The sequence below is a fragment of the Schistocerca americana genome, chromosome 4, assembly GCF_021461395.2.
Source record: "Schistocerca americana isolate TAMUIC-IGC-003095 chromosome 4, iqSchAmer2.1, whole genome shotgun sequence".
NCBI classification, from domain to species: Eukaryota; Metazoa; Arthropoda; class Insecta; order Orthoptera; family Acrididae; genus Schistocerca; species Schistocerca americana.
Genome location: NC_060122.1, coordinates 806,462,711 through 807,616,143, shown reverse-complemented (window position 1 = coordinate 807,616,143; position 1,153,433 = coordinate 806,462,711). Strand labels below are relative to the sequence as shown.

Genomic DNA, 1,153,433 nt, shown 5'->3' with positions numbered 1-1,153,433 from the left:
GCATAAGGGAACAATTGACAGGAATGGGGGAAAGAAATACAGTAGAAGAAGAATTGGTGGCTTTGAGGGATGAGTAGCGAAGGCAGCAGAGGATCAAGTAGGTAAAAAGACGAGGGCTGGTAGAAATCCTTGGGTAACAGAACAAATATTGAATTTAATTGATGAAAGGAGAAAATATAAAAATGCAGTAAATGAAGCAGCCAAAAAGGAATACAAACGTCTCAAAAATGAGATCGACAGGAAGTGCAAAATGGCTAAGTAGGGATGGCTAGAGGACAAATGTAAGAATGTAGAGGCCTATCTCACTAGGGGTAAGATAGATACTGCCTACAGGAAAATTAAAGACACCTTTGGAGATAAGAGAACGACTTGTATGAATATCAAGAGCTGAGATGGAAACCCAGTTCTAAGCAAAGAAGGGAAAGCAGAAAGATGGAAGGAGTATATAGAGGGTCTATACAAGGGCGATGTACTTGAGGACAATATTATGGAAATGGAAGAGGATGTAGATGAAGATGAAATGGGAGATACGATACTGCGTGAAGAGTTTGACAGAGCACTGAAAGACCTGAGTCGAAACAAGACAACATTCCATTGGAACTACTGACGGCCTTGGGAGAGCCAGTCCTGACAAAACTCTACCATCTGGTGAGCAAGATGTATGAAACAGGCGAAATACCCTCAGACTTCAAGAAGAATATAATAATTCCAATCCCAAAGCAAGCAGGTGTTGACAGATGTGAAAATTACCGAACTATCAGTTTAATAAGTCACAGCTGTAAAATACTAACACGAATTCTTTACAAACGAATGGAAAAACTAGTAGAAAGCAACCTCGGGGAAGATCAGTTTGGATTCCGTAGAAACACTGGAACACGTGAGGCAATACTGACCTTACGACTTATCTTAGAAGAAAGATTAAGGAAAGGCAAACCTACGTTTCTAGCATTTGTAGACTTAGAGAAAGCTTTTGACAATGTTGACTGGAATACTCTCTTTCAAATTCTAAAGGTGGCAGGGGTAAAATACAGGGAGCGAAAGGCTATTTACAATTTGTACAGAAACCAGATGGCAGTTATAAGAGCCGAGGGACATGAAAGGGAGGCAGTGGTTGGGAAGGGAGTAAGACAGGATTGTAGCCTCTCCCCGATGTTGTTCAATCTGTATATTGAGCAAGCAGTAAAGGAAACAAAAGAAAAATTCGGAGTAGGTATTAAAATTCATGGAGAAGAAATAAAAACTTTGAGGTTTGCCGATGACATTGTAATTCTGTCAGAGACAGCAAAGGACTTGGAAGAGCAGTTGAATGGAATGGACAGTGCCTTGAAAGGAGGATATAAGATGAAAACCAACAAAAGCAAAACAAGGATAATGGAATGTAGTCTAATTAAGTCGGGTGATGCTGAGGGTATTAGATTAGGAACTGAGACACTAAAAGTAGTAAAGGAGTTTTGCTATTTGGGGAGCAAAATTACAGATGTTGGTCGAAATAGAGAGGATATAAAATGTAGACTGGCATTGGCAAGGAAAGCCTTACTGAAGAAGAGAAATTTGTTAACATCGAGTATAGGTTTAAGTGTCAGGAAGTCGTTTCTGAAAGTATTTGTATGGAGTGTAGCCATGTATGGAAGTGAAACGTGGACGATAAATAGTTTAGACCAGAAGAGAATAGAAGCTTTCGAAATGTGGTGCTACAGAAGAATGCTGAAGATTAGATGGGTAGATCACATAACTAATGAGGAAGTATTGAATAGGATTGCGGAGAAGAGGAGCTTGTGGCACAACTTGACAAGAAGAAGGGATCGGTTGGTAGGACATGTTCTGAGGCATCAAGGGGTCACCAATTTAGTATTGGATGGCAGCGTTGAGGGTAAAAATCGTAGAGGGAGACCAAGAGATGAATACACTAAGCAGATTCAGAAGAATGTAGGTTGCAGTAGGTACTGGGAGATGAAGAAGCTTGCACAGGGTACAGTTGCATGGAGAGCTGCATCAAACCAGTCTCAGGACTGAAGACCACAACAACAACAACAACATCCTACCCAGATCCGAACTTATATTTTGTGGCTGAAAAGTGAATATTTGTAGCTGATGCATTATTATGGGACAAAATAAGACTAAAACACTAAATTTAAGAAAGTGGTGAGATTTAGCAAAATATTAGGCATGTAGTGTACAGGGCGAGTCACTAACTATTGCCACCAAGAATAAATCCGAAAGTATGATAGGAGCAGAAACGCTTGTGGGACAAAAGTTGCATGGGACAACCGGGGCTATAATATGACCTTTGTTTTTTGTTGGTAGGTGGGGTCGCACCAGAGATACATAAGTCAACTTTTTTTGTGGGATGCTGTAGTTTGGTACATATTTTCTGATAGCGGCTACCGAGACGAATCCAATGATGTGTAACGGTAAGGTCTTTGGAGGTAAACGAAGGTCAAAGAGGTAGTATGAACGTCCATTTACGAGCGGTGTTCGAAGTGATGACCATTGGTATCAATGCAGTGCTGCAATCTTCTAATCATGCATTCAGTGGTATTCCTTATCGCTTCGGCACAAGCACATGCTCTGACAATTCTCTCTCGTGTATCTACATCTACACATGACTAGCAGAGCATTCATCGAACGACCTGCGCAATTCTCTATTATTCCAATTTCGTACAGCGTGTGGAAAGAACGAACACCTATATCTTTCTGTACGAGCTCTGACTTCCCTTATTTTATCTTGGTGGTCGTTTCTTCCTATGTATGTCGGTGTCAGCAAAATATTTTCGCATTCGGAGGAGAAAGTTGGTGATTGGAATTTCGTAAGAAGATTCCTTCACAACGAAAATCACCTTTTTTTTAAATGATGTCCACCCCAAATCATCCATCCCATTTCAGTGAGAATCTCTCACATATTTCGCGATAATACAAACGTGCTGTCCTTCATTGAACTTATTCGATGTACTCCGTCAGTCCTATCTGGTTATGAACCCACACCGCGCAGCAGTATTCTAAAAGAGGACGGACAAGCATAGTGTAGGCAGTCACCTTAGTAGATCTGTTACATTTTCTAAGTGTCCTGCTAATAAAACACAGTCTTTGGTTAGCCTTTCCCACACCATTTTCTATGTGTTCCTTCCAATTTAAGTTGTTCGTAATTGTAATTCCTACGTATTTAGTTGAATTTACCGCCTTTAGATACGACTGATTTATCGTGTAACCGAAGTTTAACGAATTCCTTTTAACACTCATGTGGATGACCTCACACTTGTCGTCATTTAGGGTCAACTGCCAATTTTCGCGCCATTCAGACATCTTTTCTAAATCGTTTTGCAATTTGTTTTGATCTTCTGATGACCACTACCTTGGGGAACGCCAGAAATCACTTCTGCTTTAGTCGATGATTTTCCGTCAATTACTACCTCTCTGACAGGAACCCACAAATCCAGTTACATAACTGAGACGATATTCCGTAAGTACGCATTTTCACTACTAGCCGCTTGTGTGGTACAGTGTCAAAAGCCTTCCGGAAATACGGAAATAATGGAATAGATCTGAAATTGCTTGTCAATAGCACTCAACACTTCATGCGAATAAAGAGCTAGTTGTGTTTCACAAGAACGATGTTTTCTAAACCCAAGTGTTTCAATAAACCATTTTCTTCGAGGTAATTCATAATGTTCGAACACAATATATGTTCCAGAATCCTGCTGCATATCGACGCTAATGATATGGGCCTGTAATTAGGTGGATTACTCTTACTATCTTGAATATTGGTGTGACCTGGGCAACTTTCCAGTCTTTCGGTACGGACGTTTCGTTGAGCGAATGGTTGTATGCGATTGTTAAGTATGGAACTAATGCATCAGCATACTCTGAAAGGAACCTCATCGGTATACAGTCTGGACCAGAAGACTTGCTTTTATTAAGTGACTTAAGTTGCTTCACTACTCCGAGGATATTTACTTCTACGTTACAATGTTAGTAGCTGCTCTTGATTCGAATTCTGGAATATTTACTTCGTCTTCTTTTGTGAAGGCACTTCGGAAGGCTGTATTTAGTAACTCTGCTATGGCAGCACTGTCTTCGATAGTATCTCCATTGTAATCGCGCAGAGAAGGCATTGACTGTTTTTTGCCGCTAACATACTTCACATACGGCCAGATTTTCTGCCCGGTTTCAAGAGAAAGTTTCGTTGTGGAAACTGTTACAAGCATATCGCATCGAAGTTCGTGCTAAATTTCGAGCTTCTGCAAAAGATCGCCAATCTTGGGGATTTTGCGTCTGTTTAAATTTGGCATGTTTGTTTCGTTGTTTCTGCAACAGTATTCTGACCCTTTTTGTGTACCAAGGAGGATAAAATCCGTCGTTTGTTAATTTATTTGGTACAAATCTCTCAATTGCTGCCGATGATATTTCTTTGAATTCAAGCCACACATGGTCTACACGTATATTATTGATTTGGAAGGAGTAGAGATTGTCTCTCAGGAAGGCGTCAAGTGAATTTTTATCTGCTTTTTGGAATAGGTATATTTTTCGTTTACTTTTGGAAGATTTGGGGGTACAATTTTCAGTCTCGCTACGACGACCCTGTGTTCACTAATCCCTGTATCAGTTTTTATGCTCGTTATTAACTCAGGATTATTTGTTGCTAAAGTGGTCAAGTGTGTTTTCACAACCGTTTATCATACGCGTAGGCTCATGAACTAACTGCTCGAAATAATTTTCAGAGAATGCGCTTAGCACAATTTCGCGCAAATAGTAAATATTCGCCGAATACGGTGTATCCATCTAATGTGGACATGTAAACACAATTCGATGGTTTCGCAATACAACACTAATAGGAACGGTAAGTCTAGTATCGTCGAATCAAGCGAATGTGAATGATGTATTCCTTCGAAGAACAAGTCGATATGTTTCTCATTCACGGAGAACGCCATCGAAATTCAGTGAGAGCTAGAGACTTATACCCTGAAAGATATCCTCGGCGTACTCACCCTACGTGTCGTATATTTAAATAAGTGTATGATAAATTGAGAACAACTGGATCTTTAACGCATCCGAAACATATCCGGCAAACGAAAGTCACTAACGAGGAAACGGAAATTGGTACTCTTGCCACTGTGGTTCGAGATCCTTGTGTTAGTTCGCGTCAAATCGCAAGGGAATCTGGCATGAGCCAGAGTAGTGTTGTTTGTGTTCTGCATCGCAGTAAATATCATCCTTAGCATATCAGTCTCCACCAAGAATTAACTGGTATGGATTGCATGCGTCGCATTGAATTCTGCCGATGGGCTCAACTTCAGATTCAGAGGGATGACCCATTAATTAATTTGTTTCTTATTTACTGACGAGGCTACATTCACGAACCATGGAAATGTTAATTTGCATGACACGCATTATTGGGCAACCGAAAATCCATGATGGCTGCGGCAAGTTGCACACCAAAAACCGTGGGCAGTGAATGTATGATGTGGGATTCTGGAGGTCAGAATTATAGGCCCCTATTTCATCGAAGGAAATCATTTTTCGCTGATGGCTAGAAATGAGTTGCAGAGACAATTCCCAGATCATTGGATTGGACGTGGAGGAAATGTGTCGTGGGCAGTTCGTTCGCCAGACTTGATGCCTCTGGATTTTTTCTTGGGGGGATTCGTAAAAGACATTTTTTATAAAGACGTTCCAAATACATCTGAAGATATGCGAGAGAGAATTGTCAGAGCATGTGCTTCGATAAGTGGTAAGGAATACGACTCAATCCATGATAAGAAGATTGCAGCACTGCATTGATAACAGTGGTCATCATTTCGAAGACCGCCTGTAAATGACCGTTCATGCCAACTTTGTGACCTTCGTTGACCTTCAAAGACTTTACTGTTAAACATCACTGGATTTGTCTCGATGGCCGCTATTAGTAAATAAGTACCAAACTATAGCATCCCTTTTAAAAAAACGAAGTTGCCTTCATATCTCTGAGACGACCCCACTTAGCAACAAAAAACCAACGTCATACTACGACCCCCGTTGTCCCATGCTACTTATGTCCCACAAACTTAGCAGCTCTTATCATACTTTCGGTGTTATTCTTGGTGGCAATAGTTAGTGACTCGTCCTGTATATACAGTACCAGAACTCAGATACGTTTCTTATCCTAATAACAATATATTTTCAGAGATTATAAACTGACGACTGGAATATATAAATATATTTACGTCAGTACCAAAAAATGCTGTTTTATTATTGCAAGTAGAATTATCATAAGACTTTTTTCAAAATTCTGCTATTTTTATGGAATTGCAAATAAGCAGATCCTTTCTCACGTGAAACAGAGATATATTTTGCTGTTAGCAGACTGAACAAATGTGAAACCCTTATATCCTGACAACCTGAAGCAATTTCTCTAGGACAGAACTTCTTTGCTGTTGGTGATGGAACAGACTGTTGTGTTCTGGGGCGATTCCTGCTTGGAACTTCATCGCGTTTGTCATCAAATTCCTCCTCTTCTTATTCTTCACTCCCTTCTTCCTCTTTCGATTGTGGAAGTGTATGTCGTTGGCGAATGTAAACCCAGGGCAACTTCGTAAAATACATCGCCCTATTGTTGTGATGAAATCGATCAGTAGATGGCCATGTATGTGTCAGAATAGTTGTTGTGGTGGTCTTCAGTCCAGAGACTGGTTTGGTGCATCTCTCCATGCTACTCTATCCCGTGCAAGAGTCTTCATCTCCCAGTACCTACTGCAAGCTACATCCTTCTGAATCTGCTTAGCGTATTCATCTCTTGGTCTCCCTCTACGATTTTTACCCTCGATGCTGCCCTCCAATACTAAATTGGTGATCCCTTGATGCCTCAGAACATGTCCTACCAACCGATACCTTCTTCTAGTCAAATTGTGCCACAAATTTCTCTTCTCCCCAATTGTAATAAATACCTCCTCATTAGTTATGTGATTTACCCATCTAGTCTTCAGCTTTCTTCTGTAGCACCACATTCCGAAAGCGTCTAGTCTCTTCTTATATAAACTATTTATCGCCCATGTTTCACTTCCATACATGGCTACACTTGTAACCTCCCCTTACTAATCGGCCTAACCTGCTTGCAATATAAAATACGACCGTGGATCGCGTGTATGCCTTATGGATTTTTACTCATTGGATAAGGTTAGCTTTCCCGAAGAACTAACACCGATAAGTAGTAGGGAGGTGTACAACAGACCCTTCCGATGTAAAAGTCTACTAAAAATAAAAAGTAATTGAACCGAACAGTGTTATAATTTGAAAAAAATGAAAGTTATTTTGTGCATTCACTCACGAACAACACTGGACAGAAAAGGGGTACCACTGACCATGAATCCAAAAATTACAGCCGGCCGGAGTGGCTGAGCGGTTCTAGGCACTACAGTCTGGTACCGCCTGACCGCTACGGTCGCAGGTTCGAATCCTGCCTCGGGCATGGATGTGTGTGCTGTCCTTAGGTTAGTTAGGTTTAAGTAGTTCTAAGTTCTAGGGGACTGATGGCCTTAGAAGTTAAGTCCCATAGTGCTCAGAGCCATTCGAACAAAAAATTACGCTAATGAACGAAAAGGAAATAATTAACAGCCGCCAGCCCACTAGGGCAATTTACATCCAAAATCCTGTACAATATGATGGGAAAGAAAAACATGTATTATTAAACACTGACGTGGTAACTGAAGGTTGTCACGTTTTTTGATACTAATTTTAAGTGAGTTTGTAATGATAAAAAAAACTGAGAAGTCACTCTTACGTTATGTTTGCCATTACATTTTGAAAAAACAATCAAGTAATGATTTGAAAATACGCAGTTAAACTGTGTGTTAGTATTGAACCTCGTTACGTGAACAATGACTTTCAGTGACCTCAACGTAACGTCATCAAAGAATTTTAGAAAAAAAGCAAGCACTTTTTACTTTGCAATTACTTATTTTTACAACGCACAAGCATTGCTGTTTTCGTTGCTAGTCGATGCAAATAACAATTCTTTTGGCTTTTCGCCAGAGCTTATAAGTTTCACAGTAAGACACAGATAAATGCAATGAAATGTCAACAGACTTCTACCTAAATTTACACATACAGTGAAGCAATGTCCTTACTTATTAAAAGAAAGCATTTAAATTACAAATATTTACATACAATTCAGCAAAATAATTTTATCTATCGGTGGGGTGATGATGGCATTGAAACAGAGGATGACACGCGTAAAGCTGAAATACTAAACACCTTTTTCCAAAGCTGTTTCACAGAGAAAAACCGCACTGCAGTTCCTTCTCTAAATCCTCGCACGAATGAAAAAATGGCTGACTTCGAAATAAGTGTCCAAGGAATAGAAAAGCAACTGAAATCACTCAACAGAGGAAAGTCCACTGGACCTGACGGGATACCAATTCGATTCTACACAGAGTACGCGAAAGAACTTGCCCCCTTCTAACAGCCGTGTACCGCAAGTCTCTAGAGGAACGGAAGGTTCCAAATGATTGGAAAAGAGCACAGGTAGTCCCAGTTTTCAAGAAGGGTCGTCGAGCAGATGCGCAAAACTATAGGCCTATATCTCTGACATCGATCTGTTGTAGAATTTTGGAACATGTTTTTTGCTCGCGTACCATATCATTTCTGGAAACCCAGAATCTACTCTGTAGGAATCAACATGGATTCCGGAAACAGCGATCGTGTGAGACCCAACTCGCTTTATTTGTTCATGAGACCCAGAAAATATTAGATATAGGCTCCCAGGTAGATGCTGTTTTCCTTGACTTCCGGAAGGCGTTCGATACAGTTCCGCACTGTCTCCTGATAAACAAAGTAAGAGCGCACGGAATATCAGACCAGCTGTGTGGCTGGATTGAAGAGCTTTTAGCAAGCAGAACACAGCATGTTGTTCTCAATGGAGAGAAGTCTACAGACGTTAAAGTAACCTCTGGCGTGCCACAGGGGAGTGTTATGGGACCATTGCTTTTCACAATATATATAAATGACCTAGTAGATAGTGTCGGAAGTTCCATGCGACTTTTGGCGGATGATGCTGTAGTATACATAGAAGTTGCAGCATTAGAAAATTGCAGCGAAATGCAGGAAGATCAGCAGCGGATAGGCACTTGATGCAGGGAATGGCAACTGACCCTTAACATAGACAAATGTAATGTATTGCGAATACATAGAAAGAAGGATCCTTTATTGTATGATTATATGATAGCGGAACAAACACTGGTAGCAGTTACTTCTGTAAAATATCTGGGAGTATGCGTGCGGAACGATTTGAAGTGGAATAGTCATATAAAATCAGTTGTTGATAAGGCGAGTGCCAGGTTGAGAATCATTGGGAGAGTCCTTAGAAAATGTAGTCCATCAACAAAGGAGGTGGCTTACAGAACACTCGTTCGACCTATACTTGAGTATTGCCCATCAGTGTGGGATCCGTACCAGGTCGGGTTGACAGAGGAGATAGAGAAGATCTAAAGAAGAGTGGCGCGTTTCGTCACAGGGTTATTTGGTAACCGTGATAGCGTTACGGAGATGTTTAGCAAACTCAAGTGGCAGACTCTGCAAGAGGGGCGCTCTGCATCGCGGTGTAGCTCTTGCTGTCCAGGTTTCGAGAAGGTGCGTTTCTGGATTAGGTATCGAATATATTGCTTCCCCCTGCTTATGCCTCCCGAGGAGATCACGAATGTGAAATTAGAGAGTTTCGAACGCGCATGGAGTATTTCCGGCAGTCGTTCTTCCCGTGAACCATACACGACTGGAACAAGAAAGGGAGGTAATGTCAGTGGCACGTCAAGTGCCCTCCGCCACACACCACTGGGTGGCTTGCGGAGTATAAATGTAGATGTAGATGTAGCAGGTGCCATGCATCCTGCATTTTCGGTGTTACACACTCCATACAAATGCTTTCAGAAACGACTTCCTGACACTTAAGTCTATACTCGACGTTAACAGATTTCTTCTGAAACGCTTTCCTTGCTATTGCCAGTCTACATTTTATATCCTCTCTACTTCGACCATCATCAGTTAATTTGCCCCCCAAATAGCAAAACTCCTTTACTACTATAAGTGTCTCATTTCCTAATCTAATTCCCTCAGCATCACCCGATTTAATTCGACTACATTCCATTATCCTCGTTTTGCTTTTGTTGATGTTCATCTTATATCCTCCTTTAAAGACTCTGTCCATTCGGTTCAACTGCTCTTCCAGGTCCTTTGCTGTCTCTCACAAAATTACGATGTCATCGGCGAACTTCAAAGTTCTTATTCCATCTCCATGAATTTTAATTCCTACTCCGAATTTTTCTTTTGTGTCCTTTACTGCTTGCTCAATATACAGATTGAATAACATCGGGCCGGCCGGTGTGGCCGTGCGGTTCTAGGCGCTTCCGTCCGGAACCGCGTGACCGCTACGGTCGCAGGTTCGAATCCTGCCTCGGGCATGGATTTGTGTGACGTCCTTAGGTTAGTTAGGTTTAAGTATTTCTAAGTTCTAGGGGACTGATGACCACAGATGTTAAGTCCCATAGTGCTCAGAGCCATTTTTAAGATCTTCCCGAGGTCGGCTTGTACCAGTTTTTCTATTCGTCTGTAAAGAATTCTTGTTAGTATTTTGTAGCCGTGATTTATTAGACTGATAGTTCGGTAATTTTCACATCTGTCAACTCCTGCTTTCTTTCGGATTAGAACTGTTATATTCTTTTTGAAGTCTGAGGGTATTTCGCCTGTCTCATACACCTTGCTCACCAGATGCTAGAGTTTTGTCAGGGGTGGCTCTCCCAAGGCTATCAGTAGTTCTAATGGAATGTTGTACACTCTCAGGGTCTTGTTTCGACTTAGGTTTTTCAGTGCTCTGTCAAACTCTTCACGCAGTATCATATCTCTCATTCGTCTTCATCTACATCCTCTTCCATTTTCATAATATTTCCGTTTCCATTTCCATAATATTGTGTCAGAATACGTAAATGAAAACACCTGTCATGCGCATGACCCACTGAAGTTAGTATAAACACGCCAGGTACACAGCTTTTCCCCCTTTCGCGTCTGCGACGTCCGCCATGACTGTGTCAATACAGGATCGCGCACTGCTTGTAAAGCAGTATTACAAAAATGATGACAGTGGCCACGCCACTCTGCAGAAATTCCGGACACTGAAGGGTTTGAAAACAGGCGTTGGTCCGATGACTGCCGTGGGTCTGGAGAAAGTGATTCGGAAATTCGAAAAGATGGGCTCTTTTGGTGTGCAGCCTGGTAGAGGGAGGAAACGAATTGATTGGACGTCAGTGGAAGCAGTGGCCACAGCAATGCAGGAGGAGACGAGTGGTGGTATGCAAACGTGTAGTGCACGGCGAATTGCCCGAATATTTGACCTACCCTTGAGCATGGTGCGTAAAATCCTACGAAACATCGTTCATTGCTTTTCATTCAAAATTACCCACTTCCCATGTGCGTGAATTGCTTCCTATTAACCTACCAGCAAGAAAGACCTTTGCTTTAGAATTTCTTGCTCGCATGGAAGCGGACAAGTATTGACCGTGGAAAATTTTGCGGACTCAACACACAGAATTGTCGAATATGGGCAACGAAAAATCCACACGCAAATCAACCAGCACCACTTCATCCTGAAAAGGCTAACTATGTGGTGCGGGTTTACGGCAACATTTATCAGAGGGCCATATTTTTCGGAGAGACAGGTGCTTCCGGTCCTGCTACCTGTTCCGTCACTGGTAAGCGTTATGAGCGTCTTTTGCGCAATCACGTCATTCCAGCTCTCCAACAGCGTGGATGTGTGGATGGGATAATTTTTATGCAAGATGGCGCACCTCCGCACATTGCAAATCCAGTTAAACAGCTGCTGAAGCGCCATTTCGGAAATGCTAGAATTACTAGCCGCCACTTCCCTATAGCCTGGCCGTCCCGATCACCTGATCTTAATCCGAGTGACTTCTGACTGTGGGACTATCTGAAACATATGTTAATTGTTCTGATTGCAAACTTAAGATGCATTGAAAGCACGCGTTGCGCTATACATTCTGAACGTGATCCCGAAAACACTTCGATCAGTTGTGAAACATGCTGTTTCTCGATTTCAGCTTGTTGCGGAAAACGATGGACAGCATATTGAACATGTTTCGCACCAGTTACACGGAAATTAATAATACGATTTGATTTTGACTGATGCTTTTTATGCAGTTTATGACCTCAGGACAATTAAAAACCGATCTCTCCCATCCGATGAGATATGACTTTGCCGTGGTGGATGGGCTTACGTAACTAACAAAATGGCTCTGAGCACTATGGGACTTAACTTCTAAGGTCATCAGTCCCCTAGAACTTAGAACTACTTAAACCTAACTAACCTAAGGACATCACACACATCCATGCCCGAGGCAGGATTCGAACCTGCGACCGTAGCGGTCACGCGGTTCCAGACTGTAGCGCCCTTAACCGCTTGGCCACACCGGCCGGCACGTAACTAACAGTATCACACCTGTTCACACATGCACACTGAGCAGTACAGTTTGTTTAACATCAAACGTACGCCTTAGGCATTGTTGTATGATTCATTTGTCATTTGTGGTTGACCACTATTAAATTATGATGCTTACAGCACCATCTATTGCTACATTTTGCAACTATTTATTTTTCTTCTGCCATACGCTTTCCCTCTTCTCCGATAATATTCCTTTGCGATTTGATGTCATTTTGACCAGTGGTGTTAAATCTGTAACGGTTTGAAAGTTTAAATTTAATTATAATCACCATGTATATTAGCATATTAGAGGGTATGGTAAATACAATCTAGTTGAACATTATGGCAGAAACAGTTCGACAGGGCTGCACTAATTGCTTGTGAGCAAATTAACTTTTGCAACCGGATGGAAACACGTCTGTTCAAATCTGCACTTTGAATGCAGAGTGCGCGAGGAGCCATAGCTGTGTTCTGCCGCATCACGACGGAATACAGAACTAATAGTCCACCAGGCTGTTCTCTTCCACTGTTGTCCTTGCTCAAAAGTAGCTCGTAGGTCGTGGAGTTCGGATCTCTTGTTGTGAGGCTCCAATGAAAGGTACAGGCGAGTGGACTATGAGTCTCAATGCTACTAAATAAAAGATCCATTTTGAATTCAGGGATCCCCGTGGCATTTTAACAAGCGAAAGGACAACGTGGCGGCTAACATCACAAACTGTTAACAAGTAATAGAATAAATATGTTGGGCTACTATGTCACATATAACACTGTTCAAAAATTTAACAATGCTCATTGTTCATATGACACTTCACATAAATCACATAACAAAATGACCTCCTACTTACACATTCTAGTCTGCACTGCAGGTACAGTCGTGGTACATATACTTACAAGTTCGATGAGTAGCTAAGATATTATACTTCGGCATTGTCTACAACGAACCGTTCAGCCACAGTAAGCACCGATTTCCCACCTCGTTTGTCCTCCAACTCAGCCCGAAGCACTGCGCTCCGCTCTCATTGTTGGCACGAAGTACATCTGCATTACACTATAACGCCGAAGTTATCACTATAAAACTGTTAACAAAAGAATATGAATAAAATGTATGCCCTCGTACTATTGACGGTATCTGTTATAAATTTCAGTAGAATATGAATGCGGATACGAAAAATGTAAATAATTAAAAAAAATGTGTCATCCTCTCATTCCACATCTCACACCATACAACAGTAAACAGTTTCTTTTCTTTTTTTAGGTCATCAATCTTCTGACTGTGCAATAGTACTTTCGCGTTCTCGTCAATACGGTATCAGAACATTTAAGTTCTACCACTGTAAAGGCGGAAGATCCGCGATTCGGAATGTCAGAACTGTGTAGTAAGTAGCGGCAGGAAGACCACCACAAAATTACGTAGCAGTAACACTTCAAACCATCGACTCTTGGAGAGAGATTTTAATCGTGTTCAATTCTAATGGTAAAGTATCGAACTATTTTTCTCCGAATCATACAGTTTGTGGGAAAAGCAGTGAGAATGATTACTTTTGGAAACCTTTTGTCAGACAAAGCCTGTTATAACAATAAAATGTTTCGCTTAATAAAACGGCCGCCAGCCCAAATCGGGCACAGTGTCTACACAAAAAGATGAAGTCAATTTTCGACACTGAATAAGTAACTACTTTCACTTACTACGTAATTTAAACACAACCACTTAACTTCCATTTACTACGGTCACTTGGCAGTAAGTACTATTAATCCCACTTTCTGTTATTTATGTAATTTATCACTATATTTCAGTAATTATTTAAAGAAGACACACATGTTTCAACAAGGATACAAAAAATATTAAACTTATAGCTATGACCTAAACTATTATTTAACACGACTAAATTTCATTTCTTTAGGACTGTTATTTGTTAACGTTTTACTTTCACTAATATTTGTCTGGCTTTCTTTGATATGGAGAAGCAACACGAACAATTACTGTTAAGATTGTTGCAGTTAAACAATTATGTTACTTTACTTTCAGAAATGCTATTGAAAACTTTTCCTCATGGTCACGCAAAGCGGTGGCCCTTAAACTGATACGTGCAAACTTTATTATTTAATAATGATTTTCAGAATTTACTACCAAAACAGTACTATTGTCAGTAACTTACTATTATTCAAGCTTCAATAAACATCAGGATACTCGGAATAAATTCGTTTAGGTAAGGACCCTACTGAGGTAAATGAAACAGGAAAATTACGGTTAAACACAAAAGTACATTTAGCACTTATATTCCACTGATTGAAGACGGTTGGTCCGTACTGTGATACACTTCTAAATAAAGTACTTTGCCTGTTACTGATGTCAAAGGTGGCGTGGGGCGGTGCTGCGTAGTAACATTGCGCAGGTACGGCTCTTGATGTACATAGCTCTGTCTTCCCCTTGGTGGCGACGATAAAATTGCAAATTTCTGAGCTATTAATTTATTGCCATATAAGTCCCATAGTGCTCAGAGCCATTTTTGAAGCGTGGAGGGTAAAAATCGTAGACCGAGACTAAGAGGCGAATACACTAAGCAGATTCAGAACGATGTAGGTTGCAGTAGTTATTCGGAGATGAAGAAGCTTGCACAGGGTACAGTAGCTGCATCAAACCAGACTCTGGACTGAAGACCACAACAACAACAACCAGCTATTCTGAAGATATGGACGCATATGGATTATATGCACGGAAAAGAAACTATGTAGTGTTACGATCTGACTCTCGTGATTAAACCGAAAGATCTTACATGTTTACTACAAAATAAAAGCACGCTCTAATATAACGGAAAGATGAAGGTTACTGGCGGGAATACACATGGAAAGAGAATTTATGAAACAGGAACACGTGCCTAATAAGTATCAGTTGTACTTCACGGAGGTTAACCATTTAATAACATATAAATGAGTAGGTTGATAACACAGTATATTAATAGTTAGAGGAAAAGATGTTAGAGGATTGAAAAGGCACCTCTTTATAATATTATTTATGTTATACACTGATTAAAATGATGAAATTATCGACTCAATGACACTGTTTACGCAAATATGTACAGCAGATAGTTAGAAATTTCTTATCGTTTTCAGTAATTGTGGAGGAAACCAATGGTGAGCTTCCTAGTCATCCCTGGATACCATTGGCTAAGTTAAGAATCTCACATTGCACACAGTGGTGCTCCAAATATTTGTGCTGGGAATATAAATAACTAACAATAAGAAATTCAAAAAAGAAATGAGTTCTGTTGTCTTACGATGCTTATTTTCCCTGATAGCCAAGCGTATTAACATACTTGCGTCTGGCTGCTCTGGAAGCATATATGCAATGCTTACTAATGTGTGTCATTCACACACTAAATAAAAAAATAATGTCTGAAACAACTGTGATAAATGTGGAGAAATGATTGTAAAATATGTAAGATATTAAATGCTAATGAACAAATAACCTTTATACTCGTGAACGAGGACCAGTCCTATGTGAAATGTTAGGAAGATAATCTGGAAGGTTATGTAAACTGAGTGAATGTGTTTGAGCTGTGTAAACATGTTAAGTGAAGACGACAGTCTATTATTTTTAACGGAAATGAGAGTGATAGAAAAATAGCAAGAGCGACCACTCGTAAAAAATGAGACAGCTACGTGTAAGTTAAGCCGACAGGGAGAAGTGTGTTATTTAGCAACAAGGAAGGTAGCTCGGAAAGGGACACTGAGCTCTTGAAGGTCCTCGCTACTCCTCCTTGGCTGTATACTGACTTCCGTGCACTTTAAATGCGCCATGAACACAGGGTCGACAAGCACAATGCTACACACCACACCGGGCAAGTGTAATATGTAAGGAGGCTGGTGGTCGATCTGTCTTTTTCGTATTTATAAAGCTCCACACAATTCACCTTGTACTTAAACTGGGACAGTTAAGATGCAACACCATCTGTGAGACGACTTTGTCAACTTGAACTTGTTGACATAAATGAAACTGACGTTGCATTTACATTTTGCGCCAAGAGATGGCATTACTTTGGCACTTGAGCCAAGTTCGTAACAGTAATTTGAAAAATCGGGAAAAAATTGGGTCTTGTCAGAATGTCGGGACAATAAAGTTATAAAGGTAACACCGACCACCTTAAACGGCAATCGATGCTAACGCTAAACCTTTGCGATCAATTTTTTGGGAAAGTTGGGACTATGAGATAACCTAATGGGAATAGAACAATCAGATTGGGATTCGTTTCCGAAACACTTCAGCACAGTATCACCAACAGTAAACAGGTGGGTCAGGAAGAGACATTCTCCCAGCACAAAAGCAAGTTGTAATATTACGTATTAATATCGGTCTCCAGCTAATTACGCGCCCCACAAACCAAATATCATCATCATCAGCCTAATTAGGCATTCTTGTGTCAAGCCGCATAATAAAACAGAAGGCAGTGCTAAGACTAACCTAACCTTCCTTGACACCCACGCGGAACTCTTTATTTATATCGGTTCACACTACAACACAGTAACCTAACCTTACAGATAAATGTACTACTAACTTGGAAGTCAGACAAACAAGTGACCAGTGAGAAGGCAAACAGTAACATATGTCTCTCAACAACACGTACCTTACAGGAAATAAATGCAGCAGTTTATAGGACCAATCATCAATACTCAAGGAATAGCAATACTAGAGAGGGAAGACCATGAAATGATTCTGACTCAAATCAGGGAATCTATTAATGATCATATTCTACAACATCATTGCTTAGTACAGGGTATCAATGCCTGTGCATTAACCAACTTGGAATAGAATAGACAGTAAATATTTCTTTCTTAAGCTCAGTTTGAAGCAGTTAAACAGAATGCAAATCTACTACACGGGCTCTGAAGGAGCCTTTGCTTTGCTTCATTAACTAACTAGCCTAGCACATGAGGGCCCTTAGACTTTCATGATTTGAAGAACCATGCTCATTAACAAAAATACACAAATAAGAAATGACAAGTATTCTCATCAATAATTATTAATTAAGTAAATCTCAACAAACTATAATGCTTTAAATAACAAATGTATTTTAATAAGCAGTTTTTAACCTACTAAAAATATAGTTGGCTGTGCAAATGCCAACACAACATTAAATTCGGGTTCAAACACTTTCTCATGAAATGAACGCTGTTAGAACTCTGTAATTCTGATCAAAGTACATAAAAGCAAAATTAATAATGTTTTTCACTTCATATCACTATTATTGTTCTTTTAACTAATAACTTTACTCTTTCCAGGCAGCTTTTCAAGTAAGGCAAATTATTTGAGAAAATGTCTGCAGAGTGATTTAAAAATGCGCTGGAAGTGCAGTATTTCTCCAACTACAAAACTGAACTTTAAACACCATAACTCCACACATTAGAAAGCAATCACACTTATTTTTACAGTCTTTCTGTAATAAATTAGGACACTCGGAATTAAATTCACAAGGATGGGATTCCTGTCCAGGTTTGTGATTTGGGATGATCACGGGTGTAAGATAGAGCTTTTAGTGACACCACGATCATTATTAAAATAAACCAAATTTCACAAATACATGGTCCATTTACAGAGTGCCAGATATAAACAATTTAGTGGAAGGCTGGTGGCGTAATTTGCAGTGGCTGTTAACATGATGGCGATGCAGTAATGTTGGCCTCTTTCTGTTACAGATATTCTTGGCGTCGGAATTATATTTTTACAACGCCAAAAACCATACCGTGACAATAGTATCAACAAATGCTACATCCGAGGGCAATAAATACTGCTGCTAAGTTCCTCTGGCCTCAAAACTCCAAGAATATGAGTCACAATGATCCGCTACTGCTAGCGAGAGGTTAATCACTGCACTGCTCAACCCAGACTCCTTACCCGTCACAAAGGACGAGTTGCCACTTGCGCGCCAACCACATCTTTTCCACTCCGCCAGGCTACTTCCGTACCTGTGGGGCTTCTCCACATCTTTTACATTCAACCCTACGTTCCCTAGCTATGGAGCAAGTCATTTACACTACATTATATACCGCAACAGTCATTCCAGTAGTTATTTAGATAATTTCCAAGAATGATTGCCTCTCGAAGTCGATGGGTCCAAACGATACATATCGAGCGTGCGATCCTAAATCGATCACGCGACTCTGGTGGCGGGCGTTATGATCAATTATTTGTGATCGTCATTTTTACCTGTTTTCCGTCGTTCCCTTAGTTGCTCTAAGCTAAAAAACCCCGCGAATTAATAGCAAAAAAGGAATTGTTCCCGTAGCGTACACATCGCATGGACTTTCACATGACGACAACACCGACAATGTGTAAGGAAAGTCGTCTCCTTTGTAGTTACAAGTATTTTTGTAACGCTCTTGTTTTGACGTTGCTATAGTGACCACTGTACGCGTACTCATAACGCTCGCCACCAGAGTCGCGTGATCGATTTAGGATCGCACGTTCGATATGTATCGTTTGGACCCCGCGACTTTGAGAGGCAATCAGTCTTAGAAATTACCGTTATTTAAATGCACAATCACAGTTTAAACAACACCGTTCAAGAAGTTCACGCAACTGAAATGTGTATACATAGTCAAAGGATTTCTATGACAAATACAACACCCTACATAAGCAACACTACAAATTGACATAGAAATATCGATAAAAGTACAAAATAGGTCGAAAATAAGTTTTACAAGGTTCATAACGGTGATGGTCCCGATATACCGGAATGGAGGGCAACCTTGGCCGGGGAAATGACCTGATTGTTGCGCGTGCTGTTGTGCACGAGTCGGTATTCTTGTTACGTCAATGGACACAATGAAGTATTGCAACTAAAAAAATAAATAAAAATGCTCGGTTCACAGAGGCAGTGATAAAAGTGCCTGTGGCAAAGTCTACTGAAACTGTAAACAAACTACTAAAGACCGAGGCAGAAATAAGTTGTAGTGAACTATATCCATTCAGTACAAGCGATGGAATGCACTGTCGTATAATACCAAAATACATGTCCTCAAATAAGCTCATGAGTGCGTTAAATGAACATTTCACTCATGTAATAAAATGAAAATATCCCTTAGCGCACGCACATCCATGTTATGTGAAAAATTTATCTAATTCATGTGAATACGTCATTTCGTTGAATCCAGTGCTAGTGGACGTTATTTTAGCCTCCGGGTATCCTGTCCTGAGCTTCACAGCAACATATCCTTGGTCCTGTGGATTCCCCCTAGGTGGATAAGCAGATGGTGTCGGCCCCAGCGTCATCCCATACTTACACGACCACTCCATGTTTATGTAGCTGACGGGAGAACCACCAATTCGAAGAGCCTTTGTAACTACTGTTATGAAAAGGTAATGTAAACGTGTATAAAGGAAGTACTAAAAGCGAATACTGAGTTAAAAACAGAAACATGTATGAAAGATATGGAAAAATAATTTTTCTTTAATTACATCGAAGTATAGTGGAAATGAAAAGAAGAAGAATGTAAACAGTGTTTTGTAATAGTGTTAACTACGAGCAACAATCGTAAATGAAATAACAATAATAATAAACATGAAAGTGACAAACAGTTTCTTATTCGTGTGTTACTTTGCAATTGAACAAACCAGACCAATACATACTATTAACCTTGTAGAAGAAAATCCAATTTAGCTAAAAGAAGGAATATAATTTAACGCATATTATGTAATGTTGTAGTGTCTGCAAGGAAATAAATTGCCGGACTGCAAAACTTGCTCTTGAGCTTGTGACTGTAAACGTTCAAAGGCCTCGCCCAAGAGGGCAGCTAAATGACTCAATAATATTTTTGAAATTTTTACGCAGTTGACACCAAAGTGGTATTATGCCGGTGTTTTATTCAGCAGTAGAATCTCTGTAACAAAAAGCGAATGAGCCGTCGATTTTCTGTTGTTACTGCTACTCTCCCCTGATCGGTCTTGTAACGTAAGCAAAGACTAGCGCTTTACTTGGATTATAATTACTTACAGTGAAATCGTATGTTCTGGATTTTCTGAAAAAAGCATTACATTCTATCCTTTATCAGAAATCTACATCTACGTCTACATGGATACTCTGCAAACGATATTAAAGTGCCTGGCAGAGGGTTCATCGAACCACCTTCACAATCCCCTATTATTCCAATCTCGTACAGCCGCGAAAAGAAAGAACACATATATCTTTCAGTACAAGCTCTGATTACCCTTATTTTATCATGGTGATCGTCTCTCCCTATGTAGGTCGGCGTCAACAAAATATTTTCGCATACGGAGGAGAAAGTTGGTGATTGGAATTTCGTGTAGAAGATCCCTCCGCAACGAAAAACGCCTTTGTTTCAATGATGTACATTCCAAATCATTTCAGTGACATTCTCTCCCCTATTTCGCGATAATTCAAAACTTGCTGCCCTTCTTTGAACTATTTTGATGTACTCCGTCAACCCTATCTGCTAAGGATCCTACACCGCACAGTAGTATTCTAAAAAAGGACGGATAAGCGTAGTGGAGGCAGTCTTGTTAGTAGATATGTTACATTTTTTGTTAAGTGTGCAGCCAATAAAACGCAGTCTTTGGTTAGCTTCCCCACAACATTTTCTGTGCGTTCCTTCCAATTTAAGCTGTTTTTAATTGTAATTCATAGGTCTTTAGTTGAATTTACGGCCTTAAGATTTGACTGATTTATCGTGTAACCGAAGTTTAGCGGTTTTCTTTTAGCGCTCGTGTGGATGACCTCACACTTTTCGTTATTTGGCGTCAATTGCCAATTTTCACACCATACATATATCTTTTCTAAATCTTTTAGCAATTTGTTTTGATCTTCTGAAGACTTTACTAGTCGATAAACGACAGTGTCACCTGCAAAGATCCTAACACGGCTGCGCAGATTGTCTCCCAAATCGTTTATATAAGGAACAGCAAAGGGTCTATAGCACTACCTTGGGGAACGCCAGAAATCACTTCTGTTTTACTCGATGACTTTCCGTCAAAATTAACGAGAGAAGTTACGATCGTGGCATCTGTACCAGGTTGTGAGTTAAAACGTAATTATTGAGACTAGCTGACTTGGTATGCGATCAAATGGCTGCCATTATAACGCAGCAGAACACATTCTTAGCAACAAAATAACTTGAGGAAAATTTTTCATGCAAGTCCGTCAAGTCCTAATACGAACTGCCTGCGGTGTACAGAAAGGAAGAGACAAAATACTTAAGTGGAAAATATGTAAACAAAACGGTAAGATATGAGGAAAGGTGTATTCTCTCCCTAGCTAATGTAACCTGCTTTTATGTCATCTGAAAGAACAATTCGTAGTAGAATAAGTCCAACATCAGACATTCTTTTCAAGCAAGCACAATTATTTGCATTATTCATTTTCTCACAGACCACGCGAATGTAGCGTTAGAAGCTACAAGACAAACACACAGTTGATTATTGTGATACATGTCTGATCGTGTTAAACTTAACATAAGATTGTACCTCTTAACAAGCAGATCACGATAGCATTTTAAATTTTTGAATTCGGACGAAAAGTACGCAAAATATTAAAAAAATTGTTGCCTTTCGTATTCTGCAAATGGAACGAGTAAAGGCACGCACGACGCGGGTGTCGCAATAGTCGTTTTTAACGATATGTGTCAGTGGACCTCATCATCCGTAACATTTTGAAACGAAACCTGTAAATTAGGATGATATGATCGCAAGGAGGAACTTTCCTGTTTATGTGCTCTTTTAGTCAAAGAAAGAACGTTTTCTATACGGAGATATTTGACTGATTTACTGCAAATATTATTCAGACTAATGAAGGAACGGAAGTAATTATGTCACAACGACAATTAATTTAAAATACATTTGCGAGAAATCGATGAAAACAACTGAAATTTTCCGGAAAATCTTGTTTGCCTTGGAGACCGTTTGGAGCCCTTCTGGAAATGGCGCCCAGGGCATGATAGAATCGCGTGCCTCCCCCCTCCACCCCCCCCACCTTTCCTCACCCCTCACCCCCTCTCAACGTCACTGCATAAATGACTCTTCTTAGATCAGAAAGCTGAAAACCAGAAAAGTTTTTCTAAAAAATTAATGGGACGAGCTTCCTCTAATAAATTCTTTTATAACAGTGATGGTATATATCTAAACTAAACAAAGGAAGTCCCAGGTCGGAATATCAACATTGTAGGAAAAAGAGTGCTACTTACCGTAAAGTTGCAGACAGGCTCAATTAAAAGACATTTAAATGAAGCTTTCGGCCCCAGCCTTCATTCACACAGACTGGCAAGCATACATCAGGCATACACGATTGCCAATTCCCCCATTTCGGGCCTTATCTAAACTACACTTGAGAGCCAAAGAAACTGGTACACCAGGGCCCCGGCGAGCACGCAAAAGTGCCGCCACGCGACGGGGGCATGGACTCGACTGATGTCTGAAGTAATACTGCAGGGCTGCCCATAAATCCGTAAGAGGACGAGCTCCTGCTGACAAGCAGGGTCCATGGATTCATGAAGTTGTCTACATACCCATACACGTACATCAGCTTGATACAATGTGAAACGACACTCGTCCGACCAGGCAACATGTTTTCAGTCATCAACAGTCTAATGTCAATGTTGACAGGCTCAGGCGGGGCGTAAAACTTCGTGTCGTGCAGTCATCAAGCGTACATGAATTGGCCTGTAACTCCGAAAGCCCGTATCGATGATGTTTCGTTCAGTGGTTTCCGTGCTGAAATCTGCAAAAATTTGCGGAAGGGTTGCACTTCTGTCGCGCCTTCAGTCGTCGTTGGTGCCGTTGTTGCAGGATCTTTTTCCGGCCGCAGCGATGTGTGAGATTTGATGTTCTGCCGGATTCCTGATGTTCACGGTACACTCATGAAATAGTCGTACGGGAAAATCCACACTCCAACGGTACCTCGGAGATGCTGTGTCCCATCGCTCGAGCGCCGACAATAACACCGCGTTCAAACTCACTTAAATCTTGATAACCTGCCATTGTAGTAGCAGTAACCGATCTGACAACTTCGAACAGACACTTGTTGTCTTATATAGGCGTTCCGATCGCAGCGCCGTATTCTGCCTGTTTACATATCTCTGTATTTGAGTACGCATGCCTGTACCGGTTTCTTTGGCGCTTCAGTGTAGTTCGACCACTTCTCTGCAGGCAGGAGCATTGTTCAGGTGAAAAAGTATGCAGTGAGCCACCTTTCCCGCCCTGGTCGCTTAACCTCACCTCCTCTACTATACGCTACAGCAAGTATCTGGGAGGAATTGATTTAATTTCTATCCTGCGGTAATTGACATTATATGTTTCTCAATCAACGCAGTCAAGCATTCTGACTTCGGATTCTTGTCTAATCTGTTTATGCAGCTCAAGCACCTAAGGATCGAAAATACCTCATGAGAAAAGAATGCATATTTCATCCTGTGACTCTATGCACCCCAGTGAAGTCCACAGATTAAGTTGCTTGTTCGTGGTTTTAACAATTGTCTGTGCATCATATCACGACAGAGTCTTGTTTCGGTATTGCGTAGCGATAACTGAGTTGCAACGGATCCCGAATGAAACATTTTTCGTGAACAAATTCGCAAGAAACTATTTGAAGCTTTACCCTATGAACATACAAAGACACATATTTAATGAGAACAAAACAGAAGGCCGACTCCAGCTTGCTGCAGTTGTCAGTTGATGGCGCACTACAAGACTGGCATTGGGATTGGATTTCTGATATGATTGTTTCCGGCTTTTATGCAGCAGCTTACCGCTATGTCACTCAGCACCGAAATTGCGTGGTTACAAAGCATCCACTTGTGTCAGTGAAAGCGAAATTGCACTTAGCCAAACGCGGTCGCGTGCGTGATTGGAATTGCTTGTCAAAAAACCAATTGTCCAGCTCACCACCACTGCCACATTATCTTTCCACAAAAGTATCACGCATTGGGAATATTGTGAGAGGATAGCATAGGTCTTTTTAGTCCTTTAAGTGAGCTGATTATAACATTTCATCTATAGAAGTGCTTCGAAATGATATTGTGGAGGAGTTCAGGTGTATGAATGCCGTGAGCTAATGTTTGCCACATGGTAATTAAACATTTATTTGCACTATATAGCGCGGTAGCGAGATTGCGTGCTTTCAAAGCATCCATTTGCATTACAGAAGGCGAAATTACGCGCACCCACGCGCATTCGCGGGTGGGACTCTGTGGTATCGTCACGACCACCGTCATATGTAGTCACACGCAGAATGAGCTGATAACAAATACATTTTAAATTCTTCATTGTCGTCCCAGCCGGCTAACTGCGACTGATGTTATTGTTATAACACCGTATCCAACGAACTTAATACTCTCTTTTTCAGACGCTGATGTTCGCAACGGTTCGCTTAATATTACATGTACTAGCAGTCCCTCTTTTTATGGATATGGCTCCTATCCGTTCGAAGTATCGGGACCGTGACCCTTATGGACTTTCTTGTGCCGAAATCCCAACAAGCCCCAATTTTGACCCTTTTTTGCTAAATATTGTTATGAGCTTGGCACAAGTACTGAAGTAACGCCATCTGTTAGCGCAACATTGAAATGTAACCTCAGTTAGTTCCACATATAACAAGTTTATGTTTGTTGACAACGTCGTCTCACAATTTTTTTACGCTGAAGACAGGTCACCTAAAGTAATTTCGGATTTTTTCTGCATTCCGATCAGTGTTCCGGCAGTCAAACATCGCTCTGCTTGGAAAAAAAAGAATATAAAAGTTGTAGAGAAGAATAAAGTCTCGACAACTGAAATAAGAAATATATTAATCAACATTCAAAGGTGTCTGAATGAAAGGAAGACTGCTAATTTTATTGGCATACAAACCAGATGAATTTGAACAAATTAAAGAATGAGAACCCTGACCAAGAAATGATTAATTTGATTCCGAAATTTGAGGTAGAGACAATGGATATTTGCTCCATAGCATTTGATTAGTTAGAGAAATGGGCTACTTCTTTTAATAAAGACGACAATTGTTTTCAAGAATATATGTATCTAAAGAGCTTTTTAGAAACTAAGCGTGACTCGGAAGAATAACGTCCAAACACTCCTTGGAAGAAAGGTGAATTTATTTCTTTAAGGAAACCGAAAATTTTGAACGCAAATACCAACTGCTAAAATTATGCGACTATTTGTTTTCTGTTACAGCACACAACGCCACTGTGGAGAGAGTATTTTCACTGATGTCGGCCCAGAGGACACATGAAAGAAATCGACTGCTGTCAGGGACTGTGGATCAATCTTACAGTGCCAGTTTAATTAAAAACTGACGTGCATGGAGTTTTATAAATGCTTAAAAAGGAGAGAGGGCTTGCTGGAAAAGGTGAGATCTTCCGAAAAATATAGTATACCAATTACTCTTGCCGCAAAAAGTTCCATGTAATTGTGTTCTAAATAAAAAGTAATTATACTAAATGAAACGTTTACTTCATTTCTACACCCCCATCGCAGTGTGTCCCGACGAGGTCCCAGCTAGGTATGGCAAGCTTGTTCCTGGTGCGAAATACCTAGGAGACCATGAGAAGTAAGTCTGGTATCACGGAAAGTCGATTTATTCTGTATCTCATTTCATCGAAACCGGCACCCATAATATATCAAAGATTGTTTTCCTAACGTCGAGATCGTTCTCATGATGTGTCTGTCCACTGTGGTCTCAAACAAAAGTGAGAAAGGGAATTGAAATAGATTGCAAACGGGCATCGAGCCTCTGTGTTAGAAGATAGGCTCAATGTTCTGACTTCGCTTAGTGTTGAAACTGGTACTTTAAGAGAACGAAGATGTGACGATGTTATAAGTAGTTTCTTTAATGTCAAGTGTAGCTACCAACCATTTGGCCAGCAAGACCATTTAAAACTGTCTGATACCCATACATGTTACATATTTCAGCATCTTTGTTTCATCGCGAGGAGCTCTTCTGTTCATAACCAAATAATGATTATTGAAGAACTGAATTCATCAATGATGAGTAACAATTTTCTTTTTTTTTTAAGGCCTAGTTGTTCATAGCGATGTCAATAAATCGTTTTGAATACCTGTACGTCTTCAATTTTTTATCTCATCAATTCATTAAATTTTAGGTTTTATAGTAGGACTGTAAGTAAATAATAAACGTTAAATGCTACGTTATACGCTTTTAATTCGAAAACTATTTTAGAACGCTGTATTTGCTGTTAATTATCATAAAATATCCCGTGGTGCGACCCACCCCAAAGGTTCAGCCTAAGGAACAGCAAACAATAAATCCTAAATACTGTATGACAGTGCACCTTGAAGGCCAAAGAATATCAAACCGAGGATTTTTACTGTTATTATATTACGAATAAATTTCATGAAAATGTTAGAAAATTTTTGCGAGACTCTACGCCAAGACCAGAAGAATTGAAAATGAAATGTACAACATCGTGATCTCCTACAGTAGCGATACTCAACGTGAGCTCCGCGGAGCCCTGGTGCTCTGCAAGGCCTCCGTATGGACTGCGTCAAAATGTTATCAAGCTAAAGAGCAAAGCACACCAAGTCATGTCACACTCTGAGAAAAACAACTCTTATAAATACCATAGCAATGTTGTTTTATAAAAGTTTTTTTCTCTCAGTGCGTAATAACCGGCAATGAGGCGACATGCAGCAAAATAAAACTGCAATAATGCTACGATCAAAAACTACATACAAAACAGTTTAGCTTACACGAGTGGATATTTGGCGACTCGATACTATTCACTACACACGCAAGCAACGGGCGTGCTGAAGCTTTCTCCCCCTCTCTCTATATCTCTGGTTGCACACTGTCTCACGTACACACGGCGCGAACATTCCACTACGCTTTCCCCATCTCTCTCTCGTCCGCGAACACCCTAAGGGGTTTCGTCGCTTTGCTGTCTATGATTCGCCGCCCACAGCTACTATAAACCCATGCCGCGCTGCGCCGAGTGCAATTCCTAATCGAGTCGATTGCAGCAAGCAGTCCAAACCGGCATGACGAATCCGTGAATCGTTTTCAGATCGTAGTGAATTCGTCTCGGATTTGTTATTGACTACAGCCGTAAAATTCAATATCTTTTGGCGGTATTATTCCATGTGTGTGATATTGTAAATTTAAACTGTTGATTTAAAAAAAAAAACTGAATGTATCGTTCGCTGAAGGTGTTGCAACAAAATCTGGCGTCGTAAGATCAAAGTTGATTCGCCTAGAAGATGCGACATCAATCTTGAAGATTTCCGGTCAAGACGACGACATTCAAGAAGGTGATGCAACGACTTCAAGCTCCATCGTTTCAGACAATAAGATATCTGTTGTTGTTGTTGTGGTCTTCAGTCCTGAGACTGGTTTGATGCAGCTCTCCACGCTACTCTATCCTGTGCAAGCTTCTTCATCTCCCAGTACATACTGCAACCTACATCCTTCTGAATCTGCTTAGTGTATTCATCTCTTGGTCTCGCTCTACGATTTTTACCCTCCACGCTGCCCTCCAATGCTAAATTTGTGATCCCTTGATGCCTCAAAACATGTCCTACCAACCGATCCCTTCTTCTAGTCAAGTTGTGCCACAAACTTCTCTTCTCCCCAATCCTATTCAATATCTCCTCATTAGTTACGTGATCTACCCACCTTATCTTCAGCATTCGTCTGTAGCAACACATTTCGAAAGCTTCTATTCTCTTCTTGTCCAAACTGGTTATCGTCCATATTTCACTTCCATACATGGCTACACTCCATACAAATACTTTCAGAAACGACTTCCTGACACTTAAATCTATACTCGATGTTAACAAATTTCTCTTCTTCAGAAACGCTTTCCTTGCCATTGCCAGTCTACATTTTATATCCTCTCTACTTCGACCATCATCAGTTATTTTACTCCCTAAATAGCAAAACTCCTTTACTACTTTAAGTGTCTCATTTCCTAATCTAATCCCCTCAGCATCACCCGATTTAATTTGACTACATTCCATTATCCTCGTTTTGCTTTTGTTGATGTTCATCTTATATCCTCTTTTCAAGACACTGTCCATTCCGTTCAACTGCTCTTCCAAGTCCTTTGCTGTCTCTGACAGAATTACAATGTCATCGGCGAACCTCAAGGTTTTTACTTCTTCTCCATGAATTTTAATACCTACTCCGAATTTTTCTTTTGTTTCCATTACTGCTTGCTCAATATACAGATTGAATAACATCAGGGAGAGGCTACAACCCTGTCTCACTCCTCACCCAATGACTGCTTCCCTTACATGCCCCTCGACTCTTATAACTGCCATCTGGTTTCTGTACAAATTGTAAATAGCCTTTCGCTCCCTGTGTTTTACCCCTGCCACCTTCATAATTTGAAAGAGAGTATTCCAGTTAACGTTGTCAAAAGCTTTCTCTAAGTCTACAAATGCTAGAAACGTAGGTTTGCCTTTCCTTAATCTTTCTTCTAAGATAAGTCGTAAGGTCAGTATTGCCTCACGTGTTCCGACATTTCTACAGAATCCAAACTGATCTTCCCCAAGGTCGGCTTCTACCAGTTTTTCCATTCGTCTGTAAAGAATTCGCGTTAGTATTTTGCAGCTGTGACTTATTAAACTGATAGTTCGGTAATTTTCACATCTGTCAACGCCTGCTTTCTTTGGGATTGGAATTATTATACTCTTCTTGAAGTCTGAGGGTATTTCGCCTGTCTCATACATCTTGCTCACCAGATGGTAGAGTTTTGTCATGACTGGCTCTCCCAAGGCCATCAGTAGTTCTAATGGAATGTTGTCTACTCCCGGGGCCTTGTTTCGACTCAGGTTTTTCAGTGCTCTGTCAAACTCTTCACGCAGTATCTTATCTCCCATTTCTTCTTCATCTACATCCTCTTCCATTTCCATAATATTGTCCTCAAGTACATCGCCCTTGTATAAACCCTCTATATACTCCTTCCACCTTTCTGCCTTCCCTTCTTTGCTTAGAACTGGGTTGCCATCTGAGCTCTTGATATTCATACAAGTGGTTCTCTTCTCTCCAAAGGTCTCTTTAATTTTCTTGTAGGCAGTATCTATCTTACCCCTAGTGAGACAAGCCTCTACATCCTTACATTTGTCCTCTAGCCATCCCTGCTTAGCCATTTTGCACTTCCTGTCGATCTCATTTTTGAGACGTTTGTATTCCTTTTTGCCTGCTTCATTTACTGCATTTTTATATTTTCTCCTTTCGTCAATTAAATTCAATATTTCTTCTGTTACCCAAGGATTTCTATTAGCCCTCGTCTTTTTACCTACTTGATCCTCTGCTGCCTTCACTACTTCATCCCTCAAAGCTACCCATTCTTCTTGTACTGTATTTCTTTCCCCCATTCCTGCCATTTGTTCCCTTACGCTTTCCCTGAAACTCTGTACAACCTCTGGTTTAGTGAGTTTATCCAGGTCCCATCTCCTTAAATTCCCACGTTTTTGCAGTTTCTTCAGTTTTAATCTACAGTTCATAACCAATAGATTGTGGTCAGAGTCCACATCTGCCCCTGGAAATGTCTTACAATTTAAAACCTGGTTCCTAAATCTCTGTCTTACCATTATGTAATCTATCTGATACCTTTTAGTATCTCCAGGATTCTTCCAGGTACACAACCTTCTTTCATGATTCTTGAACGAAGTGTTAGCTAGATTAAGTTATGCTCTGTGCAAAATTCTACAAGGCGGCTTCCTCTTTCATTTCTTCCCCCCAATCCATATTCACCTACTATGTTTCCTTCTCTCCCTTTTCCTACTGACGAATTCCAGTCACCCATGACTATTAAATTTTCGTCTCCCTTCACTACCTGAATAATTTCTTTTATCTCGTCATACATTTCATCAATTTCTTCATCATCTGCAGAGCTAGTTGGCATATAAACTTGTACTACTGTAGTAGGCATGGGCTTTGTGTCTATCTTGGCCACAATAATGCGTTCACTATGCTGTTTGTAGTAGCTAACCCGCACTCCTATTTTTTTATTCATTATTAAACCTACTCCTGCATTACCCCTATTTGATTTTGTATTTATAACCCTGTAATCACCTGACCAAAAGTCTTGTTCCTCCTGCCACCGAACTTCACTAATTCCCACTATATCTTACTTTAACCTATCCATTTCCCTTTTTAAATTTTCTAACCTACCTGCCCGATTAAGGGATCTGACATTCCACGCTCCGATCCGTAGAATGCCAATATTCTTTCTCCTGATAACGACGTCCTCTTGAGTAGTCCCCGGCCGGAGATCCGAATGGGGGACTACTTTACCTCCGGAATATTTTACCCAAGAGGATGCCATCATCATTTAATCATACAGTAAAGCTGCATGTCCTCGGGAAAAATTACGGCTGTAGTTTCCCCTTGCTTTCAGCCGTTCGCAGTACCAGCACAGCAAGGCCGTTTTGGTTAATGTTACAAGGCCAGATCAGTCAATCATCCAGACTGTTGCCCCTGCAACTACTGAAAAGGCTGCTGCCCCTCTTCAGGAACCACATGTTTGTCTGGCCTCTCAACAGATACCCCTCCGTTGTGGTTGCACCTACGGTACGGCCATCTGTATCGCTGAGGCACGCAAGCCTCCCCACCAACGGCAAGGTCCATGGTTCATGGGGGGATAAGATATCTAATGACACATTAAAGCTGAAAGAAAGAAACTATGACGAATCTTACATGAGTCTCAGATTTGTTGATGCTAACGGCTATGCAAGTTATGTGGCAAGCTAGTTTCGAATAGTTCAATGGTACCTGCTAAATTGTGCCGATATTTAGAAACAACACACCTCAAATGCAAACACAAGAATGAAGAATTTCTCAGACGTAAGAAATAACAACTATAAAAAAAGTCAATAACTACAAAGATGTGACCCAAACTGTGATTGAAAAACCACAGAGGCATCGTATCGGCTCAGATATTACAGTTCACAGGTGGGCGAAACGCGCACTATCGCTGAGAATATAATGAAACCATGTGTGGTAGACATAACACAACGTACACCTGATGAAAAATATGCAAAGCTTCTTTGTACAGCGGAACTTTCGAACGACACTGTATGATGTCAATTATAGATCTCACAGTCTGTACCAAACAGGAACTAGCTGGTCACCCACCTACAATACTACAAATTCGTCTCGGAAATGGATGAGTTGACTGATCTTGATGGACTGACCATTTTGCTGGTAATTCTACGGTATCCATATAAACATTCAGTCGAAGGAAACTTGGTTATGTGCACATTGCTGCCGACTAATACTAGCGGAAAAGATACTTTTAACTCGCTTGAATGAGCGTGTGGCATTGTTAGCCGGGAGGCCCCATCTGGGGAAGTTCGGCCGCCGAGTGCAAGTCTTATTTCAGTCGGCGCCACTTGGCCGGGAATCGAACCCGGGCCCGCTGCATGAGAGGCAAGCACGTTACCACTCAGCTAAGCAGGCGGATTTTAACACGGTTAACAACTCGTTTGAAATAAACCATCTCGAGTGCAATGACTGTAATGATACCAGAATGAGATTTTCACTCTGCAGCGGAGTGTGCGCTGATATGAAACTTCATGGCAGATTAAAACTGTGTGCCGGACAGGTTCGCAGGAGAACTTCTGTAAAGTTTGGAAGGTAGGAGACGAGGTACTGGCAGAAGTAAAGCTGTGAGGACGGGGCGTGAGTCGCGCTTGGGTAGCTCAGCTGGTAGAGCACTTGCCCGCGAAAGGCAAAGGTCCCGAGTTCGGGTCTCGGTCCGGCACACAGTTTTAATCTGCCAGGAAGTTTCACTGTAATGATAGTTGTACAGATGGGGCCAAGACAATGTCGTAAAACGCCAGGAGCGTCATTACTCGTAAACGTAAAGCGCGGAACTGTAGTTGCAGCCATTGTTTTCTTCACAGACAAGCACTCACGATAAAGACGATGCTGCCAAATATAAAACTGTTCTTGATAGCGCAGTAAAAGGCGTTTATTACGTTAAATCATGCCCTCTTCATTGCCGACACTACTACTCTACACCGAGGTTAGATGGTTATCTCGAGGTTAAGACTATAATAAGACTATTCGTTCTATGTCCTGAATTATGACTGACATTTCTTTTAAATTAAAAGACCGTTTGAGCTATGTGACTTGGTTGTTTGGACAGACTGTTTTGGCATATATATTTGGAGAAATATTTGAGTGAAATTTTCCTTTACAAGGAAAAGATACAGTTTTCAATTCTAGCAACAAAATAACTACCTTAAAACAATTAGATTTTTGGGTTGTTTGTGTTGACAAGAGAGAACTATAAAGCTTTTGAACACTGAATGTGCTCATTGGTGAGAAAGCAAAATTACCAAATGAAATATTTGAAGAATAATGTGTGCGCATCTTTTGAGACGTGCTTTCCTGAAGAGTAAAATGAATTCAGCGGTTCAGAATCCATTCGTACAGAATCTTCAGAAACAAGAAAATATGTTGAACGAAACCTATGAATCTTTTTCAGAAATGACATCAGACTAAAGCATGGAATTGTTGTTCAAAACAATGTCACTCGATAATTTTTGGTGTAAGGCTCGTGACGAATATCCAAACTTGCTACACAGGCTACGACTGTTTTTCTTTTGTTCCCAATAACATAACTGTATAGAACGGGAATCACAGCGTAAGCAGCTACAAAGACAAAATGTCGCCAACACGCTGGATGCTGATCCTCTTTTATCAAGGCTGACATTAAGTAGCTGGTCAAAGACAAAAAAAATTATTTGTCTCCTTAAAGGGAAACAATTTTATCAAATTTCAGGGGAATCAGTACATTGCTATGGCTCAAATGGCTCTGAGCACTATGGGACTTAACTTCTGAGGTCATCAGTCCCCTAGAAATTAGAACTACTTAAACCTAACTAACCTAAGGACATCACACACATCCGTGCCCCAGGCAGGATTCGAACCTGCGACCGTAGCGGTCGCGCGGTTCCAGACTGTAGCGCCTAGAACCGCTTGGCCACTCCGACCGGCAATACATTGTTATTTTGTGTACTGTATTATTGCGTTGTTTTAAATATTGTTGTGGAAATCAATTATGTGTAACGTACCCGTTTTTGTATTATTTTCATTAAACGATTATAACTAAAGAAGAAACATAAAACCAGGTTTTGCGCATTTTAAGGCTCCGTCAAATATTTAGTATTTCAAAAGGATTCTGCCACCAAAAACGAGTGAGACTGTTGTACTGTATTTCTTTATTTCACTAAACCGTTTCTTCTTGGTTTGTAGAAGACATTTATTTTTTCAAACTACGCAGCAGTCGACTCACGCGAACGATTCATACGGAATGAGAGCCACATTTCCTCTGTGCATCGTTTATCCGGGTATCACGGCCGTGCAACCACGATTCGTCTTATCGTCCATGACATACTTCTTTACTTGTGTTAGAAATCACGAAATGCCGCGTAAGACAGCAAATCGGTTTGCCGTTCAAATCTAGCAGATCGTGAGTTTAAAATATTATAATTGTTCCGAAACTACTAATTGGATTTTGAAGAGTGAAACGCTGTTGAATTTTTCTCTTTTAGGACTACGATACTAGCAACAGAAATTACTGCAGTTCTATTTGAAACATAGATGTCACGTCTATAGGTATGCAGTTAATGAAACTGAATGAAAAATACTCCTATCATAACACGAAGACAGGCACGTATGCCCTGGTCAGACTTAGGAATGTAAAAGAAGGTTACTAGCTTTCCGACTTACCTGTCAGATTCAAAGACAATTAATTCAAGACATCTTGTGATATGTGCGCTTTTTACTTGTTATATTAGTACCCATTACATGACACTATAATTCAGTTATCTAAATTTATAAAAAAAATTGCATTTAAAATTTGTCGTATTGTAACTTCGATAGGCAAAGACTATTTGAAAAGTGTCATATATGTGATATTAGAGTGTTTTGCTAATGTTGGTTTGTATCTTGTGTAAAGAAATATGTGAAATTTATAATTTCTAAATAATATTTTGTCGTAGATTAATGAAATGAAAATGTTTGTGTGTGTACGTTTATATATTTGTGCAAGCTGTCATTTGTATAAAATGATACACGATTAGGAACAATGTATAGAATACGTTATGTAAAACATGGAGTGCTTTTGTAATGTATGGAAGGGTAAAAGGTGGCTTGGATTTTTGGCGCACTGCCTGTAGAGCGAGTGGGAACGAGAAGACACAGTCTGCAGGTAACAGTTAGAGAGGCATTACTAGGACACAACAGGCGATGCCTTGCCTGGAAATTGTAATACAATGGTACCGGACGACGACTGCCGTGTCATTATGGCTTTGGTACAAGTTGTTGGGTTACGTTATGGGCGTTAAAATGATGCCAAGAAGAATTAATTAGTCCATACTTAAAGAAAATTATACGCCGTTCAATGGGTCTTGGGTAGTGTAACCGCCATTACTACCCATCACACCTAACGTCTACTGTCAACAGTTTGTTGTTGATGTGGTCTTCAGTCAGAGGCTAGTTTGATGCAACCTTCCCATGCTACTCTATCCTGTGCAAGCTTCTACATCTCCGAGTAACTACTGCAACCTACATCCTTCTGAATCTGTTTAGTGTATTCATCTCTTGGTCTCCCTCTACGTTTTTTACCCTCCACTCTTCCCTCCAGTACTGAATTGATGATCCCTTTACGCCTCAGAGCGTGACCCTTCTTCTAGTCAAGTTGTGCCACAAATTCCTCTTCTCCCCAATTCTATTCGGTATCTTCTAATCAGTTATGTGATCTACCCATCTAACCTTCAGCATTATTCTGTAGTACCACATTTGAAAAGCTTCTATTCTCTTCTTGTCTAAACTGTTTATTGTCCATGTTTCACTTAAATACAGGGCTACACTCCGTACAAATACTTTCAGAAAAGACTTCCTGACACTAAAATCTACACTCGATCTTAACAAATTTCTCTTCTTCAGAAATGCTTTCCTTGCCATTGCCAGTCTACATTTTATATGCTCTTCATCATTTTCGGAGCTAATTGGCTTATAAACTTGTACTACTGTTGTAGGCGTGGGCTTCTTGTCTATCATGGCTTCAATAATGCAGTCACTTTGCTGTTCGTAGTACCTTATCCGGGTTCCTATTTTTTATTCACTGCTAAACCTACTCCTTCATTATCCCTATTTGATTTTGTATTTAAAGCCCTGTATTCACCTGACCAGAAATCTAGTTCCTCCTGCCCGATTAAGGGATCTAACTTTCCACCCGATTAAGGGATCTAACATTCCACGCTCCGATCCATAGAACGGCAGTTTTATTTCTCTTGATAACGACGTCCTCATGAGTAGTCCCCGCCCGGAGATCCGAATGGTGGACTCTTTTAAGTCGGGAATGTTTTACCGAAGAGCACGACATCATCATTCAAACCATACAGTAAAGCTGAATGTCCTCGGGACATTACGGCTGTAGTTTCCCCTCGCTTTCAGTCATTCGTAGTACAGGGCACAGCAATGCTGTTTTTGTTAATGTCACAAGGCCAGTTCAGTCAATCATCCAGACTGTTGCCCATGTAACGACTGAAAACGACTGCTGCCCCTCTTCAGGAACCATACATTTGTCTGGCTTCTCAACAGATACCCCTCTTTTGTGGTTGCAACTATGGTGCGGCTATCTGTATCGCTGAGGCAGGCAGGCCCTCCCCACCAACAGCAAGGTCCTTGGTTCCCGGAGGAGGGGGGGGGGGGGGATATTCTAGATTCAGTATTATTCCTTTTAATGCGTTTCTTTCTAACAGCTAGAAAACTCTTAGGAAAAGGAACTAATAGTCTGATCTCCATATCCATTAGTCATACATAACGGTCAAATCCTGTAAAAGGGGTAAGACTATACTATATGCATAATTCTCCGTATAATAGTGATATACGTGGCTTTTCCATTAGCGGGACTATTTGTTCTGTGGAAGTATAGCGTTACACCATGTCATGTAATATAATGCATCATGTCAAGTACAACATGATACATGATATCATGTCGTATAAAATGACACACGCCATAATGTAATCCAACATGGCATTGTAATGTCGCGCAGTATGACATGACATGACGTTTCATTTAAGTGTTGCATGGACGCATGCCCACTATGGAATAGTCCCCATTATAGACGCACCCACACTCTCGGGTACTTCCTAGTGTAGTCATTCACTCTCTAGAACCTCACAAATTCGTGTCTGTTTGTTCCTACACCCCTTACCACATACGTAACAGCTGACAGAGGTCATTGTGCTGAGAAATTAAGGTTAACTCGCACTAAAGTGGAATATGTCAAGGTGTCTTGATTTAAATGTCTTTGAAGATGCTAGATAAGACGAAAACCTTCTTTTCAATCACTCTCTCTGTCCTCGACATATTCACCCTTTTTGTGCTACTACAGGAGCAGTTTTCATTCTGGTTCGCAACTATTACTCTACCATAATTTTCACATTACACCCTAGTAGCTAGGCAATCGATGTAGCTTTTTGTTGACTCTGGCGACGACTGATGCGGTATAAATCTTTTTATTGCCTTTCGAAAAATGTTGCTTATATCGTGGCAACGGATAACGCTTTCATAAAGCAACAGGACGACCAGTAACTGCATGTATTTGTCTACCTTCTCACAAAATTTGAACCGATTGACACAAATCTGAAACACAGAAGTGACGCGCAGAAGAAAAAATCACAAAAAAAACGTGTGTTTTGCACGCATAATCAGAATGGAGGTAACTCTTTGAATGGGTGTTTCAATTCTATCTTAAGAATGCATTTTTTTATTTGATTCACTTTAAACCGTTTCCGCTCATTAAATTACGTTCAAGAACGGATTTTATGTGCTACATTTAGCTCGACTTTAGACCATCGTATTCCGACAACGGATAAAGATTACTGGATAAAAAGATTTGATTTGACATTATCCGTTTACCTACCTTCGTGCATAGTTTGAAACGGTTAGTGGATGTTTAAAGTATAGAAGGGTGCGCTCCAAAAACCTCTCAACAAAACATGTTTTTTGCGCTTAAAATACAAGCAAAGCAAGATTTTTGAAACGGTTAAATCTTCGACTAAGAACCGATTCACCGGTGGACCGAATTTTAGTGATCAGACTCATTCCAGTCCGGAGTTATATAAGAGTGACTGATTTTGCAAGTAAACTCCGAACTAGGGTGACTGTTTCTGCTCGTAAAATCCCAACGGTCGACATATAAACGGTGCCATTAGCAGAGCGTTAATTTCGGCCCAATTAAAATATTTTGTCTGGGTGTCAGCTCCGGTTCGTTGTTAAAAGCTTACTTAATATACCGTAACATAGCCACAGCAAGACAGATGTTCGAATGCCTGTACAAATGGCTTCTGGTCCAGGGTGAACCAGAAACTTTGTCCTCCATGTTCCTAGCCCAAATAAGAACAGAGCACCAAGACACCCCTCTCTCCAAATCGCGATTCTGCGGGCGGCCTTTTGAGACATAGTTTCCATAGGGAGGAGGAGGAGATTAGTGTTTAACGTCCCGTCGACAACGAGGTCATTAGAGACGGAGCGCAAGCTCGGGTGAGGGAAGGATGTGGAAGGAAATCGGCCGTGCCCTTTCAAAGGAACCATCCCGGCATTTGCCTGAAGCGATTTAGGGAAATCACGGAAAACCTAGATCAGGATGGCCGGAGACGGGATTGAACCGTCGTCCTCCCGAATGCGAGTCCAGTGTGCTAGCCACTGCGCCACCTCGCTCGGTTTTCCATAGGGGTCCCGCGCCAAAACGACAACTGTGAAAAGAGACTATACGTCGATTAGTGAGGACTTTCCCACAATTCATCCGCTTGATAATAGAATTACCGTGTTTTAAACTTTACAGGAAGTATTTGAGGTGAACAGCTTAGCTGAATCACCCTGTGCTCATGATGTTTCTAAACTTAGCTGTGTTTCGCACACTCTGTGTGTGTGTGTAGCGTAGAAATTCTAATAATACGTTTAATAAGCACCGACCTAAGTTTTAGAGTGTCACATACATCATCAACATTCATAAATTTGGCCCCCTTTCACGTGGGTGGCGAAAACGAAAAACATTGGTCGTAAGGATGCTAAACTAGTAAAGACAATAAGTTACAGACACTGTGGAAGGTACATGCGCATAATAAAATTTGTTATCGCAAAAGTTACTTTACATACAATAAATACTAATACGACATTATGCGGTCTCTCGGGTTTTCTCACCACGATTGATTAATGATGAACTTCCGGCTATTCCGACAAGTTGTTATTTCCATTTTATGCACAACATTTCGATAACCGACGCAGTTTTTCTCTTCAGGTGGCGCGAGTTTTGCTGTTTTGTATATTCTCTGCCTTCCCTCCTATCAGATTGTGAACTATTGTTTGTCTCACGCCGCTATTTATAGCCGACTTCGATTCATGACGCCCACTGCGCCCTTTGATGCTCGTTTGTTTTTCAGAGCTCGCACTCATATTCTGTGACACGCAAATTCTCTCTACGTTTTCCACTTGTGGTGGAAATGATGGGTGGTGAGTGCCAGACCCCAAGCATTATTTCCATTGAAACTTCCGTTCATGTTTATTAGAGCATCAAAGGGCGTAGTGAGCATCAGAAATCGTACCCAGCTGCAAATAGCGGAGTGACAGCAACAGCAGTCCACAGTAGTGTGAGAGTCCAGGCAACGTGAATCCCCAAAAGCGAAAGTTGCTGCACCTGAAGAAGACGACTGGATCGTTCATCGAAATATTCGTGTTGTGCAGAAAATGTATAACATTCTTTACAAAATTTTAACGTCCTTTAAAAATTTATGTGTTTGCTTACCAATGAATATGAATTGCGTAATGCTTTTGTTATGCAAATTTACTGTGTGATGTGTTGTTCAGGAAATGGAGTGCTTAATAAGTTTTACTGTAACCCAAAAAAATTAAAGAACTTAGTCTGGAAAACCAATTCGCAATGCCCATAACTAAATCAATCCCTCTGAAAGTTAACCAGGCTCGTGAGTACGAAGTGCTATGACCCTGTAGAATAAACTGACAAAATTCTCTATGCAAACAAATAATGAAATAAATTTTCCTTAGCTCTAGAGTCGCAACGGATGTAATCTTGGTAGTCTGTTGTCTCCACAGTAGGCATAGAAAATATTCAATCTTGGCATAGCGAAGTGCAGTACCGGCCGTAAAATAGCTTCAGACAAATAATGTCAGTAGATAGATTGATAAATGAATAACCTTGCAAATGTTCAGTAAAAATACTGGATATTGGCTCACTCTGCAACCCTGCCCGCATTGAAACTGTTACAAACATTAACACTTTTCTGATTCTAGTATATTAATATTGTTTTGATTCTGACTGAAAAAATGATTTATATTAGAAAAAATTTCATTGGCTTTAAATAAACAAGACATGAAAGAGGATGAGGTATTTATAAGTGGAGATGCTAAAACCGAATGCTTCAGTTTGAAAATTGTATTCGAAATAAAGTTTAACCTTCACAAAATCTGATGTGAAACGCTTTAAATTAATTTCAAAATCAGTGAACTTCTCACCTGTTCTACAATTCTCATTTATTGTCGTAATAAAAAACACTTGGATTGTTGCATGAGAAAAAGTCTGACATCGTTTGACAAAATAGATTCCAAAATTTAACTTCTCTGTATCGGGATTACAAAAAACACAAAATATTACAAATCGGATACCTCTGATCAATCTATACATTAAATCTGATGGTAAATACTTGGTTCCTACTTACAAGGGCCAGTAGCCAAATCCACATATGGCGTTGCTGCTTACTTGAAACCAAGAGCACAAAATTTCATTACCTTACAACCTCGTTCCAGTTGCTTTCCCTTTGAGTTACAGTATAAATTCGTTACTCTTAAATGACTGCCATGGACAGTGGTCTATATTTGTTCAGGATTGGTATTATTCCAGTTCTTGATAATCTTATAGCCTTACAAATTAATAATACACGCTTTACACTTTTATAGAAATAACTACGACCTAACACTTACTGGCTCTGTGTAAGCATAAACAATATCACTCATCACTTCATTTTATTATGTATTATGCTGCGTCGATAGACCAATAACTAAATTCTCAAAGCTAGCCACTAGCTTTAAGGGTATACAGAACGCCCTATGCTTACAATGTTAAATTGAGCTAAAAGTTAGGAACATTTTCTCATTTGTTATTTGGACAATACTCTTGATTTTTTCACAGAACGCAGAGATATGTTCTGCTTTTATGCTGAATTATTAATTTTGAAAAAATTATATATAGTTTTTCAGATATTTTATTTTTTGTAAACGTTAAAGAAGTTATACATTTTAACAAGTATTTTAAAATTTACATCCATTAATACAAAATAATTCCAAATATCTTTTAATTCAGATATATTAGAAGGTCTTAAGGAACAACTACAGAAAATTTCATCTTTCTACTATAAATAGGCCCTGAGTAAATGTACCTTATACACAAAAAAACTAAAGTTACAGGAAATTAGCTTCAAAGTTTTTACTTCAGTACAAACCTGCTCCATATCTTGTATCATCAGAATCGTCCAACAGCTTCCTCTTGATGGGTCTGCTATGCTGTCTAGCCATCTTTGAATATACTTTTATGGCATTATCTGAAGACCTGAGCCATTCCTTGTCCAAACAAAGCATAGCTGCGGCAGTTCGTAGTCCTACACAGAGCCCCAACTTCTGCAGAACTTTGCACTTTGTTATATTGCCCTGATTTAATGATGAAACAGCATCATAAACGCCAAAGTGAAGAGTGTTTATACCCACAAACACAGTTTTAGGTAGTCTATTCCATATTACATGGTTCACACACTCATTTGGATTTTGAGTCCGGCCATGAAGACATTTTTTTAGTAGACTAATATCTGCCAGGTCTCCGAATATTGGTTTTATTTCATCCATTATGGCAGGTGGCAGGTGATGAGGGTAATTGTATTGTTTCTTAGTTACCTTGCCTCTGTTGTACTTGCACCAACTATCGTCTCCTTTTGGACATAGCCCATGTTGGGGATTCTCATTGTTTGAAGCTGTATGAAAAAACAGAGCCCAGACTGCTCTTCTCATTAATTCTGCATCTGCTGTATTCTATCTTATTGCTAGACCATAGCACTTCTGAATATGATCTATTGTAGCATCTGTCAGTCTATTTTTCCCATCTAAAGTTTTTCCATCGCTCAATTTCTTGCCTTTCATGCTAGCCTTGAGCCGTCGAAGTCTTGATCCCATCCTTTTCTGAACATGGCCAACACACTCCAGTTTGGAAATTTTCACATCGTTACCAAAGGGTCTCAGTTCCTCAATTTCTTTGAAAGCCTTTGAGTCACCATCTTCAAGATAATTTATGTATCTAACTTTGTACCATTTTACTGAGCGTTGATAAATACTTCTTACACCAGCAACTTCCATACCACCACTTGACCCATAGTAATTAGCCATGCACTCCTCTTCATGTTTAGTTTTCATTTTCTCCTTGCATCTGCAATGCTTGGAAAGTATTGCCACATCAACTACCTTACCAGTGTCCACACTTGCAGCTGTTACTACACCATTCAGAGATGTGTGGCCTCTCTTCTGCCAGCTTCCATCGAAAGCTATGGACAAGTCTCTGCTATTATTATTTTCAACAACTGCTTCCTCAACAGCATCTTTCATGTTTTCCTGTGCCACATCTTATACAGCAGAGCCTATTGCAATTATGTGTTTGTTAAATTTTGAAGGTGGAGGAGGGAGGTTCATCACACCACACAACATGGCAGCTGCAGCCCTGCCCTTTCCTATACACCGTAATCCATAAACCAGTCTAATGTTTATATCGTATAGTTTACCTGTATCTGCAGTAACATGTGAGGAATTGAAGAAAGTAACACTGTGTTTGCAATAACTGCACATCAACCCTAATTCACAAGCAAGTCCTACATGTAAGTTTGTTTTCAATGAAACACCACATTTCCACATTGTTTGCAGCACACATTGTTCTCCAAAACGTCTGATAATAAAGAGACGTTAATTACCTCATATTTTGTAGTCCCAGCATTTAGTTTCTTGTATTCTTCTTCAATTCCAGCTAGTTTTCTTCTTGAAGCACTTTCCGGTGTAGTGGCAGCAGCATCACTCAATGTATCACTACCAGTGTTGAGGTTAGTCGCTACTGGGACATCAGCTACTGATGAAGATGAATCAGACGAATTTTTAGTACACTTTACTTTCTTGCGCCAATGTACACGCTTTCTAAATACCTTCAGACTAGGTCTTGGCATGTTGAAGGAAAGAAAACTCAATGACTTCTCCACATACGACTTTCACAACAATGACATGGATGTACTCACAAAGGAAACAATACAAATAGTGCAGAATCTATTGTCAACTGTCTAGCAGTGTAGCCAATAGAAAAGCTAACTCTCTTGTGCTCAATTATATCTCTGGCAAGGCTGTCTATATCAGGTATATTTCGCGTCTCATATACAAGGTGCGGAACATCGTGTGTCGAAATTATTGTAAATAATTATTTAAAATAGTTCTACTCACGTCATCCAAATTTTTTATACATAGTATTAAACGGGAGAGTCTAAATTTTTCGAAAATGCATTTACCCAAAAATCGATTTTTTTCATCGAAAAACTCATTCCGTATACCCTTAAGGTTTACATTCTACCTACAACAGACTACAACGGCAAATGCTACTGCGCTCCGTGCGCTCCTACTTAACAATCGATTCTCCCACTCAGGCAACATCTTTGGTTCAGTGGTGTCAAAGATACAACCTCTTCTGCATATGACAACCGCTTCATATCATTTTTCATGAATTATATTACAAAATCGGGCTCCACGTACAAGTGGACTCTTCACAAATGGAAACAACGAGCCGGCAGACACTCGGAAGCTCACTGTTAGTGATACAGTATTTTCAGTTGAATAGCTGAAGGCAAAGGTAGTTTCGGGCCCGACCGACCACCACGTCATACTCGGCCAGTGGCATCATCGAATGCGGAGGGGTGGGGGCAACACACCACTCTCCTGGTCTTTTCGGGTTTCTTGAACCGCTACTATTTGGTCAAGTAGGTCCTCAGTAGGCTTCAATGGGCCAAGTGCACATCCTACAGTCTTCTCACGAAGGAAAACTTAATGGCAGTACTGGGAATAGAACTAATCTATTATGGCAGTCAGTCACAATGAGCACTCAGCTAAGAGTGGATATTGAATGACTAAGATATACTGTATAGTAGTGTAATCCGGCGAGGCGAAGGCAGGTAGGATTGTAGTCGTAAGAAGGCCACTTGCAGCAATATGCTGGTGCAGCATTACGCCATGGGTCTCAATTAAGCACACTGCTCGCCTGTCAGTCAGTGATGGGCTCCTTAATGAAACTGGGGACTCGGTGATACACGCCATACTTGACATTTGCTGCAGCTGCACTGTTTTGGTGAGTATAAATACTGGCGGTCTGGCCAGGCTGGTCGTCGGTTTGGTGACCCATTGAGCTGACATCTACTGTAGTTTGTTCGCTTCTGCTAGGAGGTTGCTACCGCTCTACTGTCATCATGTCAAGGCTGTTTATCAAGGGGTCATGCAGCAGCATTGATGGACCGATGGTCGAACTGAGGTCCATCTCGCCATCGAGACACAGGGCATCCGCCAATACCAAGACACTGGACTCTGCTTCGTGCTCCAAATGGCTACTCCTCTGTCCACCACCACATCGGCACATGTCCTGGCCATGTATCTAGAAGTCCAACAACCACCGACTGTTGCGCCAGCACCTGACGCAGCACTGCCGAGATACGCTGGCCAGGCAAGGCCACCTCACTGCTGGGCCGTGGTGGTCGTAGCAGCTAGAGGGAACTTCACGACAATGCTCGCCTCCAAGGACTGTGTGTTCGACGCTCACACCCAGTACTTGCCAGTTGTGGGTATGAGCAACTAATACGAAGTGTAGCAAAGTGCTATGGGGATTTTTCTGTAGCCGCGAGGAATTAGCCGAGCGGTCTAAGGCACTGCAGTCATGGACTGTGCGGCTGGTCCCGGCGGAGGTTCGAGTCTTCCCTCGGGCATGGGTGTGTGTGTTTGTCCTTAGGATAATTTAGGTTAAGTAGTGTGTAAGCTTAGGGACTGATGACCTTATCAGTTAAGTCCCATACGATTTCACGCACATTTGAACATTTTTTGATTTTTCTGTCGTCAAATGGTTTTGCCTCTTCTCAACCCACCATCCTCTACCACAGAACACCCTCAACCATTGTTGTTGTTGTGGTCTTCAGTCCAGAGACTGGTTTGATGCAGCTCTCCATCCTACTCTGTGCTTCATCTCCAAGTACCCCAACAGATACCATTAAGTTGTGGTTGCATCTATGGTATGGCTATCTGTATCACTGAGGCACGCATGCCTCCCCACCAGTGGCAAGGTCCATGGTTGATGGAGGGGGGGGGGGAGGAGGAGGCTACAACCGTTACAGCAGTAATAAGCTGTAATGATGCTTAATGCCCCATCCAATGGATGCTCGCAATTCATGAGACTTTGCAGAGAGGTTGGAATCTGATCCAGGACTTTGGCGAATAGTCTGGTGGACATGAAGTGTACGCGACCAACTCTCCTCTTCTTTCTGGAAAAAATAGTGATGATGAAAGTGTTTTCACAACTAGGATTCGAACCGACCACCTTCCAGTCAGGCGACACTGCTGTAGCATACGTTGGTGGGTTCAGCAGCGGCAGTGATACTTTCAGAGTAAACTGAAAATGCAGGACAATTAGAGAGTGATCAGGTATGGTGGAGAAGTAATTATTAAAATAAAAATAAGTTTTTAATATATCACTTTTTAAATAGGATTAAAATGTATGAAATAATGATTTTTAGCCCCATAGAGCTTCCCAGCCCCATAGACCTACATATATAAACCTGAAAATCTCAGACTGAGAATTTGGTAGCTATGAAAATATTTGTAATATTTAAAACGAAAAACGTGGGGCACATGCAATAGATAACAGCATGGTAATGAAGTGAACTACTCATGCATCAATTAGTAATGAGATGAGCTATACACGTATGAATTATGTATTGCATGCACCCCACGGTTTTCGTTTTAGATCTAACAAGTATTTTCATAGCTATTAAAAATTCACAATCACCAATTTTCTAGGCTATCTGTATGAGGTAGGGAATCTGAATGGTGCTAGGTGAATTTTTTTAAATACTTTTTAGTCCGATTTAAAAACGCGTTACATTAAAAATCCATTTTTAAATAGATATTCGTCTGCTTTTTAGTTTTGCTTGTGTGAAATGTTTCAATCGATTTCACACATCAAGAAGAGATTACTACAGAGACATGTGATAAATTTCAGGTCGAATCATGTTTTTCGTCACCTGACTCAACCAATATGTTGTTCCACCTACGTAAATCTCGCTAAAAGACCGCGAAGGTAAAAATTGCAGGGATTCAATCTCGGATGCTTATTAACAATCGTTCTTTGCACGATCCATTCGCGACTGGAACAGGAAGAGGAGGAAACAACAGTGGTACACAAAGTGTCCTCCGTCACACACGAGCGAAGAAAGAGTTACTATGTGACTGCCATCCAGTTGTGAGCTGTTTAAAACTTCCAGTCTCTAGCTCTTCGGGGAGGCAGATTGAAACCAGTTGTAAAATTTATATCGGACAGAAAACGAACAAGAAAACAGTTTAGTAAAAATGTGGTAAAATAAGTGAAAATATGAACTTTTCAACAAGCCCCTGAAGCGTTCAAGAATAGAACAGTGTGCTGTCTTCAAAATGGAGAAATCAAATTTCGAGTATCAGTCCGACACACGTCTTTTCCCATATGTTCATACGTGACATTTGCTGTGACAAATTTTGTCAGTATTTTTCTCATTTTACTATCTTATTTACTCCATATATATTGCTCGTTTGATAATAACGTGTTTTTCAAAGAAACCTTTCTTGCAATTTGCGTAGCGAAGGAAAAATTTCAATTACGAATGTGTGAAAGGATTTTTTGAAAGACCGAGGTTTTCACTCTCTCTTCCTACTATTTTCTTAGCATGGTGATATTTCCTTACTGAGCTGGGCAGTTCTAAATTATAAACTGAAAAGCGACCTCCAAGTTCTTTGTGAATATACTATTTCACCTCTATCTCCAGCAGTTGATGATGTATAAAATACTGCATAGAAAGACGGCCAGAGAGAAAAGTGTACCTTCCTGCTATTCTATGCGAATCTTCACTGACGCACATTTCAATGGGCTTTCGCTGCGATTCTGGGTTAAGCGCTACTACGTCGCTACAGCGCACGTTTTCTGCTGTTATTCGAGCTTCGTATTTACCGTGAGGGCGAGTTTCCAGGAAATGCTGTAGCACTCTCTGATTCGCCGAACATCCTCTCATCGTTTCCGCTTAGGTCTTCGAATGTTTTTCTGCTTTAACACTGTATACGCTTGACCTTAGCATATAAATAAGTTTTATGCGTCTCCATTAATTAAAATTAAAAGGCGCAACGTTTCCTCCGCTGTTTATCCTTTTCTTCCACGAGAGATAGCTCCTGTTATAAATAGTCTTTTTTAATACGTAAAACGCTTTGCTAAAAATAGAATGAACTTCCTTCGTGTCTCGTTTCACCGCACGCTCTAATTACACGCTAGAACGCAAGTGAAATGTTGTCGACATAGTCTGAATTATCGACATTTGTAGCAAACGACGCGCGAGCTGTCGACCGCGCTTGACTTTTCATCCGTCGTAGCAATATGGTGAAGACCATTTAATTTTTAATTCTGGACCTCCGTCTCTCTCTATGGCGTATTTCTCTTCCGTCGGTTGGGATTGACGTGAACTTGTTTTTAACTCCTCTCTTTGTCTTCGTGTTCTACGGTTTTGACATGGATGCGTATGACCGTCGTTGATTTTTGGCCCTAAAACAAAACAAACTGACTTGCGTCGTTATCAACAATTTACACTAGTGCATAACAGATAGTGATCGTCTGTTATTTTACCCAATAAGTTAGTGCTGCTGTACAAGGTTCAACTGCTTACTGCGTCAACCCCATCCGCGTCGTACGTTGTCTCGTCAACCAGTTCCACGCGAATATTAAATTGATACCGCTAGGAAGCACTCCGACTTCAGGCCACAAGCGGCCCATGGGGACCATCCGAACGGCGTGTCATGCTGAGTTGAGGATGCGGATAGAAGGGGCGTGTGGTCAGCACACCGCTCTCCCAGTCGTTATGATGGTATTCTTGACCGGAGCCGCTAATATTCGGTCGAGTAGCTCCTCAATTGGCATCACGGGGCTGAGTGCACCCCGAAAAATGGTAACAGTACATGGCCGCCCGCATGGTCACCCATCCAAGTGCCGACTACGCCCGACGCCGCTTAACTTCGGTGATCTCACGGGAACCGATGTATCCACTGCGGCACGGCCGTTGCTGCACCGTGAGGAAGAGTATGGCCTATTTTGCACACTACCGTTCTTCAATCCAATTGTCCACCTTTAACGGCCTCCTCTTAAAATCGCAAAATCTAACGTCGCTTTCATAGTATAGGGTGTTTAAAACATGACCTGATTTCAAAACTCCAAATTTATTGATAAAAACATTCTGAAAACATGGGTTGCATTGCAAAACACTTGCAAAAACTTGAAGCTTTACCTATGATATTACAAATGCCGTAAGTGTCCATCAGCAGCAGCGCGAACAACGTCTAGACGATAGCTAAATTTGTCATAAACTTTACACAATATATCTGCTTTTACAGAGTTATGGAGGCTTTTATTCTGTTCTTCACTTCTTTTATGTCACGAGGTAAAGGGGAGATGAGCATACTTTCCTTCACATGTTGTTGTTGTGGTCTTCAGTCCTGGGACTGGTTTGATGCAGCTCTCCATGCTACTCTATCCTGTGCAAGCTTTTTCATCTCCCAGTACCTACTGCAACCTCCATCTTTCTGAATCTGCTTAGTGTATTCATCTCTTGGTCTCCCTCTACGATTTTTACCCTCCATGCTGCTCTCCAGTACTAAATTTGTGATCCCTTGATGCCTCAGAACATGTCCTGCCAACCGATCCCTTCTTCTGGTCAAGTTGTGCCACAAACTCCTCTTCTCCCCAATAGTATTCAACACCTCCTGATTAGTTATGTGATCTACCCATCTAATCTTCAGCATTCTTCTGTAGCACCACATTTCTAAAGCTTGTATTCTCTTCTTGTCTAAACTATTTATCGTCCATGTTTCACTTCCATACATGGCTACACTCCATACAAATACTTTCAGAAACGACTTCCTGACACTTATATCTATACTCGGTGTTAACAAATTTCTCTTCTGCAGAAACGCTTTCCTTGCCACTGCCAGTCTACATTTTATCCTCTTTACTTCGACCATCATCAGTTATTTTGCTCCCCAAATAGCAAAACTCCTTTACTACTTTGAGAGTCTCATTTCCTAATCTAATTCCCTCAGCATCACCCGACTTAATTCGACTACATTCCATTATCCTTGTTTTGCTTTTGTTGATGTTCATCTTATATTCTCCTTTCAAGACACTGTCCACTCCCTTCAACTGCTCTTCCAAGTCCTTTGCTGTCTCTGACAGAATTACAATGTCATCGGCGAACCTCAAAGTTTTTATTTCTTCTCCATGGATTTTAATACCTACTCCGAACTTTTCTTTTGTTTCCTTTCCTGTTTGCTCAATATACAGATTGAATAACATCGGGGAGAGGCTACAACCCTGTCTCACTCCCTTCTCAACCACTGCTTCCCTATCGTACCCATCGACTCTTATAACTGCCATCTGGTTTCTGTACAAATTGTAATTAGCCTTTCGCTCCCTGTGTTTTACCCCAGCCACCATCTAAATTTGAAATAGAGTATTCCAGTCAACATTGTCAAAAGCTTTCTCTAAGTCTACAAATGCTAGAAACGTAGGATTGCCTTTCCTGAATCTATCTTCTAAGATAAGTCGTAGCGTCAGTATTGCCTCACGTGTTTCAACATTTCTACGGAATCCAAACTGATCTTCCCCGAGGTCGGCTTCTACCAGTTTTTCCACTCGTCTGTAAAGAATTCGCGTTAGTATTTTGCCGCCGTGATTTATTAAACTGATAGTTCGGTAATTTTCGCACCTGTCAGCACCTGCTTTGTTTGGGATTGGGATTATTATATTCTTCTTGAAGTCTGAGGGCATTTCACCTGTCTCATACGTCTTGCTCACCGGATGGTAGAGTTTTGTCAGGGCTTGCTCTCCCAATGCTGTCAGCAGTTCTAATGGAATGTTGTATACTCCCGGGGCCTTGTTTCGTCTTAGGTCTTTCAGTGCTCTGTCTAACTCATCACGCAGTATCATATCTCACATTTCATCTCCATCTACATCCTCTTCCCTTTCCCTAGTATTGTCCTCAAGTACATGGCCCTTGTATAGACCCTCTATATACTCCTTCCACCTTTCCGTTTTCCATCCTTTGCTTAGAACTCGGTACCATCTGAGCTCTTAATATTCATACAAATGGTTCTCTTTTCTCCAAAGGTCTCTTTAATTTTCCTGTAGGCAGTATCTATCTTACCCCTAGTGAGATATGCCTCTACATCCTTACATTTATCCTCTAGCCATCCCTGCTTAGCCATTTTGCGCTTCCTGTCAATCTCATTTTTGAGACGTTTGTATTCCTTTTTGCATGCTTCATTTACTGCATTTTTATATTTTCTCTTTTCATCAATTAAAGTCAATATATCTTCTGTTACCCAAGGATTTCTACTATCCCTCGTCTTTTTACCTACTTGATCCTCTGCTGCCTTCACTGTTTCATCCCTCATAGCTACCCATTCTTCTTCTACTATATTTCATTCCTCCATTACTGTTAATCGTTCCCTAATGCTCTCCCTGAAACTCTCTACAGCGACTCGTTCTGTCAGTTTATCCAGGTCCCATCTCCTTAAATTCTCACCTTTTTGCAGTTTCTTCAGTTTTAATCTGCAGTTCATAACCAATGGATTGTGATCAGAGTGCACATCTGCCCCTTTAAATGTCTTATAATTTAAAACATGGTTCCTAAGTCTCTGTTTTACCATTATATAATCTATCTGATACCTTCTAGTGTCTCCAGCCCTCTTTCATGTATACAATCTTCTTTTATGATTCCTGAACCAAGTGTTAGCTATGATTAAGTTATGTTCTGTGCAAAATTCTATCAGTCGGCTTCCTCTTTCATTTCTTAGTCCCAATCCATATTCACCTACTACGTTTCCTTCTCTCCCTTTTCCTACTACCGAATTCCAGTCACGCATGACTATTAGATTTTCGTCTGCCTTCGCTATCTGAATAATTTCTTTTATTTCATCATACATTCCATCAATTTCTTCGTCATCTGCGAAGCTAGTTGGCATATGAACTTGTACTACTGCGCTAGGTGTGGGCTTCGTGTCTATCTAGGCCACAATAATGCGTTCACTATGCTTTTTATAGTAGATTACCCGCACTGCTATTTGTTTATTCATTATTAAACTTACTCCTGCATTACCCCTATTTGATTTTGTATTTATAACCCTGTATTCACCTGATCAGAAGTCTTGTTCCTCCTGCCACCGAACTTCACTAATTCCCACTATATCTAACTTTAACCTATCCATTTCCCTTTTTGAAATCTCTAAGCTACCTATCCGATTAAGGGATCTGACATTACACGCTCCGATCCGAGGAACGCCAGTTTTCTTTATCCTGATAACATTCCCTGTATGCGGTATAAATCTTCGATATGTCCCCCTTGAAACACCAAACATTTCGGTTTCTATTGTTACGGAAGCGCCCAGCATACCACCTTCATCAGTCTGCACAAGTTCTTCCTTTCGCAACGACATAATTAGTTCTCACCATGCTGCGTATTGAGAACACCACACAGGGGCCGCTCATGGTTAGATACAACAAAGCAGCCTGCAGGATTTGTTAGCATCAGTATTTATGTTCAAGCATGCACTTCTCATGGCGAATTCCATATTTTGCCCAACACTTGTCAGTACCTGTAGATGTAAGTTCAGTAGCAACGGCAGTTTATCACATGGTCTTCAGAACCTCATTTAGTCTTACGGCCCATCTAACTCCGGAGATTAAATATGCCTGTAGTACTGTATTGCTGCGTATTAGCAGGCCAGCATACCTGACAGGCGATCGCGATGTTGGCTTTTCACAGCTTGCCTAAATCACTGAGACGAGTACTTTCGGTTGATGGAGGTACTGTCGATTGCCTTTGCTGAACTTTGTGCTGCCGAAGTAGTGTGATTAATAAAATGTACACACATCAAAAAACGTTTTGCATCACCCCGATTTCCAGGACACCTGAAGACAGGCGTTGACTGTGGATATTGTGTCACAGACACAGTCCCCTTGACTGTTCAGAGGTGTCACTAAATCCACCCACAGATGTAAACAACCATGCATGAGCAGCGCCTACTGGACGGAAGGGGTCTGACAGCCGATAAGTTCCAGTCATTTCACCAGGAAGGAGGTACACGGCTAGTGTTGTCTGTAGTTCAACCATGCCTAGACCGTCAATATCGCGGTTCGATCGCGTCCGCATTGTTACTTTGTGCCAGGAAGGACTCTCAACAACGGAAGTGTCCAGGCGTCTCGGAGTGAACCAAAGCTATATTGTTCGGACATTGGGGAGATACAGAGAGACAGGAACTGTGAAAGACATGCCTCGCTGAGGCCGCCCAAGGCCTACTACGGCAGTGGATGACCGCTACCTACGGATTATGGCTCGGAGGAACCCTGACAACAGCGCCACCATGTTGAATAATGCTCTTCGTGCAGCCACAGTACGTCGTGTTTCGACTCAAACCGTGCGCAATAGACTGCATGATGAGCAACTTCACTCCCGACGTCCATGGCGCGGTCCATCTTTGCAACTACGACATCAAGCGGCGCGCTACAGATGGGCCCAACAACATGCCGAATGGACCGCTCAGGACTGGCATCACATTCTCATCGCCGATGAGTGTCGCATATGCTTTCAACCAGACAATCGTCGGAGACGTGTTTGAAGGCAGTCCTGTCAGAGTGAACGCCTTAGACACACTGTCCGAGTGCAGCAAGATGGAGGTTCCCTGTTGTATTGGGTGGCATTATGTGGGGCCAAAGGACGTCGCTGGTGGTCATGGAAGGCGCCGTAACGGCTGTACGATACGTGAATGCCATCCACCAACAGGTAGTGCATCCATATCGGCAGCATACTGGAGAGGCATTCGTCTTCATGGACGACAAATCGCTCCCACATCGTACACATCTTGTGGATGACTTCCTTTAGGATAACGACATCGCTCGACTAGAGTGGCCAGCATGTTCTCCAGACAGGAATCCAATCGGACACGCCGGGGATACATTGAAATGAGGCTGTTTATGGACGACGTGAGGCACCAACCACTCTGAGGGATATTCGCCGAATCGCCGTTGAGGAGTGGGGCAATCTGGAGCAACAGTGCCTTGATGAACTTGTGGATAGTATGCCACGACGAATACAGTCATGCACCAATGCAAGAGGACATGCTACTGGGTATGAGGTACCGGTGTGTAGAGCAATGTCGACTACCACCTCTGAAGGTCTCGTTGTATGGTGGTACAACATGCAATGTGTGGTTTTTATGCGCAATAAATAGGGCGGAAATGATGTTTATGTTGATCTCTTTTCCAATTTTCCGTAGAGGTTCTGGAACTCTCGAAACCGAGGTGATGCAAAACTTTTTTTCATGTGTGTATATCACAATACACTGACGTGAAAAATATTGCAGCACCAAAAAATAACTAGTGGAGAGTAATGAAATTTCGGGAATACGTTTGTCTTGCTAACATTTTTAGGTGGTTACCATTTCAAGATGTAACGGCGAGATAAGCCATTGTAAATGTGAAATGTTGGTACATTACCGTCCAGTGTAACTGCCAGAATGTTGATTGAGTACAAGCACGCAAGCGTACACGCATTGTGTTGCCCAGGTGCCGGATGTCAGTTTGTGGGATGGAGTTCCATGTCTGTTGCACATGGTCGGTCAATAGGGGACGTCAATGTTGTTTGTGGACGATGTTGTTGTTGTCGTCCGATGACGTTCCACATGTGCTCGATTGGAGACACATTTGGTGATCGAGCAGGCCAAGGCAACATTTCGACTCTCTGTACAGCATGTTGGGTTAAAACAGCGGTATGTGGGTGAGTGCTGTGCTTTTTTAAAACATCTCTTAGAATGCTGTTCATGTATGGAAGCACAACAGGTCGAATCATAAGCCCGATTCACAAATTTGCAGTCAACGTGGGCGGTATAACCACAAGAGTACCCCTGTCGTCATACGAAATCGCACTCCAGATCATAACTCAGGGTGTGGGTCCAGTGTGTCTCGTACGCAGACAGGTTGGCTGCAGGCCCTCAGCTGGCTCCTTCTGGCCGAAACAAGGCCATCGTCGGCGCCGAGGCAAAACTAGTTTTCATCAGAAAACATAACAGATGTTCAACCTACCCTATAATGAGCTTTCGCTTGACTTCACTGAAGTCGCAAATGGTGGTGGTATGGAGTCAGTGGATTGCACACTACAGGGCATCTGGCTCGGAGCCGTCCTTGAAGTAACAGATTCTGTGGTGCCAAATGCTGCTCAAATTGCTGCTCCAGATGCAGTACGATGCGCCAGAGCTATATGCCGAACACGATGGTCTTCCCTCTCAGTAATGCCACATGACAGTCCGGAACCACGACTTCTTGAGTCCGTATATTCTCGTGAGGACCGCTGCCAGCAGTCATGTACAGTGACTCCATTCCTGCCAAGTATTTCTGCAATACCGCAGAAGGAACATACAGCTTCTCAAAGCCCTATTACAAGGCCTCGTGAAGCTCAGTGAGGTGTTAGTAATGTCATCTTCGTCGCCTTATAGCCATTGTTGACTAACATCAACTCACCACGTCCAACTTCAAAGTTAACTGACTCGTACGACCGTTACAGTACGTCTTCAAAGTTTTTCCATCAATGTATTTGTGCTTAACCTCGGCGAAACTATACCCGCAAAAGTCAGCCTATACCTGAGAGCTCCTAAAAACACAATCCTTGGCCTCTTGGGACTTGTGAAATCTCTCACCCAGTGACTTAGTCCGAGTCAGTGCAACTTGACATTTGTTGCTTACGTAAGGAATTGCGGTAGTGAAGGAATACTCGTATATTTGAACATCGAGTCATGAACCTTTGGGTTTGTGATCTGACAGATACCCATTCAAACATCAAGCACAAAATGTTTACCGAAAAGTGACACATAGTTGTTAAAAATTTCTTCAACTTACGCGACAGTATTCCTTATTCGATTTACATCATATTAAACACAGAGGAGCCAGATCAAAATTAATACAGATCAGAGGTGTCACCATGTAGTTTTCAATCTAATGAGAGTATAATACGGAGAAAAAGACACGTTATCTTCATCTGATAAGTGAGCCGCCTCTCAGAGTTGTTTGATAGAGCAGCCAGTGCTGTTTAAAGACTCGAAAGAAGGAATAGCCTCGCAGGACGATAAGTTGAAGATAGACGAACTTACACGTTTCACACTTTCAGAGTTTACGTTTCTTCAATGGTGCGACAAGAGAGCAATTTCACTGGTTCAGAATTACCGAAAACCTGAGTAGAAAACTAGCGTGAAGAAAAATTACACAAATACATAAAACAAAAATCTGTCGAAGGAAACTGCTGAATATGAAAACCAAAGTTGCACAGATCATAAGGCATCTACAGGTACAATTAACTTCATAATTATATATTTGAATTCAATCTAAAGCATAAGAAAATGAGTTAGATGGTATAGTAGATGCTTAAATGTAACAATTAGGTCTGTTACACCGTTTCATTCGTAGCTCAACAAACATTTGTTGGAATGTTCCAGAAAAACACGGGAGAACTGATATCCGGCAGTTCTCCCGTGTTTTTATGGAACAATCAGTACGCCGGGAAAGCTTTAAACATCACATTTGTTGGAATATTTTCGTAACGATGTAAAAAAAACCTACACAAATTTACACACACGCACACACACACACACACACACACACACACACACACACACACACACACACACACACACGCAACTTCATTATGGATTGAGATACGTCGAAAATTTGACCCTGAATTGTATTTTTACCATTCTTACTGCAATGTTTACACAAACAACACTGCATTTAATTTTTACAGCTGCGTGAACGTTTTCTTGTCCCAGCGCAGCGATTAATTTAACTACAAAAAAGATTTCAACTATTAATTCCCATTCATTTTAAACTTTTATTCGTTTGGATACCAGCTGTCTGACAAAAACGTGAGATACGTGGAATGGGAGAAAGAAACAAAATGCAACTTCACAGGTTGAGAGGGTTATTGTAGTAGTTACAAAATCGAGTCACATTTACAAAGAATTTGGAAGTGTCAGTTCACTTATCACTATGAAGATCCACCATCTCTGGCCTAGATGGATGGAGTGATCGTTTGAGAAGGGTGCCATAAGGCCGTTGTAAGACAGTTCGTGGGCACACGTGTCGCGCATCGACGGGCATTGTCCTGCTGGAAAAGAGCATCACGGCACTGCTGCATCAGAGAAAATACATGAGGACGTAGGATGCCCGTTACGCACCGTTGTGACGGTACCAGCAGTGACATAAAGTCACACCCGATGGCTTTCCACACCAAGACGCCAGGAGCTACACTGCGGTGCCTCTTCAAAACAATGGAACTATGGGACCTCTTCCCAGGCCGCAATCATTTCGCCGATGATGGTCATCCAGCGTAAAGCAGAACAGTGAATCATCGCCGAACACAGTACGGTGCAACTCGTGGGCACTCCATGCTTTCGGTCAAGGCATCAGTCAAAACGCAGCCTTTTTTGTTGCTATGTCAGTGGCAACCTACATTTGGGACGATAATTTCCGAGTCTAAACTGTTGCAAGTCTCCGACCAATGCTGCGGGATGACACAGGATATTCCAGGGAGTCTCTAATGGCAGGCGCGAGTGTGAAGGTCTTACTTATGCATGGTGCACGACGTGGCGATCCTCCCTTGGGGTGGTCAGTCGCGGTGGACCGCAACGTTGACGAGTAGCATACCTTCCCTCTCGTTCCAACTCAGTCCAACTTTGGGTCACTGTGACATCCACATTTCCTACCGGTTTGGTTATTGTGCGATTCGACCATCTGGCCAAATGGAGACCCACAATGAGCCACCTTTCAAACTCCGTGTGGTGCTGATAACGCTGTCTCACACGACTGGTCCTTCACAGTGACCAATGAACAGCTGATGCGCAAACCAGGTGACAACACTAACACTAGCAACGACAGTGCACTCTGGTGGCCTTTCTATATGTCACTGATAATTACAACTCCGATCATTTACACAACAACCAATGCTGTGTATTTATACGAAACTACATTGACATCTGGCGATGTCTTCTGGGTGTTTCACTTTATTCTCAGACACTATATTTTCTATAAAATTTTAATTAATACATATGTGTTAATTATACAAAATGTTATTAAAGTATCTGAGAAACGCATGTTAACATTTTTGAGAAATGGTTTATACTTTGAGAGGAACGAACTTAACAAAGTAGGGCGTGGTTAGCAGTTCCATGTATACCCGAGAAGAAAACTTGTGCTCTCTCATTAAACGGAAAATATTGCGATAAATACAGTGAAGACTACTCTAGTCTTTCTAAGGGCGCAGTTTGCCACGAAAGTTTTCGCTCATCTCCATAAAAGGAAGAGTCCAGTCGAAGGCGTGCTTATTATAATCACTAACTCATTTGGACAAAGGATGGAGACTGGAGTCGACAACAACCTACTGCAAGGAATCGTATCAACATAGGGATTTTAAGGGAACCTTAGATAACTTAGATCTAGGTGGCCGGACGGCCACGCAAACGACGATATTTCCGAACAGAGCTCCCGTCACCTTGTTCGGTAAACTGCAAAATACTGCGAATCACAATTCTTTCAGTTATAATGGCGGATAAGGCATCAGATCCGTAGTTACAGAGCCAACCACAGTTAATCTGTACTTTTCCAGATATATGAAAAATTTTGAAGTTTAACAGGGTGTTAATGCAGCAGTTGCTGAGGAGGAAAGAATGTACCATTGTCAGTTGCGTCGACATCGTCTTCGGTAGGGGACGTTATGTCTACCATACAATACACTTCGACGTCTAAGAAAGCACACATGATTTCTGACTTAAGTCAGTCATCGGAGAGTGTTTATCTAATGAGCGAAATACCTTCAGTCTCGAGCCTCATCATTAAACGTTCAAGATGGAATCAGGCTGTCTGAAGCAGCGGTTTACAACACTTGTTGCCCCAATGCAAATCTTGTCGTCGGGGAGTGGTGGTCCAGAATGAGATTTTCACTCTGCAGCGGAGTGTGCGCTGATATGAAACTTCCTGGCAGATAAAACTGTGTGCCGGACCGAGCACTTGCCCGCGAAAGGCAAAAGGTCCCGAGTTCGAGTCTCGGTCCGGCACACAGTTTTAATCTGCCAGGAAGTTTCGGAGAGTAGTGGTATCAGAATTGCCCTTCAGCTACACAAACTCAGGTTGGCTTCTGAGACGTAGATGCAGATGTAGATAAAGCATCAGATGGTACACCAGCCGTAGTCTACACAACAGGGAGACGAGGCGGTAGTTAGTGCTTCGTAGTGCAATCTTCCTATTACGCTCTTTGCAATGGGACGGAAAGCATCCACCCACTTGGTGTCACCTAAAATTCTCGTCCCTATCTTTGGATTACAAAAGTATCAGTTTCGTGACGTATCTGAAAAACCAGCCACTGCAGGGAAGTGTTACTGGCGTGGCAGTTCCAAGAAATAACACATTCACTGGAATTCCAAAGGTTTTTATAGGATTAAACAATTACTATAATGATATCTTGTTTCCACTGATTAAACTTCTAGCGGCTTTGCTATCTCCCTGTCTCTGACGAATATTCAAGATATTGAAAATTGTATGACGTGCTATTTTTAGTGACAACCAACAACTTCTCTCCGTCTAACGTCGTAATATCACAATAACGACAAATATAATGGTCTCACCTCTAACAAATGGTTCAAATGGCACTGAGCACTGTGGGCCTTAACATCTGAGGTCATCAGTCCCCTAGACTTAGAACAAGTTGAACCTAACTAACCGAAGGACATCACACACATCCATGTCCGAGGCGGGATTCGAACCTGCGACCGTAGCAGCCGCGCTGTTCCAGACTGAAGCGCCTAGAACCGCTCGGCCACCGCGGCCGGCTCACCTCTAACAATTCATTAACTAACTCCTCCTTGCGATGACGATAACTACTCAAGACTTCCTAGGCAGTACTGCGCAATTGACTGAACTGACAAAATTACCTTTATTTAATTAAACAAACGATCGCCTTATAAATTTTTTATTATCATTTCCTTAAGCGAAGAAACAAATATTTGCCTTCTATTCCAGTCTTCAAAAAGTAACTAATCTGCTACCCATTGAAACAGTTCCCATGTATCTAAGTAGTGACCAAAGTTAATATTAAAGGCAATCAGAAACTGAACACCGAATAACACACTGAACTACGGTCGTTACTAAACATCACCACCTCGTACCTGCTTATTCTTCTCTAACAACAGTACAGTTTGTCGCAGTGCTGCACCCAATTACGGCGCAAGACAGCACTTACTATTAGACAAGCCACCTGAAAGTTTATCATTTTGAAAATTCTATAAAAGCTTTCGATTGAAAATTTAGTTTTGTCAGAACCTGACTTCTGTTTGTACCTATTAACTTTAAAGTCACAGAGCTGTTCCATTCACTGTCGGCCGAAGTGGCCGAGCGGTTCTAGGCGCCACAGTCTGGAACCACGAGACCGCTACGGTCGCAGGTTCGAATCCTGCCTCGAGCATGGATGTGTGTGATGTCCTTAGGTTAGTTAGGTTTAAGTAGTTCTAAGTTCTAGGGGACTAATGACCTCAGCAGTTAAGTCCCGTAGTGCTCAGAGCCATTTGAACCAATTTGTTCCATTCAGTAACAAAGCTCAAAATTGTGTAAACCAAACTAACGATATTCCTCATGTATTTGTACTCAGAAACTTAAACATAGCATTTATTTGCAATGTTCAAACTGGGTGTAACGTGAGATTCGCTTTACTACAGGAACTTTATGGTGAAAATCAAAACAATTCTGTTATTAATGAAAATAAAACTATAAAGCTATAAAAGCTGACTGTTATAAATGCTAAATTATTTCAGTTGCTGCAATTGTAAAAATATGTTCACGTCAGAACAGTCATCTTTCACTTAGTTTCGAGATAGCAAATCTACAACGTTTCCATTAACAGTTAATCTAAGAAAATGTACACTTTGCATGAACTTTGAAAGAAAGTGAAACACCACATTGACTGTAAACATTAAAAATGCGCGCATTTGAAAATAACATGTTTTAATTGAATTTCCGTTAAGTAAAAGTTACTTCACTTGCTATCAACGCAAGTCATAATCTTGTTAACACAGAATCTTCCTGCTTCAGCAACTTTAAAAAAAGTTTATTAGCACAACTACATAAATTAAGGTGTTTCAGCGTTCAAATCTGTTCTAAAACACGATAGAAGATAGTTTCTTTAATGGTAGACACATGTACTCATACTGTGGAGTAGCGCTGGTAATCAAATCCTTAATGAACCAAATATTCGAAGTACGTTATATACTCACAAATATACACAGTATAAAGGGGTTAACAGTGTATACTTCAACTAAAAAAGGACACATAATGTGTGATTCTCTGTATACTACCTAAAGTTAATCGAAACTTGAATCATCATCGTCTTATACAGGTAATTTTATATACTGAGTTGTCCTTGCTTGTGATGGACGAACATGACGAAGTTTGCACTCATTTGGAGGTGGTCATAAATTTGGTTTCATGTTGTACCAACCACGTCGTAATGGCCAGTTTTCTTTCTCTGGATATGGTGTAGCGTGCAATTATTGTTTTATATGTTGTACGTGATTTTCGGCCGACTGGAGCTGGTAATTGTAGTTTCTAGCAAAACACGTCCACATTTCATCTACTCTAATATTATTCTCTTCTCAGAGCACAGAATAACCACAGCCTTAGGAGAGCACACGACACTGTCCTTTCGACCACTGCTCTTATGCGGTTCGTCACTAGTTACTGCTTTTCAACAATGTTCTTCACATAGGTCACTATTCAGTCTTCCACTGTATGGCTACGACTGACTACTGCCTACTAATGCTGGCCATGAGCATTTTCCACCTCCCCAGACGTGCAGCGATATTAATCCTAAGCACAGTAAGACAATTCATAACGTTGTACAGTCGTAATATCTTTGGTATCATTCTACGCAATTCTACAGTTTTAATTTTTAGTGAAAGGTAACATATTGAGAATACAGCTTTACAAGTATTATAAGATTTTAAAAATTGCTAAACAAGTTCAGAAACAAATTTTATAAAAAAAAAAATACACTGAAGAGCCAAATGAACTGGTACACCCGCCTAATACAGTGCAGGCCTCCGGCGAGCACGCGGAAGTGCCTCGACACCACGTGGCATACGTGGCACAGATTCGACTAATGTCTGAAGTAGTGCTGGAGGGAACTGACACCATGATTCCTGCAGGGCTGTCCTTAAATCTGTAAGAGTACGAGGGGGTGGAGGCCTCTTCTGAACAGCACGTTATAAGGCATCGCAGATATGCTCAATAATGTTGATGTCTCGAGAGTTTCGTGTCCAGCAGATGTGATTAAACTCAAAAGAGTGTTCCTGGAGCCACTCTGTAGCAATTCTGGACGTGTGGGGTGTCGCATTGTCCTGCTGGAATTACCCAAGTCCATCAGAACATACAATGGACGTGAATGGATGCAGGTTATCAAAAAAAGGATTCTTACTTGTCACCTGTCAGAGTCGTACCTAGAGGTTGGGTTCCGTATCACCCGAAATGCACACGCCCCACACCATTACAGGGCCTCCACAAGCTTGAACAGTCCCTTGCTGACATGCAGAATCCGTGGATTAATGAGGTTGTCTTCATACTCGTACACGTCCATCCGCTCGATACAATTTGAAACGAGTCTAGTCCGACCATACAAAGTGTTTCCAGCCATCAACAGTCCACTGTCGATGTTGACGGGCCCAGGTGAAGCGTAAAGCTTTGTGTCATGCAGTCATCAAAAAAATGTTCAAATGTGTGTGAAATCTTATGGGACTTAACTGCTAAGGTCATCAGTCCCTAAGCTTACACATTACATAACCTAAATTATCCTAAGGACAAACACACACACCCATGCTCGAGGGAGGACTCGAACCTCCGCCGGGACCAGCCGCACAGTTCAGGACTGCAGCGCCCTAGACCGCTCGGCTAGTCCCACGCGGCCGCAGTCATCAAGGGTACACGAGTGGGCCTTCGGCTCAGAAAGCCTATATCGATGATGTTTCGTTGAATGGTTCGCACGCTGACACTTGTTGATGGCCCAGCATTGAAATCTGTAGCTATTTGCGGAAGTGTTGCACTTCTGTCACATTGAACGATTCTCTTCAGTCGTCGTTAGTCGCGTTCTTGCACGATCTTTTTCCGGTCGCAGCGATGTCAGAGATTTGTTCTACCGGATTCCGGCTATTCACTGTACGGTCATTAAATGGTCGTGCGGGAAAATCCCCACTTCATCGTTACCTCGGAGATGCTGTGTCCCATCGCTCGTGCACCGACTATAACACCACGTTCAAACTCACTTAAATCTTGATAACCTGCCAGTGTAGCAGCAGTAACCGATATAACAACTGCGCCAGATACTTGTTGTCGTACACAGGCGTTGCCGACCGCAGCGCCGTATTCTGCCTGTTTACATATATCTATGTATTTGAAGCACGCCTATACCAGTTTCATTGGCGCTTCAGTATAACATCACAAACAGGAAATCCTAACTTACTTTTATTGCAGGGATGTATTCAGCATACTGGGACAGTAACAGTGCATCGTGGCCAAGTAACTGGAGAGACTATTCAAACGCGTATGTACATAGAAAACGGTGACGGTGTTAGGTGGGTGTGCCATATTGGCGAGGAGCATTTGGGGTTGTAAATATTGCTTGTGTTTGCGCCTTTCGAGCAATTCTTTCATTGAACTATGAAATGAACCTAGACAGCGTCAGTAGTACCAGTGAACAGTAATTTCAATTCTTCCGTTTAGAAGCATGATTTGTCAGTTTGCGCCAACCTATCATGACGGCTATGGCGTACTGGGTCACGGCTTGGCTTCGCGGAGTAATCTCTCCATTTTATTATTGAGCTTACTGGTATTACTCTGTAACTGTCAGTTAAGAACCTGTGGCCACATTTCCATATCCTACGTATCCCAGTAATTTCACATGTTCCCAAGATACCACCGGTTGGAAAGTCACCAATATAACAGAAAAAAGTGTTTGTTCTATTAATGGAGGTGTGTTTCGTCTATGCTCTAACATTCTGCGTGGTGTCTATTTGTTCTATATCGTGTCTCCCTACCACTTTCGCGCAACGACGCTCTGAGCGTGTTTCTTAGGGAATTGACTAGTTTGAACCTGGGACTTGTTGCTGGTAAGGAGACGTCAGACCACATATGACATGTAGAGTTCAGAAGAGTTCAGTGAGACTAGCGATGATATAACCAAATACTTAATGATTTCAGCATCAGCTCCACTGCACTCCCTGTAAAAGAATCTTAATACTAACTAAATTTAGTGGAAGGGGTTAAGGCTTTCCTATTTTTAGTTAGCTGGTAAAATAACGTCGAAAAAGCAGTCAACTTTACCAGTGGAAATTTTATTCTACTCACAAAACATTGTTTGTAAATTGCACTATTGATAAAAGGGATTGTTTTAATACAGGATGGTAAAAACCAACTGCGTTCAACAAAAATGTGAACGAATATTCCCTGAATGGATTTCCAAGTTCTACAATGGATCGAAGGATGACCTATGCCATATCGCATCTATAATCTAGGTTTAAATTAAGATTCACAAAAGAGAAAACTATCAAAATGGTCTACAGTGACCCTCAATTATCATTAATTACTTATCTAACTTGTCGTAAATTACAGTGGCTGATGTGGCTTCTCAATAATTATATAACAGAAAAATCATCGCGTTTCAGATTTTTACGTCAAGTGGCAAATGTGAACACCATGAGCTTTAATTGACGATCGACACTAGTATTACGCAAAAAGGGGGTGTAACAGATGAGACTTCTGCAGTTCTGAGTGAAGCTTTATGGGCTGTTATGTGGCATCGGGTGCGTTCATTACCTTGTCGGTGTTCGTCAGGGGACGGCGGGCAGCACAGCTCCGCTCACCTCGCCGTCTCAGAAGCAAGTCTCCCCTAACTTCTCCTTACTACAATTTACCGAAGTTGGTTTAAAAAAACTATCTGGCTGTGTTTTCATCTGACCAATCAGGGTCTCAATGTTAACCTTAAGCTCCGCCTACAAAAATTCTGTCTATCCAATGAGAAACGTTATACTTTTCGTGGTGGGGCAATGTTTTTAAAGTTTGCAACGTAACAGAGACGCGAAAAAGTCTCACTCTAAAACTTGCAGCTGGTGTGATCCTTTTAGTGTTATCGTAAGATCTATACTGTTCTTCTGGAGGGCTCTATCTTTTAACATGAGCTGTGGGGTGGTCCTGACGTAACAGAGACGCGAAAAAGTCTCACGCTAAAACTTGCGGTTGTGGTGGCCCTTTTTGTGTTATCGTAAGATCTATACTGTTCTTTTGGAGGGCTCTAGCTTTTAACATGCGCTGGGGGGTGGTCCTAGCGGTTAGCTGGCGACGTGGGTGTCCGTCCCTGACCGTAGGGCCTTCAGCTTAACACGGTTCTGCTCTCGGCTTCTGTTTCGTTTCTCCCCTTGGAACTGCGTCTGTCTCACGGTGGGAAGGTATGACATGCATTTAGGCATTCTTGTGTTAGTCTGTGGTATTCCATTTGCTCACTCGTTACTCGTATTACTTTGGTTAATTTAATGTCACGATTTATTCAGAGCTATGTGACATACTACTGGATTTGCTTATCATGTCAGGGTTTTCATGGAAGGTGTTGGATTTACCTGACACCTTACAATGCAACTAAATGAAAGTCTGTTTTTTTTCCATACGAGTTTCGCTTCTGTTCATGAAGCATCTTCAGTGGTGAGTAATACATGTTTCTTTTTAGACATGTAATAAATGTGTTACGTAAAGTTACGGTACTATGTAACATTTAGCCAAGTTATTCTCTTGTTTTTCAAATCAGAAACAACTTTTGCAGTACAAATTTCGTGATGTTAAATTCTCGTTTGTTGTCACAATTTTCAGTGTTGTTAGTCCATACGTGTGGTCCTAGAGATGTGATCATTCAGTCCCAATGCTCCAGTTGGCCGATTTCCAGTGTTTTTTCACCCACAACGCCGCCGGATATCGGATAGCTGGAGCATGTGGACAGAATGAACTCATCTCCAGGACCACAAGTATGGACTAACGTCACTGGAAATCGTGACACCAAACGAGAATTTAACATTACGAAATTTGTACTACAGAAGTTGTTTCTAACCTGAAAAACAAGACAAAAACATGACAGAATCTTACATAGTAAGGTATTGTAACTACTACATAATACATTTATTTTATGTACAAAAAGACAGGGCACTGAAGATGCTTCATAAGTAGAAGCGAAGCGCGTATGGCAAAACCCGAACTGCCTTTCATTCAGTTGCATAGACGGAACATACCTTCACGAATTTCGAAGCAATTAAGGAACGAAAGAAATCGTAAAAATCGACGTATCTGTTTTAGTCTATAGTCGCACTTTTTCTTTATTTTTACCTACGGCCTACCGGTTTCCGTACATGGTACCATCCTGAAGCCATCCTATGACAAAAATATCACATTATATATTTAAAGTAATAATGTGACAAAAATTTAGATAATATTTTGTCTCTTTTGAAGAATATTGCTTGTTTCGGTGCCAAGCAGTTTCGTTTATGAAGTCCAGCGTAACATCAGTATTATTGTTTGATATCAGACTGGGGTCCTTAGGTAGCAAATTTACGGGTGAATAGTGTTACTATTAATTAGCGGCTACCTTTTAAGATTCGTGAAATGTGGTACGTCGCCTTTTTATCGTTACATTTACATTTTTGGTAATGTACACCCACGTAATAGGATGTAGGACTGTGACTATACAGGGTGAAGCGAAATTCGCGCACTCGGGCTTCCTGTCGCGACTCCTCACATACCAGCGATAAAAAAAATGTCCGTCACAAAATTTCACTGGCGAGTACATCTAGTAGAAGAAGGACGTTAAAGAGTGAATATCGGGCAACACTATACCCACATGTATGATAACTACCTATGTCAGCAAACTGTAGTTGTTCTGTGCAGTTGGTGCAGTAGATTAAGTTTTGAGTTTGCATGCAAGAGGTAGAGGGTTCGACCCTGGGTTATCGCGCATTTTTTTTTAATTTGCTAATTTCATTCTGACATTTCATACTGTAATATACACCGTTTCTTAGGTCACAAGTATCCTTAATTTACAACATTTTGTAACGCTGAACATAATAAATACATGGTTAGACAAATAAGAAATAGCAAGTTGAAACAAATGACCTGTCATAGGCCTGAATAACTACAGAAACAATATCAATTTCGAGATGCTAAAAACAACAGTGCAGTACAATAACACAACATCTACTTTTCATGTATACTACATATAATATGAGCGCTCAGATGTCGCACATTTGAAGCCGGTGACAATAATAATGTCCATATTAATGACAGCATGACCTTCACAACAGAATACGTTGTCCACAGAACAACAGATGCTCAAAGCGACCTTCCTGCACGTCCAAACATTGCGCAGTCCTCCGGATCACACAGCTCAGGACCTTTCGCAGCAAAGCTGCAAAGTAACAAGAGCAGCACGAAAACGCGCTACCAATTCTTCCACATTCGTCGGCGGAGTAGAGCAAATGTGCTCCTTCACGTGTCATCACAGGAAGAAATCCAGGGGATTTAGGTCAGGTGAACGCGATGGCCATACTAATGGACCTCCATGCCCGTGCCATTTCTCTGGAAATGTTCTCTTCAAATACCGTTGCACATTAATTCCATCATGTTGGAACCGTATCCTCTGCTGAACATGTAGTGGAATATCTTCCAGCGCATCAGGCAGATAGTTTGAGAAAATTGCATGATATCTTCGTGCAGTCAACCGGTCAGGCAACATGCAGCGGCCCTAACACCTGTCGCCCAATATTCCGGCCCAGACGTTGATAGCAAAGCGAACTTGATATCGACGGTGGCGGGTGACGTGAGAGTTAACGTCACACCAATGGTGTTGTGCATATTGAAAACACCCTCGCGAGTGAATGCTGCTTCATCCGACCATATTACGGTGTTCATGAAGTCATCGTTGGCTTCCTGTTGTTGTTGGAACCACTGGATTCTGTCATGGACGCGTTACACCGTTCGCAACTAGTCCCTGTCTGGTGTACAGCGCATACAATACACACGCCGTCAGTCCTGCATGATTCAGCCCGACACCGCTAACTGTGAAATGTACGGTTTCGAATTACACTGTTTCCCTAATGGTAACAGACGTAACGTTTCCACAATCCCATCGATAAAAAAAAATAATAATAACAATAACAATAGCAATAATAATAATAATAATACATTGAGATGGGTACTAAACAGCTTGCGGTTACCTGACTCAGTGTTGAAAGGCATAATTAGAGGGGCCATGGTGAAAATACATACAAACAGTAACCAAATTTGGACATTATTAAAAAAAAAATGTTCAAATCTGTGTGAATTCCTATGGACCAAACTGCTGAGGTCACCGGTCCCTAGACTTACACTCTACTTAAACTAACTTATGCTAAGGACAACATACACACCCCCGCCCGAGGGAGGACTCGAACCCCGGCGGGAGACGCCGCGCAGTCAGTGACATGGCGCCTCGAACCGCGCGGCCATCCGCGCGGCGGACATTATTCGCGAAGCACGTTTATTGGTAACATAAGGCCCTAACGAAACGTAATGGACCTGAACGAGGCAAGAATAATAATAGTTGGTACTAATCTATGGCACAATTGGAGGAGGGTACAAAGAAAACAGATTTCGCATCTAGTAGATGAAGTGGTGCGAATAAATTCACGACCACGACGCGGAAAGGGCTTCTTTCAGCGCTGACCAATCTTCCATTTCTAGGATTGTAGCAAGTGCAAATGTTTTCTAGAGGACCCGCTGCAATCGCTGTTTACGATTAAGATGCCAGGTACCGTACCACCTGGACTACATTTACCAAATAGAAACATATCTCTCAACCCAGAATTGAACCATCGACCTCCTACATGCTAACCCAAAACTCTGTCCACTACACCAACTACACAGCGTTTCCAAGTTTTGCGGGCAGAGGTAGTTACCCTACATGTGGTTACAGTGTTGCCAAATTGCCACTCTTTAACGTCCTTTTTCTGCTGGATGTACTCGCTGGACGAAATTTTGTGAGAGACATTTTTTTATCGCTGACATGTGAGGAGTCGCACTGCGAAGCCCTAGTGCGCCAATTTCGCTTCACCTTGAATAGTATGCTTAGCGACTTACTTGTGTTCAAATGTGTGTGGAATCGTATGGGACTTAACTGCTAAGGTCATCAGTCCCTAAGCTTACACACTACTTAACCTAAATTATCCTAAGGACAAACACACACATCCATGCCCGAGGGAGGACTCGAACCTCCGCCGGGACCAGCCGCACAGTCCATGACTGCAGCGCCTCAAACCGCTCGGCTAATCCCGCGCGGCTAGCGGCCTACTTATTTGGCCGTGTATAAACCTCTCCATGAGCTGTCTTTGATAAGACAAGGAGCAGGTCTGCCATTCCAGTTGCAGATGCCACTTGTTGTCTTATATAGGCGTTGCCGACCGCAACGCCATATTCTGTCTGTTCACATGTCTCTGTATTTGAATACGCATGCGTATACCAATTTCTTTGGCGCTTCAGTGTATGTTCTGTATGTGTAGTTAGTCTTGTTACGTTACGAACTGTTGACAAACATAACGGCTATAAGCGATATTATTTTTCTTTCGGAGTACTGAAAAGTGTTCAAATTAGTTAGTTTTAACGTGCCAACACGCTGCGAATAATCTTAACTTCAGCGGTTCCTGTGAACCATTATTCGATACTTCAACTCTAAGATGCAAGCAGTAACACATTTACAACTGTTCACAAGATGCTGCATAACTTTTCAAGCGTCTTTCATAGAGGGAGTCAAAGTGCAGTCGAGCGAAGACGCTGTAAATCTAATCTCTCCGGCAAATACGCGACATCGCGCGGCATCAAAATGTTCAGAAAAGCCGCGCGGGAAAATGCGATTTTTCAGGGTGCCATATCTCCGGTTCTATTGATCACAGAGATAAGGGGAAATTTGTTTTGGATAGCGCGTGGTCTAGGGGTCATTTGTATACCTGTCAGAAGAACGAGCGTAATGTAGCTTTAACAGAGTAAATCGACATTTCTCGTCCATACAGGCTGTCTTGACATGGAAATTGTTGGAGTATTCCACCTGGCGGCACAAGCACTATACAAAGAGTTATTTTGTCATACGAAATTCTCTGTCTCACAAATCAAACACCGAATTTCTTGGTATACTGTAGATGTAGCGTAAAAATATTGTGTATTTTTCTGTAAAGTAGTGAAAGTGAACTTGCGTTTGTTGGAAGACGATTTTGTGTTATCTTACATTATTCATGCTTATTTGTTGTTTATGTGTGTCAAAATATGTACGTGGTGAAGTACATAAAAATTGTCAAAACTTCACTGACCAACAGAATTCGTTTTATATGTATAAGCAGCACACCTTGCAGTACAGGAAAGAGAACCAGCTGAAAAACGCTCGTGGCAGATCAGAAGAAAAGCCGAAAGTGCTCATCTTTTAAAGGACCCAGACAGAGAAGTGGGGAACCAGCGTCCGCAGTACTCATTCTGCCTCCCTCACAAGAAATTTGGCATGTGCTTTTTGTGATGAAAGAGAGTATCAGAGACACGGTGACGGTTCAAGAAGAGAAGACAATGCCAGTGGGAGAGAAACAGAGATAAGGCAGTGATGGTGGGAGAGAGAAAGTGGCAGCGAAAGAGAAAGAGAGATGGCTGCAGAGAGCAGAATTGGGAGCCATAGAGAGAGAGAGAGAGGAAATATTGATGATCAGTGAGAGACAGTAATAGTAAAAAAAGAAATACAGATGGATGGAGATAGTAGCAGTGGGAGGAAAACAGAGGGAAGGCAGTGGAAATGAAAATGAGAGATCAGCAGAGGCCATACAAAGGTTCGGGAGGAGTGAGGGGGAAATTGGAGCCCTGCAGACCGTCGGACTTTAACACGGATTCATTTGCCCACATTACGCTACTTTCTATACCCACGTTTTGAAAGTTTCGAGGTCCAGGGCTCAAAACCCCGAGCAAACCAGCCATAAGGACGTGTGTGGAGAGAAGACAATGGTGACTGGAGAGAAAGACAGGAGTCTGTAAGCGAGAAAGGAAGACTGTGGCAGTGGGAGAGCAAACCAATGGGACAAAGACAATTGCGGTGGTACAGAGAGAGACAGTGGAAGGGGCAGAGAAGAATACAGTGGTAAGGAAGAGCGAGAGAAAGGGATGAAGACAGCGGCAGTGGCGGAGACAGATAGGAGGAAATATCAATGGGAGAAAAAAGAGACAGTGGGAGAGAGACACATATGGCAGAGAAGGATACAGTGGTAATGAAGAGTGAGAGAAAAGGTTGAAGACAGTGGCAGTGGCGGAGACAGACAGGAGAAAATATCTACGGGAGAGAAAGAGACAGTGGGAGAGAAACACACACGGACACTGGCACTGCGAGGGAGATGCTCACTACGAAAGCTTCACTACAAAGAGAGACTGGATAAGAGGATTTAGAATGTTCTGTGTTAAAAGGGCGCGAATATGATCGCACGACAAAATTTTTGGTGAGGAAGATAGAAACAAGACTGAGACAGCTGTTCCCAGTTTTCTATCAGAGTCTTTTAGGAGCATATTCGCCTGTTTTGAGCTGGTGATATTATCTTCGTGTGTGTGTGTGTGTGTGTGTGTGTGTGTGTGTGTGTGTGTGTGTGTGTGTGTTTTCGCGTGTGTGCGTACTGTAATGCACTTGTTTTACCTACTTTTGGTTAGTTAAATAACGTAAACCAATCCTCCTGCGACAACTTCTTGTTATTTACTAACTGGTCACTGACACCGCATTTCCCCTCATTTTTAAGCATATATAACGAATGCGTCTTCACGTTCAGCCAACGAAGCAACATCTGATACATGGTTCATGTCATGTCATATGGCATGTCAGCATCGGCTGGCTCTTGCTTCAATACTGCTTTGCTATATCAAATAAAATATTACAAATGCGTGCTTATTGCTAAGTAACATGGCAGTTTAAGCCAGTGATACTACAAGCTCCTTGTACATCATTCATTAAACAGAACTGTTATTGTAAAAAATTGAGCAAACTTCATCAGTTAATAATAAAATCTTCTCATCTTCATTGGTGTTTGTTGGCTGGACTAAGTACCATGTAAGTGTTGCTAATGCTCAAGGGTGTAGAAACTGACACTGGAATAAATGTGTCTGCTTCGTACAGATCATAGATTTCGGCGGTTTAAGATCATGGATGAATAGTTGATGTCTACCGTAAACCTTCACTGATAACATCTTACCACGCGACAACCGTGCCGACCCTTGCGACATAATGGCTTTCCTTACCTTCTCGACACACACATTGTCCATCTACAGTACAATTTATGCCTCCAGTTAATTGCACCATCAATCTGCTCTTGTGGCAAGTGTCATTGCTGATCTCCGTTACATATGTTTCATCTTGATAACTGCTTGGATGAATATGGAACAAATTTACTAATGCTCTGGATTCTAACTTCTTTCACGGAACAAAGAATGTCAAATTCAGGCTACGAATGATTAGTGTCACCTCTCGTCCAAGTTCGAGGTAATTAATGTTTTTCTGCGATTTTATTTGTGCTTTTACAGTTTGCCGTGTCATTATAAGATACGTACTGTGAATATGATACTGCTTTGTAGTTGATGAGACTAAATAGAACACACATTGTTAATGATCATAAGCGAGAATGTAAAACTATGTAATTCTGCAAGCATGTCCCACGGTGCAAGCTTGTGCAATGTTTCCAGACACGCTGTTTCATAAAAACGCTGCTGGAAGCGGGCACGCCTGCTGGAGCAGTTCCAGTTGACGGTAAAGGCAAGGGCTCTTAAAACTGAAAGCTGCTGCTCCCCAAGAAAAGACGAGGAGCTTTTAGATGAAAGGCGCACTGCAGTGTAGTGGTGGACTCTGAAAGCGAGCTGCTGTACTCTGCGGCTTAGAATTGGAACTACTCTGTAGCTTACAGTTTCCTCAATATTTTGTGGTTTACTGGACCAAGATCCACACTGATCATAATATTCACAAAACTTCAGTTGGCTAGAACTGTTTAGTGATCTCGTTATTGCTCGGAAAAATCGTACTGGTATAATCCGTTCATCATAAGAATAAACCTGATGTACACACTGCACTATGTATTCTTCCGCGTGTGCTGGAACCTCATTGGAATTCCGTTTAAGTGGGACTGCAGCCAAGCTGTCTCGAGTACTGTCCAGTACGATAATAAGGGTACGTTTTGTTCTGTGCGTTACGTGCACATCGACTTACCGGTAATTCAGGATAACAGCTTTACCGACGCATATAGCTTGGACAGCACTGGCCGGTCAGCTGGTACAGCTAGCCTGTAGTGACGTGGGCAGCTCCGGTACACACGTAAAAAAGACGAGCAGAGGAGCAGTACAGCTTCGAATGTCATTTAATTTTTAAGCAGAATGAAATAATACACTGCAAATCTACCACAATACGCTCCTTTGACGACTAGACGAAAACCGCAACACTGTTATCGTTTTTAGTCAACATACTATTGTAATTAAAAACAAGAATGATGAAAATTCCTAACTTAACCACAGGGTAATTTTCCTGTATAATCTGTGTGTAACGTGAGGATTTCACCATATAGTTAAATATTGCAGCCACTGAAGGTATTATTTACGGTCAGTCGTCTGGTAATCTCTTAGCTCCTCCCGTATCCGAATCCGAGAAATACAGGGTGATTCAAAAAGAATACCACAACTTTAGGAATTTAAAACTCTGCAGCGACAAAAGGCAGAGCTAAGCACTATCTGTCGGGGAATTAAGGGAGCTATAAAGTTTCATTTAGTTGTACATTTGTTCGCTTGAGGCGCTGTTGACTAGGCGTCAGCGTCAGTTGATGCTAAGATGGCGACCGCTCAACAGAAAGCTTTTTGTGTTATTGAGTACGGCAGAAGTGAATCGACGACAGTTGTTCAGCGTGCATTTCGAACGAAGTATGGTGTTAAACCTCCTGATAGGTGGTGTATTAAACGTTGGTATAAACAGTTTACAGAGAATGGGTGTTTGTGCAAAGGGAAAAGTTCTGGACGGCCGAGAAAGAGTGATGAAAATGTAGCACGCATCCAGCAAGCATTTGTTCGCAGCCCAGGAAAATCGACTCGCAGACCTAGCAGAGAGCTGCAAATTCCACAGTCAACTGTATGGAGAGTCCTACGAGAAAGGTTAGTTATGGAACCTTATCGTCTGAAATTGGTTCAAGCACTGTCTGCAGCTGCCGTGACAGAGCACTTCATCACTGGCCTCCAAGAACCCCTGATCTTACCCCCTGCGATTTTTTCTTATGGGGTTATGTTAAGGATACGGTGTTTCGGCCACTTCTCCCAGCCACCATTGATGATTTGAAACGAGAAATAACAGCAGCTATCCAAACTGTTACGCCTGATATGCTACAGAGAGTGTGGAACGAGTTGGAGTATCGGGTTGATATTGCTCGAGTGTCTGGAGGGGGCCATATTGAACATCTCTGAACTTGTTTTTGAGTGAAAAAAAACCTTTTTAAATACTCTTTGTAATGATGTACAACAGAAGGTTATATTATGTTTCTTTCATTAAATACACATTTTTAAAGTTGTGGTATTCTTTTTGAATCACCCTGTACATTTGTGTTCTGGAAGTGTCACCTGCTATGTTGATAACGAGCCTATCAACAACAGAATCCACGAAGCCAGCCAGGCGCAGCATTTTCTCTTCTTTTACGACGAGCCGTTCAATATCCCACCAGCGTTCGGCAGTGACGCGTGAAAAAGCTGCGTGCGTTAGTTCCAGTACGACTGGCAGCTTAACAGTCTTCTCACTTCTCAGGCCAAATCCCGCAGCTTGGCTCCAGATTAGTTCAGTTGGGTGCATATTGTAATGGCACAGCAGCAAATGTAAAAATGTAGCGTTTGCACGACATACTCGATGCTGTGAAAATGATTGTTTTTCATGTTTCAACGATACTTACTTACCTCTGTGGTATAAAGCGATGGACATAGTCCAAAGAAAGAGGATTTGGTTTTTCATTTTCGCCTTAAAAATTAAATTGTTATGTTTTCTTAATTTAAGCAACTTTTGTTGACAGTCATAAAACATCGATAATTATGAATCGGCATTTGAAATGGAAACAGGAATTTCGCGTCCAATATGTAATTAGGAAACAAGAAGACGTGCGTTAATGATAACAAAATGATGTGTTTTATAATTAAGAGATGTAAGTATTTCAAATTGAACGAGAAAAAAATGAGAGCCAGGAGATTTCAACGAATGCACAAATAACCAGATGAGGATCACTTTTCCAGTACAATACCGACTGCGCTACACGTGTGTGTGTGTGTGTGTGTGTGTGTGTGTGTGTGTGTGTGTAAATCAACTGCCCGATATTCAACTGTGGAAAAACTTCAAAGCCGATTATCTCCGTAAATTTATGAAAAACATTAAGAACAGCCTATCTCTTGGCAGTTTTTAACCGTGTTCCACGCGCGTATTTCACTGCGGAATAGAAAGCAGCCTCAGCCATTTTCATACTGCGCATTAACAGCGCGACAATCAGAGCACAACGCTACAGAGGCTGTGACTGTACACGGTTTTTGAAATAAAAACTACGTAGCTAAAGCGTGATTAACAAAAACAGTGATGGCTGTTAATGCATTTGTATCTTAATGTTTCATTTAACGTAACTTTACATAAGTAGGACCTACTTCCAAGAGCGTAACATCACCAGTGTAGGTGTGCTACGGCTTCTGACCAATCACCGCGTTTGTGTTTATTCTTAACATGAACGGATTATAGTTATACCTATGTGCGCCAGAAAATCTGCTGAAGACCTTGGATTGGTAAGAATACTTTGCGACGAAATAAAACGCTTAGTTAATAGCTGTATCTAACTGAATGTTCGAACAGGTAACGAGCAAACAACATACTCGGAAATACGTACAAATTTCAGTGGATCATACACTGACGTTTACGGATGTTTCCGCACAAAAGAAGGAATGGCACGAATGAATCCATAGTCGAAGTATGTACAGAACATTGTAAGTGCAATGACGTTAAAGAGACGCGGTTTTGTGTAAGGACTAACAATGAGATGCGCAAGTGTTACAACTGCTGTTTATTGTCGATATAAGAAACAACATAAATACAACATCAGCGGATGAATGTCCAGACAACTTAACCACAAACAGAAAAGCTTCTCCTAGATGATTACCTGGGATATGCCTATGATTTTAAGTCCATGAGTCGATTTGCACAGCTACTGTAAGCGGGTGGGAAGCTTATTCTCAGTATGCTCGTCCTCCATAGTTCCGATAATCTGACCAATGTAGCCATATAAAATCAATGACAAAACAGTCTAGATCACGATGGTACTTTATTCCGGTCTAGGCATAGATCATCTTCAGACAGCACCATCAGCAGAAGTTGGCGGTACTTATAAGAGTCAGTTGACCTCCGTCGCTAAAACTGCTGATCCTTGCGACATGATGGCTCTCCTTACCTTATAGACACACATTGTCTATCTACAGTACAATGTACAGTGTGTAAACTTTTAGATGGCAGACCTCTCCCTAGTCCTGAGTCGGTAGAAGTCGGTAAACGTCGGGAGGCTTCGGTAGGCACGCGCTTTCGACTGCTGCCAACATTACGTAGCTGACTGAGTTGTACAAGGTAACCATTGTCGTCTGCTTAGTCATTGTTTTGCGCTGTACTGTTCCTCGTGTTTTTATTGTGCAGTTGTGCTAAACATTATCAAAATGAGTGAAGAGGCAGTTGCTGGCCCATCTCGGGAGTCGCCAGCAACCCCTACTGGTAGGCCTACGGTTAGAAGGAAAGCAGTATTACGTAGCGATGCTCGCAAAATTATATTGCGTGTGATTGAATGCTGCGAAAGGGAAAGGGAGCAGAAAAAATTGCTTCACCCCATTTACAAATCTTCAGTGAGAGCTGCTACATACACAGGACAAAGCATGCGTAGCATTGGAAGATTCGAACAGTTTTCCAAGAATCATCCTGGCGTGTCACCACAAGCGCCTGGCAAGAAAAGGTGAGTTTCCATTTAAGATATTTTGTTCACGATCACTTTGAAGGAGCCCCCTGTTTCGTCCGAATTACTTTATGTTTCATGTACATAACGATTTCAGTTTCGTTTATGAACAACATTTAAAGCGAATTTTACTTCCAAGTCTTTCGTCTGCTTTCGTGTAAGCATGACGCGCAATTTGTAGTGCCAGCACTGCAACTGGTAGGCGTGCCTTGGCTCCCCCCCCCCTCCCCCCGACGGCTCCACAAACCTCGCCAACCAATGCTTGCTTCCTCCTCTCCCCGCACTCCCCTCACAACTCTGCCGTCTTACAGTTAACACACTGTATGTCTCCAGTTAATCTCACCAGCAATCTGCTCTTGTGGCAAGAATCATTGTTGGGCAGCAGTTTCAGCGACTGAGGCCAACTGATTGTTCTACTGATCATCAGTTTCAGGTGATGGTGCTGTCTGAAGTACCATTGCGATCTAGACCGGTTTTTCACTGATTTCATGTAGATTACATGATCGCTACTTCCCGAAATTGTTACCAAAAATTTTTTTTTACTATATTGAAACATGTACGTTTGAAATATGATTGAAATTACGTAACTCACAGTAGTCAAACACAAATGTTAGAATGGGAATGACATATGAACGTGTATTTTATCTCGTCGCTTAAGCACTTTGCCCTCTACTGAACTATTCTGACTGCGAGAATGTAAATTTAATTTTTCTGTGAGAACGTAAACTGTCAATATCTTTAACCAAACCAAAACCGCTTGAATTTACGTAACAGAAAAACTGAGTCGGATGGAACCCTACTGATTTGAAATTGGCCCTGGTAATAAAAGAAAACTTGATCAGTTTGAAAATAATGGTCAATATGTTAATGGATATTATGCCTGAAACAATGAAATTTCTTACCTTTATCGGTACGATGGTAATGCTCTTGGCACTGCTCTCTGTTAGTACTTTACATTGTATAGCTAGGAACCAGCTATTCTGCCAGGCTGTTGCCTAGCATACATTTTAAATAAATTGAATATAACTGAGACAATAACTTCTTGAGACAAATAGTTAATCAAAAATGACATGGATATGGGTTACGACATGGCACTAACTTTAAAACGTGTTTTTCGACGCTTTGAAAATTAATAATGTTCACCATTGACACACTCAATAAACTAATTATACATTAACAATTATCTTTTCAAAATCATTGGATGTGAGTGCCACACTTTCTCAATCATCACTTATGAATACGCGCATTGCATTAGTAGCAAAACAACTTCCTTTACCTTAATTATTTCCAACTTCTGTTGTAATTCCTTTTACAGTTAGCAAACGTAATAGTATCTTGAAAATAAAAAATCATTACTGCCCCTAGCGAGTAAATATGCATCCAGCACACATCAGACACATCTTTACACTTGAGATACATCTTTACACTTGAGAGTCCTCCATACATTTTTCGATCTAAAGTAACTCTAACACATTATCCATAACACCTTCAATCAGCGATCGCGGTTGAGCAGCGACGCTACTACACAATCGATACTACATTTGACCATCTCTGGTTCAATATAATATTTTCTTACAAATATTGGATTAATTTACCCTGTGTATATACGTTTCAATATGACATACCACAACTGCAAGGAATACGATAGACGATCGCCTTACGCAAACAAAGATTGTCCTTAATGGAACCTAAAAGGACCCTAATCTCAGATGGAAGTCTGAAAAAACACATTTCACATCATATTTCCGCAAAATGCGACAAACATTGTTGGGGGTTGACCTTGGTGCCAACTCGCTATTATCATAACTCAACCGGTTCACGGGTGGTCGATAGCGCAACTCGCATCTGATCTGTTCTTCACTGTACCCATTCTGACTGAAGGTGATGCAAAGATGGATTAACTCAGCTGATAAACTCTCAGAATATGAAATGACGTGGTCGCTGCAAACCAAATACGAAGTACTCCAGTACCCCTTCACGTTGAGCCGGATGGTGACATCTTCCAGTCTGTAGATACAAGTCAGTGTGAGAAGGCTGCCTATAAGCAGCATATGCCAACGTACCATCAAACTTCCTCCTGACCAACACATCAAGGACGGGAAGACATCATTTTCCACCTCCATTGTTAAATGCATGTTCGTGTGAACTGAATTCAAGTGTTCTAAAATGTCTTTCAAACTCTCACTGCGATGAGGGCAAACAACAGAACTACTATCGTCTATATATCCATGAAGGGTTCAAAGCCACTAACCCTCGAAATAGGTTCGTTAATTCAGCAAAAAACCTAACCCCAATTTGTTGTTGTTGTTGTTGTCTTCAGTCCTGAGACTGGTTTGATGCAGCTCTCCATGCTACTCTATCCTGTGCAAGCTTCTTCATCTCCCAGTACTTACTGCAACCTACATTTTTCTGAATCTGCTTAGTGTATTCATCTCTTGGTCTCCCTCTATGATTTTTACCGTCCACGCTGCCCTCCAATGCTAAATTTGTGATCCTTTGATGCCTCAGAACGTGTCCTACCAACCGGTCCCTTCTTCTTGTCAAGTTGTGCCACAAACTCCTCTTCTCCCCAATTCTATTCAATACCTCCTCATTAGTTAAATGATCTACCCATCTAATCTTCAGCATTCTTCTGTAGTACCACTTTTCGAAAGCTTCTATTCGCTTCTTGTCCAAACTATTTATCGTCCACGTTTCACTTCCATACATGGCTACACTCCATACAAATACTTTCAGAAACGACTTCCTGACACTTAAATCTATACTCGACGTTAACAAATTTCTCTTCTTCAGAAACGCTTTCCTTGCCATTGCCAGTCTACATTTTATATCCTCTCTACTTCGACCATCATCAGTTATTTTGCTCCCCAAATAGCAAAATTCCTTTACTACTTTAAGTGTCTCATTTCCTAATCTAATTCCCTCAGCATCACCCGACTTAATTCGACTACATTCCATTATCCTCGTTTTGCTTTTCTTGATGTTCATCTTATATCCTCCTTCCAAGACACCCCAATTAACCGTAACGAATCACACAGAGGGACACGAGTGAAGAGTGTGAACAGAGAGAGAGAGAGAGACCATATCAAAGCCTACAGGAATACCAGAGTCATTCAAATGCATTCCCTGTAATCGGCGTAAAAATATCTGCCGTGTTCTTAATGTGATGCTCACACCGACCAACTAATGGTTCAAATGGTTTGGAGCACTATGGGACTTAACTGCTGAGGTCATCAGTCCCCTAGAACTGAGAACTACTTAAACCTAACTAACCTAAGGACATCACACACATCCATGCCGGAGGCAGGATTCAGACCTGCGACCGTAGCGGTCGCGCGGTTCCAGACTGTAGAGCCTTGAACCGCTCGGCCACTCCGGCCGGCCAACTAATGGTCTCCTCAGAGTAGCAAGGTGATTGTGGTGTACGATGTGTCGGAGCAGCAGTGTTACTTTCAATTGGATGAAGAGCAACCCATTCTCCGTGGGTCTTGGGACGGCTGTGTAAACTAGGGGAACAGCACAACACGAAGTTTTAAGACTCTTGATAAGCTCCTTTTCTTCAGGGAGCTATTAGTCTTTCTTTCAACAACTTTTGTGGGATTAGCGCCGATCCTGCGATACGATGAATCGAATAGTAAACACTGTTTCTGTTGAACTAAAACCTGCTTGTCCAAAACAACAGCAGCATTGTCCTTGTCCTAGTAACATAACAATATCCGGGTGAACTATAAGAGAACACAAAGCAGCCGTCTCTGGTGCTTTTATATTATTGTTGGGTGTACGTGACCCAGCCAACACATGACATGTCTCGTTCCTAGCCTCCTCTGCAGCACCAGTTGGTACTCTGTGGTTATAATTAAAGTGCAGCTACTCTAGAAGGTCCAGTGTGGTCTGTGATTATCGTATGGCGGTGAATAGATAGATATGCTAATGCGTTAATGGGGAACATGTGTACGCTGGAAAAACATTAGATCCAACCGTGATCACCAGTTGCAAATCTGGTGGTGTACACTGTTTATATGCCTATTTGACATCCAGGTTGTCATTCTGAAAGCAGTCTACTGGGGTACACTTATATGTGGTACCAGAATATGATAATAATATTAATGTAAACTAAAATGTGACTATGATTTTATAAACGATGTATGGCTCTGATAGGTTTTATAATGCGGATCGCTGACTGTGCACGACCGCAGAGCCAAAGATACTGCTTCTAGTCTTGAGACTTGAGTGTTGGAGTAGAAGAGCTCTGGGCACACAGTTGTAGGTAGCTGTCTGTGAGCGAAAGAGGATGGAGTTAGCAGTTTTTGTGGTGTTACACTTGGCGATCGTTCTCTAAATTAATTCTTCTTATTTTTAATACATTGGATGAATGTGTGTACATACAAATATAAAGGGTGAGGCACCTTAGTCATAACACACCTTGTATCTCCCCAACCATAGTAGATACAAAGATGCCGTTTGGACAGTGAATTGCAGGGACAGGGTCTACTTGAATATATCACATTTCATGTTTGTGCTGTTTTTATTACAGAGATATGAGGCCATCATTGGTTTTCTAAAATGGAAACCTATGTTAAATTTTAACGTAACATGATGGGCTTAAAAAGGCGGTTTCAAATATGTGTATATCATAATATTTAGGCGAATAGTTTTTGAGACACAGATATGTTCTAGTATCGTGTTCGTCCTTCGAAGCGGCGTTATCCAGTGCGACCTTTCCTGTTGCGTAGAGTACATGGTAAACGTCGCGAGTCCGTCCTTACACAAACACGCCCGTTTACCCGGAAATAGTAACACATTCTGCGATATTTTGCACAAAAATTAACTGATGATGTCGCGCAAATATTGTTTACTTATTTGACAACTGTGATACCAAAATAGTAGACAACATACAGTATTAAAATACTACAAAATATTAATACATTTTAAGTACCAGAAATACAAATGTAAATGAGGAGGCCCTTATTGGTCACAGTTATGTCGTACGTATTTGTTTTTTATATAAAAATATTTACTATTGATCACAATACGAAGCAAATACACACAAAGATGCAAAATTCATACAGTACGTGATACAGAACTTTACTGAAGCATGTGCTCAAAATGCTTCCCCTCTGCTGCAATCCACATTTGTAGTCGTCGTTCGAATGATTTGTGAACGGCTGCGAGGGTGTCACGTGAGATATCAGCGCACGCTTCGATGATAACGTTGCTTCATATCGTCTGGCGTAGTTGGTATTTGAGCATACACTTTATGTTTGATTGCTCCCCACAGAAAAAAAGCAAGAGGGGTCAAATGGCTGGCCACTTCACTTCAGCACGTCGTCCTATCCAACAATCCGGGAACTTTTCATTTAACAGCTCTGTAGCCACACGGGAAGAGTGAGTAGGACAGCCGTCATGTTGGAACCACATTCACTGACGCGTAGTTAGTGGTACCTTTTACAGCAAAATGGGCAGAACGTTTCGCAGGAACTGTGCATGGTTATTGCCATTTAGTATAACCGCAATGACGCACGGCCCCACAATGACATTTCCGACCACACGTTAACACTCCACGGTTGCTGATGCTGTTCTTGTCGAAGCCAATGAGGGCTCTATATTGATCAGTAATACATATTATGCAAATTCACGTGGTTGGTGAAAGTCGTTTCATCAGTAAAAAGCACCTGTTGAAAAAACGTTGGATCATCTTGTAGGCGCTGCAGAGCAAACCGGCAAAATTCCTGGCGCCGTTCGAAATGTAATGAGAGGTGAAACGGGTGAAATCCCTGCCGGTGCCATATGCGTAGAACACTTCTCTGACTTACACCACATTCCGAGGCGATACATCGCGACGAAACAGTAGGGCCATTATGCGCCAACGCTAGAACGCCCTCTTCATGTACCTCGCCAGTTGCAGTTTTCTGCCTTGTCCCCTGCGTGACGTTCCATGATTCTTATTCATGTAGTTTCTTGCAAATACGTGCAAGAACCTGGCGCGTAGGACGCTCACTATCAGGATACAGCTCTCCATATCGCTTTATTCCTCTAATAGCATTTCTTCTGCTTTCACCATACACTGGAAGCATATCTAACTTTTCTTCGTTGGTGCACATGTCTGCTCCAAGAAACTGTGACAGAAATGCGATGTTTCATTTTTTTTCCTTTATTGTGATTTTGATCACCTTACACAAGGTGGGCTGTCAGCAGCACAGTACGCCGCCCTTCAGCCTTGAGTTTCACAATAAGTAATACATATAGGTGGCACAGAGAATACAAGCAAAACGGCGGGCAAAAAATGTAGACACTAAAAAACAAAAAAGCACGGAGCCGTTCACGCTGAACGAGAAACATCACGAACACTAGTTGACACGGCGCACATAACGTGGATGATGGCGACGGCACACGTGAACAGTGGTGGCGTGACAGCGAACAAATACTAAACACAAACGAAGGCACACACACGAGACACTGATGGCGATGATCTCCGGCGCACGAATGTTCACTGAGCGTGTGCGAATCCGGGGACCTGCCAAGAGAGGAGGAGGGGGGTTGGGAGAGGGAGAGGGGAGAGCAGATGCCAAGGGCAGGGGAGATAGGGGGAAGGGAGGAAGGGAGAGGGGAATCCCGGGGGAAGAGGGGAAGAGGGAGGGGACGGGGGAAAAGGAAAGAGAAAAGAAGGGAAGAGAAGGGAGGGAGGGTGCCTAAAGGAAAGGACACCGGAAGTGGGGGGGGGGGAGAATCAAAGTTGATAGTGTTGTGGACTGACAAGACAGCTAGTCCACAGTGACGGGTAACTGAAAGGCACGCGTTTAACTCACGAAGGCTGGCGTGAGGTCTGAAACAGGATACGTAATGAATGCTATAAAGAAAAGTACGTAGCTGCTGGAATACTTAACTTTAATCCACAATTGGTGAACATTGGTCTTGTTACTGTACATGCTTCATTGATACATAGCAAAGGATAAATGGCGCCTTGCTAGGTCGTAGCAATTGACTTAGCTGAAGGCTATGCTAACTATCGTCTCGGCAAATGAGAGCGTAATTCTCAGTAAACCTTTCCTAGCAACGTCGGCTGTACAACTGGGGCGAGTGCTAGTAAGTCTCTCTAGACCTGCCGTGTGGCGGCGCTCGGTCTGCAATGACTGATAGTGGCGACACGCGGGTCCGTCGTATACTAATGGACCGCGGCCGATTTAAAAGCTACCACCTAGCAAGTGTGGCGTCTGGCGGTGACACCACATTCCTCCCCCGCAAATCGGCGGACGGTTGTGTTACAAGGCTTCCGCCCGCCGTGGAGAGGACCCCATGTTGGCGTATGCGACGAGGTGGGGAGCCTAACAACAGGCGAGGCTGTGCCACCCGCACCTGGCCATTCGGTCCGAGGGGAGCTAGGAAACGCCTGAAAACCTAGTCCAGGGTGCACGCCAACATGCGGGTTATGCGCCCTAAGAGAGTCAGGAGGGGCCCAAGGGTCGACCTCCATCGAGGCGGGGCAGCCGACGGGCGAAGACGACATCTGGTCCGGAGCGGGCAAGAGTCCCATGTCGGAGGACAGCTGGTCACGGGAAGCGATCGGCAGCGCGTGACCCAGGGAGGCGCCTGGCGGTTGCAGCGACGCGTCCACTGCGGGCGTCGCCGGCGGGCGAACAGGCGGCGGCGGCGGCGGCGGCGCGTCGCCATGGGGCAAGAAGGCAGCGTCGGTAACACCTGGGGATGAGGCGAGCCAGTAGATGGGTCCCCAGGGCGCTGACCGGACGGCACTGTCGCTGAAAGCGGACGGGGAGCGGCAGAACCCAGGCGACGACAGAGGCGCAGCTGATTGAGATGCCGACGCACCTCACCAGAGGCCCCCAAAACCAGATACATAGCGCGGCCGAGGCAGCGAAGAATGCGCCCTGCGAGCCAACGCTGTGAACCGCGATAGTTGCGATAGTAGACAACGTCGCCTGGAGCAAAAGCAGGCGTCTGCTGCTACACAGGAACCTGATGTGGCGGATGCAACAAAGACATCAAGGTTCGATGAGGACGACCATGGAGCAACTCAGCCGGCGAGCGACCATCTCGGGGCTGAGAGTGATACAAGGACAAAAAGAGCAATAACGCGTCCTCCCGAGAATGCGACTCTTTTAACTTCAACATCTGTGACTTGAAAGTCCGGACCAATCGTTCAGCGGCACCGTTTGACTGAGGCGAAAACGGGGCGGATGTCAGATGTTGAATACCATTGGCCTTGCAGAATGACTGAAATTCTGCGGACATGAATTGTGGGCCATTGTCGGAAACAAGAGTCTGTGGAAGACCGTCAATGCAAAAGATAGCGGATAACGCTTGGATGGTGGCAGATTACGTCGTGGAAGACATCCGGACAACAAAAGGAAAATTACTGAATGAATCGACAACAACCAACCATCGAGCATTCCAGAATGGACCAGCAAAATCGACGTGTAAGCGTTGCCAAGGGGAAGTGGCTTTCGACCATGCAAAGAATTTCCGCGGTGGTGCGGATTGTTGTTCGGCACACGCCATGCAAGAAGAGCACATATTCGTAATTGCAGCATCGATTCAGAACCAAGTACAGAGCTGACGAGCAAGTTGTATCGTTCGCACTATACCCCAATGTCCTTGGTGGAGAAGCCGTAAGACAGAGGACTGTAACGAACGTGGGACCACGACCCTGGACTGATCATTATCAGAACGCAACAGCAAAACACCACGTTGAACATAAAGTCTCTCCTTGTGAGCAAAAAATCGGCGAACCAATGGATCCTCGATCCGTGACTTTGACAAGGGCCATTGCGTAGCAACAAAACACAAAACTGTAGCAAGGACAGGGTCAGCAGCTGTGGCTGTAGCTACACGACGAAAATCAATCGGAAACGATTCGACCACGTCATCAGTTTCCGCATCAATGAACATGCAAGCAAGTTCGGAGGAATCGAATGCTCTATCCTCAGCAACAGGCAAACGGGACAACGCATTGGCGTTTCCGTGCTTAACAGTGGACTGATACAAGATATCGTAGAGGTACTGCGAGAGGAAAATAGACCAGCGAATGAATTTATGCGCTGTACGTGGAGGTACAGGCTTGTTCAGATGAAAAAGCGATGTCAAAGGTTTGTGGTCTGTGATGATGGTAAAGTGACGACCATACAAGAAATCATGAAACTTAGTAACACCAAATACGAGAGCCAAAGCTTCTTTCTCGATCTGTGAATAATTTCTTTGCACAGATGAGAGCAATTTGGACGCAAAGGCAATAGGGCGATCATGCGAACCATGTTTGTGCGCAAGCACAGCACCGATCCCGAAATCCGATGCATCTACCATTAACAAAAGGGGTTTCTGGGGATCGAATGGCGTAAGGCAGGGATTTGAAAGCAACGCCGATTTCAACTGGCGAAAGGCGCGTTCGCATTCCGTCGTCCAGACGAACGGAACACCTTTACGGCGTAACCGATGAAGCGGTGCTGAAATGGAAGAGGCGTGGGGAATATACCGATGGTAGTAATTTATTTTTCCCAGCAAACTCTGTAGCTGCTTCAAATTCTGCGGCAAAGGCAAGTCTTGTATGGCACGGAGGTGCTCTGGACTTGGGTGTATGCCTTGTGCATTGATTACATGTCCCAGATATGGTAAGTCACAAGCAAAAAACACACATTTGTCCTTCCGCAAGCGAAGACCATTTTGTCGCAAGACCTGAAATAATGTTTGGAGGTTGGCTAAATGTTCTTCTTCTGTCTTTCCGGAGATCACAATATCGTCCAGATAGTTTGCTGCAGTAGGGACCGACGCACAAACGGTTTGTAAATATTACTGGAACAATGCAGGGGCGGATGCACACCCGAATGGCAGTCTTTTGAAGCGATACAAACCAAGATGCGTGTTAACCACCAATACGCGCTGGGATTCTTCGTCCACCGGTATTTGCAAGTACGCATCTGCTAGGTCCAACTTAGAAAAATATTTACCCGGGCACAGTTTGTCAAAAAGATCTTCCGGCGGGGTAAAAGAAAAGTTGCAATCACTAGTTGTGGATTCACTGTTGCCTTGAAGTCCACACAAAGTCTCAATTTTCCGGAAGGTTTTGGCAAAATTACTAAGGGTGATGCCCAGAGAGAAGCCTGCACACGTTCAATCACACCTTGCGATTCCAAATCGTGTAATGTTCTTGCGACCTCATCACGCAATGCGTGGGGAACATTGCGCGCTCTGAAAAATTTCGGTTGCGCGTTACTTTCAGTTCCAAATGTGCTTCATAGTTCTTAGCACAACCAAGGCCCGGTGCAAAAACGTCTGCAAATTCTTCACATAGACGAGAAACACTGGCTGAAGGCACAGTCTGGTTCACTGATAGGACCTGCTTTACGATAGACAAGTTAAACAACTGAAATAAATCTAAACCAAACAAGTTCACAGCAGAAGAAGAACGAAGGACGTAAAAAGAAACAAGTTTTGTTTGTCCCTTGTATGTTGCAAGAAGGCTGCTCTGTCCTAACACTGGGATATGCTGTCCTGAATAACTAGTTAGCTTAACATGTGCGGCACGCAAGGGAGGTGTGCCCAGTTGTTTGTACGCGTCTTTATTGAGTAGTGAAACTGCAGCTCCGGTATCGAGCTGGAACGGGATCACGTTGCCATTAATGTCCAAGTCTACAAAAAGTTTATTGTCCTGCTGACAACAAGAGCGACTGTCTCGTGCAACGTGAACAGACACTGGTACAGAATCACTCGCGACTTGACGTGATTTCCGTCGATGTCGACGCACACTTTTTGTGGGACGAACACAGTCACCGTTAGAGAGAGTGGCACTGGGCGGAGTGGAATTAACTACGTGAATTTCCATGGGCGAAGGTTCACGAGCCTGAGAATTCTTGGTTCGATTCCGGCGCGAAGCAAAGGGCCTGGAATGGTTTTTAGTGTCCGTTCTGAGCTTTTTCTGGCAAACACTTTGAACATGTCCTTTTTTATTACAGAAAAAGCAAATAGCTTGGCGTGACGGGCAATTCCCACGCGAATGTCTAGTAGCACACCGCGGGCATGACTTCAGTACTGCATTTGCATGCTGGCGCGGGACACGTGGCTGTGCGGATGTGCGCGAGGGCTGTTTACTGCTCCGTGCAGCTCGCCCGGCGGGCCGGTTAATGTGACACAGAGCTGGCGAAGTTTCAAATGATTCCTGAGCAAAGTCAAGTGTGTCTTGCCTATCCAATATGTCTATCACTTGTTGAAGGGAGGGATTGACTAGCTCCAAAATCTGTTCCCGTATACGAACATCAGAAACGTTCTGTGCAATTGCATCACGCACCATAGTATCGGAATAAGGGAGTCCACATTCACACTCAAAAGCACAATCCCGTGTAAGGCCTTGCAAAGTTGCAACCCACTCCCGGTTAGTTTGACCGGCCGTACGTTTGGCACGAAAGAACGTATACCGTTTTGCAACTACATTGAATGATTCTTTGAAATAGGCATCTAATGCAGACAAAATTTCGTCGTAGGACAGAGTTGCTACGTCGTGTCGGGGAAATAATTTCACTATCACACGGTACGTCTGGACGCCGACACATGACAATAAGTGAGGCTGCCGCTCATTACCTTGAATTCTGTAGGCGGCGAGATGAAATCCAAATTGGCGTGACCACTCCGTCCAGCTTTCCATGGCCGCATCAAAACGCCGAAAAGGTGGTGCAACTGCGTGTTGTGGCTGCGGGAGCGGTGGAGCGGCGGCTGCCGCATCGGTTTGCATTGCACGTTGACCCTGGACGAGCTGTCCAAGGGCATCCAATAACGCCTGCGTCTGCTGATTCCGCAAGCGATAAAATTCGGACAGTACATCTGGAGATTGTGGCGACGCCATGACACAAGTAAAGTACTTATATAGAAAAGAGACCGTTTGTATCCGAGTCGCCAAAAATGTTGTGGACTGACAAGAAAGCCAGTCCACAGTGACGGGTAACTGAAAGGCACGCGTTTAACTCACGAAGGCTGGCGTGAGGTCTGAAACAGGATACGTAATGAATGCTATAAAGAAAAGTACGTAGCTGCTGGAATACTTAACTTTAATCCACAATTGGTGAACATTGGTCTTGTTACTGTACATGCTTCATTGATACATAGCAAAGGATAAATGGCGCCTTGCTAGGTCGTAGCAATTGACTTAGCTGAAGGCTATGCTAACTATCGTCTCGGCAAATGAGAGCGTAATTCTCAGTGAACCTTTCCTAGCAACGTCGGCTGTACAACTGGGGCGAGTGCTAGTAAGTCTCTCTAGACCTGCCGTGTGGCGGCGCTCGGTCTGCAATGACTGATAGTGGCGACACGCGGGTCCGTCGTATACTAATGGACCGCGGCCGATTTAAAAGCTACCACCTAGCAAGTGTGGTGTCTGGCGGTGACACCACAGATAGGAGGGGTAAATGGAGGGGAGGAGGACATCATCAGGGAGGGGGAGCTGGCGGAAGCCACCTTGGGAGAGGGTAAGGAGGGTGGAGAGATGGAGACCGGGTGGGACGTGGGAATACAGGCGCGTCAGCGGGCGGGGGTGGGAGAGGATGGGTGAGACAAGCGGATGAGGAGAATCGAGTCTGCGGGAGGTGTACAGGATCCGGATGTCTCATTACCCCAGCAGCACATTTATACCCTTCTCTCCATCTACCTCGTGCGTCACCTTGCGGCGTTATCGAGAAGCAGGAAAACAACGCCTTCCCTGTTAAGTTCCTCAATGGTCAGCAGGAAAGGTCGCACTGGTCAACGCCGCTTCTACATCTACATCTACATCTACATCTATACTCCGCGAGCCACCTTACGGTGTGTGGCGGAGGGTACTTATTGTACCACTATCTGATCCCCCCTTCCCTGTTCCATTCACGAATTGTGCGTGGGAAGAACGACTGCTTGTAAGTCTCCGTATTTGCTCTAATTTCTCGGATCTTTTCGTTGTGATCATTACGCGAGATATATGTGGGCGGTAGTAATATGTTGCCCATCTCTTCCCGGAATGTGCTCTCTCGTAATTTAGATAATAAACCTCTCCGTATTGCGTAACGCCTTTCTTGAAGTGTCCGCCACTGGAGCTTGTTCAGCATCTCCGTAACGCTCTCGCGCTGACTAAATGTCCCCATGACGAATCGCGCTGCTTTTCGCTGGATCATGTCTATCTCTTCTATTAATCCAACCTGGTAAGGGTCCCATACTGATGAGCAATACTCAAGAATCGGACGAACAAGCGTTTTGTAAGCTACTTCTTTCGTCGATGAGTCACATTTTCTTAGAATTCTTCCTATGAATCTCAACCTGGCGCCTGCTTTTCCCACTATTTGTTTTATGTGATCATTCCACTTCAGATCGCTCCGGATAGTAACTCCTAAGTATTTTACGGTCGTTACCGCTTCCAATGATTTACCACCTATGGCATAATCGTACTGGAATGGATTTCTGCCCCTATGTATGCGCATTATATTACATTTATCTACGTTTAGGGAAAGCTGCCAGCTGTCGCACCATGCATTAATCCTCTGCAGGTCCTCCTGGAGTACGTATGAGTCTTCTGATGTTGCTACTTTCTTGTAGACAACCGTATCATCTGCAAATAGCCTCACGGAGCTACCGATGTTGTCAACTAAGTCATTTATGTATATTGTAAACAATAAAGGTCCTATCACGCTTCCCTGCGGTACTCCCGAAATTACCTCTACATCTGCAGATTTTGAACCGTTAAGAATGACATGTTGTGTTCTTTCTTCTAGGAAATCCTGAATCCAATCACAAACCTGGTCCGATATTCCGTAAGCTCGTATTTTTTTCAGTAAACGTAAGTGCGGAACCGTATCAAATGCCTTCCTGAAGTCCAGGAATACGGCATCAATCTGCTCGCCAGTGTCTACGGCACTGTGAATTTCTTGGGCAAATAGGGCGAGCTGAGTTTCACATGATCTCTGTTTGCGGAATCCATGTTGGTTATGATGAAGGAGATTTGTATTATCTAAGAACGTCATAATACGAGAACACAAAACATGTTCCATTATTCTACAACAGATTGACGTAAGCGAAATAGGCCTATAATTATTCGCATCTGATTTATGACCCTTCTTGAAAATGGGAACGACCTGCGCTTTCTTCCAGTCGCTAGGTACTTTACGTTCTTCCAGCGATCTACGATAAATTGCTGATAGAAAGGGGGCAAGTTCTTTAGCATAATCACTGTAGAATCTTAAGGGTATCTCGTCTGGTCCGGATGCTTTTCCGCTACTAAGTGATAGCAGTTGTTTTTCAATTCCGATATCGTTTATTTCAATATTTTCCATTTTGGCGTCGAAGGACGAATACGATACGGGAACATATCTGTGTCTCAAAGACTATTCGCCTAAATATTATGATATACACATATTTGAAACCGTCTTTTTAAGCCCATCATGTTACGCTAAAATTTAACATAGTGTTCCATTAAAAAAAACAAAGATGGCCTCATATCTCTGTAATAAAAAATAGCACAAACATGAAATGTGATGTATTCAAGTAGCCTTGTCCCTGCAATTCACTGTCCAAACGGCATCTTTGTATCTATTATAGTTGGGGAGATACAAGGGGTGTTATGACTTAGCTACCTCATCCTGTATATGTGTGCCATTGTTTAAATTATTTTTATCGTTTGGGATTCTGAAGTGAGTGCGTGTGCATGTTTTGGCGGTTTGCCTGGCAGTTACTGGTAAATGTGGCTTCATCACTAAACAAGAGACGTTATACATCTGGAGAATCTTGTCTAAATGTCCGAGTACATAAGTTAACACGATTCTCATAATAGTTTTCATGCATCTCTTGATGGAGAGATATGCTATAGGGATGGAACCTTTGTCGAGAGAGAACGTGTAGCACACTTGTCTGATTCATGCCACTTTTGCAATTGCGCAGGAGCTAAAATGCGGATCAACTGCTACTGCAGCATGAACATTAATTTCCTCCTCTTTTGTAGCCACTTGTTTCCTTCTGTTGCATTGTCTAACTGTTACACTACCACCTTCACGTAACTAGCTGAAGAGGTTGATAAATAACTGCCGAGATGGTTGACGTCTATCGGGATATCTTGCCTCATAAACTGTAAAAGAACGAACTGCATTCTTCCTACACTCTCCACGCACCATGAGCAGATTGGCTTTTTCTGCATTGGTAAAGCCCCATCATTCACTCATGACCTAGTGCTTGGACTGCCACACATTAACTGACTAGCAAGACGCAGTGCAGTCAAGGAAGACACAAGCACACTGTAAGCAAACATAAAGACGTCGTACCTAGCAACCACACAGGTAGAATGGCACAAAAAAGTATCGGTGCGGAAAATTTTCAAAATACGATATCTCGTAAACGACTCGCACTATAATCCGTTCATCATAAGAATAAACCTGATGTAAACAAACACAAACGCGATGATTGGTTAGAAGCCATAGCACACGTACACTGGTGTTGTTACGCTCTTCGGAAGCAGGTCTTGCTTATGTACCAGATATATTATTAATAAGTTACGTTAAAAAACTTCAAGATATTCAAACGTATTAACAACCATCAACGTTTTTCTTAATCACACTTTATCTGCGTAGTTTTTATTTCAAACATCGTGTACAGTCACAGCCTCTGCAGCGCTGTCCTTTGATTGTCGGGCTATTAATGCGCAGTATGAAAATGGCCGAAGCTGCTTTCTGTTCCGCAGTGAAATACGCGCGTGGAACACGGTTAAAAATTGCCGAGAAATAGGCTGTTCTTAATGTTTTTCATAAATTTTGGGAGATAATCCGCTTTGAAGTTTGCCCAGTGCTATATATACTGCAGTTGATACACAAACGCCCTGTGTGTAGTGCAGTAGGGAGTGTAATGGATTAAGTAAATGCGGTATGCGTGCATTGGTTCATATCTCCCTACTGTCGCTTTTATTTTCTCATTCACTCTGAAATACCTACATCTCGTAATTATAAAACTCATCATCATGTTTTATGAATAATGCACGTCCCGTTGTTTCTAGATACATATTGGACGCGAAATTCCTATTTCCATTTCAAATACAAATTCTTAATGATCGATGTTTTATGAATCACTGTCCATAAAAGTAGTTTAAATTAAGAAAACAAAACAATTTAATTTTTAAGGTAAACATGAAGAACCAGATCCTCTTCATTTGGACTATGTCCATCGTTTTATACCACAGAGGTATCATTATTAGTATCATAGAAACATGCAAAACAATCATTTTCACAGCATCGAACACATCATACAAATGCTGCATTTTTACATTTGATACTGTACCATTACAATATGAACCAAACAGAACTGATCTGTCCGCAGCTCGTGGTCGTACGGTAGCGTCCGCGCTTCCCACGCCCGGGTTCCCGGGTTCGATTCCCGGCTGGGTCAGTGGTTTTCTTTGCCTCGTGATGACTGGGTGTTGTTTGCTGTCCTTAGGTTAGTTAGGTTTAAGTAGTTCTAAGTTCTAGGGGCCTGATGACCATAGATGTTAAGTCCCATAGTGCTCAGAGCCAGAACTGATTTGGAGCCAAGCTGCGGGATTTGGCCCGAGAAGTAACAAGACTGTTAAGCTGTCAGACGTACTGGAACTAACGCACGGAGCTTTTTCACACGTCACCGCCGAACACTGGCGGGATATAGAACGACTCGTCATAAAAGAAGAAGAGAAAATACTGCGCCTGGCTGGCTTCGTGGATTCTGTTGTTGATAGTCTCGTTATCAACGTAGCAGGTGACACTTCAGAAAAGAAATGTATTTCTCGAATTTGGACAAGGAAGGAGCTAAGAGATTGCCAGATTGTATGTAACACCTTCAGTGGCTTCAATATTTAACTATACGGTGAAATCCTTCAATACTCTCTTACGTTTCACACAGCTTATGCGGAAAAATTACCCTGAGGTTAAGTCAGAATTTTCATCATTCTTGTTTTTAGTTACAATAGTACGTTAGCTAAAAACGATAACGTGTTGCGGTTTTCGTCTAGTCGTCTAAGGAGCGTATTGTGGGAGATTTGCAGTGTATTATGTCATTCTGCTTAAAAATTAAACGACATTCGAAGTTGTATTGCTCCTCTGCTCGTCTCTTTTTACGTGTGAACTGCAGCTGGCCACGTCACTGCAGGCTAGCTGTACTAGCTGACCGGCAAGTGCTGTCCAAGTTCAATGCACCGGTGCAACTGTTGTCCCGTATTATCGATGTGCGCTAATGCACAGCACAAAACGTACCCTTATCATCGAACTCGCGACAGCTTTGCTGCAGTCCCATGTGAAATGGAAATCAAATGAGATTCCAGCAAACGCGGAAGAATACATAGTGCAATGTTTACATCAGGTTTATTCTTATAATGATCGGATTATAGAATCGTGCAACAAACACCACTGACGTTCTAATTTAGACTACTTTTAGTGACATTCTAATGTAGACTACTTTTAGTTTGTTAGTGTCAACAGGCATCGCCCTGTTTAAAAAAGTGTATGTTTACACGTAAATGCATTTTTAAGTATTGCTACAATTTGTTTATTGGCTAATAATACGAGACCCTGACTATCGATCCACTCTGTGAAAGCCAAACACTTATAGCACTTTCCATCCCGCAATATCTGAGGTGCAGGTTTTAGGTGATTGATCCCATGTAAGTATGTGGGGGAAGGATGGATCTTCAGCAAATGGAGTATGCTGCCTGGCGTAAGGAAACGACGCATGGTGTCCACGACTGTGGAGGACAGGTTTATTTTGGACCACGGCGGAACAAAGCGGATACGCACCAGCCGTAACAAGGCCAGTTTGTGTGATTACAGCTGTTACTATATGAAAGGGGCTGAATACTCAGCCATGGGAAGAACGGCGCCTTAGCTCGCTGTCATTGTTTGAAATGAACATCGAGCAGATTTCTTGGTGAACATCAAGCGTTTTTGTGGATTGAAACTCAACCCTGGTTACCTAGTGCCTAGTCGTGCAACAGTAACAAAAATTGTTTCGAGTAGCAAGCGATTTCCCGTATTACAATACAGGGTTTTAATTGTTTATATAGTTTTTTGGTGTGTGATTGACCTGTTCGCTCGGATAATGCGACCTGTCTTTTTTTCATTAAACTTTTGCATTATTTCATTAAGCCATTGATCGCCAACTGTTGCGTGTTATTTGATATAGAAAATATCTAATTAAAGTTTATGAATTAGCTCATTTCTGCTGTGTAAAGCAAAGCATAATTAAATGCGTCCTTCGACTGCTAACACGCAACAGAGAGTTGCGTGAGGTCTTTGAAACCAGAAGCCTTAAAATCCATGTCTTCAAGGTTGATTGGTAAGTTTGAAGGTGTCATGTACTGTGCATGCGCAGCATTCGAATGTTGGTTTATCTTACAGGTTAAAACGTTGTTGTTCTTTCTGTCAATTTATGACAATTCCTTGTTTAAATTAAGGAATTTTTTTCTTTGTTGCATGTGTCTCTTCTCACCCATCGTTTATCGAGTTTATTGTTTGTTAATGCGTTTTTGTTTAATGATTCGTTCGCGCCATCGATCGTGCCCACTGTTGATTCAAATGGCGCCGTGTTTACTGATCTGTCATTCACCCATCTGCTTTCTCTGAGTTAACGCTCGTTTGTATCTTCAGGTCATGAAGTATAAGTGTTACTTGCTTCTTCTGCTGCTTTGAAGTATTTTGTAGATACAAAGTGTGTGACAGTTCATCAAGTCATTTGTTGCCACAGTTCTAGTTCGTGTATTCTTTAAGGTCAAAGTTGACGGTCTCTCACTTCGTCACTGCTGCCTGGTGCAGTTTTTCTCATGTTTATTGCTTTTGTTAAAAGCGGAGTAATAGAGGTGAAGCTATCAGGAAATAATACCAATAATAGCTATTGGTGTGTTTAAATAATTTTTTCGGCGATGGGGTTGGGATGCGGCTAGTTCCACTATTACCAATATCTCAGCGTAAAATTTTTTCTCACTGTTTACGTTAAAGCACTAATTTCATAATTTTATTTTTTGCATATTATTAAATTTTTTTGTAGTTGGTTATTTAAAAAGTTATTTCAGCATTAACAGTTTCCAGTCTGCTTTAAATTTTAATGTGATGGATTACTTTAAAAAGCTGATTTCATTCACTTCAAAAATTTATGGGATCAGCTAAGAAAGATTTTTTTTTTAAATGGGCCCCAGGCAGTTGTAACCAGTTGTCAAAATTTGTTACCTGTCTATTAGGCAGTAGCAGCTGTGACACGCTCTGAATTTATTCAGAACATAGTGTATCTCTTGCAACGTCTATATTATTGGAGATTTGGTTAGTAAATAGTATTGTCTTTTTGGTAAAGGCTTCACCAAATTTCGATATTTATCCCTTGTGCAAACTTACATTTTCAGTTTTTGTAAATGAAGTTTGTTAATCTTAATAAAGATTTTACTGAGGAAGCACCTTACCACAGTCCCCACCGCTTCCTACTGCTTCAGTATGATAAAATGAGAGGATACATTATTGCATTTAAGAAAGTAATCACGTACGATATTTCCTCTGCTTGTTACTACGTAGACCCAAAGTGTTAATTATGTGTTTGAAAATAGTCGAACCTCACACCCGCCAAGAGCTGTCTGCGTTTATGAAGAAGCACGACTTTGTTCAAATGTTACAAGCTTTGGGTACCACGAGGACAAAATATAAACTACCTGTGTTTTGGCAACTGTCCACACAGTGACGTGCAAGTCCCTTAGAAACGTCCAGCTTTCTTGAAATAACGGATCGAATGCAGTGACACAGGAACAGTGACAAAGTGCCAGGTGTACCAACACGCCACACGCAATGGTCTACGAATTCTCCGATGCAGAAGCACTCCGCAAATACGACTAACGCTCGTTTCCTCGAGTTCTTAGCAAACACAATCTGCAGCCGTTGCCATTCAAAAGTATTTATAAACGCGATGTATGGATTGGCGCTGTCTCGATGTAAAACGAAAGTAATAATATTTATAAGGAACTACCCAATAAGAACTGAAACAAAGAGATATGGCAAAATTGTATTGGGGATGTTCATTTGTAATTGTCTTGGGTGTTATATGTCTCCCACATCGTGCTGTAAGGAAAAAGTAAGACGGCGAATGAGAACTTCAATTTCTTTTCTCAAGAATCTTAACCACTGTGCCGGCTCTTGACGCACACTGTGTTACAGTCGACTTCCTCCCGGCCACAACGCATTGTTAATAAATAGAGCCCTCCAGTCCTATGATGTCTTCCGTATGTCACAAACGCCACAATATTGCCTGAGATGAGATTTCGCTGCTCCACGGCTTTATAGGAAACGCCTGGATACGCACTTTTATTCTCCATGTCTCTCTCTCTCTCTTACGCCCACTCACATACACATACACACACACACACACACACACACACATATATATATATATATATATATATATGTGTGTGTGTGTGTGTGTGTGTGTGTGTGTGTGTGTGTGTGTGTGAATGTGTGTGTGTGTTTATGGATCTATGTCGCCTGACAGGCTTTTGAAAGCAGAGAACAGAGGTCAGTTTTATTAGACCGCGAATAGCAAGCGAGTGATAAGATTTTACGTAATGCTTAGTTTGACACACGAATATATATATATATACATACATACATATATATATATATATATATATATATATATATATATATATATATATATATATATATTCCTTACTGTCCCTTCCCCTTAGCCGGCCGGAGTGGCCGAGCGGTTAAAGGCGCTACAGTCTGGAACCGCACGACCGCTACGGTCGCAGGTTCGTATCCTGCCTCGGGCATGGATGTGTGTGATGTCCTTAGGTTAGTTAGGTTTAAGTAGTTCTAAGTTCTAGGGGACTTATGACCACAGCAGTTGAGTCCCATAGTGCTCAGAGCCAACCTTCCCCTTCCCTTTCACTCTCCATCTCTCTCTCTTACACTCACTCTTACTCACTCGTTCTCTCTCTCTCTTTCTCTGACAGAAAATGTATTCTGAGTGGGAGTTTTGAATCTTGTTTTGATTGTAGGCTTTGAGAAGTGCCTCTCTCTCTCTGAGTAAAAGAATAACTGCCATGCAAAAAAACAAAAAGCTGCAGAAAGCACAGCGTTTGAGCATGTTTTAATAAAAACTGAAATTTTATATCCACAGAATAAGAAGCAATTTTTCCGGTTGTTTGACAGAACGCAATTGAAAAGTCCACTGCAGACACTGTAACTTCAGCGGAACATGTTTGCTGCTACTTCGCTACGTCATTACAGGATGTCAAAGGTCGGAGAGCGGGTGTTGAAGAAAATACGCTATTTGACGGAGGGGAAACAGATCTTACACATGTCAAACACTTTCATCTGATTTAACGCCCAATCAGGAAACGTCTTAAATGAAAGGTCGATGTCATTTCTTGAAAACTGTACATCTGATTTCGTACCAAGTATAGCACAGATATTGATAGAGCCGACTAGTTAATGAAACAGCTGCTTCCATGTTTCACTTGAAAGAGATGATACCGCAAAGTAGAATTACAGTAAAAATGTTCTCTGGTAGGAAATAATTTATAATCTCTTAGTTACAGCCCTTTCTGTTTTATTTCTAATTAATAATTTATGCGCTATTAATAATTTATGAGGAACAAGTAGAATCTGTTTTTATTATACATAGTACTAACATAGCCGGTTTAAGGCCCAAAGGACAAAGGCGGCCGCTTGGGGCGCCCTTCTGCTAAGGGTGTCACTGGCGCCCCTAGTACCAAAATTTTGAAGGGCTTACCAATAGTCCAAGGAAATTGCCTAGGAAGCAAAGACTGTTGCACTCTCACTTAAAAAAAAAGAGCGATCAAATGACGACAGGCTAAAGTTAGTAGGAATAACTGCTCCCGTCAAAAATAGTGCGCGAAGCATTCAACAACTGCCACCATCACACGTTGGCAAAAGATTTTGCCGAGAAACCTAGAGAAATATTGTCCTTCCTGAAATCGCTAAGCTGGTCGAAGACTTTTATATTCAGCAGTCGTTGACGAGATTGGTGTGGCAATGGAAAAAAGCATAAGGAAAGCAGAAGTTTTAAATTTCTAGAGACAAAGGAACTAAAGACATTGATTTATGTCAGTGGGGCACGTTGAAAATTTGTGCCACAAGGGGATTCATACTCGGGTGTAATGTTTACTGGGTAGATGCGGGACCACTATGCCACCCAGACGCAATGGCCACCACAAACTCACGGACCACCCATGCCTCCTAGAAGACCCAAATTCTCGACATATGCTGGTGTCGAGCCCCTGCTCATTAGCGGAGTGGCCGCGCGGTTTTAGGCGCCAAGTCACGGATTGTGCGGTCCCTCCCGCCGGAAGTTCGAGTCCTCCCTTGTGCATGGGTGCTATACCGTCCCTAGTAAAATACTAAGAAAAGACTTAAAAACAGTATTTATAAAGAAGATACATTTAAAAATTGAATAATGAGTGGACATTAGACGCTCAGGCGAACACGCATTTTTCTCATGTATCCGTATTATAATAATTTCTCTGAGTGAGTTTCGAGGGCAAAGAAATATGAAGATGCACTCGAAACAAAATGATCTCTTTTGTTAATTTTTTAGTCGTCTTCACTTCTTCTCTTGTCTTGGTTGCGCGTAGACGGGACGTCTTGCGAGTGCTGGCAAATGTCAGCATATTTGTACTAGTTAAGCAGATAATATATTGATTTAATATTATTGTTCACTTTTAATTTGTAAGAGGTGATCCCGATGTCATGTCCGCTTTCCTTGAATTAACCTGCATTCGAGTAATTTACAGTGCAACAATCGTAGCGGCCGATGCAACCAACGACGCAATTACATGGCGATATTAACTTATAAAAATTAGCAGAAGCGAAAAACTCGCCTGCTATTAACATAAGATACATTTTTCTCAACAGCCGCCCGACGCTGCAGAAAATACGTAGCTTTAAGATTCTTATTTTCAGTACAACAGCCGAGAGCCAGAGCCAGGACTCGGACTGCAATGCAAAGGTTAACGGAGGTAAGAAAAAATATTCTCGCGCGTGTGTGGGCCGCAATTGTAATTAATAACTAAAGATTTTTTGCTTTAAAGTGGACTGAATAGCCGAGGAAATTAATATGAAAATTTTATTTCATTGTTCAACTTATATGTTCATGTTTTAAGATTAAGCGAGTCTTACGTCATTAACGTAACAAATAATTACCATTGAAGATTAATATTGTTAAAAAGGAGACAACATCACAAAAGCATTTAATTATAAATCAAAATTGAATAAAATATCATTTTGATTAAGGCCCACCACGTAAGTCGACAACAATCACCATTGCCAATCAATTTCTGTAGTGAATAATAAATTAAATTACGACGGCCGACGGACGCGAGTGTGTGTATCTTGTTCTTAGTATAAGTTAGTTTAAGTAGTGTTTAAGTATAGGGAGCGATGACCCGTGCAATTTAGTCCCTTAGGAATTGACACATACTTGAACATTTGAACATTAGCAGTCTTTACTCGCGGCATTTCGCCGATTTCCGTAAGAGTTCAAGCATGGTGTGCATATGCACTGAAAGCCTCATTGGACGTCATTGCCATAATTATATGGGTGGCGTCTGTTTTTTCTGACGTGATACCTTCAGCGCAGATGCACATCAAGCCCCAACTCATTACGGGGATCGGCGAGATGCCGCGAGTAACGAGACTAATGAGCAGGGTCGCTACATAAGTAGTGTGTGGTGTAATTCGACAATTTGTGGCGACACGGCCGAAAGAACAGACACTACGTACATTCGCTTTAACTCTCTCTTTTAAGAAATCTCTCATACAGGAAGATCGTACAAACCTATCACTGTTTTGCCGTCGTACTAACACTCGTACAGAGGACATGGTAATAGGCATCCGTAGCATAGGCAAGCAACTGAAAGAGCTAAAAACTGAAAGAGCTAAAAACGAATGAGTCGACTGGTTCGGATGGAATCGAAATTCGGCTTTACAGAGAGTACTCTATGGCACTCGCCCCTTACATAGCTTGACTGCGTTTATTGTAAATCTCTTGTCCAGCGCGAAGTCACAAACGAATGGAAAAAAAAACAAACGCAGGTAACTCATCTACATCAGAAGCGTAAAAGAACTGACACGCAAAATTACAGATTAACATCCTAAACATCGAATTGTTGCAGAATTCTTAAACATACTTTCACTTCGAATATAATAAATTTCCTTGATACGGAAAAGTGTTTGCCGGCCGGAGTGGCCGTGCGGTTCTAGGCGCTACAATCTGGCGCCGAGCGACCGCTACGGTCGCAGGTTCGAATCCTGCCTCGGGCATGGATGTGTGTGATGTCCTTAGGTTAGTTAGGTTTAAGTAGTTCTAAGTTCTAGGGGACTGATGACCTCAGAAGTCAAGTCGCATAGTGCTCAGAGCCATTTGAACCATTTGAAAAGTGTCTGACCACAGATCAGGGCGAATTTAGAAAGCATCGCCCTTGCGAAACTCAGCTTACGCTTTTCTCATATGATATACGGCGAACCGTGGATGAAGTGCAACAGGAAGTTTGCATATCATATTCCTAGATTTGCGCAAATTGTTTGACGCAGTCCCGCACTGAAGACTGTTAGCGAAGGTACGAGCATACACATAAGGTTCCCTGATATATGAGTAGCCGGAAGACTTCTTACGTAACAGAACCCAGTACGTTGTCCTCGACGGCGAGTGTTCATCAGAGCCAACGCTATCGTCAGGAGTGGCCCACGAAGTGTGATAGGACCGCTATTATCTATGATCTGGCGGACATAATGAGCAACAATTTACGGCTGTTTGCTGGCGACGCTATGGGGTATGGGAAGGTGTCGTCGTCAAGTGACCATGGGAAGCTGTAGGATGACTTAAGACAAAATGTCTAGCTGTATGAGGAATTACTGGTTGCTGTAGCCTAAATGTAGGAAAATTTAAGTTAACGCGGATGAGAAGGAAAAACAATCCCGTTATATTCGAATACAGCGTTAGTAATGCGCTGCTTGATACAATCACGATGATTGAACATCTAGGCGTAATGTCGCAAAGCAATATGAATGGAACGAGCACGTAACGACGATGGTCGGCTATGCGAGTGGTAGACCGGTTCACTGGGAGACTTTTAAGAAAGTTGGGCTCATCTGTGAAGGAGACTACGTTCAAATGTGTGTGAATTCCTATGCGAACAAACTGCTTAAACTAAATTATGCTAAGAACAACACACACACCCGTGCCCGAGGGAGGACTCGAACCTCCGGCGGGAGGGGCCGCGCAGTACGTTACATGTCGCCTCAAACAGCGCGGCCACTCCGCTCGGCGAAGGAGACTATAAATGAAGCAGACTATGTGCAGAACATATTATTGAGTACTGCTCTAGTGTTTGGGATCCCCGTTAGGTAGGATTAAGGGGACCGAGCAAGGTGGCGCAGTGGTTAGCACACTGGACTCGCATTCGGGTCGTCCTGATTTAGGTTCACCGTGATTTCCATAAATCGCTGCAGGAAATTCCGGGATGGCTCCTTTGAAACGGTACGGCAGACTTCATTCCCCATCCTTCCCTAATCCGATGGGACAGATCAGATGACCTCGCTGTTTGGTCCCCTACCCAAGAATCAACCAACCAACGAATTAAAGGAATACTTCGAAGAAATTCAGAGGCGTGCTGTCAGATTTCTTACCGGTAGGTTCGATCAACACGCGAGTATTACAGGGGGTTACCGGAGAGGGTGGGGGGGGGGAGGGGTAAGGGGCATCAAATCTTCGGTCCATTCACCTTGTCTTACGGTCTAGCACACATGCATTTAATATTTTGTCCCTAGACTTCAAATGACAATAACTACAGGCCCTGAAAGTAGTTTAAGTCCTTTTGTGCAAATGATGTAATTAATTTCTGTGACAGGAGTTCATATTTTCATCTCATGTATGTAATCCCAAATAGCTTTCTTTCCTTTTTAAAAAAAATCTTATGGGACTTAACAGCTAAGGTCATCAGTCCCTAACCTTACCCACTACTTAACCTAAATTATCCTAAGTACAAACACACACACACCCATGCCCGAGGGAGGACTCGAACCTCCGCCGGGACCAGCCGCACAGCCCAAATAGCTTGAAGGTGCAGTGACATGAATCAGTCTGCAGTAACTGACATGAAAACGCCTCATTTAAATACTTGTGCATTTAATCTTCCGTAGAAGCGGTTACGAATTGTTCATAAAGAGAGTACAAAATAAAATGTTTACCACTATACGAATAAATTCGACTGTTATGGGAGAGTATCCTAGGTTCGAAACCAGCGACTCTGCCGCCGCGCACACTTGTTCGTACCTCCCTCTCACACAGCGACGCAATTGCAAACCCTCTGCAACTGTCTCGCTATTCCGCCCTCTCGTAGACCGTTTAAAGCCTTCCCCCACCACTTTCACGTGCTAATGGAGCCCCCCCCCCCATTACTGCATGCCAGTAAAAACGTCAAAGATTACTGAAAGGAAACCAGTAACCGTGATTACAGTGTCATTGGATGCACTGATGTGCTGATGTGCTGATCAGAATCGTATCGAAACTTCCTGGCAGATTAAAACTGAGTGCCGGACCGAGACTCGAACTCGGGACCTTTGCCTTTCGCGGGCAAGTGCTCTACCAACTGAGCTACCCAAGCACGACTCAAGCCCCGTCCTCACAGCTTTACTTCTGCCAGTACCTCGTCTCCTACCTTCCAAACTTTACAGAAGCTCTTCTGCGAACCTAGCAGAACTAGCACTCCTGAAAGAAGGGATATTGCGGAGACATGGCTTAGCCACAGCCGGGGGGTGTTTCCAGAATGAGATTTTCACTCTGCAGCGGAGTGTGCACTGATACGAAAGTTCCTGGCAGGTTAAAACTGTGTGCCCGCGAAAGGCAAAGGTTCCGAGTTCGAGTCTCGGTCCGGCACACAGTTTTAATCCGCCAGGAAGTTTCATATCAGCGCACACTCCGCTGCAAAGTGAAAATCTCATTCCAGATCGTTTGTCCTTACGATTATAAGCACAACGTAAAATCCTTAATTATGAAGCTACAGCTGCAGCACAGAAAGACGGTGCAGGAGTAATATAAAGAATAAGTGTGGCACGTTTTAGAATTATAGTAATTATTTGAATAGTACACTTATATTCAGAAAAACAACAGAACACGCTGAACGACTAGAAATAGAATGTTCATATTCACAGCACTTGTTAGTTGGTTAATTGGTTTTGGTGAAGCGGACCAAACAGCGAAGTCATCTGTCCCATCGGATTAGGGAAGGCTGGGGATGAAAGTCTGCACGCAGGTTCGAATCTTTTCTCAACAACTTATATCACAAACGAAACAGTTTTCAATATTAATTAATTTTTTTTGTTCACTTGAGACATAACATAAATTTTATGTGGTGCAGACTGTTGGAATACATACAGACAGTTTTTAGCAGCGGCTTGCCATATAATCGTGACTTATTTAGTTTCGAAATCGAAAAAAGAGATTCACACACACATATGTTGATTGAAATATTGCCGCACTTTTGCAACGTCATTATAGAGATCTGGGAACTCTACCTGAGGAAAACAGTGCAGATGTCCTGGACAGCTTTAACGTAAAATGATTTGTCTTTAAAACGGGAACCACACTGTAGGTCTATTAGTTACATCTGCAGATGGTTAAGGACATTTTCAACAAAAATTGCGAAGTGCCGAAAACACATGTAAGATTGGCAATGTCCTGAAAACGTTTGGAAACCTGTCCTTGTAATACTTTCAAGACCACAAAGAATTCTTCAAACCTTGCATTTTCTTTAACGCTATTGAGCCTTGGGAACTGGGCTGTGTTTGTCAGAATTTATCCCTCCTGTAGTGTGATTTTCTCTTTAAATGCGTCCCCATCAAATAAATTGTTTCTCGCCTTGCAGTCTCTTACTGTCGGCAGTACGCAGTCAAGTCCACTTAAAATGGCACGTCTGAAATCCTATTCAGATGTTCTTTATTTTGGTTCTTCCATTCTACTTTCTTTCATAAATTCAACAATAGTGGGTTTAAAATCTAAAAAATTGTTCCTGTCATGTCCCCTGACATAACTAACATATTTTGCAGTAATATATAATGTGTCCACACTCTTCGTTCAGTTCCATTAGCGGAATGATATGGGCAACTTCAGAAATTTTACAGTGCATACGACCGATTTTTCAGGTGCTCCAAACCTGCAGATTTGGCAAAACGTTCTCCTTGATGTACGCACTAATGAATCCCGTCCATCGATCGTCGTAATTTTTTGCTCTTTCATTTTCAAATGAATACTAAAATTCTTTCTACATGGTACTGTAATGTCGTTTCCTAGCAAATTTGCCGCATCCATGGATTACGCAATTGCATCATTGATATTGAGGATGCTCTTCCTTCCCTTCTGTGGTTACCATTCACTTTTAAAGGTTTGTGACATTAGATCGCTGGACTGCATCCTTTTGTGCAAACAGGGACTGGACGTGTGAACGACCTTCATGCGAGGGGGTACCCAAAAACAACAGAATTATTTTTTAAAAGTTATATATTTTCAACTTTTTTTTACAAAACAACCTTATTCTCTCCATTACAGCCAATACATTTGTCCCACCGGTGCTTCCACTATTCGAAAACATTTTTGTAGTCATCTTTAGAATTGGCTGACAGCTCCTCCCTTGTTTTTTTTTCCTGGATTCTTCAGTGTTGTCAAATCGGAGTCCTTTCATACCTCTTTTACTGTGCCGAAGTAGGAAAAAGTCGCACGGAGCCAGGTCAGGCGTTTAAGGTGCGTGGGACTGTGGAACCATGCCATTTTTAACCGAAAACTGTCTAACAGAGATGGCTGTGTGTGCTGGTGTGTTGTCATGGTGGAAAGATCAGCCTCCTGTCTGCCACGAATCGGGTCTTTTTTGACTAACAACGATTCCAAGGTAACCCACTAATCCCTGTCAGTTGATCAATTGTCTGTCGACAATCTAGGAGCACAAGTTCTGGAATTTTTTCAATTTTTCGTCGTTTCGGGCAATTGATGGTCGTCCAGAACCAGGTTTTTGTTCAGTCGACATGATGCCATTCTTTAAATTGAGCGCCGGCCGAAGTGGCCGTGCGGTTAAAGGCGCTGCAGTCTGGAACCGCAAGACCGCTACGGTCGCAGGTTCGAATCCTGTCTCGGGCATGGATGTTTGTGATGTCCTTAGGTTAGTTAGGTTTAACTAGTTCTAAGTTCTAGGGGACTAATGACCTCAGCAGTTGAGTCCCATAGTGCTCAGAGCCATTTGAACTATTTAAATTGAGCGAACTACTTGTACACTTGAGTTTCTCCCCTAGTGTCATCTTGGTAAGCTGTTTTAAACATTAAAACAGTTTCAGCAGCATTTTTACTGAGTAAAAAACAACGTTTCACAGCTGGACGTTGTTCACATAAAGTTGCTGTCATAAAAAACGTAACAGGAACATAACAGCGCCAACAAAAGCTATCACTACAGACGAACATAAAGAGCCAGGTCGACAACATCGCTGCCACTGAACTGGCAATGAGTTGTGATAAACACGCCTAGCGGCAGAAATGCGTACTACACTAGCTCCGCCCATAGCAACGTTATTCTCTCTCTCTCTTTTTATTTTGCGTTTATTTATTTATTTTTTTGAGGGTATCCCCTCGTACTGCGAATAAAGAGTGAAGAGTAAGCAGCGCTGTTACCACGATTCAGCCTAACTAAAGAGAATTGTCCCGACCGAAAAATGCAGTGCAATACTGAATGAGATGTCGCGCCTTACCGAGTACTTCCGAGAAGGACCGAGTAAAGCCGAGTGACAGGCCGAGTCTCAGGTCGCAAGCAGTCCGCACATCCGGCTCACATAGGGTTAGGCACGCCTTAGCTGGCCCTGGTCTGCATGTTCTGACTCGCCTGATGCCTAGAGAAATCAAGCATATTACGAATCAAAACTTCGAGAGCTGCTCTTGAAGTGACATTTTTCTTTAGTTTACTGACACTTCAGAGGTATTTATGAACATACCTCTCCATGTACGTAGACCAGAGTATGTGAATCATGAAAGCACAAACAATCTGAACGCGGTTTTATTTAATTTTATTTTATTGTTGTTGGGGGCTTCATGCTCGAAATCCAACAGCGATTTTCTCTCATTACTAATCAACAAATCTGTACCATGGCCAGTTGCACATAGTCCAGTACCATTTTGTGTTTAACCTCCTGCAAAACTGCGTTTTGGCAACCAACTTTTTCACTAACAGAAGAAATACAAATGTGCAAAACTGCATCTGATGCTGAACCCACAGGTTTCATAAAGCATTTTACCTACTAAATTAAGATTTAAGTGTGATTGGAGACGGATGTCTGACTCCACCATTTCTTTTATTCCTAGCTGCAGCACAGGTACCAGCAATAGGTAATTCATTTTATTTTAAATAAAGTTAGTTCCTTTCAAATTTATTAAAGTACACTACTATTCTACTGGATAATACATTGCCGAAAAGAATTAGTACACCCTTTTAGAGAAATACAATTCACTCAAGATTTATTACTGCAACAGTGCATATGAAGTTCATGATATGATTAAATTTAGAGATCAATAGTACAAACGGTTCTGAGGCACCTGGTATCGACCCATGCTGAAACACCCATATATTATGTGATCAAAAGTATCCGGACACCTGGCTGAAAATGACTTACGAGTTCGTGGCACCCTGCATCAGTAGTGCTGGAATTCAGTATGACAGCTTCCACTGTCACAGGTGTACATTCAGTCAGGTGCTGGAAGGTTTTTTGGGGAATGGGAGCCAATTCTTAACGGAGTGCTGCCCTGAGGAGAGGTATCGATGGTATTGAGGCAATGGGGCCCCTCACCCCAAAGTACCGTTATCCAAGATGGCGGCCATTACGTCATTCAAGATGGCGGCTGTGACGTCATCCAAGATAGCGGATTTTGGCGGGAAGTTTGAACTTTGGAGGGAAGATAGGTCAATTGGGCTAACTCCACTAACCTAGCCCCCCTTCCCCTCCCCTTCCCTCTCCCAGAAAAATGGCAGGAAGTTCAAATTCCAACAGGATAATGCATCACACCACAGTTATCTCTACTAACCTAAGAAAATCGTGGGAAGATAGGTCACTTGGACTACCTCCACTAACCTAACTTATCCGACCGCCACCTCTTCCTAGGAACTGGCGGCAAGTTTGAATTTTGGTGGTTAAGAAAGGTCAATTCATGTATCTCTACTAAGCTAAGAAAATGGTGTGAAAGAAAGGACACTTGGACTACCTCCACTAACCAAGTCACCCAACCGCCTCCTCCTCCTAGGGACTGGTAGGATAAGGACTCAGCCTGCTATGGGCTGGTGGAGAGAGGAAGGAGTGTATTTATTTTGGAAAAATTTATTTAGGGATGAAGAATATTTATCACAGTGATACAGAACACATGCTCTGATATGCCACACAGCATACAGACCTGCAAACTACTCCTAAATAACCTGTGGGCTACACATGCACCCGCTAATTGTAAACTGTCAAAATAATGCATTGCACAGCCTACAGACAAACCACTCGTAAATAATGCAATACATTTACTTCCAGAGAGCCAAACAAATCGTAAATTGTGAAAATAATAATCCATCTAAAAGACTCTGCAAACATGCTTGCTAATCGTCAATTGTCAAAATCATGCACCAGTCTTTATTTAAACAATTAGAGACAGCACCACCATCCAGTGTGTTCGCTAGGAGGTCCACACTCCATCCGACCTAGTACACAGTACCACCACCAGAGGGCACTGTCGTTCGTTCCGTGATGTAATCTAAGATGGCAGCCATGACGTCAGCTGATGACGCAAATACCGTTATTCAAGATGGCGGCAAACAGTGTGTTCACCATGAGGTGTGGACCTAGTACACAGTACCACCACCAGAGTGTGCTGTCATCTGTTTTATGATGTAATCCAAGATGGTGGGGGGGGGGGGATGGTGGGAAAACGACTCTGCCTGTGCTGTACATAAGTATTTATTTTGCAGGCAATGTCTCCACCACGAGATCTGGACTCCAACTGAGCTAGTACACAATACTGCCACCAGAGGGTGCAGTCATCCCTCCTGTGATGTAATCCAACATGGTTGTCTGGAGGGGGGAAAATGGCGTGAAAATGACTCAGCCTGCGCTGGGCTGCTGGATGGAGTAAGGAAGGCGTGTACTTTATTTATTTTGGAACAATTTATTAAGGGATGGCGTATATTTATCACACTGGTAAAAAACACATGCTTGGGGTCACACCATACAGCCCACAGTCCTGTAAACTACTCCTAAATAACACTCTGTAGAACACAAACAGCTCCTAATTTACTGAAATAATTTCAGCACAGACATGCAGACTCCTTCTAAATAATGCAGTACACAGATGAGCAGACACGAAATCAACTCGTAAACTGCGCAAATAACACATAGCACAGCCTACAGACCTGCTCACAAAATAATATAACAGATACTCAGTCAATGTACACAGGCACCGTCCACTGCCCACTGTCCAGTAGACCGCACAGGAGGCTACAGGCAGCCCCGCAAAGTGACGCGGTCGTCAGCTGTCAAACCATGCACAGATGCCTGCACACATGAGGTGGTGACATCCCTTTCATACTTGATACCTGAGAAATTCCTCTTGAAATACATGTCCACCTAGGCACCATTGCTGATGCGACTGGGCGGGAGTGCAGACGCTCCAGAGACATGTGCGCCATCACAGCCGCGAGCCACTGCCACACACACGTGAGAGTTGCATCTATTTTCGGGTATACAGTCAGTGTTATACAGATGTCACAGAACTCCAAGGCGCACTCACGCAGCTCTCATATGGGAGACAACTCTGGGAAGCATGTGTCTTTACTGTCGATGACAGAGTATCACAGGGCGCATTGTTCCTAGCACATCATGAGAGACGATTCTAATCGTGCTTAACTGCAAATAGCGCAGAATAACATCGGATGCACTCTTCCCAGCGGTCCTAACGTGATACCTCAGTCCATCACGTCTTACCCTTCCTGCTTTCAACACATCCATATGTTTCCACCGCTATGTAGAGGCTCCTATATCCCAGCACAAAGGATGTGAATGAATCGAGCATTATGACTGGCTCTTATCGAATTTACCCGCCAAATTACTGATGCCATCTGTATCGGAGCACCATCCACCTTTTCTTTCTTTCTGCAGACAGGACTTTCAGCAATAAAATTATTTGCACAGATCACTAAATTGTATCGACAGTTAAACCCACAAAGTTGTCTACAGATCATCAAATACATATGAGACTCACAAGAATATTGGAAGTGAGGAACATATTTACCAGTGCAACTACAATTAAATATTACGATTGCTGCTACAGTCTGACACCAATCGATGCAGAGGTAATTTCTCCTCTTGACGGCCGTGCTTCTGGAATAGATCTCAGTTTCCATAGTGCACATAATTTTCCACACAAAAAATCTCTCTCATACCCTCATGGTTATCAATGTGCTGAATCTATATATCCCTCATGATAGGACACACAGTCATCCTCTCTAGTCATGCCACAACATAAACCATTGTAACTTTACAATGCAATATATACACATTTTACACAAATAGTGTTGTTATCTTTTATATCTGTACAGCACCGGCTATATGTCACGATGCTCCTCAGTCCTAGGGAAGCACCGTCCTTTAAAAGTATGAGGTGCAGTACCACCGAGATTTTATGGTCTTCCTAAAGTTCACAAGATGGGTGAGGATGAGCGTCTAGAGGACCTATAATGAGCACTATTGGTTCACCAACGTATTTTTCTGCCAAATATTTAGCTTCCTTATTAAAACCGTTCTATGGATTTTATTCAGAGACTTAGCAATGTCAGGCTAAACAGTACGGATTTGCTTGTTAGTTTTGACGTGATATCGTTATACACCAAGGTATCTTGAAAGGACTCTTGATCTCTTATCGGCCAACATTTTGGTAAGGACATTACAGCCTTATTTGAACATGTGCTTTTATCATCTTATTTTCAGTTTAATGGTGAATTTTATGAGCAGATTAATGGTGTTGCCATGGGAAGCCCCCTCTCCCCTCTGGTAGCTAATTTATTCATGGAAGACTTCGAGGACAAGGCACTGGACTCAGCAAGTTTTAAACCAACAGCCTTCTGGAGGTACGTGGACGACACATTTGTGGTATGGCCGCATGGGATGGATGAATTACATCGATTTCTTGAGCATTTGCATTCCACACATGCTAGCATCAAATTTACTATGGAAACAGAGAAAGAGGGCTGCCTTCCCTTTTTGGATGTTGTTGTTCGCCGTAAAGTTGACACATGCAACAGATATTTGCAACTTTCCAGTCTGTGGGTACTGATGTTTCGTCGAACGAGCGGTTGTATATGATTGTGAAGTATGGAGGTATTGCATCAGCATACTCTGAAAGGAACCTAATTGGTATACAGTCTGGACCAGAAGACTTGCTTTTATTGATTTAAGTTGCTTGACTACTCCGAGGATATCTGCTTGTAAGTCACTCATGTTGGCCTCTCCCAAAGATATACACTTTCTGAGGGGACTCCTAACTGCGCAACTGCTATAACCTGGGGCTGTGGACAGTGCCTCGCACTTCCGCACAGTACAGCGACGTTCGTCGGCGACGCGGCCACGGCAGCGGGTGGGTTTGCGACACCGGGCGGCGGATCCCCAGCTGGTGGGGCCGGCAGTGACCCACGCAATCCCTGCGCGACGCTTCCGTGACCGCCTCCCACGCCCCGTCCATAATTCATGGCCTCCTGCGGTATCGAGCTGAACCCTGAACCCTGGCTGACCCCTCGCGGCCTCCCGCCGCTCCGCAAAGTGGCCCGTTTAGCTCGTCACCGTCCTCCACCCCACCCTCCTCCACCACCAAACGTCACTATCTCGTTTACCGATCGCTGTCATTGCGTACCACGGCGTTTTGCGGCTGGTGACAGCTCCACAAGACTGTGGTATGTAGGTTTAAACGAAGGCGCATTTGGATCAGCTATCACATATAATCAGGCGGCCACCATATACAAGATATCAGAAGTATCCGGACACCATTACATACACTTTAGGCGAACCCGTCGGTACGAAAGGAGGCGGAGATTACTGTGCTGTCAGCAGAGAAGCGCCAACAGCAGGGTGAGTCGGCCGGAGAGCTCCATGACTTCGTAGACTATTCATCGAACATATCAATCAGGGACATTTGGACGCTTCTAAATCCGATCAAGTTGATTGTCGATGGTATTGAGGCGCAGTGCCTTACATCATGCCTATTGGGGTCGCAATAACAGTGAACAGGCGTGCAGTACGTGTCACGTGCAGGACAGGTGGCATCAGATGTCCGAGTGTATATAGAATGAGATTTTCACTCTGCAGCGGAGTGTGCGCTGATATGAAACTTCCTGACAGTTTAAAACTGTGTGCCGGACCGAGACTCGAACTCGGGACCTTTGCCTTTCGCGGGCAAGTGCTCTACCGACTGAGTTACCCAAGCACGACTCACTACCCGTCCTCACAGCTTTATTTCTGCCAGTACCTCGCCTCCTACCTTCCAAACTTCACAGAAGCTCTTCTGCGAACTTTGCAGAAATAGCACTCCTGGAAGAAAGGATATTGCGGAGACATGGCTTAGCCACGGCCTAGGGAATGTTTCCAGAATGAGATTTTCACTCTGCAGCGGATTGTGCGTTGATATGAAACTTCCTGACAGATTAAAACTGTGTGCCGGACCAAGACTCGAACTCGGGACATCTGCCTTTCGCGGGCAAGTGCTCTACCGACATGCCCGCGAAAGGCAAAGGTCCCGAGTTCGAGTCTCGGTCCGGCACACAGTTTTAATCTGTCAGGAAGTACCGAGTGTATATAGTTTCTATGCGATCTGGTAGCTGACGGACTTTGTTAGAGCTGCAGTCAAAACGTTGTCATTATTTGCTGTTCTGTTTGTTTAATTTTCTAATTGTTTATTAATTACTATTATAATTGCGCTTAGTTATGAGAGCGAATGAAGGTCTGAACTTGAAATAATGCTTTATGTAAAGTGTTTATACCATTCATTGAAATAACTGGTCTCACGAGGAATGTTTGAGAATGACATGTGTGTTACCCATTCGTGCCGGCTAATTTGCTACAAACTGTTGCGTCATTTTATATTTCTGGGGAAATGAGATTATGATTTCGGTGAAGTAGTTCTGTTACGAGGGAGTTAATTTTACATTTGTCGGTTTTCAAAATTTATTTGCGTTAATTTATTGTTCTCACTCAGTGACAAATGTTTCTCTACCAATCAGAAATTAATATATTCGCTCGTTTTTTTGGGGGGAACTAGTAACTTCTTTTGTGTAGAGAGATGAGGAGAGTCGCGGCTCGTATCTCATCGTGATAAGATCTACTGATATGCGCTCCGATGAAAATTATTATTAGGTCTACAACTTTGCTTCCGCCGTTTTGCAACAGACACCAGTAGCGGCAAGTGGGGTTCAGGTGGCAGGTCATAGGTGTAATACAATAAGCTTAGGCATCCCTAAACATAATGCCATAAAAATATTAGTCGATTTGTGATTGCATCCTAAGGTTATTCTCGATTAAGTACGTTAACTTACGTACCCATTTCTCGCCATTTGCGGGAAGTTTTAATTTTCTGCTTTAACATGAAGAAATCTGCGTCTCTGGGTCTTAAAATGCTGGGTAAGACCAATGTTGAAGGAACTATTAGTGGAAGAAAGTGCAGAGACTGTTTTCAACGCCTTAAGAACGGTGATTTTGATGTCGAAGACCGGCGTGGTGGGGGAAGACAGAACGTTTTCGTAGCTACTGAAACAGACGAAGACAATCACAGGACATCATTATCGAAAGCAACTGATGCGTTCGAGCCCAGCACTGAAACACAAACGGCCACATACAGCGATGGAGACGTAAAGGTAATTTTGCAGCAGGTCAGTGCTCGATCTCAAGTCGCAAAACCCGTCAAAATATACATGCAAACGTTGAAATGACAAGTCCTATCCTTTCCGCCGTATATAGTATTTTAATTATTAATTTCAAGAATCAGTTTATGAAGTGCGACTCAGGTAGTTCATTTGAGTGCAGATCTATAACGACAAAAGTATTGTGACGTGAGTTGCCTCTCTTTCGCTCTACTTCGGTGTGGCGTAGCAACACATCACACAGCTACTTCAGCACTGGCGACAAGGTCCTTCTCGAGTAGCGTATCCCACACAAGTGTGTGAGCCAGGGGCTCTTTGTTCACTCGTTTCCATTAACCCTGTGGTGCATGAATTTCACTGCAGTGGACAACTTTTAATGGTCAATTCTCTAGCGTTTTCAATCAGTCATGAGGCTGAAAATGCATGCAGGACACAACACCAGTAGGGAGTGCCCACTGCAGTGAACTGTGGGTATTTGCAGCCTCAGGACATTGAAAATGCCAAAGAAACGACCATTAACAGCTGTCCACTGTAGTGGATGGTGTGTGCCACAGGGTTAAGTCCTTTCCCCGATAACCTAAAATAAACCACTTCCACGCGGCCGCAGAACCAGCTCAGATCGACAGTCATTTGTGTTACTAAGCTACAGCTAACACGTCATCTTTGGCCAACGCAAATGTCAGAGAACGCGCGAGAAATGAAAAACTGTATAAGAGAAACGCAAAGCTCTTTTTCTACACTTCCATGCCAAATATACTTGTGACTTGGTACTGGAATAGATGCGAATATACATTACAAAAATCTGATTACACACTGTTATTGAATCAGCCTCTCATTGCAGTAATGCCGTACGATCAGGCCTGGAACGCCCAACGGCACCGGCCGACCGCCGTGTCATCCTCAGCCGATGGACGTCACTGGATGTGGGTTGGAGGGTTATGTGGTCACCACACCGCTCTCCCGGCTGTTTTCAGTTTTCGTGACGGGGCATTTGCGTCTCAGTCAAATCGCTCCTCAACTGGCCTCCGCCGGCCGGAGTGCCCGTGCGGTTCTAGGCGCTAAAGTCTGGAACCGCGCGACGGCTACGGTCGCAGTTTCGATTCCTGCCTCGGGCGTGGATGAGTGTGATGTCCTGAGGTTAGTTTGGTTTAAGCAGTTCTAACTTTTAGGGGACTCGTGACCTCAGAAGTTAAGTCCCATAGTGCTCAGAGCCATTTGAACCATTTTTGAACTGACCTCACAAGTGCCGGGTGTACCCGCTGGTCATCAGCGCTCGGAAGACGCAGACGGTTACCCATCTGAGTGTAAGCCAAAGCCAGCGGTACTTAATGTCACTGATGTGACGGGAACTGGTGTTACCACTGAAGCATTGCCGGAGCAGTAACCTTCCAATATTTCAAATGAATTCTCAGAATGAACGGTTTCAAGTGTCCGGACAGAGCATACATCTACATCTACATGGATCATCTGCAGATCACATTCAAGTGCCTGGCAGAGCATAGTTGCATACGTGATAACGTTTCTCACCCCTCTGTCTATGTGGTAAAGGTACACCGAACATGGATTACTTTTGAATACATTATGGGAAAGGCAGTGATCAATGTCTTACAAATATTTACTATTAATAACAGTCTTGATCACGATTTATTTGTCAAGGTGACCGGTTTCGACCACTACTGTGGTCATCTTCAGACCATTGAGAAGGAACCGAAAATGGACCCTGGAAACGCATTACTTTTTCAAACGTGTCATTAATAACACTGTTCTACAAAAAAACATTTTTTCTGTTTCTGAAAAAATACATCGTGGTCCTAGTTGTACTACGAGTGCTCAATTCAAAACTGTTTTTGCTTTTTTTCTGTCAGGGGTAGTTTATGAGCAATCACTATTTTATTTCTCTTTTCTGATTCAGATATAGTGCAGCAAAGATGACGTGAAATTCAACAAACAAATTCACGTTTTTATGATGTCACAAGCTCATCACATTAATGGAGGATGATATCTAACATTGTTGTTGTTGTTGTGGTCTTCAGTCCTGAGACTGGTTTGATGCAGCTCTCCATGCTACTCTATCTTGTGCAAGCTTTTCCATCTCCCAGTACCTACTGCAACCTACATCCTTCTGAATCTGCTTAGTGTATTCATCTCTTGGTCTCCCTCTACGATTTTTACCCTCCACGCTGCCCTCCAATACTAAATTGGTGATCCCTTGATGCCTCAGAACATGTCCTACCAACCGATCCCTTCTTCTGGTCAAGTTGTGCCACAAACTTCTCTTCTCCCCAATCCTATTCAATACTTCCTCATTAGTTATGTGATCTACCCATCTAATCTTCAGCATTCTTCTGTAGCACCACATTTCGAAAGCTTCTATTCTCTTCTTGTCCAAACTATTTATTGTCCATGTTTCACTTCCATACATGGCTACACTCCATACAAATACTTTCAGAAATGACTTCCTGACACTTAAATCAATACTCGATGTTAACAAATTTCTCTTCTTCAGAAACGCTTTCCTTGCCATTGCCAGCCTACATTTTATATCCTCTCTACTTCGACCATCATCAGTTATTTTGCTCCCCAAACAGCAAAACTCCTTTACTACTTTAAGTGCCTCATTTCCTAATCTAATTCCCTCAGCATCACCCGACTTAATTAGACTACATTCCATTATCCTTGTTTTGCTTTTGTTGATGTTCAACTTATATCCTCCTTTCAAGACACTGTCCATTCCATTCAACTGCTCTTCCAAGTCCTTTGCTGTCTCTGACAGGATTCTGCTCGCTCAATATACAGATTGAACAACATCGGGGAGAGGCTACAACCCCGTCTTACTCCCTTCCCAACCACTGCTTCCCTTTCATATCTAACATATAACACAGCAACCTTCGTGTATACGCTTTGTAGCATTTATCTGACACGAGAAATTACAGACATCTGACAATAAAATTAGCCACTGTATTGTAATGCACATCACTTCTTCCTCCTGTATTGTGAATCTTTCTTCTCTCGAATGATATTCCACCAATAATCTGCTACCATAGAAGGTACACACTTCCCTTCAAAAATGGTTCAAATGGCTCTGAGCACTATGGGACTTAACTTCAGAGGTCATCAGTCCCCTAGAACTTAGAACTACTTAAACCTAACTAACCTAAGGACATCACAAACACCCATGCCCGAGGCAGGATTCGAACCTGCGACCTTAACGGTCGCACGGTTCCAGACTGTAGCGCCTAGAACCGCCCGGTCACCCCAAACCGTCCACTTCCCTTCATAATCCTTTTCTATGGTAGAAACTTCTTTATGGAATCTTTCACCATGTTCATCAGATACGTCACTACAACTCTCTGTGAAGTATTCCAGATGAGAGTCCATCATGTGTACCTTTAAAGACATATTGCACCCCAGATCTTGATATGCTTTGTGATGTCATTCACCATTGCTTTGTGCTCAGTAGCTCTTCTTCTTCCAAGGAAGTTTTCTGACACCATCTCGAAACAGTCCCATGCTGTCTTTTCTTTGTCAGTTAAACGTGCTTCAAAATTTGCATCTCTCTGCAGCACCTTGATTTTTGCAGCTGAAAGACGGCGAAATCTGGTATCTAGATATGCAAGCTAGATATCCACTGCCAGTTGGATCCATGTCCTTTACGAATTGTTTGATGTGTAGCGGTGGAAGTAGTATATCTTCAGGAGCTACCAGACTTGCACCTTGTACATTGTTTTCGACCACTTTCCATCTCCTCCTAGGCCATTTCTTTTTCACGTAATGAGAGTTGCTGTCTCGATTATCCCACTCGCAAAGAAAACAGGCATACTTTGTGTAGTCTTGTTAATTCCCAGTACCAACCAATCTTTTTATAACCTGCACATATTTTCCATTTGTATTCATTGTATTGTAATGAATTTAGAATCCTTTGTACGAATTCGTAATTATCTTTGGTCAAGCTGGCGTAAGCTACTGTAACAGAGGGTATTTTATTTCGGTTATGGAGCAATAACACCCTAGAGACTTGTTTCCGACGCATATATGAAAAGTCTCCACTACTGTGAAATATAGGTGCACTACGGTACTTTAATTTTGCCACAACGTCACTGCAAAATGTCCATGCTCCATCGGTTGCATAATAGGAAATAAATGCATGATCTTTGTGCCTGAACACACTGATTTTAGTACTTTGGTGGAGTAGATTATACTCTTGTAATCTTGAATCAAGCAGCTGCGACTTTTGTTTACTTAGTCCTAGATCACGTACTAAGTTTGCTTGTGTTAACAAATGTGGCGACGACTCACTTGTGCAGTGATATAAAGGATCCTTATCTGTGATTTCTTCAGTACTACTTACTTCACTGTCACTCCGAATTTGACCTCGAGCTCTTGAGGGTACTGGAAGGCTGTCAGAATGTAGCACTGGCATTCTCACTGAAGGCCTACCTGGGTAAACAAGCCGGCCGGAGTGGCCGTGCGGTTCTAGGCGCTGTAGTCTGGAACCGAGCGACCGCTACGGTCGCAGGTTCGAATCCTGTCTCGGGCTTGGATGTGTGTGATGTCCTTAGGTTAGGTTAAGTTAAGTCGCATAGTACTCAGAGCCATTTGAACCATTTTTGGGTAAACAATGTACCTCTTCGATTTTTTTGTTCATAAAACCCTGAATTTTTGTTGGACAGAAAGAATAATCAGCGACGTGGTCCTTGGGCTCTATCCACACCATGGGCAAAGCGAACAACGCCACATTCTCTTTACCTTTCCACCACTGAATTAGTTTGCAGTAACATGTAGCATAACAGAAATGTGGCGCCCATTCTTTATCTTGGCTCCTACCTCTGCTTCAAAGTAATGTTTATATGCTTTCTTTACGAACTGTTGAAATTTTCTTCCTATTTTTGACAAAGGTGAACTTCCCACAGATATAGCTGAAGTCGTCTGGCTTATATCGACATCCACGACGACGCGGCATTTCTGAAAATTTGAAAATACCTCTTCAGTAATACATCTATACTACATTAATTCTAGGGAATTAGAGTAATGCTGACACGTAAAAACAAGCAGTCAATTTACCTTCAGCACCAGGCTAAATCAGTTTAAACACAGGAACTTACAAGTTCAACTGCGCTCGGAAATATGACAGAAACGGTTGTTACTTGTCAGCCAAAACACCCACTCGTCAAGACTGACACAAATTACGGCAAACTCCACTGTTGTAAACTCGACGCACCTGCCTCTTGGAAGCGTGAATATTTATTGCTGAGGCAACGACCGGCTGTCGCCGTTACAGTTAATGAGCTGTTGCAGGAGGTATTAATGACATAGATGTGGCGGGGGATAACACAATTAAGTCTGATTCTTCTCACCTGCTGTTGAACAAGAAGTTGTCACGTGCCATCACTACTGGATGCAGCAACATACATTTCTTTATAACGTCCCTGTGTTTGCCATGAATACATAGAAAGTATCCTTGACAACGATATTTTGTTTCAATATATGAATTTCCCATCGTAAACTGGTTTCGAAGCACACACTTTAATATCAGAAATAGAGCCCTTATCGAACAGTGTAATCAGTAATGAAGGGACCTATCCGTCATGGAGCTCAGGAAATATGCCAGGAGAATTGTATGCAGCGTGAGGTGCAAACTAAAGGTAAACGATGTACAATGCCGAACAAATTTTTATTGAAACAATAACAGTGCTGTACAAGGTTGAAAGCTAGTATGCAATTCGAAGCAGTCAATCAAATCGCTTCAGAACCGGGAATAAGTATGGCTAACGTGTCGGTACAATACCGACGTAGGCGTCAGCTCCGCGTGGGAATTAAACAGTTAGCTGTGCGAACGAAGCACAAATAGAGTCTATTCGCAATCACAAGAAAGAGCTTTGTTCGGATTGATATAAGACGGCCAGAAACATTAAAAATGTTAATGCAATGAGAAGTGAACACGAATAAGACCGGTTACAGGTGAATCACGAACTTATAAACCCCTTCCTCGGTAAAGTGAATGCTGACGTACGACGACCAGCACTGGCGGATGGCATTGGAATCGCTGTGGCAGTGGAGCCACTGTATGGCGGCTGGTCCCAACAGCTAAATAGAATATACGAATTTAACTCAAAGCAAACATGACTTTTGTACTAAATGTTATGTACCTTGAAGCGAGCGGCCACATTGAGATACTGCCCTCCAAAAAATGGTTCAAATGGCTCTGAGCACTATGGGACTCAACTGGTGAGGTCATTAGTCCCCTAGAACTTAGAACTAGTTAAACCTAACTAACCTAAGGACATCACAAACATCCATGCCCGAGGCAGGATTCGAACCTGCGACCGTAGCGGTCTTGCGGTTCCAGACTGCAGTGCCTTTAACCGCACGGCCACTTCGGCCGGCACTGCCCTCCAGGTTATACCTATTTCTCGTTATCTTTAAAAACATCTAAGCTGTTACAAGCCCTGTTTCTGAAAATGACAGATTTCTCTTCCACTATGCTACAATCGACGGAGCAAGTAGCAGTTGTAGTAATTGAAGTTGAAAAATCAGTCACTTTGGAGTTTAATTATATTCCTTTCATTTTATGTTTCAGTTAACTGTACTTTCAAAATCTTGTCCGCCCCGATAGCTGAGTGGTCATCGCGGCGGTCTGTCACGCCAAGGGGCCCGGATTCGATTCCCGGCTGGGTCGGAGATTTTCTCCGCTCAGGGACTGGGTGTTGTGTTGTCCTCATTATCATTTCATCATCCTGAGTGGAAGGCAACGGGAAACAACCACTGGAATCACTTCCCTAGACGCTCATGCGGTGGACCTCTCTGATGAGGCTTCCCCCATCAGAAAACCTGCCGTAACAGTTAACTGTACTTTCAAAATCTTGTCCGCCCCGATAGCTGAGTGGTCATCGCGGCGGTCTGTCACGCCAAGGGGCCCGGATTCGATTCCCGGCTGGGTCGGAGATTTTCTCCGCTCAGGGACTGGGTGTTGTGTTGTCCTCATTATCATTTCATCATCCTGAGTGGAAGGCAACGGGAAACAACCACTGGAATCACTTCCCTAGACGCTCATGCGGTGGACCTCTCTGATGAGGCTTCCCCCATCAGAAAACCTGCCGTAAGACAGAACACAAAGTTAAGTTCAAAATTTTGGTTTCTTTCTTCATTATATATTGACAATACTTGCCATTAACAAACCTTATGTAATATAAAGCATTGGTTTCTTTCTTCATTATATATTGACAATACTTGCCATTAACAAACCTTATGTAATATAAAGCATTGTATGCTATATGCTTACTGAATATGTACGATAAGTGTTACAGTTTCTGCATAACATGTCCAAAATTTATGGCAATAGAGTGAAAAAAAATTGAAAATAAAAATTTATTCAAAAAATACTGCAAACAAATCTGAGACTTCAATGTGACTGAATTGAGTAAGAAAACAGTAAGGAAGGCACACTGAAGTCTCAGTATTTTCATATTCTCTCGAAGTATTGGTTCTGGAGACCGAAAATCTCCTATGTATAACTCATTATCATGTACATAAATAAGGATCATGTGAATCCCAACTTGCTCTGCTCGTCAACGCAATCCAAAAGGTAATAGAAAGTTCAGGTCGCGTTGTTTGACTTCCAGGAAACGCTCTATATATTTGCACACGGTTGCCCAGTAAATGAAGAACCAGCTTACGAAATACTCATAAAAATAAGCTGACGTGTCAAATATTTCCTAACATACAGAACTCGGCATGTCGTTCTTAAGAAGAAGGCATCACCAGAAGCAGAAGATAGCATACGACGCACCTCAGAGTATTGTGATAGAGCCGCTGCTATTTATGACATGGAATTGATCTGGAAAATTCAATCTAAGAGAAAAAAATAAAATGAAAAAAGAAACCGACACACCACGAAGGAATAATCCAAATCGGTCGGAAATCGGTAGACGTGATGCACGTGTACGAACAATCAAATGATTACAATGTCAGAAAAACTGGATGGTTTATCCAATAGAAAGAAGTTGACAAACTGAGAAAGTGGATAACGCATTGGTCCACCTCTGGCCCTTATGTAAGCAGTTATTTGGCTTGAAGAAATGCAGATGATAAACGGGTATTCATTCGACGAATATATTATACTAGAATTGACGTGTGATTACATTTTCACGCAGTTTGAGTGCATAGATCCTGAGAAATCAGTACCCACAATAACCACCTCTGGCCGTAAGAACGGCCTTGATACGCCTGGGCATTGAATCAAACAGAGCTTGGATGGCGTGTACAGGTACAGCTGCCCATGCAGCTTTAACATGATACCACAGTTCATCAAGAGTAGTGACTGGCGTATTGTGACGAGCCAGTTGCTCGGCCAGCATTGACTACACGACTTCAATTGGTGAGAAATCTGGAGAATGTGCTGGCCAGGGCAGCAGTCGAACATTTTCTGTATACAGAAAGGCCCGTACAGGACCTGCAACATGCGGTTGTGCATTATCCTACTGAAATGTAGGGTTTCGCAGGGATCGCATGAAGGGTACAGCCTCGGGTCGTAACACATCTGAAATGTAACGTCCACTATTCAAAGTGCCGTCAATGCGAACAAGAGGTGACCGAGACGTGTAATCAATGGCACCCCATACCATCACGCAGAGTGATACGCCAGTATGGCGATGACGAATACGCGCATCCAATGTGCGTTCACCGCGATGTCGCCAAACACGGATGCGACCATCATGGTGCCGTAAACAGAACCTGGATTCATCCGAAAAAATGACGTTTTGCCATTCGTGCACCCAGGTTCGTCGTTGAGTACACCATCGCAGGCGCTCCTGTCTGTCATGCAGCGTCAAGGTAACCGCAGCCATGGTCTCCGAGCTGATAGTCCATGCAGCTGTTTACGTCGTCGAACTGTTCGTGCAGATGGTTGTTGTCTTGCAAACGTCCCCATCTGTTGACTCAGGGATCGAGACGTGGCTGCACGATCCGTTAAAGCCATGCGGATAAGGTGCCTGTCATCTCGACTGCTAGTGATACGAGACCGTTGGGATCCAGCACGGCGTTCCGTATTACCCTCCTGAACCCACCGATTCCATATTCTGCTAACAGTCATTGGATCTCGACCAACGCGAGCAGCAATGTCGCGATGCGATAAACCGCACTCGCGATAGGCTACAATCCGACCTTTATCAAAGTCGGAAACGTGATGGTACGCATTTCTCCTCCTTACACGAGGCATCACAACAACGTTTCACCCGGCAACGCCGGTCAACTGTTGTTTGTGTATGAGAAATCGGTTGGAAACTTTCCTCATGTCAGCACGTTGTACGTATCGCCACCGGCGCCGACCTTGTGTGAATGCTCTGAAAAGCTAATCATTTGCATATCACAGCATCTTCTTCCTTTCGGTTAAATTTCGCGTCTGTAGCACGTCATCTTCGTGGTGTAGCAATTTTAATGGCCAGTAGTGTATAACGAGTAGTACAGCTCTTTTTTGCATCTTTTCTATCTCTTCCGTAAATCTTGTTTGGGTTCAGAATGGTGAATGGTAGTCAGGAACTGGGAGAACGACAATTTTTGTAGGCGCTCATTTCATGCAACAAGAAAACGTCCTTAATTTTTTTTCAGTAGCTCATGAGTCCTACCATTATATTTATTTATGGTTACATTCAACTGCCAGCCTTTGCACCAAGCGCTGACCATCTATAAGACACTCTGCATTTTGTAAGAAATTTCTGACTATGTCACCTTCCTGTACAGCGTCTTCTGGAAGCAACCTCACAAGACTAAGATATTATCCGTCAGGTCATCTACATCATAGTAAGCAAATTGACTGTTCTCTGGAAAATATTTCAAGCGCCATAAGGAAGGCAGCCTAACTTACATCTCTCTCATCTGGGGCGATCCTATCTCAATATGGTGACATGTGTCGTATGCTGCCTTTTACTTCTGGTAATGACTTCTCCTTGTGAGCGACGTATCGAATTTCGTATGCGAGGAAGTATTTATCAAGATTGTTTATTTGTGCTGATTTTCCGTTTGTTGATACTTCGTTTACCACGTGACTGTGGTCAAATACACTCTAAGAATGGAAATGAAGTCCCGTGCTTCTTGACAGAGCGTAGGGGAACGATGCGGAAGACTCTCACCGCCGTACTAGGCAAGGTCCTAATGTAGGTGGTTTGCCGTTACCTTCCTCCGACCGTAATGGGGATGAGTGATGAAGACGATATGACAACACCCAGTGATTTCGGGGCAGGTGAAAATTCCTGACCCCGCCCGGAATCGAACCCGGTACCCCACGCTCGGGGAGCGAGAACGCTACCGCGAGACCACGAGTTGTGGACCACAAAAAAAAGAAAAACCGGCACTTCACGAAAGAACTGTCCGAATGGGAAGGAAATTTGTAAATGTAATGTACATGAACAGATGAACAAATATTTATAATTCCAGTAAAATTGGATGGTTTATTCAAGAGAAAGAGCTTCAAAAATTGAGAAAGCCAATAATGCGTTGATCCACCTCCTGCACTAACGCAAGCAATTATTTGAGATGGTTTGAGACCCTACCTATAACACTCCAAACGTTCTCCTTGGGCGCGTGGGGGGTGGGGGAGGTCGGTGGGTTTGTGGGTTTTGGTAGGGTTTGGCGGGCACGGAGACAAACAGCAGAAGCACGCGCCGTGTGCGGGTAGGCGTTACCTTGCTGAAATGTAAGCGCAGGATGGCTTGCCATGGAGGGCAAGAAAACGGGACACAGAATATCATCGGCATACCACTGTGCTGTAACGGTACCACGGGTGACAACCAAAACCAGAGGGGTCCTAGTATGAAAAGAAATGGCACCCCAGACCATCACTCCCGGATGTCGGCCGTATGGCGGGGGACAATCAGGTTCGCATCCCTCAACTATCCAGGACATTTAAAGATACGACTTTGGTGGTCATCGGGGATCAGTTTGAATCAGGACTGATCACTGAAGACAATTTTACTCAATTCAATGATATTTCAGGCTGAAGATGTGCCTGGAGATGCCTCATACCGCGGTGGGATATATATATAATTCTCTAAATATATATTCTAAAACATCACGAATATATATATATATATATATATATATATATATATATATATATATATATATATATATATATTCCTACTTTTTTTTAAAGAATGTTGCAGTTTGGAGAAGTTTTAGGTTCTTTCCTTTGTTTGTCAGCCTGCTGTGGCGTGTCAGTTGTGGATGGAGGATACCCTTAGGATGCACAAAACTAAACTCTGGTGCCCAACGGAATGAGGAACCACCCCAAATGGTCATGCAAATTAGTTGAAAACAAGGATATTGTCGCCGTGACTTATTAAACTGATAGTTCGGTAATTTTCACATCTGTCAACACTTGCTTTCTTTGGGATTGGGATTATTATATTCTTATTGAAGTCTGTGGGTATTTCGCCCGTCTCATACATCTTGCTCACCAGATGGTAGAGTTTTGTCAGAACTGGCTCTCCCAATGTTGTCCGTAGTTCTAATGGAATGTTGTCTACTCCGGGGGCCTTGTTTCGACTCAGGTCTTTCAGTGCTCTGTCAAACTCTTCACGCAATATCACATCTCCCATGTCATCTTCATCTACATCCTCTTCCATTTGCATAATATTGTCCTCAATTACATCGCCCTTGTATAGGCCCTCTATATACTCCTTCCACCTTTCTGCTTTCCCTTCTTTGCTTAGAACTGGGTTTCCATCTGAGCTCTTGATATTCATGCAAGTGGTTCTCCTTTCTCCAAAGGTCTGTTTAATTTTCCTGTACGCAGTATCTATCTTACCACTAGTGAGAAAGCCTCTACATCCTTACATTTGTCCTCTAGCCATCCCTGCTTAGCCATTTTGCACTTCCTGTCGATATCATTCTTGAGACGTTTGTATTCCTTTTTGCCTGCTTCATTTACGGCATTTTTATATATTCTCCTTTCATCAATTAAATTCAATATTTCTTCTTTTGCCCAAGGGTTTCTACTAGCGCTCGTCTTTTTACTTGTTTGATCCTCTGCTGCCTTCACTATTTCATCCCTCAAAGCTACCCATTCTTCTTCTGCTGCATTTCTTTCCCCCTTTCCTGTCAATTGTTCCCTTATGCTCTCCCTGAAACTCTGTACAATCTCTGCTTCTTTCAGTTTATCCAGGTCCCATCTCCTTAAATTCCCACCTTTTTGCAGTTTCTTCAGTTTCAATCCGCAGTTCATAACCAATAGATTGTGGCCAGAGTCCACATCTGCCCCTGGAAATGTCTTACAATTTAAAACCTGGTTCCTAAATCTCTGTCTTACCATTATATAATATATCTGATACCTTTTAATGTCTCCAGGGTTCTTCCATGTATACAACCTTCTTTCATGATTCTTAAACCAAGTATTAGCTATGATTAAGTTATTCTCTGTGCAAAATTCTACCAGGCGGCTTCCTCTTTCATTTCTTAGCCCCAATCCATATTCACCTACTATGTTTCTTTCTCTTCCTTTTCCTACTGACAAATTCCAGTCACCCATGACTATTAAATTTTCGTCTCCCTTCACTATCTGAATAATTTCTTTTATCTCATCATACATTTCATCAATTTCTTCGTCATCTACAGAGCTAGTTGGCATATAAACTTGTACTACTGTAGTACGCGTTGGCTTCGTGTCTATCTTGGCCACAATAATGCGTTCACTGTGCTGTTTGTAGTAGCTTACCCGTACACCTATTTTTTTAATTGATTATTAAACCTACTCCTGCATTACCCCTATTTGATTTTGTATTTATAACCCTGTATTCACCTGACCAGAAGTCTTGTTCGTCCTGCCACCGAACTTCACTAATTCCCACTATATCTAACTTTAACCTATACATTTCCCTTTTTAAATTTTCTAACCTACCTGCTAGATTAAGGGATCTGACATTCCACGCTACGATCCGTAGAACGCCAGTTTTCTTTCTCCTGATAACAATAGGGGTTGCCGCCCAATTAAGCATGAAACAAGTGGGTACCACACCACTCACATAGATATATTAATGGGAGGAGTGATCTTATAGCTATGAATCGAAACAAATGGGCAGTAAAACAAATAGATTTATTGACTCAGAACATGAAAGTTACCCACTGTCGTTTTAAACAAACTATTAATAACCGAATAAGGGAATACAAGTGAAAGCATAACTTTGATACAGGTGGGTAGGCAGGATAAAACTCAGTTTATAACTCTCAGATACGGCCAGTGACTGAGTTGTTAATTAAGGGTAGAAAGTACACGGGAATATAGGAGTGAACACCACTAGATTCCCAAAATACGCTTTGAAACCAACAAAATGGATGTGGGACTTCAAGGTCGCGAACTTGCCTCCTGAGGGGAGAGAGTTAGATTCGGTTCAAAAATGCTTCGGCGGTGCTACGGGTGCCATCTTACTTGTTGATCAGTTAGTATATAAACAGAAACGACTAGAAGATATATCGGCCCTCCTTTAGTACTTAGAGCTGAAGTGCAGACACCTTCCCAGCCGAAGCAAGGCCTGTCCCTCAAGTCGTCTTTTATGACCAAGGCCTAAAGAAGAGTCGTCACTGAAGGAAGAGCTAAAGCGAAATGTTTTCACTAAGAGCCGTCTAAAACTCGTCTGTCTTGCTGCCGAACTGCAAATCACTGCCAAATGAGAGTAGAGTTTCCAAATTCCTACGGACGAAAACTACGTGACAGCGTTAAACAAGCTTCAACTCTTTTCTATCACATTATACCTCAGGCAATCGCCCAGAGGCGGGCAGCTAGAGCCAGGAGATTTTTGCCATTCCATGACGCGATTCTGAAATGGACACATGAGAATCTCTGCACGTAGGCATAGAGCAAAGGTGCGAGGGCTACCGAAAATGCAGCGTGAGCCAATAAGGAGGCTGTATTCTGAAAGTTTAAACTGGATTTTACTACGAGGCATTATAACGAATATTCACCCGGCCTGGCCCGAAGCTACACCGGCCGAGATATCTCTTATTTGGCTAAAAGGACTCTGGTGAAAAATTCGATCTTTCCTTCGATTGAGAAATGTGAGTTCCCTACCCCTTCTGGGGGATGAGAATACAGGCTCGCTATCTGCCGACGGGTTACTGCCCAAAGTGTACACTTTTGTAGCGGCAAATCCGTCTTAATAGGGACTCTAATCCTGCGCATCCATCTTGTGAGCTTCCCACTCGAACCACCACCAACTACGTAAGAAAGGCAGAATTAAAGCGGAGAAACAGCCGCTGGCAATGCTAATCTACCTCTGCAATTACTGTGCAGTGTACCGAACGACTACTTGATCAAGGGAATTTGTATAGCGACCACTGGAATATGTTAGTGGACAGTTTCAGGGAAAAATGGCCACTTTATATTGTTAACACTCAAACTAAAGTCTGACTCAGTAAGCCAAGGAGAAATTCTGTATAATTTATTCAGTATTACCTCACAATCTCGTCCACATGCGATTCCCTCTTGTACACCTCGCCGTTGCCTGCAAACAATTTAAGAACTGTCTGTTTATGTACAGTACATGGAGAACAATATGGGTCATAAGAGGGGCATTCAATAAGTAAAGCAACGCTTCTTTTTTCTCGGCCAGTGCTGGTGGAAAAAAATTGGAAATTATTCTGCAACATCGTGGAATATTCCCGCTTCAGCCCCTATAGTTTCATGTAGTTCCGACAGGTGGCGCCGCTATACGTAGCCACCATTATGCTTTCTGTAACGGGGGTGCGTTTACCATGTAGAGATCTGATACTGAGTTTCTTTTGACGGAAAACAACAGCATTACAGATATTCATAGGTGCTTGCAAACTGTCTACGTAGAAGTGGCACCGAGGTCGCGCAAACCCTTCCGATCTCCCGCGTGCTGACCGGCTGCACACATCTGTGGCTCCTGAAATGTTAGAACGTGCGGACACCCTCATTCGAGGTGATCGCTCGATCACAATCGGACACCTCGCTACTCAACTGGACGTCTCTGTTGGCAGTGCTGACAGTCTCGTCCACCACTTGGGATACTCAAAGGTGTGTGCCAGCTGCGTCCCTCACCGCCTCACAGAATACCATAAATAGCAAAGAAGGAGCGCGTACGGCAAGGAACTAAACATCTATGGTCCATAGAACGCTAACACGACAGCACTGGCAAGCCCCTGCGACACAGCTACTAGAGTCTTGCATGACCGAGTAAGCGAGCACAAAATACGGAATGGGGCGAGCACACCCTAACTGGATAGGCTTCCCGCACTAGTTCTAGTGACCGAGCATAGATGCCGTGACCGAATACGTAGCACGTAACTTCAAACACATTACACGTGTCATTATCCGTGTGGTGTGTCTCTCTCTCTGTAATCATGCAGCGCGAGGAAGCCAGTGCAGTAAGATGTAAGATTGAAACCAATGTTTACACATTGAAGAAACTGGAAGGTCTAAAAAGCCCAGTATGGAGTAAATTTCTGTTGGTTGTAGACGAAAACAGTGCGTCTACTGGGTACGTATCGTGCATAAAATGCTCCACATTATCGTGTTTCCAGTCGGGAACCACTCATTTAAGGAAACACAGTTGCAAGAAACCTCACAAAGATACAGCTCCTTCACGGATATCGGCAGTAATAAAAAATAGTATTACAGCAAAGTGTGTTGCCATGTGTGCTAAAGATATGAGACCTTTTAATGCTGTTTCCGGTGAAGGTTTCAGAGAACTAGGCCAAGAATTAGCACATCTAGGTGCGCATTATGGAGAAGTTAACGTGGCATATGTCATGCCACATCCCTCTACTATAAGCAGACATGTCAAAGAACGAGCTGATGCAATACGAAACAGCATAATGCCTTCTGTCATTGCAGAAGTTATTAATAAAATATGTGCTGCGACAGATGATATGTGGACTGGTTCGCAAAATCTGGTGCACTATTTAACGCTTACAACTCATTACATTAACACAGATTGGTCTGTTGTGAACAATGTTTTATTTACAACAAAATTGCCGGGAGTTAAGAAGACGGGAGTAAATATTATGACAGAAATTGAAGAGAGGATGGGTTATTGGGACATTTCGCCGGACATGTTGCACAGTTTTGTTTTTGTCTCCGACCAGGGTGCCAATGTAATAAAGGCTTTGGAAAATCACGAAAGGATTCCTTGTGCTGCTCATTGTATAAACACACACTTAGCCATAGTCTCAATGAAGATAACTTCTTGCTAAATAATGCCCCGAACATCGCATTAACAATAAATACTGCAAAATGCATTATAAGGTACATTAAGAGAAGTAGGCTCTGCTCGTCTTTGAAATCATCGTTGAAACTAGAGGCCTACACACGCTGGAACAGCTTGTACACTATGCTGGTATCCTTACACACTCTATTATTATAGACCCAGAAAGAGAGTTCGTTTCAAGGAATGGAGGAACAACAGATCATCCGCAGCAGATGAAGTAGATCTCTACATTTTAATGTACCCCGGAGATGATGATGACATCTTAAAGTGGGGGAGCAGACATGAAACGGATCTGCCAGGCCTGGCTGCAGTTGCACGACGTATTTTCTGTATCCCAGCAACAAGCGCGCCTGGTGAAAGATGCTTTAGTAAAGCCGGCATGTTACTAACAAATCGCCGCGACCAATTAAATGCGGAACGCGTAAGTGATTTACTGCTGATAAACAATAACTAAAATTTTGTTTCTGTTGCAAACATGTGAAAAGTACGACAAGTCACGTCTGTAAATGCTTAATGTTCTTTGTATGCTCTCTTTATGAAGATGGTTGTCTTCTAGATTACAGGGACAACACTTATATAATGTTTCCTATTAATAAAAGGAAAAATATATCTTCTGTTTGAAATGAGACTCGTCTTCTATCCACGATTGTATTGAAATATCATTTTACTTCCCAATTGCTTTATGAATTTAGGTGTGTCTCGTACCCGTTCTTGGAAACGTTACTTTTGTATTAAAAGAGAGAGAGACAAATACATTGTGTGTGTGTGTGTGTGAGAGAGAGAGAGAGAGAGAGAGAGAGAGAGAGAGAGAAAGAGAGAGAGAGAGAGAGAGAGAGAGAGAGAGGGAGAGGGAGAGGCGTTGGATTTGCACAGTACGATGCAGCGAGTCGGGGCGAGGCGAGGTGAGACGTCAGCGGTGGCCGGTCATGCTCGGTTATCCGCGTGTCCGGAATCCGGACAATAGACATGGAGCGAGTACGTGACCGAGTCGAGTCGTGTGGGGCCGGACACGAGCGGCTTGGTCCCCCTGTCAACAGGCGAGCAGTGACCGGTCAAACATTGAGCGTTGCAGCACTCTAACAGCTACTACTGGTAACCCCAGGTGCTCGACCGACACCCCCGGGATAACAAGGCCGTCCAGCAATGTTAGTGACGTCACACTAAGCGGTCCATAGCCGACGCAGCAGTCCACGGACACCTCCGTACAGACGCGTCTGATGCTGACGATCTTCTGTCCGTCATACAGAAAGGAGCGAACTATAATTCCAACCAAAGACCAAATTATATGTATTCTTGTAAACAGCATAAAGGTTCATAACGAAATACCGATTACATATACGGGCAGGAATAAGTTTAATCGATTGAGCAACTTTGCCACTATTTTATAATTGTCAGAACACTATTTAGCTTTAAAACTCGCATACAGGTGGTGACAAATGCGAACTGACAGCAGGACTTAACATTTTGAAGCTATTACACTGAAAGTAAATTATCTTAAACACTGTCATACATAGCAAAACCCTCACAACTTTCGATCACAATAAGGTAACAAGAGTTCGCTTTATCTCATAAAACACATGACTATTGTGAATTTACTCATATGTTCATGGTGACAGCTCTTTTCAAGAATTTTTACGAGTGTATCCTCAGTAATAAAGAATGGAAACAAAAGATAGATATCAAATATTCTCCTTTTAACATAGACATCACTGAACACAAGATTCTGTCTTGCACTGTGATACTAAGGGACTGCTCTTTCCTTTAAGAAAAGCCTGACAATTTGAAGTTCACTCTGCTATTGAAGATACACTTCATGAAACAATATTAAAAATGTTATGAAAGGTAAGGAAATGAAAAACAACCAAGTGCATTACATGTAAGAATGTGAGCAAAAGGCTGAGGCTCTCTTTACTTATCATTTTCAGTCTCTCTAAGCTTTTCCACGTAGAAATCACCAACTGCAAGTCTCATTATTGCTGTCTGTTACTAGCAAAGTACTTTTCTATTTAGAAAACCTGACAATTTGATGTTCATTCTGGTACTGAAGATAAACACTTTTCAGAGGAGTTCTAGAACCTATTCCTGCCCGTATATGTAATTTGGTCTTTGGTTCGAATTGTAGTTGGCTCCTTTCTGTATGACGGACAGAAGATCGTTAGCACCAGGCGCGTCTTTACGGAGGTGTCCGTGGACTGCTGCGTCGGCTATGGGCCGCTTAGTGTGACGTCACTAACATTGCTGGACGGCCTTGTTATCCCGGGGGTGTCGGCTCGACCCGCCGTAAAACAGGCAACGGCAGGGAAACCGTACTGTACGCAGCACACAAACCAGCCACACACACCCCATACACTGTGAGCCGACATATGACAGATCGCCCACTAATGTATGTTACAGGGACGCAGCAACTGCAGCGGGCCCCTCAACGAGCTTCCGCAACGACAAAGGTAACGATGCACGATACCTCGCACTAACATAACCACACCTTGCATGCACTGTCGCAGCTAGCAAGCCGCTACTGCCCTTACTACCCGTCCTACCGTCGCAGAGGTTTACTTTTCCCTTGGCGCTGGCCTTGGCACTTTTTTTCCTCTGCCCTTACAACCGCTACCCTCCGACCGCTTTCGTCCACTTTCTATCTCCTGATGGACCATGTTAATGAGTAATCTTACCCAGACACATGGATAACATCACAGCCCGCATCCTGTGACTCCTGATTCAAAAACTAACATGTTATACGGAGGTGACAGTAGAACTTTTGGTTTGGTCACCACGTTGGTCTGGGCGTGGAGGGGCCCCATTCTATGCGTGCGAGGAATTGCTTGCGCGTTACGAAGCTGATCTGAGAATTTTTGGTCGAGCATTGTCACAGACGATTAAACATGCGTTCATCACTTCGAACCGCAAACAAAACGGCAATCCATGGATTAACACCACATCACCTCTCCTCCGAAGGAAATTTTCAAAGCCGCACCCTCAGCTGGTAACACGGCAATGGACTTCTGGGACTCTGAAGGGGTTATTCTGTTTGACGTCCTCCTTCATGGTGCAACCGTTAGCTCTGACGTGTAGTGTGCTACCCTTGGGAAACTGGAGAAATGACTTCAGCGTGTGCGTCGCCACGAAAGTGGAAACCTCCTTCATGACAGTGCAAGGCCTCACACAAGTCTGCGCACCTGAGAAGATCTCGCAAAACTTCACTGGACTGTTCTTCTGCATCCACCCCACAGTCCGCGTCTCGCATCTCCCGACTTCAGTCTATACGGCCCAATGAAGGATGCATTCCGCAGGAAGCTGTATGCACCTGATCCGGAGGTCACTGACACAGCAAGACGTTGGCTCCGGCGTCGACCAGTAGAATGATGCCAAGAGGGCATTCAGCCCGCCCCAGTAATGTGGCTAAGGCCGTCAAATTGAAAGGAGGTTATGTTTAAAACTAACCAGCTAGCCAAACGAGTGGGGAATAAAAAAGTGTCGCATTACTTATTAATAGGGCCCGGATTTGAATGACAAGTCATATTTTTTCTGAACTATAGGGTGAATTCTAGAAAAATTTATACACAACTCTAGGCATTTTAGTGTCGAAAAATGTATTTTGATTGTGCAAATAAAGTCATATTTCAACAAATTTTAGTAATACGTCATATTGCGGCTAACTTTCCGTCAACTTTTGCCAAAAATGCATATACCGTATTTCTCGTATCTTACGGGACACAAAAATAAGAAAATGAATATGTTGCTCACGAGACAATATTTAACGCGCTATTTTGAAAGATAACCAGATAAATTAGTACGCAGCTTTATTTCTCAGGACTGTAGTAGAAAATCGGTGTACCACAACAGTCGTTTTCACGAACATAAAACATTGTTGCGCAGAGTCGACAATACGCTCTTAGAGCCAACAAAGGCGGCTTCTGCCGTAATAATTATCGCAGTCGCACAAGTGTTCCCAGTAACAAGTTTGAATACAGCCTCTGACTTGTTCAACATGCCTAAAGGAAAGTGCTCCGACAGCGTGAAGTTGCGAGCATATGTTCGAGAATTTGGAGAGAAGTTCTTTAGTACTGATGGGAAAATATTATTTTGTAAACTGTGTGAAGTTAAAGCTAGTGCAGAAAAGCTCTTTAATGTGCAACAACACTGTAATACCGCTAAACATAGCAGCTGTGTGAGACGAAGTGCTGAAAATAACAGCAGCCAAACGCTGTTATTTGAACAGACAGGTCTATCGTCAACCGCGCAATCATTCTGCAAGGATTTCTGTGAGATGATGGTGTCCTGCAACATCCCATTGGAAAAGCTGAAGAATCCACGCTTCAGACGGTTCTTGGAGAAGTAAACAACACATCCAGTTCCAGATGAATCTACACTGAGAAAGAACTATTTATCCGTATGCTACAATGATGTGCTCAACACAATACGAATTACTATTGCTGAGCAAAAGACCTGGCTGTCGATAGATGAAACTACGGACATTAGTCGGCGACATATTGCAAATGTTGTTGTCGATGTTCTAAAAGTTGATGGCCCTGGAGATATGTTACTACTAACGTGTGAAGCTCTCGATAGAGTAAACAATTCGACGATTGCCATTTTGTTTGACAACTCTCTGAAGCTACTGTGGCCGGATGGTGTGAAGAGAGACAACGTTTTGCTGCTTGTAACAGATGGTGCTTCATATGTGGCTAAAGCAGCCAAAGGGCTTCAGAATCTCTACCCCAGTTTGGTGTACGCCACTTGCCTTGCACATGTGTTGCACAGAGTTGCCGAAGAGGTGCGATCAAATTACCCTGACGTGGACAAAGTAATTTCCTGTGGCAAGAAAATCTATGTGAAGGCTCCGCTACAGGTGCAGAAATTCAAGGAACAAGTACCTTCAACGCCCCTCCCACCTAAACTTGTTCTTACACGATGTGGTTCTTGGCTTAATGCTGCTGAGTATTGGTGCACCAGCTACACCCAAATAAAGACAATCTTCTGTGAGCTTGATAGCGATGAATCAGGTGCTACCAAAATAGTCAAAAAAGTTTTCACAGACACATTGTCTCGAAACTTGGCATACATCAATGCCAATTTTTCAGTGATATCAAAAGCCATCAAACGACTGGAAGCTGTTGGCACTCAGCTATGTGAGGCCCTGAGTTTTGTGCAAAACGTGCAGAATGAGTTGGGTCGAGCTCGTGGTCATGTGGCTGACAAAGTGAACACCAAATTGCAAAGTGTTCTGCAACGGAATCCTGGATATTCTACATTGTGCAAAATTAGTGACAGTCCTTCAGGGAATGCCGTAACATTTGATGATACTGAAACAAGGCTGAACTCCTGTGACCTGTCCGCCTTCAAATACGCTCCAGTCACGTCTTGTGAAGTGGAGAGGAGCTTTTCCAGGTACAGAACTATCCTCAGCGACAACCGTAGATTTTTGACAATGGAAAACTTGAAAAAGCACCTTGTGATGCAGTGCAACTTTGCAGATACTGAAGATTGACATCTACATCTACATTTATACTCCACAAGCCACCCAACGGTGTGTGGCGGAAGGCACCTTACGTGCCACTGTCATTACCTCCCTTTTCTGTTCCAGTCGCGTATGGTTCGCGGGAAGAACGACTGTCGGAAAGCCTCCGTGCGCGCTCGAATCTCTCTAATTTTACATTCGTGATCTCCTCAGGAGGTATAAGTAGGGGGAAGCAATAGATTCGATACTTCATCCAGAAACGCACCCTCTCGAAACCTGGACAGCAAGCTACACCGCGATGCAGAGCGCCTCTCTTGCAGAGTCTGCCACTTGAGTTTGCTAAACATCTCCGTAACGCTATCACAGTTACCAAATAACCCTGTGACGAAACGCGCCGCTCTTCTTTGGATCTTCTCTATCTCCTCCGTCAACCCGATCTGGTACGGATCCCACACTGATGAGCAATACTCAAGTATAGGTCGAACGAGTGTTTTGTAAGCCTCCTCCTTTGTTGATGGACTACATTTTCTAAGGACTCTCCCAATGAATCTCAACCTGGTACCCGCCTTACCAACAATTAATTTTATATGGTCATTCCACTTCAAATCGTTCCGTACGCATACTCCGAGATATATTACAGAAGTAACTGCTACCAGTGTTTGTTCCGCTATCATATAATCATACAATAAAGGATCCTTCTTTCTATGTATTCGCAATAAATTACATTTGTCTATGTTAAGGGTCAGTTGCCACTCCCTGCACCAAGTGTCTATCCGCTGAAGATATTCCTGCATTTCGCTACAATTTTCTAATGCTGCAACTTCTCTGTATACTACAGCATCATCCGCGAAAGGCCGCATGGAACTTCCGACACTATCTACTAGGTCATTTATATATATTGTGAAAAGCAATGGTCCCATAACACTCCCCTATGGCACGCCAGAGGTTACTTTAACGTCTGTAGACGTCTCTCCATTGATAACAACATGCTGTGTTCTGTTTGCTAAAAACTCTTCAATCCAGCCACACAGCTGGTCTGATATTCCGTAGGCTCTTACTTTGTTTGTCAGGCGACAGTGTGAACTGTATAGAACGCCTTCCGGAAGTCAAGGAAAATAGAATCTACCTGGGAGCCAGTTCCTAATATTTTCTAGGTGTCATGAACAAATAAAGCGAGTTGGGTCTCACACGATCGCTGTTTCCGGAATCCATGTTGATTCCTACAGAGTAGATTCTGGGTTTCCAAAAACGACATGATACGCGAGCAAAAAACATGTTCCAAAATTCTACAGCAGATCGACTTCAGAGATATAGGTCTATAGTTTTGCGCATCTGCTCGACGACCCTTCTTGAAGACTGGGACTACCTGTGCTCTTTTCCAATCATTTGGAACCTTCCGTTCCTCTAGAGACTTGCGGCACACGGCTGTTAGAAGGGGGGCAAGTTCTTTCGCGTACTCTGTGTAGAATCGAATTGGTATCCCGTCAGGTCCAGTGGACTTTCCTCTGTTGAGTGATTCCAGTTGCTTTTCTATTCCTTGGACACCTATTTCGATGTCAGCCATTTTTTCGTTTTTACGAAAATTTGGAGAAGGAACTGCAGTGCGGTCTTCCTCTGTGAAACAGCTTTGGAAAAAGGTGTTTAGTATTTCAGCTTTACGCGTGTCATCCTCTGTTTCAATGCCATCATCATCATACGGTATTAAATAATGTCAAAACGCTTTAAATACTATGTAGAAATAAAAACATCGTTTTACTGTTTCAATAGATTATCTTTTCACTGTACTTTGTGTTTAGAAAATAAAGTAGTCAGACATTCAAAAAATAGGTGCAAATTAGCCACAAACCTTACAGAAAGAAAGAACTATGCTTACAATATTTTGAGAAATGAATTTTGTATTACTTTATGGTGCCGGCCGAAGTGGCCGCGCGGTTCTGGCGCTGCAGTCTGGAACCGTGAGACCGCTACGATCGCAGGTTCGAATCCTGGCTCGGGCATGGATGTGTGTGATGTCCTTAGGTTAGTTAGGTTTAACTAGTTCTACGTTCTAGGGGACTAATGACCTCAGCAGTTGAGTCTCATAGTGCTCAGAGCCATTTGAACCATTTTACTTTATGGTGAATAAAAAATTAAATAAACAAACAAGAATGCTTTAAAGAAACTTCTATTAAGTATATTTTATTTTTTAAGATCATATTTATGTAAGTTTTAGGTCCTAAATGCTAGCATATTTCACTGTTTTTTTAGGTAATTAAAATACGGGCCCTAGTTATGAAACAACCCTCGTACCACTCTTCCTTGGGAATATCTGATACAAGAGGTTTTTTTTTTTATTTCTACGGCTGCCAAGCGTAACTATAGAGCTTGTATGTAGCTCCTGCTAAAACAAAAGTCTAAGAGACGTCACCTAATGATGCCTGACTCACAACGGGAGACCTCTACGACGTGGAGCTGTGTAGAAATCCGGTTAATGAGGCGAAGGACCTACAGATGTGGGATATAAGGCGCCCGAGAATCTGAGCCGGCCACAGAGGAGATCTATAACACTAACGTGGCAAACGAGCCGCCAACCGCCAAGCATACGAGGCCGGCGACTTCTCCTGCAACCGCAGTCCAGCAGGTCTGTCCAGCAGCCTGTAAGGGGTCCGTAGGCCCTTACTATAAGTTTTGCGACAGCACAGGTCGACAGGACAAACAATCGGTAGTGTGTGTCGGGTTGCGAGAGCGAGAGCGAGTGTTGAGTCAGTAGAGTGGGACCCAGGCTGCGGGCCGGGCCGTGGGGCGGCCGGTGGCCGTAATGCAAGGCCGTACCGACAAAGGGGGTGGCCATCGCCGCGGTTTAACCCCTTTTGTGTTAGAAATATACGGGAAAGTGAACAAGTACAATTACTAGTGTGATTCAGTGATATTTCAGTGCCGATATTTGTATTTTCGCGTCTACCGCGCCGGCATTATTTGGATTGCAGTGTTGGATTGCAGTGTTGGATTGTAGTGATTGAAATTGCGTGTGACGATAATGAATAACGAAAGGGCCTGTGCTGAGATTAGCCGTTATTAATTCTGTACGACGAAGGCAGTGGCTGTCTCCTTACTTTGTGTTTTTGTGATGAATAAGGGTTGTTGATTAATGAAGCTGTGTTGTCGTTCTTCTTGCCACCAGACATTTCATTATTACAGCATTCGAAAAGGACAAAATGGAATGTAACAACTCCGTAGCAGTCCAATCCGATTGCCAGCCCCATTAGGTACACGGTCACATTAATTAATATCTATTTGGGCTGCTATCAGATCCCGATCGAGCGGGATAAGTCAGTAGATTAAACCGGAGTGTTACAAGCCCAGAAGCCCGCCACGTACTGTACCTCTCACGTCATGCCTGTGACGCCGCGAACATGAGTGACCTACACATTTTTAATTATATCTTTAATCACATTTTTACTTTGCCAGCCATCATACGGAACAAAGCGGAGGATACGTATTGTATCCTAAATCTGTTGCAATAACGAAATAAATACAATTTTTTAGTTATTTGTTATGTTCCAAGTTCGGAAAGTTACATCTGGTGGTCATAAGTGTTCGTGATTGTAGTTGTTTACGATTTCTGTTCTGCCATCCAATCTGTCATATCAAGATAACAATGGTTCAGTTACATCCGATTTTTTTATTCTCACCTAAGAAAATCGGCCAGATATCCTAAACTAATTTTACTGCGGCGGGCAGCTTAATTTGTTACAGAAAGGGCCGACAGTAAAATTTTTGGTATTAAGTCATCTGAGATACTAGCCACAGATACTGTCAGCGCTTGTTACCATAGTAGCTAACATCCAATGAGTGCTTCGCTGGTTTATCGTGACGATAAAGATTTTTAAAGTGCGTTACGTCACCTTAACACTGGCAACCATCAGGTGTAAATCTCACAGACATAAATCAAAAATGCAACCTGCTGATTAACCGCATCAAAGAGGTCGGGTAATGGGAACCATAGTATTACAAAGACTACTCATATGTTGGGAGCCCGTATGTGTGGAGATTCCGCCACCGATAGACATAACAACGATACCAATGGATTTGACACATACTGAGTCATATTTTCTCTAGTACACAAGTGCTGTAATCTGCACCATATCTTATCTTATGATTTTTTTAACAAATGGCAAAACTTGTCATCTGGAGAAAATATACCGTCAGATAAATTGGAATACTACATGGAGGTATTTACAACATTCTATCATCCAGTATTAAGGCCATATGGCTCATGATTGCCAATAAAAAAATAGCAACCAACGAAAATTGTACAACATTCACCTCAGCACAATTTTCACGTGTGGAACATGTGGTCTCGTCGATACGGTACTTCACAGGTTCAGCTGAGATGCGGTCTTATACCCGAAGCAGATTTGCAGTCGTAGATCGCACAACTCCAGACTGCATTGATGTACTGAAAATGATAAAGGCCGCGAAAGCTGCCATAGACCCGATGCAAAAACAACGCAGCATTTTGGAAAATGTTCAAATGTGTGTGAATCCCTAAGAGACCAAACTGCGCAGGTAATCGGTCACTAGACTTACACACTACTTAAACTAACTTACGCTAAGGACAACGCACACACCCATGCCCGAGGCAGGAGTCGAACCTCCGGCGGGAGGGCCGCGCAATCCGTGACATGGCGCCTCAAACCGCGTGGCCACTCCGTGCGGCAGTATTTTGGATGGTCGTACACACGGCTACTTATGTAATTCATAATCAATCGGCTGGTTTCAACGATTATTACTCACACAAACAATTCGAGCATCAAACAATAAGATTCTGTAAGAACTACGGAGAATTATTTAGCGATTGGGTAAACAGAATAATCACACCATCAGATGGCTCAATTGGCTCTAAGCATTATGGGACATCACACACATCCATGCCCGAGGCAGGATTCGAACCTGCAACCGTAGCAGCAGCGCGGTTCCGGACTGAAGCGCCTAGAACCGCTAGGCCATAGCGGCTCACACCATTATAACTAAGATTAAGAAGATGAAGAGTAAGAAGCAGGGGAACAAAACAGAGGAAGAAGAAGAAGAAGAAGAAGAAGAAGAAAAAAAAGTAGGGTGCAACAATGGACGGTTAAGAGTGATGTGTCTCAAAGTGTCGAGCCTTCATTCACATGATGGGAAAAATCCTAAATACAAAAAAAAATGGTTCAAATGGCTCTGAGCACTATGGGACGTAACAGCTATGGTCATCAGTCCCCTAGAACTTAGAACTACTTAAATCTAACTAACCTAAGGACATCACACAACACCCAGTTCCTAAATACAACACGAGGCAAAATTTGTATTGTACTTCTAAATGTTATTTTAGCTTTCTGTTGCATTATCACTATGCAGAATATTTTGTCAAGTTATTATTAATAAATATCGTTAAAAATCAAGTATCAATTCCAAATGCAAAACTAGGGCCATGTGTCCACTCCCGCAAGTAACTTCTGTAAGCACTTGTTGGGATGTTTAGATTAGAATAAAAACTTTGGCAAGTTTACTTCTGTAAGTCGCTTAGATGAGCTAATTTCAGGAACTTGTTGCAACCACTTGCAGAAATATTTCCACGAGAGTCATGTCGTGAAATAAGCAAGTGAAGTTTATGGTGTCGTGTTTAAAAATCAGAGCAGCTGACACCGTTATTCCATTATTGTTACTGAACACAAATCGTCGCGACACACATAAAGTTTAGAAAAAAGAGATGTTTTTGTGAAAAAGTGGATGCAGAGGCGTACATGTTTAAGTAATCAAGATACACGATTGAATGAGTCAACATCAGAGGACTTCGCTCACTTTAAAAGCTTTAAGAGAATCTCGGTCTATTGTACGCCTACAACAAAACAGTTGAAAACAGGATATAAAAATTTGGCAAATTTGCAATTTTTGCTAATAGTGTTTATTACTACCATTGCAGACGTGATGCATGTACACTACAGGCTATTAAAATTGCTACACCACGAAGATGACGTGCTTCAGACGCGAAATTTAACCGACAGGAAGAAGATGCTGTGATATGCAAATGATTAGCTTGTCAGAGTATTCGCATAAGGTTGGCGCCGGCGGCGACACCTACAACGTGCTGACACGAGGAAAGTTTCCAACCGATTTCTCATACACAAACAGCAGTTGACCGGCGTTGCCTGGTGAAACGTTGTTGTGATGCCTCATGTAAGGAGGAGAAATGCGTACCATCACGTTTCCGACTTTGATAAAGGTCGGATTGTAGCCTATCGCGATTGCGTTTTATCGTATCGCGACATTGCTGCTCGCGTTGGTCGAGATCCAATGACTGTTAGCAGAATATGGAATCGGTAGGTTCAGGAGGGTAATACGGAACGCCGTGCAGGATCCCATCGGCCTCGTATCACTAGCAGTCGAGATGACAGGCATCTTATCCGCATGGCTGTAACGGCTCGTACAGCCACGTCTCAATCCCTGAGTCAACAGATGAGGACGTTTGCAAGACAACAACCATCTGCACGAACAGTTCGACGACGTTTCCAGCAGCATGGACTATCAGCTCGGAGAACATGGCTGCGGTTACCCTTGACGCTGCATCACAGACAGGAGCGCCTGCGAAAGTGTACTCAACGACGAACCTGGGTGCACGAATGGCAAAACATCATTTTTTCGGATGGATCCAGGTTCTGTTTACAGCATCATGATGGTCGCATCCGTGTTTGGCAACATCGCGGTGAACGCACATTGGAAGTGTGTATTCGTCATCGCCATACTGGCGTATTACCCGGAGTGTTGGTATGGGGTGCCATCGGTTACACGTCTCGGTCACCTCTTGTTCGCACTGACGGCACTTTGAACAGTGGACGTTACATTTCAGCTCTACCCTTCATTCGATCCCTGCGAAACCCTACATTTCAGCAGGACAGTGCACGACCGAATGTTGCAGGTCCTGTACGGGCCTTTCTGGATACAGAAAATGTTCGACTGCTGCATTGGCCAGCACGTTCTACAGATGTCTCACCAATTGAAAACGTCTGGTCAATGGTGGCCGAGCAACTGGCTCGTCACAATACGCCAGTCACTACTCTTGATGAACTGTGGTATCGTGCTGAAGGTGCATGGGCAGCTGTACCTGTACACGCCATCCAAGCTCTGTTTGACTCAATGCCCAGGCGTATCAAGGCCGTTATTTCGGCCAGAGGTGGTTGTTCTGGGTACTGATTTTTCAGGATCTATGCACCCAAAAAGCGGGAAAATGTAATCACATGTCAGTTTTAGTATATTTGTCCAATGAATACCCGTTTATCATCTGGATTTCTTCTTGGTGTAGCAATTTTAATGGCCAGTAGTGTGTATTTGCACCAAGATTAAACAAAATTTTAAAGACCTGTGTACAACCATTCTACTTCCCCTACTGGTGCGACAAAGTAATCGGTAAAGTGGCTTCGCACTTCGTTGCCTGACGATGACCAGCTTGATCAGCCACTACAGACCCTATATGGCAGCAGGGTAGCGGGACATGAGGTCGTTAGCACTAGCGCCGCACATCGCTGACGCACGACTCTCCGTTCGCCAGCTTTATATACACAGTGGTTCTGGATCGAAAAATGAATTCCGAGAACATCTTGCGGCGGGAGACGCATTTCCTCCCTAATCCATTCTACTCCATATGCTTTTGGTCGTTCATAAGCCAAAGCAAAAGTGAATTTAATCGTGGCATCGCGGTGAGAAAGCGCCATAACGCTCGCTGAAGTCGGACTCAGACAAGCCGCTACGCAGAAGTAAAGAAAACGCGGTCGCTCACAATCAGCATAACAGGCGAGGCTCAAACAAGACGTTCTCACCTCACCACTACCGAAGGCAGACTACTCGCTCGGCTGCGAACTCCTTGAATACTAGTGACCAAAGTGTACAAACAGCCAAAATTTTCTAAACGTGATTGCACCTGATTTCTCGTAAATGATTAAGAGTTGCGTGTTAACTGTTTCCATATGTTGAAGTCCTAATCGTGTCCTAAATGTCATGTCAACATGAATCAAATCTGTGTGTGTTTGTGGGGAGGGGAGATGGGGGGAGTTCGTACGGTGCCCTACTGGGAGGTCAGCGCGGGATAATGCCCTGCGAGGACCTGGGTTCGATTCCCTTCCAGGTCAGAGATTTTCTCCTCTCGGGGATTCAGTATTATTGGGTTGTCTTAATCATCATATCATCCGCCTCGAAATGCAAGTCGTAGAACTGGCGTCGACTAAAGAGATGTCCACCAGACGGAAGGCCCTGACCACAGCCACATTTCCTTTACGTCTTCCCAAAGCTGTGTAATTATGTTTCTCCCTTCTTCTTAAGTCTCTTTACTGAGAGACTGCAACAGCTAGCTGCAACCTACACGAGCACGGTTTTTAATGAGCGTTTTCTTTCGTCGTTTGCCTCTTCTGATAAAAATGGCACAGCATGTAATCCCACGTGTTTGGTTACGAGGAACTTTCGCTCTATCTGCGGCGGGCGGCAAACGCGGTGCCGTGCTGTATAGCAAAGAGATAGCGGACAGGAATGGAAACGCTCCAAGAGTTCAGGCGGGCTGGCGATAACTAACCGAAGCGACTGCTCCTTCTCAACAAAGGAATGGAGTAGATCTTGTTTCGCTTACGACGAGAGTTCGTTTCCTGCGCCAGTGCCACGTTAGTATGCGCGAGTTATACTCGCTTCAAGTCACAGTTTAACAACTAACGTCAGTGCAGCTCGTATACCTGCTGTGGTAACGCCAAGTAACGAGGCTGGAAACTGCGTTGTCAAAAGAGCAACAGCGGAAGCCGAGAGTGACTACTGTGAAAACTTTGGTTAAAAAAGAAAGTACAGTTATACAGGCTGGGCCAAAGGTCGCGGAGAGCCTATAACTGTGAGTAACATGTTTGTTTATTATTTTTCTCATTCTTTTGTTTCTGATTCCACCAGAACAAAGGATGCAGGTCAACCACACAATATAATATATAATTCCTTCGTGACTGTATGACTTTTGGCTCAGCCTTTACAGTAAAAATGCGGTGACAACCTATCTAACAAGGCAGACAGGTCAGCTACAACAACAATTACATGTCCTTAATAAGACTCTCGGTAGATGAATGAATGTATTACTTTGCCAGGATGAAGCACTCTCGTCTCTCCACTTCTCCTGATGTATATTCAGTTTAAATTCCTGATTTTATTTAAAAGTCATTCCATCTGCCTGTTAGTCAAGCATCTTTTCGTAGTTTTGGGTCACGATTTTTATATTTATTAAAAAAAAGTACAGTTACTTCTTGCTTTCCTGCGATATTCATTGCGCCTTTTATCTTTGAGAGACCTGAAGATGATCATTAGTGTTGAAATTTTCTAATAATAAACTGGAAATACGGAAAGTAACTCCTGTACTGCCTCGGTACCTCGTGTACAAATGCAACGCCGTCGCATTTGTAAAATATTGACTCATACACTCTATGGGTGTGTTGTGGGGGGGGGGGGGGGGGGGACGTGTGCAATGTGGTGAAGTGATGGTGCTGTCACAGTGGAATTATCACAAACCAGGATGAATTAAAGAGAGGTAGTTACAAGAAGTAAGAACTGCCTGATTACGACAGTAAGTGACATTTGACGTGGAGCTTCATTGTCCATCGAGGTGTGTTGTTTCGCAAGAACGTTCGTGCGGCCATTTTCCGCATTAGCTACACTAATATTCGGCTATAAACAAAATAACCTACGCGTGCTGAAATTTTGAAATTTAATATCTTAGATTCGTTTTGCCTTCTGTGTGATGGACATGTCAGCTGTTGTTAGTTATAATGTACTGACGATGTACTTTCTCAGGTTCAAACGCACACTTGCACCATTCGGCATATTCGCGTCGATGTTATTCGTTTCTGATCTTTTTTGTGAGACTTTATTCTGCATACAGTAGGTAATTCAAAGCCTTCTCTGATTATCTGGCTACCAACTGGCGCTCTTAAGGTGTCATAGTATGTCCTGTGCCACCAATGTTAAATTATGGAATTTTGTGAGCTATTATCTCGGAAACTTTAAGACACCAACTTACAATTTTCGATAATTATTGAATGCACCTTTGTAGATACACTGAACTAAAATTATTACTAAAATTGTATTATGGGGCAAGTTTTTATTTTCAAACACTCAATTTTTTGACAGAATTTTGTAAATAAATGAACATAAAAACAAAAAACTCAGGATATTTTAATTATTCTAGTTCCATATGTGTTGAATCTCACACTTGGCATGCTGTGAAAATTTCATGTCTCTACCTTCAGGACTTTTTTAGAAAACGGGACATTTATTGCTAAAAATGTAGTTCAGAGATATTGAGGTTTAAAACTTTTTTTATTACAAATTCTTAAACAGATTTAAATTTCTGCGTCTTTTATACACTAGAATTGCCCTGGCCCATAGTCTGTGTCTTCTTCAGTGTCACAACAGCCCAGTGCTTGCCTCCTTTTCTTTCTTGCTTCTTTTGTCATTTGATGAGCAGTTAACTCTGCTTCACTTACATACAGTTCCTGTAGTCTTTTAGCTGTGTTCTGTCCAAATCTTGTCCCTAACTTTTCTAGAACCTTAAGTCTTTCATAGTTCCCACCATTAAAAGTTATTACAGCATTAGAAACTGCTAACTTTAGAGTTATAAGGCCAACAAATACATTTTTACCCACATGGCACCACACAACATTATTGAAGGACTAATTCACATTCTGGGTCTTCCCATGCAAACACTTGTTTAGTAGCTCCGGATTTGCCAAATCTCTGTAAAGAGGTTTGGTTGCCTTCATTACTACCAAAGGAAGAGAATGTTTATGTGTAAATTCATGCAGGGTGCCAGAAAGTTCAGCTTGCCTGTATTTACATCAAGTGTGTGGTGGTGGTGGACACGAAGCATGATATGGCTTTTCATCGGTTGATATTCGATGAAAGAAAGTGCTCCACACATGTCTTTTCATCTTCTCTAAATTGTCACAGTTTTCTCTAATGGCCTTCCCATAATATTCCTGTTATACATCAATTACTTTGTCCGTTAGTCTTGCAGCACATTTTATTGTCTAGCCATCAGACAGTTTTATGTTACCCTGCTTGGTTTATAGGTTACGCAGTCGTGTTCACATCCTTTTCTTGACATGTCCTACACACTGTAGTTTTTGTATAGGAACATCATATGGCTGATATCTCATTATGTGACTGCTCAACTGTGGCGTTATATGCTTAGCCGCGAAATTTGACAGTCACGTGTCAACATTCAGAATATTATTTGAAGATCTCGCAATTGTCTGATTTTAATGTATTACATACCAAAATTTTCAGGAAAGTCCAAAGTACATTATGGAGTAGAAAGCAGAAAATGTCAAGTTTCAACGAATTTCAGGTACAATGTCCCCTTAACACGAGAACTATCGTAGGTTCGAATGCAAGACGATTTGTGCGTACATAATTCGTTGACTAGTAGAGAAATACGAATATCGTCAGAAAACATTAAATTACGTAACATCCACTGAAAAAAGCTCTCACATAAAAAGTGAATCGTACTTGGGATTATATATTTCAACAATACAACACGTAATACTGTTCTATTTGAACGACTGTTCGTTCGGCATTACGTGACATTGTACGAGTAGTTGCAACTCAGTACCGTTATGTAAACGGGGAAGTGTCCCACACGAAAATTTACCCATACACGAAAGCTCGGAGCAAAACACACGGTACGAACATTGCATATTTTTAGTTAACATAATTATCAAGTTGCTTCGTGTTACTGCTTTTGTTTTCGTGTGACTATAATTTTCGACAGTCGCGAGTTGAAAACTTCTTAAAACAATCATGAGTTTTCTATCACGATCTACTTCAGTGTTGGGAAGTGTTATAAGTCAGATCTTATATTGCCGCAGATAGTACTGCTACAGTGATGCCAGAACTATTCTATTACGAACCGAAGAACATTTAAGAGACCTAACGAGTCATGGAAGATTTAAGCACAAAGTCATAATGAACACTAAATAACCTTAATTAAAGTTGTGTTATCATGACAATCAAGAAGAAAATCAAAGACGTTTATTATTTCATAACTAAAGAGCAGGAGATTCAATACCCGAAAAGTATCAAGAAATATTATATGATATTGTTTTATGTGAATATGCTCGCTACTAGACGTATTTTGTACTAAAAAACAAATGAAATAAACTCTAGGAGACTGACCGTTCAGATTGAGCTTTTGTGGTCCTTTTCGCTTAGTCGCACGACCGAATGGATGAAAGCATTGAAAAACATTGTCAGACCATAGCTAAATATAAATGAATTTCAGACTACCCGGACGCGTCAGTTAAACGCTAAAAACATATTAACCAAAATAACGACCTGTGAATTTACAAAAGAAGTGCAAAACAGAAAATAAAACTTGAGACCAGTTGAAACGAAGGAGCATCATTTTAAGTAATTACTCACAGCTGAATCCTAGAAGTGAGGTCATGTAACTTCGAGGATTCAGGAGACCTGTAAAGCATGTGAAGTGAAATGATACGATATCTTTTTTAAGTTTTATTTTCGCTGTCATAATGAAATATATGTGTAAAATGGAAGATAAAAACTATTATATTCTAACAACAAAGTAGAATCAGTAAGAACCTTTATCATTAAACAATCTTTGAAACTGTATCTGCATGTAAGGAGTAGCTGCTATCATTTGTTAAAACAGGCACATCTGGGGAGAAGAAACTGCTTCAAGTTTTTTATGATTAGACTTTCCGCTTGTTCCTTCTGCTCAGATAGTCGAACGTACATGTAGCAGTCTTGTAATTTAATTTAGACAGAATAATAATTAATTGTTTGCAACCGTGTCTACAATCAATGTAGTCTCCTGTAGATTCCTCACATATATTTTCATGTTACATTTTTCCTGTTCTAGGAACGTGGTTTCAGGAAGGGTAACGTACATTGCTCAAAAGCCATCAGATCGATGACGCGTCGCGACTTCTTGCTGTTTAAGCATTCCATTTCAGATAGAAGCTCATTTTTTAATACGAATCCCGAATCAGTATTACTACCACTACTTACGGTGCAAACTAAATCTACACGTTTCACGATCAATCCACTAATTGAACAATGGGACTTTCAGCAACACCGATGGCTTGATACACTCATCAATTAGCAAAGCGATAGCTACTTTATTTTTCAGGAAAACAAGTCAGTATTTAACAGTGTAATTAATAATTTGATGTATGGATTTAAATTCGGTGCATCACGCCATCACATTTGCAATGTGTCTTTTAGACGGCAGGTCTTCCATTTATGCACTGTATACTGTTGAGCAGATTTGATAACCTCTAACGTTTTCGCTTGCTCTTTGCTGCCAGACAAAGGCTACATTACACGTGGACCATCTCTCGTGGTAGCTACTGTACATCTTACAATACTGATACGGAAACGAGCGAAAAATATTGCGCATATTACCTTCCTTTCCTGATTCTTCTCCCAGTTGTCCTTGAAGACTTGTAACCAACAGGGTGTTCGGAAGCATGAGAGATAAACCTTGAACTGTTGAAGATGAATGTTATATTCATGCCATTAATGAGCGCCGCCCCAGGGAACCTTTCAGCATGTACACGGTGCCCGTATCAATAATGTTTAGTGCCTTGCTTCCTTCATTTAACTTCGCGTGTCTTCGACGAGTCCGCCAACCGTTCGTGTCACGTTTCCGAAGAACGAAATTATAGTGGCGGAGTCCTATCGGTCTTCCGAACAGGAATGACAGCTGCTGCGCCTCATGCGGAATTATAAATGACGGAAGTGTCTCTTTGTGCCGACTGCCACATGCAGGCAGCGGCTATCTGTTTTTTTCCATTCTTTCGTTACAGTACAAGAGCTAGAAAACAATGCTGGAACCCCTTCCAGTTTCGTATTTACGCTTCTGGATATTAAAAACTGCAACACTGTGAAGATGGTATGCAAGAAACGTCCATCTGGCATAAACTGTATTCTTTACTTCAATACGCAAATGATTAGCATTTCACTGTATCTGTGAACAGTACATCGGAGTAACACCATCTACATTCTGTATGTAGAGAAAGATTTCGCTGCGTTTTCTCATTCAGAAATCGCATTTGAATGTTGTTTTGTTTGTGACAACATCGTGTTATGCCTCGTCTAACAAGATGATCTCAGACGTGTTAATCACTGATTTTGGCGAGTCGTAGGTATATTGCAAAGGGACTTTTCCTGTTCAGCTGGCTAGCGCCTTTTCATAAGTTTCCGAGGAAATCGACGTTAAAATTTTATGCGTACCTGCTGTACGTATAAATTTTGTTTCGTTTCGACCAGTTGAACGTAGAGCAGTGACGTAAGTTGACGAGCGCCATGCTGGCGGTATGGGTTCAAATCCTTCCTGCCTACTTCATTTACAAAATGTAGTGCATGGCTGCACGTTCAGAAACCGTGAATAGTTACAAGTGAAAGAAAAACAGCCCTCGGTCGCTATTTTTGACAAATTAACCTGGTTTCAACACTGCTAGGAGTGTCTTCTTCAGAATTTAAAACAAAAACTTCGTTTTGCAACCAACACCACGCAAATAACGAGCAGCCCTTGGTGGCTCGCCATTACAGCTTTCTTTATCTTAAATATCTTTGTGACTAATGCCCTTTTGGCGTATTTATTATTTTATAAATGACATATAAGTACTGTCAGTCTTTTATGATGATTCTGTACTTATACCCTGTCATACGTCTTTAGTCATTATTCTGTGACCAAGTTATAGAATATAGACCATTCTTTGTTTTAAATTCTGAAGAAGACTCTCCTAGCTGTGTTGAAACCAGGTTAATTTGTTAAAAATAGTGACCGAGGGCTGTTTTTCTTTCAATTGTACTTCATTTACTTTTCAATTTCATCGTACAGATTATCATTGAACAGTATGCATCATGCAAAATATGCCAAAAAATCGTCATTTTCGCTGTAGTAGTTCTATCAATAAATGTGTGTCTTACTTTGCATCGCTTATATGGCTTGCTGTTCTACAACACATCAGAATTCCGGGTCGCATTTGCCGTAAAAGCAACCGGAACACAAATTCGTCAATTCGCATGTTTATTGAAAGCCGTTGCCTTGCAGTCACGCACATTATGCAGAAGCGATAGGGCGACGAAGCACAGTTCGATGAAATTAAAAAAAAGACTGTTCTTTATTCGATTGCCGGCCAGGGTGGCCGAGCGGTTGTAGGAGCTACAGTCTGGAACTGCGCGACCTCTGCGGTCGCAGGTTCGAATCCTGCCTCGGGCATGGGTGTGTGTGGTGTCCTTAGGTTAGTTAGGTTTAAGTAGTTCTAAGTTCTAGGGGACTGATGACCTCAGAAGTTAAGTCCCATAGTGCTCAGAGGCATTTTTATTCGATTAACGTCGATACGAACTACGCGTATTTGGTCATTCGAGTGAAAGCAGATCCACTAAACCGATACACAATTAAAAAATGTATGTTTATGGAATCTTGCCTCGAAGCGATTTCTCTATCAGTCTTCAGCACGTCGGGAGGATTCTGAATGTTTTTTGTGAAAATTTTAACCTGTCTATAAACGAGAACATCTCGATGTTGCGCAATTGCAGTACATTTGGGTGGAATAATTTAAAGGTGCATGTGCGTGCTTTACTTTCATCTACAAAGATTTGATCGTAAACTTTCTGATCAATCTGCCCTCCCCACGAATGAACAAGTTGACGAAAATTACTCTTCTCTCACACAGAGAAGAATGACATATTTTAAAAATTATTCGTGCAGCACTTTCGTGAGCTTCCCTGATTTCGTGCGGGTCGCAGCTACATTACTTGAATTATGAGTCAACCCGCCAGCTCTTTTTTGAACAACACGAACAAATCTCCTGGATGCTTCTTGCATAAATGGAATAACGTAAGGGAAAAAAATGGTGCAAATGACTCTGAGCACTATGGGACTTAACTTCTGAGGTCATCAGTCCCCTAGAACGTAGAACTACTTAAACCTAACTAACCTAAGGACATCACACACATCCACGCCCGAGGCAGGATTCGAACCTGCGACCGTAGCGGTCGCGCGGTTCCAGACTGTAGCGCCTCGAACCGCTCGGCCACTCCGGCCGGCTACATAATGGAATATTTGCACTGTGTTGTGCATACAATGCTGTGTATACTGTGCCGTGAAGGAATGACTAACCTTGATTGAAATATTTTTTTCTGCGCGGGGATGGTTTTCACTCCTTGTTCCGAAGGGCTCTACTGTACGCCGAATGGTACTGGCAGCCCGTGTGATCGGGATTAATTACATAATCGACGTTAAAATCGGGGATTGGTAGTTCCGTCTGCATCTGGAATCCTTACTCAGGTGGTAATACCTGGTCCATCGTTGCGAACTCTTTGTTGTCCAAATACTTGGAATTTTAATTACGAACCACTAACGGTTTACACATTTGAATAAAGTGTGCAGTAATTGGGTTGTTGAGGGAGAGGAGACCAGACAGCGAGGTCATCGGTCTCATCGGATTAAGACGGGGAAGGAAGTCAGCCGTGCTCTTTCAAAGGAACCATCCCAGCATTTGCCTCGAGCGATTTAGGGAAATCACGGAAAACCTAAATCAGGATGGCCGCACGCGGGGTTGAACCGTCGTCCCCCCGAATGCGACTCCAGTGTGCTAACCACTGCGCCACCCCGCTCGGTTGTGCAGTAATGTTCGAATTATTAATGAAATTACAACAACGAGAATGACTACTTTTGAATAATTTGGCGTAACGTAGTCTGTACGACGAAACCAAAAAATAAATTAAAATTGAAGCCATACCGCCGCCTGTGTGGTAGCCGCTGCGCTACGCTCGCTTGCTCAAAATGTGTGTGCCATTACAGGTTTGGGAGGTATGCCTAAGACTTCAGTGTCGGTTTTCTCGGAAAATAGGGGCCGTCTCGCGGAATGCCGCTGGCCAGGTATTCAGGAAAGGCCCTTCTACAAGGTAGGCACGGCTCTGTATTCTGTCAAATAAAACTCAAAAGTGCAAAAAACTAGGAAACAGAACAGAAAGGCAATAGCCAACATCAAATTTCGATTAACGATCGAGATACGGCAATACAGCTGCCGCAATCATGTAACCTCACCTGTAAGACATTGACAGCACCAATCGATGTTTAATGGACGTAAAAAGCAGCTACACGTAAGTGCTACTGTACAACCACCCAATACTGTTAATAACTGTACCATACATAAGAATAGAAACAAAAGTTAATGGAATCGTGTATTATTCACAGGCAGCTAGGAAATGGCCGTCAGATCATAGAAGTTAACCACTGTCTGGATGGGCTTGCACATGGATTGGTGACCCTCCTGTCTCCCGAGCGCTGTTAGCAAGCCGGGTGCATTCAGTCCTTGTGAGGCAAACTGAGAATCTACTTGACTGAGAAGTAGCGACTGATGACCATGGATGTTAAGCCCCATAGTGCTCAGAGCCATTTGTGAAGTAGCGGCACCGGTCTCGTAAATTGAGTGGAGTGTTGACCACATGCCCCTCCATGTCTGTATCGAGTGATGGCTATTGACTGTGGATGACACGGCGGCCGGTCCGTACGGTAGGGCCTTCTTGGCCTATTCGAGCGGAGTTCAGTTTACTTTTTCAATTAGAAAATGGCACTGTAGCCGAAATAGGCCTCTCGCGAACCAATCATATACTAAATAATTCAAACAGAGCAGCGATGTGGTTTTCTCTACTTATAAGTGAGACTCGTCAAGAAGCGTGATTGATAGGCCTGATGGTCCGGTTGTAAGAAGGAGGACGTCTGATGGCATACGTGGGATTTGGATAGCGACAGGACCGTGACCTATGGTTCCGCGACATCCTTACTTCCATTGTTCGGGGTCTATCTAAAGTCTCGGGAATTTGGAATCGATAAATTCAGTAGGATCATACTGACGCAATGAAGGATCTTAACGACGCTACGCAAGTAGCACGCAAGAGGACACGCTCGTCGTTTGCTCGAGCGTGCATGGTCACATACACACATAAAAAAAAGTTTTGTATCACCTCCGTTCCAAGATTTCCGGAACATGTAGAGAAAATTGGAACAGATATCAACATAAACCTTTTTATTGGTCATGAAAACCACACATTGCATGTTGTAACACCATACAGCGAGACCTTCAGAGACGGTGATCCAGACTGCTGCGCACACCGCTACCTCTAATACCCAGTAGCACGTCCTCTTGCACTGATGCATGCCTATATTCGTCGTGGCATACTATCCACAAGTTCATCAAGACACTGTTTGTCCAGATTGTCCAACTCCTCAACAGCGATTCGGCGTAGATCGCTCAGAGTGGTTGATGGGTCACGTCGTCCATAAACAGCCCTTTCACCCTTTCCCAGGCATGTTCGATAGGGTTCATGCAATGTCATTATCCTGAAGGAAGTCACTCACAAGATGTGCATGACGTGGGCACGAATTGTCATCCATGCAGACGAACGCCTCGCCAATATGCTGCCGATATGGTTGCACTATCGCGGTCGCAGTATGGCATCCACGTATCTCACAGCCGTTACGGCGTACGTCGACCCACATAATGCCACCCCAGAACAGCAGGGAACCTCCATCTCGCTTCACTCGCTGTACAGTGTGTCTCAGGCGTTCAGCCTGACCGGGTTGCCTCCAAACACGTCTCCGACGATTGTCTGGTTGAACGCATACCGCACCGCAAGGTGTCGTTGTTGCAAAGAGAGACCTCGCCATGGACGTTGGGAGTGAAGCTGATCATCATGCAGCCTATTGCGCACAGTTTGAGTCGTAACACGACGTCTTGTGGCTGCACGAAAAGCTTTATTCAACACGGTGGCGTTTCTGTCAGGGTTCCTCCGAGTCGTAATCCGTAGGTAGCGGTCGTCCACTGCAGCAGTAGCCCTTGGGCGGCCTGAGCGAGGCATGTCATCGACAATTTCTGTCTCTCTGTATCTCCTCCTCGTCTGACCAAAATCGCCTTGGTTCACTCCGAGACACCTGGACACTTCCCTTGGTGAGAGCCCTTCCTGGAATAAAGTAATAACGCGTACGCGATCGAACCGCGGTATTGACCGTCTAGGCATGGTTGAACTACAGACAACACGAGCCGTGTACCTCCTTCCTGGTGCAATGACTGGAACTGATCGGCTGTCGGACCCCCTCCGCCTGATGGGCGCTGCTCATGCATGGTTGTTTACATCTTTGGGCGGATTAAGTGACATCTCTGAAGAGTCAGAGGGATTGTGTCTGTGATACAATATCCACAGTCAACGTCTATCTTCAGGAACTCTAGGAACCGGAGTGATGCAAAACTTTTTTTGATGTGTCTGCTTTGAGTCAGGATGTGGACTTGTTCACAGCAAGATAAGTATACACACGAGAAATGCGAAGACGTAGGCATCATCTGCAGCGACTTTCCGCAGCCCTCTCTTGATTATGGGAACTGCGGACAGTTGTAAACTCGTGTAACCTGGTGATGGAGGTTTAGTCAGCGTTACTCGGGAGACAACACGAGGAGGTTGGCTGATTATCTCCCACATTCGCCACCGAAATTACAACGGAAACATCAATCAACTAACACACCTTGGACAAACATCAAATCGTAAAAAATAAATAGTCCAGTTTCTTTATCGGGGCAGAAACCTGAAGCTAATTCTTTAGACAAAACCGAACCACTCGAAGACTGCTTTCCCCTCAAGTCTGCTTCTTTTCTTTTCTTTTTGGTCGCTTGGCACTGTTCGTACTCCTGATCTTCAAGTATCTGTCTGCTTGCCCCGTAAGAGGGTAGACAGGAGGCCGGGCACAATAATACGAACTGTTCAGTTTAGTTTAGAATGGAACGTTTCACAACTGTTAGTTGGCGGGAACAAGACTTCGAGAGATTTACGAGTGTCGAAAACGTAGCCGGTTTCAGTTTCAACACATGCTCCCCAAAAATGGTTCAAATGGCTCTGGGCACTATGGGACTTAACATCTGAGGTCATCAGTCCCATAGACCTTAGAACTCCTTAAACCTAACTAACCTAAGGACATCACACACAGCCATGCCCGAGGGAGGGTTCGAACCTGGGACCGTAGCAGTCGCACGGTTTCGGACTAAAGCCCGTAGAACGGCTCGGCCACAGCGCCCGGCACGAGCTCCCCGTCTTCCTACAGTATCACGTTTTCTCTGACAGTTTTCTGATGCCGCAAAAGTTTATGCGCATCCACGCAAGTGATATATACAGCTCCAACACGATTGCGAGACAGAGAGAGATTATCTCTGACTCGTGATATAAAAACGCTGTGGGTAATGTGGAACATTTCGTGTACTATGGACTTGCGACTTCTAATTTAGCAGCGGTGGAGAGGAGGATCGCAGCGGAACTAGGATGATGAATCCTGAAATGTAGCGATGAAAATTAGTTATGCAAAAATATGTTTTATTTATTTTTCGTTCCGTGGGACCAAATAAAGGAGAAGTCTCCATGGTCATGGAACGAGTCAATACATGAAATTATAACATGATAGTAGAAACAGATAACATGAAATATAAGAAACATATTCAGACGACAAGTCGTAAGTTTAAATAAAGAAAATCAACAGTGTAACACTGGAATTTGCTTAATTTTTCAGCTCTTCCAGGAGCTCCGCGACAGAATAGAACGAGTGAGCCATGAGGAAACTCTTGAGTATAGACTTAAAAGTGTTTGGGTTACTGCTAAGATTTTTGAGTTCTTGTGGTAGCTTATTGAAAATGGATGCAGCAGAATACTGCACACCTTTCTGCACAAGAGTCAATCAAGGTGGTGCATTCCACATGAAAGCTGGTAACTCTTGGGAATAAGCTAATATTGCTAACAAAAAACGACATTGAAGAAAATATGTACTGTGAGGGCAATGTCAGAATTCCCAGACTATTGAATAGGGGTCGACAAGAGGTTCTCGAACTCACACCACATACAGCTCGATCAGCCCATTTCTGAGCCAAAACTACCCTTTTTGAATCAGAAGAATTACGCCAAAAAATAATACCATACGACATAAGTGTATGGCGGAGGGGGGGGGGTTGTTTTGGGGAAGGAGACCAGACAGCGAGGTCATCGGTCTCATCGGATTAGGGAAGGAGAGGGAAGGATGTCGGCCGTGCCCTTTGAAAGGAACCATCCCGGCATTTGCCTGGAGCGATTTAGGGAAATCACGGAAAACCTAAATCAGGATGGCCCGATGCGGGATTGAACCGTCGTCCTCCCGAATGCGAGTCCAGTGTCTAACCACTGCGCCACCTCGCTCGGTCATAAGCGTATGAAAATATGCGAAGTAGACTACTTTTCGTGTTGACCTGTCACTTATTTAAGATACTGTTCTAATGGTAATTAAAGCAGCATTTAGTTTCTGAACAAGATTCTGAACATGGGCTTTACACAACAGCTTACTATCTATCCGAACGCCTAGGAACTTGAACTGTTCCGTCTCGCTTATAATATGCCCATTCTGTCTGATCAAAATATCGGTTCGTGTTGAATTGTGAACCAGAAACTGTAAAAATGAGTCTTACTGTGATTTAGCATGAAATTATTTTCCACAAGCCACGAACGTATTTCATGAACTACATTATTTGATACTCTTTCAGTATTACACACAAGATCCTTCACTACCAAGCTGGTGTCATCAGCAAACAGAAATATTTTTGAATCACCTGTAATACTAGAAGGCATATCATTTATATAAATAAGAAACAGCAGTGGCCCCAGCACCGACCCTTGGGGAACGCCCCACTTAACAGTGCCCCATTGGGACTGAACATCACTACCACTCTCAATATTGCGGAGAATTACCTTCTGCTTCCTGTTCTTAAGGTAAGATGTGAACCAATTGTAAGCTACTCTCCTTACTTCATAATGGTCCAACTTCTGCAATAATATTTTGTGGACAACACAGTCAAAAGCCTTCGTTAAATTAAAGAAAACACTACCGTTCGCAACCTTTTATTTAATCCGTCCAAAACCTCACAGAGAAAAGAGAATGTAGCATTTTCAGTTGTTAAACCATTTCTAAAACCAAACTGTACATTTGACAGTAAATTATGTGAATTTAAATGCTCCAGTAACCTTGTATATACAGCCTTCTCGATAACTTTAGCAAACAACGATGGCACAGAAATAGGTCTAAAATTGTCAACATTATCTCTGTCTCCCTTTTTATAAAGTGGCTTCACTACCGAGTACTTTAATCGGTCAGGAAACCGACCACTCCTAAAGGAAAAGATACAGATATGGCTACGTACTGGGCTAACATACATAGAACAATACTTCAGTATTCTGCTAGATACCCCGTCATATCCATGAGAGTCCTTGGTCTTTAGTGATTTAATCATTAACTCAATCTCCCTCTTGTCGGTATCATGGAGCAGCATTTGGGGTAACAGTCTCGGAACATTTTCTTCTAAGAGCGCTGTGTGATTCCCTGTTGGGACTAGGTTTCTATTTAGTTCACCTGCTATATTCAGAAAGTGATTATTAAATACTGTACATACATGCGACTTATCAGTAACACGGACATTCCCACCACGCACTGATTCTATATCCTCGACCTGTCTCTGCAGACCAGCCACTTCCTTTACGACTGACCATATGATTTTAATTTTATCCTGAGACTTAGCTATTCTATCTGCATACAACATACTTTTTGCCTTCCTAATAACATTTTTAAGCACCTTACAATACTGTTTGTAATGGGCTGCTGCATTTAGATTTTGACTGTTTCTAACGTTTTGATATAATTGCCACTTTGTTCTACAAGATATTCTTATAATTTGATGAATGGAAAATGTACGTTTAATTCTTTAGTTATTATAACTTCTGCCTTGTCTGTGGCTCAGAACAATATTTGGTGTAACTCGTAGGGAGATTTGTATCCTCGGAAAGCAGTAGAGTCTGCACCACGGTCGTTTATGCTTTATTTTAAGGGATTAAATTCTGGACTTTATCGAAATTATTACACAACTTGGACACTGATTCCCATGCTGCAGAATGAGTACGTCATAACACCCATGACGGCTTCCCCACGGCGCACGATTGTGCCTCTGATTATTTCAAGAATTTTCAGAGTAGATCACCGGAATTCTGTAGAGCCAGAGAAATTTTTTTGTAGGTAGTGACTTCGACATCGAGAGGCAGACAGAGTATGATTACGAACTGTAACTTCTAATCTTTTCTTTTTATAGACTTGAGAGCTAAATTAGGAATTAATTTTATACCTGCAAGTGTGGGTGATAATTGTGTTAAAATATTAGGGTAGCGACCTTTCTCGCCCAAAAGTTTCCACTCGAGCAACTAGATATTATTCAGTCACAATAATTTACCTTCAATTTCATGGGGAGGGAAGTTAAATTCCCACACCCAGTCACCAGGGATAGCTGGCATGAAACCAATAGTGATGCACCCCATCACCTCATCTGTACTCGAGGAAAGCAGCCCGAAGTAGTTTTTCAAGTAATAACTCTCTAGCCTGTTGGAAGCTGCCTTGTACGTTTCCGACAGTCCTAGCTCCTCTATCTTGCGTCACCAAGACTGAACAAGGTGGAACCAGGGGATAACGGTGCTCCTGATAAACTGTCTCTTGGAGCGCGATCAGTGGCATCATATACACTTACTTTGTGGTTCTGTGGTGGCGCTTCCCGCGGAAGCGTCGTACTTCCACGCCCAGCGATTGCGGGGAAGGAGGGGGGGGGGGGGGGGGGACCTAGCCGCTGTGTCTTCCTTTAGCGGCTGACGATGAACTCTTCATCGCCAACTTCTGTAGCTGAATCAATTGCCTCCAATGTGGAATCGATGGACGATGATACCACACATAGGACACCATGAAGCGGAAATGTGAAACACCTACATGAATAGTAAGTAAATAAAAGTAAATGAAACTGAGTGGATGAGCAGAACGACGTGTTTCAGGAACGTGAGTAAATCACAGTCCGCAGTTCACAAAGTTTCGACAGCGAGAGTCGATGAGTGATTATCGGATTAATCGATAAGCCGGAACGTTCCGTAGTCCAGATGGCGACGTAGTGAGGTGGGACCCCTCTGGCCAGCATAGCCAATAACTGGACAGCAGCTATTACATTACTCATGTGCTCCGGGTTTTGTTTTATCTATGCCACCACTTAGCGTCCAAGAAGTGCTCTGAGAAGGAAGCTATTAAGCACGTGAATCCAGGCCCTGCCAGATTGTTTGATCCCAGACACGCCCACTGTTAGGCATCAGAAGAGCAGCTGTTGTTGGTGTACCTAAAATATGTCAGTCAGGAAGAGGGTCCTCCGTTTTACGACAAACAAACAGTCTACTCCCCGTACACAGAAATTTTTTATTACATACAAAGGGCGATTAAAAAGTTTTGCACAATCGTCTCTAATTTTTTATTTTTTGAAGGAGGAGAATGAAATTGTTTGCAAACTTACCAGAAACATTTAGCTGTAAGTTGGTGTATAAAAGTATTTTCTTTTATTTACAGGTGAGCCATAATGTACCGTGAAGTAGATGTAAGGTTACGACAACGGTCGGTGATGGAGTTTCTCTTCAAGACCGGCGATTACTCTGCCACATCGATTCACAGGAAGTTGCTCCCTGTTTATGGGGAGGACACAGTGGATCGCAGCAGTATCCAGCGGTGGTTACAGAGGTTTAAAGAAGGTGATTTCTCTCTACTGGACAATCCACGTAGCGGTAGACCATCGATGGCAGTGAGTAATGTGAATAAGGAGATCATTGATCAAATCATCCAAAATGACAGATGTGTGGCAACACGACAGCTTCCTGAAATGACTCGTTTGTCACTGTGTAGTGCGGTATCACTGGTACAGTCACTATGGTACAGAAAAATCTGTGCACGTTGGGTGCCTAGATTATTGACAAGAGAAATGAAAACGGTGAGGAAGAATGTGTGCGAGGGTCTCATGAAGACCTTTACTGCAGAGTGGAGACACTGTTTTGACGGCGTCATTTCCCAGGATGAAAGATGGTTGTTTTCGTCCGAACCTGAGAGCAAAACCCAGTACATGGAGTAGCCTCATCTGGGTTCCACTCGGAATAATAAACCAAGACATTCACGAACAGCAGGCTGAAAGGTGACAGGCCTCCTTCTTCTGGTATCAGTGTGGTGTCATTTTCATTGACTTCTTGGAAGTTGGCTCCACAAACAAGCTGCGACGTGCCATCAAGACCCACAGACTACAACTTCAGGGTCAGCTCATCAGCCCTTATGACGCAGGAGAAAATCAGGAAAATGGGTTGGAAAATTGTTCCTCATCGTCCTTACAGTCCGGACTTGGCTCCGTCTGATTTTTACCTCTTTGATTGCCTGAAGGCTCATCTGCGCGGTAAAACATTTGATAATGAGGAAGACCTTATTTCCTGCGCCAAGCGATTGTGTGAAAGTTCAAATGGTTCAAATGGCTCTGAGCACTATGGGACTTAACTGCTGAGGTCATCAGTCCCCTAGAACAGAACTACTTAAACCTGACTAACCAAGGACACCACACACATCCATGCCCGAGGCAGGATTCGAACCTGCGACCGTAGCGGTCGCGCGGTTCCAGACTGTAGCGCCTAGAACCGCTCGGCCACCCCGCCCTGCTGCAAAAGTCAATCCCCAGAATTTTACCAACGTGGATTTACATCATGGAAAGAACGTTGGGCCAGATACGTCACAGCTGATGGGGGCTACACTGAGTAGGCTCAATGTATATCTAAATGTTCCAACTACGTTCACAAAAATTTTCATCCTCCTCCGGCAAAAAATAAAAAAAAATTAGAGACGACTGTTCAAAACTTTTTGAAAGCCCTTTGTAAATTACCATACACATTCAGGTTCAGGATGTGAAAATGGTAATCTCAGGAAAATCCTATGCAGTCTAGGAAGATCTCATTTCAAAAATATAAGGCAAGAAAAGTATGTTCATCAAATTTAACAAAACTTAATGCGAAAAAATATGACAAAAGTGCAAGCAGAAATCTCAACTGAAATTTGCGTCAGAAATATTCACTTTGACAATATAAACCAAGCTACTGTAGTTGGGCAACGTTTCGTCACCTCTATGACTTTTCCGAATTTAAACCTCAAGGTGACATGGCTGTCACAAACACGAGGGAACTATCTCCAACATTTAGTGCCTCAGCAATGAGTCATTTACCTTCGAGCGAATGGCGGTGGTGGCCGGCTGCTGTGTTCGACCTGTCTTGTACCTGTCAGCATAATAATTCTGCGTTGACCTCTGACTGAACTTAACCAGTCGAAATCTTCCCTAAGTTTCCGTGAAGGGAAAGACTGTACGTGTCCGTAGGCTAAGACAAAATGACTTTGCGCTCTCGCCAAGGTTGGGTGACGTGCACAAGACTGCCCTCAAAATTCTCACAAGAACGTTAACTAGAACGATTTCATCTGGTTTTCTCCCCTTTGGAGAACTAAAAGGGATTCAGCACAAATATTGCTGAAACAGAGAATAGTGAATCAAAAATGTGCAAAATGAAACCTCACATGGTGAGGAATTAATAAGTAGCGTGGAAACTTCAGAATTCTTAGGAGTCCATATTGATGAGAAAATTGGGAAAAGCACATTTTGAAACTCGAAAAACAACTTAATTCAGAAACATTTGCACTTACAATAATTGTAAATCTTTGGGTGAGACAAATCAGTAAATTGACATGTTTTACATATTTTCATTCATTAATGTCATATGGAATAATGTTCTGGGTAACTCATCTTCAAGAAAGAAAGACTTCATTGCTCAAAAACGTGCTGTAGGAATGACGTGTGGTGGTCATCCACGATCATCTTGTACGGATCTGCTGGATTTGAGCAGTCTGACTGCTGCTTCACTGTATATTTCTACTCTCATGAAGTTCGTTGCAAATAATTCAATGCAACAAGTCCACTAAAGAGACAGCTTACACTACACTCGTTCGTCCTCTGTTAGAATATTGCTGCACGGTGTGGGATCCTTACCAGGTGGGATTGACGGAGGACATCGAAAAGGTGCAAAAAAGGGCAGCTCGTTTTGTATTATCACGTAATAGGGGAGAGAGTGTGGCAGATATGATACGCAAGTTGGGATGGAAGTCATTAAAGCAAAGACGTTTTTCGTCGCGGCGAGATCTATTTACGAAATTTCAGTCACCAACTTTCTCTTCCGAGTGCGAAAATATTTTGTTGAGCCCAACCTACATAGGTAGGAATGATCATCATAATAAAATAAGAGAAATCAGAGCTCGAACAGAAAGGTTTAGGTGTTCATTTTTCCCGCGCGCTGTTCGGGAGTGGAATGGTAGAGAGATAGTATGATTGTGGTTCTATGAACCCTCTGCCAAGCATTTAAATGTGAATTGCAGAGTAGTCATGTAGATGTAGATGTAGAAAGGGAACAATGATGTACATAATTACAATACAAGAACGAAAAATGACATTCATTATTCCACATTAAGGTTGTTTGCAGCACAAAAAGGGGTGCACAATGCTGCAAAAAATATTTTGATCATTTACCCGATGACATAAACGTCTGACAGGCAACAAACTAAAATTTGAAAAGAAACTAAGAAAATTTCTCCTTCACAACTTCTTCTATTCCGTAGAAAAATTTCCTTTATCGTAATGTGCAAAAAGGTCGTGGGTAGATATTACTAAGTCGCATATGTTTATCTTTTTTCTTTTTTTAAAAAAGGAACAAACCTAGAAATGTTCAGAATTTAACCATATGTACTAATTAATGTGCAATGTGAAAATGAAATTGCTCGTTCCATACTAATAGGATCTATGCTGCAAAATGAGACATGTGACATATGACTAACTAACGAAATAACTACCTAACTGTATATTCTGGATATTCGATGCCTGTATAAATACCAGCATTCTGGGATATTCGATGATTATATAAATAGCTGTAGTCGCTGTCCAGGAGGTCAGTTCTCTTCTGGCTGTACGCTCTTGTTCGCAATATACTTGCTTTCAGTGCTAAGTGCTGTATTTCATTGACGATCCTGCTTTTGGATTTGAACTTGACTGTGGTTAGGACGTGAGATTATAATTACTTCTTCTTCAGAACACGACTATGTTGAAAATTCTGACGGCTCTTGCACAGATTTAGCAATAACTGCGATACTGGACAATAAAAAAAATTGTAATTTTTGTCCATTTATTATAATGTTTTTGGGGAAGTTTTCTCTTCAGCTACAGTTAACGTGGGTTATGTGCTGCATTTCCAATTTTACGCGTTTATAAACTAGTTTGCTTCGAGCACACAAAGGTTGAAGTCGTGGTCTAGATATGCGACGTCTTTCTGCAATTTATCATGTCCTCTGCTGCTTTACATCTGTTTCTTTTTCTTAAAAAGAAACGTCACTTTTCATAAACTCTAAGATACAGTAAAATCGTAACTAAACAGTCCTGGAATGTGCTGTTTCATACCTCTTGTCGTCATCAGGCAACATATAGAAGGGCAAGTTGGGTGTCTTCTTTTAGTTACTGTCGCAATTCATTGCGCTATGTACGCTCTCTTTTATGGAAGCTGTGCTACAAATCAGTATAAACTATGGGCGACGGACTAAGCGCGTCGGAGAAACTACATGTGGACCTCTATCTGCTTAGAAAATGATGTATCTGTAATGAATATTTTGTAGAAAATGAATAATATCGGTTCGTGTACGACTGAGCACGACACCAATATATTCCAAAAAGCCACGGACGAAAATTAGATTTATCAATGGGTCATATGTAGGATTCTGTTGATACAGAGCTGGTGGGTCATGAGTTTAGGATACGTCTTGGCCTAGCGACCATTTGTATATCTATTGGAAAAATGGATATACTTTAGCAATCCCATAGTATAGGATTGAAATTTAAACATTACACACTACTTCTGCCCAGGTCAAACTGAGCCAATCGGTTGGTGCTTTTGCATTACATGTGATCTAGTGTGTACCTTAGGCGGCTTACAAAAAGCACCATTTGTTCATGTGCCCCAATAACCCCAAAAGCCATGATTTTTGAGTCTGAAAAGTGCCAGTTGTGCGGATGGCCACTTCTATAATTTATATTCATAGTAAATCGTCGAAAGTGTTACCATATGTTTTTAAATCGATGTTCTCCGGCAGCCTTGGAACTTTTTCCGATATGTGTACCCGTTACCAAGACCCAAAGGTTCAAAGTTACCATACATACGCACCTAAAATGTGCATGTAATATCCCGTGCGAGGCATAAATGCAGTTTAACTGACATAGTGAACACATGACTTGGGTTCTAGTGTCGTCAAAATTCTTTCACCACAACAACTTTATGATGTGCCTATACGTATATAAAGAAAGTGGTACAGCAGTGACAGCAAATGGTCTAAAAAGGATCTTAAAATGCCTAAAAAGAATTTAAAATATCTGCCAAAGTTATATTAAAATGGAAAGACTGCAAATTCGGTAAAATATTTCTAATAACATCTTTACTCTTTTAAGATACAAATCATGAGCTGGGCATTCTTGATAAATTACGATCACTGAGCGAAGTATATAAAAAAGTAATCTGTAGATTTATATAAATGTGTCGAAGTATACAAATAAACTGTCAAAACTTTACTGACATATAGAATTCGTTTTGTATAAGCAGCACTCTACTGTAGCAGGGAGAAGCAGAGAGCCAGCGGAAAACTGCACTTGCCGAATCACAAAAAAGAGGCAAAGTGTTCTTCTTTAAGAGACTGACAGAAGAGTGGGGAACCAGCTCCCTCAGTCTTCATTCCGCTTTCCTCACCAGATATTTCGGTCTGCGAATTTATTCGTGTTTTTTTTCTGCTGAAAGAGAGTAGCAGAGAGGCAGTAAAGGTGAAAGAGAGAGGAGATAGTGCGAGTGAGAGAGAAAGGGAGAGGAGACAGTGATGGTGAGAGAGAGAGAAAGTGGCAATGAAACACAAAGAGAGATGGATAAAGAGAGTATCAGTGGAAGCCAAAGAGAAAGAGGAGATAATGGTCGTCAGTTAGAGAGAGTGGCAGGCAGTGAAAGGGAGACGCTGAATGTGAAGGCTTAACTACAAAGAGAGACTAGGGAAAAGGATTTAGAATGTTTTCTTTCAAAGAATATATTCGTATGTCAAAATATTTGTCGAGCAAGGCGTAGCGAGGACAGAGGCAGCTGGTTCCCCACTAATCTGTCAGAGTCTTTGAAGGAGGAACATATTCGCCTTTTTTTGTGCTCCTACAAGGGCATTTTTAGGTTGGTAGATGTAATGACTAACAAAAAAATAAATAATGTGAGTACTCTACGTTGTTATATCGTGATAAACATATATAAAGATATAGGTGAGAAAACTGGAATACGGATCACCATTTAGCACAGTAATCGACAAGTAGAATGTAAAGAAATAATAAAGAATAGAATTGGAAAATCATCTTTTGTTTTATGTACCTAGAAAGAAAACTTCTACAATTATAATATCAGTCTCGCAGCCTTAGTATGAGACAGTGGTTATTATTTATTTATTATAATATATCATTCAGTACCATTATTTTACTGCGTCGTTGAAAACTATTTCATTTCAAACTTTTCTTTCAGTTGGTATTAAACAACATACTGGATAGTTTTTCTTGATTCATCGTAGAGTGAAGATAACTTTTCATTTGTATCAGTTCAAAAAAATTTCTGTTGCATGATGCGACAGAGAAACAAATGGTCAAGAACTATTGAATTATAAGTGATGTGCTGAGTAATGATTCACTGAAGACGCATTTATTTATAAATTGAAGGTGTTCTTCGGCTGTCCGTCTAGCAGCAACATCCAAATTCGTATCAGCTACACGAAGATACCTACGATAGCTTTCTATTGCTTGCAGCACCTCCTCCTTATCGAACTCACTGCAAATTTCTATCAGATTCTCCAGAGATATAGTTAGAGCGTCATCGGAAGCTTCAAGCATAAATTTTGTTCTGTTGTTTATGCTTCAAGCATAAATTTCGAAAAATTTTGATGATTTTTTTTTTCCATGGCCATGTATCGTTGAAGCAATTCTTGTATAAATCGGTCTATGCAATCAAACATTGGTGGACGAACTTCTTCTTTAATCAATAATTCAGCGTTATGAGCTAGTTCACTCCACATTGTTTTACTTACCTTCCTTATTCCTCGACGGTCAATCTTAATGTACACATCACTGCATTTTTAGTGCCAAAAGCAACAGCACTTTCTGCAATTTTTGGAGACTAGATATTGTTGGAGTAAATCTGCTTCCTCTAGTATGGTGTACCAATAGCTAATGTAGGTTAAAAGGGTATAACCACAATGATCTGCAAAGAACAAGCTTGCTGCGGATTCGGTATCGAGGTTAGCCCTGGATGGATCTTGCGTATCTTCCAAAGTGCTCACAATTGTATCCACGTTTTCTTTTATGACTGTAACGGAATTGTAGTGGGGACTATAGCCGGTACCACAAAATGATTTTAAACTTACTCCTTTTTTCTCTCTAGCGCCCAGGTATTGCATGTTGTCCCTTTTATGAAATAAATCATCACATTGTTTCTCTGTTGCTCGGATCTGTTACTTACGTTTCGCGCCGAAGCCGCCATAGACCGAGAGGGATGCACACCTTTAAGCCGCTGACTGTAATTAGATGAAGATCTTGCCCTACTGGGTGTGCTCAGCAGAAAAAAAAGTTACAAACTTTTCTTGACTGTTAGTTCCAGCCTGTTGGTAAAAAACCATGTATGACTCTACACTAGTTCATGTAGTTGGATGTTCATATTCGTAAAAAAGAACTATTCTGTATAGCCTCTGGCGTTAGGAACTTGCTTATACTGTATAAGAAACAGTAGTAAATAATAATAGCGATGCTATCACTGTTTGTTGGTAATATTTACTGGCAAAATGCAACGTAACACCAATTGCGTACTTACGGCTATCCTGTGTGGCCGTTTTTCAGTACGACTTGAAAAGAGAGAGAGATTATTAATCGATCACCGATGCGTCGGTTCTCTATTGTGTTCAAGATATGTACGGATTGATTACGCGAATAATTGACCTTTTGACCCGGATTGCCTTCACGCAACCAGAATCTTCGATGACAATACCTAAGGGACCTATTTGAATATAAAAATGGAAATGAAAGCAAATTAGTGGAGTTTCGCAAGAGAAAGATTAACAGTCGGAAGTTGAACACACTAGTAGTCTCCCAAATACATTGGAGACACCGCGATAAAGAGCGAACCTGTAACAAAACTCATATACAATTTGAACATCATTTTTGGTTAGTGAAAGAAAAGAATAAGAAAATTACTGCATCGTAAAATATTAATATATTTTGAACAAATTGGCTGTAAACGTCTAGACATTGACAAATACACAATAAATGCATGACTTACATCTGATATTTCTTTTGTACATTGGGCAGTCCAATAATCACTGTTTTGTCAGTCCGTTCCTTCTTAAAAATTAAATGTCTTTGCATGTTCGCAAGTACATTATATCCTCACCCGAGTTACCGGAATGTTTGTTCGTCGTTTCACATAGTTTTTGCACAAAATAAAAATACAACTTGTAGCAATGCTATGTAGTACGTCTTAGCATGTCGGCGACCAACAGTACGAGGAATAATGAAGTCTTTAGAATGTTTCTTAACAAAAGATAGATTGTTCTTTCTTCTGTTTCGCAGCTTCTTGCTATCAAGCGCTGCGGCAATGATTTTACATATCTGCGCACAGATGGTCATAGTGTTTATGTAGAATATTTAAACGATGGCCACGCGTCTTGGTATAGGCGCGCATTAAAAAAAATGTTTCTACTCTTTACTCTCGCGCTGTGATGCTTAGCATTTTTGTGAACTGCAGCTCGTTGGCTCTCCTTTTATATTATGACAAATATCTCATATGCAAAGTATCTGAAATCCAATAATATTACAAGCCTTTGAAAAAGTAATTTTTAGACTGTATTACTTTAGTTAAAAAAATTAGTAAATCACTGGTAAGCTCCTCACCAAACTTACGCACAGATTTTTAAACTGTACACCTACATAGAGCACAGGTATCAAAACACGTTCGATGTAGAATAACTGTGTGTAGCAGACAATTGGCTATCATTCTACAGTTTTTATGTTTCGTGCAAGTTTTACAAAATTGTAAAAATTCTAAACACATCAATTTACAATTTCCATGGCCAGATAATAGGTAAGTAGGTATCTGTGTTTATATTTCGCTTACTATGGGTAACTCCAAATAGCCTCTTATTTACTAAGCATACAGTGTCTCAACATTTGCGATTTGATTAAAAAAGCGAACCCCCCCACTCCCCCTCACCAATTAGTCCACCACTACAAAACATACTATTCGCATTAAATGGATATCGTACTCAACAGAGAGAAGCTTACCATCCCCTTAGTAGAGCGCTGCTGTCGCAGCGTATTAACAAAGTGAGCGGCGGTATGCCATATCCCCCCCTCCCCCCCCCCTTGCCACTGGCTGGTGTTGCAGTGATGCTCCGGACGCCCCCGCCGTTGCCTGGAAACGTGCCGACCACGTTCGTGTCGCGTTTGCGCCCGCCTTTTGCGTCAGACGGCTGGTTCGTAACCTGGCAACGGCGCCGATTTTGGGCGTGACACAGCTAGTGCGTCACACGGGCGCACCGCGGGTAGTTTCGCGGGGCTGCGCACACGGGTAATTAATTAGTCCACCTGATCCGCTGCTGCCACGCAAACACTGCCACCCACACAAAAGCACGTGTCAGTTTCCAAGGAAACCAACAAACACCGTTTGTTGGGATTGTCTCAGCGGATAAACAAAGAGCTTTTAACTGTCTGCCAAAGCCGTTTCGCTTCCGTTATTTGTGAGGCGTCATCAACAGTTATATATACTGAACAGCCAGAACATTATGACCACCAAACGAGTATCGATATAAACCCGTGCAGGTGGAAGCAGCGTCAACTGGCGAGGAATGACTGCTGGTCAGACACACGTGTGGCGCACGTACACTCCTGGAAATGGAAAAAAGAACACATTGACACCGGTGTGTCACACCCACCATACTTGCTCCGGACACTGCGAGAGGGCTGTACAAGCAATGATCACACGCACGGCACAGCGGACACACCAGGAACCGCGGTGTTGGCCGTCGAATGGCGCTAACTGCGCAGCATTTGTGCACCGCCGCCGTCAGTGTCAGCCAGTTTGCCGTGGCATACGGAGCTCCATCGCAGTCTTTAACACTGGTAGCATGCCGCGACAGCGTGGACGTGAACCGTATGTGCAGTTGACGGACTTTGAGCGAGGGCGTATAGTGGGCATGCGGGAGGCCGGGTGGACGTACCGCCGAATTGCTCAACACGTGGGGCGTGAGGTCTCCACAGTACATCGATGTTGTCGCCAGTGGTCGGCGGAAGGTGCACGTGCCCGTCGACCTGGGACCGGACCGCAGCGACGCACGGATGCACACCAAGACCGTAGGATCCTACGCAGTGCCGTAGGGGACCGCACCGCCACTTCCCAGCAAATTAGGGACACTGTTGCTCCTGGGGTATCGGCGAGGACCATTCGCAACCGTCTCCATGAAGCTGGGCTACGGTCCCGCACACCGTTAGGCCGTCTTCCGCTCACGCCCCAACATCGTGCAGCCCGCCTCCAGTGGTGTCGCGACAGGCGTGAATGGAGGGACGAATGGAGACGTGTCGTCTTCAGCGATGAGAGTCGCTTCTGCCTTGGTGCCAATGATGGTAGTATGCGTGTTTGGCGCGGTGCAGATGAGCGCCACAATCAGGACTGCATACGACCAAGGCACACAGGGTCAACACCCGGCATCATGGTGTGGGGAGTGATCTCCTACACTGGCCGTACACCACTGGTGATCGTCGAGGGGACACTGAATAGTGCACGGTACATCCAAACCGTCATCGAACCCATCGTTCTACCATTCCTAGACCGGCAAGGGAACTTGCTGTTCCAACAGGACAATGCACGTCCGCATGTATCCCGTGCCACCCAACGTGCTCTAGAAGGTGTAAGTCAACTACCCTGGCCAGCAAGATCTCCGGATCTGTCCCCCATTGAGCATGTTTGGGACTGGATGAAGCGTCGTCTCACGCGGTCTGCACGTCCAGCACGAACGCTGGTGCAACTGAGGCGCCAGGTGGAAATGGCATGGCAAGCCGTTCCACAGGACTACATCCAGCATCTCTACGATCGTCTCCATGGGAGAATAGCAGCCTGCATTGCTGCGAAAGGTGGATATACACTGTACTAGTGCCGACATTGTGCATGCTCTGTTGCCTGTGTCTATGTGCCTGTGGTTCTGTCAGTGTGATCATGTGATGTATCTGACCCCAGGAATGTGTCAATAAAGTTTCCCCTTCCTGGGACAATGAATTCACGGTGTTCTTATTTCAATTTCCAGGAGTGTAGTATCAGTGAGTGTTCTGCCCGAGTGCAGAATGAAGAAGGCGCGCGATCTGAGTTTGTCAGAGGGCACGTTTTGATGGCCTGGAAGCTTAAACAAGCATTTCGGAAACTGTACAACTTTTCGGGTGTTCGAGGAGTGCTGTTGTGAGTGGCTTCAACACGTGGCGAAACCAAACCGAGGTGTAAAACAGAAGTAATATCCGGCGTTCGCCAAGGAAATGTTATAGGTCCTCTATTGTTCCTGATCTATATTAACGACATAGGAGACAATCTGAGTAGCCGTCTTAGATTGTTTGCAGATGATGCTGTCATTTACCGCCTTGTAAAGTCATCAGATGATCAAAACGACTTGCAAAATGATTTAGATATCTGTATGGGGCGAAAATTGGTAACTGGCCCTGAATGAAGAAAGTGTGAAGTTATTCACAGGAGTACTAAAAGAAATCCGCTGAATTTCGATTACGCGGTAAGTTACACAAAACTGAAGGCTGTAAATTCAACTAAATACTTTGGGATTACAATTACAAATAATCTAAACTAGAACGATCACATAGATGATATTGTGGGTAGAGCAAAGCAAAGACAGCGATTCATTGGCAGTATACTTAGAAGGTGCAACAGGTCTACTAAAGAGACTGCTTACACTACGCTTGGCCGCCCTATTCTGGAGTACTGCTGTGCGGTGTGGGATCCGCATCAGGTGGGACTGACGGATGACATCGAAAAAGTACAAAGAAGGGCAGCTCGTTTTGTATTATCGCGAAATAGGGGAGATAGTGTCACAGACATGATACGTGAATTGCAGTGGCAATCACTGAAACAAAGGGTTTTTCGTTGCGACGGCATCTTCTCATGAAATTTCAATCACCAGTTTTCTCCTCCGATTGCGAATATATTCTGTTGGCACCCACCTACATAGGGAGAAATGATCATCACGATAAAATAAGAGAAATCAGGGCTCGCACAGAAAAATTTTACGTGCTCGTTTTTCCCGCGTGCCGTTCGAGTGTGGAACGGTACAGAGACAGCTTGAAGGTGGTTCATTGAACCCTCTTCCTCGTACTTTATTGTGAATAGCAGAGTAATCACGTAGATGTAGATGTAGCAACCACGTCCAAACGTCGTGGCGCTGGGCTGATAACCCTCATTACAAATGTCGGACGTTGTAGGCTGGGTGCACTGCTAAAACAGGACAGGCGGAGAACTGTGGTGGAAATAACACCAGACTTCAACGCTGGGCAGAGTACAAGCGCATCTGAACACACATCACACCGAACATTTGTAACGATGGGCCTCCACAGCCGACGACTCACGCATGTTCCAATGCACCACGACATCGGGAAGTGGGTAATTTCCGAGAATGATAGCCTATCGAAGTTGGAGGGCTCCAAATGATACATATCGAACGTGCGATAGTAAATCCATTATGGAAGTCTAGTGGCGCGCGTTTTGATAAATTATTTGTAATCGTCGTTTTTATCAGTTTCGCTTGGTTTTTTAAGTTCGTGTACATTACATTCCCGCCGTAATTGTTTGTAATTCCATTGGGAAATCGACACGGTTTCTCTCGATAGCGACTGAAATGTGTGCTGCTTCTCAAGTTTCTTCTGCGGATTGCCTCACATGGAACATTCTAATTCCATGCATATCCAGCATAGACAAATGTTTGACTTTTTGCCGGAAATATGGAGTTCTGCAGGATGACGAAAGGAGGGCCTGTGTTGACTGTGGTGCTGCGAGGTCTGTGAAACTCCGTAAGACAAGTGCGAACACTGAGATTCCGTTGCAATTTCATTGCGGACTCTGCGGAAAGCGAACCATCATCAGGAAAAATACGTGGTTCGAGTCCTCCAAATTATCGATTCAGACGAGCGTAATTGTTGTGTCGTGCTGGATTCGAGATTACACGTTGCAAGCCACAGCATCAGATACTGAGTTATCGGTAAGTACCGTATGTGACTACTTCGGGTTCTGCCTAGAAGTGTGCTACGTGACAATGACAAATGACAGTGTGCCAATTGGTGAACCGAATAAAACAGTAGAAGTAGACGAATCTCATATTGCTATACGAAAGAATCAGAGAGGACGACCTTCTAAAAGTGAAGTAGATCATATTTGGGCTTTTGGTGGGGGAGTCACGCAAGTGTTTCGTTGTGAGGGTATTGTCCCGAGACAAGGTGACTTTAGTGGGTCTCATAAAACATTTCATACTGCCTGGGACAAAAGTCACCACAGACGGGTTTCAGTCGTACCAGACTCTCAAAGCTGACAGGTTCCAGCACGAATTCTTGAACCACTCTGTGGAGTTTGCCTCTTTCGATGACGCCAGTGTCCATACCCAGAATAAAGAACGGCTATGGAAGTCTGTCAAGTCTACCATAAAAAGAGAAGGGCGTCCAGGACAGAAGGACGAACTGTATTTGTTCCATTACCTATACTTTCACAACTTGCGTTTGCAGGGGAAAGTCGACGCATGCGACACTCTGCCGATATTCCTGCGCGATATTGGCAGAGTTTACCCTGGGTACGGGAGAAAAGGAATTGCTCCTGCAGCTTATACATCACGCGGACTGTCACAAGGCGTTAACACCGACGACGAGTAAAGTAAGTCGTCTCCTTTGAATTTACAAGTGCTTCTCCAACGCTTTTCTTTTATCGTTGCTGTAGTGACAACTTAAGGGGGGGTAGGACGTCAAACTGGCCGACTTGGAGCAGGAGAGGCACCACAGGACATTTTAATCTCCACTGTCTATACTTTTACAAACAAATTCATAAAACTTTGTCAGCATGACCAGGAAGGGTTCAGAATTCACGCTCATAGCAGTGGAAGTTCCAAAATATAACAAAATATATTTTTTTTACATGTGAAATGTCATCATTTTTTCACTTACTTTTGGCAGCATACGTTGCTATAGGTACACTTTTCTTCAAAGTAAGGGAGATTCTTCAATGAATTTTGCACAGCATACAAACCATACTTACAGGTGTATGAAACTCTAGAATTTTCCAAGTCTATTAAAACCTGTGCTAGAAATTGAGATAATTAACCATAAAATTTGAGTTTTTTCTAAACATGAAGTTTAAAATGTAACAGCTCATTTATTTTTTCATTAATTAAATAAATTCTAGAGTTTCGTACACCTGTAATTATGGTTTGTATGCTGTGCAAAATTCATCGAAGAATCTCTCTTACTTGTGAAGAAAAGTGTACCTATAGCAATAAATGCAGCCAATAGTAAGTGAAAAAATGATGAAATTTCACACGTAAAAAAATTTATTTTGTTATACTTTTGAACTTACATTGCTATGAGTTTGAATCCTGAATCATTCCTGGTCGTGTTGACAAAGTTTTATGAATTTATTGGTGAAAGTATAGACAGTGGAAATTAAAATGTCGTGTGGTGCCTCTCCTGCTCCAAGTCGGCCCGTTTGACGTCCTACCCCCCTTAAAACATACTCGTAACGCGCGCCATGAGACTTCCATAATCTACTATTGCACGTTCGATATGTATCGTTTGGAGCCCTCCAACTTCGATAGGCAATCATTCTTGGAAATTACTGGGAAGTGGGACTGAAATGAGCACGTGACCATGGGCACTGTAAGTTGGCGTAGCGACAGAGCGTGGCATGAACTGATGAATCCTGATACCTTCTTCATTATGCTGGTGGGTGGCGCGAATCCGTCGTCTTCACCTCCTTGACACCTGTACTGCGGGACGGAGACAAGGTGATGGCGGCTCCATTATTCTCTGTGGAATACTCATGTGCGCATCCATGGGCCAGTAAGGCAACGTGCCGACCGAGAAGTATCGTACACTGGTTGCAGACCACGTACACCGCATCGTGACAATCGTATTTCCCAACGGCAGTGGCATTTTTCAACAAGATAATGCGGCATGTCACAAGGCCTGGAGTTTGGTGGAGTGATTCGAGGAACACAGTGGCGAGTTCCAATGGATGTGCTGGCCCCACAGATTGGCAGGACTGAACCCGAACGAAAACATCTGGGATGTGATTGAACGTGGCGTCTGAGCTCATCACCCACCTCCCCGAAATTTACGGGAATTAGGTGACCTGTACGTGCAGATGTGGTGTCAGCTCTCTCCAGCGATCTACCAAGGCCTCATTGCTTCCCTGCCACGACGTGTCGCGGCTGTTATCCGTGCCAAAGAGGGACGTAGGGCTATACAGGCGGAAAAGAAACGCAACACCAAGAAGAGTTGTGCAACATAAACGAAAGTTGGTAGGCGTGTTTCTACATCTGAAAGATGATGTTTATCTTGAGTCTCTTAAGAGTGGCGCTAGTAGCGTCCCTGTTAGAATCCAGATAAGGTTTGGTTTAAATACACGCTGTAACGCTGGTGAGCCTTCGTTACTTTTGAGACTGGACGTGGTGAGTTGATGTTAGTCAAAAATGCCTTTAAGGCGACAAATACTCCATTATCAACACCTCACTCAGTTTGAACGAGGTCGTGTAATAGGGCTACCAGAAGTCGGGTGTACCTTTTGCGATACCGCAGAAAGACTTGAGAGGAATGTAGCCACTGAGCCACTGCACATGACGGCTAGCAGCACTGGTCACGAGAATCTACGGTCGCAAGAAGACCGGGGTGCGGATAGGCACGTGGCACAAGAAGGAAGGCCACTGTGTTCGGTGCATGGGTGTGGCGCATAGTACTGCATCTGCAGCAGCAATTTGAGCAGCAGTTGGCACAACAGTGACACAATGACCTGTTACGAGTCGGTTACTTCAAGGAAAGGTCCAACCAGTCATCCTGTAGCGTGCATACAATTGACCCCAAACCACCGTGATTTGCAACTTCAGTGGTCTCAAGCTAGAGCTAATTGGAGGACAAAGAGGAGGTATGTCTTGTTTTCTGATGAAATCTCATTCTGTCTTGGTGCCTGTGATGCCCCTATGTTGATTAGAAGGAGGCCAGTTGAGTAGCAACCAACCTTTCTGTGCGCTAAACATACTGTACCTTTACCTGGAGCCGGCCGGAGTGGCCGAGCGGTTCTAGGCGCTTCAGTCTGGAACAGCGCGACCGTTATGGTCGCAGGTTCGAATCCTACCTCGAGCATGGATGTGTGTGATGTCCTTAGGTTAGTTAGGTTTAAGTAGTTCTAAGTTCTAGGGGACTGATGACCATAGATGTTAAGTCCCATAGTGCTCAGAGCCATTTGAACCATTTTTACCTGGAGTTATGGTCTCGGACCCGATTTTGTATGGCAACTGGAGTACTCTCGTGGTTATCCAGCGCACTTTGATTCCATATTTGTCCGTCAGTATGGTGATTCAACCTAGTGTCCTGCCATTCATGAAGAGCATTCCAGGTGGTGTTTTCCAACAGGATAACAGTCGCCTACATACCGCTGTTGTAACCCATCATGTTCTGCAGAATGTCTACATGTTGCCTTGGCAACAGATCTCTCTCCATTCGAGCACATATGGGACACCATCGGATGACGACTCCTGCATGATCCATAAAAGCATTAACCGTCCCCACAAGCGCTCAGGCTTGGAACTCTGTCCCACAAACTGCCATGCGGCACCGGTACAACACAGTGCATGCACGTTTGCATGCTTGTGTTCAACATTCTTGGGATACACCGGTTATTAATGTACCAGCATTTCACATTTGCAATGGCATATCTCGTGCTTACAAATATATTCTAGAAATTTTATTACTCTACATTAGTTATTGTTTAGTGTTCCGATTTTTATCCCTCAGTTTATATATATATATATATATATATATATATATATATATATATATATATATACACTCCTGGAAATTGAAATAAGAACACCGTGAATTCATTGTCCCAGGAAGGGGAAACTTTATTGACACATTCCTGGGGTCTGATACATCATATGATCACACTGACAGAACCACAGGCACATAGACACAGGCAACAGAGCATGCACAATGTCGGCACTAGTACAGTGTATATCCACCTTTCGCAGCAATGCAGGCTGCTATTCTCCCATGGAGACGATCGTAGAGATGCTGGATGTAGTCCTGTGGAACGGCTTGCCATGCCATTTCCACCTGGCGCCTCAGCTGGACCAGCGTTCGTGCTGGACGTGCAGACCGCGTGAGACGACGCTTCATCCAGTCCCAAACATGCTCAATGGGGGACAGATCCGGAGATCTTGCTGGCCAGGGTAGTTGACTTACACCTTCTAGAGCACGTTGGGTGGCACGGGATACATGCGACGTGCATTGTCCTGTTGGAACAGCAAGTTCCCTTGCCGGTCTAGGAATGGTAGAACGATGGGTTCGATGACGGTTTGGATGTACCATGCACTATTCAGTGTCCCCTCGACGATCACCAGTGGTGTACGGCCAGTGTAGGAGATCGCTCCCCACACCATGATGCCGGGTGTTGGCCCTGTGTGCCTCGGTCGTATGCAGTCCTGATTGTGGCGCTCACCTGCACGGCGCCAAACACGCATACGACCATCATTGGCACCAAGGCAGAAGCGTCTCTCATCGCTGAAGACGACACGTCTCCATTCGTCCCTCCATTCACGCCTGTCGTGACACCACTGGAGGCGGGCTGCACGATGTTGGGGCGTGAGCGGAAGACGGCCTAACGGTGTGCGGGACCGTAGCCCAGCTTCATGGAGACGGTTGCGAATGGTCCTCGCCGATACCCCAGGAGCAACAGCGTCCCTAATTTGCTGGGAAGTGGCGGTGCGGTCCCCTACGGCACTGCGTAGGATCCTACGGTCTTGGCGTGCATCCGTGCGTCGCTGCGGTCCGGTCCCAGGTCGACGGGCACGTGCACCTTCCGCCGACCACTGGCGACAACATCGATGTACTGTGGAGACCTCACGCCCCACGTGTTGAGCAATTCGGCGGTACGTCCACCCGGCCTCCCGCATGCCCACTATACGCCCTCGCTCAAAGTCCGTCAACTGCACATACGGTTCACGTCCACGCTGTCGCGGCATGCTACCAGTGTTAAAGACTGCGATGGAGCTCCGTATGCCACGGCAAACTGGCTGACACTGACGGCGGCGGTGCACAAATGCTGCGCAGCTAGCGCCATTCGACGGCCAACACCGCGGTTCCTGGTGTGTCCGCTGTGCCGTGCGTGTAATCATTGCTTGTACAGCCCTCTCACAGTGTCCGGAGCAAGTATGGTGGGTCTGACACACCGGTGTCAATGTGTTCTTTTTTCCATTTCCAGGAGTGTATAATGACAACATACACTCCTGGAAATTGAAATAAGAACACCGTGAATTCATTGTCCCAGGAAGGGGAAACTTTATTGACACATTCCGGGGGTCAGATACATCACATGATCACACTGACAGAACCACAGGCACATAGACACAGGCAACAGAGCATGCACAATGTCGGCACTAGTACAGTGTATATCCACCTTTCGCAGCAATGCAGGCTGCTATTCTCCCATGGAGACGATAGTAGAGATGCTGGATGTAGTCCTGTGGAACGGCTTGCCATGCCATTTCCACCTGGCGCCTCAGTTGGACCAGCGTTCGTGCTGGACGTGCAGACCGCGTGAGACGACGCTTCATCCAGTCCCAAACATGCTCAATGGGGGACAGATCCGGAGATCTTGCTGGCCAGGGTAGTTGACTTACACCTTCTAGAGCGCGTTGGGTGGCACGGGATACATGCGGACGTGCATTGTCCTGTTGGAACAGCAAGTTCCCTTCCCGATCTAGGAATGGTAGAACGATGGGTTCGATGACAGTTTGGATGTACCGTGCACTATTCAGTGTCCCCTCGACGATCACCAGTGGTGTACGGCCAGTGTAGCAGATCGCTCCCCACACCATGATGCCGGGTGTTGGCCCTGTGTGCCTCGGTCGTATGCAGTCCTGATTGTGGCGGTCACCTGCACGGCGCCAAACACGCATACGATCATCATTGGCACCAAGGCAGAAGCGACTCTCATCGCTGAAGACGACACGTCTCCATTCGTCCCTCCATTCACGCCTGTCGCGACACCACTGGAGGTGGGCTGCACGATGTTGGGGCGTGTGCGGAAGATGGCCTAACGGTGTGCGGGACCGTAGCCCAGCTTCATGGAGACGGTTGCAAATGGTCCTCGCCGATACCCCAGGAGGAACAGTGTCCCTAATTTGCTGGGAAGAGGCGGTGCGGTCCCCTACGGCACTGCGTAGGATCCTACGGTCTTGGCGTGCATCCGTGCGTCGCTGCGGTCCGGTCCCAGGTCGACGGGCACGTGCACCTTCCGCCGACCACTGGCGACAACATCGATGTACTGTGGAGACCTCACGCCCCACGTGTTGAGCAATTCGGCGGTACGTCCACCCGGCCTCCCGCATGCCCACTATACGCCCTCGCTCAAAGTCCGTCAACTGCACATACGGTTCACGTCCACGCTGTCGCGGCATGCTACCAGTGTTAAAGACTGCGATGGAGCTCCGTATGCCACGGCAAACTGGCTGACACTGACGGCGGCGGTGCACAAATGCTGCGCAGCTAGCGCCATTCGACGGCCAACACCGCGGTTCCTGGTGTGTCCGCTGTGCCGTGCGTGTGATCATTGCTTGTACAGCCCTCTCGCAGTGTCCGCAGCAAGTATGGTGGGTCTGACACACCGGTGACAATGTGTTCTTTTTTCCATTTCCAGGAGTGTAGATTAAAACGTTTTCACCTTTTATTCAGTAATTCGAAGCCCTCTAGGTTCAGCTTGATCATGTTGTTTCCCCTCTTCACCTCTGTGTACGACTGATCATTTATCGCAGCTTTGGAATATAGAATGGTCTTGATCGGACAATTTTATATTAAGCGTTATGCTTTTCAAAATTTCATCATAAGACTGAAGCTGTGGAATAAAGTGTACAAGAAAATTAACGATAGCGCATTGTTTATGATAACATAAGTATGCATCTAAGTATTCCATATTCAGGAATTCCAATTAGTACCGTACATGCATTAAAATCAAACTTTAGTACAAAACTCACGAAAGTGACCACACAGGCTGAATAAAATATAGATCTCATCTCTTGTAAGCATATTTGACAATGCTGTTGTTTATTTGAATAGAACCAGTGCCAAACAGAGTGTGGCGACTAAGCAATCAAAGAAGTAAACGAAGGCCAGTAGGTGGCAACAACATTAACACATTAACCATAGAAAGCAAGGCAAAAGAGTAACTTAGCAAACAACTATGCGTTACGATGAAATACACGTCAGAACTTCGCTAGCAAATTGACTAAGATACATTATGCTATTTTTATAGAGAAGAAACTCATACTGACAGCGTGAAATGTGCGTTGTGAACAACGTTATGGAGATAGTCATTACTGAATAATCATAACAGAAGACATACAGGGCCATTGCAAATGATTGAAGCGATTTCATAAATTCACTGTAGCTCCATTCATTGACATATGGTCACGACACACTACAGATACGTAGAAAAACTCATAAAGTTTTGTTCGGCTGAAGCCGCACTTCAGGTTTCTGCCGCCAGAGCGCTCGAGAGCGCAGTGGGACAAAATGGCGACAGGAGCCGAGAATGCATATGTCGTGCTTGAAATGCACTCACATCATTCAGTCATAACAGTGCAACGACACTTCAGGACGAAGTTCATCAAAGATCCACCAACTACTAACTCCATTCGGCGATGGTATGCGCAGTTTAAAGCTTCTGGATGCCTCTGTAAGGGGAAATCAACGGGTCGGCCTGCAGTGAGCGAAGAAACCGTTGAACGCGAGCGGGCAAGTTTCACGCGTAGCCCGCAGAAGTCGACGAATAAAGCAAGCAGGGAGCTGAACGTACCACAGCTGACGGTTTGGAAAATCTTACGGAAAAGGCTAAAGCAGAAGCCTTACCGTTTACAATTGCTACAAGCCCTGACACCCGATGACAAAGTCAAACGCTTCGAATTTTCGGCGCGGTTGCAACAGCTCATGGAAGAGGATGCGTTCAGTGCGAAACTTGTTTTCAGTGATGAAGCAACATTTTTTCTTAATGGTGAAGTGAACAGACACAATGTGCGAATCTGGGCGGTAGAGAATCCTCACGCATTCGTGCAGCAAATTCGCAATTCACCAAAAGTTAACGTGTTTTGCGCAATCTCACAGTTTAAAGTTTACGGCCCCTTTTTCTTCTGCGAAAAAAACGTTACAGGACACGTGTAACTATATTCGATGCGAGAGGTGAAATTTACTGTGCCCATAGTGTGGAACGCATGGCGAAGAAGCACACGAGTGTTGCGATAAAATTGTAAAGTAAGTGAAATGAATAGCATGAAGTACTAATGTTGGCGAAATGCAAAGTACCGATGCACTACGTATTGAAATGTCCCCTTTAGAAAAATTATACAGGACTATGCTTAAACTGACACACAATATTTTTAGCGCAACGCAATCTGACTTTCAAAAATCCCTGCAAAAGAATGGCCCTGACTAACATTAACCTATACCTTTCACAAATCACTTACCTCACAAAAATCTTCGTTACTCGAACTACTGCAATACAGCAAGCGCCACTACTGCCAGCTAAATAAAAGATTCAAAGTACGGAAGGCACTAACTACTGATAGGCATAGTTAGCAAATGAAAGATTTTAATAGAGAACAAACAATGTATTTACCTTAATAGTGTTGAAAAATCATAATATACATAGCACTTCATGACATCCAGTCTTGCAAATTTCCAAACTCCGCCATTTCTCTCCCCACATCCACCACTGCTGGCGGCTCACCTCCAACTGTGCAACGCTACGCGCTGTTAACATCCAGCTGCCCAACACTAAAATGGCAGACAACAATGCAAACCAGCCACAGACTGCACACAGCACAGCAAGTGATTTTCATACAGAGCGCTACGTGGCATTATCAATAAGGAAACCTAAATAGCCTACTTACATAGCCCCCATGCTCCCCACAAAAAAATTTACAAATTGTTTTGGGCAGTGGCCAATAATGATTTGAAGAAATTTTTCATAATTACAGTAACAAAGATATCAAATGCACACACTTACTGATACGATGTTGGTCAAAAGCTAAAATTTTCTCGCAGTCCATAAAGACAGTCCTGATCATTCATCACAGCAGATTTTTTTTTTCTCAAAGTCTGAGCAGTAAAAGAAAATGCACACGGAAGTAGTGGATTTCCATGCAGTCTTGAAGAAGTAGTGTTGTCCTTCAACGGAAAGACAGTGCTGACTCTTAACATGCAGACAGGTAATGGGCCACAACAGAGCAAACCCCACAGCAGAGTCATTCGAAGTTTTGAAGAATATTGGTAGGTAGGTCATCACAGACCAGACTCACTGTAGTCCCGGTAGAGATTACGGTATTGGTGAGTCATCAAAGGTGCAGACCCAGTGCAGTCCTTGTAGAAATAATGGTATTGGTGAGTCATCAAAGATGCACACCCACTGTAGTCCTTCTAGAAATAATGGTGTTGGTGAGTCATCAAAGGTGTAGACCCACTGTAGTCCTTGTAGAAATAATGGTGTTGGTGAGTCATCAAAGGTGTAGACCCACTGTAGTCCTTGTAGAGATAGCTAGCAGCCATCTGTTGCGACTGTACAGGTGCACAAGCACCATCAAAGAGTCTTGCAGAGAATATAGCAAGTCCATAAACCACTACTTGTGCACTCACAAAGTTTCTGGAATCGTCCCTAGAACCATCAATGCTGTTATCCAGTCCCTTGCTGAATTATTAACACACGTGCAAACACTAACAGTCTCTACTTCTCACATATTGTCCATATACTATGACCAACAGAAACGTGTGCAGTGAAATGGAACTTACAAGGCAATAATATGATGAGCTGGTGTCAATTACAATGTTATAACATAAGAATACAATTACAAAGGTACAAAATACATCATTAAAGAACATAACAATACAGATAACATTTGTAGTAATACAGGCTTTACAAAAGAATAGAAATAGACATATACATCAGTGTTACAGGAATTATGACATAAGTAAATAAATAAAATAATGAGAATAGTTCTTGAAACATTAATTTCACACATGATCATTAAAACAAAACAGAATAAATAAATGTCTAAACATCTTTACGAAGAAAAAACATAGTATTTGAAAAATTCTACAACATAAATCTTATTAGCTAAACACATAAAGACAGGAAAAACACAAATATACAAGAGTACACAAACACATAGCAGAATAACACAGGGAGAAAGGACAGGGTTTGTTTTCAGTGTAACATTTGGTACTGCAGTATTTTGCAAACAAAACCTTTTTTTTTTCTTGGAGATCTCCCTTCATTCATCATTATTCCCAAAAAGTCCTATCTATACCTGCTTTCTGTACTTTTTTCGTATTACTTCTCAATGTATTTCTTCCAATTCATCGCAACTCATTCTCTTATACAGTCTACCCCCTTTTAAGCTAACTTAAATCTACTGAGCTCAGATGCTAAACTAGGGGACGAGGCAATGCAGCAGCATAAAACAATTAATACAAACAGCAATGAAAAAAAAATGGAAATTGTCAAAGCAAGCTGCAGTAAATCTAAATTACCAAGCAATGCAACATTACAACTAATATGAGCCAATGTGCAGCAACAAGAAAAATAAATCAGTAGTAAAACTAGATTAACAGAGTAATACAAAGTGGAATTTAATAGCACTATGCCTGGCAAGCAGCAGCAGCAAATGCAATAACTTATGTCTAATCATGAAAAAGCTCAAGCAGAAAAAATATTACAGTAAAGATGGCCATGTCTAATACCTATGTCACATCTTAACAATAGAGTGATGCAACTCTGTAACTTGCTCTAGCAGAAAAGTTACCAAGTCACTGACAAAAATTATGTATGCAATTCCTATGAAGTGGAAATGTCTTTTTGTGCTCCCTCATTTTTTTGGAGTACATCCATCATAAAGTTATCTTTTACTGGATCTGTAGGCATAAAATATTTATATTAATACATCTATAAAATTTTATTTTAACCAATGCTGCAGTGCAGCTAGGAACTAGATATTAAACAAAATGGGCAAAGCAAGTCTTGAAACGTCATTCACTAGCCATATGGCATTTCATAATGCAGTAAACAATCTTTCAACTAGCAAGACAATAGACATGAAATGTTTCTCATCATTTCATTTCAGTAAATATCATAAATTAAGAACTCTACAGTGTAATCATGTTTTCAAGTTTGAGGGTGTCGTATTTACGATGCTTTCTACAAAGGAATGTCAATAGCGAGGATAATGGCCTTTTTTTTTCTTCTCCACCTGCGCCTCTGAAAGGCACACACTAATGGCTTTTTTCTAAGCATCTGTTGCGCAGCTGGGTGCCCACGACGCATTACGTGAAGGTGGTCACTTAACTTTCCTACCGAAATATTTACGACAGCAGTTTCCGCTACAGTGACAGTCTCATATAAAAATATTTCACAGGTCAAGAATTTGCGTTACAAATCTGTAGAAACAAAATCCTATTGATATAACAGTGTCCAAAAAATTTTCGGCGGCATTGTAATACATTCACGCATTTACATACATTTCATAACTCTTAAAGTACGATTCTTGGTTTCCAACATCCTTTTTCACAAGTCAGAGTCCCTAACCACTATTCATTACTCCTTACCTTATTACACATGTACATATTCGTCGACACATCAATCTTGCAGCGACACTTCAATATTTCATCATAATAAATACATAGCATAATCAAATTCCTCATATAGCATCAGTTTATTGATCATAAACATGCCTCAACAGCATAATACACATTGGCATAATAATAATAACGTCATTAAAAACTCAGGCAAATCTCAGAAACGTCGTAGCTTTCTGAAATAATTTCAAAATCTAAAAAAAATTCTCTGCTCATATCAATAGTGTCATCTACCTCAAACTTACTTTAAAATCATGATCTGATACCAAATACATCATTCAAAGCTCTCATAGAATCACAATGGTTCTGAAAAAATATGAAGAGTTCACAAAGTACATACAAAATACAATTTCATAAGTGTGAAGTTATCCAACTGTGTAATTACATAAACATCTGTCACTGATGTAGTAAAAAAAATGTTTGTCTCTCTCAGTTAAATGATCAGATAGCTGTGTAATTTGTGTGTTAGAGAAATATGATACCGATGTGTAAAGTTGTATAAGCAAATACCATATTAGCTAGGGCTCCTTGTGCTTGCGAAACACATGGTACACAAAGTAAGCATGTACCCCCCTGAGGATTAATGTAATTATACCCTCAGGTGTTACAGATTACAGCAATGGAATGAAATGTATCACAGAAAACTTTCTTTGTAATTCAAAAATCTTTAAAAATAAATGATTTAAGTACAAAATTAATCACTCAAATACGTATCCTGTAGCGCTAAACTGTGCTTCTTGTTGTAAGATAATCTCTGTGGAGTTGTCTTAGTTATCGTCCTCCAAAAGCTGAGTTCTGCAGAAGCCAATGTACTTACCTCATGATAAACAAAAGTGAAATGCTTTCCGTATAGATATCTTAGTTATTACGCTTATTGCCGTGATGAAGAAAGTACTGTGCTGTAACGTATTGTTGTGCTACGGAAAAGGCTGTCTCCTTGTAGCTATACCACAAAAGTTACTACTAAAACATGTTTTACTTTCCAGAATAATACAGAAAAACTGTGCTGATATAAAACAGAAACACTGAAAGAGCAACACTGTAAATTGTCACTCATTAGTAGCGTCGTGATAAAATCGTGTAGGTGTCACACAAACTAACCACTGTGTCATCTGGTATCTCACAGAAAGTACTTTAAATCCAGAATGTATTTTCAAGTAAACCAAAATGTTGCATTAAAATCTCATTAGCAGTACTGGTAAATGTTCTAAGTATGTGAGCCTTATAGTCGTTACGTAATTGTGCAAGTAACATGCAAGAATGTACACACACAATAACACTGTGTCATCTGTTCACAATAACAATGCATTCGTAATTTCTGTTTAAATAAGTTCTCTAGGTTCTTGACTGGATATTTAACTTCAAACATTGTTGCATATTAACAGATACTAAGTCTGACAATGCATACTAGAAATGTGAAGTGAAAAGTTTTATGGCAAAGACAAAGTTAAAAAGCAGATTATCTTTCAATAAACGGTTTTACATGTGAAATGTTGTGTAAATCTTTACTCTTCCTAGTACGCAGAGTCTCAACCTGAACGCAATTATCATGCGGTATACATCGATAAAGAATATTGGAATTTTTCTCAAGGTAAGCGTCTATGTTATTTTTCTCTGAGCCAGCCGGCGCATGCGGCTGCCTGCGGTGCGAGTCATTGTCTGCTATCTCTTTGTTGGCGTGCGTCGTTATTGGGATTAGGAGACCTAACTTCTACGAATTCACCTTGTCGAGAGTGCCCTGCTCTGTTTGAATCCCGCCAGTTCTGATGGAATTCAGGTCTGTCGTTTTGTCGGTAGTTTACATAGTGGAGAATTTCTCCAGGAATCGTAACTGCGCGCTAAACTGTTGCGTCTGAAGTTATTCGGTCTCCCTTGATAATAATTGTTCTTGTTCCCATATTGTCTCTGTGGTAATCTCTGTCATATTCATTACTACGGAAATGCGATCTTTCTCTGTAACTATTATTACTCTGCCAGTGGTTGTCATACGGGTGGTGTCTGTTTAGGTCACGATTTGCGTTGTAAGAATAGACTTGTCATGTCCAGTTATTGTTTCTGTCGTCACGGAATTGTGACGGATGTGACCTGTAGTGGTTGTTTCCCTGTTTTCGCATCCCGTGACTGTCTGTGTCAATTTCTAATTCTTGTAAGAGTCCCTGAAAAGCTTCAATGTCGTCTTTGCAACGTCCTGCCAAAATAATATTTCTTAAATGTTCAGGGAATTTCATTAAGCAAATGCGGATGAGTTCTGAAGAGCTGTGTGCGTTTGAAAGATATGGTTCTTATGCAACATGTCTTCAAAATATTGCACAAGACTGGAAAATTCGGATTGTTCGAAATGTTTCATCATTATGATGCTATGTTTTACTCGGTCTTGTGTAGCTTGAGACCAATATGCTGAGAGGAAGGCATGATAAAATTCTCCTTCACTGTGACAATCGTGGATGACCGATCGCATTCTTACAGCTGGTTCATTCTCTAAGTAGCCACACATAAATTCTAATCTGTGTTCTAACGACCAGTTGGGAGGAAAACAATGAGAGAATTGATGGAGCCATGCTTATGGATGAATGTCGTTGCCAGAATTCTTAAATGTTTTGAATTTACGTGTAGTAATGAACAGCTTATAGTCAAAATCATCGTGTCGGCGAGTCGCACATCGCTCATTGTTACTTCGTTTCGGCGGTTCCATCTCAAAATTCAATGCGCCTTGCCAATTTCTTTCATAATTTCCGAAGTGTCCTGTGTTATTATTTTGTGGTTGCTCCGTATTTCTATGTCCCTCTTCCCATACTGGAGTGCGAGTGTCCTCTGAAATATGTAAGTCTTGTATTACTTGTGCCAACTGATCTTGTACTTCCCGGATTTCTCTTCTGTACTGTGTATTGATTTGATTTTAATTTTGTTTGAATTTTCTAAGTTGTTCATACTCTTCAGTGTCGGTGAAAGCTACAGGTCTTGTGTCATTCAGATCATCATCTACCTTTGTAGATAAGTTAGTGAATTGATATGAAAGTTTGGCTACTTTATCCAATAGTGAAATTATTTCCTCTGTGTGTTTTTCTGAACCAAGTTTCAGAGTGTCCATTTGTGTTGAAATCGTATCTACTGTGTCCTTTAAATTTTCCTGAGTTTTTGCAAGTTGCGTACCAAATCGGTAGATGCAACTGAGTCAATTTTAGCTTGCAAGGTCTCATGATTTTCATGAACAATAATTTGCAGTTCTTTTATGGCTGCTTCGTGATTCTGTAATGCATTTTCATGCCACGAAAAAATAGGTTGAAAATGCTCACAAATTTGTGGTTTTACGTCATTACAGGCTTTTTGACATTTCGATTCAATGTTATGTAACTCAGTAGTTAAATCTTCACGTGTTTGTTCAAGTGTGATGTCTAACTTTCGAAGCTTTTGCAGTGTTTGTCTCTGATTTTGTTCCATTTGTTGCATTAATTGCAATAATAATGTATTAGTGTCTGGAATGTGTTTCTCTATGCTTTTTGGCAGTGCATTTTCACTGGCAACATTCGCATTTTGAAAAGCAGAATATGTGTCTTGACGTATTTGAGAAAACGGTGAGGACGCAAAACCTGAATCTGCAGTATTTGCAAGATTGTGTCTGTTAATTCATTACACAGTGGTGCTGATAAGCTACGTTCGTCGTCACTATTATTTCTCAGTTTACTTTGGAGCCTAGTGTTACGTTTTTCGCACGCCATTATTGTCAAAATATTTCACACGATAACACAGAAAAGCACAATTTGAAGAGCAAAAATAAGAGAACACATTAACATAGCACTGATTAAAATATCTGGTTAATTGCAAGCGTAGCTGCGAAATACTTGGTGCAAATTTACATGCATACCACAACTGTGTACAACAATGAAAAACTACAACTACAGAGGAAATTCTCTCTATAATTACGTGCTAGCAATAAACAAAAGCTACACTAATTACACAAACTACAAGAAAAAATCAGAAGATTCCAGTGAGGTATCCTCGGCTAAGGGTCGACATATGAAACGTCCCCTTATAACAATTATACATCACTGTCCTTAAACTGATACACAATATTTTTAGCGCAACGCAATCTGACTTCCAAAAATCCATACAAAAGAATGGTCCTGACTAACATTAACCTATACCTTTCACAAATCACTTACCTCACAAAAATCTTCGTTACTCGAACTACTGCAATACAGCGAGCGCCACTACTGCCAGCTAAATAAAAGATTCAAAGCACGGAAGGCACTAACTACTGATAGGCATAGTTAGCAAATGAAAGATTTTAATAGAGAACAAACAATGTATTTACCTTAATAGTGTTGAAAAATCATAATATACATAGCAGTTCATGACATCCAGTGTTGCAAATTTCCAAACTCCTCCATTTCTCTCCCCACATCCACCACTGCTGGCGACTCACCTCCAACTGCGCAACGCTACACGCTGTTAACATCCAGCTGCCCAACACTACAATGGCAGACAACAATGCAAACCAGCCACAGACTGCACACAGCACAGCCAGTGATTTTCATACAGAGCGCTACGTGGCATTACCAATAACAAAACCTAAATAGCCTTCTTACAATATAATTAAAGCAGCTACACATCGAGGCAGTTACATTGTGGTGACAGCCTGCGAAAACAGTGACACCGTCTCTTCCGGTCGAATGATTCTACAGAGGAATCCTGGCAAGACAGCCACATGACGTTGGCCCATGAAAATGGTGCATCATCTAACAGGGCAGAAGGTATTAACAACCATTCAACTATAATTATTGCATTCTATATAAGTCACAAATTATACGTGATTATGGCCAAACTAAGCAACATTAGATCAATTGGGCCAAATACGTGATACATTTCGTATAGTGTCTTCAAATAAATCTAAAAACCAGTTCCCACTGAAAAACTCCTGCTGACTAAGTAACTGACGTATTTCCATGGACGTCCTTGATCCCATTGGTAGTGACGACCTCCCCAATCTTCTCACCATCTCCTCTGCCCATGGCCCCACTCCCGCCCCCCCCCCCCCTCGCCCTGCCACCCCTCCGAAATCCGTCCACGACTACCACCGCGCCGACTGGGATGCCTACCAGGAATCCATAGCATCACAGGTCGAAAGCTACCACCTGCACCTTCCTCTCCCCTCTTTTCCCTCTGGTTAGGCTTCCCGTCCCTCAGCAGGCCCCTACCAGGACATTTTACTCTTTGTGTGTGCTCCGTTGCTTACAGTGGTTTTATAAGTGTCTCTCGCTCTGTTTGTTTTTAAACTGTGGCCGACTTTTAAACTGTGTGTGTGACTCCAGTGTATTTTAAGTGTCCGACAAATCGCCAACTATGTTATTTTAATCTTATGTCGACTTTTTAACTGTCCCCCAATGTACGTCCATTTTCGGTGTTTTTATAACCCCCTTTTCTCTACCCTTTTTATTTATAAGTTTCCACTTTTTATTTTGTAATGCCCCTCAGCTGAAGAGTGGCGGATTGAGTCGCTGCCAGCCCTCCCCTGCCCATATGGGCCAGGGAAATGAAACTATAATGAAGAAAAAATGCAAACAATGTGATTGACAGATTGGATGTGTATATACTTCAAATTCATCCAAAATGTTTAACAGACGACTATGAGGGGCGACATGCAAAACTTCAAGTCTTTCGGCTATCGGCAGCAAGCCGTGCTTCGTTTTTAATGCCGCCACAGAGCCAGGCGTTACTGGGACATGAGTGCTCTCTGTAACTAGTACTGACTTCTCTCCCCATCCCATCATAAAAATTATCGCAATCTCCACATTGTCACTTATATACACCTGATTTGCTAAAAAATACTTCTTGGTTTCTGTCCTACATCATGTCTTAATTTCATGTCTAAATTTCCTCTCGATTTAAACGAATCATTGATATTATCCTTTCTCAAAACTTTCGCAATTTTGTCACAGTGGCGCCCATTACGTGCTAGACTAATAAAACGGCCTTTTGTATCCTCGTTTTTGATTACCTTGGATTTCTTCTCCTGTATAGAATAAAACAATTTACGAATACTTTTAACTTTATATCCGTTTGCTAGATCTACTTGAACAGTCATCTACAATTCATAATACCTTACGTCCTGATTTATAGCCATCCTCAACATTTTGTGTATCATGGACCAAAAATACACCCTTTTGTAGCTGCTCGCATGACATGAATCTTTAATGATTATAACATTGGGGGAAATGGGTTTACAAAAACCTCTGAAAATAAGGTTATTGTCTTTCTTAGTAATTGAGATATCTAAATAATTCAGTGAACTGTTCACTTCAAAATTAGAAATGTCCTCATCATACCCTTCAAACAATAGTAGTGTGTCATCTGCATAACGATCATATGATTTAACTGTTAGTATGGACACTCCGAATATGATTAAAAAAATGTGCATTCCAAGTGATTGACATAAATCTCTTTCAGGTTTCCAGCAAGTGAATTACCCATACCTAAGCTATTTGACTATTTGATCAAGAGTAGAATTTGTCATTGATGGTAAAGGCAGTGAAAGACAAGGATAGTCCTAGTACCTCAATGAATTCCACAGCCTCACCATGGTAAAGCACACTATTGTTGTGTGGTCTTCAGTCCTGAGATTGGGTTGATGCAGCTCTCCATGCTACTCTATCCTGTGCAAGCTTCTTCACCTCCCAGTACCTACTGCAACCTACATCCTTCTGAATCTGCTTAGTGTATTCATCTCTTGGTCTCCCTCTACGAGTTTTACCTTCCATGCTGTCCTCCAATACTAAGTTGGTGATCCCTTGATGCCTCAACACATGTCCTACCAACCGATCCCATCTTCTAGTCAAGTTGTGCCACAAACTTCTCTTCTCCCCAATCCTATTCAATACTTCCTCATTAGTTATGTGATCTACCCATCTAATCTTCAGCATTCCTCTGTAAGCACATTGTGGGTCAATAAATTCTTTTTACTTACATCAAGGGTTGCTTTAACGGTAACATTAGCACATGTTAGCAAAATCCAGTGAAGGTAAGCGGGTACCATCTGGTACTTGAGTTTTGAGTTTGTCCATTAATTCTTAGGAATTTTTTACACTAAACTTCTTTTGAAAGACATTGGCATCATTTAATTTTTTGTTTAAAAATCTGTTAAATTCATATTTGGAGCTCAAACAATAATTAAAAATAGGCCTTATAGGGAAAAGGTTGCTATGTAACTTCACTTGAGATCTAAGATCTGGTGTTTTTGAGTTCATCATAATAACACTTTTCTTTTCGAAATCGGTTTGAAACAAGAAGTTACTGTTTTTGAGAAATACCTTTAGGTCATTATGGAACTTATTCACAATACTCTGTTTGATCTCAACTACTCCTCTGTCCCTGAAGAAATTTTGAATTTTGGTTATGTAATTTGTGTCAGAGCCACAGAGTTACCTTCATCTGATTTTGTAACAACATGCTCGTCATGGAACTTTGTATTAAGCTGTTTAAAAATGCGATTATAGTCCATAGAATTCATTGGTGATGTCATAAAACCTCTGAACACCCTATTTGTTTTTGGCTTGACATTTAGAAAGCTTAGCATACTCACAAACTGCTTTAATCTCCGTGTCTGTATTTTTTACAAGCTATTTATTCATACGAGGCGTGAGGTTGTGTGTGAAATCCTTAGTCAATATTTTTAATTCATAGGGGGAAAATCTAACGTTAGAAAAATTGAAGACACGATCCGCAAATTTATGAACATTCGCTCTATGGCAAGCAGCATATTTGCACTAACCACACACTTTGGACTCTACATTCCTGTTTATGGATCACCTTATCCTTTTCGTACTCAACAGCATCAGATAATAGTTTACCAACATTAGAGTAGTCTGCCCGAGGAGTCAACTGCTCTAGATAACACAGAAGATCGAACACTTTCTGAATCATAATGGCTTTCATCCTATATTCATCACGAAGCTCACTTTGACAAGACATAGGTATTATCTTATGGAAATTTGGAACACTTTTACACTTAATTTTTCCATAGTTAGGTGTAACACTTTAAGATAAACATTTCCTATTAAAACGCCTTTCACTAAGGCCTTCGTCGCCGCCAACCTAAAATGATACCGACACTTCATCTTACATTTATGTTTATCTAGATGATCCTTTTGGCCCACCTGGAACATGTTGTTGTTGTTGTTGTGGTCTTCAGTCCTGAGACTGGTTTGATGCAGCTCTCCATGCTACTCTATCCTGTGCAAGCTTTTTCATCTCCCAGTACCTACTGCAACCTACATCCTTCTGAATCTGCTTAGTGTATTCATCTCCTGGTCTCCCTCTACGATTTTTACCCTCCACGCTGCCCTCCAATACTAAATTGGTGATCCCTTGATGCCTCAGAACATGTCCTACCAACCGATCCCTTCTTCTGGTCAAGTTGTGCCTCAAACTTCTCTTCTCCCCAATCCTATTCAATACTTCCTCATTAGTTATGTGAACTACCCATCTAATCATCAACATTCTTCTGTAGCACCACATTTCAAAAGCTTCTATTCTCTTCTTGTCCAAACTATTTATCGTCCATTTTTCACTTCCATACATGGCTACACTCCATACGAATACTTTCAGAAATGAATTCCTGACACTTAAATCAATACTGGATGTTAACAAATTTCTCTTCTTCAGAAACGCTTTCCTTGCCATTGCCAGTCTACATTTTATATCCTCTCTACTTCGACCATCATCAGTTATTTTGCTCCCCAAATAGCAAAACTCCTTTACTACTTTAAGTGCCTCATTTCCTAATCTAATTCCCTCAGCATCACCCGACTTAATTAGACTACATTCCATTATCGTTGTTTTGCTTTTGTTGATGTTCATCTTATATCCTTCTTTCAAGACACTGTCCATTCCATTCAACTGCTCTTCCAAGTCCTTTGCTGTCTCTGACAGAATTACAGTGTCATCGGCGAACCTCAAAGTTTTTATTTCTTCTCCACGAATTTTAATACCTATTCCGAATTTTTCTTTTGTTTCCTTTACTGCTTGCTCAATATACAGATTGAACAACATCGGGGACAGACTACAACCCTGTCTTACTCCCTTCCCAACCACCGCTTCCCTTTCATGTCCCTCGACTCTTATAACTGCCATCTGGTTTCTGTACAAATTGTAAATAGCCTTTCGCTCCCTGTATTTTACCCCTGCCACCTTTAGAATTTGAAAGAGAGTATTCCAGTCAACATTGTCAAAAGCTTTCTCTAAGTCTACAAATGCTAGAACCTGGAACATACATATCGACATTTCTAAACTGTACACTTCACATCTTACCAGTAAGCCTATAAACGCTTCTTTTCTGCTTACATCAATGTGCTGTGGCAGACGTTGAAACGTATCGAAAGTCTACATGCATTTATTCAGGAAATTTGAAACGTAAGTGTCTGTATACACTATGAATGCTTTAAAATTCCTAATGAACTCATTAACCTACTTTGAGTGTGACGAACACAGAACGTAAAACTAAACTTGGGAACAAAATTACACAGATTATTCATATAATTTCTGAACTGAGAAAGACAGACGGTCTATTATCTCACCTGCGTTATTAAAACCTGGAGTAGTGATATGTACAAAACATTCACCCAAATCTTACAGTTAAAGCTGCAAATACGAACATCTCACACGTGGCATAAACCGACCAAAAGCAAAAATTCCTGGATACAGGAAGAGCCAGAACGAATGCGAGAGGCAGCTTTGGCTTTTTCGTAAATGAATCTTAAAAATAGTACCTCGTCATCAACCTGAACAGAAGGTCGAATACAGTCACTCATAGAGAAAAGACGATCACGTAAAAGGACCCAGGAATTAAGTAACTCATTAATAGCATTCAAAGATGATTCATAATAGACCAATCCAATAATAAACACCACGAATCACTCTTATTGGAGTATAAGTCATGTACGTACGATGAGCAGTCTGTCAAGAAGGTTCAGATTCCTGAATTACACAGCACTGAGCCAACCAGTGGTATTGTACAGACGAAAGACGTTGTCACAACCAAATAATTTTCCACATTCAAACTTAAGCCAAATGTTTACGAACAGACAAATTTATGTTGATGACTAATATTCGTGTATGTTCGACACACTCTGATGCTTATTCTATGGCCAATATTGTGTGAGGGGTCATTATTATACACTCCTGGAAATTGAAATAAGAACACCGTGAATTCATTGTTCCATGAAGGGGAAACTTTATTGACACATTCCTGGGGTCAGATACATCACATGGTCACACTGACAGAACCACAGGCACATAGACACAGGCAACAGAGCATGCACAATGTCGGCACAAGTACAGTGTATATCCACCTTTCGCAGCAATGCAGGCTGCTATTCTCCCATGGAGACGATCGTAGAGATGCTGGATGTAGTCCTGTGGAACGGCTTGCCATGCCATTTCCACCTGGCGCCTCAGTTGGAGCAGCGTTCGTGCTGGACGTGCAGACCGCGTGAGACGACGCTTCATCCAGTCCCAAACATGCTCAATGGGGGAAAGATCCTGAGATCTTGCTGGCCAGGGTAGTTGACTTACACCTTCTAGAGCACGTTGGGTGGCACGGGATACATGCGGACGTGCATTGTCCTGTTGGAACAGCAAGTTCCCTTGCCGGTCTAGGAATGGTAGAACGATGGGTTCGATGACGGTTTGGATGTACCGTGCACTATTCAGTGTCCCCTCGACGATCACCAGTGGTGTACGGCCAGTGTAGGAGATCGCTCGCCACACCATGATGCCGGGTGTTGGCCCTGTGTGCCTCGGTCGTTTGCAGTCCTGATTGTGGCGCTCACCTGCACGGCGCCAAACACGCATACGACCATCATTGGCACCAAGGCAGAAGCGACTCTCATCGCTGAAGACGACACGTCTCCATTCGTCCCTCCATTCACGCCTGTCGCGACACCACTGGAGGCGGGCTGCACGATGTTGGGGCGTGAGCGGAAGACGGCCTAACGGTGTGCGGGACCGTAGCCCAGCTTCATGGAGACGGTTGCGAATGGTCCTCGCCGATACCCCAGGAGCAACAGTGTCCCTAACTTGCTGGGAAGTGGCGGTGCGGTCCCCTACGGCACTGCGTAGGATCCTACGGTCTTGGCGTGCATCCGTGCGTCGCTGCGGTCCGGTCCCAGGTCGACGGGCACGTGCACCTTCCGCCGACCACTGGCGACAACATCGATGTACTGTGGAGACCTCACGCCCCACGTGTTGAGCAATTCGGCGGTACGTCCACCCGGCCTCCCGCATGCCCACTATACGCCCTCGCTCAAAGTCCGTCAACTGCACATACGGTTCACGTCCACGCTGTCGCGGCATGCTACCAGTGTTAAAGACTGCGATGGAGCTCCGTATGCCACGGCAAACTGGCTGACACTGACGGCGGCGGTGCACAAATGCTGCGCAGCTAACGCCATTCGACGGCCAACACCGCGGTTCCTGGTGTGTCCGCTGTGCCGTGCGTGTGATCATTGCTTGTACAGCCCTCTCGCAGTGTCCGGAGCAAGTATGGTGGGTCTGACACACCGGTGTCAATGTGTTCTTTTTTCCATTTCCGGGAGTGTAAATCAAGATCCTATGTAACTTCCCCAAATTACCTAACTCACAATACCACTTAACTGCAGCCATGGTTGTAGCTATTTTCGGATATATAGTGTCTGATTCATGGTTTTGGTTATTTACACAATGTTTTGCAGTCTTGCGAACCTGTGGCTATCTTACAGTTAGTTTAGTATATACTGATATTTTTATAAACTACCAAGGTCAGTAGTGAAAGCTGTTCTAGTCCCACACTGATTTCTGCGATTAATTCACACAGCGTTCCTACCTGGTAGCACTGACAACTCTGCGCAAAAAAAGCTGCTGTCGATCGTTAAGTGAAAGCCGTCGGCCACTTTGTAGTCACCACTTGGTGATGAGACATGGCTCTACAGCTTCTTTGTTGAGACCAATTGTCAATCTTCAAAATGGGTCAGTAAAGGTTCTCCAAGACCAAAAAAAGCTCGCCAGGTGAGGTCAAATTTCAAATCCACACTGATAGTTTTCTTTGACTTTAGAGGGTTAGTTCATTATGAATTCGTGCCACAGAGACAGACTGATAATCGATGGTACCATCAAGCTGTAAGACATCTGCGAGAAAATGTGAGAAGGAAATGGCCTGAGATGAGACAATTCACGGCTATTGCATCACGATAACGCACCTGTTCATTCGTCCCTGTTGCTTCATAACTATTGAAAAAAACATTGTGCTGACTCATCCTCTGTATCCTACAGACCTGTCCCTGCAGACTTTTCATTTCCAAAGTTGAAAACCCCATTGCAAGGACAAGATTTTCAATGACAGACGACATAAAAAAAATTCGCAGACAGCACTTTGCACGATCCATCAAGAGGTGTACCAAGACTGCTTTCAGGAGTGGGAACGGCGTTGGGAACAGTGTATCAGTTGTGGAGCAGAGTATTTTAATGGATACCATGCACAATAAAGAAAAGATAAGTGCAAAAAATTTTCTGAACAGACCTTGTGTACATTGGGATAAACTTGAAGCTACAGGAATAAACTTGAAGCTACAGGGATAAACTTGAAGCTACATGTTACAATGATTAAAATACTATCCACAAAACTAACACTACACAAAAGATGATCAGAGCCAACTGAAATTGTACAAAGATTCTGGGAAACCACTACTGTTATACGCTACAATTGCTCAGTATCTACTATTATTTAACTTTAATGTAATTATTACATTTCATGATATTGTGCTTCGAAGCAAAATACAGCAATCAACTGAAAACTTATATTACACTCAGAGTAATTCCCATACAATTTTAGTTCTGGATCTTTTTTTATATGACCACAATGCTTTTTGATTCTTAATGGATCTTCAAATTACTGGAAAAAGAAAATAATTATTCACTTAGAGCTTGCATGTACTCTTCTCTGTTTATTGCATGGTGCTCTGTTGAGATGGGTGGTGTAAGAGGAAGGTAGGGAGACTTATTATATTTTCAAACATTTCATTTAAAAACTAATAGGGCAAAATGGTAATTATGAATCTATACATAAACCTATTAGCCATGATGACATGAAATTATGAGCAACACCTACAAACATATGAAATTAAATCTTCATTTACTCTTGAGGCCAGTCAAGTCAGAGAGACATATCCCATCAAATACCAAGAAAAAACATTTCCTCACTACCAAGAAGCAACTACTATACGTTACGTGATCGAAAGTATTCGGACATCTGACTGAAAATTCTTACAAGTTCATGGTGCCCTCCATCAGTAATGCAGGAAATCATTATGGGGTTCGCCCATCCTTAGCCTTGATGACAGCTTCCACTCTTACACTCATACGTTCAGTCAGGTGCTGGAAGGTTTCTTGGGGAATGACAGCCCATTCTTGATGGAGTGCTGCACTGAGAAGAGGTGTCGATGTCGGTCAGTAGAGCCTGAAACTTTGTGGCGAGGGGTAATACCTGAAATTTTGTTTTCTTGGCACACTGTTTACACCGTGGATCTTTGAATATTTAAGTGCCTAACCATTTCTGAAATTGAAATATCGCATGCGTCTAGGTCCAACTAGTATTCCGCGTTCAAGGCTGTTAATTTCCGTCCGTGCGGCCATAATCCCGTCGGGAATATTTTCACGTGAATCACTGAGCACAAATGACATCTTCGCCAATGCAATGCTCTTTTACACCTTGTGTGCGCGATACTACCGCCATCTGGAAACGTGCATATCACTATCCCACGATTTTTCTCACCTTAGTGTGTTGCTCATCCAACGTTACGCATTCCTACATCATTACACCTGAACCATCGAAACGATAACGTTTGAGAATGCTGGTTATACACTCATATGGCGAGGGCTGGCAACAATGAGTACCCAGGAGCATTGTCGGATAAGATCGTTTTGGAGATTTACGTGTTATGGTGTGGCCAGGCATAATATTGCACGGGCGGATTGACCTCAAAATCTATGGACACGGTACATTTGCCAGTCAACATCGTTTGGACACTACTTATCTATGTGTATCTTTTCAGGGGGCATTCGATCCTTACTCCAGTTTTGTGATGACAATGCGCGCCCGCATCAAACAGCGCAGCTTGAGGAGTTCTTGGAGCCATAAGATATTTGCCCTTTCCTCCGTCTTAAATTCCACCGAGCACGTGTGTGACGCGATGGGGGATGTTATGTATACACTAACGACCATCCAGTAATTGTCAGCTGCACCGGAGAAGGAATGGAACGGACAGTCGCAGTACTCCTCACCAACTTTGTGGCCAGCATGGGATCACATTGCCTAATAAGCATTGCCATGCGTGGTAATCATACACACTGTTAAGAACCTTGTCCAGCTTTTGTAACGTCCAGGGGAACATCATGAATCGCAGTGAGTTCAGTTTAATTAGAGTGTTTGAATAAAGGTGTCATTTCTGTTCCTCTCTTTCAGTATTTCTTTCAGTTACCCTCTGTACTTCACTACAGCAGCTCTTCCTATGTATGATCCAAGTCTCATCCAGCTATGTTACTTGGTGATGACACATCATGCGAAAGATACTTTCGCTCTTAAGTTTTATACATCAGTGTAGTATTACTGTACTGAGTCAGAGTTTATTTGTCTTATTGGTAGAATGATGCGAAAGCCAAAGGCATGCTGCGAGTACTTACCTATCATGAGAAACTTCACACAGAACCGAAGTATTGTAGTAATTATGCGTGTGGTTGCTACAAACAGGATCAAGAATCATCTGTTGTTGTTGGGCAGATAATGAAAGTATTTTGAACGCTCGTCACACAACTGTTTCGGCCAGAAGCTCGTCAGTGTACTAAATTTTTAATTCCTGCATTAAAGCAGAGAGACCATGTGGTGTCACCGCCAGACACCACACTTGCTAGGTGGTAGCCTTTAAATCGGCCGTGGTCCGTTAGTATACGTCGGACCCGCTTGTCGCCACTATCAGTGATTGCAGACCGAGCGCCGCCACACGGCAGGTCTAGAGATACTTCCTAGCACTCGCCGCAGTTGTACAGCCGACTTTGCTAGCGATGGTTCACTGACAAATTACGCTCTCATTTGCCGAGACGATAGTTAGCATAGCCTTCAGCTACGTCATTTGCTACGACCTAGCAAGGCGCCATTATCATTTGCTATTTATCTTGTGATGCATGTACCGTCAGACTCATGTTCACCAATTATGGATTAAAGTTAAGTATTCCAGAAGCTACGTACTTTTTTTACTAGACTCAACTCCTTTAACTGTTCCAGACCTCCCGCCAGCCTGCGTGAGCTTAAACGCGTGCCTTTCGGCTTCCTCTGCTAGTGGCTTGGCTGTCTTGCCAAGTCACAACAGACCGCACCATTATATGCTGTACGTAGTAATCGCCAAGGATTATGCTATAAGAAAAATGTGACTTTATGCAATAATGCTATCATTTAGGTCCGTAGATGACTTGCAAGGTGACTTGTAACAAGAATTTACACCGAATGAGCTGTACGATAGCATCATGCAGGAGTGTAAACAATATGTCATGAGTCGTAAGTTACGACTCGTCAAAATTTGCTCCAGAGTGGGATCAGAATCCGGAGTATCCGATATTGAGAGAAACGACCTAAACATTTTTTGATTTGATATTTTCCTTAGATTTAATTAATTAATTATAATTTCTAGGTCTTCATCCTCCCTGTGCTGCATTTCATTATACTCCCAACAGTTGCCTTCTTGGCCTTGATTCTTCACCATTGATTTTTGTATAGCAAAGGGAAAGCACTGTACAAACGAATTGGGGGAACATGACTTTGGGTGAGCAATAATTTAGGATTGGTTATGTTATTGTATTATACTTTTATCTTTCACAGCTTATGCCCACAACAACAAATCACTAAATTCCAGTCAATTTGCGTAACAAGAGGTGAAACGTCCGGCAGGGGTCGAAAACGAAGTGGAAATACTGACCAGCCCGCTATCCTGGATGCCCTTCATTGGACTTTCAGACCCTCAGTAACATATACGCCGCTCGTGAGCGTTCATCTCCACCTGACATCTACTACGTGGCATGCTTCATAGAAGCCAATCTTCAGTGAGAGAGACCTTGAGTGTTCTTGGAGAACATGTAGTGGAACAGGATGACCCCGATCACGTCTGTCAAGCAGATTCCACACACACTCGGTGGGGTTTAGGTTAGGACTCACTGGTGGCCATACCCTTACTTGAACGTCCAGTCTTCGCAAAACACTACTGGTGACACCCGGCACATGAGCCATGGCACTGTCATGCATGAAAATAATTCAGGGCCATCACCGTATGCGGCAGGTAAGCTACCACATTTCCCAACAAAATGTGTTCGACATACTGCTTAGCGATAATGCGACCGTGGACAAAGACAAGATCCGTATCTCAGTCAACAATCATGCCTCCCCACACGATCACAGGACCGTAGCCAAATGTGTCAATATCCTGGCCAACATTCGGCACCGCTAACAACAACGTCTGCATACACGAACATGGCCATTAGCTTGCGTCACAGCAAATGTGGACTCATCCGTGAATAACGCATTCTGTCAGTGACGAAGTTGCCATTAAATATGGGGACCACAGAACTGAAGGCGAGCTGCAAGATGTTGTGTCAAGCGGGGTACTCTAACAGGCTGTCTACGTCGTAAGTGTCTCGTCAGACACAACGGCTCCAGTGTTCCTGCTAAGACCGTCTTCTAGAGCTCTGGTGGTATTCGCACGACACTGCAACACAGAGGCGGCCAGATATCGGTTTTCATGTGGGGTTGTAATGCGTCGGCGACCTTGTCTTGTTCACCTTGTGTGTTGATCTGTCTCCCTGTAGCGTCTCCATAACCTACAGATGACAAGTGGAGAGATATTGACATCTCCAGCAACACGACGGAATGTCCATCCTTCATGAATCAGACTGCCTTTACAACCTGCACTGCTTCAAGAGTCGCACTGCATGTCCTTGGCTGAATACAATGTTCACGAATGACAACATACATCTGAGTACCTCAATAGAAAACTCTGGGACACCGGTACTCACTTCCTTGTGAGGGGTCAATGCATACTGTAATGCATATCACAACCAACAAATGACGAATATCTTTAGTTTCCAGTATGAGATTTTCACTATGCAGCGGAGTGTGCGCTGACATGAAACTTCCTGCAGCATAAAACAGTTTTAATCTGCCAGGAAGTTTCATATCAGCGCACACTCCGCTGCAGAGTGAAAAGCCGGCTGGTGTGGTCGTGCGGTTCTAGGCGCTTCAGTCGGGAACCGCGTGACCGCTACGGTCACAGGTTCGAATCCTGCCTTGGGCATGGATGTGTGTGATGTCCTTAGGTTAGTTAGGTTTAATTAGTTCTAAGTTCTAGGCGACTGATGACCTCAGAAGTTAAGTCGCATAATGCTCAGAGCCATTTTTTGCAGAGTGAAAATCTCATTCTGGAAACATTCCCCAGGCTGTGGCTAAGCCATGTCTCCGCAATATCCTTCCTTTCAGGAGTACTGCTTCTGCATGGTTCGCAGGAGAGCTTCTGTAAAGTTTGGAAGGTAGGAGGTGAGGTACTGGCAGAAGTAAAGCTGTGAGGAAGGGGCGTGAGTCGTGCTTGGATAGCTCAGATGGTAGAGCACTTGCCCGCGAGAGGCAAAGTTTCCGAGTTCGAGTCTCGGTCCGGCACACAATTTTAATCTGCCAGGAAGTTTCATCTTTAGTTTTGCGTACACTGAAAGCGGCGATCTGAAGCTGTGCAAAAAGACCATAGGTAATGTCTGTATCAAAATACGTTTAACTTACCGGACGTTGATCTCTGTGTTCCCCTGATTATTGAGAGCAGCGTATTTCTTTCGCTATGAGATTAATTTACACTTCTTCGTTTGTGGGTTCTTCTTTTGAAATAAGACGTCTTCTTCTTCATAAATTAAAATGGTTATTTAGTTATTTTTAAAATGGGAACTCCTAATTTCAGTAAACAATTTAGAATAACAATATTCTTTCTTCGGAGAAAGAGCGAGAGAAGAAATAGGAAGAATCAGGCTTAGAGGCAAGCTCAGGTAACGTAATTATTAAATAGACTTTCATTGTTACTACTGAACAGTCGAAGGTCCTCCATTACGGAATAGGACCACCAAGGAAACGAAGGAAAAAGGGCGGGGATAAAAACCATGCTAAGCTTTGGCAATTTTCGTAGGTACGTTGCAGTCGATCTAGAAACTCCGAATTACGAAGGTGTGTAGTAGCCTGTCTTCCAGTCAGCCTGATTTTTTCTTTCACGTTGGACAATAGGAAAGCACCTACCTGTAAATAATCGATAACACGGAAAACACCGAAGTGCGCATGTACCTTATAGGGTACTGCTGAAAAGGGGTAAATAAATTGAGAAATCAGCTTTACCTTTGAAAAGGCGTACTGAAAACAGAAAGAAGTTACTTACAGTACAAATTGCACGTTGAGAGTAAAAAATGTATTACATAACATTATACACATTATTGAACATAACAACAAGAACATATCATTTTTTCATGAAAGATTTTATGATTACTACCAAGAAAAAGCAAAGTAAAGTGATTCAACAAATTTTAGGCTAGGTTTTCGCGCAAATAGTCATGCTCGTCCTCACCAATAGCCGTGCTGTGTCTTTGGCGTGGCCCCATGTCCTGGACAGTTGACCTTAACTTCATAGTTGGAAATCTTTTCCGGAAACAAGCAATTCTCTCTTTTCCGTTGTCATCTCCTTATTAAAATTATCAGGAAGATTATTCGTCCCAGCCAGATCAAATGCAGCACATCGCATCTAGTTAAGTCTTGAGATGGTAGTAATTTCCATCTCTTATTTTGAAACAGAAACGGACTGCAACCCTCTAAGTAACCTGATCGTCTCAGCAGCACGTAGATGTCTCTTTCTCACTCTTCTCTTCAACGCATTGCTTGGAACTCGTTAGGTGGATGCAGCAATTTTCAGAGCCATGCTGACCTTCGCTGTCTGTATTGTTCACTCCATGTCACATGCATCCCACAATTGACTGACTTCTTAACTCTTTCATGTATACACCGTCGCTGCTGAGAAGAATAAATTATTTTTGTTTTTTATAAATATAATTTATTACTGTGGGGTAATTATTACGTTTATTATTAATCATTATAATTAACATTCATCGTTTTCTCTGTTGTTTGGCCTACCGAGAACAACGTGAAATAACTTACGCCTTTCTGTCCAGTAGTTTTTCATTCTTTACCAATGATCTCTTCTTCCTGCTGCTCATTGTGTCCCTGTCGTTTTCTTTGTTGTCATCTGGAAGCCCTTGAAACTTTTTACTTTTCCTATTAACTTTCCTCTTTTTTCCTATTTCATTTTCAGTTATTTCCATTTCCCTCAGCTCTGCTACACTGACCCACGTCAGTGATGCTCTTGTGTTTCTGTTAATGAAATAAAAAATTCTTTTTGTTGTTCCTATTTCGTGTAGCCTTTATAGGCGTCTACAGAATACAAATTTTCTCTTCCTCATTTTTGCCTAATAATCTTTTTATCCTTTCGTAAATTTCTTTTTGGGTTCCTCGTCACGGTCTGTAAATACGGAATCCTTACAGGATCTCTTTGTTGTCCGTCTGTCTGTTTACCTGTCCGACTGTTAAGGACCCTTTTTTCCAGGAACAGGCAAACGTACCAAGCTCTCATTTACACTGATATGACGAAAGACATGGGTTGCCTCCTAATTTTTTGTCTACCTTCCTTTTAGCCGGCGTAGCGCAGAAACTCGATGTGGCGTGGAGTCAACAAGTAGTTGGGAGCCCCTGCAGAAATATTGAGCCATGCCGCCCCTATAGCCGTGCATAATTTCGAAAGTGTTGCTGGTGCTGGCTATTGCGGATAAATGTTCAGTGGGATTCATGTAGGGCGATATGGGTGGAAAAATGGTACGCTCGAATTGTCCAGAATGTTCTCCAATCCATTTGCGAGCAACTGGTGGTCCTTCGACACGGCGCACTGTCATCCATAAAAATTCCATCTTTGTTTGGGAACATGAAGTCCACGAATGGCTGCAAATGATTTTCATGTTGCCGAACATAACCATCTCCAATCAATGGTCGGTTCAATTGGACCAGAGGATCCAGTCTATTCCATGTAACTCAGCCCACCACCACCAGCTTGCACAGTGCCTTGTTGACAACTTGAGACCATGGTTCCGTGAGGTCTGCGCCACACTCTTACCAACTGAATGTTTGTCTCATCTGACAAGTCCACGGTTTTTTTTTTCTTTCGTCTAGGGTCCAATTGATGTGGTCACGAGCCAAGTAGAGACGCTGCAGGCGATGTAGTGATGTTAGCAAAGGCTCGCGCTCGATCGTTTTCTGTGATAGTCCCTTACAGCCGCACTGTCCTAGTGGATATGTCTATTGTACGTCCCTTATTGTTATTTCATGTAGTGAAATTTCGAGAGAGCACTTTCCGGGAAGAGTCGGGCCCCCACATACGTCTACGTAATGAACACAAGGAGAAAATTCGAGAAATTAGAAAATGGTTCAAATGGCTCTAAGTACTACGGGACCTAACATCTGAAGTCATCAGTCCCCTAGACTTAGAACTACTTGAACCTAATTAACCTAAGGACATCACACACATCCATGCCCGAGGCAGGATTCGAACCTGCGACCGCAGCAGTAGCGCGGTTCCGAACTGAAGCACCTAGAACCAATCGGCCACAGCGGCCGGCCGAGAAATTGGGGGGGGGGGGTTATGCCGAGAAATTGGAGTCAGTACTGAGACTTATCAACAATCAATCCTCCCAAGCACTATTAACGAGTGGAACTGGGTTGGAGGGCTCAGTTAGTTGTACAAAAAGTACACACACAGCTTTAGGTGGCCTGCAGAGAACGATGTAGATGTAGATGTTGCTTGTCTCTCAGCACTCACAACTCTACGCAAATGCTGCTGCTCTCTGTCGTTAAGTGAAGGCAATCGGCCACTGCGTTGTTCGTGGTACGAGGTGCATTCAAGTTCTAAGGCCTCCGATTTTTTTTCTAATTAACTACTCACCCGAAATCGATGAAACTGGCGTTACTTCTCGACGTAATCGCCCTGCAGACGTACACATTTTTCACAACGCTGACGCCATGATTCCATGGCAGCGGCGAAGGCTTCTTTAGGAGTCTGTTTTGACCACTGGAAAATCGCTGAGGCAATAGCAGCACGGCTGGTGAATGTGCGGCCACGGAGAGTGTCTTTCATTGTTGGAAAAAGCCAAAAGTCACTAGGAGCCAGGTCAGGTGAGTAGGGAGCATGAGGAATCACTTCAAAGTTGTTATCACGAAGAAACTGTTGTGTAACGTTAGCTCGATGTCCGGGTGCGTTGTCTTGGTGAAACAGCACACGCGCAGCCCTTCCCGGACGTTTTTGTTTCAGTGCAGGAAGGAATTTGTTCTTCAAAACATTTTCGTAGGATGCACCTGTTACCGTAGTGCCCTTTGGACGCAATGGGTAAGGATTACGCCCTCGCTGTCCCAGAACATGGACACCATCACTTTTTCAGCACTAGCGGTTACCCGAAATTTTTTTTGTGGCGGTGAATCTGTGTGCTTCCATTGAGCTGACTGGCTCTTTGTTTCTGGATTGAAAAATGGCATCCACGTCTCATCCATTGTCACAACCGACGAAAAGAAAGTCCCATTCGTGCTGTCGTTGCGCGTCAACATTGCTTGGCAACATGCCACACGGGCAGCCATGTGGTCGTCTGTCAGCATTCGTGGCACCCACCTGGATGACACTTTTCGCATTTTCAGGTCGTCATGCAGGATTGTGTGCACAGAACCCACAGAAATGCCAACTCTGGAGGCGATCTGTTCAACAGTCATTCGGCGATCCCCCAAAACAATTCTCTCCAATTTCTCGATCATGTCGTCAGACCGGCTTGTGCGAGCCCGAGGTTGTTTCGGTTTGTTGTCACATGATGTTCTGCCTTCATTAAACTGTTGCACCCACGAACACACTTTCGATACATCCATAACTCCATCACCACATGTCTCCTTCAACTGTCGATGAGTTTCAATTGGTTTCACACCACGCAAATTCAGAAAACGAATGATTGCACGCTGTTCAAGTAAGGAAAACGTCGCCATTTTAAGTATTTAAATCAGCTGTCATTCTCGCCGCTGGCGGTAAAATTCCATCCGCCGTACGGTGCTGCCATCTCTGGGACGTATTGACAATGAACGCGGCCTCATTTTAAAACAATGCGCATGTTTCTATCTCTTTCCAGTCCGGAGAAAAAAAATCGGAGGCCTTAGAACTTGAATACACCTCGTAAGACGTAATGCCTGAAATTTGGTGTTCTCGGCACGCTCTTGACACTGTGCAATTTGGAATACCGAATTCCCTGACGATTTCCGAAATGGAATGTTCCATGTGTCTAGCTCCAGCTGTCATTCGCGTCGTGCGGCCATAATCACGTTCGAAACATTTTCACATGGACCACCTGAGTACAAATGACAGCTTCACCAACGCACTGCCCTTTCATGCCTTGTTTACACGATACTACCGCCATCTGTTTATGTGCATACTGCTATACCACGACTTTTCTCACCTCAGTGTAAATCTCCTATTAAGGTCTGTGGTCCTGTGGCGGTCTAAAATTCTAAGCTTCCAAGTCAATTCAGTTACAAGATACTTCCGTTAACGTCAAATATTTTGATACAAGCTCACTCATCAAAATCTGTGGGTTACTATCCGTTGTCTTAGAATCTTGAAATTTCGGCAGAAAAGTTGAAACAGTACAAATAAAGTAAACAATGTGAGCGACGTGTGGGTTGCTATTCTGTCATTCTGCGCAACGGATTAATCTGAGATGTACCCTTTGCCCTGCGGCTCCTGCAAGATGCAATTTCCACCCCCACACTACTACAGAAGTCAGACAGACGCTCCGAACGTTCTAAAGAGAAATGCCTGAAAAACTTCCAGCAATAAATATCATCTGGAGTCGTCCGCTGTAAGGAAATGACACAAAAATTCACAAAATTTCTTACGCAACTGGTGGGTTCAAAAAAATGGCTCGGAGCACTATGGGACTCAACTGCTGAGGTCATTAGTCCCCTAGAACTTAGAACTAGTTAAACCTAACTAACCTAAGGACATCACAAACATCCATGCCCGAGGCAGGATTCGAACCTGCGACCGTAGCGGTCTTGCGGTTCCAGACTGCAGCGCCTTTAACCGCACGGCCACTTCGGCCGGCGCAACTGGTGGGATACTTGCATACTGGAGTAGTGCTAGTTAGTGTAAGAAAAACATGAAACTAACGAAAATTATTATTTATTTTGCAAAAATTCTGAGAAATCCCAATGGTACTTTTAGTTATGAACTGAACAAGTTATTTCCGGATTCTTTTCGGAATGTGAAGTTACCTCTTAAGAATAGGATTCGCTAATGAAATTTCTATACAAAGTTTAAGATGGCTGTTGACTTGGCAGAATGGCTGAGAGGCGCGCCTACTCAACTTGAATAATTATCCTTTAGAATGTTGTTAGATACGGTTGAGGCTGTAGCGTGTGAAATGCAGTGAAGTGTACTGTCGTGGAGGAAATATGGGGCTCGCAAGAGCTGTAGCGCACAATACCGTAACCTGTGATGACTGCTGTCTGCGCCGCTCGCTGCTGACAAATAATAAAACTCTCGTTCTATCTGGATTAACCTTCGCCAATCAAACTCTCCCTACACCTTGATGAAGTCAAGGTCTCCTATTCACCCCTAGTCTAACTATTGGCATGGTACACCGGTCAGATAACCAGTCCACCGCGATGCCACTCAAAAATTCGCTCGCAGGCGTTTAACTATAACTCAGTGAACAACGCTTAAGCGCAAGGACTAAATATAGAGTCGCACTTCTATTTGCTCTCGACAGAGGTGCTCTCACAGCGAAGTACTGAAGAGAGACTTGTTCCTCGCTCTTTGAGTACACATGTGTGTGTGTATGCCAGCCTCGAGTATTTCAACCGCGGTGTGCAGTTGCGATTTACTTGTTATTTGCATATCGTTTACATGAATTCATACAACATTTACTTTAACTTATCGAGTTTGGGTTCGAATGAAGTGTCTTGATGTGCGGAATATGATTGTGAGGGCGGAATATGTAAGCAATGAAGGTCAGGAGACCACGACGTCTTACAACAATCAGAAACTTGTTAAGTTGTACTTATATGATATAAAAATATTTCTTTTGCAGATTGAAGATGCATTGCATTTATTATCCATCAGAAGTATAACAGACGAACATTTCTGCATGCAAACATAAAATGTAAGTTGTAATCATTAAATAAAAAATGTTTTATTAAATCTTCTTTTTCTCTGTATTTAAACTGAAGACCCCTGCTCGCTTCTTTCTGTGTTTCCAGGCTGGTCTGAGGAACTACTGTACAGATCTTAACACTGTTTTGGAATTTCCGGGACAAATATCTAGCCAGTACCGGTATCGAAACCAGGCCAAAATCGTTGAAATCCTCGATTCCTAGGATGGATAAACTATTTTTGTACAGAATCCTATTGCGCGAGAGTTTCTCGCACTTGTCCAATTTTTTACTTACTTTCACTTCGTATTGTCATATTTTAATTCCAAGATTTTCCTGAATGTTTTGCTTCCATTCTTATCTGTTTGACGTAATTGGCTGTATTTAACGAAAAACGTTCCGAAGCATAAAGCGTTCAGGTCTAATGACAGTATAACAGTGCTGGAGTTTTGCTTTTATTGATAAAGATTTCTTATTGTACAGTTGTTTTTGTTAGTTGAAGACCAATTGCCTTGCCAGGTTAGGTTCTTTGTACTAGGTGTGTGGCTGTATTATTCACCTAGATATGTAAATTTTATTGCCATTTTTATTCTTCTACAATCGGTTTCTAAGTAGTTCAGTGCCTGCTACGCATCTGTCATATACTCAGTCTATTTTTTTCTTTTTTTAAAGTTGTCTTTTGTGGGAGATTCTCCTGCATTGTTGCACACTCAATAGATTCACCTAAGATGGCAAGATCGTCTTTAAAAGACAAACAGTCAATTCTCATATTATCCCCTTTTCTCCGACATTTTTTTTTTTTAATTCGTTCTCCTTCTCTTTCTTTCCTCCATTCCCCGATTGCCTTTTCTAGCACACAATTGAGCGACAGTGGGGCCATCCATTTCCTTGTCTAACACCAGTTTTGATCTGAAAGACCTTGGAGGTTTCACCCAAAAATTTTAATTTTACACTTGGTGTTTGTTAGTGAGTCTTCTAGGTTTCACACTGCTTTGTTGCCAGCTCCATGCTCTTTTAAGGCGTTCAACTGCGTTTCCCTGTCGCTCTAAACATTAGCTTTTTTGAAGTCTGCAAATGTTATATACTCGCTTTTGATTCACATTCTCTATACCTGTTTATAAATTACAGTTTTAAAATTTGTTCTACACACGATCGCCTTTTTCGAAATATTCCTTTACTGTAGTTAATTCAACATATTTTCACAAAAGTCAGAGCAACGGGAGGCTATGGTTCTCTCATAGATGGCATTCTACAAAAGTAGTTGTTACTGGGCGATAGCCAGCGATGAGCATTCCTCGAGACGGAAATTTGTCGTTAAGCAACCGCTATTTCAACACAGTTATTTTATAAAAACATAATCTTTTGTGTATATTTGTAATGAATACTTGAATTCAGAATTTACCTTAGAACGGAAGCTCTCAAAACCATACGAAACGTTACTGCGAGATAAGCGATGCCCTGGCTTTTCAAGTGAATATGCGTGACTGAACGGGTTGCGAGAGTCACGTTATTCAATTTCCGTACGGTTGCAGCACTGAAAGGAATCACAAATTCAATTGCCCTTCACGCCTACACTGGCCATTATGCTCGCTCTTCCACCAGCATTTGAATTAAATTCTCTGACATGAAACGGATGGAATCGATGAGGATGAATTGCATCAAATGTAGTGACATGACGTGACATCTGTACGGTACGCGGTAAGTCGCTTTTATCAATAGGCTACGAGCGCGCCTTTTGTTCGATGTGGTTTGCTACGAGATTTTAGCTGGTCCATTCACTGTATTTTATCACTAGTCAACGAACCCCAGCTTAATGTTTTCATCTTATTACGGGATTTTAATTGCAGATTATTTAACCTACGTCAGCTAGTGTTGTTTTAATAATCTGATAAGGAAATATTAAAAATTCGGAGTAGAAATTAAACTACATGGAGAAGAAATAAAAACTTTGAGGTTCGCCGATGACATTGTAATTCTGTCAGAGACAGTAAAGGACTTGGAAGAGCAGTTGAACGGAATGGACAGTGTCTTGAAAGGAGGATATAAGATGAACATCAACAAAAGCAAAACGAGGATAATGGAATGTAGTCGAATTAAATCGGGCGATGCTGAGGGTATTAGATTAGGTAGTGAGACGCTTAAAGTAGTAAATGAGTTTTGCTATTTAGGGAGTAAAATAACTGATGATGGTCTAAGTACAAAGGATATAAAATGTAGACTGGCAATGGCAAGGAAAGAGTTTCTAAAGAAGAGGAATTTGTTAACATCAAGTATAGATTTAAGTGTCAGGAAGTCGTTTATGAAAGTATTTGTATGGAGTGTGGCGAGGTATGGAAGTGAAACGTGAACGATAAATAGTTTGGAGAGAATAGAAGCTTTCGAAATGTGGTGCTACAGAAGAATGCACATAACTAATCAGTAGGTATGGAATAGAACTAGGGATAAGAGAAATTTGTGGAACACCGTGACTAGAAGGACATGTTCTGAGGCATCAAGGGATCACCAATTTAGTATTGGAGGGCAGCGTGGAGGGTAAAAGTCGTAGAGGGAGACCAAGAGATGAATACACTAAGCAGATTCAGAAGAATGTAGGTTGCAGTAGGTACTGGGAGATGAAGAAGCTTGCACAGGATAGATTACACGGAGAGCTGCATCAAACCAGTCTCTGGACTGAAGACCACTACAACAGACAAGGAAATATTTGCGAGTGCTGGTAACTTAGATGCTGAACTCCCCAACTCACAACAGCGACAGCAATGACGATGTATTCCTTACGTTAGAGTCCAGCAGCTCTGAGCATACTTCACGAATATAATTATTCGTCACTGCGTTTTATTCAGTTCACTCGCCCCAATGTCATACATTTCATGCCCGTAGATTTAATACTGCTGACAGATAGAAGAGTAGGGTATGAAGGCCTTACACAAGACACCACACATAGCTGGGAACAATGTTCTGTCGTTTAGACTATACAAACGAGGTAATCAATTAAAGACTAGTGTTTATTTAAGTTCAAACCTCTGGGCTCAGAGACCATGGTCAATGTACAGGGTGTTTCAAAAATGACCGGCATATTTGAAACGGCAATAAAAACTAAACGAGCAGCGATAGAAATACACCGTTTGTTGCAATATGCTTGAGGCAACAGTACATTTTCAGGCAGACAAACTTTCGAAATTACAGTAGTTACAATTTTCAACAACAGATGGCGCTGCGGTCTGGGAAACTCTATAGTACGATATTTTCCACATATCCACCATGCGTAGCAATAATATGGCGTAGTCTATGAATGAAATTACCCGAAACCTTTGACAACGTGTCTGGCGGAATGGCTTCACATACAGATGAGATGTACTGCTTCAGCTGTTCAATTGTTTCTGTATTCTGGCGGCACACCTGGTCTTTCAAGTGTCCCCACAGAAAGAAGTCACAGGGGTTCATGTCTGGCGAATAGGGAAGCCAATCCACGCCGCCTACTGTATGTTTCGGATAGCCCAAAGCAATCACACGATCATCGAAATATTCATTCAGGAAATTAAAGACGTCGGCCGTGCGATGTGGCCGGGCACCATCTTGCATAAACCACGAGGTGTTCGCAGTGTCGTCTAAGGCAGTTTGTACCGCCACAAATTCACGAAGAATGTCCAGATAGCGTGATGCAGTAATCGTTTCGGATCTGAAAAATGGGCCAATGATTCCTTTGGAAGAAATGGCGGCCCAGACCAGTACTTTTTGAGGATGCAGGGACGATGGGACTGCAACATGGGGCTTTTCGGTTCCCCATATGCGCCAGTTCTGTTTATTGACGAAGCCATCCAGGTAAAAATAAGCTTCGTCAGTAAACCAAATGCTGCCCACATGCATATCGCCGTCATCAATCCTGTGCACTATATCGTTAGCGAATGTCTCTCGTGCAGCAATGGTAGCGGCACTGAGGGGTTGCCGCGTTTGAATTTTGTATGGATAGAGGTGTAAACTCTGGCGGATGAGACGATACGTGGACGTTGGCGTCATTTGGACCGCAGCTGCAACACGGAGAACGGAAACCCGAGGCCGCTTTTGGATCACCTGCTGCACTAGCTGCGCGTTGCCCTCAGTGGTTGCCGTACGCGGTCGCCCTACCTTTCCAGCACGTTCATCCGTCACGTTCCCAGTCCGTTGAAATTTTTCAAACAGATCCTTTATTGTATCGCTTTTCGGTCCTTTGGTTACATTAAACCTCCGTTGAAAACTTCGTCTTGTTGCAACAACACTGTGTTCTAGGCGGTGGAATTCCAACACCAGAAAAATCCTCTGTTCTAAGGAATAAACCATGTTGTCTACAGCACACTTGCACGTTGTGAACAGCACACGCTTACAGCAGAAAGACGACGTACAGAATGGCGCACCCACAGACTGCGTTGTCTTCTATATCTTTCACATCACTTGCAGCGCCATCTGTTGTTGAAAATTGTAACTACTGTAATTTCGAAAGTTTGTCCGCCTGAAAATGTACTGTTGTCCCAAGCATATTGCAACAAACGGTGTATTTCTATCGCTGCTCGTTTAGTTTTTATTGCCGTTTCAAATATACCGGTCATTTTTGAAACACCCTGTATTAAATTATTGTGTGACGTTTCGACAACATATGCAGAAGACATCATCACGGACATCGTTATTGGCCGACTTTTCCTTGAAGATGTCTCTCAGAGATGGGGATGAAACATCAGTAAATTGATATAAGTTGTCTCCTAGCGTCTATCTGCATCTTCTTTAGTGATTTTTATCCGATTTTCATTAACAGATCCAATGATCCACAAGGAACAGTTTTGTATATAATTTATAAAAGATTCATACAAATTGTCTGAATTACGATGAATTAAAGTTAATTACTTGGGTTGCCCAGAAAGTAATGCAGCACATTTTGCTATGCTACGAATGTGATCGTTACGTACGTATTACTTGAAGTCTCCTGAGTGAGCGCGCCAAGTTTCAGTCACGTCCGACAGATAGCGTAGCTGCAGGACAGTTTCAAAATGGCGTCTGTAGGTGATGTACGTTACAAGCGATGTGCCGTCATTTAATTTCTCACTGGAGAGAACGAAACTGTGCGGAAAATTCACAAACGCTTGCGCAAAGTCTACCGAGCGTCAGCTGTCGACAGAAGTAGAGATAGTCGCTGGGCACGGAGGGTGAGGTCATCAGAAGGCGGTTCGGCGAAGCTCCACGATTTGCAGCGGTCGGGGAGACCGTCCACGGCTGTCACACCTGACTTGTTGCAGCGAGCTGATGTTGTCATTCGCGAGGACAGGCGCATTGACGCATTACAACTCGGCAGTTGGTGCTGCACCTGTCAATCAGCAAAGGAAGTCCACACAGTGAAGCACTGGCTCCGCCACCAGGACAAGGCTTGGTACCGACAGGGCATACACACCCTTGTTTCGCGCTGGAGAAAGGCCATAGAACGAGATGGAGATTACGTGGAATAATAGGGTGTGTAGATAAAACAACACGCTTTCACGTGTGTAATTCTCAATATGTTCAATAAAGAATTGTCGAAGAAAGAAATGCGGTGCATTACTTTCTGGGCAACCCTTATATATGAATGCATGGTGTCTGTTCTTCCAAAAGAACGGGCATGACGCACTCAAAACTGATACACCTCAATGGGTAACGAATCCATCAGCTTCAATGCGGATGCGCAATTATGCTCGACATCCAGCGGGAATCTAAAATTCTCGAGCATTGAGCACATGGACAGGGACTGCAGATAGGTGGCGCCAGGTGGGAAAGCCGACTGGCTGGGGAGCGTTCCCAGATAGCGCATTTGTGATAAACACTGTGTCCGGATGGCGAAGTGGTTAAAGCAACAATCTAGTAAGCATGAGATCCCGGGTTCGAGTACCTATCCGGCGCTCATGTTCACCCGTCGCTGCAGTTTTCGCGATGCAGCTTGTATCCGTAGTTCCTTTCCTTTCTTTCCCCTCCACCTTCAACTTACATAAAATTAAAGTTGCAAAAACGATGACACTGCCACCTAACGAACAACGACCATAACTCGAGAGACCAGACGTCTCTTAAGTTAGCAGGAAGTGTGGCCAACTTCACACCTGGTTTGATGGCTTAGTGCAGAGGGTTTGGCTAAGAACCGAAACGTTACAGCATCGGATACTAGCTAGTTCACTTCTTTTTATTCTGTCTTTTAACCTAGCAGACGGACATGGTTCAAACGGCTCTGAGCACTATGGGACTCAACTGCTGTGGTTATCAGTCCCTTAGAACTTAGAACTACTTAAACCTAACTAACCTAAGGACATCACACACATCCATGCCCGAGGCAGGATTCGAACCTGCGACCGTAGTAGTCGCACGGCTCCGGACTGCGCGCCTAGAACCGCGAGACCACCGCGGCCGGCAGACGGACATGGAAGTCGTCTAACTGCCATCGAATTTATTAGAATCGTTTCAGAACAACTGTCTAGCTAAGAAACGTGATTTTCAATTATTTATGCATCAGTCAAACGCAACATTGGATGCAGCTTACTTCGTTTATATAAAGAAAGTTTTGTAGCAGAGCAGCAAATGATTCATCTTTCTTTGGGTGAAACATTATCTGCATGGTGGGGCGAAAGATATTATTTGTTTGAACACTTTAAAATTCTGCAGAAGAATGGTGAACGAATCTTCACTGGCGGAAAAGAGATTTAGGCGTTTTGAAAGTCATGAAGTTATGGGCACGATCTACTTTTTTGGAATTTAGAAGTTTCTGCGGATGAATACAGAGGATTTCGAAACACATTTACAGACGGGTCACGGACGCATTTTTAATTTGCTGCTTCCCTGCAGTCGTTTGAGAACAACCGGGCCGGCCGGAGTAGCCGAGCGGTTCTAGGCGCTACAGTCTGGAATCGCGCGACTGCTACGTTCGCAGGTTCGAATCCTGCCTCGGGCATGGATGTGTGTGATGTCCTTAGGTTTTAAGTAGTTCTAAGTTCTAGGGGACTGATTACCACAGCAGTTAAGTCCCATAGTGCTCAGAGCCAACTGGATAGCGAAAAGAACATGCGAATCGAAAATATGTGTTTTATTTTTTATGCTTCAAGTACAACATATTCCGAAAAAGTACTTAGGAACTTCGCTTCCTCTACAAACAATACGTTCTTTCAGCAACACAACAAGTGACTCAACTTCCAGCTTTCTGCTTTCCTTGAATCAAACCTACATTGAACAGGATTCTTTACGTAGCACGTCGAAGAAGTATGCGATGAAGACTCCACGACAAAGAATTGTGGCAGTGAGTCTTAACAATGCATCACAGTGCGCACTAAGCTTCGCAAGAGGAGCGTTGTAACAATGGGTAATCACGCAGATGATACGTGTTTTTTCTTATTTTTGTTGTTTTGTTCGTGCCACGTCAGCGTGCCACTGATACATATTGAATTACTCACGCACACACACATCCAGGGGCGATTCTAGTTGGTCAAGGGGGGGAGGGCGGTAATGGGGGGGGGGTTTGGGGGAATATCGCTTAACAAAAGGAGAGTTGGGCCCCTCTACCAAGAAACTGGTAAAATTTGGTGTTGCTTAAAGTAGTTTTTGGTAACTGTTTTCGAGTTCAGGGTAAAAAAAGGTGTATTAATAAATAATAAGACGCCCATTTTAAGTTTAATAATATTTATTGATTTATATAGTATGTTACATGCCGCTCTTATTCTTTCGTCAAAATGTGTTTGAAATACATTGCAATCTATACTGCTACATAATTACAAAAAAAAAAAAAAAAAGAAAAAGATTGAATCTGTTGGAGTAATACAGGGTGATTCAAAAAGAATACCACAACTTTAAAAATGTGTATTTAATGAAAGAAACATAATATAACCTTCTGTTATACATCATTACAAAGAGTATTTAAAAAGGTTTTTTTTTCACTCAAAAACAAGTTCAGAGATGTTCAATATGGCCCCCTCCAGACACACGAGAATATCAACCCGATACTCCAACTCGTTCCACACTCTGTGTAGCATATCAGGCATAACAGTTTGGATAGCTGCTGTTATTTCTCGTTTCAAATCATCAATGGTGGCTGGGAGAGGTGGCCGAAACACCATATCCTTAACATACCCCCATAAGAAAAAATCGCATGGGGTAAGATCAGGGCTTCGGGTAGTTGACGTTCAGGTAGTTACGGACAGATAAGTGCCAATGTGGTGGCGCTCCATCCTGCTGAAATATGAATTGTTGTGCTTCTTGTTCGAGCTGAGGGAACAGCCAATTCTCTAACATTGCTGGATGCGTGCTACATTTTCATCACTCGTTCTCGGCCGTCCAGAACTTTTCCCTTTGCACAAACACCCATTCTCTGTAAACTGTTTATACCAACGTTTAATACACCACCTATCAGGAGGTTTAACACCATACTTCGTTCGAGATGCACGCTGAACAACTGTTGTCGATTCACTTCTGCCGTACTCAATAACACAAAAAGCTTTCTGTTGAGCGGTCGCCATCTTAGCATCAACTGACGCTGACGCCTAGTCAACAGCGCCTCAAGCGAACAAATGTACAACTAAATGAAACTTTATAGCTCCCTTAATTCGCCGACAGATAGTGCTTAGCTCTGCCTTTTGTCGTTGCAGAGTTTTAAATTCCTAAAGTTGTGGTATTCTTTTTGAATCACCCTGTATGTTCGCTCATTTCTGAAGTCATTTTATCCATTGTAATATGATACTCCATTAGGGGGGGGGGGGGGCAACTTTCCCGACGTTTGCTACTTACGCCACGTAAGTTATGTCAAAATGATGATATTCACATATTTAATGCTACTCTCTCAATATTATTCGCGACCCCAAACAAAACACACTGCGCTAGTCAAGTCGTCTGGCGGTTGATACGTAACGCTACTTGTACAAAGCCGTTACAGGTCACTAAAGCTCCTAAAGAACATTCATCCGCCAAATGCAGATGTAAGCAAATGCGCAGCTCCACTCAGACAGTGCCTCACGGTGCATCGACAGTTAATTCGACGGGATCTACACCGTGTCTCAAAACAGCAGCGGGACTTCTACAGTCGCAGCCCAGAAGAGCACAGCTGGACCTTGCACACGTGTCCCACTCGGAAGAGGCCGCACAAACAAATATTTGCTTAAATTACACTTACAGGCTTTGCGTAAAAATCAGGAAAGGAAAAGAAATGAACAGCTCGTACTTAGGTTCATGGGGAAATAAAGATGAATCACAAAAGGTGCTGAATGTGACCGCCTCGACTTATGAACAGACGCTACAGTTTGCAGATGAGAGCCAAATGAGGCGTTACTCGAAGGGACGGCAAGAATTTAACACTTAACAAAAGGGGCAGTTTTGAACAACAGAACTGCCGCAACATGGAGGGAACCTTCATTGAGAATGGGTAATTATACTGACAATAAGAAGAGCCCCATGTGGTGCGTCAAAGCGAAGTTTCCTGCTTCAGTACAATAATTTGTCTTATTTTGTTGCACCCTCTTTATTTTTATCTGCGTACCTGCGTAACATTATTCCACTGAGTAGGCCGGCAGACGTTGTTCGGAAATGGAAGCAAATCAGACCTGTGCAGTTTTGATTGAAAAATACTGAGTACAGCACGGAGATGATCAGGATAAAATCTCAGGTGGGTTCGGCAGCTTAATCGAAAAGTAATTAACGAAAGGACACTAATTATGTCCGATCGTTCGTGTCCCAACAATCCGCGGCCAAACTCGCCTAATTTTGTCTGTAATATGCAAAGATAACAGCGTAAATGGTTAAAAGAGATGGTAATGACTTGAATTAATAATGGAACTCATACAACAGATAGATTTAAATAACCTTTATCGAACAAATATACGAACATCCACGACACATTCATCCGCACAGATCGAGCTCCACACACGAAAGGTGATAACACAATGAGAAGGTAAAAGAAAAGCGCTCTTCCTTTTATTCAGACTGGCTTCGCCTTCACCACTTTTACACCATCTGGATGTTTCGATTTGTTAAATGCAATCTTTGAACATATATCAGAGTCGTAGCTTCTTTAACATTAAAACATAGTTTCCCTTTCAACACATCGTTACTGCGAGAATAAAAATTTGGACAAACAAAATAATGAAACGTTTTATAGAAGAATTGGGGTGTACCATAATCAAATTCCCATACTTATTAGAAACGTGTGCTTTATATATGACGCTGCAGATTCTCGAATGTTACTGCCAGAACCTCTGGTGTCACTGCCTGGATTTCACGGATGATGTTCTCTGGTAAATCTTCCAGGTTGTTTGGTTCGTTCCTGTAGACCTTGACTCTCAGGTCACCCCAGAGGAAAAAGTCAGATGCTCTTAAATCAGGTGACCTTGGAGGCCACAGTCCTTTCGAAATCACTCTGTCGGGGAAAAATGATTCGACCTCAGCCATGGTCAGTCTAGACGTCTGGCGTGTGGCGCTATCCTGTTTGTACCAGCCGAGGGTGAGTTCTCCATCGTTCAGATGCTTCACAAATTCCCGAAACATTTCAATGTAAACTGCGCTTGTCACAGTAGACTCGAAAAAAATTGGTCCGATGATGCGACGCTGTGATATCGCACAGAACACTCCAGACTTTTGTGATTGGAGAGGTTGCTCGACCAGTGCGTGTGGATTTTCATTACTCCACAAACGTGTATTCTGAATGTTTCCGTAGCCAGAGAGCTGGAACCACGCCTCATCACTGAACCAAGTGCAATATTCCTGGCTTCTGAGCAATAAATTGCTGAAAAAGAATGGCAAAATGTAATACGTTTCCAGAATGAGATTTTCATTCTGCAGCGGAGTGTGCGCTGATATGAAACTTCCTGGCAGATTAAAACTGTGCGCCCGACCGAGACTCGAACTCGGGATCTTTGCCTTTCGCGGGCAAGTTTGTAATACGTTTGTCTTTGTCATTGACATTCAGCTTCTGAACAACTGTAAACCTGTATGAATCATGCCGACTTTCTTCGTAGGCCTGTGACATACGCTCTGTGGCATTCCACATTCCTGAGATAAATGTCCAGACTTTGCAGGAGAGGTCTAGCGTTAAAAGGTTTTGGCTTTTCACATTTAACCAAATATAACATTGATGATGATAATTTATGGCAATGTTTGCCGACAAGATAAAGAATGCAACCTTTAACACTAGATTGCGTACTCACGGCAGTTCTCCTTGGCCGTTTTTTTGGTACAACTTGGAAAGAGAGAAAAATTAATGAATGATCGCCGATGCGTCGGTTCTCGATTGTGTTCAGGAGACGTACAGATTGATTGCGCGAAAATAGTTTCTCAAATGACCTCTTAACCCGGATTGCTTTCACGCAATCAGACTCTTCAATGAAATTACCTAAGGGACCTATTTGAATAATAAAAAGGATTGGAAATGAATGTAAAACAGTGAAATTTTGAAAAAATGTTGTCAGATCGGAAATTGAACACATTAATGGCCTCCCAAATACAATCGAGACACCGCGATAAAGAGCGAACCTGTAACAAAGTTCATTTAAACATAAACATTATTTGTGGTTAATTTAAAGAAAAGAATAAGCATAGATTTTCTGTACAGTGAAGCATCAATATATTCTCAAAGAACAAAGGCATTAAACTATAAACATCAACAAATTTACAATGAATACAAAACTTACATTTTTATGTTTTTCTCATACATGGAGCAGTCCAACAATCGCTGCTTTTGTATGTGTGATATTTTGTAAAAATTAAATGTCCTGGCGTGCGCGTAAGTATTTTTTATCGTCACAAGGTTTACAAAAGCGTTTTTTTTCTTGGTGATAACGTGGTTTTTCACACTAAATGAAATATTACTTGTAGCGCTGCTACACAACACGTCTTAACAAGTCGGCGACCAAACATCAAAGGTAATGAAGTGCATGTTAACATATTGGCGACCAGAAGTACAACTAACTATAAAGACTCTAGAATTTTTTTAACAAATGGTAAATTGTTCTTTCTTCTGTTTCGCAGCTTCTTGCTATCAAGCGCTGCGGCAATGATTTTAAATTTCTGCGCCCAGCGAGTCATAGTGTTTAGAACTACCTTTTAAACGCTGGCCGCGTGTCTTGGTATAAACAGATTTCGTTTCTTTACTCTCGCTTTGTCATGCTTAGTATCATTACAAACTACAGCTCGATGTCTGTCCTTTTCTCATATGCAAAATGTCTGAAATCCAATAATATCACAGAGGCCAACAATCGTTGTTTCACGTCAGTCACTTTCTCTTCCGTTAGTGGCGTCCATCCACAGGGCGTGAAGATCCAACACCGTTCCGCTGCTTCCCATCTTGTCCACTAACTTCTGTATGCAGCATTGAGACGGTATACGATGGTCACCAAACAGTTCAACAAACATTCTCTGACGTGTTTTAACGGAACCAATAATCCAATATTGTTTCACAAGAAATATGCGCTCGGCGACTGATTAGCGATATATTCTCACCAAACACTGAGCTCCAGCCACAGCGATGCGTGCAAACACAATGTTGCCTCAAACGATGTTGCAGAGTGCATTGTTGCGACGTCAAACGTCACAAATAACATGGTGTAGTTTCAGCGAAATTCCTATATGTCTGTTGGGCCTCTTGCGAGTGGGAGATCCTGTATTAGCCACCATTCACTACATCCACGACCATGTGGCCCTCATGCCCCATGGTGAACCATATTTAATTGGATGTCATCACAAAGTGAAGAACGGATTACACTTCTGTATGCCAGCAGGCTGTTGGAATCCGCAGAAATCCCCATCCCCCACGGAGTGTGAGGACGAAGGTTCGGGCAGGAGCCGTGTCATGCTGGAGCACACGGAGGATGCAGTGACCCACACTGGGTGGTTTGGCGGGAAACACACAGTTTTGTTTACTAATATTAACTGTGTAAAAGTGTATATATGATTACTAGTAGTCTGTCGACATTATCCACACTGACAACTTCGTAACTATGTTTTCAGTAACTCCAAAATCTAGCGCACATTTTAGTTAGAATTTTTGTTTAATACGAGCTGTATCCTGCCACCCTTTCCTCTGGCTCAGTCTGCTTAAATGGAAAAGAAAGAAAATATAAAGCACACGTGTCTAATAAGTATGGGAATTCGATATATGGTACACCCCAATTCTTCTACAAAACGTTTCATTATTTTGTTTGCCCAAATTTTTATTCTCGCAGTAACGATGTGTTAAAAGGGAAACTATGTTTTAATGTTAATGAAGCTACGACTTTGATACATGTTCAAAGATTGCATTTAACAAATCGAAACATGCAGATGGTGTAAAAGTGGTGAAGGCGAAGCCAGTTTGAATAAATGAAAGAGCGCTTTTCTTTTACCTGCTCATTGTGTGTGGAGCTCGATCTGAGTGGATGAATGTGTCGCGGATATTCTTATGTTTGTTCGATAAAGGCTATTTAAATCTATCTGTTGTATGAGTTCCACTATTAATTCAAGTCATTACCATGTCTTTTAACCAGTTACGCTGTTATCTTTGCTTGTTACAGACAAAATTAGGTGAGGTTGACCGCGGATTGTTGGCACACGGACGATCGGACGTAATTAGTGTCCTTTCGTTAATTACTTTTCGATTAAGCTGCCGAACCCAACTGAGATTTTATCCTGATCATCTCCGTGCTGTACTCAGTATTTTTCAATCAAAACTGAACAGGTCTGATTTGCGTCCATTTCTGAACAACGTCTGCCGGCCTACTCAGTGGAATAATGTCACGCAGGTACGCAGATGAAAATAAAGAGGGTGCAACTCAATAAGACAAATTGTTGTACTGAAGCAGGGAACTTCGCTTTGACGCACCACATGGGGCTCTCCTTATTGTCACTAAAGTTACCCATTCTCAATTAAGGTTCCCTCCATGTTGCGGCAGTTCTGCTGTTCAAATCTGCCCCTTTTGTAAAGTGTTAAATTCTTGCCGTCCCTTCGAGTAACGCCTCATTTGCCTCTCATCTGCAAACTGTAGCGCGGGGGAGGGGAAGGGGTAAAGATTTATCCCCCCATCTCTGTCCATCGCCTCCTCCCCCTTTCATTGTCCGTTCACTTCTCCTTCGCGTCTCTCTCTCTCTCCACCTCAAATTCAGATTCTGTCGTAGTATTATAATTATAAAGCAATAAGCTATGAAGACAAGTTTTCTACTAGCTAAAGACGTTTCACTGCTGTATATACGAGGGCTGTTCAATAAAGAAAGATCATAATTTTTATGGTCATATTTCTTGCACTAAAATTAAATTATGATATTCTGTTAGCTTAATGTGCAACAAACACGCCGTAGCAGTTTTGTTGTTGGGACTGCTGGTTTCCGCCTGTCAGAGGCCAGACGTCTTCAGTATCGCCTACCGCTGCAATGAAGGCAACACGCGAGGAACAATATGCGGCTTTGAAATTCTGCTTCTCAACAAGGCCCATACAATGTTGCAGGATGCCTATGGAGAGTCTGTTCTTCCCTACAGCATAGCTGGAAGGTGGTTTAAAATGTGTAAGGAGGGAAGGAGGGGAGACAATCAATTTCAAAGGAAGGTAGACTCGGCGCTCCAGTTACTGCTGTTATGGAAGAAAACATCCATACTGCTGCTGTCATTGTGAGAGAGGATCGACGAATTATCTTAAGATCACTTTCTGGTGACAGACAAATTCCATATGACACGTGTTTATGAGCGATAGGTTCCAAGACTGTTGATTACCGAAGAAAAGGACATTCGCGTGCAGGTATGCATGCAGTTAAAGTTGACGTTACAGGAATATCCGGAGTTTCTATCAAATGTAATCATTGCTGATGAAACTTGGCTACATGATTTTGATCCTGAGAGCAAACAGCAAAGTTCAGTGTGGAAATCTGCTTCATCACCAACCCCCAAAAAAGCAAAAATAGTTGCTTCTGCAGGGAAAGTTAAGGTCATCGCATTCTTTGATATTCATGGAATAGTTTATCAGCATATTGTACCTGCATACACATCTGTAACAGGAAAATACTACAGGAATGTAGTGAAAACATTGCAAGTCCATATCAGGCGCAAAAGACCACATTTCCCTGAAGCAGGCTGGATGCTGCACCACGATAATGCGCGGCCGCATATTGCCAATGTTGTTGCTGAATATACTGCAAAAATCAACGTAAAGTGCATCCTTGATCTTCCCTGTAGACCAGATTTAGCTCCATGTGATTTTTTTCTATTCCCTAACATGAAGAAACGCATTCATGGGAGGCATTATCGATCATCAGAATCAGTGGAGAAAGCTGCAGAGACGATTTTGAAGGACCTCTCAAAAAATGGTTTCCAGCATGTATTTGAAGACTGATTATGAGGATAAGTAAAGATATGTTGTCAAAAAAAAAAAGATCATTCTTTATTGATTGTGTGTGTGCACAGTCTATATGTATCTAAATGTTATGTTTATTGCAGTAACGTGTAAAAGTTTGAAGTAAGTCGGACAGGTACACCTTCAAATATTTCGTAACAATGTTTTTCCTACATATATCTAAAAACACGCTCGTATTACAATTCAAGGTCGTGTCAAATTCCTAAGCATTCGGTCAAGAAGTTTCGGAGCTCAACGATTTTGAACAAACCCTTTTAACTACACATATATTACATTATGCCAAATGGCGTTCCAGCACATTTACGTTTTTATTTAGATTGTCAGTCACTGGCCGAGTAACCCAACCAATAAAAACGCACCCTCTGTTGTTAGCTGACTAGGATGTTTTTAACCAGCTTTCAAACGGACAGTATGTGTGCTTTGCAAGTTCTGGTATCATCCAATTCAAAAGTGATTTAGTGATTAAGAGTGCGCCGGAGAACGTTTATATACGATCTCGTGTGTGTACGACTTCGATTAGTCTTTAAAACGGTATGGAGATAATTTTATGAACTTGCAATGGGTGCTCGATATGTGAAGATCATATTATTCGAGTATGCTGTTAGAATGACTCTAAAAATTTTGTTTTCCTTATTCTGCATTAAAATAAGGTGGCGTCCTTTAATGTCGAGACTGTCACAAAAGTAGCGTTGACACTTTTCCATTTACCACTCCTTCATTCACAGTTGATTGTACGCATCTTAGAATCTGCGACCAGCGAAGAAGAAAACCAATTACACCATCGACATGTTAGGGAACCTGCAGGTGTGCTGGACCTTATCGGTACGAGCTCCACATGCGAGGAACGACTTGTGCTGTTAGCATGTCGGACGCAGTAATGTTTCACGGCAGGAACACTGCTTATCTTGTCCTAATTAATTAACTAATTAATTAATCAGGCAGTGGAGTGAAACGTAAGAGGAGCTGCTACGAGTAGACCACTGTTCAGAGATAGACCAGTACAAGTGAACATTTTCCTACGTTGAAACACCTCGTCTTCACTCTCAACATACGTATCATAGAAACTCCTTCAATACATCCCTCTCTCACACACACACACTTTCTCTCTCTCTTCCTCTCCTTCTGCCTCCAGCCCTTCACTCCTGTTTATTAATCCCAATCAAAGAGTGTCATCTATGTATGGTTTTACTGCTGTAGCCATTGCAATTCAAGTCTGTAACATTTCACCCAACTGTTATTAACAAGTATGAAGTTTAAGCCATTTTAACATTTCACCTGATTGTATAAACGAGTACGAATGTTTAGCTGTTTTAACTTGTCAAAATTGGATTTATATACCACCTGAAGTACACAAACATATATTCGACACCTCAAAACAAACACCTCCAAATGCTTTAAACAATTATTCTGTAATAATGTTGTTACGATGTATATTCTTTGCACTTTGCGATTATGTCTTCTCTTCTGCTGATTCCAGACGCCATATTTGTTTACAAATGTGGCAGTATACATGTGATGTGTTACGACAGCAAAAGGAACCTGTGACTACTAAAGGTACTCTAGTTTACTTATTTAATGTTTACCATTAGATATCAGTTTAATTTTTTGTCAAAAGTAATCCTAAACCATATTCTGAAATAGTGTCTTGTTTCTCCACTAGGCAATGCCACAAGTTCCTCCAAAAAATCGTAACACGACACACACACACAAATGTCATACTAACTAATGTAAATCCACCCGATGATGGAGGTTTAAACCTTCGAAACGCGTCGTGGAAATAAATAAAACGGTGACTGGCCACAGTAAACTTGTTGTTTAATTTAATTTCAGTAACAGTCACGGTAAAGCCTAACCTAAAAATGTTCGCATTTAAAATTATTGTAGATTGTCGCTAATTTGTGTTGCCATTGTTTTTGCTGTAGTATGCGTAAAAGTAGAGTGCTCTAAAGGATTAGGAGAACATGACTTTGGGCGTCAACTACACAATAATTGAAGACTGCGTATGTTACCAAATTACGTGTACCCTTCTCTTTGGCAAATTAAGCACACAACGAGATATTACATCCTCGGTCGTTTACATAAAAAGAACTGCAATCCCCGACAGGTGTCAAAAACAGTGTGGAAACAATCATTCATTCAGTCATCCTGGGTGCTTTTCATTGGATTTTGAGGGCTTCAATAACGTGTATGCTCTCCGTAAGCGTTTATCAGTGACTGACACCTACGTTGTATAGTGTAAACTTTCACGGTCTGAATTGTCACAGTTAATAAAATATTCCGAGCTATTATGCCGTGGTCTAAAATATTTCACTTCAGAACCGGACGAAAATGGCTCTGAGCACTATGGGACTCAACTGCTGAGGTCATTAGTCCCCTAGAACTTAGAACTAGTTAAACCTAACTAACCTAAGGACATCACAAACATCCATGCCCGAGGCAGGATTCGAACCTGCGACCGTAGCGGTCTTGCGGTTCCAGACTGCAGCGCCTTTAACCGCACGGCCACTTCGGCCGGCTCAGAACCGGACGCTTCGTCCCCATCTGCGGAGGAAATTTTCAAGGGGGATCGTAGCTTTGCTGAGCGTCCAATTCACATCCTAACTCGCTACTGACTACAGCAAAATTTCGCTTCCGCGAGCTTACGCGCAGTGACGTGACGTCACATGTTCTGAATACTCGAGCGCAACTCAAATGTTCAAATGCGTGTGAGTTCCTAAGGGACCAAACAGCTGAGGTCATCGGTTCCTAGAATTGCACACTGCTTAAAGTAACTTACACTAAGGACAACACACATACCCATGCCCGAGGGAGGACTCGAAGCTCCGGCGGGAGGGGCCGCGCGAGAGCGGAACTGGCCGTTGTCGACTGCCGGCTTCCGCTATCATCCCACGGTGGAAGACTGGTACACATCTTGTTCAGCACTGGAATCTAAATTTCATTCAGTTTCACGCCCTCCTCCTTCCTATTAAAATTTCTGGGTAACCGTTTGCAGCTGCCAGTACCTGAGTCCGGTGAAAATGAATGTGATGGTCTCCTGCCTGTGAAGCGTATTCCGCAACAGCTAATCTGCCAGTCTCCCCTCTTCTGCAATTCCCCTTGTGCTCTTCGAGTCGGTCAGTTTTTGTCAATTTTTTTTGTAGTATCCACGTACACCTTGCCACAGTGTAACAGTTCTGATACTAAATGTAACTGGGTTTTCTCTTTTGATGCTAGCCAATTGTCAGGATGAGCACTACTGCAATGGGCATTTAATTCTAAAGCATTGCGTCAGGATGACAATACAGGGTGATTCAAAAAGAATACCACAACTTTAAAAATGTGTATTTAATGAAAGAAACATAATATAACCTTCTGTTATACATCATTACAAAGAGTATTTAAAAAGGTTTTTTTTCACTCAAAAACAAGTTCAGAGATGCTCAATATGGCCCCCTCCAGACACTCGAGCAATATCAACCCGATACTCCAACTCGTTCCACACTCTCTGTAGCATATCAGGCGTAACAGTTTGGATAGCTGCTGTTATTTCTCGTTTCAAATCATCAATGGTGGCTGGGAGAGGTGGCCGAAACACCATATCCTTAACATACCCCCATAAGAAAAAATCGCAGGGGGTAAGATCAGAGCTTCTTGGAGGCCAGTGATGAAGTGCTCTGTCACGGGCTGCCTGGCGGCCGATCCATCGCCTCGGGTAGTTGACGTTCAGGTAGTTACGGACAGATAAGTGCCAATTTGGTGGCGCTCCATCCTGCTGAAATATGAATTGTTGGGCTTCTTGTTTGAGCTGAGGGAACAGCCAATTCTCTAACATCTCCAGATACTGTAGTCCAGTTACAGTAGCACCTTCGAAGAAAAAGGGACCAAAAACTTTATTGGCTGAAATGGCACAGAAAACGTTCACCTTAGGCGAGTCACGTTCATACTGAGTTGTTTCCCGCGGGTTCTCAGTGCCCCATATACAGACATTGTGACGGTTGACTTTCCCGTTAGTGTGGAAAGTTGCTTCATCACTAAACACAATCTTTGAAACGAAAGATTCATCTGTTTCCATTTGAGCAAGGATAAAATCACAGAAATCGATTCTTTTAATCCTATCAGCTGCAGACAGTGCTTGAACCAATTTCAGACGATAAGGTTTCATAACTAACCTTTTTCGTAGGACTCTCCATACAGTTGATTGTGGAATTTGCAGCTCTCTGCTAGCTCTGCGAGTCGATTTTCCTGGGCTGCGAACAAATGCTTGCTGGATGCGTGCTACATTTTCATCACTCGTTCTCGGCCGTCCAGAACTTTTCCCTTTGCACAAACACCCATTCTCTGTAAACTGTTTATACCAACGTTTAATACACCGCCTATCAGGAGGTTTAACACCATACTACGTTCGAAATGCACGCTGAACAACTGTCGTCGATTCACTTCTGCCGTACTCAATAACACAAAAAGCTTTCTGTTGAGCGGTCGCCATCTTAGCATCAACTGACGCTGACGCCTAGTCAACAGCACCTCAAGCGAACAAATGTACAACTAAATGAAACTTTATAGCTCCCTTAATTCGCCGACAGATAGTGCTTAGCTCTGCCTTTTGTCGTTGCAGAGTTTTAAATTCTTAAAGTTGTGGTATTCTTTTTGAATCACCCTGTACTAAATAAATTAATTTTTCTCTCTTAACAACATGCAGGCAGGGTGGGTTCTTCCTTGGCTCAGGTATGAGGTAAACGTCGGTCATTGGCTCTTGGAATGTAGACGAGGGCCTTTGCTCACATGTGACAACCGAGAAACACTTGAACCGATCGGGCGATGCCCTGACGGCTGAATCGATGGCGTCTGCTTATGTGGAACTTGCTGACTTCACGGTCATTGCCTCTTCTGCTCTGCTGTTCTGCCCGCTGTTTGCCAGTATGTAACTCTCTAAACTAAACCAAGTTTTTCATTTGTATTCTAATTTCTACTTCACTTTGATTTCACTAATTTATTTACTTAAGTACCACTCAACAAAAGCTACACGGAACCCTATAAATGCCAGCTTTTTCCAGTGGTTGGCTGCCATCCTTGGCCGATTTTAGATCATCTTGTATCTTTCGTGTGGGTGTGTAAATTATCGCGATGTTCCACTTTCGCCAAGATTTTTCCTATGCGGCTGTCACGTCCTTAATCAATGGTAGGAACACTTCCGATTTCACAGGCGCTTGAGCATCACGTGGTGGTCTTAACGCTTTTTTCACCTGAGCGAACTAATAAGCATTCTTGACCAATGCAGTGGTGGAGTGTTTTAATTCTGCGTCTAGCAGCTCTGGTTCACTCTAAGAGCACAAGGGGAATTCCAGAAGAGAGGAGATCGACACATCAGCTGTTGCGGAACATGTTTTACAGCCACGTGACCATCACATTCATTTTGACCGGACTCAAGTACTGGCAGCCACAAACAGATGCCACGAAAGGCTAGACAGGGAGGCCATAGAGATTGTGAAACACCACAGGAATATTAATAGAAAGGAGGAGGACGTGACATTGAATAAAATTTGGATTCCGGTGCTGAAAAAGCTGTGTACCAGTCTTCCACCGTGGGATGACAGTAACAGCGGACGACGGCAGTCGACAACGGGCAGTTCCGCTCTCGCGTATTCAAAACATGTGACGTCACGCCAGTGCGCGTGCTCTCGCGCAATCGGAATTTTGCCGTAGTCAGTAGCGAGCCAGGGTGTGAACCCTACGTTCAACAAAGCTACCATCCCCCTTGAAAATTTCCTCCGCAGATGGGATCGGTTTCTGAAGTGAAATCACTTAGACACGGCATAATAGTTAGGAATATTTTATTAATTGTGACACCTACGTTGCATGCTCCGTTTGTGTCTACGGATGTCACCCTTTGGTATCAGTTCCCATTTTTCAATGAGAGCCCACGAAAGTTGTTGGAGGGTCTCTGGTGAAACAGGACGACCGCGGATGCGTCTGCGAAGATCGTCGCACATATGTACAGTGGTACTTAGGTAGGGACTCGCCACTGGTCATTCCATTATTTCAAAGGCCAGTTTCCATAAGACATACCTGGTAAAGCCTGCCACATGGGCCCTGGCATTAGAAGGAATTCAGGGCCACCAACAAATGCAGCAGCCAGTGCGTGGTCCAACGGGATCTGTTCAGCGTACTGTCTGGTGGTAAGCCGAGCGTGGACAACGAATAGATCCGTATGGCTGTCAACTACGAAGCCTCCTCACGATATCACAGAACCTTGGACGTCTATTGATTTCCTGGCCAACATTTGGCAGGTACCGCTCACCACGGGTCTCCGCATACGAACAAGGCCGTCACCTTGTATCAGAGGATATCGGGACTCGTCCGTCAGAACACTGCAGAGTAGAAAGTAAGATATCTAAAACGTACCATAAGAGTGTAAAATTTCATGACTCAATTTTATTAACTTACAGACAACACATTGTCCTTTCTTACAGATACGAAAACGAAGACTTGAAAATTTACAGTTTTAAACTGTCGCATTTCTACCTGCTGCCTTATTTACGACGATGTATTATTGTAAACACGAACGAACTTGAATATGTGGAATGTAGCAGTCGCCCTCAATGATGGCGGACTTTCATCTAGTGACACTGGACGCTATTTTGATTTACTGTTTTATGTCTTTATCTGAAGTGACGAGTTCATCAGTTAGTTTCAAGTGTCTACAGATTTTCTGCTTGGCTGTCCTCAACAGTTTTCATCAGACGCTAACCAGATTGCTGGTGTATGTCTTACTTAGTAAATGTTCACCGAATACGGCATATCCATCTAACGTGCCATTGACATGTATGGGAACGACAGAACTGAACGCGGGCTGCAAGATATTGCCCTGACAAACGGGACACCCTAACAGGACGTCTGGGTCGTAAGGTCCTTTCTCGTAACGTGTTCATTACAATCTGATCGAACACAGCGGCCGCAGCGGCCCTCCAGAGACCGTCTTGCAGTGCTGGGGCGTTATCTGTACGACGCCACAACGTAGAGACTGCCAAATATCGGTCTTCACGTGGGGTTGTAATGTGTCAGCGACTTTGTCCAACTCGCCTTGTGTACTAAGCTGTCTCCCTGTAGCGTGTTCACAACCAGTAGATGACAGATGGAGAGACATTGACATTTGCAGGAGTATAACGTAAAGCCCGTCCTTCTTGGATCAAACAGACCGCCCTTGCAACTTGCACTGCATTAAGATGTCGCGATGTATGTGCTTGGTCGAATGCAACTTCCACAAATGGTTACTGCCGTCTGTGTACCTCACTAGAACATACGGGGACATCGGTATTCACTTCCATTTGAAGGGTCACCTGATACAGTGATGCATACCACAAACAATAGATGGCGAATGATTTTAATTGTTGCGTGCATTGAAAGCGGAGATCTCAAGCCAAGCAATAAGACCACAGCTGCCGCCGGTATCAAAAAAGATTTAACATAGCGGCTTTGCAACGCGTTGTCCTAATACTTTCGAACAGTGTAGTTAGCGCTAATGGCTCTCTTCGTGCTACATTTGTATGTTGGACGCCAAGTGTGTTTGATGAACCCAACGATAAGAAGATAGCGTGACTGTGTTTTGTATATTGGACGCCAAGAGCATTTGATGAATCCAGCGATGAGAAGAAAACGTGACTATGTTATGTGTGCAAGCCACAGTTCGATCTGAAGCTTCAGTGTTGCAGAGAATGGGATAAATTAACCACAAAGCTCTGTAACATTCTTTAATGATGTTTTGTCACAAATGATTTTGAAAGTGAAGTTCTATGTAGTAATCATCTTGTATTATCCGCCGGCCGCGGTGGTCTAGCGGTTCAGGCACTCAGTCCGGAACCGCGCGACTACTACGGTCGCAGGTTCGAATCTTGCCTCGGGCATGGATGGGTGTGATGTCCTTAGGTTAGTTAGGTTTAAGTAGTTCTAAGTTCTAGGGGACTGACGACCACAGATGTTAAGTCCCATAGTGCTCAGAGCCATTTGAACCATTTTTTTTGTATTATCTATTACATTTCATGCCTCTGTTTTGAGTAGACTGTGGGATGTTTTTAATAAGATGAATAAGTAAACGACGTAATAAACTAAACAAAAAACTGCATCCGAAGAGGCTTTTGAGGCAAAACAGTACAGACCGACCGCCGTGTCATCCTCAATTCAAAGGTGTCAGTGGTTGCAGATATGTCTGGGGATGTATTCAATACACCGGTCTCCCTGCCATTATCAGTTTTCGTGCTTCTGCCCCACCAAGTAGCTCCTCAGGTAGCCTCACAAGGACCGAGTGCACCCCGCTTGCCAACAGCGCTCAGCAGACCAGGTGGTCACCCATCCGAGTGCTATCCAAGCCCGACAGCGCTTAACTTCGGTGATCCGACGGGAAAAAGGACATACGAAGGCGTTACATAATGTGTTGCTACACACTGTACGAGGCGACCAGTTTGTTAAAGCTGCTGCAGTCTCGGGCGCTCGCTTATTACGTGCTGCTACAACCGCAGGGCCGCCCGCCGCTGTGCAAGTGGACGGCGAACAAAGGACTGCGTAGCGTCGGGGCGGCGCGGGCCGGCGGCCAAGATGGCGCCGGCGCAGGTGCAGTCGTGACCGGTTACGAAACCGGGAGGCGCGGCTCGCCGCGGCGCGCCACGCCGCCTCGCCGGCGGCGTCGTCAGCGGTGAGGCGTCTCCGGCGCCGCATTCCGCTCGACGCCGACGCCGACGCCCGACGCCGGCCGCCGCTATGCCAGTCGTACGCCGCACCGGCAACACCGTCCTCGCAGTGGACCCTGTGGACGCCAGCGGCGTAAGTCACACCGCAGCTCCTCGCTGTTTTGAGCTTTCTCACCCTGGCTGGCGCTAATTATTATTCACAACGTATGAAAAGTATCGGAACGTTGTGCAGGGCTAGGATACAACGCACGGACAAGTGTCCTCGGAAAGAGTACAATCTCTGTGAGGTAACCAGACAACATCGCACTACAAGACGAGGAACTGACCTTTCAGTGACGTGTCATTTATCGGGTACTAAATTATCTGAGTCGTCAGTTACGTGTAAATTCGTGAATGTTATTGTGGTCATGTTATGTTTTATAAGGTGTCTGTGGAATCTGTTTTGGTAGATTTGCCGACAAACACGTGCACCAATTGCTCATTTTTTTTATCTCCCTCTTTCTCTCCTTTCCGCGTTCGTCTCTCCTCTCCAACTCTCTCTCTCTCTCTCTCTATCTCTTCCCCGCACTCCGTCACTCCCCCCCTCCCCCCCCCCCCACACCCCGCAGACACACGCATACACTCGCACCAAGGGATCCGCGTTTTTTATTGCATACTATACTATAAAAAATAGTAGCACACACATACACAAACACAAGCTCGCACACAGTGAACTGCAGTTTACGTTGATCTGATATTCAGCATCATATACCATATTTTCTTCACACGTTTTTCTGGCTGGAATATCCACAACTGCCGATATCAATCATCAGTGATAAATGCCGGCCGGCCGCGGTGGTCTAGCTCTTCTAGGCGCTCAGTCCGGAATCGCGCGACTGCTACGGTCGCAGGTTCGAATCCTGCCTCGGGCATGGATGTGTGTGATGTCCTTAGGTTAGTTAGGTTTAAGTAGTTCTACGTTCTAGCGGACTGATGACCACAGATGTTAAGTCCCATAGTGCTCAGAGCCAGTTTTGATAAAAACCGCTACAGATGTAAATATTATTCGTTTCTAAAAAGGAAAGCACAACCTGGTTTCAACACTTGTGTTCCATCTTCAGGCATATCTGCAAAATTATAAATCAATAAGAACAATAATACGGACTCACATTTTAAAGTGTGTACAAGGTTTTCTTTTCTAAGAACCTCTGCTTAACTTTTCTTATCTTACCAATGTAGATAGATGCCTTAAATGATTTATAATTTTTCAGAGGGACCTGAAGATGGGACACAGGTTCGAAACAAGTTCTTCTTTCCTTTTCAGAAATATATAGTATTTACAATTGTAGAGCATTTTATCATTGATGATTATAACTTTTTTGCTCTTTCCAATACTTTATGCACACTAGAGGCAAAAAACTTAGGATATCTGTCCGTCATTAGGCACTGTAGTTTAAAAAAGATATATCTTGAAACTTCCTGGCAGATTAAAACTGTGTGCCCGACCGAGACTCGAGCTCGGGACCTTGGCCTTTCGCGGGCAAGTGCTCTACCATCTGAGCTACCGAAGCACGACTCACGCCCGGTACTCACAGCTTTACTTCTGCCAGTATCTCGTCTCCTACCTGCCAAACTTAACAGAAGCTCTCCTGCGAACCTTGCAGAACTAGCACTCCTGAAAGAAAGGATAATGTGAAAACATGGCTTAGCCGCAGCCTGGGGGATGTTTCCAGAATGAGATTTTCACTCTGCAGCGGAGTGTGCGCTGATATGAAACTTCCTGGCAGATTAAAACTGTGTGCCCGACCGAGACTCGAACTCGGTCCCGAGTTCGAGTCTCGGTCGGGCACACAGTTTTAATCTGCCAGGAAGTTTCATATCAGCGCACACTCCGCTGCAGAGTGAAAATCTCATTCTGAAGATATATCTTTTTTACCAGGAGTGCTAGCACTGCAATTTACAATTCCTGTGAAATTTCGAAAATATTAGAGGGTTAGTGGTGGAAACAAAGTCGTGAGGGCGGGTCGTGAGTCTCGTCTGAATAACTCAATCAATACAGCAGTTGTCCTCTTGTTTCGGGTTCGAGTCTTGGTGAGGCATACAGTTTCAATCAGCCAGGAAGAAATCAGCGCAGAATCCACTGCAGAGCTAAAATTCATTCTGTAAGTAATCAAATTAATCAAACAAATTTCCGTTTTTGTTATAAACTCTATTGCAAAAAGCTAAACTCTTTCTCACAGAAGGCAAGTTACTATGGCGTGACAGTGGAAATGATAATCGTGGTATATTTTTCTTCACTTTGTTTGCTCTTCATTGGTTCAAATGCCTCTGAGCACTATGGGACTTAACAGCTATGATACTAAAATGTAAACGTTTGGAAGAGCACAAGGGAAATTGTAGAAGAGGAGAAACGGAACGATCAGCTGTTGCGGAGCATACTTTCCAGCCAGGGAACCACAATATTCGTTTCGAGGAGACGCAAGTACTAGCGGCCACGAGCGGATACTACGAAAGGCTATACAGGGAGGCAATCGAAATCGCTAAACACCCAAATAATTTCAACCGAAAGGAGGAGGGCGTCAAATTAGACGGTATATGGATGCCGGTGTTAAAGAAGATGTGTACCACTCGTCCACTACTGGGTGATGGCAACGGCGATCGACGGCGACGGACAGCGGCCAATTGCACTGACGTTTGCAAAACACGTGACGTCACGCCGCGGCGCGGGGGCGCGCGGTCACGGAATTTAGCGGCAGTCAGTAGCGAGCCAGTGTGTGTGTTGGAGCTTCCATCAAGCTACGGACCCCCTTGAAGATGTCTCCCGCAGTCGGAGACGAAACGTTGGGAATCACCACAGATTTCATCAACCGACCACGGCATAACAGCCCGGATAATTATAATGGACATAATGGACAATTAACAGCTATGGTCATCAGTTCCCTAGAACTTAGAACTACTTAAACCTATCTAACCTAAGGACAGCACACAACACCCAGTCATCACGAGGCAGAGAAATGCTCTTCATTACTTGAACTGATTTAATGTAATAATTTCTTTCTTTCTGACCAAACAGTCCATAGTTGTCACACGTGTTGTAAGTACTTCAGTACCATATTTTCCAATATCTAGGCTTTGCACTACCATATAATTTTTCTTCTACGGTTGACATCATTTCAGTTTTGACCTTGGACGCTTGTTCGTCTAATCTTTCCTTTGCTGCTGCAACCTTGTATGATTCTGTGTCCGACATAATAATATTTTTAAAACGGTTCTTGTTTATTCTTCAGTCTTAGTTGCACAATTTTTAAATACATGACATGTTTCGATCACTCTGGATTATGTCCAGATCGATGCAGTTGTATCAGCAATCCGTCCTGCCTGTGTCAGAACCTCATATCAAGTATCCTGAAGATGATCCAGAATGATCGAAGCATGTCACGTATTTAAAAATGTGCAACTGATAACTAAAAATTAATGAGATCTGTTTTAAATATCAGCACAGTTGTTGCTCTCGCGGCAAATATGTTGGCTGTAGTGATAATAATATTTCTTCTGTTACATCTTCCTCGCTCTGGGTTTACAGTTGTTATCGTTTCTGCTGTTTTTAGTTCCTTTCAATTTCACTTTTTAATCAGTAACTGATATTTATGCTAATTGAGCTATCTGTTTGGTTTAACAGGACTCTGTTTCAGCTAGAAGACAAGTATCATTCACGTGTATTCTGCTTCTGTGCTAGTACCTTCATGTGTAACGCCTCTCCATCTTTGAAATTAAACGATCTGAATGGTAGAGTGTATTGTGACTTTACACCATTTTTTTTTTTAAATCTGTGGTTGCACAATCCATTTTTCTTGTTTTATTTCTCTCAACAGCATCTCTATGTTTTTGTTTCCATCTATATTCTCATCAAAATTTAAATCGTTTTACTCTGATTGGTAAATACAGTGACAGTAACAACAGAATGAAATCGTCTCGTTTGATCGTGTAGCAGACGTGGGATTCAGATTTCAGCGGGAAGTGAATCAACGTCATAGCCAAAGAGTCAAAGGGGCTAATGACACGGGCTCTCCGACCCGGCTGCTTACTACATTACAATGTACTGTTCCCCAACACGACACCCACCTCGCACGCAAGTTCACAATCGATCCAAACCCCCCTGTGGACTTTCCGTGTCATATTTATCGGCTGTCTGCTTTTAAATGTAAGAAACGACAGTGTTTATCCTTAATGTCACTCCTGATAAATTTACTATCGTGTTTTGCAACGGCTCTGACAAGTAGGCTAGTTCCTGAGGTACATCGTCCTAGCTATCGCTAAAGAACGTAAAATCGTGTAGATAACTGGCGAACTACCTTTTGTGTGGCCTAACAGAAACTGTAATTTCACCTTACGCAGTTAGAAAAGTGTGACAGGTACTTTGCACTTACTGTTTGTTGCATAGTAAAAAGTAAAATATCTAATACGAACTATAAGTGTGTAAAATTTCATAACTCAAGTTTCTTAACTTACAGACAACACGTTGTCCTTTCTTACAGATAGGGATACGAAGACTTGAAAACTTACAGTATTAAACTGTCGCATTTCTACCTGCTGCCTTATTTACGACGAACTTGAATATGTGTAATGTAGCAGTCGCCATCAATGATGGCGGACTTTCATCTAGTGGCAATCGACGCTATTTTGATGTACTGTTCTATGTCTTTATATGAAGTGACGAGTTCATCAGTTAGTTTCAAGTGTCTACATTTTTCCTGCTTGGCTGTCCGCAACAGTTTTCATCACATGTTAAACAGACTGCTGGTGTATGTCTTACTTGGTAGTTCGTTTAATTTTTACGGAACAATAAACGTTATTCGTTGCTGAGTTTGAGAATTAATAGCCAAGAGACGTTACTAGTTTCGTCTATTACCTCATATTTTCGGCTTAGTGATCCTGCTTATTATACAGGGTTAGTCACTAACTATTGCCACCTAGAATAACTCCGAAAGTATGATAGTAGATGAAAAGTTTGTGGGACAAATGTTGCATTGGACAACGGGGGCCACAATATGAGGTTGGTTTTTTGTTGCTATGTGGGGTCGTGTCAGAGATATGAAGGTCAACTTTTTTTTATGGGATGCTATATTTGGTTCTTATTTTGTGATAGCGGCTATCGAGACGATTCCAATGATGTGTAACAGTATGGCCTTTGGAGGACAACGCAGGTGAAAAATGTGGCATGAACGTCCATTTACAGAAGCTGTTCGAACTGATGACCATTGGTATCAGTGCAGTGCTGCAATCTTCTTATCATGGATCGAATGGTATCCCTTATCTCATCGGCACTTACCGAAGTACATGCTCTGACGTTTCTCTCTCGTGTGTCGTGCAAACAGTAAATATTCGCAGAATACGGCGAATCCATCTAACGTGACATTGACATGTAAACACCATTCCACGGTTTCGCAGTACAACGCTAATAGGAACGGTAAGACTAGTATCGTCGATTAAGGGAATGTAAATGATGTATTCCTTCGAAGAACAAGTCGATATGCTTCTCATTTACGGAGAATACCAACGAAATTAAGTGAGAGCTAGAAACGTATACGCGGTTGTTCCAGAGACAGCGACTAACTCGACTTCAGATGATGTGGCAGTAAAAACTGCGATAGCCATGGTATTAAGGAGAGGCTGGACATGCACTCGAATTAATACGTGCACCAAGCAAGTTAAAGGGAAAATCAATTGTAACTCAATATTCACTGTAACAATTGTTGAGACCGGAATAGCAAAATAATTGAAATTAAAATTACGAAACAAGACTACGGCTATGACAGGACTTTCACTTGATGACAAGGTTGCTAAAAATCACACGACGCTAACCTCAATTAAATCCTAGCACTAATGCGAGAATACTCACCATTCTGGCTGCCACCTCGGATCTCGGAGACCAACCGCACTCCCTCGGTCTCAGAAACAGGAATTCGCTTTTCACCACCACTCCCCGAATCAGAATCTTCTCTCGACAACTCTCCGGCACTGAAAGATCACTGCACCCCTCTCCAAATCCAAATTCTCTCTGTACTCTTTCCTTTCCCTGTCTCTGACTTCTCAACAAAATAGTTTCGCCATAAGTCTGCACCAGCCAATCAGGACTCGTGCCTACTTGTTTCACCAAATGGAAGAGGGAAAATTATCCAAGATAACGCTCCTTTGGCGGGCCAATAAGAGCTCTAGTCTTGGCGTTAGCCTTTGAGACGTGAACAAATACTCGTTTCTACCCTTATCATCTTGCTCATTTTTCGATAGCATCTTAACTCTTCCCACGGTTTTGGTAAACCTTTGGCGTCGGTACGTGTGTCGGGGGAGAAACTTACTTCCTAATCAGCGGGTTGTCAATATTCGACTGGCTCCAGTGTGTCGACTGGGAGGTGGGGAGTCGGGGGGAAGGATTAGGTGTCTTCAGTTTCTGAGTTGTCGTTTCTGGGTGGAGCCATCTAGTCTGCAAGGGACATGTCTTCACTGTTAATCAGAGAAGTGTCCCGTTCGGTGCATATCGGCGAGAAGGTACCATGATGAACCCCTTCTGGGCTCGTTAAGTGACCGCTCTGGGCAGCGCCTCATCTACATTACTCGCGAAGGTCCTGCACTGTTTGAGAGATATAAAGAGGGCTGCATTGTCGGAAAGGGCTTGTAGCCCTGCCATCCTAACATTACTGCATACCACGAAAAACTGTTATTTCAATAAGATCTAAGTTTCTTATTCCTTGACCTGTTAAGAGAAGCATGAAAATGTCTATCTAATTTCCATTTAAAGGAGCTAATTATGAGTGTGGATGCTATATTGTTAATGGCGATCGATCTTAATCGACTTCTAATCACAGCAGACGAATACCTCGGTCAAAGTTCAAATAGTGAGACACGTGCCAGCATCTTCCCATATTCCTTTTAAAATCTACCTCTTCGTCGTCTGTCGTCAGTTTGGATTTTCATATTAGTTGGATTAGGAAGGAGATGAGGATGGTGGACGCAGATTATTATTTAACAAAAATGTAAACCTAAAGTAAACACTAACACACTTAACTGAATTTTACACGTAATCAGAGCAGTTTATTTATTTATCGTGTCAGAAGCAAACTAAAACAATATTAGATACATTACTACATACATACATACATTATGGTTTATAAATTGAACTAGTCAAGAATGAAATAAATGATTAGACACAGATTGGATTGTCAAACATAAGGTAATTTTAATCTACACAGTGGATGCCCAAAAATTTGCAACGTCCAGTGCACGTTGTGTAGCGCTTACGAGGTCCTCCATGGTGCACACAGTTGGAGGCAATGTGCATTGTAGTATATGTGTTGATGTCTGCACGGCAGCTCCGCAGTCACACTGGAGAGAGTCCACCTGGAAGCCCCACCTCTCCAGATTACTCTTGGATCTTGTGACAGAAGAACGCAGGCGGTTGAGTGATTTCCATGTGGACCATTTCTCTGTGTGGCCTGGGGGAAGAGCTTCTTGTGGGATCAGCCACTCCTCCAGATGCTGGCATCTGACCTGCCATCTCTTCTCCCGGTGTTGATGTCTAGTGTCAGCGAGTGACCTCTGTTACTGTTCCTTTACAGGATGTAGAATAATGACCGATACCAGTCACAACAGAAGGCGGTATTCGGTTTCGGGCTTGTGCCCATCATCATCTGGTTTACACACATGTTTCAACGCTCAATGTTGCAGATCACTGTTTAAATAAAAAATCAGATACTACGTTAATGACTAAGTAGATCCAATTGAGGCACGTGCAAGTTGCTAAGCGACAAGTGTTGTAAGGTATTATAGTATTTACATACAGCTGAAGTATCCAAGTCGTTTTCACATCACATTCATCACAGTTTTGACAAAAATATCTCAATTTTTTACTCATTAAATGTTTTTTAAACTTAAGGGTAAATACTGGTTTTCCTTATTATGTCTTTGATACAGCACACGCTAGTACTGCAGACGCACATACGCTCACAACATATAACGTGTACATATAGGGAAACACACGTTATTGTGAAATACCTTAGATCTAAGAACTTCAGATATATTACATGTACAGTGATGTAACTGATATTACAGATTATGAAAATGAAATTGTTACACTGACTATTTGTCTTGTTGCAGTGACTGAGATGCTGTTGTAGCTTACTGTTAGCGATGAATGATACTTGAATACCATTGTTAGGAAAGAGGTTAGCATTTTCGTAGGAAATTTTTCCGATAAAGGGGATGCAAACAAATGTCTGCATTAGTTCTTGTGAACATGATTTAGGAGGTGTGCCTTGTTTCTTCGCGATTTTGTTGTTACGTTTATTATTTACATCTGGGCCGTATCCATTCCTATGAGCAATTCCTTTGATAGTGTTCTGTACTGGGTGACAGGATGTGTTGCTTATGACAACACCACTGGTGGTGGATTTTCGGTAAATTTGGAATACACGTCTGTTATTTACATTAGAGACTGTAGGATCAAGAAAGTTGAGTTATTTATCTACTTGATGACCTACAGTGAAGTTAATGTCGTTATTCATTCTACTGACAATATTTGCAAGTTTTTCAGTCTCGTCAGTTGTACCATCACACAAGTTAATGGTATCATCCTCATACCTTTTGTAATAAATTACTTTAGCTTTATAAAGATGTAATTGATAACAACAAGATCAAAAAGGAACAACGCACATTTCCTAACCCAGACGCACAAGAACAAATACACACATTTGCTCGCATCCCCTTTAGCAGAGCAATTTCATAATAAATTGCTAACCTCTTTCTTAACAATGGTATTCAAATATCCTTCAGCACTTACAATAATCAACAATAGCACATCATTCATTGCAGAAAGACAGACAGCCAATGTATCAGCAAAGCAGTTATTTACAAACTTTTATGTGACAATTTCGCACAGTTATACATTGGCCAGAGAGGAAGGAGTTTCACTATAAGGCACTGGGAACACATGGACGTCTTAGAGCTATAAAACTTTGATAAATACGCTTTACCGAGAACACATGAATGCTTTAGAGATAAATAACTCTGATAAATACACTTTTGCAACAGATCTGAAAGAACATGGCCACTCAGCCGTAACTATTAAAGACAACCTGCATATAGTACACAGTGGGAGCAAAGGGAAGAAAAAGAATGTTCCTCAAGAGCTTGAAATTTACATTCATACCACGAACTCTCCACACCCCACTGTCACCAAACAAGTAGACCTGGTTACTTACACACATCTTTAATGAAATTTTTAAAAAGTAAAACTGTTGAACATTATCTGCCACAAATAGTAACAACAGTTAATAACTGTGACAAAGTTATATAATTTTCCCTTAGCCATTCTATATATTATATGTCAGCGGGGTTCTATAATCATGTGACAATGTCATTTTCATAATCCGTAACATCTGCTATGTTTTTGTATGTGTAACATCTGTGAACTTCTTAGACCTAAGGACTTTGACCGTTACCCCTGTTTTCCTAGGTAAGAATGGTGTGTAACGTTGCGCTAATGCACACGATACTCCTTAAAGCCTGTACTATGGTAAGTTGACAGGCTTCACCTTAAGAGAAAGGATTTTTGTATAGACATTGACCGCGTGTACCTGAATGGAGGCAAATCAGACTTACACCCACTCAGTAATAAGAATGATACGTCAAGCAAGTCCGAAGTGCAACTACACGTTAGGACGGACAAGAAACAACACAGCAGATGCTACCCATTTGTTAATAATACGGTCGCCAGCCTAATTAGGCATTAACTGAGTTTCTTCCCTGTACAAGTTGATGTACGTTCAAGCATAACAACACGTAGAACACAGCATAATATGGTAAATTTTAGAACCAGATAATCTACTGAACTGATAATTTCACTTTCTGTACCAATATGGCTAACCCATAAATACACAACATTACACTATAATGTTTACCACAAAACTTCGTACTGTCTATTGATCTGATTAAAATCGGGCATAGGTTACCCTAGAAATAGCACTTTCGAAACACACACACAATGTCAATTTTGATAAAGGTAAAACACTGATAACTTTTGGTTTTTATATTGACTTTAACTTTGCTGGTCAAATCAGTTCAGTACACTTCTGAATTCAAATGAATAAGAAAGAGGGGAGGGAGGGGGACCCTGAAACTGTTATGATCACTGTACTGAAAATTTTGATTATTGAAATCATTAAGCACTCAAGACTTCCAATATATGAGTTACTACTCTTTTTATCTTATTTCCTGCTCATTTAACTACCATTATTTTTGTCTCAAATTAATTAAACTTCATTACTAAACCAATTTCAACATTATCTTCCAACTTTGTCAGACCTATATTATTCGTCTATTATTTCATTAACAACAAAGTTCTTTAAACATCATTCTAACATAGCTAGGTCTGCAGGTAATTATTATTAACATAAACTTTAAATCTTCATTTCGGGACACTCGGAATGCACAACATGTGGAAAGGACCCTGTCTAGGTTAGTTGTGAGGATAATTAAATGATAGGACAGTTCTGGTAAAATTTAAGTTGTTATTGAACAGTATGGAACAAAAGTAACACTGGTCCACACGAATACAGTAATAAAAGTTTCAACTTGTTCGTATCGATGAGGCGGTGGGCAGGCGGCGAGATGGCGAGGCACCGAGCACACATACAATCACAGCGATGGCTCTTGATCTATCGGCACTTTGCTTCTTCTTAGCGTCGCTATGCTTTTCCCTTTAGTGCCTATGGAATATTGCCATGCTGTACAGGCTCAACGAAATCACGTTTTCTAGGAGAGCCTCCTCGATCCAGAACGTGTTGCTCAGATCACTGCCCAACTCCGACTACTACTGCTGAGCCCGTTATGCCGTGCAGCGCCCGTGTGCATTTTCCCGCGCTCGCCTGCCATCCACCTTTTACCGCTCCCCTACAGACAGCGTATTCATCAAAGGTTTTGCATTCTACATATCCTAATACATTGCCTACGTATGGACCAGACGCACAATTACAACTTTGACATCTTACAATAGTTTCAACGTTTCTTACATTTCAATTCTGTTACAATATTGTTTGACATTTGACATAAACATTAAGATTCACCTCGAAAATCGTTTACAGTTTCTTTAAAATAATGGCATGAAACAAAAAAGAAATGAAATCAGAACATCGATTACACTAATTTATCGAAAATTCAGAAGAGAAAAAAAAATTATAGGTACAATAGTACAGTGTTGTTGTTGTTACAGGTGGATGCTGTGAATGTATGTACTTCTAAAGTTACTAACATCTACTGTATCAAAGGCATGACATGGAAGGACCAATATTTACCCTGAATGGTAATATACATTTGATGAGTAAAATGCTGAGATATTTTTGTCAAGAATGTGATGAATTTCATGTGTAAACGACATGGATACTCCAGTTGTATGTAAATACTGTAAAACCTTACAACATTGAAACATATAATTGCATGTTGAACACCTGAAGATGGGCACAAGTCAGAAACCGGTCGTGCATTAAGTGAAGTCACCCTATACTGTGACTGGTATTGGTTGTCAACGTCCAGTATGCTGGAATGGGTGTGTGTCAGGAACTTCTGTATGCGCTGTTACTGTTCGTTTGCACGTTTTTGACTAAGTTTTTACATTTTCTGAAGTACCATTTTGACTACCTTATGACGATTTGAAAATGGGTCTCGGCCCGAAACTAGTCATGGAGTGAATAAAAAAGTGAAATTTGCTACTTTGGACTGGTTTTTCGGTGTACTGGTGTCGATTATTACTCTATACCCTAATATCACACTTTTTTCGTGAGGTTTGTAATGTTTACAATCACTTAGGAAGTGGAAAAGCAAAGAACGATTTAGAAAAGGAAAAAGATGTGAGAGAGAACTGACAGATGTCTCACAATGTTGTCACTGACGCCGTGGATGTATTGCCAAAACAGTCAACCATTAATTCAGGGCATTTGTGAAGGCTCTCATCAATCCAACATTCTCGGCCAGACAAAATTCCAAAAGAAATGCTGCTCCAAGAAGCCTACGCACCAGTCTCACAAACACGAGTCAAATATCCTACAGCCAAGACATGGCACCCATGCCTTCCATCTGTTTGAGCCATTTAAGGACTCTCTACGTGGTATACGGTTTAAAGATAATGAGAACGTAATTCATGCACTGTAAACATGGCTAACGAGCACAAGGCAGAAGTTGTTACCAACGGAATACATAGTCTTGCCCAACGTTGGCTTAGGTTCATAGCAGGTGGTGGTGACTATGTAGAAAAGTGATACCTGGAAAAGAAATGTTGACTGACTTTATGACCAAATTCTCTTAAGAATAAATATTTTCCGATATAAATACCGTGAGTAAGTGTTTAGTGAGAGACCTTCGTATAAAGAGACTCAGCTCCATCCTCTCGGCATCGGTGCCTCACCATGATGACAACGATTTAATACACTCTTGTGTCTTCCTTAGATAGCAAACAGACGACAGCAGCTGGTACCTATTGGCCTGATTTTACTAAGAAGGTCTGTACATCTTTTTGGTGACTGTGTGGCCGAGCGGTTCTTGGCGCTTCAGTCTGTAACCGCGCGACCGCTACGGTCGCAGGTTCGAATCCTGCCTCGAGCATGGATGTGTGTGATGTCTTTAGGGTAGTTAGGTTTAAGTAGTTCTATGTTCTAGGTGACTGATAACCTCAGATGTTAAGTCCCATAGTGCTCAGAGCCATTTGAACCATTTGTCTTGGTTCATATCTCCTATTCATTTTTCGTCACAGTCACGACGTGGAGATTCACTTCACTGATTCGATCCAAGTGAATTCCTATGACAGACGTACGGTAGCTCGCCTCAGAGCGCTACCTTGAACTGCTGCAATATTTTCACATAACAGATAGATGCTTAAGTTCTTCCTAAATCCAGAGAATTTCTTCCCTAACTGCCTGTTTATAAATATTGTTAATGAAATAATTATTGACATAACGTTTCTCCTTTGGGATGGATACTCCTTGCCTTATTGCTGTTTTTACTGGATTTTGAGGAACTACATACAGTCATGTACGCGCGCAATAGAGGAAGGAAATGTCTTAAGGTGATACGTGACAGATAAATATTTAATTGCAGTATAATGACATCTGGTACCTAAAGACAGTAAATGTGGCAACAATCCGGTACCAACATTAAATGGATTGCTTTGAGTTTCATGAAGTCTCTATACAGTTAACCGACTGAGATGGAATGTAATGTTCCACATATTAAAATGTTGTTTCATGATGACTGCAGGGACCGAGATTGGTAACTGTTATTTACACGGCTTATGTTGACACCTTGACGTGTCTCGTGTTCTGCCAGATATTAGTATCTCGTTGTCTTCATGAGGTGTTTCCTGAGACTAAGAGTCATGTGCATGGGTCCAATATTCATACCTACTGCCTTCCCCCTTCCTGATTGCCTCAAACTCACCGTCTCAGGTCTGCGACTGTCCACGTACGCTGCCTACTTCTTTCTTACAGACTCTGCATCCTGCACCACATCTCCTTTGTCCTCTTACTTAGATGTATACTATGTCTATAACGATCAGAACTTCACCATGCAAGGGTGTCCTCATGCCATCGCTTGACTGTTGGTGTGATAATAGTTGAACGTTGCCTATACCGACACTACTTTCTCTTGAGAAATTTACACGAGATCAGCTTTCTTATGCTTGCCCTTACCGAAAACTTCGAGCGATTTTTATTCTTTACAGCCTTCTTAATAATGACGATAAACAGTTCCAAATAGGCCTGATGTTTCAAAATTTTGGCTTCAGTATTTTGTATTAACATTTACCGCACCTTCCAGGTTATCATTTTCACCATTTCAAAAATAAATAAATAAAAAAATAAGGGGGGGGGGGACAGATTTTCTTCTATCTTCCACACATGCACTCACAGCTGGTCAGCTCTTTTCCTTATCCTCCCTTTGATGTATCTGTCGCTTACAAAGTTGCTTAAAAAGGATCACATTATGCTACCAACAACTCGCTATATCAGTCACTGTACCATTTTACGTTCACCTCAGTCTATTGCCCGTTTTATTTATAAGCTGCAAACTTTAACACAATTCTTCAACTGGTGCTCTTTCAAAAATGTCCATGCCTCGGTTGTTATCTTTATATCGGTCTGTTCTCTCCAGCTTACCCCGTAAGTTCTTTAAGCCACATCTACAGTCAACAAACTGCAGAAATTCCTTTTTTCCTATAAAAAATTATGTTTGCTTACATAGCGCACAAAACTCGTCTGCCAACCTTATCTTGACACCAGACATACATTCAATAACAAAAACACAAAATAAAAACTCGCCAATTTGTAGATAAAGGAAGAAAACAGAGCAAAGAGCAGAACAGAACAAGGAAAAGAAGAACTGTTCTACACAGCCCAAGTGTGTGCAGTCACCCAATTGTGAAGCTTCCCAAAAGTAAGGTAACCCTCTATCCTTTTCTATTTAATACACCTTTTTAAATCCAACTCACCGCTCATCTGCATTTGACCTCCTTGTCTCTCAATTTTAATACCATACAAATTACTTATTTGTTCTACTTTTCTTCAGTGCAGCGACAACCTTCGCAGTAATGAAGTTCTGAAATGTACAAAAATTGTTCTTTACATCTTACAAAGGGAATCACAAGATGTGTTTAACCTACCTATCCCTTCAGCAGACAAGTGTCGAAAACAAGTTTACAGAAATAATTATATATTAAATCACCACCTACAGTCATATCAACTCTAAGATGTGAATCAATTAAGAATGGATCAGCCATCTCGATGTTATTAAATTACAAAGGAAGCAGCACTTTTTGCTTGATAACTTTGGGCTGTTTTTCGGTCGTTCCAAAAATTTTGATGCCTGACAGTGTCATTAATACCATTCCTCTTTGCTTGGAAATGCATCAGAATATTTAAGTAACACGCTAGCTTTTACTTAACCATTGTGTATTAATATTTTCGAATCGATACAACAGGACTGAAGTTAATACTAGTTGGCACTGGATCATCTTCAGGCAATAAATCTACAATCACTCTTCTGAGATCAAAATCTTGCTTAATGAGAAATTTTCAGTTTGTGACCTCCGCAGGATTCAACACTGAAACCCCTTAAGCTTCCTGTCGGGAAGCTACATGTCCCATATGCACTATGGCTCACACTACTCTTTGTATCTGTCTAAAAGAGGTGCTACGTTATTAACTAGTCTGAAGGGCAGTTCCCATTCGAATTTCATCCCAAATGGAAATCATTGTATATTATCACTTTCCTCTGTAGACACTTCTGTATACTTCAGTTGTTCAAAAATGGTTCAAATGGCTCTAAGCACTATGGGACTTAACATCTGAGGTCATCAGCCCCTTAGACCTCGAACTAATCAAACTTAAGTAACCTAAGAACAACACACACATAAATGCCCGAGGCAGGATTCGAACCTGCGACCGTAGCAGCAGCGCGGTTCCGGACTGAAGCGCCTAGAACCGCTCGGCCACAGCGGCCGGCTTCTATTTTTATATCATATTAAGTTCCAAGGCTGAGCCCTTACGTACAGTCTCGACCATACCTTTTTCCCAAGTCCTTTTTCACTATGCAAAGCTGCCACTGGAAAAATGCTAAATAGGTCACTTACGGGGCTCCGGAAAGGCTCAAATTCATGAAAAGTTCAGTTTTTACTTTTTTGCGTTTTCTGAATCTGCAGACTATTACCTTTTAATAGATATATAATTTATTCAATTCCGAAGACTACAACTATTTTTAAATTTTTTTTGAAATGTGTTCTACATGGGCGTGACCCACTGTGGCGCTGTTAAACTGCTGTCAAATGGTGTTATAATTAACGTCCGTGTTCATCAGGTACATTTTAGTGATGTGAGATAAAGTATGTGTTGTGGCTAACCTGTGAAGGTTCAATATACATCGCTGGTGTGATTGTCGATTGTTTCATGTTTATTTACTCTGTCGTTATCTCGAAAATATTCGTAATTAATTCTGTTTCTTGAGTCTCTGTTTTGTTGAAGTATAATAATGAGTAAAAGTAAAGTTATTAGAAATCCTCTGAAGGCTTTTAAGAAAAGGAGAAATGTTGGAAAGCCAAAGGTATGTGTTATTACTGTAAACAATAAAGACGATAACCAAGTGAGTGAACCTAACCTCTCAAGTACACCTGCCCATAGCAGTCAAAGTGGGAAAGAAAATACTTCACAGAAGAAGCTTGGTTCAATGAGTGAAAACTATGAATGTTTTATGGGCGAATCGGATGTGAATGAAATATTTGATATGTCGGTTCTCAAAGGAATTTTTTCAAACTGTGTAAGATGTATTCATTGTAGTGAAGTTGGTCTGGAACTCTCCATAATAAAGCACGTAGGACTTGCTAGTGAAATACAACTGAAATGTGATAAGTGTTCATACATGACCACCTTTTGGAACAGTGTTGCAGTAACTGCAACTGAAGAAAATGGTAGCAAAATCTACGAACACAACATTAGATTTGTTTATTCCTTGCGTTCAGTTGGTAAGGGTGCTACTGCAGGTGCAATTTTCTGTGGCATCATGAATCTTCCAAATCCCCCAACCAAGTTTACGACCTATAATAAATTAATAGGGTCTAAAGTAGAAGATGTCTGTATAGAATCTATGAAGAACGCTGTGGAAGAGGCAGTAATGGAAAATAATGGTAACTGAGATTTGACTGCAGCGTTCGATGGTACCTGGCATAAACGGGGACACACATCTCTTCATGGTGTAGTATCTGCCACCAGTATGTATACAGGGAAAGTTTTAGATGTAGCAGTAATATCAAAGTATTGTAGATGTCCACAAAAATATAAAGGTACACATGAAAATAATTGCAAAGCTAACTATAGTGGCAGTAGTGGAGGAATGGAAGTGGCTGGTGTTGCCAGTATATTCCAGCGTTCTGAGGCGTGTGATAAAGTGCGATATGTTAATTACCTTGGTGATGGTGATTCTAAAAGTTTCAAACATGTTCAAGGACTGAAGCCCTATGGTGATGATGTTGTAGTGCAGAAATTTGAGTGTATTGGACACGTACAGAAGCGAATGGGAACAAAACTTCGGCGACTGAAAGCTTCGTACAAAAAACAAAAACTCAGTGATGGTAAAGGGTTGGATGGGAAGGGAAGGTTAACTGACAGTGTAATTGACAAAATACAGAACTATTATGGAATGGCTATTAGGCAAAATACACAAAGTGTCGACGAAATGAAGAAGGCTGTTTGGGCTCTTTTTTTCATACTTCTTCAACCGATGAAAATCCCCAACATAGCTTGTGTCCCAAAGAAGAAGACGGTGTAAATATAACAAAGGATTGCTAACTGGTGAAGTGTACACTCATAAGCATAGTCTGCCTCATGCAATAATAGAGGTGATAAAACCTATTTTCAGAGACTTAGCAGCACCTGAACTGTTGCAAAAGTGTATTCACAGAAAAACTCAAAACCCCAATGAAAGTGTAAATAGTGTTATATGGTCGAGAATCCCCAAGACTGTATTTGTTGGAATAGAAACACTTCACTTTGGTGTGTATGATGCTGTTGCGACTTTCAATTATGGCAACATTGTAAGGTGCAAGGTATTTAGAAATATGGGAATGAAGATAGGTTCTAACATGGTACGAGTGATGCTTGCTTTAGACAAGGAACGCCTTCGGGCTGCAGACAGGGCTGTAAAGAGTCTAGAAATACAAGCAAGAGTAAACAGGAGGAGGAACAAGAGGAAGCTGGAGGAGGAGTTTGCAGAGGATGAAGATAATCCATCCTATGGACCTGGAATGCACTAAAAAGTTAATCCAATCTTTGTCGCTCGATTCCCAAAACTTTTATTTTCTCATACTAATTACATGTTTTCTAAGGATCTTGCAAACATATTTGTTTCAAACTTTCAGTAAATGTTACACAGTACCTTCTGCATAATTTAACACAGCCTTTTTCCAAAAAACTGTACATTTTTGAATATATAAATAAAAAATTGCAAAAAAATGTTGTGAATTTTCATTACAATTGAAAAAAATCATCTTTAATAACTGAACTAAAATTTTGTAAAATCCCTGTGTTAAGTTGTAGCCCATATTCCAATAAATAATCTGTAAAAAGTTCAATTTCCTACCTCAAATGCTTTGTGAGGAAAGATGTAATTTATAAGCGTTATTTTAACATTGCAAGTATAGGGCGTTCCGGAGCCCCTTAAACATCACCAGCTAGTGACTGTATAACTTTAATTTTATGTGTTTTGGGAATGTATAAAACTGAAGTCATTCATTTACCAGGTGATGATGATTTATTAAGTGACTTGTTCATCATTTTTGCAGTAGTGTTCCAATTATACAATAAGGTCACACGCTTCCTGAACGACTTTTTGTTGCATCTCCAAGCAAAGCTACCACATTTGGTAACTACGTGCTCTTCCAGTGACGTTCTGTCATACTGTTTTTTTTTCATGTTTGCTGAAAACATTACAGTCCTAAAATATCGTCCACTTTCATTTCGTCAAAAATTGTTTTGTGTCTGGAATTGCTATGAAGGGTGTCATTCTGAACTGCACACACATGTGGAGCTCAAATAATTCATCGCCAACGTCAGTGTTGTCAACATGGGCCATGGGTGGGTCACTCATACCCTTGTAGCCCCGCCACTGGCATCGAAGACAAATCGTGGCGCTAGTTTTCCAGTAGCTTTCAAATCTGAGTTCTCATCTTTTAAATTTGACGTAAATGTTGGTACTCTAGTCGATCCTGTACTGAGACGCTATTTAGTTTAATGGCTCAGGGGAATTATGCTGGTTGCATAATCTCACACCTCAAAGTGAATTGTATTATGTTGCACATTACATGAGTTTGGCCACCCACCTTGTCCATACATTGTATGCACTGGCATACCATTATCTTATCTTCGTTGTACCTTCATGCAGCAGCGTGCACGTGTAGACATTCCATACATTCTAAAAATCTCACATAGTTTTTGTAATTATCTTGCAGTGCTACAGTTAACTCTCAATGAATTTGAAAAGGTAGCATTCGTTCAGTGCCAGATAGTTCTGTGCCCATTCAAGCACCAGTTTATTTAATGTTTTTTCAACAGTACTCCCAAAAAACCTTTCATTGTGCCTTTCTGAATGGTATTTTTCTCCAATCCTAAAATTATGTAATAGATCTCTTGGAATTTCTGGCACTGAAAATCCCTTCGAAATGTTATTGTGAAATTCTTTTAGTTTCATGCAAGTATTTGAAATTTCGTTCACTAAGCGAACTGTATGCCCTTTCAGATGTGCAACTGTAAAAGAAATTTCTTCCTCTGTCAATTAAGGTGCCAGCAGCACCATAAACTGTCCGCAATTCGTGGTCTAGTGGGTAGCGTCGTTGCCTGTGGATCACGGGGTCCCGGGTTCGATTCCCGGCCGGGTTGTGGATTTTCTCTGCCCGGGAACTGGGTGTTTGTGTAGTCCTTATCATTTCATCATCATCATCTTCATTATTTGTGAGAGCATCTAGACTGAATTGTGAAAAAAATGGATTGTGTAAGAATTGGGGCTTTGTACGGACGCTGTTGACTGCGCTGTTGAGCACCCCACAAACCAAACATCATCATCACCATAAACTCCTGCATGTACAACTTTATGGTGCACTTCAACTTGCACGTCAAAGTAAGTGATCATACACCATTTAGTAAATGTTGCATCAGCAGAGGCGGCTGGCGAAAGATGTACTGCATATTGCGACAGCTCTGGAATTTCTTGATCATTTTTGACTAATCTCTTCCCAACAACAGTACTGTGTGCCAGCTGTATGCATTGAAATGACTCGCACGCTTTTCACACAGTGTCCAGTATACGATTTGCTTCTTCTACAAGTTTACTAAAACTAGTACAAACCTCCTGCATAACAGTAGCTCTTCTACACATTGCTTCCTCATCAGCAGGTTGCCGTTGCCGCTACCTGTTGAATGAAGATGTGATAATAGTTTACATTGATTGCAACTTTTTCGCGAGTTGTAACTCGGACCTCTTCGCACATGTTTCACGAAATTTGAACACAGAACTGAGTTCCTTCACTTTCGAATTAACATGTTCACGCTGTTGTATTATGTATGGGAAAAATAATATTCAATGTGTTCCACTTCCAATTTCAAGTTAGAAATTTCAGTAGAAGCGTGTTCTCACCCATTCTTAATCTCCATATTCAGACGTGAATTTAGATTAGCATTGTCCTTCTGCTCTTCAGACTTTAAATTACTTACAGTTTGAAATTAAAGACAATATCAAAACATTTTACCCATTGGGTTTGACCTCCAGAGACAGTTTTCCTGCTGTAAATTCTGTCAATAGGCAAGTGTCAACAGAACCACCAGGTGGTCAAGCAGTCAGCTCGAATACGACCGATTCTCTTGTCACTTGATCTATTGGATATCACACTCGAATATCCTGCAGCAGTTTCATCTTCATACTCAGCACTAGCAGAATACATAATTGGAGTGAACATTTAATTACTCGTCCGCAGCTCGTGGTCTCGCGGTAGCGTTCTCGCTTCCCGAGCACGGGGTTCCGGGTTCGATTCCCGGCGGGGTCAGTGACTTTCTCTGCCTCGTGATGACTGGGTGTTGTGTGTTGTCCTTAGGTTAGTTAGATTTAAGTAGTTCTAAGTTCTAGGGGACTGATGACCATAGCTGTTAAGTCCCATAGTGCTCAAAGCCATTTGAACCATATTTCATTACTGATGACCACCACATGAACATTATCCAGACCAATATTATCTTTCACGTCTCTGGATGCCGAAGAACCTAAAGGATCCTTGGAGTTTTACAACAGTGCCCAGCAGCTGTCGACATATGTTTCGACTTAGCTTTCAGGCTGTCGCTCACCAAGTAGCTTTCCGTAGCACCGACATTAGCTGTGATCGCGTTGGTGAGGTACACCCCCCAATTCCAGAGCGTGGCCCGTGTGCCACATATTCCAGCTGGTCTCACTCTACCGACAGGTTAATGGCCACCCATCGTTCTTATCGACTCTCGGTGAGAGTGAACGGACGGTTGTAAAATGCTCACGCTTTCTGGCATTTAAAAGGACTAGCTACGATCTGAACATGTTATTCTTGGTGTTGTTTTTTAAAACCTCTTCCAGGAGTATGTGGAGAAGAGGGCACAAAAACCTTTTCCCTCGATATTTCTATAGCAGTACTCAGACAGTTTCCTGGTTGATGCACCAACTGGAACCTGTTTCACCTACTACATTTGCATTTGTGCGTCGAATTTTAACAGAGAGGTGAGTCAGTCAAAAATAGACTTCTCTGTCAAGAAAACTCTGTTACTGTAGCTGGCACAATAAATGCACACAAAACTAATATTACTGTGGACTTACCAGACGCTTCCTGCAACTTGGTCCAGATCAGATCCGCCACAGCCTGTTAAATCCTACCTGTCTTACCTGGTCTGCACTGGCACACAAACATCAGGCAGAGATTAAAAGAGAGGCCAGGAATGAGGTCGGAGGACCATCAAATAAGCAAACAACGCGTCTGGTACCAACATCACCATATTGTCGAGACCCTGTGTCCTCTAATCAGATTTGTGAACATCAGCAACCACTTCAAAGCGAGATAAATATTCACTGCTCCGGAATTCACGGAGCCTTAACAGAATCCACCAAGTAGAAAAGCAACTGGAATCACTCAATAGAGGAAAGTCCACTGGACCTGACGGGATACCAATTCGATTCTACACAGATTACGTGAAAGAACTTGCCCCCCTTCTAACAGCCGTGTACCGCAAGTCTCTAGGGGAACGGAGGGTTCCAAATGATTGGAAAAGAGCACAGGTAGTCCCAGTCTTCAAGAAGGGTCGTCGAGCAGATGCGCAAAACTATAGACCTATATCTCTGACGTCGATCTGTTGTAGAATTTTAGAACATGTTTTTTGCTCGAGTATCATGTCGTTTTTGGAAACCCAGAACCTACTATGTAGAAATCAACATGGATTCCGGAAACAGCGATCGTGTGACACCCAACTCGCTTTATTTGTTCATGAGACCCAGAAAATATTAGATACAGGCTCCCAGGTAGATGCTATTTTTCTTGACTTCCGGAAGGCGTTCGATACAGTTCCGCACTGTCGCCTGATAAACAAAGTAAGAGCGTACGGAATATCAGACCAGCTGTGTGGCTGGATTGAAGAGTTTTTAGCAAACAGAACACAGCATGTTGTTATCAATGGAGAGACGTCTACAGACTTTAAAGTAACCTCTGGCGTGCCACAGGGAAGTGTTATGGGACCATTGCTTTTCACAATATATATAAATGACCTAGTAGATAGTGTCGGAAGTTCCATGCGGCTTTTCGCGGATGATGCTGTAGTATACAGAGAAGTTGCAGCATTAGAAAATTGTAGCGAAATGCAGGAAGATCTGCAACGGATAGGCACTTGGTGCAGGGAGTGGCAACTGTCCTTTAACATAGACAAATGTAATGTATTGCGAATACATAGAAAGAAGGATCCTTTATTGTATGATTATATGATAGCGGAACAAACAGTGGTAGCAGTTACTTCTGTAAAATATCTGGGAGTATGCGTGCGGAACGATTTGAAGTGGAATGATCATATAAAATTAATTGTTGGTAAGGCGGGTACCAGGTTGTGATTCATTGGGAGAGTGCTTAGAAAATGTAGTCCATCAACAAAGGAGGTGGCTTACAAAACACTCGTTCGACCTATACTTGAGTATTGCTCATCAGTGTGGGATCCGTACCAGATCGGTTTGACGGAGGAGATAGAGAAGATCCAAAGAAGAGCGGCGCGTTTCGTCACAGGGTTATTTGGTAACCGTGATAGCGTTACGGAGATGTTTAATAAACTCAAGTGGCAGACTCTGCAAGAGAGGCGCTCTGCATCGCGGTGTAGATTGCTCGCCAGGTTTCGAGAGGGTGCGTTTCTGGATGAGGTATCGAATATATTGCTTCCCCCTACTTATACCTCCCGAGGAGATCACTAATGTAAAATTAGAGAGATTAGAGCGCGCACGGAGGCTTTCCTACAGTCGTTCTTCCCGCGAACCATACGCGACTGGAACAGAAAAGGTTGGTAATGACAGTGGCACGTAAAGTGCCCTCCGCCACACACCGTTGGGTGGCTTGCGGAGTATAAATGTAGATGTAGATGTAGATGTAGATGTAGATGTAATCGTCTTACCGATTTAACTTCGGCGAACTAGAGCCCCCAGTGGGATAGCAGCCAAAATATGCTGCCACGCGAGACTTAATAACATAAACACCAGGATAGTGCTGATACTGCTTAGCGGCCCCAACCCAAAAGATACTTCTCTACTACTGAAATTCTACACACAACCACAACCAGAAGGCCCTCTGCGACTATCTACCACAGCAGTGAGTACAGACAGTAAGCGTGGTCCCACTTACCAGTATCGTGAGAGGTGATGTAATAGCCTGACATAAGCTTCCTTCGTCCACTCCAACTAGGTCTAATTCTGTTGTTATTGCCGCAGTCAGAAGTATAGCTTCTAAACACAGGTCAATGTAATTTTCTATGCGACTCTCCATAGTTATACTTCGCCAACGTCACATGAACTAACAAAATGCTCATTGCGCCATTGCGGTTCAGCTGCCATTAGCTGCAAGTCTGTCGTCAGGCAACATCCTGAACGATCTGCCGAGAACAATTGGACGCTGTCCCTTTGTTGAAACCTTTAAGCGAACTGTCACGCTGTCGTTTATTGGGCAGAAAAAGTTTCGGGTTATCTACGTTAGATGTATACGTAAGGTACTGTGAACAGTTTCACATACATTTAGAGTTTTATAGTACTTATTCTTTCAAAATACAGCATGTTACTTGTAAGCAACATTGCCCGTAAAAGGCGCATGGATGCTACAATAGGAAGTACCACAATGTTATTCCAGTAGCTGGAAAAAATGGTTGCATGTTGCTCTATTTCATGTGAAATATCTTGAAACAATTCCTCTTTGGAACAAAACACAAAGCAATTCATATTTTTTCACATTTTGTAGCCGAATATTCCTGATGGCAAAACCGATAGCTCCCCTTTGTCCCTCACTCTGTCCAGTGACCAAGACTTTCATATCGTATGTCATTCACAGGCACAGTATATACTATTTTCGTCTTCTTATGAAATGGCTGTCAGTCCAGCGATGGCGTGCCAGGCTTCGTATTCCCAGAAAAAGTCTGTCCTCGAAACTGCTTCAACGACACTTTACTGTCTTTTGTTTCTCAGCACTATAGAAGACACGTAGAGATACTATCGTTTTCGACTTGTGGTACACTCTTCAGTTCCGTTAGCATTCCTACCAAGTTCGCTCCCCCCATGTGCTATTTATACTGCTGTTCAATGTTGGGACAAGACACGTCGACCTTTTCTTCTCCTTCAAATTCCACCTCTTTACAGCAGTAATAAGATCAATGCCACAGAAGGAGCTTGGTAGACACACAACTTTATTATCTGATCACTATACCATTGTGATTTAAGAATCACTGTCCTTTCGGTAATAAAAACAGCCACGACAGTTCTTCTGGACTGTTTTCTCATCTCCTGAAGGACAGTTCGTCAATGTGATTTTTTTTTCTATTGTGTCGACTGAATATATCTTCATTGCCAAAATATACATTGCAGATCAAATCATTAGGTATAGTTTGTTGGGCGGCAGGTGAAATAATACTGTTATGTTTGTTCTTTAATTTTAGAACATAGCTGTTCTTTGTCTGGTAGTCTTGAGCGATTTATGGTAAGTACAGCCTTTTTTAAGGGCCTGAAGACTATTTGAGCAAACAGCCATAAAGCAAAAGAGAACGTGCTGTTCACGAAATACTTGTCCTATGGTTCTGAGTACTCGAACAGCTTCGATACTCTTTGTTCGTAATTACGTCAATAGTTCGTCTTAAAAGTGAAGAATAATTTCGGACACTGCTACACGGTTTTCTATTATACAGCGAGCGGCACACAAAACATAACATGACAAGCGAAAGGAGGGCTTCTCAGATAAATTCTTAATCCAAATAAGTTCAGTTCTCGAAAGTTTCAAATGATATAAGCGTTATATAACTCGACGGAAAGACACTCAGTCATCATTAAAGCCATCCGAGCTTTAAGCGACCACTGTCATGGATAAAATCACGGTACAACCTGTATCTGAGCGTAGCACCTTGCCTGACAACTGACAACGATCGAATAACGATCGAATAACCTCCCAGGTGCAGACACCTTGTTCTTTATATATGCTCGGTACGGACGGCGAAGGAAACACTTGCACCAAAACTGCTTCCAGCTTTGACAGCCGGCATCTTTTATGACTACAAAATAATTTGTGTCATTGTTAATTGAAGACTAACAACTATCCCAATTTTTCTTTCCGTAAATATGTACTTCATTACACTACATTGCATTAATAAATGTTCCACAGGTCATAAATACGACATTTCATAATGATGTGGAACATGTCAGTTTAATGTAACATTTTTTTACACGATATAATTAATCTTTTTTACATTCATTGCTTCATATTTAAAAATTCATCTGTTGAGTAGAAGGAGCTGTCATTCAGAAATTCTTTTTTTGTTTTCCAATACTGTCTGTCTGTCTGTTAGACTTTTAAGGCTATTTAGCAAATGACCAAAGACCCCCATGGCAGTATAATTCGCTCCTTTTCTCTAGTGTTGTACCTATGCACTTTTTTATTATTTTTGATTAAGGAGACGTTGTTAATAACAAATTTTGTAAGTTTATATACGTATTGTGAAGGTAAAAGGGTTCAAATGGCTCTGAGCACTATAGGACCTAACTTCTGAGGTCATCAGTCCCCTAGAACTTAGAACTATTTAAACCTAACTAACCTAAGGACATCACACACATCCATGCCCAAGGCATGATTCGAACCTACGACCGTAGCGGTCGCGCGCCTCCAGACTGTAGCGCCTAGAACCGCTCGGCCGCTACGGCCGGCTATTGTGAAGATAATGTGAATACCCCTAGTTCCTTATATAAATGACTGCAAGGTGATCTTGGGTGGTCTCCAGCTATTATTCTGATTACATGGTTTTGTGCAATGAATACTTTTTCTCTTAATGATGAATTACCCCAAAATATGATGCTATATAAAAACAGTGAATGAAAATAGGCGTAGTAGGCTAATTTACTGATATATTTATCACCAAAATTTGCAGTAACCCTAACAGAACAAGTAGGTGAACTCAAATGTTTCAGCAGATCATCAATGTATTTCTTCCAATATAAATTCTCATCAATGCACAAACCCAGAAATTTTGAGTGTTCTGCCTTAGCAATAGAGTCTGTTCAAAGTCTTTAGTTCTCAATGGTGTTATGCCATTTCTGTACACAACTGTATATGCTGCATTTTCTAAAAAAATAGTGTGAGTCCATTTGAAGAGTACCTCATAACAATTTTCTGAAAGACATTATTTAAAATTTCCTAAGCTAATTCCTGTTGCTTGAGTATGATTACTATACTTGAATAGCCGGCAAAAAGACCTAAATTTACATCTTCATGAATCCAGAGAGGCAACTCATTAATATATATTAAGAACAGTAAGGGACCCAAGACTGAACTCTGTCAGACACCGTTCTTGATACCTTCTCAGTTGGAGGACTGCTGATTTTTGCAGGCTATCTGTAATGTTAGTTTCAATCTTCTGCTTTCTTCCATTTAAATATGAATTAAACCGTTTATACACTGCCCCAATCATACCACAACACTTAAGCTTATGTAGAAGAATTTCGTGATTCACGCTGTCAAAAGCATCTTAGAGATCGCAAAAAATTCCAAGTGGATAATGTTTGGATATTCAGTGCATTTAATATTTTATCAGTGAAAGCATATATAGTACTTTATGTTGAAAATCCTTCCCGAAAACCAAATTGACATTTTCTTAGTACTTCTTTTTTACAAATATGTAAAGATACTCTCAAATACATTACTATTTCCAAAATTTTGCGTAAACCTGTCAGAAGTGAGATTTGGCAGTAGTTGTTAGCGTCTGACCTATCCCCTTTTTTATGCAATGGTTTAACAATAGCATATCTCAGTGTGTCTGAAAAAATACCCTGTATCAATGAGCTACTTGCTACTTCTATATGATTGACAATCCTACTTAACTGTTGGGAACAAGCTTTTAGTACTCTGTTGGAAATGCTATTAGTTCCATGTGAGCTTTTACTCTTGAATGAATTTATAATTTCCCTAATTTCAGTAGGAGAGCTGGGTTGAATTTCAATTTTATTAAATTGCCTATGTATTGTATCTTACATACAGAGCCTTGCATTTTTTAACGAATATCTGGATCTTATTTTCTCTACAACACCTATAAAATCATTAATAAAATATTTTCCACTTCTGACTTTTTGCAAACAAATTTTTCATTTGATTTCGATAGAAATACAGTCTTCCTGTGCTCTCAGTTGCCCTATTTCTTTTTTAACAGTACTCCAAATTGCATGAATTTTATTGTCAGATGCGCTAATCACAGACATAAAGCACATAATTCTGGACTTTTTAATAATTTTTCTTAATACAGTGCAGTACGTTTTATAATATTGACCCTCTTGACAGAGTTGTTCAGTTGGAGCCGATCATACCGCATGAAAGCAGGATCCAAGTAAGTATTTGCAGGGTTCGTTGCACATGCTGTTTTTACAAATCACACTCAATATTTTATCCCTGGTTCCTATCAATACTGTTTCCTGCTCCACCCACTATCACAAGATGCTGCTGTGTAAAACACTTGCACAACGACCCTAAATTCTCCGTCACTTCGCTAAGACATGCACTTGGCTTGAAAAAACCCGTCATCTGGTACCTGTCACCTAATCTTTCCTGTACGATTTGGCCCAAACCTCTTCTGTAGCTACTGGCTAACAACAGAATTTTCCTCCTACTGTCTACTTTTAAAAAAATGGATGATTTCCTGATAGAAGTCTGTTGTGTATAGACTACAGTTACATCTACTTGAGCCTCTTGCTTAGTTAAATAAGGTAGCAAGGTAAATGTACCAATGATGAAACTGTCAGATACTGTTCTCTTCCTGTGGTCTTTATTCACTGTTACCACCTCACACCTGTCTTCACCCTTCTCCCCCTTAATCGCATCAGTTCCTCCGTAGCTTCCTCTGTTCTATAGCATCCTTAGCTCAATAAATCTTAAATTCTGAACTTCAGAATTTTTCAGACAGAACCGAGGGTAGACGGTGTCCTCTAAGCTGTTTCTGTTTTAATTTCAGTATCTTTTTAAAACTGTTGATGGTGTACAGCAACAAGCCACAGTTGCTTTTAGGCTACTTTATTCAGAAAGTGCCGTTACCAGTATCAAGTTTTTCACCGTTCATCATCAGACAGCTTTTCAGACTTTCAACGAAACAGATAATACGTTGGTTTGCTGGTGAGCTGCCATAGAGTAAACAATAATTGACAATTACATACGTGTAACCAAAATGGCCGCGCTGCAGATTTTTGTTGGAATGCAACATAGGTGAAATATCCATTTGGCGCATTTGTTTTTTTATTTCAGTTTTCTTCCAATGAAGCACATTCTCAAGGATGTTTGTATTTTCGAAACCGATAAGGGTACTTTTTGAGTAATGCAACTTAAAACCAAGTTGTGGCTGGTTGCAGTATACTGTCAACAATTGATTTCATATGACGGCAACAGTCTCCATCCATGTCTTCATTTGACAAAACCGCACTTCGTAAAATTATCATATTATCTCAAAACTTGGTACTGCTTCGTTATTTCATATTAAAAATGTAATGCTATCAACTTGGCTTTGTAGCTTAATAACAAAGACCAATTACTATAATTTTGGGTACTGACTTTGCTTCTGTCTTAATTATTCAAAAACTAAATGAAGTAGCTTGATGAAAACTGCTACCATCTGTTTTTTATTGTAAATGGAACCTAAATCCAAAAGTAGAACTTTCTAGATTTAATATCACGCTTCTCTTAGAATTTTACAAAAAGTGTATTTTCGAAGGCACTAATAAGCTAACCATCATGACATTCACAATATTTAACTTTTTCAAAGTGTTGCATAATCTGACCGAGTTCTGAAGCATTGACCATTGTAAGTATATTGTGCTGCCTCTTTGTCAGCGGATCAGGACATACGCTAGACTCTGCTCTATCGACCTTGGCCAAGCAACGAGGAAAAATCAATACTTACAGTTAGTGCACCTGTCAGTGCTTGCTTGCTTCCCCACGTGTTCTACACAAATTATTACAGCACGCCCATCAATTCCACAGGATCTCTCCTCTTCCGTAACATCTGGCTGCATTCCTTTGCCTGTATAAGGAATAAAATCCTAGACGATGACTGATACACCAGCATGTACATATTTTAAGCCCCATTTTTGGGGTTTACTTTAATTACATAGGTTTCCAGCCCTTGTACCATTAAGAGACATCATCTCATAAATAGACTGTTCAGTTTCTTGTTACTGTTGAGAGCAGTTTTCTACAACACAATCAATAAATGTTTTGATCTTGAATAATTTGTCATTACTGTTTGTTGCTGTCTCATTGTTTGCAAAATATATATAGCTACGAAGTTATTTGAAGCATTTCGAGCTCGAAATGCATGAAATTTTGTCAAGATTGGTTGTCTCTGGTCAGTAACCTGTGTAAGAAGATATATTTATAATACATGTAAATGAGCATACCAATGAACTGCTCTACCATGCTGTACCGAATACGTGTTAGTATCTCGAGTAAATGTGGCCACCAGATCACCTCTAAATAATATCCTGAAACACTGCAGTGAGATATCTGCCGAATCGATGTCACACACAAAAGGAGCATCAGCTACTCATGAATGCAGTGCCTGTCTTCTTGCTGTGTTTGTTGCTTCTGTTGCTGCTGCGTGATGCACTACCAGCATATGAGGTCAGATTTTGTTGTTAGTGCCTGATAAATCCCCACATTAGATTCTGGAATAACCTGTGATACGCTATTCCGAAGAGTCTCTGGATGATATTCCGGATCCTAGTCACTGTTGTAGGTAAGATATCGTCCTATGGATCCCTTTCACATCCAGAATCATAAAAACAAGGGTCTTCAGACGGTAAAATAATGCTGAGTCTTTTATTTCTTTCATAAAATGTGTGTGCCTTCATTTCCAATATCTTGTAAATAAGTATTCATAACAGTATTAGAAACGCTACAGACATATTTTTACAAAGTTCGATATCTTTTCACGCTTCATATTTATAAACATCAAGTAATAATTCGCTAAGAAACTTTTACAACTCATCTTCAAGGTTTCTGAAATGGCAGGAAATTTTGATCTAGGAGTGGTAAGGTGCTAAACACTGAGAAAATGTTCACTTTCGACGTATGATTTGCCACAGACGCCAAATTTAACATAAACAGTGATGAGAATTATTTATTTGCCACACAAGCCAAACTTAGAATAAACAATGACAAGTAATCATACTCAAGGGGACATTACAACAAGTCACCAAACCTTTAAATTTCTGTCCTTTGACTATTCCAGACAACTGCCTTGTTTTAATTTATAACAAAGGAAAATCTTGAACTTGATAAAAATCAAAAAGTCGCCCACAGAAGCACTCAGTGGATTTAACATTTATTTGCCTACTTGAAAATCAATATTACAATAATCGCAGTACTAATAATACTTCAGATATTTCAAAGAATTTTCAAGATAACAGAATATGTCACTTCTATCTTTCTTTTCAAAAAAGGAAGCGAGCTTTGATAAATCAATAAGCATAAGCAACCATTCGTAAGAACAAGCAAGGACAATTTCAAAGCAATAAAGGGCGAGAAACACGTGGGTGAGACAAAGCACCATGGTCGACTGGAGCTTGACCCACGCTCCAAACGGTTGCTCCATTTAGTACAGATTCTAAAACACACACAGAATATACATTAGATTTTGTTTTGAGTCATCAGTCTTCGTACTGGTTTGATGCAGGTCCCGACGAATTCCTCTCCTGTGCCAGGCTCTTCATCTTGCAGTAGCACTTGCTACCTATGTCCTCGCTGGATGTGTTCCAAACTCTGTCTTCCTCTACAGTTTTTGGCTCTGCAGCTCCCTCTTGCACTGTGTAAGTCATTCGCTGATGTCTTGATGTCTTATCATGGTATCCCTTCTCTTGGTCAGTGTTTTCCACATATTCCTTTCCTCTCCGATTCTGTGCAGAACCTCCTCATTCCTAACCTTATCAGTCCACCTGATTTTCAGCTACGCCGTAGCTACACATCTCAAATACTTCGATTCTCTTCTGTCCCGCTTTTTCCACAGTCCATGTTTCGGTACTCCAAACGTACATTCTCAGAAATTTCTTCCTCAAAGTAAGGCCTATGTTTGACACTAATGGACTTCTCTTAGCCAGGAATGCCGTTTTTGCCAGTGGTAGTCTGCTTTTGATGTCCACCTTGCCCCGTCCGTCATTGGTTATTTTGCTGCCTAGGTAGCAGAATTCCTTAACTTCAATTACTTCGCGATCATCAATCCCGATGTTAAGTTTCTCGCTATTCTCATTTCTGCTACTTCTCATTACTTTAGTCTTGTTTCGATTTACTTTCAGTCCACTTGGCTCCATGAGCTGTTAATTCTCGCACTTGTCAGCTCTTGCAGTCTTTGGAGCTGCGCGGATGATATTTTCCCGAAAGTCAGATGGTATGTCGCCAGACTCATAAATTCTACAAGTGAATAGTCGCTTTGTTGCCACATCTCCCAATGATTTTAATAATTCTGATGGAATGTTATCTACCCCTTCTGCTTTATTTGATCTTAAGTCCTCCAAAGCTCCCTTAAATTCTGAATCTATTACTGGATCCCCTATCTCTTCTAAATCGACTCCTGTTTCTTCTGCTACCACATCAGACAAATCTTCCTTCTCATAGAAGCCTTCAATGTGCTCTTTCCATCTATCCACTCTCTCCCCTGGATTAAACAGTGGAACTCCCGTTGTACTCTTGATGTTACCACCCTTGCTTTTAACTTCACCGAAGGTTGTTTTTGACTTTCCTACATGCTGAGTCACTCCTTCAGACAGTGATTTATTTTTCGATTTATTCATATTTTTCATGCAGCCATTTCGTCTTAGTTTAGTTTGCACTTCCTACTTATTTCATTGCTCAGCGACTTGTATTTCTGTGTTCCTGAATTGTCTGAACAGTTTTGTACTTCCTTCCTTCATCGATCACCTGAAGTATTTCTCCTGTTACCCACAGTGTCTTCGCAGTTACCTTCCTTGTACCTATGATTTTCTTTCCAACTTCTGAGACTGTCCTTTTTAGAGAGGTCCATTCTTCTTCAACTGTTCTGTCTACTGAGGTATTCCTTGTTGCTGTATTTATAGTATTACAGAACTTCAAACGTATCTCTTCATTCCTTAGTACTTCTGTATCCTACTTCTTCACGTATTGATTCTTCTTAACTAATCTCTTAAACTTCAGCCTACTCTTCATGACTACTACATAGTAATCTGAGTCTATATCTGTTCCTGGGTACTCCTTACAATCCATGATCTGATTTTGGAACCTCTGCCTGACCATGATGTAATCTGATTGAAATCTTCCCGTATTACACGGTGATTTCCAAGTATACTTCCTCCTCTTGTGATTCTTTAACAGAATACTCGCTATCACAAGCTGTAATTTATTACAGAACTTAATTAATCTTCCTTCACCCTCAATCCTTGTCCCAAACCCACATTCTCTTGTAACCTTTCCTTCTACTCCTTCCCCTACAACTGCGTGCCAGTCCCCCATGACTATTAGATTTTCACCTCCGTTCATGTACTGCATTACCCTTTCAGTATCCTCATATACTTCCTCTATCTCTTCTTCAGCTTACGATGTCGGTATGTATACCTGAAGTATCGTTGTCGGTCTTGGTTTGCTGTCATTTCTGATAAGTACAACCCAATTACTGAACTGATCACAGTGACACACTGTGCTACCTTTCTATTCATAATGAATCCTACGCCGGTTAAACCATTTTCTGCAGCTGGTGATATTACCCTATATTTAGCTGTCCAGAAATCCTTGTCTTCTTTTCATTTCTCTTCACTGATCCCTACCATATCTAGATTGAAACCTTGCATTTGCCTTTTCAGATTTTATAACTTCCCTATCACATTCAAGCTTCTTAAATTGACGCCCCGACTCGTAGAACGTTATTCTTTCATTGGTTATTCAATCTTTTTCTTATGGTCGCCTCCCCCTTGGCAGTCCCCTCCGGGAGATCCGAATGGCAGGCTATTCCGGAATCTTTTGCCTATGGACAGCTCACCATGACACTTTTTCAATTACGGGCCACATGTCCTATGGACACGCGTTAATGCAGTGGTTTCCATTGCCTTCTGCATTCTCATGCCGTTGATCATTGCTGATTTCTCCCCTTTTAGGGGCAGTTTCCCATCCCAAGGGTAAGAGAGTGCCCTGAACCTCTGCGTCCGTTCCTCCGCCCTCCTTGATGAGGCCGGTGGAAGGATGAGGGCGACTTCTTATGGTGGAATATTTACGTAACAGATAAATGCTAAATCGCGCACAAGACTCCAGCCATGACAGGAAAAAAACAGGACAGACAGCGGAGCACACATGACGAGCAGGTACTTACGGAAACCAGAGTAAAATTTAAGTAACAATTTGAATTAGAAGACGTACATGGTCCATTTAAGCCTGACTGAGGAAAAGCAAATATCTAAGCCTTTTTGACGCACAAATACTTATAGTTAACTGACAATGAAAAATATTGGACACCTAAATCTAGAAAATACATGCACCGGTAGTGCAGGTAAAAGAAGATGTTCCTAGAGTAGGTACCCACAAAACAGAACTAGGCCTTCTTACAACTGAATCAACGTCTAACTCGGACACAATCTTCTTGTTGGGATACTGATCGATAATTATTGCAATGGCCAGTACTACACATACCAAAAAAAGTTTTGCATCACCCAATTTCCCAGAACTCCTGTAGGTAGACGTTGACTGTGGATATTGCATCACAGACACAGTCCCTTTGACTTTTCAGAGATGTCTCTTAACCCACCCAAAGATGTAAACAACCATGCATGAGCAGTCCCTATTAGACGGAGAGGGTCCGACAGCCGATCAGTTCCAGTCATTCCATCAGGAAGGACGTACACGGCTCATGTTGTCTGTAGTTCAACCATGCTTAAACGGTCAATACCGCAGTTCGATCGTGTCCGCATTGTTACTTTGTACGAGGAAGGGCTCTCAACAAGAGAAGTGTCCAAGGGCCTCGGAGTGAAGCAAAAGTGATGTTGTTCGGACATGGAGGAGATACAGGGAGGCAGGAACTGTCGATGACATGCCTCGCTCAGACCCCCAAAGGCAACTACTGCAGTGGATGACCGCTACCTATGTATTTTGGCTCGGAGGTACCATGACAGCAACGACACCATGTTGAATGATACTTTTCGTGCAGCCACAGGGCGTCGTGTCACGAGTCAAGCTGTGCGCCATAGGCTGCGTGGTGTGCAGCTTCACTCCCGACCTCTATGGTGAGGTCCATCTTTGCAACCACGACGCCATGCAGCGCGGTACTGATGGGCCCAACAACATGCCGATTTGACCGCTCAGGATTCGCATCACGTTCTCTTCACAGATGATTGTCCCACATGTCTTCAACCAGAAAATCGTCGGAGACGTGTTTGGAGGCAACCTGGTCAGGCTGAACGCCTTAGACACACTGTCCAGCGAGTGCAGTAAGGTGGAGGTTCCCAGCAGTTTTTGGGTGGAATTATGAGGGGGCGACGTACACCGCTGGTGGTCATGGAAGGCGACGTAACGACTGTACAATACGTGAATGGCATCATCCGACTGATAGTGCAACCATATCGGTAGCATATTGGCGAGGCATTCGTCGTGATGGACGACATTTCACGCCCCCATCGAGAACATCTTGTGAGTGACTTCCTTCAGGATAATGACATCGTTCGACTACGGTGGCCAGCATGTTCTCCAGACATGAACCCTGTCGAACATGCCTGGGATAGATTGAAAAGGTCTGTTTATGGACGATGTGATCCACCAACCACTGTGAGGGATCTACCCCGAATCGCCGTTGAGGAGTGGGACAATCTTGACCAACAGTGCCTTGATGAACTTGTGCATAGTATGCCACGATGAATACAGGCATGCACCAATGCAAGAGGACATGCTACTGGGCATTAGAGGTAGCGGTGTGTACAGCAATCTGGACCACCACCTCTGAAGGTCTCGGTGTATGGTGGTACAACATGCAATGTGTGGTTTTCTTGAGTAATAAAATGGGCGGAAATTATGCTTATGTTGATCTCTATTCCAATTTTTTGTACAGATTCCTGAACTCTCCGAACCGAGGTGATGCAAAACTTTCTTTGATGTGTGTATAAGCCACACCAGGTGATAGTGAGAACACCAAACGAATCTCTGTAGCAAAAGTACAAGGATTTTCACGAACTGTAAATTTTAGGCGCACAAGACATGGTCCTTACATTTTATTCCTGCATCGGGCTTTACGAGAATTAAGGAAGGTGTATGTGGCAACGTCCACCAACCAACACAGCAAGAAACAGACCTAGTGACAATCCAAAGCACGACTCGCTACCGCAAAGCAAGAGTGACGTGGCAACTCTCCAGTAGACGTAGGCATGCTCTCCGAAGTAAACATCCTCCATCCAAATACAGCACGCACACCTGCACGGCTAGCAAAGCGCAGCCCGCGATCGAGCCGAACTCCTTCACTGACAGCCAACCACTTAATAGCATGAAATGTGCGCCTAAACACAACCCCAAGGTGCTACAAGGTTGTCACCTATTGAGACGCCAGAGAATCCACACTCAGGTAACGAAATCCAAAGGAATGGAAGAACCGATATGAGCCCACATGCTTGGCTCAGTTCTCCCCCTTAACGAAAACAAGGGATGGGGGGTGGCGAGTGATAGTAACAAGGCCCCATAATCATAGGGACAGTCTGTGGTTCAGCATCCCGATTACCAAGGACATCCTGAGATGTCTATTCGTGGCTCTGTCCTGTGCAGAGAATCTGACTGGGGAGGTCATCCTGATGATGATGTACAGCCCCACAAAGCGAGGGAGCGCCTTAGCATTAATCTTCTGGCCAGCCTCACTCCGACTCTTTAAGAAAACAACATCACCAGCTTTTAGCGAGGCCAGATACCTGCCGCTGTTATGCCGGGCAGCCTCCCCCGTTGTGCGAAAATTTTTCCTAGTAGCGTCCCAATTAACCAGGAACGACAATGTTAGCTTAGAAAGTTTAGTTTTGTTGGTTTCATGCACAGATGTATTAAATGCATAATTAATCCACTTGATGGACTGGTCCCATTTCAGCTGAGAATGGGAATGGAAAATAATCATGACTAATTGCAAGTTACGATTAACTCGTTCCAGAAAGGATGGCCACATGTTACTGGAAATGGTCGCGATGTGAGAAACTGCAACATTAAAACAAAACCTCCTGAATTTTCAGGACAAAAATATCGGTCGCTAAAAGCTGGGGTGCCCCAAAAATCGAAAATATTCTAGCCAGATGCTGAATGGTAACCGCGGTTATCACAAATTTACTCATAATGCGAGCTAACATCCCAAAGATGTTCGGGCTCACATGCGGTTCCCCTTCATCGAAATGTCTTGGCTCAAACTCGTCCTGGGGTTGAACCACACTTGTCGCACTACACGCCCTGAATTAGACACTTGAAACCCTTTGGTTAAATTATCTGGCTGATGCCAAGCTTGCGGATTAGAATAGTAATAAAAATATCAGGAACTAAATTAACGACCCATAAATGATGTAGGCCACACAGTTGCGATTTTATTAGAATAATGTTTATTCAGAAAGCAAATTAATAGCGAAAGTGGTCGTACTTAGAGTTACTGTTACACTCTAGCGCATATCCATTTGACACTGTTTGATCATTCAGAATCTCAACGCGAATTACCAGTCCAATACCTCACCTCGTAAACTATGCGAAAAGTTAGAGTTCGCACCAGGCGCGCGGCTGCTCACTGTTCAGAGACGAAGTCCCGCGATACCATAGAACGCAAAATTTTCTAATTCGTTCACTTCCTAGTTGCCTAATGACCGACCGTCCGCTTTTGTGTCTCCATCTGAACTGACCCCTTTGGTGTCGCGACCAGAACTTTCGCTCTGCCCGTCTCTGGCCACGTTTCCCCGCGCGCCGAACATCCTCACTCAACTGACTAGGGCAGTTCCCTTTCCTGAAGCCGTCCATCTGATTGGCTACAGCTTATTCTTCATTATTTTACATTTTAACGTAATTTAAGGGGCTCCGGAACGCCCTATACTTGCAATGTTAAAATAACGCTTATAAATTACATCTTTCCTCACAAAGTATTTGAGGTAGGAAGTTGAACTTTTTACAGATTATTTATTGGAATATGGGCTACAACTTAACACAGGGATTTTACAAAATTTTAGTTCAGTTATTAAAGATGATTTTTTTTCGATTGTAATGAAAATTCACGACATTTTTTTGCAATTTTTTATATATATATTCAAAAATATATAGTTTTTTGGAAAAAGGCTGTGTTAAATTATGCAGAAGGTACTGTGTAACATTTACTGAAAGTTTGAAACAAATATGTTTGGAAGATCCTTAGAAAACATGTAATTAGTATGAGAAAATAAAAGTCTTGGGAATCGAGCGACAAAGATTGGATTAACTTTTTAGTGCATTCCAGGTCCATAGGATGGATTATCTTCATCCTCTGCAAACTCCTCCTCCAGCTTCCTCTTGTTCCTCCTCCTGTTTACTCTTGCTTGTATTTCTAGACTCTTTACAGCCCTGTTTGCAGCCCGAAGTCGTTCCTTGTCTAAAGCAAGCATCGCTCGTTGTTGTGTTCGTACATTTTGCTACCATTTTCTTCAGTTGCAGTTACTGCAACAGTGTTCCAAAAGGTCGTCATGTATGAACACTTATCACATTTCAGTTGTATTTCACTAGCAACTCCTACGTGCTTTATTATGGAGAGTTCCAGACCAACTTCACTACAATGAATACATCTTACACAGTTTCATTCACATCCGATTCGCCCATAAAACATTCATAGTTTTCACTCATTGAACCAAGCTTCTTCTGTGAAGTATTTTCTTTCCCACTTTGACTGCTATGGGCAGGTGTACTTGAGAGGTTAGGTTCACTCACTTGGTTATCGTCTTTATTGTTTACAGTAATAACACATACCTTTGGCTTTTCAACATTTCTCCTTTTCTTAAAAGCCTTCAGAGGATTTCTAATAACTTTACTTTTACTCATTATAATACTTCAACAAAACAGAGACTCAAGAAACAGAATTAATTACGAATATTTTCGAGATAACGACAGAGTAAATAAACATGAAACAATCGACAATCACACCAGCGATATATATTGAACCATCACAGGTTAGCCACAACACATACTTTATCTCACATCACTAAAATGTACCTGATGAACACGGACGTTAATTATAACACCATTTGACAGCAGTTTAACAGCGCCACAGTGGGTCACGCCCATGTAGAACACATTTCAAAAAAAATTAAAAATAGTTGTAGTCTTCGGAATTGAATAAATTATATATCTATTAAAAGGTAATAGTCTGCAGATTCAGAAAACGCAAAAAAGTAAAAATTGAACTTTTCATGAATTTTAGCCTTTCCGGAGCCCCTTAAATAATCAAACCTTGACCACTTTCACGTTCTAAATAAAGTAACAATAATATTCATTACATAATAAACGTTAAAGTTCTTTACGTAAAACCAGTAAAATTTCCTTCTTAACTTTGAATGTCACTGCCAGTACCCTTGCATCAATGTGCTCTCTGGTAAACAAATACAGAACAAAAGCAATTATGCACTAAACTTTACAACAAATATTCTATTCCAGAATGAGATTTTCACTCTGCAGTGGAGTGTGCGCTGATACGAAACTTCCTGGCAGATATTCTATTACCTAATGATTCAATAAGGTGTCATGCCGTCATCGTTCATTGTGTTTTGTGTGGAGGAAATGATGATCTGATGTTTAACGAAAATACTGATAATTTAAATTTACTATATATTTTAAACAAATAAAGTTACAGAGTTGATATTTACATCATTTGTCATTTTAATGATGCGCTTCTATATGAAATGTCGATCGTTAAGATCGACCAAAGTGTTCAGTATTTAGCATTCAGGTCTTTGTTACAAAACTTCTTAATTTCACTTTAACAGTAAGTCCTAAACTATTATACACATGATCAATATTCATGTTTTATTGGGATCACCATGAAATGTTATGGAGGATAGCTGATTAAAATTACTATGGCTTGATTCTCTGCAACTACAGAATTAAATAGTTTTCATTAATGTTTCCGTTTATGGCCGATCTTAGATCCGCCAAAAAAACTGCTACGTCTCTTTGGCCACAAAAGGCTTCTACTGGGTTTCCCTAAGACGTAGGTTCTCGTCTGTCTGATCGCACACTACATCGCTTACGCCTCAATAGGCAATATACGCCTGTGAGTTCCCCCATCTCGTGGTGAATCTGCGCCTTTTGTGCCACGCGGATCTGGACGACAGGGTTCGTTCCACAAGTCATGCAGGCTGACTCTTTCGGTCATATTTTTAAATGAGAGCGCAATGCTCTTTAACTCACAAGCAGCGACGAAACTAAACGAGTAAATATGTCAACCATCACAAGTATGTCCCAGATAGTTTATAAGCAGCTTATTCATAGGGTTCTCTTCCCGACTGGAAAGAAGAATGCCCCTGGGGCTACTAGAATTAGGTCTAACCATTCTGGATTCTTCACATTGGCTGACTAATTACCTTACGTCAGCATTCAAACGCTACCAAGCTAAGTGTTCTTTAATCCTCATCATGGTCTTGTAAGTACCCAAATGTCCTCCACATACAAACGGGTGAAAGTATTTAAAAACTATTCGAACCAATAATTTGAAATGACAAATTTTCACCTTCCCATCATAGTGGGTATGATAACACAAGAGGCCTTTATTGGTGGAATATCCCGGCCCCTTCTAACAATCCCTAGGCCACTGCTTAGCGTTACTTCATTGAGCATCTATCTCTTGTTTCCCTTTTAAGTCACCGAACAATGCAGGTATCTCGCCCAGGACTGCAGGAACACACACGGATTCCTGGGTTATTTATGGGGCCTCAACGACTTCTGAATCACATTGGAAAATGTGACGACAGCATTAGCAACTTGATTACCTACATCTCTAACTATCTTCACTTGAAAACGGAAGGTGAAATTCTAATCGCTAGCTGACAATCGCATCCATTTTACAGGGCCTATCCAACACCTAGGTCAAAGCCTCGTTATCCATTTCCTACAGCTCGTGCTCAAGGTGGAACTTAAATTTCTCTGGTCGGAACAATACAGGCAACGCTTACAGCCCAAATACAGAGTACTTAACTTCAGCAGATGATAATAGCCTGAAATTGAAGACGACCAGCTTCCGGTCTCCATCACAACTTGCAGTATAGCTGCTCTGCCTGAATGAGACGCGTCAGTTTGTAAGAGAAAATAGCGATCTTAATCAGGGACAGCTAATACAGACATGCTAGCAAAAACCGTTTTCAAGGCTTCGAACGTGGATTTATGACTGTCGGTCCACTGAAAATTTTCACCTGTTTGGAGCAACTCATATAGGGATGCACCCAGTTGGGCAAAATAAGCCATAAATTTCCAGAAAAACTCAACCACTCCTATGAAGCTAGCCATATGCTTCTCATCTTTAGGCAGAGGGAACTGATAGATATTATTACTGTGATCCTGACCGACCCCGATTCCATCAGCCGATATGATGTGTCACAGAAGGGAAATATCCTGGTGGGCCAAATTTACCTTGGAAGGTTTTTTAACAGTCCGACTAGATTCGCACGAAAGACGCAAGACATGGCATAAATGATGAACGTATACAACTAAGGTCTTAATGGTTAACAGAACAGAACCCATCAAATGCAACAACACAACTGCCTTAGTGGCCATCCTAAAAGGGACTCGATTATATTCAGATTCCTGTCGGAGAAATAAACCGATAGTTACCGTCTATTCGTCACGGGGATAGGTGTTGGGTCTGAATCCCAGTGAAGCAAAACTTATACGTCCTGTCATTTCGGATTCAGCCACCTCGATATTGCTGAAAAATTTCGATATCTAATATCTGATTGTGTGTTGTTGTCAATAGTTTATGTGCTGCAATCGAATCTCCGCCCAACACAAAACTTGACATCCTTTCAAGTTTAAAAATGTGTACACCTCATGATCTGTGCATGAAACATCTTTCGTGGTTAGGTAACAGCTGAGTAGGATATCCGGGTACCAGTCCAGTACTAAAATCTTCGTCACGCAATTTCAAGTTGAAACCTACTTTTTTGAAATTTTATTTATTGTACTGGAATGGAATTTACAAGCTTCAAATACTGAGTCATCTCTAATGACATGTTTCTTGATATTTGCATTATAGTGGCACAACTTTGCATCTAGATTGATAGCCATACAAAGCAATTTTCTATAGTGGTCTCTTTGGCTAAGCCAACGAACACCATAAAATATCAAGTGGCCCGGGGGGGGGGGGGGGGGGATGGTGAAGGTGGGAGGGGAATTCGTGTAGTCGCAAGTTTTGGTGCGCTGGCAGAGTATGAGTGTCATGGACAACAGACTAAAAATCCTGACCAGTGGGATATGAGTGTGAGGGTGAGGACGCGTTTATAAGGTCACTTCTAAACTGCATAATATTTCCTACGAAAAGAACCTATCCATTTTTTCTCTAGGGATAGTAGTTCTCACTTTTTAGGGTGTGGACAAAATCGCAGATTTAAAAAAAATTATGTTTTAATGGTATGAAATTTATGTTCATTGTTAAATGAAGTGGGCTAAGAAAAAATATTACATTTGCGTACCTCACGCACGTAACAGGGAGGAGAGGGGGAGGTGGGGGTTAGAAGCACGAGGAAAGGTAGGTCGCCGGGTTGTGGTCACGCACGCCCCCCCCCCCCCTCTCCCCCTACACAGGCCTGCAAACTCGAGAGCGAGCAGGCGATTCCCCATGTCTCTCTGTCCAACATCACAAAATGCAACCTCAGGGTGTTTCACAATGTCATACCGACCCTTCCCTCACTCAGCTTATCAATATTGGCGAAACAGTCTGCAGACTTGCGCAAGGGTTCGTTATCGTCCACAAAGTGTATTAACACTACATAGAATACATATATGAATTTCTAATAACACTAATAAACGCTTAGTAACAGGATATATATAAATTTCATACTGCTAGAGGGAAAACTGATTGTTACTCATCGTGCATGGAAACTGTAGCATTCTTCTGGAAAAGGCACCCTTTCCCCCTCTTCCCACCCCACGAGCGATGTTCGCTGTTGTGTTTACAAACAGATTATTCCTATCCAGCTTTTCCTGTCTCCTACGTTAATAGATAAAATAACTTCCTTGTCCTTGTGTTTATATAGTGGATTTATTTCCAGTTTATTGAGTACTTAGATGCGGTACATCAATTTTATGCCATTAAAATACTATTTTTAAAAATCTGCGATTTCACCATCCACTGCAGCGCGAAAATCATTAATCCTATAGAAAAAACTAAATAGGGTCTTTTTTTAGACTCCTTAATGCTGCTGAATAGTTGCAGGAAAATATTTTCGCTTCCAATTTTCGTGATATTCAAGAATAACATAAAAAGTGAGTTTCAAATACACCCTCCCCCCAACACCAACCCCACGCTCACACACCACTGGCCAGGATTTTTAGTATATTGTTAATTACATTCCCGCCCCCTCCCCGTTGCCACTGTTCACAAATTTGCGACTACACGAGGTTTCCCCCTGATTCTGCTTCGTTGACTAGACTATTTATAGTAACCATTTTGTATAGTCAAACGACTGTACGGAAAAGTCATTACAGGACTTGCTAGAATTTTACGTTATCTGCATTGTATACAAAACATCAGAACACAATACAGGTCGTTTGGATAACTTTGAGCGTGATAGTACGGTAAGAGTAGAATTTCCTCTTCCTTTTCTTCCCTGCACACTGTTATCTTCAGGATGAATTTTCGCTCTGTAGTGTAACGTGCGATGATTCTGCTCCCATTTGCGTTCAAACGTCTGATAGTATTCTATTACGTTGTATGCTCTTCTGATACAGTTTGCAGGTATCCCATCTTAATATTCCTGTAACGACAACGTATACCTCTCTACTCTTCCATTACTTAATTTGAAACTCAGCTGGAAAGCAAATCCATGGTACATCTTTTGTCCTTACTACCACCCATCTAGTATATTAACTCTTTCAGAGCCAACAGCATTCCAAACTCTCTTGTTCTATCACGGATTCATTCTTTTCATTTCCACCATTGTTTTTAAGTGTGTGGCTCATGGGTGCTAGGGTCTTTAATTTCTACCTCGTTTCTCACTCCAGCACCCTTCTAATCCAGTTTCACTATCACCTGTACCGAAACAAAAACTTAACAATTTTAGATTGAACAACAACAACGAACTGTTAATGTTACACTACATTACACTACAATATCTGAGCAAATCAGTGTTATAACACAACTTCTGAGCCCTTCTTACATACGGTTTAGTTAGCAGAAAGCTAAAACTCACCTCGCAGACTGCTTAAATTCCTTAGGTTGTTGTGATCGTGTACTGTAAGCCCATCGGTTCCTATAAAATAGAATTCTTATTTGTGCTTTACGTTCTGAATTCTTGTTTTTAGCTAAAGGTTTTGTTTTGTACCTGCATCTGTCAGTGTAAAATAGTATTTACGTTTATTAGTGTCATTTAGACTTGATACGTTGAATGTAGCAGTTTTTATAGTTTTATTAGACCATTTTCGCGTGTACGTCAACGTTTGTTTACATTATAAATACGAGGGATAATTTGTAGGTGTAGCTTACCGTAGGTTACTGTTTAATTCGTTAATAATATCCACTAGAGAGCCCCTAGCAGTTTACTGTAGGTCACTTTTTTCTTTAGTATTCACTAGATAGCCCCTTGCAGGAAAATAAGCACCAGATCTAGCTTCTACCATACATTTTATTGTTTTTAATTGTTGAGTGTCCTTTCTGCCAACTAAAGTGTAGCTCTTAACCTTGTGTGGCAGTAGCTTTCCTTAAGTTTCTTATGGTAAATCACATATTAGCTAGATGGATAGGGACTGTGTCTGTTGTGTGCGGATACAGGAGGAGTTGGCCCCAGTCCAAAGGCAGCTGGAAGCTATGTTGGCCACAGTCAACAGGCTCCAGAGCGCCACCTAGAGGTGCGGTGGGGATGGGGTGCTCGGGGCAGCCTCTGCTCTATTAGATGTGCAGGGGGCATGACACAGCTCTCTGTCACTGAGCCGACCTCAGGTGCAACTGAGCCGGCTGGCCCACTCTCACCTCCCTGTAAGAGGCGGACTGTGTCGAGGTCTCGAGCCTCAAGGCGAAGGCTGCAGGGGGAAGCAGGCTCCTGCCAAATCCCATGCTCTTTGCAAATAGATTCAGTGTGCTATCTGATGCGGGGGGAGGCTGAACCGGATCAGAATGCACCTTCTACCAGGATAATGGCTGCTCCTTCAGCAAGGTCCGGACAGGCACGTGGGGATAGGGGTTTGTTAGTTATTGGGAGCTCCAATGTTAGGTGGCTCATGGAGACGCTCAGGATCATAGAGGTTAGGGCCGGAGAGAAGACCAACGTTCACTCGGTGTGCTTGCCAGGGGACCTTGTCCGGGACGTGGAGGAGGCTCTTCCGGCGGCTATCGAGGGCGCGGGGTGCAGCCAGCTGCAGGTTGTCGCCCATGTTGGCACCAACGATGTCAGTAGTCGCGGTTCCGAAGAAATCCTTTGGTCCTTTTGACGGCTGGCTAAATTGGCGAAGTCGGCCTCCATCTCTCGAGGAGTGAAAGCCAAGCTGACGATTTGTAGCATCGTACCCAAGGTGGGGTCGTCTGGTTTGCAGTCGAGAGGAGAATCTAAACGAGGGGCTACGTCGACTCTGTGACGACCTACGCTATGTGGTGGAAGGTTGTAGGACGCCCCTCGATACATCAGGGGTGCGCTACACACAGGAAGCAGCTACATGGGTAGCACAGTAATTGGGCGTGCACATGGGGGTTTTTAGATCAGGTTCCTCCCCAAGCGGAAAAAAACCGTTGGCCTGAAAAATTACCAGTTCATGACACTAATGTGGGTGTGCCAACTGTAAAAATAGTTATTTCGCCTAAACAGCTGATTCCAAAGGATATAAATATGCTAAATCTCATGTTAGTAAATTGTCGAAGTGTCTGTAGCAAGATCCCCGAGTTACCCTCCGAAATAAACAGTAGTGATGCCAATATTGTACTAGGTAACGAAAGCGGGTTGAAACCAGACGTAAACAGCAGTGAAATTTTGAACTCGGATTGGACAATGTTTAGGAAGGATAGGACTGATGTTATGGGAGGTGGTGTGTTCATAGCAGTTAAAAGCTGTTTAAACGCAGTTTAGATCGGTACTGGGTCGGACTGTGAAATAGTCTGGATAAAGCTGTCAATCAGACAAGTAGTGACCATTGTACTAGGATGTATTTATAGACCACCAGAATCTGCAACAAACGTCGCAGAACGATTCAGGGAAAGTCTTGAGTACATAGGAAATAAATATGCAAATTATCCATTAGATATAGGTGGAGACTTTAAACTGGTGTCCACTGACTGCGAAAATTACACGTTTATCATACGGGGCAGAAGCAAAGACTCGTGTGAAGTTATTCTAGGAGCGCTCTCAACATACAACCTTGAGCAATTGGTTAGAAAACTAACTCGAGATGGGAACATATTAGATATCTTGGCGACAAACAGACCTGATCTTTATGTGCAAGTTAATCTAGAGGAAGGTATTAGCGACCATAATGTCGTTGTGGCTTCTATGTCAGTGGAAGTTGCAAAAACAATCAAAGAAACAGCGTAGAGTTTTTTTGTTTGGGAAAGCAAATAGAAGTGTCATTAATGAATATAAGCATTCATCTCGGGGCACAAAGATATTGAGCATCTTTGGTGGAAATTTAAAGGTATTGTCCACCACATGCCAGAGAAATATGTGCCTCGCAAAAATATAGGGGAGGAAAGGGATCCACCTTGGTTCAACAAACATGTTACAAAGTTGCTGAGAAATCAGAGAATTTTGCACAGTCGGCATAAACGTAGTCACTGCCCCGCTGACAAACAGAAATAATGCGAAATGAAAGCACCTGTCAAAAGGTCAATGAGAGATTCTCTTAACGAATTTGAAAGCAATATTTTATCTGCAGATTCTAAAAATAACCCCAAAAAATTTTGGTCGTACGTAAAATCTATGAAAGCTACAAATAATTCGATACCTTCTCTTGCTGACAGTATGGGTAATGTAATGGATGATGATAAACAGAAGGCCTAAATTCTAAACCTAGCTTTCAAACACTCGTTTACAGTAGAGAATTGCAGCACCATTCCTCCTTTCAACTGTCGAACAAACGCAAGGATGGCTGAAGTAGTGTTTAGTGTATCTGGGATTGTAAAACAGTTAAGATCCTTAGACACCAGGAAGGCATCTGGCACAGACGGTACCCCCGTAAGATTTTATGTTGACTATACTACAAATATAGCACCCTTCTTATTCATCATCTATCGGAGATCATTAGATCAGCGGAAAGTTCCACGGGACTGGAAGGAGGCCCAGGTCATAGCAATCTATAAGAAGGGTAGAAAATGGGATGCTCATAATTACCGGCCAATGTTACTGACATAGATTTGTTGTAGAGTCATGGAACATATTTTGTGTTCAGACTTAATTACTATTCTAGACTCTGAGAAGTTCATCTGCAGAAACCAGTACGGTTTTAGGTAACAGCGGTCAGGCCCTCTTTGTGCATGATATACACTAGGCTCTAGATATCGGCTTCCAGGTTGATGCCACATTCCTCGACTTTCGAAAGGCGTTCGACTCAGTTCCGCACTGTCGCTTGCTCCAAAAAGTGCGCGCGTTAAGGTCTATCCAATGACATATGCGGTTGGATAGAAAGTTTTCTAACAGACAGACAGCAGTATGTCGTCCTGAATTTGTATAAACGATCTGGTTGATGGTATTGACAGCGGCATTAGTCTGTTTGCCTATGATGCTGTAGTCTGCAGGAAAGTAGTATCACACGGAAGTTGTGAACAAATGAATGAAAATTTGCGGAAAATAAATGCGTGGTGTAATGACTGGCAGTTATCTCTCAAAATTAGTAAGTGTAACCTACTGGGTATAACAAGGCGAAAATTCCCATTAATGTACGGGTACAAAATAAATGCCCAGTCTTTGGAAGCGGTAACATCCGTCAAGTATCTGGGTGTGACTATTCGAAAGATCTCAAATGGAACGATCAGATTAAATAAGTAACGGGTGAGGCCAACTCTAGATTGCGGTTTATTGGTAGAATCCTGAAGCGGTGTAGTCCTTCAGCAAAGGAAATTGCTTACAATACGTTAGTACGTCCAGTCTTAGAGTATTGTTCGTCTATATGGGACCCTTGCCACTTGGGCCTGAGTCAAGACATTGAGAAGGTCCAAAGAAGAGCAGCAAGATTCGTGACTGGTACATTTAGCCATCGCGAGAGCGTTACAAATCTCATTGAAATTTTGAAGTGGGACACACTTGCAGATAGACGAAGCGCTAAACGGAAGGGGCTGCTCACTAAATTCGGAAATCGATCTTCACCGAGGACGTGGATTCTTATAGATCTGTGTACTCTCATATTTGAGAGTTTCTTGAACTGAATTCTTAGCTGCTGCTATTAGGTTTCCCTACGAGTCTAAAGATAATTCCATTAATAATATTTCCAGAGCCTTCTACATTTCATTAGGCTCACCCGATGTCATACTTTTGTTATCCTATTCATTCCATAGAAGTATTCGCTACAGGCAACGTCTTTTATGAGACTGTATTCCAAAAAATAACTTATATTTCGCTGTTAATTGTTTTGTTTTGGATTAAGGAATGTAATTTACAATTTCTTGTAGAATTCCTTCGTTCAGCTGAACTCCATGATTCATTACGAGCGGTGGTAATGAAGTTTTAATTATCATCTCGAAAAAAATAAAATTACATAATAGATATTCGTTTTCAAGTGTCTGTCTGCAATCCTGGTACACGTTGAAATCCTCGCGCCACCGTACCTTAGCATGGCACTAGAAGTGCGAAAACGAGATGGCGCAGATCACTGGTAAAGTTTAATACTGGACAGTGATTCATGTCCTGCATCTGAAGAGAAACCACGCTGTGACTGTCTATACCAGAGCTGGTCACGGTGTGCCAGACTTCACGCGGACTGAGTGTGCAGGCAACGGATGGGCAAAGGCTCCGCGTGTATCAGCTTTATTCGTTATTTCCCAGAAGTACTCGGTACAGTGTGACATTTCATTTAGTATACAAAATGAAGGTGGAGAGAAAAGGTTTTTATTTCTTTATTGTGATTTCATTCCCCTGCCCCATATGGGCAAGGGAAGGCTGTAAGCGGCACAATCTGCCGCTCTTCAGCCGAGTGATATGACAGCTAATACAAGAAGAAAAAGTTACATATAAAGGCGATAAAAAGAGGGACATAAAAGAGAGTAAGGGGAGATAATGGAGGAAAAAATACACTGACATGGAGACGTTCATGGAGGGACAATTAAAAAAGTTGGCATAAAGTTAAAAAACACAGTTGGCGATTCTTAAAACACGAAGAAGACACTGAAGGCACACGCACAGGTTAAAAGTCGGCCACAGTATTAAAAACACTTCAGAACAACACACTTTAAACCCACTTGGAGCACACACGATGAAGAATAAAACTGCCAGGAGGGACCTGCCGAGGGAGAGGTCTGAGAGGATGCAAAAGGAGGTGCAACAGGGGAGGGGGCGGGATGGGAAGAGTAGGGATGTCAGCGGGTGCACCAAGAGGCAGGAGACAAGTGGGGCAGGAGATGAAGAGGGAAGACAAGGCAGGAGGGAGTGCAGAGAGACTGAAAGGGAGCACAGGAGAGGGAGGGGAGTAGGAGGGGAAAGCCTCTCAGGAGAAGGGAGGGGGAGGGGAGGGAGCCCTGAGGAGGAGGCAGGAGGAAGATGGGGTTAGAGTTGGTAGGAAGGGTAGATGTGAGGGTGAAGCTCATCATCTGGGAGGGGTAGACGGTGGAAGTTGCATTGGGAAAGGAGGCGGAGGGTGTGGAGATGGAGAGAGGGTGGGACGCAACAGGCAGGGGGTGGAGAGAAAGGGAGACACCAGGGGGTGAGGGGGATCGAGGCGGTGTTGATGTGTTCAGTGAAATGGACAAGGTGGGGGAAGGGGATGAGGTCCTAGAGGATCCGCGTGGGGGACGGAAGGCGGATGGGGAAGGCGAGGCAGAGGGCATGGCATTCGAGTATTTGGAGGGCTTTATAGATCCTGGGAGGGGCGGAAATTCTAGGCGCTACAGTCTGGAGCCATGCGGCCGCTACGGTCGCAGGTTTTAATCCTGTCTCTGGCATGGATGTGTGTGATGTCCTTAGGTTAGTTAGGTTTAAGTAGTTCTAAGTTCTAGGGGACTGATGACCGCAGAAGTTAAGTCCCATAGTGCTCAGAGCCATTTGAACCATTTGAACCAGGGGCGGAAATCCAAGCAACGCTGGCATAACAAAGGATGGGGTGGATCAAGGATCTGTAGGTGTGGAGAGGAAATGAAAAGGAAAGAACAATATATGTGAGCTGCATTGAGACCTTTTGGAGAATTAGCGGCGACGAGTGAAAATGCGTGCTGGAGTTGGACTCGAATTCTGGATTTTCTGCTTACTAGGCAGTTATGTTATCACCTGCACAACTCTGAAGACGGTGTTTATCCGATCTGTGCGGAATATCTCGGGACGCATCTTTGCCGACTCACATTCCCACCTAGCGCCACCTATAACCAGTCCCTGTCCAAGTGCTCCATGCTCGCTGCTTCGAATTCCCGCAGGAGGTCGGACGTAAAGTGCATCTGCACTGAGGAAGGAGTATTATTGGCCATCGAGGAGAATTAATTATATGAATACATGGTGTCTGTTCTTTTTGACGTGTCCAAAGGAACAGGCGGAATGTGCAACTGCACTGAGGAAGATGGATTCTAGCCTGTCAAGGCGAATTAATTATACGAATGCTAGTTGTCTGCTCTTTCCGACATGTCCGAAAGAGCAGACACCACGCATTCATATAATTAATTCGCCTCGACGGGCAAGAATCCACCTTCCTCAGTGCAGTTGCTCATTACGTCCGGCGTCCTGTGGGAATCTCGAAGTAGAGAGCATGCATGGCATGGACAGTGACTGCAGATAAGTGACGCTAGGTGGGAATGTGGGTCGGCCGAGATGCGTGCCGATATAGTCCACGCAGATGCGATAAACGCTGTGTTCCAGATGGCGCAGTGGTTGCCTAGTATGCAGGAGAACCCGGGTTTGAGTCCCGGCCTTGCACACATTTTAATTCCTCGCTACTGATTTTGTATAAAGTTCCGGACATGTCCGAAAGAACAGACAACACGCATTCATATAATTTCCTTTAGTAATGCGTTGTAGCATTTTTGGGTCGGCACATATCTCTTCCGTTAGACAAGAACTGTGGTACCAGCGCAGTTTACCCTTTACTATTTGTGCATAGGATGAAGGACGTTCGCAGGTCCAGTGGATGTTTGTGGAGAAAGAGGTAGTCTAGCTATCTATCGTCTCAGGCCTTTGTAATGAATGCGAATGACAGTAAAGAGGGATGAGAATTCTCAGTATATGTTATGTAGTCGTATAAGCGACGGGATCTGCAGGTATGGAAGGAACCGATATTACAGTACCACACAGAAAGAATATGAAGATTTAGTTCGCAATGAAAGGGCACCGACTTACAACTATCGACAGATAGGATTCATTGGTCAGTGCATGATGCTAAATTTGCAGGCACGCAGCATGTGGAGATACTGGTGGTATGAATAGCAAAAACTTATGATGTGATACGCATTATTCCACTGTCAAATGCAACTATTTTCGACGGGACTGAACTGAGAATATACAAACTTCATACATGTATTACTGCAAACGTCGCTAGTTAGGTCAAGGAGCAAGCCTGGAGCGATTTTCCGATTTAAAACTCGCTGCTGTTCAATTTATGAAGGAAAAAGGACAGCAGGAACGAAAATTAGAACATCCGGAATGGATTGCAGACCTCGCATTTTAAGTGGACTTGACTGCACACTGCCCACAGTAAGACATTGCAAGGTTAAGAATAACTTCTTTCTCATTTGACGGGGATGCATTTAAAAAGGAAAGCTCGTTGTAGAAGGGACACATTTTGACAAACAGTCCAGTTCCCTAATCTCACTGACTTTTAGGGAAACGCGAGATTTGAAGAATTCATTGTGACATTGAAAGAATTACAAAAATAGTCTCCTAAACGCTTTGAGGTCTCTTTCAATCTTACATCTGTTTCGAGACCGTTTGCAATTTCAACTGAAAGTGCCCCTGTGAATGTGCAGATGTAACTGATTCTTGTGCAAGGTAATTATCGCTTTGATGACAAACCCTATTACGTTAGAACTGTCCTGGATGTCTACATTTCATTCCTCAGGCAGAGTTTCCACGTCTCCATAATGAGGTTGCAGAAGTGCTATAATATTTCAATCGACATTTTTTCTATTACGAAACTCAGTAAGTCACGATCGCGTACAAACTGAGTGCGTAAATCTGTGAAATTGTCTGCGTCTGTCCATATGCCAGCAGTTGGTACTAGATAAAAATCATGTCTTCAGCATGTCAAAAATAAATAGTACTGAAAGTGTGTTTTGTTTGCAATCTACACTCCTGGAAATTGAAATAAGAACACCGTGAATTCATTGTCCCAGGAAGGGGAAACTTTATTGACACATTCCTGGGGTCAGATACATCACATGATCACACTGACAAAACCACAGGCACATAGACACAGGCAACAGAGCATGCACAATGTCGGCACTAGTACAGTGTATATCCAACTTTCGCAGCAATGCAGGCTGCTATTCTACCATGGAGACGATCGTAGAGATGCTGGATGTAGTCCTGTGGAACGGCTTGCCATGCCATTTCCACCTGGCGCCTCAGTTGGACCAGCTTTCGTGCTGGACGTGCAGACCGCGTGAGACGACGCTTCATCCAGTCCCAAACATGCTCAATGGGGGACAGATCCGGAGATCTTGCTGGCCAGGGTAGTTGACTTACACCTTCTAGAGCACGTTGGGTGGCACGGGATACATGCGGACGTGCATTGTCCTGTTGGAACAGCAAGTTCCCTTGCCGGTCTAGGAATGGTAGAACGATGGGTTCGATGACGGTTTGGATGTACCGTGCACTATTCAGTGTCCCCTCGACGATCACCAGTGGTGTACGGCCAGTGTAGGAGACCGCTCCCCACACCATGATGCCGGGTGTTGGCCCTGTGTGCCTCGGTCGTATGCAGTCCTGATTGTGGCGCTCACCTGCACGGCGCCAAACACGCATACGACCATCATTGGCACCAAGGCAGAAGCGACTCCCATCGCTGAGGACGACACGTCTCCATTCGTCCCTCCATTCACGCCTGTCGCGACACCACTGGAGGCGGGCTGCACGATGTTGGGGCGTGAGCGGAAGACGGCCTAACGGTGTGCGGGACCGTAGCCCAGCTTCATGGAGACGGTTGCGAATGGTCCTCGCCGATACCCCAGGAGCAACAGTGTCCCTAATTTGCTGGGAAGTGGCGGTGCGGTCCCCTACGGCACTGCGTAGGATCCTACGGTCTTGGCGTGCATCCGTGCGTCGCTGCGGTCCGGTCCCAGGTCGACGGGCACGTGCACCTACCGCCGACCACTGGCGACAACATCGATGTACTGTGGAGACCTCACGCCCCAAGTGTTGAGCAATTCGGCGGTACGTCCACCCGGCCTCCCGCATGCCCACTATACGCCCTCGCTCAAAGTCCGTCAACTGCACATACGGTTCACGTCCACGCTGTCGCGGCATGCTACCAGTGTTAAAGACTGCGATGGAGCTCCGTATGCCACGGCAAACTGGCTGACACTGACGGCGGCGGTGCACAAATGCTGCGCAGCTAGCGCCATTCGACGGCCAACACCGCGGTTCCTGGTGTGTCCGCTGTGCCGTGCGTGTGATCATTGCTTGTACAGCCCTCTCGCAGTGTCCGGAGCAAGTATGGTGGGTCTGACACACCGGTGTCAATGTGTTCTTATTTCCATTTCCAGGAGTGTATGTTGTTGAGAAATGTAAAATATAAAATCAAGTTGTACGCAGTGCGACTGCACTGCCATTTAAATGCGGTGCGTTCGCAGTTTTCCCCCCTCCTACCTCCTCCCACACAAGACAGCGTGCGGTGGTGGTGGGGGAAATGTGCAGCGAATCAGGGCACTATGGCACTCGTGCCAGGGCGTGGCCCGCGAGACGAAGTCTTAGCTGGCCCTGATCTATCCTGATTTGGTGGAAGTATTCGTATGTACCGTGGGACATAGCAGATACGTGGCGTACACGGTTCTAGTGTGACAAAACAAGTCTGAATGACGAAGAGGGAACTGGCAAACCATCTCTCTGTGATGAAACGGAAATCGCAAGAGAAGTGCAGGGTTCAGTGCTTAAAGGCAGGCGTACAACAAACGAGGTAACAGTGGAAACACTGAAAATCGGTTATGCACCAGTTTACAAGAAGTAGCACGACACGACTAAGGCTGCAGCCTGCTGGGTTAGGCGACTGCTCACACCCTTTCGAAAACTTGCTGGACCAAGGGGGCAGCGGGAATGCTGCAGCTGTGTCAGGCCAGTCCAGATGATTACTTTAGCTGTCTAATCCATCGAAGGTGTAGCACTACAACCTGAGATGAAGGAGAAAATCAGTGGAAACACGTGGATTCACCACCGATGAAAAAGGTGATACTGATGGTTTTTGCGTCTGTCATGGTGTGGTTGTGCTACAGAAGAACGTTGAAGATTAGATGGGTAGATCACATAACTAATGAGGAAGTATTGAATAGGATTGTGGAGAAGAGAAGTTTGTGGCACAACTTGACCAGAAGAAGGGATCGGTTGGTAGGACATGTTCTGAGGCATCAAGGGATCACCAATTGAGTATTGGAGGGCAGCGTGGAGGGTAAAAATCATAGGGGGAAACCAAGAGATGAATACACTAAGCAGATTCAGAAGGATGTAGGTTGCAGTAGGTACTGGGAGATGAAGAAGCTTGCACAGGATAGGGTAGCATGGAGAGCTGCATCAAACCAGTCTCAGGACTGAAGACAACAACAACAACAACATGGTGTGGTTACAGGACCGTGTTACCGAAACCTCCTGATGAGGTTATGGGAGGCTTGCCAGGATGAAGCTAAGGGGATGCTTCTTCTCCTGGACAACACCGCAGCTCACTCTGGCCACAACACAAAACAAAGTACACTTTACTTCTTTGGACTATCAAACTTTGCCTCACTCCTCCCCCCGTGTTTACCTGACTAGACACCCAGTTGCCATTCCTCGAAGGAAGATACCATCGCGTATTACGCATTTCCAGAATGCTGACGAAGTTAGTTTTGAAGTAGAACGTTTCCTTAAGGGGAGCCGAAGGCGCCTATGCTGCCTTTGTTAAAATCACTAAGTTCGAGGAACATTTATGAATAAACTACCAAATAGAAAAATTTGAATTTTATTTTTCATATAGAGTGGTTTAGTATTGCAGTTATGACAGAGGGATTTTGGAGTATCTTTTCTAGTTTCCTTCCAATTATTTTTTTTTTATTAATGACCCAATTTTTTTTACAAATAATTGCTTTATAATTAAACTGAAATGAAACTACTGAACATGGCTGTGTTACAATGTAAGTTTGACCACTAGGAGTGCTGTATAAAAATTTCATCTCTCTAGCTTGAGTGGATTTTGAGAAAATATTCCTTATATTCGAAAAATTCTAATTTATGGGAAATGGCTATCAAAGTTTCTCAATACATTCCTGCACTATAGGATGGATTATCAGGGTCTTCTTCTTCATCCTCCAAAAGCTTCCTCTTCTGTCTTCTTTTCTGGCCTGTTGTTCCATCATACTTCATATGCCCTTCTCTTCTTTCTGCTCCTCTTATCCTTTCTCTGTCAATATTTCTTAGTGCTCGTACAGTGTTCACCCCAGCTGTAAATCCTAATGCCTTCAGAACTTCACACTTCACACTGTTCCCTTGGTTGTAGGTTGCTATTGCATCATAAATGCCAAAGTGCAGTGTTTTTATGCTTACAAACACCCTTTTAGGAATCACTTTCCAAATCAAATTGTTTACACTCTCATTAGGATTCTGCGTCTTTCCGTGTAGACAATTGTGTAACAATTCTGGCTGTGCTAAGTCATGTTCCCTCCTGATTCTTGTACATACTGCTTATTACCCGTTTTACACAAGAAGTATAATACTACCAACAACAGGCGCAACACTGAACTAATTCGAAACGGTAAACAGCAAAGAGACGATGTTCCGCGCTCTTATTCATTGTAGTATCGCAACTTGGTATTAGTGTTAATTTTCTTTTCCCTACGTTCTTCCTCTTCTTACTAAACCGTGGCATCGTAACCAGAACAAAAGTGTACGACAATATTAAATGGAGCAAGATGTTCGAAATTCTGAGGAAAATAGGAGTAAGCTGTAAGGAAATACGGGTAATATTTGTCACAGAAAACAATGTAGCCAACCCTTGCGCACTCGCTGTATGCGTAACATAAGGCGCTGTATGCGTAACAGGCCGAGAAAATCCCAAGCAGTTCGCCAGGAAGTCACGAGAGGGTGTTAGATGCATTCAGCAGCCGCCCATTTCCTCTGCAGGCGTGGGGGAAAATGGTAATAACTCCACTTCTAGGGCGAGTAGAACAATAATTCAAAGTTTACATTAAAGAGGAATGTTCCAATTAATTTTCGGTAGCAAAAAAAAAGCGTAATTTTTTGGATTTGACCACCTCCGGCTCGCCTGAACAGATAAGAAGCAGGCCTCTGGCAGGTTGTTGATTGTTGAGAAAAGTATGTCATATCGAAGGATTAATATGCGGAGCAAGTCTAACACCATCATCAAATTTTACGATACTAGCTTGACATCTGCTAGGCGACAGTTACAATGTATGAATACGCTTCGAATTTGAGTTTCTTTCTACGTAGTTATTTGTTCGATGTACAGAGTTAAGTGATCAGAAGCAAATTTATATACTCTTCAACAGGCAACGCAAGACGGCTTTTCTTGACAGAAAGCAATGGCGCTACTCACGCTGTATCTACAGGGTGACAGTTACTGAACTAGATGAAAAGAAATGTAATTTAGTTGCCAACTAATATGTAAATTCACTAATGATAGTCGCATCTAGGTTACAGCATGTTCGATATACCTACCATCATTGGCGATGATGTGGCGCAGACGAATAGCGAAATTCTGCATGACCCGCTGAAGTGGCGGAACATCAATGCTATCGACGACCTCCTGAATGGCGGTTTTCAGCTCAGCAATGGTTTTGGGGTTATTGCTGTACACCTTATCATTAATATAGTCCCACAAAAAGAAGTCGCATGTGTTCAGATCCGGAGAATATGGCGGCCAATCGAGGCCCATGCTAAGGGCCTCTGGGTACCCCAGAGCCACAATGCAGTCCCCAAAGTGCTCCTCCAGGACATCAGACACTCTCCTGCTTCGATGGGGTCGAGCACTGTCTTTCTTGAAACACATCGTGTCGAAATCAGGGTCACTTTGGATAATGGTGATGAAATCATCTTCCAAACCCTTCACGTACCGTTCGGTAGTCAAGGAATATCGCACCGATTATTCCGTGACTCGAGACTGCGCACACACAGTCACCCGTTGATGGTGCAGAGACTTCTCGATCGCGAAATGATACAGTTTTGCTAATTGACAAACCCATCCAAATGAAAGTGGGTTTTGTCGCCAAACCAATAATAATGCTAATTACCATCATGCCCCGCGGCCAACCTTGCAGTTTCAACGTCCTAAAGCAAACCTTTCAGAAGATATGAAGATTTTATTTCATGGAGTCACCCTGTATATGTGGAAGGCAATAAACTTTCTTTAATCCATACTACACTAAAAGTATCTTTGGCTACATACTGCACAGCGATAAACAGAGTATGTATGTAAATGCTCTTGTTCTTTCCAACTGACCGATTTAGACTATTTAAGTTCCTCCCATATGGGCTTGATATTCCAATACGTCTCTCCTACGTTTTGAACTCCAGAGAATTTGTTCTTCGTATCCAGCATAACTTTGTTTAGTTGTGCTGGTACTGTCCTTACGATCTGAACTGTATCACGTAGTTGCTACCCTGACGAAAACAGAAAGAGTTATACCACGCAGCACCACTCCCAAATGTATTAGACTTTTTGGAGGTGTTCACCACATAATGGGTGTCACATGATTAAACTTTCGTTCTATTCGGAACTGATGCCCATCAGCATCTGTCAGAGACATGATCAGACAGGCACGAATACTCTCTTGTATTCGCTGTGGTATTGTTGCAAACAGCCACCGAATATCATCTGGAGGAGGATTTTCGCATGCCTTAAGCACACGTTATGCCAGTTCACATAGGGTGTTGGCCAGAGGCTGTCATGAAAGTGTACATCTTCCCATCACTTCTAGAGATGCTTTGTAGGCTACAAATCACGGGACTGGGAAGCATTCAAGGATCTGCACAGTCCTCAAGGCTTTGGTGCAACTGCAGTGTGGGGATTTGCATTATCCTGCTGGAATATGCCATGTAGTCAGGCTCCTGGAAATGGCATATTGTAGTGTAAGGCAATATACTGCTGGAATATGCCATATTGTCATCAAGGGTACAGTAATAGGCCACAACAAATTGCTGCTGGAACATGCCCTATGGTCATGAAGGACACGGAAACAGGCTACTGGGTTATGCCATATGGTCATAAAGGGAATGGAAACAAGCTACTGGAATATGCCGTATGATAACGAAGGATACGGCAACAGGCTTTATCATTACTTCCACATGCTGACGAACCCGCAGCATCCGTTCAACAATTACCAAATCAATCCTGTTGCCATACCCAGTAACAGGTCACGTCATGATTACAGGAGCTGGAGAGGCAAGGATCTTGAGAATTGATACCTGCCGGCCGATGTGGTCGAGCGGTTCTAGGCGCTTCAGTCTGGAACCGCGCGAGCGCTACGGTCGCAGGTTCGAATCCTGCCTCGGGCATGGATGTGTGTGATGTCCTTAGGTTAGCTAGGTTTAAGTAGTTCTAAGTTTTAGGTGACTGATGACCTCAGATGTTAAGTCCCTTTGTGCTCAGAGCCATTTGAACCAATTGATACCTTCTGTGGCTTTCACCATGTCGTTCACGACCCGCTGGCTTCGTTTTGTTCGCCACAGACAGAAGTGAGACACACAACTGAAGACCACATAATGCCACCCAGCGTCCCAGTTGACTCTGGCTCCATATAATGCACGTGTCTGCTGTCTGTCGTATGGTGACCGCAATAGACAACTCATTCCAACACACTTCCACAAATCTGTTCTCGACAGTTCGTGGTAATACTCTGCTCGTAGCCTCTCCCTGCATTTCAGCTGTTGTCATCCGTCTATTTGCAAGATCCAGCCGAGCGGTCATACGATCCTCTCGTTGTGTCATCTATCAGCAAAGATCCGTGCCTGGACGCTTGTTGCCACACTGCTGTGCTGAATTCATCTCGCTGCCGCCCTTTCTGTGGTCATTGCACTACATGAAAACTACTTTGCGATCTTTCTGTATGATGCTTTCGGTGCTAATGATTCGACTCCTCTTAAAAGTCCGAAAAATTTGGTAAGTTGCACGTGCACTGTCTCTGGGCGCGATACGTTGCGATCTCAACTCAAAATGTTCCAGAAACATTAGACACATGCAACAACCATCATGTATTCACACTATTCTTCATTTGTGTGATTAGCGTTTTTCTGCACTGAATATCCTGAATATTATTTGCCATATGCATTGTTGTTGTCGTTGTTGTTGTGGTCTTCAATCCAGAGACTGGTTTGATGCAGCTCTCCATGCTACTCTATCTCGTGCAAGCTTCTTCATCTCCCAGTACCTACTGCAGCCTACATCCTTCTGAATCTGCTTAGTGTATTCATCTCTTGGTCTCCCTCTACGATTTTTACCCTCCACGTTGCCCTCCAGTACTAAGTTGGTAATCCCTTGATGCGTTAGAACACGTCCTGCCAACCGATCCTTTCTTCTAGTCAAGTTGTGCCACAAATTCCTCTTCTCCCCTATTATAATCAGTACCTCCTCATTAGTTATATAATCTACCTATCTAATCTTCGACATTCTTCTGTAGCACCACATTTCGAAAGCTTCTATTCTCGTCTTGTCCAAACTACTTATCGTCCACATTTTACATCTATAAATGGCTACACTCCATACAAATACTTTGGGAAAAGACTTCCTGACACTATACTCGACGTTCACAAATTTCTCTTCTTCAGAATCGCTTTCCTTGCCATTGCCAGTCTACATTTTATTTCCTCTCTACTTCGACCGTCATGAGTTATTTTGCTCCCCAAATAGCAAACCTCCTTTACTACTTTAAGCGTCTCATATCCTAATCAAACACCCTCAGCATCACCCGATTTAATTCGACTACATTAGATTATCCTCGTTTTGCTTTTGTTGATGTTCATCTTACATCCTCATTTCAAGACACTGTCCATTCCGCTCAGATGCTCTTCCGGGTCCTTTGCTGTCTCTGACAGAATTACAATGTCATCGGTGCACCTTAAAGTTTTTATTTCTTCTGCATGTTCAAAATTATTGGAAGAGTTAAAAAAATAGATAAATATTGGAGAAAAATCTGCTGTGGAAAACGCAATTATAACTGTAACGGAAATTAAGTGAAGCTATGCAGGACGTACTGCCATGTGATTGGATGATCCGCAATCCATAGAACTATTGAAACTGCCTGGAAGATTGAAACTGTGTGCCAGACAGAGACTCAAACCCTGGACCTTTGCCTTTCGTGGGCAAGTGCTCTGCTGGCTGAGCTACCCAAGCACGACTCAAGGCCCGACCTCACAGCTTTAGTTTCACCAGTGCCTCATCTCCCCCATACTTGGGAAGGTAGGAGATGTTCAAAATGGTTCAAATGGCTCTGAGCACTATGGGACTTAACATATGAGGTCATCAGTCCCCTAGAACTTAGAACTACTTAAACCTAACTAACCTAAGGACATCACACACATCCATGCCCGAGGCAGGATTCGAACCTGCGACCGTAGCGGTCTCGCGGTTCCAGATTGAAGCGCCTAGAACCGCACGGTAGGAGATGTACTGACAGAAGTAAGTACAGCTGTTTGGACGGATCGAGCGTCGCCCGTAGGTAGCTAAGTCGGTAGAGCACTTGCGAGCTTCGGGCAAAGGCCTTCAGTTCGTGTCGCGAGCAAGAACACAGTTTTAACTGTTGAGCTGAAGCATGTTTCTTATCAGCGCACACTCCACTGCGAGTGAAATTTAATTCGTAGAATTATTACTCTGCATTCCAAGACATATGGCAGAGAAAGCGACATTATGTAAAGTGCGTAGATGGCGTTAGAGAACACGCGTAGGGGACTGATGACCATAGATGTTAAGTCCCATAGTGCTCACAGCCAAAACACGCATAGCCGGAAACCCTAATCTATTTAGAAGTCTGGAACAGCGGTATTTCCTATAGCAGATGTCAGGTAGCGTTGAAGATGTCGAAAGTGAATATTACATGTCCAAAAGTACGGTATGTGCTCTATACAGGGTTATTGCAAATGATTGAAGCGATTTCACAGCTCTACAATAACTTTATTATTTGAGATATTTTCACAATGCTTTGCACACACATACAAAAACTCAAAAAGTTTTTTTAGGCATTCACAAATGTTCGATATGTACCCCTTTAGTGATTCGGCAGACATCAAGCCGATAATCAAGTTTCTCCCACACTCGGCGCAGCATGTCCCCATCAATGAGTTCGAAAGCATTGTTGATGAGAATTCGCAGTTCTGGCACGTTTCTTTGTAGAGGAGGTTTAAACACTGAATCTTTCACATCACTATGCCTGAAACTTGCCCGCACGCATTCAACCGTTTCTTCGCTCACTGCAGGCCGACCCGTTGATTTCCCCTTACAGAGGCATCCAGAAGCTTTAAACTGCGCATACCATCGCCGAATGGAGTTAGCAGTTGGTGGATCTTTGTTGAACTTCGTCCTGAAGTGTCGTTGCACTGTTATGACTGACTGATGTGAGTGCATTTCAAACACGACATACGCTTTCTCGGCTCCTGTCGCCATTTTGTCTCACTGCGCTCTTGAGCGCTCTGGTGGCAGAAACCTGAAGTGCGGCTTCAGCCGAACAAAACTTTATGAGTTTTTCTACGTATCTGTAGTGTGTCGTGACCATATGTCAATGAATGGAGCTACAGTGAATTTATGAAATCGCTTCAATCATTTGTAATAGCCCTGTAGATTCACAAGAACATTACTAAAATCAAGAATCAGTAATGTGTCAAATTTGCTTCCTAGTCACTCATTCGATTATTACAGACTGGAAAAAAAATTGCTCAAATGAAGAAGATAGAAGGCTAATTGCCACTGTATAGGGCGATCAAAGTTTTCTTTTGAAAGGCAACTGATCCGTTGCCTACACGGTGGTGGTTATATATCCGCATCGGAGTCGTACTGTCTTGCATATACGTTGCAGCAACGCCCTTAAAGGGCATCTTTTTGGTCGCCCCTCATACCTGGGAAGAAAGCCGGCCGAAGTGGCCATGCGGTTAAAGGCGCTGCAGTCTGGAACCACAACGCCGCTACGGTCGCAGGTTCGAATCCTGCCTCGGGCGTGGATGTTTGTGATGTCCTTAGGTTAGTTAGGTTTAACTAGTTCTAAGTTCTAGGGGACTAATGACCTCAGCAGTTGAGTCCCATAGTGCTCAGAGCCACTTGAACCAACCTGGGAAGAAAACGATGGAGATGAATAGGAAATTATCGTACCTTCCTTTGAAGGAGAAATTGTAAAACTCAGTCAGGAAATTGCTGTTCATATTGCCTTACGATTTTTTAAAACTTAGCAGTCTTTCAACTGGTACGAAGTTGTCTTTCAGCCCTCAGTGTCTTGTGCTAATTTCGTCTTCTCTGCGTAAGTAGGTTACAGTACGCTTGTTCGCCCACTGCTTGAATACTGCTCAGCAGTGTGGGATCCGTACCAGATAGGGTTGATAGAAGAGATAGAGAAGATCCAACGGAGAGGAGCGCGCTTCGTTACAGGATCATTTAGTAATCGCGAAAGCGTTACGGAGATGATAGATAAACTCCAGTGGAAGACTCTGCAGGAGAGACGCTCAGTATCTCGGTACGGGCTTTTGTTAAAGTTTCGAGAACATACCTTCACCGAAGAGTCTAGCAGTATATTGCTCCCTCCTACGTATATCTCGCGAAGAGACCATGAGGATAAAATCAGAGAGATTAGAGCCCACACAGAAGCATATCGACAATCCTTCTTTCCACGAACAATACGAGACTGGAATAGAAGGGAGAACCGATAGAGGTACTAAGGGTACCCTCCGCCACACACCGTCAGGTGGCTTGCGGAGTATGGATGTAGATGTAGATGTAGATTACTTCACACAACATGTTCTGTAAGTCGTTTTGTTTATTCTAGACTCTGTGTGTCTGAAATTTTTCTCTATATTGCTCCATCAGCGATACATTAACTATTTATAAATACCCCATACCGCTTCACTAACCTGTCTCTCCTTTTGGCAGGGATTTTCTCACCTATTCTTTCCAGTACTTTTTCATTTCGTACGTCATCTGTTCATATAATTTGAACATTGTTCGGCAGCATCACATTTCAAATGCTTCCAGCTTTTTCTGCTCCGAATTCCCGACGGCCCACGTTTCACCTCCATACACTTTTTTATTGGTGAACTAGTGGTGCACTCGAGCTCCACATGTGTAGCACTAACAATAAGTATCTGCAGCTAGACGTCCTGTTTATGGACAACTGAGAAGACTTATGATTAAAATTCAGAGAAAGTCAGTTGAAATAAATTACTTTTATATAACTTAAAAGATTTACGCAGCATACACTACGAAAATTCTCGGAGGCATGAAAGTTATCCTTTCCATGTCTAATTGGCGTTTGCAGTGACATCTCGTGGCAAAGATAGGAGCTGCAAGCTAATGCCCTGCCCAGTCTGTGCGACTGCATGAGCTACGGCCGCTTTCTAGCCACCTGACTACAGCGTCAGTACTGTGCGAACCCCTTGACTGCAACAGAGTTTGGTATGAGCTACGGCTGTCTGTCGATCATCCAATTCCAGCGCCATTCTGGTGCAAGCTACATTTTCTGTGTGACATTTTCCTTCAGCTCCCTTAAACATCACGCCAAAAATTCTGTTGTTATCAGCTAAGTATCTGGCATGTACTCAACTGCAGATGAGTCAAGGAGTCGACAGTAGCTTCTTCTGACCTCCCTGTAGTGGTAACTCAGTCCAAACTGGCACTGCGGTCAGGCATCGCTACATATGTCTGCTGTTCACCACTAGATTGCAATGGCATCGTTTCCTCAGTGATGGTGAACTTTAATTCATCTTAGTTCATTAGGTTCGCTTAAATATTCGTAAATTTCGCACTAAAACCTTCCTTACAATCAATGTATCTGTTAGTGGAAAGAGTATCAAAATCGCCGTAGTACATCCTGAGACTATGCCAAACACACAGGCTTAAACTGTAGCACGGGACTTTATCTATGTATTGATTCTTTCTTCATCTGCCTCTCTTTCCCACCTATCCGAGGTCTTCTCCATTCCTGACGATCCCCATTTTGATTACTCCCTCTTCCCCACCGTCCTTGAGCGCACTGTTACCTCAGTCCCACTGCTCGCCTCTAGTGTCCAATACTTGTATCAGTTACCCCCCTCAGACATCAAAACTCCTATCACCACACATGACATCACACTCGTCCTCCACTCCAAACGCAACACCGCCCCTAGTCACGACACTCTCACCTACCACCACCTTATGGAATTCTCTACGTCCTTCCCGGTTGTCCTTGCTACCCTGTACAGCATCCTCCTCTCCACTGGATTTTACCCTTACCCGTGGAAGACGTCCCGTGTTCTACTGTTCCCTAAACCCAACAAACCCCCCTCTGACACCTCTTCCTATCGCCACATCTTCCTCACCTCCGTGTCCAGTAATGTCTTCGAGACCATCCTCTCCTGCCGTATTCACCGCCACCTTAACCAGCACCATTTCCTCCCCTTACCCAGTGTGGCTTTGGGCCCTCCTTCTCAGCCAACGACCAGCACCTTAACCTTACTAATCTTCTTTCCCTCCAACTTAACTCCCGTCACTCTGCTATCTTTGTTTCCCTTGGCCTCCAGACACCTACGACCATGTCTGACATCCTGGGATCCTCTTCAAACTCCAGACCTATACTCTCCCTATCTATTTCGTCCGCTTCGTTGCTTCCTTCCTCTCCCGTCGTCCCTCCTATGTCACTACCCACAATTCGAACTCCTGTATTTTCTATCCCTTCACTGGCGTGCCCCAAGGCTCTGTCCTTTCCCCTCTTATCTCCTGTACACTGCTGATATGCCCAAGCCTTCCCTACCTGTTCATCTCCTCCAATTTGCTGAGGACATCACCTTCTTGGCCTTTATCCTACCCTTCAACAGTCCCAATGTACCCTCCAAACCCACCTTGACCAAATCATCACTTGGTGCAACCAGTGGTTCCTTTGCATCAACCCCTCCAAGAGGCAGGCAATCATTATATGCCACCACCCACTCCTTCCGTCTCCATGATTTCTACCTCACCATTTATGGTCGTCCTATCCACCTCACTCCTAGGCTAAATTACCTTGGTCTCACCCTTGACTACCACCTCATCTGGACTCCCAATCTCCTTACAATCCAACACAAAGCCCACAACAGACTCCACTTCCTGAGACTCATGTCTGGCTGGACATTGGGACTGCATCCTTCCTCCATCCTTCATACATACAAATCCTTGATCCACCCCATCCTTCATTATGCCAGCGTCACCTGGACTTCCACCCCTCCCAGATTCTATAAAGCCCTCAAAATCTTCCAATGCCATGCAATCCACCTCACCTTCCATATCCGCCTTCCGTCCCCCACACGCATCCTCTACAAACTCATCCCATTCCCCCACGTTCTTCTTTTCCTTGAACACATCCGCACCCTGTATATCATCTGCCGACTCGATCCACCCCACCCTGTAGTGTCCCCCTTCGTCTCCACCCCCAGCCCATTGCAGTGCCTTTACTGTTGTGTTCCGCCCTCTCTCCATCTCCACACCCTCCATGTCCTTTCCCACCGCAACTTCCAGCACTTAATCCTCCCGGATGATGAGCTTTGCTCTGACAACTATGCCTCTTACCAACTCTAACCCCACCTTTCTCCCCCCTACTCCTCAGCGCTCCCTCTCCCATCCCCTTCGCTTTCCCTGAGAGGTTTATCCCCCTCCTCCACCCCCTCCCTCTCCTGCACCCCATTCTGTGTCTTTGCACTCCCTCCTGCCTTGTCTTCCCTTTTCATCTGTCGCCCCACTTATTTACTGTGTCTGCCTCTTGGTGCACCTCCTGTTCCCCTTTTTTTCCTCTTCCTCCCGGCCCCCCAGCACCGCCCCCCACCACTGTACCCCCCCACTCTTTTTCACTCCTCTCCAGTCTCCAGTGTCTCAGCAGGTCCTTTCCAGTGTTTTTTTTAAATAGCTCGCTCTGTGTAATTTTTATACTGTGACCGACTTTTAACTTGTGTTTGCCTCCAGTGTTTTTTAAGTGCACTTCGAATTGCCAGCTGTGTTCTTATAATTTTATGTCGACTTTTTAACTGTCTCCCGGTACATTTCCCCGTATTAGTGTACATTTTAACTCCCATCATCTCCATTTACTGTGTTTTTTATGACCCCCTTTTTATCCCCCTTTTTATGTAAGTCCCCCTTTTTGTATTTTTGTAAAACCATTTGGCTGAAGAGCTGTGGACTGTGCCACTGCCAGCCATCCCCTGCCCATATGGGGCAGGGAAATGAAACTACAATAAAGAAAAAAAAAGTCATCTGCCTCTCCTGTCCCTCCCCCTTTACTTTTTCCTCCCTTCTACCCCCCCCCCCCCCTCCGCCTGTCTTTGCACTCCTTCATGGACCTCTCCCTTACCTAACCTCTAAGTCTCCTGTCACTTGGTATGCTACCATCTCTCTGTCCCTTTCTGTCGTGTTCTGGTGCTCGCTGTTTGTGTTACTTAAGTGCTGTGTGTTTCAAGTGTCATCGAACTGTGTAGCTTTTATTACTGTACACTGTTTTATCATGTTTCTGTACAACGTATTCATTGAGTGTGATTTTATTTATACACTAGACTCTCGCTAATCCGTCCCTCAGTAGTCCGGCCTCCCAGTAATCTGGTGCACATCCAAAAACATGTGAACAATGAATTATCCTGCCCAACAATGCTTAGTTAAACAATGTTTTATATACTGTCTCAAATTTTAGCTTTCTTTATAGTTCTGAATCTTGTCTAATAAAGGAAACACGTTACACTAGACCTCAAGCAGAAACTCGAAATTTTAGATAAGTTAAATCGAGGTTCTTGGCAGAAAGCCATTGCTGTTGAGTTCAGTGTTGGACTAGCAACTATTTGTGACATCAAAAAGAGAGAAGATGTTACAGTATTCGACAGTACTCAAGACAAATGGATAGTGAGTTGGAAGGTTATGCGAAAGAGTGAGAATGAAGAACTGGACGTAGCTGTTTATACTACAATGCAGTAAATAAATTCCAGTCAGTGGCCTGATTATAAAGGAAAAAGCAGATGCTTTTAACAACCAGCTTGGCGGTAGTAACTTGTATGAAGTGAGCGAAGGTTGGCTATCAAACATGGCATTCGGCAGCTGACAGTCACCAGGGAAAGTCGCTCAGCTAACGATAAGGATGCTGAGTTTGTAAGCAAGATACGGAAGATAACAGAAGAAGAAGATTTAACTGCTGATGCCTTGTATAATGCTGATAAAACAGGACTCTTTTACAAGATGCTTCCTTCAAAAGCATTAGCTGCCAATAACGAGAAGGAAGCACGTGGCTACAAGCAACAGAAACAGTATGTAACATTAATGGCGTGCTGCTATGCAAATGGGAGTCATAAACTACCGCTTATGGTGATTGTAAAATCCCAACATCCACGTTGTTTTCAACAGGCTGACATAAATACTCTACCAGTGCAGTATTGCGCTCAGATGAAAGGGTGGGTGGACAGACAAACATTCTCTTGGTGGTTCCATGAAACGTCTGTACCACCAGTGAGAAAAGAGATAAAGAAGAAAAAACTTCCACTGAAAGCTATCTTTATAGCTGACAATGCTCCCAGTCATCCTTCAGATGTTTCTCTAAAGTCCGATGGTATACAAATGCTCTTTCTCTCACCAAATGCGACAGCCCTAATTCAGCTCACGGACCAGGGAATTTTGGTGTCAATTAAACGTCGTTATCGACGTTTACTTCTTGTCTCCTTATTGAACAAAACGACTCTATCGAGACTGTGCTTAAGGCGTGGAAAGCAATTAACATACGTGATGTTGTTTTTCAAGCAGCCGAAGCCTGGGATAAAGTGGAGAGCGCTACCATAATGAAGAGCTGGAGAAAATTGTGGCCATCCATTGATGCCGAGTTGGATCCAATAGAGAGTGACCAGTCAATTCTGAATCATCAATTACTTTGTACAATGACATGTTCCACAATCTTCCAGGAGAAGAAGTAATTGATGATGAAGATGTTACTAAGTGGCTGAATGAGGAAAACTGTGATATGGACCAAACTTTAACAGATGAAGAAATAATCAAAAGCGTGCAAGAAAGTAATGATGAAAGTGATGTAGAAGAGGACACAGGAAGAGAGAGCATGATGATTTCTCACACTGCTGGCGCTGAAGCTGCCGAGGTCCTCCTGGAGTACATTATGCAACAACCCAATACGTGCAGTACGGATGTAATGCTTGTAAAGCGGTTGCGTGATAAAGTATGCCATCGTCGCGTATCATCATTGCGACAGTTCAAAATTAGGGACATGGTTCATAGTGAGTGATACAACTGTATAATTATCTACAATATACACTCAAGGAATAAGCTTTCTTTGAAAATTAATGAATTTTTGGATTTAATAAAGCGTATCCTCTATGTTTTAAAATTGTATCCTTCAGTTTAGTGAAGTATAGTACACTATATCCCCTATGTTTTCAAAATAAATAAAAAACAAAATAAACGAATGAAATAAATTTCAGGCACTCAATAATCCGGCACTTCCGCTAATCCGGCACCCATATGTGCCAGGAATGGACGCATTAACGAGAGTCTCGTGTGTGTGGATTTTATGCAAATGTCCCTTGTTAAACTCAACCTTTTTGTATATTTTAACCCCAATTGTTTTCCCCTTCTCATGTGTCAATTTAATCTTTTATCCCTTTATTATTTTTTTTTTTTTTTTTTCTCCTGTCTTAGTTGTACAGTCTCTTGGCTGAAGAGCGGCGAATTGTGCCACTGCCAGCTCGCCCCTGCCCACATGGGGCAGCGCCATGATATTACAATAAAGAAAAAAAAACTTGATGTGTGTGAACCAACTACTGATGTCTCTTGTGTAGTTATTCTTCATAGAAATGAGAATTCGCTTCTTGCACTAAATGTCACTGACATTTTAAAGCTACCCGAGTCTCTGTTACTTATCACCTTTGTCTTCACTCTTTTTATGCTTGACCCAGCGACTTAATTGGAGCAACTGGTCCCTTTCGTTGAGCAGAAAACATTTAAGATATGACTCATAGTGTTCGCCCATGGTCAACAACGCCAGTTAATAACCGCTGAGTGAAAATTATGACCCTGACAAGAAATTCGGAAGAACTCCGCACCGACTTTTGAAAGCAACTGACAGGGCCGTGTCGATTCAGGCATTCCACAACCGTATCCACAGGATCAATATGTTTTGTAGATGACCATTATAAACGGTATCATGGTATGCGTGGAAGGTGGACAGGGAAACATGTAACTGGACTTGGATCAATGGCCATGTGTTCTCTTCGCTGGAGAAAGCAGGATTTGTCTGATACCTGTTGATCGTCGTAGAAGAGTGTGGAGGAATCCAGACATTGCTGCACGTCGCGGCTATGCAGTCGCAAGGATTCATCAGGTAGGGGTTTGTTATACCATGGATTGGTATCGTGCACGTGTGTCGGGTGGACCCCGTCGATACCGAGGGTAATTTGAAGGTTGTGCAGACACGGGACAGGATCGTTCAACCCACTGTCCAAACCTACAGTCAACATACTACCGACGAGTTCGTCCCACAAGCCGACAAAGGACGATACACTGTGTGTTCTCCATAGAAAACTTCCTCCAGAACACGAAAGGAATCGATTGGAATGGAGTGCAGCAAATGCAGACGTGAACCAGTTGAAACGAGCAGTATGGCGTCGAAGGAGCACAATAGGTCCGCCGATGAAGAGTGTAACAGACTTTGTGAAGTTAATCTTTGTCTTCTGTTGCTGCGGCGGTAATACATACACTGTGTCCTGCGGCGGGGACAGATGCAAAACTACTGTTTTCTCATGGCGACGGATGTAAAGCTCCTCATTTCTGTCTTTATTAAATGTCTTCTGTAGTTTTTTTTGTGACTATCGGACTATTAGGCTTCGGTAGAGATCATGCTGCATTACGAAAATAACTGATCATGTGCCTAGAACGAATACTCGTCTCTTATACTTTACAAATATTGAAGTTATTTAATTAAAAGATGACACATGAAAATTTGAAATAATAACAGTACAATTAAATTACTTCAATTCTTGTTACTTATGCACGTAGCAAACTACCCTAACAATGACTACTTTCATGCAGTCTCGTTTAAAAGCTATGTTAGTGTCAGCCGGCCGAAGTGGCCGTGCGGTTAAAGGCGCTGCAGTCTGGAACCGCAAGACCGCTACGGTCGCAGGCTCGAATCCTGCCTCGGGCATGGATGTTTGTGATGTCCTTAGGTTAGTTAGGTTTAACTAGTTCTAAGTTCTAGGGGACTAATGACCTCAGCAGTTGAGTCCCATAGTGCTCAGAGCCATTTATGTTAGTGTCACATTGAAACCGAAGTGAACATTGTTATGTTGCGTTTTCACATTAATTAAACAGGTAATCACTTAACGTGTGAGCCTTTTAATTTCACGTTCTAATCGCAATATGTTACCGACGACAATGACTGATTCTCAAACACGACAATTTATCAACCATATACCTCATAATAAATCCGACGCGCCTTTCCTTAAAATAACTGAAATACGTTTCTTCTTTAAACCGACGTAACACCTTTGATTATTAATTCCATTTTCTATCAAACTGTAGATATCACTTATCCGCAACGCGGCGGCGCGCGGCCGCTCCGTAAGGAAGCTTCACAGCGACCCTCCGTCCCTCCGCCTGCCCCCCCCCCCCCTTCCCCCGCCCACGAGGACGGCACGTGACCACTAGTGTTGAGGCATTGTTGTCGCTATACAGAGAAAAGACACGCTCGACTCCGAAAGTTTCAGAAGCCAGCGAGAAGTAAGGAGTATAATATCGGTACATGATTATATCAAATACGGCCTTACGTACTTCTTACAGCTTAAGCAGCCCCCACGTCGACCGCCCTGCGGACAGCATCACAAGAAGGACCTAAGCACGTTACGATGCACAGGTTGGAGTAACACGGTTCTGAATGTTACTCGCAGGAGACAACCTTCAGAGACGCGGAAAGACATTAACCTCATAAAAAGTGCAATACAATTAGCAAAAGCAATGGCTGTCTGTAGTAGAAAAACAATAAGGACAAAGTGTGAAATTTAAAATTTTCCCGGCGAACTAAGTATTCAAAAAGAGAGAGCACGCCTATTAAAGCTTTAGCTTTTCTTCCCTTTGTTGGCAACATTTCCTTCAAAATTGCAAGAATCCTCCACGGTTTCGAAGTGAAAGTAATTTTACGTCCACCATCGAAGATTTCCGACCTACTGGGATCAGTGAAAGACGATCTGGTATTGCGGAAGGCGGGAATTTATAAAATACTTTGTCAGTGTGACATGCCATATATACAGGGTGTTTCAAAAATGACCGGTATATTTGAAAAGGCAATAAAAACTAAACGAGCAGCGATAGAAATACACCGTTTGTTGCAATATGCTTGGGACAACAGTACATTTTCAGGCGGACAAACTTTCGAAATTACAGTAGTTACAATTTTCAACAACAGATGGCGCTGCAAGTGATGTGAAAGATATAGAAGACAACGCAGTCTGTGGGTGCGCCATTCTGTACGTCGTCTTTCTGCTGTAAGCGTGTGCTGTAGACAACATGGTTTATTCCTTAGAACAGAGGATTTTTCTGGTGTTGGAATTCCACCGCCTAGATCACAGTGTTGTTGCAACAAGACGAAGTTTTCAACGGAGGTTTAATGTAACCAAAGGACCGAAAAGCGATACAATAAAGGATCTGTCTGAAAAATTTCAACGGACTGGGAACGTGACGGATGAACGTGCTGGAAAGGTAGGGCGACCGCGTACGGCAACCACAGAGGGCAACACACAGCTAGTGCAGCAGGTGATCCAACAGCGGCCTTGGGTTTCCGTTCGCTGTGTTGCAGCTGCGGTCCAAATGACGCCAACGTCCACGTATCGTCTCATGCGCCAGAGTTTACACCTCTATCCATACAAAATTCAAACGCGGCAACCCCTCAGCGCCGCTACCATTGCTGCACGAGAGACATTCGCTAACGATATAGTGCACAGGATTGATGACGGCGATATGCATGAGGGCAGCATTTACTGACGAAGCTTATTTTTACCTGGACGGCTTCGTCAATAAACAGAACTGGCGCATATGGGGAACCGAAAAGCCCCATGTTGCAGTCCCATCGTCCCTACATCCTCAAAAAGTACTGGTCTGGGCCGCCATTTCTTCCAAAGGAATCATTGGCCCATTTTTCAGATCCGAAACGATTACTGCATCACGCTATCTGGACATTCTTCGTGAATTTGTGGCGGTACAAACTGCCTTAGACGACACTGCGAACACCTCGTGGTTTATGCAAGATGGTGCCCGGCCACATCGCACGGCCGACGTCTTTAATTTCCTGAATGAATATTTCGATGATCGTGTGATTGCTTTGGGCTATCCGAAACATACAGGAGGCGGCGTGGATTGGCCTCCCTATTCGCCAGACATGAACCCCTGTGACTTCTTTCTGTGGGGACACGTGAAAGACCAGGTGTACCGCCAGAATCCAGAAACAATTGAACAGCTGAAGCAGTACATCTCATCTGCATGTGAAGCCATTCCGCCAGACACGTTGTCAAAGGTTTCGGGTAATTTCATTCAGAGACTACGCCATATTATTGCTACGCATGGTGGATATGTGGAAAATATCGTACTATAGAGTTTCCCAGACCGCAGCGCCATCTGTTGTTGAAAATTGTAACTACTGTAATTTCGAAAGTTTGTCTGCCTGAAAATGTACTGTTGTCCCAAGCGTATTGCAACAAACGGTGTATTTCTATCGCTGCTCGTTTAGTTTTTATTGCCGTTTCAAATATACCGGTCTTTTTGAAACACCCTGTAGGACAAACATTGCGAACAGTAGAAGAACGTTGCACTGAACATCAACGCTGTACTCGCCTTTTGCAACCTAGCGAGTCTGCAATTGCTGAGCACCGCATTTCCAATGGACACTCAATGGAGTATGACGAGACAACAATTTTGGCCACAGCAACATCCTATTGGGACTCCGTCATAAAAGAATCAGTGGAAATTCGCATGACAGACAATCTTATCAACCGTGACAATGGCTACCAGCTAGATAATGCGTGGAACCCCGTCATCTCTAAGATCTGCTCCAGACGAAGACCTCAGAGTACTCCGATGGCCGCGGCAATTGACAACGCCGAAGACAGCTGAGTTCTGCAGTTCCACCAGCGAGGGCGCTACTGGCGGGCGGTGTGGTTCGTCTGTCCATATGATTTTGACGCATGCGCGGAATACTCGCTGCACGCTACATATTACGGAACGGAGGGCGTCTTCGTCAGTCTTCGATGGCTCACCTCAGGATGGCTGGCAGATGTCCACTCCAAATATCGTGGATGGAAGCTAACGATGATCGGCTGCAAGCCCGAAATCTTTTTGAATAAGGATAAAAACAGATATATAAAACAAATAGAGCAAGTAGATAGATTTAAATTTTTAGAGACCATGTTAAAGTACTTAGATCAAAGAGTTCAGTTATCGAAGCAGTACCATCAACAGATATCTCCAAAACAAAGTAAGAACAGAAACTTAATATAAAGTCTATAAAGTTATGTCAGGACCAACATTGCTGTTTGCGAGTGAATCTCAGGTAACGTAAAAACAAGAACACGTAAAATAAGATTACACAACAACGGAATTCCTCAGGAATATAGCAGGATATACAAAGTTAGATTATCAAAGAAATATACATACTAGTAAATAACTTAAAGTATTTGATATAAACAGAAAGGCTGCAGAAAATAGCCGGAAATCGATATTTCATGTGTTGCGAATTCAGGAGTCGATATTACGAATACACTTTTGGCAGTATATTCCGCAAGGTGAAAGACGTATCGGAAGATCAGCAAAAAATGGGAAGACTATATATACATGCAATATGCCCAACAAGGGCTAACGCATGACGGAAGCAATAAGGCATACCCTTCTTCATATGAGAACATACAAAAATATTTCTCAGAAACGGAAAGTATATGACTGACAGTAACCCGCTGCACTGGTTATCATAACTTGGATATCCTTATATTTTGCTTCTGCGCTGGTTTTGGCTGTGCAGCCTTGTGGTGTAACCTCTTAAAATGACATATTTAGCTTACACTCAAAACTTACGTTCTTATACATTGTTCAAAATGCAGCTGTGTTGTCGAACTTAAAAATAAACAACATGACACAGAATGTTTCTTGAACGTAACATATCACTTGGAAGTATAACTGGGTAAGTGAACGTAACATAGCACTTTCTTCAACGTAACGTATAATTTTCAAGTACAACTGGATAAACAAACAACATGACACTGTTTCTTGAACTTTCAAGTATACTTGCAAATGACGGGAATGGTCGACCTAAATTTAAATAATATAAACGGCTGTGTATTTAAGTGGTGACCTAATCTTGGTATGTTGCACTGAATGAACTTAATATTGGTTAGCAGTGATTAATTCTACGTGTAGGATTCTGGGCAAAATGAATGAAATTAAATATACTATGCAACTCAGGCGCAATAAATCTGCATCGATAAACTCGCCATGTACATTTCCCCAAATATGCAAAAACTATAATAAGTAACATGTCCGACACTGAATATAGTTGGCACAAATCAGTGTTATTGAACTATAAGTATGCAATGGGCACAGGCCTGTATTCAATTACTCGAAATACACTGACACGCCCAACCCACACAAATCGTGTGCTCTTGTAGACAAACCACATCCCAAAGATGTGTACGTCACCAGTCAATTTCAAACGCCGGCCGGGGACACTGAGCGGTCCTAGGCGCTACAGTCTGGAACCGCGCGACCGCTACGGTCGCAGGTTCGAATCCTGTCTCGGGCATGGATGTGTGTGATGTCCTTAGGTTAGTTAGGTTTAAGTAGTTCTAAGTTCTAGGGGACTGATGACGTCAGAAGTTAAGTCCTATAGTGCTCAGAGCCATTTGAACCATTTCAGTTTCAAACACCACGTGGGTCGTGGTTCTCGGCCAATCAAAACAAAAGCACATTTGTAATAGCTTGTGCGCACTTCGTACAATGATAGTTTTTCCGTCTGCTACTTCAGAAAAATATATATTTAGTGGGTGAGAAACCGAAGCTGCGAAACGTGGTTAATGTACTGACTGAATGGGAGCACATGTGACTACTGTTTTAAAAATAATATGGAAAATTGTAAGAAGGAGTGTGGAGAAAACACCATATTTACAGGGTGTTTAAAAAATGACCGGTATATTTGAAACTGCAATAAAAACTAAACGAGCAGCGATAGAAATACACCGTTTGTTGCAATATGCTTGGGACAACAGTACATTTTCAGGCGGACAAACTTTCGAAATTACAGTAGTTACAATTTTCACCAACAGATGGCGCTGCAAGTGATGTGAAAGATATAGAAGACAACGCAGTCTGTGGGTGCGCCATTCTGTACGTCGTCTTTCTGCTGTAAGCGTGTGCTGTTCACAACGTGCAAGTGTGCTGTAGACAACATGGTTTATTCCTTAGAACAGAGGATTTTTCTGGTGTTGGAATTCCACCGCCTAGAACACAGTGTTGTTGCAACAAGACGATGTTTTCAACGGAGGTTTAATGTAACCAAAGGACCGAAAAGCGATACAATAAAGGATCTGCTTGAAAAATTTCAACGGACTGGGAACGTGACGGATGAACGTACTGGAAAGGTAGGGCGACCGCGTACGGCAACCACAGAGGGCAACGCGCAGCTAGTGCAGCAGGTGATCCAACAGCGGCCTCGGGTTTCCGTTCGCTGTGTTGCAGCTGCGGTCCAAATGACGCCAACGTCCACATATCGTCTCATGCGCCAGAGTTTACACCTCTATCCGTACAAAATTCAAACGCGGCAACCCCTCAGCGCCACTACCATTGCTGCACGAGAGACATTCGCTAACGATGTAGTGCGCAGGATTGATGACGGCGATATGCATGTGCGCAGCATTTGGTTTACTGACGAAGCTTATTTTTACCTGGACGGCTTCGTCAATAAACAGAACTGGCGCATATGGGGAACCGAAAAGCCCCATGTTGCAGTCCCATCGTCCCTGCATCCTCAAAAAGTACTGGTCTGGGCCGCCATTTCTTCCAAAGGAATCATTGGCCCATTTTTCAGATCCGAAACGATTACTGCATCACGCTATCTGGACATTCTTCGTGAATTTGTGGTGGTACAAACTGCCTTAGACGACACTGCGAACACCTCGTGGTTTATGCAAGATGGTGCCCGGCCACATCGCACGGCCGACGTCTTTAATTTCCTGAATGAATATTTCGATGATCGTGTGATTGCTTTGGGCTATCCGAAACATACAGGAGGCGGCGTGGATTGGCCTCCCTATTCGCCAGACATGAACCCCTGTGACTTCTTTCTGTGGGGACACTTGAAAGACCAGGTGTACCGCCAGAATCTAGAATCAATTGAACAGCTGAAGCAGTACATCTCATCTGCATGTGAAGCCATTCCGCCAGACACGTTGTCAAAGGTTTCGGGTAATTTCATTCAGAGACTACGCCATATTATTGCTACGCATGGTGGATATGTGGAAAATATCGTACTACAGAGTTTCCCAGACCGCAGCGCCATCTGTTGTTGAAAATTGTAACTACTGTAATTTCGAAAGTTTGTCTGCCTGAAAATGTACTGTTGTCCCAAGCATATTGCAACAAACGGTGTATTTCTATCGCTGCTCGTTTAGTTTTTATTGCCGTTTCAAATATACCGGTCATTTTTGAAACACCCTGTATATGTCGGTACTGTTGTAAGGACGATGTTATCTTAGCTCGAGAAATTACAATGTTACGTGTAGAACAACAATATGTTTTAAAGAGAAAGCAGATACTACATAAGTTTTGTTATTGAGAGCCTGATTTTATGTAGATTATATTTCAAAAATCTTTCCTTTGGCTACACCTCATCTCGTAGCAGGATTCCGAGAGGGTGTGGTGCCGATGATACTCAGTGCTGGTATTTCACTATTCTGCGGTGAAAATAACGTCACCATATCCGTTTGATATCGTGGGATTCCACTTCCAGAGTGTGCACAATTTGATGTACGTGGCACTGATTTATTTACGAAGTATATTTCTCTATATAATTCCATATTCCGAGCCATCTACGATACAGTGTTAGTTCAGTGACTGATATGACGAAGTTCAAGGTTTATTTACATCCACGTATAGTCCTCAAAATGTGAAAACCTGACACAGTGAATATATATTGTTTCATACCTGACCCACAGATTGGAGCCCATCGCACATGCGAAAACAGTCTTAGTTTATCCACAGATAAAAGCGCAGTGCACAGGTCACAGTTCAACCCATATTGGGCATCACCTATCTGCAGTTCACATTGATACAGTAGACATACACTGGGGGAAAAAAATTATTACACTCAGAAAGACGACATCGATTTTGATCCGATGACAGTAAATGCCACCTGCAGGTAGTAGATGTAGTGATAATAGTTTCAACGTCGCCCGCCAACATATACCATAGTGATATAGCTACCAGAGCGCCGTCTGTGTCTATCCTTTAACAGGGAATGCTCGCAGCCATATGGCTCAGTGTGGTGCAAACGTGTGAATCAAGCAGACGACCATGCCACCGAGATGGACTCGTGCTTCCTACAGCCAGATGAGCAAGTTTGAAAGGGGTCAAATCGTGGCCTTCCGAGCGGCGGGATGGTCGTTTCGGAGAACTGCCACACAGGTTAGACGTGCTGAGTCAGTTGTGCGTCGATACTGGTGTCAGTGGTCACGTGAACACTCAAACCTGTAAATGAGATTTTGGACGTCCACGCAGTACAGACGCCCGCCAGAATCGCCGTAATGTAAGGGCAGCAGTGGCACATTGTACAGGTACCAAAGCACAGATAAGAGGGCTTGTGAACCCAGACGTGTTAAAATTAACTGTTGACAACCGGTTGTTAGCAGTGGGACTACAGGTATGCACGCCTGTAGCACGTCTTCCACTCACTCCACAGCATCGACTTGTGCGGATCGACTGGTGCGATTAGAGGATCACTTGGAAGATGGAATGACGCCCCTGGTCTTCAGTTATGCAAGCAGATTCTGTCTGCAGGCAAGTAATGGTCGTTCGCGTGTACGACGTAGACCTGTCGAGCGCTGTCTCAGGCCCCAGACCAGGCCTTATGGCTTGAGGTGCGATAAGCTACAATTCTTGCTCACCTCTGGTGTTCCTACAGGGGACGCTAACCAGCACTTGGTACGTGCAGAATGCTGTTAGACCTGTTCTTTTGCCGTTCTTGCAGTGGGAAGGTTATGTGACGTTCCAACAGGACAATGCTCGCCCACACATTGGCCATGAAACACAACGTACGCTACAAAACGCGCAGCAACTTCGCCGGACAGAACGATCTCTGTACTTGTCTCCAACCGAGCACGTGAGGGAAATGATGGGACGAGAAGTGACACGCTCGAATTGTCAACCAACAGCTCTTATAGAATGACGTGAACAGGACGATCAGACGTGAAATAACGTATCCCAGGACAATATTCGCCATCTGCACGATGGACTGGACGCCAGATCAGCGCCTGTTCTCTCTTTTATTTTATTTTAGAAATTTTAATTGTATAGTTCCTTATCTGACATTCTTTACAAGACGCTTGAGGATACCCACTGCCTTCTAACACAATATTTTCATTATTGCAGTTAGCGCCAGGTGATGGAACCTTAAGTATTCAGAAGCAAGTCGTGTATGCGATGAAAGACCGTTGATTCAGCAGCTGTTGCGCTGTTTCTTGAACGTAACGAACTACTTTGTAAAGGTGTAACACTAGAAAACCTGTTTTAGCTGGTGGAGGCTCAACCACTTACTGATATTGGTATTTCAGTATGGATCGATACCTGGTACCTCTGAACCGCTTGTGCTACTGATGTGCAAATGTAATCATTTCCTGTACTCCACATGCTACGTTGCAACGATAAATCTTGAGTGAACTGGAAACCTCTGAAAGGGAGTACTAATTTTTTCTGGTAGTTTATTAATTTAAATGTTCATCCATATATTTGCAAACGAATACATTCACACCAGTTACGCCGTCACCCTCAACAATCAGTGTTTTCCCTGCCAACGCCCTACCACTCGGTTGCACAGTTTTGATAGTGCAAAGCAAGCTCTCTTATACTAAAAATATACACAAATTCATCGAAACATTTATGCTTTGATGGGCGTGTGACTGAATGTGCAGAATTTAGTACTAAATATTATTAATAAAACAAAAGAATTAAGGAAAAATACGAGGGTTATTCGGAAAGTAAGGAGCGATCGGTCGCGAAATGGAAACCACAGTGAAAATCCGATGAAGTTTTGCACAGGTGTGTTGGGCAGTGTCTCTAGTATGACAGTAGATCGTGTTACGTCGTTCTTTTTAGTTCTGAGCACACAGGGAGCACATAAAGATACCTACAAAAATAGTGTCTCCCGCCAAGTACGAGGCCCTGGTGAGAAATTTCGCCTGAAGCTATGCAGCCAACATTACATAACTGTCGTGCGTTTTCTTCTTCAAAACAATTCTCAGTTGCATTCTGCAGGGGCAATGAAGATGCTCCTGCATCGTTTTCAGTTGGAAATGTTTGATACCCACAATACAGTCTTTAATTGTCTCCCTCTGAGTTTCATCTCTGCTCACATGAACCGCTGGCTACTAAGACAACATTTTGGCACAGACAACGAGCTGTAGGCCAGCGTAGAGAATTGGCGGAAAGCAGTGGCGACTACCTTCTATAACGAGGGTATTGGAAAGATTGTACAACGCTACGACAAACGATTAAGTCGGATCGGCGACTATGGAGATAAGTAGCTGGAAGCTGTAGCTAACTGTTGCAAATAAAACAGTTTTGATTTTCACTATCGTTTCCATTTCGCAACCTATCGTTCCTTACTTTCCGAATAGCCTTCGTATTTATACAGGTTTTCTAGTGTTATGCCCTTACAAAGTGGTTCGTTATGTTCAAGAAACACTATATATATCATGCTATTTATTTTAAACTCTCGTAACACTACTACATTTTAACAATGTAAGACCAAAGTAAGTTTTACCTGTTATATTAAATACGTCCATTTATAGTCCAGATAATATGTTAATCTGGTGGGTTATACCATACACTTGGAAACGGATAAATAACTGAAACTGCGCAGTAGTAATTATTACAAACCAAAAGGATAATTCAAGGCAAGTTCCGATAGTCACTGCGCTATTCCACTGTCGCACGAAAATTCACTTCGGCTTTGGATCCCGTTGCAACTGAGATGTGATATGGAACAAAATCTATGAGGGCTTCCTCCGAATTGTTATGTGAAAACTCTTAAAACGTTTTAAATAATTTTGTAAAATGAAGAAACCGCACAACAATTGCTGAATCAACGATTTTCATCGCATACACGACCTGTTTCATATGGTGTAAAGTGTAATAATGAAACTATTGCGTTACAAGACAATGGGTATCCTCAAGCGTCTTGTGATTTTAGTGTCAGCCAAGACCATTGTCATGAGAGACGGGGCGGGGAGGGCGGGGGGGTGGCGGCTTCAGGTGAGGACTTCACGGGAAGAGGTGGGAACTGCGTTGGTAGAACAGGAATAAGTCTCACAACAGACTAAGGATGCTCCTCGGGAACAACATTCTTTTAGCAATTAGAACGCAGCACATTATTTTTAACCGAGAGAAATCTTCAGACGTAAAAGTAACCTCGGATATACCGCAAGTGAGTGTTACAGAACCATTGTTATTTATTATACAATGTGAGTTCGTGATGATGTTACGGACTTTCAGGGATGATGGAGAAGAGTAAATGCATCAACTTGAGGTAAGGGACCCTGGTCAGGAAATGAACGAGTGGAAAGTTATAAGTGAAAATCGTCCTGATACGTCTGACAGAGGAATTCATTGCCGGTAAATTTGCTGCTAAAACTGCAGGGCAGGAAACTGTTAGCGGTGATATGGACCGAAACAACAGAAAAATGTGTAGTAGACATGCGCTCTGAAATGCGTGTCTTAACAGCTGTGAGAGGTTATTCTTCATCGAACACATCTCTTGTAATGAATCTTTGAACACATCTCTTCTGTTGATTTCCATACTTCTAGAAGAAGTAGTAATAACCTAAACAAAAGAAAGTCTAGGAAATATGGGCTCTAAAATGTGCATCTGAAGATCTAAGGGCATTTGTTCAATATAAAAGATGTATTTCACAGTAGTAAAGATAAATGAGTGCTCATAGCTATTAAGATATGCTTATTAGGACCCATATTTACTACATTTTTTATCTTGTTTTCGTCCATACTACCACCTCTGTAACTTGCTTACCCTACAGTCTTTGCAACAACAGTACCGGTAATGTAGTCCATTGTCAGACGTATCAGAACGATCTGCACTTGTAGTTTTCGACTCGGTCGTTTTCCGTCTAGGCTCCCACACCTCCAACTAATACGTTTACCCTCCTCCATATTGCCTGACAGTTTGTAACATCGTCAATGAATCAGAATGTATATGCAAATGACGTAGTGTATAACTTCGAAAGTTCCATGAGGCTGAAACTTCCTGGCAGATTAAAACTGTGTGCCCGACCGAGACTCGAACTCGGGACCTTTGCCTTTCGCGGGCAAGTGCTCTACCAACTGAGCTACCGAAGCACGACTCACGTCCGGTACTCACAGCTTTACTTCTGCCAGTACCTCGTCTCCTACCTTCCAAACTTTACAGAAGCTCTCCTGCGAGAGAGCTTCTGTAAAGTTTGGAAGGTAGGAGACGAGGTACTGGCAGAAGTAAAGCTGTGAGTACCGGACGTGAGTCGTGCTTCGGTAGCTCAGTTGGTAGAGCACTTGCCCGCGAAAGGCAAAGGTCCCGAGTTCGAGTCTCGGTCGGGCACACAGTTTTAATCTGCCAGGAAGTTTCATATCAGCGCACACTCCGCTGCAGAGTGAAAATCTCATTCTGGTTCCATGAGGCTGTTTGTGGATAAAAGTGTTACACAAACGGAGATCTCAAAGTTTTAAAATTGTAGCGAAATGCAGGAGGACTTGCACAGGAGCGATGCTCGGTGCTGGGATTGGAGGTTAGCTCTCGGCATAAACAAATGTGACGAATAAGCAGAAAGTCTCGTTATTTATGATTACCGTATGAGTACGGAGTGATTTAAATTGAAACCGCCACATAAAACTTATAGCAGGTAAAGCAGACGGCAGACAGATTCATTGGAGGAATCTTCAGAAAGTGTGGTCCGCCCACAAAGGTGGTAGCTTAAAAAGTTGTTGTCCGACCGATACGCGAATATTGCTCGTCAGCGTCGTACCTGACTCAGGGTGGACTGACAGAGAAAAGGGGGAAGATCTAAAGAGGATGCCATGTTATGTTACAGGTTCTGGTCATACATAAAGCACACCAGTGGCAAGACGCAGTCAATACCTTCACCGCGCAATAACAACGGTGACCTCACTGCTGATCACACTGCCACTAAATCATAGTTACTAAATGCGGTTTTCCGAAACTCCTTCACCAAAGAAGACGAAGTAAATATTCCTGAACTACAATCAAGAACAACCGCCAAGATGAGAAACATAAGAGTAGATACCCTCGGTGTAGCAAAGCAGCTTAAATCACTTAATAAAGGCAAGGCCTCCGGTCCAGACTGTATACCAATCAGGTTCCTCTCAGAATATGCTGATACAATAGCTCCATATTTAGCAATTATATACAACCGCTCGCTCGCAGAAAGATACGCACGTAAAACCGGAAAATTGCTCAAGTCACATCAATATCCAAAAAGGGCCATAGGAGTAATCCGCTGAATTACAGGCCCATATCGCTAATGTCGATTTGCAGTAGGGTTTTGAAACATATTCTGTGTTCGAACGATATGAATTACCTCGAAGAAAACGATTTATTGACACATTGTCAGCACGGATTCAGAAAATATCGTTGTTGTGTAACACAGCTAGCTCATTATACTCATGAAGTAATGAGTGCTATCGACAGGGGATGTCAAACTGATTTCACATTTTCAGATTTTCAGAAGGCTTTTCGACACCGTCCCTCACAAGCCTCTTCTAACCAAACAGCGTGCTTATGGAACATCGCCTCATTTGTGTGACTGGATTCGTGATATCCTGTCAGAAAGGCCACATTTCGTAGTAATAGACGGAAAGTCATCGAGTAAAACAGAAGTTACATCCGGCGTTCCCCAAGGAAGTGTTATAGGCCTTCTGTTGTTCCTGATCTATATGAATGACATTGGAGACACTCTGAGTAGCCCTATTAGATTGTTTGCAGATGATGCTGTCATTTACCGTCTTGTAAAGTCATCAGATGACCAAAACGAATTGCAAAATGCATTAGATATCCGTATGGTGCGAAAAGTGGCAGTTGACCCTGAATAAAGAAAAGTATGAAGTTATTCACATGAGTGCTAAAAGAAACCCGCTGAATTTCGATTACGTGGTAATTCACACAAATCTGAAGGCTTAAATTCAACTAAATACTTAGGGATTACAATCACAAGTAACGTAAATTTGAACGATCGCATAGCTAATGTTGTGGGAGGAGCAAACCAAAGACTGCGATTTATTGGCAGAAAAAGAATGTGCAACAGGTCTAGTAAAGAGACTGCTTGCCCTACGATTGTCAGCTCAATCCTGGAGTATTGCTGCGCGGTGTGGGATCCCCATCAGGTGGGACTGACGCATGACATCGAAAAAAATTCAGCTAGGGGCAGCTTGTTTTGTAATATGGCGAGATAGGGGAGATAGTGCTACAGACATGATACGTGATTTGGAGTGGCAATCTTTGAAACAAAGGCGGTTTTCGTTGCGACGGGATCTCTTCATGAAATTTCAATCACCAGTTTTCTCCTCTGATTTCGAAAACATTCTGTTGGCACCCATCTACACAAAAATGGTTCAAATGGCTCTGAACACTGTGGGACTAAACATCTATGGTCATCAGTCCCCTAGAACTTAGAACTACTTAAACCTAACTAACCTAAGGACATCACACAACACCCAGCCATCACGAGGCAGAGAAAATACCTGACCCCGCCGGGAATCGAACCCGGGAACCCGAGCGTGGGAAGCGAGAACGCTACCGCACGACCACGAGATGCGGGCCCCATCTACACAGGGAGAAATGATCATCACGATAAAATAAGAGAAATCAGGGCTCGCACACAAAAATTTATGTTCTCGTTTTTCCCGCTCGCCGTTCGAGAGTGGAGCGATAGAGAGACAGCTTGAAGGTGGTCCATTGAACCCTCTGCCAGGCACTTTATTGTGAATAGCAGAGTAATTACTTAGATGTAGATGTAGGTTCATTCAGTAAGTCACCGGTATGCTCAGCCAACTGCAGAGGCAGACTCTGCAAGGAAGGTGTTGTGCACTGAGATCGGTCTATTGTTTATTAAACTAAGACTTCACTAATAATGTAGAATTCTAAATCCACACCTCTAGTGCATATACTTAGAAGATTACAGAACTGTGGCTGGATTTCGTCTAGTCAAAACGTGAAGCCAGTTAGTGATACGTCTTCATCGATGTTTTAAGTAGTGAATAGTAATGAAAACATCGTGTCTGAAGTAAAACTAGTTGTCACCAGAAGCAAGGTATTTGGACTGGCTGCGCGGAATGAAGTATGTCAGTTGGTTCAAAAGAATTTTATAGAAAATTTGAAAATTAAGATGAGGGGCTTGTCATATTAGGCTTTGCTAGATTAGTCGATGTAAGCCACCTTCACATATCCTATTAAGCTGTGGTTCTGACTTACAATACATGTTAGTAGAACTGGGAACAAATTCTGAAAGATATGTACGAAAATTCGAAACACACCAAAAATCGATAAAGCACATAATGTTAACAGGATCAACATGAAAATGGACATGTAACATACAGTAGTTTTGTGTAGTGACCGAAAACATCGCTGTTATGTTACATCGGAACCAGATTTCATTACGTACAAGGATGTCAGGAACAAAGCAGATTTCATTTGAAACACTAAGTTTGGAATAGATCGATTGGTTGCCACAGCTGTCAGGTTTATGAAAAGCGCTGTGAGTTAAACTGAATTATACCTGAATGCCCTGGTGCGGTTTACAGTTATAATTCCTATAATCTACGTTCCTAGAAGAGCCAGCCAATATACTGCTTGTTCCTACATATATCTTGCAAAAGACTGTGATGGTAAAACTAGAGACATTACAACTCGGAGGACAGCTTGTCTTCTCCTCGTCCCTTTGCCCTGCATCGGCGCAGGTTCGGCATGGTTATTAACAGTTTTGGCGTGGTTAGTTTAAAGGTTAGTTTAAAGGGTGTCCAGATACCATTCCTGTCACCACCCCATTACCCTCCAGCACAGAATATGTGTACCCCTACTGTCTCCATGTAGCGTTAATCATGTGAAAGCGAGCAAAAGTTTTGCAAACGTTCTGCAAATCGTGCAACTGATGCCGTGCTTGGGTACCCGCTTGTAGAGATCAGGAACGGACCGAGTACGAATCTGATGTTGCGGGTTGCGTACTTCACAATCTAAGGCGCCGCTGTTACGCCGGTGCTAACCGGCTTCCTTCGTTCCCGCTGAAGGTCCGCGAGTCTGACTGTGGCGCTGCTGTCGCTTCATACCCGTCAATGCGTTCCCTCTTCCTGAAGCAAGCTGGAGTGTAAGGTTAGTCACAACTTATTGTTACTATGGAAGACGAGTACGCGATCTTGCTACTGTAAAGTAGCACTGAGAAGGCGAAATGACCGATTGTCGGGATGAGATGGTGTTTAACGAAACTGTATTTTCCGAGGCTGCGTACGCTGTAAGACGAAAATCAATTGATGGAAAGTACACAAGTGAGGAGTGATATTTGGAATAAGTTTCATGCTGTAGTCCACGCTTAAGACGAAAAACATACAAATTCTGTTCGTCCAATGCAAACAAATGGTTGTATTGTTGTTTATTAAACTTCCAGCATCAGAAAACACATGTGCTGCCCCAAACACAGAACAACGTCATTGATATATCCCTGCGACTAAAAAGCGCGCTATTTCTGTATTCATTTGGTCATGGCAACTTGCGTTTATGGGCTAACGGCAAGGTGGGTCACTTATCGTTCATTTCTGTAATTTTTTTAAATAATTCATCACTATTTACAGACTGCAGTTCATCATCAAGTTATGTTTTCTGTGTACCGTCGTTACAGACTCGATAACAACTCGAAAGTTTGTGTATGTCGACATAATTCTAAGACTATACCTGAACTGAAATTAAATACTGAAATAAATTTACAGCAGTCTCCAAAATTGTTTTATCTATATAAATGCATTCACTTCTAACGGATCAGTCGTTATATCGGTATACAATAATAATCACGCCCAGTTGTTGCTTCTTTCATTTAGTAGGTTAGACATTTTCTGACATTTCTGTTTCCACTTGAGAATGGCTATAAGGCCGAGATCACGAGTGTGTGAAATACTTCAACAGTAATTGGCGGTTCTATGGCAGAAATTTCTTTCAAAACGTTTTCGTATGTAGTGGGAAACCCGCGAGTCCGCGGTTACACTTGCGACCTCGTGCGCTCGCTCTCCTTTCTGAGCGAATCGAGTCCACTTGTACCCGATAACAGACTCGGGTGATGAGTGGGCTGCAGCCGGGCGAATTCGATACAGGGCGGGCGCACCTTGAAAACTACCTCTTTGATTATTTTTATCAAACACTGGCCTACAGAATTTCCCCTGACAAAGACAACTCAAATTTAACCTATTAATTTATTACCCATAATATACAAGCCCAACGCAATCTGACTGCTTTACATTGGCAACATGACTTCCAATAACTAACACAAAATAATGGCCCTGAATTGCCAGAAATCCTAACAATAATACAGATCCAAAAAATTTGAAATTAAAGAAACATGAAACTACCTCCAACTCTGTTAATGGTCTAAACTCATTTCAATATTCATAACACGAACTAGAGAAGTTACAGCAAGTAGCAACTACAGCCAGCTAAATTGAAAGATTCTACTTCAGACTCTAACTACTAGATGACATATGGTTAGCGAAAGAAATATTTTGGTGAAGAGCAAACAATGTATTTAGCAAATTTCACCTTTTTCATGTGACATCCAGTTCCAAATATTGTATAGCTCTCAATAATTCCAGTGCCCAAACATTATCAACCAAACATCCATCGTCATACATTTCCTTCCGTATTATAAACACATCATTTCATCTCACTTAACAATGCATGTCCCACCAACACAGAGTCTCCACTAAGAATATCATGTCCATACACTTCCCTATTCAATCGCTAACTGCTAGTCCGTCCAACCACAGGATCTCTTGCCGAGGGCGCATAGGGCTGTCTGCGATATTAACACGGTCTATAGCGCTGCCAACATACAAACAGGCTACCTACAACATCCCCGTCCCTGTACGCGGCACTTTAACACGCACAGCTATCCGGGCGGGCTACACGGAGGCTTGTCACCAATCATTATTCTCGTAAACCATTCATGACCGGAACAGGAGAGGAGGGGTGGGGGGGGGGGGTTAAGTGGTACAGGAAGTACTCACCGCCATGCGCCGTAGATAGATGAAAAAGTCAGTAGTGTCATACAATGAAGAGCCAAAGAAACTGTTACACCTGCTTAATATCGTGTAGGGTGCCGCAGCATGACATGGCATGGACTCGACTAATGTCTGAAGTAGTGCTGGAGGGAACTGACACCATGAAACCTGCAGGGTTGTCCATAAATCGGTAAGAGTACGAGGGGTTGCAGATGTCTTCTGAACAGCACGTTGCAAGGCATCCCAGATATACTCGATAATGTTCATGTCTGCAGAATTTGGTGGCCAGAGGAAGTGTTTAAACTCAGAAGAGTTCCTGGAGCCAGCCTGTAGCAATTCTGGACGTGTGGCTGTCGCATTGACCTGCTGGAATCGCCCACCTCCGCCGGAATGCAGAATGGACACGAATGGATGCAGGTGATCAGACAGGATGCTTACAGACATGTCCCCTGTCAGAGCCGTATCTAGCCGTATCAGGGGTCCCACATCACTAACGGCAAACGCCCCACACCATTACAGAGCTTCCTCCAGATGGAACAGTCCCCCACTGACATGAAGGGCCCATGGATTAATGAGGTTGTCTCCCTACCCGGACACGTTCATCGTTCATCCGCTCGATACAGTTTGAAACGAGACTTGTCCGACCAGCTATCAAGAGTTCAATGTCGGTGTTGACGGGCCCAGGCGAGGCGTAAAGCTTTATGTCATGCAGTCATAAAGGGTACACGAGTGGGTCTTCGGCTCCGAAAGCCCATATCTATGATGTCTCATTGAATGGCTCGCACGCTGACACTTGTTGATGGCCCAGCATTGAAATCTGCAGCTATTTGAGGAAGTGTTTAACTTCTGTTGTCGTTGGTCGCGTTCTTGCAGGATCTTTTTCCGGTCGCAGCGATACCAGAGATTTGTTTTACCAGATTTCTGCTATTCAGGGTACAGTCATGAAACGGTCGTACAGGAAAATCCCTACTTCGTCACTGCCTCGGAGATGCTGTGTCCAATCGCTCGTGCCCCCACGGTAACACCACGTTCAAACTCACTTAAATCTTGATAACCTGCCTTGTGGCAGCAGTAACCGATCTAACAACTGCGCCAGATACTTGTTGTCTTATACAGGTATTGCCGACCGCAGCGCTGTATTGCTGTATTCTGCTTGTTTACATATCGCTGCGTTTGAATACACATGCCTGTACCAGTTTCTTTGGCACTTCAGTAAAGAATCTGAAAGTTTCAGCACAGGCTAGGATGACGTACAGTAACTTTGGCTCGAGTCTAAAAGAATAGTTGACCACGCACTGGATGGATATGTAGGCAGTAGAACAGTCCATAATGGGAGGGAACCTCTATTGTTTACAGTCACCGTAAAAAAAATCTTGTAAGGAAACAGAGATTACTGTATAACAGATGTAAAACAAAGCATAGGGCTGTATATAGAGAGATGCTGAATGAAACGTGTTTGGCTGTCAAGAGGGCAGTGTGTGTAATGCTTTCACTGACTACCGTAGTAGGATCTCCTCAACTGATTTTTCATAGAATCCAAATAAATTGTAAAGGATGTTAGAGGCGCCAAAGATAGTGTCCATCCCCTACCGAATGAGACTGGAACTGAAATTGAGGGTAGCAAAGAAAAACCCCTTTTTCAGATGTTTCTTTACAAAGGAAAGAGAATTTCCCCAATTTAATCGCTGTACCACTCAAAAGGTGAGTGAAATAAGTTTTTGTGTTAGTGGTACTGAGAAACAGCTGAAATCATCAAAATTGAACAAAGCCCTAGGTTCCATGGAATACCCGCCAGATTCTATAGTAAATTTGCGTCTGAGTTAGCCCGTCTTCTAACTATAATCTGTCGTAGATCACGCGAACAATAAACCGTGCCCAGTTCTTGGAATAAAGCACAGGTCACACCCGTCTACAACAGGGGTAGCAGAAGTGATCCACAAAACTACCGTGCAATACCACTGATATCGATTTGCTCTAGAATCTTAGAACATACTCTGAGCTCAAACATAACGAGGTATCTTGAACGGAGTGACCACCTCAATACCAGCCAGCATGGACTCAAAAAACATCGAACACGTGAAACCCAACTCGCACTTTTCTCACGTGACATACCGAAAGTTTTGTATCAAGGCAGTCAAGTAGGGCAGTATTTCATAAATTCCCAAAAACATTTGAAGCAGTATCACACCTACGCTTATTGTCAAAAGTACCATCGTATAGAGTATCAAGTGAAATTTCTAACTGGACTGGGGACTTTTTAGTACAGAGGACACAGCACATTATCTTGGATGGAGAGCCATCATCAGATGTACAAGTAACTTCGGGTGCGCCCCAGGGAAATGTGTTGGGACCCTTGCTGTCCATGTTATATATTAGTGACCTTGAAGACATCAGGCTTTTTGCAGATGATGTAGTTATCTATAATGAAGTACTATCTGAAAGAAGCTGTATAAATATTCAGTGAGATCTTGATAAGATTTCAAAGTGGTGCAAAGATTGACAACTTGCTTTAAATGTTCAGAAATGTAAAATTGTGCACTTCACAAAACGAAAAAAACGTAATATCCTGTGACTGTAATATCAACGAGTCACCTTTGGAATCGGCCAACTCATACAAATAACGGTGTGTAACAGTTTGAAAGCATATGAAATGGAATGATCACATAGGTTCACTCGTGGGTAAAGTAGGCGGCAGACATCAGTTTTTTGGCTCTAGAATATTGCTCAAGAGGGTGGGACCCATATCAGATAGGACTAATAGGGGATACTGAAAATATACAGAGAAGGGCAGCATGAATGATTACAGGTTTGTTTAATCCGTGGGAGTGTGTCACAGAGATACTGAAGGAACTGGACTGAAAGGCCTCGACCATAGACGTAAACTATACCAAGAAGGACTGTTAACAATGTTTCAAGAACCGGCTTTAGATGATGACTCTAGGAATATACTACAATCCCCTACGTATTGGACACAAAGGGATTGTGAGGATAGGATTAGAATAATTATTGCACGCACAGAGGCCCTCAAACAACCATCCTTCCCGTGCTCCATAAGTAAATGTAATGGGAAGAAATCATAATAACTGGTACAATGGGATGTAGCCTCTGCCATGCACCTCAAGCTGATTTGTATACACTACTGATGATGATGTTGGGGTTGTGGGGCGCTCAACGGCGTGGTTATCAGCGCCCGTACAATTATCCAATCTTTGCTCAGTCCAATTTCGCCACTTTCCTGGATGATGATGAAATGATGAGGACAACACAAACACCCAGTCATCTCGAGGCAGGTGAAAATCCCTGACCCCGCCGGGAATCGAACTCGGGACCCCGTGCTCGGGAAGCGAGAACGCTACCGCGAGACCACGAGCGGCGGACTATACACTACTGACCATTAATATTGCTACACCAAGAAGAAATGCAGATGATAAACGGGTATTCATTGGACAAATATATTATACTAGAACTGACATGTGATCACATTTTTACGCAATTTGGGTGCACAAATCCTGAGAAATCAGTACCCAGAACAGCCACCTCTGGCCGCAATAACGGCCTTGATACGCCTGGGCATTGAGTCAAACAGAGCTTGGATGGTGTGTACAGGTACAGCTGCCCATGAAGCATCAACACGATACTACAGTTCATCAAGAGTAGTGACTGGCGTATTGTGACGAGCCAGTTGCTCGGCCACCATTGACCAGACGTTTTCAGTTGGTGAGAAATCTGGAGAATGTGCTGGCCACGGCAGCAGTCGAACATTTTCTGTATCCAGAAAGGCCCGTACAGGACCTGCCAACAAGCGGTCGTGCATTATCCTGCTGAAATGTAGGGTTTTGCACGGATCGAATGAAGGGTAGAGCCACGGGTCGTAACACATCTGAAATGTAACGTCCAATGTTCAAAGCGCCGTCAATGCGAACAAGAGGTGACCGAGACATGTAACCAATGGCACCCCGTACCATCACGCCGGGTGATACGCCAGTATGGCGATGACGTATACACGCTTCCAATGTGCGTTCATCGCGATGTCGCCAAACACGGATGCGACCCCCATGATGCTTTAAACAGAACCTGGATTCATCCGAAAAAAATGATGTTTTGCCATTCGTGCACCCAGGTTTGTCGTTGAGTACACTTTCGCAGGCGCTCCTGTCTGTGATGCAGCGTCAATGGTACCCGCAGTCATGGTCTCCGAGCTGATAGTGCATGCTGCTGCATACGTCGTCGAACTGTTCGTGCAGATGGTTGTTGTCTTGCAAACGTCCCCATCTGTTGACTCAGGGTTGTCGCTGCACGGCCCATTACAGCCATGCGGATAAATGGCTCTGAGCACTATGGCACTTAACATCTATGATCATCAGTCCCCTAGAACTTAGAACTACTTAAACCTAACTAACCTAAGGACATCACACAACGCCCAGTCATCACGAGGCAGAGAAAATCCCTGACCCCGCCGGGAATCGAACCTGGGAACCCGGGCGTGGGAAGCGAGAACGCTACCGCACAACCACGAGCTGCGGACCAGCCATGCGGATAAGATGGCTGTCATCTCGACTGCTAGTGATACGAGGCCGTTGGGATCCAGCACGGCGTTCCGTATTACCCTCCTGAACCCACCGATTCCATATTCTCCTAACAGTCATTGGGTCACGACCAACTCGAGCAGCAATGTCGCGATACGATAAACCGCAATCGCGATAGGGTACAATGCGACCTTTATCGAAGTCGTAAACGTGATGGTAAGCATTTCTCCTCCTTAAACGAGGCATCACAACTTTCACCAGGCAACGCCGGTCAACTGCTGTTTGTGTATAAGAAATCGGTTGGAAAGTTTCCGGTGTAGATGTCGCCACCGGCGCCAACCTTGTGTGAATACTCTGAAAAACTAATCATTTGCATATCACAGCATCTCCTTCCTGTCGGTTAAATTTCGCGTCTGTAGAACGTCATCTTCGTGGTGTAGCAATTTTAATGGCCACTAGGGTAGATGTGGTAGGTAAAGATGTGGACTTGATCTTCCCCGGAACGCTGTACTCCTCGTGTGTATTATCGCTTTTCTCGTCACGAGGAAATGAGAAGGCAGGTGAAGTTATTGGAGGAGTTCTCGTCAGCCCGCTTCTAGCTCGTGACGGAGGGACAAGTTTGCCGGATGCTGCCAGTAGAAAGAGAGCAGGTCCAGCCGCCCGGCGCGGCGCAGCGCCCGCGCCCCGCAGCTTCTGCGCATGCGCCGCGACTGCCGCGGCCGCAGCCTCCGCCCCTGGCACTACTGTGCTCGCGCCTCTGCCGCCCGAGGTGCGCGCTCCACACGGCGACGCCGCCTCCGCCTGCCCCCAGGTCGTCTCGTCCACGGCCCGCGTGCGGCCCGCCGCCCTCACCGACGCCGGCGCGCCCGCCTCCATCACGTCCGTAACGGCGCTGCCCCCCGTCACGACGGCCGCGGGGAACGGCATCGCAGCCGGCATGTCCGCCGCCGACGGCGGAGAGAGCATCGCGCTCGACAGCTTCCGCCGCCCCGACGAGCGACGCATCGTCATCGGCGGTGAGTAGCCCGGCGCCGCGTCTCTGTTTACCTGCCGCCCCCGCCGCGCCACGCCTTCTCGCTGGCTCGGAGTCACCAGCTCCTAATAATAGAACAGCAAGTGTCTCCGCTCTTCGTACGGATTGCGCTGAACTCACCTGGGCGTATGGCTTTGATATCATCGTGCCTGTGCAGTGGAGATGTATAATAGCTCCTACATCTTGCATACCGTCAATATCTGTGCAATATGTTCACGCTAACAAACTTTTCTGTTTCAATAAAATGCGAGTCGTTAACCTTTTTTTCAGTTCGCCGTATTTTATTGAACGTTAGCTCCGATTACTGTTGTGTCATTTTAGGTAAGACCAACCCAATTTCTAAAATAAAAGGGTCCCTCTATGCCGCTAGCCCAGTTGAATTTGTACCTTCGGTGTGACAAGTACTGCTCCTGATATGTACAGATAGTACAGTTTAACTGCTTGTATTTATAAGTTCACAGGGCTTTAATACTAACACAGATGATGGTCGTACTGTGACTGAAATATATTTGCAACAGTAATAAAGATTTCTACTTCAACGACCAATGCTGACCGTCCCTTTGTTATTAACAGAACGATGCGTTTTGAAATAATAAACTGCGCGCTGCGTGTGTTAATCTCTCAAGTGTCACAATATGATCACAGACTCATTTTCAGACTTAAATTGAGAAATTTGTTAATTAGTTCGACAGTGCACGTCGGACTTCTTGCTTTAGCTCACGTTAATATTTTGTGTTACTGTCCCAGTTACCTTCTTGACGCTCGGTCCATGAATCATCGCTGCACAAAATCTTTCGGAATTGTTTCCTTGTTAATAGTTGGCGGCGTAATTTTAACGTTTTTCATTGAATGACGCGAAGTTCACGGAGTTCTCGAAGCCACCGATGTGCGGTGCTCATAGGACACCACCTGTGCGAACGGAAATAGGCTGCATAGAACACGTCACATCGAGTAGGTGTCGCTGGTAGCCTCACAAGACCAATAATTACAAATGATTCAAAACGCACATGAACACAACTAAATCTTACAAATTTAGCTTGCAAAAAGGTAAGTAAACACTTCCATTAACTCATTTTATTAATTTTCTGGTAATTTTCGCATTTGCTGTGTAATTATAATGTGTACTATTTTGTACAGAACCACAAAATCATTTGAGACTGGCCTAGAAGGCTGAAACTAGCCATCAACAAACAAAATTGTGATTCTTCAATTTCTCCAGGCGTATTTCAAGACGAAATAAATATCGGGTGAACAGGTACATCAGCGCACCTGATTATGGCAACGAGGTCGATTGCCGAAATATTGTGTCCTATGGACAGTCATACCAGGCTGTTCACCCGAGATTTATTTCGTAACAAACGAAATTAACACAGCAAAAGCGGAAAAATGACACGTTCCTTTTATTAAGTTCTACCTTAATAGAGAAGGGAGTTTCTCAGTCATCGATCAGTGGCTGAATCATTTCTGAGAAACGCCTTGAAAGATTGATCTCATTACCATTGTTACGGATATGTCACTGCGTCATATTGCGCTACAAACACTAATGTTGCAACCAACAACAATATCAGCTGAAATATTGGACTTTTCACACCGTGAGTCGATTACTCTTTCAGAAGCGTTGCTGAAACTGATTATTAACTATTATTAACTGAAAGCTGACTGCCACCAGCCATGCTAGCGCTGAGATAAAAAGTAGTAAAGAGACACTGAATTCAACGAAAAGGCGAACGTTGTCTCGTCTCATCATTGCAGCAGCATTTACGACACGTTACATAATCGTTATTAGTCGCCCAATATTATTTTACTAACAGCCGGAAGACGGACTTCCTAGTCAAAAGAATTTGGAATCTTAGCGGACGTCAGGGTGTAGAATGCAACAGAAAACCACCACCTTCCTTCGAACGGAACAAAAGCAGGAAGAATAAGCACGCGGCGAAACAGCTGGTGCAATATGTTACTGTAAGATTTTCGCAGAAGAGCAGAAAATAGTGCAAGAAAAAGTGATGACGGGTAAACCCTATTGTACCATTATTCTGTTAAAAGTAAGGTCACAATCAGGCACGGCAACAGAGAAAAGTCGTTAATTGAGCCGTACAAAGCTGTACTGAGCAGTGGTGCAGCTTCTGAGCTACTAGGATGGGTTGTGATGCCATGTTTTCTTACCATCTGCCTAGTTATTCTTTCCTTCTCTGTGGCAGCCCCTTGCCCTCTCATGCCGATGGTGTTTTGCGAGTCTCGAGTCTCGTGCAACTAATCATTGATTTCAGTGATGGGCACGACACGAATACCGGAAAGACAACTTCTTTTACACCAAACGTAAGTAAAAGGTGTCACCTACTACGCACGCAGGAACCTAATTTTATAGCACGTGGGACTCACGAAACGCTAACGAACTCTCAGTCTAACGGATTTGTGTGTATATGCGCATCAACACAAATGCGCGCGCATCGGCGGGTACTTGGGGTAAGTGCGCGGTGCGTTTGGTCGATCGCAGTACACGGCTGCTGTTACGTTTGGGTAGACCTAAACAGCTGTGCAGGTATTGATCTTGGTCCAGTTGCAAGGGACAAAGGCGGTGAAACTTCTGTTTTCGGTAAGCGATTATCCGAAGTTAACGATTGCGCCTCCAAAGCCGTAATGCGGTTTAAGATTTTTTTACATAAGTTTATTTTTAGTCGCTTTGATATCAGTAATGAGAGGATCTATATATGTTAAAATAAGCTGACTACAAAAAGCTAGGAGTCTAGCAGTCGTTATAAGTGAAAACAGTGTATAAATCTATCAATAGCGTAAAAGAGTAGTTGTTTTGTGATCTGCTGTTCGAAGAAAGTTTTAATACAGTTTTCCGCGCTAATCTTCTTATTGGCCGAGCGGTTCTACGCGCTTCAGTCTGGAACCGCGCGACTGCTACGGTCGCAGGTTCGAATCCTTCCTCGGGCATGGATGTTTGTGAAGTCCTTTGGTTAGTTGGGTTTAAGTAGTTCTAAGTTCTAGGTGACTGATGACCTCACATGTTAAGTCCCATAGTGCTCAGAGCCATTTCAACCAATCTTCTTATGCACCAGCCCGTTCACCTCTACATAACGTAGGCAACCTACATCCATTTGAAATCGCTTACCGACCCCTCATTTCGGTCAAGGTGTGTCGTAAATTTCTGTTTCCGCACATTCCATTCAGTACCTACTCTTTAGTTATTCGATCTATCCATCTAAACTTCCTCATTCTTCTATAGCGGCACATTTCAAACCATTTTGCTTTTCTGTCGTCTGCGTTCACGTCCGTACAAGTGTACACTTCATACAAATACTTCAGAAAAGACTTCTTAACACATCAAACTTATATTTCGTTGTTAACGAATTTCTGTTTGTCAGAAACTCTTTCCTGGCTATTGTCAGTCTGCATTTTACATCATGTCTGCTTCGACCATGGACAGTTACTTTCCTCCCAATTACCAAAACTCATCTATTCCTTCTAGTGTCTCACTTTCTAGTTCACTTCTTGATCAGCATCAACTGCAGTATATTGGTAAACACTATGCTCTTTTTAGTTATACAGGGTGTTACAAAAAGGTACGGTCAAACTTTCAGGAAACATTCCTCACACACAAAGAAAGAAAATATGTTATGTGGACATGTGTCTTGAAACGCTTACTTTCCATGTTAGAGCTCATTTTATTACTTCCCTTCAAATCACATTAATCACGGAATGGAAACACACAGCAACAGAACGTACCAGCGCGACTTCAAACACTTTGTTACAAGAAGTGTTCAAAATGTCGTCCGTTAGCGAGGATACATGCATCCACCCTCCGTCGCATGGAATGCGCTGATGCAGCCCTGGAGAATGGCGTATTGTATCACAGCCGTCCACAATACGAGCACGAAGAGTTTCTACATTTGGTACAGGGGTTGCGTAGACAAGGGCTTTCAAATGCCCCCATAAATTGAAGTCAAGAGGGTTGAGGTCAGGAGAGCGTGGAGGCCATAGTATTGGTCCGCCTCTACCAATGCATCGGTCACCAAATCTGTTATTGAGAAGCGTACGAACACTTCGACTGAAATGTACAGGAGCTCCATCGTGCATGAAACACATGTTGTGTCGTACTTGTAAAGGCACATGTTCTGGCATCACAGGTAGAGTATCCCGTATAAAATCATGGCGGTGAATCGAGGAAGTACAGTACATACTGACGAAACTAAAATGAGCTCTAACATGGAAATTAAGCGTTTCCGGACACATGTCCACATAACATCTTTTCTTTGTTTGTGTGTGAGGAATGTTTCCTGAAAGTTTGGCCGTACCTTTTTGTAACACCCTGTATAGAAAAAAACTCACCAATTGTTTCACTAATTATTGAGACCTATGTTTCAGGTTATTAGCCCATTATCTACCATAGATCACGAAGATTTTTTTTTTTTAAACACGATTGCCTACTAACCCGTTTGTTCACTTACATACACATTAGCGTTAAATGTCATTCTTGCCTCGTACACAATTTGACTATCTTTTCGTCTAGCTGTGACGCGTTACTTCGTACTGCCACGCCTAGTTGCTATACAGTGTTAGAACCTTGTCCAGATATTCAAATTATGTTTTCATGGTTTGCTAAAATCACCTGTGTTAACAGATCTGTATCCTATTCTTGTCGCGATCAGCAAGTGATCTGTAATAGCCACGCCGTCCACTGGCAATTAAGCTCTCGACGTTCTTCCATTTTTCTTCTGCTTATGAAGCACACGAATAGCGTTTCATAAGTGACGGCATCGTGCAAGAGCCACTCTCAGCACCTCATTCACGTCCTCGTTTCCTCGCCAGAAGAGCGAGACAGGCGTGCGTACGGCAGTTTTACACGGCGCTTCCCTCGCCTGCCAGCCTCACGCAGCATTGATTTTCCCATCAGATGGCGCGCCGGGGCGCCAGCGGCGCGCCGTAGAGGGTGCGGTGCTTCGTTAGCTACTTGTTGTTTATTTCTGGTTGTGTGCTCCAGCGCTCTCGCTTCGAGTGCGTCGCGTCGGCCGCAAAAACTCTGTTATTCACTGTACCGAGCTTTCCGCAGTAGTACTAGTCGAGGCGCGACGCAGGGCTGAATATTGCTAGTGGGTTGCATTTGTGACAAAAATTCGCCTTCCCTAGCTCTGCATACCTAATCTCACATACGACAGCAGATGTTGCTGTAATTTACCGTATAGTAAGGTCATCCGAAGACCAGTATCATTTGCAAAGCGATTTGGAAAAGATTACTGTATGGTGTGGCAGGTAGCAGTTGACGCTAAATAACGAAACGTGTGCCGTAATCCACATGACTTCCAAAAGAAATCCGTAGGAATTCGATTACTCGATAAATAGTACAATTCTCAAGGCTGTCGATTCAACTAAGTACCTGGGTGTTAAAATTACGAACAACTTCAGTTGGAAAGACCACATAGATAATAATGTGGGGAAGGCGAGCCAAAGGTTGCGTTTCATTGGCAGGACACTTAGAAGACGCAAGTCCACTAAAGAGACAGCTTACACTACACTCGTTCGTCCTCTGTTAGAATATTGCTGCGCGGTGTGCGATCCTTACCAGGTGGGATTGACGGAGGATATCGAGAGGGTGCAAAGAAGGGCAGCTCGTTTTGTATTATCACGTAACAGGGGAGAGAGTGTGGCAGATATGATACGCGAGTTGGGATGGAAGTCATTAAAGCAAAGACGTTTTTCGTCGCGGCGAGATCAATTTACGAAATTTCAGTCACCAACTTTCTCTTCCGAATGCGAAAATATTTTGTTGAGCCCAACCTACATAGGTAGGAATGATCATCAAAATAAAATAAGAGAAATCAGAGCTCGAACAGAAAGGTTTAGGTGTTCGTTTTTCCCGCTCGCTGTTCGGGAGTGGAATGGTAGAGAGATAGTATGATTATGGTTCGATGAACCCTCTGCCAAGCACTTAAATATGAATTGCAGAGTAATCATGTAGATGTAGATGTAATTAACGTTTCGCTACTTGAGCCAGTGTAGACGCAAAACTATTTACTGTATGGCTACCCAACTTCATAAGAATGATGTCCAGGTTGTGCATTTTTAGTATTATTAGTGTCATAAATAGATGGTGGTGGTGGTTAGTGTTTAACGTCCCGTCGACAACGAGGTCGTTAGAGACGGAGCGCAAGCTCGGGTTAGGGAAGGATTGGGAAGGAAATCGGCCGTGCCCTTTCAAAGGAACCATCCCGGCATTTGCCTGAAACGATTTAGGGAAATCACGGAAAACCTAAATCAGGATGGGCGGAGACGGGATTGAACCGTCGTCCTCCCGAATGTCATGAATAGAGAAAAATATTTACTGTACGGCTACCCAACTTCATAGGAATGATGTCCAGGCTGTGCGTTTTTAGTACTGTCAGTGTCACGACTAGAGACCGGATTATATGCATCATAAAAAAACCTTAAAATAAGCATGCAAAAGTGCATGAAAAATGCTTAAAAACTGCATGAAAAGTGTCGAAATATGCAAGATCAAATAGTAAAAAAACTTGGCACTTACTGCGTGCGTTGTATCTGAAAGCCGAACTTGTGCATATCAGTTATGAGGATCAGCGCCGGCCACACGAAAAATCGGTACATTTATAACGCTGATATTTTTTGAATACTTTCTGTTGGGGGTTAGGAAGGGAACCTCTCTGGGATTGCTTTCTAAAAATGTGCAAAATGGGGACGCATACCGTATTTCAAAAATTGTTCCTTCTTTGCTGTTGTTGTCGGTAACAAGCGGATGCGATACGAATGAGTCGCAGCGAAACAATCGATACGTTAAGTACCAACTTCGAGATATATCGCAAGCAGGGCGGCTCGCTCGAAAACTCCCTAATACTTTATTTAAAAAACAACTCACAATCATGAAGAGTTTTGATCAGCATTAACTTCTAATTAATAGTATTGAACCAAGTATCATTTACAATTTATTTTACATTTTTCTACTATTGTTAACGTAAAGGACCAAGTACTATTCCGAATGTTCGGCAGTAGTAAGATTGTGTTTTCGATCACTCAAAACATTTTATAAGGACAAAAGAACGTTCTACTTCAACTGAGGTAACTGGACAGTATCTGAGTTTGGGTGCTATATTGGCACTTGTTGTTTCTGGTAAAAGTTAACCGCTCATTTAATAAAACTATGAATTTGGTACAAGGGTTCAAAGCCTGGGTTATTGTTTAAATATTTTCAAACTCTTCTTTCAGTTTTCTTGGGAATACTTCTGGCAATGAGGAGAGAGAAACATTTCAGTTTCTACATTAGATAGTAACCTTTGTTAAGTGCGTACCACGTTTGTATTCCAAGTTACAAACGTTCCTCGGTGTGTCGGCCATCTTCATCCACAACAGCCTGGAAGTTTGTTCGAATATCATTTCACAATAGTTCGCAGCACTTTTCGAACGGTGGACCCTGGAATGTCCAGCCGTCGTGACAAAGCTCTTACACTGCTTGAAGATTGCACATTGCGTCCAGCATTCTCAGACATGGCAAGAGTAATTTCTTCAACAATTTGTGGCGCTATTGAACATCGGCCTCTCCCAGGAGCAAATCCCAAATCAGCAGTTAATTTGAACTTCCGAATAATGTTATTTGACCGCTGTCCGGAAAGATGACTTCCCCTTATTCCTTTAATGGGTTGATATTCACGAAGAACAGCAGCGCTATTGCTGTTGTTTTGATAAAATAGCTGCTCACCTTGTCCAGGCCCATGTTGACTGTAAGTTGAAATGTTACAAAAAGTAACAGAATAATCAATAGAATATGCTCCAGTTTTTTAATTAAGGCTAAATTATATTAAGAATTTATTTTTTTCTGTGTAAATAAATCAGTAAAGTAAGGAAAAACGTCATGATTTGATGTAAGGAATGTATTTTTTATTGCTGTTCTGCTAACGAATGTTGCAGAGAAATGTTTATCTATCGGAACTGTAAAGCAAGCTGAAGTCAGTAGTCGTAATTTGTTTTTGGATTATATAAAAACAGGAGCTGTGAACTCTCTCTCTCTCTTTCTCTCTCTCTCTCTCGTTTGTTTTCCGTCGCTGTTTCACAAGTGTAAGTGTCGCTCTGTAAAGTTTGCCAAATAATTACGCTAATTTAATTTCAAAAGCCGTGTTTTAATGAAGACTGTACTTTCCTTCTTTATTAATTTCCACATATCATATTATTATGCTACAATTCAGAAATTTTCCAAGTTGCAGCGAATGATGTGTGCCAACGGATCGTTTGGTGGCCATAGCGAACGCTACTAGTGTTGAAAAGGCTATTACTTTATCAAACTTTTATTTCAGCGTCCCTGAGATATGTTTTACCGGTCTTCTCAATCAGTATCCGGGAAATGTAATTACGCAAACTGCGTAATTTTTTGATCAGTCTAAACAATGCCGTCGGTCAACGTTCTCGTCAGTCTGGTGGGAATCTGATGCTGGTTGGCGGAATATATGATTTCATCATCCACAAGTAAAATTTTTTTATGCACCATTATATCATTTTACGAGCTTGCCGCCAGTAACAGCAATAAATTTAATATTACGTTTTTTTAATATCATTAATATTAAAAAGTGTAACGCACCCTATGTCGCCGAGACGTAAGTCATGACTGGAGACCGGATTATATGCGTTTGCATTTGCATATTAGGTTCATTTTCAACGGTTATCGCATATTTTAACTAAAAACTTGTGACGATGCATATTTTCGCTCTATGTTTACAACATTTTAAAAATTTAGACGGGCGGTCTCTAGCTCAGTCTAGCTTTGATGTCTCACAGATTGACCGCGCCCTAGAACTGCGTGCAATGGCTAACCGAGACGCCACTGCCTAGCGAAATCGTTACAGAACGGAAGAGGAACAGGAACAGGCAGACAGAGTCAATGCTCTAGCGCCCGTGCCCCTGTTAATCCACTCCGCTGTCGTACTGTACACGTCGGCAACAATTAAATTTAATACGCTTCTATTTACTTGTACACAGCTGAACGTGTTTACGACGTGTAGTGTGTAGCGTGTTGTGCGTCATGCCACCCGAAAAAAGAAACGCCGTTTCGTGGATAGCTGACCATCCTGTAACATTTACATATGATGGAATTGTTTATATTGTCGAGTTTGCGAGAAAAACGTTTCGTGCCAAAAAAGAAGTTTCAAATAGGCCAGCATGTCAAGACAGGTCTTAAAATATACCGCAGGATTACCGACGAAAGTACCACGACAACATTTTCTGGCAACAGCAAGTTGCAGTAGCTGGCATTTCTCCAAAGGTAACCAAAAAAGTCAGTTTAACATGGATCTATGTGAAGCAGTCATTGGAAGCAATGCTCCACACACTTACAAATCCTATGCTCATAGGGTTCCTGCGCAAATATTCTTTAAATCAAAATATGCCAGATAAGTCAAAATTGCGTAAAAATTACATATCGACAATTTACGTAAATGTTCTGGAAGAAATACGCAATGAACTCAAGGACAACATTATCTGAATTTCAGTTGACGAAAAAACAGAGACTTGTGGCCGATACATTGCAAGTTTGATTGTTGGTGCTTCAAAAGAAGAGCCTTCTTCTTCCTATTCAGCGGCCTGCAAAGAACTTGAAAAAGAAAATCATTCTACAATCGTCAGATTTGTGAATGAGGGTACTAGAAAAATATTTCCAGAATCTTCTGCAGATGGAAGGGTCTTTGTATTTCAGATGGTGTTCCCTATCTAATCAAAGCAGGAAAAGCCGTCCGACCATTTTATCCTAATTTGATTCATGTGACACGTTTTGCGCATGGAGTACATCGCATTGCTGAAGACGTACGTCCCACCTTTGTGAATGCAAATAAACTGATTTCATCCACAAGGAAAATATTTCTAAAAGCTCCTGCTCTCATCAAGACCTACGAAGAAAAACTACCAAATGTGCCTTTACCTCTCAAACCAGTCGTTGGGGTATGTGGGTGGAAGCTGTGTTGCTTTACAATGAACATATCGAGGCCATTAGAGTGATAGTAAACAGCTTCTACAGTGCAGAGGCTTTGGCAGTTTGCAAGTGCAAGGAAGCTTTTAATGATTCGGGCATTTAAAAAGACATTGCTGTGATTATCACTCGTTTTTCCCATGTGCCTGCAAGTGTAAAAAGCTTGAACTCAAGGTCTGGCGTTGAATGATTCTATTCAGTTAATGAATTTTTAGTGAAACGGTATTCGAACAAACTTCCAGGCTGTTGTGGTTCCAGATGGCCGACAAACTGAGCAACGTTTGTAACCTGGAATACAAACGTGGTACGCAGTTAACAAATGTTACTACCTAATGTGGAAACTCAAAATTTTCTTTCAGTGGTTTGTTCGTTTTCCTCTTCCCAATGCCCCTACAAACGTGCGAGTGCATAACTAAGCGTCTTCCGCCCTCTGCCCTTGCAACCACCACAGGTGCTCTACCCCACTATTCACCCCGATGATCTGTTCTACTTATTTTGATGACTTCCACTCTTCAAGGGTTTGACTTTTGACTACGAACATCGGGAGCGTTTTGGTGCGCTAATGAGGCACTGTTTTCAGTTCAGGATGCTGTTTTCATACAGCGAAACCGCTTGTGACAACAGAGATATTACCAATTACAGCTGTTTCTCAGTTCATTTTATTTCCATTGATTATGAAAATTAACAGTTGTGGCTGCCCACATTACAAAGATCTATGTTTCCAAAATGTTTCCTTTTCCTATGATCCCTCGTTTTTCATGGGGGCCCTCTCGGCTAGCGGAAGTTTCATCTGATGTTCCTTTCCTTGGTCCATCATTTCTATTCTGAATGACAATAGTTTGTCGCGTTCGTTGTCCAGGAGCGGAATTAAGCTGGGCAATGGGCATCCAAAAGAAAGAGATGGAAAAAAATGGAACATTTAAATTCGTTGTTACTTCGTGCTCTTAGTAATACCCAGTCCACCTTCCCACAACTAAGTGTTGTATAGGGCTATGCTTCTTCTGACGGTTCAAAATGGTTCAAGTGGCTCTGAGCACTATGGGACTTAACTTCTGAGGTCATCAGGTCCCTAGAACTTGGAACTACTTAAACCTAACTAACCTAAGGACATCACACACATCCATGCCGGAGGCAGGATTCGAGCATTTAAATTCGTTGTTACTTCGTGCTCTTAGTAATACCCAGTCCACCTTCCCACAACTAAGTGTTGTATACGGCTATGCTTTTTCTGACGGTTCAAAATTGTTCAAATGGCTCTGAGCACTATGGGACTTAGCTTCTGAGGTCATCAGTTCCCTAGAACTTGGAACTACTTAAACCTAACTAACCTAAGGACATCACACACATCCATGCCGGAGGCAGGATTCGAACCTGCGACCGTAGCGGTCGCACGGTTCCAGACTGTAGCGCCTAGAACCGCTCGGCCACCCCGGCCGGCTCTGACGGTTCGTGAGCTATGTAAATTGACCTTTGACGTCCCGATTGCTTACTTGGAAAACGGTGTACGCAATTTGCAAAGCTGGAACAGAGGAGCGTCAAGGCAACTGCCGAGAGAGGAAACAGATAAAACAGTTGTAACGGGACAAGCCACGTAGCGGAGAACCAAAAAATTCTGTCCGGTAAGACTTGGGTCTCGGTAGCCATTAGTGCAGAAGTTCCCAGTCTTTCTTAGACCATTACCTCCGTGCGCAGTCAGGCATTAGCTACTACCCGGCACCCCAATTCCAGCCCCCACATAAAAATTAACGGCTAATTAAACTTTGCAATGAAAACGAATTTTGTTTAAACATTGTTTTTAAAATGACAAAAGGTTAATGATACTTGGTTTTGTTAGGTGTTTCATTAAGCGATGAACTATTTAGTCAATGACACAACTGGTTCTGCTAATTTCTGAGATCATCTTTTTTTCTTGAGTGAGCGACCTGTACTCGGCCTCGCGTTGCGGTGACTCAGTTTGCTTTAAGGGAGCAGAAAGGAGAGAGAAATCACACGTTTCTAATATGTATGGGAATCGGACACACAGCCTAATCTCCTTCCCACCCCTGCCTCCGGCCGTCGCCTCCTCCCCCTCTCTTCGTCCATCTGCTCCTCATTCCCTCTCTCACTTTCCATCACTCTGTCCATCTTTCGCTGTCCAACACCCCTCCCCCTTTCTCTCTCCATCTTCTCCTCACCCCTCTCTCTACAACTCTCTCTCCTTCTCTCTCTGTCCATCTACTCCTTCCCGATTTCTGCGCCCATTTGCTCATACCCCTGTGTCCACCTGCAGTCCTACCCCCCCCCCCTTCCCCCACCATTACTCAGAACTTGAGCCTTGTTTATTGTTATTCCAAATTCCTATTTTGTAACAGTACTTTAATTATAAGCCGATAATTCTTGTATACAACTTTCCTGTCTGCTAACAACGTTTCACTGTTCTATATACACACATCAAAAAAAGTCTTACATCACGTCGGTTCTGAGAGTTTCAAAACCTGTACAAAAAACTGGAATACATATCAACATAAACATCATTTCCGCCCTTTTTATTGCTCATGAAAACCACACATTGCATGTTGTACCACCATACAGCGAGGCCTTCATAAGTGGTGGTCCAGATTGGTGTACACACCGGTACCTCTAATACCCACTAGCACGTCCTCTTGCATTGATGCATGACTGTGTTCGTCGTGGCATACTATCCACAAGTTCATCAAGGTACTGTTTGTCCAGATTGTCCCACTCCTCAACAGCGATTCGGTGTCGGTTCCTCAGATTGGTTGGTGGGTCATGTCGTCCATAAACAGACCTTTTCAATCTATCCCAGACATGCTCGATAGGGTTCATGTCTGGAGAACATGCTAGCCACTCTAATCGAGCGATGTCGTTATCCTGTAGGAAGTCATTCACAAGATGTGCACGATAGGGGCGCGAATTGTCGTCGGTGAAGACGAATGCCTCGCCAGTATGCTGCCAATATGGTTGCACTATCGGTCGGAGGATGGCATTCCTCTATCGTACAGCCATTACGGCGCCTTCATGACCACCAGCGGCGTACGTCAGCTCCACATAATGCCACACCAAAACAGCAGGTAACCTCTACCTTGGTGCACGCGGTGGGCAGTGTGTCTGAGGTGTTCAGCCTGACCGGGTTGCCTCCAAACACGTCTCCGACGATTGTCTGGTTGAAGGCATATGCGGCACTCATCGATGAAGAAAACGTGATGCCATCTCTCACCGGTCCATTAGGCATGTTGTTGGGCCCATCTGTACCGCCCTGCATGGTGTCGTGGTTGCAAAGATGGACCTCGTCATGGACGTCGGGAGTGAAGGTGCCCATCATGGGTCTATTACGCACAGTTTGAGTCGTAACACGACGTCCTGTGGCTGCAATCAAAAGCGTTATTCAACTTGGTGGCATTGCTGTCAGTGTTCCACCGAGCCGTAATCCGTAGGTAGCGGTCATCCACTGCAATAGTAGCCCATGGCTGGCCTGAGCGTGGCATATCATCGACAGTTCCTGTCTCTCTGTATCCCCTCCATGTCCGAAAAACATCGCTTCGGTTAACTCGAGACGCCTGGACCTGTCCTTTGTTGAGAGCCCTTCCTGGCACAAAGCAACGATGCTGAGGCGATCGAACCGCGGTATTGACCGTCTACGCACAGTTGAACTAATGACAACTCGAGCCGTGTACCTCCTTCCTGATGGAATGATTGCAACTGATAGGCTTTTGGACCTCCTTCGTCTAATAGGGGCTGCTCAAGCATGGTTGTTTACATCTATGGGCGGGTTCAGTGAGATCTCTGACAGTCAAAGGGACTGTCTCTGTAGTACAGTATCCATAGTCAACCATAGTCAACGTCTATCTTCAGGATTTCAGGGAATCGGGGTGATGCAAAACCTTTTTTGATGTGTGCATAAAATAAAAATACAGAGCCTATGTTGGTACATACTATTATTGCACTAACGTGTAAAAATTTGAAATAAATCGGTTGAGTACTTTTTGAAATTTTTGGTGAGAATGTTTTCCCTTACATCATACATATATGTTAATACATAATATATATTAAAACATATGGCATATGTCCGTCCGAATGTTCGCCCGAGTATTGTGCGAAATATTGAATTAAATCGATCAAGAACGTTTCGAGATTTTTGGCAATAACATGACATTTTTATAATTTTCATACATATTTTGATATTATAGGTATTTAAAAATTAGGTATACAAAAACAAGCGTGTTTTCGCATGCAACGTTGCGTCAAAATTTCCAAGCATTCAGTGAAAAACTTTCGGAAATTTAAAATTTTCCACAAACGAACTTTTTAATTTTTTGTTACACAGAAGTAAATATTCTTTGTTGTATGTCTTAAATCTCCGAACGTTCTTAACCGGCTCATTTGAAATTGTGACACACTGTCGAATTAGAATCACTTGTGTTTTTTATACCTGTTGGAGATCAACACCGTAAATAAATATGTATCAGGGGATACATTGTAAGCAAATATCGCACGTTAGTTTGTTCAGAATATTAAATTTCCAAAACTTCTCCTCCACCCGTACTCGCATGTTTCTACATGCCATATGGTGCTCCAGTAGTTTACAAGAACACGGAAGTATTCGAATGCAATGTTCAAAGATGGTTCAAATGGCTCTGAGCACTATGGGACTTAACATCTATGGTCATCAATCCCCTAGAACTTAAAACTACTTAAACCTAACTAACCTAAGGACATCACACACCACCCAGTCATCACGAGGCAGAGAAAATCCCTGACCCCGCCGGGAATCGAAGCCGGGAACCCGGGCTAGATGCAATGTTGCGACAAAATTTCAGAGCAGCCGATGATGAACTTTGGGAAGTAGACGATTTTGAACAAACGAACATTCAGATTTTTATTTATAAGCGTGCAGCACTGCCGGGTGCGTTTTGCGTGCTCCCTGAAACTACTGTTCAGAAAAGGAAGCTACGTATGCACACTGAGGGTGGGCACTTCTTACAGGATGTGCTTGTTTTCTACTGCGCCGCTTGCTGCCGACACTTCCGTCTCCTTCGCACTCTGCACCATCATTTACAATCATCCAAGTTAAAATTCGTACTCTATACTTAGGCCTGTTGTTCGTAAGTCACCTGATTTGCTAGGCTCCTTACTTACGTAACGGAAGAAGTTGGAAAGCTTCAGGTTGCCAATGCTTCGTACATGGTCACTGCCTCTTATAATAATGATAATAATAATAATAATAATACTATGTTTGCCCTACAGCAGTGTAGCAGATTTTACATAATTACTGTTGTTCTGTGCCCTCATTTAGTTCGCGTATTGTTATGATCTGAGTAAAGAAGCAATTTTTGGCGGACTACGCAAGCTATCTTGAAGTCGGTGAAGGAATTTTCTTGAAATATTTAACCGTATCTGACATAAGTCTCAGTTTTACTGTCGTAGATGCACAGTACAAGCTATGTCTGTAGCTGCTGGACAATATTAGGAAGATCATGTTCATTCATTTGTTTGAAAATAAAGTAATTAGTTATTGGTAACAATTATTTTATTGATTGCTGATATTTCTTCAGTACCGGTAGTAAATATTTCAGAATAACATTCAGTCATCAGCTACAATTATATTTTCATTTCACTTTACCGGTTTCGACATCTCCAGAAGAGTATAAAGCTAACGATACTGTAAATATTTTGAACTACATGTAAAGTATGAGAACTGTGTTGCAGAAACTTACTTAGTATTGGTTTATCAGATTTCATTACAGCCAAGGCCAAAGGATTTATAATATCCCTAATTTTCTACGTTTCTGAAGATGACAAATTAATCTGTCGAAACGTGTACAGCGAAATAAAGATATATTTGCAACTGATGACTAAATTTTATTCTGGAATTATTGGTAGGTTACGTAATCGGTACTACAGTGTTGCGCAATTGTGATAATCATAATCACTTTCAAGAATAATTTAGTTTCGTGACCGAAACACAAATGAACCCTTTGTTTTTACTCCTGAGAAGAAATACTTTAATCTTCAGGTGGTAATTACTCCCGTCTTGGAAACCATTGAACTAGCCGCTGTTAAGTAGATAATACAGAGAGAGAACAGATTTACTAGACACACAAACAATATTAATCGGAATATTGAACTTCAGTTATATCCACTTTTTGGCTGTGAATGTCGAGAAGTTCTGCAACTGCTTAATGTACCCGTTTGCATTTTGGTGTTAACGGCAGCCTAGGCACGGGACGATAATACTCCGACTGCTTCTAGTCTCCGACTACTGGTGCGAGATGATGTAGAATGTTGGGGGGGGGGGGGGGGGAGGGGGTTGTCAGTTGCTTTTTCTCGGATGGCAGGTGCAGATTTGAAGAGGTTGCAGTGAGCTTGGTATACAGTAGGATGATCCTCCATTCTGGTGGTCAGACGCTGTAGGCGGAAAGTTTGATGAGTATGCCTGCCTTCACTTTCTCATGCAGTCTAACATCGGCCACTGTCCCATCCGGATTTCTCATAAATCTGGATAGCCAAGTGGAGACCCCCAATGACGACCCTTTCAAACTCTTTCGGGTGCTGATAACGCTATCTCAGACGATTATGCGGCACCCCTTTGTCCTTGACAGTGACCGCTCAACAGCTGACATTGTTCACGCCACTTATACGACGTGTAACAGGTACAAGTGCAGATATTTCTATATGTGGTACCTTAATACGTACTCACATCGGTGTAGTGGTTGTTTCTTCCCTGTGTCGAACTGTCTTCACGCACACACGACAAATAATATAATACGTGACGTTGTCCACACGGTCGCAACTGCACCACTTACTGGACTATGCCTGTCAGTATAGACTAACTGTTTTGCATCCATCCGTCCACATTTCAACAGCTGACAAGCTGCCCAGGGGAAAATAAGCCGTGATGGCTTGCTCCTTCTAGCTGTACTTTGAGACACTAACCAACCTAAAAGTATACGACTTGTAATAGCAATAATTATTGGTCTGCAAATGACTCAAGTACTAATTAATGTTGTTCAGTTCATCTTCCTCACTCATCAACAGATATATCTGCGCTTATGCCCGTTACACGCTATATAAACTTCTAGGCCTGGTAACAACACGAACAACACTACCGGATACAGGTGGTATTCCTACCTAACATAGAGGATTGCAACTCCAATGTACTTGTAAGAAGTTACATCGACATCCGACCGGGTCTTCCGGGTGCTTCACTTTTTGTTGTCAGGCTTTATACAAACGAGAACACTCACAAACTTTGCTATCTCGTCCGCGATAACATAGTAAAAAATCTAACCTCGATATGTTTTTAGCTATGAGTATACTTTGGATGTCAGCGGCCTCACCCTGTACGAAATTAATTCGCAAGATTACCTGAGTGAGCAGATTAAGACTAGTCATAACTTGTAGTAAGCATATAGAAGTAGCTAGCTGTGGTCGCTTCTGCCTGTTAATGTATATCTTCACTTGTTCAACATCCGTAGTGGCTTGCCTCCACCAGGAGATTTACGTAACATGGTGTGCGAATGAATGAATGAATGTCACTGCGATGTGGGATATAGATATACGTGAAAAATATCTAGATATGACCCACAATCTTCCGGAGAGAAATGTTAATCCATACTGGACGATCGCCAAGAGTGATAGGCAGGGCGGAGTTGGATACCACGGGCTATCTCGCCCGCTTCAGATTGCTGATATTCTCAGCGACAGAAGATGGTTTACTTCACATGTCCAATACGGTTGGTTGGTTTTTGGGGAAGGAGACCAGACAGCGTGGTCATCGGTCTCATCCGATTAGGGAAGGATGGGGAAGGAAGTCGGCCGTGCCCTTTCAGAGGAACCATCCCGGCATTTGCCTGGAGTGATTTAGGGAAATCACGGAAAACCTAAATCAGGATGGCCGGACGCGGGATTGAACCGTCGTCCTCCCGAATGCGAGTCCAGTGTCTAACCACTGCGCCACCTCGCTCGGTGTCCAATACGTGTGAGTGGTACCGCAATCAGCAAGCAGTTTTGCGCAAGCAAAAGTGAAACACCATTATGTTACTAATATTATGATTATCTTCGCACCAGAAGATGTAAGAGTAATTGCTTACTGGATAACTGTGAACTCACCAAGAGATTGTAATCTGTATGATGGAGTGTCTGTTCCCACGGAGAAGCACACCGCATTGTCCGCTGGATGATAATGCCACGCCGGCCGGTGTAGCCGAGCGGTTCTAGGCACTACAGTCAGGAACCGCGCGACCGCTACGGTCGCAGGTTCGAATCCTGCCTCGGGCATGGATTTGTGTGATGTCCTCAGGTTAGTTAGGTTTAAGTAGTTCTGAGTCTAGGGGACTGATGACCCCAGGTGTTGAGTCCCATAGTGCTCATAGCCATTTGAACCACTTTTTTGATAATGCCACATCTGGGTCGTGAGTCGTGCTTGGGTAGCTCTGTTGGTAAAGCACTTGCCGGCGAAAGGCAAAGGTCCCGAGTTCGAGTCTCGGTGCGGCATACAGTTTTAATCTGCCAGGAAGTTTCATATCAGCGCACACTCCACTGCAGAGTGAAAATCTCATTAAGGGGTCAAGTGTTTTGGAGAGTCCCTGGCATAGCGACCGTTTGTATACCTAACGTAAGAACGCACATACTTCAGCTATCTTAGGGTTAAGGGTCAAAATTTAAACATTACACACATCCTCCTGCCCAGAAAAATCGAGAAATCACGTGGTTCTTTTGCACTGGCTGTGGTCTATGGTGGACCTTATAAAAGCACCATTTGTTCATGCGCGGTTCCTGAGAAAACGCCGAAAAACCATGGTTTTAAGTACCTAAAGGGCAGTTGTGGGAATTACCTATAATTTCTACTCGTGACAAAATTTTTACCATATGTTCTTAAGGTGATGTTCTCGGGGAACCTTGAAACTTCTTGCGATATTATTATCCGTTATTGAAATCTGTGTATTGTTTGATCTTTACCTTTCCGAAACTATAGTACGGCTTGAATACCTTACGGCAGTATCGCTTCAGAATAAATTCATGGATATGTACTGTACTTTATATTATTTTCCTCGACAATGTAAAGTAGTTTTATTTATTGCCTGTTAACATCATCTGCTGCTACGAACTGTGCTCAGATATTAAAGCAAATTCGTTTTCATCACCAGATGGACCACTTACATACTGCATGTAATGTGACGCTGGCTGCAAGCTATGCGCACCAAGCCATATTAAAGCTTGACGTAGCACGATCGTTATGAAGTTGCAAAAAGCATACACGCTTCCAAGTGTTGTTTGGAGAAGAAATGCAATAGTGTAACGATTGTCTGTAATATGCAGTGAATGCTCAAGATTACATCTTTGCACAACAAATACCATTCGTTCCGGGACCTGTCGAATCACCAAACGTGTCTGTCACAGGGCGTCACCCATTTTGCGTTAGTGTCTCACAGGTGAAGCTCATCCGATACTGCTTCCGTTGAATTTTAGGCTATAACAAAAGCGATAAACCCACTCTTAGTAAACGAACTCCTATGTTTAGATGATTCTGCTTCTTGGTACGCAGTTCTCTTTCTCTTCTTTCTGTATTAAAAACGTTTAAAACGGTCACGCAGTCGACGTAAGTTGATCGCAGTTAGTTGCAGTAGGCTGGGCGCGGCAGCTTCGCGTGCCTACGTCAGCCAATAACGCAACATAATTCTGTAAACGTCTCTATGGCAACGCTTCAGTGTTGTCACAGCTCTGTCGATGGCTATTAGTTTCGCATGCAGCCGTTAGCACTTCGCAGTTCAAAGCTGGCAGGCAACAGCGCTGAGAGCTGTCGAGTATCTCCTTACGCTGTAACGACTATATAGCCCAGTTGCAGGTTGCCTGTCGAACGGCTTCGATGGGGAACAAAAATTTGATTACCAGTGTTTCATATAATTGATGACTGAATTTAAAAATTTAAGAGAAATATAATCTTACGTAAAATACACTCCTGGAAATTGAAATAGGAACATCGTGAATTCATTGTCCCAGGAAGGGGAAACTTTATTGACACATTCCTGTGGTCAGATACATCACATGATCACACTGACAGAACCACAGGCACACATAGACACAGGCAACAGAGCATGCACAATGTCAGCACTAGTACAGTGTATATCCACCTTTCGCAGCAATGCAGGCTGCTATTCTCCCATGGAGACGATCGTAGTAGTCCTGTGGAACGGCTTGCCATGCCATTTCCACCTGGCGCCTCAGTTGGACCAGCCTTCGTGCTGGACGTGCAGACCGCGTGAGACGACACTTCATCCAGTCCCAAACATGCTCAATGGGGGACAGATCCGGAGATCTTGCTGGCCAGGGTAGTTGACTTGCACCTTCTAGAGCACGTTGGGTGGCACGGGATACATGCGGACGTGCATTGTCCTGTTGGAACAGCAAGTTCCCTTGCCGGTCTAGGAATGGTAGAACGATGGGTTCGATGACGGTTTGGATGTACCGTGCACTATTCAGTGTCCCCTCGACGATCACCAGTGGTGTACGGCCAGTGAAGGAGATCGCTCCCCACACCATGATGCCGGGTGTTGGCCCTGTGTGCCTCGGTCGTATGCAGTCCTGATTGTGGCGCTCACCTGCACGGCGCCAAACACGCATACGACCATCATTGGCACCAAGGCAGAAGCGACTCTCATCGCTGAAGACGACACGTCTCCATTCGTCCCTCCATTCACGCCTGTCGCGACACCACTGGAGGCGGGCTGCACGATGTTGGGGCGTGAGCGGAAGACGGCCTAACGGTGTGCGGGACCGTAGCCCAGCTTCATGGAGACGGTTGCGAATGGTCCTCGCCGATACCCCAGGAGCAACAGTGTCCCTAATTTGCTGGGAAGTGTCGGTGCGGTCCCCTACGGCACTGCGTAGGATCCTACGGTCTTGGCGTGCATCCGTGCGTCGCTGCGGTCCGGTCCCAGGTCGACGGGCACGTGCACCTTCCGCCGACCACTGGCGACAACATCGATGTACTGTGGAGACCTCACGCCCCACGTGTTGAGCAATTCGGCGGTACGTCCACCCGGCCTCCCGCATGCCTACTATACGCCCTCGCTCAAAGTCCGTCAACTGCACATACGGTTCACGTCCACGCTGTCGCGGCATGCTACCAGTGTTAAAGACTGCGATGGAGCTCCGTATGCCACGGCAAACTGGCTGACACTGACGGCGGCGGTGCACAAATGCTGCGCAGCTAGCGCCATTCGACGGCCAACACCGCGGTTCCTGGTGTGTCCGCTGTGCCGTGCGTGTGATCATTGCTTGTACAGCCCTCTCGCAGTGTCCGGAGCAAGTATGGTGGGTCTGACACACCGGTGTCAATGTGTTCTTTTTTCCATTTCCAGGAGTGTATTTAGCACAATAAAGTAAGTATGGAAGTTCGAATCAGTGTATATGTTACGGTAAAAGTAAGATAACCGGTAAATCCTAGTATTAACCGGTGAAACCTAAGATCTACGATCGCGGTGTGGTAAAAGTCCGAAATTTCAAACTTTTACCAAGAGACATTGGCAAATCTTAGGTTTTACCAATTTTGTGTTAAGATAAGTTGCTTCGTTGGCAATTACGCTTAGTTTCAGTCAGTGTCGAGCATCGTGCGTACAGTCATCTTTGTGACTCGTTTTAGTGGCGTTTCTTCTGCAGCTTTGCATCAGAATGAGTGATGTTATGCCTAACGGATTTTACGAACTTTTAAGCGAATCACTGAATAGGAAGAAGAACAACAATTTTTATGTAACTGCTGAGCAATATAATAATCTGTTAAGTGAAGTGCAAATGCAAAAATCGTTTCCAATAAAACATCTGTTCACTACAGATGTTTGAAGGGATGTGATGTTCTCAATATCGGAGGTGAAGAGTAACACATAGGACCGGTGTTTCCTGGAAAAGAATGAATTCGTTATTATGTTCGTTTTGATGAGCTGTTTAACATACTACACGAAACCCACATTACTATAGGCCGCTGGCCGGCGTGGCCGTGCTGTTCTAGGCGCTACAGTCTGGAACCGCGTGACCGCTATGGTCGCAGGTTCGAATTCTGCCTCGGGCATGGATGTGTGTGATGTCCTTAGGTTAGTTAGGTTTAAGTAGTTCTAAGTGCTAGGGGACTGATGACCTTAGAAGTTAAGCCCCATAGCGCTTAGAGCCATTTGAACCATTTTACTATAGGCCTTGGCGACCGAACACGGATGATTGTGGAACTGAATCGTAAGTACAAGAATGTGACTGTTGAATCAATCGTCACCCATCTGAGATTATGTGAACCGTGTCATAAAAAGCAAAAAACATTGAAAAAGGGGTGAAATGAATTCACGATGCCAAACTGACTTAACCGGCATGCAGGCAAACTCAAACAAGAAGTCGAAGATCATACTTGTATACCGAGATCATTTGAGAAAATTTGTTATCCTCCACGCACTAGCTTTGAAAAGGGTTGGTGAAGTAGCATATCATCTTTTGGACATTTTTACCATCTTTGGTGCCCCAAGTATCCTTCATTCTGATAATGGTAGAGAGTTTTGAAACCAAATCATTCAAAGTTTATGTGGGTTGTGGAGTGATATACAGATAGTCCATGGGCAGCCGAGGCACAGTCAGTCCAAGGGATCGGTCGAAAGAGCAAATCAAGATATCGAAAATATGTTATCAACTTGGATGGAAACTAATGAAACTTGAAAATGGCCTGAAGGGCTGAGGTTTGAGGAAGCAATGAAAAATAGAGCTTATCGTGAAGGGATCAGATGTTCAACATATAAAGCCATGTTTGGGGTTCCAATGAAAATGGGCATTGCGACCACAGTTGTCCCGCATGGTTTATTAAAAAAATTAACACTGAAGAAGACTTCGAAACAATGTAAAACACCACTTCCAAAGACTCACAGGAAATTGAAAATGACGGCCAAGGAATTGATGCAAGTGAGTGAAGTACTGGAACAGAAGGAAAGGAGGTAGGAAGTGCGGCTGCAGCAGGTGAGGAAGCACCAGAGACACAGGATTTGACGACAGTTAACTACGAGTCACCGGCAACAGCTGATGGTTGTGACGAGACGCTGACGACTTCCAAATGTGTTACTAAGGTGAAGCGGATCCGAGAAGCAGCCAAAGAAGGTCTTCAAATGCAGGCAAAGGAAATGAAAGGAGAGTCATGTAACAAAATTCCAAAACTTTCAGTCGGATAGAATGTGCGAATTAAAATGGTTCAAATGGCTCTGAGCTCTATGGGACTCAACTGCTGAGGTCATTAGTCCCCTAGAACTTAGAACTAGTTAAACCTAACTAACCTAAGGACATCACAAATATCCATGCCCGAGGCAGGATTCGAACCTGCGACCGTAGCGGTCTTGCGGTTCCAGACTGCAGCGCCTTTAACCGCACGGCCACTTCGGCCGGCTGCGAATTAAAGTAACGGATGTAGACAGGACAAAAATTGATGCAAAATCTGTAATAGCAGTAGTGATAAATATTCAGGATGAAGAATTTGTCAACTTGGTACCAAAACTGGTAAACTGAAGTCATTGTACAGTAGGAACCAGTTTACATTGTGCAAGGAAAATTTTATCAACGTCGAAGAAGTAGCAAGAGAATAAATTAGTTTACGGGAAGTGGTTGCCAAACAATGTTTTGGTGGATGACAAGGGTTAAAAGTGTGCAATGTCTTAAAAAGTGTGCAACTAAAAAATGCTTGGGTAAATCGTCTTCCATATTATGTAGTTCGAAATGACACAATAGTCAGCCTTATTGTAACAAAAATTAACGTTCACAAGGTAAAATTTTTTACAACATTTTTCACTAATATGGAATGTTGCTCATTATAATTACATTGGGATGCAATAATATTTAAAATACGTAAAGTTACAATAAATACAAACTATTTCAGTAAATTGCTCAACTGATTATTTTTAATGAATACGGTTTTACCAGTTGGTATGGGTACGATTTACCAACGTCTCTTGGCAAAAGTTCGAAATCTATGCATATAATAAGAAATGTCGGACCTTTAACAAACCGTGATGGTAAGTCTTAGGTTTCGCCAGTTAATTCTAGGATTTACCAATCATCTTGCTTTTACAGTAACATATATATCTAGAGGCAACTTAACTCAACAGTCTAATGACAATCACTCGTTGGTTGACACTTCGCACATGAGAGCTGGTCCCCTCCAGTCAGGACACTCAACAAAACGACCGACTTCGAACATTGCCAAACTGCCACGACAGACGGCCAGTTCACTTCCATCTGCTCGTCCGGCTTTCTTTCTTGATGTGTTTGGGAGTCGTGGATCCTGATTCCTGGACCAACCCTCTGTACTTTGCATTTTATCAGGTATGATGGGACACACGAGGATGCTAAGGAAATACAATGACTTAAGGAAACACATAACTAAGAAGGGGATGTGCGGCATAAAAGAAACTTGTTAGGGGTGTATCTACATCTGAAAGATATATGCATTCAAATTTAGAGCCAGTAGCATGACAGTGGCTGTACTAGCACCACTATGAGGATGCAAATCAAGTTTGTTTTAAATATACGCTGTTACGATTCCTGAGCGTTAGTTACCTTTCAGGACGAACGTTATGAGTTTATATTAGTCAAGAAAGCCTTTAAGGCGGGTAGGACGTCAAACGGGCCGACTTGGAGCAGGAGAGTCACTACAGGACATTTTAATTTCTACTGTCTATACTTTTACAAATGAATTCATAAAACTTTGTCACCATGACCAGGAAGGATTGAGGACTCACACTTACTCAGTGGAAGTTCAAAATCGTTGCAAAATACCTTTTTTTACATGTGAAATTTCATCAATTTTTTACTTATTACTGACTGCATTTGTTGCTATAGGAACACTTTTCTTCCCAAGTAAGAGAGATGCTTCGATGAATTTTTCATAGCATACAAACAGTAGTAACAGGTGTATGAAACTCTAGAATTTTCCAAATCTATTACAAAACTGTGGAAAAATTGAGATAATTAACTATAAAACTTGAATTTTTTTCTGAACATGAAGTTTAAAATGTAACAGTTCATTCATTTTTTCATAAATTAAATAACTTCTAGAGTTTCGTACACCTGTAACTATGGTTTGTATGCTGTGCAAAAGTCATCGAAGAATCTTTCTTACTAAGGAAGAAAAGTGTACCTATAGCAACAAATGCAGCCAGTAGTAAGTGCAAAAATGATGAACTTTCACATGTAAAAAATGGGTTTTGTTACGTTTTTGAGCTTCCACTGCTATGAGTATGAATCCTGAATCCTTCCTGGTCACACTGTTAAAGTTTTATGAATTTATTTGTAAAAGCATAGATAGTGGAAATTAAAATGTCCTGTGGTGCCTCTCCGGCTCCAAGTCTGCCCGTTTGACGTCCTACCCCCCTTAAGGCGACAAATACGCCATTATAAACACCTCACTGAGTTTGAACGAGGTCGTGTAATACGGCTACAACAAACTGGATTTTCCGTCTGCGATATTCAGAAAGACTTGGTAAGAATGTAGCCACTGCACATGATTGCGGGCTACGTAGGTCAAGAGAATGTACGGTTGCAAGAAGATATGGCTGCGCATGGATCCATGGCACTACCGAGAGGGAAGTCCATCGTGTTCACCCTGTGGCTCTGGCGCATCGAACTGCATCTGCAGCAGCAATTTGAGCAGCAATGAACACCACAGTGACACAAAAAACTGTTAAAAATCGGTTACTTCAAAGACAGCTTTGAGCTAGACACCCCGTAGCGTGCATTCCACTGACCTCAAACCACAACAACTTGCGAATTCATTGGTGTCAACCGACAGCTCATTGCAAGGCAGGGTAAAGGTCTGTTATGTTTTCTGATGAAACCTGGTTGTGCCTCTCTCGCAGTGATAGCCTCGAGTTGGTTAGGAAAAGGCCATCTGAGGGCCTGCGACCAACCTGTCTGCATGCTAGACACACTGGACGTATACCTGTAGTTGTGGTCTGTGGCGATTTCGTATGACGGCAGGAACACTCTCGCGGTTATCCTAAGGAACCTGACTTCAGATTTTTATGTCCGTCTGGTGATTCGACCTGTTGTCCGGCCATTCACGAACCGCATTTCAGGGGGTGTTTTCCAACAGGATAACGCTCGTCCACAAACCGCTGTTGCAACCCAAAATACTCTACAGAGTGTACTCTACACATGTTGCCTTGGCCCGCTCGACGATCACCAGATCTGTCTCCAATCGAGCACATACGGGACTTCGCCGGACGGCTCCAGCGTCATCTGCAAACAACATTAACCGTCCAAGGTGCTACTCCAGGCGTGTGTAAAATGAATGTACGCAACGGATAATGCTGAACGCGAAAATGAAGATTTGGCCCTGTCTGATTACCCCCTGAAGCAGCTCTTTGGACCTCATAATGGTGATATTATCTCCTCTTTCTTGCTCTTTGAGATATAAATTACAACATAAACATAAATGAATAATTAAGGAAACTACTAACTACAAATGGTAAATGCTGTATCTGCTCATACATTTGTTGTGGATTAAAACCCCTTTATATATTACAAATGTTTATATATCAACATCCAGTTGACCTAAAGAGATACAAATGTATTTCCTAACTAATATGATCGATCAATTGTCCAAATCTGCCTCTTTTTATGGCTACACGATCTAATATAAATAACGCAAGATGACTGACATCATCTACGTACCAAACACTAGAAGACACTACTTTCTAAAATGATCTACAGTGATGTGCAACCTCAGTGGACATAAGATTTACGTAATCGCAGCTGTTTAGCTTTATAGCCCTAATAAACCGAAGCAATTAGCAATATCACTGTATGTACTGCGTCCGGTGTGTGGGAGTAATGGTTTTCGTACACGTCTGTGACGACAGAGAAACTCCAGCCTCAAAAATATATTTAAAAATAACCCTCATTCAAACACTAGGACGGCAGAAGACGGTCATCTGACTAGTATAATCTAATACTGTCTCCACGTCTCTGTGTTCTACACACGTGAAACGCGAACTTCCAGCCACAAGGACGGAGTTCAGATGACGTCTCAACCTGAGTATAGGCAGAAGAAGTGCTCTCAATCACTGAGCGCTGCGCACTCAACGACGACTCCCAACTCCGGCGGCGAAGTCCAGAATCGTATAAATTCGCAACAGTACAGTGTCTAACCGTTCTATCAGATCTCCTGAGAGCAAAGACAGCAAGTCCATCTGTACGAACAAAAGCCGATACTGAGTGACTGTCCAACACGGGCGCTCAAAACGGAAGACCTCTTTCTCAACACTGCTGGCTTTCCAGCAAAGCTCGGCTCCCTTCCCTTGCAACTGCAGAAGGCGAATCATATTCTCGAAACCACGGAATATTCTCCCTCTCTACAGATTCTTCCGAACGCCGACCAACCATATGTAAGAGTTTTGTCGTCCAGCGCGGAAAGTTTGCGAGGAAATAGCTATACCCGTTAATTAGAGACTCATACGCTTCTCAGAGTAAAACTCCTTGGAAATAGCCCAGCCTGCGTGATTTCCGAGATAACGCTTCCTTGTTCCTCTCTGCCGAGTCCAAGATTTTCTGAGTTTCCGGTTGTCCTTCCGGTCTAGTTACAACGGGCCGGCCGGAGTGACCGAACGGTTCTAGGCGCTACAGTCTGGAACCGCGCGACCGCTACGGTCGCAGGTTCGAATCCTGCCCCGGGCATGGATGTGTGAGATGTCCTTCGGTTAGTTAGGTTTAAGTAGTTCTAAGTTCTAGGGGACTGATGATCTCAGAAGTTAAGTCCCATAGTGCTCAGAACCATTTGAACCATTTTTGATTTGCAAGCATTCATTACGCCGTTCTGATAATGCAGATAATCCATCACCTTTCATGCAATAAGCGTTAACAAGTATTCACAGGGTGTACGTGAGAGTGTCAGTCTCCTTTAAATATTGAAATATACGATGTAGAACCTATCAAATGATACCTAATTGCGGTTGTAAATCACGGCAAAGTATGTAGATGAGTGCTTGTAAGGTGAGAAATTAGAGCCACCTTACAACCGTCGTTCCTGTATTGACCAACCGAGTGCAACAGGCACGGAAATCCATCGCACAAGTTGGCATCCGGCACCTGTACAACAGAATGCAAGCTTGCATCGAACATTCTGGTGGTTACACCGGTTCTTAGTGCACCAGCAGTTAACATTTGCAATGGCTTATTTCGCGTTTACTTTAACCTGTGATCTTGCGATGTTAATCACTTAAATGTCTTGCCTATGCAAATTTATTCCAGAAATTTCATTACTCTACATTAATTATATTTTGGTGTTGCGATTTTTTTCCATTAGTGCATGTGCGTCTCGTACATGGCTCTAACCAGACAGTACTGGATCCTTTAGCACAACGCGCGTTCCCGCGTTACATATACAATTATTATCACACGGAGACTGGCCTACATTAGATAACTTTCCTATGTGAGGCAGAGCTTTTTGAAGGCAACAGGCCATCGCTACGGTTGGTTCTGCAATAACACTCTCAATGTAGACAAGTGTAATGTGCTGCGAATACATAGACAGAAAGATCCCTTACCATTTAGCTACAAAATAGCAGGTCAGCAACTGGAAGCAGTTAATTCCATAAATTATCTGGGAGTACGCATTAGGAGTGATTTAAAATGGAATGATCATATAAAGTTGATCGTCGGTAAAGCAGATGCCAGACTGAGATTCATTGGAAGAATCCTAAGGAAATGCAATCCGAAAACCAAGGAAGTAGGTTACAGTACGCTTGTTCGCCCACTGCTTGAATACTGCTCAGCAGTGTGGGATCCGTACCAAATAGGGTTGATAGAAGAGATAGAGAAGATCCAACGGAGAGCAGCGCGCTTCGTTACAGGATCATTTAGTAATCGCGAAAGCGTTACGAAGATGATAGATAAACTCCAGTGGAAGACTCTGCAGGAGAGACGCTCAGTAGCTCGGTACGGGCTTTTGTTGAAGTTTCGAGAACATACCTTCACCGAGGAGTCAAGCAGTATATTGCTCCCTCCAACGTATATCTCGCGAAGAGACCATTAGGATAAAATCAGAGAGATTAGAGCCCACACAGAAGCATACCGACAATCCTTCTTTCCACGAACAATACGAGACTGGAATAGAAGGGAGAACCGACAGAGGTACTCAGGGTACCCTCCGCCACACACCGTCAGGTGGCTTGCGGAGTATGGATGTAGATGTAGATGTAGGGAACAGTGTAAAGCAGGACAGTGGTGTAGCGAAGTGGTTAAGATTTGAAGGGTGGTCACAGGAAAGGTACGAAACAATACTGTGAGTATAACTGAAGTCTCTATTCAAAGGTAATCACCAGAGGCCCGAGCACAATTATCCCACTGTTTCACGAGTCGAAGTATTCGCTGTTCCCAGAATTACCTATTCAAAAACGCAGATAAAAATTCACTTGACGCCTTCTCGAGAGACAATCTCCACTCATACCAAATTAATAATATAAGTGTAAACCAGATGTGGCTTAAATGCAAAGAAATAGCGCCGGCAGCAGCTGAGAGATTTACACCAAATGAATTAACAAACGACGGAGCTGATCATCATTGGTACACAAAACGGGTTAGAACACTGTTGCAGAAACAACGAAACAAACATGCCAAATTTAAACTGACGCAAAATCCCCAAGATTGGCGATCTTTTACAGAAGCTCGAAATTTAGCGCGGACTTCAATGTGAGATGCCTATAACAGTTTCCACAACGGAACTTTGTATCGAAATCTGGCAGAAAATCCAAAGAGATTCTGGTCGTATGTGAAGTATGTTAGCGGAGAGAAACAATCAATGCCTTCTCTGCACAATAGGAATGGAGATACTGTCGAAGACAGTGCTGCCAAAGCAGAGTTACTAAACACAGCCTTCCGAAATGCCTTCACAAAAGAAGACGAAGTAGATATTCCAGAATTCGAATCGATAACAGCTGCCAACATGAGTAACGTAGAAGTAAATACCCTCGGAGTAGTGAAGCAACTTAAATCACTGAATAAAAGCAAGTCTTCTGGTCCAGACTGTAAACCAATTAGGTTCCTTTCAGAGTAAGCTGATACATTAACCCGATACTTAACAATCATATACAACCTTTCGCTCGACGAAACGTCCGTACCCATAGACTAGAAAGTTGCACAGGTCACACCAATATTCAAGAAAGGTAGTAAGACTAATCCACTAAATTACAGGCCCATGTCGTTAACGTCGATATGCAGCAGGATTTTATAACATATAATGTGTTCGAAGATGATGAGTTACCTCGAAAAAAACGGTCTACTGACACACGGTCAACAAGGGCTTAGAAAATATCGTTCCTGTGAAACACAACTATCTCTTTATTCGCATGAAGTGTTGAGTGCTATGGACAAGGGATTTCAGATCGATTCCGTGTTTCTGGAGCAGCTTGTAGTGAAATTGCGTACTTATGGAATATCTTCTCAGTTATGTGACTGGATTTGTGATTTCCTGTCAGGGAGGTCACACACAGTTCGTAGTAATTGACGGAAAGTCATCGAGTAAAACAGAAGTGATTTCTGGTGTTCCCCAAGGTAGTGCCGTAGGCCCTTCGCTGTTCCTTATCTATATACACGATTTTGGAGACAATCTGAGCAGCCGTCTTCGGTTGTTTGCAGATGCTGCTGTCGTTTATGTACTAATAAAGTTATCAGAAGACCAAAACAAACTGCAAAACGATTTAGAAAAGATATCTGAATGGTGTTAAAAGTGGCAGATGAGCCTAAATAACGAAAAGTTTGAGGTCATTCACATGAGTACTAAAAGGAACTCTTTAAACTTCGGTTACACGATAATCTAAAAGCCGTAAATTCAACTAAATACCTAGGTATTACAATAATGAACAACTTAAATTATAAGGAACACAGAAAATGTTGTGGGGAAGGCTAATCAAAGGGTGCGTTTTATTGGCAGGACACTTACAAAATGTGTAAGTAGGCTGTTTAGGTTTTCTTATTGGTAACGCCACGTAGCGCTCTGTATGAAAAATCACTGGCTGTGCTGTGTGCAGTCTGTGGCTAGTTTGCATTGTTGTCTGCCATTGTAGTGTTGGGCAGCTGGATGTGAACAGCACGTAGCGTTGTGCAGTTGGAGGTGAGCCGCCAGCAGTGGTGGATGTGGGGAGAGAGATGGCGGAGTTTTGAAATTTGTAAGACTGGATGTCACGAACTGCTATATATATTATGACTATTAAGGTAAATACATTGTTTGTTCACTATTAAAATCTTTCATTTGCTAACTATGCCTATCAGTAGTTAGTGCCTTCCGTAGTTTGAATCTTTTATTTAGCTGGCAGTAGTGGCGCTCGCTGTATTGCAGTAGTTCGAATAACGAAGATTTTTTGGAGGTAAGTGATTTGTGAAAGGTATAGGTTAATGTTAGTCAGGGCCATTCTTTTGTAGGGATTATTGAAAGTCAGATTGCGTTGCGCTAGAAATATTGTGTGTTAGTTTAAGCACAGTCATGTATAATTGTTGAAAGAGGACGTTTCAAATGTAACAGACCTACTAAGGAGACTGCCTACACTACGCTTGTCGTTCCTCTTTTAGAATACTACTGCACAGTGTGGGATCCTTACCAGATAGGATTGGCAGAGCACATCGAAAAAGTTCAAAGAAAGGCAGCACGTTTTGTATTATCCCGAAATGTGGGAGTGAGTGTCACAGAAATGATACAGGATTTGGGCTGGACATCATTAAAAAGAAAGGTGTTTTTCGTTGAGAGGGAATCTTTTCACGAAATTCCAATCACCAACTTTCTCCTCCGAATGCGAAAATATTTTGTTGACATCGATCTACATAGAGCGGAACGATCACCACGATAAAATAAGGGAAATCAGTCTTGCGGCTCACTCTGAAGATGGCTGAACGTTATACAGCCGAAATATTAGAAGAAGAAGGAGATTTCTTGCGGCTGCACACCCGAAACTTAATGGAACAAGGGAAATCAGAGCTCGTACGGAAAGATATAGGTGTTCATTCTTTCTGCGCGCTATACGAGATTGGAATAGTAGAGAATTGTGAAGGTGGTTCGATGAACCCTCTGCCAAGCACTTAAATGTGATTAGCAGAGTATCCATGTAGATGTATATGAAGTAGATGTAGAATTCCTGCTGCAATGACAGGAGCCAGTCCTGCTCTGTGTCCCTCAGTTGGTCGTCTAAGTTGAAGCGCTTTCCTTTGAGCTGTGTTTTTGACAGACGAAACACATGGAAGTCGCAGGGTGACGTGTCCGGGCTGTAGGGCGGATGTTCCAGCTGCTTCCACTTGAGCTTGGCCGTTACACATCGTGTGACTTCGGAGACGTGTGGACGCACTTTGTCGTGGAACAGAGTCACTCCCTACGTGAGCAGCCCAGGAGGCTGTTTGCTCCTGACGGACTTGCATAGGCTACTGAGTGTCTCACGGTACATGTCGCTGTTAACGGTTTTACCGTCCTCAAGGAATTCGATGAGTATCTGACTTGAAGACTCGAAATAGACGGAGAGCATCACCTCGCCTGCTGAAGGCAAAGCTCTGAATTTTTTAGGTAGAGCTGACGATGCGCACGAAAACGCCGGACACTACACTCGTGTCCCTAGATGCCTCACTGCGTTATCCGAATGCGGCAAATACAAATCTGAACTGATTGGCTTGTTATGACGTTTGGTACCATTTCATTCGAACACTCCTTATGCATTCCAGATACGTAGAAGTTTGCTGGCTCGAATTTTGTCACATGTTTTGAAATTTTTGGTTCTAAATCTTATCAAACTTAGTTTGATTATTATTTTTATTCCATAAGTTGGTTTAATTGTAATTTTTTTTATTTCTAATAGTTTGCTGCGTCATTTCCACTATCATATATTGTAAGTAGGCTGTTTGGGTTTTTATGTTGGTAACGCCACGTAGCGCTCTGTATGAAAATCACTGATTGTGCTGTGTGCAGTCTGTGGCTGGTTGGCATTGTTGGAATATTCACTATTGTGTTGTTGGGCTGTTGGTTGTGAACTGCGCGTAGAGTTGTGCAGTTGGAGGTGAGCCGCCAGCAGTGGTGGATGTGGGGAGAGAGATGGCAGAGTTTTGAAAGCGGACGATCTGGACATGTGTCCGTCAGAAAAACGAAATTTGTAAGACTGGATGTCATGAACACACACACACACACACACACATATATATATATATATATATATATATATATATATATATATATATATATATATATATAACTTTTGAACACTATTAAGGTAAATACATAGTTCTCTATCAAAATCTTTCATTTGCTAACTATGCCTATCAGTAGCTAGTGCCTTCAGTGACTAGAATGTTTTATTTAGCTGGCAGTTTTGGCGCTCGCTGCACTGCAGTAGTTCGAGTAACGAAGATTTTTGTGAGGTAAGTGATTCATGAAAGGTGTAGGTTATTGTTAGTCAGGACCATTCTTTTGTAGGGATTATTGAAAGTCAGATTGCGTTGCGCTAAAAAAAATATTGTGCTTCAGTTTAGTGCTGATCAGAATAAGTAAAGAGAGAAATGTCTGAGTACGTCCAGTGTAGCTCAGCTGTTTGAAAATCAAATAACGTACAGGTTTTCCAGCACTGTCATTTGTTAATTTTTCTAAGGGGATGTTTCAATATATTCTTTTATTTTCTCTAATTTTTTCTTTGTATCATGCCTATAACCTGCAACCGACACTGCTCAACGGTTGATAACGTGGCAGCTCTTGTCGCCAGTGTAAGGACGGTTTCAGGCAGCCAACAAAAGCGAGAAATTACAGTTTCATTTTTACGCTGAAACTGTAACTTTCGTTTCTTGAATTTGCTCTTAGAGGGTATCTTTAACCGCCGAGAACAAAACTAGCCTCTTTAATAGTTCTGTCACAGGTTGTTGGCCGCAGTTTTCTCGGATACATTGCACACGTGAAGTTGTTGTTAGACTAGTCATTGGCCTCTTAGAATCCGCTACACACAGGGCATCTCCCCTTTCTGTCACATCTCATGGTGGGCGCCTCCAACCGACACTGCTCCGCGTCGTTACACGGCACTTGCGAAGTGACCCGGCGTGTATGTGTGCCGCCTATCAGCCGACAGCCAAAATAAATAAATAAATTAATTAATTAATTAAATAAAGGTTCAAATGTGTGTGAAATGTTATGGGACTTAACTGCTATGGTCATCAGTCCCTAAGGTTACACACTACTTAACCTAAATTATCCTAAGGACAAACACACACACCCATGCCCGAGGGAGGATTCGAACCTCCGCCGGGACCAGCCGCACAGTCCATGACTGCAGCGCCTAAGACCGCTCGGCTAATCCCGCGCGGCCAGCCGACAGCCATGCGGCAATACTGTAGACAGACGTCGGCTAACAAGTAATTGCAATCAGATTATACTCAGGTCACAAAGGTCGTGGGGTACCTCCTAATACCATGTCGGACCTCCTTTTGCCCACCATGGACTCACCAAGTCGTTGGAATTTCCTTGCAGAAATATTGAGCTAAATATTGCGGAATTGATGCCTCTGAGGAAGTTTGTGCACGAACTGACCTCTCGGTTACGTCCTATAAATGTCAGATGGGATTCATGTCGGGCTATCTGGATGGACAAACCATTCCCTCTTGCTGTCCAGAAAGTTCTTCAAACAAATGGCGAACAACTGTGGCCCGTAACACGGCACACTTTCATCCATAAAAATTCCAGCGTTGTTTGCGAACCTGCAGTCCGCGAATGGCTGCAAATGGTCTCCAAGCAGCGGTAACAACTTTGCAGCCAAATGCCGGCCACTGTGGCCGAGCGATTCTAGGCGCTTCAGTCCGTGACAGCGCGACTGCTACGGTCTCAGGTTCGAATCCTGCCTCGGGCATGGATGTGTGTGATGTCCTTAGGTTAGTTAGGTTCACGTAGTTCTAGGTTTTAGGGGACTGATGACCTCAGATGTTAAGTCCCATAGTGCTCAGAACCATTTGAACAATTTTTTTCCAGCCAATGATCGGTTCAGTTTGACCAGAGGACCCGACCATTCCATGCAACCAAAGCCTACACCATTAAGTAACCAGCACCAGCTTGCACAGTGCCTTGTAGATAATTTGGGCCCATGGCTTCGTGGGGTTTGCGTCATACTCGAACCCTACCATCAGCTCTAAACAACTGGAAGCATGTGACCAGGCCACGGTTTCCCAGTCGTCAAAGATCCAACCGATATGGTCACGAGCTCTGTACAGACGCTGCAGACGATGTCGTGGTGTTAGCGAAGGCACTCGCGTCGGACGACTGCTGCAATAGCGCATTAATGACAGATTTCACCGCAGTCTCCTAACGGATACATTCGCCATACGTCCCACTCTGATTTCTACGGTTATTTCACGCACTCTTGCTCGTTTATTAGCACTGACAACTTTATGCAAACTCCGCTGCTCTCTATCGACCGTTAAGTGATGGCCATCGGCCACTGCGTTGTCCGTGGTGAGAAATAATGCCTGAAATTTGGTATTTTCGGCAAGCTCTTGACACTGTGGGTCTCTGAATATTGAATTCCCTAACGATTTCCGAAATGAAATGTTCCATGCGTCCATCTACTATTCCGCATTCAGAGTCTGTTAGTTCCAGTCGTGCTGTCATAATCAGGTCGTAAACCTCGTCACATGAATCAACTGAGTACAAATGACAGCTCCGTCAGTGCACTGCCTTTTATACCTTATGTAAGTGATACTGCCGCCATCTCTATATGTGTATATCACCATCCCATGTTTTTTGTCACCTGTATAGACTACATTAACCCAGTACTTGAGAATCAGAGCACTTAGCGACTTCGAACAAACTTTGCAAATAATTTCAGTTCTTTTCGATACTTTTTACTCTTTGGCACCCCCTGCCCCCACCCCCCCCCCCCCCAACCAAGAAACAATGAAAGAAAAAAAGTCTGTCTCTTATTACACTTTAACTATTCATGCAGTCAGACTGCAGCATGAGGCATGACGTTTTAATGTATCAGCTCTTCACTGCTACATCTATTCACAACACAATTTGCAGACAATATCCATATACAGGGTGAAAATGTAAGTGCCATGTGGCTAGGGCCTCACGTCGGGTACACCGTTCGCCTGGTGCAAGTCTTTCAAGTTGACGCCACTTCGGCAACTTGCGTGTCGATGGGGATGAAATGATGATGATAAGGACTGCACAACACCGAGTCCCTAAGCGGTGAAAATCTCCGACCCGGCCGGGAATCGAACCCGGGCCGTTAGGTATGACATTCCGTCACGCTGACCACTCAGCTACCAGGGGTGGATTTTTTTTTTTTTTTTTGTCATCAGTATACTGACTGGTTTGATGCGGCTCGCCACGAATTCCTTTCCTGTGCTAACCTCTTCATCTCAGAGTAGCGCTTGCAACTTACGTCCTCAATTATTTGCTTGACGTATTCCAATCTCTGTCTTCGTCTACAGTTTTTGCCCTCTACAGCTCCCTCTAGTACCATGGAAGTCATTCCCTCATGTCTTAGCAGATGTCCTATCATCCTGTCCCTTCTCCTTATCAGTGTTTTCCACGTATTCCTTTCCTCTCCGATTCTGCGTAGAACCTCCTCATTCCTTACCTTATCAGTCCACCTAATTTTCAACATTCGTCTATAGCACCACATCTCAAATGCTTCGATTCTCTTCTGTTCCGGTTTTCCCACAGTCCATGTTTCACTACCATACAATGCTGTACTCCAGACGTACATCCTCAGAAATTTCTTCCTCAAATTAAGGTCGGTATTTGATATTAGTAAACTTCTCTTGGCCAGAAATGCCTTTTTTGCCATAGCGAGTCTGCTTTTGATGTCCTCCTTGCTCCGTCCGTCATTGGTTATTTTACTGCCTAGGTAGCAGAATTCCTTAACTTCATTGACTCCGTGACCATCAATCCTGATGTTAAGTTTCTCGCTGTTCTCATTTCTACTACTTCTCATTACCTTCGTCATTCTCCGATTTACTCTCAAACCATACTGTGTACTCATTAGACTGTTCATTCCGTTCAGCAGAACATTTAATTCTTCTTCACTTTCACTCAGGATAGCAATGTCATCAGCGAATCGTATCATTGATATCCTTTCACCTTGTATTTTAATTCCACACCTGAACCTTTCTTTTATTTCCATCATTGCTTCCTCGATGTACAGATTGAAGAGTAGGGTCGAAAGGCTACAGCCTTGTCTTACACCCTTCTTAATACGAGCACTTCGTTCTTGATCGTCCACTCTTATTATTCCCTCTTGGTTGTTGTACATATTGTATATGACCCGTCTCACCCTATAGCTTACCCCTACTTTTTTCAGAATCTCGAAGAGCTTGCACCATTTTATATTGCCGAACGCTTTTTCCAGGTCGACAAATCCTATGAAAGTGTCTTGATTTTTCATTAGCCTTGCTTCCATTACTAGCCGTAACGTCAGAATTGCCTCTCTCGTACCTTTACTTTTCCTAAAGCCAAACTGATCGTCACCTAGCGCATTCTCAATTTTCTTTTCCATTCTTCTGTATATTATTCTTGTAAGCAGCTTCGATGCATGAGCTGTTAAGCTGATTGTGCGATAATTCTCGCACTTGTCAGCTCTTGCCGTCTTCGGAATTGTGTGGATGATGCTTTTCCGAAAGTCAGATGGTATATCGACAGACTCATGTATTCTACACAGCAACGTGAATAGTCGTTTTGTTGCCACTTCCCCCAATTATTTTAGAAATTCTGATGGAATGTTATCTATCCATTCTGCCTTATTTGACCGTAAGTCCTCCAAAGCTCTTTTAAATTCCGATTCTAATACTGGATCCCCTATCTCTTCTAAATCGACTCCTGTTTCTTCTTCTATCACATCAGACAAATCTTCACCCTCATAGAGGCTTTCAATGTATTCTTTCCACCTATCTGCTCTCTCCTCTGCATTTGACAGTGGAATTCCCGTTGCACTCTTAATGTTACCACCGTTGCTTTTAATGTCACCAAAGGCTGTTTTGACTTTCCTGTATGCTGAGTCTGTCCTTTCGACTTTCATATCTTTTTCGATGTCTTCACATTTTCCCTGCAGCCATGTCGTCTTAGCTTCCCTGCACTTCTTATTTATTTCATTCCTCAGCGACTTGTATTTCTGTATTCCTGATTTTCCCGGAACATGTGTGTACTTCCTCCTTTCATCAATCAACTGTGGTGGATAGGGTGACAATTATTAAACTCTATTGAATAAAATCGTCATAACTTGTAAACGGTAGCACGTTCAGATGGCACGGTTGGCCGCGGGACATGAAAGGAATTGGTATGCACGTGTATGGTTTGGTTTAGCGACGAAGCCGACTTTCATTTGGATTGGTTCGTCAATGAGCAAAACTGGATCATGTGCGGGAATGAGAATCCGCATTTCGCAATCGAAATGTCTCTGCACCATCAACGGGTGCCAGTGTGGTGTGCAATATCCAGTCACGGAATAAGAGGTGCGATATTCCTTGATGGCACGGTGCCTACCAAACGGTACGTGAAGTTTAGGGAGATTATTTCATCCCTATTATCCAAAGTGACCTTGATTTTGACAAGATGTAGTTCATGCAAGTCGGGGCCTCAGCCCATCGAAGCAGGAGAGTGATGTCCTGGAGGAGCACTTTGGAGACCGCATTATGGCTCTGGGTACCCAGGGGCCACTGGCATGGGCCTCGATTGGCCGCCATATTCTCCGGATCTGAACACATGCGACTCCGTTTTGTGGGGCTACATTAAAGACAAGGTGTACAGCAATAACCCCAAGACCATTGCTGAGCTAAAAACAACCATTCGGGAGGTCATCGACAGCATCGGTGCTCCGACAGTTCAGCGGTTAACGCAGAATTTCGCTATTCATCTCGGCCACCTCATCGCCAATGAAGGTAGGCATATCGAACATGCCAGAATCTAAATCCAAATATCTGTAGTGACATTTACATGTTGAATAAAGTGAGTGCACGTCGTAGTTCGTAACTAATTTGCATTTCTTTCATTTAGTTCAATAATTACCACCCTCTGTATGACTAAATATTCCTGCAAGATTTTATCATTTTACGACGCGTAGTTCAGAATATATGACGTCATAAAAATTGACAGGGGTGAAAAATTAGCTTTTCTTAAAGTGGAGCGCAATTCACCCAGACTACATTCATCCAGTGTCTGAAATTGTTTCGTATATGGGAGCCCGATTCTTTAAAGAATGAGGTTGCAGGGGTTAACTAGTGTCTGTTAAGAGAGGTGGCAGATGTATAGGCAAACCAACTGCTTTAAACTCTTATTATGTTAAAATAACATTTAATGGTACAACATAAAACACCGTTGAGTTGTGTCGAACAGAAATCGATATAGCACAAGCACCACAAAGCTGGGGAGCCCTCCACGGGTCAGTTTCAATTAGGGTACAGTGTAGAGACTCGTTTGATCTCCTTAGCTTATTAGCAGCTACGCCGCTGTCGAGAGGGTGACACACCTGCGAGGCGACTTACAAATATAATAAGAATAGTAGTCTATTTGTGGACCATTACACATGAAGCACTTACGATTCGTTTATTACAAAAGATCTTCTTTGTCATAATGTCATGTTTTCCACCTAGCACCTTTCTCATTTATATACACTACTGGCCATTAAAATTGCTACACCACGAAGATGACGTGCTACAGGCGCGAAATTTAACCGACAGGAAGAAGATGCTGTGATATGCAAATCATTAGCTTTTCAGAGCATTCACACAAGGTTGGCGCCGGAGGCTACACCTAAAACGTGCTGACATGAGGAAAGTTTCCAACCTATTTCTTATACACAAACAGCAGTTGACTGGCGTTGCCTGGCGAAACGTTGATGTGATGCCTCGTGTAAGGAGGAGAAATGCGTACCATCACGTTTCCGACTTTGATAAAGGTCAGATTGTGGTCTATCGCGATTGCTGTTTATCGTATCACGACATTGCTGCTCGCTTTGGTCGAGTTCCAATGACAGTTAGCAGAATATTGAATCGGTGGATTCAGGGGGATAATACGGAACGCCGTGCTGGATCCCAACGGCCTCGTATCACTAGCAGTCGAGATGACAGGCATCTTATCCGCATGGCTGTAACGGATCGTGCAGCCACGTCTCGATCCCTGAGTCAAGAGATGGGGACGTTTGCAAGACAACAACCATCTGCACGAACAGTTCGACGACGTTTGCAGCAGCATGGACTGTCAGCTCGGAGACCACGGCTGCGGTTGCCCTTGAAGCTGCAGCACAGACAGGAGCGCCTGCGATGGTGTACTCTACGACGAACCTCGGTGCACGAATGGCAAAACGTCATTTTTTCGGATGAATCCAGGTTGTGTTTACAGCATCATGATGGTCGCATCCGTGTTTGGCGACATCGCGGTGAACGCACATTGGAAGCGTGTTTCGTCATCGCCATACTGGACGTATCACCCGGCGTGATGGTATGGGGTGCCATTGGTTATACGTCTTGGTCACCTCTTGTTCGCATTGACGGCACTCTGAACAGTAGACGCTACATTTCAGACGTGTTACGACCTGTACGCGCCATTCAAGCTCTGTTTGACTCAATGCCCAGGCGTATCAAGGCCGTTGTTACTGCCGCAGGTGGTTGTTCTGGGTACTGATTTCTCAGGATCTATGCATCCAAATTGCGTGTAAATGTAATCACATGTCAGTTCTTGTATAATATATTTGTCCAATGAGTACCCGTTTATCATCTGCATTTCTTCTTGGTGTAGCAATTTTAATGGCCAGTAGTGTATCAATATCAATATTGCGGTTTACAGGATTCTGTGAGAGTCTGAGTCGATATCAAATAAATTTGTGCCAGCAATGGCTCGTCGGAGAAAGAAAAAAGACCTGCCTAACCAAAAACAGGCTTAACAGATAAAAATATTACGATGAAGCTTCTGGCGGACTATCAACGAGTCAACCCTTAATCTGTCTTCCACTGATGAACTGAATTGTTTCTGTACTGCAGTACTGTGAGAAACTTTTGATTCAGTCTGGCTGATCCCTTCTCTTTATCTGAGACCGCTGGAGCTCATAACCAAGGACGTTAGTCTAGCTGAGGCTTGCATCTGAAATGCCGTCAGTCCCAGTTTGCAGATCCGCACTGCCACCATTCCATATGACTTGAAGAAAGCTGGCGGAACCTTTCTGCAGTTTAGCTGAGGCTGAGTTGACATTTTACCGAAGATGAGCGTAAATTCAATAAGGCAACTAGTTTCACGTGTTAGTGAATGTAGTAAATGTACCTCAGGCAGCGTTATATTCATTCTCTAGTTCGGTACAGTTGCCAAAGTTAGAGAAATGTTTGAGGTGTACAGGTACTATCTCGTGTGCACACGTTTGTTAAATTGAAAAGAGCGAGTAAGAGACGCGATAACACGCTTTACAAAGATCCAGTTTAGTATATCTTTGTTCCACCTTAGAAATTTTATTTTTTATTTCGTTTTATATGTCATGTTCCGTGGGACTAGTCAGTACATGAAATTATAACAGAAGAGTAATAAGAGATAAAATGAAATGTATGTGAATCCTATGCTGACAACAAGTCATAAATTTAGATAAAAACATAATCAACAACGTAACACGGCAATTATTTTAATATTTACTTTCTCCAGGAGTTCCTTCACAGAATTGAACGAGTGAACCATGAGGAAACTTTTCAGTTTAAGTGCGTGGATTAGTGCTAAGATCCTTGAATTCTTGTGGCAGCTTACTGAGAATGGAGCAGCGTAATACTGCACGCTTTTCTGTAAAAGAGTCAAGGACTTGCTTTCCAGATGCAGACTGGATTTCTGCTAAGTATTAACTCAGTGAAAGCTGCTAACTCTTTGGAACAACCTGATATTGTTAACAGCAAATAACATTAAAGAAAATGTGTATTGATAGGTCAATGTCAGAATACCCAGACTATTGAACAGTGGTCAACAAGAGGTTCGCGAACTTACACCACATATGGGTTGAACCTCCCCTTCCGGAACCAAAAAAGCCCTTTTTGAATCAGAAGAGTCACCCAAAAAAATAATACCATACGTCGTAAGAGAATGAAAATAACTGAAGTAAACTACTTTTCCTATTGAAATATCATTTATTTGAGATATTGTTCTAATGGTAAATAAATCAGCATTTAGGTTTTGAACAAGACCCTGGACATGAACTTTCCACGGCAGTTTACTACCTACCTGAACACCTAGCAATTTGAACTGTTCCGTCTCACTAATCGCATGCTCATTCTGTGTAATCAGAATGTCAGTTTTTGCTGAACTGTGTGTTAGAAACTGTAAAAGCAGAGACTCACTGTGATTTAACATGAATTTATTTTCTACAAGCCATGAACTTAGGTCTTGAACTGCATTATTTGATGCTATGTGAATATTTTACATAACATCCTTCACTACCAAGCTGGTGTCATCAGCAAACAGATATATTTTAGAATCGCCTGTGATGCTAGAAGGCATATCATTTATACAAATGAGAAACAGTGGCGGAGCATGACTTTCTGCTGTGTTTTCTTAAAGTAAGAGGTGAACCAATTGTAAGCTACTCCCCATATTCCATAATGGTCTAACTTCTGCTGTAGTATTTTGGGATCAACACAATCAAACGCCTTAGTTAAATAAAACACCTAGCGTTCACAACGTTTTATTTAATCCGTCCAGAGCCTCACAGGAAAAAAAAATAGCATTTTCAATCGTTACATCACTACTAAAACCAAAGTGTACATTTGAGAGCAAATTATGTGAACCGAAATGACCAATTACCCTTGTATATACAGCCTTTTTAAATAAATTTAGCAAACACCGATGGTATATAAATATGTCTAAAATTGTCTGCATTATCCTCTTCTTCTATTTTTTTATAGAGCAGCTTCGCTACTGACTACTTTCTAAGTACTGGGCTAACATATGTAGAACAGTACTTTAGTATTCTGCTAGGTACCCCGTCTCACCCATGAGAGTCCTTAGTCTTCAGTGATTTAATTATTGACTCAATCTCTCGCTCGTCAGTATCATTATATTCAGAAAAGAGTCTTGGTAAGGCATTATCTAAGATAGTTATATGGTTCCTTGGAGGAACTAAGCTTTTATTTAGTTCACCTGCTATATTCAGAAAGTAGTTATTAAATACTGTACATATATCCGACTTACCAGTAACTGAAACATTTCTACTATGCACTAACTTTAGATCCTCAACGTGGTGCTGCTGACCACACACATCCTTCGCGAGTGACCATAGGGTTTTAATTTTATCCTGAAAATTAGCTATTCTATATGCGTACCACATACTTTTTACCTTCCTAATAACATTTTTAAGCTCATTACAATACTATTTTTAATAGTACTGCTTCAGCTCCATTGTGACTGCTTCTAAGATTTTGATATAATTCCCACTTTGTTCTACACGATATTCTTATCTCCCTAGTTAGCCACCCAGGATTCCTGTTAGTGCCAATAGCCTGTTCTAATGGAAAGCCACTTTCGAAGGGCACTATAAATGTGTCGAGGAAAGCATTATTTTTATCGTCTAGGTTTTCAGCACTGCAAACATCCCACTCTTCTTCATAATGAGGAATAGAAAGGTCTCTGTTGCGACTGGATTAGCTTTTCTAAATACTTTATAATAATACTTAACATATGATTGAGCACAAAAACGTTTTAGCTTAAAATTTGTGCATTATGGTCTGAAAGGCCATTCACCTTTTTGCTAACAAAATACTCCTTTAGTAACGAAGAATGAACAAATATATTGTCTATGGTTGTCCTTCTGTTCCCCTGCACTCTCGTTGGAAAGAATACAGTTTGGACCAGATGACATGAATTAAGGTGATCTACCAGCATCGTATTTCTTAGGCACTCACTTACACTATTGATACTGAAATCAGCACATACAACTAATTTTTTGCACTTTCTATGAACTGAAGCAAGATCCCTCTCTAGCTTGAAAAGGGATGTCCTGAAATCAGATTCAGGCGACCTATGAAGAACAGTTAGAAGTTTAGTTCCACTAAATTTAACCGCAATTGCACAACAGTTTGATGAGAGTGACATCGTTGTCCCTTCCGTGAAACAAGATCCGGGTAATGTACAAATTCTTCTCAAGCAGTGGCCTCGGATATCTCGCTGAGGGCACACCCGGAAGCGCCGTGGCGGCTGCTGTTAAGTGAGAGTCGAGTAGCCCCACCAGGCGGCTGCCGATCGTTAAAAAAGTGCGCACGCACGCGCAACCCTGTAGCGCGTGGCCCCATATTAACCTCATTAGTCACCGGCGGGATCGAAGCTAATTGTGACTCCAGGCGCCGACAGTTGGTGTGGGACGTGGTGGCTCGGGTGGAGATGCATGCAGGGAGGGGGGTGGGTGGGGAGGAAGACACTGCGTATGGGACGATGTTTACCGTCCAGTTATGGCGTTTATGCCTCATCTCAGCCCACATTTTATCATACTCTCTACGACAAAAAGAATGGCTCACCTCTAAGTACGAGGGGCGTTTGAAACGTCCGTGCAAAAATAAAAACTACTTACGTGTTTGGGGTAAATCTTTTTTGTTTTTCGACATAATCTCCTTTTAGACTTATACACTGCGTCCAGCGCTGTTCTAATTTGTTGATATCTTTCGAATAATAGGAATTGTCCAAGTCTACAAAATACCTATTAGTTGCTGCACTCGCCGGCCGGAGTGGCCGAGCGGTTAAAGGCGCTACAGTCTGGAACCGCACGACCGCTACGGTCGCAGGTTCGAATCCTGCCTCGGGCATGGATGTGTGTGATGTCCTTAGGTTAGTTAGGTTTAAGTAGTTCTAAGTTCTAGGGGACTTATGACCATAGCAGTTGAGTCCCATAGTGCTCAGAGCCATTTGAACCATTAGTTGCTGCAATCACCTCTTTGTTTGAATAAAATCTTTGTCCTGTCAGCCATTTCTTCAAATTGGAGAACAAATAGTAGTCCGAGGGAGCCAAGTCTGGTGAATAGGGGTGATGTGAAACGAGTTGGAATCCTATTTCCATTAATTTTGCGACCACAACTGCTGAGGTGTGTGCTAGTGCATTGTCGTGTTGGAAAAGGACTTTTTAGCGTTTCAATCGCCTGCATTTTTCTTGCATCACGGTTTTCAAACGGCGCAGTAACGATGAATAATATGCACATGTAATAGTTTTGCCCTTTTCCAGATAGTTGATGAGGATTATCCCTTGCGAATCCCAAAAGACAGTCGCCATAACCTTTCTGGCCGAAGGAATGGTCTTCGCCTTTTTTGGCGCAGATTCCCCCTTAGTAACCCATTGTTTAGATCGTTCTTTGGTCTCAGGAGTATCCATGTTTCATCCACAGTGGCGAAACGACGCTTAAAGTCCTCCGGATTCTTCCTGAACAGCTGCAAACCATCCTTGGAACACTCCGCACGATTCCGTTTTTGTTCAAGTGTGTGCAATCGCAGAACCCAAAGTGTGTGCAATCGCAGAACCCATCTTGCAGATAGCATTCTCATGTCCAAATGTTTATGCAAAATATTATGTGCCCGTTTATTCGAGATGCCCACGGCACTAGCAAGCTCATGCACCTTAACTCTTCTGTCATCCATTACCATGTCAGGGATTTTATCAATGATTTCTGGAGTCCTAACCTCCACAAGGCGTCCAGAACGTTCAGAATCACTTGTGCCAATATGGTCTCTCCGAAAATTTTGAAACCACTTATAAACTGTTCCAATCGAAGGTGCAGAGTCACCGTAATGTTTATCAAGGTTCTCTTTAGTCTCCTGAGGCGTTTTGCCTTTCATAAAGTAATGTTTAATCACCACACGAAACTCTTTTTCGCCCATTTTTGGACAGTCACTCGACTTCCTTGATTCATACGAATGCCAGACACAATAAAATAGACGAATAAGGCTGCAGCTTGGTGTGCGTTCTTTCCAAAGATGCTAATAACTGAACATGACCTCGATATCGCGCCAGTGGTGCCATCTCTCGGACTTTGCATGGACTTTTCAAACGCCCCTCGTAGTTATGCACATTAGTTACACATGGATATTCATGCAAGAATCGACGGAAAATCCAAAATAGTAAACTTTGGCGCCCGATGGATAGCTGTCTGACTCTGCAGCGCAGTTTCACCGCGAATCTGGCAACGACAGTAAACAGCGGACATGTCGACACTAGGACATCAAGTCTTTGCGAATTTCATTCCGTTTACTCAGTTGGTCAGTGACTGTGTCTCCCAGACAGGCGCGTGAACAATGTCTGCGTTTGGGAGAACACGTGTAATGAGGTTCAAAGAAGCCTGTTGGAGTAATGGGCGACTCGCTCGACATTTCAGTAGTAGTGATGCCATTATTCGACGATGTTGGCAGGAATGGCTCAACCATGGCTGAAGACAGCGACAAGGGATCCGTCGACCTAGAGAGGCGACAGAACGTGAGCAATCGTAAGAGAGGCACTCAGAGTCCCGGAGTTATCATTGTCATCGATCCGAAGTGCAACTGGTCCTTCAGTGACCACAAAGACCATTAACAGGCGGCTTACAGAAAGGGGGCTGAGCTCAAGACGCCGACTACCATTGACCTCTGTATACCAACAAACATGTCTGCAGTGCTCTCAGGCACATTCGGCCTGGATTCTCATTGGCAGGAGTAGAATTGTCTCTAGTGATTAGTTCCGCTTCGAACTGAGCTCCAGTGACCAGAGAAGACGTGTCTGGAGGTAACCCCGACAGCGGTGGGACACCAACCTGACTTCCGCCAGCCATATGGCCCGACAACGACGAGTGATGGGCCTGGGGTGCCATTTCTTTTCATACCAGGGACACCTTTGGTGGTCATCAGCGATAACCTTACAGCACAGCAGTATGTTGACGGTATACCACGCCACGTATTGTTTCCCTTCGTGGCAAGCCATCCTGGGCTTGCATTTGCGGACTTTCTAATAACTACACACCCTCCGACTCAGAACTGCAATATTAAAAGTTTTGGCTGGTTTCGTTGTCTAGGGGCTGGGATACGTAGTTGCCGCATTACAGGGCAAATACTGCTGTGTCTACAGTATACGATAAGAATACACATATGAATCGAATCGTCGAAGGTTTCTATCACTCGGCAATTGCGAATTATGAATGTAACATATAAATTTATAAAAGAATGGTTGCAATTAAATAAAATCTGCCGGTGCAATTTTAACGGCATTAAATGGTGAGTACGATAGTAGAAGTACTTTTGAGAATGCGGTATATTTCTGCAAAACACTTGTTGGTGTCGATGGTCCAGCAGTTAAATACAATATAACTCAAATAACAGGACAACAAAATACCGGGTGATCAAAAAGTCAGCATAAATTTGAAAACTGAATAAATCACGGAATAATGTAGATAGAAAGGTACAAATTGACACACATGCTTGGAATGACATCGGGTTTTATTAGAATAAAAAAAATAGAAACGTTCAAAAAATGTCCGACAGATGGCGCTTCATCTGATCAGCATAGCAATAATTGGTATAACAAAGTAAGACAAACCAGAGATGATGTTCTTTACAGGAAATGCTCAATACGTCCACCATCATTCGTCAACAATAGCTGTAGTCGAGGTATAATGTTGTGAACAACACTGTAAAGCATGTCCGGAGTTATGGTGAGACATTGGCGTCGGATATTGTCTTTCAGCATCCCTAGAGATGTCGGTCGATCACGATACACTTGCGACTTCAGGTAACCCCAAAGCCAATAATCGCACGGACTGAGGTCTGGGGACATGGTAGGCCAAGCATGACGAAAGTGGCGGCTGAGCACACGATCATCGTCAAACGACGCGCGCAAGAGATCTTTCACGAGTCTAGCATTATGGGGTGGAGCGCGATCGTGCATAAATATCGTACGTTCCGGCAGGTGTTTATCAACCAGGCTGGGGATGATACGATTCTGTAACATATCGGCGAACCTCTCACCCGTCACGGTAGCAATTTTGCTGTCCTACGCCATCTGTCGGACATTTTGTGAACTTTTTTTTTTTTGTTCTAATAAAACCCCATGTCATTCCAAGCATGTGTGTCAGTTTTACCTGTCTATCTACATTATTCCGTGGTTTATTACGTTTTCAAATTTATACTGACTTTTTGATCACCCTGTATTCCTACTGCACTTAATTACCTGTGAACGACAATATAGTTCGCGAGATATTCACTTCTAAATGCACACTACATCTTCACTGTAGGAGCCACGGAAATCTCACAAGTGCACAAGTCGGCACTCCGAAGTATTTCTATCTGCCGCGACCACGAGCAAACCGCTGAACACTCTCCAAGTCTTTCCGTGCGTCCGACGCGCTTTCGCGTCCAGCACCACTCCTGTCCAGTCCCGTACTCCCCGTGTCCTGTGCGACTCTCCCTCCGCCGGCCGCGGTGGTCTAGCGGTTCTGGCGCTGCAGTCCGGAACCGCGGGACTGCTACGGTCGCAGGTTCGAATCCTGCCTCGGGCATGGGTGTGTGTGATGTCTTTAGGTTAGTTAGGTTTATGTAGTTCTAAGTTCTATGGGACTTATGACCTAAGATGTTGAGTCCCATAGTGCTCAGAGCCATTTGAACCATTTGACTCTCCCTCCCGCCGCACTCCCCCTAACTACTCAGGACTCTGGAATCGATGCTCCTCCCCACTTCCATACAGTCTCTCCACGTGTCCTTTTTGCAACGATTGCTGTGGTTGGACGGTTCAATCCCGCGTCCGGCGATCCTGATTTAGGTTTTCCGTGGTTTCCCTAAATCGCTCCAGGCAAATGGCGGGATGGTTCCATTGAAAGGGCACGGCCGACTTCCTTCACCGTCCTTCCCTAATCCGATGACACCGATGACGTCGCTGTCTGGTCTCCTCCACCCCCAACAACCGAACCCAACCCAACCCGCTATTATTGGCTAGAGAGCTCCCGCCCTGTCTTCAAACCAACGCACTCTCACAAACATAATGACACATATTCGAAATACTGGAGCCTTATTTAAATACTTGAAATTAACTAAATATTCCTACGGCTAGACCATAAACATGCTCTAACAAACATTATTAAATAAATAAAAAATTAAATAAACATTTATCAAAGGAAAAGAAGCAAGAAGGAGGCCAGTAGCCTAATGTCTCTGTGCTTTCTAAAGCACAGTAAATATTTAACCAATTTCTTCATGTATAGTATATATCTGATATAAACAAAGATATAGATGGATAAATATATTTACAAGCATGCTGCTACCGTTTTTTCGTGTAACTGTGGAGTACTTATGGCAGGACGCGATCAATAGTAATCAGCCACTTTGACCTCGAATAACTCATGTACTATTCAAGTTACACGCCTGTAATTCATACCAATTTAGGTTTACACTAATAGCTTTCTAAAGACATGGTGGTCGACAGAATCGGTTGAAGCGTTTGTATTTTGGAAAATTCGTTGCTGCGTGTTACTTGTATAATTTATCGTCAGATACTGAACTTTAAAATAATAAATAAACTGAAGATCTGATCACACCATCAGAACCGTCGTGCAAATAATGGTACTGTACATGTCTCTTTTTGAGGTATAATCATTCATCTGGTTACTATTAATATCTATACGAACTGTGAAATGTCTGCCATGATGGTTTGACAAAGTCCGCCATCTTTGGCACTCCCAGCATAGACATCTCCTTCATCGACACAAAGCACCGCCCTCGTCACAGCTGAATTCCCAGCCACGCGGCTGGACCATGCGCTGGGGCTGCCCCTCTCGTCGCGCTAACGTCCGCTACCACGTGTTTGCTGCCGGGCCCGGGCTGGCTGAGCGGCCTATGCAGCCACGCCAACTTAGAATATTTTCCGGGCGCCACAATCCACCCGTTACCTCACACATTTCAGCAAGATAACGCGCTGTCGCACATGGTGAGATTTTCTACTGCTTGTCTTCGTTCTTGTTAGACCATACCTTGTCCAGCAAGGTCGCAGGATCTCACCCCAACTAAGAACGTCTGAAGCATTATGCACAGCACCCTCCAACCAGCTCGGGAGTTTGACGATCTAACGCGCCACGTGGAGAGAATTTGACACGATAGGACATTCATCCATTTTATCAATCAATGTCAAGCCAAATAACTGCTTGCATAATAGAGGTGGATCAAAGTGGTTTCGACTTGCTCAATTTCTGAATCTCTTTCTCTTGAATAAATCATCATTTTTTTCTGAAATTTTAATTGTTTGTCTATACATATACTCCTATCTACTGATCTCCATCAGACTCAGATACCTGCTTCCTGGTGCGCCCTTTTCTTTCGCACTGTGTGGAGGCTCACGCTGCTGCAGGTTAGCAAGGAGGCAACACCAAGAGAACACACCGCCCCACAAACGACAGATAGCCGAAGAGCGAGAGAACGAAGCCGAAGCCTAGTCGTGCTGAATTAAGCATAGAAATTTGTAATTCACCTTCTAGCAATGGCGCCTAGCGCATGACTTTAATTATTTGTATTTACTGTTCGTACGTTTTTGCAGAGTTCCAGCTGTATTGATGTTGTTATCCAAATTGATGCCTTTCTAATTATGATGTTAATAACTCTAATTTGACACTCTAACTTTCGTTTAACGTTATACGTCGTTGGCGCAGAACCAGTCACGAATGTACCCTCAGCGGGTAGGAGCCGAACAGTCAGGCTACCTCATCATCGCAGTCTAAGTGAAACTTTCCATTCTGCAGCTGATGATTGTTCATATTCGCAATTGCAAACATATTTAATGTATTTCATAATGACTATAGCCGCCGCAGTGTCTGTTCCTTTGAACATCGCCGGCCGTTGTGGCCGAGCGGTTCTAGGCGCTTCAGTCCGGAACCGCGCTGCAGCTACGGTCGCAGGTTCGAATCCTGCCTCGGGCATGGATGTGTGTGATGTCCTTAGGTTAGTTAGGTTTAAGTAGCTCTAAGTTCTAGGGGACTGACGACCTCAGATGTTAAGTCCCATAGTGCTCAGAGCCATTTGAACTATTTGAACCTTTGAACATCCACACATGTCCACAGAAACTTAGCAACATCATTCGATATAACACGGGAACTGCAGTACAGTTAGTCTGAAACTAGTTTTCCAAGACGCAGTATGTGTGTACGGAGGATGTTACGTTGTTTAGCGTAAAAATTAATTTTCCATTCAAAATGATACGCGAAAATTTACGTGTGATGACAGTTGTTACATATTATTGTGGCGTTACATAAGTGATAATCACATTCCGGGATCTTTTATGCAAACTTTAATACTGGGATGGCTCTCAGAAATTTACCCTGATTTTGACACTGAAGTAACAAGAAGTCAAGTGGCATTCGCGTATTCTGAACTTTGAGTGTTGCCATAAACTGCTCCAAATATTCCCTGTTTTATGCGTGCATGATGGGATCTGCGGCCAACGGAGAAGGAATCCAGTGGGAACAACGGGACAGCTACGCGAGATACGGGGTAAGCAAACAAGTGAAGTCATCAGACGATCTGGGGAGAGTGCTGGAGTGTTTTCTTGGGAAGTACTCAACGTAGTCCCCCAAATCCAACATTTCGCAACTTCTGCTGTTAGCAGGTTCCACGCAATAGTGTGTCACGCCGAAAACATGCCATTTTTTCTTTTTTTGTCATCAGTCCTCTGACTGGTTTGATGCAGCTCACCAAGAATTGATCCCCACGTCAGAGTTTTCATCTCAGAGCAGCACTGGCACCATATGTCCTCCAGTTATTTGCTGGATGTATTCCAATCTCTTTCTTCCTCTACAGTTTTTACAGTCTACAGCTGCCTCTAGTACCATGGAAGTCATTTCATGAGATTTTTACAGGTGTCCTACTACCCTGTCCATTCTTTTTATCAGTGTTTACCATGTATTCCATTGCTCGCCAATTCTGCAGAGAACCTGCTCATTCCGTACGTTATCAGTTCACCTAATTTTCAGCATCCTTCTGTTGGACCCAAGTCTCAAATGCTTCGATTCTCTTCTGTTCTGGTTTTCCCACAGCCCATGTTTCACTACCATACGATGCTGCGTTCTACACCCACATTCCCAGAAACGTTTTCCTCAAATTGAGGCCTTTGTTTGACACTAGAAGACTTCGCTTGGCTAGGAATGCCTATTATGCCATTGCTAGTTGGCTTTTTATGTCTTCCACAGTCCGTCACCTTGGGCTATTTTGCTGCCTAGACAGAATTTCTTAACTTCGTCTACTTGGTCATCCTCAATTCTGATATTATGCTTCTCGATGTTCTCATTTCTACTACTTCTCATTTCTTTCGTCTTTCTTCGATTTACTCTCAATCCAGTTCTGTACTCATTAGACGGATCATTCCATTTAAAACATCCTGCAATCCTTCTTCACTTTCACTGTGGATAACAATTTCATCAGAGAATCTCATCGCTAACATCCATTCATCTTCAGTTTTAATTCAACTCTTGAACCTTCCTTTCATTTTCCCATTGCTTCTTCGATGTACAGACAGAATAATAGAGGTGAAAGACGACATCCCTGTCTTACACCCTTTTTAATCTGAGTACTTCATTTTTGGTCGTCCACTCTTATTATTCCTTCTTGGTTCTTGTACATATTATACATATAACCTGCCTTTCCTTGTAGCTTACCCCTATTTTTCTCTGAATTTAGAACATCTTACACCATTTTACATTGCTAAAAGCTTTTTCCACATGTATAAATCCTATGTACGTGTCTTAATTTTTCTTCAGAGTTGCTTTCATAATAAACCTCAATGTCAGAACTACCTGTTTGATAACTTTACCTTCTCTAAAGTCAATCTGATCGTCGTCTTTCCACATATCTTCTTAACATTAATGTACTTGCTTATAATTTCACGTAAGTTTGTTTTGACTTTTCTATATGCTGAGTCAGTCCGTGCGACAATCATTGCTTTTTCGATTTCTTCACATTTTTATGTAGCCGTTTTGCCTTAGGTGACCTGCATTTGATATTTGTTTCACTCCTAAGTGACTTGTATTTCTGTATTCCTGAATTTCAGTGAACATTTTAGTACTTACTTCTTTCGTCGATCAGCTGAAGTATTTCTTATGCTTCCTGTAGTTTCTTCGCAGTTACCTTCCTTGTAACTATGTTTTTGTTTCCAGCTTCTGTGATTGCCCTTTTTAGAGATGTTCATTCCTCTTCAACGAAACTTTTACTACACTATTCGTTCTCATTCTGTCTATAGCCTCAGAGAATTTAAAGTGTTTCTACTCATTCCTTAGCACTTACGTATCTCACTAATATTCTTGACTAGTCTTTTAAACTTCAGCCTACTCTTCGTCATTACTAATTTGCGATCTGAGTCTATATTTGCACCTGAGTACACCTTGCAGTCCAGTATCTGATTTTGGACTCCTTGCCTGACCATGATGTAATTTAACTGGAATCTTTCCGTATCTCCCCCCTGACATTCCTTTCTGACGGCACGCATTCATTAAAAAATCGGGTGATTATAATGAAAATGCAGCAATTCAGATACACTACTGGCCATTAAAATTGCTACACCACGAAGATGACGTACTACAGACGCGAAATTTAACCGACAGGAAGAAGATGCTCTGATATGCAAATGATTAGCTTTTCAGAGCATTCACACAACGTTGGCGCCGGTGGCGACACCTACAACGTGCTGACATGAGGAAAGTTTCCAACCGATTTCTCATACACAAACAGCAGTTGACCGGCGTTGCCTGCTGAAACGTTGCTGTGATGCCTCGTGTAAGGAGGAGAAATGCGTGCCGCCACGTTTCCGACTTTGACATAGGTCGGATTGTAATCTATCGCGATTACCGTTTATCGTATCGCGACATTGTTGCTCGCGTTGGTCGAGATGCAATGACTGTTAGGAGAATATGTAATCGGTGGGTTCATGAGGGTAATACGGAACGCCGTGCAGGATCCCAACGGCCTCGTATCAATAGCAGTCGAGATGAAGGGCATCTTTTCCGCATGGCTGTAACAGATGGTGCAGCCACGTGTAGTTCCCTGAGTCAACAGATGGGAACGTTTGCAAGACAACAACCATCTGCAAGAACAGTTCGACGACGTTTGCAGCAGCATGGACTATCAGCTCGGAGACCGTTGCTGCGGTTACCCTTGACGGTGCATCACAGACAGGAGCGCCTGCGAAAGTGTACTCAACGACGAGCCTGGGTGCACGAATGGCAAAACCTCATTTCTTCGGATAAATCCAGGTTCTGTTTACAGCATCATGATGGTAACATCCGTGTTTGGCAACATCGCAGTGAACGCACATTGGAAGCGTGTATTCGTCATCGCCATACTGGCGTATCACCCGGCGTGATGGTATGGAACGCCATTGGTTACAGGTCTCGGTCACCTCTTGTTCACATTGACGGCACTATGAACAGTGGACGTTACATTTCAGATGTGTTACGACCCGTGGCTCTACCCTTCGTTCGATCCGTGAGAAACCCTACATTTCAGCAGGATAGTGCACGACCGCATGTTGCAGGTCATGTACGGGCCTTCCTGGATACAGAAAATGTTCGACTGCTGCCCTCGCCAGCAATTCTCCAGATCTCTCACCAATTGAAAACGTCTGGTCAATGGTGGCCGAGCAACTGTCTCGTCACAATACGCCAGTCATTACTCTTCATGAACTGTGGTATCGTGTTGAAGCTGCATGGGCAGCTGAACCAGTACACGCCATTCAAGCTCTGTTTGACTCAATGCCCAGGCTTATCAAGGCCGTTATTACGGCCAGAGGTGGTTGTTCTGGGTACTGATTTCTCGGGATTTATGCACCCAAATTGGGTGAAAATGTAATCACATGTCAGTTCTGGTATAATATACTTGTCCAATGAATACCCGTTTATCATCTGCATTTCTTCTTGGTGTAGAAATTTTAATGGCCAGTAGTGTAGGTCCAGTGTGGGCTGTAATTATGGTATGGCAGCGAAACTTGATAGATTCAGTCATGCGTTAATGCGGAAATGATTTACGAGGGAAAAAATTAGTTCCAACTTTGGCCACCAGGTGCTAATCTGGCTCTGTACAGTGTTTGTATGATGCTATGACGTCCACGCTGTCATTTTACAAGCCATAATGTGAGCCGGCCGGTGTGGCCGTGCGGTTCTAAGCGCGTCAGTTTGGAACCGCGTGACCGCTACGGTCGCAGGTTCGAATCCTTTCGGACATTTCCAAACGAACAGACACCACACGAAATCCGCAGCAGCTGTACATATTGTGTAAACTGAAGGTGGAGAGTGGAGAAAGGAGAGTGAAGGAAACTAATGATATCAGCTGCATCAGGACTTTATGCGGAATCAGCTGCGACGGGCGAAAATGAGTGCTGGTCCCGGACCTGAACCCAGGATCTCCTGCTTCCTTGGCAACTGCGTTATCCACTGCACCGTGCGGACACAGGGTTTATGGCAACTGCGCGGACTACCTCTGCACGCTTTTGACCGTCGCACATTTCCACCTAGCGCCACTACTTATACGTAGTCCCCGTCCATATCCTCCATGCCCTACAATTTTAGATTACCATTGAAGTTCTAACGTAAATGTGTACCCGCACTGAAGGATGTGGCTTCATCGCCCATCGAGGTGAATCAATTATATGAATGTGTGGTTCTGTTCTTCTACGCAGCTGTGACTCATATCATGTAAACTGAAGGGGGAGGGGGCAGAAAAGAAAGGTGAAGGAAGGAACTAATGATGTCCGCTGCACCTTTGAAGAACAGACACCACGTATTTACGTAGTTGATTTGCCTCAATTTCAGTGTAGATGCTCATTTACGTTCGACTTCCAGCGGGAATCTGAAACTGGTGAGCATGGAGGACGAACAGACACCACACGAAATCCGCAGCTGTGGTTCGAAATACTAAATGTCTTTTTCCAAAGCTGTTTCACAGAGGAAGACTGCACTGTAGTTCCTTCTCTAGATTGTCGCACAGATGACAAAATGGTAGATATCGAAATAGACGACACACGGATAGAGAAACAATTAAAATCGCTCAAAAGAGGAAAGGCCGCTGGACCTGATGGGATACCAGTTAGATTTTACACAGAGTACGCGAAGGAACTTGCCCCCTTCTTGCAGCGGTGTACCGTAGGTCTCTAGGAGAGCGTAGCGTTCCAAAGGATTGGAAAAGGGCACAGGTCATCCCCGTTTTCAAGAAGGGACGTCGGACAGATCTGCAGAACTATAGACCTATATCTCTAACGTCGATCAACTGTAGAATTTTGGAACACGTATTATGTTCGAGTATAATGACTTTTCTGAAGACTAGAAATGTACTCTGTAGGAATCAGCATGGGTTTCGAAAAAGACGGTCGTGTGAAACCCAGCTCGCGCTATTCGTCCACGAGACTCAGAGGGCCATAGACACCGGTTCACAGGTAGATGCCGTGTTTCTTGACTTCCGCAAGGCGTTCGATACCGTTCCCCACAGTCGTTTAATGAACAAAGTAAGAGCATATGGACTATCAGACCAATTGTGTGATTGGATTGAGGAGTTCCTAGATAACAGAAGGCAACATGTCATTCTCAATGGAGAGAAGTCTTCCGAAGTAAGAGTGATTTCAGGTGTGCTGCAGGGGAGTGTCATGGGACCGTTGCTATTCACAATATGCGTAAATGACTTGGTGGATGACATCGGAAGTTCACTGAGGCTTTTTGCAGATGATGCTGTGGTGTATCGAGAGATTGTAACAATGGAAAATTGTACTGAAATGCAGGAGGATTTGCAGCGAATTGACGCATGGTGCAGGGAATGGCAATTGAATCTCAATGTAGACACGTGTAATGTGCTGCGAATACATAGAAAGATAGGTCCCCTATCATTTAGCTACAAAATAGCAGGTCAACAACTGGAAGCAGTTAGTTCCATAAATTATCTGGGAGTACGCATTAGGAGTGATTTAAAATGGAATGATCATATAAAGTTGATCGTCGGTAAAGCAGATGCCAGATTGAGATTCATTGGAAGAATCCTAAGGAAGTGCAATCGGAAGACAAAGGAAGTAGGTTACAGTACGATTGTTCGCCCACTGCTTGAATACTGCTCAGCAGTGTGGGATCCATATCAGATAGGGTTGATAGAAGAGAGAGAGAAGATCCAACGGAGAGCAGCGCGCTTCGTTACAGGATCATTTAGTAATCGCGAAAGCGTTACGGAGATGATAGATAAACTCCAGTGGAACACTCTGCAGGAGAGACGCTCAGTAGCTCGGTACGGGCTTTTGTTAAAGTTTCGAGAACATACCTTCACCGAGGAGTCAAGCAGTATATTGCTCCCTCCTACTTATATCTCGCGAAGAGACCATGAGGATAAAATCAGAGAGATTAGAGCCCACACAGAAGCAAATCGACAATCCTTCTTTCCACGAACAATACGAGACTGGAATAGAAGGGAGAACCGATAGAGGTACTCAGGGTACCCTCAGCCACACACCGTCAGGTGGCTTGCGGAGTATGGATGTAGATGTAGACATGGATGGAGACTGCAGATAGGGGGTGCTCGGTGGGACTGTGAGTCGGCCGGGGAGTGTGCCAAGAAAGTCTGCTCATTTGCGATAGACACTGTGTCTGGGCGGCACAGCGGTTAACGCAGCTGCGCAGTACACAGCAGATCCCAGGTTAGAATTGTGATCTGACACACATTTTGGTTCACTGCAGCTGTTTCCATACGAAGTCCCGATGCAGCTGATATCATTAGTTCCTTCTCTTCCTTCCTTCCTTCTACGCCCACCTTCAATTTACATAAGTTATGAAAACATTTCTATACACCCTTGTTGCAATCACAGTGCCAGATTTGTACCTGTTCGTTAAAATTCGAACTGATTTTTTGCAGCCTAAATCAGTGCCGTATTAATGCAATAGAACGTATACCAAGTTCCGCCGCCATAGGATAATGATAGCCCACACTGGTCCTATGTGAGCCGCCGCACTTCAATTTTACCACTCGGTATCATCCTTTTGTGAACTTATTTTCAATACTTTTGTTACAGAAGAAGACAATACTACAGATGTAGAATGCTATGAGTGCACGCAGCTTATTGCTACCTTTCAGACTTCAGACCTTAAGAAAGGTTATCGAGCGACATAGCGCAGTGGTTCGCACACTGGATCCGCATTCGGGAGGACGACAGTTCAAACCTCTGTCCGGACCTCCAGAGTTGGCTTTTCCATGATTTCCCTAAATCTGTTACGGCAAACGGTGGATTGGTTCCTTTCTCAGGGCGCGGCCGATTTATTTCTCCGTTCTTCCGTAATCTGAGCTCGTGACCCGTCTCTAATGACCTCATTGTCAAGGGGACGTTAAGCACTAATCTCTTCCCTCCTCCTCTTGAGTAAGGTTGAATACATGGCATAGGGAACTTGCAAGCCTCATACCGACAGGTAGCACAGGCAGTTGGCTGTTGCGCTGTGTGGCAAGAACAAGTGCGCATAATTCCAAGGGGACTACACCACGAGTAGATCATAGCACTGTTCCACTGTCAGTGACTAATATTGAGTAACAGACTCTGAATGTGACATGCAGCTGTCGCAGCTGTCGGAGATCGATCACAACCTCCGGCCCGCACCACCGCTGGCGCCGCATATCTACCAGATGCGTCCACGGGAAGCGCTCTGGGAAGAGGCCACGCCCCCCGGAGCTCACGTAATGTCACGTGACCTGGCGGGAACCCGTGACCGCCGGTCGGCTATAACGTGCTTCTGCAGAGCAGAGGACTGATTCTGTTGTGTTCTCACACGATGATTTGTTCACTGTACCAGTCACTATCTGCTGAGAAATTTTGTCTTGATCTCGGACTACGCATGTACTTTAACATTAGACGGCAGCCTTCTGTTTGAACTAATGCGTTACTGTCTGAACTGTGTGTTTCTACTGTGTCCTTTCAATAAGCCAAATAAACTGCACTCGTAACTGGCGACTTCTGCATAATGGACGTACAACTACTAAAAACCATCAGAGGACACAGGCAGTCCGTAATCACGGACCCTCAGGAACAAAACACTAGGAGCTGGATTGAGATTTCGAGTTAACGTGTGTCGTTTACGACTGACGCACAGCGCAGGCAACAGTCACTTGCATGGTGTAGAGCCCGACTCAACTGAAAACTGGTTGTGGTGTCCGGCGATTAGTCCCACTTCAATTTGTGGTTATGAGTGTCCTTGGACGAAATGGTCAAAGGTCACAGGAAGCAATGATCATAGAAATCTGTAACTCTCTAGCGCGTGGAATCATGGTTTGTTGAGCTACTGAATATGACAATAGGTCCAATTTGTTGCCTGCTGATCTGAAGTTGCATTCTCGTCAGTATCCAGCATGAATGGCGAATCCTATTGCCATTTCCCTCATGACTCCAGTGCGAAAGAATATGTTCCAACCGGATAATATAGGACTCCGTAGAGCAGTTTACATCACAAATGACTTGACGAACGTACGGATCCTTGACGGGATTGGGCTACCAGTTCCTCTGATTTGTCACTGCTACAGCAAGTCTCGAGTATGATGTTAGTTAGTTTGTTGCTAGTTAAGTGTTCCATTGATCAATATCACGGTAACCGTGTAAGTAGGCTGTTTAGGTTTATATGTTGGTAACGCCATGTAAGTAGGCTGTTTAGGTTTTTATGTTGGTAACGTTACATAGCGCTCAATATGAAAATCACTGGCTGTGCTGTGTGCAGTCTGTGGCTGATTGGCATTGTTGGAATATTCGCATGTGTAATGTTGGGCAGTTGGATGTGAACAGCGCGTAGCGTTGTGCAGTTGGAGGTGAGCCGCCAGCAGTGGTGGATGTGGGGAGAAGATGGCAGAGTATATATATATATGACTTTTGAACACTATTAAGGTAAATACATTGTTTGTTCTCTATCAAAATCTTTCATTTCCTAACTATGCCTATCAGTAGTTAGTGCCTTCAGTAGTAATAGTCTTTCATTTAGCTGGCAGTATTGGCGCTCGCTGTATTGCAGTAGTTTGAGTAACGAAGATTTTTGTGAGGTAATGAGGTAAGTGATTCATGAAAGGTATAGGTTATTGTTAGTCAGGGCCATTCTTTTGTAGGGATTATTGAAAGTGAGACTGCGCTGCGCTAAAAAACAAAAAATATTGTGTCAGTTTAGTGATGATCAGAATAAGTAAAGAGAGAAATGTCTGAGTACGTTCAGTTTTACTCAGCTGTCTCTGTATCAAATAACGTAGAAGTTTATCAGCACTGTAATTTACAATTTTTCAAAGGGGACGTATCAACCGTTATGATGTAGAACATGTCAAGTGCATAGGAAATGCACACAAGAATCAAGGGTTTTTTTATTTTAAAAAAAAGCTTAAAATTTTTATCATCTACCTCATTCCCTTAAATGGCACAAAATGCATATATTATACCTATATATTTATTTATTCCTATTCACGAATTCATCTGTGGTGTAGAAGAAGCTGTCAAGGAAGTATAATTTCAATTTAATATTAAAACTGTTGCTGCTGTCTGTCAAACATTGTATTTCATCTGTCAATTTACGGAAAAGTTTTACAGGAGCATATTTTGCCCTTTTCTGTGCCAAAGATAGGTTAAGTAGGGGATAGTCTTTCTTTCTGCTGGTATTACAACCATTAATGTCAGTGTTGTTTGTAAACTGCTGCATGTTGTTGAGGACAAATTTCATTACTGGGTAAATCTATTGTGAGGTTGTTGTAAGAATTCCTAACCTTTTAAAGAGATGCCTACAAGATGTGCGACTATGAGCCCCACACATTATTCTAACCATTTTCTTCTGCGCAGTGAATACTTTTTGCCTAATTGTTAAGTTACCCCAAAATATTATTCCGTATGACATCAGAGAGTGAAACCATGCAAAGTATGTTAGCTTGCTAATTTCTACATACTCAGAATTAGCAATTATTCTGAATGCAAAAGTTGCTTTAGGAGACCCAAAATATGAATTTTTCAATTAAGATTCTCATCTGTATGTACGCCCAAAAACTTAGTATGCTCTACAGTGGCTACTGACTTCCTTTGCTGTGTTAGACTTAATGAAGGAACTGTAATACCTGCAGCATAAAATTGGATGAACTGTGGTTTTTCAAAGTTCAAAGCAAGCCCATTCGCCAATTAATAACTTTTCCATAGACACAGCTTGTATGATTTTCTATTCGAGTTTCTTTTTCTGGACTAATAATAATGCTTCTACCATCAGTTTATTTTTCTGGATTAATAATAACGCTTGTATCATCAGCAGAGAGTGTAAGTTTAGCTTCATATTTCAGATAAGAAGGGAGGTGATTCACAAATATCACAAACAGAATGGAACCGATGATCGAAGCCTCTGGAACACCTAATGTAATTTGACTCGAGTTAGGTGAAGCGGGAAACTTCCTTGAATCACTTAAACTATATAAAGAGACTTTTTGCTTCCTGTTCTATAAATACGATTTAAACCACTCATATGCTGTTCCATTTACACCATACAATTGTAATTTCTGTAACGTAATGTCGTGGTTCACACAATCAAACGCTCTGGATAAATCACAGAAAATTCCTATTGATGACATTTTACTATTTAAAGACTCTATTATGTTGGCAGTGAAACTGTATATTGCCGTCTCAGTGAAACATCATTTTTGAAATCAGAAGACGTTTACTTTCGCACCAACTTTCAGCCAGCCACCGGCACTCCCGAACTGACAAAACATTTTCATGACGGTAAGAAATTCTTCCAGACAATATTCGGACGCTGCTTGCTTCCATTCCACAACCAATACAAAAACGTACACCCTCCCCCTACGTCAGTTCCAAATAGAATGAAAGTTCAATAATTTATTACCTAATATGTGAAGAACACTTCCACAAAGTTTGCTAAATATTGTTGTAGTACTGCAGGGTGTAACAGTTCCCATTTTCGTCAGTCATGGCAGCGCTGTTTGGGGCATGATGTCTCAGACAAAGCAGTAATGTTACGAAGCGTTTCGAAGGTGTGACGCGTCTGTTACGCTATTGCAAGCATTTTTAAATATTTATTTTACATTTTTATATGCAGATTTCGATATGAGCAGAAGCATTTCTTGTTTTAGGGTTCCGTAACTCACTCGGTAAAATAGCAACACACATAGGTTCACTTAGTTGTCCGTCTTTATGTCTGTCCGTCCGACTGTTATGAACGCTTCCTCTCAGGAATGGGCAGACGCATCAACTTGAAATTCATGTCACATATTAAGATGTATAGTCCGTTCTAGATGTAAAAAAGTGTAACATCTAAGTCAAAGCAATCAAAACGTACGGCCATTTGTGTCACATATTTTGATATTCGCAAACTTACTCATTAAAACATATAGGGTAGTTCCCTTTGACGTATAAACATAAAATTGGGCAAGAAGAAAGATTTCACCGCACAAGTAAAGGGAAAATATCTGAAAAGTAATTTTTAATTATATGGCAAGTAAAAATTTTTCTTTTGTGAATTGTTATTTGGCTTCAACATTCTCGCAAGCCTTGGAATCTGTGGGACCGATATCTCGCAAGTATCAATGTGGATAACAGGCAAAAAACGTCGGCATACTCGATTTCCGGAAGGGATGGATTGTCTATATACATAATAAAGTTTCTACGGAACCCTCAGTGCGACAGTCCTACTCGCATCAGGCCATTTTTTTTTAAACTGCAGATTCTGGAAGAACGTTTACTTTTAGGGTAGGCCTACTTAACGTAAGCTATACACTTACCAACGTAAACTTGAGCATAAAATACGGTATATTACACGGCACTGTCACGTTAATCTGAACATCGCCTCTGTTCGACGTCAACGTGAAATACCTACTCACAGACAGCAGGTGGCAGCATTAGCAGTGGAGGGTATGTAAAACATGACTCGGGGCAGCGGAAAACAGAGCAGTCGTTGTCGTAATGCGGAAACGGTGATATTCACCTGACGCACAGAAGGGCATGTTAGTTGACAATTGGAACAAGGTTGGAAGTATTTCCGAAAGAGCTAAGTTAGTAAACCGTTGGTGTGCCGCCGTAGTTACAGCGTACCGTGCATTGCAAAACGGCGCTATCCAAAACTCAACGTCGAAGGAACTGCAGTGCACCACGGGTCATACATTACTGGCCATTAAAATTGCTACACCAAGAAGAAATGCAGATGATAAACGGGTATTAATTGGACAAATATATTATGCTAGAACTGACATGTAATTAGATTTCCACGCTATTAGGGTGCATAGATCCTGAGAAATCAGTACCCAGAACAACCACCTCTGGTCGTAATAACGGCCTCGATACGCTTGGGCATTGAGTCAAACAGAGCTTGGATGGCATGTACAGGTACAGCTGCCCATGCAGATCAACACGATACCACAGTTCATCAAGAGTAGTCACTGGCGTATTGTGACGAGACATTTGCTCGGCCATCATTGACCAGACGTTTTCAATTGGTGAGAGATCTGGAGAATATGCTGGCCAGGGCAGCAGTCGAACATTTTCTGTATCCAGAAAGGCCCGTACAGGACCTGCAACATGCGATCGTGCATTATCCTCCTGAAATGTAGGGTTTCGCAGGGATCGAATGAAGGGTAGAGCCACGGGTCGTAACACATCTGAAATGTAACATCCACTGTTCAAAGTGCCGTCAATGCGAACAAGAGGTGACCGAGACGTGTAACCAATGGCACCCCATACCATCACGCCGGGTGATACGCCAGCATGGTGATGACGAATACACGCTTCCAATGTGGGTTCACCGCGATGTCGCCAAACACTAATGCGACCATCATGATGCTGTAAACAGAACCTGGATCCATCCGAAAAAATGAAGTTTTGCTATTCGTGCACCCAGGTTCGTCGTTGAGTACACCATCGCAGCCTCTCCTGTCTGTGATGCAGCGTCAAGGGTAACCGCAGCCATAGTCTCCGAACTGTTCGTGCAGATGCTTGTTGTCTTGCAATCGTCACCATCTGTTGACTCAGGGATCGAGACGTGGCTGCACGATCCGTTACAGCCATGCGGGTAAGATGCCTGTCATCTCGACTGCTAGTGATACGAGGCCGTTGGCATATTCTGCTAACAGTCATTGGATCTCAACCAACGCGAGCAGCAACGTCGCGATACGATAAACCGAAATCGCGATAGGCTACAATCCGACCTTTATCAAAGCCGGAAACGTGATGGTACGCATTTCTCCTCCTTACACGAGGCATCACAACAACGTTTCACCAGGCAACGCCGGTCAACTGCTGTTTGTGTATGAGAAATCGGTCGGAAACTTTCCTGATGTCAGCACGTTGTAGATGTCGCCACGCGGCCAACCTTGTGTGAATGCTCTGAAAAGCAAATCATTTGCATATCTCAGCATCTTCTTGCTGTCGGTTAAATTTCGCGACTGTAGCACGTCATCTTCGTGGTGTAGCAATTTTAATGGCCAGTAGTGTAAATGACAACGGTGAAAGGCGGCTGCGAAGATGTGTGCTGGAGAATAGACGTGCAACTGTTGAGCAACTGACCGCCCACACGAACCAAGGGGCGACCAACAGTGTCTTCTCAACAACTATCCAGCGAACGTTCCTGCGTATGGGTCTCCGCAGCAGGCGACTGGCTTGTCAATCCATGTCGACTGCTGTTCATCAGCGACGAAGGCTTAATTTGCACGGTAGCACCGCAACTGCACGTCCATTAAGTAGTGACATGTGGTCTTTTCAGATGATTCACGTTTTATGTTCCATCGGTTACATGCCGTTGGCTTGTACGGGCCTATAAGTATCGTCGTAAGGGTCAAGGCCGGAGGGGAGAGGCGTTATAGTGTTGGGAATGTTTCCGTGCCATTTCCTGGGTGACGCGTCATTCTGGATTCCACAATGAATCAACACAAGTGCGTATCTATCCTTAGGGACAATGTCCACTGCTACATGCAGTTTCTTTTTTCATCAGAGGAGGAAGAGGAGATAAGTGTCTAACGTCCCATCGACAACGAGGTCATTAGAGAGGGAGCACAAGCTCGAATTAGGGAGGGATGGGAAAGGAAATCGGGCGTACCCTGTCAAACTAACCATCCCGGAATTTGGCTGAAGCGGTTTAGGGAAATCACGGAAAACATAAATCAGGACGGCTGGACGCGGGTTTGAAACGTTGTCCTTCCGAATGCGAGTCCAGTCTGCTAACCACTGGGCCACCTCGTTCGGTTTTTTCCACGGCATAGTGGTTTCTACCAGCAGGACAATGCAACATGCCACACAACTCGCAGTATACGTACGTGATTCGAAGGGCTCCACCAATCAGCCTCTAGCACTCTCCTAGCCACCAGATTCTCCTGGTTTAACCCCATTCGAGAATCTGTGGGACCACATCGGTCGGGCTGTCCGCCCCACGGATCCTCAGCTGAGACACCTAGTGCAGCTGGACAGGGCACTGGAGTCAGCACGACTCAGCATCCCTGTCGGTGCCTTCCAGAACCTCGCTGACTCACTTCCTGAACGTCCGCACTGCAAAACGTGGTTTTTTCAGGCTTTCGACAGGTTGATCACACTAATGTGACTGGACAGTGTAGTAGTGAACTCATCCACAAACAACATTTACTTTCACTTTAAACAATAATTACGCACCCGATTGCAGAGTTCGACCGGACCTCCAGCAGGGGGTCCTAGCGAGATAGCGGACGGACATTCATAACGGACGCCAATTCGTAGCCCGACTGTGTCAACATGCCCAACCTAACCGGATGGCCAGCTTTATTCAAGGCAAGTCAGATACCGTTGTGGTTGAAATCATATACGTTCCTCACCAACGGCCGTCGAGGAATCTCGAAACGGCGGTTACTGCCCCAGCACCCGGGTCGTAATTTTGGAGCTGGTGGCGCGGCATAAGTGCAGGTGTCAGCACGGTTTGTGATTTCCGTATCGGGCACTGGCTTGTGCTTGAGCTGCTGCATATTCAACGCCTTCGTTGTAGAAGAGAGGAGTGACCGCTTACGACAATTGTAATGTCTCATCCAAGAGATCTGACACATCAAAACATTGTATAGGCGAAATATTTGAAAGTCGTGGAGTGGAGTTTGAATTTTCAAGGAAAATTCGTTATAGACGACTGCATATCCACCAGACCAGACTACGTTTTCCTCTCCACATTAGACGCTGTGCTGGACTCTATTCTCAAGAAAGACATGAGGCTGACTTTCTGTGGGGATTCCGGTATAAGCTTTCTGACTGCTTCTCCAGAGAGAAGAATGTACAGGTACAAAAATTTGTTTTCCAACTACGGTTTAGGCAAAGAAAGGCACGATCACAGACAATAGCTTCGTAGGGTCTCTAGCTGGTGGGCAGAATGCGAGAAATATTAGTAACACACTGTCAGATAACGATGCACAATTGGTAATACTGAAGGGAATGAAAACAGTGTCGTATCCCAAAGTGGTAAACTAAAGATTGAGATATACAAGTTCACTTGCACTGCAGCCAGTCTCCAAGAGCTGACTTGGCAAGAAGTTTATAGTACAGACAACATGAACGACGAATATTGTACATTTCCTCAAATGTCATCACTTTCTTTAGCCGCACGGGGCAGCCGCACGGTCTGGGGCACCCTGCTTCCGTTCGCTCGGCTCACCCCGTCGGAGGTTCGAGTCCTCCCTCGGGCGTGGGTGTATATGTCGTCCATCGCGTAAGTTAGATTAAGTAGTGTCTAAGTGTAGGGACCGATGACCTCAGCAGTTTGGTCCCATAGGAACTTACCACAAGTTACCAAATTTGCACTTTCTTTAATAGCGTAAGTTAGATTAAGTAGTGTCTAAGTGTAGGGACCGATGACATCAGCAGTTTGGTCCCATAGGAGCTTACCACAAGTTAGCAAATTTGCACTTTCTTTAATAGCGTAAGTTAGATTAAGTAGTGTCTAAGTGTAGGGACCGATGACCTCAGCAGTTTGGTCCCATAGGAGCTTACCACAAGTTACCAAATTTGCAGTTTCTTTAATAGCGTAAGTTAGATTAAGTAGTGTCTAAGTGTAGGGACCGATGACCTCAGCAGTTTGGTCCCATAGGAGCTTACCACAAGTTACCAAATTTGCAGTTTCTTTAATAGCGTAAGTTAGATTAAGTAGTGTCTAAGTGTAGGGACCGATGACCTCAGCAGTTTGGTCCCATAGGAGCTTACCACAAGTTACCAAATTTGCAGTTTCTTTAATAGCGTAAGTTAGATTAAGTAGTGTCTAAGTGTAGGGACCGATGACCTCAGCAGTTTGGTCCCATAGGAGCTTACCACAAGTTACCAAATTTGCACTTTCTTTAATAGCGTAAGTTAGAGTAAGTAGTGTCTAAGTGTAGGGACCGATGACCTCAGCAGTTTGGTCCCATAGGAGCTTACCACAAGTTACCAAATTTGCACTTTCTTTAATAGCTCTTTTCAGTAAAGAAATTGTAGGTAGACTTTCAGTATTAAAAACAAACCGATTTCGATAACTAATGACACTGGAATATCATGTTGGACGAAACAGATATGAAAGACAGTCAGAGCCCACTATCACAATTTTAGTACAAACAATGCTGCAAAATGTTGAGAAATGCCATCAGATAGGCTAAGACATAAATTACACCAAGAGAACAGAAAACTCTCGGAACAAAATCAGAACTACATGGTCAATTACTGCGAAAAACTATCATGGAAGAACGTTGGTGCTCAGCGCAATATGCCTCTCTTGTGTCAGAATGAAGCTGTTACTCATACACGTAATTAGTGCAAAGAATTTAATAAGCGCTTCGTTTCAATAGTCTCCAAGTTACATCCAAGTTTCATTAGTACAGGAAAATATGTAGAGCTCTTGGAAGCAATGATTAGGAGCTAGTGGCACATGTCAGTGCACACAGTTTGGTGTTAGACTCTCACTTTGGCTTTAGGAAGGGGGCATCCGCAAATACTACTGTTTATTCTTTTGTGTGTGAGGCGCCAGCCGAGTTAAACGGTGATGACAGTAGACATTGTCTTTGATTTAACAAAAGTACATGTTTCCTTCTACATATGTTGGAAAATTACGGGATTAGGGGAAAAGCTCTACAATGCTTCCCCTCCTGTGTGGATAGAAGGAAGCAGAAGGTTGTCCTCCAGAGTCGGCGAACAGGGAGGATGCTTGAATCTGACTGAGTTCGCGTAAAGTGGCGGGTAGAGGGTAGCTTAGGTTTCTGTTCTGGACCCATTGCTGTCCTTGATGTATATCAATGATCTGCCGCAAAACATGGCAGATGATACAAAAACTGTCCTCTTTGCAGATGACGCAAGTGTCACAGTGAAAGATGTAAAAGGTAGTATAAATGATGTGGACAATAAGGTAATCAGTAACATCACTAAGTGGTTTCTACAGAATAGTTCACGCTTAACAGTGGCAAAAAGCAATGTATACAGTTTCTGACACGAAACTATACCGTCTCAAGGTGGTCCAACATTCAATGAAGTTGACCATTTTAAATTGTTAGTCCTGAGGGTAGGTAGAAGGCTTTCTTGGAATTATGACGTTTAAGATCTTGTACACGAACTGAATACTGTTATTTTTACTAGAAGAATGGTCTCCGCTATTTCTGACATTGAAACACCTAAGTTTATTTACTTCTCTCAGTTCCACTCTACTATCTCGTATGGTGCCAATTTGTGAGAAACTCTGTGGACATTATCAGACCGGGAACGGGCGGTCAGACTGGTCTGCTGCGTCAGTTCACGAATTTCGTGAAAGTCGTTCCTCAGGCGTCTCGGAATACTAACTCTGCCTTCTCTGTACCACATTGCTGACAGTACTGACTCGTTCAGTGAACACCAGACGGAAAAACAATATATCCTTGGATAACACTTCCTTAAGCACTGTATAGGAAGGTGTGCGCTACTTACTTGGTTACATCTTCAATAGGCTTCCAGCCGAAGTAATAAACCGCAAATATTCAAATCCAAGGCCGCGCGGGATTAGCCGAGCGGTCTTAGGCGCTGCAGTCATGGACTGTGCGGCTGGTCCGGGCGGAGGTTCGAGTCCTCCCTCGGGCACGGGTGTGTGTGTTTGTCCTTAGGATAATTTAGGTTAAGTAGTGTGTAAGCTTAGGGACTGATGACCTTAGCAGTTAAGTCCCATAAGATTTCACACACATTTGAAATTTTTTTTTTCAAATCCAAGTTGAAAGGTTTCCTTGTGTTGCACTCCTTTCATTCTATACAGGAGTTCCCCGCAGTAGTTCCGAACTTTTCCTTGTAACGTGTTATTTGTTAGAAGGCAGAGTCTCACGGCGATAGCATTGAATAAAAAGTTCTCAGTCTACCAGCCGTTTCAAGTGATCAAAATTACACGAGCTTTACGGCGAAGCACATCTTGGCATTTCCAAGTAATATGACTACCAGTGGACTGCTGGTACGCCCTTACATACACTAGCTACCGGCAGTGACGACCCTGGTGCCCGTGGAATCGCCACTAGCGCTTTAATCGCATGAAGTGTTGAGTGTTATTGACAAGGGATTTCAGATCGATTCCGTATTTCTGGATTTCCGGGAAGCTTTTGACACTGTACCACACAAGCGGCTTGTAGTGAAATTGCGTGCTTATGGAATATCGTCACAGTTATATGACTGAATTTGTGATTTCCTGTCAGAGAGGTCAGAGTTCGTAGTAATTGACGGAAAGTCATCGAATAAAACAGAAAGGATTTCTGGCGTTCCCAAGGTAGTGTTATAGGCCCTTTGCTGTTCCTTATCTATATGAACGATTTGGGAGACAACCTGAGCAGCCATCTTCGGTTGTTTGCAGATGACGCTGTCATTTATCGACTAAAAAGTCATCAGAAGACCAAAACAAATTGCAAAACGATTTAGAAAAATGCCTCGGACCTTTGGAGGTGACGGAGTCCCACCTCTAATTGACAAACCAGGGACTCCTAAGATACGACTTGGCAAACAAATGGTAATGAGATAGGGAGTTATTAATATCAATGGGGGCTACTCTGGGAAAAAGATAGAGCTGGCAGAGGCTGCAAGCAATATGGGGCTGGACGTTTTAGCTGTTAGTGACGTTCGGGTAAGGGGTGAGAAAGTAGAGGAAGTGGGAGAATACAAGGTCTACCTGTCAGGAGTCAAAGCAGGAATAGCGCAATGGGGTGTAGGGCTTTACATCAGGAAAGAAATGGAACCCAGCGTAGTTGCAATAAGGTATGTAAACGAACGACTGATGTGGATAGATTTGACAGTGTCTAGCAAGAAAATTAGGATTGTGTCAGTATATTCGCATTGTGAAGTGACAGATCAAGATGAGATGGATAGTTTTTATGAGGCACTCAGTGATGTAGTTGTTAGAGTAAAGGACAAGGACAGTGTTCTGCTCATGGGTGATTTTAACGCCAGGATTGGAAATCGAACAGAAGGGTATGAAAAGGTTATGGGTAAGTTTGGAGAGGATATGGAGGCCAACAGGAACGGGAAACAACTCTTGGATTTCTGTGCCAGTATAGGTTTAGTAATCACAAACTCCTTTTTTAAACATAAAAACACTCACCGCTATACTTGGGAAGGCAGGGGAACCAGATCTGTCATTGACTATATAATAACAGATCAGGAATTCAGGAAGGCTGTGAGGAACACACGTGTATTCAGGGGATTCTTTGATGATACTGATCACTATTTAATCTGCAGCGAAATTGGTATTGTGAGGCCGAAAGTGCAGGAGGTCAGGTCCATATGTAGCAGGATAGAAGTGAAGAAACTTCAGGATAAGGAAATCAGGCACAAGTACATAACAGCGATTTCAGAAAGGTACCAGTTGGTTGAATGTAGTCAATTACAGTCATTGGAAAAGGAATGGACAAGGTACAGGGACGCAGTACTAGAAGTGGCTAAAGAATGTCTTGGAACAGTAGAGTGTAAAAGTAGGATGAAGCAAACAGCTTGGTGGAATGACACAGTCAAGGCAGCCTGTAAAAGGAAAAAGAAGGCGTATCAAAAATGGCTACATACTAGAAGTCAGGTAGACAGAGAAAGTTATGTTGAAGAAAGAAACAAAGCCAAACAGATAATTGCAGCATCCAAGAAGAAATCTTGGGAAGACTTTGGAAACAGATTGGAGACCATGGGTCAAGCTGCTGGAAAACCATTCTGGAGCGTAATTAGCACTCTTCGAAAGGGAGGTAAGAAGGAAATGACAAGTATTTTGGACAGGTCAGGAAAACTGCTGGTGAATCCTGTGGATGCCTTGGACAGATGGAGGGAATATTTTGAAGAGTTGCTCAATGTAGGTGAAAATACGATCAGTAATGTTTCAGATTTCGAGGTAGAATGGGATAGGAATGATGATGGAAATAGGATCACATTTGAGGAAGTGGAGAAAATGGTCAATAGATTGCAGTGCAATAAAGCAGCTGGGGTGGATGAAATTAAGTCGGAACTCATCAAATACAGTGGAATGTCAGGTCTTAAATTGCTACACAGGATAATTGAATTAGCCTGGGAGTCGAGACAGGTTCCATCAGACTGGACAAAAGCAGTAATCACACCAATCTTTAAACATGGAAACAGAAAAGATTGTAACAACTACAGAGGTATCTCTTTAATCAGCGTTGTGGGTAAAATCTTCTCAGGTGTTGTTGAAAGGAGAGTGCGAGTATTAGTTGAGGACCAATTGGATGAAAATCAGTGTGGGTTTAGGCCTCTTAGAGGTTACCAGGACCAGATCTTTAGCTTACGGCAAATAATGGAGAAGTGTTATGAGTGGAACAGGGAATTGTATCTATGCTTTATAGATCTAGAAACGGCATATTACCGGGTTCCTAGGAGGAAGTTATTGTCTGTTCTACGAGATTATGGAATAGAAGGCAAACTTTTGCAAGCAATTAAAGGTCTTTACATGGATAGTCAGGCAGCAGTTAGAGTTGACGGTAAATTGAGTTCATGGTTCAGAGTAGTTTCAGGGGTAAGACAAGGCTGCAACCTGTCTCCACTGTTGTTCATATTATTTATGCATCATATGTTGAAAACAATAAACTGGCTGGGTGAGATTAAGATATGTGAACACAAAATAAGCAGTCTTGCATATGCGGATGACTTAGTTGTGATGGCAGATTCGATTGAAAGATTGCAAAGTAATATTTCAGAGCTAGATCAGAAATGTAAGGACTATGGTATGAAGTTTAGCATCTCCAAAACGAAAGTAATGTCAGTGGGAAAGAAATATAAACGGATTGAGTGCCAAATAGGAGGAACAAAGTTAGAATAGGTGGACGGTTTCAAGCACTTAGGATGCATATTCTCACAGGATGGCAACATAGTGAAAGAACTGGAAGCGAGGTGTAGCAAAGCAAATGCAGTGAGCGCTCAGCTACGATCTACTCTCTTCTGCAAGAAGGAAGTCAGTACCAAGACTAAGTTATCTGTGCACCGTTCAATCTTTCGACCAACTTTGTTGTATGGGAGCGAAAGCTGGGTGGATTCAGGTTACCTTATCAACAAGGTTGAGGTTACGGATATGAAAGTAGCTAGGATGATTGCAGGTACTAGTAGATGGGAACAATGGCAGGAGGGTGTCCACAATGAGGAAATCAAAGAAAAACTGGAAATGAACTCTATAGATGTAGCAGTCAGGGCGAACAGGCTTAGATGGTGGGGTCATGTTACACGCATGGGAGAAGCAAGGTTACCCAAGAGACCCATGGGTTCAGCAGTAGAGAGTCGGAGGAGTCGGGGCAGACCAAGGAAAAGGTACCTGGATTCGGTTAAGAATGATTTTGAATTAATAGGTTTAACATCAGAAGAGGCACCAATGTTAGCACTGAATAGGGGATCATGGAGGAATTTTATAAGGGGGGCTATGCTCCAGACTGGACGCTGAAAGGCATAATCAGTCTTAAATGATGATGATGATTTAGAAAAAGTACCTGAATGGTGCGAAAATTGGCATTTGACCCTAAATAACGCAAAGTGTGAGGTCATTCAGATGAGTGCTAAAAGGAATTCGTTAAACTTCGGTTACACGATAAATGAGTGAAATCTAAAGGCCGTAAATTCAAGTAAATACCTAGGAATTATAATTACGAAGAACTTAAAATAGAAGGAACACATAGAAAATGTTGTAGGGAAGGCTAACCAAAGACTGCGTTTTATTGGCAGGACACTTAGAAAATGTAACAGATCTACTAAGGAGACTGCCTACACTACGCTTGTCCGTTCTCTTTTACAATAATGCTGTCCGGTGTGTGATCCTTACCAGATAGCACTGACGGAGTACATCGAAAAAGTACAAAGAAGGGCAGCACGTTTTGTATTATCGCGACATATGCGAGAGAGTGTCACAGAAATGATACAGGATTTGGGTTGGACATCATAAATGAAATGCTTTTTTGTTGCGACGGAATCTTCTCACTAAGTTCCAATCATCAACAAACTCCTCCGAATGCGAAAATATTTTTTTGACGCCGAGCTACATGGGGAGAAAAGATCACCACGATAAAATATGGGAAATCAGACCTCTTACGGAAATATACAGGTGTTCGGTCTTTCCACGAGCTATGCGAGATTGGAATAATAGAGAATTGTGAAGGTGGTTCGATGAACCCTCTGCCAGGCACTTAAATGTGATTTGCAGAGTATCCTTGTAGATGTAGATGTACGTTGACTCGATGTTCGACGTGTTTTCAACCGCGCGATCGCTGGATACCAAGCCGTTCTTAGCTACAGGCCACCGACTCTATTAAGTGTTTTTAGTGATTTCTGTTTCAATGGCTTCTTTGATTACACAATCCGAGAAGCCGTTATTGCTAGCGAAGAAGTGGGTTTTGTCAGATTTTATCTGGTGATCGCCTTATAAAGACTGTTCAACTAAAGAGGATTTCTCGTGATTGTTGTTGTTGTTGTTGTCTTCAGTCCTGAGACTGGTTTGATGCAGCTCTCCATGCTACTCTATCCTGTGCAAGCTTCTTCATCTCCCAGTACCTACTGCAACCTACATCCTTCTGAATCTGCTTAGTGTATTCATCTCTTGGTCTCCCTCTACGATTTTTACCCTCCACGTTGCCCTCCAATGCTAAATTTGTGATCCCTTGATGCCTCAAAACATGTCCTACCAACCGATCCCTTCTTCTAGTCAAGTTGTGCCACAAACTTCTCTTCTCCCCAATCCTATTCAATACCTCCTCATTAGTTACGTGATCTACCCATCTAATCTTCAGCATTCTTCTGCAGCACCACATTTCGAAAGCTTCTATTCTCTTCTTGTCCAAACTGGTTATCGTCCATGTTTCACTTCCATACATGGCTACACTCCATACAAATACTTTCAGAAACGACTTCCTGACACTTAAATCTATACTCGATGTTAACAAATTTCTCTTCTTCAGAAACGATTTCCTTGCCATTGCCAGTCTACATTTTATATCCTCTCTACTTCGACCATCATCAGTTATTTTGCTCCCCAAATAGCAAAACTCCTTTACTACTTTAAATGTCTCATTTCCTAATCTAATTCCATCATTATCGCCCAACTTAATGCGACTACATTCCATTATCCTCGTTTTGCTTTTGTTGATGTTCATCTTATATCCTCCTTTCAAGACACTGTCCATTCCGTTCAACTGCTCCTCCAAGTCCTTTGCTGTCTCTGACAGAATTACAATGTCATCGGCGAACCTCAAGGCTTTTACTTCTTCTCCATGAATTTTAATACCTACTCCGAATTTTTCTTTTGTTTCCTTTACTGCTTGCTCAATATACAGATTGAATAACATCTCGTGATAGCGTAGACGATAAAGCGTGACATGCTTCTTCCTGCGATGTTTCATAGTGCGTACTGTTTGTCCCGCATAAGACTGGCCACACTCGAAAGGTGTCTTGTAGACCACGGGTGTTCTGAGACTTGGTGCGTCTTTAATTTGGTCCAGTAATTCACGGATTTTTGTCGGAGGCCTGAAGACCCATTTTCTCTTGTGTCGTTTCAGCAGGTGGCCTATCTTGCCCGACACAGTGCCACAGAACGACAGGAAAGCAAATTTGTTTTGCTGCTCCCCATCGGTGGTCTTATTGTGATTCTTGCTTGAAATCACTTCATTTATTTGGTGAAAGTTATTATCGTTGCTCCTGAACACCTTGCGTGAGTGGCTCTGATCAAGGGGCAGGTTATTAGCGTCTGGTATCACTCTTCCACGATGCACCAATGTTTGTAACACAATGCCCTTCGGTGCCGGGTGATGACGCCTGATGACGTGCAAGTACAGATCGGTACGGGTAGGTTTCCTATAGACGCTGTGACCAGGGCATTCGTTTCGTCTGCGGCTGACGAGGACGTCGAGGAAGGGCGATCTACTGTGTTCTTCTAGCTCCATAGGGAATTGCATGTTACTGTTACAATCTTTTAGGTGGTCCAAGAACTCGTCACGTTTCTTATGGGTCAAATGATGGATCTGTCGTAAAATATAAATCACCGGTAACACACTTAATAGAGACAGTGGCCTGCCGCTCAACGTGGTGTGGGATCCAACGATTGTGCGGTAGAAGCGGGTACATCGAACGCCGAGTCAACGTTTGCCCTGATGTGGCGATACTGCGAGCACCAGTGACTCCAGAGCCGGCAGCTTCTGTATACGAGGGTTGCCCAGAAAGTAATGCTCCGCATTTTTTTATCTCAGCCGAAAACAATGCTACGAATGTGAAACGTTACGTATGTATTACTTGAAGTCTCCTGAGTCAGCGTGCCAAGTTTCAGTCACTTCCGACAGATACTGTAGCTGCAGGACAGCTTCAAAATGGCGTCTGTGGGTGATGTACGTTACAAGGAACGTGCCGTCATTGAGTTTCTCACTGCAGAGAAAGAAACTGTGGGGAATACTCACAAACGCTTGTGCGAAGTCTATGGAGCACCTGCTGTCGACAGAAGTACAGTTAGCCGCTGGGTACGGAGGTTGAGGTTCGACGGAGGTCCACGATTTGCAGCGGTCGGGGGAGACCATCCACGGCTGTCACACCTGACTTGTTGCAGCGAGCTGATATTGTCTTACGCGAGAACAGACGCATTACGACTCGGCAGCTGCCGCTGGATCTGTCAATCAGCAAACGAAGTGTGGATGCCATTATCCGCACTCTTGGATATTCAAAAGTGTGTGCAAGATGGGTCCTGCGGTGTCTAACGGTGGATCACAAATCGCATAGAAAAAACGTTTGTCTTGCTTTGTTGCAATGATTCGAAGCTGAGGGGGAGGCCTTCTTGCTCCGGACTGTGACAGGTGATGAAACATGGGTTCACCATTTTGAGGCCGAAACAAAACGACAGTCCTTGGAATGGCACCATTCCCACTCTCCACAGAAGAAAAAATTCAAAGCAGCTGCTTCCGCCGGTAAGGCCGTGATCACCGTAAAAAAAATGCAAAGCAGCTGCTTCCGCCGGTGAGGCCGTGATCACCGTATTCTGGGACTGTGAAGGTGTGATTATCATTGATGTGACGCCAAGAGGCGGTACCATTAATTCAGAAGCATATGAGTATATCAACACAAGAAACAAAACTCAAGACGCGCTTCCGGCGACCTCGGCGCCACGGCAACACGATAACGCTCGGCCCACACAAGTCTAAGGACTGATGAACACTACGCAAAACAGCGTTCGACAGTGTTACCCCATCCACTCTACAACCCTGACCTAGCCACCTCGGACTTCCACTTCTTTGGGCCACTAGAGGATGCCATTCGTGGAAGAGATTTTGAGGACGATGATGAGGTGATTCACTCAGTGAAGCACTGGCTCCGCCACCGGACAAGGATTGGTACAGACAGGGCATACACACCCTTGTTTCGCACTGGAGGAAGGCCACAGAACAGGATGGAGATTACGTGGAAAAGCAGGCTGTGTAGATAAAACACCATTCTTTTGTGCGTGTAATACTGATTATGATCAATAAAGAACTGTTGAAAAAAATGCGATGTATTACTCTGAGCAACCCTCGTATAAGGGCGTACCAGCAGCTCTCTGGTGGACATACCACTTGACAACGGCTGAAGAGTGCTTGACTGAAAACTTTTTAATCTCTTGACGCGGCTCGAAACGCGAGAACTTTTTATTCTATGTACTGTTTATTCGTATACCGCACTCTGTTTTGTTGTTCAAAACATGGTTCAAATGGCTCTGAGCACTATGGGACCTAACATCTGAGGTAGAAGTTACAACTAGAGCTGCGATGACCACTGTGTCCGGATGGCGCAGTGGTCAGCGCATCTGCCTAGGAAGCAGGAGACTCGGTTTCGAAACCCGGTCTGACACAGATTTTTCAACATTTAACCAATGTCTATTAGCAGCTAACGTCAGTCATTTCTTTGTGTCTTGAGGAGATGCAGAGGTCGGCGACCACGGACTACCAGGCTGCACATCACTCTTTACTTATTTTATTTATTAGGTTCTGTCTAACACACGAGGCAAAGCTACTTGACCAAAGAATGAATCAGTACACAGTTGACACAACGCCGAATTAAAGAATTTATAAACAAAGATTTAAAAAAATTAGCAAAACACCACAGAACAGCCGGCCGCTGTGACCAAGCGGTTCTAAGCGGTTCAGTCCGGAACCGCGCTGCTGCTACGGTCGCAGGTTCGAATCCTGCCTCGGGCATGGGTGTGTGTGATGTCCTTAGGTTAGTTAGGTTTAAGTACTTCTAAGTCTAGGGGACTGATGACCTCAGAGCTTAGAGCCATTTTTGACTGGGGATAAACAGCGCCGTAACCGGTTTCAAATCGACAGATTCATTATCGGAGGGCTGTTCACATTTAAAGTTACTTTTTATGTACACCTGACGTTAGCTTACTATCGACGAAATTCCTTGAATTGGGTGCCCTACAGCAAGTAAAACGATGTAAGAAAAAATGAATGTTTTGTTATAGATTGACCTAACAATGAATTATGATAGCGTTAACAATTTTCTAAAATTACAAAAATGCCTCTGAGCGCTATGGGACTTAACATCTGAGGTCATCAGTCCCCTAGAACTTAGAACTACTTAAACCTAACTAACCTAAGGACATCACACACATCCATGCCCGAGGCAGGATTCGAACCTGCGACCGTAGCGGTCGCGCAGTTCCAGACTGAAGTGCCTAGAACCGCTCGGCCACAACGGCCGGCCTCTAAAATTACAACTACATTAGTTTTGTGTCACTTACATCGAAAATCCTGCGGTTTTTTTGTTGCGTTATTGACTGCTTCCGAAGAAGAACAATTTCGCCGAATGCCAGGCAAGATTTAAAAATTTCTGAACGTCGAAAACACAGGTGGGGTAAAACACCGCACACACAGTTAAGTATTTCAGCCACCTGGTTGTTGACCATATATGCAAAGACAATGAATTACAGACAAAAACGTGCCAAATACTGCGTCTGTCAGGGAAGACACAATCCATACGTAGATGTTACAACAGGAAATTCATGTTGCAGTAAATGCTATATATATGGAATGAGCGTTGTTTGGAACCGTATATAAATAAGAAAAATCTAATGGAAGTATATGCTCTGTTAAATTACTGAAAGACACAGAACATTAGAAACCTGCCTGCACTAAATACGTTACCGAGGTAGTAACTTGCAGCATGATAATTTCATTATTAACTGTGGTGTGTTGCCGTTTTTACTCTGTCGTAACAAGTAACATGTATTTTCATGCAGCCACAGCTTCATCATGTCAATTTTCGACAAAATTGCAATAAGTATATAACATTTTTAACAAATATAGCAAAATAGGATGTCTCCTTACGACTGCAATGTCGTCCTCCGTAAAATTATCTGCTTAGTTATATATTTCCACTGCTTTGCGCGACGAGATGGACTTAGTAATAGGCTGCACTGATGACAGAAGCTCCCATGAACCGGGTAACGTGACTGTGTATTGACTTTTGTGTTTGTCTAAGCCACTATTGACATACTTCCTGTTACGTACAGTGTAGAACTGTCGATAGTTTTACAGACGCCTGCGTTGTCCACTGACTTCTGTTTATCTTTCTCGGAGGTTGGTAGCTGTTTAGCTTTCGCTGCGGTTTGCACACAGCTGTTATTAAGTGTTTATTCAGAAGTTTCCCAGTGCGGCCCTTCACTGTGTTTGTATATGGCAGAAAAACTGTAGCACTCTGCGGTTCTTATTCACGCCGCCCTTCAAACTATAACGCAGGGTAATTATTCGATGATATTTTTTTTTTGGAATCGCGTCCATTAACTTTAAGAAAACGTTGTGGATTTCTGTTTGTCGTTTATTAGTCATGAAAGACAGATATTTTTCTCTTATTCCCGAAGGTATCAGACTAATAACTCAGGATATGATTATAGTTTTTACATTGATCCATAGTTACCAGTTTTCTACATGCTGGATATTCAGGTTTCATACTGATGGATGTATCTTTTCTATGAGGGTTGATTAATGGTCATAATAAAACAGATCAAAGAATAATTCCTTCGCAAAAAATCGTTATGTGCAAAACTTTTTTAATTGTCTTTGGTTTGAAACTACTTTTAAATACATGTGATGCATACCTATGTAACTGTAAATTCTCTTAGTGTAGTTGACAACATTCTCGAGATCTTGAACTCTTTCATTGATGACGCTTTGTGTTTTTGGGGCACACGATCTCTTTACTGGCTTTAAAAATCCTATTATCTGTATATAACTTGAGTTTATTCTATTTCCAACAGTAATTTCAGTGAGTGTTCAATGACGCATCGATTCATATTTGACGCAAATACATTACCGTCCCAAACTCTCTTTGATTGTACATTTACGTTTGATTCGATTTTTAAAGTAAGGAGTTCGTTACGTTTGCGGATAGTTCTTGGCGCTGCAATTCCTTTCCATCTTGTTCACTTTGAATTGGTTCAAATGGCTCTGAGCACTATGGGACTTAACATCTATGGTCATCAGTCCCCTAGAACATAGAACTACTTAAACCTAACTAACCTAAGGACATCACACAACACCCAGTCATCACGAGGCAGAGAAAATCCCTGACCCCGCCGGGAATCGAACCCGGGAACCCGGTCACTTTGAATTGACAGAAGCATTCCTTTATACACAACAACAACGTTTGTGGCGTTTGTTCAAATGTGTGTGAAATCTTATAGGACTTAACTGCTAAGGTCTTCAGTCCCTAAGCTTCCACACTACTTAACCTAAATTATCCTAAGGACAAACACACACACCCATGCCCGAGGGAGGACTCGAACCTCCGCCGGAACCAGCCGGACAGTCCATGACTGCAGCTTTTGTGGCATTTCAAACGTTTTGTATTCACGGTATCCTGCTGCCAGTATGAAGTTGAAGAATGACATTGTATCTATAGGGATAGGCGAGGCTGCTTGTTCCATTTTTTAATTTTATTTTGGCCGGGTCGCTATGGGGCTACATACCCATCTTTAGCAGTCGTATAATTTATTATTGCGCCCTCATAGCACTTCTGCTAGTATATTTTTCGATATTTTACTTTAACTTCTATTTAGTTTTTGGCGGCACGCGTTATAACTCGACGAGGACATGCTAAATTCCAAATAAAAGCTAAAGTAACATTTCTAAACAAAGATTTTACGGGAGTTCTTTGAGGGCACTAAACTACATTACTCAGTTGCATTAATGTTAAAAACCATTGAGCTTCTGGAAGGTAGCGCCATGCCGACCCCAGTGCCGTGGCGAGCTACACTAGGTTTCTCGGTTGCCGATCCATGGCGCAAAGAGCCCTATCGTGGCGGTCCCAGAGATTCTACGAGGATTGCTCATAAAGCAATGCTCAGCACTTTTTTCGCAGCCGAAAACAATGCTACAAATTCGAAACTTTAAGTATGTATTATTTGAAGTCTCCTGAGTGAGCGCGCCAAGTTTCCGTCACGTCCGACAGATAGCGTAGCTGTAGGACAGTTTCAAATTGGGGTCTGTAGGTGATGTACGTTGCAAGCAACGTGCCGTCGTTGAATTTCCAACTGGACAGAAAGAAACTGTGGGGAATATTCTCAAACGCTTGCGCAAAGTCTGTGGAGTATCTGCTGTGGACAAAAGTACAGTTAATCAAAATATCCAGGGGTATGCTGCCGGTCTATAGTGTCCAACGGGCACAATATGTATCGCAGCATGAAGAAATTTGAAAAGTTGCACCACCGTAGATGTCGTTTGCTAAGTACTCTTGCCTTTCTAAAGAGATGTCGTTCCGAGAATGTTGTTCCAAATTTTGCTAAGGTTATGCATCACATCGATTCTGCAGCAGCTAAGAGAATCAAGAAACGAGCCAGCCTCGCATTGGTACGTGAGAGAGTGCAATTCACCCGCCGGAGCCTTGAGTTCATCTCACAGGAATTACTCAAACTACATTTGCAACTGGCTAGTAAGTTCACTTCTTGTTCCTGGGATTGGATTGATGGTGTCACCTGGGTGTCAGCTGATTCTGCCCACAAGAAGGCTACGGGACGTCAAACAGCTAAGTTCTCACGTCTCCTTGACAAACCATCTCTGCAGGTTCCGTGCAAGACTGTCATCAATTTGAGTGGCATGGTGTTGAGTGAGGATGCGGTCTCGGTTTTGCAGAAAGGTCTCAACTTCGCTCCCACCCCCAAGTTCACTCCGGTCGCAGAAATTGTTAGTGCTGTTGAACAGGTTGCAGCTCGACTTCCGCCAGAATCAGCCGAGGAAATACGTCGTGAAACTTGTCGTGCGTTGACGAAATCCAAGCCGGTGAAGTCAAATATCAGCAGTAAAGAGAGGGCGGCCATTCGTGATCTGAGGGAGCGCTCTGAAATTGTTGTCTTACCGGCTGACAAAGGCAATGCTACAGTTGTTGTCTCCCATAAGGACTACACTGATAAGATGCAGAGCCTGCTAAATGACGATTCCTACCGGAAGATCAGCGTTGACCCCACAAAGAAGGTGGAGAACAAGACGAGGGCGCTTCTCAAGGACGCAGATTTACCGGAGGGTGACGCTAAGAAATTGTTACCCCAAGGTCCGGTACCGCCTAGACTATATGGACTCCCGAAGGTTCACAAAGAGGGGGTACCATTACGCCCCATTGTCAGCAACATCAGGGCACCTACATATTTGTTGGCCAAGTACCTGACGGGAATATTAAGTCCTTATGTGGGTAAACGCCCTCATCACATCCGTAATTCCGTGGATTTTGTTAAACGCCTTGATAGCTTCAGGTTGGATGAGTCAGATATCATGGTGAGTTTTGACGTCGTTTCCTTGTTTACGAGGGTACCCCTGCGAGAGTCACTAGAGTTGATTAGTCAGAAGTTTGACGAGAAGACCACTGAACTTTTTAGGCATGTCTTGACTTCCACGTATTTTCTTTTTAATGGAGAATACTACGAACAAACGGAGGGAGTCGCCATGGGTAGCCCACTCTCACCGGTGGTAGCGAATTTGTACATGGAGAACTTCGAGAGGGAAGCCCTGTCGTCATCCGTATGGAAACCTACTTGCTTTTTCCGTTACGTGGACGACACGTTCGTCATCTGGCCACATGGTATGGATAAACTCCTTGACTTCCTTACACATCTAAACTCCATACACCCCAACATCAAATTCACTATGGAGACTGAAACGGAGGGTAAATTACCTTTCCTTGACGTCTTGGTCAAGGGAAGGGCTGACGGCACCCTAGGTCATGGGGTGTATCGGAAGACAACGCACACTGATCTGTATCTGCACGCAGACAGCTGCCACCACCCTTCACGGAGGAATGGGGTACTTAGAACTCTAGTACATAGTGCGCGCACTATCTCTGACGCAGAGAGTCTACCCCAGGAATTGGAACATCTGAGAACTGTATTTCGAAAAAATGGATACTCAGAGTGGCAGATTCAACGTGCTCTCCGCCCAACCACTGCAGCACAACCTGTTGAGATGGATGAAGTCACGAGGGAGGAGGTAGGCACTGCATTTATTCCATACACAGGCGCACTCTCGGGGAAAATCGCCCGCATTCTGAAGAAACACCGGGTCGGAACTGTGTTTTGTCCTCCAAATAAAACTCGTGCACTGGTGGGGAGCGCCAAAGATGACCTCGGTTTGAGGAAGGCCGGCGTATACCAGATTCCGTGTCAATGTGGCAAGTCGTATATTGGTCAGACGATGCGTACCGTCGAGGATCGATGCCGTGAACACCAGAGGCACACTCGACTGATGTATCCGAGCATGTCGGCGGTCGCTGAACATTGTTTGTCGGAAAATCACGCCATGGAGTATGACCGCACGAGGATTCTGGTACAGACGTCGAGATACTGGGACAGCGTTGTTAGAGAGGCCATCGAAATTCGCACCAATGACGACCTCATAAACCGTGACTGTGGCTATAATCTTAGCAAGGCTTGGGAACCAGCGATCGGGTTAATGAAGAGTAAATCGAGCAAACGTATAGTTGTGACGACCACGGCGGACAGAGCCATCACACCGACGTCATCTCAGACGCCGTCGCAATCTGTTCCACCGCGCGACCGTGGCGCGGGGCGCGGACGGCGGAGGGAGCGCGCCGCGGGCGGAGGGTATTTAAATCGGCCACCGCCGCGACCGAACCCAGTTCCCTCTGAGCAGCCATAGCGTACGGATCTCCGTGCCGGCACGTTCACAGGAGCTCAGTCCGTCAGTTCACCTGATGATGGTGACATGTATGATCGCCGAAATATTGTGCCCGTTGGACACTATAGACCGGCAGCATACCCGTGGATATTTTGATTATCAAATACGCCGGGAGAAACTCAAGAGTCACAAAAGTACAGTTAGTCGCTGGGCACGAAGGGTGAGGTCATCAGAAGACGGTTCGGCGGAGCTCCACGATTTGCAGCGGTCGGGGAGACCACCCACGGCTGTCACACCTGACAGAGCCCCCTCGGACTTCCACGGGCCATTAAGAGATGCCATTCGAGGAAGACACTTTGAGGACGATGAAGAGGTGATTCACACAGTGAAGCACTGGCTCCGCCACCGGGACAAGGATTGGTACAGACAGGACATACACGACGTTGCTTCGCGCTGGGTTAAGGCCATAGAACTGGATGTAGATTACGTGGAAAAACAGGGTATGTAGATAAAGCACCATTCTTTCGTGTGTGTAATTCTCATTATGTTCAATAAAGAACTGCTGAAGAAAAAAAATGCGGTACATTACTTTATGGGCAACCCTAGTAGACTGAGTTTAAATCTGGGGTGACAGGTGGCCAGGGGATTACCGTAAACCTACCCATGTGCTCTTCGAACTACGTACGCACACTGTGAGGAGTTTGACATATTGCATAGCCTTGCTGACAAATACCATCCTGCAGTGGAAAAACAAACCGCACTTAGGGTTGCGCACTGTTCCCAAGGATAGATCGATTGTGTCTTCCAGAATCTTGAGATCATCCAGGGGATGCCACGAAAACATTCCTCACACCATAACGCTACCCCCTCCCGCCCGGACCTTTCCGGCTAATGTTGCAGGATGTTTACTTTCTGACGTTTGAAGCCGTACGCACCAACAGCCATCTGTCCGGTGGAGCATAAAACGTTTTTCATCTGAAGAGACCATGTGTGGCCACTCAGCGGCCATTCAGTTACGGCGCTGGCGTCCAAATTCCAGGCTTCGTGGCCGATGAAAAGCGGTCAGCATGGGGGCATGAACCAGGAGGCCCCTGCTGCGGAGGACCATATGCAGCAACGTCCCCTGAACGGTCGTTGAGGTGTTGGTAGCCTCTTGGTTCATCTGGCTCACCTACTCAACAGCTGTACGTCTATTCACTCGTACACATCTCCGCAGCCGTCGTTCCAACCTTGCCCGAAAACTAATAATCTCTGACTTTCTGACGTCTGATGTAAATGCTGTGTTGCTAGGGGCTCCTGTCGGGTAGACCGTTCGCCTGGTACAAGTCTTTCGAGTTGACGCCTCTTCGGCGACTTGCGTATCGACGGGGATGAAATGATGCTGATAAGGACAAACACAACACCCAGTCCCTGAGCGGAGAAAATCTTCGAGCCAGCCGGGACTCGAACCCGGGCCGTTAGGTATGACATTCCTTCGCGGTGACCAGTCAGCTACCAGGGGCGGACTGACGTCTGATAAATCGCTCCGTTTCCGCATTACGACAACAACTTCACTGTTTTTGCCTCTCTCCCTCTATCGTGCATTGGGAATGCTGCACCTTCCGTTTGTGAGTTGTTATTGCACGTGGACGTCGAACTTAATGTGACTGTACTGAAGACTGAATATTGGAATGTAACCAAGTACTGGACATGTCAAAATAAAAAGAAACAATAAAACAAACTGACTTGCCTATGCATGTAGATACAGTACCATTCTTCAGCGGATACGGTACTTATTATACGGGTTATTCTATAACTGTACTACATGTTTTTTCCTACTAGGGTGTCCAAAACAGCCATTCGAGGGTTCTTTCTGTTCTCAATAAAACATTAAAAGTAACGGTGTACTTGTTCGAAATTACTTTCTTTGCTAGCTCCAGTATGCGGCCAACTGTTACCCGCATACATTCACTGAGCTTTCGGTTTCAGGGCTGTTGTTTCAGAGTTTACACTGTGTAGAAGTTGAGGTTGCTCGCGTGTGTGGCTTGAAATACACCCCACACATACCTCGACTTTTACGCCAAATCGGGTCGTCCGTGAACTCGTTGACTTTCCTCGTATGTAAAGCGGCAGATCGCGACCCGCCAGATCACACTGCACGGCTCCTGTGAGTCACTGGCCACCTTCTGTGCTATTTGGATCACTCAGCACATGCAGTTAATGTACCGCTCTGACCGACTGCCTTTTCGGAGGTACCCGACTGCAAGCGTCCATTTCATGCATCCCTTCGCAATGATCGCTCGGAAACGGGCTATGAAGGTCGTACTTTGACTGGCAGCAGTAACTGGTGTCCAGTTTGAAACTGATGGCCATTGACGAGGCCTGACCTCTGTCTCCGGCCCCGGCGGTTACACCACTGCCGGCCGGAGTGGCCGAGAGGTTCTAGGCGCTTCAGTCCGGATCCACGCGACTGCTACGGTCGCAGGTTCGAATCCTGCCTCGGACATGGATGTGTGTGATGTCTTTAGGTTAGTTAGATTTAAGTAGTTCTAAGTTCTAGTGGACTGAAGACCTCAGATGTTATGTCCCATAGTGCTCAGAGCCATTTGAACCATTTTTGTTATACCACTGCTCCTAAGCCGTACACAGTTGCGTGTAGTACACCATTCCTTGTAGACACGTTGGATGGCCATGTTACGAGACAGAGCAGCTTTGTTCATTGGGCATCCCTAGACGCAATCGGTCTTTTCTTCCACTCAGGTTTCCGCGTCGACCATCTTACAGTGCTGATCCCGTACAAACTAATGGCACACACACACACACACACACACAAACACACACTCAGATGCAAACGCACACCACTTCACTGTTATGATGAAGAACAGTGGCGGAGGATCAGGTGACTGCCTGGCACTAGTTCTACTATAATTACGGCCCTCCAAAGCGACCACTGTGCTCCCTTAAGGATGTGACTAATAATTTGTCCATTGAGCTTAGTTGTTTGCATTATTCATTAAATAAAGATTGTATGGAATTTTAGTGGCGTAGTTTTCAAGATACCCCTCTGCTAAATGTAATCTATCGAAGGCCCTCTAACAGCATACTGTGCCCAGCAGTTGGAAGTCAGTAAACTATCGTCCACTCTCTTCGAACCTATCCTGAGCTCGGACATAATGAGGTGTATATCAATAAGGTGACGATTACCAACGATCATTTCTTAACGTGGATCAGGGACTGCGAGTAAGGGGTTCAGGGATACGTACCACTACACGTCAGTAGCGAATAACAGGCTGAGAATTTGGTTCGGAGCAGAAGCGTGCTCGGATGGCCTAGGTTCTTAATGTGACCGCTCGCCTAAAGCGCGAAATCCTGGTTCGATCCTGTCCGGCACAAATTTTAGCCTGTTCCCATTCATACATTTCAATGCCCAAATGCATAATGACGTATGTCGAACAGAATGACGTCGTCCGTGCCAACTAATAGAGATTTCGGAAACATTAACCATGTAAAACCCAACTCGCACTTTTCTCACGTGAATCCTGAAAACTATGGATCAAGGTAGTTGGCTAGATGCAGTATTTCTCGATTTCCGAAAAGTATTTGACTCACAACCACATATATACTTTTTATCAAAAGTATTATCATGTGCTGTACCAAAAAGTAGATTTGTGTACGGATTAAGGACTTTTTGGTTGGGAGGACACAGCAAGTTATCTTGCACGGAGAGTCACCGACAGATGTATTTTCATATTAATGATCTTTCCGCCAGTATTGATGGTAACCTCAGACTTTTACCAGATTTTAGACAAATTAATTTGTCATATTCATAAGCTTACAAAATTAGGGATATTATAAATCTTCAGACCTTGACTACACGTTTATGTACAGTGTAAGAAGTATATTACAGAAACTTACATATATTACAGAAACTTACTGATGGTTCATCAGATGTCATTATCTTCTTCATAGAAGTATGATGCCATAACATGTCCAAAAATTTACAAACTGAATGTGATTACTGTAAACACATACTGACAGTTTACAGTAAGTGAATCACACCTATGTACATGTCAAGTTGTTGTGCTAGCAGCAAGTAACATATATAAAGGCATATAAAGTCTAGCTAAGGTATAAAAACAAGTTACATAATATAAATTTCAAAACCATTGCTCTTAGTTCTAACATTTAAAAGGAAGGGGCTAATTTTCACATTTTTAGAGATGGTATGTAATCAAAATAATATCTATTTTTAATGCAAGTTGGTCATCAACAAATGTTTTGAATTTTGGAGGGAATGCTTATATATTAGACATTCTTGTGAAAGATTCATTTCGTAGCCCTTGTCAATTGTATGCATGTTAAGCAAGGATAGAGGAGGAAGACTATATTTCGCAGTTTGGAGATGTTCTGCAAAAGTTGACATGTGGAATCTCACCATTTTTGTCGAGCATAACACAAATTCGTCAGTTACAGGCTTCTCATTATTTATAAAGAGCAACTTCTTGGTATTATTGGTAGTAAAGGACACAGTGATGTCATATTTTTAAACAAATTACCTATGTGATTTAAAATGTCACCAAAAACAGTGAGAATTCATAGAAGTCAACCTTTGCAGAACATTTCAAAACTGAGAAACACACTCTTCCTCCTCCATCCTCGCTTAGCTTAGTAGTTTTACATATAGGTGACAAGGGCTACATAATGAAGCTTTTAAAATAATTTCAAATCCAAAGAATTATAGAACAATTAACTTGCCTTAAAAATAGGTACTGTTTTGATTCCATACGGAATGTAGTCGAATTAAGTCGGGTGATGCTGAGGGAATTAGATCAGGAAATGAGACACTTAAAGTTGTAAAGGAGTTTTGCTATTTGGGGAGCAAAATAACTGATGTTGGTCGAAGTAGAGAGGATATAAAACGTAGACTGGCAATGGCAAGGAAAGAGTTTCTGAAGAAGAGAAATTTGTTAACATCGGGTATAAATTTAAGTGTCAGGAAGTCGTTTCTGAAAGTATTTGAATGGAGTGTAGCCATGTATGGAAGTAAAACATGGACAATAAATAGTTTGGACAAGAAGAGAATAGAAGCTTTCGAAATGTGGTGCTACAGAAGAATGCTGAAGATTGGATGGGTAGATCAAATAAATAATGAGGAAGTATTGAATAGAATTGGGGAGAAGAGGAGTTTGTGGCACAACTTGACAAGAAGAAGGAACCGGTTGGTAGGACATGTTCTGAGGCATCAAGGGATCACAAATTTAGCATTGGAGGGCACGTGGAGGGTAAAAATCGTAGAAGGAGACCAAGAGATGAATACACTAAGCAGATTCAGAAGGATGTAGGTTGCAGTGGGTATAGGGAGATGAAGCAGCTTGCACGGGATAGAGTAGCATGGAGAGGTGCATCAAACCAGTCTCGGGACTGAAGACCACAACAACAACAACAACTATCTCTTACAAAAAGCGAAAATTAGTCGATTCCTTTTGTATATTAGAACTATGTGCCATGTTTATTTTTGGAAATGTTTTATATACATCTTCTTTAGATATATAGGCTATATACAGGGTGGTCCATTGATAGTGACTGGGCCAAATATCTCACGAAATAAGCATCAAACGAAAAAACAAAGAACGAAATTCGTCTAGTTTGAAGAAGGAAACCAGATGGCGCTATGGCTGGCCCGCTAGATGGCGCTGCCATAGGTCAAACGGATATCAACTGCGCTTTTTAAAAATAGGAACCCCCATTTTTTATTACATATTCGTGTCGTACGTAAATAAATATGAATGTTTTAGTTGGACGACTTTTTTCGCTTTGAGACGGATGGCGCTGTAATAGTCACAAACGTATAAGTACATGGTATCACGTAACATTCCGCCAGTGCGGACGGTATTTGATTCGTGATACATTACCCGTGTTAAAATGGACCGTTTACCAATTGCGGAAAAGGTCGATATCGTGTTGATGTATGGCTATTGTGATAAAAATGCCCAACGGGCGTGTGCTATGTATGCTGTTCGGTATCCTGGACGACATCATCCAAGTGTCTGGACCGTTCGCCGGATAGTTACGTTATTGAAGGAAACAGAAAGTGTTCAGCCACATGTGAAACGTCAACCACGACCTGCAACAAATGATGGTGCCCAAGTAGGTGTTTTAGCTGCTGTCGCGGCTAATCCGCACATCAGTAGCAGACAAATTGCGCGACCATCGGGAACCTCAAAAACGTCGATGTTGAGAATGCTACATCAACACCGATTACACCTGTACCATATTTTTATGCACCAGGAATTACATGGCTACGACTTTGAACGTTGTGTACAGTTCTGCCACTGGGCACAAGAGAAATTACGGGACGATGACAGATTTTTTGCACTCGTTCTATTTAGCGACGAAGCGTCATTCACCAACAGCGGTAACGCAGACCGGCATAATATGCACTATTGGGCAACGGAAAATTTACGATGGCTGCTACAAGTGGAACATCAGCGACCTTGGCGGGTTAATGTATGGTGCGGCATTATGGGAGGAAGGATAATTGGCCCCCATAATATCGATGGCAATCTGAATGGTGCATTGCATGCTGATTTCCTACGTAATGTTCTACCGATGTCACTACAAGATGTTTCACTGCATGACAGAATGGCGATGTACTTCCAACATGACTGATGTCCGGCACATAGCTCGCGTGCGGTTGAAGCGCAATTGAATAGCATATTTCGTGACAGTAGGATTGGTCGTCGAAGCACCATACCAAGGCCCGCACGTTCACCGGATCTGATGTCCCCGGATTTCTTTCTGTGGGGCAACCTGAAGGATATTTGCTATCGTGATCCACCGACAACGCCTGACAACATGCATCAGCACATTGTCAATGCATGTGCGAACATTACGGAAGGCGAACTGCTCGCTGTTGAGAGGAATGTCGTTACACGTATTGCCAAATGGATTGAGGTTGACGGACACCATTTTGAGCATTTATTGCATTAATGTGGTATTTACAGGTAATCACGCTGTAACAGCATGCGTTCTCAGAAATGATAAGTTCACAAAGGTACATGTATCACATTGCAACAACCTAAATAAAATGTTCAGACGTACCTACGTTCTGTATTTTAATTTAAAAAACCTACCTGTTACCAACTGTTCGTCTAAAATTGTGAGCCATAAGTTTGTGACTATTACAGCGCCATCTATCACAAAGCGAAAAAAATGGTCCAACTAAAACATTCGTATTTCTTCACGTACTACACGAATACGTAATAAAAATGTGGGTTCCTATTTAAAGAAACCCAGCTGATATCCATTTGACCTATGGCAGCGCCATCTAGCTGGCGAACCATAGCGCCATCTGGTTTCCCCCTTCAAGCTAGACAAGTTTCGTTCTTTGTAGTTTTTTGTTTGACGCTTATTTCGTCAGATATTTGGCCCGGTCACGATCAATGGACCACGCTATATATATATATATATATATATTATTGGTGTTTTGCCCTTAAAGAGCGCATTTGGACTAAACTACATGGCCAGTTGCTTTTGCTGACTTTCTTGCTGCCCAAACTTCCCTCATTTGCTCGCTGTGTTTCTGTTTCTGGTCCTCTGTCCATGCTTTTTGTCGGCTTTGTGTCTTCGGCTTCATCTTGATTGCCTTTTTGGCCGCCCATATTTCTTTCATCTTCTGGCTGTGATCTTGCTTGCGTTCTTCGGTCCATTTTATGCCTGTTCGTTTGTCACATTGTATCTCATGTAGTTTACTTTTCTTAATGATGTTTCTGAATTTTATTCTGTCGTTTATTGTGTCTGTTGTTATGTTGAGTTGGTTCAGGTCGTTTTCTACCTCTGCCACCCATTTGTTGTTTCTAGTGGTTACCCAGTCAAAGATCTGTTTGGTCAGCCTGTGTGATGGCATTCTGCATAGGTGTCCATAGAATTGTAGTCTGCGTTTTCTAATCTTTTCTCTGATTGTCTCCGTATGTTTGTACAGTTCCTCTGTAGGTTTCTTGATCCATATTCCAGTGTTGTTAGTTGCGCCAAATATTTTCCTAAGTATTTTCCGTTCTACTTTTTCTAATTGTCTGATACGTGTATGCCCTAGGATTAGTGTGGTCTCTGCTGCATATAGTGCCTCGTGGAGCACCACCGTGTCGTAATGGCGTAATTTGGCTTTTTGTGAGATAGACTTCGTGTTGTAATTATTCCATACTACTTTGTATGCCTTGTCCAGTTTAGTCTTTCTTTCTTCGTTTGAGTCTCTGTTATGTCCACTCATTTGTAGTGTTTCACCGAGGTATTTGAAGTTTGCCGTTTTGTAAATCGTGCCATACTTTGTGTTCAGAGATGAGAGTTTCTTTGTGCTCATAAACTGTGTCTTTTCGTAAGAGCTCTGTAGTCCAGTTGTGGAAGCGATTTCGTGCAGTTTTTCAATAGCGTCTTTTGTTTCCTTTATACCTTTCGTGACAATCGCCAAATCGTCTGCAAAAGCCAGGCATTTAATCTGTAGGTTTCCTAAGGTTATCCCCTGTTGTGATGTTTCCCATTCTTTTATGACCTTATCTAACACCAGATTGAAAAGGAGAGGTGAGAGGCCATCGCCTTGTCGGACACCTGTGCGAATTTCAAAGGGCTCTGATAGTTCCCCACAGAACTTTACTTTGGAGGTCGTGTTGATTAAAGTTTGCTCTATGATAGCCCGTGTTCTGTTGTCTACTTTGCATTCTGCTAGAATTTTGAAGAGAGTTTTCCGGTCGATAGAGTCGTACGCCCTTTTTGAAGTCAACAAAGGTAATGATCAGGTTCTGTTTGTGTTGTAAAATCATTTTCAGGTTCCAAATTTGTTCCGCACAAGACCGCCCTTTACGGAAGCCTGCTTGGTATTCCCCAATCAAGTGGTCGGTCTGGCATTCTAGTCTGTTCAGTAAAGCTTTAGAGAGGATCTTGTATGTGACCGGTAGTAGGGATATTCCTCTGTAGTTGTTCGGGTCAGCCTTGTCACCTTTTTTGTGTAGTGGGTGTATCAGGCCAGTTTTCCAGTCGTCAGGAATTTTCATGGTCTTCCAGATGTCTTCCAAGATCCTGTGGATGTCTTTGGTGAGTTCTGGGTCTTGTAACTTCCAGATTTCCGCGATGATGCCATTTTCTCCTGGTGCTCTACGATTCTTGAGTGACTTGATTATTTCTTTAACTTCTTCTAGAGTTGGAGGTTCACTATCTGGATTGTATGTGCTCCTTTCTGTCATCATTTCTTCCATAGGGGGGTCCATGTTGAGCAGTTTTTCAAAGTACTTTGCCAGAATGTCACAATTGTTTTTGGTATTGGTTTCTAAGGTTACATCCGGTCTTCTGAAGCACAAGTTGGGTGGTTGATATCCAGTCATATTTTCTCTGAACGTTCTGTGAAAGTATCTTGTATTGTTCTTCATGACGCCCGATTCGATCTCTGTCAGTCGCCGTTTGTCATACTGTCGTTTTTCACAGCGAATGATTTTGCTTGATTGCTTCTGTGTTTTCAAGAAGTTCATCCAATTCTCTTGGGATTTATGGCTACAAAATTTTTTCCATGCACTGATTCGTTGGTCAATAGCTTGGTCACATGTGTAGTTCCACCAACGGTGTTTCCGTGTGCGTGGTGCTTTTGCTAGTTTCATGGCCTCTCGGATTCTTCGTGAAAGTTGTGTCCAGTCTGTCGTTTTCTCCATTTTAATTTTGTGTAATATTTGTGTCTGGTTTAAAGTAACGTATTCTGGATCTGGTCTAACAATTTTGTTCTTCTGGAGCTTTTTCTTGGGCAAAAGACGAATCCTGATCTGTAGTAGGTGGTGGTCTGAGTCGAGGTAGCCTTTACGGGTGTCTATGTTCAAAATTTCTTTTTGTGAGTCTTTCTGGACTATTACGTGGTCGATTTGTAGTTCTTGCTTTCCGCTGGGGAATTTCCATGTGGTAAGTGTTCGTGTTGGTTTCTTGAATTTTGTTGACATAGTGGTGAGGTCGTGGCTTTTGCAAAAGTCTGTCAGATGTTTTCCGTTTTTGTTGGTGTCCTTGTGTGGAGTATGTTTTCCTGTGATATGTCTGTATCTCTTTTCTTTTCCGAGTTTACCGTTGAAGTCTCCCAGTATTATTTTGACTCTATGTGCAGGAATTTTTCTGATAGTTTCTTCCATTGTCGTCCAGAAGTCATCAATTTCGTCCGGGTTTTTCCTGTTGTAGTCATTAGTCGGTGCATGTGCGTTGATTATTGTGTAGGATTTATTGGCTGATTTCACTATGATGGTGCTGATTCTTTTGTTTGGTGACGAAAAGTCGATTATGCTGTCCGTGATGGATCTGTGTACTGCAAATCCTGTGCCAAAAAGCCTTAGGTTTTTCAGTTGTCTCGATGGTTTTCCTTTGTGTATTCTGAAATTCTCCGTGTTGAAATGGTCTTCGTCTGTGAATCGTGTTTCTTGCAGTGCACATATTTTGATTTGAAATTTTTCGAGAGTGTCTGTCAGTTGTTTCATCATTCCTGTCTTCATCAGTGTGTTCACGTTGAGTGTGCCGATGTAGTGTTTGCGTTTGGTCTTGAGGGAGTTTGAGAAGCTCCGATTCTTCTCATGATGTCCGTGAGCCCCCGGAATCCGATGCTCACGACGATCCCAGTCTATTGACTGGGGCCCGGGGTAATGAGATTTTTCTCGTTGTACCATCATGACGTTTGGTAGTTGGATGTATGGCATGCTGCCGACTACAACTTCACTTTCCAGATCAAGAGGTTGGTTGAGGCCGCCACTGACATGTGGAGCAGACGCCTTTTGTAGCCGCCCACTGTGGGAACAGACGCTACTAGTAGTTTTGGTCCGCCCCGAGTATTTCATTTCCTCGGTACCACCTGTATCTAGGAGGCAATCCCCTATCCGCCACCTGGGGAGGTGCTCGGTTGCGGGTCTACTAACCGATTTGTGCGCTACAGTAAGTAAGTGGCTACCACTACTGAAATTACTACAGAATCAGACATCACATGTTTCATGTGTGCTCTATTGAGTATACAGAAGTGAATGTTAAATGACAAAACAAATAGTAATCGGTTGAAATAACATAAAAATCTGAATAGTATTTCAATGACAGTATTTCCCAGTAATTAAACTGATCAGAGATTCTCATGTACACGTTAGTAGTGCTCTACAATTAATAACAATTGGCCTTTAATGATCATTAGCTTTCAGTTTTAATATACACATACTAAGTGCTACTGAGAGCCAGTTGTTGACAAAAAGGTTTACTACTTCTGCGTTATTCATGGCAAACCACTGTTGTATTGCTTGTGACCTATAAGCAAAATAGAATTTCAGTATCAAGTAAAGTAAATATCAATATTATTTTATTCATGGCTGTAATTTTCAGAAACTGTAGCATTATTTTTTCAGGATTAAATTCAGTCATCAGTGGCAAATTAATTTTATCATGCTTACCGGTTTCGACAAATGCTAAGCTTCTGAAGACGACAAATTAATTTGTCGAAATTGTTAAAGCATAATAAAATTCATTTGCAACTGCTGACTGAATTTTATCCTGCAAATAAATACTAGTAGTTTACTTTCTTTAAAAACAGTGCACGCACTTTGTACATCTTTGCGTAATTGGGCTCTGCAGTTTATTACTAATAGAACCTTGATCGATTCCCATTTCTTCTGCTATTACTTCTTTCAGTAGATATCTTTAAACAATCAAAACATAGTCCGAGAAATTAACAATTAATACTCAATCAAGGTAAAATTTGAATACTTTCACAGGAATAACGTCATTGGTGTATTGCTAATTAGTGGTAGCTGGTGAAGTTCTTTAAACATCTCTGTGACACTCTTGCACAGGTCCAGTAAATCTGTGACCGTTTGTGCTGCTTTTCTGTATATAGGTTCAGTATCCCCTGTTAGTTCTATTTGGTATGGGTCCCACACACTTGAGCAATATTGTAGGATGGGTGTTAGAAGTGCTTTGTAAGCAATGTCCTTTGTAAACTGATTCCATTTCCCTAGTGCTCTACCAACAAGCCGAAGTGTACCACTTGCTTTACCCACGGCTGAGTCTATGTAATCGTTCCATTTCATATCTCTACGAAATGTTACACCCAGGTGTTAGTATGATTTTTAGAATAAAATTCAGTCGTCAGTTGCAAATATATTTTTATTTAGCTTTAGCAGTTTCGCCAAATAGATCTGACATCTTCAGATGTCTACAAAATCAGGCATATTATACATCTTTAGTCTTTGCCTATACATTTATGTAAAATAGAAGAAATATATTACAGAAACTTACTTAGTATTGGTTTATCTGATATCGAAAGTTTTTTCATTGAACATAATGCCATGATATGTCCAAAAATGTAGGTATTGCATATGATCATTGCAAACACAGATTGAAAATTTGCAGTAACTGAATCACATCTATGTATATGTCAAATTGTTGTGTTAGCAGAAACGAACATATATATATATATATATATATATATGTATATATATATATATATATATATATATATATATGTCAATAAGAATAACATTTACGAAAAGCGCTTCAGGTCTTTTATTGGCAGTTACACATTAGTGAAACCATAACTATCCTGTGAACAATACGGGGAATCGTTCAGCAACAAAACTTACGGGATGGTAAGGTAATCTACTACTCCACAAAAGTTATTAAATGTTGTAGAAATAAATTATTTTTCAATACAGTGAAATAGGATACACGGAAATATCTCAGCATTTGAATGGGACCTTGTATAGGTAAATGACTAATAATAAAATACGAGTGCTCAATACAAAGTTTACAGAACACAAACTTATTGTTGTATTACAAAACACGTAACTGGTCCATGCAGTTATACAGTACTCAACTGATTCTTTGAGGTAAAGGTGGTGGCTGTGGCGATTTCCCACGGCTATTAAAAAAAAAGTACAGAGCTAGCCAATGTATACCATTAATAATGAGCCACATTTCCTCCACGTCAGAGGCTATATTCAATAACCTTCCTGCTGTACTTGCCCCCTTCAGCACACAACATGCGAATACTTCACATGCTATCCACCAACCAATGCTCGTCACAAAGGAGCAGTTTCCCCGCCAAATCCGCTTATTCTGTTTCGTGCTACGCGGGTTTCTTTGCAGAGTAACTTCTCTGCGTGTTTTACATGATTTCAAACCATGTACCCTATGTATGAACTAATATTATTGAAAGGTCTCTGTTGGATTCCTTTCATGTTAATTTCTTAAATCTGTTGTCATTTACGGCATACATTCCTCTTCCAAATTTACTGTGGTGTTTCTGACTATCTGGGAGGAGACTGAGCAGTGGAACGTGTTACTTTTACACATAATCAAGAACGATCTGTCACACTACTATAATTTAAAACACAGTTTATATGTAATTCATGTCACACAGTCTCATACGGAACCTACATCCACTTTCTTTTATATACTGTATACGATAAGACACTGTCATCCCCTTCCCTTCTGCGTGAAAGGATGAATGAGCGAATGTACACTCCTGGAAATTGAAATAAGAACACCGTGAATTCATTGTCCCAGGAAGGGGAAACTTTATTGACACATTCCTGGGGTCAGATACATCACATGATCGCACTGACAGAACCACAGGCACATAGACACAGGCAACAGAGCATGCACAATGTCGGCACTAGTACAGTGTATATCCACCTTTCGCAGCAATGCAGGCTGCTATTCTCCCATGGAGACGATCGTAGAGATGCTGGATGTAGTCCTGTGGAACGGCTTGCCATGCCATTTCCACCTGGCGCCTCAGTTGGACCAGCGTTCGTGCTGGACGTGCAGACCGCGTGAGACGACGCTTCATCCAGTCCCAAACATGCTCAATGGGGGACAGATCTGGAGATCTTGCTGGCCAGGGTAGTTGACTTACACCTTCTAGAGCACGTTGGGTGGCACGGGATACATGCGGACGTGCATTGTCCTGTTGGAACAGCAAGTTCCCTTGCCGGTCTAGGAATGGTAGAACGATGGGTTCGATGACGGTTTGGATGTACCGTGCACTATTCAGTGTCCCCTCGACGATCACCAGTGGTGTACAGCCAGTGTAGGAGATCGCTCCCCACACCATGATGCCGGGTGTTGGCCCTGTGTGCCTCGGTCGTATGCAGTCCTGATTGTGGCGCTCACCTGCACGGCGCCAAACACGCACACGACCATCATTGGCACCAAGGCAGAAGCGACTCTCATCGCTGAAGACGACACGTCTCCATTCGTCCCTCCATTCACGCCTGTCGCGACACCACTGGAGGCGGGCTGCACGATGTTGGGGCGTGAGCGGAAGACGGCCTAAGGGTGTGCGGGACCGTAGCCCAGCTTCATGGAGACGGTTGCGAATGGTCCTCGCCGATACCCCAGGAGCAACAGTGTCCCTAATTTGCTGGGAAGTGGCGGTGCGGTCCCCTACGGCACTGCGTAGGATCCTACGGTCTTGGCGTGCATCCGTGCGTCGCTGCGGTCCGGTCCCAGGTCGACGGGCACGTGCACCTTCCGCCGACCACTGGCGACAACATCGATGTACTGTGGAGACCTCACGCCCCACGTGTTGAGCAATTCGGCGGTACGTCCACCTGGCCTCCCGCATGCCCACTATACGCCCTCGCTCAAAGTCCGTCAACTGCACATACGGTTCACGTCCACGCTGTCGCGGCATGCTACCAGTGTTAAAGACTGCGATGGAGCTCCGTATGCCACGGCAAACTGGCTGACACTGACGGCGGCGGTGCACAAATGCTGCGCAGCTAGCGCCATTCGACGGCCAACACCGCGGTTCCTGGTGTGTCCGCTGTGCCGTGCGTGTGATCATTGCTTGTACAGCCCTCTCGCAGTGTCCGGAGCAAGTATGGTGGGTCTGACACACCGGTGTCAATGTGTTCTTTTTTCCATTTCCAGGAGTGTATTTCTAGTTGCATGCTTGATGGTAGCAGACAAGCCTGTCTGCTAGAGAACAGTAGGACCAAAGTCGGAACAGGTAGCTACGCTTTAGAAAAGCAAAGAGGTTTCCATTCTTAGTATGTTCCTGTCCGTCCCTTGTCATGTGGGTATAGGAAGCTGCCTCTCTGGTCACTTCCGTTTTGTATCTGGAAGCACCCTTGGTAGGAGCGCAGGTCAGTCTGTCCGCGACGAGCGTCTGAAGTGGTAAGATCTCTGGCTAAGCGCGTCTCTGCTAAGTCTGTAGGACAATGGATTTCTTAAGTTCTGCCTAACTGAAAATTTAATCACCTTTATTTCAGGTTTAGCTCTAAAATATCTAATGTTGTCTTAAATTGCAACGCAGTGTAATTCGAGTGTGAAGTTCAGAATATCTTCCAGTACTTGCTTTGTCACTACTTTGTGAGTAAAGCGGAACCACGTGTGGATGATCCGTGACTATAACTAAGATCATCAATCTTAAATGCGAATGCTCGTAAGATTATAACGTCTCGTCTTGACAATATTTTTCAATATAGCAACTTTTCTTTATGTTCAACCCATGTGGGGGTGTACTTTGTGAGACCAGTACCATGTGCTTATACAATTGTTTGACCCATCAGGTTAATAGTAAGACGATAGTAAACAGTTCGAGGTTTTTCTTTTGTAATTTGTGTTTCGATCTAATTTATTTTAATCATCAAAATTATTGTGGAGTTACACTCTTTGTGTAAACCAAGTTGACCACGTGAAGCATGTAGTGTAATCATCAAAGTAGCCCTCAGCTATTCTTTTCAGGAAGATTTCGCAGAGAGTTAGTATGAATTTAGTATACCAGTGTGTGGTAATTTCATGACGGACAGGATTGCGCTACGAACGTAACTTCTTTGGATGAAAACTGAATCGGTTGGTTGTGGTTAATTTCCTCTTGCATTTTTTCAACGTTCTTCGTGTGTTATTTTATGAGTGCAGTGTTGTATGCAGTCTCCCAATCTTGGCTCCATATTTGATGTGTTCCGTAAGATTACAAACTCACATTTTCACAATCCTAAATAAGGCACCAGTTTGGTTATGAATCAAGTTTAATATGCTAAAATTTTAATGGAACAATGATCAATGTTAAAATAAATGCCCAAATATAAATTGATTTATTTCTTTTTATTTAAATTGTCTTTATATATATATATATATATATATATATATATATATATATATCACTGGTTATCGTAAGATGACTACTAAAAGATTATAATTAATGTTAGTCTGGTTGAGAATTTGGTAAGCTAGACTGAATACCTGGTGAAACAGTTGCTCAGTAATGCAAGGTTAACTTCCCCAGATTGCTCACAGCTTTTAACCCGCTTTTATTGTCTTGAATATCAGCACCGCTTTCAGAACAAATTAATGCCTCAGCATTACATTACAAGTAAAGTTTTAACACTTCCATTCTTTTACAGAACATTATTTTTAAAATTACATCCATAGATCAATTATATTTACATAAATGGACATAAAATGAATAAAATATTTACATAGGTGATAAATCAAGACAGGGTTATACAGATGCCATATTAAGTAAAATCAGACAAAGAAGTTACACTGATCAGCCAGAACTTTGTGACCACCTATTCTATAGTCGGTACGTCCAACTTTGGCACGGATAACAGCAGCGACGAGTCGTGGCATGGAAGCAACGAGGCGTTGGAGGAAGTTGGCACCACATCTGCACGCACAGGGTCACCTAATTCCCGTAAATTCCGAGGAGGTTGGCGATGACTTCTGGCTCCACGTTCACTCACGTCCCGGATGCGTTCCGTCATGTTCAGATCTGGTGAGATGAGGGCCATCACATCCACCGGAACTGGCCACTGTTGTCCTCGAACCACTCCATCACACTCCTGGCCTTGTAACATGGCGCATTATCTTGTTGAGAAATGCCACTGCCGTCGGCAAACATGATTACCACGAAGGTGTGAACATGGTCTGCAACCAGTGTACGATACTCCTTGGCCGCCATGGTGCCTTGCTCGAGCTCCACTGGACCCATGGATGCCTACGTGAATGTTCCCCAGAGCATACTGGAGCCCCTCCAGCTTGTCTCCGTCCCGCGGTACAGGTGTCAAGGAGCTGTTGGCCTGCAAGACGACGGATTCAGCCCTCCCAGCGGCATAACGAAGAAGGTGTCAGGTTTCATCATGCAATGAAACGCTAAGCCACTGCTCCAATGTTCAGTGCCTATGGTCACGTGCACATTTCAGTCACAGTTGCTGATGTTGTGGTGTTAACATTGGCACGTGCGTTGATCGTCGGCCGTGGATGCCCATCGCTAGGAGTGTTCGGTGCATTGTGTGTTCAGACACAGTTTTACTTGGCCCAGGATTAAAGTCTGACGTTAGTTCCGCCACAGTTCGCCGCCTGGTCTGTTTTACTAGTCTGCCCAGCCTACGAGTTCGACATCTTTAATGAGGGGTGGCCGCCCAATTCCATGACGTCTGGGCGTGGTTTCACCTTCGTTTCGCCACGTGTTGAACTCACTCATCGCAGCAGTGCTCGAACACCAAATAAGTCGTGCAGTTTCCGAAATGCTCGTGCCGCGCCTCTGGGGCATCAGATTTTGCCCCCTGTCAAACACAGATAGATCTTGCGCCTTCCTCCTTCTAGACACATCAGGGAGCCTATTTCGGTACAAATAGTCATTTTTATGTACCTCATTTAGATAAATAACACGACAGAATATAATTCAGAGAGTGCCAATATCAAATGCCTGTTATCACCTACTACAAGCAAAAAGTTTTATGTTGGGAAATAGTTTTACATTTCATTCATACGCTCCAGTGTCTCCGGTATGAGATCGAGAAGTTGTACTACGAAATTTTTATATAAATTTGGGATCGTCATATTCTTCCATATAATTTGTGTGATGTTCCCGTTTCTTCTCCTTCCCGAATGGGGAACAAACAATCTTTTCATCACTAATTCTGTAACTACTTCTGTCATTTGTCAAAACTTCTACCGCTACCAGAATCACCAGTTCAGTTACACCGCGTTCATTCTCCGTTTAGGCCTTATTACGTGATCGTACAACGCGTTTTTCGCGCTATTCCGAGAATAGAACGTAAAGCGGCTGCTAACCGGGAACTGTACAACTGGCCCTTAGGATTGTAGCGTTCTGGAAAAAATTTTATGTCAAAATTTCATTTTCTTGGATACACCGAGAAGCTAATATGTAACCTTTCTTACGTGTTGTGGGGCGGCGGTTAACTTTGTAAAAATAATTAATTGCTGTATATATGCTTGCATGTTGAATCAGTTTCTGGCTTTTAGAATGTTGTTAATGCTGTCTTTCGCCGTTCTCAACACTGGCTCTCTCTTTACTTTTTAGCACCCAGAAAGTGATTTAACAAAACGTGGAGCCAGTAATTAGAGATCCTAGTGCCCACTTCATCTGAGAATACCATTATAGCTGCAGCTTATAGCTCTGAGGAATTAGGAGATTGTCCGGGATTTCTAATCAAAAACGGTTTTCCAAAATAGTTGAGTATATTCTGAAATTCACTGATAAAAAACACAAGTATCCCTACAACCTAACTAACAGAGCAGTTCAGAGTCTAATGCGCTGATGCAACTATAAATGTCCGAATTAAATGTTAAAAAGAATGCTCGCCATAATTTGATGAAAATATTTCATCAAACGCCACGCTAAATAATTGGTAGAATGTCTGTCCCGCGACGGCGCGTGAATATACGACAATACGCAAACTGAAGCTAGATAATGAAAATCATCCCAGAATTAACACTTCACTTGAAATGTTTTCATGGTTCCGCGTATCTCTAGTAACTTAATACGGCACCCGAGGCTGTTTGTAGCAGTGATACCGATGCGACGCGACTCCCGACACAGATGGCGTGTTATTCAGCGTCTGGAGAGAACTGGGGCCTTACTTCCTCGCGCAGCGTTCTTATATATAAAGCCGCGGTGCGGACGGCTAAGGGAACGCCTGATCAAATCGGCTCTCCCGACTAGCCGCTGGGCTAGTAACGCACCACTTCAAGTTACATAAGAAATTATAGCTTCTTTTGCTGATGGCCGATGAAGCTCTTAATTTAAATGTGCATTCAGCACGCAGGTAAGTATTGACAATAAAATTTTGACGTGGCTAAGTTAAATGTTTTGGGCGAGAGAATTAATTTAATTGCCCTGCACGCAGTAGATGAGCTCTGAACTGGCCCTTTTGAGATCCGCTATCGCTATAATTTTATAGGTATTCAAAAGAAACTTTTCACATCTTCATAGTCATAGCGGACCTCCAACCTATTTAAATCTAAACATCCTAGCCTTATTTATTAGCCTACTTAATCTATCTTGCTTCCTTCAGTTTTGAGATGAAAACCAGAAAATCATGAATTTCCACTAAAATCTTAATTTGTGAAATCCAAAGTACTGTTTTTATTAAATCATTATGAAAGATGAATCTAAATATAAATTTTGAAGTCTCTAGCTCTTTTCTGTTGCGCCAATGATTTTTTCAGAAAAACGTCCAAATTTCGAAAATGACTGAAGTTATCGAACTAATATTTAACACACATTAATTTAGTATTATTCCTGACATGCTAGAAAAGTTTTGGGTCATTTGCTTGATTTTAAAGGGATTGCGCAACATTTATGATGTCAGAGCTAGTTACAGCAGACTGGCTGGCACACAATGGAAGCTGATGCGAATTTACTACAGCGTGAGTAGGCTGCTTCCCTACATCACCCTCTACTTAAATTTTTTTGTTTATGAATGTTAATGAATGAAAAAAAATTTAATTACAAAATGGAAGCAAGAGTACAGTTTAACTCCCTATGAAAAGTCAAAATTGAAATATAAACCTGTAGAAACATTAAAGAAAACTGATTACCTACATTAATTATTTAAATTGTAGGCATGTTCACTGCCTTTTAAACAATGTCATTACTCAAAATTTTGAGCAAGGTCAATGAAGTATTTTGGCATACATATTGCCTTAGACAAACAAACACATACAAACTGAAAAATTATGAAAATCTTAGATCCATTAAATACATTAAATACATTTTTACATACACAAATTCAAAGAAAATAACATGATACATAAACAGATGATAATCTCTTAGCAGTCTTTTCTACACCTGAAAGAAAATTTCACAAATAATTTTTACACACGTGGTTGTAGCCGCTTTGGCTGGCGTCCTACACTTCCATTCACAAGGGTAGAGGAGGGGAAGTTGCTATGGTGTGCGTCCTTCACGTTCTCTCTAAATTACATGGGGAAAGGGGAGGGGTCACTGTGAGTTGTGTCCAAGTCACTCCACGCTTTCACGCAGCTACCAGGCTGCCATTATCTGGTTTGTCCTGTAGAACAAACAAAAAGAGTGCCTCAGACTCTGTTCACTTAATATCTATGGGTGGGTCACAATGAAATGGGGATATATACATTTTATCCTTCAATATTTTGCTGGAACAAAGTTAACAGAGCTTTTTCAGTTTTACTCTCGTGGTTACTTAATTGTCATAAAATCGGTAAACAAATGGCTCAAAACGCCGTTAGTCACGTACTAGAGAAAATCTATGCTCAAGGCATACAATCATGAATCCTATATAACATCAATTTATTATTTCTGGGCCGGAACACTGAACCAATGCTCGGTACATTCCTGACACATTTGTATTTTAAGCACTTAACTGACTCATCTTTGATTACCTTATTCTTGGAGATAGTATGAGTATGATTAGTGGTTGTTTTCTCAGCTTCTTTGTACATGTGAGTAACTTTTGGTAATAGTACAGTTGTGAGTATTCAAAACACACTACGTTTAGTTGACTACTAAATCCACTTATTGGTCCTCTGCTGTTGTCAGTTCCACATCTGCAATTAGGTACTTACTTACTTTGAAGTGTATTTATGCTGAGCTAAAATAATGTTTCACGTCTGTCAGTATGTTATTTATTTATTTTGCTAGTGTATGTACTTATTTAACACTCACTCTATTAATATTTAAAGCATAGGATAGTACATTTATTTCATATTCATAGTGTATTGCAGCTGATTAGTTTGATCACGTGGCAATCCATTTCCACTCGATCGGACGCTGAAACCTCAGGTAGTCTCTCTCAGACCTACCACTAAAGTGCATCAAGTAATTATGGACGAGCGTAATGCTAAATTCCTTAAACCTATAGGACACCATGAGCTGCTCTGTCTCATCTAACATAAGGGTACCTATGGTCGCATTCACGCCTCCAACTCATAACCTCAATACGTGTAGGTGTATCCTGTCACACACTACACTAAAATAATGGCCAGCTCCAACCTTATAAATACTTCAGGGACGTGTCCTTCACGTCTCAACCACAAACACTGCTCAATTCTATTACACTGCCTTTCCTTGCTACACCAGGTGAGTTTAATCTTACAACTTATCTGCATATTTTTCCTAACACTAAGCAATCTCTTTTACTATTTCTTAGTTAGCTCTAATGCATACACTAGGTTTCACTACCACTTCAGATCCTGCTTGTACATGAATTCATATATCCTTTTAAATTACTGTTGGTGGACCATTTCCAATAAAACAACAATAATAAGTTATATTACCAGGGTACTATACATAATTGTTACTCAAATACATTTTATATCTTAATTACGTCATACTTCTCTATTGTTTGTCACTATTAGGTTTGTCACATTAGGTATTTTTCTTCACTAATCGGTAGATAGAATGGTTACATAACTCATGGCTTGGTAGCCATGACAGAAAATTTTCATGTCTGGAAAGAAGAGGTCGAAATTTTTGTGGATTGGAAAGATGAAGAATGAGTGAGATCTGAAATGGGAAAGAAGATCTCACACAGCTGGGACTGCACAGCTGCCACACTGTGTAGAGGTTACAGAACAACCTCCTCCCTACAGCATTCATTGGTTTAATGCTGTATTGATAACCATACCGGAAAATTTAATGTATGAAAGAAGAGGTCGAAATTTTTGAGGGCAGGAAAGAGGAAGAATGAGTGAGATCTGAAATGGGAAAGAAGATCTCACACAGCTGGGACTGCACAGCTGCCACACTGTGTAGAGGTTACAGAACAACCTCCTCCTTACAGCATTCATTCATAACCTTTGACCACGCCACGTCGATCTGAAAATACTTTATGATGCCTTTTTAGAACCTGTCTCAGTTCTTCCTTTTGATTGTCTGAAATCTTATCGATTTCCTGCAATTTAGCTTCTATTTTGTCCACAATAATTGCTTCTTCTTCTGTGTTTAGCTTACTGCTACTAAGATTGACACCTTCGTCCAAATACCTCCTATTTTTCAGAACTCGTATAGGCAGCTCCCAAGTTTCATGATCAGTTACTACATGTTTATCACTAAAAGGTACTATAATTACTCCAGTTATTGGCAAGACCATTTTTAACTGGCTTCTTTCAAAGTCAACAACACTCTGATATTTTGACAAGAAATCTATGCCAATTAAAACCTCAATACTGAGATTGTTTACAATTAAACATGGATGATCCATTAAATTACCATTAATGTTAAAGGGCAGCAAAGCTTCTTGCTTTATCGTTTTGACACCTTGCCAGTAGCACCAATTATTCTTAGTCCTGATACCCTCATTACCGTAAGCTTGTCTTTACCAGGTAGTGCATCAAAGAAGGCCTGAGATATAGCACTCACTTCACTTCCACTGTCTAAGAGACAACGTACACTGATACCCAACATATTCACTATTATTATAGGGTGGCTAATTCTAGGTTGTACAGGTGGTTCCTCAAACTCATCTAGTAGATCCTTTTGGATTTGTCTCCAACTAAAGTGATCGACATCTGTCTTCATTACATTTAGGTCACAGTGTGTAGGGGTTTCCTGAATTACATTTTCAGCTGCCTTTTCCAGTCGGTCTATTAATTTTAAATCGAAACACCGCACGACTTCATTACATTTAGTTTGCTGAACATAACCCAAATTACTGTAGTCTGGGCAATTCTGCGCCTCCAGACCGGGCATAACACTAGTTACAGCTAAACCACTTTCTCTATTATCGTCGGTTTCCTTCTCAAGTGACAACTGGTCACAGCTACTGGGTTCATCGACCCCCAACAGGCTACCCTCTACATTCTCACTTACCTCCTGTCCTAAATCTATTAGTACATTATCAACATCCTGCACAGGCACTTTAGATAAGAGGACATCATCTTCATCGTAAATATAAGCATGAATTTCTTCTGCTTCTTCACCTGACAATTCAGTATTTTGTAGCTCCTCCCTATGGTTACACTGCTGCGCCTTCTCTTTCTCTTCCCACTTAGAAAGCGTCTCTAACACGGTATCTATCAAATACTGTGAGTGATCTAATATTTCTACTGTGTTCTTAGGTGCTACCGACTCTTCATCCACATCTTCGGTTTGAGTATTCTGATCTGTCTTACCAATTCCCTTAACTACTGGCTTAGGAAAAGTTACCGCCTGGTGAGCGCCAGTGTCCTCATAGACGAGAACTAGTTTTCCTGCCTCGGCCTACTGCTGTTTCCTTTAGTGTCATTATAGTTGACTGGCACAGCATTACTTTCCGTACTATTGTTTACATGCATATTTCTGTTTGGAACAAAATTATTATCCCTTGGAGGCCATTGTTGGTTCTGATAATTATTTCCCCAATTCCTACCTCTCTTAGGATGGCGAACACCTACTGTTCTGATGTTTACATTGCCATTTTGCTCGTTCCTAAAATTACTACTATTGTTATTAGCATTTCTGTTATTACGTGCTAGCTCCTCATTGGCAGCAACACGTTCTACACGTTCCAAATACTCAATGATACGATCCAGATTGTCTCTAGGGGCTGATATAATTCTAGTTTGCCAATACCATGGCAGTTTGGCTTCAAGACTTAGTATTATCATTTCAGGTTTCAGCTTTTCGTCCAAATGTGACAAACGTGAAATCCATGACCTAGCAAACTCTTTAATGGACTCCTTGCCTGCATTGAAGCGTTTTCCACTCCAAAATTCTCTCAACACTTCATTTTGCTTATTGCTAGACCAATACTCATTAATGAAAGCTGTTTTAAACTCCGCTAATGTTTTACACTTCAACATAACATCAGCTGACCAACGCATAGCGTCACCTGCTAAATGGCTTCTAACAAATGAGATTTTCTCTCGCTCAGACCAAGTTGGTGGAATCACATCTTCAGAATCGTCCCAGAAATCTAGCGGATGGATATTTTTATCTGGATCGAACCGCAAGAACTGCCGACACCCGATAAAAGCGGCGTTTGCAGCTACAACTTGTTGTATACTACCATTACCAGAAGTTACTGAAGCTACTTTACTCTCAATGTTAGCAATGTTAGTACTGATATTTTCTACTCTCAATTCAACATTATCTACTCTTTGTACAATATGAGTGGTATCAGTTTTGATTGCATCTACGTCTGCTTGACATATGTTTACTTTAATATTAACATCCTTAAATATATCTGAGCACAGTTCAGATTCCGCCTCGATCTTTTCTGTTAACTTGTGCTCCAGCTTCGCATCTTCCATTTGGAAGTCTTTGCGAACCTCAGCAACTTCGGATTTAACTGTTTTATACATTTCAGAAAACTGTTGAGCAACCTTTTTCTTAATATCCTCATGATTGTAATCAATTTTACAATTCAAACTGTCTAGATCCTCTTTCAACTTATTGCAACCAGCCTTGAAGGTATCGTCCATTACCTCCAATCGTTTATTAAAATTAGTTTGACTGGCCACAATCCTGTTATTTATCTCAATTATATTAGATTTTAATTCAGCATTACTGCTTTTGACCTGTTCACTTATTTCAGATTTTAATTCAGCATTATTGGATTCTAATTTATTGTCCATTGCCTCAAACCGCATATTAAAATTTGTTTGACTGGCAGCTATTGCTTGTAATATAACATTTAGATCAACAGCCCCAGCATCTTTGGGTTGCTCACTAGCTGGCTTTTTATCACACTCCGGTGACAAAAAACTAGCTCCAATACCAGAATCATCAAAATTAAATGAAACTTCTGATTGATTAGTCATATCTAACTTCTCTTTCTTAAACTCTACCATCTCTGATGACTGTTTCATTTTTAATTCATCAGAGAAACTATCATCCAATAAATTTACAATTTCTACTTTCCGCTTTACTACAGGGGTCTCTATTATTGAATCATTGCCCCTTCGCACACTACTGTCAGGAGACAATACTTCATTTTTCACTTTAACATTACTACTTTCATGCATGTTTATACTTGAAACGTTGTCTGGATTTACAGTTCCCTCAACAGACATAGGTTCTGATATAAGTTTAACCTCAGTTTCTTTTGGCGGTTCCATCGCTGACAGTCTTTTAGTGCAGGTTAGTAAAATTTTTAACAGCTTTTCACTTAACTTAGTTCCTTCTGCACGACGTATGGCGTTGCCGGCGCGGCGTACCAGGATTCCTGATGCGACGTGGCACGTTGAGCTGCAGACGGCTCTCCGACGGCTGTTGTGTGTTTGCGTGGCCCGCAATTGCAGGCGCTGCGCCGGCTGCTCCAGTGGACGACTGCGGTGCGGCGAGACTGGCTTCTCGCGATGCCGGCAGCACCGCTAGACTCAGTGCCAGCTCCGTCAATCCAAATGTGTTGTTAATCCAATTGCATCGTCCACATGCACACGTAACACTTTCACTGTTCTATTACTCAGCTGCGTGTCGCATTCCACTTGCGAATCCGAATAGTAAAAAAATCACTTTCACTTAGTTGATTTCCCGGCCGATGCACCATATGTGGGGCGGCGGTTAACTTTGTAAAAATAATTAATTGCTGTATATATGCTTGCATGTTGAATCAGTTTCTGGCTTTTAGAATGTTGTTAATGCTGTCTTTCGCCGTTCTCAACACTGGCTCTCTCTTTACTTTCTAGCACCCAGAAAGTGATTTAACAAAACGTGGAGCCAGTAATTAGAGATCCTAGTGCCCACTTCATCTGAGAATACCATTATAGCTGCAGCTTATAGCTCTGAGGAATTAGGAGATTGTCCGGGATTTCTAATCAAAAACGGTTTTCCAAAATAGTTGAGTATATTCTGAAATTCACTGATAAAAAACGCAAGTATCCCTACAACCTAACTAACAGAGCAGTTCAGAGTCTAATGCGCTGATGCAACTATAAATGTCTGAATTAAATGTTAAAAAGAATGCTCGCCATAATTTGATGAAAATATTTCATCAAACGCCATGCTAAATAATTGGTAGAATGTCTGTCCCGCGACGGCACGTGAAAATACGACAATACGCAAACTGAAGCTAGATAATGAAAATCATCCCAGAATTAACACTTCACTTGAAATGTTTTCATGGTTCCGCGTATCTCTAGTAACTTAATACGGCACCCGAGGCTGTTTGTAGCAGTGATACCGATGCGACGCGACTCCCGACACAGATGGCGTGTTATTCAGCGTCTGGAGAGAACTGGGGCCTTACTTCCTCGCGCAGCGTTCTTATATATAAAGCCGCGGTGCGGACGGCTAAGGGAACGCCTGATCAAATCGGCTCTCTCGACTAGCCGCTGGGCTAGTAACGCACAACTTCAAGTTACATAAGAAATTATAGCTTCTTTTGATGATGGCCGAAGACGCTCTTAATTTAAATGTGCATTCAGCACGCAGGTAAGTATTGATAATAAAATTTTGACGTGGCTAAGTTAAATATTTTGGGCGAGAGAATTAATTTAATTGCCCTGCACGCAGTAGATGAGCTCTGAACTGGCCCTTTGAGATCCGCCATCGCTATAATTTTATAGGTATTCAAAAGAAACTTTTCGCATCTTCATAGTCATAGCGGACCTCCAACCTATTTAAATCTAAACATCCTAGCCTTATTAATTAGCCTACTTAATCTATCTTGCTTCCTTCAGTTTTGAGATGAAAGCCAGAAAATCATGAATTTCCACTAAAATCTTAATTTGTGAAATCCAAAGTACTGTTTTTATTAAATCATTATGAAAGATGAATCTAAATATAAATTTTGAAGTCTCTAGCTCTTTTCTGTTGCGCCAATGATTTTTTCAGAAAAACGTCCAAATTTCGAAAATGACTGAAGTTATCGAACTGATATTTAACACACATTAATTTAGTATTATTCCTGACATGCTAGAAAAGTTTTGGGTCATTTGCTTGATTTTTAAGGTATTGCGCAACATTTATGACGTCAGAGCTAGTTACAGCAGACTGGCTGGCACACAATGGAAGCTGATGCGAATTTACTACAGTGTGAGTAGGCTGCTTCCCTACAGTGTTATTCCTGTTAGTCGTTTATTTCCACACTGGTAGTTTGAAACTATGGATTTTGCTAATAATTATAACAACGCTGATCATTTGCACACCCAATCAACCACATAATCAATCAGCGACTGGCACTCACCAGTTCGGGTTTATTCTGCTCAGTTCGTAGAGCCCCATCCAGTTTTGTCTGGGGGGAGGGGGGGGGGAAAGCTTTTTACTTCTAGATGCGACGGGGATTCCCCTGGTAGAAACGTCACGCACACTATGCACACATTCAGAAATCGACTAGTCATTCGTTCAGAAATCAGCTTAGAATGTGTTCGGGAATGTTCAAAAACAAACTGGGATGCGTTTTTTAGTTTGTTATCTGATACATATTCATACACATTGATCTTGCCAAAAGCCGAGAAGCGATTCCTCTTGGTGTTTTAGCTCTCTGGGGCACTCTGGGATGCTCCCTGGGGCACTGTCTTATTATTTCTGTTTCATATATTCATGTTTACAATTCTTTTTATAATTAAAAATGTATTATTTATTTTATTGATCAGTTTCAAGTTGCAAAGCATCCTTATCTATCTCGTGATTTTTTTTTTTTTTGAAAAAGACTATTTCTAGTTTCACTTAAAATTCTTATCTTTTACATCTATTATTTAATTGTTTATTGATCATAATGTATCGATGGGTTGCGGGGGTTCCAACCCCTGGGGAGGTGGGTGGGTATTCATGCATGGCTGTGTTCATTTAGCCGCTGCAGTTACGTAAGGCGCGTGACCTTGAACGGGACTTAGCCGATGCATGAGCCACCTGGTGGACCGCACATGAATAATCGGTAGGCCAACGTGCGCTGAATGCTAGGCGCTTTGTCAAACAAGGTTTTCTTCTTCAAGAATATGAATGAGGCGCTCCCCGAAATTGCCGCCCGGGGCCGATACCACGGGGTGCCCCCCCCCCCCCCCCCCAAGCTGTCGGCACACGGACCGTGCTGTCGAGCGTTAACGTTGAGCGTGCCAAGTTCAACGCGTGCTGCTGAACGCTCAGGAACTAGGAACTATGCGACTTGTGCATACGGTACGTGGACCCCAAGGTGGTATACGCGATCGCAGCGCACGCCAGCTGCAGTTGAGGGATGTTTCTAGTTCATAAATCACACTGTTTACTCAACGGGCGAACGTAAAATTCACACATTAGCTCTATTAAAACGCACATTTCCTCTATCGTCCACGAAAAGGAAAGTACCATCTCCAATCAATAAGGACACAGGCTTATAAAAGTTCCATTACAAATAGTGCTGCAAATTTGGAATACTTCTCCGCATAAGACAAACATTATTTCATCATTCCCACATTTTAGTAAAACCCCAAGGTCAGTCTTACTTGATCACTGTTCCTACCCAGTAGCAGTAGCAGAATTACGAAACGTAAAAGAAAAAAGGGGCAAAATATCTTTATACAAGTAGAGCAAGCTGTCCTGTAGATTAAGCCAATCAGACAGTCACCTCTCAAAAAAAGGTGAACTTATATTTACATAACATCATATATTACAGTATATACCTATATATTAAACTAATAATAAAGTATCAGAACCTAATAAAAACGCGAATGTTAGGAAATAAAATTTGGAAATGTCAAGACGCAACCACCGCCCAACAAACAACTCGTTACAGGACATTGACGCTACTCATTACGCTAATCCAACAACCGAAGCCTCACATCTAATCATAGTATGTTACCCCTTGCTGTAAACCTTAATCGTAGATATTACTAATTGAAATTTAATTATAACAAACTGTACCTGGAAAAATGCGTTTTGGGTGGATCTTCAGTGTGTCGCTGCCATCAAATAGCCCACTCTCATAGTATGCAAGTTACAATAATTATTTTGTCACGAATACGATGTTTCTAATTATTTTATTGGAACGAATTACACAGTTAACAACGGGGTTTTCAGTGATTCTCAATTTGCTGGTGCTCAGAAACGGCATATATACATAAAGACTTGAATTGAATGCCAATATGGCGCCTCACAACTCTGTACTGAAGGGAGACGGCGTGCGTGTGACGTAGGTGGCGTTGTGCCATCTCATTGGTCAACGCTCAGACGCACGCTCAGAATATCTGACATGCCAGATATTGCTCTGCACGTTCGGAAAGACTACCGAACGTGCTATTCCACGCTATGACGTCAGAAACTCGGCACGCTCAAAGCTCAACGTTCGGACGCACGGTCCGTGTGCCGACGGCTTTGGGATCCGAGCTTGAGAGCAGTTGGCCGACCTGGGCGACGAGCATGGCTGTTGGGCTGTTGCCAGTTCGCGACGCCGCTATTTGCGTCTCCCCACTCGCTCTTACGGCCAGCCGGTAGGTGCCTCAACAGGTCACGTTTCAGTCCTCGAGCGCCCTTGTTTACGTCCGGCAGTTCTCGAAGACTACGGGTAACACAAGCGTGCGAAGTTTTAGAGAAACTCCTGCCTGCCGTAACGATGTTATCAGGGTGCCTGTTTAGGTTTACTTTCGAGCGGAAATGAACCACAATAAATGAGTACAAGAAAGAGATCGCGGATCCTTACGTGTTCACCCGAGGTGCCAACAGCAGTCAACGCAGCCATCAGCAATGTCCAAGGAGCTTATTCAATCCGCCGAGCAAGTGTTTCCACATGAAGCAACGGACCTGGAAGCTTGTCGCCAGCCCCGGCGTCATTCTTACGTACAAGAGTCGTGCAGCGCCGAGTGCCAATATCAACAGCAGCGGCTGCATCATCCACAAAAGTCACAAGCATTCGAATTACCACCGAATCAAGAAGGGCCACTATCTTCCCACGATGTTCCCCAAGAATGTCCACCTCATCAGCAAATACAGAAATCTAAACCATCATGGCGAGGTATGCAATATATGTATTACTAATGACAGTGCGGTTCAGTTCATATATTTTTTTAGGTTAGTATTATTACGCAATATTTCACAGTTGTTAAGATACATTTGTTACACCTTTTAAAGAGCACATAGTACTAACCATTACTTAGCTTAAGCGTTCTTTTTCTTCTCAACTTTCATAAACCTCTTCATCCACTATTTGTCTCTTCGTCTTTCTGTCAGTTCCTTGTACGTGAACGTGTTAGAGTCGACCCTCTGTTTGTAAGAAGTCTCTGTAAAGGCAACTGCACCGAGAAGTAAAGCCTTCGCACATACGTCTGATTGTGAGAGATCTGTGACGTCACTTTTCTGCGCGTGAGCAATACGATCTCTGATTAGGCTACGGTTGCAGTGGCACCGACATCGGCAGATCTCGCCGACGACCGACGTCGTCCGAAGATGGCCGATCTTTTCAAATCAATACGTCACAACGTATGCGGTCACAATGTGGCGGATCTCATCGCTCGAACGTACAGATTTCCGGCGACAGTCGTTGAAATTGAAATCAGTTTGTTTTTATCGGTCATAATGGCTGACAACACACGAAACATGGACTGTGAGAAACTGGTAAGTTTAGTCAGAGGTGAAGTTTGTGGCATCCTGAGAATAAAAATATCATAATCCGTTTATAGATCCGAAACTATGAATTTAAATCGCAGGTTTATTGGAAACCATAAGTAGGCAAACTCCTTATAAGAAATTTTAGGCGTGGATTATAAACTCTAAAAATAATTTGTTCAAGAGACAAGGATGGTGTCTCTTATGATTAAAATTACTGCACTGGGTATTTTTGAGTTATGATATGTGGCCATTAGCTGTCTACACACTATTTTTACTACTTACTGGCGCTTGTATGCCAGTAGTTTGGTTATTCTGTTACATGAAGTGGTTTGTAAATGTTATGTACGTACGTGTTTTCACTTTACAGTGCTTTAGGTGTTCAGGTTATCTTACTCCAGACTTTGTGTTCGTTTTTTACACATATGCTGAATGACAGTCATTCAAGGTTAACTGACGTAGTTCTACGCAACTTTCAAACAAATTCAGCAAAACAGATTTGGAATGCTTGTCTAGAGGTGTGATTTGAGCTCTGTTAAGAAATCCGATACTCATATTAAGGATGGAAGGCGCTTCAGTCTGGAACCGCGTGACCGCTACGGTCGCAGGTTCGGATCCTGCCACGGGCATGGATGTGTGTGATGTCCTTAGGTTAGTTAGGTTTAATTAGTTCTAAGTTCTAGGCGACTGATGACCTCAGAAGTTGAGTCGCATAGTGCTCAGAGCCATTTTTTTTCGCTCTTTCACTCCAAATACTACGAAATTTTTAACTTATTCTATACTGAATTTTGGAGCTATGCTACTCGCAAGTGCTCTACAAGACACTGCAATATGATTGATCTCCTTTATTAAAAGCTAAACAGAATTTGAAATAATACTGTCACCAGTAATCTTCGTACGTCCTTCCTCAAATCCAATGGGCAAGTGTTCAAAGAGCAGCGAAGTTAGAATCTGACTATCTGAATATATCTACTGCCAGCAATGCATTAATATTCACTTGTTTCAGAATAAAGTGAGCTGCTCTGAAACCACAAATCTGCTTTTCATTAATTAAATAATACTTATTTACTCACACACAAATTTTATCCATTCACCATATAATAGAAACATCTACTTTCTCTGCATAAATTAACCATTATGTGCTCTTCACCTCACTGGCAAAACCTTTGTGCGCCGACGTTGTCACTGTAGCATAATAAACCGCACTCTCAACAACGTGTTTTGGAGAGATCTTTAGTGCAGTGCGGCATTGAAGCTACATATTTTCGCAATACATGGGTACTTCGTAAAACTTGTCTGGTAATTCCAGTAATTGAAGACGGTGTGTACAGAACCCGAAACGTTCTTTTCGAAACAGGCATAGCTCGTCCATCAATATTTTTAATAGCAGATGCCGCATTGCAGCACAAAAATCTAACCTACTTCATATACAGACTAGATTCTATCCTAACCTAATCTGCTAAACCCCTCCAAAAACAGACAAATGAGATCGAACGCACCGCGACCAGGCCGTCGACCGCTGTCGATGCCGCTGCCAACGCTGCCTTAGAGCTGTCCTTGAACAGGACTCAACCTGTTCAAACAGTTTGCGTCACAGTTCGGGAGATCTCGCGCTCTGTTCGATCTTTTGACCGGCGTATGATCTACTGACTTTTGTTGGTACTATCAAAACGATCTGTCTCAGCGCTTTTAATGCACTATCGGTTTAAAAATAACTTTGAAACACGGACTGAAATATCTTCCAGAGTGGAAGTCATGCGTAACAACAGCAAATAATAAACAAATTAAAGATGGCAATCGTGATTCTGTCCAGTTCTCGAGAATTCGCTCGACACCATCTCCAAGACAGAACTTAATAAAGTAAACTCCCCATTGTGCACCCCCCCCCCCCCCCTCAGATTTAATGGTAAGAGGGCCTAGTGGACAGCCGGTCAAAAACTGAACACAGATCAAGCATGAAAACGGAAAGAAGGGGCACCGGAGGGTGCACCGGCCGGAGTGGCCGAGCGGCTCTAGGCGCTTCAGTTTGGAACCGCGCGACTGCTACGGTCGCAGGTTCGAATCCTGCCTCGGGCATGGACGTGTGTGATGTCCTTAGGTTAGTTAGGTTTAAGTAGTTCTAAGATCTAGGGGACTGATGACCTTAGCTGTTAAGTCCCATAGTGCTCAGAGCCATTTTAACCATTTTTGTTTTTTTTTTTTGTACCGGAGGGTGCAAAAAAAAAAAAAAAAAAAAAAAAAAACAAGAGAGAGAGAGAGAGAGAGAGAAAGGAAAAAAAGAACAGCGGATGGTTCCAAGAACAAAAAGTGAAATATATAGCAGCCGGGTAAAGGAATGGCGTGGTGGTTAAGTGGATACGGTGCTTGACTGTCACACGTGCCGCCCGTGTTCTACTCTCCCTCATACCAATCTTTTTTTTTTTCGCTGTTCCCTTTATTCAAATTTGTTCTATGTCGTGGTGTAACATCCGTTTGCAACAGCGCGGTGTAAGGTAGGGACCTGTAATGAAAGCTGATACTGCCCTACCGTTCTGTTAGCAGCCGAAAGAAAGTGGTTTTCGAGTGGGAGCTGCAAACGTTTGATGACAAGCCGACAAGTGAAGCGAATCCCCCACCGGAAAACACGTCTGGTGGGTCACACACATTATTGGTGACAGTACGTGTGTTATATGATCCGAATCTCTTATCGACGCACCTAATTTGTGAGTCTGGTAAGTCAGTAAGTAATGCCTCCTTGCCCGATATCCTATTGATGTGGAAGTGAATGTGACCACTCTCAAGGAAATGATGAAAACATAATAGTTTGTCACATAAGCTGCAACAAATGAGCGCAAAAATTTCACAATCACACAGTTTCTCTGCGCTCTGTCAAAACATATGTTTTTAACGTTTTTGTAGTTCCGTTTCGTTTTGGAAGATTTGCCTCTTTGAATTCCTTTGTTGTAACATAGTTCACATCCGTTTATTTGTTGTCTTCATTTCTGTGAGACGGCTATGTGGTATGTGGCATACTCTCATTAGTCATCACGTTTACTTGCGACGCTAACGTATTTTTGCTACATGACCCGTATTCTGTAACCACTGAACAGTATAACAACTGTCAAGACTACAGAAAGAGAGCAAACATTTCAATGCCCGGATGAACAGCTCATAATGTTGTGGAAAAAAAATAAACAAATGGCACAAGGGAGAGTAGAACACGAGTCGCCCGCATGGCTGTCCAACACCATGACACCATGACCATTTATTTACGACGCCGATGGTGTTTCAGGCTGCTGTTTATTCCACTATTCGTTCTTGGACCGTTCACTGTTCCTATTTAGCTTTTCTTTCACAGTTCAGTAGATCTTCTTCCTGTTTTCATGCTTCATCCGTGTTCAGTTTTTATCGGGCTATCCACTGGGACATCTTATTACTAAATCTGATGGAGGTGCGATGGGAACTTGTCCGTGTTACACTACCGCTGCATTTAATTCACGCTATAAAAATTACAGTCACATTATTACGGTACATTTCGTTTGGTCGGCATTTAATTCTCGATTAACTGTCATGATTGTTTCACTTGAATTTTGCCGCCTTAGTTTCAAACCGATTAAAATCGTAACGATTTTATATATTATTCTAAAAAAGGTTGGTTGGCTCATTTGGGACCTACTTGGTAAAACATTATCGCCTCTTATAATCATATAAAATATTGTACTGTGTTCAGTCAAGTAATATTTTTTGAAGGACATTTTCGTCTTCGTTACCTTGATTTAAAAATCAACGAAAATGTTTATATAGCCTTACATACCGGTATGAGAACTCGTTTTGTGAATTTGTTCAAACACGATATAAGTTAGTGTACTGGTAGCATTTAATGGTATTTCCTCCAGCGTTTCACGAAATTTTCAAATTTTATGCAGAGCCATAGCATTTTGTTGTTGTTGGGATTCGAACGCGCAAACACTAAGTTGCCGTGGGTCCATGGTAGGCAATTTTATATCTTCTATTAATGACTTTGCTATGAAGGATGCTTGGCTTCCATGCCTAGCACACTCGAGTAAGTTTCTTAGTCCTGTTGGTCCTACGATGCGCACCTGAGCAGTTTGCAAGAAGGTAAAGGTGGGCGTGACGTTGTTCTGTGCTGCTTTCTTACACTTCGTAACTTCGACGCATATCGACTTATGATGTGGTTTTTTACAGCTAGCGCAAAATGCCAGACCCTCCTCCCGAAATCTGACACTTTATGTCCTCTGTTTAGGCAAAGGAAGCATCGGTTAGTACTTTTTAATTTATGTTGTCTTTCAGTGAGGTCAGTAACTATATTACATTCTTGGGCCCAATGGCCACGTTCTTCGCAAAAGACGCAAAATGGATCGTAGTTTTTATTGCCCTTGGGAAACGTTTGTTTGTGACTAGCGCGGACACGAAGGGATGCAGATGTGGAAGTGAAGTCAACGTTCTATTGTCACGGCGGATCTTCTGCGAAGCAAGCGCTGCGTCTATTTCTGTTCCTACAAATTCCATCAAGTGAAGTATGTCCCCTTCTGAAGGACCGGTTTGCTTGACGTGAATGAGCCAGCGTCGGCAGATATCACCGGGAAAATTTCTCAGAATTCTTAGTGTTAGTATGCGACCATAAACATTTACATATTCACCGAGCGCGCGCAAAGCTTGGATGCAGTGGTTGCACTCGATAAATGTAAAAATAAGGAATTCTGCATTCGGAAATTGAATATGCTTAATAGATTCTAAATAAGTCAGGTGAGCTTGTATAATTCTGTTTTTATCGCCATAGCATGCAATGGGCATTCTCTTGGTTTCTTTATATGCGGCTAAATACTTTGGTTCCCCTTCTAACCATAAATATTTGTTTATGAATGGTTGGTATCGTGGAATCTTAAGCAAACGATTGCTGGAATTGTTCTAAAAATGAGCCTAGTTCTCATCATTTACGGAAGACGTCACACGTTTTGCAGTGGGCAATCTGATAATAGATGGTGCAACAGTTTAAGTGACGGTCATAGCAGTTTATTTATCACTGATGGTAGTGTCAGCCATGAAATTCGTAAGTTCCCCTCTCTTCTCCGTGACGTGCGCACAATAGCACACTTGGCTGCGTCTATAGGTATATTCGTCACATTTGAATCCATCAGCAGCATAACCAGCGTCATCAAAAAGATCGTGTATTTAGTTATCAAAATCTGTTTGTGTACTAAATAGTTCCTGCAATCTATCTTTGGAATATTCATAATTTTCAGTGGCAATTGTGTTTCTCGTTCAAAATAGTGTAATATTAGCTCTTGCTCTCGCCCGTACTCTTTTCAGGTGTTGTAACACATGGGTTGCTATTAGCGTTTTCCGTGAAAGACGTCATGAAGTTAGGGCAATTGTCTACGTGGACAAGATAGTACGTAGTATGACAAACAACTAACAGATGACAGGACCAGTCATAAACAATCTACAAGCGTAGCGTAAGATCAGATAATCGGTTAAAGCGCCATTCGATCAGCTACAATAGCAGTACAGAGGGGCAATAATGTAATGAGTAGTAGTTACAAAATATGTGGCGTGATAATTCAATTGAACTTAACTGTGTGTGCAAGCGGTTGTCGTCGGAGAGTTCGCTGCTTGCCTGACAAATTGCTGTAATAAACTCCCTCGTGGTATTGCCACGTGACGTGCGTCCAAAATTCTTGGTTCACAACAGCAATCGTGGAAATCTCTTCCCGGATTTTGACACCAATTCTTATGCCGTGAATCACAGTAGTAAGCAGCGATTTTTATTCAAACACAGCATTTTATGTAAGAGTCACAGAACATACATATAACGAAAGAGTTTACAACATGTTATGTCTTACAAGGAGTATTATTAATCAGAGATATAAATGTCCCGACGATTTTAGTTCCCAACAGTTGTGGCTAGTTCGTAGTTTCTTGCGTACCTCTTGCACTCACGTCGCGAGCCAAATGTCACGTGATCGTTCGACCACGCCCGATATTGTATCGACGCGCGTCGTATCGGAAAGTCTCGAGCCTGTTCGAACGCGAGTATCGTTTGACCAGTCCTGTCTCTGGTACACACGGCAGTTTTAAAGCAACGTGTAGATTTTGTGCGTCACTGTTGAAATACATGTTTGAGTGTAACTTAGTGTCTATTCAAAAGGACGCCAGATTTTAGGGAAAATTATGATAACGGACCGTGGCGGCTCGCAAATATACACTCTGAGTGTTCGTAAATTTTTAGATTTAGATAAATCTGAGAGTGTGAAATTAATTGTTGTATAACACCTATGATTACGAACTATAGTAGTAGTAGTAGCAATCCGTCTTTAGCCCACACGTGGCCCATTGGGACCATCCAACCGCCGTGTCATCCTCAGCTCAGAATGTAGATATGGAGGGGCATGTGGTCAGCACACCGCTCTCCCGGTCGTTATGATGGTTTTCTTTGATCGAAGCCGCTACTATTCGGTGCCCGCATCTCGTGGTCGTGCGGTAGCGTTCTCGCTTCCCACGCCCGGTTGCCGGGTTCGATTCCCGGTGGGGTCAGGGATTTTCTCTGCCTCGTGATGGCTGGGTGTTGTGTGATGTCCTTAGGTTAGTTAGGTTTAAGTAGTTCTAAGTTCTAAGGGGACTGATGACCATAGATGTTAAGTCCCATAGTGCTCAGAGCCATTTTTTACTATTCGGTCGAGTAGCTCCTCAATTGGCGTCACGAGGCTGAGTGCACCCCGAAAAATGGCAACAGCGCATGGCAGCCCGGATGGTCACCCATCCAAGTGCCGGCCACGCCCGACAACGCTTAACTTCGATGGTTATACGGGAATGGGTATATCCACTGCGGCAAGGCCGTTGCCCGTACAACTATAGCCACTGCCAATAATAATAGTAATAGTAAAAATAATATGTATCACTTGTTTGACAGAAGAAAGAATTGTTTTTGTGTAATTTTGTTGTTTTGTGCATAATTAAATACAGTTTAGGACAAGAACGAAATAATCTATATGTTTTCGCTACTCACCGTTTCGCATTTGTGTGGACATTTTGTGCCTTTTTATTTTTTAGACCAACATAGAAGATCCCTAACGCCTGTACTAGCCCACAAATAACTTCTGGGCTGAAAATCAGACATTCTCATGTTGCACTCGCACAACAACTTATGCCTATTGTACACTTCTTTGTTAAATGTTCTCTTGTAGTCGCGCTTATTTGATTACGTCACTTTTTCAATCAACGGACCTGCGCCGAGCGGCCTTAGTTCCTTTGTTACTAAGGTTTGCTGGTAATTTTCTTTTCTGTTTGCACTTAAAATAGATTCAACAGAGTTGCACATGGAAGACGATTCCCATTAGTAAACTACCGTTTTGGAAATGATTTAATTCAAGTAGTTTTTCCTGCCAATATGGTCACTTGACTAGAATACAAATGAGGCGCTGAGAACCATAAGGGCATAAAATAAACCGTAGTCGATCCTACATTTAAGTGAGTGTCAAAGAAACTGAGATTGCTTGTCGTGAACGTCCTTACTCGTGTATGCAATGTCGACCTACAGCACATATAAACCTCACTCACCATAAGATCAACGGAAGTCAAAAAGTATGAATAAATGCTACGATCTCACAGTCGATGATGATGTGCTTTAGACCCTTACGGTTCTCGTCGCCTCAAATAGATTACCGTACGACAAAACGCCAAACTTTATACACTACAGGGCCGGTCGGTGTGGCCGTGCGGTTCTAGGCGCTTCAGTTTGGAACCGCGTGACCGCTACGGTCGCAGGTTCGAATCCTGCCTCGGGTATGGATGTGTGTGATGTCCTTAGCTTAGTTAGGTTTAAGTAGTTCTAAGTTCTAGGGGACTGATGACCACAGATGTTAAGTCCCATAGTGCTCAGAGCCAGTTGAGCCATGTACACTACAGCTAATACAGAAACCCACAAAATACGATATTGCAGTGCCTGTTACTCCGAACTGCGATGTAAAGTTCCTTCGGACATGCAAAACGGACTAACACAGGCACTGCAATATCGTATTTATCTGCCGACACCGAGCAAGCGATTTCCAAGTAAATTGTCTCCCTGTGCAGCAATATACATAATGGATTTGGGAGTATAGCTCGTAGACGTATGGTTGACGACATATGGAAGTCTGGGTCTAGCCATGACTCGTGCACGGATAGCCGAATGGTTGGTAGAGCACTTGCCCGCGAAAGGCAAAGGTCCCGAGAAAAAATTAAAAAAAAGAAAGAAAATAAAAAAAAAAAGTTGGTAGAGCACTTGCCCCAGAGAGGCAAAGGTCCCGTGTTCGCGTCTCGGTCGGGCACACAGTTTTAATCTGCCAGGAAGTTTCAAGACTATGAATGACACGTAGAATATCGATGTAACATAGCGAAAAGCATTTCGTAAATACTACTCGAAATAAAGCGAATCATAACCCAAGCTAATGACAATGAGCTGCAGTGACATGCTAAGGTATTCAGTCCCGTATTATAGCATGAGATATATGTCAATTTATACTACAGGAGTAGTTACATTTTTTACTGTAAGTGTCTCACTCATAATTGCACAATTCATGGCCAATATTAGTAAGACCATGATTGTTTGATAGTTAACTGCGTACAGGAAATCAGCTGTTTGTGGTATTGTGACTACATATGCAAAACTAACAAATAATCTCATGAATACATGGTAGTAGCTATAGCACAGAAGCTTCAGTTATATTATTTATTTAACATGGGACGCTCAGTATTTAATATCGGCGTCCGTTTCTGGACACAAACCTTTATTTCAGATCATTAGGTGAAACAGGCCAGTTCGCTGATACACCTCAAAAAAAAAAAAAAAAAAAAAAAAAAATGGTAAGGCGACCGCTCGCGGTAAGAGGGAAATCCCGGTTCGAGTCCCGGTTCGGCACAAGTTTTCGTGATTGTCATTCTATTATATAGTTGATGATTATCCATATTCGCAACTACGAATACATTTAATGTAACCCACAAAATAGGCTTTGCTATCAGTATAACTGTAACGTATGCTGACGTCCAATCTTATTTTACTATATAGTGAATGAATCGGTATATGTGAGGAATGTACTGCCGCCTAGCGGGATTTATGCGCGAATGAGGATGAAAGTTTGCTGCTGTGTGCTACCACCTGTCGGCATTGAGCTCAACTTGTGCTGGAGTGTTAAGCTGAAGATGGGTTCGAGCCCCTGATGCTACAGTAGAAGTGTACCATAGCGCGGTAGATTCCGTGCCGCATATTTCAGATTACCGCATCTACGTTACGTTTAACAGCATTAAAAAACATAACCAATAAATCCGCAAGGTGTCAACAAATAGTATCATCATGTGCTCTTACGCATCAGCCGCTACTGATAATTGACCTAAATTTAGTGTGTTCACATTCCCACCTGCAAAGACGTAAGACAGAAATGGGTCTCAGCCATTCAGAGGGCCTGCACATTTATCTTGATTAATGTATGGTTACTCCGTTTAATAATTTAATGTTACAAAACTGAAAGCTCTAACCAATATGTTAAGAATAACGAAACATTGTATAACCTCAATTTTTGCAGTCTTGAGTCAGTTTTCCTTTATCTGTTCGCATCCTGTGCCTAGATTAACAGTGAGATGTATGCTTCTTTTGAGGTGTGGAATTGCGTTTGAATGCAGACGACATTTAAAGAAGTACCAGAACTTACGAACAACGTACTAGCAAACTCCTTAGGACACATTTGGACTGTCCACATTTAAAGAAAGGAGGGTGAGATTTTATGTAGTACTTAGCAGAAAATTCTTGTAATCACTTGTTAAAAAAATCTAAATTAAAGTACCAGTTTCTTAAGTTATTCACATGTTCATTGTAGTCCACCACATACAAGTACATAATAACTAATTGCTTTTTTAATGTTGTGTTTATCTCTTTATATCCAGATGCTCACCCGTTAAAATTGTCATGGTATCCTAATTGTATGTCATTCAATCAGGCATTTGCTCTAGATGATTCATATAGTCGTCGAAAACGTTTGGAATACAGTGCCCTCGAGATAACCATGCAGCAGACTGTGAAATAGCATGAAAAATCAATTGGGACGGCTTTTAGCAATTTAGAAGAATTTTAAGCTAAATTACGTGATTGTGAAAACACATGAAAAACAGACCAAACAGTTTGTGTCTCGTGTCAGTTAAGGATAATCCTTACCTAACGGTTGTGTGTTATGTATTTATACTCGTGAATAATAATTTATTTCTGACTTTATTAATGATGTTGACTTAAAGCATGCTGGAAAGCTGCTGCTACTCATGAAAGTAAGTGAGATTCATGCAGCTAGTAACGTTCTGAAAGAAATTTATGTGTTTTTTAATGTAGTTGAGGCTCCTTTTGAGGCGAGTTTGTCCTCCACTGAAAATATTTTGGAAGCTGTTAGGAAAATTACCTGTTACTGGAGATACTAGTAAATCTTTGAAGGAACAGGTTTCATTTACAAGATTAAAAAGTGATTTAATGATTTTGTGGTCATTAAGGTACTTATGACTCCACATACATACACGTTCATGAGAAGTGCTTGCATTTTTTACATTCCGAGACCAAATACTTTATCAATACTTTGTAGTAAGCTTTCAACAAACCCACTCATTGAGTCGCGAAGTGACCAATTTCTTAATGACATAACAAACAAGGCTGGATCTTTATCTGTAAACGACAAAACTCTACTATTGATTGAAGAGATCCAGTTGAAGTCCCAACTTGATTATAAAGGTGGAAATGACGTCTGTAGTGCATTTAACACTGTCAATCTTTTGTGTGCAACTAGTGCCTACGTTTTCATGATCCAGAACATGCATATAGTTTTCAAAGATGTGATGCATATTCTCTCAGTTCACACAATTCAAGCTGACGGTCTTTTTCTTCGCTCATTGAAAACATACTTATGAAACTAGAACCAGCTGGCATTCAGGTGGTGCGAGTGGTAGCTGATAATAGTGCAATTAATAAAAAAGCTATTACATACTTTTCTGACCCACCTAGTGTTAAGATAAAACATATTAACCCCATACAGTCTTCTGCAGGCCGCTCAGTTTTTTATTTTGTGGATACTGTTCACAGTTTAAAAAGGATCCGCAACAACTGGTATAACCAAAAGCACCAAACTCTGTGCTTTCCTGTCTTTAGTGATAACTTGAGGGAAGGTCTTACTTCCGCCACAGCACTGAAGGAACTATATTTAATAGAAAATATGGCTTTATCTGAACATATAAATCCTTACACCCAAATTCAGTGGAACACCAAAGCGTGAAGTTAGAATTGCGTATTTTTAAGAACCTTTTAGTTGTTGCTTTGGACCAGTTAGACTCAAGGAAAAGAAATGAAAACTGGGGGAGTGTTGCCACATTCATAGAAATAGTAAGTCAATAGTTGGATGTTGTAAATGTTAAACCATTCCTTAAAGTTCAGTGGCTAAGGAATGTTTTCCAGGAACATGTAACCGTCTATTTAAAATATATTCAAAATTTTTTGAGAAAATTTCTGCCATTGTTGTGTGTGTGGGAAGATTTCACTGATGTAAGGAAATCGAATAGAGAAACACATTTTGGTCCTTAGCCCACTACTGTAGCCTTGCTTGAATTTAATAATTCCTGGCTGTGTGAGAAAAACAAAATGTATTTGCTTTTTGGGAAAATACAGACAGACAGTTTAGACGACACGTTTGGGAAATATCTCCACCTAAAGGCGGAAATTATCATCTCTCTTTAAGGATAGTATTTGAATCAGAGGGAATATTAAGGGCACGGAGCTTGGTTTCTCTTGTACTAAATCCAAAGCGCTTGGTGATGTCCTTATAAGGCCTCTTCATGCTTATCTGCTGGTTGTGGAATCCCAGATTTGAAAGATTCAGCTGCCGCCACATTTCTGTTTAGTAGTAGATGATTGGCGGCCGAAGACTTCCGGCATAAGAAGTCAGCCTCATTCTGCCAACGGCCTTGTCAAAGAGGGCGGAGGAGCGGATGGAGGTTCAGGGCACTCTCTTGTCTTAGGGGTGGGAAATTGCCCCTAAAGGCGGAAGAATCACCAATGATCAACGACATGAGGATGCAGAAGTCAATGGAAACCACTGTATTAAAGACTCGTAACGTGTATCCACAGGACATGTGGCTTGTAATTGAAGAAGTGTCATGATGATCTCTCCATTGGCAAAAGATTCCGGAATAATCCCCCATTCGGATCTCCGGGAGGGGACTGCCAAGGGGGAGGTTACCATGAGAAAAAGATTGAATAATCAACGAAAGGATAACGTTCTACGAGTCGGGGCGTGGAATGTCAGAAGCTTGAACGTGGTAGGGAAACTAGAAAATCTGAAAAGGGAAATGCAAACGCTCAATCTAGATATAGTAGGGGTCAGTGAAGTGAAGTGGAAGGAAGACAAGGATATCTGGTCAGATGAGTATCGGGTAATATCAACAGCAGCAGAAAATGGTATAACAGGTGTAGGATTCGTTATGAATAGGAAGGTAGGGCAGAGGGTGTGTTACTGTGAACAGTTCAGTGACCGGGTTGTTCTATTCAGAATCGACAGCAGACCAACACCGACAACGATGGTTAAGGTATACATGCCGACGTCGCGAGCTGAAGATGAACAGATAGAGAAAGTTTATGAGGATATTGAAAGGGTAATGCAGTATGTGAAGGGGGACGAAAATCTAATAGTCATGGGCGACTGGAATGCAGTTGTAGGAGAAGGAGTAGAAGAAAAGGTTACAGGAGAATATGGGCTTGGGACAAGGAATAAAAGATCAGAAAGACTAATTGAGTTCTGTAACAAGTTTCAGCTGGTAATAGCGGATACCCTGTTCAAGAATCACAAGAGGAGGAGGTATACTTGGAAAACGCCGGGAGATACGGGAAGATTTAAATTAGATTACATCATGGTCAGACAGAGATTCCGAAATCAGATACTGGATTGTAAGGCGTACCCAGGAGCAGATATAGACTCAGATCACAATATAGTAGTGATGAAGAGTAGGCGGAAGTTCAAGACATTAGTCAGGAAGAATCAATACGCAAAGAAGTGGGATACGGAAGTACTAAGGAATGACGAGATACGTTTGAAGTTCTCTAACGCTATAGATACAGCAATAAGGAATAGCGCAGTAGGCAGTACAGTTGAAGAGGAATGGATATCTCTAAAAAGGGCCATCACAGAAGTTGGGAAGGAAAACATAGGTACAAAGAAGGTAGCTGCGAAGAAACCATGGGTAACAGAAGAAATACTTCAGTTGATTGATGAAAGGAGGAAGTACAAACATGTTCGGGGAAATCAGGAATACAGAAATACAAGTCGCTGAGGAATGAAATAAATAGGAAGTGCAGGGAAGCTAAGACGAAATGGCTGCAGGAAAAATGTGAAGACATCGAAAAAGATATGATTGTCGGAAGGACAGACTCAGCATACAGGAAAGATATATGAGTCTGGCGACATACCGTCTGACTTTCGGAAAAGCATCATCCACACAATTCCGAAGACGGCAAGAGCTGACAAGTGCGAGAATTATCGCACAATCAGCTTAACAGCTCATGCATCGAAACTGCTTTCAAGAATAATATACAGAAGAATGGAAAAGAATATTGAGAATGCGCTAGGTGATGATCAGTTTGGCTTTAGGAAAAGTAAAGGGACGAGAGAGGCGATTCTGACGTTACGGCTAATAATGGAAGCAAGGCAAGGATTTGTCGACCTGGAGAAGGCGTTCGACAATATAAAATGGTGCAAGCTGTTCGAGATTCTGAAAAAAGTAGGGGTAAGCTATAGGGAGGGACGGGTCATATACAATATGTACAACAACCAAGAGGGAATAATAAGAGTGGACGATCAAGAACGAAGTGCTCGTATTAAGAAGGGTGTAAGACAAGGCTGTAGCCTTTCACCCCTACTCTTCAGTCTGTACATCGAGGAAGCAATGATGGAAATAAAAGAAAGGTTCAAGAGTGGAATTAAAATACAAGGTGAAAGGATGATATCAATGATACGATTCGCTGATGACATTGCTATCCTGAGTGAAAGTGAAGAAGAATTAAATGATCTGCTGAACGGAATGAACAGTCTAATGAGTACACAGTATGGTTTGAGAGTAAATCGGAGAAAGACGAAGGTAATGAGAAGTAGTAGAAATGAGAACAGCGAGAAACTTAACATCAGGATTGATGGTCAGGAAGTCAATGAAGTTAAGGAATTCTGCTACCTAGGCAGTAAAATAACCAATGACGGATAGATCAAGGAGGACATCAAAAGCAGATTCGCTATGGCAAAAAAGGCATTTCTGGCCAAGAGAAGTCTACTAATATCAAATATCGGCCTTAATTTGAGGAAGAAATTTGTGAGGATGTACGTCTAAAGTACAGCATTGTATGGTAGTGAAATATGGACTGTGGGAAAACCGGAACAGAAGATAATCGAAGCATTTGAGATGTGGTGCTATAGACGAATATTGAAAATTAGGTGGACTGATAAGGTAAGGAATGAGGAGGTTCTACGCAGAATCGGAGAGGAAAGGAATATGTGGAAAACACTGATAAGGAGAAGGGACAGGATGATAGGACATCTGCTAAGACATGAGGGAATGACCTCCATGGTACTAGAGGGAGCTGTAGAGGGCAAAAACTGTAGAGGAAGACAGAGATTGGAATACGTCAAGCAAATAATTGATGACGTAGGTTGGAAGTGCTACTCTGAGATGAAGAGGTTAGCACAGGAAAGGAATTCGTGGCGGGCCGCTTCAAACCAGTCAGTAGACTGATGACCACAAAAAAAGTAGATGATAATGATGTAGATGAAATAGAGGAAAATACTTGGCCATTACTCCAGTGTGTGTCAGGTTATTGTTCACACCAGCCGCTTAAGAAATTCAATGTATGTATTGCAAAGATTTCCGCAGTCTCAAGAAATGATACAAGCAGACGATTTATGTAGTGATAACAGATGGGGAGCTCTAACATATCCAAGCAATGACCCTTAAGGAAAATGAAACGTTGTTTCTACAGCAAGCAAATCAAAGGGGTGTGCTTGTGAAAGTTGCCCAGACATTAGTTCCTTGGTTTTGTTTGTATAAACGGCCACAAACCTGAATCCATAACAAGTGATGTAATGATTAGATGTTTCGTTGACTACTAAGGTTGGAACTTTAATAGTGGCAACTATTTATTTACAGCTCGTACAAAATAGATACGTTTTTCTAAGTTTTACTGGCCTTCAAAGTAGTCACCAGCATTGTGTATAACCCGTTGCAGCGATGTGGAAGTCGTAGGATACTTTTAGCGGTACCAGTTGTGTTGACAGTTCGAGCGGCGCGGTCTATTGCCAGATGAATTTGTAGCAGTTCTGAAGCAAACGCCGTGAAGTACTCGTATTTTCTTCAGTTTAGAAGTCGAGTTGAACTCACGAAGGCTTAAGTCAGGGGAGTGCAGTAGGTGGTATAGCACTTAGTAGCCCCATTAGTCAAACAAATCAGTAACAACTTGCACTGTATATGCTTGAGCCTTATGCTGCAAAATGATTGTCAAGTCCTGCAGAAAGTGTCATTACTTTTGTCTCTAAGGTGGTGATACGTTGTGTTCCAAAAATGGACAGCATAGGGACAGATGTGATGACATTTCTGCAGGACCTGACCTTCATTTTGCAGGACAACGCTGAAACACATACAGTGCAATTTGTTACTGATTTGTTTGACTGATTGGGCTGCTATGTGCTATACCACCTACTGCACTCCCTTGACTTAAGCCCTAGTAAGTTCAACTCGATTTCTAAATTGAAGGAAACACTTCACGGCATTCGCTTCAGACTGCTACACCTTCGTCAGGGAGTAGACCGAGCCGCTCGAAGTGTCAACACAACTGGCACTGCTAAGAGTATCCTACGACTTCCACATCGCTGGCAACGGGTTACACACGATGCCGGTGACTACTTTGGAGGTCATTAAAACTTTGAAACACTTATCTATTTGGAACGAGCTGTAAATAAATAGTTGCCACTATTAAAGTTCCAACCCTCTTAATTTTGCAAACCGAAAAAAAATATTATAAATGTCACCAAAAATATAACTATTTACTCGTATAAAAGGGTGAATAACTGATTTGTAACTGCGTCTTGTCACACATGAAATTACTAATAAACATTTCGTGAAGATACCTCTGTGCGACTCCCTCCCCGTCTCCTTCTATCACTGCGCGCGCGTGTGTGTATGTGTGCGTGTGTGTGTGTGTGTGTGTGTGTGTGTGTGTGTGTGTGTGTGTGTGCGCGTGTGTGTCTGTGTTTTTATTGGTTATGTTAATTACACTGAATATATTTTTACAATCAGACTGGAGAATTTGTTTATGTTCACACTAAAATGGAACATTCTCAGTACCATATTTGCCGTTTTATTGCGCGCTTCAATGAAAAAAAGTCGATAAAAGCTTTACTTCATCAGTTGTGTACGAATTTGGAAGTGCTGTGTCGTCCGAACAAGACATAGCCAAGACAAAAGCACCACAGCCGCAAAGATGTGAGTTGGTGCCAGTGACATATAGACTCGCAACTTGCGCGAGTTACACCAGCGCTACATGCGGCGCAGAGGATGGAGATATCGACTTCGCCTCTGCCAATTGCCGGCCGAATACAATCGGCCAATGACCGGAAGACAACGGACAGAAGCCTACTCGTAAGATAGCAGCTCTCGCCCACTTGGTTATAGATCATCTTCCAGGACTGACTTAGACATGGAACGTCGTCTAGTGAACTCTTCGGAGTGAACAGACAGTTGTTGTAAATTGCATTTACTTTGTGCTGTGATGTTTACCTACGATTATTTGCACTGATCCATTGAGGGTCTCATTTTTTGTGTTATATTACAAGCAGCGTTGCAGCCTTCTTTATTCAACTAGTCACAAAGACAAGTAAACCTTCTTAACTCATTTGTGTGACTTCGTTACTACTTTGTTGGAGTGTTGTAGAGCCTTCGTTCCCCTATCCTGTAACCTGACCCTGGGGCATAGCTATGTAATAGTGGCAGGGAGAAATTGTCTTAGCGGTGTACTGCACCAGAATCCGTTTCACGAACTCACAGCCGGCCGGGGTGCCCGAGCGGTTCTAGGCGCTACAGTGTGGAACCGCGCGACCGCTTCGGCCGCAGGTTCGAATCCTGCCTCGGACATGGATGTGTGTGATGTCCTTAGGTTAGTTAGGTTTAAGTAGTTCTAAGTTCTAGGGGACTGATGACCTCAGATGTTAAGTCTCATAGTGTTCAGAGCCATTTGAACCATTCTGAACGAACTCACGAACCGTAACAGGGGCAACTCGGCCTTTACAAGACTGGCGATGAGGCTTGACAAAAGGAAGGAAATGTACTGTAATGTCTTACTTTTGATTTGAGCGTTACCTAATAGTAAATTCGAATTTTCGACAAGAAGATGTCAGTGCTCAAAACTAGGCGCTAGATACATCGTCTTTAAATACACAGGCCACTACATTTCTATAGCTCTTTTCACTTTAATTTGTTATGAGACCTTTCATCATTCACAAAGTAGTGCAATAGAGTACGCAGTACTCGCATACATGTAGGAGGTTTTCTTGTTTCCGTTCATGTCTGTCTTGCGTTAAACAGTGAGTGAAACAGCGTCTCCTAGCCTTTGTGCCTAGGGTTGCCTCATCCGCAGAGCATGACGTCACAGCACTCGAATTATGCTTTGTTCGTAGGTGGCGTTCGTATATGCAAGCGTTCGACAAAAGTGTGGAGACACCAAAATCACAACACATTACTAAGCCTATCTTGGTGTGGGAAACCAGTTGCCGTACAGAACAGCTTCCAGTTGTCTCGGAATGGAAGAATAGAGCTCGTGTATGCTTTTCAAGAGAAGGTTCTACCATCCTTCTTACAAAATAGTGGCAAGTGTATGGAACGATGGTGAAAATGAATAGCGCTTACACATCTACATCTACATTTATACTCCGCAAGCCACCCAACGGTGTGTGACGGAGGGCACTTTACGTGCCACTGTCATTACCTCCCTTTCCTGTTCCAGTCGCGTATGGTTCGCGTGAAAGCCTCCGTACGCGCTCGAATCTTTCTAATTTTACATTCGTGATCTTCTCGGGAGGCATAACTAGAGGGAAGCAATATATTCGATACCTCATCCAGAAACGCACCCTCTCGAAACCTGGACAGCAAGCTACACCGCGATGCAGAGCGCCTCTCTTGCAGAGTCTGCCACTTGAGATTGCTAAACATCTCCGTAACGCTATCACGCGTACCAAATAACGCTGTGACGAAACGCGCCACTCTTCTTTGGATCTTCTCTATCTCCTCCGTCAACCCGACCTGGTACGGATCCCACACTGATGAGCAATACTTAAGTATAGGTCGAACGAGTGTTTTGTAAGCCACCTCCTTTGTTGATGGACTACATTTTCTAAGGACTCTCCCAATGAATCTCAACCTGGTACCCGCCTTACCAACAATTAATTTTATATGATCATTCCACTTCAAATGGTTCCGCACGCATACTCCCAGATATTTTACAGAAGTAACTGCTACCAGTATTTGTTCCGCTATCATATAATCGTACAATAAAGGATCCTTCTTTCTATGTATTCGCAAGACATTACGTTTGTCCACGTTAAGGGTCAGTTACCACTCCCTGCACCAAGTGCCTATCCTTCTCTCCAAAGCAGAACACAGAGGATCAGTAGTACTGAGTTATGCTGACTGCCGTGGCCAGGGCAGATGCGACCCTGTGATAACTATTGACAATTATGAGAGTGAAAAAATGGTTCAAATGGCTCTGAGCACTATGAGACTTTACATCTGAGGTCATCAGTCCCCTAGACTTAGAACTACTCAAATCTAACTAACCTAAGGACATCACACACATCCATGCCCGAGGCAGGATTCGAACCTGTGACCGTAGCAGCAACGCGGCTCCGGACTGAAGCGCCTAGAACCACTCGGTCACAGCGGCCGGCTCTAGGAGTTTATCGCAGGAGAAAATTAAAACAAGAGGTCTACAAGCAAACATGGACAATTCCCTATGGCATGAAATGCTACATAACACTGATCTATGCAGCGATATGTCCAGGTGAAATTCGGTAAGGATATGATTTTGTAAACGTCTTGGTCGCAAGTTAATTTGTTCACCGTTAGGCGTTCTGATACATCACGATCAGAGTAAAGCTATGGCGAGACAAAAAAAATACAATGTAAGAAATGTTAATGAATATTATTTCATAGATTAAAGAGCAATACGTACTCGCACTTAACAATAAAATATAAAGCAAAGTTCACTAATGTGAGCATGCAACTAACTGTAAATAGATGGGTGAAAGCGTTGGTATTAGGTGCTAAACTGTCTAAGCACCGATAACGTACCGATCAAAAACCCGGATGGCGTTAACAGCCATTACACAGGATAAACTGAATACCAAAGAATACGATCGCAATGAAAAAATCTAAGCGACTTATCGATTGACTCTTGCAAATGTATGTGTACTACGTTAAAATGCACAGTAATAGACAGTTACAAAAGAATTTGCAACATGTAGATGTTAACAGTATACAGTTTGGTACTAAACTATATGTCAAAAACGTAATGTCTGGTAGAGGGGACCGAAATAAGCAGATGTCGTACAGGATTGCGTGTGTGGTAATGTTTGTTTAAGCTGGTCAGAGCGCTGATGACTGCGGCGTATAAAAACGCTTCGCTAGCTGGATTCATCAATTCCTGCAAGGATATCGAGCAGCATGCATCGACCAATGCGGAGCTAGCCGACATGCATTTCATGTGCGGGGCTGCACAAGGAAATGGCTTTTTTTTTTTTTTTTTTAAATTTCCGACCCAGCCGGGAATCGAACCCGGGCCCATAGGATTCACATTCTGTCGCGCTGATTACTTTTTTTTCCTTTATTTTTTTTTTCGAACCCGGGTTTTCCGATTCCCAGCCACGTACCTGGTCCTTTGTTTTCTTTTTTTTTCCGCGGGCAAGTGCTCTACCAATTTTTTTTTTTTTTTGGGTGTGAGGTGTTGTTATTTATTTATTTTATATGAAGGAAGGTAGGAGAAACAGAAATTTATTATTCACATAATAAACATAGTACGTCCTGACACATGATAACTGTTCTGGAAGGAACCTCGCTGCCGTCCTACCATGCAGCATGAAATAACAACAAAATCAAAGTGGGGCCACCTCCGCCACCCTAAAGAAAAGTATTTTGGATATGAAAACAAAATTTGAAGTACATCCATTTACTAACTGTTCAAGCGTGAGTTTTTCGTAGGTACTAGCATAGTGTTCTTAGTCGATCACATTACTTGGTCGGTTTCACAACGAAAGCACCGCCGCTCATCTTTGCGCACCCGGCACACCCCAAGTATATGGCGGGTCCGCAAACTTGGCTACACAAAGGATGTACACGGAGTGCTTCTCGTAAAGGAATCAGGCGAATCACCGTATATTCGAGCGTCTTCATAGGGAGGTACGCACGAGTGGATCGTTTTATGCAACCAGGCGTGGATCTGGCATTCGAAGATATCGCAAAACTCCTGCGGTGGAAGACAGAATACTACACACAGTTGAGGATAATTCTTCGAGAGCTGTAGGACGTCCTTGGGTGTGAGCCATCAAAGTGTTCTGAAGACGTTACATCAAGACGGAATGCATCCGTATCATTTACAGAGAGTGACCCCTGATGATTATCTTCCACGTCTCAACTTTGCTCTTTGGTATCTACAGCATACTACAGCCAATGAAACGATTACTTTCCACATCTCAACTTTGCTCGTTTATACCTACAGCAGACTGTAGCCAATGAAACCTTTCCTGCAGGTGTTTTATGTACTAATGAGGCTACCTTTACACAGACGGTTACGTTGAACATCAATAATTCTCACCTGTGGGCTCATGGTAACCCACGTGGCACAACAGCACAGGCCTACTGAGAAACGTTTTCCATTAATGTTTGGGCAGCCATTGTGCACAATAACTTAGTGGCACTGTACATTTTGCGTATTCGTTTAACTGGCCATACAGACAACAGCTTCCTACAGGAGGTCTCATCTGAACTTGTGAGCGATATTCCTCTAGCAGTCTAGCTGCTCGCTGACGAATGCGGCTCCAGCAGAATGGAGCCCCAACTCATTTCAGTCGAATCGTCACGAATCACCTGTTGCTGTCTACGGCCAGCAGTGGACAGAACGGGGCGATCCAGTTTCCTGGTCATCGCGTTCTCGCGATTTAACCTGCGTGGAGTTTTTCTAGTGGGGTCAGATGAAAAGCCTGGTGCATGAGAGTCCCATCACATCTGAAGAAGATCTAGTTCCCCGCGTGTCTGTTGCTGCTGGACATATGATCGACATGCCTGATGTCGTTTCTAATCTACACCAGTACATGCACCGTTGCTGTGAATCGTGCATCACTATTGGTGGCCGCTCTTTCGAGCACCTCCTGTAAATTATTAATAAATTTCTGATGTCCTTTGTCTTTACACGCCCTCTCAGATTCTTGTGATTCACACTGCTGCACACGCTAGCACTGTAATGTGTCGTTGACTCACACACATTCCTACAGGAAATCTGCCTATTTAAGTCCCATCTACCTGCCTTTACATTTTTGACCAACCTGTATACATGGATCGCATGACATTTCCTACGTTCAGTGGTCGCTTTCGACTGGGTTCGGCAGAATCCCATTCAAAAAGTCCGACGAACAGGGGGCAGCAGCGGAAATGTTTCAGCTTTGTGAAACCAATCCAGATGACTGCTATAACGACCAAGTTGATGTCTACCTTAGCAAAGTTCTCGTGGAAAGAGGAATTGCTTCGAGTGCCGGTGAAGACAGCAGTTTTGCATCCAAGCAATGGAGGAATGGGTCTAACCGACATCAAGTCTAAAGCGATGGCACTGTATGTCAAACGAACATGGAGCATAATGTGTAATGATCCAGGGTGTATTACAGCAAAACTATACGACACTGTCAGGCCAGAAAGTGTAGAGCCGCCGATAAATATACAAAAAATAAATTTTGAGCTAAAACACATTAGGGAGTATTATCTTGAACGAAGTTATCTCAGCAAAAAACTTTTAAATTCCCAAAATGTTGCAGCAACGGCGATTTTCACTGAAAGACGGAAGCATGAAAAGAAAAATAACATAGTATGTAAATGCGCTGGAATAGCATGGAAAAACATCAGTAGCGATCTTCTTTCGTTTGACGTGAGAACAGCGTGGTGCAAGGTACTCAATAACATCATCGGCACTAATGAGCGTCTCTTTGCCATCGGTTTAAGTGACTAACTTCTGCAGCAAATGCAACCTGTTGATAGTGTGCCTCATCGTTACACATGTGGATATCGCATTATCAACTGCAGGTGGACCAGGGAGAAAATTGCTCAAATAACAAGAACTTCAGCAAACAAAGTACCGACTAACATTTTCTTCAGATCAGAAGAAAGTTACTACCATCAGGCAAAAAATAAGGCAGTGATTTGGTTAATGGCCAAATATACAAGTTATGTTTTTAACAATATTGGGAGCGATGAACATATTGAATACAAGACGTATATGGAAAATGAATTCGAGAAAACACAAGTATCAGAATCACAATAAGAAATATGGTAACATGCACCGAACTGCCTTCAACAGAACGGGTATAGGTTACAAACTGGATTCCTCGTAGAGAGGGGATGGATTGGGTCACGTTCCCGACCCTAACCTCACCTGCAAGTCACACATGAAAAATAAATCAGTAGTACGGCAGATACAAGAATATGGCGACAAGCATCTGGTGCCTGATATAAAGGAAGATCTTGAACTTCCTAAGGATGCGTTTAGAAGGCTGGAACTGACAAAAATTACAAGGCAGTGAAGGACTTTACGATGTCGCTGTTCGGGACTTCTCTTCTGTCCATGTAATTTAACCTGGAAGGAACACATATCAAGGATTTACTGAATGATTAATTTGGGTCTGGGAAATGATGATGAGGAACCTCAGGCTACAGAAGAAGAAAATGTGCGTGCTGAACTGCCACCAGTTGAAGGTGACAGCGGAGGTGCTAAATGTGTGCTGCTGCTAAGGACTGAATATGATTCCTCATTCTTTGGATGCTGTAATTTATGACTGCAATTATCTGTCACCTTATTTATGTCATTTCATTGTAGCCATTTTTGTTACTGTTTTTGTGGAATAAAAAAAAAGTTGATAAGCCACTGTGGTAAATAGTGGTCGAGGGAGATCGTGGTCAGGTTGAAGGGTGGGTTACAGTTCGGTGGTGAGTGGGTGCCTATTATACGCCCGATCAAACGTCACAGAGATAGCACTGGAAAACCAATCATTTATTGCTCAAAATATGTTTGTCGTGTCGTTGCCTCAGGATGGCAGCACCAACGGCACATAAACAGCGTACGTCCAGTTGAGGAAGGCGCTGCAGTCTGCACTCGGAGGTCTGCAGACACTATGGAATGACGAGGCAGCTGTTGGGACAGGAGAAGAGCTCCGCATCAAAAGCGCCCCTTAGAGGCCCTGTCGCAGCCCTGGGCTAGGGCAGACAATGCGGACACGATCATGCCAGTGACCCCGTGCACGTGTGATAGTTCCCAGTAGTAGAGTCTGCTTAGAGCAGAGACGGGCGGCAAGAAATTTGCCTGCACAGGCCTTAGCGGACAAGCGACTGCATGTCCCCAGATGGAAATCAGAGATCCCGTCCCCAGTCTTGAAGGCGGTAGCAGCTGAATTACGCCCTCCGGGAAGCTCGACCGTTGGAGAGCACCAAGTCCACAGCATTCGACTTGGCATCAGTACCTCTTGTATGGTTAGCAACGTCAGAGTCTTGAGTGGGTGACTGTTGTGCCATGTAGCCTCGTACGCTCAAGGGCTCCTGGACCGACGCAGGTCCCTCCACGTCCAGAATTCCTACAGAGTGGCTCCAAGAACACTCTTCTGACTTTAAACGCTTCCGCTGGGCACCGAACTCCCCAGACCTGAACATTATTGAGAATATCTGGAATGACTTGCAACGTGCTGTTAAGAAGAGATTTGCACCCGATTCATGGTGTCAGTTCTTTTCAGCACTACTTCAGACACTATTGAAGTCCATGCCACGTCGTGTTGCGACACTTCTTCGTGCTCGCGGCGACCCTACACGATATTAGGCAGGTGTACCAGTTTCTTTGGGTCTTCAATGCACTGGGTGATCAAAAAGTCAGTATAAATATGAAAACTGAATAAACCACGGAATAATGTAGATAGAGAGGTACAAATTGACACACATGCTTGGAATGACATGGGGTTTTATTAGAACCAAAAAAATGCAAAAGTTCAAAAAATATCCGACAGATGGCGCTTCATCTGATCAGAATAGCAATAATTGGCATAACAAAGTAAGACAAAGCAAAGATGATGTTCTTTACAGGAAATTCTCAATATGTCCACCATCATTCCTCAACAATATCTGCAGTCGAGGAATAATGTTGTGAACAGCACTGTAAAGCATGTCCGGAGTTATGGTGAGGAATTGGCGTCGGATGTTGTCTTTCAGCATCCCTAGAGATGTCGGTCGATCACGATACGATACACTTGCGACTTCAGGTAACACCAAAACCAATAATCGCACGGACTGAGGTCTGGGGACATGGCAGGCTAAGCATGACGGAAGTGGCGGCTGAGCACACGATCATCAACAAACGACGCGCGCAAGAGATCTTTCTCGCGTCTAGCAATATGGGGTGGATCGCCATCCTGCATAAACATCGTACGTTCCAGCAGGTGTTTATCAGCCAGGCTGGGGATGATGCGATTCTGTAACATATCGGCGTACCTCTCACCCGTAACGGTAGCAGTTACAAAACCAAAATCACGCATTTCCACGAAGAAAAAAGGCCCGATAACGGTAGATGTGGTAAATCCAACCCATACCGTGACTATCTCGTCGTGCAATGGAGTTTCCACGACATTTATAGGATTTTCGGTAGCCCAAATTCTGCAGTTGTGGGCGATGACAGACCCTCTGAGCGCGAAATGAGCTTCGCCTTTCCACAACACGTTACTCAACCAATCGTCACCTTCCACCAACTTTTGAAACGCCCACACCGCAAATGCCCTCCGCTTCACTAAATCGCCAGGTAACAGTTCATGATGCCCAACGATTTTGAACGGATAGCATCGGAGAGTACGCCTAAGTGCCAACCAAACAGTATTGTATGGAACGCCGGTGCGGCGTGCGACTGCACGAGCGCTGACTTCCCCGTGCATAGACGAACCCGCTACAGTCTCCAATTCTTCCTGAACTGTCTCAGCAGAATTACGCGTTGTGCTCGGTCGGTCGCTACGGGGTCTATCGTCTAAACAACCCGTGGCTTCGAACTTCGAAATCATTCTCGCCACAGCTGCATTTGTCAACTGATCTTTACCCATTCGACTCCCCTTCCTATGGCGATAGGATCGTAACGGTGAACTAGCGCATTCCCCATTCCGATAATACAGCTTCACTAAAAGCGCCTTTTCAAGTAACGTCAACATGCTGCGACTGCTGGCGCATCTGATTCTCCCTCTCTTTTTTTTTTCTTTATTGTATTTCAATTCCACATCGTTGCGGGCTGGCAGCAGCATATGAACTGCTCTTCAGCCGAAAGACATAGAACAAACAATAGAAGACAGTTAAAAATATACAAAGGAGAAAATATGGTGAACATAGATATAAAAAAAGGGGGAACATCGTGGAAGGCAATAGACAAAAACAAAGGGGCGACTGTAAAATGGAGATAAAAACCGTAAAAAAGTAGCGCACACAAAAAACCACACACTGCGACAATTAAAAGAACACAAGGCACAGTATGATTGGAGCATAAAAGTATTGACGGATGGCGTAGCACATAACAAACACTGACAGCGAACCTCAAGGCAGTACACAATTAAAATCACACCTCTTGACGCATGGGAGAAACAGCACTAAACACAACACTGACGTGGCACAATGACGATGATCAAAACGGAGGATATGCCAGGTGTAAGGAGATGAGGGAGACCGGAAGAAGGGAGGGAGGGGAAGAGAGGGGGGAGATGGGTGGGGGGGGCAGGCTGAAGAGGGCCAGGGAGGGAGGGATGTGGGAAGGAAAGAGTCAAGGAAGGGGTGCAGGGTCTCAGAGGGGGGGGGGGGCAAGGAGGAAAATCTGCTCTGGGAGAAGCAGGGGAGAGGAAAAAGGGGGCCCAGGGGAGGGGGGAGGGGAACAAGGCCAGGTTATAGTTGGAAGGAAGGGTAGATGTCACGGCGAAGTTCATCACCCGGGAGGGGGAGGCGCTGGAAATTGCCCTGATAGAGGACATGCAGGTGGAGAGAGGGAGGGATACATCGATTGAGGCGCGGCAACGGGCGAGGGGTGGAGAGGAAGGAGGAAACCAGAGGGTGGGGGGGATCAAGCCTGCGGACAATGTAAAGGATGCGGAGATGTTGGAGGAACAGGGGGAAGGGGATCAGGTCACACAGGAGCCCTGTGGGGGAAGGAAGGCGGATACGGAAGGCAGGGTGGAGCGCATAGCGTTCGAGGATTTGGAGGGCTTTGTAAAAGCGGGTGGGTGCGGAGATCCAGGCAACGCTGGCATAACAGAGGATAGGATGGATGAGGGATTTGTAGGTGTGGAGGATGGTAGAAGGATGCAATCCCCATGTCCGGCCAGACAGGAGTTTCAGAAGGTGGAGGCAGCAATGGGCTTTCTGCTGGATGGTCTGGAGATGATGGGTCTAGGTGAGGCCAAGGTATCTCAGGGTTGGGGGTGAGCTGGATGGGACGACCATAAAGGGTGAGGTAGAAATCATGGAGACAAAAGGAGTGGGTGATGCGGCCTGTGATGATGCCTGGATTCTCTCTCTCGTTAAATCTCCTTTTATACACGATTTTCAAGCGTAGTCACTAACCTTTTGCTGTCCAACGCCATCTGTCGGACATTTTGTGAACTTTGTTTTCTTTTTTTTTTTCTAATAAAACCCCATGTCATCCTAAGCATGTGTGTCAATTTTTACCTCTCTATCTACATTATTCCGTGGTTTATTAATTTTGAAATTTGTACTGACTTTGTTATCACCCGGTAGATGGTTCTTGGACGACATAGCATCGTGACAGCTGCATGATTTTACAGTCGCGGGCCGACAGAAAAGCTTCTTCTCGTAGAGAGAAGGTGGGAAAACAATAGGCAGCAGAACTTATGTACCTCTCCTGGTTACGTCTTTAACTGTTTCTCCACTTTTGTTTTATGTATAAAATTTTGAGGCCACTCTCTGTGCCTGCACCCATGGCAGCTCCCTCGGTGGCTCCCTGTCTTTAAGCTACCTTGGCGTAGGACATGGCCTGTGTATAGGTGAGGAGGGAGAGGCCGCATTCGTATAGACGGGGCAGGTCGCAGCACAGCTCTACAGAGTTCGCTCGCGGACTAGCACTCGCCGCGGCGACAGTGCGTGCTCGGCCGCACTGTGCAGGGGCGAGCAGCGGCGCGCCGGCTGCATATCGACTGGCGGGCGGCTGCGCGGGCCTGCGCGCTCGCCCCATTCGCGCGGCCGCCGACCGCTGCAGAGCAGGCCCGCCGTCGGCGGCCAGCAGTCGCCATGCCGCGCATCGGCACCAACGACGTCTTCGGCAAGATGGAGGCGGCGCCGGAGCCGCCGTCGCCGCCGCTGCCGCCGCGCGCCGAAAGCTTCTCCGTTATGTATAGCAACGGTGGGTGAGTCGCCGCGCCCGCCTAGTAGCGCTAACCCCCGGCAGGGGGACGCGGCAGCTAATCTGCCCGTCAGCGCCGCAGCGGACGCGCCGCGTACTAAGCGCGCCGCAACACGCACTGCCGTGTCCTAGTCCTCTCTCTCTCACCCCACGATCTCGGCTGAGTTGCATTCCGTACCGTACGCGTGGGCACTTTTGCTTGGAGATAAGCGGTAACTAATAATGGGGCTTCACCCTTTATTAAATGATAAGTAATTCAAACCCTCAGCTGCCGACAGGTGTTGTTGATATACCTCGATAGGGACAGCTGAAAATGTGTGCCCCGACCGGGACTCGAACCCGGGATCTCCTGCTTACGCTCTGTCCATCTGAGCCGCCGAGGACACAGGTGAATAGCGCGACTGCAGGGACTTATCCCCTTGCACGCTCCCCGTGAGACCCACATTCCAAAAAAAAAAAAGTTCAAATGTGTGTGGAATCTTATGGGACTTACAAGGTCATCAGTCCCTAAGCTTACACGCTACTTAACCCGAGGTATTCTAAGGACAAACACTCACACCCATGCGCGAGGGAGGACTCGAACCTCCGCCGGGACCAGCCGCACAGTCCATGACTGCAGCGCCTAAGACCGCACGGCTAATCCCAACTGTCCACAATCTACATACTTAATGTACCTAATCGATATTTGCTCATCCACTCATTACTCGCGCACACTAAGGTGACGAATCCCTTTATAGGCTGAACTATTAAAAACACATCAGTTTTCCAGAATTTTTTAAGAACCATAGCATTAAATGTGAGACGGAAAGCGAAAAGGGACCTTCTCTCGAAATTTTTGATTATGAGTTATTGTAATTTTTACGTTTAGGATTAGAGTCTGAAAAATTGGAAAAAAGTACAACTCTGGCTCTAAATTTGAATCATTTGTGACAGGCTGAATGTATGTGATGAGTTATTTTGAGATAAGGCGTTTTAAAGTTTCACTTTATCACAATTGTTTAATTTGACATATTTAAGAAGCAAATTTTACAAATATATTACCCTTAAAATGACATTCGTCAAATGGGACAAATGGCTCTGAGCACTATGGGACTCAACTGCTGAGGTCATTAGTCCCCTAGAACTTAGAACTAGTTAAACCTAACTAACCTAAGGACATCAGAAACATCCATGCCCGAGGCAGGATTCGAACCTGCGACCTTAGCGGTCTTGCGGTTCCAGACTGCAGCGCCTTTAACCGCACGGCCACTTCGGCCGGCGTCAAATGGGACAGAGTTATTTTAAGTTAACATGACACACTATGTGGTTAATCCCTTCAGACCTACAGCACATTATAGTGTACGTAATTTAAAACCAAGAAAATTGACCACAAAATGAGAGAAATTAGTGAATCCTGCTTCTTTTTTATTTTTTGGTTGGCGGGAGGCAGAATATTGGTGTTTTTATTCTGTCTCATGGCCAACTGCAAATATGTAAAAAGGGATGACGCATCTTGCTTGGCATCATTATAATCACAAATTGGTCTTCTTTTATAGAAAGCTACTCTGACCTCCTTAAAACGCCTCTGAAATTTAGGTGGTGTTGTTTTGCGAAGCATTACATAGACAGCTGGGAGATTATCAAAAGGAGACTCTTGTCGTGCCGGTGTTATTTCCCCATTACAAGTGAGTTTCAGAAGACTGAAGGCTTTCAGTGCTGTTGTTGACTCCTGTTGGATTCAAACAACTTTCAAATCGATGCGAACGTGTTCACAATGACGTAAATTATCATAATACACACACACACACACACACACACACACACACAAACGGATATTTCAGACATTATCGAAAGTTTCTGCTTGTTAAAAATTTTACTTCTCTGGTAAGAGGTCACTTTTCGCTTTCCGTCTCACAAATAGTAAGAGAAAAATAGTGAATTCTTTTCAGGTGTCTGAATTTTTTTTACCATTTGGCAAGGGTGGTACTTTTGAGGTCTGTGTGGCGCTGCAGTTGCTTGCACACCAACGCGTCTCAGCTCAGCAGTTTCCCCTAATAATGAACCGAAATGTGTTAGAATGTGCTTGTGTTAGAAATCAGTCATTTGGAGGGTAATTACGCACTTACTACGTGGAATTCAGCAAAATATTTTTATTTTCATTGCAGCACGGAAATACTCCACACAATAAATATTTTGGATTTGGCGTACACTGATCCTTCCTTTTCCTCCATACACCTCCCCCTGTTTCTTGCAAAAGTGGCAAAATGAACACCCTTACTTCCTTATCTTTCGTCGTTCCGGACTAATTTCTTCGTTTTCTTGCCTGTATTGCTGTCTGTCAGAACTACCGTTGTAGCACTGGGACTGGTAGTTTCTGCATTCGTCTTATCCATCAGTCCCCTGAGCAACATTTCTTCAAAAGTGGAGTTTTCCCATACACCGAACATCTACAAAAACTTTTTGCATTTTTGTCCCCACCCATAAGGAGACCTAAATCTTTCGGAATGATTCACATCTCACACATTACGACTGTAGCCCTCTATTATCACGACGAGGTGAAAGAAGAGGTTCATAACTTTCTGAACAGCTTGGCGGCGAGCTGCTGTGACAGCGGCATACAAAAACTGCCACAGCGTCTACAAAAATGGAGCGACAGAAATGGTGATTATGTGGAAAAAAGCTAAATGTTCAAGCTTTAAACCGATGTAAACCACTGTAGAAATAAACAGGTCTATGTACTTATAAAAAAATAGGAGACCTTACTTTTGGGATTACCATCCTGCTATAATAGATGCACTAATCCATACAACAAAATTAAACCAACCAATCGTTGATGAACTATCCACAAACAGGAATACCATGTTTTTAAGACCGTCTTTCCTAGGGATGACTTCAAACCAAATTGCCAACCTTTTCTAGACGTACAACTTCTCCAACAACAAAATACAGAACAACGTGAAACGTCCCCTTAGGAAAATTATACAAGACTGTGCTTAAACTGACACACAATATTTTTAGCGCAACGCAATCTGACTTTCAAAAATCCCTACAAAAGAATGGCCCTGACTAACATTAACCTATACCTTTCACAAATCACTTACCTCACAAAAATCTTCGTTACTCGAACTACTGCAATAAAGCAAGCGCCACTACTGCCAGCTAAATAAAAGATTCAAACTACGGAAGGCATTAACTACTGATAGGCATAGTTAGCAAAGGAAAGATTTTAATAGAGAACAAACAATGTATTTACCTTAATAGTGTTGAAAAATTATAATATACATAGCAGTTCATGACATCCAGTCTTACAAATTTCAAAACTCCGCCATTTCTCTCCCCACATCCACCACTGCTGGCGGCTCACCTCCAACTGCGCAACGCTATGCGCTGTTAACATCCAGCTGCCCAACACTACAATGGTGAGTATTACAACAATGCAAACTAGCCACAGACTGCACACAGCACAGCCAGTGATTTTCATACAGAGCGCTACGTGGCGTTACCAATATAAGAACCTAAACAGCCTACTTACAAACGTTATTCATAGAACCAAAACCACAGCGCAACAGTATCAAAAATTAGATGTGTAGGAACTCAGTTGCAGCTCATGTCCTACCTTCTGCATTGCACAAACTGGCAGAAGCTTCACAACAAGATTTAAAGAGCTTTTGGATGTCGTCTGTCTCAACAACCTGAACAACTAAATCTTCGCCATACTTCTAGCCCACACACTCACTCTACAAACAGCTCAGAAGAGAACCTCCAAATACTTCAACTTCCCGACAAAGGCATGAAACTTGATCTGCTTTAAGGAAGTGATATCTTTACCAAAACGGACACAGCATTGGACTACCTACTCAGTGAACAGACGGGACTGAGAAACAAACTGTTTCTTCTGAAATTCAAAGACTTACTAGTCCAGAACAGCTAATCAGTCAACCAACTCCCCCATACCACCCTCTCTTTACATCCTATGTGAACTGATTTCAACATGAATAACCTACCACAGAATAAATCCTGCACTATGTTATAAATATGCAAGCCTACTATTAATGAAATAAATTAAGACTCATACACATATTAGCTTTAGCTGCAATAAACGTAATATGGTTTTACTAATATTCAAGACGATGGTAGTATAACAATATAAATAAGACAGCGGTTAATTTGAAGTTTTGTTCACGTTGTTTTCAAAAGTAATGTTCATATACATATGAAGCACTCCGTCTTGAGGCCACGAGTGGCCTACCGGGACCATCTGACCGCCGTGTCATCCTCAGTTGAGGATACGGATAGGAGGGGCGTGTGGTCAGCACACCGCTCTCCCGGTCGTTATGATGGTATTCTTGACCGAAGCCGCTACTAATCGGTCGAGTAGCTCCTCAGTTGGCATCACGAGGCTGAGTGAACCCCGAAAAATGGCAACAGCGCATGGCGGCCTGGATGGTCACCAATCCAAGTGCCGGCCACGCCCAACAGCGCTTAACTTCGGTGATCCCACGGGAACCGGTGTATCCACTGCGGCAAGGCTGTTGCCCATATACATATAAACAGCTGCAATTCTCTGCATATACTACAAATTCATTTTATTTTTGGGAAGTCATGTTAACTCCAGTTTTCATTGAAGCATTTGCCCATACTTCGACTGTGTTAAATACAGAGAAAAACAAATAATTTCTATGAGCAAAGTACGTTATATAGAATATTTCGCTTGGTTCTTTGTAACAAGCACCAGCTGCACAGCTATGTTTCTTAACCTGTGAAAAATGAGCGATGCGTTGCGAACTGTCAATCGCAATGGAAGCTGATAGAGGGACAGTAATAACAAAGCCGCCCATAATGTCACAGGCCAGCATCTAGTATACGCTTTGAAATAGTCACGTAAAATCCTGTTCGTCATCCGAAGATGAGCCTGAAAAGATTCGAAAACTTGTTTAAGCAATTAACAGCATTTCAAAAAAGTGTGGTTCCGAATTCCCGTATTTATATAGTGCAAGAATATGCTGAACTTTGCACAGACCCGCAGCCCATATACGCTACCTCCTTGTACGAGGCGCAGCGGTTAGCACACTGGACTCGCATTCGACAAGACAACGGTTGAAACCCGGGTGCGGCCATCCAGATTTAGGTTTTCCGTGATTCCCCTAAATCGGTCCAGGCAAACGCCGGGATGGTTCCTTTGAAAAGGCACGGCCGGTATATTTCTCCATCCCTGACACAATCCGAGCTTGTACTCCACCTCTAATGACCTCGATGTCACGGGACGTTAAACTCAGTCTTCCTTCCTTTCTTCCTTCGCAGTACGTGTGCCTGCTCCATTTACAGTAAGACGAGGTCGGCTGTATAGAGGGCAGATTTGAAAAGAAAATGCCCTGGCAAATACGAAGAGCTATGTCCACACACAGTGCAAGAAGCCGCCCCAGTCCTGCTGTCCAGGAAAGACAATCAACAGACTTCCGGACACCGAGACAACACCGGACGTCCGGTTTTAGTAGTCCCTGGGACTGCAGGCTGGTATTGTCAGCTGCGAGTCACCGTTGGGCTCCCGAGGTGCCTCTTCAAGTCCGTGTTATTCCGTTGCTTGACAACGCGCTCCCTGACTTTCAAATGACCTTCGGTATTCTCGGCAAGAGTCTGTACACGCAGTCACATTACACGAGAGGGTAGCGTAACCAGCTCAGAATTTACGACAATGAGGAAATTGTTCAAATGAAACGTCGCTTATATTGTGAATTGTAGGACTTTTACAAGTCTATAATCTGTTGCGAGAAATCCCAGAGTCGTCTTTCATGGTATACACAAGATTTTTAATAAGCTCTGAATTGAAATAAAAATCCTGACCGTAAACTTTTCATGAAGATATTCATTTATTCACTTGCAGATTATCTTCTATACACTGCGGTCATACACTTCACAATCGATGATAATGTTAAATAAACAGTTTACTTGACACTTCCTGGCAGATTAAAACTGCGTGCCCGACCGAGGCTCGAACTCGGGACCTTTGCCTTTCGCGGGCAAGTGCTCTACCATCTCGGAGACGATACTGGCAGAAGTAAAGCTGTGAGGACCGGGCGTGAGTCGTGTTTCGGTAGCTCAGATGGTAGAGCACTTGCCCGCGAAAGGCAAAGCTCCCGAGTTCGAGTCTCGGTCGAGCACGCAGTTTTAATCTGCCAGGAAGTTTCATATCAGCGCACACTCCGCTGCAGAGTGAAAATGTCATTCTAGTTTACTTGACAACCACGTCTGTTCATTACCACATCCAGACAGCTTCTATTTTGTTCAGACGAGACTTCACATGATCGAGGGAAACCGCCAGTATCAATTAGCTGCTTACATCTCGACATCCTTACGCAGACAAATTGGGAACTACGATATTTATGATAAAAAGTATCAGATGATGGTACTTTCTATAAAGCAACTGAATATTTATTTAATAGTCGTTTAATGTAGAATAGTTTTTGCCTTTAAAAGTAGAGGTAATCTTGGATTCGTAAGTTGATATGGCAGTTCTCTACCCAAATTTGTCTTAAAATATTTTTTTCTCTGGCAGAGGTTTTTTGAGTGTTTTATATTACTTCACTGTAGCAAAAATTCCAAATGAATGCTGGTGTTAACAGTTTTGCAATTGTAGTGTATTTTGGAGTTAAGAAGTTTGACTCAATTTAAATGTTTCCACTTCAGTATTACGTCAGTCAAGCAAGTTTGACAGAATATGATATTTATTCCGGACCATCTCCAAATCTTCCTCATGAGATACAAATCCTTAAAAAGATTATTATTTTTGTAACAGGCAACTTTGCAAATTATTAATGGTTCATCACTTTACTCTCCATTTGTATTATGTAGTATGGTCATTTACACGTTGTCCTCATTGTTAAACTAGATTGAGTGCTGTTTTATTTTAATTGCTTCGCATATCTTTTTTCTATTATTGCATATTTTCAAAGTTGGTAATAATAATGGTATAATGAAAAAAACTTCGCTGACTGGAAGAATGTAAATTCACTCTTATGACATTAACTAAACGTGCCTATCACGAATAGAAGATTTTCATTTCAATTATAAATATAATTCGCAAAACTAATGCGAAAAGTCGACGGAAGTGATTGACACCCAGCAGCCTGTGTCTTGGTGCTCGACAACTGGCCAGTTTACTTAGTGATCGAACCAACACATGGGCTAGAGCGTTACAGCTTCCAGTCACCAAGACACTAGCGGTTGCCCTAGCCTCCATACCTACAGGCCAGCTAGCTCAGCTTTTCAGCAGCCAGGCATCACTCACGCGTGCTCCGCTGCTGCCTGACCAGCTGATGGACTGCATGATGGATGACACAGGCCGGCCCATCTCCATGCATACTGGGCCGCTCGCCTGTGTTGCCAGGTTGTTAACTGCAGTTCGTCTCCCTAGGCATACACCTCATGACCCGGTGGCGTATTGTGTGTATTATGTATTAAACCTGGGACCTAGAAACTTACATATCTTCATTTTAATTTCTTAAACCCAAGCCACATCTCTAATAGTTCGCAGTTGGTTCAGAGGTTACATTAGGCTGGCAACCTTTACTTATTTGTTGTTACATTCATGTTTTTTTTGGGTTGGGCCCAGTTTGCCTAGTTTGGTACTTGTTGAATCAGAGTACCTTTTCATGCCTCACCCGGACGAGATCTCACATGCTACTTGATAAATATTTGCTGGATTTTTTTACATGACTGGTACGACTTTCTTGTACGCAATAAAGGTATGACCTGCTGTTCAGATTTGTATACGACCTTTTAATGTTAATTAACTTCATGAAGAATCTCTGTTGGTTTACCCCTTTCTTATAGAGCCTTAAAATGAGATTTACGTCCTGAAATCCGGGTCTTGTGTACGATTTCAAACAAATAAAGTGTTGGTCATGTGCAACTGGAGCGTTTTCATTCATCAACAAAAATTTTAGCCACGGTTGTGGCATGTTTCGCGAAGAGTATATTACATCACAATTTAGTCCATAGATAAATGACGTATGTTTCTCCGTAAATCTCGAAGCTCTCTCACCTTATGACCATAACTGTATGGCCTATTAGATGAAATGAAAGTTTTACGCACCACTGTAACTGCGAAGGACCTATAATATACGTACGCTAAAACGTGACCAACATCGTTTTTCAGCTGCCTGGACTGGATTCATGGACACCAGAGTTGGACATTTTGGCAGTCCTTCGAAGAAGAATCCTCAGTGATTGTGGGATTTTCTGGCCTAGCTGGTTTTATTGTAGGATTTTCTAGCCTAACTGGTTTGCTTGATACAAAGAGAGCTGCGTTCATTAAATAGCAACTCAGGAAAGTATGATTCCGAAAATATGTGGTCTATGGTTAAATGGAAGCACCGGAAAAAATAATATTGTTGTTATCATTTTGCCCATGATTCACGCTTCTGAGTTGAGATCCATTGTCTTATTGTTACGCTGTCCACCTGTTCAGGACTTGTGTGGCAATACATTTGCTGTCAGTAGCAAACGTGTTGTAGCGAAGAGCGCAATCGCACACTGACATAGCCGCGGACGTGTACGGGGGTTCGACAAAAAATACGGAAACATCGTCAGAAACGCATGCTTGAACAAAAACGCTACTGCTAGCCGAGCCTGCAAACTGCGCTGTTGTATTTCAAGACGAACAGCACCCGTGAAATGTCGTCAATACGTTGCAAGTGTCAGTCGGAGCTAATTCTAAAGTGGCCGAATTGTTGGTACTTGTATGTTAGGTGCTTCCGTAGCCAAGGGACTCGAAGCGTCTGGTGTTTCAAGAGGCACTGAGTAGAAGTTTTTACCGTATAGAGGGAAGCGGAAAACCTCATCCGTGAAGTCGCAAGGTGGACGAAATGTGCGTTTAGTGATCGCGACAAACAATCATTAAAGAGGATTGTGACGAAGTATAAGTGCACAATAGATGCGGAAAACCCGAATGTCGCACTCCTGAACCCTGCCAGCACCAAAACAACACGAATGGAGCTCCTTAAGCAGAGAACTGTACGTAGGACGAGCTCGACTTCCGAAACACTCATTAGTGCAGCAAATGCCCGTAACAGGGAAAGGTGCTGCCGAAGCCATAAGAACTGGCCTATGGAGCAATGGAAAGATGTCATTTCGTCGCATGAGTATTCTTTCGCACTGTTTCCAAATTCTGACCTAGTTTATGTCCAATAGTAAAACATGGCGAGGGTTCGGTGATGGTTTGGGTAGCTGCATTGGGTATTCCATTGGCCACATGCTTACTCTGCAATGTCACATTACTGCAAAGCCTTATGTGAGCATTTTGAACTGATGAAGAACATTCCATTGTACAATGTTTTCCCCCAATGGTGATGCTGTGTTGAAGACGACAACGCTCCTGTTCACACGTCTTGCATTGTCCAGGACTTGGTTTGTGAGCTCGAGGGTGAATTATCGCATTTCTCCTGGCGACCACAGCCTCCAGATCTCAATATTATTGGACCTCTGCGGTATACTTTGGGAACTACAGTGCGCGATCGCTATTAAGTCTATCTTATTACCTGAAATTGACAGTATTTTGCAGGAATAATGGGATAAGATCCCCCTGGAAGCCAAGCAAGACCAGTTTTCATCCATTCCGAGACGATTGTAAACTGTTCAGAATATCAGTGGGTTTCCTACACCGTACTACATAGTGATGTGTTGTATTTTTTGGTGTTTCGATACAGAAAAACAGGTGCAGCGCAGTGAGCGACTGAAATGGCACAGCAACTGGAAACATACTCCAAAGCTCTACTAAACTAAACACTACGATTATTTAAAGCAAACCATCTAAATTGAACACAGGTTCACTGCGAATCCCTGCGGTACTTGGACCAATTGCATTGTCGCACCCAGCAGTAGTAAATTGGTGCTACGAATTTGATCAAGGCCGCACATACGTGGATGATGCTTATCGGTAGGTCTAGATATTGTACCATGCATTTCCATTTTTTTGGCAAGCTGATAGAACACAGAGCATCTGCGGGGGAAGGCGGAACGTGGGGGAGGGGAGATTTTCCAAGGATGAGGACGTCCACTCAGCAGTTCTCGAATCTTGAATGGCTCGGTGAACAAGGAGAGGATTTTTATGGAACGAATTGTAGGAAGTTTCCACTGTTGTTTTCTGTTTATCACAGACATGGTGACAATGTTGAAAAACAGTGTCATATATCTGTATAACTCTGAAGTGTAGTGCAGCGTTTAATAAAAGTTACTGGGTCTGTAATAATATTGTGTACTTACTTTTTGAAGTTCCCATGTACGTACTCAAAAATGAAAATATACCGATGCAGATAGAGCATATATGGTTACAGTCTACTACAGATATCCGATAAAATAAATATACAGAAGGAAGTTTTTCACTCTGCAGCGGAGCTTGTGCTGATATGAAACTACCTGGCAGATTAAAACTCTGAGCCGGACTGAGACTCGAATTCGGGACCTTTGCCTTTCGCGTGCAAGCGCTCTATCGACTGAGCTACCCAAACGCGACTCACAATCTCTCGCCAGAGCTTTACTTCCGCCAGTACCTCATCTCCAACTTCCCAAACTTAACAGAAGTTCTCCTGCGAAACTTTCAGGACTACCACCCCTGCAAGAAACACGATACTACGAAGACGCGCCTTAGACACAGCCTGGGGGATATGTGCAAAATGAATTTTCATTCGGCGCACAGTTTTAATCAGCAGGGAAGTTTCATATCAGCGCACACTTCGCTGCAGAGTGAAAAATACCTTCTGGAAACATTCCGAAGTCTGTGGCTAAGCTATGTCTCCACTATTCCCTCTCGAGCTTAAGAAGAAACTCGTAGAGTCCCTAATACTCCCAATTCTTGATTACAGTGATCCCATTCTCCAAGGACTTTCCTATGAGAGCTCACATCTGCTGTAAATGGTGATGATGTTTGCGTCCGATACATATGATGTACGCTATTTCGACCATATCACTCCTGACTGTTTTCATGATTACGTGCCGATAAGCGCTGAGATTATCATGTCCTGTGTTTGGTGTATCGTATTCTCAATCATTGCATTATCTTCAACCCTTACACTACAATCTGAACAACACAGCAGAAATATTCGTTCTCAGCAAAGTAAAATCTTCTCTGCGCCGCTCCATAGCATTGCCATGTTCCCTAAATAATTTTCTATATCAAGACCCCGACTTTTTAACTCTTTTTCTCGAAATATTAGAGAAATTAAGGGGAGTTAGAATGTAAAAAAAATTTTTTCGCATTTCGGATTTTTATCTAATTATAAAATTTGTAATTTTCCGAATAAAATGATATGTACATCACTTATAAACTCACATGGGAAGTATTTTATTTTTTTAAAATATAATCTACATTGGTTGAAAATGTTAAAATTTTTACGTGCCTTACTTCAAAATCTAACAAAATCAGTAATTTTTTGTACAGAAGGCTGTAGATTGCTGTGTTACAAAGGTTAACAGTGTTGGTCATGTCCAGGAGAGGATGGGCACTAGGTTGAGGAAGTTGGAACATAGTTTGAGAGACAAGAATCTTTCTGATGGTAAAACCATAAGAGGCAGACAGACAGACCAAATGACTGATGAAATACAGCAGTATTATGGGATGGCCATTACAAACAATACTGAGGATTTGTTGCAAATGAAGCAGGCAGTATGGGCTACTTTCTTCCACAGACTGTCAAGTGATGAAAAACCAGTACACCACCTTTGCCCTCCTGGACCTGATTCATGGTAAAATTACCGCAATGCCCAATACTCAAACAGTTCATACAGCCATAAACATTGCATCCTAGCAGCAGTCGTGGATATCATAAAACCTAATTACAGAGACCTGGCAGATCCTGAGTTACTGAAGAAGTGTCTGCATGGTCAGACTCAAAATCCCAATGAGTCATTCAATAATCTTATATGGACTCGCTTACCAAAACTGTTTTTGTTGGAATGAAGACACCAAAGTAGGCGATCAGTGATGCTGTTATTGCTTTTAATGATGGCAACATTGGTAGGGTGAAAGTCCTACAGCATATGGGAATTAATCCTGGAGCAAACTTCATCAGAGAACTTGAACGGTTACATTTTCTGTTGCATTTTCCCCTAAACCTCAGAAACCACTTCGAGTAGAGTATTCACATTTTCATGGAGTGATACCATACATATCCTGAGTCTACTGAACAAAAAGACTGACATAATGTTATGAATAATTAAAATTTACGATTACGTTCAAGAAAGTACACAAACTTTTAACCGCGTAGTTAAAAAATTGCTTTTCCGAAAGCAGTGGCTAAAATGCAGATATTGTAGTTCAGTAGACTCAGAACATACAGTTTAATGTCCTGTAAAAATTTCATGTCAATGGCTACAGCGGTTCCTGAAATACAGAGAGGGCAATTCGCTAAATTTAACATTGGTGGGGCAGGGCGTTCCAGCTCCCCTTAAAATCCTTCCAAATTTCAAGAGACAGCTGATGACTCACATTCCGTCTTAATAGCTACCTCATCTTGCAGCGCACTCTCATCAACCATCCATCCCCCCAACATTTTCCCTCCCCTTGTCCAAAGAATTCTACAGTGAAATTCTCCTCTCTTCAAGCAGCTATTGTCACTTTCATTTGAATCCTCTCCTCTACCATTGTCCCTTCCACATCTTGTAATACCGAAGAATACTTCAAGAGTGTTAAACTAATCAGTATTGTACTTAACGCCTCCATTATTTTATTATTACATATTATTATTAGTAATAATGTTATAATACAATAATATTATTGTCAAGTATTATTTTTATTAATAATGCTGTTTATTATTATTGTGATTGTTATGTAATATTTTTTTGTGTGTATTATTCCTGGTCAGTTGTAAGAGAGAGCCTGAATGCCCTAATCTGGTCAGACTAAATAAGCAATTATAAATAAATATCCTTTCTTCTAGGACTGCTAGTCCTACAAGTTTCGCAGGAGAACTTCCGTGAAGTTTAGAAGGTAGGAGATGAGCTACTGGCGGATGTAAAGCTGTAAGGGCGAGTCATGAGTTGTGCTCAGGTAGCTCAGTTTGTAGATCACTTCCCTGCGAAAGATGACGGTCTGGGACTCGAGCACCGGTCCGGCATACAGTTTTAATCTGCCAGCAAGTTTCAGTAACGAATATATCCGTCAACTCGATAACAGGAAACAACTGTGTTGTACAATGTTGAAGATAAAAACTTCTTCATAACATAGGACAATTTATTTATTTAGTTAGCATATAGCATCTACAGAGTAAAATTGCACACAAACTACACTCCTGGAAATTGAAATAAGAACACCGTGAATTCATTGTCCCAGGAAGGGGAAACTTTATTGACACATTCCTGGGGTCAGATACATCACATGATAACACTGACAGAACCACAGGCACATAGACACAGGCAACAGAGCATGCACAATGTCGGCACTAGTACAGTGTATATCCACCTTTCGCAGCAATGCAGGCTGCTATTCTCCCATAGAGACGATCGTAGAGATGCTGGATGTAGTCCTGTGGAACGGCTTGCCATGCCATTTCCACCTGGCGCCTCAGTTGGACCAGCGTTCGTGCTGGACGTGCAGACCGCGTGAGACGACGCTTCATCCAGTCCCAAACATGCTCAATGGGGGACAGATCCGGAGATCTTGCTGGCCAGGGTAGCTGACTTACACCTTCTAGAGCACGTTGGGTGGCACGGGATACATGCGGACGTGCATTGTCCTGTTGGAACAGCAAGTTCCCTTGCCGGTCTAGGAATGGTAGAACGATGGGTTCGATGACGGTTTGGATGTACCGTGCACTATTCAGTGTCCCCTCGACGATCACCAGTGGTGTACGGCCAGTGTAGGAGATCGCTCCCCACACCATGATGCCGGGTGTTGGCCCTGTGTGCCTCGATCGTATGCAGTCCTGATTGTGGCGCTCACCTGCACGGCGCCAAACACGCATACGACCATCATTGGCACCAAGGCAGAAGCGACTCTCATCGCTGAAGACGACACGTCTCCATTCGTCCCTCCATTCACGCCTGTCGCGACACCACTGGAGGCGGGCTGCCCGATGTTGGGGCGTGAGCGGAAGACGGCCTAACGGTGTGCGGGACCGTAGCCCAGCTTCATGGAGACGGTTGCGAATGGTCCTCGCCGATACCCCAGGAGCAACAGTGTCCCTAATTTGCTGTGAAGTGGCGGTGCGGTCCCCTACTGCACTGCGTAGGATCCTACGGTCTTGGCGTGCATCCGTGCGTCGCTGCGGTCCGGTCCCAGGTCGACGGGCACGTGCACCTTCCGCCGACCACTGGCGACAACATCGATGTACTGTGGAGACCTCACGCCCCACGTGTTGAGCAATTCGGCGGTACGTCCACCCGGCCTCCCGCATGCCCACTATACGCCCTCACTCAAAGTCCGTCAACTGCACATACGGTTCACGTCCACGCTGTCGCGGCATGCTACCAGTGTTAAAGACTGCGATGGAGCTCCGTATGCCATGGCAAACTGGCTGACACTGACGGCGGCGGTGCACAAATGCTGCGCAGCTAGCGCCATTCGACGGCCAACACCGCGGTTCCTCGTGTGTCCGCTGTGCCGTGCGTGTGATCATTGCTTGTACAGCCCTCTCGCAGTGTCCGGAGCAAGTATGGTGGGTCTGACACACCGGTATCAATGTGGTCTTTTTTCCATTTCCGGGAGTGTATTAATTAATATAATAATCGAATTACAAATATATTGTTAAATGATTGATTGCAAACAACAATACGCGAAAGATTAGGGAGACAGCCGCTGCAACTATTACAAGTTCACATATAAGCAGGTCACCCACTGAACAGCACGTGGAGTAGCATTCATGATATCCCTCCATTCTCCTTCAAACCTCCTCGCAGGACATTCGAAGATCAGGTGAGGGATTGTTTGTTCTTCTGCACCACAGTCACATTGTGACATTGAGAAAGTAATGTATTCAAGAGTAGCTTCACATATCTGTAAAAATGAAGTACTAACAAAATGTCAGTTTGGTTTCCAGAAAGGTTTTTCAACAGAAAATGCCATATATGCTTTCACCAATCAAATTTTGAATGATCACCACCCATTGGGATTTTTTGTGATCTCTCAAAGGCTTTTGATTGTGTAAATCGTGAAATTCTGCTAGACAAGCTCAAGTATTGTGGCATGAGTGGGATAGTGCACAAATGGTTTAATTCATACCTAACTGGAAGAGCACAGAAAGTTGAAATAAGCAGTTCTCCTAATATGCAAAGATCAGCACATTCCTCAAACTGGGGAACTATCAAGAATGGGGTTCCACAAGGGTCAGTCTTGGGTCCTTTGTTGTTCTTAATATATATTTATGACTTGCCATTCTATATTCATGAGGAGGCAAAGTTAGTTCTCTTTGCTGATGATACAAGTATAGTAATCACACCTGACAAACAAGAATTAACTGATGAAATTGTCTATACTGTCTTTCAGAAAATTACTAAGTGGTTCCTTGTAAACGGACTCTCACTGAATTTTGATAAGACACAGTACATACAGTTCCGTACAGTGAATGGTATGACGCCATTAATAAATATAGACCTTAATCAGAAGCATATAGCTAAGGTAGAATATTCCAAATTTTTAGGTGTGTCCATTGATGAGAGATTAAATTGGAAGAAACACGTTGATGATCTGCTGAAACGTTTGAGTTCAGCTACTTATGCAATAAGGGTCATTGTAAATTTTGGTGATAAACATCTTAGTAAATTAGCTTGCTATGCCTATTTTCACTCATTGCTTTCATATGGCATCATATTTTGGGGTGATTCATCACTGAGGAATAAAGTATTTATTGCACAAAAGCGTGTAATCAGAATAATAGCTGGAGTCCACCCAAGATCATCCTGCAGACATTTATTTAAGGATCTAGGAATATTCAAAGTAGCTTCTCAGTATATATACTCTCTTATAAAATTTGTTATCAACAACCAAACCCAATTCAAAAGTAATAGCAGTGTGCATAACTACAATACTAGGAGAAAGGATGATCTTCACTATTCAAGATTAAATCTAACTTTGGCACAGAAAGGGGTGAATTATACTGCCACTAAAGTCTTTGGTCACTTACCAAATAGTATCAAAAGTCTGAAAGATAACCAACAGGTATTTAAGAAGAAATTAAAAGAATTTCTGAATGACAACTCCTTCTACTCCATAGAGGAATTTTTATATATAAATTAAGAAAAAAAGAAAAAAAAACAAAAAAAATATTAAAAAAATAAAAATAAAAAAATAAAAAAACAAAAAACACAAAAAATAAAAAAGTTGCTATATTAACAAGTATGTTGTTAAATTAACTTAATTATGTCATGTATTGGAAAATTTGACTCGTTCCACATCGTTACGAATTATCGTATTCATGATCCATGGAACAGTATTAATCTAATCTAATCTAATTGTGGGTCATCAGTGAGTTTCCATTTGTGGAGAATGGCCTTACACCTGCCGTGGTTGGTCCTCACACGATTAAGTCTCCACCAAGTTCTTCTGGGCATTTGCATTCCTTCCACCGGTATCGAAGGATCAAAATCAGTGATGAGAGGATGGTGATTATGCAGCGACCAGTATTGCCTCCATTCCCTTGCTATGTCGTACCTTTCTGGGAATTTGAGGACTTCGTCTTCCCATATAGGTTTCCTGGATTTTAGGCGGGTAGTTGGTAGATGATCCAATATTTTTCGGATAGGTATATCTTCAGAGACAGAGGGGTCATTAATTTTCTTCCATTCTCGGATAGTAGCTTGTTGCCTTCTGAGGGAGGGAGGAGCTATATTGCAAAGGACATGAAGCCAAGGAAGTGGAGTTGAATGCAGAGTTCCTGAGACAATCCTCTTGGTGGTATTAAGCTGGACATCTATTTTCTTCGTGTGTGTGCTCTTGTACCAGACTGGGGCGCAGTATTCTGCCACCGAGTAAACAAGAGATTGTGCTGCGGTGCGTAGGGTGTTAGCTTGAGCTCTCCAGGAGGTTCCAGGCAGCTTTCTTAATATGTTATTTCGAATTTTTATCTTTTGACTGGTTATTTCTGGGTGATTTTTATAGGTTAGTGACCTGTCAATAGTGATTCCTAGATATTTTGGATGGCTGTTGTGCGTCAATTGCTCATTGCAGAATGTTACTTGTAACTCTCGTCTTGCCTCATGATTGATCAGGTGGAATACGCTTACCTCAGTTTTATTTGGATTTGGGCAGAGCCTCCACAATAGAACTTAAATACACATTTGTAGTGACAAAATACAGTTCTAGGACATGTCTGTAAATTAGGAAATTAGGTGTTACGATTTTTCTTCAGCTATTTTTTTTCGGTAGGGAATGTCAGGTCTTAAATGGCTACACGGGATAATGGAAATGGCGTGGGAGTCGGCACAGGTTCCATCAGACTGGACGAAAGCAGTAATCACACCAATCTTTAAACATGGAAACAGAAAAGATTGTAACAACTACAGAGGTATCTCTTTAACCAGCGTTGTGGGTAAAATCTTCTGAGGTATTGTTGAAAGGAAAGTGCGAGTATTAGTTGAGGACAAATTGGATGAAAATCAGTGTGGGTTTAGGCCTCTTAGAGGTTGTCAGGACCAGATCTTTAGCTTACGGCAAATAATGGAGAAGTGTTATGAGTGGAACAGGGAATTGTATGTATGCTTTATAGATCTAGAAAAGGCATATGACCGGGTTCCTAGAAGAAGTTATTGTCTGTTGTACGAGATTATGGAATAGGAGGCAAACTTTTGCAAGCGATTAAAGGTCTTTACATGGATTGTCAGGCAGCAGTTAGAGTTGACGGTAAATTGAGTTCATGGTTCAGAGTAGTTTCAGGGGTAAGACAAGGCTGCAACCTGTCTCCACTGTTGTTCATATTATTTATGGATCATATGTTGAAAACAATAAACTGGCTGGATGAGATTAAGATACGTGAACACAAAATACTGCATATGCGGATGACTTAGTTGTGATAGCAGATTCGATTGAAAGTTTGCAAAGTAATATTTCAGAGCTATATCAGAAATGTAAGGACTATGGTATGAAGATCAACATTTCCAAAACGAAAGTAATGGCAGTGGGAAAGAGATATAAACGGATTGAGTGCCAAATAGGAGGAACAAAGTTAGAACAGATGGACGGTTTCAAGTACTTAGGATGCATATTCTCACAGGATGGCAACATAGTGAAAGAACTGGAAGCGAGGTGTAGCAAAACTAATGCAGTGAGCGCTCAGCTACGATCTACTCTCTTCTCTCTTCTGTAAGAAGGAAGTCAGTACCAAGACTAAGTTATCTGTGCACCGTTCAATCTTTCGACCAACTTTGTTGTATGGGAGTGAAAGCTGGGTGGATTCAGGTTACCTTATCAATAAGGTTGAGGTTACGGATATGAAAGTAGCTAGGATGATTGCAGGTACTAGTAGATGTGAACAATGGCAGGAGGGTGTCCACAATGAGGAAATCAAAGAAAAACTGGGAATGAACTCTATAGATGTAGCAGTCAGGGCGAACAGGCTTAGATGGTGGGGTCATGTTATACGCATGGGAGAGGCAAGGTTACCCAAGAGACTCATGGGTTCAGCAGTAGAGGGTAGGAGGAGTCGGCGTAGACCAAGGAGAAGGTACCTGGATTCGGTTAAGAATGATTCTGAAGTAATAGGCTTAACATCAGGAGAGGCATCAATGTTAGCACTGAATAGGGGATCATGGAAGGATTTTATAAGGGGACTATGCTCCAGACTGAACGCTGAAAGGCATAATCAGCCTTAAATGATGATGATGATGATGATTTTCGGTAGGGGGAGGCGAGAGAGAGGAAAATTACTTGGCCGCTCTAGAGACGTTACATTTGCGTCAGGTGAGCAGTATGTGTCACCCCACGCGCGTAACGTCACGCACCAGGGCGTTGTCCGTGTGTGCACATGCCCCGCTCGGCCTGCCAGGTAGATAATTAGGCTAACTGCGACGCCGGCCTGTCCGCCGGTCATGCGTGTCCAGCCTCGCGGGCGCAGTCGATGTCCGGTGTCACGCGCCGCACGCGATCCTTGTCCCCTCTACGCGAGGAAGCACTCGTGTTTCCTCTGCCCCAGTTGTGTTCGGACGAGAGGTCACACGGTAGACTTCTGTTCCTTCCGCGTCCTGCCCCTTCCCTCTGCACGCGCTTGACCGCAACCCAAGGTCGTTACGTAACTGTAAGTAACTTCGCAACCATTGCTGTTGTCTACGTCGGTTGAAGACTGACATTAAATATCGCCCCATCGATAATGTAACGGAAGGCATTACGTCGACTTTTACATACCAGTTGGTACTGTGGCATTTCACTGAATATTGACAGCTATATCAAAGCAGTAGTGGCTCATGACTTCCGATTGCTATCTGGGTCACATGAAACATGCTTTTCCCCCTCTTTCTTTCTTTAATACTTACAGCCAGAATTCTTATGCTTTGACTTAAGCAATTTTCGATCATTTTATGTCATTAGAGTAGCTCGGAAATCGCTGAAGTAGAAGGAAACCAGAAGAATATGTTTTGGGAGCTTTCTTTCATTTCCTCGAAAAGGCGTTCGTGAGACCGCCAGGCCATAACGGTATAGACATCGATAAGCATTTTTTACTTCTTAAAAATGGTACTGGTGGAAACAATTCATTCTCTCGGTGGATGAAGTTGAACAAGCGTCATGGGACTTCCGCCTCGAACAAACAGAACAAATAGAACGAACAACAAAAAACAAAATGAGAGCAACAAAAAAAATTAAAAAATTAAAAAATATGGTAGAGCACTTGCTCGCGAAAGGGTCCCGAGTTCGAGTCTCGGTCCGGCACATAGTTTTTATCTACCAGGAAGTTCCAACAAATACTCCTTTAACATTGAAACTTTTCTTCCGAGGGCCTAAAACGAAGAATATTTGTTAGTAAATCCTATCAGTTGTTGCTAAAAACTATTAGGGTAGGAAAATGCTGATTTAAGGTTAAGTCGACTACGAGGTCATTAGAGACAAAGCAGAAGCTCAGACGGGAAGGGTGGGAAAAGTAATCGACCGTGTCGTTTTGAAAAGCATAGCCTCGGCATTCGCCTACGCCATTTAGGTTCACCAAGTAAAACCTAAAGTTTAGCGACCTTCCGAAAGTGCCTACAGTGCCTTATCACTGAGCAATCTCTCTTGGTGCTAGAAAATTCTGCATAATAGTGAACAACTACTGCTCACACTTTAATGTACTTCATAGTAAGTTATAATTAACAACAGAAATGAATTTTTTCGGAAGGATTTGATGTGGTACCGTGTGGTTAAAATTAAAGTGCAACTTTTCAAGGAGGAACACTTATGGTTGTTGTTGTGGTCTTCAGTCCTGAGACTGACTTGATGCAGCTCTCCATGTTACTCTATCCTGTGCAAGCTTCTTCATCTCCCAGTACCTACTGCAACCTACATCCTTCTGAATCTGCTTAGTGTATTCATCTCTTGGTCTCCCTCTACGATTTTTACCCTCCACGCTGCTCTCCAATACTAAATTTGTGATCCCTTGATGCCTCAGAACATGTCCTACCAACCGATCCCTTCTTCTAGTCAAGTTGTGCCCCAAACTCCTCTTCTTCCCAATCCTATTCAGTACCTCCTCATTCGTTATGTGATCTACCCATCTAATCTTCAGCATTCTTCTGTAGCACCACATTTCGAAAGCTTCTATTCTCTTCTTGTCCGAACTATTTATCGTCCATGTTTCACTTCCATACATGGCTATACTCCATACATATACTTTCAGAAACGACTTCCTGACAATTAAATCTATACTCGATGTTAACAAATTTCTCTTCTTCAGAAACGCTTTCCATGCCATTGCCAGTCTACATTTTATACTCTCTCTACTTCGATCATCATCGGCTATTTTGCTCCCCAAATAGCAAAACTCCTTTACTGCTTTAAGTGTCTCATTTCCTAGTCTAATTCCCTCAGCATCACCCAACTTAATTCGACTACATTCCATTACTCTCGTTTTGCTTTTGTTGATGTTCATCTTATATCCTCCTTTCAAGACAATGTCCATTCCATTCAACTGCTCTTCCAAGTCCTTTGCTGTCTCTGACAGAATTACAATGTCATCGGCGAACCTCTAAGTTTTTATTTCTTCTCCATGGATTTTAATACCTACTCCGAATTTTTCTTTTGTTTCCTTTATTGCTTGCTATACAGATTGAATAACATCGGTGAGAGGCTACAACCCTGTCTTACTCCCTTCCCAACCACTGCTTCCCTTTCATGTCTCTCGACTCTTATAACTGCCATCTGGTTTCTGTACAAATTATAAATAGCCTTTCGCTCCCTGTATTTTACTGCTGCCACCTTCAGAATTTGAAAGAGAGTATTCCAGTCAATATTGTCAAAAACTTTCTCTAAGTCTACAAATGCTAGAAACGTAGGTTTGCCTTTTCTTAATCTAGCTTCTAAAATAAGTCGTAGGGTCAGTATTGCCTCACGTGTCCCCATATTTCTACGGAATCCAAACTGATCTTCCCCAAGGTCGGCTTCTACCAGTTTTTCCATTCGTCTGTAATGAATTCGCGTTAGTATTTTGCAGCCGTGACTTATTAAACTGATAGTTCTGTAATGTTCACATCTGTCAACGCCTGCTTTCTTTGGGATTGGAATTATTATATTCTTCTTGACGTCTGAGGGTATTTCGCCTGTCTCATTCATTTTGCTCACCAGATGGTAGAGGTTTGTCAGGACTGGCTCTCCCAAGGCCGTCAGTAGTTGTAATGGAATGTTGTCTACTCCCGGGGCCTTGTTTCGACTCAGGTCTTTCAGTGCTCTGTCAAACTCTTCACGCAGTATCATATTTCCCATTTCATCTTCATCTACATCCTTTTCCATTTCCATAATATTGTCCTCAAGTACATCGCCCTTGTATAGACCCTCTATATACTCCTTCCACCTTTCTGCTTTCCCTCCTTTGATTAGAACTGGGTTTCCATCTGAGGTCTTGATATTCGTACAAGTGGTTCTCTTTTCTCCAAAGGTCTCTTTAATTTACCTGTAGGCAGTGTCTATCTTACCCCTAGTGAGATACGCCTCTATATCCTTACATTTTTCCTCTAGCCATCCTGCTTAGCCATTTTGCACTTCCTGTCGACCTCATTTTTGAGACGTTTGTATTCCTTTTTCCTGCTTCATTTACTGCATTTTTATATTTTCTCCTTTCATCAATTAAATTCAATATTTCTTCTGTTACCCAAGGATTTCTACTAGCCCTCGTATTTTTACCTACTTGATCCTCTGCTGCCTTCACTACTTCATCCCTCAAAGCTACCCATTCTTTTTCTACTGTATTTCTTTCCCCCATTCCTGCCATTTGTTCCCTTACGCTCTCCCTAAACCTCTGGTTTAGTCAGTTTATCCAGGTCCCATCTCCGTAAATTCCCACCTTTTTGCAGTTTCTTCAGTTTTAATCTACAGTTCATAACCAATAGATTGTGGTCAGAGTCCACATCTGTACCTGGAAATGTCTTACAATTTAAAACCTGGTTCCTAAAGCTCTGTCTTACCATTATATAATCTATCTGATACCTTTTAGTATCTCCAGGGTTCTTCCATGTATACAACCTTCTTTCATGATTCTTGAACCAAGTGTTAGCTATGATTAAGTTATGCTCTGCGCAAAATTCTACCAGGCGGCTTCCTCTTTCATTTCTTACCCCCAATCCATATTCACCTACTACGTTTCCTTCTCTTCCTTTTCGTACTACCGAATTCCAGTCGCCCATGACTATTAAATTTTCGTCTCCCTGAGACAAAACAGAGGAACACTGTAGGCTGTAATTATCATATGGCAACGAAACGTGGTACATACGTTAACGCGTTAATGTGGAACCGACTTACACTGGAAAACAGATAGTTCCAATTTTGGCCACAAGCTGCAACTCTGGCGCTGTATACACTGTATGACAAGAAGACAGCCAGGCTGTCATTTGAGAAGCTATAACGGTAATTTTTTTGACCTCTCGCGCCCACATCCCATTCCTTAGCCACTGCATATGGAAACATTTCTATGTGTATTTCTTGCAATCACAGGCCCAGATTTACATCTGGAGGCCAAAATTGGAACTAATTTTTTCCAGCATAGATACGTTTCGCTTTAAAGCATTAGTATACCTACAAAGTTTGGCTGCTAATTAGAGGTCACACCGGACCTCTGTGAGTAGCTGCGTTTCGTACCTCTACATCGACGCTCCGCAAGCCACGGTACGGTGCGTGGCGGAGAGCACCCTGTACCACTACTAGTCATTTCCTTGCTCCACTCGCAAACAGAGCGATGGTAAAATCTACATGCCTCCATAAGAGCCCTAATTTCTGTTATCCTATCTTCGTGGTCCTTGCACGCAATGTGTATTGGAGCAGTAGAAGTATTCGGCAGTCAGCTTAAAATACCGGTCCTCTAAATTATCTCAGTAAGATATAACTCTTCGGTATCTGTGAACTGAGATAAAACAGATTTTTTAAAAGAGTTTATGCAGTAAAGCTATTAATCATCACACAACTGAATTCGCCGAATAGGGTGTAAGGTTTATTGTATATATAATTAAACTGATTACAGCGTAGAATAACAAACAACTAAAAAAATCTGAGACTGATCATTGCATCTTGCGTGCTTTGCCTTGATGGAAGTGGATTGCAGGCGAGAAGTGATATATTTTATGAACAATGATTTATTTAACTTTGGAATCATCATTCTTCCGACTTATTTGATGCGATTCGTCAGTATTCCCTCTCCTCTGCAAACCTCTTGATCTTACGTCAACACTTATAACCAACGTCCTCATTTGTTATTGGGTATATTGCAATATCTGTCTCCCCTTACTGTTTTTGCAATCTATGCCTCGCTCTAGTGCCGTGGAAAATGCATTAATGTGTGTGCTCTCATTCTGTCCCTTCCCATACACAGTGTTTGCTACATATGCTTTTCCTCGCCGATTCTGCAAAGAACCTCTTCATATCTTACCTTATCAGTCATCTTAATTCTTAATTTTCAATACCCTTCTCCCCTCAGACGCTTCTACAGTCCTCTTGCCCACTTTTCGCACTCTCCATTATTCTCTTCCATAAGTGCTGTGATCCAGATGTATATTCTTCGCCTTTCCCGCTGCTAGTTTTACCCCTCCGTCTCAGTATCATAGTGTTACACTCAGCACTCATCCATAGAGATTAGACGGCTAAAAAAGCTGTCTGGACTGGCCTGACGCAGCCACTAATAACTTCATGTGGCTGAGTGGATGGGTGTGAGTCTTTCAATGGAACGCCATTTCGGCGACTTGCGCGTCCCTAATCTACCCCAGTTACCCACACGGGAAAAGGAAACTCATCGTTTTTTGTAGAATCTGAACCAAGTGTCATTCCTAGAGACTGCTCGCATCATACACTTCCACCAACTCAGCGTGGATCAGTGCAGCGTTTTTTCCGCCAAAAATACAGGAAGAGGATTACCGCACGATCCTCCACATTATCAATAGTCTACGCCATTTTGTTTTTGATTTTGTAGCGCCGTGCTGCGGTACTGCCTGTGACTATGGGATTTCATTGTGCACCAGGACTACGAACACATACCTGCTAACAAACGAAACGGAAAATTAATATGTCACTTCATTTTTTCGAGGTGATAATTAGAATTTTGTGACTATTCTTGGAAAAGTTTACTTGATGCCGATTTTGTCTTTTTTTATTTCTGTATAATAAATATCACCGACACAAATGATCCTGAGATCATTATTAATACAATTACTATACACCGTTTTCTTTCTAGTTTCGGTAGGATATTAATTGTTTCACAAAACATTTAATGAAGGGTATCAGCAATCAGTTTAAACATGTTCTAAAGTAGTCCAAATTTTGTAGAAATGAAAACAGTTACGATGTATGTTAATAATGAGTACGAACTGTTTAAGATTCTTTTTAATTCATTCATTATCAGGGGCCCACATGGAGAAAGGATAGTAATACAAATGATATTCTACGTTTATAGCACTTGTAAACTTAGAGATAGCTTCTGCCAATGTTGAATGGAATACTATCTTTCAAATTGTCGAGTTGGCAGGGGTAAAATACAGGGAGCGAAATGCTATTTACAATTTGTACAGAAAACAGAGTGCAGTTAAGGGGCGCGAAAGCAGTGGTTGAGAAGGGAGTGAGAAAAGGTTCGAGCCTATCCCCGATGTTATTCAGAGTGTATATTGAGCAAGCAGTAGAGAGAACAAAAGAAAAATTTGGAGTAGGAACTGAAGCCCAGGGAGAATAAATAAAAACTCTGATGTTTGCCTCTGACAGAGGCAAAGGACTTGGAAGAGCAGTTTAACGAAATGGACAGTGTCTTGGAAGGAGGATATAAGATGAACATCAACAAAAGCAATACGAGAATGATGGAATGTAGTCAAAGTAAATCAGGCAATGCTGAGGGAATTCGGTTAGGAAATGAGAAACTTAAAGTAGTAGATGAGTTTCGCTATTTGGACAGCAAAATAACTGATGATGACTGAAGTAGGAGTATATAAAATGTAGACTACCAAAGGCAAGAATAGCGTTTCTGAAGAAGAGAAATTTGTTAACATCGGGTATATATATTTACGTGTCAGGAAGTCTTTTCTGAAAGTATTTGTATGGAGTGTATTTATGTATGGAAGTGAAATATGTACGATAAATAGTTTAGACAGGGAGGGAACAAAGGATTTTGAAATCTGGTGCTACAGAAGAATGTTGAAGACTGGATGGGTAGATTACGCAATTAATGGTAAGGTACTGAATAGAATTGGGGAGGAAAGAAATTGGTGGCACAACTTTACTAGAAGAAGGGATCGGTTGGTAAGACACATTCTGAGGAATCAAGGGATCATCAGTTTAGTACTGCAGGGAAGTGTGAGGGGTAAAAATGGTAGAAGGAGACCAAGAGATGAAAACAGTAAGCAGATTCAGAAGGATGTAGGTTGCAGTAATTATCGGAGATGAAGAGGCTTTCACAGGATAGCATGGAAAGGAGTATGAATCAATTTTCTCACTGAAGACCACAACAACTACCCTCTGTCAACAATTATTGCTTCATGATATTTTACCATTAAGCTGTTGTACAGCAAACAGTCCCATTACAGAATCCCTCGTAATTTCCTGGCAGATTAAAACTGTGTGCCCGACCGAGACTCGAACTCGGGACCTTTATCTTTCGCGGGCAAGTGCTCTACCATTTTTTTTTTTTTTTTTTTTTTTTTTTTTTTTTTTTTTTTTAGTGGGCCGGTGGGGGCTCGGGGGGCAAAGTGGGCAGGGGTCGAAACCTGAGGCCTGGCCACAGTGTCCCCCTCTCCACCACCGAGCCTGTGGTGCTTAGGGAAGTGGGAGAAACAGGAATCAACAGTAGTGGAAGGCGTTGTTATTTATTTATTTGCATGTGTTTTTGTAATATTCACCAATAGCATGAAATTATGGGAACACATATGCGAAAGAGAAAAGAAATATAAATTCTAGGTAAAGAAAAAGAAAGGGAAAAGGAAAAGCAAAAAGAAATGAAATCCGCGCAATCTGCGACGCGCTCTCCCATCCGCGGAGGTCAGAAGTAGAATAGATCGTAGGCGGTTGAAACTCAGACACCGCCGGGGGAGGAGGGGTGGGTGCCCTCTGTGCCAGGCACCCCCCAACTCAGTGGAGGTCTAACAAAGACCGCTCGAAGATAGTTAGCAAATAATGTTCGGTAACGTGGCGTGTTTTCGAGAGCTGCATGGGCTGTTCGTAAATAGGTCCAGAAGTCGAGGCGGGATTTAGGTCCCTCATTAAAGAGATAAGCGACCGCCCACCCTTTGACCCACGTAATAGCATGACATTTGGCGGCGGGAAAATGTCGGTCCTCCGGGTATAGAAACATTCGAGGCTCGACTGTGTCTGATGGCACCCGGAGATAGCAGGCAATGATTTGCTGCACGAAGCGCCATACCTCTTGCGATGAGGCGCATGTCAGACGGTGTTCATCAGTGTCCAGTTGCTGGCAAAGGAGACAAAGAGGGGATTCTGACAAGCCAATGTTGTGCAGGCGCTGCTTCGTGGCAAATTTCCTATTGACTATGTGATACCACAGCGCCCGGACGTTCGTAGGGAGGAAGGGCTGGTGGACAGTAGTCCACACTATGGGCCACTGGATGGAGGGGTGTTTGGTCTCCATCACATTCCGGGGAACACAGCGCAGCAACAGGCTGTAAAAATCCTTAGGCCTAGGTGGGCGTGTATCTGGGAGACTGGTATGTATGTAACTGTAGTCGACGAAAAAGGTCGAAAGATGGGACAAATGAGGCACGATATGGCCGACAGACACTGGTGGTGAGGTGGAAGCAGGTAGGAGGACCTCAAGCAAGCTGCGTGTTAGAGATGTACCCTGGCCCATCCACTGTTTTCTCATGGTACTCATGTACAAGGCTGCAGCTCGCATACGGACATTGACGAGCCCGACGCCACCATACCGTGTGGGCAGGGTAAGTGTCTCATAACGGACTTTAAACATTGAACCAGCCGTGAGGTAATAGCCAAAAGCCGCCAGAAGGTTGCGCCCAATTGCAGTTGGCAGAGGGAGAACTTGCGCGATGTGAACCAATTTTGATGCCACATAAAGATTAATAAACGCAACCCGTTGAAGTGTGTCCTGGCGGCGCAAGAGGTTCTGGCGGACGTCGTTGCGGATGACGTGTAACAGGCGACGGAAATTCGTTGCCGCCGTGCGTGTGACCGTGGGGGTAAAGGTAATGCCCAGGTACCGGAAAGTCCGCACAAGCGGCAGTGGTGCCACTTCACCCTCCTGGAGGCCTCGTCCAATGTGCATGGCAGAAGATTTGGCGACATTCATGGCACTGCCAGCGGCAGCCCCATAACGGGTAATCAATTCGAGGACATCCCGAATCTCAGAGCCGGAGCGAATGAGGAGGAGGAGGTCATCAGCATATGCCCGACAGCGAAAAGTGTGTTGGCGTAGGGTGAGGCCAGAGAGCTTGGTCGTCAAGCCCCCAACAAGGGGCTCAAGGGCAATAGCATACAGGAGGGTAGAGAGGGGGCACCCCTGCCGTATCGAACGGCAGATAGGTACCGGCCCTGCTATACGTCCATTGACTTGGACATATGAACTGGCACTGTCGTAAAGACGCCGGATGACGTCGAGAAACGGAGGGGGGATGCCCATTCGGGCTGCCACCGAAAACAGGAAACGATGACGCACTTTATCGAAGGCGCTGTCGAAGTCTATAGCGACGACCGCTGCCCGGAGCCTGCAGGCCGCCGCTATCGCAATTAAGTCGCGGCATTCCCCTGTGGCAGTCTGTATGTTAATCTGTCCGCCAGGCGTCGTTTGTTCTGGCGAGAGGATATGAGGGAGTGTAGTTCGGAGCCGCATTGCCAGTAAGCGCGCGAAAATCTTGTAATCGGCATTGAGGAGGGTGAGCGGTCTGTAACTCGTGATCATCGAACCACGGGCTGGTTTGTGGACTGGTATAATGATGCCCTCAGCAAAGGCGGGTGGGATTGCTTGGTCAGATGTTATCAGTTCTTGATACATAGTCGTCCACCGTGGGGCCATGAGGTCCCGAAAGGTACGGTAAACCTCAATCGGTAAGACGTCAATGCCGGGCGATCTGTTGACTGCACCCTTGGCGATTGCGTTGTTGACTTCGTCTAGCGTGACCGCCACTGTCAAAGCATCCGCCTCCGTGTGGGGGAGGGTGCGCGTGACGTAATTCAAAATGGAGTCGTCTGCTGCAGTTTCAGCGTCGTCATCACTATAAGTACGACGGTAGTGCTCGACGAAAGCGCGGACGATGTCATTCTGAGTGGTCACCTGCGTTCCATGAGGCGTTGTCAGAGTGCTGATGATCTGCCGACGACGCCTTCGGTTGTCGGACACTATATCATGCATGGATGGAATTTCTAAATCCGCGTGATCGTGGCGCCGCGTCCGTATCACGACCCCTTGCAATTTCCGGCGTGCCAGCGCAATTATCTTCGCCTTAGTTCTTTGCCGTTCCAACTGGTTGTCCGGGGTTGGCGGTTGAGCATCCAGATATCGGAGAATCGCGTAATAGAAGTCAACAGTGGTGCGATGCCAGTCGGCCATGTCCTTCCCGTATCTCATCAGTGTCCTCCGGATCGCCGGCTTGGCGCAGTCCAACCACCATGTCAATGTCGAGCGGTAGCGGGGAAGGCGTCGTTCGCAGGCTGTCCACGTTTCAGTTACTTGTTGGCGACACGCCAGGTCATGCAAGTGTGAGGTATTGAGTTTCCATGGCGCACGGCTGCGCCATACTGATTGCGGCGGAAGGAGGACCGTACAGATGTAAGCGCAATGGTCGGAAAAGGCCAGCGGCCAGCGTTCGGCGCCCCTTATCGCAGATCTAAGAGTTTGTGAGACATATATCCTGTCTAGGCGGCTTGCGGAATGACTTGTAAGAAAGGTATGGCCAGAAAGGTCGCCGTGTTGTACTTCCCAGGTATCGTGAAGCAGGAGGTCTCGCACCACTATACGTAGCTCCTGGCATGTAGTATAGTGGGGAATCTGATCTTTAGGATGCAGAACGCTGTTAAAGTCACCTCCTAGGAGGCAATGGTCATAAAGCCCTAAAAACAGCGGAGCGATTTCCTCGGAATAAAACTGGGCTCTTTCATGCCGTCGGTCGGTGCCTGAGGGAGCGTAGACATTAACGATGCGTGTCCCCATGGCAGTGAGTGCCATGCCCCGAGCTGATGGAAGGAAGGCGACATCGGTCACAGAAATCCCGTGGCGGACGTAGATGGCCACCCCGCGGCCCATAGGATCACTCGCGGAGGCGTGGGCGGTATAGCCATTAATATCCGGGAGACTAGCCAAGTGAACTTCCTGCAGAAGGGCGAAATCAATATCCGAAGCCCAGAACATCTCCTGCATAAGGCGGATTTTCACCCTGGAACGGATGTTGTTGGTGTTGATGGTTGCTATCCGGTAGGCCTGGTGTCGGATTGCTGGTGGCTGGTCCACTCCGCCGTCCGCGCAAGGGTGTGGGCGTCGCAGCGGAACGTTATCCCGCTGGGCCGCAGGGGAGTCTGGGGAGAGTATGATTAGTGGGGCGGCCGTGACGGCGCAGTGTCCCGTAACGGCTCCTGCTCCGTGACCTCCTCTCGTGCCACGCCGTGGAAGCGGAAACTGGTGTATCGTCCATTTTGTCTTCAGAAGATGTAATTGTGCGTGGTGTCGTGTCGCCTGTGAGACGTTCATGATTTAGGTCAGCGTCAGCACGGGGCGCAGGCACACCGATAGATGTCTCCGCGCTCATTACGTCTTCGTCAGCAGTAGCGGGTTCTGAGGCTTCGTGCTGGTCGACGGGTACGTCCTCCTCGACTTGTAACGTCTCCTCTTGGCCGGAAACGGTGCGACGTCTTCGCTTGCGACGTTTCGGGGAACGTTGTTTCCTTGTGCGACCCTCCGTGTCCGACGACGGAAGGGAGTCACGTCGTTCTGGGAGAAAGGCCGCTGTAGGAACGATGAGCGAGTCGATCTCCATCGTGTTTCCGAGATCAGGGTCAGCGTCTGGTTGCGTCGGCATCTTCGGAGCGGCGTCGATGGCCGGCCGAGGCGGCGGGTCGTCCGAGGCGCTCTCCGTCAGTGTCTGGTCGGGCTCGTTGGTGGCGTCGTTTGTGGTGACCGGGCGACGTTGCAAAGTGGTAGGAGAAGCCAGAGCAGCAGCATAGGTCACCGGTAGCACTGTAGGTTGCGACGTGGGTGGTTTTTCGGCAGCTGGAAGTTGCGTAATACGCCGTTGTAGGCATTCGGATCTAAGGTGGCCTTCTTTGCCGCACCCGGAACAGGTCCGAGGCTGGCCATCGTATATAATTATGGCACGGCATCCGCCGATCTGTAAGTAGGACGGGACATGGCTTCGGAGATCTATGGTGACCTGTCGGACCCCGTTTAGGACAGGATACGTCCGAAACTGTGTCCACTTCTCCGCAGTGTGGCCGTGGACTGTGCCGTATGGGCGTAGTGCCGCGACGACTTCCTCAGCTGGAAGTTCGAATGGCAATTCGAAAATGCGTATCGTTCGCATACCTAAGCCTGCGTGGTCGACGGTTACCTCCCCCACATTGCCATCAGCGTGACAGAAGCGGAGCCCCTGTTTGGTCTCACGTAGTATGCGTTCGCACGCCGCGTCGTTAATGATTTTCACATAGACCGTGCTGCTCACGATGGACAAATGTATGCCTATAATATCGGTCGCCGGGATCTTCACTTCCTCTCGCAGAAAACGCTCCACCTCAAGTGCTTTGGGTCGGGCATAATCGTTGCAGAAAGTAAATCGGAGTGTTGATTTACGGTAACGGTTCGCCATGGATCGTACAAGGTAAGCCGGCACTTAAGCAACGGCCGTCAGAAAGTAAACAAGGCGAGCTCGCGCGCCGCACGAAGTCAACACGTACGCGTCCGCTCTGTTGCCCTGCCGAAGGCAGACTGTAACCTTTCTTGTGGAATAGCTCGGAGCGCCGTGGTCCGCGTTGTTGGATATTCGAGACGTTTTCAAACGATCGTGAACAGTAGGGTCTACACTGTCCCTGATATCTTCAGCTCTTCTGGTCTCATTCTCGAAGACAGTCGACGATCACCAGCACGCTTCCGTCGCATTGGTTGGATCTTCTCTGGCACTGTGCGCGTCGACCCGAACCCGGCTCATCTTAGACTCCGTCGCTTATGTTTAAATCAATCCGACGCACACTTCTGTGGTGTCACCGCCAGACACCACACTTGCTAGGTGGTAGCCTTTAAATCGGCTGCGGTCCATTAGTATACGTCGGACCCGCGTGTCGCCACTGTCAGTGATTGCAGACCGAGCGCCGCCACACGGCAGGTCTAGAGAGACGTCCTAGCACTCGCCCCAGTGGTACAGCCGACTTTGCTAGCGATGCTATGCTGACAAACTACGCTCTCATTTGCCGAGACGATAGTTAGCATAGCCTTCAGCTACATCATTTGCTACGACCTAGCAAGGCGCCATTACTAGTTTATATTGAGATTGTAATTATGTATCATCAAGAGCGATGTTCTCCAATTATGGATTAAAGTTAAGTATTCCAGAAGCTATGTACTATTTTTGGCTACTATAATTCCTTGTCATTTTCCAGACCTCACGCCAGCCTGCGTGAGCTTAAAAGCGTGCATTTCGGCCTCGTCTAGCAACACGGTGTTGGCTCTTCTGCCAACACATCAACTTCTTACTCAATCTATCAACGTCGTACGCTTGCACTAACTTTCCATGACTGTCCGTCGCCTTTTGCCATAACCTGAAGCAGTACTTCATGCTAACCCGTTGCTCCATTTTGAAACGTCGCGACTGTCTGCGGATGATCGGCGACTGACTGTGAAAATGAGAGCAGAAGAGTTCAAGATACCTAAAGACGGTGTAAGCACTATTGTTCACGAACATTCTCAGACGTGTGACTGATAGCCAATAACAACAAGCGGTTGTTGGCAATTACCAACAGCTTTACAACCGATGTCAATTGTATGTCGTAGGTAACGCTGTTTAATTTTAAGACTAGTAAAGGTATTCTGCTCGTAACTCTTGTTTCCTTAATTTAATAAGACCACTTACCGAGCTTTGCAGACGCACCTTGCAGTATTCGAAACGTCTAGCTGAAGGAAATTTTGTAAATCCGCATCGAATTCCTACAGGAACAAATTGCTGAGGTCATCGGTCGCTAGGCTTACACCCCACGTAATCTACCTTAAACTAACTTACGCTAAGGACAAATCGAACTTCCGACGAGGGGAGCTGCGCGAGCCGTGACAAGGCGCCCGAGACCTCGCGGCTACCCCGCGCGGCTAGCTCTAGAGAGGGCGTTAGCGCACTCCACTGGTAACTCAGCTACGGAGGTGAAACGGGACACCCCCAAGAAAATCGAAACAAAGGAAAAAAAAATATAACAAGTAGTACACCGTCACATGTTGGACGGAAAGCTGAAGAGCTAGAAACACAGTAGTTCCAAACGTTGTTGTTGTTGTTGTGGTCTTCAGTCCTGAGACTGGTTTGATGCAGCTCTCCATGCTACTCTATCCTGTGCAAGCTTCTTCATCTCCCAGTACCTACTGCAACCTACATCCTTCTGAATCTGCTTAGTGTATTCATCTCTTGGTCTCCCTCTACGATTTTTACCCTCCACGCAGCCCTCCAATACTAAATTGCTGATCCCTTGATGCCTCAGAACACGTCCTACCAACCGATCCCTTCTTCTGGTCAAGTTGTGCCGCAAACTCCTCTTCTCCCAATTCTATTCAATACCTCCTCATTAGTTATGTGATCTACCCATCTAATCTTCAGCATTCTTCTGTAGCACCGCATTTCGAAAGCTTCTATTCTCTTCTTGTCCAAACTAGTTATCGTCCATGTTTCACTTCCATACATGGCTACACTCCATACAAATACTTTCAGAAACGACTTCCTGACACTTAAATCTATACTCGATGTTAACAAATTTCTCTTCTTCAGAAACGATTTCCTTGCCATTGCCAGTCTACATTTTATATCCTCTCTACTTCGACCATCATTAGTTATTTTGCTCCCCAAATAGCAAAACTCCTTTACTACTTTAAGTGTCTCATTTCCTAATCTAATTCCCTCAGCATCACCCGATTTAATTTGACTACATTCCATTATCCTCGTTTTGCTTTTGTTGATGTTTATCTTATATCCTCCTTTCAAGACACTGTCCATTCCGTTCAACTGCTCTTCCAAGTCCTTTGCTGTCTCAGACAGAATTACAATGTCATCGGCGAACCTCAAAGTTTTTACTTTTTCTCCATAAATTTTAATACCTACTCCGAATTTTTCTTTTGTTTCCTTTACTGCTTGCTCAATATACAGATTGAATAATATCGGGGAGAGGCTACAACCCTGTCTCACTCCTTTCCCAACCACTGCTTCCCTTCCAAACGAATGGTGCATTAAATGTGTAAGCTTCTTCAGGCATTTTATTTCGACCGTGCCATTGTTTAAAGTTGACCTTTAGTTATCCTCAATGTCTCCACTACCATCAGGAGAAATTTCTTTCACTAAAGTAACAGATCTTTATCATAGACGCATTCAGACGCCCACATCGCTACAATCTAACTGCACTGAATGTTCCATAAGAGCGACGTGTCTGTATTCTGAGCTCTAATGTCCGGTGCGTACACTGAAAGCGCTCACATTGATTTTGCAATAACGGAGCTTTGCGTGTCTGAGTTCATCGCTGATGGTTCTCCAACGTCAGAGCTTGTGACAACACTGTCCGTGCCTAATAGTGGACTGAGAGCTATCGATTAACACAACAGGGTTAGAAAACGTTTCGTTTGATTAGAAACATGTGTATTACTGAGCTTAATGTCACCACGTTACAGGCGCAGGTCGCCTATTTAACGGCTGCCAGGGACGACAAAAATTTGATTTGCAGTGTTTCATATACAGACGGAGAAAAATCGCAACACCAAGGAGTTGTGCGACATAAACGAAACTTCGTAGTCGTGTTTATGCAGCTGAATGATAACGTACACACATCAAAAAAAGTTTTGCATCACCACAGTTCCCAGAACTCCTGAAGATAGACGTTGACTGTGGATATAAGATCACAGACACAGCCCCTTTGACTGTTCAGAGCGGTCACAAACCCGCCCAAAGATGTAAACAACCATGCACGAGCAGCGCCTATTAGACGGCGGAGGTCCGACAGCGGATCAGTTCCAGTCATTCCACCAGGAAAGAGGTACACGGTTCGTCATGTCATCCATGCCTAGACGGTCAATATCGCGGTTCGATCGCGTCCGCATTGTTACTTTGTGCCAGGGCTCTAAACAAAGGAAGTGTCCACGCGTCTCGGAGTTAACCAGAGCGATGTTGTTCGGACATGGAGGAGGTACAGAGAGACAGGAACTGTCGATGACATGCATCGCTCAGGCCCCCCAAGGACTACTACTGCAGTGGATGAACGCTACGTACTGATTATGGCTCGGAGGAAGCCTGACAGCAACGCCACCATGTTGAATAATGCTTTTCGTGCAGCCACAGGACGTCGTGTTACGACTCAGACTATGCGCAGTGGGCTGCATGACGCGCAACGTCACTCCCGACGTCCATGGCGAGGTCCATCTTTGCAACCACGACACCATGCAGTGCGGTGCAGATGGGCCCAACAACATACCGAATGGACTGCTCAGGATTGGCATCACGTTCTCTTCACCGTTGAGTGTCGTATATGCCTTCAACCAGACAATCGTTGAAGACGTGTTTGGAGGCAACCCGGTCAGGCTGAACACTTTAGACACACTGTCCAGCGAGAGCAAAATGGTGGAGGTTCCCTGCCGTTTTGGGGTGACATTATGTGGGGCCGACATACGCCGCTGGTGGTAATGGAAGGCGCCGTAACGGCTGTATAATACGTGAATGCCATCCTCCGACGATAGTGCAACCATATTGGCAGCATATTGGCGAGTCATTCGTCTTCATGGACGACAGTTGGCGCCCCCACCGTGCACATCTAGTGAATGACTTCCTTCAGGGTAACGACATCGTGTCCAGCATGTTCTCCAGACATGAACCATATCGAACATGCCTGGGATAGATTGAAAAGGGCTGTTTATGGATGATGTGACCCAGCAATCACTCTTAGGCATCTACGTCGTTAAGGAGTGAAACAATCTGGACCAACAGTACCTTGATGAACTTGTAGATAGTATGCCACAACGAATACAGGCATCCATCAGAGAAAGAGGAAGTGCTACTGTGTATTAGAGGTACCTGTACCGCAGTCTGGACCACCACCTGTTAAGGTCTCGCTTATGATGTAATATGTGGTTTTCATAAGCAATAAAAAGGGCGGAAATGATGTTTATGTTGATCTGTATTCCAATTTTCTGTACAGGTTCCCGAACTCTTGGAACCGAGATGATGCAAAACTTTTTTTTGATGTGTGTACATTTAAATTCCTCGTCAGTCGCGTAGGAGAGACGCTAGTCGCGCCACCATGAGAATGCAAATCACGTTTGCTTCGTTACCTGTGAGACTGAACGTCGTTAGTTGATGTTAGCCAAATACGCCTATAAGGCATCAAAGACGCCATCGTCAACAGCTCACTGAGTTTGAACGAGGTCGTGAAATAGGGCTACGTGAAGTTTCCTTCTCGGATATTGCAGAAAGACTCAGCAGGAATGTAGCCACTGCACATGATTGCTCGCAGCGGTGGTCAGGCCTATGTACAATCACAAGAAGACCGGGCTCCTGTCGACCACGTGGCACTGCCGAGAGGGAATACCATCGTGTTCGACGTATGGCTGTGGCGCATCTTACTGCATCTACAGCAGCAATTTGAGCAGCAGTTGGCACCACAATGACACAGCGAACTGTTTCAAATCTGTTACTTCAAGAGCAGCTCCGAGTCAGGAGCCCTGTAGCGTGCATTCAACTGACCCCAACCACCGCCATTTGTGACTTTGGTAGTGCCAAGCTAGAGCTCATTCGAGGGCAGGATGGAAGTCTGTTGTTTTCTCTGATGAAAGCTGGTTCTGCCTCTGTATCAATGATCACCATGTATTGGTTACAAGGAGGCCAGCTGAGGACCAGCAACCAACCGGTCTGCGTGCTAGACACACTGGACCTTCATCTGGAGTTATGCTCCGAGATGCGATTTCGTATGACAACAGGAGCACTCTTCTGTTTATACCGCCCACGCTGACTGCAAATTTGTACATCAGTCTGGTGATTTCACCTGTTGTACTACCATTCATGAACAGCATTCATATGGTTCAAATGGCTCTTGGCACTATAGGACTTAACATCTGAGGTCATCAGTCCCCTAGACTTAGATCTACTTAAACCTAACTAACCTAAAGACATCACACACATCCATGCCCGAGGCAGGATTCGAACCTACGACCGTAGCGGTCGCGCGGTTCCAGACGGAAGCTCCTAGAACCGCTCGGCCACAGCAGCCTTTTAAACAGCATTCTAGGGGGTTCTTTTCCGCATTTTTACTCCTTCTACCCTCTCGGTAAGATTTGGTGTGATGTGATTGGACCTTCCCACTTCCTCACCTGACGTTTGCACCGTAGGCGAATAACAACCACTAAAAATTAGAAAGTTTTCATTTATTTTGAACATTGATTAAAACATTTTAACAAAAATATGTCTTGTTTAGAACAAGTATTTAACAGTGTTTAGAGCACTTGATTAAAAACACTTTATTTAAAATATGCCAACCACGAGTAGCATTCGAACTGACTAACGGAGGCATTAAAACGCTCCACGAAACTAGTATTAACCATTTTTACCGATCCCTAAAAATTGACGTTTTATTGATATATTACGAGCATGACAACGAAGTTTACTTACTTTGCAGATGAGAGCCATTTTTTGGACATTCTTTGGAACCATACAATTATACAGCTTTTCAGTCTATTGATTTACATGATCACTAAGATAATTCTTGTCGATGAACTATAGCTTAACTTTCTTCCACAAAAGGTTAACTTCTTTCTGGCATGTGTTTTTCGACTTATCGGCGTGCCGCGTAACATAAGCACTTTAAAAATTTCTTACAAAGTAATGTTGATCGCGATAACATCGGATCCTCATGCGTTGCAGAACATCACCACTGGCTCACTCCCCGAATGAAATGTGACATTTGGGAGGAACTTGTTTCAAATCGGGGAATCTAGAGGTACCATAAGGACTGGTGGGAACTTTAATATTGTCTATGCTCGGGATTAACTTTATAAACCAATATGTTATCCTTTATAATAATGTAGGAGGAGCGTTCAATAAGTAATGCAACACATTTTTTCCCGAAAGCAGCTTGGTTTTATTCAGGAATCCAATAGACCATATTATTCCCCACTCTTTCGGCTACAAATTCCTATTTTTAATCATAATCTCTGTCTCAATTGACTTTGTCTGTGCTCGGGATTAATTTTTTAAAACAAAATGTTATTCTTTATAACTGAGACGTCCTTACGCTACTTTACTGGGAGGGTCTGTATACCTCCACATTTGTGGCGAAGAACATGCTGAAGTGGTTTTTAAATTTCCTGACTGTAGCACAAAACACTTTAGAGTTGTTCGTCGCACCATGAGGGAGGACGTCAAACACAAGGGCCCCTTAAGAGTCCTACAAGACCGTCACCATGAATTTGCCGGCTGAGGGCGCGGCTTTGAACTTATTCTTCGGAGGAGAGGTAGTGGGGCGCCACTTCGTGGATTGCCGTTTTGTTTCGGGGATCGAAATGATGAACCCATGTTTCATCGACTTTGACGGTGTTCGACAAAAAAATTTCACGTTTAGCCTCGTAACGCGCAAAAAATTGCGCCCAGATGGCCCTTCGTTGTTCGTCTTCCATTAGGCGACGAGGAACATCTGAGTATCCCAACTGGTAGACGAGTGTGCCAGCACTACCAACAGAGACATCCAGTTGAGCAGCGAGGTGTTTGGTTGTGTTCCGTCCATCACCTCGAATGAGAGTGTCCGCACGTTCCAACAGTGCAGGAGTCACAACTGTGTGCGGCCGGCCGACACGCTGGGGACTGGATGGATTTGAGCGATCTTGTTGCGATGATGACAGACGCCCAAGGACTCACCGTGCTTTTGTTCGCTACCAGGTCTCCGTAGACTCTGAATATCTGCGATGTTCTGTTTTTCCGCCAAAAGAAACTCGACGACAGCTCTCTGCTTGGAACGCACCTCCGTTACGGACATCTTGAAGGCTACCTATAGCATTATGAAACAACAGGGGCTGAAGGGGGTATCTTCCATGATGTTTCACAACAAATTCCGCTTTTTTCAACGAAAATTGGCCGAGAAAAAAATCTGTTGCATTACTGACAGAACTCCCCTGGTATACAGGGTGTTACAAAAAGGTACGGACAAACTTTCAGGAAACATTCCTCACACACAAAGAAAGAAAATATGTTGTGTGGACATGTGTCCGGAAACGCTTACTTTCCATGTTAGAGCCCATTTTATTACGTCTCTTCAAATCACATTAATTATGAAATGGAAACATACAGCAACAGAACGTACCAGCGTGACTTCAAACACTTTGTTACAGGAAATGTTCAAAATGTCCTCCGTTAGCGAGGATACATGCATCCACCCTCCGTCGCATGGAATCCCTGATGCGCTAATGCAGCCCTGGAGAATGGCGTATTGTGTCACAGCCGTCCACAATACGAGCACGAAGAGTCTCTACATTTGGTACCGGGGTTGCGTAGACAAGAGCTTTAAAATGCCCCCATAAATGAAAGTCAAGAGGGTTGAGGTCAGGAGAGCATGGAGGCCATGGAATTGGTCCGCCTCTACAATCCATCGGTCACCGAATCTGCTGTTGAGAAGCGTACGAACACTTCGACTGAAATGTGCAGGAGCTCCATCGTGCATGAACCACATGTTGTGTCGTACTTGTAAAGGCACATGTACTAGCAGCACAGGTAGAGTATCCCGTATGAAATCATGATAACATGCTCCATTGAGCGTAGGTGGAAGAACATGGGGCCCAATCAAGACATCACCAACAATGCCTGCCCAAACGTTCACAGAAAATCTGTGTTGATGACGTGATTGCACAATTGCGTGCGGATTCTCGTCAGCTCACACATGTTGATTGTGAAAATTTACAATTTGATCACATTGGAATGAAGCCTCATCCGTAAAGAGAACATTTGCACTGAAATGAGGATTGACACATTGTTGGATGAACCATTCGCAGAAGTGTAGCCGAGGAGGCCAATCAGCTGCTGATAGTGCCTGCACACGCTGTACATGGTACGGAAACAACTGGTTCTCCCGTAGCACTCTCCATACAGTGACGTGTTCAACGTTACCTTGTACAGCAGCAACTTCTCTGACGCTGACATTAGGGTTATCGTCAACTGCACGAAGAATTGCCTCGTCCATTCCAGGTGTCCTCGTCGTTCTAGGTCTTCCCAGGTCGCGAGTCATAGGCTGGAATGTCCCGTGCTCCCTAAGACGCCGATCAATCGCTTCGAACGTCTTCCTGTCGGGACACCTTCGTTCTGGAAATCTGTCTCGATACAAACGTACCGCGCCACGGCTATTGCCCCGTGTTAATCCATACATCAAATGGGCATCTGCCAACTCCGCATTTGTAAACATTGCAGTGACTGCAAAACCACATTCGTGATCAACACTAACCTGTTGATGCTGCGTACTGATGTGCTTGATGCTAGTACTGTAGTCCAATGAGTCGCATGTCAACAGAAGCTCCGAAGTCAACATTACCTTCCTTCAATTGGGCCAACTGGCGGTGAATCGAGGAAGTACAGTACATACTGAAGAAACTAAAATGAGCTCTAACATGGAAATTAAGCGTTTCCGGACACATGTCCACATAACATCTTTTCTTTACTTGTGTGTGAGGAATGTTTCCTGAAAGTTTGGCCGCACCTTTTTGTAACACCCTGTATACTCTGAAACAAAAATCTGACTTGATATTTTCATTGTCCCCCCTTCCTTCTGCCACTTTGAATATTGGTGATATATTGCCGAACATATCCTCCTCGCGTAGTTACGGGACGTCCCGTTACCAAATTTTACCGCTTATCAATCTTTATCGCCACCCTGTCCTGCCTCCATCGCCCAATCTCTTGACTGGGGATCACAACTGATATTGCAAGCGGTGTAAGTACGATGGTTGTTCGATAAGTAGAAAGTGTCGCAAGTTCCATGCGGCCTTTCGCGGATGATGCTGTAGTATACAGAGAAGTTGCAGCATTAGAAAATTGTAGCGAAATGCAGAAAGATCTGCAGCCGATAGGCACTTGGTGCAGGGAGTGGCAATTGACCCTTAACATAGACAAATGTAAAGTATTGTGAATACATAGAAAGAAGGATCCTTTATTGTATGATTATTTGATAGCGGAACAAACACTGGTAGCAGTACTTCTGTAAAATATCTGGGAGTGCGGAACGATTTGAAGTGGAATGATCATATAAAATTAATTGCTGGTAAGGCGGGTACCAGGTTGGGATTCATTGGGAGAGTCCTTAGAAAATGTTGTCCATCAACAACGGAGTTGGCTTACAAAACACTCGTTCGACCTATACTTGAGTACTGCTCATCAGTGTGGGATCCTTACCAGATCGGGTTGACGGAGGAGATAGAGAAGATCCAAAGAAGAGCGGCGCGTTTCGTCACGGGTTTATTTGGTAGGCGTGATGGGGTTACGGAGATGTTTAGCAAACTTAAGTGGCAGACTCTGCAAGAGAGGCGCTCTGCATCGTGGTGTAGCTTGCTGTCCAGGTTTCGAGAGGGTGCGCTTCTGTATGAGGTATCGAATATATTACTTCCCCCTACTTATACCTTCCGAGGAGATCACGAATGTAAAATTAGAGAGATTCGAGCCCGCCCGGAGGCTTTCCGGCAGTCGCTCTCCCCGCGAACCATACGCGACTGGAACAGCAAAGGGAGGTAATGACAGTGGCACGTAAAGTACCCTCCGCCACACACCGTTCGGTGGCTTGCGGAGTATAAATGTAGATGTAGATGTAGATGAATGCAACATATTATTTTTCTCAGAACATATCTATTGTTAAGAACCAGAATTCGGAGACAATATACGTCAACATGTCCATGTTCTATTTTTTTTCGTAGTCTCCTTCACTTTCTATGGCCGTACGTCAACGTTGTGGAAGAGCATGTATTCCCTGCTGGTAAAAGCTCTTGTCCTGTAGGCGTAACCACGTTTCCACTGCATGACTGACACTTTTGTCATATTCAAAGTGGGTTCCTAGTAGAGAATCTTTAAGCGGCCCAAAGTGATGGAAGTCCGATGGTTCCAGGCCTGGACTGTAGTCTGGATGAGGCAATGATGTCCAACCCAATTTGGCGATGTGTCTCGATCATCGCAGACGCTCTTCTAATGCTGAACAACAACTGTAGAGCCAATTGTCCAGTTGTGATATGCCTGTCGGCACGAATAATGGCATCCACACGATTCAGCATGTCTGGAATAGTGGCTACGACAGGACGTCACGAGCGTGGCTGATCATGGAGCTCTGTTTCTGCATTCTTTGAGGCTGTAACTCTGTTTACCCATCGCCCAACTGTACTCTTATCAACTGTAGAAACGCCATACACTGCACACAAACGTTTATAGATGTTTACCACAGTTCCCTTTCCTGCACACAAGAATTCAATAGCAGCACGCTGCTTCTAACGTGAGTCCTATGTAGATGCCGTTTTGACGTTGTACTACGGCTCTACCAATTGCCAGAACGATTCGAAGCTTCACCGGTGCACAAAACAAACGCCAAATGTTAAGCACTAACAAGGACGTTTGTCTATGTATATTAATGTTTTTTTTTTTAATGTGGACCATTACTTATTGAACGACCCTCGTAAAACTGGTGATCGTCGTTAGGTTAACGAAAATCCAACTATTACGTAAAAGACTGCAGTCCCCAAAACGACAATTTATTATGTTCAAAGCTGTTTTTTAATTTCTTTTTCATCGTCGTAAACTTCAAGTAGTACGAACGGCAATAATGCCGCTTCTACTTTATTTTTTTGGTCTGGAAGTACACTACTGGCCATTAAAATTGCTACACCACGAAGATGACGTACTACAAACGCGAAATTTAACCGACAGCAAGAAGATGCTGTGATATGCAAATGATTAGCTTTTCAGAGCATTCACACAAGGTTGGCGCCCGTGGCGACACCAACAACGTGCTGACTTGAGGAAAGTTTCCAACCGATTTCTAATACACAAACAGCAGTTGACCGGCGTTGCCTGGTCAAACGTTGTTGTGATGCCTCGTGTAAGGAGGAGAAATGCGTACCATCACGTTTCCGACTTTGATAAAGGTCGGATTGTAGCCTATCGAGATTGCGGTTTATAGTATCGCGACATTGCTGCTTGCGTTGCTCGAGATCCAATGACTGTTAGCAGAATATGGAATCGGTGGTTTCAGCAGGGTAACACGGAACGCCATGGTGGATCCCAACGGCCTCGTATCACTAGCAGGCGAGATGACAGGCATCTTATCCGCATGGCTGTAACGGATCGTGCAGCCACGTCTCGGTCCCTGAGTCAACGGATGGGGACGTTTGAAAGACAAGAAGCATCTGCACGAACAGTTCTACCACGTTTGCAGCAGCATCGACTATCAGCGTGGAGACCATGGCTCCGGTTACCCTTGACGCTGAACCACAGACAGCAGCGCGTGCGATGGTGTACTCAACGGCGAACCTGGGTGCACGAAACGTCATTTTTTTCGGATGAATCCAGGTTCTGTTCACAGCATCATGATGGTCGCATCCGTGTTTGGCGACATCGCGGTGAACGCAAATTGGAAGCGTGTATTCGTCATCGCCATAGTGGCGTATCACCCGTCGTGATGATATGGGATGCCATTGGTTACACGTCTCGGTCACCTCTTGTTCGCTTTGACGGTACTTTGAACAGTGGACGTTACATTAGATGTGTTACGGCCCGTGGTTCTACCCTTCATTCTATCCTTGCGAAACTCTACATTTCAGCAGGATAATGCACGACCGCATGTTGCAGGTCCTGTACGGGCCTTTATGGATACAGAAAATGTTCGACTGCTGCCCTGGCCAGCACATTCTCCAGATCTCTCACCAATTGAAAGCGTTTGGTCAATGGTGGCTGAGCAACTGGCTCGTCACAATACGCCGGTCACTACTCTTGATGAACTGTGGTATCATGTTGAAACTGCATGTGCAGCTGTACCTGTAAACGCCATCCTAGCTCTGTTTGACTCAATGCGCAGGCGTATCAAGGCCGTTATTACGGCCAGAGGTGGTTGTTCTGGGTACTGATTTCTCAGGATCTATGCACCCAAATTGGGTGAAAATGTGATCACATGTCAGTTCTAGTGTAATATATTTGTCCCATGAATACCCGTTTATCACCTGCCTTTCTTCTTGGTGTAGCAATTTTAATGGCCAGTAGTGTATATTGCCTTTCGTATTTAAGCAGGAAATCTCCTTCATGCCGTAATCGGAAAGACACTCCTGTTCGTTGACGTTTTTATATCACGAGGGTGCGCCCGAGGGTGCGACACGCGTTGACAGGATGCGGGCAGCGGAGCCGAGGGTGTAACAGCGCGTATCGATCCAGCGGCTGCGGGGCTCCGGGACGCCGGCGCCACCAACACCCTGTGGGACAGGGGAGGCCCCTGGAGGCGCGCCGTATCCCCCCGTGAAGCTGAGGCGCTGTAGTGTAGGCGCCACAAAACCACAAATTCGGCACAGTCTAGTAATACAGCTAATACGCTACATAAAATACAGAACAGTATATTAAAGGCGTTACCAGTCAATCAACGTACAGTGAAGCTGCTGCGTCGGTCCAGTGATGAGAGCCAACGGATAGTTTGGTGCTGACACAGACAGTAACACACACTCACGGAAAAAACAGCAACAACAAGAAGCAATTATGCGGTAAAACGAAAGTTGGTAGGCGTATTTCTGCTCTACTGGCCATTAAAACTGCTACACCAAGAAGAAATGCAGATGATAAACGGGTATTCATTGGACAAATATATTATACTAGAACTGACATGTGATTACATTTTCACGCAATTTGGGTGCATAGACCTTGAGAAATCAGTGCACAGAACAACCACCTCTGGCTGTAATAACGGCCTTGATACGCCTGCGCATTGAGTCAAACAGAGCTAGGATGGCGTGTACAGGTACAGTTGCCCATGCAGCTTCAACACGATACCACAGTTCATCAAGAGTAGTGACTGGCGTATTGTGACGAGCCAGTTGCTCGGCCACCATTGACCAAACGCTTTCAATTGGTGAGAGATCTGGAGAATGTGCTCGTCAGGGCAGCAGTCGAACATTTTCTGTATCCAGAAAGGCCCGTACAGGACCTGCAACATGCGGTCGTGCATTATCCTGCTGAAATGTAGGGTTTCGCAAGGATAGAATGAAGGGTAGAGCCACGGGTAGTAACACATCTGAAATGTAACGTCCACTGTTCAAAGTGCCATCAAAGCGAACAATAGGTGACCGAGACGTGTAACCAATGGCACCCCATATCATCACGCCGGGTGATACGCCACTATGGCGATGACGAATACACGCTTCCAATGTGCGTTCACCGCGATGTCGCCAAACACGGATCTGACCATCATGATGCTGTAAACAGAACCTCGATTCCTCCGAAAAAATGACGTTTTGCCATTCGTGCACCCAGGTTCGTCGTTGAGTACACCATCGCACGCGCTCCTGTCTGTGGTTCAGCGTCAAGGGTAACCGCAGCCATGGTCTCCGAGCTGATGGTCCATGCTGCTGCAAATGTCGTAGAACTTTTCGTGCAGATGGTTGTTGCATTGCAAACGTCCCCATCTGTTGACTCAGGGATCGAGACGTGGCTGCACCATCCGTTACATCCATGCGGATAAGATGCCTGTCATCTCGACTGCTAGTGATACGAGGCCGTTGGGATCCAGCACGGCGTTCCGTATTACCCTCCAGAACCCACCGATTCCATATTCTGCTAACAGTCATTGGATCTCGACCAACGCGAGCAGCAATGTCGCGATACGATAAACCGCAATCGCGATAGGCTACAATCCGACCTTTATCAAAGTCAGGAACGTGATGGTACGCATTTCTCCTCCTTACACGAGGCATCACAACAACGTTTCACCATGCAACGCCGGTCAACTGCTGTTTGTGTACGAGAAATCGGTTGGAAACTTTCCTCATGTTAGCAAGTTGAAGGTGTCGCCACCGTCGCCAACCTTGTGTGAATCTTCTGAAAAGCTAATCATTTGCATATCACAGCATCTCCTTTCTTTCGCGTCTGTATCACGTCATCTTCGAGTTGTAGCAATTTTAATGTCCGGTAGTGTATATTAAAGTCGTTGGTAGTCAATCAGCGTACAATGAAGCTGCTAGGTCGGTCCAGTGGTGAGAGCCAACGTATAGTTTGGTGCTGACACAAACAGCAACACACACTCACGGAAAAAACTGCAACAACAAGTAGGAGCTATGCGATAAAACTAAAGTTGGTAGGCGTATTTCTACATTTGAAAGATAATGTCTATTTAAATTTCGCGCCAGTCGCATAAGACTGGCGCTAGTAGCGACACTATAAGGATGGAAATCAGGTTTGTTTGAAATACTTGCCGTAACGGTTGTGAGTATTTGTTACCCGTCAGACCGGACGTGGTGTGTTAATGTTAGTCAATAATGCCTTTAAGACGACAAAGATGCCACTATCAACACTTCACCGAGTCTGAACGAGGTCGTGTAACAGGACTAAGACAAGCTGGATGTTCCTTCTGCGATACTGCAAAAAGACTTAGTAAGAATGTGGCCACTGTGCACGAGTGCTGGCAGCGGTGATGAGGAGAATGTACGGTCGCAAGAAGACCGGGCTCTCGATGGCCATGTGGCACTGCCGAGAGGGAAGACCAAATTGTTCGACGTCTGGCTGTGGCGCGTCACATTGCTTCTGCAGCTGCAGTTGTCACCACAGTGACACAACGAACTGTTACAATCGATTACTTCAAGGACAAAAAAAAAAAATGGTACAAATGGCTCTGAGCACTATGGGACTTAACATCTGAGGTCATCAGTCCCCTAGAACTTAGAACTACTTAAACCTAACTAACCTAAGGACATCACACACATCCATGCCCGAGGCAGGATTCGAACCTGCGACCGTAGCGGTAGGGCGGTTCCGGACGGAAGCGCCGAGAACCGCTCGGGCACAACGGCCGGCTACTTCAAGGACAGCTCCGAGCCAGACGCCTTGTAGCGTGCATTCCATTGACCACAAGCCACCACTATTTGCGACTTCAGTGGAGGGCAGGGCGGAGGTTTGTTGTATTTTCTGATGAAAGGTGTGATGGTTACTAGGTAAGTAGAAGACCTGCAACCACCCTGTCGACGTGCTAGAGATACTGGACCTACTCCTGGAAATGTGGTCAGGTATGCGAACTCATATGGCAATAGGAACACTATTATGTTTATCCCACGCACCGTAACTGTAAAATTTGTACATCAGTGTGGTGATTCGACCTGTTGTGCTGCCATTCATGAACAGCATTCCAGGAGCTGTTTTCCAACAGGATAAAGCTCGCCCACATACCGCTGTGGCAACCGAACATGGTCTACAGAATGTCGACACGTTGTCTTGGCTTGCTGTCTCCAACTGAGCACATGCGAGATATCATCGGACGATAGCTCACTGTATTAACCGACGAAGAGCAACATGCATGCAACACCATCCCACAAACTGACAACCGGCACCTGTACAACACAATGCATGCACGTTTGCATCTTGCATTCAACATTCATGCTGGTTACACCGGCTATTAGTGTACCAGCATTTCACATTTGCTATGGCTTGCCTCGCGCTTACATTAACTTGTGATCTAGCATTGTTAATCACTTTCATATGTTACCTGGCGAAATGTATTCCCGAAATTTTATTACTCTATATTAATTATTTTTTTTGTGTAGTTGGTCACGTCATACTTATTAAATCATCGATGTCTGAAATTGTGCAGACTTCATAGAGACAATATCATTTTCCTTCGTGAGAATTTGCTACCGTGAAAGTGAACATTTTTGAAAACTTTCCTGTTGCTCTAGCATTGTAGGTATTAATGACTTACTCCTGGAGCGTATGTGACACAGTCATGAGGTGGTGGTAGTCGTGAGTTCCTATAAAACCAAGCTGCTGAGGTCATCGGTCCCTAGGCTGACACACTAGTTAATCTAACTTAAATTAACTTACGCTAAAGACAACACACACACCCATGCCCGAGGTAGGACTCGAACCTCCGACGGCGGGAGCCGAGCGAACCGTGGCAAGGCGCTGTAAACCACGCGGATACTCCGCGCGGCGACTCATTCATGAGACTGAATTTCAGTTTTCACATCAAAATGTTTAAGCTGATATGGTTTCTTGCTCAATGAACAGACTGAGTTAGCCAATTCCGAGTTTTTACAAATTTTCAGTCACCTACTTTCCAGTACGATAAACGGATAGATACGACTCCCTTTGGCAACAACAACATCCAGACGCTAACCCAACATGAAATACCAAACTAAAATGCAGTAGTCTGGTTAGTCATACATTAATACTACAGTTAAATTAATTTAAATTTTGAGCTCGCTATCACATATTAATATAATGCCCACTGTCATAATATTTATTTATGTAGAACTGTTTCTTATCATATATTCTGTTGCTCTTCTATACCACAATATTTACATAATATCTATTTCAGGTATATATACATATGTATATATATTGACTATTTGCTACAATTAAGATAAACAAATAAAGAAAACAATTTTGTTACTGAGATAGATGTTACATATATTGCTACAATTATATATTGTTACAATTACGATAAACAAATGAAGAAAACAGTTTGTTACAAAACAAACTGTTGTAACCACCGCACAATAAAAATGTATATAGTGTAACCTCCCAACAGAAAAATTATATAATAACCTCCCAACAGTAAAAAATATAATTATATAATTCACATTCAGCGTAACCTCCCAATAAATAAATTCCGTAACCTACCAATAATACAATGTGACTAACTTCCTAATAAAAAATCTGACTCATATACAACCTTTCAATAACAGACTGACTGTGAATCTAAAATGGTAAATTTGGATGTCTGCAGTGCTGCTTCATGGCCCTGAATGATCATACTGAATAAATTGAAAATTCTTACCTCAATTAAGTCGCCGGATAACGCGTATATATCTGTTCCTATAAGAAATTTTTCTGGCACAGGCCAGAGAAATGCTGGCCGATATATCTGTCATGTATAAAAAGAACAACTGATTTTTCTTTGCAATAATCGGGGTGACCATGGATTGGAGAAATTAGTAAATTCTTTAAATTGAGATGATTGATTGTCAAAAACTAATTTTTTGTAAGAAAGATTATTATTAAGAGATTTTTTTAAAACATTTACATGGGACTTAATATAACAATGGTACATATGAGCCAGGCTGCTTTTACCTTATACTACACCGCTCAGGCACCCTCATCGCTCCCCATGACCGGCCCAGCCAACTCCATACACACGACTGCTAACTGCTACTTACTGCTACTGCTACACATTTCGTACTGCATACAACACTGCTGTTTGGTCTGAGATTATCTTATAGCTTACATATCGCAGGCAGCGCGTGAGCAATCCATCCAAATTACATCTGCTCGAGTGCGCTAGCAACAAATTCCTTAGTCATGGACCTCTTACACTGTTTTCTTTATTTGTTTACTTTAATTATAATAAATACTCAGTGTAATAGAACAATTATACATTGCAAATTTACTGCTGTCACATCAATGTATACATCGTAACATCTCTGAGGGAGAAACTCTTTGGCATTGTTTTGTATCTGATTTCGCCGTCATTCCATATAATCTCCCATGTGGCAAAAATAATTTGAATTTGGTTTCTATGCAGTGTTCCTAATTATGTGTATATTTATACAGAGCGCTCAGAAACAGTCTTAAAAGCTTTTAAGGATGTTGCAGAGTAGGCTGTACTGAGAAATAACTGCTAAGAAAAAGAATTCTGTACGTGCCACCACTTGCGAGTCAAAATGGTTCAAATGGTTCTAAGCACTATAGGACTTAACATCTGAGGTCATCAGTTCCTTAGACTTAGAACTACTTAAACCTGACTAACCTAAGGACATCACACACATCCATCCCCGAGGCAGTATTCGAACTTGCGACCGCAGCAGCAGCCTTGTTCCAAACTGAAGCGCCTAGAACCGCTCGGCCACAGAGGCCGGCCATTTGCGAGTCAATTAGAACTGAAGTTACGTCACTAAGGCAGGTGCGTGCGGAAATTCAAGCGGCCTACCAGAGACGGTGTCCCAAAGGTGTGCTTCGTTTGTTTGTTTTTCTTGTTTTTTTTTTTTTTTTTTAACCGCATAAAAGAGGGATACAAAAGTTGGACGTCGAACGGCAGTAAGGATCGAAGCCGACCCAAAGGCTGAGCGGTCTTATCTGCCATCATGTACGCTATGGGGACTGCAGACACCGTGTCTGGCGGGCCGCTTGAATTTACGCGCACAACGGCCTCATTGGCTCAATGCTGATTAACTCGGAAACGTATCGATTTTTTTTTAAGAGTTATTTCCAAGCACTACCGTCTGTGCAACACCCTTACAAGCTTTCCAGATAGTTTCTGATCACCGTCTGTATCAAAATAGTGTATTATACTTTTTTAAACTAAAGTGCGTTTAAAATTAGTTGCGACTGTTCACATATGGCTGACCGGAAGGGGACGTGACGCCGTTGTCCGGTTAACACCAATGAGGAGCCGACCTTCCCTACCACACCTCCAGCAGTTCTGCCACATCATGAATAAACAACAACACGTGATGTCACACATTAGGTGCATCTGTGTTCGTCAGCTGTGGTAAAAAGTCGTATTTTCTGTTCTGTAGTCGTCCGGTATTTTGAACAAGTTTTGTGTTGGCGTTGCATTAATAACAAAATTGCAGTACGTTTGCATACACGGTTTGCAATAAAAGTTTCGTCCAAGAACACGTTCACCAGCTGGGAAGATAACGAACGATCTGCTGCAAAACATTCCTCGGTATTTGACAATACTAATGGACGAAACGCCCTATCATTCTGTTGTGATGCCTAAAGCTCCAACAATGCAGTGGAGGAAAACGGATATTTTCCTCTGGGCACAAAGAAATGTTTCACGAGATAAAGCTGAACCTAGCATGTATAAAATGAAGTTAATGGAACTTGTGCTATTATACAAGCCGGAACTTCACGCTGCGGTAAAGGTCGTAGTTTAAGCAGGCTTCCTCCGTATCATGCTTGTTTAAATCCGGCTGAGAATATATGGACCTAGGTGAAAAATAATGTGGCAAAAAACAGCAAAAAATTTACGATCACTGAGGTTGGAATGCCGTCTAAAGTATCCACTGAAAATTTTACACTACAGGACTGGTTTTGAATTGTCACTCATACCAAGAACATAGCTGAGGAGACACTGATTCATGAAGGACTGTGACGAGTTTTGAGGAATATGCAGCATCTTTTGTTGCCATGTTAAAATCGGCTTCTTTTGTTGAAACACAGCAGAGTTTCGAAAACTTCATCTCACTAACATTGTAATCCAGTTGAAATTGCGACAGAATTCTGAAATCGTGTACTATTAAACTAGCAACTGACTGCGAGTCAAGTCAATTGTTTATGGAATGGCCCATTCTCAGTACAAAAACAAACGTGTAACTTCTTCACTTATATCGTTACGAAACCCACAGCTGTTCTCGTTTCACCAGCTATCGATTGTCCTCAACAATTACATTATTCCATTCAAAAAATCTGTAGATGCTTGAATATCTCAGTAGATACGGACGTTTCGCGTATTGATCATATGGCAAAACACCCTCGTCTTTGCTTGCTATCATTTGCCAAAATCATGTTTCGGTATCTTACACCATTTATGAGATACGAGAGGAATGTACGAATATACATCTCATGCTTTTCTTTCTTTTTTTTCTTTTTTTTTCCACTGATAACGAGTTCGTGACGGAGCACTTTACATACCCTCCACTCCCTCGAGATTGGAAACCGACGGTGATATCACTCCAAGTTTAAAGAGTGATTCAATATATACGCAGCAACATGTAACCTAACACGCACCGCCGGCCGGTGTGGCCGTGCGGTTCTAAGCGCGTCAGTTTGGAACCGCGTGACCGCTACGGTCGCAGGTTCGAATCCTGCCTCGGGCATGGATGTGTGTGATGTCCTTAGGTTAGTTAGGTTTAAGTAGTTCTAAGTTCTAGGGGACTGATGACCTCAGAAGTTAAGTCCCATAGTGCTCAGAGACTAACACACACACCAAACACAAATTCATAGCGACACCTATTTTTCACTGCAAAGTATTTCTAGCAGTAGTTACCTACTAACGAAATATCACAATAACTGTGGCCATTAACGAAATGATAGGCTTTTCATCGTGAAGCTGACTGTTATTAAACTTTAAGATGTGCGAGGATGAGAGTTTATTGCCCACTGGTTTCTTTAAAAAGCGTTTGAGAAAGATCGTAGCACGCACTCAAGCGAGCCTGCCATTATACTGTGGTCACATGCTGACGCACCAAGCACACGCTGGCAGCTATCCTTCTCTCCACTCGCTCCGCGCTGAACTGTCAAAAGTCGCAAGTAATTTTAAACGCACTGTAGTTCGTGAACACAAGCAGTAAACAGTGGAACATAATGACTCAGGAATTTTGATGCAAGTAACGTAAAGCTAAGCCAGTTCTAAGTTAAAGCTTTGTCTTCGTCGGTTACTAGGTCTGTCAAGTAAGTCCTTTCTCACATACCTTTTTTTTGCTGCAAGACACCATCACCGCAAAGGACTTACGTCTCAAGCAGGAAAAACAGTCGACAACCAGTGTAAACAACAAATATGATTTAAACTTGAACAGCCGCCAGATGATGAACCTGTCGGTTCGAAATCGGTAACTCCGCTACTTGCGTAAATTACTAGTTGTGGCTGACTCTCGCTTCTGTGCAAGAAACAGTTAGTATTTTGTATCACCACGGTTTCAAGATATCAGCTTTCGAAAACATGTTTTACTGGCCCCTCAAATCTCGACCTAACAGGGCCATTAAACATAGAAACTGACAAAGGTTTACACTGGCATATTCGGGCACTAAAAAAATTTTGTTCGACCATGAATGCAACGATAAAAACGTAGAAACATGCTGAGATTGTACCCCAGACAACATGACTGCAAATGCGAAAGGACTGCTGTGATGCACCAAACCAGTCAGCTACATAGTCTTGTTTGTTTGAACACTTGTTATTGTCGCTTGCCATCATGTTTTTCTAGCAGATACTAAGAGGATCGGTTCAGAAAACATATAAAACTGGTGCGGAGGTGTGGAGACCCTGTAATGTCTCTGGGGAGCAAGGCAAATAAAAATGATTCGGGGACAAAAAGTGTCACTGAGTCAGGCGGTGTTGTGAAAACTCACTGTCCTCATATTCTGGAGGTAGCGATTCAAATCCCTACACGTCCATTCTGAGCTAGGTTTTCCGTGATTTCAGTAAATCGCTTAAACAGAATGCCGGGATGGCTGCTTTGAAAAGCACCCCGCCGAGTTGCTTTGCCTTTCTTCTCCAGTACGGGCTTGTGCCTCGACTCCAATGATCGATAGTTAGTTAAACCCTAATATTTCTTCCTCCTTTCTTCAACAAATGGTGCAGGTGGTTTATTGTGACAGCTGTTCCTCCCCAAAAATTCCGTGGCATTTATTGATTGTGAGAAAAGGAAATAAATCCGGCTCATTGTTACACCGTTACTAGAAGAAAGATTTTGGGCGTTAAGGGAAAGGAGACTTGCTCCAGCACCGATTTCCAGGGATGAATGTTTAACAAGTTTAGAAGGTGTAATCTGATGTTAGAATGAAGTAGGATATGCCTCTTGACAGTATTCCAAACAATTTCATATCCGTATATGGTCTACGTATCGTGTGATACTAAAGGGTTTCAATTTTCGAAAGAAATAAAACCTTCACCGATGAAGCAAAACAAAAAATTGTCACTGGCAGGTTTCGACAACTGAACAGTTTTCATTTGTCCACTGTTAATACAGTGCTTAACCTGCAAAGGGCTGCTTTTTTGAGGAATCACGCATGAAACTGAACATCAAAGATCTCTGCGCGTAACTGAGACAATGTGAAGACGAAATGGTGAAACTGCGTTGCTCGAAACTGGATCTGCTTCAGAAGTCACACAGTTACAACCAGACGTAGCACCTCAAATAACTCGTGTACGCAAAGGTACAGGGGTTCGACAATATGGAAACACCGCTAGAAATGCACGTTTAAACATAAACACAGACGCTAGCTAAGCCTGCAGGTTGTGTTATTGTATTTCAACACGAACGTCAGCTTTGCAATGACCTCAGTACGTTGGAAGTGCCAGTCAAGACCAGAACAACGTTCTGTGTAGTTTTGAGGGCATTACGTCGGAGTGAAGTGAATTCGAACGTGGGCAACTGTTGGTGCTCGTGTTCTGGGCGCTTCCCTAACTAAGATTGCCGAACTTTTTGGTGTTTCAAGAGGAGCCGTACCGAACATTTTTACTGTATACAGCTCAAGCGGAAAAACATCATCTGCTAAGTTACATCGTGGTCTAAGTGTGTGTTGAGTGATCGTTATGGACGGTCACTGAAGAGGACTGTGACGAAAAACTAGAGGACAGTAGCTGCAAACGTCACTGCAGAGCCGAACGCTGCACTGCAGAACCCTGTCAGCAGCAAAATAAAACGAAGAGAGCTCCAGAAGCAACGAATTACAGGGCCAGCTTTAATTCCAAAACCACTCATCCGTGATTCAAATGCCCGTAACTGGAAAACGGATTACAGAAGCCATTAAACCTGGAATACGGAACAAAGGAAAAAAGGCATTTTGTTAGTGAGTCTTTTTTCAAACTTTTTCCAACTTCGAGTTCATGGCCCAAGACTCGCGAAATCTAAATCTATCACAATACGCGAAATATTCACCAGCTCAGGCTGTTTCGCAAAATGACACACGGGATACTAAGAATAGTAACTTACACTCTATCCATCCTCAGCTTCGCTATACAAGCGGAACAAGTTAGTCCTAGACTGCAGCACCTTCAGACCTCTCGAAACATAAAGTCCCTTCAGAAGTTAAAGTATCGTAGCGGCCGTTCACTGCCCAGACTCAAACATCTCCACGATCGAACACCACTGCCTTCTCCCAGATCTGGCGTAAAGGTGTCCCGCATCGCTCCCTTGACCTCCTCACTCGAAACATTCCAGTCTCCACTTGACTCCAATAGTGTTCCGCCACCTTTATTGGCTGAAGGCCATCCCCACCAAAAATACATCGTTCTCAAGCTCTGCATTCGTGATTTGACTCACCTGACCACTTCTCAGACTAAACAAATATATTACAACACTATTTAAATAAAAGAAATGTACAACTTTGAACATGGTTGACGTTGGCAGCAAGCGTATACACAAATTTGAAAAATAAGTAAAAATCTGCCGATGTTACTTATGTTTTAATGTTTGACTTTTTGAAGAACATTATGTCTTATATTTTAATGTATGACTTGAGCAACTCAGCTCTTAAATCACTGTACATCTTTGACGATATGTGCTTCATGTAATTACCTTACCTTCTGATGAAGTCACCCTTAGAGGTGAGGAAACCTGGTCAAGGTATATAGAAGAATCTATGCAACCGGTTGGCAGATTTTTACATATTTTTCAACTAAAAGAAATGTTATAAACATTCCGTTACACTAAGACCACTTACAATAAATGCAGTAATAGTTGGTTCATACGTAAATAAGCCATTATGCACTGCGCAAGCATGCTCACGTTAAATGACAACAAATTGTCATTAAATATAGTTTAAACAGTTATTTAAGCCCGCTTGTCAGAAGTGTCTTTTGGCATTCTTTTATAAATGTGTTGTACGCTAACACACGCGATTGGCCATTTTAAGTTAGCACAGTTTTTAACAGAATTTGCAGTCAGCATTTAAATGAAGTTACTGGCAAATCAATGAACCATTCATTAAATAAAAACGCAAGTATTACAAAATATGAGGTATTCATGATGCACTCAGTTGCTGTGTAAATGTGGAGGATACGATGTTATGACAAACGTCTGCATAAGAAAGAAACGTATAAGACGTCGTAAATGAATAAATAAAAAGATTCAGATCCATAGCTTTCGGGGATGATAGCTATAGTGCAATGCTACTGGAAATTTGTGGTAAGGTCTTATGGGACCAAACTGCTGAGGTCATCGGCCTCTAAGCTTACTCACTACGTAATCTAACTCACGCTAAGGACAACACACACACCCATGCCCGAGGGAGAACTCGAACCTCCGACGGAGGGAACCGCGCGGACCGTGACTAGACGCCTCAGACCGCGAGGCTACCCCGCGCGATGTTATTATCTGAGATAATGTTTGTTGAAATCTCATGAAGCGATTAAAAGTTGTTAATTCTGAGGGTCATTGTGAAAATGTTTAATCGGTGTGAGATATTACCTTCTGTAGTTTTAAAGATACTGATACATGACTGTGTCACTGGATGGGTCTCATTTTTCTGAGATCACAAATGTGTTCAGAGTTGCATTAACATTTGGTGTGAGTTACTGTAGAATCTCAAAGAGCTGTAACTTGGTCATCTTTAAGAATGTGTGATACCCCGCCATTTCCTGGAGCATATTCTGTACAGAGCCAATGCGAGTATCGCGACATCCAATAACTGTTAGCAGAATATGGAATCGGTGGGTTCTGGAGGGTAATGCGGAACTCCGTGCTGGATCTCAACTGCCTCGTATCACTAGCAGCCGAGATGACAGGCATCTTAGCCGCATGGCTGTAACGGATCGTGCAGCCACGTCTCGATCCCTGAGTCAAGAGATGGGGACGTTTGCAAGACAACCACCATCTGCACGAACAGTTCGACGACGTTTGCAGCAGCACGGACTACTAGCTTGGAGACCGTGGCTGCGGTTACCCTTGACGCTGCACCAAAGACAGGAGCGCCTGCGATGGTACACTCGACGACGAATCTGGGTGCACGAATGGCAAAACGTCAATTTTTCGGATTAATCCAGGTTCTGTTTACAGAATCATGATGGTCGCCTTTCTGGACACAGAAAATGTTCGACTGCTGCCCTGGCCAGCGCATTCTCCAGATCTCTCACCAATTGAAAACGTCTGGTCAATGGTGGCTGAGCAACCGGCTCGTCACAATACGCCAGTCACTACTCTTGATGAACTGTGGTATCGTGTTGAAGCTGCATGGGCAACTGTACCTGTACACGCCATCCAAGCTCTGTTTGACTCAATGCCCAGGCATCTCAAGGCCGTTATTATGGCCAGAGGTGGTTGTTCTGGGTACTGATTTCTCAGGATGTATGCACCCAAATTGCGTGAAAATGTAATCACATGTCAGTTCTAGTATAATATATTTGTCTAATGAATACCCGTTTATCATCTGCATTTCTTCTTGGTGTAGCAATTTTAATGGCCAGTAGTGTAATTTCACCGCAAGGCATCATTGTAGGATGGTGAACCATTTAACCACGAAACAGACATCCGTGTCTGACAAGAGCAGAAGTCGACAGAATCATTGTTCGGAGACGAATGACCGAATCATACTCACATCTGTTGCACACAATGAACGCAAAATACATTAATATGATTGGCCTTTAATCTCAGGCACCCTCATTGCTATGAGAAAGTACAAATTAATGACTGACCGCAATATCCCTTCGGTCATTCGGTCTCTACACAACGATCGACTGACGTCACTGGAACCTGTCTAATAGTTTTAAACAGATATCAAATTTGATTGCTCTAAGCCAGGCAAATATATAAGCAAATTGCACTGCATGTCTGTTCGCTACGACAGACAACCGGAGAAAGACAAAGAGAGTAAATGAGCTCCCGTTCTTATACAAAAACAAGAGGAAAATCTTTCCCTACTCTGTTTTGTTTAAGCATCAGGCCACTTCAGTAACGTAGATCATCGATAAATTTCCACTACACCCTCACCACAGACCTCTGTGGGTGTCACAAATACAATTATTACTATACATAGAGACAATTGACGAAGAAGAATATGTGTAGGCGAGTCTGGCTCTTTACAAATATTAACTAAAATACGTACATTGTGAAACGTCCCCTTAGAAAAATAATGAATTACTGTGCTGATAAACCTTTTACGTTATTTGATTTTCAAACAGCTGAGCACAACTGAACGTTCTCAGACATTTCTCTCTTTACGTATTCTGATCAACACTAAACTGACACACAATATTTTTAGCGCAACGCAATCTGACTTTCAAGAATCCCTAGAAAAGAATGGCCCTGACTAACAATAACCTATACCTTTCATGAATTACTTACCTCACAAAAATCTTCGTTACTCGAACTACTGCAATACAGCGAGCGCCACTACTGCCAGCTAAGTAAAAGATTCTAACTACTGAAGGCACTAACTACTGATAGGCATAGTTAGCAAATGACAGATTTTGATCAAGAACAAACAATGTATTTACCTTAATAATGTTCAAATTCATCATATATATATGTATCAGTCCATGACATCCAATAATTCAAATTTACTCTTTCTGATGGACACACGTCCAGATCGTCCGCTCTCAAAATTCTGCCATCTCTCTCCCCACATCCGCCACTGTTGGCGGCTCACCTCCAACTGCACAACGCTACGCGCTATTCACATCCAACTGCCCAACACTACAATAGAGAATATTTCAACGATGTCAACCAGCCACAGACTGCACACAGCACAGCCAGTGATTTTCATACAGAGCGCTACGTGGCGTTACCAATATAAAAACCTAAACAGCCTACTTACAAATTGTTTTGGGCAGTGACCAATACAGATCTGAAAAAAAATTCGTAATTACAATAACAAAGATATCAAATGCACATACTTATTCATACACTGTTGGTCAAAAGCAAATATTGTTCTCATTAAGACAGCCCTGATCATTTATCACAATAGTAATTACATTTTTTTTTCACAAAGTCTCATTAGTAAAAGGAAATGCACACGGAAATATTAGATTTCCATGCAGTCTTGAAGAAGTAGTGTTGTCCTTCCAACGGAAAAATAGTGCTGACTCTTGACAAGCAGACAGGTAATGGACCACAACAGAGCAAACCCACAGCAGAGTCAGTCGAAGTTTTGAAGAATATTGGTAGGTAGGTCCTCACAGAGTAGACCCACTGTAGTCCTGGTAGAGATTATGGTATTGATGGGCCATCAGAGTTCAGACCCACTGCAGTCCTTGTAGAAATAATGGTATTGGTGGGCCATCGAAGGTGCAGACCCACTGCAGTCCTTGTAGAAATAATGGTATTGGTCGGCCATCGAAGGTGCAGACCCACTGAAGTCCTTGTAGAAATAATGGTATTAGTGGGCCATCGAAGGTGTAGACCACTGTAGTCCTTGTAGAGATAGCCAGCAGCCATCTGTTGCGATTGAGCAGGTGCACCATCACCATCGAACAGTCTTGCGGATAATATAGCAAGTCCATGAGCCACCACTTGTGCACTCACAATTTTTTTTAAATGTCCTTAGAACCAGCAATGCTGTTAACTAGCCCCTTGCTGAATTATTAACACACGTGCAAACACTAACAGTCCCAACTTCTCACATATTGTGCGTATACTATGACCAACAGAAGTGTGTGCAGTGAAATGTAACTTAATTATTACAATTATAAATTTACAACATAAGAATACAATTACAAAGGTAAAAAATACATCATTAAAGAACATGATAGTACAGACGACATTTGTAGTAATACAGGCTTTACAATAGAATAGAAATAAACATATACATCAGTGTTACAGGAATTATGACATCAGTAAATACATAAAAGATCAGAATAGCTTTCGAAAATAATGTCTAAACATCTTAACAAAGTAAATAACATATTATTAATGCAAATTATATTTGAGGATAACAGTATTCCTCATCATAGTGAATGTAGCTTAGTATTAGAATAATTCTACAACATAATCCTTACTAGCTAAACATATAAAGACAGGAAAAACACAAATACACATAGCGGAATAACACAAAAGGAAAGGACAGGGTTAGTTTTCAGTGTAACATTTGGTACTGCAGTCCAACGCAAAACTTCATTCCATAGATCTTTCCTCTTATTTCAACATTTGCTCCTGCAAAAAAATATCCTATCTAACACTGTTGTCCCTAAACCCTACTGTTTTGTTCATATCCTCTTTCAAAATAAATATTTTTCGTTGCACAATATTCATTTTTGCCTAAATCTTTATCATATAACTTCTCAATGCATTCTTTCCCTATTCTTCATAATTACTTATGTAGTCTACCCCCCTCTTAAGCTAACTTAAATCTACAGAGCTCAGATATATATACTAAGGGATGAGGCAATGCAGCAACACATAACAGATTAACACAAAAAGCAATGACAAAAAATGCAAATTGGCAAAATAAGCAGCAGTAAATCTAAATTAGCAAAGCAAATGCAATATTACAGCTAATATGATCCAATGTGCAGCAACAAGAAAAATGGATCAATAGTAACACTGGCTTAACAGAGTAATACAAAGTGAAATTCAGTTGCACTATGCCTGGCAAACAGCAGCAGCAAATGCTATAAATTGCACCTAAACATAACAAAGCTCAAGCAGAAAAAATATTACAGTAAAGATGGCCATATCTAATACCTATGTCACATCTTAACACTAGAGTGATGGATCATGATAACGTACTCTAGCAGACAAGTTACCAAATCGTTAAAAAATTATTTATGCCATTCCTGTGAAGGGAAATGTCTATTTGTGTTCCCTTTTTTTTGGGGGAAAGTAGATCATAAAATTATTGTTTAATGCATCCATAGACAGAAAATATTTATATTAGTACACATATTAAATTTTATTTTAATCAAAGCTGCAGTGGAGCTGGAAACTAGATATTAAACAAAATAGGCAAATATATATACAAACCAAAGCACGAAACATCATTCACTAGCCACATGGCATTTCATAAGCCAGTAAAAAAATCTCTCAACTAGAAAGACAGTAGTCATAATCAAGTGTATAGACATAAAATATTTCTCATCATTTCATTAGGCATTTCAGTAAGTAGCACAAAGTATGTGCTCCACAGTATAATCACATATTTCCAAGTAATAGCCTGTCATATTTGCGATGCTTTCTACAAAGGAATGTCAATAGCGAGGATAATGGCCTCTTTTTTTCTCCACCTAATGCCTTTTTCTCCAGGCTTCTGGCGCAGCTGGGTGTCCACAACGCATTACGTCAAGGTCACTTAGCTTTCTTACCGAAATATTTACGAAAGCAGTTTGCGCTACAGTGATATTCTCATATATAAAAAAAAATCACAGGTCGAGAATTTGCGTTACAAATGTGTAGAAACAAAATCCTATAAATATAACAGTGTCCAAAAAATTTTCGCCGGCATTGTGATACATTCACGCATGTACACACTTTTCATAGTTTTTAAAGTACGATTCTTAGTTTCCAACACCCTTTATCACAATCAGAGTCCCTAACCACTACTCATTATTCCTTACGTATTATTCATATACATATTCGTCGACACTTCTTCAATATTTCATCATAATAAATACATAGCATAATCAAATTCTTCATATAGCACCAGCTTATTGATCATACCTCAACAGCATAATACACATCGTCATCGTAAAAATAACATCATAACACCTCAGTCAAATCTCAAAATCGTTGTAGCTTCCTCCAATAATTTCAAAACCTAAAAAAAAATTCTCTGCTCATTTCAATAGTGTCATCTATCTCAAACGTACTTTAAAAATCATGATCCCAAACCAAATACATTATTCAAAGCTCTCATAGTATCACAATGGTTCCGAAAAAATATGAACAGTTCACAAGGTACAGGCAAAATACAATTTCATAAGTGTGAAGTTATCCAACTGTGTAATTACGTAAACATCTGTCGCTGGCGTAGTAAAAAAAAATGTTTGTCTCTCTCAGTTAAATGATCAGATAGCTGTGTAACTCTGTGTGAAATATGGTACCGATGTGTAAAGTTGTATAAGCAAATACCATATTAGCTAGGGCTCCTAGTGCTCGGTACATGCTTAGCACACAAAGTAGGCATGTACCCCCTGAGGATTAAAGTAATTATACCCTCAGGTGTTACAGATTACAGCTATGGAATGAAATGTATCATGGAAAACCTTTGTATCTTTGTAATTCAAAAATCTTTAAAAATAAATGTTTTAAGTACAAAATTAATCACTCAAATACGTGTACTGTAGCTTTAAACTGTGCGTCTTGTTGTAAGATAATCTCTGTCATTACTTAATGGTAAAAAATGTGCCAAGTGTCGTAATTATCGTCGTCCGTAAGCAAAATTCTGTCGAAGTCAATGTACTTACCTCGTAATAAACAAAAGTGAAATGCTATCCATATAGATATCGTAGTTATTACGTACATTACCGTGATCAATACTGTAACGTATTGTTGTGTTACGAAAAAGGCTGTCTCATTGTAGCTATACCACAAAAGTTACTACTAAAACATGTTTTACTTTCCAGAAGAATTCAGAAAAACTGTGCAGATATAAAATAGATACAGCACAAAACCAACAATGTAAATTGTGTCACACATTAGTAGTGTCGTGATATAATCGTGTAGCTTTCAAATAAACTAACCACTGTGCCATCTAGTGTCTCTTAGAAAGGACTTTAATTACAAAATGTATTTTCAAGTAAATCAAAACATTGCATTACAATGTCATTAGCAGTACATGACCTAAGTATGTAAGCCTTTTAGTCGTTACGTAATCGTGCAACTAACAAACAAGAATGTACACACACAATAATACTGTGTCTTCTGTTCACTATAACAATGCATTTGTAATTACTGTCTAAATATGTTCCCTAGGTTCTAGACTGGATAGTTAACTTCAAAACATCGTTGCATGTTAACGGTTTCTAAGTGTGACAAAGCGTACTAGTAGCGTGAAGTGGAAAATTTTGTAGCAAAGACTAAGTTAAAAAGCAGATTATCTCTCAATAAACGGTTTTACATGTGAAATGTGGTACAATCCTTTACTCTTCCTAGCATGCAGAGTTTCAGTTTCAATGCAATTATCATGTGGCATACGTCGGTAAGGTATACTGGAATTTTTCTCAAGGTTAGCTTATGTTATTTTTCTCAAGCCCAGCCGGCGCACGTGGCTACCTGAAGTGCGAGTCATTGTCTGTTTCTTTGTTGGCGCGCGTCATTATTCGGATTTGGAGACCTAACTTCAACAAATTCACCTTGTCGAGAGCGCCCTGCCCTCTTTGAATCCCGCCAGTTCTGATGAAATTCAGGTCTGTCGTTTTGTCGGTAGTTTACATAGTTTCTTGTTTGTCGGTCATGTGGTGGAGAATTTCTCCCGGAATCGTAACTGCGCGGTGGACCGTTGCGTCTGAAGTTATTTATCCTGTCTCCCTTGATAAAAATTATTTTGGTTCCCATATTGTCTGTTTCTCTGATTGTCTCTCATAGTCATTACCGGGGAGAGGTAATCTTTCCCTGTATTATTACTACTCTGCCAACGATTGTCATACAGGTGGTGTCTGTTTTGGTCACGGTTTGCGTTGTAAGAATAGCCTTGTCGTGTCCAGTTATTATTTCTGTCATCGCGGAATTGTGACGGATGTGACCTGTAATTGTTGTGTTCCTGTTTTCGCGTTCCGCGATTGTTAGTGTCAATTTCCAACTCTTGTAACAATCCCTGAAAAGCTTCAATGTCGTCTTTGCGACGTCCTGCCAAAATAATATGTCGTAAACGTTCAAGCAATTTGATTAAGCAAATGCGGATGAGTTCTGAGGGTTCAAAAATGGTTCAAATGGCTCTGAGCACTATGGGACTTAACATCTATGGTCATCAGTCCCCTAGAACTTAGAACTACTTAAACCTAACTAACCTAAGGACATCACACAACACCCAGCCATCACGAGGCAGAGAAAATCCCCCACCCCGCCGGGAATCGAACCCGGGAACCCGGGCGTGGGGAGCAAGAACGCTACCGCACGACCACGAGATGCGGGCAGTTCTGAGGGGCTGCATGGGTTTGACAGGTACATCTACATCTACATCTACATCTACATTGATACTCCGCAAGCCACCCAACGGTGTGTGGCGGAGGGCACTTTACGTGCCACTGTCATTACCTCCCTTTCCTGTTCCAGTCGCGTATGGTTCGCGGGAAGAACGACTGCCTGAAAGCCTCCGTGCGCGCTCTAATCTCTCTAATTTTACATTCGTGATCTCCTCGGGAAGTATAAGTAGGGGGAAGCAATATATTCGATACCTCATCCAGAAACGCACCCTCTCGAAACCTGGCGAGCAAGCTACACCGCGATGCAGAGCGCCTCTCTTGCAGAGTCTGCCACTTGAGTTTATTAAACATCTCCGTAATGCTATCACGGTTACCAAATAACCCGGTGACGAAACGCGCCGTTCTTCTTTGGATCTTCTCTATCTCCTCCGTCAACCCGACCTGGTACTGATTCTTGTGCAACATGTCTTCCAAATATTTCACAAGACTGGAAAATTCAGATTGTTCGAAATGTTTCATCATTAGGTTGCTATGTTTTACTCGGTCTTGTGTAGCTTGAGACCAATATGCTGAGAGGAAGGCATGATAAAATTCTCCTTCACTGTGACAATCGTGAATGACCGATCGCATTTTTACACCTGGTTCATACTCTAAGCAGCCACACATAAATTCTAATCCGTGCTCCAATGATCAGTTGGGAGGAAAACAATGAGAGAATTGATGAAGCCACACTTATGGATGAATGTCGTTGCCAGAATTCTTAAATGTTTTGAATTTACGTGTAGTAATGAACAGCTTATAGTCAAAGTCATCGTGTTGGCGAGTAGCACATCGGTCACTGTTACGTCATGCCGGCGGTTTCATCTCAAAGTTTGGTGCACCTTGCCAATTTCTTTCATAATTTCCGAAATGCCCACTGTTATTATTTTGTGGCTTTTCCGTATTTCTAAGTCCCTCTTCCCGTGTTGGAGCGCGAGTCTCCTGTGAAATATGTAATTCTTGTATTACTTGTGCCAATTAATCTTGTACTTCCCGGATTTCTCTTTTGTGTTGCTTATTAATTTGATTCTGATTTTGTTTGAATTTCCTAACTTGTTCGCATTCTTCTGTGTCATTAAAGACTACCGGTCTTGTGTCATTCAGATTATCATATACCTTCATAGATAAATTATTTAGCTGATCCGAAAGCTCGACTACTTTCTCTGATAATGAACTAATTTCCTCCATGTGTCTTTCTGAACCAATTTTCAGAGTATCTACTGTGTCCTGTAAGTTTTCCCGGGTTTTTGCAAGTTGCGTAACCGAATCGGTAGATGTAACTGAGTCAATTTTAGCCCGCAAGGTCTCGTGATTTTCATGAACAATAGTTTGCACTTCTTTTATGGCTGCTTCGTGATTCTACAATGCATTTTCATGACGCGAAAAAATAGGTTGAAAATGCTCACAAATTTGTGTTTTTACGTCATTACAGACTTTTTGACATTTCGATTCGATTTTAAGTAACTCAGCAGTTAAACCTTCACTTGTTTGTTCAAGCGGTTGTTCCACTGAGTCTAACTTATGTAACTGTTGCTGTGTTTGTTTTTGATTTTGTTCCATTGCATCTAACTGTTGCTGTGTTTGTCTCTGGTGTTGTTCCATTCTGTCTAACTTTTGAAGATTTTGTTCCATTGTGTCTAACTGTTGCTGTGTTTATCTCTGATTTTGTTTCATTTGTTGCATTAATTGCAATAATAATGTATTAGTGTCTGGAATCTGTTCCTTAGCAGTGCATTTGCACCGGCAACATTCACATTTTGGCAAGCTGAAAATGTGTCTTGACTTATTTGAGAAAATAATCTACAGTATTTGCAAGACTGTGTCCTGTCATTTCGGATTCCTGAGGCGGGCAGTTGCCGACCGATCGATCGATAATGCTTCCCTGCTCACTAATTGTTTCACTGTCTACACCATTATCTGCCGCCCGCTCCATTTCCCTATGCACAATTACCAAATTACTACGTTGAACGTCTGTTAATTAATTACACGGTGGTGCTGATAAGCTACAATCGTTGTCACTATCATTTCTCATTTTACTTTGGAGCCTAGTGTTACGTTTTTCACACGCCATAATTATCACGTATTTCACACGATAATAAGAAAAGCACAATTTGAAGAGCAAAAATAAGAACACACATTAACACAGCACTGAAAATAATATCTAGTTAATTGCAAGCGCAGCTCCGAAATACTTGTTGCAAATCTACATGCATTCCACAACTGTTTGACTGTACAACAATGAAAAACTACAACTACAAAGGAAATTCTCTCTATAATTACTCGCTAGCAATAAACAATAGCTACACTAATTACACAAACTACAAGAAACAAGCAGAAGATTCCACTGAGGTATCCTCGGCTAAGGGTCGACATATGGAACGTCCCCTTAGAAAAATTAATGAATTACTGTGCTGATAAACCTCTTACGTTATTTAATTTTCAAACAGCTGAGCAGAACTGAATGTACTCAGACATTTCTCTCTTTACTTGTTCTGATCAACACTAAACTGACACACAATATTTTTAGCGCAACGCAACGCAACGCAATCCCTACAAAAGAATGGCCCTGACTATCAATAACCTATATCTTTCATGAATCACTTACCTCACTAAAATCTTCGTTACTCGAACTACTGCAATACAGCGAGCGCCACTGCTGCCAGCTAAGTAAAAGATTCTAACTACTGAAGGCACTAACTACTGATAGGCATAGTTAGCAAATGAAAGATTTTGATCAAGAACAAACAATGTATTTACCTTAATAATGTTCAAATTCATCATATATATGTATCAGTCCATGACATCCAATAATACAAATTTACTCTTTCTGATGGATACACGTCCAGATCGTCCGCTCTCAAAATTCTGCCATCTCTCCCCCACATCCGCCACTGTTCGCGGCTCACCTCCAACTGCGCAACGCTACGCGCTGTTCACATCCAACTGCCCAACACTACAATAGAGAATATTTCAACAATGTCAACCAGCCACAGACTGCGCACAGCACAGCCAGTGATTTTCATACAGAGCGCTACGTGGCGTTACCAACATAAAAACCTAAACAGCCTACTTACAATTGTTCTTCCAAAAAGTAATACTTTAAATGTGTACATTATTTAACATTCCAGATAAACCACTATAGTCGTCGTCCGCGGCTCGTGGTCTTCTGGTAGCGTTCTCGTTCCCCCGCGCACGGGGTCCCGGGTTCGATTCCCTGAGGATTTTCTCTGCATCTAGATGACTGGGTGTTGTGTGTCTTTGATCATTTCATCCTCATTCACTCGCAAGTCGCCGTAGTGGCGTTAAAGAACTTGTGGAGCGGCGGCCGAACCGCCCCGCGAGGGGTCTCCCGGCCACAAATGCCATACGCACATTATTATTATTATTATTACCATAGTTGTCGATGAAGAGAAAACTGCCACATAGGCGTGACAACAAAATGCCAAGACCCATAAGATGGTCTCCCGACAGAGAAGAAACAAATTCCAGAATTGCTTAAACTTCAGAACTTTAAACAGCGCCATAAACTTCAGTACGTACAACATAGTAAATAAAAATATTTTTGTGCGTCTTAAAATCGAGTGAAATGTAAAATTATCACACGACAAATGGAAAATTATTAGATGACAAGGAAATTGTCTATCATAATAAGAATAGGAAGCAACAAACTTTAGATAAGTCAAATGAAGAAAGACAACCTTTCTTTCAACAAAAATGAGATCCAGCTACTTAAACAGAGCTGAAGCTTTATTTATTTGGTAAGTATTTTATTTTTGTTTCTAGCTTCTTTCTTGCTTGACGGATTATTCGAGCCACTTGTGTTTCTGGTGACTGAGAACGCTATAAAGACATAGAATGATTAATATAATACGTACATTAATATTAACCGCCATGTAAGTTATGTATTATAACAAAACGCATATTATAAAAAAAATTGAATCATATTTCTACCCTTAACCGGAAGAACCTTATAGCCCACAGAATAATGAGACGGAAGTTGTCTTTTTGGCAATGGGCTTGTTAATAACCACAAAATAGAACAAAACGTAAAATCGTGTGTTATTCCTCTTTACTCGTGGAAGTACATAGATATGTTTCTTACGCGTGAAATATTGTGTTTATATTATTATTTTTTTACCAGATGTGATGCAGTTAGCTTAAATCATTTTATTCAAAAGCTTTTGCTCTGTTTACATTTTTACTTTGCAATCATTCATGTTTCTTGATGTTTTACTACTGCTTGCTACTCAAAAGTATACCATCTACAACGTTAGTTACGTGGAAAAACACTTGAAAAAAAGAAAACACATTTCTTACGGTGCATATGACTTTAATAGACGGTAGGCTTTCTTTCCGCTACCTGCTCTAGTATCGCTCCAAATTTCAGACAGTAACAACTTTCAGAGCAGTGAGAATCTCGGCTTTATACGACAATTAGTGTGTCCAGGTGTTAGGAAAATGGTACTGTTAGTTATCTGAGGCATTGGTGTTACTTTTTAAGGCCATGATATGACCCAGTGAACACCATCAAACATTTACCAACAGGAATAATGTTTAAACGAGATTTACGAAGTGTGCAGCATGAAACGTCCTTGGCTTTCTTATAGCGGCAGTTCATCGTGCGTCCGCGCAGTTTCAGATAGAATAATTCTCTTCCCATTTTGTCCGTCAATTCGCAGATTTATTGTACACAAGAGACGCGGTGGAGTTTATGTTCTCCGTCGATGTACAGAAGTCCCTGATCGAAAAGAAGTTCTCCGGAGGATTCGAGAAGTTAGCTACTGAGTCAGCATGAAAGCGACACCTATCTGGCTTAGCTAAAAGTGTTCTTAATGTACAATTATCATCAGTCATTTGACTTCCACTACACCTAGGCTTTTCCATCCATTATGGTCTTCAGCAATAAGCTTCCATGTTGTTCTTACTTTTTTTTATGACGTCATCTAAAAATCCTTCATTAGGTGGTTATCTGTGTGTTTTTTTTATCGCTTCGAATTCTGGAAAGGATTTTTGTGGCGTATCTTCCAGTTAGGTCCCATTCAACTCTGTCGCTTTTGCAATATAGTCTTAATTTAACTTTCTAGCTCATTAAAACTGTATGTCTGACGGGGACTCGAACGCATGAGCTTTACCTTCCGCGGAGAAATGCTCTACCGACTGGGCTACCAAAGCAGCACTCACGACACGTCACCAAAGCTTCATTTCCGCCACTACCTCATCTGGTGCCATCACAGAAGTTCTCCCGCGAAACTTGAAGGACTAGAACTCCCGGAAGAGCGGATATTGCAGATACACGGTTTAGCCGTAGCCTGGGAGATGTTTCCAGAATGAAGTTTCATATCAGCACACAATCCCCTTTAGAGTGGAAAATTTCATTATTGTCATAATTTCTTCCTCCATTCTGATATGTTCCATGATTCACATTTTTGTTTTCTTCATTCTTCTAGTAATTCCCAACCTACATCACTCAGTTATTTCGCGGTGCAATTTGTGAATGCTTTTCGAACTGTAATTCCATGTCAAACTGGTAGTGCACAACAGTCGTAAACTTTCCGTTACAGACGCTATGGATGCTTCGGTTTGAAACCTTTATAAGCTGGATCTTCCGAAATTACGAGGTAACTGAGAGCGTTAGTTGAGCAACATCCAAAATTCCACGAGGATATACATGATAAGCTATGATATTTTGATCAAAATGTAGGAAGATTGGAACAACATGCCCTTCAATGCGCGTCTACAAATAAGCGTTATTACACCAGGAATTGAGCGAGGAAGTAAGTTCAGCAAGTCATCGTTACGCCGACGTCGTGTTATTACATCGATCAGACAATTTTCCAGCTGCGCACCACCGTAATCAAGCAAATCTTTCCGAGCTGCGAGGGTAGTAGTATTATAAAATGTCAAGGAAGATGGCGTGACTGTAAGTGCAACTACGGATCGATGTTATTACGCGCTACGCAGAAAAACTATTTTCTTTTTGCTTCTTCCGCTACAATTCTCTAATTCGGCGGCAAAACTGAACTTCCAGCGCGCGTACACTCAGACTCTCATTCAAAAACACAGCACTAACACTGGTAAATAATAGGAATCTGAATATTTGTGTTGTGTGTTAAGGTGATGTTCGTTATTTGGTCGTATGGTAACAAAGCTTATGGCCCGCATCTCGTGGTCGTGCGGTAGCGTTCTCGCTTCCCACGCCCGGGTTCCCGGGTTCGATTCCCGGCGAGGTCAGGGATTTTCTCTGCCTCGTGATGGCTGGGTGTTGTGTGCTGTCCTTAGGTTAGTTAGGTTTAAGTAGTTCTAAGTTCTAGGGGACTGATGACCATAGATGTTAAGTCCCATAGTGCTCAGAGCCATTTGAACCATTTTTGAACAAAGCTTATGGATTGAGTGTTCACAATCAGCTGCTGCAAATGAAGGTATGAATTCCACACGCGGCTAATGAACCGATTGTTACTTACTGAAAATAAATCGTTAGCTGACGGAATATAATAACTTCGTAGTTTTATGTATTATTGCCCTGTAAACACACAAGTTTTAGAACGACTACGTAGATCAGCCCGTGCACGACAGTACACAGTACTAAAACGCTCCATAGACCTGCGCTCGAAAATGCAATTTTTCAAGGGACTGTATCTCGGATTCTGTTGATCACAGAGATAAGAGGTCAAGTGTTTTGGGCCGGCCGGAGTGGCCGAGCGGTTCTAGGCGCTTCAGTCTGGAATCGCATGACCTCAGATTTTAACTCCCATAGTGCTCAGAGCCATTTGAACCATTTCGAATTCTGCCTCGGGCATGGATGTGTGTGATGTCCTTAGGTTAGTTAGGTTTAAGTAGTTCTAGGGGACTGATGACCACAGCAGTTAAGTGCCATAGTGCTCAGAGCCATTTGGACAAAGTGTTTTGGAGAGTCCCTGGTCTAGCGACCATTTGTATACCTAACGGAAGAACGCACATACTTCAGCTATCTTAGGCTTAAGGGTCAAAATTTAAACATTACTCACATCCTCCAGCCCACACAAATCGAGAAATAACTTGGTTCTTTTGCACTGGCTGTGGTCTATGGTGGGCCTTAGGGGACTTATAAAAGCACCATTTGTTCATGGTCGGTTCCTGAGAAAACCCCGAAAAACCATGATTGTTAAGTACCTAAAGGAGCAGTTGTGGGAATTACCTATACTTTCTACTCGTGACCAAATTTTTACCGTAAGTTCTTAAGAATACGTTATCGGGGAACTTTGAAACTTATTGTGATATTATTATCAAATGGTTCAAATGGCTCTGAGCACTATGGGACTCAACTGCTGTGGTCATTAGTCCCCTAGAACTTAGAACTACTTAAATCTAACTAACCTAAGGACATCACACACATCCATGCCCGAGGCAGGATTCGAACCTGCGACCGTAGCAGTCGCACGGTTCCGGACTGCGCGCCTAGAACCGCGAGACCACCGCGGCCGGCTGATATTATTATCCTTTACCGAAATCCAGAGGTTCAGAGTTACCGCACTTACGCACGTAAAATATACACGCAGTATCCGGTCTTAGGCGCAAATGTAGTGACTTAGTGGAGGCAAGGAAAAGTGTGCTACGGTCATGGAAAGGGTTCTGAGGTCGCCGAACTATATTTATAGCCGGCATTTTTCACTAATAAAACTTTATGACGAGCTGTCTCTGTATAATGGGCTCTTTGGCCCGTATAACTATGCCCAAAGTGGCACAGCAGTGACCAAAAATGGTCTAAGAAGGTTCTTAACATGCTTCAAATAACTTAAAATTACTGTCAACAATTATTTAAAATTGTAAAGACTGCAAATTCAATAATAATACTTTTAAGATACAAATCATAGGCCAGGCGTTTTCGATCAATTGTGAACTATGAGCAAGTCCATAAAAAATGTATATCAAACGATTTTATCTCTACCTTCTATTATGCGCACTTATTTGTTGTTTGTATGTGTCAAGATACGTAAATGTGTCGAAGTACATAAATAAACTGTCAAAATTGTACTAACCTATTCTCAATTCTTTATATATATGCTGTACCAGGGAAAAGAAGGGAACGAGCTGAAAAATGCCGCTATCGGGGCACAAAAAAGGCGAATATGTTCCTCTTTAAAAGACTCTGACAGAAAAGTGTGGAGCCAGCTGGCTCACTCATTCCGCTTTCCTCACGAACACTTTTGGCTTGCATTGTGCAAAAGAGAGTGGCAGAGAGACAGTGTCGGTGGGAAGGAGAGGAGCTGATGCTAGGGCGAGACAAAGAGAGAGAGGAGACATTGATAGTAGGAAAGTGACAGTGAAAGAGAAAGAGGCGTGGATGAAGACCAAGCAGTGGCAGTGGAAGCCAAAGAGAGAGGAGATGTTGAGGTCGGCGACAGATAGTGGCAGTAAAAGACAAAGAGTGGGAGCACAAGAGAAACGAGACAGTGGAAATGCAAAATACACATAAGTGGGGACCGTATATAAGCTTCGGGGTGTCTGGGACCTCCCTGACCGCCGAACTTTAACATGTGAGTATACAGGAGGGTACATTTTGGACTGAAATTTGGAACATGTAGGAACAGAGGAAAAAATGAGTTGGACTTCCAGAATTTTTGAGTTCCATGGTATGGTGGATACAGTGGCAGGGGGAAAGAAACACAAAAGCAGACAGTGTAAGTGAGAGAGGAGACAGTGACGTTGGGGCATACTGTAAACCAATGGGAACTAAAGGTGAGAGTAGGAGAGAGACACATATAGACAGTGGCAGTGAGAGGGAGATGCTGAGTATGAAGGCTTGACTACAGAGAGAGAGAGAGAGAGAGAGAGAGAGAGACTGGGTAAAAGGATTCAAACTGTTCCATATTTAAAGAGCGTGAATATGTTCGCAAGCCAAAATTTCTGGTGAGGAAGGCAAAAATGAGGGTTCAGGCAGCCGGTTCCCCACTTCTCTGCCAGAGTCTTGTAAAGAGGAAAATATTCGCCTTTCTTGTACCCCGACTGTAGCATTTTTACGCTGGTGCCAGGAATGTTCGTTTAATTTCTCCAGGGTTAACGCTTGTAAATAAACAGGATGTCTCGCCAAATCAAGGAAAGAAGTCTTTTTAATGAAATTCAACTCGAAATAGAACTGCTTACTGTACTCCGAACTGCTGTGTTTCACAGAGCATTTTCTTCACAATTCAGTTTTCTGTCATTATTTTCCTGTGAACAGAACTGTATGCATGGATAGTGCTCCCACATGGATTACGATCCGTGATTATCATCCGGAATGGTAGCTGATACTGCAATGTCTGCTCTTGCTGTAGCTTCCTCCAGTACGGTGACGCATCTATCTTGAGTTTCAGGAAAACTTGTCTAGTCATTATTGTCGCAAACTGAATTGCTACTCACCTCGTAGACATTCCCTGCAGAAGAGCCCGGGAGACAGCGATTTTAAACAGGTTTATCCACAGAGCTGCTACTGTGCAGGACCCACCTGGATTCTTACATAAAACTGAAGCACGAGTTTTGAAAAGAAATAAAGTATTAAAAAAAGCACGGTTGTAGAGATCGAAATATTAACGCTCCCCGAGAAACGGAAGGTGTTCAATAATCGCCGCACGATCAGCCTATTACACTGCTCCCTGTATATGGGGCTACACGTAGGAAAATAGGTAGGGTTCTGCATAGATAAGGCAAAGGACCTGTTTTTCGACGACATAAGAAGATAAACAAGATGCTGCTCTCGGTTAAGGAGTCTCAGCCTCAGGATTCGTGAAGTGTACAAAATCCTATAATGAAAAAAAGCCAGTAATACATCAATCATATGGTGCCAGTAGGTACCGATATCTTCTTTTACATGAGGAGAAATTCATATGAAAACTATATTGATAAAAATAAATTATTTTATATTCCAAGTATTTAAAACAATATGGAACCTTTAACATAAAATTTTGGGAATTCATCTTTATTGATTTTGCTGTATATTTACCAGTGTTTGTCTCTGACAAAGATGTCTTCGCTTTGTACAGAATCCGATTTTTCCTCGTTGTGATCAGATCTGGCGGGAAGAGATTCTAAATGGAAGTCGAGTCGTTTTGTGATGATGCAGAAGGCAGGTGTCCTACTTGTCTTGTTTGTTCAAATTATGCCGTCATAATACCTGTTGCAGAATGCAGATTCTTTACTTCCTTCACTATTTCCAGAATTACCCGATTTTGACAGTCCTTTCCTCCTTACTAGTAGAAAATCCGCATATCTGCAGAAAAGATAACGAAGCAGACATGAAGACAGACAGCAGAGCATAACGTCTCTCTTTCATATGTGGACGTCTCTTTCGATACAACTCACTTCAGAACAACAGCTACCGTCCTGCCTGAGGACAAGACATTGGATACGCAGCTCTGGAGAAGCACATTACAATTATCCGTGCGAAATTAACTGTATCTGTTAATCAACCTGCACAGTTTTTTCGAATATCAGCGGCCTTTTAGAAATCATTATACAGAAAAATCAGTGGCTGCTGAGCACAGCGTCAAGAATAAACATAATTTTTTTTTTGGTGATGAAACGAAAAACTTTCCCCTTGTATCAACCTAATGGGAACCTTCCCGAAAAAGGGTCTAGAGTACGGAATGTGCAACAGTAGCTTTAACGGGGGCACCAGTTAGACTTTATACGTGGAAGCAATCACTTGAGGTGCTTAGACTACAGGGAAATTCGCCATGCTGTACACGTCCCGACGGAGGCAACCAGCACTGTAGGAGCTCTGGCAGCGTGATGAAGGTCACTTGTTCCTGACAAAGCCGGCTGAAGTTAGTGTTGAAAGATCGAGTTGTAATTCAGATTTTTGTGTCAATAATATCAAGAACATTTTACAAACCACTGCTCTTTTAACATAATACTGTCCGTATCTTATGTATAATATTCTGTTCTTTGTGGTAAATAAATTTTGATATTTTCCTCTAAAAAATGTGTAGTCAGAATAAAGATGAAATACTAATTGTTCTGAGGTGGGAAAATCATACAGCCTTCAGCAAGACTGAAAACGATATTGTATAGTTTTCAGTTAAAACGTGATTTCAACAAACTCCCACTGCAGCTGATTCTGAGCGTGTTATCATTGTTATTTCCGTGGTGATGACTCCAGGCGCATAAATCGCTGTAGAAGAGTGGTACGTTCTCTCATAGTTGACTGTGTTAAAATGCAGCACAATTCAATGAAATATGTCGCACTACACGGCAAGAGTAATCGGACTTCGAATAACGAACAATTGAAACTGCAGGTTCTAAGATAAAGAATGCAAATACGCGTGTGATAGCGCCTTAATGGAGCGTAATCGTCACATCACCTAAATTTCGATTCCCAGCGGAATTAGGGCGCTGAAACATATAACAAATTTGTACACACAGTTAGTGATATTTAAGGTACTATTCAGTATATAGTAAGCCATTTTAACTCAACATCAAGATTAACAATTCACTTAGGCATAAATGTGGTTCTTACATACATCTAGACAGAAGAAGTATGTGAGCGTACAGGCTGTGGGGGGGGGGGGGGAGGGGGGGGGGGAGATTAGAGCGGCAGTTTCCCGCCGCAGAGCACGTGGCTGGCGGTTGCTACGGGGCCGTGGCGAGTGTAGTGTAAACGACGTAAGTTTTCGTTTAATATATGTATGACCATGTGCAGACTTCGTCACCCACGTCAGTTACAACCCACTTCAAAATGATTCATATTCCTTTTAAATTGTCATAGAATGGTTCTTGAACGAAACTGTAAAACATCAGTTGAGTCGTATGCAAAGAATTACGTCACTTGGGCCAATTGGTTTTTGTAAACTTTTCGATTTAAATTTCGTTTGTTTCTCCTCAGAAATTATATTGACGCACGTTATCTTGATCTAATCGATATCAGAATCACACCTTAAATAAACTTTTGAGATTCAAAGTTTCGGTGAACGACGTAAGAATCATTAATCTTGTCAAATATATTATTAATCCGTTCACACAATTCTTCATAAATAAATCTTCAAGACACGTGTTTCAACTTTAATAGCATACACTATTTTATTAGCTTCCTACACATACAGATGTGAACTTGAGCGTTGAGAGTTAGTGACTGACTTTTCAATAAGATTAAGCTCTATATGACGTCATTGTTGTACAAAAAGAGTATAAAAATTCATTTTTAATTTTTAGAAGCACGACGCAACAACTCGGTTCCAGGATCTTCTGTTGCTCCTTGGCTGTCGACCCGCGACGTATAGCGGCCAGCAATTTCCTCTCTGGTCGCGGCAACGAAGATGCTGTCCCCGTTCGTTGCGCCGCCCTCTCCGTACATGAAACACATAAAAAAAATACAAAACTTTTAGATAATTCACATCTATTACAAATAATAAGAAAAACACATAAACAAAACTAAATTAAACTTATAGTCACCTGCAAACTGGGCTGACTTTGGTGGATGGGTGACGCTTAATTTCGTCCCACTACATACCCCACCCACAAGCTCAGTTTGTCAGGTTTTAACCGAAAATAAAACTTTTCAATATACAATATTTAACTGTTAATACATTTTCCTCACATTTTACGTAACCTAGAGTCCTTGCTCTTAGATAGGTTTAATCCTTTTAATACGATATTGTTGTGACTATTTGTCATTTACTCTTAATTGTGCTATTATGGTAATTCGTAACCGAATATAGGGAGATTGCTCCTCTTCAGTTAATAGTTGCTAATAAATACTAATTTAGTACGTTCTTTAACGTTGTTACGTTAGGACAGAGCGTTCAAATTGTGATAGATTAGTTTCAGTTTCATTTATTTACTAGAGTTATTTTTTTTTCCAAGAATGTATATTACTAATAAGTTTCTCACAATAACTAATAGTACTATTTACTTTACGTCATTCTTTTCCCTAATGCCTTATTTATGCCTGAGGTCAAGAAGAAATCAAGCAAAACTTTCTTTAGAATCTCGGCACGGCTTTCTTTACCTTCGGACACCTTGTTGGGTAATGGCAATTTATTTAGGAGAAACAAGTGAGAGAGCCCCGTTTGGTGTGTTCTATATTAACACTATTACAAACCTCCATTAAAGGCACTCTGCTATGTTCTCGTGAGCCATATAGCTCTGGACGTCCATGGTCCCTAAAACTATTAACCATCCCCTTTGGTTCCTACTATCCGAGTAAATTTAAAATATGCAAAATTCCTTTTGACCTAAGAGCAAAATTTCTTCCATATAAATCCCCCTTTTGGTTATCCTTCTCTTTTTGAAGTAACAGTAGATTATTGTAGAACACTTGTTTAAGCTTTCTGTTTCATTCTTTAAAATAATACGTAACTATCACGAAAACTTCACATGAATAAACTATGAACGCTCTTCCGTGTGTAACATATACTAATTATTAACTTATTTAGGAATGAAGGGTTTCATTTGATCAACACTATATAATCCTTTAATTACACCTGATGAAGGTTCCATAAGAAGTAATGCTTTGGGATGTACAATCTTATGTACAACATATGGACCTTCAAAGGTAAAGAAGAATTTTCTACATTCCTTACAGATCTTAGAACTTTTAGGATGAGATCGTACTAACACAAGATCTCCTACCTGAAATGAGGGTTCTATAGCCTGTTGATTATAACTTTTAATTCTCCGATCGGCATTTTTTACAATCTGTTCGCAAACTTTTTCGTCTGGAATGCATTGTTGGATCTCATTTACTGGTGGCCAAGGTAGAGCAGCTAGTAAAGGCTCACCTATAATTCGTTTGCTTAAAATTTCTATAGGTGATAATCCCGTCGTTAGGTGAGGCAATTCATTTAATATCTTTTCGAATTCAGGCATTAGTTTGGCCCACCGAGTGTGTTTATGTGCACAATAAGTTCTACATAATCGTCCTAATTCTTTCATGACTCTTTCTACTAAATTACTTTGAGGGTGATATTTCGAAATTAAGATATGTTTGATTCCATATTGTTTTATCATATCTTGAAATTTTTTACTAATAAAGGCACTACCGTTGTCAGACATAAGTCGTTTAGGAATGCCCCAGTTAACAAAGTAATTTCGGGTGAGGCAGCGTATAACGCTTGCTGTATTCGCTCGTTTCAAAGTATATAGCTTCACATGTTTGGACCAACATTCCATTACAACAAACACATAAGTTAATCCTTCTCAACTACGAGGCAGAGGGCCGAAAAAAATCTAATGACAGTAGATCCCACAAACCTCGAGGAATTACAGCATATAATTTATAACGCTTAGATTTGTTATTAACTTTAACCTTTTGACAGGTTTCACAAGCCCTAATAATATTTCTCACAATACGGGACATATTTTTGAAATAATAATACTTCATTAGATGTTTAATACATTTATGAATTCCAAAATGCCCGTAACCTTCATGAATATAAGTAATTAACTCGTCCACAACAGTTTTCGGAATGCAGATTTTCCATCTCTGGTGTTCCCTCTGTGCTTTCCAATACAACAAGTCGTTAAAATATAACCACACACCCCGGGTGTTAACTGTTTCGTCCCCATTATTAAGGTTTTGTATAAGGTCCCTATATTGATCGTCATTTCTTTGATTGCATCTAACAGCAGTTACTATCCGTTTAACCTTACGTTCGTTCTCCTTAGTGAAAAGGAAATAAACATGCTAATTTGTTCCTGGTTCTTCTGCAATATTAATATTTTCCATTCCTACGGGAAGCCTCGACAAAGCATCTGAAACTACATTCTGAGATCCTTTTATATACCTAATTTCGTACTGAAATTCTTGCAAGCATAATACCCAACGTAATAGCCTACGGTGAAGTAACCGGCAATTGTTCAAAAAGATTAAAGCCTGATGATCAGTATATACAATTGTTTCTCTTCCCATTAATAATCCTCTAAATCGTTGAAAACCCCATACCACTGCGAGAGCTTCCTTCTCGGATACAAAATAATTTCTTTCATGTTTATTTAAAGTTCGACTAGCGAATCCAATAGGACGATATAATCCCTCTTCATTGGTCAGATCACCTTGGAATATTACACAAGACACACCATAATCAGAGGCATCCGTACACATACAAAAGTCCTGATTGAAATCTGGGTGGTATAACAGTTTGGCTTCGGTTAACGCTCCTTTTATCTTATTAAAAACTTCCTCTTTTTCTTGTCCCCAGAGCCATACTGACTTCTCTTTCAATAAATCTAGTAATTTAGGATTAACAATATCCTGCCCTGGAAGAAATATTCTCAGAAATCCTACCATTCCTAAGAACGATTTCAATTGTTTCCGATTTCTAGGACTCGGGCATCGAGCAATAGCTTCAATACGTGCTCGGTCTGGCCTAATACCTTTACGGTCCACTATATGCCCCAAAAATCTCACTTCTTCCTTTCCGAAGTAAGATTTAGATAATTTTACAGTAATTCCTCTGTCAATTAAACGGTTAAACAATTCCCGTAATATCGTTACGTGTTCTTCCCACGTTTTAGTAGCTACCAAAATATCATCTACATATAAAATAATCTTTTGTAACAATTGCTGACCCAAAGCAGAATCTAATGCCCTAATGAAAGTTGACACTGATATATTAAGTCCAAAAGGTAAAACTTGGAACTGATATGATCTGCCTTCAAAAAGAAAAGCCGTATATTGCCGTGAATCCGGGTGTAATGTTACTTGATGGTAGCCGGCGTTTAGATCCATTGTACTCATATAACGAGAACCAGCAATCTTAAGAAGTACGTCCTCCATAGGAATAGGTCTGTCTCTTTCCATCTCTATAATTTTATTTAATTCCCGGGCATCCAGAACTAGTCGTACCCCACCAGTAGCTTTCTTAACTACCCACAACGGACTGTTAAAAGCGCTACATGATCGTTCGATAATGTTTTGTTCTAGCATCTTACTTATTTCTCTACTAGCCGGTTCTTTGAATTGTACTGGAATGGGATAAGGTTTCTTAAAGAATGGTTTTTTATCTTTAATCTTAAGTTTACAAACGTAATCTTTAATTCTCCCCGGTTCATCTGAGAAGACGGCTCTAAATTCTAACATCAAAGATTCCAACTCTTCCTTTTCTTGTCCGGACAGACAATTCGTAGAATAACATTTTTCTTTCACTTCGGTTTCGATACTATTACTAGCCTGACATTGGTATACTGCATACTCAAGATCACTAAAATCTGTTAATAGGTTCATGGACGGTGCGTACTTAATCTGTAAGGATTCGTAGCAATTTTCAGGTACTTGATTATTAGAAAACCTTACTTTAAAAGCACATGCCTCCTTATGGATAGTTAAGGAAGAGTCTTTAAAATCTAATATAGCTTTATATTTACACAGCCAATCTATACCTAAAATGATGGCCACATTTAAATTGGCTGCGACGAGTACAGAGTGAGCAATTAATTGTTTAGCAATTTCAAAAGTTACATAAACTTCCTCAGTAATATTTTGACTTCTTTTACCAGTAACTCCTATAATTTTCACCCCAGTTACAGGTAAAGTTGGGAAATTCCAATATTTTCTTTTAAGCTGAAATAATTCTTTGGATAAAATACTTACTTCGCTGCCCGAATCAATTATAATATTTACTTCGGTATCTTTAATATAACCTTTAATAACGGGTTTATAAGTTACATTCTGATTGTCTTCCTGAAGTAAATCTTGTTGCCAGTCACCGTCCTTTTGGCAGCTTAATGATAAATTGCAGTTGGGTCTTGTATAATCTTGACTAACAGTTCCCTTTAGTTGACCCGTACTAAAGGACTTTACTAGTTTTCCGAACTTTCTATGATGACGTCACCTACCACTTGACCTTCATTAATTACTTGAGGATGATTTATCTCATGATCGTTATTGTGTAATTTCCGCATTTTCGAGTTATTACCACGATTTTGTTGGCTCTCTTTATCTTTAGATTGACGTTTTATATAACAAAACCGGCTATGATTGTTGTTATTAGCTTTTCGTGGTTCTGAATTATTATTATTATTTCGAGGATTGTCATTTCTACCAAATCTAAACTTCTCGTCTTCCCTTTCTCTATTAAGTATATCTAACTGCTCTAAATATCCTAACAATTCGCACGGCTGTGACCATTCTCTTTCTATCATTCTTTCCTTTACATAATACGGTAACCTACTAATTAGGACTCGTATTAAATGACTTTCAATAATTGGTTCTTCAATTAATTTAGCACGGTTTAAATGCAATTCAAAATAATTCCTATAACCTCCCCACCGTTTAGAATATGGAGGAGGGTCTAACAACTCTAAAGTTAAGTGTTGTTATTTTCCTCTTGACCAATAATTTTGTTTAAACTGCTTAACAAAATCATCCCAGTCCCTAAATTCAGTTCTATGCAGTACTGCCCATTTCGCAGCTTCTGCTTCTAAATGTCCTATTACAAATTGAATGCGTTTTTCATTACTCCATTTAGGAGATAATGATGTTTGAAAAGCTTTTATAAAGATTATAGGGTGAAGTTCGCCTCCTGGTTTGAATACAGGAAATCGACTTGCTACATTTGAATTTGTCGTTATGTCATCCAGACATTCTGCGAGAGAAATAGTCGGATTTTGTTTAGATTGCAGAGACGGAGTTGCATCGGATTGGCTTGCCGTGATTTCTTTATTCATATTGTTGTCGTCCGAGCTAGCAAATTCGATGCGACTGTTGTCTCTGATTATGTTATTACCTCTGCTACCTGAAATGTTTTCATTATTATCTAATTCCGATAACCGTTTAGTAATTTCCTGTATTCGCATTTCTGTATTGGATACGCGATTAGCTAATATCGATTCTTCACTGTGTTCACGATGCGAACGCTCTGTACCTTCGTCAGTGTTATTATCTTTGGCAGTCTCAAGGTTACTGCATATTTCAGTAATTAAAAATTTCATGTTTTCGATTTCGGTATGGTCCTTTTCTACTTGATGAGTTAATGTCTCTAATTCTACATTATCTATTGAAGAAATCTCTACAGGTTTGGTAGAGACCTCTTTAATAGATTTCAATAATTCTCTGCGAACAGTTTCTGTTTGCATAGAAAATTCATCTCGTAACATATCGTTATTTTTCTGTATTTCATTTACAACTAAGATATTGACATATCTAGTCTCTCGGTTAAGTCAGTGATATCGTTTCGCATGCGAGCATTTTCCTCGCGCGATTCCTGGATATGTTCTTCTAACCTTTTACAATTATCAGCAATCTTATTACTAAGTCCTACTAATTTTTCCTGCATTTCAACTTTAGAAGACTCTATTTTATCACTTAATTCTCGACTGGTTTCATTAAGATATTCCTGTAACCTGTCTGTAGATTTTGTTAGCTCCCCTTTAAGTCTAGCAGTAGATTCCTCGTTAAACTGTTTTAACTCCTGTTTTAGTTCCTCTTTCAATCTAGCAGTAGATTCCTCGTGAGACTGTTTTAATCTAGCCATAGATTCTTCGTTAGACTGTTTCAATCTAGCAGTAGATTCTTCGTTAGAGTGTTTTAATTCCTGTTTCAGTTCCTCTTTTAATCTAGCAGCAGATTCTTCGTTAGACTGTTTTAATTCAGCTAGAAAATCCCCGTTAGATTGTTTTAATTTATCGATCGCCCTAAAAAGGGATCTCATGCTCCTATCGGACATAGATTGCTCTTCATCTGACATTTCACTTCCCTACATTATTGTGAGATATTAACTATTTACACACGCAGACTTGTAATCAACAATCCTATGAAAGCACACTCCCTATATACAACACTCCACTTCCAACTTGAAACAAACTCACCGGACACTTAATATTGTAATTTGTAGTTCTCGATGATCAGAGTGCTGCTATGGGGTGCAGAAGTAACAGCTGTCGATGCAGCCGCTGAGATGCTGCGACCCCGCTTCCGCAACCGGCAGGACGCTGAGTCGAACACCGGAAACGTCACTGGCTGCGACCACGCCCGGCACCGCCGTAGACAGGCGAAGCCCTCAGCAACACCTCTAATACCAGCCGGAGGAACACCCCGCAGCTGACGTACTGGGCCTATTAGTTTTAGGGAGAAAAAAGGTTGTCGGGGTTTGCAGCGTTCAGCTGCTGCCCAACAGATGCGCCTTCTCGTGGAACAACTGCGTGACTGTAGTGCTTGGCTGCGCTCCGTCAGATGCCCACACCCGCGAAGTCGCCGCTGGCTGGTGAAGGCTCCACGAAAACTCGCGTCGACTTCCGAAGGACTCTTGATGCTTTGTTTCGTACCTGTGTGCCTTAGTTGCACACAAGTCCTATTTCTAAGGTCGCCACGATGTAGTGTAACTGACGTGGGTGACGAAGTCTGCACATGGTCATACATATATCAAACGAAAAACTTACGTCGTTACACTACACGAGCGGCCAGCGTTTACGCGGTCTTGGAAAAACCCGAGCGCTTGGCCGTGTTTGCACGCTTGGAGAAATTTAAATGCCAGAGAAAAATGGATAAAAGCAGAACTAAGAGTGAATCGGAGGTGCTAGTTGGCACTCAGGGGCAGAAAAATATGTAAAGCTAAATTATCTAGACGCCCCACAAAAATGTACAGTAGTTTAAGAGTTATTGTTGTCTTAAAAATTGTAAATTTATGAAAGTTCAAAAGCTAATGTCTCGGCAATGCTTTGGCCAATTAATATGAACAAAGTGTTTACGGATGCGGCTAGTAGAGCTGCATCGAGTAATCATAGCCGATTTTGCATACTGTGTTCCATTTTTGAATGAGAGGTCGGAATATGAGATTCGGCTGAGAGAAACTGTGATTTTGGTAACAAGAGACGAAACTAGCCGCAGCATTCTAATGTTTAAAGAGTTAGATGAGTAAATAAGTGTGAATTTTTATTTGTTTATTTATGTTTAGTATCAAAAATTCGGGAAAAACAAAATTACGCCATGAGAATATTTGTGAAAAGAAACGGTGGCAGATACACAAAATTGGACTTTAAATTGTTATTGTCCAGAAAATTCCCATATTTTTCAATATGCCATTTGTGATTTTGTGTGTAGTTTTAGAATATTCGTAATTTTTGTCAAAGATTATTTTGAGTTACGCAGTCGTTTCTAGCGGACGTGCCACGCATCTGGGGGGCGGGGTGGGGTGGGGGTGGGGGGTGGGGGGTAGGGGGGTAGTAGCGAGTTGGTATCTACGTTCGAAAGCGATCAACTGGAGCGCAATATAGTGGTTTAGTAAAACAGACAAGAGTGTATTTTGTGAATTGTGAACAGACTGTCGAGTGCTGTGATCGCGACATATGAATTTTATAGTGAAGTGTTGTAGCATCAGTTGTTAGAGGCCGCCCTTACGTAAAAGCCCCTCAGACTGCATTTTAAGTGTTTACTCAAGATACTGAAGACTATTCGTGGAAAAATAGAAACAAACTACTTGTTCAAATTATAAGTCAACGTGAATGACTCAATATTTTTTTTAAATTTCGCCACAATACCTGCCTGCATTGCTTTTTTTTATATTTTATTTTAGCTTTAAAAATCGAGTTCACGACAGGTGTGAGCTGGCACCCTATGACGAAAAACGTAGCCAAACATTGAGACCAGCCCCATCTTTCGGCCGCTCAATTAAGCTGATTGTAACACACACACACACACACACACACACACACACACACACACATATTCATGCCATGCCACTATTTAGGCTGCAATGTGTAGTGCTCAGTACCGTCGTAAGTGGGATGTATGTAGTGCTTCGTTTACTTCATATAAAAAGAGCAGGAAATTAATCCATCAACCCTAATACACAGAGATCAATAATATACATCTGTGCATAGTTCTTGATTAAAAGACATGAATTAATTTATTACAAAATGAAGTAGTATCGTTTACTTTGTAATTAACAGACAGTCCATTTTTAGAGAAGCACTTCCTAATTTATAGATTTCCAGTGGGATGGTTTAATTGGAGGCCAACAACTTATTTATTTTTATTTATTTATTCAAGTTGATCAGATTAGGGCCATGAGGTCCCTCTTACATTGGACCAGGGTTCCACACATGCAGCATTTTACACATCATGGTTACATAATGACAGTAGTTCGAAATAAGAAAAAATAGATTAATCTAGTGACAATATGGATAAACAGTAATGACGAAGACCTAATAAAGTTAATACTGGCAGTATTTTTACAACAGCTGCTAAACATAAAATTATGATAAAAGCAATAATAATAACAGTAAAAGAAAAATGAAATAGTAATGGTAAACATGAGAAAAATTGGCAGTAGGAATGAAGATTTTTGCAGATGTACATTAATATATTGGTGTATAAAGCAGATGTATACTAGTCTAGCGAGTTTGGGGAAGGGAGATTTAAGGAGGCCGTGTCAGTTAAGAAAAAAACTGGGAACTGAGGAAGAGCTCGTATGAAAGGAGGAAGTAATGGGGTGACGTGCACTCATGTACAGATGAAGGCATTAGTGCTGCTTAAGTAGATATGTCATTAACTGTTTTTTGAAGCCGGACATGTTTTTAAGTTCTCTTATATAACAAGGGAGGTTATTATAGAGTCAGATTCCTACTACTATAAAGGACTTCGAGAAGGTGACAGAGGGGATTTTATTGCGGTGGGAACGTGTGCATGTTGTTCATACATGAGCGTTAAGGACGAGGAGAGATACGAGGACAGTGTACATTTATGACAGTAGATGAGACAGAGTGTATGGGTATCTCTGCGTTTGTCTGCACGCATCCAGGACTGTTGTGCATATGCTGGTGAAATGTGCTCAAAAAGTGGAACGGCACAGATATATCGGACGCAGGCATTCATGACCAGTTCCAGACGTCACGAATTTTCCTGAGAGAGACCTTGTAAGATAATATCGCTGTAGTCAACGATTGTGAGTATAAGCGTTTGTACTAATTTCTTTTTCAGGTCAAAAGCGAAGAGTTTTTTATATTTTTGGATGGCATGAAGGGATGCTGATGCTTTTTTGCACACTGCAGTTACGTGCTCTGTCCAATTTAGATTTTCATCTATTATTACTCACAAACTCTTTTCTGAGGGAGAGAAGTTGATATTTGTTCCATTTAGGATTAGAGGTGGTACGGATTCCCTATGTTTTGCGCTAATGAGCTTAGAGTGACCAACAAGTACCGTTTGAGTTTTAGATGGGTTGTGTTTTAGTCCTATGTTCTGTGCCCATTTTGATAGTGCATCGAGGTCAGTATTGAAATTTTCAATATATTACTTAAGATTTATTGGTTTTGCACTTAGATACAACTGAAGGTCATCAGCATACATTTGATGTTTGCAGTAGGTCAGAACCGATGACACATCATTGACATGCAGAGAGAAGAGTGTAGGACCTAATACTGAGCCGTGGGGAACGCCTGACACTACCAGCTGCCATTGTGATTTTATATTCCCGGACAGCACACGTTGATGACGAGACGTCATGTATGAGCGAAACCATTGCACTGCACTTGGCGAGAAATTTAGACCGCTAAGCTTGGCAAGTAAGATGTCGAAGTCGATAGTATCAAATGCTTTGCTGAAATCTAGGAAGTAATTGATAGTCGCTTCTTGTCTATCCACGGCAAGTTTCAGGTCATCAGTCACCTTTATCAGTGCGGATGTTAAGCTTCGATGTCTACGGAAATCTGATCGGTATTCGTCTAGTAGGTCCTTAGTTGTTAGGTAGTTGGTGAGCTGGTAATGGACTATATATTCTAAGGCTTTTGATAGTGCAGGAAGAATGCAGATGGGGCGGTAGTTAGAGGGTGCTGTGGCAATGTCCTTTTTAGGCAGTAGCTTAATTTGGTCCAGTTTACAGGCCTCATGGAAAACACGTGTGGTTAAGGAATCGTTGAAAATGTCTGTTATAGAGGGCAGTAGTGGATCAATAATACGTTTTACCATTTGGATAGGGATGCCATCATGTCCAGTATATGCTGATCTAATCCGCATGATGGTTTTCTTAACATTATTGCAAGTAACGTGTTGTAGATAGAATTTTTCTTTGCTACAGTCGTTAATCCCCATGAAGTAATCAATGATTCTCTTGTTTTTTTTTTTTTTTTTGCGGTTCAATTGTGGTTAACTACACTCATCCTCATAAATTAAGGATAATGCTGATACATGGTGAAACAACGCTCTGGTGGGCGGTTTGCGGGTTTAAATCACCTCGGGGTATGACCATGCGGTGCATTTGACCTGCGGTCGTCGCACGGTGGCGCTGGCAGCAGTCCACATACGCAAAGGTGTGTTGGTGCATATCAGAGTATGGTGCAGCGAGTAAGGGTGCAGACGTTTTCAGACGTGCTAATGGTGACTGTGTGTTGAAAATGGCTCAAAGAACACATATTGACGACGTTATGACGAGTAGAATACTAAGGCGACTGGAGGCTGGTCAAACACAGCATGTCGAAACACGGGACCTCCGTGTGCCACAAAGTGCGATATCGAGATTATGGTAACGACTCCAGCAGACAGGAAACGTGTCCAGGAGCTACAGTACGGGACGTTCACAGTGTACAACACCGCATGAAGACTGATATCTCACCATCAGCGCCCGCAGACGGCCATGGATTACTGCAGGTAGCCTTGCTCGGGACCTTACCGCAGCCACTGGAACAGCTGTCTCCAGACACACAGTCTACAGACGACTTAACAGACATGGTTTATTCACCCGGAGACCTGCATGGTGCATTCCAGTGACCCCTGGTCACAGGAGAGCCCATAAAGCCTTGTGTCAAGAACACAGTACATGGTTTTTGGAACAGTGGTCCCCGGTTACGTTCACGGACGAGTCCAGGTATAGTCTGAACAGTAATTCTCGCCGGGTTTTCATCTGACGTGAACCAGGAACTAGATACCAACCCCTTAATGTCCTTGAAATGGATCTGTATGGAGGTCGTGGTTTGGTGGTGTGGGGTGGAATTATGACTGATGCTCGTACACCGCTGCATGTCTTTGACAGAGGAACTGTAACAGGTGTATCGGGACGTCATTTTGCACCATTTTGTTGGCCTTTTCAGGGGTGCAGTGGGTCCCACCTTCCTCCTGATGAATGATAACGCACGGCCCCACCGAGCTGCCACTGTGGAGGAGAACCTTGAAAGAGAAGATATCAGGCGAATGGAGTGGCCTGCCTGTTCTCCAGACCTAAACACCATCGAGCACGTCTGATATGCTCTCTATCGTCGTACAGCTACACGTCTGCAAACCCCTAGGACACTTCAGGAGCTCCGTCAGGCACTGGTGCAAGAATGGGATACCCAGCAGCTGCTAGACCAACTGATCCAGAGTATGCCAACCCGTTGTGCGGCCTGTGTACGTGTGCGTGGTGATCATATCCCATATTGATGTCGCGGTACATATGCAGGACACAATGGCGTTTTGTAGCACATGTGTTTCGGGACGGTTTTCTCAACTTATCACCAATACCGTGGACTTACAGATCTGTATCGTGTGTGTTCTCTATGTGCCTATGCTATTAGCGCCAGTTTTGTGTAGTGCCACATTGTGTGGCACCACATTCTGCAATTATCCTTAATTTATGAGCATGAGTGTAGTTTGATACAGAAACAACCAAAGCTGCAAGATCAGATTTTTATTTAATTGTTGACTAGTTTCCGCTCATCTGGTCACATTTTCAAATAATTCTGCGGGACAGAAAATTAAAATTACGGTTCACCCAATAAACTGTTACAAAAATTATTGAGTGCGTATAACAAGATACGGAATGTATCGTACTATTACATACCTATCGGACAGACAAAATAGTATTTTCAGAAATAGCATAAAAACCATGTCAAGATAACACGCATCGGCACAACAAAGTCAATTTTAATCACGAACAGTGACTGAGCTAATACATGAGTGATAGCCTACTTCCTCCACTGCCACAGAGAAATCTCAGGTAAGGGCTGCCCTATCAGGATGTAGGGAATCTCTTCGTTACAACTTCTGATCATCAAGGGTAAAACAACTACTGTACACTGAGTTGGACTTCAGTGGGATATGTGGTGGTAATCGATGGCATTGACCCGCGCGGACATTACTGTGGACCACCTGTAATGCTTCATGTTTATTCCCCACCCCCACGACGATGGCATCTTCCAGCAGCAGGTTAAGTGTCCGTGTAGCAACGTTGGAATCGTGCTACAGTGGTTTGAGGAAGCGTTATAGTGAAATCAAATTAATGTTTCTGCCCGTAAACCAACATCCCGTAATTCGTGAGAACTGCTTTCCCTGTGCGTAGACATCAGGATCCACATACTTCTGGAATCATATCAGGGATTTGTAGAATCCATGTGAAGCAGAATCTCTCTCGTACTATGTTTGAAAAGTGGAACATCACGCTATTAAACAATTGATTATAACGTTTTGGTTCATCGGTGTACAAACAGAAGTAGTATGCTGTAGCGACACGTAACTTCATTCATTGCGAACCACAAAATTGTATGGAAAGAAACCAAAATAGTATGACACTGAAAAATCATTAGCACCTTTCGAAATACAACGTACTCGTAAAGTACTTAACCAGAAAAAGACCGAACGGAATATATAGCTGTAAGAACCATTTTAAATGACACTTCATAAGAAAAGACCGAAATTAAAACGCTACGTTGTCTCTTATTTCATAATTCCTTGTAAAGCCCCTGCGGCCGTCTTTGAGGCAACCAGCTTGATTTTTATTTGGGCCCTTTGGCACTACAAGTACTTAGTAAATCTTGTAGCGTTCGATAACAACAAGACAAGGCCCCCCTCTCCACATGTCTCACGCAAGAAATAAGCTCCAGAACACTTTGCGAGTTTCGCATATCTATGCTGTGGCGTACAAACGAGATCTTTGTGGATTCTCTAACATCGTGCTTAGGTATCTCCGCTCTGTTCACGCGTAAATTTGATAATATGATAGTTTAAGGAGCCATTTCTACCTCTCCAAGTTCAAAAGAAGACAATTCTGTGCATATTCCAAGAGGAATGGAAACCTAAAATGTCTTTCTCTTGCCTAACTGTTCGAAAGTGGATAATGAAGTTCAAATGGTTCAAATGGCTCTGAGCACTATGCGACTTAACTTCTGAGGTCATCAGTCGCCTAGAACTTAGAACTAATTAAACCTAACTAACCTAAGGACATCACACACATCCATGCCCGAGGCAGGATTCGAACCTGCGACCGTAGCGGTCACGCGATTCCAGACTGAAGCGCCTTTAACCGCACGGCCACACCGGCCGGCCGGATAATGAAGTGTTTCTGTTCCTCTACACATCATTTAACGAGTACGATCTCTCTTTTGCCATTGTTGGTCGTTTCGCGTCATGTGATATGTGCCATAACATACTGCAACTGGTTACGTAATTATACAAACACTGTTACACAGACGTTCAGTTATTCCGCTTGCTAGCTGACTAATGAGTTACGATACTCAAACGTGTTCAGTGGAGCGTCAGTATCACATCACGCATGTAATACACAATTCCAGAGTATTACTCATTCTCATTTTCTTTTTATAAATTTTTCAAATACATCTTTCTACAAGGACTGTTCGCAAATTTGATTTTGTATTTATTAAGGCTTAGTGCACTGCGTAAATTTTGGTAACATCTGTTCATCAGCGGGAATGGCGTCGTCAAGTTGCCATCTGTTAAAATATGGAAACGTGATGAGTTTAAATTTTCTGCTATTGTGGATTCCAGGGGGACATGCGACTTTCGGTGGGTCATCAACAAAGGTGAGGGCCGATTTGACAGATATCAGTTTTAATCATCGGCCGTCGAATATTGTATACGGCTTATTGCTTCTCTCCGTTATTCACAAGGGAACAAGACGTACTCGTAGAACTGGCGAATTTCGCTGCATCTCACCAAATTACGCAACATGCAATCGAAGTACATCTTGCTTTGATTTGTCAAGCAGTGGCCATTTCTGACGTCAGCGCCGCGTGTGGGATGTGTTCTCTAGCACCGCATTCTTGTATCGCTCTCTTGTTCGGTTTTAGGAAACCAAACGAAGTAAGTATGACGACATCGTCGCTGGCGAGTCGCTTTAATTTGTGTGTGCAACATCCTGATCTACTCAACGTATCGAATTTTTTATTAACTGTAATTTCCCTCCATAACCTACCCTGCAACATCCTTACAAGCTTTTCAGACTTTTTCTCACCACCCTGTATACAGACTATCTCATTAGTGTCGCGACAAACTTCTAGGGGAGGTGGGACACAACATAAGGATTTAGAATTGCATAATACGAGGGTAGGTCAATTATTATCCGAAATTTAGTTATATTTTTGTTTCTTTTGGTGGTACTGTCGTTTTACATTGATGACGCATGTTTTGTTTATTTGTTGTTATATCTTTGAAATTTTCAAGCTGCTGGGGTAGTTATCGCTGCCGTGCTGTTAATCATGGCTGCTCCGCTGTCTATTTCCACCAAAGAAGAGCAACGTTCAGTGATCCGTTTTTGCGGTCGGAGGCGTATCAGGGGCCCAAATTCATCCAAGACTTTCGGTACAGTACGGAAACAGTGTTTTGCCACAATGGAGTGTCTACGAATGGACTGAAATATTCCGAATTGGTTGCTCGAGTGTTACGCACGATGAAGGTGCCAGACGACTGTTTACCGACACAGATTAAGAAATCATTGAGCGTTCACGTGAAATAATTCTTAGACAGATGATTAACAATTGACGAAGTGGCACATCGTCTGTAAATTAGACACGGTTCTGTCTTCGAAACGGCCGGCCGGAGTGGCCGTGCGGTTCTAGGCGCCACTGTCTGGAACCGAGCGACTGCTACGGTCGCAGGTTCGAATCCTGCCTCGGTCATGGATGTGTGTGATGTCCTTAGGTTAGTTAGGTTTAATTAGTTCTAAGTTCTAGGCGACTGATGACTTCAGAAGTTAAGTCGCATAGTGCTCAGAGCCATTTGAACCATTTGTCTTTGAAACCATCCACAACAGACTTGGGTTTCATAAAGTTTGTGCAAGATGGATCCCAAATAAACTCACTCTGTTGCATAAACAAACGCGCTTGGACATCTGCAAAAAACATTTGGATCGCTATGCTAACCAAGGGGACAACTTCTTAGACAGGATCATTACTGGTGACGAAACATGAATCCATCATTACGAGCCGGAGAGTAAACGGCAGAGTACATAATGGAAACATCCAGATTCGCCGTGCAAGAAAAACTTCAAGACCCAACCGTCCGCAGGAGAAATGTGCTTACGGTTTTTTGGGACGCACAAGGTCAAGTGCTGGAACATTATGGGGAAAGCGGCAAAAAAAATGGTTCAAATGGCTCTGAGCGCTATGGGACCAAACATCTGAGGTCATCAGTCCCCTAGAACTTAGAACTACTTGAACCTAACTAACCTAAGGACATCACACACATCCATGCCCGAGGCAGGATTCGAACCTTCGACCGTAGCGGTCGCGTGGTTCCAGACTGTAGCGCCTAGAACAGCTCGGCCACTCCGGCCGGCGGAAAGCGGCACAACAATAAACAGTGTACGTTACAGTGAGATGCTTACTACCAGGCTAAAGCCGGCAATTCGAAGCAGTCGCCGAGAACTGCTGTCCAAAGGTGTTGCTCGACAATGCCCGTCAGCATACTGCTGCCCACACTGCTGAAAAGCTCCAGAAACTTAAATTTGAAGTACTGGAGCATCCTCCATGTAGTCCAGATTTTGCCCCTTGTGACTATCACATGTTTGGCCCACTCAAACAGGCATTAATGGGCCGCCGATTTGCCTCGGACGAGGCAGTGAAAGAAGCGGTCCATTCCTGGCTCGCAGCTCAACCGAGAACCTTCTTTTATGAGTGCATTAGGAAGCTTGTACAACGATGGACCAAGTGCGTTGAAACGCAAGGAGACTACGTCGAAAAATGATGTTCTTGCAAGTTCCCTATTTGATTACAATAAAATTTTATAACTACTTTGCCGATAATAATCGACTTACCCATGGAAGCAAACGTCAGGGGTGAGTGGTACTAGTGGTCGATTATCGGATAAAAAATGAGAGATATTCATTTGAAATATTTAACGGAAACAATGGGTACACATGGTGTGTGATATGAATACAGCTGAAATGTTACAGCAGGTGGGCGAAGTTTGCACCATCAAACGCCATGCATGCCGAACACCGACGGCGCATTGACTGCCGGATACGCTCGAACACATCGGGAGTTTCTTTGATTGTAGGCGCTTCGCAGACGATTCTTGCGACGAGGTCAGTTTGAGTCACCGCAGGATCGCGATATGCAGGGATTTCGTAGCTCCGCATAGAAAGAAATGAAGGCTCGATAAACCCGGTGGGCATGGGAGCCAGTTAGACTATCCACCGCGCTCAATTCATTGATGCGGGGAGTAACTGTTCAAATGCCTACGAACAGCCAGTTAAAATAGAGCATTTGGAGCCACGTGCTGCGCTTCACATTTTCCGGACCATCTTCAAGCAAGCTGCGAAGAATCTGTTCCAGAGAGGTCTAATACTTCGCGCTACACACATACATTAACTGTGAAGCGATGTTGTAGCGCGTAGTGCTACACACCGTGGAACTTTTGCGGTGTCTACAGTACAAATGCTCATTGAGGTGATTGAATACGCCGTACCCAGAGAACGTGAACTCAGCAGTGAACAACACGTAAGCTGAATACACATCTCGGTTACTTTGTTTGCAAAAATCACTGTGCCAAACACACACTTGTTGGATGGTCGCCGGGGTGAAAAAATTTCACCCTTAGGGGATGAAATACGTGTAAACAACAGCGTCTTCACGACATATGCCGAGGAGGAAGCAATATACACTACTGCCCATTAATATTGCTACACCACGAAGATGACGTGCTACAGACGCGAAATTTAACCGACAGGAAGAAGGTGCTGTTATATGCAAATGATTAGCTTTTCAGAGCATTCACACAAGATGGCGCCGGTGGAGACACCTACAGCGTGCTGACACGAGGAAAGTTTCCAACCAATTTCTCATTTGACCGGCGTTGCCTGGTGAAACGTTGTTGTGATGCCTCGTGTAAAGAGGAGAAATGCGTACCATCACGTTTCCGACTTTGACAAAGGTGGGATTGTAGCCTATCACGATTGCGATTTATCGTATCACGACACTGCTGCTCGCGTTGGTCGAGATCTAATGACTGTTAGCAGAATATGGAATCGGTGGGTTCAGGAGGGTAACACGGAACCCCGTGCTGGATCCCTACGGCCTCGTATCATTAGCAGTCGAGATGACAGACATCCGCATGACTATAACGAATCGTGCAGCCATGCCTCAATCCCTGAGTCAACAGATGGGGACATTTGCAAAACAACAACTATCTGCACGAACAGTTCGACGACATGTGCAGCAACATGGACTATCAGCTCGAAAACCACGGCTGCGGTTACCCTTGACGCTGCATCACAGACAGGAGAGCCTGCGATGGTGTACTCAACGACGAACCTGGGTGCACGAATGACAAAACGTCATTTTTTCGGATGAATCCAGGTTCTGTTTACGGCATCATGATGGTCGCATCCGTGTTTGGCGATATCGTGGTGAACGCACATTGAAAGCGTGTATTCGTCATCGCCATACTGGCGTATCACCCGGCCTGATGATATGGGGTGCCATTGGTCCATTGGTTACACGTCTCGGTCACCTCTTGTTCGCATTGACGGCACTTTGACCAGTGAACGTTACATTTCAGATGTGCTACGACCCGTGGCTCTACCCTTCATTCGATCCCTGCGAAACCTTACAGTTGACCAGGATAATCCACGACCGCATGTTGCAGGCCTGTACGGGCATTTCTGGATACAGAAAATGTTCGACTGCTGTCCTGGTCAGCACATTCTCCAGATCTCCTACCAATTGAAAACGTCTGGTCAACGTAGGCCGAGCAACTGTCTCGTCACAATACGCCGGTCACTACTCTTGATGAACTGTGGTATCGTGCTAAAGCTGCATGGGCAGCTGTACCTGTACACGCCATCCAAGCTCTGTTTGACTCAATGCTCAGGCGTATCAAGGCCGTTATTACGGCCGTGGTTGTTTTGGGTACTGATTTCTCAGGATCTATGCACCCAAACTGCGTGGAAATGTAATGACTTGTCAGTTCTAGTATAATATATTTGTCTAATGAATACCCGTTTATCATCTGCATTTCTTCTTGGTGTAGCAATTTTAATGGCCAGTTGTGTACTATTTGACTCTCGTAGGAATATACGCTCTCGGATCTTTAACAATGAACCATCATTTGATGCAGAAAGCCTCTTTTGCGGCGTCTGATGTTGATTCATCATCTGTGTGACGGTTTCGTGCTTACTAAATGAACCTGTAACTAAACGCGTCGCTCTTCTTTGAATTTTGTCTACCTTCTCTATCAATCCTATCTGGTACGATTCCCAGACTGACGAGCAATAATCAAGTACTGGTTGAAAGAGGGTATTGTAAGCTACCTCCTTTTTTGATCGACTATATTTCCTGAAGATTCTTCCAATGAATCTGTCTAGCTTCTGGCTTTCCTGCAGTTAGTTTTATGTGGAACTACCACTTTAAATCGCTCCGTACTCCTAGAAATATTTATGGAAATAACTGCTTCCAGTGACGGTGTAATCAAACAATAAGAATTCTTTCTGTCTACGAACACGCAATATGTTATACTCGTCTATGTTGACGATCGATGACGACTACCTGCACCAAGCGACTATCCTCTGCAGGTCATCCTGCATTTCGCTACAATTTTCTAGCGTTGCAACTTCTCCGTATACAGCAGCATCATCCGCGAAGAGCCTCATTCAACTTCCGATGTTGTGAACCGTGTCATTTACATATAGAGTGAAAAGTAATAGTCCTATGACACCCTCTTGGGGTATGACCGAAATGACTTTTACGCCTGAATACTTCTCTCCACTGAGAATGACATGCTGTGTTCAGTTTGCTAGAAACTCTCCAATCCAATCACGTAGTTAGTCTGATATTCCGCACGCTCCTATTTTTTTTTTTTTTTTCGTTTGGCGGTAATGCTGAACTGTGTCGAGTCCTTAGGGAAATTAAGGAGTGTGGTAACTGTCTGGGCTCTCGTGGACGAACAGAGACAGCTGGGTTTCACACTATCTTTGTTTTCAGAACCTACGTTGGTTACTACAGAGATAATTTTTGGTCTGGAGAAATGTCATAACAAGCGAGCATAAAGCACGTTCCAAAATTCTGCAGCTGACCGATGGAAGAGGTGCAGACCTACAGTTTTGTGTGTCTGTTCGACGACCCTTCATGAAAACGGGAATGAACTGTGCCTTTATCCAATCATCACGAACACTACGCATTTCAAAAGACCTACGGAACACTGATACTGGAAGAGGAGCAAGTTCGTTGATATACTCTGTCAAATCCAGTGGCCTTTCCCTCGCCGAGTGGTTTCCGTTGCTTTTCTATCCTATGGTAAGTTGTTTAGATTTCTGCGAGACGATTTAAAGGTGGCACTAAAGTGTGGTCTTCCTGTGTGAAACACTTCCGGAAAAAGATATTTATATTTCGTCCTTCCTAGCGGTTCTAGGCGCTTCAGTCCGGAACCGCGCTGCTGCTACGTTAGCAGGTTCTAATCCTGCCTCGGGCATGGAGGTGTGTGATGTCCTTAGGTTAGTTAGGTTCAATTAGTTCTACGTCTAGGGGACTGACGACCTCTGATGTTAAGTCCCATAGTGCTTAGAGCCATTTGAACCATATTTTGTCGTTTTCTGTGTCGTCAATTCCTCCTTTAGCGCCATTATGGTCACAGAGTGTCTGATGATGATGTTCGGTTTGTGGGGTGCTCAACTGCGCAGTCATCAGCGCCCTTACAAAGTCACAATTTTTACACAGTTCGATTTTTATGCAATCCAATGTAGCCACTGTCACGAATGATGGTGATGACTACGAAATGATGAGAACAACACCAACACCCAGTCTCCGGGCAGAGAAAATCCCCAACCCTGCCGGAAATCGAACCCGGGATCCCGTGATCCAGAGACTAGACTCCGGGCTGCGGACTCAGAGTGTCTGCACAGATGGCTTCGATCCGTTTACTGATTTATCAAAAGACCAAAACTTCTTAGGGTTTTCTACCAAGTTGGTAGACAAAATTTCAATTTCGTTGAACGCTTCGGCCGGCTTATTCAAAATCCGGCCGGAGTGGCCGAGCGGTTCTAGGCGCTACAGTCTGGAACCGCGCGACCGCTACGGTCGCAGGTTCGAATCCTGCCTCGGGCATGGCTGTGTGTGATGTCCTTAGGTTAGTTAGGTTTAAGTAGTTCTGAGTTCTAGGGGCGTGATGACCTCAGACGTTAAGTCCCATAGTGCTCAGAGCCATTTGAACCCATTTGAACGCTTCACGCAAGACTCTCCGCACAATAATTCCGACTTCGTGCAATTTTTGTTGGTTTGTGAGGCTTTGGCTACGTTTAAATCAGCAGTGTAGCTCTTTTTGTGCGTACGTAGCAGTTCCCTAAGTGGCTGTCGAACCACAGCGGGCCTTTTCCATCTCTCACAACTTTCCTCGGCACATAGCTGTCTAAAACGTATTGTACAATGCTCTTGTACTTTGAAATTTACTCCTGAAGATGAGTTTAGCTATAATAGTTTAATTGAGTGCCTAAGGCGACATATGAGAATTTATGCCGGACCGAGACCCGAACCTTAATTTTCCGCTTATCGCGAGGGATCGTGTTACCACTCAGGCTATCCGAGCACGCTCCCCGAACCGACCCAAACATCTATATGTCACACATATATATTTATCTTTTTACAGATTATTTATTCATTTACCAATACTAACACATCCCGTGATTCCCGTGCATGTTTTAGAATGGAGACAACGGAAAGCCACAGACTATGGTTGTCATTTTTATCACAGGCCCTTCTTCGCCTTATACATGTTAATGTTTGATGAGGAATTAAAGTTTCAAGAACTTAAATTCGTTCCTGAAACTCATTTTAACTGTAATAGGTATAGATTTACTACCTACAGCAACATATGACATTTTGTACCAGACCGGGACTCGAACGGGATTTTCCGCTTATCGCGCGCGGTCTTTTACTTTGTCCACTCGAGATGAAATTTTCGTGCTGACCGCTCAGGCAATCTGCAATCCGTTTCTTGTCGCTGTTACTAAGCAGAGAGATCTTCCTACGTTTCTTTGTATTCTTTTTTACAGCCGTACTCAGAGAAGCACTAACGACCTTACGATGACTGACTCTTTGTTGTAGATTAACTGCCTCGAAAAGTTCGGGTATACTTGCCATCAGCAGGTCTAAGTTGTTACCTTCACGAGTCGGCTCTCTGATTAAATGCTCAAGGTAATTATCGGTTAACGCATTTAAAACAATTTCACGTGATGCATTTTCCCTGCTACCCGCCCTAATCTCTTGAGCTTCCTAGTATACAGCTGGTAAGTTGAAGTCTCCACCTGATAATACAACATGATCGGGAAATTAACGTGAAATTTTCTCCGTCTCTCCCCTGAAATGTGCCGCTTCTGAAGCAGGAGGTCTGTAAAAGCTTCCAAGGACCACGTTTGATTTGCCTATAATCTCGCAGAGAAAGTACAAGGATTAGCAGTTGACCCTGAAAGTACATAATTGCAAGGTACAGTGCATGAAGAGTCGAGCAGATCCACCACTGTATAACACTGTCACTGCATTTTACGTAGCTTGTGCAATCAAATACCAAATTTGGTTTATTACATACTATGCCTAAACAGAACAAATAGTCCTGTCACGGAAAAGCCACGTATAACACTACCGCCTGCCACTGTTATACCACAACCTCAGAGCTGGAGGTAGTTCGTATAAATGAAATCAGTTTTATTAAAGCAATTACAGTATAAAGAAGCAGAGCAGTGTTACCCTCTGAAAGGAATTAAGTTGTGTTGACCGTGATATACCTAACGGAAGTGGCTTATCGAAAGTGAAAGTTAGAATTACGTAAATATTTAAACAGTAACAAACAATAATTTACCTATCCACAGTGTCCAAATGATAATAACAACGGTCGCCAGCCTTATTAGGCATAAGAATATGTAACATTCTTGTTCAAGAAACTGAAAATGGGTAACTTCAATGGGTAAACACAGCCTATACTTTTGTCACACCAAAGTGCAATGAACTAGGTTCACGTTAAGGTTGGATCTGACAGAGCAGAACAAAGTATTTGAATAAATATAACAGATAACAATACATACTATTACCTTCAGGGCTTATTCAAACTGAATGGTGTCAATAACATTACTATTAATATTTACTGTAAAATTATAAATTGGGCATAGGTTACCTAGCAGGAGCACAATAGACAAACTGTGGATCCTGTTACACTGTTAATATGCACTTCCAATACACAAGAGAGACAAACACTTAGCGAACCTGAGTATATAATTTTCCACAAATGCCGTTCACGACTTTTACTGCAGTGAGACACAATGTTGACAAATTTGCAAGAAACTGACTCACCTTTTAAAATTTACTACAGGCAGCACTGTGATCATTAACCAAGCAAAACTTTATAAGCCCCAGTTTTAAGAACTTTTAATTTTTAAAAGTAACAGCAAATTGTCTTTATTACCACAGTCTTCTACTTTTAAGTCAATGATTAAATAGGTAACTTTCAAAGTCCACAAAACTTTTAATTGGACTGTTTCAATTGCTGGGAGGCTTTCACAAAGCTACATTTACTACCTCCCACAATTTCACTAAATCCACAGTAAATCTGAATTCTCCCTTTTTACCAAACATCAAACAACATTATTTAATTAATTGTTTGGCTTTGAGGCTTTCATTTTTTCCACAACAAGGACTCTCGGTAATCATAGTTCAAACGGAGAGGAACCTGAGAGGTGATGCGATAAGGAAAAAATCACGGTAGGTACATAAATTCAGTTATAAGTTACCTTATATTTGAGCACACTAAAACATCCAATGAGCTGATCCTTCACTTAGCATATTTATAATTCCTTGATTCCATTTCAGTGATTGCGCAACGTGGTGGCAAGTGCATGTCGGTGGGTGGATTTGCAGGCGGAAATGCTAGGCTCTGTCATTTCTTCGTGGCGATGATAGGTACCGATTCCAGAATAGTTCCAGCTCTTTATCCGTCCATCCGAGGCATTGGAAAGCGGCACGAGAAACCTCCCTCGGCACCAGCACAATACACAACTTTAACATGAGCAGTTGACCGTTTGGTAGCTCGTCCCCGACTGACTGTTGATTCCACCTTTCTATCCATGCCAACCACATTTTGCGCGCGCTACACAGTTCCGTTCCCGAGGGGAACCACACCACCTTTTACTTACAAAATAACTAATAACCCTACGTGAAGGTCAGCAGTTCACATAACAGCAAACAATCAGTTTAAATAAAACAGAAAACAGAACCTTTGCACCTATTGACATTTCTACAAATAAATTATTTAAACAAAAGTATTCAACCTCAAAGATAACCAAAGAGATTATTTGAGAAAGACAAAACATATCATTTGCTCATTTTATGCATATTACAGAGATTACACTTCATTGCAGTATCGAATTAAACATACACTAATTACAGAAGTTCAACGATGGGATGTTGAACAAAACAGAAAGCTAAATGAATCGACAAAGAGTATGTAGTGTGTAAGCTATAGTGTTACAACTGGTCGACAATGGTTTTTCTTTCTTGAGTCTGCTTTGATGCGTCCCCCGCCCCCCTCCCCCCACGAATTGGTTTCTTGTGCTAACCTATTCATATCAGAGTAGCACTGCCAACTCACGTCTGCAGTTGTTTGTTAGATGTATTCCTGCAGTTTTTACCTTCTACAGCTTCTTCCAATGCCATAGATGTTAACTCCTTGCTGTCTTAACGCATGTCGTTTCGTCCTGTCCCCTCCTTCTGTAGGGGTTTCCCGCATGTCTTTTTTTTTTCGCCGATTCCGCGGAGAAATTTCTCGTTCCCTATGATACATTTCAATTTTCTACAGCATTTTATAGCACATCATCTCGCCGGCCGCGGTGGCCGTGCGGTTCTAGGCGCTCCAGTCCGGAACCGCGCTGCTACTACGGTCGCAGGTTCGAATCCTGCCTCGGGCATGGATGTGTATGATGTCCTTAGGTTAGTTAGGTTTAAGTAGTTCTAAGTTCTATGGGACTGATGACCACAGCAGTTGAGTCCCATAGTGCTCAGACCCACAACATCTCAAACGTTTCTATTCTCTTTTTTCCCGGTGCACCCACAGTCCATATTCGCTGACAAGCAATTCTGTGTTCCAATTTTAGATTCTCAGAAAGATTTTCCTCAAATTGAGACCTATGTTTAACAGTGTAGTCTCCCCTTGACCAGGAATGCCCTCATTGGCTGTCCTAGTCTGCCTTTTATGACGTTCGTGCTTCGTTCGTCATGTACTATTTTGCTTCCAGGACAGCATAATTCCTTAACTTCGTCTACTCCTTGGTCACGAACTTTGATGATAAGTTCATGACTAATTTTATTTCTGCTACTCATAATTACTTTCCTCGTCCTTCGGTTTACTCCCAGTCCTCATTCTGTTCTCATTAATCTGTTCATTCCATTCAGTGTGCCCCGTAATTCTTTTTCACCTTCATTGAGGATAGCAATGTCATCAGCGGATCATACTGCGGCGGCGCGGTTCCTTTTGTCCTTCACCGACCTGTAAACTCGTCGCCAGCAGTTCGCCGGTAGGAAAGCCAGCAGAAACCTGCCCTACTGCGACTCGCACCACGCTGCGTGCAACGTAACTATCCTAAAAATCAGGAAAAGGTATTAATTTTGAATGAAAGGTGGAAATACTGGCAAAACTTCTGTATATTCTGAAGTTAACTGCCAAGTCCGTGTTAATCCTAATACAGTCAAGCACGAACCCTTTCATTCACGTTAGCAAGTTTACGGTAACGTATTTCCCGAAATCTGAACATCTACTAAGCACGGATTCTTCTTAAATGGAAATGCTCACCATACTATTAAGTTTATCAGTATCTAAAGCACTCAAGTTTCTATTCAGCAATCTGCTCAATACGCCACGCGGAATTACCGTCTTTTCTCATTTTAAATAATTTGGTAATTACTTAAACAATCCGTAATTTCTAAAAAACCACACCGGAATAAATATGCATTCACTTTAAAGCACTTTTGAGGCATGTAGCATAACTAAAACCGGCAAACTTCCTTCGGAGCTCATACTGCACACGTCTGTACCATTGAAAGGCTGCGCTCCGACTCCTTTAGACTGCTGTAAGCATTCTCTGTCTCCAAGAGAAAAGACACGGGAAGAATACTCTGTTCTGACTGATTAGTTTTCTTTAAGGCCAATAGAAAAATATTATTCTCCCGCGTTAGTCCGCGCTTTTCATGACTAACCAATCAACAAACAACACTTTTTCGAATTGTACTCTTTTCCGAAATAAATATTTAACAGTCTGATATTTTATTCATAGATTACGTTATTAACTACACTCCTGGAAATTGAAATAAGAACACCGTGAATTCATTGTCCCAGGAAGGGGAAACTTTATTGACACATTCCTGGGGTCAGATACATCACATGATCACACTGACAGAACCACAGGCACATAGACACAGGCAACAGAGCATGCACAATGTCGGCACTAGTACAGTGTATATCCACCTTTCGCAGCAATGCAGGCTGCTATTCTCCCATGGAGACGATCGTAGAGATGCTGCATGTAGTCCTGTGGAACGGCTTGCCATGCCATTTCCACCTGGCGCCTCAGTTGGACCAGCGTTCGTGCTGGACGTGCAGACCGCGTGAGACGACGCTTCATCCAGTCCCAAACATGCTCAATGGGGGACAGATCCGGAGATCTTGCTGGCCAGGGTAGTTGACTTACACCTTCTAGAGCACGTTGGGTGGCACGGGATACATGCGGACGTGCATTGTCCTGTTGGAACAGCAAGTTCCCTTGCCGGTCTAGGAATGGTAGAACGATGGGTTCGATGACGGTTTGGATGTACCGTGCACTATTCAGTGTCCCCTCGACGATCACCAGTGGTGTACGGCCAGTGTAGGAGATCGCTCCCCACACCATGATGCAGGGTGTTGGCCCTGTGTGCCTCGGTCGTATGCAGTCCTGATTGTGGCGCTCACCTGCACGGCGCCAAACACGCATACGACCATCATTGGCACCAAGGCAGAAGCGACTCTCATCGCTGAAGACGACACGTCTCCATTCGTCCCTCCATTCACGCCTGTCGCGACACCACTGGAGGCGGGCTGCACGATGTTGGGGCGTGAGCGGAAGACGGCCTAACGGTGTGCGGGACCGTAGCCCAGCTTCATGGAGACGGTTGCGAATGGTCCTCGCCGATACCCCAGGAGCAACAGTGTCCCTAATTTGCTGGGAAGTGGCGGTGCGGTCCCCTACGGCACTGCGTAGGATCCTACGGTCTTGGCGTGCATCCGTGCATCCGTGCGTCGCTGCGGTCCGGTCCCAGGTCGACGGGCACGTGCACCTTTCGCCGACCACTGGTGACAACATCGATGTACTGTGGAGACCTCACGCCCCACGTGTTGAGCAATTCGGCGGTACGTCCACCCGGCCTCCCGCATGCCCACTATACGCCCTCGCTCAAACTCCGTCAGCTGCACATACGGTTCACTTCCACGCTGTCGCGGCATGCTACCAGTGTTAAAGACTGCGATGGAGCTCCGTCTGCCACGGCAAACTGGCTGACACTGACGGCGGCGGTGCACAAATGCTGCGCAGCTAGCGCCATTCGACGGCCAACACCGCGGTTCCTGGTGTGTCCGCTGTGCCGTGCGTGTGATCATTGCTTGTACAGCCCTCTCGCAGTGTCCGGAGCAAGTATGGTGGGTCTGACACACCGGTGTCAATGTGTTCTTTTTTCCATTTCCAGGAGTGTATTTTCATTTGCACTCTAATTAGCTTTCCTTCTACCATAAACTTACCATATTATGATACGAAATTCCTTGTCGTCTACATTGACACTGACTTAAAAATTTCTCGCGCTAGTTCTCATAGCCCCAGCCACTCGGGGTCTCGCGGTAGCGTTCTCGCTTCGCGAGCACGGGGTCCTGCGTTCGATTCCCGGCGGAGTCAGGGATTTTCATTTGCCCTCAGATGACTAGCGTCGGAGGAAAGCAAAGGCAAGCTACCTCCATTAGGACCTTTCCTAGTACAGAGGTGTGGGTCTCTCGCATCGTTCCCCTACGCTCTGTCAAAAAACATGGGACTTCATTCCATTTTCCAGTTCGTACAGCGTTTGTCAGTATAACAATGATACATATATTTACATTATACCACATTCACGCATCATTCACACTGCTAAAAACATTTACAAAACTGTACAAGCACAAATAAACAAAAAAGCCTTCAAAAAATAAAATGAAAAATTCTTCTTGAAAATGGTTCAAATGGCTCTGTGCACTATGGGGCTTAATATCTATGGTCATCAGTCCCATAGAACTTAGAATTACTTAAACCTAACTAACCTAAGGACATCACACAACACCCAGTCATCACGAAGCAGAGAAAATCCCTGACCCCGCCGGGAATCGAACCCGGGAACCCGGGCGCGGGAGGCGAGAACGCTACCGCACGACCGCGAGCTGCGGACAATTCTTCTTGAATGTCTCTGTCTGCTGCTGTACTCTAGTGGATGAAAATTAGATCTACGTACTCGACTGAACCCGCTTCAGACCATCTGTCACTGTACACGCATGAGTCATTCTCCCGCTACACAGGCTCCAGACATATATAAAGGCGCCACGCCTCAATACCATTGATTGACTTACTGGCGACAGATCGCTGGAAACAGTAACTACCGTAAAATAGCTGGAAGTAACTAATGGAGCAATCCTAATAGGAACGAGCTCAAAAAAATAAATTGTGAAGAATGTGGACGTTAGGCTGAGAATCGCTACAGGAATCTTAAGAAAATTTTATTCACCCACAGAAGATTAGTTTAAGAAGCAACTATAGGCCGTCTCTTGAATATTGGTCATCAGTTTAGTTCTCTTAGCTAGTTTTATTAATGGAAGAGATAGACAAAATTCAACGAAGAGAAGCGCATATAGCCACGGGATCGTTTAGCTGGTGCGAGAGTATTACGACTATAAAATACGGGAGAGTCGGACGCTACAGGATGGGCTTTGTGAGTTTCGGAGAGGTTTACTGTTGACTTTCACAGAACGTAAGCTCCAAGAAAAATCGGGAACCGTGTTACTCAGCCTCACGTACATCTCACGAAACGACCGGAATGAGAAAAATCAAATAAATACCAGAAATCCCCTCCGCCTTAAAGTACAGCGAAATGTGCTTGTAGAGTATAGTTGGAACTGTAGAAGTAACCTGAACCTCTCCATCAAAGTGTTTCTTGCAGAATTCTGTAGAGTTTTTCCAAATGGCATCTTCGCTTTTTATGTATGTCGGCCTGAAACAGCCGGTTGAGGTAAGCGACCATTACTATTACTGTACTCGACTGGATTTTAGAAAAGCTGGGTAGTCGCAAACAAACAAGTACTAGTTGTCTTTTGGTGCATTTATTCCAAACATGTTTCGGTCTCTACCCATCATCTGATTTCCATTTCATAGCAAAAATAACTTGACCGCTTGTTCCTTATTCATAGATCCACGAAGCAAAAGGTGTTACATTTAAATTAAACTTGGAGAATGGAAATGTTGGTCGTCAGAAGTAGTTTTTCGTAATGCTTCTCAAGACCACGTTCCCATTCTCCAAGTTTAATTTACATGTAACACCGCTTAGTTCGTGGATGCATGAGTAAGGAACAAGCTGTCAAAGTTATTTTTGCTATAAAATGAAAATCTGATGATGGGCAGAGCGCGAAACATGTTTGGAATAAATGCACCAAAAGAGAACTAGTACTTGTTTGTTTGCACCTACTCTGCTTTTCTAAAATCGGGTCTATTATATCTTCGCTTTTTGACCGGAGCTTTGGAAACATTTTTCTCGGTCGGTAAACATGTATGCATGCATTACACCTTTGTAATGTGCCTGTCATTGTCCCTGTCCTCAGCTGTTGTCCGGCACGCATTGAAGGCACCATGCCCAGTAGAACTTGTAAGAAAAATCCCATCTGTCAGCAATGGTACACGAAAATGGCTCTGAGCACTATGAGACTTAACTTCTAAGGTCATCAGTTCCCTAGAACTTAGAACTACTTAAACCTAACTAAGCCAAGGACATCACACACATCCTTGCCCGAGGCAGGATTCGAACCTGCGACCGTAGCGGTCGCGCGGTTCGAGACTGTAGCGCCTAGAACCGCTCGGCCACTCGGGCCTTCAAAAAATACACGAATTCTGCGTTTCTCCTAACTTACCTTTTCTACATAACACATGTCCACAAAGCATAATCGAAAACTTCAGGATCACTTTACCTTCTCAATTCGCATTTTTACTTGTTCTGTTAATACGGGTATCAGAGGATGACGTGCATGGTGAATGGGATGGATGTCCCAGGAGCTGACTCTTGAAATCTTTAAGTTCTATCACTGTCGAAGCACGTTTTTACACTTTTTACCTTGCTGAAAAATGACTGCTTTCTTTTCCAAGCTAGATCTCGTCTCGTGTACATTGTCATTCAGATGATCTACAACTCTTGTGTCATGTTAATCAGCTATTATTTTACCTTATGCATCCCAGAAAACACTAGCAGGTTGTATCGACATCATCATTTTTAATCTCTGTTTTGCTTGTGATGTAAAGTAATGTATCTACACTGACATTTTTCTCAGATTAAGCTGTGCATTATCAATGCATTTTTTGCCTCTCTGTTCTGCAGTAACATATGTGGGTAGCGGAAATGTGTACTTTGAGTGCAAGCTTCACGCCTTCCTAGCGGTGCAGGAGGGCAGCGGTACGGTCTCAGCTCTCCTTTGTCGGCAGAGAATAGTCTGTGAATCTCGTTAGCCCAAGCGCACCTCCCTGGGGTGCTAAGTAACTTTAGCAGGAGCCAGGCCGTGACGAGCTACGCTGCCAATGTGTGAATGCTGTTGGCGCCGGTCCCTGTGCTGGACTGTGAACACTATGCCAACCTTGCCATCCATGGAGAATATGAGCACGACATTTTCGCTTTTATGCGTTAACTTCCAAGGCCCAGACACCGTGGAGCTGCTTGGCTTGCGTTCGAGCGTCGGTTGCTTTTCACTCCAGAAATTTAATTTATCCAGTGAGATTACATCGTGCCACCGAGCACATGTTGTTGTTGTGGTCTTCAGTCCTGAGACTGGTTTGATGCAGCTCTCCATGCTACCCTATCCTGTGCAAGCTTTTTCATCTCCCAGTACCTACTGCAACCTACATCCTTCTGAAGCTGCTTAGTGTATTCATCTCTTGGTCTCCCTCTACGATTTTTACCCTCCACGCTGCCCTCCAATACTAAACTGGTGATCCCTTGATGCCTCACAACATGTCCTACCAACCGATCCCTTCTTCTGGTCAAGTTGTGCCACAAACTTCTCTTCTCCCCAATCCTATTCAATACTTCCTCATTAGTTATGTGATCTACCCATCTAATCTTCAGCATTCTTCTGTAGCACCACATTTCGAAAGCTTCTATTCTCTTCTTGTCCAAACTATTTATCGTCCATGTTTCACTTCCATACATGGCTACACTCCATACGAATACTTTCAGAAATGACTTCCTGACACTTAAATCTATACTCGATGTTAACAAATTTCTCTTCTTCAGAAACGCTTTCCTTGCCATTGCCAGCCTACATTTTATATCCTCTCTACTTCGACCATCATCAGTTATTTTGCTCCCCAAATAGCAAAACTCCTTTACTACTTTAACTGCCTCATTTCCTAATCTAATTCCCTCAGCATCACCCGACTTAATTAGACTACATTCCATTATCCTTGTTTCGCTTTTGTTGATGTTCATCTTATATCCTCCATTCAAGACACTGTCCATTCCATTCAACTGCTCTTCCAAGTCCTTTGCTGTCTCTGACAGAATTACAATGTCATCGGCGAACCTCAAAGTTTTTACTGCTTCTCCATGAATTTTAATACCTACTCCGAATTTTTCTTTTGTTTCCTTTACTGCTTGCTCAATATACAGATTGAACAACATCGGGGAGAGGCTACAACCCTGTCTTACTCCCTTCCCAACCACCGCTTCCCTTTCATGTCCCTCGACTCTTATAACTGCCATCTGGTTTCTGTACAAATTGTAAATAGCCTTTCGCTCCCTGTATTTTACCCCTGCCACCTTTAGAATTTGAAAGAGAGTATTCCAGTCAACATTGTCAAAAGCTTTCTCTAAGTCTACAAATGCTAGAAACGTAGGTTTGCCTTTCCTTAATCTTTCTTCTAAGATAAGTCGTAAGGTCAGTATTGCCTCACGTGTTCCAGTGTTTCTACGGAATCCAAACTGATCTTCCCCGAGGTTGGCTTCTACTAGTTTTTCCATTCGTCTGTAAAGAATTCGTGTTAATATTTTGCAGCTGTGACTTATTAAGCTGATAGTTCGGTAATTTTCACATCTGTCAACACCTGCTTTCTTTGGGATTGGAATTATTATATTCTTCTTGAAGTCTGGGGGTATTTCGCCTGTTTCATACATCTTGCTCACCAGATGGTAGAGTTTTGTCAGGACTGGCTCTCCCACTGCCGTCAGTAGTTCCAATGGAACATTGTCTACTCCAGGGGCCTTGTTTCGACTCAGGTCTTTCAGTGCTCTGTCAAACTCTTCACGCAGTATCATATCTCCCATTTCATCTTCATCTACATCCTCTTCCATTTCCATAATATTGTCCTCAAGTACATCGCCCTTGTACAGACCCTCTATATACTCCTTCCACCTTTCTGCTTTCCCTTCTTTGCTTAGAACTGGGTTTCCATCTGAGCTCTTGATATTCATACAAGTCGTTTTCTTATCTCCAAAGGTCTCTTTAACTTTCCTGTAGGCGGTATCTACCTTACCCCTAGTGAGATAGGCCTCTACATCCTTACATTTGTCCTCTAGCCATCCCTGCTTAGCCATTTTGCACTTCCTGTCGATCTCATTTTTGAGACGTTTGTATTCCTTTTTGCCAGTTTCACTTACTGCATTTTTATATTTTCTCCTTTCATCAATTAAATTCAATATTTCTTCTGTTACCCAAGGATTTCTACTAGCCCTCGTCTTTTTACCTACTTGATCCTCTGCTGCCTTCACTACTTCATCCCTAAAAGCTACCCATTCTTCTTCTACTGTATTTATTTCCCCCATTCCTGTCAATTGCTGCCTTATGCTCTCCCTGAATCTCTGTACAACCTCTGGTTCTTTTAGTTTATCCAGGTCCCATCTCCTTAAATTCCCACCTTTTTGCAGTTTCTTCAGTTTTAATCTACAGGTCATAACCAATAGATTGTGGTCAGAGTCCACATCTGCCCCTGGAAATGTCTTACAATTTAAAACCTGGTTCCTAAATCTCTGTCTTACCATTATATAATCTATCTGACACCTTTTAGTATCTCCAGGGTTCTTCCATGTATACAACCTTCTTTCATGATTCTTAAACCAAGTGTTAGTTATGATTATGTTGTGCTCTGTGCAAAATTCTACCAGGCGGCTTCCTCTTTCATTTCTGTCCCCCAATCCATATTCACCTACTATGTCTCCTTCTCTCCCTTTTCCTACACTCGAATTCCAGTCACCCATGACTATTAAATTTTCGTCTCCCTTCACAATCTGAATAATTTCTTTTATTTCATCATACATTTCTTCAATTTCTTCGTCATCTGCAGAGCTAGTTGGCATATAAACTTGTACTACTGTAGTAGGTGTGGGCTTCGTATCTATCTTGGCCACAATAATGCGTTCACTATGCTGTTTGTAGTAGCTTACCCGCATTCCTATTTTCCTATTCATTATTAAACCTACTCCTGTATTACTCCTATTTGATTTTGTGTTTATAACCCTGTAGTCACCTGACCAGAAGTCTTGTTCCTTCTGCCACCGAACTTCACTAATTCCCACTATATCTAACTTCAACCTATCCATTTCCCTTTTTAAATTTTCTAACCTACCTGTCCGATTAAGGGATCTGACATTCCACTCTCCGATCCGTAGAACGCCAGTTTTCTTTCTCCTGATAACGACATCCTCTTGAGTAGTCCCCGCCCGGAGATCCGAATGGGGGACTATTTTCCCTCCGGAATATTTTACCCAAGAGGACGCCATCATCATGTAATCATACAGTAAAGCTGCATGCCCTCGGGAAAAATTACGGCTGTAGTTTCCCCTTGCTTTCAGCCGTTAGCAGTACCAGTACAGCAAGGCCGTTTTGGTTAATGTTACAAGGCCACATCAATCAATCATCCAGACTGTTGCCCTTGCAACTACTGAAAAGGCTGCTGCCCCTGTTCAGGAACCACACGTTTGTCTGGCCTCTCAACAGATACCCCTCCGTTGTGGTTGCACCTACGGTACGGCTATCTGTATCGCTGAGGCACGCAAGCCTCCCCACCAACGGCAAGGTCCATGGTTCATAGCGTGCACAAACTGATCAATCAAAGACCGCTTCTGTCCAGTGACAATCTCATGATTGTAATATGCGGGTCTTTTACGCAAAAAGTTAGAAGTTTGTCGCCCTTTCTACAATTTTTCGTAAAGTTTATTTTGCTCCTCACCCATCACACTGGCAATACTTTGGAATCGTCCTCCCCACGCTGAATTTTTGAAGGACTCGAAATTGGGCAGGAGGGTAGCATTTTTTAAGCAATCGTGGACGAAAGCCGGAGAAGTCGGAAGCTGATGACTACCTGGGGCTGTTCGGCACTCTATGCTGATCTTGAGGTGAGAATTCGTAATTCAGTCAAGCTTGTTTGTTTCATAACTTTTGATTAACTTTTGTGGAACTGAAGAGTAAATAAAATTATGTTAAAAGCAGAATTGACTTCCATTTCAAGATTTTAAGATTCTCCTACATCTTTGCTGGTTAGTTAACCCATTAAAAAATCACTATAATGAGATATGTTACCACGTTGTCCTGTGACATGTCGGCTTTGCCCTTGCACACACTGAAGACATGGCGTATAGAATTTAAGTACAAACATCAAATATTTAATAACCGACCGCTTGACTGACTGACGAGTGTATCAAGCGGTTGGTGATGCTGCACGTACCATTGTTCGATAAGGGCACTCACAGTGAAAAGCGTTAATTTAGTTTCCACCTTTATCACTGGTAGTAATAATGATTCGGACTTCGTTTTAAAAGAAGTCGTAGGTTCTGTTTGAAAAGAAATGCTTACACAGCTAGACGCAATGCGCGACCGGTCTGATGGCTTTTAAACAATGTACGTTACCCTTCCTAAACATCTTTTCTAGAACTGAAAATACATATGGTGGCGCGTCATCCAATGAATCTATATGGCCGGCCGTGGTGACCGAGTTGTTCTAGGAGCTTCAGTGCGGAACCGCGCGAATTCTACGGTCGCAGGTTCGAATCCTGCCTCGGGCATGGATGTGTGTGATGTCCTTAGATTAGTTACGTTTAAGTAGTTCTAAGTTCTAGGGGACTGATGACCTCAGATGTTAAGTCCCAAAGTGCTCAGAGCTATTTGAACCATTTGAATCTATAGGAGGCTACACTGATTGTAGACACGTTTTTAAATATTTCATTATTATTCAGAATTAATCTAATTACAAGATTAGCATACGTACCTACAACTGTTTGAGTCGGAGGAGTAGTCTAAAGTAAGTTAAACAGGATGGAGCCTCTTCCCTTGGTAATCTTTCTACAGTTTTCAACAGCTGATAATAGTTTCGTCTTAGATATCGATACAGTTATCCAAAATTGTTTTAATGACACAGGTCATCGTTGATTTTATTTATTTGTTAGAAGTTAATGTCTTTTACATTTCCGCGGATAGACCTCACTATGACAACAACAACAAAATATTTAAAAACAAATATCGTATCCTTTTACTTCGTATGGTTTCACACTAACAGGATTTATGTATAATGGAATTAGTAACAGTGTTCTTTTAATAGTTACATTATACATCACACATGCCTAAGAAGGGGTCAGAATTTCACTTCTAAAGCCGTTCTTTTTCTCCTCGTGTTAGTACTGGAGAAAATGGGAGAACTGGGTGGTTTAGGGGGTGGTGGGGAAAGGGGGAGAGGGAGTCTTGTGGCTAAGAGAAAGCTGCATATGGTTCCTTCAGCTGCGATTGCATAGATCATTTAACAGAGCGTTTCTTGAGAATGACAGAGAACAGTTTCTTCATTATCAGGAAGAATAACAGTTGGAATGAGAAAATCGTGAATATGCTGCAGAATCGTGGACCAAGACGTGTTACATCGCCCACTGTGGAGCCACACAGACACACTGTTATACAGATGAAAGAGACGACGGCGTTCAACGGGGCTCTTCCTGCTGTTGTTAACCAAACCGGGGAAAAGACGCAAAGGGGGAAAAGCGAACAGACACAGAACTGCACAAAGGTCTTAACGGGCAAAGGACAGCATTTCTGTCAACTGCTAAAAGCCCCGTGGTGACAAACGCGCCCGCTGATCGAAGAGCGAGAGCGGCCACGCTCCGTTTTCCCGCCCCGCCCCGCCCCGCCACCCCCGCACTTCCCGCCCCATCCCTCTCCCCGCCCCGCCCCCGCCGCCGCCACGCTACCCGCTGGCGTGACTCCGCCCCCTTGGGCTGCGCACTTGACTCGTCCAGGCCGTGCCAGCGTCAGTGTAGTGAGAGCCGCCCACCCGACCCAACGCTCCGCCGTCGCAGCCGCAGCCGCCGCCGCCGACCATGCCCAACGAAGGTAGGCAACCAGGCGCTACACACTCGCTTCATCCTCGGCGTAACTCCAAAACAACACAGCCAAAAAAAGAAGATGTTTTCCATTGCATCAAAGAGTACACATTACTTTCTCTTGACAGATCTTTACAGAATAGCTGATTAAATTGGATACTGCCACAGGAATTCCGTACGATTCCGACAGGAGTATGGCGAAAATTTCTCAGCGTTAATATCAACGAATTCAGTACGTACTAAGATTGTACAGATTGCGCAATAAATTAACGTCAGGTATCAATACGATACGCTGAACAGTACTTCTTATGATCATCAGCCATCCGACATCCACTACCAAATAAAAATGCTTTCCATGCATTTATTGACAAACACCCATGTTTAGTTTATTTGGATGTGCCGTGTTTCATATCACATCTCGACATCTTGTAGAACGTGTCAATGGAGTCACAAGTAAGATTTATACTCTCTGTGAAAACATGACTAAAAGCTGGCCTTTTACGTTAATGTCTTTTTTTAAATCTAGATCTTCAACAAAATTTGATAAAAGCAAACAAATCACAAGCATACTATCTATTCAGAAATTTACGTATTAATTAGTAGGAGTTGTTGAGTAGCAATGATTCCAGATTGTGTTTAAAACTTTCATTATCTGCCGGCACATGTAATTCACAAATCCTGTGGACAAAAATTTTTATGGCTGCATACTTTGCTCTTTTATGTGCAAGAGCAACGTTACATTGTGGAAAGTGAAGGATACTTTTGTTCTTGATGTCATATTTATAAGTGTAACTATTAATTTCTAATAATTTCTGTTACTTCACAACATATTTCATATGAAATTAACTGTATGGTGAAGATATTGTTGCCGACCGGGGTGGCCAAGCGGTTCTAGGCGCTACAGTCGGGAACCGCGCGACCGCTACGGTTGCAGGTTCGAATCCTGCCTCGGGCATGGATGAGTGAGATGTCCTTAGGTTAGTTCGGTTTAAGTAGTTCTAAGTTCTAGGGGACTGATGACGTCAGAAGTTAAGTCCCATAGTGCTCAGAGCCATTTTTGAAGATATTGTTAGTAAGCCTAATTTGTTACACACTCGCCTACATATCGTTCCAGGATACTGATCCCGGATGGTTTCTGTTGTCACCTGTCCACGATACAAGAGGTTGTCGTCTTGGTGTTTTCTTATCGTTTGGAATCCAGAAATGAGCTACCTTGAACCATCTATTGCTCTTTCGCTTAAATACTCGCTCGTACAACTGCACTGTAGTTACATTTACGCCTTTCGTTCGAGACTGTTACCTAGTCTGTTTGTTTATTCTCTTTTCTGTCCCAGTAATTTCCGCTGCAAATGGCTCCGTAAATAGCTCTGTAGCTCTCTGGTTTTGAATGGCATGCACCAAAGTCCTCGTCGCACATTGATAAGTCAAAGCTTTGTTATGAAATCACCAGTTTACCAAAAGAACTGCAAGCCAGTTTTACTCAAATAAGGAAATTTTTGTTTATTTTCCTGTTCATCCAGTCGTTGCCTTTAACTATTCGAAATACACTCCTGGAAATTGAAATAAGAACATCGTGAATTCATTGTCCCAGGAAGGGGAAACTTTATTGACACATTCCTGGGGTCAGATACATCACATGATCACACTGACAGAACCACAGGCACATAGACACAGGCAACAGAGCATGCTCAATGTCGGCACTAGTACAGTGTATATCCACCTTTCGCAGCAATGCAGGCTGCTATTCTCCCATGGAGACGATCGTAGAGATGCTGGATGTAGTCCTGTGGAACGGCTTGCCATGCCATTTCCACCTGGCGCCTCAGTTGGACCAGCGTTCGTGCTGGACGTGCAGACCGCGTGAGACGACGCTTCATCCAGTCCCAAACATGCTCAATGGGGGACAGATCCGGAGATCTTGCTGGCCGGGGTAGTTGACTTACACCTTCTAGAGCACGTTGGGTGGCACGGGATACATGCGGACGTGCATTGTCCTGTTGGAACAGCAAGTTCCCTTGCCGGTCTAGGAATGGTAGAACGATGGGTTCGATGACGGTTTGGATGTACCGTGCACTATTCAGTGTCCCCTCGACGATCACCAGTGGTCTACGGCCAGTGTAGGAGATCGCTCCCCACACCATGATGCCGGGTGTTGGCCCTGTGTGCCTCGGTCGTATGCAGTCCTGATTGTGGCGCTCACCTGCATGGCGCCAAACACGCATACGACCATCATTGGCACCAAGGTAGAAGCGACTCTCATCGCTGAAGACGACACGTCTCCATTCGTCCCTCCATTCACGCCTGTCGCGACACCACTGGAGGCGGGCTGCACGATGTTGGGGCGTGAGCGGAAGACGGCCTAACGGTGTGCGGGACCGTAGCCCAGCTTCATGGAGACGGTTGCGAATGGTCCTCGCCGATACCCCAGGAGCAACAGTGTCCCTAATTTGCTGGGAAGTGGCGGTGCGGTCCCCTACGGCACTGCGTAGGATCCTACGGTCTTGGCGTGCATCCGTGCGTCGCTGCGGTCCGGTCCCAGGTCGACGGGCACGTGCACCTTCCGCCGACCACTGGCGACAACATCGATGTACTGTGGAGACCTCACGCCCCACGTGTTGAGCAATTCGGCGGTACGTCCACCCGGCCTCCCGCATGCCCACTATACGCCCTCGCTCAAAGTCCGTCAACTGCACATACGGTTCACGTCCACGCTGTCGCGGCATGCTACCAGTGTTAAAGACTGCGATGGAGCTCCGTCTGCCACGGCAAACTGGCTGACACTGACGGCGGCGGTGCACAAACGCTGCGCAGCTAGCGCCATTCGACGGCCAACACCGCGGTTCCTGGTGTGTCCGCTGCGCCGTGCGTGTGATCATTGCTTGTACAGCCCTCTCGCAGTGTCCGGAGCAAGTATGGTGGGTCTGACACACCGGTGTCAATGTGTTCTTTTTTCCATTTCCAGGAGTGTACAAATAACAGCAAGCGCTATTAGCTTTCATAACTTTCTCTTTGGTGTGTTCGTTGGACATTAATTTAGTCTTACTATCTTCGAATTCAGGCCTACTTTCAAGCGGGCTGTATTCAGTTGTGCCATTCGATGTTCAAATTTAACTGCGCGTTAGACATATAATCAAACGGAATCATCAATACAAAGTGTGTTCAGATACGTTCCATTAACACATGTTCCTTCTTCGTGTTCCTACTTCAAGGATCTGAAAACTGTTTCTGTCAACAATGATAACTGCTTAGATGATACAGAATCTTCTTGTACAACTCCTCAGGAGTGGCTTCTAATCAGATTACATGCCTTTGGAGTATCGTCTCAGTTGTGCTACCGTATTCTAGATTCCCTGTCAAAAATGTCGGAGTTGATAATAATTGAAGGGAAGTCATTTAGTGGAACAGTAAATTTGGCGTTCGCCAAGGAATTTTTAAAGGTCCTTTGCAGCTCTTCATCCACTTTGGAGAAAATATGTGCAGTCTTAAATTATTTCCAGATGATTGTATAGTCTACTTACTAGGATCTGCAAAATGATTTAGTCAAGATATCTGTATTGCACGAAAAATGGCAATTATGATGGGTTTAACGTGGAACCATAAAACAGAAAATGTTGTGGGGAAGACGAACCAAACACTGCGTTTTATTGGCAGAATACAAAGAAGATACAACAAGTCCACTGAACAGACTGTCAACACTGCAGTTGCTCGTCCTGTTCTGGGGTACTATTCTGGAATGCAAAACGTTAGGATGAAAGAAACGTGCTCGATGGAATTTAAGAAGGGAGGGAGTGAGGGGGGGGGGGGGGGGCGGCATGGACTGGCAGGCCAGTCCGCTCGCCGAATATCCTCCCAGTCCACGAGCTCCTCGAAACGTGCAATTCAGTGCGATCGGACATTTTCATCCGCAAAAATGAAGTCAGAGCCAAATGCATTCCTCAAACGACACAAAAGTGTAAGGAGCACAGTGTCACAGTGAACTTGACCGGTGAGTGTATCGACTTAAAAGATGTGGAAATCAGTATGCCGATGCAATATTTTGCCTTCAATTTTTTCTCAGAAACTCAGTTCTTAATTACTTTCGTCCTGGTTTGCTTATTTCGGTATCAGTTTTGTAAACTACGGAAACATTTTAGTATGATTTACACAGAAAGGTAATAATCCTTATATTTATCACGATCCAATTTTATATAAATGAAAAGATTAATATTGTATAAAGTAAAATATGTTGTCAATAACACAGAGAATATTTATTTCACTCAGATACACATATATGACTTGTAGTCTCTTTGGAGCTGACTTTTGCGGCATTACTCCGAGTTAGTTCACAGTTGATTCTGGAAAGTAGAATGGTCGCTCTTGGACTGAAATTCAAAATGGTTCAAATGGCTCTAAGGACTATCTGACTTAACATCTGAGGTCATCAGTCCCCTAGAACTCAAAACTACTTAAACCTAACTGACCTAAGGACATCACACACATCCATGCCCGAGGCGGGATTCGAACCTGCGACCGTAGCAGCAGCGCGGTTCCGGACTGAAGTGCCTATAACCGATCGGCCACAGCTGCCGGCTGGACCGAAATAATTAGACGCTTATTGTCACGAAACTGTGAGAGCACGAACCAGCACTTACGAGAAATGTACCTGAAAGAGTTATTTGTTTTTACTTGTGTCAAGTGTAAAGATTGCACAATAAAACGGCGATTTTAAAATAGAAGTAGTATTTTCAGTCATTAAGATCTGGAGATGCGGGCTGACAGACTTCAATTTCAGGAGAAATTCTAATATCCCCTGAACCACTGTGGCCTTCAAAGAGACAAGAGCAGACATTTACATACAACAGCCACAAAATCATTTAGTTTTTATATTGCAAAAATAGTGTCTGTGCACTTACGAGCAGTCAGTGATTTTTTCCGATTATTGATACAGCCTACACTGTGTGTGCATGTTATAACACGCATTAACGGCCATCCGGCACCTGTCAACCGTGCTGGTGGTACAATGGAACCCCCTACCGTACGAATTCCTTACCCACAATGTAGGCAGTATGGCAGCACGTTACAGAGTATGCAGTGCCGTCTGTGGTGATCACACACCCTATAAACAACCGTGACATGCCTTTTGTAATGTCCAAGGGACTGTCATGAATAGCGGAGACTTCAGTGCAAGTATTGTCTTCTAATAAAAGTGTCATTTCTGTTCGTGACATTGTCTATTTCTTCTTTACGACACTGTAGCAGTTCTTTCTAAGTATGGCCGAAGTTTCATCTAGCTATGTTACTTGGCAGTGACGCATCACGCGAAAGTTACTTTCATCCTGAATCTTCGCATACGAGTGTAAAATTGCCAAATCCTTGGATACAGCGAACCCCATACTAGAGGGGATTGACCCTCGCCAGAAGAAGAAACAGCGGAAGTTCATGGCAGACCAATCGTATTAAAACGTCAGTTTTTGTGACGAAAGCACGTCTTTTGCAGTATTATATGAAGATTTTGAAGAAATTGGTGCCCGTTAAATACATAAACCAAAGAATTTTCTGTGCGGCTGGTCCCGGCGGAGGTTTGATCTCCCTCGGGTATGGGTGTGTGTGTTTGCCTTTAGGATAAATTAGGTTAAGTAGTGTGTAAGCTTAGGGACTGATGACCTTAGCAGTTCAGTCCCATAAGATTCTCTCTCTCTCTCTCTCTCTCTCTCTCTCTCTCTCTCTCTCTCTCTCTCTCTCTCTCTCTCTCTCTCTCACACACACACACACACACACACACACACACACACACACACACACACACACACACACACCAAAGCCCCTTTTTTAGATTATTGTGTGTGCTTTTTAAGTTATCTCTAAACTCGCAACGGTTACTGTAAGAGTGAGCCCTCGTGCAAGTTGACGTCGTTCACCAGCTAGCTGAATTAACAGTACTTTCTCCAGTATCTACTGGAAGATACTTTTCGTCTTCAGGGCTGGAGCTTCGTTTGGGAAGTGCGAAAGCCACTCATCCCATAAACTCTCTTCGAGGAAAAGATTGCGTCCTGCGATAAGCTCTTGCAAGCAGCGTGCGGCTAATTCGACACGTCAGGTGTCAGAGGCGATGGTCGTTATCGAAAGGGGGCGATCGATAGTTTGGTTGACGTCCCTGAAAGCCAAGTCTTTGACAATACATCACTTACCTCAGACAGTCAGGCATTCTACACAGATAGTAAAACAGCAATTGAAATTCTAAGTTATAGGCCCTACTGCACGGAGAACCATGTCTTTAATCTGTTTCCACTGATGTGTGCTGATCTGTGACTTAACGTCTCTTCGGACGCTATGCAATAAAACGACAGATTAAATTACCTTAGAAATTATTCGTTTCACATATCAATTATAGGGAGACCACTGTAAACGCAAGATAAGCCAGAATAATATAACATGAGATATATTCTACACAAAAATTAATAAGCTTAGAGTTAATGTTCACTCAGTAGATTCTTACTAAAGTAGTGGTCAAGGAAGTGGAACAAGTAAAAAAAAAGCCTCTCATTTACAGCTTACTAAAATTTTTGTGGTAGATACGTAAATACGTGCAAAATAAAGAACATAAAATAATATTTAGGCTTTAATGGCAAATCACTTATTAGCTTGTGTGGTCCAAATTACTGTACATGAAATGACTGTGGTTGAGTACAAGATGTTGCCTAAAGGATCCTTTTAGACTGTATTTTTTGTAGCCAAATTTTATGGGGTGTAGAAAGTTACAGAAAAGGAGCGTTTCTTAATAATGTACATCGTTTAGTGTTACAGTAAGTGAACTTAGGTGTATATTCAAATTTATACACCTAGTAATGATTTTATGATCTAAATTACTGGCTTAAAAGTTATTTACAATAAGTATCATATAGAAATAAATACATTAGGAAGTAGTAGTTACTGAAGTTCAATCTTTGAAAGGAAGAAAGCAAAAAAGTGCCATTTACTTTGACCTCTGCATCAGTTAGGTCTTGTAAGCCACACAGCAAATAAATGTTATATGTCATTTCCAGAAATTCTGCAGTGTTTTCTTCCTAATTGTTATTTTCTCATCACGTACTTTATGATTATGCTGCATGGAAAGTATACACACATATAGTTGAACGGCAGTGGTGATTACCTTAAATATTTAATGACAGTGATTTGGCTAAATATGTTTACATTTTCGAAAAAATTTCCTCTTGAATCCAAGTCATGAAAGGTCACTAATAGTTAAATAAAATGGAGTTGTCCTGAGATGAAGCCTCTGGGTACTTCTCACGTAAATACTTTCGATTCGCGTAATTGCTGACAGGTGTATTTGTAAGGTTTTCGCATTGAAAACATTGGTTTCCGTTAGAGACATAACGATTCTGTCGCATTCTCTCATTTGCTGGAAAATTTTTGTAAAGGAATATATGACTTTAGTGTTGGAGGGCAATTAGACGATCGTATTTTCTAATGAGACACATTTTGCGTCATGTCTTTTGATAAAAACATTCAATAGACTTGCGTTATACAGGGCACTTGAACGGTTAATTTTTCGTGTTGTTATATTTATATGACTAGTGCATTTCGTTAATCCTTGAAAATAATTCTGCTTAGTGTTCAACAATCAGCAAAATTGTGATTGGGGGAAGTGTTCAACACTTTCTTATTAACATTCATACACGACTTAAACGTACTGAAGATAGTATGTCAACCGTTTTAGGTGACCAAGTTTCTTTATGTGAACGTTGATTACAAAATAAAAATAATTTTCCAAGGTGATAACACAGCGACTCACTTGTCTGTAAATATATAAAATCATGATCACACGTTTTCCTTGCTGTCCACGATCACATCTGTATTGCACGCTTGAGGGAATACGTTAATGAAAAACGGATATCACACAGCTCAGGCTTTCATGGCTGGTATTTGCGTTTTTTTTTTATAATTTTTGTTTCATAGCCATTGCGCCGTGGTCCAGGGCATATTTCTCTCAGTACCGTCTCATCTTTCAATGCTGGAGACATCATCAGAGGCTCAGCAAACGGAACTGTTCGTACACGTTCACGCAAAGTTGGTTCATGACGTCGTCAGATTGTTGCCTAAGATCGCGGCATCACATCGACGTGTGCTATGGAGCTTGTATTTAGGACGCTTTAACACTAAGGCCCACAGCTTGTCTAATTTTAGTTCTTATTTTCTTTAAAGTTGTTTGTGTGGTTCTGAGTTTATATGTGCTCTATGTACATTCTAGCAGAGAAATGATTGGAACTTGATAAAGGCGTAATATTGGAGAAACGGATTTGGTTGTCACATGGTCCCAGAGCATGATTCGCTACTGGCGATTTATGTTTTGTTAATTAAAGGGAGAGGCGGCCGGTGTGGCCGAGCGCTTCTAGGCACTTCAGTCTGGAATCGGGCGACCGCTACGATCGCAGGTTCGAATCCTGCCTCGGGTATGGATGTGTGTGATGTCCTTAGTTAGGTTTAAGTGGTTCTTAGCTATAGGGGACTGATGACCTCAGATGTTAAGTCCCATAGTGCTCAGAGCCATTTAAACCATTTGAATTTTTGAATTAAGGCGAGTATTAATGCTTCTTTTTCTAGTTTCTACTTCAGATGCACTTGACCGCATGTGCAATGCATTTATATAGTCCTGGCGTCATAGACCGGTGGTTTGCGTGGATACGGTTAAAAAGTTCTGCTCGTTTGAGATTGCGACTGATTTGAATTATTACAGCGTCTTATGAGGTCTCCACCACTGGAAGAGGAAACGTTACGTTGGTAAATATAACTTAGTCCACGACCTAATGCCCACGAAACAAAATTCACTAACGACGTAAAGAGAGATAACTGCTGTGTTGATGGGAGAGAACTTCTGTCACCAAGCGAAATCTCGGGTGTCTAGAAGTCGCTAGACATTTTACTGTTCATCAAAGTAAACACGAGCGCAGTATGGGCAAGGCTTGTGGTCTGAGTGAACATGACTGCATCCTAGTTACGGGTACCCGATACGTGAGACACTACCTCGCAGGGGACATACGGGCTTTGCTCGTCGCAGCGTGCCAAAAGTGTATCGCAAGTGTTGAATCCTCGCTAGCCGCTTTTATGTCGTCTTGTTGTCTCTGTAGAGCTGACCCTGGGAAGCAAGGACAGGATGTTTTGATGGTGGCCGGTGTCCTCGTTCTTTAACACAAACTGTCCGCAATTATTACCAGGGTTCTTTACTACATAAACAAAGAGCTACTTAGGCTTCCGTGAGTTGTGGTACAAGCTCTTCTATATAGTCCATTTCAGCCTCACTGCTGTTGAAGTACGAAGTCCGCTGTGGGCACTATTGTGTTCACCGTGTGCTGCCTGATTCTAAGCTAGAGGCCGTGACTGCGGCTCCATCTCGGTGACACTCTGGAACTCACACTGCTTACAGACTCCAACTAACTCGGCGTAACAGGCTCGAACTAACTGGCCCCCCGGTCCTCGGCTGCGATCCTAAATACTGGCGACTGAGAGGGCGTTGGCGCAAGCTCACGCCAGCACAGCCATTACCTATATTCGAGAAAAATCGTCACCGCCAGAGACAACTGTTTTGATCAGCGACAAAGACCACTGTCCACTACGTGGGACTGTAGCACCAGTGCCGTAATTCGATCACTAGAATAAGAAGAGCTGGGGATTAACCCTGCCAGCACGCGTCGACATGAAATACAGAAGTCATTTGTGTCTCTTCTGACTCCATATCAATTTAGGATTTCGTGGTAAGGAGGAAAAAGCGAGTTTACTTTGATGGAAAGTTCATCGAAAGATATACAGATAACTTCAGGTGCCCCAGGGACGTGTATTGCGACCGTTATTGTTCATGTTGTATATTAATGACCTGGCAGACAAGTGTCTCTCCTAAGAATCATCAGGTGCATTTTCTCTAACGTTATCTGCAATTTAGTCTCTGCAGTATGAAGCTGGAGTCAGCCCCCACCCCTCAAGAAGAAGAAAAAAGAAAAAAACTGCTAATCACGTATCTAAGTGACGCTCATAGTCGACGGAAACCTTCGGTTACTTTCCCATTACTAACAAAATAACTTTAAAGCGGAATTGTACGTGCCCACTCGATATAGCGCTCCCAAATTAGGCTGGTACGATATTCCTTTGTATCGGCAGTAAAACACGAAGAATGACCGGTACTCTAGCAGCGACTGAGCAGCGCTACTGCATGGCGATAGCAGTCAGTGCAGGCCGGGGCGGTGCTGTGGAGCAGTGGGTATCCTTCGTGTTTTACAAGCCCTGTTGCTACAATGCCGATATAACAAAAATCGCACAAAGCTGATCTGAGACGGGTCAGTCGAATGGGCACGTAAAATTCCGCTTTAAAAATCACTTTGTACGTAACAGAAAACATACCGACGCTCTCAGTTGACAACAGGCGCCGCATGAAAGGATAATGAGTAGAATGTGGTTGGGCTGGCTTCAACTAAGCACTACAAAAACGAAATTCCAAAATTCTCCCGAAACATCAGAGAAAATTAGTCTGACGACCCTTAGGAAGGATATCTCGTATTATGAAGTACTACCTAAAATTGGCTGCACAAATATTCATTCAGATCGTAATAATAATAATAATAAAAGTAATCACAGCTCCCTTTAAATGTCCAGAAATGTATAATTGCACACTTCAAGAAATGCAAATACGGAGTGTTCCATGCTACAACATCGATGGGTCATCATCAATAGTGAGGTCACACAAATAAGTCAGTTTGTGGGGATATGAAACTGACTGAGCAGGGTCAGTCGTAGGTAAAGCAAATGGGGGTTCACTTATATGACACTCGGACAATAAAATCTGGCTATAACAGAGATTGTTTACAAAACATTTGTGCGACCCATCCTAGAATGTTGCTCACATGTGTGAGACCTATGCGAAATAGGATTAACAGGAAATGTTGAATGAATACAAAGAATGTCAGCATGAATCCTTACATGTAATTTAGCCCATGGGAGAGCGTTATAGGGATGCAGAAAAACCTGAACTGGCGGAAACTTGAAGGCAGACTACCATCCAGCAAATTCTAACTTTCCAAGTTTCAACAACGGTTACTGAGTGAACAATCTAGGAATGTACGACAACAGCCAAGTATCGCTACCGTAGGTGCCGCGAAGACTGGATTAAATAGAGTGTGCACAGAAGGATTTAAGCAATCATTCTTGCCGCACTCAATACTTGAATAGTGCTGGAAAAATTGTAATACTAGTACAATGCACTTCACAGCGGTTTTCAGAGAGTGGATCTAGATGTTGGATGGACACAAATGAGCATAGATGCAGGAGCGCCTCTATTGGGATGAAGATCATCTGGGCTCACGAGTCGCAGTGTACAAGTATACAAGCCGATGGAAAGGTACAGACAAGTACTTCGGAAACATCATAAGGTATCGCGTCCCTTTTGCCTCCAGAATACCGTTCAACCGGCTGGCGTATCTACTGTGTCGGGACTCATAGCCTTCCAGCGTAACAATGCAGCTTCACGGGTGGCCTATGCAAAAAGCTGTAGGGGCTACAACGGCGAAAACCAAGCGCACGCCTCGCCGACAGGCGGCAGCCCGATCGCTCCGAGAGGGTGCAGACAGCACAGACTTACTTGCTTCAACAGGATAACGTGCTCGAAAACAGATCTCACTGTACCCTGGAGCCTCGACAGTGTTTATGCCAACTCGCAACTACGGCGAGTCAATGCCCCGCGGGCGACCTCTGTGGGCTTCACATAAAACGCTGCCGCTGTTTCTCAATCTGAAGCTCACCTACAATCAGCAGCGAATTTTCGTCCAACGCCAAGTCTTCTTGTATGAGATCTTCATCTCCGATGCTAAGTGGAGCCGCCATCAGTCGTCCGCGAGCTACGCCGAGATATGGCCTCTACACCGCGAAACTCCTGGACGTTGGTATTTTTCGCCAGTTAAACAGTCCCTCGCGAACCAGTACTTTGACTCTAGTAATGGTGATCCAGTTTTCCATAGCTGACAGGTCAACGGACTTAAGTATTTCACTCACTTCGAATGCAGAGACTTAAATGTGAACTATTTCTTTTCTTCTGTAATTACGCTCTAAAGAAGGAGAATTGAAATTCTATGTTCATTTCAATAAGCTTTCTTTTCATTGATTACTGCACATTAGATTATCGGCATCGAACCTGGAGCGAGTCACTTCAGGATGCACTCTTGTGTACTGGAAGCTTAGATAAGAATGAGTGAAGCACCTTTTATGTCTCACATCATGTATCACTTGGGGAAGCCGGCAAGTGTGGCCGACGGTTCTAGGCGCTTCAATCTGGAACCGCGCGACCGCTACGGTCGCAGGTTCGAATCCTGCCTCGGGCATGGATGTGTGTGATGTCCTTAGTTTGGTTAGGTTTAAGTAGTTCTAAGTTCTAGGGGATTGATGACCTCAGATGTTAAGTCCCATAGTGCTCAGAGCCATTTGAACCATCACTTGGGAAGTATAATTAAACCTCATTGTCCAATCACAGGCATTCGTTTGTTGGTCGACAGCACACTGCAGACTGATCCAACGGTGTCACAATGTCCTGTGATATGTAACTGTGTTCTACTGCCCCCCCCCCTCTCACCCCACACTTCGCTGGTCGCCTCATCTCAATCCTACAGGGCACATATAGGACGCCACGATTGACATTTGGAGCCAGTTCCCCCCATTTTCTTCTATTGAGGACAGATGTATAGGGATCATGGACCAGGATAGCTTCCCAAAACTTTCGTCGTCTCCTTATGTTCGCAAGGGCGAAAGGGAATGCTAGGCTCTAATTCAATTGATCATGAGTGTATCATGCCCCCAACTTACAATGTAATTCATTTTTTCGTTAACTACAGTTTCTGTGAATATTTCAAAATATAAGTTCCCAGTTGTTATCCGACTGATAATCCGAAAGTTCAACAATCACTACGTGCTGCCCAATCATTTGTACTAAACATTCTAACTGATATCGGTAGGCTTAGTCGCGAGTGTCAGACTTTTCAGTCTTTCTTTGCAGGAGACGATTTTGATTCTGCATGCCTGACAACCTATGCATAATCAGTCCTTTCCCGCGAATCTCAGTTCCACACGTTATCCTTCTTATCTACTTTCAATCTCCAAGAAAATGTGAAAATCTCCAAGAAAATGTGAAAATGTGCTCTTCTCAGAGAATTTGATTCCGATGCCGGTCTGTTCATTCGAATTTAGGTTTCCTGTGGTTTCCCTTAAAAATCTCAGGTCGAATGCTGCAAAATGCCACCCTTAGTGAAGTGCTCTGCGATGTTATCCAGTGCTCGAATGAATTTCTTGCAAGGCTCCCCTTATTTGGAGGGCATCTTCACCTACAAGCTTCAGATTCGCTACGCACTGAAGCAAAATCTCGTTTCCACAAGCTCCAATGCAGAGATGTGAAGTTATATGTTTTCAAGATTCGAGTGTAATTTGCCGTTGTCGTGTGCTGTCGTCCTGCTATTGCTGTCGCCCTACGGTGAAAGACTGGTGCACATATCTTTCAGCATTGGAAGCCGCACGATATCTGTGTTGTCACACATCTGCGCGGAAGCTATCGAAAACGAAGTTTTACTCCAGTGAATAGCGAACCATCGCCCTTGAAAATATCCTTCGTCGATGTGGACGAAACGCTGCATTTCTCCAAAAACTTCATCCGACCACGGGATGGTAGCCCGGAATATTTTGATAGGTAAGAATGCGGCAATGATTGCTTCGAAACCGTCGTGGGTGATTCCCTCGCTCAAACCTAACTGATCTGTTACCTCGACCCTAATGGTTTCCCACCGGCAGTGACTTCCATGTCGACGAAACATAAAAAATCTATTCCTCGTTGACTTCACTTTAAGCGTCTCGTCATTTTCTTTTAAAGTAGGAAAATGTCACAACGATTTGTTTCTCCTGAAGTTGTATCTGCGGCACAGGATCTTTATCACGAGGCACAGTACTTTACACAGAGGATCCTAGACACTGGAGAAACGATACCGTTTGCGCTTAACGTGGAATAGTTGGTTGCTTAAAACAGCTTACCATAAGCAGCAAGGGCTCAATCAATGTTGCGATAGGTCAGGGTCGGGCCTCTATCGAACGAGAGCGATCAAACCCTCTGGTCGACGGCCGTGAAAGTACGGTAACGATCTGCATCTATAATCAACATGAACTCCTCCGCGCCTACGTTGTTACAGATGGAAAAGCCAAACGGGACAAAAAATTCTGTAGCATTAATATAAACGTGGCAAACTTTTTCACGATGTTTCCTACTTCGTGTGATTAATGCTCCAGTATTGCTTTAATTTCGTCTAAATGAACCAAGAAGGCTTTAGATGTTTTGAAAACTGTAGCATTTTAATAAGTTTTGTAAAAGACTTTGTCCTTTTCCTGACAGAATTACTCGCGTTATTAGTCGTATTGTGATAATACCCCCTTCGTTCTTTTTCATCCTGGCAAGAAGCCATCAAGACATGGAAATTTCCGGAAACATGTCCTGGTGAATTATTATTTCGTCAATAACTACTATTTCCAATAACACAATAGAGAGTTTCTTCAGAGCTATATAGTAACAGTAATGTATATTAACACCCACTTCTGATAAAAAGATACAGATAACACATTCGTTAAGTAGTATCCCGTTCTCACTGGTTGGGAATGGTGTCTTGTTGCCAAGAATTTGTGTACGGAATGTTTCTTGGTGATGAGGAAAACTTTCGGAATTCATAAAAACCTATATAGGCCACGAATCAACAGAAACAAAACTCTGAGCTAACAACGCCCTTTCAAAACAAATAAGAAATAAATTTTTGACACTAATAGGTAACACGACATCTTTCAGCAAGCAGCAGGAGAGAAAACTCTCTCGTTGAACATTCGTCGGCAGGTGACAAAGTGGCTGGTGCACAATTTACTACGTTGAACAGAGATTCTTACAGTTTATTTACTTGGTGGTGCTGAGCTCATAACGTAACAATGCAGTGCGCTTCAAAAGGATTCATTCGATTTCACAAGACTGTACGTTCTACATGCAGGAAGATTGAATTTTAGCTTAAGCATTGCATTCCATAGTTTCTTTTTTTCGAAAGAACCATCCTATTTTACAATAGTACATCATTTACATGTATGCACATACAATTAGGCTATACTTTTTATCATTTCGTTTATTATCAAATCTACATTTCACAAATATTCAACGCCGCCTCCACCGGATCCTCGATGAACGTACAGACAGTAATGAGATTAGTCCCATACTTTAGAGATCACGTGTGGGGTTACTGCATTCATTGCTGTTGTTAGTCCCTGTCGCTGTTCATCCAAAGTTGTTGAAAGGGGAGGCCCATAGCTGGAGTTTCCCCAACCTCCCCATCCCCCCAAAAAATACATAGTGACATATCTTGAGTTATGAAGATTTTGGAGACTAATCGTGCAATTTCAGATTCGTGCATCCATTGCAGACGATCCACCACTAAGGAGGTGCAGTGTCGTACTCTGCCGGAAAATCACTTCACACATTTACAGCTGTATTGCATCTTTTGAAATGGGGAACGCAGAACGTCTTTTCTTGCTGTGTTAGCAGCACTGTTTTACTCTACTCACTACACTCCTCTGCAGAACTTAGAGAGGGGCTCGGAAAAGTAACAAAACATATTAACCACTTGGTGGTCAACAGTCAATGTGCGAGAGCATGTTGCCAGAGGTGTCCCAGACGTAAACGTAAAGTTGGACGTCACATGGAATGAGATCCTCCTTATTGTAACGCCAAATGGGGCTGTACTGGCAGCACGAGGCAGTTGAAAGAACGGGAAAATTCAGTGTTTGTCAGAGGTAATTTACGCTGCGCTGTGGTGGTGTTCTTCACTACAACATGGCCCGGCGACAACATTTTGATGACTTCACATGGGGAAGAATCATCGGGGAACTGGAAGGAGGACGAAGTATGCCGTGTGAAGCCCAGGTGTATGGTACTGCTCACAGCATTGTTGGACGTGCATGCGACCGCTCGCGGCCCTTCGGACTGGGATGGTTGGCAGGGAGGACACTCGAAGTTTGTAGCGTTCAAATGGCTCTGAGCACTATGGGACTCAACTGCTGAGGTCATTAGTCCCCTACAACGTAGAACTAGTTAAACCTAACTAACATAAGGACATCACAAACATCCATGCCCGAGGCAGGATTCGAACCTGCGACCGTAGCGGTCTTGCGGTTCCAGACTGCAGCGCCATTAACCGCACGGCCACTTCGGCCGGCCTTGTAGCGTTCCCTTCTGTTAATGTTGCCAAGCGGAGACCTCATCGGGCACAAACGCTACAGTCTAAACAAACAGCTATAGAGGAACTGTCAGTGTATTTCAGCACACATAAGGAACAAAATTGCCCACGAGAAGCCAAGAGCTCATTTTTCAGTCATCGACATGCCGGATAGTCCACGTACAGCCTCCTTCCTACGGTCTTCCTCTGATTATGGATGGCCTATTATATTCGAGATTCAATAAACTTCCAGAAATATGACGTATTGACACGGATACATGCTCTAAACAGGCGCAGCTCTCCGCCAGTAACATCAGTCTTGTCCAAAGAAAGACCACTGTAATGCGGCCGAAACGTCTGTTTCATAGTTCATAAATATAAAAATATTTTATTTTATACTAGCCGAGAAACCCGGCGATGCCTGGGTATTTATTTGTGGCAGTGCATGTGAGTGCGTACACGTGAAATTTATTTATGACCTATAAACCTTTCTTTAATACAACGTATGAAGTATACTGAAGAGCCAAAGAAACTGATACACCTGCCTAATATCGTGTAGGAACCCGCGAGCCCTCAGACGTGCAGCTGCATGCACTCCATTAATGTCTGAAGTAGTGCTGGAGGGAACTGACACCATGAACGCTGCAGGGCTGTCCATAAACCTGTAAGAGTACGAGGGATGGACATCTCTTCTGAACAGCTCGTTGCAAGGCATCCCAATTATGCTCAATAATGTTCATGTCTGCGGAATTTGGTGGTCTGCGGAAGTGTTTAAACTCAGAAGAGTGTTTCTGGAGCCACTCTGTATCAATTCTGAACGTGTGTGGTGTCGCACTATCCTGCTGGAATTGGCTACGTCCGTCGGAATGCACAATGGACGTGAATGGATGCAGTTGATCAGGCAGGATCCTGACGTACGTGTCACCTGTCAGAGTCGTATCTAGACCTGTAAATGGTCCCATATCACTCCAGCTGCACACGCCCCACACAATTACAGAGTTTCCACCAGCTTGAACAGTCCCTGCTGACATGCAGGGTCCGTGGATTCATGAGGTTGTCTCCATACCCGTACACGTCCATCCGCTCGATATAATTTGAAACGAGACTCGTACGACCAGGTAACATGTTTCCGGTCATGTTTCCAGTCCAATGTCGGTGTTGACGGGTCCAGGCCAGGCGTAAAACTTTGTGTCGTGCAGTCATCAAGGGTGCACGAGTGGGCCTTCGGCTCCGGAAGCCCATACCGATGATGTTTCGTTGAATGGTTCGCACGCTGACGATTATTGATGGTCCAGTATTGAAACCTGCAGCAATTTGTTGAAGGCTTGCACTTCTGCCACACTGAACGATTCTCTTCAGTCGTAGTTGATAGCGTTCTTGCAGGCTCTTTTTCCCGGCCGCTGCGATGTCGGAGATTTTACGATGGCGGTTCAGAAAGTAACCTCCGATTGGTCACAGTGCGGGTTGTGGGGGGAGTAGCGACGCCATCTGTGCGTTCACGCACTCAACAGGTCAGTCGGCATCAAGCCGTGGTCGAGTGAACGTCGTACCTGCGCTAGTTTAGTTTTTGTGGCAGTTTGAAATGTGTGCTGCAATAGAAAACCCCGCCAAATGTGAAGTGCGTGCTGTCATAAGGTTTTTTTACAGCCAAAGGATATTCTGCAGCAGCTATTCATCGTGAGCTTTGTGCCGTGTACGGACCAAGAGTTATGAGTGAAGAAGTTGTCCGTGAATGGGTACGTTTATTTAAAAGTGGACGAGAAAACATTCATGATGAAGAGAGGAGTGGTAGACCATCATTGGTGACTGACGAACTCGTTCAGACAGTTGATGCAAAAGTTCGTGAAAATCGACGTTTCTCAATGTCGGAGTTGTCTACTGGTTTTCCACAGATTTCTAAGACTCTCTTGTACGAGATAGTGACAGCAAGATTGGGTTACCGTAAGTTCTGTGCACGATGGGTGCCCAAAATTCTTACCGACGACCACAAAACTCAAAGAATGGCCTCTGCATTAGACTTTCTGTCACGTTATGAGGACGAAGGAGAACCATTGTTAAACAGAATCGTGACCGGTGACAAAACCTGGATTAAGTACGTGAACCCTGAGACAAAAGTACAATGAAAGATGTGGGCACATTCAAATTCGCCTACCAAACCAAGAAAAGCCTCGCAAGATTTTTGTGCCAGAAAACTGATGGCAACGGTGTTTTGGGATGCCAAAGGGGTGTTGTTGGTTGAATTCATGGAACGTGGTACGACCATTAATCAAGACGTTTACTGTGAAACAATAAAGAAGTTACGACGGGCTATACAGAACAAACGCCGTGGTATGCTGACTTCCGGTATCGTTTTTTTGCACGATAACGCCCGTCCTCACTCTGCTCGCAGAACAACGGCCCTTCTTGAGTCCTTCAAGTGGGATGTTATCAACCATCCACCTTACAGCCCTGACCTGGCGCCAAGTGATTATCACCTCTTCATGCATTTGAAGAAATGGCTCGGGTCACAGCGGTTTGATGACGACGAAGAGCTCAAAGATGCGGTCACAGGCTGGCTCCAGGGACAAGCGGGTGATTTTTATGCAGAAGGAATTTCAAAGCTTGTGAAGAGATACGATAAGTGCCTCAATCGCTATGGAGACTATGTAGAAAAATAGTGCAAAGATGTAGTTGTAAGATGTATATATTTAAATATTTTTGTTTAACTTAGTGTATTTTTTTAAATCAACCGGAGGTTACTTTCTGAACGGCCGTATGTTTTACTGGATTCCTGATATTCACTGTACACTCGTGAAATGGTCGTACCGGAAAATCCCCACTTCATCTCCCCTTCGGAGACTATAACACTTCACCGACTATAACACCACGTTCAAACTTACTTAAATCTAGATAATCTGCCATTGTAGCAGCAGTAACTGATCTGACAATTGCGCCAGATACTTGTTGTCTTATACAGGCGTTGCCGACCACTGGGCAGTATTCTGCCTGTTGACGTATCACTGTTTTTGAATTCGGATGCCTATACCAGTTTCTTTGTCGCTTCAGTGAAGTATTATTCGGGAAGTGAACGAAGAACTTGTTTGCTTCACTAACATGGAAGAGAGCTGGGTGTATGAAAAGCAACTGGCATCCAGTGTCTGGCCTTGTGCTTTGTTTCTGATCATGAGCTAACATAAGATCACCTAGAATTGTGCACATTGAGAGCGAAATGGTAAATTGTCACGAATAAGCGGGAAATTGGTGTATACAAACTGACTCGCCTACGCCACTTTCCGTCAAAATTTCCGCTTCTATGATGTTACGTCGGAGAGAAGTAACGTAAAGCCTCTGCGAGTGATGGGGTCTGAGGAGCGAGATAACGCACGACACTCTCGATCACAGTTATGTCACGCCTCGCTCTTCTAAGCAGGTTCGGAAGTGCAAGTTAAAGCCTGTTGTTGTCGACCGACAAAAAGTTTCATCTCACGATCTTCGTTGAATTCTCAAGACTGTATAGTTCTCAGTCATTTAGCCATACTGATAGAGTCAGAAAGACTCAGTAGTTTCCTAGGCATTTCTACTCGTAAACAAAAGAAATCAAAATGTAGTAAGTGGACATGCAAATCACAAAGCTAACTTAATCTTTCCCATTTCCCTATCAAATAATATAGCTAAAACCTGTTGTGGTGTCACCGCCAGACACCACACTTGCTAGGTGGTAGCCTTTAAATCGGCCGCGGTCCGGTAGTATACGTCGGCCCAGCGTGTCGCCACTATCAGTGATTGCAGACCGAGCGCCGCTACACGGCAGGTCTAGAGAGACTTCCTAGCACTCGCCGCAGTTGTACAGCCGACTTTACTAGCGATGGTTCACTGACAAATTACGCTCTCAATTGCCGAGACGATAGTTAGCATAGCCTTCAGCTACGTCATTTGCTACGACCTAGCAAGGCGCCATTATTATTTGCAATTTATCTTGTGATGCATGTACCGTCAGACAGATGTTCACCAATTATGGATTAAAGTTAAGTATTCCAGAAGCTACGTACTTTATTTGCTAGTCTCCATTACTTGTCCTATTCCAGACCTCACGCCATCCTGCGTGAGCTTTAACGCGTGCTTTTCGGCTACCGGTCATAGTGGATTGGCTGTCCGGCCAGTCCACAACACCTGTCGAATTAAGTAAAGCAATGCCGTAAAGTTTTTAATACACAAATCGAAGTCTGTACATTTTTATATTCTAGCCAAATAAATTGGTTGTTAGTTTGTATTCATAAAGATAAGATTGTGTGGCTTAATTCTGTAATTTAGATGAAGTTTCGAAAATTTATCTGTCACTGGCGTTAAAATGGAACAGCGCTATTTATTGGTTCTTCGATGTACTACGAAACTAACAGCACTATCTATTGGTTCTTTGCTGCACTGCGCTGTGATGATTGAAGATCTGAATTACTAAGCCGAGCAGACGTTTTGAGGCAAACTTTTAAGTTTTGAAATCTTTCTTTCCGTGTTCCAATTATGATGAAATAAAAGCTATACTTTCCCTCAAGCTACGGTTAAGTTATACGTGAAAACCTCATGAAAATTTATCTGGTAGAGGGACTAACGTGTTTAAACAGACTGGAAGACACGATGGTTTTCCTGTTTTATTATTATATTTTGTACAATGACGTGGTATAACACCTAGAAGAATTTTAATTATCTTAATTATCAATAATACCGCTGACTGGTCCGTGTTCCGGAACGTAACAGTTACCATGGCAGCCTCGTCTCGAGATCTACATTGTCGTCGAGGACGTCTACCAGCCTTCATTCTCTATTCATGAAACTGGGCCGGGCTATTGTAGAATTTTGTTCTTTCCAGACAAATATCGCAATAGATTGGGAGTTGGGAAAAGAGATTTTCAATTTAAACAAATTACACCTTTTTTTAGTTTTTACGTAGCGGCCAACGAAAGAAGAAACTACGAATGAAAGAAAAATCAACCATTGAAAAGTTACTCAGCCAACGCAAGTGACCACGAGTTGCGTGCATTCCTGTGCATTAAATTTGTGGCAGCCAGTTCATGTGACACAGCTTTCCATTTTCTGCCATTTGTCACGAAACACGTAATTCACCTGACTGTTGTGTACACACACCTTGACCTTTTCTTGTGTCAAGCGCTGGTTGTTTGCTATTGCCATGAAAAATGACTCACCACGTCTGTTTGTTTTTCTGCTTTGTTCTTCATTCTCTGGTGCGTTGCGCTTGAGTTAGATATTACCAACCTTTGATTTCTTTCTCAGCGTTTACACACGTCAGTCGCGTGTGTCATTTTGTTCCAAGACTAAAGGGTGGTATCTTTTCTCTATTCTCTTGAGGGGTTAGTGCTTTCTTAGTGGCTTCTCTATCTCCTAGAGGCAAGTATTTATTTTTCATGATTTTCGTTGTTGTTCTTGCCACATATCTAGTTGATAATGCAACTTGAGAATGGCGTTTTTGCTTTCTAGGAGTTATCAGTACCATCTGTGGTTTACGTAACTACTATATCTCTACAGAGAATGGTAGAAGTCCAGCCCCATCCTAACGATTACTAAGAAACTTTACACATAGATTTCTTTTTCTTTCTTGCTCAGTAGTTGAAGAGTATTGTGGCGTTAAGGCACTCGTGTTACTACATCTCATCGATATGCTCTGAAATGATGCACTGCTGTCATAGTGTTTCCAACTTCTGCGCTGGATTCTACTTCATAGTAGTCGCGTAATTTATTACCAGTAATATAACAGCATTTTTTTAAGGCGGCAATACCAGTCCATGTCCTCGAACTAAATTCTTGCTAGTTTATGTATGAGTACATGGGAAGCAGAAGAAACTTTGCCTCCTTAATCACGCACCATTACACGTCGTGTCTCTACATTTAAAAATTTCTGGGGCATCCAGGCAATGCTGGGTAGATGGTCTGAAAACAAACAGTTCTCTTGCTACAGGATCAATATGCATTACATTCAATGTCTACTGGATGAAAAAGAAGAAAGGAAGATTAGTGTGCTTAACATCCCGTCGACATCACGGTCTTTAGAGGATTAGGGAAGATTGAGAAAGAAAATCGGCCGTGCCTTCTCAAAGGAAGTATCTCAGCATTTGCGTCAAGGAATTTAGGCAGCTCACGGAAAACCTCAGTCTGGACTTCCGGAAACGGATTTCTAGTGTCGTGCTTCCGAATCCGAGTCCAGTGTGCTAACCACTGGGCTACCTCGTTTGGTCGATGTAAAAGAGTTAATAATTTACTTTTTCTTCGGTCTTTACTACATTTGTAACCAGTTAACAATTGTGCTAACAATGCCTGGTGGTAAGGCAAACATACTATTCGCTTCTCACCTCACGCTTTCCTTTGTTCCCCTCATGGACTACAATGCGGTTAGCAATGGAAATTGTTGCCAAGTCAGTTATTTGTTTCCAGACGTAATAATTATCAGAATGACAGTAAATTAGGTACACTGTTTCACCTTGCACACAGAGGAAAGAAAAACCAGAGAGAGAGAGAGAGAGAGAGAGAGAGAGAGAGAGAGAGAGAGAGAGATGTTACGTCCCGAGGCATAGGTTGCTATTCAGAGCCGCCTGCTGTGGCCGAGCAGTTGTAGGTGCTTCAGTCCGGAACCACGCTGCTGCTACGGTCGCATGTTCGAATCCTGCCTCAGGCATGGATGTGTGTGATGTCCTTAGGTTAGTTAGGTTTAAGTAGTTCTAAGTCTAGGTGACTGGTGACCTCAGATATTAAGTCCCATAGTGCTTAGAGCCATTTCAACGATTTTGCTATTTAGACCACTGTATAATCAACGTGCTACAAACATACATTTAGCGTGAAAATTGTTGGATGTGAGGTCCACCAGTTATTCTAAACACCGTTTTTTCTCAATACCCAAACATGTTTCGACACCACTGTGCCATCATCAGTGGGTTTTCGTTTTTATTTGTTCTACAATGTGAACATTTTTGTTAAGTGATTATAAAATTATGTGCATCTTTAGTTCAAACAACAGTTCGTTTCTTTTTGTAAATATTCTAGAAGATAGGTTAACTCCCAGCAAAAACCTTTCTCATCAAAATCGTTTGGTTGCAGATGACAAGCTAGCTGTATTAATTAACAAACAAGTGATCCAGAAAATTCAAGCACACCAAATGTAAAGGTATTTACAACAAGAAACGATCTGTTGTTTGAACTAAAGATGCACATAATTTTATAATCATTTAAGAAAAATGGCTCTGAGCACTATGGGACTTAACATATTAGGTCATCAGTCCCCTAGAACTTATAACTACTTAAACCTAACTAACCTAAGGACATCACACACATCCATGCCCGAGGCAGGATTCGAACCTGCGACCGTAGCGGTCTCGCGGTTCCAGACTGAAACGCCTAGAACCGCTCGGCCACACCGGCCGACTATAATCACTTAACAAAAATGTTCGCATTGCAGAATAAATAAAACCGAAAACCCACTGATGATGGAACAGTGGTGCCGAAACATGTTTGGATACTGAGAAAAAGCGGTGTTTTACATAACTGGCGGACCTCACATCCAACAGTTTTAATTTAAACACGGTCAATACAAGGAGCTGCAAAACAAAATGACGAATGTTTTAGCTTGAGTTTTCATGAGCAAAAAATTGTGTCATCGAACTACGGGCCATTCCGTATACTTGGAACCTTTCCGTCTGCTTCTTTAGAGAGTCAAAGAAGTATCCTGCAGTATTTCTATTACAGTTTTTCATGGATAATATGACAGTGCTACTACCTTAGGCAGTTCATCAGCACACATTGTCCAAATAGTCAGTGACGATGACACAAATTAGAGTACTGACGAGTCGTAGTGTACAACTATATAAGCCGATGAAAGGGTACAAACAAGTACTTCGTAAACGACACAAGGTGTCGGGTCCCTTTTGCCTCCAGAATACCGTTCAACCGGGTGGCGGATGTACTGTGTCGGGACTCATAGCCTTCCAGCGTAACAGCGCAGCACCACGGGTGGCCTATTCAAAAAGCTGCAGGGGCTACAACGGCGAACACCGCCTCAGCAGTGCCGAGCGCACGCCTCGCCGACAAGCGGCAGCCCGATCGCTCCGAGAGAGTGCAGGCAGCACAGACTTACTTGCTTCCACAAGATAACGTGCTCGAAGATGGGTCTCACTGTACCCTAGAGCCTCGACAGTATTTAGGCCAGCACGCAACTACGGGGAGTCAATTCTCCGCATCCTGCCTCGGGCATGGATGTGTATAATGCCCATAGGTTAGTTAGGTTTAAGTATTTCTAGGTTCTAGAGGACTGATGACCTCAGATATTAAGTCCCATACTGCTAAGAGCCATTCGAACCAGTTTTAACTGTGATTCAGTTTTCCATGGCTGACAGTCAACCAGACTTACCTACTCGCTCACTCTTACGGTGAGACTTATATGTGAACTATTTCTTATGTAACTACGTTCTGAAGAAGGAGAATTGAAACTCTATGTTGATTTCAATACACTTGCTTTTCATTGTCTAGCGGCGCTTCAGATTCTCTACATCGAAACCGGCTTGTGCCACTTCAGAATGTGTTCTTGTGTAGCGGATGTTGGGATCAGAATGAGCGATGGATGCACTTTGTAGATTTCTCATCGTGTATCATCTGGGGACGATAATGGACACCACTGTCCGATCACGGGGATTCGTTTGTTTGTGTACAATTCCAGGCTACTGCATCGGTGTCGGAATGGTCTGATAAATATGTCTGTGTTCTACCACTTCCCCTCTCTCACCCCACCCTTAGCTGGTCGCCTCATCCAAATCCTATAGGGCACATCTAGGACACCATGGATTGACATTTGGGCATGCTGGACCCAGTTTCACCAATTTTCTTCCGTTGAGGACGGGAGTAGAGCGATCATGGACAAGGATAGCTTCCCAAAACTTTCACCGTCTTCAAATGGCTCTGAGCACTATGGGACTTAACATCTGAGGTCATCAGTCCCCTAGAACTTAGAACTACTTAAACCTAACTAACCTAAGGACATCACAAACATCCATGCCCGAGATTGGATTCGAACCTGCGACCGTAGCGGTCGCGCGGTTCCAGACTGAAGCGCCTAGAACCGCTTGGCCACATTGGCCGGCTTTCCATGTCAACTGCCTCCCATCTGTCACAAGGGAAAAAGCGGATGCTAAGCTCTAATTCAATTGATCGTGAGCGTATAATTTTCCCAACTTACGACGTAATTTATTTCTTCGTTAACTACAGTTCCTGCAGATGGATATTCGAATAAATAAATTCCCAGTCCAACAGACAATACGAAAGTTCTACAACCACTACGTGTCGCACAATCATTTGTACTAAACATTCTAATTGAGATCGGCAGGCTTAGTCACGAATGAGAAATGTTTAAGTCTTTGTTTGCAGGAGACACTGTTGATTCTGCGTGCCTGACTACCTATGCGTTGTCAGAATCTTTTTCCGCGAATCTCAGGTTGAGGCTGTTTCACACGTCATCCTTCTCATCTAGTTTCAAAAATGTGTTAAATCTCTAAGAAAATGTCAAAACGTATTGATTCGGATGCCGGTCTGTTCATCCGGATTTAGGTTTCCCGTGGTTTTCCTTAAAAATCTCAGATCGAATGCTGCACTTATTGAAGTACTCCGGGGTATTATGCAGTGCTCGAATGAATTTCTTGCAGGACTCCCAATCTTCGGAGGGTGCCTTCGCCTACTAGCTTCAGACTCGCTACTCACTTAAGTAAAATCTCGTTTCCGCAAGCTCCCATGCAGAGATGTGACTTTATATGTTTTCAAGACTCGAGTGCAATTTGCCGTTGTCGGGTGATGTCGTCCTGCTATTGCTGTCGCCCTACGGTGAAAGACTAGTGCACATATCTTTCATCATCGGGAGCGATATGATATCTGTGATGTCACACTACTGCGCGGAAGCAATCGGAAACGGAGGTTTATTCCACTCAATAACGAACCATCCCCCCCTTGTAAATGTCCTTAGCAGATGAGGACGAAACGTTGGGTTTCTCCAAGAAGTTGATTAAGCCCCGTGGCTTAATCAACTGGAATATTTTAACATGTATGAGTGCGGCAATGATTCCTTCGAAATGGACGTGGGTGATTGCCTTGCCCAAGTCTAACTGATCTATTAGACCGACTCTAATGATTTTCCAAAGGCAGTGACTTGTATGTCGACGAAATATAAAAATCTATCCTTCGTTGACTCCTTTCTTTACGTCACTTATATCCTCGCATCATTTTCTTTTAATGTAGGAGAATGTCACAACGATTTGTTTCTGCTGAAGATGTATCTTCGGCACAGAATCTTCATCATGAGGCACAGTACTTTACACAGAGGAGCCTAAACACTGGAGAAACGATACTTTTTTGTTTAACGTGGAATAGTTGGTAGCTTAAAACAGCTTACTGTGAGCAGCCAGGGCTCAATCAGGGTTGCGATAGGTCAGGGTCGGGCCTCTATCGAACGAGTGCGATCAAACACTCTGGTTGACGGTTGTTAATGTACGGTAACGATCTACATCTATAATCAACATGAACTCCTCCGCACCTAAGTCGTTACAGATGGAAAAGCCAAACGGGACAAAAATGCTCTAGAATTAATATAAAGGTGGCAAATTTTTCGTAACGTTTCCTACTTCGTGTAATTAAGGCTCCAGTATTGCTATAATTTCGTCTAAAAGAACTAAGAATGCTTTAGATCTTTTGAAAACCATAAAAGTTTAGTAAGTTAATTTTGGAAAGTATTTGTCCTTTTACTGACAGAATTGCTCACGTTGTTAGTCATAGCTAGATCCTTAGTTTAATAGATTCCGACATATTGTGGAATTGACCCCGTTCGTTGTTTTTCATCCTGACAAGAGGCGAATCCCGACATAGAAACTGCCCGGAAACATGTTCACGCGAATACCTATTTCTACAATTATTTTCACTAACACGGTAGAGGTATTCTTCAGTGATTTACAGTAACAGTAATGTATATGAACACCAACTTCTGAAAAATGAAACATTGGTTAGGCGTGGTTTCGTGTTGCCACGATTTTGTGTACAGAATATTTCTTGATGATAGGGAAATCTTTCGGAAGTCGTGAAACAACAGAAAAAAGTTCTGAGCCCACAATCGCCGGTCAAAAGGAATAAGAAACTAATTTTTTGACACTAGATTGTAGGTAACAAGACACCTTTAGAAGGCGGTAGGAGAGGAAACTCTCTCGTTAACATTGGTGGGCAGGTGACAAAGTGGCTGAGGCACAAGTTTCTCCATTGACCAGAGATTTGTTTACATGGGGGCCCTGATCTCAGAATATCTCAATCCATTGTGCCTCAAAAGGATTCATTCAGTTTCACAACGTGGACGGAGATAGGATTTTAGCTTAAGCATAGCACTGCATCGTTTCTTTTTTCAAAAGAACCATCCTTACAGGAATATATCTTTTACATGCACGTACAGTTACTTGGTACTTTTTACGAATTCGTTTATTATCAAAGTTTTCACCTACATTTCACAAATATTCAACGCCGCCTCCACCGGATCCTCGATGAACGTCCGGGCAGTAGTGAGACTAGCCCCATTCTTTTGAGAGCACGTGTGGAGTTTCTGCATTCATTGCTGTTGTTAGTCCGTGTCGCTGTTCAACCAAAGTTGTTGAAAGGGGAGTCACACAGCTGGAGTTTCTCCAACCTCCCATCCCCGCCGAAAAATACATAGTCTCATATCTTGAGTTATGAAAACTTTGGACACTAATGGTGCAATTTCAGATTCGTACACCCAAAACGGAAGATCCACCACAGTGCCGTACTCTGCCGGAAAATCACTGCACACATTTATAGCTGTATTGCATCCCTCGAAATGGGGAACGCGAAACGCCTTTTCTTGCTGTGTTAGCGCCACTGTTTTACTCTACTCACTACAGTGCTCTGCAGAACTGAGCGATTAGCTATAAAATATAACATAACATATTAACTACTTGGTGGTCAGCAGTGAAAGTGCGGTACTGGACCGACGTATGACATCGAGAGGGTACAAAGAAGGGCAGCTCGTTTTGTATTATCGCGAAATAGGGGAGACAGTGTCACAGACATGGTACGTGAATTGGAGTGGCAATCATTAAAACAAAGGCGTCTTTCGTTGCGACGGGATCTTCTAATGAAATTTCAATCACCGGTTTTCTCCTCTGATTGCGAAAACATTCTGTTGGCACTCACCTACATACGGAAAAATGATCATCACGATAAAATAAGAGAAATCAGGTTTCTCACGGGAAAAATTATGTGCTCGTTTTTCCCGCGCGCCGTTCGAGAGTGGAACGGTAGAGAGACAGCTTGAAGGTGGTTCACTGAACACTCTGTCAAGGCACTTTATTGTGAGTAGCAGAGTAACCACGTAGATGTAGATGTAACATGTTGCCAGAGGTCTCCCAGGCGTGCACGGAAATCTGACGTCACGTGGAATGAGGTCCTCGTTATTATAACGCCAAATGGGGCTGTACTCGCAGCACGAGGCACCTGAAGGAGCGGAAAAATTCAGAGTTTGTCAGAGGTAATTTACGCTGCACTGTGGTGGTGTTCTTCACTACAACATGGCCCGGCGACAACATTTTGAAGACTTCACATGGGGAAGAATCATCGGGGGACTGGAAGGAGGACGAAGTGTGACGTGTGTGGTACTGCTCACAGCATTGTTGGACGTGCATGCGACCGCTCGCGGCCCTTCAGAGTGGAATGGTTGACAGGGAGGACACTCGAAGTTTGTAGCATTAGCTTCTGTTAATGTTGCCAAGCGGAGAATTCGTCGGGCACGAACGACAGAGTCTAAAGAAACAGCTGTAGAGGGACTGTCAGTGTATTTCAGCGCACAATAGGGAGAAAATTGCCCACGAGAAGCCAAGAGCTCATTTGCCAATCGTCGACAAGCCAGATAGTCCATGTATAGAATCCTTCCTACCGTCTTCCTCTGGTCATGGATGGCCTATTATATTCTAGACTCAATAAACTTCCAGAAAAATGACTTATTGAGACGGATACTTTGCTCTAAACAGGGCCAGTTGCCTGCGTATTTATTTATAGCTGTTCATGAGCGTTCGTACACGGGAAATTTATTTATGACCTACAAACCTTTCTTCAATACAACGGTTGAAGTTCACTGAAGTGCCAAAGAAACTGGTACACACGCCTAATATCGTGTAGGGCGCCCCGCGAGCACGCATAAGTGCCGCAACACGACGTGGCATGGACTCGACTCCATCTGAAGCACTGCTTGAGGGAATTGACACCATGAATCCTGCAGGGCCGTCCATAAATTCGTAAGAGTACGAGAGGGTGCAGATCTCTTCTGAACACCACGTTGCATGGCATCCCATATATGCTCAATAATGTTCATGTCTGGAGAGTTCGTTGGGCAGCGGAAGTGATTAAACTCAAAGTAGTGCTCCTGGAGACAGTCTGTAGCAATTATGAACATGTGGGGTGTCGCATTGCCCTGCTGGAATTGCCCATGTGTGCCAGAATGCACAATGGACATGCATGGATGCAGGTGATCTGACAGGATGCTTACATACGTGTCACCTGTCGTAGTTGTATGTAGCCGTATCAGGTGTCCCATATCACTCCAACTGCAGACGCCCGCACCATTACAGAGCCTCCACCAGCTTGAACAGTCCCCTGATATGCAGGGTCAATTGGTTAATGAGGTTGTCTCCACAACCATACACGACCGTCCGCTCGATACAATTTGAAACGAGATTCGTCCGACCAGGCGACATGTTTCCAGTCATCAACAGTCCATTGTCGGAGATGATGAGCCCACGAGAGCCGTAATGCTTTGTGTCGGGCAGTCATCAAGGGTACACGAGTGGGCCTTCGGTTCCGAAAGCCCATATCGATGTTGTTTCATGGAATGGTTCGCACGCTGACAATTGTTGATGGTCTAGCATTGAAATCTGCAGCAATTTGCGGAAGGGTTGCACTTCCGTCACGGTGAAGGGTTGTCTTCAGTCGTCGTTGGTCCCGTTCCTGCTGTATCTCTTTCCGGCTGCAGCGATGTTTTACCGCATTCCTGATATTCACGGTACAGTCGTGGAATGGTCGTACAGGAAAATCGCCCCTTCATCGCTACCTCGGAGAAGCTGTGTCCCATCGCTCGTGCGCCGACTATGACACCACGTTCAGACTCACTCAAATCTTGATAAGCTGCCATGGTAGCAGCAGTAACCGATCTAACAACTACGCCAGACATTTGTTGTCTTATATAGGCGTTACCGACAGCAGCGCCGTATTGTTCCAGGTTACGTATCTCTGTATTTGAATACGCACGCCTATACCAGTTTCTTTGGCGCTTCAGCGTAGTATGATTCAGTAAGTGAACGAAGAACTTGTTTGCTTCACCAACATGGTAAAGAGCACGTGGAGCTGGCCGTATGAAAAGCAACTGCCACCCAGAGTCTGGCCTTGTGCTTTGCTTCTTCTCGTGGCGTATCACAAGCTCACCGGGAATTGTACAAGTTTAAAAAATGGTTCAAATGGCTCTGAGCACTCTGGGACTTAACATTTATGGTCATCAGTCCCCTAGAACTTAGAACTACTTAAACCTAACTAACCTAAGGACAACACACAACACCCAGCCATCACGAGGCAGAGAAAATCCCTGACCCCGCCGGGAATCGAACCCGGGCGTGGGAAGCGAGAACGCTACCGCACGACCACGAGATGCGGGCTACAAGTTTAAAGTGAAATGGTAAATTGTCATGAATAAGCTGGATTTGGTATATACAAACTGCCTCTCCTACGCCACTTTCCGTCAAAATTTACGCTTCTATGGTGTTACATTGGACAGAAGTAACGTAAAGCATCTGCGAGTGAAGAGATCTGAGGAGCGAGATAATGCATGACGTTCTCTATCACAGTTACGTCACTTCTCGCTCTTGGAAACAATTTCCGAAGAGCAGCTTAAAGCCTGATGTTGTCGAGCCACAGGAAGTTTCGTCTCACGATCTTCGTTGAATTCTTGAGGTGACACAGTCCTCAGTCATTTAGCCATTCTGATGGATTCGGAAAGACTCAATGGCTTCCTATGCATTTCTACTCGTAAACAAAACAAAATCAATATGTAATGAATGGGAATGGAAGTCACAAAGCAAACTCAATCAATCCGTTTTTTCTAGCAAAGAATATAACTAAAAACTATCTGAAGAAGTAAAGCAATGTCGTTACGTTTTTAATTCACAAATCGAAGTCAGTACATCTGTATGTTCTTGTCACGTAAATTCGCTGCTAGTCTGTATTCATAATAAGATTGTGGCCTTAATTCTGTCACTGTCATTAAATTCCAAAAATCCATCTTTCACTGACTTTAAAATGTAACTCGTTCTTTGACATACTACGAAACGATCAGTACCATCTTTGGTTATTTATTGTACTGCGCTGTGAAGATTAAAGATCCGAATTACTAAGCTGAGCAGACGATTTTAGATAAACTTTTAAAGTATGAAATCTTTCTTTCCTGTTCCGATTTTGATGAAATAAAGCTACACTTTCGTTAACCGTAGAAATAGAAATAGAACTGTTGTCATTCCATTCTACAGCTGATGGTATTCCTTATTCGCAGTTGCGGATTCATTTGACGTCTTTCACCTTTCGTTCACTATTCATAAAATCTGGGCGGGCTATTGTAGAATTTTGTTATTTCCAACCAAATATCCCACTAGATTGGGAGTCGGGCAGAGGGATTCTCAGTTTAGAAAAAGATGAGAACTTTTTTCAGTTTTTACATAGCGGCCAATGGAAGAAGATACTACGAGTGAAAGAAAAATCAAACATTAAAAGTTACTAAGCCAACGCAAGTGACCACGAACTGCGGGTATTCTTGTGCATTAAATATATGGCAGCGAGTTGATGTGACGTGCGGCTTTCCATTTTCTGCCATTTGTCGCGAAGCACCTGATTCACCTACCGTTGTGTACTCAACTCTGACGTATTCTTGCCGTGACAAGCGCTGGTTGTTTGCTATGGTCATCAAAAATGAATCGCTACTTCAGTTTGTTTCTTTGCTTTGTCCTTCATTCTCTGGGGCGATGTGGTTGACGTAGATATTACGAACCATTGATTTCCTTTTTCAGTGTTTACACACGTCCGTCACTTGCATCATTTTTTCCTAAGAATAAACGGGCACACTTTGTGCTATTGTTTCCCTATTCTTTTGTGGCATTGGGGCTTTCTTAGTGACTCCTCTGCGCCCGAGAGTCTAGTCTTGATTTTTTCATGCTTTCCGTTGTTCTTGTCACATAACTAGTTGAAAACATAACTTGAGAACAGCGTGTTTGCTTTCTAGAAGTTAACTGAACAGTTTGTGATTTACGTTACCGCTAAATCTCTACAGAGAATTATGGTAGTGCAACCATCTCCCAACGGTTAGGAAACAGGTTTGACATAGATTTTTTTTCTTTCTTTGTCAGTGGTTGAAGAATATTCTGGCGTTAAGGTACGTGTTTCTACAACTCATCGATATGCTTGTGCGCCATACCGCATGCAGTACTTCACAGTAGTCTTCTAAATTTACTGTCAGTAATGTAATAGCATTTTTATGGCGGTAATACCAGTCTATGTACTCGAACTAAATTCTTGCTAGTTTATGTATAAATACAGATAAAGTAGAAGAAAAATCGCCTCCTTAATCGCTCACCATTACACGTCGTTTTTCCAAATTACGCATAAAAATTTCTCGGATAGGTGGACTGAAAAAATACGTTTCTCTTGCTTCTGAATCAATATGCATTACGATTCAACTTCTACTGGATGTAAAAGAACAAAGGAAGATTAGTGTGTTTAACATCCCGTCGGCATCACGGTTGTTAGAAGATTAACGAAGGGCGAGAAAGGATATCGGCCACGCCCTTTCAAAGGAAGCATATCAGCATTTTCGTCGAGAAATTTAGGTGGATCACGGAAAACCTAAATCTGAATAGCTGAAAACGGATTTCTGCTGTCGTCCTTCCTAATGCCAGTCCACAGTGCTAACCACTGGGCTACATCTCTCGGTCGATGTAAGAGGGTTAATAATTTACTTTTACTCCGGTGTTTACTACATTTTCAACCAATCAACTATTGTGTTAACAATGACTAGTGCTAAGTTAGACAGGAAAGCGTGCTATTCACTTCTCACATTATACTAACGTTGGCTCTCGTTCCCTCTTGGACTAAAACTGTCGTTAGCAATGGAAATTGTTACCAAATGAGTCACTTGGTTCCCAATGTAATAATTATTAGACTGACAGTAAATTAGTGACACTGTTTCACCTTGCAGCAGACACTGGAAAGGAAAACCACAGTTAGAGAGAGAGAGAGAGAGAGAGAGAGAGAGAGAGAGAGAGAGAGAGAGAGAGAGACTGCTTTTTTAAAGAGTCAAAGAAGTATCCGGCAGTATTTCTGCAACAATTTTTCACGGAAAATATGAGACTGATACTACTTAAGCAGTTATGCAGCACATGTTGTCTATTCAGTCTCGTCTAGTTAGTCAGTGAGGGTGACAGTCTCAGCTACTGACGACACACCAGTGTAGTCTAAGAATACACGCTACGCTAATTTTCTGCCAGCTCGAGAGGCTAATTTAGAGTCATGGAGACGCTTTCACAACTCTCAGCTGTTAGAAACGGAGGAACAGCTAGCAAATGAGGAAGAGTTACAGCTTGAAGAATTCATGCCGCATGGATGCAACTGCTTTTCGTGTAGCTGCATCCTCACGAGGGGATCACAGACGCCGAGATGAACTATAATCTATCAAGCGATTTCATTTTGTGTCTCCTCATTCCCCCGTAATGCGCTGCTGGCATTGAAGACTGCAGCACCAGAAAGGATAGAAAATACGAAATTTTACTTACTGTCTACGTAAGTGATAAAATTTGTTGGTGATTTACGCCTTTACAGTGGATGAAATTTAGTGATGAGGGCATTTTTCTTTATGTTTATACGCACGTGATGTGTGTATCCTCATTTAGATAAATGAAGCTACAATAAACAACGTTAGTATCTATAGTGTAGAATTGTTAGTTGGAGATGCATTTTTTACGTGCTAAGCGTAAAGGTCACAGTGCCCTCTCCAAGTACGAGTACGTAAGCTAATTAGCTCTAATGCTTCGTTAAAGCGATTTATTTTTGGACAGCCCTCACACTGACACATAGCACGGCACGCTCACATTAATGCACGCGACACTCTTTCACAGGATGAAAAACATCTCAACGAAATGGCACTGCCACAGCCGAAAGTGGTGTCCGGACTGGCAACATTATATGCCGACGACGTTATGAATTGAAACTACACTCTGGCCATTAAAATCGCTACACCAAGAAGAAATACAGATGATAAACGTGGATTCATTGGAAAAATATATTACACTAGAATTGACATGGGATTACGTTTTCACGGAGTTTGAGTGCATAGATCCTGAGAAATCAGTACCCAGAACAACCACCTCTGGCCGTAATAACGGCCTTGATACGCCTGGGCATTGAGTCAAACAGAGCGTGGATGGCTTGCACAGGTACAGCTGCCCATGCAGCTTCAACACGATACCACAGTTCATCAAGAGTAGTGACTGGCGTATTGTGACGAGACAGTTGCTCGGCCACCACAGACCAGATGTTTTCAATTGGTGAGAGATCTGGAGAATGTGCTGGCCAGGGCATCAGTCGAACATTTTCTGTATCTAGAAAGGCCCGTACATGACCTGCTGAAATGGAGCGTTTCGCAGGGATCGAATGAGTCACTGGTCGTAACACAACTGAAATGTAACGTCCACTGTTCAAAGTGCCGTCAATGCGAACAAGAAGTGTCCGAGACGTGTAACCAATGGCACCCTATATCAACACGCCAGGTGAAACGCCAGTATGGCGATGACGGATGCACGCTTCCAACGTGCGTTCACAGCGATGTCGCCAAACACGGATGCGACCATTAGGCTGCTGTAAACAGAACATGGATTCAGCCGAAAAAATGACGTTTTGCCATTCGTGCATCCACGTTCGTCATTGAGTACTCCATCGCATGCGCTCCTGTATATGATGTAGCGTCAAAGGTAACCGCGGCCATGGTCTCCGAGCTGGTAGTCCATGCTGCTGCAAACGTCGTCGAAATGTTCGTGCAGATGGTTATTGTCTTGCAAACGTCCCCATCCGTTGACTCAGGGATCGAGACGTGGCTGCACGATCCGTTACAGCCATGCGGATAAGATGCTTGTCATCTCGACTGCTAGTGACACGAGGCCGTTGGGATCCTGCACGGCGTTCCGTATTACCCTCCTGAACCCACCGATTCCATATTCTCCTAACAGTCATTGCATCTCGACCACTGCGAGCAGAAATGTCGCGATACAATAAACCGCAATCGCGATAGGCTACAATCCGACCTTTATCAAAGTCGGAAACGTGATGGTACGCATTCCTCCTCCTTACACGAGGCATCACAACAACGTTTCACCAGGCAACGCCGGTCAACTGCTGTTTGTGTATGTGAAATCGGCGGCAAACTTTCCTGATGTCAGGACGTTGTAGGTGTCGCCACCGGCGCCAACCTTGTGTGAATGCTCTGAAAAGCTAATCATTTGCAAATCACAGCATCGTCTTCCTGTCGGTTAAATTTCGCATCTATAGCACGTCATCTTCGTGGTGCAGCAATTTTAATGGCCAGTAGTGTAGCAATCAGATGAAATATAAAAACTCTTGCAATCTAAAACTCATACAGATTCTACACTCTGCTGTCACATTATGTGGCCACCTGTCAGAAGGCTGAGTAACCGCATTTTTCAGCACGGGCCGCTGCGAGACGTCCAGGACGAGGGTAAGTGAGGTTCTGGAAGGTACCGACAGGGATTTGCAGCCATTCCGACTCCAGTGCTGTGGTCAGCTGCTCTAGGTTTCCCAGCTGAGAGTCCATGCTGCTAGTGGTCCCGTCCAGTCGGTCCCATAGATCGTAGACTGGGTTTAACCCTGGAGTTCGTTGGCCAAGGGAGTAGGATAAACTCATGCTGGTGCTCTCCGAACCACGCAGTAGACTGCGAGCTGTGCAATACGTTGCACTGTTCTGCTGGTAGATGCCATCTTGCCGAGGAGAAACGAATTGCCTTTATGGATGAACGTGGTCCCCCAGGATAGATGCATTCTGGTGTTGATCCATTGTGCCTTCCAAAATGACGAGATGGTTCAAATGGCTCTGAGCACTATGGGTCATCTGTCCGCTAGACTTAAACCTAACTAACCGAAGGACATCACACACATCCATGCCCGAGGCAGGATTCGAACTTGCGACAGTAGCGTCGCGCGGTTGCAGAGTGAAGCTCCTAGAACCGCTCGGCCACAGCGGCCGGGAAAATGACGAGATCACCCAGTAATTGCTACGACAACATTCCCCAGATCATAACACTCCCTCCTCAGGTCTTGACCCTACCGACGATTTTTGCAAGGTGTTTAGTTTCTGACGTTTCACACTGTACATGCCAACGACCATGCGACCTGGAAAGGCAAACTGTCCCCAAGCAGTCTACGTTCACTTTTGGTATTGGTCTGTAGATTCCAGCCTTCGTCGCCGATGAGCAGCAGTTTTCACTGAGCCGTGGCGGCATTGAATTAGTAGGCTGTTCTGTCTGGGGCCACTGGCTCAGGTGTAGTATCGACTATCCCTCTTGCGGCCCCATTGCCAATATCAATGAGGAAGAGTTGGTATCTGTGGGTTGTGTCCTTACAAGGTCTTTGCTTGCCGATATATATACGGAGTTCGCTGGTTCGAGAAGGAGGCACGAAGTTTGCGGATTGGCGGTAGCGTTGCGATAAGAGGTGGTCACGAGGTCCGAGTGACCGAAGCCACGATCTGCGCAAGGAAAGACTATGCAGAGCAAAGATACCGAAGTACTTCACCGGGGTCAGTGTCGACTACAAGCAGCAGGCCGGCATACCGTCGGTTGGTCGGCAACATTCGTGCCGGACGACCGCTCGTGGCCTAGCTGCCCTCTTCTTCCTGGCTTTCATCGGCAAAACTCAGTAACCGATGCGACGCACAGTGGATCCATGGAACTGCTTGCTGATAAAGGGGAGTAACATTCTGTAATCCTCGTGGTGATTTGTGTCTTTGTCTTCCTGCCCTCATTATTTTGTACCCGACCCTCAGAGTTTTACTCGGTCGGTTCTTTGGTCATACATATAGGCAGTAGTATTGTAGCAAGACACCAGTTGTCGTTTGAAATTTGTCCCGCTCTTATACTGTCTTTCCTTCCCGGATTGTACCCGATCATTAATGTTCTAATTAATCAGCTCTTGGTCGTAAATACAGCCGGAACAGATTTACTAAGGCACAGGTTGCCGTCAAACGAAGGTAGGACCTTCTGGTTAGATTTTGCTGTTAACCGGTTCAGTTCTTTGATTGTAATTGCATTTCTCAGTCATTAGTTATAATCTGAACAGCCTGTTGTACTAAGCTGTTCGCGCCGGCCGAAGTGGCCGTGCGGTTAAAGGCGCTGTAATCTGGAACCGCAAGACCGCTACGGTCGCAGGTTCGAATCCTGCCTCGGGCATGGATGTTTGTGATGTCTTTAGGTTAGTTAGGTTTAACTAGTTCTAAGTTCTAGGGGACTAATGACCTCAGCAGTTGAGTCCCATAGTGCTCAGAGCCATTTGAACTAAGCTGTTCGTTTCCGTGTTTGAAATACCCGGTTATTATTGCTGTACTTTAGCTGAATCTTGTGGATCCGTCGTGTGAGTTTGTAATGGATCTGGGAGATGTGTTATTTTCTACCGGATTTGTCGATACCAAATCTAATGAGGGAGGTTGTAAATGTTTTCTTGTATTTTCGTCAGAATATTTTTTGTGAACTGTAATTTGCCTTATTTTATGCTAATTTGCTTATATGTTCGAGAGTGACAGCATATTGATTAATATTAGCAGATGTGACGAATAATATCAAAGAGACTGGTTACAAGTGGAAGCTTGTGTGTTGTGACAAATGTCTTTGACGCTGGAGTCGTCTTTGACCGTAGTCAGCCGGCAGTGAACACTCGGTGTGTGACGATGGAACAATGTACAGGTCCCCGTTATTTGTAAGTGACCAGAAAAAGTGAGTTATTCTACTACTTTTTTATATAAACATCGAGAAGCACATTCGGAAAAATGGTATTTGAAGAACCAAAAATGAGGCAAACGCATTCAACCAGGACATTTCCGCAGCCGACGAAATAGCATTATGGAATCATACTTTCACTAGACGACTGAAGCCAACACAAAAAAGTCAAATATCATCTTATAAACATCCACGGAAAAGTGACTAGTGTCACGATATATGCTAAATTCAAGTACATAAAAATAGTGAGTATATTTCAAATTCTCTCAAGTTCTCTTGTAATAAGTGTTCACAAGTGATGTTTTAAGACGTTCCTTCAGAGCGGTCTTAATAACTGACAATCAGTTTAACCTTGAAAATATTAACAGCCAACTGTCACCAGTGCTTCAGTCCACTGTCAGAAGGGATGGGTTGGGATCCAGTTGCACCTTGGTTGCCGATTGAAATTAAGAGGTTGGTTGCTTTGAAATAAGCCTTATCATTGTCAAATTGTTTGCTAATCTGTTTAACCTTTAAACACAGGTGCTCATCTTAACCCCGAACCTTTCGACATACAGTTTCCAAAATAAAAGTTAAGTCATCTGTTTTCAGTAATTGAATCACTCTTGTCATCAATGGTGCTTATATAGTATTCATGTGTTGCAGAAGGGCGTTTAATAAGACATACTGTGTCCAGCGCGGTAGTAAACACCGCTGTTTCATCCGATAACGGGCGGGCTGTAGGTCCGGCTGACTTGTAGTCATTGTTATATTGTTTGCTGTTTTGCAATACAGCACTTCAGATGTCTTTTGCAAAGGTTAAAAGCTTCCTCAACTTAAGGTTTAAGGTCAAAAGAATTTTGCAAATTTGTTAAAGAAAATTTTATAGTTAAATGCTTCGATTATCTGTGACACACAGTTTATATGTTGTTCAATAAACAGGTTGTGCGAAAAGAAAGTTACATTGGTGGGTCCCCCCTTCCACGTTTTCCTAAATTCCCGTGAGTACCACGTATCAGTCACGGGAAAACGAACCAGCCGTCTACTGCAGAGGCCCATCGCAGCAACGTTAGCTGAACGGACGTTGACGAGACACTGTTCGTAGCCCCTTGGTTTCGTAGCCCCTTGGTTCAGCTGGACAATCAGTTGCTTGACAGCTGCACATCTGTTCTCCATAGCCGTCGCTCACCCCTGTCGTCTATGCCTTGTGACGCACCGCATATGCCTCGGTAGCAGTTTTCGATGGCGTCATTTTGCAATCCACGATATGCTTTGATTACAGTGGCACGCGAACGGTTTACAAATTTATCCCTTCCGGGGATGCTTCCACGCTTGGCCCGGTAACCAATGATATTGCCGTTTTGGACGTCAGATAAATCGCTCCGTTCCGCATTACGATGACGATTGCACTGTTTGCCGCGTCCCCCCCACATGCTTTTGTACCCTCCACTGCTAGTGCTGCTACCTGCTGTCTGTGAGAGGTTATTTCAGGCTGACGTCGAACATAGGCGGTGGTCACATTAATGTGACTGGGCCTCGTACAAACCATTTGCTCAATGTGACTTTTAGCCTGTTGTTCGCTGCTGTATTGATTCGGCATCGGACTCTTCGTTGACTCCATTACTGGACAACTTACTCCAGAGGTACACATATCACCGCAATAACACGCATAACGGTGCAGCTACGTGACACGTGTTCTCTCAACGTACTGCTACTGTTCAATGAAACTAAGTACGTGAATGTACTACAAGGTTTAGCGTGTATTTACACCTATATAACTTACAGATAACTATTCTACACACATTGCTGTTACTGAAAATCCAAATTATAGTTTATTTCTTGAAAAGGTCACGGGACCAATGGCTTCTATCATTTACGATGCATTACTGAGGACGTTGGCGAAAGCTCATCAATGCGTTAATCATTCATTTCTTGAGGAATTAGCTCTATCTCTTGCCGGACCATGGCTTTCAACGCATCAGTGTTGTGGAGTCGCCGCGAAAGAAACTCTGATGTTGAGATAACCGCACAAAAAAAAAAAAATCAGGAGCTTAAAGCAGAGGTAAACTCGCCGGCCTTGGGAAAGCACCAAATCTTGAGAGTATTCGAGGTGGAAAATAGCGCCTCAGTGCAGAACGCGAATCACGGGTCGTATAGGCTGTAGCCCCATCTTGCTCAAACCGTACTGCATTTAGATGGCACTGCCCCTGCAGATGTGGAATGAAAAATTTGTTAATCATGGCTAAATACCGCTCGGAATTAACACTGAGTCGTCCTGCACTTGACCAGATAGAGACTACGCTAGGAGATTCGTCAAATGACAAATGTCCACGAGAATTGAATAGACTGAATAATAGGCAGGGGCAGTACAAACTTGTATCAGAAAGTGTGGTTAGCTTCGTCGTGCCCGTCGACAGAGATGCAGAGCGTTGGATTTCTACGAATTTACGATCGTAATTTTCATGGTTGCATTGTAGTGAATACTAAACAATACTAAACCCGAGGTGTGAGGTTCATGTCTTCTAAGAACAGCACGCACTACAAGGACTTAGGAATGATGGCAACACCCGCGCTATTGAAGATCACCAGCTGACACCAACCAAGAACTGCAAACGATTGAGGACGAGAGGATCTTTCTCGTTAGTTTTGTTACGAGGACGCTGCACATCATTGCCAGAAAGAGGAGCCCAGGACCACCCTAAACAGGGTGAAAGTTAGAGTTGTTCCGGCGAGTGAGGCGTGGTCTCACGATTCGGATGTTGAGGTTCCGTAGCGGCGGTAGTTCTGGGTAAGACCAGGACGGACCAGTGTCCCAATACCACGAGAAATCCATGGCAAGAAACTTAAAGTAGCTGCTCGACTAGCCTTTGTGGCTACTTACGGTATTCGTTGTCAGTCTTAATCCGAACATCAATGCAATGATCCTGCGGACATGTATGAATATCCGAAGGAACAGACACTGCAGCGACTACAGCTGTTGTGAAAAGCATGAATCGTTTTCGCAGTTCGAATATGGGCAGCCATTAGCTGTACAATGGAAGGACGACTGTGAAATTTTGTTCCTAACCGGGACTCTAACCCTGATTTCCCGCTTATCGTGAGTGATCGCCTTATCATTAGCTTGTTGTTGTGGACTCCAGGCCTGAGACTGGTTTGATGCAGCTCTCCATGCTACCCTATCCTGTGCAGGCTGCTTCATCTCCCAGTACGTACTGCAGCCTACATCCTTCTGAATCTGCTTAGTGTATTCATCTCTTGGTCTCCCTCTACGATTTTTACCAGCCACGCTGCCCTCCAATACTAAATTGGTGATCCCTTGATGCCTTAGAACATGTACTACCAACCGATCACTTCTTCTAGTCAAGTTGTGCCACAAACTCCTCTTCTCCCCAATCTTATTCAATACCTCCTCATTAGTTATGTGGTCTTCCCATCTAATTTTCAGCATTCTTCTGTAACGCCACATTTCAAAAGCATCCATTCTCTTCTTGTCCAAACTATTTATCGTCCATGTTTCACTTCCATACATGGCTACACTCCATACAAATACTTTCAGAAACGACTCCCTGACTCTTAAATCAATACTCGATGTTAACAAATTTCTCTTCTTCAGAAACGCTTTCCTTGCTATTGCCAGTCTACATTTTATATCCTGCTTACTTCGACCATCATCAGTTATTTTGCTCCCCAGATAGCAGAACTCCTTTACTACTTTAAGTGTCTCATTTCCTAATCCAATTCCCTTAGCATCACCCGACTTAATTCGACTACATTCCATTATCCTCGTTCCGCTTTTGTTGATGTTCATCTTATATCCTCCTTTCAGGACACTTTCCATTCCGTTCAACTGCTCTTCCAAGTCCTTTCCTGTCTCTGACAGAATTACAATGTCATCGGCGAACCTTGAAGTTTTTATTTCTTCTCCTTTGATTTTAATACCTACTCCGAATTTTTCTTTTGTTTCCTTTACTGCTTGCTCAATATACAGGTTGAATAACATCGGGGAGAGGCTACAACCCTGTCTCACTCCTTTCCCAACCACTGCTTCCCTTTCATGCCCCTCGACTCTTATAACTGCCATCTGGTTTCTGTACAAATTGTAAATAGCCTTTCGCTCCCTGTATTTTACCCCTGCCACCTTCAGAATTTGAAAGGGAGTATTCCAGTCAACATTGTCAAAAGCTTTCTCTAAGTCTACAAATGCTAGAAACGTAGGTTTGCCTTTTCTTAATCTACCTTCTAAGATAAACCGTAGGGTCAGTATTGCCTCACGTGTTCCAACATTTCTACGGAACCCAAACTGATCTTCTCCGAGGTCGGCCTCTACCAGTTTCTCCATTCGTCTGTAAAAATTCGCGTTAGTATTTTGCATCCGTGGCTTATTAAACCGATACTTCGCTAATTTTCACATCTGTCAACTCCTGCTACCCCTGTACAACTCACGGCCAGATCCAAACTTCCATATGCCATCAACCATGTGTCTACACCCTGTACTAGTACATCCGTTATGTGTATTCCATATACAGGGGAGACATTTAATTTGAAACTCGCTTGCTAATTGCCGGCAGATGCATCCCACCAGCACCACCTCACTGTCCGTTATCCCAAGGAAACGACCATCACAGACAAGATGATAAAAGTCTAGGAAAGACAAAACATTAAAGACGGTAAAAATAAAAGAACAAGAAGAATAAAAAGATGGGAAGGGTAGAAGCCAGGTCAGACTGCCGAGTAAGGGCCACTTTGGAATCCCTGGGCCAGAGCAGGCGAGGGTAGTCCCTCCAACCCACTTCGCGGGTGAAACGTAAAACCAGGTCATCCGCTTTCGCGTCGTCCCCTAGCACCAGAGATAGCGTGTTATAAAGTCAAAGATATCGACGCAAGGCAGCGAAATTTGAGTAGTCTAGTAGGAAGCGAGCCACCGTCAAGCGAGCACCACATCGCCAGTAATGTGGGTCCTTATGTTGGAGAATGTGGTCATGGATCAGCCAAGTGTGGCCAATGCATATTAGACAAAGGACAGTGGATTCCCTGCGACAAGCGCGAAGGGAAGACTGCCACGTCGTTGTGGTCTCATTTATTGACCTCCATTTGTTTGGGGAGCTCAGAGAAAACCATTCTGAGTTCCAGACATCCAACAACTGGTGGTACAGAGTCGACCAAAAGTCCAGATTTGTGATCCCACTTCCAGAATCGGCAGCCTGGTAGCCAACTTTGCTAAGTGGTTGGCATGTTCATTACCTGAGATCCCAACATACCCAGGGGTACAAACAAACACAATCAGATGTCCAGCTTGATGGAGGTCTGGAAGAATATCCCGGAATGTTGTGACTGGAGGGTGACGAAGGTAGTGTCTGCCTATAGCCGGGTTCGAGTTCCGGTCCGGCACAAGTTTTCATTGTCGTCATTCCATTACACAGCTTATGGTTGACCAGATTCGTAACCACAAATACTTTCCATGTATCTATGGCTATTCGTCATCTTGCGAATCGGTATGTATAATTAAACCAAGCCTCTGAAAATTCCTGCGCCCTCTGATTAGGCAAGCCCATGGCGAACTCTAAAAGCCGGGGATATTAGTTTCATACCATTTAATTAATGATTAATTTCATCGACATTTGGAATATTATTCGGAGCGACCCATGATGTATACAGAAGATTCGTTGATTTGCGTACAATCAGAATCCACCACTGGAAATACAAATTATATTTCATTGAGAGACTCTCTTGGTCAGGAAGCCTGAACAGGGCGGCGGTTGTTCCTACTGCATACCTTGAGATGAGCCAGAGAAGTGTGTCTTCTCTACAGGACGATTCCACAGATCATGATTATGGCCGCTTGACAGGAACTAACAAACTTTGGATGGGGAGCGGTAATTGGAGCTACAAACAGGGCACATTCCGTTTCGGAAATCTTTAGGGTACTTAATAAACCGAGATCCACAGTGTCAACCGTGTGCTGAGAATACCAGAGTTCAAGCATTATCTCTCTCCGTAGACAATTCAGTGGTCGACGGCCTTTACTTAACGACCGAGAGCAACGGTGTTTGCGTTAGAGTTGTCGTTGCTAACAGACAAGCAATACTGCGTGAAACAACTGAAATCAATGTGGGACGTAGTGTAACCTCCCCCTTACTAATCGGCCTATCCTGCTTGCGATATAAAATATGACCGTGGATCGTATGTATGCGTAATGGATTTTTACTAACTGGATAAGGCTATCTTTCCCGAAGAAATAATACCGATAAGTAGGGGGAAAGTGTACAACCGATGTTTCTGATAGAAAAGTCTACTAAAAATAAAAAAGTAATTAAACCGAACAGGGCTACAATTTGGAAAAATGACAGTTATTTTGTGCATTCAGTCACGAACAACACTGGACAGAAAAAGGGTACCACTGATCATGAATCCAAAAGTTACACTAATGAAGGAAAAGGAAATAATTACGGTCGCCAGCCCACTAGGGCGATTTACATCCAAAATCCTGTACAAGACGACGAGGAAGAAAAACTATTATTAAATACTGACGTGGCTACTGAAGGTTGTCACGTTTTTTGACACTAATATTAGGTGAGTATGTAATGATAAAGAAAACTGAGAAATCACTTTTGCGTTAAGTTTGTCATTAAATTTTGAGAAAGGCAATCGAGTAATGATTTGAAAATATGTTAGTATTGAACTTCGTTACGTGAACAATGACTTTCAGAGACCTCAACATAACGTCATCAAAGAAATTTAGAGAAAGGCAAACCCTTTTTACTTTGCAGCTACTTAGGTTTCATATTGGATTTCATATTATTGTCTGAACAACTGAGCCTTTTTTTTTAGTAACTTGAACAGAATTAAATACTAGAATATGTACCAAACCAAACAGCCATGTGCTCCAAGCTATATGTAAAATAAATAAAACTTCCGCACTCTTAATTTGTGCATTTTGTTTAGATCTGGATTTTTTCCAATGATAGATTCTCAAACTTCTGTTAGCATATAAGGAAAAAAGGGAACAAGGACCCTGCTTGGTAACAATATCTGGGTGCTATGAGGACACAATCGCACTGAATTTGACTATTATTTAAATAAAGTTCATTAATCAAATCACATTCAGTTGTGCTGCTGGGTTAGCCGTTGATATTTTCTTCCATTGAACGGTCTTACTTCAGTGCTGTGCATACGACAAAACTCGGAAGCGACGACGAATCTGTGTTGCTGGAACTGCTGCTGTCGTTGAAGACGGTGGGGCCACGGCTAATTACAGGAACGGGCAATCGTAATTAATACAGCTTCTTCCGCCCGTCCACTGTCCTTCCTCGCGCTACTAGTCATCTGGCCGGTGCGCGTACATGATGCCGCCGAGATGGTTCTCTACTGCGAGAGCGTTAACACCACCCTTCCGCACACTACAAGCGCTGTAACCCGTCTCTCGCTCTCTTCGCGCGCTCTGCGTAACAGCCCCCTACCCAACGATTTTACAACGCACAAGCGTCGATGCAAATAATTCCTTTGGCTTTTTCCCAGAGCTTAAAAGTTTCACAGTAAAACACAGATAAATACAATGAAACGTCAGACTTCTACCTAAATGTACACAAACAGTGGAGCAATGTCCTTACTTATTAAAAGAAAGCATTTAAATTACAAATATTTACATACAGTTTCAAAAATGATGTATCTGTAGCAGGTGCGTCCTGCATTTTCGATGTTACAGTGGGACTAACGTATCCGCAGAATAGTGCGACGAAATTTGGCGTTAATAGGCTACAGAAGAAGACGACCTACGTGAGTGCCTTTGTTAACAGGCACTACACCGCAGCTCCTGGATTCGTACCATATCGGTTGGACCCTAACTGACTAGAAAACCGTGCTCTCGCCAGATGATTCCAGACTTTATTCGGTAAGAGCTGATGGTAGGGTTCGAGTGTGGCGCAAATCCCACGAAACCATGGACCCATGTTGTCAACAAGACACTGTACAAGCTGCTGGCGGCTCCATAATGGTGTGGGCTCCGTTTACATGGAATGGACTGGGTCCTCTGGTTCAACTGAAACGATCATTGACTAGAAATGTTTATGTCGTTGGCTACTTGGACACCATTTGCAGCCATTCTCATGGACTTTATTTTCCCAGACATGTCTTCAGGCCACAGCTGCTCGCGACTAGTTTCAAGAACATTGTGGACAATTCGAGCGAATGATTTGGCCACCCAGATCGCTCAGCATGAATCCCATCGAAAATTTATGGAACATAGAGACTCCAGTTCGTGTACAAAATTCTGCACCGGCAAACTTTCGCAGTTGTGGACGGCTATACAGGGTGGTCCATTGATAGTGACTGGGCCAAATATCTCACGAAATAAGTACCAAACGAAAAACCAACACAGAGCGAAACTCGTCCAGCTTGAAGGGGGAAACCAGATGGCGCTATGGTTGGTCCGCTAGATGGTGCTGCCATAGATCAAACTGATATCAACTGCGTTTTTTAAAATAAGAGCTCCCATTTTTATTACATATTCGTGTAGTAAGTAAAGAAATATGAATGTTTTAGTTGGACCAATATTTTCGCTTTGTGATAGATGGCGCTGTAATAGTCACAAACGTATAAATAGGTGGTATCACGTAACATTCCGCCAGTGCAGACGGTATTAGCTTCGTGATATATTACCCGTGATTAAATGGACCGTTTACCAATTGCGGAAAATGTCGAAATCGTGTTGATGTATGGCTATTGTGATCAAAATGCACAACGGGCGTGTGCTATGTATGTTGCTCGGTATCCTGGACGACATTATCCAAGTGTCCGGACCGTTCACGGGATAGTTACGTTATTTAAGGAAACAGGATGTGTTCAGCCACATGTGAAACGTCAACCACGACCTGCAACAAATGATGCCCATGTAGGTGTTTTAGGTGTTGTCGCGGCTAATCCGCACATCAATAGCAGACAAATTGCGCGAGAATAGGGAACCTCAAGAACGTCGGTGTTGAGAATGCTACATCAACATCGATTGCACCCGTACCATATTCCTATGCACCAGGAATTGCATGGCGACGACTTTGGGCGTCGTATACAGTTCCGCCACTGGGCACAAGAGAAATTACGGGACTATGATAGAGTTCTTGCACGCGTTCTATTTAGCGACCAAGCGTCATTCACCAACAGCGGTAACTTAAACCGGCATATGTTTCAAATGGCTCTGAGCACTATGGGACTTAACATCTGAGGTCATCAGTCCGCTAGAACTGAGAACCACTTAAACCTAACTAACCTAAGGACATCACACACATCCATGCCCGAGGCAGGATTCGAACCTGCGACTGTATCGGTCGCGCGGTTCCAAACTGAAGTGCCTAGAACCGCTCGGCCACTCCGGCCGGTAAACCGGCATGATCTGCACTATTGGGGGAACAGAAAATCCACGATGGTTGCGACAAGTGGAACACCAGCGACCTTGGCGGGTTAATGTATGGTGCGGCATTATGGGAGGAACGATAATTGGCCCCCATTTTATCGATGGCAATCTAAATGGTGCAGTGTAAGCTGATTTCCTACGTGATGTTCTACCGATGTTACTACAAAATGTTTCACTGCATAACAGAATGGCGATGTACTTCCAACATGATGGATGTCCGGCACATAGCTCGCGTGCTGTTACACCGGTATTCAATAGCATATTTCATGACAGTTGGATTGGTCGTAGAAGCACCATACCATGGCCCTTACGTTCAACGGATCTGACGTCCCCGGTTTTCTTTCTGTGGGGAAAGTTGAAGGATATTTGCTATTGTGATCCACCGACAACGCCTAACAACATTGCCAATGCACGTGCGAACATTACGGAAGGCGAACTACTCGCTGTTGAGAGGAATGTCGTTAGACGTATTGCGAAATGCATTGAGATTGACGGACATCATTTTGAGCATTTATTGCATTTATGTGGTATTTACAGGTAATCACGCTGTAACAGCACGCGTTCTCAGAAATCGTAAGTTCACAAACGAACATATATGACATTGGAACAACCTAAATAAAATGATCAAATGTAGATACGTTCTGTATTTTAATTTTAAAAAATTGTGAGCCATATGTTGACTAGTACAGCGCCATCTATCGCAAAGCGAAAAAGTGATCCAAGTAAAACATTCATATTTCTTTACGTACTACACGAATATATAATACGAAATGGGGGTTCCTATTTAAAAAACGCAGTTGATATCTGTTTGACCTATGGCAGCGCCATCTAGCGTGCCAACCATAGCGCCATCTGGTTTCCCCCTTCAAGCTAGACAAGTTTCGCTCTGTTTTCTTTTTTTCGTTTGACACTTATTTCGTGAGATATTTGGCCCGGTCACGATCAATGGCACTCACTCCGTCTTCAGGCCACAAGTGGCCCATGGGGACCATCCGACCGCCGTGTCATCCTCAGCTGATGGTGCGGATAGGAGGGGCGTGTGGTCAGCACACCGCTCTCCAGGTCGTTATGATGGTTTTCTTTGACCGGAGCCGCTACTGCTCGGTCGAGGAGCTCCTCAGTTGGCATCACAAGGCTGAGTGCACCCCGCAAAATGGCAACAGCGCATGGCGGACCAGATGGTCACCCATCCAAGTGCCGGCCACGCGCGACAGCGCTTAACTTCGGTGGTCTGACGGAAACCGGTGTATCCACTGCGGCAAGGCACCTTGTACATTCAGCATGGCTCAATATGTGAGCAGGTGACACCGATGGGCTTGTTGAGTCCGTGCATTGTCGAGTTGCTGCACTACTCCGGACAAAATCAGGCCCGACACGATATTAGAAGGTAACCCATGACATTTGTCACCTCACTGTATGTCGATCCCGTTTTTTTTTTCCACACGCGGGATGGGTACCCGCTGACACGCTATTTTGGTTTCCGCCAGTTTACAGTCAGTACCAGGTTGCCTATCACATTACGCCCCTGCGGTGGAAGCCCACGGCTGGCAGTTAATTAAAGTCGGCCGCGGCGCGCCAGTCCACTGGTGGCCGGCCGACCCCCTCTGCCCGCGCCGCGATATTAGGGGACGCGTGTAATTACGTCCGGCAGCGGCGCACCGCCTCGCTGCCTCCAGTCTCGTGTAACTAACTGGCAGCCGCCGAAACTTTTCGCGACAACACCGAGCTCAGTCTACATTTCAGGTTCATTCGCATACACTTTTTATGTTAAATACCGTAACATTCAGTAGGCATACCTGATGGGATACCAGTTCGTTTTTACGCAGAGTACGCGAAGGAACTTGCCCCCCTTCTTGCAGCGGTGTACCGTAGGTCTCTAGAAGAGCTTAGCGTTCTAAAGGATTGGAAAGGAGCACAGGTCATCCCCTTTTTCAAGAAGGGACGTCGAACAGATGTGCAGAACTATAGGCCTATATCTCTAACGTCGACCAGTTGTAGAATTTTGGAACACGTATTACGTTCGAGTATAAGGACTTTCCTGGAGACTAGAAATCTACTCTGTAGGAATCAGCATGGGTTTCGAAAAAGACGATCGTGTGAAACCCAGCTCGCGCTATTCGTCCACGAGACTCAGAGAGTAATAGACACTGGTTTCCGGGTAGATGCCGTGGTTCTTGACTCCCGCAAGGCGTTTCATACAGTTCCCCACAGTCGTTTAATGAACAAAGTAAGAGCATATGGACTGTCAGGCCAATTGTGTGATTGGATTGAAGAGTTCCTAGATAACAGAGCGCAGCATGTCATTCTCAATGGAGAGGTCTTCCGAAGTAAGAGTGATTTCAAGTGTGCCGCAGGGGAGTGTCGTGGGACTGTTGCTATTCACAATATACATAAATGACCTTGTGGATACATCGGAAGTTCACCGAGGCTTTTTGCGGGTGATGCTGTAGTATATCGAGAGGTTGTAACAATGGAAAATTCTACTGAAATGCTGTAGGATCTGCAACGAATTGGGACATAGTCCAGGGAATAGCAATTGAATCTCAATGTAGACAAGTGTAATGTGCTGCGAATACATAGAAAGAAAAATCCTTTATCGTATAGCTACAATATAGCAGGTCAGCAACTGGAGGCAGTTAATTCCATAAATTATCTGGGAGTAGGCATTAGGAGTGATTTAAAATGGAACGAACATACAAAATTAATCGTCGGTAAGGCAGATGCCAGACAGATTCATTGGAAGAATCCGAAGGAAATACAATCTGAAAGCAAAGGAAGTGGGTTACAGTACACTTGTTCGTCCACAGCTTGAATACTGCTCACTGGTGTGGGATGTGTACCAGATAGGGTTGATAGAAGAGAGAGAAGATCCAACGGAAAGCAGCGCGTTCGTTACAGGATCATTTAGTAATCGCGAAAGCGTTACGGAGATGATAGATAAACTCCAGTGGAAGACTCTACAGGAGAGACGCTCAGTAGCTCGGTACGGGCTTTTGTTAAAGTTTCGAGAAGATACCTTCACCGAAGAGTCCAGCAGTATATTGCTCCCTCCTGCGTATATCTCGCGAAGAGACCATGAGGATAAAATCAGAGAGATTAGATTCCACACAGAAGCATACCGACAATCTTTCCTTCCACGAACAATACGAGACTGGAATAGAAGGGAGAACCGATAGAGGTACTCAAGGTACCCTCTGCCACACACAGTCAGGTGCTTTGTGGAGTACGGATGTAGATGTAGATGTAACACAGACGCAGTCCAACAAAATCGGTTCTCGTGTAAGACCAAAAGGGTAATTTGCAGTTATAGTCATCGCTTATATCGAACAGGTAATTAGGTGGGTCAGTTTCTCTGTCGTGTGACGGCTCACCACGTGGTGCGAGTCTGTCTTACGTGACGTTGTTTAGGCGACTTGGGTGTCGGTGATGATGAAACGATGATAAGCACAACATAACGCCCACTCCCGTAGCGGAAAAAACCTGCGACCTGGACAGGAATCGAACCAAGGCCCCTTCGGATTGGTATTAGGCCACATTGCCGCTGCAGCTATCATGGCGAACATTGTGAAACGCCCGCTAAGCCCGCAGGGCAGAATAGGTAATTAGGATTGTCGAACGGGCCAAATAACGTTGGGGTCAGTTCAAATGGCTCTGACCACTATGGGACTTAACTTCTGTGGTCATCAGTCCCCTAGAACTTAGATCTACTTGAACCTAACTAACCTAAGGACATCACACACATCCATCCAGGCAGGATTCTAACCTGCGATCGTAGCAGTCCCGCGGTTCCGGACTGAGCGCCTAGAACCGCTTGGCCACCGCGGCCGGCTTGGAGTTAGTTTCAGCTTCTAATTGTAATTTATTATAATTTAATAACACATTTATAACCAAAGCGGCACATTGTCGAACCTTTTCCAAATGCAGCTCTTTCACGGCTGAAGGCCTCCAAACACGAAATCTTAAAAATCAACAAGACAAAAATCCAATTAAAACAGCAATAAAATAATTAAAAAACATCTATCACAGCTGGGTGGAAAGCCTCAAAGCAAAGTAGATAGAACAAAAATAGGCAAGGTGCAATACAAATGGCTGAAGGCCACAATTAAGTTTCAAAATTTTAAAATATATTACCATAATCTTTTAAAGGCAGAAGGCCGCAATGTTTAATCTTGAAAAGTAATTTTAAGAATTAAGCCCACACTGAATTTTTCAAATTTAAAAAAAATATAGCCATAAGCCTTAAAATTTAAATAGCTGAAAACATAACTAAACGCCGGTGGAAAAGACAATGAAGACAACTGCACTCAGAAGCCTCCAGGGATGTCTGTCTGCCCTCGTTCACTTAGGTGATTAGATTAGATTAGATTACTACTAGTTCCATGGATCATCAATACGATATTTCGTAATGATGTGGAACGAGTCAAATTTTCCAATACATGACATAATTAGGTTAATTTAACAACATACTTAAGTTAATATAACAACTTCATTTTTTTGTGTTTTTTTATTTTTATTTTTTTATTTTTTTTTAATATTTTTTTTTTCTTAATTTATATCTAAAAATTCCTCTACGGAGTAGAAGGAGTTGTCATTCAGAAATTCTTTTAATTTCTTCTTAAATACTTGTTGGTTATCTGTCAGACTTTTGATACTATTTGGTAAGTGACCAAAGACTTTAGTGCCAGTATAATTCACCCCTTTCTGTGCCAAAGTTAGATTTAATCTTGAATAGTGAAGATCGTCCTTTCTCCTAGTATTGTAGTTATGCACACTGCTATTACTTTTGAATTGGGTTTGGTTGTTAATAACAAATTTCATAAGAGAGTATATATACTGAGAAGCTACTGTGAATATCCCTAGATCCTTAAATAAATGTCTGCAGGATGATCTTGGGTGGACTCCAGCTATTATTCTGATTACACGCTTCTGTGCAATAAATACTTTATTCCTCAGTGATGAATTACCCCAAAATATGATGCCATATGAAAGCAATGAGTGAAAATAGGCGTAGTAAGCTAATTTACTAAGATGTTTATCACTAAAATTTGCAATGACCCTTATTGCATAAGTAGCTGAACTCAAACGTTTCAGCAGATCATCAATGTGTTTCTTCCAATTTAATCTCTCATCAATGGACATACCTAAAAATTTGGAATATTCTACCTTAGCTATATGCTTCTGATTAAGGTCTATATTTATTAATGGCGTCATACCATTCACTGTACAGAACTGTATGTACTGTGTCTTATGAAAATTCAGTGAGAGTCCGTTTACAAGGAACCACTTAGTAATTTTCTGAAAGACAGTATTGACAATTTCATCAGTTAATTCTTGTTTCTCAGGTGTGATTACTATACTTGTATCATCAGCAAAGAGAACTAACTTTGCCTCTTCATGAATATAGAATGGCAAGTCATTAATATATAATAAGAACAACAAAGGACCCAAGACTGACCCTTGTGGAACCCCATTCTTGATAGTTCCCCAGTTTGAGGAATGTGCTGATCTTTGCATGTTACGAGAACTACTTATTTCAACTTTCTGTACTCTTCCAGTTAGGTACGAATTAAACCATTTGTGCACTGTCCCACTCATGCCACAATACTTGAGCTTGTCTAGCAGAATTTCATGATTTACACAATCAAAAGCCTTTGAGAGATCACAAAAAATCCCAATGGGAGGTGTTCGGTTATTCAGATCATTCAAAATTTGACTGGTGAAAGCATATATGGCATTTTCTGTGAGACAGGTGGTGAGCCCAACTGCACTTGATCCGTCGGAACCCAACCAGTGGACAGCCACGGACCGACCGACACAACGACTTGCTTGCCACCAATCAGTACATGAGAACTCAAACACAAAAGGTTACGAACGTGATAACCCACAATGAAATACGTATTAGCTGTCAAAATTACACACCATGTTGGACAGCGATAACAGCTGAGGAAAGGACGCTGCCCGAAATTACGTTATTGACCAGGGCAGGTAACCAAAACACAAACGGCCGACTGCACCGCACGGAGATACCTTCCCTGGTCCGCAGCAACCGACCGACTCCTGCTGGTCCATCGCGACTGCTCTGCTGGTGCGTCTCCCACTCACTTCCAGACACACGACGGCGAAAATACTGGCTCTGACTCAACTATGCAGAGGAAACACGCCCACTGGCTAATCGACATCCCTGCACCAGGAAAGGACCGACCCAAGTTCCAGAAGATGGTAATAGAAGGGGCCCAGAAGGACTCAGAGAACCAGTTACACGTCGCCGAATGAGACGACCGACCTGAGCCAATACGTCGACAACATTTAAAACAACTTGTCAATCAAATCACACATCTACACCTGACAAACACTTACACGAAGACCTGAACGATACCCAACAGTCACTAGGCACGCACGAAAACAAACCGGGAGTCGATGCACGCACACACAGCCGACTCATGAACAATCGGCGAGCCAAAACGCGTCATCCAGTAGGACGACGGACCGACGATCCAACAAGACCGTGGCCAGGCTCAAGTATTGCGTGGCGGCAATGGTCGGGCGAGCCACGTCGACGCAGAGCTCACAGCTCCAACCCGGCTGCACTAGTGCCGCATTGCAACTCCCCAACTGGCAGGTCCAGACTGCGCTCCAGACGCGTTCCAACTGACTGGCAGACCCGAACTCGCAACCCGAACTCGCTTTTGACAGACAACGACCAGGAAGTCGTAGCAGTCGAGCAAAGATACTACGAGAGGTGATAAATCGATATGCGGTGCTAACGCCGCTCACGGTCAGGCAAAGAAGCAACTCAGTCACAGTAGTAATTTAAATTAAAAAGAGGGTGTAAAATACATGATGGCGGGAACACGACCCATGCACGGCTCACATTGTATGGGTAGTCCTCTTTGAACACATGAAAAATACACTGACGGAAAAAAAATCGCAACACCAAGAAAACTGAAGGAGAGAAGTCAAATTTCGCGACTCCATTTTTCCTCAGTGACGTTTTTGAGTCATTGCAAAATCACAGGTTAACGTAAGCGCGTAATTAGCCACTGCAAATGTGAAATTCTGGTACATCAGTAACCAGTGTAAGCGCCAGAATGTTGAATGCAAGCATGCAGACGTGTGTGCATTGTGTCACAGAGAGCCGGTTGTGGCCGGGCGGTGTGGCCGTGCGGTTTTAGGCGCTTCAGTCTGGAACCGCGTGACCGCTACGGTCGCAGGTTCGAATCCTGCCTCGGGCATGGACGTGTGTGATGTCCTTAGGTTAGTTTGGTTTAACTAGTTCTAAGTTCTAGCTGACTGATGACCTCAGAAGTTAAGTCGCGTAGTGCTCAGAGCCATTTGAACCATTTGAACCAAGAGCCGGTTGTAGGTTTGTGGGATGGAGTTCCATGCCTGTTGCGTATGGTCGGTCAATACATGGAGGGTTAATGCTGTTTGTGAATGACGCTTAACTTGTCGTCCAATGATGTTCCATATGTGCTCGATTGGAAATATATCTGGTGATGAGCAGGCCAATGCAACATGTCGACTCTCTGCGCAGCAACAGCGGTATGTGGGCGGGCGTTATCCTGTTGGAAAACTCCCCATGGAATACTGTTCACGAATGGCAGCATAACAGGTCGAATCATCAGATTTTCAGCCAAGGTACGTGGGACAACCAGAGAGTGCTCTTGCTGTTATTCGGAATCGCGCCCACGGCCATAACTACACATCTAGGTCCAGCGTGTCTAGAACACTGACAGGTAGGTTACAGGCCCTTTTTCTTTCCTTTATTGAATTTAGATTCTCCCCCTCCCGGTGACTTAAATTGTAAAACGGCGGAAAATTGTGGAAAGGTAAAGCAGGAAACAAAGGGTTGGCGATGCTAATAAAATGCACAGGAGGCATACAGGTAACATAGTAGACAGACAATTAAAAAACACGGTGACAGTCTGGTTTCTGTTCACAAGACATATCAAAATCACACCCAGGGACAGTATGATTGCCGTTCGCAACACTTCGGAAAAGACGCACAAAAAATAACACTCACTGGAAACACTGCACTAAAATGTCGGCACAAAGATGACACACCACAGCCAAGGGCAGATGGGTGAGGGAGGGGGGGGGGACCTAGGCCGATGAGGGGTGAAAAGGGGGGAGGAGGGGAGAAACGAAGGGGGGGGGGAACCAACGGAGGCAGAGGACACATAAGGGGGGCAGAGGGGGGCAGAGCAGACGCGAGAGGGAATGGGGAAAGGCAGAGGAGGGAAATGCAAAAGGACTCGTAGGAGAGAATGGAGGCAGAGAGAGGGTAGGTGGGGAAAAAACGGGATGGAAAGGGGGGGGAGAGGGAGTCCAGGAAAAGTACAGAGTAAGGGAGGGGGAGTGAGGATCATAGTTGATAGGAGGGATAAATGGAGGGAGAGAGGGCATCATCCGGGAGGGGGAGTCGACGGAAGCCACCTTGGGAAAGGAGATGGAGGGTGTAGAGATGGAGGGAAGGGGGGACACAGCGGTGAAGGCGCGGCAGAGGGCGGGGGTTGGAGAGGAGAGGAGCAGCCAGGGGATAAGGGGGATCAAGGTAGCGGGACGTGTAGAGTTGCACGTCCTCAACTGGAATCCTTTTAACCAGCACACGGCCATTACTGACACTGAGGCGGAACCAGCTTTCATCAGAAAACACAACCCTGCTCTTCAAAGAACTCTTCCTTGACACCACTCAAATAGCAAATGGCGGTGGTTTGCGGTCAGTGGAATGCACGCTTCTGGGCGCCTGCCTTGGAGCTGTCCTTGAAGTAACCGATTTGTAACAGTTCGTTGTGCAAATATGGTGCCATCTGCCGCCCGAACTGCTGCAGAAGATACAGTACGATGCGCCGAGCCATACGCCGAACACAATGATCTTCTTCCCTGTCGGTAGTGCCACGTGGTCGTCAGAAACCTGGTCTTCTTGCAGCCGTACATTCCCGTGACCGCCGCCGCCAGCAATCATATACAGTGGATAGTTATTCGTAGCCCTATTATATGACCTCGTCAGACTCAGTGATGTGTTGATAATGGCGTCTTTGTCGCCCTAAAGGCATTATTGACTAACAACGACTCACCATGTCCAATCTCAAAGGTAAGTCGCACGACCGTTTCAGCGTGTATTTAAAGCAAAGCGGGTTTCCATCCTCATAGCGGGATTACTAACGCCACTCTTAGGCGACTGGCGCGAAATCTGAACAGACATCTTCTTTCAGATGTTGAAACACGTCTAGCTGGCCGCTGTGGCCGAGCAGTTCTAGGCGCTTCAGTCCGTAACCGCGCTGCTGCTACGGCCACAGGTTCGAACCCCGCATCGGGCATGGATGTGTGTGATGTCCTTAGGTCCTTAGGTTAGTTAGGTTTAAGTAGTTCTAAGTTCTAGGGGACTGATGACCTCAGATTTAAGTCCCATAGTGCTTAGAGCCATTTGAACTTTTACTTTTTATTGTTTTTTTTTTTTTTTTTTTTTTTTTAACACGTCTACAAGCTTTAATTTACGTCGCTTAACTCCTTCTTGCTGTAGCGATTCTTTCTTTCTTGGTCAGCACAGATGAGATTCGTGACTTTTTTCTAAGAAAATAACAAATAATGCTAAATCTGATGATACCGTCTTATTCCTTCACTTCTGTCTTTAATTTTGGTGTCCACATCGGACGCTCCCAGTAAGCGCTGAACCAGGTAGGACGACCCCCCTGCAGCCGGAACATTAGTCATTGACGGAAATTTCCAAAGCCAAAAAAAAAAAATGTTCAAATGTGTGTGAAATCTTATGGGACTTAACTGCTAAGGTCATCAGTTCCTAAGCTTACACACTACTTAACCTAAATTATCTTAAGGACAAACACCATACACCCATGCCCGAGGGAAGATTCGAACCTCCGCCGGGATCAGCCGCACAGTCCATGACTGTAGCGCACCAGACTGCTCGGCTAATCCCGCGCGGCTTTCCAAAGCCCTCTAGTCGACCTGTAACAAAAGAATTTTTTTACGTTTTCAATAATTTTTTATTAACATTGGTAAGGTAATGTAAAAACAGGGATTCTATCAAATTGGTGACGTGTTGAAATAAATGCCATTTTCTTCGCCCTAAAAATCGAAACAACAGCGTACACTGATAGAGAACTCAATGTGGAATACTGGCATTAAATTCCGATCAGAATCATATGTAGGGCTACCGGTCTCAAGTTATGGTTCCCGTCAATTTGAAAAATACGGTTTCGAGAAAAATACGTTTAAAGTTTTGGTTACAATTTTTGTAGTGAAGTTAAACATACCTCTAGTCAGTGATCACATACACTCCGTCTTCCGGCCACAAGTGCCCCAGCGGGGCTGTCCGACCGCCGTGTCATCCTCAGGTGAGGATGCGGATAGGAGGGGCGTGTGGTCAGAATACCGCTCTCCCGGTCGTTACGATGGTTTTCTGTGACCGGAGCCGCTACTGTTCGGTCGAGTAGCTCCTCAATTGGCATCACGAGGCTGAGTGCACCCCGAAAAATGGCAACAGCGCATGGCGGCCCGGATGGTCACCCATCAGCGATCACTGGGCCGTATAGTAATCCTACGAGGTCCAGAAGGAGATCTCCTCCGTGGCGATGGTGGTGGTACTGCGGGCCGCCTTGGCAGCTTCCGTCACCCGCTGCTCTGCTCGCTCGATACGCCTTCCGTCCACTTTCATGTTGAAGTTGCTACAGGTGATCCCATCTCAAGTTCGACCGCTTTTGTAATTTTCATAACGCCTGTCGGGACGTCATTAAAATTGCTGCTGCAATAGTTGCTATATCGACTATTGTTTCCCCGCTGTGAATGAGTTTCTGAGACATTTTTTCACAAACCGCCACGTAACCCGATAACGGAGTTCCTGGCGAGCTTGGGAGGAACGCTGTAGTAAAGTAGACATCGCAGAGAACGTTTAAAGCAAAAAAAAAGTTTTTTAATTTTAGAAGAGGAATACCCCCTTAGTTTCAACGGATAAAATATTTAGTCACCGTGTTCAAGGAACACACGGTTCGTTTCGGAGTTCTGTAGATGGTTTAAAACTAGCTACAGGAAGTCACCTGACCTCCGCTACTGACGTCGGCATGGCAGTGAACTAGTCTGTGCACGACAGTTGGTCATATATAATCACCACAGAAATATAAGTGGATGTAGACATGTGACAATAGCAGAAAGGAGCTGCATCACGCCAAGAGTGCCCATTAGCACACCGTGAACGAAGTTGCCCTGTTAATAGTCTATCAACATAAATTGTCCAGCGTGTCTGAAAGAAATGGCTTACCTTCCACAGCCGTGTAAAACATCGTATGAACAGTGGTCATAAAAATATTCCAACTGACGGTCAGCGGTAAGTCACGCTTTGCCAGCAAGAGGCTATATAATAAAAGGGCTACAGCTGCTGCTGTATGAATATAGCTCGCTCAGTGATACTTCTCCACCCACTTGCTAAAAAACGGAGTTTTGGAGACGTGCTACTGCCAATATCGAGAAGTGGCAAGACATGTGGTCTATATCTTTCATAATTATTCAGTTTCTCAACGAGATTGAAAAGAAATAGCGTACATAGGCGCTGATACGAGATTAATTAAAGGAAAGATTTATTCGTGGTACAGTGCTTGCTCGGACTGATTCTAGTCTTTTCATCGACACCTTACGATAATTTGGTGCTGCTACCCTAATCGTGGTGAAACCTAAAGCTGTCATTTATTTCGCACAGTTCGCTACCAATTTCGGTCAATGATCATAATCAATCTTTGCTGACATAAACGGCAGGAAAGTTATATCATAATTTGGTCAAAAGTGATACGCTCTTTTAAGCCCACTATAGTACGTAAAAAATTTCTCACAATAATAATTGTGTACGATAGCTTTCGTCAGGAGTCAAGTCCACATCGACAACGGGTCTCACACTGCTATCGATGTAGACTTGCATCTTGACGACGATTGTCGTGCAGCAGAAATTTTTTACATGCTATGGTGGGCTTAAAAGAGCAAATTACTTTTGTTAAAATTATGGAATAATTTTCCTGCCGTTAATACCAGCTAAGCTTGATAATCCTCACTGGCCGGAACTAGTAGCCTATTATGCAAAATAAATGACAGCTGAAGTTTCACCAGCCGGCCGAAGTGGCAGTGCGGTTAAAGGCGCTGCAGTCTGGAACCGCAAGACCGCTACGGTCGCAGGTTCGAATCCTGCCTCGGGCATGGATGTTTGTGATGTCCTTAGGTTAGTTAGGTTTAACTAGTTCTAAGTTCTAGGGGACTAATGACCTCAGCAGTTGAGTCCCATAGTGCTCAGAGCCATTTGAACCATTTTTGAAGTTTCACCATGAATTTTAGCCATTATTTGGCGGCTGAATACCCGCACCTACAAACATACATGAGCTGTGTGCCGGTGCTGAGGACGAGTTAACGGTACGGGTTTTGACCCCCAAGAGAGACGCTCTGGAAATTGCAGCCCGGAAAACAGGGCAGTGACCGCTTCCGGACAGACACTGTGTATTGTTAACTCGCGGCCATGTAACAGCTTTCGCATCGGGGAGCAAGCTGTGTGTCAAAGTCGCTCCTGTGATAAAAATCCTGTCAGAGTGTCAGAATTCTTCAGTGAATGGCCATCATAGCGTACGGGTTTGGGAAGAGCTGGGAGTATGAGGAATTAGCCTCTCGTTCAGCCCTTGAGCTTTTTGCGGGTTGCGTAGCGAGGCTACTGGCTCAATGGAAAGCACCTTCTGGTCAATTGCTTTGTTAATGATGAATATAGGAGATTTGTCTAACATACGATTGCCGCCCGTATCTATTGGCGGGAGGTACTGGAAAGGCAGTTGTAGAACAAGCTAGAAAGAACATTGGATTCTGGACTGCCAGGCAGCACAGATCCTCACGAGGCCCGAAACGATGACAGTAAGTGCATAACTTTGTCATGTACAGCGATGGGTCAACTCCCAATGGCCGACTACTTTTCGTGAGTGATTTACGGGGTCACATGCCGTCGATTGTTATGGTGGGCATCAAAGCAACAACGGCATATTTGGGAAATTCGATTACTGAAATGTCATCAGCAGTTAGGGTGCTAATTTTCGGTCTACCAGTGTACGCTGAGATCCAGGACTATCTTTTGTAACTTCTAGCTGACAGTCAACCACTATAATCAATGAATAGGCGAGACGAACAGTCCGTATAGTTTCAGGAACGAACGAGCAGCTGAATTCTATCCTCCTTCAGTAACTTTGCCACTCAATAGCTTCTGAAAGATTGTTATATTCATTATTGTAAAATAACATTTTCAAAGTTACAGTATGTATATTTTTCATTGATTAACGTTCTGCAGATTTTTAACTGTAATAAACCAACTAGTTAATTTGAGTTTCATTCATATTCAACTAGTGACTAATTTCCTCATCGTTATCAATAAATTTAATAGTAAAATTGTGGATCTCCACCTTAAGTTTCGATGCCAGCGTCATGATCTCCTTTGCATTTCAAATCCGACGTGCACATTTTCACCAGTACAGAGTCTCCAGGTCGTATCTGACTAGGTCAGATCCAGCTAACAGTATAAAATTACGCAAACTGGGTTTAGAAATTTGGCAAGCCAGCAGTTGGTGCTTTGAAGCACATCCACTTTCAGGACAAATGTTAAGAGAATCAGGGTCAACGTTTTAAAGCTGTTACTGAGCCTTGCTCACTCTCTGTCGCTCCGCATTATCCCAGTTCTTGGAGATCCATCTACGGTTTCATCTCAATCCATAGTTACGTTCACAGCGAAAGGACACACGAAAATCTAAAATACAACAACGAAAGCTGAATTTAACAACAGAATAAAAGAGTCGGCTGAAGACAGTGCTAATCCTCAAGACGATTTTTTTGAGTTATGGTATTGCAAGTTATAATGTTGGTTAGAATGAGAGACACATTACATTACGCCGAAGTTATATATGTTGTAGATATTACTTTCTAGCGATGAATATGGAAGTACTTGTTATCAGCATTCAACTGAATGTACTCGAAAATCCTTCAGGCAACGTGATCGGACTAATCGTTTGCAAATCGAGGCTTAGCACTTTATTACGTGGACCCCTTCTGTTGAAACAAACATTGCAGTGTAAGAAGTTAGTTGGCTATCAATCAGTATACGGTGGTGCAATACTATCTGTGTAATAGTTTCAACTTGATAACGACAAGGAGTCACGTAGGAATGCAACTACATATATTGTATTTGTCAACGTCACTAAAACTCTCCAACAGCCGTATACTTTAAGATATTATTTTGTTCTGGAAGCAACCAGTTTCGGCATTTCATTATGCCATCCTCAGGCCCCATACACTTATGGCGTATAGTAATGGAATTCACGGTATCCAGTGATTTATAGTGCTATACGGTGAGTTCGTTTATTTGGACAGAAGCGTATAGGGCCTGAAGATGGCATAATGAAATGGCGAAAGTGGTTGCTTTCAGAAAAAAATAATATCTTAAAGTACACAGCTGTTGGTGAATTTTACTGACATTGAAAATTACTTACCAGCCAATGTCCCTTGGCCATGCTGGACCAACAGAGATATATACTCTAGGTTGAGATCATGTGTTTGAAAATGAACAGATATTACTTTATTGGTTATTTAAAAGCTTTCACATAATAATTTGTGATAGTTAAAAAGTATTTAAGCTAGAGGCCACATAAATTAACGTAATAATAATCTTCAATTATATATATATATATATATATATATATATATATATATATATATATATATATATATATATATACTAGCAACGAATCAAAGCAACATATTTAACTAAGATGCACAATGAAGATACGCGAGGAACGTCTGAAACATGCTCATCTTATGCTTCGTTGTAGAACAGGAAACAAGCGTCCAGTTTTCATCTGCAACTGTGTCAAGCATTATAGCCCCAATATCTAAAGCACCGCATCCAAAATTCCAAATCTTGTAATATTGTTATTCAGAATACATTGTTCTTTACAAATATTTGCATCTAATATATGATGGCTTCAGTCGCATCAATCCATACGAACTGGATTTCATCCATCTAAAAGTTCCAGTCACAAAAGCAGCACATGAAAATCGTATTTTTTATTATTTTTTTTTTTACATTTATGGTACGTGAAAGTCACAAGTCAAATATTAATCCCTCAAAATAATTCGATGCAACTCTCACAAATTCTCGAGACAATCGACTTTGAAATTTTCCGACCGTCGTTAATACGCTAAAGAAAAGCCCATTATTCTCGACAGATTGCGTGGCTCTCTGGCAGAATACTCGCCTACTAAGTATGTGCCATGGGTTCGTTTCGCAGCTCTGCCAAAATTTTAAAAAAAGGTGCACGCACCATGAACATTTCCAAGAAGCGAAAATTACTTAAGATTTAAACAATATTTTATAAAAATCATTAATTAATTCAGATAGTGAATGGAGACGAAAATTTAATAGTCATGGGTGACTGGAATTCGGTAGTAGGAAAAGGGAGAGAAGGAAACGTAGTAGGTGAATATGGACTGGGGGTAAGAAATGAAAGAGGAAGCCGCCTGGTAGAATTTTGTGCAGAGCATAACTTAATCATAGCTAACACTTGGTTCAAGAATCATGAAAGAAGGGGCAAATGTGGACTCTGACCACAATCTATTGGTTATGGACTGTAGATTAAAACTCAAAAACTGCAAAAAGGTGGGAATTTAAGGAGATGGGACCTGTGTAAACTGACTAAACCAGAGGTTGTACAGAGTTTCAGGGAGAGCGTAAGGGAACAAATGGCAGGAATGGGGGAAAGAAATACAGTAGAAGAAGAATGGGTAGCTTTGAGTGATGAAGTAGTGAAGGCAGCAGAGGATCAAGTAGGTAAAAAGACGAGGGCTAGTAGAAATCATGGGTAACAGAAGAAATATTGAATTTAATTGATGAAAGGAGAAAATATAAAAATGCAGTAAATGAAGGAGGCAAAAAGGAATACAAACGTCTCAAAAATGAGATCGACAGGAAGTGCAAAATGGCTAAGAAGGGATGGCTAGAGGATAAATGTAAGGATGTAGAGGCTTATCTCACTAGAGGTAAGATAGATACTGCCTACAGGAAATTAAAGAGACCTTTGGAGAAAAGAGAACCACTTGTATGAATATCAAGAGCTCAGATGGAAACCCAGTTATAAGCAAAGAAGGGAAAGCAGAAAGGTGAAAGAAGTATATAGAGGGTCTGTACAACGGCGATGTACTTGAGGACAATATTATGGAAATGGAAGAGGATGAAGATGAAATGATAGATATGATACTGCGTGAAGAGTTCGACAGAGCACTGAAAGACCTGAGTCGAAACAAGGCCCCGGGAGTAGACAACATTCCATTAGAACTACTGACGGCCTTGGGAGAGCCAGTCCTGACAAAACTCTACCATCTGGTGAGCAGGATGTATGAGACAGGCGAAATACCCTCAGACTTCAAGAAGAATATAATAATCCCAATCCCAAAGAAAGCAGGTGTTGACAGATGTGAAAATTACCCAACTATCAGTTTAATAAGTCACGGCTGCAAAATACTAACGCGAATTCCTTACAGACGAATGGAAAAACTAGTAGAAGCCGACCTTGGGGAAGATCAGTTTAGATTTCGTAGAAATATTGGAAAACGTGAAGCAATACTGACCCTACGGCTTATCTTAGAAGCTAGATTAAGGAAAGGCAAACCTACGTTTCTAGCATTTGTAGACTTAGAGAAAGCTTCGGACAATGTTGACTGGAATACTCTCTTTCAAATTCTGAAGGTGGCAGGGGTAAAATACAGGGAGTGAAAGGCTATTTACAATTTGTATAGAAACCAAATGGCAGTTATAAGAGTCGAGGGACATGAAAGGGAAGCAGTGGTTGGGAAGGGAGTGAGACAGGGTTGTAGCCTCTCCCCGATGTTATTCAATCTGTATATTGAGCAAGCAGTGAAGGAAACAAAAGAAAAATTCGGAGTAGGTATTAAAATCCATGGAGAAGAAATAAAAACTTTGAGGTTCGCCGATGACATTGTAATTCTGTCAGAGACAGCAAAGGACTTGGAAGAGCAGTTGAACGGAATGGATGGTGTCTTGAAGGGAGGATATGAGATGAACATCAACAAAATCAAAACGAGGATAATGGAATGTAGTCGAATTAATTCGGGTGATGTTGAGGGTATTAGATTAGGAAATGAGACATTTAAAGTAGTAAAGGAGTTTAGCTATTTGGGGAGCAAAATAACTGATGATGGTCGAAGTAGAGAGAATATAAAATGTAGACTGGCAATGGGAAGGAAAGCGTTTCTGAAGAAGAGAAATTCGTTAGCACAGAGTATTGATTTAAGTGTTAGGAAGTCGTTTCTGAAAGTATTTGTATGGAGTGTAGCTATGTATGGAAGTGAAACATGGAAGATAAATAGTTTAGACAAGAAGAGAATAGAAGCTTTCGAAATGTGGTGCTACAGAAGAATGCTGAAGATTAGATGGGTAGATCACGTAACTAATGAGGAGGTGTTGAATAGGATTGGGGAGAAGAGAAGCTTGTGGCACAACTTGACTAGAAGAAGGGATCGGTTGGTAGGACACGTTCTGAGGTATCAAGGGATCACGAATTTAGTATTGGAGGGCAGCGTGGAGGGTAAAAATCGTAGAGGGAGACCAAGAGACGTGCATTTCTCATATATGTTGATTAGCGTACATCAAATGAATTTCATATTAAAATGACGTAGGTATTCTAACAGCATGGAACAAAATCGGAGCAAAATAATGACCGAAACAATACTCGAACCAGAGATTGTTTGTTTCAAATGCTATTGATTTTTCATTTCCCATCTTCATGCGTTTTAAATGTCACGGAACTGCTAGTGGAACATGCACTTCTGTTTAAAACTTTTCATCAACTGGGAATCGAAGCTAAAATCCCTCGGTGACAAGCAAGCATTCTACCACAAGACACATGGCCTCTCGAGCAAAATCGACCTTGCCTTAGCGTTTTAAAGGTGGTGGGAATACTTCAAAATCGACCTTCTCGAGAATTTTTGTGAGGTGCATCGAATTATTTTGGGGAGTTAATATTCGAGTTTTGAAATTCATGTACCATAAATACCAAAAATTCCAAAAATTCAAATGCCGAGTGGTCACCATGTCAGTATAAATCACTACCATCAATATTGTGTTTGAATAGCGAAACGAACAAGGTGTATCTCAAAGTTTTCAGGCAGCCGGCCGGAGTGGCCGAGCGGTTAAAGGCGCTACAGTCTGGAACCGCACGACCGCTACGGTCGCAGGTTCGAATCCTGCCTCGGGCATGGATGTGTGTGATGTCCTTAGGTTAGTTAGGTTTAAGTAGTTCTAAGTTCTAGGGGAATTATGACCACAGCAGTTGAGTCCCATAGTGCTCAGAGCCATTTGAACCATTTGAAAGCTTTCAGGTCTGTGTCTACATATCACAGTGTTCGAAACAAAAATGGTGTATTTTGCACCTCTAAAGATGAGAATTTAATTGAAAGGAAACGCTCTTCCCAACATGCTTGTTATTAGGTCAACTTGCCTTACCCAAGAGTGTTTTAAGCCCTTAAAAGGAGAAGACAGTTGATCACAAAAAGAAAAACTTTCATTAGCAACGTAATCGCTAACGGAGACTGAAAGGCGAAGGCAGACTGACGAACGCTTCGGGATCAAACGAAACGCGCCAGCATGTCGTAGTAACTACAGGTTAATCTCTATAGCGTATTAGTCGTTACTGGAAATGGGTAGCCATAAAACTTCATATTAAATCAATGAGAAAATGGCTGAAAAGAAATTGTGAATCGTGTTATGTACTTTGTAAATCAATGCCGAGACACAGGTACATGTATACAGGACATGTTCGTGACGATGAGATAGTCATCCAAAGATATTGGGCAAACAGTTAATTTCAGGTAAGCCCAGATGAACAAGAGGAGCAATTACGAATCTCAGTTAATACGTAGAGCACACCTAAATCTAGTGGCAACAGGATCCTCTGATCCAGATATCACTGTTCTTCTTGAGGGCATCATTTATGCAGCCTACTCGTATCAAATGTACAAGGAGAACTTAAATCGCGGAATTCAACATTTAAAAATTATGTGAAATGTCCCCTTTTGAACAATTATACATGACAGTCCTTAAACTGATACACAATATTTTTTTTTAGCGCAACGCAATCTGACTTTCAAAAATCCCTACAAAAAAAATGGCCCTGACTAACATTAACCTATGCGTTTCACAAATCGCTTACCTCACAAAAATGTTGGTTACTCGAACTACTGCAATACAGCGAGCCACTACTGCCAGCTAAATAAAAGATTCACACTATGGAAGGCACTAACTACTGATAGGGATAGTTAGCAAATGAAAGATATTAATAGAGAACAAACAATGTATTTACCTTAATATCATATATATATATATATATATATATATATATATATATATATATATATATATCAGTTCAGGACAAATTTCAAAACTCCGCCATCTCTCTCCCCACATCCACCACTGCTGGCGGCTCACCTCCAACTGCGCAACGCTACACGCTGTTCACATCCAGCTGCCGCTGCCCAACACTACAATGGCAGACAACAATGCAAACTAGACACAGACTGCACACAGCACAGCCAGTGATTTTCATACAGAGCGCTACGTGGCGTTACCAATAAGAAAACCTAAACAGCCTACTTACATATGGATCAAACTAATCATATGTGTAGTCATACTTTGAGTAGTTAGTTAGTTTACAATATTTAAATTTATAGATTCCGCCCTCCCTCCCCCTCCCAAAACACTGGAACCATAGTCATTATTCACCGGAACAGCCAATAAATCCATTAGACCAACGTTACAGAGATGCGCGAACGATCCGAGGGGTGGAATACCAAATGCCTGAGTCCGTCTCGTGCCCTTGTCAATAACACCGCGAGGTGGAATTCGAGGTCGGCTGTTGCATATTTGACGAAACAGATCGAAGCTGTGACCCGAGCATTGCGCGTATGTACTCATCATGGAACCTAATACGACTTCCTAAATAGCAGTACGAACGTACTGGGAAACGTATCACAGATTAATCAGACTTAAGTAGACTGTAATTGAAACACATTGCTGTATAATTGATGGTCATTGAAACAGGTTTCCAATTTTTTCTCTCGCTATATCTCTCTTTTCTTTTGCTTGAAAGTTCTGCAGTGGCAGTGGCACAAAAGTATTCGTTACCATTAACGTACGACTTGGCATGAGTAATATTTTAGAAATTAGAAGAACGACTTATCACACTGCTGTGACTACCAGCACCGCGCGCAAAACTTTAAAATGATGACTGAGAAAGGACTGATGAAACATCCTTGCGTTGGTCACGAAGTACGTGGACGTCGACTTTATAATGTGTTGTATGCAGAATATCCGCGACCATCTGGATTTACACAGCTCAGTGAAGGCGGGACGTTTTCTTCAGTACAGTTCCCGTATCAGCATTTCCATACTTCTCTTACATATCACCATCTCTCTGTCTAATGGTAAGACATCTGTTTTGTAATGGGAACCGATCTACCTTGTCAAGTAGCACTACCCAAATCTTGTGTTAACTGAAACTTCATGGCAAATTAAAACTGTGACCCGGATTTGAGTAGAACCTAGGACCCTGTCAAGTGCTCTACCAACTGAGCTACCCAAACACCACTCACGACCCTATCCTCACGGACTTACTTCCGCCAGTAGCCCATCTCGTGCCTTTCATACTTCAAAGAAGTTCTGCTGCATACCTTGCGGAACCATTACACCTGGAAGAAAGGAAGGCAGGTGGTGACTCGTGCTTAGACTTCTCAGTCGGTAGAACCTTTTTCCGCCAAAGGCAGAGATTTCAGTTTAGACTCCCAGGGCACAGTTTTAATCAGCCAAGAAATTTCAAATCAGCGCACACTCCATTGCAGAGCGAAAATTCGTTCTGGACCGTTTTATTCAATGGCAGCCAAAGTGTAACATTCGCTAATAGCCACTTTAATAGCTAACACGTAAAGTAGTAGAAAATACTGTGAGTTGGACAGCCAGGCTGAAACCACGCTGTAGGCGTAAGGCACCTTACAGCATCTACTTGTTCATTAGGCCATTTCGCACATATATTTACTAGAGTCAACGATAGTTACCAATTTTTTGATCATTTAATGTATGAAATACATACAGGAAATAGATGCGAGAACTATCCCACAATCAACTTAACAAAAATGGCTCAAATGGCTCTGAGCACAATGGGACTTAACATCTGAGGTCATCACTCCCCTATAACTTAGAACTACTTAAACCTAACTAACCTAAGGACATCACACACATCCATGCCCGAGGCAGGATTCGAACCTGCGACCGTAGCGGTCGCGCGTTTCCAGACTGTAGTGCCTAGAACCTCTCGGCCACACGGGCCGGCTCAGCTTAACAACTCATAGGTTTACATCCAAGTTTGTGTCAAGATCAATATGCATAAAAATGAAGAAGCAAATAGAGGAACAAACTGATGACGATCAGTTAGGTTTTAGGAAAGATAAAGGCACCAGAAGGTAATTTCATGTTTCGCTTAATAATATAAGCAAAACCAGATAAATCGAGACACCTCTGTGGTGTCACCGCCAGACACCACACTTGCTAGGTGGTAGCCTTTAAATCGGCCGCGGTCCGGTAGTATACGTCGGACCCGCGTGTCGCCACTATCAGTGATTGCAGACCGAGCGCCGCCACACGGCAGGTCTAGAGACACTTCCTAGCACTCGCCCCAGTTGTACAGCCGACTTTGCTAGCGATGGTTCACTGACAAATTACGCTCTCATTTGCCGAGACGATAGTTAGCATAGCCTTCAGCTACGTCATTTGCTACGACCTAGCAAGGCGCTATTACCAGTTACTATTGATGCTGTAAAACATGTACCGTCAAGAGCGATGTTCACCAATTATAGATTAAAGTTAAGTATTCCAGAAGCTACGTACTTATTGGCTACTATAATTACCTTGTCCTGTTCCAGACCTCACGCCAGCCTGCGTGAGTTTAAACGCGTACCTTTCGGCTTCCTCATAGTGGCTTGGCTGTCTTTCCAAGCCACAACAACCTCCTTGGGATTTGTTGACTCAAAATAACCTTTCGATGATGTAAAATGGTGCAGTATATTTGAAATCTTCACAAAAGTTGGTGTATGCTAAAGAGAAAACCACGTAACTTGCAAATATACAACAAACTGAAAAGCCGCGAGCAATTTCGCATGCCCATTTTCATTTACTATGACAATAACACACTGAGTAGAGGACAATGATGGAGAGGAATACGATATTAATGTTTTATTAAAGTGAACTGGAATACAGTGACTGCGCTTCTAACTTCACATCAAATACACTGAGGAAATAAAAGTTGTAGGATCGTAGTATCATGTACGCAAGTGCATTGGCGGAGCTGTCGTTTCTACTGAAGTGATTCATGTGAAGCGGTTTCCAACCTGATTATGGCCGCATCACAGGAGTTAACAGACTTTGAAGGCGGAGTGATAATTGGAGCTGCACGCGTGGAACGTTCCATTTCGGAAATCGTTAGGGAATTCAATATTCCGAGATCCACAGCGTCAAGAGTGTACCGAGAATATCAGATTTCAAGCATTATCTCTCACCACGAATAATGCAGTGGCCGACGGCCTTCAGTTAACGACTGACAGCAACGGCGTTTGCGTAGAGTTGTCTGTCGTAACAGACAAGCAACAGTGCCTGAAATAACAGCAGAGATCAAGGTGGGACGTATGGCGAACGTCTCCGTTAGGACAGTAGGGCATTAATAGGTTATGGCAGCAGACGACAGATGCAAGTGCCTTTGCTAACAGCACGACATCGCCTGCAACGTCTTTCCTGTGCTCGCAACCCTGCCAGTTGGACGTTAGTCGACTAGAGCCCCGTGCTCTGTCCAGATGACTCCCGATTTCAGTCGGTAAGAGCTGATGGTAGGTTCGAATGTGGCGCAGATCCCACGAACCCAAGGACACAAGTTGTCAACAAGGCACTGTGAGAACTGGCAGTGGCTCCACAATGTTGGCTGTGTTTACGTAGAATGGACTGGGTCCTCTTGTCCAAACGAACCGACGATTGATTGGATACTCGGCTATTTGGAGACCATTCACAGCCGTCCATGGACTTCATATTCCCAAACATGTCACTGGGCTACAAATGTTAGCGAGTGGTTTGAAGAATTATTTGGCCACCTAGATCGCCCGACATAAGTCCAAGGTCAGTCCGTGCACAAAATCCTGCACCGGCAACACTTTCGCAATTATGGACGGCTGCAGAGGCAGGATGGCTCAAAATTTCTGCTGGGGACTCCCAGCGACTTATTGAGTCCATGTCACTTCGAGTTTTGCACTACACCAGGCAAAAGTAGGCCCGACAAGGTATTAGGAGATATCATATGGCTTGTCGTCCCAGCACAAATTTAATTTGGTGCAGGTAGTCCTTGTTTTCCCTATGCTTTCTGTGAGCGCTTGGCAACGGGAAGTACGAGTACGACGGATCTGAGACAGACAAGGCATTTACCGTCATCACTAAAAAAAGCGACCCTGGAGCATCAGCAGAGGCGGGCAGTCTCCATTGTTGTCTTCCTGAAAGTCGCCAAGCTGGACCAGACGCGGGGGTGTCACCTACTGTGCGCTGCTGCCCTGCAGCAGACCCTATAACAGGGAACGGTTTCTGTCAGTGAGAGGCCAGCGCTTTCTAGTTTGCCTTCAGCATATAACAATCCTGCGCTTTCCTAAAGAAACACGGCTTACAGGAGAGTAAGAGCGAAGCTTCAGGCACAGTTTTCGCTTTCAGAGGATTTCTGATGCCAGGCTAGTTACTGGGCGAGCAAATGCGCGATGGATAAAAATGTCTGTGACGTCACGGAGACGGAGAAGAAGCAGCAGATTTTTGCGGCAAGAAGGACGAATCGAAAAGTCATTGGCGTTTTATCGCGGCGCGTTTTCCTCGGCGGGACTTTTGTGCATGAAGGGACGTCGCCTTTGGCCGCCTGAGTGTTCATATTCTGCGATTGCCGGATATGTCCAGTTTGGCGGTGAAAAATATCAGGCTGTACGTTTCAGCTAAAAAAGCTTGAAGCTCTCTGGGAGACAAGGAGGTGCACCCATCTTGTGCACGTTACTAGCGATCGTTCCCTGACAGAGAGCCGTGCTCATTTGGAGCACGGACCAAAGATCGTGCCAACGGAAGCTCGACCCTCGACCTGAACTGCAGAGCCACAGGTATGATGGCAGCCTTCTGCACGTCTCGTGCTGATTAATTACGGTCAGCATAGTCAGCAGTACCGTCGTCGTAGGACAATTCTTGGTCCGCATTTGCTCAAACCATTGCGATCATCAATCTCGGGTTTAGCATAGCTTTAGTGGATACATGAGTTTCTCAGTAACTATCAGGCCAACAGTCGTATTCGTTTAGTTAAATATTCATGACTAGTTTTCAGAATGTCTAAGGGAGATGTCTTTTTCTCGAACTTCCAGCGTGCTGGAGAAACTTGGGTCATCAACTTTTGTTAACCAATAGATAGAAAAAAGTGTCCAAGTTACAAATATTTTATTCTTCATTCCACGACTAGTTTCGGGCCGAGACCCCTTTTTCAAATCAAAGTAACAAAGTCCAAAACGGCATTTCCGACGATGTCAACAAAATATGTAAAGAATAGTGCATACTGTATGCACTGTCAATGTACATTACACGTTTTGTTGACATCTTCGGAAATACCATTTTCGACTTTGTCATGTCGATTTCAAAATGGGTCTAGGCCTGAAACTAGTCATCGAGTGAAAAATTAAAAACTTGCAACTTGAACTGGTTTTTTGCTCTATTGACACGTTGTTGAAGTAACGCTCAAAACCAATAAGTTTACTTGGTAGAATTCACACAAAGGACATTTGTAAAGCCAAGTGATATTCTTTCATATTCAGATCCTTTTAATGCTGTTTCAGTTGTATAAATTAATGCGTTAGTGCAAAGCTTGTTTCTGTTAACATCTTCCATTCATATCAAATTTATTCCTTCGTAACGCTCCACTTTAGGATCCGTAGCTATGGCAGTAAATTCTTTGCGTTATCCATTCAATTGTGCACAGTAATTACAGCGTTGGTCTTAAAAGCATAAATATTTTTGCACTTAAAGGCTTTTGCAAACCAATAATGAACCACGGGGGAAGGGTTCCGATTAAACAGACAATAATACAGGTATTCAGGCTTCCCTCTCTAATGTTCAGTCTATTTATCGAAGTAGCAATGAAGAAAATTAAAAAAAAAAAAAAAAAAAAAAAAAAAAAAAACATTCAGAAGCGGAAACATGATTCAGGGTGAAGCATGCCACAGATGGGATTATCTTATGACATTGTCAGGATGGCCGGTGGTCTAGCGGTATGCTGGAAAGGTAGCTTAGAGTTTTCGGTCAAAGGGTTAGCCGCCCTCTGTAATAAATTAAAAAAAAGCAGAGTAAACGGATCAACGATGAACTTAAATGGATGTCACTGGATGGCCGCCCCGAACAAATTCAATGAGCCATAACGAACAAAATGACATTTAAAAAAGGGGGGGGGGCAGCGTCCTTGATTACTAATCAAACCATCCTCGGTCCCGCATTTGAAACCCGCCACTGCTTAAATTTTGATTAATAATCAGCATTGGCGGCTGAAGACTTCCGGCATAAGAAGTTACCCCCATTATGCCAATGGCCTTGTCAAAGAGGGCGGAGGAGCGGACAGAGGTCCAGGGCACTCTCTTGTACTTGGGGAGGGAAACTGCCCCTAAAGGAGGAAGAATCAGCAATGATCAACGGCATGAGGATGCAGAAGGCAGTGGAAACCACTGCAATGAAAACAATAACGTGTATCAACAGGACATATGGCCTGTAACTGCAAAAGTGTCGTGATGATTTCTACATTGGCAACAAATACTGGAGTAGTCCTCCATTCGGATCTCCGGGAGGGGACTGTCAAGGGGTAGGTGACCATGAGAAAAAGATTGTATAATCAACGAAAGGATAACGTTCTACGAGTCGGAGCTTGGAATGTCAGAAGCTTGAACGTAGTAGGGAAAATAGAAAATCTGAAAAGGAAAATGCATAGAGTCGAGCTAGATATGGTGGCGGTAGTGAGGTGAAATGGAAATAAGACAAGGATTTCTGGTGAGATGACTATAGGGTATATCAACAGCAGTAGAAAATGGCATAACGGGAGTGGGATTCGTTGTGAAAGTTGTTACTGTGAACAGTTCAGTGATAGGTTTGATCTTATCTGAATCGACAGCAAACCAACGTCGACAACGATAATTCAGGTATACATGCCAACGTCGCAAGCTGGAGATGAAGATGAAGAGAGAGAGAAAGTATATGTGGGTAGTGAAAGGGTATACAGTGAGGAAAATCTAATAATCAGGGGGGACTGGAATGCAGGTGTAGGGGAAGGAGTAGAAGAAAAGGTTACAGGAGAATATGGGCTTGGGACAAGGAATGAGAGAGGAGAAAGACTAACTGAGTTCTGTAATAAATTCCAGCTAGTAATAGCGAATACTCTGTACAAGAATCACAATAGGAGGAGGTGTACTTGGAAAATGCCGTGTGATACGGGAAGCTTTCAAAAAAAATGGTTCAAATGGCTCTGAGCACTATGGGACTTAACTACTGTGGTCATCAGTCCCCTACAACTTAGAACTACCTAAACCTAACTAACCTAAGGACATCACACACATCCATGCCCGAGGCAGGATTCGAACCTGCGACCGTAGCTGTCGCGCGGTTCCGGACTGCGCGCTTAGAACCGCTAGACCACCGCGGCCGGCGGGAAGCTTTCAGTTAGATTACGTCATGGTCAGTCAGAGATTCCGAAATCAGATACTGGATTATGAGGCGTATCCAGGAACATGTATAGACTCAGATCACAATTTAGTTGTGATGATCAGACTGAAGTTCAAGAGATAGTCAGGAAGAATCAATACGCAACACACTGAGATACGGAACTACTAAGGAATGACGAGATACGCTTGACGTTCTCTAAGGCTATAGGAACAGCAATAAAGGAATAGCTCAGTAGGCAGTACAGTTAAAGAGGAACGGATATTGCTAAAAACAGTAAACAGAAGTTGGAAGGAAAAACATAGGTACAAAGAATGCAACTGCGAAGAAACTATGGGTAACAGAAAAAATACTTCAGTTTATCGCTGAAAGAAGAAAGTACAAAAACGTTCTGCGAAATTCAGGAACACAGAAATACAAGTCGCTCAGGAATGAAATAAATAGCAAGTGCTGGGAAGCTAAGACGAAATGGCTACTCGCAAGAGAAATGATTGTCGGAAGGACTGATTCAGCATATAGGAAAGTCATAACAACCTTCGATGAAATTAAAAGCAACGATGGTAACATTAAGAGTGCAACCGGAACTCCACTGGTAAATGCAGAGGAGAGGGTGGACAGGTGGGAAGAGTACACCTAAAGCCTCCATGAGGGGGAAGAATTGTCTGATGTGATAGAAGAAGAAACAAGAGGCGATTTAGAGCAGATAAGGAATCCAGTATTAGAATCAGAATTTAAGAGAGCTTTGGAGCACTTAAGAACAAATTAGGCAGAAGGGATAGAAAACAATCCATCAGAATTTCTAAAGTCAATGGGGGAATTGGCAACAAAACGACTTTTCACGCTGGTGTGTAGAATGTATGAGTCTGGCGACATACCGTCTGACTTTCGTAAAAATATCACCCAAAATCCCGAAAACTGCAAGAGCTGACAAGTACGAGAATTATCGAACAATCAGCTTAACAGCTGTTACTGACTAGAATAATATACAGAAGTATGGAAAAGAAAATTGAGGATGTGTTAGATGACGATCAATTTGGCTTTAGGGAAAGTAAAGGCACCAGATAGTGAATTCTGACCTTTCGGTTGATAACGGAAGCAAGGCTAAAGAAATATCAAAACACGTTCATAGGACCTGTCGAACTGCAAAAAGCTTTCGACAGTGTAAAATGGTTGGAAATTCTGAGAAACATAGGGGTAAGCTATAAGGAGAGACGGGTAATATACAATAAGTACAAGAGCAAAGAGGGAATATTAAGAGTGAACGACCAAGAACGAAGTGCTCGGATTAAAAAGGGTGAGAAACAAGGATGTACCAACGGCCTTGCCGCAGTGCTAACACCGGTTTCCGCTGTCGGGCTGAGCTAGCACTTGGATGGGTGACCATCCGGTCTGCCGAGCGCTGTTGATAAGCGGGGTGCACTCAGCCCTTGTCAGGCAAACTGAGGAGCTACTTGACTGAGAAGTAGCGGCTCCGGTCTGGTAAACTGACATACGGCCGGGAGAGCGGTGTGCCCACCACATGCCCCTGCATATCCGGATCCAGTGACGCCTGTGGGCTGAGGGTGACACGGCGGCCGGTCGGTACCGTTGGACCTTCCACGGCCTGTTCGGCTGGAGTTATAATACTCTCTTTATCTCCGGTTTTATGATATTTACAATCACGAGTCGCGACATAGTCACAGGAAAAATCCATACTGATACAGGAATGTTTTTTTTAGATCCTATTTATTCCAGGTACGGATGACAATATATTACACCCCATAGTTAATTTTGGCCTGCGATGACAATCTTCACACCTAAGTACAAACAATTTTTGACTCATATGTCAATCCTAGATGATCCTAGATGACTTAAATTTGTTTGTAGTAATGTCTGAAGTAGGCCATCAAAGCAAAACTAATGACCTAGTATAAAATATTGTCGTTTTAAAACACGTACAGCGAAGATTGTCGTCTGTTAAAACAGTATAAAAAAAGTAGCAAGACTGGAAAGAACGTCGCTTCGACGGCATGCATTAAAGGTTGTTATCAAGTTTGGATTAGAAAAGGATGAGGACGAAAAGTCGCCTTGGGTTAGTTTATGGACCCCTTGTGCCATGCGCGTCAGTCTATTTATGGAATCTACAGGGAATCTAGAGACCGATATTGAGAGTAAAACCTGCTCCACCGTAATGGGAGTCCAGTGTCTCAGCCTTATCACTCCCTGATAGTCACAAGATGTTCCCGAGGAAAGAGGGAGGTTGATGGGGGGGGGGGGGGAGGGAGCGGGTAAGAGGGGATAGTACTGAGCGGTATGCACAGTATTAGCGATAAAAACTGCAATACCATGAGAGTGACATACAACAAATGTCAAAGAGGAATAACACTGTACTATGAGCTTCGATATGTGGCAGATTATCATTTCAGCGCAACCACACTAAGATGGTAGAAGCGACACCATCTACTTTTCTGCATATAAGGAACGATTAAGCAGAGGGTTTTTCATTCAGCAATCGCATTTTGAATATTGGTTGTTTGCGACAAGTTGGCGTTAGCCCTCTTGGAAGGAAAAGGACGGTCGAAATTCAACGGTGGCTGGGTTTTGGATTATTGAGACGGTAGTTTATTGTTCTGCAACATTGCTTCTCGCGATGATCGGGATCCCGTAATTGTCCTTCGAATAGGGAAACGATGAGCTTAGGAGGGGTGTGCTCAACACAGTGTGTGCAGTATCTTCACGACCCCGCCGGCCGGAGTGGCCGAGCGGTTAAAGGCGCTACAGTCTGGAACCGCGCTGCTGCTACGGTCGCAGGTTCGAATCCTGCCTCGGGCATGGATGTGTGTGATGTCCTTAGGTTAGTTAGGTTTAAGTAGTTCTAAGTTCTAGGGGACTTCTGACCACAGCAGTTGAGTCCCATAGTGCTCAGAGCCATTTGAACCATTTTTTCACGACCCCTTCGATTAGAGCCCGAGAGGACAGACGTATTGTTTAGTCTGGTGTGTAAGATATTACAGCCACGTCACGAGCCCTGAGTAAGGTAATGGCCTTCTGTACACTAAGACTAGTATCGACATGGGCTGTGAGACGATTTCAGGGTGACCACTAAGACCAACGAGATGTACAGGCCCCGCGGTGTACGTCACATCACGTGACACTTCAGGTCTTACGAGTTTCGGCGACCGTCTCCCAGCGGGGAGTGAGCTACTGTTTCCGACCAGTTTAATACTTCTTTGCTGCACGTTAAATAGACTTACGTTCCCAATAAAATACGCCAAATTTGACGAGTTTATTGGCTACCTTTTCATTGACATAATGATTTCCCACCTGTCCTCGGGCATAGCCGAGCGTTTCCGATGTACACCACAAGACAAAAGACGCACCACGAAATAATTACTCTAATGGGACGGAAATCGGTAAATGTGATGTACATGTACAGGCAATCAAATGATTACAATTCTTCACAATAATCTTCAATCAAATGATTACAATTCTTCATAATAATCTTCACAAGGATTTAAAGTCAGTTACTCTTGTACAAAACGGTGTGCGTTATTCAGCCTTAAAAAGCTTAACAACCAATGAAATTCAGTTTAAGGTGGCCAACTCCTTCTACTCCATTGATGAATTTCTCAGTAGGACCAACTGCTGCACCATTTCAGTGCATTAGTGTTTGTAAAATGATTCTTTCATATAGTTTTCATTAAAAAATGACGATCATTCCACTTGGGACCTGTGGACGTATTATCGTTTTTCTGACATGTTCCACATCCTGGAGGACCTCCTCACTATGGATCAATTGGAATGAATGTAAATCTAATATAATCTGAAGAGAAACTGGATGATTTATGCAGGAGAAAAAAGCTTCGCAAATTAAAAAAGTCGAAAGCGCGTTGGCCCATCTCTGGTCCTTATGCAAGCAGTTATTCCACTTGCCATTGATAGAAGGATTTCTTCCGGCGGGATATTGTGTCAAACAGTGTCAATTTGGAGCGTGAGATCGTCAAAATCTCGAGCTGGTTGGAGGGCCCTGCCCTTATTGCTCCAAATATTCACAATTAGGAGGAGATCCGACGACCTTGTAGTCCAAGGTAGGAGTTGGCAAGCACAAAGACAAGCAGTGGAACCTTCGTGTGAGCGGCCATTATCTTGCTGAAATGTAAGCCCTGGCTGGCCTGCCATGAAGGGCAACTTGGTTGGGGTTGGGTTGGGTTGTTTGGGGAAGGAGACCAGACAGCGAGGTCATCGGTCTCATCGGATTAGGGAAGGACAGGGAAGGAAGTCGGCCGTGCCCTTTGAAAGGAAGCATCGCGGCATTTGCCTGGAGCGATTTAGGGAAATCACGGAAAACCTAAATCAGGATGGCCGGACGCGGGATTGAACCGTCGTCCTCCCGAATGCGAGTCCAGTGTGCTAACCACGAAGGGCAACTTAACGGGGCGTAGAATATCGTCTACGTGCCGCTGTGTTGTAAGAGTACTGCAGATGACAACCAAAGAGAACCTGATATGAGAAGAAATGGGTACCTCACACCATCACTCCTTGTTTTTGTAAGTCCATCCTTCCGACTAGAGGTCTGGGGGAGTACGGTCGTTCACTGTTGTTCCTTACGATTTAATTTATTGTGTAGCTGCCAGTTTCGGCACTTCGGTGCACAAAGGTCTGAAGATGGTGCACTAAAGCGCCGAAACAATAAATGACATCATCAGGACGGCTGTAGGTGTTCATTTATTTACAATCACTCCCTGTTGTCAGCCGCTGTTCAGGGCGACAACAAACACATCTTCGTCCTGTAATCTCATTGACTGGAGTAGAACTGACTTCAGTGATGAGTCCCGCTTCGAACTGAGCCTTGATGACCATGCGAAGACCCTCAGTTTTCTTTTCCGTTCTTCTGTATATTATTCTTGTCAGCAACTTGGATGCATGAGCTGTTAAACTGATTGTTCTAGCCCCTACAATTTGCGATCTTTGACATAGAGCTGAAGCGGCATAGAATGACGTACCCATGTCTGTCATCCATACTAGGTTCAGCTTTATGCCCGGCTGAGTTGGAGCCATTGCTTCTGTCGAAAGTGGCAGCCTTATTTACTAAATTTCGAAACCTGTACAGCCCAAAATTACCTATAGATTTAATCATGTATTTTCCAAGCTGTACAGAATAGGCACAGTAGGCAAAAATCCGTTATGTCCTATCTTTCACGGTGCCACAGATTTAGCTGCCGGCTGTGTACGTGTGTGACCCAAGTTCTGCGCCGAGAAGTCCTCTCTCCGCCACAGGCTCAGACAGGCGTTGTCTCTTTAATAATCCAATTTGCGTGTTTGTTCTCCGACGTGCGTATCGCAGCCACCATCAACTGGGCGTTTCTGCTCTGGAAGTGTGACGTCAATGGCCGGCGACACTGTTGCGAGTATCGATCGATCTCTCGCGCTGGGTCAACACCGCGTGTCGCCTTCTAAGGAGGGATGTGCCGCGACGCCATCCGCTGAAGATCTCCGCGCTACGTATTTATTTTGGATCCAGGTGGTCATAGTTATTCAACTATACACACTTTGCGATAAGTAACTGGACGTGAGACAGCGTCTTTCGTATTTCATGAGAGCGAAATGCCTCTTCAAGAAGATAGGAATTCGACTCCTCCTTCAGAGTACATTGTTGTTGTGGTCTTCAGTCCAAAGACTGGTTTGATGCAGCGCCCCATGCTACTCTATCCTGCCCAAGCCTCTTCATCTCCGAGTCACTACTGCAGGCTGCATCCTTCTGAATCTGCTTACTGTATTCATCTCTCGGCCTCCCACTACGGTTTTTACCCCCATACTTCCCTCCAGCACTAAACTGATGATCCGTTGATGCCTCAGAATGCGTCCTACCAACTGATGTCTTCTTCTAGTCAGGACGTACCACGAATTTCTCTTCTCCCCAGTTCTATTGACTACCTCCTCATTAGTTACGTGACTTACGCACCTAATCTTTAGCATCCTTCTGTAGCGCCACATCTCAAAATAAGCTGTTCTCTTCTTGTCCATTATAATTATCCGGGCTGTTATGCCGTGGTCGGTTGACGAATTCTGTGTCGATTCCCAACGTTTCGTCTCCGAGTGCGGGAGACATCTTCAAGGGGGTCCGTAGCTCAATGGAAGGTCCAACACACACACTGGCTCGCTACTGACTGCCGCTAAATTCCGTGTCCGCGCGCTCCCACGCCGCGGCGTGACGTCACGTGTTTTGAAAACGTCAGTGCAATTGGTCGCTGTCCGTCGCCGTCGATCGCCGTTGCCATCACCCAGTAGTGGGCGGATGGTACACATCTTCTTTAACACCGGCATCCATATGCCGTTTAATTTCACACCCTCCTCCTTACGGTTGAAATTATTAGGGTGTTTAGCGATTTCGATTGCCTCCCTGTAGAACCTTTCGTAGTATCCGCTCGTGGCCGCTAGTACTTGCGTCTCCTCGAAACGAATATTGTGGTTCCCTGGCTGGAAAGCATGCTCCGCAACAGCTGATCGTTCCGTTTCTCCTCTTCTGCAATTTCCCTTATGCTCTTCCAAACGTTTAGAAACAGTTCTTTTAGTGGTACCCACATAAACATCACCGCCGCTGCATGGGATCCTATACACTCCAGCTTTTTCCAGTGGTTTGCGAGCGTCCTTGGCAGGCTTAAGGTATTCCTGTATCTTCCTGGTGGGCTTGTAAATTACGGTAATATTTCGCTTCGTCAAGATGCTCCCTATTCTTTCCGTTACATTTTTAACAAACGGCAGAAAAACCTTAGATTTTGCAGTAGCCTGTACGTCAGTATGATTTCTGCGTGGGTGCCTCAACGCACGTTTACGAACCCCCTTGAAGATGTCTCCCGCAGTCGGAGACGAAACGTTGGGAATCGACACAGAATTCCTCAACCGACCACGGCATAATAGCCCGGATAATTATAATGGACATGATATTTCCGGCCGTGAAAGTCTACATTTTTGTTCTCTTCTTGTCTAAACTATTTATCGCCCATGTTTCACTCCCTTACATGGCTACACTCCATACAAAAACTTCCAGAAAGCAGTTACTGACGCTTAAATCTATACTCGATCTTAACAAATTTCTCTTCTTCAGAAACGATTTTGATGCCAGTGCTGGTCTACATTTTATATCTTCCCTACTTCGACCATCATTAGTTGTTTTGCTTCCCAAATACCAAATAGCAAAACTCGTCTACTACTTCAAGTATCTCATTTCCTAATCTAATTCCCTTGGCATCACCTGATTTAATTCTACTAAATTCCATTACCCTCATTTTGCTTTTGTTGATGTTCATCTTATATCCTCATTTCAAGACACTGTCCTTTACGTTCAGCAGCTCTTCCAAGTCCTATCTGACCAAAACTATCCGGACACCTATTAACAGTCTTCAGTATGTGGTGTGTCTACTCTCTGCCTTTATGACGAACTCTACTGGGGACACTCTCAATGAGGTGTGTGAATATCTATGGAGGAATGGCAACCCATTCTTCCTCAGTAACCGAAACCGAAGATTGTAATGATGTTGGACGCTCAGGTTTGGAGCAAAATCGAAGTTCAAACTCATCCCAAAAGTGTTTCACTGCGTTCAGATCGGAACTCTGGGCGGGTCAGTCCATCTCAGGAACTTTATCGTCGACAAACTATTCCCTCATGTACACTGCTTTATGACTGGGTGTATTGTCATGCTGATACAAATAATCCTCATCTTCGAACTCTTCCTCTACTGTACGCATTTCATAGCGCTGTAAACTGTCTTCATAGGGTGCTGATAAAGGAAGTGCTACTGTAGTTATGAATATAGAAGATTATCGAAACAAAATTTTGAACTTTTCGACGTCAGGACAGTACAAAAAACTTACGAAAGTCTCTACAGCCAGCGTACTGAGGGAAACAAATAATCTGATTAAGTCATCTATCTGTTCAAAAAGAAGATAAAAGAGAGCTTTGTTGAAGAGTGAAGCTATGTGTCCTAGATGTATAGTTAGTGCCATCAATTCTCACACGTATGAAATAGGAAGATATCTGGCAACACGTTTACAACCATATGTTGGGCAAACTGACTCATATATAAAAGACTCGCGTCATTTTATTGAGAAACTTGAAGGGCTAATCCTAGGCCCTGAAGATATTCTTTTAAGTTTTGACATAGTGTCCTTATTCACTATGGTTCCAGTTAACGAGGTTATGATTTTTATAATGGATATTTTTTCCAGGAGATTTGACTGCTCCTTTTAAAAATTGCCTTACTTCGAGTCAGTTCCATTGGGACAATGAATTTTATGAGCAACTTGATTGTGTACTAATGGGTAACCCATTAGGTCCTGCGATCGCTAATTTCTATATGGAGAAATTCGAACAATCGGCTCTGGACAAAACAAATAAGAAACCATCTTGCTGTTACCGGTTTGTAAATGACGCATTTCTGGTTTGGTCCCATGGTAGAAAGGCTTTGGATGGATTCTTTGAGCATCTAAATAAAACTAATCCAAAAATTCAGTTTACCATGAAACTGGAAAATGATAACGGAAAATCTTTTTCGGATGTTTCAGTTATGAAACAGTCCGATGGAAATTTGGAACATAAAGTTTTTCGGAAAGTAACGCATAGGGACAGATATTTGCATAAAAACTGAAATCACCATCTGCAACAAAGCTAAGTGTCACTAAAAATTTCGTCGATAGAGCCGAACGGATATGCACAGCGGAACTCCTGGACACTGAAATAAAACACCTGAAGCAGGCTTTCGAGAAAAATGGCTACTCAGGGAAAGAGGTAACCAGAATTTTGCGACCAAGGAACAGAAGACCGAAGGACAAGGATGAACCACAACGACCGAAAAATACAGTTTCTCTCCCTTATATTAAAAAAGCAACGGATCAGATCGGTAAGATTTTACAGAAACATGACATCAGACCGGTCTTTAGACCAACAAAGAAACTAAGCACTCTGATCTGTGAAGGACAAACGCCCTCCTCTGTTGACATGTGGTGCATACCAAATTCCGTGTACGTGTGGTAAAGTTTATATTGGAACTACCAAGAGGAGCCTAAATACACGGCTAATAGAGCACAAAAGCCTTTGCCGACTAGGAAAAATAGTGAAAACAGCTGTAGCAGAGCCTTCTCTTCAAGCAGGAACCACGAAGTGACGTTTTCTGAAACAGAAATTTTATCTACAACGTCAAATTTTTATCCACGCTATGTAGAGAAATTACTGATATTTATAAGCATCATGATAATTTTAATAGGAAAGAGGAGGCAATGAAACTTAGCGACATATGGACAGTAGCTCTGCAGAATCGCTGGACAGTTTTATCTTTGACAAGACGAAAATCGATAGTTAAGTTTTATCTCTGACAAGGATTATCTCTGCTCATCATATGTTACTTTGTCCACGCCCCCTTTCCTACAGTACTTTGTCTCCCTCTCGGAGAAGAGCGCCTCTGAGGATGTCCAGCGCAGTCCTGGACGAACGTCAGGAACAGAAGAGTTTCTTGGACCACGACTTCACATCCCGAGAGGTTTAGCAGCAGCCATGTCATCCGGTCGTGAAAGTCTTCATTCTACGTGTTCATATCCTTCCGCATTTAGAATTTTCTTAAGCTCAATAAAGAGACCATACTGTAACCATGAAAGACACCGAGCGACCATAAAACCACCTAGTTCATACTTCATCGTTGGCACGACACCTGGTAGCAGGTAGCGTTATCCATTTTTCCGTCGGATTGCCACAGGGATATGGCGTGATTCTTCACACCGTATCACTCGTTTCCAGTCATGCACTAACTGTCCAGTGGTGCCGCTTCTCACACCACCTCCAGCGTCGCTTAGCATTGACAGCAGAAATGTGTGGCTTATCAGAAGCTGTTCGCCCACTGTATCTCATTCTTTTTTAATTCTCAACGCACAGTCATTGTGCTCTGTACTGCTGGTAGCAGTTTGGAAATTTCGAGTGAATCCTTCTGCTGATTCCACGTGATTTTGCTTTACAACTCCCACTGCAATGTTCCACAGTCCCTGTTCATCAGTATATTAGATCTGCCTGGTCTTCGTTTAGCAGTAATTGTTTCTTCGCGTTTCCACTTCAGAATCAGCTTACCAACTGCCTACTTGGGCAACTTTAGAAAGTTGGATATGTCCTTGATGAAATGGTCACTCAGGCGGCATCCAATGACTAGTCCACGTTCGAAGTCTCCCCACCAGTCCATTCAGCTGTTACTGCTTCTATACTGCCTGCTCGTCTTCTCTGAACTGGTGGGTCCGCCTCTCCTGACACCTAGTGGTCAATTCCGAATCACGTAGGGGCAGCCGGATATTTTGATCAGATAGTGTATGTAGAGACCGTGGCACGTTGTCACACGGTTAGTTGTCACAAGCCCCCATTTCTCATTCGCTGTTGCTTCCTAGAGCTTTAAACTCAACGGCTGGTCAAATAGTCAACAAAGAAATTCGCCAAACAGCCGTGCAAATAGAGAAGTTATTTTATTCTTTTAATTTACTCTACCAGTTTCGGCAATTCATTATGCCATCTTCAGGACCGATATGCACCTTTCAAAAATTATCGATATTGGCAACTTAATTGCAACTGATTGCAACTTTATTTGCAGTCAAGTCTTCGAAGGAAGCATTTGAGAATTCAGGACATCCTGGAACATATTGCCCCAGTATGCCAATATCCAGAATTTTTGAAAGTTGCATATCAGGCCTGAAGATGGCATAACGAATTGCCGAAACTGGTAGCGAAAATAAAATAAAATGACTTCTCTATTTGCACGGCTGTCTGCTGAATTTCTTTGTTAAATAGACATTCTAAGCAGGTTATACGCAGTTTTTAGGTCCAGTTAACAATTTTCTGGGTTTTATTGGCGTTTCTGTCTTTTTGCAGCTGATATAATTAACCTGCATTATTTACTCCGCGTTCAATGTGAGCTATGTCCAACTATTGTCTATTAATTTATAACAGTTGCACACAGTTGTTCTGTGTCGACATGGAAGTCAAGATCTGTTATTCCTACTCGGTTTTTATGTGAAATTGCTATTCGGAACTGGTTGTAAAAAAATCTGGGATGGTTGTCACACCGACATCCTATCCCGGCTGGTTTTTAGTAGCTTTTTTACTTGTTTGAGGCAAAGGTATTGAGAAAAAATAAAAAGCGACAAATCAAGAAGAAAATGCTTCGGATGTCATGTTTGCAGCAGTGAGGAATGTGAAAACGGAGTTGCTGTTCGGATTATCAATTCGTAAAGTAGCAGATGGTTATCAAATCAGCTTTAGAACTTTAGCAATATACTATAAGAAAATTCCCCAAGACGATATTGACAATGAAAAAATAGTTCGGCCTCCCACCATCGTTGCTATTTTCCAAACAGAAGAAGTTTTTCTTATCTTCTCCTTTTTTTTAAAGAAATAAAAAGGACAACCAACGCTTTCATTGTAAAAATCAGAGGCGAGCGGTTTTGCACTAACTTCTAGCTTCAGCTGAACAAGCGTGAATTTTTTTTTTTTTTTCGTAATCAGCTAAGTTCTAGGAAGATGTAACTTTCAACCTCTCGAATTTTGTGACCTGGACGAAATAGTCGTTATTTCTGTGCAGAGAACAGATAGGGGCTGGTGCTACAAGTAAAGCTAAGGAAAAATGGATCTAAGGTATAAAATGTAAGAAGTGAGCTCATGAACTATGTACCGATGATCAAATAAATTTCATACATGTGAACATTATGACAGAGTGCTCGAAAGTGATTAAGCTAATATAGAAAATATACTTAAACATTTGCTTAAATTATTATTTTAGTTTATAAATAGGTTTTAAATACGTACTAGTGCTTTATCAGCATATCTAGATGAGTTTTCTATTCTTAATACAACTTTGTAAAAATATAATTTCTTTTTTCCCAGCTACAGAATCTGTGACAACCAAACGAAATGCATGTGACAACGACCCATAGATAGGGCACTTTGTTACAAAAAAAATTTCGGAAAAACTCTTTTCTTGAAAACCCAAACGCTGCTAATGATTTAATGTTGTGGGAAAATATGGCCAAGGATACATATTACAGGTACATTTGCGACAGAAAGGGAAGGTCTAAACAGTATCTTTTCAAAAACTAAAACCCGTAAGCTCTGACGACATGCTCCAGTTTCCACTATATTCGTTAATTAAATTCGTCATAATTTCAGGACATTGATGTCTACATCAACAAAACTAAAAAGAAACGAGCTTTGTTATTATTAAAGCTGTCTGTTTCTCAGGAAATGATTCAATACGCAGCCTCAAAAATCGATGATAATTTGTCCAATAGCATGAAACGTCTGACAGGCAGTAAGGCAAATTTTAAATCTACCCTAACATAATGTCTTCTGGACAATTCCTGTTATCCCATACACGAAGTTTTAACTAAAAACTAGAATCATCTCTAGTTGAAATAACACTACGAGTACTGTTCCGAAGGAATGGGTTCTCAGATCGTCAAACTGAACGTGCGATGCAATCAATACCAGGAACCTCTGGGAAAGAGGTTGAGATCGAGAGTGAGGAAGAGAAGGTACAAATCACTTATCTACCATATGCTGGCCCAATATCCTGGAAAGATCAGTAGACTTCTATGGAAAAATACCGATCACTGAAGCTCGTGCCCTGTAACTGAAATGGGTAATATTTTTTGTAGTGTTAAACGATGTACGTCTCAGAAAATTGGTTGTATATCGCTTTCGATGCCAATGCGGCGTGTCTTACGTGGGTCAGACTATCAAAACAGTCGAGGAGAGGTGCAAGAGACAACAGAGATACACCCGACAAGAACAACAAAGCAAACCAGCTGCCGCCAATCACTGCCTTCAATATAAATATGGAATGAGATACGGCGAGACCAGTGCCGTGGTACAAACATCATGTTTCTGGGATTTCGTAATTAAGGAGTCTATCGAAATAAAGATGTGAGAAAATCTAATAAACAATTTAGGTAGCGCTTGAGTTCCAGAACTCAGTTTCTTAAAATCTCGCCGGCCATCAAATCCATCAGAGATGGAAAACGCTAGGGGGAATTTACGTGTCACAGAATATCAGTGCGAGCTCTGAAAAACAAAACAGCATCAAAGGGAAACAAAACAGCATCAAAGGGCGTAGTGGGAATCAAACTCGGCTGTAAATGTCGGCGTGAGACCAACAATAGTTGTCAGTCTGGTTGGAATCCACGCAGCGAGTACACGTAATAGCAAAACTCGCAACACCTGAAGAAGGCGGCTGGGTCTGTTGTCGAAACATTGTGCGTAAAATGGAAACAACAACTCGGCAGAACACGCGGAAGCACAGTATACATTAAAAGTTCTCATAATTATCAGAAAGGATAAATAAATAAAGGCGCGAAAAACCAAGCTCGCATGCAGAAACCGCGAACCGAGAGGAACTACCAACAGTGGTATCGGACGGCTAAATAAAGAGAGGTCTATTCAATTTTGCACAGCCACTGCACCACGTCATTCAGAGGGTCGGTACCCTCAGAGCTACGGCCGTAAGCTTCGCGGCAGGCTGGGGTCAGCTGCCGTGTACCTTCCGTGTAGGGCATTATTAAGCGAACCAAAACTTTCTGCCCTGTACTTTTGGTGCTACCTGCTGCCTCGGAATATTCCCGCCCACGATTCGATTTCCGACTCTAGCAGACACTAGCGTTAAAAATTCAGCACAGGCCTGCGCTAGGCTTACCTTATTTTGACCTCAGCTCGTGTCTGACAGCGGTCGAACTTGACAAGGCCGAATAGCTTGGCCTACTAGTGGGTCACAGCACTCGGGCATACAGAGGTTACGGGATTGATCGATTCCGTCCTCCGAAACTGGGAAGTTACACGGTATATTCCATTCGTTATCCCTTGCAGCCCAAATGTTTCTTGAGCTGTACAGGAATATTTGGGAAACCGAAATAATGTTTATTCTGTTACTTATAGAAAACATAAGTTTTGTATTCAACATGAACGTAAATTATGTATACAGCACGATTATTCTTGAAAATGCCGACTCATCATCAATCAGCCGAAACTGGTAAGGACAGAAACTTCATATTTGGAGAAGATGTGGATTTTATACTGTAGGCGTCTTTTAAGAAGGGATTTTTGGAAATTCCAACACTAATGTGGTAAAACAGGGGATGAAGGTTTTTTTAAAAAAAATGTCGCTGTTAAAGTAATTTTGAAGGTAGACCTACGAAAATTGGTATTTGGTTTCTCAGTCAGAAATAAAGAAATACGTGTTCCAATATTTTTCGAATTTTAACCCCATGGAGTTGGAATAGTGGATGAAAGCTGTTTTTGAAAACATGTCATTGTTAAAAAACTATTAAAGTATTTTAAAGCTACATCTATGAGCACTAGTTTCTGACATCTCTGTTACAAATTACAAAAATGCGTGTTTCAGTGTTTTTGGAAATTTAACCCTTAAGGAGGTGAAATAGAGGATGAGATTTTTTATGAAAATATTTTATTATGAAAGCATTTTTAAAGCTAGATCTATGAAAATTTAAATTTGGTTCCTCAATTAGAAACAGAAAAATATGTGTTTTACTGTTTTTGGAAATTCAGTCCCTATGGGGGTGAACATGGGATGAAAGCAGTCTTAAAGCGAAATTTTTGAAAATTGGTCATTGACTTTTCGATTACAGATGGAAAAAACGCGAGTTTCATTATTTTCGGAAACTGAACCATTAAGAGGGGTGACATACGGTCAGAATGATTCACTGACTCATCATCGGCTTGCCCAAACAAGTAAGTATAGGAACCTGAAGTTTGGAAAGGGTGTGGATCTGAACTGCAGGCATCGTTTAAGAAGGGATTGTCCGAAATTTCACTCCCACGGGGGTAAAATAGGGGATGAAAGGCTGTTTGAAAGTGTGTCGCTATTAAGGGAATTTTGAAGCTAGAACCACAAAAACTCGTATTTGGTTTCTCAGTCAGAAAATAAAAAATACGTGTTCTAGCATTTTTGGAAATTCAACGACTAAGGAGTTAAATAATTACTAAAGAACTACTAAAAGATTTTTAATGCTACATCTGGGACAGTTGGTTTTTGACTTCTCGGTCAGATGTAATAAAAAATGCGTGTTTCAGTGTTTCTGCAAAATGACTCCCTAAGGAAGTCCAGTAGGGAAACAAAATTTTTAAGAAAATATTTCGTTACATTAAGAAAAATTTAAAGCTAAATTTATGAAAATTGGTTTTTCACTTCTCGCTTACATATAAACATATTTTGTTAGTGGACGAGAATTGATATGGAAACACTTCCACAAGAACGCAAAAGTAATGATTTACAAAAACTTTGGACTCCAGCTACCATAATCGCTTTTGATCAGAAATACATTCGGGATAAACCATGGGCCGGCCGCAGTGGCCGCGCGGTTAACGGCGCTTCAGTCTGGAACCGCACGACCGCTACGGTCGCAGGTTCGAATCCTGCCTCGGGCATGGATGTGTGTGATGTCCTTAGGTTAGTTAGGTTTAAGTAGTTCTTAGTTCTAGGGGACTTATGACCACAGCAGTTGAGTCCCATAGTGCTCAGAGCCATTTGATAAACCATGCCTATATGACCGTCATTAGCGTGGAAAGCTTAGAAGGTCTTGCAGCTTGTGAACAACAAAAATATTAGATAAAATAAAAACAAAATAAAACAAAAAATCTCTGCAGACCACACAGTCTACGCTAGCGAAACAGCGGGTGCTAAGCTAAGATATGTAATTTGTTGAGTTACTCTCCCTACGACCAATAATATATTTCATAAATACTTCTGCAAGGGAGAGTGCTGTACCTGTAGAATAGTGACGGACTTTAGAATAACGTGGACGAATGCGCGCTAGAGACCGTCATAAGGGCTTCCGCCATTTGCTATAGTTATTGTTCTTGCTAGAAATGAGGCTGTGTTTTGCACAGCATTTGTAAATACGAGAGGCTTTCGACTAGTAATGCCACACATTATTTTTTCTGAAAGCAGATTGCTTTTCATTCACGATTCCACTACACCGTATTACGTCATCATAAGAGCAAAAGAGATTGCGAAACGATTTAGAAAATATATTTGTATGGTGCGAAAATTGGCAGTAGACTCCAAATAATAAAGTTTGAGGTCATCAACATGAGTGCTAAAAGAAATCCGTTAAACTTCGATTACAGGATAAATCAATCGAATCTAAAGGCCGCACATTCAGCTAAATACCTAGGAATTACAACTTAAATTGAGAAGAGCGCATAGAAAGTCTTCATCTACATACATGGATACTCTGCAAATCACATTTAGGTGCCTGCCAGAGGGTTTATCGAACCACCTTCACAGTTCTCTATTATTCCAATCTCGTACAGAGCGAAAAGAATGAACACCTATATCTTTCCGTACAAGCTCTGATTTCCCTTATTTTATCGTGGTGATCGTTGCTCCCTATGTAGGTCGGTATCAACAGAATATTTTTACATTCGGACGAGAAAGTTGGTGATTGAAATTTCGTGAGAAGATTCCGTCGCAACGAAAATCGCCTTTCTTTTAATGATTTCCAGCACAAATCCTGTAACATTTCAATGACAGTCTCTCCCATATTTCGCGATAATACAAAACGTGCTGCCCTTCTTTAACTCTTTCGATGTACTCCGTCAGTCCTATCTGGTAAGTATCCCACACTCCGCAGCATTATTGTAAAAGACGACGGACAAGCGTAGTGTAGGCAGTCTTCTTAGTAGGTCTGTTACATTTTCTAAGTGTCCTGCCAATAAAACGCAGTCTTTGGTTAGCCTTCCCTACAACATTTTCTGTGTGTTCCTTCCATTATAGGCTGTTCTTAATTGTAATCCCTAGGTATTTAGTTGAATTTGCTGCCTTTAGATTTGACTCATTTATCGTGTAACCAAAGTTTAACGAATTCCTTTTAGCACTCATGAGGATACGTCACACTTTTCGTTATTTAGGGTCAACTGCCAATTTCAGCACCATTCAGATATCTTCTCTAAAGCGTTTTGCAATTTGTTTTGAGTTTCTGATGACTTTTTTAGTCGATAAACGACAGCGTCATCTGTAAACAACCGAAGACGGCTGCTCAGATTGTCTCCCAAATCGTTTATGTAAATAAGGAACAGCAAAGGGCCTGTAACACTACCTTGGAGAACGCCTGAAATCACTTCTGTTTTACTCGACGACTTTCCGTCAATTACTATGTCTGTGACGTCTCTGACAGGAAATTACAAATCCAGTCACATGACTGAGACGTTATTCCTATAACCACGCAATTTCACTACGAGCCGCTTGTGTGGTACAGTCTCAAAAGCCTTCCGGAAATCCAGAAATACGGAATAGATCTGAAATCCCTTGTCAATAGCACTTAACACTTCATGCGATGTTTTCTAAACCCATGTTGACTGTGTGTCAGTAGACCGTTTACTTCGAGGTCATTCATAATGTTCGAACACAATATATGTTCTAAAATCTTGCTGCATATCGACGTTAACGATATGGAGCTGTAATTTAGTGGATTACTCCTACTACCTTTCTTGAATATTGGTGTGACCTGTGCAACTTTCCATTCTTTGGGTACGGATCTTTGTCGAGGGAACAGTTGTATATGATTGTTAAGTATGGAGCTAGTACATCAGCATACTCCGAAGGGAACCTAATTGGTATACAGTCTGGACCAGAAGAGTTGCTTTTATTAAGTGATTTAAGTTGCTTCACTTCTCCGAGGACATTTACTTCTACGTTACTCGTGTTAGCAGCTGTTCTTCATTCTAATTCTGGAATATTCACTTCGTCTTCTTTTGTGAAGGCATTTCGGAAGGCCGTGTTTAGTAACTCTGCTTTGGCAGCACTGTCTTCGATAGCATCTCCATTGTTATCGCGCAGAAAAGCCATTGATTGTTTCTTGCCGTTAATATACTTCACATACGACCAGAATCTCTTTGGATTTTCTGCCAGGTTTTGAGACAAAGTTTCGTTGTGGAAACTGTTATAAGCATCTCGCGTTAAAGTCCGCACTAAATTTCGAGCTTCTGTAAAAGATCGCCAATCTTGGGGATTTTGCGTCTGTTTAAATTTGGCGAGTTTGTTTCGTTGTTTCTGGAACAGTGTCTGACCTGTTTTCTGTACAACGGAGGATCAGCTCCGTAATTTGTTAGTTTATTTGGTATAAATCTCTCAATTGCTGTCGATACTATTTCTTTGAATTCAAGTGTTGTGAAGAAGGCGAACCGAAGACTGCGTTTTATTGACAGAACACTTGGAGGATGCAACAGATCTACCAAAGAGGCTGTCAACACTAAGCTTTAATTCCTCTTTTGGAGTGTAGCTGTGCGGTGTGGAATCCTTACCAGACAGGTTTAACGGAGTACATCGAGAAAGTTCACAGAAAGCAGCACGTTTTATATTTTATACTATCGAAAAACAGGGGAGAGAGTGTCACGGACATGATACAGGATTTTGGGTGTACATCATTAAAACAAAGGCGTTGCGACGGGATAATGTCACGAAATTTCAATTACCAACTTTCTCCTCCGAATGCGAAAGTATTTTGTTGACCCCTAACTGCATGGGAAGAAACGATCATCATAATAAAATAAGGGAAATCATAGCTCGCATGGAAAGATGTAGGTGTTCGGTTCTGGCACGAGCTGTTCGAGAGTGAAATAATAGATAATTATTGTGAAGCTGGTTTTATGGCACCTCTGCCAGGCACTTAAGCCTGATTTGCAGTGTAGCCATGTAGATGTAGATGTAGATTTTGGCTGCAAAACCTTATTTTTCAACGTAATCTCTGTTCAATACGTCACCTTACTAGGAAAGCCTGTAGGCCCGCGTGGTACCACTCTGCTGGTCGACGTCGGAGACAACGTCTTGCTTGATCAATAACCTCCTAATCATCCACATTCTGCTTTCCTCATTTGGCCAAACAGGTGGAAGTCGGAAGGTGCGAAATACGACGACGACTGGATCCACTTTAATGCTGCAACTTGGTCTTTTAGCCCATAATTTCCGGGTGATGCACTGTCTCCTGTGCTGAAGAAACCTGTAAAGAAACAAGGTTTGAAAAGTAATAAAAACACTGCTTTATTGGACGTTTTCCATTTTCCGTTCCTGTAAAAATTGTATAAGAAAGTATACAAATGTAAGTGGAAAATTCTCTTAGACAGCGTTAAGGACGATACAGTTTGCTATACATCTGATTATACAGTAAGCAGACACAGATTAATATTCAAAATCAGTTATCATTGAGGTAGATCTATAAAAGGATCCAACTTTCCTTCATGCTTTGAGTTTATTTGCTAAAAAAACAGAAAGAAAACTAAGAGGAAAATGAAAGATTTCATGAGGAAACCATATCATTTTGATGCAGATGTTATACATGATGCACCAATTTTTGCCGTCTTCCACACTTTTCATCAGCCTGTGGTTGGTGAATACCACGGTGCAGAAGAAGAGGGGGTGGGGGTGGAGGTGACTGTGCATAGTGACCAAGTTAAATTTTAATAAGTCCAGCTCAGAGAAAAAAAGAAACACACTAGGAGGAGAAAGAGTGTGTTGGAGAGAGAGAGAGAGAGAGAGAGAGAGAGAGAGAGAGGGAGAGAGGGAGGGTTACTCTACATGAAAATGTAGGTTTGAAAACTGAACCATACAGTTTTTGGTATATATCTCTTCTCGAAACTTCCTATATAAAAAAGGGGGTGTTTAAATTGCACCTATGAATTTTCATCAGCATGATGACATTTGATGTTGCCATGATTAATGCACAGGTTGGAATAGTAGGTATCTTGTCTTGTAGAGCCACATATTCTCCCAGCAAGTATTACAATTGCTGGCTCTAAGAACTTTATTCACCCAAACTTTCTATAGTACTAGCCCCTGGAAGAAAATAAGAGAAAGCAAGTAGTTTATGTACATTTCATTCACATTGTAGGAGACACAATGGATGAATTCTATGATTATAGATAGGGAAGTATTAATTTCACGGTATGAACTTTGTCCCAACATCAGTCCTTTTGAATTTTATATTTGAAGCCACCTAGACAACTGGTTCATGTATTAGACACACCTAACGCACAAGCATTATCGGAATGTTAAGGCAACTTGCAAAAGCATTTGACACTAGCCGAGAGTATTTAAAAGTCACAATAGTACATAGTCTAACAAGTCTATTGCAAGGCTCTCCGCAACTGAGAGAGTAAATGCCAAGGTGTAACCATCACCCACCAACAGTAACCTGCTCCTGGTAGCTACTTGGCCGCCATGCAGAGTCGGAGAGGGCGACCAGCAGAGACTTCTACAGTGTGGTTGCAAAGGCATAATGGAAGATACTGCAGCAGAGTATGAAAAATGGCTGATGATGAAATAACAGAAGTGACAATGGAACAAATTCACCACCACTTTGCCAATAGATACACGATCAAAATTACCAGTTGTAATTGTACGTATAAATGAGTATTAGCTGTACGACGACGAACACACCGAAGTTGTTTCTTCATAGTTGATTGTTGCATCAGGAGGGAGGACATCAATCAGAATAACCCCTCCAGAGTCCCAAAGGTCATCGCCTTGACTTTACCGGCTGACTGTTGTAACGGGACATCCCCCTCTGACATTAGTTTTCCTAAACAGTTGTTGTCAACACCAGTATTATCTTCCGGATTTTGGACAAGTCAATATTATCTCAGTTACTTCTCTGAAAACTTTTATATAATTTTATACACAGTATGTTGTATTTCGAGCTAAAATTTATGCAAATTAATTACTTTATAAAATGTTTTAGTTTTGATGTTTTAATTGATAAGTACTAGTTCTGAATGTATAGTTAAAATTATTATTTTAGAAACGTTTGAAATTACGTATTATTTGGCACACTTCAAATTTCGTTACTCATTACGCAATGTACGAGGTGCGATAATAAAGTAATGAGACTGATGTGAAAAAAAAATGTTGTTAACCGTTTTAGTCAAGTTTAGTGTTGTCTCCTTCAAAGTAGTTCCCTTCTGATTGCATACACTTTTTCCAGCGCTTCTGCCATTGATGGTAACATTTCTGGAACTCATCTTCTGTTAAATGCTCCAAGACCCTCGTCGCAGCTTTTTGGACATGTTGTGTTGTATGAAAATGGTGTCCCTTGACCGCCGTTTTGACTCTAGGAAATAGAAAAAAGTCGCATGGAGCGATATCTGGTGAATGAGGTGGCTCTGGTAGTACTGAAATTTGTTTTGAGGTTAAAAATTGCTGTACTGACAGAGCAGTATGGGATGGCGCATTATCGTGATGCAGAATCCATCAACAATGCTGTCACAGACACGAAGAACTCTTTTACGAAGTCTTTCTAAAATTTCTTTGTAGTAATATTGGCTAACTGTTTGTCCATGAGGCACCTACTCTTTATGAAAAATTCCCCTGGAATCAAAGAAGCACACAAGCGTGCATTTCACTTTTGACTTTCACATGTGAGCTTTTTTGGTCTGGGTGATCCCTTTGAGCACCATTGCGAACTTTGGCGTTTTGTCTCTGGATCGTACTGAAAAAAACCAACTTTCATCACCAGTGATCACACAGCTCAACAATTCTCGATTGATTTCCGTTTGCTCTAACAGATCGGGTGCCACATTTTCCTGTGTTTCTCGCTGTTGTGGTGTGAGATTTTTTGGGACCATTTTTGCATAAATCTTTCTCATACCAAGATCTTCAGTTATTATTAGACGTACCGTTTCTCGATCGATGTTCAGTCCTTCTGCAATCATTTTCAAGGATAATCTTCGATCAGAGCATACGAGTTCATGCACCCTGGCCAAGTTGACGTCCGTCCGTGAAGTTGATGGTCGTCCACTGCAGTCTTAATCTTCAACATTCGTTCTGCCTTCACTAAACATTTTATGCCAACGAAAAACTTGATCTCTTGACATAAACTCCTCTGCAAAAGCCTTCTGCAGCTTACCGTAAGTTGTCGTCGCGTTTTCACCCAATTTAACGCAAAAAGAAGTGCCATACCGTTTCACAATATTATGCGGTTCCATTTCCGTGACAAGAGACACATACACATGTTAACTTATTACAGCACAGCTCACGACTGAGCAGTTGCATCAATGTGCCGCTTGGACTAGAAGCAGCTTATAGACAAGGTCAAAGATATTGTGCCTAAGCAAGCCTGCAGGGTTGCCACATCTTGCAAAGAAAATCAGTCTCATTACTTTATTGTCGCACCTCATAGTACTGTTTACTATGTTTATTTCTTGATTCATTTATGAATTAATAATCGAAATTAATAGAAATACATTTGTCAAGAAAAATTGTAAACTCTTTGGAATATGGTTATTACAGCAGAGTGAAGTAGTAATAAGCATGCCTCTGATGTGATCCGACGTATTTTGTATTTTGGGCGAACAACGTAATTTGGGCTTTGTTAATGTGAAAATTCAGAAGACTGTATGATATACTAAAATGTGACAAAATATATTAATGTGACAAAAAAAAATTCTGCAACAACAATCTTCAAATTTGAGAATTTCACCTTCAAGAATCAGACCCCTAGACAAGAAGAACTAGAGCCAACTGAACATGAAAACTAAAAAGTTTATTGTTATCATCTCTCCTCTTAAATTTTTCATAAAAGGCTTAGTTTATTGTGGACAATAGCTGCATCTAGGAATGAGGGGTGGATTACAGAGTGCATCCTTGAACTTTTTCTTCGGAAGAGAGGTGGTGTGGAGCCACTCCATGCATTACTGTTTTGTTTCCGGTTCGAAGTGATGAACCCATATTTCATCACCTGTGATGATCTTCGGCAAAAAAGTTTCACGATCAGCCTCGTAAATGAGTACCCCACCTGGTGGACGAGTGTGTGGGCGCTACTAAGAGAGACATCCAGCTGAACGGTGAGGTATTTGATTGCGATCCGCCGAACACTTGGAATGAGAGTGTGCGCACGTCCCAACACTGCAGGAGTTACAGCTGTCTGTGGCCGGCAGACATTCAAGAGATCTAACAGATTTGCGCGACTCTTTTGCGATGATGACAGACGCCTCGCCCGACGACTCACCGTGCTTTTGTTCGCTGCCAGGTCTCCGTTGTCACTCTACAAGAGCCTCAGAATATCTGCGATGCTCTGGTTTTCCTCCAACAGGAACTCAGTGACAGCTCCCTTCTTGGAACGCACCTCCGTAGCAGACGCCATTTTCAAGGCTACCTATAGCGTCGCCACCTAGCGCAACTTCATGATACTACAGGCGCCGATGCTGGAATATTCCACGATGCCCGACAACAATTTCCCGATATTTTCAACTGGAAGTGCCAGAGAAAAAAAAGTGTTGCATCATTTATAGAACGCCCCTCGTATTTCGCGTTCTACACATTTATTTGCTCTGTGATATATTAAAGCTATTTGTAACCGTTAATTCTTCAAGTACGTAATTTTATGGTGATTAAAATGATACGAATTTTTAGAACTATTTGCATAACATGTTGACAGTTAAACCATAGTTAGTCTGCCGTGCACCATATTGTACCTTGAAACAGAAGAATGTCTTCTACCATGGAAAATGGGATATTTGCAAATTAACTGTTAGTTTCTTTAATGTCTCAGCTATTGTCCCTGCTCTAGAAATTGAAATTTTTGTTAGTTTACTGTAGCTTCTATATCAAAACGTATTAACTTGTAACTGGTTTTTGATAATACGTCTTCTTAATTTGAGTTCACTTGGTTACTGGTGTGTAGTAGTGTAATAATAGACCATACAGACTATTAAATGTGATAGTGATAAGATTTTCTCCATTGCAACACTTCTAAATATCAATCGAGTTTTGTTCATAGGTACATGTCCACTTTGTACCTTGGAACATGTTATCATACTTGGGAAAACGTTGACTTCCCTAAGTAATTTTTTGCAATTTCAGAAAAGGACTGCAGCGCATAGAAAGGGAAACCCATCATTTAAAAACTGAATAAGAAAATATGCTAAGTCTGAAAAGCGTCCCAAGGTGCAACACCTTCCTCTTCTCTATGTGACCACACACTAATCTGTCAAGGGCAGCTAAACCTAATGCATTTCATTTTTGTTTATATCACTACACTACTGGCCATTAACATTGCTACACCAAGAAGAAATGCACATGATAAACGGGTATTCATTGGAAAAACATATTATACTAGAACTGACATGTGATTACATTTTTCCGGCCGGTGTGGCCGAGCGGTTCTAGGCGCTACAGTCTGGAGCTGCGCGACCGCTACGATCGCAGGTTCGAATCCTGCTTCGGGCATGGATGTGTGTGATGTCCTTAGGTTAGTTAGGTTTAAGTAGTTCTAAATTCTAGGGGACTTATGACCTCAGCAGTTGAGTCCCATAGTGCTCAGAGCCATTTGAACCATTTTTGATTACATTTTCACGCAATTTGGGTGCATAGATTCTGCGAAATCAGTACCCGCAACAACCACCTCTGGCCGTAATAACGGCCTTGATACGCCTGGGCATTGAGTCAAACAGAGCTTGGATGGCGTGTACAGGTACAGCTGCCCATGCAGCTTCAACACGGTACCACAGTTCATCAGGAGTAGTGACTGGCGTATTGTGACGAGCCAGTTGCTCGGCCACCATTGACCAGATGTTTTCAATTGGTGAGAGATCTGGAGAATGTGTTGGCCAGGGCAGCAGTCGAACATTTTGTCTATCCAGAAAGGCCCGTGCACGATCTGCAACATGCGCTCGTGCATTATCCTGCTGAAATGTAAGGTTCCGCAGGGATCGAATGAAGGGTGGAGCCACGGGTCGTAACACATCTGAAATGTAACGTCCACTGTTCAAAGTGCAGTCAGTGGGAACAAGAGGTGACCGAGACGTGTAACCAGTGGCACTCCATACCATCACGACGGGTGATACGCCAGCATGGCGATGACGAATACGCGCTTCCAATGTGCGTTCACCGCGATGTCGCCAAACACGGGTACGACCATCATGATGCTGTAAACAGAACCTGGATTCATCCGGAAAAATGACGTTTTGCCATTCGTGCACCCAGGTTCGTCGTTGAGTACACCATCGCAGGCGCTCCTGTCTGTGATGCAGCGTCAAGGGTAACCGCAGCCACGGTCTCCGAGCTGATAGTCTATGCTGCTGTAAACGTCTCCGAACTATTCGTGCAGATGGTTGTTGTCTTGCAAACGTCCCCATCTGTTGACCCAGGGATCGAATCGTGGCTGCACGATCCGTTACAGCCATGCGGATGAGATGCCTGTCATCTCGACTGCTAGTGATACGGGGCCGTTGGGATCCAGCACGGCGTTCCGATTTACCCTCCTGATCCCACCGATTCCATATTCTGCTAACAGTCATTGGATCTCGACCAACGCGAGCAGTAATGTCGCGATACGATAAACCGCAATCGCGATAGGCTACAGTCCGACCTTTATCAAAATCGGAAACATGATGGTACGCATTTCTCCTCCTTAGACGAGGCAACACAACAACGTTCCACCAGGAAACGCCGGTCAACTGCTGTTTTTGTATGAGAAATCGGTTGGAAACTATCCTCATGACAGGACGTTGTAAGTGTCGCCACCGGCTCCAACCTTGTGTGAATGCTCTGAAAAGCTAATCATTTGCATATCACAACATGTTCTTCCTGTCGGTTAAATTTTGCTTCCGTAGCACCTCATCTTCGTGGTGTAGCAATTTTAATGGCCAGTAGTGTGTTTCATACGAAGTACCTTTTAAGCTGCTCTGTGGCAGCAGCATATAGGACGTTGGGCACCAAAATTGTTCAAGATAGCTGTTCTCATACATACTGAGGGTGGAATCGAAATCTCTTCATTGTATGTGGCGTAGAAGAGTGAAGGCATATAGGTTAACCTTTGGGGGCTAGAAAGGCTCTATTTATTTACTATTAGGTATAGCTTCCGGAGAGAGGTTGGAGCTATCTGACATTTTAGGAAACGTATTTTCCGTGTAGGATCAAGCTGGGAAAAGTGATAGTCAACTTCATAAAAATACATTATGATTACCTATTTTGTTGTGGTGCGCGCTGCCCGATCAAAAGTGTCCAGATAGCTGTCAGACTACGCTACTATGGGTTGTGTCCACCCTTCGCCTTTACGACAGCTTGAACTCTGCTCGGGACACTTTGCCATTTTCAGTCTTAATGACTGCGCAGGAAGCCCATTCTTCATCAAGAGCCGATACCAGGCAAGATAGTGATGTTGGATGCCGGGATCTGAAGCGCAGTCGACGTTCTGCCTCATCTCAAAGATTTTCCACTGCGTTCAGGTCCGGATTCGGGATAGACAAGGCCATTTCGGGTATGTTATACTCGACCGACCACTGCCTCACAAATGTTGCTTTATGACTGGGTTCATTGTTATACTGGTACGAGCATACAGTTATCGTCTCCGAACAGTTCCTCTACTGCACTCAGTACATAATGCTGCAAAATGCTTTCATATCAGTCCGCATTTAGAGTTTCCTCGAGCAGAATAAAGGAGCCATACCCTAACCAGGCAATATATTGCAAAAGCAACGAAAAAAGCATGCCAAATTTAAAAAAGCGCAAAATCCCAAAGATTGACAAAGTTTTACGGCAGTCCGGAATTTAACCCCTGCTTCAAAGCGAAATGCTTTTAATAGTTTCCACAACGAAATTCTGTCTCGAAATCTGGCAGAAAACCCAAAGAGATTCTGGTCGTGCGTAAATTACACCAGTATCAACACGCAATCAATACCTTCACTGCGCAATAGCATTGATGATGTTATTGATGGGCTCTGAGCATTATAGGACTTAACTTCTGAGGTCATCAGTCCCCTAGAACTTAGAACTACTTAAACCTAACTAACCTAAGGATATCACACACACCCATGCCTGAGGCAGGATTCGAACCTGCGACGGTAGCGGTCGCGTGGTTCCAGACTGTAGCGCCTAGAACCGCTCGGCCATCCCGACCGGCCGATGTTATTGATGAGAGCGCCACTAAAGTCAAGTTATTAAACACGATTTTCCGAAATTCCTTCACAAAAGAAGACGAGGTAAATACTCCAGAACTCGAATCAAGAATAATTGCGAACGTGAGTAACTTAAAAGTAGATATCCTCGGTGCAGCGAAGCAGTTCAAAACATGTGAGAAAGGCAAGGCTTTCGGTCCAGACTGTATACCAATCAGGTTCCTTTCAGAGTAGGCTGTTACAATAGCTCCGTATTTAGCAATCATAACAACCGCTCGCTCGTAGAAAAATCAGGACTCTGGAAAGTTGTACAAGTCACACCAGTGCTCAAGAAAGAAAATAGGAGTAATCTGCTGAATTACAGACCCATATCACTAACGCCGATTTGCGGTAGGATTTTGGAACATGTACTGTGATCGAACATTATGAATCAAGTCGAAATAAACGATTTATTGACAAATAGCCGTTTGAGGCGCCAAGTCACAGATTGAGCGGCCCCTCCCCCCGGAGGTTCGAGTCCTCCCTCGGGCATGGGTGTGTGTGTTGTTCTTAGCATAAGTTAGTTTAAGTAGTGTGTAAGTCTAGGGACCGATGACCTCAGCGGTTTGGTCCCCTAGTAATTCACACACATTTGGATATTTTTTTAATTTTATTTATTATTATTATTATTATTATTAGCGAATGTCCCCATGGGAGAACGATAAGCAGGTGATTAACATTTCTTAATGTTCTTCTTATTTCCCCAGTATTTCTTCATTGCCTCCCCAAAGGCCTTCTTCCTTTCTTCGGTCCACTTTGGTCGGAAAGGTTTAGATTCCGTCTCTGGAGTAAACTTCCACTTGTCGATTTTTCTTCTGAATGTATCCCGGTCTGATGTGTTTGTTATGTCAATTTTTGCCTTTTTCAAATCCTTCTTAACTTCAGTTACCCAGGGTATTGTTGCCTTAAGTGATGTCATATAGTCCAATAGACGTTTAGTTAACTTGTTTCCAGGTAATCTGTCTATATGTCCATAAAACTTCATCCGCCTCTTCCTGATATCTGCCTCGATGTTTGATATTTTTTCGGTTGTCTCGGTAGTCTGCAGCCTGTATCCATCTTGTGTGTATCGTGGTCCTAGGATTTTTCTAATAATTTTTCTCTCTACTTTCTTAATTTCGTGTAAATCTAATTTTCTATTCAGGGAGAGTGTTTCACTTGCATATGTGACTGTTGGTTTGATGACTGTGTTGTAGTGTCTGATTTTAGTGCCTTTTGATAGACATTTCTTGTTATATATATTTTGAATAAGTCCGAATACTTTCTTGATTTTCTGTAATCGGTTTTTTTGTGCTATTTTCTCAAGTCCTGTTGGTTCAATAACTTCACCGAGATACTTAAAGTGCTTGACTCTAGTTATTTCACCATACTTTGTTTTTAGTTTCGAAATATCTAATTTTGAGCAGATGAATTCTGTCTTCTCAAAGGAGATTTGCAGGCCAACCTTCTCAGCACATTCTTTAAGTGTCTCAATTTGTTTTACTGCTGTTTCTTCACTGTCAGTTATAATTGCCAAGTCATCTGCAAACGCTAAATAAGGGATGTTCAATTTTCCTTTACCTCTTCCTAGTTCAATTGGCTTCCAAAAGCTTTGTTTCCTTAGTGTTACTTCCCACTCTTTCATAACTTTGTCCAAAACTATATTGAATAATAGTGGTGAGATCCCATCTCCTTGTCTTACTCCTGTTTTAATTGAGAATGGTTCCGAAATTTCCCCTCTGAATTTAATTTTTGATTTGGTTTCTGTTAGTGTTTGTTCAATTAGTTTTCGGGTTTTAGTGTCTAGGCCTCGTTCTTCGAGAATGTGACATAGAGACTGTCTGTCTATGGAATCGTATGCCTTTTTGAAATCAACGAATGTGCAGATTATTGGTTTATTTATTTATTATTATTATTATGTTTCTACAAACAGCCAACACGGATTCAAAAAATATCGTTCTTGTGAAACAAAATTACCTCTTTGAAACTTCCTGGCAGATTAAAACTGTGTGCCGGACCGAGACTCGAACTCGAGTTCGAGTCTCGGTCGGGCACACAGTTTTAATCTGCCAGGAAGTTTCATATCAGCGCACACTCCGCTGCAGAGTGAATATCTCATTCTAAAATTACCTCTTTATTCTCACGAAGTAATGACTATTATAGGCAGTGGACGTAGAATTGATTCCATATTTTCAGATTTTCAGAAGGCTTTTCACACCGTTCCTCACAAGCTACTTAAAATTAATTTGCGTGTCTGCGGAGTATCGCCTCAGTTGCGTGACTGAATTCGAGATTTCCTGTCAGAAAGGTCACAGTTCGTCACAGCTGACGAAAATTCATCCACTAAAACAGAAGTAATATCTGTTGTTCCTGATCTACACAAATGTTTTAGGAGACAATCTAAGCGTGCTCTCATTTACCGTCATGTAAAGTAATCAGATAATCAAGACGAATTGAAAAATGATTTAGACAAGATATCTATGTGGTGCAAAAAAGTGGCAGTTGACTCTAGATCGTAGAAAGTATGAAATCATCCACATGAGGGCTAACAAGCATCAACGAAATTTCAGTTACACGATAAATCACACAAATCTGAAGGCTGTAAATTCAACTAAATACTTAGAGATTAGGATTACGAATAACTTAAATTGAAACGATCAAATAGATAATGTTACTCAACTAACTACTTGGCGATAAAAATTACGAATAACTTAAACTGGAACGATCACATCGAGAATGTTGTGGGGAAAGCAAACCAAAGACTGCGATTTATTGGCAGAACACTTAAGAACGCTTAAAAAATATAACAGGACTACTAAAGAGACTGCTTACACCACGCTTCTGCGCCCTCTTCTGGACTATTGCCGTGCGATGTGGGATCCACATCAGATGGGACTGACGGAGGACATCGAAAAAGTTTAAAGGAGGGCAGCTCGGTTTGTATTACCGCAAAACAGGGCAGAGAATGCCACGGATATGATAAATGAGTCATTAAAACACGTGTGTTTTTCGCTGCGGCAGAACCTTCTCATGAAATTTCAGTCACCAACTTTCTTCTCAGTGCATGAAAATAGTTTTTTGACGCCCACATACATAGGGAGAAATGATCATCATAATAAAACAGGAGAAATCAGAGTTCACGAGGAAAGATTTATATGTTCATTTTTCCCGCGTGCTCATCGACGGATGGAACGGTAGAGAAATGGCTTAAAGTTGGTGCGACGGACCCTCTGCCGGGCACTTAATCGTGAATTTCAGAGCAATTGTGTAGACATGTAGATGTAGATAAAGATGAATATATTTTTTCTCTTTCTGCAGATGTTTTCTTCCAAATTTGGACCATGTTATCTGTAAGCAAATTGTTCAGTTGTTTTCTTAGTCATCGCTTCCACTTCTGTTCTACTATTCTGCATTAATAAAAAATGAAAATCATCCACCATACTCATATATCGTTTTTGGGATGGTCCTCCACCACCGCTTCCCACCTTGTTTGTCTTGTTAGTTTTTAAGCCTATCACTGCGCCTCCATTAACACCACACGGCAATCCGCAGCCCATTAGTTAGTTTCTTGTTCCATAGACCATTTGTATGATTAATCGCGATAATGTTAAACGAATCACTTTACATTCATATTACCGGTACGCAGTCATGTAAATATACATGCAGAACATTTTCAAAATTCTATTCCTTTTTTCACATACAAATTGTGAATTTGTAAGTCCTACCCACCACCTTCTACACATTACGTAAATAGGAATTCTTCTACGGAATAGATGGAGCTGTCAGGTGGTATATTTATTAGTTTGTTTTCAGATTTATCATTTTCTAACCAATCAAAACTTTTGGGATTCTGCAGTGCTTTTTCTGCTAAAGTCAACATCAATGTGGAATAATGAATATAATTTTTTGTCTCTGGTATTGTAATTACGTGGCAGAGACTGGAGGAATACCGACATATCAGGCAATACCGACACCATCTTTTCCTCGGTTGACTTGCATTGTTATCAGTGGGAAACAGTGCTGCAGTATAGCGGATTATACCATAATTAGGATGCAGAGACGACCACCTCTTTTATACGACAGTCTTACTGTAGCAATATAAATTGTTATTACATAATTTTTATGTTATTTTTACTCTTTGCTTAAACTGAGGTAAGCGTTTCAAAACCTTTTTAAAGGTATAAATTATAATTTAGATACATAATATGTTTTCTAGTGTTTTAGCATGGGTTTTGTAACATTTCGAGCATAAGTAAACCCATTAAGGACTGGACTCCACCATGGTGTCTGAGTGAGGTAATATCGACAGGCGAATATGGAGCAATATCGACAGTGTAAAAGTTGTTTACGCTTAAGTAAAGTCTTATATTTAATTTCACATGGCGAGGACAAGAAAAAAAAATCAGAGAGGGCTAAGGAGAGTGAAGAAACCGTTTTAAAAAAAAGGCGTTAGTTTAATAAAGTCAGGGAGAACATTGAGCAGTGTGTCAAAGGAGCTGAACATATTAACAATTATACTTTATGATCGATTCGGACAAGAAATCTTCATTGGGGAGAAGAACCTTTTGTTACTCCTGAACAATTACAAGAATTAGTCACCCATCTGACTACATTGGCACAATCATTCTATAACATTTCCCTGGTTGAACTGCGGCGAATTGCTTGTAATCAGGCAGAAAAACTTGGCCTAAAACCGCAATTTCAGTATAATTACCAAAATGGCTGGTGATATTGGGTTTTTGCTTTAAAAAGAGAAAACCCAAAGAAACTTGAGAAAACCGTCAGCTACAAGTATCAACAAAGCTCTAGATTTCAATAAAGCTGAAGCTGATTTTTTTTTCCAGCTTGAATACCATTTTCGAAAAACTGGCTGTGTACGTATTTTGATGCACGTTAAGATAGTAAAATGTGTTACTTTCTTAGAACAGGAATTCTATTCTGTCTGTATTTCCTACCTTTGGTGTTATCCTCTGGGGGTGTAGAGATTATCCAGCCACACAAGGCAATGCCAAAAGGATGCATACTAGACAAAATGTTTATGTAACTCTGAATGGATTCGACAGTTTTCGATTTTTCTGCTACAGCTATATGTCTAACATTCATCGGTCACACAGACCCTATGAATTTTTGCATAGAAGTGACATATCCAAAACAAAACGAGAAGTCTCTTAAGTATCGGTATTCCCCAGTCTCCCTTACATCATTATTTGTTTTGGGGGAGTACGTATTCCTGGAAGTGGTAGTCAAAATGCTTAACTGCTTAAACCGGTAGTCATGAGTGAGCCTCACATATTATTCTTACAGTACACTTCTCATAAACGAAAACTTTAGTTTTTTCTTTAAGCCGCGCCATCCCATAACATTATTCCATGCGACATTGTTGAACGAAAATTCTTAAGATATGTTAACTTACTGTTTTGTCTCGTAATAAAATCTGCTGTGATTCGAATTAAACTAGTTGTTTCAAGAGCTGAAAATGTGTATTTCTCGGTTTAAATTCTCATCGTTACGGATACCTAATATTTTTGAAGTTTCCACCTTAGTTGTTATTTCCTCATCGTGGGTAAGATTTGAGCTGCTCGGGGGAACAAAATGGTAAGCGCCAAAATAACAGTTTCGAGATACAGCGCATCTAAAGTTTCAATTGATCTGCAAATCTGAATAATTTTTTTCTGAACAGTCCTTTTATTCTGTAGTGATTCTAACATCTATCTTCTACTGTACAGACATAAATGAAACTCAGAACTGACTAAAACAAATGAAATATACAAAAATTATTACATTACCATACACCACTAACAACACATAGTGATAGAACATTACATATTAAATTTTACAATAAGTCTTCAACACTTTACTGAAACTGCAAAATCATCAACACTCTCATTACTAATGTCTTTTTCATATAAAACCGTTGGCTTTAGTGACAGGAAAAATCCATTGTGGACAGGAGGCATGTAATTTAGGAGCGACAGGACGTCAGCAACTTTCTTCTTTTCAATAAGCCTTGGCCCATTGTATTTAAGTCGCAGTGTAGTAACTGGTCCTTGCCTTCCATGTTTCCTGAAATTTATTTCATGCCAAATGTCATGACAAAATGTCTCGCTGATGAATCAAGATGATGGATATTCGGAGGTCACCTTCCACCTACATATTTTCCATTTACATCTCGATCATCAAATGTCTTCTTTTTGAAGACAAACGGTTCTTTAGAGTGTCATATTTGATATAAATCCTCTCTTTTCATATTATATACAAGCCGACTTCTTGATGATCTCGCACCACTGATCTGGACTGTACACATCTTGTACTTGTCGGCGAACGTAATTTTCAATTGTACTTCAGGAACATAATGGTATGTACATGCACTTACCATTACGTTCGTGACACGCACTAAAGACAGTATATTTACAAAATAACATACCTCTGAGTCATCTGAATCGTTAGTAATGTATTCTGGATCCCTCTCGAAGATATTAGTATCATTGGAAGTATATTCATCGTCTTCTGCCATGTTCACTGTTGCCATAATCTGAGAGATGTTTTTACTTGCCGCCATTCTCTCTGTCACTAACCATTATGTTTCCGCAACAGACGGACAGTGGCGCTTACCATTAAGCTCGTCCCTGACATCTGTTGAGTGAATTTGGAACTACTAGCACAGTCTAACATAACAGTCGCGACACTTCGCCTTTATTTTGTTGCTACAGCGCCAGCAGCGCCCCAAGCGGCCGGTAGGTTGAGCTGTGAGTTCGGCGCGATCGTGAAAGCGAATAGTGATTGTTTATTTTGATTTATACGATGGTTTTTACCATCGGGAACGATTGAAGCAACAACAACAGGAAGAAGACACCACAGCTGTCTTTTTTTAGGTTTCCTAAGGATCCTGGGAGGTATATACCATCATGTTACTAAACTGTATCGTCAGGATTCACTTGCAAACTATATGTGTATAAATGATGAATGTTTCGTTTTAGGAGCAGAAAATGGCTAGTTAATAGCAGACGAGACCACTTTATGAAGAAAGACCCAGTTTACCTGTATAATAATATTAGCTTTTGTTCGCTACATTTCGAACAAAACCGGTTCATGAACGCAGACAATAACAAAATCGTTTGGAATGCAGTACCCACACTGTTTGACATTCCCCTCAGCTGATGATGAAGAAGAAACTGCCACAAAGATTCGACAGTCAATCTAAAGCTGTAAAACAGTCCTATGACACTGAAGCAGCCAGTTCGACTCTCCATGTATCAGTGCCAGATTCGTGTGAATCATCAACACAGACCTGCTTTGAAGATGAAGTGGTTAAATTAAGTGTAGCTGTTCGTGTCTTACAAAAGCGTGTGAAGTGTCAGAATGCCCAGAAGCGAAACTATTACGGGACAAGGAAAGTGCCTACAGACAGATTGTTTGAAAATTATTCAAATATTTGGTTTTTCGTGAAATGTAATGTAATCAGCTCATTATAGTGTTTTCAGCATATGTCTCCCACTATTTGGCAGTTGCTTGTCCCACTTAGATGAAGGTCGTACTTGTGGCAACAGGAGACAATGACAAACACAGTAAGCCTACAGAACGATAAACGAGCTGTCGATCGCTTTTGCATGTAGAGGTACGTGTCTGTGCTTCTTACATGTGAATCTGTGTGTTTATATTATTTTGATATCAACGTGGTAAGCTGCAATTCTGTCCAATGTAACAAGTGTTTCTTCACGAATGTGTTGTAGCTTGCCACTCTATTCATGGTTTTTGTCCATACTTGCGCATATTTTAGAATCATTTTTAGAAACGTATATGCCTTCTGATACCACACAAACTCTTGGAGGCAAGAAAATAACTCGAATAAATCGGAAATTACGTAGGAAACAAATGCAAACAAACACAATGCTTACGACGCGTCTGACGTTCACCTTACCCTCCGCTTGGAGCGCTAGTGTCGCTCCATCTGTCAAACGGCAACAACTTTTACAGCAGTGAGTGTCGCGACTGTTATGTTAGACTGTGCTACTAGTAAGTTTACTGCATTGTGCATCCCAGAGGTGGTGTCATTAGCCATCTACCGCAAAATACACGGCGATGGCGCTTACCATTGTGTTCCCCCGAGCAGCTCATTTATAAACGTTGTAGTAACTTCAGATGTGCAAAACTGAGTATGTTGTGTCTTTTTGCAACTGATAGTGAAACAATGTGCAGGAGCTACTCAATAATGCTTTCCAAAGGGTAATTTTCTGTATGTACTTTTGGACTGATTACAGTACTGGTGTCATGTGCAAAAAGAACTGATTGTGATTGTATATTAGATGAGAGGTCGTTTACATAAAAGAAAAACAGTATCGGACCAAAGTGTGAGCCTTGTGGAACCATATAAGTGCTTTCTGCCATGACAGAAGAGCGTCCCCTGTTTTCATTGCCTGGATTATGTTTGTTACAGCTGACGAACCGGAACACGACTCCGGGCTGTGTGGGACCATCCTGACCGCCATCTCCTGGGTCCTCGTCGTCCTCACGCTGCCCTTCTCTCTCTTCGTCTGCTTCAAGGTAATTGCAGAACAATAATACCAATAGCATATAACTCTTTACTTCCACATGATGATCGACAGGACGTAAGTGTACAATCCACGATGTCTCAAGCGACCGGCAATCAAAAGGTTGTGGAACTGGAATTTGTCATTGACAAAAAAAGCTTACTCGTGTGTTGTCGACCAGAATTGAGAAATTTTTTAGTCAGTTAGTTTACAAGTCTGTTACGTGGCGCCACTTAACGACACGTGAGCATTATTCTGAATTATTTTGCATTCGTCAAGAAGGGCCGTAGGTGAGGTACTACGCATTAATCTTCGATAATTACCATTAGAATTGAAAAATAATGTCCTTGACGTTTATGCTAGCAGATTCTTATGTTGTACAAGGGGCCATCAAACAGTTTCCGTTCCAAGGCCACATTAATGCCTTGCCTGCAAGTCAATGCTTGTATAACCGCATCGGAGTTGCGCTGGGTTGCATACACGCTGCATCGTCACCCTCAGATGGAATTTTTTTGACCGCTCATTAGATTACCGTCAATGATAAATTGAGTAAATAAATGAGAAGATATAGCCACAGAAGGAAATGATGTGGATTGTAGAGGGGAAAATGAAACGAGATCAGCTATCTTGAAGATGGGTTTGTTGCTGTTGTGGTCTTCAGTCCTGAGACTGGTTTGATGCAGCTCGCCATGCTACTCTATCCTGTGCAAGCTTCTTCATCTCCCAGTACCTACTGCAACCTACATCCTTCTGAATCTGCTTAGTGTATTGATCTCTTGGTCTCCCTCTACGATTTGTACCCTCCACGCTGCCCTCCAATGCTAAACTTGTGATCCCTTGATGCCTCAAAACATGTCCTACCAACCAATCCCTTCTTCTAGTCAAGTTGTGCCACAAACTTGTCTTCTCCCCAATCCTATTCAATACCTCCTCATTAGTTACGTGATCTACCCACCTTATCTTCAGCATTCTTCTGTAGCAACACATTTCGAAAGCTTCTATTCTCTTCCTGTCCAAACTGGTTATCGTCCATGTTTCACTTCCATACATGGCTACACTCCATACAAATACTTTCAGAAACGACTTCCTGACACTTAAATCTATACTCGATGTTAACAAATTTCTCTTCTTCAGAAACGATTTCCTTGCCATTGCCAGTCTACGTTTTATATCCTCTCTACTTCGACCATCATCAGTTATTTTACTCCTTAAATAGCAAAACTCCTTTACTAGTTTAAGTGTCTCATTTCCTAATCTAATCCCCTCAGCATCACCCGATTTAATTTGACTACATTCCATTATCCTCGTTTTGCTTTTGTTGATGTTCATCTTATATCCCCCTTTCAAGACACTGCCCATTCCGTTCAACTGCTCTTCCAAGTCCTTTGCTGTCTCTGACAGAATTACAATGTCATCGGCGAACCTCAAAGTTTTTATTTCTTCTCCATGGATTTTAATACCTACTCCGAATTTTTCTTTTGTTTCCTTTACTGCTTGCTCAATATACAGATTGAATAACATCGGGGAGAGGCTACAACCCAGTCTCACTCCTTTCCCAACCACTGCTTCCATTTCATGCCCCTCGACTCTTATAACTGCCATCTGGTTTCTGTACAAATTGTAAATAGCCTTTCGCTCCCTGTATTTTACCCCTGCCACCTTCAGAATTTGAAAGAGAGTGTTCCAGTTAACGTTGTCAAAAGCTGCTTATCTCACTAGGGGTAAGATAGATACTGCCTACAGGAAAATTAAAGAGACCTTTGGAGAGAAGAGAACCACTTGTATGAATATCAAGAGCTCAGATGGCAACCCAGTTCTAAGCAAAGAAGGGAACGCAGAAAGGTGGAAGGAGTATGAAGGAGTATATAGAGGGTTTATACAAGGGCGATGTGCTTGAGGACAATATTATGGAAATGGAAGAGGATGTAGATGAAGATGAAACGGGAGATAAGATACTGCGTGAAGAGTTTGACAGAGCGCTGAAAGACCTGAGTCGAAACAAGGCCCCGGGAGTAGACAACATTCCATTAGAACTACTGATGGCCTTGGGAGAGCCAGTCATGACAAAACTCTACCATCTGGTGAGCAAGATGTATGAGACAGGCGAAATACCCACAGACTTCAAGAAGAATATAATAATTCCAATTCCAAAGAAAGCAGGTGTTGACAGATGTGAAAATTACCGAACTATCAGTTTAATAAGTCACAGCTGCAAAATACTAACGCGAATTCTTTACAGACGAATGGAAAAACTTGTAGAAGCGGACCTCGGGGAAGATCAGTTTGGATTCCGTAGAAATGTTGGAACACGTGAGGCAATACTAACCTTACGACTTATCTTAGAAGAAAGATTAAGAAAAGGCAAACCTACGTTTCTAGCATTTGTAGACGACGAGGGCTAATAGAAATCCTTGGGTAACAGAAGAAATATTGAATATAATTGATGAAAGGAGAAAATATTAAAATGCAGTAAATGAAGCAGGCAAAAAGGCAGGCATCGAGTTCAGGAGTCCTCAAGACGGGGAATTTGAAAGACCATTGCTCTAATGAACATCAGATAAACAAATAAACACATTCGCGGTTACTGTACTTACAGTACATTAACAATTAATACATCTTAAATCGCAGGATCCTTGCAACTGCGAAAAATGAGAGTCCACAAGAAAATAGGCAAAGGAACTGAAATTGCGGACCTTCAGCGTCTATCAAAGGATGCAGTCAGAGACGCTTTACTATAACGTGAGAAAGTTCAAAGTGTTCCTTGCGACATAGGTCATGATAGCACAGAAATCCTGACCAAACGTTTCAAAATTTGTCACCTACAGTCGAGCACTGCTGACGGAAAAAATAACCCCAAAATGGATGCCGGAACGATCAACATCTTGTGCAGAATTTCAGTAGACCCGAATTTGAAAGCTGTGGCAATCTGTCTGGTGTTTTTCTGTCGCTTCTCAAAAACAAAGGAAGATAACACTTAAGCCTCTAATAGATGAAGTGATAGAGACCGAACACAAATTCAGATTGCGGAAGAGTGGGGAAAGAAACTGTTCCGACATTTGGCTGAAGCGATTTATTAAAGTCACGGAAAATATCAATGTGGACAACGAACAGAGATATGAACTTGCTTTCTTCCGAATGCAAATGTAGCGTACCGTATGAACTGACGCGCAGCCTCGCTTTGGTGTCGTCTCATAACGTATTCCATTCAAGTTCTGTACAATGTCCAAAACAAAAGCTCTTCTTGGGTGACTGCTACGTAAGTGTTATAGTATTCCTGTGGTGCCTGGAGGAAACGGTATAGGCCATTGTCAGAAAACTTCCAAAAGACAGTTACGTTACGTGCTCCAATGCGTCCAACCAATTGGCTACACGTGACAAACGAAAGAAAGATAAACGGTGTCTTCACTGCAAGTGTAATAATTTAACTGCGTAAAAGTATAGCAGACAAATTTTGGATAAAGAATATTACGTAACTTATAACGAAAATGCAAAAGGTGACAAATTTCCATTTAACACTTTGCGTCCCAACAACATGAAAATAACTATAATTTCAAAATTTTTCACAAAAGTAACGTTTATTATCATAGTAAGGAACAAATACAAGAAGAAATTGGGAAAAAGTAAACGCTCAGTTGTTTTATGGAGGTGATCTTTGTAACATAATTTTAAAATTTTGAACAAAATTAACCTTTATAATCGTAGTAAGCAACGGATACAAGAAAAAATTCTCGAAAAGTAAGCAGGAAAATTTTTTATAGAAGTAGTTTCACTTTGGAACCATAAGGACACACAGTGATCAGTATCCATCATTTAATGTGAAATATTTGAAAGCAAATTCGTATTCCTCCTAGACACAATCACAAATATCATAACTTCCATCAACTCACAACACCTAAAACAAATTGTAGTCCTAAATAACAAACAAAAATGGGCCTAAAATTTAATAAATTTGGTATCACACCTACATAGAGTCCCAGTGGTTTTAATTTGATAATACTCTTAAAAACAGTAGTACAAACTCAAATTTACGTTACAGAAACTTAGATTTTCTTATTTGCACTGTCAATGATCTCGTCAGTATGGCTACTATAACAAAAACAGCATTTCGCTGTCTGCTACAGTGACGCTGCACATTTCCACCCCGAATATTGCTTTGAACGCTAAAAGTAACTGCTACGACGCACTAAGGTTCGTGGAAGTACCTCTGTATACCATTGGTGTGCCTGTGTTGTAACAGCATCGATGGTTTCATTCTAAAGGTACTGGTACTTCAAAAAAATAATAATTAATAAAATGGTGGTTTCAGCCAGGAACTACTGGTACTCAAGTGTATACTAGGCGCCACACCGTTCATATCTCGTCCTTCAGCTATGACAATTACTTTAATTTTCGATGGCGACGTTGACAGTAATTTAGGCCATACGTAAGCTGCTCCATATTTCAGTTTTTCTGTGCTCAACGCCTGAAGAAAGGCAATCCCGCAGTTCTGTGTTGTGTTACCGGTAATAGGAATAGGTTCTGAGACATGTGCTTGGTTTCATCAGCGAGTGCAGATCGATAATACAAACTGTAGCTAGATCATTGGTCAGTGCTTAACAGCTAGCTTGTTTTGTCAGCAAGCAAGTCGTTGCTTTCGAAAAGACTAACTATTAAATGAACTCACTGCGGTCCAGGTCACTCATTTTTGTGAAAAATGTTTCACTTAGAGCAGCTTTCCACTGGTGACATGCCGTATTTGTGAATTTAAAGTCAGTTACATCTTCTTCCTGCGTAAAGGTCTAAAAAAATTAACACTTTTGTAACAAAGTAATATGCTGAAAACTGTCTCTACTATCACAAAATACAGGGTTATTACAAAGGATTGAAGCGATTTCACAGCTCTACAATAACTTCATTATTTGAGATATTTTCACAATGCTTTGCACACACATACAAAAACTGAAAAAGTTTTTTTAGGCATTCACAAATGTTCGACATGTGCCCCTTTAGTGATTCGGCAGACATCAAGCCGATAATCAAGTTCCTCCCACACTCGGCGCAGCATGTCCCCATCAATGAGTTCGAAAGCATCGTTGATGCGAGCTCGCAGTTCTGGCATGTTTCTTGGTAGAGGAGGTTTAAACACTGAATCTTTCACATAACCCCACAGAAAGAAATCGCATGGGAATTGCTGATCATGATCTCCACCACGACCGATCAATCGGTTTTCCAATCTCCTGTTTAAGAAATGCCGAACATCATGATGGAAGTGCGGTGGAGCACCATCCTGTTGAAAGATGAAGTCGGCGCTGTCGGTCTCCAGTTGTGGCATGAGCCAATTTTCCAGCATGTCCAGATACACGTGTCATGTAAAGTTTTTATCGCAGAAGAAAAAGGGGCCGTAAACTTTAAACCGTGAGATTGCGCAAAACACGTTAACTTTTGGTGAATTGCGAATTTGCTGCACGAGGATTCTCTACTGCCCAGATTCGCACATTTTGTCTGTTCACTTCACCATTAAGAAAAAATGTTGCTTCATCATTGAAAACAAGTTTCGCACTGAATGCATCCTCTTCCATGAGCTGTTGCAACCGCGCCAAAAATTCAAAGCGTTTGACTTTGTCATCGGTTGTCAGGGCTTGTAGCAATTGTAAACGGTAAGGCTTCTGCTTTAGCCTTTTCCGTAAGATTTTCCAAACCGTCGGCTGTGGTACGTTTAGCTCCCTGCTTGACTTCCGCGGGCTACGGGTGAAACTTGCTCGCACGCGTTCAACCGTTTCTTCGCTCACTGCAGGCCGACCCGTTGATTTCCCCTTACAGAGGCATCCAGAAGCTTTAAGCTGCGCATACCATCGCCGAATGGAGTTAGCAGTTGGTGGATCTTTGTTGAACTTCGTTCTGAAGTGTCGTTGCACTGTTATGACTGACTGATGTGAGTGCATTTCAAGCACGACATACGCTTTCTCGGCTCCTGTCGCCATTTTGTCTCACTGCGCTCTCGAGCGCTCTGGCGGCAGAAACCTGAAGTGCGGCTTCAGCCGAACAAAACTTTATGAGTTTTTCTACGTATCTGTAGTGTGTCGTGACCATATGTCAATGAATGGAGCTACAGTGAATTTATGAAATCGCTTCAATCATTTGTAATAGCCCTGTACTAGTTAGCCAGGAAACATTGCATTCGAGGGTACAGTTCTGTAACGCTTGTTAGTTAATTAGTTACTTGTCCCATAGATAATATTCACGGTTAACTTTACTATCTTGAACTGTATATAGGCTTTCCTTCTATCTTAATCCATATTCTGCAAACCGCTGTGGAGTGCATGACAGAGGGCTCTTCCCACTGTAGCAGTTATTAGTGCTTTTTCCTGTCCCATTCACCTATGGAACGTGGGGAGAACGACTGTTTTAATGCCTCAGTGTGTGTTGTAATCAATCTAAACTTGTCCTCACTATCCATATTGGTGCAATATGTGGAAGGACCTTTAGGGGTTTGTAGTATATTCGTAGAGCCATCATTTAAAGACGGTTCTCGAAACTTCTAAGTACCCTTTCTCGGCATAGTTTGCCTCTGTTTTCAAGTGTCTGCCAGTTCAGTTTATTCTACATCTCTGTGACACTCACCCACAGGTCGGACAAACCTGTGATCATTCTTGATGCCATTCTCTGTATACGTACAATATCCCCTGCTAGTCCTATTTAGTGCGAGTCCTACATTCTTGAACAATGGAAATAGGTCGCACGAGCTATTGCATTTCTCCATTATTCTACCAATAAGCGGAAGTCAGACATCTGCTTTACCTACAACAGAGCCTATGTGATCGTTTGATTTCATATCCCTAGGAAGTTACACCGAGGTATTACACCTCCAGTTAATCAATTTCAATCATGATTCGTTGATATAGTAGTCATAGGATACTACGTTTTTTACGTTTTGTGAAGTGCACAATTTTACAGTTTCGAACATTTAAAGCAAGTTATCAATCTTTGCACCACTTTAAAATCCTATCGAGATATAACTGAGTAAATGTGCAACTTTTTTTCAAACAGTACCTCATTATAGATAACTGCATCAACAACAAAAAATGTTGTCTATATATACAACGTGAACGGCAAGGGTCAAAATACACTTCTCTGTGGCACTCGCGAAGTCACTTCAACATCTGTCGATAAGCCTCCATCCAAAATAACAAACAGCGTCTTCCGTACCAAAAGAACAATTTCAAGTCAGTCACAATTTTCGATTGATATCAGACATTATCGTGCTATTGATAATCAGCGTAGATGTGGTACCGAGTCAAGTGCTCTTCGGAACTGAAGAAATACTGCATCTGCCTGGCTGCCTTGATCCAAGGCTTTCGATAGGTCACGTGAGAAAAGTGTGAGTTGGGTTTCACATGATTGATGCTTTCGGAATCTATGCTGGTTGGAATGGAGGAGGTCACTCTGTTCGAGATAACTAATTGCGTTTGAGCTCAGGAAATGTTCTAAGGAGTTTAAACAAATGGAGGTCAAGGATTCTGAATGGTAGTTACCTGGATCACTTCTGTCACCCTTTTTATAAGTTGGTGCGACCTCTTCTAAATGCAGAGCACGGTTTTTGTTCAAGTGATCTACAGTTAAGAGAGGACCAACTCAGCAGCAAATTCGTTATACAATCTGGCAGAGAATCCATAATGCACTTGAGCTTTGTTAAGTATTAGTGGTTTCAGCTATTTGTCGACATCAGTGACACTAATATCTATATCATTCGTCTTTGCAGCAGTGCGAGGGTTAAATTGGGGCCATACCCCTGAATACAGCTTTTCTGCTTTTGCTTTAATACCCTCAAGTTCAGTTCCTGTCTCGTCCATGAGTATCTGGACACTAACTCTGAGGCCACTAACAACCATTACATATGACCATGATTTCTTTGGGATTTGTGCGAGATTTTTCGTAATGTACCGCTACAGTGTTCGTTGGAGGCTTAAAGCATTGCCCTCATGACAGCCAAAAGTGTTTCATTCAGCGTCTTCCTGTCTCTGGCCCTATGCTTTGTTTTACAAGTATAATGCAGTAGTCTCCGTTTCTTTAGAAGTTCCTTTACAGTGGCTGTAGCCCATAACATAAAGGGTCCCTCCCATCATGAACTATTTTTCTAGGTATATGCCAAGAATTCTTCTAAATTTATGCCACAGTTCTTCTACATGCTTTTCTCCAGAGTGAAACGTTTCCAGTTCGTTATTGAAATGACGCTGCCGCCTCTTTATCTGGTTTGTTGAAAACAGAAATCCTTTTGCTTGTTTTAGTTGCTCTTTGTACTTTGGTAATCATTTTTGCTACAGCTGATACTAGTTTCTATGTGAACATCCTGAATGAGACCAGATCTTTTTGTTGCTGTTGCATTCATTATATTTCCATCGTGAGTAGGCTTCCGGACAAACTGTTCCAGGCAGTGCTGTGCTTCCGGATGTTCTGCCAAGTTGTTTCCATTTTCTGCTCGATATTTTAATGACCGACCCAGCTGCTGCGAGTTTTGCTGTTATCTGTACTCGTTGCCTGGACTCCTACCAGACCGTCAACTATTGCTGCTACTTATCGATTTCTCTTTGATGCTCTTTTGTTTTTCACAGATCGCAATGATATTCCGCGAAACGCAAACTTCTCGGTGGTTTCCAGCTCTGGCGGATGAGTTGGCCTGCGAGACTGTGATAAATTGAGTGTCACATGTAAAGCATTATTTAAATTGAAACCTTCGTCCCTGTTTATAAGATTTTCTGGCATCTTTATTTCGACAGATTCATTAATTTTGCTGGCGCTGAAACTTGGCGTTTGCACCACGGTACTGGTATCATCGTTTTTCATTTCATGATTATTTTCGAGGCAGTGCTCGGCGACAGCTGATCTGCTTTGTTGTTTATTTGGGCGTGTCTCTGTTATTCCTTGCATCTCTCCTCGACTGTTCCGATAGTATGCCCCACGTAAAACACGCCGCACTTGCAAGGAAGGCGATACACACCCCATTTCCTGAGCTTTCCATCGTTTAACATTACAAATAATACTTTTCATATTAGCTGAAGGGAGCGAAATACAGTGGATACCATATTTATGTAGGAGTCTACAGATCTGTCCTGATATTGAACCAGCATAAGGTAGATAAGCGATTTTTGGCTTCTCTTCATCGGTCCCAATGGCTGAATCGTCCGTTCAGTTTGATGGTAGGAGTACCCATTTCTTTGCAACCCTATTCGTAAGTGTTCTAATTCTTCAGCGAGGCTTCTCCTTGTCTGAAAGTGTTCGAGCTCTATGGGCCAGGGTGTTTAGCAGCGAATTGCTTTGTGTTGGATGGTAATGGCTCGAGGCGTGGAGATAGAGGTCGGTGCGCTTAAGTTTTCAACTGCACTGCCACCCAGAGATCCGTTTGTTCTTCTCTTAATTAACGCGTCGAGGAAAGGTAGTGGGTCCTCTTTTCCAAGTTCCATCTTGAAGTTTGTATTGATCTGGATAAATTTTTAGTGTTCCAGGAAATCTTGAAGCTCTTCCGCTCCATGTGGTCAGACCGCAAGCGTATCGTCCACTTATCACTAGAAACACGTTGCTTTTAACTTGGCGGATAGTAGTGCCTTTAGTTCAAAGTATTCCATGTATATGTTCGCCACGTCAGACGATAAAAGACTACGCATCGCCATGCCATCGTTTTGCTCACAATATTTTCCGTCGAACAAGAAATAAGTTGACGTCGGAGCGTGCGTAAAATGGAAACAACTCAGCAGAACATCCTGAAGTGCACCATTCATCAATCACGCCACGAAAACTTCAATGTTCGAGGTAGTTCCCAGAGAGCAAACCAGTTACATATTCTCCCAGTTCGATATGAACTTCCCTGTGGACGTCTTTATGTGCCTGTGTGAGCAATGTCCTCTTACGAGGTGACCAACTACACATGTTCATTGCATGCAGTTCCAGTCGCTGTGTTCTCTCACTAACAGGTTGGGATCAATCTTCATTCACAGTCTGCAGCAATTTCTGTCGGGTTTGACGCGACCATCTCATTCAGGATGTTTTTTCCAACAACAGTTCTGATGTCATGACGACGTATGTTACACCACTGTTTGTAGAAGACGTTGAACAGTCCGCTGTGAAACACCAACAAATCCGGCAACTTTACACACTGTATGGCCGTGGGCACTGTTAAACCCGATTCCCCTTTCTGCCACTCTGTCACATTTACCCATGTTTACGTCCAATGTCCCCTTGAAATATATATGTGTCACCAATCGTTACTGCCTTAGGGTCACGTGCGGGCAGAGCGCGTGCGGTTGGGCACGATTGGATCCCTGTGCCGTCTGTTGAGGCTTAATGATTCATCTGTGCGTGCGCACTGGGGCGCTTATTTCCATCATGATTGTGATTACGAACTGTTCGTTGTAGGTAGCTTTCAGAAAACGCATTCGGTAATGTTTTGCAGGACGTATTGTCACGCCTAACAGTAACAAAATTGTAATTATCCTAGTTGACTGTTGGATGATTAATGTCTCCATCAATGATTACAGTATGATTGCGGAACTTCCGTACAAACGAATTCAAGTTTTCTTATGCATCAAGAGGTGCATCTGGTGGTTGGTAGAAGACTCCAGTTATAATTTTACGCCCCTGATACCGAGTCTTGCCCAGATAATCTCTCATGCAGGTTCAATTTCGATCTCGAAGGGTACGAGTTTCTTGTCTGCTGCGACAAATATACCGCCTCCATCTCCCAATAGCCTATCCTTTCAATAAACACTTAAATTTTCCTCAAAAATCTCGCCGCCATCAATTTCAGGTTTCAGCCAGCTTTCTGTACCCAGCTAACAAGCTTCTCTGCTTTTCAAGAGCTCTTCATACTCTGGCACTTGGTTGCAAAGGATTCTAATACTATCGCCTGGGGGGGGGGGGGGGGCATTCCATTCTTATACCTCTGGATCTCCTACAGCTGCCGTTATCTGGACTGAATGAAGAGCCGCCTAATTTAAGAGTTCCCTGTGTGCAGCCACACATTCAGTCAGCTACCTGTGTAGCAGTCTTTGATATGTAGTGCACGCCTGATCCGTTTAGAGGGACGGTTCTCAAACCTATAGCGCAAATCCGGGAAGTCGCAGCCTAGCTTGTCACAGAGCATTCGAAGTCTCTGGTTCAGTCCTCCCACTCGACACAGAACCAGGGGCCCACGGTCTGTTCCGGGGAAAATGCTCCAAATTGTGAGCTTCTTTGAAACTTGTGCAAGGATGAGCTTCTCAACTTTTTCTCTCAATTACTCGAACGATCCAAGTATGACCTCACAACCCAGACAAGAGGCATCTTTTGTTGCAATTTGCGCCCAACAATCTGCAGCTGCTTGCACTCTGTTTCCTCAGTGGCTGCCAGAATAGCTTCTTCAAGATGTTGACTGAGGCCCCCAGGCACAATCGCTGAGTACACCTGAAGTACCTTCCCATATCTTGCTGCCATTTCCCTAAGGGGTACCATTATTCGCCATATACTTGAACTGACAATGATTAATAGACCTTTGTCTTTTTGGCACTGCGGGTTTCTACAGGCAAAGTCAGTCTCACTAGGTGACTTTCAGTTTCAGCGAAAGACAGCAGTTCAGACTTATTGATTTGGGGGATCAGTATAAAATCCCAAGTTCTCTCTGTTCCTTGTTAACCCTACACAGGTAGTCTATCCCTACCACTGGCATGCCACTCACTGATAGTCAAGTAGACAGCCAGTAATAGATCCCCTGCTTCTTGTAGAGGAGACAAGATCCAAAGGAGAGTATAGCACTTGAGGTACCTTCAGTATCTCTGGTACACAACTCGAGAACTCTGTCAACACCCGCATTCGCAACATCCCCCATCTGATTGATAGTAGTCAGGGCGATTTACAGCTGCTTATGAACGTCAACTAACTCATCCTGTGCAAGAAGGGCAGTCACAGCGGGGCTGCATTGCGGCAAGTGCAATGGTTTGCAGAACAGAAAATAAATAACTTTCTAACAGACCTGCTGACTCTAATTTATTTTTAGCTAAAAGTATTAATGTACAGTGTGTCCAGTTCTGTTAGGGCTGCGGCTATGAAAAATAAAATTCGGGGTTACGTGTTGTGACTTGGCAAGACAGCCAAGCCACTAGGAGGTGAAGCCGAAAGGCACGCGTTTAAGCTCACGCAGGCTGGCGTGAGGTCTGGTACAGTTAAAGGATTTGAGTCTAGCAAATAAAGTACATAGCTGTTAAAATACTTAACTTTAATCCATAATTGGTGAACTTCGGTCTGACGGTACATGCATCACAAGATAAATAGCAAATGATAATGGCGCCTTGCTAGGTCGTAGCAAATGACGTAGCTGAAGGCTATGCTAACTATCGTCTCGGCAAATGAGAGCGCAATTTGTCAGTGAACCATCGCTAGCAAAGTCGGCTGTACAACTGTGGCGAGTGCTAGAAAGTCTCTCTAGACCTGCCGTGTGGCGGCGCTCGGTCTGCAATCAACTGACAGTGGCGACACGCGGGTCCGACGTATACAAACGGACCGCGGCCGATTTAAAGGCTACCACCTAGCAAGTGTGGTGTCTGGCGGTGACACCACATTACGTTCACAGAATCACTGTATTTTAGCGTTTCGAAACAAGTCAGTGCAGTTCTTTTTTGGAACTGCATTTAGTATTTTGAACTGCATTTAGTATTGCAGTATAATTTGCTTGGATGACCGCAATTGTGTCGTAATGGTGTCCTTCTACTGCCAGCTTCAATTTGAGGAACAAGTAAAAGTTAGCTGGGGCCAAATCCGGCGAATACGGCTGGTTAGCCAGAACTGTGATTCGTTTCCTGACCTAAAATTTGCGCACGATCTTCGCTTTGCAGGATGGGGCCCTGACGTGGAGGAGTGACCAGGAAACTACCTCTCGGTATTCGGGTTCAATTCGACGAATTCTCGCCCACAAACACTGAACTTGCTGTTGCGTGGTTGCTCCGCCTCCGCACTGTTACATCTGTGTCCAGGACACCTGCTGCAGTGACTCTGGCCTTCTGAACGGCTGTTGTTGAAACTTGAAGGACTGTTGTTGAAACTTGAAGGATCGTTGCGTCACAGCTCGCCTCGAGATAGCATTGCAGTTTGGAATTTCACACAAGCATTTCTAACGGAACTGGGAACACTGTGTCCTTCACTTTAAGCACTGAGGCAATTGCACTACTGACCATTAAAATTGCTACACCACGAAGATGGCGTGCTACAGAGGCGAAATTTAACCGACAGGAAGGAGATGCTGTGATATGCAAATGATTAGCTTTTCAGAGCATTCACACAAGGTTTGCGCCGGTGGTGACACCTACAACGTGCTGACATGAGGAAAGTTTCCAACCGATTTCTCATACACAAACAGCAGTTGGCCAGCGTTGCCTGGTGAAACGTTGTTGTGATGCCTCGTGTAAGGATTGTAGACTTTCGCAATTGCTGTTTATCGTATCGCGACAGTGCTGCTCGCGTTGGTCGAGATCCAATGACTGTTAGCAGTTTATGGAATCGGTGAGTTCAGGAGGGTAATTCGGAACGCCGTGCTGGATCCCAACGGCCTCGTATCACTAGCAGTCGAGATGACATGCATCTTATCCGCCTAGCTGTAACAGATCGTGCAGCCACGTCTCGATCCCTGAGTCAACAGATGGGGACGTTTGCAAGACAACAACCATCTGCACAAACAGTTCGACGACGATTGCAGCAGCATGGACTATCAGCTCGGAGACCATGGCTGCGGTTACCCTTGACGCTGCATCACAGACAGGAGCGCCTGCGATGGTGTACTCAATGACGAACCTGGGTGCACGAATTGCAAACGTCATTTTTTGGGATGAATCTAGGTTCTGTTTACAGCATCATGATTGTCGCATCTGTGTTTGGCGACATCGCGGTGAACGCACATTGGAAGCGTGTATTCGTCATCTCCATACTGGCGTATAAGCCCAGCGTGATGGTATGGAGTGCCATTGGTTACACGTCTCGGTCACCTCCTGTTCGCATTGACGGCACTTTGAACAGTGGACGTTACATTTCAGATGTGTTACGAACCGTGGCTCTACCCTTCATTAGATCCCTGCGAAACCCTACATTTCATCAGGATAATGCACGACCGCATGTTGCAGGTCCTGTACGGGCCTTTCTGGATACATAAATTGTTCGATTGCTGCCCTGGCCAGCACATTCTCCAGATCTCTCACCAATTGAAAACGTCTGGTCAATGGCGGCCGAACAACTGGCTGTCACAATGCGTCAGTCACTACTCTTGATGAACTGTGGTATTGTGTTGAAGGTGCATGGGCAGCTGTACCTGTACACGCCATTCAAGCTCTGATTGACTCAATCCCTAGGCGTATCAAGGCCGTTATTACGGCCAGAGGTGGTTGTTCTGGGTACTGATTTCCCAGGATTTACGCACCCAAATTGAGTGAAAATGTAATCACATGTCAGTTCCAGTATAATGTATTTGTCCAATGAATTCCCGATTATCAACTGCATTTCTTCTTGGTGTAGCAATTTTAATGGCCAGTAGTGTAATATACAAAATGAGATTTCTCGTCAGGCAACAGGAAATTCTGAGATCAAAGTTACTAATTTCCTGAAATTTTATGGGGTTTATTCTCTAACAAAAGCGAAAATAGCTTTAATTTGTGATAAATGCAGATAATATTAACCCCTGTTGAAAGGGAAAACTAAATGTAACACAATATGCCAGTTATTATTTGTGCTGAAGTAATTAAATCCCATATGACTGTTTACCGTGTAGATAGCTTCCCTTGCATAAAATAGGGAATGTACTAGTAATACACTAAACCTGATATACAAGTATAATGCTTTTATCAGAATATGGCACAATACACTGCATCCACTTTGTCACATGCTCTACAACGAACTGCCTGTTCCAGTAACAGATATTCCACACTTCCACACAGGAACACTGGTCAGTGGCTGTATTTGTTGTGATGTCCTCTAAGAGCTCGCCCCTCCCCTTCCCCTCCCATAGTGTGGTGCAGCAAAAGGTTTGCTGTGAAGTCAACATCATCAAGCAGTGAATGCTGCCGCTACTCGTCAATGGCTGGCACGTCAACATTGAGTACAGGTGGTATTGGGCAAGCTGTCATGTGTGGTGATGGAATGACCACTCCGGTGAAATACTGGGGGCTAGAGGAAATTCATTTTCTGCTACAAATGGTGTTAGACTGGGTGCTGGCAAAAGTGGCAGTGGTGACGTAACTTGGGTGGTGTGAGGGCATAGAGTTACATGGCAGGGTGATAGTGAGCTTACCTGCGGGAGGAAGCTGGGAGGTCACAGGAGCAAAATCTACAGTTGGCCGTAGACAGAGGATGCAGAAGAAGCAAGTGGCATAGACAGGGAGTCTAGAGCCACATGACTACCTTCAAGCAAGTTCCTTGTCAGCCAGTTTGTCCACAACTTCGTCTGGTCAAAAATCATGGATGTCAACTGTAATGGTTGCTGCCTCCATGGATTTGCAAGCCTGGTGGGGGTGAATCATTACAATCATTTCCACCCTGAGGAGCAGCTGAGTCATCCAAGGTGGAGAGCATCCATGCAGGCTTCAGCCTGTTGATGGAGACCATCAGATAATTGCCATTAATGTCAATGTCAAAGGAGCGGCTACCCTGTTTCAGCACTCAGAATGGTCTAGTACAGGACTGTTGTAAGGCTGACCAGTCATCGCGGAGCATGACATATGTACGGTCTGTGAGCTTCTTATGGATCAATGGCTTTGGTGCCAAGCGTGGAGATGGGGGAGGCATTACAGTTGTTATTTTTCACATGCTGCACCAACATGAGGGATTCCATCGAGTTGAGTGTTAAGAGTTGATAGAACACATTCCACCAGAAGCATGAGGGCTTCCCTGTGTTAGGAAGGCATATAAGTCACATTTGAATGCTGTACAGATGTCAAGGAGCACCCATAGAAGGGCCTCAGTTCATGCACCCCATGGCTTCTGCCTCTCCCTAGTATCCTCTTCACTCAATTCAGTATTCTGGGACTGACTGTTAAATTCTTAATCACAACTCCTTTTATCTAAACAGTTTCCACACACACAAAAGAATAATAAAGATGTACATTATGTTGAACTTCAAAATCAATCTTCAGAATGTCCAGAGACTGGTCAACTCTCTTTGGAGCTCTAACCACACACTTACTGATGAAGAAAAATAAAGCCAGGAAGAAATAAGTTTTACTATTCCATGAGATACCAAAAGCATGCACTTTCCAAAAGCTATATTTATTTCAAAAACATGTGTTACTACTATGAATAAATATTTTTCTATAGAACAACTTTGATCTTATTGGCTTTCTGCATTTTCTCATCATACTTTTTTTTTCTTTCAAAAATTATTTGTTTTCTTAATTTCTGCTGATGCATAAACAAGCTCAAACTGACAACTGTAGTTGTGCTTCAATGTTAACCCCACTTTTAGTCCTAGTTTTTAGTTTGGGTGTATGTGTCTGTGTATGTGTGTGTGTGTGTGTGTGTGTGTGTGTGTGTGTGTGTGTGTGTGTGTCTGTTGTCAGGTAGTATGTATGTTCTATTCATTGCTTTGTTTTTCCAATTCAACATCCACAACTAGTACATTTGGTTGATAAAATGTGAACATGTCTGACTTTTGTGTTGCATTTTATTTTGTGGCTATTTGTGTTTTATTTTTTGTTACATTACTAATATTCAACATTTTCTAAGAATTATTGACTTGCTTTAATGTATTTAAAATCTATAGATATTTTCCATTTTTTGTGTTACTTTAGTTTAAAAATACATTTATTTAGGTGACACCACTCTGATGGCCTCTGAGAATTCAGTTTCATCTACATTCCAAATATGATGAGCAGGATGAAATCGTTTATCTTGCAATGTTTTAAGGATATCAAAAAACTTGTCTATGTCCACCTTGTTAAATGCTTGTGCTCTAGCCATAGACGTAAATTCTGGCTTCCCAAGACTAATATTAGGATGCCATTCTCTAAAGCATGCCACCCATTCTTTGCATGTTGAAAATGTGGTATTATTAATGCTCTGCCAACTGGAATGCTAATCACCTCAGGTCAGTCACTGTAATTTCATAAAATCGCTTTTCCCTTTCAAAAATGTAATTGAGGACTTCTTGCTCCTGTTCTTCACTGAACACTGCCCTTCAGCTGTCCATAGCCTTCTTACTGCCAACTGGATCTCTGTTTTTCCTAGAACCCTTCGTTTTAGCATATTATTGGGAATATCAAATTGTTTTCCTGCTGCTGGAAAAGGCATGTTATCATTCCTCACTGCTTCAATTGCCTTTTGCATCGCAACAGAGGTCTATATTTGTTGCTTTATTTTCTGGATGTACTTGTTGACATCTTGAAGCTCCTGCGAGTCCTTGCAGGAGAGCAGAATAACAGATATTAGTTTTGTGTATAAAATTATTTGTAATGTTTTGTTTCAGTTGTTATACTACTCATAAAATATGGAATTAGCTAATTCTCATTGGGATATACAGACCTTGGCCACTTTTACTGATGTGTAGTTTGGCCATTTTTCCCATTCGGATGCCACGTCTGTATCAGTGGTTCACATGCAAAACAATACAAGAGAAGGAAATGATGGTTCAAATGGCTCTGAGTACTAAGGGACTTAACATCTGAGGTCATCAGTCCCCCAGAACTTAGAACTACTTAAATCTAACCAACCTAAGGACATCACACACATCCATGCCCGAGTCAGAATTCAAACCTGCGACCGTAGCAGTCACGTGGTTCTGGACTGAAGTGCCTGGAACTGCTCGGTCACCGCAGCCAGCAGAAGGAATTGACAGTGACTTATATTTGTAAGCCAAAAGGCATTGCAAGAACCATGAGATCACAAAAACCTGTTGCTCTATATAAAAGCAAAGCAACTAAAGTAATATGAGTGACTTTTGATCAAATAATCAAAAAACCTAAACAATGGTGCAAGCTTCTTTTTTCAACATCACTGGCAACACTAATGGTGTGGATTACACCTAGTTTGGCCACTTCTCAGCAGGAAGCAGCTCTGTTGAAGCCATCAGATAAGCAGTGTCCACTTTTCCCAACCTGTTCGCTATACCCTTCTTTCCTTTATTTACCATTAGAGATTTTTCATTTGCCAACCTAATTACCTCCTCGTGAATAGCCTCTGGCATATTATTCATGTACAGTAAGAAAAAATGATGTTAGCAATTAATTTTCCTCAACCAAATATGAAACCTATATCTTCCATATTGTTAACTTTTTTTCTCATTTTTGACTTACAATGAATGATTTAATTATATTAGTTATTCATTCTTTGCTATAACTTAGTACAGTCTCCACTAAGATGTGTGAAAGATACAGAAAAGCCTTAGAGATTGCAAAGAAAAACTATAAGGGTAGTCACAAACCTTTAATTATCACCCTCAAATACAATCCAGCTGTGATCATGAAAATTTGTGATGGCGTTAGTCTTCTCTGTGTATTTGCCCTCCAATATGACATATTTTTCCCAGTGATGAATGGCCTGGCAGAGGCCTTAGTTGCAGAAGTCAGCATTTTTCCTGCTCAGGAAACATTCCACCTCAGAAATCACCTAGTCACCATTCTGTAAATGACTAGCATGCATCCTAGAAAAGAAGAAAGTCACTACCTGCCACCATGTCAGAAAAATATGTAGGAAGGGGAGGGAACAAATTTGATAGCCCAAAGAAGCAATGTCTGTGAGACTGTCCTGTGCAGCTTGAGCTGGGAACTGTCATGAAGCAAATACGCCCCTTTGGCCAGCTTCTTATGATGCTTCATTTTGACAGCCTTCCGTAACATCAGCAGAAGATTCCAATAATATGGTTTGCCTTGTTGTTGATGTGGTCTTTCAGTCTGAAGACTGGTTTGAAGCAGCTCTCCATGCTACACTATCCTGTGGAAAATTCTTCATCTCTGAATCTGCTTACTGTATGATTTTTACACCCCCTCCCCTCCCTCCCTTCCCACCAGTATTAAAATGATGATTCTTTGATGTCTCAGAATATGTTCTATCAAACATCTCCTTAACTTAGTCAGTTTGTGCCACAAAATTCTTGTCTTCCCAACTCCCCCCCCCCCCCCCCCCCACACACACCTACGTTAGAAGTGCATCTACACATCAAATCTTCAGCAGTCTTCTGTAGCACTACATTCCAAAAGCGTCTACTCTATTCTTGTATAAACTGTTTGCAATTCATGTTTCACTTACATACATGCTTACACTCCTGACAAATACCTTCAGAAAAGACTTCCTAACACTTTAATCTATTTTCAAAATTGTTGTTGTTGTAGTGGTCTCAGTCCTGAGACTGGTTTGATGCAGCTCTCCATGCTACTCTATCCTCTGCAAGCTTCTTCATCTCCCAGTACCTACTGCAGCCTACATCCTTCTGAATCTGCTTAGTCATAGTGTATTCATCTCTTGGTCTCCCTCTATGATTTTTACTCCATGCTGCCCTCCAGTACTAAGCTGGTGATTCCTTGATGGCTCAGAACATATCTTACCAACCAATCCCTTCTTCTAGCCAAGTTGTGCCACAAACTCTTCTTCTCCCCAATTTTATTCGGTACCTCCTCATTAGTTATGTGATCTACCCATCTAATCTTCAGCATTCTCCTGTAGCACCACATTTTGAAAGCTTCTATTCTCTTCTTGTTTAAAATATTTATCGTCAACGTTTCACTTCCATACATGGCTACACTCCATACAAATACTTTCAGAAATGACTTCCTGACACATAAATCTATACTCGATATTAACAAATTTCTCTTCTTCAGAAACTCTTTCCTTGCCATTGCCAGTCTACATTTTATATCCTCCCTACTTCAACCATCATCAGTTATTTTGCTCCCCAAATAGCAAAACTCCTTTACTACTTTAAGTGTCTCACTTCCTAATCTAATTCCCTCAGCATCACACGACTTAATTTGACTACATTCCATTATCGTTGTTTTGCTTTTGTTGATGTTCATCTTATACCCTCCTTTCAAGACACTGTCCATTTCGTTCAATTACTCTTCCAAGTCCTTTGCTGTCTCGGACAGAATTACAATGTCATCGGCGAACCTCAAAGTTTTTATTTCTTCTCCATGGATTTTAATACCTACACTGAATTTTTCTTTTGTTTCCTTTACTGCTTGCTCAATATACAGATTGAATAACATCTGGGATAGGCTCAACCCTGTCTCACTCCTTTCCCAACCACTGCTTCCCTTTCATGCCCCTCGACTCTTTTAACTGCCATCTGGTTTCTGTACAGATTGTAAATAGCCTTTTGCTCCCTGTATTTTACCCCTACCACCTTCAGAAATCGAAAGAGAGTATTCCAGTCAACATTGTCAAAAGCTTTCTCTGAGTCTGCAAATGCTAGAAACGTAGTTCTGCCTTTCCTTAATCTTTCTTCTAAGATAAGTCGTAGGGTCAGTATTGCCTCACGTGTTTCAACATTTCTACGGAATCCAGCCTAATCTTTGCCGAGATCAGCTTCTACCAGTTTTTCCATTTTTCTGTAAAGAATTCACGTTAGTATTTTGCAGCTGTGACTTATTAAACTGATAGTTCAGTAATTTTCACATCTGTCAACACCTGTTTTCATTGGAATTGGAATTATTATATTCTTCTTGAAGTCTGAGGGAATTTTGCCTGTCTCATACATCTTTCTCAGCAGATGGTAGAGTTCTACATCTACATCTACATCTACATTTATACTCCGCAAGCCACCAAACGGTGTGTGGCGGAGGGCACTTTACTTGCCACGGTCATTACCTCCCTTTTCTGTTCCAGTAGCGTTTGGTTCGCAGGAAGAACAACTGTCTGAAAGCCTCTGTACGCACTCGAATCTCTCTAATTTTACATTCGTGATCTCCTCGGGAGGTATAAGTAGGGGGAAGCAATATATTCCATACCTCATCCAGAAACGCACCCTCTCGAAACCTGGCGAGCGAGCTACACCACGATGCAGAGCGCCTCTCTTGCAGAGTCTGCCACTTGAGTTTGCTAAACATGTCCGTAACGCTATCACGGTTACCAAATAACCCTATGATGAAACGCGTCGCTCTTCTTTGGATCTTCTCTATCTCCTCCGTCAACTCGATCTGGTATGGATCCCACACTGATGAGCAATACTCAAGTATAGGTCGAACGAGTGTTTTGTAAGCCACCTCCTTTGTTGATGGACTACATTTTCTAAGGACTCTCCCAATGAATCTCAACCTGGCACCCGCCTTACCAACAATTAATTTTATATGATCATTCCACTTCAAATCGTTCCTCACGCATACTCCCAGATATTTTACAGAAGTAACTGCTACCAGTGTTTGTTCCGCGATCATATAATCATACAACAAAGAATCCTTCTTTCTATGTATTCGCAATACATTACATTTGTCTATGTTAAGGGTCAGTTGCGACTCCCTGCATCAACTGCCTATCCACTGCAGATCTTACTGCATTTCGCTACAATTTTCTAATGCTGCAACTTCTCTGTATACTACAGCATCATCCGCAAAAAGCCGCATGGAACTTCCGACACTATCTGCTAGGTCATTTATATACACTCCTGGAAATGGAAAAAAGAACACATTGACACCGGTGTGTCAGACCCACCATACTTGCACCGGACACTGCGAGAGGGCTGTACAAGCAATGATCACACGCACGGCACAGCGGACACACCAGGAACCGCGGTGTTGGCCGTCGAATGGCGCTAGCTGCGCAGCATTTGTGCACCGCCGCCGTCAGTGTCAGCCAGTTTGCCGTGGCATACGGAGCTCCATCACAGTCTTTAACACTGGTAGCATGCCGCGACAGCGTGGACGTGAACCGTATGTGCAGCTGACGGACTTTGAGCGAGGGCGTATAGTGGGCATGTGGGAGGCCGGGTGGACGTACCGCCGAATTGCTCAACACGTGGGGCGTGAGGTCTCCACAGTACATCGATGTTGTCGCCAGTGGTCGGCGGAAGGTGCACGTGCCCGTCGACCTGGGACCGGACCGCAGCGACGCACGGATGCACGCCAAGACCGTAGGATCCTACGCAGTGCCGTAGGGGACCGCACCGCCACTTCCCAGCACATTAGGGACACTGTTGCTCCTGGGGTATCAGCGAGGACCATTCGCAACCGTATCCATGAAGCTAGGCTACGGTCCCGCACACCGTTAGGCCGTCTTCCGCTCACGCCCCAACATCGTGCAGCCCGCCTCCAGTGGTGTCGCGACAGGTGTGAATGGAGGGACGAATGGAGATGTGTCGTCTTCAGCGATGAGAGTCGCTTCTGCCTTGGTGCCAATGATGGTCGTGTGCGTGTTTGGCGCCGTGCAGGTGAGCGCCACAATCAGGACTGCATACGACCGAGGCACACAGGGCCAACACCCGGCATCATGGTGTGGGGAGCGATCTCCTACACTGGCCGTACACCACTGCTGATCGTCGAGGGGACACTGAATAGTGCACGGTACATCCAAACCGTCATCGAACCCATCGTTCTACCATTCCTAGACCGGCAAGGGAACTTGCTGTTCCAACAGGACAATGCACGTCCGCATGTATCCCGTGCCACCCAACGTGCTCTAGAAGGTGTAAGTCAACTATCCTGGCCAGCAAGATCTCCGGATCTGTCCCCCATTGAGCATGTTTGGGACTGGATGAAGCGTCGTCTCACGCGGTCTGCACGTCCAGCACGAACGCTGGTCCAACTGAGGCGCCAGGTGGAAATGGCATGGCAAGCCGTTCCACAGGACTACATCCAGCATCTCTACGATTGTCTCCATGGGAGAATAGCAGCCTGCATTGCTGCAAAAGGTGGATATACACTGTACTAGTGCCGACATTGTGCATGCTCTGTTGCCTGTGTCTATGTGCCTGTGGTTCTATCAGTGTGATCATGTGATGTATCTGACCCCAGGAATGTGTCAATAAAGTATCCCCTTCCTGGGACAATGAATTCGCGGTGTTCTTATTTCAATTTCCGGGAGTGTATATTGTGAAGAGCAATGGTCCCATAACACTCCCCTGTGGCACGCCAGAGGTTACTTTAATGTCTGTAGACGTCTCCCCATTGATAACAACATGCTGTGTTCTGTTTGCTAAAAACTCTTCAATCCAGCCACACAGCTGGTCTGGTATTCCATAGGCTCTTACTTTGTTTATAAGGCGACAGTGCGGAACTGTATCGAACGCCTTCTTGAAGTCAAGGAAAATAGCATCTACCTGGGAGCCTGTATCTAATATTTTCTGGGTCTCATGAACAAATAAAGCGAGTTGGGTCTCACACGATCGCTGTTTCTGGAATCCATGTTGATTCCTACAGAGTAGATTCTGGGTTTCCAAAAACAACATGATATGCGAGCAGAAAACATGTTCTAAAATTCTACAACAGGACTTTGCTTAGAACTGGGTTTCCATCTGAACTCTTGATATTCATTGCAAGTGGTTCTCTTTTCTCCAAAGGTCTCTTTAATTTTCCTGTAGGCAATATCTATCTTACCTCTAGTGAGATAAGCCTCTACATCCTTACATTTGTCATCTAGCCATCCCTGCTTAGCCATTTTGTCAGGACTGGCCCTCCCAAGGCTGTCAGTGGTTCTAATGGAATGTTGTCTACTCCCAGGGCCTTGTTTCGACTTAGGTCTTTCGGTACTCTGTCAAACTCTTCATGCAGTATCGTATCTCCCATTTCATTTTCATCTACATCCTCTTCCGTTTCCATAATATTGTCCTCGAGAACATCGCCCCTGTAAAGACCCTCTATATAGTCCTTCCATCTTGCTGCTTTCCCTTCTTGTCATAGAACTGGGTTTCCATCTGAACTCTTGATATTCATGCAAGTGGTTCTCTTTTCTCCAAAGGTCTCCTTAATTTTCCTGTAGGCAGTATCAAATGGCTCTGAGCACTATGGGACTTAACATCTGTGGTCATCAGTCCCCTAGAACTTTGAAATAATTAAACCTAACTAACCTAAGGACATCACACACATCCATGCCCGCGGCAGGATTCAAACCTGCGACCGTAGCAGCCGCGCGGTTCCTGACTGAGCGCCTAGAACTGCGAGACCACCACGGCCGGCTAGGCAGTATCTATCTTACCCCTAGAGAGATAAGCCTCTACATCCTTACATTTGTCATCTAGCCATCCCTGCTTAGCCATTTTGCACCTACTGTCTATCTCATTTTTGAGATGTTTTTATTCCTTTTTGCCTGCTTCATTTACTGCATTTTTGTATTTTCTCCTTTCATCAATAAAATTCACTATCTCTTCTATTACCCAAGGATTTCTACTAGCCCTCATCTTTTTACCTACTTGATCCTCTGCTGCCTTCACTATTTCGTTCCTCAATGCTACCCATTCTTCTTCTACTGTATTTCTTTCCCCCATTCCTGTCAATTGTTCCCTTATGCTCTCCCTGAAACTCTGTACAACCTCTGGTTCTCTCAGTTTATCCAGGTCCCATCTCCTTAAATTCCCACCTTTTTGCAGTTTCTTCAGTTTTAATCTACTGTGCATAACCAATAGATTGTGGTCAGAGTCCACATCTGCCCCTGGAAATGTCTTACAATTTAAAACCTGGTTCCTAAATCTCTGTCTTACCATTATATAATCTATCTAAAACCTTCTAGTATCTCCAGGCTTCTTCCATGTGTACAACCTTCTTTCATGATTATTGAACCAAGTGTTAGCTATGATTAAGTTATGCTCTGTGCAAAATTTTGTATTGACAATGTGGCAGCTGTGCATGCTGACTGACTTTACAGTGTTGATAAGCTTGTCATGTAAGCTTGAGCCCAAAAATTACATTCTCATTTCACATTCAGCCAAACAAACTGGTCAGTGACTAGTTTAACCAAGGGATGTACTCTTGGGTGTGACTGTCCATGCAAGCTGCCAAACATAGGTTTACACAAATTGACTGGAGCTAGTGATCTCAAGTGGTTTTATGAAGTGTGGAGGAATCTGGAATGTTACACCATTCAGGATTCAAACCAGTCATGGTATCTTGCAGGAGGTTGCATTTTTGTGTACCAGTTCGTTGTGCCTTAGCAAGCTCATCGTAACTAACATCAACTGAAAATGTATGAACTTGAGACAGGTAGTCAGCCAACACATTTTCCATGCCATGCCATGCCATTTTCCATGCCATTGAGGTGATGGATACCAGTGACAGACTGTGTGATGTAATGAAGGTGTCAGAAGTGACTTGGGGAACAGTCTTTTGCTTGATTACATATGGAATCCATCAGCGGTTGGCAATCATTACAAATAGTAAGTGGTCTGTCCTGAGTGTTGACTTTGAAATGTCACACTGCTTTGTATATTGCAAACAATTCTCTGTCATATTTATTTATTTATTTCTTGTTCCGTAGATCCAGTTAGTGAGTCAATCACAAGGATATGGAACGTGTCAAATTGTACAGGTTTCAATTTAAACTTACAATAAATACAAGGGCATTTCAATGGCAAATTGTACATAGTTTAAGTGAGACATACTATAAATACAGTAACAGATACAATGTCAGCTAGATAACATAACTACCATTTGACAGAAAAAAGGAGTTTCAAATAAAGGTTAAAGATAAGAGCACAAAGTTAAATCAGATATTAGGCCTACAAGAGTAAATACATGTACAGCCAATCTGTTGTTACAAAAAGTGTGTTAATGCCCAAATGCACAATAAAATCAATTGAACTACTTCTAGACATAATACGTTTAGTGATGGTATACATTTTCTTTCAGGTATTCATCCACAGTATAATAAGATTTTTCTGTCAGGTAATCTTTGAGAACTTGTTTAAATTTTGGCAGTTCTGTATGAACACATTTGATATGTCATGGTAGAGCATTGAACAGCTTAATGCTGGAGTAGTAAACTCCTTTTTGTACCAGAGTGAGACGTTTCATTTCTAAATGTAGATTGTTTTTGTTTCTGGTGTTATAACCATGGAATTTACTGTTGTCTTGGTAGATGGAATAATTTTTGCACACAAAGGTGAGCAAGGAAAAAATATACTGTGAGGCAGTTGTTAGGATACCTATCTTCTGAAACAAGTGCCTGCAAGAGTGTCTTTGATGGACCCCACACATTATTCTGATTGCTTTTTTTTGGATGGTGAAAACTTTTTTTGCAAGTGGTTGGTTCCCCCAGAATATGATAGCATATGACATCAATGAGTGGAAGTAGCCAAAGTAGGCAACCTTAATAGTGTCAACTTCAGCCACTGAAGAAATTACCCGTAATGCAAATGTTGCCGAGCTAAGTTTTTTACATAGATGAAGAATGTGAACTGACCAATTACATTTACTGTCTATGTAAGCACCCAGGAATTTTGTGTCTTCAACTTTCTGTATTGGTTGACCTCTACATTTTATGTTAATTTCATCGGGATTACTTTGTGATGTATGGAACCTCATATAATGAGCTTTATCTGCATTGAGCGAGAGACCATTTGAGGAGAACCAATTTAAGATGTCATTAAAAACAGTATTTGTAGTTTTTTCAAGATCATGATCAATCAAATCGTCAATTAGAATTGTTGTATCATTGGCAAACAGGGTAAATTTGCTGTTTGTCTCAGAACAAAGAGGAAGATCATTAATAAAGATGAGGAAAAGCAGTGGGCCCAAAACGGAGCCTTGAGGCACACCACACGTTATCGTGCCCCATTCAGACGAGGCAGGTTCTCCAGAAGAGCCATTTAGCATTACAGTCTGCTTCCGATCCTGTAGATATGATTGCAGCCACAAGCCAACAGTACCACCTAAACCATAGTATTCTGCCTTTTTCCAAAGAATTTGGTGGTTTACACAGTCAAAGGCTTTCATAAGATCACAAAAAATACCCACTGGAGACATTTTTTTGTTAATGGCTTCCAAAACGTGGTTGCTGAAAGAGAATATTGCCCATTCAGTACAAAGACCGGCACGAAAACCAAACTGATTTTTGCTTAAGATACTGTGGAAGTTGAGATGGTCTACAACCCTCCTGTGCATGAGTTTTTCTAGAATTTTCGAGAAGGTAGTTAATAGGGATATTGGGCGATAGTTTGTAACAATGCTTTTATCCCCTTTTTTAAAGAGAGGAATCACTACAGCCAACTTAAGTCTGTCAGGGACAATCCCATCTTGTAGGGATGCATTGTATATGTTGCATAAGACGGGACTAACAAATTTATAACAGTGTTGCAGTATTTTACTAGAAATATTGTCCACACCAGCAGAATTTTTATTTTTTAAGGATCTAATTACTCTTATGACTTCGCTTACAGTAACTGGAGGTAAGGATATCTGTGGGATTCTGTTACTAATAGCTTTCTGTAGGAGGGACAATGATTCTTCCATAGAACCATTACAGCCTGTCTTCTCTGCTGCTCTCAAAAAGTGGTTATTAAATATTTCTGCAACCAACTCAGGTTTCTTTATGATACTGTCCCCTGTATTAATCTCTACCTGAGACATGTTCCCTGTTGTGCTGCCAGTTTCCCTCTTTATTACATTCCATATAGTTTTAATTTTATTTTCTGAGCTTTCAATTTCTGATTTTATACACATACTTTTAGATTTATTTATAACCTTCTTGAGAATGCTACAGTAAAGTTTGTAGTGTTGTCGTTTCTTTGGATCATTACAAGTCCTGAGAGAACTGTATAACATCCTCTTTGTTCTACAAGATGTTATTATCCCTGTAGTGATCCAAGACTTCTTGGCATTGCCTATATGACTATTTCTAACTGCTTTTTTGGGAAAGATGGACTCAAATACAGACATGAATTCATTTAAAAATGAATTGTACTCTTTGTTTACATCTGTTTCCCTATAAACTCGGCTCAAGTCTATCTCTTTTAGGCTATCATTGAATTTTTTAAGGCCCTGTTCATTTATTATCCTAAAAGATTTCCAAGAATGCTCGTAACTGTTGCACACACTGATGTAATTGAGCCTAAGCAATTGACCACCATGATCAGAAAGGCCAAGGATTGGATGTACAGTGATCTCATTGCATTTAGACTTATCTATAAATATATTATCTATCAGACTTTTACTGTTAACAGTAATCCTAGTTGGGAAATCTACTATTGCCATCAGATTATAAGACTCCATTAAATGTACTAAATCAGCTTTACTATTGCTCTCATTTAGGAAATCAACATTAAAGTTACCAGTAATTATCAAGTTCTTGGACTTTGAGGACAGTATGGATAATAAAGAATCTAAGTGCTTAAGAAATACATTCAAATTCCCTGAGGGAGATCTATACAGTGCTAACACTACAGCTGTGAAGTCATTTACAGTAATCTCAACACCACATACTTCAATTTGTTGCTCCATACAATGGCTCTTTAAATCTAATGCATTGTAAGATATGTTGTTTTTTACATAAATTACCACTCCTCCTTTTTCCATTATGGTTCTAGAGTAATGCGCTGCCTGACAGTAACCACTTAGCTGTAACCTTTCAATATCTTTCACATGATGTTCACTAAAACATAATATATCAGTATCTTTTATTCCTTGTGGTTCCTCTAACAGAACAGTAATGTCATTTACTTTATTACCAAGTCCTCCCACATTTTGGTGAAAAATCGTCATTTCTTTGGAATTAGAGACAGATCTAAACTTTTGCCTAAAAAATTATCGGTAGCTACAGACACAGTACGTTCATTACTAACAATTTCCTGAAACATTTGAGTTTGAAACCGAGTCTGACTTGATGGTTGGAGCCATTCAAGTGCGATTGGTTCCAACTTTGGGGTACATTTGTGGACTTCTTCCAATATTTTTGTTTTTAAGAGGGTACCTAATGCTTTTTTTCCTGATCTGTTCAGGTGCATACCGTGTCTTGTAAATAATTCTCGTCCAAAACTGCTTACATCTACAACACAAGTATTTTTAAAATGCTTACACAACTTTGCTAACTTAGAGTTCGTTTGTGAGATAGCCTCATTTACACAGGACTGTGGAATTAAGTCATGTCTCTGTGGAATGTTCACAACAAATACCTTAGACTGATGAAGCGCCGATATTTTCTTCCTGAGCGACTGTATGGCATCATTCCCTTCGTTGCAGGCAACGTTGTTTGAGCCACCTATTAAGATCACACACTCGTTTTTTACTTTTTCAGGATCACACCCCGCTACAACTTCTTGAAGTTTAGCACCTGGCTTCACAATTCCACAAACATCGGCAGCATTAAAACTGCTTTTCACTATATCAGCCATGCCTCTACCATGACTATCAGCGAAAATGTGAAAACGATTTGTTGATGTTTCACTCACAGCAGACTGGATCACACCACTGCCACTTTCATTGCTGTTAACTGAACGTTGTGGCTTTGGAAGATCAAACCTAACCTTTTTCCGATAGTTTATCGGCACACTCTTCTTACGATTGTTTTCACTTTTAGTGAGACTATTACTAGAACAAAGTACATCAAAATTGTTTACATTCTCGAACCTCAAAACATTTGCTGTACACGAATTTTTAGTGCCGATTTTTTGACGCTTGTTGTGTACTACCTTCCATTCTGATGATTTATCAGCGTCATTTTGCACCAATGTAGCCATGTTCTCGCGAAAGTTTTTGTCCTTCTGTCTGTCTTGAAGCAATGGATCCATGTTTCGCTTCGACTTCAGTTCCATATTTTCGGACTTCAGGCTGTCGATTTCTATTCTTAGACTGCTGATTACACATTGTAAACTAGCAATACGCTCATTATACTTTAATAATTCACTTTTGCAGCTTACACACGAATTTTTAACGGCTTCACTGTAACTTATTTTTGGACCAGTTATGCTGAGATTCAATTAGCTTCTGGGAGAAGAAATTTAATGGTTCACCTGATATTGTCTGTTAAAGAATAGTTCCAAAGATATTGTCACTCATGTCAGGTGTAATTGACAAGGGAGTTGTCATGATTGGATGAGCTACTATTATAGCATGTGGTAAACTGAATGTAATTTGATGAAATGCTTGTTGCACCCCTTATGTTTGCTGGGCAGTGCACTTGTCAGCAGTGCCTGTCTGCCAACTGCATGAAGTATGGGATGTCTATAAAAATAAATGGCAAGAAATTCGCATAATTCGTGCGAATTCTTAGGCCATCAAAGCTGATGGATGGTTTCTGTGTGGTGAATCATGGGGCAAACCCTGTTGTGAGTGAGAAAACATTACTCCAGATTTCCTAAGTTGGCATTTGTCATCAGTTATCTCTACAGCGAAATGTTCAAGACTCTTGAAACTTAGGGTGAGATATTGCTCATGTTCCTACGGGAAGGCTGAAAAAAAAGCAAAATATCATCTAAGTATGCCTAACAGAAATGAAACTTGTAGAGGACACTGTTAATAAAGTATTGCCATGTTTGGTCCACAATTTTCAAATCATGATGTGTGAACAAACATGTGTCAAGCTCAAATGGTGTGATGACTGCTGTCTTACATATGTCCTCAGAAGCCATAGGAATTTTCAGGTAATCTTTTCTACAGTCTGAAACAATGAACACAAAAGTGTTAGCTAAGATATGAGTTAGGTCTTGAATGTTCATTTTGGGTAGCTGTTAGGAACTGTGCTTGTGTTGCAAACACAATAATCTATACGTTCCATCTTTTTTGGGACAAAATATGTAGGCAAAACCCAATAGCTGTCAGACTAGCAGACAGTGGTTTGTCACTGGCAGTTTTGGCTGCTCGAGACTATCTGGGCCAGCCTATGCAGCCTGGTGTAGTACTGATTTTATGCACAATTTCATGTTGAATATCTCTTTCTTGAAATGTCACAAGTGAGTCCTATGCAGGAAGAGGAACATCGATACCACACTCTGAGCATGCATGCAAACTGCGAGAAAAATTCTTTGTACTGACCTGTGTGTTTGATGGACTCTGCATTGCATGCTGTCTCAATTGTACGTGTGTGTCTGCTGCTGACACCATGCTTGTTGCTGGCTCATTCGTGTTGGTTATATCAGGACAGTGGTGCTGCCCCTGTTTGAGGTGTTGCTGCTAGGAACTCACAGCATCTAACTTACTTCCTAAAGAAATAAATATGGCATGCAACTCGCAATTCTTGTTGTGTACTCTGATTTTTTTCCTTTCTGCTGTCCTCATAGCATGTTTTGATCTTGTGTATTTCTGATTCTTACATCTGACAGTAACAAGGTAGCTGTAGACAATTATCATATGTAGAGCTCAGGGAAAATATTTGTGGAGTAGAGCCCTCTGAAGCTAGCTGTGCTATAGTGGTGAGTTACCGGTGATGCCTTGTACTGATTCTCTGCTATTTGTGTGGGAAGGGCTCATCACATCAGATCTGGGGAGAGCTTGAAGTGATGGAAGAAATCCATGGCCAAGACTAGTTCATGAACATCTGTAACTATGAACTGCCATGAAAATTTTTCATGGAGACATCTTAGAGGTCAATAAAGTCTGACAGGAGAGTCACTTGTAGCATGCAGGTGGAGAGCTGGTGTAGGAATCTCTGTTGCTGGATTCTCCCTTGGAATGGTGCTCACTACACAGTTGGTGTCAATCGTGAAGTATTGATTTGTTTAGTGATCTAGCAAGCTAGTCTACCACTGTCACTTAGATCTTTGTCAGAACAGGTCTGGTCACTGTGTTTTAACTGTAGGCAACTTGAGTGAGTGCAGTGATCTGCGGGCCACATTTTGTATTTTGGTGACTGCACATTGTAGAGCAGTGGCCTGCTTTGTCACTAAAACAAGTGTGGAACCACCATGGTCATAGTCACATCAGCTCACCTACCAGCAGAATATTGTCATCAGTTGGGAGCATGTTTGTTGTAGCTGGCCAGAGGTCACCACTATCATGTCGCTGCCATAAGTGTCCAGAACTGCGTGGGTCATGTCGGCTGCCCACAGTTGCAATTGGCATCATGCTTCAGGAACGTACCGGTGGGGTGACCATTGTTTTCTACTACATTTGGGTGCTGTCAGTGTTGACAAATAGAAAAGAGTCTGTCAGTCAGAAGTAAATTGCACTCCATCAGGCAACTCTCATGTGTGTTTGTTTCCAGTTGTACCTGTGATGATGGTTTGATAAGCCACACCATCCATAGTGGTTTTTCAGCATGAGATTCGAGTTGATTAATGTATGGTGACATCCACAGAGCTGAGATGGTGTCCTGTTGCCTAGTCGTTCATCATCAATTACTTGTCATAACTGCTGCACCACTGTCTTGGTGAGCTGGTAAAGCAACACTGCTTTGCCAGTGGCATATTTCCATTGGATGGAGGGGTGTCTACAACATCACTGATGGTGTTGGCATGCTCTCCTAAGTTGATTAATAGAGCTCTATAGAATGTATTTGATGACCGTGAACCAAGTTACCAGTTGCAGTTGTACCTGCTGGCAGGGTGACAGTTTTGGGTGAAACTTTGGCTGTACAAATTTTCCCCATAAACTTTGTAGTAGAAGTAATGTGGTCAGAGTGTGACAGCAGACAGCATCCTCTGGACCATGCACAACACAGATGGTGAACTGAGAATCCTCTCGCATGGCCCAGCTGGCTGGATCTCATGTGGGATTATGAGCCAACTTGGCTGGATTGTGTCTGGTGTGGAAGGACCAGCAAACTTGAATGATTCACCACTGTGTAGTCCAGAAATATTCTGTGGGGAATTGCCTTGATGTTGGGAAAACAGCTTAAGCTCATTGCCAAAGTCACCAAGAAGATAAAAAGTACAAGGAGTCCTTCTTATTAGGCAGCCACAACAGTAAAGTCCATTGTTTAAAATGAAGAAACTGCATAACAGTTGCTTAATTCACAATCTTTTTTTGTATACATGACCAGTTTCACAACACTTAATATTTCATCATCTGCTGTTAACTGTAATGAAGGTGTTGTGTTGCACAACTTGGTGGAGGGGGGGTGGGGGAGGAGGGGGGTTGGATCCTCAAGTCTGAAATGTCAGATAAGGAACTATGCAGCTAAAATTTATAAAATGACATAAAATAAATTAAAAGAGAGAACAAGATGTTACTTAAAAATAAAATTGATTAGATCATCTTCACCCCAGTGTTGTTCATGGAACCATAGTTTCCCTGTGAGAATGATAAAAGGGACCTAGAAAAATCTGAAAAGATGGACATCAAGACTGGATACCAGAAGTCACTATAAAATGCAAATAAAGCTGAAGAGAAATCACATACCATGTGGCATTACTTATACAAATTTCATAAAAGCTATTTCCCCATCCTGCATGACTGGGAACACAAACAGGAAAAGTATGTAATGGTAAATACAAGCTGTGAGTACTGAGGCCATACAAAATCCATAATGCAGGAATGATATGAAACACATATGTGATTAATGAACTGTTTAAACTGAAAAAGCAGAAAATAACAGCAGAAAGGTGATGAAACCATCACAACATTAAGAGTGAAGAGTATGTGTGCATTTAAAAAAGAATTTTTTAAAAGGAAAAATGCTATGTTATATGCTCATGCAAACATGCCTGCATATCATATTTAACTAAAACATTTTTGTGATACAAGTAAGTGCATTCATTAATTGTACTGAAGGTGAAAATGAAGTCATCTTAAGATTTCAATTACTTCCAGAACAATGTGTATCTGACCTTTCTCTGCAGTATAAGGCAGTTAAGTTATCACTAACCTGCTGTAGCTGATGCTGGTTGCCAATCAAATGCATTGTCAGAGCTGACCTGGAATTGGCTAGGTCTTTATGTTCTATTAACCTTATATAAGAATTCCTGCCTGCCTGGCCAGAGTGTCTGCTCTTACACAACTGGCTTGTATCCCACTCAACATGATACTCTCTAGGGTAGAAGAAAGTAGGTTCTTCCCTGTAGATGTCAAACCATTCATTTCTGCCATTTAACTACTGACTTAGTTCTAAATGTAACAACGACCCATCTGTTTAAATATAAACCTGTCGCCTTCTGGTTCCTCCTAAACAGATTAAATAATGTTCCATAAGATGCATGTGAAAGAGGGTTCAGTAAATCAAGTATATTGCCATGCACATCCAGGGTCTATTATTGAGAAACTGAATAAGAAACTACAACTGGAATGTGAGGGAACATGGAAGGGAATCACTCTGAATGCAGTAGAGATCAAGAAAAAGAACAAGTTTTATGAGATCCATAACATGGGTACATATCAGAGAGGATTGGTAAGAAACTGATGTCAACCAATACAACTCCGATATTTTTCATACCAAAAAATTTGGGTAATAGGTTAAAGAACCATAAACTCTTCAGAAAGGATCATTTCTCCTATCCTGGAATGTATATTATTGAGTGTGATACAAATCAGTTGTGTAAGAACAGTGTTCTGAAACTGGTCATGAGCACAATAAAAGACTGTGGATTCAGTAACTGTTGTATTATTTCTTCATTTTACAAAAGATCAAAAGTCATTGCACATTGTTCATGCACAAATGGGTTAATGTTGCAGTCAATACCACAGTAAAGAAGAATGTTGACTTTATGTTTCACGTATTCTGTAGGTTAATCCGTGAAGTGGAAAACATTATATGAAGCACAATGAGACTCATTTTCTGATATCTTTTGTTCAAACAAGTGGCAATTGTGGGGCGGCTTCATTGTCAAATGGAAACAGTCAGGCAAAGCAAACTCATTAAATTGTAGTAGCTGCTGTTATTCATTGCAGCCCCAGTGCTGAGAAATTCCCTTGAGGAAAAGCATGTAGTGAAATGCAGACAGCAGATTGATGCTGTTTAATGAACTTTATTAACCACATGGAGATACAACTCAAACAATTATACTCTAGACAATTGTCTACATGAACTAAAAGCATTAAAGATAGTCACTGGGCAGGAACACAATCCTACACCTGAAGTGTCTTATTCATTTCCACTTGCGTCATTGACAGTGAGGTCCCCATAGACTTCATTATACTTGCATCATTGGCCAAAATGGCTATTTCTGCTTCTTGGATGGTCAGTTATATAAAATGAACAAGAGCAGACCCAAGACTTACCCTTGTTTATGATTGTAGTCATTATTCCACATTCTGCACATGCTCTTTTGCTGTGTACATTCCCTGAATACTTTGTTGTCCTGTCACAGATCACTGAATTTATGTTGAGGTCCTAACTACCATCAAAGTTGTTAATTCATTTATAGCTTATCTAGCAACACTTCATGTTCCATTGCAGTTGGTAAAAATAAGCGATATATTCCTCCAAATGAGGCAGTTTTTCTCTGAAAATTGTATTTAAGAAGCAGTTAACATCAAAGTATAAAGAGAGAAGCAGCACTGACCATTTGTAGTAAGTTACAACTATGTTTCAGACTTGGATATTGACAACATCTGTGAAAGTCAATGTTTGAGTATGAACCACTATCTAGTACACAGTTTTTACTTTTTAAAAATTATCAATAAAGCTTATAGTCTGCCATGAGTAAAAAATAAAGATAATAAAGCTTATACTCTGCCATGGATAAAAAAATAAGGAAATACATCTTTTGTATCATACAGTAGACAATCTGTCATGGAATACAGTCATTCACCCCTATGTGAAGATGCATCACAATTTCCCACATTTCTGTTCGCTTCCAGAATACCATGCCCATCTTTCACAACCAATTAAAATGTAACTGTTGTCTCACATCCCTTTAACTCATATGAAATCATAATAAAAATCTTAGCTACCAGTTATGACAGCCCCTTTGGATATTATGCAGAAGTTTCATTCATGCATTTCTAGTGACCATCACTATTACTACATTTGCTTGCTTGGAAATGCCTGGCGGGACACTTAAATAATTACCTAGATGTTGAAACTTTTCTTCCATGTTTGATTAAAAATAATTATTTTTGGTGGGTCCACCTTGAGCAAACTACAGTTTTTGTTAGTCATGTTCACATAGAAAGCAGCATACGTTGTCACTCCTCCCCCCCCCCCCCCCCCCCCACCCTCCCCCACCAACCCCTGCTCCATTAGACACAGTTGGGCTCTAGTGCCCTCTGACAGTTTGTGAAAAAGGTTTAATATTTTATCTGCCATTTTCATTGTGCCTGTCTGCAACTCAACACATCCTCCATGAAATGAGTAGCCATCTGCCCTCTCATTATTGTTTTTATTCCATCTGAGACTTCCTATTCTTACATTTCTTTTGTGTGATCCAGTTTATTGATTATGTTGCTTTCAGTAGTTCTCACAACTGGAATATCATCTCTGAATTTAAACATATTCCACAGGTTGTCCAAGAATATGAACGAGCAGTAATATTCCGCCTTGGGAGACTGATGTCTGGAGGTGCCAAAGGACCAGGTGAGTTGCAATCTTTTCTTAATTTTTGCATTTGATGCTCAGTGAGAAATAAATGCCATAGAGTTAGTATGAAAATTGCTGTTATGGAGTATTCAAATCTCAATTAGTAAGATGAATTGTGCAGAAGTCATTTGGGAGCAGCATTTATTTGTCCACCATATATATACCATGACACAGATGCATAGAACAGCCAGTTTTAAAAAAATGGTGTTTTCCACTTTCTGTATGAAGTGCACTAAGGCAGTTTATCTGATTATGATGTGAAACACATTGAAAATTAAGCTGAGATTAGAGACTACAACCATATGCAAAGTGCAATTCATCACATGCTTCCTCAATGCCAAATACATGCTACACTCTGGTATTTGATATTTATTGCATGCATTTTATCATGTCCAGTGGTATAGGAATTCATCAATCACTTTTGCTTCCATGGAAGATTGACAGAAACCAACAATTTCATATTAGTGTGGCAAATTTGTAGAAAACTGCAGGAGGAATGTCTATGGTGATGGAAAAATGAGATATTGTGTAAGATCTGTGGTAAAAAGGCTGAATCTTTGTTCATATGGAACAGCAATGCAAGCCCATAACAAATCATAAGGCATTCCTACACATTATGCACAATATTGCATCGTCTTGTTTGAAAACTTCCAATTATCAAAGCAGCTTCAGCCCACACTCTTAAAATGGTGAAACAAAAACTTCTGATGTGTTCACCATGTATTTTTTGTGAAGAGAACTTGATATGAGACTGTATTCCTCCCACATTACATCATGACTGACTAATCACTGTTCTCCTGAATGATGACAACAAGCAAACATCAGTCTGCAAAATGGCATCACCTCCAGTTGTAATACAGTTTTTATTGAGCACAAAACATTTTTTCAGCTGTTTTACAGGGCTCTTAATAATCCCTTATGATTAAAAAATACTAATGAAAAGGATAGATTGCTACTCACTGTATAGTGGAGATGTTGAGCCACAGACAGGCATAACTAAAAGACTACTAAACAAGTGAGCTTTCAGTCAAAAGCCTTCATCTAAAGTAGATGGTGCACACACATGCACACACACACACACACACACACACACACACACACACACACATACACACACATGCTAGTGCATTTTTCTAGATTTTGGCTAACATTCCAGCACGACATATTGATGATGAAAAGAGAAGTGTGGGCCAGTCTGTCGAGTCATACACCTTTTTGAAATCTACAAATGTGCATACTAGAGGTTTTTGCCTGAGGGCTCACATTTTGAGTAGACTGAAGAGACTGTCAGGAATATTGACAATAAAAAATGTGTAATGGGAATTAATGTAGATGTATCGAAACCTTTGATACAGTAAATCACCGAATTTTGTTGAACAAGATGGATGCAATAGGAGTAAGAGGAGTTGCATGGAAATGGTTTGAATCTTACCTTCAAGATAGAACTTAGGTTTTAGAAATCATCCCAGATTATAACAACCAGAAAATCCAGTGGGTTCTGGATGCAAAAAAGGTCGAAATAGGCATCCCAAGGGGAAGCGTTCTTGGTTCCTTGCTACCAAAATTATATTGTTCACAGATGACATGAACATAATTATAACTGATGATAAAGAATCACTATCCACTACAACTGATATAGTCCTAAAATATATACAACAGTCATTTAATGCAAATGCATTAACACTTAAGTAAAACAAATTATATACAGTGTGGCAAAGCAACCCAAGGAAATGACCTCCAATTAAAACTGAGAGACAAAAAGATAGAGAATGTGCAATCCACAAAGTTTCTGTGCATGCACATTAATCAAAACTTAATCTGGAAAGACCATATTAAGTATTTATCCTACAGGCTCAATTCAGCATGTTTTGCATTAAGGATAAAATCCAGAGTATGCAACATAGAGTGTGCTAAATTAGCATATTTTGCTTACTTTCAGTCTATTGTGTGTTATGGTATAGTATTCTCAAGAAAAACTAAATCACACTTTATAGATACCAGTACTTTAAAACTACAGAAAAGAGCTGTTCAAATTATAGCACAAAATTCTCCAAAAACTCACTGTAAGCCCCTCTTCAAACAATTACAAATACTGACAATACTATTGCTGTATATATTTAAAAGCATTCTATGTACAAGAGCACACCTGAACAATTTGCACACCAATGAGAACTGCCACAATTATAATACTGTCAACTGTAAAAATATGCATGCAGAAAGGGTAAGGATGACACAACCCCAAAATCATGTAAGTTACTTTTGAATGAAACTACAATGTTCTGCAAGTGTACATGAAGGAAGTAACAGATGAAGTAAAATTTAACACTGAGCTTAAAAATTACGTTTTAAACAAAAGTTTCTATGACATAGATGAGTATTCTGAATATGTGTAAAATTACTGTGTTAACATTTATGTACACATTCATGACAAATATTGTACTCTCAAAAATGCATTGAAAGTAGCTATTTAAGTGATATTCTGTTATTATGTTTGTATTACATGTTAATTACACTTGTGACAATTCCTACATCATGTAAATTATTTACAGGAAGATAATAAAATTAAACAAAATGAAATTGAAAATGGGTCTTGAGGCTAAAAATTTGTCTGGGCATGATCTGTTCAGTCTGAATCCTGCTGATATTCTGCTAATTTTGGCTGTGATTGCTTTTGTGGTCTATTCATGAGACAAGTTTATAGGATTTGTAGATGATCCATTAGAGGACGATCCCTCTGTAGTTGTTTACATCTGATTTGTTGCCTTTTTTATGTAGTGGTTGGTGTGACAAATGTTTTGGATTATTTGTATAATTTCTTTGTGTGAGTTTTGGCCTTTTTTCAAGAGTTCAGTTGCTTTGTTGTTTTTAAGTCTGTTGATGTGTGAACAAACTTCTTCTTGTGTTGGTGGTGATGAAATTCCTTTCTGGTCTTGGGATGCATTTCTGGAAATCTCTTTGGAGTTCCAGACAGTTTAAAAGCTGTGAAAACTTGTTTAGTTCTTGACAGTTTTCTTTATGTGTCAAAGTTAATTTACCATCTTGTTTTTAAAAGCAGAGGTTCTGTGGTGAGTACCCTTTGATTTGGTTCACAAAGCTCTCATAGAAACTGTGTATGTTGTAGTTTCTAAATTTGTCTTCAACTGACTCCAGTTGGTCACTTGAATATTTTTTCTTAGTCCGTGTTCAGGAAGCCTCATTATGTGGCCATAGAATTTGAGGCATCTTTTCCTCATGTCTGTCTCTGTGTTAGAATATTCTTCAATTTTGGACATTTTCTGTAATCTACATCCATTCTCAGTCCATCTTGGTCCCAAAATTTTCCTAATTATTTTTCTTTCTTATTTCTTTAGATTTTCTATATCCATTTTCCTTCTTAGTGTCAAGGTTTTGCTGGCATATAACATTGATGGTTTAGTTACTGTTTTGTAATGTCAAATTTTGGCATTTAAAGATAAGCATTTTTTTTATTATATGGGTTTTGATATAATCCTAAACCTTTAGAAGCTTTTTGTATTCTTTCTTGTTGTGCATCTTTTCAGAGATAATTTCTCCTAGATGTTTAAAGTCTGATACTCTGTTAATTTCTCCTTATTTGTTTTGTAATTTGAAAATTTCTAAATATGTTGTTGTAAACACGGTCTTTTCAAATGATATCTGCAAACTGACTTTCTCTGCACATTCTTTTAGAGTTTCAGTCTGTTTTATAGCCATCTCACAAGAATCTGCCATTATTATTCATTCCTAATGAAATTGGTTTCCAGCAATTTTCTTCTTCAAGGTTTTTTTCCCATTCTACCATGACTCTACCTAGAACCTTGTCTAACCCCACTTTTTATCTCGAATTATTTTGAAAGTTTTCCTATAAATTTCACTTTGGAAGCTGTATTTGTTCATGTCTGCTGAATGATTTTCTGTATTTTCAAATCCAATCCTTTTTCTTCAAGAAGCCTAAATAGTTTGGTTTTGTAGCTTGAATCATAGGCCTTTTTGAAGTTGATGACATATACTGTAGGCTTTCCTTGCATCTTTCTTATTCTTGTGATCAATTTTATGTTCAAAATTTGCTCTGGGTATAGTCTGTTTGGCCTGAAACCAGCTTGGAAATCTGAGATTTTTGGTTCTAGCAATTGCTGTGCTCTTTCAAGAACACAAGCTGATAATATCTTATATATGACAAGGAGTAGAGAAAACCCTCTGTAATATTCACACCATGTTTGTCCCCTTTTTTATGTAATGGGTGCATTAAGGCACACTTCCATTCTTCTGTGATTTCTTTGGTGACCCACATATTTTGAATAGTTCTTACTAGCTCCTTTCTTGAATTAGGCCCTAGACTTTTGAGAAATTCAGCTACAATTTCATCCTCCTCAGAGGATTTGTTATTTTTGAGCTTCTTTATGGCTTTGATAATTTTGTCTTCTGTTGGTGGTGTAGAATCTTTTTGTCGTGGAGCTTTGATGTTGGATATTGGGAGGTTTTCTGTTAGTTCTAGACAGTTTAGTAGTTTTTCAAAATATTCGGCTAGTACTTCACAATTTTCTTCATCGATTAGTGCTGAATTCACATCTGGTTTTAGGAAGCAAACATTTTGAGAGTTATTCCTTTTAATTTGGTTTGCAGAGGTCTTGTAGAATCCATGTGTATTATAATTTTTAAAATCTGTTTCTATTGATCCTTATTGCTAGATTACATACTTTCTCTTCTCTTGTCTAATAATTTTATTCGAAACCTTTGATGTTTCGAGAAAGTTTTGGTTTTCTCCTCATTCATATTCAAGCTGTATTTTGCATAGTTCAGACGTCTTTTCACATTCTACATTCCACCACAGATCTTTAGGTTTCTTCTGTAATGGTATTTGTTCCTTGGTTATTTCTGTGATTTTTGTCTTAAATTTTTCCCAGTTGTTTGCAGGAGAAGTTTCCCATTTTTCTATTGTTTCTGATTCTGTTAGTTTTTGTAGATTAAATTCTGGAACTACTGGTGATGTTCATGATTTTTTTGTCTTAGGATGAATTGTGCTCAAACCCTCATGAGGTAGTGATCAGAGTCAGTATTTGTGTGTTTCTTAACTTGGATATCTCTGATCTCTTTTTGGAAGTCATAAGAGATGGCTAAATGGTCTGTCTGAAATTCTCCAGAGTTAGCTTATAGGAGATCTACACGTTTTCTGTTTACTAGGTTTCCTGTTGAAGGAAGTTGAGCTCTTTTTCATGTTGAACTGTAGGCAGAGTTGGATTAGTCTCATACTATTTCTGTTGGTCATTCTGTGTGCTGGGCATAGATGAACTGTCTTCCTAAGCTTGTTTAATTGCCAATCTATGTGTTGAAATCTCCAAGAAGTATTTTGATGAAATTTCTTGGTATTTTACAGATTTCAAGTTCTAATCGTTCCCAGAATTTATCAACATCTTCTTGGTTCTTCCTATTTTCAATGTTGTAAGGTGCATGAACATTAATTAGAGTGTGGTTTTTATTCTTATTTTTAGACCTAAGAAACATTAGTTGTTAATGTTACCTACAGAATTTATAGATTGAACAGTGGGTTTTTTGACAATAAAGGCCACGTACACGTACAGCATGAAAGCGTACAGGCTTATCTCATCTGTTGACTGACAGATTCCATATTCCTATATTTCCAGAAGGCTTTTGATACCATTCCTCACAAGTGACTATTATTCAAATTGCATGCATACGGAGTATCATCTCAGTTGTGTGATTGGATTCATGATTTTCTCTCAGAGAGGTCACATTTCATAGTGCTAGATGGTAAACCATCGAGTAGAACAGAAGAGATATCTGGTGTTCTGCAAGGTAGTGTCATAGGCCCTCTGCTGTTTCTGATTTATATAAATCATCTAGGTGATAATCCGAGCAGCCCCCTTAGATTGTTTATAGGTTATGCTGTAATTTACTGTCTAATAAAATTATCAGATGATCAATTCCAATTACAAAATGATCTAGAGAGAATTTCTGTATGGTGCAAAAAGTGGCAATTATCACTAAACAAAGAAATGTGCAATTTCATCCACATGGATACTAAAAGAAATCCGATAAATTTTGGGTATACAATAAATCGCACAAATCTAAGGGCTGTCAATTCGACTAAATACCTAGGTATTACAATTACGAGCAACTTGAATTGGAAAGACAACATAGATAATATTGTGGGGAAGGTGAAACAAAGACTGCACTTTGTTGGCAGAATGCTTAGAAGATGCAACAGGCTCACTAAAGAGACAGCCTACATTACACTTGTCCGTCCTCTGCTGGAATATTGCTACACGGTATGGGATCCTTACCAGGTGGGATTGACAGAGGACATTGAAAAAGTGCAAAGAAGGGCAGCTCGTTTTGTGTTATCGTGCAATAGGGGTGAGAGTGTCACTGATATGATACGCAAGTTGGGGTGACAGTCACTGAACCAAAGGCGGTTTTCTTTGCGGTGAGATCTATTTACGAAATTTCAATCATCCACTTACTCTTCCAAATGCGTAAATATTTTGTTGACACCCACCTACATAGGGAGAAATGATCATCATAATAAAGTAAGAGAAATCAGGGATCAAATGGAAAGATTTAGGTGTTCCTTTTTCCCACACACCATTCGAGAGTTGAATGGTAGAGAAGTAATAGGGGAAAATGGTTTGATGTACCCTCTGCCAGACACTTAAGAGTGAATTGCAGAGTAACCATGTAGATGTAGATGTAGACAGAGACAGCTGACAGTTGAAGAAGGTTGTAATGTTAATAGGCAGACATCTGTCCAGACCATCACAATGGAATTCCAAACTGCATCAGGATCTACTGCGAGTACTATGACAATTAGGCAGGAGGTCAGAAAACTTGGATTTCATGGTCAAGTGGGTGTTGAAGAGCAACTCAGGGATGGTGATTGCATCCTTCAATATGTTCAAGCACCTGTTCACAGCCTGTGGCAAGGGGTTACAAGATAGTGACATCTCTGTAATGGACTAGCCTGCACAGCGTCCTGACCTGAATTCTATAGAACACCTTGGAGATGTTTTGGAGCGCTGACTTCATGCCAGGTCTCACTGACCAACATGGATACTCCTCCTCAGTGCAGCACTCCATGAAGAATGGGTTGCCATTCCCCAAGAAACCTTCCAGCACCTGACTGAACGTATGCCTGCAAGAGTGGAAGCTGTCAAGGCTAAAGATGGGATGTGTAAGTCATTTTCAGCACGGTGTCTGCATACTTTTTATCATGTAGTGTACATACATACATACATTAATCCTTGTTCCATAGATCATGAATATGACATTTCATAATGATGTGGAACATGTCACTGATGTCATCTTTCCAACCCCTAAAGAGAGTGTGTCTCCTGTACTTTTAACAGCTCTCACTGGATTTGGCTCATCATTAGGGAGAGTGCATATTGACTGGCAAGAAAACATTGATTTAAATGGATCACAGTGTAGTCTGACTAGTGTGCTAGACCAGTTTCCTAGAAAGAAATGCTGCAGAGGTAAATTTTTCTCCTATAGTATATAGTTCAGCACTGTACCAGAAAAACAACTGATTGGGTGGTGTGTGGCAGTATTTAGTATCATGACCAATCCTGGGTTCCCTGAAAATCAAGCAGCCTCAATATAATACTCTACTTCAGGAACATGATGGAACCATTTAGATCTGAGCTATCCCCACACATTGCTTGAGGTGTCTTCTTGCAGAACACTGTTTCTCTGTAAACAGCAACAAATGCCCAAGTATTTATCTTTGAATCAGACATAGCACTACTTCTCCAGACTTCTTATTCTAAGCACACCTGTCATTTTGAAGGTCAGAAACTGACTATTGGTGTTCAACCAGTAGACAAAACAGCTGAGACTTTAATTTATTTTATCAAGGACTGATTTAAAGCCTTTTTGATTTGTTGCCACATCACACAAATAATCCAGCTGCCACGTATTGGGACCTGGAAAATACAGATTTAGAGCATGTCTTTTTTTCTTACATCATTCACTTTTTGTGTTATTGTGGCTTGTATATGACACTGTTGGATAGCTGAGGGTGTTAAGGTGGTGCTTCCAGGATTTGAGAAGGTTAGTCTCCCCCAGATTGAACCTGTCTCATGGATTAACAATGAGGACTGGTGGGGCAGCTAGCCTAGATGTGGTTTTTAGATGGTTTCCCCACACCTGACTAGATAACACCTATGTTGTTCCTCATGTGCATGCTAAGTAAACATTTGCCAAATGTTCTCACACTTGAACATGAGATCCACTTTGATGCAGACAGATAGGATGCACAAATACCATCCTTGGTGGTGTGATGGCATGAGGAGGTGCATCTGGCCAAACAGTAATACCACCCTATAGTGAAATAAGAAAAGAAAAACAAGAAGATTGTGGGTCATCTGTGAACTAAAATATCATTTATTTTTGAAAATTATTTCATTATGTGTAAATTTCACAAATAGATAGTTTACATTTTCAAATGACATATGTTATTTGTGACACAAATTTCCACTGAATCTTTAATTAAAACTAAAACAAAAACAAGAGCTGGGCAGTTTCACATATATTTGTTTTTCCACAGGAATCTTCTTTATCTTACCCTGCATTGATTGCTATGCTAGAGTGGACTTGAGAACTCGAACATATGATGTTCCTCCACAAGAGGTAAGAACATATCTTCAGATAATCATCAGAGCTTTATATGTACTGGATGTCCTAAATCATGAGGGTCTTATCTCTTCTTACCAAATTAAAATAAGGAAAACTAGTTATTTAATTGATGATACGATACAAATTTTTGGGTGAACATGATTTCATTTTATTATTGTCTGAGTAATGTTACTTTCCTTCCTAATTCCTTATTGATGATATTCTTTTCAAAAATCGATTATAAAATTAGAGCCACATAATTTGATAAAACCCTTGGAGCCATAAAAATAAGAACTAAGGTCAAAAATGTTGTACATAAATTCTAAGACCAAAACAAATAAGACACACCATGAAGGAAATTGGTAGATGTGATTTGTGATGTTCATGTACAAACAAGCAAATTACAATTTCATAAAAACTGAATGATTTATCAAGAAAAAGAGCTTCACAAATTGAGCAAGTCAATAATGTGTTGGTCCACCTCTGGCCCTAATGCAAATAGTTATTCCACTTGGCACTGTTTGTACAGCTGCTGGACCTCCTCCTGAGGGATATCATACCATTTCTGTCCATTTGGTGCATAGATCATCAAAATCCCAAACTAGTTGGAGAGTCTTGCCTATTATCTCCAAATGTTCAATCTGGAGAGATCTGGCATGTGACAGTCAGACTGGTATCCCACTGCTGTCTGTGGCATCTTCAGACACACCTTCAGTGGTCATCAGGGTCCAGTTTGAAGTGGTACTCATCACTAAAGACAGTCAATGAGATTCCAGGCTGAAGATGTTTCTGGAGGTGCCTCTCACAGCAGTGGGATACCAACCCGATTGTTGCCCACCATATAGTCTGACAGCCAGAAGTGATGGTCTGGGGAACTATTTCTTTTCTTTGGTCACCATTCATGTCATCCTTCTAGGACAGTTGTACATTGATGATATTCTATGCCTCATTCTGTTGCACTTCATGGCAAGCCATCCTGGTCTTACATTTCAGCAAGATAATGACTGGCTGCACACAACAAGAATTTCTACTGCTTGTCTTCATACTCGCCAAACTCTACCTTGGCCACCAAGGTTGCCAGAACTCTTCCCAACTGCAAACATTTGGGGTATTATGAGCAGCACCCTCTAACCAGTCTGGGATTTTGACAATTTAATGCACCAATTGAACAGAATTTGGCACAATATCTCTCAGGACATCCAGCAACTCTATCTGCCAATGCTAAGCCAAATAACATCTTACATAAGGACCATAGGTGGACCAACATCTTATTGACTTGCCAAATTTATGAAGCTCATTCTCTTGAATGAATCATCCAGTTTTTCTGAAATTGTAATCATTTGTTTGTCTGTACAAGTACATCACTTTGACCAATTCCTGTCTCAGTCAGATAATTCCTTTGTGGTGCATCATTTTTTCCCCTTCTTCTTCTTCTTCTTTTTCTTCTTTGAGCGTATTAGCTAATATCAAGTCAAAGCACAGTAGAAGGCAGGAACATAAAAGGAATTATAATGACAATTCCATTGAAATGCTGAATTCTAATCATCTGTAGGATTTCTATGAAGCTCTACAAAGTTTAGCTGTTAGAAGGTTCCCCAAATCATTTGATTCAAATATGGACAACGTGTTATATAACAACAAAATTATTAGTAAACACCATTTGTTTCACATTCCCTTCTTTTATTCATTTTACAGCAGTGTTCTGAAATATAAATTACATGAGTGAACAGAGTATCTTGCAAAATAAAATCACAATTAGAAAGTTTATTTTGTATCTTTAAATATGTCTCAGATTACATTTTCATGTATTCATTGCATTGTCCTTAATACCTACACAGTCAGCAGTTTCTCTTGCTTTTTATATTGTGTTAATGTTTTCCACCTTCATATTCAGTCTGCAAGGAGTAATACTCCCATGCCTCTGTTTGGCTCATTTGAACCCTTCACCATCTCATTCCACAGCTCCACTCTGCATGCAATACGAGGATCTCTTGAACAAAAAAATTTACAATTGGCTTCCCTTGTCTTACAAATAGGTTCTTACAAAGGACAGCGTGACAGTGTCAGTGGATGCTGTGGTGTATTATCGTGTCTCAAATGCAACTATTTCTGTTGCCAATGTGGAGAATGCTCATCATTCAACACGACTGCTGGCACAAACCACTTTGCGAAATACACTTGGCACACGGCCACTCCATGAAATTCTCAGTGACAGGGATACAATATCAAGTCAAATGCAAGTAAGTACAAGTAATATATTAATGTTTATAATTTTATAGTGGCTACATTAAGCTGCTTATGCAATTCTTATATTAGTATGTAGATAACTTTCCTTCCAATTTACCATAAACTTGTTGTAGTTTCTGTGTAGGTTGGTCTTCAGATCTGATTTGTAATACTGCGTAATTTAATACCTCAGGAAATATTGCACGATGTGTAGGCCTGTTTAAAAGTTGGCTGTCTTCTTACACACAGTGCCCTGTTCCAGCTGACGCTCGATGATGCTACTGAAGCCTGGGGAATCAAAGTTGAGAGAGTCGAGATGTAAGTCCAATTTTTCAAAAACTCTTTGTAATCTTCATGATTAGTGTTAGTTTGAGTAATTTTATTAAGGAGTTTTGACAGCTAACCACATTTGCAGTACAGTTCCAGATATAACTTCATTAAATCATCGCTGACAATAATCTCACTACAATACTTATGTTTACTAAAATAAGATGTTTGTTATTAAATGAAACAACAAGTTCACTGTTACCAGTCATTGTTTATTTACCTCCACGACATGTTTCAAAAGTTGAAACCTCCACCACCAGGATCACCAGGTGGATTTATATTTGTTAGCATGACATTCGTGTGGGTGTGCGTTTCGATTTTTCTAGTGGAGAATCAAAACACTATTTCAGAACGTGGTTTTGGGTTTATTTTAACAAAAAACTAAACATATATCTAACCATGTTCTGAAATAGTGTTTTGTTTCTCCACTAGACAGTGCCACAAGTTCTTCCAAAAACAAAAATTATAACACAACTAACACAAATGTCATACTAACAAATGTAAATCCACCTGATGATGGTGGTTTAAACCTTTGAAATGCATCAAAGAGATAAATAAAAAGTGACTGGTAACAGTAAACTTGTTGTTTTATTTAATGTCAATAACAGTCACGGTAAAGCCTAACCTAAAATGCTTACATTTAAAGATGATTGTTGTATTATCTGTATGGTTCACTTGTAAGGCTAATTTCAACAGCCCAAAAAATACTTCTAAAGCACTCTACATTTATGTTAACTTGGTGGTGGCATATAACCAATACTTATTTCTGGTACTATTTTGTATAGTAATCACAATTGTTCATTAAATTACTCTCTTCTCTTAACCACTGCATCACCACCACAAAAGCCTCAAAATCACTCGTAAATTTGTTTCCATTCAAGTATGTTGCAACTGTTACATCAGAGGGGTATTACTTGATGCAAGATTAGGAGTGCATTAAAAGACACATAAAAACTCCTCATCAAAAGGACTCCAACAGTTCCTGTCTTCCATACACTAAATGTAGTTCAGTGTGTGGATGAAAATTGTCATGCACAAACCAAGTTTTCTATTACAGTAATCAGCAATCTACTTGGAAAATAAAGTGTTATGTCATTAATGGAATCCTTCTGGCTTGGGTGGAGTCTTACCTTCGTAACAGAATGCAGACGTTCTCATTGACAGATTATGACATAGGCATGAAACTAACCTCAGAATGGCTGAATGTAGTGTGTGGGATCCCACAAGCAATAGTTTTGGGACTAATCTTGTTCTTAACCTACATAAATAATCTTCCAATGCATGGTTCCAAAACTGTAATGTTTTTTGATGACCCATGCCCATTATCAAGGGTTTGGAACAATAGGGCTGAACTGTAATGTTTTTTGATGACACATAGGTGTACAGGGACTTGATAGGCCTGTAAAGAAAATGACAGCCAAAAATTATGTAAAAAAGACCATAATTTCAGTTAAATATTTCTAACATTGTTTTTACTCTTTTCTGATACAAATCATAAGCCAAGCACTTTCGATGAATTACAGTCAATGAGCAAAGTACTGAGGAAAAAAGCCTTATATTATGCATACTTATTTGTTGTTCATGTGTGTCAAAGTATATAAATGTGTTGAAGTATATAAATAAACCATCAAAACTTTACTGATCTATAGGATTCAATTTGTATATGCTTCTTACACTGTTCTATCCAGCAAAAGAAGCAAACCAGTGGAAAAATGTCCCAGACAGAGAACAAGAAGGAGGTTGCTCTTGAAAAGACTGACAGAAAACTGAGGAACTATCTGCCTCAGTCCTTATTCCATGTTCCTCACCAAAAATTTTGGCATGTGAACATATCTGTGCTTTCTTTGTGCTGAAAGAGAGTAGCAGAGGGACAGTGATGGTGGAAGAAAGAGGAGACAGTGCCACTGGGACAGAAACCCGGAGGAGACAATGGTGGTGAGAGGGAGAAAGAGTGTTGTTGAAGGAGAAAGAGAGATGGGTGAAGACAGTATTAGAGGGCACCAAAGAGAGGGAAATATTAATGATTTTTCTTTTGCAGGGGTTCACAGTTATGTAGAATTTTTTTGAAACAAATTTCCATAATTTGACTGCTAACTGTTCATTTGTTTAACCCAATAATGATTTCAGCTTTATAGCCATTCTCACATCCATGTTGGAACTTTAAAATATGTCTGACCATCCTGTGACATTTCATCGTTGAAAGAACATCTTTCTGGTCTTATAGACTGTGCACAGTGTCAGGTACATTATGTGCACTCACACCCTGCAAAACTACAGCTCATCTTATGAAACCATAATTTTTTTGTGACAATGACAAATCCCAGATGGGTGAGACACATTTTAACATTTCATCATGAACTTGATAATGGTTATAAAGCCAAAATCGTGACTGTCTGAAAAAAGTGAACAATCAACAGTCAAATGTGAAAATTCTTTCTTAAAGAAAAAAAACGAGATATTGATGGTCAGTGAGAGACACTGGCAGAGAGAGAGAGAGAGAGAGAGAGAGAGAGGGAGAGAGAGAGAGAGAGAGAGAGAGAGAGGACCCCCCAGACCAGCAAACTATAACATGTAGGTACAGGAGGGATTGCATTTAGGATTGAAATTTTAAACCCATGGGTACAGGGTAAAAAATAACTTGGACACCCCAGAATTTTTGAGCTGCTGAGGTATTATAGATACAATGGCAGTGACAAAGAAAGACAAAAGGAGACAGTGTAAGAGTGAGAGGAGACAGTAGCACTGGAATATACTGTAACTCAATGAGAGAAAAATTAGACAGTGGGAGAAAGACATAGACAGTGACAGTGACAGAGAGGTAACAAGTGTAAAGGCTTCACTGCAAAGACAGACTGAGAAAAGATATTTAGAATATTCTGTGTTAAAAGAGTGTAAATATGTTTGAATGCCAAATTTTTGGTGAGTAAGGTGGAATGAAGATTGAGACAGCTTTTCTCTCAGATTTTTAAAGAGGAACCATGTTGTTGTTGTTGTTGTTGTTGTGGTCTTCAGTCCTGAGACTGGTTTGATGCAGCTCTCCATGCTACTCTGTCCTGTGCAAGCTTCTTCATCTCTCAGTACCTACTGCAGCCTACATCCTTCTGAATCTGCTTAATGTATTCATCTCTTGGTCTCCCTCTATGATTTTCACCCTCCATGATGCCCTCCAATACTAAATTGGTGAACCCTTGATGCCTCAAAACATGTCCTGCCAACCGATACCTTCTTCTAGTTAAGGTGAGCCACAAATTTCTCTTCTCCCCAATTCTATTCAATACCTCCTCATTAGTTACATGGTCCACCCATCTAATCTTCAGCATTCTTCTGTAGCACCATATTTCGAAAGCTTCTATTCTCTTCTTGTCTAAACTATTTATCGTCCATGTTTCACTTCCATACATGGCTACACTCCATACAAATACTTTCAGGAACGACTTCCTGACGTTTAAATCTATACTCAATGTTAACAAATTTTTCTTCTTCAGAAACGCTTTCCTTGCCATTGCCAGTCTACATTTTATATCATCTCTACTTTGACCATCATCAGTTATTTTGCTCCCCAAATAGCAAAACTCCTTTACTACTGTAAGTGTCTCATTTCGTAATCTAATCCCCTCAGCATCACCTGACTTAATTCAACTACATTCCATTATCCTTGTTTTGCTTTTGTTGTTCATCTTATATCCTCCTTTCAAGACACTGTCCATTCTATTCAACTGCTCTTCCAAGTTCTTCGCTGTCTCTGACAGAATTACAAAGTCATCGGCGAACCTCAAAGTTTTTATTTCTTCTCCATGGATTTTAATACCTACTCCAAACTTTCCTTTTGTTTCCTTTACTGCTTGCTCAATATACAGATTGAATAGCATCAGGGAGAGGCTACAACCCTGTCTCACTCCCTTCCCAACCACTGCTTCCCTTTCATGCCCCTCGACTCTTTTAACTGCCATCTGCTTTCTGTACAAATTGTAAATAGTCTTTCGCTCCCTGTATTTTACCCCTGCCAGCTTCAGAATTTGAAAGAGAGTATTCCAAAGTCTGAGGGAATTTCGCCTGTCTCATACATCTTGCTCACCAGATGGTAGAGTTTTGTCAGGACTGGCTCTCCCAAGGCTGTCAGTAGTTCTAATGAAATGTTGTCTACTCCTGAGGCCTTGTTTCGACTCAGGTCTTTCAGTGCTCTGTCAGACTCTTCACACAGTATCATATCTACCATTTCATCTTCATCTTCTTCCATTTCCATAATATTGTCCTCAGGTACATCGCCCTTGTATAGACCCTCTATATACTGCTTCAACCTTCCTGCTTTCCCTTCTTTGCTTAGAACTGGGTTTCCATCACAGGTCTTGATATTCATGCAAGTGGTTCTCCTTTCTCCAAATGTCTCTTTAATTTCCCTGTAGGCAGTATCTATCTTACCCCTAGTGAGATAAGCCTCTACATCCTTACATTTGTCCTCTAGCCATCCCTGCTTAGCCATTTTGCACTTCCTGTCGATCTCATTTTTGAGACTTTTGTATTCCTTTTTGCCTCCTTCATTTACTGCATTTTTGTATTTTCTGCTTTCATCAATTAAATTCATTATCTCTTCTGTTACCCAAGGATTTCTACTAGCCCTCATCTTTTTACCTGCTCCAAGAGGAACCATATTTGCCTTTTATATACTCCAGCAGGAGTATACTATGGTTTATACTATGGTACTATGCATTGCACAAGATATTGAGTGAATTAATAGCTGTTCATTGTGCAGTTGGTTGAATCAGAGAATATAGTAGTATACACATGTGTATCATCAAGCCACTGGGTTGCATGTTAGATGCATTGTTATCCTGTATTGCAGAACATGTCACCATTTGAGTTTCTGGGAATTTTGGGACCTTATCGTTATAAATAACAACCTGTTGATCCACTTGTTAAAACAATGAGCACATTTATTGTCACACTTCAGATATACGTCATTACACATCGAAAGTATCACATAGACAGAACATAATGGCCACCTTGGCCCCAAAGAGTTTTGCATGCCATAGATGTTATGGCACGTCAGTGTTGCCACAGAGCCCCCCCCCCTCCCCCCCGCAGTGCAGAGCACGAGGCTCTGACTGTTGTGGGGGGAGGGTGCAGGTGTCGTGCCATCTTCGTTCAGAGGGGGAACTGGGTGGGACGGGGTCGGGGTTCGAGCCTTTTTGGATGGAAAAATGCAATCACAGTGCCACACCGGTGGGAGTATGCAGTGATTGGTTCGTGAGGTGACAGAGCGGGTGGGGGGTATAGATGGAGACATGGGGTACAACATGTACAGTGTTCCTGTGGCATCAATGAAAGATTGAATGAGGGAAGGATCTAAGGAATTGGGAATCGGTGAGGAGTGGAGAACGGAAAGTTTGAAGGTGTCATCGTCGGCGGAGTGGGGGGGGGGGGGGAGTGTGGATGACTAAGAGAGAATCATTTGTTGTAGTTATACAGATGTCAGACAGTGAAAAGTGTGAGACGTTGATGGAGACGGTAGTGGGTTGTTGAATGTTGGGTGAGAAGTGTGTGACGGGCGTAGCAGGAGAGGGTGGGGTGAAGGGTGTGGACCCTGGACTCTGCCCAGTGAGGGTTCCTGGCATTAGGGGAGGGGGGGGGCGTGGCCGGTGTGTCATCCCTTGAGGAGGCGGCAGTGTGGAGGTTGTCATCCGTCGTGGTCGGTGGTGTTGGGTCGCAGGAGGTGCTGTCATCTGCAGTGACCCATGCCAGCTTGAGTTGAGACACTGACACTTGTAAAGTCTCCGCTCTGCAAACGTTAACTCTTTAAAGCCTGTACTATGATAAGTTGATGGGCTTCACCTTATAAGAAAGGATTTTAGTAAATATGTTGACCGCGTGTACCTGAATGGAGGCAAAATCAGACTTACGCCCACTCAGTAACAACCATGATATGTCAAGCAAGTCTAAAGTGCAACTACACATTAGGACGGGCAAGAAACATACACAGCAGATGCTACCAATTGTTAATAATATGGTCGCCAGCCTAATTAGGCATTAAGTGAGTTTTTTCCTTGTACAAGTGGATGTACGTACAAGCATAACAACATGTAGTAATACTGCATTATATGGTAAATTTTAGAACCAGAAAAATCTACTGAACTAATATTTTCCCTTTCTGTACTAATTTGGGCAAGCTATAAATACACAACCTTACACTATAATGATTACTACAAACTGCGTTTTGTCTACTGATCTGACTGAAATCGGGCATAGGTTACCCTAGAAATAGCACTTTTGAAACACACAATCAATGTCAATTTTAATAAGGGTAAAACACTGATAAATTTAGGTTTAATATTGACTTTAACTTTGCAGGTCAAATCAGTTCAGTACACTCCAGAATTTAAATGAATAGAAAAGAAAAGAGTGGAAAGGGGGGGGACCCTGAAACTGTTATGATCACTGTGTAGCAACTATTAACTATTGGAAACATTAATCACTCAAGATTTACAAAATATGAGTTACTACTCTTTTTGTCTTATTACTTCCTCATTTAACTACCATTATTTTTGTCTCAAATTAATTAAGCTTCATTACTAAACCAGTTCCAAATTTAACTTCCAACTTTGTCAGACCTTTGTTCTTTGCTTATATTTTCATTAACAATAAAGCTCCTTAAAATTCATTCTGGCATAAAAAGGTCTGCAGGAAATTCTTATTAACATAAACTTTAAATCTTCATTTCGGGGCACTCAGATTGCACGACATGTGGAAAGGACCCTGTCTAGGTTAGTTATAAGGATAATTAATTGATAGGACAATTCTGGTAAAAGTTAAGTTGTTATTGAACAGTCAGGAACAAAACTAACACTGGTCCACACGAATACATTTCTAAAGATTCAACCTGTTCGTGTCGATGCGGCAGTTGGCGGGCGGCGAGATGGCGAGGCGCACAGCACACATACAATCACAGCTATGGCTCTTGGTGTATCGGCACTTTGCTTCTTCTTAGCGTCGCAATCCTTTTCAATTCAGTGCCTATAGAAAATAGCCATTCTGTATAGTCATCGGAAACGGCACATCCGAGGCTCAATGAAACCACTATTTCCAGGATAGCCTCCTCGATCCGGAACATGTTCCTCAGACCGATGCCCAACTCCGACTGTATTGCTGAGCCCGTTATGCCGTGCCGCGCCCGTGTGCATTTTCCCGCGCTTGCCTGCCATCCACCCTTTACCGCTCCCCTACAGATAGGGTATTCACCAAAGGTTTTACATTCCACATATCCTAATACATTGCCTACGTATGGACCAGGTGCACAATTACAATTTTAAAGATGTTACAATAGATTCAACATGTGTTACACTTCAATTCTGTTATAGCATTTCTTGAAATTTGACATAAATATTAACATTCACATCGAAAGTTGCTTACATTTTCTTTAACATAATGACACGAAAAGAAAAAGAAATGAAATCAAAACATTGCTTACATTAATTCATCGAAAATCAGAAGAAAAATTATTATATGTACAGTTGTTGTTGTTACATACTGTCAAGGATTTTCCTTTTATACAGATGTCGAATGTATTCGACGAGCGCCTAAGTACCCTGTAAGGGCCTGTTTATGGGGGTTGCAGGGCAGCACGCACTGTGTCATCCCTTAGCATCACAGCTTCACACATGTCTAACCACTGGTGCATGAATGTTTTAGATGGAGTGTGTGCTTTCGCAGCGGGTGCTCTCTGTCGTATGTTCTCGATTAGCACGGGGTATTCGATGGTATCTTGGAGCGGTGAAGGCTCGAAATACTCACCTGGTAGGGTCAACATCTCGCCATAGAGCAGTTCGGCCACCGAGAACTGCAGGTCATCTTTATATAGAGAACGGAGGCCTAGCAGTACCCACGGGAGGGTGTGTAACTGCCGTTCCTCATGGCACATTAGAGCTGTCTTTAATGTGTGGTGCCATCGCTCAACTAAGACATTTGATTGGGGGTCATAAGCTGTCATGCGAATGCAGATGATGCCGAAGAGCTCACACATTTTTGTGAAGAGGACAGCCTCGAATTGACGGCCTTGATGTGTAGTAATGGTTGCCTCGACCCATCTAGTTGTTCTGTCAATAAAAGTAAGCAAGTATCGGTAACCATCCACCTGGGTAAGGGGGCCAACAATGTCGATGTGGATGTGGTGAAGTCTACCAGAAGGAGAGCGGAAGACACCTGAGGAGGGCGTGCAGTGGCGTCTGACTTTGGACCGCTGGCATGAAATACAAGTGCGACATCAGTCGCGACAGTCTTTGAGAAGCGAAGGCCATACGAAAAGCTCGGTGAAGATGTGTGTAGTTGTGTGAATGCTTGGAAGGGTGAGACTGTGCATTGTGTCAAACACCAAGTGACGCAAAGAGGAGAGGACGAGGGGGCGTGGCATGCCAGTGGAAGTGTCGCACCATAGCTCCGAGTGTGTGCTGGGGAACGTCTTGCGCCCCAGGCACAGAGAGTGATTATTGTCAGATAAAAGGCTCGCAAGGAGTCATCTTTTGTTTGCACTTGAGCAAGAGTGTCAAAGTCAATTGAGGAAGATGTTGGCGTGGAACCAACACAGCGGCCAGGCTGCGTTAGGCGGTGGTGATGTAGAGCTCCTGGTGTCAGCTGTGTCCATTGTGGAGCACTGCAGTGTGGTGTCAGTTGTCATGGCGGATGTCATGGAGATTCTATCTGGTTCCCCGCAATGGCAGGCATGTATCACCACTGTCGTGGTGTGAGCGCTGAGGAAGCGAGCTCACCCGAATAAATGGAGGGAGAAGGGGGTGGGGGGGGGTTGGGGGTGGGGGGGGGGCGTGCTGTTGAGATCGCTATCCCCACTCTTCATGCTGTGCCGTCGCCTGTTAATAATCCTGAAAGCTCGATCCGCTAGTGAAAGCTTCTCATCCAAGGTGCTGTTGGTGAGCGGCAGGGGCTGTAGTTGCAATGCTAACAGCATTTTGATGAGCCACATCGACCATAATGTTGTATCAGGTAGAAAATCCACAGGTGCGAGGGTGCAGAGTCATTGCCATAGTCCCGATGGGGTGAGGTCGTGTAGGTGTTCCTCGTGAATGATATGATGAATAATCTCGTCTGGAGCTTGAGAAAGTCTTTCACAAATGAGTCTTTTCGCGTTCGTATATTTCGCTGAAGGCAGCAAGCTGATCAGAATGTCATTAATCAAATCCAAATGGTCATGCCAATGTCCCACCAAACACACAAAGCATGATTCTTCTGAGTCAATGCCTGTGGCGGCGAAAATAGTCGCCTAACGCGAACCATGTGTTGGGCTGCGTTTTTGCAAAAGTCGGCAGTTTAGGTAACTTAGTTGGTTTGGAATCCATGACCACTGGGTGTGTAAGACCCACAGGTGTGGGAGCAGTCAATAGGGCGTCTGCTGGGGGCCCGAGGGGGGGGGGGGGTATACCTGGGGGCCCAAAAACTGTTACACCCCTCAGATCGGTCTTTATTGCTGTCTGATGTCTAACGAAAGTGGGCGAGGTACTAGGAGAGGTCACATTCACTATACACTGTACAGTTCGATCAGAAAATTGAGGCTGTGCATAGCCAGGTGCAGAACCTATTCGCGGCACAGATGATGTAGCAGCCATGTTGTGGCACTGCGCCGAAAGTTTATGCAAAGTTCTGAGGGGGGTTGCGCACCCCTGAGCGTGCGATGTTAGTGGTGGAATGTCCGGATCTCTCTTCACACTTTTTCCTGTATGTTTGAAAGAACGATCTTGAGGCAAGATGGCGGGCAGTACGTACGCGTTGTCTGTGAGTGTTGTGCTACTGGAATCCACTCGCAGGTCGGAGGGCCTTAAAATGTTTTATGTATAAATTCCATGCATAGTGCAGGTGGGTGGCATGGTCGGATTCTGACCATATAAATTGTATGGCGGTACACCTCATTGTGTAGGCCACATGACGATACAGGCAATTCACTTGTACACACATGATTTTTATTGTTATTGGCCTCACTGGCATCACAAACTGTCATCGGGGTCACCAAAGTGGGAATTCTGGGTCCTTGTCATTATAAATAACAACCTGTTGATCCACTTTTTAAAACAATGAGCACATTTATTGTCACACTTCAGATATATGTCCTTACACATTGAAAGTATCACATAGACAGAACATAACGGCCGCCTTGCCCCCAAAGAGTTTTTGCACGCCAGAGATGTTATGTCACGTCAGTGTAGCCATAAGTTCCTGATTTTCTGATGTGGTGGAGGACCAGAATGTAAACACTGCTCATTGGTAATATGATGTCTGGTAATGCTTCATATTGTGTACAAAAGCCAGTGCTCATCACTCTGAGTTTAGATGCTTTTACTTCAGCTGTTTTTCTTACCACAGAACTACTGAAGCTAATTGGTTACTATTGGCCACAGAATATCTTCTGTGAAACTTCTTTATGCAGTTTCATATATTAAAACACATAACATTGTTTTTCTATGAAAGTGGGAAAATACAGGCCTCTTAATTACAGAACAGACACTGTAAGTTAATTTGCTGCCTCCAGTGTGTAATTCTTTTCCAAAAACATTTTATGCATTCATATTTCTGGTTTCCACACACATTTTTAGCCAGAATTAGTATGGATTGCACTATCTACAAATTTAAGTAACGTTTATAAATATATTTGCAAATTTCATTGCATTTGATTATAATAATTTCAGTAGCACACCCGTGTGATGTTTTGCAGTTAAGTACTGCCAGCACTTTTATTACATTCCAGCCCAAGATCAAAATGGTGCATTACCGAACATAACTGTATTAAGAAAAATGTTTAATTTCATGCCCTCTGTTGTGGCACAAAACTAGTAATAGTTGCTATGATACATCTTGTATAATGTTTTATTACAATCAAAATTATTTGAATTGTAACAGAAAAAAGGATAGTCATAAATCGTATCTAAAGTGTCCCATTGTGGGTTTGAAAGAACAAACATCCCAATCAGATTAATCATGAAGAAGTGTGCAAAGGTTAAATATACTGAGGAAGAATATTGGTGCCATGACTCTTTCATTGAATAGGAGACTGAAAGAATAGTAATAAGCCGATTTGAAAACTAGTGATGAAGACAGTTATGAGGAGCCCAAGATTGCCACAGCTAGGGTACTGGATGATAGCTCAACCATAACCTACATGGCAAGGGAGAGAACTGGTATGACTGACAAACTTACAAGCTCGGCTTCACATGCCAATCAGTAGAGACCAGATTATATGCATTTGCCTGTTGCACATGCATTTGCATATTTGGCTCCTTTCCACTGGTTATTGCATATTTTAACTAAAAATTAGTGACAGCACATATTTTTGCTCTATGTTTACAATATTTTAAAAATTTATATGGGCAGTATCTATCTCGATCTAGTTTTGATGTCTCAGAGATTTACCGTGACCTAGAACTGTGTGCAATCACTAACGAAGAGACAAATTCCTAGTGAAATCATTACAGAAGAGGAACAGGAACAAGTAGACAGAGTCAATGCTCCTGTGTCCAAGACCCTGGTTAATCCCCTCCACTGTCATACCATATGTGCCGGCAACAATTAAGTTAAACTATGTAAGCATTTAGTAGCACTTTCTTTTTTTCAGCTTAGCTTTCTATTTACTTGTACACAGTTGAACATGTGTGCAATGTGTAGTGTGTGACCATGGCACTTGAAAAAGAAATGTCATTTCGTGGATGGCTGACCATTCTGGAACATTTACATATGGTGGAATTGTTTTATGTTGTCGAGTTTGTGAGAAAAATGTTTCACGCAAAAAAAAGTTTCAAATAGATCAGCATGTCAAGACAAGTCTTCATATCACAAGAATACAGAAGAAAGGACAATGATAACAATTTCTGAGAACAGCAAGTTGCAGTAGCAGGGATTTGTCCAAAGGTAACCAAAAAATTCGGTTTAACTGGGATCCATGTGAAGCATTCATTGGAAGCAATATTCCTCTGTACAAACTTACAAACTGTATCCTCAAAGGCTTCCTGCATAAATACTGCTTAAATCAAAATACACCAGATGAATCAACATTGTGTAAAAATTACATATTGACAATTTATGTAAATGTTCTGGAAAAAATATGCAATGAAACTCAAGGACAGCATTATCTGGATTTCAGCTGACCAAACTAAAGACACTTGTGGCTATTACATTGCAAATTTAATTGTTGATGCTTTAAAAGAGGAGCCTTCTTCTTCCTATTTAGTGGCCTAAAAAGACATTGAAAAAGTAAATCACTCTATGATCACTGTATTTGCGAATGAAGGTATTAGAAAAATATTTCCAGTCTCTTCTGTGGATGAAAGGGTGTTTGTGTTTATTTCAGATGTTGCTCCCTATATGATCAAAGCATGAAAAGCCCTCATAGTATTTTATCCCAATTTGAATCATGTGACATGCTTTGCTCATGGAATACATTGACTTGCTGAAGAAGAACATTCCACATTTGTGAATTTAAATAAACTGATTTCATCAACAAAGGAAGTGTTTCTATAGGCCTCTGCTTGTATCAAGACCTACAAAGAAAAACCACCAAATGTGCCTTTACCCCCGAACTAGTGATAACTCATTGGGACACACAACTGGTCACACAGCTGGTCAAGCTGTGTTTTACAATGAACATTTCAAAGCCACTAGAGGAGTGGTAAACAACTTCAATAGTGCAGAGGCTTTAGCAGTTTACCAATGCAAGGAAGCTTTTAATGATTCTGGTATTAAAAAAGACATTGCTGTGACTATCACTCATTTTTCCCATATACCTGCAAGTATTAAAAGGCTTGAAACTCTAGGTTTGGCATTGAATGAATCTATTCAGTTAATGAATAAAATTATTCTACTGAACTCCTCACTGCAGGAGGTATACCCAAGAAACCTTAAAGAAAAGTTTGAAAACATTTTAAACGATAACCTGGGCTTTGATTCTTCATGCCAAATTGATAATTTTATTAATGGGATGGGTGAACTTTTACCAGAAACAATAAGTGCCAACATAGCACCCAAATTCAGATACTGGCCAGTTACCTCAGTTGATGTAGAATGGTCCTTTTCTGCTTATAAAAATATATTGAGTGATCAAAGACTCAATCTTGCTACCAAAAACTTGGAACAGTACTTGGTCATTTATGTTTATAACAACAGAAAAATGTAAAATGAACTGTAAATTATGCTTTAGTCCAATAGTATTAATTAAAAGTTAATGCTGTTCAAAAGAATTTGTGATGGTATGATGTTTTTTAAATAAAATATCACAGAGTTTTTGAGCATGCCCCTCTGCATGTGTTAATCTGTACGTATCAATTATTTCACTGTGAATCACTCACATTACACCCAATTATTACCAGCAACAACAGCAAAGAAGGAACAATTCTTGAAACATGGTATGTGTCCCCACTTTCTAAATTTTTAAAAACATCTACCAGAAAGCATTCAGAAAATGATATCAACATTCTAAATGTACCAATATTTCACATGGCCGGCACTCTTCCCTGTAATTGATATGCGCAGGTTCAAATTTGAGATAATGACCATGTTTTTTTTAATTATTTGATCTAGCATATTTTGACACTTGTCATGCATTTTTATGAATTTTTCATGCATATTTGCATGTATGTTTTAAGGTTTTTATGATGCATATAATCCAGTCTCTATTAATCAGTAATGAATTATGGTAAAATATATGTATGCTCCATATAATTTAATTTTTTAAATTAGTTTAATGTAATTTAATTTCACACCACTTCAAAACAAAAGGCTAAATATTATGCTAAATTGTACAAAGACGAATTGCCTGATGCCAGTCATGCTGTTATATGGAGTGATCTGTTCCCACTTGTTCCACAGTGTACCTACACATTTCAGTAAATAAACATCAACATACTCTCATGTAAACTGCCATTAGTCATACAACAGGTAGCATATTATAACCTACTTGCCCGTAACACTGTTGATGATGCTTTGTGAGCATTTCCTCCAGGAAATGTTTCATCTAAAATCTTCAATGTTTCATATCACATTTTCAAGTTATCCACCAGATTGTCAATAATGACATAAAATATATTGATCTGGAATAAATCTATTCCTGGTTTCATCATGAAGTCATTTTCTCTTCTGAGTGTGCACCTCCCGAAATTCAGGATAAATATTAATTGCACTGGAAACAACTTTAGATCAGAAGGAATGGTGTCCCAATTTTTGCGAAGATTTTTCAAGTCACTTAATAACCTCTCTGAGTGTCTTACCTCAAACTCAATGTAGCTTCTTGGGCATGTAGTAATTTGCTTCTCCAGCCAATTAGTGTCAACAACTTAAGCTAAACAGATGCCATGATTAAACACCTTAATGATCTCACATATTCCAAAACACCCCATACCACAGATCATGTTTTAGCTGACAAATTTTACTTACTGAGTGTTTCAACAGCAACTATAAGCTTATCCAAGTGAGCTGCAATTGATATTGCAGCATAAACCTGAGTATTCCAACGGGTATCAGACATGAAATGTAAAGATCTTCCAACACACAGTTTTGGAATTTCCTAACATTGTTGACTGCTACTGAACAGATTGTAAAAAAGTTGAATTTCTCTGAATAAAGTATCTGTATCATAGCAATTCACAGCTGCTTGTACTCCACATAATGCTATGACAAACACATGAAGAAATAAAATGCTCAATAGCAGTCTTCATTTTCTGATTGCAATCTACGAATTCCAACAACTGTTCATTTATTTCACACTTATTAATTTTCTTTTGGAAGTAAATATAACTAAGGATGAATGTTGTTTGCTCATATGACTTGAATCAAGAGTTGCAGCAACAGTAATTGAATAATGTTTCTAATTTTCTCTGTGTTCCAAGATGGCACCCCTGACATGATTGGCACAACTACAAATAAATCCATTCTGGGTATCACATGCATATAATGCACATATAAATGCTTTCAAGATTCTTGTTGGTCTCTGACATTGCTAATGTGTTTTGCAAGAACTGGATCATAGTGACTCAGAAGTTCTAATATTCTGAGGAAATTTCCATTATTTGGATCTGCAATTTTCTGAGCTAAACCTCTGAATGCCAAGACTTTTTGACAAGGAAATAACGTCACTTCAAGTAAGATGAGAGCTTCAATACAAGTTGGCTGTTCTATGGACAAACAAAAGAAGAAAATTAGCTCTTCACTTCTGAGCATCAGCATGACCAATGTACCACTATCATGTAATTTCATTTCTTCATTTTCATGACTCTTCCAGGACAACTTTTTACAAACAGAAATACTCTGTTTTCTGTTTACTCTGAATTCAAAATATTTTCCATATTTTCTGTCCAAATCACCTTATGATGGAATCAGAAACACCTTACTTCTGAATGTTGGCAAACTTACCAAAATATGATGTTTCACAGTTGCTGGCATGTACATTTGTTGGGGAAATGTTTTGGTAGGACTTCAAACAACATTTAAACAAAGTACATTTTTGACTCCATCACAAAGTAGTTTTAGTGGAAAATGTCTAAAGAAACTATAGTGCATTCTAGATTAAACATAAAATAGACTCATAAAACTGAAGCGCTGAAGTGGAAAGGAAGACTGCTTATACTGGTGCTGGGGTAGCGTTCTTTTATTTATTAATTTATACAAAATTTGTTTTACAATAGCAGCCTGATATTTACCAACTTAGCTTCCTCGGAGATCCAAACCCTTGAGAGGCTTGGTCCCCCCATGAGGCTTGGGCTCCAAGAATTTTGATCCCCCCACCCCCTTGCTGGGCCTGTCTGTCCTTTCATGATATTGTCATTATTCCATCCTGTATTTTCCATTGTATAAATAGATGAATAAAATGGATGACGTAACTGTGTTCTAGGTATGAGTATGTCTAAGGTGTGACAAAAAATTAAAATAATTTTGCAGTGTTTTTTATGTATTATTATACCCACTTTCTGTACACAGTGAACTAAATGCTGAATTCTGCACTTAATTATAACTCTGTAAGCATTTTAGCATTCTTTTTCTTGTGTGAAAGTGATCTATCACATTACAGTGTTTCAGTCTTTTTCACTCTAATTGTAATTATTTTTGGGTAACTAGTAACTTTATCAGATTGTGTTTGTCTTAGTAGTTTTAAAATTGTGGAGCATCAGCGTGAACTAATCATGTCTTCTTGTGTCAGTTTTTCTCCATAAAGTCACCTTAGAAGTTTTAAAATTGTGGAGCATCAGCGTGAACTAATCATGTCTTCTTGTGTCAGTTTTTCTCCATAAAGTCACCTCCTCTTACAATTAGTAATCACGACATTCTGGAAAAACATATAGTCTGACAACTTTGCTAAGACCCTATGCTACAAAATAATCTAAAAGAACTGGATGTATAGCTTTGGTACCATAATCATCGCTGCAAAATATTTAAACATGATTTACTTTCAGTGTTTCCAAAATAGTTGTAAAAGACATAAATTTGTAACCGTTCTTATTACAGAAAGGATGTGAGACTTCCTGTGCAGTTGCAGAGAGCAATGGCTGCTGAGGCTGAAGCAGCCCGAGAAGCAAGAGCAAAGGTGAGCATTATCAGGTTCTGGTTTGTAGTGAATATGCTACACTATTGCCAAAATGGCACAGCATTAAACCAGATAACAGCTATCAATGGGTGAACAATTATTAACAAGCAAGCACTGGATTTTTGGACTAAATTTGCAAAGCAGTATTTCTTATTTTCACACTCACACTAAATACTCCTATTGTCTGTTTGGAATGTTCCTGAATTGTAATCTGATATTAATTACAGAAATCAATATTTAATATCATCAGTTAGTGTTAATCAGTGTTGCATTATTATTCATCATTATTCTGCATCACATGGTAACAATACACCATACATCATAGTGGCAACAGAAAATTCTTGGTAGAATATATGTAATGGAAGTAAAGGTAACAGCTCACCTTAGAGCTCAGACTCTTAGTTATCAGTAAATACATAAACAATGCTAAGAATGCTGCTGAAGTTTTTAATGAATATTTCTTGAGAAATAGTAGAATACACATACATACTCAAACATATCCCTGCCCAACCACATTGTGACAGTAGAATGAATGAAGGAGGGGATATGAGACAGTGGTGGAGGTTGGTACAGTACAGGGACTAGCAAAGACCTAGACCAGGAGGACTGCTGTATCAAAGGATTTATTGCAGTGGCAGTTTCCATCTATGTAATTCACAGAAGCTGGTATTGCAGGGAAAGTTCCAGGTGGCATGGGATGGAAAGCTTATTCAAAGTCGAGCATGTTATGTTCAGCATTGTTTTCCATCCTTGGTTCAGCTCTGTTGTTGGCCATAATTTGGCAGTGGCCATTAATTTGGGTTTCAGCTGGCTGGTCATCATTCCTACAGAAAATGTGGCACAGATATTACAGCAGTGCCACTATGTGATACGACTGTTTCTACAGATTGTCCTGCTTGTGATAGGATAAGATATATCTGTGGCAGGGCAGTAGTAGTATGTACTGAAAGAGTGCATTTGACAGGTCTTGCACCTGGGTCTTCCACAGGGAAGGGGTTGAGGTTGGGTATGGCATAAGGATGGAATAGGGTATTTCGTATGTTAGGTGATTGGTGGAACACCTCTTTGGGAGGGTTGGGAAGGACTGTGGACAGAATGTTACTCATTTCCAGGCATGATGATAAGTAGTCAATGCCCTGTGATAAGATATGGTTAAATTGTTCAAGTCAGAGGTAATATTGGATGAAACAGGCGGTGAGTAAGGGATGATGCTCCTTTGCAGTTGATTCAGAATGATGGTTGGAGGCTTGGAGGTGTGTAGGGATATGGTCAGGGAAATACGTATGTTGAATAAATTTAGGGGTAATGCCTGCCTGCAAAGGCCTCAGTAAGATCTTCTGCATACTGTGCAACAGATCACCTGTTACAGCACTTGCAATGTCCATTGATGACCAGGCTGTATGACAGGGGCTTTTTAATGTGGAACAGATAGCAAGGAAACTGATGTCCAGGAAGGTAACATACTGGGCTGAGAAAGAGGAGATAAATTACGTTGGGGAGAAGTCATTGAGGCTTTGGAGGTATGAGAACAGTGTGTATTGACCCAAGGGCAAATACAAGAACAGGGTTAGACAGATGATACGCATTAAGACAATTATCTCTGCAGATTTAGGTGACAACTAAGGGGTACAGTGGTATGGTTCATATTTAAGAGGACAGTACTTCAGGTCCCTATGCAGGCATGCAGATTTAGGTTTTCTGCAATTTTACTAAATTTCTTAAGTAAAATGCTGAAATGGTCCCTGTGAAAGGGTACAGCTGTTATAACCTTTAATCACTAATAAATTGCATGGATACACAAAAGTAGGAACAATAGCGGGTTACATGCTATTAACTCCGTATCTGTCATTAGACTGCCGTGCCGTGACATGTGGCCGGCGCCGTTCATAGCCAAGTAGCACTCCCACGCTCGGCCGAGCAGCGGAGCGCCTCTATCGCCGTGTTCGTGTACTGATGTAGCGGCACTTTTAAATCTCGTGGCACTGTCACAACACTTATCCCCCCTTGAAAAAAAAAAACACTCACTTCCTTGGAGACACGGACAGTGCGGAGACATCCATGGCCTCTTGGGAGGCCCCGAGAAGATCCCGCGGAGAAACACAAGAGTATGGTCGAAAATGTCCAGGATGAAAGCTTGCACGTGGAACGCGCCTCCTGGATGAGATGATGGGGGAAAACTCCGGAGCAGCATCCATAGGTGTCATGGACCTGGGGGTGTGCCCCAGCGAGACGGGTCCCGGAGAAGGCGGCGTCGCGACTGGGGCGGTTCCGGTGTACTCGGAAGCGGTAGCGACTTCGGCTGCAGCAACACGCCCGGAAGATCGGCAGCAGTGACAGGACTGGCTTCTCGGGCTGGTGGAGACAAAAGAAGGGGCGGTGGCACCGGCGTGGCCACCACTCGTGGGCGCAACTGGTCATAATGGCGAACAACCATACCGTCGTCCGTACGTATTTCACAAAGCCGGTGGCCGCGAAGAGCCTGGACCACCCCTGGAATCCATTTAGGGCGAGATCCATACCCCCGTGCCCACACGCCGGCGCCCATCGGGTATTTTCCCGACTTGGGGACACAGTACAAGGCCTGACAGTGTGAAGCAGGTGCAGTAGAGTGCGCGGTTGGCGGTCATGAAAGAGTTCAGCAGGGCTACGATCACCCAGAGGCGTGAAGCGATAAGAACTCAGAAATTGCAACAGAGCGTCATCTGTGGAAAAATCACTAAGGAATTTTTTCATCTGGCTTTTGAAAGTGCGGACAAGGCGCTCACATCCCCATTCGATTGCGGATGGAAGGGCGGTGCTGTAACATGATGAATCCCTTGTCCAGTACGAAAATCACGAAAGGCCTGCGAAGAGAACTGAGGGCCATTGTCCGTGACAATCGTGGATGGAAGACCTTCTAGCGCAAAGATTTTGGACAAAGCCAGCGTCGTCGCCGCAGTGGTGGGCGACCGACATCGAACAACAAATGGAAACTTCGAGAAGGCGTCAATCAACGGTAGCCAATAAGTGCCGAGGAAGGGGCCGGCAAAGTCAGTGTGCACCCGTTCCCACGGCTGCGCCAGATCAGGCCATGGAGAGGGCATAGTACGAGGTGCAGCCAGTTGTTGAGCACACTGACCACACGCAGCGACCATGTGGGCGATGTCTGAATCAATACCGGGCCAATAAATGTGCCTGCGGGCCAGGGACTTAGTCCGAGAAATCCCCCAATGGCCTTCATGCAATAGTTTGAGAACATTTTTGCGAAGAGAGGCTGGCACCATGACCCGTGGAGATGCGCCATCCGTGGCCAGAAGAACAACACCCTCATGAACAGACAGATGAAGGCGCAAGGCATGGTAGCTGCAAAGGGGATCCGATGCCCGGCCCTTGGTCCGGTCCGGCCAACCCCGTTGAACAAAACCGATCACCTGACCCAGGACCGAGTCCTGCGCAGTAGCCAACGCGACCTGCAAACCTGTAAGTGGAAAACCCTCGACCGCACGACGTTCTTCCTCATCAATGTGGAAACAGAGTAGTTCATCTCGATCGAAAACCGGGTTGGGGCCCATCGGCAAACGCGACAACGCGTCAGCGTTGGCGTGCTCGGCCGTGGGGCGATAGTGAATCTCATAGTGAAAACGAGACAAGTATAAGGCCAAACGTTGCAGGCGGTGAGCTGCATTATCTGGAAGCGACGCCGAGGGGCTGAACAGAGAGACCAGCGGCTTGCGGTTGGTGATGAGGTGAAACTTAGAACCATACAAAAAAACGCTGAACTTTTTTAGAGCATAAATGATAGCGAGCGCCTCCTTTTCGATTTGAGAGTAACGCCGTTGGGCATCGTTGAGGGTCTTGGAAGCGTAGGCGATGGGTCGTTCCGACCCATCCTCATACCGATGGGCGAGAACAGCCCCTAGGCCATACTGTGACGCGTCAGTCGCCAGAACCAAGTGCTGACCCAGACGGAATGTGGCAAGACAAGGCGCCGACTGCAAATGAGCCTTCAGGTGGACAAAAGCCTGCTCACACTCGTCGGACCAGCAGAAAGGAACGTTTTTACGTAACAGCTGATGCAGAGGATGAGCCACCGCCGCCGTGGAGGGAATGAATTTGTGATAATAAGCAATCTTGCCTAGAAACGTCTGAAGTTCTTTGACCGCAGGCAGCCGGGGTAGAGCGGTAATGGCTGCAACGTGCTGTCGTAGAGGACGTATACCCTCACGGGACAAGTGGAAACCAAGATAAACAATGGAGGGTTGGAAGAACTGTGACTTGTCCAGATTGCACTTCAACCCAGCCGAATGCAGAACCCGAAACAGTGAACGCAAGTTGAGAAGGTGCTCCTCAGCGGAGGCCCCCATGACAACAATGTCATCCAGGTAGCTGATGCAGCCAGGAACGGAGGCCGTGAGCTGTTCCAAAAACCGCTGAAAAATGGCCGGCACGCTAGCGACGCCAAAGGGTAACCGCTGGTACTGATACAACCCACAAGGAGTGTTGATGCCAAGAAATTCCTTGGAAGACGCATCCAACGGCAACTGATGGTACACCTCCGATAAGTCAAGTTTGGAAAAGAACTGGCCCCCAGCGAGCTTGGTAAATAACTCCTCAGGACGGGGAAGAGGATAAGTGTCAATGAGGCTCTGAGCGTTGACAGTGGCTTTAAAATCACCGCACAATTGCAGACTCCCGTTTGGTTTAGAAACCGCCACGATTGGCGATGCCCATTCGCTGGAGGTAACAGGAAGGAGAATCCCTGAAGCTGTTAACCTGTCTATCTCAGCCTTGATAGGCGCACGCAACGCCATCGGAATAGGGCGTGCCCGGAAAAAGTTAGGGTGAGCTGTAGGTTTAAGAGTAATGTGGGCTTCAAAATCCTTGGCCCGACCCAGACCAGTAGAGAACACGGACGAGAATTCAGAACACAATCCATCCAGCTGTTGATACGGAATATCCACAGATATGAGGTGCACATCATCATCATCAATGGAGAACCCAAACAACTGGAAAGCATCATAACCGAACAGGTTTTCCATGCCCGCATGATCCACCACATAAAACGTGAGGGGCCTAACAACAGACTTGTAGGCAATGAAAGCATCAAACTGGCCAACGATAGGAATTTTCTGCTTATTATAAGTTCGCAGATTTCGCGTAACTGGAGACAAGGGAGGGGAGCCCAACTCCAAATATGTGCGAGAATTAATTAGAGTTACTGCAGAGCCAGTGTCCACTTGCATGCGAATGTCTTTATCCAGAACACGAACAGTAACAAACAACTTATTTGTTTGAGAAAGCACACAGTTAACATCCATGTCCGATGCCTCGTCCTCGTCGACAGGAACTTTAGGGGACTGACACACAGAAGCAATGTGGCCTTTTTTCCTAAATGAACTACACGTGGCCCAACGTTTTGGGCACGCGGCCCTGTCATGCTGTACGAAACAACGTGGACAAGAAGGAAGTGCGGAACGAACCTGCTTCTGTGGTTGCTGTTTTCGCTGCGAGCGTGGCGGCCCAACGCGACGTTGTTGACGCGAGTGCACCGCCGCCACATCGTCGTTTCCCTGTGAAACAGGCAAATTGTCCGCGTCGAAAGTGGTCTGTACAGCGCCCACATCACACCACGCGTCTATTTGCGCACCAGCAGCGTGAGACACTTCAAAAGATTGAGCGATGCTGAGAACTTCCGACAACGATGGGTTTGGCAGTTGTAAGGCACGTTGCCGAACTTCTTTATCAGGAGCAAGCCGTAGAATAGCGTCCTGAACCATTGAATCAGCATAAGATTCATGATGAGTGTCCGTGACAAACTGACATTTCCTACTCAGACCGTGTAGTTCCGCCGCCCAAGCCCGGTAAGATTGATGGGGCTGTTTACGACACCGGTAGAACACCACGCGGGCGGCAACAACGTGGGTCTTTTTTCGGTAATAGTTAGACAATAATTCACACATTTCTTGGAAGGACAGAGAGGCAGGTTCCCGCAGAGGGGCTAACTGAGATAGCAGCTGATAGATCCGTGGGGAAATCCAAGATAGAAATAACAACTTACACATAGGAGCGTCGACAGCACCGAAAGCCAAGAAGTGTTGCCGCAAACGCTTCTCATAATCCTCCCAGTCTTCAGCGGCCTCATTGTAAGGAGGGAATGGAGGCGGAGAAGAGGAAGACAGACGATGAGTTAGCGACGTCGACAACGCCTGAATAGTAGCCGTCAGCTGTGTTTGTTGTGCCTGAATAGCAGCCGTCAGCTGTGTTTGTTGTTCAATGAGCGCTTGCATAAGCTGTTCCATGTCAGCCCCGACACGAACACACAATGCCACAACGCAGGAAAAAAAATATCCCATCCTCGTCGCCAAAAAGTGTTATAACCTTTAATCACTAATAAATTGCGTGCATACACAAAAGTAGGGACAATAGCGGGTTACATGCTATTAACTCCGTATCTGTCATTAGACTGCCGTGCCATGACATGCGGCTGGCGCCGTTCATAGCCAGGTGGCGCCCCCGCGCTCGGCCGAGCTGCGGAGCGCCTCTATCGCCGTGTTCGCGTACTGACGTAGCGGCACTTTTAAATCTCGTGGCACTGTCACAACAACAGCTAATTTCCTTGTCAATCGTTTATCAAGTTACACTTTGGTCCATTTCGTCCACAGCAGGATGTTAAAACCTCTCCTTCTCTTTTTTGTTCCTTTCTTGAAATGTCACATGTTTTCCTTTCTGCATTAGTACCTCTGGTCTTCATAAATCTTGAATAGTTCATTTCACAAGAAGTCAAGCAGTGTATCTGTCCTCTCCCTTAGCTACAAAATGACTTTTCATCATTCTCCTTTTAGCATGTGGGTTTTGTTACATTACACTATAGTGTCTTGTTAAATATGTATGTGATGTAACAGTTATGCAAGCTGTTTATCTTACAAAGATTTCTTCACCAGTTGTGACAACTGAAATTTGGCACTAGACCACTATGTAACCCAGATCTCCCATGTCTCACAAGCCGTCACCTAGACCAAATCGGCCATCCATGTGTACATTCAGTACTCTATTGTAACATACATTTCCCTAAGAGGAACATTGTCATAACTTTCTTCCCTGTCATGCTGTTCCATTACACTCTATATATTCCTTATGGTGTTCAGTAGCAATTTTCATAGGCTCAACTGAATTTGTCACATCTCTTACCAATTTCTTATCATCATAAACATTACAGTAAAGAACCAATGCATGTATTCACTTGAAACAGTGTTAGACATTACTTGTCAAAGTTTTCAGTACTGATACATCATAATGACAATTCATGTGAGGAAATTTAACAATATAACACATTTTTTATTCCCTAGCATCTCAAAGTTACCACTCGACTAATACCATACTACCAAGCTGGAATTTTATTCATTATATTAATGCCATGTGTAAAATGACTGCTATTTCACATGCTGTTCATGAAAATTTGAGTACTAGCATACATAAACTCATTGGCATCACAATGCCAGCAACTGTAAAGATTCTGGAGAGTTTGGAATTTCCAGAAAGAATATTTTTCCGGAAACAATTTAATAATCACCTAAAAACCAAAATATGGATTTGAACAATTCATAACAATAGTTAAAACTTATCGATAACTACCATTCCTAACTAATATGAAGTTGTGAGGGAAGTAAAAAAACTGAACCATAGTCAGCTAAAATTAAATTACAAATTAAATATGAAAGTAATATTTATTTCCCACAACTAATCACAATGTTAAAATGATAATTACAATGTTTATTCCACAAGATTTCGGGATTGCAGCCGCATCTCATCGACTTCTTTCCACGATATTTCGGCTGACAACCTTACAGCCATCTTCAGGCGAGTGTTTGACACTGGAGATTGCTAGTGCAAGTCGCTCTATTTATACGTAAAAGTGCCGCAGGTGCGCATGCACAAGTTACTGTAGCATGCGTGCCACCTGTCGATTCCAAGGCTCTCTACAATATTACTGCATCAATGGAGCGCAAACGAACGCGTGAAAAAAGTAAAACATGCACGCAGACATGTCCAAAACAATAAAATGCAAAATATTCAATATTAAAATTAAAATTACTTGTCGCTCGACATGTCAGAAGCCATAAAAAGTTTTCTTTTGGTTGAAATTAAAGAAATCAATGGGTCCCAGGCCTTATTCAATAAAAAGCCGCCATCACGATTAATGAGATTTTCAACTAAACGTATTTCCATGGATTCCTTCACAACTGAATCCCAGAAGGATCTCAATGGAGCCAAGATTTTCGTGGCCGAATAATCCATAGTATGTCCTGTGGAAATACAATGTTCGGCTATGGCCGACTTACTGGGCTGTAAAAGGCGAGTGTGGCGCTCATGTTCAATGCAGCGGTCGTGTACTGTGCGTGTGGTCTGACCAATGTAGGCTTTCCCACATTTGCAAGGTATTTTATAAATTCTAGCCTTCCGTAATTCCTGATCATCCTTGGCTGAGCCCAGAAGAGCAAGAGTCTTTGTAGGTGGCCAGAAGATTGCTTTCACACGATGTTTCTTTAAAATTCTGCCTACTTTTGATGAAATGTTCCCGACATATGGGAGAAATGCTCTGGACTTAAACACGGGATAATTTCAAGAGTCACATTACAATGTTCGTTAAATATCAAACTATTTCAAATTACTATTGCAGGTTGTTAAGAACTTGTAACACTTAACACAAGAAGTGCAAGCTGGTAAACTAGGTAAGGCAAGACAGGAAATGAAAGGCTGTTAGACTGTGCATGATTAAGGGGAAGATAAATGCCACCTGTAGGAAAATTAAAGAGACCTTTGAAGCACAGAGAGGTGCCTTAGGAATTTCAAGAGCTGAGATGGCAATCCACTACTAACAAAAGAGGAAGCTGAAATGTTGAAGTAAAATATGGAAGGACTGTAGAAGGTAAATTAATTTCTAGACTATATTTTAGAAAGAGAAGAGGAAGTAAATGAACATAAGGTGGGACATAAAGTCAAATGAAGTTTCCTGGTGTAGACAGCATTCCCTCAGAATTATTAAGATCCTCAGATTTCAAGAAGAATCAGTAAATCCTATTCCAAAGAAGGCAGGTGACGATATGTATGAATATTACCAAATTCAAAAGGAAAGCAAACCTACATTTGTAGACTTAGAGAAAGCTTTTGACATTGATGACAGGAACACACCCTTGGAAATTCTGAAGGCAGCACAGATTAAAAAAACATAGATTAAAAAGCTATCTACAGCTTGTACAGAAACCATGCTGCAGTTTTAGGAGTCAGAAGGTGTGAAAATGAAGCCATGGTTGAGGAGGGAATGAGAAGGGTTGCAGCCTCTCCCCAGTGTTATTCAGTCTATACATTGAACAAGCAGTAAAGTAAACCAAGGATAAATTTGGAAAGAGAATTAATGTTCAGGGGGAAGAAATAAAAATTTTGCAGTTTGTAGATGGCATTGCCGAAATTTTTGGTCATCCAAAGATACAAAATATCTGACAGAGAGCAAAGTAAACTTTGAAAGTAAAGTGTAAAAGTTTCTTTTTGACAACTCCATCTATTCCTTAGAAGAATTTCTGTCATAGTAATGTGTAAAAGGAGCTGGGTAGAAATTGCTAACTCACATGTGTATATTTAATAATAAAAAATAAAACAAAAAATCTTATAAATGTTCAACATGCAGCCATATTTACAAAATAATTTGTGTAGTGAATGTAAAATGGCTTGCTCCTTATCATAAAGATTTATCATAAAAATGATCTGTGGTATCTGTCACTGAGGGCAACCTTTGCTCAGAAGTCAGTTTCAACCTTTGTTTAAACTTTCCCATGCTTCTGCTAGAGCAAGTAATTCATGTAGCTTCAGTAAATGTAACTGTTTTAACTGTTTCTACCTAGTATTGGCTTCTGTTCACACAGGTATTGGACTATTTCAGCAGAACTACCCCTGCCCAAGTGGTGAATAAGGTCTTCTTTTTATCAATCACTTTCAAAAAGATTTATTCTAGCGTTGTCTAATATGTATTTGGTATGGGCTTGGTTGCAGGTAATTGCAGCTGAAGGTGAACAAAAGGCTTCAAGAGCCTTACGTGAAGCATCTGAAGTTATTGGAGACTCTCCTGCTGCTCTCCAGCTCCGGTATTTGCAGGTAATTAAAATAAGAAACAATATTTTAGCACTAATGATAAAAATAATTCTTCTATAGAGCACTCATTTATATTGTACATATTTCACTGGGTTGGAATCCTTACCAATTTGAATTAAAGAAAGAGAAGATTCAATGAAGAACTAAATGATTCTGGTCAGTCTTTTGATTAGTTAGTGCAAGATTGTTGCATATACATTAAACAGAACCCTGTAAAACAATACAGTGACACAATAAGGGTACTTAACATTGGGAATAGGCTAAATCTAAAAAAATTCAGAGCCTGTGTTGCAAACAGAATAAAAAATACATGATTTTCTTCAACATACATTTCTTACAGTGATGATGGTACTAAAATAATGGAAACTTCAGCATATGCAGAGGAATAATGACCACCATTCTTTGTGTGTGCCATCAACTTCTCTATACATACTCTAAAAACCACTGTGAAGTGCATGTAAACTTTAAAACAGATACAGAAAAATTAATTTAAAGTCAGAATCTATTATACTACTTGGTTTGCAAGTTATATTTAAGAACTGAGACTGCAACACCCAAATATGCAGTTTGTGTTGTTTAAGAAAAATACATGGAATAATTTATTGATTCCACCAAGCTAACAGAAAACTAAATTAAACTCTGCCTGGACAGGCCATAAAGGGCCAATGATACCAAACAGTACCATGTCATCCTCAGCCCACAGGCATCACTGGATGCAGATGTGGAGGGGCATGTGGTCAGCAAACCACTCTCCTGACCATATGTCAGCTTATGACACTGTGAAGCTAACAAAACATCTCAAATCTTTGTAGGTATTTACACGCACTGACTGTCATCACAAATTCAGAAACAGTGTTAATACGTGACATATATGATAGTTGCGATTATGCTGCACTTGTGAACTTTTAAATACTGACTTAGTAAAAATAGACCAATGAGCAGAAAAAGTGGAAATGTTGCATTAATCACATTAGTATTTGTGCTGCAGCATGGAGAAATGGTTTTCCAAATAGGATATTGCTGGCAAAATGTGTGGAATAAGGCAGTTTAGCTTACAGCTGTTGATCTATCATGAAATATGTTATACCTTATATTCAAAATCTTTAAAAAATTCTTCAAAAGGTATGTTTACTTGAGTAAATACACATTAAAATTAAGGATCAATAATTGTCTGAAAGGTGATATTGCTGCCAAAATCTGTAAAAAGCATACAAGTAGTTTACAACTGACAATATAAGTGAAATTTTGTGCAACACTCAATTGTTCAAAAATACACCATCTATCATGCATTAGTCAATGGAGGTACTGGGGAACCAGTGAAAATACTAAAATATTCTAATATAGAATGGTAAAAATGTCTAATCTGACACACACAGCAATGAGGAAACAAGAAACCAAAAGCTGACAATATTAAACAACATTTAACAATTCTTCTCAGATTCATGTACAGACATATACACTCCTGGAAATGGAAAAAAGAACACATTGACACCGGTGTGTCAGACCCACCATACTTGCTCTGGACACTGCGAGAGGGCTGTACAAGCAATGATCACACGCACGGCACAGCGGACACACCAGGAACCGCGGTGTTGGCCGTCGAATGGCGCTAGCTGCGCAGCATTTGTGCACCGCCGCCGTCAGTGTCAGCCAGTTTGCCGTGGCATACGGAGCTCCATCGCAGTCTTAACACTGGTAGTATGCCGGGACAGCGTGGACGTGAACCGTATGTGCAGTTGACGGACTTTGAGCGAGGGCGTATAGTGGGCATGCGGGAGGCCGGGTGGACGTACCGCCGAATTGCTCAACACGTGGGGCGTGAGGTCTCCACAGTAAATCGATGTTGTCGCCAGTGGTCGGCGGAAGGTGCACGTGCCCGTCGACCTGGGACCGGACCGCAGCGACGCACGGATGCACGCCAAGACCGTAGGCTCCTACGCAGTGCCGTAGGGGACCGCACCGCCACTTCCCAGCAAATTAGGGACACTGTTGCTCCTGGGGTATCGGCGAGGACCATTCGCAACCGTCTCCATGAAGCTGGGCTACGGTCCTGCACACCGTTAGGCCGTCTTCCGCTCACGCCCCAACATCGTGCAGCCCGCCTCCAGTGGTGTCGCGACAGGCGTGAATGGAGGGACGAATGGAGACGTGTCGTCTTCAGCGATGTGAGTCGCTTCTGCCTAGGTGCCAATGATGGTCGTATGCATGTTTGGCGCCATGCAGGTGAGCGCCACAATCAGGACTGCATACGACCGAGGCACACAGGGCCAACACCCGGCATCATGGTGTGGGGAGCGATCTCCTACACTGGCCGTACACCACTGGTGATCGTCGAGGGGACACTGAATAGTGCACGGTACATCCAAACCGTCATCGAACCCATCGTTCTACCATTCCTAGACCGGCAAGGGAACTTGCTGTTCCAACAGGACAATGCACGTCCGCATGTATCCCGTGCCACCCAACGTGCTCTAGAAGGTGTAAGTCAACTACCCTGGCCAGCAAGATCTCCGGATCTGTCCCCCATTGAGCATGTTTGGGACTGGATGAAGCGTCGTCTCACGTGGTCTGCACGTCCAGCACGAACGCTGGTCCAACTGAGGCGCCAGGTGGAAATGGCATGGCAAGCCGTTCCACAGGACTACATCCAGCATCTCTACGATCGTCTCCATGGGAGAATAGCAGCCTGCATTGCTGCGAAAGGTGGATATACACTGTACTAGTGCCGACATTGTGCATGCTCTGTTGCCTGTGTCTATGTGCCTGTGGTTCTGTCAGTGTGATCATGTGATGTATCTGACCCCAGGAATGTGTCAATAAAGTTTCCCCTTCCTGGGACAATGAATTCACGGTGTTCTTATTTCAATTTCCAGGAGTGTAAATAGCCCTTTATCATTCAATTCAGTTTCTACATTTTGCTTTGCAGTTCAGTGATGGTCTAAACAGTTTCTCAAAGATGTAATTATTTTTACATCAGAGTAGGACCATTTCAATATCAGTAGATCAGCATCTATAGGTAGAGAATTATCAGTTTATTTGTACATGGTTCATTCACTTAACCATTCTTATCTGATATTTTTACCAAGTGAAGTGGTGAAATGATTAGCACACTGGACTTGGGATGACAGTGGTTCAAATCCACATCTGGCCATCCAGATTTAGCTTGTGCTCTGTCTCTAATGATCTCAATGCCAATTAGGTGTTAAACCCTAATCTTCCTTCCTTACATCTCACAGTTTGTTTAGTTTCTTCATAATTTTCTTTGAGTCTTGTGGAATCTCCTTTAATATGTGAGTTTCTCAATTGTTATTGCTCTGTCCTATGAATTCACTTTGCTAGACAGTTGTGCACCTCCTTTTATGCCTTCTTCCTTGGGAAGAATTTGTGTATGTTTATTCTTCCATTGCAATTTATGTGTGCACACAGAAAAAGGACAGAAAATTATTGAGCAATGGAAAATTCAGGGTGGAATACAAACAACATGAAAAGGATAGATTGCTACTCATGACTTATGGTATTTTGTGGACTATAAGATGCACTTTTTCTTTGAAAGATTACCTCCAGAATTCAGGTGCATCTTATACTTGAAATTAATATAAAAAGTTGAGTGTTTGATTTGAAATTCATGCCAGTCTTAAACATGGCCATACATTCTATGCTGCAGTAAACTTATCTCTATATGGCAGCATTGGATTCAACTGAGAGCAGCAATGTGCTGATATGATGAATATGATTTGCGGGGATTCACAAGCTTGCTAACACTGTCTCCCTTCCACCCCATCATCACAAACCCAAAACATTATCTAGCCTATGATTTGTCATTGCACACTACACTGCCAGTGAACTTGAATTGAACGTGATTTGTGTTGTTGGTAATAGTACAATATTTCTGTTAGTAGTTAGCTTCATAATGGAAAAAAATAAAAGATACTCACATGATGTGGGTTATAAATTCATTATAATAGTATATGCAGAAGAATATGGAACCAGTGCAGCTGAGTGACATTTCAGCCCTCCACTAACAGAAAAAAAGCCATTCGCAATTGGTGGGCTAGTAAAGAAGAACCTCAAAAAGTGAGGAAGACTGAATGCACAAATAGAGGACCGACTGCAAAATGGCCAACACTAAAAGGTGACATATTGCAGTGGAGTCAAGGACAGTGTCAAAATGGCACTGGAATTTCTACAAAAATGATCCAAATACATGCTCATAAGCTGGTATTACAGTGGAACTTAACAGATTTTAAGGGTGCACTTGGTTGGTGCTACAGGTTTATGAAACGTCATGGACTTAGCATGTGCATCAAAACCAGAATATCTCAGAAAATTATACAAGTGTATGAAGAGAAAACATTATCTTTCAGTTACTTTATTATTAAACATCAAAAGAAAACCAGGTGGAACTAATCCAAATAGTGAACATGGACAAAAGTCCTCTGATATTTGATGTGCTGAGTAACAGAAGTGTTGCCATGAAAGGAGCTAAAAATGTAACTATAAAAACAAGTAAACATGAAAAAATGCACTACACTGTTGTCCATTCATGTTGTGCTGATGGTACCAAATGTAGTCCAATGATCATTTCCATGTACAAAACAGTTCCAAAGCCTTCTGAAACACCTCCAGGTTTTGTTGTTCACATAGATGACAAGAGTTGGATGGATGACATTGGTATGAAATTATGGATTAACAGAGTGTGGGGAAGAGAGAAGGTTCTTTACTGAAAAATAGTTCTCTTCTTGTGCTAGATCAGTTTAACAGACATTTGGAAAATTCTGTGAAACAGAAACTGAGACATGGGAATGCAGAGCTTGCTGTTCCAGGAGGCCTTACTTCAAAATTGCTATCTCTTGAATTCTTGATAAATAAACCATTTAAAGTGTATATGAGAGAGGAATGGAACAAATGGATGATGGATGAAACCCAACATTAACTCACACCAAAGGGAGCTTTAAAATGACCTACAATCAAACAGGTATGTCATTGGATGAAACATTCATGGTCTAGAGTGAGAGAAGACATTATTGTTCAATCTTTCAAGACATGTGGCATAAGTAATGATCTTGATGGCAGCAAAGATTGTCATATATAAAGGGGGCAACAATGATGACAAAGAGGAAGATGAAAAAAAAAGAGGAAAGTTCAGTTGATGATTTGTGGGGATTTTAAAGGTCAGTTCAGTTTTAGAAACTAAGATTTTTTTTTAGTCTAGCTAAGCAATCTAATAATAAAAATAGTAAAAATGTTATTTTAAAAAAAAAAAAAAAAAATCCCTTAAAATTGTGGTACACATTGAAGTCCATAGCGTCTAACAGTTCATAGCATCTCACAGTCTGCAAAACAGAGTAGAGCAGGTGTTGAATTGCAGACATGCACAATGAGAAACAATGCTGGATATTTAAACTTTTGGACAAGAAGTTTCTTCTTCCAAACTAGCATGACACTCTGGTGCTGCAGACCATCTGCATACTTGACTGCACCTGACTTGAGCAGTGGTCTGCTGGCATGAGTAGTGGGAATAAGGAGGAGGCAAGGGACAGGTGGGGGAGGGATAGCAAAGTAGGGGTCGGAGAAGATGATGTGCTACCTGTGGGAGCATGCAAAGCTGTGGTAGTGACAGAATGGGCTGCAAGGTGCAAAGTCAAAAGGTTGCACTTGAGGCAGGGGTTGTGGGAGGGATGAGAGGGGAGAAAGGGAGAGGAGAGGACTGAAGAAAAGGAAAAACTATTAGGTAGTAGGTTCATTAGTGGGGTAGAAGGCACATGTAGTGTTGGAGTGTATGCAGGGAAGGGGATAGGTAAGTGGAGGACAGGAACAAGTGAAATTTGAGGCTAGGGGTATTGTGGGAGTGAAGCATATATTGTAGGAAGATTTCTTACCAGTGCAGTTGAGAAAAGCTGGTGATAGTAGGAAGAATCTGGTTGGCACAGGCTGTGAACCACTCATTGAAGTGAAGCATATTATGTAGGGCAGTATGTTCAACAGCTGGGTAATTTAGCTGTCTCTTGGCCCCTGTTTGGTGGTGTCCATTCATGTGGACATACAGTTTGTTAGTTGTCATGCCCACACAGAAACTGGCACTGGGGCTACAGCTTAGTTTGTATATCATATGGCTGCTTTCACATGTAGCCTTGCTTCTGATGGGGTACGAGATGCCTGTTATGGGACTGGAGGAGGTGGTCATGGGAGGATGTATGGGACAGGGCTTGCATCTAGGCCTATTTCAGGGGTATGAGCTGTGAGAAAAGGAGTGTGGATGAACAATGATGTGGTATAGGTTCAGTGGGCAGCAGAATATCACTTTAGGAGGGAAGGGATGGTGATTTCAGGACATGGCAAGAAGTAGTCCAAAGGGGACTGCTTGACACTACAAGTGTAACAACCTTGGATGGCTAGGCTGTATGGAAGGGATTTCTTGGCTTGGAATGGGTGGCAGCTGTTGCAGGGAAGCTATTGTTGGTGTTTGGTACGTTTGATGTGGACAGAGGTAGTGAAGTATCTGTCCTTAAAGTGGTGATCAGTATATAAGAAGGTGGCTTGTTGAGTTGAGGAGGATTAGGTGATGCAAAAGGGGGAGAAGGTGTTGAGGATCAGGAAGAACGTGAACAGGGTGCCCTGATCCTTGGTTCAGATCATCAGTGAATCAGGTTAGGGGTTTGGTATTCTGAGTGGCTAGGAAGGAGTCCTCTATATGGTAAAGAATAGGTTGACATAGGGCAGTGCCATGCATGTGTCCATTGTTGTACCATGGATTTCTTTGTAGGTGATGCTTTCCTAGAAGAAGTAATTGTAAGTGAGGATGTAGTTGGTCATGGTGACCAAGGGAGGAGGTTGTACATTTGGAATTAGACAGGCATTGGGAAAGGTAGTGTTCAGTAGTATCAAAGCCATGAGCATTGGGGATGTTGGTGTAAAGGGAGGTAGCACTGACAGCAATGACAGGGCACTGGGTGATAAAGCAACAGGAATTGTGGAGAGATGGTACAGCAAATGGTTGATGTTTTTTGTGTGGGAGCGTAATTTACAGGTAATAAGCTGAAGGTGTTGGCCCATCAGAGCAGAAATTATCTCTATTCTGTGGAGGCACAGTTACTGGTGACCATGGGTTGTCCTAGGTGATTAGGTTTATGGACTTTGGGAAATGTGTAGAAGGTAGGAGCATGGGGAGTAGTGGGGGGTGACGTGACAGATAGGCTCAGTAAATAAATTCTGAGGATGGACCTAAGGATTTGAGGAGGGACCATAGATTCTGCTAGATTTCAGGAATGTGGTCGCTGTGGCAGGGTTTGTAGGTGTCTATATCTAACGGTTGCCAGAGTCCATGTGCCAGTAATCAATGCAGTTCATAACCTCAATGATGGAGCCTTTGTTGGCACATAGGATTATAAGGTCAGGATCCCTTTACAGGTGGTGGACAGCAGTTCTTTCTGTGGATGTAAGGTTGTTTTCTAAATTTTGAGAATGATGTTGAGGCAATGTTCAAGGTTAGGAAACAGGGGATGACTTCAGGGCAAAGGGACTGGATCATGGATGGTCAAAGGAGAGAACTCAGTTTATAGCTTTTGTAGGTTTAGAGAAAGCTTTTGCCCACGTTGGCTGGACTACTTTCTTTGAAATTTTGGAAAGTTGTGGAGGAAATCTAGGAGAAACTTGAAAAGTGAACTAAAAATCAGGGAGAAAGGGAGACAAAATAAAAACTTTGCAGTTTTTTTATGACATTTAATTCTGTCAGAGACAGCAAAGGATTTGGAATAATAGTTGAATGGATAAATAGTGTCTTGAGAAAAGCTTGTAAGACGAATGACAATAAAAGTAAAACACATGTAATAAATGGCAGACAAATTAAATCAAGCAATGCTGAGGGAATTAAATAAGGATATGAGACACTAAAAGATATAGATGAGTTATGCTATATTGACAGCATAACAACTGATGATGGCAAAAGCAGGGAATATATAAAATCCAGAATTTCAAGGGCAGGGAAAGAATTTCCAAAAAAGGGGAATTTGTTAAATTCTAACAGTAATGTGTTAGGAAGTCTTTTCTGAAGATATATGTCTGGAGTAAAATGTGAGCAACAAGCATTCAGACAAGAAGAGAACAGAAGCTTTCAAAATTTGGTACTATAGAAGAATGCTGATAATTAGATAGGCAAATCTAATAACAAATGAGGAGGTGCCAAACTGAATTGGGAAAAAAGATATTTGTGGTGCTATGTGGATGGAAGAAGGGATTAGATGATTGGACATGGAGGAATCATCAGTTTCTTGATGGAAGAAAGTGCACAAGATAAAAACTGTAGATGGAGAATGAGGCTTTCATATAGTATGCAACTTCAAATTTATGTAGGTTGTGGTAGTAATGTAGAAATGAGGAGGCTTGCACTGGATAGACTAGCATGGTGAGTTGAATCAAACTAGTCTTAGACTGAAGACCACAGCAATATCATACAAAAACGGAGATATCATAGAAGAGGGTAGGAGCATGCCTACATCATCACTGTGTCTTCTCAAATGTGGATGTTTTTGCTGTGAAAAACACTGTTTTAATTTCTTGGTAAATATGAACCTATCCCCTTCAATTCAGCACAGCTACTGTAAAGTTATGAATACTGAAACCTCTATGGCACACTGGCTCTTGAAAACATTTTGAGTGGACTGAACCACATCAGTAGCACTACGGGGATACATTTTGACTTCTTTAAAGCATTAGATGTAGTACAACACAGTATTTTATTGGAAATATTAGACAATACTTCTATAAATAGAATAGTTAAAAATAGTTTTCCAGTATTATCTTGAAAATGGTACCAGGCAGTGGAAGTCTGACAGAATCAAAGCATTAAATTGGCATAAAAAATTGAATCAATAACAGTAGGTGTTTCACAAGACTGTTTGTTATGATAGCTCCTATTCCTTATTCATATTAAGGAAAACAGGGTCCCATTAAACTACACTATGTGATCAAAAGTATCTGGACACACCCAAAAAACATACATTTTTCATCTAAGGTGCATTGTGCTGCCACCTACAGCCAGGTACTCCATATCAGTGACCTCAGTAGTCATTAGACATTGTGAGAGAGCAGAATGGGGTGCTCCATGGAACTCACAGACTTCAAACATGGTCAGCTGATTGGGTGTCACTTGTGTCATACATCTGTACATTTCCACGCTCCTAAACAACCCGAGGTCCACTGTTTCTGATGTGATAGTGAAGTAGAAACATGAAGGGACACATACAGCATAAAAGCATACAGGCCAACCTCATCTGTTGACTGACAGAGACTGCCAACAGTTGAAGAAGGCTGTAACATGAAATAGGCAGACATCTACCCAGACCATCATACAGGAATTCCAAACTGCATCTGGATCCATTGCAAATACTATGACAATTAGACAGGAGGTGAGAAAACTTGGATTTCATGGTAGAGTGGCTGCTCATAAGCCACACATCATGCTGGTAAATGCCAAACGACACTTCGCTTGGTGTAAGCAGCATAAACATTTGACGACTGAACAGTGGAAAAACATTGTACCGAGTGACAAATCATGCTATACAATGTGGCTATCTGATGGCAGGGTGTGGGTATGGCAAATGCCTGGTGAACATCATCTGCCAGCTTTTGTAGTGTCAATAGTAAAATTCGGAGGTGGTGGTGTTACGGTGGGGTCATGTTTTTCACGATGGGGCTTACAACCCTTGTTGTTTTGAATGGCACTATCACAGCACAGGTCTACATTGATGTTTTAAGCACTTTCTTGCTTCCCACTTTTGAAGAGCAATTCGAGGATGGTGACTGTGTCTTTCAATACAATCAAGCTCCAGTTCATAATACATGACTTGTGGTGGAATGGTTACATGGCGATAACATGCCTGTAATAGACTGGCCTGCACAAGGTCTTGACCTGACTCCTACAGAACACCTTTGGGATGTTTTGGAACACTGACTTTGCACCAGGCCTCACCAACTGACGTTGATACCTCTCCTCAGTGCAGTACTCTATGAAGAATGTGATGCCATTCCCCAAGAAATCTTCCAGCACCTGACTGAATGTATGACTATGAGAGTGGAAGCTGTTATCAAGACTAAGGGTGGGCCAACACCATATTGAATTCCAGAATTACTGATGGAGGACACCATGAACTTGTAAGTCATTTTGAGCCAGATGTCCAGATACTTTTTATCACATAGTGTATGTACATATTATAATGTCTGCTGATGATGCAAGTATCATTATAAGGGATGTAAATCAGGCATTGTGAAACACTGCAAAAAGAGTTCTGGAGTATATGTAAAACATGTTTGACCAAAATTTGCTTGATGTGAATTTTTGAAAAACAAATTTTATTTCTGTTAAGAAATTGCCCAGCAAGCAGTCATAACCACATATTAGAGATGGTCTACCTGACAGGAGGCTCTGGTCACACAACATTTTGTTTTGATGTGGGGGTACAGTAACTTCTTGTGGTTGCAACTTGGTGGAAACATTTAAGTATGAGATTATGTTTATGACACAGTAAAACAAATTTCATAATGGTTCTTACCTAGCAAAAATGGACAGTATGAATAAATACAAGTTTTCAATTAATACCTCACAAACAATTATTTGTTCAACCAAACATACTTCTTTTGCCTTGTATGTTCATCCAAAAAAGTGTAATTAACATAAAGCTAGATTAAATTAATCATGTACATTGATAATTAATTCTGATCTCCACCCATATAATACAATGACATGTAACAACTTCTGTATAATGAAAGTAAATTAGATTACCAAATAAAAACATCAAAGCAACTTGGGTATTAGACTGTATAACAAATTTGTTGATGCCATAAAGGTAATTAAGATCTTTGCTGTGCTTAAGAATACTCTTTTCAAATATCTGGTACTAAACTACTTCTATGATTCCAGAATGAGATTTTCACTCTTCTATGATTACTTAGATCAAACACAATACACAGTTGTTGAACCTTGCAGTAAAGGACTGCAATGTCATTATTTAGATAAAATGTTAATGTTACATTATTAGTCAACATTTTTCTCTGCTTCTATTATTTTATACTTCCATCAACACCAGTGGTTCCCAATCTTTCTTAGATCATTACCCCTGAGAGTAGTCATACATTAGTTACTATCCCTGCCCTCTGCCCTGCCTGCTGTCTGTTGCCCCCTGTAGCACCTAACTAAACCGTAAAATGAAAGACTTTTCTTGGGGCACTTTTATTTTTAAAATGATGAAATATGAATGACATTTAGTTTGTGTGTGTGTGTGTGTGTGTGTGTGTGTGTGTGTGTGTGTGTGTGTGTGGCAACAGGGGGGGATGCAGTGTTTCTGTTTTTGGATCTAAGTCCAATACTCTGCATACAGCTTCCTGCTCCAGCTACACAGTTTTTATTTTACTATTGCCAGAGTGACAGTTAGGATAGATTCCGGTCAAACAATTTGAGTTGTTGTACTCATTGTGGCCAGCCTATCAGTTTGTCTATTGCTACTTATTCCTGTGTCACCAGGGACCCACAGCCTCACAAGGGATTCATTGCATTCTGTGATGATCTTTGGTCTCATTTCAGGGGCTGGTAGAGAATTCAGTGCTGTTTGGCTGCCTGAATGAATACAAATGTCACAATCTTTGTAGCACCTATGCAAATTCTCCTCTGTGCTCATTCTGATAACAGACATTTCTCCCTGGAATACTGAGGCAAGTTTTATAGAGAGACAGCTCTCACTAGTATAGACAGTGTCTGTAAATCTCGGCCCCAGCACCTTCATGTGTTTTTGACTCATCAGTAAACTAGACTATGTCCCTGAATGATATCATGGTTTATTCTTGTAGAGTCTTGTACCACAAGGAAACAACAGAGAGAATGTTGTTATTGGTGGCCACTATCCTCTTTCTGCAATGAAAATGCACACATGGATTAGTATGGTTATTTATCTACATGAATTGGGGACATTTACTCTAGATGAACTGGAAACATTTACTTAACTTGAATAGAGTCCACGTTTTATGATACAAGATCATCAGTAATAGTGCTCTTACACACTGATATCATGTCAGTATCAGTAATCTTGCTATTTGAAACTTCCAGTTTCTCACTGTTAGTAAAAAACAATTCTGGCTGAGGTAAACTAGTCTCACTGTAGTCACTAATCTGGTCACTATGTACTATCATAGCCTGTGGTGAACTAAACCTGTTCTGCAAGTAAACTGACAGGCACCAAATGAGATTGAGAGAGGCTTTCTGGTCAGTGGCAACAGCAGCCTAAATACACTCTGTCAAGAGGGCATTGGTGGCATGTTGCTTTTGGGTGTGTCTCCAGCCTCTCTCATGGTAGACGTGCCTGATGCAGCATCTTCTAATCGATTTCCGTGCTTCACCTTTGCCGACTGGTGTGCTGGTGACAGCTTATGCCAGCACAGTTCTTCCATAGTTCACTATTACCAAATGTTACCTTGAAAAGTACTGAGTGAGGCGCCAACCAGTTAGCACACTGGACCTGCATTGAGGGGGTGATCGTTCAAACCCACATCCAGCCTTCCAGATTTAGGTTTTCTGTGACTTCCCTAAACCACTCCAGGTGAATGACAGGATGGTTCATTTGGGAGGGCACATCTGATTTCCTTTCCCATCCTTGATGCAGTTTGGGCTGGTGCTCTGTCTCTAATGACCTCAATGTCAACAGGATGTAAAACCAAATTTTCCTTCTTTTCTTAAATTGAAAGGTTTACTGAAGCAGCTGGAAGTTATTGTATAGTCAAATGGCATTTCTCTGAACATTCCTATATTTACCACATTCATTATATTTGTGTGGGATTCTGGATATACTATAGATTTCCTGTTATTTCCAGTTTTTAACCTGTATGTCCCTACCACTGCCTCCACTGTGACACATAGGAGCAATGGGGACATGTACAACATGGTCTGCATCCCAGCAGTGGATGTGCTGCTAATTCTGCCTGTTATGGCTAAGCAGGCCAAACTCTTAACCTTGCCAAGTTCCTAAGCAACCACCTTTTGTTCTACTTTATTCCATCATACTGTAGCCCCATAAATTATCATAGGTCTTATTACAGTAGTGTATATCCAGTACATACTGCTGGGACTTAGATTCCTGTTTTTACCATAAACCCTTCTAGCAGACACAAGAGGGTCTATAATCTTGGAATATATATTCTTTATGTGAAGGGTCCATGATAGTTACTTTGACACTTCAGTGCCTCCTCTACTGGTAGAGTTTGGTCAAGAAGCTTGAGTTCAAGTTCATGTCCTGGAAATGCCTCCTTGTGAGTAGTGCTATAATAGTATTCTTTGGACTGATTCTTACACCCTGTTTCCTCCACCAGTTCAGTGCTCATTGTGCCATTGTTCTAATTGTAATAAAAAAAATCTGCCATATATTATTATGGCTAAATCATCTGTGTATCCTTGGAAAAAGTAATCTTTAGCATTTAACATCTGATGAGTTCATTCACTGTAGGTTCCACAGCAGTGGTGACAAAACCCCTCCTTTTAGACATCCTTTGCTTTTTTTAATCACCGTCTTCTTGTTCATCATGGTGGCTTCTGCCTTTTATCTACTCAGGATTGTCTTAATTCACCTCCATATGGAGCAATGCCCTGCTCTTCTGCAGCTCTAATTATGGATTTGAAGGCTGTATTGCTATAAGCCCCCTTAGTATGGTTCAAATGGCTCTAAGCACTATGGGACTTAACATCTGAGGTCATCAGTCCCCCCACCCCCTCAGTATCCAGGAAGACGCAGATAGTAATTTTCTGTAAGCTTTGAGCTTTTTCCACTTACCCAGCAAGTTGGTGAATTGCTGTTTCACTATTTGCCTTGTTGATTTGTGTGTTGATTTTCATGTAGAGGAATCTCAGTTAACCTCCTTTTCCTAACATACACATTAATGAGTTTCTGTAATGGTGTTAGGAGGAAGGATTACAGACTCATTGGTCCCATATCCTTACCCTTGGCATGATCAATCCTCCCTGCCTTCAGAATGAAAATAAACTTCACTGTCCTCCAATCATTATGAATGACTCCAACTGCTAGTATAACCCCACACAATCCACATAGGAATCTAATTAAGTCCTCTCATACCTGTTGCTGTAGAGACAGAAAGATTAAATATGGGTCTGGTAACTTGAATGGTTTAAATGTTTCCACTACCCACTGGCATTCAAAAAAAAAAAAACACACATCTTCTCTGGCAGATTCCCAGTTCTCCCTTTGGTTTCCTGTAAAGCAGTACCTCCCAGGAGCTGAATTTTGGTCTGTGTTATCTACCAGTGTGTGCTGATGGAAGTGAGTCTTGAGGAGCATATCCAGCATCTCACATGCTGTCCTTGTGTACCTACCATCCTCCTTTGCTAGAGTGCCTGATATTTTAGTGAGGATTTTATGAAGTCTGATGTAAGAAGCTGTACTTTGCACCTCTTCACAGAATACCTTACAGGATCGTAGTTCTGCTTATTTAACCACAATGCTATAATTGGCAAGGGCTTCCCAATATTTTGCCCACTGTCCTTTCCTTCTTCCAACATTGAACAACCTTCTTACCTGCTTCCTTAGCAATTCCATATTGTTGTTCCACCAAGGTACTTTCTTGTTTCTGCATTTCATGGCCATTGGACAGTTTCTTAAGTAAGAGGTCATAATAGCAGACATCATTTTGGCTGCATTTCTTCAAGATCTACTGAATTTCCTATTGAAGTTCTGACTTCAGATATGTGTGAGTTTAGGTATTCCCCAAATGAGCCCTAGTCTGCTTTCATAGGAGTCCTATAGGTCATGGTCTGTTAAACATTCACTGTAACCTCAGATTTATTATACATTTGGTCAGATAAATATGGCTCCAATGCCACATGCTATTATGAATTTTTCATCCCACAACATAGTGTGTGCTGATATGAAACTTCCGGGCAGATTAAAACTGTGAGGCTAACCAAGACTCAAACTCAGTCCCTTTGCCTTTAGAAGATAGCAGATGAGGTACTGGCAGAAGTAAAGCTGTGAGGATTGATCATGAGTTGTGATCAGGTAGCTCAGTTGGTAGAGAATTTGCCTGCAAAAGGCAAAGGTCCTGAGTTTGAGTCTCAGTCCAGCACAAAGTTTTAATCTGCCAGGAAATGTCGAATGCCAATATCTGGCACAACTAACCATTAAGATGGACCCAAAAGATATGTCAATTGCTTCTCCTGTTTCTGAAGGTAGATTCCCCACCCCTATTCAAGATCTCAGAGTTGCTCCCAGGTAGATATTTGGTTAGGTGCTCACTTCTGCTGATGATGTTACTGCTTCCCCATTCCAGGTTGTGAGCAGTGGCATCACAACCAATTGGCAGTGTTCATTCAGCTGTGAACAACTGTCTACCAAACTCCTCACTATCTAAGGAAGGAGGCGTATTGTTCTTATAATAAAACCAAGCTGAGGCTGGTATAGTTTCCCTCATGCCTCACTTCCTTATTCTGTTTCACCCTGATGGTCACTAAGCCTCTGGAACAAAAGTTCACCAACGGCAAAATTCCATTTTTGACATAAATGTATGTTCTGGAGTTTTTTAGTTTTCTAGCATAAATCAAGTTACCTCCAGTTTCTCCAAGCCCTCAGATTCCCTCTTTATTATATACACTCCTGGAAATTGAAATAAGAACGCCGTGAATTCATTGTCCCAGGAAGGGGAAACTTTATTGACACATTCCTGGGGTCAGATACATCACATGATCACACTGACAGAACCACAGGCACATAGACACAGGCAACAGAGCATGCACAATGTCGGCACTAGTACAGTGTATATCCACCTTTCGCAGCAATGCAGGCTGCTATTCTCCCATGGAGACGATTGTAGAGATGCTGGATGTAGTCCTGTGGAACGGCTTGCCATGCCATTTCCACCTGGCGCCTCAGTTGGACCAGCGTTCGTGCTGGACGTGCAGACCGCGTGAGACGACGCTTCATCCAGTCCCAAACATGCTCAATGGGGGACAGATCCGGAGATCTTGCTGGCCAGGGTAGTTGACTTACACCTTCTAGAGCACGTTGGGTGGCACGGGGTACATGCGGACGTGCATTGTCCTGTTGGAACAGCAAGTTCCCTTGCCGGTCTAGGAATGGTAGAACGATGGGTTCGATGACGGTTTGGATGTACCGTGCACTATTCAGTGTCCCCTCGATGATCACCAGTGGTGTACGGCCAGTGTAGGAGATCGCTCCCCACACCATGATGCCGGGTGTTGGCCCTGTGTGCCTCGGTTGTATGCAGTCCTGATTGTGGCGCTCACCTGCACAGCGCCAAACACGCATACGACCATCATTGGCACCAAGGCAGAAGCGACTCTCATCGCTGAAGACGACACGTCTCCATTCGTCCCTCCATTCACGCCTGTCGCGACACCACTGGAGGCGGGCTGCACGATGTTGGGGCGTGAGCGGAAGACGGCCTAACGGTGTGCGGGACCGTAGCCTAGCTTCATGGAGACGGTTGCGAATGGTCCTTGCCGATACCCCAGGAGCAACAGTGTCCCTAATTTGCTGGGAAGTGGTGGTGCGGTTCCCTACGGCACTGCGTAGGATCCTACGGTCTTGGCGTGCATCCGTGCGTCGCTGCGGTCCGGTCCCAGGTCGACGGGCACGTGCACCTTCCGCCGACCACTGGCGACAACATCGATGTACTGTGGAGACCTCACGCCCCACGTGTTGAGCAATTCGGTGGTACGTCCACCCGGCCTCCCTCATGCCCACTATACGCCCTTGCTCAAAGTCCGTCAACTGCACATACGGTTCACGTCCACGCTGTCGCGGCATGCTACCAGTGTTAAAGACTGCGATGGAGCTCCGTATGCCACGGCAAACTGGCTGACACTGACGGCGGCGGTGCACAAATGCTGCGCAGCTAGCACCATTCGACGGCCAACACTGCAGTTCCTGGTGTGTCCGCTGTGCCGTGCGTGTGATCATTGCTTGTACAGCCCTCTCGCAGTGTCCGGAGCAAGTATGGTGGGTCTGACACACCGGTGTCAATGTGTTCTTTTTTCCATTTCCAGGAGTGTATATAGTTCTGTGATGTGATTAATTATCCTGACAGTAATCTGTGAGAACCCTAAATAAAGTTTCAGGTCCTGTTCCCACACTGCTCTCAGTGATTCTTTGCTGACCCACCATGAAGGCTTGGCCACCCAGTACAGCCTTTTGGTTGATTAACCTCTGATCCCCTGCTGAGACCTTATGGTTATGTGCTCTTATTTTCTTGAACAGAGTCTTTGAAGGAGCATCCTTAAGAAGAGTCACTTGCCAGAGTGGTATATTTGCAGTCCTGAAGAGTTCAGCTACTTTTTCGACCAGCAGCTTTGCCTCGTCACATGGAAGTATCTTGAGCACCACTTTCTTAAGCCAGTCCACTGTTCCAGGCCCTCCCAGACAAAGATTAAAGCATCTTTACCCAAATAGACTGCGTAAATTTGGGGCCTGTACTTACATCCCCCACAACCCTCCCCCTCCAAAATTGTCTCATGGGGAGCCACCTGAACAGCACCTCCAGGTGTGAGATGATGTTGATCAGTGGACATATTTACTGGATAATCACTGTTCTAAAAACCAAGACTGCAATACTTCAGGTCTGTCATCCTATTTCTTGCCTTGAAAAAAATCAATTAATATTTCTTGCCTTGGATTTTTCTGGATCAGATTCTCATGAGAAGTGGAAGTATTAGACTCCTGTTTCCCTTCTTGTCCCCAGCCAGGGGTTTGATTTTGAGCTGATCCAACTTCTCAGTGATGATTTACACTTCTTGGACTGCTCTATCACCAAATACAGTTGTGGAAACAGCTTCCATCAGTTCCAACCTCAACACTTGGGTGTTTGATGCCTCATCGAGTCCCTCGGTTTTTGTTTTGTTTTCTGTGTTCTCCATTTAGGTTCCATGAGAAACAGGAAATTATCAGCTCAACACCCTGGAGCCCCAAACAGTGAAAGATTAATTACTCAGGGAAGTTGCCTGGTACCATGAGGCTTCATTCATCATACATTTTTACATGTGCCAATGCAATCCTTGGTAAGGAGTGCATCACACCTTGGGTTGGGAACCTGGGGAAGGACTATGGAGATAGATGTGGGAGAGATGGGCCATCATGGAACATGCTTCATCTGGCTCGTCTGCTGAGGCCTGTCCAGCATTGCTGACCCACACAGCAGCAGCACTGCATCCAGCATAGCCTTCAGCTCCATGCAAATACACAAGTTTCTCCATCCACATGAAGAAGACAGTGTCACCTGAAGTGATAAAAAGTTTGGCACACAGTTATTTGTATGTTCGTCAATTCAAATGTGTCTCACTGATATTATGGTCATAGGACATAACATTTTTTTCAAATTGTGAAGTACATAGTTTTGTGTTTCTGAACACTTAAAGCAAGTTGCTAGTCATTGCACCACTTTGAAGTCTTATGAAGATCTGACTGAACATCCATGCAGCTTCTTTCAGACTGTACTTCATTATAGATAAATGCATCATCTGCAAATACTTTTAAATTGGTATTAATAGTGCCCACAAGGTCCTTAATACACAACATGAACAACAAGGGACCCAACACACTTCCTTGGGGCATAACCAAGTTATTTCTACATCTGTTTATGATCCTCCACCCTAGATAACTTTCTGTGTCCTCACAGAAAAAAAAAAAACTAAGTATACGTGTGGTACTGAGTCAAAAGGTTTTCATAGATCAGAAAATACTACATCATCCTGATTGCCATCATCAACGATGTCCAGTATGTCATGTGGGAAAAGTGTGAGTTGGGGTTTGTATGATCAGTGTTTCAAAATCAATGCTGGCTGGCATGGAGGAGACCATTCTCTTTAAGACACCACATTATCTTTGAGCTCAGAATGTGTTACAAATAGCTCAGCACGTGTTACAAATAGCTCAGCACAAACTGGGTATAGAACCTGACAGGGATCCCATCAGACCCTGGGACATTGTTCAGTTTTAATGATTTCAGCAGTTTCTCAACACCACTGTCACTAATATTAATTTCATTTATTTTTGCAGTGGTATGAAATTAAATTGTGGCAATACTCCAGGTTTCCCTTTACATAGGAATGTTTGGAAACAGTGTTAAGCATCTCTGCTTTTGCTTTTCTGCTCCCAATTTCATTTCCTGTCTCATCCATGAGAGACTGGACACCAACTTTGGTCCCACTCACAACCTTTACATATGATCAGAATTTATCCAGGCTTTGTGGAAGATCTTTTGACAATATTCTGCTACGGTAGTCACTGGAGGCTTCACACGTTGTTCTCTCAGTAACCAAACATATTTCATTCAGTTTCTCTCTATCTATAGCCCTATGCTTTGTTGTACACCTATTCTGCAATAGACTATGTTTCTTTAGAACTTTCTTTACAGTGACTGTATGCCACAGAGTGTTCCTCCTGTCATGAATTGTTCGTCTGGTTCATATTTATCTGTTCATGGTCAATTATTATTTTAAACTTGAGCCATAATTCTGCCACATGCTCCCATCCTAAGCTAAAAGTTTCAAGTTATTCATTGAGATGTGACATTACTGCTTCTTTATCTAATTTGCTGAACATATTGCAACAATGGAAACTCCTAGCTAGATTAATATACAAAATAAAGGAAATGCTACCACTCGCCTATAGCTGACAAGTGGCGCATAGACACACAACAGAAAACAATATTTGCACTAGCTTTTGAGCTCTTACTCTTTCTTTAATAAGTCCACACATTCATACACACAGACTGCCAAACACACATGCCTATGACTGTTCTGAGACTGACAGTCAGTATCACCATGTCCATTGGTGTGTGTGTGTTTTAGGATATCTGTGTGAATGTGTATACTTCCATTGCAGAAAGAGCAAGGGCTCAAAAGTGAGAGTAAACACTGTTTTACATGGCGTGTGTCGAAGTGCCATACATTAGTTAGCTATAGGTGAGTGGTTGCCTTTCCTTTATTTTATGTATTGCTGAACATATGTATACATATTTTTACTTGTTTTTGTTGTCCTTTGTACTTCCTTGGTAGTCATTTTTGCTAAAACTGCCTCAAAGGCACTGATACCAGCTTTGATGTGCACATCCCAAAAAGTTCAGCTCTATTTGTTCCATTTTGATCTAATAGATTTCCATTATGAGTGATGTTTTGAACTATATGTTCTAGGTAGTTTTCAGAGAAATAATTTAATTAGGGTACACAGGGTGTCTTGTCACGCCCACTACTAAGAAATCTGTATTTTTCCCTACTGATTGTTGGGTGGGTAAAGTCTCCTCTGATAATTAGAAAGTGTTGGGTAATTTATGCAGAAGCAAACTGAGGTTTTCTCTTAAGTTTTCAGTTACATCAGAAGGTAAGTCTGTTACTTGATAGAAGGATCCAGGTATAATGTTATGCTGATCCTTGTTATTGTGATGCCCACACAGTATTGCATGCAGCTTCAATTTGCATCTTTGTGGATTTGAGTTTCTTGTCTACTATGACAAATACATTACTTCCATTTCCCATTAGCCTTTCCTTTCAGTTTAAACTTAAACTTTTCCCAAAATTTCACTGCTCTACTTCATGTTTTAACCAGCTTTCTGTACCAAGAATTATGTGAACTTCACTACTTTTAAGAAACACCTCAAACTCTGGCACTTTGTTGCAAATGATTTGGCAGTTAATACTCTCACTTGTGGGGGACATTTCCTTAGATAACATATTGATGATTCTTGGTTTTCTACAGCTATTGTCATCTGGACTGGAGTGAACGGAGAGCTTCCTAATTAAAATAAATAAATTTCTGTGCACTCCCCAAACAGTTATCTCCCTGGATAACAACCTCCAATATGTAGCCTGCACCTTATCCATTTAGAGGTTCCCTTGTTCTCAACCATATGACACAAGTGTAGGAAGTTATGGGTTTTAGTGTTGTATGATTGCCGAATCCAATGATGGACACTATACCACATGTAATAAGCACGCACATACAGTTATATACATTCTTGATTCTCTGTGCACGTGTCTACACTTTTGCATGCGGCCACAGACTGCTGCAAAGAGCTTGCCAAGAGAATAGATATTACAAGCGACTTGGTTGATAGTCGCCACACATTAGCTGACCCCCCCCCCCCCCCCCCCCTTCCAGAGTGTGGAGCATGAAACATAAATATTGAGACATAAATTTAAAGGAAACACCCAGGAGAGAGGGAGAGGGTGTTTAAACCAAAACCATACCTTACACTACATTAGTAAATGAAGTCTTCAAGCCAGCGAGTGGGGCGGATGGTTCTTCCTGACCAGATGAATCCTCATACATCAGTTGAGGGATCTGGGGAGGGGACAGAGGGTTGTGAGGAGCTGGGGTAGCAGACCTGAATGCCTATTGTGGTACATAGTACTTTTTCCGTTGATGGGTCAGTACCAACAGGCAAGGGGACATACTGTAGAAGATGAATGTGGGTTAAGTTGTCATTGGGGAAATTCGTAGAAGATATACACATTATCTGGCTGCATAACAAAAAACGCTTTAGAGCTGCAAATAAAATCTGTGTTGACATTCACTACCACTTTTGTATATGGGCTGACAGAATCTCCACAGGAGTCGGTGGCGGTGACATCATACGTTCCGAGGCTGGCCCCTGATACGTCACTGAATCCTAACAGGGGAGAGACAGGGGGCTGCCTGTAGGAGGGGAAGTCATCACACGCATCACTCTGCATGAGAATGTCACACACACCTGTAGCACTGTCACACGACTGGGAGTGGGTAACATCACACGTGTGTGATTGGGCATCACTCATCCGAGGACTGTCGGTGGATGCCTCGTGCAAGGTGGGTGTAGCAGGGGTTGGGGCTGACTGGGTGGGGTATCGGGCAGTTCTCCCAGAGACCACACATGTTTGAGGTTGCAGACAGATACCATTTGAGGTGTGCCATTAATGAACACTTTGAACGTGTTGGTACGCCACAATATGACTTTGTGCAGGCCTGAGTATGGAGATATGAGTGCTGGTCAGATGGTGTCATAGTGCACCATGATGTAAGAGCACAACGCCAAGTCCTTATGCAGAAATATGGGAGGGAGTGAGTGTGGTTGAGAAGAAGGCACACAAATGTTAGTGATTAGCTCCTTGACATGCCTGATGAATGTCGAGCCACAGATTTGATCCGGAGGAAATGAAGGCTCAATTAGCTCTGTTGGGAGTGTGGGGGGTTCTCCATACAGTATTTCTGCCAGGGATGCACCAAGGTCCTCTTCGAACATGGCCTGAATGCCTAACATCACCCATGGTAAGGCATCAGCTCACTCACCTCCATGGCAGTGCCAGCATTTGACAAGCCTATTGCTCTGGGGGTGGTATGCTGTAGTCCTAAATCTTTTCACCCCACACAGTTCTCAAAGCTGTTGGAAGAGGGCATACTGAAACTGGCGGCCCTGGTCAGTGGTGATAGAAAGTGGGCAGCCGAGGCACAAGATCCACATTAATAAAAGGGCTCGGGCCACTGGATCAGCTTGTCATGAACCCGCTCTACTGTGCAGGAAAAGTTATCTCCATAAGGACACTGTTACGGTGTGGCTAATGGCTGTATAGTACTTTAGTAGAGCTGGCCATGATGTCTCCTTTGTTGATGCTGCTAAGTCTGCGTTGTCCATGTGGCTTCTCTATGTCTAGGCGATGGTTCCTTTGCTGTTCTGGGTCCAAGAAAAGGTGCGGGTTTTTTAATTATCACTGGACTGTCAAAATCATGACACAGTATTCCACAGTTTCTTTGTATCAAAAACACACTTTTATTGTCAAAACTAGATACACAACTACACTCAACCGCGGCCAACACTCAAGTGACCGAAAACCCGTTGTAGACCAAAGATCACGGTCATAAGCTACAAAGAACATACAATTCCAATATCGATTATTGATCGCAACACCTAACTTAGTATTGTCTTAACCAAAAGCTTTTTTAACACGACATTAGTGTATAATAAAATAAAATTATGTCTATTTGTCAGTTCCATTACAATAGCTCCCCAAGAATTTTGTAAGTATGAAAATGCAAACAAAATTCTGACACCAGAATAATGGAACTGCCAAGAATATGATTTTAAATAAATTAAAATTTTTAATAGGATTGTTTCCTTTTAATTATGCTAATACTGAAATTGTTATGCTAAGTAAAGGAAAACATACAATTTTTAACCTTATGAAATACAAAAGAAGATTCACAATTTTCACTTAGAAGAGTCCATAATGTTGTAGCACTTCACATGAAACCATTGAAAGACTGTAACTTTTAACTGCAGACTTGTTTATTTTCTTTTGTTGCCCACTTTTCACACTACTCACAGTCTGTCCCACATTGTCCATCTGCACATAGGTGACTTCCATTAAAAGGTCTGATTTCTGCTTGTCCTGCAGTGCATCTGTTTCCAAAGCTTAGCTGTTTGTATCGCTTCATTGTCTATAATGCCATGTTATCTAAAAATCACATACAGAGATCACCTTTTGGTTACAAAATGTTTATATGTAAGTACATGGTTAGGATACATAGTTAACCTTCTGGTAATGTTTATCTAGTGGGAGACGTTTACAGTATCTGTCTGAGTAATACTACACAGATATGAACTGATCCAAAAAAAGATCCTTTAAATAATAATAAATTCAATAAACATGTAATACAAATGCATTAACATGTTGGGTGTAAAATGTCTCATCACAAAGGCATTACTCCAAGCATAAAAAAATTAAATTGTTTTCAAAAGTAAAGTTACAGGCAGTTTGTTACAAGGGTTCATATTCACAGTAAAAGTGCAAAGGTAGGATCATGGATGAAAGTTTTGGAATGGTATGTATCTATCAAAATTAAAAAATATTAGTGCCTATGCATTTGCAGTGGTTGAGAGAGAAATATACAGTAATTCATGTGGTTTACTGAAAATGATTGTCTCCTGGTAGAGTTGGACATTTCAAGCACTTAAGTGTGTAGTTAGTAGGACTCTGCCTTTAAGAGTAAAAAATTTAAAAAACTTAATTGTTGCAAGACAGATTTAGTGCTGATTAGTGGCTTGCATTTTAAATGATGTCTCAACAAGTGTGGTGTGAGAGTTACACAAACTAAAATTACACAAATTATCAAACATCAAACAAATTGCATAAACATACAGAAATATCAAAAACTAACATGACTAGCATATTACACAGAAAATTCATTGCAAACACTTCATACAGTGAATACATATTAAACAAATAATAAACATTTTCAAGGGCACAAAACTGTATCAAAATCAGACAATTTTTTTATATACAAAATTTCAAAATTTCCAGTGAAAAACTTTTGTTGAGTCATCTTTTAACTTTATCAGACTAGTCTTATCCCTTTTGTTTATACAATTTCAACAAAACAATATTCCTTAGCCCAAGAACTTTCCTGGATTTAGGATACACCAACCGGTATGCATTTGGGTGTGGATGCTGTACAATTTCGAATGGACCCATGTATATATCAAAGAATTTCTTTATTTCAGAAGTTAGAATTTTTGATTTCTCATGTGATTTTACTAAAACATAATCTCCTACTTTAAACTTGGTTGCTTTGATCTTGCCGTAATGTCGTCTTTTTCTAATTTCCCCCTGTTTTATCATTGTTTCTTTGACTATGGCTTCACATTCATGCATAGTCATCATTGTGCATGGTGGAAATTCTACGAGTTCAGTGATAATGTTGTCTGGTTTTAGATGAAACATAATTTCATAAGGTGAAAATCCTGTGGAAGTGTGCTGCAAGCTGTTCATAACATCTTCAAAGTCTCGTACATGGTCGTACCATGTAGGATGTTTATGACTGCAATATGCATGACATAAATGTCCAATCTCGTGCATATACCTCTCAGCTGGGTTTTATGATGGATTATATACAGATATTTGAACATGTTTGATTCCCGATTTACCAAAAAATGCTTTCCAAACTTTTGACAAAAACTGAGAACCGTTATCTGACAAGATTGCTTTTGGTTTTCCAACATTTAAGAAATAGTCCTTGTCAACTTTTGTAACTATCTCTTTTCCTGTGGCTTTTCTGACAGGATACAACTTGATTAGTTTAAAAAATACATCCACCATGACAAAAATGTAGCAGTGGCCACTCCTACTCCTTGGAAGCAGCCCATAGAAATCAACAGCGACTAAGTCTAGAGGTTGTGCAGGAATAATGTTTTGCATTTCACCTTGACATTTTCTGTTACTTACTTTGACTCGTTGGCACTTATCACAAGTTGACAATTCTTTTCTAACTTTCTTGGCCATATTGTAGAAGTATATGTTTTCTTGTAATTTCTACATACACTTCTGTATGCCACAATGTCCATAGCTCTCATGAGTAAACCTAATTAACCTCTCAGCTTCCTCCTCAGACCAGCACAGTTTCCAGTTGTCTGAGTCTTCATCAGTTCTCCTAAACAGAGTACCTTTAAACACCTTATAGTACTTGTCTAATTTTTCATAGTTCTTTTTCCCTAAACAGCTCTTTACTAATTTCCAATTTGCATCACGGTTCTGGCTCCTCCTGATTTTATCACACAATGATCTAACAACTTTTTCATCTGTGACCCCTTTAATATACCTCATTTTAAACTGTTTTTCTTCATTCTGATCAAAAATTTCTGTTTCCCCTCCTACTGGTAGCCTTGATAGAGCATCCGCAACTATGTTGTCAGTGCCTTTAATGTAATTAATTTCAAAGTTGAAATGTTGTAAATACAATGCCCATCTTGTAAGCCTATCATGATAGAGCTTGCATTCCTGTATATAGCTTAAGGCTTTATGATCAGAGTACACTGTTACCTTATGTCCAAGTAAATAGGTCCTGAATTTTGAAAATGACCACTGTATGGCTAATAGCTCTTTTTCTGTTACTGTATAGATCTTTTCATGCTTCAGTAACATTCTGCTTGCAAATGCAGTTGTAGCATGAACTGTCTCCCCATTGACTTCTTTTACTTGAAATAATTCAGCACCTAGAACATAATCACTGCTGTCAGTATGTAAACAGAAAGGTAAATTGAAATCTGGTCTGTGTAACAGGTTCTGGTTATTCAGTTCCTTTTTTATTATGTCGAAAGCCTCTTGACAATCTTTACTCCATATCCAAACAGTGTCCTTCTTTAACAAGTTACTTAGACAGGGTGTGTTTAAGCTTTGTTTACTTACAAATTTTCTGTAGAAGCCACATAGCCCATAAAATGATTTCAGTTGTTTTCTGTTACAGTGTATAGGAAACTCTGCAATAGCTTTAATTTTGTCTGGATCAGCCAAAATTCCTTTTTCTGTTATGACATGTCCCAAAAATTTTAACTCAGGTACCACAAATTTGCACTTTTCTAGTTTTAGTGTCATTCCCCCCACTTCTAAGTTTCTCACACGCCTGTCTTAAAAGCCCAACATGCTCATTCCAATCATGTCCAGTTTCTAAAATGTCATCTACATAAATCACTAATTTGGAAACAAGTTCCTGCCCAAACACATGGTCTAAAGCTCTAATGAATTCTGCTACCGATGAGTTCAAGCCAAAAGGGACTACACAATACTGATAGCAATGGCCATTGTAAAGAAAAGCAACGCATTCCCTAGATTTGGGTGCCAGGGGTACTTGGTGTAAGCCTGATGTTAAGTCTAGACTTGACATTAATTTTATGTCCTTGAACTTGTGCAACAGCTCATCAATGTTTTCAGGGTGGTCTGTTTCCCTGTATAAGATCTTGTTTAAAGGCCTGGAGTCAAAACCTAGTCTCACTCCCCCATCCCTCTTTGACACAACTACCAGTGGGTTATTATAAGCACTGATACTCCTTTCAATAATGCCACACACTTCCATCTTATGTAATTCTTTCTCAACTGCTGTACATTTTGCTATGGGCACACCATATGGTTTTATGAAAAATGGGTCATGTGGTCTTACTAGCAAAGTACATTCGTAACCCCCAACTTTCCCTGGAATGTTGCTAAAGACATCACTGTATTCCCATAACAAAGACTCTAGTTCCTGTTTTTGCTCATCATTTAGACTGCTAGCTTCTGCAACCTTAATGTTTACCAGGGTGTTGAAATCTACTTCACTTAAATCTAGCTCTGTTATGTGTTTGTCAACATATCTTTTCTCCTTTACAAGATTTATAGTGTTAAATTTATCATTACACAAAACTGTATGTGATCTGACAAACTTGGTGGAGATACATCCCCCATTTGGTGTTGTTATGATAAGTTTTTGTCCTCCCCAGTCAAATCTTGCATCTACACTCCAAATCCATGACATCCCAAGAATACAGTCCTCACTGAGGCCTGGTATAATTAGGCATCCATGTGTAAATGTGACTCCCTCAATAGTAAAAGATAAAGTTTGTCTTTTCACAGTTTTACTATGTTTTCCTGTAGCCCCTCTTATTTTCACCCCAATGACTGGCATTTCAATGTAATCTTTCTCACACTTCAGCTTTTTGCTTAGAATTTCAGATATTCCTGACACCTGACTCCCTGTGTCTATAAGGCACTTGCCTTCCCAGGTACCAACTTTTGCTCTAATGAATGGACTACCTATGTCATCACCTTTTTCATGTTGAACATATTCATACAATAAATCATTTTGAATTTCACTGAAACAATGACTCTCTGACTTACAAGTACCTATATTACTGTCACCTTTATTATGTATGGTCATTACATTAACACACACATCATTAGCACTGTCACTTGCATTAATAATTTCAGTGATCCAAATATTTTCACCCATATAACATTGTTCACCACTAAGGTATTTATCCTTCAGTTGTTCAACAATAATATGTTTAGAGTTTTGCCACCAATCAGGATAAAAAATTTGAGACATATTAAGAAGCATTTTTCTAAAATTGCTACCATTTTTAATTGCATCACTATTTAGCCACATATTATAAAGAAATAATTCACCTTTGTTCATTGCAAATGGTAGCCTACTTGCACAGTCAGTTTTACTCTTCAGGGAATCTTTATCAACTGCCCAGGTTCCTTCATAAGATGTTGGATTACAGAGCCTATTGGTTGTGACACTGGCATTAACACCACTTAAACTGTTAATAACATCCTTGGGTACATCTACAACATGCACATCAGTTTCTCCCACAACACCTAATGCCTCCATTTCCTCTTTCAAGCAAACAAAATATTTTTCACCATCATCATGCATCATTAAATCTTCATTTTCCCAAATACTACAATCATCAACCACTCTCTCCCGAAAACTTAAAACGTTGCTTTCACACCCAAGTGTACTTAATTCTTTGCTCATTAAATCAGTGTCAACAATTTGCTCACCTGGTTCCTTCATCAGTGCATCAATTCTTAAATCATTTAAATCGTTAACCTGCTGGTCCTCTGACAAACTACAAGCTTCTGCCCATTCCTAAAATTCAACTAAGTCAATTATTTTCTCTGGCTCTTTATTACAACCAATGTGTTCATTCTTAACAGGTACTGTGTTTAGAGGGTAGTACACATTCATAAGATAACTACTCATTACTTGAGACATATCTCTTGGTGCAATATAGTCACTGTTATTGGTCCATCTATTAGCTATGCTTTTCGCCCCTACCTTGTGGACCGACAATGGAGCCCATGCTAGTTTTTTACTTCATGACTTCCCATAGCATTTTGACTCCTGGTGTCATTATGTTCACACCAATTCCTGTTTTCAGAATCCCTGTGGTTACTTCTGTTCCAATTGTTCCCAGATTGTCCTCTTGAATGGAAATTATAGTTTTTCCTTGAATGGAAATTATTATTAATGTTGTGACTATTTTGTTCCCTATGATGAAAACTATGGTTTTTGGGCCTACTGTTACCCCTCCTGTTAAAATCAGTGTTTCCCCAACTATGATCCCCACCTCTTTGTGCGTGATTGAAATAGTTTTTTGGTTTCCCCACTTTGTCTATAATCCTGTCAAGTTTGTCCACACAGTTTAGAAATTGTTCAATGTTGTCATCTGGTCCATACACTAGGTCCCATTGCACATCTGTTGGCAACCTTCTCTTTAAAGCATCTATCTGTGTGAGTTCATCAAAGGGTTTACTCAAATGTACAAGTTTCTTCAGTTGATTCTTACAAAACTGTTTCATAGTCCCCTGTGTTTCTTTATAATTTGCCCCATTCAGGAACTCGCTCTTTATCCTGGCTTGTTCAGTTTCAGACCAGAACCGTTTTAAGAACTCAATTTCAAATTCTGCATAAGACATGTCCATAGAAAAATTTTGATTGGCCCATGACAAAGATTCCCCCTCCAAAAATTTTTTAACAAACTTAATTTTGAAACTTTCACTCATATTGGGCAAAAAAATTGTCTCTACAACTCCGCAGAAAGTCAACAGGATGCAAACTACACTCATTAGAAAAGTTGTTAACTGGAATATTTGCTAATTAGGTACATGTGTTCATAGGAAAATTTTTGTTAGGTTCATCATTGCTAAATATTTCAAACTTCTGGTTTAACTCTGATACTGTACTTTTTAATACACTAACGTCTGTCTTAGTTTCAATCTCGTGGAGTTTTACTGTGTTACTGACTTTTTCCACTTTATCATCCACAACATTTAGTTTCGAATCTACTCTACTTTCAAGATCTACTGCCATAGCTTTTACATTTACACAAACTGTATCTATTTGACTATTAGCATTAACAAAACACTTTGCATTTTTCTCTCTGTCTGTGACCAGTTCATTTTTTACAGACTGAATTTTGCTACTCAGACTAGACTTTACTTCTCCCACTTTATATTCTACCACCAAAATCTTTCTTTCTGCCTTGCTAAGTTTCTTGCCTATCTTTGATATATCGTTGTGAAGTTTATCACCCCAAAGTAAGACATTATCAAATTTTTTGTTCATAGCTCCCTCTAGACACGACACTTTCTGATTTATAACCCGAAAACTGTCCACGACCGTCTGATTCATGCTTTGCAATTGTTCTTCATTAGCTTGTAAGCAGGTTGCAACAGTCTGATTTAAAGCTAACGATTGTTCCATCATTTGTAACAGTGATTTAATGTCCGACGTCTCACGTTCTGACGTTCTGATGAATTAAGACTCTGATCCGATTCTTTGACTGACTCATCTTCCATTTTTATCGGCATGTCTATGTCCCCAAAGACTAACAAATTTTCACAATCCTGCTCGGATTCAGCACCACTTTCCTCTTTCACAATGATCATTTTCGTGAAATTTCACACACAAAAAATAAAAGGAATAAACAGCACTACACAAATGTACTTATCTTTCCAGTCTGGGTCCTCACTCGTGTGGTCAGTCCAACTTTACTGTTTCGTTTCGTCTCCCTTGACTTCCATGTATAGCATTTCTTCGTACCATGTGGTCATTAGACTTCTGCAAAACAAATTTCGTCAATCCAGTACATATAAATGTCTTAATCCCAGCAAAGAGCCCCCAGTTGTCATGAACCCGCTCTACTGTGCAGGAAAAGTTATCTCCATAAGGACACCATTATGGTGTGGCTAATGGCTGTATAGTACTTTAGTAGAGCTGGCCATGATGTCTGCTTTGTTGATGATGCTGAGTCTGCGTTGTCCATGTGGCTTCTCGATGTCTAGGCGATGATTCCTTTGCTACTCTGGGTCCAAGAAAAGGTGCGGGTTTTTTTATTATCACTGGACTATTGATATCATGACGCAGTATTCCACGGTTTCTTTGTATCAAAAACACACTTTTATTGTCAAAACTAGATACACAACTACACTCAACTGTGGCCAACACTCAAGTGGCCGAAAACCCATTGTAGACCAAAGATCACGGTCATAAGCTACAAAGAACATACAATTCCAATATCGATTATTGATCGCAACACCTAACTTAGTATTATCTTAATCAAAAGCTTTTTTAACACAACTTTAGTATATAATAAAATAAAATGATGTCTATTTGTCAGTTCCATTACAAGCTGTGATAGTAGTGAGAGGAATTACCTCTACCCAGTGGGTAAACCTGTCAATGGCAGACAGTATGTAACAGTAGGAGCCCAAGGGGTAAGGGCCTGACAATATCGATGTGTATGTGCTGGAATCTTCCTTTGCCACATTGAATGTACCCATGGGGGCTGTGCATGACATCCTACTTTTACACACTGACAAACCACACATGCTCGCGCCCAATTGGGACATTGTTTTATCACCCCAGGCCAAACAAAATGTTCAGGTACCAGATGTGTGGTGGCAAGAATTCCAGGGTGTGCCAAGTCATGGATACTATTAAAAATGTCCTGGCAGAGAGGTTCAGGAATCACGGGACTTATGCGTCCTGTTGAAATGTCACAGCAGATAGGTGATGAAAACCCAGGAAGTGTCCATAACTCTAGTTTGAGTCCTGTTTTAACACCGGAGCGCAATGCGATGAGTTCAGTATTCTCTGTCTGCAATTTAGGGAGTTCACTGAGGTCCAGTTGTGAAGATAAAACTGACACATGAGATAGAAAATTGGCGATGACACTGTCTGCCCCTCTGTTGTAACATATGTCATTCATAAACTGACATATAAGATCCATATGTTGAAAACATCACAAAGATGAGTCCTTGCCTGGGTTATGGAAAATGTATACCGATAGCTCGTGGTTGGTAAATACCAAGAAATGGTGATCTTCGATATTGTCTTGGAAATATTTGATAGTGGCGTAAATAGCATACAGTCCCCAGTCGAAGGTCAACCATTAACTTTGGGAAGCAGACAGTTTGTGGAAGAAAAATCTGAGCGGCTGTACAACAGAACCCATGGATTGCTGAAGTACCACCACCACTGCTGTATCACTTGTGTCTGTAGTAAGCAAGATGGGAGCATCAGAAATGGGGTGAGCAAGCTTAACGGCCATCTGTAAGGCTGACTTTAGCTTATCAAATGTGTGACGCATATCTGGAGTCCATATGACCGCCCGAGACCCTGAAGTGTTTTTTCCTGTGAGAACATACGTCAGTGGCACTTGTATGTTAGCTGCATGGAGGATGTGTTTGTGGTAGTAATTTATCATTCCAAGGAAGCGATGGAGGCCCTGAATATCTTTGGGCAAAGGCACTGTACTAATGGCCTTGACCCATTCCAGTAGGGGCAGATGCCATCGGCAGAAACCCTGTGGCCCAGAAAAGTGACACTAGTGCAGTGGAGTTGTGACTTAGCATTGTTCACTGCAACACTGTTTGCTTTTAATAGTTGGAACACTGTTCATGAAGTTCATGTTCCTTGAGGGAGGAAGAAGAAATTAACAAGTCATCCAGGTAGGCATATGCAAAGTTCAGCTTTCCAACCAATGAGTTGATGAACCAATGCCGTGTCTGTGCAGCATTTTTAAGGCTGAACAGCATAAACAAATACTCAAACAACCCAAAGGGGGTGATGATATCAGTTTTTTCAATCCTTCAGTGCCATTGGCAGTTGGTGGTACACCCTGTGACAGTCAATTGCACTGAAAATTTGTGCCCCGTGCAGTTGGGAAGCAAAGTCTTGAATATTAGGGACAGGATAATTATCTAGAATTGTTCAGGTGTTAAGCGCCTGATAGTCACTGCAGAGGCAGAAAGTGTCATCTTACTTGGGCACCAAATGAATGGGTGACGACCAACTACTAGAAGAAGGGCAAATAGTCTTACTGTCTAAAAGTTCCTGAATAATAGCTTTGGTGTCTTTAAGTTTTTCTGGATTTAAACACCTAGCCATTGCACATACTGGTGTGCCTTCTGTGGTATTGACTCTGTGGACAGTACTGTTGTTGATCGCAAACACCGATGGGATGATGGACCCGCATCCGATGCACTGTGACTAAGCTGTAATGCACACGCTTTTGTGTCCCAGGCCAACGGGTCAGCAGCAGTGGCGGTGATCCACTGGTAGTCCTTGTTGTAGAGCTTGGTGGAGTACTTGGTAGCGTCACGGGCACAGCTTCTGTCCGGCAGTAGAAATGTCATGACGCGTCGGCGGCAGGTGTGAGGAAGTGGTGCAGGGGTTGGGGGGCGTGGCTGAGCGTCAGTGAGCTTAGTTTGCACGGTGGCGATACGTAAGTGGAGGGCTTCATTGCTGTCCTGAAGTTTGTCGTTGTGCGATCTAAGAGAGAGCACTGCAACAGCAGTTTCAGCTAGCTCACACAATAGAGTGGAGCTCTCAGATGAGAGGGAAGAGATATGGAACCAGTGGTATGGTCTATTGAGTTAAAGGTTATTGTATCTCATTGTAGGTTGGGTGATAGTACGTGAGCTAAGAGAAAATCTACCCCGAGCATGGGTTCATCCACCTCCACGATAATGAAAGTCCATTGTAAGGGGGTATTAATGTCCTGCAGTTTAAGGCTTGAATTTGTTATTCCATGATATTGGATCAGGGTCTTATTGGTGGCTCAAAGTGGGGGGCAAGGCTGATGCTCAAATTTAATACCTGCGAACAAAGGTATCACACTAACCCCCCGTGTCGACTTGAAATGAAAGCGAAGACACTGCATCTTTCACGTACAAGCATCCAGGCACATGAGGTGAAGAAGCATTAAGTGATAGGCGTCTGTGTGGTGCAACGTGCACCGTAGTGCCTGAGTTGGGTCACGTTATTAGTTTGGGAACGTGCATGGAGAACGGCATTTCTTAGCCACATCGCCAAAGCGGGAATGGAAATAACACCAACTGGAGTGGCACGTGGCGTTGTCCATTGTGCTGGCTGAGGTTGAAGTGGCAATGTAAGGGGTCATGTTTGTAGGTTCCTCTGATGGCAGTGTTGCAGTAGTGCTGGTAGGAGAGGAGTTATGGCAGCAACTGCCAGGAGGCATTGGGTTGGCCCACGTGTGTGGAGTGAGTCATGTGCACTGTATACCCCATGATGGAAGCTGCCACGCAGGTGTGCCAACCCCTGAGGCCTGAGGGCCACCTGTGGGGGTATGCGGGGAGGGCTGAATGTTGTAAACCTGGTCTGCAATCTTCAGTTTGGCGTCTAGTGGGGCTGAAGTCACATGGAGAAGTTGAATTTGAACTTACGGAGGAAGTCTGAGCAACGAGATGGACCAAAGTGTAATGTCTGGCATGTGATGTGTGTCTATCATGGTGCAGAGATGACGCCAGAGCTGCGACGTGGATCTGGAACCCATGGGCTCATGACTGATGAGGCAGATAGCTTCCTCTGTCAATGTGGATAGTCGCTCAAGAATGGTGCATCAGGCGAACACATATTTGTCCTTAGTAAGGGGCGAAGCCACAATATTGCAGATCAGGTCCAGTTCATCATGGAGGTGACATAGTAAGCAAAGGAACTTTGAATTGTCATTGAATTGTGGTCGACCAAGGCAAACCATGTGCGTGGGTGGTCCTTGTGAAGGGGTAGCATTGGCCAATGGATGGGGAAGTCTTGACATAACTGTTTATCAGAAACTGTCACTCCCTGTCCATAGTTCTGCATCCTAATTGGCTCGGGTGCAGTAGCAGTGCACCAGCTTCCGACACTGTCAGTGGCTTGTGGCACAGTAGGCGTGACTGGCTCGACCTTGGTCATGAAATCAACGAATCTGGCATTTAACAGAGTAACGCCAGCAGGCATAGAATGGACCGGTGTGGTAGAGTTGACCATAGTTGACTGATGTGCGGAGAACGACGGAGTATAGTTTCCGGGCCCCTCCCCAACATGTGCATTAAAATTGTAAAAATCACCTAATGTTTGTGCAACACACATGGTAGATGCAGCAGGAATAGCGTGTGCCATCAGAAACACTCGTAAAGTGGACGCTGGTGGTGTGGGGGTAGGGGGGACTAGTGAAAAATACGGAGTTCAGGGATAAACATGAAATTTCCTGTCTTGAACGTTCAGCTCAATTTGTACCACCACTGATTCAGGTGGAAAGTTCACACTGGCACTTGGGAAACCCATAAACATAGTCACTGGGGTTTGAGCACATTGTGTCAGCTGTTGTTGAGCACTCAGAACACGTGGAAAGTTCATATTCATCATAAAACGTTCGCAGTCAAAGTTTTGTGCACAAAAAATGTTCTGTTGGTAAGGAACACTGCCGCATGACTGCTGACTCATGTACAGTAACGGAAAGTTATTGTTCATACCTGATGCCGGCAAATGTGGCTGTGGGAATGTAGAAGCACTGTCTTGTTGAGTACAGCTAGTCAGTATGTTCAGGAACTGCATCAAACTATTGTGAACAGGATGTGGATAATTGGAAAACCATGCTGAAGCACCCATTGGAAAACTTAGTTGGCACATGTAACATGTAGCAGGCAGCAAGCAATCCATTGTCATCTCGATGGTAGGAGAGTTCATTGTAGCACTCAGGAACAAAATTTGCGGTCACCAGTATTCCTTTTAGTGATGTAGGATTGCCAAATTCAATGATGCACACTATACCAAATCTAATAAGCACTATTTTATCACTCAGAAGCACACATATACAGTTATATATATTCTTGATTCTCTGTGCATGTGTGTACACTTTCACACACGCCCACAGACTGCCACAAAGAGCTTGCCAAAACAAAGATATTACGCACAACTTGGTCGATAGCCACCACAAAGTCATAGAAACTTTGCAGTGTCTGGTTCAAGCCTACCACTCAACTAAGAACCACTAGCTCACAATCAGTTTAGGAACTATTCTGCAGATTGTGAACTTCACTGAAACATCATAAATTATATATTCTTTTTGCATTTGTTCTTTTGTTATGAAACCAATGTTAATGGTCTTTCTGTTCTGTGCCTTATAATGTTCAATTTTACTTAATAGGACTGTGAAAAGATATGCCTCAACAATTTTTACTTCATTGTATATTCTATATTATGTCATACTGAACCCTTGTTTGATGGCATCAATATCAAATATCATTGTATGTGCATGAATAAATGAAATAAAATGACATGTGAGTTTTAACCTAGATTCTATTTGAAGAAGACATTCTTCTTCAGTAATTATTCATTGAATGTTGTGTTTGTAACCTATTCTCCGCTTTGAAGTCTTCGTCCTTTTATGTTAATCCCTCTACTTGTCGTCTGTTTTAATGTTATTGTTCCTCTTTATCATGAAATAGTTTTTCCTCTAATAATATTTTTTGAGTGCACTTTGCTAACTCTTTTCAAATTATTTTTCAGACTTTGAATACAATTTCTGCTGAGAAGAATTCTACAATTGTTTTTCCACTGCCTATTGACTTTTTGACATACTTCATAAAAGCATCTGAAATGCAAAATGCTGCGAAGCAATGAAGATCACACCATCTAAGATACAATATATTTTCATTGCTTCAATGAAATATACTTTCCCATTTATGTACAACATGAATGTTGTAAGTGTCGATTTTTATAATCATAGAAAGGGCCAGAGTAAGTCTCTATACTTTCTGTAAACAGTGTTTGTTACCCCTGGTACTGCTGTCAAGAAACTAACATATAAACAATGCAATTTACATAGGCTGTGTTACATTTTCCCATATCAGTAATATAGGGTCAATTTGTATATGTTTTAATTCACTGGTTAGCTTTCCTTTTCATTTCTAAGATTCTAAAAGAATAACCACGCTACAAATAACTGAAAACTTTATACAAATGCATGGAAGATATAATGCAAAAATGGAAGACTGACAACCATTTATAAATAGAATATTGGTACAAATAATAGCCTTTAGGAATATTTTCTGAATCATTGACAATTGGTGCAATCACTATAACCCTTAAGAATCAGCTCAGTTTTGTTTACAAGCTATTAAGATTTAAAGATAACCTGATTATTACTGTAGCATAGTAATAATATTTTTTACTTATCCGTAGAATAATTCAGTTTTACATACATGAGAAAATGCTACAATTTATGTACAAAGTGACTGACAGGAAGGATCCAGGGAATCAATCAATTAAGGTCTAAGTACTGTGCACATTAGTATTAGAACAAGAATTTGTTTTCTTAATGAAAGATAATGGAAGATATTATAAATTTGAAACTGTGATATTATATTGATTGAAACCAAAACAAATTATGTTTCCCACAGGAAATAACTTATTGACACTTTAATCACAAATATAAAATATTTTTTCTCCATTGCATATGCCCATCTGAATTCATTATAATCATGTTACCAGTACTGTATTTTTTATTTGATCATCGATTTCTCACAAGACATTCTAATTTATGTTTACTCCCTTTAACACTGTTCACATTGCACTGCATAGTTCGATTTTGTTTGCTAAAATAATGAAACTATGATCACAATATAACATGTTGTATGTCAATCCATATCTCTGAAATATACAGTCCAGTTGTATTGTAATACAATATGTCAAAATAGCATCTATGTGGCTCAGTTTGCAACAAATTTATTTCTGCTGTGCTGCTATATTTGGATTTATTGAAAAATACTGTAGCTACAAATACATCCATGCCTGAAAGTATATTCAGATGAACATGGATCTTGTGACAAAATGTAGAAAAAGATAGTATGAAAATAATCTTGATGGTTTTAGATAAATTTGTAGTTGTAAGAACCAGAGAATCTAATAAATTATATCTGTGTGTGTTCAGTTGTTAAAATTCTGGAATATCTCCATAATCTTACATAATTCTCCTCCAACAAAATATGCATTTAGCCAAATGCTAGTAGAACAGTGCTGATGAATGTATAACTGCTTAAAATTGTTTAAAGCTGTGTGTTTTAATCATGAACCATGCACATATTATTACATTAGCATTGTCTTACAGTTAGTTCCTAGCAACAGTGACCTTTTCCTGCTTTAAGTTCATATGATTCACTCAGTTTGTGATAGATTAATGAAAAATGGTAAGTAAGGCAGTGCATTTTATAACACATAATTTTTTTTTATTTTGAAGAACTGTCAATGCAAATAAAACATTTATAAACAGTAAAATGTGAAATGTATGTATCTACCACATACACTGCTTATATGAACAGTGCATGTGAAAAGATGAACTAAATATACATGCCAATTTATTCTTGTTTTATACATATCATGGATAATGGAAACAATTTAGGGTTTGTATGTGTGATTACTATTAAAATATTTTCTTTTTCTATGGGCAGTACCTGAAACAGTGCAATATGTCACATTCCAATTTTTTTGTACAAGCACTAACAGAAACCACCTAAACCTGAAGCATTATCGACTATGAATAATAAATTCAGGAAGATTTTATTCGTTAAGTTCTTTAAATTATAAAAAGTATTGGTCTGGTTTGCAAATGACTTTTCAGGAAAATTAAACTAGAAATTAAATCTATAAAGCCACATACAATTGAGACATTATATATAGTGCATTCTGTTACTTTATCTTGGCTATTTTATAAATAATCTTTATTTAATTTCATTTTATAATGTTCCATTCTAATTCAATAACTTATGAGCAATTTAGAAACAGAACAGGTCATTAGTTGTTATACTCAGGTATTGCATTCGAAAACAGCACAAGTATCAAAATGTATATGACACTATTCACATTGAAAAAAACATGGTAAAAAATAAAAAGGACCCCTGATACAGATTTTTATGTTGGCCCTTGCCAGATTGTAAAAGACACATTTACTTAACAAAGCTAAGAGAAGAAAAAATGAGGCAAAACATATGCTCTCCAGTTCTGATACATGAGTTTTTTTCCCAAGATGTCAAGAGAGGATAACTAAAACTAAAGAATTGTTACACACTATGTTGCTACCAGTTCTGAGATTTGTAAAAGTGAGAAATGTTTGCTTTTGCTCTGTTCTTTACTGATTACATTTAAGATACTATGAGCAGATTTTTGTATCTCATCTACAATCAGTTTACCACAAAGGGCAAACACATGGCAAACCAATTATATTTGCCTGCTTTAAACAAACATTGTTGCAGCATGTTTATAATCTCATTACATGTCTTTTACAAAGAATGCTTTGACAATTCAGTACAATCACTTACTTTAAAATATATTTTCATGAATGTTGTCTAATATTATCTAAGTTAATCATATTATCTTCATGTACATTGTTTATCTTTTTCTTACACTGAAATGATGTGCATTAACTATGTCTATGTGTAAATAAAGAACTTTTAACCACTCACATTTGCTGAAATATTTAAATTTACTCATGAGAAATCAAGTGAAATAGAACCTCAATATGAAATGACAAACATATTTAATTGTGTGAATATGAATGGACTCCTTTTATTTCCTGTGTAGCTTTGCAAATGTTTCTTCCCTCCAAATGGTGGTAATAGGCTCAGAAAGATAAACCTATAGGTGGAAACAATATAAGATACAGACCAAGGTAACAGACTTGTGCTGGACAAACAGAATTTCAACAGTAGTTGCATGGTATGCATAATCTGCTTTTACTTACCATTACACATACCATTACACATACAAATCTTTAATAGTTCGTTAAATTCATAAACAGAAGGAAAAGATACCTGAAGCAAACTGATAAAAACACAACATATATTATGGTTTTTCTAATTGTAGGTGCAAGTCTGTTTGACATTTACATTTCAAAAATGGCACCAACTCTCTCTATGGGCTGTAATTTCTTTTTTTTTTTTTTTTAATTTTGATCATAAGACTATTAAAAATTAATTTACAAAAATTGAAAAGTGTTTTACACAAGATTTATATCTGCTCATTTTCTGCTAACGCCTGGATTAAACAGTGAAAATGACTCTCATTTATTCAAACTATGTCTAAGTTCCGATAATATTTGAATCATCTTACTTGAAGCAATCACATCGAATAATTATGACTGCCTGTTTCTAGACTTAAATTGTTCTTAAGATTTTGCTACTTCACAATCTGAAGGTAGTATGCTTGATACAATAGATACTTCATGAGCTATTGTTTCAGATGAAAAATGAAATTGTGGGAATCATTGATCCACAAGTATAGTAAATACTGGTTGATATTGAAGCCACACCCTTTATTAATACTCACTGAGACATGCACGACACAATCTCAAATGAAACATCCCACTCCACCAGTTACGAAGAGAAACAGACTAAAAACAATAGTTTCCAACTAGTTGTGTTTTCACACAGCCCCCTGCCCCCCTCCCCCATTCTTCCCAGAGCAGAGCTCATGGAATGAGTGGATATTTGTGATATACAACTCTGCCAGCCTTAGAGTGGATTGTTGATCAAATCAGAGAGGCTGGTTGAGAGCCCTATGGAGTTCAGCCTGGTAATGGTATAGTCTCGACAGAAGCTGCATCGTCCAATGTAGGCAGCAAGAGATGATAGTGACCCAGCCTAAAACATTGTCTTCTTGAAGTAGGCAGGTCAGTTGGACATGTTTCAAAGACACCATAGTGAGCTTGCCATTACACCAACACAGGATAAATGTAAAATAGCAATGGAGTTTTGACAGTCAGTACATAACATGAGAACACATGCTTAGATCCTTGTGTACAAAGATATTAGGATGCTGCACATGGACAAAATTTTGAGATGCTGTTTTTGACTTATTACAATAGGAATGGAGGGTCTCACAATGGGTGGTCACATATATGAACTCTGCTGCAGAAACTCCTGAATCAGGCTGAACTGCAGCAAGTAGTCCCAACAACACTAGCAGCAGGGCAGATTGCCACAAGTTGCACAGCATATTAAGAAAGGTTTTAAAATGTGATGCTACTATTTCACTATCTTGTTACTTGCTGGGTCACAGATGGTGGTGATGGTACTTAAAACCACATAAGTTTGCCAGCACATGGAACAAATGGGTCTCAGATTTACATCCTGCAACTAAACTCGGGCTCGTTCACTACCTAGTTTTTTTTGCTTTTTTTTTTTTTTGTTTTTTTTTTTTTTTGTTTTTTTTTTTTTTTTTTTTTCACCTGGCTCATCTGCAAACGGGGTTGGTAGTAAACAGTTGCATTTGCAGCCCTATTATTGAGTCAGATACTGGCTAACTTTTGAACAGCAGTGAAATGAACTATACACGTTCAGGCTGAAACTTATTCATTCAAAACAAACACTTTAACTTTGTGGCCATGCATTTTTATGTTCACAAATAAATTCGATCTGTACACATAATAATTGGTACACTTTGTACACTGTTTGTCTCACACCCACACACTTTCACGTCCTTGCTTCGCATACACTGGCATCCACGCTTGCACTCGCGGCACCTTTGCCGCTCCCAACTTGCCACCATAACAGACAACGCACAAAGACCCGATTTTCCCGCTCATATCCACAGTCTTGAGTCAGGTCACATGACACCACAGTAGTCAAAATAATCGCTAAAGATGGCCACAATTCATTAACAATATTTTATAATATTTAAATACTTAAATCTAAATACATTATATAAGTTTACACATTTATCACCATACTTTTATAATTCGTTGCAATTAAAAGAAAAACAAAACACTATGCACCGGAACTACAGTGCCCATCAAAACACAAAACAAGTATTTTCCAGTCTATTTTGCCCAGCATATTATCTCTGCTGTGGTGCTTTAAATTTAAATTATGAACCACTTGAAAGAGCTCCATATTATCCCCTGTTGCCTTACATACCCCCACTTCATGGAGACATTACTAAGATAATGGCAACATGAAGTAGCACCAAACAGAGGCAACCCACATTACTTTATATATTAAACATTTTAATTATAACTATAATGGCACCAAAACATATAGAATAGTGTTATAGTGGTGAGTTAATCAGTGTAATTACTGTCATCAGAAAACATACAAACATTATCCAACAATGTATCCAACTCAATTATACAATTAGATGGTCTCCTATTGAGTCTGACTGGGCTGGCAAAATGCAAAGAAATTTACATTAGCGTATAGAAATGCCCATGTTAGTCTATATGTAGGTTGCACACTCATTGCACATTAACACTTTCACTTTTTGCATAGTTGTTTCTGTAGTTGCACGAGGTTGTTGTAACCAGATCCTTGTGTCTACAGCTTTATGCATTGGAATGCAGGCTTTCCAAACTTGTCAGCTAGCAGCACTGTGCTTCCTCTTGTTAGCCAAGCCATCCTATCAAAATTTAATCAAATCCTAATAAATCTTGCCTAGACATGCAGACCCACATTTCCCAGGAGTTAGGCTATCCAAACCCTGCCTGTAACATCCTGTGTTCACTGATCAGCTCTTATTGAGGTTTATACAAACGACAAACATACACACAAATCAAACACAAACATGGCATAGTTAAATGTATTCTGTTTCACCCTTCAAATGTTCCCAAATCAGGAGCTCAGACATTTCTACCCCCCACACCAAGAGAGTTTATTCCCAGATGCAGATTCTTGTATTTTTTAAGCGCCCATACAGCTACATCACAGTACATGAATAAGCTCATTTTTTTTTTAAATTCCTATATCATTTTTCGCATAATATTTGGCAATATCTTGAAACCCATTCTTTTATTCCATTTCCATGGCTAACTAGATTCAATCATAATTGGCAAACAAACTCACCAAGGTCATAAAATTTTTTACAAGCATCCACTTAGCCATTAGTGTTCTTTCCCTCACTTCCCTCATGAACATCTTATAAATAACAAGTTAGTTATTTCCCATATGCCTCTACAATTTGCATATTTAGTGAGTGCCCTACATGACTTTCCCAGCAACAATCCTACCCCCACACACCAGTATCAACTCCAGATGCCACAGATACATTAGAAATTTTAATAAAATCTCAACTATTTTTAGACAATCTATTTGCAGATTTCCTCCCTCCTATATTCTCCACACATTTATATAGAAATAGGGGGACTATATATACAGTAGGTTTCAGTTCCCATATGACTTTTTCAACAAGGCTGCTATCACACCCACACCAGTTGTGCAAATCCATTGGACAACAGATTCCCTTATTGCAAATACACACAGTATAATGAAGTTTGTTGACCACCAACAATGGCATTGCAACATATACAGTAACCCAAATAATACTCCAATTATAAATACACGTATACATAGCCCCCAATAATTTTTTTTATAGCTGCATATAATAGTCATAACACACTTTCTTTTTTTTCCTTTTTAACTAGACAATAGTATACATGAGAATCTCACTTCCTTACCCTTTATTCTTTCACCACATATTTTTTTAACTCCGTTACATTTCTCAGTCCAAATGGCTTTTGGATGCTGGATATACCAACCTATATGCATTAGGGTGTGGGCAACCCGTTATCTCAAAGTGTCCATGGTATAATTCAAATAACTTTTTGATTTCACCATCAATGTCACTGGATTTTTTCTTGTTCCTCACCAGCATCTTATCTCCCTCCTTGAACTTTGTTGTCTTATACCTTTCTCCATGCCTCCTCTGTCTCTCATGTCCTTTCTTTAACATTTTCTGTCTGGCCATCTGCATCTTCTCTTGACTTGTCAAGCCTTGAGATGGAGGAAAATCTATGTATTCTCCTATTAGATTGTCTGGCTTGATACCTTTCATGAGCTCATAGGGTGAGAATCCTGTCACACAACTCTTCACTGTGTTCATTAGATCCTCAAACACAGTTATGTATTCTGCCCAAGTACTATGCTTTTTACTGCAATATGTCCTACACAGCCTACCCAGCTCCCTCATATACCTCTTAGCCAGCTTTCCCACAGAGTGATACACTGAAATCCTTATATGCTTTATCCCAGATCTTTGCATAAACTCCCCCCACACGCTAGATACAAATTGTGCTCCATTATCAGACAGAACATTCTCTGGTTTTATAACATTCACAAAGTAATCTTTCTCTAGCTTGTTAATTATATTCTGGCTAGTGGCCTTTTTCAGTGGATACAGCCTTACAAACTTTGAGAATACATCAAAGCTAAAAAAACATACTTTAGACCCCCTTGACCTGTTGGCAGCCTCCCAAATAAATCAATAGCCAGCAGTTCACCGTTTCTTTTAGGAACAATATTCTGCATCTCTCCTTGTACAGCAATAGTATTATACTTCACTTTTTGACACTTGTCACAAGAAGCCTACTGTCTCTTTACTCTCCTGGCCATGATGTTAAAACTAACATAGTCCTGCAGTATTTCCAAACATTTCTGAGCCCCATAATGCCCATGGCTAAGGTGGATGTAATTGATTAATTTTTCCACATGCCCATCTGGAAAACATACCTTTCACTTCTCTTTGTCCAAATTTCTTCGTCTAAATAAAATACCCTTATAAATTTTATAATATTTAGCTAATTTTTCATGTTCTTTACTTCCAAAGTTTGATTTGATAAACTTCAAGGTTTGGTCCCCATTCTGAAGTCTCCTCATGTCCTTACAGATGGATCTGATTTCCTTCTGATTTGATTTGATTTGATTTATTTCGTGTTCCATAGGTCAACTGTGTTGAATACACAAGGACGTGGAACGAGTCAGTTTTTTACAAATACAGTCTGATAATCTTATAGCATATACAGAAATTTGAGTACATAATTATATAAAAACTTATACAGTAAATTCTTTGGGCAGCAATATAGAAAAAGAAAATACATATTTTCTTAGAATTATTAAAACACTACAGAAAACAGATACGGAGCACACACAGATACAGATCTCAGGTTAAATAAAATTCGTAGTGGCATTATGTCAACTTGTATTATATAATATTAAAATATTACAATTTATTTAGTTAAAAATTCATCTAGACTGTAAAAAGCTTTTTCTAGCAGAAATATTTTTAGTGCTTTCTTAAACTCGCTATTGTTATGAATCTTTGTCTTTATTTCGGGAGGAAGAGCATTGAAGAGTTTTGCTCCAGTGTAATGGACACCCTTTTGTGCCAAGCTCAAATTTCTGAGTTCACTGTGTATGTCATTCTTCCTCCGTGTGTTATGCTCATGATAATTACTATTTGGTTGAAATATATCTATATTTTTACAAACAAAACACATGAGAGAAAAAATATATTGGCATGTAGTTGTATATATTTTAAGATTACGAAAACTATTTCTACAAGAGTCTCTTGGGCGCAATCTACATATAATTCTTAAAGCTCGCTTCTGTGCAATGAACACTTTCCTTGCTAATGGCTGGTTGCCCCAAAAAATAATTCCGTACTCAATGAGACAATGAAAATAGCCATAATAGGCCACTTTTGCAGTGTTAGGTTCAACACATGTAGTGACAACCTGTAAAGCATAGGTAGCAGAGCTAAGCCTCTTACAGAGATCAATAATATGTGAAGACCAGTTCATTTTCTTGTCAATGTGCACTCCAAGAAATTTTGTTGTTTCCATTCTGACTATTGGTTGATTACCACATGTCACACTTATCTCTCTCTCTTTTTCTGTTTTTGTACAGAATTGAATAAAGCTGGTCTTACTGGAATTTAATGAGAGACCATTCACCTTGAACCAATTAACCATATCTGAGAGTATGTGATTACTGAGTTCCTCAAGATTGTTGACTGTTCTACTGCTCATAAAAATTGTGGTATCATCAGCAAATAATGTAAATTTACACGGCAGGCTTGTACATGATGGTAGATCATTTATAAAAATCAGGAATAATAGTGGCCCAAGAATTGAGCCCTGGGGCACTCCACATGTAATGGAACTCCATTCAGAATCTGAGGAAGTGTCACATACTCCACCCGAGCTATTCAACACAACTTTTTGTTTTCTGTCTTGGAGGTACGACTGTAGCCAATTGCCTGCAACACCACTTATTCCTACTAATTTTGCTTTTTGCAAGAGAATCTGGTGATCAACACAGTCAAACGCTTTGGATAAATCGCAGAAGACACCAAGTGCTAGCATTTTTTCATTAAGGGTTTCTAGAACTTCATTTGCAAGTGCGTAGACTGCGTCTTCTGTTGAACGGCCCTTTTGAAAGCCAAACTGGCTTTTGCTGAGAACTCCATTCTTCATGAGATGATCAGTAATTCTTACATGTATTAGCTTTTCTAGAATTTTGGAGAAAGCTGTCAGCAAAGAGATAGGTCGATAGTTAGTTAGTTCAGCTTTATCCTCCTTTTTGTACAGGGGCTTCACAATGGCATACTTAAGTCTACTGGGAACAACACCTTTCTGAAGGGAAGCATTGAAAATATGACAGAGAATGTCCCTTATCCACACACAAGAATATTTCAATAAGTTACTAGATATATTATCAACCCCTGCAGAATTCGTACTTTTTAGAGACATGATGATTTTTTGAATTTCTTCTACAGTGACAGGATTAAGGTGCATTTCTGAAATTGTGTTAGAATATACAGCTTGACAAAGAGTTACAGCTTCATCAACATCGGGCTTGCAACCAATCTGTTGAGATACTGATAGGAAGTGTTTATTAAAAATCTCAGCCACCCTTTTGGGGTTATCTATTAGGATACCTTCATATCTGATATTATTTATATCTTCTCTCCACCCACTCCTTTCATATACAATATCTGTAGTTGTACCTTGATAAGGCATCAGCCACATTGTTGTCTGTGCCTTTAACATATCTTATTGCATAGTTAAACTGCTGCAGAAACATGGCCCATCTCATGAGTCTATTATTTAACAGCTTACATTCTTGCAAATAGCTCAGAGCCTTATGGTCTGTGTAAACAATTATGTTCCTACCTTCCACATATATCCTGAACTTCTGAAATCCAAAAACTATGGCTAAAAGTTCCTTCTCTGAGATACCATACATTAATTCATGTTTGGACAGCATTCTGCTTGCAAAAGCAATTGTTCTGTGCTCAGTCTACCCATCTACTACCCTCTCCTGAAATAGCACTGCCCCTATCCCATAATCTGAGCTGTCTGCCCCAATACAGAAAGGCAAAGACAAATCTGGATAGAACAAAATTTTGCTATTTTTAAGCTATTCTTGATGGCTTTAAATTCCCTGTCACACTCAGATGTCCAGCACCAGGTTACACTTTTCTTTAATAGTCTACATAAGTTAGGTGAATTCAGGCTATAATCACTTATATACTTCCTGTAGAATGAACATAGTCCTATAAATGATTTCAATTGTTTCCTGTTCATTGGCACCTTGCAGTCAACAATAGCCTTGATTTTCTCTTTATTGGGCAGAATGCCATCAGTAGTTAACTGATGTCCGAGAAATAGTAATGTTGCTTGAAAAAATTCACACTTACTTAACTTAAGGGTCATTCCCCCTTTAGATATAGCCTTGAATACATCCTCCAACAGCTGACAGTGCTCTTGCCAATTGCTACTCGTAATCAAAATGTCATCTACATACACTGTCAATTTTCTCATTAGTTCATCACCCAACACATGACTTAAAGCCCTTACAAAAACTGCTACAGATATTGATAAACCAAATGGCACAACTGTAAACATATAGGTCCTGCCCTCAAATAAGAAAGCAGTGTACTTTCTGCTCTCTTCAGCCAATTGCACCTGACAGAACCCTGAAGTCAAATCAACACTTGACAGAATTTTAACATTATAAAATTTTTGCAACAGCTCATCCATGTTCTCTGGCTGATCATTTTCTTTGACTATTATTTTATTTATCTTTCTTGCATCCAATACTATTCTTATAGAATCATCCCTCTTTTTCACCACTATTATTGGATTACAATACTCACTCCTCTCCATTTCCAGTATGCCCCACTTCAACATCATCTGTATCCTTGCCCTTACCGCCTCTCTATTAGCTATTGCTATAGGATAAGGTTTGGCCCTTATTACTTCATGTGGCAATACCTTCAAAACATAACTGAAATCTTTAACTTTTCCAGGTCTGTCAGAGAACACATGCTTATTTTTACACAATAAATCTGTAAGCTTCACCTTTTGATCCTCATTTAAATGTCCCATTTCATTTACTTTGTCATATATGTGCTGCTCAGTGCACATTTCATCATGTACATCATTTATCCTTTGTAAATGAGTCATTGTCTCACCTCCTTTTAATTCCCCTTTAAATTTTATTCTTCGTCTGTTTCCACCAGCACCAAATTCCACCACTCTGTCCTTTACAAAAATGCTACAGTCATACTAGTACAAGAAGTCCATACCCAAAAATTACATTCAATGGCAAACCCTTCACTACATAGCAACTAATATCAAAACAATACTCATTACTATTAAATTCCCGTAATACTTCTCTGCTGATGGGCTTGTTACATGTCTCAGTTGCTGTCTTAATTTTGACTCCTGTAACTGGTAATTCTATTAATCCTAAACCTTTAATTTGCTGCTAGAAAGATTCAGAGATTGCAGATAAACTTGAGCCAGAGTCTAATAATGCTATATCCATAACTCCTCCCACATTGATATCAATTATTTGCTGTATCACCTCTATTTCTACTCTGTTCAGCCCTGATTCCAGTAATAAATCTCTTTCAACTTCACTCCTGCTTTCCTATTGCATAATGTAAATACCTTTAGGTCCTTCTCCAAAACATACATCAGTATTCCCTTCAAACAGATCCTTAATAGCAAACTCAACATTCTCTTCTTCACAATTCTGCTAATTTTCTTGCAATTTTAAATTTTATTTTACCCCATTCTTCAGGCATCAAAGCTTTATGTAATTTGGCATAGGACACCCAATCACTCAAATCATAATCAGCCTCCTCCTTTCCTAACCATCCACAATTAACGTCTTTCAGGCATGCATCATCAGTTAAGAAAACATAGGTTTCAATTTTATCTTCTGGGCAACCTGCAGCAACATTCTCCATATCATTACACATTTCCATATCCACATTGAAGTCATTATCACTACCACAGTTAACACCTGCACCCACAAGCACAGTAACATTACCAGTAGGTAATTTACCAGGATTTTCCACATTGTCAAATACACCACTCATATTAGCCTCTACATCACACTGAATAACCCTCTCCTCACCTTTTCCACAATTCTCCATACTATTTCCAATAGACATCTATACCCATTCGTCACACCCATTATTACTGTGAACATTGCCCCTTAATTCCATATCCACTTCTGTTCCCCCTTTTGATGAAACTACCTCTGTCTCTGATCTTTCAATGAATTTTGGTGCACACAAGCCAGTATTGTCCTCCTCTGCTTGCAATTTCTCTTCCCTTTTAAACATGTCATCAATGTTAAACTCACACTGTTCATTGCTGATATTAGCCTTGTTCCCTTTTTTCCTCTTATACCTTTTATCTGTATTTCTATAATTGTTGAACCTCCCCATAGATTTTCATTTTCTAAGACAGCATCCATATGACATATCCCAATTTCCCTATTTTCCTTGTTGACTTTATTATTCATCCCATCATGTCCTTGTCTGGCCCTGTTCACATAATTACCAGCCCCCCTGCAGACCTTAAGTGAGGCATCAATTAGTTTTTTGATTGCCTACCCTGTCCATTTGCATCTGGCATTCCTACTCTCACACCTTCTATATCACTCCTCATCTGATCAAAATTGTCTCTTCTCCCCCCAAAATTTCTGTTATACCTTTGTGGCCTGCTTCTCCAATCTCTATACTGATTATTCTGATCACTTGTATCTTCTCTCCACCTGTTATGATTATTACTGTATTCATAATTAATACTGTTTCCCCTTTCGTGATACCTTCCACTTTCCCTCTGTTCCATGTATTTAGGTCTGTAACACAATGCCCTGTCCATATTATCCACAAAATTAAGAAACTCTTCCACTGAACCTGTTGCACTGTGAATCAAATCCCATTGCAAATGCTCTGGTAATCTTCTCTTTAGTGTAGATATTTCTGTTAATACACCCAGTGGCCTATGCAGATGATTTAATTTATTCAGTTCTCTAACACAGAACTCTCTCATACTTTCCTTTCCACTCTTGTAATTGGGTCCATTCATAAAATCGTTTTGCAACCTTAATTGTTTTGCCTGGCCCCAGTATTTGTTCAAGAACAGGTTTTCAAAGGTTTTAAAATCACAAAATTTATCATCATTTTGGTTTGCCCAGGTTTGAGCTCCTCCTTCCAACTGCCTCTTAACATATTTAATTTTTGCCTGCTCACTCACCCCTGTCACAGAGTTATCCTTACACGCAGCTAGAAAGTCAACTGCATTGTATTTATTCTCCCCACTAAAACGTTTTGACTGAAATCCACGCCCCATAGGATATCCCAACAATAAATTTCCATTCCCTGCTGCCACAATATTAACTGTTTCCTCAAGACATTTATTTCCCCTTCTAATTCCTTCTTATTGTCAGTAATCCCTTTATGGCAATCCAGCACTCCTATCTTAATGGATTCAATGTCTACCTCTGTTTGTTTTTGAAATAATGTGCATTTCTGTTCCTGTACCTGAATCTGCCCCACAAGATAACTTTGCACAGTGTTCACTTTGGCTACTAGTCCTCTTTCAACCTCATCAACTCTCTCAATAATTTCCTCAACAATTTTAACTGTGTTTTTGACTTTATCTGTAATTTGAGTGAATTTGAGATCTAGAAGGTCAAATTTTTCACTCACTGTCTTTATTTTATCACTAAGCCTCAATTCCATATCCCCTATTTTCGAATCCATTTCTCCAACTATTACAGTTTTTGTATTCCCTATTTTTGAATCTATTTCTCCGAATTTACTAGTAAGTTTTACAAAAAATGTACTCAGGTCACTTCCTGGTATCCAACATATTTCTTTTGGCATGCTAGGGCTACTGCAGTTACTCCTAACATCCACTGATTCGCCTTCACTTTGCAATTCACACATCTCATCGGCCATGGCTAATGAAGGGACACAATTTTGCAATGTAGCTGCTGGCTGTACTTATCTTTTATATCCTCATGTGATACAACATCTGCAGTGAGCTCCACAGCACAGCTATGCAATGAATCATAATCGGCAGTGTGGACATGCAGCAAACTCGATCAGGAGCGAGAACGCGTTGCATAGGCCCCTGGCAGCATGTAGTCATGTTTGTCGTTGGCACAGATGATGGCGTTGATCATTGGCAGCACGTGGATACAGCTTCGACTGCTTTACCCATAGCAACACATGGACATGGCACGGACGACGGTTTGTTTCCGCAGCAACACGTTGTCACGGCACGGCCGACTGTTTTACCCGCGGCAACACGTGAACACAGCACGGACAACTGTTTTTACCTGTGGCAACACGTGGTCGACTCATCAGGCTATGTAAATCACTGCCTCACAATCGTGGTGGCCTTATATCAGTGTAACCAAGGGGCGGCACGTATCTTGTCCAGCACAAACACTCTGCTACTGCTAATGCACCAATTTAGCTCAGAGCCCCCACACTGACTGTTCAAAAGCCTAACATCAGACGGACATCTGATTCCAAAATACTATGGAGTAGTAATCCCGGACGAGCCCCCAATTGCAACTAAACTCGGGCTCGTTCGCTACCTTTTTTTTTTTTTTTTTTTTTTTTTTTTTTTCGTGTGGCTCATCTGCAAAGGGGGTTGGTAGTAAACGGTTGTATTTGCACCCCTATTATTGAGTCAGATATTGGCTAACTTTTGAACAGCAGTGAAATGAACTATACACATTCAGGTTGAAACTTATTTATTCAAAAGAAACACTTTAACTTTGTGGCCATGCATTTTTACGTTCACAAATAAATTCAATCTGTACAAATAATAATTGGTGCGATTTGTACACTGTTTGTCTCACACCCACACACTTTCACATTGTTGCTTCGCATGGTGTCCATGCTTGCACTCGCGACACCTTTGCCGCTCCCAACTTGCCACCACAACGGACGATGTACAAAGACCCGATTTTCCCGCTCATATCCACAGTCCTGAGTCAGTTCACATGACACCACAGTAGTCAAAATAATCGCTAAAGATGGCCACAATTCGTTTACAATATTTTATAATATTTAAATACTTAAATCTAAATACATTATATAATTTTACACATTTATCACCATTTATCACTCCATTTCATCACTATCAAAGTAAAGTCATTGAAGGTCTTGTTTAAGTTTTAGAAAAGTTTTGAAAACAAATGAAAATTGTTGGGACTGTTTTCTGCAAGTCATTGACTGTATGACAGTGAACTCAAGGCATTGGATTGTTGCAGATGTCACAGCACTCTTGTGTGGTATGATACTGTCATGCTGCAGCATGAACTCTACAAATTCATGCTTTCAGTTTACTGAGGGTCTCACAGTACCTTGAGGTGAGTATGATGGTGCCTTCATCTGATGAATACATCAACCCCATTCAGATTATTAGTGTCATCAGTTGCCATATGCTGTTGTTCACTCCTAGTTCTGTCATACATGTTGAGGTTAGCACCACCATTTCCCTCATTACAACCATAAAAACCCACTCTCACACATTACTGGTGTTTATACAATTATCACCATAAACAGCTTTTATACTTCTAGGTATTTCTTGGAGGCACATTTTCTGCAGTTAGAAACTTGATAACAGTATGCTGTTTCTAATGCACTGACCTATTTACATTACACACCACCATGTTATAAGTTACAATTCAGAGCTGTGTAGTGGCTGAAGATTGCAATTGCATCAGGGAAATGGGAACTTTGACAAGGTAGTATGCTCAACAGGTAATACTTCAAGCAACACTGAAAGCAGGATAAAAAAATCCAGAGCCAATACTTTTCACCACACCATCATAGTTTTCCTTTTGGACAATTTTCAGGAAAAGAAGCTAAGTGGTTGCCATGTACCACCTATTTGCTGGTGATGTGCCACCCCTATTGCTGCTTGACTAGAATCTATCACAATGGCAAGAGGTGAAGAATGGACAAGGTGCACTAAAAGGACAATGTCACTTAAATTGAATTTGACCTTGTCAAATGCCTGTAACATTTCTGGTGTCCAAGCAATAGGGTGTTTCCCACTTGTGTTTAGCCCTGATGATGCGACCGTGATGGTTGCCTGTCATGGTGCTGTGTGAAGATGTTGTTTATTGAATTCATCATTCCCAGAAAATAGCTGCTGGAAGATATCTGGAACAGGTACAGAATGAATCATGTCAACTTTATGGTGTGAAGTTGTGATTCCAGAATGAGTAGACAAAGAGCCTAAGAACTCCACTTCTCTCTATCTGTGAACAAATGTGTCCCTGTTGATCTGCTACCCATTCTTAGAGAGCTTGTCAAAAATAATTTGTAGATGTCTGTCATGTTCTGATAGAGATTTTGAGAAAATTATCACATCATCCAAATAAAAAAAAACACCAGAGGAGGCTGCAGATAACTTCACTGATGAAGTGTTGCCACATCTGGGAAGCATTCTTGAGACCAAATGGCATCCTGGTGTATTCCATAGTCTGAATCTTGTGATTACACCCACTTTCGGTATGCATGCAAGTGCCACGGGAATCTGATGGTAAAGCTTCTCAGAATTAACCCTGGTGAATATCTATGCACATGCTAAGGCTTCTGTAAAGTCCTGTATGTGAGAGCACATGGTTATATATAGTGACCAGAGTCTGACAAGAACAGGAATGACTCAAGAACCAGCAACAACTGGTAGAGTTGCTGAGATGAAACAAGAAGACACAACGAGAGGAGGACAGAGAACAGATGACACAGCAGAATAACAAATCCAGTTAATAAACCAAGATCAAAAACCTAAAATGTAGGAAATCCAGAACCAAAACAAATAAGTGTAGGAGATCAGTATGAGATCACAGTGCAATCATGACTGATCACGACTGACAGCTCCACTGGTTTTAAATGGCAGCCATTGGAGATGATAGGCTGGCAGGGTGGAGGGTGTCCTTGCAGCGGAGACACCAACACCTGCAGATGTAGCTGCACTACCTAGCAGCTTACAGTACTGCCACCAGCACTGGATGTGTCCCAAGTGGAAGTGCCACAGACAATGTTTTGGAAGGCATTGTTGAAGTCCTGGCATTCAAGCCTGTCGGCTGGTGGGAGAAAGCCTGGGTGCTGTGCAATGTGCTTGGACACAGCAATGTGGTCTGACAATGGAATGGGTAAGTATGACCAAGGGTGGAAGAAGCTACACTGAGACCATCACCTCCATGCCTGCATCCATGGAAACCATTGTTCTCTTGAGTGCAACTTGTACCCAGGTGAGTGTGGGATTGGCAATGGAGTGCATTCCAGGTCCAACTGAACAGCTGACAGTGGGACAGTTGGGATGTGTAGATGGAGTTGGTTGGTGTGGTGGTTCTCCAAACTGCTCAGAGTGTCAACCATCAAAAGGTGCCACCCAAGCATGTTTCCCAACTGGTAACTGCCATAGCCAGCATCCACAAGGGTTTTACCCTGTATAAGTGTGCCCAGCAGGTAGGGTCTGGCATGCTGGGTCAGGTGTTCCCTCTGCAGTTAGGCCAGAAGATTGAGAAGAGTATGTGGCTGCCATAAATGGAGGAACTCTGCTGGACTATGGTCATGAATGGTGCTCAATGACATCATGAATGCAGCTGTGATGGTAGAGGCGCCCCTTACTTTTAACAGTTGTTGTTTAAACCTTCGCATAATATTATCCACTTTGCCACTGGATACTGGGTGAAATGGCAGAATAAACAGGTGCTTGATGCTGCTGGAGGTACAGAATTGTTTGAATGCCATTACCATGAATTGTGGACTGTTGTCTGATATAATTGTTCCCAAGAAGCCTTTCAATGCCAAAAATCTGGACGAGAACATTGAGTGCGGCATCAGTGCTGGTGGACACCATAATGACCACACCAGCATTAGATTAAGCATCTACATCTACATCTACATGGTTACTCTGCAATTCACACTTAGGTGCCTGGCAGGGGGTTCATCATACAATTTTCATACTACTTCTCTACCATTCCACTCTCAAATGACACTTGGGAAAAAGGAACATCTAAATTTTTCCGTTTGAACTATGATTTCTCTTATTTTATTATGATTATCATGTCTCCCTATGTAGGTGGATGTTAACAAATTATTTTTGGATTCAGAAGAGAAAGCTGTGATTGAAATTTCGTAAATAGATCTTTTCAGCGACTGCCACCCCAAGTCGTGTATCATATCAGTGACACTCTCACCCCTATTGCATGATAACATGAAATGTGCTGCGCTTCCTTGCATTTTTTTGATGTCCTCTGTCAATCCTACCTGGTAAGGATCTCACACCGTGCAGGAATATTCCAGCAGAGGACAAACAAGTGCCGTGTAGGCTGTCTCTTTAGTGGGTTTGTTGCACCTTCTAAGTGTTCTGCCAACAAAGCACAGTCTTCATTTCCCCTTCCCCACAATTTTATCTTTGTGTTCTTACCAATTTAAGTTGCTTGTAATTCCTAGGCATTTGGTCAAAGTGTTGGCCCTTAGATTTGTGCGATTTATCATATACCCAAAATTTATCGTATTTCTTTTCGTACCCATGTGGATGACTTCGCACTTTTCTTTGTTTAGTGCCAATTGCCACTTTTCGCACCATACAGAAATTCTCTCTAGATCATTTTGTAAATGGAATTGATTATCTGATGATTCTACTAGATGATAAATTACAGCATCATTTGCAAACAATCTAAGGGGGCTGCTCAGATTATCACCTAGATCATTTATGTAAATCAGGAACAGCACAGGGCCTATGACACTACCTTGTGGGATGCCAGATATTGCTTCTGTTCTACTCGATGATTTACCATCCATCACTACAAACTGTGACCTCTCTGAGAGGAAGTCATGAATCCAGTCACACAACTGAGATGCACACAATGATTAACAGTCGCTTGTGAGGAACGGTATCAAAAGCCTTCTGGAAATCTAGGAATATGGAATCGATCTGAGATCCCTTGTCAACAGCACTCATTACTTCATGGGAGTGAAGATCTAGCTGTGTTGCACAAAATTATATTTTCTGAATCAGTATTGGTTATGCATCAATAAGTCATATTTTTGAAGGTGATTCATAATGTTTGAATACAGTATATGCTCCAAAATCCTACTGCAAATTGAGGTCAGTGATATGGGTCTGTAATTCAATGGGTTAATCCTATTTCCTTTCTTGAATATTGGTGTGACCTGTGCTACTTTCTTGTCATTAGGAACAGACCTTTCATCAAGTAAGTGGTTGCATATGGTTGCTAAGAAGGGCGCTATTTTGTTTGCCTACTCTGAAAGGAACCTGACTGGTATACCATCTGGACCAGAAGACTTGCCTTTCTTAAGTGAGTGAACAACACCTAAGATATCTACTTTTATGTCGCTCATGCTAACAGCAGTTCTGGTTTCGAATTCTGGAATATTTACTTCATCTTCTTTCGTGAAGGAATTACAGAAAACTGTTTTTAGTAACTTCACTTTAGTGGCACCATCATTGGTAACATTTCTATCGCTATCGCGCAGTGAACCACACAACAACAATGAACTACATAAAGCCCAGAAAGGAGCTAGGAAACTGCATGTGAATGTGATCCCTGGGTTGATGGGGAGTAGGCCAGGGTGTGAAAGATTGTGGCGGAGCTGCCTGGTACTAGGTGCAAGTGGAACAGTTGTGCACCATGGCCACCACATCCTTGTTCAGGCCTGGCCAGTGGATATGTTACCTCATGAGGGCTTTCATCCATGACATACCCCAGTGCGTGAAACAAGGGAGTGCAAGATGTGAGGGCAGAGGGTAAGCAGGAGAGTGTCCATGACAACTAACAAATGGTGGATGAGGCAAGCCCAGATCTGGAGCTCTGTACTGACGTTCTTTGAAAAGTAAGTGGGCCACCCATGGAGCATGTAGTGCATGACACACCATAAGATAGTGTCACAACGAATGTCTGCATCAGTTTGAGTAGCTGTAATAGGAAACCCATCAAAGGTGTTCCACCACTCTACATCGATATGGAAACGGGAGATTTACTATTGGTCAAAGGCCAATTTAGGACCAGCAGAAAGTTGATGAGAGCATCTGGATTTGTGTGTTACACTGTACTCTTTCATTAATGGTATATTTGTAGAACCTGAGGAAAAGCACCCAGTGCTGGAGCAGTTGTGCCATCTGGTCTGTGAGACAGAAGTGCAGCCCAAAGAGTGCTTTCAGCAGTTTTTGGTCTGTAAAGAGTGTAAACTTGGTCCAAAATAGGTAAAGATAGAACTCCTTAATGGCAAAAATAGCAGCGAAAGCTTCTTTTTCGATCTGTGCATAGTTATTTTGAGTGATTGCCAGTGTCTTTGATGCATAGGCTATTGGTTGCTCAGTCATATTGTTATTATGTGCCAGCACATTACCAGTATCACAAGGAGAAGCATCAGCTGCCAAAACCATAGGATGTGATGGTGAAAAGAGCATAAGGCAGGGCGCCAAAGACAGCACATACCTTAGCTGTGTGAAAACAGATTTGCAGGCAGCCATCCACCAGCATTGAATGGCTTTCTAAGCTAACTGGTTTAGCAAATGCATAACACGGGCCACTTGTGGAAGGAACTTTGAATAAGAATTCACCTTCTCCAAAAAAGCCTGTGGCTCAATAAGTTTGAGGGGCATGAAAGAGGAGTCAGTAGCTGTGACATTGTGGTCAGTGGGCTGGATCCCTTCTTCATTGGGCAAGTATCTGAGATATTCCCTTTGCTCCTGAAAAAATTGGCATTTGCAAAAGGGACACTTGAGCCATGCAACACACAACACAGTAAAAAGCATGTGGAGAATGCATACATGGTACTGACACATAGTGCCTAAAGTCATCAAGGTAGTTACTGCAAGCAGGGAAGGATATAGTTAACTGTTCCTGGAATCACTGAAAAACTACTGGAGCAGAAGAGATCACAAAAGACAAACTCTTGTATTTGTATAAACCAATGGGAGTGCTGATAATCATAATACTTTGTGACTCATCCAGCAACATCTTCAAATGTGTGCCACTTGTGCCCAGGTATTTAACCCCCTCCGACCTTTTGGATACAATTGTGTACATTAACTTTTCTGTCTCTTAGCTGCTAGAGAAGTATTTTTTTCCCAGTGGAAACCTGAGGTACATTTTAGTGAATGTTCAATCTTTTCATCATGCAGAAGTTCTGCCAACTGTTAGGCATCAATATGAAAATATCAGCAAGTTATTGTAGCAGTGCGCATTTTTGTGGCAGTGCACAGCAGCTCATGACAACCAGAATACATGGATATGGATATAGTTGGTTCGCTATTTTTCATTGTATAACTGAATATTGTTATTGTTATTTTGCATGTTAATTATTGAATGATCAGTTTACTATTTATTACAATAGACAATATTTCATATTTAATTATTTGAATCCAGAAAATAAAGCCACGGGTACAATGTATGCTTAAGAACAAACACTTATTTTTGTATAAACCTTGCATCTACAATCATTAAAAAATCACCTAAGACAATTACAACATAATAAAAATTTTCCTTCCTCCGGAAAAAAATCAGGTCTGAAAGGGTTAAAGATTCTGCTGATGCATGGTAAAGTGGAATTGCTGATGGCAAGGAAGTCAGCATGGTATGAGAAGTGTACAATATGAATTGCTGATAAATAAAATATTTGCAGACTTATTGAAAATTTATGCCAAAAGTTGTAGCAAGTTTCACGGTCACAATAACAACATGAACTGCAAGAATTTAAAAAATAGGCATCCACCATCTGAGATGCAAATATCTCAACAAACTGATTGAATTGAAAACTGCAGAACTGTTCATTAATTTAGAGATGAAATGTTGTTACCAAAAATGCTTGTCAGATTTACATAACTTGTAGATTTTCATTCTTGAGGTGTAGCTTTTCTGCAAATGCTCTGGAGCTCTTCTGCTGTGTTGCTGTATTAAACGCATCATGAAAGGTGTGAAATAAATTCCAGGTACTAATTTTACACATGGTTATTCATATGCAAGATGTCTGGTGCAAAAAATTTGTAAAGAAAGTTCGACATGCTGTGTTGTTGACAGTAGATAGCAAACTGCCCTCCAGCTGCATGCAAACTGCTGGTATTGATAAGATTTACAACAATAATTGACAATCAGAACTTACAAGTTTTAAGAAATGATAATCAAAAATGTGTAACAAAATTAATTCACAAACATAGAAAAATAACATAAATAATGCTTTAGCATTTCTGTGTGGAGAGGGACACAATTTCATAATTTTGTTAAGAATTACAAAGTAACTTACAAGTTTCCACAAAATAACAATATATATTGCATTTTAGTTAATCATAGATCAAAGAAAGAGCAGAAAGTATTCCTACAATGTGTATGAATTATAAATAATATGTTTATCAAAAATAGCTACCCAATTAGCCAAATATAAATTTGTAAGCTGCAAAATACACTTTATATTCATTGACATAGCTTGTTTAGTACAGTTACTTAGTAATTATTGAACACAAGATATTTCTAGCATGCTCACAAACTTCTTACTGGGTGCAGAATACAATAACAAACTCAGATGTTACGTAAGTTGCCTGAAACAGACCAATTATTTGTGTATGTGCATAGTAGTATTGTACATTAAACAATTAATTAAGCATAAAATACATCTAGTCTCTTCAGGAGGTAGCAAAGGATGCCCAAGGAGCTGTTTTATCACAAGAGGGAGCCATTGGCTCTCTTGTGCACTACCCGGGGTGTGGCCCAATCGCTCGTTCAGTCTCTAAGAAGATATGAGCCAGGAACTCTGTGATGTACCCCAAGAAAGGTTTAAAAAGAGGCACAAAGGCAACACAGAGGTCACTGAGTTTCTGAAAGGGGGCTCTCAACAATATAAGGAAAAGGATACATTGCCATTCAGTGTAAAGATGACACATCAAGTTGCAGACAGGCATAATGAAAAGGCTGTTACACATTTAGCTTTGACCAAAGCCTTCTTCAGAAAACAAAGCACACATACAAACACATTCATTCAGAAAAGCAAGTACACACTTGACCAACATCTGCAGCAAATTGGATATGGTCAGTACCTCTGTGGAGGTGGAGAATTCAAACAGCAAGAAGGAATACAGCCAAGTGACTATCAACAATAAATAGTGCTATTAGCCATGTAACATTTTTGCAGGCAGTGTTGATCTTAATTGACCCTGGAGGGGAAATGAACTGCCACAATACATGACCAATGTGCAGGAGGGCAAGGTCAGGTCAGAGGAACCCAGATGAACAAATGTTCAGAGAAGGAATTATAGCTCCTGCATCCACTTGGAAATGGACATTCTGGTTTGGAATTGTGAGGATGATAAACAATGAGGTACTGAAAGGATCACCCTGTCAAACAATCACATGAATTTCATGCAGCGTCTCTTGATACATTTGAGGAGTGGGGTCGAATTGCCCTGACGATTTTCAGCAGACACTCCAGAGGTACCTGTCTTTCCCACAATGGATGCAGCATACCCAGTGATCCAGACAATCCACAAGTGGGTGCACTGTGTAGCAGTCAGGAAAAGATGTAAGACCTCACTGCTTATGCTGATGGACAGTGACTGACTATTCAGAAGTCATTGACACATCAGAAATCAATTAATCACAATGCTGGCGTCAGGAAGTAGGCTTACAAGACTTCTGCCCATGAGATGGCAGCTGGACCACTGCTAGTTGTAATTGAGCCTCAAGGCATTTATTTGTGGCGTTTGTGCTCTCAAAAGAGTGCAAAAGTGTGAAAATATCATCCACTGAAATCTTATTTAGTTTGAGAGTGACAGTGTGCAGCTTTGGATTGGGAGCCAATTGGACCACAACATCTTGAATCAAAGAATATCGATGTAAGATTTTGCAAGACACATTCACACAAGTGAAATTGCTACAGCAATTCAACCCTTGCAAATATATCACCCACAAGTGATACAATTGACCAGGTCGCCCACAGTATTGGTGGAACTATAGGCGTGACACGACCACATGGAATCGTCACGAATAATAATTCTAAAGCAATGAGAACAGTTCCTTGAATGTGAGTGCAATATGATTTGAGCATGGAGCCAACTTCTTTATTATGAAAAACATCTCTTGGTGTGTCCAAGAAAGGAAGAGTGACCATTGGAGAGCATCATCAGAAACACAAAAAGTGATGACGTGCTGTTTCAGTCACTGCAAAGACATGTGCCAATCCTCTTTTTGTGTCATTTACATGGCAGAAATGTGGGTGAATGGTTCTCAAGCCTGTGGAGTGACCACAGCCTGAATGGGTTGGAAACCTGGAATCTGTAGCTGATTTCCTGACAGAGTTAATCCATCTGTTGTTGGAACTGCTCCTGCAGTAGCAGCTGTTGCTGTTGTTGTTCCATGAGTTGTACAAGCTTGACATACACGGTACACTACTAATATTTTACCTCATCACCAGTCATAGCAACTGGAATCTGACAAGTGTGAGAATGACTAAAGAACCAGCAAACACTGGACAACAGCTAAAGGTGCCAACAGCGAGATGCTGAGAATAAACAGGTGGACACAGTGAGAGGACCACAAACAACATTCAGTACAGCAGAGGACAAGTTCAGTGAGTACACCAAAGTTGAAAACCTAAGAAGTGAAACTACAACCAAATCAACAATGTGTAGCGAGATAAATACGAAAGTGCAGTGAAATCATGATTGACTGTGGAGCCCCGGCTTTAAAAGGACAGCCATGGGTGCTGACAGGCCAGCAAGGTAGGCATGTCCCTGCAGCAGTAACACTGGTGCCTGCAGATGTAGCAGTGTTTTCTAGTGACTGTCATCAAATTTCATAACTTTGAGCACACCTTCAAACTCACCGGGCTGGGATACCAGATAGCAGTCTGCAGTTGAATGTCCATTCAAAGTTTGATAGTCACCACAAGGTCACCAGTATCTGTCCTCTTTCTTTAACAAGTGTGGCACCAAAAGGCTGTCAGAGTGGTGAATAACCCCTGTTGTTAGTAATTTCCATAATTCTTTCTTTGCTGCAGCATATTTTTTGGTGCTAACCTGCAAGTCTTTGAAGGGGACCAATGGCCTTGGAGTAGTTGAAATGTGTGTGTGGCACCTGGGAGAGATGCAGGGTACTGTTTTACATCTGCCAAGGTAGCTGAAGATGTACTGTGTGGGAGAAACATTACCATTTAAACTCAGAATTTCAGTTTGGGCCTCTTCCAAGTCTCTGATTATTTCACAAATTCGAGAATGTAGCACTATATTTTCTTAAGGAGAAAAGTTGGAACAAATTGTATGTCCATAAACAGTCTCACCATTCATGTGGCTTTAAATCTTCCACATGGAAATGCAGAAAATCAGTGCTGAGAATGAGCTCAGTGACATAGGCAATGAGGAGATTCCACTACAATTAATTTTTGAAACCTAAATTCACCACCTTGATGTGTTTGCTAAAAGTAGGAATTTTCAAGTTATTAACTGTGGGGAGTCAGGAAGTAATTGAAGATCACTTTTCTAGTCTTGTCAGCAGAACACTGACACCTGATCTAGAATCGATTAAATATGTTCACGAAACACAAGTGTCCTGGACATACAGGCAGTGTCATTGACCAAGAATGCTCATAACAGACTGTCAATTTGCCATTTCTGAGAAATTCAAATTGTCAATACTGGGAAGGAAACCATCTTCTTGTAATGAAATGGAAAAGTTGACTTGAGATCAAACAAAGTGATAGACCCATTGTGCACTTTGTCGGTTACACTCTTCAGGTAAGAGTGATTTGTTGTGTCAAAGGAGTGGTACACTTTATTGCCTATTGTCTGATACATAAATGATACCAACACCAGCTCTATATTTGTTCATTGACCTCACAGCAAGAATTGTGCTGGTTGCTATGCTTTCGTGAGTTTGTGCCAAAGCTGTAGTTTGCTTGAATTGCTGCTGGAGAATGCTCAAGTCAGAATGGAGTAAGCTGATTATTTCAGATAGTAGGAGCTGCTATTCCTCAGCGGCATTCGAAGTATCTAAACCTGTGATGCCATTACCAGTTAGCGGGCACCCACCCGCATCATCAACTAAAAAGATATTGTGCATTTGGTGAGCTACCAGTAACTGAGAGTCCAAGTCTGTAGTGTTATTTGAAATCACAGCACTTTTAATAATGAAATGCAGCTGACTGAAACACACTTGTTTTAATACCACCTCAGGAACTTCACAGTAAGTGACTAGTGTTCTTTGGTGATGCCAGAATTCAGATGGAGATTTATCACCATGAACCTCACTTTTTAAAACTTGTTGAACATGTGGGTCTCTTGATTTGTGAACATGGAAGAGACATGGCCTTTAACGTATGCCTTCTTGCACATGAAGGGTATGTCATGCACATTGTCTGACAATAACAAAATGGTATGAGTGTCAAAAGCACTGATGACCAGGATGAGTTGTAAATTGTCACTGTATAAACCACAGACAGCAAATAAAAATTCCCATAGTTTGAACCACAGGTATGGTTGCAGTGGCATATATCATTAAACATTTTTGCTTTGCAGTGCAGAATAAGTGATTCAGCTTATTGATAAATTGTCTGCAGGCTGCACATCACATGAATTATCTGGTAATTGTCAGTCATTTGGGAGCATTGAGGAACAAGAGTTACAGCCATTCCTCTGAATTGCACAATAGCTGCTCTGATGAGATGGTGTCTGTTGCAGTTGATGTAGTATTGTCACACTTATTGTGTGTCTTGTGACTCATTGCTCCCTGCAGAGCTGCCATTCATGGGAAAAATCAATTCATGATAAGTACAGTAAATATTGATTGACACTGAAGTCACATATTTTGTCAAATCTCATGAGAGACGCACGAAACACTACAACAGAAATCACTCAAACAAAACTTGCCAGTCCTTCAGGAGGGTAGACAGAGATCCTAAAAACAAAGATACTTTTCCCTTCATGGGTTCTGATGTATTTTTTGACTATGTAAATGTGTTCCCACAAAATAATACTGAGATTTTAGCCTGAACATAAAGACTAAATGCAGCATTATAAAGCATCATACAACTAAGATACTGTTTTCCATGTATTCTGTTATTCTATTTAGGCCAGTTCATCGAGATGGATGACCTCTATTTCATTAGTTTCTTAGTTTTCCATTCTAATCTAACATATTATAAATGACATATAAGCAGAAGAGTATCTTTGATATAATATGCAAGAGTCTGTGGGTTTCACTGACACAATTTTAGGAATTTCTTATCCTCTCTGAGTTTTCACTTATCTGTAAATAAGAGGAGGAGAGGAGGAGATTAGTGTTTAACGTCCCGTCGACAACAAGGTCATTAGAGACGGAGCACAAGCTCGAATTAGGGAAGGATGGGGAAGGATATCGGCCGTGCCCTTTCTAAGGAACCATCCCGGCATTTGTCTGAAGCGATTTAGGGAAATCACGGAAAACCTAAATCGGGATGGCCGGACCCGGGATTGAACCGTCGTCCTCCCGAATGCAAGTCCAGTGTGCTAACCACTGCGCCACCTCGCTCAGTTGTAAATAAGACATGTGGTACTTATCGAACACAGTGTTATCCATTGTTACATTTAAGTTGTATCAAACTCTACTCCACTATCTTAATCGAGGCAGATACCATTGGAGCAATCACAGTCACAGAAAACAACTCAATCGCTGCTTGGGAGTTAGCAGTGCATACAACATAATGGAAAAAGGAACAACCAAGGAAGACTGTGCCCATAGCAAATGATCCAACAGCAATGAAGTGCTATTAAGCCAAAGGTAAATCTAATGTAATGTAGAATCTGTCAACAGTGATCTAAGTCAAAGCACAATGATTACTGAAATAGAAAACCAAGTGGTAAAAAACGCATTTCTTCAAATTCTATTTTCTTTATATTTGTAGTTCCTATTTTTTCTGTTACTAATAATGTGTTTATTTTCTGTTTAGTTCCTCTGAGACAAATAAATGCTTTTAACTTAAATGCACAGTTTATTTCAAACAGTAAAGCAAAATCAGGTTTGTCTGAATCTACTGAATTTCTAACTTACAAAACAACTGCCTGCTATCTTCTGGTGCTACTGTCGTGTCACTGAGAAGCTTGCCAATTTATATGTTGGATTTCCATAACAGCGCAGGCACCAGCAGGGGCATAACGTCATCAAAGGCCAATCATAGACGGCGTCGAATACCAGAGCCCACTGCTGGAGAAATGGGTCGCGGTCTGCAGAAGCGCGCCGTGGCGCGGAAAAATGCAGCTGGGAGTGATGGACCCCTTTCACACGTGCGAGGTGTTGGTGTGCAATTTAAGCATCTGCATTAAGGTTTCCCATCTGCATTGACTCGGTGCAGTTGCTAATCTGTGGCTGATGATTCCTTAGTGCTGCCAAGGCGGACTCCCAGGCTTTGCTCAGGTGAAACCCAGTGTCACTGTTTACTAGGTCACTGCTTATACGTATTTTGACCTCCTCTTTGGTTATAGAGTCCCAGTATGTGGAAGCATATGAGAGGACCTTGGTTTCTTCATAGTTCATGCCATGTCCCATGTCAAGGCAGTGTTCAGCAACCGCAGATTTCTCTGGCTGACCCAACCTCATGTGACGTTTATGTTCGTTGCTTCTGTCTTTAACCGTATTACATGTCTGGCCAATATAAGACTTCCTGCAGTGGCATGGGATTTTATATATTCCTGGTCTCCTCAGGCCAAGGTTGTCTTTAACAGAGCCCAGCATTGATTGCACTCGTGCTGGAGGCCATAAAACTGACTTAATCCAGTATTTCTTGAAAATTCTGCCCATCTGAAAAGACATGCCAACAACATACGATAGAAAAACCAACCCTGTGGTGTTCTCTGCTTCTTCAGACTGTTCTTGAGGTTTGGAGCATGCTGGTCGAAATACATTCTGGATCTGGGCAAACACAGAGCAGAGATGGCTAAGCTCTGCCGATAAGCTGTCCTGATCTGAGATGGCTCTAGCCGTATGCACTAGCATCCGTAGCTGTGCTGTGAGGGATGATGACAGCTTGTAGCTTGTAAATACAAGTCTGTGTGCGTAGGCTTCCAAAACGCTCTGTGACCCAAGGAGCTGTCTCCTTTTCTACAAACGAAAACATCCAGAAACGGGAGCTTACCATCTTTCTCTACATCCATGGTGAAACAGATGCTTGGATGGAGGAGTTTAGATGTTCCAGAAAAGAAGGAAGCATTGCTGCCCCATGCGACCATACCACAAAATGTATCATCTACATATCTCCAAAAACATTTGGGTTTCAAAACCGCCATCTGAAGTGCTTTGTCCTCGAAATCTTCCTTAAAAAGATTAGCTACTATGGGAGCAGACACTGCAGTCGTGTGTGTGAGTTGTGTTTGTGTGTGTGTGTGTGTGTGTGTGTGTGTGTGTGTGTGTGTGTGTGTGAGAGAGAGAGAGAGAGAGAGACTGTCTATTGTTGACGAAGGCCTTAATCGCCGAAAGCTATAATTGTGAGAATCATTTTGTTGTGCCTATCTGTGACTCCGCATCTCTGCTATATGGTGAGTAGCAACTTTCCTTCTCATAATATTGTTACATTCCATCTTGGATTTTCCATTGTTTGATTTTTTTTCCTTTTGGCAAATTGCTTCAGATTTCATTGCTGGGCCATCCACAAGTGTCAGTGTATGAACCATTCAGCAAAACATCATCAATATCGGCTTTCAGAGACAAAGGAACACTACTGTACCCTTGATGACTGCATGACACAAAGCTTCATGTCTTACCTGGGCTCATAAACACCAACATTGTACTGTTGATGACTGGAAACATGTGGCCTGGTCAGATGAGTCTCGTTCCGAACTGTATCGTGTGGATGGACGTGTATGGGTATAGGGACGACCTCATGAATTCATGGACCCTGCATGTGAGTAGGGGACTGTTCAATCTGGTGGAGGCTCTGTAATGATGTGGGGTGGGTGCAGCTTGAGTGATATGGGACTCTGGATATGTCTCGATATGACTCTGACAGGTGACATGTACATAAGCATCCTATCTGATCTCCTGCATCTACTCATGTACACTGTGCATTCTGACAGACTTGGGCGATTCCAGCAAGATAATGAGACACCCCACATGTCCAGAAGTGCTACAGCGTGGCTCCAGGAACACTTTTCTGAGTCTAAACACTTCTGCTGGGCACCAGGCTCCCCAGATGTAAATATTATTGAGTATATCTGGGATAGCTTGCAACATGCTGTTCAGAAAAGATCTCCATGAGAGTGGAGATTTATCGACAGCCCTGTAGTATTCATGGTGTCAATTACCTCCAGCACTACTTCAGACATTAGTCAAGTCCAAGCCACATCGTGTTGCGGTACTTTTGCATGCTTGCAGGGTTTGTACATGATATTAGGCAGGTGGACCAGTTTCTTTGGCTCTTCGGTGTATAAGAAAGCCACCTCAGATCCTTAACATGGCAATCCATCACAACTTGAGTGGTGGCAGTCTGTCCAGTGGACAGCACCAAACTGTGGCTCATGTTCTGCATAAAAATTTGTAGCTGTCACTTTACTTCAGGCTCTCTGTCAGAAACAAAGACAACACCTGACACAACTTTCACACTAATGAAATGTTTATTCTTGTTTTTGCCAGTGTTTTTAACAAAAACTCAGACTAATCGTTAGACTTTGTCATTAACAGTCACAAAAAATTGATGAAACAAGTTTAAGTGACTTGTGCTTTGTGAAAATGAACTACGGTGAGACTTGATACTCATATTTCACAGTATTTATTCATATGTGGCTTGTGAAGAAGCCAAAAATTGGCAAGTATTAGTCAAACTCATCAGTGTTTTATGATTCCTTTCCTGCAATCATTATGAGCCATGCTCAGTTTGAGATGTGGCAATGACATGTTATTCCTGTGACCATGCTCATTTCTGAACAGAATATTATGTAATCCCTTAAGTGGAGGGAAAGCAAAACTTATTGTATGTAAATTATTCATGCAGTCCACATCTAAATCCAATGTTTGGTTCAAGTGTTATGGAAATTTTGATCAAGCAGAGCAGCAGAATTCAGTGAGATGTGAGGTACCCATGTTATGCAAGGTGATTAGGAATGGCAGCAGGAGACACAAAGCCACTAAAAGTGGACAGAAGCTGTGACCTGGAGAGGGAGAAAAGAGATGTCTTAAATGTTCTAGAAAGTCAGCATAGGAATACTAATAATGAAACTGAAAAGTAAGATGCACTTTCAGTGGAGAGACACCCCTTAGCAACAACAACAGGAGAATGGACTCATCACTGTCATTGAAAAGTGTCAGTGGGTTGGGGGGGGGAGGCACGTGAACTATTCTGTCAATAAAAATATGGTTTGGAAAAGAAAGATCCATCCTAAAATTCTCACAAAAGTTGCTCCTAGTGAGTGTAAACATTAGTCACCATTGGAGCAAGTAATAGAATTTTAATTACAAATGTTATGAAAAGTGATGCACCTAATGACACAGATGGAGGAAAGTTAATCTGATGTTAAAAAGTAAATCATATCAACTCACATAGGAAGTGACTTTGGCTGGTGCACAAAAGTCATATTTTTAATGCTGACAGCAACTACTCACTTCAACATGGTTAGGTCAGATAAAGAAAGCTACTCCATTATATCTCTGAACTGCCCAGGTATGTACTACTATGCTCACTATCATGCTGTGTATACTGTCAGTGTGGTGGTAGATAATAGCATATGCCTTATGGTCATGATTGAGTGGTGAAACATAATAGGTGCGCAGAATCTTGTTGTAAATGGTCACAAGCAATATTTTAAACATCCTGGTATTTCATGCAGAGAGTACCATGTGGCAGCCTATTTTGTGCAGGTGTCACTGAAGTTCCAAAACAGTTGCATTCATTTAGTTTCTATTGCTGAGAATATGGATAATTATTGTAGAAGAAGAATATGTGCTTAATACAATTTCCTCACTGTTCAGTTGTGGATCTCTTGCTAGTAGAATATTGGGGCTCTATGTAAGTAAAATTGCTCATTTCTAATGCGTATGCTTAGGATTGGAAAAATAGTTCAGACCTTACTTGCTTCTGTTTCTCCGTGTTATTTCATTTTATTCATGTCACAAATTAAACTTCCATTGCAAAATAAGCATTAACCAGGCTTGTTGCAGCAAAAAAATGTTGAATCCAGAGTTCAACAGTTCATGCTAATTATAAACAGACTCCAAAATACGTATTACATGTTACTCCATAACTGCTTGACTGCATACTACTAGAGTCCAACTAGTTTACAATTCCAGTGATACATTAGGTTATAGAGATAAGTATACACAGTCAATAAAATCATTGTTCCTTCCAAAGAGATACAGACATTTCATTAAAAACACATATTTTTAACAGTTTTATCTTTTTTAACAATTATGGGACACAATAAATACTATATTAACAATGTCTCATAATAGTCATTACTTTAATTTGCATTATATCATGTACTTTAGCACTTAAGGTTTGTTCAGCAGTTCCATTACAAAATGTAATGCTTGCCTGTCAAGTTATCTCCAACTAGTGTTGCTAGTTTGTAGAGAGTATGGTGGGGAGAAAATATCTCAGAATTTTGGCTGCCATGAAGGCTCCATGAATTTTGCTGTGATGCACATGTATATTTGATTTTGAACATACATGGGCATGCTGAAAAGTAATGCCTCCAAATTTTTTATTTGAAAATTCTTGACGCTTTTTTAAACAAAACGAGCTTTATTTACATTCTAAATCTTTATTCTTCATGTCTACATTTTTATTTTTCAACTCAGCCACCTTGGCAACAAACAAATTTCTCCTGAAGAGAGATCAGTTTGTTGATGCATCCACTGTAGAAAGTTCAGCTATGTTGATGGAGCTACAACCTCACCTTCAAGTGAGGTGCTTGAAGATGTTCTGTAAGTTATGGAAACAGATGAAAATCAGATGGGGCCAATTTGGGTCAGAATGTAGGATGTTTGTTGACAGTGAACCCAATGCATCAGTTTCTTGTAGATATCACAACACATGAGTGTGGTATGGCATTGTCATGATAGAGGGTTTGTTCCATATGTGGATGCACTCTTCAACTTTATGCTTCCAGTTTTTTGAGGACCTCACAGTATATCAATGTAGTCATGTAACACAGTGCCATGTTACATGCAATGATACAGAGCCTTCAAAATGACAGAGGGTTGCAACATGTGTCAGCAAAGTGAGGAAATCAACTGAGTAAATTTGCATGACGTCTTGAGAACAGAACAAAGAATTTGGAGGCACTACTTTTCACTGTGCCCTCATAATACTTACACATCCCAACTTAACTGGATGACACACGATCTCAAAAATGTACTTTTCTTTCACCCGACATGTTGGGTAGTTATTTGCTAGCTAACTGACCTTTTCCTTGGCCTAGCATTTCATCAATGTGCACACTCACTTCATCAGCAGAAGTGTAATGTCAGAACTTGTGCAGTGAATGAGAGGTAGGTGAGTTCTGCAGGCTGCAGCTTCTCTGATGCGAGTGAACTTGCAGAAACAAATGGGTCATTTTGCTTTAGAGCGTGTGACAATGCAGAGAGCTATTTTTGGTAAAGGCACTGTCTGCAGTTGGGCTTTTCACCTACCATTTAAAAACTGATGTAGTCTAAGAGATATGTGACTTCATCATGGGTTCAAAACAGTTTTGTGGAATTTTCACCTCAGTAACAATGACAGTAGAAAGAAAACATAGAAAAAAATTAAACAATTAATTCATCTCAAACAAACCATTTCAAGAATTAAATCCTTTGAATAAAAACCAGCCAAAAAAGGTATACCACACAAAGACAAACTAGAAACATTAAAACAAACAGAAGTCAAAGGCATAAAATTAACAACTGAACCCATAAAATGAATATCCTGAGAATCGTTTAAATTATGAATTATTGGACCTGCACACATGCCCTGTAACCAGCCTAACTTCAGTCCATTTTTCAAAATGTGATCTTTTTTTATCAGTGTCTTCTTTTTCTCTTAATCCCTGTGGGTATAGGACAGCTGACAAAAGTACATTTTTGAGGAAGGATTCATTTTAACTTGTATGAGGGGCATTCAATACGATTGCAATACTTTTTTTCTGAAAGCAGGTGGGTTTTATTCAGGCTTCCAATACATCATATTATTCCCCACTCTTCTGATTACAAAACCTTATTTGTCAACATAATCTCCATTCAACATGATGGTCATATACCATCTTACTGGGATGGCCTGTATTCCTGCATGGTACCACGCTATTGGTGATGTCAAAGTCAAAGTCTTGCTGCATAAATAACATCCCCATCATCCATGTACTGCTTCCCATGATGTGCACCCTTCATTGGGCCGGGATGATGGAAGATCCTGGCTGAAGGGTGGGTGAGGAAGAACAGTCCAATGAAGTTTTGTGAGCTCCTCTTGAGTGTGCAGACATGCATGAGGCCTTCTGTTGTCATGGAGAATGAGAAGTTCCTTTACATTTTTCTGACTATGAATGTGCTGAAGTCGTTTCTTTGATTTCCTGAGATTGGCATAATACACTGGTTATGCCACTCTTAGGAAATCAAAGAAACAATCAGTGGTGTATCTGCAATAGTCTGGTTTTCTGGCAGAAGAAACTCAATGAAAGTTCTCTGCTTGGAATTCACCTCTGTTAGAGACATCATTTTCAAGGCTATCTATAGCACCATCCACTATCAGAAATTCATGAAACTATAGCAATTGAAGTGGGGATATTCCACAACAATTCTGTATTTTTTCCATCCAAACCATTTAAGGAAAAAAAAGTGTTTCATTACGTACGGAATGCATATGTATGGCAAAAAGCTATGGTCTGTGATGCTGTGACTGCAGATATACTTAGGGGTATTTATAGGGAAAGGAGAATAGGAGCCAGATGTTATGGCCTTTTAGAATAGAATACTGGAAAACTATTTCAACAGTGGTTATCCCATAGATATGAATCACTGTTATGTGTTAACAGCTGTGTTTGGGTATTTATGGGAATGAAAACCAAAATAATAAACGCTTGCATGACTAAGATCCTTGACAAAATTTGCTTGCCAAATTGAGAATCAGAGGAAGAAAATTGATTTTTGTGATAAGGGAACATCTTCTATGCTTGAAATGGAAGGACACAAGAGATGGCCCATGCTCTTAACATGTGACATTATTTCAGTATGTTCATGAAAGGTACAAAGACTAAAACAAAACTAGATGTTTTTTTGGATTACAGTACTCGCAAAGTAAGAATGGCCTAATTTAACCAAAAAGAAAGCACTTACTGCATCAAGCAACGTCTGCACATTGCTGGAATAAGGACTGGTAAGTAAAACTGTGTCACAAAGAAATCTCTTGGTGGTGTGCAAATTCTAATGCTGCTCTCTGCATTCCTGAGTGATTTGAAACATATCACCCAAAGCCATATTTTGTGAAGCATAGGTTAATAAGTTTTCTTTCAAATTACAATTATGACCCAGAAAAAGATGATGTATGTTTACTAGTTTCCAATATATTGCAATAATATCTTTATGAATATGAAGAATGGAAAGTCCAGGATGAAATAACAACAATAAGGAAAGGATCGATTGCTACTCACCACACACAAGAGACACTGCAATGCAAAGAGGCACACTGAAAAACAATCCTAGAAACATTCCACCTTTGACATCAAGTTCTTCTTCAGAAGTAGACAACCCACACAGAATCACACAACAACAATGGCAATGTGTGTGAATTTTCTATCTCTCAGGAAGGACTTTGTCTGAGAGCTGAAATATTTCTAGTACTCTTTTTCATTATCTTTCCCATCCTGATATCAGAAGTCAGTCTCAAGTGTGTTAAATATGACAGTCTTCTGCAAATAGTCACAATAAGTCCAAGTTCATAAATTTAGGAATGTACTTTCACTGCCAAAATCAATGACAGGATAACACAGGGCTATTCAAAAAGGAGGAACAGATTTCAAACATTTATGGTGGAATCCCTGTTGGTTGTTTTTGTTCAGTCCAGGTTAAAAAAAAGGAAAATGGAGAAAAACGTAGAATCAAGGAAAATGTTAAAACCACATAATATGAGCAAATACTTATGTAATTGGCATTTATGATTAAAAATCGTAATCCTCTTCAATACATTATATAAAATCTGCATAAGAGAAGGAAATTAAATGTACAGTACAATGTTTATACAATAATTTGAGGTAGTGATTTTCATCACTTCTTAAAATATCACAGATATGTAACAGCAAGAAAAAACTTGTCAAAAAATTTAAATTGGTATCTGGGTACAAGGTAATTGTGCTAATTTCTGACATGCTACAACCACAAAATATATGTCAAAACATGCGTTTTTGAGGGCTCTTTCCTTTGTGCTAACCCAGAAAAAAGCAAAAATTGATGAACATAGTAAATTGAACTGAAAACTGTGAAGTGCAGTGAAAGACATTGGAATCTAACATGTGAGGTGTGTGTTTTCCTTTTCTTGATGAGAGAAACAGAGATGTGGAAAAATGAGTTCACTTCCCCAATTGATGTTACAAGCTTATTACGAGGACAGTTCAATAAGTAATGCAACACATTTTTTTTCTGAAACAGGGGTTGTTTTATTCAGCATTGAAATACACCAGGTTATTCCCCAATCTTTCAGCTACACAACACTATTTTTCAACGTAATCTCCATTCAATGCTACGGCCTTACGCCACCTTGAAATGAGGACCTGTATGCCTGCACGGTACCATTCCACTGGTCGATGTCGGAGCCAACATCGTACTGCATGAATAACTTCTTCATCATCCGCATAGTGCCTCCGACGGATTGCGTCCTTCATTGGGCCAAACATATGGAAATCCGACGGTGCGAGATCGGGGCTGTAGGGCGCATGAGGAAGAACAGTCCACTGACGTTTTGTAAGCTCCTCTCGGGTGCGAAGACTTGTGTGAGGTCTTGCGTTGTCATGAAGAAGGAGAAGTTTGTTCAGATTTTTGTGTCTACGGACACGCTGAAGTCGTTTCTTCAATTTCTGAAGAGTAGCACAATACACTTCAGAGTTGATCGTTTGACCATGGGGAAGGACATCGAACAGAATAACCCCTTCAGCGTCCCAGAAGACTGTAACCATGACTTTACCGGCTGAGGGTATGGCTTTAAACTTTTTCTTGGTAGGGGAGTGGGTGTGGCGCCACTCCATTGATTGCCGTTTTGTTTCAGGTTCGAAGTGATGAACCCATGTTTCATCACCTGTAACAATCTTTGACAAGAAATTGTCACCCTCAGCCACATGACGAGCAAGCAATTCCGCACAGATGGTTCTCCTTTGCTCTTTATGGTGTTCGGTTAGACAACGAGGGACCCAGCAGGAACAAACCTTTGAATATCCCAACTGGTAAACAATTGTGACAGCACTACCAACAGAGATGTCAAGTTGAGCACTGAGTTGTTTGATGGTGATCCGTCGATCATCTCGAACGAGTGTGTTCGCAGGCTCCGCCATTGCAGGAGTCACAGCTGTGCACGGCCGGCCCACACGCGGGAGATCAGACAGTCTTGCTTGACCTTGCGGCGATGATGACACACGCTTTGCCCAACGACTCACCATGCTTTTGTCCACTGCCAGATCACCGTAGACATTCTGCAAGCGCCTATGAATATCTGAGATGCCCTGGTTTTCCGCCAAAAGAAACTCGATCACAGCCCATACAGCGCTGCCACCTGTCGGAATTCAATGAAACTATACAAGATGAAGCGGGAATGTTTGAAAATATTCCACAAGAAATTTCCGGTTTTTTCAACCAAAATTGGCCGAGAAAAAAAATGTGTTGCATTACTTATTGAACTGCCCTCGTAGAATTTGGCCCAGTGAATTTCTGTATACCGTGTAAAATGTAAATTTAAAAGGAAGTTCAGGTGCTACAGTTTCCCTTCATGCCTTCTATCACTACTGCCAGTCCTTACAATTTACAGTGTGTGGTGCAAAGCATATATGTGAGTAGTGTTAGTTTTTTCAACTGTATGGTGCCAGATTTGAACACAAAATTATTTGAAATGTGCTATTGTAAAGCCCTTTTCTATTTCTGTGTGACATATCAGCCACAGCACATGATCTGCACAAAACGTAAACATTCAGCACTTCACAAAATGTTTTCATCTCTATCTGCACTCCCTTTGCTGAAGGGCCAATCCTCCTCTTCACACACCCAGCAGGTAAACTCTTTTTACATGTGTTAGTGTGGTGTGATGGCTCGACTTGCTGTTGGGTAATGCTGTCACCAACCAATAGTAGCCCACTAGCTGGAAATGGCTGACATTTCCTTGATTTTGACCAAGCATATTCTTCAAGAGTCAGTTTGAATTTAAGAGATTGACAGTCAGTATTGTTGCTGAATACAGTACATTGGAAATACGTGCAAAACATGAAACGAAGTTGTAAGTGACACAAGAAAATGTGGCTGATGGGTGCATTTGTCATGTACTGACTCAGTCCACAATACTTCACATTCACTGTCCTGTTTCTCCATTGCTGCTGCAACCTAGCAGTAGTCGTATCATAATTGCTTTGTGAAGCTAAACATTGCAAGTTATGTGGCCAACACTGATAGATGTTATATTTTGTGTCTAGTTTTTTCTCCAAAATGTTTCTGCAGTACCTGCTTTGGCTGTCACTTACTATTAAAACTTTTGGATTCCATACTGCATTCCTTAAGTCATAACTTTGTTTCATATGTTCAGGTGCTTTATCTTCTGGAACACTGAGCTGAAACATAATGAGGTATTTCAAATTGAATGACCCTCATGCCATCCAGTACAGATCCCAAAATCCCTGATCATATGATACCCAACTTGCTCTTTTCTCATGTGATATACCAAAAGCTTTAGATCAATGCATTCAGGTAGATGCAGTATTGCTCGGTTTACAAAAATCACCCAACTCAGTAGCATATCTATGCTTATTAACAAAAGTACAGTAGTGTATGTATAAAGTGAAGTTTTTGAGCAAATTGAGGTGTTTTGGTGGGGAGGACAGCACCTGGATGGAGAGTCATTTACAGATGCAGAAGTAACTGTGGTGTGCCCCAGAGAGGTGTATTGAGGCCCTTGTTGTTCATGTTTTATATTAATGACATTGTGGACAATATTAACTGTAGCCTCAGACTCTTTGAAGATGGTAGAGTTATCTACAATGAAGTACTGTGCACTTCACAAAATGAAGAAATTTAGTATGCTATGATGTAACACTTTTTTGGGACACGAAATGGAATGAACACATACATTCAGTTGTGGATTAAGCAGGCAGCAGGGTTCATTTTATTAGTAGAATACTGAGGAAATTGAATTAATTTACAAAGGGGATTGCTTACTAATCACTCATGCAACCCATCCTATGATATTGCTCACATGTTTGGTACCCATACCGGGCACTCCGACTAGGATTGTGATGACAAGATCAGCGAAGAGATCTTTGAGGTGTTGAACATGTCAGAAAACAAGAATACACAATAAATATTTATGAAATAAGAGCAGATATGCTAATGTACCTTCCACAGACTTCAAATGAAATTGCCCTTCTGGATGTGGATCAGTAAAGTTAAAAAAGTTGAAACTTTTCAGTGTATTTACATTTATAAGGATATAAAATTTGTCAAAAAATATTAAATTACAATTAAATTATATTAATATTAATTAATCTTTGCTTCACTCCATTTTAGTTTTCTACATCCTGTACTGTCTTTCCCGTCTATTTTTCAACGCCCCCTCCCACCTCTGTTATGCACAATGCACTTAACTTTTCACTCTTATTAACTCATGAATGATGTTTAAGCAGTTATCTCTGTCTGCATATTACCCTGTCTTCCGCCTTTAAGCTCTCAGGTTTTCAAATCTCGTCTAATGCAGTCCCCAATGATCAGTCTTTCCTTCTCATCCTGTACAGTAAGTTTCCCCTGACCCACAGTTCTGGGTGACTTTCCTGAAATCTACCCCTTTTCCTACATCTCTCCAGTCCTTTTCCTTCAGCCTTCCTCTTCAACCCTTCAGCCTGAGTAAGGAGCCACTGGCTTGGAAATCTTACCAATTACAACCATATTTTAGGTGTGTGCTCTGCCGTCGGTTGGTGAGTAGATTTTGTATCTATCCAATTACATAATTGATTGTTTTCGTCGTTATATTTGCCCATATGGCCATCATTCCTTCTTATTTTATGCTCTTGTCAGTCTTTGTTGTCATCTGTCTTGTTCAAACTGTCATCTGTTTTCTACCTTATGTGCTAATCCATTAGTTTATTTATCTGTATCACCAAGATTAATCAACACTTTGTCCCTACATCTTTTCCAATACTGATTTCCATGCTCATAGATGGGTCCACTTTTATTTGACTACAACAATTCCATTGTTATTTATGAATCTGCATACAACAATTTACGATTCATTACACTGGATGGCCTTCTCCCTATCATCTTTCGCCAATTTATTTACAAATTTTACAGCTCTTTTCCACCATCCAGTTATCTTGTTTATACCCAATTCTTTCATGTTTTTGCGCGTTTGTTTTTCGGCAAACCATTCTGATCAACTTTTACTGCTAGCTCTTAGACCGGTATTACACTATCAAATTTCATTGCCAAAGATGTGGCCCAATATTCCATCAAATATATTTGACAAAGATCTTTGACGTAGTGCTAGAAGGGGTATTACACTGTCATCATATTTTTTGTCAAAGTTCAAGATGGCTGACAACTACAAATTGTTATCAGGGTGTATGCGTGGACAAGGAAAAAAAATTCCCGGATTTTTCCTGGATTTCCCGGTTAAAAATACACTTTCTCCCAGGTCAAAATACGCTTCTTCTGTGTTAAGAAACAGTATACTCTTCCTTGACACTGTTAAACTCATCAATCCTGTGTATGTTTATGGTTTTATGTACCAATGTAGAATTTCCTGGCACTTTAGAAAACAAAACTCAGGGGGGGGAAAACACGTTTTGAAAGACCTTTGATGTGCAGTAACATGTACACTGCATATTTTCGTGTTACATAGGTATAAATTTGAATTCCACCAAACACCGCATGTCACTTTCCGAAGCATTGAAATCGAGATTGCGATGCACTTTTGTAAGCCAGTCATAGCTCATGTCACGTGATCTCACCAGCCGATGACAGGATACGACACATGATGTAGTCAGCCAATAGCAAGATCACTCTTAAGTAGTGCGAACACACAAGTAAAAAAAGGTAATGGTTTAAATTAATACGTATAGCATTCACATATAATATTGGTCTCGAAGATTAATAAGCTAGAAGAGAAGCTAACGTTCCACATATAATGTTGATCTTTTTTGCGCATGTTACACTTTAAGATACAGCACAAAAATGTGCCAGTAAAATTTTTAATAACGACGTAATGTCTGATCTTCTAGGCTCGAAATTCTTCTAAACTGATGTCCTCAAAGAGTTGATTTTTAAATAAGAGTCAAACACTTTGTGATTTAAGAAATGCATTGTACATTCTCGCACATAGTTCATCTTATGTAAAAGGAAATTTGCTTTGGATGTAACACTTTTCAAACCACCATTCGCGACATGTTAGAAATAGGTTCGTTTCAGCAGTTGCAAGACAGCGCCACATAACAAGCATCACCGCGCTTACGCAGTTAGGATGACGCATTAAGCTCACATGTTTGGACATGTGAAACATTAAAAGATCTTACATTATGTCATAAAAGAAACAAGACATCAGAGGATACTTCAAGAGCATAGGAATTTCGTGAACCATACTAAAATGCATAATTTGGCTTAAAGTGCACATTCGTATGTCCAGTTTCGAACGTAAGTTTTCTTGGAGCAGCAGTACTGTATTATCTCATGTTTGGTTCTTTATTATGGCATAATGCGATACGTGCACTTGAAATGCAGCGAACAGTTGAAAGTAGCCAATAGTGCGAAATTTAACACTTTGTTTCAAATAAACTGACTGTCAGCAGAAAAGTTTAATAAAAGCCAAATCTCTTTAGCAAACCAACAAAAATAACTTCATTGTTCTGCAAGGCGATTAATGCTTGGCTGTTAGAAAGGTGGAAATAAAATCTGAAACTAATAACATATTTTTGCCTTCCGTAGTTATGCGAACGTATTTTAATTCATTTGATAGCTCCCGGCCACAGAAATCCGTTGTGTTTTCATTTAATGTGACAGCAATAAATGAAGAGGAAACAATAAAATCACAGAACGTAAACACAGGTCACGTGGAGACGACCCACCTCCCCACAACACTAGACTGCTCTGTGCATCATCCCCAGATTTACTATATTTCCGAACCGGGGCAATATTAGGTAGTGGTGTCCAGCCACACTCCTGTAACCAGAAGCGGGTGAAGGTACTACTGTACTCATACGTGACTCAACTGCACATGCGCAAGAGCCCGCCCGCAACTGCTCAAATGAATCTAATTTAAACAGTTGTCACTTCACGCTCATCGGAGGCAGTTTGTTGTTATGAAGCATTGCATACTCTTCATAAAGCCTTTGACACACTTGGTCGTTGGCAGACGTTTGTATGAGCACTGTGTTTTGTTGTTGTACATGGCGCATTTCCTTTGCAACTTAAGTTTTATTTTCGTTTTTTTTTTTCTCTCGTTCATGTTTTGTTGCTGCAGTGTTATTCTTCAGTAGCGGGATACCGTAATAAAAATTACAAAAATTTAACTGAAAACGAAAACAATGAAAAATTCCCAGAATTCTAAACAATTCCCGGGGTTTCCCGGCTTTCTCCCGGACGAAAAAATTCCCGGGTCTTTCCCGGATCTCCCAGGTCGTATACAGCCTGGTTATTATCCGCAGCAGTTGCTTGTACCATAATTGCACTGTGTGCAGGGGAAAAAAAGGAAACGTACCTGGGTGAAGCCGTGGGTTTCACGACGAGATGATAAAAGCATTCAACACAACTTGTTATGTGAGCTTATGGTGGAGGACGTCAAGTCGTACATCAATTACTTACGAATGGATAAGCATACATTTCAGTATGGGCTCAGTGAAGTGATTCCTCATATCTCAAAGCACAATACTCAATTAAGCACTGCTATATCTGCAGAAGACAGGCTCACTGTAACACTCTGATTCCTTGCTACAGGAGAAAGTTACTCTAGCTTACAGTGCAGCACTCGAATTCCACAGTGCACATTAAATAAAATAATACCTGTAACGTGTGAAGCAATTTATAAAGCAATAAAGGACCAATGTCTGAAGGTAAATAAATGTTCAATACACTTTATGTTCATTAAGAACAATTTTTATTTTATTTTATTAACACAGCATGTACCAATTGGTGTCTGAAACTACAAAATTAATAGAGATGTATGAGGCTGATTAGGCGTTTTACAACGTGAGGCATCCTGAGTACAAAAATAGATTAAGAAGATTGGAGAGTGTTATGTCCGCACTATAACACAACAGATATTCCGTGATAACCAAATTTATTTGACCTTCTGCCACTCAAAACAAAACTTAAGTTCGACTACACAACACTTCCCTGGCGGTAGCGCCAAGGAGAAATCAGAGTCACGAGTAGAGAATACAAGTCCAACCACTGCCAACCGGTCGATACCGACGCGTCGCAAGTTTCCAGCCAGGGAGGCCACAGTACGGTTCGGTCGTCGTGAATCCAGCAGCCGGATAGTAACACAGTCATCAGTGAAGATTGAACTGGTTAAACGGGCTCAGGGAGCTTGCCTAAATCCGGGGGTCCGGCCAATCAGTGTTGGTAGATGGCACCCTTATATGGTTACTCACTCTGGTGGCAAGGGCAGTGCCGCCAGGGTAATCCGTATCGATAGTGGTGTGTACGCTGCCACTAACGCCGCGTTCACTTGCGCCAGTTGTTGACATCGTGTGCGGCGCCAGCGGTACTCGCTGTGTGCCGCGCGTGTTGTAGCACGTCGCGCAGAGTTGACGGCTGCTGTCCAGCAGCTGATATGACAGAGAGCTACAAAAAAAATTATATATATAGTATTGTCCTCTTCTATACCATCCTGCTGCAAGGCAGCCTGGATATATCCAGAGGTGGATGGTTGTGCTTGTTGAGATGTCACATGCACCAAATCCCACCTGTCCATCAAATATTGCTGCAAACCATGTAGTGTGGCCGTTGTAAATTACCTACCACCCACATTATCCATCTCACGCAGTTCAGCTGCGATGTGGGTGCCAAGGGCACTGTAGAAGTGTTCTTGGACAGGTTGGGGCAGAGTCCTGGCCATATCACTCACAGCAATCAATGTCCTGCTGGTCTCCACAATGACATCCGTTGCGACGTCTGTTGTGGCTTTCCTTCTTTTTGTGGGAGGCTGCTCTTGATGCTGGAGCTGTGGCTCACTGCATGCTATAAAATAAGAGACGAAAGCCATTAGTTACATACTTCCTTGCACATATATAAATCTTATTTACAGGTACCCACAAGCAGAGAAGAGTGGGAGCAAATTGCAGAGGATTTTGAGAAGAAATGGAACTGTTATAACACTATAGGAGCAATGGATGGAAAGCATGTTCGTATTAAATGCCCACAAGCTAGTGGATCTCATGTTTTTCAATTACAAATCCTTCAACAGTATCATTTTAATTTCCATGGTAGATGCTTCCTACAAATTTTTGTATGTTGCTGTAGGAACTAATGGGCGTGTCGGTGATGCTGGAGGGCAATGTCTCATTGACCGATCTGTTCTCAACATTCCTAAAGACAGGAAACTTGGGAACACAAACATTACAACTCCAATGGTTGTACTGGCAGATGATGCTTTTCCTCTGAGTTACAACATTATGAAGCCATACCCCTTAAAAGTAATCACAAAGAAAGAAGAGGTTTTCAAATACAGACTGCCACGAGGAAGAAGATTAGTGGAAAGCAGCTTTGGCATTCTTGCAAGTCGTTTCAGGATTTTTCTTACTACCATTAATCTGCCTCCACAATTACACTGGCTGCCTGCACACTGCACACCTTCTTAACTGACAGAAGAAAACACTTGTACACTCGTCAGGAAAAATTGTCAGTCGTAGTAGGAGACTGCACTTATCTTGAGACACAAAGCACTGAGGACCTACAGCGAATGGAACCAATAGGTTTCCAACCTGCTTCTGGACGTCCAGTACACAGGAGAGCAGTTAGAGAATACTTTAAGACATTTTACAATGGCGTTGGGAAAGTGTCCTGGCAAGATAATCACAATACGTTATGTAAATTGTAAACAAATGTACATACCTCAAACATTTCTTCGAATGTTGGTGTAGCAGGTTCACTTTCACTGTTTTGCGAACACTCTCTGTCGCCTGGTCCAGAAACTTCAGCATGTGGAGCCAGTACACTTGCGGAATATACGCTGCTTGTGCACTGGCTCCACTTTTGCTTTTATGCATCTGCAATAATAATAATGAGAATAATGTAAACTACTTATAGGCTATGTAAACATTATTGTATGCTTCAAGTCGCTGCAGTGAACAAATTAATGCCAATCATTTGTATGACATGTAAACTTTACTTGCATAAATAAAAAGAAAGAAATATGTCGATACGTACTTTTGCTTTCTCGTACGAGTAACTTGTGCGGAGGCCATTAATTTTCTGCTTTATGTCCTCAGCCGTACACCCAGGCCATATGTCACGCTAATAACCTCCGCAATATTTCTGTAACTCTTCAGTCTTCGTAATCTATTTTTATAATCAGGGTGCCTCACATTGTAAAGTGCCTCATCCGCTTCATACATCTCTATTAATTTTGTGGTAGACGCCACACACCAATTGTACTTTCTGGCCATGTTTACAAACACACTAAAGAATAAAGGTAACAGAATGCTGCGGCGATGCTAGCGTTCCACGTGGTAACATACCGCATTGCAGTGAACAGAAACCAAGCGACTTCTTTGATTACAGGAGGCCCTAGATTTGATCAAATATTGGACGACATTTGTCAAAGTTCCCTATTACACCATCAAATATCTTTGACAAAGATAGTTGACAAAGATATTGGACAAAGAAAATTGATAGTGTAATACCGGCCTTATTCTTTGTGCTCTCATGTCGGGTAGCATTCATCTTACGCTAGGTGAGGAGAGCTCTACGTCATAGTGACGTAACGCTACGGCATCATGGCGTAAATAAACCATGGAGGTAGAATAAGGGGAGATGGCGCTACAGACTTGCGCTGTACGTTGTTTTGAAGCCAGTGGGCGGGGCCTGCCGCCATCTTGGATCCCCCAAAACATTAGCAGACGAGTGTTTACAATTGCTTCTTGTTCGTTATTTATGTCGTGTGCACGTGATATTTGTTTTATATAGTAAATGTTACTCTGTTTTAGTGAACAACACAGCATAAGGAACGCAACTTCAAATGTTTTTCTGGTCTTAAATGCGTATTCGATACAGTAATACGTAAAAATATTACGCTTCTTGCCTCAGTACTGTAATTCCCTTTTGTTTATACACTTAGAATAATCGAGAAGAGACGTATGTGCTATGAAAAGCGTGCTTTTGTAATCCATTTCTATTCACTTTCATTGTGTTTGTGCCGATAATTGATAAAGCCAGAACTCCAAAAACGATGATTGATAGTTTAGAGGCACCGATTTGTATTCGTTGCATTTTCAAGTCAAATGCAAATTTTAAATGTTCACGTTTGCAAGAAACTTACCTTATTTCCTTTGGTGTCCCATAGATGTATGCAGGGATGACATAAACAAGCCAGCTGTCATGTCAACAAAGTGAAAAATATGTTAAATTACGAAGGAACAGAACTGAATTTAACATTGTCAGGCCCATTGCAATTTCCACATCTGCTTTCTTTTTAAATTGTACCTACCAAATGACATTCAGCGTGGCAAAGAACAGAAATTTACAGGGTAATACGACAACAAAGTGATTAATGTAATGATCTAAGCCTGAACTTCGATAGGGAACTTTGCTTTAACAAATATGTAACCATTTAAGTACTTATAATTTAACCACTGTAACAGGTGTTCCACACATTTTACTGAAGATTTAATTAACTACATGTAGTTACATTAGTTTTATATTAAATTATTGCATTTTAAAACATTAGTCCCCATTTCCAGGATATTTCTTGCCAGGACTTTTCAGTTACTTCAGAATAACCACACAGTGAAAACCAAGTGTAATGCTCACTTCCAGACAGCTCTTCGCGTTGGATTGATAGAAATCTAAAGTTAAATCACAGAAATAAAACCATACTGTAAAACTTTACAGTGCATCAGAATTTCAAGTATATATAAGAAAATAGCGCTTAAATAAGTCCACTTACGAATGAAATGTGATTTGTTTAAACTTTAGACTACAATCAGAACGATTAGTACACCCGTGAGCGACGCAAGCCCGGCATTTTTTATCAAAACACTTCACGACTACACGGAATCAAACCACCAGAAGCGAATGTTTTGGGGTAGCTAACATGGCGGACCTTCTCTTGGGTCGGCTTCAAGTTTGTGACGTCATGACAACTCCTCTTATTTTTACCTCCATGAAATAAACCTAAATCGACTTAATGAGTACGTATGTCGATCTTTGCAGTTGTACCACAGAGGTTGCACGGTAACGTGAATGCTGAATGTAAATACACGTGTACAAACGAAGTGACAGCAGTTGTGTGGTACGCTTATCCCAGTTGAATTACTTATTAAGCTGTAATCTCAACAGTTTTCGATGTTATTGTGTGTTTCTTAATGTAATGAATGTCTGAACGAAGGAACCAAAACAATAACAAAAGTCAAAAATAGCGACTAGTCTTTTTTAAAAAAATCCTTTTAATTGTGCATAAACCGGGTCTAGTGAAGCAGGGGATACAACCCGTCGGCTTTGACCAATGACGTCATACATTAGTCATAGATAGTAATGTCTGTTCCGGATAAGCGCTATCATTGTACATTAAAATAATTATTCGTAATTATATCGAGGTAATTTGGAGTATTAGTTTGTTGTTGCAGAACAATTTTTAGTGTCTTATTTTCGTTTATAGAAATGGATTTGTCTGTTTGTGGGTATGTAATTTTCGTTACTGTCTGTCTAGGCGAGCTTCGGTTATTCCTCGATATATTCCGTGTGGTAAGCTCACTTTTCCATTTGCTTCTTGCACAGTATTTCACAATTTTGACATATTTCACTGTTTTCTTCCACCAATATGTGTATTTTCGTGTTGTGAAGTACGTAATAGAAATTTCTCAGCTGTCGATCTTTTTTCGTTTCCCAGCACTAGTATCAGTACAACATTTTCGAATGTGTACTTGCTATATTACAGGCGAAACCCCCGACACAACTAAACTTTGTATCCCGTCCTTCACTTCGCCTTTACACTGACGACACAACAAAAATTTGTACCCCTCCTTCACTTCGCCTTTACACTATGTATGTCAATTGGCGAGCAAGATACAAATGTTGCGTATAGCTATATAGCTCAGGTAAAGAATGGGATACTATTAGCGTCCAAGGCAACAAGAAAACTGTACCCCATAGTGAAGTACAGGATGCAAATTGTACATGTGTCGTCTTCTTGTCTCCGTGTAGTTCAATTGAGGTACGGATTGCAAATGTAACGTACGTCTATTTCCACCTTTACGTTACCAGCGTACATATATCGAGGTCAACGGAAGTCTGGTATACATATATTACATATGTAGGTCCTTCTGTCATCAGTAGTACTGATATGTACATAAGAAAAGACTGTTACTAATAGCGGAGACGAAATAAACAACATATCTACAATTTGTATCCCGTGTTCCACTTAGGGTTTACTGACGTGGAGGATACATCGTTCAAGTGAAGAACAGGGCAGTAATGCTAGTGAAAACGAAGAAATCGACTTACGACAAACTCGTGTTCCGTACTGTACTTAAGCAACACACTTCGAATGAGCTTTTCATTTGTATCCGGTTGTTTCATTTATGGTTTAGTGGAGCAGGGGGTACATAGTTAAAGTGAACAACAGGACAGCAATGCTAGTTGAAACTAAGAAATCGACGTACGCTGAACTTGTATCCCGTACTGCACTTGAGCAATATAGTTCGAAAGAGTTTCGAGACACAACTGACATACATGTAACGTGATGTATTCTTTGCTAGTAATATGTGTCATTCATTTCTTTCCATTGTATTTTGCGGAGAAATACGAAGATACAAACAAGCGATATAGTGAACGTGAAAATACTACTGGCCCTTATATACGTGAAGTACAGTTTTTCTCTCTTGCATTCCTTTGTTTCTGAATAATCTTCTCAGCTCTTTCATCTTTGTAATACATGCTGTTTGGCGAATTCTGACGTCATTGGTCAAAGCCGACAGGTTGTATCCCCTAGTAAACTAGACCCCATAAACCATGTGGATAGAAACGTGAAATAGAGAGAAATTAAAGTGTTTCGTATTTCTATAAAAGCCAACGGATTGTACATAATTCTTCTGGACAGAAACGTTAAACAGAAATTAATGTAGTTCCAAAGATAATTCCGAATGTTGCTGGAATTTTGATTTTGCCTTCATGCTGCAGATCAGCACAGACACTTTTGCTCTTCAGAAATAAGTTATTGCTGATGATTATAATGTACTGACCTGTTATAACACATGTCATTATTTTTCTTCATATGTTGTATATCGTGAAAAAACAATGACATGCAAGTAACATTTACCAGAATTTTAAGCAACTGAAAGCAGTGAGTGCTTTTGCCAGTTTCAGCTACTTTTTGTATGACTCTTTGGCAATATGGAAATAGCTATAGTAATCATGCCAAACACCCCCAAAATTAATACCATGTCTATTGAGAGAATAAACAAACACAGTATTCCACCAGCGCGTATGAAACATCGCTTAGTGCAGCTAAAACTGTGAGCTGTTGTGGCTATTTTGTCAAGTAGCTCACCCATTGTGACAGCCAGTGTTCCAACATCATTTGGCAACTACTAGGAGACTTACTTTTTTTATAGTCGATACAGCTTACATATTAAAATGTTAGTAACAATTACGGACGGAATATCATTGTTTTTTTCACAGTATACAGCGTATAAAGAATGAAGGCAAAATTAAAACTCCAGCAACGCTCCGAATTATCTTTGGAACCACATTAATTTCTCGGTTTATCGTTTCTGCCCAGAAGAGTTATGTGCAATCCATTGGCTTATATAAAAATACGAAACTCTCTAATTTCTCCGTGTTTCACGTGTCTGTCTACATGATTTATGCAGAATTAATTGGATTTATATGAATGATTACTCCCTTTGTTTTTACTTTCGTTGTGGTCGTGGTTCCTTCGTTCAGATATTCGCTATATTCATGTAACACACAATAACATCCCACATTCTTGGGATTACATCTTAATAATTAATTATTTCACGTTTCTTCCAATTGATTTCTGGACGATTCATCGGATTTAAAAAAAAGGCTGCAAGCGATTCTTTTTTTCTTTCGTTATGGTTCCTTCGTTCAGACATTCATTATGTTCTAGAAACACACAATAACATCCAAAACTGTTGGGATTCCAGCTTCATAAGTAATTCAACTGGGCTGAACATATCACATTTAGCTTTCACGTTACCATGCAACCTCTGTGGTACAACTGCAAAGATCGATACACGTCCTCATGAAGTCGATTTAGGTGTAATTACGTCACGATGACGTATCGTTACCTCACAATGACGTAGGGCTCTCCTCAGCTAGCGTGAGGCCGTGAGATGAATGATACCCGTCCAGAACATGACGTGAGAGGGTGACACTGCCATGACAGGCTCAGTTTTGCGTTTTGTTCGGGCAGGGGGCTTTTATCACTTAATCTTAGTCTTTGTCATCTCTTTGTTTTGAGTCTGGCCTTTGGCCTACAATCTTAGAATGGGTTATTTTTTTTAGTGTGGTTCTAGGTGGTTGGCTTTTTCTTTTTTGTCTCTATGGTCGGCCAACCACTGTCACACACTGTGTGATTTTACTTCTTTTTGTCTGGTCTCTGTCTGAGTCTGTCTTGTTTTGTGTCGTCTGTAGTTGTCTCCATTCTTCGTTTTTATTCTGTGTGGGTGTTTGAAGTTTTGGAAAAAGAGACCAATGACCGTAGCAGTCTGGTCCCTTCAATCCCACAAACCAACCAACCAACCCCTTTGCCACGCCTAGCATTTAACTTACGTTTTAACTCACCTAGTGTTTACGGACTATTTCTGTCGTACCCCCTGAGAAAGACTGTATTTAGACTTGGCTTGTTCCTGCGGTTACTACAACTTGTTTAAATACACCTTGTCAAAACGCCTTGGAAGGAGAGCAGTTGGAGTACTAGCTGGTGTGTTCCAGCAACTGTAAAGCTCTGACAAATAAACAAGTGTTGTTAACAGATTAATTGGTGTATGTCTTGTAGTAACCGAAGACTTTCTGCAGTGAAGTTGTCACATCCAAAAATGTAAACCATCCGGTGTTTCTGCATCTGGTTACGTTATAATGTATACATGGATTATATTTTGAATTGTGTTTTGTTAACATCCTTGAAAGAGTGGTCCATGAATGAATAAAACTACTTATACTATTTAAATTTTAGTCATTCCTAGCCAACAGTATGTCCATTTACCTTTCTATCCCCAAATATTTCTGTGTGTTGTTGGTGTTCATAACTGCTCTCTGTGTATTTGTCTAGTTTTCACATCTTAATGTCATTTAATGTGGTCAGTTGTTGTTTCAAATTTCATACCATCCCACAGTGACAGACTTAATCATAGATGTGATAAACTGAAGACCAGAAGAGAAAAAAGGGATAAATTCATGCAAATAAATTTTATAGTTGAGCAGCATCAAAAAATAAAGCAAATCCTTCATACCTCAATCTCCTTCCAGAAAACTTCAAAGATTTTATTAGTATATACACTGCCGGGAAAAAAATTGTTACAACATTTTAGAGGCTTCAAATCACTCAAGATTTATTGTTGCAATAGCGCATATAGAGTATATGAAGTGGCTATATTTATAGATCAATAGCACAAGCAGTTCTAGGGTACCAGATATTCACCCATGCTGAAACCACTATATTAGTACTTGGTGTATTCTCCACAGGTGAAAATGCAGGTGCTGACTCTGGAATCAGTTGATCATACAAATCTGGGATATGTTATGCCATGCCTGCTCAACCTCTTCACGTAGAGTTGCTGGTTGAAAAGTTGCATGAGTCACTTTTCATCCCATCATAACCTGCACATGCTCAGTTGGAAACAAATCTGAAGATTGTGCCTGGGTAGGGAAGTTGCTGTGCATCTTGCAGAGCACATGGAGTTTCATGACCAGTGTGTGGTGAGCACTGTCCTGTTGAAACAACACTTCACCTCCCAGTTGCAAGAACAGCAAAAGAATGGGTCTAGCAGCATTCTGCAAGTACCAAGCACTGGTTAGCATTCCCTCCAGAAACAGAAAAGGTTAAATGGGAGCTGTAGCTTATCATACCCCAGATCATGAGGCCTGCCACAGGGCCAGTGTGTCTTGGATGAACACACACTATGAGACAGCACTCATCAGGTCTATGTCATATTGCAAATGACCATCACTTGGGTGCAGGCAGAATCTGATCTCATTGCTGAAGACCACGGCATGCCTTTCCATCTTCCAAGTGATCCTCTGATGGCAACAATTGAGCCTGGCTCGTCGATGCTGTGGCATGAGTGGAAGATGGGCTACACGCATACATGCCCGTAGTTCCACTGCTAATAGCTGGCTCGCAACAGTTTGTTTTGACATGTGTGGGCTCACAAATCCTCTTATCTCTGCTTTGGTAACTGTATGATCTTCCACTGCTGCCTTTACAATACAATGATTCTGACATGTGTCAGCACTGTGTCTACATCCACATCTGTGGGTGTAAGAATTTTCATGTGACACAACTGACACAGCACATGCAACGTGTGTGGCAATTCTCCAAAAGGACCACCCCACCATTCTGAAGGTGACTAATGGAGCCGTTTCAAACTCGCTCAGCTGGCTGTAGGGAGCACAAGTGCGTCTCGGTGCCTGTCTGCCTGTTTGTTTCGCACGCTAGTCCCACATTGTGCTGTGGTAACTGTACAGCTGTGAGCATTCCCAATTAATGGATAGATACTAATGGTGCTCTGGTACGTATGTCGTTATGCTATCTTTTGGTGAATGATGGTGAAACCAGTATCAACACATCTACTATCCACCAGCTGGCATATGCTGTCATTGGATCAAAAGCAATGTCGTCTTTCCAGGTGTACTATTTTTTTTTTTCTTTTTCTGGCCTTGTACTTGTGGGAGGAAATGAACGTATTTTAGATGTTATACATGCATTTTTATAAGGAATAAGGAAAATACAGTAGAAACTAATGTGACATGAGCCTTCCCCAGAGCAAATGAGGTCACACCAAATTATATGCACAAAAATACGTTTTATTCATTTTGGGGTTCAAAATGTTGATAAAACATTGAAAGAATTTATTTTCCAGCTTGTTTTAATCTGATTTAAAAGTTGTAATACATCAATCATATTGTAGAGAAGATTAGTAGTCTTGGGCTTTAAGGGAGCGAAAGTATTAAGAGCTTTAATTATAATAGAGCCAAATAGTTACAACTTCCTATACCTGATTAGTTATATGGATGACATCTTGTGCTTGATAGATGAACCAAGCAATAAAATTGATCAGTTACACACAGACATAAATTCTGTTCATGATAATATACATTTTGCAATACAGAACGGTAAACTGTTAAATTTCTTGAACATCACCATAAATATTCAAAACAACCAACTATTTTTGATCCAGTGGTGGCGTATACTACCTGGGGGATAGTAGATATATGCCAAAAACTTAACAGCAACAGACACAATTATAAATGAGACATTACAACACCACAGTTCTCAAAACCAGGCAACACTTTGATACATGCTCCACAGACTAAACACAGTACCATTAGATACAGACAATTACAAAAAAGAAATGAATACCATAATACAAATAGCCACAAATAATGGATAAAAAGAGAACTTTGTAACAAATCTGAACAAGAAAATCAAGAAACAGAAAAGAACAAACACCCTGTCACCAACACAAGGACAAAATTGCACACAAATAAACATACAAAATACAAGAACAGGAACAACACTAAGTGTGAAAGAAACAGAAAGTGAAAGATGGGATGCAATGACCTACAAATGCAAATACACACAGAGAATATCCAATATTTTCAAAAAACTAGGCATAAAAATAGCCCACCAAACTAACAACTCAATTCAATAATACTCAAAAACAATGGGAAAAATTGGTTATATCATAAATCTGGAATATACCAAACAAAATGCAATGCATGTGATTAAAGATACATAGGTCAAACCAAGATGACATTTGTCACCAGGTACAAAGAACATATAAGAGCATGAAAGTACAGGACAAATCATTCAACTTTTGCAGAACACTTACACCAACAGTAACGTAATATTACCGCCAGAGACACAGACATGGAAATCGTAAGGCTAAACAACAACAAAAATACCTCCTCATCTTACAAGAAAATTACCACATTCAAAAAACCATAACAGAAAAGAAACAGCTCACAAATGATCAGACCAACTTGGCAAAAACGCTGTTTAAACTGACAGACCACTTAATATAACATTAAATACACACATACACAATAAATACTACAGAATGGCAAAAACTGCCAAGTGTTTCTCATTTTAAACTGTTCAGTGTTAACTGCTGCTAGCAATGAGGGAAGAAGCAGAATATTGTAATGATTCATGATGAATGTTACTTAAGTTTGTTCTGCCTGATCCATTGATGAGTGAATGGGAAATTTTCATGGTTCACAAACTTTATTCATATTAATTGACATCTAATCTTCACACTCATCATGTAAACAAAAACATGGACTGACTTCACTGATCTCTTTGACTTCCAAAAGTAACTTTAAACTGACTCTCAAAACAACAACTAACTCACAACCTCGCTGCATCGCTCTATATAGAATTTTAACAATAACTTTCAAAATAAAGCATTATTAATTTTGTACAATTTTGATGTTAGAATTAAAATTCATAAAAAATAAAGAAACTGATGTTACAGCCAAATAAGGTATAAAATACAATATTGAATGACAATCTTTTAAAGTAATAACTTTAGTTTTCCATAAGAAAATCATTCTGTACTTTAATTACAATAACGTCTCTCTTATTGTTTTAGTTACATAATTACTTAGAGTTTGGATTTGGTTACTGATATGTAATGGTAGTACAGAGCTTGCACTTTATCTGATTAAATAAATAGAATGTACAAATAAATCTTCAAATTCTGTAAATTGGAAAAATGTGAGTTGTATACAATTGGAGAGTTAAGTAGAAATGTAATTACAAAGAATATTAATTACAGAGGAAGACATAAAAATAAATAACAAATGAAAATACGTTGCTTGGTAATAACTTTTAAGCTGTTTCTCAAGATAGTGTGGTCTAAGGTACTGGCTTTTTAGATTACAAGTTTGTTAATAAGAAGCATTGATTTTTCATGCTAACATCTCTACAGTCTCTAGTTATTTATTTCCAAGGACTTATTACTTCAATTTCTTGATTAGTTACTTAATTTAGTATATGTACATAATTTTATGAATGACAACAATCCACCAATAATTACAACAACGCACATCCTTCTACAACATTCCACATGCCTTCGCAATGAAGATAAAGCCTTTTATCAAATAAGACAGAATGGTATATATAAAGACACACATACAAGGCCTTAGTAGCACTGAATTGTCTATAACTATCCAGATGCATATTTAAAAAAAAGTGATATCGGATATTTGATATGAGTCCTAGTGGAGGCTGTACCGTTATAATATGTAAACAAACACTATATGTAAGTAGCATGCCAACTTTATAAACAAAATGCTATTTTTAACCTAAAACAACCAAAAATGTACCGATTTGCAGAATAACCCTGGAAAATGCTTTATAAACAAAGGTGAAACACATCTGGTGTAATTCTCTTTAATTAAATTGCAGTACGCTCAAGACAGATAATCAACAGTAACTGAAATTTAATTATCTTTGATCTTTGTGGTATTGTCAAAAAATGCTAAGTAGCTGCTCATGGCTAATCTTGCTCATGTGAAAATGGGTTAAGCTTGTTGATTGCATCTCTTAACCCTCCTTTGTCTTAAATTCTTTAGTATGATTTGTTGATGTACATAAGTCAATATTTTCATCTGTCAGAGACAAGCTGTCAGCCTCCACAGGGCATGGAAAAACAAAGACAAGGAAAATCTACTGCTAGTCACCATAGGCCACTAATAACAACACTACTAACAAAAACATAGTTCTTACAACAAACTGTGCATATAGTTTAAGATTAGGGCAAAATTGTTTAGCTATGTGCTGGTTGGCTAACAGAAAATATGAAAAATCCACTGTTGCAGCAGTCTAATTCATTCAGATAATTGTGCAACTCTAGATCATGTAGCGAAAATAAATGAATACAGAAGGTTCTGTGAAAGCAGAATACCATTATGTAGCAGCGACAGTTTCCTCCTCCTTCATATAAATGTACAATCTCTTAGGTGTAAAATCAATGAATTACAATACTGGCTCGATAAAATCAACTGCAGTGTTCTATGCACCAATGAACACTGGATGAAAGACACTGAAATAGACTTGTGTATTCCTCTTGGATATTCGTTAGTTACAAGCTACTGCAGAAAAAGTATTACACATGGTGGGGCCTCAATATATGTCAAAAGTAACCTTGAATTGCATTACTCATTTATAGACCTTAGTAGAATATGCCTTGAAGCTGCAATAGAAGTAGCTGGTGTGGTAATGCACGAACAGAAAACTGTAATTGTCTCAATCTATTGAATCCTAGGCTCTGATGAGATAGTATTTATAGAAAAAATTAGTACTTTAATATTGTTGTTGTCAAAATATAAACAGCATAGAATTGTAATTGTAGGTGATATTAACATAGATATAAGGGCAAAGAGAAAAAATGTAATTCATATGATTAACACTCTGAAGTCATTAAACTATTACTGTCTCAATGAAAAACCCACTAAACTAAACGCATGCCTTGATAACATAATTAGCAATGTACAAAGAGACTCCATACAATGTGATGTAATAGAATTAGGAATATCAGATCATGCAGGGCTATGGCTTCAAATAGAAAAGTCAGCCTTCAGTTCAACAGAGAGAGAAGTGACATATACAATTCTAGGTGAATCCAATGTAAACAAAATGATAAACCAGTTAAAAGAAATGGGTTGGACTCATGTAATGGATAACAAGAAAACGATTAATAAATGTTTTTCCAGTTTCCTGACAGAGATCAAGCATATAGTAGAAATGACATGCCCCTTGGTAACCAAAAGGTACCAGAGTAATATTACTCATAAGCAACAAAATACTAACAAGTGGTACACCCCACAACTTAACAAACTCAGAATACTACTGATGATTATGAAAGACAAAACTCATAACAGTGATAGGGACAAGGAAAATTACACTAAAATGAGAAACCTTTACAGATTAGAAATAAAAAATGCTAAGTGCTGTGCAAATGATGAATATATTTTAAATTCTAAAAATAAATGTAGAGCTGCCTGGATTGTCATTAAAAGGGAAATTAATAATACCAATAAAGAAAGGAGTATCACTATTAACTGCAATATTCTCAATGAATATTTTGTAAATAGCGTCACCACCTCACCCATCAATTCTGCCTCTGATGCAGAAGCATTGCTCACTTGTGAAAAACAGACAAAAGTGAGAAGTTCACTTGGACCCGAATCACATTAAATGATATTCATAAGTCAATAAACAAATTAAGTAATTCCAAAACAGAAGATTATTATGAACTCAGTGATCTCATCATTAAATGTATAGCAAAAGAAATTGAAGTGCCACTTCTCTCACTATCAAACAGAGTACTTGATGAAGGAATATTCCCCGACTGTCTTAAGCTCACAGTTACATTGCCTGTGTCTAGAAAAGGTGAAAGAAACCTCCCAAATAATTACAGACCCATTTCAATAATACCAATCATATTCAAGTTAGTAGAAAATTGTGTGCATAAGCAGATATACAGGTATTTTGAAACCAACAAAATTTTAAATGAACAACAATTTGGCTTCAGGTCACACCTATCAACTGTAAAGCAGTAGAAGCTTTGGTAAGCAATGTTTATGAAGGGTATGAAAAAAGAGTATCAATGTCTGGAACACTTATTGACCTAAGTAAAGCTTTTGACTCAGTGTCACATGACATACTCATCAAAAAGTTAAAATATTATGGCATTGAAGATGACACACTCTGACTATTCAGATCTTATCCAAGCAATAGGTTACAACTTGTATATGCAAATAATCAGAGGTCAGAAATACTCCCTATAGAAAGAGGAATACCCCTGGGCTCTGTTCTTGGTCCTTTTCTGTTCATTGTCTATGTTAATGACTTCTTGAATTACATACCATGTAAGAACATACTATATGCTGACGATATGACATTAATAAGTACAGGAGAGAACTTACAGAGTGTACTGGACAAAAATAGAGAGATGATGCAAATGGCTAATTACTGGTGTCAGGCTAACCAGCTGTGCATAAATCAAACAAAAACAGAAGAAATTATATTTAATCTCAAAGTAACTAAAAATGAAAACAAAACAGTGAAGTTACTTGGACTAATCATAGACCAAAAGCTCTCATGGGAAGGACACCCCAATTATCTATGTAGTAAACTAGCATGAGTACTTTTCTTATTGTATAAATTAAGAAACAGTGTGAGCAAGCAACTGCTACTCCACTCATACTATGCTTTTTTTAATTCCCAACTGCAATCTGGAATATTGCTTCGGGGTAACTCCGCAGGGGCTGAATGTATTTTCAGATGGCAGAAGAAAGCAATCAGGTGCATGGAGGGGTTAGCACCCAGAGAGTCCTGCAGAAATTATTTTAAATCTCTTGGCGTAATGACAGTGCCAAGCATGTACATATATAACTGTCTAATATATGCCAGAGAAAATCTGAAAAAATTGAACATGAGATGTGATGTGCATGCACACAGCCCAAGAAACAGTCACCTGCTGGACCTGCCTTCCACAAGACTTGCTGTAGTCCATAATAACTATAAGTACTTAAGCATAAAATTTTTCAATAAGTTACCATGCTCAGCTCGTACAGTACCACTAAATAAATATAAGAATACATTGCAAACCTGGCTAAAAAACAACAAATTCTATACAACTGAAGAATTCTTAGAAACTAATCATCAATATATATGTTTTACCTAAGTTATGAAGAAAATGTTTTGATATTATATAAGCTAGTTATTTACTGTGATTCTTTTCTTATGTGTGTATTTAATTACTGTATAAAACACTGTTTTACATAATGCTGAAGAAAAGGTCTTTAGTTCCTTTTCTCCCCTTTCTGTAATTATTTGAATATCGTACTGAAACTAAAACTGTCTGTAAAATTTGATGAAGCCAATTGTGTGAAAAATACTGAAAGGCTAATAAAAATATTCTATTCTATTCTATTCTACAGTGTGGCTTTTATGGATCATTTCCTCCATTCCCGCTGTAGGCACATATACACTGGAACAGTCAGTATCTCTGTGATTAACCTCTTTCTCCCCTGAAATATTCTAAGCCTCATGAACGAAGCATGAAGTAACTTTGACAAAAAAAAAAAAAAGCTGACTTACTTTCTTTTTCCTCTGTGTTCCTCAATTCCTATCAGGTTCTTCTGGAACCTTACATGTCATATACCCCCTGACATATGTCATACATACAATTTGTCTTTGTTTGCAAAAAATATGTTGCACTGAAAGTATTTGTCTGTTGCATGCACAAGAGCACCTGGTAAAAATATTTTTTTTTTAAAAAATACAACTTGTTTTTATTAAACAAAATGTAAATTTGCATACAGATTCACATATACTTTAGAATGAACACTGAGTACTTTTATCACATCAACATGTTATTCAAACTACATTCAGTTAAATGTCTATACTGTTGATGGAAAATAACTGTCATAAGAAAACATTCACTACACAATAAAGGCATATCATTCTCAATAAATCAAATAACATACACTCCTGGAAATTGAAATAAGAACACCGTGAATTCATTGTCCCAGGAAGGGGAAACTTTATTGCCACATTCCTGGGGTCAGATACATCACATGATCACACTGACAGAACCACAGGCACATAGACACAGGCAACAGAGCATGCACAATGTCGGCACTAGTACAGTGTATATCCACCTTTCGCAGCAATGCAGGCTGCTATTCTCCCATGGAGACGATCGTAGAGATGCTGGATGTAGTCCTGTGGAACGGCTTGCCATGCCATTTCCACCTGGCGCCTCAGTTGGACCAGCGTTCGTGCTGGACGTGCAGACCGCGTGAGACGACGCTTCATCCAGTCCCAAACATGCTCAATGGGGGACCGATCCGGAGATCTTGCTGGCCAGGGTAGTTGACTTACACCTTCTAGAGCACGTTGGGTGGCACGGGATACATGCGGACGTGCATTGTCCTGTTGGAACAGCAAGTTCCCTTGCCGGTCTAGGAATGGTAGAACGATGGGTTCGATGACGGTTTGGATGTACCGTGCACTATTCAGTGTCCCCTCGACGATCACCAGTGGTGTACGGTCAGTGTAGGAGATCGCTCCCCACACCATGATGCCGGGTGTTGGCCCTGTGTGCCTCGGTCGTATGCAGTCCTGATTGTGGCGCTCACCTGCACGGCGCCAAACACGCATACGACCATCATTGGCACCAAGGCAGAAGCGACTCTCATCGCTGAAGACGACACGTCTCCATTCGTCCCTCCATTCACGCCTGTCGCGACACCACTGGAGGCGGGCTGCACGATGTTGGGGCGTGAGCGGAAGACGGCCTAACGGTGTGCGGGACCGTAGCCCAGCTTCATGGAGACGGTTGCGAATGGTCCTCGCCGATACCCCAGGATCAACAGTGTCCCTAATTTGCTGGGAAGTGGCGGTGCGGTCCCCTACGGCACTGCGCAGGGTCCTACGGTCTTGGCGTGCATCCGTGCGTCGCTGCGGTCCGGTCCCAGGTCGACGGGCACGTGCACCTTCCGCCGACCACTGGCGACAACATCGATGTACTGTGGAGACCTCACGCCCCACGTGTTGAGCAATTCGGCGGTACGTCCACCCGGCCTCCCGCATGCCCACTATACGCCCTCGCTCAAAGTCCGTCAACTGCACATACGGTTCACGTCCACGCTGTCGCGGCATGCTACCAGTGTTAAAGACTGCGATGGAGCTCCGTATGCCACGGCAAACTGGCTGCCACTGACGGCGGCGGTGCACAAATGCTGCGCAGCTAGCGCCATTCGACGGCCAACACCGCGGTTCCTGGTGTGTCCGTGTGCCGTGCGTGTGATCATTGCTTGTACAGCCCTCTCGCAGTGTCCGGAGCAAGTATGGTGGGTCTGACACACCGGTGTCAATGTGTTCTTTTTTCCATTTCCAGGAGTGTATAAGTGCAATCAGTATTGTATTCAAACAGTGGAAGTCAGGGTTGAAATAACAACAATATTATGAGAAGGATAGATTGCAACTCACCACACAGAGCAGTCACTGAGTTGCAGACATGCTACTAAGACTACTAAGATTTGGTTGTCTTTTTATTGTGCCTGTCTGGGACTCATCATTTTCTCTGAGCAGTGAGTAGCATCTGTCCTTTTCATAATATTGCTGTTGTATGTAGATAGCTCAGTTCTTTGTTTTTCAAATAACTGTTCAACACACATTGGCAGGACTAAATGATATCTGAATTTTTATGCAGATATATTATTTGAGAAAAGAAGTGTGATCAAAATGTAATGGGAATTTTTTAAATTTCTCAAGCTTTATAATCTGATTTCCAATTTTTTTTCTTGTTGGAACACATGTGCCAGATGTATTTTTGCATTTTCAGCTGTTTTGAACCTTTAGCGTATTGTTTACAGCCAAAAAGGGTATACATGTTTTTGAGTGCTTGGCAAATCTTTGCTTTCGGAAAAGATACATAAAAGAATCATCATTAAACTTTGCTGAAGAATGGAATAAGGTGCAGCACCACTTTAGAAATATTGACTGTGGCTTTTGGTAAACCTACTATGAGTAAGACAAGAATTAAAGAGTTGTATACATGTTTCAAAGAGGGTTGAGAAGATATTGGAGATTATGACTGCCCTGAATGTCCTAGCTCTTCAGTTACTGATGACAGTGCGGAAGAAGTAAAGAAAATGGTTCTGGAAAATTGCCAAAACTCAATTAGAGAGGTTGCCAATCATTTATTCATATCTTTTCTCTCATTCCATGCAATGTTTTGGAGGTCTGGGCATTAAACATGTAGTAGCAAAGTTTGTTCTAAAAGTGTTGAATTTTGACCAAAAATGACCCTGTGTAGTCATTGCTCAGGAATTGCTGAATGAAGAACTTCTAAAGACAGTTATAACAGGTGATGAAACATGGGCATATGGATATGAAATTGAAACCAAGCCCCAATTGTCCCAAAGGAAACAGCCTGAAGGGCTAAGACATAAAAAAATTTGGCACATCTGATCATGTTAGAAGATTCTTCTCACTGTTATCTTCAGTTACAATGGGATAGTACATATGAAGTACTATCTGGAAACTATGTGTCATTTGTGTGAAGCAGTCTGAAGAAAATAAACAGAATGATGGCAAAACCACTCGTGGAAATTGCATCACAATAATGCTCCCACCAACATGTCAATGCTTGTTTATGATTTTTTGCCAAAAAACAAAACCTTTATGCTGCATCAACCACCATATTCACCGGACAAGGCCCCCTCGGACTTCAAGTCCCTGTGACTTCTTTCTATTTCTAAGGCTGAAGAGCAACATGAAAGGACATCAGTTTGCCACCCCTGATGAGATAAAAGCAGAACTGATGAAGGAGCTGAGCACCACAACAAAAATTGAGTTCCAGAAGTAATTCAAAGATCAGAAAAAGCAGTGATACAAGTGTATTATATCTGAGGGGGCTACTTTGAAAGGAACAAAGTTGATGAATAAGTAAAGTCTTTAAGAAAAACAAAATTTCCTTTAACTGTTTGATCACAGCTCATATTAGTTAACACAAATTTTCAATAATAACAGTTTCCCTTACTGGTGCCTACAAAATAAATCACCCATTTAAGGCAGAGCAAGGCTGTTGAATGTAGTTGAGGCAGAAACCTCTGTTCCCAATGTCATTTGGAGCTTCAGAGCTGTCAGTATGAAAAGCCAGCCGGAACGGTCTTGTCCTACCTACAAATGATACATAAATTTTGATTATTAAAAGCAATGCTGGCAGAAATTGGTAAATCATAGCAAAATAAAACAAAACAACAACACACTTAAAATTATCATTTTGTGTGAAAGATACCATAGATAAATAACAGATAGTTTTAGTTATCTGTAAAAGATGATAATGTTACCAAACTGAGTGCTGAGTAAGATATACAAAATATTATATTTGTCATGAAACAAAATTGTTTAGTGACCCACAATTCTATAATAATAATAATATAGTAATAATAATAATAATAATAGTATGAATGTTGAATTTTCTTAAACTAAAAGTAACATTTCTCCACATTTGTTTGTACATTACAATCCACTAAAGCTTAATTAAGCATATTAATTCAATTTCTTAGAAAAAACAATATGTGTATCATTTTACTTTTTATTTTTATTTATACTGAGTCACACAGAATGGAATGTATATTTGAAGACAGATCACTACTCACCAAACACAATCATTTCCATGGAGTCAAACGTGATGTGTTTGACACACGAAAAACATTCATGATGATTGGTTCCTAATCATGTTATGAACTTGGTAAGTATCAAAAAAACATGTTGCAAGGTCATTCATTTAGCAAAACATAGAATAAAGTAATAGGGTATTATCGCATTAGAGCTTTCAGACTGTTACTATATGACACTCATCTGTGCTTATAAATAATGTTATGTTGCAAATCTATGGAGTGAATGTTTTTTTTTCCCCTTTGCAGTGACATTGTAGAAAACTGGAGAGAACACAGTAAAGTAAAGTTCTCAAGATTTCTGTGTACATCATATCCCAGTAAAGCTTAATTAAACATGTTAATGCAATTTCTTGAGAAAAAGATGTGTGCAGCATTTAATCTTTTATTTTATACTGAGTCCTGCATGCACACATGCACATGCACTCACTTGCACATGCATAGTCACTGGAATCTACAGACCCTGCACCCAGAGTGATGAGAGTAGTAGTGTTTGCTGGAATAAGTAATAGTGAAATGAAAGTGACAGTAACCGTTTTGAAAGGGATGATAAAAACAGTGCAGATGATATTCCTCATGTCAGTGGAAGGCAACAGGTAGTCAAAGCCCTACTAGAGAATGTGGCTCAGTTGCTGCAGTCCTGACTGGTAAGGAAGGACGAAGGGAATATTCCTTGTAATTGAATAAGGTAGAGAGTGAGTGTGTGTGAGAGAGAGAGAGAGACAGAGTTTGTTTTTGGATACAAGGCATGGGATGTCTGTCTACAGACAAGGTAAGGGTACTTTTGCTATGTATGGATTTCAGTAAGATCTTCAACACACTGCAAGAATCACTACCTGTCACTTAAAATGTAGCATCCTGGGATATCTAATTTGTAAAAGAAACTGTTTGGGGTGTAATGAGTGACAACAATCAATGTGGAGATATAAATGGTGATCAGCGGTTTAGATGGTAATAGAGTTTCTTGTGGAGCTATCTGTGATGTATAGATGAACATCCAGCACTGTGGCTCACTGAGCCAAATACTACCAGGTGAAATTTATAAGGAAGAAGCTGTTAAGGTTCTGCAAAAAGTGGTCCATGCATGATATTGTATGGTACCAATACGTTCCAAAAATTGGTGCGTAAAAATATCTTAGTTTCTATTGATTACAGACATAAGGGATCAAGTATTTTGGACAGCCCTTGGCCTAATCAATCACTTATATACCTATTGGATGAATGAGCATACTGTAGCTATCCTACAGTACACAGTCAAAATTTAAACAGTACACGTTTCCTCCAGTCCAATTTTTTTTTTTTTTTTCATTAGCTTTGGTCTAGGCTGGGCCTTCGATGTTTCACTAAAGCATTATCTGTTTATGGGTAGTTCCTGAGAAAACTATGAAATATCTAACACAGGTATCAATATTGTGGGGATGGCCACTTCTGAATTTTTATTAATGCCAAATCATCAAAATTTTTGCCATATGTACTTGAGAGGATGTTCTCAGGGAACTTTAAATCTTTTAATATCATTACCCATTACCAAGATCCTGATGTTCAGAATTACTGTACTTTTTCAGATAACCATAAAACTGGTTTTTAGCCATTTTTGCACAAGGGGCTGCAATTGTCTAAGTAACTAACCACAGAAAGTGGCTCAGTTTTTAACTATAAATTCTTTAGACGTTTATCTAGAAAAGTGTACATCCTTTAGACTTTTATCTAGACACTTCATTTCCTTGTTTTAGAAAATCTTTACCTACTATTAAGATACACCCAAAAAAAAAAAAAAAAAAAAAAAAAAAAAAACAAAAAAAAACACGATTTTGGGCACCAGAAATACTAGTTGTGGGGATGGTTTCTTCTATAAATTCTGTTCTCAGAAAATCATGAAAATTTGGACCATATGCTCTTATGATTATGTTCTCAGGAACCTTGAAACTTTTACAATCTCATTGTCTGTTATCAGAGCCAGATGTTAACATTCAGTCTGAGATGCAATGTAGTTTTAACTGATGTAGTAAACACATGGAAATAGTTCTGGGGTTGTTGCAAGGGTTCTGAGGTCACCCAGCTATATTTTTAGTTGAGATTTATTCACAAATAAAATTTAATGATGTACTGACTCTGTATAATGGCCACTTCACCCCTATAGAAGTTGACTTAACACGGAAATCATTCAATGGTGCCATGTCGCAGCATAAGCACCTTACAAAAAAGCTTTTGACATACAAAATTCCTTTTACTTGCAAACCGAACACCAAATTATTTTGGGTACTGTAAGTATATCCTAAAAATGTTGTGAATTTTTATTTAAAGTACTGTAAAGTGAACTGTTTTAACCTTATATTGAGTAAAGAAAATACTTATCTGTTGTTTACATGTGTCAAAGTTTGTAAATGTGTCAAGGTACCGGGTAGTTATAGTTAAACTTTCACTACTTAGGAGACAATCGCAATGAGGGAGAAAAAGAACGGGACACACGCAACAGGACAGAGAGAGTGAAAGGGGCAGAGGCAGTGGGAGAGAGACATACAGGATGATTCAGAAGGAATGTCACACTTTATGAGGTGATTCTAGATGTGAAAATAAGCTGAAAGGGTCCTGTGAACATGTGTCCAATTTTTTATCATTATGGAACTGGAGTGGGTTGAAGACTACACACATCTATGAATGATTATGAAGACATGTGTGAGTATTATTTACCAAAATTGTATGGTGGACAGAATAACAGTGGGATAGGTGACTGATCCATCCTACAAGAGGTGTCAAAGAGCTCCCACCCATCTCAACACACTTGTCAATGCGTTGAAGGGTGTGTTGTGTTGCACATCGAATATCATCCTGGCAGATTTTAATGCAGGCAACAGGATCAGTAATGTGAGTGACAAGTTCGTCACATACACTACTGGAAATTGAAATAAGAACACCGTGAATTCATTGTCCCAGGAAGGGGAAACTTTATTGACACATTCCTGGGGTCAGATACATCACATGATCACACTGACAGAACCACAGGCACATAGACACAGGCAACAGAGCATGCACAATGTCGGCACTAGTACAGTGTATATCCACCTTTCGCAGCAATGCAGGCTGCTATTCTCCCATGGAGACGATCGTAGAGATGCTGGATGTAGTCCTGTGGAACGGCTTGCCATGCCATTTCCACCTGGCGCCTCAGCTGGACCAGCGTTCGTGCTGGACGTGCAGACCGCGTGAGACAACGCTTCATCCAGTCCCAAACATGCTCAATGGGGGACAGATCTGGAGATCTTGCTGGCCAGGGTAGTTGACTTACACCTTCTAGAGCACGTTGGGTGGCACGGGATACATGCGGACGTGCATTGTCCTGTTGGAACAGCAAGTTCCCATGCCGGTCTAGGAATGGTAGAACAATGGGTTCGATGACGGTTTGGATGTACCGTGCACTATTCAGTGTCCCCTCGACGATCACCAATGGTGTACGGCCAGTGTAGGAGATCGCTCCCCACACCATGATGCCGGGTGTTGGCCCTGTGTGCCTCGGTCGTATGCAGTCCTGATTGTGGCGCTCACCTGCACGGCGCCAAACACGCATACGACCATCATTGGCACCAAGGCAGAAGCGACTCTCATCGCTGAAGACGACACGTCTCCATTCGTCCCTCCATTCACGCCTGTCGCGACACCACTGGAGGCGGGCTGCACAATGTTGGGGCATGAGCGGAAGACAGCCTAACGGTGTGCGGGACCGTAGCCCAGCTTCATGGAGACGGTTGCGAATGGTCCTCGCCGATACCCCAGGATCAACAGTGACCCTAATTTGCTGGGAAGTGGTGGTGCGGTCCCCTACGGCACTGCGTAGGATCCTACGGTCTTGGCGTGCATCCGTGCGTCGCTGTGGTCCGGTCCCAGGTCGACGGGCACATGCACCTTCCGCCGACCACTGGCGACAACATCGATGTACTGTGGAGACCTCACGCCCCACGTGTTGAGCAATTCGGCGGTAGGTCCACCTGGCCTCCCGCATGCCCACTATACGCCCTCGCTCAAAGTCCGTCAACTGCACATACGGTTCACGTCCACGCTGTCGTGGCATGCTACCAGTGTTAAAGACTGCGATGGAGCTCCGTATGCCACGGCAAACTGGCTGACACTGACGGCGGCGGTGCACAAATGCTGCGCAGCTAGCGCCATTCGACGGCCAACACCGCGGTTCCTGGTGTGTCCGCTGTGCCGTGCGTGTGATCATTGCTTGTACAGCCCTCTCGCAGTGTCCGGAGCAAGTATGGTGGGTCTGACACACCGGTGTCAATGTGTTCTTTTTTCCATTTCCAGGAGTGTATATCCACCTCTGCAGCATTCACTTCCCACTTACCGAGCCTCAAAAATAGAAGTCAAATGGGATTAGGTCAGGTGATCTGGCAAGCCAAGTAATGGGTCCCTCATAGCCAATGTACCATTGAGGTAATGTGTTACTCGGATACTGGGATACTTGTCTAGTATGATGAATCGGTGAGCCATCATGTTGCAGGTATAACTGATGTTGTTGCTATAATGTCATGTCTTCCAAAAGTGCTGATAGGTCTTCTATCAGGAAATGGACATATGCTGCAGTTGTCATGTGATTTGGCGGGAACACAGGCTGTATCATCAGGGCATCAATTGTACCACAACAGATGTTCACTGAGAACCCTTTTCATGTGTGGAAATGAGAAAAAGTCACACCGAGCCAGGTCAGGTGAGTAAAGTGTGTGGGGTAGCAGAACCATGTCCGTTTTAACCAGAAACTGTCTTAACAGAGTTGGCTGTGCATGCAGGTGCTTTGTGGTGGTGGAAGAACCAGATTCCTGTTTGTCACAAAACGGGTCTATTTTTATTAACACTGTAGTGCAATCCTCTTAAAACTTACAAACAAAAGGTTTGTTTGATGGTCTGGCCTGGGGGAACAAACTCTGAATGAACTATGCTTTTGGCACCAAAAAAAGCAAATCAGCATTTTTTTTATGTTTGATTTAATTTGATGACATTTTCTTCGACGGGGTGATGAAGATGTCTTCCATTGACTTGACTGTTGCTTTGTTTCTGAGTTGTAACATAATGACCTTCAGAAAATCTGGATCAGTTTCAAGCTGTTGTTTCTAAACATGACATGTTTCAACTTGCTGTTCCTGTTGATTGCCAGTCAGAACCTGTGGAGTAAACTTGGCAGCAACCCTTCTCATTCCCAAACCTTCTGTTAAAGTTTGCTGAACTGATCTCTAAGATAACCCACTAATCTCTGAGAGTTGAGCAATTGTCTGTTGACAGTTGTGAGCACAAGCTATCAAATTTTTGTAAATATTTTTGTAGATTCAGGCAGTTGGTGGATGTCCCGAATGAGGTATGACAACATTACAATCTGCATGTGGCCATTTTTAAATTGAGTGAACCACTTGTACACTCGAGTTTTTCCTGTAGCATCATTTTGGTAAGCAGCTTTCAACATTAACACAGTTCCAGCAACATTTTTACAGAGTAGAAAACAAAATTTCACAGCTGTACATTGTTCACTTAAACTTACCATCATAAAAAATGAAACAAGAACAAAATAGTGCTATCAGAATAGTCACTACAGATAAACAGAACAAGTCTGGTTGACAACACAGGTGGTACTGAACTGGCAATGAGTTGTGCGATACATACCTAGTGGCAGAAATCCATATTGAACAAACTCCATTCCAGGATTTTTTTTAACCCCCTCATAGTCTTCAACCCACTCCAGTTTCATAATGATCAAAAATCAGACAAAAGTTCATAGCACTCAGTCAGTTTATTTTCACATGTTGAATCACCCCACAAATTATGTGATAATCCTCCTGAATCACCCTGTATGCAGACAGTGGCAGTGAGAGGGAGATGTTGAGTATGAAGGCTTCACTACAAAGAGAGAATGGGTGAAAGGATTTAGAACATTCTGTGTTTAAAAAATAAGTGAATATGTTCACAGGCCAAAATTTTGGTGTGGAAGGTGGAATGTGGATTGAGGCAGCTGGTCCCCACTTTCCTCTCAGAGTCTTTTAAAGAGAAGCATATTCACCTTCTTTGAGCTCTGACAGGAGCATTTTTCAGCTGGTTGGGATCTCTGAACATAAAAAGCATGAGGGATGAAGGATTCTGTATGACTATAAACGACTTCCTGATATGGCACTCAAACAGACTGATACTGAACAGTTTCATTTTGAGAGCCCATCATGGCACTGCTGCAGCTTTTTTCATTGGTTATATCTTCAAAGCCGGCCGAAGTGGCCGTGCGGTTAAGGGTGCTGCAGTCTGGAAACGCAAGACCGCTACGGTCGCAGGTTCGAATCCTGCCTCGGGCATGGATGTTTGTGATGTCCTTAGGTTAGTTAGGTTTAACTAGTTCTAAGTTCTAGGGGACTAATGACCTCAGAAGTTGAGTCCCATAGTGCTCAGAGCCATTTGAACCATATCTTCAAACAAACAGTTTTGTGTATGAGGATATACACATATCAAAATAAGTTTTGCATCACCTTGGTTCCGAGAGTTCTGGAACCTGTACAGAAAATTGGAATAGAGGTCAACATAAACATCATTTTCACCCTTTTTATTGCTCATGAAAACCACACGTTGCATGTTGTACCACAATACAGCGAGACCTCCAGAGGTGATGGTCCAGGTTGTTGTATACACCAGTACCTCTTATACCCAGTAGCATGTCCTCTTGCATTTATGCATGCCTGTATTCATTGTGGCAAACTCTCCACAAGCTCATCGAGGCATTGTTGGTCCAGATTGTCCCATTCCTCAATGGCGATTTGGCCTAGATCCCTCAGAGTGGTTGGTGGGTCACATCGTCCATAAACAGCCCTTTTCAATATATCCCAGGCATGTTCAATAGGGTTCATGTCTGGAGAATATGCTGGCCACTCTAGTCGAGCAATGTTGTTATCCTCTCTGGTGACTGTCTGGTTGAAGGCATATGTGACACTCATTGGTGAAGAGAATTTGATGCCAATCCTGAGCGGTCCACTTGGCATGTTGTTAGGCCCATTGGTGCCGCGCTGCATGGTGTCATGGTTGCAAAGATGGACCTCGGCATGGATGTTGGGAGTGAAGCTGCACATCATGCAGCCTATTGAGCACAGTTTGAGTCATAACACGACGTCCTGTGGGTGCATGAAAAGCATTATTCATGGTATTGCTGTCAGGGTTACTCCGAACCATAAACCACAGGTAGCAGTTATCCACTGAAGTAGCAACCCTTGGGCGGCCTGAGCAAGGCATGTTATCAATGATTCCTGTCTCTCTGTATCTCCTCCATGTCTGAACAACATTGCTTTTGTTCACTCCAAGATGCCTGGACACTTGCCTTGTTGAGAGCCATTCCTGGCACAAAGTAACAATGCAGACGCAACCAAACTGTGGTATTGACCATCTAGGGTATGGCTGAACTAAAGACAATATGAGCCATGTATCTTCTTCCTGGTGGAATGACTGGGACTGATTGGCTGTCAGACACCCTCCGTCTAATAGGTGCTGCTCATGCATGGTTGTTTACATCTTTGTGCGGGCTTAGAGACATCTCTGAATAGTCAAAGGGACTGTGTCTGTGATACAGTATCCACAGTCAAAGTCTATTTTAAGGAGTTCTGGGAACCGGGGTGAGGCAAAACTTTTATTGACATATGTATTTTGCCATGATTCCCAAGAAGAAGGTTGTGGGTTATATCATCAGTGGTGCATAGGGAGAAGTAGTCTTCAGTTGAAGTATGACCATAGGAGGTTGTATCCCAAGGAAAACCAGTTGCTCTGGATACATCCTTTATTCATGCAAATCCCTCACCTCAGTACTCACTAGTAGCTGAATACCTGACTCCATTCACTTTCTCCATCTCATTCCACCCTCCTAACCAGTCCTTCCTTCTGCTGATACTTTTCTGCTCACCCCTTGTGATCTATTGCAACTTTTTCTTATTCTGTTCTTATTGTACTGTTTCCTCTATGTTGCTCCTAGCAGTCCCCTACCCTGCTATCTGCCTTCTTGCCTAGGTGCCTGTTACCTCCTCTGTGCACATCTACAAACTCTGCAGTACCATGAACTTTCCTAAACCAATCCTATCCCTTTCAGTATCCACATTTGTTCTATTTCTCAACCTCCCACACCAGCCAATGCCACTACTTTGTGTGTGTGTGTGTGTGTGTGTGTGTGTGTGTGTGTTATCTAAAAGTTAAGCAATTTACCACTGTTGCTAAGTGCCTGTTGCCTTCTTAGTGCCTCATCTGTTTGGTGAGTACAAATCTATCTTCATATATATTATGACAATATTATGAAGAGGACAGATTGCTACTAACCATATAGAGGAGGTGTTGAGTTGCAGACAGGCGCAATAAAAAGGCCTTTTTCTAAAGTAGACTACACACAAACACACACACACACACACACACACACACACACACACACACACACACACACACACACATATTCATGCAAGCACAACCCACACGCATGTGATCACCATCCTTGGCCATGGACACTGGACTGCAGGCAACTGCTCATGATGGGAGAAGCTATCTGGTTGGTGGGGCTGAAGAGGAGGCTGGGATGAGGAAGGGGAAGGATAACAGGGTAGGGGTGGGGGACTGCTTTGTGGAAACATTCAGAGACACGGTGGAGACAGGGTAGGGCAGCTTAGTGCAGTCAGGAGGTCAGACACAGGTATGGGGGAAGGGGTCGGGGGGAAGTGAAGCCAAAAAGGAGAGGAATAGAGGAGGGGAAAAAAGACTGTGAGTGCATTAGCAGAATAGACAGAAGGCTGTGTAGTGCTGGAATGGGAGCAGGGAAAGGGATAGATGGGTTAAGGCCAGGGATTAACAAATGTTGAGGAAAGGATGGTACGGGAATGTAGGATACACTGCAGATTTAATTCTTGAATGTTTAGTATTTGCTAACATACATTATTATTCGTAAGTCTGTAAGATTTTGCAACATTTGTAAATGTATTTATGTTTATGATTATTAAATTACTATCATTAAAGTAGTTTATGCTTACTGAATTATAGTCATTAAAGATTCCCCCCCATGAATCATGGCCCCTGCTGCTGGTGGGGTGGCTTACATACCTCAGCAATACAACTAGCTATACTGTAGGTGCAACCACTTCAGAGGGGCATCTGTTGAGGAGCCAGACAAATGTGTGGTTCAAGAAGTGGGGCAGCAGCCTTTTCAGTTGTTGCAGGGATAAGAGTCTGAATGATTGACTGATCTGGCCTTGTAACATTGCCCAAAACAGCCTTGCTGTTGCTGATACTGTGAACAGTTGTAAGCAAGGGGAAACTACAGTCAAGACTTTTCGCATGGGCATGCAGTTCTAGAGTATGGTTAAATGATAATGGCATCCTCTTGAATAAAATATTCTGGAGGTAAAATAGTCCCCCATTTGGATCTCCAGGTGGGGACTACTCAGGAGGATATTGTTATCAGAGGAAACAAAACTGGCATCCTACGAATCAGAGCGTCAAATGTCAGATCCCTTAATCGGCCAGGAAGGTTAGAAAATTTAAAATGGATAGGTTGAAGATGGATATCTTGAGAATTAGTGCAGTTTAGTGGCAGGAGGAATAGGACTTCTGGCCAGGTGAATACAGGGTTATAAACACAAAATCAAATAGGGGTATTGCAGGAATAGGTTTAATAATGAATACAAATATAGAATACAAGCAAGCTAGACTATGAACAGCATAGTGAATACATTATCATAGCCAAGATAGACACAAAGCTGACATCCACCACAGTAGCAGAAGTTTATGTTCCAACTAGCTCTACAAATGATGAAGAGATTGAAGAAATGTATGATGAGATAAAAGAAATTAATCAGATAGTTAAGGGAGATGAAAATTTAATTGTGATGGGGGACTGGAATTTGATAGCAGGGAAGAGAAGGAAAAATTGTTGGTGAATATGGACTGGGGGAAAGGAATGAATGAGGAAGCTACCCTGTAGAATTTTGCACAGAGCATAATTTAATCATTGCTACAAATGGTTTAAGAATCATGAAACGAGGTTGTTTACATTGAAGTGATCTGGAGCCACTAGAAGCTTTCAGACTGATTATATAATGGTAAGACAGAGATTTTGGAAGCAGATTTTAAACTGTAAGACATTTACAGGGAAAGATATGGACTCCGACGACAATTTATGGGTCATGAACTGTAGATTAAAACTAAAGGAACAGCAAAAAGGTATGAAATTAAGGAGATGGAATGTGGATAAGTCGAAACAGCCAGAGATTGTTGAGAGTTTCAGAGGGAGCATTGGGCAATGACTGACTAGAACAGGGGAAAGAAATACAGTAGAAGATGTCTGTGTAGCTTCAAGAGATGAAGGCAGCAGAGGATCAAATAGGTAAAAAAAGGCCTTGTAGAAATCCTTGGATAACACAGGAGATACTGAATTTAAATGATAAAAGGAGAAAATGTAAAAATGCAGCAAATGAAGCAGATGAAAGGGAGCACAAATTTCTAAAAAATGAGATTGACAGGAAATGCAAAATAGCTAAGCAGGAATGGCTAGAGAACAAATATAAGGATATAGAAGCTTATATCAGGGAAAAGATAAGTATGCCTACAGGAAACTTAAGAGGCCTTTGGGGAAAAGAGAAGCAGCTGTATTGAGAGCTCAGATGGAAAACCAGTCCCAAGCAAAGAAGTGAAAGCTGAAAGGTGGAAGTAGGTGTCTGTACAAGGAGATGAACTAGTAGACAGTATCATTTAATGGAAGAGGACATAGATGAAGAGGAGATGGGAGACATGATACTGAGAGAAGAATTCGACAGAGCGCTGAAAGACCCAAGTCGAAACAAGGCCCCAGAGTAGACAATATTCTGTCAGAACTATTGATAGCCTTGGGACAGTCAGCCATGATCAAACTCTTCCATCTGGTGTGTAAGATATATGAGATAGGTGAAATACCCTTGGTCTTCAAGAATAATGTTGTAGTTACAATTCCAAAGAGGTGCTCACAGGTGTGAATATTATCAGACTATCAGTTCAGGAAGTCATGGTTGCAAAATACTAACAAGAATTCTTTACAGAAGAATGGAAGAATTGGTTGAAGCTGACATTGGGGAAGATCAGTTTAGATTCTGGAGAAATCTATGAACACGCGAAGCAATACTAACTGTATGACTTATTTAGAAGACAGATTAAGGAAAGGCAAACCTACATTTATAGCATTTGTAGACTTTAAGAAAGTATTTAACAATGTTAACTGTAATACTCTCTTTCAAATTCTGAAGGTAGCAGGAATAAAATAAAGAGACCGAACAGCTATTTACAACTTGTACAGCAACCAGACAGCAGCAGTGAGTCATGGAGCATGAAAGGGAAGTAGTGATTGAGAAGAGAGTGAGACAGGATTGTAGCTTATCCTTAATGTTATTCAATCTGTTCACTAAGCAAGTAGTAAAGGGAACCAAAGAAAACTTTGGTGAAGGAATTAAAGTACACGGATAAGAAATAAAAACTTTGAGGTTCACCAATGACAGTGCAATTGTGTCAGAATCAGCAAAGGACTTGGAAGAGCAGTTGAATGGAATGGACAGTGTCTTGAAAGGTGGCTATAAGATGAACATCAAGAAAAGCAGAACAAGGATAATGGAATGCAGTCAAATTAAGTCAGGTAGTCAAATTAAGTCAGGTGATGCAGAGTGAATTAGATTCTGAAATGAGACACTTAAAGTAGTAGATGAGTTTCGCTATTTGAGTAGCAAAATAAATGATGATGGCTGAAGCAGGAAGTATATAAAATGTAGACTGCCAATGGCAAGAAAAGCATTTCAGAAGAAGACAAATTTGTTAACATCAAATACAGATTTAAGTGCCAGAAAGTCTTTTCCAAAGGTGTCTGTCTGGAGAGTATGGAAGTAAAACATGGACTGTAAACAGTTTGTCCGCTGCTTGTGATCTCACATTAGCATTCTTGCTTCCCGAGCATAGGGTTTCAGGTTTGATTCCCAGTGGAGACGACTGGGTGTTGTTGTGTGGTCTTCATCATCATCATTTATGCCCATTATGGCTGGAGGAAGGAAACAGCAAACTGCCTCCATTAAGACCTTGCCTAGTATGGTGGTGCGGTTCTCCTGCATCATGCCCCTACGCTCTGTCAAGAAGCATGGGACATCATTTCCATAAACAGTTTAGACAACGAGAGTATAGAAGCTTTTGAAATGTGGTGCTACAGAAGTATGTTAGAGATTAGATGGGTAGATCACGTAACTAATAAGGAGGTACTGGATGGAATTGGAGAGAAAAGACATTTGTGGCACAACCTGACTAGAATAAGCAATCGGTTGGTAGGTCACATTTTGAGATATCAAGGGATCACCAATTTAAAGTTGGAGGGAAGTGTAGGGTGTAAAAATTTTAGAGGGAGACCAAGAGATGAATACAGTAAGCAGATCCAGAAGGGTGGAGGTTGCAGCAGTAATTCAGAAATGAAGAGGCTTGCACAGTGTAAAGCAACATGGAGAGCTTCATAAAGCCAGTATTCATACTGAAGACCACAGGAACAACATTACAGACATGTGATAAATACTTTGGTTGTGCTATAAATGAGCCCAGTTATTTTCCATAAAATTTTGGGCAAACTACTGGATGTCAGTAACCTGTTGCCATGATTCTTCTGCCCATCTTTAGGTGTATTCTGGTGACAGTATGCTGAGCCTACCTGCTTAAAAACCTCTCTGTGCATAATTGGTATACCTGTTGTCCATGTGAATTTGTTGCTTGAGTACAAGCACTTCTGTTGCAAGTCTGCTCACTACTGAGACTGGCCTCCAAGGTGAAAACTAACCTGATCAACATCAGATTGAACATTTCCATGTGGTAAAATCACAGGACAGTACTGGGTATGCAGAGCACAAAGATTCCATACAGAATCTAACTGGAAACTCCCATTTCTGCTGCTAAGGGCCTCAGATATTGTTTTCCACTAATGCATTGGTGATGAGGTTCCAAAAGTTATGCCTATGAGCCACAATTTTTATTTCATTGTATTTCACTGAAGGATTAGTAGAAATAAAATGTCCAGTGATAGTGAACTTCCTGCCTTTTTGAAAGTGAGTCTGCCACTGGCATTCCACAATGCACTCCTGACCAATGGTGCTGTTTGCCCTGCTCTCACGTGAAATCCTATAAACATTTGCCTTGTGCAACTCATCATCTTTGATCAATTTCAAAAATGCCAAGATCTTTGACAAAGGATGAAAGATCACTTTTACCTTATGTTTTCGAGTAACTTCTCCCATTTTCATGCAATTATTTTTAATATGTGGCAGGAAGGGTACTGTATTGATGGACATATCCTAATCCTCTTCCTTGCTCTGTCATTTTTATGTCTATGATACACAATATATCATATATCTAAAAACAAAGATGATGTTACTTACCGAATGAAAGTGCTGGTAGGTCGATAGACACACAAACAAACACAAACATACACACAAAATTCAAGCTTTCACAACAAACGGTTGCTTCATCAGGAAAGAGGGAAGGAGAGGGAAAGACGAAAGGATGTGGGTTTTAAGGGAGAGGGTAAGGAGTCATTCCAATCCCGGGACCAGAAAGACTTACCTTAGGGGGGAAAAAAGGACAGGTATACACTCGCACACACACACATATCCATCCGCACATACACAGGCACAAGCAGACATTTGTAAAGGCAAAGAGTTTGGGCAGAGATGTCAGTCAAGGCGGAAGTACAGAGGCGAAGATGTTGTTGAAAGACAGGTGAGGTATGAGCGGCGGCAAATTGAAATTAGCGGAGATTGAGGTCTGGCAGATATCGAGAAGAGAGGATATACTGAAGGGCAACTTCCCATCTCCGGAGTTCTGACAGGTTGGTTTTAGTGGGAAGTATCCAGATAACCCGGACGGTGTAACACTGTGCCAAGATGTGCTGGCCATGCACCAAGGCATGTTTAGTCACAGGGTGATCCTCATTACCAACAAACACTGTCTGCCTGTGTCCATTCATGCGAATGGACAGTTTGTTGCTGGTCATTCCCACATAGAAAGCTTCACAGTGTAGGCAGGTCAGTTGGTAAATCACGTGGGTGCTTTACAGAGATGAAAACCCATATTCCAGTAACAAAGTTTGGAGGTATTCCAAGTCCACATGTAGGTTATCAACATTTGAGATAGTATGGGTTCAGTGAATCAAAGTCTTCAGCATACTCATTGTTTGTTCCAAGATGGTGGCAAAAGGTAGCCTGTAAATACAGGTTTGCATAATTGGGCATACAAAATTACCATAACTGCATGCATACCATCTCTCTCTCTCTCTCTCTCTCTCTCTCTCTCTCTCTCTCCCTCCCTCCCCTGCCCTGTTCCATCCCTCATCCTCCTTTCTCCTTTCCCTCCCTGTCTCCCTCTGCATCTCTATCTTCCTCTCATTTCTTCCCCTTGCTTTCCCCCTTCCCTCCCTCTCTCTACCTCTCATATGCCCTACCCTCTGAACTCATTCCATTGAGTTATCTGCCCTACACTATCCTGCTGCCCCTTCCTTGCTCTGTTTTTCCTTTCCTACCCCCTCCCTACATCCATCTACCCGAGCAAGTGCTAACAATAATCAACAGTTTGTTTTGCCCTGGTCACAGGTATGGCTGTGTGTAAATATAAGTGCTTTTACTAGAGTAAGAGCAAGAGAACAAAAGCAAATGTAAAGATTGTTTTCAATTATGTGTTTCTATTAGCTTACTATTTGCATGACAACTTACACACTTACCACAGAATAAGTCATTTACATCTGTTAACAGAAGTAAGTTTACAACTGACACTTCTATTTGCCATGCTGTGGTCACTGAATCTATATAACCAGATCAGGCGCGGCTCGTAATTTAAGGCTCTGAGGCGGAGCCGCCCCAAAATATATGTTAAAGTAAATTTCGCAAGAACATATTACATAGTTTAAATTATCAGGACGAATTTCGCATAATTCCCATTCCGATTAAAATAACGACGGTCAACGTTTTTGGAACTGTTTGTATCGATAGATGTTTTCCGAATGGTTAGTAGTGTTTAGGCTGCGCCTTGGAACGTCCGTAAGCTGCATGTAGTAGCGGTTTGGGGGCGTGGCTTCTGCATAGTACTACTATTTATGGGCGACCCGAAGGCTCAGAGCTTGCAGCCTAAGGGTGTCATACCAACCACCACACGTTTTTCACGTTCCACTATCTATGTAATAAAGGAATGTAGAGTGGCCGAAACTTCGCTATCCAATCTCTGTCTCTGCACATCTCTACTACGCTTCGATGCGTCATTAATCGACGTTTAGTATTATTGTTTTGATAATGTTTTACATAGTTGTTTTGTTTCTGCCATTGGCTATTTTATCCACATTTAGAATAAGTTTGCAAATATCCCGCCAGAGTGCACTAGACTACAGTAGCATAACAGTACTGCCATCTAGCGAGAGTTCATAAGTGATTAGAGGAAAAAGCGCGCGAAATTTGACCCATTACTTTTCTTGCTTGCTGATGCTGCCTGCTTTTTTTGATATCGTGTGATATTAGCAAGTTTCTTTTTCAGAGTATATTTTGCAAGATTTTAGGGAGTTTTACTTGCACAAGACCTGTGACGTTACCAAAACATCACAGTATCGTCATGCGAACTCGTAAACTTCGAGCTTTGGAGGTAAACCACAATAAACACCTTAAGTTTAGAACTGAAAACACCTAAAACATCAAGCATTAAAGATCTCTCCGAAACGCGTCTTTTCATATGATTTGCTGCAAAGTGTCAGAAAATGTAATGATGGCGTTTAAAAACACTAACCAAAGATTTTAACTCGAAGTTAGCTTCTAATGATATTTAATACCTGATTATAGAAGATACAGTGCGTAAAATTATAGGTAGAGAGTGATATGCCCATCCCCCTCCCTTTGAATTCTTAGCTGTTTACGTCAGACTAATCTGTAGCGTAACCCGAGGTCTATGTTGGCTCCGATCGATAAATACCGCAGCCTTCCCCAGTATAGAAACCACGAGCCGCGCCTGAACCAGATTATTTATACAGTATAAGGATCAGCTAATAACGTATTTTAATTTTGGATGGTAGGAGTTCCCAATATCTTCTGATAAATAACAATAAGTTAATGCTCTTCTGTTTCTCTTGTTATTTATGGTAATTCTTGATTTTCAGTCATTAGTCTCCGCTACATTTCCATAAATGTCTTTTTATAAGTAGGAATGCTTTTGAGTGTCTGGTAACAAAATATCATTCATTCAAATCACAGAAATGTTATTGTCATCTTCCTTTCAAGAATTACGCTATTGCCTATTGCGAACCCATAAATAAAACCATTGTCATCTTTTTCAAGTCTTCCAATATCATTTTTCGCCATTTGGCTTGTAGTTAAGCATCTTCTGGCATTCTCATGACGTGTTGTCTCCAATTTTCATGATACTTCTGAATCTTTTCATTCACGTTGAAAGTATTTAACTCTGTTCTTTCAGTTGCCTGAGACTGCAGTTGTGTGTGTGAGTTGCATTTGTGTGTGTGTGTGTGTGTGTGTGTGTGTGTGTGTCATCTATTTTTGACGAAGGCCTTACTGGCCGAAAGCCTTATTTATTTGTGACAGTCTTTTTGTTGTGCCTATCTGAGGCTCGGTATCTTTACTATATGGTGTGTGGCAACTTTCCTTTTCATGATATTGTTACATTCCATCCTGGGCTTTCCATTGCTTAACTTTGTCCTAATATCTTCATTTCTAATCATGTGTCGTCTTGTGCATTCCGTCCTCCTCCTTAGAAACCTCATCTCTGCTGTTTGAATTTTATTATCTTGTAGTAACCCAGCTTGCATTCCCAAAGAACAATACAGAATTTCATGATGGACTCTTTTTGTAATTTATGACCAAATGTCCTGCTAATGCTACTACAGACAGTTTGGAATTTGTGACTTTTGTTTTCAGTATCAGGGTCAAAATTGTAACTTATAGCACAGCCTAAATAAGAGATCTCAGAGACTTGTTCTACAGCAGAATCATCTAAAACAATGTTTGATCTCACTGGATATTTTCCTCAGAATGACATTATTTTTGTTTTATTACAAGAAAAATGTAAGTTGTATTTTAACACTTTTGTTCAGGTGGTGTTCTGATCTTTGGAGGTCATCTTCATTCTCTTCAATAATAACTATATCATTTGTAAACAGAAATGCATTCAGGTATTTCTCATTTGCTATCTTAATTCCTTTGTATACATTACATTTCGATTTACAAATGAAATCAAAGTAGATATTAAAAAGGGTCAGTGATAGTCCACACCCTTGTCTTACAGTTGAGTAAGTAATTATTTCTTTTAATTGACTCCTACCTGTGTTTTGTTACAATGTGTGTACTTTTATAAATATCTTTCACTACCTGTATAAAGTGATAAAGATATCCACATTCAGACATAATCTTCCATAGGCTATCATGGCTCACACAATCCAAAGGCTTCCAATGGTTGATAAACATACATATTGGTTTCTAGTGTCTGATGTTTTTATATAATGCTCTTAATTACAAACACACTATCTGTACTTGAACTACCTGATCTCAATCCATTTTGTTCCTCAGAAATAACAGCTTCTATCTCATTCTTCATGTGATTATTGATTGTCTTCGAGTATAGTTTGTTGGCAGCATTTAGGAGACAGATGCCACAATAGTTTTTACAGTCACTGCATTTCCTTTTCTTGAAGAGAGAGAAACTTAAGCCATTTACCAAGGGTCTGGGATCTTAAAGTTCCTCCAGCATTCATTTACTACTTATAAAAGTCCTTTATCTATTGATAAGCCTCCACATTTAACTAACCTGCACATCACTCGTAACACACATAGCATCCTGATATTAAAGAACATTAAATGTGGAAGTAACCAAAAGACAAAAACAACATAAATAAAGATGACCCACTGTTTGTTGTTCATATATGACAAAAAATGGATTTTTAGTGAACAAAACGACATTAATTATGTAAGCAAGGAATAAACAGTTTACGTTAACCTCTACAGAGGAATACTTTTAATGTATGATCTATTGTATTCCTTCTTTTAATAATGTACAAGGATTGCTCTTGTTATGTCTGTGATCGAAGCTAGTCACATTGTATATGAACTGCTGCATCAAGGTCTGCATTTCACAAAATACTCCAAACCTATGGGTTAAATGTTCACCTTGTATTCATTTAAGTAATGTTAGCATCCTCCTCCACATCAAATATGTAAATACTTCCAGATTTTCAGGATAACAGTAACTGCTAGTACTAGCATTAATAGTGGTGTTCATTCAGAGTGTAGCAATAGGCCACCAATATGTGGCTAATTCAAATTTCCTTATATATAAAAATAATCTCTCACTTTATGTAAAAGAAAAGCAGTAACTCCAATTTGCATTATCCTTTTGAGTAATAGTAATGCAACTTAAGGTGATGTTTCAGCTTACTGAATACTTGCAACACCTTCTGGCCTGTACTAAATTAATGAAAGAAAAATCCATGATAGAAATTTTCACTCATCAAAATACCAGTTGCCCATAATTAATGAGAGAAAGTAATTTAATTTATATTAGGAGATATTGTCTCAAAAGAGAAGAATAATTTTCCATTTCCTACTTCTAGTGCTCTCGGTATTTAGTGCTGATACATGAAGATAAACAGAAGATATTTTCATGGTATAAAGGCTAAACATCAGGAGAGACACTGTATGCAGCTGGGGGATTCTAAAATTACTGGAAAATTCACAAACACCATCATATACAGGACTGGATCATAAACATATCAAAATCAACATTCTGATAATATGGCCAGTTTTAGCTCTTAGAAGGCAGTTTGAACGAAGACAATAGCACATAAATTAAATAAATGTAATAATCATTCCACTGCAGTGATGATGGACTGACTATGGGGAAAAAGAGGAAACAAAGCACAGTATGAGTGGTATGAGCAGTTTTGTTCTTAGAAGTATACTCATTGTATTGATCTTAAGACAAAGAGTGCTGGCTTATTTTGCATGTTTTCATGTTACTTTGTCATACTGAATTATTCTCTGTGACAATACACCTAAAACAAATAAATTATTTATCCAGCAGAAGCGAACAGTAACAACATTGTGCAAAGCAGATAGCTGCACTTGTTGCAGAGTTCTTTTTAAGGATTTTGGCATTATTATGTGACTTGCACAATCACAACAAGAGTACATGCTATGATGTAAAGGATCCAACAAGCTCCTATCTAACACAAAGCAAGAAACTGAAAATCCCAGTCATTTTAAAAATAAATTATTGTAGTAAAATAAATTATTGTATTTCATTGTACTAAAATTAAAAATGTATCTCATTAGCCACTCTGCCTGAAAATTGTCTGATTATTTGCATTCAGGGATTGAAAATTTCTGCTACCTACATGACAATAACAGTGTTTATTGTACAGCTATATTACAACTAATAGTGTATTATGAAGAAGCCTTCACTGCTACAGATGCAAATAACAATTTTTCCTAAAAAATGCCAACAACCACAGCTAGTTGTCATCTGTGTATGAGTCATGCTTGTGTGCATGTGTGTGCGTTTTCTGCTTTACAAGAAAGCCTTTTGGCCAAAAGCTCAAATACTGAGTGTTCCATTTATCTGATGACTGCCTGTGTGGCACAGTAGATGTAGGGCAGTGAGCACTCTGTTGCCTGGCAATCAGATGCCATGTTGCCCAGCTACTGTTGCAATATGACATGACTACATTTAAAACATAAGCAAATAAGTTTTGTACTTGCCCATGTTGTGCAAAGAGATGCTGGAACTGACTGTCATTATTTTCCACGCATTTATAACATTGACTCAAGAAGTTATTAATCACATGATGTAATTCTCTCTGAGATACTGAAGTAATTGATTCATAGATATTATCCTTGAGTTCCTCTATTGCGTGAGGATTTGTTGTGTGCACTTTGTCCGTCAGTGCATCCCACAAATAAAAATTACATGGAGTTAAATAGGGACTTCTAGTGGGCCAGATATTGTTACTACAGTAATCACTCTTTCATTGAACACATCATGAATTGCATGCAAAGAAACATTGACTGGATGAGCCCTTGCCAAATCCTATTGGAGAAACTTGAAACTTCATTATCTTTCACTCACTTCATTAAAAAACAGTCATAAAATGTTCTGCACATATTTTTTAATTGTAACTGTGTCATTTAAAAAATTGGCCTGTTAATCTGTCACCACTAATTGCACACCACACCACTATTTTCTGATCATGAAGGGGTTCCTCATGAAGCACAGGTCTATCTGCATTCCAGTGTTGACAGTTTTGGGAATTAACATACCGGTGTAAAAGGAACAAAGCCTTGTCTGAAAACATAGTGAGGTAAGGATCCATTTCACCATCATGCACTTGTTTTAAAACCAATTCACAAAACTTAACCCAGTGCACAGGATCACCAGGTTGAAATTATTGTACTACTGATGCTTTGATGCTTTATAGTGTCTTAGACCAAGCAGATTAGCACCTCTTTGTACAGAGATGCACGACATTTGTGTTTGCTGCGAAAGACATCTAAGAGACTTTTTAGGGGAATTTTCCTGGTGGTATGCAATGTCATTGAGATGAGCTTCTGTGTGCACTGTTTGCTGTCATTAATGCTTCTTGTCTTAAACTCTTCCCATTTCATGAAATTTATTCACTAATTTGTGAACTGCATCATTACTCAGAACTCAAACAACTGCAAACTTCTGTTCAAACAATCTCCAAACAGTACAAGTGAACTCTGTATGCACATACAAATCATAAATAAACACTCATTGTGGAATTGAATAATTTGCTCTTTCCATTGTTGCATTCACAAACTTCATTTTTACGCTCATGAAGCCTGTTTCACTGCTTGAATGACACTGGCTGACTAGGCACGTATGTCTGTACGGCCCTCAGGCTAAAAGCCACAAAAAAAGGGGGGGACCTAGTGCAGTCCCATGAGATCCATTCTATTGGTAGATGCAGCTTCCATGGCCAGCCTGCAATACATGACATTGTGAACACAAGAAATTTGACAGGAGCAATAAAAAATGTTGTAAATGGTGGGAAAACATTAATTCTGGGAATGTTAAAGGGAAATTATACTGTACTTCCACTAACACAATAGTGTTGCTTTACCTCTCAGTCTGCTATCAGTCTTATGCACTAGGGCACACAAACATACGCAACTTTCATTAATAGTGCAGTGGTAGTGGTGGTGGTGGTGATGGTGGTGATAACAATGATGGCCTGGTGCAAGTCCTTCAATTGGATGCCACTTCAGCAACTTGAGGGTTGCTAACCTACTCAGTTATCCAACTGGGGAAATGGCCCCTAGGGTTTAACCTGCAATCCAAACCACATATTACTTCTAGCGAATCTTCATGTTATTGAGAAGTGAAGCCTGGGTTAAAGGCAGACTGAATAAATCTGTGATTCAAATTGGATTCGAATGGAACACCCAGTATTTAGCAGTCTTTTTGTTGTACTTGTCTGTGACTCAATGTCTCCTCTATACTGTGAGTAACAATCTATCCTTTTCATAATACTGTCGTTATTACATCTCGAGTTTTCCATTGTTTGATTTTGGCAATATATACAAATATCTGAATATGTATACTTTGCAAATGACCGCAGCTGTATAGCAAAAGAGCATTTACCACTGGACCAGTTTTCGGGTCCCTTCCTCTTCCATTTGTAGAGCATAGGAAGAATGACTGCCTGAATGTCTCTGTGCATGCTGTAATTAATTTTGGGTTTTCATTCACCAGGGAAAGGGGGCAAATTGGGGGAGGGGGGGGGGGCACTTTGGTCTATCATGTATCATTTCAGTCTCAGTATATATACCACTGAACTGAGTATAAACTATTTATTTAGTTTTAAAAGGAACTCTAATAGATGACTGCCTGGAAATTATCATCAAGTGCTAAAAGAGCCTCGCAAAAAGATCAGATTGCAGGCTGCAGATTGCTCAACTTTCGCCATAGTGTGATTGGGTTTTGGATTTCACTAGAAAGGTCAGCAGTCCACCAAAAGCAGGAGGCAGCTACACAGAAAGCAGGGGCTGTGTGGTGTGGACTGGGTGGTTTTTTAGGTCAGAGGATCTCAGGTCTCAAGGAAACACAAAATGGGCTTCAGCCCCAAATGGTGCAGGTTGAACACAGGAAGCACATAGATCAAGGAACCATCAGTATAACAGTTGTAAATTGTCATAGTTGTGTTGGGAAAGCACCAGAGTTCCAAGTGCTAATAGAAAGTACTGATGTTCAAAATGTTATAGGCACTGAAAGCTGGATAAAGCCAGAGATAAGATCTAATGGTGTTCAGAAAGGATAGACTAAACACAGTTGGTGGTGGCGTGTTTGTTGCTGTTAGAAGCAGTTTATCTTCTAGTGAAATCGAAGTAGATAGTTGCTGTGAGTTAGTCTGGGCAGAGGTCATTCTTGGAAACTAACCTGCCAGCTCAGATGATACAATTGCTCAAAGGATCAAAGAAAACATGAGTATAATTTCAAACACGTATTTGACTCAAACAATTATAGTTGGTGGTGACTTCAATTTACCCATGACATGTTGGCAAAAATACATGTTGAAATCCAGAGGTATTCATAAAACATCATCCAAAATTGTGCTAAATGCATTCTCTGAAATTTACATTGAGCACTTAGTTCAAGACCCCACTCAAATTGTAAACAGTTATGAAAACACACTTAAACTCTTAGCAAGAGATAATCCTGAGCTAATAATGAGCATCAAAATGGATACAGGGGTTAGTAAACACAGGGTTGTCACAGTGTGACTAAATATTGTAGCTTCCAAATCCTCCAAAAATAAATGAAAAACATATGTATTCAAACAAAGCAGATAAAAATTCACTTGACACCTTCTTGAGAGAAATTTCCACTCCTTCCAAATTATCAATGTGCCAGTAAGTGTAAACCAGATGTTGTTTGGATTTAAAGAAATAATATCAGCAGCAATTGTGAGATTTGTACCAAATAAACCAACAAACAGTGGAGCTGATCCCCCTTAGTACACAAAAGAGGTCAAAACACTGTTGCAGTATGGACTTCAATGTGAGATGCTTATAATAGTTTCCACAATGAAACTTTGCCTCAAAACCTAGCAGAAAATCCAAAGAGATTCTGGTTGTTTGTAAAGTATGCTAGTGGCAAGACACAACCAATGCCTTCTATAGTGCTGCTAAAGCAGAGTTTCTAAACCCAGCCTTCTGAAATTGTTTCACCAAATAAGACAAAGTAAATACTACAGAGTTCAAACCAAGAACAGCTTCCAACATGAGTGACTTAGAAGTAGATATCCTCAAAGCAGTGAAGCAACTTAAATCACTTAACAAAAGCAACTCTTCCAGTCCAGATGGTATACCAATTAGGTTCTTTCAGAGTAGGCTGATGGAACAGCTCCATATTTAACAATCATATTATACAGCTGCTCACACTAAGAAAGATATGTATCCATCTTCTGGAAAGTTGCCCAGATCACGCCAATATTCAAAAAAGACATTAAAAGTATCCTACTAAATTATAGGCCCATATTATAAGCTGATATGCAGCAGGATTTTGGAAAATATATTGTTTTCAAACATTATGAATAGGCTTGAAGAGAACGGTCTACAGACACACTGTCAACACATATATAGAAAACATCATTCTTGTGAAGCACAAGGTCTTTACTCATATGAAGTGTTGAGTCCTATTGAGGAGGGATTTCAAATTGATTCCATGTTTCTAGATTTCCAGAAGGCTTTTGAAACTGTACCTCACAAGCGACATGTAATCAAATTGTGTGCTTATGGAATATTGTCTCAGTTGTGTGACTGAATCCATGATCTGCTGTCAGAGAGATCACAGTTCATTGTAGTTGACAGGAAGTCATCAAATAAAACAGAAGTGATTTCTGGCATTCCCCAAGGTAGTGTTATAGGCCCTCTGCTGTTCCTTATCTATATAAATGATTTGGGAGACAATCTTAGCAGCCATCTTAGGTTGTTTTCAGATGATTGTTGTTTATCATCTAGTAATGTCATCAGAAGATCAAAACAAAATTTAGAAAAGATATCTGTATGGTGTGAAAATTAGCAATTGGCCCTAAATAATGAAAAGTGTGAAATCATCCACATAAGTGCTAAAATTAATCCGTTAAACTTTGGTTACATGATAAATCAGTCAAATTTAAAGGCCCTAAATTCAACTAAATACCTTGAAATTACAACTACAAACAAATTAAATTGGAAGGAATACATAGAAAATGTTGAAGAGAAGGCAGAATGCTTAAAAGATGCAACAGATCTACTAAAGAGACTACTTACACTATGCTTGTCCATCCTCTTTTAGAGTACTGCTGCACATTATGGGATCCTTACCAGACAGGATTAATGGAGCACATCGAGAAAGTTTAAAGAACAGCACATTTTGATTATCAAGAAATAGGGGAGAGATTGTCACTGACATGATACAGGATTTTGGATGGGCATCATTAAAACAAAGGTGTTATTCGTTGTGAGAGTATCTTCTCACAAAATTTCAGTGACTGACTTTCTCCTCTGAATGTGAAAATATTTTGTTGATGCTGATCAACATGCGGAGAAATGAATATCATAATAAAAAGGGGAAAACAGAGCTCACACGGAAAGACATACATGTTCATTTTTCCTGCGTGCTGTTCAAGATTGGAATAATAGAGAATTATTGTGAAGGTGTTTCAATGAACCCTCTGTCAGAAACTTAAGTGTAGAATGAGATTTTCACTCTGCAGCAGAGTGTGCACTGATATGAAACTTCCTGGTAGATTAAAACTATGTGCTGGACCAAGACTCGAACTCGGGAACTTTGCCTTTCATGGGCAAGTGCTCTACCAACTGAGCTACCCAAGCACGACTCATGCCCTGTCCTCACAGCACTTGCCCACGAAAGGCAGAGGTCCCAAGTTCAAGTCTCAGTCCAGCACACAGTTTTAATCTGCCAGGAAGTTTCATATCAGCGCACACTCCACTGCAGAGTGAAAATCTCATTCTGGAAACATCCCTCAGGCTGTGGCTAATCCATGTCTCCACAATATCCTTTCTTTCAGGAGTGCTAGTTCTGCAAGGTTTGCAGGAGAACTTCTGTAAAGTTTGGAAGGTGGGAGACAAGGTACTGGCAGAAGTAAAGCTGTGAGGACGGGGTGTGAGTCATGCTTGAGTAGCTCAGTTGGTAGAGCACTTGCCTGCGAAAAGCAAAAGTCCCGAGTTCGAGTCTCAGTCCAGCACACAGTTTTAATCTGCCAGGAACTTCCACTTAAGTGTAATTTGCAGAGTATCCATGTAGATGGAGATGTGGATGTAGATGACTACATAACTGCATTGATGTGCAAATTATATTAAGTTTCTGATAAAATAATTTTGGTTATTGGGTCGCGTCATCATAACTACTGCTGTTTTAGTAGTGGCCCAAGACCCAAAATTATTTTACATAAAATTAGACCAGCCATGGAAGCCAAAAAACTTGTAAATTAAATTTTGATTGACCAGTATCTTCAAAACATTTACTACACACGCACACAATTAGAAGAAATGTGTCAACTATAATACCAAATATCCATGATTGTCATGGTGGCACTAAGCAAATTAATAGAGACTGTTGTTCTCACATTTATCAATACCTCCCAACACACAAATATTATTCACAACAGACATCTCTTATACCTGGTGTTAATCCTCACTTTAACCTAAGTTTTCCTCAACAAATTGTTATCTTTTTCACCATCAGCTGCTTAATGTCGAGGATGCTGTTAACTAATCAAACTGATAAAATAAGGAAAATCAAACAATCCAGGTTGGAATGTCAACAATTATGGAAAGGACAGATTGCTACTGACCATAAAGATGACATGTTCTATTGCTGTCAGGCACAACAAAAAGATTGTTTCACATTGAACTTCTGGCTAAAGGCCTCTTTAGCCAAAAGTTCCATGTAACAGTCTTTTCCTTGTGTCTGTCAGCAATTCAACATGTCATCCTTATGGTAAGTAGCAGTCTATCCTTTTCATAATTGTTTATAACATCAGCAGGTAGAATCACTCTTGCTACAGGTTTGCAAATATAAGCAAATGAACATAATGAACCAATAGCATCTCTCTCTCTCTCTCTCTCTCTCTCTCTCTCTCTCTCTCTCTCTCTGTGTGTGTGTGTGTGTGTGTGTGTGTGTGTGTGTGTGTTTGTGTTTGTGTGTGAGTGTTTTCATATGCATGCACTTGTACATACCATGGATCTTTCATTTTTAATACAGGTATCATAATAGACGTCTTACTCAAGCCACTGCTAATTCATAAATCTAAGTCACCATTTACATATAAAGGAAGTAACATGCACTTATTGTACTAGTTTGAAGTCTCAGTTAATATCGTACATTGTTGGTTAATCCTTATGCAATAAATATGAGATTAAAACTTTAGCCATGAGTGTTTATGAACAAGAGAACTCTTGTTACAAAATGAAAGTAGTTGTAACAAAAAATGTTGCTCAGTTGCAACAAATTGTTTAAAATAAAATCTTTAGAATAACAAAAAACGTCTAAAATATCATTGTAATAACTATTTTCAAAGATTTTTAGGGTATTCAATAGTACTAAATTAATAACAAGAAATAACAGAGTAATATTTCTTAATAAAACCAGATAACAAATCAAATTAACTTACTGTAGACAAAAGCTGTCTGCTGTCCAACTTCTGCACTGAACGTTCCTCCACAGATACGATCAACACATTGAGCTGGATATCTACGTCCAGCATTTACTGCACATGGTATATTAAGCCAGTCTGTTGTACATGCATAAGGCCCTGCACTAGCAACACGTGCTGGTATATTTGCAGTTGGACTTAATGTGTTGTCGGTTAGTGTGAAAGCATGAGTCCTATTGTTTACTGGAAGCAACAAGGAAAATAAATGTAATATGGGATCTTTGTATTATAATTCTTATACTGAGATGATGAATATCATGGTACAATGATCTACATACATGTAGACATCACATACATAAGGCATAAAATGGCAGTCCATTGGCAAAGCTGTTATTTGTACTCAGGTGATTCATGTCCAAAGCTTTCCAATGTGATTATTGCCACACAATGGGAATTAACAGACTTTGAACATGGAGATAGATGCATGGGATATTCAATTTCATAAATTAGTAGATAATTCAATATTCCAAGAGCCACAATGTCAAGAGTGTACTGAGAATACTGAATTTCAGGTATTACCTCTCGCCATGTGCAATGCAGTGGTCATAGGCCTTCACTTAACAACAGAGGGTGTAACACCTCAACTCAGTTTACAGTGATAAAAGCTATAGAAAGAATAATTTAAAATTAAGAATAGAATTTTTAGAGTGGAAAATAGTGCAGAATCAGAGTTCGGTAATTGCAGATCAAAATTATAGAATATCAGCAAGTAGTTTAAAGTCTAAGTACAGCAAAGCCATGGAAGCTCCATCATGGAGAAGGCAGTGACATTAAACTCTTGTGATGAAAAACAAAACCTATAAAAAGGCCTGATCATCATTATTGCCGCCTTTTTTCCTTGATTGTTGCATTAAAGGGTAGGGAACCCGTGTCAGTCAGCAAGACAATAATTATATTGGACTTCATTGTGTTAAGATTCATGATAAACTGTTAGAATATTACGGAGATTAAAAGTGATGTAGTGTACAATCTCTGACTGTTGGTAGCAACAGAGTATTATACTCAAATTATCTGCTGATACAAGTGAATTCAGAGGTACCGGTATTCAGATATTAATGTGTGGACTTTTGAAAGTGTCATGTGCCATTAGTTGTGAATCTGGATGAAGAGCACGTGCATATCGGCATTTGCAGACTATTTAGATTCCTCCAGGCTAGGAACCTTTTAAATAGACCATCATCCATCACCATCTTAATCCTTGAATATAGAGTGAAAGTGAAATACAAGAGTGTTGCACTTATTTCATTTACCTAGTACCAACCAGTGAAGGTTTTACGGAACCAAAGCTATTCAGGAGTAAGTCAGCACCATCTAGCAGAAAGCGTAGGCATTAACTAACATGCTAACTGAAGTGAATGTTTATGTGTTTTACGGACTGCTTAATATGAAATTTTGTGGCTCTTTGACATCCCCACTCCCTCCAAAAGGTGGCGCAGGCTGTCTTAATCATAAAAGGGGAGAGCTTTAGCTGGGAAAATTACTAAATATAAGTGATTTTTACAAGACTCACAGTAATAGCAAAACACAAGGCCTGCACCACATCGGAGAGTCGTTGCTGTCACGTTGGGAAGTAAAGCCAGAAAACCTACCGACGATATGTATCTATGAGCAGACATCAACGTGGAGTACCTAAAAAGGGAACCACAAGAGAGTTGGGGATGCTTCAAGGGCAGCAGTGTTTGTGTTGCCAGTGCTAACACATAACCACAGAAATCAATGTGGGATGTATGATGAACTTACCTGTTAGGACAGTGCAGCACTAATGGACTATGGCAGCAAATGACTGATGCGAGTGCTTTTGCTAACAGCGCAGCATTGGCTGCAATGCCTTTACTGAGCTTGTGATCATATAGGTTGGGCCCTAGATGACTGGAAAACTGTGGCCTGGTCATATGAGTCCAATTTCAGTTGGTAAGAGCTGATAGTAAAGTTCAAGCTTGCCATGGATCCCATGAACCCATGAAACAAAGTTGTGAAAAAGGCACTGTGCAGGTCGGTGGTGGCTCCATGATGGTGTGGCCTCTGTTTACAATGGAATGAACTGGGTCTTGTCATCCAACTGAACCAATCATTCACTGGAAATGGCTATGTTCAGCTAATTGGAGACCATTTGCAGCCATTCACAGACTTCAAGTTCCCAGACAATGATGGTATTTTTGGGGATGACAATGTGCAACATCACCAGGTCACAATTATTTGTAATTTAACAATGGAAAATCCAGGATGGAATGTAACAATATTATGAAAGGGAAAGTTGCTACTCATCATATAGTGGAGATGCTGAGTCACAGACAGACACAATAAAAAGACTGTCACAATATAGGCTTTCGGCCATCAAGGTCTTTATTGTGTACGTGTCTGTCATCTGTTTTCGACAAAGGCCCTGATGACTGAAAGCTGATATTGTGACAGTCTTTTTGTTGCGCCTATCTGCAACTCAGCATCTATGCTATATGGTGAGTAGCAACTTTTCTTTTCATAATATTGTTATTTTTAATTGGTTTGAAGAATTTTCTGGACAACTCAAGTGACTGATTTGGCCACCCAGATCGCTCCACATGAAACCCATCAAACATTCATGGAACATAATCAAGAGGTCTTGGAGGGTTTCAGTATATTCCTATATTTGTCAACTGCAGTTGGTTTCCATTGTTCACGCTGTAAATTCTCTCCGAATAATATGACTGAATTGGAATTTATAGCTCCATGAACCAGCATTTTTTCCCTTCTTTGCTAAATCTGATTGAGAGGATGTGAGGTTGCAACTAAAGCAGGCCATCAGTAACTCCAAGTGAGATTTAATCAATACTGAAACCAGCAGACAGAGCTACTTCCAAGTCATTTCTATTAAATCTTATTAGTACCCTCTCTGGCTGCTTAACAAACTTGCAAACTTGAAGATATTTGCTATTGTGGGTGGGGGGAGGGGGAGGGGGGGGGGGGTGCAGAGGTCTGTGTGCTGTCAGAACTGCTATTCTTTATGTTTCCAAGTCTGTTACTGAAGCACTCATTTAAGTCTATGACCTGAAACCTCATTTCACTTTATGTGTATCTAGTTTCTCCTTCCTTCCTTACATTACACCTAGAGTAAAAACATACTAACTTGTAACCATATGACAGGCTCTTGCAAGGGTGCCCCTGGGCATCCTCAGCTCAGGTGCAGGTAGTGTTGGCAACCTTCCAGGCAGCCCAGTTCCATACATTCTGCACATACATGAACTACTTTGCATCCTTTTCCATGTATGTTAGGTTAGTGAAGTATGGTTCCATATTCTATGGTCCGGCTGCCTCACTACCCAAGAGTCAGCTTTCTTCCCACCCCTGCCCACATGTGCTAGCCAGCAGGAACTGAAGCTGGAATAGCCTACCATATAAGGTTTACAAAATACTGACATTAGAAGGTCACTTTGGCTGAAAGCATTTGACCACCAGATATTTCTCTTCACCCCGTGTGGAGTTGCTAGTCTCCCATCGGGCGCCTCCCCAGGTGGCGGATAGGGGAATGCCCACCAGATATGGAGGGTACCGGGGAAATAAAATACCCGGGGTGGACCAAAACTAGCAACTACTGCCTTGTAGTTTAGGTATTGGATTACCAAAGGCTAAAGGAAGAAAACCTTGAGCAAAAATTACCTGGTCCTCCAGGTTGGGGGTTAATGCGATGGGCCAACTCCCCATTCATTGGAAAAACCTCACTGGTTAAAAAGCCTATAAGATTACAGCAGGACGGATATAATAGGAGACGAAAAAGGCTAAGAAAACGGACTGTCTTAATTGGTGTACGGAATATACAAGGATTACAAAATAAAGTAGGAGGCTAGAAATCAAGATATTATTATACTCCCAGAAACTAAGAAAAAAGGACGAGGTATTGAAAGAATAGGATCATATACACATTTCTATAGTGGTGTCCCAAAAAATCAAAGAGCAAAACGGGGGATATCGATATTGATGAAAAACAAATTCAAAAGAATGGTCACAAACTGGGAACCTATTGATGAAAATCTGATTAAAATTAATATTGATATTCATGGATACAAAATTACTATTATAGGAGTATATGGAATAAGCGAAGATGAACCAATTTGTAAAAAGGATGATTTCTATAATAATTTAAATGGAATCATAGAGGATATCGGGAAAAGCAGGGAGATTATTATTGCAGGGGATTTTAACAGTAGAACTGGAAGTAAAATTGGAAATAAAATTATAGGACCATTCAGAGAAAATGTTATAAATGATAATGGTAATAGACTTATTGATATCTGTGAACAAAATTCATTGAAAATATTAAATGGCTTTTATCAACATAAAGAAATACATAAATACACATGGCATAAAGATACATTGAATCAAAAATCAATAATAGACTATATTATAATTAAACAGCAAACGAGGATAAAAATACATGACATAAGAGTATATAGAGGGGTAACTCTTAGCGATCACTATTTGGTAAATTCCAAATTTTTATTCCCCTTCAGAGGAAAAAGCACTGAAGAAAATCGAAATTGCCCTATAGAAAATATACAAACAGAAATCAAAATTCCTAAATATAATTTGAATAGTTTTGAGAATGAAAGCACAATATTTTTATATCAAAAGAAATTAGATGAAAAACTGGTAGAAACAGAGTTTGATAATACAGAAGATCAATATCATTATATTGTAAATAAACTACATGAAGCCGCCAAGGAAGCTTTAGGAGAAACAGAAGAAACACGTACAAACCATCCATTATACTACTGGAATGAAGAAATTAAAAAGGAAGTGAAATTAAAGAAAGAAAAATATTTAAAATGGTTAAATACCAGAAATCTTCAAGATAAAATAGAGCTTAATGCACAACAAGCGAAAATCCGAAAAAAGGTTGCAGAAGCAAAAAACAAAGTTTGGGAACAGTCATGTCAAAAACTTGAATCCTATATTGGTGGTAAAAGAAACACAGAAGCATGGAAAACTATAAAAAATTTAAGAAGGAATTCCAAAGAAACAACACATATTAAATATATTACTCATGACTCTTGGGAAAAATATTTTAAAAGTTTATTAACAGAAAACAGGGAGGAATACTTGGGAAACCCTGAATATAATGAAATGATAGATCTACAAGCAGAGAATTACATCCGTTTGGAAATAGAGACAGTAAAAACTGCAATAAAATCTTTAAAGAATGGAAGGGCTACAGGCATTGGAGGTATTCCTGCAGAATTATTAAAATTAGGAACAAAGAAATTAATGGAATTGTTAAGAAACCTTTTCGAAAGATGTTTAAATGGGGAAGATGTCCCAAATGATTTGAAAGTAGGATATAATAATTTCAGTGATACATAATAAATATATAATAAATATATTTCAGTGATACATAAAAAAGGAGCGAAAGATGAGTGTAAAAATTATAGGGGAATGACAGTGACCAATACCTTCAGTAGATTATATGGAAGAATTATTAGATATTTGTTAGAACAAGAATACAAAGAAAAGGAGGCTGAAGAACAAGCAAGTTTTAGAGCTGGAAGATCAACAATTGATCATGTCTTTTGTCTACAACAAATTATTGAAAAAAAAAATGGTTCGGGCACAACCTATACGTTTAGTATTCATAGATATAGAAAAAGCCTATGATAGTGTGCCTTTATCCAGTTTATGGAAAGCTTTAATATCAATAGGTATAAATCCAAGAATAATTAAAGCAATTCAAAATTTATATAAAAATTCTATTTCAAAAATAAAAATTGGTAAATATCTATCACATGGATTCCAAGTCACAAAAGGATTACGTCAAGGATGTAGCATCTCACCTACATTGTATAAAATATATACAGAAGTAACTTTACAGAATTGGAAGAAAAAATGTCACGCTATGGGAATACCAATAAATGATAGAACAATATACTCGTTACAATTTGCAGATGACCAACTGATTATAGCCCAAGACTATGAGGACATAGAGTATATGACCAGAAAATTGATTCAAGAATATAAAAAATCAGGTCTAAATGTAAACATGAATAAAACAAAGTACATGGTAATTGGTGGAGTGAATGGAGACTTAATATTAGAAGAAGGGATGGGAACAATAACAGCTACTGAGGAATATAAATATTTAGGTGTGAAAATTACAAATGATGGGAAACAGGACAAAGAAATTAGATCAAGAATAAATTCTGGAAAGACGACAATCTCTTTATTGAATGGAATTCTCTGGGACAAACACATAACAACTGATAACAAAATAAGGATTTTTAAAACAATAGTTAGGAGCATTATTACATATGGTTCAGAAGTGTGGACAACAAAATGGCAACTGAAATCAAAATTATTAGCCACAGAAATGGATTTCTGGAGACGTTCAGCAAGAATATCAAGACGAGAAAGAATAAGAAATGAAGTAATCAGAGACAAGATGAAATGTAAAAATTCAATTATTGATTTCATTGAGCACAAACAACTTAAATGGTATGGACACATCAGACAAATGGAACAGGAAAGGATACCAAAATGCATAATCGACTGTGTACCAATTGGAAGAAGAAAAAGGGGACGACCACCTGATACATGGATACAGGGAGTTCAGTCAGCAATGAGGAAGAACAACATTCCTGAAGATTTATGGACAAATAGAGAAGAGTGGAGAACAATAATTAGTGACTTACTGTAATCTAGAATAGGTGCTGGAAAAATGTACTCACATTGTAAATCCAGAATAATAATAATATTTCTCTTCACAAGAAGCACTGTCAGATATTCCTAGTTGACATGCAGTTTGTACCAAAATTTCACTACAATGGTGATGCAGTCAATATTTCTGATAAATCACTGAAAGATATTCAGAAGAGGTTTTACCAATTTCTCAAGTAACACAATTGTGATATCCTTCACTGTATGATTGATATGCAACCTTGATTGGATACCTGTGCTGGCATCCTTCACTTGTGACATTGTGCCAGTAGCCCTCATCTGTTTCTATGAATCACCTATTGTATCACATTCAAAGCTCATTAATTTCTAATAGGTTTCAGAATGGGTTTCCACAGTTTCCTCAATCACTTCAGATGGCATAATGTAACTTAAATGTGACCTCTTGCCAACATCTCTCCCATACTTCCCCACCTGAATTAATGCTCCCTCTCTAAAGACCTTCAAGTTGGCAATATGTTGAACTCTAACCTCACTTCTATCAGTTTTTTTAATGCTCTATCTTTCTCCCAGAAAAATGGTGTGACTAAAACACTGTTTAATGCTTGAGAAGTCACACTTTCTGTGTGTGCCGCTGTCTACACCAAAGAAATTTGGAGAGGTCAGATATGCTACTTGACATGTGTTACATTGTTAATATAATAATGTTGAGATCTCCATGTCATCACCTACTCTGTAAATTTAATCTCCAGAACTTTTCTCTTCTCGTATACTGAAATTTTTACATACAGTGGTGTCTGTGACCATCTGACATAGCTTTGGACCAGGGTTCAAATCTCAATCTGGCCATTATGGCATGGTTAATTTTCTTCCCCAGTCTTCACAATACCAAACTTGTGCTCAATCTCCATCTCATACTTATACAAAAAGTGGACTTACAACTCCATATCCCTATCTTTTTCAAAGTGTTCGTTTACATAGTTAGCCATTCTTTAATACCGGTAAAGCTTAACAGTACATCATCAAACCATGGATTTTGTATTTTCGAACTGAAGAGGAAATCAGTATAAAAGTAGACTGACTAACACTCACACTTTAAAAATGTTTGGTCAGACTCTTCTTTATTTCATAGTCTAAATTTTCAAAACCTGAGTAGACAAGCATGGACATTATTAAAGAAACTAGGAAGTTGTGATGAAGCAAGCTGGGATATTTTTACTTTCCCTCTTGTTTTGCCATCTGCCTCTTTGAAATTCATTTTTTCGTGTCTGGTTAACTACCACCATTAACATATGTGAGTATTATCTGCATTTTCATAAAAGAGAAAGGTTGGCCCTCAGTTTTAAAGATTATAACACCAGATCTAATTTTGTGCTTAGTTTTATGTATGTAATTGAGTTTCTAGTTTATTTTGACTATTCCAAGTTAATATCTTTCATTATAGAGTGAAATCAATAATTGTTTCATAACTTAAATTCTACTGTTGACTTATAAACAAATATAAATTCTGTATTAATTATAAACATCTGGAAGAACAAGTAACAGTATTCTTGAAGTATTTATTTGGCTCTAATTGAAAACGTGTTAACAAAGCCAGCCCATAATTAATTAGAAAGTAATTTCCAGTTTTGTCAAAAGTATTATTTGCATAACTGCATCTGTTAATTTCATCATTTAAACAGATAATTCGGCCTAACCTTTGTAGTAGAAGAAACTGTTAAAAGGAATGAAGTTTTTGATGTATTCAGTTAATTTAGTGAGTTAAGTTTTAATTGTAATTTCTGTAAATTAAACTTTGAACAATGTGTAGTTTCAGCACCTGTTATACAAAGATATATAAGAGCCCGACTTGTGGTCACGAGTTAGTCAGTCCGCGGCCGAGTTTCAGATGAACCTGTGTTAGTTAGAATGACAACAATGCATTAACTTAACAGTGAAATAAGTGTAACACAATTAGGCTATGTATTAAAACAATGACAGTGTCTGTTCAATACATAATGTAATATTCTGCAAGACTTGTGAACTGTGTGGTTAGGTTTTTACTGCTCATAAATATTCAACAATAAACTATCATAGCTGTATGCTGACGTATATGCCTGCAATCTATTAATGAGGCTTATCAAAAGCTAAACAATAGTGCACTGGCCATATAGCTGTGTATTATTCGGGGGGGGGGGGGGGGGGGGTTGTGAACAGTGAAAGCAAAGAACTGTGAAATGCAAATGTGCACCTGTTGGCTACATCATTTAAAGTAGCCAGTGTTGGACTTCCTCCCCCCCATGTTTCAGCCAGTATAGCAACCCAGTACGTCAACATCATAAACAATCAACAAGGAAATAAAGCAGGTGAAAGTCACAAAGTGGGACCCCCAGACAAAGGAATAAGACAACAGTCTGAGACCTAAGATTCTCCCAGTGTACACAATACCCAAATAAACTATGGATATGGAGCTGGGTGACATTGTAAACAGCTGCTGACATTTTGACAGATGCACCTCTGTCATTTTTAAGGCAAAACTACAGCAAGTGAGTGCTACGCACATGCACACACACACACACACACACACACACACACACACACACACACACACACTAGTGCCATCACATGACAAAGGATGATAAATGTCAGAAGTGAAACTTAATAACAGTGGGCAGCAAGTGAGTGCTACGCACATGCACACACACACACACACACACACACACACACACACACACACACACACACACACACACACACACACACACTAGTGCCATCACATGACAAAGGATGATAAATGTCAGAAGTGAAACTTAATAACAGTGGATGAGATAGTATTAAATCTGTTCCTCTGTTTTTTGACAAGGGAGAGAGCAGGTCTGCATGAGAATTTAAATGAAAACCTCTATCTCTATTTATAAGGTTACTTGCTAACTTAACACCAATTGCTTCCTTCACAACAGTATCCCAAGAGCTGGAAGTGCATGTCACAATGTCCATGTTGTTATATTCAGTAGGATGACTGGTGACTGACAATGTTCTGAAATAGTAGATTTCCTCAGCTGTTGTAAGAGTGTGACATTTGTGCTCAGTACATCTGTCCTCCACATTCCTGATTGTTTGATCAAAATACAACATGCCACAATTGCGAGGAATATGGTAGACACCTGCCTTATGCAAACTGAGACCATCCTTGATGGAACTTAAAAGGACTCTCTCTTAGTTGGTGTTTGAAAAACACATATCCAATCATATTTCTGCAAAATACCACCAATCCTGTTGGAAATGCTCCCTGCATAAGGCAAAAATGCCACAGACTTCAGTGCCACCTTGGTATTATCATCATGTGCTTGGTTGGCTTCTAGTGCAATGCGTGTTTGATCTGTCTTTCACTATAACCATTTTGAAAAAGAAGATAACCTCAATATGGGCTAACTCAGCTGACAAACTTACCGGGTCCAAGACAACATGGGCCCTGTGAACCAAGGTATGAAATACCTCTTCACATTGAGCCAGATGATGACTACTATCAGCCTGTAGAAACAAGTCGTGATTAAGCTTCCTGTAAATGGCATGTCCCAAGTCACAATCAACCTTTGTCCTCTTCTCATTGAGCCAGATGATGACTACTATTAGCCTGTAGAAACAAGTCAATGTGATTAAGCTTCCTGTAAATGGTGTGTCCCAACTTACAATCAACCTTTGTCCTGATCAGCACATCAGGATAGTCACCTTGTCTACACCATCATGAAACAAATATTCAGGTGGGTTGAATTCATGTGTTCTAAAAATTCATTCAAATTCTCTCATTGCCATGAGGCCAAACAGCAAAAATATCATCTACAGATCTTAGAAAACATCCATGTTTAAAAGCTAGTTACTCCAATGCATGTTACTCAAAGTCTTCTATAGACAAATTGGCAATAACAGGTGATAACGGGCTTCGCATTTCAACTCCATCTGTCTGCTTATTAAACTGGAGATTTAATAAAAACTACATGGAATTCAACAAATGTCAAAATCTGAAATTACAATGAAAGCCAGACCACTAGCTGCTTACAGGTGTTGATAAATATAAACAGGGGACAGTTGAAAATGTGTGCTCCAACTGGGACTCAAACTCGAGATCTCCTGCTTACATGGCAGATGCTCTATCCAACTGAGCCATCGAGGACACAGAGGATAGTGCGATAGCAGGGACTTATCTCTGGCATGCTCCCTGTGTGAGACCCACTTTTCCTACTTACTGTCCACACACTACATTTGTAGTACCCCTGCCACTACACTCATTACTCACGGCAGACAATCTAGCGATTCCTGTAAGAGTTCAAGCAATGTGAGTGCATCCATACTGAAGGAGGTCACTGGCCATTAATCCTTATCTACATGAAGATTTGTTCTTTTGGACATGCCTGAAAGAACAGATACCATCTTCATATAGATAAGGCTTACCAACCAATGATCTTCAGTACGGATGCACTCACATTGCTAGAGCTCTTACAGGAATCTGTAGATTGACTGCCATGAGTAATGAGTATAGTGGGCAGGGGCACTACAAATGTAGTGTGTGAACAGCAAGTTGGAAATGTGGGTCACATGGGGAGCATGCCAGAGACAAGTCCCTGCAGTCACACTATCCTCTGTGTCCTCGATGGCTCAGTCAGATACAGTGACTGCCATGTAAGCAGGAGATCCCAGGTTCAAGTCCCCATCAGGGCACACATTTTCAACTGTGCCCATAGATATTTATCAATGTCTGTAAGCAGCTAATGGTCTGGATGTCATTGTAGTTTCATTCTACGAGAGCTTCAAGATCACCAATCGTATCTGTCCTTTCAGATATGTCCGAAAGAACAGATACCATCTTCATATACAATGTCAAAATAGGTTCATTTATTAAAAACAAAACCTAAACTCAATTAACTGTAACGAATCAGACAGGGGGTACAGGAGGGAAGAGAGAGACCACATCAGAACTTAATAAGAGAATAAGAGTCATTCAACACATTCCCTCTAATCAAAGTAGGAAATCTGCTGAATTCTTAACATGATACTCATACTAATCTACTAGTGGGCTCAATAGAGTAGCAACAGTTTTTGGTACGCAATATGTTGGAGTGCCAACGTTACTCACAATCGGCCTCTGAGTAATCCCATCTTTGTGGACCTTCAGAAAGTTATATAACCTCGGAGGACAGCATACTAAAAATTAAGACTCTTGATATTCTCCCATGACAAGGAACTTTTCTCCAGGAGGCTGTTAGTCTTTCTTTTTGTATTCTTTGTAGGATCAGCACCAATCTTCTGATATGCTGAATCAAACAGTAAACACTACATCTTTTGAATATACTCCTACTGGATCAAAACAACTGCAGCTCTAAACCCCTAATTGGAGGAAATTTATAATTTATTGTTGCTTGTGGAGGCTGGATAACTCTGCAGCTGTAGAGTGAAACTGCAATATGCATTGTAATTTTTGTTGAGATGTTTCAATGAAAATATTGTTCCAATGTTTGCCAAAGCTATGCATAATACTAATTCTCAAGTCACATCAAGCAACATCATGAAAGGATCCATCACACTCATTGACAGTTGAATTTTGCTTCCAAGCAATTGTTTCAGCTTTATTTAATGATTTGTACAAAAATTACGGCTTTTTCTTGAGATCTGTTGGACAGTAGTTCGTATTGCAGTCTGAATGGGAATTTCATTCTGTAACTGCCTGGCATTTGACAAAGTTTTAATGCTTTCTTGGCATCTACATCATGATGTTCTGTGATAAGTCTTGCAGAGAAAGCTTTTGACAACACAGCTTTATAGGTACTAGGGAAATGTTTAAATTTTCCACCAACTCCCAAGCATTTGCCAGGGATTCATTTTATTACTTCTGTTAAATAGGCTGGTTTTAAACTACTGAAATGTTTCCTGGGTACCTCCATGATGGTTTTGCTGAATAATGCAATCCATTAGCTGGAGGGTAGGATGTTCCTGTAAAAATGCTTTTTTCTTGTTACCTGTATCTTGAATTGAAAAACTCTATCTCTCTTTCCAATTTGGCATCCAGCTATACTGTGTACACGTTGTATCATTGACTTCTCCTTTTTGATTTGCAGCTGAGTGCTGAAAACTCAACAGTAGGCTACTTGTCTCCACACTACTAAATGAGAGAACTTTCTTCTTTCATAAACCACAAATATTATAACAACTTCTTACTCTGGAAGCAGCTTCAAACAATTCTCTGTCTGCTCGACAAGTGTATATCAAATAAATTGTCAACAATCAGTGTCACAGTTCATAACAGCCCCTTCAAACTCAAATTTCATTTGTTCCATGACTTTTTCATGCATTGTCACAGTCGTCTTCTTCCATGGAAGTTGGTGTAGCTCCAAGGCAGGGGTCCACAGCACAGAGAAAATATTAAGGTATTAAGAACAACAAGTGTGGCCAAACATGAGCCACCAATAGTGTTGCCCTGCCCAGTAGCAACACCATCTCCATTGCCATCCAGTTAAGATACACCTACAGAGAAATCCCACACTCAACATTCATGTCCCACCTTCAAAACTAACTTAATTTCTTCAGCAATTCATGATCATCATTTGTTGGTCCTAAATACACTGTGCAACACATCACTTTAACAAAGTGGTGTGTCACACTATATATGCCCTGCCTGAGATGAATGATGCCATCTCTGTTACAAAATCTACAAAACTACATAACCATAATAGTTACAAATCTTGTTAGAAAATTCTTAGGTAATGCATTACACATAACAGGTTTGAGGAGTATTAATTAATGTCTTCATATCTATAATCTCTACTGTTTCTTTCCATTTATATGCTCAGTACCATAAGCTTAATTTAATCAGACTTCTTTTTCAGTTTATATAACATACTACCAATTTTAAGAGAATGTATAAGCTTTCCCTTTTGTTATAAACTTTTGAATCTATTTCTATTTCTATTTGAAGATATAATCAGCTATTAGCATCTTGATGTTAATTCCCTTTCAGTGTAAGAGAGGTAACATGTATGGTCCTCTTACTTAATCTTTCTTAGGCTAAGTACCACTACAAAAGTACACATTAACACAACCATGATGTTTCCCAAAAACAAAAACAAACATAATCTCACCAATACCAAAATTCTTTTCAAATATACTATATGCTACTCGACCTCAAACTCATATAAAACTTTACAAATGAATGAAGGTATATTTCTCTTTATTTGTCCCCAATTAGCACCAGCAATCATATATTTTGAACACACTTATGCCATCCACTGACAATAATCCCTTTCTGATACTGAACCTGACGAGTTACACAGCTCTAAACAGTAACACCCACAAACTGCCCAACTAACTAGATTTCTCGTCTGCTATTATTGGTCATACACACAAAGCTCAGACACATTCCTTTATATCATTTACGTAGTACCTGTAATTAACAGTGAACTACTAAAAGCAGTAAAATACATTTATCTCTCACAACTTGGGAATCAGTCAAATGAGCTGTCAGCATCCTAACTCTGTAGGAATTCAGCATACACTACCTTCCACAGAAAGCCAACTCCTACATCATTACCTAAACTACTGACAGAGGTGGTTCTTTATACTCTCCTTGTAGTGTTGATTCATACTTTCTACATCTACATCCATACTCTGCAAGCCACCTGACGGTGTGTGGCGGAGGGTACCCTGAGTACCTCTTATCGGTTCTCCCTTCTATTCCAGTCTCGTATTGTTCGTGGAAAGAAGGATTGTTGGTATGCTTCTGTGTGGGCTCTAATCTCTCTGATTTTATCCTCATGGTCTCTTCGCGAGATATACGTAGGAGGAAGCAGTATACTGCTTGACTCTTCGGTGAAGGTATGTTCTCGAAACTTTAACAAAAGCCCATACCGAGCTGCTGAGCATCTCTCCTGCAGAGTCTTCCACTGGAGTTTATCTATCATATCCATAATGCTTTTGCGATTACTAAATGATCCGGTAACGAAGTGAGCTGCTCTCCATTGGATCTTTTCTATCTCTTCTATCAATCTTATCTGGTACGGATCCCACACTGTTGAGCAGTATTCAAGCAGTGTTTTTGGTTCACCCATACATCCAATCATTCCTCTAATTTATACATGGGTACATTACCCTAATCTAGTATGCCGTCCTCCTTACTATCTTTAACTTAAGAAATTGGCTCATTCCTGTTGTTTAAATTATGTTTCAGAGTCCTGAACTCATGCTTCTAGTAAATTCCCTTGCACTCCTCTGTGAACCTATTCACTCTATTCATTGTTCTTGTTTACTACTTCTATGTACTTGTAGTGGTTCCACCTGCTTTATTTCTTCATTTGTTGCTCTCGGTATTGATGTACTGCATTGCTATACTGGCTGAAAAATGGGGTTTGTAATTTAGACACTGACTACTGTAAAATAATATAGCTGACATACGCACAGTTGTGCTGCACAGTCTTTTACTTTCACTGTTTACACAACCCCCTAATAATACACATTTAATACTTTCCATAAGCCTCATTAATAGTTTTCAGGTGAACCATCCACATATTGCTACAATAGTTTACTGTTGAACATGTATAAGCAGCACAAAATTAGATCTGGTGTTATTTACTTTAAAACTGAGGGCCAATATTTCTCTTTTATGAAAATACAGATTATACTCATGTATGCTAATGTTGATTAGTTAAAATTGAAATAATGAATTTTAAGGAAGCAGATGGCAAAACAGGAGGGGAATTAAAAATATCCCAGCTTGCTTCGTCACACACTGTGTGCTATGGTTATTAGTACTTTATTCTCATATTTTAATCATTTACGTGTCAGCACGTCAGCTAATGTTTTTAGTCTGAGATTCTGTCCTCATCTTTCTCCCCATTAAATTTGACATGACTAACATCTAGTAATCTTCATAACAATTTGTAAACCATTTGGGGATAATGCCACTCGATCCACTATTTGCACTGAACTTAAATATACTCACAACTTGTGTAGTGTATGACGAAATACCTTGGAACACAATGGGCTGTCTTCATCTAACCTACAATCTCATTTTTATGTGATATACTTCTTTAAAATGTTGACAACGTAGAGGCCTTTTTCTTTTCTTTTCATAGGTCTGCAAGAAATACTTCTTTTAGGTGTGCTATTCCCACTATTTTGTAAGGGTCTTCATATCAATTGAAGAATTTGCTTGTTTTGTGTTTCAGATTTAAGCCTAGGTGACAGCCTATCCCTAGCAATAAGGCATATAATTTAAAGTCTGACACTGCCACATTTTTATCATACTGGCACAATCTGTTCCTTGCATGTTTTCTTAGATGGTATTCGATATTCTGAGTTGCCTCTTTCTTGTCTCCTCTTTTCTCTAATGGCCAATTAAAAAACCTTAACAATGGTTCACCAATTAAGTTCTATTTCTATTGGGGATAATTCTGTCAATAAGTGTGGAAATTCATTTAAGATGCTTTGAAACTCTGGTGTCACCTGTGCCCAAGTAGTATGTTAGCTTGAACAGAATATCTGACATAACTTTCTAGTCTCTTTCATCCTGTGTGTTGATGGGATGGACTCCAGATGATATTTAGCAACAGCAGTTGTTTTATTTCTTCCCATTCAATGAATTACTTAATTATCCAAACTAACTGGGGGACATGGATGTTCAGAAAACCAGTTTATGTCGATAATCAAAGTGTATTTTTAGTCATCAACCATACAATATCGCTGAGCACCTGACATAATTGCTGTCACAAACTTTCATCTGTAAATTAAGTTTATTTCTGATCATTATTAATGAAATGTCAGAACCTATCAGAACACACAACTACAAAAATAACAATGAAACAATATAGTCAATAAAGAAATAGACAGCAACAGAATTGATGATATTGCATTGAAGACAGGACTTGAAAACATAACCTGATAATGGCTGTGCTGCTGAAATAGGCCTATAGTTCAAATAAAAAGATAATACCCATAGCAGCATAACTGATTGTACAAAATTTATTATATCCTTGAAAGACGTTCATTATCCAGCAGACCCAGAAGACTACAAATAGCACAAATATTTATAATAAAAGAATCTCTTTTATCATTGCAAAAGGAAGTACACTAGAAAAGTATGCATTATAGCATAGTAAACAAAAAATAAGTAATACATATGCATTTTGCATGTGCAGTACATATGTATAGAATTGATACTTAAAAAAATCCTTATTTTTCTGGTACTGGTCATTCTCCTCTTGAGCTTCAGACCATTGTAAGGCAGTATCTAAGCATGTAAATGCTTCAGAAGCTGCTGGTACATTTTTATCTTCATTTTCTGAAACACTAGTGTGACATGCTGGCAATGTCAGCTTCATCAGTGTTGAGGTTTACTATCCTACATGACTTTGTACCTTGGGATCTGTGTCATCAACATTAATCTATTCTTGAATGTTTTCTTCATCACATTCAAGGCAACAGAGTTGTTTTAGCGTGTTGAGTATTACAGATATATCATTCTGTTTGTTATTTTCAATTTAACTTTGAGAACTTTCCATCAAAACAAAAATTTTATTCCAGGTTTTTTTCAAATTTGTTCCTTTATACTACACGATGATGTTCTAAGCATGTAGAATGCATCTTCAAGGCAATAGAGTTGTTTTAGCATGTTGAGTATTTCAGACAAATCACTCTGTTCGTCATTTTCAATTTGACTTTGAGAACATTCCATCGAACAAAAATTTTATTCCAGGCTTTTTTCATATTTGTCCCTTTATACTACATGATGCTGCTCTAAGCATGTAGAATGCATCTTTCAAATCGATATTTTTTAAATTTCTTAACAGACTTTCTTCTCATTCCTTTTTTCTCTCTAACAATAACTTTTTATGAATTCTTTTCTGGAGTACCATTTGAAAGTCCCATGCCTTGATCTACGAGCTGTAATAAGGAGAAGATATCACATGATGGATGAACTGGTGCACTGTCAAGGAGCAGCAATGTTTTCTCCATTTTGCCATTCTTTAACTGAAGAGCTTTTACATAGGGTCCAAAAACGCCCATAAACCATTCCATAAAAATCATAGTATCCATTCAAGTTCTCTTTTGTGGCATGTATGGGCATATTAATGTGTTTGAAACAATGCGGTTCTTACTTTTACCAATGATGAGCATTGGTAGTCGGTGGCTACCAGTTTCATTAGCACAAGATGAAGCAGTAATGCAGTCCTTATTTATTTTAGGACCAGGTTCTGCTAATTCACAACATAAAGCAAGAGTTCTTTTTGGCAAAAATTTCCAATTGAGCCCAGTTTCATCAGTAATGTAAATTTTTTGGGGGGCATAATCTTCTTACCTCAATACACCCCTTAGTTTGGTTTTGAAAGAATCAACATACAGTTTTCCTCCCTGTATTTGAAGTTCATGAATACTGCGTCTTGACTTGATGAGGTTTAACCACCCCATGCTTCTTCTAAAATTCGATGGCCCACCAAGATTTTCATTAAATTAAATTGTCTTTCCACATAGAATGGAACCAGAGATAGGTTTCCATTGTGAACCTTCTTGTAAAAACGGTATGTAAATAGTGTCATTTAGATCAACACTCATCACAAGCTTCATAGCTTTATGATTTGTTAATTCATCAGAGGAATCAAGCTTTGATATAAAATTTGTGGTGCTCATCTTTTTCCCCATGATTATCAACTTCCCAGCCTTGTACCCATTGGATAACTTGCTTTCAGATTCACCTCTGTCCAAGCTTTTATTAATTTCTTCTTCACCTCTCATAGAAAGGACAGCATGTTTATGTTTAGGCATTTTATATCACATGTTTACATTACGCAGCAAAAGGTGACACAAATGATAGTAACAGAGCACAAATGGGACTAGTATAGTTGGCAACTTGGAGCTGATCTGATATGAAGGGCAGGGGGGGGGGGGGGGAGCATAGCAGGGGGAGGGTGGCACAGACAAGCTAGTGAAGTTCAGTTAAGTGGTTGTTCGCTTGACCAACATTTAGGTAATTGATGTTCTACTGTGCTTAGGAACTGTGACCTGCCATCAGAGAGTAATCCACGTGGTTTACCAACATCCTCAAAATATTCATGTGAACAGTTAATTACTGTGTGGTTATTGGTTACCTTTATAGGATACAGTTTGACATATTTTGACCAACACTCTAGTAACACAAATACATAGTAAACCCCTCCTGTTCCTTTTGGTAAATGTCAAAAAAATCTTCAGCTGTTAAATCATGCAGTGCCATAGGTATAACCAGATACCACCTGTATTTTACTCAACTGAAATCTTTAACTTTCTGATGCAAGTCACAAATCTGTAAAACTCAATTAGCCATCTGAACTAGGTTTTTAAAGTAGCAGAACTCGATGATGTGTTTCATGCATTTCTGTATCCCATAGTGTCCATACCCTTTATGTATGAACCATAGCAAATCCTATCTTGGTGATTGTGAGGTACATAACTTCCAAGATTCTTCACACGCACACACACACACACACACACACACACACACACACACACACACACACACACACACACATTCCTTTTCCAAAACAAAGTACCTTGTTGTATTATCCACCTAGCTTTTATTTTATTTGATAGATTTTTTTTGTGAACAAGAAGTACACAAGTTACCTAGATCTTAATCTGTCTGTATTTCTTCCCTAATTCTTCTTGCCAAGATACACAATCATTATTAGTGTAGTTAATCAACAAGACACTGACTGTAAATATCACTCCAGGACCTTCTCTTCTAGTCATTAAACTCATCCATAATGGTAATCTGGATGTCAGCGACCACATTCTGAGAACCATTGACATGATGTATTTCTATATGAAACCCTTGTAGGAAAATGACCCAACATATTAATCCCCTATGAGACAGTCTGCTTTCGACTGCAAAAGATAAAGCTTAGTGATCCATTTATACTATAATATTTAATCCACATATAAGCATCTGAGATTTTTTTAATCTCATAGTACTGCCAACAATTCCTTATCTGTGGCTGTGTAACTCAGCTCATGCTTGTTAGGGCTTCAACTATCAAATACTACAGTTATGTGTTCACCCTTTCTGTAGCCCCAATCCCCTGCTCCCAAATCATATCCTGATGCACCTGAGCCACTTTTAAAAGGCCGATGCACTTATGGATGACCTAAAGTTTGATCATTCACTACAGCTTGCTTTGCCTTATTTAATGCTTCCATTGTACCATTGTTTCAGAACCATTTGGCCCACTATTTCATCAACCCTAGTAAATGCAAATCATTCATAACTTGTCCTTTTATGAAATGCCTATAAAATCCTGCTGGCCCTAAAAACGAATGAAGTTGCTTAAGGACTCTCTCTGATAAGCCGAATAAGTTCATAATCTGGTTTTATACCTGTCACTCTCAACATATACCCCAATACTTTTAACTCATCTATCCCAGAATGTGATTTTGTTAGCTTTATAGTTAGTGCTACATCCCTAAAGCTCTGTCCAGGGCACAGGTAAATACTGCTACTGATATATTTAGGCCAAATGGCAACAACTGAAATTGATAAGATTTTCCCTCAAAAAGAAAGGTTGAATAAAGTCTTGAATCTTTGTGCAAGAGTACTTGTCAGTACCCAGTTGTTAAATTAATCAGACTGAAAAATTTTATCTGTTCAAAACGAGACAGAAACTCTTCTTCAATAATTGGTTGATCCCTTTCCATTGCGATACATTTAAGTTCTTGCACCTAAAACTATGTGCACTCCTTCTGTTTCTTTACTAGTAATAATGAGTTGTTGTAAACACTGTAACATGGCTCAGTGATACCACTGTCAATCATTTAATTGATTTCATCATGGATGGCAGTACATAAACTCATTGGAACACTGGTTGGTTCACGAAAAGAAAAGTCTTCTTGGTTTTTATTTTATGACTACAGACTTAATCAACAGTTACTTCTGGTTTCTCTGAGTGAACACCTTTATATTGTAATAACATGTTCTGTAAATCTCACTTTTGATCTTGAGTTATTATTCCTAATTTGTGTGCTTTCTCACAAATATTCTTTATTACCTCTATTTCTCCCATTAACTGGTCATCCATTGCTATAGCCTTCACTGTTGCCACTATATGAATATGGACTACTGTTCATAATTTAGATTTAAAAGCAAGTATATCATTTGAGAATAACATTTTAAAAGTTTTATTTGGGAATTCCTATGTTACCATATTATTCTTGGAATCTGAAGATCCTCTGCAGTTCAAAAGTCAATCTAATCCCACAAATATGTTAAAATTCAAGCCTCATACTACTAGTAACATTTGATTGCAAACACAGTCATTGAAGTTTATGAACAACCACACTTCCTCTTTAATCACCCTTTCTTTATTCACCATAATGACCACTATAATACTCCCATCACAGGAAGTACACAGCACAGATATTTCCTTGAAAGAATTAAAGTTAATTCCTGGGTATAAATGATGTTTCTGATGTTTCTCTGCCTGAGTCTAAATGTATTTTCACTTTAACTTCATAGATTTTTCCACAGATGATCATGCAAGTTATTTCTTCCTTTCATTTTTTTTTTTTTTTTTTTTGCATAGTAACCAATCACATGTTGAAACTGAGAATTTTAGAGCCACCAGTTTCTGCTTAAATCCTGGAGCTGCCCCCTGTTCCAGAACATCCACTATTTTCTGAGGGATGAATCACTAATGACTGATTCCCCAGAGCATACACATTGTTATTAGTGGGTATGAGTGCCTGATTATTCAGACTGGATGATATAACATTATTTCACTAATTACCTCTGTGGTTATTTGATTACAATCACTATGCTTCCTTACTTTTCAAAGTTTACTTCCGTTCATGTGTGGAAACTTGGACAGATAACAATTTTCTTCCTGATATTCTATTATCATTCTGTAAGTACTCTACCTGTTCCTTATTTAATGTATCTAATCCTTCCACAGAAGTTAACAGATCATTTACTGGTGTCCAGCCCCTATACTGAAATTCTTTTCTGACACGAAAAGGCAACCTTCTAACACTCTGACCAAATGACTTTCTTCCAGTGGTTTGTCTAGATATTTTCACCTAGTCAAATGCCATTCAGTATACTTCTTGTACATATCCCAACTATTGTTTAATACTTCAAGTCTAGGAATTCCAGTGCCCATTTTTCTTGGGTAGGAACTGTGACCTGCCATCAGAGAGTAATCCACGTGGTTTACCAACATCCTCAAGAATCATTTTTAAATTTCTTTTTAGAATCACTCTAGTAAGGGAATTTTAAAACTAAATCAGTTCTTTCTTCATTGTCCCAGGATTTCAGTAAAAATCTTGAAAATACTCTAGAAGTATGTGGGATAAATGTCGCCTTCCAGCTTAAACTTAGGAAACTGTTTGGATAAGTTTGTTCCTCCAATAAAATTTAATTCTTCCAGTATTTCTGGTGAAAGCCAATTACTTTCATTAAATTTCCATTTACTTAATTCCTTTTTGTTTTATTAAGTTCCTCACAAGCTTTCATACTACCCCAGTCTGATTTTTTTATGGATCAACTGTGGACAGTGAGCACTGATCAATGAATCATTTCTTGTACCTTTCAAGTAATTGATTCATTTACCGACTCCTCCCAAGTTCAAGAAGTCAAGCCTGGTGAAACTGTTATATCTGAATATTTACCCTGCTCTAACATGTATAATTATAACTGTGTGTCTGATATCTGCTAATTTAGTGTTGTCAACCTATGTTCAGTCAATTCTATTTTTTTATGCTATAATCTAGCACATTAAACTGTTCTAAAACCTCATTCCTTACAAGGTCACATTGTTGTTTTTCTCAGCATGTAAATCTTCCTGTACAGTGGATAAAACTATTTTCAAGTTGGTTATTTTTGTGCTTATCTCTTGTTTCTCTTTACAAGATCACTAGATATGCTATTTGAGGCTAGCATTTATGGTATTTATTTTTGCATTTAAATCCACAATCAAAGTGTCAGACTTAGTACTGAGCTCTGTCCATAATTCAGTCTTTGCAATATCTAGCTTAGTGCCAAGAACTCTTCTTAAATCTCCTGCTATTTGTTACCTAAACTTTATGTTCCACACCTAGAACCACTCTTGTATACTACCATCCATTCTTCTATTTCTCATAGATATTAAAAAATAGGGGGGAAGGGGATGTTGAATAGTCACTGTGAAAAGAGCTAACGAGTTGTCTGTTGGCCCAGTATTCCAGAACCCAATAACACAAACTTTTTAGCCAGACACTCACTTCTAATTCATCACAATGCACAACACCATACACAAAGGCATTATTTTTGTTCAAATACAGCTTGCCCATGAGTTTTAGTGGTGCTCACTGTGCTGAGTTGTTGGTGCAAAGTTGGATCGTCACAGTGGCAGGAAGTTGCTGTGGTGGTGCCCAGTGCTAACGCTGGTACTAGATACACCGCCAACATAACTGCAGTCAGGTGGTGTGTGACGATATGGAACTGATGACTTAAAAACAGCCACCTGATACTAGAATTGTCAGTCTTCTATATTGTAGACTCATATTTTATTCTGAGTAGTAATTGTTGCCAAGTAATTTAATAGTGATATCTCAGAAGCTAAATTTCTTCTTTTCTTTTGGTACCACTGAGGAACTTCAAGTTTTCTCCTCAACAGCTCAATTCTTCATAAACACTTCTCAAATGTAGCAGCATTAATGACTGCTGCACTAAGTAATCTTTACAGGTAATCTCATAGCCAAGAAAAACACCTTTATGTACTGAAACTTAGTATGACAAAAATGACTAATTTCTTTCACGTATCTTGCTAAATTAGTACAGATTCGCCATCCTGAGATGGTCCCCACAAATGGGCTGTTTCCTGGGTATCCATTTGACAGTTTTGCTGAGTAATGTAATACATTAGCGCTGGAGAACAGATTGTGTCTTGACTTGAGAATCTCTGTCTGTCTCTCTCTCTCTCTCTCTCTCTCTCTCTCTCTCTCTCTCTCTCTCTCTCTCTCTCTCTCTCTCTCTCTCTCTGTCTGTCTCTCTCTCTCCCATTCAGCATCCAGCTACACTGTGTATATCTATATTGCTGATCTCTATTCCCTTTTGCCGTACTGCTGATTGCTGAAAACTCAACAGTAGACTACTTCTCTCCACATTACTAAATGAGCAACTTCCTTCCTTTGTAAACTGTATATACTAAAACAAATTGTTACTCTGGAAACAACTTCAAACAATTCTTTCTGTGCTTGACAAGTGTACCTCAAACACATTAGTAACAATCAGACCCTTCTAACACAAATTTCTTTTGTTCTGTGATTCTTTCCTGCATTGTCATAGCCATCTTCTTCCACAGAGGCTGGTGCAACTCTGAGGCAGTGGTCCACTGTATGGAGAAAACATTAAGAACAACAAGTGTGGTCAAACATGAGCCACCATTTTTGTCGTCCAATTGAGTAGCTACACCATCTCACTGCTATTCAGTTAAGATGCACATATGAAGAAACACCATGTTCAACATGTGTCCCATTTTCAAAACTACATTAATTTCTTCAGCAGTTGATGGTCAACATTCATAAGTCCTAAATACATTGTGTAAGACATCACATTGACAAAAGTGATATGTTACATTATACTACCTCCTGTTCTTGCAGGAGACATGTTGATGTTGACTGGAGCACATCCACCCAAGAGTAACAACAACTGAGAAGACTGCTTTACATTAACTTAGAGTTGATCTGGATACTATTTTACTTGTGGACAAGAGCAATGTTACAGTTGCTTTGGATAAGCAGGATTATGTTCTTAGATATGCAGTGTTTACTCTCTGATTCAGCACATTGCAGGATTGGTGCTGACCTATCAAAGGGTGTTGGCAAAACAAATAATAACCCCCTGAAGAAAAGTTCCTTATCACATGAATCTATCAAGAGTCTTAATTCTTACTGTGCTGCCCTTCCAAAGATCCATAAGGAAGGCATTCCTCCTAGGCCAGTTGTGAATAATACTCATGATCTGATGTATCATGTAGTAATGTATCTTGCTGCTCTTTTGAGCCCACTTGTAAGTCAATATGAGTGTCACCTTAAGTACTCAGCAGATTTCTTGTATCAATTAGAGAGAATGCATTTGAATGACTCGGTCAAGTTCTGATGTGGCTGCTCTCTTCACTCCCATTCCCCTGTCTGACTTGTTACAGTTAACTGAGGCTAGGTTTGGTTTTGAATAAATGAACCTATTTCAACATGTGTTGAATTCCATGTACTTTTTATAAAATAACCAGTACTTGAGCAGTGAGATGGAGATGTGATGGGAAGCCCATTGTCCCCTATTAATGCCAATTTGTTTATAGAAGACTTCAAGAACAGATGTTGGAGTCAGCACCTTTGAAATGAGCATATTTTTTTAGATATGTAGATGATGGTTTTATTGTTTGGTCTCATGGCAGTAATAATTTGAATGACTTTTTGAAACACCTGAATTCAATCCACTTGAATATTTGTTTCATGATGGAGGTGAAATGGGATGGCTGCCTTCCCTTCCTTGATGTGTTTGTCTGGAGGAAGTTTGATGGTACATTGGAACATGCTGTTTATACACTGAAGAACCAAAGAAACTGGTACACCTGCCTAATATATCGTGTAGGGCACCCATGAGCATGCAGAAGTGCCACAACATAATGTGGCATTGACTCAACTAATGTCTGAAATAATGCTGGATGGAACTGACACCATGAATCCTGTAGGGCTGTCCATAAATCTGCAAGAGTATGATGGGGTGGAGCACTTCACATTGCATGCCATCCCAGGTACGATCAATGCATACATGTGTGGGGAGTGTGGTGGCCAGCAGAAGTGTTTAAACTAAGAAGAGTGTTCCTGGAACCACTCTGCAGCAATTCTGGACATGTGAGGTGTTGAATTGCCCTGCTGGAATTGCCCAAGTCCATCAGAGTGCACTATGGACATGAATGGATGCAGGTGATCAGACATATCACCTGTCAGAGTCGCATCTAGACATATCAAGGGTCCCTTATCACTCCTTTGCTCATTCCCCACACCATTACAGAGCCTCCACCAGCTTGAACAGTCTCCTGCTGACATGCAAGGTCCATGGATTCATGAGATTGTCTCCATACCTGTACACGTCCATCTGCTTGATGCAGTCTCAAATGAGACTCATCCGACCAGGTGACATGTTTACAGTTATCAACAGTCCAATGTTGGTGTTGACAGGGCCAGGCAAGGTGTAAAGCTTTGTGTCATGCAGTCATCAAGGGTACATGAGAGGGCATTCAGCTCCAAAAACCCATATCAATGATGTTTCGTTGAATGGTTTGGGCACTGACACTTGCTGATAGCCCAGCATTGAAATCTGCAGCAATTTGTAGAATGGGTTGCACTTCTGTCATGCTGAATGATTCTCTTCAGTTGTCATTGGTGCCATTCTTGCAGGATCTTTTTCTGGCTGCAGCAATTTTGGAGAAATGATGTTTTACCAGATTCCTGATGTTCATGGTACACACGTGAAATTGTCGTACAGGAAAATCCCTAATTCGTCACTACCTCAGCAATGCCGTGTCCCATAGCTTGTGCACCTACTATAACTCCACATTCAAATTCATTTAAATCTTGATAACCTGACATTGCAGCAGTAGTAACCAATCTAACAGCTGTGCAGACATTTGTTGTCTTGCATAGGCGCTCCCAACCACAGGGCCATATTCTGCCTGTATTTGAATACACATGCCTACATCAGTTTCTTTGGTTCTTCAGTGTAGAAAGCCTACTGACACCGAACTGTATCTACAGGCTGATAGTTGTACCATCCAGCTCGATGTGAAGGCTTACTTCATACCTTGGTTCAGAGGGGCCACATCATCTCAAGCTCTGAGAGTTTGTCAGCTGTGCCAGCCCCCCTTGAGGTCACCTTTCACCAGAATGATTGTAGCAAAAAGCAGGTCAGACATATATCTCACTGTCAACCAATCATGCACAATTTAACAAAGAAATCTGCCAAACAACCACACAAATTGAGAAGTTATTTTATTATTGCTACCGGTTTTGGCAATTCAATATGTGATCTTCAGGCCCTATATGCACCTCTCAAAGTCATCAATACTGGCATGATGGGGCCATCTGTTTCTGGATGTTGTGAATTCTTACCTCAAGTGCTTCTTTCAAAGACCTGACTGCAACTCATCTACAGCTAAGTTTCAGTCAAGCCTTCGAATGAAGCACTTGAGGTCAGAATTCACGGCATCCAGAAACAAATGGCCCCAGGATCCCAATATTGATAATTCTGAGACATGCATTTAGGCCTGAGGATGGCATATTGATTGTTGAAACTGGTAGTGAAAATAAAATAAAATAAATTCTCAACTTGCACTGCCCTTTCTTCGAATTTCTTTGTTAAATATTTGATTAGCTGCTGTCCCACATCCACAAACATGCATGAGGTGAGTGATGGTAATACCGAGGATGCACAAAAGACTATGGCACTTTTGGCTTATGCAGGACTGATGGTGTTTTGTGGAAATATCATGTTAAATGTGATTTTTTACCACTGTCTAAGATTAAGTTCCTTTAGATTCTATATTGAATGATTTTTGTTTGCATAAGACAGGTGTCTACCATATTCCTTTCAGGTTTGGCATGTCATAAATTGGTCAGGCTGTCAGAACTGTGGAGGACTGGTGTACTGAGCATTATGTCACACAAAATGCTATTGTGGAACATTGTCTTGGTACTGATCATTGTATGGAATGTAACAGCATGGAGATTCTGACATGCATTTGCAGCTATTGTGATAGTGTTGTTAAGGAAGCAGGTGAAATTAAATTAGCATGCTATCTTATAAACAGAGATGGAGGTTTCTGTTTAAAATCTACATGGAATTCTGCTCTCTCCCCTGTCAAAAGACAGAGAGAAAGAGTTAATGTTACCTCACCTGCTGGTCATTAATGTTCACTATCAACAACTTCTGATGTAAGTATCATTGGTTGTGTGATGGTGCTAGTATTTACAGTGTGTTATCTTTCCAGAATTTCTCTGTAAAGCAAGGTTTTGTGCAGCACTTGCTTGTTGCAGTTTTGCCTTGAAAATGCCAGTGTGAACCTGTCAAAATATTGACGATTGTCAACAATGACATCTGGCTGCATCCCTGTAAGTTATCTGAACAAGATAATAATTAAAATGAATGCCACTGCTTCAGATCTGGTAGCAGCATCTAAAGCAAAAAAGACAAAGTGCACACAATCAAAGTGAAATGAGAACTCAGAACTCTAAAACCTAAAGCCACAAAAACCAAATAATCCCTTCCCTTCACTTGCAAAGAAATCTGACCAGCACTAAAACATGTCAAGCCAAGTAAAGCTCCAGTGTTTAACAATATTCACCTCAAACTCCTAATAAACTGAGGCAAATATACAACAGTTTGGATGACTTATTTTTTCACAGACCACAAGAATTTAAATGCTCAAAGATTATTACTGTATTACAACCTGGCAAATCACCTAATAGCTGCTTCCACCTGAATAATAAAATGACCAGAAGAAACTCAACATATAGTTCAAAAATACTATTCTTACTCCTGATAAAACACCATAGTATCTGGGGATGATCCCTAACAGAACTTTATCTTTCAGGGAGCATCTAACTAAAACACCTGAAAAATTGAAAATAAGAAGCATCATTCAAAAGCTTTGTGATACAATCTGGGGATCACTGGCATCCCCCCGACATTCATCTGTTCCGTATCTTATCTTCTCAACCACTAAATATCATGCCCCAGTTTGGCTTAACTGCCCCTTTTGTACAGAAGAAAGATATCCAACAAAATAATACAATGAGATTGATTACTGGTGTTACCAAATCAGCACCTACAGAACAAGCTGCTAAGCCACATTCCATACCCTCAACTGTGACACATAAAATAACGCTCTCACGAATGAGTACAAAAAGATCATGGATAATAAAACTCTACCAGTCCATCAAGATATCAATGAAGTAAACCATAGCAAACTCTGCTCTAAATCATCACCAACAATAAAAGCAATAGCCACTGTGGAAAATGAGTTCAATCTTACTAATGCATGGACTCAAGAGTGGACTGGACAACAAAATAATAAGAAGCTGAGTATCACCCAAAAGCTTCTGAATTTGATTTGCCACATTAAAAATGGTTAATGCTAAACAGAATTATTAGAACCCAGTATGGCAGATGCTCATATTTGTTGCACAAATGGGTTAAGCAACCATCTCCACTTAGAGACTGCAGAAAACCACAGATCTTTAGACACATTGCAGAAGAATGTACTGAAAGATCATATGAAGGCAGATCAAAAGATTTCCTGCTAGCGACTCCGCAAAGTTGATAGATTATATAAACTTTCTAGATTTCTTAGTAAGATTTTGTGTTGTATGTATTATGCTCCACACTCTAGGTAAATTCCCCTCTGCCTCCCCAATGTATCATAAAGCCATATAATAAATAAATAAAACAAATTTATTTCATACCTGTATCTGGACATGCTGCATATTGTATACCACAGAAATTTCTCTCAGGTCGAATGCACATGCTGTAGTCCTGATTAGATAACTGTAGGCCAACTTCTGGATCATAATTGAATGATTTAACTTGTCCTGTTACTCCAGTAAAATACTGAAGACATCCTGATTCAGCTACAACAACATAAATTAATTACTTAGCATTGTTTTTTTCCAGATTCAGTAGTTTATCATACCAACAGATTAAAGATAAGAGAGGCAAGAACAGCTACAGTTTAAAATTCTGAGTTGTCAGTCAGGATAGAAAAAATTTCATTCTTCTTGTTCATTTTACTATGTCATTAGTAAGGAGCTAAGAACAGAATAAACGACTATAAGTAACTTACACAAATCCTAACATGTTTATTCCTTAATTGATATTTAATATTTCCACTAATAAAAACATGACTTTAATTCTGCAATAAAAAAAGTGATTGGTGTGCTAATTAGGGAATTTAAATTTAGCAGTCAGGTTCTCCAGAGAGCAAAATGAGTATTATTTAATTCATCCTGGAAATCTAAGATGAACCTATTTCCTGTATTTGATCCATTCATTTTCTGCTACATTTGATAATTTTTTCTTGATATTTTATGGTCAAGGTGCCCTCTCCCTTTACTGTCTCCTTCACATGTCCTTCTCTCTTGTTTATGAGATTTTCATACCTAGTGTTAGTTCACTTTTTACACAAACCAATTTATCTCTGTTCTTGAATATCCAAATGACTGGATACCATCATTCTTCATTCCTGAAGAAGGCACTAAAAAACGTTTGATCTTTTCAAGATAATTTTAAATTAAATTAAAAAATCAATACAGCATATGCACTCAGGCCATACAACAATATATTACCTTGTTGTTTTATTACAGCATGTTAGATAGCATATTCATAACAAATATGAAAATAAATGAGTTGGAAATGTTTGTTTCATAATACTGTGACATTTGAAATGGCATGCAGTATTCTGATACTGATTAATACACTCTAACCATTTTACATGAAACTTACCTCTAAGCGGTGATGAGCAGGCTATTTGGCTGACTCTCACTTTCCACCTTCTTGAAAATGTGGGGCCACTGGTTACAAACGTTAGGGCAATTGGACTAATTTGGCCCTCATTGGCATCAACATACACTGAAATATAAATAGAATCCAACAGAGTCTATAGTCCAGAAAATCAGTGTTAGTAACACTTCCATGGGAACACAACAGAGAAAGCATCATGTAACATACCACAGAATGTCAGGACCATTTTTGAGACAGAACAGTATTGGTACATTCAAATGGGAATGCATAATCCAGTGAAAGAAGAAAGCAAGAATATTGGAACTCTTGAGCTACATTAAAAATATTACAGCCTCTATAACACTCATGAGGAATTAGTTATTATGGTCTAATTATGGTTGTTAGTTAAAGAAGGCTAGTTCTATGAGACAGGACTGCCATAGTATTTCACCTCATTTACAATGTTTTTGCTTCAGCACAATGAGCTTAGGAAAAAAATGAGAGAATACTTTTCTATTTATGTTCACTTATTTTCTTAATACAGATATTAATACAAGTATTATATGTTGACCAGTTGGCTCTTTCTACTGAGTACATTTTATAAAAACAAGCAGCACTTCCCATTAATGGTGTGCCTCTATGTGTTCAGTAAAGTTGTCATTTCCATTGTATGCAGAGTATTTTCACAAGCAACCTACCCTCCTCTTTAGCTGCTGTGAGTTGTGCTATTATGTATACTCGCTTTCTGCACTCCAAACACACTGTGAACTACCGTTAGTATTGTGCTGCTATTTATAGCTGAGTTCAGTTCTTAATGCCCACTACATCATTTGGTGTTCTTTTGTTTTCCAGAGCCCACACAGATATTCCTTACAACACACATTCTTTCAGTATTTCTGAGCTATGGTGACTGTGTTTTTCAAATAAAAACCTCCATTCCCATTTATTAGTTTTTCCAACATCATTATTTTGATTGAGTTATAACCTATCAACACTAAAAACACTCACACATAACACCTGTTTGCATTTATCTTGTCTTAGGTATTTTTATAAAATTTATCTGTAACTTGTTTATGTAATTTTCAGGTATATTCTGTGATCGTAAAGTTGTTCTGATTATGTTTTCTTTCACTTAAATTTGTAACAGTATAATTGTGTAGGAATGTGTCAAAGAATTTAAAATTATAAAAGATTATGAAGAATTGCACTCTGCTTAGGATCAATATTTGTGTTCCTCTGAAATGGAGAATCACAGAGAATGTGGAAGGGTTTTGCTAGCAAGTACATGCACCAGATTACTGATAGTACAGTCAGTCACTGGCCATAGTAGTGGACAGTTTGTGGTAGTCTTCATATGAAAGAAATGGTTGTATATTCATTATCGAGTGCTCCATATAAAAAATTAGTTATGTGGCACTATGTGGCAAGAAGAACTTTAGAGCAGATGAAAGTTGGATGTGTTCTCACCTGAATTGTAAAATCCAACATTGGAAGAATAATGGAATATTAATTGTACCTATCTGTACCAATGGAAAAGAAAAATTTGCAATCATTACGGGATTCTTAACACATGTAATTATATTTATGAGCACCTTCAAAAATGAACACAAAATTCATCACCTACACCTAACAAAGGCAATATTCACTCATTATGTAAACTTATAGCTGTAACTTGGTGGTGATTCAACTTTGAATTAACTTTACGTAATATACAGAGAATGATAATTTCAGAATACTTCATTAATTATGAGCTATTGTGTCATACCCATCATCAAAGAATTCATGTGCTGCTAATAGTATTCAACACATTAAAAAAGGCTCAACAAAACAATTTCAAAGCAAAATTAAGGAAAAACTGTAGAGCACACCTTTTCTATTGATAGAAACTTAAAAGAAATACCAAGCATGAATCCAAAGGCACCATGCTAAAAGTACAGCCAAAGATGCACAAAGAAGTGTAAAAGAGTACATGCTGGGAAGGGGGAATATAATTGTTACATCCCACTTCTGACACCAGTTGTAAAAGAGTACGTGGTTTGGGGATGGGGAGAGAAACTTCTGACACCAATGTTAATGTATAAAATGGCAGGGAAGGGGGAGAGGCAGTTGTTACATATGCCTTGTGACGGCAGAGTGCAGGAGGTTGAGCAGTCGGGATTTGATAGTGGGCATCTATGGCAGCTGTTAAATGACAAAACAGGGAATTAAGTACAATAAAGAGGATGTATTTCGATATACAGGGTACAAAGGGGTCAGAAGTTAGCAGGTTTATGCCAGTCTAGAAAGTTGAACAATTAAATGAAATGGGTAACAGAAGGGGAAGTGGTTCATGTTAACTTACGTTGGTGGTCAGTCATGAAAGCAGAGCCAGAGGCTGTGCCTTCCAAAAAGACGTCTGTTCTGCTCGAGATCTGTATTACAAGAGAGAGAAGCAAGTGGGTTCTGCACTGAAGGATGCTCCAGTATCCACAAATGTGATCGGTATCCTGTACACAGTACTGGCTAAAACCAATGGCATGAATTCACTAGCAGTTTCAGCAGAGGGCTCAGGGTGTCTCCTGTCAGCAGCTTTAACTGGACAGAACCACCTCAGTTTTGAAAGGCAAGTGACTTGTGTCATGTAGACACAGCGTGAATTACTCTGGGAGAAAACTTGTAAAGATTCCAATGGGCGTTTGAAATAAATTTTTTAAACTAATTCCCTAAAATATTCCTTGACTGGCTGCCATCCTGTATAGAAGGTAATCCAATATATCGCATGATGAACGCTACAAATAGGCCAGCATACAAAAAAATGAGTAACACACTGGTGAAAATTGTACATATGAAACAATATATTCTATAAAAGGTAGCATAACACTATCTGAAGAACTAAAAGGCAAAACAGTCCCCCAAGACGCTCAACTCTTACCACTTGACATTACCAATCTTTACTTAAACCTACTCATACAAGAAGCTTAACAGTAATCCCAAATAACCTTATGCAATGTAAGAAACTTACACAGACAGATATTATTGAATTTATCATCAAGCTAACTCTAAGTTACAACTACTTTACCTTTATGGTAACATATATAAGCAACAAGATTTCCTATTAGTGGGATCATGTATATCAGGCACCGCAGCTGATCTATGCATAAATTGCTTGGAACAAAAGTCATATAGCAGCCAAGAACTCTGCCTAAAGAAAACTGACTTTTGTAGGAGATATTTAGATGACAAATTACTGTTACTGAATGGGGATGCCGAAGACATAACAGACATTCTGAATTGCTTCAGTCATCTACATGAGAGAATTACATTTACAGTGGAACACAAATAAAACAAAAGCATCAATTATCTGGTCCTACATATTTTGAGAAACAACGACAAGTGCACATTTAAAATTTATAGGATAAATACAATGACTGAGACCACAATACCTGCAACTTCATATCACCTGAACAATCATAAGCAGGCAGCATACAGATCAGGGCAACATGTGTGCCTTTGAACCAAGAAAACATGCAACAAGAAATAAGCATAGTGAAACAAGTTGCAGCTGCTAATGATTATATTGCTTCCATGGTTGACACATGTGAAGAAAGACCCAAACACAAAGTGCACCACAGAAGAAAAAGACAAAGCAAATGCATTTCTAGCACCCTATGCACTGGCAATATATCACAGAAGATTGCAAATATATTAAAAAATTACAACTTACAAAGTAAAAAGTTGAATTTTCTACATCAAATAAACTACAAAAAATACTAATACATGGGATAAAGTGTAATCATGACCAATACAAAGTAACATGCCAGAAATGCTCCATGTTCTACCTAGGACAAACAGGCTGAAGTTTCAACACTGGGTACACGGAGCACATTAAAGCCGACACACACAACAAATGCACAACATTGGCAATAGCTACACTCATACCAAATACAGGACATTCATTTGGAAAATTAGATCAAAATGTCAAGATATGGCACTGACTAGTTAAAGGGTGTAAAATGGAATTGTTAGAAAAACTAGAGATACACTATGTGATCAAAAGTATCTGGACACCCCCAAAAACATATGTTTTTCATATTAGGTGCATTGTGATGCCACCTATTGCCAGGTACTCCATATCAGCAACTTCAGTGGTCATTAGAAATCGTGAGAGAGCAGAATGTGGTGCTCAGTGGAACTCATGGACTTTGAACGTGGTCAGGTGATTTGGTGTCACTTGTGTCATACGTCTGTACACAAGATTACCACACTCCTAAATATCACTGGGTCCACTGTTTCCAAAGTGATGGTGAAGTGGAAATGGCAAGGGACACGTACAGCACAAAAGCATACAGGTCGACCTCGTCTGTTGACTGACAGACCGTCAACAGTTGAAGAGGGTCATAATATGTAATAGGCAGATATCTATACAGACCATCACACAGAAATTCCAAACTGCATCACAATTCCACTGCAGGTAGTATGACAGTTACGAGGGAGGTGAGAAAACTCAGATTTCATGGTCAAGTGGCTGTTCAAAAGCCACACATAACGCTGGTAAATGCCAAACGACACCTCACTTGGTGTAAGCATCAAAACATTGGACAATTGAACAGTGGAAAAACATTGTATGGAGTGATAAATCATGGTACACAATGTGTCAATCTGATGGCAGGGTGTGGGTATGGCGAATGCCTCGTGAACATCATCTGCCAGGGTCTGTAGTGCCAACAGTAAAATTCAGAGGCAGTGGTGTTACGGTGTGGTCATGTTTTTCATACAGTGGGCTTGCACCCCTTGTTGTTTTGCATAGCACTATCACAGCACAGTCCTACATTGATGTTTTAAGTAACTTCTTGCTTCCCACTGATGAAGAGCAATTCAGGGATGACGATTGCATCTTTCAGCATGATCGAGCACCTGTTCATAATGCACAGCCTGTGGTAGAGTGGTTACACAACAATAACATCCCTGTAATGGACTGACCTGCACAGAGACCTGACCTGAAACCTACAGAACACATTTGGGTTGTTTTGGAATGCCAGCTTCGTGTCAGGCCTAACTGACCAAGATTGATACCTCACCTCAGTGTAGCACTCCATGAAGAATTGGCTGCCATTCCCCAAGAAACCTTCCAGCACCTGATTGAACATATGTGTGCAAGAGTGGAGGCTGTCATCAAGGCCAAGGGTGAGCCAACACCATATTGAATTCCAGCATTACCAACGGAGGGCACCACAAACTTATAAGTCATTTTCAGCCAGGTTTCCAGAAATTTTTGATCTCACAAGGTATATTCACATTACAAGGAAATATGAAGAGAAAATATTAAATGAAAAGCTTGAAAGAAATAGGCACCATTCTAAAATCGATGTAAACAAATTATAATGAATATTGATAAGATAAATATATTCCGTCCAAAAGTGTATCATACTCTGTGAAAGAGCCGTAACACTATTTCTGCCAACTAGATCCAAAAACATCTTTTTAACTGTTTGTTTATGTAAGTTATTCTCAATGTATAATGTGCACAGGAAGTTGTGTGTGATGTTTAACTTGTGTGAGACTCTGCACAAATGGACCATAAGAAAACTGTAAGTACAAGTTCTTCTAAGTTTCACCAATAACTACATATGAAAATCAATAACTAACTAAAAATTGTAAATTCCTCATATATTGCAGTAAAGTCAACAAAACAAAGCAGAACTCCACACATTGAAAAAATGACATAAAAATGGCATAGTACAAAGAGGCAACTCACTTTAAAATGGAATCATTTCCCAAAACTCATCATGTAAAATATGAATAAAGGAAAATCATGTCTGGTAGCAAAAAAGATGTTTACAAACAAACCCTCTGATTCCATTAAAACTACTTTGTAATGTGGCTATTTTTCTAATCAACTGCCAGTAACCAATTAATCAATAAACTGCATAAATAGTCTTCAGTAGCTATTTTTGTCATTTAAATGCAAACAGTAAAAGAATAGTCAGAACAAATTTGGTATGTGCACCACGATACTAGTCTCATTATATTTCATTTCATGATTATGTTTGAGGCAGTCCCTGGTGGCAGCTGATTTTCTTGGCCGTTTTAATTTGTTGCATCCCTGATACTCCTTGTATCTCTCCTCACCTGTTCCAATAGTACGTCTCTTGTAAGAGATGGTACAATCACATGGGATGCAGTACACACCCAATTTTTGGAGACCTATTTCATCTTTAACATTACAATGAAGTCTTTACCTTTGCTGATGAGGGTGAAGCACACTTGATGCCATTTTTCTGTGGAGTCTACCAATCCTTCTGGTTATTGGGCCAGCATAAGATGTTGTTGTAGTTGTTGTTGTTGTGGTCTTCAGTCAGAAGACTGGTTTGAAGCAACTCTCTATGCTACTCTACCTTGTGCCAGCTTCTTCATCTCCGAATAACTACTGCAACCTACACCTTTCTGTATCTGTTTACTGTATTCATCTCTTGGTCTTCCTCTACAATTTTTACCACTCCAACTTGTCTACTATACTAAATTTGTGAGTCCTTCATGTCACAGAATGTGTCCTATCAACTGATACCTTCTTTCAATCAGGTTGTGCCACAAATTCCTTGTATTACCAGCATAAGATAGATAAACAAATCTTGGCTTCTCTTCCTCTGTCTCAGTCTGAACCTGTTTGTTGGGTGTTTTTAATTTTGGCTCCATCGCCTGCTCAATTTTACAATCTGAGTACCCATTCCTTCAGAACACTATTCACAGGTGTTGTAATTCTTCAGCATGGCTCTCCTTGTCTGAAAGTGGTTAGAGCTCTATGGGCCAGAGTCTATAACACTGAACTTTGAGACAGATGGTGTTGGATGGAGGTTTGAAGATAAAAGGTCATTGTGCATGGTTTTCTTTATGTCTTAACTGTGACCCAGTAAAAAGTCAAGGAAAGATATCGAGTCATCTTTTTCAAACTCAATCATGAATTTCATATTAGGATGAATACAAATGTGTCTCCACATCTTGATACAATTGTGCTGCTTTGCACTGGACAGATTCTAGTGCCTTTGCTTCAAAGTATTCCATATTCAGGTTCACCATGACAAGCAATAACAGACTAAACGTTTCCACACCACCAGTTAGTTCTTAATATTTTCTCTTAATGAGGAAATAAGTTGATGTCAGAACATGCTTAAATGTTCAGTGAAACACTTGTCGAATTTTTCTGCAATTAATTCCAAGGATTCAGATAGTGGGACTCTTGTAATGAGATCAAAACTGATCATAATGTCCATATCCAGTTGACTGAGGTGGTGTACACACCCATTTTCACTGAGAATACATTTCAGGCATTGTGCCATCTATATGCCAAAACTACTAACAATGGGTCTTAGAAGAATGCCTTCGTTGTGCAGCTTAGGAGCCAATATATTCGTGGTGGCACAGCTGCTCATGTTATAAGACCCTTAAAGACATTATGTGGCAAGTTTGAATGAAATACGCTGTGACCAGTACCATGGTGCAAACACCAAGTTTCTGGGACACTGTAATTAAGGAGTTAGAGTTATCAAAGCAAATATTTTAGAAAACCTAATGAACGGGGATTGAGGTTTCTATTTGATCTAGGCTTGGAGTCTGTCACTCAATTTATTAAGATACAACTGGCTATCGCATCCACCAGAGTTGGGAAATATTATTAGAATGTGCATTTTGTGGCATGTCAGTGTGAATTCTGAAAATTAAAAGAATGTCAATGAGCATAATGAGGATCAGGAGTTTAATTCAGCTATAAATAGTGGCACGATACCAACAATTTTTCAGTTTGGTTGGAGTCCAGGCAAAGAGTACTCATAACAGTATATCTCACAACACAGGATGAAAATGACTGCATTGGTCTTCAAAAATGTGCATAAAATTGAAACAACAACTCAGTTGAACACCAGGAAGCACACCATTAATCATTTATTCAAATTCAGCATTAAAGATCATAGTTGTTGCTATTTCTTTATAAATCTTTAGACATGTTTAGTTTCTACCAGTAACTGAAGTATTACAAGGGTATTGTCTCATTTGTTTTTAGATCTAGCAGGGTAGTAAAGCATTAAAATATCCACTTAGTCAGGCATTCATCTAAGGTGAAAATTTTAAATATGTCCTTTTCAATTGTGTTAATACTCATACCTTTTTTGTTTCGATCAATTCTGTTACATATGAGCAAAGTTAGCTTTTTACAAAATTGTTTGCCATAATTGTCTTATTTCAGATCCGTGGCAAGAAGAACATATAATGTAGCAGGGCGGATCAAGTAATGCATTAGCAATGAAAATGAGCTATTATAAATCATTTTTGTTTGATACAATAGCTAATGTTTTTTGTAGCACTCCCTTTGTCAGAAAAGTTCCACGACAGACTTTTTTTATTTCTGAGTTTGCAATACTAAAAAGGAACAAATGTTGTATTAGTTTCCGTGACACAATTGATACTGATAGTGAGCAAGGAGTGAACATTAAGCTCTGCATTAAGCTCAGGAAAACCCCCAGTGGAACGTGGACAATGATTAACCAAGCATATACAGGCAAGGCACTTTCAGCAAATCATGTTTTCAAGTGGGGTAAAAGGTTTTGTAAACACAGACATTCAATGCAGGAGGACCCCAGTTCTTGTCAACCATCTACAGCACATACTGATTAAAATATGGAGCATGTAAGGCAGTTATTGCAAGAAGACTGTCATGTAACTGTGTGTGCAATGTCAGAAGAACTTAGTTTGAATAGTGTCATAATGTTTTAAGTGAAGATTTAGGGACAGAGAAACATAAAGCAAAACTCGTCTCTCGCACACTAACAGACATACACAAAGAGGTAAAATGAAGAATTGCTGCTACTGGATGGAGCCAGATGTAATACCACATTTCTGTCAATGATTATCACTGGGGGTGAAAGCTGGTGCTACCAATAGGACCCTTACACAAAACGTCAAAATGCTGAATGGCAGAGTCTTGGATCACCAGCCTTAAAAAAAGTCAAATGACAACCTTCAAGACAATGTTGATCACATTCTTTGTTAGTAAATGATTAGTTCACCATAAGTACGTTGTTACAGCTCAAACAGTGAACCAAACTCTTTACATCGAAGTCTTCAAACATTTGCAACAAGCTATTTGATGTCGCTGCCCTGACTAGTGGCATTCTCAGGATTGGTTCTTACTGCATGACAGTGCAAGACCCCATACTGATGTATCCATTGTTGAGTATCTAGCCAAACATTCTGTTACTACCATCCCTCATCCACCATATTCTCCTGACCTCCCGCTTTGCCATTTTTTCTTGTTTCTACGAGTGATAAGGTGATTGAAAGGAATGCTTCATCAAGATATTGCAACATCCAGTGGGCTGTGACAAATGAGCTTACAAACACTGCAGTTGAAAATTTCCCTGCTTGCTTCCAAGACCTCCAGAAAAACAGTAGCAACTGTGTATAAACACCCAAGGGGACTATATATATAGGAGCTAGGACTGTTACTAATAAGTGCAATTTTCTATTTAAAAAAAAAGCCTATCCTGGTACTTTTTTGAGAAAAGGAATAGATGGCTTTTGTGATATTACACGAGAACATCAGCTCTACCCTACTTATACACTGATGACCATTAAAATTGCAGTGCCATGAATGCATCACACAACAAAAGTGGAACTATCATGAAATGTACTACATGCTAGGATCAATAAATCATCAATATTTCAGTGAAACTGCACAAAGTAGATGCAAGATTGTACACCACATAATGTATCTTGAGTCAATGCAACAAGGCTTTGCACAGACAGTGCAATGACATCTGGGTTGCCATGGACTGTCAGCATGGTGAACTTGTGGCCTCTCTTGAAACACCAGCAGAAAGAGGCGCAGAAAGTGGCTTGGCCAGTAACAATGCTGAACTCAGGAGTGTCAATAAGTTGTCATTTTAGATGCATCCTCATTCTGCATACAGCATTAAAATTGAAATATCTGTGTGTGGAAGCTCCAGCAAGAATGAAATTCACCATATTGCATTCTTCATCATCATACTGGGGGGATGGTGTGAGGTTCCACTGGATATGATCATCTCAGGTTAATGTAACCATTTATTTGGACAGCAGGTATTACATTTCTGAATGTTAAAGCCAGTGAATGTGCTGTTATCTTCAAGGTCACCATGACATTATCTTTTAATGAGTTAACACAAGATGACATGTTGCCCATACTGTTCCAATCTACTTTGATAGAGAGGGTGTTCAACAGTTGCCCTATACAACACCCATTACAAGCAGTTACTCAACTGCATTTTCATAACATATATACAATATATGCTTGTTCTGACTGTAACCATTTGATGGGTTATCACATACATAATACAATGCTCAACAAGGCAATCTTTCCAGTATTTTACTTGCAACAGGGTCCACAGCCAAACAAGAGTAACAGGGTCCACAGCCAATATTTTTTTACTGATGTATTATTTAATTACAGAGCTCTGATTTGATCTCAAAGTTATTATGCCTCTTATTTAATTATCTAGTTCTATTACATAACTTCTTATATTTCTTTCTCTGCTCTGCTTGCTACCTAGTAACACTGCATCCTTGATTACCTAATTTTAATCCTCTCATCACATCCTATATTTTACCACCTTTGAGAGACAAATGCTCATCACCAATGTGCATTTGAGATACAATATGTGACTGCATAGTCCACATTTAAAATATTAGAGTGTAATGAATATTTAGAAAAAAAAATAATGACAAGTCTGCTAATTGAGATGAAAGTAAGAACACCAGATTACTGTCCAGTGTATTTTTTGAGCTTACTGTGGTTGCCTTTGTTGATTCCACATATCTCATTTATAGGACTCCCTCCAGTAACAAGAAACTGGTCATAAATGCAGGTGTTGTTTACAGGCTCAGGACCAGCTATTCTGAACTCATCAAAATCAAGCCTGAAAAGAAAGCAAAGTCATTTGTATTTAAGATTTATAAAAAAAAAAAAAAAAGTAAATACACACACTACTCAGTGAACCTATACCCACTTTTCCCTGTTGAAGGGGGAGGAGGAGGAGAGGAGAGAGATAGATAGAGAGAGAGAGAGAGAGAGAGAGAGAGAGAGAGAGAGAGAGAGAGAGAGATAGAGAGAGAGATGGAAGCACAGAAAAAACTGAATTCACACAAATTGACACAGCTATGTGATTATGAGTATAAATTAGATAATGATGCAAGTACTCACTAACACATATAATGTATTTAATGATCATGACCTTTGTGAGAGACAACGAACACTATTTTATTCCAGTTTCATTATTATCTGCATCTGAAGAACCTAGTAATCAGCTTACATTAAGATACCCTCTCTTCAATGAAAAGGAACTGATGTACAGTATTGTTGGCTAGGAGAATCTGAGGGGTAGGTTCAACCATCTAATCAGAAGGTTTTCTTCCTCCTTGCATTGAAATATGTGAGAGTTGCGCCTTAAGTGTATCTGTTGAGCATAGGTGTCCCTAATGAGCGTGTGCTGTGATGTTTTGTACGATGAGGAGAGGAGGGAGAAGGTGAAAACTGCTGCCAGCATGTAGGCTGCTCCTTTCAAACAATACCAAACACCCATCCTATGTATGGGTCACCATCAACAGTGTCACATGCCATTACTTAATGAAACAGAGTGATCTTAAATTTAATCCAGAGCACTGACACAAAGTATATTAATTAAGGATTTTCTGCCACTACCTCTTCACCCTTTTCCAGCCAAATCGTGGCCACAAAAATTTCTTCCACCACCAGGATTAAAATGCGCTATCTCTGAGTCAGCAATACAATGCAGGTCTATGTTAGTAACCTCAACTAAGGAGACAACATTGTCCCCATTAAAGATGTGAAAAAATAAAACCTCCAACTATGTTTGATGCTTCCTCCTTTGATCCTTTTTTATGTGTTGACCTATATTCCTTTCCAGTGTGCTGGAATGCAATGAGGTACAGGGTGGTGCGTGAAATGTGTTACGAATTGTTTCTTTCACAATTTACGACACACATTAGATATACCACTGGGATCTCTACAGCAGTACCAGCAGAGCTTGGAAAAACAAATGAGTTACAAAATGACGTGTAATTCACGATACTGCTGCTAGGAGACTAGTAAGCAGCAATGGCTGACAATGGAAGACTGACGACACAGCAACGATCGGCAATTGTGTTACTTTTTCATGAAACGAAAAGCCTTGTTGTGACTCAGAGGCATTTTCGACAACAGTTTAACAGACGATGGGTCCCTTGCAAGAAGACCATCCACAGGTTGTATGATAAATTTGTACAGGAAGGAACAGTATTGAAAGCGAAGTGACCTTGGCCTAAGCCTGTTTGTTTGCCGGAGAATAATGAAGCGGTACGAGTTACTGTACAGAGAAGTCCCGGGAAATCGTGTAGAAACGCAGCAGTGCAACTGGGAACATCCAGACACTCCATTCAATGCATTCTTAAAAGTGACCTCCATATGTACCCATACAAGATGACCTGTGCACAGAAGCTCACTGAAGAACACAAGCAGCAGTGATTACTGTTTGCTCAGTGGGCGGAGGATAGGGAAGAAACTCTCAACAACGTTTGGTTTTCAGATGAGGTGCATTTTCATTTAGATAGTGTGGTTAACAAACAAAATGTACGCTTTTGGGCCACTGAAAACCCACAAGTGCTTCATGAACGACAACATTATGCTCCAAGGATTATATCATGCGCAGCAATTTCCAGTCATGGACATATTGGACCCTTTTTCTTTGAAGAAACTGTGAACAGTGAGCGTTATTTGAGAATGCTTTGCAATAGCTTCATTCCACAGCTTCTTGCTACTGCCTTGCCCTTCAACATGCACTGGTTCATACAAGATGGAGCAAGGCCACATACTGCAAACACAGTGTTGGAGTTTTTATATGAGCATTTCAACATGCGGATCATTTCACTCAGGTCTCCAGGTCACTTCAATGACGGACAAAATTGGCCCTCCAATAGTCCAGACCTCAATCCGTGTGACTTTTTTCTTTGGGGGTACCTAAAGGAAAAAATTTTCCTGAAACGTCCACATGATTTAATGAAGCTCAGAAGACTTATTCTTCAAGCTTGCAGTGAAATTACGGAAGACATGTGCCATAGGGTAATCACTAAACTCAGTGTTCATTTGAAGGAAGTTAGGAAACAAAATGGTGGACATATAGAGCATGTGCTGAGTTAGAAGAAATCTCCATGGACGGCTCTTCATTGTAGTATATGTTCCTTCCAGACTGTATTGGCAATAAAGTTTATATTCAAACACAAAATGGTAACACATTTCGTGTGCCACCCTGTATTTAAAAAATGGGGCGTTCTGACAATCCCAAGTGAATATATCTTGCAAACTACAGTTTTTATTCACAAAAATATTGATCAAAATTTAGCAAACAGCTGCATATATGATCACCAAACCAGAAACAGTAATTGCTTGTACCTAGACAGAATGAAGAAAACTAAAACCCAAACTACTATGTTTTACCAAGGTGTCAAGATATACCATAAATTGCCAAAAGAAATCAAAAACATAAAGGAACTCTGTAAATTTAAAGCATTCCTTAAAGAATATTTATTAAAAAATAGTTTTTATTCAACTAGAGAATTCATGCAGCATAAAATTGGTATAAATAAATAATCAGGTTAATCAATTATAAAGTGGACATTCTAGTTTGTAATTTACCCATACAAGTATTAGAGGAGTCTTGTGATCTATTTCTTTTGATTAAAGCAGGTTCTTCTGCATTATGTAATTCAATGATAAATTGTGTGTGTAATATACATATATATATATTATTATAATGGAAGGAAACATTCCACGTGGGAAAAATTATATATAAAAACAAAGATGAGGTGACTTACCGAACAAAAGCGCTGGCAGGTCGATAGACACACAAACAAACACAAACATACACACAAAATTCAAGCTTTCGCAACAAACTGTTGCCTCATCAGGAAAGAGGGAAGGAGAGGGGAAGACGGAAGGAAGTGGGTTTTAAGGGAGAGGGTAAGGAGTCATTCCAATCCCGGGAGCGGAAAGACTTACCTTAGGGGGAAAAAAGGACAGGTATACACTCGCACACACGCACATATCCATCCACACATACAGACACAAGCAGACACAAGCAGACATGTTTCATGGTATATGTTAATGAGTTTCCCATAGGCACGGGTTATGTTCAGTGACTGTGCTATTGTGTCAATGTAGACCAGTTTATAAGATTTAGTAGCTGTGATTCAAAACTTTGCTTTCCACTTGTATATATTTTTTCGAAAATGTACAGCCCAGACACTTTGTAAATATATAGAGATGATGATTTTAGTGTTTGGGACTAATTTCTGCTCAATAATTATTCCAGTTGGTAGATCCACATATATGTTGTCAATTTTCTGGCAATAATGGTCAGATTAGTGGAATTTCAGCTTACTGAAATGAATACTGTCTTCAAATTATTTACTGATTATTAAATAGTCTAGTGCTTTGGAGGAAGACTCTATTATTCTGGCAACTTAAGTAATTACATTTGTAAGATTAACAAGCTTAATCTGTCTGATAATTTTAAACATTGATATTACAGACATTGTTTGGAGTATATGAAGCATTTCACTCTTTTCCTTTTCTGTTAAACAGGACTGAGGCAGGAACTGCTACTGACTAAGCAAACATGAGTTTTTTGAAGGTCTTCTTTTGCCATATTTAATCCTTGGTTAACATTGTAGCAAAGCAAGTGCAAATAAAGCTACCTCATAAGGTGGCGAGTTTCACACAAGCCAGTGGACACTGTTCATAAGAGGTCATATACTACTCATCACGTAGAGCTAAATAACTGGGCTATTACCAAAAAGTATAAGGGGCAAACTAGAAATTGGAGGTAAATCCTTATGCTTTATAAGTTTGGCAGACATTACCTTTTACATTAAAACAGTGAGACCACTTATACGAGGGTTGTTTTTTAAATAAGGGCTGTTTTTATTTTTAAAAAAAGATACAAAACTCTTTGTCTTTAAATATGTCTGCTTGTGTCTGTATATGTGTGGATGGATATGTGTGTGTGTGTGTGTGCGAGTGTATACCCATCCTTTTTTCCCCCTAAGGTAAGTCTTTCCGCTCCCGGGATTGGAATGACTCCTTACGAGGGTTGTTTTTTAAATAAGGGACATTTTTATTTTTTAAAAAAAGATACAAAACTCTTTGTCTTTAAATATGTCTGCTTGTGTCTGTATATGTGTGGATGGATATATGTGTGTGTGTGTGTGTGTGTGTGCAAGTGTATACCCGTCCTTTTTTCCCCCTAAGGTAAGTCTTTCCGCTCCCGGGATTGGAATGACTCCTTACCCTCTCCCTTAAAACCCACTTCCTTTCGTCTTTCCCTCTCCTTCCCTCTAACCTGATGAGGCAACAGTTTGTTGCGAAAGCTTGAATTTTGTGTGTATGTATGTGTCTGTTTGTGTTTATATCGACCTGCCAGCGCTTTTGTATGGTAAGTCACATCATCTTTGTTTTTAAATATAAAAAAAGATACAAATACTTTTGTAAAAAAACTTTTATTTTCTGATTGTACACACTTTTACCTATTTTTCTACATAGTTGCCTTGTTTATTTAAGCACTCGTCATACCGTACAACAAAGTTTTTAATTCCCTCTTCAAAGAATTCGGCCGCCTGCTCCGACAGCCAAGAGTTCATTACCGCTTTCCCTTCATCATCGTCATTGAAGCGCTGCCTGCCAAGACGGTGTTTCAGGTACCGGAAAAGGTGAAAATCGCTAGGAGCAAGGTCGGGGCTGTATGGTGCATGGTCTAAAACTTCCCAGTCAAAAGAATCAGTCAAATCCCGAGTCTTTTGAGAGGTGTGAGGCCTAGTGTTATCATGCAGGAGCAAAACTCCTTTTGTCAGCATGCCGCGCCTTTTCTTTTGAATTGCTCTGCGGAGCTCCTTTAGAGTTGCACAGTAGGAATCTGAGTTGATTGTCATTCCTCGTGGCATAAAGTCCACTAGCAAAACACCGTGCCAGTCCCAGAACACTGTTGCCATAATCTTGCACTTTGACAGCGTCTGTTTGGCTTTGACCTTGATGGGTGAGGTTGTGTGTCGCTATTCCATTGATTGTCGTTTGCTTTCGGGAGTGATATGGGATACCCATGTTTCATCTCCAGTGACAATTTGACTCAACATGTCATCCCCTTCTTCCTCGTAACGAATCAAAAAGTCCAATGAAGTGGCAAATCTCTTCCCTTTGTGGTTCTCTGTGAGGAGTCTGGGTACCCACCGATAACACAGTTTCTTAAAATTTAGGTTTTTCAGACACAATTTTGTACAAAACTGATCTTGAAACTTGTGGAAATTCCAAAGAAAGACTGGAAATTGTGAATCTTCTGTCCTCACGAATCTTTGTTTCGACTGCAGCCACCAAATCATCAGTGATCACAGAGGGCCGGCCTGAGCGTTCTTCGTCATGGACGTTTTGATGGCCATTTTTAAACTCTCTAACCCATTGACCCACTTTACCTTCACTCATTGCATTCAAGCCATAAACTTCTGGTAACTGATGATGAATTTCTGCAGCTGATAAGCTTCTCGCGGTCAAAAAACGTATCACTGACCGTATCTCACACGCGGCGGGCGATTCAATAATCGTAAACATTATAAAGTAGCACAGTGATGCGTACATGTCAGCTACAGAGCTGCAACTTGCATCAGTGTGAACGGGAAGGATGCCAGCAAGTGGCGCAGTGGCTTGTTGCGGCATCCGCGTGAACTACGGGACTATACGCGCGAACGGTTTTTACTTAAAAAACAACCCTCGTATATCACAGAGTGACAAGAGGGAATAACAACATAGAACTTTCATAATATTTAACAATATAAAGGGGATAGATTGCTACTCACCATATAGAGGAGGCATTGAATCAAAGGGTAGAACAAAAAAGACTGTTAAAATATTAAACATTTTGGACAAAGTCCTTCTTCTGTAGAAGAACACACACATTCTTACAGCACAACTCACACACATGGCCACTGTCTCATGTACTCTGTTTTCTATTGCAGAAGAAGGATTTTGCCCAAAAACTTTAATATTTTGGCAGTCTTGTCTCTCTGTGACTCAAAGCTTCCTCTTCATGGCGAGTAGCAATCTATCTTCTCCATATTGGTGTCATTCCACCCCAGACTTTCCATTGTTTCACAATGACATGAATGAATCCTCAATGTATTACTATCATCTAAACATTTTAGAGGTATAGGATCAAGTGAATACAGTATATGTTTCCAAAAAGAATTTTCACTCTGCAGTGTAGTGTGCACTGATTGATTGATTGGAAACTTATTGGTACGCTAAAACTGTGCGTTGGACAGGTATTCAAACCTGAAAATTTGCATCATGGGCAAAATGCTCTGCTGACTGAGCTGTCCAGGAACAACCTATTTACCAACCTAACAAATTCACTTCTGGGAGTATCTCTCTTTTACTTTCAAAGCTTCTCAAAAGTTCTTCTCCAGACCTTGAGGAACAAGCACACTTTGAAGAACAAATACTCCAGGGAAATGGCTTAGATAAAGCTTAGAGAACCGTTTCCAGAATGAATCTCCACTTTGTAGTTGAGTGTGCATGGGTAGTTCACTCAGTAGAGTATTTTGACCATGGAAAGCAAAAGTTCATGTTTTGAGTGCTGGTTTGGCACACAGGTTTAATCTGCCAGTAAGTTTCAAATTAGAACCTACTTTGCTGCAGAGTGAAAATTCATTGTGATAATAATCCACTGGGCTGAGGTTAAACCATTTCTCTGCAGTGCCCTTTCTTCCAAGAGTGCTGGTCCTGTAAGGTATGTAGGAGACATTCCATGACATTTGGAATATAGGATCTAAGGTACTGGCAGAAGAACAACAGTGAGGGCAGATTTTTAGTAACGCCTGCAGAGCTCCATTTGCTGAAGCATTTTCCCATATCCTTTACGAGTTTGACCCCCAGTCCAGCACAAAGAAAGTTTCAAGTGTTTTGCTTGTTTGGAAGATCACAAGAGTTGAAAATGGATTACAATGATCTGATGTCTGATTGCTATGTAACTGTAGCATTATGACTATAAGTGGTTGTATGTTAGCTGCACACTCATATACATCCAGTTAGTCTGAAGGAGTTATCACACTTTTAAAAAAATGAATAAAATTTTTAAACATAGAAATCATTAGATTCTTTAGTATCAACCCTTAGAAGCATACTGGATAATTTTGTGCTTGTAATTGTTATAGAACACACGTAACCATCTGGACATTGCACAATTTTCCAAATTAACTGTGTTTTATACCATGTCAACAGAAAGTATTATTAATATGTATCAATTTAAATATCATAAGAAAAGTGATTTGGAAATTCAGTCAGAAGTCACAACCCATAATAAGTCACAGTAAGGGTTATTCAAAATGAATATACGTACCAGTTTTAATGCTTTGTAGCATTTATTACATTCAACCTACAATTATAAATACTACATCAAATGTAACAGTAACTTCAGCAATTATGTATGTTTACCTGTGAGTTTTGTTTCTATACATGTTCACAAAGATAAGAGTATGGAACAACCAAGAGTGACAAGTGTTTAACACAGCACCAAGAAATCAGTTTGGAAAGCTAGTCATCAGTTAGCAGTTTCAGTGATGTCTGTGTGTATTGTTTGTTGATGTTACAATGTTTAAGGCCTTTAGGTACTGTTTCCACAAACTTTGCAAATGATATGTTGCTCCATGATGGTGAAGACATTTTGGATAGTGTCATCTTCAGTGATGAATCGCCATTTAACCTAACTGGAAATATGAACCTATATACTATGCACATCTGGGGGTCAGCAAATCCCCATGAAATGGCACAGTTGCAATGAGACTCCACTAAATTGAATGTTTTGTGTGACATATCCCAGTGGAAAGATTATGGGTCTTTCTTTTTTGGTGAAGCAATTGTAACTGGTTTTTCATATCTTGATGCACTAGAACTATGGCTTGACAGGAGCAGTTCAGTTCACTCTGTGACTCTAGTCTGTTATGTCATGTATTCTTGTATTGACTTTCTATAAAGCAAAGCATGTTATGTGCTCCATACCACTGTGTCATCCATCACTCTCTATCACTATGTACTGGCCTCCCACACTGGCGACACCAAATTTCAAACGACTGCTAAAATAGTGAACATTTTTGTCGCAATAATATGGCCATCGCACCCCCACTGTGTTACACTGACCACAAATATCATTGACCTCTTGCGCTCCTTGCTGTTGACTGACATGAACATTGCACCATATGCTGCCCAAGTGATTAAAGGTGACAGTGACATTTCTCACAGTGCAACTTCATCACAAATCACAGGGGCACCACAATTCAATGCAACTGACAGTCTGCTTATTGACTTTGTTATGGACTCCTCTAGCGAGCGTCTACCCCTACATTCTGTCAACATTTTCATGACCTGGACTACTGACCACGTTGCAGTTGGTTATTGTATGTAGTGGACACCTGTGTGACTGAAATGCACACCACCTCATCTATGGGGTGCGTTGGGTCACCCATCCTCCAGTCCCTGCAACCAGTGGCATTACTGCCCACTGCTCACCCACAGTTCTCTCTGTGCTGTGTGGCCATACTCCAACCACATTACTGAACCAAACAGTTGACTGCTTCATGGTTCACATTACTGACATTCCATATGGACAACCCATACCTGTGGCTTGCCCCACTGAAAGCATGTACGCCTCCAGCACCATTGTAAGGGTGACATGAAGTCCCCTTGGCATCCATGCTGAGGTTATTACAACATCATTCTGGCAATGCCATCTACGGACAAGTATGGGACCACAAAAACAATGCCCTTACAGCACCTCTTCTGGACTCCCAAAGAGCAACTACACCAGGTAATTTACAACAAACATTTACAGGATAGGATCTCCTCCAAACTGTGGCAGTGACTTCACAGCAAAACAGACCCAGGCATCATGCACAGTGAGATGCTGTAGATGAATGGGATTGTCATTCTCCCTTTAGAGTTGCAGATGACTTTAATCGTCACTAGTAACCAGTCATTTGATGCCCACCTGTAACTGACCAACTGCATTTTCTCTGCTTCTTGACATTGGCACAGTATCAACAAAGCCCCCAACAATACCATTGATACACACAATGCACTGCCACATGCCTAACCTCCTGACACAACTGACAGTCACTGTGTGTTTCTGCCCCCTCTGTTTACAAAACAAACTCAGCTCCAGCTCTCACTCCTGGTACATCGGCAACTGTGTACACATACTCTCACCTCTGTCAGTACCATGCCTGCTTTGCTGACACTACACGCTTCTGTCACAAACCTTGTGACTACCAAAACATGCCTCACAGCCTGCAAGAGGTGCCCTTGAACTGTGAATCACACGTAAGCTGCTTCGACACACACAAATTTGCCACTTGCTGCCAGCTTCCAATGTCGCTCCCAGCAACCGTCCATATGTCTTTGACCTCTTCAACGATCTATGTTTTCTGGTCAACAATGCAGATCAGCACAGCACCTCATAAGCCTGTCTTGCCTATGTCTGAAGACTTGCATATTCGCTTGACAGCTGCTAATGGCTCTCCTGTCACCGTTATGGGTATCCAGACATGGACTCTAGACTTCAGCTTCGTTATACCCTTCTTGTGGTCATTCATCATCGCTGGTGTTATGGAGCTAGTTCTGCGTGCTGATTTTCTATGGGCCTTTCACCTTGTGCCCTTTCTGCATGCAAACGAACTCACCCACATGCCTCCTGACCATACTGCTGACAGTACATGTGCCCCGGCCCCCTCACCACCCCAACATGATGATGTCAACACTCCTTCACCCTCAGCCATGCTCACACAGTGGTGTGTACAACGGGATGTGGACTAAACTGACTGCTTATTACATGTCTGTCAACAGTGTACAGACATGAAACTTCCTGGCAGATTAAAACTGTGTGCCCGACCGAGACTCGAACTCGGGGACTTTGACTTTCGCGGGCAAGTGCTCTACCAACTGAGCTACCGAAGCACGACTCATGCCTGGCCTCACAGCTTTACTTCTGCCAGTATCTCGTCTCCTACCTTCCAAACTTTACAGAAGCTCTCCTGTAAACCTTGCAGAACTAGCACTCCTGAATGAAAGGATACTGCGGAGACATGGCTTAGCCACAGCCTGGGGGATGTTTCCAGAATGAGATTTTCACTCTGCAGCAGAGTGTGCGCTGTAGGTAGGAGACAAGATACTGGCAGAAGTAAAGCTGTGAGGACCGGGTGTGAGTCGTGCTTTGGTAGCTCAGTCGGTAGAGCACTTGCCCGCGAAAGGCAAAGGTCCCGAGTTCGAGTCTCGGTCGGGCACACAGTTTTAATCTGCCAGGAAGTTTCATTAGAGCGCACACTCCACTGCAGAGTGAAAATCTCATTCTGGAAACATCCCCCAGGCTGTGGCTAAGCTATGTCTGCCCAGTATTCTTTCTTTCAGGAGTGCTAGTTCTGAAAGGTTCACAGGAGAGCTTCTGTAAAGTTTGGAAGGTAGGAGACGAGATACTGGCAGAAGTAAAGCCGTGAGGACCGGGCGTGAGTCATGCTTCGGTAACTCAGTTGGTAGAGCACTTGCCCGTGAAAGGCAAAGATCCCTAGTTCAAGTCTTGGTCGGGCACACAGTTTTAATCTGCCAGGAAGTTTCATTACAGCGCACACTCCGCTGCAGAGTGAAAATCTCATTCTAGTGTATGGATATGCGAGAGACCATTACTCGCCTCCACAAGGACAACTTGTCCCTACACAGTTGCATCCAAAGAGCACAAACAGAAGTTGCAGATGCTCTCTCCACCTTCAAGCAACTCTGTTCCCAGTCACTGCCTACACTTACGGAGCTGCACCTGTCACCTGACACCTCAGCCCACCTGAAGCAACCACCCTTGTCTCATTGTTTACTCAGGTCAGTGCATCGCCTGCTCCGTATTCCATGCCTGCTCTTTCACCCCTGATGTCATCTGTACCATACTAGTGCTACTGCCACTCACCTTCCCCACCCCCACACCTATAACAGATGCTGCCTGCAGTGCCACATCCACGCCTGTGTGGTAATGCCAACTCCCATTCTACACTTGCGCCTACGTAGAACGGCCTCATAAATGCCAGCGCAGTATTCTGCTGCCCATGTTGAGCCAGCACCTGCTTCCAGCACTGCCTGCCATGCCATGACTGAACCCTCACAGTATGTTGACTGTACCAAACATGCACACACACACTACCTTTGTCAGGCAGCCCATTCTGCAGCTGCTATCCAACAATAATGCCTTGTGGGCTGAGCCAGCACCTGTATGCAGTACTGCCTGCCATACTGTATCCAAACTTCTGCAGTTTGCTGACTACACCTTGCATATGCAGACTACTGCCTTGCTCAGTCAACTCAAATCCAGGCTACAGCTGAGATCGAACATCATTTCGGATGCCTAGGACACTGACCTCCATGTCGCCACTCTGACAAATGCTCATCCAGTGGCTCCACCTTGCATGATCTTTTTATATTGTCAGCCATCAGCAACAGCACTTTGCACCAAATAAACACTACATGCAGCCCACTGGTTAGTCAGGGCCCCAGACCACCTCTGCACAGTGAAGGTAATGATAGACAAATTGTTACAGGCTGATATTGTTCAATCATCAGATAGCAGCTGGGCCTCATCCACCTGCCTTGTCCATAAAAGGACAACTCGACCAGACTTTGTGGGAACTATCATGGTTAGAATGCTTCCACAATTGTGGGCATTTGCCTGGTCCCTAATATACAAGACTTCACACACTATCTAGCTGGCAGTAAAGTGTTCAGTGTAACTTATTGTAAGAAGGCATATCTGCAGATACTGATGTACAAAGATGACATTCACAACTACCATAACCACACATTTTGGATGGTTTGAGTTCCTTTTTATGCCCTATGGACTAAAAAATGCAACACAAACCTGGCAATGCTTTATAGACAGCCTGGTTTTTAAATTTCCTTCTTGGTACACATATTTGGATGACATCCTCAGTTTTTCACCATTCATGGACTCACACTCCACCTACCTTGAACATGTTCTTGATGGTCTCAGTGTCAACTGTATAGTGATTAACACTGACAAATGTCATCTCCGTCAGGAACAAGTCACCTTCTTTGGCCACACTGTTAATGCTTCTGGCATCTGCCCATCTCCAGTGTGCACTGAGCTTATTCCTAACCTTTGCCACCATCCATGAACTCTGTTGTTTCCTTGGAATGGTCAATTTATATTGCTGTCACTTGCTGCATGCTGCTGCCCTTCAGGAACCCTTAATACAGGCCCTCAAAGGCAAAAATACAACCAGCCACAGGAAGCTTACATGGATCGTGGACATGCAGCATGCCTTCCAAGAGATCAAGGATGGTCTGTTTCAGGCAGCCACCTTACCGCATCTAATCCCAGAAGCTCCCCTGTCCATCACTGCTGATGCTAGCAGTTTAGTGATAGGAGCTTCAGTAAGAGGTCAACAGCTTCAGTCAACCCTTGTGCTTACTCTCCCAAGAGACAATGCAGGTAGTCAGCTTATGAAACATGGTATCAAGTATATTTCACCCTCATCAACAAAGATAAAGACTTATTTGCAATGTTAAAGAAGATATAGGTCTCCAACATTGTGTGCATACTGCAATCATGTGACTGTGTCATCTCTTACTATGGACAGACATAGACTATTGCAACATAATCATGAAGTGAAATATGATAAGACAAGTATCATGGTGCACACACCAAGTTTGTGGAACAGCATAATTAAGGAGTTACTAATAGTACCTCCCCCCCCCCCCCCCCCCTCTCTCTCTCTCTGTAATGATCTGGCCATTTATGGGGCCATAGAATATTTCAGAGAAGATACAGAAGGATGCTCCCCGGTCATTTATATGGACCACTGGCCCCTAGCCAACACCATCTGTTGCCCACCAAAGAACAAGTGCCTCTGCCATTACCATCACCATGAATACATCACGCAATTCATCATAGATGTCCATCAAGTGAAAGGCACAGACAACATAGTCACTGACCTCATGTCATTCATCGGTGCCATCTTATCCACCCCGAACTTCAACAAGCACGCACAGGCTCAGCAGAACAACCCTCGGCTACAGGACCTCTTAAATTATTCCTCCTCCATCCTTATCACTGAGCTAAAGTTTATCCCCAGTTCAACCTGCCCTGTCCTCTGTGACACAGTCCAGGGATGTACATGCCTGCTCATCCCACAACAGTCCCACAGAATTATTTTCAACTTGTTTCACAACCTTGCGCACTCCGGTGTCTACCTGCTACTCACCTTATAAATGATTGGTACATTTTGCCCCATGTTAAGCGAGACTGCAAGTTGTGGATGAGGGCCTTTGAACTGTGCCAGTGATGTAAAACCAACTGGTACACTCAGTCCCCACTAGGCACATTCCAGATGCTCAAGGCATACTTTTAATACATTCATGTGTGCCTGGTGGCCTCTTACCCATCCAGCAACTACTGCTGCCCCCTCTCCATTGTTGAATGGATAAAACATTGGGTAGAGGCTAGACCCATCCAAGACATCACTGCTGAAACAGTTGCCAGAGCTCTTGTGTCTACCTGGTTCATGCATTTTGGCTGTCCTGCCTCCATAACCCCTTACCAAGGCAGGCAATTCAAAACCTTGTTGTTTATCAAACTCCATAAACTATGCAACATTACCCATTACAGAACCACTGCCTTATACCCTTAAGCTAATTGGCTTGTCAAGAGGTGGCATTGCACCCTAAAGGTTGTTCCTATGTGCACAAGGGTGACTGGTCTGATGCACTCCTATGGATGCTGCTAGGTATCCACATGGTGCATAAATAAGACCTCAATGCCTCACTAGCTGAGATTTTATACAATGAAACGCTATCCCTACCCAGTGATTTCATCTCTTCCAACCACCCCCTACCCCAACCTCACTTGTCAGCTTCATTGACAGGGTCCAGCTTCACACTGCCAACCTTTCTTCTCCAAAGACCTATGTCATGCTGCGTGACAATACTGTCCATGCCACACTTCAGTCCCCATTCTTGGGCCCACATAGAGCTCTCCAGCTTGCCCCTAACTCCTATGACATTTTGCTTAATGGCAAGCCAGTCATAGTCTCCATCAGCTGACTGAAACCTGCCTGGTATCTCATCGACAAGTCCCCTGATGCAAACTTTATCTTCATGGTGGATTCACCACCTACTCTTAACCCACCTCCCCCTGCGACTGCCTCCTCTCCTTTCCAGATGCTATTCAACATCTGCTGCTTCTGCCTCGAGGATCTTAGCCTCATGATTACAGACAAGGAACTGGTAGTCACAGGGGCTCACAATGACTGCACAGTGCACGATCTCACCAGAGCCCCTGGATCTACCCAGTGCACATATACCAGGACAGACATCTTCCCTACTTCCCCCTCTCATACCAACCTGTGTGGGCCATGCATGCACCTGCCTATTTCCATGAATATCATCTGTACACCCCACATCAGACTCACATTTCTGCAACCCCCCCTCTCACAGTAGTCATGGCTTCCACATCATGCCCACACAACAGGGGAGTGAGGGGTGGGGTGGGGGGTTGGCTCTGTGGGAACAGTAGCATCACAGGCCAGAGAAAATGACTCACAGTCTTATCTCAGATGGTAGACAGGAGAGCAGTTCAGTTTGCTCTGTGCCTCAAGTGTGCTACGTTATTTATTCTTCTATCTATTGAGTTTCTATAAAATAAAACGTGTTGTGTACTCTGTGACACTATGTTGTCTATCACTTGCTCTCATTATGTACTGGCCTCCTACATGTTAAACAACATTGCACTCAACTGCTGGATTGGTCCCAAGGGGGTAAATGACAAGAGCTGGTTTCTGATGGCCTCCACATTGACACACAATCTGACACCAAGCAGTTTTTACCTTTGAGGACCATAAAGGATCATGTATATATGTCTCCTTTACCACCTTATCTAGTCAAGCTTAGAAACTGCATTGTCATAACAATTAGTCCAGACACACTGATGAAAGTTCGCAAAGAACTAATCTATCGACTCAATGTGTGACATGTGATGAATGGGGCTGATGCTGAACACTGGTAGGAAAAATTGTTTAAGTTGCTCTTTCATTTGATGTATTATTTATAATTGTAAATTGAACATAATAAATGATTCAAAGTCTTAAAATCTTTATATCCATTTTGAAACACCCTGTAGTGTAACACATTGATCCTGAGCCTGTAGAGAACAGGCTCTCATACTACTTGTTGTTGTTGTTGTTGTTGTGGTCTTCAGTCTAGAGACTGGTTTGATGCAGCTCTCCATGCTACTCTATCCTGTGCAAGCTTCTTCATCTCCCAGTACTTACTGCAACCTACATCCTTCTGAATCTGCTTAGTGTATTCATCTCTCGGTCTCCCTCTACGATTTTTACCCTCCACGCTGCCCTCCAATACTAAATTAGTGATCCTTTGATGCCTCAGAACATGTCCTATCAACCGACCCCTTCTTCTAGTCAAGTTGTGCCACAAACTCCTCTTCTCCCCTATTCTATTCAATACCTCCTCATTAGTTATGTGATCTACCCATCTAATTTTAACGTTCTTCTGTAGCACCACATTTCAAAAGCTTCTATTCTCTTCTTGTCCAAACTATTTATCGTCCATGTTTCACTTCCATACATGGCTACACTCCATACAAATACTTTCAGAAATGACTTCCTGACACTTAAATCTATACTTGATGTTAACAAATTTCTCTTCTTCAGAAATACTTTACTTGCCATTGCCAGTCTACATTTTATATTCTCTCTACTTCGACCATCATCAGTTATTTTGATCCCCAAATAGCAAAACTCCTTTACTACTTTAAGCGTCTCATTTCCTAATCTAATTCCCTCAGCATCACCCGACTTAATTCGACTACATTCCATTATCCTCATTTTGCTTTTGTTGATATTCATCTTATACCCTCCTTTCAACACACTGTCCATTCCATTCAACAGCTCTTCCAAGTCCTTTCCTGTCTCTGACAGAATTACAATGTCATCAGCAAACCTCGAAGTTTTTATTTCTTCTCCGTGGATTTTAATTCCTACTTTGAATTTTTCTTTTGCTTCCTTTACAGCTTGCTCAATATACAGATTGAATAACATCGGGGAGAGGTTACAACCCTGCCTCACTCCCTTCCCAAACCACTGCTTCCCTTTCATGCTCATGAACTCTTATAACTGCTGTCTCATTTCTATACAAATTGTAAATAGCCTTTCACTCCCTGTATTTTACCTCTGCCACCTTCAGAATTTGAAAGAGAGTATCAAAGTCAACATTGTCAAAAGCTTTCTCTAAGTCTACAAATGATAGAAACGTAGGTTTGCCTTTCTTTAATCTATTTTCTAAGATAAGTCAGAGGGTCAGTATTGCCTCATGAGTTCCAATATTTCTAAGGAATCCAAACTGATCTTCCCCAATGTTGGCTTCTACCAGTTTTTCCATCCATCTGTAAAGAATTCGCATTAGTATTTTGCAGGTGTGACTTATTAAACTGATAGTTCAGTAATTTTCACATCTGTCAACACCTGCTTTCTTTGGGATTGGAATTATTATATTCTTCTTGAAGTCTGAGGCTATTTCGCATGTCTCATACATCTTGCTCACCAAATGGTACAGTTTTGTCAGGACTGGGTCTCCCAAGGCTGTCAGTAGTTCTAATGGAATGTTGTCTACTCCCAGAGTTTGTTTTGACTTAGGTCTTTCAGTGCTCTGTCAGACTCTTCACACAGCATCAAATCTCCCAGTTCATCTTCATCTACATACTCTTCCATTTCCATAAAATTGTACTCAAGTACATCGCCCTTGTATAGACCCTCTAATACTCCTTCCACCTTTCTGCTTTCCCTTCTTTACTTAGAACTGGGTTTCCATCTGAGCTCTTGGTATTTGTACAAGAGGTTCTCTTTTCTCCAAAGGTCTCTTTAATTTTTCTGTAGGCAGTATCTATCTTACCCCTAGTGAGATAAGCCTCTACATCCTTACATTTGTCCTGTAGCCATCTCTCCTTAGCCATTTTGCATTTCCTGTCAATCTCATTTTTGAGATGTTTGCATTCCTTTTTGCCTGCTTCATTTACTGCATTTTTATATTTTCTCCTTTCATCAATTAAATTCAATATTTCTTCTGTTACCTAAGGATTTCTACTAGTTCATGTCTTTTTACTTACTTGATCCTCGGCTGCCTTCACTACTTCATCCCTCAAAGCTACCCATTCTTCTTCTACAGTATTTCTTTCCCCCATTCCTGTCAATTGTTCCCTTCTGCACTCCCTGAAACTCTGTACAACCTCTGGTTCTTTCAGTTTATCCAGGTCCCATCTCCTTAAATTCTCACCTTTTTGCAGTTTCTTCAGTTTTAATCTGCCGTTCATGAACAATAGATTGTGGTCAGAGTCCACATCTGCCCCTGGAAATGTCTTACAATTTAAAACCTGGTTCCTAAATCTCTGTCTTACCATTATATAATCTATCTGATACCTTCGAGTATCTCCAGGCTTCTTCCACGTATACAACCTTGTTTCATAACTCTTGAATTAAGTGTTAGCTATGAATTAAGTTATGCTCTGTGCAAAATTCTACCGGGCGGCTTCCTCTTTCATTTCTTACCCCCAATCCATTTTCACCTACTATATTTTCTTCTCTTCCTTTTCCTACTATCAAATTCCAATCATGCATGACTATTAAATTTTTGTCTCCCTTCACTATCTGAATAATTTCTTTTGTCTCATCATATATTTCATCAATTTCTTCATCATCTGCAGAGCTGTACTGCTGTAGTAGGTGTGGGCTTCATGTCTATCTTGGACACAATAATGCATTCACTATGCTGTTTGTAGTAGCTTACCCACACTCTTGTTTTTTTATTCATTATTAAACCTACTCCTGCATTACCCCTATTTGTTTTTGTATTTATAACCCTGTATTCACCTGACCAGAAGTCTTGTTCCTCCTGCCACCGAACTTCACTAATTCCCGCTATATCTAACTTTAACCTATCCATTTCCCTTTTTAAATTTTCTAACCTACCTGTCCAAATAAGGGATCTGACATTCCACACTCTGACCCATAGAATGCCAGTTTTCTTTCTCCTGGTAATGATGTCCTCTTGAGTGGTCCCCGCCCGGAGATCCAAATGGGGGACTATTTTACCTCCAGAATATTTTACCCAAGAGGATGCCATCATCATTCTACCGTACAGTAAAGCTGCATGCCCTCGGGAAAAATTACGGCTGTAGCTTCCCCTTGCTTTCAGCTGTTCGCAGTACCAGCACAACAAGGCAGTTTTGGTTAGTGTTACGAGGCCAGAACAGTCAATCATCCAGACTGTTGCCCTTGCAACTACTGAAAAAGCTGCTGCTCCTCTTCAGGAACGACACGTTTGTCTGGCCTCTCAACAGATACCCTTCCGTTGTGGTTGCACCTGCGGTATGGCTATCTGTATTGCTGAGGCACGCAAGCCTCCCCATGAACGGTGAAGTCCATGGTTCATGGGGGGGGGGGGGGGGGGGGTCATACTACTTAACTACCCAAATTGACTTTTAGTTAAAGATAAGGGTCTTACACACATTAAAGACTGAATATAAGTCTCCCCAGAATCAATGTAATTTCTAGTTAAAGATGCCGTGAACTGGTTTTGGTGGTCTGATGCACTTGCAAGCATAAGTGTAAGGTATATTACTGGTTAAAAACTAAACAATGAAGTGAAATTAATGGAAGAAGGGGTAAGAGTATTAGAAATTCCCACTGCTGACACAAAAAATGCCAATCTGTAACTGCAGCATGTTCTAGCTAAACAGTGAACAATATTTTATTGCTACTCTGACCTCAGGAAACCGGGAAGACATGCAAGAAGCCTCAAGAAATCAGGAAGACTTACAAGAAGCCTTTTGGCCTGAAGTAGAAACAGTGAGGAGAAGAAATAACTGATTTTAAGCAGGTGTGGTTTTAAAAAGTGAATGAATTATTTAGACTAGACATGTCACTTTTGCAAAATGTGTGATTACAGTACTAACAACTGGTTGAAGTAAGTTTCATCATGCAAACAGATGTAACTTAGTTGGTCAAAGTGGAGCTAGACTATGGTATTTTTGTGGGAGGCTAAAGTGTTTGCTTATGTGCTACTGATTGACACTTGCACATTTTACCTATTAATTCTACAACTTTTCTTATTCAATATCTCATAACATCACATGGGAGCAATTGCAAGGATGAATGCTGACTGTTGGCAGTGTGCAATATCCATTTCAGTGGCTGGATTAGATATTTTCTAGCACTGTAACATAGCAATACAGCACAAATCAAAGTTTTAGATCTAGTGATTAATTAGTGTCGGATCATAGGGGAAGTAATGCTGGACCATGTGTACAACAAAAGTGGATGTTATATTCATCTTGGAGAAGGGGCAAATAATATTACAATGTCTGCAGTACCAGAGTATTCACATTGATGTAATGTTCGGGAAACACATGCAATGATGATAGTGTCAACATATCTTTCAGCTATTCACAAGCTACTGAATTTTCATTGCCACTTAAAAGACTATAATGCAGTCTCTTCTGTGACTGTTCATACACTGTAATAGTGTAAGTAAATGTACAATTCATATGCTTTGCCCCAAAATGTGTAATTCTCGTAATATATGGTGCCATATGCTGTTTGTGAAAGATACACATCACACAACATGTAGTAACAGCAAAATTTGTTGGAAATAAAGGTAGGGCATAATGTATACTCTGATTCAAGAAAAGTAAAGTACCTAAATATGTCTTTCCAAGTATTCAAACAATGAGAAACCCAGGACGGAATAATGATTTATAATATATAGCAGAGATGCTGAGTTGCAGATAGCCACAACAAAAAGAGTATCAAGCAAGGCCGGAAAGACCTTCATCAGAACTGGACAGCACACACACACACACACACACACACACACACACACACACACACACACACACACAACCACAGTCTCTGGCTGCTGAGTACCCCAAACTGCTTCAAATAAATGTTGGGATGGTTCTTTTGAAAGTGCACAGCCAATTTCCTGCCCCAACCTTCAAACATTCTGAATGTGTGCTCCATCTCTAATGATCTCAATGTCAACATGACATTAAACCATAAACTTCCCTTTTTTTAAGCTATAATATTGATTCAGATTTTCAATTAATTAGAGAGCTATTTTGACAAAATAAAAGCAGTATTTCCATGAAGCTGGTCTCCTGAAAACTGAGAAGGAAACTAATAACATTTATTGCGCAGTTACCAGAACAAATAAACACAAAAGAAAAAATGTAAGAAAGTGACATTGTAGGGAGCATTGTATAGTGATGCTGAAGGAAGAAAGCAGCTGCCTGTGTTTTTATTGTGCGTGTAAGAAGCAATAACATATATGGATTTAATTTTTATGATGTTGAGACTTTGTAAGGTAATCCATTAAGTAATGTGTTTGTTTAATAGTAAATGTGGTATCCTTAATGTTCTCAGTACTATAATGCTGCAGGGTAAAAAATTGATCATGTGTGGAAAGTATAGACAAGTGCAAAACAAACAAAAAAAATGTGTGTGAAATCTTATGGGACTTAACTGCTAAGGTTATCAGTCCCTAAGCTTACACACTACTCAACCTAAACTATCCTAAGGACAAACATACACACCCACGGCCGAGGGAGGACTCGAACCTCTGCCGGGACCAGCCGCACAGTCCATGACTGCAGTGCCCCATACCGCTCGGCTAATCCCTCGCGGCGCAAAACAAACAAGGCAGCCTGTGATGGCTGTTATGGAAGACCACTGAAGGCAGCTCAAAGACAACAGAATGGTTTCAGATTATTGTGGTCCTGGGGGTATACTGGTTTGTAGCGTGGTGAGTCCAGTGATCCAACACACACACAATGGGTTTAGGTAGTATGACTCATGAGAGATCAAATAGTACATGTCAGTATAAAGTACTGATGTGATGACAAAATAGTTGCACACTGCACTGTAGCATCAGCAGAATTAATAGACAAAATAATAACGGCCATAGAGAACAAGGAGTATGTAACTGGAGTGTTCCTTGATCTAGAAAAAGCTTTTGATTGTGTCAACATCACCATATTACTTGACAAGCTGTGCAACCTGGGTATCAGAGGAACTGGCTATGAGCTAATAAAATAGTATATGAGCAATAGAAAACAATTTGTCTTGCTTAAAACAAACAGTGGGTCTTACAAATCTAAAATTACTGATATCAAATATGGAGTGCCTCAAGGTTCTGTCTTGGGACCCCTTTTTTCTTGATTTATGTTAATGATATACATCATTGTTCTCCTAACTGTACAAAAATATTGTATGCAGATAACACATCAATAGTGTGTAAACACAAAGACTATGAGAGTCTGGAGGTACAGTGCAACAGTGTAACTAATGAAATAGTCATTATATATAAAAACAAAGATGAGGTGACTTACCGAACAAAAGCGCTGGCAGGTCGATAGACACACAAACAAACACAAACATACACACAAAATTCAAGCTTTCGCAACAAACTGTTGCCTCATCAGGAAAGAGGGAAGGAGAGGGGAAGACGAAAGGAAGTGGGTTTTAAGGGAGAGGGTAAGGAGTCATTCCAATCCCGGAAGCGGAAAGACTTACCTTAGGGGGAAAAAAGGACAGGTATACACTCGCACACACGCACATATCCATCCACACATACAGACACAAGCAGACATATTTAAAGACAAAGAGTTTGGGCAGAGATATATATATATATACATATATATATTACACACACAATTTATCATTGAATTACATAAGCAGAAGAACCTGCTTTAATCAAAAGAAATAGATCACAAGACTCCTCTAATACTTGTATGGGTAAATTACAAACTAGAATGTCCACTTTATAATTGATTAACCTGATTATTTATTTATACCAATTTTGTGCTGCATGAATTCTCTAATTGAGTAAAAACTATTTTTTAATAAATATTCTTTAAGGAATGCTTTAAATTTACAGAGTTCCTTTATGTTTTTGATTTCTTTTGGCAATTTATGGTATATCTTGACACCTTGGTAAAACATAGTAGTTTGGGTTTTAGTTTTCTTCATTCTGTCTAGGTACAAGCAATTACTGTTTCTGGTTTGGTGATCATATATGCAGCTGTTTGCTAAATTTTGATCAATATTTTTGTGAATAAAAACATATTTATATGTCTGCTTGTGTCTGTATGTGTGGATGGATATGTGCGTGTGTGCGAGTGTATACCTGTCCTTTTTTCCCCCTAAGGTAAGTCTTTCCGCTCCCGGGATTGGAATGACTCCTTACCCTCTCCCTTAAAACCCACTTCCTTTCGTCTTCCCCTCTCCTTCCCTCTTTCCTGATGAGGCAACAGTTTGTTGCGAAAGCTTGAATTTTGTGTGTATGTTTGTGTTTGTTTGTGTGTCTATCGACCTGCCAGCGCTTTTGTTCGGTAAGTCACCTCATCTTTGTTTTTATATATAATTTTTCCCACGTGGAATGTTTCCTTCCATTATATTAATGAAATAGTCAAGTATTTTAATGAAAGCCATCTAAATGTAAGTGCTTCAAAGACTGCAATGGTGGAATTTAACACAAGGAAACAAATAGAATTTGACATGAAATTATCCATAGGAAATGACATTGTAAAAAAGGAAAAAATGGACAAAGTTCTTGGGAATTACAATCCAGGACAGCCTCAAATGGGACAGGCATATTGATTCCTTAGCATGTAAGCTGTTGAAGAATGTGTTTGGTATAAATATGATTAGCAAATATTGTAAGGACATGTGTGTACTAAAAACTGCTTATCATGCCCTAGTCTCATCAAACTTAAACTATGATGTAGAAATATGGGGTGCAACAACTCAAGCCAACCTAAGTACATTATTAACACTACAGAAAAAAGTTATCAAAATTATTTGTGGTGCCAAACCTCGAGAATCATGTCGGAATCTGTTCCCAAAATTAGGTGTGCTTACCATTATAGGGGTATACATATTGAAAGTTATATTGCTTGTGAAAACAATAAATCCGAATTTCAACTGTGACCTGCACCAGTATGATACAAGGCAAAAGTTCAGATACCATGTAAATAGCCACAGAACAGCTTTATATGAAAAAAATGCACTTCATTCTGGGCTGAAGCTAGCCAATGCCCTACCAAAAAGTCTCACAACCCTTCCTACTAACAAATTAAAAGATCAGCTAAAAAGAATTCTAATTGAAAACCCTTTTTATTCCCTAGACGAGTGTTATATCTGTATGAAAAGTGCTTCATAAGTATGTCAAGCTCATAGTTTTAAGTAACCTGCAACTAATATAATGTTGATAAAAACAATATTTGTAATATTGTGATTGTATACTACCAAATGTAAAATCCATCAAAATGTAAACTTGATTAATACAAACAAATCTTTAGTTTGTAATTTATAAACTGACGTATTCAGAAGAATAATCTGTATGATGTCCTGAAACTGTATTATTTCTAGGGATTGTATTTGATTATTCAATGTTGAATAAATATAATAATAATAATAATAATTATTATTATTATTATTACTGCAGTCAATGATCATGTGTCACTATGATACAAAACTGTAAGTTTTCAATTTTTTGTGGCTGCTTCTAGTGGTGTGGTTCTGAGGAAGCACCCATAAAAAAGTAATGGAAGTTGATGACCATGGAATTAAAGTATGGATACTAAGCACATCACAGGTAAGGACTGAAGCTTCCACCTAGATCTGTTGTGTGTTAATCCTTCAGTGTGTAGTACATGTTGAAGTGGGGATCACACTACAACATAAAAGATTAGAAATTCTTTAAAGTAGTACTTGAAAGCTATAAGTGAACTGCAATTGCATCTTTCACAGCATTTGGATCTATCACGTACAAAGTCTGTTCAAAAAATTCCAGAACTTTGTCCACAACATTTTTCTACACCTACCTTTTACTTATTACACATGGTCTCTTTTGAAATACTCTTCTCCACAACTGATATACTGCTCCCAATCATGTTTCCACTTCTGGAAACAGTCTTGGTATGCGTCTCGTTGGGTTGCACAAAGCACTGTCTGCAAATTTTCTTTTATCTCATCTATCATTGCAAATCTTCATCCTTCCTTCAAGGTTTTTAACTTTGGACTTAAAGGAAAGTCCACAGGTGCCAGGGCTGGTAAGTATGGAGGATGAAGCAGAACAGTGATTTCGTTGTTTGTTCAATAGTCATGCACCAACACAGATGAATGTGTTGGTGCGTTATCATGAGGCAAGAGCCATGAATTATCTCACCACATTTCAGGTCATCTTCTTCTCACATTTTCTCACAGTCACTGCAACATGTCCTGATAGTAAAATTGATTAACAGTTTGTCCCTGTGCATGAATTCATGATTAACTAACCCTTAAAAGTCAAAGAAAACTATCAGCATGGCTTTGACATTTGACATGACCTGACAAGCGTTTCCTGACCCATTGTGAAGACAGAACCTTGGTCTCAACGTTGTAGTCATAGATTCATGTCTCATTACAAATTATGATTCTCTTAAGGAACATCTTGTTCTCATTTGTGCAATCCAAAAGCACTTCACAGTCTGTGAGGTGGTCTTGAGTTCATGAGCTGTGGGACGAACTTGGCGGCAACAAAATGCATTCCAAGATGCTATGTGAGGATTTCATCATATGAGCCAACTGAAATGTTACATTCTTCTGCAATACTTGGACAGACCATCTTCAACTGGCACACACAATTTCATTGACATTCCTGACATGAGCATCATCGGTAGATGTTGAAGTGAGTCCTGAACGAGGGTAATCTTTAACTTCCGTCCAGCCATTTTTAAACCATGTGAACCATTCATAAAACTGAGTATGGTTTCATCACTCATCACCATGGCTTCCTGCATAATCTGGTGTGTCTCTGTAAGGATTTTCTTGAGTTTCATGTAAAATATAATGCAGATGCATTGCTCCTCCAACTCTGACATCTCCAATTCACAAACTTTGCAACACAGTATTCTACTCAATATAGCACTCAACCATAACCAACAGACATACAACAATGAAACTTCTGGCAGTTACACATTAAACACAGACATGTTCATGGATGCCAAACACATTTTGTGCCAACACACCATTGGTGTGAAACTATGAATGTTCCAGAATTTTTTGAACAGACTTGTGTATAATGAGCCATCTGCCTCTACAGCCATCCACAATTGTGAAAGTATTGTCGATACAGGATTTTGTGCATAAACTGACCACTTCATTATGTCCCATAAATATTTGAGGGGATTCATGTCACACAATCTGGATGACCAAATTATTCACTCAAATTGTCCAGAATGGGCTTCAACTTCTTGCGCAGACGTCCTTAAAAACTCTATTGTTGTTTGAGAGTATGAAGTCCATGAAAGGCTGCAAATGGTCAATGATCAGTTCAGCTGGACCTCAGGACCCAGTCCATGCCATGTCAACACAGGCCGCACCATTATGCAACCACCATCAGCTCGCACAGTGTCTTGTTGACAACTTGGGTCCATTGCTTCATTGGGTCTGTGCCACACTGCACTTGAACCCTGCCATCAACTCTTACCAACAAAAATTGAGACTCAACTGATGAGGTCATGGTTTTCCAGTTGTCTAGAGTTCAACTGATATGGTCGTAAGTCCAGAAGAGGCACTGCAGGTGGTGTTGTGCTGTTAACAAATGCACTTGCATCAGGCATTTCCTGCCATAGCCCATTAATGCCCAATTTTGTCACTCTGTCCTAATGGACACGTTTGTTGTGTGTCCCACATATGGTTATTTCATGCAGTGTTGCTTGTCTGTTGGCACTGACAACTTAATGCAAATGCTGCTCCTCTCATTTTAAGTAAATGCCTGAAAACTGGTATTATTGGCACACTCTTGATGCTGTCTATCTTGGAATACTGAGTTCCCTAATGATTTTGAACTGGAATGTCCCATTCCTTTAGCTTCAACTACCATTCCCTTCGTGTCACCATAATCACATCAGGAACCTTTTCACATAAATCACCTGAGTACAAATGACAGCTCCACCAATACACTGCCCTTTTATACACGGTGCTGCCACCATCTGTATATGTACATATCATTGTTCCTTGACTTTTGTCATGTCAGTGTGAATCTGATGTGGAGAGCTATGGCTTAATCATATTCCTTGCATCTGTGTCCCTGTTTAATGGATACACAGATAAGTTAAATGAAATCATAAGATTATTATTAAGCTGATAACATTTGAGAAATGCATCAAAACACATGGAGTGACTTTCCATACTTTAATTGTGGTTCTGAATAGATTCTCATTTAATAGTTTTGACTGTAAGTAACAACAAGCGATTTGCATCAAAATATAATTCAGAAGGCAAGCAGCAATGGGGATTTGTTTGAAAGCAAGAAGGATGTGGAATTCTTACAGCATTTCTTATAAAATACTGAGTGATTTAAGATTATGTTACTGATACTGTAATTTTAAAACTGGGATTCCCCAATGAACTGTGTGGCATATTTTGGAATATGATTTTGTGATGTGGCCATACCACATTCAAAAGCCTTAACAATAGAGCCAAGAGTGTTAGAGTTGAATTATATCAGATATGAGCTGAACTAATGAAAATTTAGAATGACAACAGCAAGTTACTGGCATTCAGCAATGAGGCTACATTTCATACAAGTGGATTTGTTAATCAACATCACAAAATTTTTTGAAGCATTGAAAATCCTCACAACATGTGTGTGGCTCTCCATAGGTGAATATCTGGTGCGCTGTGACTACCACTGTAGAATAGGGCCCTACTTCATTGATAAATCTACAGTGAATACAGACATGTTGCAGGAGTATACCATTGATGAAATTCCACTACAAATCTAACGCAAGAATTTCTTCTAACAAAACAGCATTCCACCACATTATGCACACACTTTTTGTGCATATCTTAACCAAAAATTTCCTGCTATCTGGACAACTACACTGACCTCCACAATCACTGGAGTTGACATCCAGTAGTTTTGGTTCTGGGGATTAATCAACAGCATCAGTGACCTGAAGGATAGAATTCAACAAATAATATTATCCATTCTCTATGAAATGGATGCATGGGCTTCATTTGGTATTGTTAAAAAGTTTCATTTACATACAGATTCAATGATCAAGAATATATCTACTGCTAGGGTGGTAACATAATCTTGACTCAGCTGGTAATAATTAATTTTCATGTGTATAAATGACAAACTTTGCTTGAAACACAAAGTTTAATTTTAAGTGAATGAAGTAAGAAAGATTTGTCTTGCACTATGAAAGAAAAGATGAACTGCTCAACTTCATCATGAGTAGCCAATTGAGACGGGTTTAAATAAATAGAAGGGATAGCTAAACACCATTTATGACAAGGTGTGATGATTCTGAAGTGGATAACAAATTCCAAAATAGTACAGATGTGGTCTTTATGTAAGATGAAACTACAGAATTCAATCTGTTGACTGATATGTGCTATAGTAAACCAGAACAAAATATGACACCAGCATAACACAGTGTAAATACAATAAGGACATTATTCCAGAGGCCAATCCTGCATAGGTTTCTACTACACCCAGGAATACTTTTATTCAACTATGCTTGCTTTTTGAGTTTTTTTATACAGGTTGAGAAGTAGTATGCCATTTTCCTCTTTTGAAACGCCTGGGCTAAAAATGCCAAAATCAACTGAATAGGATGAAAGTGTTCCAGTGCCAACTTGAGTTGGACTGGGCTTGCAGACGTGGACCTGGGTGTCACAGGGCGGCAGCACAGGGGAGGGGGAGTGAGTGATGTGCTGTGCACTGAAAATTCTTGGCAACAACATATGTGTATATGGGTCTTTGGTGTATAAACACCACTCCAGCCACCTGAGAGAGGAGGCAGTAGCCAAGAACAAGCTGAGCAGCATTTGCCACTGACACGAAAATAAGACAAAACCTCCTAATCATGCCATGAGAATGACTAAACACGTGGATGCAACCTGCAAAATAGCATCAAGTCACTGGTAGGTCCTATCCTGGAGTGACTGATGGAGAAGCTTGCAACTGCAGTGTGCAACAGTATGGCGACTGTACTTCATGCAATCAAGTGGCAAACAATGATGGCAACATGTAAGGTGAATGTCGGAAGTGTCCCCTTTAATCCCTTCCAAATAAATTCTTAATTAAGAGATATAAAATAAAGCCCTCCTTTACCACAACAAATGAGCAAATAGTGCCAGAACGGAGTAACACAGCCAGTACCTTGGGCCCGACAAAGAAGTAGCACTCAGTGCCTTGCCCACCATCCTCCTTCCGAAGAGAACCAGAGCTGTCAGATCTTCAAAGTGGGGTTCCTTACCAGATCATGTGTAGCTGTGAGCAAAGTAATTATTTCCTGGCCATTGTACTTGTTATTTTAGTGTGTCCTACAGAGAATTATGAGAAAAGTGAATACACGAAATAATGAATCACATAGTTTTTTGTCCTCTCAATCCATCATTTTAAGCAAATTTGAAAAAAAAAAAATTAGAAACCAAGAAGGTAGGTAGACCAACTCCTAGTTTAATGATTTTCCAGACATAAAATGAAAAGTCATCAGTTCAGTAGAAAATATAACTCTGATCCATAAAGTAAGCCCGAATGCCTGTGTGGTTGTGATTTGGAAAACACCTTGTTTCATGTTCCTTGTTTAGTATTTGAAGGAGAGCTTTCATGGACTAATCGTGGATTCTGTGACATTCATCCTCTATGACAAAATTAAGAAACACGAACTTTTCTTGGACCATGTGAATGACATTTTGAATCTAGTAATTGTATGCAACATAAATACAACAATGAAAAGAATAGTTGCTACTCACCATATAGCAAAGATGATGAGTTGCAGATAGACATAATAAAGAGATTGTCAGAAAGTAAATACAACTGTTGAATTAGACAGTAAGTACAGAAGGCCTATGCCACTACACAATCTAAATGTTACCGATAATAGATACATACTAAATCTAGTTACTAACTATTTGTATCTGTCATGCATTGGAACTTGCCCTCAACCAACATGAACAGACTGAATCATGTTCCAATCCTGGCATTTTTAATGCCTGGATTAATTTTGGTGCAGAAGTAGATTCAGTATTAAAATCACATTTAGGAAAGCAACTATTTTCAAAACCACCTCTAAAACCATCCAGAATGAACTCATCTAATGTGTGCTTCTAGTTTAGCAAGAGGAAATTAGAAAGGAAATTAAGGGTTTAGAGTTTCTGGTTGCAACAGATGGTGAAACCTGTGATGTAACCTGTTTTTCCCAGATGGTTATTGCATGTAGGTACATCATTATAGGAAGACCAGCTGAAAGGTTTTGTGCCATCATAGAACCAGAAAAGCATTGTGCACAGTCTTTGATGATGTACATCACAGAACAGATAAATCGTAATTTCAAGAACTGTCCACACAAACTAGTTGCATAAATGTACGATGATGCAAAAATCGTGAGTGTCTCGTCACAAAGGGTGCAGGCTCTTCTTAAGGAAAAATTTTACACTGCTTCTCCATAATTCACTGTTATGGTCACCAGTTGAATCTGGTTGTGCTTACAGGCACTTCCATTAATAAAAACGTGTGAACATTTTCACCAAACGTCAGGGACTTCATAGCTCCTTTTCAGTGTTTCCTCAAAGGACAGTGAAACAGTATGAAAATGGCTGTCATGTTTTGTGCCTACTCATTGGAATTTCCAGTGAAAGAGTGTCAATACTGTTTTTGAATATAGGAATGATTCCTCCAAGTACATTAATAATATAATATGATAGTGAGATGGCAGAAAGTGAGTGACATGAACTAGCTTGGCTCACAAGTTTACCTGAAATTTTGTAGTGTTGGAGGTGTTATTAAGCAGTTAGGTTGTTGTACAAGTTCAAAATTCATGTCAAGAGTGCCTATTGTCATATAAGCAATTCATTTTTATACACTGCATGAATCTGTTCTCAAAATAGAAAATGACTGAACAATGTGCAGCACCACCAATGACCAGGCTACCTAAAATGCTGAGGTTGAGATGATACTGGGAGTTGTGGCTGCATTGCCTGGCATTTCTGATGTTTCTGCACTCATCAGTGCTTAGGGTAGTATCATTCTATATGTGCAGGACAGGCTTGGGCTTGTTGTCCAGACCATCACTGAAGCTGTAATTTCATTAGTGTCATACAAAATACAGCAAACTGTGGAAGCTCTGAGCAAATCACTGAAAAAAACTGAGGATAGGGCAAGAATGTTTGAACACAAATGGTCAAGAAGCCTAATCAACTTGAACAATATCAGAGATGCAATAACCTCAAACTGTTTGGAATTCCAGAGAATAACACATAGGAGAGAATGCAGACAAATTATTGATAAATCTTGCCCGCAAGAAGGTAGGCCTGAAAGTGACAATGAATGAGACAGACAGAAGTCAAACTGTTTGGAATTCCAGAGGGTAACACATAGGAGAGAATACAGACAAATTAGTGATAAATCTTGCCTGCAAGAAGGTAGGCCTGAAAGTGACAATGAATGACACAGACTGAAGTCATAGAGTGGGACATATGATACCAGGATCTACAAAACCTAGACCAATAATAGTGAAGTTCATGTCCTACAGGAAAAGATCAGAAATCTTCAGAGCAAAGAAGAAATTTGTGATGTTGGGTCTACCAACACAAAAGGATTGACCATTCTGAACAATGTGATTTCAAGATTTAGGGTACAAAACATTGGCAAAATGAGGGCAGGATAGTGCTGGAGACTGAAAATGGAAACAGATCAGTTTGCAATGCAAATGAACTTTAAACCCTAGTCTTTTGGAGTTAAGAACATTTCAACTCTTGCTGCTGCACGCTTGTGCGTGTATATCATTATTGTAGATTATGGCTGATCATAACTTAAGCAGTTTAAAATGTTTTGTTTTACTTCACTATTAATTCCTGTTTCTATTGTTTCTTATTTACTTTATTACTTACTGTACTCACTTAGTGTTACTTTCACTTTCATTTGGCAATTTATCATCATATTATTATTGTTACTCAATATTAGTGCCATTAATAGTACACTGTTTTTATTCCATTTGCCTTGTTTTTCAGTACCGTTTCTTACAGATTATTCTAGCTCTGTTTAGAAAGTTCCTTTTCCTGTCACTGACTATTTAATGGCTGCTGCAAAACTCACTGGCCTTGGCCACGAAGCCTCACAGTGCCCTGAAGGTACCACAGTTTTCACTTCCAGGAACCTGCACTCAGCTACCTCAGTATGCTTCACTATGTTCCATTCCCTCACCAGCACCTGACCCAGAGTTCCTAATGTCCAGCAGTGGTAACCTTGTAAGTTCTGTATCTGAATGTGCCAAGCTCCACATAGCATACACATATGTCCAATCTCTGCCAGCTCATCTCAACAAGTTCTGTCATATATTTCAAGACACAGACATCCATGTAAGACTTCTGTCGAAGACATGGCTCAGACCAAGTGTTCCCAATGAGGTCAGTAAGTCTAGATGGCTGCATCTTTCTAAGATATGACAGATGTAACATGCAAGGGGATGGAGTAGGGACATAACTACTGTGCTACACACATACAACAATAATGAAGGTAAACAAGTGGAATATGTGCTCATGGAAATCACAACCCATGAAAGAAAGTGGATTGTGTGTGTCCTCTGCAAACTTTCTAAAGTAGGCAGGTTTGCCTGCTTCAGAACGGGTCTTTCATGTCTCAAGTTGACATATGAGCATATAATTATAGTTGGTGACACTAACATAAATTTTTTTATATAATAGTTCTTCCAGTGTGAAATTTCAGTTGATGTTTTTTTCTTCTTCGAAAGTGTCACTTCTTCAGCTTGCTCCTACCCATCACATGAAGAGTAGTCACACTTTCATAGGCATATTTGCAACAAAATCCCCAAACAGAGTAATTTGAACTTCTTAGATACCTACAACTGACATGTCTGCCCGTGTCATAATTGTCATGACATACTCGCTAGAATGTCCTAGAAAGAGACCTAAACTGACAACATACTGAGAATTCAGAGGCATCAATTTATCTGAATTTGCAACTAAGGTGCAAGAAGTTCTTTGGGGGACATCATCTATGCTATTCTAAGACAGAAACAAGAAACTCCATTGATTTACTAATAAACTTGCAGGACTATATAACAGGTATGCTTCCCTAAAGACCACAAAAGTAAGAAGCAAACCCACAAAATGGCTAACTGAAGAACTGACACAGCTGATGAATCTCAGAAACACTACATATTAGGCATACAAAGTGCACACCATGCCTGAAACTGGTGCTGCTTATAAGCAGAAGCAAAACATCATCAGTCAAGCTGTGCGAAATACAAAACATAGGCATGCCCATACATTAATCTATAACAAGAAATGAGCAGTTTCCTATAGAAAAACCTACATGATCTTGGTATAGACAAAGTGAAAGTTACAGCTAATCCCTTTGTCTCAGTCAGAAAAATGGACCAGTACTTCATATTACCTACAACCACAACTGAACCACAAGCAGAATAGACATTCGTTGATTACTTCAGAAAGGTAAACAACTACAGCCACAAGAAATTCTATTTAAAGCATCTTATTTGAAGTACCACCAAAAAGCAATCGTGCATATCAGATCAGTATCTACTGGACGTAATGACATTATAGTCCAAATGATGAAGCTCATTACTGTCTCACTAACGTCCCCAATAACAGATATCATCAATTACTCCTTAACCTTGACATGCAAGCCGCCAGTGACATCAACTAAAAAGGCTTGCACAGGTGACCGGCCTACCCGACGGGAGGACCTAGCCACACGACATTTCATTTTTCACTCCTTAACCACAAGTTTTTCTTGAGGCCTGGAAACAAAGACTAGCTAAGCTGCTAGCATAAACATTTCCAGAACTTCCTCCAATTGCTGACCTATTTGCATTCTTCTTGTGCTGTCCAGTGCCTTAAAATATATATAATTCAGACCAGCTAACAACGAACAACCTACTAGATGAAACCTATTATATGAAACTGGTGACCTGAAACTTTCCATGGATGCACAAGAGACAGTATCATGCGCTTCTTAGACTTTGGCAAAGCCTTTGACTCTGTCAACTTTGACCTTTTACTTGCAAAACTTAACAGCCTACCTTTCTCACCAAGTACTGTGCAGTGGTTTCACTCATACCTGATGTCTTGCCAACAGTGTGTCTTGTCTAACACCATAAAATCACAATGGGGACAGGTAGTATCAGACACCCCCTCCCCCCCCCCCCTCCCCCCTGGTTCAGTATTAGGTCCTATACTATTTTCATTGTCAGTTTTGTTCTGCGGCAAACATCACATGTATGCTGATGGTCTCTATCTGTATTGAAGTGCAAAACCAATAAACTGGGAGACAACTATCAAGAATCTCAATACCACCCTGTGTGCACTATCTAAATGAGCACAGGATGTAGTATTACAGCTCAACCCATCCAAAACCCAAACAGTACTGGTTCATCATTCTGGTTTCATTAATCCAAAATATAGGGAATCCCTACCATCTTTAACACCCAATGGGACAAATACCTACTTCTCATCTTCAGTAGAGTCTATGAGTAGTAACAGATGAGAATCTAAATTGGACTGAGCATCTAACTGCAATGTGCAAGAAGGTATCAGCATATCTCCATGTCCTACAAAAAACATAAAAAGCACTTCCATTTGGCCTGAAAACGAAACTTGTACAAACACTTACACTTCCAATTATTTATTACAGCAGAGTTATTCTGCAAGGCCTTTCTTGGGAAAGCTCTTGACACCTGCAACTGGTTATGAATTCCTGTGTTTGTTGTACCTGCAATGTTCAACTTCAACTCATATTTTATCATCACATGCACACCTATCCTGGCTGTGTGCATACAAGCACTGAGATTTCCATACTATCTGTCTTCTCTACTGTCTTATCAATGTGCACTGTCCCCTGTATCTCTCTGTGACTTCAATTATTTTGTCTGAACAACATGGCAGAAACACCTCTTCCCATAAAAAAAAATCCATTCAGTCCCAGTCCACCAGTGTCCTTCTCAGTAGCAGGAACCTGACTCTGGAATAACCTCCTGCATCAACTTCAAATGGTTCAAATGGCTCTGAGCACTATGGGACTCAACATTTGAGGACCTCAGTCCCCTAGAACTTAGAACTACTTAAACCTAACTAACCTAAGGACATCACACACATCAATGTCCGAGGCAGGATTCAAAGCTGCGACTGTAGCAGTCACACGGTTCCAGACTGAAGCGCCTAGAGCCGCTTGGTTGCATCAAGTTAGAGAACAGAATAACACCTACAGGTTCAGAAGAGAGTGACATATCTACTAAAGCAACAGTAATGATAAGTATTGTCCCTGCATGCATCCATTACCCTTGTACATCTATTTTTTCAATGCGATCTTACTCATTTCCAAGTATTCTTAGCTGGTGTAATCTCCTTTTCTTTCCCCAAAACTATCTATATCAGGAAACATCTATTTTCTACAACTATAAATTCTTTTTATATCTGCCATTATCATTGTTATTATTATTATGTTATATTATTATTATTATTACTTTTTAGTGGCAGAAGCATCAATAATTGGATGAGTACTGCCAGAATCAATTTTTCAAGTTTCTAGTCAGTATTATTCACTCACATTGTCAGTATACACACTGAAATCATTTTAATGCTATTTGTTAGATTAAAATGGTTATCTCTTAGGTTAACTGTGATGTAATAAAGGTACTGTATGTGTGAAGCCATGGTCTAATGTAAGAGAGGATCTGATGGTCAGGTCAAATTAAATAAGTAATATGAATATAATAGAGGGAAACATTCCACATGGGAAAAAATATATCTAAAAACAAAGATGCTGTAACTTACCAAACAAAAGTGTTGGTATGTTGATAGAGATAATAAAAAACACACAAACACACACACAAATTTCAAGCTTTCACAACCCAAGGTTGCTTCATCAGGAAAGAGGGAAGGTGAGGGAAAGACAAAAGGATGTGGGTTTTAAGGGAGAGGGTAAGGAGTCATTCCAATCCCGGGAACGGAAAGACTTACCTCAGGGGGAAAAAAGGACAGGTATACACTCACACACACACACACACACACATATCCATCTGCACATATACAGACACACGCATTTACATATGTCTGCCTGTTATTGGAAGATTTGTTAAGCTGGATAAGGCTTTATACAAGAAATGAAATGAACCAAGTTAACAGTGCACATAAAATTAGGTAATGTTACCATTTATGAATTTTTCTTTAAACATTCTATTAGAAGCAACATAATGTCAGCAAAGCACACTGTTTTGGTTTAATCATAAATAATAAAGATGGTTTCAATTTACCTGTACTGACAGACATCAGAACGCAGCTTGTTGACAAGCAACCGGCATGCTCCTGTTCCATCATAAGGTTGGGGATAGTTGGCACTAATGAAATATGTGTTGTTTTCTCTCACAGTTTGTCCACAAGTAGCATAAACTAAAAAACAGAGAGTTATTATTTGAGAGCAGTATTAGACCTACAATGGTAAGATATTGTTAGCAATTATATTTCCAGTACTATGAATGCAATCAATTTATAGCCAGAACAATATAAAAACTTATTGTAAACCCCTCCCAATGTTGAAAGGGATAGAAAGCTTTGTGTCACTCTGTCATTCATTACTAAATATCCTAGTACTATAATGACATGAATGTTAACTGGAAGAAAGGATCAAAATGTGGAAAAAAGAAGCTAATTGAGAAATGGAAATTGACTGTGGGGCACAAACTGTAGTTAAGATATATGACCATGAGAATGTCATCTTATGCAGTCCTAAAGCCTTCAGCATCTATTATGTCAAAGTAGAATTAACACCTGCATGAAGAACATAAATTATTTCCCTGAAACAAAGTCTTCATTAAGTCCTAATTACAATAACTTCACTTGTTTACAATGCTTCTTGTTGACAGTGGTGAGTTTAGAATTCTTGCCCAGCAAGACACAAAATTCTGCTTATCAAATTCTACATAAATACAAAATGGCTGTAACTGAAATTAAGCCAAAAATTACGAAAGGTATTATGTGAAATAAAAGTTCTCTGACATGTTGAGTACTAGCATTACTGCTTATAACATGAATTTCTCTTTTATTTTAGAGAATCTCATTAAACACCCTATGTACTTATACTGGGTGTTTCTGTAAGATCATGCAGAAATGTAACAGGACATAGAGAATGCTCCACTGTACAATTTGAGACTGGGAACCTGAGGTCAGAGAAGCCAGTTTAAAGAGATGTGGAAGTAAACTTGTCCATTGCTTTGTCTAGCATAAGTGTTTTCCAGCTTATTTACAACTTAAATTCCTACAAGTTTAAACATACTGTGATGTTTATTTACATACACATTCTTTATTTCCTGCAAAGAAACAAGGAGGATGAGCCTAATTACTGGAAAGTCACAATGTATGTTTTGTTTACTTTACTTACGCATAAGATGGTTCTGATATATTATGTTTACACTGTCCCACGATAGAAAGTGCCATGCCCGGTACAGTTTTTCAGAACTTACTGACAGGGAAGTATGTTGCAATGCTCTCACTGCTTGAAAGGCTGTACAGGGAATGATTTCCTAACAGACATCATCCATCAGGATGAGTGTTTATCTCTCTTGATTGATAAATGCGGGAGGCTGGATCACTGGGAAGAAGAAACGAGGGACATGGCAACATGATGACCACTCTCGCACCTGATTTTGAAGAGGAGATGCTGGAATGTGTTGCAGCAGACACCACTATAAGCACTTGTCATATTGCACATGAAATGGGTGCTGCATATACTACTAGCATGTGACGAGTATTTCACCCATATCACCCACATTGAGTCCATGGATGCTGTATACTGCTGTGGTCTCATTTGATCATGATGATATTTTGAGCAGCATGAATAGTCCTGTGTGGTATGAGGAATATCCTCACACCATAGTAGTCACATTAAATACTTTTTGCTTTGAGTATCTGTGTTGGCATTTAGGTGACAATCTCACTGGCCCATATCTTCTGCCAGGCAATCTGAATGGCTACCTGTACTTAGGTTCATGCAAAGAGTTCAGTCTGAGTTGGAGAATGTACCTTTGGCTGTTCATGATAGGGTGTGAATATAACATGACCATGCACCATCTCACTTCAGTGTTGATGAGGGCCATATCTACTGCCTGGCCATCTGAATGCCTGCCTGTATTTAGGTTCATGCAAAGAGTTCTGTCTGAGTTGTTGGATGTGGATATAACATGACCATGCACCACCTCACTTCAATGTGGATGTCCACAGCCATCTCAATGCTGTATTTACTGGTCACTGGATTGGAAGAGGAGGTCCTATCCCAAGGCCTGCAAGGTCACCTGACCTGAATCCCCTTGATTATTTGTGATGGGGATATCTAAAGTCACTTGTGTATGAGACCTCAGTGGATACAGAGATGGAATTAGTTGCCAGAATTGTAGCTGCCCGTGATGTGATTCGAAACATGCCACAGATTTTTGTAAGGGTGCATCAGAATCTTGCTCACTGATGTCATGCTTGCATTGAGATTGATGGCCATCAGTTTCAGCACATTTTGTAAGATACAGTACAAACAGTACCTTCATTGTGTCAATGAAGGTATTTGCAGTTAACTGTAACTAATGTAAATAAAAAAGTATTCCTATTTTCTTCTTAAGTTGGCTTCTCTGATCCTAGGTTTCCAATCTCATATTGTTCAGAGGAGCATCATCTATGCCTGGTTAAATTTTTGCATGGTCTTAGGGAAACACCCTGTATACAACACTCCAGAGAAACTGAAAAGTGTATTTTCCTTAAATTGTTTAACAAGTAATTGGATCCAGTCCTCTTGCATAAATTTCAAAAGTCTGAAAAATCTTCTTCATTAGTGAATACCATCTATGTCATTTCACACCCCAAAGAAATCAACACATATTGAAACTGATGTGCTCCTACAGACACAATTTGTGTTCCTGTAAAGATTTGGACAACACTTTTTAGTGACTTTCATAAATGGGGCTTATGGTAAAACTTACATTCACAACAGACACCGTAGCCCCCAGCACAAGTGCCATTGATAATTCCACCTCGCTGTTCACATTCTGATACTGTCAGGCATGTTCCAATATTTCCTGTTGATGATACACATTCCTGGTTCTGGAATTGGAGCACTGAGAATAGCGGCAAAACTGTAAAAATATGCATTTTGAATCAGTATTATTCTGGCTTCAAGAATAACCATCTTAGACATATTGTACTAAATTTGTAAATGTATCAATGGTCTGATGCAAAGTATTAACCATCAGAGTCAGTTCCATATGTTCTCAAGAACAAATTTATTATTAGAAGGAGACATATAAATCAGTCTGCACTACTATTCTATACAGAATGTTCAGCTAAGATAGCTCCCATTACAGCCGTTAATACACTGCAGATACTTTGAACAAAAACTTTGGGCAATGAATGGAAGAAAGCACAGGTCACCAACTACCTACAAGAAATATGGCAGTACACAAGATTGCACATGTAGATGTAACAGTAAGTGGCTCCATAAATTGTATTTAGCTTCTATAAAGTGTATATTATGTGACAAAGTCATATCAAGTGGTGTTAGAATGTGTTCCGTGTTGCGTAGGTGGTATCATTCACATTGCTTCGTGAAAGTGGACCCTGAAAACATATTGTGTGTTTATGGAACAAAGTGTAATGGTTGTTTAACAACAACTGAAATGTGCCATGCAGATCATGAACTTAAAGTCCTAGAAACATTGCAGAAAGAGCTGAAAGCGAGAACATTTTCTGCTGCTGGGAAGCATAGTTAAAAGCCTATCCGAACCACCACATGAAGAACTCTGACAGTTTCAGACATACAGTGAACCAAATACCCATGCAAAATCCAAACATATTTCAAAGGAATTTAAGGTTCCTTTAAGAAATTGATTTCAACATTTTACTATGGATGTGAAACAAACTCATGAGTTTATCACCACGGGCAAAGTGCATCAATCTGAATCTCCAGGAACAAAAAGTAAAATGAGCAATATGTCACTAAAATCCAGCTCTCGTGAGAATGTAACCAAAGTGACACAAAAAACACCAATATTAGTACAGTTTTGCTCATTGACAGCCACAGAAGAGGTCTTGCACAATTCTTCATTATCAGCAAGATTTAAATGTTTCAAGCATTGTGAAACCTGGAACAGGTTTGCAAGAAGTTCTAAAAGACTATAAAATCAGTAGGTATGTGATGCAGAATCATATATTGTAATTTTCGGTGCCTCAAATGACGTGTATAAAAATGAACTAAAAATAGCAAACATAATCTTAAGAGATGCACTATGTACATTAAGTGATCAAAAAGCAATTGTGATTGGTATACCTCACAGGCATGACCTTATAGAATCTTCTTGTGTAAATAAAGAGATTCAAAAAGTAAACAGGAGTTACAGAAAGATCTGCAAGACCACTATAAATGCTTTTTTTCTCCCTGTTGATGATTTAGAAAGAAAGTATTTCACAACACACAGAATGCATCTGTGGCGTAGAGTGCCATAAATATCGATATTAGTTCAGTGTGTAAGTGTGCTATCTTTGAGGAGAGGGCTTTGGGCAGGATGTTGGACACTAATGGTAGTTAACCTCCGGACTTGTACCTGTGTAGAAGCGGAGTGCTAATAGATCTGTATCTGAGAGAATTCTAGTTGTTTACCTACAACTATACCTTATTCCCTCACTGGTGACCCTGTTTTTTGTGTAATACGCGTCCGAGTTACCGCCCGAAGGTTACTTACGTGCCTACCACGTCGGGTTTCTTTGCGATCGCAAGGGCCTTTGTTCAGCTCCAGACAATGGAATTTCAGCACTCACTGCCACCCGGATTTCAGCAACAATTCTCCAGCACTCCTGCCGTTGTAGTGGACATGCCGCAAGACTCTTCGGAATCCTTCAGCCAGAACATGCAGTGGAATTCATCGAGTGCAGCCAGTTTCTTCCAACCGCCAACAGTTGCGGACTCTGGCTTTGTTAGCCTAGACCTTCCCACGTGTTCTCCACAGAGCATTGTTCAGAACATTCCTACTCCTATGTCGAACGCACAATTCAATACAGTTCGTGGCGTCGAGCGATGTTTTGCTACTTTGGAAAATCCAGTAATAAATTCAAACTCGAATCAGTTCCCACCCCGTGTGTATCCTTCCACGCCGGCTAGTCAACAGGTGCTCAATGCTCGCCAAACAGCAAATATCACACTGAGTGTGCATCCTTTTGGTCGTGTGTGGGATCCTTGTGTTGCTTCTAATCAAGTCAACAATTCTGTGCTGGACAGTAATTACTCAGACATCTACAACCAGCCCACCACTCACGGTCGAGTGAATACTGTGAGCATAACGGACATTCACCGGCGTACTTAAGCACTTGTGGCTTCTCTCCGAGCTACCACGTCAATGAGAATGCACATTTTGACTACGATCCTCACACCGTTCGAGCGTCCGCCGCTTCTCAGCCGCCCCCCCAGCGTCAAGTGAATTTCGCGATTCCCGCATTATGGGACGCCAAAAATTCGGTCTCGCCATCTTCTGCATGCACTACTTCCCTCTGAAGTAATAGGTACACTTCCGCAGTGACTGCAGTGCCGAATCTGTCGAAACTACCAGACTTCAAACCCGCTCACCCGGAGTTCTGGTTTAACCTGGTTGAGCAAACATTCAATGTCTGTGCTTTGGACTATGACACACGCTTTGCCTGCCTCATGAACCATCTTCACGACCGCGTCGATTTAATTTATGATTTACTATCTGGTCAAAACAACCCCCCCCCCCCCCCCCCCCACTTGCAGGGAAGTATGCTGTGGCGAAACAGACGGTACTGGAGCGCGTCTCTAAAATCAGGAGAGAAAATGTGCGACAGCTTATCTACGAAGAGCGTCTCGGCGACAGGTCTCCATCCCAGCTGTGGTGGTGCATCCGTCTTCTCGTCGATGAGCAAGTTATGCCTGATGACACGCTCGCAGAAATCTGGACTGAAAAGCTGTCTTTGCCTGTCCAGACTGCAATCTCTGCGTATGAAGATAGGCCAGTAAATGAACGTTTACGCGCTGCCGACAGAGCATACTCCGCCAGGCAACGTGAGCTCTGTGCACTGCATTCTGGACGTGACCACACTAAGACGCTTTCTGACACCACGCCCTTGTCTGGTGCTGCTAATAACAATGTTAAATTAGCCACCCTGCCTGCACCTTCAACTCCCCACAACGACAATGCATCGGCCTCTGTGGAAGACTCTGGGTCACATACTCCGTCACCTAGCAACTACCCACAGGAGCACAGGCCCGCCCAACCTTACTGTTTCTTCCACACAAGATTGAGGAAGCAAGCTCGCAAATGCCAGTCACCGTGTTCTTACCCAAACTCCAACCGCAGGTAGGCTACGGTGCCACCTCCTGCGATGTAAACAACAGGCACCATCCAACGTTGCACTCCGTTTCGGACAACAATAATAAGTGTGGTTGAGTCTATGTTTGCGATTTACAAGCAGGTGTACGTTTTCTGGTAGACACAGACGCAGACGTCTCTTTGCTGCCGGTTCACCTAGCAGCCAATAAAGTGCAACCACACAAAACAGTACTTCGTGCAGTGAACTTGTCTACCCTACAGCATTCGGGTTCTACTTTGTATACAGTGAAACTTTCGCCCGAGTGCAAGCTGGAGTGGACATTTTTAGTGGCAACAATTGAAGAACCTATTCTCGGAATCGATTTCCTCAAGAACTATCAGTTGTCACTAGATTTTGTGCAAAATACTGTGTTTTACCTCCCCCCCCCCCCCCCCAACAAACATATTCCTTTCGTTTCGCCGAGTGACAGTTCCGCTAACACCAAACATGTGTGCTGTGCTAAGAAGTGTGTAAAGCTATCCTTGGAGCTGCAATCTTGGACAAATAAGTGGCTAGTGGAGTGCGCCAAGTCTTCGAAGTTGTGGATGGAACATACGGAAATGCTGCTGGAACTCCGCAACATACGCCACGAGTTGGCCTCCACACAACAACGCCTCGCGGCACTACAAGGAGACAACTCGTCAGCTACAAACAAGGGCAGTCCATGCCAATCTGGTTCCCGTGCCTGCGCACATTAACGACAATGTTGTGAACTCTGTAAACTGTGTCAGCACCCCCTTTTGTAATGACAGTGTATGCCCGAGTGCTCATGCTCCTTGCGTTCCGAATGGACAATTAACTTCCCAAGCTTGTGGCAATGGACTACAGCCATCTGCTGTTCGGCCATGCCCACTCATGCCTACAGCGCTTGTAGCGGCATGGCCTGCTACCAAGAACCAGTGTACCAACCTCGCCCATGTTAACACACGTGTGGCCTTTACGCAGCCTACGAGCGATTGGCACACCTGTACTTCTGTGCCCTCAGCGCCACAGCTTTGCCCATCCGCCACTGCCTGCTCTGCTTCACGGACATCTGACTGTCGTGCCGCGCCACATATTGCAGTAGTCACTAATGGCACAGTTCATCAGTTACGTCTAACCGATGGGCCGCCCATATCACAACGCCCACACTGCCTCAAGCCAGAATTTATGAAAATTGCAAAAGAACAATTAGATGATCTATTACAAAAGGGAATAATTGAACTTTCTTCTGGTTGCTGGGCTAGTCCTATCCTGTTTGACCAAAAGAAAGATGGTACTTGGCATATGGTCAGAGACTATAGGCGTTTAAATGCCTGTACCATCATTGATTAATATCCGGTCCCACACACTGCAAACTTCAATCATGTGCTCGCAAGTGCAAAGTACTTCTCTGTTTTGGACTGTAAGCACGTATTTCATCAGATTCCTATGGCTCCGGAGGATATTGAAAAGACTGCCATAACCACTCCTTTTGGGCTGTTTCAATACAAATTTATGCCGTTTGGGTTGAAAAACACCCCCCAAACGTGGCAGCGTTTCATCAATCAAACTTTATCCCATCTAGACTTTTGTTTTGTATACATGGATGACATATTGGCTTTTGCTTCTACTTTGGAACAGAGTGAGGAGTGTGTTCAAGTCGTGACAGATATTTTAGCAGCCGCTGGTATTGAACTGAACAATAAAAAGACTCAATTGCACCAGTCATCCGTTACTTTCCTAAGTTATGTTGTGTCATCGGACGGTGTGACACCACCGCAGGACAAGATCAAGCCTGTTCTCGAGATGCTACGCCCCCAGACCTATAGGGAATTATGCAGGTTCATCGGAACAGTTAATTATTACCGTAAACATTTGCCAGCCGCTTCTGCGGTGCAGGTTCCTCTCACAGATGCTCTCGCTGACCCACAAACTTCTGGCACCCGCCAGGTCCCATGGACACCAGACATGGACAAGGCAGTTAACGAACTCAAACAGCTGTTGGCCTCCGGTGCCACTATTGCTCACCCACGGGCAGACGCCACAATGTTTATTACTACTGAGCTTGTGACAATGCTATCGGTGCAGTACTGAGTCAAACATACAACGATGTTACGACCCCCCTGCAGTTTTTCTCAAAAAAGCTAAACAACGCGCAGAAGAAATACTCAGCATTCGACAGAGAATTACTTGCAGTTTACGAGGCCATAAGACACTTCAGAACTGATGTTGAGGGACGAGATTTCTATGTGCTCACTGATCACAAGCCGTTGGTTCCTGCCATAAAAAATCCTGCGGCTGATCCGCCCCCACGACGCTTTCGTCACATCGATTACATCTTGCAATTTACAAATGACATTCGCAACATCCGAGGAGCGGACAATGTGGTTGCTGATTTTCTCTCGCTTGTTGGTGCTGTCACAACCTTAATTGACTTAACGGACCTACTTCGGTTGCAATCGGCAGACCCCGATACTGTGCAGTTAATTTCGGACCACAGCTCCTCCCTCCAACCGGTACGCTCTACTTTCCCTGGCATATCCGACTTAGTGTGGTGTGAAGAATCGACTGGTATGTTGCGGCCATTCATTCCTAAGCCCCTTCAACGCCAGGTCTTTGACAAATTACACACATTAGCACACCCCGGTGTCAAAGGTTCCACCCGTCTGGTAGCTGAACGGTTTGTCTGGAGAGACATGCGCTGTGACTGTCAGTCTTGGGCTAGGGCCTGCATGTTGTGTCAACAGAACAAAGTTTCCAGGCACACTTCCCCACCCCTTGGCTGTTTTGCCCAACCGCCAGGCCGGTTTCACCATGTTCATGTCGACCTCATAGGCCCTTTGCCCCCCTCCGAGGGTTTCCGTTAGTTGTTTACAGCTATTGACAGGATGACCCGGTGGGCTGAGGCTGTACCTATTCCGAACATTACCTCTGAGACAGTAAGTTGAGCATTCTTTGATTTGTGGATCTCTAGATTTGGCTCACCTGTTTACCTCACCACTGACCAGGGGCGACAATTCGAGTCTTCATTTTTCTCTGACTTATGTAAAATGTGTGGTATTGTCAAAATTCATACTTCTGCATACCACCCCCAAAGCAACGGGCTTGTCAAGCAATGGCATCACACCTTAAAGTCTGCCTTGCGTTGCCATGACTTACTATGGACAGAGGCACTGCCCTTCGTGCTTCTTGGCCTTCGTGCAACTTTCAAGGAAGACCTCAAGGGTTCCATAGCCGAGTTTGTGTATGGCCAACCTCTGGTTTTGCCTGGAGAATTACTCACTCCCACCCCACTTCCACAGCCCTCTGAACTCCCTTCACTTCTCGAGCGGGTGTGCTTGCACTGAAGCAAAATTCAGCCGCCACCTCCGGCTGCTCATACATCTCCGTGCGTGTACGTACCGCGAACGTTAGACTCTTGTGAGTATGCTTCAGTCGCCTTACACAGGTCCTTAAAAGGTCGTCAAATGCTCTGAGAATAACATGGATATCCTCATAAAAGACTCTGTAACCACAGTCTCACTCAACCGAGTGAAACCAGCTTTCATTGAGTTTCAGGTTAATCTCCCTGATTCTGCCCCTATTTCTCCCACTCCTGCTTCTAGTGGCCATCCATCTTCCCATACCATGCATTCGAGTATTGATTCTCCACAACGTGTTTCTCTGCCGAGCACTGCTCCATCTCCGCATTCATCTAATTCGAGTGGCCAATCTTTTTGGGGTTTCACTCCTCACAGCCCTTGCAGTCGAACTGCCAACCACTTGGATCTACCATTGTGTTACCTTCTTAATGTGACAGCTCTTTGTCACGCCGTTCAATCCACACTGGCTCCTTGCTGCCTTCGGTCACACTCCCTCGTCTGTCAGTTGATCGCCCGAGGTTGTCGCCTGTGCAGTCCAGTGCACCTGCCACCCCCTCTTAGCAAATGCTTCCCACTGCCATGGCTTTCCCACACCTCCCTGCCTCCCTACCATTGCTCGTACAGGTGCCACCCAAGAATTCACAACACATATACACCCTCATGACATACATAAATTATCTGTTGTCTTAGATGGCGATACAGTGTATGTGGTACTCGTGTGTGACAAAGTTGAGGGAGGAAGTGCAGAATCTCATGTGGTGCGCCGATTTAAATTGAGCAGAAGTGCTGCGTGTGGCAATTTATGTGCCTTTGTTAGGCCTTCTGGCAAGATGATCCTCCACCTGCCTGCTGACGAAGTGCTACACCTCCACTCCAGGACGGGACGTCGTCTTCAGCCGCCAACGTCGCTTCCTGACTTCGCCGTCGACGTACCGGGTTTCACCCCCCGGTCCCCTACCAGTCGACTGCTTCCGCCTGACGCAGAAGAACTGTACATTACCTTCCAACTTCTCAGCCCCCCCCCTGCCCCCATTCACAGGGACATACTCCATACTGTGTGTGTGGGGCAGGTGGGGGGGGGGGGGGGGGGCTATGTGGCGTAGAGCGCCATGAATATCGATATTTGTTCAGTGCGTAAGTGTGCTATCTTTGAGGAGAGGGCTTTGGACAGGATGTTGGACACTAATAGCAGTTAGCCTCCAGACTTGTATCTGTGTAGAAGCGAAGTGTTAATAAATCCGTATCTGAGAGAATTCTAGTTGTTTACCTACAACTATACCTTATTCCATCATATCTAAATAAATGGGACAAATCACAACTCAGCCAGAAAATCAAATCCTCAGTGAAAAGTGTTTTACGACAGTCAGAAATGTGACAAAATTTCACGGCCAACTGCAAAGGAGATGTGCAAAATACCTTCCCTACAAATAAATCCTGCTACAGCAGTGCTAGAACAAAAAGAAATGATTATAGTGGGAAGTGTTGAGAAAGAAATTATAAGAACAGTGGTATCAGGTAAAACAACACAGTGAGGACCAGAGAACAGAAACAGCAACAGTGACAACATATTCAGTTACAGAAACAACTACATCAGACACAACTGTAAAAATAGCCGCAAGGACACAACCTGCTAGAGCAAGACAACCACCATCAAGAAGTGAGGATTTTAACTGGCCACAGATGAAGACAGCACCTCCATAGTTCATCCCAGAAGTGGTCTTCAGATTAAAACAAAACAAAGGCAGAGACAAATAATGGTAAGTGATGAATCACATATGCCAAGCAGAAACCCCAAGTTTATAATTGTCCATCAAAATGTGCAGTCATTGTGAAATAAGGTTAATGAGCTAAAAGTATTACTGTCAGATCAATTAAAAGAAGTGTCTGTAATGTGTTTTAGTGAACACTGACTAACTGATGAGATGTTAGCAATCACAAGTATTCAGGGTTATGTTATAACATCTTGTTTCTGTAGAAAAATATCTACACATGGAGGAACATGTAGTATCAGCTATTGCTGACTAAAATCCCTTGAAAAGTTAGGAAAAGAAGGTAATTTTGAAATTTCTTCTGTAGAACTAACCTCAATAAAAACAATCATCATTAGCCTGTACAGAAGTCCAAACTCAAACATAAAAATATTCTTTAACCAACTTGAAGGTAGTCTTGACAGTATCAGGGACCTAAACAAAACATTTTATAATATGTGGAGACTTTAACATTGACTTTCAAAAGACAGAGATAATCTTATGGCTATTTGTGCAACATACAACCTGCTCCCAATTATAAATTCCCCTACCAGAGTTACAAGTGTATCCAGCACCACTATTGATATGGTACTGATACACAAGGAAAGCCATGAATATGCACCTAGAAACTTCAACACAGGTTTCAGTGACCACTACGCACAGCTTCTTGAAATATCTTCAGTGCCAAACTTAATAAAACAAACAGATTCAATAAAAATAGGAGGAACCTTCAGCCATCAAAACATTGAATACTTCAGGAATTTATAACAGAAGGAAAGATGGACTGAAATGTACAGATACGAAAACACAGATGAGAAGTTCAACATATTTATTTATATATTTACACACTATTTTAACAGAGCATTTCCAGTTAAAAATCAGAAAATCAAGTGTAGTAGGCTTAGCAGAAAAAATTGCTGGTTGACAACAGGTATAAAAATGTCATGTGCTGAGAAACAAAGATTATATGAGATCTCCAAGTCTTCCAAGGTATCCCATGAATTCCTTGCAAATTTCAAGAATTATGAAATGATACTTAAACAAGTGATCAAAGAAGCTAAGGTAATGGCAAATGACTGCTATATAAATAACTTCAATAACAAAATGAAAGCTGTGTGGAGTATAGTGAAACTACAAACTGACAATGTTCCTCCTCAAAATTCCAATATTAAACTGAATTGTAATGGCAAAGAAATTAACAGTGCTAAAGAAACAGAAAATGTGTTCAATGGTTATTTTAGCAAAACAACTGAGCAACTAATTGCTGAAATCAAACCTTGCAATACAAACTGCCCAGTATCATTTGTAAATACAAACATAAATCCTACTTCATTGTTCCTCTTTCCCAGAAAGAAGTCCTGTCAGTTATCAGAACTTTAAAAGTGAATCATTCCATTGGAATACATGGCATCCCAGACAGCCTTATTAAAAAATGTAGATCTCATTACTGGACCATTAGCTCACCTTTATAATAGTTCTTTTCAATCCAAAATTTTCCCATCATGCATAAAAAACTGCTAAGCTCAAACTACTGTTCTAAAAAGATAAAAAGGATGAAGTGCCTAACTACAGGCCCATTGCTCTACTATCTATATTCTCAAAAATCATAGAAAAAAATTTTCAAGGAAGAGTAGTAGATTTTCTCGAAGAGCACAAAATACTATCCACAGCACAACATGGTTTCAATAAAAGCCGATCAACTGAAACAGCAATTTTTGAACTATTAACTGAAGTACTTTAGAAACTAGATAATGGCAAAAATGCCACTGGAATATGATTAGATCTCTCTAAGGCTTTTTATGTCATAGAGCACACAATACTATTGCCTAAGCTTGACAACATGGGGATCAGAAGAACATCTAACAACTGGATAAAGTCATACCTAAGCAGTCGAAAACAAGTGGTTGCAACATCAAAATTTTGTCAGACTCATATAACACTATTCAAACTATGAAACCATTAAATATGGAGTGCCAAAAGGTTCAGTTCCTGGAGCTCTTCTATTTCTGTTATATGTGAATGACCTAAACAAATTCTGCAAGAACATCATCCAGTTTGCTGATGATGCAAGTGTGCTAGTGAGTGGGAAACAAATGGAAACGCTTCAGAAGTCTACAACAGAGACACTGAATAATATTGAAAACCGGTTCAGTCACAACAAATTGGTAATAAATGCAAGTAAGACAGTGGCACTAAATTTCTATAATGTCAAAAAATGTGAGAAAACCGCTCAGATTCAGATAACTGACAAAGGCCTTCAGAATGTAGACAACATTAAGTTCTTGGGAGTATGGCTCCAAGATAATCTAAAAGGGGGGACATATATTGAAAAAGTCTGTAAGAATCAAGCATCATGCTACTTAATGAGAATGTTAGAGGGATGCTGCAACAAAGATTCTCTGAAAATTGTGTGTTATGCCTATATATAATCATAACTGAAATATGGAATTATTTTCTAGGGTAACTCTTCTCTTAGTCACATGCTGTTTAGGCTACAAAAAAGAATTATAAGAATAATGGAAGGTGTAAAATGGAACAAAACTTGTAGACCACTCTTTAAAAAGCCAGAAATCCTTTCACTTCTATGTATATATGTGTATGAGATAACAGTGTTTGTGAAAAAAATATTCAATGGGAAATCATTCTCTCTTCCAGAAAAATAAAAATATCCATTCCTACACCACTAGGCAAAAAAGAAACTTTCATTTAGATCCCAGCAACACCACCCTCAATAAAAAAGGAACCCTATACTATGGGAAAGTTACTTATAATAAACTTCCCCCACAAATTAAATCAATAAAGGACGTGAAAATTTCAAGTCAATTGTTATTGCCCATTTGAGTCGTCACTACTTCCATAGCCTCCATGAGTTCCTTCAGGAACTTCACTAACAATTTGTGTCTTTGCCTTTGTGATGTATCATATAAATATTACTAGACCTTTAATGATTTACCATGTAAATGTTACTATAATACAAATATTACTCTGCAAGTATGGTACATCCTCTTTCTGCTTTGAAATATCTACTCTTTATTTTTGTACAATACAGGGTTATTACAAATGATTGAAGCGATTTCACAGCTCTACAATACCTTTATTATTTGAGATATTTTCACAATGCTTTGCACACACATACAAAAACTCAAAAAGTTTTTTTAGGCATTCACAAATGTTCAATATGTGCCCCTTTAGTAATTCGGCAGACATCAAGCCAATAATCAAGTTCCTCCCACACTCGGCGCAGCATGTCCCCATCAATGAGTTCGAAAGCATCGTTGATGCGAGCTCGCAGTTATGGCACATTTCTTGATAGAGGTGGTTTAAACACTGAATCTTTCACATAACCCCACAGAAAGAAATTGCATGGGGTTAAGTCGGGAGAGCGTGGAGGCCATGGCATGAATTGCTGATCATGATCTCCACCACGACCGATCCATCGGTTTTCCAATCTCCTGTTTAAGAAATGCCGAACATCATGATGCAAGTGCGGTGGAGCACCATCCTGTTGAAAGATGAAGTCGGCGCTGTCGGTCTCCAGTTGTGGCATGAGCCAATTTTCCAGCATGTCCAGATACACGTGTCCTGTAACGTTTTTCTCGCAGAAGAAAAAGGGGCCGTAAACTTTAAACCGTGAGATTGCACAAAACACGTTAACTTTTGGTGAATTGCGAATTTGCTGCACGAATGCGTGAGGATTCTCTACTGCCCAGATTCGCACATTGTGTCTGTTCATTTCACCATTAAGAAAAAATGTTGCTTCATCACTGAAAACAAGTTTCGCACTGAACGCATCCTCTTCCATGAGCTGTTGCAACCGCGCCGAAAATTCAAAGCATTTGACTTTGTCATCGGGTGTCAGGGCTTGTAGCAATTGTAAATGGTAAGGCTTCTGCTTTAGCCTTTTCCATAAGATTTTCCAAACCATCGGCTGTGGTACGTTTAGCTCCCTGCTTGCTTTATTCGTCGACTTCCGCGGGCTACGCGTGAAACTTGCCCGCACGCGTTCAACAGTTTCTTCACTCACTGCAGGCCGACCCGTTGATTTCCCCTTACAGAGGCATTCAGAAGCTTTAAACTGAGCATACCATCGCCGAATGGAGTTAGCGGTTGATGGATCTTTGTTGAACTTCGTCCTGAAGTGTCGTTGCACTGTTATGACTGACTGATGTGAGTGCATTTCAAGCACGGCATACGCTTTCTCGGCTCCTGTTGCCATTTTGTCTCACTGCGCTCTCGAGCGCTCTGGCGGCAGAAACCTAAAGTGCGGCTTCAGCCGAACAAAACTTTATGAATTTTTCTACGTATCTGTAGTGTGTCGTGACCATATGTCAATGAATGGAGCTACAGTGAATTTATGAAATCGCTTCAATCATTTGTAATAGCCCTGTATTTGCACTGTATATTGTAACTCAGTGATCATTTAATGTAGAAATAACGAAATTAATGCTGATTTCACAGTATATTTTGTTATAGATTGACTTGGTCTACATGAGAATGTACTATTTGTGCACTATATGATTACCAGGATGAATAAAACTCTACTCAACTCTATTCTACTGATCCACAAAATAACTATCTAATTTCATTAATACCCACCTGTTGTAGAATCCTAGAACACATTCTGAGTTAAAAATAAAAAGGTATCACAAACAGAATGAACTTCTCCATGCCAACCAGCATATATTCTGAAAACATTTGCAGCACACAACTCAACTAATGCTTTCTTACGTGATATTTTGAAAGCTGTGGATCAAGGTAATCTGATTTTTGTTACAGAGGTAAGATTTCATCCATACAAGAGGAATAACATTAATGCAACAACACTTTAGTTTGCTTAGTAGTATTTTGTGATCCACACAATCAATGACTTTGGTAGTATCACAGAATATACCAACAGGACAATTTTTCTTGTTTATATCTGTTAGCACTTAATTTATGAGATCTTGTACTGCATTAAATGTGGAGAATCCCTTATGAAATCCAAACTGAGAGACAGTTAACAAATTTTGGTCAGCTAAATGAATCAGTATGCTATCATAGGTTATGTTGCAAAACACTTTAAAGCCTGGAAGAAATGATACAGGTCTATAATTAGAGGTGGTTTGCTTATCTCCAGCTTTGCAGATGTGTGTTACTACAATATATTTAAGTCTATCAGGAAATATGCCACAGGTTATTGGTGATTACAACAATAGCTTAAGGGTAATCCTATCAGGTCAACACAATGTTTTAATATTTTACTACAAACACCGTCACAGGCAGCAGAAGTACTCTTTAGTGACCCCACGAATTCCATAATCTCCTTATGGATCATATGTTTGAAACTAATGTCAGATGGTGGTCTGCACAAGTAAATCTATCACATTTGTATTTGGTTGTTTTTTTACTGGATGCAGTGTTTACATCCACTATGTGACAGTAAGCACTGAATTAGATGGCTAACAATTTGAAGATGTCACCATTTCTGCTCAATTTCATTTGAATGACTAGTTTTGTTTGTTTCTTGTTTGATAATGTTTCAAGTAGTTTTTGCCTTATTCTTAGACTGTTTCATTTCTCCAACATAGTACACAAATTTCACATTTGTTATGGGAGAATGGAGGACTCTGCAATACTGGTGGTAACAGGGTTCCAAATCTTGACTACTGGTTGTTTCCTGAGTTATATACAACATTCTCTTCCTAGTGCAAGATACTTTAATCCCAAGGGTTATCCATCCTTTTCCTTGCTTTTGTTTAATTGCGTTTTATAGGAAAACAAGTCTCAAAGTGCTGTAGAAATATCTGTTAGAAAGAGTTAAAATTTACATTAACACTGTTTCTTCATAAATTTATCCCCAGCATTCTTCCCATTATTTGTCTCTAAATGCTATGATTGAATCTCTAGGTATATCAGCCTCAATCATGTTGGGAACCTCTCTGATGAGGCAGTGAGGAAGGTCTTTGACAAATAGTGGAGGGCAGTGTTAGCAGATGATGCTTGTGTATGGAAGTGTAACCAATAGTTCGTGTAATAAAGTGTGTACTGCATAATGCACCATGTATTATTGGTGGTGTCCTATCAGCCTGTAGTCCAATATTATTGCCACATTGGTGACAACACATCTACCAAAGAACGCACATTCATTTGGCATTCACAAAAATCCAGCATGGGTTATGATTTTGCAACAGTGTGGCTGCCCACATCAGTTCATCCTCCACACCAACTTCTGTGGACAACAGCTCAAGAACTGCAGTGCAAGATGTGCAATGTGCTAATCATGTGATTAAATCTGATAGCAGTGTTCAAGTGTGATATTTCTGTGGGTAAAACTAACAATGCCACACTTCAACAATTTCTGCCTGCTCTGAAGTTATAATTAGACTTTGAAGAACAATACTGCATCTGGCGCTGGCTCAGTTCAGCAAGGGTAATAAACTATGTACGATACTGTGTTCATGTCTTCTGCTTCATCTGGCCATGAACTGGATCTGGGCAACCACAATCGGCTGTGTGCTATGTGGATCCAGAAGTTATGTCACATAATCATGTGACTATTCATCTGATTTTCTTCTTGCAACCATCAGGCTCACATTTATAACTACTGCCATTTGATGCCACTCAGCCAGCCTTATGGTTTGTGACTGCAAAATGTATTGTTGAGACTTTCAAAATTTCCAGTGATATCAACAAGTATGTGCATGTAATCTGCCCTTTAGCAGCGTGGGCTGAACTTATTACTGATGTTATCCTGGCCTTACCATATTAGAATAAGTAAAGTGCAGTGAAAGCCCCCCTGTTACAGAGACTTTCACACTCTCTCAGTGACGTAACTACAGAACTGCAACTGGTTGAAAAACACTTTCAGGCACTGAGTGTCAATAAACAGGGACAGCAGTCATTCCTCCAACCTAAACCCCGCCCCCTGTGGCCAGCCGTGACTCACATGGCATGCTCTCCCCACACCAGATGTCACTGCTCTGCTTCACAGCAGTCTTCCCCAGGCCAGCACAGCATTGTACACATCATCTGTAAACTGTGTCATCAATGCAGCATGTGCAATTTGGACAAAGACAATGCTTTGTATCATGACCAATAATGGTCCACCAGTTCACCAGAAACCTCAGCACTTGTGGCCCCTAGACTTACTGACAGCCCTTACATTAACGGGTGCCCAAAAAAGATGGTTCTGTGAGACTATGCAATGACTGTTGGTTACTGAAATCTAGGACTGTACACAATAGTTGTCCCACACCTAATATCAGGGACTTCACCAACTTACTTGCTGATGTACAGTGTTTAGTATCACTGACTGCACACAAGCAAAAGTAAAAAATACTGCTGCATCCAAATGGTATACAGAAAACAGCAGTATCTACACTGTTCTGCCTTTTGACTATCTCTACATGCCTTACTATCTTAAGAATGCTGCTCAGAGTAGACAGTAGTTTACTGATGGCCTTCATTTCTATTTTCCCTTTAGTTATACATATATGGATGACGTCTCATTTTCTCCAAAAATTATGAAAAACGTTCAAGGCATCTAGAACTATTTTTGGCATCCTCCATTGTGGTGGTGTAGTTACTAAAGAATCAAAATCACAGTTCCTTCAACTGGAGGTCACATCACCAGGTCACGAACTCCTTGCTTCCAGCATCTAGCTGACAGAGGAGTGTATCTCTACAGGGCACACTCTTCCCCTTCTTAAAACATACCACAACCAGTGGCACTTGCTAGAGATTTCTACCATCACAACCTGGCTTGTACAGTTGAGCTACAGTCACTCAATTCTCTGGTGGGCACCAAAAAACAGGGCAAGAAGTAAATTACATTGACTACAGAGACAGTGGATGCATTTCAACATGTCAATTGCTGCTTAGCACATGCTGTCACCTTGGCATACCCCTACCTTGACACCCAGTAGACTCTCATGACTGAAGTGAGCAATTCCACTATCGGGGCAGTTCTGCAACACGTATTCGATGGTGATCTTCAGCCACTCTGGTTTTTCTCCAAGAAACTGTCACTCTCCCAAGCAAGGTGGTCTGTGTTTGACCAGGACCTGCCAAGCCAAGTAATCTGTGTTCAAATAGAAGATTCTAAAAGTCTATTCCACTGTCTGGTATTTCCATGAAGACACTGAGGGCCAATAAGTTATCATGTATACAGATAACAAGCTGATAGTTGATACCATAAGAAATCCAGCATCAGATGTCAACCCATGGTGATCCCAGTATTTGGCCCTTATCTTGCAGTATACCACAGTCATCAGACTTCTATTTGGCACAGAAATCACTGCAGATTGTCCTTCATGGGTCAGTGCCACATCTGTACAATATGAATTCGTGCACATGGTGAGGGAACAGTTGAATGGCCTGAGCATCAGAGAGCTGCACAACAACCAGATGTTGGCCTCCGCATCATGCATCATCCACTCTCCTCAACTACTGAAACATTGCTATGTGAAGTGTCGAAAGACAGACTGTCAGACTGTGCCCATTGCTGCCTCCAGCAATGCATACAGAGACATTCAACCAGCTATATAACTTAAACCACACCAGATTAAAGCCACAGTATGCCTAACACAGACAGATTTTATTGATTGGCGACTCCATGGAGTGTTCTGTGCACCACGACCAAATAGTGGATAGAATTGGAAGGAGAATCAGCATTGGTCATATTTTTTTTGTTTTATTATCCGCAAAATTGCTCTAAGCTTGTTGATACCAGTGCCTACCAATTTTAATTGTATATTACAGCACTGAGGATGGTCACTAAGTGACCGAAAATCGATTTTGCGGATAATAAAACAAAAAAAAATACGACCAATGCTGATTCTCCTTCCAATTCTACAGACAGATTTGTGGGGGGAAAGGTGAAATATGATTGCTGTCAGTGGGATCAGGCATGCATTCCCTTCTAATGAAGTAAAATCAGTTGCCACACTCTGAGCCAACTTGGCCACTTTACAATCCCAAAAGCACACTTTAACCATGTGCATCTTCACATCACTGTCTCTCTACCAGAATCAGACAGCTATCACTACATTCTTTTGGTGATTAACAGAACCACACAGAGGGTCAAAGCAGCACCTCTACCTGATGTTACAGCTATGTCTACTGTTCATGCAGTCATCCACCTATGTGTCACATGATTCAGGACACAAAAGGTTATTACCACTGATCAGGGCTGTCAGTTTGAGTCCAGCTTCTTTCAAGCCCAGTACTGCCCCTGTGTAATATCACATATGCACATGGACACCTATGACTCAAAAAGTATTGGGCTTGCGGAGAGGTGGCACAGGAGTATGAAAGCAGCCTTGATGTGCCACATGAGTACTGGACCAAAGTTCTTCTGTGGGTTCTACTTGGTGTAAGTATGGCATACAAAGACAACCTGCAAGCATCACTGGCAGAGGCACAATATGGCTAACATTCATCATTTTCATCGGGTACACCAGCATTTTCACATATTTCACACCCCACTGCAAACACCACATTCAACAATGATGGTCTTTCTGCACAAGGATCTGTGACAGAGCAATTACATCATGTTGGCCGTACGAGCCACCTTGCAGCCTCTGTACTCAGGGCCACACAGAGTCATCAGCTGAGGACCACAGACCTTCAAAGTTCTGCTATGTGGTACATCAATGACCATTTCCACTGCCCGCCTGAAACAAATGTGGATAAAACAGGGTAACCACACCTCATCGCAGGCTGCTCTGTTCACTTTACTGGCAGTCCAGAATGACTGATGAGATCCTATCAACAAGGTTCTGCTACAGAAGCATTGAATAGTACCATGGAGGATGAAGCAACTTCCTCCCCACACACACGGCACCCACTGAGGCCGTGGAGTTATGGTATGGCAGCTGTAACCATCCTCCTACACACTTGGCCCAATACCAGCTATACAGCATTTGGACCACACTCATATTTCATTTGAGAAACAGCTCAGCCAAGTCCTGCATTCACAGCACCATGAGGTGGCTGGTCACCTGCACTTGTGCACATTGACATTCCCTGTCATAATTCACTACAGTTTTCCATGCTCCCAGCAGGAGGCTCTGAGGGATTTGGAACCTCTCTGTCACGGCAGTGAGGAAGTTCTTTGCACTAGGGCATGATGTATGCGAAACAGTACTACCCTCTAGGAAGAAACCATGCATACTGTAACTGAGGCTGCATGGTACAGTATGTATTAGACCACACTCTCTGTAACAAAGTATGATTAAATAAATGGTCTCTAGCACGGAAGCCATGTATTTACGGAAATTAGACCTTTTTTTGTTCCATATCCTCTCATCAATCAATCCCTAGAGTTTGTACGAGGTGGAAAAAATCACTCTGTATTGATTAAGAACTTCCTGTCTCTTGTGTAAGGCCCTACTATAGTTTCCTGGATGATAGCTCCACACAAGATGAACAAACATATTACTGGCAATTTTCATTAAAGTGGATGACAGCCAATGTAGCATAGAAGTCATGTTCTCATTCAGTTGAGTATAGCGATTAATTCTGGAAGACATCCCTGCAGAGGCCTCTATGACTAGCATATTTTCTTTGAAACACACTCGGCCATTGCTATATAGAATCCATATGCCAACAACTGTGTTTGACAAACACACCATAGTCTGCATTATGCCGCCACTTTCCTGTTCCTGATAACAGTGAGCAGATAACAATGTCAACAATGTAGTTATGTGCTTACACTACTAACATTGCTGAGGGTCAATACACTACAAAGACAGTATCCTCAATACAAAAAGGCATGTGAGAGATTTTGCTTTATTTCATCATTTCCATTCCCATACAGAATACTCACTTGTCCCAATGCAATATCCCCACACTTATAACAATTTAATAATTGAATGGGCCTATTAAAAATATTCCAATGACGTTGATTGGCCCATGTATGGAGCATGTTTGTAGTTATAGATAAGGCAACTCTACTCACAGGCTACACCAGTACTGTAGCTCTCTGTAAAGTGGGACTGGTGGCTTAGGTATTTACTTTTAGAATAGCCTATTGCTTTCTCTCATAATTCCTCTAAGCATCTGCTCAATTCCATCTCCCCCACCCCCTCCCTGCACGCCCCCTTCCCCTCCGCCCCCCCCCCCCCCCAAACACACTTCTACTCCTTAATGACTCACAAAAGTTGATGTTTCGATGGAGTGAAACCCCAATGATGATGGTAGATGTCAGTATGCTTTGATAGGCAAAACATCACATAAATGTAATTGTACAAATGAAGTTCTAAACTGAAACTAGAATTTTTCAAATTAGCATAGGAGTGAGTCCCGAAAACTACATGTATCACTTAACATGCTACCAATAGTTGCTGCAGATAAAGTAAGTGGGACAGAAGATAAACTTGCTATGTTCACTGCATAAGTACTAAAGGTAAGGACTAAGGAGTACCTTATCGAATACTATTGCATTACTATCATTAGAAATAAGTACTGAAATATGCTTTTGTTTAACAGGCAGTGCGCTGGCTTGCTACAGTGGACGTTGGGAAACAAGTCAAAGCCAAATTAAAATTACTGTCAGTCTGGTGTTCCAGGCAGCCTGAGTATGGGTTTCAGGCAGTTTTCGACACTTAAGTAGGCATACTTTAGACTGGTCCAGTATTTGATCTTCAGAAATGCAACAAGCAAACAGTTAAAATATAGATCAGAATCGTGAAACTAGACCTTTGCCTCCTCTAACTGAGTGAGCTTTGCCTCCTCTTACTGAGTGAGATATTGAGACAAGACTGACTGCGCACCTTCAAAATATCAGTTTGGTAAATCTCTCTCTTCCATTTTCCAAACCATGCACAAGTTTCCTGCATACCTTACTAGAGCAGCACTCCACAAAGAAAGAAGTGGTCTGCCGTGTGGGGGAGCCACACAGTCTAAGGCGCCTTGTCATATTCTGTGCAGCTCCTCCTGTCGGAGGTTCGAGTCCTCCCTCGGGCATGGGTGTGTGTGTTGTCCTTATCACAGGTTAGTTTGAGTTAGATTAAGTAGTGTGTAAGTTTAGGGACTGATGACCTCAGCAGTTTGGTCCCACTGGCTCTTACCACAAATTTCCAAAATAAGTTGTCAAGTAACCTATCCAGGAAAACTTGTGTAAAATTTGACAGTTAGCAGAGAGAGATTGACAGAACTCAAGAGTTTTAATCTTCCAAGCCATTTCATTACAGCACACATTCAACTGAAGGACTAAAGATTCATTCTGAAAGTTTGCAGTTTCAGATGAGCCAATCATGACATCTGTGCAGAGTGTTTAGCCATGGTTCATAATATGGACCATGTTAGGCAGACCTGGCTAGAAATGAGCCTAGGAGTCTCACCTGGCACATCCAAAGACACATCAGTGCACCACAGTCTCTTAGCCTGTTGACCACTGAAATCACCAGGCGTTCGGAAAGCCATGTTCACATTGACCCTCTCACAGCAGTCTGTCTGTGTTTTCATAAGAAACCTACAAAATTTATGACTGGTTGGGCAAAACACCCTTCACCTCGCCTGTTCAGCACAGATGCTGCGTTAGCCCCGTTCACCAGAGGGGTTTGAAGCAAATACAGTAGGTAAACCAATTGCGTGCTATGCTTCCTCGCCACCTGGCCTGGAGCTGTTTATTCGGGCATCAAGTAACATCCTTACTTTCAAGTACCATCAAGACGCAGGCCTCAGTCTTGTCGTCTTTGACCAAATAATTCCAGCATACCCCCCAGATTTAATTTATGGAAAAGACAGAAAACGGAACTGAAACAGTCAGATGGTGATTTAAACTTTGTTTCTCAAATGTAAATCAGGGTACCTGGATAATAATTTTAATTTCATTTCTCTCGAAAATAATTTATTCGACCACTGTTCAACAAAGCAAAGCAAGACTGTACATAATACTGGGTGGTTATAATTAAAATGCAGCTACTTGCAGCATGGGTTGTAATTATTGTATGGCAGTGGAACTTGGTAAGATATTCCAATGAATTAATGCGGAACTGATTTACACCAGAAATAAATTTGTTCAAATTTTGGCTAGCAGGTGTAGATCTGACATGGTGAACACAAGAAAGGTGTCTAGAAATGTTTACATATGTAATAGATTATGAATAGGAGGTGTGCAGAAAAAGTCAAACAAGTGAGAAAGGCATAATATTAATTTCGTTATTAACCACCATTTACACAGTCTGACAATGGCCTTGCTGCAATGGATACACCGGTTCCCGTTAGATCACCAAAGCTCTTGGATGGGTGACCATCCAGCCACCATGTGCCGGTGCCATTTTTCGGTGTGTACTCAGCCTCGATATGCCAATTGAGGAGCAATGGCTCCGGTCAACAACAACCATCATAACGGCCGGGAGAGTGGTATTCTGACCACACGCCACTCCTATCCACATCCTCATCTGAGGATGACACGGCGGCTGGATGGCACCGATGGGCTCCTTATGGCCTGTAGGCTGAGTGAGTGAGCTTACACAGTCTGTTCAATATGAGCACTGGAGACGTCTGCAAGATGCTGTACAGCACCAGATTAGTGCCTGGTGGCCAAAATTTGAACTAGCTTTTTTCCAGTGTAAAACTGTTCTGCATTAGTGTACGAGGGTCACTCTAAAAGAAATGCACACTATTTTTGTAAAAATACAGTTCTCATTCTGCATGTGTGAAAGTTTTACTGTGTGTAGATATATCCTTCCCGCTTGTTTTCAAACTTAGTTCAACCTGTTCCCGTAAGTGGCGCCGTCACAGCATGTTTTCAAGATGGCTGCTACACTTGACGTTCGTCAGAAGCAACGTGCTGTCATAGAATTCCTGTGCTGTGAAAACGAGACAGTGGGAAACATCCACAAGAGGTTGAAAAAGGTGTATGGAGATGCTGCTGTCGATTTCAGTACAGTTAGTCGGTGGGCAAGCAGGTTACGTGATGAAAGCGGCCACGGCAATATTGAGGATTGTCCTCACAGCACAGGCCTCGTACTGCACACACTCCAGACAATGTGCAGAGGGTTAACGAATTAGTGAATACTGACAGACGCATCACAGTGAACGAATTGTCACCCTACATGGGGATAGGGGAAGGATGTGTTGGCGGAATACTGAAAGTGTTGGCGTTAAAAAAGGTTTGTGCCAGGTGGGTTCCTAGGATGTTGACAGTGGCTCACAAACAAACAAGAAAAATGGTATGCAGTGAACTTTTGGAACAGCATGAGAATGGTGGAGATGAATTTATTGGAAGAATTGTAACAGGTGATGAAACATGGCTCCATCATTTTTCACCAGAGACGAAGAGGCAATCAATGGAGTGGCATCTGGCAAATTCACCCAAGAAAAAAAAAAATCAAAACCACACCTTCTGCTGGAAAAGTTATGGCTACAGTGTTTTTCGATTCCGAAGGACTCTTGCTTGTGGACATAATGCCAAGTGGAGCCACCATAAATTCTGAAGCATATGTGACGACACTGAAGAAACTTCAAGCTCGACTGAGTCATGTTCGACTACATCGGCAAAAGCAGGATGTTTTGGCTGTTGCACAACAATGCACGGCCACATGTCAGTCAAAAAACCATGGAGTCCTGACCTGGCTCCATGTGACTATCATCCCTTTAGGAAACTGAAAGACTCTCTTCATGGAACAATGTTTGAAGATGGTGACTCCCTTGTGCACGCTGCCAAACAGTGGCTCCAACAGGTTGGTCCAGAATTTTACTGTGCTGGTATACATGCGCTGGTTTCAAGATGTCGAAGGCAGTTGAGGGGGATGGAAATTATTTAGAGAAATGAAAATATTGTTCCTACAGGAAGTATCTACACACTGCAAAACTTTCAGACATGTAGAATAAAAGATGGATTTTAAAAATATAGTGTTCATTTCTTTTGGAGCGTCCCTCGTATTAGCATATCTACCAAGTTTCGCTGCCGTACGATAATTGCAGCCCATTCTGGACCTCTATGAGTAGCTGCAGTTCGATTACAATCACCAGGTTGATTACAATCACCAGGTGTTAAGATAACAGTTTCCAGAATACCTGCATTGCGAACTTGTGTACCTCCTCTGACAATAGGGTGTGGGCTTATGAAATAAATGGTTCGTGCATAAAACTTCAGTACGGAGGTCTGACTCACAGCGCTTCTCTCTTTCAGGGTTAGTCATCCTACTGACATTCTGTAGTCCTGAAACGTTTTCCGGTCTTCGTCTTCTGGCTGCTCCAGGTCGAACAAAGGTCACTGCACTTCCATGTGATGACTGCTGCACAAAAGTAAAATAATTAGTTTCGGATAATATCACTGTGAAATTTCTACACAAGCTATTAGCAAGCGAATCAGCATTACTCCATCACCACAGAAGAATTAAGACATTAATGGTAAATTTAACTCTACAAGGGGGCTTGAAAAAGTAAGTTACACATTATTACGGAAGGCCAAATAAATTTTATTGAATGTTGTGCTGCTCTTCAATGCGACACAGGTACATGGTACTATTTTTCAACATAGTCGCCAAGTAAACAACTGTCGGGACGTTGTACAAATCGTTCAATTCCTCGACGAAACAAATCTGCTCCTTGGTTGAAGAACTATTCAAAAACCGCTGTAAGAATGTCCTAGTCACTGGAAAATGTACGATTACTGTGACTCAGTTCCTCGACTGCCTGCACCCTGTCATCTGTAGTCGATGGCCTTCGTACTCAATCGTCATCACAAACGTCTGGGCAGCCTCGGTGAAACCGTCGGCTCCATTTCACTATGACTGGCCGCGCCGTTGCATTTGGTGCACACAACTCCAGAATTTCACGGTTTTCGCTATGGCTGGAAGTGACACTACATTTGGTCCATATCTGCCAGAATTTCGCGGTGGATCCGCCTGCAACTCAGACGTTTTGTCGACAAGAATCGCACTGTCCGGCGTAGTTCAACTTTGGAGTGCACTTCCAGTAGCCGTGCCATTTCAGTCGCACACTGTCACGCACATGTTATCCGTACCACAACAGAAGTGTGTCTGCAGGAAACCTGAAACATATACTCTCTCCCCACAATGTGCTGCACTTGTTGCACAATGGTCTTAGCATAGGGCAACATGCGTAACTTAGTTTTTCAAAGTCCCCTCATGTTCACCAAACATACTGTAAATCTTGCCAGGTAAAATAAATGCATAAACGAAATAAGTAAAAGAACTACATCTTCTAAACCTTGGCGGATGTCAAGTGCATTTTAAGCCAAAATCAAAACACAAAGAAAACTAAAAGCATACTGCAAGGTAAAATGAACTTAGGTATGAGATCATTCTAAGTGTAGGTGCGTTCATGTGAGGTAGTGGCGGTAGGTAATAGGTACGCTATAGTATAAAATAAACTGACCCATACCTGCAGAGACCATGCGGCACGGCAGACGACAGCGTCGTGGTAAAGGCTTTGTTGTGAAATGCCACCACACGATAAGGGACGTGCAGTTCGACAGCTGACGGCTACGCACAAACTTAAATCTCGCGTGACTTGTAACTTAACAGATAGCGAGTCAGCAAACGATGCCTTAACGGCTTATGTCACCACGACCAATAATTCGACAGTTGCAGACGTTCGAAGTCAATAGTTTTCACTAGAATGCCGAAAAAGAAATAGTCGCATAACGAAAGGATCACCCAAATAAAAAAAATATTGACTACAAGCAGCCAGAGAGAAATATCATAAAACAAGAAAGGGGTACAATATATAATGTAGCGGATAATGTCACTGACGACGAAACTGATAATGCACTGCTCAAAAGAATTGGGAGACCTATGACTTTGGGCGTCTGCCACACTCCATTGAGCAACAATTGAGGAATGACTATGTTACCAATTATACTTTTACCTTTCACAAATTAAGTACACAACAAGACACTGTTACATCCTCGATCGTTTACATAAAAAGAACTGAAACCTCCGACAATTGTCGAAAGCAATGTGGAAACAATCATTCATTCCGTCATACTGGGCGCTGTTCTTCGGACTTTGAGAGCTTCAGTAACGCGTATGCTCCCCATGAGCGTTCATCACTGGCTGGCACGTGGCATGCTCTGTGTATTTCTACGGAGGTCATCTTGTGGTATCCGTTCCCGTTCTACAGTAGAAGCCCATGAGAGTTCTTCGAAAGACTGTGGTGGAACAGGACGACCATAAAATCATCTGTCAAGCCTTCCCCACACATACACGATGGGGTTTAGGTCGGGACTCACCGCCGGCCATTCCATTACTGCAATGTCCAGACTTCGCAGCACATCCCTGCTGACGCCAGCCTTATGGACCCCTGACGTCAGAAGGAATTCAGGACCACCACCGTATGCAGCAGCTGCCGCATGACCTAACACGGTATGTTGGGTGCACTGCCTGGAAGTAAGGCGACCATGGACAACGACGAGATCTGTATTGCTGTCAACACTGAAGCCTTCCCTGAAAGGCACAGAACCTTGGACATCTGCCGATTTCCTGGCCAACATGTGGCAAGGGCCACTCACCACGGATCTCCGCACACGAACATGGTCGTGACCTTGCCTCGGGGGATATCTGGACTCGTCTGTGAATGACACGTTTTGGCAGTGACGATGTTTTTAATTGACGTGGGAACGGCAGAACTGAAGGCGAGCTGCAAGGTGTTGTCATGCCAAGTGGGGCACACGAACAGGAATCGTCTTGCAGTGCTCTGGTGGTATACTTACGACGCCGCAACGCGGTGGTGTCGGCCTTCACGTGGGGTGTATTATGTCAGTGACCTTGTCCAGCTCACCTTGTGTACTGACCTGTCTTCGTGTAGCGTGTCCACAGCCTATAAATGACACATCGTCCCATGGAGAGGCATTGGCATCTGCAGCAACAACGGCAGGAAGTCCATACTGTCTGCATCAAACAGACCGCCCTTGCAACTTGCACTGCATTAAGACGTCGCACTGCATGTGCTTAGCTGAACAGAGGGTCTACAAATGACAACTGCCATCTGTATAGCTAACTAGGAAACAATGGGACACCGGTACTCACTTCCTTCTGAGGGCTCACCTGACACCGTAACGCACAACACAGCAAATACATGGCGAATGATTTTAATTGTTGCCTACACCGAAAGCGAAAATGTCAAGCCACCCAGTGAGACCACAGATTTAACATACCGGACGTTGATAGACGACAGAGGGATAGGAAAACAATTAAAATCGCTCAAAAGAAGAAAGGCCGCTGGACCTGACGGGATACCAGTTCGATTTCACACAGAGTACGCGAATGAACTTGCCCCCCTTCTTGCAGCGGTGTACCGTAGGTCTCTAGAAGAGCGTAGCGTTCCAAAAGATTGGAAAACAGCACAGGTCATCCCCGTTTTCAAGAAGGGATGTCGAACAGATGTGCAGAACTATAGATCTATATCTCTAATGTCGATCAGTTGTACCATTTTGGAACACATATTATGTTCGAGTATAATGACTTTTCTGCAGACTAGAAATCGACTCTGTAGGAATCAGCATGGATTTCGAAAAAGACGATCGTGCGAAACCCAGCTCGCGCTATTCGTCCACGAGACTCAGAGGGCCATAGACACGGGTTCCCAGGTAGATGCCGTATTTCTTGACTTCCCCAAAGCGTTTGATACAGTTCCCCACAGTCGTTTAATTAATCGTCGTTAAAGTAGATGCCAGACTCAGATTTATTGGAAGAATCCTAAGGAAATGCAGTCCGAAAACAAAAGAAGTAGGTTACAGTACACTTTTCGCCCACTCCTTGAATACTGCTCACCGGTGTGGGATCCGTACCAGATAAGGTTGATAGAAGTGATGGAGAAGGTCCAACGGAGAGCAGCGCGCTTCGTTACAGGATGATTTAGTAATCGCGAAAGCATTACGGAGAGGATAAACTCTAGTGGAAGATTCTGCAAGACAGACGCTCAGTAACTCGGTATGGGCTTTTGAAAAAGTTTCGAGAACATACATTTACCGAGGAGTCAAGCAGTATATTCCTCCCTCCTACGTATATCTCGCGAATAGACCATGAGAATAAAATCAGAGAGATTAGAGCTCACACAGAGGCATACCGACAATCCTTCTTTCGAAGAAAAATACGAGACTGGAGCAGAGGGGAGACCCGATAGAGTTACTCAAGGTACCCTCCGCCACACACCGTCAGGTGGCTTGCGGAGTATGGATGTAGATGTTCCCCTTAACTCTTTTGAATTCAAGTGGAAATTATGCACGTCAGTTCCCTGACAACCCATTCGTCAATATAACCTACATACAGTAGCGGATTTAGGGAAAAGGGGAGGGGGGGGGGGGGAGGAACAGGGACACGACCCCCCCCCCCTCCAGACGGGATTAGTATAAAGCATGAAATACCGCTTCTTAGAACAGTGTATTCGTGACCTACTCATTTTGCACGTACATTTTTTCAACTACGGCCCGTAGATGGTTGTATCTCAGGCGTTGCAATTCCTATTTGGTATAATTTAAACAAGAGAGGTTAGCAATCTTTTACTTGTGGAATGAACGTGACGAGCGTGATAACTTCAGCAATTGTTTGTAAGCATACATTATTGTGGTTGCTTACCGCCGTGTAAAAACAGGAGACGTTATGAGCGAGTCTAAACGACAAAAGACACTTCACTGTTTTTGAGCGAAATTAATGTTAGCGAAGGGGCATCATTTCCAGCGATTGTGGATTCAGCTTCCACTAGTAATTCCACTGTAAGTAATGTGAGTGGTTTATGTGACGAAGAGATTACTGTGGATGAACATGATGTCGGTCATGTGCTGAACAACAGTCGACATCTGACGAACGAGGAAATATTTCAATGGTTAAAATGCATTTGGGTACCTCCTACCAAATACTGCTTACCGCAGATTGCATAAGGTAAAAAAAGGCGATAGTTCCAGAGAAAATGATTAGCAGAAAATGTTTGGATAGGCTACAGCCACACGTTAAGTGGCGGATTTTGTTAAGCTTGCGTTCTCTTCGGTAGAGCGGAGAGAGGCAACAACGGTGTAACATTAGGAAGACTAGTGAATGAACCAATGAAAATGAGCAAGAAAGCAAATGCTATCATACACTGTCACAGGGAGAAAGGGAAATATTGTTGCCTGACAGAATTTTCTGCATGTCACTTAAGGGGAGTCAACGGATGTTTTAACAAGAATGGATGATGTTAGAAGGAGAAAATAGAAAAATGCTATTCCCAATTATAAAGACAATAATGTTATGTGGAGCCCAAAATATGCCCTTGCGGTGCATAGAAATGATGGATTATTTGCTTGGTGAAGGCATTTAGGAGACGGACAGTGAATCATTGGAATTTACTTCTGCGCGAAACCTTCGTGATTTGCTGAAATATTGAATGGATGTAGGTGATGAAATATTAATACAACACATGCAGTCGGTCTCAAAAAATGCCAGTCATATTAGTAAGACAACACAAAATTATTTAATAGATTGCTGTGCTGATATCATTAATGGAAAAATGGTTGATTCCATAAAGGAATCCAAATTTTTCACCATAATAGCACATGAGGTAACGGAACAATTATCGCTTTGCATACGTTTCTTTGATGTTGAGAGTCGAGTTGTAAGAGAAGGATTTCTAAAATTCATTGCTGCTACTGACCTGATGGGTGAAAACTTACCAAACATCATACTCCAGGATATTAAAGCAAATAGCATTGACGAAACTTATTGCCGAGGACAATCCTACGATGGAGGAGCGAATATGAGTTGTAAATTTAAAGGACTTGAAACAGTTATATCACAGGAATATGCACTAGCAATTTCTATTAACTGCGCTAGTCAAAGGTTCCGTTTTGTACTAAGCTAAGCCTGTACTCTAAGTAACATACAAAACGCTATGGGTAAAATTCGTTCAGTAGCGAACATCATCAGGGAATCTGTTCAACGACGATACTTAGATAGGAGATGAAATACAGTAGACATCGTTCCTAGCCTCACTGCTGCACTGAAGAAACCGTGAAACATTCGCAGGGGAAGCAGTATTGAAACGACTGCATTTTCCTTACTTCATACTGCGCAGTCATCAGAATTCATTGTAAGTTTAGGTGTACTTGCCAAAGTGCTTTGGATAACATTGCCACTTGCTCGACAACTGCAAGATAAAGAAATCAATATGTTCCAAGCAATGCAACTCGTGGAAGCAGCGTGCGGCAGCTTGAAAGAACTTCGTCAGGACAGTATTGTACTCTTCCATCCTGTCTCTAAGGCAGCAGAAGAACTTGCTGAGAAATTTCGCACTGAGATAAAATTTCCTAGAACAATTGGCCTGCAGAAGAGTAGAAAGCTAAGTCACACGAGCAATAGTTAAGGGCGGCAATCTGGATTCCTGAAGCTAATACTACAATACATTTTCTGATGGGTCCACTGGAGAAGTGTTGAAGAGCGCTGAAATATGGATGATACCTTCGTTATCTGGCCACATGGAAGAAATAAACTGGCAGACTTCCTCACACATATCAACTCCAGACGCGCGAATATTAAGTTCACCATGGAGATCGAAACGGGTGGGATGCTCCCTTTCCTAGATGTTTTGATTAGAAGACGAGCTGACGGTACTTTAGGCCACAGCGTGCATAGGAAGAAGACGCACACCGATTTGTACCTACCTGCAGATAGCTGCCACCACCCGGCACAGAAGAATGGCGTGCTCAAAACTCTTGTACACAGAGCTCACCATCTCCGGCAGGGGCAGTCTACAACAAGATTTGGACCATCTGAAGACTGTGTTTCGGAGGATCGGTTACAAGGAAGGGCAAATTCGGAAGGCTCTACATCCCACACCTGCAGCACCGGCGGCCTTGGCTATTATTCCGTTTATCCGGAAAACTTGGACGCATTTTACGTAAACACCAAGTGAAAACCATCTGCCGTCCTCCAAGTAAAACCAAGAGCCTTCTTGGTAGTGACAAGGACAACCTTGGTCTACGTAAATCAGGGGTTTATCAGATACCTTGCCAATGCGGTAGTGTATACATAGGGCAGACAAACCATTCGTACCATTGAGGACCAATGCCGAGAACATCAACGGCACACTAGACTGCAACAGCCCAGTAAGTCGGCAATCGCTGAGCATTGCCTGTCGGAACTCCACAGCATGGATTACGACCAAACCAAGGTCCTGGCACAGACTTCCAAATACTGGGTTCAAATGGCTCTGAGCACTATGGGACTCAACTGCTGTGGTTATCAGTCCCCTAGAACTTAGAACTACTTAAACCTAACTAACCTAAGGACATCACACACATCCATGCCCGAGGCAGGATTCGAACCTGCGACCGTAGCAGTCGCACGGTTCCGGACTGCGCGCCTAGAACCACGAGACCACCGCGGCCGGCCCAAATACTGGGACTGTGTCATCAAAGAAGCCCTAGAGCTCAGAGTAAGGGAGCCACAACTAAATCGTGACAGCGGTTACATCCTTAGCAAGTCGTGGGAACCCGCGATCACCCGGATTAAGAAGCAAAAGGGTATTTCCCGGAGTGTACCGACTTCGGGGAAGGAGGGAAGAATAACGAGAGCGGTGCCGGCAGACCCTCCTGAACGAGAAGACCTAGGACGCGGCGCCCAGACGGCGGGAGAACGGACGCTGTACCTGGACCGCACCGACTCATAGGAAGCGCCTGAGGAAGGAGCGGGAGGGGGATTGTCCTATATATACATGGCGCCGGCCCACCGCCGGTCAGTACATCAGCGCACCTGATGATGGCAACGTGGTCGATTGCCGAAACATTGTGTCCTATGCACACTCATACCAGGCTGTTCACCCGAGATTTATTTCGTTATACAAAAATGATTTTCCATGTTTCGCAGTTTTGGAAGGGGAACCGACGATCTGGAATCAGCTGTGGAAAATACAAGATCACAGGCCAACCTCTCCGGCAGAAGCTCATAAAAATTCGTCTTTTGTTCCAAATACCGCAGGCCTCTTTCACCTCTTACCGATTCTCCACATCACTACTAGCACAGCAGAAAGATCATTTTCTGCGCTGCAACGCATAAAAACCCATCTTCGTAGCAACATGGCAGAAAACCGAATGAATGACTTAGCTTTTTGATACACATAAATAGAGACATCAAATTTACAGCAGTATAAGTGCTAGAAGTCCTGTCGAAAATTTAAGAAAAGACTGAACATGCAGTATTTTTGACAGTGCAGTAATTTTCAAAGTGTAATATCTATATAAAATATTTATTGGACTTGCTTTGCTGTAATTCAACCAGCAAATTTTAATCGGACAGTTCAGTTGATTTAAATTTATTACAAGTCCTTGTGAAGACCAGCCTGACTAAAATATAGGTATCCCATCATAGACAGATACTCAGCGCTCTGCTGTGACATGGAAAACTATTGTCGTGAAAGCTTGTACCCCCACCCCAAGAAAAATATTTTACATCCGCCAATGCCTATACAGAGTGTAAACCATATCTGTTTACAATGAACCACAGTGGTGTGGGCGAAGTCGAGACGAACAATTTTGTATAGGACACTATCAAGCCGGGAAGCGACCTCGAAGTGGCCTACAAAGGTGACGTAAGCCACAGCGCATGCTCGCCACGCGAGATTTCCAGTATCCTCTCGTTCTCTTTAAGTCACCGGCTCACACGGCTACTTCACCAACATTATTAACTTAGACTTTTCCGTGAGGGAACGAAAGAAAAACTACTTGTATAAGATTTATCCAAAAACTAATTCACGTTTAAAATTCGACAAAAATTTAATTTTACAAGCCCAGCAGTTTCGTAGTAAGGGGGCAATAGAACAAAACGATTTAGTTGTTAATTTATGCTGTTAAATCCACAATATTTTGAGATAAAACTTACACATTGACAATTTTACATTTTTTAAGAGCAAGAACAAGGTTGTTTTTTTTTTTTGTTTTTTTTTCAAAATAACCACAATCACGCACGGCGGGCATGCGGTTTGGTAGCTTTCGTAAGCCACTTTGACACTGTTCCAGCTTCATAAGATTGCAGGTGTCCTATATCAATTTGTTCGTCTCGACTTCACCTACACCACTGCCGTGCGTTGTGAACAGTTATCGTTTGCAGTCTGTAAACAAAACTTGCTTTTCCCTTTTCCACCACCGAGGGGGGTGTCGCAGTGGTTAGCACACTGAACTCGCATTCAGGAGGCCGACAGTTCAAACCCGCGTTTGGCCATCCTGATTTAAGTTTTCCGTGATAAATCGGTTCAGACAGATGCCAGGATGGTTCCTTTGGAAAGGCACGACAGACTTCCTTCCCCGTCCTTCCCTAACCCGATGGGACAGATGACCTCGCTGTTTGGTCCCCTCCCCCAAATCAACCAACCAATCAACCTCTTCCACGTTATTTCTGAAATAGTGAAGCCTCAGAAGGTACTGTAGTTGTAGGTATGTTTTCCTTCTGCTCCTTTACTATCCATTGCGTGGAATAGCAAGCGGCTTCCGCAGACCTCTGAAGCACAGTTTGAAGAATTTTCTCTGCATCCATGTGCTGTAAAACACAGAGATAACAGCACAGTTCGGCAGGCGACAATCAAATACGGTGGGCGCTCTTTCGGAATCGCTTAGCGCCCAGGATGAGAACCAGTTTCTCACGTTGGCTAAATTAAATTGCACCAGCTCTATTGACAGGAATACAGCTGTGAGGAAGAGTCTTCAGTCGTGCTCACACTGTGTGAGGTAACCCTTGCTGCCTCTCGATCGATAAGAGATCAGACACAACCGCTCGGAGGTGCAACAAAGCCCGGTTGAACATCTGTGGGCTCAACAGTGAGTTTTATGGTTGCTTAGTTTCTGAGCGCGTGCCTGCGTGGCAGTTGTTAATGTGGAGTCTTCAGATGTGGCCGGCCGCAAATTCCCTGACAGTGAAAGCCAAATAGTCTCCTGAATTTTATGATCGAGTATTGGAAGAAATTTTGATCAGGAATTTGCTCTTACGGAATGTCGTCCAGAGCTGAAGCATTCATGAAAGTTGAAGTTTTATTCGAGTCTTGTGGCATGATTTCATTACTGTGATTCAGTAATACCTTTTGACAAAGGGTATAGCAGAATGTTCTTGGCATCTCAATAGATAGTACTTAATGCACTCAACCCATCGAAAAGTAGGTGATGAGTGATGAAACAATACATTATCGACAAGGAGAAGTTGGAATTGGTTAACTCATATAAATACTTGGATATATATATATATATATATATATATATATATATATATATATATCCAAGTATTTATATGAGTTAACCAATTCCAACTTCTCGTTATCCTCGTGGATAACATCGGAAGTTCACTGAGGCTTTTTGCGGATGATGCTGTCTCAACGTAGACAAGTGTAATGTGCTGCGAATACATAGAAAGAAAGATCCTTTATCATTTATCTACAATATAGCAAGTGAGCAACTGGAAGCAGTTAACTCCATAAATTATCTGGGAGTAGGCATTAGGAGTGATTTAAAATGGAATGATCACATAAAGTTGATCGTCGGTAAAGCAGATGCCAGACTGAGATTCATTGGAAGAATCCTAAGGAAATGCAATCCGAAAACAGAGGAAGTAGGTTACCTTAGGCTTGTTCGTCCACTGCTTGAATACTGCTCAGCAGTGTGGAATCCGTACGAGACAGGGTTGATAGAAGAGATAGGGAAGATCCAACGGAGAGCACTGCGCTTCGTTACAGGATCATTCGGTAATCGCGCAAGCGTTACGGAGATGATAGATAAACTCCAGTGGAAGACCTGCAGGAGAGACGCTCAGTAGCTCGGCACGGGCTTTTGTTGAAGTTTCCTTCACCGAGGAGTCAAGCAGTATATTGTTCCCTCCTACGTATATCTCGCGAAGAGACCATGAGGATAACATCAGAGAGATTAGAGCCCACACAGAGGCATACCGACAATCTTTCTTTCCACGAACAATACGAGACTGGAATAGAAGGTAGAACAGGTAGAGGTACTCACCCTCCGCCACACACCGTCAGGTGGCTTGAGGAGTATGAATGTAGATGTAGATATAGATGTAGATGTAAGATTTTGTAGGGATGTGAAATGGAATGAGCACAGTGGCTAAGTCGTGGGCAATGCATGTGATAGACTTCGATCTTGCAAGTAGATTGCTTATAAATCACTTGGGGGACTCATCCTACAATATCCCTCAAGTGTATGGAATCCTTACCAACTAGGAATAATGGGGTATATTGAACGTAGGTAGAGAAGGGCAGTACAAATGGTCAGAGGTATGCTTGATATGTGGGAGTGTTACAGAGGTGCAGAAGAAACTGAACTGACAGATTCTTGAAGATAGACGTAATCTAACCCGAGAAAGCCTACTTACAAAGTTTTGAGAACCGGCTTAATGATGATTCGAGGAATATACTACACACCCCACGTATTGCTCCTGTAGAGTTCGTGGGGACCAGATTATATTGATCACAGCACACACAGAGGTACTTAATAATTCTTTCCGCGCTCCTTACGTGAATGGAAAGGGAAAAATGCTAACAGCTGTTACAATGGGATGTGCCATGTGCATGCACTTCACACTGGTATGCAGAGAATAGATATGGATGTAGAAACATAATTATCAAAGCATTGCGGCAATGCAGCAGGAACCTTGTAATATCTAGCATTGAAGATTCCAGTTTCGAATTCCAGTCTAGTAAACAGTTTTAGTCTATTACATTGTCTCAGAAAGTGTTTATGTTCAGGTACTAGATATATGTGTTGAATACTTTTGAACATAATGGCAATATCAAGAGAAATATTTGTTGTGCATTCCTACTCCCTCTGGAGGAAAAGTATGTGCCGGTTAGTTGAATCATTTTCTGGTTAGATCTCTGCAGTCTGTCATTTAAGAAAATCACAGGACCTAACGCCGTTGGGCCATTAGCTAATACAAGTGAATAGGCTGAGTCATTGCAAAACAAAAAAGCATGGTGCCTTTGCGCTGCGTGACAATGCCGCACCACATGCTACAGCCTCAACAACTTCTTTGCCGATTCAAATGGGAGGTGATGGACCGCACTCCCTACAATCCTGATTTGGTACCGGTGTTTTCTGGCCACAGGTGCCCCCAAAGGAGGGGCAGGGGAGGGGCACTTGCCTCCTACTGATATCTGGGGGGGGGGGGGGGAGGGGGTACACTCTTTATTTACTTTAAAAATCTCACACATTTACTTGTATATGTTGTCTGTGAGTTTACTAAAGCACAGATTGAACATTTCTGAGAGCGATGGGAAATACTGTGGCTTTAGCAACCACTAAACAAGGGTATATCAAAAAGTATCATCCGATTTGGCACGTCTATATTTCTGAAACTAATAAGTTTATACAATGAATTTTGGTTTTTGATGAATGGGAATCTAAAAACTTTTCTTTTTTTTCATACCTTTTCATAGATGTTCAATATATCCCCCTTGAGATGCACGGCATACGTCAATGCGGTATTCAAATTGTTCCCACACTGCAGCCAGCATGTCTTGAGTTACAGCTTCCACAGGCGCTGTTATGCGATGTCTCAGTCCATTCACTGTAGTTGCTAACGGAGGCACATAAACAGAGTCTTTTATAAGCCCCCGCAAGAAATAATCACATATAGTCAGGTCCGGTGACCCTGGAGTCCAGTAATGTAAGGTCAAATCTTGGGTCCAGTACGACCGATCCATCGTTCAGTAATCCTTTGATTTAAAAATTCCCAAGCTTCCTGATGCCAGTGTGGCGGTGCCCCATCCTGTTGGTAAATGAAGTCGTTCGAATCAGTCTCCAACTGTGGGAAAAAAAATTTTCTTAAGCATATGGAGATATGTGCTTCCTGTAACAGTGTTCTCGGCAAAGAAAAACGGACCATACGCCTTTTCTCAGGAAACTACACGAAACACATTAAATTTTGGAGAGTCCCTCTCATGTCGTACAACTTCATGTGATTGTTCCGTACCTCATATTCTCTCATTATGAAGGTTCACCTTTGCATTTGAATAGAATGTTGCTTCGTCACTGAACACTAATCGTGGGAGAAAACCCTCATCTTCCATCTTGCCAAGAACAAAATCACAGTACTCCACACGTTTTTGTTTGTCACCTTCACGAAGAGCTTGCAGTAGCTGAACTGTGTATGGTTTCGTGTGTAAGTGTCGGCGCAACATCCACCAGACAGACATCCGGGACACGTTGAGCTGTCGACCTGCATGGCGAACGGATTTCTGCGGACTCCTTGTGAAACTATGGCGGATGTGTTCGACGGCTGTGTCAGACACTAGAGGACGGCCCGGCGATTTGATTTTATACGAATAACTTGTTTCTCGGAATTGTTCATGCCATCGTCTAATGCTATGTACTGTAGGAGGACCCACACCAATCCCAATACGAAAGGCACGCTGAACAATTATTACTAACCCGCACTGCGGAAAAAGTAGAGCACAAAATGCTTTCTGTTGTCCCGATACTGTTCAAGCAGGTGGAGGCTCTGTAATGGGGTGGAGCGTGTGCAGTTGATGTGATATGGGACCCCTGATACGTCTAGATACGACTCTGACAGGTGACACGTACCAAAGCATCCTGTCTGAACACCTGCATCCATTCATGTCCATTGCGCATTCCCACGGACTTGGGCAATTCCAGCGGGCCAACGCTACACCCCACACGTCCAGAATTGCTACAGAGTTGCTTAAGGGTTCTTCTGAGTTTAAACACTTCCACTGGCCAAGGCATATCTGGGATGCCTTGAAATGTGCTGTTTGGAAGAGATCTCTATACCCTCGTACTCTTACGGGTTTATGGATAGTCCTCCAGGATTCATGGCGTCAATTCCCTCCAGCACTACTTCAGACATTAGTCGAGTACACGCCTCGTCGTGTTGCGGTATCTCTGCGTGTTCACGGAAGCCCTACGCTATAGTAGGCAGGTGTACCAGTTTCTTTGGTTCTTCAGTGTATAATGCACCGTGGAACACAGCGAATGCCACAGTGGAAGGGGGCCCAGTTTGAAATGATCAAGTCACTAGAAACAGAGCACAAGATCGAAATGCGAGTGAACGGGGCAGGAAATCAGCGGCGACCTTTTCAAAGCAACCACAGTGGCATTCCCCTTAAGTGGTTTACTTTAACCACTTCATTGCAAAACGGAGAGCAGAACACCGCTCCTCCCGAATGCGGGTGCAGTTTGTTTACCACAGCACCATTCCACTCTAGACATTTCAGAATGTAGTTTAAACATTTTTACACAGAAAACTTAAAAAGTCCGAGGACTGATATACTGACCTGTTGGTTTAGGCCTCCAGATGTCACGAAAATTCCTTGTTGCTGTGCCGGCCTCCACAGAAAAGTGCATGCTGCGAGCACCATCGACAACGTCCACAATGTATCCATCTGGAAAATGAAGTTAGATGAAAGGTTTGAAAATCTCGTTCGTTGCTTACGTAGGACTACGTATGCTAGGCAAGGGCGGAAGAATAAACCCACCATTGTTTTTTTTAACAGTCCCTTAAACCTGTTTACAAAACTAAGTACACCAGCCATGCACTGATGAGCCGAAGTATTATGCCCACCTGATTAATAGCTTGCTTGTCCATCTTTCGAACGAAATACATCACTGATTCCACATATTAGGATCCGATAGTTTCTTGGTGGGTTTGTAAAGGTATGTGGCAATACATGTCTACGCACATGTCATTTAAACCGCGTAAATAACGGGCCGCTGATTTGCCTACACGGTGATGGTCCCGGTAGCGACCCAGATGGGTTCCATAGAATTTACATCAGGCGAATTTGGTCGCCGAGACATCAACTTGAGTTCGGTGTAATATTCCTCAAACAACTATAGGATGGTTCTGGCTCCGAGACACGGAGCTATACGCTGAAATATGACATCGCCGTCGGGAAAGATATCAAGTTTAAAGGGATGCAGGTGGCTCGGAATGGTCAGCGTGTCATCGATTATTGCCACAGGTCCCATGTATGCGCAGGAAAATGTCTCTCATAGCATAATGTTGCTCCCACCAGTCTGTGTCCTTGACGCGCTGCACGTTTCGAACCACCGTCCACCTAGATGACGGCGTTTGTGGAGACTATCATCGACCTACTGTAGCAAAAATGCGATTCCATTGATCGACTGTCGAATCCCGATGGTCTCGTGACCGGTGCAGTCGTAACTGACCATGTCGTTGGGTCAACATGTAAACACATAGGGATGGTCTGTTGCAGAGCGCCGTGTACAATGAACGGTGAGCTCCGAAACACTTGTACGTGCACCAGCATTGTGCGCTTTCAACAGAGATGCCACAGATCTTACTTTAGCAGAGCAGAAAAGCCTCCGAGACCTACGTCCTGTGAAGAGTTGTGGACGCCCAACTATTTAGCCCCTAGTGGTAGTTTCACTGCCATTCTAGCTCTTTCCGTAGATTCTAAAAACAGTAACACCTTGTAAGTAGCCTGTTTGGGTTTTTATGTTGGTAACGCCACGTAGCGCTCTGTATGAAAATCACTGACTGTGCTGTGTCCAGTCTGTGGCTGGTTGGCATTGTTGAAATACTCGCTATTGTAGTGTTGGGCAGTTGGATGTGAACAGCGCGTAGCGTTGCGCAGTTGGAGGTGAGCCGCCAGCAGTGGTGGATGTGGGGAGAGAGATGGCAGAATTTTGAGAGCGGACGATCTGGACGTGTGTCCACCAGAAAGAATAAATTTGTAATATTGGATATCATGAACTCACATATATATGATGACATTTGAACATTATTAAGGTAAATACATTGTTTGTTCTCTATCAAAATCTTTCATTTGCTAACTATGCCTATCAGTAGTTAGTACCTTCAGTAGTTTGAATCTTTTATTCGTCTGGCAGTATTGGCGCACGCTGCATTGCAGTAGTTTGAGTAACGAAGATTTTTATGAGGTAAGTGATTCATGAAAGGTATAGGTTATTGTTAGTAAGGGCCATTATTTTGTAGGGGTTATTGAAAGTCAGATTGGGTTGCGCTAAAATAGTTATCGTGTGTCAGTTTAGTGTTGATCAGAATAAGTAAAGAGCGAACTGTCTGAGTACGTTCAGTTCTGCTCAGCTGTTTGAAAATCAAATAACGTAAGAGGTTTATCAGCACAGTAATTCATAATTTTTTCTAAGGGTACGTTTTATATGTCGACCCTTAGCCGAGGATACCTCACTGGAATCTTCTGATTTTTTCTTGTAGTTTATGTAATTAGTGTTTCTATTGTTTATTGCTAGCGCGTAATTATGTAGAGAATTTCCTTTGTAGTTGTAGTTTTTCATTGTTGTACAGTCAAACAGTTGTGGCATGCATGTTGATTTGCACCAAATATTTCGCAGCTGCGCTTACAACTAACGAAATATTATTTTCAGTGCTATGCTAATGTGTTTTCTTATTTTTGCTCTTCAAATTGTGCTTGTCTTGTTATCGTGTGAAATACGTGATAATTATGGCGTGTGAAAAACGAAACACTAGGCTCCAAAGTAAATTGAGAAATGATAGTGACGACGAGCGTAGCTTATCAGTACAACCGTGTAATGGATTAACAGACATTCAAAGTAGTAATTTGGTAACTGTACATAGGGAAATGGAGCGGGCAGCAAATAATGGTGTAGACAGTGAAACAATTAGTGAAAAGGGAAGCATTATCGATCGATTGGTCGGCAACAGCTTGCCTCAGGAATCCGAAATGACAGAACACAATCTTGCAAATACTGTAGATTCAGATTTTGCGTCCTCACTGTTTTCTCAAATAGGTCAAGACACATTTTCTACTTTTCAAAATGCGAATATTGCCGGTTCAAATACACTGCCGAATAGCACTGAGGATCATGTTTCAGACACCAGTGCATTGTTATTTCAGTTAATGTAACAAATGGGGCAAAGGCTTCAAAAGTTAGACACAACGCTTGAACAAAATCAGAAACAAATGGGAGAAAAGCTTCAAAAGTTAGACACAATGGAACAACACCAGAGACAAACACAGCAACAGTTAGACGCAATGGAACAAAATCAAAAACAGTCACAGCAACAAATGGAACAAAATCAGAGACAAATTAAAGAAACGCTTCAACAAACACGTGAAGATTTAACTACTGAGTTACATAACATAGAATCGAAATGTCAAAAAGTCTGTAATGACGTAAAAACACAAATTTGTGAGCATTTTCAACCTATTTTCTCGCGGCATGAAAATGCATTACAGAATCACGATGCAGTCATAAAAGAACTGCAAACTATTGTTCACGAAAATCACGAGACCTTGCGGGCTAAAATTGACTCAGTTGCATCTACCGATTCGGTTACGCAACTTTCAAAAACTCAGAAAAACTTAAAGGACACAGTAGATCCTCTGAAAATTGGTTCAGAAAGACACATGAAGGAAATTAGTTCATTATCAGAGAAAGTGTTAGAACTTTCGGATCAGCTAAATAATTTATCTACGAAGGTAGATGATAATCTGAAGGCCGGCTGGAGTGGCCGTGCGGTTCTAGGCGCTACAGTCTGGAATCGAGCGACCGCTACGGTCGCAGGTTCGAATCCTGCCTCGGGTATGGATGTGTGTGATGTCCTTAGGTTAGTTAGGTTTAATTAGTTCTAAGTTCTGGGCGACTGATGACCTCAGAATTTAAGTCGCATAGTGCTCAGAGCCATTTGATAATCTGAATGACACAAGACCGGTTGTCTTTAATGACATAGAAGAGTATGAACGCAACACAAAAGAGAAATCCGGGAAGTACAAGATCAGTTGGCACAAGTAATACAAGAATTACATATTTCAGAGGAGACTCGCGCTCCAACACAGGAAGAGGAACTTAGAAATACGGAAAAGCCACAAAATAATAACACAGGGCATTTCGGAAATTATGAAAGAAATTGGCAAGGTGCACCGAATTTTGAGATGGAACCGCCGACACGACGTAACAATGACACGATGATTTTGACTATAAGCTGTTCATTAGTACGCGTAAATTCAAAACATTTAAGAAATCTGGCAACGACATTCATCCACAAGCATGGCTTCATCAATTCTGTCATTGTTTTCCTCCCAACTAGTCATTGGAGCACAGATTAGAATTTATGTGTGGCTACTTAGAGAACGAACCAGCTGTAAGAATGCGAACGGCCATTCACTATTGTCACAGTGAAGTAGAATTTTATCATGCCTTCCTCTCAGCATATTGGTCTCAAGCTACACAAAACCGAGTAAAACATAGCATCATAATGATGAAACATTTCGAACAATCTGAATTTTCTAGTCTTGTGAAATACTTTGAAAACATGTTGCACAAGAATCAGTACCTGTCAAACCCATACAGCCCCTCAGAACTCATCCGCACTTGCTTAATCAAATTACCTGAACATTTACGACATATTATTTTGGCAGGACGTTGCAAAGACGACATTGAAGCTTTTCAGGGACTGTTACAAGAATTGGAAATTGACACTGACAATCAAGGGACGCGAAAACAGGAACACAACAATTACAGGTCACATCCTTCACAATTCCGCGATGAAAGACATAATAACTGGACACAACAAGGCTATTCTTACAACGCAAATCGTGACCAAAACAGACACCACCCGTATGACAACCGTTGGCAGAGTAGTAATAATTACAGGGAAAGATCACCTCTCCACGGTAATGACTATCACAGAGACAATCAGAGAAACAGACAATATGGGAACCAAAATAATTATTATCAAGGGAGACAGAATAACTAGAGATGCAACAGTCCACCTAGCAGTTACGATTCTGGGAGAAATTCTCCACCACATGACCGACAAAAAAGAAACTGTGGAAACTACCGACATAACGACAGACCTGAGTGTCATCAGAACTGGCGGGATTCAAACAGAGCAGGGCCCTCTCGACAAGGTGAATTTGTAGAAGTTAGACCTCCAAATCCCAATAACGACGCGCGCCAACAAAGAATCAGTAGGTGATGACTCACACCGCTGGCAGCCACAAAACGTACTTATGAAGCTGACGACGTAGCTGCCGTAACATGACGTAAAACATAACAACATTGTTTATCCTGTAATTCATATTACAGTAAATGACGTAAAATTTACGGCAGTACTTGACTCTGGCAGTCCCATTTCAGTAATTAATGAAACAGCTTTTAGCAAATGCAACAAATCGAACGACTGCCCCACACTTCCTTTACATAAGATTAAATTACAAGGTGCAATTTTTGGAAAAAGTGTAGATGTATGCCAATAAACCAACTTAGAATTCTTTTGTCAAAGCCACAGCTTCTCTATGAACTTTCTTATTGTTCCGTTATTGTCGACGGAAATTATATTGGGAGTAGTCTTTGTGAATGAATACAAAGCAATCTTAAACTTTCACGATGCTAAAATAAGGTTAAAGACAGAAGGTAAGTCAATAGCTTTGAAATTTGAAGATTGGCCCTCAAACCATGACGAGGAAATTAATCGGCTTTACCTTCTGGTAGACAACAGTTCGGAATTTTTGACGGAACTAGACACTAACAATCACTGTGCAAGTACTGACAGTGATGATATCGACAGCGTATTTGGTGCTAATGAGTTAATGAGATTAAAATTCAAACAATTGAGAATTGTAATGACACTGATAAGCAGGACTTTTTGAGATTTTACAAGCACATTCCACAGTTTTTACTCACAAAACAGGAACAGTCAATCAATACCAATTTCTTGTTCGTGAGCATACTAAATTTTGTGTTAGACCATACGTAATTCCGGCACATTATAGGGACCGTGTTAGAACCGAAATACAATCTATGCTTCACGAGGGCATTATTGAGCCTGCAGTAAGCTCATACAACAATCCATTACATGTTGTTGAGAAGAAAAATGGATCGATCAGACTTGTCTCAGATTCGAGACAAATCAATACTATCATCATTCCTGAAACAGACAGGCCGCAAACGTGGGAAGAACTACTTAAAAATTCTAATGGTGTAAAAGTGTTGTCTTCTATTGATCTCAGATCCAGCTTTTATCGGATCGAACTTCATCCAGAATGTAGAAAATACACAGCTTTTCTTTGTTTCGGCGTTTGATATCAATTTCGGAAACCTCCTTTTGTTTTGAACATTTCTTCGGCAGCATTCATTCGCGGGCTAAATTCCGTATTACCTGAGTTATTAAAACGTCACATCACCTTATATGTGGACGATATTCTAATAGCAGAAGCCTCATGGGAACAACATAATCGCATCCTCAACAGTTTTATTATTGCAGAATCTGGAATTACAGTTAACTTGGAGAAGTCTGAATTCGGTAGGTCAAAGGTGAGGTTTCTGGGACATATTATTTCTTCTGAAGGCATTTAGCCGGATCCTGAAAAGTTACAAGCAATCAGGGGCATTCCAGTTCCATCCACAAAAAAAAGTCCGCAGTTTTCTAGGTCTCGTAAGTTTTTACCATCGTTTTCTGAATATGCAGATTCTAGTTACACCAAAACTTTGTTCTCTCACTGGAAAAAATACTGTTTGGAACTGGGACGAACAAACACAGTTGGAATTCAATTCTTTGAAAGAATCGCTGCTTACCGCGCCAATACTAGCTCTTCCAGATCTGTCACAAGATTTCTGCCTTAGCACGGATTCTTCTAAAGTCGGTCTTGGTACTCGTTTATTTCAAGAAGCCATAGAAAATGACACTACTGTTCAGAAAACCATTGCTTTTGCTAGCCGAGTGCTAACAAAATCTGAAAAAAATTATTCCGTTACTGAATTAGAAGCTTAAGCTATCGTTTGGGCATTTAACAAATTCCGTTCCTTTCTTTCTGGTAAGCACTAAAAAGTATACAGTGATCGTCGTGCATTGCAGTTTCTTATGACTTCAAAATTAAATTATGACAGGTTAAAACGTTGGGCATTGTTTCTGCAAGAATTCCACTTCACAATAGTCTACATTCCCGGCAAGGAGAACATTGTTGCGGACGCACTGTCTCGCGCGCCGGCTGGGCTTGAGAAAAGTAACACAGAAGGCAACCTCGAGAAAAATTTCAGTATTCCTTACATTCAGAAAGTCGCCTTTGAAAACTTCATCACCACATCTTTAAAGGACATTGCTCATGAACAAGATAAAGTTCCGATTTGGGAAGACATCAAAAGTAAATGGCATGAAAAGACACACACACACAGATTCGGCATTATTATCTGGTTAGAAACAACATACTGTTCAAACGCTGCACTGTTGATGACAAGCTATGGATACTTTGCATTCCTGATGATTTTGTTAATAAGCTCATTTGGTACATTCATTTCAGCTACGCACATTTTGGTCCACGAAAATGTTATCATGTTCTTCGGACGACTTGTTATTTTAACAATATGGAAAAGAGAATTCGAAGAGTTTTGTCTATTTGTAGACTTTGTCAAAAAGCTAAACCATCTACCATCTCACATCGTGGTGCGTTGTTTCCTATCATTCCTTCTAAATTAAAAGAATTTGCTGCTGTTGATCTCTTGGGACCCCTTATCAGAACATCGAATGGATTTTCGTACGTTCTAGTCGCTGTTGAACTTACTTCAAAATTTGTTTCTTTCACACCGTTACGTAAAGCCACTGGACGGTCTGTATCCAACGCCTTTGTTAAAAATTTCTTACGTGAAGTTGGACACGTTAGTAAAGTCATTTCAGATAACGGAGCGCAATTCAGGTCTGCTGTTTGGTCACGCATGCTTCGCAACCATAAAATCAAACCTGTTTTTATTTCATTGTACTCACCACATTGTAACCCCTCCGAACGGATTACGAAAGAAATCAATAGGCTTTGCGGACTTCATTGTCACAGAAAGCATCAGCATTGGGACAGATATCTACAATTATTTCAAAATGTGCTGAATGAAATGCCTCATGATTCCACTGCTTTACCACCTACTCTTGTACTAAAGAATGAAGAACCACCGAACAGAATCAGAGAGCTTGTACCTTTTCCGAATACAGGTAAATTTCGACACAAAGACATAATTTATTTGGCTATTAAAAGCATAAATTCTGCTGCAGACAAAAGGAGAAAAGTACACGATAAAGCAAATGCAAAGAAACTGTATATTGGTCAGAAAGTTCTCATTAAAGCTCATTCATTGTCACATAAGAAGAAACACTTGAGTCACAAATTCTTTCTGATTTACAAAGGACCTTACAGAATCCGACGTATCCCACATGATAATTGCGTTGAAGTTGAAACTCCGCGTACTAGAAAGAGTAAAGGATTGCATCACATTTCACAAGTAAAACCGCTTCTTGAGAGATAATCTGCTTTTTAACTTAGTCTTTGCTATCAAATTTTTCACTTCACGTTACTAGAACGCCTTTGTCACACTTAGAAACTGTTAACATGCAGCAACGTTTTGAAGTTAACTATCCAGTCTAGAACCTAGGGAACATATTTAGACAGTAATTACGAATGCATTGTTATAGTGAACAGACGACACAATGTTACTTGCGTGTGTACATTCTTGCTTGTTAGTTGCACGATTACGTAACGACTATAAGGCTCACATACTTAGAACATTTACCGCTACTGCTAATGAGATTTTAATGCAACATTTTCGTTTAGTTGAAAATACACTCTGGGTTTAAAGTACTTTCTGAGAGATACCAGATAACACAGTTGTTAGTTTATTTGACAGCTACACGATTTTATCACAACGCTGCTAATGAGTGACACAATTTATATTATTGCTTTTGCGCTGTGTCTGTTTTATATCTGCACAGTTTTTCTGTATTATTCTGGAAAGTAAAACATGTTTTAGTAGTAACTTTTGTGGTATAGCTACAATGAGGCAGCCTTTTTCGTAGCACAACAATATGTTACAGTATAGTACTTTCTTGATCACGATACTGTACGTAATAACTACAATATCTATACGCATAGCATTTCGCTTTTGTTTATTACGAGGTAAGTACATTGACTTCTACAGAACTTTGCTTATGGCCTACGATAATTACGACACTTAGCACATTTTTTTACGCTTAAGTAATGACAAAGATTATCTTACAAGAAGGCGCACAGTTTAGTGCTGCAGTACACGTATTTGAATGAATAACTTTGTACTTAAAACATTTATTTTTAAAGATTTTTGAATTGCAAAGATACAAAGGTTTTCTGTGACAAATTTCAGTCCATTGTTGTAATCTGTAACACCTGAGGGTATAATTACATTAATCCTCAGGGGGGTACACGTTTACTTTGGGTACCATGTGTGTGGCAAGCACAAGGAGCCCCAGCTAACATGGTATTTGCTTATACAACTTTACACATCAGTACCATATTTCTCTAACACATAAAATTACACAGCTACCTGATCATTTAACTGAAAGAGACAAACATTTTTTTCTTTTTCACTATGTCCGTGACAGATGTTTACGTAATTACACAGTTGGATTACTTCACACTCATGAAATTGTATTTTGTCTGTACTTTGTGAACTGTTCTTTTTTTTTCGGAACCATTGTGATACTAAGAGAGCTTTGAATGATGTATTTGGTATGGGATCACGATTTCTGAAGTTCGCTTGAGGAAGATGACACTATTGAAATCAGCAGAGAATTTTTTTTAGGTTTTGAAATTATTGCAGAAGGTTACGACGTTTTTGAGATTTGACTGAGGTGTTATGATGTTATTATTACGACGACGATGTGTATTATGCTGTTGAGGTATGTTTATGATCAATAAGCTGATGCTATATGAGGAATCTGATTATGCTACATATTTATTATGATGAAATATTGAAGAAGTGTCGACGAATATGTATATGTGTAATAAAGTAAGGAATAATGAGTAGTGGTTGGGTACTCTGATTTGTGAAAAAGGATATTGGAAACCAAGAATCATACTTTAAGAGTCATGAAATGTGTGTACATGCGTAAATGTATCACAATGCCGGCAAAAATTTTTTGGACCCTGTTATATTTATGGGATTTAGTTTCTACACAATTTTAACGCAAATTTTCGATTGGTGAAATTTTTTTATATGAGACTGTCACTGTAGCACAAACTGCTGTCATAAACATTTCGGTAAGAATGCTAAGTGACCTTGACGCAATGTGTTATGGGCGCCCAGCTGCGCGAATCGCATGGCGAAAAAGCCATTAGGTGGAGAAAAAATGGCCGTAACCTCGGTATTGACATTCCATTGTAGAAAGCATCACAAATATGACACGCTATTACTTGGAAACATATGATTATACTGTGGAGCACGTACTTTGTGCTACTTACTGAAATGCTTATGAATTGATGGGAAATATTCTTACATCTGCACACCTGATTATGACAAGTGTCTTTCTACGAGAGTTGAGAGAATTTCTACTGACATGAAATGCCACATGGCTATTGAATGGTGTTTTTATGCTTTGCTTTGTACATAGTTGCTTATTTCATTTGATATCTGGTTTCCAGCTGTGTTGTAGCATTAATTGTATAAAATAAAATTAAATGCATTTGCTAATGTGAACACTTTCGGTCAACAGATCTATTAAATAATAATTTATAATCCACATTCTTCAAAAAAGGAGCACTTGGAAAGGAAAGAACAATAAGAAGGGACTAATAACAGTAACTGCATACGTAATTTTCTTTTTATCTACATCTACATTTACATCCATACTCCGCAAGCCACCTGATGGTGTGTGGCGGAGGGTACCTTGAGTACCTCTAAAGGTTCTCCCTTCTATTTCAGTCTCGTATTGTTCGTGGAAAGAAGGATTGTCGGTATGCCTCTGTGTGGGCTCTCATCTCTCTAATTTTATCCTCATGGTCTCTTTGCAAGATATGCTGCTTGACTCTCTAGTGAAGGTATGTTCTCGAAACTTCAACAAAAGCCCGTGCTGAGCTACTGAGCATCTCTCCTGCAGAGTCTTCCAGTGGAGTTTATCTATCATCTCTGTAATGCTTTCGCGATTACTAAATTATCCCGTAAATAAGCGCGCTGCTCTCCGTTGGATCTTCGCTATCTCTTCTATCAACCCTATCTGGTACGGATCCCACACTGCTGAGCAGTATTCAAGCAGTGGGCGAACAAGCGTACTGTAACCTACTTCCTTTGTTTTAGGATTGCATTTCCTTACGATTCTACCAATGAATCTCTCTGCTTTACCGATGATCAACTTCATATGATCATTCCATTTTAAACCACTCTTAATGCCTACTCCCAGATAATTTATGGAATTAACTGCGTTCAGTTGCTGACCTGCTATACTGTAGCTAAATGATAAGGCATATTTCTTTCTATGTATTCGCAGCACATTACACTTGTCTACATTGAGATTCAATTGCCATTCCCTGCACCACGCCCCAATTCGTTGCAGATCCTCCTACATTTAGTACAATTTTTCATTGTTACAACCTCTCGATATACCACAGCATCATCCGCAAGAAGCCTCAGTGAACTTCCGATGTCATCCACAAGGTCATTTATGTATGTTGTGAATAGCAACGGTCCTACGACACTCCCCTGCGGCACACCTGAAATCACTCTTACTTCGGAAGACTTCTCTCCATTGAGAATGACATGCTGCGTTCTATTATCTAGGAACTCTTCAATGCAACCAGACATTTCGTCTGATAGTCCATATGCTCTTACTTTGTTCATTAAACGGCTGTGGGGAACTGTATCGAACGCCTTGTGGAAGTCAAGAAACATGGCATCTACCTGGGAACCCGTGTCTATTGCCCTCTGAGTCTTGTGGACGAATAGCGCGAGCTGGGTTTCACACGATCGTCTTTTTCGAAACCCATGCTGATTCCTACAGAGTAGATTTCTAGGCTCCAGAAAAGTCATTATACTCGAACATAATACGTGTTCCAAAATTCTACAACTCATAGATGTTAAAGATATAGGTAGGTTATTCCAAAAGTAAGGTCCGATTCGCCGTAACTATTGAAATTTGGCGCCAATGACAAAACACGCATGCGCGCCGACTCCCGGCAAGCCTTGCGCGTCAAACGCCGCCACTCGCTTTGTTACTGTTGCTGAGTGTAGTTCACAGTGTCAGTTTACAATGTTTAAGACAATTGATCAGCCCGCCGATTGTGAAGTAAGGGCAGTGATACGGTTTTTGTCTGCAAGAAACAATTCAGCGGCGGAAATCCATCGGCAGATTACTGAAGTGTACGGTCCTAACATAATGAGCGACAGTAAAGTGCGCAAGTGGGTGCGAGCTTTTAATGAAGGACGGGATAATGTGCACGATGAACCACGGTGTGGCCGACCATCAGTGATTTCAGACGATTTGGTCAATGCGGTTGACAAAAAAATTCGTGAAGATCGCCGATTCACTATTACAGACGTAGTCATGCATTTTCCGAATGTGAGTAGAACAACTTTGTACAGAATTGTGTCTGAACATTTGAAGTTTCACAAATTGTGTGCCCGTTGGGTTCCCAGGCTGCTTACTGAGCCCCAACGAATGAAAAGAATGGCTTTTGCTCTTGATTTTTTGGAGCGATATCATAAGGAAGGTGACAGTCTTTTAGACAATGTTGTCACAGGGGATGAGACATGGGTTTCTCACATCACTCCAGAGTCTAAACGTCAGTCAATGCAATGGCGTCACACGTCATCGCCAGTCAAGGTCAAGGCAAAGCAGACAATCTCAACACGTAAGGTTATGGCGACTGTGTTCTGGGATAGACGTGGAGTATTGTTAGTCGACTTTATGGAGAGAGGAACAACGATTAATAAAGCCGCCTACTGCGCTACCCTGACTAAACTTCGACGGTCAATCCAGAATAAGCGACGTGGTCTTTTGTCGTCTGGAATCTTGTTGTTGCATGACAATGCCAGACCCCACACTGCAAATGAAACGCAAGCTCTGATCAAGAAATTTGGATGGGAACAGATGGACCATCCTCCTTACAGTCCGGACCTGGCGCCAAGTGATTTCCACCTGTTCCGTTACTTAAAGGAGTTTCTCGGCGGCAAGCGCTTCGACACAGATGATGAAGTGAAAGAAGCAGTTAAGGACTGGTTATCGTCACAGGCGGCCGATTTCTATAACATGGGCATTCAAAAGCTTGTTGAACGATGTGACAAATGTTTAAATAAGTATGGAAGTTATGTAGAAAAATAGATAAAGATGTAAGGAATGTAAATAAAACAATTGTTTTGAAAAAACATTTTAGTTTTGATTTTTTTTTTATAACCGGACCTTACTTTTGGAATAACCCTGCACATCTGTTCGACGTCCCTTCTTGAAAACGGGGTTGACCTTTGCCCTTTTCCAATCCTTTGGAACGCTACGCTCTTCTAGAGACCTACGGTGCACCGCTGCAAGAAGGGGGGCAAGTTCCTTTCGCGTACTCTGTGTAAAATCGAACTGGTAGCCCATCAGGTCCAGCGGCCTTTCCTCTTTTGATCGATTTTAATTGTTTCTCTATCCCTCTGTCGTCTATTTCGATATCTACCATTTTGTCATCTGTGCGACAATCTAGAGAAGGAACTACAGTGCAGTCTTCCTCTATGAAACAGCTTTGGAAAAAGACATTTAGTATTTCGGGCCTTTAGTCTGTCATCCTCTGTTTCAGTACCATTTTGGTCACAGTGTGTCTGGACATTTTGTTTTGATCCACCTACCGCTTTGACATAAGACCAAAATTCCTTAGGATTTTCTGCCAAGTCAGTACACAGAACTTTACTTTCGAATTCATTGAACGCTTCTCGCATAGCCCTCCTCACACTACACTTCGATTCGCGTAATTTTTGTTTGTCTACAATGCTTTGGCTATATTTATGTTTGCTGTGCAGTTCCCTTTGGTTCCGCAGCAGTTTTCTAACTCGGTTGTTGTACCACGGTGGCTCATTTCCATCTCTTACGATCTTGCTTGGCACATACTCATCTAACACATATTGCACGATGGTTTTGAACTTTGTCCACTGATCCTCAACACTATCTGTACTTGAGACAAAACTTTTGTGTTGAACCATCAGGTACTCGGAAATCTGCTTTTGTCACTTTTGCTAAACATAAAAATCTTCCTACTTTTTTTAATATTTCTATTAACGGCTGAAATCATCGATGCAGTAACCGCTTTATGATCGCTGATTCCCTGTTCTGCGTTAACTGTTTCAAATAGTTCGGGTCTGTTTGTCACCATAAGGTCTAATATGTTATCGCCACGAGTCAGTTCTCTGTTTAACTGCTCAAGGTAGTTTTCAGATAAAGAACTTAAAAAAATTTCACTGGATTCTTTGTCCCTGCCACCCGTTACGAACGTTTGAGTCTCCCAGTCTATATCCGGAAAATTAAAATCTCCACCCAGAACTATAACATGGTGGGGAAATCTACAGGAAATATTTTCCAAATTATCCTTCAGGTGCTCAGCCACAACAGCTGCTGAGCCAGGGGGCCTATGGAGACATCCAATTACCATGTCTGAGCCTGCTTTAACCGTGACCTTCACCCAAATTATTTCACATTTCGGATCTCCGTCAATTTCCTTCGATACTATTGTACTTCTTATCGCTATAAACACGCCTCCCCCTTCACTGTCCAGTCTATCTCTGCGGTATACATTCCAATCTGAGTTTAGAATTTCATTACTGTTTACATATGGATTCAGCCAACTTTCTGTCCCTAGTACTATGTGGGCATTGTGACCGTTTATTAATGAGAGCAGTTCTGGGTCCTTTCTATAGACGCTCCTGCAGTTTACTATTAGCAGATTAATATTGGTATTCCCTGTTGCATTTTGCCTACTCCTACCTTGCCGCATCTCAGGAGGCGTCTTGTCGGGCCTAGGGAGGTAATTCTCTAACCTAAAAAACCCACATGTGCACTACACACGTACTCGGCTACCCTTGTAGCCGCTTCCTGCGTGTAGTGCATGCCTAACCTATTCAGGGGGACCCTACATTTCTCCACCCGATAGCGGAGGTCAAAAAATTTGCATCCCAGATCTGCTCAGAATTGTGTGAGCCTCTGGTTTAAGCCTCCCACTCGGCTCCAAACCAGAGGACCGCGATTGGTTCTGGGAACGATACTACAAATAGTATACTACAAATAGTTAGCTCAGATTCCAACCCACTTTAATGACATAAAGATGTGAATAGACATTTCCCTTATCTGCATTGTTGTCTTTAGTGTACTTTTTTCTGCTTGAGCTATGTCATATTTAGGTATAAGTTATTGCATTTGCTGCTACTGTTTGCCAGGCATAGTGCTACTGAATTTCACTTTGTATTACTCTCTTAAGCCAGTTTTACTACTGATTTATTTTTCTTGTTGCTGCACATCACCTCATATTAGTTGCAATGTTGCATTTGCTTTGCTAATCTAGATACACTGCTGCTTGCTCCGCCAATTTGCATTTTTTTTGCCATTACTGTTTGTGTTAATTGTTTTGTGCTGCTGCATTGCCTCGTCCCTTAGTTTATGCATCTGAGCTCAGTAGATTTAAGTTAGCTTAAGAGAATGAGCTATATAAGAGAATGTGTTGCGATGAATTGGAAGAAATGCACTGAGATGTTATAGGAAAAAAGTTTTTTTGAAAAAAAAGGGTACTGTACAATGAAGAATAATTATTTTGGAAGAGAATATGAATAGAATACAGAGAGCAGGTATAGATAGGACTTTTTGGGAATAATGATGAACGAAGGGAGATCTCCAAGAAGTAAAGAAAGTTTTGTTTGCAAAATACTGCAGTAAAACAAAACCTGCCCTTTCCTTTTGTGTTATTCCGCCATGTGTTTGTGTACCCTCGTGTATTTGTGTTCTTCGTGTCTTTATGTGCTTATCTGATAAGAGTTATGTTGTAGAATTTTTCTAATAATGTGTTATTTACTTTGCAGAGATGTTTGGATATTATTTATTCTGTTCTGTTTTAATGCTCATGTGTGAAATAATGTTTCGAAAACTATTCTCATTGTTTTATTTATTTATGTCATAATTCCTGTAACACTGATGTACATGTTTATTTCTATTCTGTTGTAAAGGCTGTATTACTACAAATGTTATCTGTATTATTATGTTTTTAATGATTTTTCTGTACCTTTGTAATTGTATTCTCATGTTATAAAATTGTAATGGACGCCAGTTCATCAAATTAAGTAACTTGTAAGTATTCATTTCAGTGCACACATTTCTGTTGGTCATAGTATATGCACAATATGTGAGAAGTTGGGACTGTTAGTGTTTGCATGTGTGTTAATAATGCAGCAAGGGGCGGGTTAACAGCATTGCTGGTTCTAACGACAATTACAAAAACTGTGAGAGTGCACAAGTGGTGGTTGATGGACTTTGCTATATTGTCCGTAGGACTCTTCGATGGTGATTGTGCATCTGCACAGTCGCAACAGATGGCTGCTGTACGTCTCTACAAGGACTGGAGTGGGTCTGCACATTTGGTGACCCAACAATACCATTTTTTCTACAAGGACTGCAGTAGGTCTGCACCTTTGATGGCCCACCAATACCATAATTTCTACCAGGACTACAGTGGGTCCTACCAATATTCTTCAACTTCGACTGACTCTGCTGTGGGTTTGCTCTGTTGTGGCCTATTACCTGTCTGCATATCAAGAGTTAGCACTGTCTTTCCGTTGGAAGGACAACGCTACTTCTTCAAGACTGAATGGAAATCCACTACTTCTGTGTGCATTTTCTTTTACTAATCAGACTTAGTGAAAAAAACTGTAATTAAAATGGCTCAAATTGCTCTGAGCACTATGGGACTTAACATCTGAGGTCATCAGTCCCCTAGAACTTAGAACTACTTAAACCTAACTAACCTAAGGACATCACACACATACATACCCGGGGCAGGATTCGAACCTGCGACCGTAGGGGTCGCGCGGTTCCGGGCTGAAGCGCCTAGAACCGCTCGGCCACACTGGCCGGCAACTGTAAATACTACTGTGATAAATGATCAGGACTGTATTTATGAGAACAATTTTTGCTTTTGACCAACAGTGTATCAATAAGTGTGTGCATTTGATATCTTTGTTATTGTAATTATGAAAAGTTTTTTCAAATCTGTATGGGGCACTGCCCAAAACAATTTGTAAAATTTTTTGTGGGGAGCATGGGAGCTATATAAGTAGGCTGTTTAGGTTTTTATGTTGGTAACGCCATGTAGCGCTCTGTATGAAAATCACTGACTGTGCTGTGTCCAGTCTGTGGCTGGTTGGCATTGTTGAAATACTCGCTATTGGAGTGTTGGGCAGTTGGATGTGAACAGCACGTAGCGTTGCGCAGTTGGAGGTGAGCCGCCAGCAGTGGTGGATGTGGGGAGAGAGATGGCAGAATTTTGAGGGCGGACGATCTAGACGTGTGTCCATCAGAAAGAGTAAATTTCTAGTATTGGATATCATGAACTCACATATGTATGATGATTTTTGAGCATTATTAAGGTAAATACATTATTTGTTCTGTATCGAAATCTTTCATTTGCTAACTATGTACCTTCAGTAGTTTAAATCTTTTATTCAGCTGGCAGTATTAGCGCACACTGTATTGCAGTAGTTCGAGTAACGAAGTTTTTTGTGAGGTAAGTGATTCATGAAAGGTATAGGTTATTGTTAGTCAGGGCCATTATTTTGTAGGGGTTATTGAGTCAGATTGCGTTGCGCTAAAAGAAATATTGTGTGTCAGTTTAGTGATGATCAGAATACATAAAGAGCGAAATGTATGAGTACGTTCAGTTCTGCTCAGCTGTTTGAAAATCAGGTAACGTAAGAGGTTTATCAGCACAGTAATTCATAAATTTTTCTAAGGGGACGTTTCAAGCTGATACTCGTTACAGGTTCTGCGTAATGAGAATCTGCTCTTACCATATATTTGTTGGGTGGTCACCCATCCATGTCTGCTCCGCTTACATACTTTTGTTACCAAATCACGTGCCCGCAACACCACTAGGCGGCGTTCAACGTCAGGGTGGCTGGGGGTCATAATGACTTGCCTTATGAGGGTGTGACTCGTGACCTTCAGGAGATAACACGATAATGCTATGCAACACTGCCTCTGCCATTCAAATTGACCTCAGTTCGGCGAAGAGGAGAATCCAAAAATTTCTTCAGGTGTGCCGCATTCAGCTGAACCCCATTGCTGTCAATTAAATCCCATAGAACTACCTAGGCGTTGGGCTGTGGATTGCTACGTTTCAGCTATAGTTCCAAAATGTTCTGGACATTTTCTGTGGGATTAAAGCCAGGTGATATAGCGGGCCAATCAAGATTCGATAGGGTGCCTGAGTGTTCATCAAACCATTAACATATGCTTGCAGCATTCCGAAATCGGCTGCTGTCATTTTGGGAGACGTGTAACATTACACGTACGTAGGCGAGCTAATCGGCTACGAGGTAAGACGAATTTGTTGTATGGCTGAACGATAGAGGTCCCCGGACAGAGTGCGCCGAGGAAGGACCAGCTAGGTGACTTGTACGAACGAGTCTAGGTACAAAGGTGAGCAGCGTCGCTGGAAACGGGAACTTGGACGGCTGTTGTTCGCATGGCATAGATGCATCTAAAACGGTGGAGTGTCAGAGAAGCTGAAAGATGGCTTCTCACAGCTCTTCGAGAATATACACTACTGGCCATTAAAATTGCTACACTAAGAAGAAATGAAGATGATTAACGGGTATTCATTGGACAATATATTATACTAGAACTAACTTGTCATTACACTTTCACGAAATTTGGGTGCATAGATCCTGAGAAATCAGTGCCCAGAACAACCACCTCTGGCCGTAATAACGGCCTTGATTCGCCTGGGCATTGAGTCAAACAGAGTTTGGATGGTGTGTACAGGTACAACTGCCCATGCACCTTCAACTCGATACCACAGTTCATCAAGAGTAGTGACTGGCGTATTGTGACGAGCCAGTTGTTCGGCCACTACTGACCAGGCATTTTCAATTGGTGAGAGATCTGGAGAATGTGCTGGCCAGGGCAGCAGTCGAACATCTTCTGTACCCAAGTAGGCCCGTACAGGACATGCAACATGCGGTCGTGCATTATCCTGCTGAATTGCAGGGTTTCGCAGGGATCGAATGAACGGTAGAGCCACGGGTCGTAACACATCTGAAATGTAACGTCCACTGTTCAAAGTGTCGTCAATGCGAACAAGACGTCACCGAGACGTGTAACCAATGGCACCCCATACCACTACGCCGGGTGATACGCCAGTGTGGCGATGACGAATACACGCTTCCAGTGTGCGTTCACCGCGATGACGCCAAACACGGATGCGACCGTCATGATGCTGTAAACAGAACCTGGATTCATCCGAAAAAATGACGTTTTGCCATTCGTGCACCCAGGTTCGTCGCTGAGTACACCATCACAGGCGCTCCTGTCTGTGATGCAGCGTCAAGGGTAACCGCAGCCACGGTCTCCGAGCTGATAGTCCATGCTGCTGCAAACGTCGTCGAACTGTTCGTGTAGATGGTTGTTGTCTTGCAAACGTCCCCATATGTTGACTCAGGGATCGACACGTGACTGCACAGTCCGTTACAGCAAATCGGATAAGATGCCTGTCATCTCGACTGCTAGTGATACGAGGCCGTTGGGATCCAGCACGGCGTTCCGTATTACCCTCCTGAACCCACCAATTCCATATTCTGCTGACAGTCATTGGATCTCGACCAACGCGAGCAGCAATGTCGGGATAAGATAAATCTCAATCGCGACAGGCTACAATCCAACCTTTATCAAAGTCGGAAACGTGATGGCACGCAGTTCTCCTCCTAACACGAGGCATGACAACAACGTTTCACCATGCAACGCCGGTCAACTGCTGTTTGTGTATGAGAAATCGGTTGGAAACTTCCCTCATTTCAGCACGTTGTAGGTGTCGCCACCGGCGCCAACCTTGTTTGAATGCTCTGAAAAGCTAATCATTTGCATATCACAGCATCTTCTTCCTGTCGGTTAAATTTCGCGTCTGTAGCACGTCATCTTCGTGGTGTAGCAATTTTAATGGCCAGTAGTGTACAATAATTTACAGTCCAGTAGTAAAGCAAAGCGGAATAAATGTGCTATCTCAGAAAAATGAGGCGCATCTAATAACACAGTAATATTTACAATATCTTGAAAACTGCAGCAGAAGTAAATATTTCACAGCGACTAAATATTTTCACAATGAACCTTTGAATTAACAACTTTTAATTGATTCATGAGTTTTGAAAAAACAGTATCTGAGATGATAGCATTGCATGACAGCTATCATCCTACAAAGCCACTCGTCTGTATCTATTTTATTTACTGGCTTATGGCGTCTTTTATACCTTTTTTACTACCCAAAGTTTTGTCAGAGTATTGTATCCTCCACAATTACACAGCACATGAATGCAGCATGAATACCTCATATCTCAACATACGTGTGTAGTTGTTTAATGAACAGTTCACTGTTTTGCTACTAACTTTATGTAAATGATTGCAAATGCTATTAAAAAAACTGTGCTAATGTAAAAGTTGTCTGTCGCAGTTGTTAGCGGACATCACAATTGAAAAGAGAACCAAAAGACGCTTCTGTCAAGAAAGCACAAACAAATGTTTAAAAAAATATTAAGCGACAATTCGTTCTCATTTAACATGAGCAAACATGGGCAAGAATACTAGTGTGCTTACTTATGAACAACAATTTAATTGTAATTACAGTGAATGATCCGAATATTTATTGCATTTCTTTGTTTAAATATTGTTTTAATACATTAGTACGGTCTGGAAAGCAGTCATGTTGAGTCAAATCGTGTCTGTAGAACTTAAGAACAATGCACTTTTTGGTAGAGATGGGCTTCGGCTAATGGAAAAAGCAGACATTAGCAGAACACTACAGAAGTAAAGTGAAGACTGGAACTTTTCGAATGAAGAGCTCAAGGGAGCGGTATGGTACACTGGGATGTTCGTACTGGGAGAAAGCAGACTTGCTTGTGGTACTGGATGATATTTGATCGAGTTTATGATAGACTCTGGATGGTGAACAGCCACTATGAGACTTTTGAGGACACTTTACACGGAAATCTGACGGAAGACAGACCTGCCTGAGGTAACGTGTGATATTTAGTTGTGTCAGGGAACGAGCCGCTACAGTACTCTCAGTTTTGAAGGGACTTTATATTTCGAGAGCTTTGAATGTGGTCCAGAATAGGATTCTAACTTTCCCTGGAACTGGGGATAGACAGAATATCAGTTTCTACTCATCATCTCGCGTGTGTTAATTTGTAAATCATCATGGTGAACTCTGAACTGTCTTGAGCTGTAGAATATTTCGTGTTTTGTTATTATGAAATGGACTTAGTCTTCTCGTATCTTTGATGAGTACATAGTCTGGGGATTTTGCTACCATTCTCTAACGCTCTCATTGTAACTTTATTGTATTCGATAAGGGTATTTTCTATACGTATTTTGACTGAATACCGTAGGACCACTTAGCGTTTATTTGAGATGTCCTTCCTTGAATAAACATTGTTCAGCATAATTCCATGTCGTCTACATAAATTACAGAGTTAGAATAGAGCCTTTGGTATTAAATTATTTATTTAACTTTTATTTTCTGTTTATGGGTATTTTATTAACTCGTGAATCTAGCCCATGCAAAGGATATTTGAGTGTGAATATTTTAGAATCATTCATCTGCGAACTATGTACAAGAAAACTAAGATCATTGCTGTACTAACGACAAACCCAAAAAGGTGACGAAAAACATGTGCAGGGTACCGAACGCAGACATCCAGCTCAGACAGATCGACTTTTCTCGCCAAGAAGAACGACGGACTTGCTCCCCAGGAACAGCAGAGCTAGAAAAAGTGCTGACATAGGGTCCTAGAACTGCAGACTAAATGTAACTAACGAAAACACGTTTTTTACTCAAATTTTGATCAAAACTGGTTAAAGCACAATTTTTGTGCCGCAATATTGGATTAACCATTTTGAATTTTGAAAATCCAGCATCAAATTAGTGTTTAGCAATCGCGAAAACCCTTGTATCTCAATTTTGTTGGAAACTGCATAAACAAATTTTTTTATTCCTCCATTTTGGATCCGCTAGTTTGAATTTTGAAAATATAACTTATGATTTGCGTTCAGCGACATCAAAAGTATATAACAATACGAAGCTTTTATGCAAATTGAACTAACAAAAGTTGTACCTAAACTATAACAAGTTTTTCGCGAAAAATTATGTTTCCAGACTGCCTGCAGCATAAAATGAAAGTGGTTCAACCTATTAACTTCTACCTTTGACCCCAGGGGAGTAAACACCTACCTATAATATATGAAATTTGTTAATATTTACTATTTTTTGCAGAGTCATAAAGAGTGAGAAGAACTCAACAATCGAACTCAAAATTCAAGTTAGCACCACAATGTGACCAGGTATAACCTCCCACAAATTTCATACAGTATCAACTGATGTTATCTGTTTTTGATTTCAAGTAACTCCTGAGGGGCTACGTAGCACAGAGTCTGGGTACTTCAGACTCACAGGCCCTTGATCAAACCATAATTACGGGCACCCTTTTGTTTTTTTTTCCTTGTATTAAGGATATAAAATAAAGTTCAAAGTGTGATTAATCATAACCTCCAAACAGATCCTATGTATGTCGTTTCATTGTCTCAGAAAAAATCCAACCTTTGCCTATTTTTTGCTGATTTGAATAAGAATCTTGCCTTCAGTGAGCATTGGCCAATTGCCTGCTCACCACTATCATTTTTGTTTTACCTACATTAATTTTCATGTTATAGGGAAGAGCTGAGGGTGGTTTCCATCTGGGCCAGCAACGCTTCTAATTGTTCTGCATCTTCACTGAACATATCAGCAAATTACAGCTTGTCTATTTTATTGCCATGAATTTTAATTCCTCCTTTAGCTCTCTGTTTCTCCCTAGCTTCATATACTGCTCTCTGAATGTATTCATTGAACAATACAGGAGAGAAAGAGCAACCCTAGCGTACAACCTGCTTGATAGCAACTTCTTGATGTTGTCCATACGTTATCAAGCCACCTCTTCTATATACAGTCTCTGCATTACTCTTCTCCTTATACTTGATCCCAATCTCTCTCAGAATCTTAAAAACTGTCGTCAGTACAGCACGACAAATGGTTTTTCCAAGTCGGTGAAGGCAATATGTGTCTTGACTCTTCTTTAGTTTCTTCTTAGGAATTATTCGTAATCCGAGTATCACTTCTCGTGTGCCTACACCTCTTCAAAATCCAAACTGGTCTTCCGTGATCACTGCACTTATCCTGCCTTCTATCCACCTTAGAATGATAGACCTCAAGATCTTCGAGGCGTATGTTGCCAAACAGAGGGTCCTATACTGTTCACATCCATTTTCAGATGATTTCTTTGGTACTGGCACTGTGATGCATTTTTTAAAGTCTGTTGGTGGTTCCTCGGTTACATATGTAATTTGTATGAGACTGAAAAGTTCTTCACGTAGCCGTTCTCCAGCAGCCTTGATGAGTTCTTCTGGCATATCAACAACTCCTGTGGTTTTCCCGGGTTTTAGCTGCCCGACTGTAAGGTCGAACTCATTGCACAAGTTATAGTCTGCCTCTTCTGCCGGATAGATTTCTTCAGCGTTTCCAGTTCCAAATCTGCATTATTTCCTCCACAAGACGAGGAACCCGACTTCAAATGTCCACTGTACGAATTTCCCTTTGCTATGTCTGCTCGGGAAACGGTTAAGAGGGATCTGCGCTCACTGACAGCACCAATCACTGTCGGATTTGGAACATTTTGTCACAGACAGAAGGTCGTGTTACGGTAAAACTATTAATTTAATTCCTTATCGATTGGAAAATGGCACAAACAGAAATGAAAGAGAACGTTTGCAAAATGTAAGCAATGTGCGCAATTAACATTGAGTTCGGAATCAATCATCCAGCGGCGATAAAATTTTGGACTAATTTATTATTTATTAATAATCGCTACGTTTCGTTTTATTAACTAGCGATGTTGCAAATTTTTATTACAAACACAGTTTATCGCTGGGTACATGATGAGGCCCACACACGTTAATGAGCAATTAATAATATTGTCAAGATACACTGCGTCACTGCTCACTAGAACGTAGATATGTTTATCATTATGTCAAATTCCGACTGAAGAGAAAGCTTCGTAAGAGACGATGGCGAGAAATCGTTGTTAAATGTACAGATATCCGTGAAATTACAGCCGTAGTTAAAAAAAATAAAAAGTAGAGCGATTTTAGAATCTCTTCGATATCGAAGTCGTTACAGACAGAGTATTAGTATGAAAAAGTATTTTCCGCCAAGGCTGTGTTATGTGTTAGCTCCCTGAACGTTCTACGGTTAAGGATGCTTTCCGAGCCCAATCATTTCAACTTTACGGTGAGTTACTTATTTTTGTTGCTCTGACGATGAACGGTAGGTCTTGGGTCGAACTGTTTTTCCTACATATTACAATGATTTAAAACGCAATATTATCTGATGGTGTATTTTAAGAATCCGAAACAGGTCCTGACCTTTCAATAAAGGACTTTAACAGTGAGAGCCCGAGACTTTCTATTCAGCATGCAGAATTTCGGCCATGGTTGCCCTCATTTTAAAGTATTAGTTCAGCTTCAAGAGAACATGGGTTAGGAACTGGTCGTGATATGGAGTTTCTCGAAGCGCACTGAAGATCAGTTGAATCAGAAATGAGTGTCTCGTTATAGAGAGAGCGCTCATGTTACCCTATCAGCGTTTCCCGTGGCACTGCCATCAAAGCGCTAGTGACAGAGAAAGCTACGGGAGAGGTCTCTCTCATTTAAATGTCCATCAGTGTCTTATCAATGTGACAATACTGGAAAGTATGTTCACAAAGCTGTGTGCCAGTGTTAGTGGTGGTCTAATGAAGATTTTACTTGCCGTTTTTCGCAAAGAAGGATAATGTCCGCCACAAAATCTATGAAAATATAAAAGACATTAGCAAAGGGTGTGACACTTTCTAGTTAACACTAACATATGAGAGTCCAAGAGATCATTTCTCTTTCAACCGAATTTACGTGCCTGTGTACCCTAGCATGGAAAAATTCCTTTTCACTGGTATCAGTCATTGGTAAATATAATTTTTTAGTAGATAAAATGTATTGTCTCTTCTGATTTGTACCTATGGCAGAAAGAGATGGATGCTATATAAAGACAATACTAGTGTTATGTATTGTCTCTCCTGATTTGTATCTATGGAAAAAAGAATTGGAGGCTATATAAAGACAGTACTAATGTTCGTCTAGACCAAAGCAGATCCAGTACCGTATCATTAGTTTTAGAAGTGATGCTTCACTGTAACTGCTGATTCTAAGCAAACCCTTGTCGCACGCTGCCATTCTTGTCTGAGACCGCAGTTAACTATCGGTGGTCACCTTTAGGAAGTATGTCATTCAGACAGGAAATGACTTACATAAACCATTAAACCACAAATCTGGATAGCCGAAAGGGGATTTAAGTCCCACTATTTACGAGAGCCAGTCTTATCTCTCAACCACCCCACTCAGTGGTAAATCTCTGACAATGAGTGGAAATGTATTATACTTGCACCATGACCTGAAATCGACACAATGCCGGACCTCAAAAAAGAAGAACAATGGACGAAAAATTGGTCACCCAGGAGAGTTGTTGTTGTTGTGGTCTTCAGTCCTGAGACTGGTTTGATGCAACTCTCCATGCTACTCTATCATGTGCAAGCTTCTTCCTCTCCCAGTACCTGCTGCAGCCTACATCCTTCTGAATCTGCTTAGTGTATTCATCTCTTGGTCTCCCTCTACGATTTTTACCCTCCACGCTGCCCTCCAATGCTAAATTTGTGATCCCTTGATGCCTCAGAACATGTCCTACCAACCGATCCCTTCTTCTAGTCAAGTTGTGCCACAAGCTCCTCTTCTCCCCAATTCTATTCAATACCTCCTCATTAGTTATGTGGTCTACCCATCTAATCTTGAGCATTCTTCTGTAGCACCCCATTTCGAAAGCTTCTATTCTCTTCTTGTCCAAACTGTTTATCGTCCACGTTTCACTTCCATACATGGCTACACTCCATACAAATACTTTCAGAAACGACTTCCTGACACTTAAATCTACACTCTATGTTAACAAATTTCTCTTCTTTAGAAACGCTTTCCTTGCCATTGCCAGTCTACATTTTATATCCTCTCTACTTCGACCATCATCAGTTATTTTGCTCCCCAAACAGCAAAACTCCTTTACTACTTTAAGTGTCTCATTTCCTAATCTAATTCCCTCAGCATCACCCAACTTAATTCGACTACATTCCATTATCCTAGTTTTGCTTTTGTTGATCTTCATCTTATATCCTCCTTTCAAGATGCTGTCCATTCCGTACCCAGGAGAGATATCAAGCTAATGTAGTGTAACACCGCCTCTAGCCATTTTTCGTAGGCTGATACTCGTATCCGAGTTTTCATTTTTCTCCTGTGCTTCCTTTATTGCATCCCAGTTCAGGTATGGACATGCCTTTAATGGCTTAGCAAACAAATCCTGGCATGGTATATGCGGCTACGTAGGCTACACGGAAAAAAGGAAAGGAAAGATTACTATCCCATCAACATCGAGGTCATTGGAGACGAAGCACAAGGTCGGATTGGGGAAGGAGGCGGGGAGGAACTCGGCCTTGGCCTTTCAAAGGATCCATCCCGGTATATGCCTGGATCGATTCAGGGAAATCACAGAAAACCTAAACAACGATGGCCAGATGGGGATATGAATCGTCGTCCTCCTGAATACGAGTCCAGTGAGGCAACCACTGCGCCATCTCGCTCGGTACACACAATAATAGAGGGTGGATCAGCTTGACGAAGTTTGTGTATCTGACGGCTCTCTTTTTCCAGTGTACAACAATCCTGCCCAAACTGTAGTAGTAGTGCACCAGCGATTACGATCTTCCCCTATGGCGTAGTAATTACTCGGATCGATGTTTACACTCCTTAGGTTCTTCTTCAAGTGATCCTTTTAGCGCTCCAGAGGAGCACTCATCTTCTGGAGATGACCAGTCCACCTGAGATGGTGACCATCGACGGTCACTTCAGTGCTGTACACTTTGCTTTGTCAAGAGCAGTTGCGTTTGATATGAAGCCATCCCATTTGATGTTCATAATCTGTCTAAACTTCAGTTGGTTTGAAGCGTTCTAGTTTCTTTAAGATCATGACGATATAGCGTCCAAGTTTCGCAGCCATAGAGCAGGTTGGAAACAACAACTACTCTATATCAGTCTGATACGTAGCGTCAGATATTTATTTACGAAGATCTATAGAAGAGCCTCAGAAAGTGGTACAGCTCCCTAATATCGTATAGGGCCCACGCGAGTACGCAAAAGTGCCGCAACACGACGTGGCATGGACTCGGCTAATGTCTGAAGTAGTGCTGGAGGGAACTGACTCCATGAATCCTCCATAAATCCGTAAGAGTACGACGGGGGTGGAGATCTCTTCTGAAAAGCACGTTGCAAAGCATCCCAGATATGCTCAATTATGTTCATGTCTGGGGAGTTTGGTGGCCAGCGGAAGTGTTTAAAAAGTGTCTCTGGAGCCACTCTGTAGCAATTCTGGACGTGTTGGGTGTCGCATTGTCCTGCTGGAATTTTCCAAGTTCGTCGGAATGCACAATGGACATGAATGCACGCAGGTGATCAGACAGCATGCTTACGTACGCCTCGCCAGTCAGAGCCGTATCCAGTCGGTGAGACTCGCTAACATTTTAGAATGTAGTCTGCGCTGACAAAATAGTCCTGCCGGACACGTAAGGGGTAGGAGGGGCCAACCTTTTGCCTTTACGACGCCTTGAACACTGCTGGGGAGACATTCAGTGAGGTATCTGGATATCTATGCCAGCCCATAGAAGGCTTCGAAAAAATCACGAAATCCATCTGTTTTTCATGCGTTTAAAGAAGGCTTCCCCCGTAAATATAAAGGTGGAACAGTTACGCTACCACCGTCTCCAACTTTTTCTGTTTAAGTGCTAAGTGTATAAAAATTAAGGAAAAAAAGGGGTCTAATGTCTAGCAGACGATATCTCGCGTAGACAATGTACTCTACATTTACACTAACACACAAGAGCTGACATTCTCTTTCTCCTTGAAACTGGCCAGGTTATGATCTTTACTCATGTAATTTCGAACTTTTCAGAGACCAGAATTTTCGCGTAAATTAGAGTCAGCTGTGAATCAAATACTTTTAAGATATCCATGGCATGTGTCAGGCGAATTACAGTTAATGATCTTAATGTTCAATCTTGAACATCGCTCACGTGCAGCTGCGATATTTACGTTTTAATGAGGGATAAAAGGAGCCATACGGTTACACAAATTTTATTGCTGTTTCGCTAGCTACCAAGGGTATCTTCATCAGAATGAGTTTCAGTTACCTGTAAAAATTTTTAATCAACGTAGATGAATAACGAACATTTCAAAAACCTTAAGTAGAATAGGACATATTAACAACAGACGTATTATATAGGTTTACATTGCATGGAGAGATAATAAAACCACATGAGATTGAGAACTCAAGTAAGATAAGTAAAATTTATCATGTAAATCCAACATTTAAACCACGAGTATATCAAACCGCTAGGACTGACATCAGTGTGAAAGGTTTGTCAACTCATTTCACAGCTACGTGGAAATTGCACAGTGCTTGCCACCTATGAGTCGCGAACAGTATAGAGCGGCAAATATAACGAAGACAGTTATGTTATAAATGAAAATAGCTATAACAAGAGACCAAGCTTAATAACGGAAGTATAAAGATAGGTAATAAATGAAATGATGCAAATTGAAACAGCAGTTCATACATGCCATCTGTCCATTGCAGATAGTATTAAAGTGCCAAAAATGAACAGAATTAACACAGTAGGATTAACAGCTATGGAGTACAGTAAAAACAATTAAAAGAGGAGGAAAACTATATCTGAGAATTGTGTGTAAAGACCTTCAGCCAAAGAACGACAGTATTTAAAAATGTTGCCGCTAGTGGTTTGAAGCCGTTAAAGAAATTTTCGTTTCGCAGTTATAGCTGTTCATTGAGAATGAGACAGTCATTAACGGACATAAGCTTAAAAATTTCCAGTTCTTCAAGAAGTCTATAACTTTTCTTTTCTTTACGGAGGACAGTCACTTCATCTACTTCGGTTTGTGGCCTGTAATAAGCGAATGATCCGGAAAGGACGAAATACGCACGTTGGTGCCCTTTCTTCTAAACAAATGCTCTTCATATCAGATGCTGCTGGCTGTTTCAGTCTGTCCTGTGTAATAAACTGAACAAGTGTCACAGATTACTGTATAAACCTCTGAATTACAAAAAGGTGTAATCAAACATTTCAAATTGTAAATTAGATTTTCAGCAAACTGTTATTAGCGGGAAAAGCACTGTTCATTCTTAATTTGTTTTCTAGCACACGACGAACTCTGTAGTAAATGGTCCATAAGTACGGTACTGAGTAAATTTTTTGCTTTCGTCACTGTCGTTATCAGCATTATTGTATGCTGTAGAGACTCTGCTGTTAGTTTTTGCTTTGAAAATACTATCCACTGACGAAGGTTCATAAACATTGTTAACTGCTATGGTTGTTATTGAATTCATTTCAATCCTACGTTTTTCAGGATCTAAAGGTGTTGCAACAGCCCGATGAACGATTGAACAGAAAAAGGTTTTTTTGTGTATCTTATCATTAATTTGTGCAAACGGTTGGCTGTTTATATTCATGATTAGACGTTACTGATGTTTATTTTGCCACATATCATTTTGTATGTGTATGTGTACATCGCCCCCATGAACCATGGACCTCGCCGTTGGTGGGGAGGCTTGCGTGCCTCAACGATACAGATAGACGTACCGTAGGTGCAACCACAACTGAGGGGTATCTGTTGAGAGGCCAGACAAACGTGTGGTTCCTGAAGAGGGGCAGCAGCCCTTTCAGTAGTTTCAGGGGCAACAGTCTGGATGATTGACTGATCTGGTCTTGTAACACTAACCAAAACGGCCTTGCTGTGCTGGTACTGCGAACAGCTGAAAGCAAGGGGAAACTACAGCCGTAATTTTTCCCGAGGGCATGCAGCTTTGCTGTATGGTTAAATGATGATGGCGTCCTCATGGGTAAAACATTCCGGAGGTAAAATAGTCCCCCATTCGGATCTCCGGGCGGGGACTACTCAGGAGGACGTTGTTATCAGGAGAAAGAAAACTGGCGTTCTACGGGTCGGAACGTGGAACGTCAGATCCCTTAATCGGGCAGGTCGGTTAGAAATGGATAGGTTAAAGTTAGATATAGTGGGAATTGGTGAAGTTCGGTGGCAGGAGGAACAAGACTTCTGGCCAGGTGAATACAGGGTTATAAATACAAAATCAAATAGGGGTAATGCAGGAGTAGGTTTAATAATGAATAAAAAATAGGAATGCGGGTAAGTTACTACAAACAGCATAGTGAACGCATTATTGTGGCCAAGATAGGTACGATGCCCATGCCTACCACAGTAGTACAAGTTTATATGCCGACTAGCTCCGCTGATGACGAAGAAATTCATGAAATGTGGGATGAGATAAAAGAAATTATTCAGATAGTGAAGGGAGACGAAAATTTAATAGTCATGGGTGACTGGAATTCGGTAGTAGGAAAAGGAAGAGAAGGAAACGTAGTAGGTGAATATGGAATGGGAGTAAGGAATGAAAGAGGAAGCCGCCTGGTAGAATTTTGCACAGAGCATAACCTAATCATACCTAACACTTAGTTCAAGAATCATAAAAGAAGGTTGTATACACGGAAGAAGCCTGGAGATACTGACAGGTTTCAGATAGATTATATAATGGTAAGACAGAGATTTAGGAACCAGGTTTTAAATTGTAAGACATTTCCAGGGGCAGATGTGGACTCTGACCACAATCTATTGGTTATGAAGTGTAGATTAAAACTAAAGAAACTGAAAAAAGGTAGGAAGTTAAGGAGATGGGACCTGGATAAACTGACAGAACCAGAGGTTGTAGAGAGTTTCAGGGAGAGCATTAGGGAACGATTGACAAGAATATGGGAAAGAAATACAGTAGAAGAAGAATGGGTAGCCTTGAGAGATGGAATAGTGAAGGCAGCAGAGGATCATGTAGGTAAAAAGACGAGGGGTAATAGTAATACATGGGTAACTTACGAGATACTGAATTTAATTGATGAAAGGAGAAAATACAAAAATTCAGCAAATGAAGCAGGCAAAAAGGAATACAAACGTCTCAAACAAGAGATTGATAGGAAGCGCAAAATGGCTAAGCAGGCATGGCTACAGGACAAATGTAAGGATGTAGAGGCATGTATCACTGGGGGTGAGATAGGTACTGCCTACAGGAAAATTAAAGAGACCTTTGGAGAAAAGAGAACCACTTGAATGAATATCAGGAGCTCAGATGGAAACCCAGTTCTGAGCAAAGAAAGGAAAGCAGAAGGATGGAAGGAGTATATAGAGGGCCTGTACAAGGGCAGTGTACTTGAGGACAATATTATGGAAATGGAAGACGAGGTAGACGAAGATGAAATGGGAGATACAATACTGCGTGAAGAGTTTGACAGTTCACTGAAAGACCTGAGTCGAAACAAGGCCCCGGGAGTAGACAACATTCCATTAGAACTACTGACAGTCTTGGGCGAGCCAGTCCTGACCAAGCTTTACCATCTGGTGAGCAAGATGTATCAGACAGGCGAAATTCCCACAGACTTCAAGAAGAATACATTAATTCCAATCCCAAAGAAAGCAGGGGTTGACAGATGTGAAAATTACTGAACTATCAGTTTAATAAATCACAGCTGCAAAATCCTAACACGAATTCTTTACAGACGAATGGAAAAACTGGTAGAAGCCAACCTCGGGGAATATCAGTTTGGATTCCGTAGAAATGTTGGAACATGTGAGGCAATACTGACCTTACTACTTATCTTAGAAGAAAGATTAAGGAAAGGCAAACCTACGTTTCTAGCCCTTGTAGTAAACTTAGAGAAAGCTTTTGACAATGTTGACTGGAACACTCTCTTTCAAATTCTGAAGGTGGCAGGGGTAAAACACAGGGAGCGAAAGGCTATTTACAATTTGTATAGAAACCAGATGGCAGTTATAAGAGTCGAAGGACATGAAAGGGAAGCAGTGGTTGGAAGGGAGTGAGACAGGGTTGTAGCCTATCCCCAGTCTGTATATTGAGTAAGCAGTAAAAGAAACAAAAGAAAAATTCGGAGTAGGAATTAAAATCCATGGAGAAGATATAAAAACTTTGAGGTTCGCCGATGACATTGTAATTCTGTCAGAGACAGTAAAGGACCTGGAAGAGCAGCTGAACGGAATGGACAGTGTCTTGAAAGGAGGATATAAGATGAACATAAACAAAAGCAAAACGAGGATAATGGAATGTAGTCGAATTCCATCGGGTGATGCTGAAGGTATTAGATTAGGAAATGAGACGCTTAAAGTAGTAAATGAGTTTTGCTATTTGGAGAGCAAAATAACTAATGATGGTCGAAGTAGAGAGGATATAAAATGTAGACTGGCAATGGCAAGGAAAGCATTTCTGAAATAGAGAAATTTTTTAACATCGAGTATAGATTTAAATGTCAGGAAGTCTTTTCTGATGTATTTGTATGGAGTGTAGCCATCTATGGAAGTGAAACGTGGACGACAAATAGTTTAGACAAAATGAGAATAGAAGCTTTCGAAATGTGGTGCTACAGAAGGATGCTGAAGATCAGGTGGGTCGATCACATAACTAATAAGAAAGTACTGAATAGAATTGGTTTGAAGAGAAATTTGTGGCACCCCCTTGACTAGAAGAAGGGATCGATTGGTAGGACATATTCTGAGGCATCAAGGGCTCACCAATTTAGTATTGGAGGGCAGCGCGGAGGGTAAAAAACGTAGAGGGAGACCAAGAGATGAATACACCAAACATATTCAGAAGGATGTAGGTTGCAGTAGGTACTGGGAGATGGAGAAGCTTGCACAGGATAGAGTAAAATGGAGAGCTGCATCAAACCTGTTTCTAGACTGAAGACCACAACAACATGTGTACATATTTGCTTTTTGTATCATCACAGCCTGTTACGTCCTCTGTTAAGTGAACCATACATGGTGGTTTATTGATAGTGAGCGGGCCAAATATCTCACGAAATAAGCATCAAGCGAAAAAACTACAACGAGCGAAACTCGTCTAGCTTGAAGGGGGAAACCAGATGGCGCTACGGTTGGCCCGCTAGATGGCGCTGCCATAGATCGAACGGGCATCAACTGCATTTTTTTAAATAGGAATCCCCGTTTTTATTACATATTCGTGTATTACGTAAAGAAATATGAATGTTTTAATTGGACCACTTTTTTCGCTTTGTGATAGATGGCACTGTAATAGTCACAAACGTGTAAGTATGTGGTATCACGTAACATTTCGCCACTGCGGACGGTATTTACTTCGTGATACATTACCCGTGTTAAAATGGACCGTTTACCAGTTGCGAAAAAGGTAATCGTGTTGATGTATGGCTATTGTGATCCAAATGCCCAACGGGCGTGTGCTATGTATGCTGCTCGGTATCCCGGACGACATCATCCAAGTGTCCGGACCGTTCGTCGGATAGCTATGTTATTTAAGGAAACCGGAAGTGTTCAGCCACATGTGAAACGTCAACCACGACCTACAACAAATGATGATGCCCAAGTAGGTGTTTTAGCTGCTGTCGCGGCTAATCCGCACGTCAGTAGCAGACAAATTGCGCGAGAATCGGGAATCTCAAAAACGTCGGTGTTGAAAATGCTACATCAACATCGATTGCATCCGTACCATATTTCTATGCACCAGGAATTGCATGGCGACGGCTTTGAAAGTCGTGTACAGTTCAGCCACTGGGCACAAGAGAAATTACGGGACGATGACAGATTTTCTGCACGCGTTCTACTTAGCGATGAAGCGTCATTCACCAACAGCGGTAAAGTAAACCGGCATAATATGCACTATTGGGCAACGGAAAATCCGCGATGGCTGCGACAAGAGGAACATCAGCGGACTTGGCGGGTTAATGTATGGTGCAGCGTTATGGGAGGAAAGATAATTGGCCCCCATTTTATCGATAGCAAATCTAAATGGTGCAATGTATACTGATTTTCTACGTAATGTTCTATCGATGTTAATACAAGATGTTTCACTGCATGACAGAATGGCGATGTACTTCCAACATGATGAATGTCCGGCACATAGCTCGCGTGCGGTTGAAGCGGTATTGAATAGCGTACTTCATGACAGGTGGATTGATCATCGAAGCACCATACCATGGCCTGTACGTTCACCGGATCTGACGTCCAACATGCCTCAGCGCATTGTCAATGCATGTGCGAACATTACGGAAGGCGAACTACTCGCTGTTGAGAGGAATGTAGTTGCACGTATTGCCAAATGCATTGAGGATGACGGACATCATTTTGAGCATTTATTACATTAATGTGGTATTTACAGGTAATCACGCTGTAACGGCATGCGCTCTTAGAAATGATAGGTTCACAAAGGTGCATGTATCACATTGGAACAACCGAAATAAAATGTTCAAACGTACCAACGTTCTGCATTTTAGTTTAAAAAACCTACCTGTTACCAACTGTTCGTCTAAAATTGTGTGCCATATGTTTGTGACTATTACAGCGCCATCTATCACAAAGCGAAAAAGTGGTCCAACTAAAACATTCATATTTATTTACGTACTACACGAATATGTAATAAAAACTGGGGGTTCCTATTTAAAAAAAAAAACAACGCTGTTCATATCCATTTGTCCTATGGCAGCGTCATCTAGCGGGCCAACCACAGCGCCATCTGGTTTCCCCCTTCAAGCTAGACAAGTTTCGTTCTTCGTAGTTTTTTCGTTTGACACTTATTTCGTGAGGTATTTGGCCCAGTTACGATGAATGGACCACCCTGTATACAATCATCGTCGGACCCTGTGACATAATGATGAAGATAATGAAGTCCGATCGCCCTTATAACATGGAAACTAATTACCACCCCCTCCCCCTCCTTGCTGCGCGCCCTATCTGAAGACATCTCGTTCATGTCACGTAACACCGCGTCATAACGGTTTCCGCACATGTCCGGAAGAACAGATACCACGCGTTCATATAGTAGTCCATTAACGTCAACTTTGACGTACTATTCTAACGGATACGTTCATCGTACGTAACACATTTATTTCTGTGGTTATTCCGTGCAGTGTTCCTTGTCTGTTAGCACTGACAACTCTTCGCTAACGCCTCTTCCTCAGTCGTTAAGTGAAGGCCGTCGGTCTAAAATTTGGTATTCCCGGCACACTCTTGACACTGTGGATCTCGTACCATTGAATTCCCTGACGTTTTCCGAAACTGGATGTTCCATGCTTCCAGCTCCAACCACCATTCCGCGGTCAAAGTCTTAGTTCCCGTCGCGCGACCATAATCACGTTGGACACATTCTCACGTTATCCAGCTAAGTAGAAACAACATCTCCGTCAATGCACTGCCCTTTCACACTCTGTGTACTCGAGACTACTGCCGTCTGTAAACGTGACTTTTTTCACCTCAATGTATCTGAGGTAAGTGATCGTTCAACACGAAAATTAGTCTACTTCGCTAATTTTCATTGGCTTATGTCGTATGGTATTATATTTTGGGGTACCTCTTCCCATTCTAAAAGGATATTTTTGGCTCAGAAACGGGCGGTTCGGGCAATAAGTGTTGGTAGTTCGCGAACGCTTGTCGACCCCTGTTCACTAGTCTGGGTATTTTGCCATTGGACTCTATATATATATATATATATATATTCACACTTTGAACTGTCATCGACAATTTATTTCCCGTTCTACAAGATTAAATATCTGTGAGAGAGTAATGTTATGTTTCTGCAACAGGCGGCAGCAGCGGCATGGAAGTAACTGCAACATGGCGGACGTGCGTTCGAGCTTTGAAGCGCGGAAGCAGATAATTAAGTGGTACTGGAAGTTTGAGATTGTAGCTGCTGTTCGAAGACAGTGGAGAAGCGAGTATGGTACAGAACCACCTTCGTGGTTAACAATTACACGTCTACGGGACAATTTCGAAATTCATGGAACAGCTTGTGATGTGCATAAAGGTCGATCAGGGCGACCTCGTACAGCTACAAGTGATGATTCCACAACTGCGGTCTTGGAACTGTTTCAGCGTTCGCCTCAAAAATCTTCAAGGCAAGCGGCACGTGAGAGTAATGTAAGTGCTTGCAGTGTGCTATGCATTCTAAAGAAAGACAAGTATCGTGTGCACATTCCAAGACACACCCTGTTATATATATATTCTTTACTGTCTTTTCTTGTTAACAATATCAGCTAAGTGACGACGATCCAGATCGAAGGTTAGAATTTTGTGAATGGGTTCAGGAGATGGTGAGATGTGAACCGGGATTTATGGGTAGCATAATTTGGTCGGATGAAGCCCAATTCAAACTCAATGGAACTGGCAATAGGCACAATTGTATGTACTGGGCTGAAGATAATCCTCACATTACAGTTGAAAAGGCTGTGAATTTGCCTTGTGTAAATGTGTGGTGTGGTTTGTCTGCAAGGGGACTCACTGGGCCTTTACGCTTTGAAGGTACCGTTACTGGAGAAACGTACCTCAAAATGCTTGCTGACACCATATTCCCTGCCATTCGTGCATTATACGGTAATGATGAGTTTTATTTCCAACAAGATGGCGGCCCGCCGCACTATCATAGGGACGTACGAGCATACCTGGATCATAATGTGCCAGGCCAGTGGATAAGATGCAGGGGACCAATCGAGTTTCCTGCACGCTCTCCAGACCTCACGCCACTGGATTTCTTCTTATGGGGCACAGTAAAAGATGAGGTGTACAAACGTAAACCACGTAACCTGAACACACTTTGGAATGAGATTCAGGCAGTGTGTGTAGAAATCTCATTGGACACTTTGGTACAATGTATGGAATCAGTGGTGACTCGTACTCAGAAATGTATTGACGCTGAAGGCCACCAGTTTTAACATTAATCACATTTGCAAAGTACATTTATTTTTCCAATTGGACTTTAAACTTTCCATTTCCAGAAATTTAACATTGTAGAACGGGAAATAAATTTTCTATGACGCTTCAAAGAAAGTGTGTATACATTTTTGACACACCCTGTTTTATATATATATATATATATATATATATATATATATATATATATATATATATATATATATTCTTTACTGTCTTTTCTTGTTAACAATATCAGCTTATTCCTAAGAATAAGCAGCTTTCACTCAGTTAATACTCAGTAAAAATCAGACCTGCAATTGGATCGGACTTCCTTAACTCTTGTGCAGAAATTTTTCAATTCAATAAACTTTACCAACAGTCATACACTGTAAGACATTTTATTTTATTTCGAAAGCAACCAGTTTCGGCAACTCATTTTGCCTTCTTCAGGCACCTTGCTCTTTTTTCGAATCAACGAGCTTATCGTACAGCGCCATAAAACTGGATATCGTGATTCCCAATCGTTGTGCAGCTGATTCATACGAAAGCATGACAGCAACTGAGCCCAACTAAAGTCCTTGTGCAGAAAGATGTGCAGTATACTGCTGCATCCAAATTCAATAAGCTACCACAAAAATCTTAGCAGTAATCCATGCGCTTTCAAATCGAAACTGAAGAGTTTCCTCATGGGTCACTCCTATTCCGTCGAGGAGTTCCTTGAAACATTAAGCTGTTACTTGTTGTATTAGATTGCGCTTACTTAAACTTACGGCTTGACTTTTTTGAGGTACATAAACATTTAATTTTTATCTGTTATTATTTTTACGTTGTAATTTCGTGTACCGACAGGTTCCATTATCTTGGAGATTTGCTCCTCAATTTGGTCCTACGGAACTTGATGTGTAAATAAATAAATAAATAAATCCCGTAGAGCTATGATATTTCAGGGATGCTCATTGCTACGGTTCACTCTCCGTTCCAAAGAGTCTCGAACATATTCTATGGGATTACGATAAGATAATTTAGCGCGACAGCCGAGATGTGATAGAGTACCAGAGCGCTCATCAAAATAGAAACTTATAGATGCTCTATGAACACAGCTGATGTCATCTTGGGTGTGCTCACAGCGTTTCATAATGACGAACTGAACGAACGGCAATTCTTGGTTAATGAGATTGTTGATGTTAGTATCCTTGGTTCACGGTCACGGTAACCTGAATGGGCGGACCGAAATCACCGTACAAAAAACATCGCCAAAACAGAACCGCTTCAGGCATGAACTACCTCCTTGATACTTTGCGCTTTAAGCGCCTCATCGGCCCGTATGGTCATTAGACGCCTTCTGTCATGTGGAAAAGAGGTAAAAACCACTCGCCGGACCACGCTGCGCGCCGCAAGCCTGCTACTGTTTAGTTTCTGCGCTGTTTGGTCCATAGTACGTGCAGCTTTATGTAACGCTCTGATAACTGGCTTTTCGCAAGGTACCCGACTCCAAATGGCAGTCACTCAGTACGTTTGTTCCATTGATCATTTTGGATGATAAATCATAATGATGTGGAACGAGTCATTTTACATTCATATCGCATATTAATGGCTACATGCTAAACATCCATATCTTTTTTTATTTTTTTATTTTTTAAAATATACAGGCATGAGTTAGCAATTCCTACCCATCACGTTTTACACATTACAATAACGGAAATTCTTCTACTGACTAGAAGGAGTTGTCAAGAAGAAACTTCCTCCGTTTGTTTTCAAATTTTACCTTTCTGTCTATCGTACATTTTACGAGGGCAGTTCAATAAGTAATGCAACACATTTTTTTTCTCGGCCAATTTTGGTTGAAAAAACCGGAAATCTCTTGTGGAATATTTTCAAACATTCCCGCTTCGTCTCGTATAGTTTCATTGACTTCCGACAGGTGGCAGCGCTGTACGGAGCTGTAACGGATGCGCGTTGCAAACAACGGGCAGTGATCGAGTTTCTTTTGGCGGAAAACCAGGGCATCTCAGATATTCATAGGCGCTTGCAGAATGTCTACGGTGATCTGGCAGTGGACAAAAGCACGGTGAGTCGTTGGGCAAAGAGTGTGTCATCATCGCCGCAAGGTCAAGCAAGACTGTCAGATCTCCCGCGTGCGGGCCGGCCGTGCACACCTGTGACTCCTGCAATGGCGGAGCGTGCGAACACACTCGTTCGAGATGATCGACGGATCACCATCAAACAACTCAGTGCTCAACTTGACATCTCTGTTGGTAGTGCTGTCACAATTGTTCACCAGTTGGGATATTCAAAGGTTTGTTCCCGCTGGGTCCCTCGTTGTCTAACCGAACACCATAAAGAGCAAAGGAGAACCATCTGTGCGGAATTGCTTGCTCGTCATGTGGCTGAGGGTGACAATTTCTTGTCAAAGATTGTTACAGGCGATGAAACATGGGTTCATCACTTCGAACCTGAAACAAAACGGCAATCAATGGAGTGGCGCCACACCCACTCCCCTACCAAGAAAAAGTTTAAAGCCATACCCTCAGCCGGTAAAGTCATGGTTACAGTCTTCTGGGACGCTGAAGGGGTTATTCTGTTCGATGTCCTTCCCCATGGTCAAACGATCAACTCTGAAGTGTATTGTGCTACTCTTCAGAAATTGAAGAAACGACTTCAGCGTGTTCGTAGGCACAAAAATCTGAACGAACTTCTCCTTCTTCATGACAACGCAAGACCTCACACAAGTCTTTGCACCTGAGAGGAGCTCACAAAACTTCAGTGGACTGTTCTTCCTCATGCACCTTACAACCCCGATCTCACACCGTCGGATTTCCATATGTTTGGCCCAATGAAGGACGCAATCCGTGGAAGGCACTACGCGGATGATGAGGAAGTTATTGATGCAGTAAGGCGTTGGCTCCGACATCGACCAGTGGAATGGTACCGTGCAGGCATACAGGCCCTCATTTCAAGGTGGCATAAGGCCGTAGCATTGAATGGAGATTACGTTGAAAAATAGTGTTGTGTAGCTAAAAGATTGAATAACCTGGTGTATTTCAATGCTGAATAAAAAAACCCTGTTTCAGAAAAAAAAATGTGTTGCATTACTTATTGAACTGCCCTCGTATATCACTGGGTGAGTTATCAAAAACCTTAGTTGCAGCATTGCGCACCCTGCTTTGTAGCAAAGACAAGCTTAATATGGAACTATGAATGTCATTTTTCTTTCCGGTATTGTAATTGTGTACATCACTGTTCCTTTTGAACTTCAGTGGGTTATTTACAACAAACTTCACGAGGGAATTAAAATACCGTGAAGTGGTAGTCAAAATGCCAAACTCCTTACACAGATGTCTGCAACATGGTCGTGCGTAAGCACTACATATTACTCGTATTTTTACTGCACGTTTTTGAGCAATGGAGACTTTCTTTCTTAAAAATGAGTTATACCAGACCATTATTCCATGACATTACTGAATGAAAATATGCAAAATATGTCAACTTACTTATTAGTCTTTCCCCAAGATCTGCAATGATCCTAAGTGTAGACATGGCTGAACTAAGTTGTTGTAGGAGTTCTAAAATGTCCTTCTTCAAGTTTAAATTTTCATCAATATGGACACCTAAGAATTTTGAAGTTTCCACCTCGTTTATTGTTTCTTTAGCAATTGTTACACTTATCTGTGGAGTAGTACCCACAGATGTGTAGAACTAAAAATGTCGTTCTTGAGGTTATTTTTTTTCTGTCGCTGCAACTATAAAAATAATGATTTTTTTCACCACTTTATTGAGGTAAAGCATCATCAGTGGTGATTTCTCGCTTACAATAATACCCTCAAGAATTATGAAGCAACTACGGATACTATGGCCACACAAATGATGAATTCAAATATGCTGTGTCTTTTTAAAATTGAGTGTGAGACTATTCGCTTCAAACCAGTCAATGGTACTTTTAAGGATACTGTTTACTGTTTCTTCTGTTGCTGTATATATGCTTGGACTGATTACAATACTAGTTTCATCTGCAAAAAGAACTAATTCTGCTTGTTGTATGTTAGGTGGAAAATCGTTTACATGTATGAGGAACAACAGAGGACCTAATATTGAGTGCTGGGGAACCCCCTACGTGATTTCTTTCCAGTCAGAATAATGTCTCCAGACTACACTGGCTGTGTTACTAATTACAACTTTCTGCTTTTTTCTGGTTCGATACGACATTATTCACTGGTTGGCTGTACCATAAATTCCTTAAAACTTAAGTTTATCTAAGAGAACACTGTGATTTACGCAGCCAAATGCTGATAGGTGACATAAAGTGCCAACCGGTGATATTTTATTATTTAATGCTTGTAAATCTGGCGAGTTAACACGTAAATGGCATTCTCAGTAGAGCAGCCCTTCTAAAACCCAAACTGTGATTTGCTGAGGATATTATTGTTGCTAAGGTGAGATACACTTCTAGAATACATCACCTTCTCAAAAATTTTAAAAAATGATGTCAGTAGTGAAATAGGTCGGTAGTTATTGACATCTCTCCTATCATCATACTTAAATAGGGGTTTCACAAAGGTATATTTCAGTCTCTCCGGAGACTGTCTAATTTTCTTAATTTCAGAAGGAGAGGTTGGTGATGTCCTCATATATTGAAGTTTATGAGAGTAGCTTTTTCAACATGCTGCAGTCATTTTTACCTGGAACTGTATGTCTCTATATATTCTACTATGTTTAAGAAACAATTACCAAATATTTTTGCTACCTGTGACTCAGCATTTATGCAGTTTCTTTTCCAATGTTCGCTCGTAAACTGGTTGAAATGGCCTTTACTTCAGTGATAGCAACAAAGTTATTGCTTAATACAAGAGAAAGACATTACTGGAATGATGATAAGAACCAGCTATAATATAGAGCCCTCTCCGATTTACGGAATCAAAAGTTCACTGTCGGATATTACATTTTATAAAGCGTCTTCTGCATGTCGTTGTCAAATTTAGTATGGGGTTACATACTAGCCTTTACGTAACGCCATGGTCAAAATTGAATGGGGTTGTAATGCTCTATAACAAGGCACATCGTACTGGAACCTAATAACAAAATATGAAAGATCATTACGCTTTTTACGGACCAGTCCAACTGTAATGACTCTGATGTCGATGGGACGTTTGCTTATAAACTTCTTACCCTCTCTACATCTACATCTACATTTATACTCCGCAAGCCACCCAACGGTGTGTGACGGAGGGCACTTTACGTGCCACTGTCATTACCTCCCTTTCCTGTTCCAGTCGCGTATGGTTCGCGGGAAGAACGACTGTCTGAAAGTCTCCGTGCGCGCTCTAATCTCTCTAATTTTACTTTCGTGATCTCCTCGGGAGGTATAAGTAGGGGGAAGCAATATATTCGATACCTCATCCAGAAACGCACCCTCTCGAAACCTGGCGTGCAAGCTACACCGCGATGCAGAGCGCCTCTCTTGCAGAGTCTGCCAATTGAGTTTGTTAAACATCTCCGTAACGCTATCGCGGTTACCAAATAACCCTGTGACGAAACGCGCCGCTCTTCTTTGGATCCTCTCTATCTCCTCCGTCAACCCGATCTGGTACGGATCCCACACTGATGAGCAATACTCAAGTATAGGTCGAACGAGCGTTTTGTAAGCCACCTCCGTTGTTGATGGACTACATTTTCTAAGGACTCTCCCAATGAATCTCAACCTGGTACCCGCCTTACCAACAATTAATTTTATATGATCATTCCACTTCAAATCGTTCCGCACGCATACTCCCAGATATTTTACAGAAGTAACTGCTACCAGTGTTTGTTCCGCTATCATATAATCATACAATAAAGGATCCTTCTTTCTGTGTATTCACAATTCATTACATTTGTCTATGTTAAGGGTCAGTTGCCACTCCCTGCACCAAGTGTCTATCCGCTGCAGATCTTCCTGCATTTCGCTACAATTTTCTAATGCTGCAACTTCTCTGTATACTACAGCATCATCCGCGAAAAGCCGCATGGAACTTCCGACACTATCTACTAGGTCATTTATATATATTGTGAAAAGCAATGGTCACATAACACTCCCCTGTGGCACGCCAGAGGTTACTTTAACGTCTGTATACGTCTCTCCATTGATAACAACATGCTGTGTTCTGTTTGCTAAAAACTCTTCAATCCAGCCACACAGCTGGTCTGATATTCCGTAGGCTCTTACTTTGTTTATCAGGCGACAGTGCGGAACTGTATCGAACGCCTTCCGGAAGTCAAGAAAAATAGCATCTACCTGGGAGCCTGTATCTAATATTTTCTGGGTCTCATGAACAAATAAAGCGAGTTGGGTCTCACACGATCGCTGGTTCCGGAATCCATGTTGATTCCTACATAGTAGATTCTGGGTTTCCAAAAATGACATGATACTCGAGCAAAAAACATGTTCTAAAATTCTACAACAGATCGACGTCAGAGGTATAGGTCTATAGTGTTGCGCATCTGCTCGACGACCCTTCTTGAAGACTGGGACTACCTGTGCTCTTTTCCAATCATTTGGAACCTTCCGCTCCTCTAGAGACTTGCGGTACACGGCTGTTAGAAGGGGGGCAAGTTCTTTCGCGTACTCTGTGTAGAATCGAATTGGTATCCCGTCAGGTCCAGTGGACTTTCCTCTGTTGAGTGACTCCAGTTGCTTTTCTATTCCTTGGACACTTATTTCGATGTCAGCCATTTTTTCGTTTGTGCGAGGATTTAGAGAAGGAACTGCAGTGCGGTCTTCCTCTGTGAAAAAGGTGTTTAGTATTTCAGCTTTACGCGTGTCATCCTCTGTTTCAATGCCATCATCATCCCGGAGCGTCTGGATATGCTGTTTCGAGCCACTTACTGATTTAACGTAAGACCAGAACTTCCTAGGATTTTCTGTCAAGTCGGTACACAGAATTTTACTTTCGAATTCACTGAACGCTTCACGCATAGCCCTCCTTACGCTAACTTTGACATCGCTTAGCTTCTGTTTGTCTGAGAGGTTTTGGCTGCGTTTAAACTTGCAGTGAAGCTCTCTTTGCTTTCGCAGTAGTTTCCTAACTTTGTTGTTGTACCACGGTGGGTTTTTCCCGTCCCTCACAGTTTTACTCGGCACGTACCTGTCTAAAACGCATTTTACGATTGCCTTGAACTTTTTTCATAAACACTCAACATTGTCAGTGTCGGAACAGAAATTTTCGTTTTGATCTGTTAGGTAGTCTGAAATCTGCCTTCTATTACTCTTGCTAAACAGATAAACCTTCCTCCCTTTTTTTATATTCCTATTAACTTCCATATTCAGGGATGCTGCAACGGCCTTATGATCACTGATTCCCTGTTCTGCACGTACAGAGTCGAAAAGTTCGGGTCTGTTTGATATCAGTAGGTCCAAGATGTTATCTCCACGAGTCGGTTCTCTGTTTAATTGCTCGAGGTAATTTTCGGATAGTGCACTCAGTATAATGTCACTCGATGGTCTGTCCCTGCCACCCGTCCTAAACATCTGAGTGTCCCAGTCTATATCTGGTAAATTGAAATCTCCACCTAAGAGTATAACATGCTGAGAAAATTTATGTGAAATGTATTCCAAATTTTCTCTCAGTTGTTCTGCCAGTAATGCTGCTGAGTCGGGAGGTCGGTAAAAGGAGCCAATTATTAACCTAGCTCGGTTGTTGAGTGTAACCTCCACCCATAATAATTCACAGGAACTATCCACTTCTACTTCACTACAGGATAAACTACTACTAACAGCGACGAACACTCCACCACCGGTTGCATGCAGATCTATCCTTTCTAAACACCGTCTGTACCTTTGTAAAAATTTCGGCAGAATTTACCTCTGGCTTCAGCCAGCTTTCTGTACCTATAACGATTGCAGCTTCGGTGCTTTCTATCAGCGCTTGAAGTTCCGGTACTTTACCAACGCAGCTTCGACAGTTTACAATTACAATACCGATTGCTGCTTGGTCCCCGCATGTCCTGACTTTGCCCCGCACCCGTTGAGGCTGTTGCCCTTTCTGTACTTGCCCAAGGCCATCTAACCTAAAAAACCGCCCAGCCCACGCCACACAACCCCTGCTACCCGTGTAGCGGAACCCGAAACCCCACCACCCTATGGCGCAAGTCGAGGAATCTGCAGCCCACACGGTCGCAGAACCGTCTCAGCCTCTGATTCAGACCCTCCACTAAGCTCTGTACCAAAGGTCCGCAGTCAGTCCTGTCGACGATGCTGCAGATGGCGAGCTCTACTTTCATCCCGCTGCTAGCGAGACTGGCAGTCTTCACCAAATCAGATAGCCGCCGGAAGCCAGAGAGGATTTCCTCGGATCCATAGCGACACACATCATTGGTGCCGACATGAGCGACCACCTGCAGATGGGTGCAGCCTGTACCCGTCATGGCATCCGGAAGGACCCTTTCCACATCTGGAATGACTCCCCCCGGTATGCACACGGAGTGCACATTGGTTTTCTTCCCCTCTCTTGCTGCCATATCCCTAAGGGGCCCCATTACGCGCCTGACGTTGGAGCTCCCAACTACCAGTAAGCCCACCCTCTGCGACCACCCGGATCTTGCAGACTGAGGGGCAACCTCTGGAACAGGACAAGCAGCCATGTCAGGCCGAAGATCAGTATCAGCCTGAGACAGAGCCTGAAACCGGTTCGTCAGACAAACTGGAGAGGTCTTCCGTTCAGCCCTCCGGAATGTCTTTCGCCCCCTGCCACACCTTGAGACGACCTCCCACTCTACCACAGGTGAGGGATCAGCCTCAATGCGGGCAGTATCCCGGGCAACCACAGTCGTAGTCCGATCGGGGGATGCTGGCCGTCCCCGACAAACCCCCATCCGGACCCCCACAGTGATGCCCACTGGCAACAGCCTCAAGCTGTGTGACCGAAGCCAACACTGCCTGAAGCTGGGAGCGAAGGGATGCCAACTCAGCCTGCATCCGAACACAGCAGTTGCAGTCCCTATCCATGCTAAAAACTGTTGTGCAAAGAACGTCTGAACTAATCTACAGAGAGCGCAAACAAATCGACACAAAATTTAAACGGTTATTAAAATACAAGATTGTCTAGTAAATGCAGTAATGCTGCTACTTGCGCACTGTTGACACACTGCTCGGCGGCGGAAGGAGACTACGCGATTTTACACTATTCAGGTACTAAAACGCGATGCTACAACTCTCAAATACTATAATACGCCCGAAATTTATGAATTAAACAATGCAAGTACCAAAAACACGCAAAGAAGTTAAGAATTAAACTATGCAACAAATGAGTGAGCTAGGAGTATACGACTTGCTGCTGCAGCTGCTTATCCAACGGCGGCAGGGAGCACACTGACTGTGACCAACCGACACTGGCCGTTCAAAACAAAAACAGAAGACAGACGACTACGCGAATTTACACTATTCAGGTACTAAAACGCGATGCTACAACTCTCAAATACTATAATACGCCCGAAATTTATGAATTAAACAATGCAAGTACCAAAAACACGCAAAGAAGTTAAAAATTCAACTATGTAACAAATGAGTGAGCTAGGAGTATACGACTTGCTGCTGCAGCTGCTTATCCAACGGCGGCAGGGAGCACACTGACTGTGACCAACCGACACTGGCCGTTCAAAACAAAAACAGAAGACAGACGACTACGCGAATTTGCACTATTCAGGTACTAAAACGCGATGCTACAACTCTAAAATACTACAATACGCCCGAAATTTATTAAACAATGCAAGTACCAAAAACACGCAAAGAAATTAAGAATTAAACTATGTAACAAATGAGTGAGCTAGGAGTATACGACTTGCTGCTGCAGCTGCTTATCCAACGGCGGCAGGGAGCACTCAATGTGGACCAAGTGAATTTTTTGCGCCCTCTTAATGTGGACAATTTCATTGTATTGTTGAAAAACAATATTTCTCACTCTATGAAGGCAGATAAAAGAAATACTCAACATATCGCTATGCTTTCATATATTCGATATAGGGCACCATACACTCATCAGTTCGACCACTTGGTTAAGTGAGTACAAAACTTAGTCAACGAAGATTTCATTTTCTGCTCAGAAAGCACGTAATATTTGGTCCCTCTGCAATATCCCTAATTAACTTTCTTGTTGCATGACACCACCATACCACAACATTCGGTCACTGTGGACAGACCTTGCCATTTGAACCTAGATTACTAACAGTTTTCAACAACAAAATGTAGAATAGGTTGTCAAACGTTTCTTAATCGCTAACAGAAGGCAGTGCAGGGAACAAAATAACAAAACTCTATCTCATTCACACAGCGCTGATATTTCCCACACACTGTGCCTCATAGCGAGCATCTGGTAACGCAAAAGTGTCCACGAAGAAGCGAACACTTAAAGGACTCGTAGACGCGAAGAGACGAAAAGTAACAAATCAACAGCACAATATGCTATTAATTAAGCAATAGCACAGTGCTATTGTTATTTTTTAGTAATTACCTCCCGGCTGTGTGATCGCATCATTACACAATAAAACTACACACGTTTCATTAGTACTGTAGTCCGCAGTTGGTGGTCTAGTGGCTAGAATTGCTACCGCTGGATCACGGGGTACCGGGTTCGATTCCCGACCGGGTTGAGGATTTTCCCTGCCCGGGGACTCGGTGTTTGTGTTGTCCTCATCATTTCATAATCATCCGTGAAAGTGGCTAGATTGGACTGTGTAAAGTTTGGGATTTTGTACGGGTGCTGATGAGCACAAAGTTGGGCGCCCCACAAACCAAACATCATCATCATGATTAGTACTACAGGATGTCAACCATCCCGACTATAGCACCTTTTAATCAATAACAGAATGTTCACTTTTCATAGTACATTAAAGCATAAAACACGGAAAAAACAGGACTAAAATTTTATACAACAGTCGCATTTCCGGCCACATTATATAGAAGTGAATAGTACGTACTCAATAAAAGTGAAGGAAATCAAATACAAGGAACGGAAGCAATGTATCTTAGAGCAGTGAAGGGATGTAAAAGAGTAGCTAAAATCAGAAATGAATGCATGCGAAAGGAGTTGCAAATCTGGAGTTTCAAACAAAAACTGAATAAAAATAAAACAAACGGAATGTACCGTACATCTACAAAGAATGAATTCACAGAGATTACCACGTCAGACGAACAACTTTAAAGCAATAGGGAAAAGAGATCCTAACAGTCTGAGAAGACACGGAAACGATACCAGGCGACAACTGAGCAAATATGATAAGTGCAGAATGAGAAGAAAAGAAGAAAAGGTTAAATAAATGTCGCTAGTTGCTATCTCAGCATTCTGTAACACGCCTTTGTTTCTACCTAACTACGGTCGCAATATACCACCTTTCAAAAAATACCACACAAAAATGGACAATCTGCTACATACTAGTATGTGACTGTTATACAAAGACAAATACGTAACTAGAAGTTATAGTTACCTGACATTTTGTAAATGCCGTTTTTGCTGAATGCAGTTTCCGTCTTGTAACCCTCCATTGAGATATCTTTCAGACCTGAAGATGACCGGAAACAATCGAAACTAGTTACTTGCAGAGTGTACCAGAAATGTTGCAAGAAACTTCGAGGGTTTGTAGAGGGCGTCTTGAAGAATCAAGGACAGGAACCCATGTCCAGAAATTCCATCCAATGACGCTACAGAACATTAAGTATAGGCGCTTGCACCTGCCACTAGGCTGTCCCTTCGACAGCAAACGTGACTTAGTACACTGAGGGGCTGTAGAAGGGACGTCTCACAATGTTGTTTGTTATTCAGTGATCGCGACCGATTGCCATGATCGTCGATCGAGAAGTTGAAGCTAGTTGCTGGGCCTTGACAACTATGAATGCGATGCTCTGTTGCCTCAGTGGATGGTGGTTTTGGACATGGGTATCTACCTGTAGTTTATTTTTCTCCTGGAACACTCTAAAATCACCAATGTTTTTCTGTAGGCAGGAGAAAAATAAACTGCAGATGGAAACTGGTGTTCGAAATCGTTATCTGCTGAGGCAGCAACTCATCACATTCACAGGAGACAAGGCCTGCCTACACAGCAGCTAGCTCTAAGTTCTTCACTGGCGACTATGACAATCAATTGCGAACAGTGAATAACGAATAACATTGTAGGATGTTATTCCTACAGTCCGTCAGTATACAAAGTCACGTTTGCTGCTGAAGGTGTTGCCTAGTCGCAGGCGCCAGTGCCTGTAAATTTGACGCCCCATAGCGTTGCTGGATGACGTTTCTGGACATGGGTTCCTGTCCTCGATTTGTTCTTCAAGACAGCTTCTACAATGCTTCGACTTTTGCCACAACATTTCTACGATGCCTTGTATTTTCCTATATGAGATCTTGGCTAGTAAAAATTTTTCCAGAAATCAAAATTCAATGAGATTACGAGAAGTATTCGAGAGCGTTGGCTGGAAACACATTCGTGGCCTCAATACTGCTGCTGCTGTGTGACGCCACTCAAGCACCAGCTGACGAAGAGCGCAAGTCGTGGGCAGCGTCTGTCCTCCACCTGCTGAAGATATCAAAGAGAAGAGTAACGTCTTCGGAGAGTGGCAGCTCAGCGGCAATCCGGACATCAGGCAATTGCTAAGTAGGGATGAGGATGGACATAAAGCTACTTCAGAAGACTCCAGAATTCAATCATGGACAAACAAAATTGCCAACTTGTTGTTTGAAGATGCGACGACATGAAAAGCGAGGTGACTGTTGATTGAAAAGAAACGCGAAATCACACCCCATATAAAGGACAACGACACTATATGTGAACTTGATGCGAAGGCGAACGCCCGGGCTGACGCCTTCGCCATTAATTTTTCACCGATGACCGACACAATAGATCCGCAGACTGTCGACATCGTCGTTTAGCGTCTATCAATATTCCTACCTGAACCAGCAGAAGACGTTACCACAGAACCAATAGCACTGCAAGAAGTCAAGAACCAACTAAACTTCCATGCACACAAAGTTCAGGAGGTTCTGACTTACTAACCTCCTACTAAGACACATAACGTGTGCAACATCGGACTGTCTGGCAGTAACTGAGTAAGTAATCAGTTCAGGAGAATTTCTCACAGCGTGGAAGCACGCTGAGATGCTCACAATGCCGAATCCTGACAAGGATTAACGATTTCCAAAGAGTTCTCTACCGTTAAGCCTCGTTCCTGTGCTGTTAAAACTGAATATATCTGACACGTCTCCAGGGGCACAAGGACGTGGAAGGGCTACTCTCAGACGACCAATTCGGTTTCAGACGACCAATTCGGTTTCCGACATCACCAGATCACTGCTCCTACGCCTAATAGAAGACAATATCCCAATCATGGAAAGTAGGGAGTATTTCACCGATACCTTCCTTGATGTTTCACGAGCTTTTCATTCCTGTTGCTCGAGGGCCTTTTATACAAGTTACTTGTACAATGAGACCTCGTACCACACGTCTTCCCACAAGGAAGAAGTTCCCACATAAGGGCCGATGGCGACGTTACGACTAGTCGTCTCGTCAACGCAGGCGTTCCACAGGGGTCTGTACTCGGCCCGCTGTCGTACACACACGACATGGCGCACCTGCCTCAGACCGAAAGGGCGCAATTTGCCTTATGTGCTGACGATGCTGCTGTGTCCACGCGCAGCATGAAGGCTGACATGGTGCGCCGAGGACAGTAACAGGCTGCCGATAACCTAGCTGAGTGGACAAGGAAATGGCGATTCTCCTACAAAGCCTCGAAAACAGAGAGTACAAACTTACAAAAGTAACCAGCCGAATGGTCCTCTACTTGTCTTGGCGTCAAGTAGGATAGGAGACTAGATGTGGCTCCAATACGTTTTCCAGATAACAGCAAAAGCATTCGGAAGACTGAGGGAACTTTGCCCTTTCTTAACTGCATGTCTTCTCTACCTCATTACCTAGGACTCACTTTTTATAAAACTACGGTGTTGCAGCTACTGGAGTATGCTGCTGGTATGTGCGGCCCCACACATGTAAACTATGAACAGCGCAGACAGTATAAAACCGCACTTTAAAAGTGCACTGAAAGTACTTTCTCGGTATCCCACTAAATCGGTTTTCAAAATGGCTGGGATGCCGCTCCTCGGCGAGTGTTCCAAGAAAATGGTGCAACAGTTCTATGAAAAAAACCAATGCGAAAATTAACACTCTGGGGGCCACATTACCTGTAGTTGCTGAAGCTGCTACGTGTGGAGCCACTCTCGCGTCACGCCGACAGCAGACTGTCGCGGGCGTCGCAGGCGAGGGCTACTTATGGCTTCCGCTGTCACGTCACGCGCGACACCGGAACGGAAGTGGCCGCAAACACAATGCGCAGCCAAGTTTTCGGCGGGTGCCATGCATTTTCACTATTTACGCCGTCTCATAAGGACCCTAATTCGTTCCTGTCTGTGTCGCTGCGCAGTCAACGAAAGCGGAACTGTAAGTCTCGACTCAGATCCACATGTTGTTACCCTAGAGGATCGTTCAACGCGTAACGTAAAAAGAGCTCTGAAGGCTGTATACCCCGTACGACCTAAATTCTATTTCTAGACAAAAGAAACTGTCGAAGCTTTCAAATGACGTCGTAGATGGAGGTAGGTGTGTGTGTTGCTCTTCTAAATACAGTTTCAAAAATTAATTTAGGGTAAACACTTAACAGTGCTGGTCTCGTAGATAGCTGCCATTACCTGTGAACTAGCTAAAATATGTGGTTTTCTATAAACCACAATTCTTGTGTAGAAAGATGTAGTTGGTATCGCAAAACGTTTTTAGGTTTATTGAAGTAAGTAGGCTGTTTAGGTTTTTATGTTGGAGGTGAGCCGCCAGCATTGGTGGATGTGGAGAAAGAGATGCCAGAGTTTTGAGAGGTCACTATAAGCGGACTATCTGGACGTGTGTCCGCCAGGAAAAGGAAATTTATAAAGATGGATGTCATGAACTGATATATATATAGGGTGAGTCACCTAACATTACCGCTGGATATATTTCGTAAACCACATCAAATACTAACTAATCGATTCCACAAACCGAACGTGAGGAGAGAGGCTAGTGTACTTGGTTAATACAAACCATAAAAAAATGCACGGAAGTATGTTTTTTAACACAAACCCACGTTTTTTTAAATGATACCCCGTTAGTTTTGTTAGCACATCTGAACATATAAACAAATACGTAATCAGTGCCGTTTGTTGCACTGTAAAATGTTAATTACATCCGGAGATATTGTAACCTAAAGTTGACACTTGAGTACCATTCCTCCGCTGTTCGGTCATTTGCATTGGAGAGCACCGAATTACGTAGGGATCCAAAGGGAACGGTGATGGGCCTTAGGTACAGAAGAGACAGGAACAGCACATTACGTCCACATGCTAACACCGTTTTATTGGTCTTTTTCACTGACGCACATGTACATTACCATGAGGGGTGAGGCAGACGTACACACGTGGTTTCCGTTTTCAATTACGGAGTGGAATAGAGTGTGTCGCGACATGACAGGCCAATAGATGTTCAATGTGGTGGCCATCATTTGCTGCACACAACTGCAATCTCTGGCGTAATGAATGTCGTACACGCCGCAGTACATCTGGTGTAATGTCGCCGCAGGATGCCACAATACGTTGTTTCATATCCTCTGGGGTTGTAGGCACATCACGGTACACTTTCTCCTTTAACGTACCCCACAGAAAGAAGTCCAGAGGTGTAAGATCAGGAGAACGGGCTGGCCAATTTATGCGTCCTCCACGTCCTATGAAACGCCCGTCGAACGTCATGTCAAGGGTCAGCCTAGTGTTAATTGCGGGATGTGCAGGTGCACCATCATGCTGATACCACATACGTCGACGCGTTGTCAGTGCAACGTTGGCAGACCATTCTGTAGAAACGCGATGTATGTTGCAGCTGTTTGGGCCCTGCAATGAAGTGAGGACCAATGAGGTGGTCGCCAATGATTCCGCACCATACATTTACGGTCCACGGTCGCTGTCGCTCTACCTGTCTGAGCCAGCGAGGATTGTCCACGGACCAGTAATGCATGTTCCGTAGATTCACTGCCCCGTGGTTTGTGAAACCCGCTTCATCCGTAAACAGGTAGAACTGCAACGCATTCTCTGTTAATGCCCATTGACAGAATTGCACTCGATGATTAAAATCATCACCATGTAATTGCTGATGTAGCGACACATGAAACGGGTGAAAGCGGTGACGATGCAGTATGCGCATGACACTACTTTGACTCAGTCCACCGGCTCTCGCAGTGTCCCGTGTACTCATGTGTGGGTTCATGGCAACAGCAGCTAACACACCAACTGCACCCGCTTTTCCTGTGACGGGCCTGTTACGGACCCGTTTGCGTGCTACGACCGTACCTGTTGAATACAGTTGGCGGTAGATGTTTTGCAATGTGTGGCACGTTGGATGCTCTCTGTCCGGGTACCGTTCTGCATACACCCTGCAGGCTTCAGCTGCATTTCGTCGACACTCGCCGTAGATGAGTATCATCTCCGCCTTTTCAGAGTTCGAATACACCATGGTCACGGTTCCTACAACACTACACTATCACAGACGTCCGGTAACACGGTGTACTACAGTTGGTCTGCGTGCGGAGACGAATGCAGAATAACAATAGCAGCAAGCGCTACATGCGAACACTGCGACAGCTAGACCAAACCACAACAGTGCACTACAGCCACACTCGTAAACACGGTCGTCATCGTAAACATGTCCCTGCAGATGCTGCTCGCCGACCGTGGCCCGTGTTTGTTACAACACGCAACTGAACGTCGGAGATTTCAAGCGTCAGCTTTAGGTTACAATATCTCCGGATGTAATTAACATTTTACAATGCAACAAACGGCACTGATTACTTATTTGTTTATATGTTCAGATGTGCTAAGAAAACTAACGTGGTTCCATTTAAAAAAACGTAGGTTGTTTTAAAACACATACTTCCGTGCATTTTTGTATGGTTTGTATTAAACAATTACACTAGACTCTCTCCTCACGTTCGGTCTGTGGAATCGGTTCGTCAGTATTTGATGTGGTTTACGAAATATATCCAGCGGTAACGTTAGGTGACTCACCCTGTATATATGATGACTTCTGAACATTATTAAGGTAAATACATTGTTTGTTCTCTATCAAAATCTTTCATTTGCCTACTATGCCTATCAGTAGTTAGGGCCTTCAGTAGTTAGAATCTTTTATTTAGCTGGCAGTACTGGCGCTCGATGTATTGCAGTAGTTCGAGTAACGAAGATTCTTGTGAGGTAAGTGATTCATGAACGGTATAGGTTATTGTTAGTCAGGGCGATTCTATTGTAGAGATTATTGAAAGACAGACTGCGCTGCGCTAAAATTATTGTATGTCAGTTTAGTGATGACCAGAAGAAGTAAAGAGGAAACTTTCTGAGTACGTTGAGTTTTGCTCAGCTGTTTGAAAATCAAATAACGTAAGAGTTCTCCAGCACTGTCATTCATAATTTTTTAAGGGAACGTATCAGACTTTCTTCTTCGTATACAAATATTTTGGTACCGCTAGTGTTAAATTTGGATACACAGATGAAACTTGAATTTAATAGTAATTAGCACACAAAAAATTGAAAATGAGCTCTAGTATTTAAATACATAAGCAAACATGTGAACTTTCTGTTTGAGTTATTTCATACAAAATTTAAATCTAGAGCAACATATAAAACACCAGATCAAACCAAGATTTAGCGTTCACACTGGAATACACTGTGTAAAAATTGAAACGTGGAGAGATACATTCTCTAACATGTGACTCATTGGAGTCATATGTTCAGATTTCTTTCATGATCTACCTGCAGGAGAATCGTTCATAACAACACATTCTGTGAAAATAATATGATAAACATATGCAACAACTCATCTTCAAAAAAGCCTATAATTACTAATATTTTCAGATGACGTGTAATCTAAACAGTCATCAGATAGTTATTTTTCATCGTCTCTAGACTCGTCACGGAAGTTGTAAATTATTTTTTTCCAAACGTTTCTCCGCTTCACTGCTCATTTTGAACGCAAAACCAACATAAAACCACACAAAAAGCACAGAACAGAGAGCTCGGAAGTCAGCTAAATCCTACGAAACAAGAGAGATAACAAATGTTTTAAAAACGACCAATTTTTCCAGTGATAACGCTGCTACCGTCTAGCGGTCACAGCAGAAACTGCGAAGCCTGCAGAACTGACAGGATTTTGCGGAAACCTTAAATATACGTTCGACACCACGAAAAAGCACCGTAACTGGCGTGACATAATGTTACGCCCGCAGCACGTTCAAATGGCTCTGAGCACTATGGAACTTAGAACTACTTAACTAACCTAAGGACACCACACACACACATCCATAACCGAGGCAGGATTCGAACCTGCGACCGTAGCGATCGCCCCGTTCCAAACTGAAGCGCCTAGAACCGCTCGGCCACACCAGCCGGCACAGCACGTTCCCATTTCCCGCAAGCACCGTAATATTACTTCAGGCGCACGTCCAGTCGACATTGAGGTCGTTAGAGACGGAGCACAAACCCGGACTGTGGTAAGGATTGGGAAGGAAATCGACCATTTTCTTCTAAAGGAACCATCCCTGCATTTGCCTGAAACGTTCTAGGGAAATCATGGCAAACACCATTTGGATGGGTGGATACGGATTCGAACCATCGTCCTCCCGAATGCGAGTCTGCCTCACACGGTAAAGTTTCAAAATACAAGCGAAGACTTTTGCATAGTCGGCGATTGAAGTGTAAAGTATTATGAAATTTTGACGTTTAGAGAAGATGTCCTAAGTTGCAGTTCATTCTCAACTAGTGCAAATTTACAAAGCGAGTGTAAGATCACGATAACTGGAGTTGTTTTGGTTCCAGAAATTACACTGCGTGACCAAAAAAAAAAAAAAAAAAAAAAAAAAAATTAAGGGATCCAGAAGGGGAGGAGGAAATGAAATGAAATTCAAGGGGCTGAGAGAGCCTGTGGTATTATGCCACTGATTAAAAAAAACGAGTCAAATTTACAAAGAATTTGGCAGTATAATCCCACTCATCAGTCTGCCGCCGGCCGGTGTGGCCGAGCGGCTCTAGTCACTACAGTCTGGAACCGCGCGACCGCTACGGTCACAGGTTCGAATCCTGCCTCGGGCATGGATGTGTGTGATGTCCTTAGGTTAATTAGGTTTACGTATTTCAAAGTTCTATGGGACTGATGATCTCAGCAGTTAAATCCCATAGTGCTCAGAGCCATTTGATCAGTCTGCCTTTGCACCACCCTCTGGCCTGGATACATCCACTGATCCGATTAGGATTACCTCTCCTGGGGTAAGCTGACGCGAAACTGTTGTAAGTCTTGCTTGATATCTTGGGTACTGACACGGGGATTGTGTTGACATATAAACTGGACCAACACATGTTCCATGGACAAAAGATCTGCGGATTTTGCTGGCTACAGAGTACCTCAAAATCACGCAGACGCGTCATAGAGACACCTGCCATTTCTGTACAAGAATCGACCTGTTGAAAAGTGGCGCCACGATCCTGTCGTATGAAAGATAACACGTGAGGACGCAAGATGCCTGTGATGTACCATTGTACCAACTGAGTTCCCTCGATCACAACCAGATATGACCTGAAGTCATACCCAATGGCTCCGCCCACACCACGACAACAGGTGTAACACCTCTTGCCACTCGAAAACTTTGGTAGAATGGGACCTCCTTTCAGACCGTCATCACACTCACCGACGATGATCATTCGGGGCAGCGCAGAATCGCGGTTCATCACAAAGCACAATTCGACGCCATTCACCTGCAGTCCATGCTTGATGGTCACGGGACCACACCATGATGCAGCCGTCAGTGCTGTGGTCTTAACACCAGTCTATGCAGGGGTCTGTAACTAGCCTACGACTAACGACATAGAATGATACAGAATGATGCACGGAGTGCATTACTTGTTCTCGGGTGGCGGGCGCAGATGTCAAGGGGTTACGATATGCTTGGTGCATCATCGATCCGACGTGCAACTGGTGCTTCAGTGATTGGTCGCTTACAGAAAGGGGACTGAGCTCCGACACCCCTTGCGCCGACTACCATTGACCTGTGTACACTGTTTGCAGTGGTGTTGGGCACATTCGGCCTGGAAGCTCAGTGACTGGAGTAGAATTGTCTTCAGTGATGAGTCCAGCTTCCAACTGAGTCCCGATGACCAGTGAAGACGTGCCTGGAGACGCCCAGACAGCAGTGGGATGCCAACCTGACAGTCGCCCGCCATACTGTGGGACGACCAGGAGAGATGGTCTGGATTGTCATTTCATTTCATAGCAGGGCCATTTTGATTGTCATTCACGGCACCTGTACAGCACAGCGATACGTCGATGATATTCTACATCCCCTTTTGTTGTCCTTTATGGCAAGCCATCCTGGGTTTACATTTGAGTAAGATAGTGCCCACTCGCACGAGGTGAGAGTTTCTATTGCTCGTCATCGTACTTGCCAAACACTACCTTGGCCAACAAGGCCACCACAACTTTCATCAGTTTACAATGTTTGGAGCATCATGGGCAGGTTCAAATGGTTCAAATGGCTCTGAGCACTATGGGACTTAACATCTGAGGTCATCAGTCCCCTAGAACTGAGAACTAATTAAACCTAAGGACATCACACACATCCATGCCCGAGACAGGATTCGAACCTGCGACCGTAGCGGTCGCGCGGTTCCAGACTGAAGCGCCTAGAACCGCTCGGCCACATCGGCAGGCCGCATCATGGGCAGGGTCCTCGAATCAGCTAGGGATTTTGAAAATTTAATGCGCCAATTGGAATTTGACACGATATACCTCAGCAGGACATGCAACAACTCTATCAGTCAGTCCCAAGCCGAATAGCTGCTTGCATAAGGGCCAGAGGTGGACCACCTATTATTGACTTGCTCAATTTGTGAAACTCTTTCTCTCGATTAAATCATCCAATTTTTTTGAGACTGTAATCATTGGTTTGTCTGTACCTGTACATTACATCTACTGATTTCCGTCCCAATCCGATAATTCCTTCGTGATGAGTCCTTTTTTTTTTGTTTTTTTCTTTTTTTTTTGTTTATAGTGTATCTATGCGAAGTATTGTACATTCGAACTGAACATCTCTACTGTCAATGTAGTGCGCAACACACTACACTACTGGACGATGTATTAATGCTGGGTGCCGCGGTAATTCTCAGACCATAATGAAGTGGAGCAAATGGAGTTCGTTTCTCCAGCACTTAAAGCAGTAGCCGGCCGCGGTGGTCTCGCGGTTCTAGGCGCGCAGTCCGGAACCGTGCGACTGCTACGGTCGCAGGTTCGAATCCTGCCTCGGGCATGGATGTGTGTGATGTCCTTAAGTTAGTTAGGTTTAAGTAGTTCTAAGTTCTAGGGGACTGATGACCACAGCTGTTAAGTCCCATAGTGCTCAGAGCCATTTGCACCATTTGAACTTAAAGCAGTAAGCGTCGGAAGCTGGTTCATTCATACACTGTATCATCATAGAGGTGAAATGTGGGTGCACCATGTGACACCTGATACGGAGAAAGCACCAGCCTACTGGAAATACCCCGCGTGCCCCCAGTACACTCCCCGTTCAGGGATTCAAAACAACGGTGTTCGGGAAAATTACAGTCGTCTGGCATACGCAGAATGTTCTCCCGGTTTATTTCCTCAGACCTATAAAGACAGTGAATGGGGCCAGTTATTGTGTCGCGCTGGAACTATTGAAGAAGATTCGGAGGAAATTGTCGTGACTGCTGTCGTAAGGAGTTGTGTAGTAACACAACGGTGCCCCCGACCGCATATGATCTCGTCTACTTGTGATTTGGTCCCTCCTTTGCAATGGACTGCGTTGGAACACCCCCTGTCTCCCATACACCCTGAATCTTTCACCAAGTGATTTTCATCTGTTCGAAATGTTTTAGAACCACCTGACCGGTCGTCACTTCAGAACTGATGCCAATGCTCGGGAAGCTATAGTTTGATGGTTCCCATACCAGGATCTCAATGTTTCCGTTCGTTAGTTTCGGATTTCTACCAACCTCAGCCCGGCACGCAATGTCGTGTGCACTATCTTTCTGTGTTGTCTTTGCTGTGCTGAGTTTTAATTCGTTTGTCATGAACTCCACGTGCCACGTCCACTTTCGTATAACCAAATCGACGAAGTGAGCGTATAATCATTGCAGTAACTCTAGTTGATGGACCAACATCATGTCTCATCGTTTTACGGCTAACACCGTATACAATCGTTAGAGTAGATGACCCTGAACCAGTCTAGGTGGGCAGTAAAGGTCAAAAACTTCACAGCTCCACGGGGTTCCAGTTTTGGTACGTTAAAGAAAATAAAAAGTCGGCTGATGGTGTTGTAACAATGCGCCTGGTATTAAAAATGTATATTGATTCCGTCATTTTATTACGAAAATGTCTGTTTCGGACATTTTAGATGTCACCCATACTTCAAAAACGAAAAGAACATTCCAGCGATTGTTAGCGTCCTGAGTTGAAGACTGCTATTTACTTGTTGATCTCATGTCCCTCGGGTCACGTCCCACGAACGCATGAAGTCAGACCTTCGGATTTCGCAAAAGAATTGAAAAATGTAAAACTTAGAGAAGCTCCAGTCAGATTTGTAATTAATAATAGGACTCAAATTAATCACGACATGTGCGATGAACAATGGGTTGAATATGGGACTGTTAAACAGTTTATTAAAAACTAACTTGTCAAGAACATAGGAGACAGGTACTAAGATTATTTACTATGTTTGTTAAATTAGTTAACAAGGTCGAGCATCTATTCAGTATTCAACACTGACATTTAACTAGAGTAGAGTTGGGTAAGTATGAGCGGCGGTTAAGACTACGCAACGTTTATATCTCAGTTTTAATAATTTAGCAATTAGCTACTCTTGAGGGCACGAAATAGCCTTTGTGGTTGACCCTTTGTTGCCGTAGTTTGGTTGTTGCCCTGGTGTTGGCGGTTGCTCATTCCGCTAAGAACTGTTCTACGTTATTTCCATATAAAATTTTGTGTTTCAGAAGTAAACTATAACTCAGGCAATAATGGGCTTACGAATTTTAACTGTATTCCATTGTGTACTACGATCTATTGTCAGTCTTGTGATGTATTAACACATCGACTTTCCTACAAAGCGTTTCTATGTGCTGACGAAAGCTGCAGTCTCGCAGTACGGGAGAAGTTTATGCGCCCCAAGTGGGGTAAAACTGCGAGTTGCGTAATCTTACCCCATGAGTAATAATTATCAGCTTTGTCGTTGGTATGAAGCAAGATATGTTTATGAGCATTACAGGTGGATACTATACACCGACAGTTGTCTTAAAAGAGTCAATTTATTTTGTATTTTAGCGTCTACAAAAGGAAAACTGAACGGTAGCCATGCCCTCCATAAATGCTGGAGGCTGCAAAAGAGGGTTTGAAAATGGGAAGACTAATTGACTAGTAGCGAGGGAGTTTTTAGTTAGTGAAGATGCCTTCAGAAATCGCCTTAAAGAAGTGCAAGGTCCTTTGAAGAGTCTTTTATCTCTAGGTTTTTTATACTGGGAATGTTGCCTACTTAAAGATCAAAATTAATACTTCTACCCCTACAGTTTTCAGGGTTATAGGGGTAAACAAACTGGGAAGATTCGGAAGAACTTTTAATGACGAGCAGGAACTGGAACTCGTCGAGCATGTACGTGTTTCTACAGATATTATGATATGATACTGAAATAATTCAGAAGATTAGATCATGACCACTCAGAGAGGAATAATATAAAAACAAAATTTCACAAACAAACTAAGAACTGGAAAGGATTGGCCTTGTAATTTGATGCAGAGACGAAACCTTGGCTTTTGGATGCCACAGAAAATTTGCCTTGGATCTGTGATGGGGTTCGACAAACAGCAAATGAGCATCTTCTTTGACAATATTTCGACGGTAATGGAGATGTACACATTTGAACTTCATGCCATATTTAACGTGGATGAATCGAGGATTACAACTGTTCCTAATAATGTTTCGAAAGTGATTGCAACATGCGACAAGAAGCACATAGGCACCATTGCATCCGGAGTAAGAGGTCAGGTAATAACGGTTGGATGTTGTATGGGAGGTGGGGGTGTTACATTCGTCCAGGAATAGTATTTACTCGGAAAAGGATGAACGAGAGTTTGAAGAATGGTGCTCCTCCTGGGTCACTAATGATGTGTTCGGACACTGGATACATCAGCGCAGATATGTATCACTCACGGCTACAACATTTTGAGGAACATACACAGATTACAGACGAAAATGAAGTCTTGTTAATTTTGGACAATCAAGGTCCTCCTTTATAGTAAGGACCATAACATTCATGTGCTTATCATTCCTTAATGCACTAGCCACATACTGCAGCCACTGGATCGCTGCTTTTTCAAGCCGCCGAAGAACTTTTATTGACAAGAATGACACTAGTGGCTCATTAACCATCCTGGATACGTAATTACGCAAGAATTTATTGTTGAAATGTCCGGAAACGTTTATCAAAGGACAGTCACAATTACGAAGGCAACAAAGGCGTTCGAGATATGAGGCAGTTAGCCAATCGATCGCCATATGTTCACCAAGGAAGATTACCTGCCTTCGACCGCTACAGACCAAAGTGACACATTTAATGATGCATCCACAGTTGAAACTGGATCTGTCCACAGCCAAAGTTCACAGACGTCTGCTAATGAACCACAACCAGGACCAAGTACCTATGTCCACCCCCGAAGCCCTCCAAAAAAAATTCTTTTACCAAGAAGAAAAGATTGCCAAAAAAGGCAGAAGAAGGGGAAGAAGTTGGAAATAGTCCCTGGGACCCCATTCAAGAAGCAACTGGCTTCCCAATCAACAGAACAAGGAATAAAGAAACCAGAGAGGAAGCTACGAGTATTTGATTCAGATCAAGCAAACAAAAAGAAACCGAAGCAAAACTTAAATACTCCGGCGGAAAATCCACAAACTTTTCACTGTCCAGGCTCTAGTGAAAAGTATAATAATCCACCAATAGATGACTAGATTCAATGTCTAACGTGTGAGGAGTGCTTGCATGAATACTATTCTTGTTATGAAGCTTCTCAACACTTCATTTGTGATCTCCGTTAAACAGCTTTTCCTCCGACTGGAATATTTTTGTCTGTTTTTGTTCGCAGGCATCAGAATTGTTCATTAAATCAAATATTGTATCAGCAGTAACTCTTGTATGCTGAGAAAGAAGTCGTATTATGTTTACGTATGCAGTAAATTAAATACAGAGAAAGAACTGAGTGACACATATGTTTCTCTCATTTAATAATAATGCGCAGATTTGCCTCACTAACAACGCATTCTTACTCCACAGTCGGGTAGGACTACGCATTAGCATTACTTTTTTTTAGTAACTGCAAAATCCAGTTTAAATTGTACATGTGACTTCCCGACTCTGTTATATGATATGCAAATGTTAGATGAAATGTCAGTTAAAATATGGGTGTCATTTTTGAAGTTTCGTTCAGTATATCGCTAATTCAACCTTAAGTACACAATCTTGTCCCACTTTACTCTATAGTGCTTGGGGATATGGCATTTTTAAAAAGCTCCGTAACGATTTGGTTTAATGTTGGCGTTGGTAATTACCGGCCGTTATATTAATGTTTCGTGTCTGTATGAAACAAATGGACTGCTCTAGCAAAGTCCTTACCTGCTTTACATGCTATCACCGGATGCGATTCCAACCCCATGTTCTATTGCAGGATAAAGGAAAGGCTATTGATAATGCTGAAGTATTCTACACGCCACCAAGACGCTTTCACAGAGTTAGGCAGATATGTTTCAGACACAGGGAATGTATTGAACGTCTTAGAAGAATTCACGTGCAGATTACACAACGAAAAAAATAATGCTTTCGATTCGGTTAGATTAAATATTTTTACATAAACATATAAATAGAAAAGTGAATATTCTTTCACAGCTCTAGGTCTGGATTTCCCTAATTTTTACGCCTGCAATCTACCACCGTGTAAAACAGAACTGGATTAGCATTAAAATATATTTCGCAAGTATGGAGCAACGCTCACACAAAAAATTTTACAGATTTAAGCCTCACAGATTTCGGGTAATATGACAACGAGGGACGTTATGACTTTTCGTGACTCTCCGGTAGCGAACTACCAGAAATGAGCGACGTTATTTTAAACGGAGAATCAACACACATAAAAGGTATAGATATCGTGAATTTCACTGTAAGATCTTCATATAGAAATGAGTGATTTAAAATAATAATATTTCTTTCGCTGCAGTACACATTGAAGAAATTGGTAGTAAGAGGGTGAGTGATTTTCATGATGGTGATAATGCTGTTGAATGAGACAGCGATTAAAGACTCACTTTTTTTCTCTTTAAATAAAATGAATTTTTCCAACTTTATCCCACATTCATTTTGTGCAATTAAAAAAAAATCCTTTAGCGCGATGGTTTCGAAGTCTTTATTACCAATATCAGAATTTAAGATAAGCAGCTTATTGATTGACTTGCAACACAGACTTTCATACGCGTTAATACGATCTTGTAATCGTTTTTGAGTATCGAAAATTTATCTGATTAGTAAGGCGCTGTACTAAATTTGTCTGATATAATTTTTTTTGTATATGAGCAACAGTTTTTTGATGCAACGCTTTGTTGTCGACAGGCAACAATTTTTAACAATTTCATAACAATCTCAAGAGGGAAGATACTTACGCTTTCTTCGGAAAAATTATTCATGTGCGGTAACTGACGCAAATCTACAGGTACAACAAATTCTCAGGCTTTTGCTACAATTTTGTTTTTGCTTTCATTTTTTATTTTTTGAAATGGTTCATGAGGTTCGTGCTGCACTACAGGCGACTGAAAATCGTATTTTTCGTATTTTCAACCATTCACCTACATTTCAAAAAAATCAGACGGATTGCTATGACACAATTCGGTAAATTTGACATTACTTAAAATGTAGTCAGATCAGGCGTGACGTGAAAAACATCTGAAATTAGTATCTTTGGCTTAGGGTAATCGAATCTATCAATTTTATATGGTTTTGGCCGTACTGTTATGAGAAAAAAGATTTTGCTCGTGCTCTCCCGTACTATCAGGTTTTCCAGCAACCAAACGTTCATTGTCATTTGTCTAGCAAGGCCTGTCAAATAAGAAGTGGCGGTGACATCTGTTCATGACAGTCACGATGTTATTCGACGAACGCAGCATAAATATACAGAAATAAATATTTGCGCTGAGATCACCATTTAGATAACTCAATTTACTTATCCAGAACTCTTCTGCTTGCAATATGTGTCGTTTTTGTGAACATAAAACACGAATCCTTCATCACTAGGTCTCGTAACAGACCAAATCGGGCAGAATTTAATTCGTGAAACAGTCTTTCGTAGGTATGAAAAGAGCAGTGAGATTCAAGAAGTTTTATCGAGCAGTCAGAAAGGAAATAGATGACTTGACTGAGTGGTTCAGCCGGTCGGTGTGGCCAAGCGGTTCTCGGCGCTTCAGTCTGGAACCGCGGGACCGCTACGGTCGCAGGTTCGAATCCTGCCTCTGGCATGGATGTGTGTGATGTCCTTGGGTTAGTTAGGTTTAAGTAGTTCAAATTTCTAGGAGACTGATGACCTCAGATGTTAAGTCCCATAGTGCTCAGAGCCATTTGAACCATTTGAGTGGTTCAAAAACTGGTTCAAATGGCTCTGAGCACTATGGGACTTAACTTCTGAGGTCATCAGTCCTCTAGAACTTAGAACTACTTAAACTTAACTAACCTAAGGACATTACACACATCCATGCCCGCGGCGGGATTCGGACCTGCGATCGTAGCGGTCGCGCGGTTCCAGACTCAAGCGCCTGGAACCGCTCGGCCACCTCGGCCGGCGACTGAGTGGTCAAAGTGACAAAGTAGACTCAGTAAAATATAATAATGGTTGTGTGTGGAGTACAATGTGCAAGTGATAGCGCCAGTTGCGAGAGCCTGCGTATTTCCGTTGCAAAAATGCTGTAAAACTGCTAAAATTGTTGCAAATTAACACTCTCATTAGAAATAACTGAATTTTTCATAGATTCATTGTGAAACTACTAGTGAAGCATGTTGCTTTGTGTTTGAAAGATCCCTTACGTAGATACCGCTTTAGCTCCTGCAGACAGGTATTCACAGGAACTAGCTCAGGCGCCCGCTCCAAGTTCAAAAGCGGATTCGCGCTTGTGTGTTTTGGTTGCCTCATTTCACGGCTAGATCTGAAGAATTTTATGTAGTTTGTCTTAAATATAAGATGTATAGCGTGCTAGTATCAGTGCGCAAATAGGGGGACTGGAAGATCGTATTGAGCTGAACAGAGGTAAAAAAAATGGATTTGCGATCAGGAAAAAAAAAATCCACATCGAAGCAGGGAGGCTGCACGGATGGTCTGTAAAACTGCACAGCCTGTCATAAAATACGTCGGTGAGTGACTGTACACTTCTACTTTTTAAAAGAAGCTCGTATTTCCGCTTAATGAATTGCGCTGTAGAAGGAGATGGGAAGTAACGGGTGCTCCTCCGGTTACACGCGCCTAAGCCACCGGAGCGTGTGCTACAACACACAAAACATCTTCCTCGCCACGCTCAGAACGGTAACCGCATTTGTTTCGCGGCCAGACAGCAGAACCTGCCACTCTGTGGCGCTGCGCCGTGCTCTCGAGAGCACCGCGGCGGCGGCGGAAGTGGAGGAAGTTGGCGGGGAAAGCAGCGCCGCGCATCCTTCCGTGGCCCGCGGGAGAAAGCGGCGCACACACGGCTGTCGCGGTGCTGGCCCGTATCGCAACCGCGGATCTCGCATCTTTCGTCCCGAGCACTTGTGAGCAGCGTGGCTCCCCGCTGCGATCTCTGTCGCTGGGCCAAGCTCGAAAATGGCAGGTGAAAGTTATCTCTCGTTAGCTGGTGATAAAGCCATCTTGTCACGGGGCGCGAAAATGCGTGCGAACGAGGAGCTGGTGACGCCACAGCGCGGAATTCGGAACACACGGGAAAAAACAGGCCTCGCAACGAACTTGTGACGTCACACTAGTTGCCTTGTCTGCCACACTTCGCCAACTCTCGGCTCCTTGCAGGGCCCATGGGAAATCAATACATAATTGAACATGTACCCAAAGACCCCACACGCTATGATCCATGGACCTTGTCGTTCATGGGGAGGCTTGCGTGCCTCAACGATACAGATAGCCGTACCATACGTGCAGCCACTACGGAGCGGTATCTATTGAGAGACCAGACAAGTGTGTGGTTCCTGAAGAGGGGCAGCAGACTTTTCAGTAGTTGCAGGGGCAACAGTCGGGGTGACCTTGTAAAAACCAAAATGGCCTTGTTTTGCTTGTACTGTGAAAGCTGAAAGCTAGGGGAAACTACAGCCATAATTTTTCCCGAGGGCAAGCAGCTTTACTGTATGGTTAAATGATGAATGGCGACCTCTTCGATAAAATATTCCGAAACTAAAATACTCCTCCATTAGAACCGCCAGGTGGGGACTATTAAGTAGAATATCGTTATCAACACAAACAAAACTGGTGTTCTACGGATCGGAGCGTGGAATGTGAGATCCCTTAATCAGGCACTTACGTTAGAAAATTTAGAAAGAGAAATGGATAGGTTAAAGTTATGTATAGTGGAATTAGTGAAGTTCGGTGGCAGGAGGAACAGGACTTCTAGTCAGGTGAGTATAGGGTTACAAATACAAAGTCAAATACGGGGAACACAGGAGTGTGCTTAATAATGAATAAGAAAGTGGAAATGCACGTAAGCTACTATGAACAGCAGAGCGAAAACATTGTTGTAACCAAGATAGACACGAAGCCCATACCCACCACAGCAGCACATGTTTATCTGCGAACTAGCTGCTCAGATGATGAAGAGAGTGAACAAATGTATGATGAGATAAAAAAATATGCAGGCGGTTAAGAGAGGCGAAAATGTAATAGTCATGTGGGACTGAAATTCCATAATAGGAAAAGGAAGGGAAGGAAAAATAGTAAGTGAATATGGACTGCGGAAAAGGAATGAAAGAGGAAGCTGTCTGGTACAATTTCGCACAGAGCATAATTTAATCAACACTAACATTTGGTTTAAGAATCATGAAAGAATGTTGTATACGTGGAAGAGACCTGCAGATGAAGGTTTCAAATTTATTATATAATGGTAAGACAGAGATTTCGGAATCAGATTTTAAATTGGAAAGCATTTCCAGAGGGAGATGTGGACTCTGACCACAAATTTTTGGATATGAACTGTAGATTAAAACTGAAGGAACTGCAAAAAGTTAGGAATTCAACGAGAGGTGACCTGGATAAACTGAAAGATCCAGACGTTGTTGACGACAAGAATAGGGGAAAGGAATGCATTAGAAGAAGAATGGGTAGTTCTGAAAGATGAAATAGTGAAGGCGACAGAGGATCAAGTACGTAAAAAGACAAGGGCTAGTAGAAATCCGTGGCCAACACAAGAGACACTGAATTTAATTGATGAAAGGAGAAAATATAAATATACAGTAAATGAATCAGGAGAAAGGGAATACAAACGTTTAAAAAAATGAGATTGACAGGAATTGCAAAATGGCTAAGCAGGAATGGCTAGAGGACGAACGTAAGGACATAGAAGCACATATCACTCGGGGAAAGACAGATACTGCCTACAGGAAAACTGAAGAGACATTTGGAGACTAAGCTTTTGAAATGTGATACTACAGAAGGATGATGAAGATTAGGTGGGTTAATCACGTAACTAATGAGTAGGTACTGAACAGAATTGGAGAGAGATGAAATTTATGGCACAGATTGGCTAGAAGAAGGAATCGGTTGGTAGGACACATTCTGAGACATCAAATGATCACCAATTTAGAACTGGAGGGAAGCGAGTGGAGTAACAATCGTAGAGGGAGACAGAAATGAATACAGTAAACAGACTGAGAAAGATGTAGGTTGCAGTACTTACTCGGAGATGAAAAGGGTTGCACAGGATAGAGGTGCACAGGTTAATCAAACGAGTCTTCAGACTGAAGACCACAACAATAACAACATCCAAAAAATGGTCTTGACTCTGTCTTGTGCTATCGAACACTCATGCACTTAAATGCGCGGTCAAGAATTATGAAACTCATGCGAAACATGGCACACCTAAGACGTGCTGTGCCACGTGCTGTGACGTACGAGCGCGTCGCAGTCTGTCTTTTTGTGGGCCACGGGGGAGTTCCATTACGCTGCGGAGCGCGAAATAAACAATCTGCCCTTATCTGATTTTTGCCTTGTGGAGAGGAACGTGGTCAGTGAGATGTAACAACGTTTTACGTCACAAACAAAACATAGGAGCCGGCATATTCCGTGGCGTTAAACGTCATACTTGGTGGGTTTTCTTGCTCGTAGGATAAGTCATACGAATGTAAACTGTTTCAAAGCGTCAGCAGATTGAGGATTCCTTGAAAACGCGTCGTTTCAACTACAATTTTTTATAATGAAATGACAGGAAAGTACATCACAGTAGGCAAAGACTTTTAGTTGATTTTTGTTGTGCTGCGAACGTATACGTTTCAATGCAAAGGCACAACGATGATCTATCAAATCCGCGTCTTCTTGGTACAATTTACATATTAAATATGAAATAATGATATTTGTAGATATAGTCCTTACTCATTGTGTGCCATATACGGAGGAGTGATTGTTGAGTCGGAATAGTAGTGTAGTTAATAAATAGCGTCGTGGTGTTTGAGTGAGCTGTGGAGATCAAAGATAGCACGTTCGCGTCCGCTCTCTTCCACTTTCTTTTGACTTTTTCTTTTCTAAGAGATCCTAGGTCTTTCTTAGTCATTTAACAGAATTATTAGCTCAGAATCCGATGTTATTTGTTGTACATAATGAATTTGCTGGAATTCTTGTTGCAACTACTGGGATGTTTCCCGAGCCACAAACCATATCGTAACTGCCAGCCTATGTCTGAAAATAAACATACATTAAACACTGGAAGGTTACGCTATTACGAAACTTTCTGTAAAATATACCGTATATACAGGGTGGTCCATTGATAGTGACCGTGCCAAATATCTCACGAAATTAACATCAAACGAAATATAAGAACAACAAATCTGTTCGGGAGTGACGGGGTAAAATAGATACCGCTATGGATGGGCTACTAGATGGAGATGCCATAGGTCAAATTGAAAGAAACTGCAGTTTTTTTTAAATAGGTACCCCCATTTTTATTACATATTCGTACAGCAAGTAAATAAATACGAATGTTTGATTTGGAACATTCGTTTCGCTTTGTGATTGATGGCGCTGTAATATTCCAACACTTATAATATGCCTCACCCATTTAGATGAACAACTGGTAACAATGTGGTTTTTTAAATTAATGCACAGAAAATAGTTACGTTTGGACTTTATTTCTGTTGTTCCAATGTCATACGTTTACTTTTGTGACCTTATACGCAAGGCATGCTCTTACTGCGTGAGGAACCGTAATAACCTCATTAATGTAATAAATGCTCTAAATGATGTCCTTCAACTTCAATGCATTTGGCAATATGCATAACGAAATTCCTCTCAACTTCAAGTAGATTGCCTTCAGTAATTGTCGCACATGCATTGACAATCGCCGGCCGCGGCGGTCTAGCGGTTCTAGGCGCTCAGTCCGGAACCGCGCGACTGCTACGGTCGCAGGTTCGAATCCTGCCTCGGGCATGGATGTGTGTGATGTCCTTGGGTTAGTTAGGTTTAAGTAGTTCTAAGTTCTAGGGGACTGATGACCACAGATGTTAAGTCCCATAGTGCTCAGAGCCATTTGAACCATTGACAATCTGCTGACACATATTTTGAGGCGCTGTTGGTGGATCACGATAAAAATTACACTTCAATTTTTCCCAAAGAAAGAAGTCCCGAAATGTAAGGTCCGGCGAACTTGCAGGCCATGGTGCTTCTACGACCCAACCACCTGCCATTAAATATTCTATTCAATGTCGCTTCAACTGCACGCTTGCTTTGTGCTGGACATCCATCATGTTGAAAGTACATCGCCATTCTGTCATGAAGTGGAACATCTTGCTGCGCGGGATTAGCCAAGCGGTTAGAGGCGCTGCAGTCATGGACTGTGCGGCTGGTCCCGGCGCAGGTTCGAGTCCTCCCCGGGCATGGGTGTGTGTGTTTGTCCGTAGGATAATTTAGGTTAAGTAGTGTGTAAGCTTAGGGACTGATGACCTTAGCAATTAAGTCCCATAAGATTTCACACACATTTGAAAATTTTTTGTAGTGGCATCGGTAAAACATTAATTAAGAAATCGGCATACATTTCATCATTTATATTGCCATCGATAAAATAAAGGCCAAATAGATGTCCTCCCATAATATCACAGAATACATGAACACTCCAGGGTCGCTGATGGCCGGCCTTGTGGCCGAGCGGTTCTAGGAGTCTGGAGCCGCGCGACCGCTACGGTCGCAGGTTCGAATCCTGCCTCGGGCATGGATGTGTGTGATGTCCTTAGCTTAGTTAGGTTTAAGCAGTTCTAAGTTCTAGGGGACTGATGACCTTAGAAGTTAAGTCCCATAGTGCCAGAGCCATTTAGCCATTTTTTGGTCGCTGATATTCCACTTGTCGCAACCATCGTGGGTTTTCCGTTGCCCAATAGTTCATATTACGCCGGTTTACGTTACCTCTGTTTGTGGATGACGCTTCGTCACTAAACAGAACTTTTGAAAACAGCCTGTTATCGACTCGTAATTTATTTTGTGCCCGGTGGCAAAAATTTGCACGACATTCAAAATCATCACCATGCAATTCCTGGTGCATAGAAATATGGTAAGGGTGAAATGTATGATGATGCAGAATTCTCAAAAAGGACGTTTTCTGAAATTCTCGATTCCCGCTCATTTTGTCTCCCAGTGATGTGCGGATTAGCCTCAGCTGCAGCTGAAACACTTATTTGGGAATCTTCATTTGTTGCAGGACTTGGTTGCTTCTTCGTCTTTGACTGAACACTTCCGGTTTCTTTAAATGCATTAACTATGCGACGATAGGTTTGGATACTTGGATGCTGTCTGTCAGGATAAGGATCAACATACATAGCACAAGGTTTTTGGGCATTTCGATCACAATAGCCATAAATAAACACCACATCTACCTTTTCTGCAACTGTTACATGTTCCATTTTAATAAGATTGTCTTCCACGTAATTATTGTAACTGGACAAGCGTTTTTTTTCCTTTGTTGTAATTTCTTGCCCTGGCCCATATGGGCAGGATAGGACTGGCAGTGGCATTGTCCACCGCTCTTCAGCCAATCGGGTTTACAAAATACATGAAAGAGGAATCCTTACAAGAAAGGGGGGATAAAAGGGGGACATAAAAAACACAGTAAATGGAGTTGATAGGAGTTAAAATATGCACTAATATGGTGACATGCACAGGGGAACAGTTAAAAGGTCGACATAAAGTTAAAAGAACACAGCTGGCAATTCGTTGTGCACTTAAAATCACTGGAGTGAAATACAAGTTAAAAAGTCGTCCACAGTATAAAAAATCACATGAACAATCATGGACTATATACATGTCGAGCACACAATTAAAATCACATTACCTGATGACGCAGTATAATGGCACTGAACACAACACTTGATTATGAATAAAAACATGGAATGATCTGCCAGGAATGGGGGAAAAGGGAGAAGGGAAAGGGAGGTGAGGAAGAGGGGAGAGAAAGCCGGTAGAGAGGTTGTACAGATTGGTGAGGACAGAAACAAAGGAGAAGGGGGCATTCTCTGAGGTGGCAGTAGGTTACAGTCGTGGACAAGTGTTTTGTTTTTCTTTACTGTATTTCGATTCTCCCTCCCCCCCCCCCCCCCAGCGTAATACAATATAACAACAAAAAGGTGATAAAATGGTGAGTGTTTAAAACTGGTACATGGCGAAAAAATTCTGAAGAAAACATAAAAACAAAAAGGTCAATGATGCTGATTAGAAACACTGAGGAAATAGATATGCACAATTAAAAAACACAGCGACAGTCTGGTTTCTGTTTGCAGCACAACACTGCGGTCGCACAACGCTGATCACTAATGGAAGACACTGCAATATAGAGTATGAAGGCATATAGGTATGGGGGGGAGGACCTGGAGGGGTGAGGGGGGAAAAGTGGGAAGCAGGTGGAGGGAGAGGGCAAAGAAAAGGGGAGGGGAGCAGGGTGGACATGAGAAAGGAGTGGGGAAGATAGTGGAGGGGAAAGAAAAAGGACTTGGTGGGAGAGAATGGAGACAAGAAGTGGGTAGGTGGAGAAAAAACAGGATGGAAGGGGGGAAAGAGAGCCCAGGAAAAGGACAGAGGGAGGAAGGGGGAGGTGAGGATTGTAGGTGATAGGAGGGATAAATGTAGGAAGAGAGTGCATCATCTGGGAGGGGGAGGTGTTGGAAGCCACATTGGGAAAGGAGATGAAGGGTGTAAACGTGGAGGGTAGGGGGGACACAATGGTGAAGGTTTGGCAGGGGGCAGGTGTTGGAGAGGAGAGGAACAACCAGGAGCTGAGGGGGATCATGGTGGCGGGAGGTGTAGAGGATGTGGACTTGTTCGAGGAAAAGGAGCAGATGGGGGAAAGGAATCAGGTCATAGAGGATCCGTATGGGGGAAGGGAGGCGTATATGGAAGGCGAGGTAGAGTGCATGGCACTCGATAATCTGGAGGGTCTTATCGGATTTGGGGGGGGGGGGGCAGATATCCAGGCGGGACTGGCGTAACAGAGGATACAACGAATTAAGGGGAGACGATGGCAGAAACAATGAAAAATTTACAAATTATTTTTATTTGCTTATTTGATAGTAAGTATAATTGAGATTATTATCCCAATTTTTTTCCTTGAAATTCGAACTACAAATGGCATAAAAACATTAAAACCCAAGCAGTGTAATGCGCCAAGCCCACATTTCAATGTACCAAATGGAGGAAAAATTTTACTGCAGAATTTGGCCTGCGAACCTAGAAAATATAGCTATAGAAGGCTGTGATTTTTGGTATACATAGCAGCAGTGTTGTAAAGAAGGCTATGGAGACATTTTCTGGTTCAATCAGTGAGGTATAGAAGGCTGTGGAGTGTTGTAAACAAGTTTTGTGCTGTTCCGTGGAATTGGAGTGACGCTTGATTTATTATGCCATTCTATGTTCAAAAATGGTTCAAATGGCTCTGAGCACTATGGGTCTTAACTTCTGAGGTCATCAGTCCCCTAGAACTTAGAACTACTTAAACCTAACTAACCTAAGGACATCACACACATCCACACCCGTGGCAGGATTCGAACCTGCGACCGTAGCGTTCGCGCGGTTCCAGACTGTAGCGCCTAGAACCGCTCGGCCACCCTGGCCGGCCATTCTTTGTGCAAGATTGAATCTGTTGATCCCTTTTTACAATACCTAGGCCTGGTAAAGTATTTAAAAAATATAGTAAGTCCCATAGTTCCAGTACAAAGCGAAAAACTGGCATTGAGGTTAGGGCCAGGCCTGCAGATGCAAATATTAGCTTGTCTCCAAGTGCATCTAAAATAAATCTTGGAACAGGGATTGTGTCAGAAGAAACAAATCATGACAGAAATACAGGTTTCAGGATTGTGGATCAGGAAATGGTGGCAGAAGCACTTAGAAAAGCCTGAAAGTGCTCTGTTTGGGGAGGAAATGTGGATTTTGTTGATGATGGAAAGAGAGAAGGTTTGGTTTGCACATGGCACATTTTGTGTCAAAACTATGATGCTGACAGACCATTCAAGACATCAGAGGTCAGTAATAGAATCTATGAAGCCAATATGAGATTTGCTTATGGACTAAGATGTATAGGGACTGAAAGAGATGGTGGAAACCTTTTATGTGGTATTATGAACATGCCTGGTCATCCCCTAAAATTTTCTGCAATGAATACTGCTCTCCTCAATGCAGTTGCAGAAGTAAGTGAAGAGAGCATGAAAATGGCAGTCCTGGAGGCAATTAAAGAAAATTGTGAAGCAACGATATAGCAGTTTCCTGCGACAGTTCCTGGATGAAGAAGGGGCATACTTCACTGCATGGAGTTTCAACAGTGATTAGTGTCGACACTGGAAAAGTATTAGACTTAGAGGTGATGTTTAAATATTGTTCTGCATGTTCCTTGCACAAGAAATGTATTGATGCAGGTAAAGAAGCAGAATGGCAAGAAGCCCATAAAGCTGTTTGTAGCAGAAATTACGCAGGCTCCGGTGGTGGGATGGAAGCTGCAGGTATGAAATTCATTTTCCATAGATCTTTGCAAAAGTATGGAGTAAGATATGTACAGTATTTAGGAGAAGGAGACTCTAGTGCTTTCAAGAATGTAGTTGAAAGTCAGCCCTATGGAAAAGATTGCACTATTGAGAAACTGGAGTGCTTAGGCGATATTCAGAAGACAATTGAGGCAAGCTTCTAGAGGATGGGAAGCCACTGGGAGGTAAAAAAAGACTAAAAAAGAAGAGAACTGACAGCCTACAAGTCTATTATGGTACTGCAATTAGAAATAACCTCACAAGCTTCGACAGTATGAGGAAAGCAGTACGGGCCATTTGGTTTCATTACTTGTCGACAGACACTACGCCTCAACATGGCCTCTGTTCTAACGAATGGTGCAAATTTTTGAAAAGTAAGGAAAATGGGGAAGCTGATACCCATAAAAATAACCTTCCTTATGAGGTTTCAATGGCCATTAAACCAACTTTTAGAGTACTGGCTTCACCAGAACTGCTAGAAAAATGTCTGCATGGGAAAACACAGAAGCCAAATGAAAGTTTCAAAGCTCTTATTTGGAAAAGATGTCCAAAGAATGTGATTGTTTCCAATCTGGCGGTAAAGATTTCTGCTTTGGAAGCTGCAGCAGTGTTTAATAATTGGAATATGGCAAGACTTCACATCCTCAGGAAGTTGGGCTTCACACCTGGAGTCTTCACTGAGCAGATACTGCAGATCATCGATAAGCAAAGAATCGCGAAGGCGGAGACTTCAATCCAGAACATACAAAAAATTGCGAGGCAAAGGAGCAGAGAAGCTAAAAGAGCTGTAGAGGATGATGAGGAAGGAATGGAATATGGATATGGGCAGTTTTAGCTAAGGTATGATAGATTATTCTTTTTTTTTTTTTTACATTTCATCCAAACTTGAAAATGGTTTTTCTGCAACTTAAGGTTTTCTGCTTTCAGGAACACATATATCAGAAACTACTGGAAGGATTGCAATGAAACTTGGCACACCTATTCTTTTACTTTGAGGCAATATTGAAGTGTAACAAAATTAAATTATACACAGTTTTGTGGTTGATAATATATTGAAAATTTTGCTTGTAAAAATTGTTCGAATCCAATATATCACAGAAAATAATAGCATTAATTTACCAAAAAGTTACTGCACTTAACTGTACACCTATTAGTGTAGATTATTTTAACACTAAAAAAATTTGCCAAATTTGCCTCTAAAGTATGAACAGTGTATCTTAAAATAATAATGCCATAAAAAATTCAAAACTATCCCACTGCATTAGATTGTTATTAAAAATTCTGAATTAAAAAAAATCATATTAGATCTCTATACAAAGGTGTGCAAAATTTCAATGAGATTGAACAAGAAATGACAAAGATATGGATTTACAACAATATCAGTGTAAGACTGCCACCGTCTCCCCTAAGGATTTGTAGGTGTGGAGGATGGTAGAGGGGTTCAACCCCCACGTCTGGCCAGAGAGGAGTTTAAGGAGATGGAAGCAGTTGTGGGCTACGGATTCGATAGAGCGGAGATGAGGGATCCAGGTGAGATGACAGGCAATGTTGAGTCCAAGGTAGGTGAGGGTGGGGGAGAGGTTGACAGGACGAGCGCAGATGGTAAGAGAAAAATCAAGGAGCCAGAAAGAGTTAGTGGTACGACTGCCTGGGTCTTGGAAGGATTGATTTTGAGGAGCCACTGGTTACACCATATGGCAAAAAGGTTAAGGTGATTCTGGAGAAGGCGTTGGGACCATCGAAGGGTAGGAGCAAGGGCAAGAAAGGTGGTGTCATTGGCATACAGCAGGAGGTGGACCAGAGGGGGCCAGGGTTAGGGCATATCTGCTATGTACAGGAGGTAGAGGAGAGGGGAGAGGACAGAGCCCTGGGCCACACCTGCAGAGGAGTAGAAAGTGTGGGAATTGGCGTTATGGATGGTAACATTCGAGTGGCGGCAGGAGAGGAAGGAGGCAATCAGAGAAACATAGTTGACAGGAAGGGCATAGGTCTGGAGTTTAAACAGGAGATCGGGATGCAATACATGGTTGTAGGCCTTTTTGAGGTCTAGGGAGACAAAAATGGTGGAGCAACACGAGTTAAGCTGGAGGGAGAAAAGATGAGTTAGGCGTAGGAGTTGGTCATTGGCAGAGAAGAAAGGTCGAAAGCCACATTGGGTGTTGGGGAGGAGGTGGTGTTGGTGGAGGTGGTGATGGATGCGCTGGGTAAGCATGGATTCCAAAAGCTTGCTGAACATCATGGTGAGACATACAGGACGATAGGAAGAGGCATCAGATGGAGGCCTGTTGGGTTTGGAGAACATCAGGGTGTGGGAGGTTTTCGACAGGTCAGGGTAGAAGCCAGAGACAAGGATTACATTGTAGCGGCAAGGACTGCAAGGAAGGAGGGAGGGCAGTGTTTTATATGGCGGTTGGTAACGTGGCCATGGCCAGGAGCAGTGTTGTGTTTAGTTTGGAGTGTGAGGCTGATGTCCTGTGCAGTGATGGGAGTGTTTAGTCCTGATGGTGGCATGTGGCCCAAGTACCGGAAGCTAGGAGCAAAGGGAGGCGTGGAGATATCCATACATTCTAAGATGTCGGGGAACAGGAAACAATCAAATTGGGGATCATCTGGAATGGTAAAGACATCAGGTAGGTGGGAGGCAAAGTGGTGGCCTTACTGAGGTAGTCAGGAAAGGGATGATCATCAAGGAGCAGAGGGTACTGTGGGGTACGGTGGTTCCCAGTAAGGCCATGGAAAGCACACTAATACTTCGATGAGGAAGCGTGGCATTGAGTTTTCTGCACGTCTGTTGGCAGGCACAGCGTTTCTTCGCAGTAAGCGCTTTGCAGATGTGTTATTGTAATTACTGGTGGTGGGTGAGTGAGTGCTGGCCACGAGTGCATGGACAAGCGTTTATTTTTCCTTGATTGTAATTTCCATTCCCCATCAGGGGCGGGCTGGCAGCAGCATAAGCGCTGCTTTTCAGCCAAGAGACAGAATTAGACAAGAAGACATTTGAAACAAGATAAAGAAGAAAGCTTGGCGGAATATAGAAACAAAAAAAGGCAGAAAAGAAGAAAAGAAAGCAAACAAAGCTGTGACTGTAAATTAGAGATAAAAATCTAAATAGGTATGTGACACAAAAAACACACACTAGATTAAAAGGCACCAAGCAAAGTATGGGCGGAGCATAAAATGTCATGGAATGATTAACACAGCCACGTGATGGAAAGCATAGCACGTAACAGTCATGGAGGACAAACAGGTCGAGTACACAATTAAAACCACATCACTAGATGACACTGTATAACAGCACTGAAACACAACACTAACACAGCACACTGACAGTGAATAAAATCCTGGGAGAAGATCTGAGATCTGCAAGGGGGGGGGGGGGGGGGGACGAGGGAAAGGGGAAAAGGAAGCGAGGAGGAGGGGAGAGAAAGGGGGATGAGGTGGGGAGCGCACTGAAGGAGGGCTGGGGAGGGATGGGACAGAAGAGGAAAACAACTGAGGATGGGGTGCAGGGACTCAGGGGGGAAGGAGGAAACTCCACTATGGGAGAAGGAGGGGAGAGGAAAAAGGGGGCCATGGGCAGGGGGGGAAAAGGCCAGGTTATAGTAGGAAGGAAGGGCAGATGTCACCGAGACGTTCAACATCTTGAAGGGGGATGTGCTGGATATTGCCCTGATGAAGCAGATGGAGGATGTGGAGGTGGACAGGCGGGGGGGGGGGATACAGCAATAGAGGTGAAGCAATGGGCGGGGGATGGAGAGGAAGGAGGAAACTGGGGGATGGCAGGGGGGGGGGGATCAAGCATGTGGACAGTGTAAATGGTGTTGGAGTAAAAGGAGGAGGTGGGGGAAGGGGATGAGGTCATACAGGTGTCGTGTGGTGGAAGGATGGCAGATAAGGAAGGCAAGGTGGAGTGCTTGGCATTTGAGGATTTGGAGGGCTTGTAAAAGCAGGTGGGAGAGGGGGCAGGGGGCGGAGACCCAGGCAACGCTGGCATAACAGAGGAATGGACGGATAAGGGAGTTGTAGGTGTGGAGAATGGTGGAAGGATGCAATCCCCATGTTGGGTGGTGGTGGTGGTGGTGGTTAGTGTTTAACGTCCCGTCGACAACGAGGTCATTAGAGACGGAGTGCAAGCTCGGGTTAGGGAAGGATTGGGAAGGAAATCGGCCGTGCCCTTTCAAAGGAACCATCTCGGCATTCGCCTGAAACGATCTAGGGAAATCACGGAAAACCTAAATCAGGATAGCCGGAGACGGGATTGAACCGTCGTCCTCCCGAATGCAAGTCCAGTGTGCTAACCACTGCGCCCCATGTTGGGCCAGACAGGAGTTTCGAGAGGTGGAGGCAGGAATGGACTTTCTGCTGGATGGTAAGGAGTTGAGGGGTCCAGGTGAGGTGATGGTTGAAGGTGAGGCCAAGGTATCTCAGTGTGGGGGTGAGCTGGATGGGTTGACCGTAAATGGCGAGGTAGAAAAAGTGGGTGGAAAAAGTGGGTGGTATGACCTGTGATGATTGCCTGGGGTTTGGAGGGGTTGAGATGAAGGAACCACTGGTTACACCAAATGGTGAACTGGTCAAGGTGGGTTTGGAGGGTGCATTGGGACCATTGAAGAGTAGGGTAGAGAGCAAGGAAGGCAGTGTCATCAGCATATTGGAGAAGGTGGACAGGTGGGCGTGGCTTGGGCATATCGGTGGTGTACAGGAGATGGGAGATGATGGAGCCCTGGGAGAAGCCAGCAGTGGGGTAAAAGATACTGGAGTTGGTGTTCTGGAGGGTGACATAGGAAGGACAGTGTGAGAGGAAGGAAGCGACCAAATGGACAAAATTGATAGGCAGGCCGTAGGTTTGGAGTTGCAGAGGAGCATGGGATGCCATACATGGTCATAGGCATTTTGGAGGTCGAGGGATACAAACACGGCGGAGCGACGGGAGTTAGGCTGGAGGGAGAGAAGGTGGACGATGTTAAGGAGTTGGTCTTCAATGGGGAAGGAGGGTCGGAAGCCACTCCGGGGAGGATTTGGTGTGTAGCTGCTGATGGATATGATGGGAGAGGATTGATTTGAAGACCTTACTGAAGGCGGAGGTGAGGCAGATGGGACGTTAGGAAGAGGCGACCAAAGAGAGTTTGTTTGGTTTGAGTATTAAGAGGACGCGGAAAGTCTTCCACAGGTCGGGGTAAAAGGTGGTAGAGAGGGTGACGTTATAGAGATTTGCAAGGACAGCGAGGAAGGAGAAGGGGCTTTACTGAAGGGGCTTTCTAGAAGTGGTGGTAGATGACACAGTTTTTAACATAATGGTGTAACAATAACAAACATAAACTGCTTCTATCAGTACAAAATAATAATGGACCAAGTGCCTCTTTTGGATGTGTCCCTCGCTAATCCCACTGTACCTCGTGCTGGTGTTGGGTACGTCTTCATGTATGTTGGTGGATCCTCTCCACTTTTCTGGTTCTTCCTTGTTCTGAATACTTACAGGCAATAATCACATTGAAACTTCCTGGCAGATTAAAACTGTGTGCCGGACTGAGACTCGAACTCGGGACCTTTGCCTTTCGCGGGCAAGTGCTCTACCACTGAGCTACCCAAGCATGACTCACGCCCCGTCCTCACAGCTTTACTTCTGCCAGTATCTCGTCTCCTACCTTCCAAACTTTACACAAGCTCTCCTGCGAACCTGCAGAACCAGTACTCCTGAAAGAAAGGATATTGCGGAGACATGGCTTAGCCACAGCCTGGGGGATGTTTCCAGAATGAGATTTTCACTCTGCACTGGAGTGTGCGCTGATATGAAACTTCCTGGCAGATTAAAACTGTGTGCCGAACCGAGACTCGAAATCGGGACCATTGCCTTTCGCTGGCAAATGCTCTACCAACTGAGCTACCGAAGCACGACTCACGCCCGGTACTCACAGCTTTACTTCTGCCAGTATCGCGTCTCCTACCTTCCAAACTTTGGTAGCTACCTCAGGGGGTAATTACCCCCAAGTTCAGGGGGTAATTAGCCATAGTTTGGGAACGACTGATCTAGCTCATGTATTCAGATAATTCTTTTACCTTTTCTAACATCTCTTACATGTCTGACTGCAGAAATTTATCCAAGAGGGTGCAAGTTTCCAAAAGTGCTACTTTTCATACGACTGATTAGTTGAGTTTGAGAACGTATTGTCGACCAAGAAACAAATTTGACAGGAAGTACACAACTTTTTATTTAGGGTAAGGTGTCTTAAAACTGATATAGGCAACACTTTCCAAACAATTGTACACTCAGTCAATTCATTAGAAAACCTACCAATCACAAATGTTTTTGCTGTTACTTATGTTCCCAATGTGTTGATCATAATCTGTTGTTCCGTTAGTAACTTCACTTTGCCGGTGAAAATAATTACAACAAATACGACTTTCAGACTGAAAATAAGTGTGCACACAGTTCTAGAACATTCGCCACTATTGAGAAGTACTGACTTTGTAGACACTAAATTTTTGTCACATATACAGAAAACTTTGCTGTGTCTGCCAAATTATTCATTATTGTCATATTTAGAAGAATTCACATAGCTACAGATATGTTTGTACCATACATAAAACTCTGGAAAATGACCTAGCAGTTATGACTCTTAAGTCTGCGCACATAAAAAAAATAGGTTTTCTATTAAATGAAATAGACATTTCGCTTATTAATAAGAGTGCTGTGACAGGAATATTGCCAGTTCCTCATCTCGCCACTCGGCGGGAATTATCAAGCAAGGAATATGGTTTTTGCAGTCTTGCTAATGTAGATGGAAAAATATGAGGTAGTCATTCTCTTTTGCGTATCTCTTACTTTTGTATTAATGTCGATACATTAATTACAACGGTAAACGGTTCCTACCAATTGGTGGTTGATTTTATAATATTAAAAATAGGAAAAACAAATAACGAAATAGCTGTACTTTTCTCCGATTCACGTTTCATGCCATAAATTTCCTAGAAACATTCCCAACAGAAAAATTCTATTAATGTATATGCATCGTTTTGTGTGGTCTCCATATCATTTTTAAGACTTGAACCTACTACTTTCAATGTACGTAGCAATATCGAAAGTGTATCATATTTTCGATGAGCTGTATCATATTTAAGAATTTCAGTCCAATACTGAAGTATTATTTTTATTTTTTCTATTCTGCGTTTGTAACTCTAAAATATTAAATACAGTGTCATTTCAAAGAGTTTACAATTTTTTCCTAATAGTTACTCTTTTTCTTACAAAAATAGTAACGAATTTTGTGATTAAGTATCATATTTTGGTAACCTTACTCTGTCTTAAACGTTTGACAGTTATCCAGTCGCGCATTGTCGTTTAGGGAACAAAATTCAAGCATACCGAGTATCAGACCAGATTTGCGTCTGGATTCAAGACTTCCTTGCAGAAAGGACTCAACATATCGCTCTTAACGGGACAAGCCATTACTGTTTACAATGTATATAAATTATATAGTAGATTCCGTTGGAAGTTCTGTAATGCTGTTCGAAAATGACGTGGTTGTCTATAAAATGGCAGCAGCACAACACGACAATGACGATTTGCTGAAGAATCTACAGAGATTTGTTGAATGATGCAGGGACTGGCAGCTGACCCTGAACGTAAGTAAACGTAACGTGCCGCGCATACATAGTCGAAGAAATCCATTTCTGTATAACTACACTATTAATGAAAAATTTCTGCAAACAGTATCCACCGTAAAATATCTAGGAGTGATCATTTGGAGAGACCTCGGGTGGAATGGAAACGCAGATGCCAGATGCCAAATGCCAGCCTGAGATTCACAGCAAAAATCTTAATGAAATGTAACTCATCCCATCCACCAAAGCAGTGCCATACAAGGAACCTGTTCGACCGATTCTTGAGTATCGTTCATCTATCTGGGACAGTTACCAGGTAGGACTCATAAAAGAGATGGAAAAGATGCAACGAAGAGTGACACGTTCCATCACGAGATCATTTAGGCGGCGCTAGAGCGTTACAGTGATTCTAGTCGTACAACATATTACCTTGTCTCACAGATCTCTCGCGAAATGATTGCAACGAGAACATTCGATAAACTAGAGGCAACGGAGACGTCTGCCGACAGACAGTCTTCCCACGCGGGATTCGCGAATAGCACAGGGAAGGGGGGAAAGGGGAGGTGGGTCAGATAGTGATACCCGAAGTACCCTCCGCCACAGATCGTGAGGTGGCTTGCGGGGTACTGATGTTGTTGCAGGTTCGAATCCTGCCTCAGGCTTGGATGTGTATGATGTCCTTGGGTTAGTTAGGTTTAAGTAGTTCTGTCTAGGGGATTGATGACCTCAGATGTAAAGCCCCATAGTGCTTAGAGCCATGTGAATAATTTTTTTGATGTTGTACCTTACGGCTATACTTTAAAGGTAAGCATATTTGAGTAGTGTATCCAAATCACAAGTTTTTATACTGTTAACGTGACTTTGGATGCAGTAAATCTTCGTAAACAACAATGAAAGTGGTCGTAAGAACTAACTTTTGAGAGGCTAGAACTGAAACAAAATGGTCCCCAGTCTCTCTGATTAGCAGGCTTATTTTGTAGCCACGGGAACTGGATTACAGAAGTCACGCCACAATCCTGCTCAAAAAGGCAGTTGAAGGCTTCGTGGGATTCGGCGGGTAGCCAGGTAGAAGCCAGCAACGAATCAGAGCGTTTGCACTCACCAGAATTCACACTAACACACCAAAAAAAATTCAATGTAAGGAAATAAATTATGTAGCAACGCACAACATAAACTCAAGACTTAAGATCAGAAACTTCAGGAATTTGATAGCGAAATTAAATAAAGAAAAAATTTTAATAGTGGCGCTCCAAGGAATGAGAAACACGATAGAGATCCCGTTTGAATCAAAAGAATACGAAATTTATGATGGGAAACCAGAACAGGGGGTTATGAAGCAATGTCTACAATTTGAAGGAGGATTTATGGTGAATATAAAAATAATACATTCAATAACTGATTTTCAAGCAATATCACCAAGAATTGCAACTGTGACTTTTAAAATAATGAATAAAGCATACGCAATTATAAATGCTCATACTCCTAAAAATGAAAAAATAATTCTAATAAAAACAAAGGAAGGGGTAGATAAATTTTGGGACCTCCTCGAAAAAAATTGTGATCAGGATAAATAAAAGGAATGTAAAAATCTTAGTGGGAGACTTCAACGCCCAAATGTGAAAAGAAAGAAAATATAAAGATATAACTGGAAAATGGCGTCCACATAACTTTACAAACAAGAATGGTCAAAAACTTGAAGATCTCTGCAGAGAACACAACCTTATATCTAAGTCAATATACTTCAAGAGGAAGCCAAATAAACTCAAAACACGGAAGCAACCAGACTGGAGGAAGGGGGAGTGGCAGCTAGACCATGTCTGTATGGACAAAAATTTTCATAAGGAGATCCACAATGTTAAAGTACTGAGAGGAGTAGACACAGGCTCAGACCATTATATAGTTAAAATTAAAATCAAATTCACTCCATTAAAGAAATAGAATGGAAAAACTAATAAAGCAAAAAGGAGGTATAACCCACATCAGCTAATTAAAAATGACAAAATACCAACAAATAACACAGACCATTAATGTAACAGACGATCTAGAAGACCTGATAACAGGTCTCAAAAAACAAGCCGATAATCTAGCTCTCTTGAACCTACGAAGAAAACATGTACGGTGGAGGCCAGAATGTGACAAATTACACAAAGACACCAAACATGGTTAAAGTTTTAAACACATAAAGCAGAAAAAAATGCCATCAACCTCAAAAATGAAAGAAAAATTCACACATAACATTAGAAGAACTGAGAGAGGATTCCATAAAGACTTAGTAACCTCTATAGAAGATAACTGCCACAAAACTAATTCCAGGAAAAACGACAAAAGCTGTGGAAAGCAAATAAAATCGCACGAGCTCCCTACGCTAATACTGAAAGATGAAGGTGGTAGGATGGCACACAGTAACAAAGAAAATTCTGACATCATGGCAGAAATATTTAATAAACTTTTGAATTGTGAAGAAGCCAAAGAACTCTAACAAATCAACGTTAATACCTCAATGAAAATCGAACCTAAAAAATTAGACCCTCCAACTTCCCAAAAAGTACACAGAGCCCTCAAACGACAAAAAATTATGAGCTATGTAGAGAAGATCAGGTGTTTGTTGAAATCTGGAAGTACTCAAGTGGAACAGTCGAGACCTCCTTACATAAGCCTCCAATAAAAATTAGGATAACGGAACAATTTGCTGAACATTTGACCATGACTGTCATTCATCCACTACACAAGAAGAGGGATAAGATCAATCCGGGCAACTGCTGTGGAATCTCTCTCCCAGTTGGCACATACAAGATTTTATCCAAGATCCTACATGGAAGAATCTAGGAGTAACTAGAACAAGAGTTAGGGGAATGACAGGGAGGTTTCAGATCGTAGGGAAGCTGTCTAGAGCAGATCATTAGCTTAAAATTGATTATGGCATACTACAGGAAACGGAACAAACCTTTGCCAATAACATTTGTCAATTTGAGGCAGGCATATGACTGTCTCCATAGATGGTCGATATAAAAAATTTTAGGGAGTCTGGGACTCCACTCAAAACTTAATAAACTAATAGGATTCACTCCAAGCAACACCAAATAGAAAGTGAAGTTTACAGGAGAAATTTCTGAACCATTCCTGATGTAAACAGGTTTAAGACGAGGTACTGTTTATCAGCATTATTGTTCAACTGTGCACTGGCAAATACGAGACAGTGATACAACAATAACCCAAAGAACTTAAGAATTGCAAGTGCGAAAAATAAAATAAGTTTAAACTGCTTGGGATTTGCTGCAGATGTAACAATACTCAAGAAACCACGAAATAAGTTAAAGTACTACAAGAAATAGTACAGAAAACGAACTTTTGAATATCATTTGAAAAAAAAGAGATTATTCTAACTGAACCACCACTTGCAAAAAACTTACCATAGAAGAACAGGAAATAAAATTTTTTGATAAATTTAAATATTTTGGTGAAATCGTAACATATAACCTAAATGAGAGGCCAAAATGGCAAAACAGAATAAAATACTCACAAAGCAAATCACATTCCCAAAAACACTACAACCAAAAACGCCCATCCATAGACACAAAATTAAAACATTATAGGAAAGCTACACAACCAGAAATAACATAAGGATCTGAAACAATCTTCAAAACAACAAATACAGTGGAAACTGACAAAATACTAAAGATAGAAAGAAGACTAATCAGGACATTCAAAAATAAACAATATCAAATAAATGAGCACTGGAGAATAGCTTCAAATGAAAGAATGTACAAGAAAGTAAAACAAGTAATCAGCACGATCAGGAAGAAACGTATTTCATTCCTTGGACATCTGAAAAGAACACCAGAAAACAGTATTAGTAAGGGAATAACAGAAAAACTGTGGAACGTTAAGACCAACATTAAATGAATCATCGAAATTAAGGAAGATACAAGAGAACTTCAAAGTGCAGTAGTTGATCCAAAAACCAAAACAGAAAAAAACTAGAATACTGGAAGATACACAAACCAGACTTCAAACTAAGGTCAATAAAAGGTATACAGGAAGAGTTATCTCAGATGAGGAAAGAAAGAAAGTATCTGATAGAATGTAGAAGTATTGGGCAGGCTGAAAAAAAAGCACACGTCACATAATTATAAATTGTAATAAACCTTGTACAGCCACTATAATATTGAACTGCATTATTGAATTATTCTTGAACTGTATTGTATTACTGAATAACAACTTGTATTACCTTTATATAACTGATGAGAGTGGTTCAATGAAGGACGTAAAAAAATGAGCCATTTGGAATACATGGTCATTCCATGAGGATGTTACAAACATTCAGGGTTGATGCAGAAGGATAGATGTATCAATCAGAAGTAAAGATAGTCTGAAAACGACCGAGGCGAGAGGTATAAGCGAAAACCTACTAAAGTCCCGCCTTAGCCTCACGAGGCGCTCAGACTAAGGGCCCCAGTTTTCAAACCCTGGATACTTCAGAAAACCCTCAGATAATTTCTCCAGTTGATGGACTTGTAACAGCGCACGTAACTTGATGTGAGGGTGATCGAAAATCCCAAGTGTATGGTACAGTAAAAACGAATTCCATTTTCCTCCACAAGTTTTCATAAGCTGCTTCATTACAACAGGTGTTCAAAATGGCGTCCCTCAGCATCACGCAGGCATGGCACAGTTGCACAAAGTTCTGTCGTACCCATTCTAATATCCTGGTGGCGTCTGAACAGTGTCACAGGCAACGAGAATGCTTACCAGGAAGTTTCTCTTTAGCATCAGATGTTAAAACGTGTGTGAATTCCTAAGGGACCAAACTGCTGAGGTCATCGGTCCCTAGACTTACACACTACTTAAACTAACTTATGCTAAGAACAGCACACACACACACCCATGTTGGCGTGCCCACATATCTACTGGTGGGGGATGGATGCCGACATCGTACGCATGTTGGCTTCCTGTCCGTTGTGCCAGCAGCAGCACATGGCGCCATCACGCCGCCTCGTCCCATGGCTGGATGCTGCTTTTCCATGGCCTCGGTTACACCTCGATTTCGCGGGTCCCTTCCTTGGATATTCCTGGCTTATCCTGGTCGACGCTGGTAGCGAGTTCCCTTATGTCTCCTGCATGACCTCTACGATGTCTGCCAAGATCATCCAAGCGCTTTCCCGCATTTTTGCAATTGAGGGTCTTCCGGAGACACTGGTGACTGACAACGGCCCTCAGTTTACCTCAGCCGAATTCAAGGCTTTTTGCACCACTTTGGGCATCTTCTTGATTCACACCGCTCCTTTCCACCCAGCGTCCAATGGTTTGGCTGAACGGTTCGTTCGCACCTTCAAGGTCCAGATGTCCAAGCTGCGCCCTCTCCACTCCCTGGTTGATGCCCTTAATATCTTTCTGTCATCGTACCGCTCCACCGTCCGAGAGGGGTCTTCCCCAGCTGAAAAGCTTCATGGCCGCCCTCATCGCTCCGCTTTGTCCCTCCTGTATTCTCCTTCACCCCGCCCGGCGCCCCCGCACTCGTCACGGCCACGTTTTTGTCCGCAGGATCCAGTCTGGGCGCTGGTCTTCACCTGCAACCTTTCCCAGTGGATGCCCGCCCGGATATCGGCTCTCCTCTGTCGGGCGATGTCGGCTGTCGTCCTCGATGATTGGTCTGTCTACAGGAAGCACATCAATAAGCTCCGCCCTCGGTGTGGGACGCAGCCTGCTCCGCCGCCTCTGCAGTTGCAGCCGGATCGTGGGGGGGAGGGGGGGGGGTTTGTCCCTCCTCCTCCCGCAGGGCCCTAACCGCAGCCGCCGCCGCCTCCGCCGCCGACTCCAACTCTGCACCCGCCGCCGTCTCTGCCGTCTCCTGGATCGCCGCGGGCGGTCGCTCCTAAGGCGGTCCCTACACCCACGGACGTGGATGCGTCACCCAGGCCAGGATTCTTCTCTCCCGCCGACCCGGGGTTGGATGTCGACATGGGCTGGTCGCCCACTCAGGCCGGTGGTGATGGGGCGGGAGGTCTGCTGTGGCCTTCTCCACCGGACATCACGGCGCCTAGAGTATCAGCAACCAAACTGACAGCCTGCATCCGCGGGTTGCCCGGTTCGCACGCACACCGAAGCACTACACAATCAGCAGGCAATATTGATGAACGGCCACAACAACAACAACAACAACAACACAGCAAAGACACCATCGGTCATCAGGGGCCACTACCGGCCCACATAAACATAAGGAAGAGGTCGCTGCAGATACTGGAACTATTTTCACATGTCAAACCACGTGATGGAAAATAGTTCCAAGGCACTCATCCGCTGAAGCGCTATAAAGGCCGGCGCTCGGCCGCACATCGGCAATTTATCAACTGCCAGCAGACGTGGATAGCTGCCGCCCTAGCACGCCGGCTTGGATCTTCTTGCTGATCTCTGGATTAGGCTTGGTATATCGGAGAAGTCTCTGGTGGAGACTAGTAGGAAATTATTTCAGTTGTTTTCTATATTATTCTTGTATGTAGTTGTGATTCGAAGATGGATCACTGTTTTGTGTTGGTGTTATACTTGGAGAATTTGTTTTGGTTAATTGAACAGCCCAATAAATTGTTTTCGGACTTTGATCGTTAGTTTCTTCTGCTTATGCAGACATATCACCCCAAAACAAGAAATCAGGTGGGTTGGGATCATGTGCCCATGCTGACCACGAAACAGAGGTCCTGCCTATCCTATTTTCAGAGAAGATCTGTACCAGGTGTGCACAGACCATCAGTCCAAAGTGAGGTGAGGCTCCATCATAATGGAACCACATCTGTTCACGAATACAAGTGGAAAATGGTCCAGTAACTGGGGTAGAATGTGTCTGATAAACACTGCATACAGAACGATTTCCGCCTATAACTTGCGACTCGGCCATTTCCGGACCTGTGTCTCTCACCACAAATTGACACATTTACCACTCTCCATCAACCATGAAAACTGGTAACAATATAACGGGCTCACGCTGTATATTACTAATTGTTCAGGTACAGAATTTTATGCTGAGTGCAACGCCGTGCACACTGACGCAAAAAAATGAATTAAACAAAAATAAAAGAAGAACACCAAGCAGGAGTTATGCGACATAAACGAAAGACGATGTCTATTGAAATTTCATGCCACTGGGAAAAGAGGGGCGATAGTGAAGCCACTAAGAGAATGAAAATCAGGTTTGCTTTAAATAGAGCCGGCCGCTGTGGAGGAGCGGTTCTAGGCGCTTCAGTCCAGAACCGCGCTGCTACAACGGTCGCAGGTTCGAATCCTGCCTTTGGCATGGATGTGTGTCTACATCTACATTCTACATTTTTACTCCGCAAGCCACTCAACGATGTGTGGCGGAGGGCACTTTAGGTGCCACTGTCATTACCTCACTTTACTATTCCAGTCGCGTATGGTTCGCGGGAAGAACGACTGTCTGAAAGCCTTCGTGCGCAGTCGAATCTCTATAATTTTACATTCGCGATCTCCTCGGGAGGTATAAGTAGGGGGAAGCAATATATTCGATACCTCATCCAGAAACGCACCCTCTCGAAACCTGGCGAGCAAGCTACACCGCGATGCAGAGCGCCTCTCTTGCAGAGTCTGTCACTTAAGTTTGCTAAACATCTCCGTAACGCTATCACGGTTACCAAATAACCCTGTGACGAAACGCGTCGCTCTTCTTTCGATCTTCTCTATCTCCTCTGTCAACCTGATCTGGTACGTATCCCACACTGATGAGCAATACTCAAGTATAGGTCGAACGAGTGTTTTGTAAGCCACCTCCTTTGTTGATGGACTACATTTTCTAAGGACTCTCCCAATGAATGTCAACCTGGTACCCGCCTTACCAACAATTAATTTTATATGATCATTCCACTTCAGATCGTTCCGCAAGCCTACTCACAGATATTTTACAGAAGTAACTGCTACCAGTGTTTGTTCCGCTATCATATAATCATACAATAAAGGATCCTTCTTTCCATGTATTCGCAATACATTACATGTGTCTATGTTAAGGGTCACTTGCCACTCCCTACACCAAGTTTCTATCCGCTGCAGATCTTCCTGCATTTCGCTACAATTTTCTGTATACTACAGCATCATCCGCGAAAAGCCGCATTAAACTTCCGACACTATCTACTAGGTCATTTATATATATTGTGAAAAGCAATGGTCCCATAACACTGTCCTGTGGCACGCCAAAGGTTACTTTAACGTCTGTAGACGTCTCTCCATTGATAACAACATGCTGTGTTCTGTTTGCTAAACACTCTTCAATCCAGCCACACAGTTGGTCTGATGTTCCGTAGGCTCTTACTTTGTTTATCAGACGACAGTGCGGAACTGTATCGAACGCCTTCCGGAAGTCAAGGAAAATAGCATCTACCTGGCAGCCTGTATCTAATATTTTCTGGATCCCATGAACAAATAAAGCGAGTTGGGTCTCACACGATCGCTGTTTCCGGAATCCATGTTGATTCCTACAGAGTAGATTCTGGGTTTCCAAAAACGACGTGATACTCGAGCAAAAAACATGTTCTAAAATTCTACAACAGATCGACGTCAGAGATATAGGTCTATAGTTTTTCGCATCTGCTCGACGACCCTTCTTGAAGACTGGGACTACCTGTGCTCTTTTCCAATCATTTGGAACCTTCCGTTCCTCTAGAGACTTGCGGTACACGGCTGTTAGAAGGGGGGGCAAGTTCTTTCGCGTACTCTGTGTAGAATCGAATTGGTATCCCGTCAGGTCCAGTGGACTTTCCTCTGTTGAGTGATTCCAGTTGCTTTTCTATTCCTTGGACACTTCTTTCGATGTCAGCCACTTTTTCGTTTGTGTGAAGAATTAGAAAAGGAACTGCAGTGCGGTCTTCCTCTGTGAAACAGCTTTGGAAAAAGGTGTTGAGTATTTCAGCTTTACGCGTGTCATCCTCTGTTTCAATGCCATCATCATCCCAGAGTGTCTGGATATGCTGTTTCGAGCCACTTACTGATTTAACGTAAGACCAGAATTTCCTAGGATTTTCTGTCAAGTCGGTACATAAAATTTTACTTTCGAATTCACTGAACGCTTCACGCATAGCCCTCCTTACGCTAACTTTGACATCGCTTAGCTTCTGTTTTTCTGAGAGGTTTTGGCTGCGTTTAAACTTGGAGTGAAGCTCTCTTTGCTTTCGCAGTAGTTTCTTAACTTTGTTGTTGTACCACGGTGGGTTTTTCCCGTCCCTCACAGTTTTACTCGGCACGTACCTGTCTAAAACGCATTTTACGATTGCCTTGAAGTTTTTCCATAAACACTCAACATTGTCAGTGTCGGAACAGAAATTTTCGTTTTGATCTGTTAGGTAGTCTGAAATCTGCCTTCTATTACTCTTGCTAAACAGATAAACCTTCCTCCCTTTTTTTATATTCCTATTAACTTCCATATTCAGGGATACTGCAACGGCCTTATGATAACTGATTCCCTGTTCTGCACTTACAGAGTCGAAAAGTTCGGGTCTGTTTGTTATCAGTAGGTCCAAGATGTTATCTCCACGAGTCGGTTCTCTGTTTAATTGCTCGAGGTAATTTTCGGATGTGCACTCAGTATAATGTCACTCGATGCTTTGTCCCTACCGCCCGTCCTAAACATCTGCGTGTCCCACTCTATATCTGGTAAATTGAAATCTCCTCCTAAGACTATAACATGCCGAGAAAATTTATGTGCAATGTATTCCAAATTTTCTCTCAGTTGTTCTGCCACTAATGCTGCTGAGTCGGGCGGTCGTTAAAAGGAGCCAATTATTAACCTAGCTCGGTTGTTGAGTGTAACCTCCACCCATAATAATTCACAGGAACTATCCACTTCTACTTCACTACAGGATAAACTACTACTAACAGCGACAATCACGCCACCACCGGTTGCATGCAATGTATCCTTTCTAAACACCGTCTGTGCCTTTGTAAAAATTTCGGCAGAATTTATCTCTGGCTTCAGACAGCTTTCTGTACCTATAACGATTTCAGCTTCGGTGCTTTCTATCAGCGCTTGAAGTTCCGGTACTTTACCAATGCAGCTTCGACAGTTTACAATTACAATACCGATTGCTGCTTGGTCCCCGCATGTCCTGACTTTGCCCCACACCCTTTGAGGCTGTTGCCCTTTCTGTACTTGCCCGAGGCCATCTAACCTAAAAAACCGCCCAGCCCACGCCACACAACCCCTGCTACCCGTGTAGCCGCTTGTTGCCTGTAGTGGACTCCTGACCTATCCAGCAGAACCTGAAACCCCACTACCCTATGGCGCAAGTCGAGGAATCTGCAGCCCACATGGTCGCAGAACCGTCTCAGCCTCTGATTCAGACCCTCCACTCGGCTCTGTACCAAAGGTCTGCAGTCAGTCCTGTCAACGATGCTGTAGATGGTGAGCTCTGCTTTCATCCTGCTAGCGAGACTGGCAGTCTTCCCCAAATGAGATAGCCGCCGGAAGCCAGAGAGGATTTCCTTCGATCCATAGCGACACACATCATTGGTGCTGACATGAGCGACCACCTGCGGGGGGGGTGAACCGTGTACCCTTCATGGCATCCGGAAGGACCCTTTCCATATCTGGAATGACTCCCCCTGGTATGCACACGGAGTGCACATTGGTTCTCTTCCCCTCTCTTGCTGCCATATCTCTAAGGGGCCCCATTACGCACCTGGCGTTGGAGCTCCTAACTACCAGTAAGCCCACCCTCTGCGACCGCCCCGGATCTTGAAGACTGAGGGGCAACCTCTGGAACAGGACAAGCAGCTATGTATGGCCGAAGATCAGTATCAGCCTGAGACAGAGCCTGAAACCGGTTCGTCAGACAAACTGGAGAGGCCTTCCGTTCAGCCGTCCGGAATGTCTTTTGCCCCCTGCTACACCTCGAGACGACCTCCCACTCTACCACAGGTGAGGGATCAGCCTCAGTGTGGGCAGTATCCTGGATAGCCACAGCCGTAGTCCGGTCGGGGGATGCGTGGGACGAGCTGGCCATCCCCGACAAACCCCCATCCGGACCCTCACAGTGTCGCCCATTGGAAACAGCCTCAAGCGGTGTGACCGAAGCCAACACTGCCTGAAGCTGGGAGCGAAGGGATGCCAACTCAGCCTGCATCCGAACACAGCAGTTGCAGTCCCTATCCATGCTAAAAACTGTTGTGCAAAGAATGTCTGAACTAATCTACAGAGAGCACAAACAAATCGACACAAAATTTAAACGGTTATTAAAATACAAGATTGCCTAGTAAATACAGTAATGCTGCTACTTGCGCACTGCTGACACACTGCTCGGCGGCGGAAGGAGACTACGCGATTTTACACTATTCAGGTACTAAAACGCGATGCTACAACACTCAAATACTATAATACGCCCGAAATTTATGAGTTAAACAATGCAAGTACCAAAAACACGCAAAGAAATTAAGAATTAAACTATGTAACAAATAAGTGAGCTAGGAGTATACGACTTTCTGCTGGCAGCTGCTTATCCAACGGCGGCAGGGAGCATGCCCTTATGTTAGTTAGGTTTAAGTAGTTCTAAGTCTAGGGTACTGATGACCTCAGATGTTAACTCCCATAGTGCTCAGAGCCGTTTGAACCATTTTTGCTTTAAATAAACGCTGTAAAGGTCATGAGTGTTAGTTACCTTTGAGATTAGACGTGGTGAGTTGATGCTGGTCAAGAACTCCTTTGAGGCGAGAAAGACGCTATTAGCAACCTCTCACTGAGTTTGAAAGAGGTCGAGTAATAGGGCTACTAAAAGCTGGATGTTCCTTCTGCGATACTGCACAAAGAACTGGCAGTCACATGGTTACTGTACGTGGTTGCTGACAGCGGTGGTCACAAGAATGTACGGTCTCAAGAAGACCGGACTCTAAACGGCCACGAGGCACTACCGAGAGGAAAGACCATTGTATTCGGCGTACTACTCTGGCCGATCGTACTGTATCTGCAGCAGCATTTTTACCAGCAGTTGGCATCACAGTGGCACAATGAATTGTTACAAATCTGTAACTTCACGAACAGCTCCGAGTCATAAGCCACAAACTACCACCACTCTAGTGGTGTCTAGCCAGAGCTCACTGGAGAACAGGGTGGAGGTCTGTTGTGTTTTCTGTTGAAAGCTGGTTCTGCCCCCGCGCCAGTGATGGCGATATGTTGGTTACGAGGAGGCCAGTCGAGAGGCTGCAGTCAACCTGTCTGCACGCTAGACAAATTGGACCTACACTTGGAGTTATGATCTGGGGTGCTATTTTGTGTGACAGAGCGAGCGATCTCATTGTTATCCCACGACCTGCAAATTTGTATTTCAATCTGCTGATTCGACCTGTTGTACTGTCATTCACGAACAGCCTTCCAGGGGGTGTTTTCCAGCAGGACAACGCTCGTCCACATATCGCTGTTACAACCTCTCATGCTCTATAGAGAGGCCTATTCGATCGCCAGATCTGTCTCCAGTCGAGCAGACATCATCGAACGACAACTCCAGCATCAACTGACTGACTAAGTGCAACAGGCATGGAATTCCATCCCGCAATATGACATCTGGCACCTGTACAACACAATGTGTGCACGTTTGCCAGCTTGCGTGCAACATTCTGGTGATTATACCAAATATTAACGTATCAGCATCTCACCATTTGGAATGCCATATGTCGCACTATGATACTGGAATGTCACCTAGATAAACGTATTCCCGAAATTTCATAACTCTACCTTAACTATTTTCCGTGCTGCGATTTTTTCGTCAGTGTATTTTTAGAACTATTTATATAACAATAACGAATGATGGCCCGGCTTTTTGCAGTTACATACATTATTCTCCTTCTTTAATACCCAAACATGTTTCACCAAAGTTGTGATTTCCTAAGTGGGTTCCTTCTTGTACTTTTCTGTAAATGCACTTAACCCGTTATTTTACATTTTTTGTGTCATGGTAAAATATTCCGGATGTAAAATAGTCCCCCATTCGGATCTCCGGGCGGGGACTACTCAAGAGGACGTCGTTATCAGGAGAAAGAAAACTGGCGTTCTACGGATCGGAGCGTGGAATGTCAGATCCCTTAATCGGCCAGGTAGGTTAGAAAATTTAAAAAAGGGAAATTGATAGGTTAAAGTTAGATATAGTGGGAATTAGTAAAGTTCGGTGGCCGGAGGAACAAGACTTTTGGTCAGGTGAATGCAGGGTTATAAATACAAAATCAAAGAGGGGTAATGAAGGAGTCGGTTTAATAATGAATAAAAATATAGGAGTGCAGGTAAGCTACTACAAACAGCATAGTGAACGCATAATTGTGGCCAAGATAGACACGAAGCCCACGCCTATCACAGTAGTACAAGTTTATATGCCAACTAGCTCTGCAGATGATGAAGAAATTGATGAAATGTATGACGAGATAAAAGAAATTATTCAGGTAGTGAAGGGAGACGAAAATGTAATAGTCATGGGTGACTGGAATTCGTCAGTAGGAAAAGGGAGAGAAGGAAACATAGTAGGTGAATATGGATTGGGGGGAAGAAATGAAAGAGGAAGCCGCCTTGTAGAATTTTGCACAGAACATAACTTAATAATAGCTAATACTTGGTTCAAGAATCATAAAAGAAGGTTGTACTCCTGGAAGAATCCTGGAGATACTAAAAGGTATCAGATAAATTATATAATGGTAAGACAGAGATTTAGGAACCAGGTTTTAAATTGTAAGACATTTCTAGGGGCAGATGTGGATTCTGACCACAATCTATTGGTTATGAACTGCAGATTGAAACTGAAGAAACTGCAAAAAGGTGGGAATTTAAGGAGATGGGACCTGGATAAACTGAATAAACCAGAGGTTGTAGAGAGTTTCAGGGAGAGCATAAGGGAACAATTGACAAGAATGGGGGAAAGAAATACAGTAGAAGAAGAATGGGTAGCTCTGAGGGATGAAGTAGTGAAGGCAGCAGACGATCAAGTAGGTAAAAAGACGAGAGCTAATAGAAATCCTTGGGTAACAGAAGAAATATTGAATTTAATTGATGAAAGGAGAAAATATAAAAATGCAGTAAATGAAGCAGGCAAAAAGGAATACAAACGTCTCAAAAATGAGATCGACAGGAAGTGCAAAATGGCTAAGCAGGGATGGCTAGAGGACAAATGTAAGGATGTAGCGGCTTGTCTCACTAGGGGTAAGATAGATACTGCCTACAGAAAAATTAAAGAGACCTTTGGAGAGAAGAGAACCACTTGTATGAATATCAAGAGCTCAGATGGCAACCCAGTTCTAAGCAAAGAAGGGAAGGCAGAAAGGTGGAAGGAGTATATAGAGGGTTTATACAAGGGCGAAGTACTTGAGGACAATATTATGGAAATGGAAGAGGATGTAGATGAAGTCGAAATGGGAGATAAGATACTGCGTGAAGAGTTTGACAGAGCACTGAAAGACCTAAGTCGAAACAAGGCCCCTGGAGTAGACAACATTCCATTAGAACTACTGATAGCCTTGGGAGAGCCAGTCATGACAAAACTCTACCATCTGGTGAGCAAGATGTATGAGACAGGCGAAATACCCTCAGACTTCAAGAAGAATATAATAATTCCAATCCCAAAGAAAGCAGGTGTTGACAGATGTGAAAATTACCGAACTATCAGTTTAATAAGTCACAGGTGCAAAATACTAACGCGAATTCTTTACAGACAAATGGAAAAACTGGTAGAAGCGGACCTCGGGGAAGATCAGTTTGGATTCCGTAGAAATGTTGGAACACGTGAGGCAATACTAACTTTACGACTTATCTTAGAAGAAAGATTAAGAAAAAGCTAACCTACGTTTCTAGCATTTGTAGACTTAGAGAAAGCTTTTGACAATGTTAACTGGAATACTCTCTTTCAAATTCTAAAGGTGGCAGGAGTAAAATACAGGGAGCGAAAGACTATTTACGATTTCTACAGGAACCAGATGGCAGTTATAAGAGTCGAGGGGCATGAAAGGGAAGCAGTGGTTGGGAAAGGAGTGAGACAGGGTTGTAGCCTCTCCACGATGTTATTCAATCTGTATATTGAACAAGCAGTAAAGGAAACAAAAGAAAAATTCGGAGTAGGTATTAAAATTCATGGAGAAGAAGTAAAAACTTTGAGGTTCGCCGATGACATTGTAATTCTGTCAGAGACAGCAAAAGACTTGGAAGAGCAGTTGAACGGAATGGACAGTGTCTTGAAAGGAGGATATAAGATGAACATCAACAAAAGCAAAACGAGGATAATGGAATGTAGTCAAATTAAATCGGGTGATGCTGAGGGAATTAGATTAGGAAATGAGACACTTAAAGTAGTAAAGGAGTTTTGCTATTTAGGGAGTAAAATAACTGATGATGGTCGAAGTAGAGAGGAAATAAAATGTAGACTGGCAATGTCAAGGAAATCGTTTCTGAAGAAGAGAAATTTGTTAACATCGAGTGTAGATTTAAGTGTGAGGAAGTCGTTTCTGAAAGTATTTGTATGGAGTGTAGCCATGTATGGAAGTGAAACATGGACGATAACTAGTTTGGACAAGAAGAGAATAGAAGCTTTCTAAAAGTGGTGCTACAGAAGAATGCTGAAGATAAGGCGGGTAGATCACGTAACTAATGAGGAGGTATTGAATAGGATTGGGGAGAAGAGAAGTTTGTGGCACAACTTGACTAGAAGAAGGTATCGGTTAGTAGGACATGTTTTGAGGCATCAAGGGATCACAAATTTAGCATTGGAGGGCAGCGTGGAGGAAAAAATTGTAGTGGGAGACCAAGAGGTGAGTACACTAAGCAAATTCAGAAGGATGTAGGTTGCAGTAGGTACTGGGAGATGAAGAAGATTGCACATGATAGAGTAGCATGGAGAGTTGCATCAAACCAGTCTCAGGACTGAAGACCACAACAACAATGTGACATGAGGCTGCCAACCAAAATTAGACACCACACTAAATTAGTACACCATGTCATCTGCAAACATGAGAGATGCAAGGATATCGCCTGCACTGAATTTTTGTTTATATCGCATATAGCAGTTAAGCCATACTTCATGGGTCATGCACCACTTTGTACAACGAAACAGAAGGTCTTTTACCATAAAACATGTGGTTCGAAATACCACGGCGCAAAACTGATAGTTCGGAAGCTTCGCAGTACCTGCGGCAACTATAAAATGGTTGGAAACGCCACGGCCGGAAAGTTCACGTAGTGTCGGGCGCAATAATGTGTCGACAGCCGCGCGTAGTAACCATTAACTCACGAGGTGGTCTTTCAGACAGCGCGAAAATATTCGAACTCGCTCTCCAAGGCCAGTTGTGGTCCAATGCTTCTATACTCCCCCGACCCTCCTTAAATTGCCAACCCTATGATGTTTTGTTGTCAGTTGAGTTATCGCCTTCTGTGTGTATTGTTGATAGGTGTTGGAGTCTGCTAGACTGTCTCGTGGTCGTGCGGTAGCGTTCTCGCTTCTCACGCTCGGGTTCCCGGGTTCGATTCCCGGTGGGGTCAGGGATTTTCTCTGCCTCGCGATGAGTGGGTGTTATGTGCTGTCCTTAGGTTAGTTAGGTTTAAGTAGTTCTAAGATCTAGGGGACTGATGACCATAGCTGTTGAATCCCGTAGTGTTCAGAGCCATTTGAACCATTTTTTTCCTAGACTGCGCCTTGTGAATTACGTACCTGTTCTCGTACCTTGTAGCTCAAAATTTGTTCCCACGAATGTCTCAGTTTTAACTTTCCCGAGTTTGATGAAATTGTTAGTCTGTCTATAGAGGAAGCTGTCAGTGATATAGATCAAGAAATAAACGAAAACGATTTTACATTATCCAGTGATCACACTTCTGCTGTCGCACAAGAGTATCATTTAGAAGAAGGACATCAGGAAAGTTGTGATGGAAATCCGTTTATTTCTTCAATGAAATACTTGAAGTATATGTTAAAATCGAATGTGTTCTGAGTGGTGATAAGAAAAATGTAGTTCCCAGCAATGAATGTCAATTTGACAGACTTCTTTTTGTACCTATCGGGTGGAATTTATATGCGCAAATTTAAACCCTGAAATTTAGTTTTATTTGGAAATTTATTTGCTACAGAGATTGTACAATTTTTCAGAATGTAAAATTCAGTACTCTAACAGTTCATTTATGTGTACTGTTTGAAGGAACCACACAAAATTATGTGCTTTTGTGTGATAAATAGTAAAATGCTGCAGGTTTTGTTTAGTACAATAAAATAAACTGGGAGCATTTAAACAACACTTAAATAACTGTAAAAATAAATGTTATAGAGCATAAAGACAGTTACATTCGCGGTACAAGAAAGATCGGAAGAATGAGGACAGGCAAAAGTTAGTAGAGATTCGTGCTGCTGTAAAAAGAGCGATGCGTGAAGCATACGACCACTACCACCGTCATACGTTAACAAAAGATCTTGCTGAAAACCCAAGGAAATTCTGGTCTTACGTAAAATCGGTAAGCGGGTCGAAGGCTTCCATCCAGTCACTCACTGATCAATCTGGCCTGGCAACGGAAGACAGCAAAACGAAAGCTCAAATTATAAATTTAGCATTTGAGAAATCTTTCATGCAGGAGGATCGTACAAACATACCGCCGTTTGAGTCTCGTACAGATTACCGTATGGAGGACACAGTGATAGACATTCCTGGGGTTGTGAAGCAGCTGAATGGGTTGAAAATAAATAAATCGCCAGGTCCTGATGGGATTACAATTCGGTTTCACAGAGAGTACTCTACTGAATTGGCTCCTTACTTAGCTTGCACTTATAGCGAATCTCTTGCCCAACGTGAAGTCCCAAGCGACTGGAAAAAAGCGCAGGTGACGCCTGTATATAAGAAGGGCAGAAGGACGGATCTCAAAATTACAGAGCAATATCCTTAACATCGGTTTGTTGCAGGATTCTCGAACATATTCTGAGTTCGAATATAATGAATTTCCTTGAGACAGAGAAGTTGCTGTGCATGCATCAGCACGGCTTTAGAAAGCATCGCTCCTGCGAAACGCAACTCGTCTTTTTCCACATGATATCTTGCGACCCATGGATGAAGGGTATCAGACGGATGCCATATTCCTTGGCTTCCGGAAAGCGTTTGACTCGGTGGCCCACTGCAGACTCCTAACTAAGGTACGAGCATATGGAATTGGTTCCCAAATATGTGAGTGGCTCGAAGACTTCTTAAGTAATAGAACCCAGTACGTTGTCCTCGATGGTGAGTGTTCATCGGAGGTGAGGGTATCATCTGGAGTGCCCCAGGGAAGTGTGGTAGGTCCGCTGTTGTTTTCTATCCTCATAAATGATCTTTTGGATAGGGTGGATAGCAATGTGCGGCTGTTTGCTGATGATGCTGTGGTATACGGGAAGGTGTCATCGTTTAGTGACTGTAGGAGGATACAAGATGACTTTGACAGGATTTGTGACTGGTGTAAACAATGGCAGCTAACTCTAGATAAATGTAAATTATTGCAAATGAATAGGGAAAAAGAATCCCGTAATGTTCGAATACTCCATTAGTAGCGTAGCGCTTGACACAGTCACGTCGATTAAATATTTGGCGCGTAACATTGCAGAGCGATATGAAGTGGGACAAGCATGTAATGGCAGTTGTGGGGAAGGCGGATAGTCGTCTTCGGTTCATTGGTAGAATTTTGGGAAGATGTGGTGTATCTTTATAGGAGAACGCTTATAAAACACTAATACGACCTATTCTTGAGTACTGCTCGAGCGTTTGGGATCCCTATCGGGTCGGATTGAGGGAGGACATAGAAGCAATTCAGAGACGGGCTGCTAGATTTGTTACTGGTAGGTTTGATCATCACGCGAGTGTTACGGAAATGCTTCAGGAACTCGGGTGGGAGTCTCTGGAGGAAAGGAGGCGTTCTTTTCGTGGATCGCTACTGAGGAAATTTAGAGAACCAGCATCTGAGGCTGACTGCAGTACAATTTTACTGCCGCCAACTTATATTTCGCGGAAAGACCACAAAGATAAGATAAGAGAGATTAGGGCTCGTACAGAGGCATATAGGCAGTCATTTTTCCCTCTTTCTGTTTGGGAGTGGAACAGGGAGAGAAGAAGATGCTAGTTGTGGTACGAGGTACCCTCCGCCACGCACCGTGTGGTGGACTGCGGAGAATGTATGTAGATGTAGATGTAGAAATTAAAATTTTAGATGGTTATTGCCTTAAATCTCGGTTTAAACATAGGGGTCCCACAGATCCCACCTCATGGTATACGTTACAGAAAAGTCACCTCGCGAGTTAAGGGCCACTGCTGACTCACACTTTACTGTTGTTAGAGTAGGTCTGCCAGATATAGCACTCCATAGTAGGGATTGAAGATTAATTGCAATAAAACCATTAATCGTGATTACTCTGGAAATGATTTGCATATACCGACGTTTATTTCACGTAACTTAATTTTACCTAATTGATTATTTTTTACTTCCATTTGACTGATGAAGTCTTCCATTCTTGCGATTAATTCCAGTCTTAAGATTCATTAACAAGTTTCTTTGCGTGGCCATCCTCCGCCTCAAGCATAGAAACACTTTTTTTCGTAAATAAAACGCGGTTTCATTTACAAAACAAGTTTTAAAATGGCTCTCAGCACTATGGGACTTAACATCTCAGGTAATCAGTCCCCTAGAACTTAGAACTACTTAAACCTAACTAAACTAAGGACATCACACACATCCATGCCCGAGGCAGGACTCGAACCTGCGACCGTAGCAGTCCCGCGGTTCCGGAGTGCAGCGCCTAGAACCGCACGGCAACCACGGCCGGTGAAAACAAGTTTTAAAATTCATTATTTGAATTTTTCATTTTTGGTTTAAAAACCTGTGGAGTGTTGACTTGCTGTGCATCGAAAGAAGTCCAAATGTCCTCTAATACTCATAGTGTTGCGTCGGCAGAAGTCGAGACATTTCGTGTCGACTGTGTCCTGTTTAATTCAGCTATTAATGATAGTGACTCTTAAGCAGTGTGACGAAGTCTTGTATTGTGTGTGTTAATTCAGAAATAAAAAAAAATGTAAGAAGCGTGCTTGAACATGAACGCCTCTATGGTGTGCTTTAACCAAACTTTGTTACTGTTGTAATGTATACCACAGCTGCTGATCGGTGCGAGACGCATGAACACGGGAGTTGTCAGCACTGGACGTAAACAAGCAATCATTCCCCCTTTCTTATCCCCTCACCAATCTGTGGCAATGTCTTTCTTCCTGTGTCCACAGCCCGCCTATGTGCCAATCCGAGTTCCATCCAAACTCAAACCTTTTTGTTGTGTCCATTTTCGAAGTTTTCTTTATTTTTTTGTAGAACTAACCTTTCTATCATAAACACATAATTTTATCGGAATGTTTTATAGATACAAAAATAAAGATATAACAATAAATGAAATAATCTATTGTTAGGATACAATTAATCGATATCATAATCGGTCCATTTAAATAACGATACGGTGACTTAATCGATTCTTAATCATAATCGTCCATTAATTCCCATAGCTCGACTTGTGAGGATTCTGAAACAAAACAAAGTGGAAAAATAATTTTGATATCAGAGGCTATCCTACATCAACTTCAGAATTAGATGTGAGGCTAATTTACTATAAACACACACAAGTTACAGAACACTCGCACGGTATATATTATGATACTGGTAAAATGTATTTGATCTACAGCAGACTAACAGAGGACAACGAAGGAGGAGCCATTATTGGTTGCAGACCTGTCATCCTGTCTTCAAAGTGTAACGGCGATTATGGAAAATAGCGACGGGTAGCCACTTGAAGAAAGCTGCCAAATACTTCGCTATAAACCATTTCGAAAATTCCAGGGGACGGTTCACAGAGTGGGATCTACGACTATTTTCAGTGTCGGCATAGCGTTACTGTAGAGACTACGAGGATGAAATCGCTTCGCTTTATCCATTGCGAAGAATGAGTATCGTAGCCTCGAATTAAATCACCGGAAGAATAATTGTAAACTGCTACTTTTTAACTATGTTATTTATGCCAAGGCACATAATAGGACTCATCCCGTTTTCCGTTGGATAGCTGCGGCAGGACATTTATCGGTGTTTTGCAGTTTGCGCTTTCAGTTCTCTACAAGGCAATCATCTAATTATCTGCCCACTTGCTTGTGCTTGGGCCGGTAAAGCAGTCTCCTGCTTCAGAACCTGCTGACTGAGCAGTGCTGCCATCTAGCGGCAGATGTCTTAGGTACGTTTCTTCTAGCCTTCTACCGACGTTCGTAGCGGGACCCCTCCAATGAAATAACATCAAACTCATGGAATGGATGTTAAGCCTTATGTTGAAGTTCTCACGCGGACTCTACGTGGATGCGTCTTTAGACACGTATCTTAAGTTATTGTTTCGTTCTTTTGAATTAAATTGTGGTTGTGGAATCATGGCTTGCACTACACTTCCTAATCATTTATTGTTTCTGCAGTTTTTTCTGTCTCCGACAAGATTCAGTTCAGATGGTTTTGAAGCTTCGTAATATGCAACGTCACTCACAAGGAAATAATCACGTTCTTGGGCAATATGAGATAAAGAGCTCGTTGGAAACATTTTTGTCATCTGTGGCTCCTACTGGATAATGACTCTACAGATGCCAATGTGTTTCCAGACTACCGTCTATTTTAAGGTCCTATTGAAAGTGATTTTACTGTGGAGTATTGTGACAGATTTAATTACTGTGCCAACCATGAATGAAATCGAGACATTTGGCTTTCACTGACAAATCTGAACTAACTGAATTCGCCCAAATTAAAGCAGCAATCTGCGAGTGCCTTTCTTTTAAAGAAACTCTAATTTTTGTTAAGTAATGTTTCAATCAGCTTTTTAAACTTGACGAACTAATAGTTGTTCATTACTATATAATAAAGTTCATTTCTGTGGAAATATGCCTGAAAGGAAAAACTTTGCTTAACTATAAAATTGTTATGTATGAAACTTCATAATTTACCAATGTTATTGGATTTGGTGTTTCTAAATGAATTACATACTTCTTGTGTAATTTATAAAAAAGTAAATTGTAATTTTTTATCGATTTATACAAAATGGGTAAATTGAATGGACACATGTGTCCATATTGATGGAATTGTACAAAGAATTAATAAAAGTGTTCAAAACTCTTAATTTCGGTTTACATTTAATTGTAAATATAATCGAAAAATACAAATACAGAAAAACAGAAAAAAGGTGTAAATTTCAGGAAAATGTCACTATAATAAGACGATGATTTGGACTAGTATTTTTACTGCAAGGGGCTTTCCATAGTGATGGCAGTAGTAACAGTTCGGGGTGAGACAGAAGTACAGTAAGACCTGACGAATGGTCACCCACATTTTATAACGATGACGTAAAACTCAACGAAAATAGTAAAAGAAGTTATACTAAAAATGGCACAAAGGAATCTGATCTTTGAAACAATCATTATCAAATTCGTCGCCTGTAATATCTGAATTAATTACCTGGAAAAAACGAAGGCTTAATGAAGTTCGACCTCAAGAGACAGTCACGGTAGATACTTTATAACTGTTCTGTTTCTCATCCACATATATGTTTCATATTTAGTACATGAAATCCGGTGAAGTTTGGAATAGTGCACTATCTAGCTATTGACATTAGAGAATGTGTAAATTAGATTTTCTTTCTCGCGATGTGAAAGACAGAGTGAAACCACATTCGTCTTCCGCGGCTGCAGATCTCAGTTCAAATGGATCCTTTTAGCAAGCTCTTTAAAACAGCTATTGAATATGCTCTTTTTGTTTGTGTTAGGAACTGGTGCTTGCTATATATTTGCGTTTCCCATCGTTGTAAGGCAGGCAGAGCCAATATTCATTTTTGAATGCAATCTTTATTATTCATGCTATTTTCACCTATAGTGATAACAAGAAACTGATAACTAGAAACTGATGATAGTTTTCCAGGCGTGTTCGATTAAGACAATGTTACAGGTGTTCGCCTGGATCTATTACTTATTTCTGCATAATATTTCGACAAATGGTCTAGACACATTCGTCAGAAGTGAGGTTTTGAAATTTCTAGAAGTAATAGGCTACTAGGTTCCGGTACGATGTGATAATAAAATTAAGATCGAATAAGGTTCAAATGGCTCTGAGCACTATGGGACTTAACATCTATGGTCATCAGTCCCCTATCGAATAAGGGTTCAGTGATATGAGCATCAGTAGTGCAATTGGTTTCGCAATCTCGTTACGCTTCAATGAAAATACTGTAAGGTTCACATGCATATGAAGTAAAATACAACAATTAAATTAGCGAAAACCTTGTAATAATAATGATCAATCGGGAAAACTGAAAAACTTCAGTATTCCATGACTAATTGACAAGGACCTAAATAATACCGTGAACCTTCATGGCTTGGTCGGGCGGAGTTTAGTAGTTTGATAAATAATAAGCTGATTGCGGAATTTGAAACTGGATGCCATTACACGTTCAAAAGGATCATAATGGTTCCGAGTTTGTGGTAATTTAATAATGAACTCAGTCACAGTGTGCGATACGGTAATAATAAGGCGCCGCGCTATTGCAAAAACGCAATGCTCAACCTGCTTAGTAATTTCCACAAGTGTCAGGTCTTTCTGTGGAGGAATAGAAAGTACATCACGGTATATAGTGGGTGTTTCATCATTTCTCTTACAGGGCTCAAGGGGTCATAGAGAGGACTTAGTAGACCAAGTTTTGATAAGGAAACCATGTCAGAAAATTCACCGTTTGGATACAAATAAGATTAAATATCGGATTGTGGTAATATCTGCAAAGCTACTGAATGATAGAACGAGATACTACGTAATTTAAAGAGTGCAAAAATTAATAAGACAAAAACTAAATTACAGACAACAAAATTTTTTCGTTAGTAATTATATAAGGAACTAACAGAGTAGAGCAAGGCGCTCTGAAATGCTGCGAGGAAATGGTATAGATAATTAAAGAAGTGAGCTAAAAGGAAGCCTTACGACCTTAGGTCAGAGACTCTAGTGTTTATCGATTATTTTTTTGAGTTCTCCTGAAAACTTACTGGAAATTAAACCAGCAAAATACAAGGTGATTATAATTAAACTTTCAAAACGCTGTAGAAATAACACCACTGGTCAGAATGACGTCAAATTGCAACGGAATATTATCGGAGAAGGGGGAAAACGTATGGCAGAAGAAAAAAACTAGTGTGAAAGTTGATCAGTACATGGCGGTGTATGTGTCACAATACGTAGATGAAAACACCTGTTATGTTCACGACACACTGAAGTACACTGCAGTTAGTATAAACACGACGGGTACACAGCTTTTCCTCCTTTCGCGTCTGTGACGTTCGCTATGACTGCCTCAATGCAGGATCGCGCTCTGCTTTTAAAGCTGTATTACAAGAATAATGACTGTGCACACGTCGCTCTGCAGAAGTTCCGGACACTGAGGGGTTTGAAAATAGAAAACATCCGACTCTATGTGTATAAAGAGCAGGCTGCTCTGTGTACATTTACCATTCGGATGTTTACTTTTAAAGTCATGTCTCATATATTTAAATTCATGGCATGCCCTACACATTTTAAGTAATGACTAATGCAATATGGTGGCTTAAGCCATTTTAACCCTTCATACGTGAAGACTGTTCAAGACCGAAACCGGTAGAATTTGGGTTGAAAATAAAAACAGCTGATGGTTCAAATACGCATTTTAGACATTTAGGTGTTCGTTTTCCCGTGTGCTGTTAGAGTATGGAACGGTAGGGAAATAGCTAGAAGATGGTTCTATTAACCGTCTGCCTCGTACGCAACTGTGAACTGCAGAGTAATCATGTAGATGTAGATGTAGCTCACACAGCGCAGTTGCTGAAATTCGATGACTACCAAGCAATACATGCTAACAGCACGGTACAAAGCTGAAACTCATTTTTCTACAAACTGAAGACCAGCATATATCAGGTTTCACAGAAATTAGGGCGACAGTATTGGATAAAGTGTTACTGAACTAGAAGTACCGATGAAGAAACACCTTCATCACATCAGCAGTGCAGGACGTAGGAAAATGGATTCTCAGTACACGCTGACATTTTATTGTAGACAACTGAATTTGCGTTTGCTAACTAACGTGGCGGAGGAATGCAACCATTACACCAAACCCAATAAACTTATCATATTTCAACTTGATCGCAACTACGTTTTTTTCAAGTCACCAGCCTTCTTTGTTTTTACCACTACTACAAAGTTCAGCGTCGTGTTAATAATTCTTGGGTGCCTTAGCAAATACTACATATATGCCCTGTCTCCTAGTAAGGTTCTCCAATTGACATCTTTCCTCAACTATACTTTTTAGAACTTTTTTACTTCATTCTTTACCTGTTCACTTAATTTTTTACATTTTTCGATTGCACCACATTTCAAATGATTCCAGTTTCTTCTTGTACGGGTTTGCGATGATCCGCGTTTCACTTCCGTACGATGCTGTTCTGCAGAGGTACACGTACAGCAACTTCGTCCACAGTTTCAGGTTAGTGTCTTTTTTAGCCCATGTCTGTCTACTTCTCACATCTATTGTCAATATAGAATTACTTACAATATTTTACAGCGCTAGTTTCGTTGTTATTAAGATCACTATAAGATGAGAAATTCAATATAATAAATAATTACTTGGAATCAAAACGAAGACGCTTTCAATTGCAGAGCACAAGAAACTTGAGTTTGCTGATACAAGTTAATCCAGAGTCCAGACAAAATTTTTACATACAGTTATAATTACCTTCGTGATCTTTTGACATAATCAAATGACTTTAAATTCGATGACTGCTACCTGTGTAATTTAATGACGAATATTATAAAGAAGCTAAGATTTCACATGAAGGGAGCAGAAGTGAGAAAAGGCGAAGCGAAAATAACAAACGAAAATTTGAGCGTAATCCGTTTCTTATATGATTTAATTTCATTTATTTTATGGTTGAGGCAGTGAGTGAATAGGCTACCGAACTGTGAAATTAGAGAAAAAGATTAGCGTGGAAATAATAATAAAAGTGTAGCTGAAGACTTTGATTCGTTTTATAAATTTTAATCCTGGGCTAATAAAAGGGAAGATGTCTGCCGCGACCTATTCGGAGAAGCCATCTCCGAATTCGACTGGAATAGTTCGGGAAGAACATGAAAAACTCAGATCAAGGAGACTAGTTTTTCGTACTTTTCCAGTACTTTTAGTGAGTTACAACAAGAAGATCTAAAAATATATAGTACGTTAGACAGTTAATTTCAGCAAGCTACATCTCCATAATATAATGACGTGAATCTAAAATATTTTTGGTGGGGAAAAGAAGTTGTTTAGCAAGAGAAAAGGCCTTATTTAATTTCAAAGTCGTTCCGTTCACCATTAACAGCCTTCAAGTGCCGAGAAAGTAAATTGTAAATATATGTTGCAACATGCTGTACACTCTTTTGAAAAGTGCTTGAAAGTGTGTAAGAATTTTCAGCACATTGCAGCCCCGTCAGCAACTGTGATAGGCCAATATATTGAAAAATCCGCCTCAGTTGCGAGGCGGATTTTTCAATATATTTGCTTCAGACTGTGCTGGCAACATAGAGATAAAAAGTTACAACGTCGTTCTGATTTACAAGTTGTGAATGAAAGGATCTGCACACTCGACGCATATTACCTGACGTTATTACAAATCACATACCATTTAACGTTAATGATCGGCATAGTGTAGCAGCCTTTCGGAATCTGATGCTATTAAAAGACTGTTCCTGCAGTAAATAACTGAAACAAAACAAAAAGATACACGTAAAGTGTTAGTACTGTAGCACTGATACTACAGTTCAGTACTTTTTTGCAAAGTGGTTCACGATACACTCACTATCATTGTATTTGCAACTGTGCAGCGAACCGAAAATAAGATTCTATTCGGTTCTTATTTGCTGCGTATATCAAAGACTGTAGCCATAAAAGCTTGAAAATCCGACGAGTGCACAATTATGAATTTTATGCACAAACAGACGTGTTTGTCCTGCGACAGGAAATCTTAAAATGGACTATTTTCCTTTTTGAAAAAATGTGTCCCTTTTTTGTATCTGTTTTACTTACAGAGCGAGAAACAACTTTATAACCCACTTGCACATTTTGCTCTATCGAAGTAGATGGTTCGAAAATGTTCACCGTTTGCACAGATCTATCGCGAAAATTGATTCTAACTTGGAAAGCTGTTGATCACTGGCTTCTAACACATTTCTTTTTATTTTATAATACATCATCGTTGTTTCGCAATGTTTAATGAAAAATGATACTCAATAATGAAGTGGTCTGTCTGTTCAGTGAAGGTACAGCCCCAGGTACTGATGGCAAATCTTTCATTACCTTTAATTACTTCAGGTATGACTGATACTTCATCGGGAAATGAAGCACTAATATAGGGAAACCCCTCAGTTTCAGGGTTACCACAGTCTAACACAAGTGTAGTCGACCTTACATGCCGCCCACTTTTGCATCTCTGTTAGCAGTGAAATTTTCTAACTGCCCACGTAGTAAAGGTGACTTATAAAGTAGGGAAGTAACTTTTTACATGTTTATGAACAGAGTTACAGCAAGTTAAAGCATATAATAATAATTAGTTACCAAGTACTTTGCATAAAATTTTTAACAAAAACTCAACGGAAATGTACCATCTATCGCCCACCATGAAAGCTTGAACTCCCAGTTAGTGGGCTGTAGCGTTCAGGTTGACTACCGCTGGTTTAACACACAGTCGCGACATACTTCGCAGTGAAAACTGTTACTGACAGCTAAGACCCCTCGCGTTGAGAAAGCCAGCCGTCAAATTAATGCTTGTTTTTTTGGTTATTTTTCTAGTTAATGAAAGTAATAGCTATTATATTTTTGCGTTCCAACCATTAGCAAATTATCAAGAGACAGAAATGATCGTGAAATAATAGTAAAAACAGCCGAATGTCACTGATTCAGTGTCACAAGGAACAATTTCTTCATGAAGAAGTACTTTCGAATATGTGCATAACAGCAGCTTACTCTGCTGAAAGCAAGAGAACATAAACACACATTCATGTATGAAAAGCATATATCGTATTTTTGTTTTTGTCTATTCTTATTATAACAGCCAATTTCTTCGGCACGTAACAATTTTGTCTGGAGTCTAACGATTTGCAAAATTCTTACGTTTCACTCCACTTTTTAATATACTGTGATTTTTGTAAATCTAATTACTTTTGCTTAAAAAATGATTGTGTTTTAGACTCTTCCATTTTGTATCTACGTAGCAACAATAATCGTACTGGTTTCTTCTGTGGTGGAGAGAGGGGTAGGGAGGCGGAGAGGGAAAATGTTATTGCTTTTAACGGTTTTTGTTATCACGTCAGTGTGGTTTTTCCTACAGATATAGCTGTGGTGGTTTATTTGGTATGTTAAATGATGTAGGTATTCCATTCCACGTAAGTTTCCTTCGTTCTATTTTCACAGATTTCACTGGAAGTGTAATGAGGAAAACTTCACGTTATTTGGATCTACGACGCCTTTCTTCAAATGGTCATGTCTGCTGCTGCTTACTAGCCATGTTATGTTTCTTAGAAGAAAAAAGCTTTCTTCAGTAGATATTTGTATGTTACAAGAGAATCACAAATAAGCTGTCCTATCATGTTCCGTTTAACACCTCCCAGCGACTTTACGAAGCTAAAGAAAGACAAATGTGGTGTCATTCTTTTAGTCAGCGTCGATTCTTATGCCACTACATACGCTCCTATTCTAAAAACTATGTTACAAATCATTATAAGCGATACTCTTCGCGATATTCAGTATCGTATTCGGAATTGTAGCTTTTTGTCCGCTTGGAGCGCTGCTCTTATACACTGTATACGATACAGAATGTTGCGAATAGTATCGTTTACATTGATTTGCAACATAGTTTTTAGAAAATGAGCGAGTTTTGTGACTCTGTTTAGGCTGTAGTGTTACTGAATTTATGACTGGAAATTTCAAAACCTTCAGTTACTTTCCACTGCATTTCAACAACCCTGACGCCGATTATTATTTAAGTTTTATGCTCCTTTTGAGTTTCATTTGGTTCTTATTTGTCGTCCAGCGTTTTGAGCCTGTGCTCTATCCCGTGAGAGAAATGGGGTAAGTATCTACTATTTAAATGTGGCTTCACCTGACATCTTTCTTTAAGAACGTTTATCTTAATTTTCACGAATCTTTCTTATCTCTGGTTATCAATGTTGAAAAGTAGGCTTAACACCACGTTCAAGTTTGAAGGTGGTTGAGATTACATTTGAACATTGATGTTGATATTCACAATCTCTCATCCGTCATGGAAGAAAAAGCAGATTTATGTTTGTATCTCTGGTGACGAACCAGACAACAGAGCACGAAGATACCTAGTGATATACGCTAACTGCTTGTACGAACTATCTTCTGCGTTCAATGCAATTACACGTTGCAGTATTACGAGGTGAACTCTAACTGCATACACAAAATTTTGGAACGGGTATTTTGATGTAGGTTAACTGTGGTACACAGAAAGTAATTCAATTTCATCAACTTTCTTAATGCTGTTTTTGTACCTGTATTATACTGAAAATATCTCCACAGTAAACCAAAATACTACTGTATGCTGCGTGTGTCTTGTTTGTAACAAAAATAGTTCCATTTAACAACAGCTGACAACAGCAGTTGCCATTTCATTCTTCGCCCTCAATCTTGCGTTCAGTGCTGCTCAGTTTTGTACCGGCTTTGTTTCTTGGTGATGTTAATTGTACGTTCACAGAGATACATAACAGAATGGATAGGTTAACTGATGAAGAGTTGTCCGGTATGCACGTCGTGTATGGGAGAGCAGCACAAAGACACTATGCTGAGCTGTTCCCACAACGACAACCACATTATCGGTACCTTCTTACCTGAGACTTGCTGCATTATTCTGTGTTTTGTGGATTTTTCACTGTAGTAACGGAATGTTCGCAGTAACAATGGTAACTGTGGTAACGCACCTAATCTATCATACTATTATTCTGTAACAAGTCACTGGAGACCATGGGTTCTTTATACAAAAATACTCAGATAATGTTTTATTTCTAAAAATCCGCCGACATTTTGCCCGTGGGGTTCGAATTTACCCTATATATGTACATGCAAATATTGTCTACTCGTAGATACATATTACGCGCAAATTGACTTTTTCGTTTTGCAACAAGATATCTTGAAGTGAACAAATATTGTCTGCTCGTAGATACATATTACGCGCAAACTGACTTTTTCGTTTTGCAACTGGATATCTTGAAATGAACAGTGTTCCTGTTAAAATACGTGAGTGGTCTTTTGGCAGCTATTTTTAATTGTTAAACTTTATGAGCTTAGCATTCAGTTCTACATTTTGTTTTTGGTTTCTCTCTGAGTGTGGTTGATAGGAATACGAGTATATTCATAATCTGCGCAGATCAGAACCATCTGTCGTAACAATAGATCTGAATCTTCTTAGCAATGATTTTAAACCTGCATCGCAAAATATTAGTCCAGAAGTGGTGCCCTGAACAAAACCCATTGGAAAAAGAAAGCATCTACAGATAGGGTCATATGAAATTTGCAGATCACTACGAGTTCTCAAAAGTGCAAGGAATGTCTATAGTGGCGGTAGTACTGTATTTATTTTTTGCACTAAATACTGTCTCATTCCCTTTCTCCTCACCGCCGTGGTTCGACTGTCTTTTAAGGACGCCAGACTAGCACTGCAGTCATTTATGTTTTCAGAATCGTTAATTTATTGTACAATAGCACCAAGGCTGCTTAAAATTTTTCACGAGGTAATTCTTGTTACTGCAACTCTTTTTACAAAGAGTAACGTCAATTTCGCTCCCAACCAGTGCTTCGACATGATACCGGTATGCTGTTAGCGAACTTTGGTAGAGATCAGGCTGTTAGATCTGTTGCTCACTTGCTTGCAGTACTAGAAGCCTATCGTTGTATTCTGCCTGTCTGATACCGTAAAGAACTGGACTGTAACACGTGGCTGCAACGGTTTAGTAGGTACGATCCAGCCGCCGAGCCAAATTCGAAATGAGGTGGTGGTCCTCATGTAAACCTGCGGCCACTATACCACTACAGCTTTTATATCTTTGAAAAAAGTTACTGCATGGCAGCGGCTGGAATTTTCTCACTTTTGATCCTCTCTGAATTTACTGGTGAGCGAGTAGCCTTGCCTTTTGAAGAATTGATTCCTGTACACAGAATACGTCCATTTTGATTTTCATCGTAAATCCTTCTTCTCTTGTATTTACCAGTTCATTTATAGTTGCTTTAATATACATCACTAGAACTGCAATTTTTTCGAGTCAGAAACAGCAACAATTTTGCCAACGTGTCTCTTGACATGCAACTGGCTTGGACTACGTTCTTCACTGTTATGACAAACTTTTTGCACTTAACTGCACATGACAGACTGTTCCGTCTTCAGACACTGGCACTATATGTATCCGAACCCACCTTGCCGTAATTCTCAATCTGTCTCATACATTATTTTACGTCTTTTGGGGGTCTACTGGCTCTATAGCGCATATACTAAATCGATCACTTTTACCTTTGTAGTAATGGAAGTAACTGTACCCGTCAAATGGACTTTCATTGTAAAAGTCAGCCGGTAATATAAGGTCTCCATGAATATCAGAAGAAGGCTCGTTCATTTCTGAAAATACATCAGCCGAATGAGTGGCACAAGTTGCATGCCATTGCTCACCGTGTTCTAGAAAGTTCTGGTCGCATGTAAAAGCAATGACGAGTCAAAACTTTAGATTTAATCTGTCGTCGATCAGTCTGAATTTTGTCCTAAAGACGACAGACAGAAATGCGAAATATTAAATTCCACATTTAAAAATACTAGAAGAAATCCACTGTGACGTGGTTAACGTGTAGGCTGCGCAAGTTGACTAGTTATTCCGGTCTGCAGAGTACTGTGCCTGCAAGGTATCTAAACAGTTACTAGGCGAAGTGATAGAACCCATGTATCAGATCCACATGTCTAAAGCTAACATTCATTTTATACAGCCTTTGTCGATGATCACACAACAGCAAGTTTCTTCGAACATATCAAGGCCATAGTCACTAAGCTTTTAAAAAAAACTTAAAGATGTGTTTAGGCATGAGATTACCATTTCACCAGCGGCTGAACGCGGTGCACACGGAGAAATGACTGATATACAGCACAGGCAATATAAAGCAGTTGGTAACACATCAAGTGAAAGGGACATCAGGCACTGACGGTATTTCTGTTATATTAGCCCCTTTTCTAGATCACATTTATCGAGACTCTCTCACCCAACAAGTAAACCCCTGTGACTGAAAAAGAGCATAGTTACTATTGACAGCAGTGATGCACGATGTTTTTTATTTCATTTGGCGCCACTGTAAGAACATTGGCGTATAGGCTTCTGTAAGTTTGTGGTACATGAAGATGATCAGATGATCGAAACGCATAGTTAATAAACATTTGTCTATCATCAACACAGTCAGGCTCTGAAATATGACTTTTTTCTGAAATATTTCCACCGCTCCATTCGTGGACGGAATAGGTTAGAAAATCACCAATACTTGTGCGAAGTTCTCTCCACCACGCACTGGAGAGTAGTTTACGAAGGATTTACGTAGATGTAGAGCAGGGGTGTCCAACGTTTTAGCCACACTGGGAGAAGACGAGTGTTTTTGGGCCGCACATAATATACTTAACATGAACAGTAACCGCTGAGCAAAGAATACATGCGAGAGCGAGGGGGGGGGGGGGGGGGGGGGAGGGCTGTGGATGGTACGTAGTTAATACATTCAAGTAATTTAGAATTTATTAATTTATGATTCTTTATTCTAAAAAAAAGATGGAATTAATTTGACGTTTTAAATAAGAGATTTCATTTTGTATCTAAATAACCACGAATCATAGAATTAATATGACACTTAACGTTGAATTTCGGAAAACAACGTATCAGTATCATGTTCGATGGAAGTGATTGCAGTTCTCAGGGTGTTCTCAAGGTTTTCAACTTAGATTTTGGTTCTATCTTCACTCTGCGTGCTTTACTCTTAAAAATAGCTGTTCGCAACTTTCGAACCGCCTTCCTGGAATCCTGGACGTCCCGACAGTATGAATTTAAACTGTACTCATTAACGAGAGATTACACGGCGGTGCAATAATGGTACGAAATCCTGTAGTAACATCATCAACTGACCCGGAATTTGTAGTGAAAGATCCCCTATCCTCTTCACTGAAATTTGGAAATTTTTTCTCAGTATGCCTTACGGCACCTGTCAGTGTCACGTGGAGCGACAATAGCACGCAGCTGATTATTTGAATCATACTATTATCGAATGTATTATTTTCTTCGCCGCGCGCCACACATGGGAATGGTTTTCGACAGTCGTTATGAGGAAAATGCGATCTCTTAACTTTTAAGGACCATCTCACAGAAAATGCGATTGAATTTTGTCATGGTCATTGAATTTTTGGCCTACAATCATTTTTTAGGGATAAAAGCTCACGTCGTGCAATAAGATTTTGCAAACAATGGTGTGATGCTAGGGACAGCAGCAAGATGTTTTCGAATTAAAAGTCGAGGAGTGCCCATCTGCGCGCGACTTTTTGTCTCGCTGTTATCTTGACTTTGCACAGTTTTCACGGAACCGAAGTTTTCTGCTTTTCAACGAAAGCGTTTCCTCGAAGGTCCTTAAGCTACAAGTGTATTGTGTTGCAGCTGCCGGCCGGGGTGGCCGAGCGGCTCTAAGCGCTACAGTCTGGAACCGCGAGACCGCTACGATCGCAGGTTCGAATCCTGCCTCGGGCATGGATGTGTGTGATGTCCTTAGGTTAGTTAGGTTTAAGTAGTTCTAAGTTCTAGGGAACTGATGACCTCAGAAGCTAAGTCCCATAGTGCTCAGAGCCATTTGAACCATTTTTGTTGCAGCTGGTGACTCGATCGTGACGTGATATGTTTCTGAGTGCGGTGGAACAAATCGCTTCGTATTCACACCGAAGCCACCATTAGAACAAATAAGTAAAAGGTTTCACTACTAATTCATTACACGTATTGTGCCACTGCTCTATCGCTTCTACCTGTAAAATGGCATCCCCTCGGTATTCGCTAATGACGAGCAATCGGCTACGAAACACTACTGCCAATCTTCGGTTTCCTGGAATGAGTCAGGTTCCCAGATCCACTCAGTACTTCCTCGCCAGCAAGGAAGCCCATACGACCGTTTGTAGGAGGGGGAGTGAGGGGGGGGGGGGACCTTGGGCTAAAGATTATTTTTAATGTTTTGGAAGACGAATGGCGACTTATGCCATAACAATGTTCCAGTTCCGACCCTGTTAAAAACCTGTGAAATACCGACTTTTAAATCCTTTTTTTGGAAGAAAAACCCCAGACTACAGTACATTTTTTAATTTGCCTGAGAGCTAGGAGGAGAATTGAGGGGGGGGGGGGGGGCGCAATCCCCCCTATTATGGGCGTCCTTGCGTCCTAGTTTAGGTAGTGTTATCCCAGGCGAGATACACGTTGTCTGTCCCTTACTATTTTGTTCTGACAAACGCCAAAAGGTTTTTCCATTTGGTATTTATTTCTTAAGCACCTCTGCTTGGCTCTTTCTGCAGACAGCATTATGGGTTTTTGCTCCTCAGTGCTTCAGCGTCGTATAAAATCACAAGTGACCTCTTTCTCCATCGTTTACCTTTAAGTTTCACTTAACCATAATATATTCAATAATTCAGCCTGCACGCTCTATAAGCCGTTGGTTGCTCGGATGGTAATTATTATTTTATTTCACGTAAATAGCGTTCTTGAGTGGTATGTCTGAACATTATCTTTTGAATTCAAGAATTTAATGTTAGTCTGTCAGGATTTGTTCATTACTGTTTTGTTGCCAGTCTTTGCTAATTGTTTATTTGAGGTTAACGACGTCGCAGCTACGTAAGGTAAAGAAAATTTTATACTGTGCACTGCCCTAGGTCTAGGTCTACATCTGCTTCTACGTCTGTAATCCATAAGCCATTTTACGGTGCGTGGCGAGAGGTATTTTGTGTACAACTCACATGGTTTCGTTTCGATGTTGCACTTGTCTCCTCCTAGCAGGCTCAATATGATTCCCACACGCACTAGTGGGCGTTCCAGTTTTCATGGTGCGTGGCAGGCGGTAGGGGCTTTAAAAATAATTTCATTGGGTTTTCATAAAAATTTTGACACAGAATTTGGTAGGTAATTATAATTATATGGTTTAACTTGCTGCAATTCCGCTTTATAAATTTTGTGTAGTGAGGTAAGTTCCCTATTTTATAGATCAGGGATACTGTGGAACCAGTTAGATACTTGTAGTACTAACAGAGATACAAAAGTGGGCTGTAGGTAAACAAGGTTGATTACCTCTACCTAAGGGCCGAACCTTAGAGCATTCGCTTTAATTTAAATAATATTTCACCTACAAAATATCCTTCTGAGATCCAATTTTTTACTGAAAACGTGTAAATAAGCGTTACAGTGTTAGAGTTACTTAACAATTCCACGTGCTACAGCAATACCGCCCAATTCTAGATAAGACACACCAGCAGGTGCATTCTGACTGCTTGGTCCGTTACGCTTGCCAATGTGAGTCTTTCCTTGATGAGGGGACTGGAAATGTTTGAACGGAGCCACAATTAGATCGACTGAAGAGTGCGCTACTTCAGGGATTAAGAATGGCTCTAGTTTGGAGATGCTGATATAGTAAAGTTCAATGAAGCATCGGATATTTTAGTAGTTTGTCGATTTCGCGTGGCCTTTTTGGTATCAGGGTCTTAGAAAAGAAACTGGAATTGTCATAAACTGAAACTTTCTTTTTTATTAACTTTAACGTCTCCCGTTACCACAGTATTCGTTTATTAACATTCACAGCATCTGAGAAGAATTTTCAACGCTAAGTTCTAAAATACAAGTCGTACTCTTGTATTTCACGGACGACGCAGATAACAGCCGAGTTATTTCAATATACTGTGCTTACAGAAATCCGCGGTGCAGGCAAAAGAAGGCCTACGTCCAGCTTATTACGAAAACGGATGTGGGGCTAACATTGGGAACTTTTTATTAAAGCGGAACTAACAGCCGCGTTTTTTAAGTATGAAGCTTGAAATAAATTGTGACAATTCACTGCTGCAAAAGCTCCTTCTGAATTTTATGTGGCAGTCGTTAGATAAGTTTTTGTGCGTCACTCTTAAGTGCCAAGATTTCCTGTAGTATTTTATTCTGGGGAAGAGCGCACAGATACTCATCTACAAGTATCTCTTGTTCCATCTCTTTTGCGCGGTATCACTGCGCGTTAATGAACGACTGAGAGGTACGGCGCAGCAGGAAGTAATTCTACAGCGGTTCCCAGTCATTACTATTAACCTTGGTAAAACCAAATGGAAAGATGTAATGACAAATAATAAACTCGCCCGCTATCCAGTCCGTGTGATTTTCTTCGTAGAGGACGGATCTTGTGACGTAGCAGAAAAATGTACAAGTACGATTTGACGAAAGAAAAATAACAAATCTCTTTAAGGCGGAAATGGACTTTTCCGACGAACTTCATAATTTGTTACGGAATCACTGAATTTGCTTACAGAAATAGGGAGTACATGGTCTACAGTACCATACTTGGATATAATTTCTGTTGTAATGATAGACATGTGTTGTGATGAAAACACCATAAGAGAGGGTTTCTGACGCACTGCAGTTATAAAAGATCTTTTTATGTACACTCCTGGAAATGGAAAAAAGAACACATTGACACCGGTGTGTCAGACCCACCATACTTGCTCCGGACACTGCGAGAGGGCTGTACAAGCAATGATCACACGCACGGCACAGCGGACACACCAGGAACCGCGGTGTTGGCCGTCGAATGGCGCTAGCTGCGCAGCATTTGTGCACCGCCGCCGTCAGTGTCAGCCAGTTTGCCGTGGCATACGGAGCTCCATCGCAGTCTTTAACACTGGTAGCATGCCGCGACAGCGTGGACGTGAACCGTATGTGCAGTTGACGGACTTTGAGCGAGGGCGTATAGTGGGCATACGGGAGGCCGGGTGGACGTACCGCCGAATTGCTCAACACGTGGGGCGTGAGGTCTCCACAGTACATCGATGTTGTCGCCAGTGGTCGGCGGAAGGTGCACGTGCCCGTCGACCTGGGACCGGACCGCAGCGACGCACGGATGCACGCCAAGACCGTAGGATCCTACGCAGTGCCGTAGGGGACCGCACCGCCACTTCCCAGCAAATTAGGGACACTGTTGCTCCTGGGGTATCGGCGAGGACCATTCGCAACCGTCTCCATGAAGCTGGGCTACGGTCCCGCACACCGTTAGGCCGTCTTCCGCTCACGCCCCAACATCGTGCAGCCCGCCTCCAGTGGTGTCGCGACAGGCGTGAATGGAGGGACGAATGGAGACGTGTCGTCTTCAGCGATCAGAATCGCTTCTGCCTTGGTGCCAATGATGGTCGTATGCGTGTTTAGCGCCGTGCAGGTGAGCGCTACAATCAGGACTGCATACGACCGAGGCACACAGGGCCAACACCCGGCATCATGGTGTGGGGAGCGATCTCCTACACTGGCCGTACACCACTGGTGATCGTCGAGGGGACACTGAATAGTGCACGGTACATCCAAACCGTCATCGAACCCATCGTTCTACCATTCCTAGAAAGGCAAGGGAACTTGCTGTTCCAACAGGACAATGCACGTCCGCATGTATCCCGTGCCACCCAACGTGTTCTAGAAGGTGTAAGTCAACTACCCTGGCCAGCAAGATCTCCGGATCTGTCCCCCATTGAGCATGTTTGGGACTGGATGAAGCGTCGTCTCACGCGGTCTGCACGTCCAGCACGAACGCTGGTCCAACTGAGGCGCCAGGTATAAATGGCATGGCAAGCCGTTCCACAGGACTACATGCAGCATCTCTACGATCGTCTCCATGGGAGAATAGCAGCCTGCATTGCTGCGAAAGGTGGATATACACTGTACTAGTGCCGACATTGTGCATGCTCTGTTGCCTGTGTCTATGTGCCTGTGGTTCTGTCAGTGTGATCATGTGATGTATCTGACCCCAGGAATGTGTCAATAAAGTTTCCCCTTCCTGGGACAATGAATTCACGGTGTTCTTATTTCAATTTCCAGGAGTGTATATTGATATCATCAATGACAATGTAATATTAGTTATTGGGTGAACAAAACATCTCGTCAATAATGGACCAATCAGAACAAAATTGGAAGCTTTAGACCGGTACAAATCGTTTCCTTTGAGCAGGTTGTCAGCTACTGAAAATGTTAACCATTAGACGCAGTTCACGTTGAGGCGATAAGCGATGCTATACAACCCGCGATACGACTGCTCACGATACGACGCAGGAACAGCCCGCGCCGGCAGAGCGCATAGAAACGTAGCTGAAGCTACTTGAGCTCGTATACACTGGGACTGCTGATATTTTTCAAAATCGCTACTTTAAAAAATATCATTATCAGTCCACGATATATCGAAGGAAGGTATCCATATATTGATATAAAATATTGACGTACTGGCCTAAAAAGATATCGGCTACACATTGTAAACATACTGCCGGTTTTACAGCTGTATATTTAAGTACTGATTTATTATTAGATATTCTGTACATCAACAAGCTAGCAGGCTGCTTATTCCCCTGTAACTGAGGCTGTATTACAGATTTTTATGTGCTAATTCCCTTACAAGTTTCTGATCTATTTCGATGCATACCACATCATTGAATATGAAAAGGTAAGTTATAGCTAAAACATGTTCTATAGGGAATTTGTATTTAAAAAGTTATTGGCATTTCGAAAACGCTTGCATTGTGACACTAATAGACAAGCAACTACAACTACTTTCATGCAGTACTGTTAAGAAATGGGAGAAAATAATTTTAGGTACCTATTTTAAGTATTAAAAAAAGAAAAAAGATAAACGATGCCATGACTCACCGCCAAGAGCTGCTGATAAAAAATTCTCTGTTATACCTCTAGTTTCAGTCCACAGACTATCATGAGGTATCATAAAATACTTATGACATCATAAAAGGTGATATAAAATCAATGGCGTCAAATAATATAAAATCCACGCTTTGTCACTGTTGTTAAGTAGTAATATACGTTACAATTGTCAGTAGCAAAAACGTATCACACATTGCTCTGCTTCATTTTATATTAACAGTCAACGCATTAGCGCCCAGCGTTGCATTAATGGTACTTACTCGTAACAGGAATGTAGATTCACTGTTTGTCTAAACAACAATGGATTTCTATTATCTAGTTATGTTTGTTCAGGGATTGCTGAACATCTTTCACTCCTGTAATACTAGTAGTTGTGAAAAGCTGTGAACTATTGGGAACAACTGGCAAATGAATTAAAGAAAAACTTCTACAGCCTGAATCTCATCACAGCTTGGATTTAAAATAAGTAGGACTATTAAAATAATTTTTATTCGGGTTCAAAAGCTGTAAATAGTTTATTAATAAACCAACAACCACAGGTAATTTATTAAAATTCATGCAACATTATTTATGTCACAGAGATACTTGCTAATTTTTAGCATTACATGAAAGTCACACCAAGCACTAATGAGAGCTCTTTAATAACTTTTACATGGTATTAAATTATGCTATTACTGTTCTAATTTATCTTAGAGAACAATATTATGGGGGCACTGGAACTGTGAAAGTAAACTGTATCCCCGCAAATCGCCTCTTTACAAAAAGGAAATACAGAAATACAGAAAAATGAAAGAGGTACTATTCATTTTGCCATACAAAAAGAAAGTGGTCTCTTTCTGTGTAAGTGACGTAACAACTCCGTTGTTTCTGCACCAGATGTGAAACCAGTAACTAATACTAAAATAGGTTCTCAGCAGTCAAGTAAACACGTTGACGGTCCTCGACTTGCTACCCTCACCCTACATGGGTGGAACAGACCGAATGCATCTGGTTGTGCATCAATAGAGGATAAATATCCGTTACAGAAAGTAGTATTGGACTCTTTTCTATTGTTTATTGGATGTCACTCTACATAATACTTGGACACTTGCCGCAAAAATGTAAGTTTTCGAAAAGGTAAGTGGCGTCATTGAAGGGACCTAGACCAACTCCATACTCCAGTGCTGTAGCAGATGAACTCTGGTTTGATCGAATGAACCACCTAACTGCGAAATACATGAACTCTAAAGAAGACGATTTGTTGGAATGAACTGTTAGACAGCATGTACCGAGCACAAGAACTGTAATGTAGGTCTATATGTTGAGTGTCTCCCTGATGACCACGTCAAGTAATTTGTTGTTTTTGTTTTTGACATGTAATTTGCACTTAACGTTTAATTTGTTTCATTCAGTGCAAAAATATACTAGTAGAGCGTACCACTAGTAGTGCTTAGCGTTATATACATGGTATGGTATAGTATATTAAAGCTATAAAAACTGCTTTTTCACTTTAAATGGTTCTTTTCAATATAACAAAGTAAAAGCGACATATGTAAAGAAATTAACAAATAAGAAATTCAGCCACTAATGGGATAACAGTCAGCTTACAATGTTACAAGAGGAGGCGCTCTCGTTCTGTTCTAATCTGAACAATGGAATTTTATATTATTTGATGCCACTGATTTTCAATCGCCTTGTAAGCTGTTGCAAATAATTTGATACCTGATGATGGCTGTGGACCGGAACACAGTGTGTAATAAAGAAATTTTTATCAGTAGCCTTAGGTGGTAAACCATGACGTTTTCCCTCCCATGAACCATGGACCTTGCCGTTGGTGGGGAGGCTTGCGTGCCTCAGCGATACAGATAGGCGTACAGTAGGGGCAACCACAACGGAGGGGTATCTGCTGAGAGGCCAGACAAACGTACGTGTGGTTCCTGAAGAGTGGCAGCAGCCTTTTCAGTAGTTGCAGGGGCAACAGTCTGGATGATTGACTGATCTGGCCTTGTAACACTAACCAAAACGGCCTTGCTGTGCTGGTACTGCGAACGGCTGAAAGCAAGGGGAAACTACAGCTGTAATTTTTCCCAAGGACATGCAGCTTTACTGTATGGTTAAATGATGATGGCGTCCTCTTGGGTAAAATATTCCGGAGGTAAAATAGTCCCCCATTCGGATCTCCGGGGGAGGGAGCTACTCGGGAGGACGTCGTTATCGGGAAAAGAAAACTGCCGATCTAGGGATCTGAGCGTGGATTGTTAGATCCCTTAATAGGGCAGGTAGGTTAGAAACTTTAGAAAGGGAGATGGACAGGTCAAGGTTGATATAGTGGGAATTAGTGAAGTTCGGCGGCAGGAGGAACAAGACTTCTGGTCAGGTGAATACAGGGTTACAAATACAAAATCAAATAGGGGTAATGCAGGAGTAGGTTTAATAATGAATAAAAAAATATGAGTGCGGGTAAGCTACCACAAATAGCATAGTGAACGCATTATTGTGGCCAAGATAGACACGAAGCCCACGCCTATCACAGTAGTACAAGTTTATATGCCATCTAGCTCCGCAGATCATGAAGAGTTTGATGACATGTATGAGGAGATAAAAGAAAGTATTCAGATAATGAAGGGAGACAAAAATTTAATAGTCATGGGTGACTGGAACTCGATAGTAGGAAAAGGAAGAGAAGGAAACGTAGTAGGCGAATATGGAATGGGAGTAAGGAATGAAAGAGGAAACCAGCTGGTAGAATTTTGCACAGAGCATAACTTAATCATGGCTAACACTTGGTTCATGAATCATAAGAGAAGGTTGTATACGTGGAAGAAGCCTAGAGATACTGGAAGGTGTCAGATAGATTATATAATGGTAAGACAGAGATTTAGGAACCAGGTTGTAAATTGTAAGACATTTACAGGGGCAGATGTGGACTCTGACCACAATCTATTGGTTATGAACTGTAGATTAAAACTCAAGAAACTGCGAAAAGGTGGGATTTTGAGGAGATGGGACCTTGATAAAACGACTAAACCAGAGGTTGTTGAGAGTTTCAGGGAGAGAATTAGGGAAAGATTGACAAGAATGGGGGAAAGAAATACAGTAGAAGTAGAATGGGTAGCTTTGAGAGATGAAATAGTGAAGGCAGCAGGATCAAGTAGGTAAATACTGAATTTAATTGATGAAAGGAGAAAATATAAAAATGCAGTAAATGGAATACAAACGTTTCAAAAACGAGATCGACAGGAAGTGCAAAATGGCTAAGCAGGGATGGCTAGAGGACAAATGTAAGGATGTAGAGGCATATCTCACTAGGGGTAAGATAGATACTGCCTACAGGAAAATTAACGAGACCTTTGGAGAAAAGAGAAATGGTGCAAATGGCTCTGAGCACTATGGGACTTAACTTCTGAGGTCATCAGTCCCCCAGTTCTTAGAACTACGTGAACCTAACTAACCTAAGGGCGTCACACAGATCCATGCCCGAGGCAGGATTCGAACCTGCGATCATAGAGGTCGCGCAGTTCCAGACGGTAGGGTCTAGAACCGCTCGGCCACTCTGGCCGGCGGAGAAAAGAGAACCACTGTATGAATATGAAGAGCTCAAATGGAAAAGAAGGGAAGGCACAAAGGTGGAAGGAATGTGTAGAGGGTTTTTACGTAGGCGATGTACTTGACGGCGATATCATGGAAATGGAAGAGGACGTAGATGAATATGAAATGGGAGATATGATACTGCGTTAAGAGTTTGACAGAGCACCTTAGTCGAAACAAGGCCCCGAGAGTAGACAACATTCCATTGGAGCTACTGATACCCTTGGGAGAGCCAGTCCTGACAAAACTCAACCTTCGGTGAGCAAGATGTATGAGACAGCAGAAATACTCTCAGACTTCAAGAAGAATACAGTAATTCCAATCCCAAAGAAAGCAAGTGTTGACAGTTGTGAAAATTACCGAACTAACGGTTTAATAAATCACGGCTCCAAAATACTATCACGAATTCTTTACAGGCGAATGGAAAAACTGGTAGAAGCCGACCTCGGGGAAGATCAGTTAGGATTCCGTAGAAATGTTGGAACACATGAGGCATTAGTGACCCTACGACTTATCTTAGAAGATTGATTAAGGATAGGGAAACCTACATTTCTAGCATTTGTAGACTTAGAGAAAGCTTTTGACAATGTTGACTGGAATACTCTCTTTCAAATTCTGAAGGTGGCAAGGGATAAATACAGGGAGCGAAAGGCTATTTACAATTTGTACAGAAACAAGAGGGCAATTACAAGAGTCGAGGGGCACGAAAGAGAAGCAGTGGTTGAGAAGGGAGTGAGACTGGATTGTAGCCTATCTCCAATGTTATTCAATCTGTATAATGAGCAAGCAGTGCAAAGGACCTGGAAGAGCAGTTGAACAGAATGGACTGTGTCTTGAAAGGAGGATTTAAGATGAACATCAACAAAGGCAAAAGGAGAATAATGGAATGTAGTCTAATTAAATCGGGTGATGCTGTGGGAATTAGATTAGGAAATGAGACACTTAAAGTAGTAGATGAGTTTTGCTATTTGGAGAGCAAAATAGCTGATGATGGTAGAAGTAGAAAGGATGTAAAGTGTAGACTGGAAATGGCAAGGAAAGCGTTTCTTAAGAACAGAAATTTGTTAACATAGAGTATAGATTTAAGTATCAGGCGGGCCGCAGTCGCCAAGTGGTTCTAGGCGCTACAATCTGGAACCGCGCGACTGCTACGGTCGCAGGTTTGAATCCTGCCTCGGGCATGGATGTGTGTGATATCCTTAGGTTAGTTAGGTTTAAGTAGTTATAAGTTCTAGAGAACTGATGACCTCAGAAGTTAAGTCCCCTAGTGCTCAGAGCCTATTAGTGATTGTTAAGTGTCATGAAGTCGTTTCTGAAAGTATTTGTATGGAGTGTAGCCATGTATGAAAGTGAAACATGGGCGATAAATAGTTTGGACATGACGAGAATAGAAGCTTTCGAAATGTGATGCTACAGAAGAATGTTGAAGATTAGATGGGTAGATGACATAACTAATGAGGAGGTACTGAACAGAATTGGGGAGAAGAGAAATTTCTGGCGTAACTTGACTAGAAGAAGGGATCGGTTCGTAGAACACGTTCTGAGGCATCAAGGGATCACCAATTTAGTATTGGAGGGCAGCATGGAGGGTAAAAATCGTAGAGGAAGATCAAGTGATGAATGCACTAAGCAGATTCAGAAGGATGTAGATGTTACTCCGAGATGAAGAAGCTTGCACAGTACACAGCAGCATGGAGAGCTTAATCAAATCAGTCTCTGGACTGAAGACCACAACAACAACAACAACAAGCTATTAAAAACATTTTACGTACACACCGCCGGACAAAATTTATATACCTGGTAAAGACGATGTCAATTTTGGTCCGATGCCGGCATATGCCACCTGGAGAACGGTAGATGTACTACAAGTGGTTTCAGCGTCGTCCGCCAACATATAGCGTAGTCGTCATGGCCACCAGAGCGCCTTCTCTGTCTACCCTTTAACAGCGAATGCTCACAGCCAGAAGAGCCAGTGTGGTGCAAACGTGAAAGCAAGCAGGCAACCATGCCACGGAGCGGCACTAGTGCTTCCCACAACCAACTGAGTGAGTCTGAAAGGAGTCTAATTGTGGCTTTCCGAGTGGCGGGACGGTCTTTTCGGAGAATTGCCACTCTAGTTGCTCTTGTGCGACAGTTGTGCAGCGATGCTAATACCAGTGATCAAGTGAACATTCTCACATCCGTAGACGAGTTTCTGGACGTCGACGCAGCACAGACGACCCTCAGGATCGTCATATTGTAAGGGCACCAGTGGCAGATCGTACGGCTACCACAGCATAGATAAGAGGGCTTGTGAGCCCCGACGCTTCGACACGAACTGATGGAAACTGGTTATTAGCAGTACGTTTACGGGCATGTACATCTCTCTCCCGTCTTCCACTCACACCACAGCATCGGTGTGCACGGCTCGACTCACTTGGAACGGCGCGCCGTGGTCTTCAAATGTTCAAGTGTGTGTGAAATCTTATGGGACTTAACTGCTAAGGTCATCAGTCCCTAAGCTTACACACTACTTAACCTAAATTATCCTAAGGACAAACACACACACCCATGCCCGAGGGAGGACTCGAACCTCCGCCGGGACCAGCAGCACAGTCCATGACTGCGTGGTCTTCAGTGATAAAAGCAGATTCTGCCTGCATGCAAGTGATGGTGGTTTGCTCATACGACGTAGACCTAGTGAGCGCTATCTCATAGAGTACATTCATCCAAAACACATTGCTCCTGCCCCACTCCCTATGGTCTGGGGTGCATTAAGCTGCAACTTTCGCTATTCTTTGGTGTTTCTCGAGGTGACACCAACCAGCGCACGGTACGTGCTGAATGTTGTTAGACTCGTTCTTTTGCCGGTATTGCAACAGGAAGGTGATGTGTTGTTCCAACAGGCTAGTGCACACCCACACACTTCCCTAGAAACTCTACGTACTCTGCAGGTCGTCTGTAACTTCCCTGGCTAGCAAAATCGGCAGACTTGTCTCCAATCGAGCACGTGTGGGACATGATGGGACAAAAAGTGACTCGTGCGACTTGTTATTCAACAATTCTTACAGAAATACGTGAGAAGGTCGAATAGGCGTGACAAAAAGTATGCCTGGACAGTAATCGCCATCTATACAATCTACTGCATTGCCACCCGCGGAGGCTACACACGTAATAGTGGTACGGCTGTTTCAGCATAGGTCGATACCTGGTACATCAGAACCGCTTGTGCTCTTGATCTGTAAATGTAATCGTTTGATGTACTCCATGTGAACACTTTCAACAATAAATCTGGAGTTAATTGAAACCTCTAAAAAGGTGCAGTAATTTTTATTCTGATAATATACTTTTTTTTTTTTAGAGGTGCAGAAAATATACAAGCTATCCTAAGCCAATAAACGTACACGTTTTTTCTGTGATTTCTCCCTTCAGTCTTTCCACTGGTTTGATAGCTTCCTCCCTCTTTCAATTTCTTGTGCTCAACTTTTAATCTGTTCGTAAGTTTTGCACCGATCTTCTTTTATAATCTGCTTTTTATACTCTGTTCGCCTCACTTCTGCTCCCAAAACCAGCGTAACTTTTCGTGGCTGCAATAGTAAATAGCCCACTGACTTACCGCTTCGCCGGCCGGAGTGGCCGTGGGGTTCTAGGCGTTACAGTCTGGAACGGAGTGACCGCTACGGTCGCAGGTTGGAATCCTGCCTGGGGCATGGATGTGTGTGATGTCCTTAGGTTAGTTAGGTTTAATTAGTTCTAAGTTCTAGGCGACTGATGACCTCAGAAGTTAAGTCGCATAGTGCTCAGAGCCATTTGAACCATTTTTGAACATATCGCTTCTTCTGTCCACACACGTTCTTTTTCGTACCTCTTTATTTCACACTGTATCTCTCCACTTAATTTTTGACATTATTCGATAGCATCACGTTTCAGTTCTCTCATTACTACTACTTTTCTTGTCGGCAGGTCCACGTTTCGTTTGCCCACATTACTGTGCTCCAGACGTACATTTTCAGGAAATCATTCTTCAGTTCTTCATCAGCAGAGTTCTTACATTGGAGAAAGCTTTCTTCACCTTTGCCTCTCTACATCGGGTGCCTTTATTGGTTTGGCTATCATGATTAAGTTTTCTTGCTAGAAAGGAGAAATTGTTCTCGTTTTCCGTTACCATGTCGTTCCCAGCTCTGATGCTGAGCAACTAGCTACTCTCCTTTGTACTGCGCTTCTTTGTTTTTGCCTCTGCTATATTTATCTTTCAACTATATTCCTAAATCAGTTAACGAAATATTCTTGGGTTTCAGGCTGCGTCAAGTGGTTAACTGCCCACGAGCTTTAGGCGGAGATCTCCTGTTATTGTCAAGTGGTTGACTTAACAATGGCAGAGGAGACCGCTGTCGAAAGCTCTTGGGCAGTTAACCATTTGAAGCAGCTTGAAACCTGATAATATTTTATTAATGGATATCGCCGCGAGAGGATGCATTCATACACGCTTCCGAAATTGTTTCTATAGGTCCTCTTACATTACCTCAGATCCTAATGTATCGTCTGCGAACCTTAGCAATGATGCCCATTTACTTTGAATTTTTATTCTTGTTCCGAAATTTTCTTTCATTCTCTTTATTGTTTCATCGGTATAAAAGCTGAGTGATAGCGGTGATAAGCCAGAATCCTGCCTTTCACCATTCTCAACACGCATTGATATCTCACTACTTTCCATTTCTATCAGTTCCACTTGCAGGTGTTGCAGATTGTCCGTTTTAGTATTTTAGCTTCAGACTTCTAGGAATTATTACGCTGTCGAAGGTTATCTCTACGTCCACGAATGGTAGTCCACTTTTACATTGCCAAGTGCTGTGTAAGCATTGCTCCTCTGGTACGTATAACCTTCCTGAACTCTAAATTATCTTCGTCCAGAATGTCTTTCGTTTTTATACTTATTTTTATGGACAAGCGAGACTTATCAGGGTAGTTTTCACTTTTAGCCGCACGTGTTTTCTATAGTAATGTGACCATAAAGTTTCTCTGCAAATCTGGTGGTAAGTCACCCCTTTGACACCCTCCAAATCAAATAACGTTGTAGTTATTACATCTTTCACAGATTTCACTAACGCAAAAGATATGAGGGGCGTTCAATAAAAAATGCAACACATTTTTTTCTGAAGGCAAGTTGGTTTCCTAGAGTGAGGTCCAACTTAATATGAACACGTTTCATAACAAGAAGTTTTTTTAAGAGCTGAAGATGTCAGCGAAGTCTGTCGAAACCGGTTGTTATAAATGTAAAAATATTCATGCGAATTTGGATTTACAACGTTTTTAGCAAGTAAAAAAGGTGACTCCTTCTGTCTTCTCAAAATGAGAAATTTCTGCCTGAGCGTACTTTTTTATTTTTTCTTCCGCTACATACTGTGTAGCTAGCACCTTGTTAATACTTACATTGATGATATATCTTCTGGTAAACCTTCCGGGATGTAAGGTCGTGGTCCATGAAACTCTTCAGCTCCCAACGTTTCGTCGAGAGCTGCGCTGGACATCTTCAGAGGGGTGTTTCTCCTCCGGCGAGTCTTGCCGACTGACGGGTCGGACGTCTGAGAGCGACTTATACATCGTAGAATGTATAAGATAATATAGAATTCTACGATGTATAAGTCGCTCTCAGACGTCCGACCCGTCAGTCGGCAAGACTCACCGGAAGAGAAACACCCCTCTGAAGGTGTCCAGCGCAGCTCTGGACGAAACGTTAGGAGCTGAAGAGTTTCATGGACCACGACCTTACATCCCGGAAGGTTTACCAGAAGATATGTCATCCGGTCGTGAAAGCCTTCATACTATTACATTGATGAGCCAGAACATTATGACTTCTGCCGTCGCAAGGACGAATGCTGCCTGGCGACGCTACGGGTATGTGACACGGTAAGTAGCCGGCCTCTGTGGTCGAGCGGTTCTAGGCGCTTCAGTCTGGAACCACGTGGCTGCCGCGGTCGCAGGTTCGAATCCTGCCTCGGGCATGGGTGTGTGTAATGTCCTTAGGTTTAGGTAATTCTAAGTCTAGGGGACTGATGACCTCGGATGTTAAGTCCAATAGTGCTAAGAGCCATTTGAACACGGTAAGCACGATACATAAGCGGAGGAGCAGAGTCGAATGGGGAATCATTCTACCGACAATAAGTGATGCAACTGGGAAAATCCACTGGGATACTCGACTTTGAGAAAGGGTAGATTGTTGTGGCCCGGCACCCGAGAACGAGCATCTCTGGAACGGCGAAGATGGCTGCTACTGCCGTGAGCGTCTATGGAAAGTGGTTGAAGGACAGTGAAACCACAAGTAGGCGACAAGATGGACGTCCGCGCCTCATCGCACATTGTGGAGGTTGGAGGCTTACCCAGTCTGAAACGCAGGATAGGCGGCGGTCTGTGACAGATCTGGTGAGGCAGTACTACGCTGTTGCAAGCACAAGTGTCTGGGCGCACAGCGTTGAACATCGAGCTCCATAGCAGGCGCCCCTCATGTGTTCTAACGTTTATCCAACGAGATCGCTAACTACGATTGCAGTGGGCGCCGTGCTATCCAGATTATACCGTGTGTCAACGGAAAGTGGTCACCTCGTTGAATAAATATGTGTCTTGTTATTCCAGGTCGATGGTCGTGTCTATGTACTCCATCGCCTTGTGGAACAGCTGCTCGGAAAACATGCACCGCTTCACGGACAGGGTGGTGGTGACAGTATTATGCTATGGGGGCGGGTGCATTAACTTCGGCTTCCATGAGGCCTGTGGTGATATACGAAGTCACCATGACAATTCTGGACTACGTGACCATTAGTGTGAACCATCTGCACTGCTTGGTGCTTCATGTCTTCTCAGACAACTACGGCATCAACCATCAGGGAAACGGTCCGTTTCAGAAGATCAGAATCACGAAAAAAATTATAGTAAACTTAGGTAGTTGTCTTGGCCATCAATTTCTCCTGGTGTGAACCATATGGAACACGCATGGGATGCTATCGGAAGCCAGCACCGAGCTCACGAACCACCTGGACGTAATTTACGGGAAGTACGTGACCCGTGCGTTGGCGCCTAGTGCCACATACGTTCGGAATCCCACAAGAGACTTGTTAAATCCGTGACACGCAGAATCGCTGTCTTATTGCCTTGCAGGTGTAGATCAAAGGGCTATTAAGCAGGTGGTCATAATAGTTTGACTCACCAGTGTAAGTGGTAGCCCGGGTTCCCGGGTTCGATTCCCGGCGGGGTCAGGGATTTTCTCTGTCTCGTGAAGGCTGGGTGTTGTGTGCTGTCCTTAGGTTAGTTAGGTTTAAGTAGTTCTAAGTTCTAGGGGACTGGTGACCATAGATGTTAAGTCCCATAGTGCTCAGAGCCATTTGACCCATTTGTAAGTGGTACACATGAGTATTATGCAGTTTTTTGTGTATGCATGTACGGATAACATAATAGCTGCTAAGAGATCACTACAATACATAATGACAACAAATACAATTATTTTAGAAAACTGAAGGAAAAAAATTCATTCATTAATGTTTATGTAACGACGAGCACCGCCAAGCGTCGTGACCGGGCTACGTTCTGCTCCTCGGACATAGCCCCTCTTTCCCTAGAACGGTATGAACACAGCGTCGTCACCGGCGATTTTAATTGCGTCCTTCATCTCAAAGAACAAATCCCACTCTACACTCCTTACCTGGAAGTGGGTGTGGTGATGTACGATCGTCACTAGCGCGACACGTGGGAAAAGGCACACAGCGACAGCTCTGGACACATGCGTTCTACCAGTCATTCGGCGAGCTGACTGGATCCCTTATATGTGTCACAATGTCTTACACAGGGTGTGGTGGCCGCCGAATGATGGCCTCTGGCCTTCTCTGATCATAATGCCTGTATCTGCACGATGCGTGTCCACCCCCAACAAGTCTGGCATTGTAACAGCTTCTGGAAGATGAACGTAACTCACCTCCACGACCCGGACTGCTGTCACCAAGTCGGTGCAACGTGGGCAAACCGTGAACAACGTCACTCCGGACACCTCTACACTTTATCGTGTTGGCTCCTCTGTGCCAAACCGGCAATATGCAAGATACCTATGCAGTCTGGCAAGCACATGGCCGTGCGGCACAGGCAGATCTTGGACTGTTACTACGCGGCGTTCGTGGACGTCGACACTTTACCCCCATCGCCGGACTGACAACAACAACTACACTGAATCAAGGCGCCGCAGTCCTCTCTTGGCGACGCGACGTAACAGTCTCAGAGTTACCCATCACGCACCACATCGTGATGCACCCCCATCGCCGACGGTTAATTACCCACCTTACTACTCGAGACGGTCGTTCCTGTATCACCCAAGCAACCACAGTGAAAGCCATAGAGGATCATTTTCCTCGCTTTCACTAGGAAAGAACCTTAGATGACGACAGCACTGCAGAAGCTTTACAGTAGGTGTTGCGCACTATCGACAAGTCGAGAGTGACAGCATTAATGGACGAACCTATACGAAGATGTGGGGGCGCCTTGTACAATGCTTTGGTCAATAAGCCTGTAGGGCACGATGGATTACCAATCGAGTTTTACCGGACCTTCCGTGATTTCACACGGCTGTGATACAATGTTCCACGAACTTATGTCTCTGAATTCTACTGTAGCGCTTACTTTAATCGAAGGATTTCTCACACTAGTGCACAAGTCAGCGGCAGGTCAATTGGTCAGCGACAAATGAGCCATTTACAACGTTTTGCGCCAACTACAACCTCTTCGCCAGGCTTCTGGGAGGCTGAATTAAGACGACATTGCTGATGATCCTAGCCCTGGAACACACGTCGCAAGGGGGAGATGCCAAGATACAAACGGCCACCAGGGACTGCAGGGACTTAATAGGGATTGCCCCAATGTGACGCCTGGGAGCGACGATCGTCTCCATCGATTTCTATCGGACCTTCGATGGAGTGCACCAAACCTCCTGCTACAGATGATGACCTGTATGGAATTTCGACTGAGAGTGATAGGCACCCAGTGGTTCCTTTTAGCGCAAGCTGGTTTTCAGGTCCAGGTCAATAGACAGATGGTAGGCTCAAGACCCGTTACCGGTTCTCTACGACAAGGTTGCCCCGTTTCTACCTACGTTTGTGCCATCGCTCTAGAGCGTGGGTGTCTCGACCGCATGCTATCTGGTATGACCCTGTGGGACACCACCTTCCGCTATAGGGCATATGCCAACGACCTACAACTGACGGTTCACTCCACCGATGAAGGCCTCAGCGTACCAAATAGGATCGAGCGATGTGGACAGGCTGTGGGTAATTTTCTGAACATCAACAAGTTGGCGGCATTGAATACTAGGCGCAGCCTCGGGCTGGGCGCTGTCACCCACCTGTCGCCGCTTACTGAACGGAGATATCTGTGAACCACGTTTACGAAGGATGCACGCAGAATGGCCGCAGCAAACTGTCGACCCTCACTACAGATATTACTTTTGATGGTCAGCCAGAACCTGATGTGGGACTTGAACCAGCCGCAATGTGTGGAATACCTGGACCTCTATTTGGCGTCAAAACTCAACCACACAGCACAGGTCCACCTCCTATCAGCAGTTATGGGTCACAGACCTCAGGCGGCCTTCGATTATTTCCTATCCACAGGACACGTATTGAAAGTACGTTGTGAAACTCAATCTGCTGCTGCGTGATGGAGGGCTGGAACTAGTTAAATTCCAGGCATGGGCAGCTATCCTTTGTAAGAACAATATACGGAAACGATGGATCAGTCAACACGCCTCCCTCACAGGTGGTCTATTGCAGGTCCCGATGTCAATCTCTCAGATTCCGCCAGTGTCGGTGGCTACGTACCAACACAGCTCTCCCAAAGGTCAATATTCTGGAATACAGCTATGTGGACTCGAATATTCGAATATCTAGACAATGAGCCCGTCGAAGGCGAACGATTTTGACACCGCCCTTCTGCGGGCAGTTCCGCGTAACGTGGTAGAAACCAAGTACCGAACTGTCAGCTGGAGACCAGTGTGGAAAACGATACACCACCATTTACTGTCAACCAACGAGCGCGCGAGGTGCTGTCAGTGTGCAACAAGATACCATTTCCACGCTATTGGATGAACGGACTCCTCACTGTGCCCTAAGTGTAGCCTACTGGACAGCGATGAACGTCGCTTCATGTACGTATCGTCGTCCGGGATTTGGTGGTTGACACAGAAGTTAAATTTCTGGAATTACAACTCGATAATAAATTCAGTTGGAAAGGGCATACCATAGAATTGCTTAAGCGCCTAAACAAGTCTGTATTTGGCGTGACAATGATGTCAGATGTATGACATATAAATATAAAAAAACTTGCATACTTTGCTTACTTTCATTCTATTATGTCGTATGGAATCATGTTCTGTGCCAACTCATGAAACAGAGCAAAAGTTTTCAGGGTGCAAAAGCGTGTGATAAGAATCATTTGTGGCGCAAATTCAAGAACATCATGTAGAAGCCTGTTCAAGGAACTTTCCATTCTAACCACTGCTTCTCAGTATATTTATTCTTTAATGGAATTTGTTGCAAGTAATACATCTCTCTTTCCAGCCAAGACCTCAATACATAATATCAATACTAGGAATGAGAACAATCTACATAAAGACCTAATATCACTTACCTTGGACCGAAAAGATGTCCAATATTCAGGAACATACATTTTCAATAAATTACCAGCAACCACTGAAAACTTGATTTCAGATAAATCACGGTTTAAGCAGAGTCTGAAAGACTTTTTGATGGGCAACTCCTTCTACTCCATAGATGAATATCTCAACAGAGACTGTTAAGCCAGCTGAAGTAAAAATCTGTTAGATTTCAGTTTTGACAGCACTTGGTCACAACAGTCAAGATTAGGTATTTTGTGTATGATACACTTATTAATAGTGCATAACAGCGTTTCATTCTGACAGCGTGTTAATTCTGAAAATATTAGCTGTTCCAGTTTACCGCGTTGTATCACCTGTTTCGACAATCTTCTGACAAATGATCAGGGTAGTAAGTATTGTATTCAAATGTTTTATGTTTTTATGTTATACTTTCGGACATGTTCCACACCCACGAGAATAATCACATTTTTTTGTGTCTATGTAACGAAAACTGAATCTAATCTAATGTAATCTTAGCTTGTTACCTCAGCGTCACACTTGACGTGATTGAATCTCGAGTACTCCTCTGTCCGGATGACTATTATTTACCCCGCTAAATACCATGCACTTGCGTGGTTCAAGGGAATGACAATCGACTAAGTCTTCAGCGAAGGGGAGAATGTGGAGCTTGATTTCTAGTGGTACCTGCAAAACGCTCACAATGTCCTCGAACGCACATCGAGGAACCTTACGCTCTTTGCAAATTATTTACACAATGTTTTCGTTAATCCACCCTCCTCTAGTGGGGAGTGCCAGGCCCAGTTTTACATTCTACACAGCATCACATTGAAGACAGAAGTCTTGAGCTGTAAACAGCGAGAGAGAGAAGAGTTGGCTGAGTCATGAACAATTGCAAAGCAGAATGATCCTGCTGTAAATATTTTTAGACGGCATTGTTGGAGAAAGAAAACGCCAATGGCAATGTACAATAAATATCCAGTTGCTCCATTTGTTGAAGAGAGATTCTTGTAGCTGATGTAAAACAAGTATAATAATACACAAATGTTATTTTTGTTCATCTTTTGAATGATATTTTAGTTTATCTTTTTAATTATATTTTTTCTGATGCCATGTTTTATAGTATTTTTATTTGTACACATTTACTATTATAATCATGTAATTAAAATAAAATATAAAAAAGTACTGCACCATGGATGCTATGGCCATGGGAGAATTTTTGGGAATAATTATCGACAATGCCTTAAGAGGGATAGTTCATTCTTTTATGGTAGTATAAAAGTGGTGCTGTCAAGTAGGAAAAAACAGCGGTTAAGGCGATCACTCATGTAAGACGGGAAATATGTGTTCGAGTCCCAGTTCGGAACAAAGTTTCATTGTTACCAGTACATTGTACAACAGGAGTCTGATCATATTGGCAATTGTGAATCCATTTCTGCTATTTTCTATTACTTATTACTATAAATGGCACCTTCAGCCTCCACTTCTTAGAATGGTTTGTGGTGCCTGAATAACTGCTATTTCTAACTTAAAGGTCTTTTCCTCAACGTGGACAAATGGAAACGGAACAAAGCTGTACAACCACCCAGGTAAGCAAAGAAACAAGTCGCAGCCATATTTACACAGATCGCTGCTAATCAGCCGGCAGCCACATTGCGTGCACGAACTGCATGCGGCCCATCAGATTGGCAGGTAGGATGTCCATGCGATAAGCGACTGAGTTATTCGGTATGTCCACACACGTGTGATCCATGAAACGATTGGTCGCCCAATCGACGCATCGCTGCGATCCGTCGCTCGTGTGTATTCCGGCCCGTTAGTTTCCAGAGATACTTGCCCGCGTAGTTCAGATATCGCTGCAGTCATTTTCGTTCTTCTCGCTAGCTACTAGAAATTATAAAAGAAAAAACCGCCATTTTAGGAACCACTTTTGTGATACATTTTGGTTAGGCCATATTTCAGCATTAAAACTTTTTGAGTCGATAAGTTATATATATAAGTTATATATATATATATAGTCGATAAGCATATCTTCGAAAATATTTTATGGAGAAAGCTTAATTTATTATTGTGAATTCAGAATGCATTCTAAGGTTCAAGTGGTTCAAATGGCTCTGAGCACTATGCGACTTAACTTCTGAGGTCATCAGTCGCCTAGAACTTAGAACTAATTAAACCTAACTAACCTAAGGACATCACACACATCCATGCCGGAGGCAGGATTCGAACCTGCGACCGTTGCGGTCGCTCGGTTCCAGACTGTAGCGCCTAGAACCGCACGGCCACTCCGGCCGGCATTCTAAGGTAATAAAATGCATAGATAGCTGCGTGATTAATTTGCATATCCTCATTATTGAGTTACTGAAGAAAGGAAAATGATTATACTATGAAAAATTTACTAACTTAAAATACTATTTAATTTTGTTGCTCGATGGACGTGCTAGGCGTGTTAGGTTTGAAGTTTCAGATAATTCAGTTTAAGGCCTACAGTAAATAGTAAGTTTATCCAATGCCAACCACCACAGGATGAGACGGGTGTTGTCATCGTACTGAATAGTAGTATTCCAAACCAAAGTAAAAATACCGCTACTCTCGCGGTAATCGCATGTTTATAATAGCACCTGGCAAGTGATATATCTTTTAAAACTTCATAGTAAAATGCGTCCTCTATTAGGCGAATGTATTCTTCAAGTTTTCTTTTGCGGCTAGCAGTTACAGGGTGATCATTATTGAACTGTATGCAATAAAATCGTCATAACCTCTGAATGGTTTGCGTTGGGGCGTTCATACTGCATGGTTGGCCGCAGGGCTGATGGGAATTAGTATGCGCTGTATAGTTTGGTTTAGCAACGAAGCCCTCTTTCATTTGGAAGCGTTCGTCATCGAAATTGGCTCATTTCGGGGACTGAGATCCCGCATTTCGCGATCGGCAAGTCTCTTCACCCTCAATGGGTGAGTGTGCGATGTCCAGTTACGGAATAATAGGCGCGATATTCCTTTATAGCACGGTGACTACCAAACGGTACGTGAAGGTTTTGGAAGATGGTTCCATCCCCATTATCCAAAGTGACCCTGATTTTGACAAGATGTGATTCAGGCAAGAACGGAGCTCGATCCCATCGAAGCCGGAGGGTGTCTGATTTCCTGGAGAAGCACTTTGGGATCACATTCTCCCGCCAGGCTACCCAGAGGCCACTGTCATGGGCCTCGATTGGCCACCATATTCTCCGGATCTGAACACATGCGACTTCTTTTTGTGGAGCTATATTAAAGAGAAGCTGTACATCAACAACACTAAAACTAATGCTGAGCTGAAAACAACCATTCAGGAGGTCATCGACAGCATCGATCTTCCGGCACTTCAGCGGGTCACGCAGAATTTCGCTATTCTTCTGCACCACATCATCGCCAATGATGGCAGGCATGTGGAACATGTCATAATCTAAATCCGAATATCTGCAGTGACGTTTACATGTTGAATAAAGTGTTTGTACGCCGTAGTTAGTGACTAATTTACGTTGTTTTAATTTTTTTTTTACTTAGATCAATAATTGTCACACTGTATGTATTCAAATTCATTTCAAAATTAATTAGTGCCCTCGTAACGCACTAAATTCAGGAGAATACTATGCGTCTCCAGGACGTATTAGATAAAGGTAATGATTACTTAGATAACAATAAAGATTACTTAGCACCAGTAATTTCAGAGCGGAAGCATAAATGTTTACGATAACTAGAGTACTCGGCCTCTAAAGCTCGGCCATTACGTTGATTGTCGACACTGTAACCTGTGCGTCACAACTAGCAAATAGTATGACATTGTAAAAGAAGCTTTTAAACTGGATACAGACCGACGGAAATACGTTAGGTTAACGCCGTACAAAACAATTTCAGTCTGACATTTTGTGTGTTTGTTCATTATGTATTGTATTTACCGAGTGTAGCGAATAGAAGGAAGTGAGAAGGTCTTAGACAGGACTAACAATATTTTTCACTACATTCAGAAGAATGGACACTGCCCAGCGCCGGAGTGCAGCACCGCAGTGACCTGAGTCTTTTGTTTCCTTCTATTCTACGGTCTCACAGACACTTTTTCTTTGTTTGCTCTTAGACGCTGTCATGCCGCACGGCCAAGTAATTATTTTTCCCATTCGCTCATAGAAGCAAGAAGACAAGAAGAATAGAACTGAACATACCATAGACGACTAAATCAACAGAGACAGCGAACAAGCTCAGCATGACCTCTATTTTTGTTGGCTGAAGGATAGACTCAAATATAAATAAATATATTACAATTTTAAATAATATCCCTCTTAGACTGAGAGCTATCTTTGCCAGTAACCAGCATTCATTCGAACTGGCGTTGCAGTAAGAGGATAACATGGGTGACATTTAAAAATAAGAGTAGCTACTTTTCCTCTGAAGTACAAAATAGTGAAGAAATTTGCTTGTCCTTGTCATTGACTCGCATTAATCTTATCCTCTGACGACTAGTCATGAGGCTATTAATGTGTTAATGTGGATGTATTAATTTTTCAGTATCAGTCAAAATATACCCTTTTACTTGCACTACAGTGCATGTATTATCTTTGGGCACCCTGCTTTGTCAGCAACAGCACATTCAGTACATACGTAGTGTAATCAAAACGGCGTACGAAAGTCACTACATAATTTAATAAGCAGTCCCCTATAAAACCAACGACGTGACCATGGACTATGTGTATCGTGTCCTTCAATAAAAGTTAATCTTGTTTAGCGTCTAAACAAAACTGGAAACTGGAGGTGTATATTCCATGTGATTCACAGATATCTACTCATGGAAGTGTGTTTAGTGTGATTTCAAATAACTCCCAAAATTACATGCAAAATTGAAGTTTTCTCAGAACTATGATGCGTGCAACAAAAATTTAATTGAAATACTGCGTCACATTAGATTCTGAAACAAAGGAATTCTAGTCTATCGTAGTGAGTAAATTTTTTGATCCTCTACTCTCTATGCATTCGGTCTGTTTCTTTATGAATTACGTAACAATCTGCAAAGTTGGTCTTAAGATTGGATTTGTTGTCACTCTTCTGTAATTAATTTATCGCGGAATCCTAACGGCATTTGGGGCTGTTTATTATGTACGAAGTTCATCTACTTTCACAGAGTTTATGTATATTTCCACATCTCGAATATCTAATGTGTTCCAGTTCCAGTAGGTAGTGTTTCAAATGTCCGATAATGGAAGGTTTAGATAGAATCATTGTGTTAACGTAATCTTGTAGAAAGGTAGACTGTCGTACATAAATTCCCGAAAATGATTTGATTTCTTTTGTATTACTGGCGTCAGCACAGTACCTACGGTGGCAGCTTGGACTAACAACTGTAAGCCGTAGATTTAAGTTTCGACCAGTCAGTTGTGAGCAGGCAGTGTCAAATAGTGGACGTGCAAACCAGTGTGTCGTACCGAGCGGGGTGGCGCAGTGGTTAGACACTGGACTCGCATTCGGGAGGACGACGGTTCAATCCCGCGTCCGGCCATCCTGATTTAGGTTTTCCGTGATTTCCCTAAATCACTCCAGGCAAATGCCGGGATGGTTCCTCTGAAAGGGCACGGCCGACTTCCTTCCCAATCCTTCCCTAATCCGATGAGACCGATGACCACGCTGTCTGGTCTCCTTCCCCAAACCAACCAACCAACCAAACCAGTGTGTCGCGGGTACCAATGGAACAATATCTCTAAGCCAAGAGTTCAAGACATTCTGCAGAACGAATGTTTGGAAAAAGAGAAAAGTGTGTGCACCGTTTGTCCGGCACATCTTGACTCCCTAACAAAACCAGTGAGGTGCGAATGCCTGCAGTGACTGGTGTGAAATGGACGTGGACAGTTCCTTTCTGGTAAACGTTGTCATAGATGGCAAGACTTGGTTTTATCAATATGAACCTGCTATAAAACGACAAAGTGCAGAAATTCACAGGAAGAGTTAACGTTTAAGCGACATAACATGTATTCCAGCCAATGTGAGATGCGAGTTGAACAATATCCGAAAAAGGATGTTTCTAGCAGTTTCACATGGTTCTACGACCGTTCTGTGCATTGTACTCAAGTGGAGGGGGTTTGGGGGACGGCTATGTAGTGCATCTCAAGTACACACATCAAATAAAGTTTTGCATCACCTCGGTTCCGAGAGGTCCGGAACCTGTACAGAAAATTGGAAGAGAGGTCAACATAAACATCATTTCCACCCTTTTTATTGCTCATGAAAACCACACATTGCATGTTGTACCACCATACAACGAGACCTTCAGAAGTGATGGTCCAGATTGTTGTACTCATCTGTACCTCTAATACCCAGTATCATGTCCTCTTGCACTGATGCATGCCTGTATTCGTCGTGGCATACCATCCACAAGCTCATCAAGGCACTGTTGATCCAGATGGTCCCACATCTCAACGGCGATTCGACGTAGAAAGAACCCTCAGAGTGGTTGGTGAGTCACCTCATCCATAAACAGCCCTTTTCAATCTGTCCCAGGCATGTTCGATGGGGTTCATGTTGAGAGAACATGCTGGCCACTCTAGTCGAGCGATGTCGTTGTCCTGTAGAAAGTCATTCATAAGATGTGGACGATGGGGCCCCGAACTGTCGTCCATGAAGATGAATGCCTCGCCAGTATGCTGTCGATAAGCTTGCACTATTGGTCGGAGGATGGCATTCCCGTATCGTTCAGCCGTTACGGCGCCTTCCATGCCCACCAGCGGCATATGTCAGAGCTACATAATGTCACCCCAAAACAGCAGGGAACTTCCACCTACTGCACTCGCAGGACAGTATGTCTAAGGCGTTCAGCCTGACCGGGTTGTCTCCAAACACGTCTGCGACGATTGTCTGGTTGAAGGCATATGCAACACTCATCGGTGAAGAGAATGTGATGCCAATCCTGAACGGTCCATTCGGCTTGTTGTTGGGTCCATCTGTACCACGCTGCATGGTGTCGTGGTTGCAAAGATGGACCTCGCCATGGACGTCGGGACTGAAATTGCGCATCATGCAGCCTATTGCGCACAGTTTGAGCCGTAAAACAAAGTCCTGTGGCTGCACGAAAAGCATTATTCAACGTGGTGGAGTTAATTAATTGTTTGAGGTACAATATGAGGTAATAATGTATCTATTTCTCTGTCTCCTTCTTGTACTGTATCTAAAGCATTATTAACTGACTCGCTTAGATATTATGTACATTCATCTCAAATTTTAATTCCATCATCCTTAATTTTATTTAAAAATTTCCAAACAAGTGAATTTCTCTACCATGTTCTCTAATCGACGGCAAAACTTCTTCACAAACCCAATCCTGAAGTTTTTCGGCTTGTTTTATTTTTGACTTGACAGTTAGTGAACATAAGCCTCATTAGTTAAGAAAAACAATGTGGATGTTCATTTAAGAAGGGAAACGATTTTTTACTCTTCAAATTTTCATAATCCGAGTTTTTTCTATAACATGGTCACAAACAGTGTTTTTAGGATTTCCATAGTCTAAAATTTCAGCTGCATCTTTAGCTTTAAGCCAAGGATTATTCCTTACATCTGGAACACAAGCACTTCTTTATTCTCATAAACAATCCTACTGGTCTTGTGAATGAATTCATATATATTTTTCTAGATGCTATCGAGTCCATTTAATAGAACTTATTTTTTTAGAGTCATTAGCTGTTTTAATCACATATCATAATATTTTAACTTTAGATGAATGAAGATACTATTGCCATTATTGTTTGTGAAAACAGCATTTGCAGATGACAGAAGTAAAGCAAGTACATATTTAAATGATTATGGTTACTTAGATATTCAGCACAATGCAAAACATACTGAAGTCAGTGATGATGCATTAAGAGAATCATTAATATTATTTCAGTTACCACACAGTCTTGAGGCAAATGGTGAGTCAAGTGAAAAAACTTTATTTTATTCATAAGCCTGTATGTGGAGAAAGAGATGTAAATACCGGTTATGGAACTAGTATGTATAAATGGGATACGAACAATTTCAGATGGCATTATAAAGGAGAAAATGACAAGGCATTAGAAGTAATAGAGGCAGCATTTTGTTTATGAGAAAAATATATTGATATTCAGTCTTTTCTTGATATCAGTCCTCCTGATATCTTAATTACAAATCAAAGACAAACACATAATCTTGCAATATATAAACATAAATGTCCAAAGGACCTAGATGGGAATGTAAAATGTTAGGTCATTCATTTTTTCCATCAATTAATAATGATCCAATAGAAATACATATGAATGAACATGAGATTTGGTACTTGGAGACTGATAGGAGTTCACCAAAATAGCAAAAAAATTAATTTGCAGTTTTAGCTCATAACACTGGTGACACATGAGGTTTACAACATTTGGATGTTTATGGAGTAATAATGTATCCGTTCCATAATGGCTCCAATTTAGAATTATCTCAAGATGGTATCAATGCTATTCAGAGCTAATATGGTAAAACAACAATATAACCATCTGTACCAAAAACATCATCAGCTGCTCCATCTATGCCAATGGAACCAATTAGACTGTTATGTCAAAATGATAAGTACTACAATCATTTATTATCTGTGAATGGAATTTTGTATATTTTTAATCAGAAGTGGTTCTGGATAGGTAATTACATGGAATGACTCTTTACAGCTAGTTGGTTAACATTTTTACCACAAGATTTACAAAGAAAAGATGCAGTACATCGATGACCAAGTAGTGAAGTTGTTCTATTTGTTGATAATATGATACATATGATAACTTGAAATACATTACAATTGATGCCAGGATATCCAAAACCCACTATCTAGCGCAGGATTACGTGAAAATTTTAAAATAAATGGTATAGTAAACACATATTAGGTAATACATGTATACTGTTTCATGATTTTTTTCTGTAGAGAAATGGATCAATGTACTTTTAAAAATAAAATGTTTGACAATCTCATTAGAATTAACTTACCTAGTAATAAATGTATTAAAAGATACAGTACAACACAAGAGCATATACTTTTTAAACATTGCCAGTAATCTTTTTTTCTACATAAGTGGAAGTGTTAAGCTGCATCAAGCAACAGCTAAAGCAGTCTTCAGACTGTGTCCCACCCAAACTGTGAAAATATTACAAAATTGAGAAATCAATCGATAGTTTTACTTTACAATGGTTACAAAGAATGTGTAGACAGTATGTAAATGAATATCATGTAATTGTATACAGTAGTAAATAAATTCCTTGTGTATGTGGAAAAAATATTCCATGAACTATTATAAAAATCAGTTACAACGAATTTCAACTCAAGAGTATTTGAGAATATTATTCGCAGTAAAAAAAAAAAGAACAACAAACTGGATGCAGTCATAAGACTACCTCAGCTGTTTCTAAATGTAGAAAAACATTTAATGGTTGTCAAGAAACTAAGGTTTTATTCAAACTAATCATATAAAGACAAATATTTAACTACAACATAAGAAATGGACTTTTGAAAAGATTAAAAACAAGAAAGCGGCTACTAGTTTTATTTAAATCTAATAAAATTTATTTTTGTTGCATAGGAGACTAGAATGGAGAAATTCACAATTGTTGAACTTCGTAATTATTGTAGGAGCAATAGTTTAACTAGATTCAGTAAATTAAACATAGTTGATTATTAATGAACATCAGGGTGGACATCCAAAAAATTTAATATAATTGATTTAATTACATTTATTAACAAACATCTGGGTGAAAGTCCTTGGAAACAATTACACAATTATCAATTTAAAATGATGATGAAATTCTTATAAGTGGTGACAATAGACCACTGAAAACATATGTACACTATCTACTAATCTATTGGAGAAACTCAGAGATGTAAGAGGGGTTAAAGATTACCTAGTTTATAAAGCATTTGGAAACAGATTACAAACTATAAATTTAGAGAACAATCTAAATTTGTATGAACCAGCATTCTTCTTCTTCAATGCTTCAAAGCCAAACTGATGAAAATTTCGAAATATTATCTAAAATTACATGATGGTGTGAAAGTTAATTTTAAACTCTTTTGCAAGTTCAGAATGCAATCAAGTGGAAATAGTATAGAATTTAAATTCGAAACCAAAACTATAGCATCACCAGAGAAGATGGGTTAATTGAAAATTTAATAATGGTAAACAAAATACTTTAGCAAAAGTGGACATTAAACAGAATTATTGGTATGCAACTAGGACAGGATGCACATAAAGTATGGGAACACTTTCAATTATTTATTGCACAAGAACTCAACATTGTACAGAAGTCATACAGGTTATGTATTAAAGCAAGACTCTAGAAGTTCTTTTAAGACATTCGATATGGGAACCATGAGTGACCTGGCAGATATCAATACAGTAATCGAATACTTGCCATACCTGTCCCAGCATCGGATCATTGACTGTGGCAGTCACTTCCTGGATTCTCTCCCAGAGATCTGCTACATCACATGGCAGAGGTGGTACATACACCAGATCATTAATGTGTCCTCACAGAAGAAAGTCACACGGAATAACATATGGTGATTGGGGAGGCCATTTAATGAGTCAGCTCACTCCACACCTGAACCTGCCATGTTTGTGACTAGCTTAGACTATCGGCAAATTACCAAACTACACTGTGGTGGTATACATGAAAAAAACTTTCAGGGTTTTTCTTGAAAATTACATATGTATGATATGTGTATAATGTTTTTTCTTGTGCAATAAGTAATTGAAAGTGTTCCTAGACTTTATGTACACCCCATATATATATATATATATATATATATATATATATATATATATATATATATATATATATATATATATATATATATATATATATATATATTCCATTAAGAATGCTGCCAGAAAACTAAAAAAT

At 41.9% G+C, this 1,153,433-nt stretch overlaps 2 protein-coding genes across 4 annotated transcripts; one reads left to right on the top strand and one right to left on the bottom strand.

Annotated features, from left to right (window-relative positions):
- The first annotated feature begins 231,925 nt into the window (after positions 1–231,925).
- On the top strand, positions 231,926–802,510 carry LOC124612456 (band 7 protein AGAP004871). 3 transcript variants are annotated; one of them, XM_047140682.1, is made up of 10 exons: positions 231,926–232,015; positions 324,704–324,908; positions 689,175–689,281; positions 725,472–725,544; positions 734,111–734,193; positions 736,215–736,418; positions 736,667–736,722; positions 753,211–753,289; positions 763,313–763,414; positions 799,561–802,510. In XM_047140682.1, the coding sequence occupies exons 1-10, from the start codon at positions 231,953–231,955 to the stop codon at positions 799,672–799,674; spliced, it is 1,086 nt and encodes a 361-aa protein (XP_046996638.1). In that variant the 5' UTR covers positions 231,926–231,952; the 3' UTR covers positions 799,675–802,510. The 3 variants fall into 3 exon arrangements, with proteins under 3 accessions (XP_046996638.1, XP_046996637.1, XP_046996640.1); XM_047140681.1 differs by lacking the exons at positions 231,926–232,015; positions 324,704–324,908 and adding an exon at positions 437,982–438,488; XM_047140684.1 differs by lacking the exons at positions 231,926–232,015; positions 324,704–324,908 and adding an exon at positions 466,671–466,784.
- A 60,798-nt stretch (positions 802,511–863,308) lies between these two features.
- LOC124613816 lies at positions 863,309–976,810 on the bottom strand. The gene is made up of 9 exons (XM_047142538.1): positions 976,710–976,810; positions 972,895–973,088; positions 970,072–970,224; positions 967,363–967,498; positions 931,652–931,779; positions 920,861–920,986; positions 919,825–919,989; positions 890,653–890,877; positions 863,309–863,439 (listed from the first exon to the last, which is right to left on the bottom strand). Exons 1-9 carry the CDS (start codon positions 976,808–976,810, stop codon positions 863,318–863,320), a joined length of 1,350 nt encoding a protein of 449 aa, XP_046998494.1. The 3' UTR covers positions 863,309–863,317.
- Positions 976,811–1,153,433: the final 176,623 nt, after the last annotated feature.

Bases quoted from the DNA above. Each gene is read 5' to 3' on its own strand.
- LOC124612456 (XM_047140682.1), top strand. From the start codon at position 231,953: ATGCCAGTCGTACGCCGCACCGGCAACACCGTCCTCGCAGTGGACCCT. The intron at 736,723-753,210 runs GTAAGTCCAATT...TTCTTATTACAG, and splicing joins AAAGTTGAGAGAGTCGAGAT to AAAGGATGTGAGACTTCCTG. The intron at 763,415-799,560 runs GTAATTAAAATA...ATTATTTTTCAG, and splicing joins TCCAGCTCCGGTATTTGCAG to ACTTTGAATACAATTTCTGC.
- LOC124613816 (XM_047142538.1), bottom strand. From the start codon at position 976,810: ATGTATGAGCAGCCGGAGGTGGCGGCTGAATTTTGCTTCAGTGCAAGC. The intron at 973,089-976,709 runs GTGAGTAATTCT...CTTCATACGCAG, and splicing joins GCTGTGGAAGTGGGGTGGGA to AGATTGCAGTCTGGACAGGC. The intron at 967,499-970,071 runs GTAAGTTTTACC...TCTGTTTTTTAG, and splicing joins CTACGGTGTCTGTTGTGAAT to TTTATGCTACTTGTGGACAA.